This window comes from Aotus nancymaae, unplaced genomic scaffold, assembly GCF_030222135.1.
Source record: "Aotus nancymaae isolate 86718 unplaced genomic scaffold, 86718_ANA_hifiasm-v0.15.2.pri h1tg000036l, whole genome shotgun sequence".
NCBI lineage: Eukaryota > Metazoa > Chordata > Mammalia > Primates > Aotidae > Aotus > Aotus nancymaae.
In genome coordinates this window covers 33,311,743-34,453,415 of record NW_026988450.1, presented here as the reverse complement: position 1 = coordinate 34,453,415, position 1,141,673 = coordinate 33,311,743, and the positions used below count along the sequence as shown (strand labels likewise).

Genomic DNA, 1,141,673 nt, shown 5'->3' with positions numbered 1-1,141,673 from the left:
GCCAAACGTTTCTGAGCCGTGAAGTTGGTTGGCTACTCAGTTTGCAGTGCTGCAGGAGATCAGCGGTCGGTTACTTTTGCTGGACGGTTTCTGCTATCTTGCTCTTTTCGAGCTCTAGCATCGTTTGCAAATATTTGTACGGGAAAAGGCATCGTGGAGTTTGTCAATCCTTCTCAAGACCTTTACTTTCCAGATGGAGAAACAAGTGTAGAGGGAGAGGTTGTGAATTGCCAAAGACATGCCGCTAGATCCCAGATCTCCTGTGCTTGACCAAAGTTCTTAATATCTTATTTGAACTAAATTGTATTGTATTTGTTATACTGGGCAGTCAGAGGCCCTTGGTCTTCAGTGATATTCTAAACCATTGATGGCAAATGACATCGTGGGGATCTGCGTAAAAGAAAGTTGTTGGGGTTTTTTCCTCATTATATTACAAACTCTTGAGAATCCAGACTAAATTTTAAATGACTTGTGTCACACTCAACACTTTTAATATAGTAGACAATAAAGATTAGGTGAATGAAACCAGGCGCAGTGGCTTACGCCTGTAATTCCAGCACTTTGGGAGGCCGAGGCAGGTAGATCTTTTGAGGTCAGGAGTTCGAGACCAGGCTGGCCAACATGGTGAAATCCCATTTTTACTAAAAATACAAAAATTAACCGGTCTTGGTGGTGCCCGCCTATAGTCCCAGCTACTCTGGAGGCTGAGGCAGGAGAATCACTTGAACCGGGGAGGTGGGGGTTTCAGCGAGCCAAGATCCGCCACTCTACCCCAGTTGGGGCGACAAAGTGAGACTCTGTCTCAAAAAAAAAAAAAAAAAAAAAAATTCGGTGAATGAAAATTCCTTATGGCAGTAATTAATCAAGAAAATTTCATGCAAGAAAGATTTCGCTTAATTTTAAATAACAGTAAACTAACTAAAAAGGGTCACTGAAGTGAGGTCAAATACAACAGCAGCATTAATTATTAAAGTTGAACGCACCGTTTATAACACATCATAGGCACGGGCCTTTATTTATAAACTTTGTTAATAACCTATTCATTATATCCTTTATTTTAATCAAAGAATTCTATAAACAAAACTTAACATTGAAAATCTGATGTAAAACATGAAAAATTCAGCTGATAGAACCACTTTCGAACAACGTATCTGAAAAAGGTTATATCTGTGTGATTTGACATGGGACGAATTGTTAACAAGTTTTGCAAATTAATTTTGTTGATTGTTGTCAAGTAGTATTTCTTAGAACATGCTGAATTAGGAAGCGTCTAACTTGTTTTTAACTTGAAAACAGAACATTCTGTTATATGAACAGGGACAGGAATTAATAAAACTAAATGTATTGATATTTTTAAAACTTGCACTTATATGGTGTCTTAGTTTGAGAAAGTACCATCAACCAGTTGGCTTAAACAACAGAAATTAATTTTCTCACAGCTCTGGAGGCTGCAAGTCCAAGATCAGGAGGGCTACCATGGCCAGGCTGTGGTGAGGACCCTCTTCTTGGCCGGCAGATTGTGGCTTTCTCATTGTGTCCTCACATGGCAGAGAGAGCGAGAGCGAGAGCGAGAGCGAGAGCGAGCGAGAGCGAGAGCGAGAGCGAGAGCGAGAGCGAGAGCGAGAGCGAGAGCGAGAGCGAGAGCGAGAGCGAGAGCGAGAGCGAGAAAACTCGCAGATTTCTTATAAGGGCACTAATTCCATCTGAGGGCTCAATCTTCACGATTTCATCTAAACCTAATCATCTCCCAAAGGCCCCACCTGCAAATACCATCACATTGAGGAATCATAACCATGAAGCCTGTTTCAACATGCAAATTTTGGCGAGATACAGTTCAGCCCATGGCATGTAATCATATTTTATATTAGCTATATTGGTAATTTTGAAAAAGTATATATTTTTAAATTTCAGCTTTAAAAGGTTTTCTACAAAGCAATTATATTATTAGTGATTCTAATAGGTCAATTAAATATTTATTTTGCACTGTTATTTGTGTTTTTCACAGTGAATTTTTCATGTCTTTAAATTGCCTGGTATTCAAATAGAAATTATTGACAAATTAGCAGCCATTGTAATTAGCCTTCAAAATCTTCTGTCTGAAGAGCTAAAAATCGCTTATACCAGGGGTTCCCAGACCTTAGGAGAAAAATCATCTATAATGTTTGTTAAAACTGCGGATGCTTGGATCCAAACCCTAGGGATCAAATCAGCTTTTGATATGAGAATATGACCTGTGAGTCTGCATTTTTCACAGTTCAGATAATTCTCATGCACAACATAGACACTCTTTGCGAAACAGCAAATAGCACAATGAAAAATAATGCAATATATATTTTTCCTAAAAATCGACAAAGATCAGAGATTGATAATGCAAAAGTTTTTTAATATTGCTAATGGTCAGTTTTGCAATCTAACTTTGATTTCCATATCCTTTTGATTATAAAGGAGATATCTCTAAAAAGACTGAATTCCTACACCGAGTTGTTTGTGCCACTTCTGACAAACGCTTAAAATTTTTTTCCAACAAAAGTCAAAGCTGGCCAGGTGTTCATGCCTGGCTGGGCCCTCACACCTATAATCCCAGCACTTTGGAGGGCTGAGACAGGAGGATCGCTTGAGCCCAGGAGTTCAGGACCAGCCTGGACAACATGGTAAAACCCCATTTCTACAAAAACTACAAAAAGTAGCCGGGTGTGGTGCTATGCACTTGTAGTCCCAGCCACTAGAGAGGCTGAGGTGAGAGAATAACTTGATCCCAGGAGGTCAAGGATGTAGTGAGCTGCGATTGTACCACTGCACTGCAGCCTGGGTGATAGAGTGAGAACCTGTCTTAAAAAAAATCCAGTATGAACAGACGCTTTACAAAAGAAGACATACATGAGGCCAACAAACATATGAAAAAATGTTCATTATCACTGGTCATTAGAGAAATGCAAATCAAAACTACATTGAGATACCATCTCACGCCAGTTAGAATGGTGATCATTAAAAAATCTGGAGACAACAGATGCTGGAGAGGATGTGGAGAAATAGGAACACTTTTACACTGTTGGTGGGAGTGTAAATTAGTTCAACCATTGTGGAAGACAGTGTGGTGATTGATTCCTCAAGGACCTAGAAACAGAAATTCCATTTGACCCAGCAATCCCATTACTGGGTATATATCCAAAGGATTATAAATCGTTCTACTATAAGGACACATGAACACTAATGTTCATTGCAGCACTGTTTACAATAGCAAAGACCTGGAACCAGCCCAAATGCCCATCAATGATAGACTGGACAGGAAAAATGTGGCACATATACACCATAGAATATTATGCAGCCATCGAAAACGATGAGTTCGTGTCCTTTGTAGGGGCATGGATGAACCTGGAAACCATCATTCTCAGCAAACTGACACAAGAACACAAAATCAAACACCATATGTTCTCACTCATAGGTGGGTGTTGAACAATGAGAACACATGGACACAGGGAGGGAAGCATCACACACTGGGGTCTGTTGGGGGGAAATAGGGAAAGGACAGTGGGGGATGGGGAGTTGGGGAGAGAGAGCATGGGGAGAAATGCCAGATATAGGTGATGGGGAGGAAGGCAGCAAATCACGCTGCCATGTGTGTACCTATGCAAAAATCTTGCATGTTCTTCACATGTACCCCAAAACCTAAAATGCAATAAAAAAAAGAAAAAAGATTACACAAAAAATTTCATTATATTTTAAGAAAGCTTAAAAAGAATCCAAGTGAACTAAACTATGTTTCATTGTATGACAGTAATCCTTCATTAAATTCAGATTAATTACACTGATTAGTTGGGCAGGTACTATTATCTATTAGAATATTGTTTATATGCCCCTGATTAAATTTTCTTTTTTTAGCTGCATTTTGGAAGTGTAGCTCCTTAGGTAGTTCAGGACTAATAGGGTGAGATTAAATATTTTGAAATAGATAGAACAATTTATTAGTCCACAGCTCATAAAACTTACAGTATCCAAATATTTGTGGAATTTCACAAATGCCATTTTTATAGCAATTCAGGATCAATTTAAGTTTTGCCATAATCTGGTAGTTAAATATTTAAGAAAATCCAACACAATTTTATTTGTTTACTGATGATGGCAGACTGATTTTTTTTTTTTTTTTTCCGAGATGGAGTTTTGCTCTTGATTCCCAGGCTGGAGTGCAATGGTGCGATACTGGTTCACTACAACCTCTGCCTCCTGGGTTCAAACGATTCTCTTGCCTCAGCCTCCCTAGTAGCTGAGATTACAGGCATGTGGCACCATGCCCAGCTAATTTTATATTTTTGGTAGAAATGGAGTTTCACCATGTTGGTAAGGCTAGTTTCGAACTCCTGACCTCAGGTGATCTGCCTGCCTTGGCCTCCCAAAGTGCTGGGATTACAGGCGTGAGTCACCATGCTCAGCCATGTGACTGATTTTTTAAGTCTATTGGCCCATTCGGTGATCATTCGGTTGGAACTTTCAATTCTCAGATACCCTTTGAGCTAACACATTTCCATCAAAAGGCTGCTACATCAACCCTAATACTCCATTCTTGTAATCTAAGTTAGTGAAAATAAAATACAACTTTCCATTTTTCCTTTCAAAACCTTGCAACATACAGTCCGGGCACAGTGGCTCACACCTGTAATCCCAGCATTTTGGGAGGACGACGGGGGTGGATCACCTGAGGTCATGAGTTCAAGACCAGCCTGGCCAGCATGGTGAAACCCTGTCTCTACTAAAAATACAAAAAATCAGCCGGGCGTGGTGGCACGCACCTGTAATCCCAGCTACTCTGGAGGTTGAGGCAGGAGAATCACTTGAACTCGGGAGGCGGAGGTTGCAGTGAGCTGAGATTGTGCCAGAACTATGAAGCATGTTGCACTGCAGCCTGGGCAACAAGAATAAACTCCGTCTCATACAACAGCAACAACAAAACTTTCCAACATACAAACATCCATCTTCTGCGCTTTCTAGGTTAGAAAAAGTTAAAAAGATAAGTTTCAAAGACTATGAATCCTTTTGTTAAGATAAAAATCATCAGTATTTGCCCACTCATGATATGCTTGGTACAATATGATAGAAAATGCATAGACTTTGTCTTCAGAATTTTGTACCCTATAAGTAGGAACGGGAAATGCAGATTACAGTCAAGCATACATAGAAATGTAATTCACACACCAGAGAGATTTTAAGTTTTATTTAGTGACTCGTACTCTACCTTTCTGTAAAACTTCATGAAGATTGTATCACTAAAGAGAGCAAGTACCCGGATTTTGTAAATTCAGTATTGTTTACAAAATAATAGGTCATGCATGCCAGCATTGTTAATACTGAGATTAGGAAGCGCTTTCCAGGATTTAAATTACAAATCGATGTTCTCTTCACCATTATCCAGGAAAAAAAAATATGACGATCAAGAAGTCCCTCCTCACACCACCAGAGGTTTAAAGACAATGGAAATAAGTGATATAGACAGATCCTCAAAGTCTCCCACCAAGTCCTATTCTCAATGAGCCATAGCCTAAGAAAACGGAATCTGAAAGCAAGACAGGTACGTTACCAACAAATACAGTAGTATGTAGATGAAAATGAAAAACAGTTTAACGAAAATAAAATAATCCATTGAAAGCTGATATGGTTTGTATGTTTCGTCCCGTTCAAATCTCATATTGAAATGTGATCTCCAGTGTTGGAGGTGGGGCCTGGTGGGAGGTGTTAGGGTCATGGGGGCGGATCCCTCATGAATGTCTTGGTGCCATCCTAGTGGTAATGAGTGAGTTCTCACTCTGAGTTCAAAAGCTGGTTATTTTAAAAAGCTTGGAACTTCCTCCTCACACTCTTGCTCTGTCAATCACTGTGTGACACACTGGTTCCTCTTGCCTTCTGTCATGACCAGAAGCTTCCTGAGGCTCTCATTAGAAGCAAACACTGGAGCTTTGATTTTACAGCCTGTAGAATCATAAGCCACATAGCCTTCTTTTCCTTACAAATTTTCCAGCCTCAGGGATTCCTTTATAGCAACAAAAATGGACGAACACACAAACCATGGCACTACAAGAGCAGATTATGGCAGGGTGGGACTGGGCAGGAGGGAAGGAATCATAACCATGAAGCATGTTGAAAGAATTGTCTACTAGAGTTAATATTGCCAGGCTGTGATTGAAATTCTAGAAATATTTCAAAGATTCTTAGGATATTGGACCTAGACCCCCAAATTCTCAAGGCTGTAGAAACAACTATTTCATTAGGTTTAAATAAAAAAATATTCCAAGAGTTTAAAGAAATGGGGGAAAAATTGCATTGCATCTATAAATCACATGCTTACTTAATCTATGTGTATAATGACTGCAGTTGGTACACTCCTTGAAGAAAGACAAGGCAAAATTTAGTCTAATTGCAGTTGTAACAACTTTTCTTCTAAATTTAGACTTTACAAAACCTGGGCCAGGTTTTTTAAAGGAGGAGCCATGGTGGAAAACTGCACAGCAACCCCTTGGTCTAAAGAAACCGCTGTAGTGTATTGCTATGGGAAAAGAATGTTTTGGTTGGGTCAGCCTCAGATAAAACACCACAGATTGATGCCCCTATAACTCATTCTCAGTATGTATATAAACCAGAGAGAAGGTGCCTGCTATAGAAAGGATTCTTTTCATGTCTGCAGTGAAAAATGTATTGGCCAGAACTAGTTGCATGGACCCATCCAACCATAATGGTGTCATGAAATGTGACTCAAATGAAACGAAACTCAGATACAAACAGCAGTAGTGATGACATGTTTGTGAAATGAGGTGGCATAGACACTGTTGTGGCAAATCACTTTACCAGCAAAAGAAGTCACACACTCAAGGAGTGTATCAGAGATGAAAACAGGCAAAATTTGGTAAGAAAACTATATAGGAGCTCGCCAGCAGAGAGGCCTAAAGGTCTTATCTTGCGTAGATATTTAATGAGAATTTTAGTTTTCATACTCAATGATAAGGGCCACAGCTGAAGTAAACTGCAGAGAGCTCTAGGCCATTGCTACTCAAACTTGAATGTAAACGCATATCACCTAGTGCACTTGTTAGAAACGTAAATTCTGGCCAGGCGCAGTGGCTCATGCCTATAATCCCAACACTTTGGGAGGCCAAGGTGGGCAGACCACTTGAGCTCAGGAGTTCAAGACCAGCCTGGTCACTATGGTAAAACCCCGTCTGTACTAACAATACAAAAAATTAGCTGGATGTGGTGGTGCAGGCCTGTAATCCCAGCTACTTGGGAGGCTGAGGTGGGAGAATCGCTTGAACTCAGGAGGCAGAGGCTGCAGTGAGCCAAGATGGAGCCACTGCACTCCAGCCTGGGTGGCAGAGGGAGACTGCCTCAAAAATAAAAAATAAAAGTGTACATTTTTATTCAGCAAGTCTGGGGTGGGGCCTGAGAATCTGCATAATTAAGAAGGTCTCAAGTTATATAAATGCTCCTGGTTCTCTGATCACACTTTGTTGTTTTTCTTCAACTTTTATTTTTAGTTCAGGACTACATGTGCAGGACGTGCAGGTTTGTTACATGGGTAAACATGTGCCATGTCAGTTTGCTGCACAGATCATCTGATCACCCAGGTATGAAGCTCAGCACCATTAGCTATTCTTCCTGATGCTCTCCGTCTACCAGATGGTCCTATCCCTCAACAGGTCCCAATGTGTGTTGTTCCCCACCATGTGTCTATGTTTTCTCGTCATTCAGCTCCACTTGTAAGTGAGTACATGCAGTGTTTGGTTTTCTGTACTTGCGTTAATTTGCTGAGGATAATGGCTTCCAACTTCATCCATGTTCCTGCAAAGAACAGGGAGTTTTTATGGCTGCATAGTATTTCATGGTATATATGTATATATTTTCTTTATCCTGTCTATCAGTGATGGGCATTTAGGTTGATTCCATGTCTTTGCTTTTGCAAGTAGTGCCGAAATGAACATAACACATGCATGTGTCTTTATAATAGAATGACTTACATTCCTTTGGGTGTATATCCAGTAATGGGATTGCTGGGTCAAATGGTATTTCTGCCTAGATCTTTGAGGAATCACCACATTGTTTCCACAATGGTTGAACTAAGTTACGTACCCACCAACAGGGTAAGAGCGTTCCTTTTTCTCCACAAGCTTGCCAGCATCTGTTATTTTTTGACTTTTTAATAGTCATTCTGACTGGCATGAGATGGTATCTCATTGTGGTTTTGATTTGCATTTCCCTAATCTCTGATCACACTTCGAGTAGCCAAAATCTAAGCTGTTACAACACACCATTATGTTGTTTTTACCAGAATACTGCTCCTGGTCTAGATATAGACTCTATTAAAAGAACAGGCCTATCAATGGAGGATCAAATAACAGGACTATGCATACTTACTGCCAGTGGGATCATGGGATGGTATATTACACACATGAAGCAAAAGCCAAAGAAATCGACACTGGAAAGATTACAACCCGTATTATAAGAAGTAGAATATGAGTTAAATCACTTACAGATCTTAATTCAATTGGGACAGTAGTGTCCTTCCTTCAAATGGCAAAAATCTCCCTGGATACCACTGTTTTCTTTCTCCCTTGGGGATTTACATGGGTATGGGACTATATTGAAATGTTGAAATGCTAACAGTGTATAAAAATGGGACTCAAAATCTGGCAATACAATGAATGTTGTGGAGGACCAGGGAGGATAGGGTGGAATAGAATTGACTAATTCTATGAATACCATTTTAAAGTGGAATGCAGAAGAAATTTGTGAGCAATATGCTTACTGCCTTCTGCAACATCTGAAGGCATTTGCAGGGTGGTTGTAGGAGCAAAAGAACAATCATTCCTGTCATATCACATTGTCAATATTAGACAGATCAACGAGACAGAAAATTAACAAGGATATCTTTTAGTTGATTTGGAGGCATTCACTCCCCATTTGTATTCCTGGCCACAGTCACTCATGAATCTGCTTTATGTCTTTGTACACTTGCCTTTTGCAGACATTTTATATAAATGGGATCATACACTATGTGACCTGTTGCATCTGGCTTCTTTCACTGTACGTACTGGTTTTAAGGGTTAATACGGTTTGTCTCTGTGTCCCCAATCAAATCTCATCTCTAATTATGATCCCCACATGTCGAGGGAGGGACCTGGATGGGAGTGGGTGTGTTCCAAAGAAACTCTAATTCTCAAAACAAGCAGCAGACAGAATTTGGCTTATAGCTTGTATTTGCCAAGTCCTTCTTTAGACTGTCACATTTAATGTAAATGTTGATATTATTGGATATACAGCTGGTATTTCACGATTTGTTTTCTATATTTCTCAAATGGTTTTATTCCTGTGTTCCTACTTTATTCCCTTCTTTTGTCTGAAATCAACAGTTTTAGTGTATTATTAAATACTAAATTCTTGTTGCATTATTGAGATATAATTTACATACTACAATTCACTCATTTAAATGTATAATTTATTGATTTTTAATATATTCAATGCCTCCCCAAAAAACTAAATGTTCATTTTCCCTCAAACTCCCAGCCACTGGCAACCACTAATGAATCTACTTTCTGTCTATAAATTTGCCTATTCTGGACATTTCCATATTGCAGCCTGTATCAGTATTCATTTCTTTTTATTGCCAAATAATATTCCACTGTATGGATATGCCACATTTTATTTATTCATTCATCACATGATAGATATTTGGATTGTTTCTACCTTTTGGTTCTTTTGAATAATGCTGTTATTAACATTTGCATACAGGTTTTTGGGTGGACAAAAGTTTTATTTCTCCTGGATATGTACCTATGGATGGAATTACTGGATTATATAATAACTCTATGTTTAACCTTCGGCAGAACTGCCAGAATGTTTTCCAAAGTGGCTGCACTGTTGTACATTCCCACTAGCAGTGTATGAGGATTCCGATTACTACATCATTGTCAACACTTACTATTGCCTGTCTTTTATTTATTTATTTATTTGAATTTTGCTTTATTTAATTTTTTTTGAGACAGAGTCTCACTCTGTTGCCCAGGCTGGAGTGCAGCGGTGCAATATCAGCTCACTGAAACCTCTGCCTCCCGGGTTCAAGCAATTATTGTGCCTCCTGGGTTCAAGCAATTATTGCAGTCCCAGCTACTCAGCCTCCCAAGTTGCTGGGACTACAGGTGTGCACCACGATGTCTAGCTAATTTTTGCATTTTTAGTAGAGACCTGGTTTCATCATGTTTGCCAGGCTGGTCTTGAACTTCTGACCTCAAGTGATCTGCCCTCCTTGGCCTCCCAAAGTGCTGAGATTACAGGTGTGAGCCATCACACCCAGACAAGTTGATTTTTTTTATATGGTGTCAGGAAGGGATACAGTTTCACTCTTCTGCATATGGCTAACTAGTTATCCCAGACATATGCATTTATTGAATAGGGAGTCCTTTCCCCATTGCTTGTTTTTGTTAAATTTGTCAAAGATCAGATGGTTGTAGTTGTATAGAATTATTTCTGGGCTCTATATTCTGTTTCATTGGCTTATATGTCTGTTTTTATGTAAGTACCATGCTGTTTTGGTTACTATGGCTTTTTAGTATAGTTTGAAGTCAGGTAATATGATGCCTCCAGCTTTGTTATTTTTGCTTAGGATTGCCCTGGATATTTGGGATCTTTCTTGGTTTCATATGAATTTAAAAACAGCCTTTTTAAATTCTGTGAAAAATACATTGGTACTTTAATAGGAATAGCATTGAATATAGAAATTGTTTTTGGCAGTATAATCATTTAACAATATTGATTTTTCCCGTCCATGTACATGGAATGTTTTTCCATTTGTTTGTGTCATCTCTGATTTCTTAGAAGAGTGTTTTGTAATTCTCATTTTAGAGATCTTTCGCCTCCCTGATTAGCTGTATTCCTAGGCAGTTCATTGTTTTTGTGGCTATTGTGAATGGGATTGCATTCTTAATTTGGCTCTCAGCTTGGATGTTGTTGGTGTATAGCAATGCTACTGATTTTTATACATTTTGTATCCTGAAGCTTTGGTAAAGTTATCAGATTAAGGAGCTTTTGGCCAGAGACTATTGCCACTTTGTGCCTTTTAATTGGGGGCATTTAGCTATTTACATTCAGTTTGTATTTATATGTGTGGATTTGTTCCTGTCATCATCTTGTTAGTTGATTATTATACATACTTGTTTGTGTGGTTGCTTTATAGTGTCACTGGTCTATGTACTTCAGTGTGTTTTTGTGGGGACTAGTAATGGTCTTTCCCATCCTTGTTTAGTACTCCCTTCAGGACTGCTTGTAATGCAGGTCTGGTGGTAACACAATCATGTAGCATTTGCTTTTCTGAAAATAATCTTATTTCTCCTTTGATTATGAAGCTTAGTTTGGTTGGAAATGAAATTCGTGATTGGAAATTGTTTTCTTTATGACTGCTGAATATAGGCCCCCCCCCCCCCCACTTCTCGTCTCACTTGCAGAGTTTTTGCTGAAAGGTCTGCTGTTAGTCTGATGGGGTTTCCCCTGAGCTGCCTTTAACATTTTTTTGTTTTTCATTTTAGCCTTGGAGAATCTGATGACTTAAGTGTACTGGGGATGGTGGTCTTCCTGTTTAGTATTTTGCAGGGGTTCGCTGCATTTCCTGAATTGAATGCTGGCTTCTCTAGCGAGGGTGGTGAAATTTTCATGGATGATAGGCTGAATATGTTTTCCAAATTGCTTGGTTTCTCTCCCTGGCTTTCAGGGATGCCAGTGAGTCATAGATTTGGTTGTGTTACACAATCCCATATCTCCTAGAGATTCTGTTCTTCATCAGTTTTCTTCCTTTTTGTCTGACTGAGTTATTTTGGAGAGCAGGCCTTTGAGCTCTGAATTCATTCCTCAGCTTGGTTGATTCTGCTGTTAATATATGCAGTTGCATTCTGAAATTCTTGAAGTGAATTTTTGGTTCTATCAGCTAAGTTCTGTCTCAAAATGGTCATTTTGTCTTTTATTTCCTGTATCATTTTATTGTATTCATTTGAATGCTTGACTGGATTTCAACTATCTCTTGAATGTTGATGATCTTCATTCCAATTCATGCTCTGAACTCTATTTCTGTCGTTTCAGCCATTTCAGCTAAGAACCATTGTTGGGGAAGTAGTGCAGTTGTTCGGAGGGAAGACATTATGGCTGAGTTGCCATAATTCTTACTTCTTTCCCATCTGTGTGAGATGATGTTCCTTCAATCTTTGAAATTCTTGTCCATTGGATGGGACTTTTTTTTCTTTCTTTGATTTCCTTGGGGGTCTCATTGTAGTATAAGGTGGGTTCAGCCAACTAGCTTTGTTTCTAGTAGATTTTTTTTGGGAGGTCAGGACTCAGCTGAGTATTCCTGGGCTGCATGCTCTAAGTCTGAGGGGGTGGTATCGGGCACCTGACTTTGTTCTCTGGCCTTTTGAGGTTGTGAACTCACTGCTGGAAATACCAAGGTGCTCCCAGACCACTGGGCACAACAATCTTTACGGTGGTTCTAGCCAAAGCACTTCGTCAAGTGGTGGCAGCGGGATCCATGCTTGTTAGTTCATGCCAGTGGCAGTGGCAGCACAGCAGTGGGGTGCAGACCAGCTGTGGATGCCAACCTTCACGTGGCTGTTGGAAGTGGTGTCAGCCTCAAACAATTTTTAAATTTCTTTTGTGATTTCTTACTTGACCCATTGCTTATTAAGAAGTGTTTTTAAATTTTCACATATTTGTAAATTTCCCAGTTTTTGTTGTTACTCTAATTTGAGTTCTTTGTGGTCAGAGAACATGCTTTGTGTAAGGCCGGTTGCCTCGCTGGGAGCACGGACGCAAAACCGCCCCCCCTTCTTTTCAAAAGCTCGGACAAGCCCGGATGAGCTCAGGCAAGCTCAGACATGCTCAGGCTTTTTCCCTTCTCCCATGCTCACACAGCCTGACCTTCCCTTAAAAGAGCCCAGTATGCAAACAACGTGGGTAACCCTAGCATCTTAACAACCAATAGCAGCCAAGTCTTAATAACCAATAGCAGCCGAGTCTTAACAACCAATAACAGCCGAGTCTTAACGACCAATAGCAGCCGAGTAATTCCAACTAACAACAAGCCAAGTCCTAGGTAAAGGCTTGTAACTTACCCAATAGCAGTCCTGCTCTCCCACAACCAATCGAGCTGTTTCACTCCCTATAAAACCTCCTGTCTGAGAGGAGTCCATGCGACTTCTCTGGCCCCTCCTGTCGGACGGCAGAACCTCATCTGGGAGCCTGAATAAATTCCTTCGCATCAGATCTTCTTGTGCTGGCCTCAGTTTCTTTCCTTTTAAACTCGGCGAGAACAGACCTTACACTTTGTATGACTACAGAGCTTTAAAATTTACAGAGGTTTATTTCATGGCCTAGCATATTATCTATCCTGCAGAATGTTCCTTTGTGCATTTGAGACAGATGTAACAGTATTCTGCTGTTGAGTGGAATGTCATATAGATGTCTGCTAGGCTTAGTTGGTTTATAGTGCTGATGTCTTTTATATTCTTGTCGATCTTCTGCTTAGTTCTATCCATTATTGAAAATGGAGTACTGGTCTTTATTATTGTTGAATAACCAATTTCTCCATTAAAGTGTTTTTGTTTCATATATATTAGGGCTCTGTTGTTAGGTATAACTGATAACTTCCTGATGGATTAACATTTTATCATTATAAAATATCTTTACGTTATGAATTGGGGAAAGGGTAATTGGGCTCCTGGTACTCTTGGCCTGCCCTATGCATGGAAGCTGGGTGAAGGAAGGGAGCCCCCTACATTTTAGTGATGTGTACCAGGAATTTAGCCTTTGCTGTAACCCTTAAGATACCAGGAATGTTCACAGCCTATCCAGCTGGCGAGATACCTTATTTGTTAGCGGAGAGGAAACCTCATATTCTTGACCAGGAGCTCCACCTAGCGTGGAGCTGCCATCAGGCTGAACTGAGGGTGGGAGATGATCTTGGTTTAGTGAAACAGGTTTTTGCTATTATTACTGAATTTAAATTTTTCTTGAATAAATGTTTCTTCTTTTGCTGTATACCCTAAGGACAATTTTCAGTGCTTTTAAATAGCTGTTTTCAAGTACCTTTCACCAGTTATGGTTTTGACGGGAAACAGGTCTGCAGAAGTCCTTATTTAGTTATTCCAGAAGTGGAATCTCCTGTTATTCTAGAAGTTTTTTTTTTTTTTTTTGAGGAGTCTTGCTCTGTTGCCCAGGCTGGAGTGCAGTGGCACAATCTTGGCTCACTGCAACCTCCGCCTCCTGGGTTTAAGTGATTCTCCTGCCTCAGCCTCCTGAGTAGCTGGGATTACAGGCACGTGCCCCTATGCCTGGCTAATTTTTTTGTATTTTTAGTAGAGATGAGGTTTTACCATGTTGGCCACACTGGTCTTGAACTCCTGACCTCGTGATCCACCTGCCTTGGCCTTCCAAAGTGCTGGGATTACAGGCGTGAGTCACCTCACCCAGCCAGTGTTCATTTTTAAACTGTATTATTTTTCTTAGTGGCTGTTCTAGCGATGACAATGTGCATTTTAGTTTAATGCAGCCATTTTTAATAGTAATTTCATCTGGTAAACTTTTCTAAAATATAGCTCTATTTCCTTCCCTCAACTTTATGCCATTTTCTGTCATGTTACATATATTACAAATTCAATGATAGTTATCATTATTGCTTTGTGTGTTCTAAAAGAAAACTACATTTCGTCTTTTTTTTTTTTTTGGGATGGAGTTTCGCTCATTACCCAGGCTGGAGTGCAATGGCGCGATCTCGGCTCACCGCAACCTCCGCCTCCCGGGTTCAGGCAATTCTCCTGCCTCAGCCTCCTGAGTAGCTGGGATTACAGGCACGCGCCACCATGCCCAGCTAATTTTTTGTATTAGTAGAGACGGGGTTTCACCATGTTGACCAGGATGGTCTCGATCTCTTGACCTAGTGATCCACCCGCCTCGGCCTCCCAAAGTGCTGGGATTACAGGCTTGAGCCACCGCGCCCGGTCTCTACATTTCGTCTTTTATGTAAAAATTTATCCACAAATTTTACTTTTTAATACTCGTTTCTATCAGTGATTTGTGTCAGTTTCTGGTATTTCTTTTGAAGCCTTTAAGGTTTTCTTCAGCTTTTAAGGCAGGCTGGCTATCAATACACTTTCTTGGTCTTCATTAATCTGAGAATGTCTATTTTGCATTTATTTTGAAGAACAGTTTTGCTAGATGTAGAATTCTAGATTGATAGTTCTTTTTCTTCCAGCATGTCAAATATATTGCCACTGCCTTCTGGCCTCCATTGTTTCTCATAAGTCAGCTGTTAAACTGTTGTTCCTCTGTATGAGAAAATTTTCTTGCTCCTTTAGAGATCTTCCCTAACAGTTTCACTATAAAACATGTCTAGATGTAGTTCTATGTTTATCCCAGGCTTTACTAAAACCTTGTATTTGTAGTTTTTTTTTTGTTTGTGTTTTAAGAGACAGGGCTCACTATGTTGCCCAGGCTGGTCTCTTAACTCCTGGGCTCAAACAATCCTCCTGCCTCAGCCTCTCAAAGTGCTGAGATTATAGGCATGAGCCACTGCACCCAGCCATGTAAAGGTATTTTAAATCAAACTGAGGGAGTTTTCAGCCATTACTTCTCCAAATATTTATCCCCCTTCTAAGACTCCCATTATACATGTTGGTATGTTTGATGTCTCACAAATTTCAACACGAAGATTATCTATAATGAAATGGGGCCTTCTCTTTATGAAGCAATTATTTTTGTTCCATTTACTTTTAAAAACTTAGTTCAGTACTGATATCAAGAAAATGTATATTTTCTTCCTTTTAGAAATAGAAGAGGGACATAGTACTTAAGATTTTTGTTCTGCATACGTAGCATATGATGTGACAAAAGTGAAATAGTAACACATGACCTGGTATGAAATGAAATGAATTACTGCTTCTAGTTGCAATATCAGAATTTCTTCACATACAGCGATTAGAAGGGAGAATGAAGGTGGAACAGTGGTGTTCCTCTTCAGGAACAGACAATATTTAAAAAACCTCAAATGTAATATTTAATGAAAAGTCATATGCATTATTAAAAAAAGCGGTCATAACGAGTGATGTGGAGATGGCTACATATGGTTTCTTAAGAATGCCACATCTTTTATCATACAAATTTCAAATGCTTTTTGGCTACATAAGCACTTTAAAAGAATTGAGCTACGTTAACTAAATGACAACAAAAAATATAATTAGTTCTTCATCATCACAATAAGGCAACAACAATGATTAAAATATTTTCCCTCATATAGTCAAAATACTAATCTTTTCATTACAAATCTGTAGGCAAATGTGTAATTACCAAACAATGTATAGTACAGAAACAATAAAAATGTTGTAAGTCTAGTTATGATAGTTTTTTCTAACAGACATAATTGTCGACAATTTATTATAAAAAACCTACATATACAATTAATAAATATTTGATCAGAAGTCTTTAAAAATATATTCATAATGAAATATGTAGAAAGAGACATTTCAAAGTCATAGCAGTTACTACTATTACAATATTTAATCATTTCTACAATAGGTCTGCTGGTTCATTTCAATTAAATTCATTCTCAGAACCATCACATATCTTGCTGAATTTCATTTAAAGCAAAAGCAAGCTGCTTAATTTTTGCTTCCATTGTTTTTTTATTCTTGCATGTTTCTTCCAAAAGTTCACGCATTTCTTGTTCAATCTGATGAACCTAAATCAATATGTAAATTTTACATTTTAATTTCTTAAAGAAAATGTATTTTTAAAATGCATTCTGAAAGAAGAGGTCCACAATTTATTGTTACACATTTTGAAATTTGTGATATATTTAAAGAAATGTCAGTAAAATGTAACTTGCTTAAATACTAATAGGAAAAATACAGTATTTACACAGTATACAAAGTACTTTCATACATTAATATATTATCTACTTAGTTTTCATAAACTTCTTGTGCAAAAGACATGGCAATATATTTTAACTTGGCCGGGAGTCATGGCTCATGCCTGTAATCTGAGGCTGACAAATCACCTGTCAGGAGTTCGAGCCCAGCCTGGACAACATGGTGAAATCCCATCTCTACTGAAAATATGAAATTAGCTGGGCACGGTGGTATGCTCCTGTAAACCCAGCTGCTCAAGAGGCTGAGGCAGGAGCACCACTTGAACCCAAGAGGTGGAGGCTGCAGTAAGCCAAGATTATGCAATTGTATTCCAGTCAGGACAACAAGAGCAAAACTCCATCTCAGTAAAAAAATACACACACACACACACACACACACACACACACACACACACACTTTATTTAGAGTTTAGAAAATTTGTTTATGGTTGTACAGTTTCTATATATCATAGCGAGGACAGAATCCCAGGTTTTTGATTTAATCTTTCTATAGTCCTATGCTGCTATCAATGCTGAGTCACAAGTTCAATTTAAACACCAGTTCCTTACAGATTTTTAAAACTGAAATAACCTCCCTCCCCGAAGAAACCCTATCTTTAATGTAGTACCTACAGCTTTTCTAAAAATGCTGCTGGTGGTTATAATTACCATCTTTTTGAGAGATCATTTTACCATTTATTCCTAACCTACATTCTCCTAGGAGTCACTGTAGTTGATATTGTTAACTTCTAATTGAAATTCTTTCCTATAATGTCATAACACTTCTGATGTTACCAATATGACCATCTTTTTCTGTTTACGTCATGCTACCTAACCCCTAATATAGATCTCTCAATCTCTTTTCCCTGAGAAAACTAGTATTTCTCCTAATTTAAATAATTGCCAGTATGTGATCTCTCATAACTCCCTGCCTGCAAACCTAATTATCATACTTAAGCTCTAGTGCTATTTCTAAAACTATTCCCTTTGATATTACTTCAAACATTTCCCTTGTTTAAACCTTAAACTTACTTAGTATTAAGGGTAATACTTAAACCTTACTTAGTATTAACTTATTCAGTATTACCTGAAAACTTATTAAGGTTTAAACCTTATTTAGTATTACCTGATGTACCCTTGTTAAACATCTGATAGATGTTTAAAATTTTGAGATAGGATATTGCTGTCACCCAGGCTTGAGTGCAGTGATATGATCATAGCTTACCACAGCAATCCTCCCATCTCACCCTCCGGAGTACACAGGTCTACAGGTTTGTCCCACCATGCCAGGCTAATTAACAAATTTTTCTGTAGAGAAGATGTCTGGCTATGTTACCCAGGTTGGTCTCGAACTCCTGGTCTTGAGTGACCCTCCCATCTCAACCTCCTAAAGTGTTGGGATCACAAGTATAAGCCACCATGCCCAACCTACATTTGGTAGTTTTTAAGAAAAACATTTGGAACGTCTCTTTACATGAAACAAAAAACAAAATTTTGGACAAGTTATACTTCTTACTCATTGTGATTATTTCCAAAGACCTTACTCCCTCTTTTTCTTTTCTTTGCATAGAGTCCTGAGGATAATGTAATTTAACCACACAACCTTGATTTTATATATATATATATATATTTTTTTTTTTGAGGCAGGGTCTTGCTCTGTAGTCCAGGCTGGAGTGCGGTGCCACAGTCTCGGTGCACTGAAACCTCTGCCTCCTGGGCTAAAGTAATCCTGCGACCTCAGTCCCCCCAAAAAGCTGTGACTACAGGCATGTGCCACCACACCCAGCTAATTTTTATATTTTTAGTAGAGACAGGGTTTCACCATATTGCCTATGCTGGTCTTGAATTCCTGAGCTCAAGTGATCCACCAGTCTCAGCCTCCCACAGTGCTGGGATTACAGGCTTGAGCCATCGCATCCAGTCATATAATTTCTACATCGAGTATTACTTTGCCTTTCTGTTGGTGAACTCTTTTCTAGTTGCTGATTTGTGGATCTCCAGTTTTACAGATACCTTAGTTTCTTATTACCACTTCAGAATCAGGAAAAAATAGAAATTCATAATAATATCACCACAGAGGTCACATAAGAATCACCTACGGAATTAAAAAAATACCTGAGCCTGACTCCAGACTTAATGAGTCTCTGAGGGGAAGTTCATGAATATGTATTATTAAAACGCTTCGTAGGTGCTTCTGATGTTTGCCTCTGATTTAGCATCACCCTAAACTCATGATTTTATTAATAACATTGAGATAATAAAACTGACAGTCTTGAACCCAAATGAAGTACTCTTTGATAACTTTTTCCAAGGTGGTGATAGAGTATGTTTAATACATTCAGATTCTCACCCTGCCTATGTGTAACCAAACAGACTTCTTCTATCCAAGATTAATTGATATGAAATTTTTATCCAGAGAGCAGAGAGGGTACACACTATTATCAAATGTACAATTTTTGTTTAGAAACTAGAATTATGTTCTACAATGAATGTAAGTACTACCAACGTTTTAGCCTGATTTCATGATAGTTTTGGCAACATTCTTCATATCTATTTGCTCATGAGATCATGTTGCCTTTGCTCTTCATAATTCTCAAAGATCCAATTTATTTAGCTATATTCATGTAATATACTGATTACTGTGAATTTTACTTACAGCACCTTTAAATTTGCAGAATCAATACACTTCTGCTTTTCATTTGCCAGATGTGCTATTTCAGCTTGATGAGCTTCAACAATTGCATCAACTTGTTTTTTAAAGGCATCATCCATACTATGAAGCTTTTCCATTGCATTCCTTAAAAAAACAAGAACACCCACATATACATGTGTATATGTGGTGTGAATGTATAGATTAGGATGTTATTTCTTCTCGGGTGGCTCACATTCATAATGGAATGGAACTCAGCATTATGAAAGCATCGAAGGGCTATTACAGGGTAACTAAAGATACAAGTAGTTCATCATCCAGCAGAATCTACTAAGTTAACAATTAGGTTGGGATATATCACTAATGTATCACTATATAAAAGTTTGTTATACTTTTATTTTCTGAAACTTAGATATAGTGATAATATATCACTAATATATTTTTACATATATTTATATAGTGATAATATATCACTAATATATCACTATATAAAAGTTTGTTATACTTTCATTTTCTAAAACTTATAGTGATAATATATCACTAATGCATTTTTAAATATATTTATATAGTGATAATATATCACTATATAAAAGTTTTTTATACTTTCATTTTCTGAAACTTAGAGTACTCTGTTTCCCCATTTATTTTGAGTCTACAGTTTTTATTTAGTTGTTATTTTATTTTATTTTGAGACAGGGTCTTGCTGTGTCAAGGCTGGTGTACAGTGGCATGACTATGGTTCAAAGCAAACTCTGCCTCCTGGGTTCAAGTGATTCTCATGCCTCAGCCTCCCAAGTAGCTGAGATTACAGGCTGTACATCACCATGGCTCAGCTAATTTTTTTGTATTTTTAGTAGAGACAGGGTTTCACTATGTTGGATGGGCTTGTCTCAAACTCTGGCCTAAAGTGATCTGCCTGCCTTGGCTTCCCAAACTGCTGGGATTACAGGTGTGAGCCACCATCTGGCTTAAGGGTACAGTTTATAAGCACCTTCACAGATGATGACTACTATCAATCTTTTTTCCCCATATGTTTTCAGTGTGATACTTTGAGAATTGCATATTACAGATGATTTAAGCTTATGAATATGTATTTGTGGCTTCCTTATGGTAATGCTTAGTGGACAAAACACATTAAATGGTATTCACAAAATTTTAGTACTGGAAGTATACTAGAGGCAAAACACCAAGTCCTTTATATAAATACAAATAATGCTATTACAAAAGTAACATTCATAAAAAGAGCACTCTTCCGGTTTTGGTACAGCAATCAGTAATAAAAGATTAAACATTAGGAACATGCATCAAAAGCTTTTTTAAAATTGTACCACTTAGTAGCCAAGTGACTAGGGGCAAGTCACAAACTGAGTTTTTCAACTATAAAACAGGATAATCCTGCCTGTTCTGCCAACCTTACAGGATTACTGTTGGGTTCAAAATAAGATAGAAGAAACTGACCTATAAATTGTAAAATGCTATACAAGTAAAACCTGTTATTATTAACAATAATTGGCGTATTTTATTACAATTCCATTAAATTAAAAAGTATTTATACCAATCTTAGTCATAAAGGCAATTCATGTATAAAATCATCTGTATTTTTATATTAATGATATAATAAATAATGCAATGGAAAAGATTCTAAAGATTGTTGGGTTTTATAATTTTTATTATATTTTTGCTAATTATAGAATATGACTTTCTTTTAGAAACTGAAAGACTCCTAATTGTAAATTTGTTGCTGGCAGGATAAAAAATTGCAACAGATTCCAAGCCAAGGTTCTTGTATTAGTATTTGGTTGAATGCCAAGTGGAACAGGGTCTATCAAAGGAAAACAACTGTGCTATCAACCAAAACTTTCTGCAGAGTATAGCAACACTTTCTCATTAGACTGAGTCAAAGCAAGAAATCAAATTCCAGGTTACATTAGAGTTGATATAATTAGAACTTATCTTTAAATGAGATTTTTGGGCTATCCATAGCCATGTTATCTATAGCACTCTGTCTTGACATGAGAACTAATCATTAAGCTGGGCTACTTAATTTTGAAGGTATCAACTTTATAAATTATTTTTAACAAGTCTAGTTATATTTTTTAATACAGTAAAACCTTATTTACTCTTGAGTATTTTATGGAACCCACATAACAGTGGCAGCCAGGCACACATTTTATTTCCTCTCTTTAAAATTGGCTCTCATCCTCAGCTTGTGCTGGCAATTGCTATCTAAATGTCCTCTATCCTCCTCAGGAGCTTACTGCCCTTGGTAGTCAACCAACAGACTCCTGAAATTTCACTTACAACAACTAAAATATCACTAGCTGGTTTCATTCAAACAGAGTTTAAAACTATCATAGTAACAAAAACAAATTGTTCATATAGCAATTCTTGTTTGTTTTTGAGACAAAGTTTTGCTCTCATTGCCCAGGCTGGAGTGCAATGGTGCAATCTCGGCTCACTGTAACCTCTACCTCCCAGGTTCAAGTGGTTCTCCTGACTCAGCCTCCTGAGTAGCTGGGATTACAGATGCCTGCCACCACGCCTGGCTAATTTTTTATATTTTTAATAGAGATGAGGTTTCATTGTATTGGTCAGGTTGGTCTCAAACTCCTGATCTCTGGTGATCCACCCACCTTGGCCTCCCAAAGTGCTGGGATTACAGGTGTGAGCCACTGCACACAGCTTCATGTAGCAATTCTTATGTGTCAGGCACTGTTATGAGAACTAGATAATTCATATAATCCATATCTATTCATAAATAAACACACATATATAAAAAATGTCAACCTCTTATCTAACATTTAAGGTAGATGCTACTGCTCTCTTCATTTTACAGATGAAATGAAAATAAACTTCTTGGCAAATAACTTTGTCCTACATCATTTTTAGCCCTCCTCTCTTTACACAGATTTCACCTATCCCAGTGTTTACAATTAAGGAGATCTCAAATCCTTTAGAATTTAATGCTTACTTTTGTAGTTCAATACTTTTGTCTCTTTCTGCTTTAAGTTTCTTTTCCTTGTTTTCAAATTTTTCTTTCACTTGTTTTACTTGTGTTTCAAGATGACATAGAAGTTCTCCTTTATCATGCCACTTCTGATTCAGTGTACTAATATGAGAATTGGAAAAATAAATTGGGTTTATGAAATTATTAAGCCACATTTTATTTCTCAGTGGGAAATACTGTACTGTATAATACCTGTAAGCTTTTCTAATTTCTTCAAGTTCTACTTCCTTTCCTTTCAATTGTTGTTTTAGTTTTTCTTTTCTTTCATTGTGCCTTTCCAACTTCTCAAGTACCTCATCCAATTGTGCAGATTTTTCGTCAAGTTGTTCTTGAGTGCATTTTTCTATTTCTGTGATCTTTTCTTGTAATCTTTTGATGTGTTCATCCTTTTCTTGTAAGCACTTCAAGAAAAAAATTGGTACTTTGTTTTTATTAACTTTAAATGCTTCATATGCTGGTTAATTAGAGATGGTTTAATTTATCCTTTAAAATAACATTTTAAACACATAAAAGATTCATTTTCTTGTGACTCCTTACCCTTGATTGACACTAAGTATTTACAGTTATTCCAAAGGCCATAATAAGATTCTCCATTAAATTCTTAAGTAAAGTTAATTCCAAATTAATAAACATCATGTAGAACTTTTTAAGAGCAAAGGGGCAAATATTATAAAAAGAAATACATGATAGTCTATTCCAAATTTGACAACAGTTGGGAAACACTGAAAAACAGTTTTTGGATATTTTGGTCTCCAGATTTTCAAACCTGTCATTTGCTCTTTAACCAAAGTAAAATGTCAAACTTACATCTTTTAATTTTCTAATAGTTTTAGTTTGGTCTTCTATGATTTTGCACTTTATTCTTAATGCATCACTATCACTTTCATTTGTCTTTCGCAGACATTCATTCTCTCTAGATAAACTTTCAATTTGAGCCTCCAATTTTCCACGATTTTGAGCTAGAGAAGATCCTAAGAAACAAAAATCATCAATTACAAACTTTACAACACGTTGGGGGTTTTGTATCTTATTAAACTCTAACAATCTATAATACAATAATAATAAAAATAAATAAAGAAACGTAGCTTATAATAGGGAAATACAAAGAGGAAAAGGGAAGCAAACAAGAAGGCCTCTTAAACACTTGTGGCTATTGTAAAACCTGAAACCAGAAATAAAGTTGAGAACAAGTAACTCAGATATGTAATATTAATTCACATTATGGCATTCAAACAAAAAAGAGCATATTAAAAATTCCTACAGGGAATGAACAAATAAGCAATGCTCCATTAAGACCAAATATCTTGGTTGGGCACAGCTGCTCACACCTGTAATCCTAGCACTTTGGGAGGCCTAGCTGGGTGGATCACTTGAGGTCAGGAGTTTGAAACCAGCCTGGCCAACGTGGTGAAACCCTGTCTCTACTAAAAATACAAAAAAATTAGTCAGTGTGGTGGTGCATGCCTGTAATCCCAGCTACTGTGGGGAATGAGGCAGGAGAATTGCTTGAATCTGGGAGGCAGAGTTGCAGTGTGCCAAGATCGCACCACTGTACTCTGGCCTGGGGGACAGAGTAAGACTCTTGTCTCAAAAAAAAAAAAAAAAAAAAAAAAAAACAACCAGTATATATCTCTTGCTTTACAGTGATACAAAAGGGAATGAGACTGAGGGTTTACTGAAACCTAGTTTTCATTCATATATTTTAATTTGTGCATACACAATAAATGTTGCATATATCAGAAAATATGTATACTGTACAAATAACTTAAAATCACTGTATAAGAATTATTTTTGGCCGGGTACAGTGGCTCACACCTGTAATCCCAGCATTTTGGGAGGCTAAAGTGGGCAGATCACCTGAGGTCGGGAGTTCAAGACCAGCCTGGCCAACACAGGGAAACCCCGTCTCTGCTAAAAATACACAAATTTGCCAGGCATGGTAGCAAATGCCTGTAATCCCAGTCACTTGGGAGGCTGAGGCAGAAGAATTGCTTGAACCCAGAAGGCAGAGGTTGCAGTGAGCCGACATTATGCCATTGCACTCCAGCCTAGGCAACAACAGTGAAACTCCATCTCAAAAAAAAGAAAAAATTTTTTAACAATATATTTAGGCCGGATGCAGTGGCTCATGCCTGTAATCCTAGTACTCTGGGAGGCCCAGGCAGGTGGATCACCTGAGGTCAGGAGTTTGAGACCAGCCTGGCCAACATGGAGAAACCTCGTCTCTAGTAAAAATTCAAATTAGCCAGACGTGGTGGTACATGCCTGTAATCCCAGCTACTCGGGAGGCTGAGGCAGGAAAATCGCTTGAACCCAGGAGGCAGAGGTCTTGGTAAGCTGAGATTGTGCCTTTGCACTCCAGGCTGGGCCACAAGAGCAAATCTCTCAAAACAAAACAAACAAAACAAAACAAAACCAATATATTTAGATGTTGCATTGTAAAAGTACACGTTTCAGAAGAGTAGTCAAATTATCATCAGAAAAAAATTAAAAAAAATCAGAGCCATAACTTCTTCATTGGTATAATAAACTATTTCCCATTTCCTAAGAGGTGTGCATCTCCCCTTGGGCTGGCAAATGCCTACTTAGCCCTCCAGATAAAGCATCACCTTTTTTCTGGGCATCTTTAGGCAGAGTTGAGCCTTTTTCTCTCAATACCCAGATTTGCTCATTTATAAGAATAAGCTATTTTCCCTTTGAAAATCTGAGAATTTTACCCTGTTGTGCCAGTTCATGTCCCCATACTTTTCTTTCTGTCCTTAAACCAAGTATTAGTGATTCCTTTGCTGCTAGCTCAGAAATAAGCTGGACTTTTTCGTGCTTGAGAAGTTCTATTTGAATACTCTTCTCCTTGTCATCTTCAATTAAAATTTCAAGGGTGTTGATTTGATTCTTATATTCCCCGAAAAAATAAAAAAAGAATTATTATATTAAGTGCTTCTTTATTTTCTATTTTTTCCATCTTATAATGAGAAAAAATGTTATTTAAGCAAATATAAGTAAACATTACCAAATTTTACATAGAAGTTTTAGTTTTACTAACTAAAGAGAAATGTAGGTCATGAAATAAACAGCCAAGTTTAAGAGGCAACTCCTTTAAACAATATGAATTTTATTCTAAAATTGTTAAACAGCAACTATACCTGTAAAACTCAAAAATTTTACCAAGCATTTATATCAATAGTCTAAAAGCCATTTTCCAGAAATAAGTTATTTTGGGTAAAACAGTATTAATATTTAAAATTGAGACAACAGCAATAAAGACATTAATTTAAAGATTATTACATCTAAGTATATCTAAAACTATCAGCATCATCACCACAAAATTCATATCAGCTATCCAAGTAGTGCTTCCCAAACTTTAACCATTTGAGTATCACTTTCACAATTTTTACTGTGTCACTGTACTCCTGGCACCTATTTAATTTAACATGTTTCTTAAAATTAGTTCACCTATTTTACCTAAATGCTATCTTGATGTAAGCAATATAATCTGTGAAATCACAAGTTTAATTTCTTTAGTTTTTGTTCTTATATGCAATATATAATAAATATCATTTAAAAGCTCCTTTTGGGTACTTCCTGAAATTGTCACAATCCATTTGAGAAAATAATATAAAAAATTTAATAATGTTGCAAAGTCTTACCTGTAAATTTGCTGCTGTTTCTTGTTTCAATTTAGAAACTTCTGTGAGTTTTGTTTTCTGTTCCTTCACCATATAGGTCAGATCTTTAATTAAAGAGGAAGACTCATTTTCTTTTCGTTGAGCCCAAATAAGAGCGTGTTTGCTCTTTGCTAACTCGGTTGCAACATTTTCAAAACCATCTTTAACCTATATTTCAAAATTGTATTATAAATAGCAGTTCTCCAAATAATTAGAATATTTGCTTCTGGAAATAGTTTACATCTTTCTTAGAATCACAGTTTTAGCAAAAGAATAACATTTAAAGATAATCTGTTTCAATCTACTAATTTCCAGATGATGAAACAGAGATCCAGGATGATCATTTTGTATTTGCCTAAAGTGATCCAGGAATTAGTGTCAAATCTAAAGCCAGAACTCATTTGTTTGAGCTGGGCATGGTGGCTCATGCTTGTAATCCCAGCACTTTGGGAGGCCAAGAAGGGCAGATCACTTGAGGTTAGGAGTTTCAGACCAGCCTGGCCAAAATGGTAACACCCCATCTCCACTAAAAACACAAAAATTAGCCAGGTGTGGTGGTGAGTGCCTGTAATCCCAGCTACTTGGGAGGCCAAGGCAGAAGAATCTCTTGAACCTGGGAGGCAGAGGTTGCAGTGAGCTGAGATCGCATCACTGCACTCCAGCCTGGGCGGCCAGATATTGTTCTAGGCACTGAAATGCATCAGTGAGTATACAGATTAAAATTTACTTTTATAAAGCTTAAATTCTAGGTGGCAGGAACTGACAATATAACCACAAGCATAATAAATTATATATCGTGTTAGATGATATAATATGCTTGGGTAAAAGGTTTGTGAAGTTGGGAGATGTGGGTTCAATTTTAACCGGCATAATTGCTAAGAAGGTAACAATGGAGCAATGACTGGAAAGAGGTAAGGAATGGAGCCATGCGAACGTGTGGGAAAGCAGTGCTCTAGGCAGGAATGTGCCTGATATACTGGAGGAGTAGGAAGAAGGGTGATGTCACTGGGGCATAAATAAAGGGGAGGGTAATAGGAGATGAAATCAGAGGGCTAGATTGTGAAGTATTTTGATCACTACTCTGAATAAAATGGAGGGAAAATGGAAGTCTTTGAGGAGAGGAGTTATATTACTAAACATACATTTTAAAAGAACATTCTAGCTGCTGTGTTTGGGATAAACAGAGGTGGGTAGGGGAAGGATGGAGGCAGGAAGATTAACCTGAAAGCTCTTCATATAATACAAGATAATGTGACATACCAGAGTGGCTGTGTTAGAGGTGGTAAGAAATGGTCACATGTATATTTTAAAAATAATGATGACACAATCTCTTGAGGTACTAAAACTGTAGTGTCAGAGAAAGAGTAATCAACAATGACTTTGTTTTTGGCCTAAGCACCTAGAAGGATGGAGTTGTCTTTAACTGGGACGGGAAAAATGTCAGAGTAGAAGGTTTGCGAGGAAAATCAGCAGTTAAGTAGAATATGTTAAACAGGTAGTTAGACACACAAGTTTGGAATTCATGCAAAATGTCTAGGCTAGGGATATCATGATGCTGGAGGAGTTTACCAAGAGAACGAATGTTTATAAAAAAACAAAAGGAATTTAAGGGCTGAAAACTTGGGCATTGCAATAATGAGGTTGTGGAGAAAGTAAGAGAAACTAACAAAAAGAGACTGAAAAGTGACATAACGGAAAGCCCAGAAAACCAAGAAATGCATTGTACTGGAAACCAAGCAAACAAAGAGTATGGAAGAGGAAAAAGCTATTGACCCTGTCTATTGCTGCACCTAGGTCAAATCAGATGAGGACAAATTTGACTGATGACTTTCATAGTGTAGACATTGCAGGTGGCTTTGATAGAGCAATGTTAGCACAGCAATAGCGAGAGAAGCCTGATGAAAGCAGGTTGGAGAGAAGCAGAGAAATCAGACAGCAAACGCACAATTTTGAGATGTTCTATTGCAAATGGAAGGAGAGAAATAACGTAGTCAAAGGAAGAAATGGAATGAGTTTTCTTAAGATGAGAGAAATCAAAGCATGTTTGTATGCTGAAGGGAATGATCCAATATAAAGGGAAAAATTGCCAATGTATGAGAGCAAGAGAGAAGACTTACTGAAGCCATATCTTTAAGTAGGCAGGAGGAAATGGGATCTAGTGCACACCGGGTGGGACTGGTCTGAGGAGCACAATTATTCCTCTATAGCAGGGGTTACCAAACTTTTTCTAGAAAGTGCCAGATAGTAAACTGTTAGGCTATACAGGCCAGGCCATATAAACTCTGTTGAAAGTACTCAACTACAGTCGGGCATGGTAGTTCATGCCTGTAATCCCAGCACGTTAGGAGACTGAGGAGGGTGGAGACTGAGGTTAGCAGTTGAGACCAATTTGACCAATAAATATAGTGAAACCCTGTCTCTACTAAAAATACAAAAATTAACTGGGCGTAGTGGTGTGTGACTATAGTCCCAGCTACTCAGGAGGCTGAGAGAGAATTGCTTGAATCCAGGAGGCGAAAGTTGCAGTGAGCTGAGATCATGCCACTGCACTGCACTCCAACCTGGGCAACAGACTCCAGCTCAAAAAAAAAAAAAAGTACTCAGCTATGCTTTTGTAATACAAAAGCAGCCATAGATAATATGTAAAAAATAAATATGGCTCTGTTTCGATAAAGCTTTACTTAAAAAAAAAAAAAAAAGGCAGTGGGCCATATTTGGCCTGGGGGCTTCAGTTTTGCCAATCCCTGCTCTATAGTAATAGGAGGGAATTCAGGTTCTTTGATTCCTATTCCAATGCTCTCTTGACTTCAACATTTATAATATTACTTAGTTTTTGCAAGAGCAATAAAGAGTAGCTATTATTTATTTGAGGAAACTAAGGCCTCTAAGAATTTATATATTTTACTTAACATTATAAAGCCAACGTTTAACACAGCTATGTTTCTAAAACAAAGTCCTCTCATCAAACCATATCTTACTGATTCTGTTTTCAATAAAGAGCTGGGTGCCAATTCTTACATCTTGATATCTTCTGGCTTCAACAGTTAAAGCAACACGGAATTCATTTTCTAAGTCCATATACTGCTGGTTTAACACATCAATTTTCTCTTGGTATTCTTTTATCACTTGCTCATGCTTTTTCTCTTTTTTGGCCATTTCTTTAGCTAAGGCATCCTGGAACTCAGTATCAGTAAAAAATTTCCTTGTTTCAAGTTCTTTCCTGGAGTAAAAAAACACATAAAGATCAAAGGATGATACTCACTTGAAAAGAAACATTTTAAAGGTCTTTACATAGTTCTTAACATTCTATATTCACTACTGTTAATTCAATATCAGCCTTTCACTTTCAAACACAGTAACTGGGCATAGATAGGTACAAGTAATATGAGTTTTATTTGATTGTGTATTTAATAGTGATGGGGATAAGAGAAGTATGTCAAATTTTAACTTCATGAGATAGTTCAGAATCATTCTAAGGCTTCAGAAATTCTTCAGGCACATTTACATAAAATGCTTCACTGTATCTACTACTTTGGCCGAGTCTTTGACTTGCAATAAATATAGTCTAATTAGCACTGGTGATTCGTTAATAGAAAAAGTCAGTTAAAGTGTAAAGTTATTTACTAATCTTTTGATAGAGGGCCAGTTTTTAATTTAAATGTGAGTTGGTTCTTTACGGTTCCCCACTACTTTTCTTGCATTACTTGAACCCATAATGTGAAACCCATTATTTCCAGTTTTTGGTTTATTTAAACTGGAATGAAAACTTAAAAGACATCTGTAAAGGAAACTAAGTACAAAATTCTAGATTTTTGTGATTATTTTCCCCCTATCTTTTATAGTTGTCTCTCCTATACATGACGACCATTTTCCCCAGAGCACCAAAATTTATGCATTAAAGTTTATGTAGGTACAAAACAAAACAGATTTGGGAATACATACAATTAACATATGACAATCATACAATTCCACTGGAGATAGTACATAGATAACTGAAATAGATAAGCTGAAAATGTTCAAATTACTACGGCTTCTACAGAACAAGAGTTGACAAACTAAAGCCCATCAGCCAAATATGACCTGTTGCCTTTTTCTTTGTAAATAAACTTTTATTGGAATACAGCCATGGTGTTCATTTATATATTATCTATGGCTACTTTTGTGCTACAAAAGTAGCACTTAAGTACAAAAAGGCAAAGTTAGGTACGGCCTGTAAAGCCTGAAATATTTTCTGTGACCCTTTACAGAAAAAGTTCCTTGACCCCCTCTTTCAGAGGAATAAAGAATACTGATTAATTAATTTACTGATTAATTTACTAATTAATTTACTTGGAGGCCAATTACAAATTTTCTCTCTATATAAAGACCAACTTTTAGCTGGGTTTGGAGAAATGAAAAATAAGCTATACTGTTATACATCTATACCTCAAATACTGATAACAAAGTTACCTATTTGTTTTTTAGCTACTAGTTCTTGCTATAGGGCTGATTCTAATGTACACATAAATATGGCATTTTCACCAACGAATTCTGTCAGACTTCACCAATACTCAGTCACTATCTTTAAATACTGGTGGTGAGAACCAGTAGCTTTCTTTCTCTATTTTTAAATGCCAATACATTCTTGATACATTTTTCATTTACCTGTGTGCCTGCTCTTTCGATGCAAGAAGTTCACGAAGTTGTTGCACTTGTTCCCTTTCTTGATGAAGGGAAGTTCTAAGTAAGTATATTTCTTTATCAGCAGCTGAAGCCTTGAGTTCCATCTCTTGGATCAGTCTTATCTGAGAAAAATAACACACAACTACAGTATTTAGAAAATAATCTGCTATTTTAATAACCTGCAGTATTTAGAAAATAACCTGCTATTTTAATGTCAGTTTCTATAAGAAAAGTCCCTTTTAAATGACAGAATCTGGTGATTAAGCTGATTTTCAAAATTTAGTAAATTAATGATGTTATGGTCACACAAAGTACAGCCTTGGAAAGAACAAATACACTAGCATTAACTATTGCTTATTTGCATCACAGACTTCAACGATAATTTTCATTCAGAAAGCATGAAAATGAAATTCCTTCAACTACCTAAAAGCCTTTTTAAAAGCCAGCTCTCTCAGAGTAAAAGCCTAATTACCTGTAACATCTCCATCAACTTTTCTTTTTAATTGCTTTGTGTTAAGTGCTAGTAGCCCTAATTTAGACATAATTCAACAGGCTATGTGACTGTTAAATTAACAGCAATTTAATTTTTGCATACAGCCTCACATCTTTTAGGTTACTAAGTGGTATAATTTGTTTCAAGACAGAATCTATGAATTTGTGTTAATCTACGCCATCGATACATTAAAATACAGAAATACCTGTGCCACCTGCTGCTGCCTTTTTTGTCTCTCCATTTTTTCTAATGTTTTTTCCAGGGTTCTTAGGTGTGTAAGATGATCCTCTTGTTGATCTTTTGCTTTCATTAGTTCAACATTCAGTTTTTTAATTTCATTTTGAAGTTTGTGAACCGTAACTTCGAGTTGTCCTTTGGAATTTCTCTCTTTAAAAATAATTTCCTTTAGCCTAAAGCAGAAGTTATATGTGGTGTTAAGTATATGACACATATAAAAATGATAAAATTGTAGTAAGTGTTAAAACTTAGAGAAGATCTGAAGTATGTTTCAAACTCTAATTACAGTAAAAACTGGCAGAAAAATAGTGTGTCTTTCCCCTACTCCTGAACCTAACATTATGCTCAAAAGGAAAATATTTCATAAAAACTACTATTCAACAGCAGAACTTTAGTAAACAATTTGTCTTAGGCATTGTCCTAGATATGGATTTAAAGGCAAGCAGGTGAATAAGATGAACAAGATGGAGTCTTCTCTGCCTTCAAGGAACCCAGCATCTCACAGGGGGAACAGACATGATATATTTATAAGGTGATGTAACAGATATGCTACATAAACAGCAACCTATAAGTCAATTTTGACTTCTTGTATCTAACCCAGACACTCAGTATTCCTCCCAGCTTTGTACTGGTCAGAACCCTTTTATTACAACTGAAAACTCTTAGTTTAAATAAAAAGAGTATTTACTGACCCACATAAGCAAACATAGAGAAAGATGGGGTGGCACTATCTTGAGGGACCACTGAAACCAAGAACATAACACCATCCTAGGGTCTGGCTTCAAAAGCAGACTCTAGGAAATCAGATATAGGCAGTCCTGACAGTGTCATGTAAGCATCTTTAGTTTGGGATAAGGGTACAGGAGGGAGACTACAAACATCTCTGGGATCATATTCTAAGAGCTCTGAACCAAACAGGAAAGACTATCTTTCTCTAACTCAACTTAGAATGAGTCCTAGACAAGTCTCTGATTAGTCCAGTTGGATTCATATGTCCACTCCATGAACCAATCACTGTGGCCACAGGCTATGGCATTATGTTTACCCAGCTTAGGTCAAGTGCTCACCCCTTACCCAAATACTACAGACAGGTGGTTGAGGTGACAGAGTATAAGTCTATTGTTTGCAAAAGGGATACTGACAAAGACACATCCTCATGAAGAAACTACTGAGCCAGGCAGCCAACCCAAAGTAATTTCCAAGAAATACTTTAAAAATATATCCATTAACTTCTACACTATGATCATTTTTCCAGTTCTTGTACTTATCACCTTCCTTCTTGACTTCAATAAGAGTACTCTTCAAACTGGTCTTCCTTTGTTCATGCTCTCAACTCCTGTTTGGTATGCTATACGAAAGAGAGAGAGACTGTATGTGGGTAGGGGTCAGGGAAGACAGAGAAGCAGAAATGGAGCTGTCATCTAAGCAACAGATAAAAGCCTAAAGAAAGGTAACAGTTTGGGATACAGAGGAGACAGTTCAACATCTTTTAAAATGGTATCAGTATCAATTGATGAATAAAGACAGCATTAAAGACGATAATCAATATCAACTGGATTTGGGATATGAGAAGCAAGAAGAAAAAAAAAGATTCCTTGATTTCTATAGTTTTGATGACTGGATGCTGGATAGGCACCATTTATTAGGGCAAGAAATATATAATATGGAAGAAGAATGAGCCCACCTGAGGCCATGATGATCTTAAGAAACTTATGAGGAATACAGGCAAGGCATTTTTAGTAGATAATTAGAGGAACAGATCTGGTCCTCAAGGAGGTCTGGATAATAAAGACACCATAGTAGATAAGACTCATTTTTTGAAATAGCATATACTCATAGCATGGTACCTACATGCCAGACCCTGTATTAGGGACACAGAGTCCCTACCACAGCACATACGAGAGTAGGAAGATTGGTAAGGATCTAATCTCAAACAAACGTGGGCAGGCGGGGGATAGATAAAAGAGAATCAGAAAAGATAGCTTTTTCATGAGAAAAATGAATATATAACTTGGGAAACACAGGCACAACAATAGGTTAAGTAAGAAGAAAGGTGAAGTGTGCCCAAAGTCTTCCAGTTTAAATGGACTTTTGCTAGCAGCCCTAGACACAGCTTCCTCTTAATATCCCACTCAATACCTGGAATACAGAATAAAGTAAAAATTCATACACATACGACTGAAAACAAAAGATAACAGAATGCCAAAATCTGGGAATAATTCCAATTATAAGGCAAATGGAACTAAATTGAAATTAAAAACAATTCCTAGAATACTCAGGCTTTGTCTCATGAAACTGCTCCATTCTGAAAAAAGGAAGACATATCCTTTCTCTTCTACCTCCTGTCCATGACTCAGTCACAGGGTATCTATAAATCTGTCATTACATAATGTTACCTATGTACTTACTGAAAGCAGGGGTGCTGTTTTTCTGAGGTAGTCAGAGCACTCTTTTTTAACCAAATTTCTTCTCGTAGAGCACTCTTAATTGAACCATCCTGTACCCTCATCTACACCTAGTATCTTCTTGTATCAATTCAGACAGACATTTGTAAAACATAAATAAGGCATGTAGTTGCTGGGTAGTGGTAAAAGGGCTAGGAATAACATAATGCATCATAGCTTCATAATTATAGAAGTTCTCATACAGCACAGGTTGGGTACTATAATTGTCCTTATGCTCCACAGGTACAACAAACAGATCAGAGAAACATGTAGTGGGGTAGAATATACCAGATTAGTATCACAAAACTTTACAAGTTAAATGCTTAAAAGAAACTGGGAACTGGGCTGTGAACTGTGTACATCAACTTATCTAAATGAGATTTTAGAAGGAGAATTATCCACTGCACAATCAGACAGGAAATGGAACCAAGATCAACTTCCCAAAGTCTGTTAACAAATGCCAAGTCTAGAAACCTAGTGCTCATTCAAGGGTAAGAAATCATCAGAAACTCTAAAAATCTTATAATCATTTGAGGAAAAGCATAACATTAGAAATAATTACAAGAAACAGAAAAAAAGTTATTGTAATTTTAAAAGCTGGTGTTTTCACACAATGAAATGAAAGTATTAAAGAATGCAATACAAAAAAAAAAACCCACATAAAATGGGAGATGTAATGGTGAGGACAGAAGAATAAAAACATTAGAATTAAGAAACTGGGCTATGTGATACAAAAGTCCATTGCAGAAGATGAGTATGTGACGAGATCAAATATGACCCATGAAGCTTTAAGAAAAAGGTTGCCGAAACTCCATCTCGAGGAAAAAAAAAAAAAAAGAAAAAAGAAAAAGGTTGCCAATGCCTGCCCTTTACAGAATCGGGCACTTTACATAAAAAGTTTGTTAATCACTGCTCTAGTCTCTTGCTGTTCTTTACTTACAATATTTATCTGATACCTCCCTGCTTGAGGGCTCAAATACATATACCTGAATTTCTTGTTGATATAACAAGCTAATAAAATGCTGAATTATCTAATAAAATTACTTAAAATCAAACTAAAACCACATAGTTTTTGATTGAACTACACTGAAACTAAGGTATTCCAGTTCTAAAGTCAGTATTCTTTATGCTATGAGATATCTTCAGGTTTATTACCTATCTGTGGTAAGTAGAGCCAGACTATGCATATTGTCTTTTTTATTTGCATGTTTATGCAGCTCATCAATATAATCCATGAGTTTCTTTTCAGCCTGCTCAGCTCTCCATCTCTTTTCTCTCTCTTGATCTAGCTGTTCAATAAGGGACTGAAAGAAAACAACAAAGTTATGTGAACTTAGAAAAGTTACCTAATTCTTACTGCCTCAATTTTTGCATTTATAAGAGGGGAATAATAGTACCTACTTCAAAGAGCTGCAGTGAAATTTATTATTATTATTTTTTTGAGTCTCAGTCTCTCATCCAGGCTGGAGTGCAGTGGTGCGATCTTGGCTCACCGCAACCTCCACCTCCTGGGTTCAAGTGATTCTTCTGCCTCAGCCTCCCAAGTAGCTGGGACTACAGGCATGTGCCACCACACCTGGCTGATTTTTGTATTTTGAGTAGAGATGAGGTTTCACCATGTTGGCCAGGCTGGTCTTGAACTCCTGACCTCAAGTGATACACTAACTTCAGCCTCCCAAAGTGTTGGGATTACAGGCGTGAGCCAGTGTGCCTAGCTGAGAATTAAGTTAATGGTAGCAAAGCATATGGAAAAGTGCAGAACAGTGCCTGGTACATAATAACCACTCAATAAATGTTAGCTGCTATTATTAGGCCATAGTAGATAAGATTCACTTTTCGAAACAGCACATAGCATGGCACTCACATGCCAGACCCTGTATTAGGATACAGAGTCCCTACCAAGGCATACAAAGGAATATGAAGATTGGTAAAGATCTAATTTCAAACAAATGTCGGAGGTAGATAAAGAATAAGAAAAGATTGATTTTTCACGAGAAAAATGAATATGTAACTTGGGAAACATAGGCACAATAGGTTAAATAAGAAAAAAGATGAAGTGTGCCCAAAGTCATAATGATAATTCTTATTATTTTTCAATATTAAAGCCTCTATAGTTGAGAATAAGGGGAGGAAACTAGTAGCCTAAAATGTAGCAATTCTATTACTGAAAGAACAATACACAAGTAACATAAGGGCAAGTTAATAAAAAATGTAAAATAATGAATTGACATGTACTGAAGTTTCTCAATATGAGAACTGTTGAGCACATTTTAAAGAATTAAAAAATTTCGGAACACCTCTTATTCTTTGCTACCATTAATTTGGATCCACTGGTCCAAAATTGAGTTTCAGGGGAGTCCATGAAAACTTTGAAATTATATACATTTTTTTGAGTGTAAAAATAGATTTCTTTGAGAAGACACGAAGATTTTTTTAGACACTGAAAAGGATCCAACACCCAAAAAAGTAGGAAGCACTACTTTAAGAAACGAGAATTTAAAAAATCTGTAATTGTGTCTTCCTCCAAAAGCATGTAACAAATGATTTCACTTAAATCTATTAAAAAAATGCAATTTTCATTCATTCAAAAATGTTACATAAAATCTGGAAATCAGGAAAGAAAAAATAACCAATTTTCATCACTCCGATAAAATTAAAACACTCTTTGCTAATAAAAGCATGCCTAATTTTTCCTGGGACTCTGTATTTAAAATTATTCACATTCATTTTTTCTTAATCTGTTAAATCATACCCGGTAAGTGTTGTCTTCTGAGGTACTTTTTTCTACTTTAATTATTTCAGTCTTCGGCTTTTCTGATTCTTGTAACATATGAGAGTTTGCTAAAGATGAGCTTACATATAATTCTTTAAGGTAAGGTGTTTTCATTTTATGATTACAACTGTAAAGAATAAAACACAGGAAATAACTCAAAAAAAAGTATAGTGTTCACATTTTCTCTAACATTAACATTTGTAGTTGTATATGCAAATAAGCTTTTTTAAAAAGAATATTAATAAAATTATAGTAACTTGGACAAACTACTTCATAAATTTTTTAATGGGTGTGCTCTGTTAATGAGTGCCTTAAGATTTTAAAAAAGATAATGAGTTCATAAATGTTCAGTGTTCAACATTTTCAGGTAGGGTAGAATTCTTGGATATATCGGAATAATTTAAAAAGTACTGTGAGTACTCAGGACTATGGTAAGACAATATCCAAGAACTTGAAAAGACAGTAAATAGAACTACTCTTTGGGAGTGAAAAGTTTAAAATCGACACATAATGGATCAAAGTTAATACATTTTCTCACTTGGTAGGACCAGAGAAATTCCAGGGTATGTCCTGGAAAACAGTACAGTGTTTGAAGTGAACCGAATGGCTGTGTGTGTGTGTGTGTGTGTGTGTGTGTGTGTGTGTGTATGTAAAATATAACTGAGTAGGTATGGAAGTATTCAACAAGAAGACAGCAAAATATGCTTTTCAAAAGGAGAATTACAGAGACAAAAGTTTACTGAAACCATCCCAGAGTAGTCATTTCTGAACCACTTGTCATGGTGATCACAATTATGAAAGTATAGACGTCAGTGTTCCTTGTCCTTATGGCATTAAACATACTTATCTTATTCACATTTAATTCTAAACCCAGTAAGTATCATATGACTAGGACTTGGCTTTCCATCTAGATATGCCTACAAAGAGAAAAGGCTAGTCATGTAGACTCAATTGTACCAGTCTTATTTCCCACTGTAAATGAATGCAGTGGAATTTGAACTAATAACATTAGTTCAAATCAAACTAAAACCACATACATTGTTTCTGATTGAACTACACCTAGATTAAACTAAGGTATTCCAGTTCTAAGGTCAGTATTCTTTATGCTATAAGAAGGTTTATACATTAATTTTGCAACTTAGGTATATACACAGAGAAAGGGATCCTTTTATATAAATTTACATGAATGTACTTAGCAAATCTGAACCTACTAGGCAGAAAAATCAAATCTTCAATATTAGTAAAGTAACAAATATCACCATGAGATAGCTTCATGAGAGAAGCCAGCATTACTCACTTCTATGTGCCTTATTTAAATTTCTAAAACTAAAACAAGTACCTTGTAAAAGAGTTGTAGTTTTTATTGTGGTGCTTAATAGTTTGAATAGTTTTGGGATAATACGGGATTTTTGATCTTCGAGGAACTTTTCTATTGCATTCTTTTCTGTTTCCATAGTCACTTTCAGAAGTTATATCTGTGTCTCTTTTTAGTCTCAAGTCTTTCTCAGGAACATTATCTATTGAATTAGAAGTCTAGAATTTAAAAAGACAACAAAGTTTGTTAAAAGTTCAGTATAAAAATGACTGAAATTGGAAACTGTCTGAAATATTACAACTTTTTATATGATTAAGGGTTTATAAACTAGAAATATTTGAAATTAAAGGCAGGGAGGGAATTCAGCTTCTGGTATAGACAAGCAAGCTTCTACCATGCTGACTTCCCTGCAGATAATTATAAACTCTGGATAAAAAACAAACAAAACAAAACAAAAATTAAAAAAAAACAACTTGAAGGCCTTGGAAAGTGAACAAAAATAGGATTATTCTAGAGGGGAACTGACACTTGGAAAATGAACCAGAATTAGGGTGCTTCTATTTATTTATGGGTTTTAGACTGAGAATGTATCACAGTAAGCATCATGCAGGGTGTCTAAACCTCAGGTAGGAAAAACCACAGACTTTAGGGCCTGAAGAACCAGAGGGCAGTATGGGGTGGACTGCAAGTGGCCCAGCAAAGAACAAAATAAATGAAATTTGAACTGCAACCTAAAAGAAAAACATACAATCTGAGTTAAACCAAGTTAAATGCTTACTAAAACAAAAATGTCAACACTCTTTGGAGGACTATAACCAAATCTAGAGTACCCATGATGAAACATTCATGATGTCCAGGATGCACTTCAAAATTGCTCACCACAGGAAGAACCAAGAAAATGACCTATTGTCAAGAGAAAAGGTGATCAATGGACACCAAACCTGAGATGACTCAAATGTCTGAATAAGCAAACAAGAACTTTAAAATAGCGATCAAATAGCGATGTTCAATGAGATAATAAGAAATATCCCTGTCATAAATGAAAAGATAAGAAAACTCAGCTCAGAAATAGCATTGTAAAACACAGAAATTCTATAACTGAAAAATACAATGTCTTATGTAGAAACTGACTGGGATTAATAGCAGAGTGTGGCAATAAAGACAAGGTGTGTGAACCTGAAGCTAGTTCAATGGAAATTATTTGATATGAATAATACAGAAAACAGAAAGTTGACAAAATTTATGGAGGCTCAGGGAATTTTGGGATGATATCAAAAAGTCTACGTGGAATCTGAAAACGAGAGGAGAGAATACAGTAGAAGAAATATTGGAAGAAATTTCCCAAATTAAGTAAAAACATAAAATTACAGATTCAGGAAGCATAGAGAAACTCCAAACAGGATAAATATAAAGAAAACCATCCTTATGCATAATGCAGTCAAATTGTTGAAAACCAAAGAGAGACAAATTCTTGACAATAGCCAAAGAAAAATGGCATGTTACATACAAGCAGTCAAGGATCTGAATTAATGCCAACTTTGCACTCAAAACTATGGAGGCCAGGGAGAGTACTGAAAAAAAAATTGTCAATTGAGAATTCTATATTCAGTGAAAATGTCCGTCAAGAATAAAGGTGAAACAGACTGCTATTCACAGATGTAACATTACAACTAAAGTTGTAAAAGTCCTGGCTGAAGGGATACAACACCAGATGGAAAATTGAATCCTCAAGAAGAAAAAGAGCATCACAGATGATTTATACACAGATAAATGCAAATAATGTTGAAACATTTTACTTGAAGTAATACGGTACTAACTCTAAGTAGACTGTTTAAAATCTTTTTTAGAGTAACCAGACCAAAACAAAACCTCGAGAAGTATGACTAAAAAACCAACATATGAATTAAAACTGACTTCTAAAAATTATCCAACAGAAAGTAGGAGAGGAAGAAAATGACTATAAAACAAACAGAAAACAAATAATAATAAAATGGTAGACCCTAATCCAATTTCAATAATGATTAAATTTTAATGGACTCTTCAAAAGAAGTGACGGCCAGATGGGACTTAAAAATAAGACTCACCTATCTTCTGTCCACAAGACCCATTTAAATGTAAAGACACAAACAAGTTAAAAGTACATGGATGCCACGATGAAATATGCCTTTACACCCACTAGGATAACTATAATGTAAATAACATATAAAAACAAGATAGCAAGGATGTGGAAAAAATAGAACCTTCACATACTGCTGGTGAAGATGTAAAATGGTGCAGTCACTTTGGAAAGTCTGGCAGTTCCTCCAAAGGTTAAACATATGATCCAGCAATTCTACTTCTAGGTAGATAGCCAAGAGAAATGAAAACATATGTCTATACAAAAGTTGATACATAAATATTCATAGAAATATCATAATAACCAAAAGTAGAGGCTACTCAAATGTCTATCAACTGACAAAAGGATAAATAAAATGTGATACATCCATACAATGGAATAATTATTTGGTAATAAAAATGAAGTATTGATGCATGCTACAATATGGATGAACCTTGAACATATGGTAAATGAAAGAAGTTAGTCATAAAAGGCTAAATATTATTATTTCATTTATATGAAATGTTCAAAATAGGCAAATCCACAGAGAAAGAAAATAGATTTGTAGTTGCTTAGGGTTGAGGGTGGAGATAGAAGGAAATGAGTAATGACTGCTGATGGGTACCACAGAATTGCACAATTTATATGGGTGAACCATATGGTAAGTGAATAATATATCTCAATAAAACTGTTAGATAAAGAGAAACATTTCACAATCATAAAGAGTAACTTCATCAAAAAAACCAAGCAGTCATAAATGTGTATGTGCTTAATAACAGAGATTCAAACATAAGGAGCAAATAAAGAACTAAAGGGAGAAACACAAATACACAATCACAGAGATTTAAACACCTGTTCATGAAGCAACTGATAGAACTAGATCAACCCCCCACCTCTACAAACAAAAAACCAAGTGTCAGCAATGGACAGAACAGACAAAAAAATGAGTAAAGACATGGTTCACCTGAAAATACTAGCAACCATCCTGACTTAACAATTGTAGAATACACATTTTTTTTAAGAGCACAATGAATAGCCAACTGGAAAAACCATATGCCAGTCTATTAAAAAAAACTCAATAAATTTAAAAAGATGGAAATTATTCAGAATATGTTCTTTGAACAAAATGGAAATAAATTAGAAATCAAGGACCAATAACCCATCTACACAATGACAAATAGTTTGAAAATTAATACAAGACATTTCTAAATATTTCTTGGATCAAGGAAGAAATCACAAAAGAAATTAAAAAATATTTCTAATTATAAAATAGCAAAAGCAAAACATAAAAATTTGTGGAAGGCAGCTAAAGCAGTACTCAGAGGAATGTTTATGGCTTTAAATTATTACATTAGGAGACAGGTCTAAAATCAATGACCTAAATACTTATATTAAGAAGTTACAGCCAGGGGCCATGGCTCATGCCTGTAATCTCAGCACTTTGGGAGATTGAGGTGGGTGGATCGCTTGAGGCCAGGAGTTTGAGACCAGCCTGGGCAACACAGTGAAACCCTGTCTCTACTAAAATTACAAAAATTAGGTGGGTGTGGTGGCATACGCCTGTAATCCCAGCTATTTGGGAGGCTGCAGCAGGAGCCATGGAGGTTGCAGTGAGCTGAGATCAGGCCACTGCACTCCAGCCTGGGTGACAGAGCAAGAATGTATCAAAAAAAAGAAAAAAAAGCTGGAAAACAAAGAGCAAAATAAATTCACAGTAGAGGGGAAAAATAAAAACCAATCAATAACATAGAAAACAAATAGTAATCAAATTAACAAAAGCCAGAAGTCTATTCTCTGAAAAGATCACCAAAACCCCTCCACTGATCAAGGCAAACAAATAAACCAAGAAAACACAGATTACCAATATCAGTAATGAAAGAGATTTTCATTATAGACCCTATAGAAATTAAAAGTACAATAAGTGAATATTAACAATTTTACACTGATAATTAAAGGAAATGGACAAATTAACTGAAAAATACAACTTACCCAAACTGACCAAAAAAAAAAAAAAAAGAACCCAGAGCTAGATTCTACAGTTTGTAAGATGATTTTTTTCAAAAAATTGATTTAAAGATTTAGTGAAAAGAAAAGCCTTTAACACAAATGGTATTGAGATAACTGAAAATCCATATGGAAAAGAATGAACCATATATGTACACAGAACTAAGTGAAAAAGGTAAAACTTTTAGAGGTTAACACAGGAGAATGCTATTATGGTATACACAAAAGTTTTTAAAGTTGCAGAAAATAATGACCATAAAAGGGAAAAAAACTGACAAATTGGACTTTATCAAAATTAAACACTATTGCTTAACAAAAGACCAGTAAGGAAATGAATATGAGATCCACAAACAGGGAGAAAATATTCACACTAGATATATTTGACAAAACACTGGTATCTAGCATATATGACAAATTCCTACAACATTGATAAACAACCCAATTTAAAAATGGACAAAAATTTTGAACAGATATTCACAGAAGATAAATATTCAATAAGCACATGAAAAACTGTGCAACATAACTAATCATTAGTGAAATGCAAATTAAAATCAGAACAAATATCAGAATACATCCACTAGAATGACTAAAATCAAAGCAATGCGAACTTCACCAAATATTGGTGAGGTAGCAGAAGAACTGGAACAGTTACACATTGTTAGTGGGAATAAAATGGAATAACCACTTTGAAAAAAAGTTGTCAATTTCTTATAAAACTGAACATACATCTACCCTATAACCCAGAAACTGCACTCCTAGCAGTTTACTGAAGAGAAACAAAGATACATGTTCACAAAAAGATTATATAGTAATATTCATAGCGGCTCTACTCATAAACCTCAAATAACCCAGCTCATAAGCTATGTATAACCTTCAATAAGATAATGGAATAAAAAAGTATATGTAATGGCATACTACATAGAAATAAGAACTACTGATATACATAATAGCATGGATTAATTTTTAAAAGATTATGCTGAGTGAAAGAAGCCTTACACAAAAGAGCCTTACACTGTATGATTCTATTTATATTAGGTTCTAAAACAAGTATTAAATAATATATGGTAGAGAAAAAATCAGAAAATTGATTGCGTCTGGAGGCAGAGGAGGACTGCTTGTGGGAGAGGCCATAAGGGAACATGACAATGTTAACATTAGTTCAACCATTGTGGAAGACAGTGTGGCAATTTCTCAAGGACCTAGAAACAGAAATACCATTTGACCCAGCAATTCCATTACTGGGTATATACCCAAAGAATTATAAATTGTTCTATTATAAAGACACATGCACACGTATGTTCACTGCGGCACTGTTTACAATAGCAAAGACCTGGAACCAACCCAAATGTCCATCATTGATAGACTGGATGAAGAAAATGTGGCAGATATACACCATGGAATACTACGCAGTCATAAAAAACGATGAGTTCGTGTCCTTCATAGGGACATGGATGAATCTAGAAACCATCATTCTCAGCAAACTGACACAAGAACAGAAAACCAAACACCCTATCTTATCACTCATAGGTGGGTATTGAACAATTAGAACACGTGGACGCAGGGATGGGAGCATCACACACTGCGGTCAGTAGAAGGGTGGTCAAGGGAGGGACAGCAGGGATGGGGAGGTTGGGAGGGATAATGACGGGAGAAATACCAGATATAGGTGATGGGGGAATGTAGGCAGCAAACCACATTGCCACGTATGTACCTATGCAACAATCCTGCATGATCTGCACATGTACTCCAGAACCTAAAGTACAATTAAAAAAAAATTCACAGAAATTTAGATAACAGGTATATGTATTCTCAATTCAGGAAATATGCAGACCTGTATTTCACACCAAAAAAATACCTAAAAATATTTAACTATAATTAATGATATGTATGCTTAACTATTTAGGAAGAAATGTACTGATGTGTGTAATTTACTTTGAAATGTGCCATAAGATAGTTTGATAGATGAATAGATAGTTACATGACAGAATAAATGTAATAAAATGTTAAGGGTAGAATCTAGTTGATATTCACTAAAAATTTCTTTCAAATGTGCTGAAGAATAAAAATGGTCACAATAGAATGTTGGAGAAAAACTAAATTAAGGCAAAACAGCTTTTCACAGATATAAAATTTCCCAAATCAGTAGAGGTAATTGTAAATCCCATGATTAAGAAAAATAAATGACTTTGTTACAGTACAGCACACAGCAGTATTGTTATGACTTTATAAATTGATACTTGAGATGAAATCATTTGAGTGTATACAGAGCTCAATGAAATTCAAACTGCATGTTCATTCTTTACACCACTAAGAGAGTGAATAAAAGTCATTTTCTTAAACATTTTAAATATACATAGCAGTGAATCAACTTTCTTTCAAGATAGCTTGACTCCTGTTTTTGGTTAACAAAGTAGAAAGAAACAGCACCAAAATTGAGTAAGAAGCATGATATAGTTAAATAATTTGATTGGACATAAGGAGATACGAGTTTTGAGCTCAACTGTCTTACTAACAAAGTACTTTTAAATAAGTGATTTAAACTCTGGAGCTTCTTTTATATATATGTGATATATATATAGTAAGTTTGTTATCTATTATAACAAGGACAATAATACATTAATCTCTATCTACTTGACTGGGTTGTCATAAGAATAAAATGAGAGCAGCCTATAAGAAACTGAAACGTTCACTTCAAATTAAAATCATTACACTTCAATCTAAGTTCTTTCACTGGTAGAAGAGTCAGCCATTAGAAAAGATGAATGATGAAACCTGAGGAAATGGAGGAGTCCAAAAGTCCAGCCATACAGTATCAATGATGTTAAAGAATATGTAGGCTAGTATTATATGGCTCAAACTGAAATCTTTATGGACTTCTGAAACACAGAATCCTCACAGTCTTATTCACTTTTACTCACCTAAGGCAGATCTCTTGTTTATCCAGCATTGTTAATATTATATACATTATAGTTCAGGATTAAAAACCTCCTGAACCATAACCATTTCATACGCATTTTCCACTCCTTCCCTCTTCCTAATTTGAGAAAAGATTTTGACTATGAAAATTTAGTTATAGAGGTTGGGTGTGGTGGCTCTTGCCTGTAATCCCACTACTTTAAGAGGCTGAGATGGGAGGATCACTTGAAACCAGCAGTTTGAGACCAGACTGGGCAACAAAGCGAGACCCAGTCTTCACACAAAAAAATTTAAAAATTAGTCAGGCACAGTGGAATGTGCCTGTAGTCCCAGCTACTAAGGAGGCTGAGGTGGGAAGATTCTTGGGCCCCGGAGTTCAAGGCTGCAGTCAGCTATGTTTGTGTCACCATACTCCAGCTTGAGTGACAGAGTAAGACACTGACTTTAAAAAAAAATTAGTAAGAATAACTTAGCTACAAAATTTCTAAGTCAAACTAACATTTGACTAATAGCCTCTTTGACCTATACCACTATCGTTCTATCCTATACCCAGCTAGAAGGAAAATAAAGTAGTAATCCATTGCAGTCAGATAGGTGTGGTACCCAAGAGAACCACCACCACTGTGGATGATAACAAGAATGCTGGAACGAGGGTTGGAGACCTGAATAGCAGTAAATTCTAGGAATTGTAGTTCATACACATAGTTCACAGATTCTAAAAACTAGAGATTCAGTAGCAGGGGTAAAAAAGGATTAACAGCTCAGGAAAGTATAGATTGATTAGGTGATAGTCTACTGGAAAATGAAATTGATAGAGGAACTATGTAAATTAACTTGCCATTCAGGTATAAGTTGTAGAAGTGATTTTGACCATTAAACCACTGAAGAGATAGTAGAGGCCAAAAGCAACTCATGTATCCTTTGCGCTAAGTAACATTGAGTCTGAAGAATTTCCCCGTTGGTTATGGCAGAAATAAAAGGTGGGTGGAATGGAAGCAATGTGAAGTACTGCAGAACAAGACAAAGAAATTACATAAAGAAGATGTAAAAGAAAGACAAGTAAAATGAGTAAAAAATGTATATGTTAACTTTTTCTTCCACTATGCAATAATAGAACACTATTTTTGTAGAGGAAAACAAAAATCCATAAACACTGATGCATTAAAATAGGTTGGCCAGCTAGTACATAATTTTTGTTACATTTTCTTAACTATGTTTTCTTCAATAAACATGTCTATAGAGAAGTAGGAAAAATAGTTACTTCATTTAGAAGCTGTAAAATTTGATCATCTAATTTCTGAAGTTTTATCTCATTCTGCAAGTCGCTTTCATGATGAATATTCTCTGGCTCAGAAGATGGACACACAGACATTAAAGACGTCAAGGCAGCATCTCTTGGTGTACTTGCAAACTGTTCCAAGCGTGCTAACTCATCGATGGGTGCTGTTACCACTGCCATTCTATCAATGATCTATGACATAGAAACAAACCAAAATCCTTGAATTTATATTCACTTATTAAAATTTGAACGTGTTTTCTGCATTAGGAAAAAAAAGTAAATACTATACCTCATCTTCACTTATATTTATGGGAGATTCAGAAGAAACTAAATTATCCAAAAGACCTTCTAGGCACTGCAGCTGTGATGAATTTATTTCTGTCAAATTTACTGGTTCACCAAATATGTTCTTGCAATCTAGAATTCTAAGTTGTGGCAAAGTCTGGAGAAGAACTGCTCTGTACCCTTGAAAACAAATCATTCAAAATGAAAACTTAAATATTTTTTAAAAAAGAAGTCAATTATTTCTAGAATAAATTTATCAGCTACCACATACATCCCCCAAATGATAAAACTAGTTCCAGAAAGTAAATAATAAACTTGTTACTTATTCGACTTCTCCACCATTTAATCATTAAAATATAAATCACTAAATATTAAAGAAACAAAACACTTCTCTCCATTCTCTATCCCTCTCAAACAACCTTCCTGATGAAGTTTAAAAAGTTAAAGTAACCATCTCTAAAAAATTACTTTAAATATATAATGCATGAAACCAGTACAAATTTATTCTAGGAAGGAAGCTAAATGTCTTTTGTTTATTTTTTAATAAGATTAATAACATAAACATAAAGCAGGATGATGTGGATAATGAACTAAAGTGCCAGAATTTCCCTAGTGAGGTCTCAGCATTAGCAAAATACCCCCTTTCTTCTGTTTAAATTACATATAACTAATATTAAGGCAGGTGAACTATCAAGTAATCAAGGATAATATGTTTATTTTCCCTAAGAACAATTAAACAGAAATCTGACAAATTAATATTCACTTGGTACTAAGGCTAACAGAAGCACTTTAGTACTGCTTAAATGTAATTTTAAAACTAAGTATTTCTAATAACAACGAAGTGGTTGAAGAATTGCAAAAGAAAGAAAGAAGTCTGGCAAATTGGGAGGCCGAGGCAGGTGGATCACCTGATGTCAGGAATTCAAGACCATCCTGGCCAACATGGTGAAACCCTGTCTGTCTGTCTGTTCTAATAAAATATAAAAATTAGCTGGGCATAGTGGTGGATGCCTGTAATCCCAGCTACTTGGGAGACTGAGGCAGGAGAATTCCTTGAACCTGGGTGGTGAAGGTTGTGGTGAGCCGAGATTGCACCATTGCACTCTAGCCTGGGAAACAGAGCAAGACCCCAGCTCAAAAAAAAATCCAATCTGAGGGTTTAGCAGAGAAAAGAAAAATGCAAGCTTTTAGTAATATGCTTTTCTTTCAAGGAAATGGTTTCCTGAGAAAACTCTCAAATCTGTCTTGATTTTCAGGAAGACTTCATGGAAAACATCAGAAAATGTTTTGCACTTCAGGAAAGCAATGATCAAATGTATTATATTTTCTTCTGTGAAATAAAACTACCAACACAGGTTTCCATGCTGCAAAAAGCCTTCTTATAGTTGCATATGAATGACAAAATGAAGCCTCTGTAGCTAACCTGTACTCAAGAAAATCTTAAGAATGTATATTCACATTCTACATGTTTCTCTCTTATTGTTTGGTTAAGCAATATGAGATAAGTGAGTTCTAGAAATGATAGTCTGATCTGCTTTATCTTTGCCAACTTGACTGATCCCCAATTAGCTCAAATAGCATTTCAGCAGCACTAGCATCTCTATCTATTAAGCTTTCTTAAAACAAAATCATTAACAAAGATATAATAAAGTCACATAATATGAAATTCAAAAGGAACATAGTAAAATATTTTCCCATTTCTTAATCTCCAGTTACCCAGTTCCCTTTCCTGGAGTTTGCCAATATCATAAATATTTTTATGTGTGTATTCTTCCAGATGTTTTATACATATACTCAGCATACACACACACATGCATGCACGTGTGCATACATATATATGCATGTATGTATATGTATGTGTCTGTGTATGTGTGTTACCCTTTACACACAAATGGTGGCCTACTGTATGTAGTACTTTGCAAAACTGCTTTTCATCCTCTTAATGTATCTTGGACATAGTTGTCCATTAGCAGATGAAGAGATTGTATATTCTTTTTTGTGGCTGCATAGTATTATACTATTATTAATAGACTATACCATAATGGTATAATTTAATTTTGAGGCATTCGCCTATCAAATATAGAACTGCCTAAATAGAATTACTGTGCTGTTCATCTCGTGTTCTGTAACAGTCATCGGTTTGTTTTAATACACTAATTTTACTTGTAATCATGTTTTCCCCAGTATAGAAAATGTTGCAAAGCTGAAGACTAAAATGAGGTTATGAATGCCAATTTCAGAAAAATAAAGAAGCTTTGAATATTAACTGTTAGAAAAAATATTTAATTGTTCATACCTGGTAGTCGACAGACAGGATTATCATCTCCATCTTTCTCCAAAGTGAGATTGGTCAGGAAGAGCAATCCTACTGTACACTGAATTAAGTGATGGATACTATCTATACAATTACTATGTAGATCAATATACCTAAGTTTATGCTTAATTCCATGAAGGGGTATCAAACCTGCAATAGAAAAATAATTCTTTAAATGCCACAGCAATAGTCTTTCCAATAGCTAATTAGAAATAATTGCTAGATAGGTTATACTTTTAGAGGCAAATGGGCAGCATTAATAAGATCTTGCTGTGAACAGCTACATATAATGAATAGGCTATCAGTAAAGTCAACTGTTGTTCTGAGGAAACACAAGTTTAATATTTCTTTGAGGCCTTAGTCCCTGAGGTCTTGGGTTCTGGTTCTCTTCAAAACAAAATAAATCAAAAGAACCTCCCCAGGTTCATGCACACTCATATGAGAAAAAGCATAAAGCAATAATTTTAGGCTCTCTCAACACAAGTCTTGATTAGCAGACACAAGCAAACCCTTCAATTTTGTTGGCTTGAATATAAAATAAATACATTAGCATTTATTTAATTCCCTGGTAATATTTCTTGCATAAGCTTATCTAGAACATTTTGTAGCAGTCGCTATTGGTGCCTGGACCATCTTGGACGTCAGCTGCAGCTGCCATGGAAGTACTAATTGTACATTGCCATTGTACCCTTTAAGCACTTACAGTTTGTTTTCCTGCCTCAGAACTTTCTCCAAAATGGAGAGAGCTTGTTGAGCAAAGGCACAGTTTGCAAGTTGAGGAAGGTAATGCCTTCAAGGACTGTCCTTTATGAAAGGGACTTGTTAGTGGATGAATGCCCGTTTCCCTTCTATAGGAAGGAATATTGTGAGATACACTCTACACAGTTCCTCAGAGCGTACTTACAATTTTGCTTGGTTTAGCACTCTCCACATTCAACTTTACTCACCTTTTCTTTTCAGTTTCTTCAACCTAACTGGAATACCCTTTTCTTTTATTTTCTTGGTTGGGCTAACTTCTACTCACCTTTCTGTCACATCCTCAGAAAAGTCTTCTCTGACCACTCTCCATGAGGTCTGATATTCCTGTCATACATTCTCATAGTACTCAGTATTTCTTATTAACCATCACATTTGTAAGTCCTTGTTCCATGTTCCTGGTTCTTCCTCTTATGCTTCAATTTTATGATTCCCTTATGCTTCTCCAGGTCTCATTCCAAGGTCTCCGCCTCTATCTACACACTCTCCACAATCTCCTCTAATTTCATGGCTACAAACACTGTTGAGTGCTTTTAAATGCCAGATCTACAACTCCAACCATGACCCTCCCCACCTTTGAAATGCAGATTGTATGCATACATACATATGTTGGATAGTGTACTCAAATTTAAGACAGGATCCTTAATTCTTATCCCCTCATCTCTAAACCTGCTCCTCTCCCAATCTTTCCCACGTCAGTAAACAGTAACATGATCCGCCTCTTAATGCAGAGAAGACTCATAATTAGTTATCTTTGATTCCTCTTTCCCGCATTTCCTCATCCCAGTCTATCAGCAAGTCATATGAACTTCACCTGCAAAACATATCTATTTATTCCTCTATACTATTTCTACCTTAGCCCAGGTATCATCATCTCTCATCTAGCCCCTTGGATTAGCTTCCTAACTGGCTGCCTTTCATTCCCACCCACCTAAAATCTGTCTCCACTCAGCAGCCAAAGTGATCTTTAAAAAACATAAATTACGTCACCGCCTTATTTAATACCCTCTAATGGCTTCTTATTGTACCTAGAATAAAATACAATCTCCTCACCCTGCTTACAAAGCCGTCTGTGACCTGACCCTACCTATTTTCTCATCTCTTTTCTTTCCACACTAATCACTCATTTGCTATACCCTAGCATATTGGCCTTCTTTCTTACACAGCAAGCTTGATCCTGTCTTCCTGTCTTTGTATGCTTTTACCATACAAAGACACTGTTATTTATTGACATTTCTGAATATATAAAATATTATCATTCTAAGAATCATCTATTAGAACTTAAATTGTTGCCACTTTTACTTTCTTCTGGTCCTATTATTCACTAAGACTCATCCTTTCTGGCATATAGTTTGATGTATTTTGGCAAATATATACAGTTGTGTAATCACTACAATTGGAATACAGAATATTTCCATCACCCCAAAAAATTCCCTCATGTTACTATGTAATCAATCTTCTCTCATCATCTCTAGGCCTGACAACCAACAATTTCTTATTTCTGGCCCTATAGCTTTCCCTTTCTAAGAATGTCACATAAACAGAATCATACAGTGTGCCTTTTGTGCCTGGCTCCTTTCACTTAGAATAACTATTTTTAAACTTATTTGTGTTGCTGCATGTATCACTGTTCATTCCTTTTTATTTCTTTTTTTAGTATTCCACTGTCTGGATGTATCATGATTTGTTTATCCAATTGTCAGTTGATGGACATGTGAGTTGATTCCAGTTGTTAGAGATGATGAACAAAAACATAAACACAATCATATGAAAAGCTACGTAATCATATAAAACATTGACGTACAGGTCTTTGAATGGACCCATTTTAATTTCCCTTGGGTAAATACCTAAGAGTCAGACTGTAAAATTATATTTAAGTGAATGTTTACCATTACAAGAAACTGTCAAACTTGGCCAGATGCAGTGGCAGCCGTATAGGCTCATGTCTGTAATCTCAGCACTTTGGGAGGATGAGGTGGGCAGATCACTTGAGGCCAGGAGTTCAAGACCAGCCTGGCCAATGTGGCGAAACTCTGTTTTTAGTAAAAATACTAAAAATTAGTCAGGTGTGGTGAAGCATGCCTGTAGTCCCAGCTAATCAGGAGATTGAGACAGGAGAATTGCTGGAGACCAGGAGGCAGAGGCTGCAGTGAGCCAGGACTATACCACTGCACTCCAGAGCAAGACTATCTCAAATTTAAAAACATGGTTTTTAATTTCAAAAAGTGGTTGTACCATTTAAAATCTACTAGCAATATATGCAAGTTTCAGCTGCTTCACAATCTCACCAGCACTGTCACTATTTTAGCTATTCTGGGTGTGAAATGGTATCCCACTGTGGTTTTAATTTGCATTTCATTAATAACTAAGGATGCCAACCATTTTTTTTTCATGGCTTACTTACCATTTATATATCTTCTTGGTGTGCCTGTTCAAATCTTTTGCTGATTTTTTTGGGGGGCTGTTTTTCTTCCCCAGCACAATGTAAGCCCTGTGACTTATCTTACTGTTGTTGTTGTTTCCACCACTCTAAGAGAGTGTTCGATATAGTGATCTTCATAAATATGTACTAAGAGAATGAACTATCTTATCCATTCACATTTTTTAGATAAGGAAATTGCATCCAAAGAATAAATACCTTACTCAGCATTACATGGTAATGACAAGGCCAGAGCTGAAACTCAGTTCTAATATTTCATGTCTTTGGAGGAAAAAAGGTTTTGAAAAATTAAAATACAGTTGTTACTTCAGCTTAAGGGTACAGACGAGGTCTTTTTATTTTTTGTATACTAGGCAGCTGTCATAGGGTAGTTTTCTTTTAGTGGGAAGAAAAGTCAACAAATGAATCAAATTGTTTCAAATATTGATAAGGATTGGAAGATACTAGAGGAATTCTGCTAGTTCTAACTGATAATTCTAAGAATAGTCATGAAACTGTTCAACTTATCAGCTACATCACTTTAATCAATTAAAAAGGTAACACTTTAAAAATCTTCTTAGCTATATTATATACAAAAAGAAAATATCATTTTATTTGTTCCTTAATTTGCAACAGCCTTTGAAATGCTGCATAATGTCACTGTTAAAAATGGTAGCCATTAGCTACATGTGGCTTTTAATTTTTAAATTAAAATTAAATAAAATACTACTTTGGTCCTTAAGTTGCACTAGCTACATTTCAAGTGCTCAATAACCACATTTGGCTACTGGCTGCCATACCAAACAGCACAGATTTAGAACATTTTTACCACTGTGGAAAGTTCTATTCAAACTATTCCTCTCTATATAACAGTAAAGTAATTAACTAAAATTAAAACATATTCCCTTAAACTGGGTCCTTTCCAATCAAGCTGTTCCTGCTACTGATTACCTTGGTTTTTACTTCTATTTTGTAATCAGCTGTGGTTTTGGCATCAACAAAACAGATTTATGACTGGAGTACACTCTCTAGATGAGCTCTTTGGCTAAAAATTAGACTAATATTCAGAGACTTTCAACATGCTTAGCTGAGCTGTTATCACATATAGCAAAACATTTAGCATACAGAAAACATAAGCATTTCTACTTACCGCTAAGATCATTTATTTGGTTATAAGATAAATTTAGTCTAGTAAGATTAATTAGTTCTTCAAGTCCTAAAAAAAAAAAGTAAAATAAAATAAAGCCTTTTAAAACTTAAATAATTAATTAGAGAGAGATAGCATTACAATGTTATTTCAAGCTGTTCTGAAGTAAATCCAGTCAGGTAATAGCAAAATAAATTTTATTGGTATTTTAAAAAAACATAATTAAAAAAAATTGAGACTTTTTTGGAAGAAAATATTTTGTATAATGAGTTTGAGACTTAATTTTTTTAAGAGTTTATAATAATAATATTTATTCCATTCTTTTGGGAAAAAATGGACTTAAATTATTTCCCGTATGCTAAGTGCTATATGAAAATCGCTTACAAACCTTCTACTTTTGTAATCAAATTGCAGGACAAATTTAATGTGCAAAGTTTTGTCAGCGTGTTTAGCCCTTCAATTTGACTTATTTGATTAGATGACAGATCTAGATGTCGTAAATTCCAAATATGATCAATAGCTTCAATCTTGGAGATGTTATTGCAATGAAGATTGATGGCATGAAGAGTTGAACCTAAAGATAATTCTGATATGCTACAAAAGAAAATATATATTATAAAAATAAAAATAAAAAATGGATTTTAAAAGTGAGACCAAATAAGTAAAATTAACCAAACAGTATGTAGATACTAATTATGTGCTCTATTCATCCTAGAATGAAATCCTTCCTATTTGTGGTAACTTTGAAATGTCTCACAAAACATAGTGCTTCTTACAACACAACCAAGTATTCGGATTATTTATACAAACAAGAAACCGTTCAAGGGAGGCAAGTGACAGTGGGTATTTCTAACTCCTATGTGCAGTAATCAGCATATATTGTAGGCAGTGCTGAAGACTAGTCAATAACTGTAAAGGTTTTGGAATCTTAATATCCCAGTTCGAATCTGCTTTCTACCATGGTTTTGCTGTGTGACTTGAAAAAATGACAACCTTTCTAAGCCTCAGTTTTCTTACCTCAATTAATTCTCACAATAACTCTATGCGGTGGGTATCTTAAGGATACAGAAGTTTATGGAAATTAAATAGCTTGCCCAAATTCTTGCAGTTATATTAACAGAGCGTATGTAAATCCAGATCTCATGCTGGAGATTATAACCTTATTTTCTTTGTATGCAATAGCTAGTTAATCCACAGTCTATTGCATTTTCAAAGAAACCATGTTATTGCAATTTCTATTGAAAAAGTCCCTGTCCTCCCTTGTTGAAAGCTGAAACGCATCTTCCCAAAACAGAACTCATATCTGCGCTCCAATTACTATCGATAACTGAAGCTTCTCCTGAAGATAGTAGTTCCAGGAAGGCAAACTACAGTGCACACACTTTGGAGTTGCTGGAAGGGAGGCACGGCCAAGAACAGGGACACACAATGTCATAGGCATCTGCTGTAGGTTCAGTAGCAGCTATGTTACAGCTGTAGGAAACCTAACTCTGACAGCAGGGAAGCAATTGCAAATTTCAAACTAGCAACCTCTAAATGTGACTATCTGGAGCATTTCCCAATTATCCTGCTCTGTCATTTACTTGAATTCTTATTTAGTGCCAGACCTTATGCTATTAATACATGATCTTAATGACAGCCATTTATTTTCTGACCCATTTCAGTTTCTCGACATTAATAATGTGCAGATAATGTGAGATAGTAGAAAATGCAGACAGTGAAATTAGACAGAAAATGGATTTGAATCCGAACTTAATTCTTTACGAAGTGTATAAAGACGAATAAATTGTTAATAGATCGAGTCTCACTCATCACTTGTAAATGGGAAAAATAACTACCCTGTAGAATTGCCGTGAGGATTAGTGATAACGTATCTAACATGCATACATAGATGGCATTCAGTAAATGGCAGCTAGTATTAAATAGAAATGTAAAATGTCTCTTGAACAGCATCTTCTTGGGATCATCTGGCAAACTTTAAATTAGAATCCAGAACCAGCTGCTTAGTTATTAGTAGCAAAGTTCATGTAGAGGACACTCTACAAAGGAACAGCATGTGCAAAGGCACAGAAAAGCCTGCTATGGAACTGCCTGCAGCTCAGTACAGGTAAATAAAGTTTAACTGGAGAAATGGTTAAGAGTGGAGACCTGCTTTTCAGTACTGCAGAACCAAATGCCTCACATGCTTTGCACAAGTCGGGGCTTCATGACAGAAGGAAACGGCGTACTAAATATAATTTTAATACTTTCAAAAAGTATATGAATATATGTATTGCAATGCTCTGTAACGGACAAATGATTTTGAATGGAGGCAATAACTGAGGCAAAACTAACAGGCAGCAGCGAAAGCCCGCTCATAGCTGCCAGAGATACTATGTGATCAGGTTTTTTTCAGAGAAGAGGAAAGACGAGAGAACAAGACAAAACCAGCAATTAAAGGGTAAGCAAAGGAATAACCACCAATAAGTAAGGAAAACCAGCAGAAGGAAAGAATGGTCAGAAGTTGATGGAGGATCAGTTCCTGGGGCAGTTTCAGGGCTAAGCAGCGTCTTGTAAAACGCTGGGCAGGAGACAAGGGCGGGAAGGTATCCACGACTCATTCAACCCTGGCCCTTCGGCAGAGGAGTTCTGGAGGAGAGGGGAGGCCGAAAGCCACACTGCGTTCGCTTATGGTCTTGGTAAAGCAGTGGCGCGCCTCCCACCTCTGTCGCCGCCAGTCGCCCACGGCCCCGGCCCTGGGGAGTGCGCGGGTCGCTCCCGGCTGCAGAGCGCCCTTTACCTCCGGAGGCCTTTGTCCATGAAGCATACATCCCCGCAGCTGCTGTCGCCATCTTCGTTTTCCACTTCTGCCTCCACCGCCGCCTCCATGGCACCGGCGATGGGGAGCAGGGTCTTAACCGGCACCCAGCGCTGGGTCCGTGAGCTCTGGACACTCCTCCCGGAAGCGCAGACGTACGGCCGGAGGAGGCGGGGAGAGGACCCACCCTCCAACCGACCGCCGGGAACTTTCCCGCCCTGACGGGGCCGCAAAACTGGAATGCTCGTCCCCACGGTGGGCTTCTTTCCCTTTTACGGCATCTGCGGTGAGACGCTTGTGCTTGCCGTAAAGTAAAAATGCTTTCTGGGCGTGTAGGAGTTGGACAGTGAGGGGATTTGTCTTGTGTGTCTCTATATATTTGCTTAGTAGCCGACTGACTTCTGAAGGCCGTTTTCACTGCGGTACGTATAAATTGTTCCACTGGCCATTGCACCTCCTGTTGATTCATTGAACATTGTGGGATGCCTTACCGCATGTCAGGTACTTCCCTGTTGGAGGAAGAAAAAGATGAATCCTGTTCTTGTTCCTGGAAGCATTCACGATCCAATAGAGGAAACAAAGAATTGCCATACAGTATAACGTATGCTAAGAATAACACAAGGGAATCTAAGCCAAGTCTAGAGTGATATGGGTAGTGGGTATGTTTTCCAAAGGAAGTCATTAATGACTGAATAGAGTCTTGCTGGGTCAAAGGGAGTTCTGGATGAATGGCAATACAGGTGGGAAAGCAATACTTGTATGAGGTCAAATAACCCTCCTGGCTAGATTCCTTCCTAAGGCATAGTAATATTTTAAAATGGAGACAAATGGTGCAGTTGTCCATTTAAAGTAGTCTATTTCCTTTTGAAATAACTCATACAGACAAAAATAAAAAAGATGCTTTAAAAAATCCACAAAGCCCACATGACATATAGGACATCATAAAGTGACCAAATATTCAAAAATTTGGAGTCTCAGAGGCAAAGAGAAAACAATAGAGTTAGAAAAACTTTTCAACAAAATACTAGATAAAAACTTTCCAAGTCTAGCAAGAGAGTTAGATACTCAGGCACAGGAGGCCCAAAGATCCTGAAACAGATACAAGGCAAAATGGCTTTGTTTTAAAAAAATATTTCATTTTATTTTTTATTTTAGATTCAGGGGGTACATGTGCAGGTTTGTTAAATAAATATATTGCATGATGCTGAGGTTGTGGCTTCTAATGATCCTGTCACCCAAATAGTGAATATAGTACTTGATAGGTAGTTATTCAACTTTTGTCTTCTCCCTTTGAGAGTCCCCAGGGTCTATTGTTCCCATCTTTGTGTTCACTTGTACCAAATGTTTAGCTGACACTTAGAAGTGAGAACATATAGTATTTGGTTTTCTGTTTCTGAATTAATTCACTTAGGATAATGGCCTTCAGCTGCATCCATATTGTTGCAACGGACATGACTTTTTCTTTTTTTTTGAGTTCAGAGAGTCAGATTTTGTTCTTTTTTTTAATGGCTGCATGCGGGTATATATGTGCCACATTTTATTTTTTCAGTATATCATTGGTGGGCATCAGGGTTTGTTCCATGTCTTTGCTACTGTGAATTGTGCTGCAATAAACATATGAATGCAGGTGACTTTTTGGTAAACTAATTTATTTTTCTTTGGCTGTATACCTGGTCATGGGATTCCTGAGTTGAATGGTAATTCTATTTTTAGTTCTTTGAGAAATCTCCAAACTGCTTTCCAAAGTGGCTACAATTTGTATTCCTACTGATGGTGTGTAAGCATTCCTATTTCTCTGCGCCCTCACCAACATCTCATATATTTTCTGACTTTTTAATAAAAGCCACTCTGACTGCTGTGAGATGGTATCTCATTGTAGTTTTGATTTGCATCTCTGATATTAGTGATGTTATTTTAAAAATAAGTTTATTGTCTGCTTGTATGTCTTTTTTTCCAAAAAACAAAACAAAACAAAACAAAACAAAACAAAAATTCTCCTTTGTGGCTCATTGTAGTCAAACTGTTAAAAGTCAAAGACAAAGAATTCTAAATACAGCAAGAGAAAAACATCTAGTCATTTATAAGGGAACCCTCATCCAACTAACAGTGGATTTCTCAGCAAAGGCTTTACAAGCAAGCAGAGAATGGGATGATAAATTCATGTGCTGAAAGAAAAAAAAAAGCCAGCTAAGGACACTGTACTCAACAAAGTTATCCTTCATAAGCAAAGGAAAATAAAGTCTTTCCAAGATAAGCAAAAGCTGAGGTAATTCATCACCAGTCAACTGGAACTACAAAAATGCTCATGGAAGTCCTGCATGTGGAAACGAAAGGACAATATCTACCAGCATGAAAACACACAAAAATATAAAGTCCACTGGTACATCAAACACACAAATAAGAAAGAGAAAGGACTCAAATGTTAGTATTACAGAAAACCACCAAACCACAATCATAAACAATGATAGAAAAGAAAAAGAACAAGGAATAAACAAAAATAACCAGAAATCAATTAATAAAATGACAGAAATAAGCCCTCACATATCAATCATAACCTTGAATGTAAATGGATTAAATTTTCCACCTAAAAGATACAGCTTAAATTAATAGATAAAAAAATGACTCAACAATATTCTACCTAGAAGAAACTCATCTCATTTATAAAGATACATATGGAATGAAAGTAAAGGGAAGAAAAAAAAGATATTTTATGCAAATGGAAACCAAAAACCAGAAGGCATAGCTAGATGAATATTAGATAAAATAGACTGTAAGTTGAAAATAGTAAAAAAAGAGGCAAGAAAGATAATTATGTAAGGATAAGCAGATCAGGCACAGTGGCTCACGTCTGTAATCCAAGGCAGGTGGATTGCCTGAGCTCAGGAGTTTGAGCCCAGTCTGGGCAACATGGTGAAACCTGTCCCTATTAAAATACAAAGAATTAGCCAGGTGTGGCAATGTGCACTTGTAATCCTAGCTACTCAGGAGGCTGAAACAGGAGAACCACTTGAACCTGGGAGGCAAAGTTTGCAGTGAGCTGAGATCGCACCACTGCACTCCAGTCTGGATGACAGAGCAACACTCTGTCTCAAAAAAAAAAAAGCATCAATTCAGCAAGAGGATATAACAATTCTACACATATATGATATGTACTCTACACCAAGGTACCCAGATATATAAAGCAAATGTTATTAGATCTAAAGGGAGAGAGAGATTCCAACACAATAATAGTTGGGGATTTAAGTACCCCATTCTCAGCATTACATAGATCATCTAGACAGGAAATTAACAGAAACAATTAATTTAAACTTCATTTTATACCAAATGGATCTAACAGACATTTAGAGAAAATTTTATCTAAGAGCTAGAGAATACACATTTTTCTTATCAGCATAAGGAACATTCTCCAGGATGGACTATAGGTTAGGACACCAAAAATGTCTCAAGAAAATTTTTAAAAATTAAATAATGCTAAGTGTCTTCTCAGACCCTATTGAAATAAAACTAGAATTCAATTACAAGAGGAACTTTAGAAACTGTACAAGTACATGGAAATTAAAGAACATGCTTCTGAATTATTAAGAAAGAAAGAGGAAATAAAAAATTTTTTAGACCAGTAAGAATCAAAACACAACATAACAACACCTCTGGAATACAGCAGAAGCAATGCTAAATGGGAAGTTTATAGTAATTAATGCCTATGTCAAAACAGTAGAAAGATTTCAAGTAAACAATTTAATGATGCACCTCAAGGAACTAGAAAAGCAAGAAGGATCCCAACCCCAACTTAGAAGAAGAAAAGAAATTATGAAAATCAGAGCAGAGCTAAATGAAATAGAAGCTTAAAAAAATACAAAGGATCAACAAAACAAAATGTTTTTTTAAAAAAAATTGAACAAAATTGATAACTTATGAATGAAATTTAATAGCTAGACTAACCAAGAAAAAAAGAAGATACAAGTAAACAAAATCAGAAGTGAACAGCAAGACATTAAAACAATTGTCACAGAAATACAAAAGAGTGTCAGAGACAATTAGGAACAACTGTATGGTAATGAACTGGAAACCCTAAAGGAAATGGGTAAAGTCCTTAATACATACAACCTACCAAGATTAAACCAGGAAGAAATAGAAAACCTAAACAGACCAATAATTAGTAGCTAGATTGAATCAGAAATAAAAAGTCTGCCAACTGAGAAAACTCCAGGACTGGATGGCTTCATGCTAACTCCCATCAGTTTTTCAGAGAACAAAAGCCAAATCTCTTCAAGCTATTAAAAAAAATTGAACATGAGGGAATTCTTCCTAACTCATTCTACAAGGCCAGCAGTACATTGATACCAAAACTAGACAGGGATGCAAAAAATAAAGAAAACTACAGGCCAATATTCCTAATGAACATAGATACAAAAATCCTCAACGAAATGCTAGCAAACTGAATCCAACAGCACATCAAACAGATACTACATGATCAAGTGGGATTTATTCCAGGGATGCAAGAATGGTTCAATATATGCAAATCTACACGTGATACATCATGTCAACAGAATGAAGGACAAAATCCATATAATTATCTCAATAGATACAGAAAACGCATTTGATACAACTCAGTCTTTTCATGATACAAACTCAACAAACTAGGCATAGAAAGAACATACTTCAACATAATAAAGACCATATATGAAGTATTCATAGTTAACATCATACTAAATGGGAAAAAGCTGAAATCCTTTTCTCTAAGAACAGGAACAAGACAAGTATGCCCACTTTCAGCACTCTTATTTGACATACTACTGGAAATTATAGCTAGAGTAATCAGGCAATATAAAGAAATAAAAAGACATTGAAATTGGAAAAGAGAAAGTCAAATTGTTTCTGTTTGCAAATGACATAATACTATGTGTAGAGGAACTTAAGGACTCTACCAAAAATCTATACAGATTTGTGGTGAGGAATAAATGGAATGAGTATAAGAAGGTGTCTGGTAAAGAGCCTAGTTTACATTAAGCAGTCAATAAATCTTGACGTGATTCTCAGTCAGGTTGATGCAACATAGAATCTTTACATTTGAGTAATATTTTCCTAAGAGACTGTGCTATCAAATGTTGTCTGACAAGTTTGGTCATTGTTAAGACAGACAACAGAAATCTAGGAAGTAGGGTAAGAATTAGCTATTGAAGCTGGAAGTAAATTTATTGAAGTCTTCCTATTCCTATGGGACACACCTCTACTAAACACTTTACCTGCATTATGCCGTTTAATCCATCAAATAACACCATGAAGTAGGCATTATTGTTTCCCTCTTATTTATAGGTGAGGAAACTATAGCTTAGAGATAATTAACTAACCTCAGGATCCAAATTTCCCTGTTTACAAATATGAGAATATCTATCCCCAGAACCACAGTTATATTCTGAATAGAGAGTTATTCTATTTCTCTTTATATTTTTTCAGTTTTGCTTGAGAAAGGAGCTGAGGGAAAGAGGAAATAGGGTCTTCTCTGAGTTTGCATCTCCAAGGATATTTAAGCTTACTAAAAGATCTGAGGAATATTGATTATTTCATGGGAGTTCTAAACTTTGGGGAAATAATCCCAGAGTTCAGTCAAAGCAGTTGTGATTGTCCAGACCTTCTCTGGTATACTCAAATATCTAGAACAGAATCCAACATTTCAAAACTCCTTAGGGCTGAGCTTCCTAATGTTTGTGCCAGAACACACTGGTGTGTACTGTGAATGGGATTCAGAAGTGGGAAAAATGTTGATCTGTATGTGAGAACCAGGAGAAAACCCCGGGGGCTGCTGTAGCTTCCGGGCTGCTTGCCTCCATCCTTGAGTCACCTCATCTGTTTACTTCCATGTGGCATGCCAACATTTTGTTTGTGTACAATGATGCTATGTTCCATAAGCTAGAAGCTCAGACTCCCCAGGAGATGGATAATGAGTTTAGTAGAGAGTTTAAGGGGATAAAATGCCAAGGTTTACATAGCCAGAAACAAGCAAAGCAGTAAAATCTGACTGATATGTGATTAGTCATTTCTTCTTCCAGGAACAACTGGTATCCTCGACTCATAAAGCTATGGTGCAAGAGAGGGCGTCAGGGACCATTAATCCCCATGCAAATACGATTTTATTAGATAGGAAATTGACAGGTCTCAAGAGGTGGAGTAGTTTTTTTGCTCGGAGTTACACAGTATCTTCCTAAGTCAGGATTAGATTAGGTATAGAATTTCGTATGGTCAGTGAAAGAGAGGAAGTCTAGACATTAGTAAAGAACAACTTCTATTAAGGGATAATTGCAGTCAAAGACAATTGTAATAGGGCTCAAAGCTTAAGGCAGAAACATTTCGAGGCAGGAGTGGGTAGGGGAAGCCTTTATATGCAGAGACTGGGGGATAGGTGGGTATGGAAAGAAGAGAGTATGGGAAACTGCTGGGGATGATCTTGAAATATATGGAACTGAGTCAAACATTGCAATAACAAGAAAGTTGAGGTAGGGAATGTCTGTAGTCAGGCATGTGAGTGTATGGGAGAGGGGTGAAGTCTGAACCTAAGAGAAGGAAGTTCACGTAGAGTTTACGGCCTCCCTGTTCTAGTCAAGCTAGTCTAAGTCATGTCAAGATGAACATTTGATCAATCTTGTTACTATCATGCCACAATTGCTTTTAGGTACTGTCTACTTTTGTTTTCAGTGTTTAACAAGTAATGTTTTATATATATTTACAATATGTGTTATATCTTATCTGAACTTAGTTCTTGTTGCTTTTTAGTGCTATTGTTGTCCAGTTAACACAGTCTGTTTAAAGTGTATCTGTTGTCTTGGCTCTCCTAATGTTGGAACATATTATTATAGATACAACTTTAACAGTTGGATTATTGTATAGGTCAGTTGACTTGAAATAGATTTGAAAATTCTGTTCAGGATCAGATTATACTTCTAATCTAAGCTAGACATTTTGTGAATGTATATGCTTGGTCATAAGAGAGACTAGAGATTTATTTATTCAGTAAATACTTTTCTACGTATTTATCATGTTCCTGGTAATAAACTAGGAGTTGAAAATAAAAAGTTAAATAAAAGTTGTTTTCTGGGTACAAGGAGCTCCTAATTTGAACTAAGAGATATATTATTATGTGGTATAAGGTATATGTACACACAAAAGTAGTATCTATTTTTTTTCATGGAATATGGCCATACTCTGTATCTTTGAGACAGCTGGTTTAATGACAGTCATTACTCTTCCTGCATAGGAATTTGTCTTAAGCTTGTATGAATTTCCTTTCTTTTTCTTATTTGTCATTATCTTTTTGCTTGAAATTTTCTAATAGTATTGTATGCTTCAAATCACATGCTCCTCCCACTGTGGAATAAACAGCTGCACATATTGTTACAAAGCTTCAACCTCATATTTTTTTGTTTGCTTGAAGAGCCTAACTAACTAGATTGTAAACACACAAGTGCAAATCTTCAATATGATAAGCCTTCTGGTCTTGGTGAAGGGAAGTCACTGAAATCCATGTGTATGCTTCTTTGTGCTACACTTTCTTTGAGAAAAGGGACATGATGTTAAGAAAACATGGAGCGTACACCTACTCCTCCCTTCAACCCTCGTTGTCCTCTAAACCTGACTGACTTAGTGAAAAAGCAAAGAAGTTTTCAGACAAATAGGAGATGCTGGGGAAAAGAACAAATGAAGAGGAGAAACCGAAAGACAGAAAAGCAGGTGGTTGCAGCACAATATTGGCCACAGCTATATACAATTGTGCTGGGGAGTTTTCAGGGCTGTTGTGGTTCTTTGGGCCCTTCCTGAGTAACACTTTACCTCTTCACCTAGCTACCAGCTGCGCTCTTCCGCCCTCCTTATGTCATATTATATGACTTTTATTCTTCAAAACCCACTCTGTTGCCTCATACTTTGTGCCTTTTTATATCTGTTGACATTTTGATTGTTTTCCTCACGCTGTCCTCAAGCAACACATGCTGGGCTTGAAGTCAACTTCATGCATGTGAATTGCAGCTGCGAGGTCGCTTTTTTTACTGGTCTTATTGTTAAGTTTTCTTAATGATTTTTGGTAGGGAGCTTTGATAATAGATCAAATAACAAGATTGATCTACTTCTACCTTTTATAATACAATTTATTTTGCAGAGGCTTTTAAAAAACTACTAAAAAGTCAACTGTGAATTAGAGTTTAGCTGACTAGAACCCTCAATCACCCTTTTTTCCCCTCAGTTTTTACTTACAGAGAAAGATATTGTGACAAGCAACTTATATAAGGAACATGCTTTAAAAAACTAACAACTCTAAGGTGAATTTTGAGAATCAGCCTACAATCTATTCTTTTTTTCCTTTTTTCTGAGACAGAGTTTCATTTTTGCCACCTAGGCACATTTAACATTTACATCAATAGAACTGTGCAATGGCAACTAAGGTTTTAGAATGAATCATTAAGGAAGAATTTTATTTAACACTAATCAAAAGATAAAAATAAATGTTACACACACACACACACACGTTTTCATAGTAGTAAGGCTTAACTAAAAAGGATTTCAGTTGCTCAAGTTTCTGATTACCATGGTAGAACAATGAATTCCTTCAGAACACTGTTTAATTCATTTTTCTTTTATATGTGACCTAAAATTTCTAACTTATGAGAGTAGTTGCAAGATGTTTTGAATTAATAACTCATCTCAGAAGAGATAGGGATCTTTCTCATTTGGTGTGACCTACTTCTTGGCAAGTAGTGTAAAAATATTTGGATATGAAAATAAAATCTAAATCCCAACTTTAGATCAGGATATTAAATATCGCTCAGTAATTTACTTGGGGTTTATTAAGTTCTGAATAAAATTTAGTCCGTTCTCTATGGAAAGAAAAATCATTACATAGTGGTATCAAGGGTTCCAAGTCTAACGTGGAGGATTTTTCTTAGTGTCTGTCATGTCAAATAAAGGAAATCATAAAGAAAAAGATGAATAAATTTGACTACATTAAAAAACATAAATCGTATTTAATAAAAAGTCTTTTATTGGTTTGTTTAATTTCTGCCTTGTTTAATTAAGGATATTGAGGTAGTTGAAGTAGACTAAAAAGAAAAATATGCAAATTAAAAGGCAAATAACCTTTAGGAAAAATGTTTTAAGTATGTACAGATAATTAATTTCTTGATTAAATGAATAGCACATAAAATTGATAAGAATATTAAAATTCTCATAGGCTAATGGGAATACAAATTGACCAATACTTTGAAAACAGAAACTAGAACTATGAAATAAACAAAGAAATGTGTCCAATGTCAATAATAGCAAAAAAGATGAACATTTTATTCAATTTTAAAAATTATAATACATTATGGATGTGTTTTAGTTATACTAACCAATGCTACAGATATGTCAAAACTGTTATTTTCTTAACACTCATGCACTATAAATTGGTTTGTCAACCCCTGGCCTATAGAATAACATCCAGGTTCCTAGCACACCACTCTTTACAGTCTGTTCTCAGTCTAATTTCCCTGAGGTACATCCCATGACTTTCCCACACACAACTTCCTTGCTGGCCTTGCTAAAGAGATGTGCTTCTCACGCTTCACTTCTGCTGTCCATGTTGGTCTGTATGACAGACTGTTTACTTTCTACATTGTCATCCTCACAAATATCTACTTGTTACTCAGATTTTAGTACTGGTCTCATCTACTCTGTCCTCTCTGAACGCTTCCCTAAAGACTATTGTAATCTTTATTTTTTCCATTCTCTCTGCTCCATAAAATATTGTCTCCAATGTTGTTATAAGGGCTAGTCTCAGTATGTGCTTTGGCGTGTGGCAAATTTTCCAGGTAGGAAAGAGGTGTTCTGTGATACCTACTCATCACTTATCTGATATCCTATCAAGGAAATTATTTTGATACCTCACATAAATAAGACCTAGCTCATATATAAGAGATCATACTTCCTTATTTTCTCTACTTTGATATATTTATTTTCTCTACTTATTTTGGCATGTTATTTCCATTTGACTAAGATCATTTACTTCTTTCTCTTATTTTATTCAATTATATACAAGTGAGCATAGTCTGTTACTGCCTTTCAAATGCTAACTTTTATTCTGATATCTGTCCCTACCTCTCCTCTTTCATTAGCCTTACTTCTCATACAGTATGACTTTTAATCTTTTTACTTGTCTTCAATCCAGACTTACTGTAAAGTACTTAATTATTGTATGCGCAAGCATCTGGTAAGTTTGGTTTATCTTCTATTGAGTCATACCGATCATTCACATTCACATATTGAATTATGTGTTATTTTTATTATAAATTACTTTTATTTTCTGTTTCGTTTTACTATTATAAATTATATGCTTGTTTTTAATTTAGTTGTGTAGTTAGGCTAACTTACCCATGTATTTTATGTCAAGATAATAAAGAAATATTACACAATATTTATTATAAAAGAGGCACTGGATCTGGCCGGTTTGAAACATAATGTCTCATATCTACGTAAGATGTGCCTGGGGAGTCCCACAGAGAGCTCTACAGCCACCTTGTGTAAGAACTTTGTTAGCATTAATTGGACAGAACAGAAAACCTGGGCATGTGAATTGACTACTCTGGGTATCTTTGTTCAACCATGTTGTCTTACAAATGGTCAAGACTTATGTGGCTGTTTTAAAACTGAAAATATAGATTACAACAGTCAAGATTACTAGTCTGGACATGCAAACTCTGAGTATAAAAAACATTTTTTCTTAATTTTTTTTCTTTTTTCTATACTTCAACTCCTGCACTTAGAAAATAAAAATTTAATAGCTCTAAGTGAAGTAAAACTTTGAGTAAAAACCAGAGGTTTCAGTGCTATGCGGGAAATGGTAATCTTTAATTGCCATCTGAATCTTTAGGTTCTTCAGGTTCTTCACTACTGAATTCCTATACTTATGTATAAGCATTGTTATCAGGTATATTATTAATGTTAAGTATATTAAAAGTGAATCTAAATATCTTTTAACCAGACAAAGCAAAATATTAAATAGTACTTATAAGTTTTTACTATTATATTGTATTTCTCAAGTCTAGCCATTCTCAATTTTCTTAAGTTTTCCAAGAATCTTTTATAGTCTTAAACCTTATGGGCCGGGGCAGTGGCTCATGCCTGTAATCCCGGCACTTTGGGAGGCCAGGTGGGTGGATTGCCTGAGCTGACCAACCTGGGCAACATGGTGAAACCCCATCTCTACTAAAATACAAAAAAAAAAAGTTAACCAGGCATGGTGGAGTATGCCTGTAATCCCTTCTACTTGGGAGACTGAGGCAGGAGAATTGCTTGAATCCAGAAGGTGGAGGTTGCAGTGAGCTAAGATCGTGCCACTGCACTCCAGCCTGGTCATAGAGTGAGACTCCATTTCAGAAAAAAAAAAAAAAAAATTATGGAGGCCTCTAAAGAGCTTTTGCTTAAGTAGTTTACATCTGTTAATATTTTCCATAATGGAAATTAAAACTAAGACATTAAAATAAAATGTAATAATATACTTAAAGTGGCAAAAAGAAACATTTGCATATTATAATAAATTATATTTAATAAAGAACAAAAATATAGTGAGAAGAATGGCATTGTTATGCATTTTTTTCAAATATTTCCAATGTCTTGTATAATAGCTGGATCTTCATATTTGCTTTTGTATTTAATTTGTTCTATGTTGTGGCTAAAGTATGTGGAGAAAATCCATTCTTACACAGATGCATATTTAGAAAAACAAAAGGAACATTTTAATAGCCTTTTAATATAACTGAGGATTTCCTTCTTTAAATATATATATATGTCAAAACTCAACATGTAATTTTTTTTAAAGGTTAGTTGCAAAACAGCATTGCAGATCATTTTAACGAACTGTTCACATACTGTAATACCAAAATCCATTGGCCTGTTTTGCATATTGAATGCATCTACCTGTACATAATTTTGTATATCATATATTCTTAATTTAGAAAATACGGGTTCAATGACTTAAGAGGATCTTTTCATCATTGACCTAATATAAAAAAATCACTTCCATCGGTATTACCACTGATATCCTGAAAAAATCATTACGTATTGTGAATCTATTAGTTTCATCACAGCAGATAAAAATATCTAGCATTCTACTTTTCACTGAAAAGTGTGGATTGTATCACTGGCAACAGATATGCCTAATGCTCAAGTGTGAATGACTATAGTTTTGTTTTTTTTCGGACATTGTTTCCATTTAAGTTGATGATCCAAGGGAAAACATCTAGTTCAGCCTGCAACTCAACAATCATACAAAATCTTTTTTCCAAAAATAATTGTATTTCTGGATGGCATCAGTGGTGATTTATACATACTTTCCCTTTTGTCAATAGAACATTAAAAAGTAGGTACTTAGAGTCAAGATTTAATGTAATTTATATTTTGTATTCTTTAGTCAAAAATATTTTTAGAGAGCATATATTTAGGGCAACTTGAATCTATGTCTCCCAGTTGCAGGCTTCAAGTTCAGCCTAAATAAGAATAAGCTCTCTACTTATATACATTTTTTTTAAAAAAAGATTACTTTTTTTTTTTTGAGATCGGATCTTGCTCTATCACCCAGGCTGGAGTGCACTGGTACAATCTTGGCTCACTGCAACCTCCACCTCCTGGGTTCAAGCAATTCTTTCGCCAGCCTCCTGAGTAGCTGGAATTACAGGTGCTCACCACCATGCCCAGCTAATTTTTGTACTTTTAGTAGAGACAGGATTTCAACACGTTGTCCAGGCTGGTCTCGAACTCCTGACCTGAGGTGATCCACCTGCCTCCGCCTCCCAAAGTGCTGGGATTACAGGGTAAACCACTGCGCCCGGTCAAGAAAAGAACATTCTTAAATGAAACCAGCCTTTTTTTTTCCTGCAATTGCATGGTGGGGAAAAACACAATGAGCACTAATATGGTTTGGTTCTACTTCCTTGATTTGTGCTAAACACCAGTATTTTATCCTTTATTTCACCACTATGAAAATATTAACTTAATGAAAAAGGTAAATAACATCTTAGTACTATTGGGAAAAGTTTTTGACAGATCTCCCCCACCCCTGGAAGGGTCTGTATCTCAGGTGTTCACAGAACACCCTTTGAGAACTGCTGATCTAGTCCTTCTGTCTTTCTCTCTCTAGAATGATTATTTCTTGCTTTTTCTATATCCTAAAACTTACAACATCTCTGTCTCCATCCTCATGCTTAACTTTATTTACTTAAATAAAGAGAATTTCTCAAGCTCATTTATCAAATCTATCTACCAACCAGCACCTGCGTCCAAATATTCTGCCTCCCCTCGCGTTTCTGTGGCTGAATTATCTATTCGTGCTCCTGTCTCAGGCCATCTCCACCACTTTTGCCTTTGATTCTGAGCTCAGGAGTTCATGACCAGTCTTGGAAACATGGTGAAACCCCATCTCTTCTAAAATACAAAAAAAATCTGCTGCTGCCAGATGGAGGTTATGCATTCTTCACTGTTGAGGATATCGTGGGCTTTTCCTCCTGTTTTCATTTTTAGTTTCACTAAAAAAAATGGGCACTAGATGGCTCTATAAAAGCATACATATTCAGAACATTCCATTCAGCTGAAGAATTAGAAAGCATAAAATATTTTAGAACAAAAGAAAATTTAAGCATATTTTTTAGTTATGAGACGTGAGTTGAAAACTATTACTAGCCATTAAGGAATAAATTACACACTTGTAAATTTTTGAAGTGTTCTTTATTGTCAATAAGTATTTATCAAATACGTACCAAATGCCAAGTACTAGGAGTAGTGCTGGAGCTGTGGTGTTAAGAGAAACAAACATGGCCCTGTTGACATGGAATTTACTGGCAAAAAATTCCAAAAATAAACAAGTAATCACAAATGATGAATTAAATAGTTCCAAGAATGCAGTTTTATGAAAAGATATAAGGTGCTCTCAGAACACGTAGCAGGATGTCTGACTTAGACTGGGTCAAGAAAGGCTCCTCTGAGGATATGAGACCCCAGCTGATGTCTGAAGAATGAGTAGACTGACGAAGCAGCTGCCTGAACAGATGTGTGCTTTAGGCTGAGGAACCGCACAGTTAAGTTTCCCACGATGTGAGAGAGAACATGAGACTGAGAGAAGGCCAACCTTCCTGGAGTGGAGTGGGCAGAGAGACAGTGGGACTTGGTGAGGCTTGTGAAGTTTACAGGGGCCAAATCATGAAGATCTGGGATTTCACACTGAGTCCTCCATGAGGTGGGAAGCTATGGAGTGTTTTAAGCACACTAGTCATGAATTTATAAATTTATGTTTTTATAGATAACTCTTGTCACCATGTGAAGTATGGATTGGATTTGGTAAAATTTCAACTTTTCTAAAGTGGTCTAAATCACTGGATTAATGATGGTCACCAAAGAATAATTGAAATCAGTGTATAGGAATATTGGCTTTGAGGGTCTGGCTTAGAATATAGTTGGGGACATGATAGTCCCCCAAATAAAACAATCAAAGGAAACTTTGGCAGAAAAAATATATTTTTTTCCTCAGATACCTTAAATTTTTGAGATGTATCCATGTATCCATATTATGGTTTGGCTCTGTGTCCCCACTCAAATCTTATCTTGAATTGTAATCCCCACGTGTGGAGGGAGGGAAGTGATTGGATTACAGGGGATGGTTTCCCCCATGCTGTTCTCATGATAGTGGGTGACTCTCACAAGTTCTGATGGTTTTAAAAGTGGCAGTTTTTCCTGTGCTGACTCTCTCTCTCCTACCACCTTGTGAAGAAGGTACCTGCTTCCCCTTCTGCCTTAATTGTAAGTTTCCTAAGACCTTCCCAGCCGTGCGGAACCATCAGTCAATTAAATGTCATTTGTAAATTACCCAGTCTTGGGTAGTATCTTTACAGCAGTGTGAAAAAAAGGAGAGACACACACACACACACACACACACACATGCACACACTATAACTAAATGCTTACAGTACAATGTGGCCTATGTTTCCAATTAAAGTTATTATTTTAATTTTTGATTGAATTTTTAGTTAAATAGAAATTACTTTATGATTTTTACTTAAATAGGCATTACTTTATCTTTAATTGACATTTGGTTTGGATTGTGTCATGAGATGTGAAAGGATTGAGAATGAGTTACAATAGCATAACTTTCCCTACTTTTAGTTATTTCTCATATATAACGTATCACATATAATATTATTCTCCACTATGTTTTTTTTACTGTTTAACCTTAATCAGTTCAAACTTCATTTGATCTAAAATTGAACAACTCAAGCCATAGGAACATACTATAGAATTTTTCTAGAAATTTTAGATTTGGAAAGGGTGTTACTGATCACTCTTTTTTTTTTTTTTTTTTTTTTTTTTGTAATTTTACACTGTGTTCTTATGGAATCTTAGGCAGTTCCTTTAGGGTGTCTATAAGTTGCCTGGGAACTGGTTTAGTTTCAAGCTGGCAATGCTCTAACTTTGCCTGCTTTAACTGGAGAAACCCTGCTTATTGATAAGGTTTTGTGCAACATTTCATTTGATGAGAACTTTATGTTGATATAAAATTGGAAATACTCTGATTTTGTTCAATATACTCATTTCCATGGGAGCACACTGAACACCAGCATTGTAAAAGGATTTTCTCAAGTTCCAAATAAAAGAAACAGGACTTTCCCCTAGACATCTGGTGTAAGCAACTCACAAATTCCATTACAAACAAAGATAAGCTGGTGTGTAAATAAATTTGCATGACTTTTTAAAATGAGAAAGCTCAACCATTTCAATAAGAAATATAGAATTCCCAGAGTAAATAGAAATGAAAAGTTATACAATGTACAGATGAAGAAAAAAACATTATTCTGTTGTATGATGAAATCATTTTCTTGTTTTAAATTGTACTTCTTTGCTTAGGTCCATGTTCAAATACAGTAGCATTTACTAAAGTCTTTTATAGATAATAGATGTTCAAAATTTTTGTTCTGACCTTTTTTTAGGAGTATCTGGAAGCAGAGTACACAGGAATTAGCAGGAAAGAAGTGACAACAAATTTATTAGTTAAGAAGTGACCAAAGAATTAACTGCAACCTCTATCTGGTGCACTATCACATTGTGAAGTGTTAAGTGACAATAGCAATGTAAGAACGTGGCTGCTATCAGGGATACTTTCAGGTTATGAAGTCGTAAGAGTTCAAATGCTGGAATTAATAACAGTCCTAATAATTCAAATGCCCATTTTTCAAGGAGAAAATTAATTCGTTTTTTGTAGTTTCAGGTATCTGGTTCAGAGAATCATGAAAGACCAGTGGAAGCATCACTGTGAACAAGAGTAATAACTCCAATATTTAACTATCAATAGGATGAGGACTTAAAGCAATCAGAATAGTTGATGTCACTGAGGCTGGAACAGAGTTTTTGGTATTCTCCACTTAGTCAGATATTACCAGTTGCCAGAGATCCTGGGTTTGCTAGGGAGAAGGGATAGGGATTTAGGATAGTGACCATTAACCAAGTACTATAGAAATAGAAATATGCCAATGTACTAATATTACTGGCTGAAATTCAGTCCCTGTTATGGGAATAAAGAGTCTTTCTCTTTGAAGAATGTTGGCCTGGAAATTTATCTGGACCTACTGTGTCTATTTCTTAAATCTCTTCTCTTGCCCATCTGTGCACTCATGCAAAATTTGATTGTGGATTTGCTCTTTAGATTCAGATATCGCTCTGACTCATTATTTCATCTTTACCTCTCTCCTACATGAACTCATATTTTAGGCTTTGGTGACTCACCTATCTCTGCTATTCTTGGTGACTGATCTCAATTTATTGCTTCTTGATCACTTTGCTACAATTGTAAATTTTTCACAAATCAATTTAGGAGCTCAAAGAATGTTATCACACTATACATGAGGTGGGGGAAATATACAGAGTAAGTGTCTCTCAAAGTTAAAAGGGTAGGACTTCAGATGCAATTAATACATATACTCTAGTAAAATAGTCAAACAAATGTGGGAAATAATAAGTGGTTATGGATTTAGACATTTTCCCTGGGAAAACAAAGAAAGACTTGATAAACCTCCTGGCTTAAAGTTCAATTAACTATTGCTTAATTAATTTAAGTGTTCTTAAAATTATAGTTATTGTGTTATTTTCAACCTTGCTTTCAGTCAGTATTCCCCAACTTGCCTAATAATAAAATCATGTATGGTGCTTCTTTAAAAATATTTATTTTTAGCTCCCTTTCTGAAAAGAAATTTTTGTTACTGAGTGAGAATTTCCTAAAAGAGGACCTAGAATCTAGATGTTAAGAAGCACCCCAGTTAAATCTTATAAATAACCAATTTGGGAAACATTGTTCTGTTTTATAGATCATGTTGTTATAAGGCGATGTCCAAGAACAATCAGAGTCTTTAGTAGAATACCAATAAAAATATTTGCTTCTAAATCTATATAAGTAATATTTTTTTTGTACAAAATACATTAGTGCTTTAATCTATATGTGCAAGAGCATAATATTACAGATAAAACTGTGAAAGACTTAGAAATGGACAGGAAATATTATTGAGTGTCCTCAATGAAAAATTGGATATTATCTAACACAACTTTCAGTTTATCTATTGTAGATATAAAATTATTTCATAATTTTATAAGTAGTAGGATACTGGTAATGATAAAATGATTATTTTCCATAGAAAGGTAAATTATGTTTCATGTAAATGCAATTGATATTGATTATTCTGCATATTTTAAGCAAATTTATTATTTCTCTCTCTCTCTCTCTCTCTCTCTCTCTCTCTGTGATCATCCTAACATCTTACTGGTTTTCTCCAGAATCAATGAGTCAGGAAGCCCTAGCCAGAGCAACCATGCAAGGGAAAGAAAGAAAAGGCACCCAAGTAGGAAAAGAAGTCAAACTATCTCTCTTCACTGATGATATGATTCTATACCTAGAAAATCATAAAGACTCCTCTAAAAAACTGCTAGAACTGATATATGATTTTAGGAAGGTTTCAGAATACAAAATTAGTGTATAAAAATACTGATGTATTTCTATACGCCAGTAGTGTTAGGCTGAGAGTCAAAAGAGGAACATAATTCCATTTACAATAGCCATAAAGAAAATGAAATACCTAGGAATATAGCTAACCAAAGAGGTGAACGATCTCAACAAATAGAACTCTAAAACACTGCTGAAAGCAAAGCTGACACAAATAAAGGGGAAAATATTCCATGCTTGTGGATTAAAAGAATCAATAACATTAAAATGGCCATACTGCTTAAATCAATTTACAGATTCAGTGCTATTTGTATCAAACTAACAATGTCATTCTTCACAGAATTAGAAAAAATAGTCTAAAATTCATGTGGAACCAAAGAAGAGACTGAATAGCCAAAGCAATTCTAGGCAAAAAGAAAAAAGGCAGAGGCATAACACTACATGACTTAAAATTATACTATCAAATTATAGTAACCGAAATAGGATAAGACCAATGGAACAGAACAGAAACACAGAAATAAAACTTCACACTTACAATCATCTGACGTTTGACAAGGCTGACAAAAACAAGCAATGGGGAAAGGATTCCTTATTCAATAAATAGTGCTGGTATAACTGGCTAGCCATATGTAGAAGAATGAAACCAGACCCTTATCTTTCACCACATACAAAAATTAACTCAAGATGGATTTTTTAAATGTAAGACCCAAAACTATAAAAATCCTAGAAGAAAACATAGGAAATACCTTTCTTTACACTAGCTTGGCAAATAATTTTTGACTTAAATCTTCTAAAGCAATTGCAACAAAAACAAAAATGGACAAGTGGGACCTAGTTAAACTAAAAAGCTTCTGCACAGCAAAAGAAATTATTAATAGAGTACTTAGACAACCTACAGAATGGAGAAAATATTTACAAGCTACGCATCCAAAAAGGTCTAATATCCAGACTCTATAAGTAGCTTAAATCAACAAGCAAAAAACAACCCCAATAAAAAATGAGCAAAGGGCAAGAACAGACTTCTTAAAAGAGAACCTACAAGTGGCCAATAAACATATGAAAAATGTTCAACATCATTAATCATTAGAGAAATGCAAATCAAAACCACGATGAGGTACCATCTCACATCAATCAGAATGGCTATTTTTAAAAAGTAAAAAAATAACAGATGCTGGCAAGGTTGCAGAAAAAGAAGATGCTTATACACTGCTGGTGGGAATGCAATTTAGTTCAGCCATCATGGAAACAGTGTGCCAATTTCTCCAAGAACTTAAAAAGTAAAAAAATAACAGATGTTGGTTAGGCTGTGGAGAAAGGGGAATGTTTATATACTGTTGGTGGAAATATAAATTAGTTTGGCCACTGTGGAAAGCAATTTGAAGATCCAAGAACTTAAAACAGAGCTACCATTTGACTCAGCAATCTCATTACTGGGTGTATACCCAAAGGAATCTAGATCATTATACCAAAAAGACACAGGCATTCATATGTTCATTGTGGCACTATTCATCATAGCAAATACATGGAATCAATCTAGGTGCCCATCAGTGATTGACTGGATAAAGAAAATGTAGTGTGTATATATATATTATGAAATACTAGACAACCATAAAAAGGAATGAAATCATGTCCTTTGAAGCAGCATGGATGGAGCTGGAAGCTGTAATCCTAAGCAAATAAGTGCAGGAACAGAAAACCAAATGCCGCACGTTCTCACTTGTAAGTGGGAGATAAATATTGAGCACACATTACTATAAACATGAGAACAATAGACACCATGGATTACTGGAGATGGAAGAGGTGGGGAGGGTGCCATGGGTTGAAAAACTACCCGTTGGGTACTATGCTCATGACCTGGATGCATATACCCATGTAACAAACCTACACATGTACTCCCTGTATATAAAATAAAAGTCGAAATTTAAAAAAAAAAAAAAAAAGAACCAAGACATTCAATAAAGCAGAGAGTGCAATGGTGGTTGCCAGAGGGGAGGAGGGACAAATAGAGAGGTGTTGGTCAAAGGGTACAAAGGTCCAGTTATACAAGATGAATAGTAAGTCCTAGATCTCTACTGTATGTCATGATGAAATACAACACAATACTTTATTGTATACCTAAAAATTTGTTAACAGAATGTGTCTTATGTTAAGCGTGTAACACAAAAATACACAAAACATAAATAAACATACACAAAAATAAACAAAAAGGATGAGAAGGTAAAAAGGAATTCATGAATCAAATACCTATGAGAAGTGCTCATTTAGTATTTATATCACATTCATAATTATGCCCTCTTTAAAAAATTATCAGCGAACAGTATGTTATCCACATTTTTGTATCCACCCAAGAAAGAACCAAGCCACCAGTTCTTACACTGCTTTTTCACTCAAAGAGTATACATAGTTCCTAGTTGAAATTAATCAACCAACCTAGAGTTTGCCTTTTAAAAAGTCCATTGAGAGTTACATTTTTAGAGAAATTGAGAAAACAGTTTCTAGGGGCAGTGCCACTCTGGTGATTATCTACAATATACCCAACAACATGGGACATGACAGCTTTCACAGCAGGAGGATTACTGTTAAGTTACTGCTTGGGAATCTCCATTTGTGCTCTGACACTAGTCTCTGTTCCTTCCCTGGAAGAGAAAAACTCTTAACGAGTGCCTCAGTCTGGGTTACCCAAGAGCAACTGATGCAATCCTGATTCCATATGGTTTAGTCTTTCATAGGTACTTTCTCCACATTATTTGTGAATATAGTTCTTGAGTTTAGTAATGAAGGAGATCACATTGCCTGCTTCAATGAACCAGAATAGAAGCAGACACATTCTATTCTGGTTCATTGAAGCAGACACATAAACCTATTATGATATTAATAATAGAGGAAGTTACAAGCTACACAGTAACCATGGAAACACAGTTAAATGATCAAGGACTATCAGGAATTTTTAACAGAAAATGTGACATTTAAACCTGATCATACTTTTTTCCTAGAATAAAATGCTTATTTAGTCTTTTAATTATTAAAGTAGTATGCAAATCCATTCTAGCCATAAAAATGTCAAACATTAAAGCAAGGTCCTTAAGAATGAATTAGGGAGATGGGTCCAGAAGGAGGAGTACATGCCAGTGAGTGGAAAAGCACAAGGAAAACAGAGGTGTAGGACAGCATGGCATCTTTGGGGAATGTGAATAAGTATTTCAATGCAACTGGGACATGGGATATTATGGGGAGTGATTGACATGAAATTGCAAAGAAGCCTAGGTCAAGGTTGTAAAGAGTTTTGTTTAGATGTTTAGATTTTCCCCTTTGGCTGTGGGGAACCATTAAAGCATTTTAGGCACAGAAGTAACTTGATTGGATCTGGATTAGAAAGATCACATTGGGAATGAACTAGGGTGGGAAGGGTCTGAAATCAGAGAGAAAGAAACACAGAATTTTATCTGCATAGTTTATTTGAAATCTCATGCAAGTGTAGGCACCTCCAAAGTACATATTTGTTAATTTTTTGACATATTCTCCAATTGTACATTTTGATATCTAACAGGAACTTTCCCCCAAACAGATTCAGTTCTTTCCTGTTTTGAATTAATGGCATGCTTGTGAGCTGAAATGTAATGATGTATGCAGGACAAGTGAAAGAGAGGTATACAGGGTCATTGTTAAAAGCATGAGCTCTTAGAATCTGCAGCCTGAATTCAAATCCTGTCTCTATCCCACCCAGTTGTACATTATTGAGCAAGTTACTTTACCTGAGACTCAGCATTCTGATATTTAAAGTCGGGTAGTTATGGTACCTATATCATAGAGTTATAAAGCACTTAATACAGGATTTGCAACATAGTAAGCTCAAAATAAATGTTAGCTTAAAAAGTAAAAGCATAACGGAACCATAAAGCTGATACATTAAATCACGTATCACTTAATGGTGAGAATACATTCTGAGAAATGCAGTTAGGTGATTTTGTCGTTTTTCAAACATCATAGAGTGTGCTTACAAAACCCTAGATGGTATAGCCTACTACACACCTAGGCTCTATGGTAGAGTCTGTTGCTCCTGGCCTACAAGCTTGTGTAGCATATTACTGAATACTGTAGGCAATTGTAACAGGATGGAATTTGTATATCTAAACACAGAAAAGATAAAATAAAAATACTGTATTTTATCTTATCGAACCACCAACTTATATGTTGTCCACCATTGACTGAAATTTGTTATTGGTACAAGACTGTAAATGCACATATTAGATCTAATATTATTAGTACTGAGCAAAAAATTGTGGTTAGCTATTTCAAAACTTATTTCTTAATGAATTTTATTCCTTGACATCAATCGATTTGCCATTCTTTCCCACCTTTTGTCACTGTGCACAGCACACTGTACATATAAACATAACCCTGGTGGTTACATTGAATTGTCAGCTTCCATCCCTCCAGTGTTGGACCATTACTCTTCCTTTACCATTTAAACAATAGCACCTTGAACTCTTCCCTCCCTACCACAATGAGATACCCAACGTCTCTCTCATGAGAATGCCTCTGTGGTCCTCTCTTCCTTCTGTTTTTACCTCCCCTGAGTTGGTTGTACTCACATCTTGTCCTTTGTTCCTGATCTCTTCTCTCCACTCAAGCCAGCCCCAAATGGTACAGTACTTTTTCTTTCATTCCCTGCGAACACTACTCACATGAGACATTTGTATATATTAGACTTTTTATTTGCTGAGGATTTGGATGGATTTGCTGTATTATGGGAAAATGTGTTAGATCATCTAAAATTGGATATCTCACATTTTTCTTCATAAAAGTTTCTCTTCTCACTGCAGGGAATTTCTCAACAGCTTACTTTATGCCTGAGTCTCCTGCTTTCCTGCCTTGGAGCAGTCCCACTCTCTCTGAAGACTCCCTATTCATTAATGTCCTCCTCATACAGGGCCCAGAGCTCAACCTTTCTCCAACTCTATTATGCAAAACAATTCTGTTTTCTCTGTAACTGTCTTAGCCTATTTGTCCATGTCCTGAGGGCTTTCATTTTGAACAAACGTGTTCTTTCTAAGCAAGTGCTGCCAGCTTTAAAATAATATTCCTCCTCTACCATGAACTCAAAGATAAGTAAGCTGTAAGTTTTGCTTTTGTAGCCACCATCTTATATGTTGTCTACTACTGACTGAAATTTATGTGGTACAAGACTGTAAATGTACATATTAGATCTAATATTATTAGTACTGAGCAAACAATTGTGGTTAGCTATTTCAAAATTTATTTCTTAAAGAATTTTATTCCTTGACATCAAGGAGAGTTGATTCTCAACAGAGTGATCCTTTTAAATTGTGAATCAGTTCACTTCAGCCCTCTGCCATGGCTTCCAGACTCACTCAGAGCAACAGCCAATGTCTTTGCAATGTCTGCAGGACTTCAAGGAGCTGCTTGGTCATCTCTCTGACTCTATATTGTCCTACTCTCCTCCTCTCATTTTTCTCCAACAGCGCCGGCCTCTTTGTTATGCCTTGAACCCAAAGCCTATCAGCCACGTATTCACCAAACATCTTTCTACCTCAGGGCCTGCATATTCCTTCCCCATGGAAAGCTCTTCACTCAGGTATCAAATGATTTAAAGCTTTGCGACTTTGAGTTCTTTTCTGATGGCCATTCATAAAATAGCCAGAATTTAAAAATCTCTCCTTCACTGAGAAATCACAGCTTTCCATATTGCACATTTACTTACATATTTGATTATTGTCTGCCTCCATCCACTGGAAAGTAGACTCCATGAGGTCATGGACTTTGTCTGTTCTGTTTACTGCCATAGCTCAGCAATGTATCAGGCACATAGGAGATGCTCTATACATTTTTGATGATTGAATCAATACATGCGGAAATAATGGTAGACATTAGGTGCTTGAGGGGCACAAAGAGGTGACTTTTGTTTGGAGGGATTGGGGAAAACTTCATAGAGAAGAAAAAATAAACTAGATGAGCAAGAAGCCAGGATAAGGAGAGCTTTTATGAGACAGAGGCAGGATGATGTGTAAAGACATGAAAGAATGAGGTGCTTTTAGGAATCAAAAGACTTTTAATATTGCCAAACTGTAAGTCCTGTGTATGTACACAGGGCAGCTTTGCTCCAAGTGTTGGCCACAGACCTGGTGCACTGGTGCAGATTCGTGGATAAGCTAATGAAGCTTCAGGGCCTCTCAACTGGGTAATCTGATGAGAAGCTCTATCGATGTGTTTCGAAGGTTATGTTTTTGTAAAATTTGCCACAGTAAGATATTTTAATCACAATTGGCTAAAAGAGCTATCCCTATCCACTCTGACTGGAATATTACATGGTTCATATTCACTTCCGTGTATAGTTAAATTTTCACTGGTATCTCTGAATAACTTCCACAAAAGCTATCACCCATTGCATCAACTCACTGACATCAAGACATGAAGATGCAGGGCCTGGAATCATACTGAGATAGGGATGTGTCCTTGGTGTCCAACACCACAAGAAGGAAAGGAGTAGGAGGAGCAAGTGAGGGATGTTCAGGGCCAGAAATTAGACTGCAGAAAATTCTTCAAAATGTTCTAGTTAATATATAAAAGAAATGTGACATTTTTCTCAATTTGAAAACACTCTTAGCAATCTATATGTATCACCTACTAGAAACCTAAACAAACTCCCTACCTTGCCCAAAGTAAAATCTCAACAAGTGGCTGAAATCCAATTCAGCCTTGGGCCTCTGTGGCTCCCATGTCTTCCCTTGCCCCACCATGTTTATCTCTATCCATGCTGAGTCACCCAAACCTCCAGACATGTATCAAATGCTAAATTAGGTAGCTCGATGATACAACCTGGACTGTGGAGACTCACAGCCCAGCAGGATGGAATTTGGTCAATGAGAAGTGGGAGGAAGAAAGAAACCAAGCAGATAAATTCCCGCTCTTTTTTTCTTTCCTATAAGGTATGTTTTTTTTTTTTTTTTTTGGCAACCATTCAGAAAGTCCTCCTTGCTGAACTAGCGCACTGCTGAGAGATGTGATGTGTTTCTTCACAGTTTGTTGTGAAATGCTGGCCAGCAGGGTCATGTAGCATGTTATTTCAAGTCTTGCCTTGCCTCGCTGCTTTTGTTGTTGTTGTTGTTCATCCTCACCTTTCCTAGCTTGTACCTTCTAACAAAAGTGTCAACCCTTCAATCCTTGCTCAGGCTTTGCTCATGGCAATGCAACTCTTACGAAGAATGAACCACGGCAGTACTAGTAAGAAAAGGAAGGACATGAGAGATATAAGGCAAGTTAATACTGGAGGAAGTGGAGGCAGGATGAATGGACGATTCCGAGGTTTCCAGCTTAGGCATTAAGTGAATCATGGTGCTGAACAGGTAATACAGTAGAATGGGTTTTAAAATAAATAATAAATTTGGTTTCAGACTTGTTGAATTTTATATGTCCTGGATAAAGAAGTAGTAGTTGGAGAGAACTTAACTCTGGAATAGACAATAAAGTGAAAAGTGAAGCTGGTTAATCCTTACAGAAGGCAAATCCAGGCCTTTATTGGCCAAATTATTGGCCAAATATGCAAAGAATTAGGAAAGCAAAATTTTCCCAGGAGGGAGTAAACAACTGTGACAAATGGCATGGAGTTTTCATGAAACAGGAAGCTTACAAGTGATAATTAGGACTTAATAATAGGGATGTCACAAGTGGTCTTATGAGAGAAGGCCCTATGAAGTGGCTTGCAATGAAGCCAAACAGATGGGATTCAGGAGTGAAAGATCACTTGCACTGCAAGAACCATTCCTTTGCTTTCTCAGTTTATGCTCCTGGGTTGCTGAGCATGAGCCTGTGCAGAGGAGACCCTGATAACTGATATTGCAGATTCCTGTTGTCTAATAAAATGGTCCATCACTTTTGATCAGCAATCTATTTATCCATTTCTGATGAACTCCTGCTAAGTTTCCTCATAAAAACTATTATAAAATTTTGTCCTTAGTCTCAGTAAGATACAAATTCACACAACAGCAGCAACACTCTGTTGATACACAATTATAGTTCCCAATCATCCCTGTTTGCCCTGGACCAAGGGATTTCCTGGGAAACGGACTTTCAGGGCTAAAATTGGGAAAGTACTAGGTAAGCTGGGACAAGAGAGTCACCCCACATAGTCCCATCTTATTTGTTGAGAATAAGAATCTAAGTGACAGCTTATGGCACCTTATCATTTTTCTGCCATAAAATTATTCTTTGGTTTCCCTATCTTCTGTTCTTATTCCTATATGAGAAGAATTATTTTTTTCTCCTTCCCAAATATAAATCCTACAGTTGTGTCCTGATCCATTGACCCTTGTCTTTGGAATTTTGTATCTTCAAGAGACATCTCCTTTTTTGTTATTGTAAATGTTTCCCTTTCTCCAAACTTCTTCATTCCACCTATAAACACACTTGTCTCTTCTCAGTTAGGGAAAAACAACTTCACTTGACCTTTTCCCTCGAGTTACCATCTTATCACTCTCCTCCCCTAGAATATCAAATTTCTTTCTGTCTCTCTCTCTTGCCCTCCCTCCCTCCCTCCCTCCCTTCCTTCTTTCCCTCCCTCCTTCCTTCCCTCCCTCCCTCTCTTCCTTCCTTCCTTCCTTCTTGCTTTTCAGACAGGGTATCACTCTGTTGAACAGGCTTTTGTTTAGTGGTGTGAACATGGCTAACTGCAGTCTCAGCTTTCTGGGCTCAAGCCATCCTCCAACCTCAGCCTCCTGAGTAGGTGGGACTATGGATGCCTACCACCAAGCCTGACTAATTTTTAAATTTTTTGTAGAGAAGGGGTCTTCCTATGTTGCCCAGGCTGGTCTCAAACTGCTGGGCTCAAGTGATCCTCCTGCTTTGTCCTCCCAAAGCACTAGGATTATAGGCATGAGCCACCACACTCAGGCAAATACATAACATTTCTTGAGAGTAGGGACTGTGAACTCTGCCTGAACTCACAGGTTAGTGTTTTTTCCTGCCTTTTCCCCCAGAATTTCACAAAAACAGTTCTCTTAACATCAGCAAGTGTTATTTTTTATTCTTTCACTCCTTCAGATTCTGTAATGAATTTTCCTGTATTGATTTTTCTTCTTGAAATGCTTTTCTGTCTTGGCTTCTATGACACAGCCCCATCCTGGTAACGCCTTTTGCTCTCTGATACTTTTGTTTTCTCTACTGAGTTATTTTTCTCTTTCCATCCTCTAAAATTTGGCATCCTTCAGTGGTTTGCACTTACTCTTATCTCTATCTTACTAGTTGGCCACTGTATCTATTTTTGTTAGCTTAACAATTATTTCAAAGATGGTTCTAAACCCCACATCTTTGTTTCTAGATACTCCCTTGAGACTGAAGCCCTTATTTCCAGCTACACTTTGTATATCTTAAACTAGAAATCCTTCTGAACTCCACCTTAGCCTGTCCCATTTTAAGATATTCTTCCACTCCCCCTCCCCACCACCAAAAGTTCCTTTTTCTGAATCATTTTTTAAATAGCTCACCTGTTTTCGTGTTCATCTGTGCTCAAAAGCCTAAGATAACATTTCTCCATCATAAGGAGTTTCTTTGTTCTAATAAAAATTTAATCAATTGTTAAACTCTGTGGAGTCTAACTCAGACATATCTCTTGCATGTGTTTCTTTTATCTGGTCTTCTTGCTACCACCAACCTAGGTGGTATTTTTCTTACACCCTAGCCAATATGCTTATTTCTGATCTCCCACCACATTTCCATTCTGTGCTCTGCTTGCTTATACTGACCTTCAAGCTTCTTTAAAATACGACCCACAACTACTTTTTAAAAAGCCCTTCCTCCTAGTAGTCCCCTGAGCACATCTGTGCTCCACTGCAAGTGGTCTGTAACTATTCCTGAAATATCTTCTATGATGAATCATTGTATTGCTCTTTGCCTATGATTTTCTCTCCATCCAGAATGACACTGTCTCATTGTAGACAACAAATACATGTTGAATGGCTTTGACAAAAATGCTGATAATGATATGAACAATAATGTTCAGGCTGAGATGGTCTCAGATGGAGATGAGGAACTTGTTGGGAACTGGAGCAAAGGTGACTCTTATTATGTTTTAGCAAAGAGACTGGTGGCATTTTGCCCCTGTGTTAGAGATTTGTGGTACTTTTAACTTGAGAGAGATGATTTAGGGTATCTGGCAGAAGAAATTTCTAAGCAGCAAAGCGTTCAAAAGGTGACTTGGGTGCTGTTAAAAGTATTCCATTTAAAAGGTAAACAGCATAAAAGTTCAGAAAATTTGCGGCTTGATGATGCAATAGAAAAGAAAAACCCATTTTCTGAGGAGAAATTCAAGCCAGCTGCAGAAACTTGCATAAGTAGCAAGGAACCTAATGTTAGTCCCCAAGACCATGGGGAAAATGTCTCTAGGCTATGTCAGAGACCTTCATGGCAGCCCCTTACATCACAGGTCAAGAGGCCCAGAAGGAAAAAGTGGTTTCCTGGGTGGGCCCAGGGTCCTGTGCTGTGTGCAGCCTAGGAACTTGGTGCTCTGTGTACCATCAGGTCCAGCTGTGACTGAAAGTGGCCAACGTAGAGCTCGGGCTGTGGCTTCAGGGGGTGGAAGCCCCAAGCCTTGGCAGCTTCCACATGATGTTAAGCCTGCTGGTGCACAGAAGTTAAGAATTGAGATTTGGGAATCTCCACCTAGATTTCAGGAGATGTATGAAAATGCCTGGATGCCCAAGCAAAAGTTTGCTGCAGGGGTGGGGTCCTCATGGAGAACATCTGCTCAAGTAGTACAGAGGGGAAATGCGGTGTTGGAGCCTCTACACAGAGTCTCTACTGGGGCACCACCTACTGGAGATGTGAGAAGACAGCCACCGTCCTCTAGCCCCCAGAATGGTAGATCCACCCACGGTTTGCACCATTTGCCTGGAAAAGCCACAAACACTCAGCGCCAGCCCATGACAGCAGCCGGGAGGGAGGCTGTACCCTGCAAAGCCACAAGGGTGGAGCTGCTCAAGATGATGGGAACCCACCTCTTGCATCAGCATGACCTGGATGTGAAACCTGGAGTCAAAGGAGATTGTTTTGGGACCCAGGGGGAGGTAAAGTAAGGGCTAGTCTTTCCCGTGCTTTTCTCATGGAAATGAATAAGTCTCATGAGATCTGATGGGTTTATCAGGGGTTTCTGCTTTTGCTTCTTCCTCATTTTTTCTTGCTACCACCATGTAAGAAGTGCATTTTGCCTCCCACTGTGATTCTGAGGCCTCCCAGCCCTGTGGAATTGAAAGTCCAATTAAGCCTCCTTTTCCTACCAGTCTTGGGTTTGTCTTTATCAGCAGCGTGAAAACAGACTAATACAACAGCTGAAGCAAATGGTCACCAGGTGGCAGTGCTACAGAGCTGTTTGGTAATCTGAACAGAAATAAATTAGGAAGTTTTCTGCCTTGATCCATAGAAAATCAGAGTCAGGTTTGGAAAGAAACTGAAGACACTGCAGTTCTACATTCTAGTTGTAAAGATGAGAAAATTAAGACCTAAATATATAGAAATATATACGTCTCTCTCTCTCTCTCTCCCCCCCACTCCCTCTCTCTTTCTTTTTCTCTCTCTCTATATGCAGATACGTATCTCCAATATACAGAGAGACCATTGGTTGAACCACTTGCTGAACTAGAAAGAATTTTCAAGTATTTTCTGTTTTCTTTTTTTAATAGATAAAGAGAGTGAAGTTATGACCGTGGAGATATATCAGTTCGGATACTTGATTATGAGTGTCATAAATTCAACATAAACTTGTTTTTAAATGAAAATAAAAGTGGGGTGGTTATTCACTCAAGTGTCTGCAGAGTCCAGGGATAGGCCTGGCTTCAATTAAGGCTGGATCCAAGGATCCAGCCCCTCCTCTCTCTCTCTGTCCTGTTTTCCTCTAAGGAGGTTTTATTTCAAGCTTTGTAGGGTGGCGCCTAGCTGCTCTTGCCTTATATTACCCTACTGCTAAAGTTTCTGCAAAAAGAAAATAACTTTCTTCTCTAACGGTTTCAACATGAGCCCTGAAATGCATCTCATTAGGCAGACTGGGTCACATGTTGCAGCTGGAGTGTAGGTGGGCCCTGTTTACCTCTACCAAAAGTGAGAGTGGTTTGGGGCAAGGCCAACACGTACAGGATGCTCACTGCAGGAAGGTGCCTAGCTAAATAGTGACTAGAATCTGAAATCCAGCCCGAGCTCCACTTGCCAAGGCCTGATCCACAGAGCCTGCATCTGCTTAGACAGGAGAGATTTTCTGATTTGCCTGTGGTCTTCACGATCAGAAGAATGAATGAATGGTGGGTAGGCCTAAACAAAAATGTCCACTTCAGGTGGCAATAAAAAAAATCCTTATTGTTTGATTTTATTTTTCTTTCTTTTAAAAATAGGAGATACGGTTGTGTCATACAAAATGTGTGGGATTTAGAGTCGGATTGTCTAGGTTAATTGTCTCTGCCACTTTGCTGGCTGTGTGAGTTTGGGAAGTTTTAATATTTCTCATTCAGTTTACTTATATGTAATGATCACATGTCAGCGAGGTTGGGTATTAAATGAAATACATAAAAGTTGATCACACAGCCTGAGACACAGTAGCAGCTCAATTAATGTTAATCAATTGTGGCAGTTTAAAAATGTAGGCCCCAAATTCTCTGATATTCCTCCCAGAGAAAGGTGGGATTTATTCCCCCTTCTCTTGAGTTAGGGAATGCTTGTAGCTGGATCAACCAACACAGCATTGAGAACCAACCAACACATCATGTGACTTCCTAGGCTAGTCATAAAATGTCACACAATTTTCTCCTAAAGTGGAGCTTAAAATGCATCTCAGAAATTTCCTCTTGGGATACTCATACTTTGAACCTAGCCACAATGCTGGGAGAGTTCAAGCCACATGGAGAGACAGAGCTCCCTGCAACCTTTTAATGGGAGGAATGTCAAAGAATTTTGGGGCCATGTTTTTAAAAACGCATACTGTGGAAAATACCATGATGAGCGTGTTTTTCCTTACATGTGCTTATTTCCTTTGTTATTGAGTGTCTATAATTGTGATTTTTCAATTTGTATCAACTTGGCTAGGCTATGGAGTCTAGCTGTTTGGTCAATCAACAGTATAGATCTTCTTCTGATGATATTTTTAAGATGTGATTAACATTAAATCAGTTTACTTTGGGTAAAGCAGGTTATTCTCCACAATGTGGGTGGGCCTTATCTAATCAGCTGAAGGCCTTAAGAGCAAAGACGGAAGTTTTCTAAAGAAGGAATTCTCAAGACTGCAACATAAAAATCCTCCTTAAGCTGAATTTGGTTTCAAGACTGCAAGATCAGCTGTCACCAGAATTTCTAATCTGCTAGTCTATTCTATCAGTTTCAGACTTATCAGACCCCACAATCGCATGACCCAAGTCCCAGTTCCTTAAAATAAATCTCTTAAGACAGAAATCTTAAGATTTTAGTCATACAAAACTATTATGCTGTTAGTCATATAAAACTATTATGCTGTTAGTCATATAAAACTATTATTGTGAGGACTGTGTGCCTGTTTAATCACATTTTAACTGACATTTTTTGTTCCACTGTCTCATTGACTCATTATGTAAATGTCATTATTCTGTAATTAGTATTTACAAGTAGAAGTGGGATAATAGTTTCCCCTTTTACGTAGAGATTTGTGATCTGATGGTTGGAGATAATATTAGATGACTCACAAAGTGTTGTCTTGATGGAGTACATAAAGGATGCAGCTTTGTGATTTAATGAGTTGACTCAAATCAACCATCCTCTCCCCACACCTCACTGACTTTTATGAATTTAATATCTAGATGTTTTCATTTATTTCAACTGAGCCTAGCTGATGGAATTAACACAACTTCTCACCCTCAAATTTCTATGTAATACTATTTAAAACATTCTGCATTTTATCCAATTACACTGAACTTTTAAGAGGAGAAGCACATGGTATAATGCAAAAATTAAACAAGAATCAAAAGACCTAGGTGCTAGTGCTGGGTCTTGGCTTTTTCATTCAATTAATAGGAGTTTCTATATATATATATCTACAGCTTCAGTTTTTTTTTTTTTTTTTTGAGGTGGAGTTTTGCCCTTTCACCCAGGCTAGAGCAAAGTGGTATGATCTCAGCTCACTGCAACCTCCACCCCCTGGGTTCAAGCGATTCTCCTGCCTCAGCCTCCCGAGTAGCTAGGATTATAGGCACTTGCCACCACACCCAGCTATTTTTTTGTTGTTGTTGTTGTATTTTTAGTAGAGACAGGGTTTTGCCTTGTTGGCCAGGCTGGTCTCGAACTCTTGAACTCTGGTGTTCTGCCTGCCTCAGCCTCCCAAAATGCTGGGATTACAGGCGTGAGCCACTACTCCTGGCTTACAGCTTCAATTTTTATCTAAAACATAACCAGTTTGAAGATTTGAATTTTACTACTTAGTAACTATTACATTTTTACTTGGGGTCATTTCTGAAGAAATCTTTTTACCAAGCTCCTACAGAGAGTCATTGCTAAGATATTGCTAAGGAGAAGTAGCTGAGATGGGCCTAATTTAAAATTTACAATTTATTAATTATGACCAGGAAAGGAAAGCAACTAGCAGATGGTGGGATAGAGAATTGAATTTTTAGAAAGTAAAAAAAGAATAATATATATCTTCTAGATTGAGGGATGAACTGGGCAATTGTCCCTGAGTTGTGAGAGAGATTATAACAAAATCATGAGCCGTTGCTGGAAAAAACAGAGCAAAGTTCCAACTAGGAGACTTTTAAACAACTTAATAGTTGGAGCATCAATAGAACTGCAGTAAATTATTTCATCCAATGAAGAAGCTAAAAGATGTGGCGATATTATGTTCATTGAATAAAGGAAGGAAAATCTAGAGACAGTGTGGATCCTTGTGAATCTGCCTAGGATCTTTAGAATAAAAGTCTCAGGACTATTTCAGATAAAAATGGAACAACTTCTCTTCCCCATTAGCCTAACTTTTTTTCTACCTTCATTTCTGAGCCCAAGGATCTGAGCCCTTTCTGAGTTCCTGGCCCATTGCCTACACGAAGCCTTGCCTTTTGATTTTCAACTCTCATTTGCAGGATTATCTACTCAGTAGACATCTGCAGGATCCTAACTGATCTGGAGTCCTAATGGCCAGTCGCCAGTCTAGTATCCTGACAGGGACAATTCATGCTATTAAAATTTTCAGTTATTTCAAATCTGCATCTGTTTCAAAGATGGAGATTCTCTTAGCCTGGACAGTGGGAAAACGCCTGTGGCAATAAACAATCCATAAATTCCAAAACTTGTTTGAAGCAACAAAATGGCCTTGGAAATAAATACAAGGAGCCTTGTAGGTGTGATGACAAATGAGAGCCTACAAGTGCCAGCTCTTCGCATGAATTTTGCATATTCTCACAGAAGCTTTGCAAGTAGTTGTTTTTATACCCACTCAACAAATAAAAACAAGTTCAGAGAGCTTAATGTGTCAGATATTAGAGGTAATGAAAGGTGTCTTCAGTGTTCAAACCCAGTATGGTTAATTCTTTCCTGTAACAACATAGGGGCTGCATGGCTCTGAGTGACTTAGTTCTGTGTCATTTTACTACGATTAATTTAATATTTGTAATACTTAGCTTATAAGACTGTTGCTTATTTAATAAAATATATTTACTAGAGGCTATATTTGTAAGGCTAAAGTTTTGATAGAATCCAGAAAGTAAAACTGAAAGACGAAGTGATTGGCATGAAGGTTGACTTTTTGAAAAAAAATTGTCTCATGCATCTGAGACATTTATTTATACATAAAATATTTTGCAAAGTTCTTAAATTTCAATGTGTCTAATCAACAGTTGCACCTCTCTTTCCTCAGTTAACATCATCAACTATGAAGGGAGGTCATTTATTTTATTCTGAAGTTTTCTGAAAAAAATTCTTCTGATTCTGACAAAACAGCATTAAAATGTTCAAGTAAGTGTCTATAAAATGATAATTTTTATATCCATGGCACTTCTCAAGAACTACTGACATCATCTCATCTAATGACTTCTCAGATTGACAATACAGAAAAACTATTTTCCCTCCTGATCTGCTCTTTGTGGTAGACTAGGTTCCAAATGTGTGTGTTTACTTGACTGTTGAAAGGTATTGTTAAAACGATGTGAGAAAAATCCCATTATAAGAACTACTTTATCAGGTTACTTTAAACTTCTCTCAGTATGCTAATAAAATGTGGAGCTGGAACTAGGTATTTTTGTGGTACAGGCAATTTTTTCTGTTTCCTTTTCCTCTGCTCTGCTTTATGGACTGTGAGAACACAGCGTCTCCTCTGGAATCCTCAGAGTCAATCTCTTTGGAAACAGGTACTACTTTTGGCTATCCTTGAATAAGCGGTAAAATGGCCATCTATCTTGCTTGAGAGATCTTAGTTTTAATGACCTTATTGACTGATAATTGATAGTCAGCCTGATACTCTGCTAAGTATTTTTCATTCATTATCACAATCCTAAGGGGCAAATACTATTGTTCTCATCTTACAGAACAGGAAACTAAGGATCAGAGACACTGAGGACTTGGATGGTTTTTTGTGCCTAGAAAGTGGTGGACCCTCAATATCACTCAGGCCTTTGTAGCTCCAAGGTGCAGGCTCTCAACCTCTGTGCTCTGCTGTCACTTTCAAGGCTTTGGAACACCTTGTTTCTTCACAATCTGTTGAACCCCAATCAATCTTCCTGAGACTCGCAAGAATAGTTTTTAACTTTCTTGTAATACTTGGTACATTTTTGCTAAAGTAATGATGGTATTCACTTAGACTGCTTGCCTGCCTTCCTGCCCTCCTTCTTGCCTGCCCGCCTTCCTTTCTTCCTCCCTCCCTCCCTCCCTCCTTCCCTCCCTTCCTCCCTCCTTCCCTCCTTCCCTCCTTCCCTCCTTCCCTCCTTCCTTCCTTCCCTCCTTCCTTCCAAAAATTTGAAATGTTCTTAGTATTCAGAATTGGTTTTAGGATTTTTACAACTATTTCATCAGAGTTTTTACTCACTGGTTTTTTTTTTTTTTCGGCCTGAGTACTTTGTCTTTCATGAATATTTCTTATATATTGGTCTATGACTCACTGAATTAGAAAATACAGTTACTGAGTTGAAAAATAACCCTAATGGCATAAAGTTTAAGGTGCCAATTTAGATCTTCTTTTGGTTTCAATCAAAGAAAATTTTAGCCATTTCTGCACAAAATATTCATATTACATTAAGAGTGAATGAACTATTAGATAAAATGAAAAGTCAGAAGACACTAGCCTTGGGTTATCATCTGAATTTTCCTTTTGATTTATTGTATGGAGTAGAATACATCTTCTGCTCCTTTACACTTTCTCCTTCTCCTCTTTCATCTTTTCTTCCCTTTTATTACTTCCATTTTAGTGTTTAAAAATTAGCCATGACATTGTTTGACATACCTATTTACAATAATATTATAAGAACTGGCTAATTAATTTGTCGGAAAGGGATGTTATTACTTAGTGGACTAAAACAGCTCCTCTTTCGCTGTTCCCATGTTTTTAGAAGGAAGCTTTTGTTCATAAAACACATTGAATTTGAGGGAAAAATGGCTACATGTGTGTTTATAAAATAAGGCTTTCTAGAAAGTGGCTGAATCAAACTGGGGCAAATTCTTTATACATTATACTAAGATTGGGGAGGAAGAAAGGGAGGGCTGAAAGCACAGATACCAAACTGGTATGCTGATGGAAGACGTAGATATATGTATACACACATATATAATACATACATTTATGTAATATATGATATATATACATGTGATGGCTCATATAAATTCAATATATTCAATTTGTGATAAATTAATTTCTGAAAATTTTCAAAGTTCTTTGGAAAATATTTCTGCTAAAATCAGAGAAAATAGGTAAGTTTTGAACTTTTTCTATTCTACTTCTGAACATGAATTCATTAATGTAAGCATGTGATTATGCATACTATTTTTAGAAACTGAGTAATCTCATTTCTGTTCAAACATATTGTATAGAAAATTTGGGCAAATGCTTTTAGCTTAACAGAGTAATTGAGTAAAATATAACCTTATTAATTTGTAAAATTAATTAACATTCATGGTATATGGCAGTTATACTTGACAAATACTACAAAATACTATGTAACATGCTGAGAGTAAGTGTAACTTTTAGGTCACACACAGGTACTAAGCACAATGCATTTCTCCAAATTTATTATGATAATGTCAGGTGTAACTCTATTCATGATATCAATTTTGAAACTTTTTCATGTTAAAAATTTGCCTCTTTATTACATAGACCAAAAACTTGTTATAAAATTGAAAATAAAGACAAAGCAAAAGATGATATTTTTTTCCAGATTGTAAGAACTGCTACCCAGGTGAGTACTGGACTAAGGAACTCCTAGATAACATTTTTGCTGACTTTCTAAAATGTAAAATAATTATTTTATATTCTTGAGTTAACCTTTAATAGTAATAGCAACGGTAACAATAGCAGCTAACACATATTGAATGACTACTGTAAGTTAGAAAGGATGATAGGTGCTTTGTGTATTTTATAGTATTTAATATACAATACCATTACAAAATAGGCAGTGATATCATCTATGTCTTACAGATGAAGAAACAGAAGCCCGGTCAGGCAGGTTGTTGGCAGAAGTTCACATAGCTGTGTCAGCAGCACAGCCTGATGGGAATCCACATCTGTTTAAAGCCAAAGATGGTGTTCTTAACCCTCATGCTCTTCATTAATGTTGTGGTGACAGCCTAAAAGAACACTGGCACTTCCCAAAAGCAGCTCTTTTCTCTCTTTGGGATTAAATATACACTCTGGACCTCGTTACATATGAAATACGTTAGGGCTATTTATCAAAGGATGGAAAACTTTTAAGATGTTAGAAACATTTTATTGAAGAACTCATGAATATGGGAAAATAATAAGTGTTAAACTATTTTGAATTGAAATGTTTTTGAGATTTTAACAAAGAAGAATGAAATAAAGCATAAATTTAGGGAATTACAGCAACATTTAAAATAATTAAGTTTGGAGAAGAATGATGTTTCCTTACTGTTATTGTAAAAGAAGCTCACGGCCAGTCTAACTTCAGAGTGGGATGAAAGAATCAGATTTTTGCAGCTGGAAGAGACTTTTGAAGTCACCCAGATAAATCACTCTGAGGTTCCTAGACAGAGGCTTGTCTCATTTTTCCTTAAACACCTCTGGTGATGGAATATGCTCTGCCTTCTAGGGCATCACATTTCATCCTAACGGCTCCTGTTAGTTCTTACTTTCAACTGAGTCTAAATCTATATCTGTAATTTCCACCCAATTGCTTCCTTTCCTTTTCTTTTCCAAATGACAGCCCAAATCTTTTCTGTGTCTTGCTCCAATTCTCTATTTTTTTCAAGTATTTCATATGTAACAGGGTTTTGGGTCCTTTTGTCATTCGGATTGATTTTCATAGTATATATGTTCCTTTTTTAAAATGTTTATTCTTAAGCGTGTGACTCCAAACAAAAGACAATGCACAAAGAACTGTTAGTAAATTGCAAAGTAAAATAGCATTATCATTTTCCTTGATTCACCATGTTTTATGTGAAGAATACATGAAAATACCACAAAACACACAATAAAAATTATCAGCCTACTGTTTACTCAAACTAAATGTAATGAAAAGCTTAATCAATAATGCAACAAAAAAGAACTGTATTGGGGTTTTGTTAAATAGATTCTTAGCTGCTCTTATCACACAAAAAAGTGTGTGAGATGCTTCACTAAAGTAACCATATACATATAACCATATACATATCCTATAACATCATGTCATAAACCTCAAATATATGCAATAAAATTTATTTGAAAAACTAATATGACAATACAATTGCTCTTGCCTACCAGCACAGTTTGAATTCAAAATTTTCGACTAATGATAGACTATAGAAAACACTTGGTCATAGAAAACATTAGTCTTTTTAGGCTGGATCTATGTGCATCAACTACCTTGATGTTTTTCAATTATGATTTTATTACTTGAATTTCTCCCTCTTCTCACCATGCTTGTTTAATGACTGCCCATTATTCCATCACCTCACCTTCTCTGCCCTCTAAGAAACTGCCCCTAAATATTTCAGCTTTGGTTGAGCTGCTTCCTTCTTGAATTCTTATTGAAAGTTAAAATTTTGTTAAAAATATCTTCAGTTAATAATCTACCAAAAAAATTAATAACGTTGATGTTTATGACATCTATTATTTATATCAAATCTAATATTACCATTTCTAAAGAAAAATATCTAAACAGTAATTAAAGAGAACTATAAAGCTCAGCATAGTACTGCTCCAAGTAGTTTTGTAATACAAGTTGTAATTTAATATTGAGTACCTTGGATTAATTTTAAGACTTGATAAATGCATTCTAATCTCATAACCCAGTTTTATCCACAATAAGTGAGCAATTCTTAGTACTGGAAATTGAGGAAATTGTTGAATGTTGTAGTATAATGAATTACGTGCAATCAATTAGATCCACCTAACAATTCTTTTAATAAATGAGCATATTCAAGGCCCTCAAGACTTTGGTTCTGAGTTGTAATTAATGAAAAGGTGAGCAGTTCCCCTCTTTGTTTTTAATAAATATATTTATTCAATTTCTTTCAGTAAAAATGATTATTTCCCCAGGTTTCTAATTAAAATTTCAGTTAAATACTTAATTCTTTTGACCTCAAAACAATATACTTCCTTACTGTGCATTTGTGCATTCAAGTTATTATTCTGTGTAATCTGTGTTTGTATAGTCTCCCAGTATAAACTGAAATTTGCTTGCTTGGAAAAAGCATATCGTTTTCACCCACTGCAAGGTTTTAGAGGGGGCATAGGGTCTACAGCCTGAACCATCTGAAGGAATGTTTATCAGCAGTATCTCTGTCTTGTTCATTGCAAACACAGCTCATTTTTGTCCTTGTCTTACAGATTTTCTTTTCAATGAAACATTTTGGTCTTTTCATAAACGTAATTTTTGTCTATCACTTAACTACTCTGTACCTCTACTTTTTCATCTGTAAAAGAAGGATAACAGTGGCTCTTTCTTATAGGGTGTTGTGAGTGTTAAATGTGTTAATACATACAAAGTATTTTGAACATAGTGAATAGTGTGCTATCAGTAGTAGCAGCTTGTGAAGGTGAATAATATGCTGTTAATAGCACATAGTGAATAATGTGCTGTTAGTAGTAGTAGCCTGTGAAAGTGCCTCTGTTACTAGGTAGTAAGGGAATCCACGGTTCTTAGTGGTCTTGGGAGAAAAGTTTCAGCCAAGTGAAAATTCAGATGACAGAACTTTACTGAAGGGAAATTGAGAGCACAGAGTTTATACGTAGAGAGAGAGGACACTGAAAGATGAGGCCAAATGGGCTGCTGCAAGAGGGTGAACTATCAGCAGCCTGGGAGTTCTGTGTTGGGTTTTGATGGTGTTGGATTTTTCTTGGAGTTCCTCTTTCTTAAGTCTCTGCCTTTTTTCTCTGTCTAGTTTTTCTGCTCCTGCCTTAAATCCCTGCCTGCCTTTTCCCCATCTAGTTCCCACTCCAGGCTTGTGGGACCCTCCCTTACTATTAGTTGGTGCACACACCTGTGCTCCCAAGTTTAATGGCTGCATTCCTCATTACTGCCACCCCCAGGAAGGTCGTTTGAATGGGACAAATCTATGCTTATGGTGCCTGTGAATCTCTGACAAATTGAGCGCTTCCCTCTTATTAGCACGTACCAGTGACATTCTGACATTTTAATGCAGAGTGAGTGATTACTGGGCATCTTAAGGGCACTACTTCATGTATAGGTTTTTTCCCTCCTCTCTGCTCATATCTACATGCATGTTTTGGGTGCTCTCTGGAGTGTGAGATTTTCCAGATCTCCTTTTCCTCAGGGGCTCTAGCTCCTGCTTATATCTAGCTCTAGCTGTCTGCCCACTCTAAAACTACCACAACACAACACTAGTTGAAGTAATGGTAAATAATCAATACTCCAGATTTCCCCGACCCCCCACAAAATCTATAGCAATGGTAGTCATTTTGCTTACATAGATTAACAATTCGGTGATTTTTTTTTTCATCTTTGCTCCATTAAGACTCCTGGATGAACTATAAATTCAACTTAAGTTTATACAAAAGAATTTGAATTAAAGAATATTAAGCAGAAAAATTTGTTCAGCAGGTGGAATTATATTAAAATCAGAGAAAATATTATTTTAAAATATTATTTTTTAATATATTTACATTCATTTTATTATTTATCATTTCAATTCTTATTTGTTTCAAATTCTTGTGGAATTAGGTCTCAGATTAATCAATTTCATGGTTGGTCCGTTAGTTGATGCTGTTGATTGAAAATAACACATCCTTGAGCGATTGTTACATGAACAGAGAGACTAAGTAGTTCTACCCTGGACTGAGAGTCAGTAATACAGTAATTTATTTTTAAGGAATGAAGATCCTCACATTAACAGATAATCTTATTGTGGAACCAAAAACCAGAATAACATCACTATTTTTTTCTTTTAGATTAAAAGAAAGCTGTCTATCATTAGTACCATTTCACACCAAAAGCTTCTGTTTATATATAAAGGTTCTAACATACAGTGTGATCTAACTAATACTAGTTATAATGAATAGGTAATTTAATTTCAAGTGAAATTAATTTCAAATGAAATTAAATTATAACTAGAGAAATGCTATTTTTTCCTCAGCTTAGGCTATCACATTCTTCATAATTACTTAAAAATATTACAGATCTTGGCCGGGCGCGGTGGCTCAAGCCTGTAATCCCAGCACTTTGGGAGGCCAAGGCGGGTGGATCACGAGGTCAAGAGATCAAGACCATCCTGGTCAACATGGTGAAACCCCGTCTCTACTAATACAAAAAATTAGCTGGGCACGGTGGCGGGTGCCTGTAATCCCAGCTACTCAGGAGGCTGAGGCAGGAGAATTGCCTGAACCCAGGAGGCGGAGGTTGCGGTGAGCCGAGATCGCGCCATTGCACTCCAGCCTGGGTATCAAGAGCGAAACTCCGTCTCAAAAAAAAAAAAAAAAAAAAAAATTACAGATCTTGTCTTAAGAAAGATTTACCACAGACTTGTGTGGCTTTTAGGGGCATGAACTGAGGAAATGTAAATAGAGAAAGTCTTTGGTTCAGAAAATTCATTTGGTGCCTGTCTTTTAGAATTATTGTGAATGGGAATGATATGTATGCTTTAACCTATAATCCTGACAATAGAAATCAAGATAGGAAATATCTATGTAGTTGAAATAGTTTTCGCTGTTAGAATAGAAGGCCATGGGAAGACTATGCTGTTAATACACCCACTCCTCCACGCTTCACCACTCACATCCTACCAAACAAACAAATCTGAAAAAACCCTTGAATGGGGAAAACTCATACCTGTCAGGTCTGGAATTGCTTTCATCTTAAGACTTACAGATGTCTTAACTCTCAAGTTAAGGTTTCTTTGACTGTGAAGTACAGACTTCTCAATATAACTCCAGAGACTCCCAATAATTACTAGACTTGGAAACAAATGAGTATTTTATTGTTCCAAAAATAAAAGACTGCCAAGAGAATGAGCATTTGCCACCATTACATTCATTTAAAAAGACATGTCACTGACTTTGAAAGTAATTTTAAAAGAAGAAGTTAAAAACCTTCAACGATGGCAGCATTATAAGAATGTGTACAGGGGGCTGAAAACATCATTCACTGTCATTTGTGTTTGTATATTCTACCCTATTTTGAAACACTCATTTGGAAATACAAGTTCTGGTATTAAAACAGACCCAGTCTTGTAACTTTATTACAGCATTATCATACACTGAAATAACTTTTTTTTTTTTGAGACGGAGTTTCGCTCTTGTTACCCAGGCTGGAGTGCAATGGCGCGATCTCGGCTCACCGCAACCTCCGCCTCCTGGGTTCAAGCAATTCTCCTGCTTCAGACTCCTGAGTAGCTGGGATTACAGGCATGCGCCAACATGCCCAGCTAATTTTTTGTATTTTTAGTAGAGACGGGCTTTCACCATGTTGACCAGGATGGTCTTGATCTCTTGACCTCGTGATCCACCCGCCTCGGCCTCCCAAAGTGCTGGGATTACAGGCGTGAGCCACCGCGCCCGGCCCCTGAAAGAACTTTTATCATTCCACATTAATAAGATAAATACAACAAATTCCTTGAATATATTATTCTCTCATTCTATATATTTATAGATTTATTTAGGAAGCATTAATTAACACTCTAAAGAGTTATTTTTTAAGGAGAAGATAATTAGATGAAGTGATTCATCTTTTTGCTTGCTTGCTTTCATCTAAGCCAAAATGATACATCTACAGAAATATTATGGGTGAGAATCAGAGTACACTCTTTTTGTTGCTATATATAGTAATAAAATATACATATAGTGTATATATATACACACACACACTCTGTCTCTATATATATCCTTATATATATAAAGATATATGTATATCTTTAACAAGATATATATATAAAGATATACATATATCTTTAACAAGATATATATATATAAAGATATACATTTATCTTTAACAAGATATATATATAAAGATATACATATATTTTTAACAAGATATATATATAAAAAGATATACATATATCTTTAACAAGATATATATATAAAGATATACATATATCTTTAACAAGATATATATAAAGATATACATATCTTTATATCTTTAAAAAGATATATGTATATCTTTAAAAAGATATATCTAAAAAGATATATGTATATCTTTAAAAAGATACATGTATATCTTTATATATATGTCTTTTTAAAGATATCTATATCTATATCTATATCTATCTATCTTTAAACCATAATTTCACTAATAAAATTACTTAAAGAAAACCTTTGAAAGAATCATATTTGACTCCAATTGTTTCCTAAAGATGTTCTTTCAGGAAATTCAGGGATGATGTATGGGTTGTGATGAAAATGATTCTGAAGCCCAATTTTAGCAGCACTGAATTTTTTATATTTTTTGTAATTGATAAGAGTAATGCAGCAATTCATGAGCTTTGGTCTCTTCTTTTTCTTACCTGTGACACTAAAATAGTCCATTTTTTTAAGTGCTCCAGCCTTCCAAAACTCAATTATTAACATATTAAATTTCTATGAATGTTTAAAAACAGTTGAGGTAGATAACAGTTGTGATTTTCTGCTATTTTCCAAATAATGTATATTCACTGACTGCATTAGTAAGAGTAGTAGAGAATAAGTAGTACTAGGTACTACTTAATCTCTACTTCTCAGTAGGTACTACTTAATCTCTACTTCTCTGTAAGAAACTACTCTGTATTTACAGGCCCTTCAAATTTTTAAAGAAATTTAGATTAAGCAAAAGCTCAGGGCGTATAGTCAGAAAACTTGTTTTTACTGCTATGCTACCACCTACCTAATGACTTTGGGAGATGTTTCTCAAAATCTTTTGTTGTATCTCAGTTTCATTAATTTGATGATGGAAATGATACTAATGGCAATGACCTCACAGGCATTTGAGTTTGGGCTTATAAAAGTGCTTTGTGACTAGAACAGTGAGTTGTTATTCATATTATTGTGAACTGAACAGAACTACTCTGATGACCACCAGCTTTATCACAGCACTAACAATAGAAAGAGAGAGCAGCAAATTCTCCATTTCATTACTATTCTGCCTCACTTCAGCCTATTTTAAAATGAACAGGTTGTTAGTAGATGCCCACCTTTTGTACCACTTATATTGCAGGGTACATAAAGGTATATAAAATATGAGAAGCAGCTTGGTGTGGTGGAAACAACTTGGATTTTGAACCTGTTTCTGTCCCTTGCTTGCTCTGTGATCTAGCAGTCACTTAGCTGATCTGAGTCTCTATTCACTCTTCTATAAAAGGGGTTAAGAAATACTCATTTTAGAAGACTAATGTGAGAAATAAAAACTAAAACTGAGTCAAGGGCCTGGCACATTATATGTGTCAGATATGTTCTTGTCATGGTACCCGATAAAAGGAAACTGAAAATATTTAATGCTTAAAGAGTCTGCACCCCAATGCCCTCCTTATTCCTCATGAAGACATAGACTGACCTGGGGGTTTAGTGTGTGAGACATGAATCCTGACAGGTCACAGATGCCTCGAGTCTCCTTGTGTTTTATGATTTGTCCATGGCTGACACTGCAACTTAGCCCTTTAATGATAACTAGGTCCAGCATAGAGCTCTCTTTGAGGTCCTTGCCATTATTATCATTTCCATTGTCAAAATAATGAAACAGATGCAGCAAAAGATTTTGAGAAACATTCCCCAAAGTCATTAAGGTAGATAGTAGCATAGCAGGAACTTAAACACAGGTTTTCAGATACACACAAAATGCCAGGTGCTTGACTTGGTTTCAGTTTTTAAATCTCACATCAGTCTTTAGAATTAATATGCTATAGATAAATAGATAGATAGATAGATAGATAATAGGTATATAGGTAGATTAGTTAGATAGATGAGAGGAGATTTGTTAGGGAAATTGACTTACATGATCATAGAGGCTAAGAAGTGCTGCAGTAGGTTGTCTGCAAGCAGGAGAAACCAGGGAGGCTGATAGGTTGGCTCAGTACAGGTCTTAATGCTTCAGAACCAGGGAAGCTAGGGGTGTAACTCTCAGTCCTCCAAGACGGAAGGCCTGAGAACCTGGGGTGGCACTGCTGCAAGTCCTAGGCTCCAAAAGCTGAAAAATCTGGACTTCTCATGTCCAAGGGCAAGAGAAGAATGGTGTTCCAGCTCCTGGAGAGAGTGAATTCCCATTGCCTCTGCCTGTTGTTCTATCTCGGCCCTCAGCTGATTGGATAGTGTCTGCCTACATTGAGGGTGGCTCTTCCTTACTCAGTTCACAGATTCAAATGTCAATCTCTTCTGGAAACATCCTCACAGGTATACCTAGAAATAATGTTTTACTACCTATCTGTACTTCTTAGTCCAGGCAAGTAGACACCTAAAATTAACCATGAGAGTACCCATGGAATATTAATAATTAACAATTACCTAGGTCTTTTTCTTTCTTTCCTCTTTCATAGATTCAAATCCCAAGCTATGTAATCAAGCATATGTCACCTGTATTTTTGGGCTACACCTTGTTCATCTGTAAAATGAAGGATTTGGGTTAGATGCCAGCTAAAGGTCTTTGCATTTCTTACATTTGATGATTTCAGAAATTAGCAATCTCCTGCTGTAGCAAGACTGCTCCAGATCTGTCGCTGAAGCACTGGTGATTATTGAATCTGCTGTGGAAGTGGACAGATGAAACTATAATGGGAGTCCCAGGCTTCTGAGGGACAGCAATGAAGGAAACCAGAGGGTCATGACAGAGAGGAGCAGTAAGCATTATAGACATATGTCATTTTTCAGTGAGGTCTGGTGCCACTTTCGTGTAGAACACCTACAAATTGTGGACATAACAGCCACTGAGCAGGCTGTTAAATAAGGAAATCCTGAGAAACTCCGCTTCTGCCTCTTCCTATAGTGTGAGCGGTTAGAGTTCCACTTGCCCGCTTCACCGCAGTCTTTCCTATAAAGGTTGCTCTTTGCAACTTTTAAAATTTCCTATGTAGTGCTACTATCCAGATCAACAAATGCTTATTTCTCTGAAGTAATCTGGATTTCTAGTGCTGAGTACTGGCTAGGAACTCATGTGAATGGTTACTTTCTTTAGTAGGACAGATTGCATCCAAAGTGAAGAAGATTTGAACAAGCACAGTGCATGCTTTAGATCTACTTGCAGACCTCCTTAAGGGTAGCTGCACAGTGATGGGACCTCAATGTTCTAATGTAATAAATTACACTGTTAGAAAAGGGTGGTGTCCGTGTCTTATTATATGGATGTTGCTAACAATTTTCCATCTCTTTCTCTGGGAATAACATCCCTGACTTTTGAAATTTAAATTTTCTTGCTCTAGACTTGCCCATTGGTCCTTTGATTGGGGGAAGATACATAAAAAGGACACACAAAACATCTAAGTATGTTACCCATGCGAGTATTTCTCTGGAAAATCAGTAAACTATTTTAATCTACAATACTACCTTTACACTCACATAAAAGGGTTCTTACTCTACTTTTGTTCTCCATTTGCTGTCATGTTCTCCATAATACAGAGAGTCTGTGGGTCCAACAGAATATGCCTGTGCAACCTTTGCACCATATTTTTATCTAGATCATATTTTGGGTATTTGAATCCTGGAACATGGGGGAAGGGATGCCTTTCCCAAACAATATTCAGCTTACTTGCAGAATCTGCATGAGTCTTTTCCTTGATTCTGGTCTCCAGCAAGATCAATGGCCCAAAAAGAGAACTGTAGCAATGACGAGTACATCTCTTGGTCCAAGAAGTGGCTTTGGAGTGGCTGGTTGTAGAATGGGAGCTGTAGCTAGAGCTTAGATGTGTAGATTTGAATAGACATATCTGTGGCATGAGAATCCTCATGGTGTAGAACAAAGCCAGTGCAAAGAAGGGAGGAAAAGCCAAGGACCGGAGCTGAGTGCACTCTGATGTTGGGCTGGTTTTTCCTACACTGCCACCTTCCCGGTGGCATTCTAAGGATTACAACAACTGTAAAGGTAGAAGCGTGACACATTTTATTTGAGTTTATTGGCTTGACTTATAACTTTAAATACTTAGATGTATGCCATATGAGTATCTGTTTTTCTTTTGCTCCAAGCTTCCCAAATATTCGGGGAGTCAGTTGGTCCTATATAGAAATAAAAATTTATATTTAAAGTCCAAATAGAGGAATTTATCCCAGGAATGCAAGGATGGTTCAACATATGCAAATCAATCAGTGTGATACACCTTATCAACATAATGAAGGATAAAAACCATATGATCATTTCAATTGATGCTGAAAAATCATTTGATAAAATTCAACATTATTTCATGCTTAAAAACATTTAAAAAACTGGGTATAGAAAGAACATACCTCAACATAATGAAAGTCATATATGACAGACCCACAGGCTAGTATCATACTGAATGGGGAAAAACTGAAAGCCTTTCCTCTTAGATCTGGAACATGACAAGGATGCCCACTTTCACCACTGTAATTAAACATAGCACTGAAAGCACAAGCCAGAGCAATCAGACAAGAGAATGAAATGAAGTGCATCCAAATTGGAAAGGAAGAAATAAAATTATCCTTGTTTGTAGATGATATAATCTTATATTTGGAAAAAACTAAAGACCTCACCAAAAACTATGAGAATGGATAAAGTTGCAGAATATAAAATCAACATACAGAAATGAGTAGCATTTCTCTATGCCAACAGTGAACAATTTGAAAAAGAAATCAAGAAAGTAATCTCATTTACAATAGCTACAAATAAAATTAAATACCCAGGAATTAACCAAAGAAATGAAAGATCTCTCCAATGAAAACTATAAAATGTTGATGAAAGAAACTGAAGAGGACAAAAAAGATCAAAAGATATTCCATATTCATGGATTGGAAGAATCAGTATTGTTGAAATGTCCATTCATAGGCAGAAGAATAAAACCGGACCTCTATCTCTCCCCCTATAGAAAAATCAAACCAACAGAAATTAAAGATTTATTATCTAAGGCCCCAAACTATAAAACAACTAACAGGAAACATTGTAGAAGCTCTCCAGGACATTGACTTGGGCAAAGGTTTCTTGAGTAATATCCCACAAGCACAGGCAACCAAAGCAAAAATGGACGAATGTGATCACACCAAATTAAAAAGTTTCTACACAGCAAAGGAAAAAATCAGCATGATGAAGAGACAACCCACAGAATGACAGAAAATACTGACAAACTACTCATCTGACAAGGGATTAATAACCAGACTATATAAGGAGCTCAAACAACTCTATAGGATAATATCTAATAATATGGTTAAAAAATGGGTAAAAGATCTGAATTGACTTTTCTCAGAATAAGACATACAAATGGCAAACAGGTATATAAAAATGTGTTCAACATTATTGATCATCAGAGAAATGCAAATCAAAACTACAATGAAGTATTATCTCACACCAGTTAAAATTGCTTTTATCCAAAAAACAGGCAATAACAAATGCTGTCAACAATATGGGGAAAAGGGAACCCTCATACGCTGTTGGTGGGAATGTAAATTAGTACTATCACTATGGAGAACAGTTTGAAGGTTTCTCAAGAAACTAAAAACAGAGCTATCATATGATTCAGCAATTCCACTGCTGGTATATATCCAAAAGAAAGGAAATCAGTATATCAAAGAGAAATCTGAACTCCCATGTTTATTGCAGCACTATTCACAGTAGCCAGGATTTGGTAGCAACACAAATGTCTGTCAAGAGATGAATGGAAAAAGAAAATGTGGTACATATACACAATGGAGTACTATTCATCCATAAAAAGAAGGAAATCCTGTCATTTGCACAAACATGGATGAAACTAGAGGTCATTATGTTAAGTGAAATAAGCAGACACAGAAAGACAAACTTTGCATGTTTTCACTCATTTTTGGGAGCTAAAAATTAAAACAATTGTATTCATGGAGATTGAGAGTTAAACAGTGGTTACCAGAGGCTGGAAAGGGTAGAAGGGGTGGGATGTGAGGGGGGAGGAAGAAGAGATTGTTGATGGGCACAAAATAAGAGAGAGAATAACTAAGATCTAGTATATGATAGCACAACAGGATGACTATATTCAAATTTAATTTTACATTTAAACATAACTAAAAGAGTATGTTTGGGTTGTTTGTAACACAAATGATAAATGCTTGAGGTAATGGATACCCCATTTACCCTGATGTAATTATTAAACATTATATACCTATATCAAAATATTCTATATGCGCCATAAATATATATATACCTACTATGTACCCACAAAAATTAGAAATAAAAAATTTTAAATCCAAATTGAGACATGCTCCTTCAGCTTGCTATGTAATATGACTGTCTCTTTTTTATAAGAAATATGATTATTTCCCTTGATTCAAAAGGATTTATCTTATTACACAAGAAAGCAAAAATGCTTTGTGACAAAGGTTATCTGTAGTGCTAGTTAGAAAAATTGCAATTACTAACTGTTTTCAATTCCTAGACTTTGGGAAATAGTGACAAGCTCTCTATCCCTCAACTTCAGTGTTATTAATACCTGTAGAGCTGGCGAAACTATTTGGGGCTTAGGTTCACAAAGCTGAGTCAGAGAATTTTAATCTTTTGGATTTTAACATAATGACTTTTCTCACATTAGGCCCCTACAGGAAGAAGAAAATAAGAAAAAAAAAACTATTGTTAAAATTCAAAGAAGGTTTACTAGCTAAATTCAGAAAGATGTTGGAAAGAATGATTAATTTTTATAAAACATATCTGAAAATGTGCTAGTTAGTAAGAGGACTGCTATCCAGAGTGGGAAGAACTTTTTCAAAAACTCATTATCCTGGAGTCTTTGCACATCAATGTTCATGATTTCCTAAGTACAGTAATAGCAACACCTATTTATGCACTACTTGTCATTTGAGGTTTTTTAAAATGATAAATAGCAGCTGTTTGGAATCTGCCTCTAGTTTGAATACCAAAATGACAGTATAGTTCAGAACTTCATGGTTCACCTAATGGATATGTCTTGTTTACTGTTGAAATGTTCTAATCTTCTTTTTGTTAGCCCATTCTTTACCAATGGAGCTGCAGTCACACCAGAATTATCTTATTATAAAACATCAAAGTAACAGACATTATGGTAGCTTTTATGTTCTGGGAATTATTTAATTTTAACAACTTAGAGAGATGCCATTACTATGAATCTGGGTATTTTCTTTTTTCTTATCATGCCTAGCATTGCTTATTTTTATAATTTGTTGATTTCTGAACCTAGGGGGAAAGGATCTATTTATATATTTTCCCCTCGGAAACAATAACAATATGGTAGATATCTCAATAACTTACCTAGCTTTTCAAGATGAAAGTGATATTCTAGTAAAATGATTGATTATATAATTTATGTAGAAGACCAAAGGGATATAATTCCCTTAACCCTTTGGGGGATAATTCCCTTTCGAGTCAAAATGATAGATGAGTGGGAGTAGGGGGTTACCAATGGCTCTGAAATGATGGTGCACTGACTTTTGGTAAAGAATTAAGAAAAGATCTTGTCTCATTAAATATATCTATGTTCACCTAGTATTACAGTGGGTCATTTTGTGTATGTGTCTATTGTAGCTTTTTTTTCTGTTTGTAACTGTCATGAAACTAGTGATTTGAATAACAATAGAATCATTTTTTGAAAAAACTAATATATTCAAGAACTGATGTCCAAGTAGGAAAAAAGTAAGCAACTGCTGTTATAGTGCACTATTCCAAATCTGCCTTATCTACACACAAGCGAAATTACTGACTTAATTTTCAAAATAGCGTAAAAAAAGAGGAAGGTGAATGTTACATAACAATAATAATAGTAGACATTGAGTAAATAAGTTAATCATAAGTATTGTAAATTCTTCATAGCATAAATGGAATAAGGAATTACCACTGTTGTCTAATTTTTAAAAAACAAAATGTGGAATAAAATATTATAGAGTAAGACATAGAGATATACATATATAATGTAAGACATAAAATAAGACATAAAATATTATAAAGTAATACATAAGAGGATAATAGTATTTTTTTTTTAAATCTACGAAATCACATATTGTTGATGTGTGAGCTACTTCTGCTCTGTCTAAAAATAGAATTTACAGAGTTAGAGGAATTCGGAAGGAAGATGAGAGACACCTCAGAATTACTGTTATTCTACATGGAACCTGAGTTCTGTATTCTTGAGATGGTAGTTCCCCTATGACCCTGGAGCACTACATAATTTTGATGATGCCTTCTTAGAAGTGTAAACCTGAGTTGATAGACTGTTCTGAAAAGACAAGTGGCATACCCAGATTTGGAGCATGTTTATTATTCTAACCCCATGGTCTTTTACAAGGAGAAAGGATGGAAGGTGGCTTCCATCCTTGCATACTTTGCTCTCATGGCGCCTTCAGAAAAAATGTTGCCTCTTAATGTAAATGTAATTAAATATATTTTTAAAATAATATATATTGTAAAAAAACTAACAAGTTCAAATATCTTTAAATATAATATGATTTAATATTAATTGGTTTGAAATTGATAATTTAATTTTCTGTAACAATACTTAATCTCCCCTTTCAAAATGGAAATTATACAGCTTGACCAATGTTCTATGTGAAAATAAATTCATTCATTTCTATTTAATATGAGCATCTGTATAGAAATGTTATTCTTTTTTATCCTTAAAAATCTAGTTAATTGTTCAAACTGTGCTAGATAATAAGTATTTTGGAATACATATTTCATGACATTCATTTACAACATAGATGGTTTCCAGTGGGAATTTCTTATGCTAACTAGATTATCAAAAAAAGGTAAAAATCTGTATCATCTGCTTTCAAGTCTGTGTGTTATGTCAAAATATTTTTCAGTTATGCATTTAATTATTCAGTTAATGGGTTTCATAAATAGTAGAGATTTCATTTTAAATTATTTTTATAAATAGTTCCAAAACATGCTTTGTTGTTGTTTTGTTTGTTTGTTTTGTTTTTGAGACAGGGTCTCGCTCTGTTGCCCATGCTGGAGTGCAGTGGCAGGGTCTGGGCTCACTGCAATCTCTGCCTCCCTGGTTCAAGCAATTCTTGTGCCACAGCCTCCCAAGTAGCTGGGATCATAGATGTGTGCCACCATGCTCAGCTAATTTTTGTATTTTTTGTAGAGATGAGGTTTTGCCACGTTGGCCACACTGGTCTCAAGCTTCTGGCCTCCAGTAATCCACCTGCCTTGGCCTCCCAAAGTGCTGGGATAATAGGTCTGAGCCACCGTGCCTGGCCCAAAAACACGTTTTAAAATTATTATTTTTTTAATGGAGACATATAATTGACCTATGTTTACACTTACATGTTCTCTTTACAGTGAAACTTTTTTTGCTCTTTATTTAATTTAATTAATTTATTTATTTTTGTTATACTTTAAGTTCTGGGGTACATGTGCAGATCGTTCAGGTTTGTTATATAGGTGTACATGTGCCATGGTGGTTTGCTGCATCCATCCCCCATCATCTACTTTAGGTATTTCTCCTAATGTTATCCCTTCCCAATCCCCTACCCCCTGCTATCCCTCCCCTATTCCACCCACCCCCCAACAGGCCCTGGTGTGTGATGTTCCCCTCCCTGTGTCCATGTGTTCTCATTGTTCAACACCCACTTATGAGTAAGTGGTGCTTGGTTTTCTGTTCTTGTGTCAGTTTGCCGAGAATCCCATTACTGGGTATATACCCAAAGGATTATAAATCATTCTATTATAAAGACACATGCACACGTATGTTTATTGCGGCACTGTTTACAATAGCAAAGTCTTGGAACCAACTCAAATGCCCATCAATGATAGACTGGATAAAGAAAATGTGGCACATATACACCATGGAATACTATGCAGTGATAAAAAGGATGAGTTCATGTCCTTTGCAGGGACATGGATGTAGCTGGAAACCAGCATTCTCAGCAAACTACAGTGAAACTTTTTAAAAAGAGAATAGATGGAAAATTCAAAAGCTCTGGCTCTCCAAGGTAAAGGCAGAGAGAGGGCAACATTTTATTATGTCTCTTGATTTTACTCCTTGAGTTTTATTTTCTCCCCTTGTCTATTTTTTTAATGATAGAAACTGTATTCTTAAGGGAGCATACCTCTTCAGGCAAGCATGATAATTGACAGATTTTAATTGGGTGTGAAAATATAGTTGAGAAGTAATTACCTAATAAAGACAATAATGTTACTATTTCAACTTTTTGGGGGGGGTTAGTTTTACATCATCTAAAAAAATCTAGGTTTCAAATTCACTGGTTGTAAAAATATTAACTTTCTGGATAAAATGGAGAGCCTCTCAAAGAGTTGTGCAGTTAGCAGTGACAAATTAGTCAGGGTGGCAGGAACCTGGGGCCAAGCCTATTTTCACCATTTTGGTCTCACCACCATATGTAAGTGGGACCATAGTTGTGTAGAACTTGCTTCTATCATCAGCATGGCATATCTCTGTAGCACTGTCTTCATCACAGATATTGTTTGGGTAGCAGGAACTCTGATTATCCAGTTCCACTTCTGTAGGATAACATTTTTTACACAGGTATGACAAATGGTACACAAATTTGGTTCTCAACCTTGAGATGGGATCAGAGATATTCTTCTTGTTCAGAAGAACAGTAATTTGGATATTTCTTTCCACAAGTTTCTCATTAGGATCATTGGTAGAAGAGATGATGCTGAAAATAACCTGGCCCACTTACATTTGCTGTCAACAAGAATGATCCTCTCATCTTCATCTTGGGCTGTCACAAGAACAGCCTTAACAAAAATGGCCTGGACTGTTTAGAAAATAAGATAGTTCTTCATCTTGACTTCAGTTCTCTTGAAAACCCAAATTCTAAAGTGAGTCAGACACGTCCTCCAAGGTTTAATATAGAATGATAACTACACACATTTCAGAAAGAATAAGGGACAAGGAAGTAAATCAAGAATAATTCCATTTGTAGAAAGAGGGCCTGCTGCCTTGTTTTATTTCATTTCTTTGACCAAGGAAAGGTAAGGGCCCATCAGCAAAGGAGAATCAACGTTTAAATACATAAGCAAACATGAAGGCTTTTGTCTTTTCCTCTCAGTTTTGAACCTTTGGTGTCATCTGGGAAGTGGGTTAGTTTCACATCTGAAATAAGAGGGGAACATCCCACACCAGGGCCTGTTAGTGGGTGGAGGAGCAAGGAGAGGGATAGTAGGAGATGGGGGGATAGGGGAGGAATAACATTTGGAGAAATACCTAATGTAGATGACAGGGGGTTGGATGCAGCAAACTACCATGGCATGTGTATACTTATGTAACAATCCTGCATGATCTGCACATGTACCCCAGAACTTAAAATATAATTTAAAAAAATAAATAAAAAGAAATAGAAGAAGGAAAAAAATGAAGGAGTTGTTAGTGACCTAAGATAAACATCTGTTGCACACTTATTTTTCTTATGTTACCAGAGTGGTCCCAAATTCCCTAGCTTTCTGGGCTCAACATGATTGTAATATATAATTAAATAGTTTTTGTCCCTCTTTTGCGTTTTATGGCAGAAACTGTATAATTCTTGTCTTAGTGGAATTTTGGGAGTGGATCTGGAGGCACTGAAGTTGCTGATCATCACCTGTGAGCTTAAACTCTCATTTCTTTCTGCAAGCCTCCCCTAGCCCTCTTCGCAACATTTCATAATTTGTCCATGCTACTCCTGCTCAGTGTTTATTTCTACCCAAAATGCCAAGAAAAACTCTCCATAATGACCCAAGTTTAGGAACTAACCTTTCTTTTCCCTCATAAGTTGGAAAAAAAATCTTCATATTATTTTGCATATAGAGCTATTTAAAGACATTCTTTCAACCTGGAAATCATCTCTCACAATCAAAAGGCTCATACACATGTGTTTTTCTAAACCTACTGATCTTAAACTGTTGGATGGCGGGACCTCCTTTTACTCTTAAATTACTGAGAGCCCTAAAGAGATTTTCTTTATGTGGTTGTATCTACCACTATTTATCCTACTAGTAATTCAATGAGAAATATTAAAAATATTGCTATGATCTGAATATTTGTAACTCCTCAGTTATTTGTAGAAATTTAATTCCCAATCTTATAATATTAGCAGGTGGGGTCTTTAGGAAGTCATTAGATTATGAGGGCAGAGCCTTCAGTAATGGGATTAGTTATCTTATAAAAGAGGCCTAAAGGAGCTGGTTTGCCTCTTCCATCTTTAAGGACACACAGAGAAGGGGCCATCTATGAACCAGAGCGAGCCTTCACCAGATGTCCAATCTGCTGGAGCTTTATGATGGACTTCTTACACTCTAGAAGTGTAAGAATAAATTTCTGTTGTTAATAAGCCACATAGACTATGGTACTTTTGTTATAGTAGCCTGAATAGACTAAAATAAGTTTTTAAGTATTAAAATAATACATTATAATATATTAACTTAATATATAGTTATTGAGAAATAACAATACAATTTCAGTTATGCAAGGTAAGTTCTAGAGAACTGCTGTTCATTTTGTCTTTAGTTAACAATACTGCATTGTATACTTAAAAATCTGTTAAGAAGATAGATATCATATGTTCTTACAGCAACAAGAGTTAACAGTAATAAATCCATTGCAGTTTAACATGTATAACATGTTTTTAGGAAAAATAATTGTATATTACAAAACAAAAAATTATACTGTGAATGGTGGGATTATACATTTTTACAGATCTTTTTCTTTTTTTTTTTTTAATTGGACTTTAGGTTCTAGGGTACATGTGCAGATCATGCAGGATTGTTGCATAGGTACATACATGGCAAAGTGGTTTGCTGCCTTCATTCCCCCATCACCTATATCTGGTATTTCTCCCCTCATTATCTATCCCTACCATCCCTGCTCCCCACTGTCCCTCCCCTAGTCCCCCATAACTGACCCCAGTGTGTGATGCTCCCCTCCCTGTGTCCATGTGTTCTCATTGTTCAACACCCACCTATGAGTGATAACATTCGGTGTTTGGTTTTCTGTTCTCTTGTCAGTTTGCTGACAATGATGGTTTCCAGATTCATCCATGTCCTTTTGAAGGACATGAACTCATCGTTTTTTATGGCTGCATAGTATTCCATGGTGTAGATACGCCACATTTTCTTTATCCAGTCTATCGTTGACAGAAATTTGGGTCGGTTCCAGGTCTCTGCTATTGTAAACAGTGCCATAATGAACATACATGTGCATGTGTCTTTATAATAGAACAATTTATAATTCTTTGGGTATATACCCAGTAATGGAATTGCTGAGTCAAATGGAATTTCTATTTCCAGGTCCTTGAGGAATTGCCACACTGTCTTCCACAATGGTTGCACTAATTTGCACTCCCACCAACAATGTAAAAGTGTTCCTATTTCTCCACATCCTCTCCTGCATCTGTTGTCTCCAGATTTTTAATGATCGCCATTCTAACTGGTATCTCAATGTGGTTTTGATTTGCATTTCTCTAATGACCAGTGATGATGAGCATTTTTTTGCATGTTTGTTGGCCTCATAGATGTCTTCTTTTCTAAAGAAGTGTCTGTTCATATCCTTTGCCCACTTTTGAATGGGTTTGTTTGTTTTTTTCTTATAAATCTGTTTTAGTTCTTTGTAGATTCTAGATATTAGCCCTTTGTCAGATGGGTAGATTGCAAAAATTTTTTCCCATTCTGTTGGTTGCTGGTTCGCTCAAATGATTGTTTGCTTTGCTGTACAGAAGTTCTGGAGTTTAATTAGATCCCATTTGTCTATTTTGGCTTTTGTTGCCATTGCTTTTGGTGTTTTAGCCATGAAGTCCTTGCCTATGCCTATGTCCTGAATGGTTTTGCCTAGGTTTTCTTCTAGAGTTTTTATGGTGTTAGGTCTTATGTTTAAGTCTTTAATCCATCTGGAGTTAATTTTAGTGTAAGGTATCAGGAAGGGGCCCAGTTTCAGCTTTTTGCACATGGCTAGCCAGTTTTCCCAACACCATTTATTAAACAGGGAATCCTTTCCCCATTGCTTGTTTTTCTCAGATTTGTCAAAGATCAGATGATTGTAGATGTGTGGTGTTGCTTCTGAGGCCTCTGTTCTGTTCCATTGGTCTATGTCTCTGTTTTGGTACCAGTACCATGCTGTTTTGATTACTGTGGCCTTGTAGTATAGTTTGAAGTCAGGCAGCATGATGCCTCCAGCTTTGTTTTTTTTTTTTTTTTTTGCTTAAGATTGTTTTGGCTATGTGGGCTCTCTTTTGGTTCCATACGAAGTTTGAATTGGTTTTTTCGAGTCCTGTGAAGAAGGTCATTGGTAGCTTGATGGGGATAGCATTGAATCTATAAATTACTTTGGGCAGTATGGCCATTTTCACGATGTTGATTCTTCGCAATCTTGAGCATCTGGCTTATTTATATATTTTCATATATAAATATGAAAATTTTATTTTCATATCTGGCTTATTAATAGATGAGATTAATATTTTCATATCTGGCTTATTAATAGATGATAGTAGATTCTCATTTCTGCTTCTGCATTCACACTGTTGCAATATGTTGTTTTGGTTGAAGTTTATGAAGAAAATCTGGAGAAGTTTCTAAAGTATAGGAAGTATATGAAGAAAACACTCTGGGAGGAGTACAGTCATTTCTGCTGTGAAGGCACAGATGAGTTCCTAAAACGCACTGAGCTATGCAAAACAGTGCTTTTAAAAATACAGGGTTTATAAGAAAATGAGTTTAGGGATATAGTGCTCAGAAACTTTTCTGACATATGCAAAGACCAGATAGTAATCTAATTAAAAACCAGGACTCTAATAAAAATGGTAGCACAGTTTTAGACATTAAATAGGTAAGAAATGGATGAATATAATGATAAATACAGCAATACCTTATTGGAAATTTATTGGTGAAACCAGGCGTCTTCACTCCCACCAGGCTGGTCTACCTGGCTCCCAAGTCTACCACCCTACATACAAGAGGAAGAGAACAAAAGAGAGATGAAGAGAGAAAAAGGAAGGTGAACACAGAGGGAAAATGCAAAATAGATTGAGAGGAAATGAGGAAATTAAAGAGAGGGAGTTGGGAGGCTGAGGTGAGTGGATCACGAGGTCAAGAGATCGAGACCATCCTGGTCAACATGGTGAAACCCCATCTCTACTAAAAATACAAACAATTAGCTGGGCATGGTGGCACATGCCTGTAATCCCAGCTACTCAGGAGGCTGAGGCAGGAGAATTGCCTGAACCTAGGAGGTGGAGGTTGCGGTGAGCCGAGATGGCGCCATTGCACTCCAGCCTGGGTAACAAGAGCGAAACTCCGTCTCAAAAAAAAAAAAAAAAAAAAAAAAAGAGGGAGATTGGGGGCCTGTTTACCATGTGTCCTTGGTAGTTAAAAGGGTTGCATCTTGTAAGCTTTTGTAAAGTACTGGCAGGCAGGTGATGTGAAATTGAATGGAACATGGTAACACCATATGTGGATGGGTGTGGCTCAATGCCCTTGTGAAATGTGTGTCTGAGTGGGATGTTTGTATTTGTAGGAGGGAAAAAGTAATATTTCTTCCTTACCTATCACAAGGTTTGCAGCTGACACTCCTATAATGAAAGACAGATTAACAAGGAAAGTATAACAAATTTATTTAACAAAGTTTTATGTGGCACAGGAGACTTCAGAAATGGAGATCCAAAACTAATGAAAGATAGTTTCTCAAAAGGGATACTGAGCAACTCTCTCTTTCTTCCTCTTATCCCCCTTTCTCTCTCTGTCTCTCTGTCTCTGTTTCTCTCTCTCTCTCTAACACACACACCCCCCCCACACACACACATGCACACAAACGTACATGAGCATGTAGCATTCCAGATCTCCTATGAAGTACATCTTATTTTAGTTTGTGAGACACAGTGATATGTAATCCAAATTTGGAACGATTTTATAATCATCAAGACAGAGTACAGTACCATTAATATTATATTTTGGATATTCCAGTAGTAGTTTGATATATTAACTCATGGTGAATTGAGAATTAAGAATATAGTACTTCATATTATTTGAGAAATTTATTCACCTTTAGGTTATTTTCTTTAATGTAACTTAAAATAAAAGCTTCACTTCAGACTCTCAGAAATGCTGGATGAAGGTAAAAATTACTTTGAATGCTTCTGAAACTATAAAAATACTGCCTGGGGTGTTCTATATTGATTACATATGCAGATTACCTTTTTAACTGCCTCTCTTATGAGGTATTAATTTGTGCTTGGAATATTTTATGTCCTTGATAACTTGATTGATTTTGAGCAAAGTCAGTAAAACATAGATCTTCATTTAAGTAAAATTCAATAGAAAGGCTTTCATCTGACATCAGTCAGATTTTATTGAGGGTTTGTTACAATTTCTTTTGATACAGTATCCCATTTCATTAATAACAAATATAGGAATATTCACCAGATTCTGAAATGAATTACAATCAGAGCCATAGATATTATTCTAAACCACATTCAAGTGTCAATTCACTTCCACTCCAACTAACTTGATAAATAATCATATCCTAAGCTTACACAGTTTCATATTCATTACCATATTTTTTCCTACTAACAACCCCAAAGCAGGTAAAATCATACTAGCATAAAACTTGACATGACAAGGTTATCTGCAGTGGTTTGGAGCATCCGGAGAGAGGCCAGAATTTCCATCTTGGAGTGGACTGAACAGTAGGGATAGAAGTGTTTGGGAACTTGAAAGAGTAGAGGTAGGAGCACAGAACAGTCTCAGGTTTCAGAAGAAATTCAAGTCAGCTGTATAGGTTAGGGTACAAAAAGTGAGTGTCTGTGGATGATTGTCAAATATGTTCAGTTCCCATATGTGGGAAGGGAGCTTACCTGGCAGGAAAGCCACAGGCACCTGTGTCACAAAAGGTTGCTGGGAACAGGAAGAACTGGACTAGAGTGCTCAGAAGGAGGAGTGTGATCATATCACTACTAGGAGTACACATAAGGATCACCTACAGAGTTGGGTAAATGTGCACTGCGTGAGTGTGTCGGTCCAGGATGGGGCTCTGGCATGTTTGTTTTAAAAGCCACAGAAATGATACACTTGGTCTATGGTGAGAACCATGACTTAAATTTAAGAGTTCAGTCTAGGGTAGTGGCATTCTTGACATAGCTAGAAGCCAGTGGTAGGCTTGGGCAGAAAAGACAAAGCTCTAAATTTCAAGAGTTGAGGGATAGATTGAGTGACCTGTAAAATATCTCAAGGTAAATGTTTCAGGGCAATTATGGTCATACTTTTTTCTTTTTTAAAGGGCACAGTGATGAGTTCCATTGTGTGTGTGTATGTGTGTGTGTGTGTGTGTGTGTGTGTGTGTGTGTGCTGGCTGTATGTCAGAACAATTGGTATAATGAACTGTAGGCATAGGGCTGGTTGAGGTATGAGAATATAGTTAATACTAGGGAGGTAAATTATTAGTCTGTGGATTTTGCAAAAACGCAGTTGTCAGCAATGGGCAATTTATAACCAGTGTCTCTCAAAAATGCAGACAAGACATTAGCTTCAGATGTATCTATCATGAGTAAAGGGACCCCAACCACTCAAAAGATTGAGAGTCAAATACTTTTTTTTGAGAAAAATGAGAAGAGAAAATCAAGAGACATATTTAAGTTATAATATCCAATAGCAAAATTGGGCTGGAAATATAAAGAGACAATTCATAGTAAAAGCACTAATGGCAAAAAACAAATAATAAACTCACAAAAAACAAACAAACAAAAAAACAAAACCCATAAGAAAAGATATCTAAAGTTTCTGATACTAACAATAATAATTAAAGTAAGAAGATCATTTAATTTTATTAAATTAGCAAAAATTAAAAAGTAATTCAATCAGTATTAATTTCCTATGGCTGTTGCAACAAATTATCACAAACTAGGAGGCTTAAGGCAACACAGATTTATTCTCTTACAATTCTGGAGGTCAGAGATCTGAAATCAGTTTTACTGGACTAAAGTCTCAAGGTATTCGTAGGACTGGTTACTTTCAGGGTCTCTAGGAGGAGAATTAGAGGAGATGATAATTCATTTCTAGCCTTTTCTAGCTTCTGGAGGCCACCTACTTTCCTAGGCTCGTGCCCCTCTCCTCTTATTAGCTGCCCCAATCTCTTGGTTCTGTCATCACACTGCCTATTTCTATATCAAAGCTCTTTCTTATAAAGACAATTACATTTGGGGCCCATACAAATAATCCAGAATAATCTCCTCATTAGGCTGTTTTCTTTGTCGTCTTTTTTTTTTTTTTTCCAATTTTACTTTAAGTTCTGGGATACGTGTGCAGAATGTGCAAGTTTGTTACATAGGTATATATGTGTCGTGGTGGTTTGCTGCACCTACCAACCTGTCATTTAGGTTTTAAGCCCTGCATGTATTAGGTATTTGTCCTAATGTTCTCCCTTCCCTTCAGCCCCACCCCCTGACAGGTCCCAGTGTGTGATGTTCCTCTCCCTGTGTCTGTGTGTTCTCATTGTTCAACTCCCACTTCTGAGTGAGAACATGTGGTGTTTGGTTTTCTGTTCCTGTGTTAGTTTGCTGAAAATGATGGCTTCCAGCTTCATCTATGTCCCTGCAAAGGACATGAACTCATTCTTTTTTATGGCTGCATAGTATTCCATGGTGTATATGTGCCACATTTTCCTTATCCGGTCTATCATTGATGGCATTTGGCTTGGTTCCAAGTCTTTGCTATTGTGAACAGTGCTGCAATAAACATACGTGTGCGTGTGACTTTAGAGTATGATTTATAATCCTTTGAGTATATATCCAGTAATGGGATTGCTGTGTCAAATGGTATTTCTGGTTCTAGATCCTTGAGGAATCGCCACACTGTCTTCCACAACGGTTGAACTAATTTACACTCCCACCAACAATATAAAAGCATTCCTATTTCTCCACATAAGCTTATATTCTTTGTGTCTGGTTTCTTTTTCTTAACATGAAGTTTGTTGCAAGAGACTACAGTTAACTTACTTTCATTGCTAATAATATTACATTGTATGGAATACCATAATTTAATCTATTTTGGTACTGATGCAAATGTGGATTGTTTTCATTTTTTGATTTCTTAAAAAAGCAATGCTACTACACTTCTCTTCTAAATTGATATTTTTACTCTTTCCTAGCCAATCAAGAAATTTAGACTGCTTTAACTTCATATAATCTCTTCTTGTCTTCAATTCTATTCTTGCCATGTTATTTTAATTCTCATTATGTTTTAAATCTTTCAAGACATTAAAAAATCTTAGACAGTCGTTATTCATTTGGGTATACCCATGTATTTACTATTTTAATTTCATTTATTCTTTTTTGTAGCTCTTTTTTTACTAGATTGTTATCATTTTGTCTAAAGAATACTCTATTTCTTTTATTAACTGTGAATCTGCTAGCAACACATCATCTTTGTTTCTATTTATCTGAAAATGTCATTTTCATCTTAATTCTTGAAAATAAAATTTAATTATTCTTGTTTTATTGGCTTAATTTTTAAAAAATTTATTTTATATATTTAAGGTATACAGCATGATTTTTCCATAGACTATTTTTAGAGCAGTTTAGGTTCATAGTAAAACTGAGCAAAACATAAAGAGATTTCCTTTATGCCTCTTCCCCAATACATGTATAACCTCCCCCATTATCAACACCCTCCACCAGAGTGGGACATTTGTTACAATTGATGAGCCTACGCTGACACATCATCATCACCCAAAACCCACATTTCACATTAGGGTTCACCCTTCATGTTGTACATACCTGAAGGAACTGACTGAACACATGTGAAGCTGTGTCCAAGCTGTGACCAGATTAACTGGAAAAATGTAAAATGACTTGCATCCACCATTGTAGTATCATATAGAGTAGTTTCACTGCTATAAAAATTCTCTGTGCCTCACCTATTTATCCTTCCCTTCTACAATACCTGGCAACCCCTAATATTTTTACTGTCTCCATAGTTTTGCTTTTTCCAGACTGTGATATAGTTGGAATCAAACAGTATGTAGCGTTTGCAGATTGGTTTCTTTCATAGATTGTTATTAACTGTAGTCACCATTTACAACATGATATTTTGATACACACATACATATCAATACTGAAATGATTATGGAAGTCGAGCCAATTAACATATCCTTCACTCTACCTTTTTTTGTGGTAAGAGCACCTAAAATATATCGTTTTAGCAAATTTCCAGCATACAATGCAATATTAACGATAGTCCTCATGATGTATATTAGATAGCTAGAAATATATTTATTATAGATTTCTAGATTAATAGTATTTTTCACTACATTAAAAATTTACTTCATTATTTTTTGACTTTCACTGTTCTTGTTGAGAAATTAGAAGTCACTTCTGCTTTTCCTTCTTTGAAGGTAATGTCTTTCTTTTTTTACTTCTAATGTTCTTTTTTTAAACCAATTTTGTTATGTTGGACTAGATGGAAATGTAGATGTTAAACCCATCCACTGAGTTCTTGATTTCACATGTTTTCTTTGTTCTAGATTTTCCATGTGGTGCTTTTTTACGTATGCTATGCAAATTGTTTATAGTTCCCTCATCTTTACTATATTACATATTACTTCAGCACTTTCTTGTGTGGCCTTACATATGGATCAGTGAATTTTCTCTTCTTTTATCTGAATGTACCATATTGTTGACTCATTAACATTGAATTCACAGCCAACAGAACTCAAACTCACGCCTGAAGTAAGCTCATCTAACAAACACATTGTCTGTATAAGGCACAACACGGCCTTCATGTGCTTAGAAGGCTAGACAGCACTTCAGTACTATATTTGGGAGTTATTTAAAGTAACGAAATCGTCATCAAAAAGCACAAAATGTGAAAAACATAGCACTAAAGACACTGCAAAAAGGACACTTGTTTACTGTATGGGAGTTGAATGAGAAGGCTGAGCAGTTTGTTGTTTAACCTCAGTTGAGAAAATGCATGTTGGGTGACTGCACATCTCTGAATGACTATAAAGGTGCTGTATTGATTTTATGGTTACAAATAAATTTCATTGAGTAGCCAAATTTACAAATATAAAATCCTTGAATAATGAGAATTGACTGTATCTGGAATTTCCTAAAGTCAGTTTCATGAATTAATTTTTTTTGAATCACATAGATGGCATAAAGCTGGGATATAGTCTTTTTGTGAGGGCCAGTACTTCTGGTGCACCTCTATTCCAGCAGTGCAGTCTTTCAGCATCCCAATCACAAACAAGAAGGGCCCCAGTATCCAAATTTCCCCCCTTGGCTCTGAAGTTGTCAAGAACACTGCTCAGTCATTGAGTCACTTTTTCTGGAATTGGTCACTGGCCTAATGATTAAAACATCAGACTTCTCAATTTCTGTTTTCCCTAAATCTCAAAGATTATGGACTAATAACATGCTTTTACATTTTATTACATCCTGATCATTTTCACATTGTCACCAGATGACAAATTCTAAGACTGGACTGCAAAATATTGTTTTAAACTAAACTGAAAAATGTACTATTACAATTTTATAAGTTTGTTTTTTTAGGGGCACGGGCATAGATCCCATGCTTGGAACTGATAGGAATGCTGTTTCTTCTGCAGAGTAGAAACATTTTAATTTTCAATTGTTCTGGTAAGAGGTCAGGGAGAGGCTAAACAGATGGGTTTTAGACTGAAGTGAGGTCATTTTTCTCACAGACAGAGTGTGTCAGAGGATGCTGTTGGAAAAAGTAGTAAGCTGCTCTGGGTCATGAAGGTTCTGGTAAAGAATCTAGGACAAGTCTGGGCCTGGACAATGGTTGTAAATTACTCCTGTGTTGACTTGCCTTTTATTGAACCCCCAGCAACATATCATCAAATTTAACAACCTAGAGTCAATTGTGCCATGGGGAATTATGGATGCCACCATTCCATTGTTGATAGAAAGGAAAATAGTTCTTTTCTTTTGAGACCAGACTAAAAGATGGCTATGCTCATCATAGCTGTGACCTCACAATGACCTTACATGGATGGAGGCAGTATATCCATCGTTTTATTATATCTTGATCTGCTGGTCTGACAAAGTATCAAAAACTAGATGGCTTAAAACAACAGAAGTGTATTGTTTTCCAGTTCTGGAGGTTAGAAATTCTCAACCAAGTTGTCATCAGAGCCATGCTTTCTCTCATGGCTCTGGGGGAGAATCCTCCCTTACCCCTTCTAGTTTTACGGTGTTTTCTAGCAATCCAGGGTATTCCTTGGTTTATAAATGCATCACTCCAGTCACGTGGCTTTCTTCTCTATGTATCTTCATATTGTCTTCCCTGCATGTGGGTCTATGTTCAAATTTCCACTTTTTGTAAGGACATCAAACATATTGTATCAGGGCTTATTCTAATGACCTCATCAATAATTTGGTTAAATCTGCAAAGACCTTACTTGGAAATTGTCGAGATCATATTTTGAGATATTGGAGATTAATATTTCAATATATCTTTTTGGAAGATGTATTAGTCTGTTTTCACATTGCAATAAAGAACTTCTCTGAGGCTGGATAATTTATAAAGAAAAGAAGTTTAATTGAGTCACAGTTCCACATGGCTTGGGAGGCCTCAGGAAACTTACAATCATGGCAGAAGGGGAAGCAGTAACCTTCTTCACAAGGTGGCAGGAGAGCGAGAAGCATGAGTGTGAAGAAGGAAATGTCAAACACTTATAAAACCATCAGCTCTCTTGAGAACTCACTCATTATCATGAGAACAGCATGGGGGACACAACCCCCATGACCCAATCCCCTCCCTCCCTTGACTCATGGGGATTACAATTCAAGATGAGAATTGAGTGGAGACATAGAGCCAAACCACATCAGAGGGGAAACAATTCAATCCATAATAATGAGGAATCCAAGGAAAAAATACCCGAGGGAACTGATAGAACTCATGTGAAGCTGTGTCCAAGGAGGCTCCTATTGTTGACTGGGCTTTAAGGCACCATTTTGTGGGTTATTACTATACTCCAAAAATACAACATAGGCAAAGTGGGGCATGTATCTGTCCAGTTTCAGTCAGGAGAACAGAGTTATTGTGAGTGTTTTAAAATGAGGAATTCTAAAAATAGGATTTAGACCTACACAGTTGTGGAAGGATTTGTTAAAAAAATAAAAAATAAAAAGTCCAGAAGAGGGGTTGGAGGCTCAGAAAAAGGGTTGTTAACAGTGCATTTGGGAAAACAGTCACAGCCACCAAAGGGGAGACATTCATGCGGGGATGAGGGAATGGGAAACTGTTGCTTCACTTCAGCTGGCTACTGTGTGGGTCTGCAGCCAAACACCTGTGTGGGGCAAGGACCACTGTCAGGCAACGAGGTGAGTGGTAGAAAAAAAGAATTGGATATAAAATGAAGGATAAACTGGGACCTGCTGGGGCTATCTGCAAATGTGTGCCAACCTATCCAACTATAAAGAATTTCACTTCAACCTTCCAAGAGCTGCCTAACTGCTCTTTTGGCCAATTCTAACCTTGAAACATATAGGAATTGGATCCTGGAAACATAATTCTCATCTTTAACGATGTGCCACAAGGGAAAGACAAAGTTCTGCTGGAATTCACAAATTGGATATGAAACAGAAGTAAAATTTTATTACAAAGTTAATGGAATTATAAAAAGGAGATAAAGGGAACTTATACTAAAGGAGTTAGATTGTTTTATTTCATAGACAAGGAAAGTTAATAAAGTAATGTATAGTCACATAAGCCTTATGAGAAAGAAAGTAAGCCCTGCCTGTAGCTGGAGTATGAAGACTCACTTTCTCTTTTGGATATTGAATGTAAAACTTGGGAGAACCAAATTATGGCTTTCATATATTGGGTCACTGACTAGCTCAGTGTAATTCAATATATATTTGTGTACCAGACTTTGTGTTTGAACAAAGATGCCTAACCTGGTCTTCCTTTCTTCTCCTCCCTGCTTTCTCTCTGCAAAACACTTGGTCAATTGTATTGGTCAGGATTCTCCAGAGAAAGAGAACCAATATGAGATATATTTATTCATGGTGTATATTTATGTCTTTGTGGGTGTGTGTATGTGTGTATAGATGTAATATGATTTACTATACAATGGAATAACTTTAGGATTATTTTTAATAATATATTGGATTATTTTTAATATATACAGTGGTCCCCACTTTTTTTTTAACTTTTATTTTAGGTTCAAGAAGTTTGTTATATAAGTAAACTGTGTCACATGGGTGTGATGTACAAATTATTTTGTCACCCAGGTACTGATATGAGTACACAATGTTGTTTTTTCTGTTTTTCTCCCTCCTCCAACCCTCTACTCTCTGGTAGGCCCAAGTGTCTGTTGTTCCCCTCTTTGTATCCATGTATTCTAATCATTTAGCTCCCACTTATTAGGTGAGAACACGTGGTATTTGGTTTTCTGTTCCTGCATTTGTTTGCTAAAGAGAATGGCCTCTAGCTGCACCTATGCTCTGGCAAAGGACATAATCTCATTCTTTTTTTATGGTTGCATAGTATTTCGTGGTGTGTATGTATTACATTTCCTTTACTTAACAATGGCTTCACTTACAGTTTTTTGACCTTACCATGGTGCAAAATGATATGTATTCAGTAGAAACTGTACTTTGACTTTTTAATTTTGACATTTTCCTAAGCTAGTGATATGTGATATGACACTCTCTTACAATATTGGGCAGTGGTAGTGAGTGGTAGCTCCCAGTCAACCACATGATCACCAGAGTAAATAACCGATACTCTACAGAGTATTGTGTTGCCAGATGATTTTCCCCAGCTGTAGGATAATGTAAGTGTTCTGAGCACATTACAGTAGGCTAGGCTAAGCTAAGCTCTAATATTATATTTGGTAGTTTAGATCTATTAAATGCATTTTTAACTTACAATATTTTCAATTTACAATGGGTTTATTGGGATGTATCTTCATTATAAGTCAAGGGGCATGTGTATATATAATATACACACATATATAGTATATATGAGATAATTATATATACTATGTATAATATATACAAATACTATATATACTATATAGTATATAAGTACTATATATACTATATAGTATATAAATATATACAAATACTATATACAAATAGTATTTGTATATAGTGTATATATGTTATATATAAATATACAGTATATATACTATATAATATATATTATATTATATTATATAGTATATATAATATATAAAAATAAGACATAATATTATATATATATGTGTATATATACATAAAATAAGACATAATTACAGGAGTGAATAAGACATTCACTCCTGTAATTATGAAGGCTGAAAAGTTACAAGATCTGCAGGGAGAGTTGGCAAGCTGGAGACCCAGGAGAGCTAATGGTGTAGCTCCAGTCTTAAGGCTTGAAGGCTGGCAGGCTCAAGACCCAGGAAGAACCAATGTTTCAGTGCTAGTCCAAAGGCAGGAAAAAGTCAATATCATAGCTGAAAGGCAGGTAGGCAAGCAGAATTCTCTTTCTTGGGAGAGGGTTAGTTTTGTTCTATTCAGGACCTTAAAGGATTGGATGAGGGCCAGCCATATTAGGGAGAGCAGTCTGCTTTACTCACTCTACCAATTTAAATGCTAATCTCATCCAAAAATATCCTTACAGAAACACCCAGAATAAAGTCTGGTCAAATAGCTGGGTACCCCATGGTTAAGCCAAGGTAACATATAAAATTAGCCAGCATAACATTATTCTCAACAACTTTCTGGAATGAGGCTTATTTTTGACCTGCAAAGAGCCTCTAAGTACTTTTATTATTATCTTTTATTTATTTATTTAGCTATTCTTTAAGTTCTGGGGTACATGTGCAGATCATGCAGGATTTTTACATAGGTAGATATATGCCATGGTAGTTTGTTGCATCCATCTCCCCGTCATCTACATTAGGTATTTCTCTAAATGTTATCCCTCCCCAGTACCCCCACCCCCTGCTATTCCTCCCCTAACCCCCCCACTCCCCAACAGGCCCCAGTGCGTGATGTTCCCCTCCATGTTTCCATGTGTTCTCATTGTTCAACATCCACTTATGAGTAAGAACATATGGTGTTTGGTTTTCTGTTCTTGTGTTAGTTTGTAGAGAATGATGGCTTCCAGCTTCATCCATGTCCCTGCAAAGGACATGAACTCATCCTGTTTTATGGCTGCATAGTATTCTATGGTGTATATGTACCACATTTTCTTTATCCAGTCTATCATTGATAGGCATTTGGGTTGGTTCCAAGTCTTTGCTATTGTAAACAGTGTCACTATGAACATACGTGTGCATATGTCTTAATAATAGAACGATTTATAATCCTTTGGGTATATACCCAGTAGTGGGATTGCTGGGTCAAATGGTATTTCTAGTTCTAGATCTTTGAGGAATCACCACACTGTCTTCCGCAATGGTTGAACTAATTTACACTTCCACCAACAGAATAAAAGTGTTCCTATTTCTCCACATCCTCTCCAGCATCTGTTGTCTTCAGATTTTTTAATGATCGCCATTCTAACTGGCATGAGATGGTATCTCAATGAGGTTTTGATTTGCATTTTTCTATTGACCAGTGATGGTGAGTTTTTTTTCATATGTTTGTTGGCTGCATAAATGTCTTCTTTTGAAAAGTGTATTTTCATATCCTTCACCCACTTTTTGATGGGGCTGTTTGTGTTTTATATGTAAATTTGTTTAAGTTCTTTGTAGATTCTGGATATTAGCCCTTTGTTAGATGGGTAGATTGCAAAATTTTTTTCCCTTTCTGTTCGTTGTTGGTTCACTCTAATGATAGTTTCTTTTGCTGTGCAGAAGCTCTTAAGTTTAGTTAGATTCCATTTGTCTATTTTGGCTTTTGTTGCCAATGCTTTTGGTGTTTTAGTCATGAAGTCCTTGCCTACGCCTATGTCCCGAATGGTATTGCCTAGGTTTTCTTCTAGGGTTTTTATGATGTTATGTCTTATGTTTAAATCTTTAATCCATCTGGAGTTAATTTTTGTATAAGGTGTAAGGAAGGGGTCCAGTTTCAGCTTCCTTCATATGGCTAGCCAGTTTTCCTAACACCATTTTTTAAATAGGGAATCCTTTCCCCATTGCTTGTTTTTGTCAGGTTTTTCAAAGATCAGATGGTAATTAAATCTCTTAATAGTACTTTTATTATTATTTTAAGAGATTTAATTTTCTCTTTCAATTTGAGTGCTTACGTAGTCTTATTTCTTCTGCATCTCTATTACAAACATAAAAGAAAAACAAAACAAAGCATTAATCTAAAGATTCTCAATGGGAGGGGCTTTATTTGTCCAGGGACATTTGGCAATGTTTGAAGATACTTTTGGTTGTTGAAGTCTGCATCTAGTGAGTAGAGTTCAGGGATGCTGTTAAATATTCAACCATGCACAGGGCTGCCCCATATAACAAAGCATTGTCTGGCTCAAAATATCAATATTTCTGTTTTTAAGAAAACCTGAATGATAATCCAAAAGACATTTGATAATCAATTTCAGTTTCAGGTTACTTGAAGATATTCTCTTTGTTCTCTGAATAAACGTAAAAGTTGAGAGGATAAAGAATTTCAGGAGGTAAACATTTTTAAAACGTAAAGTTGGCAGGGCATTTTTTGGCAAGGAAGGATCTTGATAAAGATGACCAGAGGCACTGTCAGTTTTTAGAGATCATTTTTCCTTCAACGCTTGGCTGACTCCCTTTCCAAGCTGGCTCAAGTATTCATTTGCTCAGTAGGAAGACTGACAGATTATGTCAACCTTGAATAAGAGGAGCTTTTCTCCTAAGTCAGTGTTTTAGAGGAAAAGAATCCATTCATAGCAATTATCACATACGTGTAACTGAAGCACATATGTGTAACTTTCCAGGAGTGATTAGATGGTCTGTTGCTTTTTAAGTGATACTCAAATATCAGGTGTGTTCTAGGAAGGTTGTGTAACACTTTTGCTTCGTATTCTCCAAATGATTTCAAGGGTGACATATTAGAACAACGGTGTCATCAGAGGACTGAATGGCATCCTGGTGGTGTTTCTCCAGAATAAGAAGCATGAGAGAATGGTGTGTTATAGAGGTGCAGCCATATTCCCCATCCACACACCTTCCTTGCACCACCCCTTCCATTGCCATACACATACACACAACCCGAGAGTAGTATTTTTGTTATTTTATATGTTTGTTATTTCTACAGTATCAGATCATATAGAATTTACTTATCCCTAATTCATTGTCTTATCCCTAATTTGTTATTTGTCCTATTGTGAATATCCAGTTTAGTAAGAAAAACTGAAAATAAGAACATTAGTTTTAATAGTTATCCTTCTTAGAATGGTAAGATTTTTTTAAGCCTTATATTTTGGGAATGCAAATCAGCTACTTTTTTCTTGTAGAACTAGGAATTAGCTCATTAGAAAAGCTGGCCAATTTACTTTGTGTGGCACAGACGTAGTTTTTTCTTGCCATTTTGGAGGCTCTAATGATCTAATTTGATAACTTGGAAAGATGTGAAGGTTATAATCTAGGTAACTTATTTATGCTAATAAAGGATTTCTACTTACATTTATTCTAAAATTTAAAGGTTTCATACTTGTGTTTTGATAGACTAGTGCCATTTATTTCAGACTTCTTATTTATGGAAATGGCTATGTTATAGATTTCTATTATTAGAGTTGGAAATACAGAAGAGCAAGTCATAAAAATAGCGAAGTATTTATTTCAGAAAATACCATGAATACAGTAATTGGTCTCTAAAAAGATAAGGTTATAATTATGGCTTTTCCAAGAAATGAGAACCTGAAGATTTCATAATGAGATCTTTTCTACTAATATCTGGCAGGCTTCATTTTTACAAATTTTATTTTAATATACATATGGGCTATTTCATTCTAGATTATTTTATTTCTACTGTCTAGGGAACTATAGCCTTTCTTTCATCTATGAAAGTGACTATATAATATTCTGATAAATTTAATATACTCTTTATATTATGGTGTTAGCCAAGCAGAAAAGCACATAAATAACTAAAATGTCTTCTCGTTAAAAGGAGACATTGCCTTATAATTAGATCATTAACTGTAGCGAATTGGTCATATTTACAGGAGGAAGAAAATAACAACGTATTTTTTGGTCATGAATCCATAGTTTATATCTAGGCAAAAAAATTGAGCTTCATAACATTTTTCTGACTGTATCAGTGAGAAATTTAGTTCTTCTGCTTATTTTGCACTCCAATTAAGTTCCAATGAATTCATTTTCAATTTTAGTAATTAATCAGCTGGGCGCAGTGTCTCACACCTGTAATTCCAGCACTTTGGGAGGCTGAGGCAGGCGGATCATAAGACCAGACTGACTAATGTGGTGAAACCTCGTCTCTACTAAAAATACAAAAAATTAGCTGGGCACGGTGGTGCGCACCTATAATCTCAGCTACTCAGGAGGCTGAGGCAGGAGAATCGCCTGAACCCGGGAGGCGGAGGTTGTAGTAAGCTGAGATCGTGCCATTGCATTTCAGCCTGGGCAACAGAGTGAGACTCTGCCTCAAAAAAAAAAATTTTTTTAAATTGCATTTTAGGTTTTGGGGTACATGTGAAGAACATGCAAGATTGTTGCATAGGTGCATACGTGGCAGTGTGATTCGCTGCCTTCCTCCCCTTCACCTATATGTGGCATTTCTCCCCATGCTGTCTCTCCCCAACTCCCCACCCCCGCTGTCCCTCCCCTATTTCCCCTAAACAGACCCCAGTGTGTAGTGCTCCCCTCCCTGTGTCCATGTGTTAATTAATCATTTCATTTGATTAGAATCTTTTCCCATCGCTCTTCACCCTCCTCTCATTCAGTTTGAACTGATGGTATTAGCTTTCAAAGTGTTTATCATTTACTTATGATTTGGCTTTTAGTATTTGATTTCTCAGCTTATTATATTCTCTGATGCCCATCTTCACGATAATCAATGAAATGTTTCTTCTTTTCCTCTCCCCACTCCAGTTCTCTACTTTTTGATTACTTTTGTTATTTCTGAATTATCAGATGATACAGAATTTATTTATCCTTAATTCATTTTTTGTCTTTTGTTGTGTAACAAATTACCCTCAAAACTTAATAGTTTAAAACTACAAATATTTATTATCTAACACAGTTTCTAAGGATAGAGAGTCCACAAATAGTTTAGCTGGATGGTTTAAGCTTATGGTCTCTCATGAGGTTACAAATCAAGCTGTTGACTGCAGTAGCAGTTATCTGACAGTTAAGCTGGAACTGGAAGAGCCATTTCTAAGATCTTTCTATGGATGCCTTATATCCTTGCTGGTGATTGGTAGTAGGTCTCAGTTCTTCATCACATGGGTATTTCTGTCAGGGTGCTTGAGCATCCTTATGGTGTGGCAGCTGGGTTGCCCCAGAGTGAGTGACCCAAGACAGAGAAAAAAAGTTACAGTGCCTTCTCTATAACCTTGTCTCTGGAGTTACATACCACTGCTTTTGCTTTTTTTGTGTTAATCAGAAAAAAATTGTTATGTCCATTCCAGACTGAGGGGAGAAAAATTTGGCTATATCTCTTGAGGGAGCAGTATCAAAATTTTTCGGCATACTTGGAAAAAAAAAACCCACTGTTAATCCCATTGTCAAAAAGTATTTATTCCATATGCAAAATACATCTTTCCCTCTCAGGGATCTTAAATGTTTTATACCATTATAAGATCAACCTGAAGTTCAGAATCTTATCATCTAAATTCATTTAGGTACATTTGAGGTTCCTTGGGCATGGTTTTATTCGTACAGCTCCTCAAGCATAGTTTCCCTAGATCTGAAAACCTGTGAACTAGAGAGATAAATTACCTTCCAACTAATATGCCAATCATACAATCATACAATAATAGGTATAAGGCATAAGACAACCTCTAAGCAATCCCTGTTAAAAGGAGAGAGGGGATTGGAGAGGCAAGGGGTCACTCACCTGTAGCAATTCTGCAAATTCAGCTGGGCAAACATTGGAAATTCCTTGATCAGAGCTCAGTTCTACTCCTACCTAGAACTGAGGTAGGCTACACCCTCTGGGCTCATGGTTTCATCCTCTGAGTCATCTTCCTTTTTCAAGAATAGTAAGCCATGTTTGCAGCTGCATAGTTTCTCATCCAGTTTCATGCCAGAATTTTGAGGACTTCAAGATCTCTTTTATTATATATTCTCTCTGTCCCTTTCAGTCTAAGCTGAAAGGTTTCTGAAAACATAATTTTATTAAAAGCTGAGTTTTCTGTGAATCTCAGTGAGGGTTTACTCCATTAGATAAAAGATATGCTCATGAGTCTCCTCAGGATAGGCCTTCCCCTTTTCTCTTAAGCTTCTGCTCAGGTGGCTGAGAAATAAACATCTTAGAAATACTACTGTTGGTAGATATACCTCAGTGAAGCATGACATTAAGCTCTTTATACGGTCTTTTGATTGAATGATCCTCTTATATACCACCTCAGACCTCTCTGATGTCTTCAAAAATAATTCTAATGAAGGTGGAAGCCATACCCTGTGCTTCAAATTTGGACCAAGCTTTTCTTGCAGTGTCCTGTGTTTCATCTTTGCTTGGAAACCACTTCTTAATTCTAGCATCATTTGTAATCTGGTGAGACTGGTAAACTTCAAAATAGCAAATCCTAGCTCTTTGACTTGACAGGGTATTTTTTCCTTATTATTTTCACTGTATTGTAAGCAGCAAGAAGAAATCAGATGGCAGCTTGCTAGTTCACCCAGTTCATTAGGTATATTTCTACATAACTACAGGTCACAGTGATAATAAACTTTCTGCCACTATATAACAAGAATTCCCCTTCCTCCAGTTTTCAATAACATGTTCCTAATTTTCCTTTAAGCCCTTGATAGAAGACTCCTCAAAATCTAGACATCTGCTAACAGTCCACTTAAGGCACTTTGGGCTTTCACTAACCATCTCCTGAAAGTCCTTTAAGATTTTCCCACTGCCAGTTTTCAAAGCCACATCCACATTCTTATTCATTTACTGTGAGAGCACCCAACTTACAGCCACCAATATCTGTTTTCATTATCTATTGCTATATAAAAATATATCCCAAAATTAGCAACTAAAACCAACAAACATTTATTATCTCATGCTGTTTTTGAAGTCCAAGAGCAGCTTAACTTGATGATTCTGGCATAAGGAGTCTCACAAGGTTGGCCAGGGCTGCAGTTATCTGAAGGCCCAACTGTAGCTAGAGGTTCAGCTTTCAAGATGGGTCCCTTCCCTGGCTGTTGGCAGGATGACTAAGTTCCTTGCTGGCTATTGTCAGAAGGATCACATCCTTATCACATGGACCTCTTCACAGGGCTGCCTGAGTGTCCTCATGACATAGCATTTGGTATTCCTCAGAACAAGTGTTGTGCCAGGGGGAAGCTGAAAAATGGTGGGTAAGAGGTAGGACTATGTTGCAGCTCCCACTCACACAGACAGAGGAGTGTGTAGAGACTCAACTCGTGAACTTTTGCTCCAGAACGACTACAGGAATAAACCAGGAAAGCCAAGATAGCACACAGATCTTCAGAAGGAAGTGGATTGCTCCTGCAGGACCCAGGAGACAGTCCAAATACTGTGAGTGCCCAAGCTGTGGAAGTAGGAAAGAAGGATCATTTGTCCCCTAACACACACTCTCACTGGGGAACCTGAAGGTCTAGATCACAGGAGAAGGATCTGACCTTACCTGGAGCTGAGTCAATTTAGACGGCCGAGCAAAATACAGGGGTAAAGGAAGCAGCAGGAAAAGTCCTGTGGGCTCTCTGGGTCCACTGGGAAGCTATTTTGGACATGTCTCACAGGGGTCCTTGGGGAGGACTGCTAGAGGTACTGAGAAAAGACCACAAGGAGAAGGAAACACCCAACCTAACTTTGTAACAATTCCAACTGAATGTCAAGTCTCCTGGCCAGAACTCAGGGGAGGGCATGAATTCATGTGCAGACTTCACAGATGGGGAGTGACAAAAGCCCTGGTTGCTTTTACAGCTGGGAGGCTGGTAACCTTGGGCAAGTTCCTAGACCTGCTAGCCTACTGCCTGGAAACAGACTTAGTGCTATTGGGTGGGGCATAGTGAGAGTGAGACTGGCCTTTTGGGTTGTATGGGAGCTGGTTAAGGCCTGTGACCACTGGCTTTTCCCAGCTTTTCTGACAATCTGCATGACACAGCAGAGGCAGCCATAATCCTCCTGGGAACATAACTCCATTGACCTGGGAACCACTCCTCCGCCATCTCCCACAGGTAGCACAGGTAGGTGGGTGGGTTTTTCCCTACCCACCCTGGTAGCTGAAGACAAAGGGAATATACTCTTGAGAATTCTAAGGCCCTGCCCACTGCCTGGTGCTCCCCATACTACCACAGCTGAGGGTCTCTTGAAAGCACCACCCCCTGGCAAGAGGCCTACCAGCACAAAAAATAGTACATTAAACAACCAGAACTAAGGTCCCTCAGAGTCCATTTCACCCACCTCCACCTCCACAGGAGCAGGTGCTGGACCTGGTATACATGGCTGAGAGAGCTGCAGATGGTTCACATCACAGGACTGTGTGCAGACAACCCCCAGTACCAGTCCGGAGCCTGGTAGACCTGCTGGCTGGCTAGATCCAGAAGAGAACAAACAATCACTACAGCTTGGCTCTCAGGAAGCCACAACCCTAGGAAAAGGGGAAGAGTACTACATCAAGGGAATACCTCATGGGACAAAATAATCTCAACAGCAGTCTTGAGCCCTAGATGTTCCCTCTGGAATAGCCTACCCAAGTGAGAAGGAACCAGAAAAACAGTTCTGGTAATATGACAAAACAAAGTTCTTTAACTCTCTGCCAACATAACACTAGCTCACCAGCAATGGCTCTAAACCAAAAATAAATTTCTAATTTACTTGAAAAAGAATTCAGAAGGTCAGTTATTAAGCTAATCAAGGAGGCACCAGAGAAAGGTGAGGTTCAATTTAAGGTAATAAAAAAAAATAGAAGTCAGGGGAGAAATCATAAGTGAAATAGTATAAATAAAAAACAATCAAAACCTCAAGAAATAAAGACCACACTCAGAGAAATGCAAAAATGTTTGAACAGTCCCAGCATAAAATTGAACAAGCAGAAGACACAACTTCAGAGCTCAAAGATAAGGCTTTTGAATTGACCTGATCCAACAAAGACAAAGAAAAAAGAATAAGAAAAAATGAACAAAGTCTCCAAGAAGTTTGGGATTATGTTAAACAACCAAACCTAAGAATAATTGGCATTCCTGAGGAGAAAGATAATCTAAAAGTTTGGAAAATATATATGGGAAGCAATCAAGGAAAATTTCCTGGCCTTGCTAGAGAACTAGACATCCAAATACGAGAAGCTCAAAGAACAGCTGGAAAATTCATTGCAAAAAGATCATCACCTAAGCACATGGTCATTAGGTTATCTAAAGTCGAGACAAAGGAAAGAGTCTTAAGAGCTGTGAGGCAAAAGCACCAGGTAATCTATAAAGGAAAGCCTATGAGATTAACAGCAGATTTCTCAGCAGAAACCCTACAAGCTAGAAGGGATTGGGGCTCTACGTTTAGCCTCCTCAAACAAAACAATAATTAGCCCAAGCCTGTAATCCCAGCACTTTGGGAGGCCGAGGCGGGTGGATCACGAGGTCAAGAGATCGAGACCATCTTGGTCAACATGGTGAAACCCCGTCTCTACTAATACAAAAAATTAGCTGGGCACGGTGGCGCGTGCCTGTAATCCCAGCTACTCAGGAGGCTGAGGCAGGAGAATTGCCTGAACCCAGGAGGCGGAGATTGCGGTGAGCCGAGATCGCGCCATTGCGCTCCAGCCTGAGTATCAAGAGCGAAACTCCGTCTCAAAAAAAAAAAAAAAAAAAAAAAAAAAAAAAAAAAAAACAATAATTAGCCAAGAATTTTGCATCCAGTGAAACTAAGCATCATGAATAAAGGAAAAATACAGTATTTTTCAGACAAATACTGAGAGTTCACATTACCAGGCCAACAGTACAAGAATTGCTCAGTCTTGAAATAAATCCTGGAAACACATCAAAACAGAATCTCTTTAAAGTATAAATCTCACAGGACCTATAAAACAAAAATACAATTTAAAAAATATAAGATATACAGGCAACAATAGCATGATGAATAAAATGGTACCTCACACATCAATACTAATGTTAAATGAAAATGACCTAAATGCTCATTGCAGAATGGATAAGAATTCACCAACCATCTGCTGCCTTTAAGAGATTTATCTAACATATAAGGACTAACATAAACTTAAGGTAAGGGAGTAGAAAAAATGGTCCTGCGAATGGACAACAAAGCAAGCAGAAGTAGCTATTCTTATATCAGACAAAACAAACTTTGAAGCAACAGCAGTTAAAAAAGTCAAAGAGGGATGTTATATAATGGTAAAACACCTGTTCCAACAGGAAAATACCACGATCCTAAATATATATACATCTAACACTGGAACTCCCAAATTTGTAAAACAATTATTGCTAGACCTAAGAAATGGGATAGGCAGCAACACAATAAGAGTTGGGATTTCAATACTCCACTGACAGCACTACATAGGTCATCAAGACAGAAAGTAAACAAAGAAACAATTCATTTAAACTATACCCTAGAACAAATGGACTTAACAGATATTTACAGAACATTCTACCCAATAACTGCAGAATATACGTTCTATTCATCAATGCACAGAACTTTATCTAAGATAGACCATATGATAGACCACAAAACAAGTCTCAATAAATTTTAAAAAATTGAAATTATATCAAATACTCTCTCAGATGAGAGTGGAATAAAACTAGAAATTAACTCCAAAAGGAACCTTTAAAACCAAGCAAATACATGGAAATTAAATAACCTGCTCCTGAATGATCATTGTCTCAACAATAAAATCAAGATGGAAATTAAAACATTCTTTGAACTGAATGATAAGATTGACACAACTTATCAAAATATCTGGGATACAGCAGAGGTGCTGCTAGGAGGAAAGTTCATAGCACTAAATTACTACATCAAAAAGCCTGAAAGACTACAAGTAGACAACATAAGGTTAGATCTCAAGGAACTAGAGAAACAAGAACAAATCAAACCTAAACCCAGCAGAAAGGAAATAATTAAGATCAGAGCAGAACTAAGTGAAATTGAAACAAAAAATACAAAAGATAAATGAAACAAAAATCTGGTTTTCTGCTAAGATAAATAAAATGGATAGACTATAAGCAAGATTAATCAAGAAAAGAAGAAAATCCAAATAAGCTCAATTAGAAACAAAATGGGAGATATTATAACTGATACTACAGAAATACGAAAGATCACTCAAAGCTATTATGAACACCTTTATGCACATAAACTAGAAAACCTAGAGGAGATGGATAAATTCCTGGAAATACACAATCCTCCCAATTTAAATCAGGAAGAATTAGATACTCTGAACAGACCAATAACAAGCAGTGAGATTGAAATAGTAATTTAAAAAATTACTAACAAAAAATGCCCCAAGACCACATGGATTCAAAGCTGAATTCTATCAGACATTTAAAGAAGAATTGGTACCAACCCTATTGACACTACTACACAAGATAGAGAAAGAAGGAATCCTCCCTAAATCATTGAATGAAGCCATTATCACCCTCATACCAACACCAAGAAAGGATATAACCATAAAGAAAACTACAGACCAATATCCCTTTGAACATAGATGTAAAAGTTTTTAACAAAATATTAGGTAAACAAATCCAACAACATATCAAAAATATAATCCACCATGATCAAATGGGTTTCATAACATGGATGCAGGGATGGTTTAACATATTCAAGTCAATAAATGTGATACGCCACATAAACAGAATTAAAAACAAAAATCATATGATTATCTCAATAAAGGCATAAAAAACACTGAGCAAAATCCAGCATCTCTTTATGATTAAAACTCTCAGCAAAATCAGCATATAAGGGATATACCTCAATGTAATAAAAACCATCTATGACAAATCCGCAGCCAACATAATGTTGAATTGGGAAAAGTTGAAAGCATTCCCTCTAAGTACTGCAACAAGACCAAGATGCCCACTCTCACCACTTCTATTCAACATAGTACTGAAAGTTTCACCCAGAGCAATCAGACAAGAGAAAGAAATAAAGAACATTCAAATTAGTAAAGAGGAATTTAAGCTATTGCTATTAGCTGATGACATAATTGTATACCTAGAAAACCCTAATGACTCCTCCAAAAAGCTGCTAGAACCGATAAATGAATTCAGCAAAGTTTCAAGATATAGAATTAATGTACACAAATTAGTAGTTCTGCTATACACCAACAGCGACTACACTGAGAATCAAATCAAGAACTCAACCCCTTTTACAATAGCTCAAAAAAAAAAAAAAACCAAACCAAACAAACAACAAAACAACTTGAAAATCTACCTAATCAAGGAGGTGAAAGGCCTCTACAAGGAAAACTACAAAACACTGCTGAAAGAACTCATAGATGATTAAAAAAAATAGAAAAACATCCCATGCTCATGGATGGGTAGAATCAATATTGTGAAAATGACCATATTGCCAAAAGCACTCTACAAAATCAATGCAATTCCCACTAAAATACCACCATCATTCTTCAGAGAACTAGAAAAAACAATCCTAAAATTCATATGGAACCAAAAAGCAAGACTAAGCAAGAAGGACAAATCTGAAGGCATCACATTACTTCATTTCAAACTACACTATGAAGCCATAGTCACCAAAATAGCATGATACTGGTATAAAAATAGGCACATTGACCAATGGAACAGGATAGAGAAACCAGAAATAAACCCAAATACTTACAGCCAATTAATCTTTGACAAAGCAAACCAAAACATAAAGTGGGGAAAGGACACCCTATTCAACAAACGTGCTGGGACAATTGGCTAGCTGTATGTAGGAGAATGGATTCTCACATCCCACCTTATACAAAATTCAACTCATGATGAATCAAGGGCTTGAAGCTAATATCTGAAACTATAAAAATTCTAGAAGATAACATTGGAAACAACCTTCTAGACATTGGCTTAGGCCAGAATTTCATGATCAAGATCCCCAAAGCAAATAAAATAAAAACAAAGATAAATAGCTGGAACTTAATTAAACTAAAGAGCTTTTGCACGGCAAAAGGAACAGTCAACAGAGTAAATAGACAATCCACAGAGTGGAAGAAAATGGTCACAATCTGCACGTATGACAAAGGACTAATATCCAGAATATATAATGAACACAAACAAATTAGCAAGAAGAAAACAAACAATGCCATGAAAACTTGGGCTAAGGATATGAATAGACAATTCTCAAAATAAGATATACAAATGGCCATCAAACATATAAAAAAATACTCAATATTGCTAATTATCAGGGAAATGGAAATCAAAACCACAATTCAATACCACTTTACTCCCACAAGCATGGCCGTAATAAAAAAATCCAAGAACAATAGATGTTGGCATGGATGTGGTGAAAAGGGAAACACTTTTCACTGGTACAACCACCATGGAAAACAGTGTGGAGATTCCTTAAAAAACTAAAAGTAGAACTACCATTTGATCCAGCAATCCCACTACTGGGTATCTACCCAGCAGAAAAGAAGTTATTGTACAAAAAGGATACCTGCACATGCTTGTTTATAGAACCACTATTCACAATCGCAAAGAGGTGGAACCAACTAAATGGCCATCAATCAATGAGTATATAAAGAAACTGTGATATATATATATGATGGAATAATACTCATCCATAAAACAGAGTGAATTAATGGCATTCGCAGCAACCTGGATGGGATTGGAGACTGTTATTCCAAGTGAAGTAACTCACTAATGGAAAATCAAACAGCGTATATTCTCACTCATAAGTGGGAGTTAAACTATGGGATACAAAGGCATAAGAATTGTTGATGGGAGTGTAAACAAGTTCAATCATTGTGGAAGACAGTGTGACGCTTCCTCAAGGACCTAGAAATAGAAATTCCATTTGACCCAGCAATCCCATTACTGGGTATATACCCAAAGGATTGTAAATCATTCTATTATAAGGACACATGCACATGTACGTTCATAGCAGCACTGTTTACAATAGCAAAGACCTGGAATGAACCCAAATGCCCATTGATGATAGACTGGACAAGGAAAATGTGGCACATATACACCATGGAATACTATGCATCCATAAGAAACAATGAATTCATGTCCTTTGCAGGGACATGGATGAATCTGGAAACAATGGTTCTCAGCAAACTGACACAAGAACAGAAAATCAAACACCGCATGTTCTCACTCATAGGCAGGTGTTGAACAATGAGAACACATGGATACAGGGAGGGGAGCATCACACACTGGGGTCTATTGGGGGGGCCAACGGAGGGACAGTGGGGGGGATGGGGAGGTTGAGGAGGGATAACATGAGGAGAAATGCCAGATGTAGGTGACGGGGGGATAGAGGCAGCAAACCACATTGCCATGTGTGTACCTATGCAATAATCCTGCATGATCTGCACATGTACCCCAGAACCTAAAGTACAAAAAAAAAAAAAAAAAAGAATGACACAATGGACTTCAGGGACTCAGAGGGGAAGGGTGGGAAGTGGGTGAGGGATAAAAGACTACAAATAGGGTTCAGTGTATACTGCTCATGTGATGGGTGCACCAAAGTCTTACAAATCACCATTAAAGAAATTACTCATGTAACCAAATATCATCTGTTCCACAAAAACCTATGGAAATAAAAACATTAAAAAAAATCCCATTTGCCCAGCGGAAAAAAAAAAAAAGAACAAGTGTAGACTGAATGATTGTATCCCTCCAAAATTCATGTTTTATTCCTTGCCCACAATGTGATGGTATTAGGCCTTTGGGAGGTAATTAGGTCATGAGGCTGAACTCCTCATGAATGGAATTAGTGCTCTTATAAAAGGAATCCCAGAAGTGTTCCCCTTCTGCCTATGTGAAGATGCAATGGGGAGTTTGCAGTCGGCAATCTGGAAGAGGGATGTCACCAGAACCAGACCTTGCTGGTATATTAATCACTTCAGAACTGTGAGAAATGAATTTCTGTTGTTATAAATAACACAGTCTATGGTGGTGATGTTTCTCAGGGCAAGTAGCTCAAACTGACTAAAATAATGGATGAAGTGAGTGAACTGAGAAAAAGGAATGCCAGGCTTTTTTTTTTTTTTTTTTGACCTGGTCTTCAAGTCACACATCATCGCTTCTGCTTTTTGTTTTTTCTATTTGGAAGGAGTCACTAAGTCCAGCCCACGCAATCTGGAGGCCTCTTGGAGAAGCATATCAAATTATTTTTGGACGTAGTTTAACACCACCAATCTGGAACTTGGTTTTAGTTTTAAATCTGCAGTTAAATAAATTCATTCCTCATCATTAGTCCTATTTATGAAGTTTTCCCAGTCATTTATTGGTTAAATCAAGATTTTTCTCTAGTAAATTCTTCAAGAGCTTTGGGACATAATATTTCCTGAGTTCTGCATTTTGCCATTTTTTGGGGGAGTACTGAAGGTCAGCTGGACTACATTAGAATTGGATCTCACATTCATTGCCATTGGTACCTTGTAGCTATTCCTTGCCTGTCTTCTAGACTTTAATGTTTAGGCCCAGAAAATTATGGCAATATAATTTTCTTTTCAAGTAATTTTTTGTTTTTTTTGGCCTAGACACCCAAAGCATTTTTTGTAAAGGCTAGTACTTGTATCAGGATATGCTTGAGTTAACATTTTTGTCATTTTACCAGATATGTAGTATCTGCTTGCAATGTATCCACAGGTCTTTTTTTATTTCTTGAAAGCTTCTTGAATTTTGAATTGTGATTTTAAACATGTTTTATGCTTAATTGTTTTAATTTTCTTCTCAAACTATATGGAAAAGTATATATACTTCAGGAGAAAATATATGTATATATACATATATTATCATACAATTACATATATAATTGTTATTGGTTGAATTGTACTCCAAAAGAGATATGTTGAAGTAATAACCCCCAAGTACCTCTGAATATGACTTTATTTTGAAACAGGGTCATTACGGGTGTAACTAGTTAAAATGAAATCATGCTGGAGTAGAGCGGGCCCCTCATTGAGTATGAACAGCATCCTTATAAGAAGTCAGCCATGTGAAGAAACAAACACACAGGGAGAACACCATGTGAACAACAAGGTAGAGGTTGGAGTCATGGAGCTGCAAGCCAAGGATACCAAAGATTGCCAGCAAACCACCAGACACTGGGAAGAGGCAAGGAAGGATTGATTGCCCTGCTTATTTCAGAGGGCACATGGCCTGCTGACACCTTGATTTTGGACTTTAGCCTCCTGAACTGTGAAACAATTAAGTTTCTGTTGTTTAAAGCCACCCAGTTTGTAGTATGTTATTATAGTAGTCGTAAGAAAGGAATACAATTACCTTTTTGATTAACTTTTATTTATATCATTTTGTCTGATCCTTTTTATGTCTGTTTCATTTCCTTTTCTCAAGGATTTTTTTTTTCAGTTGCTCTGTGAAGAGCAGTTTCTTTAATATATGATGCTTTTTTTACGATCAGGCCACCTTTGATTTTCAGAATCTATCTTTTTTCAGCTGAATCATACTATAATCTATCTCCTTTCTTCTCTATTCTGTACTAGTAGTTGCTATCTCTAAATGGTAACGCTTCAGCCTTCTAAGGTGACTCTTTCTTTTGCCCACAGATTCACTTTCTGGGACCCTTCATTGCAATTCCCCTTTGTTGGTGTTATGACCCATCAGGCATAATATCTACCCTCAGAAGTTTCTTTTCAGGTGGAGCTCTGTTTTTTGGGTAACTCACCCTTATTGGTCCTGCCTTCCACCTCTGCAAAGACTCCCTACTCTCTTTTGTGCAACTCCTGCGAAACTCTCCAAACTGCTCTGGTCTGGTGTCAAGATATTGTCCTCCTTTTTGCAGAAAAATTAGAACTTGTTGGACTTGCCTCCTAGTACCGCTGTGAGTAGTGGTTATGAATGCTATTATTTGTGAAAGCATAGTGTGGAATCTGTATTATGCAGAAAGTTAGAGTGAAGCTAAAACACTAGACCACCTAACTTAAAGGATGTGTACACTCATTTATTTGAAGCATACAAAATGACTGTTGTGGTTTCTAGAACATTTTATGAAGTGAATAGATTTGCTTCTGTTTTATCAACTCACAGGTTTTAAATGTCATAGTGGAACTTATATTACCTGCACAAGATGCAGGTAGGTGTGGATTAAAATAAGGGTTTGTATTTAACAGAAGCCAAGATGCTCAACTTCTCCAACTCCCATTTTTCTTATTTATAACATGGTTCTAATATTAGTCATCTTGCATCATTGTTCTTAGTTCTACAATTGATAATGTAAGCATAACATTTTTAGCATAGAACCTAGTATGTCATGGGCATTCAAAAACTGATAGATATTATTATTTAAAAATAATATAACATTAATATTAATATACTCAGTGAATCAATTAAATACAAGCTAATTTGGCCTGTTAGTCATTTTAATTTTTGAAATTGATTTAAATCATAAAGCCCAGCTCTGGAGTACATCAACCTATCAAAGGAAACTGAGAAGTGATTAAAAAGCATTGGTTAGAAAAAGATAAGTTGTAAATTTATTCTCTCACTTAGCTTAGAGTGGAACATGCTGATACATTTTATACCTGACAGTCTCGATTCTTATGAAGGCTTGGATTAAAATGAAAATAATTGAATTAGAAACTACATCATTCACTTCAGGGAATATTATGATAGCTCCTGCTGTGGATGCAAGTGCATTTAAAGAGGATATATACCCAGGTACATTGTTCAAGTTCCACTTGGAAAATGATATTATTTTCCCCACATCTAGTGTTTAAGAACCTCATTTAATATGGGAATTCAATGATCATAAATAGCACTGATGATGTAGAAACTGAACAGTTTTCTTCTGCTGTAAACAGAGACAAGTTGACTTGCCATCCAAATTATGTGAGTATTCTGCTGTTTCATGTTTGTTTCAACTATAATTTAGGGTAGTGTTTTACAAACCTGCCTGGCCATTAGAACTCCCTGGTAAAATTTTCAGACAAATGTGCTTCTGAGTGTCCCCCACACCTGCCAAAACATCGTCTATCTGTTATAAGGTTCCTCAGGTGGTTGGTAGAATCATAATTAGAGATGTTTCAGCTTACTCCGTATTTCCTGGGATTTGTGTCATGAGGCCAAACAAGGAGGTTATGAAGTTAGGGGTGTTAGAAGGACAACACAGATCCTTGCTCTTTAAAGTATGAGTCTATGGGTCAGCAGTACCAGCTTCACCCGGGAGCTCATGCTGCACTGATGCCTTTCCTCAGACGTGCTGTATAAAACATGAATTTTAATGTGATTCCTGTGCTTCATATGCATATCAAGGTTTAAACTGCATCAGCATAGACCTATTATAGAACACATTTTGACATTATAAAAAAATTGAACATAAAAATTTCATGGACCAAACAAAGAGTGAAGATGTAAAATCAAAGGAGGAAATACTGATGGATTCACGTAGAAACTCCCAAAAGTACAGCGGTTGCTTTATATATAATACAAAATTGTTATTGTACTTATAAATATAAAAATCTATTTCATTCGTTAGTCTGAAACTAGAAATGGGTTCATCCACTACCATTCATTATTGCTATGTTGCTTACTAAGATTGTAGTTAGAAACTGGAGGTCTAAGTTTAATTTGTAATTTATCCTTCTCTGATTAACAGGTGAAATTTGTAATAGAGAAAACCAGCAAAGAAAAAACTAAAAATGAATGTCTTGTCCTGCTTTTTTTTTTTTGAGAAAAAAAAAAATTTACAAAGTGGCTCATGGAAATTTATTTATTTCTACTAGGCTTTCCCAGTTAGCTCCACTGGACTATCATCACTGCAACATTTGTGCTTCTCTCTTAAACTTGAGTTATATCACATCTAGATCTATGTTTTAGAATTACTTATTTTTTTATTATTCATATTGTAATTCCTGGAGGGCAATTTGTAGTTGCTGTTTTGTAGTTCCCAATGCCTCCATTCTCTCTGTCTCTACCATCCAATAATTTGGATGATCACATATCCTGATTTAATTGGAGCAATCCAATATATCTGCTGTCCTAGAGTAATTATAAGTAGTGTTCTCTTTCACTTTACAAAGTGTCCTGGTTAGAACTATAAGTCATATGGACTTCCTATCAGTATTGAAGGTGAAACAGAGTTGTGGCTAATTTTGTTTAAGGAGACCCTTTTCTTCAGGGAGCCTTAATAGTTGTTGCCAGATAAGACTTCTAACTGCTTTGCATCCTTCTGGTATATCCCTCCTCTCTTTTCTTCTCTTTGCTACAGCTGTATTTGATAAGTGTGAAAAAGCAAATATTCAAATGATGAGAAATGACTCTTTGGCAATTTATAGTTTACTAGGTATGATTCACCACTGTATTATAGTCATTTCATTTTATTTTCTCATGATGCATTAACATTTTAAAAGTTGATTACATTGACTATACTATTTGGTTTTTAGGGCAGTATTCCCCCTATGCTTTGGTGGTTTCTTTATTACCCTTTCCTTCATGCCCTGTCTGGTCACAATTCATACCCTTCCAAAGCAACTGATATTAACAATATGTATCCTTTTGAGTTTTCCTTTGTGATCATAAAATGAAATATATCTATATGCACCACACATATATTAAATTTTTGTTGTTATTGTGGCTTTTTTCTCTCACCAAAACCTTAGATTGTACCATGGATTCAACATTCAAAAGCTGATGATGGTCTCTTAGAACATTGGCATGACTTTCAAAAGGCAAAGCTGTTTTGCCAGCTCAGAGGAACACTTTGGAAAGATGGGAAGTCATCAGAGACCTCTACATGATGCTCTGTTCACAATAGAAAGGTTGTATGTGTCCAGGAGGAAAAGGACACAAGCAGGAGTGACCTCTTACAATCACTCCCAGTGATAACTGAGGAATGTGTGCTTGCTGCCCACACGTCTTACACTGCAGCATTGGAAGTCCTGTTTCCTCAAAGAGGCTCACTCTTGCCAGTAGACGTGTGAAAGGCTCAATTGAAACTTAAGCTATGGCTGCTGACAGGAGGCTTTAGATACCTGGTGTCCAGGAACCAGAAGACAAGAAAAGAAGTAGCCATTTTGGAAGAGGTAATTGATGCTGATCAGCAGGAAGACATAGAGTGCTTTTGCATAGGGAGGAATATATGTGGTAGTCAGGTAATTGACACTGATTCCTCCTAGTACATCTTTACTCCTTCATAACTGTAAACAAACATATGCAACAACTGTGGACCAAAAAGGATGTGATTACCAAGGATTCCGACCTCTCTGGGATACGGATTTGGGTCATACCATCAACAAAGCCACTACAGCCTGCCATGGTGGTAACTGTGAATGAAAGGAATTTAGAATGAATGTTGGAGGAGGGAAGGGGTGAATACTAGTTGTGACCCTGAGATCAGCTACAGCAATGGTGGCTGTAGTTTTTCCCATTAAATTTCCTTTTAAAATATTCCTTCTCAGAAGAGAGACTGATGGGAATCATGGAAGAGGTGCAGTTTAGGGTAGACTGTGACATTCATGAAAACATATCACAAATCTATGACTCCACCTCTGCATTTATATGGAGGTCACACTTTCCACGGGATACTCTCTCGCTGTGACTGAATTGGCAGGAATACTAAGGCAGATCCTTCCTGTGGGACCCCTCTAATGGGTGACTAGCTCCAGGAGTCCCTGTTGGTCTGGTCAAAACTTTCTTAGATCTGTAGTTTGAGACTCTTCATACCAGCCTCCTCTTCCTCTCTCTGCATCATAAGGGTCAGAGCTGTATCACAGTCTCATGACTCCACCCTCCTCATCCCCCTTTTTTTTCCTTATGGGCATTTCCCTTGATATATCCCTGGTATGTCCAAACCTGTCTTGAGTGTCTGCTTTTCAGAGGACCCCAGTTAATTGAAATATTGATTTAATGTACTATACTGAGATTTCTTCAGCCCTCAGAGGAAAGTCTTTATTTGGAAATTGGTGCAAGAAAAAGGTGATTTTTGGGGTGGGGGGCACTTTGCCATAGCAAAGTTCTTCGCTGAAAAATTAGAATGCAAGTACTGGAGTGTAACATCTCTCAAACTGTTTCCTATAGGCGAGTGAATGCCATAAGGAGATAAATAGTTCCTGAGATTAAATATATTTGGGAAATACTATTTTTTCTTATTGTGGATATTTGTGATGCGCTGAATATGTTAATGGATTTGTAAAGTTCTTTAGTAAAGGATCTAAGGATATTTACTCAGCATTCCCTAAAAACAACTGGCCATGAGCCCTTCCACCTTTTTAGTAGAATGTCACTAACCCACTTAGAGAAGAATGCAATTTGGAATTATAGCTCTAGTGACTTCTCTTGAAGCTAAGGATCATAGGAAGATATAGCTTCAAAGCGAATCTTTGACCTTGTGTCCTAAACTCCAATTATCCCATCTCCTTAAAGACTGTGCTTACTTATCTTTATTCTGCAACTGTAACTTCCTGCAGGAAGTTGGTTCTTTCTCATCAATATGATAAATTTCCTCTTGTTTTTGGAAAAATAAAGTTCCTTAGCCCTATGATCTTCTTTCGCTAAAACCCATTAACCAAGCTTTTTGAAGATGAAGTCAGTGTTCACCAAACCTACTTCCTCACTTCCACTATTACCTGGTCTCTTTACTGATGATACCCAATTATCACATACAGTGTACATCTGCCTCTCTTTCCTTTTATGATGTTATTGATAACATTCATGTGTCCTTGAGACAGGAGGACCTCAGTCCAAACCAGATTCCGCAAATTGTTAACTGTTGATCTTGAGCAAGTTCTCCTACTTTATCCACCTGTAGCATGGGAAATGCTTACTTTACAGGCTTGTTTTGAAAATTAGATAAAATAGCGTAGAAGAAAACACATAATATGTTGCTTAATAATTTTTACTTTTCTCTGCCACTTCTTTTTTCTTGAAGTTTTTCCCATTGGCTTTTAAGACACAATGCTGCTGAATCTCCTCCTACCCCCGACTTCTTTGTCTGCTTTGCAACACTGTCCTTCTCTTCCAATCCTTTCTTGGTTTTCCCTTCTTATCTTTATATGTGTTCTGGGTAAATTTGTCTATTTCATGTTTTCCTTTACCATGCATATCCTCATCATTTATATATTTATATAACTTGGCTCAATCAGTCTCTTGAAATTGGATTCAGCTGAAAAATTTCACAGGCATGTAGAGCTCAACATCTTCAAATCTGGGTACTCTTTCCCCACATATGACCCATTTTTATATTTCTTTATCTAGCTAATAGCATCACTATCCATCCAATCACATAAGCCAGAAACTCAAGTCATCCTTTACCCCTCCATCTCTGTAGGAGTCTTTATGTGCCATGTCACCAACTCTCATTAATTCTACCTTCTAAATAATTATCAAATTAATCCTTGCTTTAACTGTAATAATTCAGCTCTCACTTGTCTCTTAACTTGTCTTTTCTCCAGCCTCAGACTTCTGTAATCTGTTCTATTATATAGAATCTGGTTCGTATTATAACCAGAAAAACTGTTTTAAATGCAAATCCCCTTTTGCCACTCTTTTTATGTTTTCTTTGAGTAGTATAGGATGCCTTCGGTGACTTTGCCTTTGCTTACCAATTGGATTCAGAGTCCATTACACCATGGAACCCCTCTCTTTTTTTTGCTTACCTGTTGAAACCTGTCCCCTTTATCTTTTTCAGCTTTTCACCCATCTTCTCACAAAGTCACACCAAACCACTGACAATTATCTTAGCTGGCTCCTTCTTCTTTTCATAATTCTCTTTTGCATGGGCCTCAGGGAAAAACATCTATTTATATTTTAAGACCATACATGAATACTAGCCTTTCTCTGAAATTTTTCTCAAAAATCTAAATAAAATTAATTACTTCTTCCTTTTTTTATCACCCTAACTTAAACTTACCTCTATCATATCCATAATCAGTGTTTGTAGGAAAACCAACACTCTTGAAATAATTAAAAATATCTCGATGACTTATTTTCAGTGGTGACACATATTTGAATGCATATATTCTGATATGCTTGCTAAAACTTCCATTTCATTACTTTATAGTGTAAACACAGCTAATCTGTTGTGGGATCTGAATATGGAAAATTAAATATTGCAGTTTAGAAATTAATGCTATTTGTGGGATGATAGTTTCTATCATTAAATCAAGGATCTGAATGTAGCAGAGAATTGTGTTTAGATTGTAAACTTAATAATGCAGTGAGTGTCTACCAATTATGAAAAAATAGTATTCTCAGAAGAATGTAACATTCTGCTAATTCTAGTTTATGACTGTTCATAACATGCTATTTGATAAAATAATTAGTAATATGTTAAATGTTTTCTACAATTGCCTAATCAAAAGATCTAGGAGTTTTTAAGTCTTCCTCTTAAAACAAATTATTCGACAGATTCCAATGGAGCTAATATAAAAAAGAAAAAGGCAGCATGTATTTTACCTATGAGACAGGTGAAGTCTGTCCTGAGTCAAGAATGAGGTGGGAGAGGGTAGAGAGAGAAAAATCTTACCAGCTCAATTAGACTTATAAAATGCATTTTATATTTATCAGGGAGAAGAAAATGTCTTGTGTAACTGAAAAATGATGAGTACTTGGCCTTTAATCTGGGCATTTTTGATACTAATGACATCTGACAAATTAAGTGAATGAATCAATGAAATAATACATAAATGAGAGAACAAATAGCCTGCTCTTCTATGTGTTAAATCAGATTTATTCTGAAGTTTGGAACATTATGTTAATTTTTTTCATAATACAGTATAGAAAACACAAGTGTATACAAATAATTAAAACAAATTGTGATACAAGCTAGAAAGAAATGCATATAAAAGGAGTAGTGAGAACCCAATGTGCTAAAGTCCAGAGCTAGGTAGGCGGAGGAAGGGGATAGTATAGGAAGGAAGAGTCTCAGATGACCATCAGTAAAGGTTTGTTTTATTTAAGATGGGATACCATATATGTTTGGGTTCATGTGAAGTTAATTCTCAAATTTAAGTCCTAATGCTAAGAAAAATTGCCTAAAGTGTTGTTTTTCTCAATTTTCAGAAAAAACACAACAGAAAAAATAAACCCTCACACGATTTCATGTGAACAAATGACCTCGGGTAGTTCTCTGGCCTCAGGAGCCTCTATGCAGTTGTGTCAGATCTATCTCTCTGTCCTACTTTTTGACTCTTCTGTAATATTGTCTGGGAGAAAGGGAGCCTCAAAAGTCTGCTACAGAAGCCAGAGGAAGCTTTGTACATACTTTTGGTGGAATGTCACCCTTCCTAAACCTTTTTGTTAATAATGGATTGTGTTTCATCATTAGTTTCTCCTTCCATTTAAAATACATTCACGTCTTTTACTTCAAAACTAGGCATATTATACCTATGAATTCCTTTATTTCCTTTATGTGTGCCACACATTATTATAGCCATATAATATAAACAACATATGACAGAGCCAGACTCTATTCCTTTGTTGGGGGTTCGAGGATACTGGAAGAAGCAATAATTTTTTTTCTCATCACCTTTCCAAAGAACAAAAAAAAAGGCTAAACCATGGATGTTACTGCCATGAGGAATACACAGATTGTTGTGAACACTTGGAAAGGAAACTAGGGGATATAAACTTAAATAGGAGTGTGGAGAAAGTGCTCTGAGGAACATGGATGAGCGAGCCCATGGTTTTTGCTGATGGGAAAGCATCAGGGAAAGGCACAGAGACTTAGTGACATTTGGTCTAAGCTTTATAATAGTGTTTATATATAAAGACCCTAAAATATGATTTAGAGTCTTTCCACTCATCATTGCTTGGAAAAAATTTACTATATAAGGCAACGTATTAGAAAATTGACAAGAAGTTGGGATTTTCAAAAAGTCATTCTGAGTCCTAACCTTTGTTTATAGTCCATTTCTTCTTGGAGATGGTGTGTGCAGATTCTACTGCTGCTTGAGGTCTTGCCTCTATTTTTTTTTTTACAAATTAGATAAATCACAAGGTTCATATGTTTATTAGCTTTGTGATTTATGTCAATAATAATTCAATGATAGTTGTTGGGGAGGGAGGCCCACTTGGGATTTGTGAACTCAAGGAAGGCTGGGTAATTTCTGAAGTCTGTGGTGCTTTTGATGATTGACATTTGTTCAGATTAGAGAATTTGTATAAAGATCTGTAGGTAATTATCTGATAAAATTACAGCAGTAAACCATGAATACAAGGTTAAACAGTTTGAACCTTGATTCTAGCCCTCTAGAGTCAATGAAAATATTTGTATGGGGTAGAAAATGTGCAGAGTACAAAATGATAAAAATGATATTTTAAGAGACTCTACTTATAGAGGTATAACTGTCTGACTTATAGAGAGAATTTCTGAAGAAATTAACTTGGATTTGAAAAACCTTTGTTCAGAGGGCAATAATAGGATTTAGACACTCATTAGATTTAAGGGGCAAAGAACAGAAGAGGCTGAGTGGGAGATTGGATTATTCATACTCCTACCTGGGAACAGACCTTGATTTCCCTGTCCCCTAGAGGTTGCAGTAACCATACTTTGAAGGACTGGTACCTATAGGGGCAAGAACAAAAAGGGCTTATTATTGTGTCAAATCCAAAAGGGCAATACAGGGCAAGTCCCAGAGCAGTGTTAGTGGCACTTGAGTGAGATACACAGTTGCATTTTTCTCCTTCTTGTCTTGAATGCCATTGGTGGCCCCTTCTCTGATAAGAGGAATCTTAAAGAAGAAATTAATTTCTATTGATGAAACAGTTATGAGCAGTGAGGTTACATTGCTGAATGATATGATATGTCTTAGTGACGGCATGCAGTGACCGCATTCCTCCATGGGATAATGCAATGATGGTTGTACCATAGAGAATATGCATGAATGTAATCCCAGCACTTTGGGAGGCTGAGGCGGGTGGATCACGAGGTCAAAAGATCGAGACCATCCTGGTCAACATGGTGAAACCCCGTCGCTACTAAAAATACAAAAAATTAGCTGGGCACAGTGGCGCATGCCTGTAATCCCAGCTACTCAGGAGTCTGAGGCAGGAGAATTGCCTGAACCTAGGAGGCGGAGGTTGTGGTGAGCTGAGATCACGCCATTGCACTCCAGCCTGGGTAACAAGAGCAAAACTCCGTCTCAAAAAAAAAAAAAAAAAAAAAAAGAAAAGAAAAGAAAAGAAAAAAAGAATATGCATGAAATACACATATGCCACTGTTTGAGAGAAACTTTATCTAGGTCAGCAAAATAGCAGAAATGACAGGACATTCTAAACTGTCCTTGAATAATGATCATAGCCTGCCCAATCCTACTGCTGCCTGGCATCATTCTGCTCTTCTACGTAGCCACAGACTATGAAAAGCATCTGGGTTATGACTGGCCTACCATTGGATTTGGAAAGGCTCAGGGCCAATTGAGTTGCCGGTGGGAGACTTGACACATTCAAGGACCCAGGATTCCTGCAGCATGTACCATGGTATTCATTTCCAGAGAGATCTTAGATGTCAGATGCTCTAACCTAACACTTAATTTTACATTTTACTTTTAGGTCTATGATCCATTTCGAGTTCATTTTAATGAAAGTTGTAGGGTCTGCATCTAGATTCTTTTTTTTTTCCATATGGATGTACAGTTTTTTCCAGCACCATTTGTTGAAAAGACTATTGTTGATCCATTAAATTACCTTTGCACCATTGCAATATTTGTGTGGTTCTGTTTCTGAGATTCCATTCTATTCCATTTACCATTCACCAGTACCACAAAGTCTTGATCAGTGTAGCTTTATAGTAAGTTTTAAAGTTGGATAATGTCAGTCTTCCAACTTCGTTCTTCTTCCTTAGTATTAAGTTGGCTATTCTGCTTTTTAATTTGTTTTTCCATATAAATTTTAGAAGCAGTTTGCCAATCTTTACTAACTACTTTCCCGGGATATTTATTGGAATTGTATTGAATTTATAGTTCAAATTAGGAAAAATTAACACCCAAAAGTGGAGTCTTTCAATTCATGAACATGAACCATCTATCTATTTAAATCTTACTTGATTCTTTCATCAGAGTTTTGTAATTTGTCACATATAGACCTTACATTTTGTTAGATTCCACTAATTTTATTTTTTGATGCTAGTGTAAATGAGATTTTGTTTTTACTTTCAAATTCTAGTTGTGTATTGCTGGCATAAGCAAGAATAATTGATTTTTATGAGACATTTTAAAAGCAGTTTTAGGTTCACAGAAAAATTGAGAGGTAGGAATAGGAATTTCTGCCCTTACTCCTACACATACATAGCCTGTCCCATTATCAACATCCTTCACCAGAGCGGTACATTTGTTGTCATTGATAAACCCATATTGACACATAATTACTCAAGGTGCATAGTTTAAGGTTCTATGTACATTCTATGGGTTTGGACAAATGTATAATGACCTGTATTCATCATTATAGTATCATACAGAACACTTTCACTGCCCTAAAATCCTCTGTGCTTGCCCTATTCACCCTTCTCCTCCTTCTACTACTTTTCACCAACACTTGACAACCACTGATCTTTTCACTTCATAGTTTTTCCTTTTTTGGAATGTTGTATAGTTGGAATTATACAGTATGTTACTTTTTCAGATAGTTTCTTTAATGAGTAATATGCATTTAATCTTCTGCCATGTCTTTGCATGGCTTGATAGCTGATTTCTTTTTAGTACTGAATAACAGTCCATTGTCTGGGTGTTACGCAATTTATCCATTCACCTACTGAAGGACAATTTGGTTGCTTCCAAATTTTGGCAATTATGAATAAAGCTGCCATAAACATCAGTGTTCAGGTTTTTGTGCTGATATATTTTCAACTTCTTTTGGTAAATACCAAGGAGTATGACTGATGGATCACCTGGTAGGAGTAAGTTTAGTTTTACTTAAAAAATGCCAAACTTTTTCCAAGTGGCTATACCATTTTTCATCCCCACCAGCAGTAAGAAATAATTCCTCTGGCTTCACAACTTTACCAGCAGTGGTGTTCTCAGTGTTCTGGATTTTGGTCATTCTAATAGGTGTGTAGTGGTATCTCATTGTCGTTTTAATTTAAATTTTCCTGATGACATATGATGTGGAGCATCTTTTCATATACTTACTTGCTATCTATATGTCTTCTATATTGAGGTACCTGTTAAGGTCTTTGGACCATTTTTAAATTGAGTTGTTTATTTTCTTATTGGTGAGTTTTTAGAGTTTTATGTACATTTTGGATAATAGTGTTTTTTTTTTTTTTTTAACGAAGGTATCTTTTGGAAATATTTCCTCCTAGTCTATTGCTGATTTTCTCATTCTTTTGACATTGTCTTTCTTTTTTATTCCCCTAATTTCTATTTTTTTAATTGACAAAAATTGCACACATTTATGATATACAACATTTTTATATATGTATACATTGTTGAATGACTAAATCAACTAACATATAATTACCTCACATACTTATTATTTTTGATGAGAAAATTTAAAATTTATTCTCTTAGCAATTTTCAATTATACAATACGTTATTAACTATAACTGTAGTCATGCTGTATAATAAATCTCCTGAAATTATTCCTTCTAACCAAAATTTTGTATCCTTTGCCCAGTATCTTTTCAATTTCCCTCTACCCCTCAACTCCAGGTACTGGTAACCACTATTCTACTTTCTACTTCTATGAGTTTGAGTGTTTTAGATTTCAAATATAAAGTAAGGTCATGTGGGATTTGCCTTTCTGTCCCTGACTTATTTCACTTGGCACACTGTCCTCCAGGTTCATCCACGTTGTTGGAAATGATAGATTTCCTTCTTTTATAAGATTGAATAGGATTCCATGTATCTATCTAACATATTTTCTTTATTCATTCATCCATTGATGAACACAGGCTGATCCCATATCATGGCTAGTGTGAATAATGCTGCAATGACCATGAGAATGCAGACATCTCTTTGACATATTGATTTCATTTTTTGGAATGTACATCAAAAACTAGAATTGCTGGATCATATGGTAGTTCTATTTTTTAATTTTAATTTTTTAAAATTATAATTTAAGTTCTGGGGTACATGTGCAGATCGTGCAGGATTGTTACATAGGTATACACATGCCATGTGGTTTGCTGCATCCATCACCCCATCATCTACATTAGGTATTTATCAAAATGTTATCCCTCCCCAATACCCCCACCATCTGCTATCCCTCCCCTAATCCTCCCACCCACCAATAGGCCCCAGTATGTGATGTTCCCCTCCCTATGTCCATGTATTCTCATTGTTCAACACCCACTTATGAGTGAGAACATGCAGTGTTTGGTTTTCTGTTCTTGTGTCAGTTTGCAGAGAATGATGGCTTGCAGCTTCATCCATGTCCCTGCAAAGGACATGAATTCATCCTTTTTTATGACTTCCATGGTGTATATGTGCCACATTTTCTTTATCTAACCCTGATGGGCATTTGGGTTGGTTCCAAGTCTTTGCTATTATAAACAGTGCCACAATGAACATACGTGTGCATGTGTCTTTATAGCAGAACAATTTATAATCCTTCGGGTATATACTCAGTAATGGGATTGCTGGGTCAAATGGTATTTCTAGTTCTAGATCCTTGAGGAATCACCACACTTTCACAATGGTTGAACTAATTTACACTCTCACCAACAGTGTAAAAGTGTTCCTATTTCTCCACACCCTCTCCAGCATCTGTTGTCTCTAGAATTTTTAATGATCACCATTCTAACTGGTGAGAGATGGTATCTCAATGTGGTTTTCATTTGCATTTCACTAATGACCAGTGATGGTGAACATTTTTTCATATGTTTGTTGGCTGCATAAATGTCCTTTTGAAAAGTGTCTGTTCATATCCTTCACCCACTTTTTGATGGGGTTGTTTTTTTCTTACAAATTTGTTTAAGTTCTTTGTAGATTCTGTATATTAGCCCTTTGTCAGATGGGTAGATTGCAAAAATTTTTTCCCATTCTGTTGGTTGCTAGTTAACTCTAATGATAGTTTCTTTTGCTGTGCAGAAGCTCTTAAGTTTAATTAGATCCCATTTATCTATTTTGGCTTTTGTTGCCATTGCTTTTGGTATTTTAGTCATGAAGTCCTTGTCTATGCCTATGTCCTGAATGGTATTGCCTAGGTTTTTGTCTAGGATATTTATGGTGTTAGGTCTTATGTTTAAATCTTTAACCCATCTGGAGTTAATTTTTGTATAAGGTGTAAGGAAGGGGTCCAGTTTCAGCTTTCTGCATATGGCTAGCCTGTTTCCCCAACACCATTTATGAAACAGGGAATCCTTTCCCCATTGCTTATTTTTGTCAGGTTTGTCAAAGATCAGATGGTTGTAGATGTATCTTCTGGTTGTAGATGTTACTTCTGAGGCCTCTGTTCTGTTCCATTGGTCTATATCTCTGTTTTGGTACCAGTATCATACTGTTTTGATTACTGTAGGCTTGTAGTATAGTTTGAAGTCAGGTAGCGAGGTAGTTCTATTTTTAATTTTTGAGGAACCTCTATACATTTTTGCATAATGGCTGTACTAATTTACAGTGGACTTTATTGCTAAAGGTTTAGTTTTGGACTCTCTATTCTGTTCCATTGATTTATTTGCCTGTTGTTTCAACAATACCACACTGTGTTGATTACTGTAGCTTTAAAGTAAATGTTAAAATAGACTAGTGTGAGTCCTCTGACTTCATTATTCTCCCTCAATATTGTATTAGTTATATTGGATCTTTTGCTTTTTCATATAAACTATCAAATCAGTTTGTTGATATCCACAAAATAATTTGCAAAGATTTTGGTTGAGATTGCATCAAATCCATATATCAAGTTGGGGAGAACTGACATCTTGATGATATTAAGTCCTCCTATCCATGGACATGGAATATCTCTTAATTTATTTAGTCCTTCTTTGACTTCTTTTATCAGAGTTTTATTCAAATAGATCTTGGACACATTTTATTAGATTTATATCAAAGTAGTTCATATTCTTGGGTGCTAATAACAGTGGTATTGTGTTTTTAATTTCAAACTCCACTTGCTAGTATATAGAAAAGTGATTGATTTTCTAGCCAGAGGCTAGAGGGACAGCATAACCCAGATGGTCATGTACCTGGATGGGATATTGAAAGTCTCAAACATGATCTTGGTCAACTTCTCATGGTTGGCCTTGAAGCTCAGGGGGACCTTGGTCAACAGCACAGGGTGCTCCTTGGGAGTCACAGCTCATTGTAGAAGGTGTGGTGCCAGATCTTCTCCATGTCTTCCCAGTTGGTGATGATGCAGTGCTCAGTGAAGTACTTCAGGGTCAGGATGCCTCTGTTGCTCTGGATCTCATCCCCCACATAGGAGTCCTTCTGCTGTACGCTCACCATCAAACTCTGGTCCCCTAGACACCCCACTATGAAAGGGAAGAAGGCCCAGAAGCATCTTTGACCATGAAACTGGCCTTGCACATGCCAGAGCACTTGTAGACAATAAGTGCAGAGATATCATCATCCATGGTGACCTGAGGGCAGGGGTGAGCCAGTGACAAAGCAGTGAGGGTGAGGGTCTGTGCTTCCTGGGTGGATGAGGTTTTGGTGGTCTGCTTTTGATCTGTGATTCAATGCTAGACAACAATTTGAATTTTTTAGTCTTGTTTTAAGGTTTGTTAGGTGACACTAGAACAGCATTTAGTTTATTTGTAGTTTGTACCCACTAAGGCAAGACCCTTTTTAATGCTATTACTAACATCAGGTGAATCATAAGGTTTCCCACTGTGGCTGTTGGAAATTGGCACCATTCCTGGCACTATGAGGTTTCCAGGCATTGGTTTCTCTTTTGGATGGTTCTTCTTCAAACTCAAGTAGTTTCCTCACAAACAAGTGTTGGTCAGCACTCAACTCAATACTCTAGGAGTATACTCTAAAGATCTTTGTAGTTCTCTGTGCAGCTCTTGTCCCTTCTGCCACTGCTCGGTAAACACTAGCTATGTTGGCTTTCCTGAACTCCTAACTTCAGGTCTTCAACTCGGGTAGACTAACTCAGGAATTTTCTTGGGTTCCCCCTCACTGTGTCATCACCTGGAAACTCTTCAGACACTAAGCTGGGATAAATGCAGGGGTGACCTCATTTGTTTCCTGTCCTCAAGGATCACTGTCTTTCATTATTTTAGGTCCAATGTCTTTTAAAGCTATTGTTTCATATATTTGATCAGATTCTCAGTTCTAGTGTCCATTATTCCATCTTGGCTGGAAGCCGAAGCTAATTTATACATTTTTCAATAAACAATGTAGACAGGTTAATACAGAATGCCTCAAGGAGTTTCAGATTTTAAACAGCATACTTCAATCACTAGGTAGTGCAATTTATTCCTTTCTTGGCCAAGGGTCAGTATCATGGCTCCAGGGTTCTATGGAGGCAAGCACAGAGGTACCACAGAGACCAGCTGCAAATTACCTCTTTTCTCACACAGTTCTCTGGAGGTGCCATTGCTATATATGTTCATGCATTTTTTCTGCTGCTTGCCATTGTTCTCTTTTCTCTCTGGCTAGTCTTCTCTTACTGAGCTAAGCTGAACTGAGCTTGTGCTACTACTATATCTAGTTCATTTTTTAATTATACTTTTATCACACTGTATTATATCAATCCCCCTATCAGACCACAAGATCTCTGGACACAGACTATGTCTATATAACTTCAATGCCTGACACTCTGGGTGCTTAATAATAAATCAAATGAATTAATGAATAGAATAAATGAATATTTGAATATGAATTATTTTAACCAGTAAGTTAATGTAGAGAAAATTGGAAAGTAGTGTAAGAACTGTTTCATAGGGTTTTTACTTTGTTACATATAATTAAATTAGTATTGAAGGAGGTATATCATTTTTATTCTATTTAATTTTTTATTTTCTCACCAAGTCATTTTATACTTTCAGGAAATCTGACCTAAAATAATTCTTCCTGGCACTTTCTGTTTCAGCAACTAGATGAGTTGAATCTTCTTCAAGATTCCTGTACACAAAATAGAGAAATTAGATACTACCGTCATGGTAGTTTGTGATTTCGACTGTAACTCTCAGAGGTGAAAAAGTAGAATTTTATTTTATGACTTAATATAGATTTTGTTGTCCTCGATTCCCTACTTCTTCTTAGAAACAGAAAATTAATTTTTAACTTTCAGATATTCACTCTAATACAAAAGTTACTCTACTATATTTAGTTATAATTGTCTAAGTCCTTTGGTTTTATGAACGTCAGCTGGGATTTCTCTTCTATTTTCTTCCTCTAAGTTGCTTATAAGCTGTGTGTCTGTGTGTCCATATATCTACATATATATTTATATGTACCCATGCATATCTATGGTAAGTTAGAGTGGGATGGGGAAGGGAAGAGGCATGCCTATGCCTTGGACTCACCACTATCTCTGTGTTGCTTCAAATGTCTATACTATCTATATTACTGACACAAGCAATATGTTATGCTGGGTATGTTTGATAGCTTCTGGATAATCTACTCATTGTCTATGCAGCTTTCTGACATGAAAGATTCTGTGAACTTCAGGCTCTGTTTAGTCTAGACAGTAACGGAGCCCTCCCTTTGCTTAGTGAGCTTGTCTCTCGGCTATTAATTTGACTTGTGCTCCTAGCATCTACAGCTTTCTCTGAATCTGAGGAATGCTATATTGGCACCAATCTCATACTTTTTTCCTGATCACAGATATTCCTAAATTTCAGTAGAGACTCTTCCAGGAAAGGGTGGGAGTTGGGTAGGAAAGGAAAAATAATCTACTCTCCTCTCATGCTTTCTCAGAATCCCCATAAATTTCATTCTTTCATTTGTCTTCTGCTCCAGCCTACATATATCTACCTGTGCAGGTTTTATTTATTTATTTATTTATTTATTTATTTATTTATTTATTTATTTAATTTATTTATGGAGTCTTACTCTGCCACCCAGCTGGAGCGCAGTGGCAGGATCTTGGTTCACGGTAACCTTCACCTCCCAGGTTCAAGTGATTCTCCTGCCTCAGCCTCCCATGTATCTGCGACTACAGGCATGCACCACCATGCCTGGCTAATTTTTGTATTTTTAGTAGAGACAGGGTTTCACTGTGTTGGCCAGGCTGGTCTCGAGCTCCTGACCTCAGGTGATCCAGCTGCATCACCCTCCTGAAGTGCTGGGATTACAGGCATGAGTCACCACTTGTGGCCCATAGCTCTACCTGTGCAGGTTTTATGATAATATGTTCCTATTCACATGTCTCAGTTTTCTGTTCTCACTGCCTATCATACTTGTGTTAGTATGCATGAACTAGAGAAGTTGCTTATTTGAGCTAATAAGCAAAAAAAAGTAGTTGAAGCCCAGTCACTACTCCCTAGCATATGCTGACACGAGGCTTGTAGCTTGTACTGAGGCAGCTGCAAAGAAGAAAAACAGCACTTTGCTTCATGGCTCTTGTTATTAATCTAGCAAAAATAAGCACTTCACATATCATTTCATTTTGCTTTATAGGTAAAATCATTTCTCAGTTAGGGCCTCACAGAGCACCTGCTTCAAGCTGGAACTTACCAAGAAATTACAAGATATTCTGCCTCAATGTTCCCTAACATTTCCTGTAACTGTCATTCAAGAATCCGTCAGTGGGAGGGTTAACCATAATGTCTTAAAGATTATTTAACTGAGCCCTCTAAAGGCCTTACAAATCATGAGGTCTTTTGTAATAAATTTGGATTTTTCCAGAATAGAGATTCAGGCTGGTTCATATCCTTTTTACCTGCTCTTTTGCTTTAAGGTAGCAGTTGAATTTCTTTCCTGATATATTTATTTCAGGTTATCAAACATTTATATCCTTGGCTTCCTTACTTCTCAGGCATAGAAAGGGAAACTTTTTTCCTAGATACCAAATAAGGAAAAGTCCTTATTTATTTTATTTTTGAAGCTATAACTTGAATTCAGCTTTGAATAGTTTTTCAGTCTTCTTCCATTAACTAGGGATATACATGCAGCAGATGGTCAATAAATGCTCATTGACTCAAGCCCAGTTGCCATATTTAAATTACATAATGACAATTCAACTACTATATATAAAAGAGGAAATTTAATTTCTCTCAGCTATCTAAACTTTTCTAAGAAGTCAGCTTTAATGATTACCTAATGAAATGAGTATCTAAATCTAGATCATTGTATATGGTCAATAAGCTTCACTAATTACATTAATAAGCTGATCAAATCTATAGTTTGATACAATGTAGTATTAGAAAACTTTGTATAATCACAGTTTTGAGCTGATTGATAGATTTTTGATAATCCAAGTATTATTCATTGGATCTGCATCTCTATAAATGGTTTGAAACCGACATGAAAGATGATCTTCATCTGCATCAAAGGAGAAATCAATAGAGGGGTTGTGCTTAAAGTAGATGTAAAGGAACAGAATGAGAATGGAGTGGTAATAGGAGAGTCCTAGTAGCACCTTTGGACTTGCTACATGTCAGTGACTACACACAAAACTTAACCAGGAGGTGGCTACTGATCATGACTAGCCAGGCTCTGTGCTGTCTTCCTTTTTGGTGATGCGTGTCTGGCTTGTGCAAATTACTCATTAGCATGAGATTGCACTCTTTAGATGCAGCCATTGGGATAAGCATGAAAGTATTACTTAGTATTTTACTCTGTAGTTTATGTTTCTGTCAACTTCCCTTAGCTTATAATTTCTTTAAAATTGTTGATTTTGTGTTCCCTTTATGTTCAAAGGATGTGCTTAATAAACACATATTGAATACATGATGGAGTGGATAAACAATGATAAGGTATCTACCTTGGCTCCAGATAAAATGGATTGTATGTAGATGCATAGATACGTACATAGTTTTACTAAATACAAATGAGAGGAGGGAGAGATTGTCTAGCCAGGACACTGTATACAGAATAATATTCTATAAATATTTTAAATATTTGTTTAGTTGTACTGAAATGAAAGAAAGATTGCAGTGTGTTTGTTTTTGCTAACGTTTTGCCTACATGAAGGGAAGTAGGAAGGGAGAAGCCCAAATGTGTATGTTGATTTCAGATTATTCTGGAGCCAAAATGCTGGGTTGAGTATTTAGGTAATGGCAAGCCATCCAGGTTTTGAAATGTAATTTTTTAAAACAAGGAAAATAATGATAAAAGAAATACTTCAGTATAATTAAATTTAAAGGAGTTTAATTGAGCAATGAATAATTCATGAATTGGGCAGACTTTTGAGCCAGGGTAAGCTCAGAGACTCCAGTGCAGCCTTGTGCTGGAAGAAGATTTATAGATGGAAAAAGGAAAGTGATGTACAGAAAATGAAAGTGAGGTACAGAAACAACTGGATTCGTTACTGCTTGGTGTTTGACTTATTTGAACACGGTTCAAACAGATGGCTACATTTGATTGACCAAAACTCAGGGATAGGCACAGGTTTGGGCTACAGTCTGTTCACACCTCCACTTGTTACAGTTCACAATGTAAAGACTAACTTTTAGGCTGGACTTAAAATATGCAAGGAGGCAACTTTAGGCTAAACTTGATTTAACAATTCCCCACTTTTGGTCATTTTCTCAATTTTGAGACATTGACCACATTTTAGTCATTGATGTCATTATCACAAATCATAAATGTATTATTTTGGTCTTGAAACCCACTGGGAAATAGTAGAACAGTGCGTTTTGCAAGGTGGGAGCAAGGACTAAGTAGAGAGTACTTCCTTATGGAACATCCTGTTTACAGGAGAAATGCAAAACCTGGTCTGTTCTAGGACTTATGTGTTTTCTTAAAGTCTCAGTTCGATCGTCACATTTAGCATGAGCGATTCCATTTTGGTTTGGTTTGGTCTGTTAGCATCTAGTGAATAAGTTCAGTCAAAAACAATGGCCTCCCATTATTTTGTTTAAAAAAATCCCCCCATTTTGGTCAGGTTTTCACTTAGGTAAGAGTGTAACGAAAACTTAGGGCCTTAGCATCACTCTCAGTTACCATCATTTTGGGTTTCTGGTCTCAGCATGTCATTCATAGGTTATGGTGTCTTAATGGTTGCACATTTATTTCAGTTCTGGTCATTCCAGTTGAAGAGAGACCATTTGATATTTTAGATATGGCTATGTGCAAACATTTAAAAGCTTTGAGATAATACAGTGTACAAAGAAGATTATTATTATGACTATCTGGAAGATAATACCAAGTGTTTGGTGTATGCTTTTTACCTGGTGTTCCCATAAACCACCTAAAATTAAATAGATCCAAGAATGAGCTAGATAAAAAGTCTACTCACTTAACTAAGCAGTCTCTTCATTAATCCTCTACAGTGAAATGTCTATAATCTATATTTGATTTATTTTTCCATTGTCCACAAGTGCTAGCAGCTCCATAGATACTTTTCTGCTTAGCTAATTCTATTATTTAGCATAAATTTCACAGGAGAATTTAAAGTCTGTTGTATAATTATTGCCTTTACAGTAGAATCTGCTATAGAGCCTATCATGAGGGATGCATTTTTAATCATTGCTTCTTTTACTCCACACCACAGAAATAAGGACCTAACAAATGATGCCCTTCTAGAGGAGTGAAGGAGTCCTCCTGGCAATTTTCTCTTTAACTTATGATGTGGGTTAAGAGGAGTGAACCAATATTTTGTTTCTGACTGATTATGAGGCAATGTATATAACATTTAAGTTTCTTACCTACATTGGGACCTCATCTTTCATCTATCAAGGTATAAGGTTAGCCATGTATAAGGCTGTCTACAAAATGTCTCACAAATAAAAGTATACCCCATAAGTGCACACAACAAATATATTAAATAACTGGGTGATCTGTGGGTTTACTTCTCATTGAAAGCTGGAGATATTTAATAAAAATATTGTAGAGGCTTTGAGTGGTGTTATTACGGTCAAAAAAGATTTACTTTATCCTCTGGTGAGTATTCTGAGTTAGGGGGACTATCACAGTAAAAGTGGGGCTTAGTGTACTAGTAGCTGATTTGCAAGTTTTATATAGGTCACTTTATCTCTGTTTTAACCACCACTCCTAGATTACTATTCTTTGGGCACCAACTGAGAGCCTGAGGTGTTTGCTAGGATCCTCCTCCACGATAGGTCCGTAATTTTAATTTTTATCTCCCTAGCGCTAAGGAACTCCCAAATACTCTTCTCAACTTTAAAATGGTTTCTGCTTTTCTCTTAGTTTTTTAAAACACTTTCTCTGTATATAGATTTAGAAAATTAGAGAGGACTATTGTTAACGGTAAGCCCATTTTTGTCTTCTGTCTCTCTTGGATTTTGCCTTTTAAGTTCTAGATATCTTGCTCTAATTTTTGTCTCTTGGTCCTACTCTTTTTTCCCTATATACCTCATGTCTTTACCAAACCTTTTTTGTTTTTTAGCTTTCTTTTTTATTTGATTTCTGCCTTGTTTATCAATCTCTCTCTTCAGCAAATGCTGTAAGTATGAAAGCTGTTCACGGAATGTCAGGTCACCCTTTTGTGATTTACTTCTTTGAGGGATCTTGGCCCCTCAAGTCCTGATAGCCTCAATGACTCTCCAGTGACTTCAAACAAATTTTCTCCCTTTTTCTCATTTTATGTTTTTTTTCTACTTGTTCTCAGGAGTGTTAGTCAGTAACTCTATTGTAGCCATCTCAGAAATCCCCAGTAACTTTGTTTTCATGACTCAAGAGTTTCATGTTGTTTTGAATGTCAGAATCTGAGTGGTTTGATATTAAAGATGTTAAACACTTGATATTGTAAAATAGAATTCCAGGTCACCATAAGTCATTCATTCAGGCAAAATGATGACTTGAAAATTTTAAAAAGGCAAAAACCATTACTCATCAACAGAGGAAACACTTAGCTTTCCAATCTGCCTCTTGTCTTCCCCTTCGTTTTACGGTAGTTTATTCAAAGCAAACAAAAATCTTTATTTATCCTTAAATGTTACATGAAATTAATGCCAAATTTCACCAGCATTAGTGTACTATTAATGTCAACCCCAATCTTTTTTTTTTTTCTTTTTTCTGAGGCACAGTTTTGCTCTTGTTGCCCAGGCTGGAGTGTGATGGTGCGATCTCGGCTCACCACAACCTCTGCCTCCCAGGTTCAAGTGATTCTCCTGCCTTGGCCTCCCAAGTAGCTAGGATTATAGGCACCCACCACCTGCCACACACCCAGTTAATTTTTTGTATTTTTAGTAGGGATGGGGTTTCACCATGTTGATCAGGCTGGTCTCAAACTCCTGACCTCAGGTGATCCACCTATCTCGGCATCCCAAAATGTTGGGATGACACGCGTGAGCCACCATACCTGGTCAACCCCAATCTTTAATATAACATTATAGATAAATCTATCAATCTGAATCAATTTGAATAAGGTAAGATTTTCATAAACCCTTTATAACCCTTCATAAATCTTTTTTAAAGAGTAGATCAGTGCTCTAAAAACACCCTGTTGTGCTTTTATTCTAATCTTCAATTTACATAAAAAACTGGAAAATACCCCTTTAAATTTAGACAATGTGTTCATATACAGAATATCTTTTACAAATAATTTTTCACAAACCTGTCACATCTTGTTTAAATCTTTAGCTTTATTTTATCTAATTTTAAATAATCCTTTAACCTTTTAAACTAGGTAAAAATTTACATTCCAATGCCTTCTTATAATCTTTTACTAAAAGTACATTTTACTTTCCTTATACACCTTATGTGTAAACTGTTTTTTCAGTAGTCTTAAGTATATGTTACAATGTTAACTTTTAGCAATTTTTGCTTTTTGTGAAAAACCTGGTAAGTGATTTTAATTATGTACTAGGTTTGGAGCCTAGGAGGACACCAAAGAGAAACTCAGATAAGGTCTGACTTTTCCAGCATAATTAGGGACATGGCTAACTCCACATGCCCCCAGGCCTTACCTAGCTATAAAGCAGGGAAGGTGAACAACTTTCAAAAACCAAGGAAGCAGTTCACGATCTTAAAGCATTAGCAAACCTAATAACTGGCCTGCCTAATTTAGGCCAAGTGTCTTTATTTTACTAATAATATTTAATACTATTTTTATTTCCCAAGATTACTAAAGTCATTTGAACTAAAAGGCATTACAAATTTTTTCTTTCAAAATATTTGATTTAAATGCTTATTTTTCTTTAAGCCAATTAATTTGAGCTCTTTTATATAACCATCACACTCAACACATACATAACTAAACAGACAGAAGAAGATCCAGTAGTTGTAAGATTTGTTATTTGCCAGTTTTTAAGTTTCTTAATTGGATTACTGGCTTCAGGGTGGAGTCCTTCTAGGAAAAGGGCCAGGAAAGTGTGAAGTTTCTGGGGCCTAAGAAGCAGGCACACCCAGAAGACAAAAACAGATCTCCAACATTAAGAGTCCCATTTTATATTGCATCATGGATCCCCCAGAAGGGGAAAATAATATGAGAGGAAACAGTGCAATGCTTTTACTGTGCATTTTATTGCATGGCAACCCAGAGCCAATTAGTCCATATTGTAATCTGCCCATCTCACATGAGAGTCTTATTTGGTGGGGGGAGGATGGGGGAAGGAATGGGTGGGGACATTTCTATACTTTCCAGGTGGCCAAGAGCATGCTTCTCAGATCCAAACATGCAAAAAACCAAGTATCACCCCAATAACTGCCATTAGCCATTCCCAAAAGCAAATTTTCTACCTAGTTATAACACACCAAAGCCCTCTCATAATGCCAAGTAATTTCTGATGCCCCCAAAAGTAAAAAACGTCAGATAATGCAATGCAAAACAGAACAGAACCTTGGATTTTGGGAGGGATCTATTCACTTCTAATTCCTGGAGTTTCATGAGGAAAACAGAGGTTTTTTTCTAAAATGGGGCCTGTGGCATCTCCTGTTATTCCCAAGGAGACCTAGGCTGTTAGAGCTTGGATATTCGCTTTTAGTTAAGCTGACTTTTAACTACAGTTAAGCTGACTTTTAACTCTTTTAAATAAGTCCTTTTAAATTTCTTATTACCTCAGTTTAACAAGGCCAAATGGCCAATATGTTTGGCTTTGAGACTTTACAAAAAGTAACCTCTCAAGTGAAACCAACAAGCCTCAACTAAGTTTATGACTTAACCACAAGCGTATGAGGTATTTTCAAAGAGGTGGTAAGCAGTTTTTACAAAATTTTGAATCTTCAAAGGTAGCTCAAAGAAAGGAAAATTTAAGAAGGGAAGGTAGAAGTTGTTCATGGAGGAAAGGGAATCAACAAATGGTAAAGGTCACAAAGATATCAACAAGAAATTTCCTATGCTAGGATGAATCCAGGCCACCATTGTAAAAATGGCACAGCCAAAGCTGCTGACTTATAGCACTGGAAAGTTTCCACTGCTCTTCCCAGAAGGAGTCTGAAGCAATCAGTTTTGAGCTTGCAAAGACTTTTAACTGCTTGAGATAATTTTTAGTGCTAACTATGACATAAATACCCAAAATCCTATTTCCTGGAAAGCAGAGACCAAGAGAAAGTACCGCCACATGGTCATAAGGTCAAGCTTCCAAGGACATAAAACAAGGTGGAGACTTCATCCATTTTTTTGTTTGTTTGTTTTTGTTTCAGGTATCTGCAGCAAAGTCTGTTACTGACTGGCTTGCTGGGCCATCTTCAATAGTGAGCTTATGGGGTCCTGTATTAGCCTGTTCTCATGCTGCTAATAAAGACATACTTGAGACTAGGTAATTTAGAAAAGAAAGAGGTTTAATTGACTCATAGTTCAGCATGGCTGTGGAGACCTTAGGAAGCTTACAATCATGGTGAGACGGGAAGCAAACATGTTCTTCACATGGCGGCAGGAGAGAGAAGAATGAGAGTCAAGCAAAAAGAGGAAGCAGAAGCTCCTTATAAAGCCATCAGATCTCATGAGAACTTACTCATTATCATGAGAACAGCAGGGGGGAAACACACTCACGATTCAATGGCCTCCCACAGGGTCTGTCCCATGACACATGGGGATTATGGGAATTACAATTCAAGATGAGATCTGGGTGGGGACACAGCCAAACCATATCAGGTCCTAAGCCCATATTCTAGCCTAGGGTATTCCTCTTTATGATAGAACCATAAAAGAAGACACACAAAGCATGCCAGATTTGCTACTGCTTAAGATTGGCCTCAGAATCCTTTTGTGCATTAATTAAAACTTTGCAGAGGAGATAAACAGTGATTTTTACCATTCATTCAACCAGTTTGTACAGAGAGAGAGGCCAGAAGTCTGACTGGTAGGAAATCTTTACCCTTTGGCTGGCATGAGAGACTCCTGGGTTTCCTTTCCCTGAGGGGCCCTAGCAACTTTGCTCACCACACTATAGCCCTGGGAGCCAAGCTGCAACACAAAGAAAATTATTATTATTTTTCTATTTCAGGGAACCACAGGCAAAAACCTCTCAATTTTGTAAGATGCTGTCCAAGGGGTTGCATGGGGTAACCAAGTTAACATTTTCCACTCTGACCAGAAAAAACACAAGTGACAAAACAGACATTAGCCACTCTGCATAGCACCCAATATTGAACTGGAAAGGCTTAAACTTGCCCTCAGTTGAACCCTGTCATCTTTAATCCAACCTCTGACCAGGAGATTCGACATGTGGTCTCTGGGCAAGATGATTGCCCTGAGTAACAGAAGAGATAGGAAATGGAAAGGAGAGAAAGAAAAGCAAGCATTCTCTGTGGCAGGGTGGAGAAGATGAGGAGCTCAGGGAGGCCAGAGAAAGACCCACACGTTGCAGTAATACTGAATCAAAAGTTCAGATGGCTGCTTGTTGGTCATGAAGGGATCTTTTCCAACAGACCCATCAGCTTTTAAGTTTTTCCTTTTGGGGAGAAAAAGATCTCCATGTTCTGAGGTCCTGTACGTGCCTGTCTCTGTCACCCATAGCTGTCAGCAAAGAGTGCAAGGCAGATTAATCCCAAGAGAGTAGTGGTTAACATCCCATGGTGCCAACTCCATTTTTAACCAAGTGGGACTTTACTGAGGGGAGGGCCTCTAGTCCAATTCTATCCTTTACTCAGATTAAAAGTACTCCATTACTTACCCAGAGTCAGCCAGCTGGTGGTGCTGCAGTCTATTTCCTTTGGATTGGGATAGTACCTAAGCTAAAAGGTTAGTAGATTTAATTTTTTTAAACCAATTAGTTGCTTAAACTTTTTATTTGTCTTCCTTAAAGTCTTTAAATAAAAATATTCAATCCTTCTTAGAAGCTTCTTCATAACAATAGGCACCCCTAGATGAGACTAATTGCGATCCCTCGTTTTCAAATGCACTTCAGTGCAGTTTTGTTCATTTGGAATGTTCTGCTCTGCGTTACCTTAAGTAAGATTTTGCCATTTCTATAAGACCTCACTGCTTCTGGGGCCTAACACTTATGCATGTATTAAGCCAGAAGAAGCTCCGTACTTCAGAAATTAAGGACACCATTTTTACCTAAGATACTGGCTTTGCTCTCAGTTCTCTAGATTAACTTAGCCAATTATTTTATTTTTCCTACGTAAGCACGCAAGAAAAAGGAGTCTAACATGAAAATCCCTGTGAATTTTTGAAAGCCAATTTTCTGAAAGAAACTTGGAGAGCTCAAAACACAAATATGTGGGGCTCTGAAATTCCAGAGAACATACCATGATACCCAGCTGTTCCGAGAGATCGATGGACACAAATGGGTCCCGTGGGTACCTTGCTTTGCTCACTCAGTGTTCCTCGGGGTTGTTAGAAACTCTATTCCAATCCTGCTTCTGACAACAGCTGATAAAAGAAAAACTTCAGCTGAATTAAATTTAAAGTAGTTTAATTGAGCAATGAATGACTCCTGAATCGGGCAGCCCTGTGAGCCAGGGTGGGCTCAGAGACGCCAGCGTAGTCGCAGTGGAAGATTTATGGACAGAAAAAAGAAAGTGATGTACAGAAAGCAAAAGTAAGGTGCAGAAACCACTGGATTGGTTACAGGTCAGTGTTTGCCTTATTTGAACACGGTTTAAACCGTTGGCTACATTTTATTGGCCAAAAACTCAGTAATAGGCGCAGGTGTGGCAAACTTTACCACATATTTAACAAGTGGAGGAGCCTGTTTACTCTTCCACTTGTTATAGTTCACGAGGTACAGAAAAATCTTTAGGCTGAACTTAAAATATGTAAGGAGGCAGCTTTAGGCTAAACTTCATTTAACAGTGATGTGATTATATCTGCGCATTAGAAAGATTTACATGGCAAAAATCTAAATTGTATTTAATGGGGAAGGCTACAGATAAATAAATTGAAGATGCTGTATTAAAATTATAAAAGGCTTTTTATATGTCAGGCTGAGGTACTTTCACTGCATTGCCAGTGAGTAAAGCAAGGCACAAGGGAAGATATCAGCATGGATAAAGGTCAGTAAAAATGCATTTGGTTTCTGGGAATTTTATAATAGTTTTGGCACTTTTTAGGAGATAAAGCTTTTTGTATTAACCACAGTGAACTAATCTCATTTGAATTGCTTTGAATCCTACAGTTGTCAAGAAGGAATTTAACATATTTAGCAAAAATAATTGAGGAAAGCTAAAGAGAAAACCAATTTTCTACATAGACTTAAGATAAATCATCAAAAGACAATGACAATGGATACACATTTTTTCTATTTGTTTGTAAAGAATAAGTGCTTTCTGTCTTAAAGCCTAAGAAACAGAAATCATTAAAAAGTTAATAATGCTTTCTTCCAAACATAGGACTAAAAACTAGAATTTTTAAAGCATCTAAAAATAACATAAACAGAACACAATGCATACAGGGAAATTATGATTCCAGAGATTTTTACATCAAAGTGTCTTTCACTGGAAAAGAAACTTGACAGCAAAGCTAAACTTCAGAAAGTTGCTCTTTGTGTTAGAAGTCTATCGGAGAGAAGTAAAGTTGAGAGGAATGAGTAGCTTTGAATGGGACTATTCTGCGTAAATTTTAAAAATTAGTCTGGCTCAAACAGTAGTAATGTTATACTTCAAGAAGTTGGAAGACTGTGAAATCTACAATAATTTTTCTCCTTAGGCTTTCAGCCTTAACTTAAAAGGGTGCTATGCATTAGATCATTGGGGCATGGGACAGAATAGTGAATATATTTAGAAGACATAGTTTAAGCAGAATTCAGGTTATTTGGCATTTCATTAATGAACAAAACAGTCAGGGAAGGTATAATTTCATAAGGTTAGTTTTCTTTATAGACCACATCCTCCATGATGTATGCAGTTATAGCCTGATGCAGGCTAATAATTCTGGACATTTTCTAATAGATGATCATTAAGTATTTCCTTGACACAATTGTATATGTGTGTATGTATGTGTGTTTTAATGTGAAGTTGAATGAAGTGAGTGGAGAAGGATATTTGGAGGTTGAACTCTTATTTAAATACTCCATGGAAAGAACAGAACAGAAAATCTGTGTTGGCAGGATTACACTCTCTCTCCTGTTTATTACCGGTATTACTTGGGCCAAGAGACATACAAAAGTTATTCTCCTAACAGCATACAGTCTTATCTTAAAGAGAAACCATGGCAAATACATTTTTTATTTGTCTCCTTCCATTTCCAATAAATCAATTTTGTATACTTTACAGATTTTCATCTTATTCTCTTGACTTCTACTTCCACCCCTTAATTCAGTCCTAATCACCAGTGACTAAGGTCTTCCTTTTTCACTCTACATCAATCCTGGTGTTGAGGGGTTTCCAAAATAAAATTAGGAAGTTGGAATTGAGGGCTGAGGTTTGAGTCAAAGATGGATCATCCAAGAGGGTGTGAGCTGATGGATAAGTGGTTGATTGATTTCTGGTTTAGTCCATTGCTGTTGCTATACAAAATATAGTAGTTTATAAACAATATAAATTTATTTTTACAATTTTGGAAGTCCAAGATCAAGATGCTGGCAGATGTGGTATCTGGGGAGACTCACTCTGCTTCAAAATGGCGCCTTGTTGCTGCATCCTCATATGGTATAAAGTAGAAGGGAAACAGGAATAAATGCTGTGTCATGAAAATGCCAGTCTCTGAAGCCTCTTTTACAAAGATATTAATACCATTAATGAAGTCAGAGCTCTCATTACTTAATCACTTCTCTAAAGACCTTACTTCTTAATACTACCACCTTAAGGTTTAGATTCCAACATATGAATTTTGGAGGAACACACACATTAAAACCATGACACCATCTATATTAATTGGGAGATATTGTTTGCTATATCCCTAATGGGGAGGGTATCATTCCCAAAACTTACAAATATTTGTAACAACTTATAGCAAACTGTTGAAGTCTGCTGGTAGATTCTTCTGATATTCTCTTTGATAGATTGCATACCTCAATTACTCTGATGTTATAAAATGACCATCTGTGGGTATAATACAAAGGCTTTTAATTCAGTTTAAACAACATGTACCACAAATATATGTAGTAGGAAATATCAGAGGATCATCTCCCTCTCTTCCTCATTTTGATCACCAATTTCTTGGTATTCTTTATTTTGCCATTAAGAATTCCAAGAGATTATCCTCTTGGTCCTCTCTGTTCCTAATCCATTGACATTTTTATTCATTCCTTTGGCTTTCTATGATGTGTCTGTAGAGAGTTCTAGAACAAATGCTTTCAGTCTTGGTCATTTTCATGATATTTAATACCCTTTATGTTGGGAAATGTCACATTGGAGATATATGTTTTCTAAAGCCCAACATGCCTGAGATTAAATGTATTATTTTCTCCCAATCTTGTCTTGATTCATGCATTTCTGTAAACAATGACTCTTTCAGTTATCAGTAACATATTAAAAGTTTAGAAAAGTATAAAGATGGAGGAAAAAGTTATATACAATCCAGCATTTCCCCCCAATGCATTATTTTTTAAATAAAACTAAAGTAATCCTGTACACATTTTTTATTCTTCTTTAATTCTAAAATTTTCACCATGTTATTAGAAATCCTTTCTAATCTTAAAGGTACACAATTTTATTCTTTTTTCTTCTTCTGATTATATTTTTATAGGTAATCTATTTTTGATCTATTGTGGATACTCTCTCTTGCAATTTTTATTTAATTCATTGCATTTTTCATCTCCAAAATTTGTTTTTAAAAATAATTTCAATCTCTCTGCTAAATTTCTTATTCTGCTCATTGATTGCTTTTCTTATTTTATTAAAGCATTTCAATGAAGGAAAGAAGAGGTAGGAGAAGTCAGTGGAGCCTCATGGGTAATGACAAAAGCTTTGGATTTACTCTAAAGGCATTGGGATGCTATGAAGTTTTAAAATGAAAGTAGCAATTTACACTTTATACTGACGTTTTAAAAAGATAATTCTTAGATTGGAGCTATAGGTAGAGAGGAAGCAAGGAGATAAAGTAGGAGGTGATTTCTAGAATATTTGATATGGAATTAGGAAAAGTAGATGAATGCAAGGTGTATTTGGAGATAAAACAACAAAATGTGGTGGCAGACTAGACGTGGAAGGAGAGAGAAGAAATTAATGATGACTCCTAGATTTCTTGGTTTAGTAAATTAGGAGATAGTAATGTCTCATTTCTAGAGATAGAATTAATTTTATGTGAAAGACCAAAAGTTATGTTTGAGATGCCTGTGACACATTCAAATAAAAATGTCTAGTGAGACGTTGCCTATAGAATAAGAGAAGGCAATGCTATGAGTAAACTTTTTGGGATCATGAGCATATAAAATAGCATTAAAAACCAAAAGAGTAAAAGAGAATTTTTAAGGCTTAGGGAAAAAATTATATTGAATTAATAATGTGTAAAGAATTGGCGTATATTTAACTTCAAACTTATCTAGGAACATCTTATATTTATTCATATATTCATATCTTATATTTCTATGAACTTGTAGTGTGTGCTATTGCAGCTTTCTGCATTTTTTACTGAGCTTATTCTTAGGTATTTTAACTAGGTATATTATCATTATTGAACGGAATATTTTTTCACTATATTTTATATCTATTATTTATATATTACAAAACTATAAAAGTTTTTACTTTTATTGGTAAAATTAAAACAAAATTATAATTAAGCCTGATAGTATTTCTTCCTTCTTACTTGGAGTTTGGTTGATGATCCACATCATATTTAAGTAAAAATGTCTCTTAAAGTTGTCTTTTATATAAATATTTGTTTTTCTAAATTATACAGTTTGAATTTGCCTTCATGTCCATTGTTTTTATAATGGCTCTGTGCTCCAATTTTATTAAGGTCTTATTGTCTTTGCATTTTTATTAAAAAATTTTTTTTTTTTTGCATTCTGAGGGTCTTATCGTCTGGTACATTCCCCCCGCCTTAACACAGAGCAACTGTTTTCTAAAATATTATCCTGTTTTATGAAAAATATGTTAGTGATCTGATCATTCTCAATTTTGAATGAAATATTTCCTCTTTTTTATAATGCAGTTTATTTTTTATACATTCCATTTTGTTTTCCCCCCATCACATGCACTTCCCTACCAAAGAGTTATGTCTTTCTGTTTGCAAACCAAAGGGTGGCTGGAATTTCATGATTGTCTTTCATTGCTTGTATGTTTGTTGCTTCTACCTCTAAGATTCAGGCCTCCATGGCAAGTTAATTATCATAGCTTTCGGTACAATTTGAAGTATACAGAAAAAAAATTTCTAGTTTGTTTTTTCTGGACTTAACTGAATTATTTCTCTTGCTTTAACTATTTTGTTCTTTGCCAAGAATAGAATATCTGAAAAAAAGACTGCAGTTCTTTACTGAGATATATTAATTTGAAAAAAAAAACCCAAACAAAACAAAACAAAAACCTCTATCTATATTATGAAGCATGCGCTACTTCTAATTAACTTCTTTTCCCTTAGGTAACTATAAGAATTATTTAGATTTTTTTTTCAGCTGCAATAACAGAAAATACAACTCCAATACAAGAGTTATTTGAATAATAAGCATATTTATCAATTCATATAAGTCTAGAGGTAGAGTAGCTTCAGGGCTTATTCATTTAGTGGATGGAAGGCAGTATGAAGACTCAGATATTTTCATCTCTTCCCTCTGCCACCTTCACTATTCTGGCTACTATCCTCGTAATTAGATGATAGCCACTGGAGCACCAGGCCTTAAATCCTCACAACACAGCTTTTTCTACAAGCAGAAAAGAACCTAACCCTCAGCTGTGTCTCCTTCACCAGTGAGAACACCTTTCTGAGGAGCTCCCCAGAACATATGTCCTCATTTCTTGTTAAATACTCATTCCTAAGTTAACCACTTGCAAGAGAAATGGATTTCCGTAATTGGCTTAGGTCAGTGGTTCTCAACACAGTCGCACATAAACTACCTGGGCAACTTAGAAAAAAAAAACCAAAAAACAAAACCAAACACCCTTATAACAAACCAATTAAATCAGAATATCTGAAAGTGGCCTGCTGTTATCTGTATTTTTAAAAGTCCTTAATTATTGCTTAGCAGTACACAGATGTGGAGAATCATTGGCTTAGGTTTATCTAAGGTCAAAATCCAGGCCTTAGGGCTAAGGAGGGACCCATGGTTGGGTCCCTGGCTGATATCATTTGGCTCTGTGTCCCCACCGGAATCTCATTCCAAATTTATTCCCCACGTGTTGGAGGATGGGCTTGGTGGGAGATGATTGGAGTGGGGGTGGATTTCTCCCCCACAGTTTTGGTGATACTGGGTGAGTTCTCACGAGAGCTGATGGTTTTAAAGTGTGGCGGTTCCTCCCTTGCTCTAGCACTCTCTCTTCTGCCACCGTGTAAAATGTGCCTTGGTTCTCCTTTGCCTTTCTCCGTGATTCTAAATTTCCTTAGGCCTCCCCAGCCATCCAGAACGGTGAGTCAATTAAACCCCATTTTAAAAATACGTTACCCGTCTCAGGTAGTTCTTTATAGCAGTGTGAAAATGAATTAATACACTGGCTATTTGATATTTGAACAAAACCAGGATCTTATAGTTGAAGAAGAGCTGGCTGAAGGGCTGTCATCTTTGTTCTGTGCAATTGGCTACCATTTTGTCTTCTAAGAATTGAAGTATTGTCTTGGTTATATACAGGAAGGAGCTGTTGGGTGTACAGATATATGCTGTCACTCTGGTTAACTTGGAAGACCATTCCCTTGTGTTTGGGTAAAGCGATATTTTCTTCAATGTACAGCTAGTTTGTGGAGTCAGTGTAAAAAGTTGTAGTAAATCAAGTTCTGCCTGCTATACTTTAGGGTACCTATGCTGTTCTGTTACAGTCAACTGAGCAAAGATAATTTAAAAAATGCTTCTCTACCATTTCCATCAGAGCTGTAAGAAGCAAGATTTTGGCAGCCAGTGTTCTTTTTAACTTGTAATATCATTTTAGATGTTTTTATTCTTTCCAGTTTTATTTTGCTGTTTCCCAGAGTTGTTCAGTGGACCAGGTACTATGAAAAAAGGAAATGTGTTTGCATTCACCACTGCATGCCCATTGTTATATATACATTATTCTAGAGTTAAGGCTCAACAAATATTTGGTGAGTAAATGAACATGCCTCTCAGCTCTGATTCAACCAGTCTAGTCACAGGCCATGCTCATGGGGTAGTTTCTCAACCTAAGAAATGGGGATTTCTGGGTTCCTTTCATTTCTTTAGTCTTTTCTCAGTGTAGCAGCCCAAATAGCTTTTAACCCTTATGAGAAATCGTATCATTTTTCTGCTCAAAACCTTCCACTGTTTGCTCATCCAATGCAAAATAAAAGCCATTAACTCAGATTCATCTCTGAGGCTCTGTTATCTGGAATTCTAGCTTTTCTCTGGTCTCATCTCTTACTTTTCTTTCCCTCATTTTTCCCAATCCAAACACACTGTCATTCTTGCTGTTCCTGAACACACCAAGTATATTCCTGCCTCAGGGCACTTGCTGTCCACTCTGTTTGGGAGACTTTTCCCATAAATGGCCACAGCTCACTCCCCTGCTTCACATCTTTGTCCAAATGCCACCTTACCAAGGAAACTTCCCTGGCCAGCCTATTTGAAACATTCATTAAAACCTCATCAGTCTGTTTTCCTTCCCTGCTTTGTTTTCCCCTTTGTGTTTATCATCATTTTCATCTGCAATACTATACATGTGCTTGCTTTTCGGCCTATTAACATGTCATCCGCAGAGGAGTACAAGCTTTTTAAAGTCAGGAATTTCAGTCTTCATTATTTATAACCGGACCTTGATTGCTGGGAACAGTGCTTGACACAGGGTTGGTACTCAATAAAGAATTAATGAGTGAACAAATTATCTGCTTCACCTGTAAACTGGGGATAACAATACCTTTCAATTTTCTTTTGTGCATTAGTGATAATGCATATAAGGTAATTAGCACAGTGCTTAGCACATGGTACTTGCTGAACAAATTATGGCTTTTCTTATTTTTATAATATGGTAAAAACCTAAAATATCTCCTACTTCATCTGATTCCCTGAACATATATGGATAAATTCTCTTATGTCCAAGGCACCATTTGTATAGATTATAAAGACAGAAAAGGCAAAGCTCTTAGCCTTATAGGAGTAGCACATAAACATGTAAACTATTTTTTGTATTCAGGTACCCCAAATTCTTGCATAATTCATATTTAAATTTCTGAGTTTCCAGATATCTCAAGTGCTGATAGGAAGCCTTTTCAACAATAACAAAAATATAATTCATGTGCACATTCCTCCTCTGTAAGAATGCCTTTGAACATCTCTCTCTAGGTTATATTCTTGTCTAGAAATTTGAACATCTCTAGAAAAGGTAGGACACAAACTCAGTCTGTTTCAAATCGCCACCTTTATCCATGCTTTTTATATCACCCACATTTCTGTATCATGAATATGTACATCTGTATATGTATAGATAGATCTATATATCTTTGTAGTTTCTATACATAGAAACTTTGTATAGAAAAAACTTTCTATGTGTAGATCTATGTATAGAAACTTGGCTATATATAGAAACTTTGAGATATAAATCATATACTTTTATTATAAGGAAGTATAGTAACCCTAAAAAGCAACATAGAGATAATGTAATGAATGTCATTGTAGTCTATGGGCAGTTTTAACAATAACATTTTGCCATGTTTGATTCAAACATTTTTCCTAGTAAATTGATTATTACAGATGTTGAATACTCCTATCTTATTTCCCAGATTCTGTTTTCCTCTCTTTCTCACCAGAGATAATCCTGACTTTGTTGCTTCTAATTACAATGAATTTATTTTTTTTTAAGTTTTATAACTAGTAAATCCTGGATGTAAATCACAAATATGTCTTGATACACCTTTAGATTCACAGAATAGAGCAAAAGAAACAAAACAAAATATCTCATTTTAAACTCTGGAGGTCTACCTTCTCTTGAAAAATCAGGGAACTTGGTCAGTCCAGGTCTTCATTTCTTCAGAATTTCTTAATTTCATCAGGTGCCCAGATGAAACTGAGAGATGGTTATCTACTCATCAACAGAATTGCATTTAATGTCCACTAACTTACTTCTGGGATGTTTCTTTGATTTATATTTCTTATCAGGGCTTTATAAGTATTTGCATTTGTAACTTGTTCTAAATCTTGTTTTTACATTTTTAATTTAAAAAAATTAAAAAAAATTTTTTTTGAGACAGTCTCATTCTGTCATCCAGGCTGGAGTGCAATGGTGCTATTTTGGCTCATTGCAACCTCCGCCCCCTTGGGTTTAAGTGATTCTCCTGCCTCAGCCTCCTGAGTAGCTGGGATTACAGGCATGCAATACTAGACCTGGCTAATTTTTGTATTTTTAGAAGAGATAGGGTTTCACCATATTGGCCAGGCTGGTCTTGAAATCCTGCTCTCAAGTGACACACCGTCACAGCCTCCCGAAGTGCTGGGATTAAAGATGTGAGCCACCATACCTGGCCGTTGTTCTCTAAACCTTTAACCCCTTATCAATTTTAAATAAATTATTTCTTTTTGGCTTATCTTCTGTTTCATTTTAATTTTAATTCACTTGGTTGTGCGTTTCTGCTTTGGTAACTATACTTTTGTTGAAGAAGATGAAAGCAAAATTGGTACTTTCCCTTTTCACATTTCCATGAGTCACCAGTTTACCTACCTTTAAGCAATGGGCCTAATTTTTCATGAATTGAATGCAATGAGTAATGTCCTTCGTTTTTTTCCCCCCCTTAGCATTGTTTTATGAGACTGACATTATTTGGAGTTAGAAGCAGCTGACATTCACCTCCTCAACCCTTGAAAGCTTTCTTTTAAATTGTTAAACTAAACCTTTAGGGATTACAATTCCAATCCCAAATCATCTATACTTTGATTTGGTATATATTTTATTCCATTTTTGTCATTAAAAGAAATTCTTAAAACATAAATTATTAACAAATAGAAAAACTTGTGGTTTTATATTTCAAGGCCTATGTGGAGAAAATTGAGTCCAATAACAAAAAATTGTTTTTATACATTTTAATTATTCATCTTAGTTTGAGAATAGTTAATGATCATTGGAGAAAATATAATACTCTCAATAATTTATGACAATGCCAGATTATAAATGCCACACTATTTATTGAATACTATGAAGACAAATGACAAATTGGGAAAATATTCACATACATAATTTTCTAATACATAGTGCCTGCAGTACTTCCTCTCTGGAGTATCAGATTATTCCTAGCAAATTCATCTATTTGGTGCAAACCAAGAAATCACTGCTGATTTTATATAGAATCATATACGGGTTATTTTCAGTTTCAGAGTCTAATCTGGCAGTCACAAATTTTCCCATGCCTATTATCAGAAATAGTTAACAGTGCACCATGGTATAGTTTTTGCAGTCCCTTAAAAAGAAGTATATTCTTGATCCAGATCCTAGGTTATGTGTGCAACTTTCTAAAGACTTTAAATAGGAAAATGTAATATATTCATTTTCTTTAATATTAGAGTTGTAATTCTTTTTTCATCTAGAATTTTGGTTTTTATTACTCCTTGTTGGATAAAATGGCATCGTTTTTCATTAGCTTGTCTTGAAAAGACAGATAAATAAAATAAATTACCATAAAGAAATTAAATAGAAAACCAAGGGAACACATACCGAGGTGGTGGTAGACTCCTCAGTTTCTTTGAAAAAAGAAGACCTTAATCTTACTGAGTGTCCTTGGTGACATTTGCAGATGTTGTCTCTGTGCTCTCTGATGAGGAACTTGCAGTCATAAATACCTCCTGATGAAGTAGTTTTACCTTCAGTATTATTCTGAAATTTTTTCTTAAAATTCTATATTTGGAGGAAAAATACACTTTCCTGAAATATAAACTGAAGTATGACTTCTGTCAAGGTTTGAAGGCTATCTGGCTTTCTTCTACATGGTAAATTAACATGTTCCGGAATACAGGTCACTCCCAAGAGAGTGTGGGCATGTAGAACATATAATGCGCACTTTGGTAAAGATACACTACTTTCATTATGGTGCTGATTTTGTGGTAGCACAATAACTGAAAAAGTTCAAACTGAATATTCAAACTAAACGTACCCCAAGGAAAGATACACACCAACTTTGTTTTAAAAGAAACAGTGTTTATTAAGAAATTATATGTTGAATTCTCCTACAGTCTGTGAAGATGGTTTCTTCCATTTCCACAGCACAAGACAACAGCTAAGATTATCTGGAAAACACTTGCAATGCTTGGGAATGGAGAGTTCCTAGGAACAGGAGGTGAAATGAAATGATGTATACACTAATTTAAACTTGGATCCAAGGGCAAGACAGTTTTTTCCTTGGCATAGTCCTTACTTGTATGAACACTGAAACCTGTCCATGGAATCTCATACCCAGGTTGAAGTAATAATTGGATCATTTTAGTTCAGTAGAGCGGAGCATGCTCAACTTAATCACAGATCAAACCAACAGTTCTTTAACTATTGTATCACATCTGAAATATCTGCATTCTTTATTAATAAAAAGGGTACTTATACAGGGCAGAAATATAACTTTCTCAAGTATTTTATCATGATCTGAAGTACTTTAAACTATAAATTAAAAATAAATTATAAAAACTAGCATAAGATGCATCTTTTCTTACATGACATTGTTGGAAATAAGCTTTAAATACAGAATTGCAATATCACCTGACTTTATATATGATCAACAGTGAAACATGCTAATCATAAAAATAGCTTTTACAAATATACATTTGTATATAGTGTCTCCCTTACCATTCATAAATGTCTTCCACATTTTAGGACTAAAAAAAAAACAACATAATAGCAAAGGGGAAAACACATTTACAATTCAAACCATAAAAACCTGACAATTGTACAGCTTAGAACATAGAAGAAATGGAATTTCTAAAATTGAGCAGTACTGTCCATTATACTTATTTGGGTTTTTATATAAATGGAACCAAAGATGCTGCTGTCCAGTAAGAAACCTCCTTTCACATTTCTGGTGGTTGTCACAGTTTCTCTTTTCTGCTTTGTGGCACCATACATTATTTCAGATCACTTTATCTGTAGAAACTGAGAAAAGTAAAAAAATATTTTAAAATATAGAGATTTGTGTTTCATTGTTGATAGCATGCGTATACTATATGTAAGTTAGATTTTTAAGGTTAAATCAGGAGAAGAATAAAGGAAGAATTAGATATTTAGGACAAATACTTTTGATAGTGGGTTCTTAGGTCCTTTGCTCTAGGAAATTTTATAATTATTTTCATTTATGGAACGTTAGGATGTTTTTAAACCCAGTGAATTTACTGCCTGCAGTCAGCAATTATTTTTTCAACCTGAGCTCTTGTTCAGGTCAAGGGGGAACCACTTAAAGTTCTAGGCTAGGGAGAAAGATTTGAATTATGAATCTTTGTTGACCCTAACAAGAGTGACCATAGGATACTTACCCCTACTATGAGGATTTGAACAGTGCAGGCCTAAGCCTTATGCATCTGGGACAGGAGAAAAAGCCAATGCAGGTCTTTGATCTGCACTTTGCAATCTGAGTTGCAAAAGAAGTCAGAAACACTGAAAGACTTCGTGGTACAACCATGAGTCAAAGCATTATGCTGGAGAGGATGTGGAGAAATAGGAACGCTTTTACACTATTGGTGGGAGTGTAAATTAGTCAACCATTGTGGAAGACCATGTGGTGATTCCTCAGGGATCTAGAACTAGAAATACCATTTGACTCAGCAATCCCATTACTGGGTGTATACCCAAAGGATTATAAATCATTCTATTATAAAGACACATAAACATATATGTTTGTTGTGGTACTGTTCACAGTAGCAAAGACTTGGAACCAACCCAAATGCCCATCAATGATAGAATGGATAAAGAAAATGTGGCACAATACCACGGAATACTATGCAGCCATAAAAAAGGATGAATTCATGTCCTTTGCAGGGACATGGATAAAGCTGAAAACCATCATTCTCAGCAAACTGACATAAGAACAGAAAACCAAACATTGCATGTTCTCACTCATAAGTGGGTGTTGAACAGTGAGAACACATGAACACAGGGTGGGGAACATCACACATCGGGGCCTGTCAGGGGGCGGGGGGCTAGGGGAGGTATAGCAGGGAGTTGAGGGAGAGGGGAGGGATAGCATTATGAGAAATACCTAATGTAGATGACAGGGTGATGGATGCAGCAAACCACCATGGCACATGTATACGTATGTAACAAACCTGCACGTTCTGTACATGTACCCCAGAACTTAAAGTGTAATACTAAAAAGAGCCTGAATTCAATTGGTTGAAGAACTGGTTGAAATTGAATATGAAGATAAAATAATGCAAGAGTCCATCAGTGAAGAAAATCATTTATTTATCTTAGAATCCTATCAAGTTCCAGGGCTTTATATTTAGATAAAAAATATTAGACCTACTGTTATCCCATCAACTTCAAAGGTCTTAGGAGTTAGAAAGTCTGTATATGCCTTAAGAGTCAAAGACATGCAAATCAAGGTATCAGTTTGGATAGGACATGTTGATTTTTTATTAAGTAGCTGGAGAATTAGGTAACTTGACTTTATTAAAGCTTTGAAGTCCCTGATACAAAGTTTTATATATATATATATATTTATGTATATATATACAGTTATATATAAAATATATTTATATATATTTATATTCATCTATATATTGCACTTTAGGTTCTGGGGTACATGTGTAAAACATGCAGGATTGTTGCATAGGTACATACATGGCAATGTTGTTTGTGGCCTCCAACCCCCCGTCACCTATATCTGGCATTTCTCCCCCTGTTATCCCTCCCCAGCCTCTCTACCCGCTGCTGTCTCTCCCCTATTCCCCTGCCACAGACCCCAGTGTGTGATGCTCCCCTCCCTGTGTCCATGTATTCTCATTGTTCAACACTCGCCTATGAGTGAGAACATGTGGTGTTTTTCTGTTCTTGTGTCAGTTTGCTGAGAATGATGTTTGAGTTTTCACACTCATGTGTCAGATGTGCCTTCCTCAAACCTTGTTATGATGTTGGCACATGACCTGTCTAACATGGGAAAAAAAAGAAAAAATTAATAAGTTAAACTTAACTAAAAATAAAACATATCCATTTAATAGCCTTTTCTATAGTCAAACACATTTAAAAACTTATATCCCTAGGAAAGAAACTTTGATGAATAAGACACAAGTATATTTTGACACTGTATTTTGATATATTCTCTTTCTCTTTCTCTCCCTCATTGCCTTTTTCCTTTTCTCCTCCCTGTTTTCCCTTACCCAATTTATACTCTACACTGATCACATATATATGAATTTTGAAAAATGAAAGCTTTATTCAAATGTGTTTCTCATGCAGTTCCAGGGTGTGTTTCTGTACATAGGAAGAGTCAATTTGGTATCTAAGGCACGAAGCTTTGAACTTACTGTACAACATAAGTAGGCTACTTTTTGTGTGGTGTAAAGGAAGTTTTGTATATGACCTGCATGCACATATTAACAATGATCAATTATCAATATGAGAATGAATAACTTAACAAAATCGAAGTAACCTATAGATGAACACTGATATATGAAAATAAGATATTGCAATGTTTGAATTTTGATAGCTATCACTTAGGTGCAAGAAGGATATAAGGCTACTTATATGATGGCAATTGCACTCTTTCCTCTAAGGCTTCCATTGATGGCTTTCTTATTATAAATGGAAAATGCTAAAAATACTGCAGCAGCTGTGTATGTGAAGCTTACTAATCATGGCGTTTCTCCAGGTTAAGTCATGGTAGATGACATGAATCTAGTGTATTTTTACATCATCCTGCATGTTTCAAAAGAGGTAATGGCTGTTTAGCAACTATTCACTTTAAGATGAAAAAAACAACCCGAAGATTTTTTTGTGCATAATTTATTATCCTAGTATAATTTTTTCTTACACCTTCCTTTGCTTTTTGATTGTAAATAATTACATAAAAATAATTATTGGGAGAAGAAAGGTAGGTTTGAAAATGATGTATTGAAATCTTCCTTTTTGCCATGAAGCTTCAAAGTATTTGGATAAAACAAAAGCCTCATTAACTTTGTATTGTGAAGTAAGCATTATTAACCATATCGTTACAAGTCATGAATATATTTCTCCTTATCTAAAAGCAATGGCAAAACATATTCACAAAGCTTTCCATAGAACTTCTAGTCTAAGAAAAGGCTTGCTGTTGGCTTTAAAGCCTGGGAGAAAGAGGACAAACTATGACATTCATATTGCTTTTTTCTCAAGAAACATAGTCACTTACGAAGCTGATTGGTTTAGTATAATGTAAAACTAATTGTGCTCTCCTTCTCTGAATAGTGGGTAATTTATCTAGTGGCTGTTTGGGAGCTTGGAAGCTTTTAAAACAAATTCTCCTGATGATGAATGCTTTTTAAACTCTCAATCTCTCCCATTTCTGAAAAAAACAACAAAAGAGAGCTGCTCGGATGGGACTGGATTGTATTGAGCCAAGCAATTACTTCTACTTGACACAGATGAAATGGATAGTATTAATTTATATGGAAGGCACATTTAATTTTAAACTTTATGCATTCATATATTGAAAATAAAATAGTACAGCAATACATAGAAAGAATCCACCTTATTTACAGCTCTGCCCAAAAAATCATACTTTTAAATAAGTCTTATGACTTCTTCAGTAGCAGAAATGTTTATTTTTGTTCTAATTCAGATTTATAACTAATAAGAAATTAGAGAAATTTAGATAATCTATATTTTTAGGGGCCATATATAAATGAAAAAAAGGTGAAAGAAAGTGTAGGTAAGACAGGTCATACAACATTTTATAGAAAAGCAAAGTCTTATGAACAAGAATTATCTATACTTGTTGCCACTATGGATCATGTTTCTTGAGTAATTGTCCAGTCATTCACTTTTTACAGTGTGAATATATTTGGCGTTCACAAATCCCTTATTATAAATGAGATACAATTCAATTCAAATTTTTAAGTAACACAACTAATTCCTAGCACCTACCGTTCATCATAAGTTAAAACTTGCCTTCTGTTAATAAACCTTTAGGAACCAAATTATATTACACTTTTAGGCTAAAATAATCATATCAAAAAACTGTAATGGAATGAAAACCAAAATGAGTGGTAACTTACTGGAATAACTACCAATGGAGGAAACTGTTTCATTAAATAGTTCTTGGAGGCTGAATAATCTCTATTCCTGAGTTGATGGCCATTTGGGGTGTAGGAGGGTGAGTCAGAAAACACAGGGGAGAATCATTTGAGATTTCAACTTTAATATCAAGGCCTAGATGAGTAACATCTATATGTAATTGCACAACAGGGTGACTATAGCCAATAATAATTTACCTGCACATTTAAAAATAATTAAGAGTGTAATTGTTTTTAACACAAAGGATAAATGCTTGAGGTGATAGATACCCTGTTTCCCATAATGTGATTATTACACATTACATACCTAAATCAAAATATCCCATATACATCATAATATATACACCTACACATGCACCCACTAAAAATTAAAAAAATAATTAAGACTTAGATGATCATGGCAGAGACTATGCAATGTCACTTAAGAGAGGTAGAAGGTTTCCAGGTTTTGATAATTGGTTAGAACCTAACTGAAGCTTATTAAGTCAGCCAAAAAAAGAATGAGTGTTGAACAATGAGAACACATTGATACAGGGAGGGGAGCATCACACACTGGGGTCCGTTGGGGGGAAATAGAGGAGGGACAGCAGGGGGTGGGGAGTTGGGGACAGATAGCATGGGGGGAAATGCCAGATATAGGTGATGGGGAGGAAGGCAGCAAATCACACTGCCATGTGTGTACCTATGCAACAATCTTGCATGTTCTTCACATGTACCCGAAAACCTAAAATGCAACAACAACAAAAAAAGAATAGGTTCATCTGAAAGTGACTTGTTTGGCACTGAAAGTACAGAAAACCAAGAAAGTTTTGGAGGGCCACTTGGTTTTGCCCATTCACGAACTGTCCACAGGAGAAGGTGTCCAAGTCCTGGTAGTGAACCTAGCCTGTGATGACAGATACATTCCTATTGCAGAGATGGCACATCAGCACTCTCAGAATGTTCAGTCCCAAAGCTCACTCTGTTCTGTTTCCACAGCTACTTGTCAGTATTATTTCTTTCTCTGGCAATTCTGGGAAGTAACTCATCTCACGAATGCACCATAGAGTTCTGACATTTTCTTCAGGACAAAGAACAGTGTTGATTACCACTTGCTAGAAAACTGGGTTCTTCAAATGCAAGGCCCCGTCCTGTGATGTACTGCTCTGTGCACACAGCCTCCGCTGGGCCCTCTATCTCAAACTTGGGTCTTAGGGGTCAGGGAACCAGTGCGACTATCCTAACATGCCTACTGCTTTTGCCATGTAGCAAAGTCTGTTGTCTCAGGAGTCTCCCGTTTCCTGTCGCATCCCTGGGACTCTAGCTGATTAACTTATTAGCTTGGATAGTTATTTTTTGGGACCCCATTTGCTTGCAGAAAAGCAAAGTTCTTCTGCTTTAGTTCTTCTGAATACTGCTAAGCTTATTTAAATTGGGCTAACCCTTGACATTGTCTATAGTGATTCTTGGTAAGTTGTGACTCCGCTGGCAAACTGTCTTCTGAACATGCTCACTGCTCTTTTTCCTGTCTCCATTCTACCTCTTCTTTTCTTATTTTCCTGCCCCTTCTAACTGTTCAGTTTTATAACTCAAACCCATTGTTCTGCCCAATAATTCTCATGTCTGTATTCAATTTTCCATCTGGCTCACAACGGTAATGAAATAAATACAATCAAGAAACAACAGGGTCTTTGTGATACATTATGATAAAAAAAATACCCAAATGAGTGGGTTTTGTTATTTCATAAAGAAATGAAAGATAAAAAGGCTAGGAAAATCATCCATTTTCTATAGTATCATAGAATTTGTTACTGTATTTTCATTTGATTTCTGTTATAAACCTGTGAAGTAGGTTATTGGGCAAGAATCATCCTCTGATTATTAGTTCTTGGATCAGATAATGAATGTTTTGCCTCCCAGCCCAGACTAGGGCTTTCTCTCATATTCTGTTCTGACCAATTGTGGGAATATGTGTTGTAGTGAGGCAGTCTGGGCACACCACTAATTATAGCATGGATGATCTTTACCAGGATGTGAAAATACATACCTTCATAATAAGTAGGAGATAAGGGATGGAATTAGTGGGAACATATTAGGATTTTCCCATGAACTTCTACCTGCTTTTCCCTCATTTGTAGTAGTTCTGCCTAAAATATTTTTTTTTTACTTTAGGTTCTGGGGTACATGTACAGGTCATGCAGAGTTGTTGCATAGGTGCATACTATATCTGGCATTTCTCCCCATGTTATCCCTCCCCACCCTTCCGACCCCCTGTTGTCTCTCCCCTACCCGCCCAACTGCTCCCAGTGTGTGATACTCCCCTCCCTGACTCCATGTATTCTCATTGTTCAATACCCGCCTATGAGTGAGAACGTGCAGTGTTTGGTTTTCTGTTCTTGTGTCAGTTTGCTGAGAATGATGGTTTCCAAATTGATCAAAGTCCCTACAAAGGACACGAACTCATCATTTTTTATGGCTGCTTAGTATTCCATGGTGTATACGTGCCATATTTTTTAAAGTTCTGTTTTGAACTAATTAAAATTCATTTTAATTAAGAACTTACTTTAGGAATTTGTTTAAAAACTGCTGTGTTGTAAAACTACTTTGATTAAATAAAAAGAACAATTAACTTTGTAGTAAAATTATTGAGTGTGAGTTACATAATTTTATTTAAAATGTATAAAAATTTAATACTCAAAAAATTTAATTACATTGCTTGGATATTCTGTTACACATACATTAACATTTCTCTTATTTTATTCCAAACTGTACTCTGATACTTTCTGAAGATAGTGATGATTGTATTTTGAGTGTTTTGGGACCACTGACAATCATATTTAACTAGTTTAATTGATAAATTATAGTAGTTTTAATAGGCACATAATTTATGTTTGATCATGCATCTATTTTTTGATTTTTCATACTAATTATATAGTATCTAAAAACCATTATTTACTTCCAATGCTGGAAATGATAGTGATAATTTTAGGATAGTACTCTACATTGCCTAAGTTAATTCCAGTGCAAAAAGCCAAGTGCTGATTATGGTAAAATTATTATGAACTTTGAAATTTCACACATTTGACTGCTTTCTGCAGTTCCTTATGGGATTAATTTTAGCACCATAAATAGATTTTTTTTTTTTTTTTTTTTTTTTGACATGGAGTCTCACTCTGTCACCCAGACTAGAGTGCAGAGGTGCAATCTCAGCTCACTACAACCTCTGCCTTTCAGGTTCAAGCAATTCTGCCTCAGCCTCCTGAGTAGCTGGGACTATAGGTGCATGCCACCATACTTGGCTAATTTTTGTATTTTTATTAGAGGCAGGGTTTAATCATATTGGTCAGGTTGATCTTGATCTCCTGACCTCATGATTCTCCTGCCTCAGCCTCCCAAAGTGCTGGGATTACAGGTGTAAGCCACCGTGCCTGACAGAAATATTTTAAAAATCATTTTATATCCAACAGAAAAATGTGATTTGGAATTGATTGCTTTACAGATACAATTTTAAAAACTCTTTGAAAATGTATAGTTAATTCATAACTATTCTGAATAACTGGGGGAAAGGCTGTCATGGTTATTTAACAATTTTCATTTAATTAAATTTACTGTATGTACATTCAAAGATTAGAATATAATAAAATGACTTTTAAAATTGCATAAAATTAATCTGACAGTAAATGAAATAATATGGTGAAAAAATACGCTATTATCCTATAAATAAACACTTTAGAAAATCAGTATATTTGGGAAACATAGTTAATTATAAAAAAACCACTTAAGTCTTAAAGCTTTGTAATATTACCAAAGCACTTTTTAACGCTCAGATTATGCTGGATATAATAGAATACTGAATAATTCAGAATTTCAGAGTCTTGTAGTACCTTTTATTATCATATTTATAAAGGAATTTCCAGAATTATAACAGATGTAGAAGGAATTGGAAATTGGGTTTAATCTGTCTTATGAATGATCATGACATATCCTCTGCAGGTAACTTTCTGAAATAGATTTTGGATACCAACTCACTTATCTATGTTTTCCTTTATTCATTATATGACAATACAGAATTTAGAAAATCAGTTATATAATTATCGTAGTATAAATCAAGATAAATAAAACCTTGGAGCATATTTATTCAATAAATTGTTGAAATAATTCAGTAAAAGTTGAGTTCTCACCTAGATTTCTGTGAACAAATCTGTTCCCAAATTAGAAAAAAACTTTATTGTAAGAGCTTTTTCCTTTATGATCAGATTCCTCTAATAAGCCGCACTTTGTGGACCTGAACACAATGCTCTAGTATCACCTGTTCATTGGGATTTGACCTGGGTAATCCACAAGACTCATGATCACTAGACTGTACTTGATAAAGAGGAAAGGTGCTGTGTTTGCCTTGCTTTCTGTTGTATCATCTACCTGGCACTTGCTGAGCAAACAATGTATGGTGTTGCTTAGCATATTCATAATATATCCTGGGTCTACACTGTACCTATAAAACTAAATTATTTATACTGTATTTCACAAATAAGAGAATCCTGAGACACAAAGAAAGTCACTTGACCAGGGTCTTACTGAAGGTGAAAAGATAAATCCAGGACAGAATCGCATTTTTCTGTACTTATCTCAGAGTCATATTAATTAAATACGTGATTTGAAATAAACATGACAGAATATTGATGCCCTTTGCGTGAAGGTTGGCAATGACATGCTCCCAACAAACCATCCTCTAAAAACATGGGTTCTTGGTGGGAGTTACTTTTGACTTGACTTTGGGCACTGGGAACTGTATTTTGATTAGCAGAGTTTTGGCAAATACATGTTAGGAAGCCAACGGGGGCAAGCATCTATAGCACTGTTTGGAGATCCTCTTCTGCTAACAATATCGCCAAGTGAAAAAGCACAGTAAATTACCTTCTGGGTCACAAAGAAGAATTGCAACTATTTACTTGCATATGTGCACATAACTTTAATAAACTTTAAATAAACACTATTGACCTTTTAAGGGGGTGATGAACAGGCTTTTTTTGGAACTGGATTTCTGTTTTTTCTTCTACGTAGTAAGAAATCTATATTTTTGGTCTGTGTCTGGATCCTAACACAGAGCTCCTAAGTCCCTTATAATTTGCTAAGTGACAAGGGTGATAGGAGCATCTTTCATTATAATATTTGGTTTTTGTACAGAGCTTCTGGAACCCTTGTAATTTCTTAAGTGATGGCAGTGTCTTTTGTTATTCATAACAAGCCTTTTGATCTCCCTTGAGTTTATGATGATGAAGTGACTTAGGGTAAGGCCCCTAGATAGTCTCAAGATAGGGTTGGTTACCAGAAAGACTGAGTGATTAGAGGGTTTGAACTTTTAGCCCCACACACTGACCTTGAGGAACGTGACGGATGCTGGAGCTTAAGTGCCATAAAAACTCTTGAACATGAATTTTGATGAGCTTTTCACTTGGTGAAAATATCCACATGCCAGGAGGAGGGTGCACACCAACTTCACTGGGACAGAAGCTCCTGTGCTCAAAACCCTTCCAGACCTCACCTTGTTTATCTGGCTGTTCATCTGTATTGTTTATAATGTTTTTTTTTTATGTAATAAACTAGTAAATATAAGTCAAGTGTTTTCCTGAGTTCTGTGAGCCATCCTAGCAAACCATTGAACAGGAGGAGGGGGTACCTGGGAACCTTGATTTACAGGCAGTAGGTCAGAACACAGGTAAAAAGCTGGGACTTGCATTGGCACATGAAATGGGAGAGCAGGAAAGGTAGGCTTGTGGGACCAAGTCCTTAACCTGTGGGTTCAGATACTATCTCCAGATAGTTACTGTGAACTGAATTATCAAACACCCAGTTGGTGTCCACTGGAGAATAGCTTGCTGTATGGGGAAACCCCTTTGCCAACACATTTGTCATAGAAGTGTTCTGTGTTGTGAGAATATAATAGAACAAATCAGTGTATTTTTCATCAGACCTTCTTACAACACTATTAATAGCTGCATACCTATAAAGTATTAATAATAGCTAAAAGTCATTGAATATTTTAATATGATTGACTCATGGATTGAACCTGTTTGGGTTATCAAAAGAAATAACCAGTCTTATTACTTTATATAGAAAAAATACCGTATCTTGCATAGGAATAAAAAATTAAGGATATGGCTGAACCTTTCAAAAGCATGTTCTAGTCAATGGATAGTTGCTAGTTGAACTTTCTGTTGGGGAGAGAAGGGATTTAAGCCTCAGACTTCCTATTCTGCCATCTTGCTGATATTATCCTTTTTGAGTAAACTTTTTCAATCTAATATATCAATGCTTTCAGAGATACTCTCTTTAAGTTGACAGAAACAACTCAAAGAAAAATCTATTTGTTGCTTACTATTAGTAAATAATGGAGATCAAACATGCCCTCGAATATCAGAAAATGAAATGTATCTTAAATTTTGAAATCATTCAAAATTCTGGGTAAAGTTTTAGAATAATTGGGCCTTGTCTCACAGTTATTAGTTTTCATATAAATATCATAACATTTCAAGTGATTTTAATCTATTAGTAATACTACTTTTCCTATAGCAAAGGTTAAGAATGATTTTGAAAAACATGATATTTTATATTTTACAGTAACAAAGATTGATTCTCTGGCACACAGGTGAGTTTCAGAGGACTGAGGTGCAATCAAAATACTGAGGTAAGAAGCTATGCACGTGATTGGATAAAGAACATTTTCAGGTTATTTTTAGATGTAATTAATTTTTATGTAGAATTCATATTTATCTCATATATTTTTACTTCATAAACTTCTAAATCCTTCACATCATCATTGATGGTAACAGATTTTTTGTTTTGAGATTTGAAAGCTGTTTCATTTAGATGTCATAACATATGATACCTATCAGCATAATTATGAAATGTTTATGTGACTATCTGTGTTTTAGGTACCCCTGTTGAAAATAGATCACCTATTTTAAGCTTTTAACATCTTACAGCCCAAGACTTTGACAGCATCACTAACAGAGTAGAAGTAGATCTTTCTCTGACATCTTTTTATTTCCAGTTTTTATTTGGAAAATCATTTCTCATTTTTCTATTGTCGCAGTATAAATAGAACTATGCCATGTTCAGAATTTACATATGGAACTTCAAATACCATCTTGATTCATATTTGATTATAATAGCAAGTGTCATGAAAAATGTTTTTCTCTTGATCCAAGGCATTGTGTAGGTCTGCTGAAGGGGCATGTCATAACTTGCATATCCTGGGTGCCTCTCTACTCTGACACAGCCTCTTGCTCTGTGCCTCCTTTTCTGTATATCATTCTGTTATTAAAATATAATTAGTTACTGTTTGAAACAAAGTATGAGTGTCTGATTCTCAGTTAAAGTGGGAGATGAGGATCTGTTAATTAATTGTTAGAGAACACCAAACTGACATTTTCTCCTTAATACACCTGGGTTTTTTAAATAGTTTTGTCACTGCCTTTTCCTTGGCAGTAAAACTTTGAGGCTTAACTTACATAGTTAAAAACTTACTTAATTAAAAACTTACATGTACTGAGGGCTTACCATGTGTCAAGCCTCCTTTTAAGTACTTTAAATATTTTGTTCCATTTAATATTCATACTAGCAACACGAGGGAAGTGCCAATATTATACTCATAGATTAAAAAACTGAGGCACAGAGAGGTAAGTCGTTTGCTCAAGTCACACAAGTCTTCATATTTGGCTGTAACTAATCCAGTGGCTTGTTCACACAGCCTTTATTTCTTACCATTGTGTGTCATACACTCCCTCCTATTTAGAGCAATTTAGATCGTGCCTAAGCTCTCAACATCATTGTTTCCCAAATAGTAATACTATTATATTTAGCAGCTAATGCTCAACTACTTCTGTGTTATATAAAGAGAATGTTTATGCAAAATTATTCACATATATTTCAGTATTTTTGTGCAATTTCTTCCTATTCCCTTCGGACAAAATTTGTTTTGTATTAATAGGTATTTGTATTAATAGGTATTAGGAATGTTGAGACCTTACATCCTTTGAAAGTCAATAATAGGGTTGTAAAGAGATATTTATTGAACTACCTCAGGAACATTTGGGCACTAGCCTGGCAACTTCTCTATGGACAATCAGCTTCCTCTACAGAAACAAATGTGTATAAAATATTTATGACTTTAAGTGTTCTTTTCATTGTGTGTGTCATAAGTTTTCCTTGTTAAAAATGAGGACATCTGAGAGGCAATATCCTATTTTGATGGAAATCATTTGGCATATCACAGACAGAGCCCAGGTGAGGGCATCCTGTTGTCAGCAGTGGCTAGTGACCCAGCGGGCCATCTGCCTGCTGAGGTCCTCAGGGATTTGGCTTACATGGCATGAAAATGCTTCTCACTTTTAACAATTCTGGGATGTCAAACTCTGTAAACTTTGAAGTACTTTTCCAATGTGAACTAACAAGTCAATCTGCGTGCGGAGTTTATTCCAACTTCAAGTAGAAAATTGTGCAAAAAAAAAAAAAAAAACACTGCTGGATGATGACATGAGTCAGAATATCATTCAGTGGCATCATCTTGTCAGGTATGAAGTGCAGGTCAGCAGGATTGAGTTCTGTATTTCCTGGGAGTTTGGGGATGGTGGAGTGGTGGTGCACAAACTGCTAGTGCTGTGCAAGATACTGTTACATGGAAGATTCGTTAAAAACATTGACTCATAGTGAAAGTATATCTGCACTTTCATATTTATTGTGGCATTATTCATCATAGTCAAGCTGTAGCATCCACCTGAGTGTCTAACAATGGATAAATGGATAAAGAAAAGGTGGCAGGTATACACAATGGAATACTATTCAGCCTTAAGAAAAGAAGGAAAGACTGGCTTTTATAACACCATGGATAAACCTGGAGGCCATTATGTTAAATGAAATAAATCAGGCACAGAAAGACAAGTACTGCATGTTCTCACTTATATGTGGAATCTAAAGCAGTAGTAGGAAGCAGAGTAGAATGGTAGCTACCAGAAGCTGGGAGGTGAGGAAAATGTGGAGATATTTGTCAAAGAGTACAAGGTTTCAGTTAGAGGAGTAAATTTTTTGAGATCTATTGCACAGCATGGCGACTATAGTTACAGTGCAATGTATATTTCAAAGTTGCTAAGACAGTAAATTTCAAATGTTCTCATCACGAAATTGATAAGTACTTGTGATGAATATGTTAATTAGCTTGATTTAATCATTTTACATATGTATACATACAACATAACATCACTTTGTACCCCTTAAATATATGCAATTATAATTTGTCAGTATACAATAAACTATAAACATGGACTCATGTAGTGAGAACACTGCTCTTCTAGTTCTTTGGATTGCATTAACGAGAAAGTTTATGTTTGTGTCAGCCTTAACATTTCTCTAACACTGTCTATTCTTTTTAATGGGAGAGAGAATGAGAGAGAAACAGAGAGAGGAGAGGAGAGGAGATCAGGAACAGAGGATTTTTTGGCCATACACAAATACCAAGCCAATTTTATTTTAAGTTTTGTGTTTTCATTATATTTATTTTAAGTATATCTCCCTACTTCTGAAAAGAGAAACTTGGTTTTTCACGTATTAGAGTGAACTGAAGTTTAAGATACATTTATTTTAAGTAAATAATGAGGTAAGGCAATTTAATAAAAAACTAAGTAAAAATTAGTACCAATCATACATAGATTTGGCACAAACCAAAAGGGCTTGTGAAACAAAAAGTGTTTGTTAATAAAATTTGTGAAACCCTAATACAATGAAAATATCTAAGGGTGTTGGAACCTTACAGATCCTGACTGAAGGTCGATTCTGACCTTATGAGCAGTGTGAGCTTGGGAAAGTTACTTAACCTTTCTAACATCAGTTATTTGTAAAATAGCTACTCCGAAAAGTTATTTTAGGCAATAATGAAATGACATATATAAAAAACTTTCCTGGAAGGTAGTGAAAATGGAAACAGTATTGTTTTCTTTCCCTGTTTCTCCTGTTTCTTCTTGACTTGGAATAAAATTAAAATCCTCTCAGTTTCTCACTGTTTCTGCGTGTGAACATTGTATCTTATTTTCTCAGATTTCTGCCTTTTTAAAGATAAGTTGTTCTCCACATTTTTGAAACAACTAAGGCCCAAAATGATTCCAGAACTTGTTCAATTCCCACAGCTTTAAATGGCAGGGTAGGTGTTATTTACAGTAGGCCACAGGCTAGGAAGGTTGACTTTTAGGAAACATTACTTAATATTATTAAAATGTATTCCTAAAAACCTGGTGAGAAAGAAAATATCAAATATGCATAAGGTTTCTGGGATACTTATCAGGTTCCAGTTGAAAAGAATTCTTATCAGGTTTCTGAAGGCCTGAACTTTCATTTCATCTCAGGCTATCTGGGAGCAGGCTACCCTGGAGCTTGTGATTTTCCACATCCAAAGACATTCTAAAGACAGCGAAGGTTTAGAAGGGAAGATCCTTAGGCAGGGCAAGGCTGACAGTGCAGCGTGGTTGTGCTGATGAGAGAGTTAATGAGCGGAGAACCAGCTGGGCACAGTCCTGGCTGGTGACAAAGATGCACCATGCAAGGGGCTGAGCTAGACAATGTCTCTTTGCAACTTGAATGCTACCTAGATAAAAACTTTGTGCCATTCCATGAAAATTTTTTTTTAAATGAATTAACTTGCAGAATATAAGGCAAGAAGTGTAAAAGGTCAGCACCATTTAGGTAATAAATCTCTTCCACTGTGACTTTGTCTGGTGAGCTATGAAAAAAACTGGGGAAGGAAGAAAAGTGCCCCACTTTCTTTTCTTTCAATTTCTGGTTTAATGAAATGTGTTCATACCTGTTCCTATTTCTTTTGTCACAGATATTAGATTCAGTGTAACTCGAGCAGGTATACCATTAGCTTCCATCAGAAATACTGCTGTTAATGACTTTCTTAGCTTGTTCAAGTACAGATTTCTTGCCCTGGTATTTAAGAACATTGTCTTCTATCTATTCATTTATTTTTATTCTGTTTTTAGAGTTTTTACAGTTCACCATACTCAATATTTAAAAAAATAGCTGGAAAAAAATTGGTAAAGTCCTGTGCCTGTGAAACACTGGGAAATGAATCAATTGTATTTGTATTTGGAGTATTAAAAAGAAAGTTGAAAAAGAATTGCTAGCTATTTGGCAGATAAAATGCTTAGGCCATAAAAGTTCAACAACCTCTGGAAAAGGCAGTGAGAGGTCAGCATTTGCAATTAACTACCTTTTCCCAGAAAAGTCTATTAATCTAGATGATAAATACAATGTAGGGGAATTTGCTTGTGTAATTTGTATAGACTTTATCTAATACTTGAATGAATTGCTGGATGCTTCTAAGAAATAAATAGCTTCTGATATTTCTGTGTAGAATATTTCACATATTCAAAACATTTTCAGTTTAGAATTTAAAAAAACACATAACTAAAGGTTCCAGTATTATAGATTGTAGGAAACAGGAATACTACCATCATGTAGATATGGAAGAAAGAAATGATGATAATTTAAAAAACTATTCAAAATTGCTTCAACCTGGGAGGCAGAGGTTGCAGTGAGCCGAGATTGTGCCACTGCACTCCAGCTTGGGTGACAGAGCGAGACTCTGTCTCAAAAATAAATAAATAAAAAAAATTCATATAATGGTAGGGCCAGAAAATTCAAGGAATAGAACATTGTTGTGTCAGGAATCTAAAAATTCATTGTTTAATAGGACAAAGAGTTACTTTCACGTGTATTCTTAGAATACAAAGGTAAGCGGAGAATTGCAACAGAATTATACACTGTTTGGTGGGGATGCAATATAATGCAGCCACTCTGGAAAACAGTATGGTAGTCTCCCTCTCCCCAAATAAAAAGAGAACTGTCAGATGACCCAGCAATCCCACTACTGTGTGTTATCCAAGTAAATTGAAATTAGGATCTCAAAGAGTTATCTGCACACTTACAGCCATTGCAGTACTATTCAAAATCACCAAGATATGGAAATAACCTAAATGTCCACTCACAGATGGATTTTTAAAAATGTTGTATATACATTCAAGGGAATATTACTCAGCTAAAAAAGAAAATCTGTAATGTGTAACAACATGGATGAATCTTGAGGAGATTATGCTGAGTGACAATAGGACAAATACTGCATGATTCCACTTGTATGAAGTATCTAAATAGTCAAATTTGTAGAATCATAGAGTGAAAAGGTAGTTACCAGGGGCAGAGTGAAATGAAGGTGTTGCTAATCAGTGGGCATAAAGTTTCAGTTAAGCAAGATGAATAAAGTCTAGATATCTGCTGTACAACACTGCATAGTCAACAATACTGTACTGTACACTTAAAATGTTTTAAAGAAGGTAGATCTCGTGTTAAGTGTTCTGCTCAGTCTCTAGAGTCTTCACTGGCAGACAGTTCTCCCATTTGAAAACTAAACAGTTAAAAAGTCATAAGAAAATTGGGTGGAATATGCATGTAACATGCCATAGTGAACAGAGGCAACGTTAGAAACCAGAAAGGGAATATAAAAAAAGTGTGGTTAAAATTTTATGAGTCTAAATGATATTTCCATGGTTACAGTGCCATGTTTTAAAATTACTTTTAACCAATGCAGTTTGTAGAGTCTTTAAATTTTCCCATAAACTGGAGGTAATTCTACTTAAAACAATGCTTTAAAAGTCAAATGAAGCAAATCTACAACCACTAGACAACCAATGAATTATTTCTTTCTCATGAGTGGCTAACAGAAAATGGAAGTATTTTTGAACATAGGTAATAAGTTAGGTTAAGCATACTCATAAGCATGTGTTCACATATTTAGAACTGTTTTCTTATAGAAATAAAATTCTTTTGATGCTCTTATGTTTACATTATTTGCTCAAATTACATTTTACTTATAAAAATTGTGTAAATATTAGCATTAAAAATCATTGTTTTAATACTAGTTTCCTTAAATCTAGAAATTTAGAAAGCATAGGTCAATTAATGATGGTTAACAAAATTTATCTTGTGCTCCTATTTCTATCTTCTCTTAGTAAGTCCTCTATTTACAATATCATATCATCTATTTTTTTCAGTGAATTACAAGTAGACCTTTTAATGGACAAGTCTGAATTTAAATAACAATGAAGCTTAACAATGGACACTGAAGTAGAAATGAATTTAATACTCCAGTCATACTCTACTGTATTAGTTTTATAGAATACATTCAGGTTGAATAATATATTTTAGAATGTGAATCTTTGATATGTTTTAGAATGTAATCTTCAATTTGAGAATGAAGCAGCCTGTGCGCAACCCTTTCTCCCCAAAAGACGTTTTTTTCTTTCGTATTCACTTTCTTTTACTCAGCTTTTAGAATGGTGCCTGAGTACAGTAATCATTTAATAAGCATTTCCTGGCTGACTGAATAAAAATGGCATTAAGGGCAAATCACACATCTAGACTAATTATTATTCTGTTTCATAAAACTCTTAATGTTACTAAGATCATTTTTCCAGTAGCTTTTGCCCTTTGGAATTTGGGAATAATTTACAAGAAGAGAAAGACTTGTTTGTCTCCTGGAATCTTAGAAGAGTTTATTGATTTAATAAATGTGGCTCGACATCATAGAACTGTAATATGGGTTTTGCCCATCTGGTACAAAAATAGGCATTCTTGGCAAACTATGTGCAAGACTATTTAAGAACCCTATGTTACTGATATTGGTAGGTAGTGTCTTACTCATCTTCATAGAACAATGGGAGTTGTCTCCTGGGCAGGCAGAAGATGCCACTTCTATCCCATAGAACTCCCTGATATGTATGTGTGTTCAGTCACCTGCCTGTAAGTGGTCTAGTCTGTCTCTCTCTGTTCAGGGCAATGATATGAGACCAAGGTATCAAAGGGTGAGGATTAGGGTTGGAGATGGGGTGGACTCAAAAAACCAAAATACAAAGATCTAGAATTTGTGGTCAGATTATGTATGGCTAAGTAATGACAAGCCCTTCCCCTTAAATAAGATAATTATGTATCATCTGTTTTATCTTGACTAGTTTTTCTTCTTAGTATTTCCACAAAAATGAAAATAACTTCCTCCAAATTTGAAATCACTGTAACTTTTCTCAGTAATTTCAAATTTGGTGTTACACTATATCCCAGCCCAATAGAGTGTCTTGATGTGAGAGACAAGATTGCTAATAAGATATTCTGGACTTTGAAGACAATAAAAGTTATAAGAGGTATGCATAAACGCCATAACCAAATCATTAAAAAAATAATACAGACAGAGTCTCGCTACGTTGCCCAGGCTGATCTCAAACTCCTAGGCTCAGGTGATCCTCCCACTCTGGATTCCTGAAGTGCTGGATTACAGGCACGAGCCACCATGCCTGGCCACCAAATCATTTTATTTTTTTTTCTTTCAAAGTTACTAAAACTACCTATAATTGGCATGTCCACTAAATTTTGTTACTTGAGGAAAACATTAAGTTTGCCATATAAAATTCCATGCCAGGGATTTTCATAAACATGATCCCATTTAATCTTTTCAATAATCCCCAAAATCTTCCTTTAACAGATATGGAAGTGAACCTCAGAGACTCAGTGATTTGTCTAAAATATGATATCCATTAAAAGGCTCATCCATCCGAACCTGAAACCCACATAATCCCTAAAGCCCAAATAACCCAAATAACTGAATTGACAAATGTGTATCTGTACTTTGTAAGGGTAAATGGAAACAGTTGTCTCCATTATAAAAGGCAAAGACTCTGACTTTCCCTTTCCCTGTTCTTAGAGTGTATATTTGGAGGCCTGACGAATCTGTGTCCTTCCTCTTACCTTTGACATCAAAATAAATGTTATTAAAGATTCAGCCCATTCTCCAATGTTTACAGTGTAGATATAAGATATAGTTTGAATATGTGTTCCTTGCCCAAATCTTATGTTGAATTGTAATCCCCAGTAATGGAGCTGGGATCTGGTGGAAGATAATTGGATCATGGGGCTGGATTTCTCATGAATGGTTTATCACCATCCTCTTGGTGCCGTTCTCACAATGGTGAGTGACTTCTCATGAGATCTGTCTGTCTAAAAGTGTGTGGCACCTAGCTCTCTCTCCCGCTCCTGCCCTGGCCGTGTGACCTGCCTGCTTCCGCTTCATCTTCTGCCATGATTATACTTCCTGAGGCCTCCTCAGAGGCTGAGGAGATGCCACCATCATGCTCCCTGTACAGCCTGCAGAACTGTGAGCCAATTATAGCTCTTTTCTTTTTAAGTTACCCAGTCTCAGGTACTTCTTTATAGCAATGCGAGAATGGCCTAATACATCTCCAATATTGTGAGTCAGATAACCTCTGGATATGTGATGATGTTGAATTTTGTGTGAGCCTCATAAAAATCGATGAGTTTGTGTCCTTTGCAGAGACATGGATGAATCTGGAAACCTTCATTCTCAGCAAACTGACACAAGAACAGAAAATCAAACACCACATGTTCTCACTCATAGGTGGATGTTGAACAATGAGAACACATGGACACAGGGAGGGGAGCATCACACACTGGGGTCTGTTGGTGGGAGCTAGGGGAAGGACAGCGTGGGGTGGAGAGGTTGGGGAGGGATAACATGGGGAGAAATGCCATATATAGGTGACAGGAGGATGGAGGCAGCAAAACACATTGCCATGTATGCACCTATGCAACAATCCTGCATGATCTGCACATGTACCCAAGAACCTAAAGTATAATTTATTCTGGGAAATACTGCAAAGAACCACCCTTCTCTAGTTGATTTAGATAAGTCTTACACCTGCTTATTTACCTATGATAAGGCCAAACACAGATCCTCCGAATTTCCACTCTTGCCCTCATACATGAGTAACTGAACTATTTTGTCTCCATTGGTCAATGAGAACAAAATGCTTATTACTCAAACTTTGGTTAAGAGTCTCTCCTTCTCCCAGGACCCTGAACTTCAGCGCATCCTCAGCCTGAGCCGACATCCATCCCTCTTTAAGGGCCCACCCGGAAATATGCTGGCTTCAGGGTAAAACATCCTCTGATAAATGTACTCAGTATGCCCATCTTTCATCCCACTTCACCTTGGGTTCTTTCTAATCTTGCTTATTCCTCTCATAAAAGAAAAACCCTTCTTTCCTAGTGCTTGAGATGCTTACAGATCTCACGGCCAAAGCATTCTCCCTGTTGCAATAGTCCCTCTCCCCCCTTGCAGTAACCCTTCCAAATAAGTCTCTCATTAGTAAGTCCAGATTTGTTTTTTACTTGACAAATGTAAAAATGAATTAGCTCTGAGATCTTTCAAGAGCTGTTAAGACTGTCATGAGGTACAGTTTTTTGTCTCTTGGGGAAAGTAATTGTCTTTTCCTCTGTTTGAATAAAATTTGGGATATTTTGTCTTGATAACCAAGAGGCTTGACAAAACTGTAGACCGAGTTTTTTCTGACTATAGGCTCCTGACCTCCCTTTTCTTAGAGCATTTACTTTAGAAAAATTGTATTTGTAAATTTTCCCTCTGCTCCTTGGAGATATACATCTTCTCCTAGCTTCTTGCCAATTGTACAAATCCGGGAATATCTTTTTTAAGGACCTGGAATCATTCCTTTGAACTGTAATCATCAAGTAAGAAGCAGCCTCTATCTCTCAGTCTCTGTGGGAGGTGTGAACCTAACTTAGATAAGCAGCAATTAGCAAACACAGATAGCCTAATTATACTGACCAACCTTCCCCTACCATCCTCCAGTACTTTTCCACTAGTCACCCCACTGCTTAAAAACTCTCCTGCCTGTTTCAGCAGTGCTGAGTTCAGTCACTTTCTTATTACAATAGGCTTGATCTCTGTTGAAAGTCTTAAATTGAATCTCTGTTGCCTGTTTAGCTTCATCCATTGCTGTTTTTTCTTTGGCACTAACATTGTGGTAACTTTAGTGCTACTTACATGCTTGTAAATCTGTTATTGCTTATGCAATTAAAAGAATTTTTCCTACTACATTGATAGGGAGAGGTCTTTTTTCTTTTCTTTTTTTTATTGTACTTTAGGTTCTGGGGTATATGTGCAGAACATGCAGGTATGTTACATAGGTACACACATGCCATGGTGGTTTGCTGCATCCATACCCCCGTCATCTACATTAGGTATTTCTCCTAATGCTACTCCTCCCCAATTCCCCCACCTCCTGCTAACCCTCCCCAGCCCCGAGCCCCCGACAGGCCCTGGTGTAAGATGTTCCCCTTCCTGTGTCCATGTGTTCTCATTGTTCAACACCCACTTATGAGTGAGAACATGTGGTGTTTGGTTTTCTGTACTTGTGTCAGTTTGCTGAGAATGATGGTTTCCAGCTTCACCCATGACCCTGCAAAGGACATGAATTAATCCCTTTTTTATAGCTGCATAATATTCCATGGTGTATATGTGCCACATTTTCTTTTTTTTTTTTTTTTTTTTTTTTTTTTTAATTGCATTTTAGGTTTTGGGGTACATGTGAATAACATGCAAGGTTGTTGCACAGGTGCACACCTGGCAGTATGATTTGCTGCCTCCCTCCCCTTCACCTATATCTGGCATTTCTCCCCATGCTATCCCTCCCCAACTCCCCACCCCCCCACTATCCCCCCTCCCCCCCAACAGACCCCCGTGTATAGTGCTCCCCTCCCTGTGTCCATGTGTTCTCCTTGTTCAACACCCGCCTATGAGTGAGAACATGCGGTGTTTGATTTTGTGTTCTTGTGTCAGTTTGCTGAGAATGATGTTTTCCAGGTTCATCCATGTCCCTACGAAGGATGTGAACTCCTCCTTTTTGATGGCTGCATAATATTCCATGGTGTATATGTGCCACATTTTTCCTGTCCAGTCTATCATCGATGGGCATTTGGGCTGGTTCCAGGTCTTTGCTATTGTAAACTGTGCTGCAATGAACATCCAATCTATCATTGATGGGTATTTGGGTTGGTTCCAAATCTTTGCTATTGCAAACAATGCCACAATAAACATACGTGTGCATGTGTCTTTATAATAGAATGATTTATAATCCTTTGGGTATATACTCAGTAATGGGATTGCTGGGTCAAATGGTATTTCTATTTCTAGATCCTTGAGGAATGCCACACTGTCTTCCACAATGGCTGAACTAATTATTGGCAGAATTGTTTTATTTTTCTAACTATATTCATAATCAACTTTTTGAAATTAGACAGAATTGACTTTAGATTGCTCCATTTTCCAACATATTATAGCATTTTTAGAAAAGTAACATTTTTTTTCTATTTTTGTATATTTAAAGCTTATTTTTAAGCTGCTTCTCATTTCCAAATTACTCCAGAGTCTTTCTATTCTCTTCCAACTGTGTTACCCTTTGTGTACAAACTCAGAAATGGTGAAAACATTTTATTTGGTTTGGATCTATATTCCAGATTTATTATTCAACTTTTAACATCATTGGGGCTGTTTGAAAATTGTGTGTCTACTGCTGTTAACATCTCAAAAATCCTTAGAACTAAAGCCTATTTTTAAATGATCACATTGTCTGATAGCTGCACTGATAGCTGCAGTTGAAATCAAAGCATCTATCTTACTTATCTGGGCACACTTTAGTTTTGAATCCTCTGAAATTTACTTTCTTATGAACTTGTGACTTTTTTTTCTTTTGGCTTTAAAAATTGTAGATCAGGAGTGAGAAGAAGTCTTATTTTCTGGTTTGTTTTATAAGTCAGCATTCTAGCTCTGCTAACTAAATTCAGGTTACTTCAAATTTGCATTTGTATCACTTGTGGGAGACAGTATTTCAGAACCACTGAAAACCAACACTACAGAGTCAATACTGCTGTGTTGACTTTGATGTGTTGGTTTTAAGCCTCCTTCTGTTGTTCCTCCTCAGTGCCTTCAAGACTCAGGCTGCTGCCTGACTGACCTAGTGATTAAGTTATAATGAAAACTGTTTGCTTCTATGCTTTGTATAATAATCCTCAAAATCACAGAGGGGATGCATACAATAGTAATACTTAGAACACAATCCGATTAGGACAGACAATAAAAGTGTGCTTAAAAATGCTCATAATACCCCTTCCACGAACACTCCCTTCATGGAAGCCTGTCTTCCACTCCTAAACTCCATCTCTTTCTATTCCCTTCTACTCAGTGGAAGCTGTCTGTCCTCTCCTGGATTCCATCTTTTCTTTCTCTCAGTGTGAGAGTTAGCTGTTTTTTTCTCTCTCTTTCTCCTGTTTCTCTCTCTAAGTAAACCACTGTCTACAAAAAAAAAAAAAAAAAAAAAATGCTCATAATATGTTTGAGGTAATCTGAGGACATTTTCCTCTCTCTTTAACAAATATTTATGAACATTAACATATGCTAAGCACTACACTGAGGAAAAACACAAAATAAGCCCTGAGAAATTTACAAATCAGTGATCCAGAAAGAAGGAAAATCATTAATTACAATACAGTAAGTTAAGTATGAGGAGCTAAGTACAAAGCATGGCCTAAAGAAAGAAGCAAACCCAAATGGATGTGTCCTTGTTGGGGGACAGATTTATGGAACAGGTGACATGGAATGATGATGTTTAAGAGAAGAGATATTTTTGCCAGACACAAAATAAAAGGCAGAATGGGTTATTCCAGGCCGAGGGAACAACATATGTAAATGCTTGAAGGCATGACACAGTGTGTCAAAATCATCAGCTAACCCAGCATCCCTCAATCTCACTTATCCATCCCCATACAAATGCTAGATACTGTACTATGCGTGAAAAATCTACAATGAAAAAAGAACACCTGGGCTCAAAGGGTGGAATACTCAGTCTAGTTGAAGAGAAAGACATTGTAAAAAGTGGTAGCAGCACTGAAGTCAGTGTCCTAATAGAGGTTTTGGGGGAGTTGTGGAGGATGCGCCTAACTAACTTGGAATTTCAGGAAGATTTCCAGATAAAATGAGTATTGAAATAAAAGTGGATGTTCACCAAGATCAGGTATGGAATGACATTTCAGGAAAGTCAATCCCTGCCCCTCACCCTTACTCTTCAGGCAATCTCTGTTTGTTTAATTGCAATGATACACTAGTGCTCCACTTCCTTGTCAGCATTTGTTTATATCAGCCAATTTTGGTTTGTATAAATATACAAGAAGTATTATACAAATAGTCTGAGCAAGAATGTACAGTGTTATCTTACTGTGGTTTTAATTTGTACTTTCTTGAAAACTGATGATTTTGAGTGAGTTTTCATGTGTTTACTTCTTTGGTAAAGTGTCTATTTACCCTTCCTTCTTCATGTACCATGTGCTCTATCCCAGTGGTTCTCAGCCTTGGCTGCACAGTAAAACATCTTTGGACTTTTGCTCTGGGCTCCAACTTCCAAAACTGTGATTTAAATTGCTATGGCTTGTGGCACCTGTCATTGGTGTTTATAAAAGATGCATCTTTGGTGATGTCATGTGCACCTAGTTTTGAAAACCCTGCTGTTGTACTTCAGCGTTCTTAAACTTCAGTAGGCACCAGAGTCACCTAGAATGCATGTTACAACATAGAGGGCTGGAGTCCACCCCAGAGTTTCGGATCCAGTGAGTCTGGGTTAGAGCCTGAGAATCAGCATTTCTAACAAATATCATTCCACATGATACCATGCTGCTGGTTGTGGGGCCATCCTCTGAGTTCCACTGCTTTAACCAAACTAAACTGGCAACTTCCCCAGTACTTTCATGCCTTTCTTTTTTGTATATACTCTCTTCTCTCTGTGTGGAATGCCATCTAATCCTTTGTTTTCTTTGCACACATTTTTTCATTCCTCAAGAACCAACTAGAATGTTACACAGACATTGTGAGGTCTGCTATATCATCTCACTTCCCACACCCGATTGCATGACTTATGTGATAATTTTACCTATCATACTGTTTTGTTTATTTGTTCTGGTTGCAACATTTTCTCTTCTACCCAATGAGAGTTCTATGAAACCAGAAACCGGTAGGTCTTATTTTTTAAATCTTAAGCAACTGACATTATCTGGCACATAACCGAGTTTCCACTATTTATTAATTTTTTGGGGGGTGTTTTAATGAGTAAGTGTCTGGGCGACTAAAGAAAATGTGATATGTAAGGCTTCTCACATACTCAGTTTTCATAAAACCATCTGTTACTAAATTCATGGCCAGATCACAGGAGCCAGAGAACAAATCTATAGCAAAAACCGAAACAAAAGCCCTATATCATCACAGGATACTGTTAGTGTTATTTTTATTAAAAAAAAAAAAAGCCATAAGGGAATAGAATTAAAAATAAAGTATTTTGAATTGAATATGCTGGGAGCTATTAAATCAAATAAAAATTTAAAAAGTCGAAATCAAATCACAGTTCTTCTCAGAATATTGCATTTGTTTCCTGAAATCTTTCTTATCAAATAAGAAGTGGGTTTTAACAATTTGAATACCCTAGGGTTTTTAAAAATACAAAGTTCCATATGAAGATTATGTTGCTAGAAATGTAATGTTTTATTGAAAGCTTCACTGGCAAAATGAGATCATAATAATAGCAATAATAAAAACAGCTGCAATTTACTTGTTTATTTTGTGCCAGTGACTTTGTTAAGTGCAGTCCATGTATTGTATTACTTAATCCTTACAAAATCCCCATGATGTGGATATTATTATTCTGTTTTCATACCAACTAAAAGAAGTTAAATAGTTTGTTCAAGGCCAATATTCCATTTTATTTCTATGTAGGAGTGCCAGATAAATTACAGGAAGCCCAGTTGAATTTGCATTTCAGATTAAATAACATTTTTGGTACATATGGAATATTGGGGACATGATTATATTAGAAAATCATTTACTGTTTATCTGAAATGCAACTTTGAGTGTCCTGTATTTTATTTGCTAAATCTGGAGACCCTATTTCTATCTGACTCCAACCACTATCTGCATCAGACCACTAAGTTGTATTGTAATCCAGTTATCTTATGTACAGGTAATTCCCAGTTTACTTATATTAAATTTATAGAATAAACTTCAAGCAATTAGCAAAGCATTAAGGCCTTTTATGATTTGCCCTCTGTTCTCCTGGTCCCCACATTCAGGGATGCAGCAAATGCCAAGGCCTTGAAGTAGGAGCTGAGCAGTTTGTACCTGGAAGCTACAGAGCTCATATGGAGTGAACGGGAGAGAACTAGGAGCCAGATCAGAGAGGTAGCAGGGGCCAGATCGTGCAAGACTTTGTAGATCATTGTGAGGACTTATATGTCTACTCCAAGTGAGGTAGGCAGTTAGTGGAGAGTTTTAAGCACAGTGACATAGCCTGGCTAAAGCTTTAACATAACCAAATTGGCAGCTCTTCGGAGAACAATCTGCAGAAGAATAAGGCCAGAAGCAGGGAGTTATTACAAAATATTCAGTCATACATTTGTAGCTGCTTTGCTCTGTAGTAGAACTCATGGTTCAGGCTTTAAGCTGTGTTACTTGGGGTCTGGGTGACAACTTCCAGCTTACAGTGTGGATAGGGCATTATTCTTGCAACTTTAATGTGGAACCTGATGTGGCTTCTCTGGCACAATGATACCTGAAGGGATCTTGCACCAACTGCACCTTGTGGGTCCTGCACCTTTGAGTGTGAGAGAGGCATACTGGGTCTCACAAAAGGCAGCAGGAAACGCTATGGCAAAGGTGGCATCCTCAAGGGGGAGGCGGGTGGTGAGCAGGCAGAAGAAGCACATCATCAGATACGCTCCTGAGCATAGGCATCATGCTTTCTGGGACCCCCAGAAGCAGCCGGGGGAGATGTGAGGGAGTGGCAAGGTATTGTAGTTATGCGAAGGCTGATATGAAGCCAGTAGACTTTTATTATTAATATAAACTATGATTTAATTTATCCTATGACTGGAAATGCTTGGAAACTTTTGGGTCATCAAAATTAAATACATGAAGTTAAATGGGGAAAAAAGAGCAGAAAATATAGGCCGGGTGCAGTGGCTCATGCCTGTAATCCCAGCACTTTGGGAGGCTGAGGTGGACAGATCACCTAAGGTCAGGAGTTTGAGACCACCCTGGCCAACATGGTGAAACCCAGTCTCTACTAAAAATACAAAAATTAGCTGTTCATGGTGGCAGGAGCATGTAATCCCAGCTGCTCAGGAGGCTGAGGCAGGAAAATTGCTTGAACGTGGAAGTTGGAGGTTGTGGTGAGCCAAGATTGCACCACTGCATTCTAGCCTGAGTGACAGAACAAGACTCCATCTCAAAACAAACAAACCAGAAAATATACAAAAGGATAAAAATGCCCTACAACAAAAACAGATTTATCAAAGTTTGTCTGACTTTGGGAAAAAATATGTAAGAAGATACAAACGCCCTACAACAAAAAATTACTTAGAAAAATCTTTCTGACTTTTGTGTCTTTTTTTGTCATAGTGCAGTAGGTCACCTAGACTAGATCAACTGCAGGACACAGGCATCATGCTTGTTTGTATTATCCCTAACTCCTCCAAATAATGGTACTGCTTTCTTTATGCCTTCAATATCTGTTCTCAGTAGGAAAGGGAAGATAGCTTAGGATGGACTGGTAGAGTTTAAGAGGAAGGTCTTTGCTGTGCTGAAATACAAAAATCAACCAAAATACAAAATCAAACAGATTAAGTACAGAGTAGCACAGAATGCCTACTCTGTGCCAAGTGTGTGCCTTTTAGACATTATTTCATTTACTCCTCATGGCAATCCTTGGCCAGATGCATATTATTGTCAACGCTTTCTTACAGATGGAAAAACTAAAGCCAGTGAAGGCATAGGTAAGTGACTTGCTCAGTCATGGGACTTTGAACATGCTTCTGTCAGACTACAGGCAGAGCTTTTGTTTCTAACAGTAAAGCTATCTAACCTCTGCGAAAGATTTTTCCTTAATGGCAGAGTTCTTTTACTAAAATAAAAATGATTGAAATCAAGTGAGATGCCAAGAGTGGTAAGTCTGAAATAGGGGACAGATAATAATAGGGGACACTGACTGGGCGCGGTGGCTCACGCCTGTAATCCCAGCACTTTGGGAGGCCGAGGCGGGTGGATCATGAGGTCAAGAGATCGAGACCATCCTGGTCAACATGGTGAAACCCTGTCTCTACTAAAAATACAAAAAATTAGCTGGGCATGGTGGCACGTGCCTGTAATCCCAGCTACTCAGGAGGCTGAGGCAGGAGAATTGCGTGAACCCAGGAGGCGGAGGTTGCGGTGAGCTGAGATCACGCCATTGCACTCCAGCCTGGGTAACAAGAGTGAAACTCCATCTCAAAAAAAAAAAAAAAAAAATAGGGGACACTTACTACAAAGGGATCAGAGCTCTTGAAGAGTCAGAATTCCAGGTGGAAAGCTGGAAACAGAGATATCCTCCTATTACACACTTTCCCTCCCATCAAACGCTGAGTCATACCCCATTTCTGTTGAGAATACCTGGCCAATGGGCATGCATGACCCTGGCCATTTGTGCCTCACCAGCAGGTCACCTAGGTCAGGTCAACTGCAGGACACTTGCACCATGGCTGTTCATCCTATCCCTAACTCCATCCAAATAATGCTACTTCTTGCTTTAAGCTCTCAATATCTGTTCTCGGTAGGACAGGGAAGATAGCATATGATGGATTGATAGAGTTCAAGATGAAGGTCTTTGAATGCTGTGCTAAAATACGTGCCCAAATCCAACAGATTAAGTACTACTTTCTTGCTTCCTTGTGATTTATACTTCTAACTAATTCAGTTGGCACTACCTTTGTGGAACATGTCTCACAAGTTCTTGTTTGTCCTCTAGCCAGAATTCATTCAAAATGATAAGAAAAAGGAGAAGCACAATTGATAAGGGAGAGCATCCAGGTGAAGGACTTCATTAGGAAAGAAACAAAAAGTCTCAAAAAAGAGACATTTTCAGTCTTTCTCATAAAGAAAGATCAAGAATATTGATCAAAATGCTTTATGCATTCCAGTTTTTCAATGTTGTACCAGAATGTTTGCTTTGAGTTCTCTTCAACTGAAGGATTGGATTTGAGGTCCAGACCTTCCCCAGTGTGCATAGAAATTCAATAGCTGATAAGTCCAGGTGACTTACTACTTAGTTGAATGTTTTGTTAAATCCTGAAAGATGTATTACAATGTAGTGCTCAGCTTGCATATCTAAGTATTAGACAATTCAGCTAGGTAATTCTACTGTGGATTCTTGCTAGATTTGCCTGATTTGATTGTGTGTAGTCAGCAAAAGGAAAAATAATTATAAGTAGAACTCAAAAGAAGTCAAATTCTCCTTAAGCCATTTAAATGTTTTGCTTGTCTATAGTTTCCTTTGGGAATTGATGATTTAGCTCTGTAGTTTCAAACCTTGGCCTGATAAAGCACAGATTCCAGGGCTGCTTCTTGAGATAATCTATATTGGCATTTTTAGCAAGCACCCTAGGTATTGAGTGTGAGTTGACAAAAACTCTCCTTTGGAAAACACTGGATTAGCCTAAGGTGCCATAACCCATCTGACAGCTTTATAATGTCCTAGAGTGTTCACAGAAGCCTTTTCTCATACACCTGAGGAGAGCTCATTTGCTTTTTTGAATTAGCATGGTGCTAAGCCCTAGCTTTCCTATAGTATTTCCATTATGGCAAAGGCTACTTTAACTTTGGATGATGTTATTTTATATAAAGGATAGAATAAAAGAGCTTGAAATGTTGTATTTGTGAAGTTTCCAGTAGTTTTATTTTTTAAAGCTTATCTTTATCTATCTGTATATCATATGAATTATCTAGTGCATTTTGGATTTTAAATGTATTTTCCATAAAATGATCTGGGGATGATGAAGGATGGTTTGAATATCTTTTCTTCAACTTTAGCAGATGCCATTTCTTTAATTTGTCATCCTTCAAGGTGAAATTCCAGCCCCATTTCTGCCAGGAGTGTTTATTGGCCATAGTGGCTATGTCTGGTTCTCCACCTGTAAACTATGTTTTTCATATGGTTCTTACCATGACATGCTGCTTTGTATTTTTTGTCTGCGGCCTTTAACCTCAGTTAGTTCATATCTTTCTTATTTTCCTTCTTGATCCCATGGTCAATCAGTGAATACTTGCTAATGTATTTATTCAGAAATACAAGTATAGTAGTGGTTTCACAGTGCATGTATAGTGCATTAATATAGAGAGTTTAACTGTAGATAAATCCAAATTTTGATTACTATGCATTACTGAAATATATAGGTATAGATTATTATAGAATCACAGATTTTTAGTCTTGACAGGCTTCTTATAAAGTCCAAGGCTGTTTTTTTTGTTTTGTTTTTCTGTTTTTGTTTTCGTGCATGAGGAAATCGGTCATCTCTCTATTTTGTTTTTTGTGATGGAGTTTTTGCTCTGTTGCCCAGGCTGGAGTGCAATGGTGTGATCTCAGCTCACTGCAACCTCTGCCTTCTGGGTTCAAGCGATTCTCCTGCCTCAGCCTTCTGAGTAGCTGGAATTACAGGTGCCTTCCACCATGCCCAGTTAATTTTTGTGTTTTTAGTAGAGACGAGGTTTCACCATGTTGGCCAGGCTGGTCTCGAACTCTTGACCTCAGGTAATCCACCCACCTCGGTCTCCCAAAGGGCTGGACTTACATGTGTGAGCCACCACGCCCAGCCAGGAAATCAGTCTTCTCTCCACCAGACACTAAGCTACTTGAGACAAAGAGCACTTTATTTACCTCTGTGTGCCAGGGAACAATATTAAACTTAGTCTCCCTTTTTTTTTTTTTTTTTTTTGAGACAGAGTTTTGCTCTTGTTGCCCAGGCTGGAGTCCAATTGTGCGATCTCAGCTCACCACAACCTCCAACTCCTGAGTTCAAGTGATTCTCCTGCCTCAGCCTCCCAAGTAGTTGGGATTACAGGCATCTACCACTGTGCCCGGCTAATGTTTTAAAACTTAATCTTATACTTTTCCTTTAAGCATTTCAGATTACATTGTGCACTTCACCAACAATGGAAGCTTTCAGACTTTACATGTCTTGTAAAAAAAAAAAAAAAAAAAAAAAAGAAACCAAAAACCTAATATAAGAATGATTTATTGATTTGGAATCCATGTATAAGCAAATAGTCCAGTGAAACTTAAGTTCAAAAGTTTTTTTTTTTTTTTGTCTTGTGGGTGTAGCTGTGTCAATATGCCTAATTTATAATAACATTGAGTCTAGTAGGTTAGATTTTAGATATAAATTTAGATGTAAGCAGTAATAAACAGTTAAACTGAAGTGTATAATCTGAATCTTTATGAGGACCAATTTATATTATTGTGAAAAACTTAGAAACTGATTTGAAACATGAGTATGATTCATATGTGTTGTATATAGTTTTCAATAATTACCAGCAGGAAATTTTCATGGATGATAGAAGTGGAATAACTGCAGGTGAAACTTTGCTGGAAAATATAAGTGTAGTGACTTTGCTGGAAAATATAAGCATAGTGACATCTGTGCACCAAAGGCACCTGGGAGATTTTTTAAAACACAGGCCAGTCATGCCCTGCTGGTTGCAAACCTCACTGTCAATGAGTGTGGGGATGAGACCTGAAAAGCCATATTCTTAAACATTTCATTTCATACATAAAGCAATGATTGTAGTTATCCCTGCATTTTTGGTAGCACCTGGTGTACACATGATAGATTTCCAAACGTTAGCTGAATGAATTGTGTCATAGAAATCAATTTCACTAAGTGTATATTTAGAACTAGACATTATGTGGATAGTCTGTGCTCATATCTTTGGCTTCTCACCCCCTCACAAGGGGCACCAACACCTACAGCTATCCTATGAACTCACTTTTCTGAATCTCCCTCACTTCAGATCCAATTCTTATTTCCTGTTCATTCTTTTGCAATGGCATTCTAGATTTGCCTTGAGCAGCCAAATGGGCATATGGCTACCAGCTCCTCGTGAGAAAAATTCATAATTAGAATCTAATTAATTGTATCTTTCCTGTTCAAATCGATGATGCCCTTTATTATCTAAAAAGAAAAGATTTGTGCTTTTATTTTGCTTTTTGGGACTAAGGATGATTTGGTTCAGTGGTCTGGAAAGGAGAAAACAGTGAATACAAGACTAGGGAATTTTTTCTTGGCCAACCACTAGGAGAGACTCCTTAGTTTCAATCTGGATTGCAAGGGCTGAATGTTAAGCCCTTCCTCATTTATTATTTTCCATGTCTTACAAACAAAATGATATACTAGAGATAGGATTTAACTCTAGCTCCCTAAGTCCCCAATAATAATACCAGGGTTGAGGGAGAAAACCCGAGTACCTCCAGGCAGCTGCTCAGTTCTAATCAGCTACTTTCTGTGTATTTAGAGCATAGTCCAGATACCATGGTTTGGATTTACTGCCATGACTGTATAGTCAAGCTTTGCTCCTTCAGACATATTGCTCCTGGGACACACATGCATCCAGAGTAAAAATCAAACAGAATGGGTTTTGAAATTTCTGATCGTGCCTTACTATTCTGTAAATAAGGAAGTCAAGAGAGATTCAGAGTTGTTTGGTTAGACAGTTCAATTGGACTGATAATGACAGATCTAGGACTTATATTGGCCATTTTATTCTTTCACCCTCTAATCCAATATTTGGAGTGATTTCATGCCCATGTAGATGACTTATCTTGCATCTGAGCCCCTCATTCCTTAAATCCTTCACCTGCTGTGACTTTTGCACTGATCTCACTCCTTCCCATGGAGCAGCTCATCATCTAGAACTGTCCACATCTGAAATATCTTGGTCCTTAAGTACAGATTTTGTTTTTCTTTTATTCATTTAGTTCCTCTTTCTCTGGTCCTTAATGGTATAGGGGCTTTTTCCCCCCCTTTGTGCCTTTATTTTCTCATTTTTAACCACCCCCGCCCCCCACCCCCCACTGTTCCCTTCCTTCCCTGTTGGTTAGATTCCTTGACCCATCTAGGCAGCCACTCTTCATTACTAATATCCTCAACTCCTTTTATTTATTGGTTTTCATTTTTGCACTTATCTGACAAAAATGCAACTCTGAATGTGTTCGCTTTCTTCATGCTTCCATCAGGGTTGATAAAAGCCAATGGAGAAAAGGCAGATTGATGACTTCATCACAGTCGTTCTCAAAGTGTGATCCCCAGACCAGCAGCATCGGTATCATTTAGGAACATGTTAGAAATACAAATTCCTAGAGCCCTCTTCAGCATACTGAATCAGAATCTCTCAGAATGGGACACAAGAATCTGTGTTTTTACGAAGTTCTCTAAGTAGTTCTGATACACCTTGAAGTTTGCAAATTACTACTCTATTAATTCTTGATCTTTAACCTTAACTGGCTACTGACACTGCCAATCTTTTTGTTTTCTAAATTAGTAATCCTTAGTGTTTTCCACAGACGTCTTTTCAAATCTTGTTCATTCTCCTCAAATCTGTGATAGTGCCTGTGTTTCCTCATTCCCCAGAGGTTATCACTTTCTGATTTATATTAGTTTGTGCTTGAACTCCCTCAAACTCCTGCCACAACATCCTCAGACTAACCACAGTCACCTGCAGTGGAGGAGTCTTCATGTCTATATGCTTCTATTCTACATTCCTTTCCTTTCAGCATTGAGGACCTTCTCCCTTTCTCTTCACAAAGTTCCCTCTCTCTACTGGCATCCTTCACCTAATCTCATCACAGCTTACATTCACACTCTTTGGGGTTTTGATTCTACATGTGATGAAAACATTGTAGGGATTTAAGCAAGGAAATGGCATTTTCTGACATATAGTTTATAAAGATTTTTACCCTTCTGTGGAGAATGGGTTGCATGAGGCAAGAGTTGAAGCAAGAAAAGCATTTTAGATATTATGGAAAATCTGAAGAGAGGGGGATGGTGGCTTGGGTCATGGTACTTGTCATGGAGTCATAACTAACTTTGGGCTGTGAGTTGGAAGTAGAATTAACAGAGATAAAGGTGGGGGGTCAAAGATGATCTCAGTCTTTTGGTTTTAATAATTATGTGAATGGTGATGCTGTTTACCAGAATGAGGAAGCCTGGGAAAGAATAAGATGACTGGAAAAAAAATCAAGTCTGTTTCTGGCCATGTTAAGTTTCAGTCGTTTATTGGAGATGTATGTGGTGATGGGCAGCTCAACATTTGACTCTGGGGTCCCAAGAGGAGATCAGGTTAGAAATGTGGATTTAGGAATCTTTGGCCTATAGGTAGTATTTAATGCTCTAGTATTTGGTGAAGACACCTTGGGAAAGGGTGTGGAAAGAGAAGACAGCCTAAGACAAAGCCCTGAGCTACCCCAATATTTAAAGTGGGAGTATGGAGGGAAAATTTCTAGTACAGGAAACTGATCATGAGCAATTGATAAATTAGGAGAATTTCTCAGAAGAAGGAAGTGGTCAGGTATGCAAAATTCTGCTGAGAAATAAATTAAAATAAGAACAGAGAAGTAATCATTGTAAATGGCAACTTGGAGGACCCCAGAGAGCTTGAGGAGTGTAATCACAATGAAATGCTGACAGCAGAGGTCTGATTAGAATGAGCTGAGGAAATCATGTTGAATTAGTCCTGCCAAATCATGTGCTCCTGCCTAAGGAGAAGCTGGGACATTTGTTTGTTCTTCACTCTAATCCTTAATCAATAGATTCCTGAAATCAATATGAGTCTAAGAACAGGTGCTTAAGTTCTGCAAACTGATGCAGACTTTGGTAGATATAGGGGTGGTTGTTAAAAGCTCATATTTGAAAAATGTAAATGAAGGTGCTGACTGGCATGGTGGCTCACACATGTAATCCCAGCACTTTGGGAGGCCAAGGTGAGCAGATCGCTTGAGGTCAGGAATTAAAGACCAGCCTGGCCAATATGGCAAAACCCTGTCTCTATTAAAAATACAAAAATTAGTCAGATGTGGTGGTGGGTGCCTATAATCCCAGCTACTCGGGAAGCTGAGACAGGAGAATCACTTGAATCTGGGAGGCGGAGGTTGCAGTGAGCTGAGATCATGCTACTGCACTCCAGCCTGGGTGACAGAGCAAGACTCTATCTTGAAAATAAACAAAAAGTAATGAAGGTGCCATGAGTTCTAACAGATCTGACATGTTAAGTCAATATAGAATATAAAATTCAGCTGTCTTTGAAACTTGATAAAAGAACCACTATGACAAAATGAGTTAAGTGACAATAGGCACGGTATTAAAACAAACTGGAATCTGATTTTACCTGGGATAAGCCAAGTTTAATATGATCAGTCCATAGATATTTGGAAGTTGGCAACATATACACACACACTTGCCCGCATGTCATTTTTTATTAGTTACGTCCTTTGAGATAGTATATTTAATTTCATGGTTGATAAAATATGAGAAATATCCTCATCAGCATACATTTACCAAGTAAGTCCGTGATGTGGTTATGTAGGAAAGGACGTCTGGAAATGAGCAGTATAATGATTACAATATTAGGAAAATAAAACATATAAAGAAGCAGTTCTTAGCCAAATTCTCAAATCATAAGAACTGATTATCAGGCAGCACAGGCATTGAAAATGGTGAACTGGCCATCTACCAAAGTGCCATCTTAGGGAGCACACTGTAGAAAGGACTGCTGGCTGTACAAATAGTATAAATAATTATCAGTTAACAAGTAAGAAGGGGACCCAGTATCTTCCAGTATACTGTAGTTTGTTACCAGGATATTATATCTGTGTACAGTTCACTTGCAATTGCCTAAATGCAAGATCCCTTTTGCAGTGGAGCATTTTGGAGGGAATGGTTCATTTGGGACTTTAAATATACCTAATCACTCATATAGTATTTATTTTGCTTCTTCATTTATATCTTCCTAAGTTAGCAATAAGGTATTGAGCACTTATTATGTGCAAAGCACTATACTCGTGTTTTCTTAAATTTATGTATATGAGAAATAAGCCCCAAATGATTTAATTCTTATTTTAGAATGAATGAGTTGCTAACATGCTGGTGTTGTTACCCAAAGGGTATGGATACCAAATGTTTAGTTCCTACCAGCTCATGACCCCCATCTTCATCGAAGTCCTCCTCTATCCCATCTGTCATCTCTTCTCCATCGGCATCTGGCCCTCCTTCAGCAGGCTCCTCTGTAGAGTGATCTGCATTCTCTGACACACATTCCTCTTGGATCAGCACTAGACTCTCTTCCAATTGCTTCTTCTGAGCTTCTGGGGGGGAAAAAGCAAATGACTACTACCTTGGGTTGCTCATGAGCCATTTGGATAAACCATGAAAAAACAGTCCATGAAAGGGTAAACTCTTTGTGCTATTAAAGGTGCACAGAAGGTAAGGTAATACTATGCTTTAAGTTGAGTTTTCTCAGTCATGTAAATCATGTACATATGTCTATGTGTACTTACATGTAAGCATATTTATTTTAATGGAATTAGCAAAAATTAGGGAATCCAGATGGTAGTAGTACATAAACTAGTAAGATTTAATTTTATATATAGTGCTTTCTAATAAGGATAGTCTCTCTGAGAGGAAAATAGAACAAAAACAAAGGGCAAAAATCGACATAGAAATTGTTCACTCAAGGGAGGAGGAAGAAGAAAGCTCATTGACAAGTTCAAACCTAAGTGAAAAAGACAAAGAAAAACTCACTGAGGAAAAAAGTAGAAAATATATGTTTCTCAGCAACATGTCTATGTGAACAATCCCCTGAAATTTTAAAGTCTAAATTCTGTTGACAGGTGTGGTTAACTTCAGTGGTTAAGGACATAAGTTCTGGGGTCAGACAACCTGAGTTCAAAGTCGAGCTTCATTAACTAATAGCATTGCGATGCTGTGCAAAGTCAAAATGATTAACCCTCCATGTGTCTCAATTTCCTCATCCATGCGATAAGGATAACTATTTCCTAAACTTTCAGGGTTTGGTGTAGTGAATCGGAGTGTTAGTATAGTGACTAGCAAATAATAAGTGCTCAACAAACAAAGCTACACTCTACGTTAGTAGAATTTCTTCTAGTTGTCAAGATCTGTGCATTCCACTTACAGAAAGCTGCTCAAATGGGAATTGTGCTGGCAGCATCATAATTATTTTCTCTAGTGGGTGGTATTCATCTCCTATGATGATATAAAGAAGTGTTGGGTTTTCAATAAATTAGATCATTGTATGTTTCTCCTTCTCTGATTTACTTTCATGTGTTCATAATTATTCAAAAGTTGGTTGTTTTCACTAATTTTGCTTACTTTTTTAAAAAAATCAGATGATTATTTTATCTGGGTTTTTAAATAGTCTACAGTTTGATCTTATTTATTGATAAATTATTATAATAAAGGTAATTTATAGAGCAAAATAACTGTAGGTTAACTATTTCTGGCCTTTTTCATAATGTGAGATAAAAGGAAAATGAGCATTGATATAAACATTTTATCTTAGCACAAAGCTTTTTTTTTTTTTACTCCAAATCTCATGTCGAGAAAACTTCTCAAACATAACTAATACGTAAATCAACAAACTGATATAATGTACAAATAAGCAAATAAGCAGCTATTCTTTCCAAGAAATTGTTTATAATTAAAATGATACTTTTAGAAATAAATGTGTATCTATACCTTCTTGCATTTTAATTCTCCAAATGATAAAGTTTATTGAAAATAAGACAATAGTAGAGGGTTGTTGTGCCTTGGCTGTGCTGTCAGAGTTTAGTTACTCTGAGCTCTAGTTGACAGGATTCTAGCTCTAGCTTTGTTACTTACCCACGGAATTATAGACACTGAGTTTGAGTCTAGGTTTTGTCCATTTGATCAGGTAACGTCATTGAAACACATTAAGTCATTTTTTCCTCATTTATGCCTGCCTCTGGGGTTTACTGTGACATTTAGCAGAGCTTATATTTGGGAAATGTTTTGCAAATTATAAAGGACTACATAAGTGTGTTCTATTATACACAGAAGGGAGATGGTGTGCTCTTCACTGTGAATATGTTGAAGGAATAACAACAATAACAGTAAGCGTGGATCAAGAGGCCTGGTCAGATCAGGGAATAACACTCATGGGGCTGAGGCTCTGTTTCAGAGGAGGAAAAGAGCTGGTAGAGCAAACCAAGGTTGGAAATAATTACTATGGGTATCTTACATGGCTAAAACATAGGCTCTTTTTCATTAAGAGAAAGACATTTACTTCCTTCATATAAATAGACACAAGCTATATACACCTTGATGTTTTAAAAATCAACTTATTAGGTTCAAATTTCTCCATTTAACAACATAACTAGTGCAGTGAGGATGTGAATTCTGCTTTTAAAAATATGCTTTTTATCTTGATATGCACATACAAATGTACTGATGGGAGGATGTATAGTACATAAATTCTTTCCATTTTTCCTAATGTCTATATAACATTTAGCACAGAAAGTCCTATGAAGACTATAAAGTGGTTATTGTAAAATATAACCAATTTTTTTTCTAAATATAGAAAATTATCCAATTTAAGAAGGTAAAAGTGAGTTAAAGAAAAAAACATATGTTTAATCTAGGGAAGACCCCATTGTCTGAATTAAAAGGAAGGTGAATAAGGCAAGAAAGACCAACGACACTCTTAATTTTACGTTTACTGAAGATTTCTAGGTTTTATTCTCACTTCCTTCTACATACTATTCATGTGCTCTAAAATTCTAGATCTGTTACCTGGGTTAACCCACATAAACATCTATGAGTAGGCTCCACTGAGAAAATGATGTGATAGGTTGACTAATCTGAGCATTGGACAGTTTTGAATCCTCTAACATTAATCACATCTCCTATTCTGTTGCCTCTCCTATCACTGATCCTTTGTACTGCACAATGGAGGTGGCTACTCTGCTTTTGGCCCCCCGCTCTTCTTCATAAAAGAGGTTTTTGTGCTTATCATCTAAGCTCCTCACTTCTTATGTCACCATGCCGTTTGTTTGAAATGCCCTAGCTTTCAAGACCTGGTGTTGGTACTTCAAGAAAGAGAGAGAAATAGAAATTTGGGATTCTTATAATTATATACAGTGAAAAATGCCTTGAATCTTATAAATTTTTTAAAACCAAAGTTTCTCATTGTTATGTCATTGTATTTATCTTTTTGTTATAACACACAAATGGACTTTTGCTTAAGATTGACATATGTTAGGAATTCAATTTGCCTAGCATATCTATTTCTTCTCTAAATGATTCCAGAAATATTTATTTGAGAACTCTTTTTGATGTTGAAAGTAACGTGTGTGTGTGTGTGTGTGTGTGTGTATGTATATATGTGTTTGTATATATATATATTTTTTCCTCTCTATAAGCTATCTGGCCAAGGAAGCATAGCAGATATTCAAAGGATCCCTGTAGGACCAGACTTCAAAAGATGCATAGTCCTCATCTGGCTTCATGTATCAATTTGTTTCAGCTTATATAAGGAAAGCCAACTTTCCTGATCTTCCCAGCTGAATGTAATCTTTCCCACTTTGATCAACCAAAGCCCTGATCAAATGCTGTCTTACAGTTAGTTCTACTGTTTTCTTATCTTTTTCGTTTAGTGTTTAAGCTTCTTGGAAATTTGAGCTATTGCCTCAGAAGATCATTGTTGCACTCAAAGGAGATGATATAGAGGTCGATCTTTTGTAAACTGAAAAGCACAATACAAGTCAATTATCAAGAAACGTTTTAATGTGCTCTGTACTGCTCACTGAATGCCTAGCACATGAAGAGATATCAGGAAGGATATAGGGTTTGAGATTCATACTTATGCTAATTACTAGTCCTATTAATTGTAGTTTTCTTCTCTAAAAGATAAGCATTAAAATAACATCTGTTTCAGGAAGTTGCTGCATGCTCTAATGAGAAAAAAGATGTGAATGTGTTTTTTAAACTGCAAAGACCGCACAAACATGTTATAACAAGCTCAAAACAGTTCTTGAGTTGAATCTATATTTGTTTCTTGATTGCTATAGACATATTTCCTATGTCAAAATTATTCACTCCTACTGATCATTAAGAATCAATTTTACACAGATTATTTTGGATTTTGGTTTTGACATGGACATTTTAGTTCCATGTTTAGACAGACATAGTCTAGTATTGATATGGTTTGGCTGTGTCCCCACCCAAATCTCATCTTGAATTGTAGCCCCCATAATACCTGCGTGTTGTGGGTGGGACCCAGTAGGAGATAACTGAATCATGGGGGTGGTTTTCTCCATGCCATTAAATAAGTCTCACAAGATCCGATGGTTTATAAGGGTTTTCCTGTTTTGCTTGGTTCTCATTCTCTCTTGCTTGATGTAATGTAAGATGTGACTTTTGTTTTCTGCTATGATTTGTGAGGCCTCCCCAGCCACATGGAACTGTGAGTTCATTAAATTTCTTTTTCTTTATAAGTTACCCAGCCTTGGGTAAGCCTTTATTAATAGCATGAGAACTAATACAGTACATAGTACATAACATAGTTACTCTTTTTTGTATTAACATACAACATACATGTAATTCTGATCATGTATTTCAAAGGCAGTGGTATATTAATACAATTCATTGCAAAAAAATCCTATATATTCTCATCAATCATTAACGTGAAAGCTAAATGCTTGTAAGTCATTATCTGAGTTAACAAAAGCTTTAATTATAATGATAATTGATTCATAGGAGTTTAATAAATATCAAACAGTGTGTTAGTAATATGTAGTCAACAGACTTTTGTCATCTCAATGGGAAATATAATCACTAAACAATGATAAGTTTCATGAATAAAGTCACACATGAAAGCACATCTTCTTTATTTATTTATTTATTTATTTTTTTTGAGACGGAGTTTCGCTCTTGTTACCCAGGCTGGAGTGCAATGGCGCGATCTCGGCTCACCGCAACCTCCGCCTCCTGGGTTCAGGCAATTCTCCTGCCTCAGCCTCCTGAGTAGCTGGGATTACAGGCACGCACCACCATGCCCAGCTAATTTTTTGTATTAGTAGAGACGGGGTTTCACCATGTGGACCAGGATGGTCTCGATCTGTTGACCTCGTGATCCGCCCGCCTCGGCCTCCCAAAGTGCTAGGATTACAGGCTTGAGCCACCGCGCCCGGCCACATCTTCTTTATTAAACTATTGGTTCACAGTTTAATAGGTAGTTTTGATTCAGTAACTATGTTGCTGAAATAGAAACAAATTAACCTGTCCTATTTTTATGAATAATTATCTAATTTTACGTCTCTAAAGATGAGTAATGTTGTTTAGTTTATTCTTTTTTTTGAGATGGAGTCTTGCTGTGTTGCCCAGGCTGGAGTGCAGTGGTAAAGTCTTGGCTCACTGCAACCTCTGCCTCCTGGGTTCAAGCAATTCTCCTGCCTTAGCCTCCTGAGTAGCTGGGATTACAGGCACACGCTGCCACATCAGACTAATTTTTGTATTTTTAATAGAGATGGGGTTTTGCCATGTTGGCCAGGCTGGTCTTGAACTCCTGATCCACCTCAGGTGATCCATCCACCTCGGCCTTCCATAGTGCTAGGATTACAGGCATGAGCAACTGCACCTGGCCAGTTTATTCTTAACTTTATAACATTCTCTTTATTTGCATAGTTATTTTCTAGTCATCATTCTTTTTATTGTGTATGTGAGTGTGTATGTGTGTTTGTGTGTATGTGCATTTCTCTCTTTGCCACTAAAGCTTCTCTGCGGTAGAAACATTTTTATTATTCATCTTTGTTTACCTGGTGGCTAACTCAGACTCTTACAAATTAAGTGCTTGCTGAATATATTAATGAATTGTGGAATCAACTAATGAAAGTAAGTGTCAAATGTGTCAAATTCTTTTCATAGAGTAAAAGTGACAGTTGAATTTTGCATACCATGGTAACAAAAATATAAATCCAAGATAACTTAAAAAAAAAAAAGTAAAAAACCTTCTTGCCACATTCTACATGACAATCCCATATCACAAAGTCAAGGTAAAATGTGAGGTCTGTAATTTTCTTAGAAACATGTTTATGTTTATATTGACAAGTCTTGAACAGAAAAATGAAATGTGAAGCCTTCCAGTGCTTATTGGAGGAGAGCTGCCTTCGATCACTGACATCTTTTGGAGTTTCTGTTGGCTTCTTTAAGTCAGAGTGATGGATGACCATAGCATTTCTTTTGTGAACAGAGAAATGACTATTAGATTTTTTTTTAAAGGGTTGATTAGGAGCCAAAAAGCCAGCAGCTTTTTTCTAAAAGACACCTCTAAGACACCTAAATTATAGATTACAAAAAAAAAGGCTCATAATGGCTACAAGTTAGTGAGTGCTTATGAAGTGCTGACCATGTAAGATTCATTAACTTTAGTCCTTGAAGTATACTGCAACATAGCCTTATTTATCATGTTATGCATGGGGAAACTGAGGCACAAATAAGTGCTCATGGTCACACAGTAACAAGTGCAAGAGCTGAAATTCCAACTTAACATTTCTGATCTTATAATCTTGGCTGTTTTCTAATATATCTCTAGAAAAAGAAGGCCTAATTTGACATACCAAGGGAATGCTTTGAATCTCTTCAATAACCAATTTTAAGTTCAAGAATAAAGAAGTCTGTTTAGTTAGGGGCACATATTCTGGTTAGCTAAACAATGACTACCAAAGGAAAAGAAGTACAAATTACAGATAAGTATTTCTGTTTAAGGGAAAATGCCTAAGGCACCATGAAAGAAAAGAATTTAATAGTAATTTTCAATTCTCATATTCAAATATTTTTTTTTGCACATCTCATCTCTACTTCAAAAAGCTATCTATGATTCAGAAAACAAGTTAGAATTGTTGGGATTTATGTTCAAAGCATATTTACTAAATTGAGTTTGCTGCATAGCTATTATCATTAATATAACTATGAAAATTGGTTGAGTTGGCAATTAAGTTTTTTGACATGCTGGTTTAATTGCTAGATAATTGCTAGTTGAATTGTACTTAGCAGATGGTTGGAAAGAATGTTGACACAAAAACAGTCACATTATTCACTAGAGCCAAGCTAGTATCCTTGAATCATGGTTTTTGCGTACTAATACAAACTGTATTTTAAGAAAAATTTTATGTTACAGCACCTGTATATAGTATGAATTTAACTCAATGGTTCTACTAAATGCCATTTAGGAAAATGCAACTTATTATGGATGACAGACAGTACTATCAACCACATAAACGAACATCAGGAAAATTACATAGAAAGAATGTTTTTAGATGAATATATTAGTTACATAAGTATATTTTTGGAGAAAATGACTTCAAAGCTGTTCACACAAAATACCCTAGATTGTTGAGATGACACAATGCAACATAAATCATTTAAAAATTACCAAGATAATTGTGTTTATTTAAATCTAATAAAGGTTTTAGTAGAGATACTATTTTCCCCACTTAATAGGTTTTATAAGGACTTTTCCCAATTTCATTCAGCTAATAAGTTAAACTAGGTATCTGGTGGGATGTGAACTTAGTTTTGTTTTATTCCTGTCTGGAACCTTAAATGTAAATTGGTTTTCCATAAGGAAGATAAATTGGAGAGGAAACAAACCAGAAGTTGAGACCAACTAAAAGGATATTCTGAGGGGGATGAAAATGTCCTAACTGATTTGTGGTGATGGTTGTGCCACCTGGTAAAATTACTAGGTCATTGAATTATACTCTTGAAATGAGTAAATTTTATTCTATGTAAAATATACCTCAATAAATTTGTTTTAAAAATAAGGTGAATGCAACAGAACATGTGAGAGATGAGGAGGGTCTGGGTACTGGCATATCTTTAGGACAATAGAGGAAATGGGTGAGGTAAAAATATACCAAAGTTAAGATTTGGCAACACTGCTATAGTAGGAATAGAGGATAATGTTGAGACTGGCAATTGGATGGACAGGATATATGTAATAGTGATGACAGAGAGAGGGTACAGAGGAGTATATCTAGGTAGGAAAGTAAGGAGAAAGAGTTCAATTTTTGAAAGACTATGATTGAGTTATTCCCAAGATGGCTTCAATATTCCCTTTGATTTGATTAAACATCAGGTAGGTTTCTTTCTGACCATAGGCCATGAAGCATCCTTTCCTTAGAGTGTTTGCTTTAGCAGACTTGCAATTGTAAATTCTTTCTTTGCCTGCTTGAGAAGTAAATTTTCTGTAATCCAGGAATGTTTTTCTTAAGATTCAGGAACCATCTCTTTGACATATTTTCATTGAATAAGATAGGGCCATTGTTGAGCCGGCCTCATGTTTGTAATCCCAGCACTTTGGAAGGTCAGGGTAGGTGGATCACAAGGTCAAGAGACTGAGACTATCCTGGCCAACATGGTGAAACCCCGTGTCTACTAAAAATAGAAAAATTAGCTGGGCGTGGGGCCGTGTGCCTATAGTCCCAGCTACACAGGAGGCCAAGGAGAATCACCTGAACCTGGGAGGTGGAGATTGCAGTAAGCCACGATTGTGCCACTGCACTTCAGCCTGGCAACAGAGCAAGACTCGGTCTCAAAAAAAAAAAAAAAAAAGATAGGGCCATTGTCTTCCAGTCTCCTTGGGAGAGTAGCAGTCTAACTTTAGTAAATGCTAATTAGCAAACACAAATTGTGGCCAAATATCCTCCTCCAACATCCTCCAATACTTTTCTCTTAGCATGCTCCAGCATTCAAGAATCTGCCTGCCTTTAGCTCACTCTAGCATTCAAAACATTATCCTGCCTTCTATTTTTGCAGAGTCGAGTTCAATTTTATCTCCTATTGCAATGGTCTTGAATAAAGCCTTCCTTGCTGTTTTTAATAAGTGTCCATGGTGACCTTGCCTCTGCAGTTAACTGAGGGATAGCCACAGGAAGCACTCCAGTAAGCAGTTGAAAGGTTTGATGTAGATGCTAAAGACAACTCAGTGTTTTTTCTCGCCCTTATATTTAGCTTCTTTAAAACATTTAATTTTTGTACTCAAACATTTCTACAAGCTTGCTATGAAAAACAGCAGTGTTTTGTTCCTACCTGCTCACCAGTTCCAGCTCCTTAAAGGCTTTCCACTCACTTGGCTGAATCTTTTAAATACACGCACTCCTATCTCTAAATAAGGTTTATATTGCTACTTCTCGATCAGTTTTATGAACTATCTGTTGACATTATCCCTAGGAAGCTGAGGAAACAGTTCTTGGTCCTACAATTCCCACTCACTTCCCATCTCTCTAGAGAATTATACTATAAACTGAATGAAATCAATTTTCAGTTTTTACATAATTTTTACTGTGAAAGTACTTTGCGCAGCTAAGCTGTTAGTACAGGATGAATAATACTTGTTTCCTGAATATTTTATTTTCTCTAGAATTAAAAATTGCCTCAGGTTTTAAAAATTAGTTCTCCATGTACTTCTTTTTATGTATTTATGCAAATTAACCCCTCCTTCTCAACCAATCCCCTTTCGCACCCAGTAGCTATTGCATCAATTTCGTTGTCTTGAAAAGTCTATCCCAGAGCTTCTGAACAGTTCTGATCTGGACCCATTTCTTTCCAGGTCTCTTGCACAGCTCATTTCCTAGGATCTCTGTTAATGCTATCTTGAGAATTCCCTTTGTTTGTTGCTTTTAGAGTCCATGCTTTAGGAAGGCTCTGGTTTTTCTCTGTTTTGGTTTATCACTGTGTTTTGGTGAAGTACACTTTTTAGTACTTCTCAGAGAAAGGATATATTAAAATAGTTAATTGGAAGGTCATTAGGCTGAGATGGTTCCTGTGCCCTGGATTCCCACATAGGTAAACTGAAACCCAACTCAAAATAAATAGAGATAGCCTAGGAAAACTGAAACTTAAGCTTATTCAGACATTCATCCTGTAATTTTCTTATCATTCCCCCATTTTCCATTTCTATTTTCTCCATATTTTCTGGGAAAGTTTGTCCAATTTTGTCTTCCAATCATTGTATTCTTTATTTGTGGTATCATATGTTAATTTCTAAAAGCTCTTTTATATGCCCTTTGAATACTCAGTTTTATAATTTTATGTTTTTATTATAGTATCTTCTCATTTCTCTTAGGGTATTAATCTCTTTTTTTCATTTGTGAAGTTTTATTCTTCCTGTACATGTTTGATTCCTCTGATTTGTTTTTTTTTGGGGGGCAGGGCCATTTGCTTATTATGTTAAATGTCCCTTTTATCTGATGATTCTTGTTTGTTCATATTAACAGTAGGGCATTAAAATGTTGATTGGCAACTTTGTTAGGTATATTTCTAAGTATAGAGAGGTTTGTTTTTTTGAGACGAAGTCTCGCTCTGTCACCCAGGCTGGAGTGCAGTGGTGTGATATTGGCTCACTGTAACATCTACCTCCCAGGTTCAAGTGATTCTCCTGTCTTAGCCTTCTGAGTAGCTGGGACTATAGGCGCATGCCACTACACCTGGCTAATTTTTGTGTTTTTAGTAGACACAGGGTTTCAACATATTGGTCGGGCTGGTCTCCAACTCCTGACCTCAAGTGATCCACCTACCTCAGCCTTCCAAAGTGCTAGGATGACAGGAGGGAGCCACTGCACCTGGCTGAGAGATACTGTCTCTGTAGGGTGGTCTGGCTGAGTGCTTCCTTGGGGGACCCTATATCAGCATCTTTAGGTCTTTCCTCTTGGGCTGCTCATGTTCTCCACTGAAGATTCTTCTACTGTCCTGCCAGTGCTCTGGTAGCTGAGTCAGGGAGAAGGTGGGCATTTCTACAGTAATTATGAAAACTTTCCCCCTCTTTGCTTTTAAGTGCTCTCAAGTTTCCTTGTCATCTAGCAGCCCTGCAACCCACTGTTTTACCTTCTCTAGAGGAAACTTCTCCAGCCTTCTTTCAAAGTGCAGCAGGGATAGTTGGGTATGGGGACATAGGAATCTGTTTCCTAAACAGACTTTCAACCATTTGTTTCCTCTTTTCCAGAGGAATATGATGCCTTGAATTCTGAGCCTTTTGGGAGTTTGCGATTAAAATTGAACTTGGATTTCTAGGATGTGCTAAGTAGGTAGGCCTATCTACCTCCTGTCCAGCTGCTAAACCCTATCCTTGTTTCTAACACAGCTTCAAGAGAGAACAGTGCTTAATTCATGTGTTTAATTCATCATCTGTAACCAGAAGCATCACCAATTCAATCTGAAGTATTGGTGAGAGCAGTAAGGTATTCAGAACAGAAACAGTAGTCATGTTATAGGCTACAGCAGTCAGATCATATCTGGAGCAACATTTTCCATTCTGAGTAATGTAGTCTGTGTTGACAAATTATGTAATGACTAGAGAAGAGAGATTGCAATAGTTTAAGATGCAAAACCGGCCAGGCACGGTGGCTCATGCCTGTAATCCCAGCACTTTGGGAGGCCGAGGCGGGTGGATCACGAGGTCAAGAAATCGAGACTATCCTGGTCAACATGGGGAAACCCCGTCTCTACTAAAAATACAAAAAATTAGCTGGGCATGGTGGCGCGTGCCTGTAATCCCAGCTACTCAGGAGGCTGAGGCAGGAGAGTTGCCTGAACCCAGGAGGCGGAGGTTGCAGTGAGCCGAGATCGCACCATTGCACTCCAGCCTGGGTAACAAGAGAGAAACTCCATCTCAAAAAAAAAAAATAATAAAAATAAAAATAAATGCAAAACCAAGTTAAATGAGAAGCAACTGAAGGAAATGTTGATATTTCTCTAGACCAAAAAGGCCTCTAAGATGCTGTGATCAAAATTTGAATGCAGTTAAGATGACTATCCATAGGCCATGATATCAATTCTCTGTTCAAAGGTTTTGGAAGGGTGAGAACACTATAGCTAATGTATATGTATATGTATGTACATATATATGTGTGTGTGTGTATATATATATACACAGAGAGAGCGTGTGAGTGTGAGAGTGAGTGTGAGTCTTGCTGTTGCCCAGGTTGAAGTGTAGTGGCACAATCTCAGCTCACTGCAACCTCTACCTCCTGGGTTCAAACAATCCTCCTGCCTCAGCCTCCTGAGTAGCTGGGATTACAGGCATGTGCCACCACACCCAGCTAACTTTTGTATTTTTAGTAGAGATGGGGTTTCACTTATGTTAGCCAGGCTGATCTCAAACTGCTGACCTCAAATGATCCACCCGCCTTGGCCACCCAAAGTGCTGGGATTACAGGTGTGAGCCACAACGGCCGGCCGCTCCCTTAAAATACTTAATTGACTCTTGTATCACAATGAATTAGACATTATGTTTCTTTTCAAACAACATAAACGTGATAACTGAATCAAGTGAAAGCAAAATACATTTTGGTTCAGTGTAAGGAAAACCTACAATAAGCATCTGAAACACAGATGGGACCAAGTAGATAATATAAACGTGTGAACTGGCTGGACAAAGATACTGGCAAACTGAAAGTGCATGTCATGTGTAGAGTGACAGAGTGAGTAGCAGTATTGAAAACGTCAAGATTTTCAAAAGAACTCATATTTTGAGATTTATTTACAATATTCCAATTTTTGGACATTATTTTTGAAAATTTCTTGTCTTATACCAAACATATGGGCAGGATGAATTTATCCCATGTGACTCCTGTTTGTGACTCCCCTAAGGCTTAGTTGTAACACCCCAAAGTTATCACTGGAATTGTCCCAGTCAGACTTGGCTGCTCATGTATCAGGCATAATAGTGAGAATAAAATTGAACTAAATAATGTCTAATTGCCTTTTCACTTCAGAAAGTCTATGCTTGAAATGTAATTTGTTTTTTAAATGTAGTTATCCGTGGAGTAACTGTGCCCATTGCATGATCTGCAGTCTTTACTTTTCCTTCTTGTGCCTTTCACTGTTTTTGGTCACTTAATATCACTGTGTAAAGCACGTAACTTGTGCTATGCATATGTGGCAACTTATATGTGGCTCTTTTAAAAGAATCATCTAAGAATGAGGGAAAATTGCTAGCCAAACTGATTTTAAGTGTTACTTGTTGTTTTCTATAATCTACATAGTCACCATATCCCCAAAGAAGTTGTATGATATAATGGAAAAAATAATATATGCATGGTGGATTTACACTAATCATAATTTTAGAAGCTAGAATACACATTTGAGGCCATAATCCATCCCTCTAGTTTACATTTGAAAGTCTTGAGACCTAAAAGGGTTAAATGACTTGCTAAGTTGTACCCAGTACATAATACCTGGTGTTGGGTACAGTTAGGGAAGAGAAGACATGATCTTGTTCTGAGGAACTTTACAATCTCAAATGACAGGACACCACACACATCTATTTGAGCAATTTAAGGTATAGAAAATCCAAAATAATGTAATTATATTTTATTGAGATTATTACTGAAAGATTAGGAGTTCACTTTCAAAATAAAAAAACACATACTATGGAACTTGACTTCAGGGCACACCCCATGTTGAGTGTCATTCCCCACACTTTCCAATTCTCCATCTCCTTCCTGCCATTAGTTCTCTGATAAAAATTTCACTATCAAATAACTAATAGTAAATTAGGAGTGAGAAATTTATGAAAGAGTACTAATGAAGAGCAAATGGTAGCTACCAAGTAATTAGTTTTCAACTAATTAAGCATTATAATGAATGTCCCCTTACATTGAATAAGGAGGCATTGAGCATTTTTTAATGAGTTTTAGTGCATTTCACTCCACTTTCCATAATGTACTGTTAATTCTTTCCATACAACCCTGATTTCCTTTCATAAAGAAAATGTAGGAAAATATAGAAAACATTCATCTTTTATCTCTATAAACACAGACACTATTCAGGAAACAATTACTGAAAGACTGGAGTTCTAAATTAAATTAATTCATTCTCTTCATAAAAAGTTAAAGACCTAAATATCTAAGGACTAAGTTCATTATTTTACAAGCAAGAGTTTTATGACTGGAAAGTTTAAACATGTACAAAAGTAAGTTACATCTCACGAAAAGAAGATGCAAGCTTTGAATTTTAGTGTTACATTTCTAAATGATCTTCCAAAAAGATATGTGGAAGGTATTAGTCATTGTAGGAAACTGAAAGGTATAATATGACGGAATAAGGATCACATTTTTCTCTTTGAGGTGATTTATATTTAAATGAGTTCTCCATAATCCTTTAAACTGAAGTGCAAATTGGTTATCAAAGTCCTTTGCTGTAAGGGTTGTTTTACATAATAATGAATTTTACAGAGTTCCTCAAAGGGAAATATTGATTTAGGCAACATCACAGAATATTTCAGTTACATTAACATGTGAGTGCCATAGACAGCATATAAAAACTTTCTCAAATATAAATTTTTTTATTAAAAAGTGTAGGCAGTGTACCTTTTTGAATAGAAAATACATTTGTGACAAAAATTTTTAATTAAAAAAATTCCATTTAGTCTATCATTCCTCATTTACCTTAACAAGCGTTAGTGTGAGTCAACCATGTGCTAGGTACATGGCTTGTGTGTGTTTTTTTTTTTTTTGAAATGGGCTGTATGAAAGTAGGAGGAAATGCCCATTTGCCTGTACATGTGTATGTCGCTATGATCCTTAACTCCAATTATTATATTTTTAACTCTGTGCCATATAATTTATATATGCTACTTTGTTAATTACTCACCATGTGAGGCAACCATGAGTATCCTCATTTTACAAATGAGGAAATTGTGTATGTTGTATGTGATGATTTGAACCAGAGTTTATTTCTCTCATCCATTATGCTACACTCCCACCTCAAATATGCTTCTTTTCATTCTTGAGCCCTATATGGCTCACCTCCAAAGGTAAGCTCCAGCCCTCACCCCAGCGATAAGAGTCAACAAACTGACAGGCCCCTGTGTGTGGTAGTTCAGGGGACCTAGGTTCCCATGAGTTCTCATCGTTTACGTGTTGCCCAGATAGGCTTACTTCACTTCAGTGAAATCCTGGGACAGAACCCTGGGGAGAACTTGAAATTGAGGCTATAAATGTGAAAGGGTACTGAATTCAGTAACAAGCCCTGTGTTTTGAGAGTGAGGTCTATTACTAACTAGATGTACAGGTCTAGAAAAATCAATTTACCTTGCTGAGCCTTTGTTTTCTTATCTGCAAAATGAAGAGGTTGGATTTATTAAGGGCTTTCACACTGTATTTATTTATTTTATAAGAAATGGAACTCTTCCAGCAAATTAAGTTTTATACTGAATGCCAGTATGTAAACAGATACAGGGAAGTTACAATGGTCAGAGCAATGGCTGGGTTTTGAAGACGTATGAGTCTGTCTACCTACTGGATATCTTCCTAATCCCCATCTTAACTCCAAGGAGGCTTCTTGTAGAAAACACTTTTCAAACTGTGGCCTACCACCAAGTTTATACCAGTTCTCATATACTGTGACTCAAAAAACATCTGTAGCCATATGAAAAAAGCATTAGACTTGTACTAAAAAGGAGCTGGGTCAGGGCTGATAATTCAAAAGACAGAGGCTATAAAATTGTAAAATATATAATCAAATAACTTGGCCTGTGGGAGCCAGGGGCATGCCTTAATCTTGAGGTTCCTGAACTTGGGTACTTAAGTTTTTCAGGGTGGCAGCAAAGGCAGGAGTTGGTATTATAATAACTTTTGAAACCTGTCAAATTTTACTGTAGTTGATCTAATTATATATGAATATTATGTTAACCTGATAGCATTATTCTGTTAATTGATTTTATTTTCTGAGAGGTTACTTGATATTGAGATAAACTTTCAATTATGACTCAGCTACTGTGGATCATACCATCAAAACATTTTTCCTTGTACTTTCTTTTTAGTATGAATCTTAGAAAAATTGGTCCATGTACACTAAAAGCAAAAAAAAAATCCCATTTCATCATTGCAACTCTTGGCTTAAGACATTGTTGACGTATCTGTATTAAATGCTGTTAAACTCAGCCAGCGTCTCCCTGGCCCTGTACTGTCTCTTTGATTGACAACATTTCACTGGTTTAATTCCCACCTGTCTGTGACTATGGATCCTTTTCACTTACCTGCCTCCGCCTTCTGCTGTTTCTCAATCTTCTCCAGGCGCCCTAGCAAGGAGTCAATTTTAGTTTTGATCTGGGTTAATTCTTTCTTGATGGTCTGTAACTCATCTGATTTCACTGGAAAGGAGAAAGGAGAAAGAAAACAACAGAGCATCAGATGCACCATAACTCACCTAGGACCCAACTCACAGGCATCCCATGTTTTCTGAAGTCTGTGTCAAATCACACAGGATATTTTTCAATTCTATCAACTTCTCATTACTTCTAGAGATCCTGGAACACTGGATAATTTTGTCAAATACACATAGGGATTCTCAGTGACACAAACATTTAATCCTACATCTTTTGATGGAAGGTTATGGAAATGGATAATGGAATTTAGAAATATTTTATAAAATAACAACGATGCTAAATTAAATTTTAGCAAATAGAGTAAATCTGCAATGTGAGAGGGATTCAGATGAAGAAATAATTAAATCATGACAGGTATGTTAATACTACTTTGAGGTACTATGTTGTAATATATATTTCAGCAATCAATGATATTTTAACCCAGCTCCTTGAAGATTGGAAACCAGGAAATAAAATTTTTCCTTTAAAGAAAATGTCTTTCCAGCTCTCTCAAAGTTGCTATGAAGCTTTAGTCTTTCTAACAAAAAATAAAGCAGTGGGTCGTGCATGCCTCCCCCTAAGCCCTGGGCTTGATGGAAAGGAAAATCACTGATATTTTCAATAGTACTGGTTCCCATGCTAGATGTTTAGAGTTTAGTATAGTTTCAAAGAAAACAAATGGGGACTAACGTAAGACTGACACATTTCATTTTGCCAAGTATGGATGTTAAAAAACAACAATAAATAGCCTACTATTGACTATAGTAATTATTTTGTAAGAAAAAAGGGCTTAAGGAAAGAACAATCTCATATTTCAAAGATAATTCTTTAAATAAAATATGTTTATATTTGTAAACAATTTACTGCACTATCCTTATTTTTCTGAGAACCATTTCAGTTTTACCAATTTTTCATTACTTCTAGTGATCCTGAAATACTGGATGATTTTTGCCAGTTACAAAAATAGAGATTCTCAGTGACATGAGCATTTAATCCTAAACCTTTTGACTGAAGGTTATGTAAATGGATAATGGAATTTAGAAATATTTTGAATCCACAACTATCAGAGATTGAAGATTTTAAAGCTATCACTGTGCAACAGCTACAGCTGCCTCCAAGCTTTTATTGGGTGGACTGGCAGTATTCACACCTCAGTCAAGAGCCAAGTTTCAAGATCTTGGACACATTTGATTCCAGTCTATTTTTCTTCTGTCTCTTTTCCTTCAGGTTTCTAATCATCTTGGAGTAGATATTCCCTGGAAATTTCTGAGGAAATTAGAGTGTTTAGCTTGATTCTTTAGTCTTCAGACTTTTTTTGAAAAAATAAATGCAATCTGTTTCCTTAAAATAGAACTATTAATTAAGATAAATGATGTAATGTACATAACATGTTATGGATCAGAAACACTAAGTCTCAAGGGAAGAACAGATTTTTATAAAAAATGAGAAAACTTTTCCATTGTGAAATCAGATTTTCTTTTTAAAGCAAACTTTTATTTACTATGTAAAGTAGTTTGCAAAATAAAAACTGCAAGAAGCATGGGCCCTCTGGAGTATCCCTGTTGTGAACTACTAAACTGAAAGTAGAACAGTGTAAAATAGAGAATCACTCCTTATGTCAATTACTTCAAAGACATCAAAGTACCATTGTGGAATTGCAGCTGAATTTGAAAAACGTCATCTGTCACAATTGCAAATTGATTCTGCTTTGAAGAATGGTACTCATTCTCTTTGATGAAAGCATATGTAGTTTTGCTTAAATGTATCAAATTTAATAGAAAATATTTTATCTTATAACATTACATGTCAATGCAGAAGAAATAGGACTATGGCTGAAAACTAACAGAATATATTTCTTAGCAACTAGAGCTACTCCTTAGCCCAGGAATGCAGTTGACTAATTTAAATTTATGTATTGCCTTAAAAAAACATAAACCAATAAACCAGCGCTACTCCACTTTATAGAAACTACATTAGAAAACAATTAGAAATATAGACTCATCTGGCCGGAACTTAGAAGTCTCCAGGGAGCCAAGGTTTCATTTAAGTCTAGACTCATGTCTAGGTCTGTAAGAACATTTTTCAGATCACAGCTGGATTATTATATAATTTGGGTCTAATAGGCTAATGTTGCTCAAGAAACAATGCTGAAATAAATGTAACGTGGAAATCCGGAGAGATCCTGTCAGTTCTTTCCTGGACCCCACTAGGAAATGTTGAAGTGAGTTTCTAACCCTATGCAGGCTGCTCAATTCCTCTCTTAGAATGGGGAGCAGCAAATGTTCATCTAGGGTCCTGCAAAGCAGGCTCTACAAATAGTCTTGGCTACCTCTTGAGCAACTGTAGGAGTCGTATTCTCATTACACTTCAATATCTCAGTGCTATCCTTGGAAGAGGCTTGCCCCTTACCTGGTCCAATTAGCCTAAGTCCACTTTCTACTGTTTTTCATGCAGAGTCACTACTTATACATGGGGTATGATTTGTGCTATTACATCTGGTTTCTAGATGGAATGCCTGGAGTGAGCCACCTCTACTATCTCTGGTATACTGCTCTTTCTATCTGTCCTCTGCTTTCATTTTCTACTTTTCCCCCTCCTGTTAACAATTTCTCTACTGCACAGTGAATTACATTAAGTCCCTGTTTTTGCTTACTCGTCTCTAGTAGTTGAGCATATATACATACATTACAAGTATTTTAGAAGACATTGGTAATACTTTCTTCAGAGGAAAAAATATATTTTGCTCTTTTTCTCTAGATAAGCTTTACCACAAAAAATTCTTGTCAAAAATTATCCACAAAAGCAACCATACTGTCATAATAAAAACCTCTGGGGTTTTGTTGAAGACAACTGATTTTTCTATGGGTGATTATAGGCCTTCAATTTAGAATTAGCAAACAAATTCGGCAAAATGATAAATTTAAAAAATCACAAAGTTCCTAGGACAAATTACTTTAGCTTATTTTTAGGCAAGAACACTAGAGAAATAGAAGTCAAGTTGCACCACACAGATAATCTTATATATTTTCCTAAAGTATCACTGTAGTATTTTTGTTTCAAAAACTAAGTTACATTAAGTCATTTCAGATCTGCTTTCTCTATAGAGTTCATTGATTTGGTGCTATTACATTGTGATACAGTTGACAAAATGATTGTGTCTTCTGCTGTGACATGAGATATAATCCAAAAAGAATATTAGGCACATGGGATGATACCATCTATGTAAAAAAAATGTGCATTTCTGACTTATGTAGTAAAAAATATTTCAATTTATTTTAATCATCTTTGGGTCAAGTCTATTTGTGGTAAATAAAGAAGCTTCAGCTAACTGTCTAGATTGGTGGTTCTCAACAGAGAGTGATTTTGCTCTACAGGAGAGATTCTGCTATGTTTGGAGAGACATTTTTGCTTGTTATGACCTGGAGGGGGGTGGTGCTACTGGCTTCTAATGGGCATTTAGTATGCTCAACATCCTACAGTGCACAGGATAGCCCACACCACTCCACAGAGTTATCTGATCCAAAATGCCAATCATGCCAAACTATAGAAATCCTGCTCTAGATAACTATGTAACCTCCCTTACCAATACTATGCTTCCTATCAAATATTTGGAAAACTGAAAAAATGTTTGTAATCATGTGGACTTTGACAATAAATCACATTATGTTATTTATTTTCCTCATCAATTAATACATTATTTGAATGTCAAAAATAAATAAATATAATTTGCATAGCACTTAATTTATAAATCACTTTTAAGTACAGTATTTCAATGTTAAAGAACCTGAGAATCTAAAGATGAACATGATTTTCCCAAAACCACATGATATGCCTACGTAAGAGTTCAGGCTCAAACCTAGATTTTCTTAATTTTAATTCTACACTTTTTATTGCGCCATGCAGCTTCAGTTGATGTGAAATATACTATTGTCAGTTTCAGTTCTTTCCTTCACTATGAATTAAGGAACCATTGTGTTTAATTCAGTAGTATTCAGGAAAAGAAAAGGAAGGTTTCTAGAAATCTTTATCATGATCACTTCAACGCATCTGCTCTGCTTTTATCTGTCTCTGTTTATATATACAAAAGTCCCAATAATAAGAAAATGAACAACTGACCTGAAGTTACAGGGTAGGTGATACCTTTGTAACATAACATATAATACAAATTCTAAGCTAATTTAATATGACAAGGCTAATTTGCTAGTCTTGGAAATAATTTTCAAAAGCCAAACTTTAAGGTATTTTGCTAAAATAAATTGGAGCAACTGGTTATTACCCACCCCATAGATCAAATTTCCTAGAATAGGGAATTACATATATATGCATATATATAGTATGTATTCATAATACCTATGCCTACATACATCTATACCCATTCTTTTTTTTTTTTTTGAAAGAAAATAAAATGGAGAATGAGTGGATTTTATTCAATAAGTATTCATTAAATGCCTACTGTCTGCATCTGTTCATCTTGCATTTCATTAGAAGTTGCATGTATATAATTTCATTTACTCCAAATATACAAATCAGAATTGTTAAACTTACTTTTGGATTTGAATGGTGAATATTAGAGAAGTTAAGTCATGTGTTTAAGATTGCTTAGCAGGCTGGGCCTAGTGTCTCAGCCTATAATCCCAGGGCTTTGGGAGGCTGAGGCAGGAGAACTGCTTGAGCCAGGAATTTGAGATCAGCTTGGGCAACATGCTGAGATCCCCATCTCCACACACACAAAGAAAATAAGCCAGGCATGGTGGTGCATGTCTGTATTCCTAGCTCCTCAGGAGGCTGAGGTGAGAGGAGCTAGCTTGAGTGTAGGAGTTCGAGGTTACAGGGAGCTATGTGTTCATACCACTGCATTCCAGCCTGGGTGACAGAGTGATACCCTGTTGCTAAAAAAATTTTTTTAAATGTTCTTTAAAAAAAGATTGCTTAAGCAAAGAGGCAATAATTCAAGTTGAGAGTGGGCTGCCTGACTCCAAAGCCATGGGTGTTTAGGTCCTACCCCACTAACCCCAGTGCCCATAATGAGCTTCTCATCATGGCGAACTATCTCCCTGGTCTCATGGACTCTTTACTGACCAAAAATAAATATATAAGTAATTTATTATATATAGAACATAAAATACAAAAAAAATTGAGAAGAAGTGAAAATCTTCTGTCACTTGGTAATGAAATTATCTCCCATTTTTTTATTTTTTGGTTCCTCCTGCTTCCAACCAGATAGTAAGAGCCTGAAAATGAAAGATCATGTCTATTTTGTCTATGGAATATCAGTTCCTTATGGGTCATGTCTATTTCATTGATAGAAAATTAGTACCAGGTGCCTGTCTGTGGTAGGTGCTGATTAATTGAACTTATGTCAAGTATGTGGGCAAAGAGAAAAGATAAATTAGTTTTGATGATAAGTGATTGAGAAAATAGTCATAAAAGAATAGGTCTTTGAGTTATGACTAAAAAGATAATTTAGATTTTAGCAAGCAAAAACAGCCTTGTAAGTAATAGAAGTAGTAGATCTCAAATCATGTAGCTTGAAAATACACGTTACACTGATTTCTTTTAGACCCTGGAGTGTAGGCCAGAATTTGTCTCCTTGTTTCACTGACTGATGCAACATATTCTGTAACTAATTTTCTGTGAGCTGTAGCATTTCTAAAGATGTGGCTCCAAGTCAAATATAAAAGGTATGACAAAAAGTCAAATGCAAAAAGCAAAAATAATAGTGATCTCACATTTCACAAATGTTTAGAGTATACTCTGTGTAAAGCATAATTACCAAATGAATTTGTAATTAAAAATAGATGTGCATATAAATAACTATGACATGAAGCAGAAGAGTGTAAATCCCATAATAAAAGAAAATAAACAACTGGCCTGAAGTTAGAGGACAGGTGATGCCCTTGTAACATAGAGGGGTCTAAACTTGTTCTTATAAGAAAAGGAAATTTATTAGACAAGACACACACAGAGGGAAGATGGTGTGAAGACATGGGCAGTTGATGGGCATGAACCTGTCAAGGAGAGAGGACTGACACAGATCCTTACCTCACAGCTATCAGAAGGAACCATGCTTTCTGACACTTCGATCTCCAACTTCCAGCCTCCATCATTGTGAGAAAATAAATTTCTGTTGTTTAAGACCCCCAGACTGGTATTTTGTTATGGCAGTTCTCGCCAACTAATGACACTTATCATATAGGTTTCCTAAAATATCATTTTGAGCAGGTAGCACTTTGCTGAGAATTTTTTATCTTGCTCCTGCATGAAATCCAAACCCTTCGATATTCTGCACAGTTTTTCATTACTCTTTTACCCAATTTTATATCTTGTTTAATCATAATGTCCTCAGTTTATTAACTGACATTCCTAGCAGTAAATATTTACTTCATCTAATAGTTATTATTTTTACTATTGTAGTTTATTATCTATTAAGACTTTTATAATAGCTGACACTGTTCTAAGAGCTCTACATGTGCTGGCTCGTTTAATCCTCACAACAACTCTACAGAGAAGGCAGTAAGATAATCATTCCCATTTTATAGATGAGGAAACTAAGGCACAGATAATAAATGGCTGAGGTACTATTGGATTCTAGGTGCAGCAATTTTATATTCCATGCTCTGAGCTGCTATAATAATAGTAGTAGTAGCAATAATTAAACTCATTAAATATTACTATGTGCCTAAGCATTTTATATACATAAGTAGTTTAATTCTTAAAATCACTGTTGGATACACAGTATATTATTTTCAATTTCCAGACAGAAATTAGAGGTATATAGATGTTAAAGGATTTCCCCAAGGCTACCGTGGTAGTATGCTGTGGAACAGACTCCACCCCAGGCATCTGACAGCAAAGCCTCTGTTCTTCTTGACCCACATCCTGCCTCCCAGAAAGCAAATCTCTCTCATTTTGTCTTTTCGAATCCACTGGTTCTTCTAAACTTAATTCAAAATCCTCTCTTAAGCCTTCTCTAACCTCTCTGGCCAATAGTACTTTCTCGCTTTAAAAATGTCTAAAGCAGAATATATTTTGCCTAGGATAATGGATGGATAGGAATATTTAATGATATGTTGCTGAGTATTAGTATTATTTCTCTGGTTGATGCTTTATCTCTGTATTTCAATCACATGCTTTTGAGGGGAGGGACCCAACATACGAAAGCTTTCTTAGCACTGGGGATAAGTTCTCAATTTGGACTTTAATTGAACTGTCTTTAATTTCCTGTTTGATGCTTTAGGGCATTAATATTAGTTTGTCACCTATTCTGTCACTGAAAGTTCATTGACAGATCCCCGAAGGCATTGAAACTTACTAGAGTCTTTATTGTTAGACATTAGAATTTAAATTAATTCTTTAAAGACATTGATTTGATAGCATATTTTTTCCAGAGGGCACCAATTTTTCCCCTTAGAAACTACAGCTAAAGCTCGCTGATATTCATGTTTTCTCTTTTGTAAAATGCCAATCTGCAATATCACATTTTCTTTATTTTATGACTCTATGATGTCAGGACAAGACAAGTTGATTAGAGTTTTAGTTCCATTTGGTTTGAAAAGGGACAGAAACACCTAGTGGCAATCTATTTATTTAAAGCAATCCATTTAAAATGCTTATCAGTATTCATCTTTGGTAAATTACCACATTAATATATTTTTCTTTATATAGTTCTCAGCAGAATTCAATCATATTACAAATTATGAAATAAGAAATGAAAATTATCCAAGCTATAACATTAATTTCCTCTTCTGAACTTGCCAAACCATTAATACTGGCAAACAGCTATTAATAAAAGAGTAAGATATATACCTTAGTAAGTCTTTATTCAGATTGTATCAATATTAACATACTATATTTTAAACTTTACTGAACTTTTTCATTTGTGATTTGAGTTTGAAACTTTTGCTATTTCCAGGAAGCAACCTAATTATAAAAAGTAATATCAATTAATGAATATTTATACATGCACATATATATTTTATGTACGTATATGTATACATAATATAATCTGCCAATATGCTCCTAAAAAGAATATTAAGGCACACATAATAAATGGCTGAGGCACTATTGGATTCTAGGTGAAGCAATTTTATATTCCATGCTCTGAGCTGCTATAATAATAGTAGTAGTAGCAATAATTAGGAGTAGCAAGCATGATTCTAGTTATGCTTGCCAGTGAGTTATAATTTTTTATTACTGTTTCACTAAAATAACACTAATCAATAGTTAACTTTTGTGACTTGAGCTCTAAATGTATAGAACTATATGAAATGAATAGAATTGATCAGTCTGTTGTCTTTTTATGATAACAGGGGGCTGGCATCATGCTCAAGTACATCATGGCTGGCTGCCCCTGTTTCTACGTAATCTCTGACCATTGACATTGACCACTACACAGAAACTCTGCTGCACGGCTGCCTTGGAGTAGGCCCAGGGGCCCCTCTTCTCTACTATGTAAACCAGGCCTGCCAAGCTCCCCAACTCAAGTATCTTATTGGGGTTGTACCTATAGCCTATGGCTTGCTTGTCTCTCTGCAGTAATCCCTTAGAGCTGTCTTATTGATGCTGGCAGCCACATGACTGTTCTACCTCAAAGCTTAGATTTAATCCTCACGATAAATCTTTTAAAGTGATTTTCCCCAGTGTTTTATTTGAAACATTTCCTTTCGATTTAAGCTCAATATAATAAAGATATATCACTTAAAAAACTTAAGTAAAATTAATTAACACGATTATGCTGAATAGATTTTAAATTATCATTTGTCTTGATTATCCTTACAAAATCTTTATATCCCAAAATTTATCTTTCTACCTATTGCTTATTTATACCTTTCAGAGTAACAAAGATACTCTAGGATTCATAGTTCCAAAGAATGATTGCTGCTAAAAAATAAAACACACGATGTTTCTTTCAAAGCATCTCTGGTTTGTATTTAGTAGTCCAATTTTCAGATTTAGCAGTTTCTCAAGACTATTACAACTTACCCCCGCCCCCCCAAAAAAAAAAAGAAAGAAAAGATGGAATTAAATCTCATGTGTGATTGACCATTGCACTTAAGAATTGATTCTTATGTTATATGTTGTAATGGTTACAAACTGTAAAATCTCTTCACATTATTTCTCCAAGTAGCTGACTGTGGCAATTTGTCTTTCTATAAAAACCACTTCATTGTTTATTTATTCCAATAGAAGAAACAAGTTATTGAAGTTTTCAATGCTTGGAGACTTTTAAGAGATAAAAACTTGTGCATACTCCACATTGGGATGACCCAACCTCCAACAAGTTGCTTCAGAAACTCCTTTTCTTTTATTACTAAGACTCAAAAAGGAATTTATATTTATCTACAGAATAGATACATGAATACATAATTACATAGAAATCCATAAATCTGTTTAGTGTGCTATTGAAGTTATCTTAGGTCCACAAAACTTGTTGAGCGTGCCAAACTTCAGCTTTTTCAGAAGCATCAGAACCTTCCTGCATTGTGAACTATTTTTTTCATGCTATATGTAAAAACAAAGTATTTCAATAGCAATTCTTTCTTGGTATAGTGCTGAAATAAAAAGCAGTGTTTTACAGTAGATAGCACATAGGTATAAGAACTAAGAGACCTAGGTTCTGCTTCTGGCTCTACTCTATCTATCAGCTCTATGACTTTCTATGTTTACTCATTAATAAAACTGGGATAATAGTATTTGCCTACTTGTATTAAATAGTTGGGATGCAGAGTAAATCCAAGTCTCTATAGTGGCTTCCCAAGCTCCATTGGAACTAGCCGTATGTCTAACTCTCTGACCTTATCCCCAGCTAGACTTTCCCTTTCTGGCTCTGTTGCAGCCACACTGCCTTCCAATTATTGTTCATTGACTATTCAACTTAAGGTCTCTGCACTGACCATTCTCTCTCCATAGAATTCTCTGTTCCTGACAGTTTCAGGCTCACTTTCTCTTTTCCTCACATTTTTTAGGTTTCTAGTCCAATGTCACCTCAATCAATGAAATATAGTGTTCCCAACTTTCTCTATGTGTTTATTCTTTTACCTATGGATCAGCTTATCTGTTTCCTTTCTGATAAAAGGCAATCTCAAGGAATATAGGAAATATTGTTACCCTTTCCTTAGGAATAATATTTTGACAACAAATTAAATTATTTCTGAATCACTCCACATAAAAATTTAGCAATGTTTAGTTGGAAAGTCTGTATTGCTGCTTTTTACTAATTAATGTGAAATGATGCAAATATTATTTTACTTTTTATGACATTAAATATATCTTCAGATACATATATCATAATAATTTATCATAGTATGGAAAATCATGATTTTAATACCTCTATAGTTTGCCTCTCTTAATTGCTAAAACATTCAAAACATGAACTAATTTTGCATGTTTCTCTGAAAACACAGTTTATGCACTCCCTTTGGAAGTAAAATTAGTTCTTCATTAAAAGCAACATATTATATTTTAAGACTTTAATATGACACAAGCTCAGCCTAGAGCACAATGTTATTTGCTCTGATAAAATACTTTTCAAATTGGTCCTGGGTTTTTGTTAGACATGTTTGTTTGTCTCCCCTACTGCAACACAGTATGGTGGAAAGCAGAGACCATTTCTTATCCATTTTATGATTTTTCTAATACTTCATACATAGCAGGCACTTCATAACTATTCAGTTAAATTACTGAATATAGGCATTTGTGCAATGATAGTTAACCACACCCTTCTTTAAAGAGAAATAAAATGAAGGACATTACTTACATTTAGAGCCTGCTGACCCACTGGCAGCAGATCTCGATCCACCTTTCATGGAAAAGACTCCTTTCCCTCTGCGAGTTGTTGTGACTGCCACTCTGGGGCGCTTCAGTGGAATTACTGCACGGGGAGGTGGAGGCACACGCCCGTGGTAATCAAATAACCTTTACAAAACACAAATGGGACTGAGAGTTGGTTTGATGCCCAAGAGTTCTATCAAATATGTGAAATGATTAACAGAATGGCCTGGTAGAAAATTTCAATAAATGTTTTCTTTTTGCTGTTGTTCTCTAATATTCAGATGTAGGTATTTATTGGCAGATGTAATGTTCACTAAGAAAATCGGATACTAATATAGTCTATGCTTCCTGGGCTTTAGAGTGTGACCTCTAAGAGGAACTCATTTGTAAGGAATGAAAGGATCAGGAGCTTTGCTCCAAAAGTACCATGCAATTTGTTGAAATTATGCCGACCTTCATTCCTAAATATATTTCTTTGCTTGGTAAAACAGGTTTATACTTCTTATGGCCAGAAATATTCCTCTTACACATCAAACACTTATTAGCACATTGGTTTAAAAGAGGAAAAGATCTTGCAGAACAGGCACAAAAAAATGAAATTACTGTTCAATCAGTAAACAGCCCAGAAAGGAAAAAAAAGTAAAACCAGCTTAAAGAAAACAGCTATGAGAGACAGATCAATATGGTGCTTCAGCTCACTCTAAGAATCTTTTCAGTAACAAAAGTCTCCTCTGATTGCAGATAAAAGGAGACAGTTTGAATGACATGGAGCTAGCATGAAGACAAAACTTTGTTAACTACTTACTGTGGGAGATATTTATCAAGATATCTTTTAATTATTCTGACCATTTGCTAGATGTGCAAATTGAGACTAGAGAGATATTTTTACAGTTATATATTACAAATCAATTTAACCACAAATCGATAAAAATTAATACTTTTGCTGAAAAGTGAAAAATGGTATTTACCACAATCAATGAATTTCCATTAAACAATAAAAGGAATCAAAGTGTAAAGGTTAACTCATTTATAAAAATATGTAATTCATAGATTCAAATGCTTCATATTATTTATACTGCATTCACATATATGACAAATTTTTACATGACAGCACATTTGAAGGTCAATGAAAAAATACTGGGATACATTTACTCATTTTCATGACTATTTTCCAGTGAGCCAGACATGTAATTACATTATTCACTATAAAGAAAATAGCATTATTGACTTAGAATTATGATTGTTACCTATTTTATTGTGACAGAGTGAAATATCGGATTACATTCTTATAATTATTTTAAAACCATCTGTAAATATAATCTAATAGGAAAGTCAGAAATGAGAAACTAGAATGGGAAGAAAATTAAACAACTTTTATAATAGATTAATTTGTAAAATTACATCTTGTTTATACATACAGATGAAAATGTTTCATCCCTTTTTAGGAAACAATATATGAAATATAATAAAAGTTAAGATAGACTGGCTTACAAACATTCACCTGGAGACATTAAAACTATTATATTATGGAGTGGGGAAAGCACGAAAAACACTATTAAACCAAATTTAAAGCAAAATTCCTTAGTACTAGGAATATCTCCTACATTAGAGATTTACGGTGTTCAAAAATGATTTAGAACATGCTGGGGAAAAACTGAGAGATATCTGAAAAGGAAAAGAAATGAAATAAGACAGAGTTCAAGAGAGGTGCCATCCTCTGTGAGTAAGCAAAGTCCATTAGAGCTGAAGAACAGCTAGCAAAGAACAGGTCATGGATGTCAACACATTATAGTTTACTTCAAAAAGCACAGGCAGGATGAGGCTGAAAAAGGTTATGAATATCATCCATACCACTAGGGGCTTGAGAATCAAAAGGGTCAGCTAGACCTGCCCCTCATTTCAATCACAAAACAAGGTCTACATTAGTTATTTATAAGTTGAAGTCACAGAGCACCTTAAGTCAGTGAACCAAAATACAAAGGCACTTTGCATGAGCTATAACACCGAAAACTATGAGTGAAAAGAAAATATGCCAATTGACTGATCTCCTCTAGAGTAGAAGTTGCTGCTTGAAATGAAAGGCAAACTCTTTTAGAAGGACCGTTTCCCTAGGCCACCAATGTGCAGTTTTACAGGTTCATTAAACGAACCAATCTATAAATCGGGTTAAGAAAATCTCTAAAACACAATTGAAATATATAATGATATAAGAGTGCTATAGTGAAAATACAGGCCAAGTAAAGTTCACTATATTCATTGCTACTTTAATTTTAATGTAATTTAATACTATTTCATAGGGAACAAAAGTGTTTATCAATATTTCTATTGCTTTCCCTATCCAAGGATTACCAAGCCTCCAACAGTGGCATGGCCTGATCTTATGCTGAGAAAGAGCCAAACTTGCTTACTGTATTTGCGATACGCTTTTAGTATGGGGCATATATTTTAGCAATATACTAGTACATTACTAAACAACTTTCCTTTGGTATAAGTTCCTATAGTGAGTGTCCTCTGTTCTCTGAATATTTTGGTGAGTTGCTTCAAAGGAAAATGACTATTTTTCTTTTCTCTTGTTTTTTTTTTTTCTTTTCTTTTTTGAGACAGAGTATCACTCTGTCACCCAGGCTGGAGTGGTGCGATCTCACTGCAACCTCTGCCTCCTGGGCTCAAGCAATTCTTTCACCTCACCAGACCCAACTAATTTTTTTTGTATTTTTTGTAGAGATAGCAGTTTGCTATATTGCCCAGGCTGGTCTCAAACTCCTGTACTGAAGTGATCTGCCCAACTTGGCCTCCTAAAGTACGGGGATTATAGGCATGAACCACCACGCCTGGCTGGATGACTTTCACCATAATGTAACAGGTCATATATAAAACAAAACTGGAAATGGGTGAGGCAGAAGAATAGAGTTTGGAGGTAGGGAACCTAAGGCTGATTTATGCCAACTTCCTAGAACTAACTAAAATGGAAAACCCCAACTTTCCATGCCCAAGTAACAAAAGGACGAGAAGCTACTCCCTTTGTACCCCCTTCACCCCACCACCTTTTTCTGCATTTGGCAGATGAAAGATTGAAAGTACCTCTGATTGGTCCCCTTCCACAACCACAACCAGTCAGGCTGGTGGTGGGTGAAGTCTTCATTTGCATAGGGTGTAACTTTGTAACTTCACTTCAGTCTCTGATTGGTCCCCTCCTGCAACCAATTAGACTGACAGTGGACCATTACTTAATATACATAGCATGTACACCAAGTAATCAGTGGGAAACCCCTAGAGGGTATTTAAACCCCAGAAAATTCTGTAACCAGGCTCTTGAGCCCTTATGCTCAGTCGGCTCCCACCCTGTGGAGTGTACTTTCATTTTCAATAAACCTCTGCTTTTGTTACTTCATTCCTTCCTTGCTTGTTTGTGCATTTTGCCCAGTTATTTGTTCAAGAACTTGGACACCCTCCACCAGTAATATGGGCTAACATGAGGGCATAATTTTTAATTTTACAACTTTTAATGCAGTTGAAGACCTTCCTAATTTTCACTGGGCACTCGTGAGTTAATTAGAAATAAAAGGAAGGAAGACTGGATGTTGTCCTAATGCGCAAAAACATAACAAGACAAGGATAGAAAGGGAAAGGTTTCCTGGGGTTGCAAGATAGAATATAGGGGTTCTTCAAAATGCAGAGGGAAGTAGGTAAAAGGCAGCCCAAGAAAGATAAGTATTGGCTGTCTCATCAGAATTCTGTCTACAGCAAATCAAAGAAATTTTGCCTTTACTAAATGTTAGGTTGGCAAATAGTGTTGAGACTAAGGAACTAGTTCTTTTAAGGTTATAGACTGACAACAGAAATGGCAATCTAGCAGAATTAAATGGAATCTAAATCTCCAGGCCAGTTAAAAGCTTTATTTTTTTTCCTTCCTGTTTTTCTTGTTCCTTACCCTTTTGGAGTTATATTTCCTTTCTTTTCATTTAATAGTCCTTAATTTTCCCTAATATTTCTTGGTCAGGATAATTTTCTCTCAAATACTTACTCGTCAAATAGATAATAGTTTATAATGAAGCCAAACATATAATAATTCTTTCCTCAAAGTCCATTTCACAGTTAAAACTCTAAAAGACCTACTGTCAAGCAGTAAATTTTAAAAATTCGGTCTAATAGTAATAAAACCAATTCATGGAGGAAATTTGAGAATTTAATTTGTTTTATTTAATAAATGTTTCTACTTTACAGGTACCCTTTTCTTACTTGGAATTTTTTTGATTTCAATAATATCCGACATGTATAATTTTATTACCTAGCCAAAGCTAAAAACTGGTAATATTAATTTTAATATTAGTTTACTTAATAAAATCGACATAACTTGTCTCTAGGAAGAATAAGGACATTTGAAATTTCATCTATTGTTCTTAAAAAATAATTGCTTTTGGACAAAGACAATTTAAAAACTGAGTGCCTTTTGGACAAAGGCATATTAAAACAGCAAATAAACATAATTTTAAGTGTCTTTTTAAAAAAGAACTTGTTATTAAGCTTTAATAATAAGTAACATTTTGCATTAAATGTTTATGCAAACATTAAAAAAATTATAACTCAGTCTCAGACCCTAGAACAGCTACTATAATCCTTTAATCTTTTTTCTGTAAGCATCCATATTTTTCACATAATTGAAAACATAATATATGTACAGTCATGTATTCCACCTCTTTCTTTTTGGTTTATATTAAAAACATTTCTCAGGCCTATTAAATGGTCTTCTTAATGTTTAACTGCTGTAGTGCATTTTCTCAGGTAGATACACCACATTCTAATAAACCATTACCTGATGGCTAAATTTCTGACTTGATGCTTATATTTTGCTGTCAACAAACATGATTTAAAGCACAAGAAAAGAAACTGAAAATGTAATATGTGTGCAGTATTTTATCACTGAATATTACATTTTCATTTTAGATTAGTAGTAACTTTAAAAATTTTCTGGTATTTACCTGTTTTTTTTTTCAAAATTGCCCTCATGAAAACCATTTTTTTGTTTAATCATGATTCAAAACTTATAGTTACTAAGTAGTTGATGCTAACAAAAATATTTGGTCTTCCCTAGGGGGCTAAAATTTCTGGGCTGCCAAGAGGCAAAACCTGAGAACAAGTTCAGGGTCATATTCTCACCAGGAACTTTCAGTAGATCTATAAAGATCAATAGCCAGAGGACCAGAGAAGATCTTGTTCCATGTTTTGATGCAACCTCCAGCATTCCTTTTCATTTTGCTTAACTTTGACAGATGTATAGTCTATAAAACCAAAGCAGGTGCCTCTTCATTTCTAAGAAGGGATACATTTGAAATCTACACAAATAGTTCTTATAGGCTGGGAGTGTATCTGTTCCCTTTTCTGTTTAAACTACTCAGAATTCATAAACTCTGCCTATAATTTCTACTCTGACTTCAAATAAGTTTTTGGTTACAATTGAATCAGAAAATAATTTTAAAAGGCACACTCCACCTGAGCCCAGTAAGTGAATAATTTCCGTTCCTCTTTTTTGTTAAATTTTCCAAGGTTTTCTGTGAAGTTTTCTCCTTGGATCACAGGCAAATACTTCTTGAACATGCTTTTTAAAGGCGAGTTGATTGCAATCTTGAATGATCTCTTTTGCAATATTTTGATTCTAATATAATCTCTGTATTTTGTCCAGCATTGCTAACTGCCATATTTTGTATATAGCTTTGTGTAATTAAAAAGTTAATAAATTCATATGGTTGTTGTGAGGGTATAAGCCGCTAAAATGATTTTCTCATTTAATTCTTATAATTCTGTAAAGTCAGTAATGTTAAGCCATTTTGCCCATGAAGGAAACTGGCAAAGAAAGAGGTGACTTCTTCAAGCTTAACCAGTCAACACATGTGCATCTGGGCCTGAAATTCATCTCTTCTGACTCCAAATCATACCATTTGTCAGCTATGCCATGCTGTTATTTTCAAACATTTCAAATGGAATTCCATACTCCCAGAGGATAATTCAAATTTGCATAACAAAACAGACATTGTTTCTTGTTAATGCATTTTTCAATATTCGTGAATATATATTGTGCTCTCTAATCAACAATCTGAAACAACTGTAACCTGACTTAGTGTTCTTTCATTAACTGCAACTCTAGTAGCTTCTTGGATTAATTAACACAAAGTCAAAATGGTTCCAGAATTGAACAATGCCTATTTTGGATCATTTAAAATATATACATGTTTTCTATAAAGGTAAAATATCTGTGGCATTTCTTTTACTCTGTTAATAAAAGTCTACTTATCACTGGAAATTATAAACTGATCAGTGTTCTTCCTAATATTTTTGAAAAAGAGGTTGGATTTAAATAGCCAATGCTGCAGAAGTTAAAAACTCTCCCTAAGGAGATTAAGTATAATTTTAGGCATATATCTTCTTTAATTGTTAGAGTATAAATACTTATGTTTAATGTATTAACATACAATATCCTACATTTAGAGTCGTACATGGATCTTTAAAAGAAAATGCCATTCAGTGCTGTAAATTATTGGGCAATGCTTTGTATAAAAGAGAAAAGATAAGAATTTAGAATAACCACTCATCTACTATTTAATGATACTCTTCATGATCCTTGAAACCATGAATAGACAGGTCAATGAATCACATAAGTGGGGAACTTTGTGTAAAGAAGTTTTCTAAGATAAAATCATCTAAGGGTTGGAAACCCTCAATCACATTAGAGTCTCCAAACCTGCCAGAAATAGGATGACAATATAATGTGGACATATGTCGGTTATTAAGCTATTGTTTCTTGGTTTCAGACCTACCCTTAGCCACAGAGTTAGGGTTCCAACTTTGAAAACCACACTGCTGGAGGTGAGGGTTAGGGTTGGGGTTGGGGTTGGGGTGGGGCTGGGCAGCTGGCTCCCTGCTGGGCTCAGCCAATAAAGGACTTAAGAAGGAGAATGCAGGACTGGAGAAAGAAGAAGGGACTTGCTCCTTCTTGTTTTGGTTTTTATTTGTGTTTTGGCTTCCTGCTCTTGTCAGCATTACCCCAATCTAGTGTCTTCACCCCGGCAACAGCAATTCATTCCAGTAGCAGCAGCAGAATCCAGTCTGAATAATTTTGCAACACTTGGAGAACAGCCACTCTATGCTTCCTCAAAGACCTCAGCACCTGTCAGCCCATATCCCTGTCTCAGAGATTTGGGTGTCAGCACCACAAATTCTCTTTGTGGACTCAGACACAGCAGCACCATCTGAACAGACTCTCCTATACATAGTTTCAGCTCTGGTAGGCTCTTTTTCTGCAGTAATTTTTGAGATCCCAAACCTTCCCTTGTTTCACCAGCACTAGAGGTGGTAGCAGCTTCCTTAAGTCGCTAACTCCTTTATACCATAATGTTGTCTTTTTGTGTTTTCAGTTGTTTAATACCTAATTAACAAGTTTCTCTATGCAGTTATCCCTGTTAAACATAAGTAGTGTAATTTCTGTTTTCATGACCTAAACAAGCAGCATGGTGTTAACAAACAGCTGAGTGCTCTCTTCAGGTGTGTTCAGCTGCAGCTGGAATGCTTTGGGGAGCAGGAGAGGGAAAACTGGGAAAACAGAATAATCCAGAGCTGTCCCAAATAAACTATTAGGGAAGAAAAACTGATCAATTAGTTTGATTTTCAGTTATATGGACACTGCTGTATGACTGTCAATATGAGAAATACACCTACCATTTTTTTTTTCTTTTTTCGAGATGGAGTTTCGTTCTGTCACCCAGGCTGGAGAGCAGTGGTATTATCTCAGCTCACTGCAACCTCTGCCTCCTGGGTTCAAGTGATTCTCCTGCCTCAGCCTCCCAAGTGGCTGGGATTACAGGTGCCCACCAGCACATCTGGCTAATTTTTGTATTTTTAGTAGAAACGGGGTTTCACCATGTTGGCCAGGCTGGTCTTGAACTCCTGACCTCAGGTGATCCACCTACCTCAGGTGATCCACCTGCCTCAGCCTCCCAAAGTGCTGGAATCAGGCGTGAGCCACCATGCCTGGCCCCATTATTGTTAATAATTACCGTTAACTGTTACTACTAGCTAATATCAATTAAGCACTAAAAAATATACCAGGCATAATGCTGATCATTATACATATGTTACCTCATTTAATTCTCAGAATGATTTCATAAGTTAGGAATTAATTTCATGTTCATCAAACAGATGAGATATAACAGATTTTGTGATGTTAACTAACTTGCCTAAGTTTGCACCTCTAGTAAAACAGAGAAAAAAACCCCCCACAAATTGCAAGAAGATTGTAACTTATGAGAAATGACTGTGGATTAGCAGTGACTCTGAAAGCTATGTATCTTGTCCAGCCTCTCCATTCTGTTTTTGTTTCATGGTATTCTATGTTTATAGGGAACTCTTGGGTATAGCCGCTAGTGGCAGATGCTTGTGTTTTTCTTAGCCAAGTGCCAAAAATGGAAAATAAACTAATGAGAGCACAGACTGCTCAGTCTGTTAACAATCAACCATACTGATCTATTGCACACTTATATGCCAAACATATTGTACACAAAGCAAATAAATGATTTTGAAAATTGTTCACACTTAAGCTTTCTTGTGTAGTAAAGAGTCATCTGAAAGCTACAGTCTCTCTAATTATTTGACTAAGGCACTTGTTCTTTGGCAAGTAAGATGAAGCTATTTATCATCTATCTATCCTATCTATCTATCAATCATCTATATCTATCTATTTAATGATTTTATTGAACTATCATTTCTAAATAGTAAAATGGAGATTCAGGTTTCTTTTTACAGATGAGAAAACTGAAAACCTGACTTGCCTAAAGTTACAAGGCTAGTTACCATGTCAGAGGCTTTCAAACCAGAGAGAGTCCATCTTGAGTAAGGGCAAGGAAAGATGAGCCTGGGACTTGCTGGGCTGCATTCCCAGGAGGTAGGTATTCCTAGCTTCTAGATGTTTAAGGTTAAGGGAACAGATGAATAATGTTTACTAAACAGACCCAGGCCCAGGAATGTCCTGATATCTCCATACCTTGAGAACAAAAGCATTCCTAATTTTGCTTTAAAGGTCAATTTTTGCAAAATATAGTAATTAGAAAAATTAATCCTTTATAACAAACCTTTGCAGGAGAGCACATCTGCCCATGTTTTTTTGGTTTGTTTGTTTTTGTTTTTTGTTGAAGTTGTTATGTATGAACAAGCATTGTACCTAGGGTGGGTGCATTCCTCCTCTTACTTTCAGGAATACTTCTGTCTATGGAGTAGCTATTCGTTCACCACCTTACTTTCTTAATAAGCTTTCTTTTGCTTTGCACTGTGGACTTGCCCTGAATTCTTTCTTGCAAGACCCAAGAACCCTCTCTTAGGGCCTGAATTGGGACCCCTTTCCAGTAACAACCAGAACATAGGTCTCTTACCATGTAGAATAAAACTCTATGTTAGGTGAAAATTCTTTAAATGTGTGTAAGGAAGTCACATGATAGAAAATAAAAGTTGCTAAAATGGCTTTATATTGACAGAGTATAAGACAATGTATATTAATTGAAAACTTTACTCATAGCAAGTGAAACAAAAGCTATAGTAGAAAATGTCTAAACTTGTCAAAAACTAAAATTTTCAAATAGCATAGAAACAGTCTAGATATCCTTTTTAATAGCAAATGGGATTATTTTAATACTGCTAGATGTTTGCATCACTTTTAGAATAAGTTATCGCAAGCTTCTTAATATTTAAAATAAAACATTTTATAGAAATTATAAAATGCTTTGAGAAAATCATTCTTAAAAATTAATTTTTGTCAAAAAAGGATAACTAGTAAAATAAGTTGCTTAATTCATTAGTTCAAGCATAGTAGCAATGAAGGTACAGTTGTGCGTCTGAGTCCCAGGTAGGAATCAGCATAGCTCCATAGACTGATATTGTCCTCCCCATTGTGCATATTCACACAGTTGGTTATTGAATCTAATTAGATGCCTAGATTATGATTGTAGTTCTGTCACTAATTAGCTGGGTGGCCTTGGGAAAATGATTATGTCTCTAAATCTAAGGAGATGAATTAATAACACAGAGTATCCACTATGCGTGAGGTTTACTGAGAGTCCTCAAGAATACAAAGATAAGCAAAACTGAACATTGTTTGGATGGGGGAAGGAAGGAAGACATGAATCAAACACTGCAGAAAGAAATACAGCAATAGAAATTAGGAGAGGTACTGTGAAGTAACAGTGCTGGGTGCTGAGAAGAGGGGAACAGAGGAACCTAATTTAGTCTTTGAGGGAAGTTCCTGTTGACATCTGAAGGATGAAGTCCAACCAGGTGGTGGAGGGAGGTGTGAGGAGATGGAACAACACAGAGAAAGGAACTGAGGCAGGAAGAAACACGGTGTTCTTGTGAAACTTACAAAGGGCTCTAGAGGCTGGAGCAGAGAGAATAAGACCCTTTCAAGGATCACAGTTTCTTCCTCTTTAAAACATCTATTGAAAACTTTCTTCTCTCATTTTTAAACAGTACCTAAGGGTGTTTTGTTTGCATAATACTTATAATTAAAGGCTTAAAGTATATTTACCTCATTTATTTGATCTGATTATCTATATAATCAGATCCCAAATTATATTATCTATATAATTTGATCCGTGTCTCTGATATGCATACATTTCGGTTACTAATGTTAAATTACACCAGTTCTCCAACAACACAAATTTTAGTTACTACAACATATAAACGGTAAGTAATTTAATAAAGTCCAAACTTTGCTTCTAGCTTTTCCACAAATAAATGCATAAATAATAAATGTGCATCAAAATCACAGTGATCACTAATCACATTACTTCTTTCAAAGTCTGTCAGTGATTTTTTGCTGTTCATTGGTTATTCACTTCACTCACTTGTTTCAGATCATTAGTTGTAATTCTTCCTTGTCTCTCAGTGATAAAACATGTGGCGTTTTACAAAATTGAATAATCAAAAGAAATAATTGATCAACAAAGATGAAAATGCAGCAAAGAATTGAAGACTGATAATACTAGACAGGAAACTCAAATGTAAATGAAATTACAGAAGAAGCAGCTCACTACAGGAATGTTGATACTCCTCCACTTAAGCGAATCTAGCTATGGAGCCAGAGGAACTTAGTAAAGACAAACTTATCGACATAAGTGAGGAAAGTGGATGTGATGTGATGAAACAGATAAAGCTATGGAGAGGAAGTGACTCTGGCAAAAGAACCACATATTGAAAGAACTCTCAGAGATAGCTGACAACATTGATAGAATGTCACAGCTAATTCAACCTTAGAAAGGAATATCCAACAAGGCATAAAACGGATGCCTATTCCATATCCTGTCCTGAGTTAGGAAATGAGAAGGCATGCACTGTTTCAACTCCTTTTGATAAGTGTTCTTTACAAAGAAGTAAAACAGCTTAATTCTTATTATTTTTATTGTTTTAAATTATGGCATACTAAATCACAATTTACTATAGTTTCCTATTATAGAGAAGAGAATACAAGTTGTTACTGTTTTGACAAAAATTTTTAAGGTCATGAGACAATCCTATTTTTTCCTCATTGCATGGTTTCAGATTGCATGGTCACCTTTGTGGCCTCCTACTCATGCAAAGCAGGAACGATCTGTACGTTTTACAGACTCTAACCAATATAGCATTTTCAGTGTTTTATTATGTACCTTAGAAGGTTGGAGTCATTTTTCTGAGTTTTCAAACTCTTAATTTTGAAGGATTCTAAATCAACAACTCACTTGGAAAATAACATTAGCTAGTTAAATCTTTAGGATTTTATCTAAATATTAGACACCAAATTTTAAGTTTCAGCACCTTGAAAGTCCTAAAATTCCAAGATCTGCTGTACTGCAGTAAGTAATAATGAAAATAGAAAAATCTGTATATTTTGCTGGGTTTAGTATTTTATTTTTAACTAGAAAAATATGTTAAATACTGTAATCAAGAGCACCCATGAACAAAATGCACAAAATGGCTAAAAGATAATTTAAATTATAGGAAAATGAGGATGAAAAATTTACATACCGATTGTAGAAATCATCTCTGTAGTAATCATAGTCAAAGACATAACCACTAAGGAGGGAAACAAAAAAATTAGTTGGCATTTGTTTCAATGACATTTATTTTATTATTAACTTATGCTGTTATAGCATAAAATTTGTTACTTTAAAAGTACTTATTTTGCCATTTAATTATGTATCCAAAGGACCTTCCAATATAATTTCCAATTTGATATAATGTCATGCCAAATTATTGTTATATGTTTGACAGTGTAGAGACTGATAATGGTTGGTGTGGTTTAGAATGAAGATGAGAACAGGTAGTAAAATACTTTAAAACTTATAATTAGGTATGAATGAAGACCATATTTTTTCATCTCAGTTGAGATATAATATAGTTGTCCCTTCTTTCTGAGGTAATATAATTATCTCTTCTTCCTAAGGTATGTACAATGAGGCTACATCATGAACAAAAGGTTTTGAAATAAGATAAATGGAAAGGTTTAGTAATGCATTCCTTAAAGAAATGGTAAACAGAAATGTGGTTCCTTGGAAATTCACCATTGTTTAATTCTAAAAACTATGGATTTAGTACTTTAAATAGAAAAAATTAAAAAAAATCTGTGATTGTCTTACCAACAATACCTTAATATTTTAGTGTATTTAAATATGAATTAATAAATGCATTTTAGTGTTGAGTATTATAACTAAGCTCCCTAAAGGAATATATTTAAAAAAGTCACCTCCATCCACTTGCCTTGTTGTTTGAATTTATGAAGCACTTTATATGTGTTACAATTATAGTCATCAAAACAACTCTGTTGAACAGCATAACTTGAAGAAACTAAGGTGCAATAGACCGAAGTGACTTGCTCAAATTTGCATTCCTACTAGGTGACAGAGCTGAGATTTACAGGAAAGTTTTCTGACTTCACATTCGGAGCCATTTTCACAACACCTCACAACACTCTGCAATCTGGAAGTCTCAATGTGATGATGAATGGAGTAACTGTACCACAGGGAGTAATTTAAAAAAAAAGTTTACTTATTAATTTACTTGTTATTGTGGCAAAACATATATAATTCCAAATTTACTATTCTAATCATTTTAAAATATATGATTCAATGGCATTAAGTACATTCACAAAACTGTGCAAACATTGCCACTATTCATTTCAATAACTTTATCATCAACCTAAACAGAAACTTGGTACTCATTAAACAATAACTCCCCATTTCTGCCTCTCCAGCCTCTGTCATTAATACAAATACAAATCATACATAATGCATGACTATGTGTACATATAGTCATATAATCATCTAGTCATACATTATTTGTTCTTTTATGTTTGGTTTATTTTACTTAGCATATTTTCAAAGTTCATCCATGTTGTAGTGTGTATCGAATTTCATTCCTTTTTAAGAATGAACAATATTCCATTGGGGTGAGATATATATGTGTGTGTGTGTGTGTGTGTGTGTGTGTGTGTATATACACACACACACACACACATATACCCAAAATATTTAAAAGTATATATCACCCCAATAGAATATTATTAAAATATATGTAAATATTATCTATTTATCTATCATCTATGTCACTCCTATAGTTATATATGTATACTGACACACATCACTTTTTCTTTACCCATTCATCTATTGATAGACGGTTGGCTGTTTCCACATCTATTATGAATAGTGTGGAAATTCTATGAGTACTGGTGTGAAAGTGTCCGAGACTCTGATTTCATCTCTTTTGGGTATTTACCTAGAAGTGGAATCGCTGGGTCATATGGTAATTCTGTTTAACTTTTTGAAAAACTAGTATATGACAGAGGAATAATTTTATATTTCCAAATAAATGTAACAGACCCTTACTTTGTAACTATTCTTATGTTAAAAAACGAAGTAACATTAAGATGGGCTTGTTATTTTGGTTTTAAGGATGAATGTATTTATATCTTCTCTCCTCATGCTCTTACATAGAGGAGGAAAAAAGCCTGATGTAGCATACCTAATCCATGAAGGTAAAGTCTGCCTCCAGTTCTGTCAAATGGAACACATGGTGTTTGGGTTCAGGTGTTGAAATATAAAGTGAGAACCTACTCCATGTGAGCATCTGGATGGAAGACTGAGCACTGTATGGCTAGAGCAATGCTGTATCCATCTGTGCAAACCAAGAGGACAATGAGACCAGTTCCTAAAGAGTAAGAACAAAATAGTCACTTTTGTCTGACAGTCATAGATTATTAAAATAATAATGGTTTTTGCTTTAGTTTATACTAATAGCAAAGACACAACTGTGACACTGAGTTGAGGGATGCCAAAGCCAACTTATTGGCTACCATCAAACCCTAAGGAATAAATGTCACCTCAGGAGATTCAGAACAAGAGGGCTAACTAGATGCAGCCAGAAAGTGCCTCTCTCACCAAGAGCCACCAAAATATGAACTAAATCTGCATACTTAAAGCAGATCTTTTGAGAGAAAAACTGAGAGTCAACAGAGAGGTGACACAGTCACTGAGGCTGAAGATGGAGGAAGCTAGGGTCCCTGCATAGGGATGCCAAGTGCCAGAACTAATTCCCAGCCCTGAGCAGCTATTAACGAAGGGCGAGTGAAGTTACTGTGGGGCAATCCACCTTTGCCACAGACCTCTGGGATCCCAGCTACAAGGGATGCCATGATCCCCACAGACACTTGAATTGGCAGGGGAATCTGCTCAGAGAATAGAGAGGGGTGGAGCTCCAGTCCAAGGGATTTTGTTTGTGGGGCAGCTTCAGCAAAATGTGGCCATGGGTGCCTATCTCCCAAGACTTTCCACTAAACTACTACATGAAGAAATTGGAAAACTCCGAATAACAATCTAATACAGTACCTAGAGGAATTAGAAAAACAAGAGCAAGTTAACCCAAAGTTGGCAGAAGAAAAGAAATAGCCAAAAGTGGAGCAGAACTTAATGAAACCAAGATGCGAAAATCTACACAAAAGATCAATAAAACCAAAAGTTGTCTCTTTGAATAAATAAAAAAAGATCCATAGACTAACTAGATTAACAAATAAAAAGATATCTAAGCATAAATAGAGGTGACAAAGATGACATTACCACCGATCTCACAGAAATACAAAAGATCCTCAGAAACTATTTTGAACACCCCTATGCACACAAAATAGAAAATCTAGAGAAAAGGGATAAATTCCTTGAAACACACAACCTCTCATAGTTGAGACAGGAAGAAACTGAAAACCTGAACAGACCAATAACAAGTTCTGAAATGGGATCTATAATACAAAACCTGTCAACCAATAAAAGCTCATGATCAGATGTATTCACAGCTGAATTCTACCAGACAAAGAAGAATTGTTACCAATCCTACTGAAATTATTCCAAAAAAATCAAGGAGAGACTTCTCTCACACTATGAAACCAGCATCATCCTAACACCAAAATTTGGCAAAGAAAATTAATACACAAAAACCAGTTACGAATAACATTTAAACTGAGCGCCAAATCAAGAATGCAATCCCAGTCATAATAGTCACACACAAAAATAAAATACCTAGGAATAGACTTAACCAAGGAGGTTAAATATCTCTACAAGGAGAACTACAAAACACTGCTCAAAGAAATCGTAACACAAAATATGGAAAAACACTTCTTGCTCATGGATTGGAAGAATCAGTATCATTAAATGGCCATACTACCCCATGTAATTTACAGATGCAATGCTATTCCTATCAAACTACCAATATCATTTTTTAAAGAACTAGAAGAAACTATTGAAAATTCATATAGAACAACATCAACAAAAGAGCCTGAATAGCCAAAGTAATCCTAAGCAAAAAGAACAAAGCAAAAGGCGTCACATTATCCAACTGCAAACTATCCTACGAAGCAACAGTAACCAAAAACCATGGTCCTGGTAACAAAAATAGACAATGGGCCAATGGAACAGAATAGAGAACCCAGAAATAAAGCCACACACCTACAGCCATCTGATCTTTGAAAAAGTCAACAAAACTAAGCAATAAGGAAAGGAGTCCCTAGTCAATAAATGGTACTGTGATAGCTAACTGATATGCAGAAGAATGAAGCTAGACCCTGACCTTTCACCATACTCAAAAATTAACTCAGGATGGATTGAACATTTGAATGTAAGACTGCAAAATATGAAAATCTTAGATGAAAACCTAGGAAATACCCTATTTGATATTGGCTAAGTTTTCAAAAGCAATTCCAACAAAATACAAAATTGACAAGTGGGACCTAATTAAACTCAAGATCTTCTGCACTGCAAAACTATGAAGGAAGTAAACAGACAGCCTGCAGAATGGGAGAAAATATTCACAAACTGTGCATTTGACAAAGGTCTAATATCTAGAATCTATAAGAAACTTAAATTATCAAGAAAAGAAAACCATTAAAAAGAAGCCAAAGACATGAATAGATATTTCTTAAAAGAAGACATACAAGCTGACAACAAACATATGAATAAATGGTCATCACTAATTATTAGAGAAATGAAATTAAAACCACAATCTTACACCAGTCAGAATGGCTTTTGTTAAAAAATCAAAAAACAGATGGAGAGGATGCAAAGAAAAGGGAATGGTTGTTAATTCCAATAAATATATTTGAGCATTTACTGTGTAGCAGAAATGGTGCTAGACATTTTGATGCATTCAATAGCTATTGAGGGAACAATCATTTTCATAGAATAAAAGTTCTCAGTACTTTCAGATGTAACCAAATAAGCTCACAAAGGAAATATGTGACTAAATTGTTTTTTGCAATTTTTTTCAGACTCTCTTTTTGTGCTGTAATCTTAGACAGCAGAGTTTAATTGAAAGAAGAAAATATGAAACACTGGTCAATTATACAGGTGTTATTAATATAGATGACAGTAATGATTTCCACTCACATGTCTTATGTCTTTAGTAAATACTTCAATAATTTAAGCCTTCTGGAAATTTAAAAGTATACAAGAAAAGAGAATTCATTTTTATTTTTCTCAGTTGCTGCTTAAATTGTCTTGTCCAACCTGCTTATTTTTTGTTGAATCCTGACTGCTAAGATGTATTTACAAGAACCAGTTATAGCTAAGTATTCTGAATTGATTCTCAAGTTCCACTGCCTGCTATCATAAACTCAATTTTACCTGTCAAAGTTAAAAATAAAATGAAATGCACAAACAGACCTGTCTTGGTAATCAAGACTGCTTTTGTCTTAATGGTTTGGGCTTTAAGGAGAAACGTCATGGCAGTAGTTGGCTCAGGTCATAAGCTATAAAATTAAGCTAGATTTCCAAGAAAGAGAAAGAGATTCAAAGATCACACCAGGGCAAGTTGGATTCATTTCAGCTCATTTCCCCAGTGTTCCTGCAACCCTCCTCAGTCTTTTTTGGGGGGAGGGGCTCCTTTTCTCTCTTTCCAGATTCTATTTCATAAAAATCCCCTTTTTCTTTCTGAGTGAACCTCTATTTGAAATCATTCACCAAAAGATGGCATTGAGAGCAGTCATATTCAGTTTTTTAAGGTATTTTACATATCCTAGAACTGTATTGCCAAGAAGAGTTTGTCTTTCAGTTAAGAAAAATCCCTGTCCCACACCCCCTTTTCTCCCTCATAAACTGACAGTGGTGCTGCGATCCTGTGGGATGATCTCTTTTGGCTTTTAAGAGAGAACTTTTGCAACTCTCACTTCAATAGTTTAGTTTGACTAATTTGCTTCTTATGTAACTAAAAACAAAAATGATAGTCAATTAGATGTTTAGGGCCCTGTCTAGGATGAAACTCAACCAAGGAAATGCTGAGGTTTTTGTTGCTTGGAAGCATAACCAGTGGCTTGTGGCAGGTATTTGACCTTCTAGAAAAATGAAATGATGGTTTTGAATGTTTAGTGCAAATAAATGTTTTATATTGTCTATTTAAAATCTGGTACACTTTTATTAATTTTATTCTACTTCTCAGTGTGTCCTTAATCATTCACATTCACATTCTCTCAAAATGTAACGGGGTATCAGAATTGCTAAAGTAATTGCTCACAGCTATACATCCACAATGTTTCTTTTATTACTGAAGATTAAATGAGGACCAAATAACTTTCCTGAAATTTCATTTAAACTTTATCATTTATAGAAGAATCACAACTCATTGGATTTTATAATAAATGCAATCAATTTTATCTAATCCCCTTGAATCCATAAAGCCAGTTTCATATGAGTAGACTAATACACAAAGTATTTCTTTTTATTTTCCCTCACAGAACTTCATTAAACTATAATCTTAAGAATATTAATAAATTCCCTAGCATGAGTAGGAAACATTTTAATGTGTTCTTAGCAAACATCTTGCCAATAATAACTACTACGAGAGCCTTCTCAATGGCTACAACTGGCTTCCTAAATTAAATTGAATAATCAATTATTGAGTTCTTATTGTAAGTCAGAAGCAATACTAGGAGTTGAGAATAACAATATCAGTAGAACATGACTTCTAACCTCAAGGAATTTCAATCTAAGTATAAGAGATTAGACAAACACACATATGAACATAAGTTGAGACAGAATTTGGTAACTGTCAAATAAAAACTTCTATGAAGTTTATAAGCAGGAGAAATAGGATATGGTGAATGAGACACACGGATGAAACATGGCTTCATGAAAGAGCTGGCATTTGAACTGGGCCTTCCAAAGAGTAGGGATTTGACAAGTGAATGTTCTAAAGGTAGATCTTTCTAGATGACCAAGAAACCTGGTGGTAGAAAAATGTAGAGCAAGTATGGATAATATGTCTTATGGAGATTATTCTGTTTGGCACAGCTATTCTTCAGAATATCCATGGTTAGTTCTAGAAGTTATAAGTGCAGAAGATATAATGTAAAAATAATGTAGAATATAATTCAGCAAATTGGCCGAATTTCCAGAGCATACTTCCCCATGGAAAAGGTAAAATCAGAAGTATCCTCAGATGTATCTACAGGATCTTGCTTCTAATTTGTCATAAAATGTTGATGTAGGTTTCTAGGTGTCAGAGTATCTAAAGTTTAACAAATTTACAAACTTTGCCAAGATAATATTGTGAAAAAAATCTGTTTATTTCACTTTAGGGAATACATATAAATTTGCACATTTACTTTGGTGTATGTCCCCAATATACATGCACATATATATGCAAAATTCAAAACAGTGAAATAAGCTACTTAGTCTAAGTTTCATTGATGAAATCGTCGATTTCTTTTCAAGAACCTTTGTAATGGGGGAGAAGGTAAGGTAAAAAGCCTAATGGGACCTAAGGAATTATGATATATTCATAGAGATCCTGGCTAAGGATGAATCAGGACCTGTCCCCTGAGGAAGAGAAAATGGCTAAGAAGTTCTAAAGATTAAAATAATCCATCTAACCTAAGAAAGAGTTCTCATCCTTCACTTGCTGTGAGTCAAGCTTACTGTCTCACACATTTAAAGGATGATTACTTTAATTGATAGACCAGTGACAGAATCTATGAAGAGTAAATTTTGGAAATGAGAAAAAGAGGAAGAAAAAAGCCAATTCTTTTTCTTTCTTTTGGCTCTTAACACAGGGTTTCTGATTTTGTAATTATCACTTTGAATGGGATATGCTGCTACTTTTCTCTCTACTGTGTCTGTTAGGAAGCATACTTAAATATAAGTAACAGCAACAGCATAAAACCCTTCAATTAGTCCCCATGGCTTACAAGGTAACATACAGACCTCTTCAACATCTCAGACTCTCCAAAATGTAGCTCCTTTCTCTGACATACTTCCACTATTCATTCAATTACTCTTTTAATCCGTCAGCATTTCTTAGCACCTATGCTCTGTCTGGCACTACTCTAATACAAAAAAAAAAAAAAAAAGTCTCCTTGCTCTCAGGCAAAGACATTTTTGTATCTTGACACAATCTTTTGCACTAGCTCAATAGATGGCTCAACAGAAAGTTCCCTGTTATACTTTCCATCCATCACCATATGTTGTATATTATTTCTGCAGGAAATGTATCCATTCTCAAAGGCCTAACTCAAGCTCCAGATCATCCCCCCCTTATAAAGTTTGTTTAATTAGACTAAATTCCACTTTCTGTGCTATTCTTGGATTTTAGCTTTTTTGTATTTACATCAGACTCATGTTGTCAGCTCTCTGCTTTCCTTGTCACTTAGCTAATCTATATGGAATTATTTCTGTTAGCCTTTCCCCTCACAAGCCAATCTTTCTGTTCCATTAATCATTCCCATCTCTCTTCTTTGAACTTAATCTAATTTATCTGAATTTCTTGACACTGAAGTTTTTGGGGTAAAATATTCCAGCAGGGCTCGTGTCAAAATCCTGTAGAGTATGATCCATCTCTTTGTTTTAACTGTTCAATGCAGTCATCAATGTGCAGGTCTCATTCTTACAGCTTCTTAAGCACACTTGCATCTAAACATATTATATCTTATTTGACTGTTCATGTGTCTATCTCAGTAGATCATAAGCTCTGATAAGGCAAGGTGCTTTAGTCACCCAAATATATATTTTTAAATAGAATGTTACACATCTGTGGAACTTTCTGCTATAATATTTACTTTCTGTAGAAAAGCAAAGTGTTTTCGTTAGAATTTTCAAATACCTGAATATTAATATTAGAATATTTAGACCATTACATTGCTATATTGGGTTAGGTCTTTCTTCCATCTATCAATTTAGTACTGGTTAGCTCTCAATCTACCCTTTTTTGCCCTTGTTTGTAATAATGAAGCTGGCATCTATAAACATTCCTCCTTTGCCTGCTGACACAGTGTTAAAGTTTGGCAGTATGGGATGCTGGAGGAAAACTGCAAGGCATAGAAGAAAAAGAAGCTCCTTTTTCCAGGTTCCCATGTGCCTTTCTTCTTATTTTCTGGTACAACTACAAGCAGCTTGTCAGAGGCCCAGTGATAATCATGGTCATCTCAGCAGAGGTTTCCTACTCATCACTTCCAGTCCACCAACATCTCCATAGACTTCTCTGACACACAGTCAGTTGCAAACACATCTTCTCCAGTGAGATTTGAATCTCAGTCCTGGGGAGGGAGGCTCTTCAAGTTGAGTACTCTCCCTCAGCCACAGAGGTAGTAGCTGTTCCACTTTCTATTCCAATATTCTTTTGTAGATCCTGACTGACACAACCCGATTTAGGCTGTGTTGTATTTTGTGTTTTTGTATTCTGTGTTTGCTGAGAATAACCGTATGTGACATGTAGTCAAAGAGTACACTTGTCCATTTACAAGCAAATGTTTTTCATAGTTCATGCAGTTGATACTTTTATTATGATTTAACATATTAATTTTTTTCAAAGTTTTCCTTCAAGGGTAAATATTATCAACTATACAAGCTCTTTATGGTAGAGACTGACTAGCTTTTAAAAATATTGGAGAATGATGTCAAAATAGATGGTAATAATAATAATGATGTTAACAGTTAACATTTACTAAAGGCTTAGCATTTATCAGCCACTGTTCTAAATGCTTTACATATATAAAGTTATTTCATTGTCTTAAAAATCCTATGAGTTAGTATTAATATTATCTTGACTTTATGTATGAGAGAACCAAGGCATGAATATAATCAAAGTCCATAGCATAAACTACCTTGTCTATGGCTGGCCAGGTATTGCCGTAAGAAATACTTGAGTGTTTTTGCCAATTGCAATCTCAATATTAAGCCACAAAGATAATGAAATCTTTTTGTTTCTTTTTTTGAGTCAGAGTCTTGCTCTGTCACCCAGGCTGGAGTGCAGTGGCGTGATCTCAGCTCACTGCAACCTCCACTCCTGGGTTCAAGTGAATCTCTGCCTCAGCATCCCAAGTAGCTGGGACTACAGGCGTGTACCATTATGACTGGTTAATTTTTGTATTTTTAGTAGAGATAGAGTTTCACCGTGTTGGCCAGGCTGATCTTAAACTCCTGACCTCAAATGATTCGCCTGCCTCAGCCTCCCAAAGTGCTGGGATTACAGGTGTAAGCCACCACAACTGGCCAGATAATGAAATCTTAATTGGCATTAAATGATGCCTAGTGTCTATTAAAAATAAAAAAAAGGAAATATTTCCATTTGACTTTCACTTTGAGACATCACTGGAAATATTTAGTTTAGTATGTGTCGGTGCACTTTTAGAAGAATTCTGACCAACTAGGATACATATAGACCAAGGGAATTAGGATGGCAAAAAGTCTCAAGACAATGACCCTATATAAAAAATGGTTGAATTAAATAAGGATGTTTGGGCTAAAGAAGATAGCCTTTGGGAAGAAAGGTGCCTAACTGTTTAAATATTTGAAAGACTGTTGAGTGGAAGAGGAATTGAATTTCTTCACTGTGGCTCCAGAAGGCAGAACGAGTATTAAAGGGTAGTAATTATATATATAAAAAAAATGTTACTACTAAATTTAACAAATAGGATCATGAATACTAAATACCTTGGGCTTCTAGTAGTTTAAACAAAGAATAGAATCATAAAATGGAAAATACCACAAAACACTGAATGATGTAATAAAACACACAGATATATATGCCACGAGCCTGAAAACTTTGTTGGGGATTCTTTTTAGAGAAGAGGATTAGTGTATTATAGCATTATATAGTTCTGGGATATCTTTCAAGGTAAAATTTCATGATTTTATTAAAATTAAGTTACATTGTTAAAAATGTAACATTTAGCTATCCACCTACAGATTTTCAAAAGCTGGTACCCTAAATCTGGCTCACTTGCTCACTTTCCCTTAGTACTAATTCAGTTCCTTTGACACTCCCCAACCAAATTGATAACAAGAAATACAGCACTTCATATTATCTAGAAAGAAATAAAAAGAATGCTTTTTCCAAAACCTGTGAGACACAGTGAATACTTAACTCAGAAAAATTTACAGCTTTAGGTGCCTTCATTCTTAAAGAAGAAAGATAGAAAGGAACACAGGCCTAATCTCATTAGAAAAAGAGCAACCTATAAGCCAAAGTAAACCAGAAAAATGGTCATTAGTATCAACTTCAGGCCTGGAATCTATCAACATAATCTGGAACCAAAACAAATTAAAAGAGATTACAGATTTTTATCTGTAAATGCTAAAGAGGCATTGCATAAAATCTAAGAGGCATTGCTTATATTCAAAGTGAAATAGTAATAAGAAAACTACTTAAACACAATAGACTGTAGCAAAAACAAATGGGGAATATTAGTTCAGCATAAAGCAGTAACACTATTCAAATTAAAATGAGAGGACAGCTTTTTTTTTTTGGCTTTTTTAATCACATTATTTAAAAATATCGAAGATTTCAGCAAATCTTTATATACTAAACATTGTCATTCCTCTAGGCACATACACTGATTTTCTAAATCGCCCATTTTCCCAAAATACCTAGCTATTCATATATATCCTTTATTGCCTTTTTATTACAAGCTCATACTGCACTGGACACACATTATCTAAAATGAATATTTCATCGAATATTATAGAAGCGAAAGTAGCACATTGAATAATTCTTCCATTCCTATTGACTTGATTTGCACCCTTTGTCAATTATGGCCTTTTTGTGTGAACATGGCTTATAGTTGTGGTTTCTGTTTTTTTTCCACTGATTAATATGTCAGTTTTTATCCCTAAATCATGCATTTGTAGAAGAGATAGTCTCCTTTGTATTACTATTATACATAATTAAAAAAAATTTCATGTCTATTTTACGAGATGAATTTTTAAAATGTCAAATTTTCCCCCTCCCTGATCATTTTTCTACATTCATTTTCAATGAATCACTTTGTCTCTTCCGTAAAGTTTCCAGTTAAAGAACATGACTATACTTGTTAAACATATGTTTGTAAAATACGTTGATCTTTAAGATTCTGGTGTTCAGGATAGGCAAAACCAGGTGAGTGGCTACCTTTCTAGAATTTTGTCTGAGATTGGTACCTGATACACAATAATTTTCTGTTGATGTCTTTCTGGCATCTTCACAAATAAAAAATGACATAGCTGAACATAGAGTTCTTGTGTTACAATCTTTTCCCTCAAAAATTCTCCACGATTATCTTCACAGTAGCACACATCACAGAGAAAACTGAGTTCAGTTTTATCTTTTGTCTTAAAGTTGGCCTTTTTTTTTAATGCATAGATGCCTATAGATTTTTTTTTTTTACATTTCAAATTCTAAATACCTCATTTAAAAAAACAATGAATTATATTTTTATTATTGACTCATGTTCTATAAAACTGTCATCTTTGACAATGGCTATTATTTACAGATTAAATTCAATGGTGTTTCATACCATTTTTTCTTTTGTTCTCATTTTTGCCACTTTACCTTTCCTCTGTTTTGCTCATGGAATATTTGCTAGTTTTCCCTAATATCATTTACTGATTTTCTTTTCCTCTGTACTATCAAATCTTTAATTTACTACTTCAAATGGGGCATTGTATTGAATCTGATGTCTTAAAGAGTTAACTGATATTTTCCAAATTAACCTCTTCTTATTATAACCTATACATGTTTCTTAGAGGTACTTTCCTTCTAAGTATTAAGAAAACATTTTATCTAATATTCTTTATTTTCTAGAATAAAATCTTATTCTCAAGAATGAGTCCTCTTTGAGCCCTCAAAATATTGCTCTGTTTACTTGTACCGAAGAAATTTTTTTGCAAACTTCCATTTTTTCCTCATTAATTGTTTTTTGTTTTGGTTAAGTCCATATTTAATGTTTATATTAGTATAACTACATAAATGTTACTTAGAGTTGAGCAACGTACTGTGCAATGATTACATTTCCTTCTTGTACAATCATTGTTTACTTGGCACTTACAGTGGTCTACTTTTTTCATTCTTTCTGCAGCATTCCATTGTCCTGCTGCAACCCAGACTGGGTCTCTCTGGGTCTGCTACAAAGCTGTCATCCTGGTACTTCTTTTCACCAGTCACCTTCAGGACTTCCTTCTCTTTTGTGTTAGACCTCCCCCCACCCTTTTCTTTTTTGGTTAATTCAATAATTTTGTTAAAGCAACCTTTAGTAGATTTCTTAGAAATAGTTTGTGAATAATTATATTTCTGAAAATACAGTTCATTCTCATTATTCATGGATTCTATATTTGCAACTATGCAAAATTTGTGACCTCCTAATCAATCATCGCAGGGTTTTTATGATCATTCAGACACATGCATAGAGGGATAAACATTTTGAGTTCCATGTTCCCAGCTGAGGTCCAATGAGGTGACACTGCCTCTTTCAGTTTATACTGTAAATGAGCATCTGTGTTATGATCTACTCAGTACCATATTTTTCACATTTTTGTGCTTTTTCTTGGTGATTTTGCAGCTTAAGATGGCCCCCCAGTATAGTGCTGAAATACTGTCTAGTGTTCCTAAGCACAGGATGGCTGTGATGTGTCTTACGGAGAAAATATGTGAGCTTCCTTAGATGAGCTTCCTTCAGGCATGAGTTGTGCTGCTCGCTGTGAGTTTGACATTAATGAATTAACATCACATACTGATATAATACATGAAAGACATGGAGTCTTTAAACAGAAACACACAAACAGCAAGTTTATGTTAACAAAAATGTTGTGACAAAAATGTGACCAGAGGCTTACAGGAATTGAGCCCTATATTTTCCCTAGGAGCAATGGTTCAGTGTTTGCTGTGACTTTACAGAATATAACTTCCACAAATAACAAGAGTCACCTGTATTTTTTAAACGTCTTTGTTCTTGATTGACAGTGTGTTTGGTTTGATTGACTGGGCCTTCAGGCTGGAAATAATTTTCCCTCAAAATTTTAAAGGCAGTGAGGAGGGGCTGGGGATTAGGAAGTGAGAGTGGGACCTGGTATCCTGGGTCCATGGCAGGCCTGTCTCAGTTTTATCAAACAGACCTTACTGGGAAGATGAAATCTGATGAAATTCCTATGTTTGATCCAAGTCTACTTAAAGAAGTGGACTGGAATCAGAATACAGCTACATATACTCCAGTTATTTCTCCAACACATCACGCAGAAGGCTTGGTTTAAGGCCTCTTTGTACTACTGATGATATGGTTTGGCTGTGTCTCCATCTAAATCTCATTTTGAGTTGTAGCTCCCAAAATCCCCATGTGTCATGCATGGTAGGGACCCAGTGGGAGGTAACTGAATCATGGGGGTGGGTTCATCCTGTGCTGTTTTCATGATAGTGAATAAGTCTCACAAACCTGATGGCTTTATAAAGGGCAATTCCCCTGCAAATGCTCTCTCTCACCTGCTGCCATGTAAGATGTGCCTTGCTCCTTCTTCACCTTCTGCTATGATTGTAAAGCCTCCTCAACCATGTGGAACTGTGAGTCCATTAAGCCTCTTTTTCTTTATAAATTACCCAGTCTCGAGTGTTTCTTCATAGCATTATGAAAACAAAGTAATACAACTAACTTAGGGTTTTTTTTTTTTTAAATAAGGTACTGTGTCAGCTAACTGAGACTGGAGTTGTCAACCCTGATAATGTATAGTCTTTTGAGCATACAAGAAAATCTGGGGATCATTATGTTATAGTTGTGGAAGATGTGACTCTGGGACAGAGTGTTGCCATGGCAACTCTGATACTAGAATATAAGTTCATCCATTCCTGTGCTAAGAGAGAAAGAGTAGATGTTGTTAGTAATGAATGCAGAGGAAGGCAGCTTGGCAAATTGTTATCAACTTGTACTTTGCTAAGCAAGAAACTGAATTGTTATAAGATTACCCCTGAATGTCTACCACAAAATGTTGGTTTTTACAAAACATTTGGATACATTGGATCTGAAGAAAACTACTTATGTCAGAGGTTTCTAAAGTAAAAATCTTTTTAGAAAGAGAATTTTCAAAGGAACTAATGCTACAAAGCTATACTCTCCCTGGAGTTAAAATATTTTGTTGCTGTAGCCCAGTGACCTCCATAAATACTGGCCTGGAAAAAAAATTGTGATACTGCAAGTATAATGACATTTTAGAGGATTGCTTTGGGCTGATGGGATATGCTGTGAATTTAGATTACAAATGACTATTATAAAGGGGATGATTTTTACCCAAGGGGATAACTTGAATCTTTTCTTGCATTGCATTTTTCTAGAGTTTGGCTCTATTTCTTGGTAGCCAAGAGTATGGACAGTAAAGAGTTCTATGTCTGCTATCTGTGCTGCTCATTTTTAAACAGGTATATATTGAGTAGGCTGTTTCTTATCACACGCATAAAATTGTTTTTGTTTCAAAGAAACATATCTAAATACACAGAGAGGTATTATTTCCCACATATTATGTTGGATAAATTCATTATTATACAAATGTAGTGCAGTTCAACATTTGTTGATCCCACTACAGACAAACAAACTGGCCAAGCCTTTTAAAGAAGCAGAAGAAATGAAAACTAACTTATAAAATGTGATGCGATTCAAAGTAAAACAATTTAAATGTTTTACTAAAAGTTTATATAGTTTTTTTTTTTTTTTTTTTTTTTTTTTTTTTTTGAGATAGTTTTGCTCATTACCCAGTCTGGAGTGCAATGTTGTGATCTCAGCTCACTGCAACCTCCGCCTGATGGGTTCCAGCAATTCTCCTGCCTCAGCCTCCCAAGTAGCTGGGATTACAGACATGTGCCACCATGTCTGACTAATTTTGTATTTTTAGTAGAGATGGGGTTTCTCCATGTTGGTCAGGCTGGTTTTGAACTCCTGCCCTTAGGTGATCCCCCTGCCTCGGCCTCCGAAAGTGCTGAGATTACAGGCGTGAACCACCGTACCCAGCCTATATAGTTTTTTGTAAATAAGAAGTACCAACTGGCTTATCTGTGAAATATATTAATGATTATTCATTTGTTAAAAATACCTATGAGCAATTATTGCAGGATATCTAAGGTAATTTTTAACAGTAAAACTGGAAAATCTCAACATATGTATTTCTACTCCAATTTTTCTTTTTATCTGAAACCTCTCTTCTGAATAACATTTTCATCAAAAATGGACTATCACAAAATTGAGTGGAATGCAATATCTAAAATGTACTGGATTTGTCACATTGTAAAATTTTGATGGAAGTTTTTCTTTTTAATGTGGTATAATGGCACTATTATTCTGGTAACTATCTTGTTTTGATTTTTTTTGTTTTATTGATTTTAATTATTTTAAAAGTTGAAGTCAGAATTAGATACTTTAATGGCTCTAATTTTGAGCATTCCATTTTATAATAAGCCTATTCATGTGACCAAAAGAAATTTAAAGGCATTCTTTTATTTGTCTGCAAGTTCTAATCTTGAGAAATTTGATGTTATTCTGATTCTGTCTTTATACGTGGCTTTTATTCCTCTATTCAGACATTTAAGGTCTTATCTAGAGTAACCTGTTTTAGTTTGGGTCATCTTTCATTCATTATGCTGAGCACATTTTATATGAAAACTCATATCTTTCAGTTTTAGGATATTTTTTTGAATTCTTATTTAATAATGTCCTCTAAGTTTTCTTTTTGTGAAAACACTATTATATATTTTGTGAAATCCCTGGAGTAAAAGTATAACTGTTTAAAAATCTTTTCTTTACCGTTTTCCATCTCTTTATCTTTTTGATCCTTTAGGTTCATATTTTAAACTTTTATTAAATTTTTCATTTCTGCTATAAAGTTTTTAATTTCCAAGAAGTTTTTTCCTGTTCTCCATATATTCTTTTAAGTAATACTTTTAAAGGTAGATGCATTTTCCTATTTCTAGGGGCATTAATTATGTTTTATTTTTAGTTATTTTGTTTAGCTTTTTGCTCTCTTTATTTCCCCTATTTCTGTGAATATCTGATTTTCCTCCATGTCAGAGTATTTCCTCAAATGTCTGGCAATTCTTTCCTCATTGATTAGATTATATTTCCGGGCAAGGCATCGAAAACTTGGCTGGGAGCTTTGTGTGTCTGTGTGTGTGTGTGTGGGGGGGGGCTGTGTATGTGTGTGTGTGGGTGTGTGTATATGAGTGTCTGTGTGTACATGTGAGCAGGGTTTGTTGACTGGTGGGCCTCATTGGAGCATTGTGATGAAGGGTCTTAGTAGTTTATTCAGCCTGTCAAATGTCAGCATTTGATTCTCTTTTGGGATGACTAATTTCCTCAGAGAGAATAAACTGCAAATTCCCAAATAGACAGCAGTATCATCCTGGTCTAATATTAAAAACTAATGCCATTTTTGGTTTACCCTAGTTTTAAAAATATGTCATTAAGCTAATGGTAATATATTTTTTCTCAACTGCAAAGCAAGAGAACAGGCTGGAGTATTAGGAATTTATGTTATTTCTGGTACCCAGAGAACATTTCACATATATTAATTTTCCTTCTAATACTGAGATCTATTGCAAAGCAAAGAAAGCTCCTTATTGAAGGCATGCATTTTTTTTTCAACTTTTAATTCAGATTCAGGAGGTACATGTGTAGTTTTGTTACTTGGGTGTATTGCATGATTCTGAGGTTTGAGGTATGATTGATCCCATCACCCAGATAGCATAATACCCAATAGTTTTGCAAACTTTCCCTTCCCTCCCTTCCCCCTCTACTAGTTCCTAGTTTCTACTGCTGCCATCTTTATGTTCATGAGTAGTCAATGTTTAGCTCCTTGTTATAAGTAAGAACATTCAGTATATTTGGTTTTTTGTTCCTACATCATTAATTCACTTAGGATAATCACCTCCAGCTACATTCATGTTGCTGCAAAGGACATACTTTTATTAATTTTATGTCTGTTTAGTATTCCATGGTGTATGTGTACCAGATTTTCTTTATCCAGCCCACTGTTGATGGACACTTAGGTTAATTCCATATCTTTGCTATTTTTTTTTTTTTTTAGATGGATCTCACTTTGTTGCCCAGACTGGAGGGCACTGGTGCAATCTTGGCTCACTGCAACCTCTGCCTCCCGGTTCAAGCAGTTCTCCTGCCTTGGCCTCCCAAGTAGCTGGGATTACAGTCACGTGCCACCATGCCCAGCTAATTTTTGTATTTTTAATATATATGGGGTTTCACCACATTGGCCAGACTGGTCTTGAACTCCTGACCTCAGGTGATCCACCCTCCTCGACCTCCCAAATTGCCGAGATTACAAGTGTGAGCCACTGCTCCTGGTCAATATCTTTGCTATTGTAAATAATGCTGTGATAAACATGCAAATGCATGTGTCTTTTTGGTAGAACAATTTGTTTACTTTTGGATATATATATACCCAGTAATGGGATTTTTTTTTAAATGATGTTCATTCTGACTGTAGTGAGATGGTATTGCATTGTGGTTTTGATCTGCATTTCTCCGAAGATTAGTGATGATGACCATTTATTCATATATTTGTTGGCAGCTTGTATGTCTTCTTTTTGAGAAATGTCTGTTCATGTCCTTTGCCTTCTTTTTAAAGGAGTTATTTGTTTTTCGCTTGATGGTTTAAATTCCTTATAGATTCTGGATATTAGACCTTTGTCAGATGTATAGTTTATGAATATTTTTCTCCCATTCTGTAGGTTGTCTGTTTACTTCTTTGATAGTTTCTCTTGCATGTAGAAGCTCTCACATTTCATTAGGTCCCACTTCTCAATTTTTGTTTTCGTTGCAATTGCTTTTGAGGACTTAGCCGTGAATTCTTTCCCAAGGTTGACGTCCAGAGTGGCATTTCCTAAGTTTTTTCCTAATATTCTTATAGTTTGAGGTCTTGTGTTTAAATATTTAATCCAACTTGAGTTAATTTTTGTATTTGGTAAAAGGTAGGGGTTCAGGTTAGTCAGATATCCCAACACCATTTACTGAATAAAAAGTGCATTCCCCATTGCTTATTTTTGTTGACTTTGTCAAAGATCAGATAGCTGTAGATGTACGGCTTTATTTCCAGGTTCTTCATTCTGTTCCATTGGTCTATTGTCTGTTTTTGTACCAGTACCATGCTGTTTTGATTACTGTAGCCTTGTAGTGTAGTTTGAAGTTGAGTAATGTAATGCCTCTGGATTTGTTCTTTATACTTAGGATTGTTTTGGTTATTCACGCTCTTTATTTGGTTTCCTTTGAATTTTAGAATAGCTTTTTCTAGTTCTGAGAAAAATGATGTTGGCAGTTTGACAGGAACAGTACTGGATCTATAGGTTGCTTTGGACAGTTTGGTCATTTTAAAGATATTGATTTTTCCAATTCATGAGCATAGAATTTTTTTCCATTCATTTGTGTCATGTATGATTTCTTTGAGCAGTGTCTTGTAGTTCACCTTGTAGAGATCTTTCACCTCCTTGGTTAGGTGTATTATTTGGTTTGTTTGTTTGTTTATTTATTTATTTATTTTTCAGCTATTGTAAATGGGATTGCATTCTTGGTTTGGTTCTCAGCTTGAACATTATTGGTATATAGAAATACTACTGATATTTGTATACTGATTTTGTAGGCTGAAACTTTACTGAAGTGGCATATCAGTTGCAGAAGCCTTTTGACAGAGTCTTTAGGGCATTTATGTCATCTGTGAAAAGGGATAGTTTGAATTCTTTTCCTATTTGGATGCCTTTTGTTTTTTCTCTTGCCTGATTGCTCTGGCTAGCACTTCTAGCACCATGTTGAATGGGAGTGCTGACAGTGGGCATCCTTGTCTTGTTCCAGGTCTTAGGAGGGAATGCTTACAGTTTTTGCATGTTTAATATGATGTTAGCTGTGGGTTTGTCATGGAAGGCTCTTAATATTTTGGGGTATTCTCTTTTGATGAAAGGCATGCATTTTTTTAAATAAAAAAATATAGAGAAGCAGCAGAAAGGAGGAATAGAGAGAGAGAGGTAAAGAAGTACAGGGAAGAAGTAGGACAAGGGGAGAATGTAAGCGAGAGGAAGAGAGAAGGAAAGGATGAGAAGAGGAAAGAGAAGAAAAGAAAGAGGAGTCAAGAGGAGAGAGAGAAAGTAAGAAAGAGAAGAAGGAAGTAACAAAGAGAAGAAGGCAGAGGTGGGAGAGGGGAGTTGAAGAAAAGTTAAAACATATTCAGGGCTTTCCAGTCTCCCTTGATATAGTCATTGTTTAATTTTCCAGGCATGTCATCCAGCGTCTCTTTTAAGATGCCCTTTGGTTCAGCCAAATGTTGCTACTACCTATCTCAAAACAGAAACTAAACCCACGTGACTTTGTGTGCCATTATGTATTACTAGTCCCTAAACTTTTTACTTCCTCTCTTTCAGGAGTTTTCAAGGAATGACTTATGTTACAGATAACAGTTCATTTTTATTTTATGTTCTCTAGCAGATTAGAATTCCCAAGAAATGCTTTGTATTAAGACACCAACTTTTTTGTTTTGTCCTGTTCGTTAGATTACAATCTTCCCAAAGGCAAAGATGTAGTCTTATCTAGGACTTCCTGGTTTATTGTGGTAAAGGAACAAATTTTTATTTTTTTATTTAAAATATGTCTAATCTATTACAGTCAGATACTTTTGTACAAAATCATACGTTTGGATATCACAGTCATAAAAGCATGCTATAAAGGTTTTAAAATGCTTACTCCTACTTTCTGAAATGAAATGGTAAAAACAATTCACTGATTGGTACTGCTTTACTGAATCCACCATGAGAAGCTGCAGTCCAGTCCATCCTCGCATCTTGCTTTGCACCTACCAATATAACTGAAATGAAATATTGAACAAATTTTATCTAATTATAACTGAATAAATATTCAAAAATAACAAAGATACTGGAAATAAAGTCCTGATTAGAATGAAATGGCATCATAATATCCACTTCTTGTTTTCAATCCCTGATCTGTAGTTTCGTTAGTACTGTTAGGCAATTCACAATGCTTTCGAAAACAATGTGTATTGCATAATTTTTTAAAGCTACAGTTACTAGTTGTTTAGTCTAAATAATTTTGCTACAAAATTCTTCATCTGACATTGCCAAAATAAATTTCTAAATATTTTACTAAATTCCCTATCAATGATGATTTGGTGTTATCTTTGTATGGAAGGAAAGCTCAATTTTTAATCACAATAGTAGGAAACTATCCCTGTCTAGCAGGCTAGTTTAGAACAGCAACTGACATTGTTATCATATAATGTTTTACACATACACAGTGCCCGTCAAATGTTGAATTGATGCACTTAATGAAATTAGACAGTTATTCTTCACAGAAAGGGCAGCAATGCTATCAAATCCTTTCTCAAGAGCTTCAAACTAAAACCTGGCAACCTAAGAAAATTAGGAGTGAATGCTTTGATTTATTGGGCAGTCCCTTAATTTGTGACTTGGTGACTTTCACTGGGAAATTGGAGTGCTTATCCTGGATAACCAACGGCCCATGATTTACAGAACATATCTTTAAAATAACTTCTCTAGAGAACCTCACTTTTTAAAAGGTTTTTAAGGCTTTTAGTATCCAATTGGGCTATAATATACACTTCATTGAAATATCACTGGCATGATATGATAATTTAGCCTGGAAGAAATGTCTCAACAAGTGTTTCATCTTTTATTTCCTTTTCATTGAAGCTAAGGGGAAACTGTAGTTGGTTGCCTAACAATAAATAAAACTAGAAGCACATTATTTCATTTCAAAGCTGAATGTGGCCTGCAGCTTCTAATGGTATGTTTTTGTGATCTAGTGAAATTTTTACTAAGGAAATAAGATTTCTAAAAACATGAAACATTTGAGGATTGACTTTTCATTTTAATATCTACCTTAGTTAGCATGCCAAAATATAGCCACTCAATGCATTTATTTTCTTGACAAGCTCTTAAGCATAAGTGATATGTGGCTTTTGCTAATAGTTGGCAGCTATTGATTATACTCTGATAGCTTATTTGTTCTGCAGAGTATAGTAGAAAATCCTTTTGAATCAAAAAGTATTTCTGCACTTTGAAAATGTCATTAAAAGTGTTGAAAGTGTCACATTTTGGGATGGATGAAATAAAGATCAGTCATTCCTGGCTGGATGAACAGAAGGTAATTGGGAAGTGAGGCTTTAAAACTTTTGCTAGCACTTTTGTAGTGGAAATATGGAATTCACAATGCCTATAAAAGCAATAAATAACTTTTTACATATATATTATTTTCCTGAATAATTAAAGCTATTATTTAGACATTCAAGTACAGATGAAACTCAGATGAAAATATAAGGCGGTAAGATGCATGAAACTGCCAGCTTTGTAAGCGAAAGCCCCAGACCGGACTCTATTCCAAAATGGCTAACAATAATACTCTGTGTGTATTTATGGAGATATCATCATGTCTATGTATCTCACTTATTCAATATTAAAGGAATGATGATATCTATTTTGTCTTTATGAAAATCAGTAAAGATTCATTGAAGAACATAAAGAATAGTCAATACTTCAAACTGTCTGAAATAAATGCTGTTTAACCTGTCAAAAATGATTTAGATAATCAAGTATAATTTAATTGAAAATTCAGTCTTTAGTATATTTAGTGGAGCTAAACAAAAGAAATGAGGTCTCTTCAAGTAAGCTTAATTAGCTTTCTTTGAGATGAGTTGAAGGTAGTCAAATGAATGAAATCAAAGCACTTATATTGCATTATTTTTAGTGATTGATTTCAGGACCGATATTAAAAGAATATGAGACTAAGATCTCATTTTAAATTGAAGCAATAACAACTCTCTTCATGCAGTATTTCTACATATGACATCTAAATAATCTTATCCACCATTTCTATTTTATTCATATACACATTCAGTAAATATATCATCTTTCAATAGTCTGACTGTAGGATTACCCTTTCCAATGTGGCTTGGCACTGTAAAAAACTCATGTTCAACTCATGTTCCAATGAGAACACATGTACACTGGGAGGAAAACACACACTGGGGACTGTTGGGGGTGGGAGCAAAGGGAGGAAGAGCATTAGGACAAATACCTAATGCATGCAGGGCTTAAAACCTAGATGACAGGTTGACAGGTGCAGCAAACTACCATGGCATATGTATACCTATGTAACAAATCTGCACATTCAGCACGTGTAACCCAGAACTTAAAATAAAATTAAAAAACACAAACAAAAACTCATGTTCCTTGAAAATAGTACTGGTCACAATATAGAAACAGTGCTGGTTGTGTGAGTTAATATACTTCTCAAAGCTTTGTTTGTTTTAAATGTGATTCTGAACAATCACTTAAGATTAGTTCTTCCTGTGTGAATTTGATCCTGCCATTTTGTTACTGGTTTGTTGTTTTGCCCTTATGGTTGGTGTAATTTCTTCATTGTGTCATTTGTCTTTATCATTTGGTTCATTTTTGCAGTGGCTGGTACTGGTTGTTCCTTTCTGTGTTTAGTGCTTCATTTAGGAGCTCTTGTGGGCAGGTCTGGTAATGACAAAAACTGCACAATATCATGGAACTGAACAACAGGCTCCTGAATGTCGACTGGATAAACAGTGAAATGAAGGCAAAAATAAAGAAATTCTTTGAAATCAATGAGAATGAAGACACAACGCACCAGAATCGCTGGGTCACATTTAAAGCAGTCTTTAAAAATTCAAAGCAATAAATGCCCACATGAGGAGCAAGAAAAGATCGAAAATCAACACCCTATCATCAAAAATGAAAGAGTTGGAGCAAGATCAAAAAAACTCAAAAGCTAGCAGAAGACAAGAAATAACTAAGATCAGAGCAGAACTGAAGGAGATAGAGACACAAAAACCATTCAAAAAGTCAACAAATCCAGGAGCTGCTTTTTTGAAAAGATCAACAAAATAGATGATAGACTGCTAGCCAGACTAATAAAAAATAGAAGAATCAATAGATGCAATAAAAAATGGTAAAGGGGATATCACCATTGAGTCCACAGAAATACGAACTACCATCAGAGATTACTACAGACAACGCTATGCACACAAACCATACATAGATGCAAAAATCTTCAATAAAATACTGGCAAACTGAATGCAACAGCAAATCAAAAAGCTTATTTATCATGACCAAGTAGGCTTCATCCCGGGGATGCAAGGCTGGTTGAACATACGCAAGTCTGTAAATGTAATCCATCACATAAACAGAACCAAAGATAAAAACCACATATTTATCTCAATAGATGCAGAGAAGGCCTTTGACAAAATTCAACAGGACTTTACGCTAAAAACCCTCAATAAACTAGGTATCGATGGAACACATCTCAAAATAATAAAAGCTGTTTACGACAAACCATACTGAACGGGCAAAAACTGGAAGCATTCCCTTTGAAATCTGTCACTAGACAAGAATGCCCTCTCTCATCACTCCTATTCAATATAGTTTTGGAATTTCTATCCAAAGAACTCAGACAAGAAAAAGACCCCCTTCCTGATACCTTACAATAAAATTAACTCCAGATGCATTAAAGATCCAAACATAAGTCCTAATACCATAAAAACCCTAGTAGAAAACCTAGGCAAAACCATTCAGGACATAGGCATAGGGAAGGACTTCATGACTAAAACACCAAAAGCAATGGCAATAAAAGCCAAAATAGACAAATAGGATCTAATTAAACTCCACAGCTTCTGTACAGCAAAAGAAACAATCATTAGAGCAAACCAGCAACCAACAGAATGGGAAAAAATTTTTGCAATCTACCCATCTGAAAAAGGGCTAATATCCAGAATCTACAAAGAACTAAAACAGATTTAAAAGAAGAAAACAAGCCCATTCAAAAGTGGGCAAAGGACACAAACAGACACTTTTCAAAGGAAGACATATATGAGGCCAAGAAACATATGAAAATATACTCATCATCACTGGTCATTAGAGAAATGCAAATCAAAACCACATTGAGATACCATCTCACACCAGTTAGAATGGTGATCATTAAAAAATCAGGAGACAACAGATGCTGGAGAGGATGTGGAGAAATAGGAACACTTTTATTCTGTTGGTGGAAGTGTAAATTAGTTCAACCATTGTGGAAGACAGTGTGGCGATTCCTTAAGGACCTAGAAATAGAAATTCCATTTGACCCAGCAATCCCATTACTGGGTATATATCCAAAGGATTATAAGTAGTTGTTATAAAGACAAATACACACATATGTTCCTTGCAGCACTGTTTACAACAGCAAAGACCTGGAACCAACCCAAATGTCCATCAAAGATAGATTGAATAAAGAAAATATGGCACATATACACTATGGAATACTATGCAGCCATAAAAAATGAGTTGGTGTCCTTCGTAGGGACATGGATGAATCTGGAAACCATCATTCTCAGCAAACTGACACAAGAACAGAAAACCAAACACTGCATGTTCTCACTCATAGGCAGACATTGAACAATGAGAACACGTGGACACAGGGAAGCATCATACATTGCTGTCAGTTGGAGGGGGTGGTTAGGGGAGGACAGCAAGGAGTGGGGAGGGTGGGGAGGGATAACGTGGGGAGAAATACCAGATACAGGTGATAGGGGGATGAAGGCAGCAAACCACCTTGCCATGTATGTACCTAAGCAGCAATCCTGCATGATCTGCACATGTACCCCAAAACCTAAAGTACAATTAAAAAAACCTGAACAGAAACTAAACTGCTTCACAAAAAAATAGATTAATAAAGAGGTAAGAGAAAATTTAAAAAAAGATCTTCCTACGAGTGAGACCTTATGCATGTCAATTTTACTGATTCATTTTCTTATATAGAAATATTTGATGTCTATAAATTAGTTTGGCTAATTTAGAGTGGCATGTTATGAAGTAGTCATAAATCCTTCATAGACTTTAAAGGTTTCTTGTAAGATTTGCTTTTTTAAAATAAATAAATGGTGAGGATTGCTACAACCAAGAGTTTAGAGGTTAGATTATTTAGCCAGTATTATTTAAGTTACAATTTTAACAACATTTTATCTTAGATACACAGCCTAAATGACATCAAATTTGTTATTGTGTTGAATGGATTTAATGATTGAACAGTTTCTCTAATAGATTGATTTTTAAAAATTCCTTAATTAGTGTGATGAAAGATCTCATCCAAATTTTTTTGGGCCAGGGTTGCCTATGATATATAATGATACCAATTTTTGAAGTAAAACTGATATGAATTGTGATACTGGGTCTAATGTGACACTTTATTATATGAACAAATTAGATAGTGGTGGAAGTGCTGATAACACTCTTTTGAAATATCATCAGCTATAAAGTACTGCACCACTGCTTTCTTTATAAGCAGAACTTAAATAAATCTATTTAATGATCCTATACATTTTCTTCCCTCCATGTAACACTATATTCCTGCCTGCTATAATCTGCAATTACTTCCTTTTCCCCACGGAGAACATTTTGCTGAAGAAATAAAAGCCATTTCAGGCACAATCAGCCTCTCTGTTTCCTACGACATTTTTTTAATTGTAAAGACTGAGGGAGACTCTTTTTGATGACTCTACTGTATTTTATTATTGAACAGTAATGAGGTCCTACTTCTTAAAAATGCATCCTGGAGTCCATGCATTTAAGACGCCACTGTCAAAATATGCATACACATGATTGATTACCCTATTTATTGGTGATATTGTATATGCTCTCATAGCGCAGTTTAAATGATTTTGACAAGTACAGAAAAGTGTCATTGACAGGTGCAGAAATAAATGATGGGTTTAAACTTTCGAATGTTTTTACGGCATTTCACTGACTGGCAGGTTGATAAATTAAAATTACAGTTGTAGCATCAGCCCTGAAAGCACAACTGCTTTAGATTACAAAAATAGCTCTGTGGAAACTTCGTATACTCTCCAGAGAAGTAGCCGGGAGGGCCTTGGGAAAAAAATGAAGCAAGTGCAGTTGGTAAAGAAATCATTAATTTTGTGGTAGCGCTGTCTGAATCTAAAAAAAAAAAAAAAACAAACCCAAAAAGTAGATTTTTAGAAGAAAATTGGCTTATCTCCTTATCCCTTTTTTCCCGGAGACATGGAGAAAATTGAAACGGCATCATCAAAAGACAGTCATTGAATTGGCCATTAGTAATTCCATAATGTTAGATGGGCACATTTAAAGCTTGGGGACAATTTCTTGTTAACCTTCCCTTAGTTTTAACACTACACCTGGGTTTTAGCTTGTCTTACTGTCACCGTGATCCCATCAAGTCCAATGGAGAAAACTTTAAGACACCACTTACTCACTGATTTCTACATTCTTAAAGAAAATGCCATTTGATGAGACATTTCTTTACATTCTTACTTCATTTTGTTCAAGTCCTGCATCTTTTCAAGTCATGCCTTGAACTTCTGCAACAGCTTTGTAAGTGGCTTACTTTGGATAACATCACTCTTCAATTAAAAGCAAAACAGACAGCCAAGCAGGTAGACATCATTGAATAGCTCCACTTCATGCATAAAATGAACAGAAAGTTCCTTGTATTAGAATACTTTCTCAATACAGATTCTTCCTGAATTTGCCAATCTTATCTTTTATATTCTCTGGAACCTTCCTAGCTTGCTAGACTGGGCACGGTGCCTTCTCTGCTGCTGCTCATCCAACTCTGTCTCCCAGGAATGCCACTTTATTAGCTCCCTATTGAATTCTTTCTTCACCTTGAGGTAAAACTCAGGTCCTACTTTTGTCTTGAAAATTCTCCTAATAATCTGGACAGTTCCTTTAATTTCTCAGTTCCTAAACAAAGATGACCTCAATTCCTAAATGCTTGACAGACAGCTATCATTTGATGGCATTAATATAAATCTGCTTTTGCTTTTATGTGCTCTACTACAACCATCCCTAAGTTAGTATTGCCTTTCTTCTTTCATGTTCCTATTATTAAAGTCTTTAATTCATACTCTATATTTTATATAACTCTAAGTACAGCCTGGAATTATCTTCCTGTATTTAGGCTGCTGTTTTATTTTTTCTCGTCTCTCTTCCTCAATGATCTCCCCCAGTAAGGCAGTCTTTCACTCCTGTACTGATTTAACTCTCTTCTGAAGTGAGAATTGGGTTCTCTTAACACTTCTAAAATACTCAGGCCTTTGGATTCAGTTGTTTAAAATTTTCGTGTTTCAGTGAAACTTTAGAAAAGATTTATAATATAACTTAATTGCTGTACAGGATGTTTTTAATAATTGGTATTTATTTCCTGTTTACTATGTGTTAGACACTAAGTATTATCTCATTCATAACAGCTATTAAGAGTTAGTTATGACCCAGCATGTAGTCCCAGCACTATTGGAGGCTGAGGTGGGAAGATTGCTTGAAACCAGAAGTTCAAGACAAGCCTGTGCAACACAGTGAGACCCCATCTCTACAAAAGATAAGAATTAGCCAGGTGTGGTGGCTCATGACTATAGTTCCAGCTACTTGGGAGGCTGAGGAGGGAGGATCACTTGAGTGTGGAAGGTTGAGGCTGCATTGACAGTGATTGCACCATTGCACCCCAACCTTGGAGGCAGAATAAGACCAGAATAAGACCCTGTCTCAAAAAAAAAAAAGTTAGTTACTACCTTAGGTGAGAAAATGCAGAGTTAAACAAATTGCCAAAGCCATCTATCTAGGAAGTGACAGAATAGGATTCATAGGAAGGAAATCAAATTACAGAACTTGGGCTCCTAAAACAAGTGGCTAATACTATAATAATATATAGCATCTGTTATCAAATATGTGGTTTCCTACAAAACCTGGATAAATGTAAAATAGTGTGAATCTTTAACCTAATAAGAATGTCAAGGTTTAATAACATTTTTATAACAGTGGAAGTATAATGAAGATCTAAATTCTATTTCAAGACTGGAAAGAAAAGGGAGAAAATATCCCTCAAGGAAAATGGTTTAGCAAATTATAGCTGTTAACAATTATAAGGTCATTTTTGAATGCAGGGCAAGCTTTGTTGCCCTGACAGTATTTATGCTGTCCTGTTTGGATTTAGTAGAATAGATTCTGTGCATCTGGAGATCCAGGCATGGCTGGGCCATGCTTAGCTCATGCATATAGTCAGTGCTTCAATAGAGAGAAATATAATAATTCGATATTTTTATCCTTGATATATTTTTTCATATTTTTATAATTTTTAATTTTCTAATGTTAACTTTAGTGGGTATATAATAGGCATATATACTTGTGGGGTACATGAGACATTCTGACACAGGCATGCAACGTGAAATAATCACATCAGGGAGAATGCGGCATCCACTCTCTCAAGTATTTATGCTTTGTGTTACAAACAATACAATTACACTCTTTTAGTTACTTAGATGTACGATTATGTTATTATTGACTATAGTCACCCTGTTGTGCAATCAAATAGTAGGTCTTATTCATTCTTTCTATCTTTTTTGTATCTATTAACCATCCCTCCCATGATGTATTCTTGAAGATCTTACAACCAAACCTGAGAAATAATGTATTCTCAGATATATCAATATAACTTTTTTTTTGAGACAGAGTTTCGCTCTTGTTGCCTAGGTTGGAGTGCAATGGCATGATCTTGGCTCATGGCTACAACCTCTGCCTCTGGGTTCAAGCGATTTTCCTGTCTCAGCCTCCCGAGTAGCTGGGATTACAGGCATACGCCATCATGCCTGGCTAACTTTTGTATTTTTAGTAGAGACAGGGTTTCATCATATTGATGAAAAATTGGTATAAATCAATATGTAATTTCAAACTACAACTAATTCATATTAAAGTCATCTTAAAAAGTTCAACTTCATGCTGAAGACATAAGAAGAAATACTTCAGGTGGACAGTTTCCTCTGGTGCTGTGAGTGTATGTTCAAAGTGGCTCAGTGTCTGTAAGGTAACAGTCAGTGCTTGAAGAGACTTCATACATTTTTTGACGTGTAATTTTACAGTGGAAATCTCAAACTTCAAGTGAAAGATCTTTGATTCCTTCTCGTTTGTATTTTTCATTAAAAGTTGTAAATAGCTTTTTCAAGGCAAGACTGGCTTTAAACTAAGATTTATATCTTAAAATCTTAATTGAGATGATCACTATGTTCTTATTCACCTTTTTAAATTCAAACTTGATGCCTGTTTTCTCTCAGCTTATTTCCAAGATCAGATTCTATCTATCTGTTGCAACATTGAAAGGAAGCATTCTCCTAGCAGAGTTTTATTATATTAATTGCTCTAAAATATAACATTTCAAGGATGGTTGGAATATGAGCCATCTTCTACTTGTTTAGCCCCCAAACTTAAGCCCTGCATTAAAAAGCAAGGTTGCTTCACATGTTAAAAAACATTAAGTAAGCTGGGCAAGAATTTTAATATTCAAATTTATTTTAGAAATGTATTTTATTTATAACAATATAAACATTTACTATGTATTTATATTAAATTTAAATATATTTAATAAATATATAAATAGTAAATATATATTTGTAATAGTTTAAAATAGAAAATATTAATATTTAATAAACATTTATTAAATATTAATATCATTTAATATTTTGAAGTTTAAAATTTATTATGATCCCAATCTTAGTTTTAAGATGACATCAGAATGAATTTATATGTACTTTGGCATAGGCAGTGTGGAGGCTTCCATGGCATATGTTCTGGGCTCTTTGCATCTATCCTGGTCTCTGTTGAGTGAACTCGAAAATAGTTCTGGTTCAATGTGGCTGCCTCTACCATATGCATTTAAAACAGGAAGGGATTGTGAGATATTCTATTTCAAAGATTTTCTGAAGTGATTCCAGAGATGATAAGTGTTTATAAAGACAACTTGTGGAGGGGAGATCCAAGATGGCCAAATAGGAACAGGTCCAGTGCACAGTTCCCAGAGAGAACAATGCAGAGGGTGAGTGATCACCACATTTCCAAATGAGTTTTTACTGCCCACAGACCAAGAGATTCCCGGGTTGAAAAATGCCAAGAGTTTCCAGAACGGCTGTTTCAGCCAGTGCCACGTGTCTCTGCACAAAAACTCACACAAATCTGAGCAGCCATTTCAACTGGCGCCTGGAACACCTGGGAGACAGATCACCCATTCAACTGAAAAAGAGGGGGTTGAAACAGGGAGCCAGGTGATCTGGCTTAGCGGGTCCCACCACAACAAAGACTAGCAATCTGAAATGCTCTGGATTGAGAGTTTCGCAGCAAGTGTGGCTGGACCTGGGATAGTCCAGCTTGGTGGGGGGAAGGGTATTAGCCATTACTGAGGCAGTCCACCATTACCGAGGCAGTCTGCCTTTACTGAGGCAGTTCTAACTGTACCTCTGTAAACAAAACTGCAAGCAAGTTCAAACAGCAGCTGGTCAGAGCCCATGGCAGCTCAGCAATGCCTCTGCTGGCAGACTGTGACTAGACTACCTCCTTGATGGGCAGGGCATCGCTGAAAAAAGGCAGCAACACATCAGGAACTTTTATAAATAAAACCCTACCTTCCCAGAAGAGAGCACCTGGGAAAAAAGACAGTTATGAATTCTGATGCAGGAGACTTAAACATATCTGCTCAGCAGCTCTGAATGTAACAACAGAGCTCCCAGCTCAACACTTGAGCCCCTATAAGGGACAGACTGTCTCCTCAAGCAGCTCCCTGACCCCCATATATCCAAAGAGACACCTCATACAGGAGAGCTCAGGCTGGCACCTGGTGGGTACCCTTCTGGGATGAAGATAACAGAAGAAGAAACTGGCAGCAACCCTTACTGTTCTGCAGCCCCTGCAGGTGACCCCCAGGCAAGCAGTCTGGAGTGGACCTCCAGCAGTCCTACAGCAGAAGGGCCTGACTGTTAGAAGGAAAACTAAAAAACAGAAATAACGTCAACATCAACAAAAAAGACATCCACTCAAAGACCCCATCTGAAAGTCACCAACTATAAAGACCACAGGTAGATAAATACAAGAAGATGGGAAGAAAACAGCACAAAAAGGATGAAAACACCAAAAACCAGAATGCCTCGCCTCCAAGGGATCACAATTCTTCACCAGCAAGGAAGCCAAGCTGGATGGAGAATGAATCTGATGAATTGACAGAAACAGGCTTCAGAAGGTGTGTAATAACAAACTTCTTTGAGCTAAAAGAACATTTTCTAACCCAATGCAAAGAAACTAAGAACACTGAAAAAAGGTTAGACGAAATGCTAACAGAAATAAACAGCTTAGAGAAGAATATAAATGACTTAATGGAGCCAAAAAACACAACATGAGAACTTCACGAAGCATACACAAGTTTCAATAGCTGAATCAACCAAGCAGAAGAAAGGATATCAGAGGTTGAAGATCAACTCAATGAAATAAAATGAGAAGGCAAGATTAGAGAAAAAAGAGTGTAAAGAAATGAACAAAGCATCCAAGAAACATAGGATTATGTGAAAAGACCTACTCTACATTTGATAGGTGTACCTGAATGTGACGGAGAGAATGAATCCAAGCTGGAAAACACTCTCCAGGATATTGTCCAGAAGAACTTGCCCAACCTAGCAAGGCAGGCCAACATTCAAGTCTAGGAAATACAGAGACCACCACAAAGATATTCCTCAAGAAGAGCAATCCCAAGGCACATAATCGTCAGATTCACCAGGGTTGAAATCAAGGAAAAAATGCTAAGGGCAGCCAGAGAGAAAGGTCAGGTCACCCATCAAGGGAAGCCCATCAGACTCACAGTGGATCTCTCAGCAGAAACCCTACAAGCTAGGAGAGAGTGGGAGCCAATATTCAACATCCTTAAAGAAAAGAACTTTCAACCTAGAATTTCATATCCAGCCAAACTAAGCTTCATAAGCAAAGGAGAAATAAAATCCTTTATGAACAAGCAATTGCTGAGAGATTTCATCACCACCAGGCCTGCCTTACAAGAGCTCCTGAAAGAAGCACTAAACATAGAACGGAACAACCAATACCACCCACTCCAAAAACATACCAAATGGTAATGACCATCTATACAATGAACAAACTGTGTCAACCAATGGGCAAAACAACCAGCATCAAAATGGCAGAATCAAATTCACACATAATAATATTAACCTTAAATGTAAATGGGCTAAATGCCCCATTCAAAAGACACAGACTAGCAAATTGGATAAAAAGTCAAAACCCATCAGTGTGCTGTATTCAGGAAACCCATCTGACATGCAAGAACACACAGTCTCAAAATAAAGGGATGGAGGAAGATTTACCAAGCAAAGGGGGGGGGGGGAAGGAGTTGCAATCCCAGTCTCTGATAAAATAGACTTTAAACCAACAAAGATCAAAAGACACAAAGAAGGACATTACATAATGGTGAAAGGATCAATGCATCAAGAAGAGCTAATGATCCTAAACATATACACACCCAATACAGGAGCACCCAGATACATAAAGCAAGTTCTTAATGACCTAAAAAGAGACTTAGACTCCCACACAATAATAGTGGGTGACTTTAACACTCCACTATCAATATTAGATAAAGGACCCAGAAAATTAACAAGGATATCCAGGACTTTAACACAGATCTGGACCAAGCAAACCTAACATACATCTACAGAGCTCTCCACCCCAAATCCACAGAATATACATTCTTCTCAGCATCACATCATACCTACTCTAAAACTGACCACCTAATTGGAGGTAAGTTGCTCCTCAGAAAATGCAAAAGAACAGAAATCATAACAGTCTCTCAGACCACAGTGCAATCCAATTAGAACTCAGGATTAAGAAAATAACTCAGAACAGCACAACTTCATGGACACTGAACAACTGGCTCTTGAATGTTGACTGAATAAACAATGAAATGAAGGCAGAAATAAAGATGTTCTTTGAAACCAATGAGAACAAATACACAACATACCAGAATCTCTGGGACACATTTAAAGCAGTGTCTAGAGGGAAATTTATAGCAATAAATGCCCACATGAGAAGCAAGGAAAGATCTAAACTGACACCCTATCAAAACTGAAAGAGCTAGAGGAGCAAGATCAAAACTTAAAAGCAAGCAGAAGACAAGAAATAAGATCAGAGCATAACTGAAGGAGATAGACACTCAAAAAAACCTTTCAAAAAAATCAATAAATCTAGGAGCTGATTTTTTTTGAAAATATCAACAAAATAGACCACTAGCCAGATTAATAGAAAAGAGAGAAGAATCAAATAGATGCAATAAAAAATGATAAAGGGGATATCACCATTGATTCCACAGAAATACAAACTACCATCAGAGATTACTACAAACAACTCTATGCACATAAACCGGTAAACCTGGAAAAAATGGATATATTCCTGGACACTTGCACCCTCCCAAGCCTAAACTAGGAAGAAGTTGAAACCCTGAATAGACCAATAACACGGGCTGAAGTTGAGGCAGCAATTAATAGCCTACCACCCAAAAAAAGCCCAGGTCCAGATGGGTTCACATCAGAATTCTACCAGAGGTACAAAGAGGAGCTGATACCACTCCTTCTGAAACTATTCCAAACAATCCAAAAAGAGGGAATCCTTCCCAAATCATTTTATGAGACCAACATCATCCTGATACCAAAACCTGGCAGAAACTCAACAAAAAAAGAAAACTTCAGGCCAATATCCATGATGAACATAGATGCAAAAATCTTCAATAAAATACTGGCAAACTGAAGGCAACAGCAAATCAAAAAGCTTATTTATTATGACCAAGTAGGCTTCATCCCAGGGATGCAAGGCTGGTTCAACATACACAAGTCTATAAATGTAATCCATCACATAAACAGAACCAAAGAAAAAACCACATGATTATCTCAGTAGATGCAGAGAAGGCCTTGGACAAAATTCAACAGCCCTTTATGCTAAGAACTCTTAATAAACTAGGTATCGATGGAATGTATCTCAAAATAATAAAAGCTACTTATGACAAACCCACAGCCAATATCATACTAATGGGGAAAAACTGAAAGAACTCCCTTTGAAATCTGGCACTAGACAAGAATGCCCTCTCTCACCACTTCTATTCAATATACTTTTGGAAGTTCTAGCCAGAGCAATCGGGCAAGAAAAAGAAATAAAGGGTATTCAGTTAGGAAAGGAGGAAGTCAGATTGTCTCTATTTGTAGATGACATGATTGTATATTTAGAAGACTCCATTGTCTCAGCCAAAATATCCTTAAACTGATAAGCAACTTCAGCAGTCTCAAGATACAAAATCAATTTGCAGAAATGACAAGCATTTCTATACACCAATAACAGACTAAAAGAGAGCAAAATCAAGAACAAACTCCCATTCACAACAACTGCTACAAAGAGAATAAAATACCTAGGAATACAACTAACAAAGGACGTAAAGGACCTCTTCCAGGAGAACTACAAACCACTGCTCAAGGAAATAAGAGGGTGGAAACAGATGGAAAAACATCCCATGCTCATGGTTAGGAAGAATCAATATTGTGAAAATGGCCATACTGCCTAAAGTAATTTATAGATTCAACACTATCCTCATCAAGCTATTATGACCCTCCTCATAGAATTGGAAAAAACCACCTTAAACTTTATATGGAACCAAAAGAGAGCCCACATAGCCAAGACAATCCTAAGCAAAAAGAACAAAGATGGAGGCATCACGCTACCTAACTTCAAACTATACTACAAGGCTACAGTAATTAAAACAGCATGGTACTGGTACCAAAACAGAGATATAGATCAATGGAACAGAACAGAGGCCTTGGAGGCAATGCCACACATCTACAACCATCTCATTTTTGACAAACATGATAAAAACAAGCAATGGGGAAAGTATTCCCTGTTTAATAAATGGTGTTGGGAAAACTGGCTAGCCATGTGCAGAACACAGAAACTGGACCCCTTCCTGACACCTTACAATAAAATTCACTCCAGATGGATTAAAGATCTAAACATAAGACCTAATGCCATAAAAACAATAGAAGAAAACCTAGGTAAAACCATTCAGGACACAAGCATAGGCAAGGACTTTGTGACTAAAACACCAAAAGCATTGGCAACAAAAGCCAAAATAGACAAATGAGATCTAATTAAACTCCAGACCTTCTGTACAGCAAAAGAAACAATCATTAGAGTGAACTGGCAACCAACAGAATGGGAAAGAATTTTTGCAATCTACCCATCTGAAAAAGGGCTAATATCTAGAATCTACAAAGAACTAAAACAGATTTACAAAAAAAAAGAAAACCCCATTCAAAAGTGGGTGAAGGACATGAACTGACACTTTTCAAAAGAAGATATATATGAGTCCAACAAACATATGAAAAAATGCTCATCATCTCTGGTCATTAGAGAAATGCAAATCAAAACCACATTGAGATACCATCTCACACCAGTTAGAATGGTGATCATTAAAAAATCAGGAGACAACAGATGCTGGAGAGGATGTGGAGAAATAGGAACACTTTTATTCTGTTGGTGGAAGTGTAAATTAGTGCAACCACTGTGGAAGACAGTGTGGCGATTCCTTAAGGACCTAGAAATAGAAATTCCATTTGACCCAGCAATCCCATTACTGGGTATATATTCAAAGGATTATAAGTCGTTGTTATAAAGACAAATGCACACATATGTTCCTTGCAGCACTGTTTACAACAGCAAAGACCTGGAACCAACCCAAATGTCCATCAAAGATAGATTGGATAAAGAAAATATGGCACATATACACCATGGAATACTGTGCAGCCATAAAAAGGATGAGTTCATGTCCTTTGCAGGGACATGGATGAATCTAGAAACATCATTCTCAGCAAACTGACACAAGAACAGAAAACCAAACACCGCATGTTCTCACCAACCTCCCTACCCTCTGCTGTTCCTCCCCTAGTCCCCCATAAAAGACCCCAGTGTGTGATGCTCCCCTCTCTGTATCCATATGTTCTCATTGTTCAACACCTGCCTATGAATGAGAACTTGTGGTGTTTTTCTGTTCTTGTGTCAGTTGCTGAGAATGATGGTTTCCAGATTTATCCATGATATATACAGTTGATGCTCTCTGGAAAGAGCCACCTCCCGGCAGAAGGCCCAGCACAAAAATAGAGCATTAAAGAGCTAGGTGGACTTGCTGGGTGGCTAGACCCAGAAGAGACAACAGTCACAGCAGTTTGGCTCACAGGAAGCCACATCCATAGAAAAGCAGGGAGAGTATTACATCAAGGGAACTCCCTGTGGGAGAAAATAATCTGGACAACAGCCTTCAGCCCTAGACCTTCCCTCTGACAGAGCCTACCCAAATGAGAAGGAACCAGAAAACCAACTCTGGTAATATGACAAAACAAGGCTCTATATCACCCCTCAAAATCATACTAGTTCACCAGCAATGGATCCAAACTGAGAAGAAATTCCTGATTTACCTGAAAAAGAGTTCAGGAGATTAGTTACTAAGCTAATCAGGGAGGCACCAGAGAAAGGTGAAGCCCAATGCAAAGAAATCCTAAAAGCTATACAAGAAGTGAAGGGAGAAATATTCAAGGAAATAGCATAAACATAAAACAATAAAAACTTCAGGAAACAATGGACACACAGAATTGCAAAATGCTCTGGAAAGTCTCAGCAATAGAATTGAAGAAGTAGAAGAAAGAAATTCAGAGCTCTAAGACAAGGCCTTCAAATTAACCCATTCCAATCATGACACATAAAATAGAATAAGAAAATATGAACAAAGCCTCTAAGAATAATCAGGTTCCTTAGGAAGAAGAGAAATCTAAAACTTTGGAAAATGTATTTGGGGGAATAATTCAGGAAAAATTCCCTGGTCTTGCTAGAGAATGAGATCTCCAAATACAAGAAGCTTAAAGAACACCTGGGAAATTCATCAGAAAAATATCATCGTCTAGGCACATTGTCATCAGGTTATCTAAAGTTAAGATGAAAGAAAGAATCTTAAGAGCCGTGAGACAGAAACACTAGGTAATCTATAAAAAAAAAAAACCTATCATATTAACAGTAGATTTCTTAGCAAAAACCCTATAAGCTAGAAGGGATTGGAGCCCTATCTTCAGCCTCCTTAAACAAAACAATTATCAGTCAAGAATTCTGTATCCAGCAAAACTAAGCTTTATATATAAAGGAAGGATACCATCTTTCTCAGAAAAACAAATGCTGAGAGAATTTGCCAGTACCAAACCACAATTACAAGAATTGCTGAAGGAGCTCTTGAAACAAATTCTGGAAACACATCAAAACAGAACCTCTTTAAAGCATAAATCACACAGGACCTAGAAAACAAAAATACAAGTTAAAAAGCAAAAGCAAAAAACAAAAAATAAAACCCATGTATGCAAGCAACATATAGTATGATGAATGCAACAGTACCTCACATCTCAATACTAACATTGAATGTAAATGCCCTAATGCTCCACTTAAAAAAGATACAGAACTGCAGAATTGGTAAGAACTCACCAATCAACTCTTTGCTGCCTTCAGGAGACTCACCTAATACATAAGGACTCACATAAACTTAAAGGGGTACAAAAGGTGTTTCATGCAAATAGACACCAAAAGTGAGCAGGGGTAGCTATTATATCAAACAAAACAAACTTTAAAGTAACAGTATTAAAAGAGACAAAGAGGGACATTATATAATGGTAAAAGATCTTGTCCAACAGGAAAATGTCACAATCCTAAACATATATGCACCTAACACTGGAGCTTCCAAATTTATAAAACAATTACTAATAGACCTAATAAATGCAATAGACAGCAGCACAATAATAGTGGGGAACTTCAATACTCCACTGACAGCACTAGACAAGCCATCAAGACAGAAAGTCAACAAAGAAACAATGGATTTAAACTATATCTTGGAACAAATGGACTTGATATATACAGAACATTTCATCCAACAACCACAGAATACACATTCTATTCAACAGTGCATGGGACCTTCTCTTAGACTATATGATAGGCCATAAAATGATCCTCAACAAATTTAAGAAAATTGAAATTATATCAAGTACTTTCTCGATCACAGTGGAATAAAACTGGAAATCAATTCCAAAAGGAACCTTCAAAACCATGAGAATCCATCAAAATTAAATAACCTGCTCCTGAATGAGCATTTGGTCAAAAACAAAATTAAGATGGACATTTAAAAATTCTTTGAACTGAATGACAATAATGACACAACCTATCAAAACCTCTGGGATACAGCAAAGGCAGTGCTAAGAGGAAAGCTCATAGCCCTAAATGCCTACATCAAAAAGACTGAAAGAGCACAAACTGACATTCTAAGGTTATACCTCAAGGAACTAGAGAAATGAGAACAAACAAAACACAAACCCACCAGAAGAAAGGAAATAACCAAGACGAGAGCAGAACTAAATGAAATAGAAACAAAAAGAAACAATACAAAAGATAAATAAAACAAAAAGCTAGTTATTTGAAAAGATAAATATAACTGATAGACCATTGGCAAAATTAACCAAGAAAAGAAGAGAGAAAATCCAAATTAGCTCATTAAGAAACAAAGCAGGAGTTATTACAACTGACACCACTGAAATACAAAAGATTATTCAAGGCTACTATGAACACCTTTATGCACATGAACTAGAAAACCTAGAAGAGATGATAAATTCCTGGAAAAATACAATCCTTCTGGCTTAAATCAGGAAGATTTAGATACCCTGAACAGACCAATAACAAGCAGGAGATTGAAATGGTAATTTAAAAATTACCAACAAAAAAGTCTAGGAAAATATCACAGATGGATTCACAGCAGAATTCTACCAGACATTCAAAGAAGAATTGGTACGAATCCTTTTGATGCTATTCCACAAGATAAAGAAGGAAAGCTCCCTAATTTATTCTATGCAGCCAGCATCGCCCTAATACCAAAACCAGGAAAGGACATAACCATAAAAGAAAGCTACAGACCAATATGCTTGATAAACATAGAGGCTAAAATCCTTAACAAAATACTAGTTAACCAAATCCAACAACATATCACAAAGGTAATCCACCATGATCAAGTAAGTTTCATACAAGGGATACAGGGATGCTTTAACATATGCAAGTCAATAAATGCGTTACACCACATAAACAGAATTAAAACCAAAAATTATATGATCACCTCAAAAGATGCAGAAAAAGCATTAGACAAAATCATCATCTCTTTATGATTAAAACTCTCAGCAAAAGCAGCATACAGGAGACAGACCTCAATGTAATAAAAGCCATCTATGACAAACCCACAGCCAACATACTACTGAATGGGGAAAAGTTGAAAGCATTCCCTCTGAGAATTGGAACAAGACAAGGATGCCCACTTTCACCACTCCTTTTCAACACAGTACTGGAAGTCCTAGCCAGAGGAATTAGACAAGAGAAAGAAATAAAGAGCATCTAAATCGGTAAAGAGGAAGTAAAACTGTCACTGCTTGCTGACAATATGACTGTTTTCCTTGAAAACCCTAGAGACTCCTCCGGAAAGCTCTTAGAACTAATAAAAGCATTCAGCAAAGTTTCTGGATACAAGATTAATGTACACAAATCAGTAGCTCTGCTATACACCAACAGTGACCAAGCTGAGAATCAAATAAAAACTCTTTTACAATAACTGCCAAAAAATAAAAATAAAATACTTAGGAATATACTTAACCAAGAAGTCAAAAGACCCCTACAAGGAAAACTACAAAACTCTGTGAAAGAAATCATAGATGACACAAACAAAACACTTTCCATGCTGCTGGATGGGTAGAGTCAATATTGTGAAAATGACCATACTGCCAAAAGCAATCTGCAAATTCAGTGCAATCCCCATCAGAATACCACTATCATTCTTCACAGAATTAGAAAAAACAATTCTAAAATTCATATGGAATGAAAGAGCTTATATAGCCAAAACAAGACTAGACAAAAAGAGCAAATCTGGAGGCATCACACTACCTGATTTCAAACTATATTATAAGGCCATAGTCAACAAAACAGCATGGTACTGGTATAAAAATGGGCACATAGATCAATGGAACAGAGTAGAGAGCCCAGAAATATACTAGAATACTTATAGCCAGATGATCTTTGACAAGGCAAACAAAAACATAAAGTGGGAAAAGGACATCCTATTTAACAAATGGTGCTGGGATAATTGGCAAGCCACATGTAGGAGAATGAAACTGAATCCTCATCTCTCACCTTACATACAAATGAACTCAAGTGGATTAAGGACTTAAATCTAAGACCTGAAACTGTAAAAATTCTAGAAGATAACATTGGAAAAACCCCTCTAGACATTGGCTTAGATTTCATGACCAAGAACCCAAAAGCAAATTCAATAAAAACAAAGATAAATAGTTGAGACTTAATTAAACTAAAGAGCTTTTTCATGGCAAAAGGAACAGTCAGCAGAATAAACAGACAACCACAGAGTGGTAGAAAATCTTCACAGTCTATACATCTGACAAAGGACTAATATCCAGAATCTAAAACAAACTCAAATCAGTAAGAAAAAAAATCCCATCAAAAAGTAGATTAACAACATGAATAGACAATACTCAAAAGAAGATATACAAATGGCCAAGAAACATATGAAAAAATGCTCAACATTGGCACAAGACCATGGTGCCCTCTCTCACCAATCCTATTCAACATAGCATTGGAAGTTCTGGCCAGAACAATCAGGGAGGAAAAAGAAATAAAAGAGTATTCAATTGGGAAATGAGGAAGTCAAGTTGTCTCTTTCCTGATGATGTGATTGTTTATTTAGAAGACCCCATCATCTCAGCCCTGTATCTCCTTAAGCTGATAACAAACTTAAGCAAAGTCTCAGGATACAAAATCAATGTGCAAAAATTACAAGCATTCCTATATACCAATAATAGACAAACAGCCAAATCATGAGTGATTCATCCCATTCACAACTGCTACAAAGAGAATAAAATACCTAGGAATACAACTAACAAGGGATGTGAAGGAACTTTTCAAGGAGAACTACAAACCACTGCCCAAGGAAATAAGAGAGGACACAAACACATGAAAAAACATGCTATGCTCATGTGTAGGAAGAATCAATATTGTGAAAATGGCCTTACTACCCAAAGTAATTTATACATTCAATGCTATTTCCATCAAGCTACCATTGACTTTCTTCACAGAATTGAAAAAAAACAAACTTCATATGGAATCAAAAAAGAGTCCACATAGCCAAGCAATCCTAAGGGAAAAAAAAAAAAAAAAAAGCTGAAGGCATCATGCTACCTGACTTCAAACTATATTACAAGGCAACAGTAAACAAAATCAAAACAGCATGGTACTGGTACCAAACAGGGATATAAACCAATGGAACAGAACAGAGTCCTCAGAATAACACCACACATCTACAACCATCTGATCTTTGACAAATCTTACAAAAACAAATATAGGGAAAGGATTCCCTATTTAATAAATGGTGCTGGGAAAACTGGCTATCCATATGCAGAAAGCTGAAACTGGATCCCTTCCTTACACCTTATACAAAAATTAACTCATGATGGATTTAAACATAAGACGTAACAGCATAAAAACCCTAGGAAAAACCTAGGCAATACCATTCAGGACATAGGCATAGGCAAGGACTTCATGACTAAAACACCAAAGGCAATGGCAACAAAAGCCAAAATAGACAAATGGGCTGTAATTAAACTAAAGAGCTTCTGCACGGCAAAAGAAACTACCATTAGAGTGCACTGGCAACCAACATAATGGGAAAAAATTTTTGCAATCTACCCATCTGACAAAGGGCTAATATTCAGAATCTACAAAAAAACTTAAATTTACAAGAAAAACACAACCCCATCAAAAGTGGATAAAGGATATGAACAGACATTTCTCAAAAGAAGACATTTATGCAGCCAACAAACATGAAAAAATGCTCATCATCACTGGTCATTAGAGAAATGCAAATTGAAACCACATTGAGATACCATCTCAAGCCAGTTAGAATGGTGAGCATTAAAAAATCTGGAGACAACAGATGCTGGAGAGGATGTGGAGAAATAGGAACACTTTTACACTGTTGGTGGGAGTGCAAATTAGTTCAACCATTGTGGAAGACAGTGTGGCAATTCCTCAAGTATCTAGAACTAGAAATACCATTTGACCCAGCAATCCCATTACTGGGTATATATCCAAAGGTTTATAAATCATTCTATCATAAGGACACATGCTCATGTATGTTTATTGTGGCACTGTTCACAATAGCAAAGACTTGGGACTGACCCAAATGCCCATCAGTGATAGACTGGATAAAGAAAATGTGGCACATATACATCATGGAATACTATGCAGCCGTAAAAAAGAATGAGTTCATGTCCTTTGCAGGGACATGAATGAAGCTGAAAACCATCATTCTCAGCCAACTGACACAAGAACAGAAAACCAAGCACTGCATATTCTCACTCATAAGTGGGTGTTGAACAATGAGAACACATGGACACAGGGAGGGGAACATCACACATTGGGTTCTGTCAGGGGGCAGGGGACTAGTGGAAGGATAGAAAGGGTTGGGGGTGCTTAGAGGAGGTATAGCATTAGGAGAAATACCTAATGTAGATGTGCAGCAAACCACCGTGGCACGTGTCTACCTATGTAGCAAACATGCACGTTCTGCACATGTATGAAGGAGGGAGGGAGGGAAGGAGGAAGGGAAGGAGGGAAGGAGGGAAAGAAAGGAAGGAAGGGAAGGAAGGAAAGGAAGGAAGGTCAACATCACCAATGAACAGAGAATTGCAATTCAAAACTGCAATGCAATACTACCTTCTGCAAGAATGGCCATAATAAAAAAATCAAGAACAGTAGATAGTGGCATGTATTCCGTGAACAGGGGACACTTCTACACTCCTGGTGGGAATGTAAACTAGTACAATTACTATGGAAAACAGTGTAAAGATTCCTTAAAAAACTAAAAGTAGAACTACCATTTGATCCAGCAATCCCACTACTGGGTATCAACCCAGAGGAAAATAAGTCATTGTACGATAAAGATACTTGCACATGCATATTTACAGCAGCACAATTCACAATTGCAAAATCATGGAACCAACCCAAATATCCAGCAATCAACAAGTGGATAAAGAAACTGTGGCATATTTATACAATGAAATACTAGTCAGCCATAAAAAGGAATGAATTAACAGCATTTGCAGCAACTTGAATGAGATTGGAGACTATTATTCTAAGTGAAGGAACTCCAGAATGGAAAACCAAACATCTTATGTTTTCACTGGTAAGTGGGAGCTAATCATAAGAATGGTACAGTGGTCTCTGGGGACTTGGGGTGGGGAAAGTTGCGAGAGGTGTGAGGAATAAAGGACTACAAATATGGTACAGTGTATACTGCTCATGTGATGGGTGCACCAAAATCTCACAAATCACCACTAAAGAATTTACTCATGTAATCAAATACCACCTGTATCCCAATAACTTGTGAAAAAAAGAAATGGGTATAAAGCACCAGGAAAAAATATATAAAAATTTATTTATAAAAAATAAAACCTTTGAGAGAAAAAAAGTCATAAATTTGAATAATGGTACTTATGAGGAGACTGCCTTGTGTCTAGTATGCTTATATATGTCCATTGGTTCACTTCTATCCAACCTCTCACTGAACAAGGTAGGAGAGAGATACATACATACTTTTATTATTTTTTTGAGACAGGGTCTCACTCTGTTGCCTATGCTGGAATGAAGTGGTGCAATCTTGGCTCATTGTAGCCTCAATCTCCTAGGGCTCAAGTGATCCTCTTACCTTAGCCCCTAGGTGGCTAGGACAACAGGCATGCTACCACTGCCAGCTAATTTCTGTATTTTTTGTAGAGATGAGGTTTCACCATGTTGTCCAGGCTGGTCTTGAACTCCTGAGCTCAAGTGAGTCACCCACCTTGGCTTACATACTTCTGGATAATTTTATTTAAAATAATTTTCTTGAGGGAATGAAAAAATTAAGCTAGAAATTAAAATATCTATTCAGCAAAATCATTTGGGTTGCCTTTTATACCACTTTACTTTCAAGACATAAGCAATATCTTATGTGTGCCATGCTAATTTTGCTGAGTTATACATTATTTTTTTTGTAAAGTTTTTCTTAGAGTTCTAATACTCAGTGCCAAACTCTTGATAAGTTTAAAATCAAGATTACTTTTAAAACAGAAGCATGCCAAAAAAAAAAAAAAAAAGGGATTCCATCCCAGAATGTCCAGGAGAACAGTAAAGGCCGCAGAGAAACTACATGAAGTGAGGCGTGAAGAGAAGCTATTTCAGGCCTTTTGACTTGAGGGCAGATCATATGCATTCAAACTAAAAGATTTTTTTCAGGTGTAGAGATTTTTAACAATAGAAGCTGATGATCAATGTAGGAAAAAAAAGCATGCTCTATCACCTTTTTTTGGACCAGACCAATTCGACCTTTCATTTTTCATGTAGTCTTTAAATAAATGCATATATTCCATTTTTCTCTTCCACATCCCCTAACAATTATTTTGATTTCCATGATTTGAGTTGCTTTCTGAAAAGCTTTTATGAGGAGTTGAAAAGAACTGGGAACCATACTGTTCAATGAGTGATAGAAATATTCATAGGCCATGTACAACGTAATAAAAGAAAATTGATCTGTTCACTTAAAAAATTTAACCCTATTCCTTTTTTCTGGTCATTAAGCATCAGTATTGTGGCTGCCTATATTTGAGGGCTTTTGGTCCCTCATCAAATAGAGCACAATTTCTCTAGGCAAGGCATGGCATCTTCCACTACTTTTTGATACAATATCATCTATAATATTGAAAGTGCAAAAGTCCATTCATAATATACTTTAATATATTAGTTAAAGGAGTATTTGATAGATCAGATAAAAACAACATTGCTTATTCTTAGTTTGAGATGCCTAAAAATAAAACATGTACACTCATGTCAACAATATTATTATTTGAGACAAAGTCTTGCTCTGTTGTCCAGGCAAAAGAGCACCATCTGTTGCACCATCTTGGCTCACTGCAACTTCACCCTCCCAGGTTCAAGCAGTTCTCTTGCCTCAGCCTCTCGAGCAGCTCGGATTACAGGCATGTACCACTATGCCTGGCTATTTTTTATATTATTAGTAGAGACTGGGTTTCACCATGTTGGCCAGGCTGGTCTTGAATTCCTGACCTCAGGTGATTCGCCCATCTCAGCTTACCAAAGTACTAGGATTACAGGCATGAGCCACTGCGCCTGGCCAACAAGATATTAATCTTAAGATATGTATTGTGACTAAGAAGGGTACCATCAAAGTAGGCAAGCATTCATCTTATCTAAATTTGCCTCAGGGTTCCTCAGCTTTGGGTGCAGAGAAGCAGTCAATGTGAGTGAACTGGAGAAATTAAAGCGAAATGAGAGCTAAGGAGAAAAGATAGATATTGACTGTGAAGACAGATTTAGGGAAGTGGGTGAAGAAACGGTGAATAGAGTAGATTGAAAAGAAATGGAGTACAGCAATCGGTAGACAGGCTCGGAATGGCGAAGCTATGGCTCAGAGGAATTTTTAAGACCAATCTGAGTATATTTTTACATGAAGAGAATATGGATAATCACTGTGTACCTTGTTCAGCCTTTATGGAAGATACAGGATTTCATATACATTCATTAGCTACATTTCTGGGGTCACAATACAACCTAGGGAACATTTTAGTGAAGTCTCCATAAGACATAGATAGCAATGTTGCATGTAATGATGTGTCATGATTTTGAATCTGAGGTTAAATGACTGAAAATACTATCTCAGAAGTTCTTATTAATTTGAATTAAATAACTAATACTTAAAATATTTAAATATATACTCACCCAACAGACAGGAAAGGTTCCTTTGATTCAAGTCTATGAAAAAATATGAAAATTTTCTTTTAATATAACAATTTGCTGTATATTAAAAATTGCTTTTACATAAACCTGACAGAATTATTATACTTGTTTGGATGAAAATACATAGTTTAGCACCAGTAAAAAGCTATGAATAATATATTAAGACCTAATCTGGACTAAGTCCATTTGCAGCTGGATTAATGCAGAAGCTAAATAAAATGAGAGAGTCTTGAAATGAGGACATAGCATTTAAGTGCTAGGTTAAGATGATTATATTATTAGTCTAATTCTGATCTGCACTCTCTGTATCTACTCATTTTCTTTATTCCTGGTAATTTTTAGAAGTTTTTATACATCTATTTGTGGTTGTTGTATTAGTGAAATAATTTGTAATGTTCTTGTTACATGTTGGCTGAATAACTGATTTATTCAGAACACTGAAGCAGCATAACATATATAGTTATTTATTGGCCTTAACACCCCTTGGGGTGGGGATAGTGTCAGGTCACAGATTTGGGTCATTCTGCTTCCTTTATGTCTTCCAAAAACTGGGTATTTTCTGTACATCAGTATCTCAAACGGAAAGTCTAATCCTGAGGGTTGTAGTTCACTTGAGAAAGCCACTTTAAAACATACTCTGTGCCTTCTTTTTCTCAGTATAAAATGGGCTAGGCTTACTTCCAGCTACTTTGCTGATTTCATAAATTACCTTTCCATTTTTTATAAAATGTAAGTGAATCAGGAAAGAATCCACTTGTAAATAGTTCCTAGTTAATAATTAAGGAAATCTGTCGGTAAGTGTATTTTGGTCACACTAGTTTCATTATAGTTCTCTTAAGATACAATTAAGGATTAAACGTAGGCAAATTGAAGATACTTTTAACTAAATTCTGGTGTTTAAAATTTTTTAAAAGCATAATTGAAATGACTATCTTAGAATTAGGCTAAAAATTTGTTTTTATAAATATGAGTCTAAACAGTAAAGACAATAATTACTATTTCGTCTCTATTTAATTCTGTGTATGTAAAAAAATTGCTTATGAGAAATATACCTTGGTGCATTTATAGGCGGAGCGGACATGCATCTCCACCACATATCATGCTGCTTTGAGTGAATAATAATAATAGAAGGAAAGGGGCTTTTTTTAGGGAGCGAATGCCTCAGCAATCCCTTTGGACAGCTCTAGGTAGGGTAGAAGCAGATAAAACCAATAGTTGGTGCTAAGAGTTTAGAGAGGCTTATTTATGTCACCTTTTCTTTTCTGAATTCTGGTATTATTCACATCTCTAACTGTAGGTACATTAATTGACCTGTTGTGTTTGTTTTTCTCATACATTTGTGATCTACATAAGCAAACAGAACTAGGGAGGGAAAAGCTGAAGATAAGTAATGAAAAATGTTTGGATATATTTGCTTTATAAGACATGACCAGTGCCAAGTGATCAAAAGGAAATTACTTTGAAGAAATGAGGGGGATTCTATATAATATGATGCAGGAGATTGTTCACATATTAGACCATCGGAACCATAATGGTACTACTTTATTTTCCATCTGATAATACTTGTAATAAAAAGAGCATGTGGGCATTAATAGGATCCCTTCTCTCTGTATTTGCCAATAATTTCAGCTTAACATTTATCAGATGTTAGTGTATGTGTGTGATTTGCTGGTATGAAGTGCTACCCTCCAGCCTCCTATGTTCCCCATTTTCTGCACACTACATTATCCTCCTCATCTCTCACTGCTGTGTAAATAATATAATGGGACTATTTTAAAACATTTTATATCTTTCTCTTCTCTCTTTTTCAGCCTCCATGTCTCATTAGAAAGTCCCATCAATTTTTCCTTTGGGACTCCCATGTGCCCCGCTCTGCATTCAATTCCCAGGCTGCTTTTCACTAGTTACCCCAGCTTAGCTAATGTCTCCAAAATTCTTTGTTCAAATTCACTTCAACTTTACACACTGCTGTCACACTAAGCTTCCATCAATGCTGCCACTCATCCCTTTGGGCAAATACTGCATTGCACCACTTTAGAGTGGCATGAGCAACTTGAATAAAAGCAAAGCCCATCACTTTTGATTTTCCGTCCGCAGTTATCAAAATGCTTAGTTCAGAATGTATTTGAAGTAGTAGTTATTGATTTCTTTCTCTCTCTCTTTTTTTAAGGTTTCAGACAAGCAGCTGTTGGATTAGAGCATACAGGGACACATGTTGTCCTACTGCCCTCTGTGGTTAATATGATTAGTCTGACTTGTTAGTTATTAATAGTCGTCCCCTTCTCCTACCACTTCAAGCCCACTTCAACCAGCTCCTTCCAAATGCTCAAGAGAAGACTTCAGAAGAAAATTCAAAGTTTTCAAAATAATGTTGGATGGAAAGTTCTGACTGATGTTCTATAAACCAGGAGTTTACAAACTCTGGGCAAATCCTGCTCACCCTCTAATTGTGTATAGCCCCAAGCTAAGAATGGTTTTTACATTTTAAAGAAGCTGGAAAATATCAAAAGAAGAGTAATATTTGTTACACATGAAAATTACATGAAATTCAAACTTCAGTGTCCATAAATAAACCTTACTGAAACAGAGCCCTGTGACTTCATTTACATATTGTTTAAGGCTGCTTTTGTGCTATAGCAACAAGTTGAGCAGTTGTGCCAGAAACTGCATGTCTAAAATCCTAAAATATTTACTACATGGCCTTTACAGAAAAAGTATGCCAATATGTGAGATACAGTTATTTTGTTGGAAGGAATTGGAAACAACCTTCTAAAATAGGCTTTCTTTACTTTTAATACATATCAAGATTTTTTTCCCAGATTTAGAAATTCAGAATAACTTGAATTTTTTTCTCTACGTCACCATTTCAACCACTGATCCTACTGACATATTCACCTAAAATATTGCTTTTATATCACCACCTTTCTTGATGATCTTATTAACCATAAGATGGTACCTAAACTTTTAAGCTCTTCACAAACATGCCCAAACCAGTTTTCCATGTTATTCGTTACTGCTTCTCTAACTAACACTTCATTCCAGAAAAACTAAATATTGTCCAGACACATCTGATTTGGCTTTGCTTTGGTACACTTAGCATTCATTATATTTCTACACCAGAATGCTGTTTTCCCCCATGCATGATCTATTTGTCATATAAATTTATCTCAATGTAACTCCCTTCTTAATGTCGATCTTGATACCTTCATTTTACAGAGACAAGCCCATCTCTGAGGTACTACTTATCATCATCACGATGACATATTCTCTGAACAATATTATTCAATTAACTGGTACTGTTTACAATAGCAAAGACCTGGAACCAACCCAAATGCCCATCAATGATAGACTGGACAAAGAAAATGTGGCACATATCCACCATGGAATACTATGCAGCCATAAAAAACGATGAGTTCCTGTCCTTTGTAGGGACATGGATGCATCTGGAAACCATCATTCTCAGCAAAGTGACACGAGAACAGAAAACCAACCACCACATATTCTCACTCATAGGCAGGTGTTGAACAATGAGAACACATGGGCACAGGGAGGGGAACATCACCCACTGGGGTCTGTTGAGGGGTGGGGGAGTAGGGAAGGGACAGCTAGGGGCAGGGGAGGTTGGGGAGGGATAACACTGGGAGAAATGGCTGATGTAGGTGACGGGGGGATGAAGACAGCAAACCACCATGGCATGTGTGTACCTATGCAACATTCCTGCAAGATCTACACATGTACCCCAGAACTTTATGATAAAAAAATAATTTTTATATTCATTCTCTAGTGAATATTTTGTATATATTGGTTTAAGAAAATATATCAAAATTAATTAAACAAAACTGAACTTAGAGTCTCATAAGACTGGTAAGAATATTAAACCTGTACTCTGCTTAGACAAGAGACTTCCAACAGTTCTGTGTTAAGCCTCCTGATGGGTCTAGAGGGGAGAGTGTTGCTGATGATTCATAAACTGAACTGAAAGAAAAGATTATTGGTCATTGGTTCCTCCAAGCCATGGATGATACTTGGTACCACCCTAAGGTACCAGGACTCCCAAGTGTCTTCTGTGGTGAAACAGAGCAGGAAATCTTGGTGACGTGCCACCATCAGGCCATCCTACCCTGTGTCTCATCCTCAAAATGATGACACACTACAAAGCAGAGAGACAACTGGCTTGTGTTGAATGATGATCTGCTTTGAAACCAACTGCTCAGTTGTGGTTCGTTACATTGAGGCAGCTTCCCTAGACTTGGAATGATTCAGGGACTCTGAATAACCTCATTTATCTCAATTATATAGCAAACATCATACCCAACTCAATAAGTTTGAGGAAAGATTATGAGATTTTGTATTCAAAACATCTAGCACAGTTCTTGGCAGAGTGGATCCTGATGCTCATGACTATACCAAAGACAGGTTGTTACTCTGAAGTCTGAAACTGCTTGGAATGTATGAATAGATCATTTTAGTAGTGTTGGCCCTGTAAGATGGAAAAAAAAGTAAAGGAAGAAAACTCCTGGGAGAAATATTCCTTTGTAGAAAATTATTTATCAATTTAATCAATAGAAACAGATGATTATATTGTGATATGCCTACAGAGAACTTTCTAAGATTTTTTTTACAAGGTAATTGTTTCATGAAGAAAGGCATTGATTTTATCTTTCCTTAGATTTTATGTGATATAGGTAGTGAATTTAATAATACTTCATTCAAGACCCACTAGAATTAGGAGTAGAATATGATAAACAAATGACAGCCTTCAGAAAAAAGTAAGACATAGTGGAGAAATAAAATACAACAAAGAATGAAGGTCAATATTTGGAGCTAAATGAATTATAATACTTAGTATTTAATAAAAACTAAATTTAAGGCCAGGTGTTATTCAACATTCTTTATAAACACTAATTTATTTAAATATCATGATACAATCTGAGGTAGTTCTTATTTTATAGATGAGGAAACTGAGACCACAGGATATTAAATACCTTGTTCAAAGTCACACAGCTCATAAGTGGTTGAGCTAGGATTTGAATTCAGACATTTTAACTCCGAAGTTCACGTGCCATCTCTCTATTTTGTTTGTTTTGTTTTGTTTATATGTGCTTCAAGGTATGGTCACATTGTCTCTCTTCATACTTCTATGCTCTACTGAGAAATCTTATCTGGTTTCAAACGTTGGAAATTCCAAAACTTACATCTCTAGCATCATTCTATTTACAATAGTTGGCTATAGCTGCCCATGAAATATCTCTAATTGTAGATGCCTCTAGACTAATATATCTCAAACTAAACTTACTGTCTTCCTCCCTTATTCTGCTCTTCCTTGTTTTTCCCTAACTTGGAAAACTCAAGCACTTAGGTGACCAAACAAGAAAGACTGGAGTTATTCTCATGAACTCCTTTCCAACTACCTTTCTAGTTATAAGGGTTTTCTGTTGCCAAAAGTTCTCTTGATTCTGTACTTGCTTCTCAGTTCTTATTTTCACAGTTCAAGTGAACATCAACTTTTATATGATCCATTAATTTCTTCAATGACATCCCTTCTTCATTATTTCTTTGGTATTGCCATATCTACTAGCAAAATTAAATTTCTAAAATAGGAACATAATCATGTAATTCTCCTCTCATTACAAATCTCTGCCTGTTTCCAGGAAGTATTTTCTTACAAGGCACGATGGGTTTGTTAGTGGTACTTCATAACTATTTCCATAGCACGCTGTTAAACTTGACTATGGTGAATTAAAAGTTTCCAGTGTAATTGCCAAGCTCCCCCTAAGACTGCACACTTCTTGGAGGTACAAACTAACTGTAGTTCAAGTACCTAGAATCATGCCTACTTCATTGGAGGCTGTCAGTCATGATTTTGTTGGATGAACCTTCCTTAACTTGTTCCCCCTCTTCGAGTCCCATGTTTTGCCTAAAGAATACGATCCAATATAACTTTATTATGACTTTATTACTCTATTTATAGTCTTAATTTAACTGAAAGTTCATTCACAATCTGGTTCCAGTGTACTTTCCCAACCTTTGTCTTCTAGCACTTCAGCCTACAGATCCCATGCTCCAGTCAGGCTGAGCAAATTGCTCACTGTGTGGGTAACATCTTGCTTTTTCCCCTGTGTATTGGCATTTTGCTTTCACACATGCTGCTTTTTCTCTTGTGCTTTGGCATATGCGTGTTTTGCAGAAATAATTTCAAAGTTTTTGAAAGACTAGTGGTTTGTTATGAATCCAAAGCATCTTATATCCACCTATTATATTTACAGAGTTAAACTGAATTTAAAACTTCCAAGCAGTGATACTATTTACCATGATCTGATTTATTCTTTTCAGCTAGGACAACCCAAGCCCTGACCTACATTTAAGATGAATGTGCCAAAGGACTTAAGTGTACAGGTTCTAGAATCAGATTGCCTGATTCCAATCATGACTCTACCACCTCTGGCTGTGTGGCCTTGGAAAAGTAAGGGACTTCTCTTTGTGTCTCAGTTATTTCATTTGCAAAATGGAAATAACAGTAGACCTATCTCAAAGAACTATTGTGAGAAATAAATACATTACATGCATTAGAAAACTAAATAATAGTGGACAAATGCTTAATAAGTATTAACTATCATTGTTATTACTATTTTTTTTTTAATCTCTGGGTTCTCTGATCCTTGTTTCTGCATTCATGACCAGTTAATAGAAATAGAGAGTTCAGGTTGGGGAATAGGTTGGTGTAGTGGTTATATATCAATTAACCATGTTGGGATATGTTGGAATGACATACAGTAGCCAGCAGATGGAAATGTGGGCCCGACATTCAGGTGAGACATTGGGCTGGAAATAGATTCAGGGGTCCTGTTATCAATGAAGAATTAGTATATTAAATCACAAAAGAGCCTAAGTGTGCTCAGAGAGAGTGAAGAATGAAAAGAAAAGGGTGGAGGAAAGAATATCTGGGATCACTAACAAGGCATTAGGTGTGTAGAAGCAAAGTTCAGAAGGGGGCAGGAGAACTGTTCTGGCAGTTGCATTAACCTGTACCTGGCATGGTACCCGACCCATAGCAGATGTTGACTGACTGAGAAAACCTGTGCTTAGATCTATGTCACTGGCTTTCAATCTGTTCTGTAGGATGAAAGTAAATACAGAAGAGACGATTCTCTGTGAAAGTAGCTCTTGTATGCTTTACTCAAGCAAGCAAAGAGTAGGAATTGAGAAGTGTTAACAGTCTCCACTACAGATGAAAGTTGATCTACAGGCCAAAGCTAGTATCCAAATCTAGTGATGTTGGAAATCTCCTTTATCTACCCTGTATGAATTAATTAATCTCTTAATAGGGAATAGGGGACTTCTTTTTTTTGGTACAAATTATTTTATTCTACAGCACATGGAAAGGAAGGGGGTGGGAAGGACTTCTTTATTTTAACTGCACACTTTTTCTTTCCTCCAAAAGAATTTTATGCATTTCAGAAAGTGTTTTAAAGATGAACACGGGTGCAAATATTTTATGTAGAAAAAAACAGTGTGGCTGGCTTCTATCTGTCCCCACCACACTTCCACAAACAATGAGGGAGTCTAACAATTATCACAAGAGCCAGAGCTCACGATGTGCCAGGGACTCTGCCAAGCCCTCTCATGGATGGAATTTTGATGACAGCATATGAGAAAACTAAAGTTCAGAAAAAAGCAGTAATTTGTTCAATGCCACACGATGCTGTTATTTGAGTGTCCCCTCCAAAACTCATGTTGAAGTTTAATTGCTATTGTGATGGTAGTAAAAAGTGAGGCCATTAAGAGATGATTAGGCCATGAGGACTTTACTCTGCTGAATGAATAAATGTCATTAATGCTGATGTGGATTTGATTTGCTTTTTCTCTGTTTTGTGCATGCATTTCTTCACCATGTGATGCTTTCTATCATGTTATGATGCAGTAAGAAATCCCTCACTAGACACTGCCTCTTGATTTTGGACTTCCCAGTCTCCAGAACTGTGAGCCAAATAAACTTACATTTTTTAATAAATCATCCAGCCTGTGGTATTCTGTGATAGCAGCAGGAAATAAACTAAGACACACAGCAAAGTGGAGTCTGAATTTAGTCACAGGCCTAACTCCAAAGTCTATACTCAGCCATTGCTCTGTACTCTTAGAAAGAACAGAGAACACAATAAATGCTACACTGGCCAGATGTTTAGTCTATCTGGCCCCACACTGGGCATGATGATGGCCCAGGCCATTGTGAGTTATCCCTTAGCTAACTGATTGCTTGTTATTTATGGAATAATATAGCATATTTTACAAACAACTTAATATACTTCTTAAGGATTATAGAAATCTTATTTTGATATTTAAAATTTAGTCTATATGTCTTATCCTTAACTATTTGTAATCTAAATACATCCATATGACATTTTTATCATTCCAAGACATTCTGATTTAATAAAGACTGAATGAAGAAAATGTGACACATATATACCGTGGAATACTATGCAGCCATAAAAAAAGGATGAGTTCATGTCCTTTGCAGGGACAAGGATAAAGCTGGAAACCATTATACTCAGCAAACTGTCACAAAACAAAAAACCAAACACCACATGTTCTCACTCATAAGTAGGTATTGAACAATGAGAATACATGGACACAGGGAGGGGAACATCACACACCAGGGCCTGTCGGGGGTCGGGGCTAGGGGAGGAATAGGAGGGGGTGGGGGGATAGGGGAGGGATAGCATTAGGAGAAACACCTAATGTAGATGACGGGTTGACGGATATAGCAAACCACTATGGCACATGTATACCTATGTACCAAACTTACACATTCTGCACATGTACCCTAGAACTTAAAGCATAATTTAAGAAATTAAAAAAAAAAGCTTTTTGTCAAAATAAATCATTAAATAGGAGCAAAAGATGATGACTGATCAAAGATGAGCACTTGTAAGTGATTCTTAGGTATCTTCGTACAGAATATTTTGCATATTAAAATATAACATAATTCTATCAGTATTCTTAAAAATTCATTTTATTTCCTAAAGATTTAATAAAAGTCTTCTTTGTGCAATAGGAACAGGATATTCATGGATAACTGTAGGTGAATTCTCTGAGATCCACTGAAGATCAGAATCTGTCTGTGGTACTTATTCTCTTAGTTATTCTCGTTCCCTAGCCTTAAAACAAAACAAAACAATTCCAGGCTTCTGTGGGGGCTGGCCAGGGCCAAGATGCCTAGGAGACACATTCTTAGGGTCTTGTTGTGGAGAGCAAAAGATTTATTAGGAAGAGACTTCCTTGGAGCATAGCATGGGAAGAAGCACTGGTTGGGTTGTACAGGCACTGACCTCCTCGCCTTCATCTGCACAAAGAGGTCTGAGCACACCATTGGTCAGCTTCTTTGGTTGAATGAAAGTCCAAGATATTAGCTGGGTATGGTGGCTCACTCCTGTAATCCCAACACTTTGGGAGGCCGAGGAGGGTGGATCACGAGGTGAGGAGGGTGGATTACGAGGTCAGGAGATCGAGACCACTCTGGCCAACATGGTGAAATCCCATCTCTACTAAAAATACAAAAATTAACTGGGTGTAGTGGTGCACACCTGTAGTCCCAGCTACTCAGGAGGCTGAGGCAGGAAAATAGCTTGAACCGGGTGGCAGAGGCTGCAGTGAGCCGAGATCATGCCACCAGACTCCATCCTGGTGACAGAGCAAGACTCCGTCTCAAAAAAAAAAAAAAAAAAAAAAAAAGTCCAAGATAGTGTTGGATACTAACAGAAAGCACGTACTCACAGTGGACTCTCGTGCCAACCATATCCCTTCTCCAGCTGTGGCTACCTACAAGGGTGTAGTGTTGCGATGAATACACAAGAATTATCTCAAATGCAGCCATTTGTGGTGTCCTATCAGCATTGAAAAATTGGTGTCCAAGTGGGGCTTTGGGTGATACTGTGATGGAATAGTCTCAGATGGCTGAAAGTGGGAATAATCATTCCTTTACAAGCTTGTGAGCTCTAAAGTTGAGAGGTCTAATCAGTTTTAATTCTAATTTCAACTCTGAATGATGGTGGCTGCTGGGAACATTATATTGACACGAATTCTAAAGCCTACTTAGGCATCAGGGTTTAAGGGGCTGTAATTAACCTATGTCTGGCACAGCAATAAGAAAAAGGAAAAACATCATGTCCATATATGTATTTACCAACTTGTGCTAATGGAAGGTACAGAAATTCGCTCAAGGATACAAAAGTAATGAACAGGTATAAAATCCACAGTAGAACTTAGATTTCCAGCCACATAGTCCATAAGCCAATGTGTACAAATAATAATGTATATTTAATGCCTTGTGTGACAGCCAAGGTTTAGAATTTGATGCACTATTTGAAGCATTTTCACATATTTAATCCTCATAACTTTCCTGTGAAGTTGATATCATTATGATTTCTATTTTATATACGACAAAACGGAGGTAGAAAGGAATCAAAAAACTTTCCCAGGCTCTTAAAGCTACAAAGTCATAGAGCAGGGTAATAACTCAGGCAGTTTGATTAAGATATTGAGTCTTAATAGTTTAGTAAAATTTGTACTATTTCCTTATATGTTATTTGTTGATCATTAGATGAACATCATATTTACCTACAAGGTTGAGGAGAGAGCCAGGCTCCTTCATTCCTGTGGAATTTTCCTATATAGAACCAATTTCTCTGGAACTAAATGCAGCTTTCCACTCTATTTCCTGTGATCCTTTTTCAAAGGCTTTCATGCTCAACTGAAATCTCTGCTTAGGGTTATCATCAAGCCCCTTGGTAAGTTTCATTTGCAGTTACCACCATCTGGGCTGCTATCTTCAGGGACAGGTTAATGGATGACTGTGGTATCAACCAAGAATCTCTGTGGCAGTTCTGACATTGAGACTCATGACTTTTGCCACATTGGAAATTGAAGCTGCAGGGCCCATCTCCCTCAGACAGGCTGTAATCTTCTTTCATAATTCTACTGGGAGGAATGAACTATAGCAAGAGGAATGAACTATAGCAAGAGGAATGGAGGTGAAGGATAAAGAACCTTCTGGCAATAAAGATTAACCACTGGCAGATTCTCCTGGGAGAACTGAAATGCTCCAACAGCTTTGGGGGTAGCAGTGGGGATGGTGCTGGTAGATATTTGGCCAGGTCAAAGTATGGGGTCTCATCTTTTCTCCAGTATGATTCCAGGATTAACCTTACTGCCCCTCACATTGGAAGGGAGTGCACACCACTCTGCAGATATTTCTATTAAATTAAGAAAAATGATTTTCTGAAAAGAAATACTTTCAAACTTAATTATTTTCATGCAGCAAGATTTGCTCATCTCAGTTCCAGACTTGTAAAGGGAAGTAAATTTAAGAAAAACTAGCAAGCGGCTGCTCAGCTGTCTCTTTCAATTGTCTTAGTTGCTTGCTAATGGCTGTGAAATCCTACAGAGAAACTGTGCCTTCTGTCAAGAGTGCAGCCTGGAGAAGGAGGTAATCAGTCAGAGTTATCCAGTTTCATATGTTCATCCTGAGTACTGCCCTTTGCAGAATGCTGATGCCATTTATCTTTTTCTTTACTTTCAGATGAAGATATAAGAGTCAATACTGTGCAATCTTTTGATTGCCAGTCATAATAAGTTGTGTGGAGTGTAAATGGTGCTAAATGACATAATCTATGTGTTTTCAAGGTCCTGGCCTTGTAGGTTGGGAGGAGCAGTTGACATGTGTCCTTCTGCATCTCTCCCTGCTGCCCATTCATTCCATACTCTTCACTGTGCCCCACACTCTCATACCCTTCAGGTCCCAGCTTCAACCTCACTGTCTCTGATCCTTTCTCTTAATAGAACATTTGAAATTCATTCAGACCAAGTTGTAGCTAATGTCTGCTATAGGCTTGGTGAACAACAACTCATTTTTGCATATGTTTTGCTTAGCTGTGTTTCTTCCTTCTTCCCAGTAACATACCAGTTTTTCTGGTTAATTTCTTGTCTGAGTTTTTGTCTCAGTAACCTCAGCTTCCCCACCCTCCCTTGACCCTTGTTCTCTGAAGGAATTAAATCCTGGCACTTAATTTTAGAATGTAATTATTTTAACTGCTACATGTTGACAAAATTGTGTGATACCAATCACCCACCTGGATTATTCAATATTATCTACTCCTGTATTGTGTTGGAAGCTCCAAGTGACTAGCAAGGCTGCATTTTGGCTTCACGTTAAGAGTCCCTCCCACTCTGCAGCTGTAGCTGGGATGCTCTCCAAGATAATCGTGCAGGACCAAGCCATAGCCCCAAACCGGATGGATTCAAAGTCTTGTTTGTTTTTGTCAATGTCTTGAATAGTCTCCACAATGCTAAGTTCAATGGTGAATTATTAGTTAACATGAACTTTGAAGAGCAGTAATCCAACTGATTATTTATTATTGAAACATTTTCTTCCTTGAGTTTCATACGACTCAGTCTAACTACCTCACTAGTTGTTTCTTCCCAGTCACCTTTGCTGGTTCTTGTCTTCAAGTTTGAGAGTGTTCTACAGCTCAGTCCTTGGAATTCGTCTCTTTTCTATCTTTCCTTATCCCCCTTCTGTTGTCACCTAGTCTTGGGGCTTGGAATACCATCTATATACTGATGACTCCCAAATATGCAAATCCAGTCCAGATCTGTCCCCTGAACTCCAGATTAGACATTCAATTGCCTGTGTGACATCTTTACTCACCACCTACACTGGCCTGTTCTAACTTCTGTGAGTTTTCCCCATTCCACTTAACTGCAACTTCATATGTCCAGCTGCCTGGTCTAAAAACCTTGGAGACATCTCTGGTAGACAGTCCGGCTATCATCAGTTTCTTCCTCCCACCCATCAAGAGGTGAAGTCTATGTCCTTGTGACTTGCTCTTATAAAAAGAATGTGACGTGGCAGATGGGACATTCTGGAACTTGCAATCCAGGTTTGAAGAGGACAAGCAGCTTCTTCCTCCCTCTTGAAGTCAGTCACCAGGTACAAACTCTAACTGCTTTGAGACCATCATAACGTGATAAACCTAAACTGACCACAGGGAGACACCACGTGGAGAAAGAGGCTCAGCCACCACAGCTGTTCCTGCCAAACTCAGCTTCCAAATTTACCTGCTGTTGATATGGACAGGAGACAGGGAAATACTGGGTAGAAGAGGGTGGTTCCCCAGCAAAGGCCCCACCCTTAAGCCTGGAAACATGTGGCCCTAAATGAGAAAAGACATTTCTGTTTTTGCACCCAAAAGTTGCCTTATGGCCTGCCATGCCTCCTTATCCTGTACCCATATAAAATCCAAACTACCAGCTCCAGGAGGAGATGAGAGGACAAGCAGAAGAGCAGAAGAATGACAGAATGGTGTGGCAGAGAGAAGAGAAGGGGCGTCCGTATACCAAGAGGAGTTTGGCTGGAGACAGTTGGAGAGGAGATTGGCCACTGGATGGCCAATTCCAGGGGAAGATCATCTTTCTACTCCATCCCCCTTCCATGTCCCCATCCATCCTGTGGAGAGCCACTTCCATGCCTCAATAAAACCCCACATTCATCCTTCAAGTCTGTGTGTGACCTGATTCTTCCTGGTTGCCGGACAAGGACCCGGGTACCTTAAGCTGTCTGCAGATGGCGAGGCTAAGGGAGTGCACTGTAACACATGCCCACTTGGGCTTCCGGAGTCTCAGGCTCCCTTCCCTGGATGCTGGCATGGGGCTGGAGCCCAGGGGTGCTTGCTTTGGCTTCTGCACCTGCCTGTTTGCATGCTCCCCCTCCCTTAAGGTGTTTCAGCACACAGGCACGTGGCTGAACAGACAAAAGGAGACACACCCTGTCACACGTCCTGCAAGGGGGACCAGGGAACTCTCCTGTTTTGCTTTGTAAGTCCCAAAGCAATCTGGGACACATAGAGCAGAACTATTTGACTGAACTCAGTCTAGATCACTGAATACGACAAAAAAGTTTTTTTTTTTTTAAAGCTAGTAAATCTTGCTACCCAGCAGCAGATAATGTGTTTATCCTCAACTCTTATTCTTTTTCTCACAGTCCACTTCCAATCTGTTAATAATCTTGTTGGCAATACCTTTAAATTCAATCAGTAACACAACTGTTTTTAGATGACATCTCAGTTGCTACCACTTCACCGCATCGCCATCTCCTGCCTGGTTTCCCACATTCTACCCTCACTCTCCACAATCTATTGTCAACATACAGCGAATGTGACTTTTCAGAATTTAAGCTCTGTCACGGTACTCTTCTGCTTAAAAACTTCCAAAGGCTCTTCATTTTACTCAGAGTAAAACACAAAGTACTTCAAAGGCCTGTGAGGCTTTACATCATTTGGTGCCTCCATTTACATTTCTGCTATTATCCTCTCATTTCCTCTTGGCCCCAAGATTTGCTTGAGTTTGCTCTAGAAACATTGACCTCCTTGCTTTTTAAAACACATGGGTTCGCATCTGCTTTAGGGCCTTTGCTAGCAAGTCCCTCTACCTAGAATGCTTTCTTCAGGCATCCCTGCCTGCTTATCACTTCCTTCACGGCTGCTCAAATGTCACGTTCTCAGCTGGGCCTTCATTGATCACCCTATAAAAAATCGCAGTGCTTGTTATCTTCCTACTTCCAAACGCTTCTAGCTTAATTTTTTTTCCCCTAACATCTACTACCTTCTAATTTATAATTAGTTTGCTTTTGTTTATCTTTAGTTACCTCAAACTTGAAGGCAAGGTGAGAGATTTTTGTCTACTTTGTGATAAATTTAGCCTAAAGCTGCCTCCTTATATATTTTAAGTTCAGCATAAATGTTTCTCAGTACATAGTGAACTATAACCTACATGAAATTGTAAACAGACCATAGCTTACTCTTGTGTCAATCACCAAGTTCTGGCCAATCAAAGGTGGTCACCTGTTAAAACTGTATTCAAACAAGGCAAACAAGGAGCTATAACCAATCCCGCTGCTTCTGGACCTCGCTTTCATTTTCTGTACACAGCTTTCTCTTTTCTGTACATGTATCTTCTTCCATGATGTAACTCTGCTGGAATCTCTGAATGTACCCTGGCTTGGGATGCTGCCCAATTTGCAAATTGTTCTTGGCTCAATTAAATTCTTTTAAATGTAATTCAGCTAAAGATTTTCTTGTAACATTAACTGGGATATCCTCAGTACCCAGAAAAATATCCAGTGGGTGGTTAATAATTAATTGACGAATAAATGACTACATCCACAAATTTATGTTTCCTTCTCTGCTAGATCCATTAAGAATCTTTGATATAGGTTGAATTTGGTCAGTCTCTGAGAGCAACTTTGTTAACAGAAACTAAGAGATAAGTCATCTCTCCAGGCTTGAGATCCTGTGATCCACTCCAAATGCTGGGATCAGAAATTCTTCTTCAAGTCTCCATTGTTCCTACAATTACCTTCAGGGCTGACACTACGTGAGGTATTTATTTTGGGTTTCACCTCTCTTGCCACCAATTTGGTTTGTCTCTAAAATTTGTCTGTCTTGGCTCTTAAGTTATAATGGCTGGCACCCTAGGATCCCTCATGGAGACCAGCTGACTAGGTTGCCCTGCTTTTTTCAATTAGCATTCCAGGACTGGAGCCTTGTCTGGACTTTGTTGTATGACCAAGAAACTTGCAACACATTGACTGGCTCCCTAGATGGCAACTCTCTCCAGTGAGCCTGTTAACTGCCTGTCCACAATGTGTTCACCTACACATAAGGCTAGTGTTTCTTGCTTTTATTTCATCAGCATTACATTTAAAAACATAATAACTGCTTTTTCAGTTAAAATGGATACCTGATATTACTTATTTCTTTCATATTTTTATTTTTTTAATGCCAAATATTGTAACTTTTCTATACTCAATTTAGTTTGTATTTCTTTTTTTCCTTTTTTTGAGACAGTCTCACTCTGTGACTCTGGATGGAGTGATTACAGCTCATGCAGCTTCAAACTGCAAGTAGGCTTAAGTTATCCTTCCACTTTAGCCTTCAGAGTAACTGCGACCACACATGTATTTGACCATACCCAGCTAATTTTTGTACTTTTTGTAAAGATTGTGTTTCACCATGTTATCCAGGCTGGTCTCAAACTCCTGGTCTCAAGCGATCTTCCTGCCTTGGCCTTTCAAAGTACTGGGATTATAGGTGTGAACCAGCATACCCCGGCCATATTTTTAATTAGGTCATGTAATGTGTTTTTTTTTTAAATCCTCTAAACATGAGATTTGCTATACTGAGTTGGAATAATAAAGAGTAAGAAAAAAAATGATAAAAAGATAATCTTCAACAAATCATAAAATTACATTACAATTCTATTTAAATTCTTCCTGAATTCTCACAGTATCATAAATGTCTTTGCCATTGATGTTGTAACATAGTTTTAGTAAGACAAGATTTAAAATACCTTTAACAATTGCTAAATAATTCAACTCAAAATGCTTTTTCACTCTTGATTATATTTCGTGGGTCATCTTCTATTTCCTTTTCAAACTCAGCTGTTGGTTGGTGTGTCACATTCTTAAAAAGTACATTCTGATACATTTACTGAACTTCGACTCATTACCATTTGTTGCTCTGCATCGACAGATTCTCTGAGTTAGGAATCCATCATCTATGTCTTTTTTTTCTATCATGTCCTATTCTCTGCATACTAAGGCTACAACCTGGGTCTTTATTCTGTTGCTCTTTGTAGCTCACACACACACTTTGTAGCAGCAAAGCAGCTGAATTACAGCTTTAAATAGGAGGGGCAGTTACTGTCAGGCAGGCACCATTGTCTTCCTACCCGCTCACTAATCTGTAGTCAGAAGAACTGCCATTAGCACACATTTCTGATAGCTTATTCCACTGCACCACTTAAGGGCTCAGATATTTTGACTTTTTTGTTTTTGAAGACTAGATGACTTCAGCTGCTCCTCTGGGCCCCATATCCCGCTCCTTGCCCTTTGCTCTGCACACTGGATTCTGCCTGCTGTCCTGGCCTGGACTGACTGACAGGCCACTTCCTGCAGTTAGCTCTAGTAGGAACTATGTCTCCATACAGGGCCACTGGACTGGGCTGAACTGTGAGACTAATGTTAATGAAGTTGCCCTTTTAGCAAATTAACTTTTCTAATAACCATGGCGGCTAAAGGAGTCTAGTTCTAAAGATTAAGTGCTGTATGTGTTTAACAGGCTTTGCTCAGCATCAGACTGCCCCTGAGAAAAACCCTCACTGTTGCCTGCATGTGTCCTTTTGTAAAGTGTTTGTCATTTTTCACTGAAAATATCTAATTTTAAAATGTCTTTTTTTGGTTATAAAATTCTCTTTAAAGAAAATTTGTATTATGTATTAAAGTTATAAGAAAAACATTACCTGCATATGGCTAGACAGTTTTCCCAACACCATTTATTAAATAGGAAATCCTTTCTTCATTAATTGTTTTTGTCAGGTTTGTCAAATATCAGATGGTTACAGATGTGTGGCATTATTTCTGAGGCCTCTGTTCTGTTCCATTGGTCTATATATCTGTTTTGGAACCAGTACCATGCTGTTTTGGACTCCTTCCTTACACCCGATGCAAAAATTAACTCAAGATGGATTAAAGACAAACGTAACACCTAAAACCATAAAAACTCTAGAAGAAAACCTAGGCTATTAATACTATTCAGGACAGAAGCATAGGCAAAGACTTCATGACTAAAACACCAAAAGCAATGGCAACAAAAGCCAAAATAGACAAATGGGATCTAATTAACCTAAAGAGCTTCTGCACAGCAAAAGAAACCATCATCAGCGTGAACAGGCCACCTACGGAATGGGAGAAAATTTCTTCAATCTATCCATTTAACAAAGGGCCAATATCCAGAATCTACAAAGAACTTAAACAAATTTACAAGAAGAAAACAAACAACTTCATTCAAAAGTGGGCAAAGGATGTGAACAGATACTTCTCAAAAGAAGACATTTATGGGGCCAAGAAACATATGAAGAAAAGCTCATCATCACTGGTCTTTAGAGAAATGCAAATCAAAACCACAATAAAATACCATCTCACGCCAGTTAGAATGGTGATCATTAAAAAGTCGGGAAACAACAGATGCTGGAGAGGATGTGGAGAAATAGAAACACTTTTACTCTGTTGGTGGGAGTGTACATTAGTTCAATCATTGTGGAAGACAGCGTGGAGATTCCTTAAGGATCTAGAACCAGAAATACTATTTGACTCAGCAATCCCATTGCTGGGTATATACCCAAAGATTTAGAAATCATTCTACTATAACGACACATGCACACATATGTTTATTGCAGCACTGCTTACAATAGCAAAGACTTGGAACCAACCCAAATGCCCATCAATGATAGACTGGATAAAGAAAATGTGGCACATATACACCATGTAATCCTAAGCAGCCATAAAAAAGGATGGGTTCATGTCCTTTACAGGGACATGGATGAAGATGGAAACCATCATTCTCAGCAAACTGACACAGGAACAGAAAACTGCACACCACTTATTCTCACTCATAAATGGGAGTTGAACAATGAGAACACATGGATACAGGGAGGGAAACATCACACACCGGGGCCTGTTGGTGGGTGGGGGACTAGGAGAGGGACAGCATTAGGAAAAATACCTAATGTAGATGATGGGTTGATGGGTACAGCAAACCACCATGGCACATGTATACCTATGCAACAAACCTGCTCGTTCTACACATGTATCCCAGAACTTAAAGCATAATTTAAAAAGGTAAAAAAAAAAATCTATCCCTATTCCCAAGCATACAAAAAAAAGTACAGTTAATATTTTGCTCTATTTTTTTCTCTGCATGTTTTATCTGTTAAATAGTTTTGGTCATGATGTTTATATAATTTTTTAAACATCAAAAGCAATTGCAACAAAAGCAGAAATTGACAAATGGGATCTAATTAAACTAAAGATTTTCTGCACATCAAAAGAAACTATTATCAGAGTGAACAGTCAACCTACAGAATGGAAGAAAATTTTTACAGTCTACTCATCTGACAAAGGGCTAATATCTAAAGTCTAGAAAGAACTTAAACAAATTTACAAGAAAAAAACATTAAAAAGTGGGCAAAGGACATGAACAGACACTTCTCAAAAAAAGACATTTATGTGACCAACAAACACATGAAAAAATGTTCATCATAACCAGTCATTAGAGAAATGCAATTCAAAACTACAGTGAGGTATCAACTCACGCCAGTCAGAATGGTGATTATTAAAAAGTCAAGAAACAACAGATGCTACTGAGGCTGTGGAGAAATAGGAACTCTTTTACACTGTTGGTGGGAATGTAAATTAGTTCAACTATTGTGAAAGACAGTGTGGTGATTCCTCAAAGATCTGAAACCAGGAATACTATTTGACCCAGCAATCCCATTACTGGGTATATACCCAAAGGAATATAAATCATTCTATTATAAAGATACATGCACACATATGTTCATTGCAGCAAGGAATTCCACTATTCACAATAGCAAAGACATGGAATCAAACCAAATGCCCATTAATGAGAGATGAGATAAAGAAAATGTGACATATATATACACACACACCATGGAATACTATGCTGCCATAAAAAATGAGATCATGTTCTTTGCAGGAACATGGATGGAGCTAGAAGTCATTATCCTCAGCAAACTAACACAGGAACAGAAAACCAAACACCACATATTCTTACTTATAAGTGAGAGCTGAACAATGAGAACACATGGACACAGGGAGGGAGCAAAACACACTGGGGCCTGTGGGCAGGGGCTGGGGAGAGGGAGAGCATCAGGAAAGATAGGTAATGCATGCTGGGCTTAATACCTAGGTAATGGGTTGACAGGTGTGGCAAACAGCCACAGCGCACCTTTACCTATGTAACAAACCTCTAAGTCCTGCACATTTATCCCAGAACTTAAAATAAAATAACATACATTGTTTTTTTCTCTAATCAAATGCCAATTTTTTATGTTATTATTAACACTTTGTGAACATTTAATCTAATAGGTGCATCTTACTCATTACTGCTTAATGTTTTGGTTGGATCAGATTACTCACTATTATAAATAAATTACTCACTATTATAAATAAAACTGCAAAGAACATCTTGGAATAATTTAATTTTTAAAATGGTTTTAAAATATTTAAAATTAACTCCTTAGATATACTTCAAATGATAAAATTAGTCAAAAGACATGAATATTTTAAGACACTGCATAAAATTTGAGGGAAAAAAGGTATAAACTTGATAATAAAGCATCTCTATCTGACTTTAGCCTCTGGATTGGGCAGTAAACAGCAGAATCCCAGAATGTCAGAAATGGAAATAAAGTAAGAAGTAGTTTAATTTAACTCCTTCATTTTACAATGACAAAATGGGGACTTAAAAGAGGTTGATTTTTTTTTTTTTTTAATAATCCCTTAATTAGTTTGGGCAGGTAGTAGCAGATACACAACTTAGTTGCCCATTTCCTGACTTCCAATCCAGTGTTTCTAATGAATGCTGAAATCTTCAGGACTGAGTGGGAAGAGGAGATATGTCAAACAAATATTAAAACACAAACTTTCATCATCATGCAATATACCCAGGTAACAGACCTGCTCATATACCCCCTGCATCTGAAACAAAACACGAAATTGTGAAAAACAAAAGGCACCCCCCAAACCCCAGATAAACTATGTGACATCTCAGTTTCGGCTGCAATGTAATATGCTTAATTCAAACAAGACCCTTGTCCTTGGATTCTTTCATACAGTAAACATAAGCAAAATAGATGTCAACTCTTAGAGTTTGAAGAAAATCCCCCAAGTATTGCGATATTTAGAAATACCAATAAAAATAAATGATCAATCATGTTGTAATTCCAATAGAAATTTAGAAAGTTTAACAATTTCTGAAAGAATGAATTTTTGTGTGAAGCATTCATCATGTATAGCCAACTGATTATCTAGTGAGACTGTGGTGTTGCCTTTTTGCCATCTGTCTAAACATTGAAAAAGGAGGCATATCTAGCTTCACTCCTAGTACCTATAACTCCATCAGAAGAATTACTCTCACAAAGACACCATATAGTTCATATAAGTTTTCTAAGGAAATTGTAGGTTGTTTTCTAATTAATATAATTAAAACCAACCAATGCTAAAAAAAACCCTGTAAGCCACTTTTCTATGCAGAACTTGCTCATAATTGACATTAAAATATTCTATAATCTAAAATCTTCTAGCTTATAATTTGTAATAAGTATTTTCAAACTTTAATGAACTAGGGAAAATATATTTTCATAAAGATAATGGAATTTGCCAATTTTGTAAAATGATTTTATGTATTTTAAAATAATCATCTACATTGTAAGAGTGAGACAAGATGACAGAGGAAAAAGGGCTGTTTGGATTACCATTAATACAGTCACATCCATCTACACTGCTAATATTCATTTCTTCTTTTCTCCTGTCCTCATTTTATATGGGCTCAAACATTCTTCTACACACTGTCAAATTGTTTATTACCATTTTATTCCAGTTGTTAGAAGATACACAGTCTGTTCCTAAAGCATCATCGAATGTGTGAAGATTGTATGATAGAAGAAGCCCTGATGTGGGGCTGCAGGGGCTATAGAGGAGCAACCAGGAGGTGGAGCACAGAGTTCTAACTGCTAGGGAACGGGTGAACAAAGAGAAAAGTATCCATCAATCTTCACTAGTCAGTCCTTAAATGGCACTCTCAATTGTACTGTTGTTAAAAAAAAATGAGACAAAACTCTAAAAACCTAAAATTAGAAAATAAATATAGAATGATTTTAGAGTTGGAGGCAGGAAACCTGAACCCCAGCCCTAGCTTTCAGACTTCCTGGCTGGTTGCTCACTTTTTCTGAACCTTGATTTTTCTTCAGTGTACTTCCAAAAACAAGTACAAATTAAAAACAGTTGGCTTAGTTCTCCCTATTGAAAATATGGAAAGAGATTTCCCTCCCTTCCATTTGATTCGGGCATTTATTTTACACAACTGTTAACTGCAATTACTTTATCTTCTTTTTGAAATACATATAAATCCACTTGAAGGCTAGATTGGCATTTTGTCAGCTTTATGACCCAGGAATGTCTTTCTCAAGGACCTAGGGAGGCAGAGTGGGGGCAGAAGACTTACTCCAAATTTCAGAATTACCTCCTGTCATGAGAATATGAAACGTTTGTTTTTCTTTTGCACAAAGTCAATTAGCTAACATAAACAAATGGTCACCCCAATTACCAGGAAAAGTTAGAATGAACGATCTATGACAAATGGTGCTGTCAATCCTCTTGAGGACTAGATACTGATTATATTGAAAATATGTATGTAATAGGTTGCCTGTGTTTAGCTGTATAAAAAGGTAAGATTTCTTTCTGTCTTCAGTCTCTTAGTAGGTTGCCTGTGATATGCACCACATTTTGACTTAATGTTTATTCAACAGTACAAGCTTGCTTTCTCTATTAGCTTTGTGGAAAGGATTCCGAGTTGGCAAAATATTTTATTTGAATCATATTTCCCCAACCATATGATGAGAGAGTAACACCGTAACCCTTAAAAATTTTTAGTCTGTAATTTGATTCATTTAGAGATAAATCTTCAGACATTTTTTAATTTCTTTCATGCTACCCTCCGTATAGTAATACAGAAGGAAAAATATATCCTGGAATCTTGAATAAATGGATAGATTGAGAAGGTGGAGGTGATATGGTAAGCAAAAAGGGAATGAGATAACACTTCAAAATTAAAACAAACAACGGACTTACAAATTTATCTTAGGTTGGATGCTCAAGACCCTACATTCTCTACCAAGGACTGTCCTAAAACAAGAAACAGGTCACTGGATACAAAGACAATGAACACCACCAACAAAATCGTGAAAACAAATGAAATCAACAGACAATGAAGATACTCCAACTTACAAGCAAGCAAGGCATTGCCCTTTGGAAGATAAAACCCACAAGGCATCTTCATTCCAGGCAGGGAGCACTTGTGCAATGACCCGGCAATATGAGATGCACACATTCCTGCTAAGCTTCAGTAGGGACTAGCACTGTTGTTGGTGCTCTAACCTCAATACCTCACAGTGAGATGCCAGGAGAATACAGCATAAAAGGCCATAATAATGTGAGTCCTGCTGATGAAGAGATCTTAGCTTCAGCATAGAACCATGTTTTCATATATAAAAGAAAGCAACAATTTCAAGACAGGCTACAGTTTCCAAGGTGTAGTAAAATCAACAGTAAGAAAGAATCTGTTGCCTGTCTTCATTGGCACCTGCCAACTGTAAGAATAATGTGAAATTTCAGCCTTTTTTATCCCATGCTTGGTTTACTATTCCTTTTCCACTTCTCACATCAAAGAAAGAGGAGTCTTAAGTAGCAGGTCAAGTGGTCATGTGTAAAAGGTTCTAGACATCCAAGCACGGTCTTTTTCTTCTAGTCTTTGAAGCTGAGTGGATAAGCCAACCAAGATGTCAGCCCCCTCTTGCTTTCTATCTCCTCCAAGTATGCAGCCATGTGGGTAATCTGAAGACCTGGTCTGTAGATCTAGCTATATGGAACTCTTAGAATTTTGTAGGATTATAAATTTGTCACAGTATAGTAAACTGCCTTGGGAGAAGCAGAAATGAAAGGAATCTTGTGTGATTTGTTCTACTAGAGTTTATCCTTGGCTTTTATTGAGAGACTTCATAAGAAAAATGGCATCAGCTTTAAAACGTGTGTGTGTATGTGTGTGTGTGTGTGTGCACGTGCACACACATGCACACACATATTGTATAAATGCTACTCAGGGTGGTACTTGCTATGCTGTTTAGATGACTTCATATGAAGGCCTATATAATAAGTTTATGTCAGAAAACAGAGTTAGAAAAAAAGTTTCTTCTCGCATATTCAAGTATTTTCTTTTATTACATGGTTACATAGATTATTTTGCTCCTGTTTTCATCCTGGCTGCTAGGAATCTCATAGTTAAGTTTTTTGCTCTCACGTAATACTTTGTGATTGCATAAGTTTTATTAGTATAATTAAATTTTGCTTGATTTGCTTGATCTTCCCTGTCAACCTCCCTCAATTCCCACCAAATTATTGACTCTTGCTACTTTTCTCTTTTTAAAATTGGTTGCATGGTTTTACTTCCTTTGATTTTTATCATAAATGGTTTCAAACCAAACAAATAGAAATGTAGTCTTTCAAATAACCTGAAGACTAGCAACATAAATCACAAAGGTCTTAGAGATGATTCTCGGCATTAAGTTCTCTCTCTACCTCTACCCTATTCTTTCTATATGCAAGAAGATATTAATGGATATTCATGCATTAAAAACATAACAGAAAACTGCAAATAGGCCATTCTTTTAGCGTAGCAGAGAGAATTGCCTGCAGCAGAACTATTTTAATGGGTACTATGTCAGCACTTTTTTGAACATTTTAAATAAAAATGTCTATAAGTTATATTTGCTTAGTGTTAAAATGTGAGGAACATACTATAAGTAAAATGATCTCTTAAAAATTTTCTTATTTTTAAAGACGTTATAGGAAACATTAACCTGTTTAGTTGACTGTGTGACATTAACAACATCATCAGAGCTAAAGATACATAAAACAACCTCTTAAAGCTGAATGCAGTGGCTCACACCTGTAATACCAAGACTTTGGAAGGCCAAGGCGGGCGGATGGCTTGAGTTTGGGAGTTTGAGACCAGCCTGGACAACATGACAAAATCCCGACTCTACTAAAAATGCAAAAAAGAATTAGCAGGTGTGGTGGTATGTGCCTGTAGTCCCAGAAACTCAGGAGACTGAGGTGGGAGGATCACTCAAACCACGGAGGTGGAGGTTGCAGTGAGCTGAGATCATGCCCACTGCTCTCCAGCCTGGCAATGAAGTAAGACCCTGTCTTAAAAAACAAACAAATAGGCCAGGCACGGTGGCTCATGCCTGTAATCCCAGCACTTTGGGAGGCCAAGGTGGGCAGATCACGAGATCAGGAGTTTGAGACCAGCCCGACCAACAACATGGTGAAACCCCATCTCTACTAAAAATACAAAATTTGGTCAGGCGTGGTGGCGCACACCTGTAATCCCAACTACTCGGGAGGGTGAGGGACAAGAAGTGCTTGAACTTGGGAGGCAGAAGTTCCAGTGAGCCGAGATTGTGCCACTGTACTGCAGTCAGAGCAGACTCTGCCTCAAAAAAAAAACCCTCCTAAAATACTTTATTATAGACATTTTCTTTGAATAATCATAATGATGAGGATAACTAAAATTTGTAGACTATCTCTAGTAGTTCCAGGCTCCTTAAATGCATCACCTTTTAGGAAACTTTTATATCTTCCTTTATGCGTCCAAAAAGCTGAGGAACAAAAGACAGAATTCAAAGCACTGATAATACTCAGGTTGTTTTAGGAGGTAGGTCTAACGCTTTTTCCACCAAGCAAACTGAACAAAAATACATACAACATCTGCACAATTTTAAACCATCAATAAAGTGAATGTTTGGCACCTTTTCTAGTACAACACCATTTCAACATTCATTTATGAAGATTTCTGAATTAGAGAACTCTCCCTCAATTATCCAGATGTATGGATAATCAGCTTTGAGTTTTAGAAGTAAACACTCTTTTTGGTATTTTCTCTTGTGGATCTTGGTAACCATACATCAGTAATTTGGTTGCATAGGAAAGATGGAATCTTGAGCAGAAAGAGACTGCAATTGCTGCATAGACCTAAGCAATAACATACTTTCAAAGTGAACCAGGGAGGCAGGTCAGCGTTTGGGGTTGTGTCAGTTTCAAAAGGACAGGATGAGTTAATATGGGGAGTAGGAGAAAACATTTCCCTCTCCTCACACTGTACTTTGAGTGGACCCATCTGGCTAGGTAGGTGAAATGAAAGAAAGCCTTTGCCAGTGCAAAGGGAGATAATGATACTGAAAATATTTTTTTCTTCCCCTCCTGCCCTCCCCAACACTGGAAATATTAAGCTTCTGAAAGTGAATGTGTATTATTCTTGATGTTATAAAAGGAGACAGAAAAGAAATAAAATGATCAATAGCTAATAGGTAAACATTTCTCAGCAAACAGTACAAGTCAATTAAGTGAAGATGATCAGGATGTTTTTCCTTTATATTGATTTTTGCTATTTAGCACTAGCTGAAATTAGCTTCCATTACTTTAATTTCTATTTTCAGGGTGATTTGAGGGTCCCTTTTCTCATGATGTGCTAGAGCCAGCATGAAGGATGAAAACAAAACTCACGTAGGTCCAGTCTTGAATGAATCACTAGAGATATTTTGCTGCAGTCACTTTACGTGGTCTGTACTCTGAAAGTTATTTTTTATCATTGAAGTTATCATAATATAACCCACATTCGTGGTGACCATCACCAATTGTGATGATCTTAAAACGGTGGCTGTAACTGTAGGTTATCTTGTGACAATCTTAAAGACTCTTGAAATGACTTGTGGTGGCAATCTTGGTTCTCATGGGCATCTGGGTAGGATGGGAATGTTGCCACCAGAGGTATTTATATGATAGCCAAAAGCAGTATTTGGCAATAGTACCAAATGATTGATCATTACAGAATCAATGGGATGAAACCATATGTACTACATGTCTTACTGAGCTGAGTTCCCTGCAAGTAGGAGGGATTCACCTGTAGGTGAATAAAAATCTGTTCTTGTTCAGTTCTGATAAATAGTGTCTTTGTTCTCTGATGTATTTTGTTAATGTTACATCAAATAGGAAAGGTCTGTCTACTGTACAAACAGAAGCAAAACCATCATACAATTATTCTCATTGAGCAATTATTGAGCATTAATTGGCATGCTGGAAAACTCACTTCCTGGAGGAGAATTATTACTTTAGAGCACCACAGATACTGTGTAATGTACATAACACATTTGAAACAGCAATTTATTAAAAATTACAATGTTTTCCCTAGAGAATGGATTAGCTATTCACCATTAGGACCAGGTCTAATATTTATGAAATGTTCACAAATGATTAATTATGTTTCATTTACAAATAGACTCTAATGGGAGACATTTTTATTTGAAGTGCTATTTTAATGAATTGTCTGTCTTTATGAATTCATGTCCAAGACTGAAATAATTCCTTTTTGCTCCCTTTCCTTGACCTTACACCTGAGCCTGCCACTGCTTATCATGTGTTTTCTGTTTCTTCTATTCAAATCATGTGATCATTCCCTCCGTAGCCTGAACTAGAAAACCTTGGACATATTTGTGACTCTCCCTCTCCCTCACACCCCATTTCCAATCAGTCACCATGTTTAAGTGGTTCCTTGTTGCCTACCAAATAAAAGGAGTCAGCTCTCCTTAACCTGAAGATACATTCACAGCCTGGGAATCATAATGTCCCAGTTTTCCATTCTCCACCAAGCAGACTATCCTAGCCCCCACTATGAGATGCCTTTCCCTCTCTTTTTCCCTTCAAAGCCAGCTCAAGTGTTGTCTCCTTCCTTTAACTTTCCAGACGTTTTTACTCCCTCTCCCTAGACAGAATCAGTAACTCCCTCATTTATTCTCTTATAGAAGTGTATGCATACTTCTCAGTTGTCTTTATTTAACTATGCATCTAGCTTATGTAAAAGACTGTAAGTTTTTTGAAGTTTCACTGTTTTATTTTTGCATCTTCTATGTATACCATGTTTACTTAGCACATCATAAGGCCTTAATGAAGCTTGCTTGGCTGAGTTGAAAATTCTATTAAAAGAAGAAACAAAACAAAGTTATGAGTCAGCGGATATTTCATGTGAATACCACTGTGTGATTGGTAATGGAGATAAAGTAGATGTAGGTGAAGAAGAAAGTCTGACAGCAGTTCACTTAGTGGTCCAAATAGAGTAGTTACAGAGACGTAGCAGTTTAGAGCAGAAAGGTGAATCAGAGACTACCTTCATATAAATAACTCACTTTCATTACATTATTCTCTCTCTTCACCCTGCTGCTTGCCATTTTCTATGCCAGTTTCCTAGAAAAGCACTATTACAGTCCCTAGACCATAGTAGACACACAATAAATATATCTTGTATCAATGAAAGAACAAATGAAACAATTCCCCCCCTTCCATTTTACGGATAAGAAAACAGACTCAGAGACACAAAGAAGAGGAAAGCTGAAACCAACCCTTTTCCAAGCTGCCACTATATTCTCTACATTGAACTAAGTGCTTTTACTTCATTTATGCAACTTTATTCTCTCAGGAAAATTATACAACTATTATGTTACATAAATAACTTACTTGAAGCTTAAAACCTGTGCCCTCTGATCATACCGTGACCCTATTTTTTTAATGCAGTGTTTATTGTATAGCATTTCCTCTGCCACTTGCTGGCATGGTATTCATGGACAGTAATAGGACTGATGATTGGTTTGATGCTCAGAAAATCTCTGCTTTCCTTATCTGTGTTTTTTAGATGGAAGCAAGTGACTAAATACAGGAAGCTATGATCTAGTGGCAAGATTATTAGACTTGAAGGCTGAAAATCAGAGCTCAGCTCCTAATCTTGTGATCTTACCTTGAACAAATCTTTTATCGTCTTGGAAACTCAGGTTTCTCATTTATAAAGCATAGTACATACTACCAATTTTGTAGAGTTATCTGATGAACAGATGGCTAATGACTATGAAAACATAGTTTGTCCACATACAATTAAGGTATTCTTTTTATTAAGCTGATGTAAGAATGAGGAAATGTGTATAAAAAGGCTTCCTCAGCTATACATTCACGTTCTTGTATTCTCTTTGTTACTGTTTTGCAATTTCAGTGTACCACAGCCTTAATTTGTGTAAACAGATAAAAGCAGAATAAATAAGCACTTCCTCACTAATATGACTTCTATGCAATATAGCATATTTCAATGAAATTCTGCTTCTAATTCTTTTGAACATAATTGAACAGTAATAGAGAAATAATAGTTAAAAAGACATTTATTCTTGTCATGAGCTTCCATTCTCATAAGACAATCAAAACAATCCAAAAAAAGAGACAATATGAAAATTAACATCATTACACAGACAGTAATAACTCTTTGATGAGAAAAGAAGCCATTGGCAGCTTGTTTTGGCAGTAATTGAAAATATGACTTTTCAAATGTTCTGTATTAGCTGCAGCTCTAAATGCATACATTTACAAATGAATCTGATAAAAATATAATTTGCATTTCTCAGTTAGATAAATCATGTCCTTTATCTCAAGCAAGGTACAGAATGTGTCATTTGTTTCTTGTTGATGACTTCATCTCTGCTCTCTAATGTCAATATTACCCCAGACCCAGCATCAACATTTGTTATGTTCTATTGCTTTCCATTTTTTAATAAAATGTTTTATTAAAACAAAAACAAACCAAAGTAAGAGAAATTACGATGTATTTTTCAGTATAGCTCTAAAAATCTCTGAATACAGTAGAGAGCCCAGGGGTACTGGGCATGAATAAAACCTTAGAAGTGATCTAGTTCTGACCCTTATCTTAGTGTTCAGAAAATGAAGCTACAAGTGGCTGAAAAGAAGATATACCAGTTTTCAGAGAACAAAAACAAGGAAAGAGCTCCAGGCTATCTTTGAGCATTCTTCTTACTATACTAAATCAGAAAATAATCAATTTTAACACATATAACTTAATTCTCCTTTATCCAAATGGTATCAGGAAAAAAGGAAGCTTTGCTCAACACTTTTATGTTAACTCTTTGGATGTGGATACTGATGGACTGATGATATGTATCTGGGAGAAAACTAAATAAATTGGATGATAGGAGATCTTAATAGCCTGGAACAATTGGCTATATCTAACAAAAGAGAATTTAACAGCAAGAGACACAAAGTCAGCACTTACAGTACAAAAACTAATGGCAAAAGTACATGAAGTGGGACATATGGTTTAACAGCAGAACGTAATTTTTTTCAGTAGTGGCTGTTTTTAAAGAACTAAAAGTTATATAAGTTTACTCTTGTACTTTTTCCCAAATCAACTCAATTCCACTTAACATAATAGAAGTATATACAGAACAACAAAGGTGTTAAATCTGGTCTACTCTCTCCACCTGGATTCTCAATATAGATAGAGACACTGACAAGTTGGGGCATGTAGAGAGGAAAGACCAGAGTGTTAAGTGACCTAGACCCAAGCCCTTTGGGAAAGGTTAAAGGATTTGGATCTGTCTCTCTGGAGAAGAGAAGAACTACATTTGTTGTATGGGAAAAATGGGCATGAGAGGAACATGTATTTTGTAATAAAGAAGGCTGATGGATTGAATGGAAAGAATTTAAGGTACAGAGGGCGTGAGTTTGAGCATTGGCACCATTGTTAGTCAGTGGTGTGACCCCGAGAAAAATCTCTAAGAAACTGCATCTCAGGTTCTTGAGTTGCAATATGAGAACAGGAATATCTACATTGCAAGAGTCTTGTGAAAACTAAAATGACGTATATAAAATATCTACAGTACATGGGATGCATTTAATAGCCAAACACGGTCTGGGCATGGTGGCTCATGCCTGTAATCCCAGCACTTTGGGAGGCTGAGGTGGACAGATCACCTGAAGTCAGAATTTAAGACCATCCTGGCCAACATGGTAAAACTATCCTGGCCAACATGGTAAAAATTAGTCTCCACTAAAAATAAAATAAAATAAAATAAAATAAAATAAAATAGCTGGGTGTGATGGCAGGTGCCTGCAATCCCAGCTTCTCAGGAAGCAGAGGCAAGAGAATCACTTGAACCTGGGAGGCGGAAGTTGGAGTGAACTGAGATTGTTCACTATACTCCAGCTTGGGTAACGGAGAGAGATTCCATCTCTCTCTCTCTCTCTCTCTCTATATATATATATATATAGAGAGAGAGTCAACCAACATTGACCTTTCCAACCAGTTCTTAGGTAGAGTCATTAGTGATTTTTATTAAATTTTTTTAGATAAGTATCTTGTAGAAGGATTATATAAGTAGATATGAGAAGTTAGGCATCTGAGATCCTTGCCAGTGCAGCAAGATATATTTGTATGTTGACCAACAACATTTTGTTGTACTTTATTCTAATAAGGATTATTATTTAAAATAGTAGATGCCTTACAAGTTATATTGCCATATAAAACTACAAGAAACTTTCACTAATATATGTAATAAAATGGTGCTTATTTACTTACCTATAAAGTGCAGAAAGGGGCCTCTTGTTTCCAGGTTTTGGTCTGTATGGTTTGGGCTCTCCCGCCATGTTGATATCTGAAAGCATAAAATAAAACAGCACTGATTAAGAAAATATCAAACCATTTGAGAAGAGTAAATCATAAACTTTTATTTTTCTTTTTACTATTTGTTTATGCAAATATTGTACACCATTAATTCATTCAACATATGTTTATGGAGCATTTACTCTATGCCAGGCACTGTTTGGGATACATCATGTACAAAACAGGTTATATCTCTGCCTTTGTGGAACTTACATTCTACTGGGGGAAGAAAGTAAGAAACAAACATAATCAATAACAAATATATATCCGTATTAGAAAATGATGAGTACTATAAACAGTCAAAACGTTGAGTAAACTGAGGAGAATCAAGAATGCTTCCCTCTGCCCCTAAAAGACAGGGTCTTGCTCTGTTGCCCAGGCTGGGATGCAATGGTGCAATCACTGCTCACTGTAACCTTGAACTCCTGGTCTCAAACAATCCTCCTTCCTCTACCTCTGAAGTAGCTAGGACTACAGGCATGTGCCACTATGCCTGGCTAATTTTTTAAATTTACATAGAGATGAGGTTTGGCTAGGAGGCCCAGGATGTCTCAAATTCTGGCCACGAGCAATTCTCCTGCCTTAGCCTTCCAAAGTGTTGAGATTACAGGTGTGAGCCACTGCAACCGGCCAGAAATGCTTCGCGAAACAAAAAGAGAATGAAATATCCTTCTGATTTTCAATTTCCACTAAGAATTTTTCAGTATGCATAAACATTTGTATGAAATATAGTTCTGTTCATAGGAGAACTTATTAAATTTCCCATGATATATTTTCCATTTATATAGAAAAGGAAGCTAGAAGGATTTGATCATAAATCATACCATGTTTACTAAAGAAACAACAAAATGCACTCAGCAACTGGAATGTGCAGTTACAGAATTCCAAGGTGGTCAAAAGGAGAAGAGAGCATGTATTTTTGCCTTCATGAACTGAAAATATTATCATCTCTGAGATAGATAAAGAGGTTTAAGTATGTGACAAAACAGTGTATGCATACAATTGACCAACCTCAATCTTAAAGAAATATGTAAAACTGTTAAGAAATTGGAAAGTTGGGTGGAGAAGGTTTGGAAAGTAATATAAATAACTAGATTGAATAAAGTTATAATTACCAAATGATGATAGAAAGGGAAATCTAAAGAAGATGAGCTACAAGAAATCAGGGATATTATTTTGACAGAAAGGAAAGGGAAAACTTCTATTTCTTGCACAGTGGACTAAATGTACTGAGCTATCTACCACTGAAAACAACCAAAAATTCTGTATAAAATGTGAATGTAACTTTTTAAAAAATGTAACATAAAACTACCAAGAAAGTAAGGGATTTGAAGAATATCCTACACTTGAGTGGAAATAGGAAATCAAATAGAAAAAGAACACTGCACCTAGCTTGTTCCTTAAAGATATTTGCTGCAGCCAGAACATGAGTTTTAGTTTTCACATCCTTGTGGTTCAGTGGAGACAGGTGACTATGCCCAGGTTAAAGAATATGAGACAAATAATCATCGGATTCAACATATGTGACAAATATGTGACAAAAATCTTTAGCAACTAGGAAGAGAAGACAAATTCCTTACTTAATATAAGAATATCTACAAAAGTCTGTATTAAACATTATACCTAATAGTGAAACATTGGGCACATTTGCTTTAAGATAAGGGAATTTATAAGGACACCCACTATATTCAACTCTATATAACATTGTACTAGATGTCCTAGTCAGTGCAGTAAGACAGGAAAGCAATTTTAGAAATGAGAGAAGAAATAAAACTGTCACTAATTGCTGATGATACATGGGTTCACATAAAAAATTGTAAAGTGTCTACAGATCATTACAATTAATAAGAGAGTTTAGTAAGTTTATTGAATGCAAAGTACAAAATTCAATTGTATATCTCTATACAACAATGCATATACAACAAATATAGTCTAAAGTGTATTATTTATACATTATAAAAGACAAAGTACTAAGGGTAAATCTATTACAACATTTGAAAAGGCTTAATGGAAGAAATTATAAAACTGTATTGAAAAATCTTACAGTAACCTTACATAAACAGAAAAATTAGAAGATTCAATATAATAAAAATGTCAGTTCTCTTCAAGATAATTCTGGATTCTGTGTAATTCCAACAAATCCCCAATATTTTTTATGTGTATGCCTGAAGCTTGACAAGCTGATTCTAGAATTTATACAATAGAACAAAGGCCAAACATAGCCATGATACACTTGGAAAAAAGGTATGAAGTTGGTAAAGTTGCCTCATCAATATTTGTTTTAAAGCTGTGGTAATTAAGACCGTGGAATTGGTACAAAGATAGGAAAGGGACCAATGGAACAGAATAGAGAACCACGAAACACACACACATGGGTATATGACAAACCTGTACATGCATACAATTGACATATATACCACATGCAGCTGACATAGCAGATGAGTGAGAGAAAGACTGGTTCTTAAATGATACTGGAATGACTGGTTATCCACAAGGACAAATATAAAATTGAATGTCTACCTACACCATACCAAAAAAATCAATTACTATTGCCTAAATATGAAAGGTAAAAATATGAAATATTTAGAAAGCAATAAAATAGAATATTTTTATAAGCTAAGAGAGTGGGAGGATAACCTTAAACCAGACATAAAAAATCATTAACCTTAATATATAAAATTGATAAATTCTGCTTTATTAAAATTAAGAATTTCTAGTCATCAAAAGCCACATAAAGACAGTGAAAAGAACCATAAGCTTGATGAAGGATTTGTATCTAGGATATATAAGAAATTCATGCATTAATAGGAAAAAGTAGCAAAAACCTAGTAAAGGCACTTTACACAAGAGGAAATATGAATGGGGAATAAACACTTGAAAAAATGCTCAAGCTCATTAGTAGTGGGAAATGCAAGTTAAAACACCATGACATACAAATGAAACCCACTGAATTTACAGTTTATAAAGTCTGATAATATCAAGTGTTGGCATTTCTGAGCAACTAGAATGTGCGTAGAATGCAGATATAAGTGTATGGTGGTAAAAACCTATTTTGAAAAATAATTTGGCAGTTTCTAATAAACTTAAAATTTTCAAACTCTGTGATCCAGGAAGTATACACTTAAACTTTTACACATGTGTACCATATGATACATACAAGTGTGTTCATTTTAGTACATTGGAATTGAAAAGATTTCTGGGAAAAAAACACAAATATCCATTGCGTTTTTAATAGGATAAACAAATGGTAGCATATTTACAAAAAGGAATACTATACAACAGCAGAGAAATGACAGAGACGGGGGGGGAGAGAGAGAGAGAGAGAATATGAATTAGAGCCATAGGAAACATTAATAAACTCAGAAAAGTAACACTGAACAAAAATAATGTTCTGGAAAAATACTGGCAGTATAAATTCTTTCATGTAAATTAAATTGCAAAATTGAATAATAGATTGTATAAGGATAAAAATATACAAGATAAAACTAGAAAAAAAAAAAGCTTCTACACAGCAAAAGGAACAGTCAGCAGAGTAAACAGATAACCCACAGAGTAGGAGAAAATCTTCACAATCTATACATCTGTTAAAGGACTAAAATCCAGAATCTACAAAGAACTCAAACAAATTAGCAAGAAAACAACCAAATAATCCCATCAAAAACTAGGCTAAGAATATGGATAAACAATTCTCTAAAAAAGATATACAAATGGCTAACAAACATGTGAAGAAATGTTTAACATCACTAACTATCAGGGAAATGCAAATCAAAACCACAATGAGATACCACCTTACTCCCACAAGAATGGCCATAATCAAAAAAATCAAAAAATAATGGATGTTAGTGTGGATGTGGTGAAAAGGGAACACATCTATGCTGCTGGGGAATGTAAACTAGCACAACCGCTATGGAAAACAGTGTGGAGATTGCTTAAAGAATTAAAAGTGGAACTACCATTTGATCCAGTAAGCCCACTACTGGGTATCTACCCAGAGGAAAAGAACTCATTATACGAAAAAGATATTTGCACATGCATATTTATAGCAGCACAATTAGCAGTTGCAAAAATATGGAACCAGCCCAAAGGCCCATCAATCAACAAGTAGATAAAGAAATTGTGGTATATATAAGTGATGGAATACTACTCAGCCATAAAAAGAAAATTACTGGAATTTGCATCAATCTGGATGAAACTGGAGGCTGTTATTCTAAGTAAAGTAACCCAGGAATAGAAAACCAAACATTGTACGTTTTTCACTCTTAAGTGGGAGCTAAGCTATGGGGATGCAAAGACATAAGAATGATACAATGGACTTTGGGGACTGGGGGGAAAGGGTAGGCGAGGGTGAAGGGTAAAAGACTACAAATTGAGTTCAGTGTATACTGCTCGGGTGATGGGTGCATGAAAATCTCACATGTCACCACTAAAGAACTTACTCATGTAACCAAATACCTCCTGTTCCCCAAAACCTATGGAAATAAAAAGTTTTCTAAAGAAAGAAGGCAGAGATAAGCAATGAATCCAGGATGAAGATTTTCTCTAAAGGAGCAGAAAAGATATGGGACTTGGAATCAACACCCAGAAAATTAAAGTTAATAGTAAGGTACTATTTCTTAAATTGGGTGATAATTGGGTGATAAGAACATGGCTTTAAATTATAGCATTATTCCTCATAACTTACTTATTTTATTCTGTCTGTAATTTATAACTAATAAAGAATTTAAAAAGAAAATAAGGATGAAAATTGTAAATTATGTGTTGATAAATATTTACATCAGAGACAGTAAGTTTTTTTTTTTCTCTGAGACAGAGTCTCTCTCTGTTGCCCAAGGCTCACTGCAACTTCCGCTTCCCAGTTCAAGAGATTCTCCTGCCTTAGCCTCCTGAGTAGCTGGGATTACAGGTGCCTGCCACCCTGACTGACTAATTTTTGTATTTTTAGCAGTGATAGAGTCTCACCATGTTGGACAGGCTGGTCTCCAACTTCTGACCTCAAGTGATCCGCTGACCTAGGCCTCCCAAAGTACTGGGATTACAGGTGTGAGCCACCTGGCTGGGCCCAGAGACATTAGGTTTTAGTGAACAAGTGGTTTTAGCAGATTGTGAACTGGTATATTTAAGAAAGGAGAACATGTTATTGGGTGTAAGAAGATCATTAGAAACTCCATTTAGAGCTTCAAATCTGATTTGAGTGAGATATAATTTAGGGTTCTGAGTAGAGGAAAGACCCAAGAATGAATCATGAAGACAGTAACTCTTGTATGACTTGGAATAAAGTACAGCCAAGAGAGAGGATGTCTGAATGTTTTAGATGTGACACAGTTGTAACCAAAAAAGCATGTAAAATAAAAACAGATTTCTATAAGTTTTTTAAGGTTTGTAATGATGGTAGAGGCACATGCCCATGAAAATATCATCAGACATCTTTTATATATTTCTAGCTTAGACTTGATGACATAAAATAAACATGTAAAATTATTCTCAATATATAAAGAGCTTGAGACTTAAGTCTATTGACAAAGTATTGTAGCATTTATCTCGTTTTTAAAAATAATATACTGTCAGTGATTCTGAAGACACACTTAGGAGCTTGACAGCATATTTGTAAGATGAAAAACCTTTCCTGAAATATTGTTAAACTCAGTATTTCCACACAGTAGCCTCCCTTCAAAGGTATTAAAAAATGCTGAAGAAAATACTTTGTCACTTGTAAACATTGAAGCATGTTCAAATGCAGAATATTCTTTCTGTTGTATAGAAATAAATTTATGCTTAAATACAGATGGTCATGGAGTTTTGACAGTTCAACGTAACAATTTTTGAGTTTCTGATGATAGGAAAGCAATTTGCATTCTGTAGAAACAATACTTCTCTCACTTTGCTGGGCAGCGGAAGAGAGCCACAGCTCCTAGTCAGCCACACATTTTCAAATTATAGCATTTTAAACTTACATTGGGTTTATTGAGATGTAGCCCTGTCCTAAGTGAAGAATATCTGTTTGCATATTTACATATTGTGCAGTGCTATATTTTTTATCATCTAAAACCGAGTTTTAGTTGACAAGGAGGAAAGTGAAAAGGGCAGAAAGTATTCCACAGAGGAGGGTACAGTGGGCAAAGAGATCAGGTAATCATAGTGAACATAAGCTTTGCCAAGATCTGAATGAATGAGCATCCCCTTTGTATTGAACTTTGTAAATACAAGATCGAATCGGGTATTCAGAACAATCCAGCTTTGTTGGAAACCATGGCTTAGGCTCTCATGCCTCAAGAGCTGTTGGACTTGAAGGGACCAGACACACAATATGGCATCCTAGCAGGAACTCTGTGGTCACCAACAGAGAGATCTCCTGAGGTTTTGCTCCCTGATTATCCTCGAACTGTGTAAGTTACTCACAAAATACAGTAAATGGAAGAATGACCAAGGTTCAATTTTCTACACTCTCATAAGTTAGGGACTTTGTAGTAAAACATTGAGATACAAAAAATAAGGTGTTATTTCTTCGGTTTCTGGATTTAAAAACATTCATGTAAAATATTAATGTACAGAGCTCTTAAATTGTTCTCAAGGAATGAATTGGTTTTAATCACTCAATAAATGCTTTTGGCATATTCCAAAAAGCCTAGTTAAATGTTTAGTCATTGTGCAGAAGTACCTTTGTAGGTGCCTATATACTAGGCTGGTCGACCTTGTTATTTGGCTATTAGAATTATATTCTTGTGGGTGAGGGTTGAGAAAACCAAATAGGAGCCATTTACATAAATTCTTTTGATAAGGCGATTTCTGTTTGGGTGTGCTACACATCACACCTGTGTGGAGGAGCTAGCTATCCTCTCTCCTTTCCAGCCATAGGGATGAAGCAGAAGAGAACCAGCCAAAGGTAAAGAGAACTATACTTGTGGTTCGTTTATGCCTGGTGATGGCACACCCCCCACTTAAAGAGAGAAGGTCTATTTGCATTTTGTCATGATTCTCTGTAAGTACAGAACAGACCCATCTCGATTTTGAAGTTTCAATATTTCAAGTTAGCATGAAAAAAGTATAAAAAAGTACAATTTGTTCCAAAATTATCCTTCTGATATTAAACTTCAGGTTCAAACATTTGAAAAATACCCTGTCAGGCTACTAACTGTATCTTTTCACAGTAAGTTAATTAAAAATGTATTAACTGTTCTCAAAAATCTAACCAATTTTCTTTTCTTCTTTATTTTAAAACTGAATAAGCAATACCATGATAACCGTGACAGAAATAACTGTCAAGTTACAGAACTGAAAAAAGTCAATGAGCTGAACCTATTCTGACTTGAGGCAAATGAGATGAAGCAAACGGAGATGGGTACTATTCCAAAGAGTCATCCACCAAAATAATAACCAGCCACGTAAATATGTTTATTTGACCAATTCTTGTAAGCATACTATTAAAGATGATTGCAACGGCTATTATTTCATACTTTTGACTCTTGGGAAGAATCTTTCAATTCTGCACCCAAATAGATGTGACTCTCCCTCCTCGCACCTACTTTATTACACCATTTCCATGACACTGAGTATGGGTGCCCTTTGCCTATGGACTTCTAAAGAGCAGTCATCATTTCACTAAGCTTCTCTTATGCCCTTCAGCACCCCGCACACTGTTGTTTATGCAATAGATGCTCAATGAGTCTATGGTTAATAAAATTTATACAGACCAAAAGGCATATCTGTATTTGGCTACAGTGAATCTAACCAAACACGTTTTGCCAACACATTTTCTAAAGTGGTGTTTATCCGAACAATGTTTTGGGAGGTGTTATTAGGTATTGTGAAACAAATTTATCCCAGTAAAACTGTTAGTAAAAATGCTATATTAGGTCCTTTTCTTGGCTATTTACACTCAAATTAACAGATAAAACTGCAAAAAAAGAGAAACACTCACTTGTATTTAACTCAAATGTTCTTACATATACGTGAATTTAGAATATTTTGGGATGATATATCTATTAGCATCCAACAAATCAAAGCTCCTACAGAACACTGCTTTATGGACACCCTGACATATTTAGGAACATATTTTACATTTATTTATTTGCTATGGATTCAACTTGTAGTACCCTCATTTTAAAAGTTAATATAGTCTTTTAAATTAAATGTAATTTACACTGCTACAATAAAATGACACTTGCAGCTTAATCTACAACTAGCAATCCCTGCTGGCTCTGTCATTTTTCAGAGAGATTTAATTTTGATATGGAAATGATATCTAATTTGTAATATGACATCCACATTATCAATGGTATCTTCTAATTGTGGAAAAATTTTAAAGAAATATTTTTCTGAAATAATTAGTTAAAAGACAAATCTTTATTCTTAGAGTTGTTTTTTTTTTCCTCACCCAGGTTTAAATAGAAGTCTAAATAATTCAGCAATGGCATGCAGACAGCCAGGAAAAGTCATTCCGCATTTTTTATTTTTCACATTTAGAAGATTTAGGGATTCATTACTGTTCCATTGAATAAAAATTCAGGAGATAAAGAAAAGTCTTTTATGTTTGACAAGTGAATGGACATAACCATACATTACCCAAGTATAAGCACCATACCACCAAAAAGTGTTTTTGTAGTAGTTATTAGTTGAGATTCCCAGAACAACTCTGTGATATAAGCACAGCAGGAGCCATTCTTCCCACTTTGTGTATATAGATGTTTGAGATATTGAGAAATTAAATGGTTTTCCTATTTGTACTGTTAGTTCAGTTCACTCTAACCACCTTTCCTATTGAGCAAAGCCCATATGCCAAGCATTGAACCAGCAAGAGAGAGGATACCCTGCCCCAGCAGCAGACAGTACTCTCTGAGAGTTAGCAGCAGACTCCCAATCTAGAACTTTCCCCGCTACCTCTCCTTGTTCTTCACAAGATTTTGAATGTCGCACCTTCTATGCCACTCAAATTCAGTTTGGCCATGGAAAGCAGCCTGTAAAGCAATGCACTCTGTGTCAGGAGCTCTGGCATCACGGGAGAGGATGCATGATTAAAGGAATTCTGTACGGAGATTTGTCTGGCAGCAGAGGAGACGAAAATTCAACTCCCAACTGTGCTGCCTGCAATTTACTGGCCAGGTAGGTTCACCACCCTGTGGTTTACAAGAGCTGCACAGCAGTGCTTTTACTCTGAGGAAAAAAAAAATGTACCAGACTTGCAAATTCAAGTACAGCCCACCCTGGGCTCTAAAATATGAATATTTGAAGCACTTTGAGCCAAAATCTGAGATTGGAGCCAGTTTTCTACAAAAGTAAATAGCTTTCTAATGTTGTTTTTCCCTTCACAGAATCAAAGCTAGTTTTAACACTTGAAGTATGTCCTTAATATATGTTAAAATATTCACTGTTATAAGAATGAAACTGTAGTCTAATTTTACTGGGCAGTCACTGAATTGTGACCACTTTAATGAGCCTTTGGACTTAGTTTCATAAATTAGTTCTGACACGGCACTACGGCACGTTGGCCTCTGGTTATTAGAATGCTAATGTAGAGATCACTGGTTGGCCAGATTCCCATTTGTTACCAGAAAATTCTCCATGTTCCCAGGCTGTGTCTGCAAGGGCAAATCAAAGTGGAAACTTGAACTTCTTACCAGTTATTTGGTAAGCTTGATTATTATATGTGACTTATTGAGATTTGGACTGTTTTTTCCCTAATAGAAACTGAAGTAAAAGAAAGTACACATATATTTGGATGCCCTTCTATATTTATTGTATATTTCATTCAAAGGTTATATTACGAAGAAAATGAAAATGTCAGAGACAGTTCATTTTCATTGATCAAATGATAATTTGAACATACAACACATGCCAGATACCATGCTAAAGATGGGTAAACAAACAGGAACAGTTTTGTGTGCTCAAGGATATCGCAGAGAAAGGCAAACCTGCCCCTAACTATAGAAAATGTAAGAAGCATCATAATAAAGACGTAGCCTTCATACTTTGGGAACATGGCAGTACACTGAGAACTATCACTGAGAACACCCTCTGTGTTCGTTCTTGGTATATGAGGTGGTTTCTTCCCAAGACATGGATTCTAATGTTAGATGTTTTATGGAACCACATCTACCAGGAAACACGGCAAAAGCCTCAGCTCTATCAGTTGAATCATAGAGATCTGTCTCTATTCTTTTGTTTGTTTATTTGTTCTGTTAGCTATTGTCAAAACACCTTTGATTTGCCTTAAAGCATAAGTGGCCATGAAACTTGAGGAATCCTTGTGTCTTTGGTGCATGCTTAATCTAGATCAGCTAAATTTTTTAGCTGAGAACACAAGCACATTTTACAAAGGATACAAAGCTAATGCCAAATGATAATGCAGGTAATTAACAAGTTTGTATTTACTTAGTTCCTAAAGCTTGTAATTTGGATTAAAAAAATTATTTTGTGTCTTTTGTTATCTTAAGTTTTCTGAAAAAATGTTTTTTATATTCCATGAACATCTTTCTCTCTACAAAACTTAAAAATGAAGGGTGGCATGTTTTATGAAGAGATAAAGCCTATAGAATCAAATGAATATAATAAAATCCAGATAAATGTTCACCAGTAGCCTCCTGAATATGTTTATAACTTTGCTTAAAATTTGACATATATACTCAGTGATCTATTGACATCAACAGTGAAAAAAAACTGTTACAATAATCAAGACTAAAAATCACATGGTGAAAAACTCAGCTATATATTTTCATTAGTGAACAGACTTAGCACTATTAATTTCACTGCATCCCAAGAGTTTATTTAGTTTCATACTTAAGGATAAAACATTCCTTAAAGAATATTCTGTTGGTAAAATTCAACCAACAGAAAGTCTGGATCACCCATTTCCTTGAGAGCTCTCAGATTTCACCTCAGTGAAGCAAATGAGACCCCAAGATTTTGGTATTGATTTTCTTTGTTCCCTCACTTTTCTCGTTTCTCTCTTTTCATGTGCATATATAGGGACTTCATTTTCTCTTAGGTCCTTTGTATTCCGCATTTTAAAAAACCAAGGCTGCTGCGTGAGTTATTTTATAATTCATAAACATAAAGAAATGCAGAGCTAATGTTAGGAAGCTAAATGTGTTTCATATGGAGAGAAGTAAACAGCCCTAGAATACAACACATTTAGCTTAATTCCTTTCTTTCAATTATATCTTAAATATTTTATTGTTTTAAGATGTTTTGAAAAGAGAATACTAGGAAGTCTGAGCAGAAGAATAAAGTTTCCAGGAAAGACATTTGAAAAATGCTCTTCTAAAAGCTAAGAATAGAATAATGCATTGATAATGATTGCTAAATTTGTATATCATTTAATAGTTGCTCAAATTTTCACAGACATTTAGAAAAATCTCACAATGATCTTGTGGTGTGGGTCCTATTATTGATTCCCATTTATAGATATTGAGGTTCAGAAAATCTTAATTATTTGCACAAGGTAATGCAACTAATAATTAGTGATGCCAGGAACCTTAGTTCAGTTCTCCAAACATATTCTGTAGATAAAGCTGACTTTTTAATTAAAAGATCCATTGCTTATGGCCAGGCCCATATAATTTGTTGGGAAACTACCAAATATTTAGTGATTTTATTTTCAAAAAGATTATTTTCATAAAGTCTCTATGAACATATATAAAGTAAAAAGCCATTAAATTAAATGTGATTCTTAAGAATTCTATAAAGGCAGCAAAACTCTTCAAAGAGCTCTTTTGACTGATGCAAACCTGAAAGAGCAAGCAATCAAGGAAATACAAAAGATCTAAGATCCTTCACCAAAGGAGAGAAATGGGATATCTGATATTTAATAACAAGGCCAAGCTAAGATAAAACAACACAAAACATTCAATGAGATAAAAAATCTAGCTGTTGTGTAACCAACAGAGTTTAGAGGTTTTTCCAAGTGTCCCACCTGTATCCCCTCTTTCTATCCCACTGCATTCCCCCTCTTGCCCTTCACGTCTCCTTCCTGTTACTGACCCTGTAATCCTCTCTAGCCATTCTGTTCTTGCTGCATCTGAAATGTGCCTTGTGTGTCGCCGCCCTTTGCTGTAGCTGCTTCCTCTCCCCTGGCCTACTCTCTCCCTAGATAATGCATAGCTAACTCTCTCAATTCCTCCAAGTCTTTGCTCAAATGACACTTTCTCACCTATTTAATATTGCAAATTGTCATTTCTCTACCACTCCTCACACTCATAAGCCCCATTACCCTTCTCAAATTTTTGTTTTCCAAAGGATTTATAACGCCTAATACACAATGCTATTTTAAAATTTATTATGTATTTTGTATATGGCTGGACCCCCTCCCATGTTTGCCTGTTTTGCTCACAAATATATTCAATCAACCTAGAACAATATTTGACTGATAGATGGAGCTTAATAAGTGTTTGTTGAATATGGGAATGAGTAAATCAATGAATTAGTGAGTGTATTATCTGAGCTTCCGTGACTCAACATTGCTGTGGAAGGTAAAACGTGGAGTCACGAACTTTTCTCATTTTTCTCTTTTCATATGTGTATATAGGGACTTAATTTTCTTAGGTCCTTTTTGTGAAGACTTTGTATTCCACATTTAAAAAACCAAGGCTGCTGTGCAAGGTATTTCATAATTCATAAATATAATGAAATGCCAGAGCTAATGTTAGAAAGCTAAATGTGTTTCTTGTGGACAGAAGTATAGAATCCTAGAATAATACACACAGTTAAGATGACCTTGCAATTTAGTATCTATGTGGGTCATTTTAGAATAAAAGGAGAAATTAAGTTATTAATATTATATAATTATTAAATTATAAAAATTATTATAATTGTTTTTATTGGAATATAATTGTCATTGGTTTTTATTATAGGTTCCATAAAAAGTTGTAATCGAAAATATTTTGAAACTAAAGTTCTTTTAATAAACATGTTTAGACTAAAGTGTAATTAAAACAAATTTAGGTTGACTATCTGAATGTTAAATATAAATGAACTGAATAATTTTCCAGACACTTTGCTTAGTTTTTTTTTTTTTTATTTATCTATCATATCCTGGTCACTTATTTTTCTGTAAAATTAATTTTTCTGTATTATTTTTAATTTTTCATAAAATTTTGAAAGTCTTCAAAGTTGAATTTTCTCTAGTTTTGACATTTTGACCATTTTCAAATGACTTTGCTTTGTATTATATTTTTAATTGATAAAATACTTCCCCTTATAAGTACTGAGGAAAATAATAAGCTCAGAGCCAGTCATGATATGATATGATAAATGGAAGAGATTCCCTATTCTATTTTGTGGTGAAATTTGCAATATTTCACTACAAATAACATGGAAGAGATTTTCTATTCTATTTTATAGTGAAATGTATAAATATTTCAGTCCCAATATTTTTATAAGTGCAGTCTTTTTACCTCCATTACAGAATACTTTTCTTTAACTTATTTTCTATGATTAAATCTGTCAAAAATGTTTTAATTTTCTTCTGAATGTCTCAGCAAATGTCGATGTCATATAGGTATAGGCACTCTCAATTTCATTCTATTCTGGTACAGAAGATAACTATCTAATTATAAGTAGAAGCTCCATTAAAAACTTTTCCTTCAAGTTGAGCTATTTCAGAGCCTAATAATTGGCATTCAGATTAAACCTTGTATTTCTTTAGATCTCTCGATGTTTATTTTTTACCTTCTTTGCTTTTGTGAGAGTAAATTTGTCTTTTCAATCATGAGATTTACTTTTAATAACAGAAATTCTTTACAAACTTAAAAATTTGAATTTTGCTTAACATTTTGATTAGAGATTTCCAACTAATTTTAATAAAATGTAAGCAAAATGTAAATAATTTCTATGGTAAATGAAAACATTTCTAAAATCCGACTGTGATAAGCAGTAAAGAGATAGATTCTGTGGAAATATGCTGATATTTTCTTTTTGACTCAATATCAGATTATCATCAAAATTTTTGTATTTCTTTTTCATGATTGTGTATATATAACATATTTGTAAAATGTGATACTTGTATCTCAGCTTGTATAAACTGGTAGAACATCACAGCTCTTTTCATGCAACTATAAATTATTTGTATAACATAACCAACTTCAAGTACATTTCTGTTCTATAGGTGTCCTAATTTACTAAGGACATTATTTTTACCACCTTGCTCTGTTCCACCCAAATCTTTATTCATATCAATACTGAAAAAAATCGAATTTTATCTTTAATGTTGAATTTTAAACTAAACTTGTAGTATCATTCACAAATAACATCATCAATTTCATAATTTTTATTTTTATAGTTAGTAACAATGAGATGTTTTAGTTTAAAAAAGAATATCCAAAAGTATATGGATAAATTATCTTGGGGCTTGTTTATGAATAAAGTATTGAAAGACTTTTAGAAGAATTATTATGCCTAGGAATGGCCTATAAGATAGGCAAGCAGAACAATATGTGATTTTTCAGAAAAGAGTCTTGATGTCTAAACTGGGTACCTGTCTCAAAGGGCTGAGACAGATAAATCACTGGTGGAAGGTCTAGAATAGGTTTTAAAAAAGATATTGCTTATCAGTAGCCACAAGAATTAGAAGAAAAATATAAGATCATAGATATGTAATAGTATCAATAGCAGTCATTTTACAAAACAGTGGATTTTGGACAATGAAGAAGATGAAATAATTTCTGAATTATATATGAATCTGCATAACATTTGTGCAACATCAATATTATTTCCCTCATTTTATAAGTAAGAAAGCCTTGGGCAAGAGAGATGAGTAACTTGCACAAGGCCACATGGCAGTATTCTAGCAAAACCCAGATGATAACAAATTCTTTCTGACTCCAGATATATATATTTCTTAAACTACACCCAATTACTTTCTCCTACTTTAGGATAGAAATTTTATCTTACTTATCTGGGCAACCATAAATACCTGAGAAAGAGAAAGGTATGGATGTTCATCTCTATTGGATACTGAATAACTAGTGCAGGCAGTTTGTTACCTGAGTTAGTGCTCACTAGACTTTAATAAATATTCTGAAGGGAGTGGACCTTGAATGTGTGTATTGGGGCAGGAGGATGATTCTAAATACATTATTTAACAGTTACTGATTACTGTGGGGCTTTAACAAATATATCCACAATTTATTTGATAACTGTAGTAGACAAAATAACAGTCCCCCAAAGACATGAACACTCCAATTTCTGGAACCTTTAAATATGTTACATTACAAAGTAAAGGGAAATTAAACTGACTTTAAAATAGGGAGATTTCCCTGGATAATCTGGGTGCATTCAAACATAATCAGAAGTGTCTTTACATTTGGAAGAGGAGGGAAGAAGAGAAGGTCATAGTGGCATAATATGAGACAGACTCAACCCGCCATTGTTGGCTTTGAATATGAAACAAGGGGCCACAAGCAAAGGAATACAGGAGGCTGCTAGAAGTTGGAAAAGACAAGAAAATGAATTCTTCCCTGGAGCCTCCAGAAATGAATATAGCTCTGATAATACATTTATATTGGACTTCTGATCTACAGAGCTGTAAGATACTAAATTTGAGTCTTTAAAGTTACTAAATTTCTGGTACTTTCTTGCAGTAGCAATAGAAAACTAATACAATAGCCTTCCTTCAAGAAGTAGAACTTAACCACTTCCACTTAAGTGTAGGTTGGACTTAGTGATTCTCTTCTAATGAATTGAATATGACAGAAAGTGGGGTGTCACTTCCTATAGTAGGTCATAAAAAGACTGTGTCTTTCATCTTGTGTGCACTTGTGTTTACCCTTCATTTTCTCCCCTGATCTGAGGGAGCTGGCTGTCATGTCATCAGACACCCTGTGGGAAGGCCACTCGGTGAAGAAGCAGGGCCTGCCAGCAACCACATAGATGAACTTACAATAATCCTCTCCCACCTAAGCCTTTACATGACTATAGCCTCAATCAACAACTTGATAGGAGCCTTAGGAGAAACTCTAAACCAAAACCTTACAGGTAAACCACTCTTGGGTTTCTGACCCACAGAAATAGTGAAATAATAAATGTTGTTTTAGGCTATGATATTTTGAGATAACTTGTTATATAGCAATAGGTAACTTATGCAATTACCCTAAGGTTTTTATTTACTTACCCAAAGAAGAAAAATAGCAAGAAAAGGAAAAAGTGCTAGTCAGGTATTACTCCTTTCCACCAAATAAACTCTGATGTGAATGCACAAGCTCCATTGGAAAGCTATGAGAAAATCACCCAATATTTTTAGCATAAGAATGCACACTTACAGAAGCTGACATTTCTATAAATATAATTTAGTCAGCTTTTATTTAGATTATAAATGGAATAAAATCTCAGTGTTGAGAAAAAACTTTTAAAAACACAGCCTTACTAAGAATAAATTTATCAATTTTTACACATATTTTAATGAATTTGAGCTGTCAAAACTACTTGGAAATCAACAAAGGTAATTAATCTTTAGTTTTTCTCTCTGTTGTTTCTTCTTTTACATGTTACTTTTTCGTAGAAGTCTATACTTAATGGAACAAAGCATGCCAGAAACTCAGATTAATTAATAGGTTTTTAACTTTGCCATGTAGAAATACTCTCTAAATTTTTAAAGCTTATTGACTTCCAGCCTAACATATATATTCATTAAAGAAAGAAAATAACCATTCAATCTAAGATACTTTTATGTTGACTTTCATATTGAATATGATTATTGCAATAAAGCATTTTTTATATCCTTTCTGAGTTAATTTGTTTTGGCAAACCAAATATATGTACTAGCCACACTATATTACATGGCAGGTAGCCCAGTTTCATCTCCATCCCTCTTTTTAATTCTACTAACATTTAGGTTACAATGTTAGTAAAATTAAATTCAGTACTCCCAGTTTCTTTTAAATGAAAGTGTTAGTACATCACATTCATCGCCCCTGCAAAGCTAAAATAGAATTCCGCAAATTCAGCTTAAATATTGACTAGTATATAAATAATCTCCTCCATGTATGAATATAGGAGATACACAAACTGCACAATGACAGTTTTTTCCCAAGAATTTGAATGCATTTCTGTATCTAAATGTTTCAACAGGAAAAATTGTATTTAAATTGGTCTCTATTATTTTCTCTGTAAAATCTGAACTAGTTTTGCCTTTTGAAGGTGAATCTCAAGGAAATTCCAGTAGATAGAGATGATGTACTTTCATTTTGTAATGCCATCTACTGCCACATTGATGCTTGGTATCATATCAGGCCTTAGTTTAATTAACAGCAGATAGTCTAATATTCATAGGTTATCAAAAAATCTCTGAATTTTATTCATATTAAGAAATAAATATCTACATGGAGAAATGCGGAATTCTTTTCAGAAGCTATTTTCCTCCTTAATTCAAATTCTTCTTCTTGTTAGTATGTCAATACACATGTTATCACTGTTTAATTAAGAGAGAGGCAAGCTATAGCATGACAGGGAATTTTAAATAAAAATGATGTGTTCACATTCATGGTCTCTAAATCAAGTAAGAAATTGGCAAAAAAGACAAATAATTTTGTACCTTTTTAAAATGAGAAGAGTAACTGTGGTTTTATTCACAGAGTAATCAAAATATGCTTCCATTATGTAAAGGAAACTGTGCTCATCTACAAATCAATTAATTCTGCTAATGAAAAAATAAAACAACCTTTTAAAACATATCTTTTATTATGCTTTTGCCTCATATATGAAGTTTGGATAATAAATCATGACAAGCAATCACAATCAGCAGGATGAATATTAAAATATGAATATAATTAATTATGCATAACTTCTCTCCAGAGTGAGGCTCCAGGATCAGCAGGTGATGTTGTATAAATTATTATGTGAACAGCCCGGCTGTTGGGAAGATAGGTCTGTGTGTGTTACTGGTGGATCCTTAAAATAGCTACAAAAAATGGCACTAAGTCATCTATACTTATTCTTAAAGAGATGACAATTCAATGCTAGCAAAATGGACATTTTTCAATTGTAGGAGCAGTTTGTGCTAGGATTTAATTACTGTTAGCCATGGAGGGGCTGTTATGTGTTCTAAACTATTTACTGAAGTTGTCTTGGTAGTTTGGTGCACCGATCCTGCAATTTCTTTCTGTTCATTTTGATGGACATCTGTGAAGACATTTGTATCTGCTTACCTCAAACTTCTCGTTTGCTTTACTGTATGTCTTGTCTTCTTTGTTTAGAAATTAGGCATCTAGAAAATTGTCCAAAACATTTTATCATTCCATATTTCAAATATTCTTATTGTTTTTTTCGGCGGGGGGAGATGAGAAATAGGTGCCACAGGGATGTTATAATCCATGGTATATTAGTACAGATAACATATGACCCTGCTACTTTATGAATATATTACTAATCTCAAAAATTCAAAAAAATGTAGATTGCCTCCATTTGTTCATGGCAATAAATTAGAACACATTTTCTGTAAACCTTTTTGGAAAAGCTAAGCTTAACCACAGTTTCACATGATTTAAAACTCTGTCTTCAATACTTTTAGCTTAATGGCATTGTCAAATGTCAAGAACACTTTGTAAGAGGATTTTTTTAATAATATGCCATAATTTACCTTTTTTTAAATAATAGCTGTCAAGTTACAAAACATTTGCAATGAAGAATGATTAAACTAAGTGGATTACAAATTTAGACACAATATTATAGAATTAGAATCTTCTTGTATTTCAACTGTGGCCACATAATTCTATGATCACCTTTGTATATTTAACATATATATAGATAGATAGATAGATAGATAGAATGATTAAATATTAAGAAATAATGTAAGATTGGCAGATTATTTCTTATCACTTAACAAGGGACTTTTATACAGACACAGCTCTCACACACATACTAATATGATGTTAATATGATGTTGCAAATTCTATTCATCCTGTAAAAACAACAATTTGCCAATTTTGTCTAGAAAATAAACATTTTATCTGACATCACAGGACTGAACTGGAGTCCAGTTTATTTATGGTTGTAGAGTTTGTTAGATATGTGGGTACAGTGATACAGCAAATATAAACAAAGGGGACTACTGAGATTTAAAGTAACTACTATGCATCATTGTCTTTGATGGCTTGAGAAGGTGCTTCTGTTGACAGCTTGTTATTCATGTATGTATTTGTGATAGACAATATTGATGTGGAATTAACAAAGATTTTCACACCATGTCTATACAAAAAGACTGCTACTTGGTTTGTGAGATATAGCATCTGTTTTTAGGAGCTATGACTGCTTCTTTATCTGGTGGGCCACACCAGCATTATTTTCTTATCTACCCACTCTCCAATATCATACTATGTTGTGTTTGCCATATTTCAACAGCTACTTCAAATTGCACATCTGCCCTCTTCCTGAGTCATCTTGACAGTTGCACCTCAATGCTCCACACCTGATCATGGAATCAGGTATTAGAAGTGGAATGCCCGTTATCAAATTCTAGCTCCACTTCTTGCAAGACTGTAAACTTGGGCAAGTTACCTAAGCACATCCACCAAAAAGAAATTTGAACTACTTCCTAGTGCTTTGGGGAGGTATTAAATGAATTAATATGTGTAAAACACTTGGAAGATAACCTGGCATATAAGTACTCAATGGTTACTGTTTTTCTTCTTATTATTGCCATCCACCTCCACAGAAGACCTACTGGATGGTGGCATCTATCAGTAATCTTTCCTCCTCATCTTTCTGTCCCCATTCAGTAAAAGAGGAGGTATTGGGATCTGAAAAGTTGCCTTTTGAGTTCATGCAATAGTTATGAACTATCCTCTCCTTTCATTTCTACATTGAAAAAGGAGAGTGGTACTCAACTGGTGAACATCCTGCCAAGGGCAGAATATCCCTAGAAAAACACTCCTCAAGTGTAAGGATTTCAATGTGAAACAAAGACTGATAGTCAGTTCCACTATTGCATTTATGCTTAATCATGCAGCTTATCTGATGCTACCTGGAGAAGAGAAAGGAAACTGAGGAGAGGGTAAAGTGGAATGTGGCAAGGGACAAGAATCACCAATATGAATTCATAATTCCAAAGAGGTATAGAAGACAGATTCTTCCTGGGTCCACCTACAACTAGAAGGAAAATTCTAATTGGTAGCAATAGGCTTGCCAGAAATTGTTCAACCTGGTATATTAGTCCATTTTCACATTGCTATAAAGAAATTCCTCAGATTGGGTGATTTGTAAGGAAAAGAGGTTTAATTGGCTGTTCCACATGCTGTACAGGGAGCATTCTGTTAGCATGCCTCTGGGGAGGCCTCAAGCAGAAGGCAAAGGGGGAGCCAGCACTTCACATGGAGCAGGGGAAAGGGTGGGGAAGAGGTGCCGTACACTTTTAAACATCAGATCTCATGAAAACTCTATTATGAGAACAGCACCAAAGGGGGAAATCTGCCATCCCCATGATCCAGACACTGTCCACCAGGCCCCATCTCCAACACTGGGGATTACAATTCAACAGGAGATTTGGGCAGGGACACAGATCCAAACCATGTCATTCTGCCCAGGCCCCTCCCAAATCTCACATCCTTCTCATTTTGCAAAATACAATCATGCCTTCCCAACAGTCTTTCAGAGTCTTAACTCATTCTAGCATTAACTCAAAAGTCAAGGTCCAAAGTCTCATCTGAGACAAGGAAAGCCCCTTCTGCCTATGACCCTGTAAAATAAAGATCAAATTAAATGCTTCCAATGTACAATGGAGGTACAGGAGTTGCGTAAACATTGCCATTTGAAAAGAGAGAAATTGACCAAAAGAAAGAAGCCACAGGCCCCATATAAGTCTGAAACCCTGCAGGGAATTCATTAATGTTAAAACTCTAAAATAATCTCCTTTGACTCCATGTCCCACATTCAGGGCACACTGATGCAAGGGATAGGTTCCCAAGGCTTTGGGGATTTTTGCCCCTGGGTCATAGCTGCTCTCAGGGGCTGGCATTGAGTGGCTGTGGGTTTTCCAGGCACACAGTGCAAGCTGCCAGTGGATCTACTATTCTGGGGGATGGAGGATGGTGGCCTTTATCTCACAGCTCCACTAAGCAGTGCTTCAGTGGGGACTCCGTGTGGGAACTCTAACCCCACATTTCCCCTTTGCACCACCCTACTAGAGGATCTCCATGAGGGCTCTAGCCCTGCAGCAGTCTTCTACCTGGACATCTCAGCTTTTCCATACATCCACTGAAATCTAGGCAGAGGCTCCCAAATCTCAACTCTTACATTCCATGTACCTGCAGGATTATCACATGTAAACTGCCAAAGCTTATGTTTTTCACCCTCTGAAGCAGTGGCACAAGTTGCACCTGGGCCCTGTTGAGCTACTGCTGGAGACAGAGCAGCTGGGAAGCAGGGAGCAGTGTTCCAAGGCTGCACAGGGCAACTGGGCCCTGGGCCTGTACTGTGAAACCATATTTCCCTCCTAGACCTATGGCCCTGTAATGGGAGGAACTGCTGCAAAGTTCTCTGAAATGGCTTTGAGGCCTTCTCCCCATTGTCTTGGCTATCAGCACTTGCCTTCCTTTTAGTTATGCAAATTTATGCAGCCTGCTTGCATTCCTCCACTGAAAATGGGCTTTTCTTTTCTACCACATGTCCAGGTTGCAAATCTTTCAAGCTTTTATGCTCTACTTCCCTTTTAAATATAAATTCCAGTTTCAGGTAATTTCTTTGCTCACATATATAAACATAGGTGTTTAGAAGCAGCCAGGCCATTTTTACTGCTTTGCAGCTTAGAAATGTCTTCTGCCAGATACCTTAAGTTGTCACTCTCAAGTTCCAAGTTCCACAGATCCCTAGAGCAGGAGCACAATGCTGCCAGGTTCTTGGCTAATACATAACAAACATGACTTTCGCTTCAGTTCCCAGTAAGTTTCTCATCTCCATCTGAGACCTCCTCAGCCTAGACTTAATTTTCCATATCACTATCAGCATTTCTGATAGTGATATGACCAGTCTCTAGGAAGTTTCAAACCTTCCCTCATCTTCTTGTCTCCTTTTGAGCCCTCCAAACTGTTCCACCCTCTGCCTGTTATCCAGTTCCAAAGCTGCTTCCACATGTTCAGGTATCTTTTTTTTTTTTTTCAGATGGAGTTTTGCTCTTGTTGCCCAGGCTAGAGTGCAATGGCACAATCTCAGCTCACTACAACCTCCACCTCCTGGGTTCAAGTGATTCTCCTGCCTCAGCCTCCCAAGTAGCTGGGACTACAGGTATGTGCCACCATGCTAGGCTAATTTTGTATTTTGAGTAGAGATGGGGTTTATCCATGTTGGCCAGGATGGTCTTGAACACTTGACCTCAGGTGATCCACCCACCTTGGCTCCCAAAGTGCTGGGATTATAGGCATGAGCCACTGCGCCCAGCCTAGGTTCAGATATCTTTACAGCAATGCCCCACTCCTCAGTACCAATTTTCTATATTAGTCTGTTCTCACAGTGGTATAAACAACTACCTCAGACTGGGTAATTTATGAAGAAAAGAGGTTTAATTGGCTCATAGTTCCACAGGCTGTACAGGAAGCAAGTTGCTGGCATGTGCTTCTTCGGAGGCCTCAGGAAACTTTCAATCTTAGCAGAGGGCAAAGGGGAAGCCAGCATTTCATATGGCTGGGGCAGGAGGAAGGTTGTAAGGTGGTGCTATATACACTTAATCATATCTTGTGAGAACTCTGTCATGAGAACGCACCAAAGGGAGGAATCCACTCCCATAATCTAGTCACCTCCCACCAGGCCCCACCTCCAGTAATGGGTGTTACAATCTGACATGAGGTTTGGGCAAGGATACAAATCCAAACCATATCATCTTGTGGGCAAAAAAATGCATAAACTAGGCTTAGTGTGGCGGCTCACACCTGTAATCCCAACGCTTTGGGAGGCTGAGTGGTGGATCACCTACAGTCAGGAGTTCAAGACCAGCCTGGCCAACATGATGAAACCTTGTCTCTACTAAAAACACAAAAATTACCCAGGCATGGTGGCAGGCCCCTGTAATCCCAGCTACTTGGGAGGCTGAGGCAGGAGAACCACTTGAACCTGGGAGGCGGAAGTTGCACTGAGCCAAGATTGCACCACTGCACTCTAGCCTGGGCGATAGAGCAACACTCAGTCTCAAAAAAATAAAATGCATAAACCAGAGCATTTTTGAGGGATGCTTCCTACTGGGTATCAGACCAAAGGCCAGTGTCTCCAGAGACTGACCAACTTATCAAGAGAGCCTGCTAAAGCCAACACTCATACTTATCATGGTCACAGGAAATAGGTGAAAAGCACAGTGATACGGCCGATAAAGGACTAACAGTTTTTTAAGAGCAGGTATTTTCGAAGACAGTGACTGTAGTCACTTTGCTTCCTCTCCTCCCCACACCAGCAAGATAAATGCAGGGAAGAAAAAGAGGGAGTCTTAGTTCATTTTCTGTTGCTTGTAACAGAATGCCTGAAACTAGGTAAACTATAAAGAAAAATCATGTATTTCTTACAGTTATGGAGGCTGAGAAGTCCAAGGTCAAGGGGCCACATCTGGTGACGGCCTGCTTGCTAGTGGGGACTCTGCAGAGTCTTGAGGTGGTACAGACCATCACGTGGTAAGGGAGCTGAGCATCCTAGGTCAGGTTTCCCTTCCTCTTTTTATACAGCCATAATAACCCATAAATCCATTAACCTATTAATCCATTAATAACCCATAAATCCATTAACCTATTAATCCATTAATCTATGAATAAATTAATCCACTCATAAGAACAGAGCCCTCATGATCTTATTCCCTCTTAAAAGCCACATCTCTCAATGCTGGCACATTGAGGATTAAATTTCAACGTGAGTTCAGAAGAAGACAAATACTCAAAGCATAGTAGGGGGCATGAGAGCAGGTGGACCACACTCCCTTTCACTGGCTGGAATAGCTGATTGATAGTCTTCAACCAAGAGCCAGAGGACACCACATGAGGGGTAAAAACAACAGCTTTATAGAAAGCACCTGGGTCCTTACAAAAATTACCACATCAGTCTGAGATAGGTTGTGTTCAGCCTAATGTGTAATTTCTATCTTGTTAAAAACCACTGTATTTTGTTTTGTTGCGTAATCTGTATCCAATATTGATGTATCTTTTTGTAAAAAAATAATTCCTCTCTTTAACTCTTTAATCAGCAACTGGTCCTGATTATGTTAGGTAACAAGGCTTTTACTGTACTGTAAATTGCAGGACGGTTCCCTGGCTGGCTCTGAAATGACCCAGTTCTTTCCCCTTTCTTATGTATAATTCTTAAGAATAATCAATAGTGGGCTGAGTGCAGCATCCTGAGATAAAGGTAACTGGCTGGAGCTGTTAGGTTCTGTTTTAGCCTTCTCCCAGAGCAGAACGTCCTTCCATAATTTAGCTCAGTGATTTATGTGACCCAGGATGAACTGCCTTTCAGGGTTCCACATCTGTGGTGCAAGTGGGGCCATGTGCAGCCCAGAGCTCATGCTCCCTGGACAGCTTTCTGACTCACAATGAATGCTGGACTTCTGCTCACAGAATTGAAGTCAGCTCACAGTAAATCCTGGGCTTCTGTTGTTTCTTGCTGCATATCGGTAAGTAATACATCTGCTTCATGTAACTTGTTGCTTATAAGTGTGTTCTGTTTCCCTAGACTCAAATTGGTAACTAGTGCACAGTGAACCTGCTTCACATAGATCCTCTCTTCCTCCAATGCTACATTCTTTCTCTTCCTAATTTATGACCTGTGAATTTTTGTCTGACTCATTCAATTGAGTTTTGCTATCACTTGTTGGGGACACTTTTTCCTGACTTCTTGGTGAGAAACCCTTGTCTATGATGTTTAAGTTTACCTCTTTCATAGTATATAGAATATTATATTTATTGGTGACTTCTCCTAAGAGAAAATGCCAGATTCTCAGCACATAGTAGGTGCTCCCCAGTGACTTGTGAAACAAATAAATATTAGACTCAACAGGAGGATAATAGGTGCAGAATTGCATTTAAGACAAAACCATATGGCCAGAAGGCTATAAAAAAAATTGGTACAAGCAAATATATAAGGCAGAGAGATCAGTTTAGACACTATTAGAATAATATGGATAAAAAATGAAAAAGCTTTCAACAATAGCAGTGTTTAGGCTGAGAAACATTGGAAAAAAGGTAATAATACTTATTTTTATAGTAATTATCATCTATTATCAAAGGATTCCTGTGTCTGGATTTCAATCTGTATTTTTTGAACATTTGTGATACAAGTTTTTTTTTTTTTTTTTAACTTTAGTGCTTTGTTTAACTAGTTGCTTGACAACAGAGAGGTTAACTTACTGTGAAATTCACTTCTCAGAGTAGTGCTGCTGCCATTACAGAAAATTCTCTTTTCAGAAAGTAGCAAAAACAAATATGATCAAGTTAATTGCAGACAAGAAGGTGTTAGGGGAACTTTAGTTTGCCAAGGAAAGTAGAAAAGAGACAAAGGACATAAAGGAAACAAGAAGGCGGGGAAATGCCGGCTCATTGATATTATTCATTGGATCAAAACCTACATCAAAATATAATCATTTGGTTAAACAGTAATATCTTGTGTTAGTAACAGTATTTGGAAAATGTTGATTATGGTTACATAAATCTAATTAGTAAACATTTGCATTCAACCAATATAAGATTCCAAGATTCTGGTCAAGGACTAAATATGAGCAAAGTTTGAAGTTAAGATGCAAAGTAAATGTATTTAAAGTGAATCAAGTAGCATGATAATATGAGAAAGAGATGTTTTACTGTTAGCTACATCTTTTGCAATAGTAATTGCTATAAAAACTTTCAAGACAATATATATCTTCCTTTGTTTTATAAGTAACTCAAAGAATTTCAGAATTAGGAAAATGGGGCAGGATTACAATAGACCATCTTGTCCTTGAGAGATCTTCCAAAGATTAAATAAAAGAACCAGGCTTGATTTAATCTTCCCATTTTCCATCTAAGCTGTTACTCTCCTATCTTATCTATCTTTCATCCATATTATCCAAATATCACTCAAGCTCATACCATGATAACTGAAAGCTGCATATTTTATTTGACAATTAATTCAATTGTGCTTAATATTCCACTACAGAGCTACCATTCCTACCTTCACATATATGCTCGTGTTCATATACTCTCTGTTGAATTATGGCCAAGAGTCAAAAGAGAAAATAATATGAAAAGAATGAAGAATCCTGTCAATCAGTAAGATTAAATAAATTAATTCAGCTGGTGCTGGGACCTGCAACTTAAGTAGGATTGAAGAATTCTACTTTCCTACCCAAACAGCTAAAATCAGTTTAAAAAGTATTAAGATAACATTTGACAGAGGAGACAAGTGATTCACCAAGTTACAAAACTAATTCTCAGCAGAAATATGTGGATTTGGCTTCTGTTTTTGAACAAACAGATAGAAATCAACTACAAAAAAGTTTCAGAGTATTTACTTGGAAACTTGGTTTGAATCCAAAGGAACGTAAGGTTCCATGTTTTTTTAGGGGGGAGGGGAGCTCAAATATGTGATTAAGTGATAAATGTCTGTCACATGATCTTAGATTCTGTCTACAATAGTAACTCTGCCCTAAATATGTGTAAAACCTTGAAAATATTAATAAATAGATGATAAATTAAATCAAGTCACTATTATTATTTTGCTGTTCAATTTAAATGTATATAGTGTAATTGGTTTAGTTTGTTATTCGAGTTATTTAAAATAATAAATAAAATTTAGAAATCTTTACAAGAACTGCTTATGTTCTTAGGAAGACTGTATGCTAGGCTTGTCTGCACTTTCAGACATTTAAAATATTGAGATAATCAGATGTATTAAAGTTACATATTTATGTTCTAAGTCTTCAAAACAATATAATTAACTCTGTAAATGAGATTAACTATATAGAGAAATTCAATCTCTTAAAATAAAATGAATTTGAACATTAGTAAAAGGAGACATGCTATTGCTCTTATTTCAAAACAATAACCTAATGTATAATTAATTTTAAAAAAGCATTTAAGAAGAATCTAAATATTTTTTCCAATAAAAGTATTTTTATTCATTTTCTCCTTATTACACTTAATAGCAACTTTTTTTTTTTTTTTTTAACATAAAACATTCTGCTGGATGCTGCAGAGTATGGGTTATCAAAATTCAGAAAAGCATTAAAAGAGAAAACAATCATGCTTTTGCCTTCTATTTAAACATACTCCTAAAATTTTTAAAGAAATATTAGACTCTTCAACTTATTCTTCACAATCTAATTTTAATTGGACATGTAATATATTTGTCACTGAAATATTATCTCATACAGACTTGTTTTTATGCTCAGATAAAAATAATCTTTTGTATTAATTTTGTTACAGAGTACAATACTTATTATCCCTACTCTTCCAAATAAAGATATGATCATTAATTTGCAATTAATTGAACCTAAGAAAAGACTTGACTGTATAAGTTTAATAAATTGAAGACTAATTTACATAAAATAACTGTCCTTACATTATCTACATAAAAAACTTAGTAAACATCTTAACTGGTAGCATAATATTTGGTTATTAAGTAAATTTTACTCATTATTTTAAATGACTGTATTATTAAGTATTTGAAATTTAAGTCTATTCCAACAAATGTCTTCCATATTTCTTCAATTTTATGCATGGAATTAGTTTCTTGTTGAATTATCTTAGGGGAACAGTGGATCATTTGTATGTAATTTCTTATTAGAAATTACAAGTCCAGGCTAAAAAAACCCAGGAGTGAAAGTCATATACTTTTAGGCCCAAGGGATATGGAAAGGAGATAGGGATGGAAGCACTGGATAGGTAGTGAGATCTATACACATTAGGTCCAATGACTAGAATGAAGCAAAAGGCAAAATTACAGGGTTTTAGCACAGTTTCTGTTTGAGATTCTTGAGGAGAGGGCCTAGAAGACCATTTCTTTATTAAATAAGAGATACTTCATGAAAATAAAATCCTGTATGCTGCCTTGCAAGTGGAGACCTCATGAAGAAAAATATACTATTGGTCATTACGGATAAAAAAGGCACATTTTCTTTGCACTATGAATCAATAGAGAGTAATACTGTGACACAGACTTACACAAAACAATCACTTCTTCTCTAATACATATGTGTTCCTAGCTTATAATAAAATGGGTTGGTGCATAGCACTAAAAACTTATAATAATAGATACATTGAGAAAATAGGATCTTAAGAAGTAGCATAATTTTACACAAGTTAAACCATTAGAAGCTATATAAATAAATAAAAGTGGCAGTTCATCTTGAAGAAGGTGACATTTGCTTTTGGAAGTGGGTTTTGGAAAAATTACAGCATGTGCATTAATGTGGAGTAGTAGATAGAGGGTGATCTAAAATCATACAGAACACTAAATATGAATAGACCACGATGCCTGCAAGGTAATACTCAGATGTTTGAGAGGGGTGTGTGTGTGTGTGTATGTTTTAGGAGTAGGGTGATGCATATGCCTGTTCAGCTAGGTTCAGGGAAGTGTTTTGTGCTCAACTAATGTTCTCCAGATGAACTTAATGTGTAAGAATACTTAAAATTTGTGCTATTTCTAAATTATTCAACAGTATATCAATTACTTTGCAACAGATGCATGGCTTCAAAACAAATATTACAGTAAAACTGCCTGTACTTCAAGGATTTAACATCATCTATCTTTTATCATCATTTTTGGATATGAGATGTTCTGTATCAAGACCATCATCCTGATACCAGTACTAGATCTATTCTTCACCAAAATAGATGATTTGCTCTCATTTGAGTATCGGAAAAACGGAAGATAATTATGGAACACAGTTAATGATCTTCCTTTGAAAAGCCTTGAATGACCTTGGTCTTTTTGTGAGTAGTTTAGACAGGCAATTTTCAAGATGTGGTCCACAAACAATACTTGAGTAATACACGTTTTGAGGTGTGTTTTTAATGAGACTACTGTACAATTAAATGGAATCTAGTTTGTTTTTCACAAGGGTCAAGAAATTAGCACTCTGAGTATACTGAGCTAAGTCCAAATTTCTTTGTCTCTTTCAGTGTGGCTTCCTGCTTTGCTTGAATGGGACCTAAAGAGAAAAAGGCAATGACAGGACATCAAGCTCAATCTTGCAGCACTTTAAGACAAAACAAGCAACTCTTGGTTTGTGTCTAAGCAATCCACAGTGGAGCTCAGACTGCTTCCCTGTACCTATCTCAGTCAAAATGGAGACCAGAATCTGTGGGGCTAGGGATGACAGGAGGAGCTTTGAGCTTAGAATTATGGATGTTACAGAGTGTGCAGTGGCTAAGGAAATGTTTGCTTCCCATCTCGATTCCATTAATCTCACAATTCTCCAATGTCTAATTATCTCTTGCCCATTTCCTCTTATTTTCACTTTTTAATTGTTGCAAAATAAATAACATAAAAGCTACTACTTTAACTATTTTAAGTGTACAGTTCAGAGGCGTTCAGTGGATACACATTGCTGTGCAATCATTGCTACTATCCGTCTCCAAAGTTTTTCATTTTCTCAAACTGAAACTCCATACCATTAAACAATAAATTCTCATTCTTCCCTCTTTCTAAACTCCTGCCTACCAGCATTCTGCTTTCTGTCTGTATCAATTTAACTATTCTACATACCTTATATAAGTGAAACCATATAATGTTTATCCTTTTTTGACTGGTTTATTTCAGTTAGCATAATGTCTTCAAAGTTTATCCATTACTAGCATGTATCAGGATTTCTTTCCTTTTTAAGGCTGAATAATATTTCTCTCTCTAATTTCCTTTTTATGTTGACTAAAAGAGTACATGTTAATTTCTGGACATTGTCTTCTTTCTTTTTGTTGTAGCATGTAGGATAAAATGTGACCCAATATCTTGGCTGTCTCAAAAAGCTTAAAACTACTTAGTTATTTTTTCAGGCTTTTCTTCTGCAGACTAAGTAGTTCTATTCAGTAACTTCCTAGCCTTGAATAAAATTTGTGGGTGAAATGTGAGCACCCTTTTCTTAGGCCAATATGTTTTCAAATATTGAGCATAAACTGACAGCGTCTCCATAAGAGACAATTTTTTTGTTGGTAAAAGGAAAGCAATCAGCAAGAATGCTAAATGACATTTCATCATTGGTTGGATCTTTCATTTTCTGATAATCATTGTGATCCCATGAGGTTTCAAATGAAAGCCTAAGGAGAACTCAAATGCAAAATGACCTCTGAAGCAGAAGAAAGGACACGGAATGAAAAACTTCTCCATTTAGCTTTATCCTGTGTCAGGGAATCACTATCTTATTTTAGAATGCTGTCATTTTAAAGCTTTGAAATACTTTCTGTAGAAATGATTACATTAATCCTGTAGTCAATTTGTCTGAGGTTAGCAAAGTGTTACAGCTATCAGAAGCGTTACAAAAATAATTGAATACATTTTTAAAACTAGTAGATATTGTGACCATAATATATTTTCCTGAGATTGCCAGGAAATAACAGAAGAGAAATAACTCTGTTAGGCAGCAGAAAGTGATGGATAAATCGAATGATACCATGCTTAATGTTATTCAAGGATCTCACATAGTCAATAAGTAGTATAAACCTGTGCTTTCAATTATTGTTCCCCTTAGGAATACGAAGAATTTAGGACAACTATTCTTTCTTGATTTAAACTGTATGTGCACAAGTCAGCCTGATGGGTAACCTAACCAGACTGCTGAAGGACAGCCTGTTTCTCTGCAACACTTCACCTAAACCAATATGTAATATATTATTTTAGGATGAATTTTGTTCTCCCTTGAGAGATGTTCCTTATATCTACATTTCTTTGTTTTTAATGCTTCATACATGTTAAAATCATTGACCTGTGAGATTTGGTGTCCACCTCTCCCAGTTTTCTCTGACTCTTGCCTACTCCCTGAAGTCACAATCATGGCACATGGGACTGAAGGCAGAGAACAGAATGAACTTGAAAAATGAGGTAATTGATCATGTGGATATATTCATCTTCCTTTTTGGCATATAGTTAACTTTTTCAGGTTAACTTTTTTAAAAAACAAATTTTTTTTGTCCATTGTGACACAATTGCAACTGTCTAGTATTTGCTAATGGCCTAAGACCCAATGTGATAGTATTAAGAGGTGGCAGGTCTTTAGAAGGTGATTAAGTCATTAGGGCTCAGTCATTACCAATGGGATTATTGACTTCGTAAAAGGGCTGGAGAGAACTGGCTAATCCCTTTTATCCTTTAGCTTCTCTTCTGCTATGTGAGTCCACAGCATTCAAGGCACCATCTTGAAAGCAGAGAGCAGCCTTCAGCACTGAATTTGTTTTCACCTTGATCATGGACTTCCCAGCCTCCAGGACTGTGAGAAATAAATTTGCATTACTTGTGAAATACCCAGTCTCAGACATTTTGCTATAGCAGCACAAGCAGATTAACACAGCTTAATCTGACATCACTCCTAAGGAATAGGCACTGAGGAATAGAGTGATGGACAGTGACCCTGGAGGAGGCTGCATGTGGTCATCATCTCCCTTTTCATCTACTCCATGAGACATGATGTTCTTTCTGTTCCATGCATTCACTGAGTCCTGTCCAGGATAAGCCATACAAAGGAGAGGACTCAAATCCCTCTAAAATGACCATTCTCCCAAGTCCATTTTATGGGTTGGGGCCTAACAAACCATAACTCCTTTTTTTCTGGCCCCCCTAAAATGCCCTCCATTTCTTCCCTCCCTTCTTCTTTCCTTTATTTTTTTCTTGCAAGACTCTTTGGGTCTCAGACTACCTAATATATATAAGTGCATAATTATAATAGTAACTCAAACAGCTGTCATCTGGTACTTTAGTTACATTAAGAACACAACCTCTTCTTACCTATTCCCAGAAACTTTTCCTCACTGAACAGTCTGGCAAAGACTTGGATAGGTTTCAATTACTAAAAGTTTGTGCCAGAGTAACAGAAATTTCTCAACTGCTTATGCAGAGCCATCAATTTTATCTACACTACACAATTCAATTGTGGTTTATTTTTATTCTCTGGAGTTATAATGCAATTTCAGGAGTGTATTAATGTGTTATAGGCATAAATAGGGATAAAGTTTTAGTTATGCAAAATTATTAAGTTCTGGTAATCTGCTGAACAAGTTTGTGTGTATAGTTAACAATACTGTATTGTACACTTAAAAATTTCAGAAGGTAGATCCATATTAAGTGTTCTTACCAGTAAAAAAGTTTTGTTTAAATTACTGACTTTTCACAGCTTCTGAAGATTAGGAAAAAGAGAAAAAATAAATTACTGACTTCTTTTTAGAATAAATTATGCTTTGTTGTACAATCTCTTCTCTTTCCCCGGTTGCTTTTATTCTGCCCTCTTTGTTCCTCTTTTCTTCTCCTGACCTTTAGCAATAACCTTCAACACTTAATCTTTTGTCCTCATTTCTCAGCATTTGATCCTGAAGAGAGTAACTGACTTGCTCCAAGTTTTGAATTATCTCCCAGTGGATGAATCTCAATATTTTAATCTTTCACACTGTTTTTGAAGTCTCTTGGACATTATGCACACCAGAAGTATAATGCAGAAAACTAAGCTGGTTGCCTTCCTTCCCTAAAGACACCTTTCCCATCTGTTATTCCTAAGTATTGGCATGCCTTCCTTCCTCATATTTCTTTATACCATCAGACTTTTCTTCTTAGGCTTTATTCTTCTATTCTATTTTTTTCACTTCTTTACCTTGGAATCAATCCCTAATGATATAATTCTTTCCTATTGCCAAAGCCACCCACCCTCAAGCAAACCCCACAAAGCAAACCTGGGCCAATGCTTGGATTTACTGCTTTCTGTTCTTCTTATATATAGTGACTCCAATTCTTATGTATATTATTTCACTCTTTTTAAGGTATCCTAATTAGTTTTAACATCAACATTTGTATAAAAGTTTAACTTTAAAGATTTTCATTAAATCATATTCAACTAAGAGTCTCAGATTCATTTATTAAAATCCATCTTTTTTTATTAATGATTCATCTGCTTCTTTCAAGTGGACGACTTAAATCCATCCCTACATCTAAGTTGATAATTGTTGTCTTCATGACTTTGCTCCAACTATGTATATGTACAAACACACACACACACACACCACATGCATTTCACTTAAAATATTTTCTCTCTTTCCTGCTCAACAGTTGGTACTATTTTCTTCAAGATGGAGGTCGAACATTTCTCCTTGAAAAATTCTCTCTAATTCATATCTTTCCTATATTCTTTATTTCCTTGACACTTAGTCATTTATTTATATTATTTTACATGTTTCTATTTGATATTAATTTTTCCTAGGGGTTTTTAATACTAAACCATAAGCTCTTTAATTTAATTGGCAGCTTTTTTTCTCTTTTCAGTGATTATCAATGTAAAGTATTTGATAATTGTTTATGAACTTACAAAAGAACATCCTGGCATTAGATCAGAATATTTTCAGCCAAATACAATCATCTAAATGAGTTTAATTCTTAATAGGAACTATGGAAGATACAACATACCAATATAAATTTTCAGAGTTAAAATTATATCTTAATCATGGACACATTAATTAATTTTGAATTTCCACTATCTTATTTTAGATTTTTGTTGGAATTGCCAATGTCATCTTCATGACATGTATTCACATATGAAAATGGTTCCTATTTCATGGGCCTTCCACATCTTAATTAGCTTCACACTGAATGGTTTAGGAATACATGTTAATTTTTGAATTAAGTTCCATTGGTTGAGAAAATAATTCATCTTAAATCTCAAAAAAATTGGAAACTTTCATTAATTAAATACTCAATAGGTTTGGGCAATTATCATAAGTACCTCTCCATTGATATTCACTACATTTATCACAGTATTATGGCTATTTCCAAGACCTTACCCATACAAATGTCAAGATATTTAAAGTTACAGTTTACAATGTGCTAAAGTATGCCCAATTAGTGTAAAATAACATTTTATTGTTATCTCTGATACTCACGTTGATAGTAATATATAACCATGCTACGCTGAAGATGTAGCTGCAGAGGCAATACGAAGTATGCTTTTCCAACTTATTTAGAAAGAAGGTAAAAATAACAAATAAGAAAGGGTAAGAAAAATTTCTGAAATAGTATTTCTGCCAATGATGCAAATCTAATTTTAAAGTGTATCTGTTATCTATACCCATTCCCTACTAGCATTCCTGTAATGACTCATGGATTTCAGGATAGCATTTTAAATCTTTATCGTAGCGTGGTTCTATGGTCTTGACTGTGGTTAAGATTACCGTCAAGATTATAGCATGCTTTTAACTATGTCTCTTGAGGACTTTTTTTGTACTTCTTGCTCTTGCTGCTTTCCCACTAGGAATGTCCTTCATCTCTGTCTTCCCAATTCCTACTTTTTAAAACTGAACTAAAGCAGTCATTCCTCCTGCAGCCTTTCCTAATTACACCATGTGATTTAGATCCTTTGGCTCCTTTGGCTCCCATAGTGCTATGTGCTTCCTTTAATCACAGAACTCAGACAACCATTGACTTACTTATCTGAATCTTTTATTTGGTTGTAAGTTTATGAGGGGAAGAAATCACACCTAATTCGATCATACCTAGTACAATGTCTGACATTGTCTTGGTCTGGTTGGGCTTCTATAGAAAAGCACCGTAGATTGAGTGGCTCATAAACAACACAACCTTACTTCTTACAGTTCTAGAGGCAAGTCCAAGATGAAGGTGCCAGCAGATTCAGTGTCTGATGAGAGCATGCTTCCTGGTTCATAGGGGGCCATGTTTTTGCTGTGTGCTCATTTGGCAGAAGGAACAAAGAATTTCTGTGGAGCCTCCTTTTTTAAAAGCATAAATCTCATCATAAGGGATCTGTCCTTATAAGCTAATCACCTCCCAAATACCCCTGCTCCAAACATCATTACATTGCCGATAGGTTTCACCATATAAAATTTGGGAATACAAACATTTAGTCTGTGACCAACATATAATCAATATATATATATATATATTTTTTTTTTGAGACAGAGTTTCACTCTTGTTACCCAGGCTGGAGTGCAATGGCTCGATCTCAGCTCACCGCAACCTCCGCCTCCTGGGTTCAAGCAATTCTCCTGCCTCGGCCTCCCAAGTAGCTGGGATTACAGGCACGCGCCACCATGCCCAGCTAATTTTTGTATTTTTAGTAGAGACGGGGTTTCACCATGTTGACCATGATGGTCTCGATCTCTTGACCTCGTGATCCACCCACCTCGGCCTCCCAAAGTGCTGGGATTATAGGCATGAGCCACTGCGCTATAATCAATATATTTTTAAATGAAAACATGATTGATTTTGATAAACCAGATTTAAAGTTAGGCTAATTATCTTGAAATTATACATGCACATTTCATATGGGCTTGTCCTTCACTTGATATCGATTTCCCCCAGTAGTACTAGTCTGTGTATATTTTATAAATGTGTAAAATAACCTGCAAGATGTAGATTATTAGGTTGGGAAAGAAAGAAAAGAGGTAATATAAAATACCTCTATTAAAGGTTTGACTATTAATAGTACATAGAGCAAAATTAAGCAGTGTTGCATAAGGTTCAGTATAATATTTATGATGGTAACATACTTTATGAGTTACAATGACATTAAGAATTTATTTACCTTTAGTTTTTACTGCAACAAAATTTAAGTGTAACTGCTAATAATAACAGCTAACAGCTTTTTAGTGATTCAGAGATTTAAAGATATTTCTGCATAAAAGTGTGGTGACTTAGACCATGGAATGTGGAATCAGACAGAAAATTCCTATCTTGCCTTTCTTACTATTACTTCTTTGAGCTCTTAATAGATAGAACTGTTTGACTACTGTATCAAATTTTTAGCCCATGGCTGGTTACAGAAATGCTTAATACATAATTTTGTTGCTTATGTGGAATTCAGGCCTCTTTGAAAACAGCATTATTTTAGTAGTAATATTAGGGTTTCATCTTTCAAAATCTGTTGAATAGCAAGTAGGATTTAGAAAAGGAAAACACAATGAAATATTTCTTTTAAAGATGTGTTCATGCTAGGAGTAGATGAGGGGGTATCATAATTCTATCATGAAGTAGATAACAATGAGAACAATGATTGTTCTAAACTTCAGGCAAAGGACCTCTAGATAGGCATAGCAAGAAGCTCTGTACAGTGGAATACAATAAGAAGTCGTTGACTATTGTTTTAGAAACCATTAGATTCAGAATAATCAATCAAATGTAATTGTGAATCACCAGGTAATAAACCTCTAAGCATTTCAAGTGGAGTAATTATAGTTCAATGAACACTGAAATGTTTACCTAATGACACTCACACATGATAGACAGAATGAAATATGATGAGATCTTTCACAAATCTGATGTTTTGGGTGCCTGAGCTGTTTTTACATATTTTGCATGTGTAGCATATATTGCATCTCTCTCATGAAACTTTTTCAACCTCTAAGTTCCTAAAACACAAGTGCCACTAAAGTTCCCACTGGATTATATTCTGTCTTATATTATCCTTTACTTGTTTCCAGACATCCCCTAAATTATACTTATTAGAAAGAGAGGATCAGTTTTTTTCTTATCTTCTTATCATGATAGATGTAATTGTTTGATTACTATATGAAATTCCTAACCCAAGGCTGGTTACAGAGAAGCTTAATACATAGTTTTTTGTGCTGATGTTGAATTCAGGCAACTTTGAAAAAAGTATTAACTCATTCAATTTATGAATAAATTTATTGTACTGGGAAAAAATTTAGATATAATATTTTTTATTACTCTAATTCTTTCTTCCTTCTGAACTTAAAATTAACTGGTCTCACATCTGCCTCCTATGTTTCTTACATTGCTAGAAAAGTATGGCTATAATCTGTATTGGAATGTTGCAGTTCTGGGAAAATATTTTAGAACCTAATGTGTCATAATTGCATGTGCTTGACTTTGCAGTATTTTGGGATGACTGTGAGGCTGGTCTCCAAGGAGCATGATGAGAAATCAAAATTTCTGGGTCTGAGATGCCATCCTGAATGACATCTCTGGACATTTCTCCTCTCTCTCTCTCTCTCTCTCTCTCTCTGTGTTTGGATCTTAAGGAATCGGACATGTTTTTTTACCCATAGTTAATAGTAAAATCATCCTTGTAAGAAGGTTAATTCAGTTCAATCAGACGCTCAATAATTGGCTAGAAAGAACCTCACTGTGTAAGGCTCCTAGTAAAAAGGGTAGGTAGATTGTCAGTGTTCCAGTTAAGTGGGCTGAGTTTCAGGCTAGCAGACCAGCTGAAGAAAGGAAATGGAACATTTCTCTAAAACTAGGTTAAGACTCAGTAATTGAGACTGAATACATGAACTTCAGTTGAGGCTCAGTTGGCAGTTCACTCATGAGAAACTCAACTGCTGGGGTAGAGGTGACTGACACATACCTAAATTTGGCTGTCTGTGGTTTCTAAAGCCATCCATGGTAGAATTTGTAGAATGTAGAGAAAAATTTTTTTAAATTGCCTTTAAGTTGCTTTGTTTTTTAATCCAAGATAATAAATTTTTAGTTGGATAGCATTTTTTTCTTTTATCCTTTATTAATTTATATTTCATCAGCCCTGTGTGGCAGACACTGTTCTAGGTCCTGTGGATTCAGCATGAAGAACTTGGAATGGTATTGCAGGGATAAGTGCCAAGAATCCATTATCCAGGATGCTGATATCTAGGCTACTCCTTGGGGTATTCCACTTGGTACTGAGAAGTGTCTAAGTTGGTAATGAACAGTCCATCAACATGACAAATGAAACTGTGTCTCTGACCGTTTGTGGCCAATAAAATGTGACTAAACTTTCAGGTAAATGGAACACACACACACACACACACACACACACACACACACACACACACGTTATATACATATTTCATTTTATTCAGTGACATATATATAGTCATGTTGTGAATCATGATTTATAGCAGAATTATTCATATCAGTCTTCTCCAAACCCATGTTTTAAATTTGAAACTAATTTGTTTAATTGTTGGTTTTTTCCATTTTTATTACGAGGTACCTCAGTGTACCTTATAATTCCTTTACTGTAACGTTTTCCCACACTATCCATGTTTTTACATTTATCTGTACCTTTGGAATTCCTGCTAATGTATACTTCATAGATTTTTTTTTCCTATTTCATAGATAATGCCAGTTTCATTTAGAAAAAACAAGACTCAGGGACTTAGAACAGAACAATCTTATAAGAATAATCAACATGTCTTTAGTGACTGTCAAGAACAGAATACCACCAGATAAAATGCATTTTGGCATTCTAGGACTTTATTGCTTCTAAAAGTCTGTTTCTATATATATTGATTGACAGAAACCTTTTTTGGCTCTGGTAGCTGGATATTTTCATCCGAAGACTCAAAATACAACTCCTTTATATGAATGAAATTTTAACAATGAAGAAACAGTGAAGGAATTATTTTATAAAGCTGTACCTTAAAAATTAAAGAAAAAATTATCTTTTAGCATATTCTCTTATGGTAAATCTAATAAACACAGAAACTATAACTAAGGTCTTTGTTTAAGCTAATTATAATTTTTAAAAAGATGAGCATAGATATTTATTTTTTCTACTCTAAAAACTATTCCCTTTATTAAATTAGCTTGTCAAAGATTTAAATTAAGGGGTGATATGCACAACCGGAATAGAAAATGGAATTAACAATGAAAGCTATTCAGCAGTAAACAGAGATAAATGTGGCTGCCCACTTGCTGATTCAAATAGACTATGCAGGATTTTCATATTACAGCCTGTCTGCATAAATCATGCATTTTTCTACATAAAGAGTAAAAGCCTTATTAGCAGCCATATCCGCACATGAAAAGGTTGTGTATATTTGCAACAAAATAACACTTTGTATACAGAACAAACTAACATTCCTTTTGTAGCAATAGGAACTATTCTTTCTGCCTTTTAAATGTTTTTGTCAGTCTTCTTTGAGCATTCAATTCAGAAATTGTTGACATTTTATGCACATGCAAATCAGCAGCATCTCTGGACTCAGCTCATACTGATGGGTCAGGTATTTCATGCAGTAGCAATGCTAACCACCATTCATCAAGGGATTACTGTGTCCCATTCACAGTGCTAAAGACTTTACAGATACTTTCCCATTTACCACAACAACCATATGACGTAAATCCTGTTATTATTACTAATATACAGATGAGAAAACAGACTAGCAGGAACAGGGAGGGAGTCAAACTCTGGTTCACTTGATTTCAAGACCAGCACATTAAGCTCAGGCTAAATTTTAACTCTTTTCTTATAAATGACATATTATTATTTTCCCTCATCCTCCATATTTAGGACTTTAATGTTGTGTTCCTAGTAACAATACTATTAATAATATTATTTACTTTCCAATATATGTCCTCAAAGCATTGTGGTGACCAACTCTCCTTGATGAGGCAGATAGATTAGGAATAAAATAACAGACTGTCAAAATGGAAAGGAACCTTACAGTTCATTTAGTTTTATTTTTTAATTTGGTAACATAAGGAAATTTTGAAGATGGTATAGCTGACTGAGAAAATATATCCTAGTGGTCTGAAGCAAATGACAGATGCTGTTGACAGATGACAGAACTAAAGCTGAGTATAACATTGGGCCTATTGCTCTATATCTGCTTCCTGAGACAGAAACTAGCGATTCATTTGTGTCCTCTTCATAATCTCCATTTACCTGATAACAGTAAGCATTAGCATGTGAAAAAGAGAATTTAATAGTATGCCAGACCACACTTTCCATATTATTGGCCACTATGACTTTCCCAAAAAACTACTATTTGACTCTGGGCCCCAAGAGGACCAAGATAAAATGTATACTAATTTTCAAAAATAATTATTTAGGCCAGGCATGGTGATTTATGCCTGTAATCCCAGCACTTTAAGACACTGAGGCAAGTGGATTACCTGAGGTCAGGAGTTCAAGACCAACCTGGCCAACATGATGAAACCATGTCTCTACTAAAAATACAAAAAATTAGCTGGGCATGGTGGTATACTCCTGTAATACCAGCTACTCAGGAGGCTGAGGCAGGAGAATCGCTTGAATCCAGGAGGCAGAGGCTGCAGTGAGCCAAGATAGCACCACTGCACTCCAGCCTGGGCGACAGAGCAAGACTCTGTCTCAAAAACAAATTATATATATGCGTGTGTGTGTGTGTGTGTGTGTGTGTGTGTGTGTGTGTGTGTGTATAATTATTATTTAATAATTATGATGATAAAATTAGTCTTGTCAGATAAATTACATGTTCTATCTTTTTCAGGTACTACTTGAAGATGAAAATGTATTTTATATTTATTTAATTTGTACTGAAATGACATTTCTCCCTAAAAAAATCATTAGTTTTGTACTTTGTGACCCTGAAGTTTTTATAGTTGAATAATAGCTAATTATTTCAGAACTTTCTATATGTCAAGAACTTTAGATGAATAATCTTACTCATTAGATTGTGACTATCCTTCTTCATCCAGTGCAAGAAGAGAAGCTTGTGGAACTTAAGAAAATTACCCAAGGCCATGCATTTAGTAAATGGAAAAGCTGAATTTAAGCACAGACAAGGCTATTAATCATTCATGGTTCATTCAACAAATATTTACTGAATACCTATTCTATGTTGGATGCAAGTTCTCAGCATAAAAGAGGAAAGAAAATTGTGATTTCTTCCTCATGGTGCTTTTAGACTAACGAGAGGGACAGATACCGAACAAAAAACACACTTGTGAATATACTGAATATGTATGTATCAAAGGGGTAATGGTTTCACAGGAAAAGCACAGAGCCATAAGAGCCTATAGAAGGGGAATCTTCTCTGTTTCTGGGATCAAGGAAGACTCCTGAGGAAGTCATGTTTCACCTGAGGTCTTAAGGACAAATGTCTATTAAACAATTAAGGGGTGGGGTGCAGTGGCTCATGCCTGTAATCCCAGCACCTTGGGAGGCTGAGGTGGGTGGATCACAAGGGCAGGAGATTGAGACCTTTGACCTCCTGGCCAACATGGTGAAACTGCGTCTTTACTAAAAATACAAAAAGTAGCCAGGCATGGTGGCACACGCCTGTAGTCCCGGCTACTTGGGAGGCTGAGGCAGGAGAATCGTTTGAACCCGGGAGGCAGAGGTTGCAGTGAGCTGAGATCCTTCCATTGCACTCCAGCCTGTTGGCAAAGACAGACTCTGTCTCAAAAAAACAAAACAAAAAACAAGTAAAGGAAGAAGGTTAGGAATGAGGACTAGAGAATGTTTTAGGAAAGGGAACGGCATTAACAAAGTTCCAGCTTATCCCAAGCATATGAAATAACACCAGTGTGAGAGTGACATGGAAAAGTGAGGGAAGACACAGAGGTTGGCATGCTGCCAGTGGAGTATCTTGTAGGTCACTGAAGGAGTTTGGTCTTTTTAAAGGGCAATAGAAAGCAATAGGTTTTTTTTACATTACTATTTTACTTTTATTTTGGGGGCAGAATATGAAGACTAGGTTTGGATTTTAAAAACATCATCCTGGTGACAGTATACAAAACAAACTGTAGCAGGAAAATAATGGATGTAGGAGGTACCATTTATAAGGCAACTGCAGTAGCCCAGATACATGACGTTAATGTTTGCAATAGCAAGGTAGCAGTGAAAGTGGAGAGAAGTGGGTGGATTATATTTAAGAGATAAAATCACTGATGATTGGTGATAAAGATAGAGGGTAAAGGGAAAGAGGTTTCAAAGATGATTACCAGATTTACGGCTTGCATAATCAATACGTATGCTGCTTCTCTGTACCCCAAAATAGAGGAAGATTTTTACAGCAGAAAACTTTACTCTATGCCCTTAAATAAAATACTTCTCTGAGCCTTATCCCCAAAAGAGGGTTAACCATCCCTGCTAATCTCACAGTTACAGGAAGGGCTAAATGAACATGACTTTTGCTGAATGAAACTCTGTGGTTGCAGATCTCGGCCTCCTATTCTACAGTGGCCACAGGCAAGGGAGGCTTTCCAAGCCTTCATTTCCCATTCTATAAATGAGAAGTAGTAATAGTGTCTAGTGCATAGAGTTGTCATAAAAAGTAAAAAATAATCCATATGACTTAGTTGTTTAGTTTACTTTTGGCCAAATGGGATTTTCACCACATAAATGTTTCTGCCTCTCTTTCTCATATTCTCTTCCCTCTCCCTTATTTCTTCTGTACTTTCTCTTCCTTCTGCATCACCTGGGTTTCTTACTCCTCCACCTACTCACCATCATGAGCATCTTTCCCCTCTTTCTCCTCCTCATCTTTCTTCTTACTATTCACTAACCAAAACTCCATCACAGCATTTGTTTTAATATCGTTTATTTTAGCTTTTTTTCTTTCCATTCTCATTCCCATCACCAAGTATCAGCCTTGGTTTCTTAACTCCTCTACCATGATGAACTGTGTCATTGCTTCTAGTTTTGTGGCTTTCAAATTATGTGACATCCTGCTGTTAGATTAATGTCCCTAAATTACTAGTTTTGTTATGTCCCACGGTGCTGCTCAGAACGTTGCACAAAACCTCATTGATGGTAAGTGGAATGAAAATAGAGTGAAGAGTTAGGCCTCTGGAATAAGAAAGATTTTTGTTGCTTTGTCTTGTTTTTTTGACTCAGGCATTCATCAGTTTTGGGGGAAATTGTTGCATATGTTTGGGGCTTAATTTTCTTTTCTATAAAATGGAGGTAATAACTCCTTACAGGCTTGTTATGAAGATTAGCTAAGATGATGAATTCAGATGCCCAGAATCATGTCTCATATATCTTAAGAGACACCCGACATTTGATCACATTATCTTGGAATGAATGTCATGCTTCTAAGTATACTGTTGAATATTTTCTAAACCTGATGTGTATTTTTATTATATCTCATAACCTCCTTTTCAGTAGAGCCTTCCAAGGGGAATTCTAGGTTGGTGCTCAACTTAATCCCTCTTCATTCTCTAAACACACTTAGTATCTTCCAAGCTTCGTTTGCTGTTTCATTCTATACCTTATTCTCCACTTCCATTTATTGATAGTCTACCCATCCTTCAAGTTTTAAACACTGTGGCAGAAATAATCTTATTTCCCTCAGGACTGCAAAGGCACTTTTTTAAACTACCTTGTGTTGTGTTTGTGTAAGCTTCCTGAGGATGGGGATCACACTTATATTTACAACCCTCACAAGACCTAGCACGGTACATTTCCCATTGAATAAATATTTGCTAAGTAAATTGGTGAATTTAATGCTCTTTTCATTTAAAATCTGAGAATATCTTGGGATGGAACCGTAAATAAGACTTTACAAAACTGAGAAGAGCAGGACAAACATAGCAAATTATTAGAAACTGGCTCTCATATAAAGGATTCTCCCTATATCATCTATATATACATATACATATTGCTATTTTATAAGGTATTGCCTGTTTTTTTTTTCAAATATGAATTTAAGTCAATTGCTGCCTTATAAACACTTGTTAGAAATGGTATGTTGCTATTTTATTCCTCTCTTTTGCAAGTCCAAATAGAGTTTAAATCATATCAGGTTACAGATTATCCTTTAGTTACAGTCTACCAACATCAAGCGAACTACTATGTAGTAACAAAAATACCTTTTTTATAATCTAATTTTCAACCATTGCCTGTAAGGAAGACATTGCACAGGACTACACCTACAAAAAGAAAATTATGTAAGTGTTATCTAGATTAGTTACATTACCACTTATGTAGGTGTTAAATAGATTAGTTACATTACCATTGAGCAAGTTTGGCTATATATGAAGTTATTCAAAATGATGATTGTTTATGGATTTTTTGATTCTATATATTCAAGTTGTTTTAAGGCTATTTTATACATCTGGATTTACTTTTATAATAAAAAAATTTAATTGCCTTAAATTTTTGTAAAATGTTCATATTTTATTATTTAAATCCAATGAAAATATAAACCTAGTTACTTATAAAGCATAATTATTTTCATAGTCCTCATTTTAAAGGAAACTGATGATTTCAAACTAAGATTGCTTTGTAATATTAAATGTGTTTGTGACTCCTATATGCATCCAGAAAAAAATATCCATAAAATGAACTTAGGTGGGTTGTTGATCAACTAAATTAAGCGTTTCATCTTTTCTAATGTTTATGAAAAGAGTATATAGGAATCTTATTCATTATGAGTTTCATGTATCTGGATTCTGGAGTTTAATAATCTCTCATAGTAACTCATATTTCTAAATTGAGGGGCTCACAGACATATATTACCTAATGTTCACACTCAAGTAGCAGATGCTGACTATAAAAATTATTGTTATTAAAGAAACTGAAAACTAAGTTTGCTCACAAAACATCATTCTTCTATGTGTGAACAGAGTTATCATCTATTAAAGGACACAACATTGCTTTGATTAAAGCACGAATCAGTCTACTTAATCTGTTTCAGTAGTCCATTCCAATATTATCAAAGTTACTGTTTATACATTCCTTTTCCCTTGGTAAACTGACTAGATTGATTGGATTCGTTGTTCAAAATAACTAACTAGGATTATCACAAGTCAAATTTCTATAATAATGGAAAAAGGAACAAGTGTGGCCTATATCCATCCTTGGTTGATATTTTGTCATGGTAATGTACTTTCATACGTTGTTTAATGGCCTTAGCAGTTAGATTATATCTAGAAAGAAAAAACCTAAAGCTGTCTCCTAAACTATGAAAATGACTTTTTTTAAATGTAAAACACTTGAATAGCATTGGTACTAAGATAATTGAAGAATAGTATTGATTTAGGCAGATCTTAGGCAGTAGGGAAATTATAGAACATTCATTAATTATATATAATTGAAATATATACAACCACCTTACCTGCCATAAAATTCAGACTATGATAAACAACAGTTTGATTGCACATAAAGAAAAAATTGAATGAAGCTATGCTTCATAATTAATAAGCGATTGCCACATAAAATATTCTTAGAGCTTATAACTTCCATGATGAACATAGTATTGAAGTATTCTATTGGGGGCGATTAATTAAGCATTGTGAAAAATACAGAGTATATATACTTAGTGTTTAATTAAGGACTATTAATTTGATGATTATCTGGTGAACGTCTAAGCACAAATTCTAAGGATACAAGAAATTTGTCTACAAAATCTTAAACAACTTACTGTATACAGTGTGGGGAAGATGATGAAATAAAATCTAATAGGATAACTGAGAACATTGATAAAATATGAAACAGGATGTTTTTCTGGTCTTGGTTTTAAAATGACTTGGCAAATAACAGAGCAGAGGTCAAAACAAAGTTGCTTTAGACGTTCTGAATCAAAGCCTGTGACTCTGGGCCAAAAGTGATCAAGGAGATGAATTCTAAATGAATTTCAAAGATGGTACTTTTAGTTTGCCAGAAATTGGAATACTAGGTCAAGAGCTTGAATATATTTCCTCTAACATAGCTAAGTAAATGGCTAGCCAAATATCTTTAACAAAGATTCCTCTATGGTATGCTTAGCACTCTAAAGGGGTGAATACATGATAATGAATTATTTATGATTCAGATATGAAAGTTGTCATTTATACTGCTACTGAAAGAGAGACAATGTAAAGTTCTTAAATTGTGAATGTAGACTAGTGATTAAATTGCCAACCATTAAGAGGCATTTAGCTTTCACTCTTTGTAGCCTTGCACATTTTAAAAACTGATAATATTATATAAACAATAATATTATGGCTCCCTCTGGTACACTTTTATTGGTAAAGGTAAATATCTGACTTAATTTCTCCATATTTCATTACTGAATATAAACAGAAGTTTTAGAAGTATAATAAAAATAGAAGATAAAATTCAAAGACTCAACAACATTACTGAATTCATTCATTTATTCATTCATCAAATACTCACTGAGATCCTACTATGAACCAGGTACAGAGACAGGTAAGGTGATGCAAAGATAACAGAACTACTCTTAATGATCGTAATTTAGTGGAAACAATGACCCAAAGAAATAAAATATGACAAGCACTTTAATAGAGAGAATCAACGATAAATGAGGGAGCATTGAAGGGTTGGGTGGGGAATGGTGAGTATAGAAAAAATGCCTATTAATATGGAGAGAGAATATTGCAATAATAAAAAGACCTACTTAAAGATTGATGTTAATTAAACGGAAGAGAATAATATTATATGAATCTTTATTAAATCTTAACTTTTCAGTGACACATTCCTTTTCTAAAAAAAGTGAACTAATGCTGAAGAAATTCCTAGTTCCTCAAAGAAGGAAGATGGAAGGACACATTTATTAGTCACTATTTCTGGTGGGCAATAGAACAAACCTATTCCCTGTATGAAATCAAAAGTTTAGCTTATTTAACTCTGAAGTCTTTTTGCTTTATTCCACGTCATTGTTGGGTTATGTTCATAAAAACTGAAGTGTAGAATTGAATCTCCAGAGAATTCTGCCCAACTGAATCTAAGTCTATGAAAACCATTATGATTAAGTGTGATACACAACTTTAGGTTCAAATTGACAGTAAGTCAGTACTGCACTGGTAGTGGAGGTGTAAAATTTAGATTTGTTAAGAAAGATGTCATGAGATACTGTCAATCTAACTAAAGCTGGAACTTTCCCCACTAATTCTTCTCACAGCGGGGCCTGAACCAAGCCTAAGTTTTTCTCAATAAAACAAATCTCAGATTCTTTGGTTCTTTCATGGTGAACAAAGTAAAGTTTCCTATATAAATTTAGTTACACTTATTCTGATGCCTCAAGAGAAAAGACAACAGCATACTTAATTATTTCAATGTCCTTTAAATTAAAATTTTACTTATGCATGAAAGTATATAATGAAAGATATTAAGACTAGCTTCATATACTTCAGTGAAGCAAGCTTTTTTTGAAATTGTAGATATTTTGTGTTCTGTAAAATTCCACGTGTGAATTTGACACCTGATCAAAAAGTAAGTGAAGTGAACCTGGCTGATTTTTACTGCCTTTATGAATTAAAAACAAAAACAAATAATTGTTACTCAAACACAGTTATTCTCCCTTTTTTATACAAAATTATCACTGTATATGTACATACATATACATAGTTATGTGTATCCATATGTAAAATGAGTATATTGCTAGAATGATTATATATGTTATATATACACATACCATACAATATACACTGTATTTACATATATACACATCTATCTATCTATCTATCTATCTATCTATCTATCTATCTATCTATCTATCTATAAAATCACTCTAGCAATATACTGACTTTGAGACATTGTAGGTCCCAACACAATAGTGGATGAAAAAGGGAAACAGGCCTGTTGTATCGGGACCAGGTTCTTCTTTAAAGAATGTCTGGGCAGGGTGCCCAGAATGGTCTGTGATCCAGAAAGAGGATGAACTACCTGGGCCACAGAGAGCTCAAACCTATGACCTTGGCGACTTTACTCTGGTGTTCTAATTAACTCAGCTAAGATGGTTGATATGAATTTATCAAGCATACACTATTTTGTCTTCAACTCTTTATTAAATTACTTATTGCTCTTTTAACAATTTTATCTTTTTTTAAATTACTGAATCTAGAATGTAAAATGACCCCTCAAATTCCTGGAAATCTCAACTGTACTCAGAAAAGGGAAAAAAAAAAACAAAAACGTGTAGCAATCTGGAGGTCCTTTCAGAGTATCTGCATTATTCTCATAGTTTTTTTTTCAATTCTTACATTCTAAGCTTTTATGTCAGAAATTTGCCAAAGTTGAGAATACAGTTTGGGCTGTAACCATTCAAGTTAATATAATGTGTGGAATTCTTTATTGACAGAGATTGTACATCCATATATTGAAACACTGAAAGCTCTTGAGACAGCTTTCACCTGCAATCACTTTAAATGCTTTGGAAATGAGGTCATGTTTAGTTACAATTCAAGAATTTCTAGTTGATACCATTACTGAGTAACAAAAATAATGAAGAGGACAATGAAAGAACAGCATAAGAAAGTGGGCAGTGAAATTACATTATATGACCATTCTAATCGTAGCCCCAAATTTTAAAGTGGCATAAATTAGTGACAGAGATTTATTATATATGACATGAAGTCTTAACTTTCATAGATTCAGCCAGTATGTCCTGGACTTGGTTCAAATTTTTTCCCGTCCATGTCTTTCTGATGTCGATGTTTTTTAAAAAATCAATCACTGGGTTACTGCTGAGATTAATAGCTACAAATCTGTAGAAAAACAATTTGTTCCTCTAACTGATGCAAAATTGATTTAGGGAATAATGAAGCTTAGCAGCAGAGACAAACCTTGATGGGGGGAAAAACAGAATGCAGAGAAACAAGTTTTAATTCTGAATGTTTACCAGTTATGAGCCTTCCATTCTTAAAATGATAAAAGAACCTGGAAGCTTTAAATTAAATAGAAACTATTACATTGTGTATATCTAGCACATTTTGTTTATCCATTCATCTGTTGATGAACACTGAGTTTATTCCTTGTCTTGGGCCATTGTGAACAGTGCTGCAGTAAACATAGGAACACAGGTATTTCTGGACATATGATTTCATTTCATTTGGGTATATACCCAGTACTCAGTAATGGAACTACTGGATCACATGGTAGTTTTAGTTTTAGATTTTCTTTTCCTTTTCTTTTTTCCTTTCTTCTCTTTCTTTCTTTCTTTTTTTAATAGAGATAGGGTCTCACTATGTTGCCCAGGTTGGACTTGAACTCCTGGCCTCAAGCTATCCTCCTGCCTTGGCCTTCTGAAATGCTGGAATTACAGGTGTGAGCCATCTTGCCCTACCTTATTTTTAGTTTCTAAAGGAATCTTCATACTGTTTTCCATTGCGGCTGTACTAGTTTGCATTCCCACTTCCCTTTCTCCAAATACTCCCCAGCATTTGTTACCTTTCGTCTTTTTCATAATATTAACTTTAGATGGGTGAGATAATATCTCATTGTGGTTTTCATTTGCATTTCCCTGATGATTAGTGATGCTGAAGATTTTTTTCATATATCTGTTATCCATTTGTATGGTCTTTTTCTTGAGAGATGTCTATTCAGATCTTTTGTCCATTGTTAATCACTTTTTTTTTTTTTTTTTTTTTTTTTTTTTTTTTTTTTTTTTTTGCTATTGAGTTATATGAGTTCTACATATAATTTGGATATTAACCCCTTATCCAATGTATAGCTTGCAAATATTCTCCATCATTCTGTAGGTTTTCTCTTCACTCTGTTGATTGTTTCTTTTGTTGTGCAGAAGCTTCTTGGTTTGATGAAATCCTACTTTTCTACTTTTGCTTTTGAAGCCTATGCTTTTGAGTTCTTGTCCAAAAAAACTTTGCCCAGACCAAAGCCATAAAGAATTTCCCTTATTTTTTCTTTTAGACTTTTTATAGTTTGGGGTTTTACGTTTAAATCTTTAATCCATTTTGAGTTAATTTTTTATACAGTGAGGGATGGAGGTCTAGTTGCATTCTTCAAAATGTAAATATTCAGTTTTTCCAGCACCATTTGTTGAAAAGGTTGTCTTTTCCCCAGTATATGATTTCGACATTTTTGTCAGAAATCAGTTGGCTGTAAGTATACAGATTTATTTCTCGGTTATCTATTCTGTTCTATTTGTCTACATGTCTGTTTTTATGACAGTATAATGCTGTTTGAATTATTACAGTTTTGTAGTATATTTTGAAGTCAAGTAGTGTAATGATTCTAGTTTGTTCTTTTTGCCTAAGATTGCTTTGGCTATTTTGCGTGTGTGTGTGTGTGTGTGGTTCCACACACATTTTTTTTTAAAGATTTTTTCTTTCTATTTCAATACAGTACATCACTGGATTACTATTTCACCATAAAAAGGTTGAAACCCTGTCATTTGTGGCAACATGGATGAACCTGGAGGATACTATATTAAGTGAAGTGAGCTAGGACAGGAAGACAAATATCTCATGATATCATTCATATACAGAATCTAAAAATGCTGGTCTCATAGAGAGTATCATTGTGGCTACCAAAGATTGGAGAGGGGAAAGGGGATGGGGTATAATGAGGGACTGGTTAACTGTATATGGTCACGGTTAGATGGAGGAGTAAGTTCTGGTAAATTGATTACAGTTAACAATATTCCATGGTATATTTCAAAACAGGTGGAAGAGAGAATTTTGAATGTTCTCCCCACAAAGAGATGATGAAAAAGCTAAATGCCCTGATGAGATAATTACCCTATATATGTATCAAAACATCTCACTGTAACCCATAAATATGTACAATTTTTATGTGTCAATTTTAAAAACATGTAATAAAAATATAAGCCACAAATTAACCATAAACTAGTATCATTGCTTGATAATTAGCACAATAAAAGGGCTTGTGAGAAAGTCACAATATGGATTTCATGGCACTTTCAAAGTATGCCTTAAACATTGTTAAAGTGCCCGAGATATAAGTATTTTTAGATTCCTTTTAATACTTCTCATCAAATAAGGAAATCAGGGTTGTCAGTAGAAAAAGTAACTCCAAAAACTGAGAACAAAAAGGTCTTAGCAGATGAATATCATCCATACACATCTGAGAATATAAAAAGGCAAAAGATAGTTCACCAACAGCCTATATCATAGTAGTATATTGGGGCAAATGACTGAAATTTTAGTTGCTATTACAGGTACATAAGTAAGGCAATCAGTTCTGTTTATCCTTCAATGTCTCTTAATTGAGGGCTTCCTAGTGCCAGACCACGCTGGGGATATAGAATGAAAATAGGGACCTAGTCTCTGTCTTTCAGGGTTATAGCCAAATGACTAGATACATTATCAATTACATACAGAATACATACAGGTTACAAAGGAATTCATACTCGACTAGCCACTAGCAGCTTAGAAAAATATATCAGAAGGAAGTGATTGTTTAAGCTGGTACCTGAAGTATGAGCAGGAATTAGCTCAGAAAAGAGAAGAGAGTGTTCTAAATGGAAACAACATAAAGTATGAATGATGGAAAGAGTGGCTCAGAGAACAGAAAGAATTTTTAGTATCATATACTAATCTAAAGTATGCAAGACGACATGTCAACAAATGAACCTTCAAAGTAAGATAATGCCAGATCAAGAAATGCATTGCTTTTTAAGAGTCATAAAATTAAACAATGCTTTTTTTTTTTTTTAAATTAAAGACAGAATCTCACTCTGTCGCCTAGGCTGGAGTGCAGTGATGCAATCTCGGCTAACTGCAACCTCTGTTTCCTGAGTTCAAGCAATTCTCCTGCTACAGCCTCCCTAGTAGCTGGTATTACAGGCATGTGCCACCATCCCCAGCTAATTTTTGTATTTTTAGTACAGATGAGCTATCACCAGGTTAGCCTGCTTCAACCTCTCCAGTAGCTGAGGTTATAGGCACGCGCCACCATGCCTGGCTAATTTTTTGTGTTTTTAGTAAAGATGAGTTTTCACCATGTTGGCCAGACAGGTCTCGAACTCCTTACCTCAGGTGATCTGCCCACCTAGGCCTCCCAAAGTGCTGGGATTACAGGCACGAGCCACTGCAGCAGGCCAGACAATGTTTCTTAACATATAATTTTATGCAATAATTTTAAAATTTGTTTATTATAACAACTAAGAAATATAGTTTGTATGAGTAAATAATATTAAGGTTTTCAGTTAATAATAATGAAACTGACCCAGAATACCTACAAGGAGCAACTAATAAAACCTTTAGTTGATAACACAAAGTGATGATGCATATTTATCAATTGATACGACCTCTAGATAGACTGTGTTTTCCAGGAAATATGGCAGTTTACATTTATTCCAATTGGGATAAGTAATGGAATATATGCTTCCATTCGATACATAGAACAAAATCTTAACAATTTGGTAATAATCTGGTTGAAGGTCCCTAGTATTTTGCTTTTCTAGACAGAAGATAATAAAATTTCCCAAGACATAACAACCAAAAGAATTCTATTATTTTCAGTCGTGACAAATACCCATAGGGGAGTTAATAATTTTTCTTAAGTCATACCACTTTATAATCGTCATATAAAACTCAACAATGACTAAAAGCCATAAATAGCTTCATAAAAAGTACCTTAAATTAATTTTATTGCCACATAAATACGGCAATGGTAAGTATGTGTTATGAAGCAACGTGAAGCTGTACTGTTATTAAGTACGTAAAAGGTAACAGCAAGGTATTAAAAAATGCCCATTAGGAAGTCTCCTAGGGTAAAGAATTGTGTGATGAGAGTCATATTCCAAATGTCAATCTATACCATTGATTGGAATGCTAGTTACAAAGAATAATGGAATATTAGTATCATAGTAGTACATCTTAGACATTTGCAGATTTAATTATCCTGGACCCAAAGTGAAATTATCATATATTATACCAACATGTATTTTTAAAACGAATATTACAACAGATATTCCTTACACCTCGCAGCCTATTTCTAAGTTAATATTGGTAAATATTAACAATGTGAGCAACTTACTGAGAATTCCAGGCCCAATGCCACCTTATCCTTTAACATTTAAATAAGGAAGCCAAGACTGTTAATTTGGCTTGAAATATAGCACAAATTACTACAACTGTTGACTAATTGCTGCCAGTAGTAATCTAAGAGAAATGATAGTATTAAAGGTTCATATCTTCCCCAAACAAATGACTATGTTAGACAGGACACAAAATATAGCATCTTTAACCTGATAACTGTTTCTAGTACATGAGAACTGGTTAACTTAATATGGTTCTAATTTCAGATACCCATTTTCAGAGACTCAAAAGAGAATCTTAGTAACAAACGTATCTATGATCTTTATGTCACAATTTCTTGTATCTTGTTCCTGTGCTTAACTTCTTTCTAGATACTCAAGTTTCAAAGAATATTTTTAAAGCAGAACTTTTAGTGATTTGTTTTTATTTCAAAGTGAAATAAACTTTCATGTCCATTCAAATAGAATTTTCTCAAACTCTAGCTTGGGTTTTGGAAAATTGGGATGGTGAAAAATATGAAAAATATTTCTGTCTGGATACTGAATAAGCAAACAAATTCTAGAAACCTTTATGGAGTATTATTGTGACAGCCTGTTTGGGAGAGTCTGCTCCCATTTATCAAAACTGAGTGTATCATCTACGTTAGGAGTGATCATTAGAATAGACTAGCTTCATATAAATAGGTCTAGAGGACAATTCAGTGCCGAGAAAAATTTTATGACCACTTTTAAAATTTAATTCAAGTGACCATTTTTCTCTTGCTACCTTATGAAAGCCAAGGATGTGACCAAGTAAATGATTTTTTCCTCATATCTCTATTAACAATAAACCTTTTCTGATTTTTGTCTGTTTATTTTTAATTGTGAGCCAGCCTCTCATTAATTATTGAGACTATGAATTAAGTAGAATTAAATATTCCATGTAGTCTGTATGCATTTTTAGGTGTCCTAAAACAAATGTGAGTTGAAAGACACTGTTCAAGTGCTGGAAGAAAAAAGGTGTGAAACAGACTTATCTACATGAACCCAGCAGAGGTGACTTCAAAGTCAAGATTCCCATTGCCTGTGGAGCCTATTAAGAAGACAGATACTAGCAATTTGAAGAACAATGTGTGTTTATTTAAGGAAATACATTCAGCTGTTCCTCTAAGGCAGTTTCAGCTTTACTAGGGGTCAAAAGAATCGTATAATATGAACTATAACATTTTCCAGTGATAGGTAGCCCAAGGCATGGAACATTACAAAAATATATGCCACATATTCTATAAGGAGTCTAAGGAAATAAATGTGTACTTTATTTTTATTTTAAATACAAATGAAGTTCTAGAGATAATATAATGTCAATGATAAGAGACCATTAATACTTTGAGTCAATATTTACACATATATAATATTGCCCTATAAAACTAAAGGTGTCAGAAATTCCATTGTTAGAATAAGAGTGCAATTCAGTAAATAAAGCTAAAAAAATCAATAACTAGAAAAAGGAAAATGAATCAAAAGGTTATGCCAAACAACTTAGCTGTTCTAGATCAAGAAGTGTGTAATGACTCACAATGACTTACTAAAATCACTGCAGAGCACTCACTCATTCTATGTTCTGGAAACCTTTCATTCCTTTGCAGAAAAGACAGCATATGAGGCAAATACACTTATTTGCAGATATTTTGTTTGCATATATTTATCTAAAACTTTCCTCAAGATATTTTTGCTGTTTCTATGTGATTTAAAGAATAGGGATATTGGCAAAACATTATATTCTGCTTTTTAATGCTAATTTGTTAGATTCCTTAGGAGACATATAAGGTAACTTTTTAACTCTACTCAATGTTCAGATTTTAATTTTGGGTGTCCAATTTCCCAGAGATTAGATATCAAAATTATTAACAATATTTTGAAATTATAACAAAAATGAAGTATTACAGATTACTTCATTATTCTATTACGTTTGATTATTGCTCTCTTATGTAAATTACCTTAGTCATCTATAACAAAATGCTTAAAACAGTGCCTGACATATGGTAAACATTCAATATATTTATCACTTTTATAAACATTACCCAGTTCATTTAGAGCTATCCATTTTTCCATTTGGATGAAAAGATTCTCACGATAAAATATGTAAAATTAGAATTCAAATGCTCATAATAAGCATTTTAAGTTTAGTTGGAGGTAGATAACTTTCTAGAAAAGTTCTGATAATCTTTAATGCTTCAAAATGATATATCACTTACAAAAACAAAATCATCTAGTTAATCTGTGTTGACACTGAACATAGTTTCAATTTTTTTGTAGAAAGTTTAACCTTACATATTCTAAAGAAAAACAATACATATATTCCCAAGTGTAATTAGATATTTTTAGTATATCAAGTAATCACACTTGGTTAACTGTAACAGCCCTATGCTTTTAATGCCAACTTGTGCTGGCACTTATTATGCCTGCTCTCCCCTTTTCTTGTCCACTTCTGTAATAGCTGGAATTTAGTAGATTTAACCATTGACTTATGAAACTGGTGATTTCATATTGCTCAACCAAAAAGATAGATTTCCCAAAAAACATAATTAGGCCAGATCACGGTTTTAAAGAATGTTGTTTTCTGACATTTCAAAGACAGTATATGTTAGAGCTTAAAAAATGCTACTTCCTATTCTGCATAGATGCTTATGAATGGTTATCTTTAATCATATCAAACTGCTTGCATTCAGGACAGTATTTTATTTTATTTTAGGCCTTTGATTAATAATAAAAATTACATATATATAATGTTTTGATATATGCATGTATTGTGAAATGGCGAAGTCAACTTAATGAATTAAACATATCCATTACCATGTCTTTTTGTGAAAACATTTAAAATCTATTCCTTTAGCAATGTTCAGTCATGTGATATATTGCTATAACTGTAGTCACCACGTTGCACAATAGGTCTCCTGAACTTCTTACTTCTATAACTAGAACTCTGTATCCATTGACAAACATGTTCCCATTGTCCTTCCTGCCCACCTAGCCTCTGGTAACGACCATTCTCCTCTCTGCTTCTATTAATGAGTTCCACTTATTAGATTCCAAATATTAGTGAGATGATACAGTATTTATCTTTCTGTACCTGACTTATTCATTTAGCATAATGTCCTCTAGGTTTATCCATGTTGATATAAGTGACAGGATTTCCTTCTTTTTAAAGACTGAATAGTATTCCACTGGGGGGTGTGTGTGTGTGTATCTATGTATATGATATATATATCTCTCTCATGTAATCATATTTTTAATCCATTTATCTATGAGTAGAAATTTACATATGATATATATGATATATGAGATGTATATATATCTGAGATATAATATTTATGTATTATATGATATATATATCATATATTTAATCCATTTATCTGTGGATGGACATTTATGTTGATTCCATATCTTGACTTTTATGAATAATTCTGCTATAAAAATGGAAGTGCAGGTATTTCTTTGAGATAACTAATTTTATTTTCTTTGAGTATATTTCCAGAAATGAAATTGCTGGATCATTTTGTAATTCTATTTTTAATTTTTTGAGGAAACTTCACACTGTTTTCCATAATGGTTGTACTAATATACATTCCTACCAACAGTGTAAAAGAATTTTCCTTTCTTTTATGCACTCACTGACACTTGTTACCTTGTCTCTTTTATAATTATTTTTCTAACAGGTGTGAGGTGATATATCATTGTCGTTTTAATTTTCAATTTGTACTTCCCTGATGATTAATGACATTGAACATTTTTTTCATATATATATTGACCATTTGTATGTCTTCTTTTGAGAAATGACTTTTCACATTCTTTACCCGCTTTTCAATCAAGTTATTCATTATATTGCTATTGACCTGTTTGAGTTATGAATATTAACCTCTTATGGTTAATATTAAAATATATATTCAAAATATATGAATCAGAATAGAAAGCCCAGCCATAAATCTAAGCATTCTGACCAATGAATCAGAATAGAAAGCCCAGACATAAACCTAAGTATTTTTAGTCAACTGATCTACGAAATGCCAAGAACACACAATGGGGAAAGTATCGTCTCCTCAATAAATGGTGTTGAAAAACTGGATATACATAAATACGAGAAAGAAATTTGACCTTTATTTCACCCCATATAAAAGATAAACTCAAAATGAATTAAGTAATTAAACATAAGACCTACAACTATAAAACTACTAGAAGAAAACATAGAAGAAAACTTCTTGACATTAGTTTGGGCCAAAATTTTTTGGATATGTCCCCAAAAGCATAGGCAATAAAAGCAAAAACAGACAGAATTGCATCAAACTGAAAAGCTTTCATACAGCAAAGAAAAATAATCAACAGAGTGAAGAGACAACCATGGAATGGAAGAAAATATTTGTAAACCACTTTGTTAAAATGATAGACTGATATCTTCATTTAATACCAATCTTATTTTCCTAAGTGTCATGTTGTTTCACATGTATAATTTTTTTATCAATAAATACAAATTAATCTTACTTTTTAACTGTGACATTTTTTGAAGTGATAAAGTATACTCTGCAGGGAACATTTACCTGAACATTGGGGATAGTTAATGCCACGGTTTTTATACAAGTGTAGATACAAATGCAGCACAGATTCTTAGAAGAAAAACGAAAAGAGCAGGTGATGTATGATAGCCAAATTGTTTTCTGAAAGTACAAAAGAGTAATGTACAAATGCTCACCCTCCACAAAGGTGACCTTTGAGTGTGTGGAGCATTGTTAAACAGAAAAATACATGAATAGATCATCAGATTTTTTGAGAGACAGAGAGAGAGAAAGACAGAGAGAGGGAAAGAGAGAATATATTTCTGCAGGCAGAACCAGTCACAGGCTAGAGCCTGTAAAAGCCTGTGAATTAAGGATATGAGGCAGACCAATATGTATTTCCATTTAAGGTCAATCTGTATCAGGGGTGTTATCAGTCAGCCTTTGTACATGTCTGTTCTCAAACTGGCATCTATAGTCCCATTGTGCATGCTCAATCAGACTGTACTGCTTCTATCCATGCACACATGATTCCACGGAGGAATCTATAAAACTACAATTTCTCAATTTCTACCAGTTATAGAATTCATATTAGAACTTGAGAGTAAAAAAGGCTGAAGACATTGCAGATATGATACCAGAATTCCCTACAATCATCAATAATAGATAAATAAAAGATTGATGCCGGGTGTGGTGGTTCACGCCTGTAATCCCAGCACTTTGGGAGGCCGAGGTGGGTGGATCACGAGGTCAAGAGATCGAGACCATCCTGGTCAACATGGTGAAACCCCGTCTCTACTAAAAATACAAAAAATTAGCTGGGCATGGTGGCGCATGCCTGTAATCCCAGCTACTCAGGAGACTGAGGCAGGAGAATTGCCTGAACCCAGGAGGCGGAGGTTGCGGTGAGCCAAGATCACGCCATTGCACTCCAGCCTGGGTAACAAGAGCGAAACTCTGTCTCAAAAAAATATAAATAAATAAATAAATAAATAAATGATTGAATTTAATAGTGCCCTCTACAGAGCCTTTACCAATCAAGCCTAATAATTGTTCCTTTTTTTTTTTTTTTCTGGTGTAACTTAAAAAAATGTTTTAAAACCTAGATCACATTTTCAACTGGTTATGTAATAAAGAAGACCAACATTTAATATATGAAATAATTTGGGAATAACATATTATTTCTTTTGCCTTCACAGTTACAAAGAAATCATGGTATCAATATTATCAATGTAAGTATTTGTTTTAAATAATAATCAATTTTTATCTTGGTATTTAATTTGTAATAATCAATTTCAACAAGCACCTTTAAACAAGACTTCTATAAAACACAATGCATTAATAAATATGTGACAGCTAAGACAAATAATATTCTAAAAATTACAAAATATCAAACCTGTTATCACTGTTGATCCCTGAGGGATCAATTCTACCAAGTCTACATCAATTGAGACGGGCAACATCCCTGTTTTTCCCTGTCAGTGCCTTAAAAAGCTTTACAACAATCCTATCAAAATGTGAATTCATTTTTTCTCATAGGAAGATTTTTAAAGAGAGGTAGAATTAATTTCAATTCTTATAAACAAGAATGCAGTGATTTTATAAGAAGATAAATCAGAAAATATTCCTGGTCAAAGAGTATCTTTCGGACCTGTGGATGATCAAAATTTGATTGTCTTCCAACCAATGACTGCATGTCTTACTGCATATGGAGAGTAATTATTTTAAAAATAATTTTAAAAATTGTCATTTAAAAAATATTGCACAAGCCACTTAGAAACATAGTGATTCCTAAAAGCTAGTAGATACATATTATGTCTGAATTCAGTTACAAGTGAAATGTACTTTTCAGTTAAATTCTGTTGTCTGTCCTACTCTATCTATCCAATGTTCCTGATGCTTTTTGACCTCATCTTTAGTCACTGTACATTCTAGACTACTTCTTGGTCCTTCAATTATCCCAAATTCCTCAAGGACTTTGCATGTACTATTTCTACTTGGAACTATCCAAAGAGAAACAGAACCAACTTCCTCACTTCTTTAGGGTGTCTGATCAAATGTCCCCTTTTTAAGTGGCTTTTCCTGACTTCCCCATAGAAAACAGAAATTTCCCACTCCATGTACCAAAACTCCATTTCTCCTTCATTGCTTTATTTTTCTCCATAGCACTTAGTATTACATAGCATATTATATATTTATTTGTGTGACATCTTATCTTCAATAAAACTTTGTTTTGTTCATGGCTAAACCCTACCATTAGGGTAAGTAAGAGGTGGTCAAAAAATATATATATAAGTGAATAAACTTCACTGGACAGCCATGGATTTTGATGGGAAAAGCATCACATTATGCACTGAGAATGCATCAAACAAGAATAAAAAATACTTTATATGGAACAAATGCAGAGATTAGTGGGATAAAGAGATAATTATATATATGACATAATGTAGAAATTTTAAGAAAAATTACAATATATGAACTGAGGCCAGGCACAGTGGCTCACAACTGTAATCCCAGCATTTTGGGAGGCCAAGGTGGGCAGATTACCTGAGGTCAGGAGTTCAAGAGCAGCCTGGGAAACATGGTGAAACCCTATCTCTACTAAAAATACAAAAATTACCAGAGCATGGTACACCTGTAATCCCAGCTACTTGGGAGGCTGAGGAAGGAGAATCACTTGAATCCAGAGGCGGGGGTTGCAGTGAGCTGAGATTGTACCACTGCACTCTAGTGTGGGTGACAGGGTAAGACTCTGTCTCAAAAACAAACAAACAAACAAACAAAACCAATATATGCACTGAAAAGAGAAAATGGAGAGTAATTTGACTTAGAAACTGGGGAGGCATTTATGAAGGATGTGGCATGTGAGTTAAACTTTCAACAGAGAGGTGTGAAGGTGTAGGTGAAGGCTATCTATCAACAAGAAGATAAATGGGCAAAGGCATAGAGATAAGACTATATAGTAAATTTCAGGGACAGTTGGTAGTTTTTTTGTTTGCTTCTTTTTTGAGATGGAGTCCAGCTCTGTCACTCAGGCTGGAGTGCAATGGTGCAATCTTGGCTTACTGCAACCTCTGCCTCTTGGTTTCAAGTGATTATTGTGCCTCAGCCTCGCATATAGCTGGGATTACAGGTGCCTGCCACAATGCCCAGCTAATTTTTGTATTTTTAGTAGAGATGGGTTTTCGCCATGTTAGCCAGGCTGGTCTTGAACTCCTGAACTCAAGTGATCCTCTGCCTTGGCCTCCCAAAGTGCTGGGATTACAGGCAAGAGCCACTGCACCTGGCTGACAATTGGTAGCTTGATAAAGGCTAAAATATAGGTGGTACCAGGAAGGGAAGAAAGTAGTGGGCGGATAACAATCATGTAAATTTCTATATTGTAACATCATGCTTATATTCACTTTCTAGTTCAGTGATTCTCAAACTTCAGGAGTATGAAATTTTTTTTAAAAAAAGAACACTGAAACATAATGAGAGCTGCATTTGCTATAGTTATTTTTTAAATAAAATATATGTTATAAAAAGCTATTATAAATGTAGTACCACCTTTTAAATACATTTGTTTTTATTAAACATATTTTAGAACTTCAAATGCACATATTTGTGTGTGTATATGTCCATATACACATATATATTTCTTCATTATACAAACAATGATTAATATTCATATGAATTCTAGGGGACCTTATAGTAATTCCATGGGCCCCCATGGATCTGAAGCACACAAGCCCAGAGTCACCATCCAGCCAATGACAAACCATTAATATCTTTGAGTAGGGGAATGATCTAATGAAGGCTGTGTTGTGGAGGAGCTGAGGGTTAGAGATGGAAGGTACCCTACAGAACACCTTCTCAGTGCAATCTACGAAAGTTACAGAAGAGATTGCAACCTACAGAAATAATAGATATTGGTCAAAATTATAAGCAGAAGACTATGATGACTAGTATTTAGATTTTGAAGTGAGCTCATCAAGTATTTCCATGATAATATGGATAAGGTGGATAAGCTCACCCAAAGATATTATTAGCAATTCAAAATACGTTATCTGTTCCAATTCAGTAAAATAAGGTGAAATGTTGCACACCTGATACTGATTCACACTGTTTTCTTTGCTGTGGTATAGGTATTGTGGTATTTTCAAAATTCTATGGCTTCTACTGTATTTTTTCCTCTAAGTCGGTATTTTTAAAACATATTCATTTTTCTAAAATGTACCTTCATGTGTCTTTTATATACAAAAATGTTTTCTCAAGGTCACATGGAGTTTCAGCAAAGCAGGTAACAGGTTTTCCTTGGTTTATACAGAATATAAATTTTTGAAAATTTAAACATAAACTTCATAAATATTATTATATATATATAAAATATTTAAATGAACTCAAAAGTTAAATTTCCAAATCAACTTGATTTGTAAAAATAGGTTTACAATTCCTTCAATCGGTCTGTACCTGTTTGGCTCTGGCAATATTAGCATCTGATATATGCAAACATTTTTAAATACCACTCAAAAAATTATGTATCTAATTGAAAGTCTTTAATGCAGTTTTGCACAAGTAAGATCTGCTATCTGAATGAACACTAAAGCTGTTCCTTTTACCTAGCAATTGCTCTATCAGAAGCAAGGAAATGGGCACTCTTCCCTCCCTCTCCTCCTCTTGTAATAATGAATTACAAATAACTAATCTCAGTATGAGTGAAGAACGGATTTCAAAGTCCCAGATGAATCTTCAAAGGCTTAGTACAATTTATACTTTAAAATCTCTCTTTTAAATATTTTTGTTCTTCCTTTTTCCCCCCAAACTCCTGACATAGCCACATGCACCTTTACTATTCCTCTTGTCTGATCTTCTGAAAGGAAACAATTATTTTTATTAAAAGATATCATATTAAATCTTTGGATAATGAGAAAAATTAGAAAGCTGATTTATGTACTGTCTCATTTTTAAAGAAAATCATAAGAATACTTTGTACCTTCTTTCCTACAGTGAGGTTTTGTTTAATGTACTTTATTGCCTTAATTGAATTACAATTGCCTCTAGGTGAGTTTACGCCTTTTACATGATCAAAAACACACACATAAAAGATATGATTGAAAATGGAAATGCCCTGGATTTTGGTGATGGGATAATTCCAGTATTTCTATTTACCCATTGGATGGCAAACAACTGTATTACATTCTACTTTTGCAAATATTGTTAGTGTAAGAAATTCATTTAAGGATTCTGTTTGCTTTTATTGCTAAGCTTTCAATATACTTTAATTTTATTATGTTTCTGCTCTCTGATATATTATTAGAATATAGAAACACTTAATGCAACATAAAATATCTGACACAGTTAAATTTAAGTAACACATTAGATTTTTTTTAACTGAATCATTCCAGTACACCCTACTGTGTTCATGCTTGTATAATTATACGTTTTCTGACTTGTCTCATGTAATTCACAATTTCTTCCTGCTGCTTAATCACAGACTTCAGCAAGCACATTTTAAGGGGAGAGACTCAGTGTAATTTTTCTGTGAATCTTTTATTTTCCATGTGCATTAAGGCATTGATAACCCACAAAGAAAAAAGATGAGGGATATATAAAAGATACAGGAGTAAAGGCATAAGATGATTTTGAAGTACATGCATAATTTAGATTCATTCTTGTAGGAGCAAATCACAAGGAAATTAAACAGCAATATATTTGTAGACTTCACACCAATCATTTTTATATGAAAAAAGTAGCAGTTATCATATGTTGTTTCTTTATCACAAAAAAGAACTGGCATCAAAAGGCAATCAAGCTTATAGAATCAAACTGGCAGCCTAGCCCTCAGAGCTTTCTGTGGTGCATGAAACTTCTTTGAACAGAAGAAATGTTAGTTTTCAGATCTTAGGTGAAAATAGACCAAAGAATAAATTATCACACTAAAAATTATCTTTCTAAGATTTATTGGCTTTTTGATAGAATAATTATAACTGATAGACTTTCTGTTTTTCAAAATATTTGATAACATTTGAAGACATCACAAGAAATAATGAAAAAGTACAGACTTTGACTACAGAATAAGTTGCTGTTACCTGCCTATGATGATAAATAGAGATAGTGACAGACCATTTTGGGCTAAATATGGTATTATTATTTACTTTAGACAATAGAAAAGATAAAGTGATAAAGAGTTAGGCTTACTAGAGAAAGGTGATTGTAAAGCTTTTCATGAGAGGCTTATTGCTTTACCATAAAATAGTGTTATTATAACACTCTTTTGATTTTTAGCGAGATCCTGATTGCTTTCAGTTCCATAATCATCTTTGTTCTGGACTTTAGGCCAGGATAATTGTACTGCTCTTTTTCAGCCAGAATCAGTTCCTTTAGGGGAGACTGCAGATGACTCCTTTTAACCCTTTGAATTGGTGCCTGTAGTGAATTATGTCACTAGAATGCTCTGGACCAAGAAGTTCGGCAATGAATAATATCCTGTTAAATATTCAACTTGTCATTCACAATTAACTCTCGCCCTCCATTCTGAGCTGTTTTATTCCCCTTAAGAAGTTGTAATTGAAATTGGATGAATAAATGAAAGTTTTAGGCTAGCTTCCCAAACCTTTCAATAGACTTCCAGGAAAGAAAATCTATCACTCCTAGAAAAGCAAAAAGGAGAACTGTCCAGTGATCATGCCTGAATGAAGGATGCTGGGCTAGACTGAAATTGCATTTGATCTGTTTCTCTGTTGATTTTGTAAACCTTTCCAAGGGTTTCCATAGTAACAAGCGAATTATCCCCTCTCCCCTAAACATCTTTCAGGCATGTTGCAGGAATAAAGATAAAGGTTAGGGTGAGAAAAGCTACAGTATCTTTTCTATGACCAGAATGTATCTGAAGAAGTCATGATCAGTCTTTTAAGAAATCAAGTATGTTTCCCCCTACTACAGTGATATGAAAAAGTTGGGTCAGATTTTACTTACATCTCTGATGTCTGCGTTTGCTCCTGTACATGGTCATTTTGAAAAAATTCGACTTTCTAAGAAGTAATTGATTTGACCACGGAGACAAAGAGACGGGTTGTGCTCCTGCTTTGCAGTAAGACTGTTGCTCACTGACAGAAGGTAACCAGCAATCACACTGTGAAAGCCAGGGTAATACCATTCTCATAAAATTACAGGGGAGATGCCACAGCCTGCAACTACTCTATCTAATGTAAATCTTCTAGGGAAAATTGTATTTCCGTCACTTTCCCACAACCTATAGCAGTTAAGTTCTCTTATGAAATCTGTACTATTAAACTGCTGTCCGTGAAGCAATGTTGGATCAAGAATAGATTCATATATTTAGCAAGAATCGCAAAACTGAAAATCTAAAAATATAAAAACCCTTGTTTGGTATCTATAGAAATTAAAAATTGCATTCATATGTCTTTTGACCACTATAGAATGCTGAAATTTGTATTTTATTCTGAAACTCTGCTAAATTCTTTTCTTCTGAAAACCTCTCATACACCATACACTTTGTATATTCAATTATTAAAGCAATTATCACTTTTAGTTTGTCTATTTCCCCAAACAGTCTGTGCTTCTCAGGCAAAGCAGAAATAGCACGTTTTTACATTTATATCCACAGAACTTTACACAGAAGTTGCACACAATAGGTTCTCAGGCTCAGTGAGTGCCTACTATGGACCAGGCACTCTGCTCCTTCTTGCAGGATGCCTCTCCAGAAGCTCCCCCTACCCCCAATCCCTGGGGCCCCAGTTTAGTTCTCAGTTCTCCACTTTGACAGTATTTGGAGCATATCCTTATCTGAGTTTCACACTGTCACTCAAGTGGACAGGGTGGAAGCTCTGCCTTCATCATGGCTTATACTGTCCTTTTCTGAGAGCAATGTCTGGCATGCCTCAGAAGCTCAGGAACACTGCCTCTCCTAAACACTCCAGTGTGAGCATGGTTTCAAAAACACCTTTGGGTGCTGATTAGGGTGTCTGAAATTCAGTTTTTATTTAAAATACAGAAGGGCCCACATACCAGTGAAGAATTTGTATGTAATAAGCCTTCCTTGTTATATATTGTTTCACTTTCTAACCAAGAAGAAGAAGTGGAGATATTCAACTGTTCAAAGTTTACTTTAGTGTGAACAAATCTAGGCTACCTACTAGTAGTTGGAAATATCATCTCTATAACTCTTCTTAATAAAAGCATTATTTCAGTGTAAAGAATATTTTGTACTTAAATAATTACATTTCATAACCACAGATACCAAGAATAATATTCAATAAGTTTTCAGCAGTATTCTGTCCAGCATCCTTGACTTTTGACTAATTAAACTCTTAAGTAAGACTGTTTGTCAAAGGCCACTGTGGCTGTATCTTGCTTTAGAGCATAGTCAATGTCTATATTGCTATACATTCTGCAAGGATTTTTTCCTTGTATTTTCTTCTAGTGAGCTTAATATATATCAATAAATAAAGCAAGCCTTTTCTGGTCTACATGAAACATACCTCACATCTCATATCCCCTTTACCTGCTTAATTTTTCTTCATAGCACTTAATCGTCACCTGAAAGTCTATAGTTACTTGTCTTCCTGTTGTCTTTCTCCTCCTATTAGAACATACATTTCTGAGGATAAAGCTTCATTTTCTTCAGAGAGGTACATCAATCCTGGCACAAAGTAGGTTCTTAATAAATATCTGTGGAATGAATGAGTTGTTTTGTGTGTGGGGGGGCAGTGGCGGGCACAAGTCTTGCTCTGTCACCCAGAGTGGAATACAGTTGCTTGATCTAGGCTGTCAACCTCTGCCTTTCGGGTTCAAGCGATTCTCCTGCCTCAGCCTCCCAAGTAGCTGGGATTACAGGTGCCTGCCACCACACCTGGCTAATTTTTGTAGTTTTAGTGGAGACAAGGTTTCACCATGTTGGCCAGGCTGATCTTGAACACCTGACCTCAGGTGATCCACCCACCTTGGCCTCCCAAAGTGCTGGGATTACAGGTGTGAGCCATCACGTCCGGACATGAATGAATTTTAATAAACAAGTTTTAATTATAAAGTCCATACAATCACAAATTCTCTTTCTATAAATTTAGACAAGAGCCAATTCATGTTTATTGACTACAGAAACTTTTTCACGTAATGAAAATACTTGTCATTTCTCATCTTTTAGTCCTAGTGTTAACTTGAATGAGTTTTCTCATTTTATGAGTTCTCAATATATAGATTTCAATGAAATTGTATATATTCACAGATGTGATGTGAAGATGTACTGATGTATTTTAAATTCACAGAAACAAAGTCATATTTAATAAGCAATGTCTCCTTTACAAAAGTTATTTGCTGATTTCTTGGACACCAATGCCACAAGACCAAGAAGGCATGAAAACTATTGCAATTCAATAAAATTAAAACATATTTTAGTTTTTCTGAAATATGTGGTATATATTTATGATATGAAGAAAATGCTGATAATTAGGCAGTTATGGACTAATTTCATAATGACTCAAATGTGATTGATATTAGCATTATTATTTGATTATATGCAAATTTGTAGTTTTTCACTTTTCACATTTTTAATTCTACATTATCTGTAATTAATATCAATCTGAAGAGATTTTAGAAGACCATGTGACAATTTAATTATCTTCATTCATATGTACAACAAGCCCCCACCCTCCAGCCTCACCCATCACCACACCTATACACATTAAAATAGACATCCATATATAAACAGGTACGAAATAAAACAAACTGCCTGACTTGTATTTGTCAATGTTTGGCCCATCTTTCTTCTCCAAACTTTATATCAGGGCTGACTTTCTTAAGCTCCATATAGGGGATTTCCATCTCATCAATCCTTTCTTATGTTACTTTTCTCACCTCAGTGCATTTAGAGCATCTACTTCTGAACCTTACATCTGGGCCTAGAGTGGCTTGAATCCTGCAGGGCTTGAGGCCACCAAAATCGGGGACCTCACATACACTTGGTGAATACAGGTCAACTTCACGCGCACCATGTTGCAGTAGGGTAGGCAGGTGAGAGAAAGGCAGGGGCAGTGACTCAAGAGGAGGAGAGGTCTTGGTGAAAGTGGAACTTGGGAAACCTTCATTCAGAAGAGTAGGAAGGAAAATTATAGACATAAGGGACAGAGAGAGCAGTTGAAGAGAGGGGCACGTCCAGATACCCTACTCTCCTATCTTCCTACTATCTTCAAGAATCTTGAATGGGCTAGAGTTGGTTTGTTTTCAAAATCAGTTTTATGCCTATAATATTAGAGGCCAAAAGATGCCTTAATTAACAAACTATCTTTTCATCTACTTCCTACAATCTGTTTTTTTTTTTTTTACTTGAATTGATCTTTATACTTCACACTTAAAATGCAAATCTAGTGAGGGTTGATACATTGGGATGAATGAGTTCTCGTTAAAATCAAATAATTATATCTATGCCTTTCATTTTTTGATGGAAGGAACCAGTAGAAATAAAAGCCTATAGCATATATACTTTTAATATAAACGTATACTATAAACTGTCCTTTTAAGACTAATAGAATAACAAATAGAAGAAAGAAGGAAAGAGAGGAAGAAAAGGAAGAAAGAGAAGGGGGAGGAGTGAGATAGGAGGGAGAGGGAAAGAGAAATACAGAAAGGGAAAGAATGAACCTGTGAGCGAGAGCGAGAGAGAGAGAGAGAGAGAGAATGAGAGAGCTTATGCATCTAGCCCTGTGCTAAGTATACATCATGTCACATAATCTTCTGTTACTTGGGTATCTCTATCCCAATTTTGAAAATGGGTAAACTTTAGCCAAATGAGGACAAGTACAGATAATGGTCAGGGACACAGCATGACTTACATAGCTGTGTTGCGAACATTTTACCAGGAACTAGACCAATATGATTTAGGGCTGAATTAAGTACCAATGCACTGGGTAGCTTCTAAGGGAACCTAATCTAAAAGGGGCTCTATGGTGTCACTAGTAATGTGCTGAAATCAAGGAAATCATGTTTGACAGAACTCAATACCAGAAGTGAATGCTGTGTGATTTAAAAAGACCTAAAGTTTAGAGAATGCTCATTCTGTGCAGAAATCTTTTCTAAGTGTTATATGCATTATTTTATTAAACACTGAAAACAGTCCTCTGATGTATGTATTATTTCATTTGTATGTATTGTTTATTATAATTATTAATATTGTTTCTTAAATAACAAAACATTTATTTATTGTTATTATCATCATTCTTATTTGATGCTTTGGTAAAGGAAGGCTAAGAGGTTAAGTACTTGTACTTGTCTGAATAAGGTGTCACAGTGAGCAAGACATAGTACCCTGATTAAAATCTGGTTAATATTTCTCCAGAGACATTTCAACATAACATGCCATGTGAGGTGAAGGGATACTTTCAGTAGCTGTGCAGGAAACAGGAGATGAGACCCCCACAAGGGACATGTTTCCGTAATAACTAGTGGTGCTAAACTGCCTTCTAGGAGGGGTGAATGCAATTGACTGCAGGGTTTCTGGCTTCCTGTCAGGGAATTCAAGTTTGGAGCCAGAGCTCGCTTGGGATAACAGAACAGACCTTCTCAGCTCTGCAGCAGAGATGAGTACCCTGTCTTACTGGAGTCACCTCACCCCCTCTCTTCCTGATCCTCCAGCCCTCATCCTTTCCTCCAAATAAAACCCTAAATGGTTATTTCCAGAATATCAAGCATATCAAATTATTAGCTCACCCAGAGTATTGACATTTTTATCTGATTTTTAAGTTAAAACATGTGTTAAATTTTATAAAACTTCCGAGAATTTTGTCGAGACACTGTATGTAGAGTGTACAGAAATCTCTAACTTGAACTTTGTGATGCCTCCGTTTCAGAGAATTGCTAGAATAATTGAACATTAAAGCTAAAAAGTTTCAGCAAAGTTCTGTTACCCAAATTCTTTATTTACAGACGTCTGGTACAGACCAGGCAGCTCTTACAAGTTTGCTGCACAGATAACTGAAGGAAGATGAGATATATAACTCATGCAAATTGGACCATGTACTCCCAGCAAGGACTTCAATCTGGACTCCCAAGAGTGATCTGAAGTGATATCTCAACTCTCATTTCTCAAGTTTGAACAGAAAATGTTTCTCAGGTTTAGATGTAAAGTTACTCACAGTTAACCTTTCTCTTAGATCATTCATCCCATGCAGCACCATGATGTACGGGTGGGACCCTTCTCTCACACCCTTTCCTCCTTATCATATCAGCTGTCCCTGTGATAACACTGGCTTTTCTCCTCTCAGAGATAAACGCTTCCTTCTTTTTAAACACCTCTTTATTCATACAATTCCAATAAATTATTTATATGGATGCTTCCCTCAGTTTTTTCAAGGATAAAAACCAATAATTTTCAACCCCAGCACAATTGCCAATCCACCTTTTCAACAATTAAATATATATCTATATCTTTAACATTCATCTACATTAAATTACTTGCTGTCTTGACAATTGCCTTGAGATCTAGACCCACATCCATCTGCCCCAAGTCAAGTGCTATCCTATAAGCAGATAATCTAAAAATAAGTACTAACTAAAATATTTAATGGCTATCATATTAAAAGCATCTTGTCATTTCATTTAGCACCGCTTTTTACTTTATTTGTCATGGTTCTTTTTTTAACTGAAGGAAATAAAAAACTTCCTTAAGTTTGGTCCAAGTTTTCATTTGTGATTTTGGTTCAAATTAGGGAAAAATAATGATTTCCAGAATGATGTTTCTTTATTTTTGACTGTTGCTGAAAGTGAAATAAGCAAATAAATCAATTCTGTACCTTTAGTTTTGTTCATTAATTTTCCTTATGTATCTGGAAAAGACTTTCATTGTTTTTTTAACCCATAATTAGGTTTTATTATTAAGTCTTTATTCTTTAATTTGGACTCTGTCCAGTTTCCTATACATTAATGTCAAATAAATCTTTACAATTATTACATTTCTGAAATGTTTAATAGTTACAAGTATTAAACACAGCTAAAATATTTATTCTTTATAACTCAAATTACAATTGATTTTATTTTTACTGCATCTCCTTAGTGGTAAATGTTTTTGAGCAATCTTGCTTGTGCTGCTTCTCTTTGTATGATTTCCATCGATTTTATCTGAGTTTTTAACTTTTTTTTTTAGCCTAAATTTGATTATCCAGACTCAGTTTTATCTTCTTGGTTACCTGATTTTCTCATTTATACCTGGATAAATTTGCAGTGTTTTAAGGATAATGAAATTCTATCTTCTTTATTACATCCTTTGGATGGATTCAAATATTTAATGGTTATAAAAGAGCTGAAAAAATCTTTTAATTTCCTAGCAATTATACTTAAAAGTATGAAGTAAATTATTTATGTCTGTAAATAATTTACCTCCCTTCAACATATTTTTAACAAATGTTGGCTATATTATACCTTTAAAATGTAAAATAATCCTGAACCTAAAAAGGCATAAAGTCTCTTTTGGGGTGATAACCACATAAAAGGTACTATCATCTGCAACAAGTTACCTCACAGACATATGGACTTGATAATATGGTTTATTGGAGGTGTGCATTGCTACGGTCTAAATGTTTTTGTTCCTCTCCAATTAGTATATTGAAACCTAATCCCTCCTGTGGTGTATTTAAAGGTAGGGTCTTTGGGAGGTGATTAGATCATGGGAGCAGAACCCTCACAAATGGGATTAGTACCTTTATTAAAAAGACCCCAGAGAGATCCCTTGCCTCTTCCATGTGAAGACACAAAGAGAAGTTGCCTTCTATTGACCAGAAAGAAGGCCCTCACAAGATGCTGAATCCCCCAGCACTTTGATCTTGAACTTTCCAGCCTTCAGAACTCTGAGAAATAAATGTCTGTCCTTTACAAGCCACCCAGTCTGTGGCATTTTGTTATAGTAGCTGGAGTGGACAGGACAAGCATGACATGGGAGAACTGCTGTACCATGCTCCCTAGAGATAATTTTACTTGTGAAGAATACTTCCTCAGTAGCTCACAACTTTTTTCTTTATATATATATATATATATATATATATATATATATATATAAAAATTATAAAAGAAAAATTTACACTTTAGGTTCTGTGGTACATGTGCAGAACATGCAAGATTGTTGCTTAGGTATATACATGGCAATGTGGTGTGCTGCCTCCATCCCCCATTACCTATATCTGGCATTTCTCCCCATGTTATCCCTCCCCAACCTCCCTACCCCCGCTATCCCTCCCCTGTTCTCCCCAAACAGACCCCAGTGTGTGATGCTCTCCTCCCTGTGTCCATGTGTTCTCATTGTTCAACACCTGCGTATGAGTGAGAACATGCAGTGTTTGGTTTCCTGTTCTTGTGTCAGTTTGCTGAGAACGATGGCTTCCAGATTCATCCATGTCCCTACGAAGGTCATGAACTCATCATTTTTTATGGCTGCATAGTATTCCATGGTGTATATGTGCCACATTTTCTTTGTCCAGTCTATCATCAATGGGCATTTGGGTTGGTTCCAGGTCTTTGCTATTGTAAACAGTGCCACAATGAACATAAGTGTGCATGTGCCTTTATGATAGAATGATTTATAATCCTTTAGATATATACCTTTGGATATATAATCCTTTGGATATATACCTTTATGATAGTACAATTTATAATCCTTTGGACATACACCTAGTAATGGGATTGCTGGGTCAAATGGAATTTCTATTTCTAAGTCCTTGAGGAATCGCCACACTGTCTTCTGCAATAGTTGAACTAATTTACACTCCCACCAACAGTGTAAAAGTGTTCTATTTCTCCATATCCTCTCCAGCATCTGTTGTCTCCAGATTTTTTAATGATCGCCATTCTAACTGGCATGAGATGGTATCTCAATGTGGTTTTGATTTGCATTTCTCTAATGACCAGTGATGATGAGCACTTTTTCATATGTTTATTGGCCTCATATACGTCTTCTCTTGAAAAGTGTCTGTTCATGTCCTTTGCCCACTTTTGAATGGGTTTGCTTGTTTTTTCCTCAGAGCATCTCACTGTGTCCTGAGATGAAGGGATAGTACTGGGTTTCCAGGGAATCATGAGGAAAAACTAAAACATCCTTGAAGTCATGTTAGTTTCTGTGATAATGAAAATTATGCAAAGAATTTTACTATGAAAGACTTTACAGAATAAGAAATATACACTTATCTATAATCTATTATCTATCAACTATATCTATATATTATCTATCAACTATCTATTCATCTATCTGTTATCTGTCATCTCTCTACTCTCTATTCATCTATTTTTATCTATTTATCATCTATCATCAACTATTACCTATCGTCCAACTATCTATTCATCTATCTATCATCTATCTACTATCTATTCATCTATGTTATGTATGTATGTATATATGTATGTATGTATGTATGTATCTATCTATCTATCTATCTATGTATCTATCTATCTATCTGCCTATCATCTATCTATTTTAAAAGCCACCGGGTTGTGAGTGGTAAAGCTTCCTAACAAAACAATGTTCTAAGGTGTTTGTAGGATGTGTCATTCTTCAGTGGCAAGACTGTAGCTGGAGAAAATTAACCAAGCACAGAAGACCCAGGACAATGGTGGGGACCAGCAAGTGGCACCTGAGGCAGAGGAAGGCAGAGACATAAAGTAGCAATTATCCTATCGTACAAACTGCTGACTTTCTCTTTTCCTGGCTGATTCTATCTTAGTCAATGTCCGTCTTTCCTGAAACTTACCCTGACTTTGTTCTTTTTGGACCCTGAACTAGAGTATCCAGTTTCATCTTTGTATTCTATAGGGTTTCTTTTCTCTGCTGTGTTTTATCTATATAAAATTTGTTGCATTTCTACTTTATTTTATACATGTGGCAGTGAGTCAGGAGTAGGGGTAAGTCATGAGGTCACCTCAAATTCTTCTTGGTGTGAGGCAGGTAATAAATACATGATGCTAAAAAAAGATGAACTGGGATTTAGCACTCCACTGTATGATACCTTGCATTTTATGCTTCAAAGAATATATATTATTATCATTGGGACTCTATATTATAATTTTACATAATCACTCCTAGAGTTCACTAATTTTAGCTTTATAATGTAAACAATGAATTAAATATATGAGATATTTTAATTAAAAATAGTTCACTAATTAATTACAGAAGCTAAGTGGAATCATAAAAATGAACAAGTATTAAGTGCTCACTTTGTATCAGGGATTTTGTTTATGTCACTTTAATTTTAAAGCAGCTATGTAAAGGAGTCCTCATCCTACAGATAAGGGAACTGAGGTTCAAGGGCAAGTTCAAAGAGCTGGCAAGAGAGCTGAAGTGTGTAAGTTTGTGAGCTGCAAAAGCTGTACCCAGTTCATAATACCAAACTAACTGTCAAAGAAATCAAATTCAGAAAACAATTGATAACAGAGAATACTATCTAGGATTTTACTTCACTTGGAATTATTGGAGTTACTGTCATTTTGGCAAATACACATGCTTTCAGTCATGCTTTCAAAGTGTCAGACAATGGGAGAATATATTTGATATGTGAGATTTCAATAGAGAATGCATTCTGATACTTACCTATCCTCATACTCCAGATAAAAAAAATACCATGGTTCTCACTTGTAAGTGGGAGCTAAATGATGAGAGCACATGGACACACAGAAGGGAACAACAGACACTAGGGCCTTTGGAGGGTGAAGAGTGGAAGGAGAGGATGAAAAAAAAACAACTAATAGCTACTAGGCTTAATACTTGGGTGATGAAATAATCTGTACAACAAACCCCCATGACACAAGTTTACCTGTATAACAAAACTGCACTTTCACCCCGAACTTAAAAGCTAAAAAAAATTTAGAGTACATATATTGCAATTCTAAAGATATTCAAGTAAAGCCTAATCAGTGCATGAAGCCCATTGAAATGATATATTTGCACTTAATCTAAGGTTCATTATAGACTTGGAGAATGTTCTTCAGGGAAAATAATTAAGTAGGTTAGAAGGACCCAGAGCAAATTTCCAATTAAAAAGAGATAAAATTATGTCAGAAAGTTAGGTACACATATACACACTTAACCAAACAATTTTGAAAATGTTGGTCTAGACATTAAGAAGCTTTGTTCATGGTTTAAAAATATAATGCTTAAAAGAGACAAAGACCACTACTATGATATGTAATTCTTTATGGACTTTAAAAAAATATCAGTTTCTATTTACAGATCATATTCAGCATAGTTTTGTTTCTAAGAATAATATCAACAGTTTTACTCCAAAATTTCTAATTATTTTCAATTTAAAATGTGCATAAAATACCATCCATATTAATCGGATTCATTTCAGCCTGTCTACAAAAGTATTACACACAGCAATCCTGTCCTCCTAATTCCTTTCCTGTTCCTATTTAGTTATAATTACACCACATTGATGAGCTACTTCAGCCTGCTGAGTTGAATAGAATGAATTTTCAGGTATAATTTAGCATTACATAGCCCAAGGGCATTTCAGAAATCCATCTCCAATCCTCATTTTGTGTGTATTTGTGTCTTCTAAAGGGCTCAGAACAACCTGGATATTCTTTGACCTCTTATATGTGTTTCAAAGACAACTATTTGAATAAACTCTGCATTTGCCATTACCAGCACAGCAGTATGTGAACAGTAAATATGTAAATGAAATTCATGATTCTCTTATCATTATAAAAACCATTTTTAGATGTTTACTTAAACGGCCTTAGATACAGAAACAGGAATTATGGTAGGGAAAAAAGGAGTCTCACATTTTATTTTCAAAACTTCTTTAGTTTGGCGAACACAAAATCTCATATTCTTTTTAAATCATGTCTTGGAAAGCTATAGAAAGCCCACCTGGAGAGTGCAGTAAATACTTAAATGAGTCATTAGGGGATTCTCAAAATATGAACACAAATAACAGCATGTGAAAAGGTGATTATTCTATTGTAAAAACATTTGGCTCTCAACTTCTAAGATCATTTAAAGAAACGTTTGTAGGAAAATAGCGTAACAAAGAAGGAACCAAGATTTCAGCTTGTGACTACCTAATCTTGAATCAATGAAGAAAAAAAAAATATGTTTCATGGTTGCCCTTTACTTGGATTGATGATCACATGTGTTTTCAGTAGCATAAATACCTGTGTTCCCACCTCAATAAGATTACCTCAATAAGATTAATCTGTTTTTTAATGATAAAATTTAGGATTTAACATATGATTCCTCATTTAAATTAAATGAATTTAACTTCAGTTTTTTAATACATTCAATACCTATACCTTGTGCACTTAAATTGTGTTGTCTGGTTGATGTAATGCTAAGTAAAAACAGACATGATTGTTGGTATAGCTTTTATTTTACTGGGGAATACAGACACTAATCAAGTGATCACATAAACTTACAGAATATATTCATTCATGTGAGTCATCCTGTTCACAACAGATTTGTGGTTCTATGACAGTGTATTGAAAAAATGGCCCTTGACAACAAGTTGTTCACTCTTCTCTGAGGCCGAATGGATGAGTGCTATAGAAGGAGTGTGGAAAGAATGGAGCCATGGGTGACAATAATTAAGTATTAGTGAGAGAATTACTGAGAGGGGTAGAAAGTTCAGTGGACTATGTTGATCTAAGAATAGGGTGATGATACATAATTAGTGTTCAACAAATAATGTTGATGCAAGTTATTTTTTTTGCTAAGTTTGCTACCAATTTGTAATCATAGTACAAACAATTTCTCATTACTCAGAGTAAGAAAATAATAATTAGTAAATAGAACTCTATACCTCATTACTTCATGCAACAAATACTAATTATATACTTATCCAAGATACAAAGGTACAGACACAGATAAAACAGCCATGGTTTTAACCTTAAAAATTTGCTTATAATAGATACGTGATTCATAAAGTTTTCAAAAATAATGTTTCGATAAAACTACCAGTTAAAATATCTGTTTATATTAAAGAGAATGAATGTAACCAGTACCCTGACACTTGAAATAATAGTTCTAGTTTTGAAAAGTGGCAGTCTATGGTGATAGAAGGCCCCGTAATATGTCAATAAATATATGACCAGAGTTAATTCCATGCAGATCACTGGGCATGACATTTTAGAAAATTTCAGCAGAAACAGAATAAATTATTTATGTCTTACAGGATATTATAAAAATATAAGCCGAGATGTATGTCTGTGAGTTGGTGCCCATGACATGAACAGGTTAGTGACAACTGAAAAAAAATTACTGAAAATAAAAATAAACTGCTGAAACATATGTGTAAAGACCTGATACATTATCAAGAAATAGTAATTAATCAATACGGCTTCATAAAATAGAAAAAAAGAAAACTTTTATAGTATGAATACCAAATTAAGGCATTTCTGGTTAATCCTAATTCTTCTTGATATTAGTTAATATCTGACAATATTAATTATATTTTTCCTGAAAAATCCATTTCTTGCCTTCTATGCCACTGGTTTGTTTCCTTACTAAATTTATATTTATAGACAAAATACCTGTGTAAAACTCTGGATTTAAATTCTATAGGTGTTACAAGTGTGATGGCTTAACACCTTTGGTTCTTGAGCTATACTGCCTTGTTTCATTTAAATCCCAGTTTTGCCATTTATCAGCTGTGTGATCTTGGTCAAGTTACTTCACATTTTCATACCACAGTTTCCTCATCTGTAAATGTTTCCTCACCTATTGTATACTTACTGGATTGTTATAAGAATTAAATGAGTTAATATATAAAAACTGCTTAGAAAAATGTCAAGTACAGTGTTAGCTATTATTACTGGATATACCCACATAGATGTTCAAAATAAATATCAAATCCAGCATATACAAAAAACAGTCTATTCCAGTATTTCTGGATAGATTAGAACATAACATAAAACAGTAATTCATTGGCAAATGTGTCTGTTTTTATGCAAGTACCATGCCACTTTGATTACTACAACTTTGTAATATATTTTAAAGTTATGTAGTATGATGCTTCCAGTTGTGTTCTTTTGTTCAAGATTGCTTTGGCTTTTCAAAGTCTTTTGTGGTTCCACACACATTTTAGGATTGCTTTTTCTATTTTTGTGAAGAATATCATTAGAATTATGAAGAATATTTTATGAATCTACAGATTGCTTTGAATAGTGCAGTCATTTTAACAATATTAGTTCTTTAATCTATGAACACAGGTATTTTTCTATTTATTTGTGTCTTCTTCAGTTTCTTTCATCAGTGTTTTATAGTTCTCAGTATACAGGTGTTTCACCTGCTTGCTTAAATGTACTCCTACATATATTTTTTATGATGCTATTGTAAATGAGATTGTTTTCTTAATCTTTTTTTTTTTCCAATAGTTTGTTTTTAGTGAATTGCAACACTACAGATCTTGGCATGTTGATTTTGTATCCTACAACTTTGTTGTATTTGTTTATCAGTTCTAATGGACTGATATGAATCAGACTTTTGGTGGAGTCTTTAGGATTTCTCTATATAAGATCATATCATCTGCAAACAGAGAAAATTCAACTCTTTCCTTTCCAATTTGGATGCCTTTTATTTCTTTGTCTTACCCAATTGCTTTGGCTAGGACTTCCAGTATTATGTTGCAAGAAGTGGAGAGAGTGGCGATCTTGTTCCTGATCATAGAGAAAAAGGTTTCAACTTTCCACCTTTGGTTAAATGTTAGCTGTAGGTTCCTCATATATGGCCTTTATTGTGTTGAGGTACATTATTTTTATACCTAATTTGTTGAGAGCTTTTTTTGTCATCATCAAGGAATGTTACATTTTGTAAAATGTATTTTTCTTTATCTTTGAGATGATCATATGTTTTTTCTCCATCATGTTAATATGGTGAATCACATTTATTGATCTACATAAATCATTATGTAATATCCCAGGAATAAATTCCACTTGATCATGATCAATTATTCTTTTAAAATGCTGTTGAATTTGATTTGTTTCTATTTTGTTGAGAATTTTTACATCTATATTCATCAGAAATATCAGCCTGTAATTGTTTTTCTTGTAATACCCTTGTCAGGCTTTGGTGTCAGAGTAATGCTGTCCTCATAAAATGAATCTGAAAATATTCTCTCCTCTTCAAGTTTTCATTTGCTATTATATCAATATGGTTTGGCTGTGTCCCCACCCAAATCTCATCTTCAGTTGTTTTTCACATAATCTCCATGTGTTGTGGCAGGGACCCAGTGGAAGGTAATTGAATCATTGGGGCAGTTACCTCCATCCTGTTCTTGTGATAGTGAGTGAGTTCTTAGGAGATTTGATGGTTTTATAAGGGGTTTTTCCCTTTTTGCTTGACATATCTCCTTCCTGCCATATCTGAATAAGGATGTGTTTACTTCCCCTTCTGCCATAATTGTAAGTTTGTGAGGCCTCCCCAGCCATGTGAAGCTGGCTATATTTTAAGTGATATCCCTTTAAAATTTCATATTCTATGTTTTATTGCTATTGCTGGTACACAAAACAAAAAATAACTTTATATATTGACCTTCTGGAATTGCTTAATTCTAATTGAGGTTTCACTATAAACCTCTTTCCTTTATAAATTGCCCAGTCTCAGGTACTTCTTTTTTTTTTTTTTTTTTTTTGAGACGGAGTTTCACTCTCAAAAAAAAAAAAAAAAAATTTTCTTTTCAAAAGACTTTGAAAAGAAAATTCGCTTTCTTCAGTAGTTACCCAGGCTGGAGTGCAATGGCGCGATCTCGGCTCACCACAACCTCCACCTCCTGGGTTCAGGCAATTCTCCTGCCTCAGCCTCCTGAGTAGCTGGGAATTACAGGCACGCACCACCATGCCCAGCTAATTTTTTGTATTTTTAGTAGAGACAGGGTTTCACCATGTTGACCAGGATGGTCTCGATCTCTTGACCTCGTGATCCACCCGCCTCGGGCTCCCAAAGTGCTGAGATTACAAGCTTGAGCCACCGCGCCCGGCCTCAGGCACTTCTTTTTAACAGTGTGAGAATGGGCTAATACATTTTTCCCCAACAACCAGCCAGTGTCTCAGATATACTAATTTCTCTACAAATATTTATGAATTGAACGAATGTATTAGTTTTCTATTGTTGTTGTAACAAATTACCACAAATTTAATAATATAAAACAACACACATTTACTCTGATGATCTTGGAAGTTAGACGTTTAAAACAAGGTGTTGGTTAGGGTATGTTATTTAAGAAGATTTCAGGAGATAATTTTTGCTTGCCTTTTCTAACTTCTAGAGGCTACCTACCATCCTTGGCTCATGGCCTCTTCCTTCATCTTAGTGACTCCACCCCCTGAATCCATCATCATATCTCCTTTTTCTTACTTTGATTCTCCTTCCTCTCTAGTAGAAGGATTCTTATGATTACATTGACCCATCCAGATAATCTGCCATCACTGTTACCACTACAACCAACAAGACTCAAGTATTTGGAAAAATAGCCAGATCCTGAACTATGCTCTACCTTTACAACATATACAGGCAAAATAGATGCTACGTACTTTGCATTTTTAGCTTTTCAGTTTCTGCAGCAGAAGAAGAAATACCAGAAATATGTTGGAATGGATATTTTATTAAATCTATAGATTAATTTGTGAGAAGTGATATTTTAGGTCTTCAAATCCATGAACAGGTTTTGCAGGTTTCAGGGTAGTGATATCCCACACCTTCCATTAGATTTATGCTGAAATATTATAATTGTTAAAGCTATTTTAAGTGATATCCCTTTAAAATTTCATATTCTATGTTTTATTGCTATTGCTGATACATAGAACAAAAAATGACTTTGTATATTGACCTTCTAGAATTGCTTAACTAATTCTAATTGAGCAGTTCATATTGTTTTTGATTTTCTATATATTTCAATCAAGTTATCTATAAATAGGGATGGTTTTTATTTCTGTCTTCAGTGGCTATGACATACAGTGTAATACTAAATATAAGTGGTGAGAATGTGGATCTTTTTCTCACTCTTTATTTCAAGGCATAAAGTTTCAATAATTCATTGCTAAGCATGATTTTACTCATGTGCATGTATTTCTATTTTCAGAAACTTGTTACATTAGACATTCTCTTCTCTTCTAATTTTCCAAAGTTTTTTTTTTTTAAATCATGATTGGATATTGAATTTGGTCAAAATATATCTACTGACATATAATTTTTTCTCATTTATTGTGAAATATTTTGGTTTAATTTTAAATGTTTTACCATATCTTCATTTCTAGAATAAACCCAATGTGATCATGATGTTTTACACTTTTTATGAATCACTGCATTTGATTTGCTAATATTTTGCTCTTGTTTAGGATTTTTGTATCCAGTGATTTTAGTATCACTTCTTTTGCATATGCTTTCTATCTACCTGGAATATCTTTCTCCTGCCTTCCCTGCAGGACAGTTAAGACTCACTCTCATCTATTGCTTTCCTAGCACCCCAGGAATCCATCTGCTACAGGCTTCACCACTTCTATATACGATATGAGGGGAGGAAGAAAGACTAGCATGTGTAGTTTTGGAGGTGTTCCTTTGATCTTTCTTGAATTAAATGGGGTTGTGCTTAGCTCCTTAGGAGTATAATCAGTGATGTGGAAGTCTTACTCTTTATTTTTGAACCTTTCTCAATTCACTATCATTTCAACTACTTAATGATGAAAATAAACTATTATTAAAATGCACAGATTTTCTTCCAGCAAAGAGATTTAGAGAACTGAAATATAATCTATACTTGCAGGTAGCCAGAGATGGCTAGAATGCACCAGATTCTATCTCAAGAGAGATCTGTGGACAAAGATAACCTTCCTTGCAATCTAGAATGCCATATTTTATATATGACAGAAACCAAAGTCCCTTTGGCTTTTCTTCAGTAGTAGTTCATAACAAGCCCATTTATCATTTCTAGACCCCATATAAAGTTATCCTAACAAACAATACAAAATGTTTGTAGTCTAATAAAACAGAAGGAAGTAATTTCAAATTTTAGGTTTAATAAATGCTAGCAATGTGGAAATTCTCCAAACAGTACTTTGAGTTGCCTGGAAAATGTTATTACTGTAAAATGCTTAGAGATACTAGATTTCTTTTTCTTTCAACCTCAAAAATCAGTCTTACAAAGATTAAAAAAATAGGAATTACACCATTTGAAAGTAGTTATGTAATTTTATACCTATACAGTTACATTTCTATAACTTTGCTTTACTGATAAATTTATTGAAAAATGTGAATAGATGATATTGCCAACGTCTCCAAAATCTGGGTCCTCATGATCCAGCTTTAGAATTTATCATCTACTTTCTTCTCATCAATTTTCTGAATTTATTTAAAATATTTAATATTTGGCTATAAGACTTAAAGACTGATTTCTACTTCTATGTTATGTAAATGTGAGACAGAATTTATTAAAAAAATAGTTCTTTTACATTAGATATTTCTTTTAATATTAGACAGATCAATGAGACAGAAAACTGAAAAGGATATCCAGGACTTGAACACAGATCTGGACCAAGCAAACCTAACAGACATCTACAGAACTCTATGCCCCCAAACCACAGAATATACATTATTCTTAGCACCACATTGCACTTACTCTAATATTGACCACATAATTGGAAGTAAATCACTCCTCAGCAAATGCAAAAGAATGGAAATCATAACAAACAGTCTCTCAGACCACAGTGCAATCAAATTAAAACTCGGGATTAAGAAACTCACTCAAAAATGCACAACTACATGGAAACTGAACAACCTGATCCTGAATGACTACTGGATAAACAATAAAATGAAAGCAGAAATAAATATATTCTTCAAAACCAGTGAGAACAAAGACATAACCTACCAGAATCTCTGGGACACATTTAAAGCAGTGTCTAGAGGGAAATTTATAGCAGTAAATGCCCATATGAGAAGCAATGAAAGATCTAAAACAGATACCATAGTGTCATTATTAAAAGAACTAGAGGAGCAAGATCAAACAAATTCAAAAGCTAGCAGATGACAAGAAATAACTAGGATCAGAGCAGAACTGAAGGAAATAGACATACAAAAACCCCTTTCAAAAAATCAGTAACTCCAGGAGCTGGTTTTTTGAAAAGATCAACAAAATAGATAGACCAATAGCCAGACTAATAAAAAAGAAAAGAGAGAATAATCAAATAGATGTAATAAAAAATGATAAAGGGGATATCACCACTAATTCCACAAAAATACAAACTACCATCAGAGATAACTACAAACACCTCTATGCACATAAACCAGTAAATGTAGAAGAAATAGATAAATTCCTGGGCACCTACACCATCTCAAGACTAAACCAGGAAGAAGTTGAATCCCTGAATTGACCAATAACAAGGTCTGAAGTTGAGGCAGCAGTTAATAGCCTACCAACCAAAAAAAGTCCAGGACCAGGTGTGTTCACAGCTGAATTCTACCAGAGGTACAAAGAGGAGCTGGTACCATCCTTCTGAAACTATTCCAAACAATACAAAAAGAGGGAATCCTCCCTAACTCATTTTATGAGACCAACATCATCCTGATACCAAAACTTGGCAGAGTCACAACTAAAAAAGAAAATTTCAGGCCAATATCGATAATGAACATGTGAAAATCCTCAATAAAATACTGGCAAACTGAATCCAACGGCCCATCAAAAAGCTTATCTGTCACGATCAAGTCAGCTTCATCCCTGGGGTGCAAGGCTGGTTCAACATATGCAAATCTGTAAATGTAATCCATCACATAAACAGAACCAAAGACAAACCACATGATTATCTCAACAGATACAGAGAAGGCCTTAGAAAAAAATCAACAGCCCTTTATGCTAAAAACTCTCAATATACTAGGTATCAATGGAATGTATTTCAAAATACTGAAAGCTATTTATGACAAACCCACAGCCAATATCATACTGAATGGGCAAAAACTGGAAGCATTCCCTTTGAAAACTGGGACAAGACAAGGATGCCCTCTCTTATTACTCCTATACAATATAGTATTGGAAGTTCTGGCCAGGGCAATCAGGCAAGAAAAAGAAATAAAGCGTATTCAATTAGGAAAAAAGGAAGTCAAATTGTCTCTATTTGCAGATGACTTGATTGTACATTTGGAAGACCCCATCATCTCAGCCCAAAATCTCCTTAAGCTGACAAGTAATTTCAGTAAAGTTTCAGGATACAAAATCAATCTGCAAAAATCATAAGCATTCCTATACACCAATAACAGACAAACAGAGAGCCAAATCAAGAGCAAACTCCCATTCACAATTGCTACAAAGCGAATATAATACCTATTATATTACAAGGGATGTGAAGGACCTCCTCAAGGAGAACTACAAACCACTGCTCAAAGATATAAGAGAGGACACAAACCGATGGAAAAACATTCCATGCTCATGGTTAGGAAGAATCAATATCGTGAAAACGGCTATACTGCCCAAAGTAATTTATAGGTTCAATGCTATCCCCATCAAGCTACAATTGACTTTTTTCACAGAATTGGGAAAAAACCACCTTCGACTTCATGTGGAACCAAAAGAGAGCCCACATAGCCAAGATAATCCTAAGCAAAACAAAACAAAACAAAACAAAACAAAACAAAACAAAACAAAACAAAACAAAAACCAAAAAACACAAAGCCGGAGGCATCATGATACCTGACTTCAAACTATACTACAAGCCTACAGTAATCAAAACAGCATGGTACTGGTACCAAAACAGATATATAGACCAATGGAACAGAACAGAGGCTTCAGAAGTAACATCACACATCTACAACCATCTGCTCTTTGACAAACCTGACAAAAACAAGCAATGGGGAAGGGATTTTCTATTTAATAAAAGGCGTTGGGAAAACTGGCTAGCTATATGCAGAAAACTGAAACTGGATCCCTTTCTTACACCTTATACAAAAATTAGAACTCCAGATGGATTAAAGATTTAAACATAAGACCTAACACCGAAGAAAACCTAGGCAAAACCATTCAGGACATAAGCATAGGCAAGTACTTCATGACTAAAACACGAAAAGCAATAGCAACAAAGTCCACAATAGACAAACGGGATCTAATTAAAATTAAGAGCTTCCACAAAGCAAAATAAACTATGAACAGAGTGAACCAGCAACCAACAGAATGGGAAAAAAATCTTTGCAATCTACGCATCTGAAAAAGGGCTAATATACATAATCTACAAAGAACTTAAACAAATTTACAAGAAAAACGCCAACTTCATCAAAAAGTGGACAAAGGATATGAATAGACACTTCTCAAAAGAAGACATTATGCAGCTAACTAACATATGAAAAAAAGCTCATCATCACTGGTCATTAGAGAAGTGCAAATCAAAACCACATTGAGATACCATCTCATGCCAGTTAGAATGGCAATCATTAAAAAATCTGAAGACAACAGATGCTGGAGAATATGTGGAGAAATAGGAACACTTTTACACTGTTGGTGGGAGTGTAAATTAGTTCAACCATTGTGGAAGACAGTGTGGTAATTCCTCAAGGATCTAGAAATAGAAATGACATTTGTCCCGGCAATCCCATTACCAGGTATATACCCAAAGGATTATAAAACATTGTATTATAAAGATACATGCACACATATGTTTATTGCATCACTATTTACAATAGCAAAGACTTGGGACTGACCCAAATGCCCATCAATGATAGACTGGATAAAGAAAATGTGGCACATATACACCATGGAATACTATGCAGCCATAAAAAAGGATGAGTTCATGTCCTTTGCAGGGACATGGATGAATCTGGAAACCATCATTCTCAGCAAACTGACACAAGAACAGAAAACCAAACACTGCATGTTCTCACTCATAAGTGGGTGTTGAACAATGAGAACACATGGACATAGGGAGGGGAACATTGCACACTGGGGCATGTCAGGGGATTGGGGGACTAGGGGAGGGATAGCAGAGGGTGGGGGTATTGGGGAGGGAAACATTAAGAGAAATAACTAATGTAGATGATGGGTTGATGGATGCAGCAAACCATCAAGGCATGTGTATACCTATGTAAAATCCTGTACAATCTGCACATGTACCCCAGAACTTAAAGTATAATAATTAAAAAAAAAAAGAAATTTTAAATCTTATTTTTAAATTTTTCTCTTTAGTAAAGTATAATTAACAAATAAAAATGGGATATATTTACAATTTATACTTGAATTTGTTTTGATATAAATATAAATTAAGAAAGAATTATTATAATCAAGCCATTTAACATGTTCATCACTTTTTTTTTTTTTTTTTTTTTTTTTTTTTTGAGATGGAGTCTCACTGCTCTGTCACCCAGGCTGGAATGCAGTGGTGTGATCTTGGCTCACTGCAACTTCTGCCTTCTGGGTTCTAGCAATTCTCCTGCCTCAGCCTCCTGAGTAGCTGGGATTACAGGTGAGTGCCACAATGCTCAGCTAATTTTTGTATTTTTAGTAGAGATGAGGTTTCACTATGTTGTTCAGCCTGGTCTCAAACTCCTGACCTTGTGCTGGGATTACAGGCATGAGCCATCGCACCTGGCCGTCCATCACCTTTTTGTGTGATGAGACTATTTAAGGTCTACTTTTCCAGCACTAACTATAGCCACGGTGCTGTACATTAGGTCTCCCAAACTTATTTATCCTGCAAAACTGCAACTTTATACTCTGTGCAACATCTTCCCATTTCTCCCACACCTTAGTCCTTGCCAACTATCATTCTATTATCTGCTTTTATGAATTTGACATTTTTAGATTCCACATGTAAATGAGATCATGTATTATTTGTCTTCCTGTGCCTGGCTTATTTAATTTAGCATCATGTCCTCTAAGTACATTCATATGGTTATAAATGACAGGATTTCCTCCACTTTTTAAAGCTGACTCAGATTCCTCTGTATTTATATATACCATATTTTCTTTATCCATTCATTAGCTGATGGAAACTTAGGTTCATTTCATATCTTGGATATTGTGAATAATGCTACAATGAACATAGGAGCGATGACACTGCTTCCTCCTTTCAATATACAATCAGTAGTGTAATTGCTGGATAATATAACAGTTCTAGATTTAATTTTTTGAGGAACCTCAATACTGTTCCATCATGGCTGTACCAATTTATATTCACATCACCAGTCTAAAAGGGCTTTTTCTCCACACTTGATGACACTTGCTCTCTTTTGTCTTTTTGATAATAGTCATTCTAACGTGTAAGAGTCAGTCTAATAGTGTATGAGTTAATATCTCATTACAGTTTTTATTTGCATTTCCCTGATAATTAGCGATGTTAAGAATTTTTTTCATATACCTGTTGGCCCTTTGTAAATCTTCTCTTAAGAAATGTCTTTTCACATCCCTTTGTCCATTTCTTTATCAGATTATTTGCTGTTTGCTATTAGGGTGTTTGAGTTTCTTATGTATTTTAAATATTAACCAATTTTCATACATATTGTTTGCAAATATTTTATCCCATTTCATAGGCTGCCTCTTCACTCTGTGATTGTTTCCTTTGCTGTGCAGAAGCTTCTTGGTTCTATGCAATCCTATTTTTCTACTTTTGGTCTTGTTGCCTGTGCTTTTGGGGTTATAGCAAAGAAATCCTTGTCAGATTAATGTAAAAAAAGCTTTTTCCCATTTTTTTTCTAGTAGTTTTACAGTTTCAGGTCTTATGTTTAAATCATTAATCAATTTTGAGTTTATTTTTGTAGATGGGGTAAGAAAACAATCAAGTTTTTTTTTTCTGCTGCTGCATTAAGATGTCCAGTTTCCCCAGCAACACTTACTGAAGAGATTATCCTTTCCCCACCGTGTGTCCTTGGCACACTTTAACTGACCACATATCTGTGTTTTTTTTTTTCTGGCATTTCTATGCTATTCCTTTGATCTATATATCTGTTTTTATGCCAGCATCATGCCATTTTGATTACTATAACATTGTAGTATATTTTGAAATTGTAACAATGTCACCTAACATTCTAGATAATAGAATTCCAAGGCCTCTTCCAAATCAATTCTATACTGATGAATATTACATGTTATATAACATAGAAAGGCAAGTCTTATTCATAATTGTTTTGTATTACAAATATGTGTTCTGATGTTAAAGAAAAATGCTATGCTATGAGGAATAGAGAATTAGCTTAGTTCATCAATGGCAATTGGGGGAGGAATTAAATAAATGAAATACTTTGAGTTTTCATTCATCCATTTAAATTTTTTCTTTTCTTTATCTCAAAAAGAGTAGAATCAACTGATGATGAATATATTGTCTTTCTCATATTATTTTCATCTGTAAAGTGCCCAAAAATGAACAGAGCAAAAAGGTAGATGGGATAATGAGAAATGAAAATAAGAATCAAATGATTTACCTAACAAAGCATGCATTGTAAGAGTTATTACTTTAACTATCTTAATTTCAGTAACACAAATGTCATCAACATATAGTAAGAAATTGAATAAATACTCCAAACAAAAAAAATAGAAGTTTTGCATAAAATAAGAAGTTTTTAGGAAATTTCTGTAGAATACTCCATAGAGCCCTAAAAAATTCAATGTACTACAAGTAGTTTAATTGGTTCAATGATTTTGCCAATTATACAACACATTTTTTCATTATTACAATTTTCTGTATTTCAAGTAACTGAGCTAACCAAGATACTTGTCTATATAAAGGAGTAAGTTACTATAAAACTTAGATTTCAGTGTCCTCAAAGGATCAGAAACTATAATAAATTTGATCATCCATGTGGAATAAGGCCTGTGTCTATCAAGAAATCAATTAACCTAATCAGTTGAGTGAAATAATAGTGCTGTTTTCACTCAGGTATTTTTTCCCGTTCAATGTGCTTCTATCAAGAGTGTTCTGAGTAGAGATATACAACACTCAACAAAACAGGGAACACTGGAAATTATAAGACATGAAATGAAATGAAATAGAATCATAGACCCTAAGATCATTTTATGCATATGGTAGGCATTTAATAAGCAATTGTTAATAGATTTAATGAATCCATGTAACATAAGAATACATTTTGTATTTTGTAATTTGAAATAGAATAGGCTAAATTAAACCTCAAGGAACAATATTTATTTGGCTGAATTTAAAATTCTAATTAACATTAATTTAAGCTATCAAGTTTATAATATTTCAGAACACAGGAAATGAAAACATGATTACTCCTGGATTGGAATTCATAAAGTTATAATTTTTGTCATTTCAAGGTATGTGCATGTTGTTAATTTTTTTAATGTGGAAAGAGTATTTGTAATATTTATCATCAAGGCAAAGCTAATTCAGTTGGAATGAAAGTATCTGAAATTTTTACAATGTTGCCATGTTATTAGATGAATTACACAAAAATAAAAGCACATATATATAATGAAGATTTTAGACATCAAATGAAGGCAATTTTCCCTATCATTGGGAGAAATGAGAAATAAAAAAATCAAATGTTGTAAAAATGTGAATTATAACATTTATGATGAGGAAGATAATGTTTGAAAAAACTTTAAAAAACATTATGATGTAATGGCTGGGTGTAATGGTTCATGCCTATAATCCCAGTGCTTTGGGAGGCCGAGGCGGGAGGATCACTTGAGTTTGGGAGTTTGAGACCAGCCTGGCCAACATGGTGAGACCCCGTCTCTACTTAAAATACAAAAATTAGCTGGGCATGGTGGCATGCGCCTATAATCCCAACCATTCAGAAGGCTGAGGCATGAGAATCACTTGAACCTGGGAGGTGGAGGTTGCAGTGAGCAGAGATTGTGCCATTGCACTCCAGCTGGGGTGACAGAGCTGGATCCTGTCTTTAAACAAATAATATGATGTATTGATATAGGAAAATAACATGCTAGCAGTTTGCCAAACATGATGTTCTCTTTCATACTTGGTTTCCTCTATGCATGTTGTTTCTTTTGTCTGATTCCTTTCCCTCATTTCTGCTGATATATAGCTTTTCACATTAGAAGACTCTGTTTACTTTGCCACTTTGAACTGTTCAAGGCACAATTGTTGTCAGTTCTGCTATAATGCTTGTTTTGAAAATGTAAATTTGTTCTAAAGGAATTGATACAAAGAAAAAAAAAATGGCTGCTTATGCATGATTTCCTTCATGAGAAACATGAGGGGAATGCAAAAAATTATGTCCAAGCTATGTCCAAGCTAGGTGGGGATACACAAAATTACTCTAATCCACACAGGCACCAACTATCTCCATTCACTGGGTGTTTTATAAGACACATCTATCTGAACCTAATACAACCTTTCCTCTGATTTCAGCTCATTGCCCTCCTACTTCCTAATAAATCACAAGCTGCAACCTTTTTAATGCCCACTTCCAAAAGCAAACCAGATTTTATAATAAAAAAACCCACTTTTTTTTTTTTATCAATTATCTATTTCTTAACTATTCATACACACACACATTACCATTTTCATTAGATTCTTATTTTTAAATATATGGCACTGACAAACTTTTGAATGTTGAACTCCAAATATCATTAGCCCTGTGTTTTTAAAATTGTATAATTCTACATAGTGTGATAATTTTTCAGGAACACATATGTCATATTTATAACAGAACTTATTATACTACCATTAGTAACTTCTGTGATTCAGTAGTACTTAGCATATTGAGTTGCATTTATTTGTATACTTACCTATTTTTTCCACTAGAATGTGCAAACGTCCTGAATTGGGAGAGAATTAGGTACTTGAAAGGAGCTGAATAGTGCTGAGGAGGGTGGTGGAATGAGGGGTGGTAGTGTAAATGGTGGTGGGGGTTGGGTGAAGAGCAGGAAGGGAACCAGGATGAAGACTAGTGCAATAGCCTCCTGGTGGCAGGGAGCTTTTAGGTTACAACGGGCAGAGAAAAAAGTAGACTATATCTTCTCTCTGAGCCACAATCCATCAATCAATTGATCACACAAACCTACTGATTTCCCCTCATAGCTGCTCTTCTGCTTCTTTCCTTCTCCCTTGTTATGGACTCACTGTTTGTGTCTCAGTATATTCACATGTCAAACCCTAGCCTCCAATGTAATTGTATTTGGAGATGGGGTCTTTGGGAGGTAATGAGAGTTAGATGAGGTCATGAGGGTAGAATCCTCAGAATAGGATTAGTGTCCTCATAAGACACCAGAGAGCTTGCTCCCTCTTTGCTCCCACAGAGAAGTCACATGAGCACACAGCAAGAAGGTGACTGCCTACCAGCCGAGAGGAGGCCTCAGGTAAAACCTGCTTTGCCAGACCCTTGATTGACTTCCCTATCTCCTAAACTGTGCAAAAATAAATTTCTGTTGCTTAAACCTCCCAGTCTATGACAATTTGACACGGTAGCCTGAGCTAATACATCCTCATAAATACAAATAGTACCCTGACATGTATGTCAGATATGTATATATGCCATGTATGGCCTTTGAAAGTCTCGATCGACTTCTCACACCTATAGAGAAAAGTTTGAGTATCTTAAAATGTCATGGCAGATTTTGCATGATTTTAACCCTGCATACCCAGCCTCAGGTCTGGTCAGTTCTAACCTTTCAAATGCCAACTTCTTTGTAGTTCCTTGAACACAGACAGTATTTTCTCATCAATACTTTTGTCCGCACAACTTCTTTGCTTAGAATGTAATTTCTCTTCATCTTCAAATGCAGATCTTCTAATTTCCTTAATATGGAGTTCAATCATAAACTTCTCCAGAAAGCTTTACCTCAGGCTAGTCCGTCCTTTCATAATTCCCATTAAATCTCCTTATCATTGCATTGGACATATCTCTTGATATTTGATTATATGCTCCTTGAAGGCAGTGATGATCTTCCTTATCCTAATTTATAGTGGGCACTCAACTAATATTTATCAAGTAAACATAAATGTCCAGCACAGTAACTTGGCACAAGTATCACGTATTCAGTAAATTACAATTACTATTATTATTTTTTCATGTTGAAGTCTTTTTCGTGAAGTGGTTATTAACAACTCTATAAAAGGTTAGTATTCCAACGAGATGTGTTTTCACTTGAAAGCCTTCAGGGCTCAGTTGTGTCATGTTAGCAGGGAGTAGTGCTGAATTTGGCATAAGAGTTAATGATCTTATTTATGGCCTCCAAAGCAATCCTCAGTATCAATGTTTCACCATGCTCTGATAAAAAATGTACCAGCTTTGGCTGGGTATGGTGGCTTATGCCTGTAATCCTGGCACATTGGCACTCTGAGGTGGGAGGACCACCAGAGGTTGGGAGATCGAGATCAGCCCGGCTAACATGGTGAAACCCTGTCTCTAAAAAATACACAAAATTAGCTGGGTGTGGTGGCGTGCACCTGTAATCCCAGCTACACAGGAGGCTGAGGCAGGAGAATCACTTGAACTTGGGAGGTAGAGGCTGCAGTGAGCTGGGATCCTGCCACTGCACTCCAACCTGGGCAACAGAGTAAGACTCAATATCCAAAACAACAACAATAAAAATAAACCATACCAGCTTTTCCACAAAAGCTTCTAATCTCAGCCCCAGTGCCGTTTGGATGTAGTCGTACTAACCATGCAGATCTGGTATCTTTCAACATCCATTTAACAAGTATGAATCTTAAAGACAGGAGTCTGAACCTCTAGATCAGGTAAGCTAAATTCAATCTTTCTATCCCATTTCCCTGGCTTCATCAGTACTGAATCCAATGTATCAGGTCTGTCAGTGGCCATCAGCACTCTAATATTGCCTTGAGGATCAAAGCCATCCAGCTGATTGATTCGTTCTCACATTTTTTCCGGTACTTCATTGTCACCTCCTGCATCATCATCAAATTGAGCATTTCCAATAGCATCAGTTTCATCAAAGACGATAAGGCAGGTGTTTCTTGTTCTGGCCATCAGGAAGAGCTCATGAACCATTTTAGCCCCTTTATAGACATGCTTCTGTAAAAGTTCATATCCAACAACTTGATGAAGCAAACATCAGTCCTATTTGGCAATCACCTGAGCACAGAGTGTCTTGCCTGTACCTAGTGGACCAAAGAGCACACTCTTGGGAGGCTCAATGCCAAGGTTAACAAATCTCTCTGGATGAAGTAGTGGGGTTTCAACTACTTACAATTTCTCAATCTGTTCCCTACAGCCACCAATATCACTGCATATGACATCAGGTTTTTACTCCATTTGGATCATGGTAATATTTGGGTCAACGTTAGAAAGCATGGGAACATGAATTTAATACTATGTTCTTCCACATCAAATTTCTTCCCTGCCTCAATGTCAGTAGATCACTGAGGTCCACCACAAACTTAGCAATCTGCTCCACATTTACAATGTATTTTGAGTTCTCAGAGTCAGAATTGAATAACTTTCTACACCTTGCATCCTGTAAACATTGTTCACTCTGGAGCATTTGCTTACTTGCAGTCAACTCCCATAGTGCTGGTAATGGCCAGCTAGTGTCAGACTCTTTAATTCTACTGAGGTCATTAATTTTCTTAAGAAGTTGTTGAATGTCATTCTCAATCTGCTTAATTTGCCTAGAATAAGTATTCTGATCATAATTTTTCAGCAAGGCAATCTCCTCTTCATTCAGAGCTCAACAGGGGTTGCCATCCTTTTTGATTTTCCACTGATCAGCACTGAGGTAATCCAGCATTTTAAGAGATGCCAGTGCTTCCGCCAGTTAGTGATTACATGGCCTTACTATTATTTCTTTTATGCACTGTTGCTAGTGAGCTTTCAGCTTTCTGCGGGAAATGTGAAAGTAATAAAGAGACTCAAGAAAGAACTCCATGTTGAAATAGGTTTGTACAATTTTTCTGACCTTTTGCAGCCTTTTAAAAATTCTTTATCATATGCTTGTTTGTATTAAAAAATGCTACACTTGGCCAGGCACAGTGGCTTGTAATCCTACACTTGGCCGGGCACAGTGGCCTGTAATCCTAGCACTTTGAGAGGCCGAGGCAGGTGGATCATTTGAGGTCAGGAGTTTGAAACCAGCCTGACCAATACAGTGAAACCCTGTTTCTACTAAAAATACAAAAGAGTTATCTGGGTGTGGTGGTACACGCCTGTAATTGCAGCTCTGGGGAGGCTGAGGCAGAAAAATCACTTGAATCTGGGATGTGGAGGTTGCAGTAAGCCGAGATCTTGCCACTGCACCCCAGCCTGGGTGACAGAGTGAGACTCCATCCCAAAAAAAAAAAAAAAAAGTTACACTTGCAGGGCAGAGGAGGTCATTTGTATAGGAAGTAATTCATAAAGCTCACAATTTAGCTATAGTAATCAAGAGTCGTCTGTTCCCATATAGACAATGCTAAAAAAAAGTGTGAAAAGCAAAATGCTTTTGTATAACTTATGATATCAGTGGAATTTGAAATTTATAACTAATGATTTTTTTTCAGTTGGCTGGTAATTTAAGAGAAAAGTCATATCACTTGACTTCACTCTGAAGCACACATCCAGAAAAATCTATAGCTGTAGCACTCCAAAGAAGTTCAAACTCGTATAAATGAAGAAATAGAAAGTGGTTTTATTTTCCACTTGTGCTGTACATAAGTTTATTTCTTGAAAAATGCTATTTGAGGTGAGTAAAGGGAAAGTAGCCTAGGCTAATAATTTAGACTAGAAGTACATGCATTGAAGGTACATTGAAAATGTCATAAAGAAGTCATTTCATGTGGGAGCTGGGTTAGGCATCACTTTAAGAAGTTTTCTTTAAAAACAGCTTTACCTGAGAAAGCAGCTGAAGTAATTGCATCTTTTATTTTCTTTTATTGCACAAAATATCAATAAACACTGCTGGTTTTAAGCATTTTCTATTCAGAAGCAATTCTTTTCTATTTCCAGGTTTATCACCAGCTTAAATTGTTAGAATATGTTATAGGTACACTTTTCTGATTCAAAAAATCTCTAAAAAACATATTTTACTGAGATCATTAAGAAATAGGCAAATTATTTATTCTTGACATTATAACATATCATTTCTTAGTAGGCAATCTATACCTATTCCCAGTTATACTTTCTTTTACTTCCTTTTAAGGTTATAAGTAGCACAATGACCAGGTTTAACTGTTTATATAATCTCCAATCTATATTTAGTGCTATATGAAAATAACTGACCATGTTATTCAAAATACATTTTACAAACATAATAATTTTAACTCTTTATTAGTCTATTGAATAAAAGACAAATCAAGATCAAGTTTTATTTTATCTGGGACATTGACAACTAGAGAAAAAGTTTAGCTTTGAAGGCTTAACATAAATAGCTCTGTCTTGATAAAATCTTTTTGCTTCTTCATTCATTTAATTCTTTATTTCTTCCTTTAAAGTGTGAGAGTGCATTATGAGTACAGTGGTTCACGCCTGTAATCCTAGCACTTTGGGAGACCGAGGTGGGTGGATCAAAAGGTCAGGAGTTCAAGATCAGCCTGGCCAATATGGTGAATCCCTGTCTCTACTAAAAATACAAAAATTAGCCAGGCGTTGTGGCACACACCTGTAGTCCTAGCTACTTGGGCAGCTGAGACAGGAGAATTGCTTGAACCTGGGAGGTGGAGGTTGCAGTGAGCCGAGATCGTGCTACTGCACTGCTGCCTGAGTGACAAAGTGAGACTGTCTCAGAAAAAAAAAATTATCATTTAATATGTAATCAAGCCCAAGCAATAAAAATATTTTGAAAAGATTGTAAGTTCTACATTCATTCCTATGTTCCCACATAATTCTAAGTACAGAAGGCTCTCAGTAATCATTTATTTGAGGCTTAATGATGGCATAACTAGCTATTAGATAGCTTCTTAAAATCCAGAAGGCTGTTTTAGGATAGGGTGGAGATCTTAAATAATCATTTGCTATTAAGCATGATAACACTAAAATTCTGGAGACAGATTCAGTTATCTCATGGACTCACTGGGAAATCTGTTTGCTCACATAACAAAATGCTAACTGGGACATGGGATTTGGGAGCACACTGGGAATGTTAGGACATGGTTTTGATTGCAACATTCTCATAAAATATCTGTAGGAAAAAAGGGGTTATGCCTACAATCAAGCTTTGTATATTTGCATGCAAGCCACAAACTAAGACCTATTTCTGCCGTATGGACATCTGCAAAATCTCAGGGACTATTTGGAGAGAGAAATAAGCTGCATTTCTAATATAATCACAGTATATGTGACCCAAATTTGCTATCCATATTTCTACATTAGTGATTCCTAGTTTTTGCAATTGCAATTACTTGGATCAGAAAAATTCCAAAGGGAAAATATTCTTTCAAGTAAGACCATTTACAAAATATTGTCACTTACCACTATCGTTTTATGTATTTATATTATTTATTTATTTTTCCTCTTTTTTCCATCCTTATTGAGGTATACATGACAAATAATATTTGGAAATATTCTAGATATACAGCATAATGCTTTAATATACACATGCATTGTGAAATGATTGCCCCATTACACTAATTGACACATGGATTGCCTCACAGTTCTCTTTTTAGTCAGATTGACCAACTCGTGCTCTTTTTGTTTGTGTCCAATAATACTTTTTCTCCTTTATATTTGTACAAATCTATGGGGTATGACTGTAATTTTGGTACATGCATAGATTGTATAGGGGCAAAGTCAAGGCTTTTTAAGAGTACCCATCACCTGAATAACATACATGGTAAAGATGATCTAACGTCTATGGTGAAAAGACAAGGATAACATATACAGAAAAGGGGGAACCCAAAAGGACAAACTTTTTTATGTGGCCAAACACATACAATAGTGAGGATTTCCACAAAGAAACAAAGTTGGCCTTTCAGAGAAAAAAAGATTTGAATTTGATAATATTTGTATGAGCATGAAAATAGTCAAATATTGGTTACCTAACTCAAAAATAAACTCCTAAAATTTCATTTTGAAAATATTCCTCAGTATAAGCTAATTTTTATCTTTTTGAAGTAAATTTTAAACTAATATTTGGGGAATTAGGTCTATTCCATTCAGTTCTCCTATCTCCTATTTAAGGAGCCATTTGTAAGCATCTATTACATCAAATTTCTTAAAACATCAGTAGAAAATAATAGAATTGGTGGGCTGATTATACTTTAATAAATATTTTTGAAAAAAAATTCTTCAAATAATTCCCCAAACCACCTGTCATCCAAAGTTAAACTGTAATTCAAAGAATAAAAACATTTAATAAGCATATTTAAGAAGTTTCATGAAAAATTCAAGTTTATATTCAATTTAAATGTTTATTTGCTAGGCCTTCAGAATAAAATGTATTTCTCAAACAGCATGGAATTAGCAATACAATAAATCTTATTTTTATGGGTTTTATGGCTTAAAAACCTTCAACCTAATAAGTTAACTAAACATAATTACATTTTTAAGAACTTGGAGCTACTTAACAGTAGATAGCAGTAAATTTTACTTCTTCCTTTTTTTTTTTTTTACATCTGAACTATTGGCATATATTTTCTTATAATAAAATTTTAAATAAACATTAAGTAAGAATAAATCTAAGAAGCAACTTTAATTCAAATTGTGTTTACTTTGTATACAATTTGCTTTCAAAAATTTAAGAAGAAATTTACTTTCTTCTAAATGTTCTGTAATCTTGGATTTCATGCCTAATAACCTAGTAAGCAAGCACTGACTACACTAAGAACTAAACAGAGGAAATTTTCTTTATCAAAAATTTATTGAGTACTCTCCATATGCTAAAAATATGCTAAGGATAAAAGACAAATGGTCCTGTCTACCTGGATTATACAGCCTTGATAAGATAATGATAACAAGAATTATCTTTGAAGTACTGTTAAAGTACTGTGTAATCATCCAGACTGTACAATTTGGCCTTTGGAAGAAGTACGAAGTGCCAGAGATAACTACAAAAGAATGCTACGTTTGGAGTAATGCTGAAAGATGGGGCAGTCATAGTTAATATACTAAATGGGCAAAAACTGGAAGCATTTCCCTTGAAAACCAGCACCAGAGAAGGATGCTCCCTCTCTCACCACTTCTATTCAAATAGCATTGGACGTTCTGGCCAAGACAATCAGGCAAGAGAAAGAAAGAAATGCATTCAAATAGAAAAAGAGGAAATCACACTATTCCTCTTTGCAGATGACATGATCCTATGTCTAGAAAACCACATTGTCTCAGCCCAAAAGCTTCTTAAGCTGATAAGCAACTTCAGCAAAGTCTCAGGATACAAAATCAATGTGCAAAAATCACTAGCATTCTTATACACCAACGACAGTCAAGTCAAGACTCAAATAAGGAACAAACTCCCATTCACAATTGCCACAAAAAGGATAAAATATTTGGGAATACAGCTACTTAGGAAGGTGAAAAATCTCCACAAGATGAACTACAAACCACTACTCAAAGAAATCAGAGATCATACAAACAAATGAAAAAACATTCCATATTCATGGACAGAAAGTATCAATATCATGAAAATAGCCATACTGCCCAAAGCAATTTGTACATTCAATACTATTCACATTAAACTACCATTGCCATTGTTCACAGAATTAGAAAAAAACTATTTTAAAATTCATATGTAACGAAAAGAGAGCATAAGTTGAGATGAAAAACTTGTTGGAAACTGTAGTAAAAGTGATTCCTGTTATGCTTTAACAATGATACTGGCAGCATTTGCGCCTGCCCTGGAGATCTGCGAAACTTTGAACTTGAGAGAGATGATTTAGGGTATCTGGTGGAATAAATTTATAAACAGAAAAGCATTAGCGATGTGACTTGGGTGTTCTTAAAAGCATTCTATTTTATTCATTCACAAAGATATGGCTTGGATTTGGAACTTATGTTTAAAAGGAAAGAAGAACATAAAAGTTTAAAAAATTTGCAGCCTGACAATGTGATAGAAAAGACAAACCCATTTTCTGAGGAGAAAATCAAGCTGGCTGCAAAAATTTGCATAAGTAATGAGGAGTAAATGTTAATTGCCAAGACAATGGGGGAAAACATCACCAGGGCATGTCAGAGACTTTTGCAGCAGTCTCTCTCATCACCGGCCCAGAGGCCTAGAAGAAAAAAATGGTTTCATAGACTGGGCCCAGGCACCCACTGCTATGTGCAGCCTAGGGACTTGGTGCCCTGTGTCTCAGCTGTTCCAGCCATTTCTAAAGGGTGCCAAGGTACAGCTCAGGCCAGGGCTTCAGAGGGTGGAAGCCTCAAGCCTTGGCATCTTCCATGTGTATTGTATTGAAGTTTGGGAGCCTCTGTCTAGATTTCAGAGAATGTATGGAAATGCCTGGATGTCCAGGTAGAAGTTTGCTTCAGGGGCAGGGCCCTCATGGAGAACCTCTGCTAGGCCAGTGTGGAAGGGAAATGTGGGGGTAGAGCCTCCACACAAAGTCCCACTGGGGCAATGCCTAGTGGAGCTGCAAGAAGAGGGCCACCGTCCTCCAGACCCCAGAATGGTAGATCCATTGACAGCTTGCACTGTACACGTGGGAAAGCCACAGACACTCAATGTCAGCCCATTACAGCATCCAGGAGAGGATGCTGTATCCTGCAAAGCCACAGGGACAAAGACTGTGGGAGCCCACCTCTTGCATCAGCATGAGCTGGATATAAGACATAATGTCAAAGGAGATCATTATGGAGCTTTAAGATTTGAATGCCCTGCTGGATTTTGGGCTTGCATAAGGCCTGTAGCCCTGTAGTTTTGGCCAATTTTTCCCATTTGGAACAGGTGTATTTACCCAATGCCTGTACCCTCATTGTATCTAGTAATTAACTAACTTGCTTTTGATTTTACAGGGTCATAAGCAGAAGGGACTGGCCTTGTCTCAGATGAGACTTTAAAATGTGGGATTTTGAGTTAATGCTGAAATAAGTTAAGACTTTGGGGGAGTGTTGGGAAAGCACTATTGGTTTTGAGATGTGAGGATATACGATTTGATAGAGGCCAGGGGCAGAATGATATGGTTTGGGTGTATCCTCACCCAAACCTCATCTTGAATTGTAGCTCCCACAATCTCTGTGTGTCTTTGGAGGGACCTGGTGGGAGGTAATTGAATCATGGGGGTGGGCTTTCCCATGCTGTTCTCATGACAGTGATTAAGTCTTATGAGATCTGATGGTTTTATAAAGGGCAGTTTCCCTGTACACACTCTCTTGCCTGATGCCATATAAGACACACCTTTGCCCCTCCTTCACCTTTGACCATGCTTTTGAGGGCTTCTGAGGTATATAAAACTGTGAGCCCATTAAGCCTCTTTTTCTTTATAAATTATCAAGCCTTGGGTATTTTTTCAGACATATAAAATTTTCATAATGTCTTACACCATAATACATTGGTGTAAGACATTATGAACATTTTTACATAATTTTTATAATTATCACTCTGAGGGCGATCAGATCTCTGACATTTCTCTTTCTCAAGGGACAGTCAAGAGAAATTGCTATTTTATGTATAAGCATTGTGTTCAATATGACTTGAATGTCTGGCAGAAAGAGTTGTATAACTCCTTAAGTATAAAAAACAACAAAAGAGCTTTGAAATACCTCATGTGTATTTTTAGGGAACAAATATTAAAACTGCTCCTGGGTAGAAAGTCCATGACCAGGGTCCCATTATCAGTGGGAAATCAGTGGAAGAGGTGGTAGGTTATTATTACTAGGTTTTTTTTTTTTTTTTTTTTTTTTTTTCAGCAGGAAGTAGAGAAGATCCCTTACACTGAAAGAAAAAAAAAAAAGAAAGAAACCTGGTTCAGAGGAAGAAGCTCTCAGGAATTTTGATGTCAAATAAGCAAGAATCAGCATGAATTCTTTTGCAGGTGTTTTGAGACTAAAGTAACAAAGATTAATATAGAGAGAATGAAAAGACTAGGAATCAGTTGAAATGTGCACTTCTAGTTTGTAAACTGCTCTATTTACAGAGATGCATCAAATAGCAAAATACTTATAGGGTTTGATGGAAAATAAATGAAGTTATGCTTATTTTAATGAGTAGATCATTTTTTGAGGATATGTAATGTATTAAGCTATGGTGTGAATCTAGGGCAGAAGTTGGACACATCTTCTCCATTAGTAATGGAAGTACACCATCTCCTTGAGGTCTGGACTGTAAAAAGTGAATGGTCATCTTATATGATAGGGTGTTTTGAATCCTTGACTGTGGACAGACTTGATCAAAAGCATGCTCAGCTCTATAATCTTAAGTGAATTGATGCAGGAACAGAAAACCAAGTATCACATGCTCTCACTGATAAGTGGGAGTTAAACACCGAGCACACATGGACATAAAGATGGAAACAACAGACATTAGACTACTAGAGTGAGGAGGGAGGGAGAGACTGTGTGCTGAAAAACTACCTAATGGGGACTATACTCACTACCTGGATGCAATATATCCATGCACGAAACCTCCGTAGGTACCCTTGTATCTAAAATAAAAGTTGAAATTAAAAATAATAAAACATGCTCAGAAGCACATGGATTTTCCGAAAAGGGAAAGCCCAAGTAACCCTGTGCAAGCCCAGAAACTATTCATAATCAACTAGTGTCAACATTTAGTGAAAAAGGATGAATGTCTAATTACCTTGGTTTAACGTACAGAGTCAAAGTGTACCCAGTGAGATGGACTGTGCAGCGGGTATCAGACAACACCAACATCAGACTAAAAGTTGCGGCTTTGAATCCCAGTTTTTTTAATTACCATAAGACACATGAACATAATAGGCCTTGATAATCATTGAGGAAATGATTATGAATGAATTAATAAATGAATGGATGGATAGATGTGTTGTTGAACAAGTTACTCAACCTTAATGGCTCTCCTGCCAATTGTCTGACATTTACCGGTAAATTTGTCTGATTCTTGATTGTCTATGTTTTGATTTCTTTAAGTTCTATGATTTCTAAAATTCTTTATCATCCTTCTCTGTCTTATCAGGTTATTTCTGAGTTCTAACTACTCTACTTTGGTCTCACTCCATTATCAACCAAGCTCCAATAACAGTCATCATAGGCAAAATTATGTTGTGGTCTTTAAATCCTTCCTCACATTCACTTATCAGAATAACTGTTCTATTTGTACAGTGTGTCAGTAATATGCCTCTCTATTTACTGCCAACTGTAATTACCCAAGTTTAGATAATAACTTTATAAGTGACTTTGCCTCCTCAACAAACTGACTGAAAGTGTCTTCTCAGCATAATGTTGGAACTTCCACCCAGGCACTCAATACTCTAACCACCTGGATCTACTACCTCTCCACTTTTAAATCACTTTCTCTTTGTCTTTATTACAGCTGTCTATCTGTTTTAAACAGTGCCCTAACTCCCGAATGCCCTGTTACATACATACACACACACCGAAGTTTTATTTTTTCAAGATCTTTACCAAAAACTCACTCCATGACTATTTCTCCTTTTCTCTCAGGCAGAATTTATTACCCCTTTGCTCTGGGCTCCAATAGCATTCATCACTCTATTGAAATAGGCTGAAGGACAATGTGAAATAAGGTTTTAATCCTGTTTGAATCCCTTAAAGCTAGCACAGTGACTACTCACTATCTCCTGATTATCATATACCTTGATGGACACAGAACCATATTAAATGAAGTGGTAATTTATAAAATAATTGCCTGCTACTATCAAACCTTTTCATCATCAAAGGAGGTAAGCCATGGGGAAAGGGGACATAGAGCCTACAAACATATGCCTTAGAGAATGAAAAGTAGTAATGAAAAAGCATTGAAAAAGCATTAAAAAATCCTGTTGTCTCTATGGCATGATTTTCCTGCAGAGCACCATGCACTTCTCAGCCCATGTGGAATGCCCATTTTATCACTCATTCTCCGAAAAGCACTGCCATCCTCCCTAGGTTATGTAACTCCAGGCAAGTTTTCAGATTGAGTCCCTAAATATCAACTCCCACTAAGGTACTTGTTAGGCTGTTGGTTCTCAGTGTAGATCAGGGAAAGTATAAGATATGTCGGTTAAATTATATCATACCAGAAACAAGGAAGCTACCAGTGATGACTGGGGTCAAGTCTAAAGTTCTCTGGAGCAAATCAGAAGTGGTTGTCATTGATCAAAGTTGGGATTATTCAGGGAAAATAATTGTAATGGACCAAAAAGATTAATTTTAATAAACGTGAGTTCATAATGATAACAGGAAAAATTATTCATCAGCCAACTTTGATATTCAAGTACCAACTCATCATTTTGGAAACTGATGAAGAAGCAAGCCTTTATCTTGATTTTTCTATACCCACTGTACTGCAGCATAGCTAAATAGTCAATCACAGAAAATTCCTCTTCATAGAAAATGATGGCAAATAAATTAAGGAGTAAAAGAAAATCATTACTTAAAAGTCCTTGATAAAATACTGGATATAGGGAATGAAAATAATGGTCCATGAAATCCAAAGGCACTTAAGACAGGTAGCATGGGTATCCATTACCTATGAAGTATTCGGGCCCATACTTGAACCTGAATATGAACAAGTCTCTAGATTCAGCTCACAGTTTACAGGAAATACAAGAGGCAAGAGAAAAAAAAGTAAAAATAAATAGAAGGTCAAAATAAGCAAAATCCATAGGACCAATTACCAGTTTTCTTCCACAAATAAATTAAATGGCAAAACAGAAAAGGGAAAAAGGAACTTCTTCCTTTTGTTTTAAAAACCCACGCCCAGCTTCCTCACCTTTACCTAACTTAAACTTACCCTCACAGTGTTGCCCTTATCGTTCAGGAATGCAATCACAAATGACTTACTTGTTTCTCCTAATTGATATAATGAAAACAATGTCTTGTTAATTTCATATTAGCAACTACCACCAGAGTGCCCAGCACACAGCTTATAATAGGTGCTCAATGAATGTTTACAGAATAAATAAATGAATGAACTCCAAGCACCATCAACTTGCCGTCTATCTTAGTGTTATAATTCATTTTCTTCTTACTAAATCCGGGAGTATGGAGCAAGAGGACAGCAGTGGAAGAAAGATGGCACAGAAAAGTTTTCATATGATTTCAGATAAAGGTTTGTAAAGCTTTGCCTTTATGAGTATTTTCAGTATTTGCTGCACATTAGTATCTCCTGGGAAAACTTTAAAAATACATATAGTTGGTTCTATAACCATACATTTTGATTTATTCGATTTGGATGGGACCCAGAAATAATATTTTTTGTAACTCCTCAGTTGGTATAAACACAAGGCCAGGATAAATTGCTCTGCATCATTTTCAATGCCTTTCCATTCCACCATGTCTTCCAAACTCTAACCTCCTATAAGTACAGAGTTCTTTGTTATATCTGAAGATTCTAGTGCAGCGCTTGGTTCACAGTGTTAAATATTTATCTCTGTGTATGTGCCAATATACATATGTGCATATGCATGCATGCTCATTTTCATATGTATATTTTGTTCACATGAATAAACCTGAAGGCCCTTTTTAATACAGCATCTTCGTTATGGTCTCCTAAGAAGTAAGGGACTCAGGCCATGAAGCCAATAACAGGAAAAATAGGCTAGTATTTTAGAGCAATGTAAAAATATGTTATAGTGGTTAGGTATATACATTAAAGCTGACTCTTCATACAAGAATAGAGCCAACCTTGGTTGGCAGAATCAAAGATCTGTTATCTTTGTTTTCTGACAAAACATATACAGATCTAAAAGTCTATTAAAACCTGAACCATTAGGGTGACTGTTAGTTCTCATTGTGATAAGAGTAATGTACATCCAGAAAATACTAGATAAAATAGTAAGTGGTCTAGATTTGTCTTTTACTTTTTGTTAACAATATTTTTAGTATGATCTTTTATTTGATGGCATAAGAGAGATGAAAAACAGTTTAGATGGCTCAGTCAAGACTTGTGTTTGTTCTCACTTTGGCAGCACATATACTAAACCTGAAATGATACAGAGAAGATTGTTATAGCCCCTGTACAAGGATGACATGCAAATTTGTGAAGTGTTCTGTATTTCTCTAGGAGGTGGATTTTGAAAAAAAAGCAATAAAATAGACTTCTAGTTAGCTAATAAAAAAGAGAGAAGATTCAAATAAACACAATCAGAAATGATAAGGGGATATTACCACTGACCCCACAGAAATACAAACAACTATCAGAGAATACTAAAAATACCTCTATCCACATAAACTAGAAAATCTAGAAGAAATGTACAAATTCCTCAACAAATACACTCTCCAAAGACTGAACCTGGAAGAAATTAAATCCCTGATTAGACCAATAATGATTCTCAAATTAAGGCAGTAATAAGTAGCTACCAACAAAAACAACAACAACAACAACAACAACAACAACAACAACAACAACTGCTGAGGACTAGACAAATTCTACTGGAGGTACAAAGAAGAGCTGGTAACATTCCTACTGAAATTATTCCAAAAAATTGAAAAGGAGGGACTCCTCCCTAACTCATTCTTTGAGGCCAGAATCATCTTGATAGCAAGACCTGGTAGAGATACAACAACAAAAAAACAAACTTCAGGCCAATATCCCAGATGAAGATCAATGCAAAAATCCTCAACAAAATACAGGCAAACCAAATCTAGCAACACATCAAAAAGCTTATCCACCACGATCAAACAGACTTTATGCCCAGGACGCAAGGTTGATTCAACATAAGCAAATCGATAAATGTGATTCATCACATAAACAGGACTAAAGACAAAATCACGTGATTATTTCAGTAGATGCGGAAAAAGCATTTTCAATAAAATTCAACATCCATTCATGTTAAAAATTCTCAGTAAACTAGGTATTGAAGGAACATACCTCAAAAGAATGAGTCATATATGGCAAACTCATAACCAATATCATACTGAATGGGCAAAAGCTGGAAGCATTCCCCTTGAAAACTGGCACAAGACAAGGATGCCCTCTCTCACAACTTCTATTCAACATAATATTGAACATTCAAAAGTGGGTGAAGGATATAAACAGACACTTTACAAAACAAGACATCTATGAGGCCAACAAACATATGAAAAAATGTTCATCATCACTGGTCATTAGAGAAATGCAGATCAAAACTACATTGAGTTACCATCTCATGCCAGTTAGAATGGCGATCATTAAAAAATCTGGAGACAACAGATGCTGAAGAGGATGTGGAGAAATAAAAACACTTTTCCACTGTTGGTGGGAGTGTAAATTAGTTCAACCATTGTGGAAGACAGTGTAGTGATTCCTCAAGGACCTAGAAATAGAAATTCCATTTGACCCAGCAATCCCATTACTGGGTATATATCCAAAGGATTATAAATCATTGCATTATAAGGACACATGCACATGAATGTTCATTGCAGCACAGTTTACAGTATCAAAGACCTGGAACCAACCCAAATGCCCATCGATGATAGACTGGACAGGGAAAATGTGGCACATATACACCATGGAATACTATGCAGCCATAAAAAATGATGAGTTTGTGTCCTTTGTAGGGACATGGATGAACCTAGAAACCATCATTCTCAGCAAACTGACACAAGAACAGAAAATCAAATGCCACATGTTCTCACTCATAGACGGGTGTTGAACAATGAGAACACATGGACACAGGAAGGGGAGCATCACACACTGGGGTCTGTTGGGGGGAACTAGAGGAGGGACAGCAGGGGGTGGGGAGTTGGGGAGGGATAACATGGGGAGAAATGCCAAATACAGGTGATGAGGAGGAAGGCAGCAAACCACATTGCCATGTATGTACCTATGCAGCAATCTTGCGTGCTCTTCACATGTACCCCAAAACCTAAAATGCAATATATATATATATATGTTATATATATATACACATATTTAAAAGATATATATATAATATATATATAATATATATAATATATATATTATATATATAATATATATAATATATATATAATATATATTATATATTATATATAAAATATATATATATAAAATATATATTATATATATATTTTATATATATATATATATATATATATAAAGAAAGTTCTGGCCAGGGCAATCAGGCAAGAGAAAGAAATAAAGGCCTTCAAATAGAAAGAGAAGAAGTCAAACTATCCCTGTTTGTAGGTGACATAATCCTATATCTAGAAAATCCCATAATCTCAGCCTAAAAGCTTCTTAAACTGATAATCAACTTCAGCAAGGCCTCAGGACACAAAATCAATGTGCAAAAATCACTAGCATTCAGATACACTAACAACAGTCAAGCCGAGAGCCAAATCAGGAATGAACTCCCATTCACAATTGCCACAAAAACAATAAAATACCTAGGAATACAGCTAATCAGCGAGGTGAAAGATATCTACAATGAGAACCACAAACCACTGCTAAAAGAAATCAGAGATTATACAAACAAATGGAAAGATATTCCATGCTCATGGATAGGAAGAATCAATATCATGAAAATGGCCATACTGTTCAAAGAAATTTATAGATTCAATGCTCTTCCCATTAAATGACCACTGACATTCTTCACAGAACTAGAGAAAACTATTTTAAAATTCATATAGAACCAAAAAAGTGCCTGAATGGTCAAGGCAATCCTAAGCAAAAAACCAATCAACAAACCAAACAAACAAAAACAAAGCTAGAGGCATCATACTACCTGACCAAACTATACTACAGGCATAGAATAACCAAAGCAGCATGGTACTGGTACAAAAAAAAATACAAAGAACAGTGGAACAGAATAGAGAACCCACAAATAAGACCACACACCTACAGCCATCTGATCTTCGACAAACCTGACCAAAACAAGCAAGGAGGGAAAGGATTCCCTATTTAATTAATAGTGCTGAGGTAACTGTCTAGCCATATGCAGATTAAAACTAGACCCCTTCCTTATACCATATACAAAAATCAACTCAGGATGGATTAAAGGCCTAAATATAAAACCCCAAACTATACAAACCCTAGAAGAAAATCTAGGCAGTACCATGCAGGACATAGGTACAGCAAATATTTCATGACAAGGACACCAAAAGCAATTGTAACAAAACAAAATTTGAAACATAGGACCTAATTACCCTAAAGAGCTTCTGTACAGCAGAATAAACTATAATCAGAGTGAACAGACAGCCTACTGAATGGGAGAAAATTTTTGCAATCTACCTATCTGACAAAGGTCTAATATCCAGTGTCTACAAGGAACTTAAACAAATTTATAATAATAAAAAAATAAAGTAGGCAAAGGACATGAACAAATACTTCTCAGTGTAAGACATACATGCAGCCAACAAACATATGAAAAAAAGCTCAACATCACTGATCATTAGAGAAATGCAAAAAAAGTCACAATGAGATACCATCACACACCAGTCAGAATGGCTCTTATTAAAAAGCCAAAAAACAACAGATGCTGGTGAGGTTGTGGAGAAAAAGGAACACTTTTGTTGGTGGAAGTGTAAAGTAGCTCAACCATTGTGGAAGATAGTGTGGTGATTCCTCAAAGACCTAGAGGCAGAAATACCATTCTGCTTAGCAATCCCATTATGGGGTATATACCCAAAGGAATATAAATTATTCTATTATAAAGATACATGCAAGTATATGTTCTCTGCAGTACTTTTCACAATAGCAAAGTAATGGAATCAACCCAAATGCCCACCAATGATAGATTGGATAAAGAAAATATAGTACATATATACCATGTAATACTATGCAGCCTTAATAAAGAACAAGATCATGTCCTTTGCAGGGACATGGATGGAGCTGGAAGCCATTATCCTTGACAAACTAACTCAGGAACAGAAAACCAAACACCACATATTCTCACTTATTAGTGGGAGCTATACAATGAGAACACAAGGACACAGGGAGGAGAACAGCCCATACTACGGCATGTTGGAGGGTGGAAGGTGGGAGGAGGGAGAGCATCAGTAAGAATAGCTAATGGATGCTGAGCTTAATCCATAAGTGATGGGATGATCTGTGCAGCTAATCACTATGGCACACATTTAACTATGTAACAAACCTGCATATCCTGCAAATATATCCCTGAACTTAAATCAAAAATTCAAAATCAAAAAAGTAAATAAAAATTATATATACATTGCATATATACCATTTTAATATAAATATGTAGTAATAGAATAATTGTGGATGCCTATATATGATCCAAAACTATATTAAAATACATTTCCATAATTTGATCCAAAAAGATTTGTGGTTTTGTTTTTTTAAAGTTTCAAACATACACAAAAGTCAAGAGGTTCACATAATGATTACCATGTGTTCAACATACCATGTGTTTAAACAATTATGAGAAATGCAAATCAAAACTACATTGAGATACCATCTCACACCAGTTAGAATGGCGATCATTAAAAAATCTGGAGACAACAGATGCTGGAGAGGGTGTGGAGAAATAGGAACACTTTTACACTGTTGGTGGGAGTGGAAATTAGTTCAACCATTGTGGAAGACAGTGTGGCGATTCCTCAAGGACCTAGAAATAGAAATTCCATTTGACCCAGCAATCCCATTACTGGGTATATATCCAAAGGACTATAAATCATTCTGCTATAAGGACACATGCACACGAATGTTCATTGCAGCACAGTTTACAATAGCAAAGACCTGGAACCAACCTAAATGCCCATCGATGATAGACTGGACAGGGAAAATGTGGCACATATACACCATGGAATATTATGCAGCCATCAAAAATGATGAGTTTGTGTCCTTTGTAGGGACATGGATGAACCTGGAAACCATCATTCTCAGCAAACTGACACAAGAACAGAAAATCAAACACCGCATGTTCTCACTCATAGGCGGGTGTTGAACAATGAGAACGCACGGACACAGGGAGGAGAGCACTACACACTGGGGTCTGTCGGGGGAAATAGAGGAGGCACAGTGGGGGTTGGGGAGGTGGGGAGAGATAGCATGGGGAGAAATGCCAGGTATAGGTGAAGGGGAGGAAGGCAGCAAATCACACTGCCACATGTGTACCTATGCAACAGTTTTGCATGTTCTTCACATGTACCCCAAAACCTAAAATACAATAATAATAATAAAAAACAATTAGGAGCTCAACAGTTTTGTTTCATCTACTTTCCAAATCTGGATTATTTTAAACCGAATCTCAGACATTAACATAAGCCTCTCATCATGTGTATGTAAAAAATAAGATTTCTTTGTTTAAACAAAACCAAAATACTATCATGACATCTAAAAACATTAAATGTCTTAATTTCCTAAAATCCAGTTATTAGTTACATTTCTTTGATTGTCTTCAAAACATTTTTCTTTATAAGTTGTTCAAACACAGATCTAAATAAGATCCATAAACTGATCAAGGACCTAAAGTGAACATTAGGGTGAATGTGTCTTAGAGTGCAAGAAGGGAAGTTTTCAGAAGCAAGGCAGGAAATGAAAGCATGTTCCCATCATGAATGCCATGATAAGCCAGGTGAAAGAGTTTGAGCATTATCCTGAGAGCAGTGAGAATCCATTGAAATACTTTAAGGATTGAGACATGAGCATATTTAAGAGGAAAAGAAATTGAATGAATATTAAGGGATCTAGAAAAGAGGTCACCTGTTGAATTGTGAGTTTCACAGCTTTCAAACTTGTTTTATGTATTGACTTTATTTTCCTCTGAGAACTAAATTTGGAGGTCTTTTAAGATTATGAGGAAAGCTACCTTAAATCTGGACAACTATAAGAAGTATGGGTCCACAATAAAAAAATAATAACAAAAAATATGAATATGATTAGGTAGAGCTGGCTCCAGCTCAAGGAAATGTGAACAAAAGCGTTTTGCAGAATTCTTTTTATGCTACCAGTCTAGTTTATCTGGGAAGAAAAGAAGCAAAACGAAGAAATAAATGACCATACACTTAGGTGGAGCTTCCTTTTATCAAAAAGTATATGTAACGAAAGAAAACTGTGTTAAAAAACTATCGACATAAATTAAAGCCATGCTTATATCAAAATAATTCAGAGAATCCAGAAAGTAAACATGGATTACATTCAAGCAAAAAGAATGGAGATATCATTACAATAACGAAAAGCACATTTGATTTGAAAGTCTAATTATTAAGATACTACACATGAGTATAATTGACAATAAAGATTTGTTATTCAAAATTCATAATGCAAAAAAAAAAAGAAATTACAAAATGAAATTGATTTATCAGAGAAGTTGGTGACTTTGGCTCATATATCTTACTCTATATTAAACAGGGCAAAAATGGCAAGAATTTATGGTCTCATATATGAATAAAAATGTAAGACATTTTAGATGTATATGAATATACTAAATTCTACATCCTGAAAATAGAATACACACTTTCTTTTCAAATTCTTTTGGGAATGCATGCAAAATCAGTTCTATATCAAGCCCTAACATAACTTCAGTGAACTTCATATTTCCCCATAATATATATCTTGCTTTCTGATAACAGTATCAAAGCAGAAGTTAGATTTTAAAAATAGAATCCCCCTCAAAAGATATCTTCAAGTAAAAACCTGAAAACTGAGGAAAAGCAAACAAACAAACAAACAAATAAATAAAAAATTAAAGAATATATAGATGTAATAGTTTAAAAACAAAAAACCACAATCTATGAACTATGAAAAAAGTGTAAACTCTATGAAATGTGTCACTATAAGAAAGTTTCTTGTCTTAAATGCTACACATTGAAATAGGAAAATATAAATTAAATGAATTATTAAATTAAAAACGCAAAATAAATACCTCTAATGAGACAGAAGGGGAAACATTAACCAAGATAAAGTAGAAGTTAATGATATTTAGAAGGTATGAATAGAGTAAAACTAATACAAATCAAGCATATGGTTATGTGAAAAAACTGATAACATAAACTACTTAATAAACTAAGTAGGACACAAAAAGAGAAATTAAAAAGTAATATTGAGAGAAATCATTAAGGAGAAAATTCAAATAACTCTCAATTCTCAACTTTATGTACATAAATTTGAAAATTTAGAACACATATCTTTTCTTTGAAAGGGATATTACATCCAAACAGGCCAATTGTAGCAGAAGAAATTGAGAAACTTGTGAAGTACCATGCCTATATCACTTCAAATGTAACCACCTACCAAATATTTATGGAATAAATACTTTCATTCTTCAAACTGTTATTCTTTTATTGTCTCCCTACTGGTAACCATTGTAAATCTGAATAGATACTTAAACCTCTATTTATTGTCCTATTCATATAGACAGTATTTGCTGATTTCTAACTTTATCTTTTAGTGATATTAGTAATCCTATTCTCTTTCACTCCTTCTCACCGTCAACTTCAAAATATTGGTTTTCTATAATTTTTAATTTTAATTAACGTGGTGACCATGTGCATTCATTTGTGGCCTTGTAGTCACAAATCTTCCAAATTTTAACAGGTTGAATATAAAAGGCAAAAACAATATATGATGTCCATATTATTGTGACTAGGTAAAGCCACATGATCGTATTTCCTTTCTAGCAGTTTGCCTTGACCCTCCACCCACTCCTAGCCCACTATCACATATTGTATAGTCTTTCTTTTATTTTCTTATATTTTCTGCCTCTCTGTCAAGTTTTTCTGATGTCTCAACTTATTCTGATGTCTCAATATTATCAAACTGCTTAGGTCCCCTTTATGGAAGAGCCTGCGTCAGCAGCTGGTAGGGCTATGACAAGCTACCTTTCTTCATCAAACAGCCTTTTCTGATTGCCTCCCATTGACCAAGGGCACACTCTTCAGGGGTGACCCTCATCTGATGTCTCATCCAGGGAGAGGTACAATGGCCCTCTCACTTTGGGCCTAACGGGGAACGCCGCAGACAGACCCTATCCACTCCAGAACTTCCTCTGGGTCAGCTTAAGGTGTCGATGCTGCATCCCAGTTCCACTTCTCTCTCTGCCTGATGCTACTTCCCCACACCCCTTTTTAAAAGGTGTTAATCTCTCCACAGTTCCTAATAAGCATTCTACAATCTAATTTCCATCTCAGTGTCTGCTTCCTGGAGAACCCACCCTGCAACAATGCTATTTTAGTCTAACTATCTCCTTGGTCAGTAACCTGGAAATACACCATTAAACATAGTGCCTATACAGCCTGAAACCACTAGCACTAAAGAAAAATCTATCCAACTTGTAGTAAGCTGTCTTCCTTGGAAACAAGTCAGAGACAACCTAGAAATGCTTCTTTCAGTTTTTTTTTCTATTAGAGAGCCCTTGTCTCTTCACGGCAGCCATATCCAGCTGCAAACTGAGACAAAAGGCCGAAAGGAGAATTTAGCTTAATATGAGACTGAGATGTAGTTCCCTCCTTTTTTCCTACCCCAATTCCTCTTTCCCCACTTCTTACAACACCATATCTGACAAATTCTAGCCACAGACTATCAACCTGAGGTTTTCTTTTAATTCACTTTTCCTTATTTATATTTTTCTGTAAGTGTAAGGGTCATACAAAGACGCTTCATCTCGGAACAGACAGACCATCAGCTCTGGATTGTCAGTTTTCCACTTGCACTTCCTGTCTATTCATCATTTTACACAAACTGTTGGAACCGCGTTCTATTGGGATCACTAGTACTGCTGACTCAGCTATTCCTCAGCATACGCTGTTGCTAAAACTACATGGTTTATCCATAATTTCCTGTGTATATACCTTTCTAATTTTAAGAGGGAGAGAAATAAAGTATGAAAGTGAAAGATATGTTTTTACAGAGAAATACAATACATAAATTAAAAAAGATGTATCAACTGAAGAATGATGAAATTCATAAATTTGGAAAGGAGAGCTTTACTCTTCATAAAGGTTGCAGCCTGCAGGGTAGCCATTCTGAGAGGCCAGGAAGTGTAGCCTCCATCCAAAAGCCAGAAACACACATTTTGAGGGTCAGAAGAATACGACAGGAATTTATGTTGAATAGACTGACCAAATATACATATTCAATAAACTATAGGAGGAGTCATGAATATTTATAAATGGAGAAAGGCATGTGCAGTTGCTTCATGTCTCTCCATGGGACCCATATTCCGAAAATGGGTTAGCATAATTTGAGGGTATAATTTTCAGCCCTGCGGTGTTAAAAGGTAAAGCAGGGGACACGAAAACCTTCATTGCACATGGGAGGTGGCGTCCAACTGCCATCCTGTCATTGCTGGGAACTCAGCTTCTAAGCTTTCTCTGAGATCCCCTTGACCAAGACAGAATCCATTCAGTAGTTGGCAGGCTTAGAATTTTAATTTCTCATAGGTATACTTGATAAAGTAAAAGAACAGCAATCTATGTCAAATGGTGGACTCTCTCCTGAAATCTGCCCTCCTCTAGCCCGTTGATTGACTTGATAGAATATACTCCAACCAGGGTTGACAGCTCTGTAGCCCTGTTGCAACATCTCATCTAGAGCTGGATCCACAATATCCTGGATCTCCTATCTTCTTTCTTGATTTATTCCCCCATTTGTAGAAAAGACTTCCTCAAGTGGCCTCTCTGCCCTTTTATTAGTGTTTTTTCTGTTATCTGTTTTTTTCACTTTACTTTCTTTCACCAAGGTTTTATCTTCTAGAAATCTGTTGAAGGTATTCATCTGCAGATAAGTGCTTTTCTATTCTCTTTCAACTTGCTAATATATACTCTATAAAGCCCCTTTACTAATGCACTGTTTGAGGAGAAAGCTATGCACATGAATGCTTTCTGTCAGCTGGAACAAGAAGTATTCTAAAAAACCATAACCAGTTTCAGCTGAGATCAAGACTAGGGTTCTAGGAAGGAAGAGAAGCTTTCTTTTAACTGCAATTATATTGAGTTGTTGGAAATTTTTACTGTGAAAGCATACTCCTTTTTTTTTAGTAAAAGAAAACTAACTTGATAAATGAACAAATATTATACAAGCAGCTACTACATTCCAGACACTGTTCAGGAATTTTTAAAGAGTGCAAGAGACAGAGAAAACCCAACACCTGTTACGCAATTTGAAAAGAAAATTACCATTTCGACAGCACAGCAATTTCTGGATTTGTTACTATACCCTAGATCTGTGGAAGCCTACAGATTTTTGGTCTGTTTTAAAAGTACAGTAAAAACAATCTTTACAGTGTCAGCAGCTGAAATTTCTTATCGTCATGTAATGTGGGCTTTGAAATAATTTTATCATTATATAAAATCTGAAACAGCTGCTTCAAGTGAGCTCATTTTGCCTCCTAAAACATTTTTTTCCATTGTCCCATGTGTTTTAGAATAATTTCAGCTATAAAATTATGATAATCCTAATCAAACAAAATAGAAAAGTTTCCAGGCTACTTTCAATATTTAATGGGAAAATAGACAGTTGATTTATCTCATATGACTTCTTAAACTTAATGCATTTTAAAATATAATTATTTCCATTTTATATATATTTAGAGAGTATATTATCTTAGATAGATAATGCTTTAACTTTAACAATTACGCTAATTGTCAAGAAATCTACACTCAATTTTGGATAACTTGGTATGTTTCTATTAACTTTTCAAATATAATAATAAAATGTTAGAGCTGGAAGAGGTGGTGAAACAAATAAAGGCACTAATATTTTGTGAATGCTTGCTATTTACCAAAAATCATGAACCTGGATTCTAAAACACCTACTTGAAATCTGAATATGAATATCTCATCTCATACGATGTGAATGAGGACCAAATGTGCCTAACTTATAGTCCATAATCAGTCAGGGGTATTATTTCTCTCTGTATTTCCATTTTTATGGCTTAATTTAAATAAGTCAGGTCATATTCCTATGAGTAGAAAACTCTATTTCAAGAGGACAACTATTTTTACAGGTTGCCAATAGAGTTGCTGATCAATACTTGTCTTTCAAAGGAGAACCTCAGTCATATCAGAAGGGGAGTTGCCTTGGGGCCTGCAGAATCAGACACATGTTATAACTACAAAAAAAAAAAAATTTAGCTGTGCCCTGGGTGAAAACCAGTCTTGTACTTTTATAATCAGTTACACTGCAAATATGTCCCCTTGCATATCAGAAAACAAAACAAAACAAAAACAAAAAACAATTGACTTTGGTTATGAACTTACCCTCTATACCCTTCTGTAACTGCGAGAAAGAGGCAAATTACTAAATCCATTTCCAGTATTCAAAGCATTATTTATTATAAGCTTTGGTGAGATACATGCCATAAGGCATTAACTATTCTTGTTCTCCGTAATGCATAAAATCTTAAAAGTAACTAAATAAGGTTGCTGATTCAGGGGATCCTACTATTAATCTCTGAAACATACTTTCAACAATTAAGACCAATTGTAATCTCTAAGCTAAAGTTCAGCTTATTCATAATCTATTTCTTCATTCTATTTGTCAAGTTATATTTATTGAGGATGTGCAGTATGGCAGACACTGTGGTATATATTGCAGTAAAAAGACCCCAAACACCTCCCTACTCAAATCAAAACAAAAAATCAAATCAAAACTAATAATCAGAATATAAGGAGCTCAAACAACTCTAAAAACAAAAATCTAATAATCCTTGGTCATGGCTCACATCTGTAATTCTAGCACTTTGGTAGGCCAAGGAGGGTGAATCACCTGATGTCAGGAGTTCAAGACCAGCCTGGTAAACATTGCAAAACCCCATCTCTACTAAAAATACAAAAATTAGCTAGGCGTGGGGGTGTGCACCTGTAGTCCCAACTACTCAGGAGGCTGAGGCAGGAGAACCACTTAAACCTGGAATGCAGCAGTTACAATGGGCCAAGACTGCATTGCTGCACTCCAGCTTGGGCAACAGAGTGAGACTCTGCCTCAAAACCACAACAACAACAAATAAAAACACCCTAATAATCTGGTTTAGAAAGGGGCAAAAGATCTGAATAGACATTTCTCAAAAGAAGACATACAAATGGCAAACGGGCATATGAAAAGGTGTTACATCACTGATCATCATAGAAATGCAAATCAAAACTACAATCAGATATTGTCTTACCCCAATCAAAATGACTTCTACCCAAAAGCAAGGCAATAACAAACCTGTTGAGGATGTGGCAGAAAGGGAACCCTTGTACACTGTTGGTGGTAATATAAATTGAACAACTACTATGGAGAACAGTTGGCAGTTCCTCAAAAAACTAAAAATAGACCCACCATATGATCCAGCAATTCCACTACTAAGTATATACACCCAAAAGAAAGGAAATGGTATATTGAAGAGATACCTGTACTCTCATGTTTACTGCAGCACTTTTCATAATAGCCAAGATTTGGAAGCAGCTAAAGTGTCCATAAACAGATGAATGGATAAAGAAAATGTGGCACATACATACAATGAAATACAATTCAGCCATAAATCAAAATGAGATCCTGTTTTTGCAGCAACATGGATGAAACTTGAGGTCATTATGTTAAGTGACATAAGCCAGGCACAGAAAGACAGACTTTGCATGTTCTAACTTATTCATGGAGCTGAATATTAAAACAATTGAACTCATGGATATATAAAGTAGAAAGACAGTTTGTGGGAAAGCAAAGTGGTGGTAGGAAGTGGGGACGATTAATGGGTACAAAAATAGCATGAATAAGACCTAGTATTTGATAACACAACAAGATGACTACAGTCAACAATAATTTATTGTACATTTAAAACTAAGTAACAGTATAATTAGATTGTTTGTAATATAATGAAATGATAAATGCTTGAGTGGATGGATATCCCACTTACCCTGATATGATTATACATTGTAAACATATTATATACGTATATGTGTAGTACATGAGACATACATATATGTTGTTGGTAGTTTAATTTTATATATGTACATGGTGATGGTGGTGGTTTGTTTTAATTTTCGTGGTTACATATATATATTTTTGTGGATATCTATTATGTATATATATATACACACATATATACATGTTTGTGTGTGTGTATATATATATTTGTATCCAAAAAAATTAAGCCACTAACAAAAAACACTAAAATACAAACCCTACTCTCAATGGGCTTACCTTTTAGAGGGACAGACAGAGCATAGGTGAAATAAATAAGTATAACAAGATATGTTAGAATGTGTAAGTTCTATGGAAAATATTAAAGTACAAATTATTTATATTAGAATATTAAAGTAAAAATGTAACTTTTTTTACTTTTTTTAGAATTCTTTTGGCTAGAAATAACCAATTCATTAAATATTGGTTTTTTTAAAAAGTGGCATGTAATTAAAAGCATCTGAACAAGAGTTTTATTAATCAGTCTTTCCCAGGGACAAATTATTTCTAAAGAAAGCAAGTGCATAGCATGCAAACATTTCTAATATTATACTCTGCACCCACTCTCAAGTTTCATACCCCGTTTGTTTTTAGCATTGGACTAACTGGTGTATACAGTGAGATTTATACAAATATCTTGTAGATTAACTTGAATAGATGTCCAAGTTCTCTTCCTATTTTTCTTTAAGCATTTCAGTAGAAACCACATTTCTAGTTTTCAAGTGAATTGATGCAATGTCTGCATACTGATTAAATAATCCTGGTTTCTTACTGTGCTCTAGAGTGACCATAATATTTACCATCCAAAATGAGACACTTTGGTAGAGGACAAATGCTAAGCTGGACAGGCATCAATCAGAACTGTCCTAGACAACTGGAATATATGGGCCCCAGAGATAGATTGGACAAGAGTTTTGGTGGTAAGCAGACCAAGAATTGAATCAGAGCCTTACCTTTTACTCCCTTTATGGACTTAAACATATTATACAGCCTGTTTTAGATCCATAATGTGGGGTTATGAAACCTAACTCACTGTTGTTTACAAAGATTTACTCAGATGAAAAAAACATACATGTCTAGTACAGAGCCATTTTAAAAATGGGATCTAAGCAAAGATAGGGATGTAGGAGAAATATGTTCAATTATTGTAAAAGTTATTGAAAGGGGATTACTATAATACTTTCCTGGGTGAAGTTACTCTAAGGCCATAGCAACATAGAACTATCATTACTCAGTGGTATCAAAGTGACTAGCAGGGGTTCTGAGCATCCTATGGCATAAATAATAATGCAATCCTTTAACTAAGATCATACCAATTGAAGTGACGGAATCATCAAAATATAGTATCCATTATGCTTACTATTAGAACAGTAAACTTTATAATAGATAATTTCTAAGTTTTTAGGTATCAGACTGATTGATTTAAAATGCAAAGTTTGAAAACAAAAGCTGTTTTTGGAAGAAGAGATTTACATTCTTATCCTCCTCTTACAATTACAGTCCAGTGCTATGCCTACTTGTAGAAACACATTTGACACCAAATTGTCTTATACTTGAGATTCCTATGTGTAATCACAGGGGACTGAAATAGTTATGAGACACTTTAGCCTTTTGGATTTAATAATAGGTCCAATTTTTGTGTCAAAAAATGTGAGGATTCTGGCAAAAGATTCTAAGATCTTTACTATGCAAAGACTTGATGAAATATTCTCATTTTCTCAGATTCAAGATATTCAGACTTTTTTTTTACTCTTTTAAATTATCCTAATCCAATTGACCTGCTCTTTTCTTTCCCAGACTTTATCTACAGAATCTGACATCCTGTTCCTTTCCAACAATTGGTTCAATACATTACCTACTTTGCTCCAAATCTAATTCAATAATTATCTTTATTTCCTCATCCATCTCTCAAAAGTCTATTTCTTTTAAGTTTTTTTGTATAACACATTTTATGAAATTGTCATGATTTTCAATAGTCACCTTAACTTTTGCCAATTTCCATAGTCTATAAAGTATACCAAATGGCATATTTGTGTATCCTGCTGCTTATTTTTGATACTTTAAACTTTTCAAGATGAAATAAATTGAAATGCTGTATTTATTCTATGGAAAGCATTTGCCTCTATCTCTAAATTTAACTGCTGCCAAAACCTGGAGGTTGAAGTAAATTTCTGTGTTTCAGCAAATTTCCCTATTTGTCTCATAATTAGGATTGAATTTAGTCCATAAGTATTTCATCTTCACTGTCTGTGCCTAGAAATAAACAATCTAATATTGTGGTTTCATACATGTTATTAATCATATTATAAATATTAACTATATTAATGATATTAACTATATTAATAGTTATGGCATTTATGTCAAGTTATCTGTGTTTCCAGGCATTGATTTAAGTAAATTTTAGAATTTTAAAGATTAACATGGTCTATAATAGGAAGGGCTTTATAAAAGTTTTGTTGACAACATATGCAATCCTTATGTGAACCTAAAAAAGAGTGAATATGATTAATTCATAAACCTTTTATAAAGATAACACAAAAGAGGGAGGTCTTGAGAATAAGATATCACTGTGAGAGATTAATTCAACAAATATTTATTCGATGAATGAGCAACATGTGGTGTTATGCTTAAAGGGATGATAGATGTATAAGACTATCATCTTCCACCCAGAAGAACAAACTCCAAAGGATTTGGTGAGAAAAACTTCTCATATAGATAGATGGAACTACTATGTATTCCCTGTATCATTTTTGCGAAGATATTACAGTATTATTAAAAACATGTGAATATATACATATATATACAATACACATATATATTCACAATTCAAGTTAATGCATTGAATATAAATTCAAATAATGTATCAATAATTTTATAGAAATGCTAAGACATCCTTTTTATGATTATAAAACATGAGAATTAAATACTTTACTCTTTTGAAATTTATACATTTAAACCCTTTAGAAAGAGATATAATGATTTATTCCACATGTAGTAATGTGAATCTATTATAACATTTTAGATTTTTCTTATGTTGATAGTTCACCATGTGCCAAAAATGTTTAGCATGGTCAGAGATGAGGAATCACAGAATCACTGGACAAGAGATTATCTTCAGGAAACACTGCCTTGCAGTGAAAAGCAACCCTCTGGCACCATCTATTGACTGCATTGCTTTTCTTTCTAATCAAACCACATGCAAATTAGTACTTAATGAATAAAACATAAACTTTTCTTCCTCATTTTTTGTTGATGATGGGGAGCCTGGGTCATGGATGCTGACAGCATTTGATGAATTAAGATACACTGGCAAATTTATGCAGCACCCTTGGAATCTGATGTTCTTTTCTAATTACTAACGAAAACTTGCTTTAATGTTTCTGCAGGAGTCTACCTCCACAGGTGATATAGTGTAACGTTTAATCAGAGACCAGCATGATCTTTGCCAGGGTTAATTGGCTCTGTCGTGTGTGTGTGTGTGCGTGTGTGTGTGCACGTGCCCACATGTGTGCCCATGCTAAAACATTTAAACTCTGCTGGAGAGTCCCTAGCACAGTCTTCTGTGTTACTAACTTTAAACCTGGGCATTAAAAAGACAGCTATGCAAAGAGCACCCATTAGGTACCATTGTATAGGGGGAATACTTTGACATAGACCATTCAGTGTAATCCTTCCTCAAATTACAAATGAGGAAATTAGGTACAAAATGATTAAACACCTTCCATTAACTCAAATCTTCCAGGTTTTCCATTCAAATGTCCCTTTTTCAGTAAGCTTTCACAGCTGTCTTGCTTACAATTCTGAACATCTCTCCAGCACTCATCCTATTTTCCTGTTTAGTAATGGTCACTATAATATACTGTGTTTTTTACTTACATACCATGTTTCTTGTGTATCTCCCTCTGTGGACTGTAAGCTTCATGACACCAGGAGTTTTATCAGTTTTCTTCAAGAGAAAGGTGAGTGCCAGAGAAAATAAACTGAGTCCACAAAGACCTATCTTTCTCTCACACTAGAAGATTCTTTCCCGAACTTCAAAACTGCATATTCACTATAGGTGAACTTAATAAAAACTCGTTTTGAATTGTAACATTATATTGTACAAAGAACACAAGGTGTGAAGTCATGTAAATATATTTGAATACCACCTTCTCCAATTTCTGTCCTCAGGCATGTTTATTCAGTCCTTACAAACACACCTCACCCACTTACTTCTCTTCTTTTCCATATTTACCCACCCATCAATAATCCACTCCAGCTCCCTTCATTTCTGTTCCTCAAACATGCCAGACATGCTTATACCTCAGGACCATCAGGCTGTTTCCTCTGCCTGAAATGCATCCCCATCCAATATCCCATGGCACAACTTTCTAATGTTTCTCAAGGCTTTGTTTAATATAACTTTCTCATTAGCATCTTCTTTGTTCACCTGCAGATCCTAAAGACCTATAGGCTTGAAGAACAAGGTTGGCTGTCTGAGCTTGAATCTCCTCATTGATCCTTTTCCTAAAAAACTATAAAACCAACAAGGAGAACAAACAAAACCACAGACAATTCACATATCCGGGAGCACTAAGAAGTATTTCTACTGCCTGTGTGGAGACAAAAGGAGAGGAATGTTAAGAATTGAAAAAGAGTAGGAGTCTAGATGAATTAGATAAAACACAAAAGCATCACCAAAGCAGGAAAGTTCAACATCAAATACCAAAATACTGAACACAGGTCAGGACTTGGTGGTTCATAGCACTGTGTGCAGTGAAAGTGAATGGTGCCAGAAGTAGCAACAGCAGGGAGTTATTGACAGTGGATGGAAGGGTGAAGTCAGATGGATAAAGTTGGAAAGGAAAGAAACAAAGAAACAAAAGAGAATAAAACACTCCAATCCCTCCACCCACCACATTGCCATCGAAACACCATTCATAAAAGAAATTACAACTATTTGGGCTGAACTGAAAGAAGTGAGCAGTCTCAAACTATGAAGAGTACAGCCATAGAGAAAAATCAGACCACATCCACACACAACTATTTTGAAAATTATTAAAATTGAATCGACGCATTTCAGCTGAGAAAATTCTCCCCATAAAACCAACCAAAGAACTGAAGGGACCTGTAACATAATATACCAAACTAAACTAAATATCCTCAAATGAGCATTTGGAAATTTTTTAAAAAATATGCTGAATTAGAAAGATAAACACTGAAAGCAGCAAAGGACAGAAACAAGATGAAATAACGTAAGAATCTATTGAACCCAAGAAAGAAATAAAAAAATTAAATATCAGAAATGAAAAGTAAGTTACAAGTTACAAAATGACCAAAAAATATGCATTCAAATGCAAATTTTATAAAGGGTATTCAATAAAGAGAAAAGCAACCAGAGTAATGTAAATGAATTTTTTATTAAAAAATAAAAAGAAAAAGGGTCAGAGAGAAGGTGCTTGAAATGGAAGTTAAGTAAAGGATGCCCAAGATTTGCATATCTGGAGCCTTTCACTAAGAAAATGAAAACCATGAAAGAGAACTAATATTGAATACTACAAGCCAAGGAAACTTTCCAGAAAACAAAAGAAGACCTGAATCTGCATCTTGAAAGGGTGTATTAAGAAAAATTGAACTGGTATGAGCAATTCCAAGCCATACTCAAAGACTGGATAAAGACAATGTGGCACATATACATCATGGAATACCATGCAGCCATAAAAAAGGATGAGTTAATGTCCTTTGGAGGCACGTGAATGAAGCTGGAAACCATTATTCTCAGCAAACTAACACAAGAAAAGAAAACCAAATACCACATGTTGTCACTCATAAGTGGAAGTTGGACAAAGAGAACACATGGACACAGGGAGGGGAACGTCAAACACTGGGGCCTGTCTGGGGGTGGGGGGTGGGGAAAGGATAGCATTAGGAGAGATACTTAATACAAATGGCAAGTTGATGGGTGCAGCAAACCACAAGGGCACATGTATACCTATGTAACAAACATGCACGTTCTGCACATGTACCCCAGAACTTAAAGTATAATAAAAAATAAATAAAGCATCCTTAGGGCCTCCAGGAAATGAAATGACAAGGTACAAAACCATGAGAATAGGCAGGCAATCAGACCTCTCAAAAATAAAAAAGCAAACCAACTTAAAGCAGAATTTACAAGAAATTTAAAGAAAGAAATTCTGACATCAGCTAAGTCCTTGAAGTGTGAAAGCAGTAGAAAAAAAGGTTTTGAACATGCAAAATACACACTTATGTGCCCTTTCAAAGGAATATACTAGAGGATGAGCTTCATCCAATTAAGTCTGACCAAAGGACTGAGGGTATTTCATATTTTTACTAGTAGACCTAAGATGAAAAACTGAGACTACAAAGTCTTAATTTTGGGTAGAATAATAATATGTAAATGTAATATATTCTCACAAAAAGAAAACATAGAAAAGGAGAAAGGAAAGTAGAATCATTTCGTTAACTATTGTCCATGTCTTAGATAGGAGCTGAAAGATACCAATTAAAATTGACAGAAGAGATTGTAAAAGTTTCAAAATGGAGAATACAAAAACAGAAAAATTAAGATTATTATATAAAATATTAAAACAAAAGCAACCACTGGAGCTAGAATAGAAATCTTTATAAATACCAAAATATAGTATAAACAAGTTAAACAATAAAGAATAACAAAAACACACAACACGGTGGGGGGCGGGGGGGACACAGTATAAATAAGATAACATGATATACACAGTAATTACAACATAAGATACCATGACAATTGAGACCCAGCATATTAGTCACATCCTAAATGTGATTATGATGCATTTATTTAATAATAATAAAAAAAGTTCAATATGGCTTATAAAGCAAAACTGAACTCTATGCTATATACAAAAGATAAACTTGACCAGGCGTGGTGGCTCATGCCCATAATCCCAGCATTTTGGGAGGCTGAAGCAGGGGAAAACTTGGGGCCAGGAGTTCGAGACCAGTCTGGCCATCACGGGGAAACCCCATCTCTACTAAAAATACAAAAATTAGCTGGGTGTGATAGTGTACACCTGTAATCCCAGCTACTTGGGAGACTGCGGCGCAAGAATTGCTTAAACCTGGGAGGTAAAGGTTGCAGTGAGCTGAGATTGCACCACTGCACTCCAGCCTGAGCAACAGAGCAAGACTCTGTCTCAAAAAAAAAAAAAAAAAAAAAAAAAAAAAAAAACAGGAAAAAAACAAAAAAGACAAACTAGAAACACTGTGATTTAAAAAGCTAAATGTAAAGGAATGAGCAAATGTTAAAAATGTATTTCCCTGTTATCACTCCAGCAATCAGATCTTCCTTATACTGTTCTATCTTTCCTTTTTCCTAAAGAATGTATCAAGTTCTAATATATAATTTTAATTACTCATTTATTATGAGTAATAAATGAGAAGTAATAAATGGGAAGTTTCTTCTTAGACTGTCATTTCATGAGGACAAGTATTTTAGCCATTTTTAAAATTAGTAATACAAAATTTCTAGAATAAAGCCTAGCTCATATGAGATGTACAATATTTGTTAAGTGAATGAATAATAAATTTAACCTGTTTTCTTATCTATGAAAATCTCCTGCCAGAGAAAGAGTCTCAGCACCCCAGACCTACATGGTACGGGGTGAATCCCTCTCATCTCTGCAAGTCACCAACCAGTTAAGGTGAACCATTTCCAGCTGGAGGGAGCTAAGGATGTTTCCGGTCAAAAGTAGTTAGGCTGTAGGCGGCTTCTGAGATAATGTGTGTGTGTGTGTGTGTGTATATATATATACACACACACACACACACACACACACACACACACATTCATTCTCACAATATAATCCAAGCTATGCATGCATTGGATACTCATATTTCTGTTATAGATGCCCTTTCTCAGGATCCATAACAACATGGTTAGTTAACTTCTTAATACGGACAAGACTCTCATATACAACATGATTGGTATTCTGCTTATTGTTCACCTTGGTTGCTAAGGATTTTATTGCCACTGTACACTCTGCATAGGGATGAGTACAGACTTTCTCAGAAGCTCTTAGTTCCCCGCACCGTAATGCTCCAGCAAGTTGCTGCTATAAATCTCTCATTTCATTTATAATTGAGCTTATTTGTATCTTCTCTCTTCTTTTCTTGGTTAACCTTGTTAATGGTCTGTCAATTTTATTTATGTTTTTCAAAGAACCAGCTTTTTCTTTCATTTATCCTTTGTATTTTTCTTGTTTCAATTTCATTTAGTTCTGCTCTGATCCTGGTTTTCTTTTCTTCTGCTGGGTTTGGGTTTGGTTTGCTCTTGTTTCTCTAGTTCTAGGTGTGACCTCAAATTGTCTATTTGTGCCCTTTCAGACTTCTTGATGTAGGTATTTAAGGCTATGAACTGTTCTCTTAGCACCACCTTTGCTTGTCCAAGACGTTTGGATAGGCTGTGTCACTATATCATTCAGTTCAAAGAATTTTTTAATTTCCATCTTGATTTCATTGTTGACCCAATTATCAGGAGCAGGTTATTTAATTTCCATATATTTGCATGGTTTTGAACGTTCTTTTTATAGTTGATTTCCAAATTAATTCCACTATGGTCTGAAAGAGTGCTTGACATAATTTCAATTTTCCTAAATTTATTGAGAATTGTTTTGTAGCCTGTCACATGATCTATCTTGGAGAAAGTTTCACACTCTGATAAATAGAATATATATTCTGTAGTTGTTAGGTAGAATGTTCTGTGAATATCTGTTAAGTCCATTTGTTCTAGCCTTTAAGTATACTATCTTTGAAGCACAACATCCCACTCTTTCTCACCATACTATCCGTTAAACCATGCACATTTATCTAACTGTATGCATATACTAATTATGAGCTTACTTAGAAGTTCCAGGGGCTAACCTTGAAACAGACCATGCATGGAAACCCAGCTGCAAAATTCCAGAGATTAACTCTGGGCAGTTGGTCAGCAATCTAGTTACTGTTGAGGAATCCCAGCTCACACTCCAGTACAATCACAGCTGGAATTAGCCACTGAAACAAGATATTCAGACCTTGTATTGAGTACCCTTTTCTCATGCCTTCCATTCCAAATTCCCCTTTTAAAGCCCCTCTCCCCAGGGTAAACTTTGAAGTGATTACTTTAGATATAAATATGGCCACTTCCCCAATACTAGTTCTGGTAAATAAAGTCACTTTCTACCACAACTTACTCTTGTTATTGGATTCTGCAAGCAGCCAGTGGCTGGACTTGTGTTCTGTTATACTTGGAGGCTTTGTGGGAGCACAGGAGAAAATGCATAAAAATCTTATAGGAAACGTCACCTGGCCTTGGTTGCATTCACTACTACTGATACTACAAGCAACTGCAATAGTTTCAAATCTAACTCCTCATGTCCTAAAATACCTGAAAATACAGGTTTGAAAGGGCAAAACTGTCCTAGAATAAACAAAAATTGAATTGATGAAGTCAATTGCTTTTGTTTCGATGAAATGTCTGCAACATCAAATAAAACATATTTTGTCTCTCTCACGTGCTAGAATCATGGACTCACAGAATTTTGGAACATTAACGATAAGAACCTTTAATACTATAATAACATTTTACCAGACATCTACATAACTGTATGTATATTTCTGATAGGAAGGTAGTTTGACTAATTTCCTGTTATTAGTTTTCAGATATGACACTGAGCCCAACCTTCCATAGGTGAAGACCAGCCACAGCAGAATAGTTAGAACATCAGCATAAACAGCTATTCCATTTAGGTGAAGGGGTGAGAAATAAGCATGAGAGAGTTTTTCTGCAAGAAACATATGATGTTGTTATTTCACCCATAAACAGATTTCAAGATGTGTTTTAATACTGGCATACAGTTTTCCTCCTCACATTTGAAAAATACATATCAGTCCCAGTAATAGATTTTTATGACAGTAGAAGGATTTTCTTCATGCAAAAGAAACCAGTCTAAAAATAAGTGTGGAATGTCAATAAGATAAATGCTTGTAAAAGATCCAATAATCTGTAGGTGGAAAGAAGCAGAGTAACATTTGGGTGATGATAAAAGGAGAGGGTGAGGTGTTATTTTTGCGGTAGTATGTTATAGGCTGTGCAGCTAGATGGAGGACACTGTGATATTGTCCTAATATGGATCACTCAGCTGACAGAATCAGGATGTAACAAGGGGAGAGCTACTATTGGGGGTGCTTTTGGATACTTTTACTGTTATAAAAAATGTGTGTATTTCCTGACTTGTCCTGCATACATTCTATCTCTTACAGGAAGAATTATTCTGTGATACTAAAGCAACTTACTTGCATTTGCCAAACTACAGGGAAAAGTATATTTCCATTTTGAATTTATATCATCCAAAAAGGAAACACTGATAATTTGATAAACTCCAAATTTTAGGAGAGTAGACAGAAGACATTTCAGAGCAAATACAAGAATAATGGCTCTAGACCGTGCTCTTTAAAAGGAAGGTAGCTTTTTGTAGATATGCACAAAATTAAATCCTGACTATAATAAAAAAATTATGATAAGTAAGAAAGAAGCAGATGCTCCAAAGAAAGTATGTAGTAACAGAGGATTTTCAAATGAACTCTTGTTGGAAAATGACACTTTACATTATAGAAAGAGGTCAAATAAACAAGAATGGGACGGAATGGAAGAACCAAAATACTGGTGTCTGACAGTCTCAAGTTAGGATTAACCAGAAGGTCAAAGAGCCAAGGAGTTTTAATTACGTTCAGATTGAGAAAACCAAAGATCCTGTAGGTTTACATATTGTGTTATTAAGCATGAAGTTAACAGTTGAAAATGAGAAAGCTGAGTTCAGTTTCCTCATCTCTAGAACACAAAGCTAATAGGAAGAGGAGCTAACATTGAATGAATACTTCCATTCCAGCACCATGCTAAGAGCCATATGTTAAATAAGGTCTCTTCTAGATCTACACTTTCAGTGTCATTTTATTATAGCTCCTGAACCTAAAGAAAGAATTACCTCAAAATACTTTATATCCAAGAAGAAGATGACATAATATCACTTCATATAAAAATATCTAGAAGTTTTTATGACTTTTTTTGCAAATCTCTCAATAGTATCGGTACCTATCAAAAAGCTGAAAGTAATGTCACTAGAACAGAAGTTGCTACAATAAGAGAGATGATTATTCTATTGTGCTTGAAAAACTATCTCCAAAAATATTTTAAAAGATGATTTTGTTCATATTATCATATTCCGATAAATTTATCCAGAAAACAAAAGGCTTGAAAACTTTGTCACTAAAAAAATGGTTGAAGAACCTGGGAATGGCTCTTATATAGAAGATAGTACTTAAAAGACATGACAGGTGTTATAAACAATTGGAAGGGATGTAAAACAGAAGATACTTGGACTTATTTTACCTTTCTTCAGCACATTGTAGCAATTAAATACTCTTTCACTTTTTGATGCTTCCATTTGATTTTTATAGAACACCTTCTCATAGAAATGTGAGAATAAAATAAAAAAATATGTAAAGTATTAGCCTGTTACTTAACTCACTGTAAATGTTCAATCAGTTATTCTCACCACCCTCAGTAAGCAGGATGTTCGTTTTAAAATGGCAGGAATAAAGAATGATTACCATCTTGCATACCTTTTTACCACCGTTATCTGGCAAACAGCAAGTTCTCCCTAACTACGTGACTAGGCGTGGGCTTTTCAAGGTCAGAACTAGAATCCTTAGTGTAGTTTACAGGATTAAAGGCTTCAACTCAATAAAATGCCATGGAATCAACCTAAAGGAACATAGTAGTTCATCATTTTCCCACTGTGTGGATATCAATAGAATGAGTTCAAGAAAAATTGGAGTGGTTGTCAATTTAGCATGTTGACCTCCCCCAGCTCCTTCAAGTTCTCTTTTTCCGCTGTGACACAGTATACTATGGCTTCTCTTCTATCTTTTTGACCCATCCTTCCTCAGTTTATTGATTTTTTCTCATTGCTTAAACTTTAATCCTAGAAAATTTCCTGACTTCTTACTCTATATATTCTATCTAATGATGTCCATATCTGATTCTATGGCTTCAACTACAATTTATATACTGATAACTCCAAAAATGACACCCCTAGTGTGCCCTCACTGGTGAGCTCAACAGTCTAATCAGCTATTTACTAAATGTATCTACTGGAATATTAGTTTTGACTGTTGTTAATCTAAAGCTAATATCCTTTAAGTATCCTAAGCATTTCCAGAAAGCAAGAAACAAGGTAATCTTCCATTTAATGCCAAAATCCCAACTCCTGGCTCAACAAAGAAAACATTCTAAAGTTAGACAGAAGACATATGCCTACATTTTGCTTTTCCCATTGTTCCTACTGAATGCATGAGCAAATTCTATCTATTAACCCAAGTGATGCTTTAATCAGCCTGGACTTGACTGACTGAATTTTTCAAACATACGAAACATGCCTTTTAATTTTCTATCAATACAGAAAAGTTTTATCCATTTATGAAGGAATCCTACTTATGTAGTAACAGAATTCTTATTTTGGTAAAGATAGTTTATAAAACACATTTTAGAGTGGTCCCAACTTGGGGACATTGCTTTGATCACCAGTTTACGTGTAAATCCAGAGTTCAATGTTACGGTTTGTGGCCCTTTAGGTTTCTATGGCTGTTTGCTATGATGAATTGGGGCAGCTTAGTTACTGCTGAGTAATTTTATAGCCACAAAAAATTGTTTGTTGATGGTTTTCTCATTCCCTGATGATTATTATTTTATTTCTACTCAACAGAAATTCTTTGGAGTCTATTAATGCGGGTGGAGTTGGTTGCACTCCCACTAAAAGGCTCACGTTGTCATTCTTACTGTTACCTATTCTGTACTGTTCCTAATTGCTAACGCTTTCTAATACTGTCATAGAGCTAGCTTCTGTGATTCCCACTCTCTCCTGATGATTATCCACAGTCCCTGGACCTAAAGAAAACTAACAGTTGCCAGTAGAAACCAGAGAGCTAATTAATACCTTAATCTAATTATACATATATTGCTAAGTCAGTACACTCTGACCTGAGTGATAAGCCTCCTAAGAGTAAGACATGGTCTTTATCAGAAATTTTTTCATTAGCATTTAGAGATTTTCCCCCATTTTTCAGGTTCATAGCTGTGTTTTTCATGGTAGAGGCTGCTAGAAATATGATAACTAGACAGATACAAATTTAGTTCAAACAAACATGTATCTATTATTATTATTACCTATTATTAGAGCTGTCTTGTTTACTCTTGTATCCTCAGTGCCTTTAACATAGAAAGGGCTAGAAAATTAAGCATTTATTAATAAGGGCTACTAAACCCTTATTAATAAGGCTACCAAGCCGTTATTAATAAATGTATTAAATACATGAGACTCTTATAAGCTATGGAGAATGTAATATAGAGTACAGAAAATGTATTTTGGTGCAAGCAACTCATAGTCCAATAGGACAAACATTTCATAAATAGCTTCAAAAGTTTAAGAAAACAACAAATACTGGAGGAATAGTAGAGACAGACAGGTTTATTTTAAAAGTGTTGTCTAAAAAGCTTCATGGAAGATATAGTGGTTCATCTGGGTTTCCATAAATGCATATCTCAGGCCTTTGAAAGGCAGACACAAAGACGGGAAGAGTATTGTTGGCAGACAAAAGATATTGGTCAAAGTCAAAAGTAGGGAGAAAAGAAAGAAAAGCATAAATGAAGAGACATGTTTAGGGGCAACACATAAATCTGTGTGACTAGAGCATGTTATAATGTGTACTCTGATTTAGATGTGGAGATCATGAACACAAAATTTAATAATCTAATCAAACAATATAACAGTTAACACTGTCAGGGTGATGCTTGGTTTAACCTGCAATCTTTACAAGTACAGCTATGACATTTAGTAAGTAATGAGGTATTTTGTTTGGCAGCAACTGTACTAAGTTATTAATATTCCTTATTATATTATCTGTCAACCTTTCCTAAGGTACAAACCTGTAATTCCCTTGTGAAGTCAAGACTTAAGAAAAGTTAAGTATCTTATACCAGTTCAAATAATTATAAGTAGGACTGCATTCAAGTCTAAGTTTGATTGGTTGCATAGAGTTTGTCAGATCTTTCTACAGTGGCACAATGCCTATGTCTTAATAGTGAAAACATGTGACAGGTAGGCATACACATTTTTCCTATTTAGAAGTGATATGACCCACACAGTTTGCATATATACAAAAACTAAGCTGTTTGGTCATCATTTCCCAAATGCCATATGCTATTTAATCTTTAGTTAGTATTGACTCATAGCTTCTTTTATAATGTTTTGTTGTTATTGTTACTATTTTCTTGTTTTAAACACGTCTGATTTGTTGCTATTATCTCTCAAATTAAAAAGAAATAATATTTTACCAAAAGTAATGTTTATTTATGAAATTACTCAGGACTTCTTTTTCTTAAAAGTTGCTGTATTTCAATTCACTATCAAATAAATTCAAAAATGTGATTTTTAAAATTGGAACAGCATTTTTCTATTTTAAATTGTGCAGTTAAAAATTTTAAAAAAGGGAAAAAAGGAAGCAGGGGATAGCCAGTTTCCACTTTATTTACCTGATGTGATAATTTGTTATCTCCTACTGCCCAAACTCTATCTGGGTATTATCAGCCTGTAATCTCAACTAGCTATAAATTCTATTGCTGAAACAGGACATCCTGAACAATACAACCATAGCTAATCGTATACCACTAGAAAAGTACATTAAATGGAGATTCACTAAAGACTCAATCTCTAACATTTTAATAAACTGCAGTAAATATTGAAATAAAAATGAAATTTTATCAATTGTAGTAAAAATATTCGTTAATGATAAATCTATATCTATGGCTAAACCCTCCAATTTTATGGCCAGAAAATGTACAGCCAATTGCAGTTAGTTGCTATCACAAACATTTGTGAGATAGATATTCAAACTGAATCTATTCCATTCTGAGTGGCAATATGATACACATAGTATGAAGTCATTATAAAGTGATGTTCTCAAAATAGCATCATATTGAGTCAGTTACTTACTCAAGGCCATGGGGTTATGTGTAGTGGGAATTCAATGTTGCTGAAATGAAAACACTGTATATTCCTCTGGGAAAAGCTCTCCTTCATTTCCTATTCAAAATAATGCCATTTGGAGATATTCATAAGGCTTTCCACAAAACATGGTGAGGTATTTTACAAAATAGAATTTAGCCCTGATCTCATCTAGAATAAGTCAAGGTCACCACTGTACTGGAATATACTAAATGTAAAGTTCAGACAGATAAAGAAGAAGATATATATATATATATATATATTTATATATATTTATATATATTTATATATATATTTATATGTATATATATACACACTTACACACGCACACACAGACACACACACACACTTCTACACAAAGTCACAACCAAATATCTCAATTGACAATTGTTTATTTTTTTCTTAGGATATGACAAAGCAGGTTATTATTAACTGCCACTATCAAAGACACATAAAATAGGACATGGCACGACACTGCTTTTAAATTCAAATACTCAGAATTTCTAGAATGGACTTCTAATAATATCTGCCTTAAACATAGCAAATATGTAGCTGGAAAAATTTTCTTCCCATTTTAAAGATGGAAATAGAAGTCTTAGAAATGTGTCTTGGTTCATCTAGGCTGCTACAGCCATATGCTATAAACTGGGTAGCTTATAAACAATAGAAATTTTATTTTACTTCTATTTCTTACAGTTCTGGAGACTGGGAAGTCCAAGTCAAGTCACTGGCAGATTATGTGTCTTATGAGGGACTGTCTTCTTGTTCATAGAGGGCATCTTCTGTCCTCTCACGTGGTGGGAGGGGAGAATGAGCTATTTTATAAGGACACTAACCCTTGCAATAGGCCTCCATCCTTATAACCTAATCACCTCCCACTGGACGCACTTCATAGTATCATCACGTTAGGAGTTACAATTTCAACATACAAATTTAGTGGGTGCGGGGGATGGAAACAAGCATTTAGAACATAGCAACATGGAATTTGTTTAATAATATAAATGAGTAATGGCAATTTAGACAGATAATAAAATGTCTTCACCTTTAAGTAACAGTTGTTCAAATCATACAAGTAATTTTGTGTATAATTTTTTCAGGACCATATGAATCTGCAGAATATAATGCCATCAAATACATCAAAAAGAAGGATGCTGGAGAAATTAATGAAATTAAGTCTTCACTATTGACTTTCTCCCAAGACTCTGTCCCTGACCCTCTTCATTTTCAGTATTTTCAGTCTTCCTCCATCCTAAATTCTATACCTCTATCTACACTTATGTACAGATCTTTCCATCCAAAAAACCAAAAAACTGTGTTTTGACCCTGTTTACCTTCTGAAGCTACCATCTTAAAAACAGTGTCATCTTGAAAATTATGACAGTTACACTAATATATTTGAGCAGTGTTACACAGGTTTCAAAAGATTTTCATGTAATTTCACGTTCATCCCATGACTACTTTAAGCAGTTTTCTTAGTATTTTTGTTTTTCAAATGAGAAATGGACACACAGAGATGAATAATTCTTCAATTTCCAAACATTACAAGGTTTTTAAAAGATCAAATCAGAACTGAAATATGAACACACGAAAAATAAACTCAATGATTTTTGGGTGGGGGTCACCTTAAAAGAACCACATGAACTGACCTAATAACATTTTCATAGAGTTCATATTTCTTTTCTTGGACAAGAGAGTTCTGAAAGATAGACTTTGCTAAAATAGGCAAAAACTTTGCTGAAATGCAGAAACATTAGGAAGGCATTTATAAAATATGTCAACCTAATAACACTGTCAAAACATGAAATAGGATTTGGGATTTGTTGGTAATCTCATGCTGTCTCCTTACGATCACACTTTTCTTCCAGAATGTTCCTAAAACAATTGTATGCCCTCTAGAATTTTTACCTGGTTTTAGTGTCAGGTTCACCTGTCTGTTGCTCATGCAATGCATCCTGATAATAAAAACATTTATATTTCAATCTTCTGATGCTCTCCAGAGCCTTTTAATTTTTATAAAATAGAATCGAATTTGTAAGTTTTTCTTCTTGGATTCCAAGTTTAAATTCGTTGGAAAATGCAGATGAATTGGTTAATTATTTTGCTATCTTCACATTTCTACTCTCCTTCACAGATGTTTATTGAGTACCTACTCTCCAACAGACGTGGAGCTGGGCACAGGGAAGCCATTGCCACTGCTGTTTAACAGTTTTTAGTTTGGTAAGGTCAGCAAAAATATTTTGGTCTTTAGTTTTCTACGCACCAACCTCATTTAACAGTTTCTAGTTTAGTGAGGCCAACAAAACATGCTGGGCTTCAGTTTCCTCAACTTCCTAATTTAAAGATGAGCATTACTGAGGAGAAATATGGAAGCAGCAAAGAAACTGCATCATCTTTCCCACTTGTCCGCACAAAATTCCTTTTGAAAAAATGCATATTCTAAGCAATCAAACTTACTCATCATACATCCCCTTTTCTCCTTGAACATAGTTTTTTTTTTTTTTTTTTTTTTTTTTTCCATGTTTGAAGTTTTTGAAAGTTCACTGGCCTCCCTGGCTATCTTCATGTGTCTGTCCTGAATTATGACTCATCCCTCCACACCAATAGGTCCCATTTACACCTAGAGTTCTTTGGAGAGCACACTAGGTACCCAAGCTGTATTTGGGATGGTTTTCCTGTTACTAATTAGTAAAACATTTGTAACATCAAAAATTCCATTTTCAGAGCCTTCTACTCATTCTGAATTCCATTTTCAATTAAGAGTCTACCTTTGTTTTTATTTTTTTGTAATTTGCTGTTCTAATCTTAGCTGGAAAAAATTCTAAATCATACAGCCTGATTGTCCTAATCTTCCCTTTGCTTAAGTGATGTTTTCTCTTGGTAATAAGAATTAAGCTTGGAGTTTCAAGTCTTTATTTCTTTTCTCAGTTACTCACAGATAATGCTCTCTGAAAGGAAAATTAAGATGCTGCATGACCTTTAGCATGCCATTTAACATTTTTGGATGTCAGCATAGTCATTTATAAAATGTCTGGAGCAAAGATTTTTTTTTTTTTAATTGCATTTCAGGTTTTGGGGTACATATAAAAAACATGCAAGATTGTTGCATAGGTGCATACGTGGCAGTGTGATTTGCTGCCTTCCTCCCCTTCACCTATATGTGGCATTTCTCCCCATGCTATCCCTCCCCAACTCCCCACCCCCCGCTGTCCCCCCCACTCCCCCCAACAGACCCCAGTGTATATTGCTTCCCTCCCTGTGTCCATGTGTTCCCATTGTTCAACACCCATCTATGAGTGAGAACATGTGATGTTTCATTTTGTGTTCTTGTGTCAGTTTGCTGAGAATGATGGTTTCCAGATTCATCCATGTCCCTACAAAGGACGCGAACTCATCATTTTTGATGGCTGCATAATATTCCATGGTATATATGTGCCACATTTTTCCTGTCCAGTCTATCATTGATGGGCATTTGGGTTGGTTCCAGGTCTTTGCTATTGTAAGCTGTGCTGCAATGAACATTCGTGTGCATGTGTCCTTATAGTAGAACGATTTATAATCCTTTGGATACATACCCAGTAACAGGATTGCTGGGTCAAATGGAATTTCTATTTCTAGGTCCTTGAGGAATCGCCACACTGTCTTCCACAATGGTTGCACTAATTTACACTCCCACCAACAGTGTAAAAGTGTTCCTATTTCTCCATATCCTCTCCAGCATCTGTTGTCTCCTGATTTTTTAATGATCGCCATTCTAACTGGCGTGAGATGGTATCTCAATGTGGTTTTGATTTGCATTTCTCTAATGACCAGTGATGATGAGCATTTTTTCATATGCTTGTTGGCCTCATGTATGTCTTCTTTTGTAAAGTATGTGTTCATATCCTTCGCCCATTTTTGAATGGGCTTGTTTGTTTTTTTCTTGTAAATCTGTTTTAGTTTGTTGTAAATTCTGGATATCAGCCCTTTGTCAGATGGGTAGGCTGCAAAAATTTTTTCCCATTCTGTTGGTTACCGATTCACTCTATTGATTGTTTCTTTTGCCGTGCAGAAGCTGTGGAGTTTGATTAGGTCCCATTTGTCTATTTTGGCTTTTGTTGCCAATGCTTTTGGTGTTTTATTCTTTTTAAAAAACTGTATATCCTTTTGCTTTTTCATCTAAAAGTGCGTACTCATTGTAGAACAATTAGAAAATACATAAAAGGGGAAAATTATCACACACATTTCACTTGATAACCACTTCCAGTATTGTAGTGCATAACCTTTCAGGGTTTACTCTATGAAATATTGTGTATATATATACACACACAAATATAAGCTCTATTGTATATTATTGTACATATTACACAGACCATTTTGCCATATGAGCTGAGTTTACCCTGAGCAATATATGTAAAATATATATTTTTTTATTGTACTCTAAGTTCTGGGGTACATGTGCAGATCATGCAGAAGTGTTGCATAGGTACATACATGGCAAGGTGGTTTGCTGCCTTCATCCCCCCATGACGTATATCTGGTATTTCTTCCCACATTATCCCTCCTCTACCCCTCCAACTGACCACAGAGTGTGATCCTCCCCTCCCTGTGTCCATGTGTTCTCATTGTTCAACATCTGCCTATAAGTGAGAATATGTGGTGTTTGGTTTTCTGTTTTTGTGTCAGTTTGCTGAGAATGATGGTTTCCAGATTCATCCATGTCCCTATGAAGGACACGAACTCATCAATTTTTATGGCTGTGTAGTATTCCATGGTGTATATGTTCCACATTTTCTTTATCTAGTCTATTGGTGATGGACATTTGGGTTGGTTCCAGGTCTTTGCTATTGTAAACAGTGCTGCAATGAACATATGTGTGCATGTGTCTTTATAATAGAACAATTTATAATTCTTTGGGTATATACCCCATAATGGGATTGCTGAGTCAAATGGAATTTCTATTTCTAGATCCTTGAGGAATCACCACACTGTCTTCCACAATGGTTGCACTAATTTGTACTCCCACCAACAGTGTAAAAGTGTTCCTATTTCTCCACATCCTCTCCAGCATCTGTTGTCTCCTGATTTTTTAATGATCGCCATTCTAACTGGAGTAAGATGGTATCTCAATGTAGTTTAGATTTGCATTTCTCTAATGACCAGTGATGATGAGCATTTTTTCATATGTTTGTTGGCTTCATCGATGTCTTCTTTTGTAAAGTGTCTGTTCATATCCGTCGCCCACTTTTAAATGGGTTTGTTTTTTTCTTGTAAATCTGTTTAGTTCTTTGTAGATTCTGGATATTAGCCCTTTGTCAAATGGGTAGGTTGCAAAATTTTTTCCCATTCTGTTGGTTGCTGGTTCACTCTAATGATTGTTTCTTTTGTTGTACAGAAGCTCTGGAGTTTAATTAGATCCCATTTATCTATTTTGGCTTTTGTTGCCAATGCTTTTGGTGTTTTAGTCATGAAGTACTTGCCTATGCCTATGTTCTGAATGGTTTTGCCTAGGTTTTCTTCTAGGGTTTTTAGGTGTTAGGTCTTATATTTAAATCTTTAATCCATCTGTAGTTAATTTTATTGTAAGGTGCCAGGAAGGGGTCCAGTTTTTGCTTTCTGCACATTGCTAGCCAGTTTTCCCAACACCATTTATTAAAAAGGGAATCCTTTCCCCACTGCTTTTCTCAGATTTGTAAACAGTAAAATATCTTTTCATCTCCACAATATCATTTTTATTGTTTGCTTAGGTTTGCATTGCATGGATATTCCAGAATTTGTTTAATGAATCTGCCATTATTGAGGATTGTTAGGTCTTATTCATTATTATTTTAGAAATGTCACAATGAATACTCTCATATTTGTATTGCTCACTTATTTTCCTAGGATGAATGCCCAGAAGTAGTTTCTAAGTCTAAGAATATATGCATTTTGGAAGTATTTTTCCCACACTCTCACATTATTTCCTTTTTAATACGTGCCAACATGGCAAGCACAATATTGTAGCTGATTTTTATTTCTGTCCATTATACAAAAGTTTATTGAGCACCTTCTATCTAGGTGAAGGAGATACTAAAGTTAACCAACTAGACAAAGGTTCCTGTCTTTTTGGAGCATACATTCAAAAAGGCGGGGCAGTCAATAGTCAGATAAATAAAATACATGGTCTATTAGAAGGCGATATGTGCAACAGAGAAAAACTAGGGACGTCACCGAGAGGATTCAATTTCCATAACAGCCTAAATTTTCTGTAGCCACTTCCAGTGTATTATAATCCTGAGTTAAGGTTCTAGGTGTAATCAAATGCTGTGTTTGTGCTCATTCAATCAGGCATCCAGATAGTTGACATGTCTATAATGGCAGCTGTATTTTGTATCTATGCCTATTAGGTAATCTGTTTCCAAAGATTATCCTCCACATTTTTCTTACTGGACAGACCATCTGAAATAAGGTCTTTCATTATTATTCTTTTTTTTACCATTAATATTTTTTGATTTTAAGAAACAAAATTATTTTCCAAAATATCTTCCATCAATATTTCTATCTGAGATTGTAGATTCTCATGGAGACCTCTACTATCTTTCCTGCTAGGCCCCTCTGTCCACCCCTCTTACTTGGTGCTTCCTTCAGTAGCACCCTACATAGATGGTCCTCCCCATCAGCACTCTATCCCCACATTTCTCAACAAAATGTTATGATTTTACTTATCATTTTCCATGATGATTTCCTCAGAATTTAGTTGCAACATGACCTGATATAAAAATATATTCATTTCTCTTTTAGTGAATATTAATAATCACCCACTCTGTAGGACTTAAATAATTTTGTAGGTAAAGGTGAGTCTGTCTACCTTCAAAGGAATTTATATTCTAGCAAGGCAAATAGTCAAGCAAATAAACGTTCATGAAGTAGGAAGCACTATAAAGAAAATACGCAATAATGTCTATTGGGAATCAAAGCCTTTTTGAGGAGGTGTTACTAAATCTGAAACTTGAAAGATGAGGAAGAGCCAGGGAAACTAAGAACTAATTAAAATTAAGATATGCAAATGCAGAAAGAAAATACTCATGAGCTGAGAAGTTGCATAAATGTTGGTGACTATGGGATAATGAAAAGAGGGAAGAATTACTTAAGAAAAGAGCAGAAAATGTCAGCCAAACCCTATCAAGTTTAGTAGTTTGGATGTTACTCTGCATCCAACAGTAAGTCATTGAAAGGTATTACACAACGAGTGGCATTAGTTTTCTTTATATATATATATGTATTTTTTTTTTTTTGAGACAGAGTTTCGCTCTTGTTACCCAGGCTGGAGTGCAAGGGCTCGATCTCGGCTCACTGCAACCTCTGCCTCCTGGGTTCAAGCAATTCTCCTGCCTCAGCCTCCTGAGTAGCTGGAACTACAGGCTTGCGCCACCATGCCTAGCTAATTTTTGTATTTTTAGTAGAGATGGGGTTTCACCATGTTGACCAGGATGGTCTCAATCTCTTGACAAGTGGATCTTGTGATCCACTCGCCTTGGCCTCCCAAAGTGCTGGGATTATAGGCGTGAGCCACCGCACCTGGCTTTTCTTTATATTTTTAAAAGATTACTTTGACTGCGATTCCAGAGAACAGATTGAAAGAGGCAAAAGAGAAAGACACAACAGCAATTAGGAGTCTAATATAATAGTCCAAGTGGAAAGTTTTAGAGTGGATCAACTTTTGACAATGGAAATAGAAAGGCATGCATTTCATGGAGTACAATTTGAAATAGATTTGATGAGGTACATTGAAGGATTGAATTTAAATATGGGCATTAAAGAGGAGAGAGAAAACAGATGGGTGTGAGATTTCTCATTTGAACAGTAAGAGAACAAATGGTCATATCATTCATTATGGTAAGAAAGTAGAAAATATCAATAATTCAATTTTATCTATAAGACCTGAGTGCATAGAAGAGGTCTGAGCTAGAGAAATAAATCTGGTATTTAACAGAATATAGAAACAGAAGGGAAGGAGATAGGGAAAAAGAAGCTGACGAGTGTTGAGAAATGCATGAAGGAATCTAAAACACAGCTCTGCAGGAGGATAGCAATGTTGTAGGTATCAGAGAGAGCCTATGAGATAAAAACTGAAAATTGTCTATGAATTTGGAATCCTGGACACTGGATAAGACCTCTTTCTGGAGAGCAGTGAAAGGGACACTAGATGACTGTAAAATTAAGAATGACAGTATTTCCACTGAGGCTTCCCCAACTACGCCTTAGCATAAAAACTCCATGTGTGATAGGGATTTCAGGTATCCAGATTCTAAACAGAGAACTAGAAAAGTATCATGGTTGAAGAGAGAGATCATTCCAAAAGGACTGATCACCCCGTGATAAAAAATAGGAGGGATTATCTGACCTGGGAAGAGGAATGCTAAGTTGAAGACTTCAGAAACCCTTTTCAGGTCATTCAAGCCAGCCCTGAAAGTTTAGGAACCATATGTTTCTATTGTTGAAGTAATTTAAAAGCATTTTAACATATGTTAGATATTAAATTGAAGATACATTGTTAAAGAGCAAGAGTGTACCAGAGACAGTATAAATGTGTAAGGTGAAGGGAGATAATGGTACTAATTTTTTCTTTGTCTAGAATCTATCAATTCTTTACATTTTCCTTGCAATAGGGGTTTAATTGTTGGTCTCTCAGTGTCACATGAAATAAGGCTTGTGAAAGCACAGCAAACTGTAAAGTGCTCTACCAATACCATTTATTGTTGCTTTCTTCTAAAACATTATTGACCAAAGGTTGAAGACTAAGTTCTGCTATTATTTATTAAAACTTGGCAGAATCATACACAAAATAGAATGTGGCTTGACGATATACTTGTGTACAATCATCTGTTTTAAATGAATTCCAAATTTGATTCAGACTTGCAAAGTTTCTCAAGCAGTTATATATTTACGCTTTTTCAGTGTCTCTAAACAATTTTTAAAATCAATGTTTCTGGATTGTTTTTCAGCAATCTCAATTTTCACTTTAAATAATCTGAAGCTGGTTCTGAATACTCATTGAATTAATTTTTATGTTCCTTGTCAAAGAGAAACAATTTTAGAGGAATATTCTGATAATTTAAATGACTTTTATTCCAGCTAGTGTGTGACTGGATAAATTTTCTTACAAAAAGAAATCAGTGTGAGGAAATGTGAAGAAATGACTCCATCGTGTGGTGAGAAACTATTACTACAACAGAGATGGAGAACAGGAGGTCTTTAGACATTGAGAATTTCACTGACAAAACATGCAGCGAGTGAAGCCCGGGCAGAATTCGCACAATGCAGGCGCACAAATGCCGCCGCCCAGTGGCACAGCCTGCAATTCTCACATGCAGCTCTATATTTCAGTATGTTCAACATAAACTTATATTCCGCTCTTATTATGTATTCTCTAATTTAGTAAATTACAAAAGTTCAAAAGTCATTCAAACTGTAACACGAGTGTTATCTCTCATCTTTTTATTACATTATATGCTCATGTATACATATATCACATCCTGTTATTTTACTTCCTACATATTTATCATTTTCAGCACTTTTTTTTTTTTTTTTTTGCTAACTCTGCTATATTTTTGGTCACATTTTACATGGATAAGTGCCCCTGTCTCTGAATTACCTTTTATCCTGTTTTCCCTTTTATCACTTCCTACTCCCTCCACATAACTACAACCACAGTGACAACCACAGTGACATATGACTTGATCATGACACTCTTCTGTTTAACCCCAGCAAGAAAGCCCCTCCACCACTGGTTAAGGTTCCAGCTCTTTAACAAAAGTTCCTGCTGACATTCCTTACCATTCACCACTCTTTGCTTTATTTATTATATTCTAGTCATCCTGAGTGCCAGTACAGTGTAATAGAATCTTTGAACCTGGACTTCCAGAGTTTAAAAGCTTGGATTTTCTATACACTGTTGGCACTTTGCTTAACGTCTTTGTGCCTCAGTTCCCTAAATTAATGAATTTAGGTAATTATAGTACGTACCTCACAGGATTTCTGTGAAGGTTAAAAGAATAAAGCACTTAGAAAAGTAAGCTGATAAATAGTAAATGATAATCAGAATTTAAAGCTACTACTAGTGCTATTTATATGGGCTTCTTGATATTTTCCAAAAATATTCCCTCTAGAATGTTTGATGCTTTATGGTGTTTTTTCTTCTTCTATTTCTATTTTCTGGAAAGCTTTTGCCATACCGTATACTTTCCTAACTTCTCATCTACTAAAATTTAGCTCAGGTGACAATTCCAGGAAGAATTCTTCACCAGTCCTTCTGCCCAAAGCTACTTTCCCATTTCAACCTATAATTACTTTATCATTTCATTTATTCTCATGCAATAAAACCATTTGTGCCTATCTTCCCAATCAGCTGCAGGCTGTTAGGGTAGAGATTGTTTCGTAAGGTACCAGTAATGTTCAATAAATAACTGTGAAATTGAACCAAATTAAAATCAACTTGCTTGAAAGACAGTTTCATCACTTTCCTTTCAACAAACATAAATTTACATCTAAGCTTGTTTTTCATATTTTGAAAAGGACACAACATGAAATTCTAAGAATATAATGTAATGTCATTCAAATAAACTCCAGTTTCTCTGTACTCTGTGACTTTCAAATTATATATTAATGTATTTCTCTATATGTATAAAAAGACTATATGATGCAATATGACTTATTTTTCCCATGGGCACAGTAGTTCAGGAGAAATTTTGGAAAAAAGAAAAAAGGCAAGAGCCCCTGAGGGTTATATTGAAACATCTGATAGGATTATTCTATGGAAAGGGATAGGATGACTCTATTTTGTGTCACAATTCCATAGGGTAAGTCAAGAGGCAGTGTGCAAAAGATTTAAACCTAATGTAAGTGTGGTAGGCAGAATAATGTCCCCCAAAGATGTCCATGTCCTAATCCCTGTAGCCTATGACTAACTTACAAAAGAGACCTTTGCAGATGGGGTTAAGGTTATGCACCTTGAGATGGGGAGATGTACTGACGTCCTGATTATCCAGAAGTGCTCAGCCTAATCACATGCATTCTTAAAAGCAGAGAACCTTTTCCATATGTAATCAGTCAGAGGAAGATATGACCGTAGTGGAAACACACAGAGAGATCTAACAGTGCTGGCACTGAAGATGAATAAAGGGGGCCATGAGCCAAAAAATGTGAATGGCCTTTAAAAGTTAGAAAAGACAAGGAAAAGGATTCTTTCCTGTAGCCTCCAAAAAGGAACACAGTCTTATTGAAAATTTGACTTTAGCCCAGTAAAACCCACATTAGACTTCTGACTAGAATTGTAGTGTGATAATGTACTTGGGTTGTTTCCAGCAGCTCGATTGTGGTAATTTGTTATAGCAGCAGTAGAGAACTAGTACAGTAGGAAAAGGTTTTCTAAAACTTAATGTTGTCTAAACATGGAAAGGGCTGTCCCTGAGAAAAACTGAGTTGCTCATTGCTGGATGGCCATATTCAAAATATCTGAGCACTGTTCAACTGATTCCCAGACTGAGAGGGACGTTGAATATGATGATCTCTAAAGACTAACAACCACTCAAAGTGAAAACTTCAACTCTTTTCTGTCAAGATTTGTTTTTTTTGAAGTGATTATTTCAAACAGAAAATAGTACCAGTTGAAAGAGAAGTATCTCATCTCCCACTATCAGACCTACCAACTTCATGTATCCAGGATGCTTGGCCTTTCCGAATTCATGATGGGGCCATTGGTCCCTTCCTATTGAAACAGATCCTTCTGCTTAGGTTTGAATTCCATGCTCTTCGATTTGCTCAAGGATTCTTCATTCATTTCCTCTCACTATTTTTTTCCCTACAGCATATTTGTGATAGTCCCCATCATGTAAAAGGGTAATTATTTGTACTAAGATCCCTTCTCATTATAAGCTCTCACGTGATTCTTCTGCTCCGATTTAGAGCAAAAGTCTTTGAATTTTTGTTTGTAATCTTTAATTTCATGTTCTCATCTCATACTCTCTCCTTAGTGCACCCCAATTGAGAACTTCTTCTCCCTACTTCTCTAATTATTCTCAAGGTCAGCAATCATCTCAATATTAAGAGTATATGAACTTAATTCTATTGACTGTTGGTAACTTACAGGACAATAGAATGACCTAAGGGGTAAAAGTTTTCTGGACCACTATTTTGGAGATTTATTAATTTCATAAACATGGCCAGGTGCTGTGGCTCACGCCTGTAATCCCAGCACTTTGGGAGGTCGAGGCAGGCGGATCACCTGAGGTTGGGAGTTCAAGACCAGCCTGACCGACATGGAGAAACTCCATTTTTACTAAAAATAAAACATTAGCCGGGTGTGGTGGCATATGCCTGTAATCCCAACTACTTGGGAGGGTGAGGCAGGAAAATTGCTTGAAGCCGGGAGTCAGAGCTTGCAGTGAGCTGACATCATGCCATTGCACTCCAGACAGGGCAACAAGAGCAAAACTCCATTTCCAAAAAAAAAAAAAAAGAAAAGAAAAAAATTCCATGACACAATTATTTTCAACACTAACCTTCTATGTGTGTCAAGATATGCCCTTTGAAGTGAAAATGGGTAGTAATCATTATTTTATGTGGTGAAGTGGATCAAAATAATCTTTCATGCTTTTAGGCTAATGTCTAACATGACACATTAATTCTTTACCTAATGAAAAACTTGTGCCCACTGAACATTTAAATAATACAATAAAAGAACGAATCTAACAGCATGTCATAGTTGACAAGTGGAACTGAGCTAATTGTTGAAAATGGAATAGAACTTAGAAGTTTTTATTATCACATTCAGGGACACATTTAATTTGTTAGAACTGGCATGGAGAATTGTGTATATTATGATCATTACTGACTTTCAGTCACAAGGATCTTGAATTTTAAGCATATATGATGGGCACAATGCCTTAAGAAGAGACAGTCACTGAAAATGTCACATGACTATCTCTGGCGCAGTCTTTAATTTGTCACAACAAAACTTCACATCATATAATAATAAATGAATTTACTTTTTCCCATGTAGATAACAATGACTTGGTGTATACACATCAATTCTTATATCTTGAGACATAGGTATGTCTGTTTTACAGATTAAACAATATTGCTGCTTCCTTTATTTCCCATTATTTTCTACATGGGTTTTCCATGATCCACAGGACTTTGTGATGGCAGAGTCCTTATCACATTGATGCCATCAGACCTCAATCTCTTCCATGTGACAGTAAGGAAATTAAATAGAAATTAGTCTTATGGGCTCTGAGAGAGACTTCTCTGGAGTAATTATTTGTACTAATGCCCCTCAACTCTGTTGAGTATTGTTGTGATCTCTGGACACACTAACCCTGAGAACATCCCTCTTTTCCCCACATTTGTTGCTGCTGTTTTTATAGGAAATGATGTTATACTCTGTAAAACCTGCTCAAAATTTAGTGGCTCAGCTTAGGTTCCAAAGTTTTTAAATGCTTAGAACATAGACTAGCCCAGTAAACAATGCTAATGTCTGAGGCTGAATTCTGAGCTCAAATAAAATCACAGTGATTTCTTTAACATTACCAAAAGTAAACGCCTTTATATACTTCCTAGAATAAGTTTTGAACAAGCCCTTCATGCTGAAATAAACCTGGGGATGAGATTTTTCCCTTAACTCTCTACCAGGTTATTAGTACCTACTACTCCTTTTTCTTTGTGGCATCACACACATCTTTCCTCTCATTCATGCAGTGTTAAAGCTCAAATTTTCACTCACTACTACATTCGTCTTGAATTGTTTCCTTCTAATATCTATTACTGATAAAGTAACATCTAACTGTGACTTTTGGTTAATTCCATGCATTTAAAGTTTTAACTGAAACATTTAAATTAAATTATTGGTAATGTCCATTATGCAGATGTAACCTCATAATTAACTACGCAGCTGTAACTTTGTAATTAGCAAATGCTAAAGAAGCCCTCACTAAAGAGTCATAGTTAATTGGTTTCACAGAAAAAGAACTTGAAAATAATGGCTAAGGAACTAGAAATCCTGCAATGAACTAGAAATCCACATAGGCTAGAATCGACAGTATACATATTCGTAAGAATCATGCCTTTGAGAATCAGTCTGAATTTAGAACGCATCTTTTCCAATCTATTCTCTTTAAATCCTACAAGGCTACAGCTAACCAAAGTCTACATTAGGATAGCAAACCTTGAAGTAAATTAGAAAAAGGCTTTTAAGCAGAGAAATTGTTTTTACAAAGTTCATGTACTCTAAGTTCTATAGAGTCAGATTCTCCTAGAATCTATTGACATATATTTGTAGCACATTGTTTAAACTGATTAATCAAATTTAATTTAACTCTGCAATACCTTTATTGGGAGTTTAAGCAGGTGTCATCCTTTTCTGGAATAAGATGGTATGTAAACACACAGTGACGCTAATAGTCTGTTATATTCAGATGCCCATGCTAAGCATAAAGATGTTCTTTTGTTTTTAAATGTATTTAACATGATAGCAGGAAAAGGGGCTCTTAAAAGCTGATATGACGGGAATAAGAGCTAACAGGAGAGAAAGAATCTCTAACAGTCCTCTTGGACTAGTTAAATTAGGTAAAGTAAACTCAGTTTAATAAAGGAGTAGAGCAGAAGAGTAACAATTCCTTTCAGAAAGATTTCCATAAAAATCTACAAAGTATCTTAAAGTGCCACTGTATGAGAAAGTGATGCTTAAAAAAGAACATATATTTATTGATTATATGTTTTTGAAATACCCATTAGCTGTCCGGCACTGTGACAAAGACTGAAAATAGAATAGCACACAGGGAAATAAGTGGTTTCTGCCTCTAAAGCCTCATTGACAGTAATTTATGCCATCATTCCTCAAGGGCTTGTAGCAGGAAGATGTTTTATTGAGATCGTAAAATGCCAGGTACAGTGCCTGTACTGCGTCCTCCTGGATACTTCTGGGGAAACTGTTCTGTGGGTTCAAATTTACTCACATATTTTCTAAGATTTTAGAAAATATGTAAATGTTTCCAAACGAAAAAAAGGAAAGAAGGGAGGAACAACCCGACTGTAGTCTCAGCTCTCTCTGTAACCAGCAGAGCCTGACTTGACAGCCCTCTGTAGGGACCACGAGTTGAACTAGTAGATTGGTGCAAAGGTAATTGAGGTTTTTGCCCTTACAAGTAAGACAAAAACTGCAAGTAAATTTGTACCAACCTAATAATTCACTTCTAAGGATCTTTCTAGCCGTAAACATCTGAGAATGTATACAACATTCCACAGGTAAATTAAACAACCTATTAGTGAGGGAGGTGGAAGAGCTAGAGGCACAGTCATTCTGGAGATACAGGGAAGATGGAACGTAAAGTTTAGCGACAGCTCCTCCCATGCAGGAGATCCATGTCTTCTGTGTCCTTCCAGATTCTGGAAAGCAACCTCAAGCCAGGAAAGATCTATGTTGCCAGCTGGCCTTTGTGATTTCATTCCTATAATATTAGCTCAGAATTTGAGTATAAGGAGAGCTTTTCCTTTGTTCTTATAAGACTCTAATACCAACAATAATACCTACTCTGAAAGTAATATTAGTACTAGGACTTATATTAATAACAACAGCAACAGCTGAGGCTTACTGAATTCTTACTATGGACCAGGAACAATGTGCTTCAACTAATTATCTTTGAAAATTGATCTATCAAACAATAATCTTTAGAGCAATTCTATGTCATAGTTACTATTAGTGGACCCCATTTTATAGATGAGGACACAGGCACGACAATTTAGTTAATCCGTAAAAGTTTATGAATTGTGGAGATGAAACTTGGAAGGGAAGACTCCTTGACTCAAGATTCTATACTTTTTAGACCAAAGAGAGAAGGTGGCTGGTAGGCTACAAGTTCTGTAGCTGTTGAAATAGGAAAGGCAAGATTTATATACTGCATTTCTCAAATGTTCTGAAGAAAATTGTTTGAAGTAAAAACTGCAGATTTCTAACCTTAAGAAATAATTTCACATGAATTAGGAAAATATTTGAGAGACTAAAAAACCTATAATGATATTAATTATTTAGTTGTGTTGTTGGGCATTTTAAGTTTTCAAAAGGCTTTTTTCCCCCCTGTATATTATTGTATGGGATCAACAGGATTCTGGAAGTGATAAGAATGGATATTACCTATTATATCTACATTGAATTTCTATTTACTTCAGTTAGTGTGTGACTTCAGATAACTTATTTCACCATTGTATGTCTAAGTTTTCTCATGTAAAATGGGGATAGTAATAATAGCATTTCCTTCCTAAGGTTGCTAAGAGGATTCAGTTGGTTACCACATGAGAGATACCCAAGTCAGTGCCTCGTACATGTCAAGCATCCAGCGGATTCTATGGTTATCATTATTATTGTCATTAAGAGTCAGGAATAGTGTCACATGAGCTTTCTGTTCAAATTTTGTGATTATATTTAGTGTCAATTATTTCATGAAAGAACACAGTAAAAAGTTAAGGGATATGGCTGGGCATGGTGGCTCATGTCTGTAATCCCAGCACTTTGGAAGGCCAAGACGGGTGGATCACCTGAGGTCAGGAGTTCAAGACCAGCCTGACTAACATGGTGAAACCCTGTTTCTACTAAAAGTACAAAAAACCAGCCAGGTGTGGTGGTGTGTGCCTGTATTCCCAGCTACTCCGGAGGCTGAGGCAGGAGAATCACTTGAACCTGGGAGGCAGAGGTTGCTGTGAACCGAAATCGTGGCATTGCACCCCAGCCTGGGCAACAAGAGCAAAACCCTGTCTCAATAAAAAGTTCAGGGATGTTTATTTTTTTTTAAGTATATCTTTTATGTTTTTCCTATATTTCCAACTAAGTTTACTATGTTAACCTTGATTTTTAAATGATTCATTTTTAGTTTTTATGAAAACTGAGGCTTTAGGGTTTCAGACAGTAATTCTGTCAGACAAGCATAACTCTGCCTATCTTAAATCTTTTATATTGAAATTGTGTGTTTACCTAGATATTTTATTTTTTCCAGTATTTGATTAACTTCTTTACCTAAAGCAACTTATAAACGCATAATCTTTTCAAGAGCTTCTGCACTCAATGAACTTGGATCACAAGTAAACACACTCTGCAACCACCTTCAAAGGGAAGAGTGAATAGAATCCATTTTGCACAGTAAATTTTACTACCAAAACTAAAGTGGTATTTACTGGAAAATACAAGCAATTTGCATGCAGTTGTGATCTTTTTCTTTGTGCAGTGTCACTATGGATTCATAAACATGCATTTAAAAATAATGTTAGCAATGTTGTTCCAAGTGTATTGAACTTGGTTTTTCTTTTTTACTCTTTTTACACCTAGTTTATTCAGAGGACATTTAAATGATGTTTGCAATTTTCCATTTTTCACCAACCCACACAAAGTAATACTCCTGAATAGCACAGAGTTGTACAAAATTTGAATTATTTTTGTAGTAATTAAAGGAAAAGAAAGTTAAATATCTCAAATAAAAGAATCATATTATCTCTGGAAAGTAATACTGAAGACTATTTATTTTCAGAGTCCCTTCATATCTCCCTTCTGAAGTACAATAATAGGCTGGATCTGTTTTCTGTTGCACAGTCAGTTCCCCAAGCTTTATAAGATTCATTAGTGGTCTTGTCCTGGCTCATAGATAAACACGGTATATACCAGCCACAAAGCCTGCAAAAGGGGTACTTTGTCAAAGGGAAAGTGTTACAACTTAAGTATGCTTGCATGCCTTTACTATGCTCTCCTGACATGATTTTATGATATTTGCCATTTCTGGTAACTGATGTAGCTAGGTATTCATGACTTGAGTAATACATAGACAACCACATGGGCCACTTTTAATGCTGTTTTTGTAACAAATAGCATTTTTAAGTTTTACAAATGACATCAGAGTCACAAGTTATGACTAAATAATAAATAAATGTCACTACTAGAAACACACAAACCCCCATCCCAAAATATAAATCTTCTATATAACACACAATTCAAACCACAATCTAAGAAAAAAAGGTTAGCATATGTTAGAAAATAGCCTAATACCATTAGTATTCAAAGAGCTCTGACTAGTAAGACAGATACAACTATAAAAAATTAACAAAAAACAGGAATAGAAAATTTATTTTAAAAAATAGAGACAAATAATTAAAAACAGAAAACAATGTTCACATCCACAAATGCAAATTCCAATATTTTGTTTACTAGTATGAGAATGCTTTGTGTAATTGAGGGAGTGAACCCACTATAGACATGGCTATAAAAACAAAGCTTTTGAACTATCCCAAACTTTACAACATTACTGCAGTTTAGGAAAAATAGAGATGCATTGATAAAGAGAAAGCAGGTAAAAAGTATTCTGAAAACAGACATGTAATATGTAAATGCTTATATGATGTATGGCCATATATTTATTGCATTAATCAAACATGTTATGGATTCAATTGACCTAATCAGTCACTAATTTGATTTACAAATTTTAATTGAGTGAACCAGCCAATAAGCTAGGGATATTATGATGAAAATATTCAGACATAATGCCAACTTCCACATGTGTGTGTTCATTCACATACATGTATGAACACACATCCATATATTTCTATCTAAGTGTCTCTATTTAATACCTAATTATAATTGTTATAAGAGCTGTGAATAAAGTAGTTGACTTAGTTCTTGCCCAAGACTTTCTTGATTTTAAAACTGGGAACTGCCTCAGTCCTAGAGAAAATGGGATGGTTGTAACACTAGGAAGAAAATGAGTAAGTGGGAAAAATGTGTATATAAACATTTATTTTCTATAAAAATAATCACTTTACCTCTTTGATGCACATCAAAATGTTTAGGAAATTAATGACACTTTCATCAATCAACCTACAAAAACTGGGAAAACCCTATGTGAATACAAAATTTCCAAAATGCACTCAGTGGCATTTTCTTATCATACTACTTTAAGTTTTCTGAAAAGTAGGATAAACTGTGATAATAATACCATGAATGTGGACATTAAAATTCAAATGCCTAAAAGAAATAGTGCTGCAGTAGAAACAAGCACCTCTAGTGCCCAGATCTTAGTTTCAAACGCCATTCTCTTCCAGAAATAACTAGGGATGCTTGCAGAAATAGCTGACTGTATTACTGGAGTAGGAACTATCCAAACTGGACCTGGAGCATCTTGTACTTCCACAAAGTAAGAAAATGCTAAACAAACAAAATGTACACATGTATACACATGTACATCGATGGAGAGATGTCAAAGTACACAGGAACCCACGGAAGGAGCTCTGAGTGGCCAGCGCTGGAACTAATTGAGCAAAAAAATAAGTAAACTATATCACTGGCTAATAACTCCCAAATAAAACAAATACCTATAACTCCATACTGATATAAGCAAGTAGTCTAATAAACTTATAAATGCAGGAGGAAGACTGCAAATAAATTATGTAGATACTCCTCACTAAAGAAGAGAGCATAACTACTCACTCTTTGAATGTATGTTGTATATAATGATTTTCTTTCAAAGAGCACAGTACACAAAGAACAGCAAAGAAGATAATGTTACAGTTGAAAAATCTGACAAACACTACTTCAGCTGGTTGATTCAGATCAGCATCAACAGTTATAGATCAACAGCTATATATAAAGAATATATGTATCCTTGTGAGGTGCTAAAAATTGCTTTACCTCCATGATGTTCCTTCCGAGAAGCTCTATCCCCAGTCTAAAAATGAGAAAAATATCAGACAAAATACAACAGAAAAGTGTCTTACAAAATACCTGACCAGTACTCCTCAAAATTATCATCAAAAATGAATAAAGTCTGGGAAAATGACTCAGTCAAGCAGAACCTAAGAAGACATGACAGCTAAGTATAACATGGTATCCTAAATGGGATAATATAAAAAAGTCATTCAGTAAAAACTTAAAAAAAATTTCATAAACTTTGGACTTTAGTTAATGATTTATCAACTGATATAGTTTGGCTGTGTCCCCACCCAAATCTCGAATTGTAGCTCCCATAATTCCCATGTGACATGTGAGGGATCCAGTGGGAGGCAACTGAATCATGGGGCAGGTCTTTCCCATGTTGTTCTTGTGATAGTGACTAAGTCTCATGAGATCTGATGGTTCTATAAAGAGGAGTTCCTCTACACATGTTCTCTCTTGCCTGCCACTACATAAGGCATCACTTTGCTCTTCCTTGTCTTCTACCATGACTGTGAAGCCTCCCCAGCCATGTGGAACTGTAAGTCCATTAAACCTCTTTCCTTTATAGATTACCAAGTCTCAGGCATGTCTTTATTAGCAACATGAGAACAGACTAACATATCAACATTTGATAATTATAGGAAATGTATTGTGCTAACGTAAGATGTTAATAATAGAGGAAACTGTATGCAGGGCATTCAGGATTATATAAGTACTCTGCAGTACCTGCTCAATTTTTCTGTAAAAATAAAATTGTTTCAAAAAATTATTTTAAAAAATCAAGTTTTGAACTATGCACTAGTTTTATTGAATTTGAACTAGGCTGTGGTTATAGTGAATTTGCACTTTCTAATGAATACTTTTAATGTGTACATTTATGTCTAGTAACTAAAGGATTTGAGTTTCACAAAAAAGACAAGAAAGGGAAAGAAATTATCATGCATTGAGTTTCTAATATGAGGTAGCACCAATGGTAACTACTTTCATGTGTGTAATTAATTTTCATACCAACTCTATGAAATAGACATGATTCCTACTTCACAGACAAGGAAGCTGAAGGCAACAGATTAAGTTGATTAAACAGAAACTATAAATTAAGTTCCTCAGATTTCAATTCAAAGTGTGTGACTTCCAGCCCCTTACTGTTTCCAATTCTCTGTTCACCCCACACATTGGAAGGGATTTAATAGACCTTATAGAACCTCAAGATTATGTAAACCTCTTTGATGTATGGAGCATGCAGCAAAGGTGAACATTTCTCAGAAATGTATACTAGCTTCATTCTCAGACATAGGAGAAAGAATGATAAACTGGAAAGGTCCCTGAACACTGAGCCAAAAATCTGGTTTGAAGCACCTTCCATGCACTAACTGTAGGATTTGGGGTAAATTGCTTCAGTTCTCTGGACTTAGATTCCACATTTGTAAAAAAGGAAAAAAGTAAATAAAAGCCTATTAGACTGAATACACTTTGAGTGGGTGGGTTTGGCCTTATGCGGCTCTGTAACCCCAAACCCAATGTGCCTGCCCAATTGCAGGTATGTGACACATTTCTGCTGAGATAAACTGAACCAATGATTCATGGCAGATCTGAGTCCCAAACCAGGGTCATCGACACAGACATTTCAGAGGTAGGATGGCAACAAGGTGTTACAGCAGCTTGAATTCAGAATATCTGTGCCGTTTCTGTAAAAAGTGTTGGAAATCCATGGATTTAGGATAGGCACACCTTATCCTGCTAATAGTTTAAAAGATTCATTTTCAAAAAAGGAAACAGGAGTAACCCTGCATGGGAATCTGGAACAAATGCACTGAACATCAAAGTCCTGGGGAAGGGCAAAGTGGGAGGTAGGAGCAACCCTCAGGATTAGTCTAGCAGTTCCAGGGAGACCAGGTTCAAGGAGCAGTAGGGCTCTCAGAAATATAGAAAAAACTGACAGAACAGCAGTCGTATACCCATCCAACTCCAGTGTTTGCTGTGAGTGGAGAAAGAAGGTAAGAGGAGGAATTGCTGGGGTCCTGGGCCCCTTTCTTCTCATTCCCAACCCAGTCCTACACAAGGTGCCTATGTCTCTCTGCAGGGACATATTGGCCCGTATGTCCAAGTTCCATCCATAAGCCCAAAATGCCCATCGACAGTTGACCCTATGTTATCCCCTTGGCCAAGGGACTCCTTCACCACTCTTGGGAGAATGATCCTGGAGGAGATGCTATAGGCTCTTGTGGCTGGCTTGGGACCTTTGCACAGGGAATTCAGGGAGTCTGAGTATTGGGAGAGTGATTTAGAACACTGCTACTCAAAGTGTGTCCATAAACAGCTGCTGTCTGAAAACTGTTACTGACACGAACAAGATATATACAGAATTGAGAGTAAGAGCTTAGAAACTTCACAGCAACTTGACTGAGTACTTAGAAACTTCACAGCAGCTCTACTGAGTGCTGTTGAAGCTAATAAAAAAAAAACCTAGATGCTTATAACTTAATTTCTTTTAAATTACATTTTGTCTTTTTAGAAATTTATTTTTACTGTATTTTTATGGTAATATTGATCCTCAAAGCAGTAAAGAGAAAAATGATCCTTATCCCTGGAGTGTCTCAGAAACACAGGTTGACAAGAATGGTGGAGAATCTAAGTATAAATACACTCAGACCTATTGGTTCCTCATTGGTAGAGGACATATAGATTGAGGAAAATATCGGTGGGAAGAGATCATTGCAGAGCTCTCATGCTCGGAGTCCAGGGCAGGTGATCCAGATGCCCAGGTTGACCGAAATACTCTGCTTTCCACTGTCTTCTAATGGAGCAAGACACTGACTGGGGAGTCTGTGGTCTACCTGTGGGCGATGTTGGGACACACTGGGGAAAACTGTTGGATATCTAAACTGATTTCAAATTTTAAATGAAAATATGCAAAGGTTCCTTCATTTTGAATTACCACTTTGCTAAATATTTTGCTGATTTTACTCTAACTGACAGTTTAAAAACCATTTTGAATTTATACTTACTCTGAGTTCATATTTAATTACTCTCTGACCAAAACTGCCTTTGTAAACTATCCTAAATTATAACTGCACTTTGGCTAGAGAGGGTAAAAATGAAATGGAGCAGTTGGTCTGTAAGAATGTGGTATGTATTGCTTCTTTTCTATACCCTACTGCTTTTTGGGATAAAAAAGCAGGAAGAAAAGAGGAAAAAAAGAGAAGGAAGAAGAAAATCTGGGAAAGGCACAGGAAAAGAAAAGATAGAAATATTGTTTGTGTTTTATTGAGTTAAAAATAACAAAAAGCATTATAGAACAATTAAAATGTATGAGTCACAAATGTGGCGCTTCAGATTTTTCTCCTTTAATCACACACACACACACACACACACACACACACACACACCCCACTTCCAGAAGGACAGCATTATTCCTCCATTTACATAAAATGTTTTCACTGCAATAAAAATATTAGTAAGTAGTTAGCACAGTTGAGAGCAGAACTGAACTCAGTTCTGTGACTCCAAATCTTTCCTCTATGCTACACTGAGTTTTCCCCTTATATAATGACCTTAAACAAATATATGTAGGGTATATTGTCCTTTAATAATTAGGCCTTTTTAATACCCTGCTTACAAAAAATATTCACTTATCACAAGACTACACTTACTATCTGTAAATAACAAAGGTCCATGTATGAGTTCCTAGCCATCCAACATCGGGTTGGGTAGACACTTAGACACACACACCAGCCATATTTGAATTATGTGCACACAATGGAAAGACCCTTCACTTCTTTGAAGAAAAACTTAAAATATATTGATGTCTTCAGGGGAAATTAAAATAAGTAATATTCAACTAAATTATTAAGGACTCCATATTAAGTTGTCTTCTGTTTTCACAGAATGGTTCCAGGCTCTAAAGCAATATCTTTGTGTTTTTTTAGTGAAAACAATGTAAAAAAATATCAACAGTGTTTCCCAATTCTGCAGATACACATGAAACCAAACACTAATATTAGGGATTATTTACAAGGTCAAGGTGAATAGTGAGCACGGCATGTTTCTGCTCAAATAACTCGGGGAATTTTGCTGGCAATGATTCATTCAATTTCCTATGATTGAAGAAATTAGTAAACGTTCCTCCTCAGACCAATTATCAGAGAAAGCTTTGTCAAATGTGGAGCAGATTGGCACCTTCTTAAAGAAACTAAGGGGAGATACTTGATGTGTGCATGAGAGTCCAAGAGCACCATGGGACTAGGGGAATACCCAAAAAAAGTGTAGATATTATATAGCAGAGCAATGGAAAAGAACTGGACTGCTTTGGGTTGAAAATCTACCGTTATCTTAATAACACGCACTGAGGAGGAGTTAGGATGGAGTCAAGGGGCTCATGGAATGGACCCAAGAGTGTGGGTGTCTCTACAGCGAATATGTGCAGATTAATGAATCTCACAAATAACTCTGGCTACTTAAACTTGGCTCTCCTAGGTTTAACCTGGAAGCAGGGGCATTTCAATGCAAATATTTATGCCAAATAGTCACGACCATTACGGTTCAGCTTTCCAGAGGAAGTCAGAATCCAGGGTTGTGTTCTCCCCCAGTATGTAAATGGTATGCCAGGTTATCGAGGCAGGAGTTCATACTGGTTGGGCCAACACAATAGGGAGGGAGAATAAGACTGCCAGTAAATCTGGGCATTTACAGGGCATGCCCATGGCACTACGGAATCTAGGTTTGGAGCAAATGAACTAATAATGGACTCAAGGTACACAATGATGCCATGGCTATGGGCATCGAACCTACCTACCTGAGTTAGGATCACCTAAAAAACTGAACAGGGCCCGGCCTATACATTGAGAACATGAGTGTTAAGTGAGAGGCTCCTCAAATCATAAGCTGATTGATATGAGCAGTAGGTGAATGGAGCACAGAGGCTAAGAGCACAGAATCTGCTGCTGGTGGTGGTGGTAACGATGATGATGATGACAGTACTTACCACAGAGTGTTGTCAAAGCAGAGCAAATGTTGGGATTTGTGGATTGCTTAGAATAGTTTCTAGTAAGCCATATTAATGTTTGTAAATAAAAATAAAGAGATTTTTAATCTTCTGATTACAATGCAGTGGTACTCAGGCCTGAGGCTGTTTATGAAGATGAAAATCCAAGTAAAAGTTATTGATTTAGTTCAAACCTAATGTTCTTTTATTGAAAATCCTTAAATGAAGCTTATAAATCAGGTCTTACCCCCTATTTCACATTCAAAGGGAGGAAAAAAGAGCAAGTGAGCTCTGGCTGAAAAGTTAAATGTTACTCAAATCAATTTCTGAGACTTCCCTTGATTTACTTTATAATAAAAACTCACCTTTTCAAGGGTAATGGGAGACTAGATTTTAGGAAGGTAATGGAACAAAAATTGTGTATGCAGGTAGAATATTTGAAGAACAGAATGTCCCAGGATAGTTTGAAAACTACCAAGTCTTATCCACATGGTGGCACCAAAGTGCTTTTCAAAGATTTACCATTCTGCTTTTATACATTTGTTGCACTCACTGTTTTCCTTCATCTATCACATATAATAAGTAAAAGCTACAGAACATTCTTCATCCTCTAAAAGGGAACAGGAAACCTGACAGTTAAGTTTCTCTTGGTAACAAATCCCGAATGTGACACATCGATGGATCTCAAATTGATAAGAGGTTAAGGGAGGGAATATGAATAGATGGAAAACAACCGTATTAAAATGTGCTACAATATCAGAGACAATAACCTCTTAAACAGGGTGTGGTAAGCCTTCCTGTATTTCTGATACGTTTAGAGAAATACTTGAAATGCTTTGCAAAAATTCAAATTAGAAGTATGTAGGAACACTTGCAGGAAAGTACAGCACACTCTGCCAGCAGCAGCAGCGAGGGGGGACTACATTTTTGGCATGAGGGTTAGGGACGGCTGTCAGTATGTTTCACATCAGCCTCATAGTTGCACGGAAGAACTCCTGGATCTACCTTATTGCATGTGTTGACATGTGCCCTTTGTGGAGATAACAAAGGCTTCAGATAAAAGTGATTGAGATAAACAAAAGGCAGCCAAAATGGAGGTCTTGTATAGACTAACAATAAGCCACATGTTACTTAGTATACTTTCCTAAATTTCACAGCTTACAGGCAACCTAAAATATAATATTTGGGTAGGTAGGGCATGGAAACTGATTATTTATTGTAAGAGATTCAAATAGATGAATCTCAAGCTGTGCTGTCAGAAGGGCCCTCAATTTTATAAAAGGAGAAAAACATCCATTCATTTTTAATTGGTAAGACAAAACTGTGTGGGTGGAAGGAGCTATGAATAGCTTTCTCACTCAAGTCATTGGTTCCATAAACTTATTAAGATCCAGGCTCTGCTCTTATAAATAGTAGGCAAATGAATTGAAATTGCCAGATAAAGATGAATGTTATTAAAAAAAAAAACCTGAAAAAAAGGTACAGAGCCATGGTGGTGAAGTTTCCTTAAGACAGGTTCAGGAAAACCATTTTTCAGGAAGTGACATTTTAGTAGACACCTTAATGAAGTGACAGTAAGCCACCCAGACAATTAATCAAACCATAACAACAACAGCATATCTGCAGCCCAGAGTGCAAATGTCCATGTATGTCAGAGAAAATGGTACTTATTATTTAAGTCTGTTTTTTAAATTAAAGTTTGCACTTGCTTTGCAGCCAGCCAGGTGGGGGTCACGACCTAGCTCTTTCACTTACTCATGTGCCAACGTCAATGTGTTACTTCACTTTCCTTGTCCTTTGTCTACAGTGGGCAGGAGGTTAGCCTCACACTGTGACTCACCAAGTGAAATCTCACACCTGCATCAGAGACCATTTTTCCCACTCCTCTTTTCTCTTTGACTTTTTAAATATTTTCTCAATTATTTACAGCAATAATAATACGTCAATTGTTCATTCGTTCATTCATTTTTTCAAGAAGCATTTATTAGGTTTTAATTATATGTTAACTTCTCTGCTAGACACTATTGATTTAAAGATGAATAAGCCCCTGTACAAGCCAAGAAAAATTTTAGTCTAATAGGAGAAGTAAAGAATTATATCAGAATGAAATAAGTGTTTTCAATTATTCAAGATGTGAGATAGAAAGATAAAGAAGGGAAACCTAACCCTGTTTCCCAAAGGAATTTAACATAAAGATAACATTTAACCTGACAAAGACAAAAGGAGGAAGCATTTTAGACAATATTAATTATAATAAAGCAACAACAATAATAGCAAAATCATATAAGGACGAAGCAATAATGAGTGAGTCATGTTTTGGGGGAATTAAGAATTACAAATAGTTCACTTTAACACCACCTTTCTCATTCCTTATTCTCCTACCCCACTGGCCTGATAATTTCTAGAAACTTCCAGATTCCTTACCTCTTCACGACATTTATAATTGCTGTTCTTTTTTTCTGAGGTACAATATACATATAAAATTTACCATCTTTATCATTTTTAAGTGTAAGTTCAGTGGTAACATATCTAAATTTATAGTCTTTACTTTTCTGTTCTTTATGCCTAGGACATTTTAATTCTTAATATTTCACATTGCTGAGTCTTCATCCTTCAAGCCTGAGCTTAAATATTACCTATTCAGAGAGACCTTCCCAGATGATGTAATACAAAGCACTCTCCCCCACCATTATTCTCAGTGACAGAAATCTATTTTCTTTATTTTACTAAACACAGGCTGATCTTATTTTGCTGACTTTTTAAAAATTAGCTGTCTCTCCTACTTGACAGTAAGTTCAATGAGGGCCAGGACAAAGTCTGTCGCCCCAGCAGTTAGCCTGGTTTTCATACATATCATATCCTCAATAGCTATTTATTAACTGGATAAACAGAAATGAATGCAAATGATAGGATACAGAAGAGATTAGATAAGGAAACCAAGGTCAGGAAATGCCACGCTAAATGTTTGCACTAAATCTTTAAAACTCTGGAAAAATCCTTGACGGATCTCAGTGGACAAATGCCTCCAATACATTTCTATTAAGGAAAATCACTCTCATAAGAATGTAGGGGAATTGACTGGAATGAGAGAAATGACGGAAGGAGATCCATTAAGGGTCTGGCTGCAGTAATTCAGATGAGAAATGCTGCAAAAGCTTAGGCTCAGTTAGTTGCTCTAAAGATGGAATAAAGAGTCAAGGGTTATTACAATTGGACAGAATGTGGTGTCTGACTAGAAATAAAAACAGAATGCAGAGAAGTCCAAAATGACTTAGAGATGTCTGACTTGGGCAATTGAGTAGATAAGAAAGCAATGTTTGTAGGGAAAGACGAAAAACAGTTACTGGATATCTTGAATCTGAAATGATTATTGGATATATTTCAGTCTGGAGCTCAGGGGAAAGATCTGGACATACAGGTTGGGAAGTTACTGCATATGATATCATGGTTAAGGCACTTTTATGGCAATGCTACATGCCTCCTTAATGAGAAGGATGAGCTCACACAGACAGAGTATGCAGTGCAAATACTGAATGCAGTGAGAAAATTACAAGACAAGAATGGAACTTTGGGAAATAGCATGAAGAGGGAGGAAGTGAAAGAATAGTCTACAGAGAAAATAAAGTGTGACTAACCAGACAGTTATTCCAAAACCAAAAGTAAGTGAAGTTATACAAACTAAGGAAGCTAAAATGTGAAAAGGAGAAAAAATACAATAGCATCATAGCCTCAATAGTTTAGGTTAAAGATAGATTTTGTTATTTAAGTTTCCATTCAGCTTCAAACAACAGAAAATCTGATTTTCCCATGGCTTAAACCAACAGGGCTTTATTTTTTTCTCTTAACAATAAACATGGAGGAAGACAGATGCTGGCTATGTTCACAACTCATCGGAGCCAAGGTCTATGTATGGAGTTCTCTCTCTCTTTTTCTTTTATTCTGATGTTGCAAGATGGTGGCAGCAGCTGTGGCCATTGCATCTGTGTTCAAAGGCAGGAAGATGGAATTGGGTGAAGCAGAGCAAAACCAGTTTCATCTGACCTACTTTAAATCCCATTAGTAGGCTTCCTGGCAGAAACTCTTCCAAGGCCTCTGTCCCAGGAAGGTGAGTGCTTAGTTTCTATATAATTTCTCATAGAGGCAGGCATCTGCCCCATCAAGTACATTTTTGATTTTCCCTTTCTCTGTCTTTGCTTTCCCTGGGCATTGTCCTTGCTTGGTAAACATAGGTTTGGAGATAAAGCATTATCCTCCTTATGATCTATCCTATCTGGGGCCATAACTTGTCTGTATTATCTTATCACCTACCTTTTAAAATGGAGATAACATGTTATAAGATTAAATGTAGGTCATACATAACACACTTTAGTAAATTGCTTATCCACAGTACTAAGATATAAGTGGCATCAATATTAAAACTATGCTATTTGTGCATCTTAAATGGTATTTATTTTAATCTCTGAATACATCTTTGCTCTGCCATTCCCCGTTTGCAAACTTCTTGAAAGAAGGAACCATATCTCAGGCATCTTTTCATATCTAAGACTTTCCACATAGTTTACACATTATAGGCATTTACTAAGTGTTTCCTGAACATATCGTTGAACTGAATTCAGTTATTGTTGATAACCGATTGCATCATGATGCAAATCATTGAACAGAAACACATATGACATGAAACCTGACACCCTTCCAATATAAATTGACATTTCAACGAGTTCTGTTTGATGCTTATTTCTAATACCATGCTGTCAGTTTGCCTTGGATGGCAGAATCAGGTTCATCCCAACAATATGACTTTACATTTAAAGAAAAAAAAAGTGATTATAAAAGTAATTTTTAAAAATCCCCTCCTCATTCCTCTCAGTCATAGCCAGATCAGCTTGGCATAGCTGCTTCAACAGATGGGCTGTGCACAGAGTCCCAAAGGCCTGCAAATTCACTCTGTGAGATCTAGAAGGAAAGCAAATGTCAGCTATGAGGATCCTCCTAGGAAAACATTTTGCCTCAAATACCAACCTCTCTTTACCTATTAACTTTTAAAGTGCAGACCTTTCTATACAGGCTGAAAAAGCAAGAATGTGTGCTCAGCAGGCAAATAACACAAAGTGGACGGTCACACGACAAACTAAGTAAGTTCAGCCAAGAGAAAGAGTCTAGCATAAGCCAAAAATGTCACAAAATAGCTCACAATCAGTGATTTGTCTGTATTTACAATAAAGAACCAAATGCTTCAGCTCAGACCCTGAAGAGGTGTTATAAGTTCACATGATTAAAAAAGAAAAGGACTACATTTGGTGAACTGAGGCTGAGTCCTGCTTAGGGGATGGAATGTAATTAAATATTACACTAGCTATTCCGTATTAGAAGGGAAAAAGCAAAATAATAAAACCAGTATCAAAGCAAAAATAATAACAGCAAGTTTCCAACTTAAAATTTTGGGGATTAAATAAGTCTAAGAGTGACAGACAGCACTGTGAAAATCTGTAAGTGTGTGTGCTTAGGATATTACTCATCAGTTCGGCAAAGATTGGCAATATAAAAATTAGATTCATAACAGAAAGTGACCCATCATTAAATTAGGCTAGGTCATGAGATTTTATAGTTTTACAGAAGAAAAAAAATACCTCCTGCTAAACCCTGGACAAATTTCTCGTATCACTTCACAAATAACAAAAGCAAAATGTTCTTTTTGGAACAATTAGTTTGGAGAAAAAGAAATTTTTGTGAAAAATTGTGTATCAAAAGGAAAATTTCCTTTAAGAAACACATACACATACATTTACATATGCAAGTCAATCAATCCAAATATTTTGTTGTTGTTGGGGAAGAGGGTGAAAAGAATGAATGATAAAATACTGAAGTCATTAGATATATTTTCCTGCTTAGCAAGATCAAAGGAACTAATTCCTTTGAATACTTCAATAATTAACAGTAACTTTTAACCATGGTAGGAAGCTCAATAGATATATATTGCCTTAGATTCTTTTTTCTTTTTCTTTCTTTTTTTTTTTTTTTGAGATGGAGTCTTGCTCTGTCGCCCAGGCTAGAGTGCAGTGGTGCCATCTCAGCTCACTGCAACCTCTGCCTCCCGAGTTCAAGCAATTCTCCTGCTTCAGCCTCCCGAGTAGCTGGGACTACAGGTGCCTACCATCATGTTCTACTAATTTTTGTATTTTTAGTAGAGATGGGGTTTCACCATATTGGCCAGGCTGGTCCCAAACTCCTGACTTTGTGATCTACCTGCCTCGGCCTCCCAAAGTGCTGGGATTACAGGCATGAACCACTGCATCCAGCCCCTTAGATTCTTTAAAAATGACATTTCACTAATGTTTAATTAGTGATATGTTTGCTATAGTCATTTTACTAACTTCTCTGGGAGGAAGAAGCCTATTTTGTTATTTTGTTTCTTGACTTACAAAATAAATACAAAGTGTTATCTAGAATTGCTATTTTATTGCATATTGAAATTCTAAATTAAACTATACTAAATCTTTTCTTCTATATTAAATATATAAAATATTTCACATATATGAGGTTTTAATTTTTTCTATAATCATAGCACAGGAATGAAATTTTTAGTGGTCAGTGATACATGATAATAAAGAAAATGACAGGCTGAGTTGTTTAAATATTTATTAAATGTGTTATCCAGCCCTATGAGAGCAATTTATTTTTACATCTAAATATTCTTAAAGTTATATATGTTTTTGCTACAGTCTCCCTAAACTGAAAATCAGGTATTTTTATAATGACATACTAAAATTGAATGATCAGCATCACTAATCATCAGGGAAATACATGTCAAAACCACAATGAAATGTCACCTCATCACAATTAGTTTGGCAATGATCAAAAAGACAAAAAGTAACAAATGCTAGCTAGAACGTGGAGAGAGATAAACTCTTATACACTGCTGGTGGTAACATAAATTCGTAGAACCACTATTGAAAACAGTATGTAGGCTTCTCCAAAAACTAAAAATAGAAATATCATATGATCCAGCTGGTTATTTATCTAAAGAAAAGAAAATCAAAATGTTGAAGAGATATCTGCACTCCCATATTTATTGCAGCATTATTCACAATAGAAGAGATTAGAATAGTTTAAAAATAATTTTATTGCTATATTTTTGTTACCAGATATTGTTTATAACATTATATAAAGTCCTCTTTTAAACCTAAAAGCCCATTGTTAGTTGACATATATATCAGGCATTTGAATTCATTTAACAAACACTGACTGAGCCATTATTAAGTGTGAGACAGTGATATTCATGGGGGCTAAAAAAAAAAATGAGATCATTTTCCAAGTATTGGTGGGCTCAAAATCCAGAGCTTGGAGTTTAGACACAAGCACACGTCAATATTCATTAAATAATGTGGTATGTAGGACAAGAGAAGTCAGGGAGGACATATTCTAGATGGAGGTCTACAGAGTTTCCCTGGAGGAGATGACCTCAATACTCCATCTACAGAAATGAGAAACAGAGCTGGGCATGATGGTACACACCTGTAGTGGGAGGCTGAGGCAGGAAGATTGCTTGAGCCCAGGAGTTCGAGGCTGCAGTGAGAGTTATGATTGCACCACTCTAACCCAGCCTGGGTGAGAGAGTAAGGCCCTGGCTCTAAAAATAAATAAGTAATGAGAAAGTTAACATGATAAAGAGGGAGGAGTAAGGCATTCGAGGAAGACGAGCATAGGAGCCCAGGCAGGGCAGAACAGTATAGTGCAAGGTAGCAGTATAAACTAGGTGAGGCTGGAGAGAATAGGGCTCAGCTAGCAGAGGTTTGCATTTTATGCTCAGGAGCCTGGGTTTCTCCTGCAGGTGACGGAATATCACTAAAAGATTTTGAGTGGAGAAATGATGTGATAGTCTTTGCACTTAAGAGCAGGAATCAACAAACTTTCTCTGTAAATAGCCAGATATTAAATATTTTAAACTTCGTGGATTCTATGATCTCTGTTGCAACTATTGAGCTCTGCTGTTAAAGCCCAAAACACCCAGGGACAGTACATAAACAAATGAGTGCGGCTGTGTTCCAATAAAATTTTATTTATGGACACCGAAATTTAAACTTCTTGTCATTTTCACGTGTCACAAAATATTACTCTTCTTTGATTTTTGAAACCATTTAAAAATGAAGAAAAAAAATTTTTTTTTTTTTTTTGGTTTGTGGACCATACAAAAGTAGGCAGAAGGCCATATAAACTACAGTTTGCTGACTCTCTACTTTAGATACATCATTAGGGTCAAATCTATGGAACATGGATTTGAATGATACAAGACTGGCGTCAGAAACCAATTACAGTGCTATTTCACTCAGTGTAGGACACCTGTGAGGCTGAACAAAGATATTGGCAGTAAAGCTTGAAAAAAGTGAGAAAAATCAAGATATTTGGACAATGAAACAGCAGAATTTGATAAGAGGTGAGCACAAGGGAGGAATTGCAAAATCTATATAAGTTTTCTGAGTGAAATGATTAGGTAGATGGTGGTGCCACAAAATACCATAGAGAATTGGGGAAGAAGGTCTGGTTTAGGACTTTAAATCTATTATATAATGATAGATTCAGAGAACTTTGAGGAAACTAAGAGCCACGGAGATAAAGGACTTATTCCACTGGAGTATGTTTTACTACTTTAGAAGAACGTTTGCCTGTTCTTGATCTTGTGAGAAGTGAAGATACTTCCTGTCTTAGTTGGATGACTTGCCTTATTTTAGATTTTCCTATTTCAGAAAAGCTAGTTTTTAAAATGTTCATTTTCCTGTTAAAGGATATATTCTGTTTAATCTGTAGCCTCTTTTATTCTATCAACTATTATTGTTTTTTGTCCCCTAAACGCTCATCCTGCTTCTTTAAGTAACAGGGAGAACCTACCAGCCTCCCCACTTCTGCTCTATTGATATCAGTAAAAGTTCCCATAGTTGCTATATACAAATCAAGTCCCAGGATAGCAGGAAAGAAGTTAGAGCAAGAGCAAATCAAAGAAAATCAATGAAAGAAAAAATGCTTGTAAATTCAGGAATTTACTTCCTCTCTAGTCACCTAATAAGCTGATTCAGAATTATTCAGGAGAGTTGAAAACAGGAAAAAATTTCCATATCAAACAGCAGCTTGAAGACAAACCCCAGACATTAAGAAAAGTAACTCACTTCTGTGATTGGGGTTGGGTTGGCTTCACTGTGGCCCATGTTTCTACAGACTCATTACAGGGAACCAGAAACAATCAAACAGCTAAGACCAGCAAATTAGGCTTCTTAAATTAGAATTTCTTGGTAAGAGGCTTAGCTTAACAAAAGAGAAAGAAGGCCTTCTTTGTTGGACAAGATGGTTTCTCTAACTCTGATGGTTCCTGTCCAGTACTTCCTGAGAATTTAGAACCAGGTGTCAGAGAAGCATATGTAATAAGTCTTTGAGAGAGAGAAGAAAGGTATGGATTTCAAATCTGGCAGTTGATGAAAAAAATTCCACACAATTGAAAGAGCTAAAATACGGATCAATTGAAATATAGAAAGTGATGGGAATACAAAGCAAGACAAAACTGCCAAAAGCAATAATTTGGATAAATGGACAAGGGACACACCAGTAATGACCTGACTGGAAGTCTCAGTATATTTACATAGAACCAAAAAACCTGACATTTTCCTCAAGCCTTACACTGAGCTCAAGTAAACAGAATTGTGACTTAGGTGTCACAATTTATGTAGTGATTTCTTGTCCATTTGATAGTAAACTCATAGAATATCTAAGAAATTCTTAGCTAGCTGAACAAATCTCCTATCATGTCTAAGGAATGTGTGTGTCACATGAAATTTGATGCTCGGAAAGGAAAGAATGGCTGGTCTGAGAAGGAATGTTTCTCTCACTGTGCTCTCTGGAAGGGCTTACCCTTGCTTAGGGTCCTGCCTGCTCAGTTCTCACAAGCGTGTTGTCTTCTTCCATTATGGAGATGCATGCTTTAACGATCAGGCCCATACTACAAATTCCATTTGCTTTGATTTCTTGGGCACCAAAAATCTTACGATTTTAACTTCACTCCCTGGGATTTTCTAGAGAGGAAAAAGTAGTTTTGCTAGAAAATGGGTTTTCTATGACCCTTGGCAGTTATGTTTCATATTTTATTGCTACCTGTTTATAGAGGGCCTCCTTTTTTGAAAGCACAGTTTCAAACATTTTGTTTAATATTAAGATTCTTAAAGGTGCCTGCTATCCCCACTTTTCAAAAACTAAAGGAGGTTTAAAAAGTTACCCAAGGTCACGTGGCTTAAGTGCTGTTGTCAAAATTCAAATCTTGTTTTTTGGGGCTCCAAACCTACATCGTAGTTACTCTACCAAGTAGCCTCATCATACATCAGTCATTTAGTTCTCTGATAAATATTTCAGTACTTCGTGAGCACAGAGATATTCACTCTGCACCCAGATAATTCTAGGGTCCACTGTTAATCCAAGTAAATCACATTCCGACAATGCTCTTTTCTTAATGAGTCAATAGGCAACACAAGTAATTGTATTCATAGACATTTTCAATTCTTCATATATATGGGTACAGCAATATATTTGGAGATGTAATTTGGTAAATACGAGACATCATTGCAGAATTATTATTTTTATGGAGTTCCCGCCCTGCACCCACCTTTTTAGTTACCAGTGTGTATTACGTTCTAAGGGTGATTCGATAGTATTTACTCCTTACTCACTGCTCTGCATGTTGTCTAGCTTGTGTATTTAAATATATGCCTTGTTCATTTTGTCTGTGTGTGGGTGGTTATATATCCCAAACTTAGTTTGCTCTAATATCCATACTCCAACCTGTCAACGATGTAAGATGTTACTGGAGATGATCTCTCTGTCTTTAAAAGCAACCATGCTCTAAAAGCTCAAGGTTAATAAAAGTGTGAGTGGAAGATCAATTTTCTAAATGGAAAAGGTTCATTCAGGCTGAAACCCCAACTTGATAGACTTCTCTGGTTAAAATATTCCATTTAATGAAATAAATCAGTTTTCTTTGAAGATTCAGATCTAGGATCAATAGGCTGGAATAATTTAGGTTAAAAAAATTCAAATTAACATGAAAATGTCTCCTATTCTATGCTAGCCACAAGTACATTCAGTTTTAGCTAAAGTAATTTTTGTGGCAGATTGAGTAATCATTTATTATGCTATAATATAAACATTTATTTTATATTAAAATGATCAGGCTGATAATTGCTTGCATTATCTTAAATAAATTTTGAACTACTGTAGTTTATAAATTGTTTGCATTTTTTAAGGCAAAGTAAAATGTTTTAGTTCTCTGTTCCCAATCTTATTAATAACAATATAAATATTCTGAATGCTGAAACTGTTCATAACAAATCATGTTCATGTTTATCTACATATGAATTTCAATATAATTTTGTTTATAAAATAAGCCCTTAAAAAGTTCTCCCTTTGAATAAAAAAAGTACATGTGTCTTATGAATAATTTAATAAGTTATAAGTTGTTTTTAATACATCCTTAAATGCTAGGCAACATGATTATATGGCTTATAATATCCTATTTTGTCTAATTTATTGTAGACTGCACTGTGACTTTCATTTCCTAAAAGGGAGCTACATTATTAAGTGAAAATAAATATTTCAGAGATGTTAAATGCTTTTTAGGCACTGGAGTTGATTGATAGATAATACTTAAAGTGGGTTGGGAAATTAGAACCCAGAAATATGAACTGAATGAGGATTTGGGTAGAGAAATGCAGGTAAAGGAGGTTAAACAGGAAATGTTGAGATCAGTAGGACAGAAAACATGGTGGGAGCTGATGTGGAAAAAGCTACAAGAAGCATAATGTGGACACAAATTCTGCTATGAATGAGGCCATGAAGAAATAGTTTTCCATGAGGCAAAGCTGCAAGGAAAAAGATAGTAAATAAGTGGATGGCAAGGTTCTAGGAAGGGCAGTCCATGTAAGTGTGTTCTAAATCTGGAAAAAGAAAGACTAGACCTGAGCTTAGGCAGTTATGGAAGTAATTGTTCACTTTGCAAAGGAGAAGTTTTATCGTGTACCAAAGGAATATATGCAGTGTTCCTTTAGGTCTGAGTTGAAGACTAAATAAACTATTCAGACCTCTGCTTTAAATGAATCAACTTGGAGATAAAATACACAATCTGTGAAATTATAAATGGCCTATGTACAGAGGTTTACACTGGAGACTTAAAACCACAAATGCCTGACATAGCCAAGGCTTACCTTCAGAAAGTCTTCTGCTCTGTAAGAAGGCACATGGCTACGTATTAAAAGTATCCCATTCTGTTTCATATGATACCGTATTAGAGGTTAAATGCAAAAAGCCTGTGTCCTACCACACGAAAGCTAGAGATCTTTTTGAAAATTCTGCCCTAATAGAGATCACAGTGTTTAGTGTCAGCCAGATATTTTACTGAAGACTCTAAATTGAAGATTGGTGATGCATGGGGAAAGTTTATCAGTTGACAGAACAGAAGCTAAGAAGGTTTAAGAAGAACATAGACAATATGGAAGAGCTGAAAGCCTGAATTGCAGAAACTATAAGTAATCACAAATTATGAGTGAACAGAATTCACAAGATAGGGAAGATCAGCTATACAGGGGAGAGCTTGAGTTAGGTTGTTGGTGAAGAAGGAATTATACAAGCAGAAGGAATGAATCTGGACCCCTACCTCCCACCATATACAAAGATTAAAAAGATAAGACCAAACTAATGCATTTAGAAATGTACTATAAGTAGGTGATGTGTAAAAGCAGTCATATGTTGTAATGTAAAACAGAGTCTAATGCCAGTGCTCTAATAGAACTTTGGAGTTCACCAGTGCAGTACATTCACCCAAGAAGCCTGTCTTAGGGACTTGATTCTCAAACAAACTTCAAGCTACATAAATGTGTATTAGATAACTGTATCTATTAGTGGACAATATTCTTATCCTTGTGTGCAAATCTGAGAGTAACGAAGGCAGAACTGATAAATTCAATAAAGAAGTAGGATATTCATTTATTTTCATAGTTACTGAAATATTTTCTAAAACTTGTCATTTTTATGCTTTGTGCTTATAAACCCAATTGTATCAGTAAAGCCATAAATTGGTGGCTATTTCTTCTGTTCCAGGTACTATTGTGGGATATGTCCCATTATAATAGCCTACTTAATTTTGGTATGTATTAATTAGCTTTGCTCAATAGTATTCACAGGCCAACATTCAATTAAGTACTTTATAAATAGTGTTTGATGCTATTGATAACAGATTCAGTGAGATTAAAATTAGTAATTATAGCAAAAACTTTCACAGAGTTTAAGGAAATTTAAACTATATATTTTGGGTATCTTAAATAGACAGATCTGCATCAATCTGCAAGTCTTGCCTTTCAACAGAGGGCAAAACTAAAAAAGAAAGAAAGAAAAGAAAATGAAAGCTTTGGTTATTCCTGAACAGAGTGAAAACAGTTATTTTTGAAAGGAAACTTATTATCTTTAAAACTTTTAAAGTAAAAAAGGGTCCTGTTCCTGTGTATATTTCTGATAATATCTGCTATCACCTCCTTATGGCTTTTAAATAGAATTGCTAGTCTCTGCAGTATGGAAACTGAGCAAGCTATCGGAATGTTAAATGGAGGACTTGGCCTTTTGGAAGTTGGGTTTTGTGGGTCATGTAGATTTTCTTTGTTTTTATTTTTCTGTTAAGTCACCCATCCTGGTTAGAATCAAAAACAAAATGCACTGGTTAGCTGCTCATGTGTGTGGCACACAGAAACAATAAAATATGAAAGAGTTATAGTATGAAATTAACAATGAACAACAAAAAGAAAAGAACCTGGTGAAGATGGAATCAGAGGTGTCCTACCAATAAATAAAAGCCACAAATATCATAGATATCAATATATAGCCACTGTCAATTCTAGATACAGATTATTTATCTAAAGGTAAATTACAGTTTCAAAGTCACTTTGACACATTGGATCTGTGAACTTCATTTCTTTTTTCATGTTCTTTCTTTTTTCCCATCATCATCACACAGTCCTACAGCAAGTCTGGCTCAAGTCCTGCCCTCTTTAGTTTATGATGTAAAGTATTTTATGAATGACATTGGGAGACAATTACCCATGGGTCTCTCATGTTCTGCATGTCTTGTGAGAGAGGCACTGATCTAACTGTGTTTTGGACCATCTTTCCAAGGGTATTTGTATAAGAAACAGCCCAGGGTAAGAGATATTTTCTCCCTTGGAGCAGAAGGAAAATGTGCTTACTATCCATTATTAAAAAATTGGGTTCCTTATGCAAACTTAGGTTTATCTTCTGTAATGCAACCTACTGGGTGAGTAAGCACCAACTGTGCCCATCTGTATTATCCCTGAGATCTGGTGGCAAGGGGAACTGACCCAAACATGCTGATGTCTGTGCTTTTTGCTGCGTTATAAAGTCATTTTTCTTTAACTCATGAGTCTTGAGTCTTCTGTTAACATCCATGAAGCTGTGGTAGCTTCTGACCCTGAAGTCTCATGTATTCAATCAGCATCCATAAAACTGACTTGCGCTACCTTGTTAACGTGCAAGTTTGGTAAAAACTCAGACTCTTTACAGTTTTTGAAAGACAACTCATGAAAATGTTATTTTAATACTATAATAAATATTTCTCTTATATGTTGTTTTAAATAATACTATCCTATATTTATTTCACCACACACTCAAATACTTTTGGTATGCTTCTAAGACTTCTAGACTTCCCACAAAAGAGAATATAAAAACAATACAGATACTTATATTATGAAATTCATTATATAGCAAAACATCTATAAAGGAACTAAAGATATGCATATATACCTATAACGAGTAAGACAGAATATAAATACCAATGAGAGGGTTGATAGGTTACATAAGTAAAAAAAAAATTACAAGCTGGAAGTCAAAGTCAGAGGAGAGAGCTTAGAAATCATATAATCATTACTTCCAGGTTTGACTGCAGAAATGCTTTTTATATAATCAACTTTCCCGACATAGTTATACAGTTATTGCTTGGCAGTATCCAAGGACACTAGTAAGAAAACTCACCTACTTACAAAGCAGTCAGTTCCATTATTTGATAGATCTGGTTGTTAACATGCTATTTCCTGAATTAAAAACTGTCCAGTGGTAAATTCCATAGGTTCACCTGCATGTAGATCTAATCCTCCTTCCATATGAGTGTCCTTCAAACGTGCAATATTTTCATTCTCAACTGAGAATGAGCTCATTCAGCCACTTATTTCATATCTTATGTTTCCTTATGCTGCATTTGAACAAGTGAGCATTTAAACTCAAATACACAAGTTTTCAGTTCTGCTATTATATTTCATCCTGCTTATTTTGACCTTGAGTGACATACTGTTGAGATAATTCTGAATATTGATTCTGCTCTATGGCAATAGAAAGGTTCCAACACAATTTTATGATCATGAGATATCCTGTAGAAATTATTAAGTTTTACAATTATATTTTGAAGCAATAATTATGTGTAAGTTTTAATTTGCTGCCTGTGGAATTTTAGCAAAGTCTGCCAGGGAAGTGCGGGGGGAAACCAAATACACAAGCTCTGATGACCATTGCATAGCTTTCATATTCCTGTGATAGTTTTTTAATGCTATTTTTAGGAGTATGATAAATTATCTGACCTCTCTTTAAATAAATGAATTAGGAAGATTATGTCTTCCAAAATGTACAGAACAAAGGAATTAAACCACACCAGATTCAGTGTTATTAATGATAATATATGGCTATTGGAGTTAAAGAGCTTTCATATGCTCTCTTCATTTCTCTAAATAATTAGATCCTCTCATTAGAACACAATCAATTTATCATGTTCAATGTACAGATAATGTGATGATTGATGTCTTTGCCACAAGCTACATGATATAGAAATATTACATATGACTTTTTAATAATTTTAAAAACCAGAGTGTCTGAGTTTATTTCATATTTCTATGTTTCTTTTCCCCTTTTAGCATTCTTATTGCTCTTGTTTTAAAATGTGACATAGAGAGTTAACTTAGGTTGGCATTTGCCCTCTGGTTCTGATGTTGCTAGATATAATCAGCTGAAAATAATATAATATTTGGGCTTTTAACTATGAATTAGGATAAAATATAATATTAGCTATTTAAAAATATTTTCCTGATATATAACCTTAAGTTCTAGAATATGTATTTTCACCCTGAATTGTGTTAATATTCCATAAGCTATTACATATAAATTATACATATGAAATATACGCTACTTTGATGGTTTTGGTGTAATTAATCTCATAAGTTAGTAAATTTGTATTATTTTAATATATTAATACAATAATTTGGTAATTCAGCATAAAGTTAATTACCTGGAAATTAAACATGATTTCTGTAACTGGCTTATTGGACATGCTGAATCTAATAGGATACAATAAGAAAAAAGCTAAATTTTCTTGTATCAATATGTTTAAGAGTTTCTTTGGGGGAATCCCTTTCAGGTCCCTGGAAGACATCTCATTGAGATCCTGTAGCTTCATAATCACTGTTGATGATTGAAACAAGTTCTATACTAGGTAATAAGAAAAAGAATAAAAACCAAAAAAAACCTCTCTTCATTATTAATAACTCCAGTTTTGGCGACATTTACTATTCACATTTACATTCAGTTAACTGCTGTTCCTTTCCCTTCATTATAGGTCTGAGCTGTGGTTCTGGTACTCCCAGTGGGAAGAATTTCGCTTAGTCTTTAGCTCTCCGTCTACCTTTCTTTCTTTCTTCGGGCTTTTTCAGGGTCAATGCAGTGGAAGAGGAATTTCAGGTAGACACGCAAAACTCTTTTGTGCTAGTTCTGCTGTAATTCTCACTTGGCTAATACCGGCTGACCATTACACCCTCTACTAGGGCATATCTGGAAATACTAGCTTTTTTGTGAAGCAGATTTGTGATTTCTTCAGAGAATATTGCTCTGTTACACACCTCACATAAATAGTACTGCAGTTTCCCTAAGTGCATTATATATACCCGAACACATCTCCCACCCCGGCAACTATTTCCAGTGGCATACCTTATGGTTTCTTTCTGCCTTATTAGGTAGGCCCTCTGAGTGAGCCATCACATAATCTGAAAATGAAGGAACACAGATTTCTTCCCTTTTCATGGCATAAGGAAAGCTGTTTTACCATAACAGCTCACAGCTTGGCAAAAAGGAGACTGGGGAATCAGATGTTCATGTATATTCCTTAATTTAGCAACCTGGGGGAGGCTGTCCCAAGAATGATCTTGTTTAACTCCCCTCAAATGCACATGCTGGCTCTACGTATTTTTATGTAGAGTCTCTTCACTTCACCAGCTGAGGAGAGTGATGCCCCCTTGGACCTTCAAGCACATCCCAATGTTCTGTAAATGTTTCTCTTGGGTTGGGGAGGGGAGCAGAAGTTACCTCCCATGTATGCGTAGGAAATAGGAAATGCCATCCCACTCTTTATGAGGCTAACAACTCTACTTCCACAACACTCTACCACCATCCTTTTGAATTTTTGGCCTTCTATTTTAGGGGCTCAAGGAAGGTTAAAAACTGCTGAGCATACATGATTGTCATGTCATCATGTATTCAGTTACTGTGAATGTGTCCAGCCATCCTTAGTAGAATATGTGCTACGCATAATCTGATGTTCTCAGTTTTGGAGTTTCAGCAATAATCTAAGACATATGAAAGTCTCATTCAATAGCTCCTTAGATTTTACATGTTTTAAATTCATGTAAGTATTTAACTTAAAATTTTAGTAACTACAGTATGTTATACATATTGCAGTACTTTGTCCAGAAAAATCCTTAATTTTTGTTTTCAATCCAAAGAGATTTTCTGATCAAATTAGTTTAGAAATGCTGCTATAAAATAACTCTTCTCTAGGGAATAAGAAGTTCTTAAAAAAATTATTAAAACAACAAATTTTACAATTTTGTTTAACCCAGATTTCCCCAGAATTCTTATATGTACTATCTTATAGAACAAGTATTACTGGAACACGATTTGGAAAACATTTTGAAATAACATTTAATATGTAAGATAAAGCAACGTGAGACTCAATGTGATCACTGTAAAGAGAGAATGGACTGTAGGTTAAAGTTAGTTATCAACTTTTCAAGAACTGAATAATTCTCTAGGACTTACTCTCTTGCCACTATGTCTCAAAAAAGCTTTCAACCTCAACAATTTCTAGAAATTAATATAAACTCGACTATAGCAACATTTCGCTGAAAAGTTTGTATCTCAGTTTTGCCACTAGAATGTGTCAAGGAAAGGTCCACTTTTCATGTATGTTTGTTTGATAACCCTATGTTCTAGTTGCATTTAACCGGACCATATCTGTTCCTTTTTGCTTCTCAAGCATGAGTACTGCCACTTAAATCCTGTGCTGAAGTTACTGAATGTTGTGTTTAATGATACGTTCAATAGCAATCAGTATTTTAGGGTTGGACAGTTGAGACACCCATGTTGCTCTTTAACCCAGAAAAAGTGAACCAAATGAGTAATTTTCTAACAGTGATGTAGAGATCACAAAAAAACAATTCTATGGTGCTTTAACAATGGTTAGTCCAAGTAGAAGAAGAGAACATGCTTCTCCAATAAGTTTAGAGTAATATGAGGTCATAAGACATTTTTTGTTTTTAACTTAAGAAGTATATGGGATTCACTTTTAACTGTAGGGATATACAGAAACCTGCAATATGCAGCTTTTTAAAGAGAGCATAGTATGATTTTCCAACTCAAATGTACCATAGTAGCTGTGAGTCTAAGCATTTGAATACTAGTTGTTATTTTTCTGTGGATACTAAGTATCAATCATTCAAATTATAGGTTTATTATACATTCTTAATAGATTAAATTAGGGAAGATTTTCTATTACATAAATCCAAGTACATTTTCTAATTTATTGGATTCTTAAGGCTTTACTTAGGAGTCATTAGTAAATAGCAAGAGTTTAGGCCTTGCTGTGCTTGACAGATTTGGAATCAAATTTCTGCTCTATGTCTTGGATAAATTAATCACAAGTTCCTCTAAGTTTTCATTTTCTTACATGAAAATAGAAACCAAGTATCCACTAAGGTTCTTTTGAAGCTTGCATTTAGTTAGTACACAGTAGTGCCTCTCTGAAATCAGGAGAGTATCTTGAAAATAATATTTCTTTTTTTTTTTTTTAAGACTGAGTCTCACTGTGTCATCCAGGCTGGGGTGCAGTGGGGCGATCTTGGCTTACTGCAACCTCTGCTTCCCTGGTTCAAGCGATTCTCCTGCCTCAACCTCTGAGTAGCTGGAATTACAGGTGTGTACCACCACACCCAGCTAATTTTTGTATATAGTTTTAGTAGAGATGGGGTTTCACCATGTTGGCCAGGCTGGTCTGGAATTTCTGACCTCGTGATCTGCCCACCTCAGCCTAGCCTCCCAAAGTTCTGGGATTACAGGCGTGAGCCACTGAGCCTGGCCGAAAATAGTATTTCTTAAGGAATTCTTGGGTGGATGAACTTTCCACACCTGATCCCAGTCTTGGCATTCAGCACCCTGGACTTCAAGCACCCATTTATTTATGTGTATGTGTCATGTTGGGCGACTTGAGGACGGTGGGGAAGGGGGGCATTTTTTGTTTCTCCAACATGTAGCAGAGTGTTCAGCATATTTGGCATATTTATTGATGTATAAATAAAAGGTATTTTTGAATTATAATTACAGTGTCAATGCAAACAACATTTAACTGTATTTTGACTATGTTAAAAGCATATTTAAATGAAATGTAAAACAGTCACTGAGGAAGCATTTTCTACTATAATATGAACATGAAAAACAATAATTATTGAATATGTATACCTATGCATATATTTATATATTTGTATATACACATTAACTGTACTTTCTTCATTAACAAAAATAAAACAGATCTAGTTATCTGATTCCCATGATAATCCATGCATACTACTGTCATTACTATGAATCAGTAATAAATGCTAATAATGTTGACAATTATATTTATTAATTAACATTTAATGGGCTCACACAATGACTTAAGAATATACTCAGCACCAAATTAGACTTTTCCCAGACAGGCAGATCAGACACACATAGAGAAAGAAGGTTAATGCATTCAGGAAAAGAATGAATGACATCATGGCATATAGATCAATACCTGACACTTAAAAGGAAAGTGAGAGATCTAAATTACTTAATGCAATTTATCACCATTATTAAAAAAAAAAAAAACCATAACAACCACAAGGATTCAAGCACACATTCTGGAAGAAGGTTAACCCAAAAGTTTCAAGTCAAGGGAGGACCCTGAATATATTAATCATTGAACAGCTAGTGAGGCAGATACAAGTGTTGCATTACCCCAGATCCTGAATAACATGGCATAGAACAGGGTTGCTCTAGGGAAAACCACTCATGAAAAGCTTTTAGTGGAAGAGAAAAATCATCTATCTAGCTGTTTCTTTATGAGCCTAAGAAGATATGAAGAGATGGAAAGAAGTTATGTTTTAGCAGATCTATTGCCTCTGTGATTGTTATTTTCATTTTCTTTTTTTCTCTAATTGTGGATCTCACCTCTTTAACACAAGCATTAACAAAGTTTCTGTTGTTTCTGTATATCTTGTATTATAAAAGAATATTAGTTCATGGAAAAAGAAACTTAAAAGAAAAAAGACACACATAAATATTAATAACTTTTTAAAGGGCTAAGAACAAATAAAATGATATAGCTATCAAATCATCGATAATTTTAAAAAGGTAAGAAGTTGTAGGAATGTGGTACTTTGTTTCCATAAGTTCCTCTGTATATGTTTTGCCATATGATCTATTCTTATATCATCCAGATTTTTTTCCAATTAAAATAGATCCACTACTATTTGATAGCACAACAGGGTGACTATAGACTTCAATAATAACTTAATTGTTCATTCAAAAATAACTAAAAGAGTATAATTGGACTGTAACAAAATTGAGGGGATAGATACTCCATCCTCTTTAATGGGATTATTATGCACTGCATACCTCTATCAAAACATTTCATGTACCCCATAAATATATATACCTAATATGCAATCATAGAAAAATTAAAAAAATTTAAAATATATCCACCATCATCAAATATGTGGTCATCTTAAGCCATAAAATCATTGGAATCATTAATTATATTCAGGTTCTTAATTGAGTTAATAATTTCACTATTCTTAAGCCTCTGTTTTTATGACAGTCCTATAATGATTTACTTCACAAGTTTGTTGCAAAGATTTAATAATGCAAGATATTTTCACCTCCTAGCAGTGTCTAGCATATACTATACAATAATAATGTGTTTTTTAAGAATATATTTTATAATATGTAGGGATGCCTCCTTCACTCTTCCAGAAACATAAAACAATTTAAGTTCCTTGTAAGGTCTGACAGTAAATACAAAGAGTTTACTGAGCAATTTTGCAATTTGTCATTACTACGAAATAACCTACATTTTATTGGACTTCTAGAAATTTTAGTAATTCAAAAAAATTAGAGAAATACATTCTAACATTTGCATTATCATTCATTAAATGAATTTTAATGCATTAGGAGCATAATCTCTGAAAACAAACTGAGTAGACTTGGTTGACCTGAAAAGTTTACAAATAGACTAAAGTACGGCACTGCATTGTGCCTGAACGTGTTAGACTTTATTATCTGATCCCTTTTTTATCAAACAAGGTGAAATAATATTATATATAGGCATGGTTTTCACTCATTAATTTTATTAATCATATTCAGGAATTTAACGATTAATTTTGGAAATCTTCCAACTCACCAATCTTAAATCATTCTTAACCTAATCATCCATGATACTGACCTCAGTAAGTTCATATGTGAACTCAAGGACAAGAAGTCTAAAATTATTGTAATTTATTTAAAAAGTACTGTTATGTATCAGAAGTTAAAGAAAATGTTGAGTCAGTTTTAACCATGAGAATGGAACACAGAGACAAAAAAATCAAAGATCCAAATCACTATCATTGATCACTGATCTCTGTTACTAAGGCAGCTCTATCTTAGTGTACAGATAGATGGAGTCAGGAAATCAGTCAAAAATGTTATTGATCACTTAAGAATAAAGGAATTTAAATCAGTGTCTCACAGCATCCCAAACTGTATCTACTTTTTAGTTTATTAAAATATTGTATATTTAACATTGGTCATTACGATGAGACATAAATCTATACTGTATCTTAGGAAATCAAAGATATTTGTAGGTTCTATACCTACCTTATAGATTCTATGCCACACCAACAATTATAAAGCAAATTATCTTAAAGGGAGTCTGTAGCACGTCTAAAATCAGTTATTTTGTTAGCAATTGAGAGAGTACTAGATCCCAGATCTCCTAACTTAGCTCAGTGATGCTTTTTAACAGTTTTGCTTCATCTAGACTTTTGGCTAGTTTTCTTAGTATCATCTGCGAGCCATATGTAAGAGGCTAAAAACAATGTTCCTGAAAATATTGCACATTTGCAGTAATACAAATCAAATGGGTGGTATGAAAAAATCATGAGTGAAAGATTCTTCAAGGCTTAGATTAAGTGGAATATCTATCACTTTATTTTTACTGTTACATTGTAGAGTGAGGAAAGACTGCAGCTAACACACCAGCCTGATACAGGATTTCCAATATGGTATGATTCACTATGGATTCATGCCTTTGGACTGTTGTGAAAAAAAGGTACAATTTAAACAAAAATATGAGTTACATTTGATATAACAGTAGTTATCACTACCCTTCAAGTACTCTCCACATGGTTATTAGTAATATTAACCAATTTTAAATTGTGATAGTCATTACTGGAGTATGAAGTTATAAACACATATGAATAGCAATTTCTTAACCATTTAGGATAGACTTCAATATAGTGAAATATATAGATAGGAGAATGACAATAGATCTTTGTGTTAACTTTTTTCCTTAATGTTCTACATGAAGGTAAGAATCAGTCATGTAAGAAAATAGCTAATAATCCTAATTTTATTTAATTAATTATAAATGTTTCCAATAGATACTCAATGATTATTATTGATCTAGACATTTACTTGATTTTAATTAGTCTTAGACTATTTCCAGAACCCCAATGATCTTATGTAATAAAATACATCAGAATTAAACTGGCCAGAATTTTTCTCTCTCTATTGTTTGGAAAAAGTGACTACTTCCTCCTCTTGATCAGTTAATGTAATCCTCAGAATTCTATGTTATATGTGTAATAAGGTGGCATTATAGCAGACTCTGAGTATATAGACAAGAAATATCTGATGAATCTCTGAGTACAGTCAATATCTGGGGTTACAATAGATGTAACCAGGAGAATTCATAACTGTGGATATGGGAAGGTGTGAAGTACAGTCTTCAGAAAGAAAAATTGTGTGATCATTGTAAAACATGTTCTAAAATTCTGACATCTAAGTAAAGACGGAAGGTCTATGTCACCTCCCTTTGAGTAACAAGTGAACTTAATTACTTATCTGAAACCAGTAGAAAGTAATGGGAATGATGCTGTGTGACTTTCAAGGCACAGTCTTATAAGGCAATGCGACTTTGGTCTTATTTGCTACAACACTTTCACTTGGAGCCCTGAGCAAACGTTGTAGCAAACAGGACCTTGAACCATGGGAAGTTCAACCTCAGATGCCAAGTAGTGAGGGGGTCAAACTATATGGAGAGGCCACATGTGGCTATAGTTGGTCTGTAGCTACATGTGGCCTCTCCATGTAGTTTGAGTTAACCCAGATTAGGCAACAGATACGTGAGTGAACAAGATTCCAGAAGATTCCAGCTCCCAGATATTGAGTCATTCCCAGTCAACAAGACTTATCTCCAAGGCTCTAGAACCTGTGGAGCAGAAACATGTCATCCCTTCTCTGCCTTTTCACATCCTGACCACAGAATCTATGAACATAATAAAATGATAATTTTACACTAATACAATTTTGGGTCACTTAAGTAGCAATAGTTATTAGAAAAATGTTTTTGGTAATTTAAACAATATTCATAATGAGAAGATACATCACTAATATTAAACATTGTTTAGCCTGAAAGGAGAATGTTACTGAAAATAGCTTGAAAACATTTATAATTTGAATATCTGTCCCATTCAAATTTCATGTTAAAATTTGATTCCCAGTGTTGGAGGCAGGATCTAATGAAAAGTGTTTGGGTCATGGTGATAGATCCTTCACCAGGTGAGTGACTTCTTGCTGTATTAGTAACCATAAGAGCTGGTTGTTTAAAACAGTGTGGCACCCATCCCCCTACCATTACTTTCTCTGCACATGCTGGTCCACTTTATCTTCCACTTTGAGTGGAAGCTTCCCCAGGTGCTTACCAGAAACTGAGCAGATGTCAGCACCATCCTTCTTGTACAGCCTGCAGAACTGTAAGCCAAATAAACGTCTTTTATGTATAAGTTTTGTTTATAAGTTACTCTGCCTCATGCATTCCTTTTTAGCAACACAAAATGAAGACATAGACAATAAAAATGTATTTGCCATTAATATTTCATTTGTTGAATTCCATGTACATAATGAATAAGTGAATGAAACGAAGATAAAAACTATCCCAATTTGTGCTGTCTTACAATAACCACCTGCCACATGTGGCTATCAATCAAATAGAGATGTGCTGCAAGTATAAAATACATGCAAGAGTTTGAAGACAGTTTTTTAAATTATGTAAAATTATCCCAATAATTTTACATTAATTAACCATTGAAATGATATTTTAGATATCTGAATAATTGTTATATTGATTACATGATGAAATAAAATTTTGGATAGTAGGCTTGATAAAATACATTATGAAGATTAATTTCATTGGTTTCTTTTTATACTTTTTGTTAATTTAGTTCCTAGAAAATTTTAAATGTAATGACAGCTCATTACAATGTGATTCATATTGTCTATGTGACAACATTAGACTGACCAGTATTCTATCTTGAAACATACTAAAACTAGTGTAAGAAAATATAACAGAATCTTTTGCCATAATTTTCTCCAATTCCAAAAAGTGAGAAGGCTGGTATTAGTTTATCCAATGATTTCTATAACCCAAGTAATTAAAATAATGACTTTTAGATGTTTGTCATTCCAAAATAAGAAAGAAAAAAGACTTGGTGTCAAAAACACATGCATAGTAAAGTTGATGGTAGTGTTGATGCCAGCCCTGTCTGGAGACACCGTTACTAAGATGCAGGCTGCAGCAGAGGAGGCACGGCCAGGGTTGCCCACTCCACAGAGTCAGCAGATACCACAAACAGGGAGGAGCCCTGCCCCCTACCAAGTCATCAGGGCTGGAGTCCCATGCTCCTGGGCACAGCTGCAGCTGCCCAGCCATGTCTTTGGATGCAGGCATCCCTGTGCTCCTGGGAACCCAGAAAGCCCCTTGCCCCTGGAGGCTTGAAAGGGCTTCCCCCACTTCCTGTCCTCTGCCCACTCCTGGCTCCTGGGAGCAGGCAGAGCAAAGTAGTGGCTGAGCCTGGGTGCTGTTGTGACCTGGCTGGGTATGTGCACACTCGGGCTGGTGCTGACATGCCAGCCCCCTGCTGCCTTGGCCCCCTCTGGACTTGGGCACTGATATGTATGGGAGGGAGGCCAAAGGGGGCTGAAGGCAACTTGGCATGAGCCTGCAGGTGCCCCTCTGCACAAACAGCCTAGGTGCCATGGATGACATGTTGATGGAGGGAGGCAGACAGGCTCCTGGGCAGAAAGCGGTAGGTCCCCAGTGAAACCCCACTTTCAAACAGGGACAGGCTGAAGCCTATGGTCCAGGCTGTTAGTTTTGGGTGGAGTCTGTGGCCAAGAATGAGAACTTAGGGTGCTTTTTCTGGGCCTGCTCATGGCTGCCCATAGATCAATCAGCATGAGCTTTCTTCCTTCTGAGCTCATAAAAAACCTCCAGATCCAGCCAGCCAGCCAGCCAGACATTGGGACTAGCAGCTTCAGGAAGGAACTAACCATTTTGGGTCTCCTTGATTTGTTGGGACAATCTGCCTATGAAAGGAGCTACCCTCTGCGGGTCACCTCTCCACTGAGAGCTGAACACTTGTTGGAACAACCTGCCTGAGGATAGCAGCTACCCACTCTGGGTCTGCAGGACACTCATTGGGATGACCTGCTTGTGGAAAGGAGCTACCCACTTCAGGTCTCCTGAGAGCTGTTCTGTCATGCAATAAAGCCCCTCTCCAACTTGCTCACCTTCCAGTTGTCCACGTACCTCATTATTCCTAGAAGTGGGACAACTGAAAGAGCTGTAACACAAACAGGGCTAAAATGTCATCCCCCGCTTGCCGCGCTGCAGGCAACTAGAAGGAATGAAGAGCTGCAGCCCTTTGGGAGCCCAGACTTAGGGGCTCCCTGAGCCAGGGCTGTGACAACCGCTTTGGGGTTCTGTGGTTGCATTTCCAAGCTTCCAGGCACTACTGCATTACCCTTGTCCAGATGTAGGTGCCCCCAGCAGAAGCTGCTTATGCTGCATCTAATCCAGCCATAGGCTTGTACGAAGCCGGTGCCTGTGCCAGAGGCTGAAGCTGCCCACCCCACTGCAGCAACTGGTATGCCTGGCTGCGTGCAGTGGCCAGAACTTGTGCTGACTCACGCGTGCACACCTTGTCACTCTGTGCCTGGCTTGCCCTCGGCAGGCATGGGATCTGGGCAGGTAGCATGAGACAAGCTCACTTTCCAGGCTGAGTAGACGGAATAAGGCCAGTGGGCCTGAGCAAACACTCAGGCAAAGGCACCACCGGCCACAGAGGTTTCTGGCTGGAAAAGCAATACCCTAAGGTTCCCACAACAGTGTCACATTAGACACTTAATTTTATTAAAGTAAGGGTGCTCTACTTACTATGTTTTGTTAGACTATTCAAAATCCTGATTAGCTTAGATTTTCATTTTCACACAAAAATAGAATGAATCAAAACTTTTCACAAATTTTCTTAATTTTCTCATTACCTTCAAATGCATTTACTCTACTCTCTGCCCACTTAATATAGAATTTATTTATATTTTCTCAGATTTCCCTAGCTCTTAAAGAAGAGACTAGAGTGACAAAATGCAGTATGTACAATAATCTTTAGATAGAATCTCAACATCTTGAAAACTGTTTAGAAAAGGGAATTCTTATTAACATTTCAAAAGTAAAGGGATTAAAAGTGATTATTGTAGTAAACTTCTGAGAGTTTTTCTTTGGAACATTAAGATAATTTTGAAGACTTAATCTGCGTACATTTTAGCCTTTTCATCCATAATCAAACCCCATGCGTGCTCTGAGCACAGCCCAACTTCCTTTTCTGCCAGCTAACACAGTCTCTCCTTACCACCCGCCATTCGTCTGTCACTCTTAATTCCAGACTTCACTCTACCTGCCACGCTGCTACAGAGCTGCCACCAGTTTCATCTTAAAAGCTTGACATTTAGCCTTTCCTGCTCAGCTTCAGTCAATCAACTACTTGAACTTTGTGAATGCACCTTGCAAAATAGGTGGATAGTGTCAGCCTGACTAAAAACTGTGAGATTGACTGTTTCCTTCCCCAAGAAGTATGTAATTATGCCAAATGCAACTGTCGGCCTGCTTGTCTGATGGCATTTCTGTCATACACTCTTCTCAGAAAGACCTAAAAAATGTCAGATAAAAGCTGTGTGAAGTGGTTGGTATTACCTCTGGGAAAACACCTGTCAGCTTCTACATACAGTCAGAAGTTCAGTGAACAAGAAAACAGTAAAGGTGTTGGAATTACAATGAGAGAGATAAGTACTGTAAACTAACAAGCAGATTGGTCAGGAGTTTTGTCATTAACTACTAGTCATTATGCTGTGGACCAGTGCAAAGTTCTGATTAAGGTTTAGAGTTGCAGTCATGATGCCTTCAGAAGCCAGGGAAGTAAGATATATTTGTGGAGAGACCAGATATCACTTTTTCTCTTAATACAACTCTTACTACAACTATTACAATTATTGAGAACTTACTGTATGCCAGGTTTTGTCTCAAGCAATAGATAGATAGCTCTAGATCTAGATCTGGGTCCTTATTTAACCTTTAAAAAATGCTATGATTTAGACACTGTGATTTTCATTACGTTATGGATAAGTATAGTGAGGAGTAGGCCACATAGCAAGAAATGCGACGTTCAGATTCAGACTGTTTACTTCTGGAGACTGTATGCTAGAGGGAGCGGTGGCACCTGTGTCAACCTGAAGAGCAAATGTATTGCCTTAAGGCATTCAATTCTGGCCACATAAAACAAATGCATCTGCCATCCCAATTCAGCTAGTGATTTGTCTACAAAATCAAAGTTGGCACAATTTTTTCGAAATTACAGCTATGTGTTCTCATGCAGCCTGAAATTAAATATAAATATTTAACTGTAAAACTCAGTATTTTTGTAGTAATCAAAACACATGTTTTACTTACAACTTCTTTACAATATCCTTAATGCTTAAGTTCAGTGCTTTTTTGTTTATATTTCTAGGATAAAGAAGAAACTAACATACAAATTTCACAGTATATATAAATGAATGCTGTTTACGTTCACAGTCTAAAATACAGTTTTAGTGTTTCGTTTTTAAACCAGCAAGTAAATGATTGAAGAAAAAAATCAATAATTATTCCTTATATTGTGTTCAAATATATGACACTCTCCTTTTTTACTATTAGTCATTGGATATGCCATGGTAAAATATTCTTTTTACGGTGAGGGAGAGATCCAAGATGGCTGATGATTAGCAGCTCGGGCACGTACCTCCCAATGAAAGCGCAAAGAACGAGAGGACGCCACACTTTCAGACGAATATTAGTTGCTCACGGACCACGAGATTCCCAGTGGAGGAGCTCCACGGGTCGCCAGGGCGACTCTTGTGGCCGGCGTGGCGGTTTTGCTGGTGCCTTAGCACGCCAGTTCTTGGTGCAGAGTCCGGATATTCCCGGGCAGAAAAGCACCATCAATCTTAACACCGCTCTTTTGGCCGGCTCAGTGGATTGCTCAGATTTCGGCGCAGGGAATCAACAAGTTGGACGTCAGAGACCCAGTTAGAAAGTCGGTAATTATAAAGACGACAGACGGACAAATATATAATGAAGGGAAGAAACCAGCGTAAAAAGGTAGAGAATACTCAAAATCAGAATGCCTCTCCCTCTACAGGGGATTGCAATTCCTCATCAGTAACGGAACAAGGCTTAATAGATTACACGGGTGTTCCAATAACAGAAGCAGGTTTCAAAACGTGGGTGATAAGAAACTTCTGTGAATTAAAAGAACTTGTTCTAACCCAATGCAAAGAAACTAAGAACCTTGAAAAAAGGTTTGACGAAATGTTAACGAGAATGGACAATTTAGAGAAGAATATAAGTGAATTGATGGAGCTGAAAAACACAACACGAGAACTTCGCGAAGCATGCACAAGTTTAAACAGTCGAATTGATCAAGCAGAAGGAAGGATATCAGAAGTCGAGGACCAGCTTAGAGAAATGAAACGAGAAGACAAGAATGCAGAAAAAAGGATGAAAAGGAATGAGCAAAGTCTCCAGGAAATATGGGACTATGTGAAAAGACCTAATTTACGTTTGATAGGTGTACCTGAATGTGATGAAGAGAATGAATCCAAGTTGGAAAATACTCTTCAGGATATCATTCAGGAAAATTTTCCCAACCTGGCAAGGCAGGGTAATATTCAACTCCAGGTAATACAGAGAACACCACAAAGATATTCTTCAAGAAGACCAACCCCAAGGCACATAATCGCCAGATTTATTAGGGTTGAAATGAAGGAGAAAATACTAAGGGCAGCTAGAGAGAAAGGTCAGGTTACCCATAAAGGGAAACTTATCAGACTTACAGCAGATCTCTCAGCAGAAACCCTACAAGCCAGAAAAGAGTGGGGACCAATATTTAACATCCTTAAAGAAAAGAACTTTCAACCCAGAATTTCCTATCCAGCCAAACTAAGCTTTATGTGCGAAGGAAAAATTAAATCTTTTGCGAACAAACAAGTACTTAGAGAGTTCACCACCACCAGGCCTGCTTTACAAGAGCTTCTGAAAGAAGCACTATACATATAAAGGAACAACCAATATCAGCCTTTCCAAAAATATATCAAAAAGCAAAGAACTTTAACACAATAAAAAATTCACATCAACTAATGGGCAAAACAGCCAGCTAGCATCAAATGCCAGTATTAAACTAATATATATTTTAATTGGATAAAAAGCCAAAACCCATCGGTATGCTGCATCCGGGCCCATGTTACATCCAACAATACACAAAGACTCAGAGAGAAGGAGGAAGATTTACCAATTGAACAGAGAGTAAAAATAAACTAATAAACAAAAAGCAGGAGATGCAATTCTCGCCTCTGATAAAGTAGACTTTAAAGCAACAAAGATCAAAAGAGGCGAGGAATGACATTACATAATGGCAAAAGGATCAATGCAACAAGAAGAGCTAACGATTCTATAGATCAACGAGATAGAAAATTAACAAGGAAATTCAGAACTTGAACTCAGACCCCGAACAAGTAAACTTAATAAATATTTATAGAACTCTCCACTTCAAATACACAAAACATACATTACCACCTCACACCTATTCCAAAGGTGACTATATAATTGGAAGTAAATCACTCCTCAGTAATCGCATAGCATTTCATAGGTTTAAATTAAATATTGGTTGGCTGTTTGTTTGTTATCTTCTTCCCTTATTCCTTCCTGACTACATCATTAAGTATAATTATCAGTATAAAAGAGGTTTTCAATACCCATTACTAAATTGCATTCTAGCCTGGGCAAGAAAGCAATACTCCCATTCTCTCTCCCTCTCTCTTTTCCTTCTCCCTCCTCCCCATTCTCTCTCTCTCTTTCTCTTCCTTTTTTCTCCTTCCTATTCTCTCTCTCTCTTTCTCTTTAAAAAAAAAAAAAAAAATATTCTTTTTACTTTATAATTAGGAAGAATATGATAAAATAATAACATGTCACATCCAATACTGTCATTCCTTTTTTTTGTCTTTTTGGGACAAAGTCTTGCTATATTGCCCAGGCTGGTCTCTAACTCCTGGGTTCAAGTGATCCTCCTGCCTTAGCTCCCCAGTTAGCTGAGATTACAGGTGCACACCACTGTGCGCAGCCAATATTCTCTTTTCAAAAACTACAGGGTAATCAAAGCTGGAACTGCCTTCAATCACTTTCTATCTCTGCAGCAGTCATCAGATTTAGGTTGTTGAAATTACTCATCTTAATTTTCAAATAGAGACTCTTGAATATGCCAATGAGATTAAATCCCCTCCCATTAGTTTGACATGCTTAATAAAAAAGCAGAGGATGTCCATGTTTGAATCTATCATGGCACAGAGTTCCCATTGATGCCTCTGTGCATTAAGAAAGAGCCTTTGCTGTGTCAGCAAGATAAGCCCCAAAAGAATGATCCTTTATTGACTAAACTGTCTACCTCAATCTTGTGAGGAAGAACACTTTCCATGCTGCACTAGACAATTATTGACAAGCAGTAGTGCATAAAAATGTAAAGTAAATTGTTTCACTAAAAATTTTATTCTCAAACTAAAGCAAAACAATTATACCACTTCTGTAATTCTATAAAAGAAAGCAAGCCTTTCAAATTATCTTAGGTTATGTTTAAACATTTTAAAATAATCTTCACTATTTCGTATTTTATATATATATATATATATATATATATATATCTCAATTACAAGTGTTTATATTTGCCTAGAAACAAGTAATAGGCACACATGTTAAGGTCTGGCTTATAAACAAGTGACAGGCACATGTGGGGATTTTAATGGAAGATTCAGTAGCACTGAAATAAATAGAAGACATTTTTAATTTATATTGTAGAATAAAAATGTGATACTATAATTATAAGCCATAATCATTTTTTTCTAATTCAAAAATCTGAGGTTGAAGGTCTTTGCATCATCAAGGGGAAGAAATGAAAGTAAAACCTTAGATTATTCTGACACTGAGTGAAAACAGCCAGAACTTTGTGGATTCCAGAAACTTTTAACTTATATGTCATGTAAACAACTATTTTTAAATTATAGATAAAAACATATGATTTCTAATAAGTTTTAGTCTGATATCATAGGAATGGAGATATTCTTATATATAACCAAACATTTAACTTTGTTGATGGTTAGAAATATGCCAAATAAAACATTACTTAACTCCACGTTCAGCCATTGCAGACTTACTAAAATCACCTTGAGCCTATTGCCATAAATAACTACCTACATCGACTTTATATATATAGGAAACAAACATGTTCTGATATCGAACAGCAGGCAGCACAATACTAAGAACACAGAGAGACAATAAACATGTGAAGTATGTCCTATGATACCATCCAAGATTTCTGCCAGGAGAATTTTTACAGATCATAGTGAAAAAAAGGTGTGAAGAGGAGAGGGAGGGATAATTAGTAACAATAGACTTTCTGGGTCAAGGAGACAGAAAGTGTTTGGGAAAACTGAGGCACCTGGAATATCTTGGGCCAAGTACTGGAGAAAAGAGAGCACGGTGGAAAAAGAGATCCCAAAATCTGCATTGGAGTCTCCCTGAGAGTGTTACTGAATATTAAGCCATTCATATACATGGAAAAACTTCAGAAGGCCAGCCAAAGAACAACTGTGGGACATATACAGGTGAGTTCAACAATTCTCAGATTTCACAAAGAACTGGAGATACATCAGTTCTAATACGTCTTCTTTGAACAACCAAGCAATTAAGGAAAGGCATTATAAGAGTCACATTTTAATAGTAGGGTAAAAGTAGACCATTTTGAAAAAGTTTTAAAATATGCCTCAAAAAGAAACAAGCTAATCTACAAGTGACTTTAATTGCTTGTCAGATGAAAGCCTAACACTCTTTAAAGACACCTAACACAACAATGACATTAACATATATGTATAAAGTCCAGTATTCAATTAAAGCTTAACAGATATGTGGAAGAATCTAAAATTTGTAATGAATAGAAAGGTTGGTAGAAAAAGATACTTAGAAAGAAATGACAGAGCAGGTGGAGATACTACAAGCAAGCTCAAAGTTACAAGAAAAACATGAAAATAATGAAGAGAGAAATGAAAAGTATATAAAAGAACAAATTGAACTTCTGTGAATGAAAAAGACAATTGTCAGAAGTGAAGAATTCTGTGGATGGGATTAATAGCTCATTTGACACTATTCAAAAAAGATCAGTAAAAATACAGCAATAGCAACTATCCAAAGTGAAGAACAGAGAAACATAAATGGTGGGAACTAAAAAGAACTTCAGTAACCAACCCAAAAAAATATTAAGATGTTAATTAAACATATATGAATTGGAGTTGAAAAAGGGATAAAAGTGAATACTTGAAAAATATTCCATATTCTATAAAACCAATAAACTCACTGATTAAAGAGAGCTGTAAAAACCTTAACCGGGTAAATCTAAAGACAACCATACCAAAGTATTTTCTAATGAAGTTGTTGAAAACTAGTGAAAGAAAGAAAATTTTGAAAGCCATAGGAGAAAATACATATTTTATACACAGGAGCCAAGATTGCCACAGTTTTCTCATCAAATATTAGTCAGAAATTAGTGAAATTCCATTTTGAAAGACCCGATAGAAAAAATACTTATAATACTAAAGTTCTATTCAGGAGCACTGTTCTTAAAGATGAGGACAAAGTAGCTGAGAGAATTTGCTGCTAGATCTGCAGGGTGTTTTTCAGATGAAAAGAAAAGAACCCTATAAGAAAATTTGCATTTACGTAAGGAATATAAAACACAAGAAATGATAAATATATAAATATAATTTTTTAAATTTAAAAGACAAGTGATAGTTTACAGTAAAAAATACATATTGTGTGTTAATATATATAAAGTATAATGTGATAATAGGAAACATAAAAGGTTATGGAAGTACACTGTTGTAAAATTCTTACATTATATATGAATTTAACTAATAGGATTTGAAGATACACTGGGATAATATAAAGTTGCAATTTTTAAACTGCAACCAAATACTAAAAAATTGAAGCAAAAATATAGCTAAAAATCTAATAGTAGAGATAAAATAATATTCTAAGAAATAATTAGTTGAGAAAATTGGAAAAAAGGAGAAAGAACAGAGAGTAGATAAAAGCAGGCAGATAAGATAGTAAATTTAAATGTAACCATATTAACAATTACATTATTAAAGTGCAGATATCTTAGGACTGAATCATTTCCTTATATGTCATTGTAAAATTTTTTACTTCTTTCGCTCTTTCACTTATTCTAAAGTGCCTCAAAATCAGAATTCTCTTCAAAAATCTATATATAAATCAATCAGAACAGAGGATTCCATTTGTTATTGTAAACAGAAGATGAGAGTAATGAGAATTGAAATGAGTAAAAATGACAGGATAGATGATTTACCTAATTTTGCCAATAGCAGTGTATAAAACAGCATTCTACAGTGAAACAGAACCAATAGGTTGTATACTTGTGCATGTGTGTGTATGTAATTTTAAGGAATTGGTTGACACAATGGCAAGAGTTAGCTTATCTGAAATCTGTAGGGCAGGCCATCAGGTTGGAAATCCAGGCAAAAGTTGATGTTGTAGCCCTGAGACCACAATTTGTAGCCAGGCTGGAAAACTGAAAACTCTGGCAGGATTCATATGTTACAGACTTAAGGCAAAATTTCTTCTTTCTCCAGGAAACCTCAGGGTTTGCTCTTTATGCCTTCAATTTAACGAATGATGCCCACCCATATTATTGAAGGTGATATCCTCTACTTATCAGTCAACTGATTGCAGATGTTAATCACATCTCCAAATATGTTCATGGCAACATCTAGAATAATGTTGGACAAAAACAAAAACTGGGCACCAATGCCTAGTCACATTAATACTTTCACTCTCAATAGTGAACCCTATTTTACTCTCAAAGGAGCTCCAGTTTAGAGGATATATTATATATTTAAGTCTAAATGGGAGGTTCTGCTGACATTTTTACTGTAAATGCTCATTTATGACAATGGGTAAATCTTGACACATTAGAATCTTCTAGAGGGGTTGTTAAAAATAGAGCTGTGTCCAGGTGTGGTGGCTCACACCTGTAATCTCAACATTTTGGGAGGCCGAGGCGAGTGGATCACAAGTTCAGGAGATTGAGACCATCCTGGCTAACATGGTGAAACCCTATCTGTACTACAAATACAAAAAATTAGCCAGGCATGGTGTCATGCACCTATAATCCCAGCTACTCAGGAGCCTGAGGGAGGAAAATTGCTTGAACCTGGGAGGCGGAGGTTGCAGTGAGCTGAGATCACACCACTGCACTCCAGCCTGGGTGACAGAGAGAGACTATCTCAAAAAAATAAACAAAATAATAAAATAAAATAAAAAATACAGTTGTTTGAAACCAAAGTCAGAGAAAGACATGACAAGAAAAGAAATCTACAGACTGATCTCTTTTATGAAAATTAATGTAAATAGCCTCAAGAAAATACTAGCAAATTGAATTCAGTAGTATATTAAAAGAATTATACAACAATACCAAGTTATATTTATTTCTGGAATGTAAGGATGGTTCATTATGCAAAATGTGATCAATGTGATACTTTATATTCTCAGAATGAATTAAAAAACATAAGATCATCTCAATTGATACAGAAAAAGCATCTGACAAAATTCAGCAGCTTTCATGATAATAAAAAAAAGAAATACAAAAAACAATATCGGTCATGCACGTAAAACTCATTGTGAACATCATACTTGACAGTGAAAGATGAAAAGATATTTTAAAAGAAAAAGAACAAGGCAGAAATGAACGCTTTTGCTACTTCTATTCAACATAGAACTAGAAGTTCTAGACAGAGCAATTAGGCAATACACAAAGCAAAAGAACAAAAAAGAGGCATCCACATTGGAAAGAAGTAAGTAAAATTATCTCTTTTCTCAGATAATATGATCTTATACATAGAAAATACTGAAAATGCCACAAATAACTGTTAGAGTTAATAAATCAGTTCAACATAGTATCAGGTAGCAGGATACAAATTTAACCTACAAAACTCAGTTGCAGACAATAAAAAATCTAAAAGGGAAATTGAGAAAGCAATTCCATTTACAAAAGTATCAAAAGATATGAAATATGTAGAATTTAATTTAACCAAGGAGGTTAAAGACTTATCCAATGAAAATTACAGAATAACTTAAAGACACAAAGAAATGGAAACATACCCCATGTTCATTCATTAGGAGACGTAATATTGTTAAGATATCCATATTACCGAAATCAACCCACAGACGCAATGCAATCCCTGTCAAAAATCCCAATGATATGGTTTTGCAGAAATAGAATCCATACTAAAATTCACATGGAATCTCAAGGGACCTTGAATATTCAAAACTATCTTGAAAAAGAACAACAAAACTAGAGGACTCATGTTTTCTGATGTTAAAAGTTACTACAAGGCTATAGTAATCAAAACTGTGTGTTAGTGGCATAAAGACAGACATATCAACTAATGTAGTAGAATAGAGAGCCCAGAAATAAACCCTTGCATATATGGTCAAATGGTATTTGACAAGGCTGCCAAGGCCACTCAATGGCAAAAGAACAGTCTTTCTGGGAAAACCAATACTTAAATGCAAAAGAATGCAGCTGGACCCTTAGCTAACATCATATATAAAAATTAACTAAAAATGGATTAAAGACCTAAATGTAAGACCTCAAACTATAAAACTCTTAGAAGAAAACAAACAAAAGTTTAAGAACACTACATTTGGCAATGATTTCTTGGATATGACACCAAAGGCAAAGGCAGCAAAAGAAATAATAGACAAATTGGGCATCACTAAATTAAAAACATTTTGTGTAACAAAAGGTAATATTGGGTTTTGGTGTTCAAAATGACTAACTAGACACAGCTAGTGGTTGACATTCATGGAAGAGAATTAAAATAGTGAGTAAATGCTAACACTTCAAGTGGATAATTTAAGAAAGCATACTTGAATTCATTAGAGACATTATAGTATTTATGGAAAGCAGAGGAGAGTAAAGCCAGGCAGCCTATGAAGCTGGCACCACAGTGGAGCTGGGACAGGCTCCTTAATGTGAGAAAGGGGTAAGTGAGAGCTCCCATGGTTTCACACTTTCACCATGAACCTTTACAATCCTAGTCATAAGGGAGTCTCTTTGACCCCTTTGGGCCTGCATATGATCCCAGGCAGCTGCTTAAAGACTGTGTAGAGGCAATGCTCAAGACCAGGTGGAATCCCACAGGCTTTAATCCCAGAGTATCCTGGTGTCAGTTGTTGCCACCTGACAAGGAGGCAGTGGGGAGGACAGGCACTTTCACACATCCCAAAGACATATAGCAGACATGTTAGGAAGAAATGGACAGACTACATACTGCACGACTCTCTGCCTCCACTGTTACCTACTAAACAGGGCCTACCCACCTCAGTCTTAGGCTCTTGGAGCAGCTGCCCTGTCCTCACATGAGCACTATAGCCGCAGCCCCTTACAGTCTAAGGTCTCAGGCTGTAAGGACACCAATAAGCCCTTCAGCTCCCAAAAAAGTCAGTGCCACTATCAGTACTGCTTCTGTTGTCCCTTGGTCAAGAGTGAGCAGAAAGTCAGGGCACATTCATGCACATTCTCAACAAAATCCACTGCTGCTTTTGTGGGAGGGAAATGCCAATCTCTATTGGTCCTATGGAGTGGGATGTGCCTTCCCCAGTGAAAAGCCCACAGCACAACCATGCTACTACAACCTATCCATTTCAGCTGCAACCTGGAGCTCTTCTGACAGCCCTTCCTCCACAGGCTTGTAATCTCCCCTCAGGCTCCTACCACCTGAGCATTCTGCCTGCTCCCACCTTGCATTCCTTCCAGTGATCCTAGGAAATAGTGTTCCCTGCCCTAACACAGCCAGTAATAAATTCTGGGCCCCTGAGAGCAAGTCTGCTGATGTGGTCTTGGTCCAGCCCCTTCAGGACATGTCTATGCCATGCAGTAGATCATCTAGAGGTCTGGGAATTGGGGAATTTCCTAGTCCAGTCCAACTCTACTGGCATCTGACCACTGCCCCCAGGGGCTGAGGTTGGGCTGACCCAACTAGCCAGTACCACTACAACTGACATGACTTGTATGGAAAAGCGATGTGTGAACTGTACGAAAGCTCAATGAAATGTAAGAGAAGGTTGAAAACCAACACAAAGAAACCACAAAAGCAATCCAAGAAATGAAAAAAGGGATAGATATTTTAAAACAAACAAACAGAACTAGTAGAAAGAAAAAATTCAGTTAAGAAATTTCAAAATACAGTTGAAGCTTTAACAATTACTAGACAAATCGAAAGAATTTTAGAGCTTGAAGGTCAACCTTTCAAATTAACCCAGTCAGACAAAAATACAGAAAAAAGTAATTTTTAGAAAGGACTTTGATAAATATGGCAGTGTGTAAAGCAACAAAACCTACTTATAGGCATTCCTGAGAGAGAGAGAGAGAAAAAAAGTAATAAATCTGGAAAACATATTTGAGACAATATTGCAGGAAAATTTTCCTGATCTTGTTAGAGATGTAGACATTCAGATCTAGGAAACTGAGAGAACACCTGAAAGATACTATACAGTACAAAAATCACAAAGTTATACAGTCATCAGACTATCCAAGGTCAATACAAAAGAACAAATCTTAAAAATCAGCTAGAGAGTAGTGTCACATCACCTATAAAAGGAATCCCATCAGACTAACAGCAAACTTCTCAGCAGAACTATTACAAGGCAGAAAGGATTACAGGCCTATTTTTGGTCTTCATAAAGAAATTAATGCCAGCCAAGAATTTCATTTGCTGATAAATTAAGCTTCATAAATGAAGGAAAAGTTGTCTTTTTCAGACAAGCAAACACTAAGGGAATTTATCACTATTAGATCAACACTACAAGAAATACTCAAAGGTGTTCTAAATATGGAAATGGATGGATGATACTAACCATCATAAAAGGACATGCAAACACAAATATCACAGATCCCCCAAAAATTACACAAATGAAACTTCAAGACAACTAGCTAACAACACTATAACAGAAAAAAATTCTCATGTCACTATTAACCTTGAATATAAATGGCCAAAATGGACTATTTAAAAGATAAGGTGTCAAAAAAAGACTTTAAAAAAAAAAAACAAAAACAAGACCTAAACATCTGCTGCATACAAGAGACCCATCTAATTGCTAAAGACACATACAGACCCAACTTTGGACTTAAACTGGACTACAGACCAAATGGACCTAATGGACATTTACAGAATATTATAACAAACAATGGCAGAATATACATTCTTTTCATATATGCATGGAACATTCTCCAGAATTTACCATATTCTTGACCATAAAACAAGTCTCAAAAACATCAAATTCATATCAAATGTTGTCTCAGACTATAATGGAATAAAATTAGAAATCAAATCCAAGAGGAGCTCTCAAAACTATAAAAATGCATGAAAACTAAACAATTTGCTCCTGAATGACTTTTTGGGTAAATAAAAAAATTAAGGCAGATATCAGAAAATTTTTCAAAACAAATGAAAATATACAAACAATAAACCAAAACCTCTGGAATAAAACAAAAGCATTGCTAAGAGAAAAGTTTATTGCAGTAACTGCCTACATAAAGAAGAGAAAGATCTCAAGTTATCAACCTAATATCACACCTTAAGAAACTGGAAATATGAGAACATATCAAACACAAAGCTATCAGAAGAAAATAATTAGCAAAGATCAGAGGAGAACTAAATGAGATTGAGTCCAAAAAATTTATACAAAGGACAAATGAAAGAAAATGTTGATTCTTTCAAAGGATAAACAAAGCTGATAGACCGCTAGCTAGTTTAACCAAGAAAAAAGAAGATTCAAACACGTACAATTAGAAATTATAAAGATGACATTAACAACTCATATTACAGAAATACAAAAGATCATCAGAGACTACTATGAACACCCCTATTTGCACAAATTTGGAAACCTAGAGGAAATGGATAAATTTCTGAAAACATACAACTAGCCAAGATCGAACCAGCAAGGAATAGAAATCCTAAATAGACCAGTAATGAGTAATAAAATTGAATTGATAATTTAAAAAAATCTTCCAACAAAAGAAATCTCAAGACTAGATGGATTCATAACTGAATGTTACCAAACATACAAAGAAGAGTTATTTCAAAATATCAAGGGGAAAGGATTCCTCCCTAGCTCATTCTAAGAAACCAGTATCACCGTGATACCAAAATCAGACAACAAAAAAGAGAACTACAGGCCAATATCCCCGATAAACCTAGATGCAAAATTCCTTAACAAAATACTAGCAAACAGAACTCAACAGCACATAAAAAAGGATACTTTATCATGGTCAAGTGGGTTTTATTCCATGCATGCAAGAATAGTTCAACATATGCAAATCAATAAATGTGATTCATGACATAAACAGAATTTTAAAAAAATACGATCATCTCAATTGGATGCAGAAGCAGCATCCAATAAATTCCAACATCCCTTCATGATAAAAACCCACAACAAACCAGGCATCAAAGGAACTACCTCAAAATAGTAAGAGCCATCTATGGCAAACCCCCAGCCAGCATCATACTGAATGGAGAAGAGTTGAAAGCATTTCTCCTAAAAACTTGCACAAGACAAACATGTCCACTCTCATCACTACTATTAAACATAGTATTGGAAGTTCTAGTCAGAGTAATCAGGCAAGATAAATAAAAGGCATTGAAATTGGAAAAGAGGAAGTCAAATTTTCTCTGGTCCTGATGACATGATTGTACCTAGACAACCCTAAGATTCTTCCAAAAGACTCCTAAAGTCAATAAAAGATGTCAGTAGTTTCAGGATACAAAATCAATGTGTAAAATCAGTAACATTTCTACACACCAACAAAGTTCAAGCTGAGAGCGAAATCAAGAACTCTATCCCATTTACAACAGTCAGAAAAAAATACTTTAGAATACATTTAACTAACTAGGTGAAAGATTAGTAAAGGAGAACTACAAACACTGATGAAAGAAATCATAGATGACACAAACAAATAGAAAAAAATTCCCATGCTCATGGAGTGAAAGTATCAATATTGCTAAAATCATTATGCTGCCCAAGGCAACCTACAGATTCAGCACAATTACTATCTAATTACTAATGTCATTTTTGACAGAGTTAGAAAGAAAACCAATCTTAAAATTCACATGGAAGCGGAAAAGAGGCAGAATAGCCAAAGCAATCTTCAGCAAAAAGAAGAAATCTGGAGGCATCACATTACCTGAATTCAATTAATACTACAAGGCTATAGTAGGTATAACAGCATGGTACCAACACAAAAGTATGCATGTAGATCAGTGGAACAGAATATAGAACCCAGAAATAAAGTCACATACCTACAACTGACTGATTTTTGACAAAAGGATCAAAAATAAAAAATGGCAAAATGACATCTTATTTGATAAATGGTTTTGAGAAAATTGGCTAGCCATATGCAATAAATGAAACTGGACCTTTGTCTCTTATCATATATAAAAATCAACTCAAGATTGATTAAGACTTAAATATATTACCTAAAACTGTAAAAATCCTCAAAGAAAACCCAGAAAAAAATGTCTTCTGGACATTGACCGAGGCAAATAATTTATAATGAAGGCCCTAAAAGTAAATGCAACAAAAATAAAAATAGACAAATGACACTTAAACTGAAAACTTTCTGCACAGAAAAAGAAATAATCACCAGAGTAAACAGACAACCTACAAAATGAGAGAAAATATTTGCAAATTCTGCCTCCAAGAAAGAGCTAATAATGTCCAGAATATATAGAAAATTCAACACATCAGCAAGAAAAAAATAACTCCATTAAAAACTGGGAAAAGGACATGAACAGATATTTCTCAAAAGAAAACACACAAAAACAATGCTCAACATTACTAATCAGAGAGATGCAAATTAAAACCATTCTGAGACAGGATCTCACAAGTCAGAATGGCTACCATTAAAAAGTCAACAAACAACAGATGTTGGCATGGATGTGAAAAAAGGGAATGCTTATGCCTTGTTGATGGGAATGTCAGTTAAGTTAAACCTCTATGTAAAACAGTATGAAGATATCTCAGAGAACAAAAAACATAATTACCATCCAATCTAGCAATCCCACTACTTGATATCTACTTAAGGGAAAATAAATCATTATAGAAAACAAAAACAAAACAAAACAAAACAAAACAAAAACCAACCTTCACTTGGCTATTTATCACAGCACTATTCATAACAGCAAAGTCATGGAACCAACCTAAGTGCTCATCGATGGTTGATCAGATTAAAAAATGTGTTGTATATACACACCATGGAATACTATGTAGCTGTAAAAAATAAATCAAACAGTTTCCTTTGTGACAACATAGATGGAGCTGGAGACCTAAGTAAAATATCCCAGAACAAAAAATCAAATACTGCATGTTCTTACTTAAAAGTGGGAGCTAAACAATGGCTACACATGGACACAAAGATAAAAATAGTAGGCACTGGGGACTCCAAAATGAGAGGGTGCTAGAGGGTGAGGTTTGAAAAATTACCTACTGGGTACAACACTATTTGTGTTTTGGGTACACTGGAAGCCCAATCCCCACAATTAGCAATATACCCATGTAATGAACATGCACATGTATCCCCTGAATTTAAAATTAAAACAAAATAAAAATTTAAAAAATATGAACAGATTTTTTTTAAAACCCACAAAATAGGAGAAAACATTTGCACATATTATATCTGATAGGCTGTTACTGCTGAGAATATATAGAGAACTCCTAAAACTCAACAACCAAATAAACAACCCTATTCAAAAATGGGCAAAAGACTTGAATAGAAATTACTTCAAAGAAGATACACAAATAGCCATTAAGCACATGAAAAGATGCTCGATATCACTAATCATCAGATCAATGTAAATTAAAACCACAATGAGATATCCTCTTAAACCTGTTAAAATTTCTATTACCAGAAAAACGAAAGAAAAGTTGGTGGGATGTGGAAAAAAGGAAACTCTTGAACACTGTTGGTGGAAATACAAATTCATACAGCCAGTATGAAAAACAGTAATGAGGTTCCTCAAAAAATTAAAAATAGAACTAGTATATGATCCAGTCATCCAAGTTCCGGATATATATCCAAAGGAAATGGAGTTAGAATGTCAAATAGATAGCTGCACTTCATTGTAGCATTATCCACAAGAACCAAAATATGGAAGCAACCCATGTGTTCATCAACAGATGAATGGGTCAACAAAATGTGGTCTATACATACCATGAAATATTATTCAGCCTCAAAAAGGAAGGGAATTCTGGCATGTCTACAACATGGATAAACCTTGAGGACACTATGCTGAGTGAAACAAGCCAGTCAAAATTTTTTGTATGATTCTACTTGTGTGAGGTATTCAGAATAGTCAAAATCAAACGACAAAGGTGAATGGTGGTTGCTTTAAGTTGGGGGAGAGAGGAAATGGAAGTTATTGTTTAATGCATATACAGTTTTAGTTTTACAGGATAAAAAGATTTCTCTAGTTGGAAGGTGATTATGGTTGTAAAACTTATGAATGTACTATTATTAATACCATTAAACTGCATAATTATAAATATAAAATGATAAATTTTATATTAGGTATATTTTATCACAATAAAAATATTGAAAAAGAAATGCAGCCATCTGTATCTTACTCCTCAGTAAATGTGAGGCAAGTCTTGGGTCCTTATAGAGCCAACACATTATTTGATACATGACAAATTTTGCGAATGACTAATTCCAGATGAAATGAAGTTTGAGCTGCTACACCTACAGCAAAAGTAAAAACTTATGTGCAAATAATAACATACTTTACTACCACAAGACCTTTGAGAGATATTTATGGCCTAAGTTTCTCATTCCTAATATAATCAGTAGCCCAGAATGACCTTGAAAGGCCTTTGAAACTAACTAGCAAATAGGCTTCCCAGTTCTATGTAAATTATGAGGAGAAAATGATAGCAAGTTATAATATAGTCAATTCTTAGGCTGATAACTTGAATCACTCTAAGAAGTGATTCTGTCCATATTCAATATAAATGAGGAATGGGAGGAAATTGTTCTAGGAGATGGGATAGGGTGGTAGAGATATTTTGAAATAAACTGTAAATAAGAAAATTATATTCAAATGTATTAACATAGTCACTTTGAAAAATCTAATATCATAAACTCAAGAGTATATTGGTTGTATAAAACAGTATAACTCTTGAATTTTAAAAAGCTGAGAAAATTGGGGCCAAGTAAGTTTCAATAATTTAAATAACATACCCACAAGTAATTACTGGTTTTAGAAAAACTAGATGTACATCGTTTGGCTCTTATTTCAGTTTCTCAAAAATAGTGTATCACTCAGTAAATTTTTGATTATGTACTTTCAAGATTAGATGTCTGATTCTATTCCTTCATTAATTTAGATAATTGCACCATAAAGGTCTGCAACCATCTGAAAAACATCATGGGCATGAGTTCTTGTTTCATTGCATAATTTCTGAACAGATATCCAGAGTCAATTTGTGGTAAACGATTAAAATGTTTAAAGAAAGCAAAAGTGTCTACTGCTATATAATAAAGTATAATGGGAATTAAACAGAAAATAAGTGGCTCTAGTATGTACAGAGAAGAAAAAAAATCCTTGGCTTTGTCATAGCTTGCTGAAATCTTTAGTCATTTTATATTTAATTTTTTTTTTTTACTTTAGGAATATATCTGCTCTTTTGACTGTTTATTTTCTCATAGTCTTTACCCCTGCCCCACCAACTTTTTCCATAGTGTGAATTTATTTGTATATTTGTCATTTTTTTGTTCCAGTATAGAAGAATATTAGAAGAATATTATTAGAATGTAGTTTAAAAATTCTTTTGTTGCAGACTTTCTCTTAAAAAGGGAAAGAGTAAAGGGCACAGCATGAGAAAGCACGAAATGTTCTATGCAATTCAAGATCATCATTCTTTCTCCTAATGACATCCAAATGACCTACAGTCTAATGGTCCCTGTGAAAAAATACACACCATAATACTTCCATTATCAATGGATACTAGTAGCCAAATGACTGAACTTTTGCCTGACTTAATTCAAATGAATTGGTTTTGTGTTCAATGTACTAAGGTACAAAGCAATTAATTCATTTCATCTTTATTTACTGGAGGGAGAGATGAGGTAAAAGAAGGAAATGAACAATTTTGTGCTATTTGATTTATTTCATATACATTATTTTACTCAATCCCCTAAAGTAGGCAGTATTAACACATTTTACAAATGAGGACGTTGAGGATGCTCAGAAAAGTTATGTAAATTATTCAGGATTCACAATGTAAGTAAATAGCAAAGTTAAAATTCCCACCTAAATTAATATAACCCTAAATCCTTCTTTAGCTGGAACTTCATCACAATCAACAGGCATTCAGACATTAATTCTATAAATATTTATTGATATTTGTTACTACTAGTTCTTTTCCTAGGAGTGGTCGAAGATCCTTAAAACTAATAATTTTATTGTTTAATGTTTTTAAAAAATTCTAGGATAGACTATTATTAAACAAATCATTTTTTCAACCCTCAGTAATCCCTTATAATCCATTATACCCTCAAATTTTATAAAACCTTTTTCAATCATAGGAATTCTCTTCAGAAACTAGCTTTAATTTAGTAAGACTAAATGATACCAAATTAAATATTTCCTGTTTTGATGCTAGATGCTACATAAGTTAAATATTATAGAAATTGATTATCTTGATTTGCCAAGATATTTAGTAAACATATCTTATGTCAGCTATGAAAACATATAGCTTGGTAAATTTATAAGTGGTTGAACTTGTGCACTCAAATAGTATTAGCTAATTAATCTATTTTGTCATTATCTACAATTTTTATAGTCCTGGAGAGAGATTCTTTGGGAAATAATTTAATACTGTCCTATTCATTCGTCACCAGAAGGTAGATAACAGAAGTCTTGGGGAAGCTGCTAATATATCAGAAAATAGAATAAGACATTTAAAATAATTTTTGTAAATGAAAACTATGAAAGCATATTAACAAAACGTATATCAGCTTTGATAAATATAAAGCCTTGATTTACATTGATGAGTAAATTGCATAAATTCAGCATGAATGGACACTTGCCTAAATAGTATTTTATACGAATAAGATTTTAATATATTTTGTAGATTAAACAATCATTACAATACAAAATAAAAGTATGGCTAAGTAACGTACCTAAACTTGGATTGCACTAATATAAATGTGATGAAATATAGTTTGGGAGATTCAGGACCTAGGAAAGGTTTTATTTCTGGTTTTCAAACAATAATTTTAAAAGTCTTTATGTCTGTAAAATCTCTGCTCTTTACAAAAGTAACCAACAATCAGGGAGAAGCCAAACAAGGATTAGCAGGAAGATAATAAAAGATCCAGAAACTATGAGTAGGAAAAACACTGTAGTGATTGTGGCAGAGAGAAAAACATAAAAGTCTTTAGGAGTAGAATGTTGACAATTTTAAAATATCTGAATGGCTATTATATGGATTGAGCCTTAAGCTTCTCTAAAGATGTGGATTATAAGCTTGAGAAAAAAAAGTTAACAATATGGAAAATGCAGGGTAAAGTTTAGTCCAGGAAATATTTCCCAATAATAACAGTCATTTTTGAAAGTGTTCAAGAGAAGCCAGATTATGTGTGATGGATATTATATAGGGGTGTTTCTACAGAGTATGAGATTAGGCTAAGGATACATAAGAACTTTTTACTTTCTAAGATTTCTATTTCATAGAGTACATAGGAGCAACTACTATTTATAGGAGGAAACTTATAAGAGATGATAAAGAAAGGCAGAGCTAATTTGTATTTTGTACGACTTTTGAAATTAAGTATAATGATGTTGAGGTTAGAATTAATGGAAGAAACATGGTCATAAGAATTAAATCTAGGAGAGGTAAAACTATTATAAGATAATGCTCAGTCACTTGAAAGTAGTTTATAGGAAGAAATTGTGGTGTTGTTTTTTTTTTGTATATATGTCTTCAATTCCCCCAGGGAAATTCTCAAGTAAATTTTTATATAAAATGTATATAAAATGCAAAATTCTAGAAACTCTTCATATCTTTTTATATTGTTAAAATATTGTCACTTAAATGTAAAAATTAAAAACAAACCAAATAAGCATTACATTTTTCAAAATCTATACTAAAGCACAAATCCCCAATACATGCAGAATCATGTAACCAAAATAAGCAACAGAATCATAATATCACAAAATTACAAAGTAAATAACAGGGAGACATCTTTTTAAAACATTATCTTTAACCACCATTTAAGGAAAAGAAGGTTTATTTCTAGTGGCGCAATTTCCTACGCATAAAAACAACAAAGAAAAGATCTAGGTTCACTGTGCCATATTGAACTCTGGGAATTGAAAATTTTAAAAGTTACCGATTTAATCAGTCAGCTTTGCTCACACTAAAGGCTCTAAATCTACCCCAGACTACTGGTTCTTCTAAGATAAAGTACAGTTTTCCCTTAGGTTTCCTTGGAACCTGAAGGTATATTTCTGCACAAAATTGTTCCAAGAAAGCTGGATCAAATACTGAAAGAGTAAATTTGTCCACATGGTAAATAACTATTTCAAAATAAAAAAAATTAAGAAACATATAATTATATTAGTCACATATAACTATTTTCCATTTCTAATATTAATTTCCATGAGATAGACTTGTATTTTATTTTAAAAGACTAGAGGTTAGCAATGGGGCTTGCTGGGTGAAATTGCTGCAATAATCATGGTAGCCATGGAGTAAAGATTGAAGATATGCATCTGGAGCAGACTAGAGTTAGGATTTAGGTCATGAACTCACTCTAACACAATCCTACCAAAAAAATTTCCTATCCTACTGGCTTCTGTGGCCTTGGAGACACCAGGTGAGCAGCTGAGGCACCAAAGAAACTCAAAAGTAAGGATGCAGATGGATTCAGAGTGCCCTGGACTGTTGACAGTTCAACTCTGTAGATTTGGATGAGAAAACTGTGACCATGTATACATCTAAACATATACTTGGATACATCTGAATTATTTCAAACTTTTTATGGGATTCAAGTTTCATTTTCCAATGGTAGCCTGTATTCTATGTGATTGTCAGTCTTCTAGATGTACATTTAACTTGACTATGCAAGAGCCTGTACTTACCTTATATAAAGTTTTCTTGTTTTTCCTCTATATAATTTCTTAATGTTCTTAATGGCATTGTTTTCTTGTTTGTTTGTTTCTGTATTTCCTTATAAGCTTATGTTTCATGAGAATCAAGCCAAGATGCTATGGAATCTTATGTAGAAATAATCTGTATTTGTTCCTGTGGTTCTGTGATATACCAGTTGGAAAGCCACCAATCCTCCACTGAAGGAATTAGGAAGTTGCTCTATTCCTGGCTTCTTTGCTACCAGAGCCACTACTGTCATATTCTCTGAGCCAGAAAAGATCTAGGTCTGCTATGCAGTTCATCTGTTAGAAAGAGGACATCAGGTACTCCTAGGACTGGCCATGTAACAGTGACTCCCTTTCCTTTCCAGAATCCACATTTCTCAGCAAGCCAAGCTTTGTCCAGGTATTCATACCCTCATCCAAAAGACTCTATGCCATAAAACCACAGGCTCCTATATTAAATATGGTGATTGAGTCTTGTGCCCAAGGACTCTCTGCATGGTATTCCCAGTCTCTGATCACCTTGGTAGGGTTAGCTTAATGCCTCTTTAATTTTAATGTGCACAGGAGTTGCCTGGAGACCTTATTAAAATGCAGAATCTGATTCAGTAGGTCTTTAGCTGGGTCCCAATGTCTGTCAAGTGAGACAGTTATTTCTGGTCTGCAGATCCCATTTTGTATAGCAAGAAGGTAATTAATATAGTTAGTAGTGATTTGTGAAGACAAAGAGGCAAGTAGATATATTAATGAGCAGTGATCACTGCTAAAGCTGGATGCCCATGTGTTCCATTTGTGGGAATCTTTTCCCGTAAATTTTATACCACCATCTTTCACTTACTTGATGGAACTCCTAATTATAACTGTAAGGAAATAATGAATTATATTAATATAATGTTTTCGTAGAAATATTACATTGGTAAATTGAGGAGAATATGTATTGGTCAAAACAATATATGAAGATGTTAATGAGTTAATATTTGCTTATGAGTTTTTGATACCATTAAACATGGAGTACATCACCGGTATGACCAAAGTTTATCACAGGGAAGCATGAGACTGACTGCAGCTTTTAAACTTGCTGGCAAACTATAGTTCACTCTCCTTATGAAAATTAACTGTAATGAGTAAGATCACATGCAATTAGTAAATATCAGTCAGGCATGACATTACATATAGCTGGAACACAATGGGATTCACATAAGGAATTTTAAAGCAAGTATTGTGGTCAGGATTTGAATCCAAGAGACTACTGAGTTTGCATTTTTAATTACTAACATAAGCATTTGGAAGTCAAATTGTGACTGTAGCTTCTGAAATTTCACATGGCTTGTTCAGCTGTGAAATGACAGTAGGAAAAAAATCTTACATACCGAAATCAGAGAACAACTGTTCCATGGGAATCTAAAAGGCCAGGTTGAAAAGAGTTCTTAGATACAGGCATTAGTAATACTTCAACGTACCTGGAGGTCAACTGTGGTTCAAAAATTTTAATTGGAAATTCCAGAAATAAATAATTCATAAGTTTTAAATTGTGTGCCATTCTTAGTAGTGTGATGAGATCTCACAGGGCCCCACTCCATTCCAGGACCCAAATCATTCCTTTTTCTGGTGTATCCAGGCTGTCTTCACTACATGCCCATTAGTCTCTTAGTGGACATCTCAGATCTGATAAGATTGACTGTCTCAGTAGTGCAGTGACTATATTCAAGTAACCCTTATTTTGCTGAATGGCCCCAAAATGCAAGAGTAGTGATTCTGGCATATTGTTATAATTGTACTATTTTATTATAATTGTTGCTAATGTCTTACTGTGCCTAATTTATAAATTAAAGATTATTATTGTTATGTATGTATAGGAAAAAACATAGTATACACAGGACTCAGGACTATCTATGATTTCAGACATCCACTAGGGATCTTAGAGTATATCAGCCACAGATAAGATGGGGATTATTGGATCTCATTTTTAAACTTACTCATCCTACATAATTGTAACTTTGTGCCCTTTAACCTAAATCTTGCTATCCCCCCCGTAATCCTATCCCACACTCCTGGTAACTACCATTGCTACTCTCTGTTCCTATATATTTTACTATTTTTAGGTTCCATATATATGTGAGATCATACAGCATTTTTCTTTCTGTATCTGGTTTATTTCAGTCATAAAATTGCCATTTATCAAAGAAAATGTAATAAGCAGCATATGCAATCCTAACTAACACTATTTGTCAGGTCCCTAGGTTAAGAAGAATTAGATTTTCAGAGATTAGTATTAATTATCGTTAACTGGCATAATGCCTGACATATTGTATTCAATAAATCTTATTGAATGAAAAAAGGAAGAAGCTTCTAAAAAATACACTAAAACTTCTAGGATTTCAGAGGTTCTCTACACTCAACACAAAAGATGATTCCTTTCCTGCACAGTCACAAAATCTAGCAGCAAGGAGAAAACATCCATTTAATAATTAGAACTAGAAAAAAAGAATAGGTAACTCTCTATGAAAAGAGTTAGCCAAGGGCACTTAATTGAAAAGCTCTCTGACTTGAGACCTCCTCTTAGAATGTCTTCCCCAAACAGATAAGCAGGGTGATGGACAGCCTCTCTGTGGTGATCAAACAAAGCATCTGTGTCTACGTTATCCTCTCTTCTTTACTTGAAATTTGGCTTCCAGTCTCACTTGCCACGATACAATAATTTATCCTAATCCGTATTATTTTAAATCAAAATATTTTTGAATGTAGAATAAGATGTGAGTCTCTCAGCAGAAGATAATTATCTGGCAAAGAGAACCACTAAGTTTTGGTGGTAGGGGACTATTGCTAGAAATAGTAATCACAATTAAGACATTGAAATAGCAATGAATGGTAATGGAGTCCTTAATAAAAACATAATCATATCCCAGAGTATGGTGTTTCTATTGTTATTGTATTGTCCCTTCACAAGCTTTTTGGTATCTGTAAAGACACCCATGGCACTAGACAGTTTCTACCTTTTGTTGATGATATTATTGTCGGTATATTTAGTTGTTTACCTCCACTTCACCTTCTTTTGATAATTACTTTTTTGATAAATTGCCTCTTTTCCTATTGTTTGTAACCTAGCGAACATTTTATTTTAGGTGTATTACCCCTCCCTAGCTAAGAGATGGATTGGTAACCTGAGACAGATATTTTGACCCTCTCTCCTTATAATCCAAATAATGGCATAAGAATGAAATTTGAAAAGGTGTTTCTGTGAGTCTAGCTAGCAGTTAGACTTTTTAGACCCTGTAGCTACTTTGGATTTATCATTTTCCATGTCTGGGTCTCCAGTCTTTTCATGGAAATCGTAAACTCTCACATAGTCTTCCAATATATTCTTTTTTTGCTTAGGCTTGGCAGAGTTAGCATCCATTTGAGGCAATTAAAAGGAAACCTAAAATATTGCCTACACTTGATTGTAGGAGTTAAGAGCTCTCTCTTACTATGCCTTTACATCACTCTTAGAGCTCATAACCCAACCCAGCGTCTCCTAGCAGACTCCTTTCTCCCCTGTTTCTTGCCCTTTCATTGCTGACCTGTATTAGCGCCTACTCTGACCTGATTTTGTCTATACGAAATACTCGACAATAGCTTTGGCATATCCTGAGATGTCTAATCTTTTTTTTCCTACTTGAAACCCTTAAATCCTAAAATAAGTTATCACTTTCATTAACATATTTTTTGTTTTCATAAGCCAGATCTTTGCTTATTCTTTAATTAGTAATTATATACTATTTTCCATTCTATTACATCATTCCTTATGTTCTAATTATTAATCAAAATAATACAACCTAACAAACTAAATTCACAATCATTTACATGAAAAATGAATCATCATGAAATGCAAATTTAATTTCACAAGAAATAAGTATTTTCCAAACTGTTAAATAGGTTACATAAAAAGCTATGTTAATAACTTGAAAATTAAAAATATATAAACAAAGGACAAAGGATCTATTTTCTGCTTTTTGTGATTATCCTAAGATACATTTGTGATTGAATAAGAGAATAAATATAGTTCTTACTTGCTTTTAAGACAATTCCACTCTGACTTCCCTAAGTATAATTATTTTAATGTTTTCACATTTACTGTACCCTTTTATGATTTCAAAATAATTATTATATTACATACTTACAAACCCACTATTGAAAACACTTCATTAAACTTCTAACATGAACAGAAAAATATTATTTTATTATCTTCTTTCCCCAAATAAATAGAAAATATCACTCAGTAATTTTAAAAAAATGTTATAGGAAGAACCCCCCCACAAATAAACAGAAAGTGCTATTTTGGGTCTCTGTTAAAGAATATGGAATAATTTTTCAGAAAAAAAAGACAGTCACATGAAAATGTGAGGAGTGCTTAATGAGATTTTACTATATTATTTATAGTATTGTTGATTACTATTGTGTTCCTTCACACACTCCGTGCAATGTGGAGGGCAAAGGCTAGTGACCTTCTTTGGAAGAAAGAGAATGATGTGTTTCAGGTGCTCTGAACTCAAAGCATGGTGCCAAGGACAAAATCAGAAAGTGCTAAAAGCAATTACAGAGGACAATCCTCACTGAAATTTACAGCACATGCTGAAAAACCACATCCATATTGCCTAATTATCTCTGTAGGAGAACTTTCCCTCTCCAGCGACCAGAAATTTTAAATTCAAATTTTAGTATATATAGGTCAACATAAACCCAGAAAAAACTCTCATAATTGTAAAACCGGGAAATAAATTAAACACACAGAAGTGATTTAAACTAACAGAAATAGCACAGAAGTGAGTTCAGCTAACAGAAATAGAAACTATCATTCCATAACAAATTCTAAAAAAATCATTCTTAAATCTAAATACACAAAAATGCTCTAATCTCTTATAAAAAACTGTATAAGTGAAACAACTAAGTTGATTCACAAACAGTGACTTCTCATCTCTTAAATGTCAGTTCCACAGATGATTTACATATACCACAAAACGCAAAGAAACATGCACAATATAGTAAATGAATACCTAATTTGGAAAATTGCGAGAACTAGTTTATTTTTAAGATTGTACAACTAATACCAGACAAGCTTATTCTTTCAAAATAGTATTTTCACTAATGAATAGAGACCTTATAAAGGAAAAGCAAAATTTTTACTAACCTCAGTGTTGACTTAAATTATATCTAATACACTACTAATATACATATAAATGTGAAACTAAGTATAGCTTCTTTATACCTAAAATTTAAACAACTATAAAACTCATTTATAAATTAAACAGATGGAAACAGATGTAAACCATATTAATAAATTCAAATCAGCAACATCAAATTAATGAGATGGATCACTAAACTAAGTAACAGCTTACCAGATGAATATACTTATTTGTGTGGTTCAGGTTCTTTCGAATTCTACGTTGTCTTACATCCCGGAGTAATACTCCCATTGACTGCACTATATGGCTTTCCTAGTAAAATTATTGCAAAATCTTCCTTTGGGCAGTGTGACTTGAAATCTTTTCACTCAAATTTTTTACTGCCCTATTAATCAACATTTGTTTTTTTCTCATTAGGCCAGGAAAGTATAGCAGCAATTTTCTATAATAAACAGATCTTCCAAATCCTCTAAAGAGTAAATATAGTAAATAGTGCCAACTCTATTGTAAATACACACTTTGTGTGATAGACACAATTAAAAGGTGGCCATGTTTAAAGCATGATTCAGATTATGCATGTATCACTTTTATTAACATTGTAATAAACATGTTTAAACGTTCATAGAGAATGCACAAGCTCTAGGAATATTTTTGTTGATTTCTGATTGCATATAAAGTGATCAGTGATATAAAAGAAGTCACAAGAGTCATTTAATTCCTCAGCCTGTGTCACTATTTCCTTCTGCTTTGAGACTCTTATCATTTCCTTTCCACCCAGTAACTGCTGATTGCTCTGGGTCCATCTCAGGCCTGTCCAGTCATGGGGAAAATTACTTTGATAAACATATGCACAGTAAGGCATTGCTTAAATACTGAGTAACTTCTCCTGGGATTAGTTATAAAAACTCTCTCCTTCGGGAAAACAATGCTTAAACAAGATGAACTAATTTCTATGATCTCGTATCAGAGTGGGGATATATATCTACAAAAAAGCCTTTTCTTGGCACCAGGACAACAAAACTATTTGGGCTATGTTGGGTGAAAATAGATTTCTACAACAACTTTCTGCTTTTCATATGTAGAAGAAAACTGTGACAAGTTAGGTTACCTATTGTAAAAATGTTACCAATTAGCTTTTTAGATCTTAGACTATATCCCCTAAATGCTTGAAAAGTGTATTATTTAGTTTTCTCTAAATTGTGCTACACATCATGTAACCCCCAAATATTAGTGGCTTTAATGTTTATTTCCCATTCAAATTATGTGCCCTGGTGATGGTTCTGCTGCTGTGTCTCTGTTTCAGGCTTTGGTCCGTGTGGCCAGTGTTCAGATCTGTGCTAGGTCTCTTAAAGACTCAGGCTGGAGGAGCAGCCCTACCCAAAACATGCTGTTGTCATAACTAAGAGTAGAAACAGAGTGGTAAAATCAAATGTGAGCACATTTAAAGCACCTCTCAGAGGTGGTGTATATCATGCCCACTTGTGTTCTATTTGCCAAAGCAAGTTTTACGGCCAATACCGACATCAGGAAAAAGAAATAACTCTATCTCCAAAAGTCATGACAAGGATGTCAAAAATCAAGACCAATGTTATAAAGTTTACTAGAGTAAGTAATATTTTAGGAATGTCATTAAACAATAAGATGTGTTTATTTTTTTTTTTTTTGCTTTTTTTTTTTTTGTCTTTACAAGTCCCTCATTGTCAAAAGGAGCTTAGTATTTGGAGTCAAATAGCCTTAATAAGACTCTGACTCTGACAGTTACTAGCTGTTTGGTTTTGAGTAAAACCTCTGTGCCTTAGTTTTCTGATCTGAAAAAAAATACAATACTTCTCTCACAGCTTCATTCTAGATATTAAGTGAGATGGTTAATTGAGCCAAATCAAGAATGAACTGCCACTTACAATTGCTATGAAGAGAATAAAATACCTAGGAATACAACTAACAAAGAATGTAAAGGACCTCTTCAAGGAGAACTACAAACCACTGCTCAATGAAATAAGAGAGGACACAAACAGATGGAGAAACATTCCATGTTCATGGTTAGGAAGAATCAATATCGTGAAAATGGCCATACTGCCCAAAGTAATTTACCGATTCAATGCTTACTCCATCAAGCCACCAATGACCTTCTTCACAGAACTGGAAAAAACCACCTTAAACTTCATATGGAACCAAAAGAAGCCCACATAGCCAAGTCAATTCTAAGCAAAAAGAGCAAAACTGGAGGAATCACACTACCTGACTTCAAACTATACTACAAGGCTACAGTAACCAAAACAGCATGGTACTGGTACCAAAACAGAGATGTAGACTGATGGAACAGAACAGAGGCCTTGAAGGCAATGCCACACATCTACAACCATATCATCTTTGACAAACCTCATAAAAACAAGCAATGAGGAAAGGATTCCCTGTTTAATAAATAGTGTTGGGAAAACTGGCTCTAGCCATGTGCAGAAAGCTGAAACTGGACCCCTTCCTGACATCTTACACTAAAATTAACTCCAGATGGATTAAAGACTTAAACATAAGACCTAACATCATAAAAACCCTAGAAGAAAACCTAGGCAAAACCATTCAGGACATAGGCGTAGGCAAGGACTTCATGACTAAAACACCAAAAACACTGGCAACAAAAGCCAAAATAGACAAATGGGGCCTAATTAAACTCCAGAGCTTCTGCACAGCAAAAGAAACAACCATTAGAGTGAACTGACAACCAACAGAATGGGAAAAAATTTTTGCAATCTACCATCTGACAAAGGGCTAATATCTAGAATCTACAAAGAACGAAAACAGATTTACAAGAAAAATACAAACAGGCCCATTCAAAAGTGGGAGAAGGATATGAATAGATACTTTACAAAAGAAGACATATATGAAGCCAACAAACATGAAAAAATGCTCATCATCACTGGTCATTAGAGAAATGCAAATCAAAACTACATTGAGATTCCATCTCACGCCAGTTAGAATGGCGATCACTACAAAATCTGGAGACAACAGATGCTGGAGGGGATGTGGAGAAATTGGAACACTTTTACACTGTTGGTGGGAGTGTAAATTAGTTCAACCATTGTGGAAGACAGTGTGGCGATTCCTCAAGGACCTAGAAATAGAAATTCCATTTGACTCTGCAATCCCATTACTGGGTATATATCCAGAGGATTATAAAATCGTTCTAAGAATAGAACACATAGACACAGGGAGGGGAGCATCACACACTGGGGTCTGTGGGGGGGAACTAGGGGAGGGACAGTGGGGGGTGGGGAGTCGGGGAGGAATAACATAGGGAGAAATGACAGATACAGGTGATGGGAAGGAGGCAGCAAACCACATTGCCATTATGTACCTATGCAACAATCTTGCATGTTCTTCACATGTACCCCCAAACCTAAAATGCAATAAAATACATATTAAAAAACAAAACAAAAACCTTCTATTTTTATTTCTTAAGAATGTGTTTATTATTTGAAACAATTATTTTATTATTTTTTTAATTTTCCTTTTTATTGTACTTTAGGTTCTGGGGTACATGTGCAGAACATGCAGGATTGTTGCATAGGTAAACAACATGGCAATGTGGTTTGATGCCTCCATCCCCCCGTCACCTACATCTCACATTTTTCCCCATGTTATCCCTCCCCACCCCCCAGCTGGCCCTCCCTTGGCTCCCTCAACAGACCCCAGTGTGTGATGCTCCCCTCTCTGTGTGCATGTGTTCTCATTGTTCAACACCTGAGTGAGAACATGCAGTGTTTGATTTTCTGTTCTTGTGTCAGTTTTCTGAGAATGATGGCTTCCAGATTCATCTATGTCCCTACAAAGGACACAAACTCATCATTTTTTATGGCTGCACAGTATTCCATGGTGTATATTTGCCATATTTTCCTTGTCCAGTCTATTGTCAATGGGCATTTGGGTTGGTTCCTGGTCTTTGCTATTGTAAACAGTGCCACTATGGACATACATGTGCATGTGTCTTTATAATAGAATGATTTATAATCCTTTGGCTATACACTCAGTAATGGGATTGCTGGGTCAAATGGTATTTCTATTTCTAGGTCCTTGAGGAAGTGCCACATTGTCTTCCACAATGGTTGAACTAGTTTACATTCCCACCAACAGTGTAAAAGTGTTCCTATTTCTCTACATCCTCTCCAGCATCTGTTGTCTCCAGACTTTTTAATGATTGCTATTCTAACTGGTGTAAGGTGGTATCTCAATGTGGTTTTGATTTTCATTTCTCTAATAATCAGTGATGAGCATTTTTTCATATGTTTGTTGGCCTTATATGTGTCTTCTTTTGTAAAGTGTCTGTGCATATCCTTCTCCCACTTTTGGATGGGTTTATTTCTTGTAAATCTGTTTTAGTACTTTGTAGATTCTGGATATTAGCCCTTTGTTGGATGGGTAGATCGCAACAACTTTTTCCCATTCTGTTGGTTGCTGGTTCACTCATGATTGTTTCTTTTGCTGTACAGAGACTCTGGAGTTTAATTAGGCCCCATTTGTCTATTTTGGCTTTTGTTGCCAATGCTTTTGGTGTTTTAGTCATGAAGTCCTTGCCTGGGCCTATGTCCTGAATGGTTTTGCCTAGGTTTTCTTCTGAATATCTTTTTAGAAGTTTCTGTGACTTCATACATTAATATGCTTTCCATCTCACCCTCATCCATCATCTCCACACATCATACCACTCTTTTAAAAATTCTGAAAAGTATAGGCAATGTGCAACTTAAATAGTTATTTTCAATAAAATTTTGCATAAATCATTCCTGTCCCTAATCAAATTAAGTGACCTTATTTTGTTTTATCATTTGTCACATTGTTCCTGCAAAGGTACATGATATAAAAGCAATTAATTTGGGGAGAGAGTGCAGAAATCCTATGAAGACTTGCCATAGAGGCTAGCCCAGCTGAGCACATTATTTTAAGTTCTGGTGTTCTTTTTGATGTTTATGACTTTATTGCAAAAGCAAATTATCCAAAACAATGAAAATTATGTAGACTACCCTTCACCTGCTCTTTAAATTGCGAGTTTCCACATTATTGTTTTTATTCCACTCTAAACTGCTAGCAAATAGTTTGTTACATACTGCTGGGGTATCTAAATTAAGAAAATGTTATATAAGCTACAATGATTATCATATACTTGGGAGATTATGTGGTGAGAATGGGGCTGTTTCTAGCAGATATTAAGTGGCAAAATTTTGGAAGCTAAATTTAATTCCCAACAACTAAAAGAAACCTTAGAACATATTATTAAATTAAAATGTCTAAACAGAACATTTACATACTTTTATTCATTCAAATGTTCACTGATTCAGAAAATGTTTCCTAGAATGGAGTTGTACCAGTTAGTGAAAGAGAAGGGAGCAATTTCTTCCAGTGAGTCTGTGGTATGAAACAGCTTAAGGAGGTTATACAGAATGAATGAAGAGCCCATGATGAACATTTATATAGCAGCACCATGGTGTATAAAGCAGAGGTTTCCCGTATTGTCATGGAAATTACTGTCTAGATGAGGAGAGAAGTGTTATAGAAGTAATTATAGGGGAGTCAACTTTTTTTTTTTTTGAAATGGAGTCTCACTCTGTTGCCCAGGCTGGAGTGCGGTGGTGCGATTTTGGCTCAGTGCAACCTCCGACTCCCAAATTCAAGCGATTCTCCTGCCTCAGCCTCCTGAGTAGCTGGGATTACAGGTGCACACCACCATGCCCAGCTAATTTTTGTATTTTTAGTAGAGACAGGGTTTCACCATGTTGGTCAGCTGGTCTTGAATTCCTGACCTCTTGATATGCCTGCCTCGGCCTCCCAAAGTGCCAGGATTACAGGCGTGAGCCACCACACCAAGCCAACGTATTTAATAGTTAGGATCTAAAGGCAGCATATAAAGGCAAAAAAAAAAATGTTAAGACTCAAAATTATCTTTGAAAATTCTTCAAATAAATAAAAAAATGTGTGACTCACATGAAAACTGACACTTTGTCATACTCTTTTGTTTTAAAGAAATAATTTATCAAAATTTCTATACTGGGTCCAAATAATATTTTAGACATTTTCTTTTACTCACTTGGATTCATCTAGGATTATTCATCCTAAAGAATGAGGCCCTGTCGAATGTGAGTCCCTGCTGAAATGGGAATGCAAATGATTGCTATTTAGTTTGTGATATGGAAACAGAATGTATCATGGCTAAAAGGATTCTTCTGAGCTAGGAGCGCAAGAATCCCAAGAATTACCAGGTGCTGGAGAAACAGAGCACTCTGAGGGGTTGTAAGTATTACTGGGACTATGTGTCTCCATCTATTTGACATTTGGTGATTAGCACACATAGTGATTAGAATATAACTTGGAATGCTTTAATATTTTTGATTCTTGGGATTGTTTATTTGAAAACACTCCTTACATAGACAGACATTTTGTTCCTAGATTTATAATACTTATATTTTCATATAATAGGAACACTCGACAACAATTAACACCATTATTGGGATATCTTTTCTTTTCAAAAGATGCACTCTCAAGTTTAAGAGAACATGTTCTGGCTGAAAAACAAAACACAATGAACTGCCGTAAATTGTTACATTTCCAGTGTTTAAATATGTGATAGTCTAATTAAATTAAAGTGAAAAATACTGAGATGATTTGAGCTAATGATAAAACATTGTTGTCTACACACAGGAATAAATGTCTTTCAGCCATGATTACTTAATTTTGTTAGGAATTGTTATTACAAAACTACTATTGTATCATGATAATCAAGTTTCTAAAAGAAACCTATTAAGTTTCAATTCAGTAAGAGAATTAAAGGAATATAAGAAAACAAAACTCTATTAAGGATATGATTATGTCACATTAATTATTTGTTTTCAAGGCATTTTAAAAAACATTTTATACTCTAAAGTACTCAAAAATAGTTATGTGTATGGAAAGACGATTCATTTTAACAGCAACTGTTTCTATAACAGTTGAGTTTTCTACCTCTACTACTTAATGTCACTAGGCTAAAAATATATAAATATCTATTAACATAGATATACACAGAAGAAATAAAGTAGACAGCATAGGCCAAGTTAATTTTCTTAAAGGTCCAGTCACTTGTAGCTTGATTTTACTTTGAATATTTAATAAATTCTCACTCCTTTTATTTTCCACAAAAAGAAAAAGGTCAGTTTAGTTCCTTTTAGACGTTACAAAATTATTTATTAGATATTCTTTTAGAAATACTTCCAATTCTTAATTCTGCTGTTTTTAGCTTGAAACAAACAATTTGAGGTATGGATCTCAGTCCTCAAAACATGTTTCATTTGAGGAATGTTGTGAGACTGGCAGATGGAATATGCAAGAAACAATTTCCTTGGCACCAGTACACGCCATTGACCTTTCCTCTACACTCTTGTTAATAGGAAGAGTCTTGGGCGGGCACAGTGAATTACACCTATAATCCCAGCACTTTGGGAGGCTGAGATGAGAGGATCATCTGAGGTCAAGAGACCTGACTGGGCAACATTGTGAGACCCCAATCTCTACCAAGAGTTTAAAAATTAGCTGGGCATGCCAGTGTGTGCCTGTGGTCCCAGCTACTTGGGAGGCTGAGGCAGGAAGATCCTTTGAGCCCAGTAATTAGAGATTAGAGTGAGCTATGATCATGCCACTGTACTCCTGCCTGGGCAACAGATCAAGATGCTATCTCTAAAAAAAGAAAGAAAAAAAAAAGTGGAGTCTTTTCGTAAGCAAATTATTTAAGATTAAGATTTAATTTTTTCTTTGTGTATATTCAAAGTAGTTTAAAATTTGTAGACTTATAATATTTATATATTTTTCATATAATTGCATAAGATTTCTTTTGTCCTTTACTTGGTTCATTTGTGTATCTATGTCTGTGATTTTTTTTCCTTCCTTGCCCCCATTCAACCCCTACCCCAGGATCTTTTATCATGTTATTGACTAGTCACTTCTTTGTATGTTGAGGACTCTTTAAATATAATAATTTGCTGATTTTGAATGCTACTTATTATAAAAATTTGATAAAATATTTTAAACATTAGACTGGTACATTTAATTGACATGAACATGCATTTCATTACATGATGTGGCAACAAGAAGTCAACCTTTGGAATGTGAAGAACAAAGGGGGTCTAATTAGGAAACCGAAGTCAAAACAAAGAGCCAAAAATCCGAGTACCAGGTTAGATCAATAGTAGAGAGTCTAAGACCAAGTGGAGTCAAATCATGAAAAGTGGGACAAATATCTGCGCAGCACGGACCAAGAGTAAGAGGACTGTTAACTTTAGCTTATCAGTGAAACTCTTCCTCTGTAAATCTGGGCAGGTTTGCTTGTCTTATCTAATAAGCAAGTAACTGTGTGTATAGGTGAGTTCATATTGGAGACAGAGTCATCTAGTTAATCACCAACAATGGCACCAGTGTGACATAGCTACCTTTTCTGTCTCTGCTTTCTCAAAAAATATACATCCTATTGTAGTTTACATAATAGGCAAAACAATAGAAAATGCTTTAAATTTAATTGGAAATATAACCATCTTATTTTTATTTTCTCAGCACTTTTCTGAAACCACATTTCTCTCAGCTCTGCATAACTTTGGAGATATTTAAAAATTTTCCCTGTTTTCTTTTACGTTTTCTGAATCTGATAGTCAAAAAAATAAAACTTCCTCTCCTAAAAGTTTCTGAAATAGTTACTCTGTTCACTTTATTCATGACTCTACTTTTGAACCTATCAAAATGTGCTGAACTCTGTGTGTGCAAATGTATGTGTATACATGCATATTTTTTTTTCCTGTTATTCTGTAGCCTTTGGAAAAATGGTAGGATCTATAGTACTGGGGCAATGCTTTATTCCCTTTGCAATAGGCATTCAGAGAAAAGTCTAGGAAAAATAAATGATTAAATGATTCCTTTTCATTTATACAGTTATCATCTTGGTCCAAACCAGGGTAAAAATGGCATAGCTTTATTTCAATGTATGTTTATTTAGCACCATGCACCAGTCTAGGAAATACAAATTTAGCCAAGAATAAATTGTATGTAGCTCTCTGCCCCCAATATATTCCCACTATCCTTCTAGAATTATCTTTTGTTGCTCTCCAATGTAATCCCTCACTGCCATTAAATACCTCTTTGATTATTATCCACTTCTCTTCCCTCAGTTTTTTTTTAAATCAAGCTATTTCTCTTAACTAGAATGTGCGTACCTATCAACTCTATCAAGTCTCTAATTACTTCATATTTCAACTCAAAAGTCATCTCTTAGAGAGGAAAGCCTGACCTAATTAGCTCCATTTCAACTTCCTCTCTTATTTATACCATTTTCATCTAGCACATATATATGGAATAATTTGTTCACTCTAGGACTGTAGCCAGATTTGAATTTAAATGATTCTGAGTTAGAAATTATGTCACACAATTCCCATCTTCAAAAGAGAAAGAATTACATTGGTCAATAAATCATTTTTTAAAAGAAGTGCATGTTAATAGAAACAGTGAAAAGTTATTTTGTTAAAAAAAACTTGACATAACTATTATAATTACTTTAGAAGACTGATTTCAGGTACTATTTATATTCTTCCCTAGCCTTTATCTAGTAGAAGATTAAATTTCAACATAAAACAAATAAAACAGAAAATTGTAATGTAAAAAATTCAATACCAATAAAAATTGTGTTTTTAAAATGGAGTTATTCACTGGAAAAGTAGAAAAAAACTGCCATATTCTTTTCCTGGTGTCTTCATTCTTGTTTATGCTTCATTTTCTTTGTTTTTGTATTTAATGTAAGTTTATATTTATACCCTGGGTAATGGTTATAGACCTAGATTTTGTTGCAATGGAATAGTTGTTTTCTTAATGTTGAAACAACAATTTCTGTTTCCATGGTGATTTTATGATTATTTTATAGATAGCAAACAAAAGTAAAAATTCACTAAGAAATTTGGAAAACCTTTATTTATTTTTTATTTTTTTGAGATGGAGTTTCGCTCTTGTTACCCAGGCTGGAGTGCAATGGCGCGATCTCGGCTCACCACAACCTCCACCTCCTGGGTTCAGGCAATTCTCCTGCCTCAGCCTCCTGAGTAGCTGGGATTACAGGCACGCGCCACCATGCCCAGCTAATTTTTTGTATTTTTAGTAGAGACGGTGTTTCACCATGTTGACCAGGATGGTCTCGATCTCTTGACCTCGTGATCCAACCGCCTCGGCCTCCCAAAGTGCTGGGATTACCGGCGTGAGCCACCGCGCCCGGCCAAACCTTTATTTTTTATAGTGAACCTTAATTTCAACATTTGAGAAAACTGTCAGAATAATAGTATTTATAGGAACTCCATTAATAATTTCTATACTTCGAAACAAAGAGACTTTCATAAGTTTCTAAAAGATAAACATTTCTGTTATAAGCCTACTGTTTTTCTTATAAGATAGAGAGGTGCAAAATAAATCAAATATATAATATTTTATTAGAAACATATTATTTAAACTAAGTCTATGTGGGTAATTTTTCAGTTTCACTTTTAATTATTAGCAGTTAATGAAAAACATGGTACTATTTGACGTCTATATTTTCAATATCATGAGAGGAACATAAAGAGCATAATTTTGCTCACATGTGTTGATTAAATTTCAAATACTAAGTTAGCAAGGCTATTCAATTCTTAGAAAATATCTTTATTATTAATTTAGCAACTTACATGATATCTTTAAAATTCTAAAAGAAATTAACTGCCAATCTAGTTTTTATAGCTTGTGAAGATAATTTTGAAAGTGAAACTGAAGGAAAAGAAGAAAGGCAGGGGAAGAGAGAGAGAGCGAGAGACAGACCCAGATAAACACAAAATTGGGAGAAATTTTTGCTCTTAATTAATATTAAAGAAATACTAAAAAACAAATCTTCGGAGAGAAACACTGAAATGAAGGAAAAAACAATGAGGAGCAGAAAGTGTAGCTCTGGGTAAATGTTCATGAATACTAGCTACACCAAACAATGACAATATGCTGTCATTTGCTAAAGTATACGTACAGAGTGCTCTGAAAAGGTGGTGGTGTCAGATTTTGATCTCCACAGATATTCCCCATAAAAACAGAAACCACCAGATAAGTTCATGTCCTTTGTAGGGACGTGGATGAAGCTGGAAATCGTCATTCTCAGCAAACTGACACAAGAACAGAAAACCAAGCACCACGTGTTCTCACTCATAAGTGAGTGTTGAACAACGAGAACACATGGACACAGGGAGGGGAACATCACACAACGGGGCCTGTTGGTGGGTGGGGGGGAGGGGAGGGATAGCAGGGGGCAGGGGGATTAGGGAGGGATAACATTAGGAGAAATACCTAATGTAGATGACAGGGAGATGGATGCAGCAAACCACCATGGCAAGTGTTTACTCATGTAACAATCCTGCACAATCTGCATATGTACCCCAGAACTTAAAGTATAAAAAAATTAAAATTAAATTAAATTTTAAAAATCCAAATCCAATACATATATCAAATATTGGTGACAAGGTTGAGGAGCTTAGCTCCTGATTAAAAAAAAAAATCTATGTGTGAATATTTTAGACTCAAACATAGGCAATTAGAAAGGCTTTACTGGACAAGACTCATGGGGAAAAGTTTCCCTCCCTACCCTAGACTGGGTAGACAGCCAGGGCGCTGCAGTCTCTGAAGAGAGTTGCAGGTAAGGACGAAGGCTCCCTGGCCTGCCATACTCTTATACATAACTGCATTTCTAGACAAGATATGCCTATTCAGTAGTTTATTTATTTCAGCTCTTTCCCAGAGGCCTTCCTCAGAGCTTCTGCAAAGACCTCCTTATCAGGAAAGAGGCAGGACATTCTGAAAGCAGTTTTCTCCATTCAGACACAGTACTCAGCATTTTCCCACTTGTAGCCCTATCCCCTTCTCTTTGCTCAGCTCCTGGGTCCATAAAATGGCAAACTCATTTTGTTCAGAGCTCTGTTGGCAGTAAGATGAACCTCAAGTCTGTTTTCATCCACCTGAACCTCAATCATCACACCAATCCATGGTGAAAATGTATTGGAAGCGGGTGGCACTGTTTTCCTCCATTTTGTTTCTAGTTCACACTATCACAGTAAGTGATTAAAGGTTTGACTGTTATCTTCATTTGGGCTTGTTTCACTTGGCTACTTTCTCCAGCTTAGCTGAGCTTCTGAGAAAAATATGCCATGAACTCTCAAAGATAAATAAGTACATGGAAAGAAATTATTACCTGCCGCAAGATTTATTTAGCAAAGCTATATCTGTGTGGGAGAAAAAGGAATAAAAGTAACTGGGCTTCTGATGACTCTGAGAACAGAACAGTTCAAGCATTTACTCCCTTCAGATGTAGTAGACCCACGTGGAAACAGCATCCACAACTTGCAGAGGGCTTTCATGATCCATTCTGTGAGTACATAAAAGGGTCTGTATTTTAGAGAATGTTCTTCATGCTACAGAGGTTTTGACCTTTTAAACTGTCAATTAACAAACAGTAATTTCCTTTCAAACAAAGCAAAACATCACAATGAAAAGAAATTGCACAGAATAAATTCCAAGTTGAACATAAAGCAAATTAGGCCCAAAAAGAAAAAAGAAAAAGAAAACAGGAAATAGCTCAAATAAAACTGAGGAAGAAAGAACAGTAAAGAGAACTCAAGTTATAAAAAGATATGTTTTAAAATCACTTTTGAAAACAAAAGTGAGAATTCTAACGATGTTAGAAAACCTATTTTGCCTTACTTTCTCCCTTCTGAAAACACTGAAAAGTGAATTTCCTTTTAAGATGCGCAACAGGAATAGATCATATTCAAGTCTCCAAATAGGTTTTAAGAGAAAATGAGAGTAAACGAGAACTGGAAATACATCCATACAGATGACAAAAGCACACTGGAAATATATGGCCACAAAACAACAAAATTTATAACATATAATTTCAACATGTACTAAAACTTTTAAGAAAATGGTTTTAACTATTAAATAAGTACAGCAATTAGAATAAGAAAGTCCCTACAATGACAGGAGTGAAGAAAAGGGTATTTGCAAACATGTGACAGAACTCAGGAAATATTTGAAAATCACAGAAAATAATTTAATAAAGAAAGCCTATGCTAGAAGAGACATATGAATAACTAAACACAGAAAACCATGCTTAAAGACATATGAGATGGAAAGGAGGTAAATTTAAAAAATAAAAAATAATCTTTCAAAGATAAAAAGGATTTGAGAAAAAGTGATAAACATAGAAGTTAGCAAAGAAATGTTAAACAATATAAATTAACTACTATAAATTATAAGTTGAGAACACATTCCTGGAAAAAAATCTAATTTGAAAATATATACTAATGGAACACATTTTTAACCTGGAGACATTGACTCAGATCAGCAAACAAGTGAAAGTGACCTTCAGGGATAAAGGCTACAACTTTGAGGATAAAAACAGTAACTCATGGAATATTATTCTCATTAGCCTTTCTGGAGAATATACTAAAAGTTAAGCTTCAGACAATGAAAACCACTGGAAACCTGGGTAAGGAGCCATGGTGGACATTTGCCAGTGAACTCAACTCTCAGAGCTAATATCAACCTTTAGGTATGTTCCATATCATTCACATGAATGTTGACCAAAATGTGACACATTAGCCCACAAAGAAAACTTCAGTAAGATGAGAAATTAATGACAATAAAAAGGTCTTCCTAGAGATTAAAAAGAAGAAACTGTTAAACAGTTCTTGGATCAAAGAATAAAAATAAAACTACAGAATTAAAAAAAATATATAGCATAATATATCACATGCCAGAAATAACACTAAATATCTATATTAATTTGAAAATAAAAATTAAGAATAAAAAGTAATACCCACTTAAAAAGATGGAAAAAATATTTAAAAATAAATGCGAGTTGAACAATGAGAATACAGCGAGGGGAACATCACACACTGGGGTCTGTCATGGCGTAGGCTGGGGAGGGACAGCATTAGGACAAATACCTAATGCAGGCAGGGTTTACGGTGTTGATGGATATTGTGTTGATGGGCGCAGCAAACCACCATTGGACACATATGCCATGGAACAAACCTGCATGTTCTGCACATGTATCCCAGAACTTAAAAGTAAAATTTAAAAACTTTTTAAATAAAAACAGACCTGGGAAATAAATCTAATAGATTATTTGAAAACTTCAAAAAAAATAGACAAAGCACTATCTTTCTTAACCAAAATAATAAGGGGGAGAGGAGAGTAAGAAAGCATAATTATTATTGAAGAAATAAAATTATTCAAGAGCCCCACTCACCCCTAAAATTCCTAGATACACTTGGTTATCCAGGGGAAGCCTAACAAATCATAAAAGGTCAGATAATCCAAGCACAGAAAAAGAAGAAATATTCAGAATTCATATTGTGCCAGATTATAATCTAAGATTTCTTCAAAAAAGGTAAACAACTAATCAGCTCACTTATAGATAAAAATTCTAAATTCTAAAATTTATCTAACAGACTTCAGCAGTGTAATAACAAATACATCCCAGGCAAGTGGCATTTATTATTAAGAAATTCATTTACTCATAGTCATCTATCACATTGGTAGAGTTCTGGAGAAAAGTCAGATGGTCCTCTCCATGATGCTAAAAAGATGTTTGACAAAATTCATTATATATTTACATTAAGATTTCTATTAGCCAGACGCAGTGGCTCACGCCTGTAATCCTGGCACTTTGGGAGGCCGAGGCGGGCAGATCACGAGGTCAAGAGATCAAGACCATCCTGGCTAACACAGTGAAACCCTGTCTCTACTACAAATACAAAAAATTAGCTGAGTGTAGTGGTACATGCCTGTAGTCACAACTACTCAGGAGGCTGAGGCAGGAGAATCGCTTGAACCTGGGAAGCAGAGGTTGCAGTAAGCTGAGATGGCACCACTGCACTCCAGCCCAAAAAAAAAAACAAAGAAAAAAAAAGATTTGTCTCTTGGCTGAGTGTGGTAGCTCATACCTGTAATTCCAACATCTTGGGTGGCTGAGGTAGGCAGATTACTTGAGCCCAGAAGTTTGAGACAAGCATGGGCAATATAGCAAAACCCTATCTCTACTAAAAATACAAAAATTAGCTGGGAGTGGTGGCATACACCTGTGGTCACCTATTTTAGAGGCTGAGGTAGAAAGATCACTTGAGCCCAGGAGGTTGAGGCTGCAGTGAGTGAGATTGTGCCACTGTACTCCAGCCTGGCTAACAGAGTGAGACTGGTCTTAAGAAAAAAAAAATCTCTCTTTTTATCTTCCTTCTGTCTCCCTCCACTCTCTGACCTCGCCCTGCTACTTTCTCCTTCTCACACATAGCACACACGTAAACTGTCCCCAAGTCAGAATCTTAATGTGGAAATGCTAGAAATTTTACTGCAAAATCAGGAGCAACACAAGAATGTTCACCATTGTTACTAATGCCAAAGTTCTTTTGGAGCTATTAGTTAATACAGTTTGACAAGGAAAAGCATGCTAATATGATACTAAAACACAAGATATCTTTATTTGCAGATATGACTATATAGTTTGACAAGCAGAAAATATCAACAGGACCACTTAATAAAGAGATGTTTTGTAAAGTATGTTATAATATTATCCCCCAAAAGCTCAGTAGCATTTATATATGAAAACAACATCAGTCATAAAATATAAAGAAGAAAAGATATGATTTGAGAAAATACTCCGTTCAAACTAATAAATTTAAAAGAATGTATTAAAACAGAAACATTAAATATTCATGAGGAACATATATGAAGTGAACCATAAAACACTTCCAAAAGGCACAAAAGTGATCTGGACAAACAGAAATACATATTATGTACTTAGTTGCAGAGTTCCAATGTCATGAAGTTGTCAACCCTCCATGTTTATTTATCAATTTAAAGCAAGCCCAATTAGAATAAAATTTGTTCTGTATCTAAAAATTTTGAATAAAAATTTTATTTGAAAGAAAAATCTAGTAGGTACAGAGAGGATAGTTTTGAAAAAGAAGAGCATAGAGGAGGACTGTCCAGTCAGATGATAAAACATACTCTTCTCCAATGAAAATCATTTAGTATTGACAGGTTTTGGGTCAGACTGACCAATGAAACAGAAAGCAAATCCAAAAATAGAACTGACTGCTTATGGAAATTTAAAATACCGCACAGGCAGGATTTTAAACTATAGAGGAAAAGATGGATTTTAAAATAAGTGATGATGGTATAGCTGGATACCAGCTATGGTAAAAATTTGACCAATTTCTTGTATTGCATAACAGGGGAAATTCCACATGGATGAGACATAAATGTAGAACATAAAACTGCATGAGAAGAAAAAAAGGCAAATTTTTTTTGCTCTTAGGAGTGAGAAATTTTTTCAGAAATATGATTCAATGAGGAACAATTAAAAGGTAATAACATTAATTATTTTCTTAATTGCCACAAGTAAAATAAAAACAAAAATAATGTATAGGAAAAATACAACCTATTTCACTTTTAATAAGAGAAATACAATTAAAACTATATAAGATACTACTTATCACCATCCATCAGATGGGAAAAAATTCAAGTCTTAACACACATATTTTATGTTATAAAATGTATTCCAAATATATGGGTATATGGAATATATATGCAAAATAGATGCTGCCAGACACTGCAAGATGAAATGTAAAGTTGAATGAAATGAGAGAGTCGAAAATATCTGGCAAAATGTAATATGTTCTTACTATTTGATCCCACACTTAGTTCTAGGAATCTATCTCAGAGTACCCTGGGTAAAATATGAAAAAGCATATTCAACAGGTTATTTTCTGCAGTATAAATAATGATAAGAAAAGACTGGAAATATTTGAATGTCAGTAGTCATCTCAGCAATCTGGTTTAATAAACCATGGGTCATGGAGCATCTACAGAATAGAATAACTATGCAGTGATAAAAAGAGAATATCTCAAAAAGATAAGAAATTTTTACAAGAATAGAGAAAAATCTGACATGGATAATGTATGTTTAACACATCATGATTTATCTAAAATGGAGGGTATGTAGATAGAAAAATAGATTAGGCAGATTTTATAAAAAATGAGTTTACAGGTGAGAGGAGAGAGAGGAGAGTAGGGGGAAAAATTGAAAGCTAAATTTCTTTGAGTATATGTATTTTTAATTTGATTTTGGAATCACATAAGTATTGTACATGGTTGTAAAAAATTAAAGAAAAGTAAATATAATAACAAAATATTACCTGGTGACATAACCTCACAGAAAAAAACCACTCCAAATGACTTTGAAACATAATAATTTTGTTGTTCTTATCTAGTAGAATATTCTCTATGGAAAAAATGCAGCCCTCAAATAAGAAACTATTAAACTCTTTTCACTTATCATAATGACGTTGGTGCTGGTGGTACTGTTTTTCTGAGACTTATATGTGTATTGGGGGATAATCAAATGAGTAGTTATAATAGTGTCATTGAGAAGTGAGATTTCTGACAATACTGACAGAAAACGTCACTGTAAGATTGATGAGGTTAATGAGCTTTCTTAGCACCCAGAATATTGGATCTAAATAGTATTTCCCACTAAATGATACCAGGGTATTTTACAGAAATGGGAGAGAAATTATGATTCAGGAACATTTTGTCATATCAGAAATAAAGGAAACTATCGAAGATTATTAGAGACATGTCAAAATGACCCAGAAACGAAGATAAATAATGTGCCAAAGCCAAAGTCATGATCATTTGACCATTAATTGAGATAATGGTGAAGAACTAAAATGTATCTACTATGTTGAATCCCTGAGCTCATAAAATTATTAAGAATATTTTAAAACTCAATTTTAGTCTTAAGAAAATACTAGGAAACCAGTTTAATATTTTGATTTTTAAAAATTTTTGTTTCTATAGACTTTTGGGGATGAGGTAGTATTTGGTGACATGAGTAAGTTCTTTCCTGCTGATTTATCAGGTTTTGTAAAGTGGTGCATCACCACTTTACTATTTTGAGTACTACTGTAAAGGGGAAATAGTAAGTTACCCCACTTTTTTATACAATCATAATTCATGGTAAGATGAAAAAAGTTTCTCTTTTTAGAATAATTACAGCAACAAAACCACAAAAGATAGGAGGGAATTATATATTCACTGGCTGTTAGCACCACAAAAGGAGAGAAAATCAGAAATGTACCTTCTGATAGAAGTTCACAGCTGCTAGGAATAAACTTAAAAAAATTCCACCTAAATCTAATCAAGCCTCTAGATATAACTAATAATTTCCAGGAAGTACAAGAAACAGAGAAGCAAGTTAAATGATACCAGAAGGATGCAATAATTAAACTGCAGACCTGTACAATTATACAGGACAAATGATTTTGTTCTTTCAACTGAGTCAAAATGCATTTCAACATAAAATACCAAGGGATGTGGGAATATATTAGGAAAACTTATAAATTAAAAGACTTAAGGGATGTGTCAATGACTCTCAATCTCTGTATCTTTCATGAATTTCAATTCAGACAAATTAAACTATTATGAGAGGGAACTGTGAAAACAGGATTGTTACTGGATTTACACTAAGGAATTACAGCAATTATATTCAGTGAAATGATGTACTAGTCCACTCTCACGCTGCTATGAAGAAATATCCATGACTTGGTAATTTATAAAGGAAATACGTTTAATTGATTCACAGTTCTGCAGGGCTGGGGAGGCCTTAGAAAACTTACAATCACGGCAGAAGGGGAAGTAAACATGGCCTTCATCACATGTGGCAGCAAGGAGAAATGCCGAGCAAAAGGGGGAAAGCCCCTTACAAAGCCATCAGACCTTGTGAGAACTCACTCACTATCATGAGAACATAATGAGGGTAACTGCCCCCATGATTCAATTACCTCCCACAAGGTGCCTCCCACAACACATGGGGAATATGAGATCTACTATTCAAGATGAGATTTGGGTGGGAACACAGCCAAACTGTATCAGATAATAATACTGTGGTTATTTTTTTAGAATAAATTATAATTTATATATTTAAATATATACATATATGCAGAAATAATATACATATGCACAAACATGCATGCTGAAATATTGGCAGATTAAATGATGTAATCTGAGACTTGGAATTTGCTTAAAGATAACCCAGGTACTGAGGAGGAAATGGATGATGTTTAAAAAAGTAATATGGTATATTTTGATAATTGCTAAGATGGAGTCAATGTACACCTAGTTCATTATATGATCTCTTCAATTTTATATATTGAAAATCTCCAAAATAAAGTTAAGAAAGAAAGCAAAATATACGTAAAATTAAAATTCATGACAACTATAACATAAAAGGTGGGAGGTGGAAAAATGAATGTGAAGTATTCTGAGGATTTAAGATTATCTGGGAAGGAGTATGAAGTATAATTTACATTTAACTAATAAATCAAGGACATCTGTTGCAACTTCTAGGGTAACATCACAAGAACAGTAAAGTATATAGAACTCAGAAGCTAACAGAATAGAAATGGGAAAACAATAAAAGATTAATCTAAAAATGGCCAAAAATTAACATGCAGTACATGGAACAAACTTTAAAAATAACAAATTTGTACACAGAAATTAAAATATAACCATAATTTAATGTGAATAGGTTATTGGAATTAAAAAACAAGCCTGTAATACTGTATTTGGAAGATTCAATATTCCTTGCAGGAACACTTTAAATATTACGACACAGAATCATTGAAATTAAAACAGATGATAAACGATATACCATACAAACACAAATCAAGAGAAAATGAATTAAGCAATATTAAGATTAAACAGTTTTTCTCTAAAACAGAAATAATTACTAAAAATATAGATACATCATACTATATAAAAGGATGACTACATTAGGAAGATACACTAATTCCAAGTTCGTATTTACTAAATAATATTGCTATAAATATATAAAGCAAAAAAAAAAGAACTAAGAAGATAAGCAGATAGACCCATAATCATAATTCACATATATTAATAACTGATGGAAAGAAGACAAAAATCAATAATTATGCAGAAGATCAGAGTAATTTAATTAGCAGTTTTTGCCTGTTTGACACATAAAGAAGGCTGCCCAAAACAAGAGAAAATATATGTTGTGTGTCAACTGCATATAGAACACTTACTAAAACTGACCATATCTAGGGCTATTTAAAAGTTCTCATTGAATTTTAATTAATTTTATTAATTTTTATTCTCTGATTACAGTGAAATCAAGATAAAATCAATTTTTAAAATTATAATTTCAGTAACCTCCAAATAACACATGGCCAAAGAAGAAATATCAACATGAATTAGAAAATATTTATCAACTAAATTATTCTGAAAATATGACATACTAGAACATATGGGATGAGATTAAGTCTATGCTAAAAGAGAATTACAGACTTATGCTGTTTTAGAAAACATGAGAAGCTAAAATCAATTATCTATTTCTGTATTCATGAAGTTAGAAGAAGAGTGGAAAATTAAACCCAAAAAGAGTAGAAGAAAAAAGTAAGGATATTATTTCAGAGTCATGAAGCAAAAATGAACATACCATAGAGAAAATACACAAAGCCATAATTTGGGTACTTGAATATATTACTAATCTGACTTAAAATGAAAGAGTTAAGGAAAAATCACTATTAGGATTAAAAAATGAAAAGACATAACAAAGCTTTTAACAATCTTATGCTAATAGATTTTATAACGTGTATCAAATGAATACTTTTTTGAAAACTTATTTTTCTATAACTCACACAAGAAAATATTTTAAAATCTCAATAGCGCTTTTCAATAAAGGCAATTAGACCTGTATTAAAGATATTTCCACAAAATATTCCAGTCCCAATTGGCATCATTGTTGGATTATCCAAATATTATGAAATACCACCAATCACATGCAGATTCTTCCAGATAACAGGAAAAGTAGGAATACTTCCTAGTTTGTTCTATGATGCAAGCATTTCCTCGACAGTAAAATTGACATGGATATAACAAGAAAAAAATTATAAGCCAATCTTTTATCATGAATATAGAGGTTTAATAAGGCACAAGATAATGCTTTTTTAAATCATGTTAGGTTGATTACAGAAGTATGAGCCTAATTTCACAAGTAAAAATCAATTATTGTAGTTCATTATACTAACAGAATAAAAGGGAAAATAAAAATTCATTTCAATGTATGCCTGAAATATACTTAATAAAATTCATCATGATTTCCTGGTAAAAATTATTAGCCAACTAGAACTATAAGAGAACTTCCTTAATTTAATATAGAGTTTACACACACACACACACACACACACACACACACACATACATACATAAACCCAAAATCCTATGATAAATAATAACAGTAAAATATTGAGTTTTCTCATATATTAAATGATCAAATATATATATATATATATTCAGAGGGGTATTTCGGGGTAGTTAGAAAACAAGAGTCTCTTCAACAAATCCTGTGGGATTGATATTCATATGGAAATGAGTGAAATCTTTTTCACTACCAAATATCACACCAAATAAACTCAGTTCCAGGGGTATTGAAATCTAAATGTGAATAGTAAAACATATATAGAAGTCCCTTTGAAGGAAACACAGAAGGAGGTCTTTATGGCCAAAGAAGAGGTGAAGATTTTTTCAACAAGATGGAAAAAGCAGAAACCATTGTGATTAGTTGGTCTTTTGGAGGATCTTACTGATCACCTAGTCCCAGGGTTTCCCCACAAATGAAAAAATTAGGGCCAGAGAAGATAAATTCTTGTAACAGGACCAACACCTTCAGAAAGCTAAAGATCTAGAACTCTTTTCTCAAGTTTTCTAAATTCATTTTTAGAAGGCATTAAACAATAGGACTTAATTGGATGTCTAGCCCTTTTGCCTTCTTTAAAATTTTTACAGCACTTTATATGTTCCAGGCAATGTTTTTAACTGTTTTGCACATATTGATACATTTGATCCTCACAACTTATGAGGTAGGCCCTATTCTGATTTCTATATTTTACAGACAAGAGAACAGCAGTAGCTCCGTTAGCAACTTGTCCAAAGTTTCACATATCCTAAGTAGAGAGCTAGGACTCTAACAGGAATCATGAGTCTAGAGCCTACCTTGAAACCACCACCTTTCACAAACATTGCAAACTATATTACAGTTCTGTGTTTTGGTTTCAGTTAAAATTACTTAAGAATTGCAGCCTCTAAAGATGTTCTTCATAATTAATACTCAATCTGTTTGCCACCTATTTTATATTAACAGTTAAATTCAAATCTACATTTCTTAATAGACATCCAAACAACCTTATAAGACGTTTCATTTAAAATTCCAGTAGCACTTGATGTGTATTACATAATGCTTCAACTTGAGTTTCCCACTTCCTATTGTGTGTTGTTTCATAGGTGCATATTTTATTCCACAACTGTGGAATAAATAAGCCTTTCTTAAACCTATTTACAATACTTCATCCTTTTATGGTATTTGATCTGCATTACATCATGTTTTATCTTGTATTTACTATCTTCATCTGCATGTTATCTTATGTATACATATTTTACTCCACATTTAGAATATTTTCTAAGAGCAGTAACCTGTTTTATTATTTTACTTTACAGTTTATCTTATTTCATTTTGGTGGGAGGACTATGTGTTTATTCTCTTTTAAAATCTAATGTGTTGGCCAGCACCTAAAACAACACATGTAGTGTTGAAAGAATAAATGTTTACAGTAGTAGAGCATCTGAAATTAGTTCGTAAGTGACGTTCAGACGTTTTATACTCCAGATTAAAGGACAATTTGAGATATTGAATTTTTCCAATTATCTTATATATTATTTAGCTTTGTACTAGGGATTAACAAGCAAGTTAGAACTAATAAGATCTTTAAGTGTTGCTCAGAAGTTTCCAGTGATAGTTTTTTTTTTTTTTTTTATTGAGACGGAGTTTTCGCTCTTGTTACCCAGGCTGGAGTGCAATGGCGCGATCTCGGCTCACCGCAACCTCTGCCTCCTGGGTTCAAACAATTCTCCTGCCTCAGCCTCCTGAGTAGCTGGGACTACAGGCGTGAGCCACCATGCCCAGCTAATTTTTGTATTTTAGTAGAGACGGGGTTTCACCTTGTTGACCAGGATGGTCTCGATCTCTTGACCTCATGATCCACCCGCCTCGGCCTCCCAAAGTGCTGGGGTTATAGGCGAGAGCCACCGCGCCCAGCCTCCAGTGATAGTTTTAATGAAAAAAAGTTATTTACAGCTTTCACTAATTTAGGTTCAGTGATTGAGTCAAAAAACCAATTTTAGAAATACAAAGTAAATCCCCCAGGCTTTCTATCATATGTGGGGCCATGTATCTTCCTGGCTGACAGACAGTTAGTTCTATAATTCACTCTATTGTGGAAGCTTGCTAATTAGCATTTGTTTACAGCATTTTAGGTAGCTCTGTTAATTTACTGAAAACTTTAAATGTCTACTGTACTTTATAACCCACATAGTATTGTTTTTATTACTTATTAATTGATGACAGTGAAGGATGAGGATGAAGACTTCTTAAACAATTACCAGATTTATATATACAGACATATACACCTTGGAGGAAGAATTAAGGATAACTTAACAGTAATTATGCAAAATGTTAGAAGAAATTTCTGAGACTTTTTCATGAAAACCTGCTCTCTTTAACATTAAATACATTATAGAATTCCCTCATTTGTGAAGTGGGTTTAATTAAATCTACTATCTAGCTTGCTTGAAGGATTTTTTTAAAATGCAATGAAGTTTACCTTAATCTTCTTTGAGAAGGTTGATGAGGGAAAAAATGACATATAAATAAAAAACATTATTACTACAAGCTACTGAAATGAGATGGCAGTATTATTTCTAAGAATTCCAGAAAAGATGAAACAAAAGTCATTTGTACTAAGTATCATCTCGTAAGTTATTTTTCATACTCCTACTTATTTGTATACCACTTCAGTCCCTCCACAGTCTTGTGAATAGATTTTTATTTGAGACAGGATTTCAGTGGCTGAAGTGCAGTGGCATGATAACAGCTCACTGTAGCCCGCTCCCTCAACTTCCTGGACTCAGGTGATTCTCCCACCTCAGCCTCCTTAGTGGCTAAGATCACAGGGGCATGCCACCTAACCCAGCTAAGTTTTGTATTTTTTGCGGAGATGGGGTTTGCCATGTTGCCCGAGCAGGTCTGAAACACCTGGGCTCAAGCAATCCACTTGCCTCCGCCTCTTAGAGTGCTGAGATTGTAAGAATGAGCCACTGTGCCTGGCCCATGAATAGACTTTTAAAACCAAATATAGTAGTCATCCCTACATAGCATTCTGCAATTGATGAACTACTTTGAATAATCTGTATAATATAAAGCCTGTTAGGAAAATTAGATGTTTAAAATATAGGAATGAGTTGAACATTTTGTTAGTGGAAAAAGAAAGCTAGAATAGTGAATAGTTTCAAAGGTTGTTAAGAAAAATTCAAAGATTTACAAATTCAAATATTTTTGTATTCTTATTGCAGCTAATAAAGTAACTGAAGGACTAACATTTGATTTGTACCTTTGGAAGTGAAAGTTTTGTTAAACTATTAAGTTTAAAAGTTTTGTTAAACTACCAAGTTTAGAAAGCATGATTTAGACACTGAGGCAAAAGCTAAAAATTATCTTCTTTTTTCTCAGTCCACATGGTAATAGAACTATGTAATGGTGCCTTGCTAAAAGTTCTATTTATTATGTGCAGCACTCTTTAGATGTTTTCTACAAAATTTTTCGTGACTTAGAAATCTCCATAAGGTTCATGAGCTTCTTTAGGGGTTCTGCGATAGACTACTTTGTTGCAAATGATTATCCATACTCATCATTTCACCCTAGGTTCTCTGTCAATCTGTCCTTGCTAGATGCTCAGACACTGCATCCAATTTGAACCTGGAGGCATATGCAGAAGAGTAATACTTACCAAAACAAAACAGGATGCATGCTTGGTAAAACTAATGTATTTGTTGGGGACAACATCGACTAGAGATGCTGCAATTCTTTCTTTGTCTTGACAAGTCTTTAGTGTTGTTGTTGAATAGTATATATTTGAAAATCATCCTGAGCCTCTGAGTAATTTTGGAACTCTGTATTTTTCACTTAACACTTCCATGATGTTTTCTTTTTCTTCATCAATTCTAGTGGTGATTAGATATGTTTGAATGGAGGGATCTAATGGAAAAAAAATCACACCTCTAAAAGGCAGTATATTAAAGATGTGCTGAGACAGAGGTCTTTGTAACAAACTGGTGATTGCCCTGAAAGGCACTTACCAAGTTTTATTTTCTGAACAATTGAAAAAGACATAGTCTTACTATAAATTATCAGTTACTATCAAAATAACTCAAAGCATTGTTTTAATATAGTTTATCCAGACTAAAACCATTAGAACATTTCTTAAAATTAATGGAGTTTATTTTGGTGTGATAGTACCCTAAGATAGTAATTCTTAACTGGAGTGATTTTGCCTCACAGGAGACATTTGGTAATATGGAGACAACTTTTGACTGTCACTATTTGGAAAGGGTACTCTAGGTATCTTGCAGGTAGAAGTCAGGGATGCTACTAAACATCCTATCATGCCCAGGACAGACCCCGCAAACAAAGCAAAATCAGTGAAAGTAACCTTTTCACTCTCTAAAGTATTATTATTTGGATGACAGAGTTTATGGTACTCTACTGAAATGGAATAAATTTCTGAAAAGAGAAACAGTAAAAATAATTAGGGTGAGAAAATGTGAGCCGGAAATCTTGCATCACCATTTGTGATCAGGCAAGTTCATTACTCTGTGCTTCATCTCCTAGGCAGCAGAATGGGCATAAATACTAATATTACTCCTTGGCATTGTGAAAATCAAAGAAGATAATATGTGCAGGAAAGAAATTTGACAATGATAAAGTGCTGTGCAAATATCCAGCTATTAATAAGAGAAAACTATGAAAGGATGACATTTTAAGGAATGTGTAGGAAGTTTTTCATGAATAGAAATCTTTCTTCAAACCAATATATCATTTACTCTAACCTTTGAATAAAGTATATATGTGTTAATATTTCATGCTTACTAAAGATTGGATTGTATTTATAGAAAACTGAAATCAGGCCTATGGAACAGTTGCCTTTGGAATGCCTATTGAAGAATTTCAATGTTAAATACCTAGTCTGCTTAGCAAGCAGATCACAACCACATTGTCTTCACTTAACAGCAACCCCAACTATGTCGTCTCGCTTTCTGGGGAACTTGCAATTGCCCCTTCTCTTTCCTTCTTCTCCCTGTTCTCTTCTTATTCCTCCTCCTCCTGTTTCTTTGTCTTCTTTCTGTGGTGCTTTTTTCAATGTGAGGGACCCTGTTAGCCAGGTCCATCCATTCCTCCGACTGACCATCTATCCAATCATTCATCCAGTACCTCCTCACTGAGCATTTGCCATGGAAGTGTTAGCATTTTGTTAGGTGCTAAGAAGATGAGTAAAATCCTATATCGTTCATGCCCTAAGAAACTTATAGCTTAGAAGGAGAAGAGGCAGCTATCGACGACAAAATAATAAACATAAAAATACAATTGAAAAGAAGATACTGGCTAGAAAGTGTAAAACACTTCAACTAGCTTTGAGGGATGCAAATAGGTTTCACTAAAGTAATGAAATTTGATTTGAGATCTTAAGAATGATTAGCCAGGTAAAAAGGATAAAGTGGGGAAGTAGAGTGAGGTTTTGCAGAGCTTCATAAGGAAGAACATTCTGGGCAGTCAAGATAGCATGTGCAAAGGCCCTGTTGGACGACAGAACATGAATTGTTCAAAACCTGAAAGAAGTCAGTTAACTAGATGTCTGAGCAAGGTTGAGAAGGCGAAGATGTGAGTCTGCAGATGACAAAGAAATAAATGAGGTAGAAACTTGTAGCCCACGGCAAAGGTTTCAGTCTTTTTTCTGAGGACAATGAGAAATCCCTGAAAGTTTTAAATGACAGTGACATGATTAGATTTGCATTTTGAAAAGATCACTCTGGATGAAAAACCATTGGGGATAAAAAGACATTTGAAATCTATTGCACTCAGCACATGCTTGACAGGAATTGTTACAAGCATTTGATTGTTCTCTTCTTTGTTCTTATGATCTCTCTCCAACATCTTTCTCTATACTAACACAATTCCATTACTTCGTTCAGGATCTAGTTAAATATATTCACCATATTTACTTTAAAATTTACAATCCGTATTCATCATGTTCCCACTTCGAATGATTTCTGCATTTGCAAGACACATACAATGTGATAAAATTAATTTAATTCTCTGCTTTATATATTATTTTCTCAAAGCAAATTTTGCTTCTTAAAGACAAGGGCGGCGTGCATATGGGTTTTAGAACAAAAATGATTGTTCTAGATAAATTATTTTTCAGTGCGTGGTTCCTCCTACTATCAACAGCTGACTTCTCAAGTTCATAAATTACATCTTTTACAAGCATTGTAACAGTAAAATAATCTGAATATAAAGAAAGACATTGCAAATGTTTATTTATAGCAGGTGTGTAATCAGCCAATGTAATCAGTAGATACGTAAAATTGGCACTGTCTAGTCTTAGTCTCTAACCTTTGCATAACATTTTGTGTAAAAGGACACTTTGTGTGTGAGTACTTATAAAAACTGTCTCAAGCATTTAAAAAGTTGTTATCTTGTATATAATGTTTTTGAGGAAAAAAGTTCTAATGATTACACTTAAATTGAAAAATGCAATAAATATTTCTAATATTAACAAACAGAATTCAAATTCAATTAAATATTAAGAGGATATGTTAAATTTTACTTGCTTATATTTAAAGGGTATGAAAATCAATTAAATAACCAAATATAGACATACGTTTTTATGAGGATTTTTACACTATAGAAATTGTGATTTAAAAAATATTCTGAATAATTTAATAGATAGATAGATTCTGACTTTTTAGGAATTTCTAAATAATGTGAGTCAAAATGCAATTTTTTTTCACACAGGGTTTAGCAGTCTTCTATTTCATATCAAAGACGGTAAGCCAAGAATAAAAAGGGATACTCTCTTTCTACCATGGTACAAAAGATGTGCCAAAACAACTGGAAATGTATAAGAAAGTAAATTAAATTATGGCCAGGTTATCTATAATCTTCATAAAGCTTTAAGAAATCACATTAGCAGGCTTAATTTTTCCTGATACTACTCATGTTTAATTTTTAATCTCTTAATTATATATACACATTTTAAACACATAAATAAAAGTTGTTCCTTTTCAGAAAATGATATACAAATATGCATTATTTGAAATCAAATAAGATGATAAGGTAAAGTACTAATTCAGTGCATGATCTAATCAATATTATTTTCCTTCTCACTCTTAAGAAAAAGGAGAATGCTTAGATAGGTTGTGGTACTTGATACTAACAATAATTTCATATAATAATGGCCTATTATTTCATCCATAAAAATGTGCTTCATATTAAGGACTTGCTGGGGTTTGTTGGGGCCGCAGATTAGAAAGGGTTTAATTGGGAATCAAAAAACTGAAGAAAGTGATTAATTTACTTGAACCCAAGTTTTTCTCAAATCATCACAAACAAAGGTACAGTACTTAAAGCTAGAAATGTAATATGCATCCTAGAAACTAACAGTCTTTGGGACCTGATGGAGGACTAAGTTCTATGGGGATCAAATGGAAGACATGTAGTTAGTTGTCTATGGGAAGACATATGCTTCTATGGGAAGACACCTGGCAGGCAAACCTGAGTTTCTAGCAACACAGTTTTTAAAAAGGTGGATATATTCAGGCACTTGACCTGAAAAGCAAAGTTGTTAGTTAAATTGTAATGCACTTGCTTTGTATGAAAAGTCATTCAGCCTGGACAGAAGTAGTGAAAGATTAGATCTGAACTAAAGGTATAAAGTCTTGGACTTGGTTTCAGGCACAAAGTGTGATTACAGGTGATTAGGATATACGCTCTAAAGATTTACCAGAGGAAAAAACTAAGAGAGGATACAACAGGAATGGCTGAGAATGAGAAATGGTATCTCAGAAGAGGCACAATTTAACTTTGTGCTTCTCAAAGCAAAGCAATTTGGTGTCATCATTTTTTTCCTTGGGTTTGTGCAGGTAAGGCACTACATTTTTAGTGTGGATATTTATCTGTGTCCTTTGCATTCTTCTCAAAAAGACAGCAATCCACTGAGTAGTGACAGGAAACAGAACTCCAGAAAATTAGCTGCAGCTTGTTAAAAAGTGAATCAGACTTTCAATTGATCATAAACTGATAATTGATTTTTCAAAACAATAAAAATAATTAAATGCATTTCCTCAAGTATTTGTTAGTTTCATAACAATCAGGATACAGATAGTAAATAGAGCTTTCCTTGAAATCTGCTGGGATATGGCCCTGAAATAAGACTTTCAACTTAAAAAGGAAAACAAAAATGTCAGAAAATTCCCATGTCAAAGTAAGCAAGCAGAATTTAGACACTAAGGAAAAAAAAAAAAAAAAGACAAGTGGAAAATACATCAATGTCTGTTGAAAAGCACTTCCTTTCTTTACAATATAAAAGATTGGACGGGACCAATGTAAATAAAAATCATATTTCTATCTGATAGTGATTTTTTTGTAGTTTAATAGCTGGCACTTAGGTGAAACAACTTTTGCTTTTTCTTTCAAGATTATTACCTGTGACTTCTCCTATATTTTAATGAATTCCATACCTTCCCAAATAGTTTTAATTGTGTTATATTATTTGATAATATTCACAATATTGTTAACACTCTTCTAGCTTGGTTTCTGTGTACATTGAACTTGCTTCTTTTGTATACTTCTTCAGCTTTATAATGTTTGTGGTCATGACACAGGTAAGATTATAAATTAAACTATGTAATCCAGAAGCTAATAAGGGCTTTGAAAAAACACAGACTAATGGTATAGACAGTGAAGGAAGGAGGAAGATGACTATTCTATTTTAAATAGGCTGGTCAGTAAATGCCTTTCATTGGAAGTAAATTTTGAGCACAGCATATTCAATAAAGCAGGGAGCAAATAATTAGCAAAGACCTGTCATCTGAGCAGAGGGAATAGCAAATAAAAGCCTCTGAAGTAGGAACAATCTTGGAATGTTTGAGGCATTATCAAGGCAGTCAGAATTACTAGAGTGGTTCAAGAAGGCAGAGGGAACAAGGAGATAGAATTGAAGATGTGGTAGTGCAGGGCATTGTAAGTATGGTATTGAATGTGAATCTTATTCTGTATGAGAAAGGCATTAGAGGTTTAAAAGCAGGTTAAGGACATAATCTGATCTACGTTTTTAAAAGACACTCCAGCAGGAGTAAAAAGAAGCAGACAAACTAGAAAGTTATTTCATTGCCCCTGAGATACAATCGTGGCCTGTATTAGATGGCCTTCAGCACAGATTTAAAAGGAGATTGGGTTTGGAATATATTTGCAATATATTGACACGTGAACTTGATAATGAATTATATTTGGAGTGTGTGGTGAGGGGGAGGAATTAAGAATCAAAGTTGTTTTTTCTTTGAAAAACTGGATAAAATGGGGGTTCCCTTTATTATAATGAAAAAGCTTGGGAATGGAGCAGGTTGAGGATGTGGAAAATCATGGATTTTTTTCTGGGCATATGAAGCTGAAATGCCTTTTAAGTATCCATGAGAAGATGATGTACAATGAATTTGATATATGAATCTAGACAGAATAAAAAATATAAATTGAGGAATCATTAATGTATTAATTGTAATTTTGTCCTAAGATAGAAAAACATCTAAATAATTATCTAAATTTTATTTTTATCTACACACTGATTATATTTTTTCCAAGTCTTTTAATTTTGAGACTGCACTGTTTGTCTTTCTTTGAAATAAACAATACTATTTCTTGAACGTTAGACAGAAATCTGATTATTCATGATTATATGGACATAATATACAAAATTCTTAACTAGATTTTTTTAAATGTGAATTATATTCTTTTTTCAGTTCTAAAAATTTCTTTTGCTATTTTCTAACCCATCTCCCCACCCCCCAAAAAAAGGAAATGAGGAAAATGCATTAGGCCCTCTGATCAAATGCCCTAAGTATAACGAGCACAGTTATTTTTTTGCATAGGATACTGTTTCCTGGAAGATTGATGCTATGTCAATTGAAATAAAGTTAAACATGATGTATATTTATTATTTGCCTGGCTCTGTTAGGATTGGTGGCGGTAATAAGTATTACAAAGTAGTCTTGATCTCAAGTTTATAAATTTGTAGAGAAAATAAGATACCTATATATAAAACAATATGAGGACAAAAAATATAAATTATAAATATACAAGCACTCTAACTGGTTAAAGAAGAGATAGAACCAACAGTGGTGCTGGCTTTTGAGAAATAAAACAATTTCCGGATATATGGACAATAGCATGAGACCCACGTCTGAGCATGACTTACCAAGTGGTTGGCCTGCGATGACTCTGGCATTTTCTCCAGCCACTGCAGCTCTTGCATGTCGCTCACTCATGTACTGTACAAATGCATACCCTTTGTGAACGGAGCATCCAACTATTTTTCCATACTTTGAAAAAATGGCTTCAATGTCAACTTTCTTGACAATTGCCGTATTTAGATTGCCAATGAAAACACGGGAGTTGATGGACTTGGGGTCATTCTTATTGGTGACATTGCTGGTCTGTGTTTTGCCAGTCATGATTGGCTCCCCTTGTTTTAATCCTTAAACAAACAAACAAAACAAATAATCAAAAGGTAAATCATTAGATTGAATGGGTATCACCGGCTTTTTAATAGTTTTTCAATATTACACTCAAGAAACCTCCAATCCCTAAGTATTACTGATTTTCTTGAGAAAAAAATTAATATATTTAGTAATATAAAAGGTAAACATTGCATTGCTAAATACAGTAGAAAAAACTTACAATCACTTAACATATAGTTATAAAAATTCTTGATTTGTTTATTCAAAATTCAACTCTAAATAATGACTGAATATTTTGCAGTTGCTTTTATATTAAGTCTATCTATTTTACAAAAGAAAATTTGATGAAAATCTGCCTTTTCTTATCAACAACAACAAAAAATCCAACATGGCAAAGGTCTGATGACAGATGGAATATAGAAATGTAACCTCCATTTTTAGATGTTTGAGTACATGCATTATTATTTCTACATTTCTATAACATGTAGACACATTATCTATTTCAATATCAGAACCCTTCTATCAGAAACTAACAAATTGTTCCATTAAAGGCTGTGGAAGAGAAAAAAAATGGTGTTAGAAATTTGATTAGGATGCTTAACATAAGAAAACCAGAATTTTAAAAATAAAAGACTTAGCCAGAATTAATATTATATATGCTATTTATTTGAACCAATATCACTATCACATGTCAGTTTCATAAAAACACAAAACAAAACATATGAGCCAGTGTTCATCAATGATCAGCAAATTAGTAGATTAGGTAACTTGAAATTTTATTCTTAACCTCATTTTCTAATTTACTTAACTAAAGCCTCCTATGTTGCCTAACGATTGCTAGTATTTTAAAAAATCATTTTGTGAGCTTGGAAGAATACTTGTGTTTAATTAAACTCAACAAAACTTTTATTTCTAAGTATTCCAGCACATATAGATTTATTTTAAGGCCTTGAACATCCCTCCTTCCTTCCCTCCCTCCCCCCACCTCCCTTCTTCCCTTCCTTCCTTTCCCTCTTTCACAACATTTAGTAACAACCTATTTTTGGTCATGCATTATCTATAGTACCTATTAATTTATAGATACTATTATGGCTAAACTAAAATTTCAACAAGGTTACATTCTCTGACATTGATGATCATTGTTGAACATTAGCTAATTGATACCGTTTGTCAATGACAACTATATTTTTATATGAAGGCTCTCTTAAAATATTATGGCTATAAAAATAAGTGCATCTGATTTTTAAGAATCATTTAAAATGACATTTCTAAATTAAGCATTAAGGTGGTGGAAGTCTTTAAGGCATGTAAATTGGATATGCTTAAAAATGTACTTATTATGCATTTAAAGCAGGTACTTCTGAAATCAAGAGCAACCAAGTAACATAAAATGTTTCAAATTAAGTTGCTCAACATTACATCTGGGATTTTTAAAGCTTTACTTCATATTGGACAGTCAACATTATAAATATCTCCTTATAAAGAAGGTCAGCTTCAAAAATAAAACATTTATTTATTCACATAAAAATTAAGAGTAAGACATAATTAGAAACAAAGATTATAACATTGCCTTGTATTGATTCAGATTAGCTACATTTAAGTGCTTCCTTTATGAATTATTCAGAGTACTGTTGAAGAAAGAAAAGTTGATATATGTATATATTTTAAATATTGCAATTCGAGCTATTGCATATCTCAAGACAAATGCTCTGAGAATTAGTTGAAACAAGAAAAATCAAGGTTGGTAATCTAGAGTCAGTTTCCTTTCTTACCATTCTAGGCCAACATCAGTAATACAATTCATAGAAAGCATACTATTTTGTTTGTGCTCTCATGTGACACATATTTTTATAAACACCATATAGTTGTTTTCAAGGGTGAACAATTTTTATGGTTGACATTTTATTTCCTGGACAGAAATACATTGATCAAAATGCAAACACAAGAATTGTTAGATTAGATCAGTCCTGTGGTTTACAGAGCCCAGTGGTCTGTGTTGATAGTAGCACTTGGTCAAATTTAAGTTGAGGGTACAGCTGTACTCTGATTCCTCATCGTGATTGTCAACATGGTCTCTTTCATCCACATCATTCACTCTATGTGGATGAAACTCATACCTGTACCTCCAAACTGACAATGTGTAATTCTAATTAATAATTCTTACTTACCATAAAAATCTATACATATCTAGGTATCTAATTTTCTTTTCACGAACACTGACTTGGCAGTTTCCATCAGTGTTTACAAGAATAAGTTTTGTTATAGTATTAAATTCTGTCATTCCAATATTCTCTAAAAGTTAAGCAATAATTCATAGTTTAATAGCTTTTCTATTACATAAATCTTTAAATCAGTTGAAGAAAGACTTCCACTTTCAGCTATGATAGAGTAACAGTGACTAAATTAACACTCCTGACTCAAAGAAATAGAAAACCAGGGAAATATGGATGAAGCAACTGTTTTTCAGACATTAAACCACAGGCAATGAAGAACTATCACATCTTAGAAAGAAGAGACAAAGGAAGTAAAATGTAGGAGAGCCGAGATTTCTGCCTGGAAAACATATTTTAGGTCTAGAGCAGTCAGTGGGATGGGGAGGATATTGCAAACTGAGACTGTGACCCTATTGAGTTGAGGAGATACAGATCAGAGTTGAGAGCATCTGGGGCAGTTAGAATTGGTGTGACAGGTTTCTCAAGACAAGAGAGCTATGCAGAAAAAAACTCTAGACATCTGCTTTAAAGTCCTTTGAACCTATGCTGATTTCTAAGGCATGTATGCAAAGAGTACAATTTCATGAGGCTGGGCAAAAAGTTATTGCAAAGCTGCAAACTGAATGATTCCAAGAACCGCAATAGGCCAAGAAACATACAAGTTCCTATCAGCAACAGTGGAGAGTCCAAATTCACTACCCAGAGAATTAAATTTAGGCATCAGAAGGATGGGCCTTAGTAATGGGGATTAACGATTCCTATAGGTAAAGGAATTCTGTGTCTACCCGAGTAAAACTTGAAAACAAGGCTTAAGATGACCAAACTAAACCAGAACAACCCAAATATCTATCAAAGAAAAGTATAACACTTTTCTAAAAACAGTAACAAGGCCAACTGTGGTGATTCACACCTTTAATCTCAGCACTTTGGGAGGCCAAGGGGGGCAGAGGACTTGAGGTCAGAAGTTCGAGATCAGCCTGGCCAACATGGTGAAACCCCATCTCTACTAAAAATACAAAATAAAAAAATTGCCAGGCATAGTGGTGCACACCTGTAATCTAAGCTACTTGGAAGGATGAGGCAGGAGAATCTCTTGAAGTTGGGAGGTGGAGGTTGCAGTGAGCCAAGAGGAAAAAAAAATAGAACTCAGACATTCAATCACATAAAATACACTATTCCCCCCATCCAATCAAAAATTCCTACAGATCTTATGAATCAAAGTATGATACATGACTAGAAGAGAAATTAAAGTCATAAAAAAATGAAACTTTTAAAGATACAAACTATAATATCTAAAATTAAAAAAAAAAATCAATGAATGGTGATAAACCCATAGAACAAATTTGTGGATTTGAAGTTGAAGAAATAGAGAATATGTAAAACGTAGTCTAGAGATAAAACACTGAAACTATAATACACAGAGCCTCAGTGAGTTGATATTTAACACCGTCAAGCTGTTAAACATATATAAATCTGGAGTCCCAGAGGAGCTAGTAGAAAAATATTCAAGAAACTTAATGGTCAAAATATTCCAAATTTAATAAAAATGATAATCCCATGGATCCAAGAATATCAGTGAACCTCAGGCAGAAAATATATATCTCCACACCAGACACATAATAAAATTACTGAAAACCAGTGATAAAAATTAGGGAGCTGTCAGGCATTGGAAAAAACATTTTGACACAAAAAGGGTTTACAACAGTTAAAGAAATGTCACAACTAAAAAACAAACGACAAGGGAAAATGAATTTTTCAGTGCAAACAAACTGTCTCTTTGTTTTTAATTTAGAAGTTTGGATGGAGCTCATGTGAAGTGTCTCTCTATGAAAGCTGCTGTAAAATAAAAGACAAACTGTAAACTACTGTTGCTGTTGTTCCAAAGAATTTTCTATGATGATGCAAAACTTTCCATATCTACAATATCCAAAAATTTAGTCAATAACCACATGTGACTTTTGAACCCTTGAAATCTGGCCAGTATGATTAAGAAACTGCATTTTTAACTTCACTTAATTAAAATTGAGGCCATACTTTAATGAATTGCTCTACCCCAAAAGGCTAACAGGGCTCTTGCCTTCCAAACATATAGAATAAAAGTAAATCAAAAATAAATCTAGCTATTTATGTTTCATTCAAATCTAAAGAATGAGTATGTTTTTGGTCCTGAAAACTTACAAAAGATATGATAGTGTCAGCTCTATTTCAGAAGAATAAAAAGTTCAAATATCTGCCATATGATAACTAATTTAAAAGATTAAGGATTTTTATTCTGGAAATAACAGACTGAGGTGGTAAATGCTCTCTAAAATTATAAAGAATGTGATCAGAATAGCCTTTTAATTTGTATTTGATGTTTTTACCTTTGAATCCATATATGATACATTTACCATAAATTAAAGGCAGCTCAAAAATGTGCTTTAGATAAAATAATTTTTAGCAAAGTCGCCAACCAGTAAACTCTATCATTCTGCTATTTTAGTGGTCTTGAATTTCCATCTTAATTTTAACATCACTTAGACACTTATATTGAAAAAATAACTAAAAAATCAACAACAGGAATAACAAAAAACACCCAGGTGATATGGTTTGGCTCTGTGTCCCCACCCAAATCTCACCTTGAATTGTAATAATCCCTGTGCATTGTGGGAAGGACCCAGTGAGAGGTAACTGAATCATGGGGGTGGGTTTTTTTCCCATGCTGTTCTCATGAGAGTGAGTAAGTGTCATAAGATCTGATGGTTTTAGTTCCCCTGCGCATACCTCGTTTCCTGCTGCCATGTAAGATGTGCCTTAGCTCTTCCTTCACCTTCCGCCATCATTGTGAGGCCTCTCCAGTCATGTGGAACTGCAGTTCCATTAAATCTCTTTCCTTTATAAATTACTCAGTCTCAGGTATGTCTTTATTAGCAGCACGAGAATGGACTAATACAGTAAACTGGTACTAGGATTAGGGCACTCTGGTAAAGAGACCCAAAAATGTGGAAGCAACTTTGGCATCTTGCCTGTCACCATGTAAGATGTGCCTTTGCTTCTCATTAGCCTTCTATCATGATTGTGAGTCCTCCCGATTTATGTGGTACTGTGCATCCATTAAATCTCTTTCTTTTATAAATTACCCAGTCTCAGGTATGTCTTTATTAGTAGCATGAGAACAGACTAATACACCAGATATTTAAAAGAGTCAGCCAACAATATTAATATATACTATATTTTAAAACCCAGGAAAAGATGAAAGAGTTGCAAAAATGACTAAGAAAGAATGGATCATACACTGAAAGTTATCATCTGCTGAAGTCTAGAGGTATTACTCAAGTAAGTACTAAGATAAACCATGAAAAATGCTTCAATATTACACACTAAGGTTGTCACTTTTGAAAAAGAGATAAAGTGATCATATCCAGTTCAAAATATTAGAGAAAACCTATTAAAGTAGGTGATATTTGAATTAAACAATCCTATAAAAATTCAACAGGCATACAGTAAATTTCTCACCATGCACAAGAGGACAGTTGTTTTCTAAATATTTTAAAGGCACCCCCCGAACTTTTTTCATTAAATGGATTAGTATAAAATATTTCATATTCAAAATTAGAAGAAGGGAAAAACTGAACTGAAAGAAACTAAAAATTTAAGCATCTCTTCCTGGACAAAATAAAGAACACCAAGAAAATTCTGAATTCATTCCTCAAAAAACCACCCACAATTTATAAAGATGTAACTTATATTCACCACAGCTGTAACAATTCCTCAACAGATCTTTAAAAAAAACCTATTTCTTAAAAATGAAAATACTATTTATAAAAAATTTTGTGGAAAATTTCCTGATGCCTCTTTCGCCATGAAGAAATCATCATAGTGTATTTAGTGATGTCTATGTCATTTATAAAGTTAAATATCACAATTATGTTGAAGATTTCATTCTTAAGCTTCAAACTGCTTTCTGAAATAAACCAACATATTGATTTTTAAAGGTAAAGATCCAGGGAATACATAAATAAAAATAATAATACATACATATAATGAAGAATATAATCCCCACCTGCAGACATTTACAATTAAAATCTTGTTTTATTTTTCTTTATCTGTAGTACTTAGAAAAAAGCTTTAAACTAAAAAAAGTTATCATAATCTACATACCAAGTATCATTATTTATTATTTGAACACCCATCTAATTATGCTGTTAAATACTTATATGGCTATAGCTTAAATAGTTACACAGTAATAAGGCTAAGCCATCACTTTCTTTGTCCTCTTGATGGGCATTTAGCTTGTTTCCATTTTTCTCAGGTCACAAAATCTGAGATGAACACAAACACATTTAGTAAGCATGAATTCCCAGTACACTATTGACATTCCTAGGCTGAACAGAATGGATGATGTTAGTTAGCAATCCCCAACTACTTTCCAGAAAAGTCACACACCTTTCTACTCCCACCAGGAGATAATACTGTGCCTGTTTTTGCATGCTCAAAGAGGTTTTGATAACTGCCAGCTCTTCCCTAAGCACTCTACTCAAACTGTTTTCTGATTCGTTAGGTTAAATGGAAAGAATGAATAAGCCTTTAGCTAAATAAAAGGAGCATACGCTGATATAGTAGTAATAAAGTTTAAGAGTTTAGCAAGCCTGGTGCTAATAATAGAAACATCATATTTCCCTTGCACTTAGAGAAAATGGAATTAGTGTCAGAGCTTCCCAGACATCACTAGAGAAAGTCATTATTATTTAAAAATATAAGAAAAATTATTCTGTTTTTCTTTATTAAGTCTTCTGATTATATCAACATATTGGTGTTATAATAGCATGTGCTCAATGATTATTCAAAAATCTTAAGTTGATTATAAATAAATTTAAAATTCTATATATAACCTCTTGATCTTTCAGCAGTTTTTCTTTGTATTTCAATTCAGTTATTATAACTCTAGATAAACAGTCACAGTGGAAGTAAAATTTCCTACTCATAAAGTCTTTGAAAACATTAATTGTATTCACATCAATTTTTTCTTTTCAATTTTTAAAAAACTGTGCTCCTTAGACACTGAGTATAGTATGTTGGCAATAGCACCAGGAACCCAGAAATTCAGTTTCCATTTTCCATTTTCCTTTCTATCTACCATTTTGTGTATAAAACAATTAAAGATATAAAATATTTTATTTTATTTTATTTATTTATTTTTTTGAGACGGAGTTTCGCTCGTTACCCAGGCTGGAGTGCAATGGCGCGATCTCGGCTCACCGCAACCTCCGCCTCCTGGGTTCAGGCAATTCTCCTGCCTCAGCCTCCTGAGTAGCTGGGATTACAGGCACGCGCCACCATGCCCAGCTAATTTTTTGTATTAGTAGAGACGGAGTTTCACCATGTTGACCAGGATGGTCTCGATCTCTTGACCTCGTGATCCACCTGCCTCGGCCTCCAAAAGTGCTGGGATTACAGGCTTGAGCCACCGCGCCCGGCCAAAATATTTTATTTTTAATAAGAACCCACTGAATACAGAGGTCACATGATAAATTTCACAGTTAATTGATTAATGTGAGAGATTTCATAAAGAAAAATAGCTTAAAATGCCACTAAATGGAATCTAGAAATATTTCAAAAATTAGGCAAATGATAGTATTTAATTCAACAGCTCATCAAAATTTAATAAAATTATTGTGAGCAACATAAAAATGAAACTACTGTAGAATAATGGGAATGGCATTAATTTTTTTTTTAGAGCAAATGATGTCAGCTAAAATATCTTAATAGAAGAGACTAGGTTTGAATAGAAAAATTAAGTACTAAGAAATAAATGTTTTCATCTGGAGATTAAGTAATTGGAAAGCAAAAATAAATATATAATTGTAGATAATGTAACAACCATAGTTGTAAGAAGTTAATAATTTCTTACTGATGATTTTAACTACAAAATTAAAAATCAATGGATATTAGTAAGTCAACATTTAAAACTTAGTTGATAATTTGGAATATTAATAAACTTCCATGTTAATTATTTGTTAAATATAAGTTAAATGATTGACATTTTGTAAACAAAGAGTAATAAATGGTAAACTATCTCTTGGGGAACATTTAATGAAGTGCTGAAGATTCAAATGTAATTCGGCAGAGAGTTGTAGTCTATAAGGAACCATCACCTTGGTTCATAACGGGGTTAAACACATTAATGCAGATGAAAGAAGACAACTGGCTAGGTCAGGCCAAAAATAGAGGCTAAATAACCAGTGGAACAAATAAACAGTGGAACTCCTTTCTGTGTTGATATATTAGGCTGCTCAGATCACCATTTTTAAAATGCCATAATGAGTAGTTTAAATAAAGAAATTTTTCACAGTTCTTGAGGCTGGGAAGTCGAAGATCAAGCTGATGGCCAATTTGGGTTCTGGTGTCTGATATGTAAGAGAGAAAGAGCTCTGGCTTCTCTTCCACGTCTTCTAAGGGCACGATTCCTATTATGGGATCTTCATACTCCTGCGCTCACCTAAGCCAAATTACCTACCAAAGGCTCCACCTTCAAATATAATCACATTAGGGGCTGGGGCTTCAATATATGAATTTTGAGGAGACATAATTCAGTCCACAGAAGTTCACATTATCCAACATTAAGAACTCACTTTTGGTTTTGAAGTTTTGGAGAAGTGGAATAAGCTCTCTGTGAGCCATAAGAGGCAGTGTAATTGTTGCTATATTTATTATGTGAGGGCTCATGTAAACCAGTGGTCCCCAACCTGTTTGGCACCAGGGACTGATTTCATGGAAGACAATTTTTCCATAGGATGCAGGATATGGGACAGGGGTGAGAGATGGTGAGATGGTTTCAGGATGAAACCGTTCCACCTCAGATCATCAGTCATTAGTTAGAGTCTCATAAGGAGCATGCAACGTAGATCCCTCACATTCACAATTCACAATAGGGTTCACACCCCTATGAGAATCTAATGCCAACATTGATCTGACATGAAGCAGAGTTCAGAGAGTGATGGTGGATCACTGGCCGCTCACCTCCTGTTGTGAGGCCCTGTTCTTAACAGGTGACAGACAGGTATCTGTCTGCAGCCTAGGGATTGGGGACCCCTATTTAAAGAATGCCTATGTATCCAATCACTAAGTCTACATTACCAGGGGTTGCACACTAAGCACAGACACAGGAGAAATTCACTCAATCTTAGTTAACAGGTCCATTCCATTCTTGTCCTCTTTGTTCAAACTGTCAATCATGACGGTTCCCTCAGGAGTTAAGACCACTAAGTGCTTTCATGTAGGCTACTAAAATATTCTGATTAAATCTACACAAATAAGAAAAATTAAATAACTTTTAAGACAAAAAGACTTAAAGAAATAAGATCATATGGTGGTATCACTAAGAAGTATTCACTTAAAAAAGTGATCCTAAAATATATTCATATTCTCTGGAATGTGACCAAATTGCTATCAATTCTAGGAAATTTAGCACATGTGATAATCTAAAAAGCATTTTCATCTCTAAAACAAACCTCAAATCATATATATTGTCTAAATATACTGACTGCAATTATGCTTCCATGAAAACTTTCCACTAGACAAGATGACCTAGTAAGAAGATAGTTTTGAGTTATGTGGAAAAGTCAAATGAACAATAATTAGACTCTTTTTACTTTACTGAGGGAAATAGATCAGTCAAGATTGGTACCCCCTTGTGATTTAAGGATTTTGAGAAATGGAGCAATTAAGAAACAAGCTTCCCTTTAGTGATTGCAGATGTTATTGGTGGGGATTATACACCAAGCACAGACACAACTCTACGTCACTGATTGCTATTTGAATCATATTTGGCAGACGGCCGAGGACCATGGGACTCGATTACACTGTTTTGTGGCTGGTCAACAACATCCTATTAAAATCAAAACCCATTTGGAAGGATTCCTTACTGGGCTGAGACTGGGAAGTCGGACTAAAGTGGAGAAGAAGAAATCAGTGCCACTTTAATTCTTTATTCGTATCATCCCTCGTTTTAGTACATTTAGCAATGTAGACATTGCTAACTCCTTGGACTCTGTGGCTATTTGTGTCTTCTTTAAGTAACTTAGAACACTATTTGAAAATACTCCACATTCCAGATGAAGCAAAGAAAAGAAGTAAAACCCTTTCCTCACTACTGTAAGAGAGTATTTAATATTTAATTTAGCAATGTAGACATTGCTAAAAGGGGTTCCATTTAGGAGATTTCTCATTTTAAAAAGACTGTCTATAAACCATTAAAACTATCTCAAAAATAGTTCTGAAATGCTTAGTTTACAATTAATAAGCACAAAGCACTTAATGTATGTCTGCCATTGGTCTAAGTGATTATTTAATACTCTCTTACGGTAGTGAGGAAAGGGGTTCACTTCTTTTCTTTGCTTCATCTGGGATCTGGAGTATTTTCAAATAGTGTTCTAAGTTACTTAGAGAAGACATAAATTACTACAGAGCCCAGGGAGTTTGCACTGAGAGACTTATTTACCATCAAACCTATGTATATCATGTTGAGGAGAATAGCTACAAACTGCTAAGACTTTGTGATTTATATTGAGAGAGGATGGAAGTTAAAAAAGAATCTTGAGAATGCTCAGAAACTGTTAAAATTTTTCTTAAAGAATTATAAGATCCACAAATCTACAAACTCCGGCTAAAATTTCCCTGAAATATGTAAAATAGAGCATAAAACATATAATGGTATATTCACCTTTTTCTGTTACTTAATAATTAATGGTATGACAGCTCACATTAATGAACTTCAACAAAGCAAATCTGGAGAGTCCAGGCAAAAGCATCGTTAGGTTTATTTATAATTGATGTAGTATATGATGAAAGCAATGGAGAAAGAGTAAGAAGATTGTGTGTATTCACTGAAATAAAACTCTGCCGTATCCCTGATTCCTCCACTGAATAAAACATCTTTCTCCATTTAAAACTCCCAGGTCACAAAAAACTAAATTGCAGGAGGTAAACATTGTCATGCCCACAGGAGAAATTCACTCAATCCTAGTTGACAGGTCCATTCCATTCTTGTCCTCTTTGTTTAAACTGTCAATCATGACAGTTCCTTCAGGAGTTAAGACCACTAAGTGATTTCATGTAGGCTACTATACTGCCCACAGAGATGCACAACTTTTAATCACTATTGATGCAGCTTTGGAAGACTGGCCCTAAAGTGAAAAGTCTTAAATCCCATAATCAATCCCCTGAAATGTCTTGAACTCTTCTAAAATAAAAATAATTGTGCTACAATAGGTGTAATGGTGAATTTCCTCCCACAAACTTGAATGTTTGGAGTTGTATTAGGTAGCAAACAAAAATGATATAGTGAAAATGCCTACTCTATGTCTAGATAAGATAAAGTTTCTATTTACGTATTCCTTAAACTCAGCAGCTGTGACTGTAGATGCAATGTCATAAATGATAGCATCTAGCAATGCATTATTGCAAATACTGACTTAGAATGTAATTTCTCATTGGTAAAATAAATCTTATTCCTATTGATGCAATAGTCTATGATGATTTCCATGAATTTCCACTTATCCCTTCCCCTTAGTTATAGAAAGCAGAATTTCCATAAAACTTTGGAAAATTCCAATAAATGTAGAAATTAAAAATTATGGTTGCTCTTTCTTTAAATAAAAGCTAGTGTTTAAGCTTAGTTAAGGTTAAAGTTTATTAAGATCTTACTCCAGAAATAATAGTAAGGAGATGGTTGACTATAGGTATAACTGTGACACTATGTCTTAATTCATTAGACATTTGTTGTCTTCACTTAGACTTTGAACTAGATTTTAATGTCAGCATAAATAGTGTAACATAGAAGATTTTCAAACTTGGGGAAGAAATCTACTTTGATTTTTAAGAATGTTTAGCCATTAGAGTTATACCAACAAGGATGCCAGGCTCAGCACTACTTCTTTTTAGCTGAGTAATTTTGAGCAGTTATTTACACTCTCTGATCTTTAGATTTCCATCTGTAATTTTAAAATGGTGATGGAACAATGGATATGATTTTTGAGAAATTTAATGGAGATTCAGTAAAATACTAAGCACTGTATTTGGCATATAAGAGGTAATTTAAAAAGTTAGCTTATTTATTATTCAGAATATATGGATAAGTTAGAAATTCATGCCCTAGATTACTTTTCTTCAGTGGAAATGTTTTCAGGTACATTGAGTTTACCCAGGGATGTTTTACATCTCCCCTTCGAATATTTCTGCATTCTCAGGCAATTTCCTAGCAATCTGATAACTTCTCTAAAACTGAATTTGGACTTTGATTACTGGTGCTTTACAGAAGTTCCTTGCTAAATGGATTTGCTGGGTCCTTTGCATATATGACACAGCCTCTAATATTTTATCTGATATAATTTCAATCTTGAAGTAAGCACACTGGTCTTAACAGCTTCTTGTGAATCAATATTGCTGGAGAGTGTGTTAATTAACAAATGCCATATAACAGCCTTGGTTGATATTTACCTTGTTCTCAGAAGCAGTTGTGATTCTACAGGTATCTTTCCTTCACTATTAAGACCTAGCCTTTGGATATCACTAGCATATACAAAATCAGGACATAATGTTATATAAGCTTTGGTATTTTGTTTTGTTTCATACATATACTCTCAGGAATGACTCTGATGTTTTATGTATCTTCTCTTGGACTCCTTGATTTTGCAAGCAAATCCTGTGATAGCCTGCACTGGGGCTAGGATGATTGCATGGATCTATGATTCAAATGAAGTGTATATTTTATGTATTCAGGTAACAGTGTTTGGCCCGTGAATTTTTGACAATTTATATTAGAAATTTCTTCTACAAATTTGATACAATTACAATACAAATAATGAGGTAGTTTGTAGGGTTAATACCCAGGGGAAGTCAGATTCCAGAGATTAACCAATTCTATCCAGACTGTTATAGTTTTGCAGAAATATGCTATGTGGCCTCTTTTTAACTTCAAAGCTGATGAGATAGAAAGTAGTATTCAAATGGCAAATTATACTCACACACTGATATGTCTGGCTTTTTTTGTTGTTGTTGAGATGGAGTCTTACTCTATTGCCTAGGCTGGAGTGCAGTGGTGCAATCTCAGCTCACTGCAACCTCTGCCTCCCGGGTTCAAATGATTCTCCTACCTCAGCCTCCCAAGTAGCTGGGATTACAGGCTCCTGCCACCACACCCAGCTAATCTTTCTATTTTTAGTAGAGACAGGATTTCACCATGTTGGTCAGTCTGGTCTCGATCTCCTGACCTCAAGCCACCCACCCACCTTGGCCTCCCAAATTGCAGGGATTACAGGCATAAGCCACCGTGTGCGGCCACGGCTGGCTTTTAATTTACAAATATTTGTACTAAACTAAGAAGATAGAATACCAACATGAGCTCTAGACTTCTCAGCAGAATATGAAACCGCACTCCCCATCTGAAGAGAGACCCACCCTGAACAGAGAGAGATACCCTCTTGCATTGGGATATCTTAATGGGGACTTGATAACCAGGGAAGTTCACCCCAGCAAAGTGAAGAAAGGTGTTGAGTCTCCTGCTTGCATTTAACGTCATCTATCCTTTCTTCATATTAAAAAGACAACTTTTCTTGGTTTGTTGATACAATTTTGGTCCAATAGAATTGTCACAGAAGAGTTTTAAAATGAACTTCATATGTAAATTATTCTCAGAGTATTATATTATTATTTAAAATGCTGCTTAGATATACTATACAGCTCTAAAAATGAGCCACAAAATAGCTGCTTCAGAGTAGGGTTTCATTTATGAAATTTAAATATATAGATCTGACATCAAATTAAGAAAAAATTATATAGGAAAAAAGTAAAATATCTTTGGCCTATAACTCTGCAATTATGCATATTAGGCCTATTATTTTTCTTATTAAGTATATGGATGAGATTTATTATACACTCTATGTATATATGTTTTAAACATTTTAACCCTGTCATATAATTTAGCTCATGGTTTTGAACATATTAGATATTTAATTATTGCTGATTTCATTAAATGTGATTATAATCATTTAAAATGTATGACTGGAAACTCAGATGTCTATTATTATTTTTAGTTCTTATTGATATTGCCAGTTTTAACTATATCCATCTTCATTAACACTACTATCCCTCCCACTCTCATCTCCCTCTACCCCATTATCCAGGCAAATAGCATCCGAAATATATTATTTTTATAACAAGATAATCTCATAACAACAGTATTCACTGATAAAACCATTGCCTTTAATAATCATATTACGAATTTTGTCGAGAGTCAAAATTCCAAATAGGAGCAGTCATAGATTCTACCAGAGGAGAAATCTTTCTGGTAGGTTAACATTTGTAAAAGGATCTATCATACATCACAGACAGGAAAAATGATTTTTTCTTTTCCCTGTTGTGTCAATTGAAAATTTATTTCATTCTTAGACAGTGTATATTGATAATACTTTTTGTCCTATACATGCACAGATGGTAATGACTATCCTTTCTGGCATGACCAACAATCTAAATCAAATAGAAGGGCCTATGTAAATTAAATTGGTTGAAATACACTATCTGGAAGATATTATCACATTTCTGGCAAGAACAGGATCACAATTTTGAGCATCAAAGATATGTAACAAATATTTTTGACTGCTGTTGACAATGGTGTTATTTTAAATCTTTTCACAATTTTTAGGAACCGTGTTGAAAGGAATATATGCTATGGTACTGAATTAAGGGATATGTAATTCCTATTTCGAATGGATCTCATTTTAAGACAATATATAAAACATTCCTCCATACAAAAACATGCTAGTGCCCAGTATATATAATATAACTACACAGGAAAGTAGAGCTTTTTAAAAAATTAGATGGGGAGTGATTCCCTTCATGCATAAAGAAAAAGCTTGTATTTTACTAAAGTATATTTAGAAATCATCACTACGTAGCTATTTTTTGTTAAAAACTGTGAAGTTTATTTGGTAAAGTGGAATATTGCTTAGGGTAGTAAACACAGACAGTAATGACTTCAACTTTGCAAAGATTTATACAGAAAAACAGAGGTATTGCAACTACATAAGTAAATTTTATAGGCTTGAGAGACCAGAAGCCAAACTGAGTTTTAAAAGAGTGCTAATACTCTCTAACGTACTGCGTATTCAGCAGGCATTATTTGTAGTGTTATCTGATTATCTCTAAGTTTCTATAAAACACTTTACCTATAACGGCCACTTCTAGGGAACCATCTGCTAGAACTATAAGGACTCTCTAGAGGACTGTTTCATCTTTAATAATACTAGCACCTGCAAAACCCTATTACTGGCGTGGCCCACACCTGCAGGCAACAATCCACACACAACACCAAGTCTACTCTCAGTTTGGGCTAAGGGCACATAATGACTATTCCTAGGTTGAGACTAAACTGATGCTGCTGTATGTATCTCTTCATAATTTGTATGTTGGAATTTAAACCTGCATGTGGTAGTATTAAGAGGTAGGTCCCTTAAGAGGTGATTCGTGAGGCAGAGTCCTCATGAATGGAATTAGTGACCTTGTACTATAGTTGGAAGGAACTAACTAGACCCTTTTGCCTCTCTCTTTTCCACCGTGTGAGGACATGACTTTCAAGGTACGATCTTGGAAGCAAAGACTAGGCCCTCACCAGATACTGAACCTGCTGGTTCCTTCATCTTGGACTTTCCGGACTCTAGAACTGTGAGAAACAAACTTCTACTATTTATATGTTACTCTACCTCGGATGCTTTGTTATACCAGCATAGATAGACTGTCAGTTGTCTACTGTTAAATTTTAAACACACTGGAGACCAAACAAAATGTAACATTCAAAACATTTTAACACATTCATGGTTTTTATGGCTCTTCAATGATGACAGATTACTGTGTTACTACTTCTTGAAGTAGCAATACATTTCCTTACTCTGCAAAGCTAAAGTGATTCAGAAGATCTAGGTGTCACAACACTGATATTTCTTTTTCTTTTCTTCTTCTTCTTTTTTTTTTTTTTTGTGAGCTAGAGTCTCACTCTGTCCCCAAGGCTGGAGTGCAGTGGTGCGATCTTGGCTCACTGCAACCTCTGCCTCCAGGTTCAAGCAATTGTCCTGCCTCAGCTTCCCAAGTAGCTGGGATTACAGGCACCTGCCACATGCCCAGCTAATTTTTTATTTTTAGTACAGACAAGGTTTCACCATGTTGACCAGGCTGGTCTCAAGTTCTTGACCTCAAGTGATCCACCTGCCTTGGCCTCCCAAAGTGCTGGGATTACAGGCGTTAGCCACCCTGCCTGGCCACATTGGTATTTCTTATCTTCAAAGAAGTTTATTCATAAGTACCAATTTCATTCATATTGTTTCTTCTATATTTTGCATCTTAAGAGTCAATGACTGTGTATCTATTGTAGTGATTAAAAATAGGAAACAATTTTAGAATATATATAATTTTTAAAAACTAAAAGTTTATTTAAATGTAACAAGACAATAAAAGTTACAAATGTTTATTAAATGTCAGCAACAAAGTCCATTCCAATGGATTTAATCCTTGGAATATTTAATTAAGGTGTAAATTTTTACTTGAGATTACATGTTTATCTTTCATAATTAGATGTGCTTACCACAATGCTAATATTTCAATTGTGTTGCAACTTTTTCTTAAATGATTTTTGTCTCCAATATTTTTAAAAATTAAAAAAAATAAAAACAATAATCTTAATCAAATTAGACAAACAGATACAAAAATTGCTAACACGTTGCAGGAATTAAAATCAACTCACAAAAATCAATAAATACAAACTAGATAATAAAATCAAGAAAATATCATTTATAATACCTACAAAAAATACCTGGGAATAAATTTAACCAAGCAGGTAGAAGAGTTCTACAAGGAAAAACATCTACTGATGAAAGAAATAGAAGAGGACACACACAAAAAATGGAAGATATTTCATGCTCATGGATTGAAAAATTAGTATTTTTAAAATGATCACACCACCCAAAGCAATCTACAGATACAATACAATTTCTATCAAAGTACCAATGACATTTTTCACAGAAATAGAATCCTGAAATTTGTATGGATCCAAACACAGAGCCTGGATAGCCAAAGCAATCCTGAGAAAAAGGAACAAAGATGGAAGCATCACATGACCTGACTTGGAAATATATTCCAAGACTATCATACCAAAACAGCATGGTATTGGTATAAAAACAGACACATGGACCAATGGAACAATACTGAGAACCTAGAAATAAATCTACATATTTGTAGCCAATTGATTTTCAACAAAGGTGCCAAGAACATATATTGGAGAAAGTACATCCTCTTCAACAAATGGTGCTGGGAAAACTGGATATCCATATGCAGAAGTAGGAAACTAGACCCCTGTCTATCACCATATGCAAAAATAAACCAAAATGGATTAAATAAATTTAAAACTGAAAGTATGAAACCACTTAAAGAAAACGTAAAGGAATCACTCTAGGACATTGGTCAAGACAAACATTTTATAGCTAAGATCTCAAAAGTACAGGCAACAAAAACAAAACTAGACAAATGGACTATATTAAACTAAAAAGCTTCTGCAAAGTAAAGGAGACAATCAACAAAGTAGAGAAACAATCTGTTGAAGGAAATAAAATATATGCAAACTATTTATCTGACAAGGGACTAGAATCCAGAATAGACAGGAAATTCAAACATTTTTTTTTTAATTAGGAAATGAAATGAAGTTTGTATTATTTTATAATTAACACCAGTCCAATGTTCCATCCTAAAAGTATCCTGTAAAAGCAGCGTTGCTGGATTATTGCTCTGAGGAGGACCTACTAAGCAATTTTGCTAAGATTATGTACATATCAAAGGCTTTGGTGTTCTTTTGATGAACCCAAAGTGTTAATTTGTATTGAATCTGCATTTCAACAAGATCCCCAGGTGATTCACATACACATTAAAATTTCAGAGGCATCTTTGTAAGGAATACTGAAGACAAATTAGTATACTAGTTTCCTGCTTATCTGCAGTTTTGCTTTCTGCAGTTTCAGTTACCTTGGGTCAACCACAGTCAGGAAATACTAAATGGAAAATTCAAGAAATAGTTTGTAACTTTTAAACTGTACACTGTTCGGTGCAGTGTGATGAAATCTCCCTGTCTGCTCTGTGTTGCCTAGGATGTGAATCCTCCCTTTGTCCAGAGTCTCCACGCCGTGTACATCAGTCACCTTTTAATTATCAGATCAACTGTACAGTATGGCACATTGTGTGCAAGTCACCGTAATTTAAACATCTTAATAGCAAAAAGCAAATAACCACATTAAAGGGCAAAGGAACTGAATAGCCATTTATCAAAAGAAGACCAAAAAATGGTAAATAGGTATATGAAAAATATTCAACATCACTAACAAGAAAATGCAAATAATAACCAAAATGAGATATAATCTTACCCTAGTTAGAGTGGCCATTATGAAAAAGACAAAAAACAAAAAATCATGCTGATGAAGATGTGTAGAAAATGGAACTCTTATACACTATTGAGGGGAATATAGATCATTATAGCAATTATGGAAAATAGTACAGAGATTTCTCAAAAAACTAAAAACAGAATGCCTATGTGATCCAGCAATCTCACTAGTAGGTATTTATACAAGGAAAAGGAAATCAGTATATCCAAGGGGAACCTGCATCCCCATGTTTACTTCAGCACTATACACAATAGCAAAGATATGGAATCAACCTAAGTTTCTAGCAACAGATGAATGGATACAGAAAATGTAGTATATGTACACAGTGGAATACTGTCCTGTCCAGCCATAAAAAGCATACAATTTTGCATTTGCACAAGATGGATGGAACTAGAGGTCATAATGTTAAGCGAAATAAACCAGGCCTAGAAAGACAAATGTTGCATGTTCTCATTCATATATGAGAGCTAAAAAGGTTTATTTCATGGAGGCAGAGGGTAGAATGATAGTGACCAGGGACTAGGAAGGGCCTATGTGAGTATGGGGAGAGGTGAGATGAAGAGAGGTAGTTTACTGGGTACAAGCATACAGTTAGGTAGAAGGAAATTCTAATAATTCATTGCACAGTAGAGTGACTATTAGAAATAATAACATATTGTAAATTTCAAAATAGCTAGTAAAAAGGATTTCAAATGTTCCCAACACAAATTATAAATGTTCCAGGTGATGGATATCCTAAATACCCTGACTTGATGATTACACATTGTACACATGTATCAAAATATCACATGTAACCCACAAATAGGTACAACTACTATCTATAAATAAAAAATAAGAAAATGTTAACACTTATTGAAAATATGCTGTGTGCCAGCATTGTTGTAAAAACTTGACATTATTAATTCACTTAATTCTATACCTATTATGCATGAATGCAAATTGAAGATATTTCAAGCAAATGCCTAAGGTTAACTACAGCAGTCTAGTTTGACAGCCTGGTATTCTGTCTCACTAGAAGCCTTAACTTGAAGCACATCTTTGATAAGTACAGGTGCTTGCTTTTCCCATGTTAAAATAAGGAAATTAATGACTGAAAGTAGAGTAAGTTGTTGAACTTCTAGAAATAGAGTAGAATGATGGTTACCAGAGGCTGGAGGGGTATGGAGAAGATAGAAATGGAGAGTTGTTTATCAAAGGGCAAAAAGTTTCAGATAGACAGGAGAAATAGGTTTTGATATTTATTGTCCAGCAGGATGACTATAATCAATGATTGTATATTTCAAAATAACTAAGTAAAATTCAAATGTTTCAGCATAAAAATGATAGGTGAGTGAGGTGATTGATCATTGATTATCTTGAGTTAACCATTCCACATTGTATACATGTATCAAAACATCACAAGTTTCCTTATGTTTACAATTATGATTTTTTAAATCAAAAATAACATTAATAAAAGCAACAACAAAAACACATGGTAGTTATTCTCAAAATATTCTCATCAGAGTTTACTGATTTCTCAGACCTGGAGAAGAGAGAAAGTTTTCACCTTAGTGGCCATGTAGAGGTAGGAAATCAAATGAATCTGCATTCCTTTACCATTTGTTTTGTAAAGTTTTGTTTCTCCATTAAGTTATTTTGATATAGATAAAAACATATGTTTTTCTGTTTAGTTGTTTTGTAGATTAAAAACAAATATGGGAAGACATAGGGACAAAAAAAATGTTGAAATCAACTAATCAACAGAAACGTCTACATCATTCTTATCCCTAAGGTCAATTCACCAGCTAGATGAAACAGATGAGAAAGGAAGCTAATTCTTAATGTCCTCACTTATAATCCAGCGGACATATTTCCACAGAAACAGTGCTATAGATCATGGGAAGATGTAACAATATTAACATCTATCATTCTCCTATTACTATAATTTGACTATCCTATGAGTACTTGACATAGAAAATTTGGCTGATTCAGTAACATAACAATATTATTTCTATCAAATATAGAGCAATAAACCACCCTTCATCAAAAATTAGCAAGGACATAGTTGTAAACAACAGTATCAATCAACTGGATAGAATCGACATCTACTGACTGCTTTATGCAACAAAGGAATAATACACATTCTTCTCAAGTTCACATGAAATACTCAGCAAAATAAACCACATTCTGGGCTTTAAAATACATCTTAATAAATTTAAAAGAATAGAAATCATACCTTTTAAGATGACAAAGAAATGAAACCAGAAATCAGTAGCAAAAAAAGATAGCTGAAAAATCCCCAAATATATGGATGCTAAACAACACACTTCTAAATAACACATGAATCAAAGAAGAAATGGCCAGTAAAATTTAAAAAATAGTTCAAACTAAATGAAAATAAAAATACAACTTAATAACATTTGTGGGAACCAGTGAAAGCTGTACTTGGAGGGAAATTGATAGCATTACAGGCCTATATTGAAAAAAAGCAGATCTAAAACAAATTAAGTTTTCACTTTCAGAAACTAGGGAAAAAAAGCAGAGTAAATCCAAAGTAAGCAAAATAAAAAATAATAAAAAATCAGAAATTGTGAAATTAAAAACAGAAAATTAATAGAAAACAAAACAAAATACAGTGAAATCAAAGATGGTTCTTTGAAAAGATCAATAAAATCAATAAACATCTAGCAAGGTAAATTAAGAAAAAAAGAGAGAGATGACACAAATTATTAATACCAGAAATGAGAGGGTACCCTAAAAATTTCATTGATATTAAAAGGATAATATAGATATACTGTGAATAACTCCATACCTACAAATTTGAGAGATAAACCAATTCTGTGAAAGACACAATCTGCCAAAGCTTACATAGGAAGAAATAAACAAGCTGAATAGATCTCTATTAAAACAGTAGAATCAATAATCCATAACCTTTCCTAAACAGAAAGTATCAGGCCCAGGTGGGTTTACTGAAGAATTCTACTAAATCTTTGAGCAAGAAATTATTATCAACTGTATAATCTCTTTTAGAAGATATAAGCAGATGGAATACTTCCTAACTTATTATATGCAGCCAGCATTACACTAATACCAAAATTAGATGAAGGCATTACAAGAATAGAAAACTTCAGTCTGAGAGAATTGACTGACAAAATTTCCTGGAACTAATAAGCTATTATAATAAGGTTGCAGATACAAGGTTAATATTCAAAAGTCAATTGCATATATGCCAGCAATGAACAAATGGAATTTGAAATTAAAAATACAGTATCACGTAAATTTATCGTAGGGATCACTTCTGTGCCTTTTGGCTAAGATCAAATGTAAATTTACCATAGGCATAAATCAAACAAAATATGTACATGACTTATATGATAAAAGCTACAAAATTCTGATGAAAGAACTCAAAGATGATATAAATAAATGGAGGAATATTCCATATGCATAGATATTACCAAGATACCAGCTTTTTTCCAACTTTATCTATGAATTCAATGTAATCCCAATAAAAATTCGAGGAAATTATTTTGTGGATATCAACAAAATGATTCTGAACTTTAGGTGGAGAGGCTAAATTCCCAAAATAGGCAACCTAATATTGAAGAACAAAATTGGAAGGCACACAACCCAACTTTGAGACTCAATATAAAGCTATAGTAATAAAGACTGGTATTGGCAAAAGAATGGAGAACTAGATTAGTGGTACAGAACAGGAAGCTCAGAAATATACCCATATGAACAGAGTCAACTGATTTTTGAAAAAGTAGCAAAAGCAAAACTATAGACCAAAAACTAATCTTTTTAATAAATGGTTCTGGGACAACTGGACATCTACATAAAAACAATGAATCTACACAAATACTTTATACTCTTTATAAAAATTAACTCTGAATGAATCCTTGACCTAAATCTGGAATGGAAAACTATAAAACTCCTAGAAGACAACATAAGATGAAGTATATATAGCCTTGGATTTGGTGATGACATTTTATATGCAACATCAATGGCATGATCCCAGAAAGAAATAATTGATAAACTGAATTTCATTAAATTTAAAAACCTCTACTCTGCAGAAGACACTGTCAAGAGAATGAAAAGACAAACCAAAGACTAAGATAAATGTTTGCAAAAATCTGCAATTTCATCATACAATGACGGTCTCATAGAGCAGCACAATTTATTTCAAAATTTCAATATTGGAGGATTTGAAAAGGGTTCAGAGTGACACAAACACACTTAATCAAGGGATATTTTTCTCATTCTCAGAAGATTCTTCTCTTCATAGCACCCCATTTTTCTACAAAGACACATTGAAAATAAGGGAAAAAATTGTTACCCAGCAAATTAAATCCAATACATGAACCCAAATGATCTATACATCAAAGAATGTGTTCATCCAGACAGATATTCCCTTATTTCAATATATGTAGTACACAATATGGGATATTATTTTTAGGAATTTCTCTTTCTCCAACAAAATCTCTTTTATGATATAACATATATGTAATCAATATGCTTTGTATATTTTTTCTAAAAGTATACAAACAAGAAAAAATAAAAGCATTAAAATATTTTTGGAATTGCAAATTTAGTTATTTATGTAAGAAAAAGTCATTAGTATGTTCATTTACATATTATAAATATTCATTCTATTCTAAAAACCTAGTTACAATTAATATTTAAATTCTATAAAAATATGTTTATTTGAAAAGATTGTTGAGTTTTTATTATAATTTTTATAATGCATCATCAGCTGGTATAAGGGTAATAGCAGAAGTCTGAGAATCACTAAGGCAAAATGTTTAACAATGTTGCATTCTTAATTTTCTCCAAGTAGAAATGGGTAACACTTTTTTTATAAAATAAAACCCAGTCACAAGAAAAGCTTGGAAAAATTCATGTTTTTTAAAAAAATAGTACATATAATTTGCACAGTACTTGGCATGCAGTATTAAATTAAGAAATTTTAATAATCAGCATGTATGTCAAACTATAGATCCTTTCAAGATTTTTAATTTAAATTAATTTAAATTTATGCTATATTTATATAGCACTCAAATATTACAAAACACGTCTTCATTATTATTTTCTTGACTCCTATAATAACCTCGAGAAGTAGATAGGACTTGTATTGTTGGCACTGTTTTTTACAGAAAGAAACTTTGGCTAAAATGTTCAGAAATACTGATCATCCAGCTAAAGGGCTAAGTCTAAGTCCAACTAAGATCTAACTTAGCACTTACACAGCATTCCTATGTGTCATGCATCTTAGTATAAGCCATTGGGTTAACTCAATCATTGTTTGCTAAGTGATAGTCTCAAGTACTTGAGAGAGATGAGTGTTTATCTTGTTTATATAATAGAGGATCTTATTTTCTTTTCAAGGCATGTGAACTTGAATATCACATGCTATTATAATTGTAATTTGAGGGATAATAATCTCTAAAAAACAGTCCTTTTGAAATACTATAAGATCTTTCATGTGTCTAATATAACGTCTTTTATTCTTTTCTAATTATTTCCCTTTACAGTGATAGTGAAAAGAACGCATTGACTCTAATGCATCAAGTTAACAGGTGTTTATTTCAATTCTTCATCATAGATGCTTAGATATGTCAATTATTTATCTACTTCAAGGTATGAACACATGAAATACATACTTAATTTTCCTCCTTCAGAAAGGATTAGCAATGTATTCAAGGCCTGCCAGAACAAAAGCCTACAACTGTTTTTCAGCTAATTGTGAAATGTACTGTCCTCAGGACCTAACAATTACTTATAAAATGTAAACTCAAATAAACTGCTTGTAATTATTGACGATAGTGTCCACAGCCATTGGTTAGAGCCTCACTTCTATGGATACAAGGTGAGATCATCTCTGTGCCAAACATGTGCTCTGCCTTTGGAGGGAAAAATAAACTCCTGTTAGCTATAAAGTCTTTGGAACTTATCTCCTGTGTCACAGAGCAACAAGGAGCAAAAAAAAACCCCTATGTGCTTAATGAGACTTGACAATTTATCCTTGATGGCAAATTAATATACTTTGTACTTAGGTAGACCCTTTTATTTCCTCCTAATTGCAAGACACTCACTAGATGCCACAGCCTGACTTTCAGATTAAAAGCCTGATAGTTTATCGCACCCAACCACAATTTCTGCATGTTGTCTCACTATAGAACTGTACACCTACTGAATCCATAATTAGACTTTGGTATCTAGTAATTAAATAATTATAGTAAAATGGGTCATGCATGAAGTAATGATGCTTATGTTTCACAAACCCAGAATTATTATGAATTTGATTCTGTTCACCTGCAGTCAATAAGAAAAAATCAAAAGAGAAACGTATGCTCAAATAATTATAGTTTTATATGTGATGGACGAATAGGCTTTGGGGATAGTATCCTAGTAATTGTAGAATTTGTTGTTGTTTATTTTAAATAAAGGAGATAGGGCAGGAAAACTGCAGAGTAGAAACAGCGGTGAACAATAAAAATGCTACCATCGTTAATTTATCAGGTCAATGAAAAAAATTATATAGTAAGTTCTAGGCACTTTGTGAAAGTACATATAATACTTACTAGATAAGTACCAGCTAGATGACAGGCTTACTCTGATTACATAAGTATATACAATTATTGGTTAAATCGGGCTCTGCCATGTGACAGGTTTCACATGTAAAAACTTTCATTACCTTTGTTACCTTCAAAAGAGAGCAAATCTGTTATCCTGATAAAGTACACAATTGTTTAGGTTTAAAGGGGTCAATCAAAAAAATAGTATTTCAACCAGGTAAAATTTTATTTGTATTCCAGCTCAACTAAACTATTTAAGAGAAACACAGTACAAGGATCTTATGAAGATTTTAAAATATGCTAAATAATTTAAAATTTATCATATTTTAGATAAAATAAAAGGTAACTAGAAATTAGTCTATTGTGACAATATATTCTTTTTAAACTATTTTTAAAATTGTAATACTATTCAGAAAAATGAAACACTTAAGTTCCTTTCCATTATTTCATTTAGAATAACTAAATACATTTCCAAACCTGAAACATCTAATAACCTGATACTTCACAAAATACTTTATTAGCATTTTAGAAAACAATAATTTGAATTGTAAACTTTATAATAATTATATAACAGAAATCAAATTTGGAAAAACTTCAATTTTTCTATGAATTAACTTATGGATGCAGTCACAGAATACTGAAATCATAGAACCTGGAATGAGGCGGCTTTGGTTCAAATGACAACACTGTATTCTATGAGCTGTGTGTCTTTATGAAAGTTATTTAACTTTCCTGATCTTCATTTACCCTATTGGTAAAATATAATTGGAATAATGACAACTTTTATAAAGCTGCAGTGGAGATGAAGCCAATTATTATAAAACCTGGGTAGTTGTAACACTGAAAATATTACTGACATCATGGTGACCTAGTTAAAGAACAGAGAGGAAAGTAATTATAACGCTTAGAAATAAACCAGAAATTCCAGAGAATGGTGTCATTCTAATGTTATGATCAATTTGATCAGTGTTAGGTTTGTCATTGCTGCAATTACAATACTAACTATGCAGTTCTGCTTCACAATATTGTAGCAAGTATAAAGAAAGTACAAAAATCAGAAAAACTTAGCACACATAATGATACATATGAGTAAAAATGACAAAATAAATAAAAATAGTCATCCTATACCAGGTAATATGCCAACAATTTTATGAAACTTACATCTTTAACCTTAACATCTACTAATATTATTAAAATTTTAATGCATTTCTCTTCTAGCTTGTTATTCTAATTCTACCATTTAAAAATATGTCTAATCACATGCAATTTTAGATTGTTTCTATTTAATATTGAGTAAAACTACCTACTGGGTTCTATGCTCACTGTCTGGATGATGGGATCATTCATACCCTAAACCTCAATGTCATGCAATATACCCACGTAACAAATTTGTATCTGTATCCCCTGAACCTAAAAGTTTAAATTTTAAAAATGTATAAAATTTTCATATTATTCTGTTTTTATTTATTTCCTTTCATCTAAATATTTTTACCTGACAAAAATAATATGATTTATTATTGGCAAATGATACATATGATAGTACAGACAACGTATAAATAAAAATGAATTTTTCCAATACTAACATTCCTCTCTCCTCATGTTAAAATATCAACTGTGTATTTGTTTATCTTGTTTGAAGCACATATAAACATAAATAAACATATATAAGAAGGATCAAATCTTTAAGCAAAAAATTGTCACAGAAGGGAAATGTTTCTGGAATCTTACAGCCCAGATCAAACTGTGATATGAGAAAGAAAATGAACAGGATAGTAAATCAAGGTCAGGTGCAGATTGGTAAATGGGAATCTTAGGATGCTGAAAAGGTTTAGGCAGGTGTATTGTTTATGGACATATGGCATCTGACTCTCCTTTCTACCCTACAATGAGAATGAAGTATTGCTGATACTGAATTTGAATCATAAGACAAGACAGCCATGTATCTGTAACATTTCCATAGACAGCGTCACATAGATTGATGGTTTAAATTCATCCCAATTGGTGATTTACATGTTGAGAAAAACTAGGGGTATAGGTGCAGCAATAATTGAGCTTTTCTGACTCTGAGGCCAAGAGAATATGTACTCAAGAATTTTGCCTTCACTCATCTGCACTGATTTGTTATACTTAAGTAACTAAATCTGAAATTTAATATAGTTTTACTTGGTATGTGTCCATCTGTGTGTCTCAATACTCCATAAAGTGTCGGAAAGCCTGGAGCATCATATCACATATAGTATGTACAACTTGCTTACATTACTTAACAATATAATATGGACATCCTTTCAGGCTATTGCATAGTTACTCATTCTTTTAAAATCTTGCATATTTCCTATAAGAGATGAAATATAATTTTATTAGTCATTCCCTTATGGAAAGTGTTCTTGATTTTTGCCATCAGAATTAATATTTTAAAAATATTTGATAGATGTATGCTTAATATGTTGGCCTTTTATTTATATAGAAAAATTATCAAAAGTCATTATAGGGTAAAGTTATATGCTCAGTCAAAATGTTATTAGGTGTTGCTGTCTTAAATTCCTAAATTATTATTGTTATTCATAGCCTTTCACAGTTCCATGAAAATTATATGAGGGTACCAATTTCCCCATTCCCCAAAAAAGTATTAAATAATAAAAATTTAGTTTCTATCAATCTGATTGGTGAAATGAATAAGTCATTGTTATTTCCTTTTACACTTTTTCTATTAAGAATATTTCACTTCATCTCATAATTTAGTGTCTATTTGCTTTTCCTACTTTTTGAATTGCCTGTTGAACAACATTTATCTATTTTAAAACTTAATTTTATTTTTCTTATCAGTTTTAATGTTGCTCTTTATAGTAACTATTATTTTATTTTATTTAAGTATCTCCCAGGATTCTCTCTTTCCTTATAGTGACTTTTATTTGCAAGGAATTTTTATTCCTATACAATCATGGATGTTAATCTTTTTCTTTAAATGATCTGGGGTTTTATGTCTGTCTGCATTAATATCCCTACATTTTTCTAATATTTTATTATCTTGTCTTTATTTTTGGATCTTTATAATCTTCTGTATATTTTTGTTGTTTTGTTTTTGTTTTTGTTTTGAGACTGAGTATTGCTTTGTCACCAGGCTAGAGTGCAATGGTGCAGTATCAGCTCACTGCAACCTCCGTCTCCCAGATTCAAGTCAATTGTCCTGCCTCAGCCTCTTGGTGCTGGGATTACAGGTGCCCACCATCAGGCCCAGATAATTTTTATATTTTTAGTAGAGACGGCGTTTCATCATCTTGTCCAGGCTGGTCTTGAACTCCTGACCTCATGCCTCAACCTTCCAAAGTACTGTGATTACAGGCATAAGCCATAGTAACTTGCCCTGTTTTAGAAGTAAAACTGATTTCTGACAGATGGCCCAATATTTCAATGTTATCTATTAACAATATTATCATTTATTCTATTGAAAACAAGTGAAGTGGGCATGAATGATGGCTTATGCCTGTAATCCCAGGCCTTTGAGAAGCCAAGACAAAAAGATCCCTTGAAGCCAAGAACTTTGATACTAGCCTGGGCACCATAGCAAGATCCTGTCTGTTTAAAAAAACAAAAAACAAAACAAAACAAAACAAAATAACATTAGCCAGGCATTATGGTGTGTGCCTGTAGTTCTAGCTGCTTGGGAGTCTGAGGCAGAAGAATCCCTGGAGCTCTGGAATTTGAGGCTGCAGCGAACTATGATCCTGTAACTGTACTCTAGCTTGGGTAACACAGCTAGATCCTGTCTTCAAAAAAAAAGAAAGAAAGAAAAGTAATGAATGAGGCCCTTTTTGCCTTTTTATATATTAAAAATTCACAAGCTATTGCTCTGGAATTTTTAATTCTTGTCAATATTTTTTTCTCTATTCATGTGCCAACATCTCTTATTATTCCATTACTAAAACTGATTATTCAAATGATTCGGCAGTATTTTTCCTTTTCTAAACTTTCTCTCGGGTTTATTCTTCAAATTATACTCTAAATTACTTTTCCAGCTTTTTTAAAAGAGTGGGTCTTGATTGAAACTGAAATAAATATATTAATTAAAGTAAAAGGGCATTTCAATGCTATTAAGTATTTCCATACAGCAAAATTTACCAAGCCATTATTTAGGTAATTTAATATTTGATGAAATTTAAAGTTTTTATGAATAAATTAACTCCAATAAGTAGTAGTTGGTATCATTTGTTTTCTGTTTTGTTTTGTCTCATTATAAATTCATATTTGCTTATTCATGGAGACTGGGAAAACTAAAACACATGGGAAGAAAAATAACATCAAGAAAAATATAATTAACTTTGTCATATTTTCTTTCCCATTTATTTCTTAGTCATCTTTTTACAAAGAAAGCTTTTGTATTCTATTTTTTATACTTTATATTCTATCATAAGTATTTAATTATTATTGGACTTTTAGAGTTGCTTATTTTTCTCCTGTTGCAAATAGCAATTAAGTATAAATCTTGTATTTTATTTTTTAGTCTCAGTATTGGTTCCCAGAACAATAAGAACTTGGTCAAGGAATGTTTGGAATTTATAGACTTTCTTCACACGGAGTGAGACTGCATTTGATGTTTCTTCTAAAAGCAGGCGGTTGCTCTAGCACTGCTAATTGAATAATTATTTGATCAGTTAGTGGTCTGCAATATATCCCGCAAGATATTATGTAGTCATACACACACACACACACACACACACACACACACACACACATAAAGATTATGCTAATTGTCATATACACATGTATGTATCTATATACACATTTACTCTTCTTACTGAATTTCCTTCAAAATGATATACAGAAATATAATTATTTGCTCTTTGATAAAAACTTTAGAATCATTTATCATTTGCCAAATCATCAAAAGTATGGTATTTTGATTGGATTGCCGTATAAACTACAAAATAGCTTGTGAAAAAAATCTGTACTTTTACAATAGTCAATCTTGTCTTCTGGAAACATGGCTAATATATTTTCAATGGTCTAAGGCTTCACATTTAATTATTGAGTAAAATTCTATGATTTATTAATATAGATCCCAATTTATTATTTATAATATGATATAATATAAATAGGATTGGGACTTATATTAATAAATTATATAAATAGGATTGGGACCTATGTTATTTATTAATATATATAAATACATCATATTTATTTATATAGGTATAAGTATAATAAATGTTTATATTTATTAATACAGGTCCCAGTTCTGGCTAGACAAAGAATCCTCTGAGGAGTTTTTAAAAATTGCCATTTGTGATATTTATTTTCTAAGAGAATTAGAAATTTATTTTCTAAGAGATTTATTGTCTAAGTGAAAGAGACAGAGAGATAAATACAGATTTATAAATAAATACATATTTAAAACAGTCATGGGTCAATATAATCTAACTTTCTTGAACACTCATATTTATCCTAGTACTTTTCCCATTTATATATATTGGTTTACAGGCTATCTGCAACAAATTATCATTCTGAAATATATCATTTGTTTATATCTTATGGCAATGACAATGAAATTACAGAATATGTCTAAGAACATATATGTGGGTGAATTTCATAGGAATATTGCCAGAATTTCAATTTTATAGAGAATTACACTGGTTATTTCTTAAAATTAATTGTATGCATATGTAAGTGTATGTTAAGAAATGATATCATTTCTTCCAGTGTTCTAGAAAATCTAAGTGAAAAGTTAAATGTGTATTTACATTTGAAGGGCAAACAATATGTATTTTTAAATAATTTATCTTTTTAAATGTTATCTAACTTTGGATTACAAAAGAAACACACAATTTACACAGCTGCACTTTCTTAAAGAGTTTCAGGAAATTAACATTGCTTAGAACTACCTCCTGGTGAACTGCAGTGTTTTACAAAAACAGTAACTTTTCTACAAACACATGCACCCACATATAAAGCACATTTAATGACTGTGATAAGTATTCCATACATAAATGGCACTAGAGATGATGACTTATATGTTACATTCAAAGTTATTAACATGAATCTCAAAAGTACTCACAGAAATGATCTGATCAAGTTTGACAGCCAGAATTAAAGATTATTGTTTTATATCATCTTGTCATTCCAAATAATTATAATCTATGTGTGTGAGGTTGTATATTCTCTACTTAATCCTATCAACAAAATTAATTATTTGACAGAGCTAATTATTTCGAGATTCAAAATCCACTCAGCGGGGATAGAAATTACACTTTTACATGCAAACCTAGCTCCCGGGCCACACTGCCAGAACACCCAGCATCACATTTAATTTCCATTAGCGAGGCCAGTCATTATTCTAATATGATTACACAGTCTTGTAAAATGTCCCTTTTTCATGAAAAGCAATTAATTTTCATTTAGTAACATTTTGGATGCAAGTATTTAGAAGTGACTCCTCAGAATGCAGTTTTTTCTGCAAATATTCACATTAACTTCCAAATCAGGATCAGACTGGAGACAAAGACAAGTAAAATAAACATGAAAACCTAGATTCTAAATGTCATCACGAATACCAGATTAATTTTGAATATTCTCTTCATACTAGGACATTGATAAAACAAACAAACAAACAAACATTTTCAGTTCAAGAGCTACCAGGTAAGGTCTTAAATAGCAGCACTTAAAAACAGTTCATTAAAAAATATATATAGGTATGTAATAAGTGTGTATAAATGTTTTTTCATCAGATTTAATTACATACTGATTGTAGATGTTATAAGTTATTCAGCCTTGATTATCAGTAAAGTTTACCACATGTCACGAAGTAAAAAACCAGAAAAAGTTTGTAAAATAAACACTGTCACTCTCAAAGACACTGGAAAGCAGCCATTTGCGACATTTTAAAATTTTGTTTTTAAAGCATATTTCAGTTTTATAGAAATTTGTCTTCAGTATTACATACATGGTGATAACTTTATCCTGTGTCATAGAGGGCCTAAATGTGGTAGAAAACAAATTATTTAAAAATCAGACCAGGCACAGTAGCTCACATCTGTAATGCCAGCACTTTGGCAGGCCTAGGCGGGAGGATCACTTGCATCCAGACAACATAGCCAGATCCTATCTCTAAAAAAAAAAAAAAAAAAAAAAAAAAAAATAGAGAAAATTGGTTGGGCATGGTGGTATGCACCTGAAGTCTCAGCTACTCTGGAGGCTGAGCTGGTAGAATGACTTATGCCAGGGAAGTTGAGGCTGCAGTAAGCCATGATGGTGCCACTGCCCTGCAGCCTTGGTAATAGAGAAAGATCCTATTTCAAATAAATAAATGAATAAAAAATCACATCATTTATAAACTCTTGAATCAAGAAAATAGGTCTCCCCACCACCACCAAGAAATGCCAATGTGTTTTAAGATCTCTCAATTCACAGGAGTCCGAGGTTAGAACTTTTCCCTAGAAATGTGAGGAAACACCATGACTTCTGGTGTGGTCTTGCCTTGCCTAAGAGCTCCCGAATCACACTGCAGAAGTGTATTATATAACACCTCTTTGTTGTCTCTGCTCAATGTTTAACACATGCAACTGCTTAACTTGTTAAATGACATAATATTGGCAAATACTATTTAAAATTAAAAACAATCTTCAGATCTTATTATTTTTAATGTTTTCCATTTTGTTTAAGATTTGATAATAAACCTCACAATGCACTAATTTAATTTTTAGTCTCATTTACCCAAAACCAGTATTCTATTGATAACAAGGACAAACATCTAGTTTGAGGGGTTGTTATTCAAAAAATACATAATTGTAAACTACTTAAGAAAGCAAAAATGATAAAGGTGGGAAGGAGGTAAGGGTTGAAAAATTACCTATTGGGTACAATGCTCACTGAATGATGGGTTCCCTAGAAGCTCAAACCTTATCATTACACAATGTATGCATGTAACAAACCTGCACATTTACTCTCTGATTCGATAATTAAAAAAAGAAAGAAAGTGGATGTCATAGTTTGTATATGTATGTTACATTTACCTTTCACTTATAAGGCTGCTCTGCTAGTGGATATTTTATAGTTTTCCCTAATGAAAACTTCTATTTATTCCCTTGGATAAATAGGAGTTAACTAATTTTAATTAGGTTAGAAAAACTATGAATATTATTATCATGCAGGATATTTTACTCTAGTTAAAGTTACTAAATTTTTTCCTAACTCCCCAGGAAATTTAATCATATGACTTTCATAACATTGTGTTTATGATTTTATTTTACATTTTGAGAATATGTAACAGTCATCTGTTGAAAAGTGTGTTATCATTACTTTATTCATCTAAAAAGAATGTATTAGGAAAGGGAAGTTTCATTTGGATGTAAATAAGATAAAATATATACAGCTTTATGGAAGCTTTGGTGATTAAACTAAATATACAGCAATTCAAGCATCTCCTACTTTCTTCAGTAGCAGTTAAAAATACTATTGATGGTGTACATTCAATACTAGAAAAGTCAGAAGTGCATCTAGCTATCAGACATTGAGTATTTTATTTGAGATGCTATGTTAACAAGCCTTGAAAGGAAATCCATTAGTAGCTGTGATGAGGACTTTTTAGTCAAAGTAAGTAATTAATAGAATTATGAATAATGGCTATTATTCAATTTAATAATAGAAAATGGCATTGAATATAAAAAGGACTTGATATTGCTCAATAAAGTAGTTAGAATTTTGAAGAGCTAATCATAAAATGGGAATAATATCCTAGGATGATGATAGTCTACAATGCAGAAACTGAAAGGAGCATATTCATTTTGACCACAAAACTCTTATAAATTTTAAATTTATACATCTGTGTATTATTCTAGCTAATACATGATACATGGTAAGCACATGGCTCTTGGCGATTAGTAATTACAATGGAGTTATGCTGGCTTCCAGCAAAAAGGAATGGAATTTTAAAAACTACCTATTGGGTGTTATGTTCACAACCTGGGTGATGGGTTCAATCAAACCCCAACCTCAGCATCATGCAATATAGCTCTGTAACAAAGTTGCATGTGTACCCCCAATTCTAAAATAAAGTTAAAAAAAAAAACTTACAAAGTAACCTTAGGCCATGTGTGGTGGCTCATGCCTGTAATCCCAACATTTTGGGAGGCCGAGGTGGGTAGATCACGTGGTCAGGAGATCAAGACACTCTTGACTAACACGGTGAAACCCTGTCTCTACTAAAAATAGAAAAAATTAGCCAGGCATGGTGGAATGCGTCTGTAGTCCAAGCTATTCGGGAGGCTGAGGCAGGAGAATTGCTTGAACCCGAAGGCGGAGGTTGCAGTGAGCTGAGATCAGGCCACTCCACTCCAGCCTGGGTGACAGAGTGAGACTCTGTCTCAAAAAAAAAAAAAAAAGAAAAAAGAAAAAAGAAAGCAACCTTAAAAATCATTCATTTCCATCTCTGAAACTGTGTGTATGAGAAAGATGAAAGAAACATATTTTTAATAACTTACACAATACTACCCTCACTTATAAATCTTAGAAGTTTGGCCTACTATTAAAGGTGGAAAGTTAACTTCTCTACCCAAACTCCACTCTTTGCACTCTACATGCAGGTGTATATTGTGAAAGAGTTACATTTGTGAACGAATTAGCTAATTTTGGTTCATCAAATAAGCTATAGTTACTCATAGTTACTAGTAGGTATAGTCACCATGTTGTGAAAGGTGCAAGTCATACTTTGCTCCAGTTTTATGGACCTGAGTGAATACATTGATTTCACCCTCACAAAAGGCCTTGTAGATTTCCTCCCTTTGGTTTTGGCTCCCTCAGCCTGTTTGAGAGCAGCTATTAGAGACATGTTTCTGTATGATGCTGTGGGGCCTAACAGTTCTGTGCCTTCTCACACACGGTAGGAAAATTCTAAGATATGGATAGAGGTTTTCATGAATGGTAAGTGGCCCCATCTTAGGCCATGAATCTAAATGGTGCCAGGACTCAGGGTTTTAGAGCTTTGCATTAGAATATTGAGTATTCAAGCAGTTATTAATAAAAAACATACTTGGGCTCTTACTGGTTATTCTTCATACGTTTAGCTTCTTTAGAAATTCCAATTGAACAAGAAGATATTTGTTTTCCTGCATCCCTGAGTCACAATGCCATGGAAAAAATTCTACAATTCTCCTAACAGTATATTGACAATAATAAATGCTTAAAAATGGGATAAGGTTGAAGACAAAACTGCAATTACATTACTTAGTGTACGACTGACTGTGGTTTGAAGTGTTTTTCTAGAGTGTGAGGGTTGGATTACATACCATGTATATAATAGATATTTGATGATAGGTAGATGATAGATACAGATATATTTCAGATATATATCCATAGATACACATAAGACAATAATAATATATTTTATGCATAAAGATGAACTTACGTTTGCAAAACTAAGGGGATTTATTCTGTAAATGATAGTCATGTCTCAAAATGATTTACGTATATATATAGCAGCTTCATTTGCTTGGTCAGAGAACTGTGCCAGTAATGCCATGGTTATGAGATGATCACATTATAGGGGTACCTAACCAGCATTACAAGGGGGAATATCCTGTCAGTCATGTAGATCTTCTTTCTGAAGGAATCTGTAACATTCTAATGCTGACATCCTACCTGAAACTAAACACCCAGTGATGGCACCAACTGGCTTGCAAACTTGAGATCACAACTATTATTGTTATTCCACATTTACTTGTTATTTAACTACCTTGCTTGTTCACATGTAGAAGAGACTAAGGTCCAAATGGACCAGTATACACTAACACCATGACCAAACCTAAAAGAAAAACAATAAACTTAAAAAGGATTTAGTATAGTTGAGGGGTTCATTTTTGCTGCTATCAATAGTCTCATTAATTAAATCTTCTAGTATACCACAAACAAAAATCAACTTTTCTAGTAGAACAGGCAAACAGTATTCAATAAATATGTCTACCTGTATAAGGCATAGTGCTTTCACTAATTATCTTAAACATCACCAAATGACATAAAACGTTATATAAATAAAAGATAAAATTCAGAGAAGTACATGACTTATTTTTAAAAATGTACCCAGTGAGTAGTTAAGTGGTCTATTTGGTTATCTTCAAAGTCTATTATCTTTCCATTACAAAATACTAATAAAAACTTGTAACTGGTAGCCCAGTGATTTTGCTATTCTTGGCTCATCTGAAGACATACTTTATGCATTTGCTTCTGGCCATAATGCTGAAAAGCTTCAAAGGTTACAAATAAGCAGAAGAGAATATAATTAAACTGCTTAAGACCGTAAAAATGTAAAACAAAAAAGAAAGGCGAGTACCCAAAGTTTTCAGAGTAAATATAATCAGAAATGAAAGGTCAATGAGATAGTTAAAATTATTTTTAAATACCATATACCTTGTATGAATGAATTAATTCCCTGTTTCTAAAAGCTTCCCTATGCTAGGAAAATGTGAAAAATTATGAAATCTGCACATGTCTGTTACAAGGTATATTTCTTTAAATATCCATTTTTGATAGGTATTTTCAAAATATAAATTAATACTACTAAAACAGAAAATAAAAATTTTTGAATCAATTGGGTTTTTGATAAATCATCACAAAATCAAAATGACACTTTTCAAGTTGATGTTTTAAAATATTTTACACCCTTTGACACTGTTTTAGTTATCCTGAAAAGAGGTAGAACCTGAGTATTACTCTAGTTTCATCTAACAAAGACATAAATCTATGCATCATATGCTAATTTCCAGGAGATTATTTTTAAAAATGAATTTATTCTTCAAAGAAGATGCTGAAGTGGAGATCTTAGTGTTTCTTGTGTATGTCAACCAATGGCAAAAACCACATGATTGTCTCAATAGATGTAGAAAAGGCTTATAATAAAATTCAACATCTCTTCAGGTTAAAAAACTGTCAACAAACTAGATATTGATGGAACATATTTCAAAATAATAAAAGCAATTTGTGACAAATCCAAGCCAATATCATACTGAATGGGCAAAAGCTGGAAGCATTCCCTTTGAAAACTGGCAGAAAACAAGGATGCCCTCTCTCACCACTCCTATTCAACATTGTATTGATAAAAGTAAGCTTCAGAAGGTGAGTAATAAAAAACTCTGGGCTCAAGGAGCATGTTCTAACCCAATGCAAGGAAGCTAAGGACCTTAAAAACAGGTTAGAATTTCTAACTAGAATAACCAGTCTAGAGAAGAACATAAATGACCTGATGGAGCTGAAAAACACTGCATGAGAATTTCATAAAGTATACAAAAGTATCAATAGCCAAACCGATCAAGTGAAAGAAAAGATGTCAGAGAATGAAGATCAACTTAATGAACAAAAGCACAAAGACAAGATTGGAAATAAGAAAAGGAACAAACAAAGCCTCCAAAAAATATGGTACTATGTGAAAAGATTAAACCTACATTTGATTGGTGTACCTGAAAGTGATGGGGAGAATGGAACCAAGTTGGAAAACATTCTGCAGGATATTATCCAGGAGAACTTCCCCAATCTAGCAAGACAGACCAACATTTGAATTCAGGAAATACAGAAAACACCACAAAGATACTCCTTGAGAAGAGCAACCCCAAGACATATAATCATCAGATTCACCAAGTAGACATGAAGGAAAAATATGTTAAGGGCAGCCAGAGATAAAGATCAGGTTACCTGCAAAGGGAAGCCCATCAGACTAACAGCAGGTCTCTCTGCAGAAACCCTATAAGCCAGAAGAGAGTGGGGGCCAATATTCAACATTCTTAAAGAATTTTCAACCCAGAATTTCATATTTAGCCAAACTAAGTTTCATAGCAAAGGAGAAATAAAATCATTTATAGACAAGCAAATGCTGAGAGATTTTTGTAACCACCAGGCCTGTCTTACAAGAGTTTCTGAAGGAAGCACTAAATATGGAAAGAAAAACCAGTACCAGCCACTGCAAAAACATCCTAAATTGTAAAGACCATTGACACGCTGAAGAAACTGCACCCACTAAGGGGCAAAATAACCAGCTAGCATCATAATGACAGTATCAAATTCACACTTAACAACATTACCCTCATATGTAAATGGGCTAAATGCCCCAATTAAAAGGCACAGACTGGCAAATTGAATAAAGAGTTAAGACCCATTCATGTGTTGTATTCAGGAGATCCACCTCATGTGCAAAGACACACATAGGTTCAAAACAAAAAAATGGAGGAATATTTACCAAGTAATGGAAAGCAAAATAAAAAAAAGCAGGGGTAGCAGTCCTTGTCTCTAATAAAACAGACTTTAAACCAACAAAGATCAAAAAAGACAAAGAAGGGCATCACATAACTGTAAAGGGATCACTGCAATGAGAAGAGCTAATTATCCTAAATATATATGCACCCAATACAGAAGCACCCAGGTTCATAAAGCAAGTTCTTGGACACCAACAAGAGAGTTAGACTCCCACACAAAATGGAAGACTTTACCACAAAGAAGTTGTATCCCTGAATAGACCAATAACAAGTTCTGAAATTGAGACAGTAATTAATAGCCTACCAATCAAGAAAAGCCCAGGATCAGAAAGATTCACAGCCAAATTCTACCAGAGGTGCAAAAAGGAGTGTGTACCATTTCTTCTAAAACTATCCCAAACAATAGAAAAAGAGTGACTTCTCCCTAACTCATTTTATGAGGCCACCATCATCCTGATACCAAAACCTGGCAGAGACACAATAAAAAAAGAAAATTTCAAGTCAATATCCCTGTGCAAAAATCCTCATTAAATACTGGCAAACTGAATCCAGCAGCACATCAAAAACCTTATCTACCATGATCAAGTCGGCATCATCCCTGGGATTCAAGGCTGGTTCAACATATGCAAATCAATAAACATAATCCATCACATAAACAGAACCAATGACAAAAACCATATGATAATCTCAATAGATACAGAAAAGGCCTTCAATAGCCTTCAATAAAATTCAGCACCCCTTCATGCTAAAAACTCTCAATAAACTAGGTATTGATGGCACTATCTCAAAATAATAAGAGCTATTTATGACAAGCCCATAGCCAATATCATACTGAATGCACAGAAGCTGGAAGTATTCCCTTTGAAAACTGGCACAAGACAAAAATGCCCTCTCCCACCACTTCTATTCAACATAGTATTGGAAGTTCTAGCTAAGGCAATTAGTCAAGAGAAGATATAAAGGGTATCCAAATAGGAAGAGAGAAAGTCAAATTGTCTCTGTTGCAGATGACATGATTTCTTAATAGAAAACCTTATCATCTCAGCCCAAAATCTCCTCAAGCTGATAAGAAAATTCAGCAAAGTCTCAGAATACAAAATCAATGGGCAAAAATCACAAGCATTCCTATACACCAATAACAGACCAACATCCAAATAATAGAGTGAACTTCCAATCACAATTGCTACAAAGAGAACAAAATACCTAGGAATACAACTTACAAGTGAGGTGAATGACCTCTTCAAGGAGAACTACAAACCACTACTCAAAGAAATAAGAGAGGAGACAAACAAATGGAAAAACATATCATGATCATGGATAGGAAGAATCAATATTGTGAAAATGGCCATACTGCCCAAAGTAATTTGTAGATTCGATGCCATTCCCATCAAGCTACCATTTACTTTCTTCACAGAATTAGAAAAAACTACTTTAAATTTCGTATGAAAACAAAAAGAGCTCGTACAGTCAAGACAATCCTAAGCAATAAGAACAAAGCAGGAAGCATCACACTACCTGACTTCAAACTATACTACAAGTCTACAGTAACGCAACAGCATAGTATTGGCACGAAAATAGATATATAGACCAATGGAACAGAACAGCACACACATCTACAACCATCTGATCTTTGAAAACCTGACAAAAACAAGCAATGGGGAAGGGATTCTCTATTTAATAAATGGTGTTGGGGAAACTGGCTAGCCGTATGCAGAAAACTGAAACTGGACTCCTTCTTTACACTGTATACAAAAATCAACTCAAGATGGATTAAAGACTTAAATGTAAGACCTAAAACCATAAAAACCCTAGTAGAAAACCTAGGCAATACCATTCAGAACATAGGCATGGGCAAAGACTTCATGATTAAAACACCAAAAGCAATGGCAACAAAAGCCAAAATTGACAAATGAGATCTAATCAAACTAAAGAACTTCTGCATAGCAAAATAAACTCTCATCAGAGTGAAGAGGCAACCTGCAGAATGGGAGAAAATTTTGCAATCTGTTCATCTGACAAAGAGCTAATATCCAGAATACCCAAAGAACTTAAACAAATTTACAAGAAAAAATCAACCCCATCAAAAAGTGAGTGAAATATATAAACAGACACTTCTCAAAAGCAGACATTTATGTGGCTAGCAAACATATGAAAAAAAGCTCATCATCACTGGTCTTTAGAGAAACGCAAATCGAAAACACAATGAGATACCACCTCATGCCAGTTAGAATGGCGATATTAAGAAGTCAGGAAACAACAGATGCTGGCGAGGATGTGGAGAAACAGGAACACTTTTACACTGTTGGTGGGAGCATAAATTAGTTCTACCATTACGGAATACAGTTTGGCAATTCCTCAAGGATCTAGAAATAGAAATACCATTTGACTCAACAATCCCATTACTGGATATATACCCAAAGGATTATAAATCATTCTACTATGAAGACACATGCACATGTATGTTTATTGCAGTACTGTTCACAATAGCAAAGACTTGGGACCAACCCAAATGCCCATCAATGATAGACTGGATAAAGAAAATGTGGCACATACACACCATGGAATATTACACAGCCATAAAAGAGAATGAGTTCATGTCCTTTGCCCCGACATGAAGGAAGCTAGAAACCATCGTTCTCAGCAAACTAACAAAGGAAAAGAAAACCAAGCACCATATGTTCTCACTCCTAAGTGGGAGTTGAACAATGAGAACACATAGACACAGGGAGGTGAGCATCACAAACCAGGGCCTGTCGGGTTGGGGGTGGGGCTAGGAGAGAGATAGCATTATGAGAAATACCTAATATAGATGACAGGTTGATTGGTGCAGCAAACCACCATTGGACATGTATACCTATGTAACAAACCTGCACCTTCTTAAGTTCTGTATCCCAGAATTTAAGTATAATTAAAAAAAAAAAAGATATTCATGCAGCCATCAAACATAGAAAAAAAGCTCAACATCACTGATTATTAGAGAAATGCAAATGAAAACCACAACGAGATACCATCGCACACCAGTTAGAATGGCAATTATTAAAAAGTCAAGAAACAACAGATTCTGGTGAGGCTGTGTAGAAATAGGAAGGCTTTTACTGTTGGTGGGAATGTAAATCAGTTCAATCATTGTGGAAGACAGTGTGGCAATTCCTGAAGGATTTAGAACCAGAAATACCATTTGACCCAGCAATTCCATTACTTGGTATATACTCAAATGAATATAAATGATTCTATTATAAAAATACATGCACAAGTATGTTTATTGCAGCACTATTCACAATAGAAAAGACATGGAACCAACACAAATGCCCATCAATGGTAGACTGGATAAAGAAAATGTGGCACATATACACCATGGAATACTATGCAGCCATAAAATGAAACGAGATCATGTCCTTTGCAGGGACATGGATGAAGCTGGAAGCCATCATCCTTAGCAAACTAACACAGGTACAGAAAACCAAACACTACATGTTCTCACTCATAAGAGGGAGTTGAACCATGAGAACACATGGACACAGGGAAGGGGACAACACACACCAGACCTGTCAGCTGGGTGGGGGAGGGGAGGGAGAGCATCAGGACAAATAGCTAATGCATGCAGGGCTTAAAACCTACGTGATGGGTTGGCAGGTGCAGCAAACCACCATAGCACACGTATACCTATGTAACAAACCTGCACATTCTGCACATATATCCTGGCACTTAAAAAAAGAGATGAATGTATATGGTATATAAAAAAAGATGAATGTACATTGTGTCTACTCTAAGTAGGTGCTCTGGTATGAAAAATGTAAAATATTGGGACCCTTCTGAGAATGTAAAATTCACTAAAGGACAAATACAACCATAATGGCAAATATAATGAAGAAAACACATTATGTAATACCTTTTTAAATATATACTCATTCATTTATATATATATGTGTACCCATTTGTATTATGGTTAATCACCAGAGGGGAAAACACAATCTCTGGTATCCAGTACATTTTATGGAGATGATGGCATTTGAAAGGTTAGTGAAAAAGAAGGTATTTCAACAGATTAAAAAAGCATGAGCAGTTTCATAAAATATTCAGTTTGATAAGTGCACTACATACATATAAAGAAGCAGCAGGAGATCGGCTGAAAGGATAAAGTAAAGTCAGACTGTGGAGACTTTGAAGGCTAAGCAAAGGAGTTTTAATGTAATTCAGAAAACAAGAAAGATTTATTGAAATTTTTTTAGTTTGCTTTTGGAATATGGATATAATAAATTTTGCAAAAATATTTCGTAATCAAATCTCTTTTAAAAGCTTTGCTATAAACAATTGAATTATACATATAAATTAGATTTCTTAAGAGTGGTTTCTTCTAAGTATAGGAATTGGTGTCCTGGTTTGGGGATGGAAAGTTACACTTTGAAGCATAGATTGGATCTAATGCTTCAATAAAAATATAATATTAGAAAGAAATCTACAAGCACTCTAGGGCTGCTTACTTCTCAATTTAGAAATTGATTCTATTGAGTCTATGAGAGATCATCATCAAATTATCTAAGACTAATTCTAATATTAGGAAACTATTTATAAGATGTCCAGGAAATCCAAATTCGTTTTAAAGGAAAACTTCTTAGATAATAGAGAGGCGTGTGTGTGTGTGTGCGCGCGTGTGTGTTTCCCGGAGCTTCCTTCTTTGGTTCTTGTTAAAGCAAGGGGAAATTCTGAGAAAATTTCAGTTTGAAATCACTTTTGAGAATGTTATCAGGCTGACTCTTGAAACATTAGTAGGCATCAGCTAGGCAATTACATGGCATGAGAAAGGAATTAAAAACAGTTGGAAATTCTATAATAAGAACATAGAAAGACCCAAAGTTAATGGAAAGCACTGACTATTGGAGAATGCAGCCCCACCACAGGCATTGAATTTAAATAACTTTCTCTTTGTAATTAATTCTGTTTATCTGTGTCAAAAACAGGTAAGGTTAGAGAGAGTAACGAAAGGGGGGAAGATAAAATAAGCCATAGTTTTAATGTTGTTTTTATAAAATAATCTTTGGTGAAAACACCACATATGACGTGATCCCATTTACCTAAACTGCATGTGTAGGAGAAATATATATATATATATATATATATATATAGAGAGAGAGAGAGAGAGAGAGAGAGAGAGAGAGCGCAGTATTAAAGATAGTCAACAAGATTTTTGCATTGAGATTTCAAACATATTTTTATATCCTTTTTATGTCTTTTTTCATGTTTAATAATTAGCATGCATTACTTATATAGTCAGAGGAAACAATAAAGCTATTGTCACTTTGGGCAAAAAAATTCTTCCCAGTTTTGATCATAAATGCTTCTTCATACCTTCCTCTGCTTAAAAAAGTATCACAATAATAAATGAAATTCTTCCTCCAACATGAGTGGTTTCTAAAAATATGAATTGTTATTAAAATTGCATTTGAATATAAATTTAAATCACACTGAATGATCCCTTCAGGATTCTTCCACCGATGGTTTAGATGTCCTTGCTTTTTCCACAGAAATCTTCAATGGTCAGTTACCATCCTATAACTTAAAATTGTCCCTCCCTAATTCACCCTCAATCAAAAACATACCCACATCTTTTTTATTCTAAAATATATTCTTGGAAATATCCACTTCCTTCATGTAATAAATATTGATCCACTCTTTCCAAACCCTCTTCTAGCCCCTGCCTTCCTTTTTTCCTTTCACAGTCAAATGAATTAAAAATTTTGTCTATTCTCATTGACTCTGTGTCCTTATTTAACAGTTCCAACTTTCAGTGTCCAAAGGAAGTATTAAAATAACAACTGAAAATGCTTGGCTCCAGGTATTATTCCAGGCAACAACCTTCAATCTTTTCTTCTGGATATTCTTTTTTATTTTACCTCCCATTGACCCCTGAGCAGAGTATCTTTTTTTGCTATGGTCCCTAGGGGGATTTGCTTGCTTTTTGTAAGTTTCCACCCAGGTGGCATCTCTAAAATCACCCCAGTAAGCAGAGATTGTATAAAGGCAAGTTTTGAAAATTTTTTAATGGGCAGGGAGAGATAAAACACCCAGGATCCTCATAAATTAATACATTTTGCCAAAGCTCAAGTCTTCAACATTTCTTATTATAGTATGAAAATTATTCCCACCTCGCTCAACACACACACACACACACACGTGTGCACACACACAGTCTGACTTCTATGATTCTCTCAATGTAATTCTTACAAAAGTAAATCTGATTGTGTTCATTAAAATTCAACTTCATTCTTTATCTTCAGAAAAACTTTTATTTCTGAGTATGGTCCTTCATGATTTGGTTCCTTCTCCTTAATTTGGCCAGTTTTTTGACACTTTAAAACAAAAATATGAATTCTAGTCATTCCAAACCGCTTGAGCTCTCCAAATGGCCAATACTTGTTTATTTCCATGCACTTTGGGTCTTCTATGTCCTTAACATGGAATTTCTAACTACTTTTAATTTTTTTCTCATGCCATAACATTGTCTGTTTGATTCCTACTCATCTTTCAAGAGTGAGCCTGACAACTGTGTTCTGGTAATTGGCTTTTCTGATTGCTATCAACAATTTCTTCAGTTGCTCTTTCTCAGTGATCCCATAGCACTCTCTATTTACTTCTATCCAGTAATAAAATATGTGATATGCAGTAATTCCCTTTCAGCTTGCCAGCTTCTGCAACTGGACTGTAAACTGCCCGAAGGTCTTCCGTGACTTTTATGTTTGAATCCCAAGAACTTTGCCACAGTAAGTTTTCAATAAATGTTTGCTAACTGTATGACATGAACATTAGGCATGAAAATATTGAGAATTTCACATATGGATTTTCAAAATTAACTATAAATACTGGTGTTAGATCTAGAAGTTTCTTTATGTCTGGCTTATTGGATGTCTCTCGTTAAAGTCAATAATTAATTCACAGGTATCTGAACTGGATTTCAGAGCTCCTAATGTAAGCCATGCTAAAAGGAAAAGATGTATCGTTTCAACAATAACACAAAAGATAAAGGGAAGAAAGGGAAAAAGGAAGAAAAGCCAGTAGTAGCTAGCAGTTTTAAGATTACACTATAAAGACAGAGATGAAACACTCCTTTATACTCGTATCTGGTAAGAAACTCTACAGTATCTATCAATTGAAGATAGAGAGCTTGAGTACATAAATAATAGCAAGGCACAGTGTGTGAAAACAGTGAATAAACATGGATATATGGGCCGGGCGTGGTGGTTCACGCCTGTAATCCCAGCACTTTGGGAGGCCGAGGCGGGTGGATCACGAGGTCAAGAGATCGAGACCATCCTGGTCAACATGGTGAAACCCCATCTCTACTAAAAACACAAAAAATTAGCTGGGCATGGTGGCGCGTGCTTGTAATCCCAGCTACTCAGGAGGCTGAGGCAGGAGAATTGCCTGAACCCAGGAGGCGGAGGTTGCGGTGAGCCGAGATCGCACCATTGCACTCCAGCCTGGGTAACAAGAGCGAAACTCTGTCTCAAAAAAAACCACAAAAAACCAAAAAACAACAACAACAACAAAAACATGGATATCTGTGACTATATCATTAAGCAAATAAACCTTATTCAACCTTTACATGGCTTCCTTTATTATGATAATTTGTCTTAATTTCAGTGTTTTATCTCAATTAAAGAAGTATATCTTTCAATTAAAGAAGTATTCTTTTAAGATAGTTTGGTGGCTCTTACAACTAAAACACACATGCTATTTGTAAATATAAAATTACAATTCCTAGTAATACCACTTTAAAATATATTAGTACAACCTGGGAGGTACATATTAAATATTTTTGAAACAAGAAGCTCTTGCCCACCAGTCTGTCAATGTGGGCCCAGTATTACTTTGAAAATGTTTTTCTTTTCAGGCACCAACTCAGTGTCCCTCTCACTTACACAAGTATATGGCAAGTAAGTACCTTTCTATGAATGGGAGATGGGATCACTTGAACTTCAGTGGTTTGACTAAATCTGCTCTATACAGTTGTTCCTTTGTATATGAAAATGATTGTACAGGAGGAACTAGATAAATTTAGAGTCCAATCAGCCTATTGGAAAGAAAGGGAGCAAGGTTCAGAGGTCCACATCAGAGCCTGCAGAATATTGGAAATTCAGGAGCAATTTACAGCAGAAGAACATGGAGCAACATCAGGAAGCAGGGACATTTTGAAAATGAGAAGTTTTGTGTACTTCCTGGGCTCTCTAACTATCCACTGTGCATTCTTTAGAGTAAAAAAGCCCACAAACCAATTCTGGATGTTGAGAAGACCTCAAATAGTTGATATTAACTTTCTTGCTAAAATGGATAGTGGATAACTCATGCAATTAATTGGACAAGTGCAATATTCAACCGTATTTGTATCGCCGAGCTGGTGAAGCGGGTCATACAACTTATGCTGAAGGGGGAGAAATCACATTTGTTACAATCATTTCCAGATACGAAATATTTGTACCATGAAAATATCCATCTCTATAAAGTGGAGTTATAAATCATCTCATGATAAATTATTTCCTGTTACTTTACCTTGTATGGATGCTAACACTTCAATCATTCTGCCTCTATAAAAGCTATTTTGGTTCCAATATTAATGCAAATGCAAAGTTAATGTTTCATAATCTCACTCTATGGATATAAACATCTTTCCTCTGTTGACTTCACAGTCATGTTAAAAACACTGTTGCCTCAGTAACACTTCTCAGATAGTAAATCATTCACTGCATACATTCTGGCCAAACTAGATCAATTTTATTTGCTTTTCTGTTTCTCATTAACACAGTTCAATAAATAAATTCATTACAAAGTGAACTTTAACACCAAATTCTTTCTACACAATATACTAAGTTTGCAAGCATTTTCTATAAGGGACAGATGATTTAAATTCTAGGCTTTTCAGGCCGTTTTTTGATATTTGTTTCAACTACTCAGTTCTTCTTTGCAGCTTCAACGCTGCAGACAATATGTAAATGAGTGAGCATGGCCATTTTCCAATAAAACTTACAAAAACTGGTGGCAGGCCATATTTGTTCTGTGAGTTTTAGTTTCTTGACCCCTATATTATATTTAAAAACTGGCAAATAATCTAATACTTTAAAGGACTTTTTCTATTAACCAACCACCATTTCCAGAACTTGAATTCTGCAAAATGTATAAAAAAATTCTTTTAAGTACAGTACATTTATCTTGGATTCCTTCTTATCTCATAATCCAGTGGCCTGCAAAAGGTGGAACAGTAGGAACAGTCCAACAGCGTACAGGCAACTCCAATCAATGTCAGTGAAAAATTATTTTTCTGAAAAAATTATTGATCTAAGCTCTAAACAACTGATTTGGTTATTTTTTGTAATTTAATACTTTGCTTATTAGTTTCAAACTGTCATGTTTTATTATGCATCACTAAAATGAAAAAAAAGCACTGTATTCTTCATGTGCTAATTCGGACAACTTTATTATGTAATCAGTCAAGAGTAAATTCATGTAGTTCTGAGATGCTTTAAACCCACCCGGCACAGTTCATAATTCCAAACCTGATGGTGGTCCTCCCTATGCCTGGTTCCTACCTGTGTGTGAATTTAAAGAGTAGATCAGATCAGCAACTCCCCCTTGGGCATAAAGTCTCAATTATACAAGATGAATCAATTCTAGAGATCTACCGTACAACATTATTCCTCTAATTAACAATAACGTAGAGTACACTTACACATTTTTAAAGAGGGTAGACCTTATGTGAAGTGTTTTTACCACAATGAAATACATTTATTAAAACTCAGTTAATTCTATATAAACATAAATGATATTGTGATTATAAAAAGAAAACAAAATTTATTTCATTTATTTAATGTAACAACTTGTTTATGAATTTTTTGTGAACTGAGATTTTTATGCATCTCTTTCAAATTTAGCTGCATATTACAAGTTTTTTAAAAAAATTTTGTGTATATCTTCTATTTCATATGAAAGAAACTTTAAAAAATTTAAACCAAAATGTGTCCTCTGACCAAATATGAGCATGGATAGATGAACATATCTGTTTAAATTCTCTAATATATATAATATAAAAAGCAGAGTAATCTAGACAAAATCATTGACAATTTCCAGAAGTTAAAGCTGGAAAAAAAATTTATGATTATAACCAAATAAATAGATACAAGCTTTCTTTTTTCAAAAAAGTTTAATTTTTAAATAGTTAGCTTTTAAGTATTTTTAAGTATTTGCTTTTCTACTGAATACTTGATTTTTAAAATTACTTACATATATTTTCATGATTATATATACAAAGTTAAATAAAGAAATAATTTTTGGTTTATTTTCTGGCTACTATGATTACTTATTTCATTTTTTTTACTAATTAAATTGTTGTTGTATAGGTGAGAGGAGTTCCAAACAATAATCCAGTGTATGCATCAAATGTACACTAGGCACACTGCTGCCATATTCTATAAAAAGAAAGTTGGGGAATCATATCACGTGGAACCTTGTAAGCTACTGTCAGAATTCTAACTATTCCTCAGGAAAACAAAACAAAACAAAACACAAAAACATTTTTTGTTTTTCAAATTACAGGAGTCACATCCTGACAAATTTACATAATAGAATGACGACACGGACAGATTTCTGGAGAATCCATTGCAATGAACTGTGGGAAGACAACAGTAGAATGTGGACGCTGATGAGGAGGATGCTGTTGTAAAAACATAGACAAGACATAATGGTTGCTTGGATATGAGTGGTAATAGAGGGTGTTGTGAGAGCAGGCTTCATATTCTGGATATATTTTGAAGATAATCCCATTAAATCCTGGAAGACTTTGGATCTTGGATGAGAGGAAAAAATTAGTAAAGAAAAATTTCAAGGTTTTGTCCTGAATAACTGAAATGAAATTGCCATTAACTGAGAGATGGTGAAGACGGAAAAAGGAATAGGTCTGGAGAGATCAGTAGTTTTTGTTTTTTGTTTTGTTTTGTTTGTCTGTTTGTTTTGAGACAATCTCGTTCTGTCCTCTAAGCTGGAGGATAGTGGCACGATCTCAGTTCACTGCAACCTCCGCCTCCTTGGTTCAAGAGATGCTCTTGTCTCAGCCTCCTGAGTATTTGGGATTACAGGCAGGCACCATCATGCCTGGTTAATTTTCATATTCATATTTTTAGTAGAAATGGGGTTTTGCCATGTTGCCTAGACTGGTTTCGAACTCCTGACCTCAAGTGATCCACCCACCTCTGCCTCCCAAAGTGCTGGGATTACAGGCGTGAGCCACTGTGCCCAGCCAGATCAATAGTTTAAAACTGGCATATTGAGTATGAGAAGTCTGCTAGACTCCCAAGTGGTGACATCAAGGTTTAATATATGAGTTTGCAGTTTCAGAAAGAAATATGGATTGGATATAAATGGGATGGTTGTTAGGATATAAAGGAAAATTAAACTCATGAAACTATATGAGATCACCAAAAAATAGAGTGTATAGAACTAAGAATGGTACCCTTAAATATTCCAATATTAGAAAATTAGAAGAGGATAAAGCTACAACAATGTCCAGAAAGGGGCAGCAGAGAGGTAAGGGGACATCCATTAAAGTAGAAGTACAATATGGAAAGCCACTTGAAAAACTATTTAGAAGAATAAATAAGATACTGGATGAAAACAGTTGTTACAGAGTTTGACATATAATAACAACTCAATAACACTAGTTGCTAATCATTATTATGGTATGTTAGTTTGACATATACTTAAATTGATTGGCATATTCGATTTACAGATCAGTGAATAAACTAGTTAAAAACTAGTTTATTGTTTAAGTTCACCATGCTCCAAAATAAAAACTCACATATCACTTTAGTTAATGTGATAATTAAATTTTAATTGGTTTTATGAGGTTGTTCACTTTTAATGAATAGATATGTTTTGAAGTTTTATTGTTGGAAAAACAAATACTATGTATGTAAAACTAACAAAAATAATTTGAATGAATACTGTAGATTGGCAAGATCTTTTTTTCTTTTAAAGTGTTCTGTTCATTACCCATGTTTGAGAGAAAGTACCCTACCTACAGTTCTGCTAGACTACTCATCATTCCCAGTACACGCCCTGACATTTCACACCTCCCTGCTTTTGCTTATGTTCTTTCTCTGCCTGATATCCTTCCACTTGAGGGTTCCTTCTCCTCTGAAAAGCACAACCAGAATTATTCATTGCCTCTGTGGTTATCCTATGGCATTTTAAATATATCTGTATTATACTGCAGTGGTAATTCTATGGCCTACTTAATTTTTTATATATTGAGTCTACTTTCAAGAACTCTAAAAAGATTAAGACCTGGTCTGTCTTTCTGGCTGTGGTTTTCTTAGTACCAAGCTTTATCCCTTGCATAGCAGACACACTTAATACATATTTGTTAAGTTTACTGAACAGTCCCTTTTTCTTGATTTCTAAGGTGCTATCTGTTGCAAGAAAACCTGACAACTCGACGAGTTTTTTAAAAAAGAGAAGCTGCATTAAATATGTGATGATTTTAAAATACATCTTAACTTCAGAAAAATTAAAATAGAAAAATATTACATATCTAAATTGATGTAATTGACTAATGTGTACTAAAAAGGAAAGCTAAACATATTAAAACAGAAACAGAATGTATAAAACAAATGACTAAAACAAGATATGAAACATTACAAAGTAAAACTGTATATTCTGCTTTAGAAACTGGCACTGCATATAAAAATGGCAGGCTTTTGTTCAGAGATGGCTTTCAATTGCAACTCAGCATGCTTTGTCTCCTAACAGCTTTGCAAAACCACAATAGCTTCTATCTCTCTGTTGTATTTTGATAATTGCCACCTTCCCAATTAATCATCGCATCATTTCATCAATTATTGCATTTCCCACCTTTGAGCTGGTGATGTCTTTGCTTCGTTGCATATAGGCAAAATTAAGTTTAAGGACAAAGGTACATTATTTAAGTGACTTGTAATTATTTGCATTATTATTAAATAGAGAGCACAGAACTATTAAGGCAAAGTTGAAATTTCCAGGATATTACCATCCTATGAAAGTCATTAATCAGTCACAGCAACATAGCCTAATTAACTACAAGTACTCAGAGGCCTTTGATGACTTCGCAAGGTCTACATTGCAATAGCAATGAATACTTTACACCTCCAGAAGACAAAGAGTAAAAGCTACATGCCAAGTCTAGTGTTTCAAATTTATGTCTTATCTCCAGAGGAAAAAATTAAGTTAGAGCTTTTTAGAGTATTAGAAAAGTATCATATCATGTTATGTAGCCATGCAAGTTAAAGTAAAATAAAATCACATTTAGAGGTAACACTGCAATTTACAACTAGAAATTGAAACAATGTTATCTTTATTTTAAATGCTAATTCTCATTGAATTATTTCATGTTGATTCTCCACATTATGTATCTTCAAAATCTTTTCAAAGTCTATGTACAGTAAAAAAAAAAAAAATCACAAAATTATCTTTTACATAAAGAGGTTAATTTGAACCCAATACAGAAAAATAGTACCAAGCATAGTTTTTATATTTCGTGTCTGACAATCTAGGCACAAAATCAAATGTGCTATTTTCATTTTGTGGCTATATTTCGTTGAGACTTTAATGTCTCAACAGTGAATCAGTGGCCTACAAGAGTGTCATTATTTCTGATAATAGTGCAAAAGCTATTAAATTTATGCCATGGCAAACCAAATAATTTGGTTATCTTGCAATTCTTTTAATGATGAGTGCATTAGTGGAGATCATCTAATCTACAAGAACAGGAGGTGAAACAGACACACAACTCCCTAGAGCAATTTAAAAAGTAAAAACAAGTATTGTAAAGACTATTGAAAAACATATATTTTGGCATACACAGCTCTTTGTTGTGCATATCTGTGTTCTGTTTTCCTGACCATTATGGTCTCTCCTCCTGACTATATTGAGTGGCTTAAGTGTGGCAAGTTAACAGTCTAAAGGAGATTTTTTAAGTTGCTAAATGTTGCGTGAAATTGGAGAGGCTCCTTGTTTGCAAATGATGACAGATAAACAGGACAATTATTTAACAGTTTAAAAAAGAAACCAGAAAGCTATAATTTGAGCATAAATCACCGCACAAAAATATCACAAACAAAATAAAACTGGTTGTGCCAAATATTCACTATAACCAGATCAGCAAAGCATCTTTATTAAAGATCAGGATTAAACATAGAAATAACTTACAGAGTATACTTTTTCACTAATGTTATTTATTATGGGATATTGTTTCCACCCTTATTCAAAAAAATTAAACAAAGGAGAGCTGTATTCCTATGTTATCAACAATGTAGTTCTACTAATCAATTTATTCTTTTAAAAAATTTCTGGTTGTGTTAAGAACTAAAATAAAGTATAAGCATATTATTTAAAGAAAATCCACTGCTGAATAAACTTACCAATTTTTCTTACACAGCTTTGGCCCTAAGTATGAGAGCAACATTAGAACAACATGTTTTTGCAAAGTTCCTTTCTTGATTTTTGGTTTGCTTTTTCTCTTTAAAAAATTAGGTATCATTTACATACATTAAAATATATAACACTCAAATATTCAATTTTATGAGAGTTGATAATTGTATATGTCTATGCAACAGCATTCAAGCAAGATACAGAACATTTCTACCACCAAGAATATTTTCTTGTCAATTCCCAGTCAAATCCCATCCTTGGCCTTCAGACTATCATCATCTTTTAACTTACAGTTCCATAGATTAGTTTTACTGTTTTAGACACTCATACAAATGAAATGCAATGTGAGCTCTTTGGTGCTTAGCTTTGTATGATTTGCATGTCTGTAATATTTATCAATGTTTGAACATGTATTCTTTTTTTTTTATTGCTGAGTATTCTGTTGTATGAATATTCATTATCCAATCATTTTTTTAATCCATTGTCTCATAGATATTCAGATAGTTTCTAAGTTTAAATTCTACTTAAATTCTATTATGAATAGAATTTATATAAACAGTCATAAAAAGTCTTTTTGATAAAATTCAAAATAGGAAAACAAGTAGTTCTAGTTACTTGGGAGGCTGAAGTATTAGGTTCACCTGAGCCCAAGAATTTGAGGTCACAGTGAGCTATCATGGTACCATTGCATGGCAGCCTGGGTAACAGATCAAGATCTTGTCTCAAAAAACTAACAAACAACAACAACAATAATAAAATTGTATTTCTATATAATCTAGTGAAAACTGAACAATGAAATTTAGAATATAATTTATAAAAGTTGCTAATAATCTCTTAAAAATCGACCTGTTCTCAAATCCTAATTGTTCTTTCTACCTTGCTTTGGCCAAGACTTCTACATCTCCTGCTAGCACACTGAACTTTGTTTCTGCTATTCATAATACATGGCTATGATAACAAAGTATGTATTTTGTAGCAAATATGTTCAGAGATCTGTAAGCTCAGATAATACTAAACATCATAATAGTATAAAAACAATGCAGGAATATGGAAATTTTCTATTTATCTTAGGCATTTTTCTCTGAATATCTCTATTTTATGAATTCCTTACTTTATAAGGTCATCCATCAGTTGCAGATAAAATTAATTACAACAAAGATTATTAAGCCTACCTTGGGCACATTTTCATAGCTGTGCTTTATTACTCAGAATGAGAAATCTGTACGGATATAAAAGTCATCTCTGCTATTACCAGTCCTTCTGCTTTCTACTAGTATCTCTGGAAAAATGGCTTATCTTTTCAATGCAATAGGAACTCCAAAAGTCCCCTATCTTGAACTCTATCTTATCACCACATTTCTTGGCTTTCTTTTTCCCATCAAATCTCCACTACTTTGCTTACATCCTTTATAAATCCCTGTTTACTTTTCTGTATTTTCTCCCAACAAGCATTTCAGCTGTTTTTCTTGCTCTTTCTAATTGAGGATATGCACAGAAGTCCTTAATATAAAACCAAAAGCACTCATTAAGGTGTATTCCTAAACAAAGAAGGTTGTTTTCCTAAGGGAATCCTACAGACAGATCTTAAAGTAAGCATTTTTATTTTCTCGTTGAGGCAAGATCATTAGAAGCAGGAAGTACAGTCAAAGGCAAGATTATTCATTAACCCACTTTAGTTTCTTTTTGATGATGATAATAAGTCAGTAATGAGTTACTCAAAACAAAGTACATTCTTTGTATTTCATCTTTCCCAGATATTAATAATGATATTCTAAATTTAGCAGATAGATATCTTATGATCAGTTCAGAATAATATTATTTATACTCAGTTTAAAATATAATTAATAGTCAAATCTTATTTGACACAATAAGAAAAATGAGTCAGGCTGGATCCCCCAGTCTACTGGTCTGTATGTATTTGACTCATGTCAGATATTACACTTTTTTCCAGTAAGATTAAATTAGGCTATGATCACTATGGATCATTATCCATTTGCACAAATCAGCTTTAAATTCCAAATCTCAGGATGCAAATTTTAATTTCAGCCATATTTCAGTCTCCAACAACTGCTGGACATTAAATGATACCCCGTGATCTGAAGTCATTAATGTTTCCAAATTCTCAGAAGATTCTGTAATCTATCCTGTTAAAATTAGCTCAAATGGAAAACTGCAGGATTTTTATTAAGATAATACTTAAGGAATATTTGGATAAACTTTTCCATTGTCTAAAAACCAGATTCAAGGGGAAGGGGCAAGAGCATAAGTAGTACCTCAATAATCTGAAAAAGAGTACGTGTTCTCACTGTACTACGTTTTTCCTCTTTTGTAAGATTATTAGATATACCAATGACAGAATAGTTTCCAGAACGAAGACACAAAAACAATCAATCAATTGACCATTTTAAGGGGAGAAAATAAAATGATTTGAGAATAACTGGATTCCTTTCTCAAGGTAAAACTGGTCCTTTGGAAATTTCAGGCACTATTTGAATCCTAAAACACAAGCTTTGGCAATTTTAGGAAAACAAATTTGTGTCATTTCATGGTTAATGAAATGGTTGGCCCAGACTTCCATTTTAATATATAAATGTTTATGCCATGCTGCCCATCTTTGATTACAATGTCTATGAAAGGAAGAGAAAAAGATTGATTTTTGCATTCAAAATAGAAAACTTATTTTAAGCATAAAATTCTCATGTAAAATTTGTGTATAATGACGCCTTAAGTGTATTAAGGATATAACTTCTACTCATTTTGTGAGAAATAATGCTAGAAATATTATTGCCTTTGTGCTGAGAATCAGGATAAAATGGTAAAAATTACTTTCTGTGAAGCTTTAATTCAATTCTTTTCACTAAAATTCAACTTTTAAATAATGCTCATTATTGAATTCATGTATATTTATTTATAAATTTATAAACAAAAATATACATTTTTATTTGACACACATTTTATTATATATATATACGTATACATTTGATATATATATATTGAATTTATGTATAAATTCAATAATGGTGACCTCCACTTCCCTATCATATTCACTTTCTGCAATGGCAGAAATGAACATTATATAAATATATTTATCATATATTTATATATGATATATAATGTATATTAATGTATATACATTATATTACAAACATATAAATATAATATATATATAGATAGATGGATACACACACATACACACACACACACAGACACACACACACAGTGCTTATGATGAAAAAGCAACAGGTTAGATGCTAAAGGAGTTACCCTAACTCCCAACCTAATTTGGTTAAAAAAATAGGACATGGATGCATAAAGTTGTAAAGAATTAGGGCTATCTTCCAGTTAAGTCAAAATGATGAATATAGCTATCATGTGACAATAGGAACAAAGAGTTGAAATTCAATCTAGAAAATAAAGTCTGAGTCAGATTGGTACTTTACATAGTGGTAAGTGAATGACACAGAAGAAAAGAAAGCCACATAGTATGATTTCAAATTTTTTATCACAATGTTTTTTGCCCTGTATCAGAAGCTGGGAGCTCTCCTTTGTGTTCCTTTTATTCCATATTATTTCTCTGCCACATCTTCTGAAACCACATCCTCATTACCACATAAAAATCTGATGTGACAGTGTCTGTTTTGCTATGAATGTCTATACAGATGAGCTCCAAATGCAGTTACTGCAGTCAGCTCCTGGACTTCTTCAAACTGAGAATGTTCACAATTGAATTAAAACTGTTTTCTAACGTTGTGCTCCTTTCTGCATCTGCTGCACCTCTGCATAGGATTAACATTTCCCCCAAATCATTAACACATCAGATGCCTAGGAGAGCATGACACAAAATGTTTGCCCTGATTCCATGGATGTCTGTATAAACAGAGTAAACATATTTGAGAAATTTGGCAATGAGGGAACAAGGATACTAATATCGATATGTATGGTTAGAGGAGATAGTAAATGTGAGACAAGAACCTTCAAGTATCAGGAGGAATAAGACATTGACTCAAAATCCTAAGAGATTATTAAAAAAGTAAACATTTCTGTTAACTTCGAAGCAAGAACAGTAAGAGGTGAAGTAGCAGCAGTTGGATGAGATATAAAGAAGGTTAAGAATAAAATACTTTATCTTGAATAACTTTGCTCTTTACAGAAAGCAAAAGAGGTTTTCCACAAGAGTCAAGGCACTGTGCATGGGAGCGGAAGCTTGAAAAAAGTTTTGACTAGATACACTGTCTGTGGAATATAAGAGTATTGGCAAGAAATTATTCAAGGATAGCTTTCCCTTGAGATACATATATATATATATATATGTGTGTGTGTAATGAATTGGATATGTGAAATAGAATCAGACTAATCTCACAGTTAATTTAGCCTAGTATCTGGCTTCCCTGTTTAATGACTTCCACTAGAAGGCTCCTCGACTACCACGTTAGTTTATTGACAATTTTCCTTAATTTTTCTTATGAAATGTTCCCCTCTGTATCACCTTTATCTTTGTAAGATGTAGGACTTCAAGCACTGTATCCATTTCATTCACCATTTTATCCCTGAAACATAGTAATAACAAGTATTTATTGAATGAATGCCTGCTATTACTATAATTCTTCTGACCTAAACTGATTTGTATTTCTCTATATATCATTTAGCAACCTTAATGCCAAATTTAAAAACTTCTGGATTGTAATTTCTTTGACTAAGTAGTATTTTTATATATCATATATTCAACCTAGACTATGCCAACCTTAATGCAACAGATTTCGCTGACTCCAAAGTAAAGAGACAATAGCAACTATAGTAGGTTTAAACAAATTCTGGAGACCATACCTTCAATAACTTCTTAGCCACAAGATTCAAAAGCTTTTTTTTCTTTTACAAAAAACTTTTTTGTAAACACTAATTGTCTAATCTACCAGCTAACAATTTCTCATGATTCACAATTCTCATGAAAGAAAATAAACTGTCATCCTTTTCTTTGGTGTTTGTCTAAAAACATGTATCTCTTTCCAGCCCTTGACTAACCTAAAGGTATTTGCCCTCAAAAATCTTATATTAGAGACTTTCCTAATCTGTCTAAAACACTTGTCTTATATTTTTTAATGTCTTTAAAAATAAATTGTTTAAAAGGCCTGGGCAACGTGGGAAAATCGTTCTTCACTAAATTACAAATGATTAGCCTGGCAGGGTGGTGTACATCTATGTCCCAGCTACTCAGGAGGCTGAGGTAGGAGGTGGGAGGATTATTTGAGCTCTGGAAGTCAAGGGTGCAGTGAGCTAAGATGGTGCCACTGCACTCCAGCCTAGGGAATGAAAGGGAGACCCTGTCTCAAGAAATCAAAGGGGTGGGGGAGGGGGTGAGAAATTGCTGTTACAACTGTGATTTTTCTATTTCCTTTTTTCAAAGAAATAGACATCAGAGTACAGTGTATTTCACATTTACCACACAAAATTTAGCCAAAATAAATTCAGATAGTTTGAAATATCCAAGTTTCTTAGCATAAAAACTTGACACATATACATTCACAGGAACATCTCTTTACTATGCCATGAGACTAAACTTTCACCATCAGAACCCACCAGGATAACACCTGAGATTTTATTACATACTACAATTGCAAAGAAATCTCTTGGGTAATAATCAGAGTTTGAAATACCACTGAGAAATTCATTCCACATATACAATGCTCTAAGGAGCTAGAAAATATACTCTAGCACAAGAAATTTGCTCAGAAACTTGCCCTTGCCCCGTTTCCTTGTTATAACAATAGTTTATGACCAATTAACATAAAATTGTAGTAGGAAAAATTCTTAGAAATTTACTTTTCCCTGAAGTTGTCTTAATACTTTTTATTTAAAATATCTTTTCTAAACCTTCTTATTCAGACAACTTCAAAGATTTCCATATTTTTTGCAAATGACAATATGACCTTTTACATGAACAAGCATGAAACTACTCAAGTGGAAAGCATGTACTGTTAAAATTTTATTCATACCGTATTTAACCTTTCTGCTTTGAAGTAATCATTAGTCAACACTATTTCATTACTAATCCTCTATTTCTTTCCCAGTTTAAATTTTGTAGTAAAGATGGTGTCTACAGTGGTGAAACTGGCAATAAATCAATTTTTGAAACAGCAAATAAACTCTTTTATTTGAAATCAGATCTCATAAAAAAGAGAATGTCATGAGTTTGCTACTTAATGCATCAGAATCAATAACTCTCTGAATTAGAAGTCACCTGTGGTAATATGAACAAGAATTTCATATAATGAATCAAACTCCATTTTATTTTTGAGACAAAGATTTTCTAAATTGTATCCTAATAAAAGTGATAATAGTATTTATAACAATATTAATACTAATAACCAAAATATATAAAAGGAATTTATTTGCATAATATGCTGGTTTAACATGATAGGTCAGATAATACATTTAAGACAAATAATTAGAGTGTATAACCTATTAATAATTCATTTCTTAAAAATAACACTATCAGGCTGGGCGCGGTGGCTCACGCCTGTAATCCCAGCACTTTGGGAGGCTGAGGCAGGTGGATCACAAGGTTAAGAGATCGAGACTATCCTGGTCAACATGGTGAAACCCCGTCTCTACTAAAAATACAAAAATTAGCTGGGCATGGTGGCGCGTGCCTGTAGTCCTAGCTACTCGTGACGCTGAGGCAGGAGAATTGCTTGAACCCAGGAGGCGGAGGTTGTGGTGAGCCGAGATCGAGCCATTGCACTCCAGCCTGGGTAACAAGAGCGAAACTCCATATGGCTAGCCATATGCAGAAAGCAGAAACTAGACCCCTTCCTGACACCTTACACTAAAATTAACTCCAGATGGATTAAAGACTTAAACATAAGACCTAACACCATAAAAACCATAGAAGAAAATCTAGGCAAAACCATTTAGGACATAGGCGTAGGCAAGGACTTCATGACCAAAACACCAAAAGCATTGGCAACAAAAGCCAAAATAGACAAATGGGACCTAATCAAACTCCACAGCTTCTGCACGGCAAAAGAAACAGTCATTAGAGTGAATCGGCAACCAACAGAATGGAAAAAAATTTTTGCAGCTTACCCATCTGTCAAAGGGCTGATATCCAGAATTTACAACAAACTAAAACAGATTTACAAGAAAAAAACAAACAAGCCCATTCAAAAGTGGGCAAAGGGTATGAACAGATACTTTACAAAAGAAGACATACATGAGGCCAACAAACATGAAAAAATGCTCATCATCACTGGTCATTAGAGAAATGCAAATCAAAACTACATTGAGATACCATCTCACGCCAGTTAGAATGGCGATCATTAAAAAATCTGGAGACAACAGATGCTGGAGAGGATGTGGAGAAATAGGAACACTCTTACACTGTTGGTGGGAGTGTAAATTAGTTTAACCATTGTGGAAGACAGTGTGGCGATTCCTCAAGGACCTAGAAATAGAAATTCCATTTGACCCAGCAATCCCATTACTGGGTATATATCCAAAGGATTATAAATCGTTCTACTATAAAGACACATGCACACGAATGTTCATAGCAGCACAGTTTACAATAGCAAAGACCTGGAACCAACCCAAATGCCCATCAATGATAGACTGGACAGGGAAAATGTGGCACATATACACCATGGAATATTATGCAGCCATCAAGAATGATGAGTTCGCGTCCTTTGTAGGGACATGGATGAACCTGGAAACCATCATTCTCAGCAAACTGACACAGGAACACAAAATCAAACACTGCATGTTCTCACTCATAGGCGGGTGTTGAACAATGAGAACACATGGACACAGGGAGGGGAGCACTATACACTGGGGTCTGTTGGGGGGAAATAGGGGAGGGACAGTGGGGGCTGGGAGGTTGGGGAGAGATAGCAAGGGGAGAAATGCCACATATAGGTGAAGGGGAGGAAGGCAGCAAATCACACTGCCATGTATGCACCTATGCAACAATCTTGCATGTTCTTCATATGTACCCCAAAACCTAAAATGCAATTTAAAAAAAAAATTAACATAGTAAAATCCCATATAACTAATGAAGGTATCATAATGATACAATATGAAAATTAACATATCAAGATGCACTAATTTAATAAAATTAAAAAATTAAAAATTAGTAAGAATGGTGGAAGTGTTTCCTAGAGAAGGTTGCATATTTGTATCCCTTAGTTAGCCAAATAAGAAGGAAAAAGACACTTTTGAGATCTACCTATTTAAACCTAAAGACTGCTTTCAATATGTTTTAATTTCACCACTACATAATGAACTTTATATTTCTGCATTGAACACATCCCTGAAATGAGCTGAATCTTTAAGTTGAAAAATATTTCTCATTTTAATTAAAAGATACTGTCTCACAAAAATAATTACAACTCTAAAGTAATAAAAATTACACTTGAGAATCCAAAAAAACAAAAGAGCGAAACTCCATCTCAAAAAAAAAAAAAAAAAATAACACTATCAAGTGACATAGTGTTCACATTTTCTCAAGTTAAATTATTTCTACTAATTACCTAATGAAAACCCAAAGGACACTGCTAAAAGAAAAAATGTGAACAAAATGAACATATCCAAAAATGCTCAATACATACGATGCTGTATACTGTTCTGAAAATGCCATATAAGGACTTTTTTAAAGAAAAAGCTTAAAGTGAAAGAAGTTCTTCTTTATGATATTAACTTTCAAAACACCATTTAAAAGATATAACTTACTAAAAGTAATTTAATTGGTATTTGTTTATTTCATATCAAATATTGCTAATTACACAAATTCAATTTCAAGTTTTTTGTTTAGCTCTTGATAGAAGCACTTTAAAGACGATCATGATGAGGTTTTAAAATCCAATATATCCCTTCTGGCAGATTCAAATGGAATCTAATATTATGGCCTAACTAAATTATTTAATGAATCTAAAACTTTTTCTCTAATATTCTTCTGCTTTTAAGTATGTAATTTAGAGTCTTTAAGAATGTTTAGCACATATATTTTAAGAGTTTAATTTTTAAAAATATTTTAATCAGCTTCAAAAATAAATCAAGCTATTATTTGGATAATTCTAAATAAGCCTGAGTAGCCCTGCCCATTTCCCACAAGTATGCACAATAAATGTAAAGGACTACCAGGGATTTATTTAAAGCATCCTAATTTTTTCCCCACTTTTAAGTGACAGAGTCCTAAAGCTGAGGCTCAGCAAGGTTAAGAATTTTGGTCTGATAACTTCTAAAAGAAGAGTTTTGCAATCCAGTCTCAAAGATTATTCCATGAAAATAAATCTCTGTAATTTACAAAGTAAGTTAGCAGGCAATCCGCATAGAACCATTTCCTGAAGAAAATAATACTTTCAGAGCTGTTAGAATGAAAGGAAGATTTTGAAAAAGTAAAAAGTGTTAAGTCAAAAACATTTTTCTTCATCATTCAAATTCTAACTAGTGGCCAGATTTATTTCACTCAAGGATCTGACCTTGTCTATGTTTTTTTTTCAAGCTTGAGTGTACACTCTATGAAGGTCCCTTTCTGTCCAATGAATAAAGTAAAAATCTTCATTTGCATTCAAAGTTCTCTATGATCTGGTCTAAATTTTATTTTTAATCTTATTTCCCCCAGCTGTACTGTATGTATTCCAATAAAATGGACTAGGTTCTCCAAACACAAAGATACTAAGGTACATTTTTTGACCTCTGAGATTTCATAGTTCTCTTTGTCTAGAATTCTCTCTTTGCATGTCCAAATCCTATCATTTATTCAGGCTAAATTTAGTATCTTCCCCCATCTCTCAGAGAGAATTAATAGCGCCATGCTTTTACACTCACTAGGGATTTTGCTCTCCACCTATTTTTTAACACTAAACATCTTTTTGTCCTGCACTATAAAAATTCATATACTTATCTTCCTTAAAAGAGGAAATGAGGATGCATACTTTATACACACAAATTTGCATAGCCAAAGATACAGAAAACATTGAATAAATAATGAATAAATGAATGAATGGTCAAATAAAGGAATGGAAAGTGGTACTTGAATGTTTGGTTAATAGATAAGCAGCAAATGAGAAATTAGCCAACCCTGAACAAAGTTTTAGAGTGTTTGGATTAAATGATAACAAATAAAGTACTATTCATACTATTTTATGAAAAAAGTAATAAAAGTGTTTCTACTGAGAAGTTTGCAGTTCCATTTAATAGACAAACACTGAGCCTATAATTTCTATGTGTAAGTATTGTCCAAATTATTGTAATTCAATATAATGTTAGGCTTACCAAGTTTATTTATATAACAAACACTCTATGGTATTTTTTATGTACCAAGTAAGTTTCCTAGGAACCTTAGCAATATTAATTTATTTCTTGCTCACAAAATCCATTTAGAAATGACTTATTGGTATTCCCATTTTACAGATGCAGAACATGAGGTATACAATGTTTAAGAAATTTGTCAAGGTCACAGCGTTAGGATAAATGAGGCCTATGCTGCATCTATCTAATGAAGTTTGCATTAGTTAATGCTTATTTATTTTCAAACAATGTTGACCTTTATATAATTCTGTGTGTCCTCTTTCGTGAGACTGAGAAACCAGTCTTGTTGTTGTTGTTGTTGTTGTTATTGTTGTTGTTTTAGAGACAAGGTCTTTCTCTGTCACCCAGGCTGGAGTGCAGTGTCACAATCACAGCTCACTGTAATCTCAAACTCCTGGGCTCAAGTCATCTTCTCACCTCAGTCTCCAGAGTAGCTAGGACTACATGCACACACCACCACATTGAGCTAAGTTTTTCTGTTTGTTTGTTTTTGTTTTTAAATTTGTGTACAGATGTGGTCTTGCTATGTTGTCCAGGGTTGTCTAGAACTCCTGGCCTCAAGCAATCCTCCCTCTTTGGCCTCTTAAGCACTGGGACTACAGGTGTGAGCCACTGTGCCTAGCTGGGGGGTGTTGTTTTCTATCTTTCTTGAAAAAGCCTAAACAAAGAGCTGATTTTTAAAATTTGTATTTCTTTTAATAGCAATAACTTTGCAATATATTAGTTTTATTTTTGTATTAGTTATATTTTCTACCAGGCAAGGTGTGCTTTGACTTTCTATGACCAAGAAATTAGAAAATCAACACTTAACGTTGTAGGAGAAACCATTCTTTTGATAAACTCATATATTGATCCCAGTTTCACAAAAGTATCTCAGAGCCAAGAGACCATGCTCCATGTTACAGAAAAGAGGTAATGATGAACACATGACTCCAAAGTGTTTTTTCTAATATATAAAAGGTTTCAATTTGGGGAACGAAAACTCATAGTAACATGGCATCTGCGTTTCAGGGAGGGTGAGCTCCTATTTAAATGATTGTGATTAACAACCAAAGCTTTATATACTAACAAGCCATGTTTGATTGTAATTCATTGGTGTGTAATCATCCCTCTAACATATAATTATATATAATAACTGCTGAATTAGGAACAAACAAGAAAAGGACATGGGATAACTTTCAGATTTAAAGAAGCAGGCTCTGGAACGCAAACTGGTATTCTGCTGGCACACTGCTGGCATATCATAAGAGCTACTCCACAAGACTATTAGAAGTCACTGGGGAAAATAAGCAGCATTCACATCTGATGTACCTCACAATAGGCTGGCAGGCCACAATGTCAGTAAAACATCAAATTGCCAGCAAGATTTCATGTTGCTACTAAAATTTGAAGAGTGCAATTACTTTAATTTTATACCTTTCTTGTTCAACTCAAAAGGCTTTTTCTGGCAACAGAAAAAAAGAAAAAAAGAACCCATACAATCAGTCACACCTTGGCCTTTCAATCCACATGTTTCAAGAAAACCACCTCCTGTTTTTAATTTCATCTCAAACTATATGACTACAAACATTACAAAGTTACATTTTTTTGAAAAACATGTCCTTGGGGATTCAGTTTTTCTCTGAAATAAATAAATATTTCCAAAAATAATAGTGTAGGGTTTAAGAGAATAATCAGTCTCTTAATGTTACTGTCTCGATTCTATGCAAGTGGATGTGTATATCTTTAACTAATCAAGTAATTTAAAAACAACTTAGAAGAAAGTTTGTTTTAATTTTTAAATAATCAACTGGATTTCAATAAAATTAAAAACAAAAAATATAGTAATAAAAAAGGAACTCACTACTGATAAATGCAACAGCATGGAAGAACATCAAATAATTATGACAAGTGAAGGAAGCCACATCCAGAATGATTCCATTTATATGACATTCTAGAAAAGCCAAAACTATAGAGATACAAAGCAGACCAGTGGTTGCCAGGCATAGAAAACAAAGAGACAAGTGGAAATATATGGGGTGATAGAATTGCTCTATACCATGATTGTGGGTACATGACTATGTGCATCTATTAAAATCAAAAGAATGGTACACCAAAAAAGGTAATTTTTTTTACTGTACATAAATTATTTCTCAATAAACCTTAGAATTATTTTTATATATATTTCCACATTAATTTTTCAAAACACATTAGACGGTAGAAAGACAAGCATTGGTATCTTCATTATTTTACAGAAGAGTAATCTGAAGCTTAAATAAGTTAAATAACTTACTGAGCAAAACCAGTTAGTATGTATCAGATACACGCTAAATCTGAATTTCCCAAGCCAAGTGCAGCATTTTCCTATTATACTACATCGCCTATTTGGATACCTTGGTATAATACATAATTAAAATAAAATTAAAGTAGTCCCCCACTCCTACATTCCCTCATATTGAGATTTTCCACACTTGAAAAAATATTAAATATGACCATCAGGCAAATGTTAATTTTATAATGAATTTAATATGATAGTGCAGTATGCTATTTGGCAGCAAAATACCAGTGATTTAATTAGTACAGGATGTTGTCCATGTACCAGAAAGCAATAGACTCATTTTACATTACACCTGATGGAAGACTTCTAGAGCAACATGTCTATAACTGAATAAACAACATTGTGAGAGGAGCATAGACAAGTGAAATTGCACCCAGACACAATTATATCAGTGTCACGTTAGGAATGTTTGGAAAAACAAAAAACTGCTAAACTAAGAGAGTGAAAGATACTCTTAACACATATGAAAGTCAATGACAAAATCTCCTTAAACTGATAAGCAACTTCAGCAAACTCTTAGGATACAAAATCAATGTGCAGAAATCACAAGAATTCCTATACACCAATAACAGACTTAAAGAGAGCCAAATCAAGAATGAACTGCCATTCACAATTGCTACAAAGAGAATAAAATACCAAGGAATACAACCAACAAAGATTGTAAAGGACCTCTTCAAGGAGAACTACAAACCACTGCTCAAGGAAATAAGAGAGAGGACACAAACAGATGGAGAAACATTCCATGTTCATGGTTAGGAAGAATCAATATCATGAAAATGGCCATACTGCCCAAAGTAATTTATAGGTTCAACGCTAACTCCATTAAGCTACCTATGACCCTCTTCACAGAACTGGAAAAAAATCACCTTAAACTTCATATGGAACCAAAAGAGAATCCACATAGCCAAGACAATTCTAAGCAAAAAGAACAAAGCTGGAGGCATCACACTACCTGACTTCAAACTATCCTACAAGGCTACAGTAACCAAAACAGCATGGTACTGGTACCAAAACAGAGATATAGACCAATGGAACAGAAGAGAGGCCTCAGAGGCAATGCCACACATATACAACCATCTAATCATGGACAAACCTGACAAAAACAAGCAATGGGGAAAGGATTCCCTGTTTAATAAATGGTGTTGGGAAAACTGGCTAGTCATGTACAGAAAGCAGAAACTGGACCCTTTCCTTACACCTTACACTAAAATTAACTCCAGATAGATTAAAGACTTAAACATAATAACTAACACCATAAAAACCCTAGAAGAAAATCTAGGCAAAACCATTCAGGACATAGGCATAGGCAAGGACTTCATGACTAAAACACCAAAAGCATTGGCAACAAAAGCCAAAATAGACAAATGGGATCTAATTAAACTCCAGAGCTTCTGTACAGCAAAGGAAATAATCATTAGAGTGAACCGGCAACCAACAGAATGGGAAAAAAATTTTGCAATCTACCCATCTGACAATGAGCTAATATCCAGAATCTACAAAGAACTAAAACAGATTTACAAGAAACAAACAAACAAACCTATTCAAAAGTGGGCGAAGGATATGAACAGACACTTTTCAAAAGAGGACATTTATGAGGCCAACAAATATATGAAAAAATTCTCATCATCACTGGTCATTAGAGAAATGCAAATCAAAACCACATTGAGATACCATCTCACACCAGTTAGAATGGCGATCATTAAAAAATCAGGAGACAACAGATGTTGGAGAGGATGTGGAGAAATAGGAACACTTTTACACTGTTGATGGGAATGTAAATTACTTTAACCATTTTGGAAGACAGTGTGGTGTTTCCTCAAGGACCTAGAAATAGAAATTCCATTTGACTCAGCAATCTCATTACTGAGTATATATCCAAAGGATTATAAATCATTCTATCATAAAGACACATGCACACGTATGTTCATAGCAGCGCTGTTTACAATAGCAAAGACCTGGAACCAATGCAAATGCCCATTGATGATAGACTGGACAAGAAAAATGTGGCACATATATACCATGGAATACTATGCAACCATAAAAAACGATGAATTTGTATCCTTTGTAGGGACATGGATGAATCTGGAAACCATCATTCTCAGCAAACTGACACAAGAACAGAAAATCAAACACTGCATGTTCTTACTCATAGGCAGGTAATGAACAATGAGAACATGTGGACACAGGGAGGGGAGCATCACACACTGGGGTCTGTTGGGGGGGGGAATAGGAGCAGGACAGCGGGGGGTAGGGAGGGTAGGGAGGAATAACACGGGGAGAAATGCCAGATATAGGTGACGGGGGTGACGGAGGCAACAAACCACATTGCCATGTAGGTACCTATGCAACAATCCTGCATGTTCTGCACATGTACCCCAGAACCTAAAAACCTAAGGTGCAATATATATATATTTATATAAATATATATATATATAAATATATATATATATTTATTATATATATGTATGTATGAGTACAAATATTTGCATATTTTTCAAAAGGATGAACCAGAACACAGGACTTTTAAATTCAGTATAACATAATTTCTTGGACTAATACCTGTCTGAAAATAGGTGCTCAATATATGTTGAATGAAGGAATGGTAACTCAGGTTATACAAAACAAAGGTGGGCTGCTTTATAAAATCATCACCTAACCCTTAGTGTGAACTTCATGATGAACTTCAGGATGTTATAGGAGAGAGTCTCCCATTATTAAGTGTCTGGAAAGATATGGAAGATTCCTTTTAAAAAGTATGGGATAGTTTGGAGGAAATAGAGAAAAATGAGCTTGAAGCCATGTGTTTTATGAAGAGACTAAAAAGTCAGTAAATAAATAAAGAAAACTAAGTTTTACAAAATAAAGCCTTAAACAACAAATGGCAACAGAACAACTGGATATCCACATACAAAAAAAAAAAAAATGTATCTAGACACTTTTATTTCTTTCACAAAAATTAATTCAAAAGTGATTATAGACTCGCATATAAAATGCAAAGTATAAAATACTTAGAAGATAACCTTATAGAAAATCTAAGTGAACTTAGTTTGGCAATGGCTTTTCAGATGTGAAACCAGCAGCATAATACATAAAATAAAGAAAAATTATAAGCTGAACTTCATTAAAATAAAAACCGCTCTTTGAAATACTGTTCAGAGAATGGAAGAACAAGTCATAAGACGAGGAGGAAATGAAAACATTTGCAAAACACATATCTGAGAACAGACTGGTATCCAAAATATATTGAGAACCTTTAAAATGCAATAATAAGAAAATATCCAATTAAAACATGGGCAAAATATCTGAAGGAAAGTCTCATCAAAGAAGATATATAGATGACAAATAAGCATATTAACATACATCATTAGGTGATTGCAAATTAAGACAACAGCAAGATATCACTATATACTTTAGAATGGCTAAAATAAAAAAAAATGACTAAACCAAAAGGTGGCAAGGAAATGTAACAACAGGAGCTCTCATTCATTGCTGGTAGAAATACAAAATGGCACTGCTGTAATCTGGGCAACTATTCTGTATGATACTGTAATGGTAGATACTTGTCATTATGTATTTGTCAAAACCCATAGTACGTATAACATAAAGAGTCAATCCTAATTTAAACTATGGACTTTTGTTAACAATGACATATCAATACTGGCTCATCAATTGTAACAAATGTACCACTCTAAATGCAAGATGTTAATGATACGGGGAGGAATGAGGAAGGGAAATGAAGGCTTTTGTAATCTTACTGCTTAGATGTTTACACATATCTAAAACCATTCAACTGAAGGTTATTTCAAAAAATCTAATCCCAATTATGATAAATGCATTAAACATAAACTTTTGAATAATTATTTTGTGCCATGAAGAAGTATAACATTCTTTTTTGACATCTCTCATGTCCATACACTTAACAGACTTGTGAATTAGTAGTAAGTGAAAAAATACAGACATCTTTCAGAAGATTTAATTTTACAATTGTACTAAAATTTCTTGCTTGTGCCAGAAACCAAGATTTTGCAGACAGTGTACTTACAGGATATGGTCATTTATCTGAATGTTTTATGGAAGTTATTTCTTTACTGTCAATTATGCTTAAGACATAAAATTGAATGGTTATTCATTTTAGTTGTGAATTCTGTGGGCCTTCTCCCACGGAGAAATGAATAACCGCAACTAAAATGAATAACCTTCTCTTCTAACATTCTATATTACTACTCATTAGATTTGTCTTGTAGCCTCATTCTTGCAATATTCTCTTAATTTAGATGAGTGAATGCATTTTATTTGTGATAACAGATAAAAGTTTTTAGTAGGTACATCTGTCACAACACTAATCTTTGATTAAAATGGAAGGTATCATAGAAGATTCCACATTTATCTGTATTATATTTCATTGTAAGCTATCAAAAACAGGGTTTCCACATTTAAAAGAATGGAGTCTCAGGAACTGTCTCAGAGTAATTTTTTAGAATGTTTCCCCTTTAGTAATAACATTCATAGCACATTCGCCAAACTTGCCCAAATGTAAATAATGCATATGCAGTAGATATATTCAAAATGCAAAGAATAAAAATTGCTTGCAATCCAATCCTAGCATCTTTAGCAAACACTGTTGATATTTTGGGGTATACTCTTTTATCATTTTACTATGCCTGCATTATATAGGTGTTACAGGCATATTCTTTTGTAATTTTTTCTTCCCTGCCCTAAGCTCATTATTTTGAATATATTTCCAAGCTATTAACATAAGATTTAAAATAACTTTTATGCTTATATTTGTTATATCTATAGTTCGGTTTTTTAAAATGTCCAAATAGTAATACATTCTTATAATTCAAAATTTATATTGTACGAAAAAAATATACAATGAAATGAACATGAAAGTTCTTTTTCCACTTTTATTCCCCTACCCTCCAACTTCTCATCTCATCTGCGACTAATTATATTATTTTCTAATACATAGATTTGAAAGTATCTTATATATAGGAATGCAAATACATATATAGGCTTTCCCCCCTTTTTTAGATTGCATTTTACCACACTGTTGTGAACGCTGATGTTTTTCTTTTTTAGTTAACATTGTATCTTGAACATTTTACACCCATAAAGAGTTTTTGCATTTCTTTTTATAGCTTCATAATGCCCCTTTTATGGATGCACCATATAAGCCTAAGCAGTTCTCTATGATGGGCATTTTACTCTTAAAACAACGGAGCAACAAAATACCTTGTACAGCTTTCATTTTGCATGTATACAAATATACATGCAGATTAAATTTATAGGAGTGGAACTTTTGGTTGAAAGATATTTGCACTTAAAGTTGATGGACAAGGTTAAATTGCTTCCATAAGCGCTCTACTCATTTAGACTTCCAAAAATATAGATCTTCCATAATATATTTAAGCCCTCCTCAGTTATTGCACAACTTAGCTGTTTTACATAGTTTGCTGTTACTCAGAAGGCTCTGGTGAACATCCTAGATTGTTAATATTTGTGCCAACATAAATTATTTTCTTGTGACTAAATCCTAGAAGTAAAAATGATGGGGTTCCTTGAGACAATCAATTGTTCATATTAATTTTCAAAATCTCTGTTAGCAAATCATATTATTGTTTCTAATTATTCTGGGGGTGAATCATTTGGGCTTTCCCTGAACTGCTCTACCTTTGACATTTTAAAATCCTATATTCTACCCTTTCAAAATACCCTTCTATTCTTTCAAGATTTTCATACCCATGTACAAAACCTCCAGGTATATTTGTATACTTGCAAATATACTGCAGTCCCTTCTGTATTTAGCCAAAATCTCACATCTCATCACTTCGACTACATGTCAACATTATTAAAACTTGTGTCTGTTTTTTTATATAAGGCAAAATCTAAATTTCAGATCAACCTAACTACCTAGATTTCTATAGTTTAAGAACTTAGTGTTTTCTGTCCTTTCCTATAAACTTCCAAAGAAGCAGAAGAGATATGTGAAGCAGCGTCCTGACAGACTGAGGAGGAAATTTCACACACCCAGCAATCATTCCTTATAGTTTTGCAGATGAGTTCTCTGTCCCATTTCCCCACAGATGATACTTTATGTTTTCACCACATTCCATAAACATTCTACTCCACTCTCCTCTTTCTCACTTACTGGAGATAATTTCAGCAATTTTATTTATAGAGAAAATAGAAGCTATCAAAGCAGAAACTCTCTCAATCTATTGTCCTCTCCCCAGGCTTCCGTTCCCCACAGTTACAAACATCTTTACCGCTCATGCCTCCATTTCTTCACTGCAAAGGACATATACTGATGTTGGTACTCTGCTTAACCTCTTTCAGTGATTCGCCATTGCTTTTATGATAAACTCAACATGACTTACAACACCTTTAATGATTTAAACTCAGGTGCCTCCCCATTTTATGTCTGTTTACTTTTATTTGCAGTTTACACTTCCACACAATTCCCTGATGGACCATGTTTGTCCTAATCTTCTAATCATGGGTTTGAAATGTATTTCCTTTTCTTTCCTATTCACCTTGTTACGCCCTCTAGTTCTTCAAGTTTCAACTCAGAAGCAAAATTTTCTAGAAAGTTTTCCTAGACCTCTCCATCTTGGTTAAGTGTCCCTTTTAGATGATTTCATGATCCCTTTTGTAGACTTTAATCTTTGCCTTATCACACTGCATACAATTACCTATTATGTTGACATCTATTCCATTAGTTTCATATAAAGTCTAAAATTCAAAAAAAGTTATAAAATATTTATAAATAAATTAGCTTGCATTTGTTTGACAGTATCTTTTTTTACTTCTTACTGTCATTAGGTTTCAAGAACTTTTAGTAACAAATGCTTTACTTTTAAACTATAATCAAAATTAATAGATCATAATGATATTTAATCCCTTGAACATTCTTCATTCTCATGCTATCTCATTTCACTTAAATAAAGTATATTCATTCTTCATCTAAGGCAGAAGTTGATCTGGTGAAAACCATCTATGTAAAATATAAGGTGGTTTTAGAAATAAACTATCAATATTAATGTTTATAATTTTATATTTTAATACCATACAAGCAAAATATAACTTATTTTTGTTTTGTTAGTTTAACTAAACTACTTTTTATGTGATAGATCATCCTTCCTATCAGCTATAAACTTATAGTGGCATTATAAAGAACACTAAGTTCCAATTTTGATTTACCTTTTTCTAAGACTATGAAATATTTTTATAAGTTTGAAATCTTTTGTTCTTAAAACATACTTCAATGAATTTTTTCCTCAAGAGGAAAGAAAGGAAAGATAATGGAGCAGCTCTGTAATTAGGGTAAAGCCTATCACAGTATCGTGTGGGCCCAAATTTGAAATAAAATAAATTTCTGTTCCAAGGCTCAAGACTTGATATAATCAACAATTCATATAAGAAAAATTCTAGATACAGTATAGAATCCTAAGTGTTCTTTAAAACATGTGTTGAAAAGATTTAATTTTGTGTCATGATTGGAAATACAGAATTATACTTTTATGCCCTCATTGTTTTACTTAAATGGACATTTTTACAATATCTACACTCAACCAGGGCACGAAGATGAAGGACTACACATATATTATTTTTGACATTTGTAATATCATTTAAATAGCAAACCATCAATTGTCTCATGCAAGGAACTATTAGAGCAAAGTACAAATGAAGTTGATTATTTCAAACAATTCAAATTTTATATCCTGACAAATGAAACAATTAAGTTGAGGTCAACAGGATATTAATTTATTTGGCTGTAAAAATTAATTCTGAGCAGATTCCAATGGTCTTTTAGGCTATTTATATTCAACAATTTAAAAAATGCTTATGGAGGATGTGTTTTATGTCAGAAGCTATGCTTGGCACTGGGGTTAAAAGCATAAAATGTCCTCTACAAGTAAAATACAGTTTGATATCTTGTGGATGATGTAACATAATTTAGGAGACAGATAATTACCTAAAGAAGTTTGATACAATGTGGTGAATAATAATACAAGAAAGGAAACATAGTTATAGAAAAAACAAGAGTAGTTATTCTAACTTGGTTTGACTTAAGGTTCAGAGCAAAAGGGTCATTCAAGCTCATCAGCTCAAGATGAGTAGAAAGGAAAAAGATGTGCAAATAATGAAATAGGCTTAAAAGAGTACAATTTATGTTACCATCAACATTGTAATTCAAAATGATCAATGACATATTATTTTAAAAAGACAAATTATTGGCCAGGCTTGGTGGCTCATGCTTGTAATCTCAGGACTTTGGGAGGCCAAGGCAGGCGGATCACCTGAGGTCGGGAGTTTGAGACCAGCCTAACCAACATGGAGAAACCCCATTTCTACTAAAAATACAAAATTAACTAGGCATGGAGGCTCATGCCTGTCATCCCAGCTACTTGGGAGTCAGAAGCAAGAGAATCATTTGAAACTGGGAGGCAGAGGTTGTAGTGAGCAGAGATCCTGCAATTGTACTCAAGCCTGGGCAACAAGAGCAAAACTCCGTCTCAGGAAAAAAAAAAAAAAAGACAAATTATTGGGAGGCTAAGGTGGATGGATCACTTGAGGTCAGGAGTTCAAGACCAGCGTGGCCAACATAGTGAAACCTCGCCTCTATAAAAAATACAAAACTTAGCTGGGCATGGTGACACACACCTGTAGTCCCCGCTACTGAGGAGGCCTGAGGATAACTAGAACCTAGGAAGCAAAGGTTGCCATTGATTGAGCTACTGCACTCCAATCTGGGTGACAGAGTTAGACCCTGTCTCATAAAATAAAATAAATAAAATAAAATAAACCAAAATTACTTTTAGCTACTATTTATTGTTTCCTAAGTGCCGGGTAATGTGACATGTACCTTACCTAATGTAATTATTATGACTATCCTATCAGAAAGGTAAATATATTTCTTTGTGTGTGTGTGTCTGAAGTTTAAAGGAATTAAGTAACTTCTGAGTAACTGCACAAATACATTCACTCATCATATTTTAACAGTAAATATTTGAACAAACATTAAATATTGTCTCTTGCCTTGTTATTTACCAACCATAATATAAAAATATAACAATCTGGCCTTCATTAATAGACTTTCATCAATGACTTAAAAGACTATACTGGTATAGCCAACACTCTTTTTTAGTAGATTTTACTTTAAAAAGTATTTTTCTGAAAAGAATGTGTAATTAGTAAATTATTAAGGAATTATAATTGCACTTTAGCATGAAACTCTGGTCTCAGTAAAAAAAAAATAAATAAAATAAAATACCAATGGGATTAATACTGAGGTTAAAGGACATTAGCAATAAACAACAGTTGAGTAATTCCCATAACTGGGGCAATAAAATACTGTAAGATAAGACACAAGATATTAGAGAATGCTTAAAATAAACTTAAATAAGCCACAAAGTGTTATACATCAACAATGATGTCATACAGAACAACTAGAAAGTGATTCTATTCTTGTGAAAAAAAAAGTTTCTAAAGGTAGAATGTTAGTATGTCCCTTTTTCAGAATATTGCAAAAACAACACTTTGTATATCATTAGAACTGCTCAAGACATCTGGTAAAAGGCAACATGGCCTATGTGATTAAAGTTAATTTAAGGATGGAAAACATCACCAATAAAAACAAAAGTGAAAGACACTCCTGCCATCAAAAAGCATTTAAAAATTTTAAAGTGAACTCTGTTATTTATCTTATCCAGAGCCAGGTTTTGAAGAGTGGCTGTGAAAATGACATGTTGTAATACTACTTATCTATTCTATGAGTTATGGTACATCATTTAGGGATAAGGGAAAAACAGCTTTTACTTCTTTTATTAATGCAGAGCAAATACAACTTCCAAATCCTGCATTCCATTTATTCTTTAGAATGACAATTGGCAAGGAACTAAGATTCTAGAAATGTTACAGTTATGTTTGCCTATGAAAAGGGAAAAAAAATTAGATGTTTTTAGGTAAGCATTGCATTGTCAGTACAAAAATAAAATAGAGATTCTTAATTTTAGATTAGTCCTTTTATTTTCTGGTAGTTTTAGAAACTGTGTGTATTGCAGAGATGTGTGGATGGATGTGAAAAGCGACTCCTAAAATTGAGTATCCATGGAGGGCAATTACATCAATTCACTGTAAAATGTACTGGAGTATCTTTGTCAGAGTTAAATGCCTAAATGATAAAGAATATCAATTTAAAAAATTTTCTGGCTAATGTAATTGTACTTATTCTAAGATGATGTAATGTAGACTAAAACTTCCTATGATGCAATGTGAACAAAACACAAAATATTAATATGCTTTCCCCTTCTGAATCTCAATCACTTGTATTCAGGATATAGCTTATTCAGTTGTAGATGCCCAGTGCCTGTCTCATAGTAGGAATACAATGATTATCTGTTGAATTAATAACTAGAGAGAAATTAATAAATACTTAGGGAATGCATGGCAAACAATGAATCATTCATTCATTTTTTTTCCCTTTTGAATCAAGGTCAATTACCCAGTACCTTCAATAATATAACCAGGTCAGAGAATGGAGCATAATAAAGAAGAACATTTGCCTTGGGCTGGATGCCCGGGGTAGTATTGCATTTGTGCCAATTACTAGTTGTATGACTACAGAAAAGTCATACACCATTAGTGAACCTTAGTATCCTCTTGGCTTCCTTGTTGGTATGACAGTGATACCAAATTCAGATGAATGTTGTATTAAATGAGTTAATTAATGTGAAGTACATAGAAGAGGCATATGATTGGAGCTTAAAAGGTCATTTATTAACGGATTCAAAAACTTTTGAGGGATCCTGCAATGGTCAACATCTGTGCTAGGCACTAGGGAGCAACACCTCACCCAGTCTCTGTTTCAGAGAGCTACTAACTTGTCTCTCTGCCCCATTGGTCTCTCTTCCTCACTATATTTTAGAATTGTGTACATTTTGCCCTGGGAACAGAAAGAAAAAGACATCTAAAATAGATTGAAAGAAGAGAGAGGGTATGCCTGAATTGAGTTCTGAAGTAAGAGTACAGGCTGCTTATCAGATAAATTCGAGGTTGAGGTTGGGGTACTATACTAGACAGAGGAAACAGCATGGCTGAAGACAGATGGGAACTGAGATGGAACTAGAAAGATTCTAGGCAATCAGACTAGATGAACTGCCCGTGTGTAAATTCTGATGTAAGTTGTTTTGAGGAAAAATAACTTCCCAAGATACCAACAATTCTGATAAACCACATATAGAAATGTATATGGACACAGACTTAAGGGTCATTTCAGCCTAGTTAATCTAGAGATCCTGAAAGCAAGAGACTGAATAATTGAATTAATTTGTTAATGTTTAATAAATATATGTAAAAAAACTTTGGCTGTTTGATTATTATGAATGTTTGTGATTGACTTTGTCTTCTATTTGGTCTAGGTTAAATCCATTTTTCAATATTTAAACCCTGAAAGGCTCAATTCTTTGATATGAAGAAAACGGAATTGTATAAAAGCTGTATTTTCTCTACAAATACCAAAATCTGAGCAATTTGGGATACTTCTTTCAGCAAGAACTCAGTACTTTTGGAAAATGGCTAAATCAGAGATTTATTCTATTTGAACCTACTTTTCTTTGCTCTGATTAAAGGTTTCTTCTTCTCTCATAATGAACTCATTTTTCCTTTTGGAAGAAAATAATCCCACTTTTCTGGTTTTGTATTCCACAGTGAATGCCTTATCTTTTATACCAGACTCAAGGTATACCTTACTTGTCTTGAAGCCCTGAACAATTTCAGTAAGAAAAAAAGGGTTAACATGAAGAAAGCGTAGTCTGTTTTGAAGTGACATTAGCTGAACAATCAAAGGAAACCGATGAACTCAGCCAGAGATGTACTTACACAATAGGCCTCTACTTCAGGACTATTCCCCAATCAATGTTCCCAAATCCTGTGCAGTGCCTGGCTCATTTTTATTCCCCTTTGCATGGCAATGCATTTTATATTATACTGTGTATAGTTACCCCAATTCATTTCATATAAAATAACTTGTTTCAGATTATATGAATCTTTTATGCATTGATACAGTCTTTCTGGAGTGTGAAGAGTATTCTCAGCTTCTAATTTCTAGCATATTGCAAAACCTGCTATACACAATTGTTAGCTTTCATTCATTCATAAAATAAAGGTTTCCTGAGTACCTCCCACATGCCTTGCACTGTGTCGGGAAGAGGAATTCAGGAATGAGTGAGACATAGTTTGTTTCCATAGAAGCTGTGACTCTATTGTGGGAGAGACTTTTGGGGTAAGAAGGTACCTAACATTGGATGTTAAAAGAGAACTTCCTGAAAGAGCAGATGTATGAATTTTTTTTTAAATACATGAGAAGGAGGATGCCAAGTGAAGGATAGCATCAAAGAGGTGCCAACAAAGACAGCCAATGCATGTGGCCCCCAGCTCATAGTTTTAACTCTAGTTTCCATTTGGAACAAGGACCCCACCTTGAACACAAATCAAGTTGACTTAAAATATGATGCTCTTTATAAACTGAAGGGAAATACTCTATTATACTTCCATTATCCCTTCCTCCACGAACACCACTGATCCTTAAAAATTGCAAGTAGTCTATGAAGCCCATGAAGTTATGTATAGCAGTGTGCATGTATGTGTAATTTTCTGGGAAGAGTTGACAAACTGGTAACAGATTTTTAAAAATTGTTTGCCCTACCTCCTCAAACAAACACAGAGCTTCTAGGAATCTAAATTTGTATATACTGATGCTAGCCACCATTTCCCCCATCTTGCACCTCTAGAATATGACTCTGACTCTGGTCTAGATGACATTCCATCAATACTTTTTGCCCTACCTAGAAGATAATCTCTCTCTTCCTTGCTGATGCACACTTGGCACACACCCCACATCACAGTGTATTCATTTTGTTTTTAGAAGTGTCCAGACTGCCTTGGTACCAAAGATGCCTTACTTCTGACACTGGAATTCTGGAAGTATATGAAGTCCATTTATTATATTTAAACTTAAGCATTATTTTATACCTCAATAATAACATCTGCCCACCTTTGATGTTTGAGATTGAGTTAGCCTACATCTAGATTTGGTATAACTAGGTAAACAAAAATAATAGTACACGATTTTGTGAAGAGGTAGGCAATGTTTTACTTCCACTTAAGGCTTTAAAATGTTCTCTGCTTCTACCTACATGCTCTCTGAGTATACAAGATTTTTTTTTAAGCCAGTAAAACCTGTTGTTTGAGACAGTATTAATGAAACTAGCAGGCTTATTTAATTCATTTCTGAATAAGAGATGTTCATGTTATTGCCACTTTGCCCCTGAATGCAGACAATATCAGCGTCAGTCCAAGACAATTGTTTAAGATTAAATTAATTGTCCTTTTCTTTCTCTGAATTGTCTTGGTACCTTGAATATATTTCTCTGATTGCAATCTCATGTTTTGACTTGTTTGTAAATTATATGTTTACTTCTCTCTCTCGTTAGATATTCAACTCTGTGGACCTGGACTCTGGTTGGGTCTTGTTTATACTAAAATGTGTTCTTGATATGTAGCTCAACAAACTGGACAAATCAATTGTATGATAAAATATTGCTTTCTATCCTATCCGTATACATATTCTCTCTTTCTGTACCATATTTCCTTCATAGATATCATGTCTGAAGTAGACATATTGAAGGCTCTCCAGTTTAGGAAATCGTTAAGCACCTTGATATAGAATTATATGTGCTATTAAACTTCTAAATAGCCAAGAACTCTAATTATATATGTGTGTCTACATGTATATATTTATATATATGTATTTGCTTAAACTCTAATTATAAAGCTATTATATATGCATGTACATACACATATTTGTTTAAAAATGCTACTTGCTCAAATGAAATAACATAATATCACATATTGAGGAATTATGAAGAGAATTCTTAGCACTCTGAAGTATCAAATTCTGTGATAGTCTAATTAATTCTTTAAAAGCTCTGATGAGCTGCAGTAGGAAATACTGTACTGCATCTATTTTAGGCAGTGTATTCAAACAAGATAAACACAGCCCCTTTAGATCGAGAATATAAAATCAGGAAATGGGCTGAATTTCCCTTTAAGGGGAAATACCCACAAACATCTTAATTATAAATATACACAAATACATAAATTCAAAAAATAAATGCTTTTTCTTTCTTTTGGATATTTGTATCCAGTGATCTATCCTGTTTTATATTTAGAAAATAAGGTAATGAAAGAAATGTACAAAAATACATAAACAGTTCAACACTAAATACAATAATGTTCTGTGAAAAATGCAATTCTGAGAGCTTTGGCAACATTACCCTCTTAAAAAAAAATTTCAGCTGTCAGAGAGTTGTAAGGAATATAGGCATTATAGCATCTTCCTTCTAAAGAGTACGACCAACAGCTAATTCAGTTATAAATGTGTCATACTTATATTGATAACCAATGCTCATTTTATTTTTTTACTAGTGAGATTAGAACCAAAATAATTTCATAATACAGACAAAAAGAAAATATATTATTTGGCTTTCATAACTGGCAAAAATACAATCACATATAAGTTTTGCCTCTAAGTGATTACTGATACTTTTATACACTTCATAAGAGCTGCATTTTATTTCAGGATATAAGCAGTATTAAAACAACCAAAAAAAGAATGAATTATGAATCTAAAGACAATTAACTTGCCTCAAACTCTGACAGCACACAATTTTGTGAGAGCTCTAGTTAGCAACTTACTGGGGGAAAGAAAAGCAGCATCAACAACAAACCAACCATCACCCTGAGCAAAGTTGGAAAGGTCAATATGATGTTTTGATGGTTAGACTGACTGCCTTACGGGTAAGAAATTTTTTTAAAAAGCATGTATGGAAGAAAAAGAGTCACACTGCCCTATCTTTGGGTAACCATTTATTAAATGGGTCAGGGAACACATATTTCCAGTAAGACTGCTGGCAGTAAAGGGTACAGATTCAGTCTGTAATAAACATCAGCCTGATGTTCACTGAAATAATGCTGTCAGGGATGCCCTTTAGAACATTGATCCAGTACTGGTAAATATCGAGTATGAGAACAATATATCAAAAACCATCCATGAGCATCTTGTAATTGAATTATAGGGAAAAAGAAAGTACCAAGTAGAAAGCAAAGGGGAATGATAAGTAATGCCAAATATTCTTAATTTTAAGATGCTAGGAGCAAACTCTTAGCCATAAGACAAATATATTTAGTAGTGTCAATTTTAAAGCACTCATTTTGATGTGTTAGGAATGGCAAAACCCAATATTTAATGCAAAATTTTATTTTTGTTAGTCTAAGGGTTTCACTGCTCCCTTTCATTGTGGAAATTACCTAGTCTTAATTATATTGATCTTAAAGTGGCAACTTTTCCATCAGCTACTAAGAATTCAAGCCTGATAATCCAACACCTAGGCAAGGGATATTTTAAAATCAATTCCTAACTCAAAATATCACTCAACAATTTGGCAAGATGTACATTCTGTTTATAAATGAAAATAAATATATGAATAAGTTGAAACTGTCATGTGAATTTAATTGATCAATGTTGTCTTTGGGCTGTAGACCTGAAAATATATTACAGTCATCAGAATTGGGGAGCATGGTATATCAATTTCTTTCTTTCTCTTGCTGTAATTTATTTTTATATCACTAACTACATTAGGGTAGTGGGGATGTTGAACTGAAAATGAATGTTTGTGAAAGATCACAAAATACTTTTAGATAACTACGTATTTCTTTATTTCACCAATAAAACCCAAAAAGGTAGCTGAATATTAAACAAAAAGTAAATTCAAGAGGATACTGACCCAAGGCCAAAATTTAACCCATAGAGTCTCTTTGGCTAGAGTTAATCCTATTTTCCCAAATAGAAATTGGAAATGTTTACTTCAAATATCCTTATTTAGTCTGACACTTTTTGACTTGCTTGTAGACCACACCAAATTGGCTGGGAATGCAGAAAAACTGTACTCAGTTTGTAGCTCCTGAGTATTGAAGACAGACAATGGGACATAAACAGAACCCCATGTATGAAGTAGAAATATGTAAAAAGAAAAGGTGTATTATCAATTTTTAATGTGTTTTTGAAACATGAAATTTGGCAACTGTTACATTGAATAATTTGATGGAATCTTTTTGAAAAATTTACACCCTTCACCTACAAAATTGGCAAAATTAAGCATAATAAAACAGAACTTAAGAAGATGCTATTTTTCTACAGTTTAAAGTCAAATAAAATTCCATAAAGTCCCTAACTTTTTCATGAAATACAAGTAGAAAAAAATGCAAGGATATTTGCTCTTTTATAGGTCTTCAAAAAAGCAATTTAATATTGAATAAAAAAGATACTATCTGAACTGTAGGTGTTGTGAAAATGGTGCTGCAAAAATTAAAATACTAGTTTGTGCTGCAGCCATAAATTACTAAACTAATTATCTAGTAGCAGGCATAACTGAATCATTCAAAGGGGTAATTAGCAATCAGACATAATGAGTACTGCTACTATTTCTTGTCATACTGTATTTAGCTTCCACGCAGCCTGGAGGAACTGAATTATTTTCTATCCTTCTCAGAGGGCATTACTGCTATATTGAGTGCATCAGCCCATATTATTACTCCCAGTGGTTTAATTCTTCACTGGACTGCACATTTTTGATTTCCCCTGTCAAAAGCTTCCCAGTTCTCCCAGTCTCTTCAAAGCATCTTCTTAGTAATCATTTCTTAATATATATGTAAACTGCATCAAAACCAAATTATATTTCCTTTATTAGTTTTATAGAATTCTAATCCAATGACACAAGCTGTATCACTTTAATAGTAGTTTCTGGAGCAACAGATATAAGTTTTAGTTATATGTACAAATTAAAATAATTATAGAACTTTTCCTATATATTTTAGACACAAATCTGCAACAATGCCATAACTCATTTGTTCATTCTTTTTTTTTTTTTTTTTTTTTTTTTTTTCTGAATGCCTTCTATGAGTTCAGACATAAATCTGTGTCCTGGGATATGAAAATGAGGAAGATATGTTCACTGAATTATGGATCTCACAGTCTACTGAAGATTAAACATTTGCAAAAAAAAAATGTGGTAAATGCAATAATGACGCAAGTGAGAGAAACTCTATGTATGCAATATACTAAAATGCCACTTTCTGTTAGTGCCTTCTCATATTATGAACACATTCCAAAGGTCAGACAGGAAGAATACAATTTATAATACAAATCAATTAAGGGAGAGAGTATATTTGAGATAACATATAAAAAATTAATTCAGTCGATGTTTTTCAGTTGAGATTTGCTAAACATCCATTACATGAAATGTACTGATTCTGAACCTTGGCTTCAAGAGGCTGCAGTTTAGAAATTCTGATTTAGAAAGTCTCAGGGGGGAACAGAGCTTACAAAAGCTAAGCCAGGGAGCTAGGATTGGGAACCACTGTGTGAAGGCACTAAATAGTTAAAAGCAGAAAATCCCTTTTTCAGCCCCTAGATTTAGTAGAAGAACATACAGGGACATTTAAGGTGGAAGGCAGAATGCAACCACAAAGGAAAGGAGTTTTAAGAGAGAGCTTTGCAAGCAGCGCTCAAAGAGGATCCTATGCTTTTTCTTTTCCAGAAATAATCAAGGAACATGACATCCCTGCTCTTCCTGCTGAAGAGGGTGCTAAGTGCTTCAAAGCTTCCCATTGTTGCCATTTGCTAAAGGGACCTCACCTCCTGCAGTCCTGCTCTGCCCTGTATTAAAATAGCAATTAACAAAAAGAAAAAAAAAAAAAAACAAATGTAAATACACACAGATTTTAGGAGATGAAAACTTACTTTTTTTAAGGACTTATTTTTTAATGTCCTGAGAGGACATCACTTTGCAATTAGCATAACAGCAAGAAAAAACTAACAGCTAACAAAGCCTTGTGCTACAAGCTTAATACTCTCATTCCATTACGTGAATGGGATTACCACATGCTTGCTGCATACTTGCATATTATCATGACACCTGAGGATAAGAGTTGTGTATAACCAGGCTGCAGATTCTGAGGGGTTTTTTTTGTTTGTTGGTTGGTTTTTGAAGAATGCAAAGCAAAGAGAAAGAAGAACCTAGCATTACCTGAACACCCACTCTATACGAAGCATGGTGCTCAGGCTTTTAAATCCATAGAGGGAGTGGATGTACATGAAACTCACATAACCCAAGATTTTTAGGCTATAAGAGGTGAGGTCCCAAAAACAAAATGTATGAATCTCCATGAGCCAAAAAAGACATGCCACTTTTCCTTTTTGTCTTCATTTTGGGCTTTTTACCTAACTAGTCAACAATCTCACAATTCAGAGTTAATACAGGCAATACTCCTTGAAGTTAATTCCTTACTGAAAAAAAGAGAGCCTCTAGCAGTGCTTTGTTACATGACAACAATTCTATCAAGTGAATAATCTTATATGAAAGTTTTTTATCATCTCTCTTCATAAATGGTGCACTATATAGAGGGCCAGAAACATAACTGATGTAAGAAAATAGGTATCTTTAAAAAACTAACATTATTTTTAACAAATCATTAAATGGAAATTGTCCGTAAGTTGCACATCATTTCAAACAGCTCAACAACCAAAACTGGAGCATTCTTAAACTCTCTGCCCACCACAGCTACAATGTTATATAGCTTGTGTTTGTGCACACATACTCACTCATGCTTGCACACCTCCACACAAACACAAGCCATACATACATACATAACACTTAGGATATGACACTGGGTGTGTTTGGAAGGGTCGGGGAGGATGGTTCCTAATAAAGATTATATGAGAGTCCCCTCCTTCCCTTACAGAGTCCTTTACCAGTAATTTAACAGAAAACTGACATTACCCCCCTGGCTACTCATGTATAAATTAACTACATGTTACACCAAATGATCTAGTAAACAAAATCCTTCTCTCAAAGATTACCAGGCGGTGTGTGTGCTCTTTCTGGAGCGCTCTCTCTCTCTCCCCCTCTCTCTCCTTGCTCTTGCACTCTCTTTCTCTGTTGCTAATAAACAAAACCTTACATATTCTTCCCCTAGGCCCTGGAATATTATACATTATAATGTGTTCATTTCCTCCATGTCAGTCTTTCTCACTAGAATCTTAAAACAGTTTTCAACATGTGGAAAGTGAACCATAAATTTTCTTTAATGAACAAACACATAACTACAAGTTCAGCTCTGGTTTTTCACACTAATATACCCAAATAAAGTACCATGTTACTTTGTCACATCTGCCTGAGCAATCAGAACCAGTTCTCCTCCCTGAGCTTCACACAAAGTGTCCTCATTCAATCCCAAATTTCTTGAAGCAACGAGAATGTAATTAATACACCACAGTTATTCGATAAATATTTTTAATGTAAATGAAGGAATGAATGAATGGAAGTGTGTTAACTGTAAGAGGGAAGCCACCCATTGCTATTGTTCATTCCTAGCCTGAGACTGATTCACTTTCTCACACAAATCAGGCCTCAGATAAGGCAGAGATTTAAGGGAGAGACTGTTCTATGGGGCACACACTGTGGGCCTGTCTGTGACCCAAGACATGGCATGCAGAAAAAAAAGCGAGCTCCAAGACCAGGCAGACCATGCATTTAGGTATCACTCAAAATGGAGAGGAACCCAGGAATACAAATGAAAGGAACTTAGGGATCCAGGCATGAAGATTCAGAACTGGAGTGTGTTCCTGAGTAGGTGAAGAAATTGACAGCTACTCCCTAGAAGAGTCTGTGTCTCAGTCTTATTGGAGAAGGTGGCATAGAAGTTCTTGGAACCAAATGCAACACCAGTTACATAGGTAATAAAAAATAGTCCTGGATATGTTAATCAGGGCTGCAAACTCAGATGTCTCCTGGAATCAGACAAGTAATATAATGAATTGAAGCAAATCTGTGACAGAAAATGTGGACTGATAGAACCTGGTATGGAAAGGGGAACTCCTACCCTACATTTTAAGCTTTTGAAATTAGTGGGCAATTTGCAGCCTATAGTTTATGACTCTGGCAAAATGCTCAGTTGTGTGTGTGAATTATAGAAATTAAAAAATAAAAATTTTTTATTCCAGTTTTGGATCTCATATTACCTATCAGTATGACATTGCCAAGAAGCTTTTGGCCTTACAGAACATTGGATAACAGAACTGAGAATCAAGCTTATTTATAATTAATACATGGGGGATGGGAATGTCCCTTGCATGGCACCCCCTCAGCTCTTGAAATTTCATATTCACCTTGGACAGCCCTCACTCTTGATGACTTTATATTCACAGCCTGCTACCCATGAAGTCCTTATTCCATCACCCCACAGACATATTCTTGATAATCAACACTCGAGCCATGAAAATGTATTTACCACAGGTATGTTCATGCAGAGAATAAGTTGATTTAATGCAATTATCTTATTAAACAGATGATAAAATTGACATACCAGGAAGAAACATGACTTGTCCAATCCAATACAGGTGGTTCATGACACAGCAAAGATTAAATCCAGGTCTCTAAATTAACAGCCTGCTATTGAAATAACCCTAAAGAGCCCTTCCAGAGCTAGATCCATGAATATAACCATCTGTATTTTTTCTTTTTCTGTACCCACTATAATCTTTCAAGCACACAAACCCAATCACACTTATACACAGCACATAATGCTTTCATTTAAAAAAAAAAAAACTATGATTTTTCTTCTTTCTTAGATCTTCTCATTATGGGTATTCCCACTATGGGTAGTTCAATATGTATGCTACTTCCTTGAGGCATTTGGGAAGAAGGCAGGTGAATAGTTTGCAGAGAAAAACAGTGAAGAGCACCATGCATTTTGGAAATATGAGCACACATATCAAACACAGGGAACGCGTAGAATGTAAAGTAAATGATGTGCATATCTCGGAACGTCAACCAAAGTATTATAAGGGCTAATTTAATTTCTCCAAAGAGTTTTCAAAAACAGCTAATATCACATAGAAAATATAAAATAAAGAAATCTTTATTTGTCCTTCCCTCTTTTCCTAGATATTTTAAATATAAATTTGAAAGTCAATATTTTTAAATATTATATAAATCTTTAAACACTAATCAGAATCAAATATCAACAAATATTGGCCTCTTTTTTACAAACTAGAAAAATTAATTATCAAAAAATAATACTATTACATTATTAAATAAAATTATATATCATTAAGCAGGTGACTTAGTGTGGCTCCAAAAGAAATTTAGAATCATTGATGTTGTCACAAGAGGGAGCCCATGTTTTTCAATTAACAGAAACACGTCGCAAGTAAATAAAATGAAAGTAATTTAATCCTGACTAAATATGAAGCTATACATTTTAGGTATAATTCATTATTGACAACAAAATATAAATTATTATTACATATCAGTGTTAACCACTCCCTTTTTTCAGTTTATCTGAATGGAAAATTAGAATAACTTTTTAATGATTTATTTTCCAAACAAACGTAGAACTATAATATCCAGGAAGCAAACAACATACGTAATACAGTTTTAATACAAAGGTTTAAAAGTAAAATATATTGTTCTGGCAGTGTGCTATGAAAAAAGAGACCAGTTATCTTCTGTTCATAATTATATATTAGATATTAGGTGTCCTTCAAAATTAATTTAAATTTTTCCTAGAACAATTATTGAGTAGATGGCAAACAAAAGAAAATATATTGAGTATAAAGTCATGTAACTTCCTACAATTTATATATACTTCAAAATATCATGTTGTACATGATAAATACATACATTGTGTCACTTTAAAAAATAAAAAGCTTCATGTAAACTTCCTGAAAGATATTTAATGTCTTTGAAATTAAGTTTTCTACATCTATAACAGAATGTTAAGCTACCTTTCAACATAGTTGTGAGAATTCCTGTGATAATCTAATAACACCTGGAGCATCAGTGCCTGGCTTTTGGTCATTGTTAACAAATGACAATTTATTTCCATCTTTTGAGTCAACATAAGAGACATAGCTCTGATAATAAACACTTTTAAGTCCCTTTTGTAAAAATAAACTCTTTCTCGGTACTTAATTCACCGTCTAACCATTTATTTTCATCACTTAATATTTTCTTTTTAATTTATCAAAAGATTAACATACATTGGCCATTATAATTCTTTCACTCTATCAAAAATTCTCATATCAATTTCTGAGTAAATTCAAGCTGCCAAAACAAAATGGCATTTTTCAAAGTTTATCTTACTGGGTCCTTCCGAAGTGTGTGATGCCTCCTCTTCCTTCTGAATTTTCCTCTCTCATCATTCCTCTTGTTTTTTTTCTAAGGACTCTTCTCTCTTATTATTGGTTTTACCCAGAGTTAAGCCATAACCTCCTTGTTTGTTCCACTGTATCTGTGGTCTCTTGAAATAACTTTTTCCATAGTTTCACTACCACCTCTGAAGTGACACAACAGGTAGACAAATGCATCTGCTAGAATGCTCTATCTAGCATGCAAATCTAACCATTTCTCTTTCCTGCTGAAAACTCTGATAGTCTCCTTACCCACACTGAAGTAGGCTAACTGTAGATCAAACAATGTGTTGTTTTTTCTGATTCAGATACCCTTGACTTATATAATTTTATTTATTTATTTATTTACTTGTTTATTTATTTGACAGGATCTTGCTCTGTTGCTTAGGCTAGCATGCAGAGACATGATCATGGCTGACTGCAGCCTCAAACTCCTGGGCTCAAGGGATCGTCCTGCCTCAGCTTTGCAGCGAGGACTACAGGCATGCACCACCATGCCCGTTTAACATTTTTATATTTTATAGAGATGGAGTCTCACTATGTTGCCCAGGCTGGTCTCGAAATCTTGGCCTCAAGTGATTCTCCTGCCTTGACCTCCCAAAGTGCTAAGAAAACAGGCATGAGTCACTGAACCGAGGCTGTTTTGTGTTTTTGATTTGAATACTCATTCACATAAAGGAAAATGAGATAAAACAGAAAAAATGCACTCCCTGGCTTGGGATAAAAGTTAGAAGAACTGACAATATTGGATACATAGTATCTGTTTCATCCTCATTCCCACTGTCCTTTACCATTTTGCTAGCACTGGAGGTTGCTATCATCGTGTTTGTGTTATTTTATTAGGATGTAATTAAGAGGTAAGTGAAGCATTTTTTACTTCCATGCCTCTGTCAGAAGTAGAAAATTTAAAGATAAACATAAGGAGTACGTGCATCAAGCTAAACTCAAAGGAGAAGATTCTCTGTTCAAAAAATAAACTTAATGGGCCGGGCGTGGTGGCTCACGCCTGTAATCCCAGCACTTTGGGAGGCCGAGGCGGGTGGATCACGAGATCAAGAGATGAGACCATCCTGGTCAACATGGTGAAACCCCGTCTCTACTAAAAAATACAAAAATTAGCTGGGCATGGTGGCGCGTGCCTGTAATCCCAGCTACTCGGGAGGCTGAGGCAGGAGAATTGCCTGAACCCAGGAGGCGGAGGTTGTGGTGAGCCGAGATCGCACCATTGCACTCCAGCCTGGGTAACAAAAGCGAAACTCCGTCTCAAAAAAAATAAAAATAAAAAATAAATAAACTTAATAAACCTACATAGAATTAGGCCAGCTGCTTCACCTACTGCAGTCATGTCTGGTTCCTATAGGCATTGAGATTGTGATCACAAGGCATGTGAGAACACGCTCTGTACCCAGCAGGGGACTAAGCGTTTTATATTTGCAGACCGAGTGGACATGCATGAAGCTCATACATCCTAACGTCTTCACCTGTGATGAGATTCCTAGTTCACATTTTCATGACAAGGCAACCAACCAGCTCTAATGCTCACTGATAAATTAGATGGACGTTTTGAGCTATGAGATGTGAGTTTCCAAACATTAACTGAAAATAAAAATCTCTGTGATGTGCTAGTTACTCTCCTTGTCTTCATTTGAGGCTTTTTATATAACTCGGGTCAATAATTTCCTAATCCAGAGAGTTACAGACGCAATACTCTCTGTGATGTTATGTCCCTATTGCAGAAAAAGACAGCCTCTCCTAGCTCTTCGTTAGGTCGTACCATTTACTTTCCATGTAATGTTAGCTTTGTCCATTGAAGTCTCTGAATATGAGTTCTCTTCTGTAAAGTAGGCACTAACACTCACTTTATAAAATTGTAGGAAGAATTAACTTACCAATGTACTAATATAAAAATGAAAGCTGACTTGTACTAAGTACTTACAATGTGGCCAGAGTCTTCTTAGCTTTGCAAACATTGACATATTTAGCCTTCACAACAGCTTCATAAGGTAGGCTATTTTATACCATTTCCTTTTACAGATAGAAAACTGAGTAGAACAGGAGGTCACATATAAGAGAAGTGTGAGAACAAGTTCTGAAAGCCAGGCATTTTGGTTCTACAAACCAGAATATTTTATACTCGACCAATAGAAGATGCTGGTTGTCACTCAGTAAGTGGCAGGTAGATAAGTATGTCTGTAGCATGACACATGAGTTTTTTTGTGCCCTGTTCTCGGTTATTACCTGACTTGACCTTTCCAATACAAAACATCACATAGAGTATCCTCTGTCCCCAAGCTTACAACCAAAAATGTAGTTCACAATTTCCTTTTGCTGTTTACTGTGAGGGAAAAGGCATTCCTACCCACCCTAAAATGCAGAATTTTTAGGGTGGGTAGGAATGCTGCTTCTACTCGCCCACACAGAAATTATTGACTCCACATCTGTCTCTCTCCTTCCACAGGGGCTCTCATGGAAACTTTATCCCACATTTAACCATAAGCACCTGGAAGTTAGAAACTCGATCTTACTTGGTTTTGTATCTTCACAGCCTTTCATAGTTCCTCCTATGTAGAAGGCAAGCAAAAATGGTGGTTGTACGAAGAGTAAGGGAAAGAACAAACAATAAATGTCGTATAAAGGTTTTAATACTGGAGAAAATAGATCCTATGTACAGCATTTAAATTTAAGGCATTTAATTGGAATCAAATTGCAAGTGTAAAAATAAACTGATCCTAATTGAAAATCTGAACAGCCACAAAATAGTTTATCATTTAAATTTAGCTTTGTTATCACAATGATGTATATTTATAATCTTTTTTCATATTTACACAAAAATAAGTACAGCAAGAAAATTTAAATTTTAGAGGGGTTTGAAAAGGAAAATCACATAGGAGAGTAACAAACATCCCAAATGCATTTCCATGGTTCTTCTCCCATTTCTTTTTGCCTCTGTTGTTGCTCTCTGATATCCAAATGCTCAGTGATATTCCCTTTTGTTTAAATAGCATTTCATTGTTCTCACATTTTCTACTTAATGTTTAATTTCAGCTCGTCTTTAAGATGTGAACAGGAGAATAAATATACCTTATGTGGCTGTGGGCAAAACATTGTGTAAATTATAACCCAGAGAGGAATTTCCAAAACCAGTCTTACAAAAGGCCCCAATGCATGCTAGTTACGCGAACTGAATTGTTACGGCAGTGAGACGAGGAGTGGACATATATGTTTAAAGAAAACAATGAAAACCCCCTTTTTGAATTTACATAAATGACTAAAATTTTTATTAATATTATTGATACTTAAATCAATCATAATGTGAACAAGTTTGCCGATTTGATGTGGCATAGGTCTAAGGATTTATTCAGTGAACTGCTCTTTTCCTCTTTTTGGTTCTTCTAGCTCTGACAGTTAACTCTGCCACCTGTTCCATAAATGTAAATACATAACTGTTCATGCCTGAGGGCTTCAAAGCAAACTCAAAAAGAATAAATATTTTTGTAGCTAGCTCAAGAATAAAATTATTTTTCAATCTCTAAATCTGACCTTTCAAAGCTTTCTTCTACGCTGTTGGAACTACTACTCCGCATCACAACTACTTTTCTAATCCTTATCCACCAATCAGCGACATTTATCCATTTAGTTGCTGCACTAGACTCTGTTTTCTCTCGTATATATTCTGAGGCCTATATTTAGGGCTCCACCTCAGTGCCTTCAACAAATTATGAACAACTTGAAATCGGAAACCATTTCTTACTTAGTTTTGAATTTGTACAGATCTCACATTACCACAGAAAATAAAATTAAACACAAAATACATCTCTCTTGAAAAAAATCTAAAGTAAAATGAAGAAAATGTGAAGTCCTCTTAATATAAAATGTACACATTTTTAGTTGTAAGTTAAAGACTTATACATTATTATGCCTTAAAGCATCAATTATTATTAAAAAATACACTATTACTATATACCTATTAGATTGGAAAGACGTATAACAAAATCCTGACACTAGTAAGAGACAAAGAGAATGTGGAACAATTGAAAATTCTATTCATTTCTGGTAAGAATGACAAATAGTAAAACTACTTTGGGAATAAGAATGTTTTTATCTTATATTGTTAAACATACACTTACCATACAAACCAGAAATCCCACTCGTAGAGATTCAATAAAGTTAAATGAAAACTTATGTTCACCTAAAAACTTTCATGGAGCTATTATATAGCTTAATGTAGCTTTGTTCATAATCTCTCAAACCTGGAAACAACTCAAATATCCCTCAACTAGGAATGAATAAACAAACTGTGCCATATCCATATTATAGAATACTACTTGGTATAAAAAGGAAAATAGTATTAACACACAGAACAAGGAACAAAATAGATGAATCTCAAATGCATTATGCTTAGTGGAAGCAGCAAGACTTAAAAGAGAGTGTTTATGTTTATAACATTCTTGTCAAGATAAAATTATAGGTACAGAAAACTCATCAGTCATTACTATGGGTTGGGACACATAGCAGATTAATTATAAGAGTCTCTGCATTTCCTGAGTGGTTGCCATGTACCTGCATCAGATTCAATCCCTCCAAATCAATCCCAAATCAATCCAATGCAAAGAACAAACTATTTTTTTTCTCCATTTTGAAGAAGTCACTGAAGTTTTAAAACGCCACAATTTGAACTTAGCCTCTTGCTGTTAATCACTTCACCATTTTGTCTCTTATAGAATTGGGCCATGCCAAAATTTTAGATGTCATGAAAGTGACCACTGAGAACATTAACAAATATATTATTTTAGTACTTAAAGATAATAGATGCATAAAGTTATGAAAATAAATATCAATACTGTCAGCCAACTGAAGACTTCCAAGTATTACCTACGTCAAACTCTAATATCTGAACTTGTTTGTATGAAATTGGGGAAGGCATTTTCTTTCTAAAAATATTTTGTAGTAAGCTCCAATATTCTGCATTAATCATAATTTAAAAATGTAAAATAATATGGAGATATTGAGTTAACTGTGATTTTATTATACTACAATTCTGACTTAAATTTTGTTACTGAAAGCAATTATAACTCCACATATCATTATACTAACACTAGTTAAAAGGGTTTGAACTCTCGGGTAACTGGTGAAGATTACTGATATGCATGAGTGAAAGATTATTAAATATAAATCCAGCATAGCCAATCAAATAATTTTTAATTATAAAGAAATCTAAGTATTAACACACTTGTAAACACCTTTCTCTTAGGTATGACCATAAGAATCTGACAAGTTATTAAATTTGGCGAAGAAAATGCTAGTATAGTGAACCGTGCTTTAATTACTGAAATCGGGAGTATGGATCAATAGAAATAATGAACAAAAGAAAATCACATATATGAAAAAACAACAAAATATCTATCACAATTAAGCTAATCTCCATAATGCAGAAAATAAATCCTGAAAAACAATGACACAGGATGCATGTAGCTTATTGGAATAAAATTCTCTCAAAAAGGATGATCCAAAAGACAAACTAAAAGAATGTTTATATTAGACAAAATACTGATTGAAAAAGTCTTATATCAAAGTGCACTTATTTTTATTATTTATTTAATCAAGTTTGCTACCTCTAAATGCATCCCCTGTGTTATACACAGCAGGAACCTTCCTATCTGGTAGAAAGGAGAACATATTGAGAAAAAAATGGAGCAAACTGGCATAAAAGATTACTTCTGTGAGGTGAAAGATCTCTATAAGGATAACTACAACACACAATGGAAAGAAATCATAGCACAAACGAATGGACAAACATTCCATGTTCATGGATTTTGAAGAATCAATATCACTAAAACAGTCACACTACACAAAGCAATCTATGGATGTTACACTATTCATGTCAAACTACCAACATCATTTTCCATAGAATTAAAAAAATACTACTCTGTCAACAGAGTAAACAGACAACCTACAGAATGGGAGAAAATATTTGCAACTAATCCGAAAAAGGTGTAACATCCAGAATACATAAGAAATTTAACTCAATAAGCAAAAACCAATCACCCCATTAAAAAATGAGGCAAAAGATATGAACAGATACTTGTCAAAAGAAGACATATCAATGGCCAACAAATATAGGAAAAATTGTTGAACATCACTAATTGTATTAGGCTGTTCTTGCATTGCTATGAAGAAGTATGTGAGACAAGGTAATTTATGATGAAAAGAGGTTTAATTGGCTCACAGTTCTGTGGGCTTTACAAGAAGCATGATGCTGGCATCTGCATGGCTTCTAGGGAGGCCTCAGAAAACTTACAATCATGGTGAAAGGCAAAGAGGGAGCGTGTCACATGGTGAAAGCAGACATAAGTGAGAGAAAGAGAGGGGGAAGGATAGATGCCACACACTTTTAAACCATCAGATCTCTTAAGAGCTCACTATCATGAAGATGGCACCAAGCCATAAGGGATCTACCTTCATGATCTAAACACCTCCCACCTGGCCCCACCTCCAGCACTGGGAATTACAATTCAACATGAGATTTGGGCAGGGACAAATGCCCAATCTACATCAGTAATTATCAGAGAAATGCACATCAAAACCACAATGAGATATTACCTCATACCAGTCAGAATGGCTACTATTAAAAAGTCTAAAAACAACAAATGTTGGTGAGGCTGCAAAGAAATGGGAATGATTATGTACTGTTGATGGGAATGTAAATTAGTTCAGTCACTGTGGAAAGTAATTTGGGATTTCTCAAAGATCTTAGAACTACTACTCAACCCAGCAATCCCATTACTGGGTATACCTTAAAAGAAAGTAAATTGTTCTACTAAAAAGACACATGCACTTGTGTGTTGTTCATCATAATATAATAGCAAAGATGGGAAATCAGTCTATGTGCTCATCAATGGTGATGGAATAAAGAACATGTGATACATATACACCATTGAATACTACACAGCCATAAAAAGGAATGAAATCATGTCCTTTGCAGCAACATGGATGCAGCTGGAGGCCATCATCCTAAGTGAATTAATGCGGAAACAGAAAAACAAAAACTGCATGTTCTCACTTACAAGTAAGAGCTAAACATGGGAAACACATGGACATAAAAATGGCAGCAATAAACACTGGGGACTACTAGAAATGGGTAGGGATGAGGGAGCAAGGGTTGAAAAACTATTGGGTATTATGCTGTCTTCCTGAGTGACAGGTTCAATCACACCCCAAACCCCAGCAACACGCAATATACCAGTGTAAGAAATCTCCACATGTACCCCCGAAATCTAAAATAAAATTTGAAATTATTAACATAAATAAATTGTTCAGAAGGTAGATCTTATGCTAAATGTTCTTGTAACAAAACAGAAGATGGGAAATGTAGAAACTTTGGGGGATGATGGATATTTTTATTATAACCTTGCAGTAAAGTTTCACAGATGTTTGTGTATGTCCAAACTCATCAAATTATATATATTAAATATGTATGCTGTTTCTATATCAATTATACTTCAATAAAGCTGTTTTAAAAACTAAGTTAAAATGGTCCATAAAGCACATCCATCACTGTCTTCCCAAGCAATAAATAAGTAGTTTAAAACTTCAAAAAAATAACTCCTACGAATGTTGGAAAGACACTTTTTTTAGTGCCTCTGCAAAGGTTTTATTTTTTGTTTGTTTGTTAAAGACGTGGTAATGTGAGAAGTTCCCAATATAAAACTGATTCTATAAAAAGGGGATATCTAGTAAATTCTGAAAAATCATTTTGGATCAGAAGTACTCTTTCATTTTTGAGGAATTTTATTCTTGCTTGGCCTCCTCTCTAGCCCTCTACCTCTTCAATACTACTTGGTTTCTACTGGGAAGTAAACATTCCCTTTTCATTCAGTTGTCAGCATTCTGGAGTTCTGAGCCTGTCTGGGATTAGAGCCCTTAGTCGTCTATACCAGAGCCATTTAGAGTATTTAATAATTTTTAATCTTCTTCAAATTGTCTAGATCAACTACTTCAGATGTACTGGAAATGGATTTGGAAATCTCTAATTTTTTTTTTATTTGAACAGGTTTTTGGGAAACAGGTGGTGTTTGCTTACCTGAGTAAGTTCTTTAGTGGTGATTTCTGAGATTTTGGTGCACCCATTACCCAAGCAGTATACACTGTACCCAATGCATAGTCTTTTATCACTCACCTCCAGATACTTTTAATGTACAACAACCATATTTCTAGAAGAGAAAGCATCCTTTCTATCGAATTCTGTATCTCTATCAGGGGACAGTTCTGAGTAAATCTAGGGACAGTAGGGTGATAGCGAATAGGAAAGACTGGGTCCTGAACTGAAACACAGTCCAATGCCTTATTTTCAGGAGTGAAAGAAAAGGCCAAAACTACTAGTTCTAGAATTCAGGAAGATTTCTAGTAAGATTCAGGAAAGAGAGGCTGGCCTTAGTCTCTTTGGTGATTATGGTACTGATTACCCTGAATATTAAATTCCTGGGAAACAAGGGAAGTGTATTTCTGTGATATGTTGAGATTAGGATGACAAGTTTTAAGCACAGCACTTCACATGATCCAATCTTGTTATATTGTGGGTAGTAAAAAGTAATTGTGGCACATCACTAACAGTTACTTATATTAATGCATGTATCTAGAGTTCGTTAAAAAGTCCCCTCTGAATAGAGTACTTTTCTTTTTTCTCTAAAATTTCTGAATACTAATTATTTTTTAGTGTTCTTTTCAGAGACTGATCTGAATATACTTAGCAGCATACATTTATACTTTGAGAAAAAATTTCATCCAACATTTGTAATATTTCTACCAATAATAGAGGGATAATGTTATATCTATACACTAAATGATTTTTAGAGAAAGGAATCACATTCATTCTCACATACAGAAATAAATTTGAATTACATATAGCTATGAATTCTAATATCTGTGTAGGCTAGTAAGCTCTGGTACAGAGAGAAATAATCACAGTGTTAGAATCACAGAATCCTACACATCAAAGAATATAAAAGCTTTCTTTTTCCTTACTAGTTGTTTTTCTTACTCTTCAAAGTTCCTCAGATAAAGACAGTACATCCTATAAGAGACTAATATATTCTCCTTCCATCTAAAAGCTGAATGAAGCAATTGAAGAGGTCATGTCATATTTTTGAAATGGTCATGCTAGTGTGTTCATATATCAGTTTATCTCCTTTGCATTCATTACTTTTAAGATATTATTATTTGAAATAATAGAGATAACTATATTCAAAACCAAATCAATATTGTCAGCTTGATCAACCATATTATCCGGTCTGGACAACACAGTAAGACTTTGTTTCTACAAATATATATATTTTTAATTTGCCAGATGTGGTGGTGTGTACGTGTGGTTCAGCTACTCGGGAGGATAAGGTGGGAAAATTACTTGAGCTCAGGTAGTTGAGGCTGAAGTCAGCCATGATCTATTTTTTCTTACCTCAAGAGAATTACCAGGTTGGAAAACAACACTGATAGTAATTATTTGATACTAATATTTATGCTAATATTATTTGACTAATAATCTTTTAAAGAAAAATGTTATCTATCCACATTCATTTTTGTTTAAGGTATAATTGGCAAATATAAATTAAATATATTTTCAGTATGTAATGTTTTGGTGTCTGTATACATTGCAATATGATTAAATCAAGCTAATTAACATATCCATCACCTCATATACTTTTGAATATTTCACAGGGCTTTACTAGAAAGGTAGTTCCTTAGCTGAGAATCTGTACAAAAAGACGTTATTCATGCCCTGTGCTTTGTGCTGAATTATGTCTCCCTCAAATTCATATGTTAAAGTCCTAACCCCAATATCTCAAAATGTGACTCCATTTGGAGATGGATATTAAAATGGGTAAGTTAAAATGAGGTAATTAGGGTGGATCCTAGTGGAGATGAGGACACAGGCACAGAGTGAAGACCGTGTGAAAATACAGTAGGAAGACAGTCAGCAACAAGCCAGAGACAACCTCAGAAGAAACCAACCCTGCCAACACCTTGACCTTGGACTTGTAGCCTCCCAAACAGTGAGGCAATGCATTTGTGTTGCTTTAAGCTCCCCAGTCTGTAGTAATTTGTTATGGCAGCTCTATAAAACTAATATACCTTCCTTCAATGGTCTCCTTGAGAAGGGAAGACATCATCAAGCTGACCAATTGAGGTACCCACAAACAAATTTCCGATATGAATGCCAGAGACTGAAAAATGACTGTTGGAATAAGGAATTTGAATATATATATTCAAATGATACAGATGGTATTATACACATACATACACACACATGTACATGCACACATCCTACCATGTGTGAACATTGTATTAGTCCGTTTTCATACTGCTGATAAAGACATACCTGAGACTGGGAAGAAAAAGAGGTTTAATTGGACTTACAGTTGCACATGGCTGTAGAGGCCTCAGAATTATGGAGGGAGGAGAAAGGCACTTCTTATGTGGTGGCAGCAAGAGAAAATGAGGAAGGAACAAAAGTGGAAATCCTTGATATACCCATCAGATTTCATGAGACTTATTCACTATAAGAAGAATAGCATAGGAAAGACAGGTCCCCATGATTCAATTACATCATATAGGGTCCCTCCCACAACACGTGTGAATTCTGGGAGATACAATTCAAGTTGAGATTTGGGTGGGGACACAGCCAAACCATATCAAACACCTTGTTTTAGGTGCTATATTACAAAAGTATAAAATATAATCCTTGCCTTCTAAGAACTTACAATCTACATATATAAAGAAAAAAATAAATACTACAAGGCAATATAGACCTAAGTACTCATTTGAGTGCCATAAATGATGAACTGTAAGTTCAGAGTTAATGTGCTACTGGCTGAGTGGAAAGAAAATTCCATGTCACCAGAGGCACATATTTGTCTCCTGAAAGACTATACAAGAACACTGTGGTTATATAGATTTTTAACTTTAGCAAATTATATACAAAAAGTGTTTGATTTTTTTTAAAAATGTTTGATTTTTTTAAAAAGTTTTCCACAAGCACAGTTTTCCCCACTATTTTAGACTATATAAAATAGGAACAATTGCTTTTGAGCAATTATTGTACCTAATACTTTGCTCAATATTTCTTATAATATCTATTAAACAGACATACATATATATGTGTGTGTAAGAGCATCCATAAAAAAGGACCACTAACTGGGTGGCTTAAAACAATGGAACTGTATTGTTTCATAGTTCTGGAGGATAGAAGTCTAAATTGTGATGTTAGCAGGGCCATGCTCCCTGAGACTCTGGGTAGGAATGTCACTTGTCTTTGTTTAGCTTCTAGTGGAGGCTGGCCATCTTTGGTATTCCTTGGATTGCAACTGCATAATTCTAATTTATTCCTCCACCATCACATGGTGTCTTCCTTTGTATATTCACATTGTTTTATGAAACACCAGTCATATTGGATTTAGAGCTCAGCCTACTGCAGTATGACTTCATCTTATTATAACAGCAAGGACACCATTTCTAAATAAAGTCACATTCTGAGGTACCAGAGTTAGTGCTTCAACATATCATTTTTGGGGACATGATTCAAGCCATACAGATTATTGTGGCGAGAACACTTAACATGGGATCTACCCCCTTAACAAATTTTTAAGTATAAAACACAGTATTATTGACCATAGGCATGATTTAATACAGCAGATTTCTAGAACCAATTAATCTTGTACAATTTGTATAGGCATTGAATAGCAACCCCCTATTTATTCCTTCCCCTCTCAACTCCTAGCAACCGCAATTCCACTCTCTGCCTCTATGAGTTTGACTATTTTAGATTACTTATATAAGTAAAATCCTGTAGTACTTTTTTTTCTTTGCCTGGATTATTTCACTTAGCATAATGGCTTCCAGGTTCACCGATGTTGTTGCATATGACAGGATTTTCCTTTAAGGCTGAATTATATTCCGTTGTATGTTTAAACCTCATGTTTTAGCTATTATGAATCATGCTACAACAAACAGGGGGGTGTAACAACCTTTGAGACCCTGATATCAAATCTTTTGGATAAATATCCAGAAGTAGAATTTCTGAACCATGTGGTAGTTCCATATTTACATTTTGAAGAACCTCCGTACTATTTTCCATAGCTGCTACAGAATTTTACATTCTCAATAGTGTGCAGGATTCTAATTTTTCCACATTCTTACCACCACTTGTTAACTTATTATCTGGCAATCCCACCACTGGGCATATTCCCAAAGGAAATGAAATCAGTATGTTGCAGAGATCTCTGCACTACCGTTTATTGCAGCACTATTCACAATAGCCAAGATATGAAATCAACCTAAATGTCCACCAATAGATGAATGGATAATATGGTACTAACACAGTGGAGTGCTATTCAGCCACAAAAAAGAAAATCCTGCCATTTTCATCGCCATGAATACACCTGGAGGACATTATTGTAGGTGAGATCAGCCAGGCACAGAAACATGAATTCTGCATGATTTCACTCAAATATGAAATCAAAAAAGGTCGATACCATAAAACTAGAGAGCAGAATAGTAGTTACCAAGGTCTTGGGTGGTTGTGTTGGTAGGACTTGGAGAAATGCTGATCAAAGGATGCAGAATCTCAGTTAGATAGTAAGACTATCTTTAAATTCATCTTTTGATAATAGCCGTCCTAACAACTGTGGGGTGATAACTCACTGTAGTTTCCATTGCATCTTCTTCATAGTGATATCGAGTATCTTTTCATAGACCTGTTGGCTATGAACAACGACAACAACAACAAAAAATCCTAACGTTGTGGGGAGTGGTGGAAGTCAGGACAGTATAGTATACTGGCAGGGTGCACAATTTGTGGAGTCGAAATGCCTGGCTTCCGGCACTGATTCTGACACTCCTATCTGTGTGATGCTCCTTCCTGCCTTGCAGTTGTCTCCTTAGTGGAAAGAGGCTTAACAGTCACACCTTATAAACTGTTGTGAGGGCTAAAGATGCTAATGGCTGTAAATCCGAGAAGATCCCAGGCACAGTCTAAGTACTCAGGAAAAGCTGGCTACCATTATTACATTCCTACATCAGTCAGCTAATTCTCTCAGAGATTTTATGAGATGGGTATTAGTGCCCTACTTTACAGAAGAAGAATTCTTACTCAGCAATGTTAAGTGACAAACCTCACATAACACAGGAAGTAAGTAGGACATTATAAAGCCCAGCTGAGTGACTGTGGGGCTCACACTCTGTCATTGATGGTGTGGAAAGCACTGTTCCATTTAAAGAAGCAGTGAGAAATCAGTGAAATTAACCCCTGCTAGTAAAGGTTATATTAGAGGAACACTTTCCTCACCACCATGATCTGCTTTGAACATTAGTAAATAATTAACATACTTTTACTCATGTATTCTGAAGCTATCTAGTAAGCATGTTTTAAAAATAATCCTTACAATATTAAAAACTCAAAATTATCATTCATGATTTTATAAAAAGTACATCTGTGCCTTGTGCTGTGCAATTTTATAAAAAAACATGTTTTTTTTTTTTCCATACCCAAATGACTTCTATATTTCACTATATTTTTTGAGGAAGAAGGTAACACAAATATGCCGTTTGAGTAAAAAAGAAAATTATATTTGGATATTTGCTACAAATGGATGACTTTCTAATGCTGGTTACATTGCACTTAAACCTTGACCTGGAATGACAATTCATAGACAAAAAATGAAGCATCTAGTTTCTAAAACTTTCTTCCTGAAAACACTTTCATGAAATAATTTCAAATTTTACACTAGAGTAAACCACTGACACTCACTGGTTTCCTCCTAGCAGCTCTTGTTGTCTCTGTGAAGCTAGGTCTCGGGTGGAGAAGAGATGCTTTTCTAGTCCTTTGCACATTGCCACTTTGTGAGTGACTTTCTTTCCTCTCTTTGAACAAAGAGAAAAGTACAATTGCATTTGAACTTAGCAACAGAGTACAAAAATGAAAAGAAACTCCATAAAGCAACGAATATTCCCCAAAGAAAATTATTCCCCAAAGTATTTGAATTGTCTTCAAATAACTAATGTTTAAAATAAATTACTGCATGGCAAAGAAAAATAAATGCTTTTGAGTCTGAAAAAACTGGATTGAAATTCCAGTTATGGTGACCCTGAACATTTTTATCACGAAGTTTTCTATTTCTCACTATAAAATAAAGGGTTATTCTGACCGATATATGAAATATATGATTAATATAACTAGCAAGTTGTTTAGCATGGAATTACACACTCAACAAATGTTTTATCTTCTGTGGCAAATTTAATAAGGACAAGTAAAAATCTGTGTTGTACATCTCCAAGAAAAATAGAACTTTTTTTTTAGCAAACCCTCCTAGAAGTCTATTTCGTATCTTTTCTTGTTTTCTTTTGCACCTTTCAGGGTAAAATGCAAAAACTTGGCAGAGGGCAATACATATAAGTTATCTGAAGGTGAAAATTTTGCCCATGTTCATGATACACAATGATAGTGGATAGGTATTGTCGAAAAAACAGATAGCGGACATGCCTTAACTCTCTTTGTCTAGTAAATGACATGTTTGGCTTTTATAATTGCTGATGGGAAATTTACATGCAGATTTAAGAGGCTAACACTCAGATACCTGCTCCAATTCCCAAGCCTCTTCCAGGACATCAAAATAATTTTTGAATGCTTACAGTGTGACAGTTACTCTATTTACATCAAAATTTGGGGGTATACAGGACTCTTTCAACATTTTCATAATGGCATAATCTGAATAATTTTATTATTCAGAAATAAACATATGAAGCAAACTAACAAACATGTGAAACAAACTAAAAATAGAGATGTATATGTATCTGTAGCTGTGTTTTTTATACAAAAATATAATGTGGACTTTGGCAGGGGGAAATCTTTATTTTTCTGTAAAAAGCATTTAAAAAATCTCATTTATTTCAGCCCTCATTTAAAGTATTGGTCCAAAATGCATTGAGACTTTATTCAACAAAGGAATAAAGATCAAAACTACAGCTACAATATCAGGTTTTTAAAGATGTCAAATCTCAGCACTAAACCAGGTTTTCATTGTTCATATGTTATTCTTAGTTTGTAAGTACTCAAACAGCCTGTGCAATTCTTCCCTGCTTCTTTTCTGCAATGATTTCCTTTTCAAAGATTTAAGCAGTCTATTCTCAAAAGCAATGCTCAGAAATCCAATTACAATTCCAACACCATGCTTTTGTAAGCCTCGAGCATTAAACCACAGAATATGCTTCTTCATGCCCCTTCCTCACACCTCTCACTCAGGCACCATGCATTTCTCTTCCGAAAGGGGTTTTGGTTTCGCTTCCCTTTGCTTGGCTTTTGTTAGATAAAGAAATGCAGTCATAAATTACTTTAAAACAATGGGGAAAGCCCTATAAATCTTTCATGTGTAAATAAATCCTACAGTATGTATAAATAAAAAAATTGAATATGGAACTTTCCCCTTAAAATAGTATTTGCTTCACATTAAAGGTGGTTTATACATTATGTCATAATTTATTAATAGATATAACTGACCCAATATATTTCACATTGAATGTCAAGTTGGTCAGATAAATTAGGAAATGTGGAATAGAGGGTACCATGGTAATTATACCATACAAAGTAACTTCCCCACATATATGCTTTCTGTGTGAATTCCTTCATCTGCAAATTACACTGTATGTGTCTCTTTGCGTATCTGTGTGCATCTGAGCATATGTGTGTGAGCAAATAAAAGTAAAGGTTAGAAAATGACAGAAATATTATAGTAAAATTTCTAACTTAATTTCTAGAAACAACAGACAAAGATATTGACAAAGGGTCAAGGAAAGAGAGAAATCTTTAATTTGATTGAGGCTAGCTACATCCATTTACGTCAAGAACTCTATGTTTAAGACTGTTTTACATTGAGCCATTTCTTACCAGCCCTACTCAAGAAAAATAAGAAAAAATGTAAGTAATCTAAATCATACATATGAATTGAAACCAATTTTTCATACTCCATGTTAGGAAGAATCCAAGATACATGTGAAACTTCCTGGAGGTGGTGGAATTTTTGTGGTTATAGAATCAAAAGCCCTCATGATTAGTGACCATCTGGCCACTTTGATTATCTTTTGTCTGATATTAGCTTTGGGAAACAAACTAAGAAAACTATAACTAATAAAGAGTTAATATATTCTATAGAGTTATTTATTTTAAATAGTTTTGGTATAAACTTAAAATATATTGAACCACGTGTGTGTGTGTGTGTGTGTGTGTGTGTGGTGTGTGACAGAGAGAGAGAGAGAGAGAGAGAGAGAGAGAGAGAGAGATATCCAGATCAATAAAACCTTGTCTGGTGAAAAAGTCTCTCTGGCAATCTTTATTTTACAGGTAAGGAATCTGAGACATACAAATTTGAAGACAGATTCATTGCTTTGGTAATAATGAATTTAATGCCTCTTCTATCCAAGCAGTGTGGCAGGTACAGAAGATGAAAGCAGTGACCTGCACAGATTTGCTTAATTTAAGAAGACCACAGTCAACACAGGTGAGAAGGGGAGAGACAGATAATTACAGGACAACGTGAAAACTAGTTTGCAAGGATTATGAAGACAAAGTTAACTCTAACTTTGTTAGAGGACAAGTGCCTAACCTGGCTAGGGGACTTGATGAAAGCTTCTCAGATAGTAGTAGGAGAACAGGAGATATTCTGAGCAAAAGAAACAGTAGAGCACAATTAAAGGCACAGAAGAGAGACAAGACATGGGAAGATGAGTAATACATCCGGCTAAAGCACAGGATACCTAAGGGCCAGTAGTAGAAAAGGATACTAAAGAATGAATCTTGACAGTTTTTTTTTTTTTAATTGCTTACATATGTTTGATATCATATTGTGGGTCAGTGTTTTCTCAAAATATAACTTTTGGAGCCATAGCAACAGAAAAACACAGAATGCTTAATTAAAATGGAGATTAGTAGAGTAAGCTTACAATCTAAATTTGAGGATGCAGTCCAGAAATTTTCATTTTACCAAGTTACCAATCACTGCTGGATAAGGAATGAGAAAGCCCTGCTATGATCAGTTTTGTTATCTAAAAAGGAGCACATGGAAGCAGTGTGGAGAATGGACTAGAGGGCCTGAAGGGAGAAGCTGGAAGCCTAATAGAGAGGCTATTGCCGTAGCTGAGGCAAACCGTGATGCTACATGCCATTGTGGTAAGGTACCAAACAGTCTTTTCTCATGTACACATTTGCTAGTTTCCATTGGGCATATCTGGGGTGAAATGGCCCCTTTAAATTTTGTCTTAGAAAATAAGCCTTTGAAATTGGTAAAATTACATATATGTACTAGTTTAGTAATCCATCCATTCATGGGCGGGCACTTGAGTTGTTTCAGTATCTTGGCTTTTGTAACTAACACTACAATGAATATGACATGGGAGTGCAGATACCTTTATGAGGTGGTGATTTCATTTCCTTTGAGTGTGTGCCCATAAGATCATATGGTAGTTCCATTTTTCATTTAGTTAGAAACTTCCATACTGTTCTCTATAATGGCTATACCAACCTTCATTCCCACCAACAGCATCCAAGAGTTTTTTCCCATATCCTCTTCAATATTTGTTATCTTTTGACTTTTAGATAATAGCTACCCTAACAGGTATGAAGTGGTATCTCACAGTGGTTTTGATTTGCATTTCCCTGATGATTAATGGTGCTCATTAATCTGTTGGCCATTTTCAATGTCTTCTTTCAAAAAAAATCTCTAGTCAGGTCTTTTGCCCATTTTTTAAATCAGTTTATTTGTTTTTCTACAGTTGAGTTGTCACTAAAAAAGAACAAGATCTTGTTATTTGCTACAATACAGATAGGCCTGGAGTACATCATACTTAGTGAAATAAGCCAGATACAGAAAGGAAAATATTGCATGATCTCACTTATATGGAAAATCTAAACATATATATATATATATATATATATATATATATATAGAGAGAGAGAGAGAGAGAGAGAGAGAGAAAGAGAGAGAGAGCAAAAGGATGATTACAAGGGGCAGGAGGCAGGAGGCATGGGAAGATGCAGATCAGCAGATACAAAGTAGCGAATATGTAGAGAGCAAGAGTGTAGAGATCTAATGTATAAAAGAAGACTATAGGTAGTAAAATTGTGCTATATATGAGATTCATGCTAAATAAGTAGATTTTAGCCGCTCTTGCCACATAAACAAACGAAAAATGGGTAACTATATGAGATGATCGATATATTAACTTGCTTCACTGCAGTAACTTTTATACTATTCATATATATTCTATAATATGCTGTATACTTTAAATATACACAATAAAATATATTTAAATAAATGTATTTTATTAAATACAGTAAATAAATAAAATTAGTAAAATCATTTTGCTTCTCATTTCAAGGAGATATGAGAGAGATTTCAGCCACACATCATACAAAGGGATAAACTGCTATCCTGGATTCCTCTGTATTTTGGATAATATATATACTCTATTTCTTAGTTCAATTACCCCAAGGGATGCTGCACAAATGCTGTACTGCTAGCAACCAAAACCCAGTTAAATTGTCACCTCAAGTTCTATCAATAGCTGACTATCTTTCAAGCAACATACCCACTGACACAGACACACAGACACACACACACACACACACACACACACACACACACACACACACAGAAAAAGAAAAAAGTAGGGGGAAATGGCTAGCAATTGATGCTGCAATTTCATTCCATTGTTGGATTGATCATGGTTTCTGGAGAGTCTCTGGAGTAACAGCCTTCCAATAGCATCAGGATAGGATATTAAGTTTAATAATCAACTGGAGAGAAAAGTTTAGAATTGCTGTTTTGGAAAATTGGACAAGTGGCTATTTAAGAATTTATCAAAGACCATAAATTTGTAGTAGCAGTTCTAGTAGACTTCTCAGGATAATACTAGCCAAGTAAATTATTAGTTGAAGGCAGGTGTTAGGGATAATGGTACAGATGCAGAATGGGATAAAGAAAAACAGTGAGTTTCAGACAGAACAAAGGAAGCAAAAGAAGCAAAGCCAGAGGTGATGGAAGAGAGTGAGTTTGCTAAAGTAGTGTGCAATTGACAGGTATTAATACCAAAAGGGTCAAGAAAACTTAAGGAGCCCTCATGATGTCATAAATTATGGTGAACAAGAAGACTATAAGCCACAAAGCAAAATCCTCTGTGAATATACAAGGAAGCCACAAGATTAAATAAAGAGTACCATGGCTGGAGGGAATAGACCCAGAGAAGGGGTTGGACTATCCATCTGGGAAGTGGCAAGGGAAACAGAGTTGCTCACAATATCCTCTTTCCAACTCATCTTTTTCATATAGGGAGTTGGAGAGAAATCATATCTGCTACAAAAGAAGGATATTAAAAAATCTGTTAAAGAGAGAACTAGGCTGCAGTTGGCACAATAAACTATTGAAATTTATTAAGGAGATACTAAGACAATGCAAGGGAGGCCTACTTAAGATGGAAATGAGGTTTCAGGTGATAACCCATGGAAAAAATCCAAAAAATGGCAGCAGTCTAAGCAAGTTAAGGAGAACATCTGATACCAGAGGCTGGTTTGTGGAGGGAGACAGAAAGACAGAGAATCAATTAAATTTAAATAAACTAATGGCATTGCATGTAAAACTTGAAGACTAAATTCAAGGTCCTAATAAATATAAATTTTAATTATGCACTAAGTTTGGAGTTTATAGACCCCAAACAGCTTTCTAACAATGGAATGACTCATTTCTTTCTTTCCTTTTTTTTTTTTTTTTTTTTTTTTTAAGGGAGAGGGTGAGGATTCAGGTAAGGGTGAAGAGAAGACAATATAGTCATTAAAAATTAAAACTGTACTTACAGTGTGATGCCTTAAATAAAGAAAGGAGTAAATAAAAGAGCATGGCTATTCATTTTAGGGTTCTTCTTCAGTTTTTTTATCCTCCTGCTAAACTAATTCTAGTCAAATAATGCCAGGTCTAAATATCATGCAAATTAAATTGTTACAGACATTTGTAATGCTAGCTAACCTTCATCGAGTGCCTAATATGTGCCAGGGTATTTCTGCATGAATTACTTCATTTTATTTCCATAAGAAGCCTATGTGAAAGGTTTTATAATAACTTCTAATTTACAGATGAGGAAGCAGACATACAGACTGGTTAAATAATGTGCCTAGGGTCCCGTAATCAGTAAATATCAGAGTCAGAATTAAAACCCAACCATTCTGACCCCATATTTTTAGGCACTGTGCTGTGTGATGATGCCCATGTCAGGCACTAAAGATCTTGTCAAACATGAATACTTTGGGACTTTAATCAGAATATAAAGAGGTCAATTACTTGTGTGTTAGGAAAACCAGGTGATACATTACAGGATAAATTTGTATTTCCACATTTTCTTTAAACTGATCATCCCCTGTTGGGCAATTCAGTGGGGGGAAAGACCGTTATGTCTTCTGTTCTAGTTTTTCAGTACAAGTACCTACTTTACTGAAGTAAAGACCTTTAAAATTTCAATTATGTACTGAGTTTGGAGTTTATAGACCCTAAACTGCAAACTTTACTTAAGCAAAGTAAAGAGATGTTTACTTTAGTAAAAGTACTTACTGGAAAAAAAAAAAGAATAGAAAAGCAAAATTATTTTAATTTCCAAAAGCTGAAACCCTGAAACTCTCAATAGGATTTTAAAAATACTTACTGGGATTTTAATATGTTCCCATTTGAGAAGTGCTAGGAGTTTCCGGAATTGGGGAGAAAATAAAGAATGAGGGGAAAATATAAATATAAAACTGGCATGTCTATGATGTGCATCTTTTGTCTTGTTTGTCTCCTCATCCCTGATATAACGTTAGGATATTTAAGTGTGGGAAATCTAGCCTAAAGGAATCTACACTCTTGGTATCTGAAGACAGCAATCTCGCGCTGTAGTGAGAATAAAAAGAGAGGTGATTATGGTCCCAGCAATGAGGAATATGGAAAACTCAGTGCACCTAGGAAGTTACACCATAAAAGAGAAAAGACTGTAAGACTAGATGTCTCCTTTTGCTTTTATGATACTGTGTCAACCTCCCAAATTTAGTTGTAACCCAATAGAAAAGTAGTGTCACCATCCAAAGAAAATAAGCCGTGCTCTGCAAGAGGGTTTCCCCAATACTTTCTTTCCCTCTACCAAAGGCTGAGGATTCTGATTCAGACTTTCTAATTTCTGTCCTCCAAGGAGGGTCCTACATTTCCCAAGAGATTCTTGTGTCTTAGGACATCGAAAATCAGGAAAAACAGATATTTTTTAAACATTAAGAAAAGGTCACTAGTCTTCAACAGTACTTTTTAAATGCTATTTTTTTCCTGTCCTAACCAGAGCACATTTTACAGCTGCTCTTGTGCCCTCTCAAAGCACCCCCTCAAATTCATCTTGTTTGCTCTTTTTTTGGTTCTAGTTCTTGCCTATTTAACTATTATATACCCATTGCCTGGCACTGCGCCATGCATAACGTAGACATTCCATAATACTGGTTACTTGCACTTTGAAAAGTAACAAGAAAGGGAAGAAAAAAGGGAGGAAAAGAAGAAGTTAAAATGTCGGTTGTTTATTTGGCAGCTTATTTTCTCTATAGCAAGACATTGTACAAAACAAAAAGTAAGAAGGCTACACTTTCCTAGTATGCGCATTTACCAGAACTCCTTCCTTTGTAACTTTGCCTAAGAGTTGGGTAAACTGCATTGTCTTTTATTCTAGATAGGCTAACCATAAGCTTTACCACCCAAACTAGAATACATTTAGGAGTAAAAAGGTCTCTATTAATATTTTGTTTTCTGAAAGACTGCTGGAATTGATATAACACTGAGACTGCCATAATAAGGCAAATCAGGAAAATGGTCATTCTAATTTTTGATGACCTTCAGGAAAACTGAACTCTTACAATTAAATGTATTATTTCTGCAAAGGTAAAAGTAATTCTATAAATACACATGAAAAAATGTTTCAAATACTTGTAAAAATCTCACTTTCCACTTTCCCTCTTTTTCTTTCAGTTTCTTAAAAGCACCAAAACCTTTTCCTTTATTCTTCTCTCTTCATATGAGAGCTATTACTCAGCCTCTTTGCCTGCTTAATACTTCCTAAACGCCACCTTCTCAGGAGAGCCTTACCTGCCCCTGGGCCTTTACCCACCTCCACTCCTGCACAGACTAGTTTAGATCCCTGTATTACCGCACCTACCACAGGTTGAATTTTACAATTATTTGTATGATATTTAATGTCTGTTTTGACCAGTAGCTCTTAGGTGTAATGTGGACCAGCATCAGGTATATTTTTGTATTCCCAGATTTTAGAATTACATCTGGTACAGAGTGAATGCTCAATAAATGTTGTATGAATGAAAAATAGTGAACCAATAAAATTAGTGGATAAATGAAGGATTTGCTTTCATTGCTAAAGGGTGTTAATTATGTGAGATATCTCAAAATGCCAAATAAGCAGTAAATTTATATGATACAAACATATCTACAAGCTACTTGTACCTTATTGTTAATAATCCTTCGTCACTCACTTTCACTGGCATTACAAAGTTCTGAAATCCAGACCTGAATCTGTGACTTGACCATGAAAAGATACTGGCATCCGAGAGCATTGACAAGTGTGTTAGACATTTTTAACTCTTATTAATGAAGAGGATTTGTGTTAATATCAGAGAATCAGTGTATTTCCTATAAAAACAATACCTATGCAAAACACTAACTGTATACACACACACACACTCTTATACACATATATTAAGATTAACTAATTAAGTACTATTGTAATGGCAATTCAGTAATTTGCTTTTGTTACTTTTGTGTTAGGTGTATGAAAAATATCAGTGTCTCCTAGATGTTGCCTGTACATCAGGTCTTAATGCCCCTAGGGCACAGAGGAGTTTAAAAATTCTGTCAGAATTCCAAAATGGGCTGGTAGATACCGGCAAGGAAACTGGTGAGCAGGTTTCTGGATTAACTAAAAGAGTGTCTACAAGTAGAATACTTCAATTTTTTGAAAACAGAGGCAATATATTAGAGTGAAGGCAGTATTAGGTGCCCTAATGCTAATTCCAATTCTACTAGCAAGAAATCACAATAATCCTTACATCCTTTCTGTAAGACTAAAGGCATAAGTTAGATATTTTTAGTTTTGAAAGACCATTACCATCACCTATGGCTTTAAAAATTACAATTCAGGACCCACTCTGAAACTTGGATTTTAGTGCTGCCAGAGGTAGAGATCTGACCTTGTGTCTCAAGTGCTTCAGATGATTACCACAAACATTCAGGGGTAAGAACCACTGAAGAAGTAGAACATTCATCTCCCTTGGTCCATGTTTCCCGAGTTATATACGTGGGCTGCTGTATTAGAACAATACGTTTATAATTTTGAAGAAAAATAAAGTATAAGCACCAGCAAGCCATGGGAAAATGCAAACAGACACATACACACACACAAACAATTCCTTTGCCGATATTCAGAAATCTCATCTGCAACCACAGAAGGACACTCAGCATTTTTCTAACAACTAAACTTTTAATTACTAAGCAAATGTTGATAGTTGAATCTTAAATATATTTGCACATCAAATATGCTCAAAATCATTTATCCTATAAGTAATCGAATCATAGTGGAAGGCATAAAAACAGGAATAGATGATCTAACCATATTATACATCAGTCAGTTAAAATATTGTTTACCTCTTCAATTCCCTTCACCTGCCATTATAGAAACCAAAAATGTTTAGTCATTTGAAGCACAGATGCAAGTAAACTTTCTGACTCACAGTCACATGTGATAAAAAGAAGCTATTTTTAGCATAGTTTATAAAATTCACATTAATGAAATAGGGATAAAATGAAGAATGCCATGAGGAGGAGGCCAAAGTGAACAAAAATTGTAAAAATATTTTCTTTGCTACAAAGGATAACTATTGACAGAGTAACAGATATGAAAATGGTTTTAACAAAAATTTATAAATGTTTAAAATGTCATCAAGATGAGATTAAAGAAAATCATAAATCTTATCAGGGACAAAATAGAAGAAATTCAGAGCATTGTTCTGTTGAACACAACAGAAGTTTAGCTTAAATATGCACTTTAATTACTCCATATATTTTGATTCCTTGATTTCAACAAAAGGGGTCTGAGGTTACTTAGAAAAAATTAGTGTTCACTAATGAGATTTTCAGTAAATAGAAAAACTCTGTCATATACACCATACAAAGACAAGTAAGATTCAAAGGAATAAAATGCATCCAGTGAAATCTATGCTACAGATTTAATGAAGAACACAATAATTTGGTTCATGACTCAAAATAGGAAATAAACCGATATTGGTTTCATTAAGAACTGCCTACTATAACATTCATTCTATATGGAAATCATTTATAAAATGAAGATTTATTCAATTAATAGAAAATCTTATTCATTTATCCTTTGAGTGAATTATAAGGTAGAAGTTATAACTTGCACTTTTATGCATGTTCTAATTGAAGATTAATTTTGACAACTTTAAACATAAGGTTTTATAGAAAGAATATATTACAAAGAATCATTAAAAAGGCAAAGTGAGATAGTTTTTTTCATATGCAAAACATATAGTGAAAGATGTTTAAATGTCCAAATAAGTTACACAGCTCATCCAAAAGCATATCTAAATATGTAGAATTTGGGTATCAATGTAGTAGTGTCTAATAAGAGAAGGGATTTTTTTTCCTCCATCAGTGAACATACAATGTACAGCTGGACTAACACCTACTTTTTCCCAAATAACCAAAATGGTTCTAAATAAAAATACATAATGATCATTTATATATAATTCTTTGAAATTAGCAAAAATGTTGTATAAGATATAAAAATTAAAAAATTAAAACTTTAAAAACTTCCCAGATCTTTAAAAATTCCCAGAACTTAATCACAGTGATCTTAAAATGGCCACTTTTCAGGCCTCTAAAGAATTTTGACAAATATTTTGAAGAACCAGAAAAATACTTATGTATATAATTATATATTTAGTATTTAATTAGTAATATATACAATTAATGTTATAAAATAGCAGTGAGAAAGGAATGATAGTAAACATTTAGTTAGCAAATCCTTTATTAATTCTTTTTGCTTCTTCTCTGTTGCATTTTTTTCTCTTTGCTTCCTCCTCTTACCTTTCCTTTTAGTGAATGTGCTTTCTATCTTCCACAGATTGTAGGAATTTGCTTTCATAACCACTTGGTAAGGTCACCAATTACTAGGTGCACCTTGGAATTTCAGGTCAAAATGTTTTCACTTTAAATTGTATGTCCCTACTTGAGCCCAGTTCCTTGTATCATTAACTGTTAGAGGATCGTAGTTAACCTGGGTCCTTAATGACAAAGCTCTTCCTGCATATCTAAATCTACTTTCTCTCTAAGGAGCCAAGAAAATATCTACCTAATTGCTTTTAGTGTAAAAGTTATTTGAGAGAGATTGCAGATTAGTTTTATCATTAATATAGAGGCTGAAATTAAAGGAAAATGAATCTATAATTAGGAAGCTATTAAAGGGGTAAAATGGGACCTCAGTATCCCAACTACTAATATCTTCTTACAATTTGAATGCCTTTGGGATTCACAATTGACTTGTGAAATAAATGAAACCCAGAGCAAAATTTCTTCAGACCAAAAATGTCCTGCTTTCCTGAATGAGGGACAACCTATAATCCATATGAGAAAGAGTACCTAAGTGAACTCTCAGGTAAAAAGCATAGATATCACTTCAGCTTTTATTCTTGTCAGAAAATAAGTTATTACTACTATCAGAAAAAATAAAATAAAATTTCAATTAGCATCTACACACTCTAAGAATCTCAGACTTGCCTGATTTTCCAAATTTGATAAAATCCCAATACCCTGACACTTCTTCATAGCTTTTAATATAAGTTGTACTTTGATTTGTATCTTTGTATTTAATTTTTTTAATGTTCAAATATTTGATATTTGTTCATTAGCTCTCTAGACAATAAGTAATATATTTTAATTATTATGGTCCTTTAAAACCAAACATCTCAATTAGTTTTTAATAGGGTTTCACTAGATATTTGCTGAAATATTGAATTTTTGATACAGTGAAAATTATTAACAGCTAGTGTTGTTAGTGTTTAGCATGTGTCAGGCACTTCTAAGCATTTTATGTCTATTAACATACTTCCTCTTTTTTACTGTACTAGACATAATTTTTTAAATAACTTACCAATGAGGACACAAAGGCAAGTTTAAATCTTTGGACAATTTTCATACAGCTTGCAAGTGGCAAAGGTGCCATTTAGGCCCAGGAAGTCTGGCCTCTTCCCCTTTGCTCCTAACCACTATTTTATTCAGTAATTTTTGGATATTAGAAGATTTATGACAATTTTCAACAGTTGGCAAAATATATTCAAAGGCAAGCAACTTTACTGAAAGAAAAGTATTTAAACAAATAATCAATGGTTGAACCTTTGCCCACTATTCACTAGGGGAAAAGATAAATAACAGATTATTAAATGCCTGACATTTTGTTAAGTGCTTTACATAGATGATCTCCTTTAATCCTCCAGATCATGAGATGAGGAGGATGTGCTTGCTAAAGTAGCCTGATGACAGATGCTTGGTTGAAAATTGTTGTAAGGAGATGCTTGTTCTTTTAAAGAACAAAACCAGGAAAAGAAAGTAAAAAAAAGTTCAGTGTTCCCCATATGGATGGATTTGAGATCACCTGGTTAGAGGAAGAGGGAATAGAAACAGTATGATGACACTCAGAAACGCAAGCTTTCAGAAAAGTCACTGAAAGAACTACAAAATGGAGTCACTAGAAAATAAACACAAGGAAATAAAAAGACCATAAAACATTAACTGAGACCTAATCTGAAGTGTCATGGGGTGTGGACCTCATCAGCAAGATGTTATTTTTTTGTCCAGTGATGCTCTGTAGTTTACTCATGAAAGTAGAGGAAGTAGAAATTGGGTAGATATTCTTAATGATAATATCATGGGGAAAAATAAAGTCTAAAATATTTGATTTGTTAATTCTTAAATAAGATCTAATTTTGAAAAAAATCTGTTCTGATTCTACCACATTCCCACTCATATGGTGTTTATTACATTTTTAAGTAGATTTTGAAAAAAAAATTTGCATTGTCATAGTTTCTAAATCAAGATTATTAATTAATCTTGGGTGCTTTTGAAAGAATATTTTCTACTTTCAGTGAAAAGGCCATAACTTACTCAAATAAGATTCATCCTAGAGTTTATTTCCTTTCCCTTTTGTATGTATGCCATAAACTGGGAATTCAAGCAGAATATAAACTCCTATTCATTCTTAAAAATATGCATTTTTTAAATTCTATCTTAAATTTTGGGTAACATTTTCTTTAACAGCTAAGAAAATTACCATAATAATATACATGCAACTTTATCAAACATAACTGGGAATTCAAGCAGAATATAAACTCCTATTCATTCTTAAAATTATGCATTTTTAAAATTCTATCTTAAATTTTGGGTAACATTTTCTTTAACAGCTAAGAAAATTACCATAATAATATAGATGCAACTTTATCAAACATAGAAAATGTTTTGTATTAAATCTTTTTTTGTTTTAATCTACAAAATGCTCAAAAATATAAAGCTTATATAATATATTAAATAGGGTCATTCTACTTTGGAATGTGATCTTACTTTTTTAAAACTACATATTGTAAACAATAATGTCCTGATATTTTAACTGGTTTAAATTCACCAGTTTATGCTTGGAAAAAATTATCCAAAAATTATAAGGCAAAGAAAAGAGGGATTTTTTAAAAGAACTAATATACTGATGAAAACTTACATTTATTGTGTCTAACATATGACAGATATACTCTGCTAAGTATTTTACATTAATTAAATAATTTACTTATCTGTGCTGAATTATGCAGTTATTACTATAATGAATCCCATTTTACAGGTGAGAACATTGATAAATAGACTGGTTAGAAATGTAAACCTTGTTTCATAAGCCATAGAGTGTTCGTTTCAGGATTTGAAGCTAGGCAATCTGAGCCCAGAGTACAGATTTAGAAAAAGTGGATTTGTGATCTAAAAGAATGAATACAGATACCTGGTAATGTGTTAGGATTTAATTACAGTCTTTGGGGTCTTAGTTGAAGTACATATTTTTTGAGAATACAACAATCTTAGGTCCAGTACAAGGGCAGTATATGATGGAAAAAGTCTCATGTCAATCATTCTTCATTTAAAAATTCACAAACTTGAATGAGAATCATTAATATACAGAAATTATTTCTTTTCACTGGACCTCAGATTTCTTAGTCTATAAAGCATAATTATATATGAGATAGCTCTCCTCTGAAATTCTACTATTGCAAAGCTTAAAATAAGGTGGTCCACCAAAATAATTATTTGCCCATTTTCCAGAAACTGTCTCCTCTTTTACCTGTTGTTCTGGAGTGATTATTAAGAGCATCTCTTTTCTCTCAGTAGTGTCTGGTTGGAGTAATTAATTATACACATTGTAAAGAATCAGAGATATATTAGAGTTAATTTCCACTTATTAATATTTGTACTAGAGCACTCAATACAACATGCAAATAATTTTGAATAGATAATATATACATAAGTTAATAAGAACTCAAGGAAAATAAAATCAACTGCTCTAATAAACATTTACTATAATTTCAAATGTTCAAATATTTGATATTAGTTCATGCAAGATTATGTATAATCTAGTAATGGGTGGACATGGCTTCTAATCTTAGTCATTTACCCACTTAAGGAAGTCACATTTATATATTTTTTCCTTATCACATAATTAAGAGATAATTATCCCACTATGTTTTTTATATCAGGATGACTAACGTTAACAACAGCATTGTGCTAAGCATTTAAGGGTGATGGTATTCAAAATATTTATTTAAAAGGTTAATGCAGTTTCTTTTTTTCCTTACATCATCAGTTTATATGTAGCATTGCCAGGTTTAGCAAACAAAATAAAGAAAATCCAGTTAAATTTAAATTTCAGGTAAATACAGAATAATTTTTTAGTATTAATATGTTCGACATATAACACTGGTGTCCTACCTTTTATGTGACAATCCTACCTCTATGGCATTCTTATTCTTAGATTTCTTGATTGATGATTACTAGTGATGAACTGATGAAGAAGTGTCCATGGCTGTCTCCATGCAATCATTCAGGAACTCAGCTTTTGAAGATGGAAGGGCCTCAGAGCACCTGGGTTCCTGAATGACTGCATGGAGAGCTTCCATGGACACTTGTTCATCCACTCTATGCTGCTATATCTAATAAGAAAGAAGCTTCTGTTGTTTTGTGCCATTACAACTATTTGGGGTCTATGAGTACAGTAGCTGGCCTAGACTACATAATATAGTTCTTAAAATGATATCATTATAGGTATAATTAAAATGATAAATATGTTTTAAAAACTTTCTTTTTTAAGTAAAATAAGGTTTCACAGCTTTCCCAGTCTTGGTTTATCAGGCTAGTGATTGCAAAATGCTTTGAGATATGTCACAGTGGTTAGAATAGACTCTGGAGACAGCCCTGGATTTATATTCTAGTCTTGTCACTTGCCTTGGACAATTTGTTTACAATTACAAAACCTCAAATTCTTCATCTATATAATGATAATTATAGTGCTCCTTAATTAATAGTGTTGCTGTGAAAATTGAGATGATGCTTAGCCTGTTTCATAGAAGCAATCTATGATTTTACCTAATTTTGTTATTGTTATTCTGATGAAAATGCACTGACATATTTTCTTAATAGTATTAGTTTTGCAAAGTGAACAAATTTTAAAAGCTTATCATTTATAATTTCTTTTCCTTGTAAAAGTTGATTCTGCATTTAGAGAATTTGTTTTCTTCAAATCCATCTAATAACAGAATATAGGTAAATATATTTATTTGTTACAGAGACATAGAGAAATGTATTACATCAAGACATATGTAAAAGTACATGGGGTACTGAATCTGTTCAGTTTTGAGCCAAGGTATTTTCATTACCTTTGCAAATTATTTATCTCAACACTGTAGATACTGATAATTGTTGATAATTGAATAAGAATGGTAGAAACATGGGGATTCCTTCATTCACTCATTGTCTCGGCTTTTGCATATTTGAAATTTATCATAATAAAAAGTTTCCTTTTCGAAGTAAGATACTGTTCACTGCTATAATATTCTCTTAAATATGGAACTATTGCCCATGATGAGAAAAGGTAGCAAGCTATGTACTGGTGTGATCTTTGCAACACAAGTATTGAGTATTTATCATTTGCCATGCACTCTTTTGCATGCCATCTATGCAGCGCCTAATTTCACACTCAAAGTAAACCTATGCTGTATCATCATAATTATTTCCATTCCATAGATATGGAAATGGCAGATGGAGACTTTGACTAGCTCATTCAAGGCCACACAGAATATATTATTGTGTGTGTGTGTGTGTGTGTGTGTGTGTGTGTACACATACATATATATACACATATGTATATATGTATGTATAGACAGAAAGAGAGAGAGAGAACAAACAAAAAAAATGTCAGCAATGTTCCTGTGTTACTATGCAAGGTATTTTTCTATGTTTCCAGATGTTTCAAAGTCTATTAAAATTATTCTGCCTATGTCTGCACAGGCACTCCTTTGAAGATTATATTTGAGAACTAGAAGTTTTGACAGTGTAATCACCCATCATCTCCTTTCAATGCCAAAAGGACAAATTCCAGCAAATACTGAATGCATGAGGTTCTTTAATACTTCCAGAAAGTATTGGTATTTTATTCATTTCAGCATGCCTTAGACTCTTAGGGCCCATGGTAGTCGAAATGTTTCCTGATTACATAAACTTAATTTAAGTATTCAGTTTTGATGTTTCTAGGGAAGAGGTTGTATGCATATGTTTGTGTAAGTGGTTTATTCAAAATGGTTATATTATATTAAAAGAAAATGCCCAGAAGTGCCACCTCTTATTTTCTACTTACCCAGGACTTTCTGATCCAGAATATATTTGAATATATTTACCTAATATTATATTCCCAAATGCTATGTAGTAAACCAAGCAGAAGATAGGGCTTTTTTGCATTTATTTTTCATCACTACTCCCACACGGCTTCATATTGCCAAATTGATTTTCAAAGTGGGTGTACAACCCAAGGTCACAAGAGGAAATATGACTGGACTTCCTAAATCCTGAAAATTCATAATCTCTCTGGAAAGAGAGAATAATAAGCACCTAGATATGCATACCTACATAATATTTAGATATATTACATACAGAATTCTGGCTATTGAACATTTACCCTACTTGTATAGCCGTTTAAGAACATGGAATAATGCTCTGAAGATGCCTTAATAAATGCAAGCACATATAAAACAGTTCCTAACTTAAATAAAATACTATGCTCCATATACAGAATAAAATAGTTGGTATAGTTAAGTATTATTCTTTTTTAACTTTAGGTATAAAATGATACAGAATTATCTTGTTTCATAGTTAACAAAAGTCTGCAATTGTCTTTCATTGTTTTTCTAGATTATGGTAATTATCCATTAAGAATGAAAATATCTACATTATTAAGCTGATTTAAAATTTAGCATGAATTTACTTAGTCACATCCTTATCTATAGTTTTATGTAATATCCTACAAAAATCAATTAGTGTATTTGAAGAAACAATTCTATTCTCTTATTAAAACTTGAAAATCAAAGTCATCTTTAAAACTGCAACCTTGGCAGGGTGTATGTATCCAGGAATTTATCTATTTCTTCTAGATTTTTTAGTTTATTTTCATAGAGGTGTTTACAGTATTCTCTAATGGAAGTTTGTATTTCTGTTGGATCAGTGGTGATATTCTCTTTATCATTTTTTATTGTTTCTATTTGATTCTTCTCTCTTTTCTTTTTTATTAGTCTGGCTAGCAGTCTACCTATATTTTGTTTATCTTTTCAAAAAACCAGCTTCTGGATTCATTGATGTTTTTCAAAGGTTTTCGTGTCTATATCTCCTTCAGTTCTGCTCTGATCTTAGTCATTTCTTCTCTTCTGCTATTTTTTGAATTGTTTGCTCTTGCTTCTCTAGTTCTTTTAATTGTGATGTTAGGGTTTCAATTTTAAATCTTTCCTGCTTTTCTCCTGTGGGCATCTAGTGTTATAAATATCCCTCTAAACACTGCTTTAGCTGTGTCCCAGAGATTCTGGTACATTGTGTCATTGTTCTCATTGGTTCCAAATAACGTACTTTATTTCTGCTTTAATTTTGTTATTTACCCAGTAGCCATCAGGAGCAGGTTGTTCAGATTCCATGTAGTTGTGCAGTTTTGAGTGAATTTCTTAATCCTGAGCTCTAATTTGATTGCACTGTGGTCTGAGACTGTTTGTTATGATCTCCATTTTTTTGCATTTGCTGAGGAGTGTTTTACTTCCAAATATGTGGTAAATTTTAGAATAAGTGCTATGTGGCACTGAGAAAAATTTATATTCTGTTGATTTGGGGTGAAGAGTTCTGTAGATGTCTGTTAGGTCTGATAACAAGTTCTGAAACTGAAGCAGTAATTAATAGTCTACCAACCAATAAAAGCCCAGGACCAGATGGAATCACAGCTGAATTCTATCAGAGGTACAAAGAGGAGCTGGTACCTTTCCTTCTAAAGCTATTCCAATCAACAGAAAAAGAGAGACTCTTCCTTAACTCTTTTTATGAGGCCAGCATCATCCTGATACCAAAACCTGGCAGAAACACAGAAACAAAAAATTTCAGGCCAATATCACTAATGAACATAGATGCAAAAATCCTCAATAAAATACTGGAAAACCAAAACCAGTGGCACATTAAAAAATTTATCCAACACAATCAAGTCAGCTTCACCCCTGGAATGCCAGACTGGTTCAACATATGCAAATCAATAAATGTAATCTAGCACATAAACAGAACCAATGACAAAAACCACACGGTTATCTCAATAGATGCAGAAAAGGCCTTGCATAAATACCAACATACCTTCATGCTCAAAACACTCAATAAACTAGGTATTGATGGAATGTATCTCAAAATAATAAAAAATAATGATTTTATGACAAACCCACAGCCAAAATCATAATGAATGGGCAAGAGCTGGAAGCATTCCCCTTGAAAACTAGCACAAGACAAGGAAGCCCTCTCTCACCACTTCTGTTCAACATAGTATTGGAAGTTCTGGCCAGGGCAATCAGGCAAGAGAAAGAAATAAAGAGTATTCAAATAGAAAGAGAGGAAATCAAATTATCTCTATTTGCAGATGACATGATTCAATATTTAAAAACCCCATCGTCTCATCCCCAAAACTTCTTAAGCTGATTAGCAACTTCGGCAAAATCTCAGAATACAAAATCAATGTGCAAAAATCACTAGCATCCCTATACACCAAAAATAGAGAGCCAAATCATGAGTGAATTCCCATTCACAAGTGCTACAAAGAGAATATAACACCTATATTACAAGGGATGTGAAGGACTTCTTCAAGGAGAACGACAGACCACTGCTCAAGGAAATAAGAGAGAACACAAACAAATAAAAAAACATTTCATGCTCATGGATAGGAAGAATCGATATTGTGAAAATGGCCATACCACAAAAAGTCATTTATAGATTCAATGCTATCCGCATCAAGCTACCACTGCCTTTCTTCACAGAATTAGAAAAAACTAGTTTAAATTTCATATGGAACCAAAAATGAGCCCATATAGCCAAGACAATCCTAAGTAAAAAGACTAAAGCTGGACGCATCATGCTACCTAACTTCAAACTATACTACAAAGGAATAGTAAGCAAAACAGCTTGGTACTGGTACCAAAACAGAGATATAGACCAATGGAACAGAACAGAGGCCTCAGAAATACTACTACACATCTACAACAATCTGTTTTTTGACAAATCTGACAAACACAAGCAATGGGGAAAGGATTCCCTATTAAATAAATGGTGTTGGGAAAACTGGCTAGGCATATGCAGAAAACTGAAACTGGACCCTTTCCTTACACCTTATACAAAAATTAATTTGAGATGGATTAAAGATTTAAATGTAAGACCCAAAACTATAAAAGCCCTAGAAGAAAACCTAGGCAATACTTTTTAGGACATAGGCATGGGCAAAGACTTCATGACTAAAACATTGAAAGCAATGACAACAGAAGTCATAATTGATAAATGGGATCTAACTAAACTAAAGAGCTTCCACACAGCAAAAGAAACTATCATCAGAGTGAACAGGCAACCTACAGAATGGCAGAAAATTTTTGCAATATATCCCTCTGACAAAAGGCTAATATCCAGAATCCACAAGGAACTTAAACAAATTTACGAGAAAACAAACACATGAACGATCCCAGCAAAAAGTGGGTGAAGGATATGAACAGACATTTCTCAAAAGAAGACATTTAAATGGCCATCAAACACATGGGAAAAAAAATGCTCATCATCACTGGTCATTAGAGAAATGCAAATCAAAAACACAATGAGATAGCATCTCACACCAGTTAGGATGGCAATCATTAAAAAGTCAGGAAACAACAGATGCTGGAGAGGATGTGGAGAGATAGGAATGCTTTTACACTGTTGGTGGGAGTGTAAATTAGTTCAATCATTGTGGAAGACTGTGTGGCAATTCCTCAAGGATACAGAATCAGAAATACCATTTGACCTAGCAATGCCATTACTGGGTATATATCCAAAGGATTATAAATCATTCTACTATAAAGACACATGCACACGTATGTTAATTGCAGCACTGTTCACAATAGCAAAGACTTGGAACCAATCCAAATGACCATCAGTGATAGACTAGATAAGAAAATGTGGCATATATACACCATGGAATACTATGCAACCATAAAAGGGATGAGTTCATGTCCTTTGCAGGGACATGGGTGAAGCAGGAAACCATCATCCGCAGCAAACTAATGCAGAAACAGAAAACCTAACACTGCATGTTCTCACTTATAGGTGGGAGTTGAACAATGAGAACATACGGGCACAGGGATGGGAACACACACTGGAGTCATTAAGGGTGGAGTTCAAGGGGAGGGATAGTATTATGAGAAATACCTAATGTAGATGACAGGTTGATGGGTGCAGCAAACCACCATGGCACAGATATACCTATGTAACAAATCTGCATGTTCTGCACATGGTTTTTTTCATGTGTTTGATGGCCATGTAAATGTCGTCTTTTGAGAAATGTCTGTTCATATCCTTCACCCACTTTTTGATGGGATTGTTTGTTTTCTTGTAAATTTGTTTAGGTTCTTGTAGATTCTGGAATATTAGCCTTTTGCCAGAGGGATAAATTGCAAGAATTTTTTACCATTCTGTAGGTTGCCTGTTCACTCTGATGATAGTTTCTTCTGCTGTGCAGAATGTAGGTATATATATATTTAAAAACCCTGTAACCAAGGGAAATATGAATCTTTTTGAGCTGTACTAAAAATCTGAAAAAGCATGTAATTTCTAGAGGTAAGGATTGGAAATGGTCTTGGCAGGGTCTATTTTTACTACCACCATCTGGCAGGAGTCAAGGACTTTCTGTTTCTTAACACTAATATCTTCAGCCTGTAGAATACCGTTGATTCCTTCAGTGAGTTTTAACTAGGGCAGTGGGCCAGTGATATCTACTCTTGTTTCAGTCAACTGGTAGGTAGTTGATCATGTGGACTGTCTTTAATTTTTTAAAGAGAAGCTCCAAATGCTGCTTTTCTAGAAAATCGTTATTACCATCAGGTAGTCTACATATTAAAATCTAAGTTATGGATTTGAGACACAACCAACAAGAAAAAATATTAAAAAAAACAAATTTCATTCTGTACTCTCAATGAGTTCTTATATTGCATTAACTACAAAAGAATAAAGTTAGTTTGGCTATGTGGCATGTTTATCTTAATAGCATATTTGCTATGGTGATGTTTTTGTGTATGAGGGTGAGTCGTTATTATTTCAATATTTATCATCTACTTCTCTGTAGGAACAATAATTTAATTTAAATAAAGCAAAATAAAAGTGGTATGTCTTAACCCTTAGACACACCTCATATGGAAAGCAGAATGGAAAAACCAGCAACATTTTTCTCATTTCCACTGCATTTGGAGATTATTCAAGCTTGTGTTCAAGAGATTACATAAAGGCCATCAAAAAGTAGGAAGATTTCTGAGCTTATAGTAAAGTGAGAGGGTTATAAGTGATTTCACAAAGGAGATGAGATCTGAACTAAGCCTTCAAGAACAAACAAGATTTGACAGGGTAACTAGAAAGGTGCTTGAGGCAGAGAGCATGAGCAAACCAAGAAATAAAATTCCTTATCAGAAAAAAAAATTAGTTTTATTGCAATGTCTTTCAGCTATAGGGTCATAACCCATTTCAATATGTCTCAAAAATGGTGCTATTGATCTTTTATATAAGCATATTCTCTGATGTACTGCAGGATGTTTAACAATATCCCTAACCTCTGGTTACTAAATGCTAATATTAAGGTCCCTTAATTCCTTTAGTTATGGAGAAAATCCAGTTATCTTATATATTTTCAAATGTTCCATAATGGTGAGTAAACGTTTCCCACACTGAAATATTGAGTCAAGATTCAATGAAGTTCCTTTTTCAATAGAAGGTAACAGAAGAGAAGAAAAGAAAAAAGAAAAAAGGAAGAAAAGGAAGTACATTTCCGTAGAAAGAATGATCAGATAATGGATGGCCTTGACATAATTAACTGTTGAGCTCCTGAATTTTAGAGATGACAGGGATATGATCAAGCAGTTTCAGCGATTTTCAAACTTTATATTTTATTAGCATATCCACTGGGGGAAAAAGGCTTATAAATCCCACACAGCTTCATGAAAACTAACAACCAGAATACTTAAGCAAGTTAACAAATTAAGGATGTCTGCCATAACTAAGTTGTTGAGTCATTGGACATTTTGAGAAATAATACTAATTAAATACATCAAGGAAAAAGTGTTAATTCATAAGAAAATGAATTCTTAAATAATAAATGACAACTCTTTTCCTACTTATCTTTGTTACTTGACACCTGAACAATTAAAATCTCTTACTTGGACTTCATGATCCAAATAAACTAATGGTGCCTACACAGCTTTTCCATACCTTTCCTTGGAGGATGTAAACATGTTTTTAACCTGTAAATTTTCATGTCTAAAATTTACATGCACTTCATCTCAACTCCCTTAAAAAAAAAACTCATGTCTGCCTTAAACCATGGCTGGCACAATCACCTACAAAATATAAAACCTGATTTAGAAATATGGCTCCAGTTTCCTTCCTTAGCCACCATCACTCTCATATTCATGGCCATAAGACACTAAGCACTACAGGCTAAATTTTAATGCAGTTTGTTGGCCCCTTCAATTTATGTGTGCTCCTCAGAACTCAACTTTTTCCTTGGCTTTTGAGTCTGAACTTTATTGCAATTCCAGCACAGGCTGAGTATCCCAAATCTGAAAATGTGAAATCCAAATCTGAAACCTTTTGAGTATTGATGTTACACAAGTGGAAAATTCCACACCTGACCTCACGTGACAGGTCACACATAATTATTAATACTGCTGTATAAAATTACCTTCAGCCTCTGTGTATAAGGTGTATATGAAACATAAATAAATTTTATGTTTAGAATTGGGTTCCATCCCTAACATTCTGTATATGCAATATTCCAAAATCCAAAAGATGTCAAACTTTTGGTCCCAAGCATGTTCTTTTTCTTTTTGAGACAGAGTCTTGCTCTGTCACCTAGGCTGGAGTGCAGTGGCATGATCTTGGCTCACTGTAACCTCCACCCCTGGGTTCAAGTGATTCTCTTGCCTCAGCCTCCAGAGTAACTGGGATTACAGGCCTGTACCACCACTCCTGGCTAATTTTTGTATTTTTAGTAGAGACAGGGTTTTGCCATGTTGGTCAGGCTGTTCTGGAATTCCTGGCCTCAAGTGATCTGTCCATCTTGGCCTCCCAAAGTGCTGAGGTTACAGGTGCGCCATCATGCCTGGTCCCCAAGCAGTTTGGATAAAGGATTTTCAACCTGTATCTCCTTCATGGTTAGAAAAGAATTCTTTCTTCTCTCCCAAAAATAGGTAAACGACATGACTGCGCTAATGGGTAAACCTTTGCCATGGAAAGGGTTATAAGACACTGTGATTACACCGTAATTCCAGAGTAATTCTGTTCTGTGCATGTTTTCATTCCCTGATAAAATCTGAATAAGATTGAAATAGATAAAGAAATGATTATACATGTAAATGAATGCTTTTGAAAGCACTGTGGCTTTGTGTTGAGCTAAAAACCAGAGGGCTAAAACCTGAATACAGCCCACAAATAAATATAATTGTGGACAACTTGCTTCAGTATCCACCATTTCATATGGTATCATACTGGGCAACTTCATAAATCTATGTTCCTGTACATTTTGAGTTGGCACTTATTGGTAGAGTCTTTTAGAACATGGATTCTGATGTCCTACAGAGAGGTTACAAGACCGTGCTCTCTATGCAACTTTCTAGCTATAAAATGAGGGTACTAACAGAAACTATTTCTAAGACTCATTGTGAGCATTAACTTAGGTGATGCATGTAAAGTACTTAGCACATGTTCTATTATATAGCAATTAATAAATGTAAGTTTTTATTATTCTTTAGTAATGAAACTCCTGAAGCTTATGATACTGTGTTAGATCAGGAAACAGGAATAAAATGCTTTGCCTGAAAGCAGTACTACCTGGGCATAATTTCATAAATATAATTTTATGTAGGCAGCTTTAATAGAAACTGACATTAGGAAAGTGAATTTTAGCAGCAGAAAAAAACTATAAGAAGATTTCCTTGAATTGTTCTTTTTTCATTTTGAGACAGACTTTTACTCTGTTGTGCAGGCTGGAGTGCAGTGGTGAAACCTTGGCTCACCGCCACCTCCACCTCCTGGGTTCAAGCAATACTTCTGTCTCAGCCTCCCAAATAGCTGGGAATACAGGCACACACCACCACGCCTGGCTAATTTTTCTATTTTTCGTAGATACAGCATTTTATCCTATTGGTGAGGCTGTTCTCAAACTCCTGATCTCAGGTGATTCACCCACCTCAGCCTTCCAAAGTGGTGGGATTACAAGTGTGAACAACTGCGCTGGCCCAGATTGGTTTTTAAATGTGATACATTGCATTGAACCAATTCTTAAGTTCCAAAGTAAGGTAGTTTTCAGACATCTGTTCCATATATTATTTTTCCAGGTGTGTGATTCCATGAGCTAAGTGTTTAAAAGATTAAAATTATGACATATAATCTAGAAAAGAGATTACTACTGTAAAAGAAGAAAGGATCTTATGTTGAGTTTTATAAAAATAAAATATTTTCTAGATCCTCTTATCTTTCACAATATTTATTGAAAGAAGAAACTTTCAAAACTTACAATTTCACTTTATTCAAGAGACCTGTATAGGCTAAAACTGTTTGGTATACAATACCTGAAAAAAAAAATAGAGATTAATAATGCATTGGCAAGGTTTAAAAAAAAAAAAAGGAAACTTTACCTTGTAAAACCAAAAAATGTTCTGTTAACTGAGAAGTGGATAGAATGTTCAAAGTGCTTGCAGATCAAGCTCTCTGTAAAATCTGATTTATACTGCAGGCATCATAATGCCTGCCTACTTCAGAATGAATAATAGTACCAAGCTGAAGTCGCAACAGCCGCCCCGGAGCATTAACAGCAAATGTCTTCCATCTTAATAGCTGAGTCTGTGCCATTCTCTACACTTAAAATTCTGAGCATTTAACACTTCCTGTTGCATCTAAATCCAGATACAAAAACCTTCAAATCAAACTATTTACCTCAACTGAAATTTGTCTTGAATAATTCATAAGAAGAAAGAAAGATGGCAGCGAAGAAAGCCAAAGGGAGTTTTAATGAACTCTAGAGTTTCAAAACTAATGGCATAGAAGCTATTACATCTTTTCCTTTCACCTTTTAAAAGGAGGTATGCGTCTCTCTTAAAATTAAATACTCCCAGAAAACAGGAGGAGCAGTACAGAGTTCAGGTTTTTGCTAGTCTGCAACTGATGCAAGAACAGGATCACACAGATTACCAGGAGGGGCTCTTTGAATATGCAACAGTTGAAGAAATATCCAAATTTTGATGTTCAAATGTCTTACTAAGTCACTTCATAAAATTCTAGTGGTATCTAGGTATTCAATTAAAAGGAAGCTATGAAAATCAATAAATGTGGTGGTTCTGGCCTAGGTTACACCAGCACCTGCTTTTGTATTGCTTTGCTACCTTCGAAGACTTAGTTGGCATAATGGGAAGTTGCCAGCTAGCCTACCTTTGTTAAAGGTTTCACAGTCTGCTCTAATAGATAATCATCTCTGCAGTGATTTTTCTGGGGAATAAACCTGGCATTTTGTTAAATTATCACAACAGAGGCCATTTTACAGTATCATTATGTGTACATTTGTATTAATTTCCTGTTGCTTCTGTAACTAATTATCATAAATTTAACTTATTTAACACAAAATTATTTTCTACAGTTCTGGAAGTCAGAAGTCTAAAAGGAGTCTTTCAGGGCTAAAATTGAGGTATAGGTAATGGTACACTCCTGGAGAATCCTGAGAAAATTTGGATTCCCTGCCTTTCCAGATCCCAGAAGGTGCCCTTGGCTGGAGCCCTCCCTCCATTTTCAGTACACATCACCCCCGCCTCTGCCACTGTTGTCCATTTCCTTCTGCCTTTGATCCCCTGGCTTGCCTCTTACAAGGACCATGTAATTATACTGGACCCCACTTGGTAATCCAAGATTGTCTTCCCTTGTCACAAGCCTTGACCCCATTAGCAAAGTCCCTATTGCCATGTAAGTTAGAGAAATTCTGGGGATTAGAAAGTTGATATCTATTTGGGGGGTGGGGGTATTATTTTATGAACAATAAGATTATAATAACCAAATTAATTGCTTACTACAAGTATATTTACACATTAGATGTCAGACCCTTGATTATAAAACAGAAACAAAATATAATTCTGATAATGTTAATGTGACATTTTTCAAATATTTTCTAAAACCATCTCAAACAACTTTTAAAAGCTGACTGAAAATTTTTTTAAATATATAAATTTCTGAGTTGCTAATCTCTATTAATTAAAAATAGGTGGACATTTCAAATATAGGTAAGACTTAAGTATTTATGTTAAAGCGATTTTCATTAATTATCATCATTTAACTCTAAGTAACACTTTATAATGTATTATCTTCTTTAAAAAGGATTTTGTGGTGGGGCGCGGTGGTTCATGCCTGTAATCCCAGAACTTTAGGAGGCTGAGGCAGGCGAATCACAAGGTCAAGAGATTGAGTCCATCCTAGCCAACATGGTGAAACCCCATCTCTACTAAAAATACAAAAATTAGCTGGGTATTGTGGTTCGAGCCTGTAGTCCCAGCTACTCAGGAGGCTGAGGCAGATGAATCTCTTGAACCTGGGAGGCGGAAGTTGCAGTGAGCTCAGATTGCGCCTCTGCACTCCAGCCTAGAAAAAGAGTGAGACTCCATCTCAAAAATAAATAAATAAATAAAAATAAAAAGGGGGGTGGAAGACTTGTGTCTGTTATTTTTCCTTCTAGTCCACAGGTGATTATATATCTAGTGTCTAGAACATGAATAAGGACTCTTTAATGTTTGTTGAATGAACGAACTAACGAGTGAATGAATGAAACAATTTCATTGTGTAAAAATCTACTTTTATCTTACCAGAGTTTTTAAAGCACAATAACATTACTGGTTGAAATATTAAATGCAGACCTGACACTTAATGATCTTTTAAGAACTATATAAATGATTTTTTAGACAGTTTCATTTCAAATATATTCCACAAACTTTTAAAGAAGTCCTTAACAAAATGGGCCCATCATGGGAAGCGAAAATTTTTCAAATAAAAACGGACCATAGATATTATACTTATTTCAAGTTAATTCAAAAGCATCCTGACCTAGGACCTAATCTAGATGCATATGACCATCTCAAACATGTTTCTAAAGACTTGCTGAGTTTATAAACAATTAATACAAATTTTTGAAAAAATTACTACATAATGAAAATAGAAATATTTTAATTGATAGTCAATATAGTCAAGCAATATGCTAAAATAAATGTATTATAAGCTTTAAAAATAATATATTCTCTTTTGAAACTGTTAATAAAACTTTAAGATATTATTCTATGAAGAATTACATTCTTAACCTAGAAGCAACAGCATTTTAACAAGTGACTTATAAAGATTAGAAATAGTGAAATTTATATCCCTAGGAAAGGAAATTTTCTAAGTATTTTACATTGCTATTTCTCCTTCTGGACATTTTTACCAAACATGAAAATTTCACCAAAGATTATTTCACAATCTATTTCAAAAAAGGAAGAGAGTGTATTTTAAAATAGTTACCCACATATAAATGTTCTCTGTTACTAGATTCTACCTAAGGATATCATGAACATGTTAAAACTTTGCTGCTATTTCTTAAGGAATATTGGTAATCATATGAACATATGTAATGCTCTAAATGTTATTTAATAGAAAAACACAAAACATCATTGACTTAAATTTGTATTGTAATCCGAAGAAAACTACAAGTGCTCCTGGCTGATTACGTCATTTACAGATTACACTGAAGCTTTTTAGAACTAATCAAATTGTCCCTTTTTTACAAAAATATAAATATTTGATTACAGAAATCTTCCCATATTTTCAATTCAAAATTCTGATTTCGAAAACAACTTCACTCCAAAATTCACTAACAAGATACAAAGAAAAATTTACTTTTTAATATTGCTATTCTGTATTTTTATTGGAAATGGAGTAATAAGTGGACACAATGTGGTTGCAGCGGAAATAAAGCATCCTAACAGTGACAACAAAGACAAAAATAAAAAATGCTTCAAGCCTACATCTTCACTATGTGTATATGTATTTAAGGACTTAAAAAAAATCACGTAATAAAATACTAATATTTCGATAGAAAAAAAGTGGTCTGATAATTGTCTAAAAATATGCACTAAAATGGTCAGCACTGTCTATGAGTTATGGTAGTATTTATTTGCTTCTTCATATTTTTGTTGTTTCTAAATGTTTTGCCAGGAACATGTATATTTTATCAAGAAGAAATAAACAATGTTGATCTTTCCAATAAAAATATATTTTGCGTTTAATATTAAAGCCAAAATAAATGAGTACATAACTTCATTTTATTATGTTTCCTAAGAAGAATAATAAGAAAATGCTATGCTTGAAAAAAACACCATACCTTCTATTCTTATGTGAACTTGTAAGAATTGTGAACTTGGAAAAAATATTTGGACCTTCTTTTATCACTTTTATAAAAAAGCCCTTTGTATATAAATGGTGAACTATCAAAGAGTGTGTATTCCATTATTAATCAAATCATGAAAATTTATATTTAAAACATAAAAATCTATATTTAAAAACATTCATGGGTTTATCACCAGTGAATAAGCATCATATATATGAATACATATGGATATATTCAGTAAATATTTTATTATAGCATATTGATAAATATTGCACATTTACAACTATAAAAAAACTATCTGCTAAGCAATGCCTTATCTCTAGATAAGGAGTTATGTATCCTAATCTTGTTATTGCTAAATTATCTGACTTATGTTAAACAGAATACATAAAAAGAACCATGAGGCACCAAACTGTATTCTTGCACACTATGCTTTCAGCTTCACAACTGTTTTTGACGAATCTGGGTGGAAGTATGCAAAGTGTTTAATATTTACTGCTCCTTAGATCACTTGTAAACTATCATTTTCAAGAAAAAATTCATGAATATCATTGTACTAGTTGAAAACTACTTAAAATTGTTCAACATATATACATTATTTACATCACGAATAATAATCCTGATTCCCTTTGCATGGATCAAGCTACACCTGGAATTTATTATTTAGTAGTGTGTGATGACTTACAGATTCATTATGTTATAATCCAACAAATGTGGTCAGAAGAAAATGAACTACAGTCTTGAAATCACATTACATAAGGAACATCTGTAGAAACTGTGGAAGACTGACGTGTGCAGAAGTGGGGAGAAAATGAAGGCAACAAATACACTGTCTTCAGATGTATATTAAAGGCAGGGTAAGGATTTGAAAGTGGGTATGGTGATTAATAAGGTCTAAGTTTCTAAACTAATTTCAACTGGAGAAAATTCAGAGAGATGGATTTCAAGTAAGGAATCAGGTGTGTGTGTGTGTGTGTGTGTGTATTAAAAAAATAAAAAATAATTATTTGCATGCTTACTATTTGCCAGGTACAATACTCAACTGTATCCATTATTGTTTAATTTTCACAGTAACTTTATCAGGTATACACCATTTTATGGTGAGAAACTGACACTTAGAAGGTTTAATAAATTCCCAGATACGTGGCTAGTAAGGATTAGAGACAGAACTTAAGCAAAAGAAGTCTGATTATGAAGCCACCACTTTTATACGCTGTTCTGTGTAGCAGGAAAGATTAAAGCACTTGCTGGATGACTTCTTAATGGATTAAGCCTGGATAGTAAGCTCAATCAACTAGGCTTGCTACAGTAAACAGCCTTTAGAATGACTGCGAGCAGTCTCCTCCTGGTACTGATGTCCTTTTTAATTCTCTTTTCTTGGGTAACTTGCTTCTAATCAACAGTACATAGCAACATTGAGGGGATGTACTTCTGTGACTGGGTTATAAAAAAAAAAATGTGACTTCACTTTCCTGACCGTCTATTGCCTTTTCAGCCTGCACTCTTTGATGAAGGGGTCATATGGAGAGGGTCACCTGTCAAGGAACTGAGGGCAGCTTCCGGTCAACAGCCAGCATGAAACTGAGGCCCTTCAGTCCAACAGCACTTGAAGTACTGAATTCTGCCAACAGCTATGTAACTGAGCGTGGGCGCAGATCCTTTATCACTCTAGCTTTCAGATGAGATCCTAGGCATGAGTGACATCTTGATTGCAGTTTTGTGAGACATCCCAAAGTAGAGGCACCAACTAAGCAACACCCGGGTTCCTGACTCACAGATGATAATTGAGATGAGCAATTTGTGGTGTTTTAAGCCATTAAACTTTGGGGTAATTTTTTACATAGCAATGGATAACGAATTACACTTCCTTTAGGCAAAGACAATGTTTTATTTGGCTTCACGTACCCCACAAACAGCACAGTTCCTAAAACACAGAAAGCAACTGTTTAATACCAATTGACTAAGAGTGAATAAATAACATTTGAAATTTTAGAATTTATTATTCTATGTAGATCATAAATACTTCATCTATCACAGTCCTATCTGCTTTATCAGAATAAAAGGTATTACAAGTAAAATAGTCTAAATTCGTAACATTTTTTTTCCTCTTCTCCCCGTCCACCAGCTTTAATGTACATACAAAAGATTCACCCACTGTTTAAATGTACTGTTTGGTAAATTTTGTCAACTGGGAAATATTCGTGTAACCACTATCACAGTTGAGATACAGGGCATTTCTAACTCCTGAAAATGTTTCTTCGTATCTCTTTACAGTCAAGTCCCTCCCCAACTCCTGCAAGCAGATCAGCTTTCTCTCACTGTAGCTTTACATTTTCTAAAATCCCACATGCAGAGATGTATTTTTGAATATTTTAAATGTTGGATTGTGCTGCAAATGCACTAAGGTATAAAGCTATCAGTCCACATAAAGCAGCTGTGATTGAATTTTTTTGTTTTTCACTCATAATTTTATATGGAAATCTCTTCAATGGATTCAATCTACAAATGAATACTTTATCTCTAAGAAACGAACTAAATGTTTCAAAGCATGGCATTTTAACTAATTGATCTTTAGTGGATTAACCTAACAGAGGACGATTTCCAAAACTCCTTAAAAAATCCTTGGGATTTATCCAGATTTTTCTCCTCTAAGCAGTAAGAGAGAAATAAGAATTATTATTGTACCATGTTAAACTATTCTGCAGTGGCCGTTTATCAGAATGTTCTAAATTTAAAAGCTGAAAGAAAGTTGAGGCTATTGTGGAACAGAAAAGGATTTCATATTTAAAGTTAGAATTCCCTAGATTTTGCTACAACTTGGCACTTTTAAATGCGTTCTTGCTGATTAAATGTTCAACTCTCACTCAATCAGCCTGCTTTCAAAGCCTGATATTTCTCCTACTTGTATGTAAGGAAAATGCAGTCATCCAATAAAAATTCTGGAGACATTTCCTTGAATGTAAGGGTTGATGACAGATGCATGAACAAAAAGTGAGACCTTCACAATAAAAGTATCAGAAAAAAACTTAGCAGAAGTCATTATTTGTTAGGAGTGGCAGCGTCAGCTCACTTTGAATTCTTGCAGTCTTCCATTTAACAAATATTTACTGAAGTCTCACAATGAGCTAGGTACTACTTTAGCTGTATCAAGTATTTTCGTCACTTTCTTGAGGGGGAAAGACTAATAGTTGTTAGCACAAATGCAGGAGCCAATGAAGCTAGACAGCCTTAAAATGCCTACAATATCAAAACCCCATTTTATGCTGTATCCAAATAAATACTACAGAGTTCTGTTGCTGTTTATCTCAATTTATACATGCCCTACAGTAACCACTTGCAATTGAACTATCATATTTGGAGGTAAATAATACAGTGAACAGAAAAGCAAGTTTGGGATCGGAATAACCTACAAGCAAATCAGATTTTGACTTTTACTAAGTAAATTTTGTGGCCTTAGGGAATATAACCTAACTTCTAGAGTCACACTTTCTTTAGATGTAAATGAGTACTTTAAAAGTATAAGATGTGAAATGGGACATGCTATTGCTTCAAACATTTCAGATAAAGGCTGAATATTAAGAACAATAACAGAAAGGATACTATGGAGCATTCACTAGGCACCTCTTCTAGGACTTCCTAACAAGCAGCCAAACTCGCTACCAACCTAGCACTTCTGGTCACTCAAACGCAGAATTATGGAGCATTTTGAGAGAAAAATAATCGTCCAAGCAATGAGATGTTATCCAAGGGAAGAGAAGGGCTTTGACTTATATTCTTTTCACAAATGCTCCAACATGTTAAGTGAGTGGTACACTTTGCAAAGCAAAGAAAGCAGCGTCTCAATTCTGACCTCAGGCTTGCTGAGCTGCAGAAATGTGGAGCCAAATCTCCACATAACCCTGTGACGAGAAGATTCTGAAACAAACTAACATGTGGCCCCTAAAGTTTGGAGGAATGTGTGAACATTGAGATGACTGCTTCAGTCCTTCCCGGAGAATGCAGAATGCATAATGTTGGCTGACACAGTCTCTAACAGCAGAGAACAAGGAGAGGAGACAACAGAATGGGAGGAACTACATCCCATTATTAGATATGACAAGAATGCCTGCATTTCCATGGACTCGGTCATCCCACAGAAAGTAATTTGCTAGCTTTAAGAGATTCCAGTGAAAAGAACCACCTCCCAAAATAAATAAGGGAACTACAGAAGGAGGTTCTGGGATTGCTGCTGGGGCTGGAGCTGAGTGGCAGCTAAAGTGAATATGTCCCTTGTCAGAAAGATGAGATCCCAAACAGTGTGGTGTATGGGAGAGGGCGGTTCTCTGAACAGTTTACAAACATATTTTACATGGCAGCCAATCCCTGCCACTGACAGAGGCACTGATTACTGAGAGAGACGTAAAAAATACAGTCAAAAAACTCTGCAATGCAGTACTAGAGGCAGGAGACAGGCCTGAACTAAGGGGAGGGGAGTTATTTTGAATTTTATTTGAATTAAGTACAGCCTGGAAATTTTAATAACTAAAAATAAGTTTTAATTATTGAAATTACATTGTGTTTATGACTTAAGATCAGAAAAACTATGGTCTCTCCCTAAGACGAATCAAACCACAAGATGAAAAGATTTGACAATATGCTTGAAGGGAAAAAGTAAAAGTGCTTTTTGGTGGTGAGTTCAGGCCATTCAATAAAATCATTACATAGGGATTACAGATAATACACGTTAAGTGCCTACCATAGTATCTGGCACACAGAAAATGATTTTAATAAATATGAGTTATTGTTAGTTTTATTACCATGTCCCTGGCACTGCTAGTTACTTTCCTTACATACATTACCTCTAGTCCTTCCAATAAATCTACAAGGTAGCTATTATTATGTATATTTTATAGACAAAGAAAAAGAGGAAACAAAAGTGAAAGAGACGCTCTCTACCCTCACAAGTTTAATCTAAGGGAACCAATAATTTAACAGCACTAACGGCTAAGAGAGATGTCACAATACACCATCTGAAGCCAACTCAGGTGACACAGGCTTCCCCGGAGGATCTGGCCCAACAAATAGGTGTCAGTTATTGAGGTGAAAAGGACAGGCAATATTTCCAGAGGAAGGGCTCTCCGTGAGGTTTAGAATGCTGACGTACAGGAAGAGAACTACCAAGAACAGGACAGAAGTAGGACACAGGGATATTATGAAACGCCTTGCAACATTCCTTGATAGTTTACCCTGAAGATGATGTGGAGTCAACAGATGAATTTAAGCAAGGAAGAGGCCAGTGTGGTGGGAGGTTCACTGTGTAGTACCCAATATACGTACTGGGGTCTGAAAGCTCTCAGTTGTTGAACCAGGAAAACTGTGAACTCTTGAATCTCCAGTATCCTCCTGTGCAATGCCTTTTAGTGTCCTTGTCTTCAAAACAGAACAAAGGTGCTTCCTACACAGTGGAAGCATATTGAAATGGTAAGTTACAAAGCGGTCATGAGCCTTCTATTATGAGCTCAAAAACTGAAAATTTAAAAGTCAAATGTCCCCAATTTTTGTTAAAATTAACAATGATATTACTACCAATTAAATTTCCCCTCTGCTTCTCGATACATGTTACGTAACAAGTAAATTAAAAAACATTCTTTGTATTAGTCTAAAACTTAGAGCTGAATTTTAAAATGTCTATTTCTAATATAATTTCTAACAAAGGGCAAAGTAGCAAAATATAGTAGGGAAGTCAGGAAGGATAAGGGCAAAGGCTAACTATGGAGGCTTCACTTGAAGTTCCCAGAGTGGCAATGGTAATTACAGGTTTGGACTTCTGGCAATTATAGAAAATTCTCAAGTGTAGCCTTTCTATTTCCTCTACAAATCTGCAGTAACCTGGTGATCTAATTCAAGTATCGGAAAAGACCCAGTTTTGACAAGATGCCCCTCTTTTCCAAGCGAATGCTTATACTGCTTTGTATAAATGCCAAGGAAGCGGGGTGGGGGAGAGAGGGGGGGCGGGGGGGGGGAGAGAGAGAGAGAGAGACAGAGGGACAGAGAAAGAGAGAGAAAGAAAGTTGTCAGGGTGAAATATAACGAAGCCACCTTGAGAGGAAGTAAAATGACACAGAAAGGAAGGAATAGCTACTTGGTCCTGGAATCAGTTTCTCACCATGCCATCCTGGAGATGAGGCATGGAGAACCTTGCCAACTATCACAGATGATGAAGGTGAATGGCAAAGTTAAGGGCCAGCCACACACCAGTTTACCAAGTGTGGTCTGTGAGATGCTTGAATTGTATGTAACATCAAAGGCTAGCTAGACCTGTCAGGTGCAGCTAGGAAAGTCACGATATAGTGGCAAAGATAATTCATCAGCCTAGGAACTGTTCAGTCAAGTTTTGAGACAAAGAGTCAATCCTGAGAAGGCATGTGAAGATTCTAGGAAAGGAGTAATAGAATGAAGACAGAGTTTGTGCAATGGTCTACAGCAATGTGGCTAGTACTCCCAAGACTTAGGAAGCTAGTAAGAAACCCTTCAAAACTCAGTGATATACTCTCATATACCACCGAGAGTATACGGATAAGGCGTACACGTCCTTGTCCTTTTTGTTATAAAACTATCCCACACAGATTAGATGAAGTACGTATCATATTTTAGGTTCACTTGTATTCTAATCTTTTCTCTCATATAATTGCATGGTTTTTAAGAACTTCTTTAAAAAAAAATAATATTATATAAATGAAATTTGGGTTGTCCTAAAACTAATTTATATAGCTCTCAGAAGTTGATTGAATTTAACTTCCTTCATTACAATCAGCATTTTTTTTTCTTTAACAAGGTTGGAATGTAATAGCAGTTTAGTATGTAACAGATTTGCTATTTTTTTCCAAAATAACAATTTTAAGATATGTAAATGGATCATGTGATTACTCATATACATGCAAAATGCTTGAAAATATACTGAACATCTAGAGAAGTTGACTAAATTAACTTTCGCTTTACTTTCTTGGACTTCTGGGAGTGGAAGAAGATATTCATATAACCTGTGTTTACCAATAGGACTCTGTTTATCTTACTGCCATTATTATGCCCAGGCACAACACAAATGTTATAAGAATTGGGGTAGTGTTAATCGGAGAAGGAATGAAGTAGAGGCATAGGTGGCCTTAGGAATAATTAGAACTCTTTTTAACACCATAGCTTTTGGATATGGTTGGTACCAAGGCCTAATTTTAAGCCCCACTACATAATGAGCATGATATTGCTGTCATCTCTTTAAAACATCTCCAATGTGGCCGGGCGCGGTGGCTCACGCCTGTAATCCCAGTATTTGGGAGGCCGAGGCGGGTGGATCACGAGGTCAAGAGATCGAGACCATCCCGGTCAACATGGTGAAACCCCGTCTCTACTAAAAGTACAAAAAATTAGCTGAGCACGGTGGCGCGTGCCTGTAATCCCAGCTACTCAGGAGGCTGAGGCAGGAGAATTGCCTGAACCCAGGAGGCGGAGGATGAGGTTAGCCGAGATCGCACCATTGCACTACAGCCTGGGTAACAAGAGCGAAACTCCGTCTCAAAAAAAAAAAAAAAAAAAACCTCCAATGTTTAATTTGGTTTCTAGGACAGATTGGTGTCAATCCATAGAGCCATAGGTGGTGCTTATCAGAGAATTTGAATTCACAGAGTAAGAAAAGGTAAAATCAGGGGAAAGAAAGGAGGATGGGACTTACAGTCAAGTTTTTATAAGGTACTTCACTCAATGAAAATTTCATTGCACCCACATAATACGGGAGAAAGGAAGCTATGAAATGAAAGAGATAAGAATAAACCCTTAGAAGTATAATGGTCCTTGAAATGTGTATTAGTCTTCTTCCAGAGTTCAAAGAATATCTATAATAGAAACAATATTATGCTTTCATGAAAATGCATTTGTCATTGACTAAAATAGAGTCACATGATAAAAATCTTGTGGGACATGCTCTATAGGAATTAGAGGAGTAATGTGATAAATGGAAATTGAAAATTGTTCAGGTTCATATAGAGGGCACTGTATAATCATAATTATGATAGCTTGCATTTGTAAAGGATTTTAGTTTTCAAAGTGCTTTCATGTCCATCATCTCTTCTGATCCTTAGAACAACCCTGTGAGCTAGGTAGGGCAAGTATTATCACCCCTATTTTAAAGAAAAGGAAACTTTCTATCTTTTTCAAATAGGTAGTTTTATGTTTAAAGTGATTACATAACATCTTACTCTTCTTGATACGAAGGCATTATAAAATATTTTATAGAAATGAGAGTTAGTGAAGAAAATTTCCTAGAAAAAATAGGCAATTAAAGAGACTAAAACTGTGTGAACATGTATATACATTTGATATGGTATGTGGGACATGGAAATTATTTTGCATAACATAGTTTTAGTTGCTTCTTTATCCTTTGAGACGTTTTCATATAAGTATCTAGTCACCATCTCAAATTTTACACTCAGAAACTCACCCACATCTCTCAATTCTTCCACCTTGATATAGCACCTTTGTTCATTTATTTATCCAGATTTGACACCTTCCTTGCAGTTTGGCCACCCTTTTTTTTTTTTTTCATTTAACTGTCTCAAATCAATCACTCCCATCTTCTTTTTTCTTCCTGTCACACCTGCTGTCCCAACCTTAACCCAGGTCTTCATTGACTTAATGTCACACTCCACTTCAGTTTATCCACTTTTCAATCTACCTTCAATATACCTCAACACATCACTGGATGCAATCTTTTCTTCATAGTCATTCATTAGACCTGTATTTTTTTCTCTCTCTCTCTGAAGTAAAAAGTACTTTGACTGTCTTTCAGAATCCTTTATATCTAGATGAAATATCACAAAATTTCCAAACATACTCTTTTTTAATAAGCTCTGGAGCCTCCTATAATCTCCAATAGTTTATGATCTTTCCTTCCTCAAGCCCTCAATGTCTTGCTCCATTTATGTGGAAAGCAATGTTTCCTCCTATTTGTTGAAAATATTTCTTTCTGTAAGCTTTACTCAACTGTCATTTATATGAGTCTGATTCCCCACAAAAGACACTCTTTTCTGAATACCTATTTGATTTGTACTCTGTGATATTCAAGTAGAATTAACAGGACAATGTTTTATACTGAAACTGATCCGCATATATTAACTTGTGTCTTCAGTTATAATACTGAAGGCCTCTGACATGAGGCAATATATTTTAATATTGTTTTGACAACATCAGGCATCAAGAAGGAATGTGAGTGGATCATTTTAGTGAATAACTCTATCAAAAACAAAAACAAAATGCTTGAATATAAATGCATTTATTCATCTCAATCAGATAATTTATTAAGCACTGAGAATATAATGACTAAAAGATTAACCTACTGCCTAACCTCAATGAGCTTATGGTTTATTACTAGGAAGAAAACAAATTAATAAACACTCTTAGTGGGGGAACTCTAGATGCCTACAATCACTTCAGGTGGCAAAGATAAATAAGAAATTTGACCAGTCTTTATTATGAAAGAAGCTCACAAATGATATAACTCTTTTTGTTTCATGAAGCATGAAGGGTTAATGAATATTGCTCTGTTACATATGGCAGTGCAGGGACCATAAATAGTTCAATATTACATGAAATATGAAGATTAGTGAAATGCCTGGCATTTCAAGTTGGCAGCTAGAGGGGAAATGATTTATAATTCAGTGATATATATTTTTATATTCACCAAACACTGTAGTGCTAACATTATTTAATTTTTAAATAGAAATGAATAATTACAATTATCCTAATAAGCATTTAAAATAGCTTGAGGAACTTTAAAATTTTGGTTATTCACTAACAGTATAAATAAATTATGTTAATTTTAGTTAATTCTTCAAATTTATACAGTAATATTGAATTTAACTTGCAAATGTTTGATAATCCAAGCCACCATAACACAATCTGCTTAGTTGATGCATTTTCTTTATGTATCAGTATGTATTATGTATAGATTTTTGCAAGATGAACATTTACTTGAGAGTGTTAAACCATAAAAGATAACCAGTGACAATCTTAAGGATAACTATTTCAAAAGAGTTATTTAGGTTACATTTCAATAAAAAGAACCTCATTGCAGTTTTTTTTTTTAATTCTAGTACTGGCTTAATGTTGATAAATAACACATAATTAATTTCTATCCCAAATGTATTTTAACTAGCATGTGTTCATTTTTTAACAATGTTAGGCATTATTTTCTCAACCACAGAGAAAAATAGAAGGAGCAAGAAAGCATCTGCAATGTAAAACTAAATACATTTTTATAATATTAATTTGATTATAGAATTTATTTATAATTTGGAGAAATCAAATAACTACATTAGAGATGAGCTGTATTTCCAATCATCAATGCCATTTATATTATCAACAGAACTTTAATGTTTCAAAGATGATTTCTATTTTTTCCTATGGACAGATTCATTATATTGAGAGAGGGAAACAGCAAGGAAAAAATGCCACAGAAATAGTGACCAGGGAGATGGAAAGAAAACCAAAGAAAAATAATGTTACAGAACTAAAAGAACACTGTCAAAAAGAAAACAGGTCACATTAGATGCAGCAAAAAGAATAAATTGGATGAGGGACAAAAGCCGGTTAACTCTTAGTAACTAGTGAATAGATAAATACTGCAGCCTAAGTTTGATTGGGGGAAAGTTAACCTCATGCACACTAAACCTATGTTATCAAAGAATTTGATACAAATTAAATATAGTGGCCTTAAGTGACGTATAAATATGGGTTAAAGGAAACAGAGGGAACATAAGCCTGTTTGTAAATAGAGAACATAAAAATAGTAGAAAATAGAAAATAAGATGAAAAATGAAATAGGTTAAGTAATGGAGTAGGATTTTGAAAAGGTGTAAAGATGGAGAAACTGAAAGAACAGGTGGAAAAATTAGTGTTAAGAAGGACCCCTCTTTCTCTGAGATAAGGAAAGCTGGAACAAGCAGTTATCCACATGGAAAATGATCAAATTAGAAAAATTAGATCCTGACTATATTTTGTACAGATACACACACATACACAGTTCACAGTGTCTTAAAGATCTAAATATAAACAGTAAAACTTTAAAATCTTAGATCATACAGGAGCATGTGACTTCTATAGAGAACAAGGAGTTTTAAATGCCCTCTATGAGATTGGAAACAGTGTCATGACTGTCTTTGGGGTCATCTCTTCCCTTTGGAGAATTTCCCTTTACCACTTGGTCACTGGAAGTTTCCCTGGCTTCTCTTACTGGGATTGTACTTGGTGAAATTTTGTTCTCTTGTATGATGAATGTTAGGACCTAGGGGGTCCTCCTTTTGCTGACTTGGTCTCATTTTGACTCTTGGTGCACTGGTGGACCTTTTGAACACAATCCCACCCTCCACCCAGCTTCTGCCTGAGCTGCCAGATCTAGGATTCTGTGGGAAGACACTCATGCTCAGTTATGGAGTCCTTGATGCAGGTAGCCTACTTCTCAATGCATGGATCATGCTGCCCACCACAAAGCAGGTAGAAACTCCTGCATCTGTTAAGGACACCTTGGATGGCTCACTTAAATACTTTTCCGTGCTTAAACATTTTCTGAAACGTTTTTTCTTTTTTTAACTCTTATTGGACCCCCACCACTGATGCTGGCCTATTTTAAGTATCCTCTCAATAAGAAGAGACACAAGCATCTGTTCATTTTTGTTCCCACTTCTAAGATTTCAAACAGGAAAAGACATGTGGTTAATTACTTGCTTCTTTTTTTCCCTACATTCTAAAGGACCAGAAAGAGTAAGCTTTTCCATTTCTCTTTCCATTGAATCTGAATTTATCTTACATCACTTGGCCATTATTCTTATAGGCCAGGAGCCTGATGACCTAGTAAATTCAGATGGAAAGAGTATCCTCTCTATAATATGAAACTAACTCTCCAATGAAGGTCTGCTGGGGTGGCTCTTGATATAGACTGATGGGGCAACTGGGGACTAGAAATTACCAAGAAAGGAAATACATTGGTTGGCTTATATCTCAGAAATACTATGCCTATTATATTTTTTTTTCAAGGAAGAAATAACAGTCCTCAATAATGAGTTAGATGTGAAGAGGAAGGGAACCTGGGACACAGGTATCATTCTCCCCATTTTGCAGATAAATAAGGCTTCAGAGGAATTAAATAACCTGGACCACATGAAATGGAGGAAAGTCAGAATCCAACACAGTTCTGAAACCAAAATGCATGTTGTTTCTACAGTAAAGAGAGAGAGTGTGTGTGTGTATATATATATATATGAAATATATATATTCATAATAGTATGTGTATACATATACACACACACACATACATACACACACACACTATTTTGAGAAGCATGTAGTCTACCACCATTAAAATTTCTTATCACTTAATGGGTGATATAACACAATAGCTAAATATCTGTGAAATCAGGTTAGTCATGATAATAGTCTAACCTTAATAAAACGGTATTAAAAGGCATAATTTTATAGATTTTAAAAGAGTACAGCGTTTTTTTTTTTTCTTTTTGGAGCATGAGAAAAACCAAAGCTAAGATGTTTACAGATTTGGCAAATGTTCCTAGGATAAAAGCAACTTTTTCTCACTCAATTCCTGCCCACATTTATATTTTGGCCTACATGATTATTCTCTTGCTGGTACATCTATATGTCTGGATGCTTTTGCATTTTATCTCTTCTTTTGTTTTTCGTTTTAAGTGGAAGAGGCAGTCTTAAAACTTGGTCCATCCTATTAATGGAAATGAGAGTACAGTTTAAGTATTACTTTTGTTTTATAAGCTATTGTCTTTAGAGATTTAAAAAATTTTACTAGGTTTATTTCAGGTAAAATTGATTATTAAAGCTGATATCAAAAATATCTCCAAGCACACTATCATGATAATATGAATGCTAAGAAGTATTACATTTTTACTTACAAACACTTGGGTGCATAGTTTAATAAATATTGACCTCATACCATATGTGAGTGAAGCTGTACAATCAGTCAAGGGAACATAAACCACTGCATTTAAATCTGTGAAAAACAATCTAGGCCTAATTTTATTACTTTTCTTGCCACTGCTATTATTGATAGAAATAATTAAATAATTAAGATTAACCAATCCTTTAGAGGATTACTAAAACTGGATCTTCCCAATGCCTCCTACAGTAAGATATCTTTATAATTATAACCCATGGAGACAACCTGAATTTTGTTTATTTAAATGTTCTGCTCAAATCTAAATTTCCTTCTCCTAGAAAGTAGTTGGGATATATCCACAAGCTGTGGAACATGGAGCCGCATCTGAGAAACAGGCAGCAACCAAAAGCGAAGCAGGAACTGAGAGAACAGGCAGGTTTCCAAGAGCAAAACTGAACTTGAAAGCCAAGCACGATTCACTGTAAAGGAGAAAATACAGAAACACAGGACTAGAACACCTGGTCTCGCATGTGGTGAGCACCCAAAATATAAGAAAATTGTATGAATTCTTATGAAGCAGTAAACTATGATACCAAAGTAATCATATGACACATAAGACAGCAAAGTCAAAGCAGGACAAGGGGCTCCATTCAATGCTGGAGATAAGTGAAAAAAGTGAAGTGTCTCAAGGACAAAACTTATCCCAAAAAGGCACATCAGCTAGATCTCATGGGAACCATATAATTGTCATAATTCTAGACTCGGTTCAGTATAACAAAAGCCATAGTTTATGGGTAGTGTGTTTCTCTCATTTATCAACAAATAACACTGCTGCAACTGTAGTGAAATTTTACAAAGGCCAATTCTTCTGTCTCCTAATCACATCTATTGCTTTCAGGGGTATACTAGTGTCTATGAAATTGAATTTTAAATGTACATGTATTATTTATTCATATATGCTGAAAATAGATGAAATGCTGAAGAAATACATAATTAAACTCTCAAATGCACATTTATCTTTTGGAAATAAGAGTTTGTCTAATTCAAAAACTATTGATATATATTGAAAAAACTATATATTGATATATATTGAAAAAACTATATATATATATAGAAAAGATTAAATATAGCAAGCTATGCCCAATCTTACTTTAATATTGTGAGTTCAAAACACCAGAGATAGCTCCAAATGGCTGACCTTATGATATAACTTTACTGAAATATATTAAAATGTGTGTCATTTGCAGAGAAGATGGCATAAATGGATAGAAGCATAAATGAAGGCAAAACAATTAAGTGGATATCTGTTTTTGATTGTAGTTGTTTAAGGATAATCAAAAAACAAAATATAGTTTATCTGTCCAAGCAAACATTGAAGAGCATGGGTTCTAGAAAGAGGCAACTATACTAAACATGACTTCAAAAGCACCAAATTGGCAGCATTTAGTCAATAATCTCATTGCTTTGTTAAATTCTTCAAATAAATAGTAGGAAAATATGCACATACCATTTTCACATCCTATTATTTATTTCTTCTCAATGCTGAACATTGACAACTCTATTAATATTGGTAATATAATTTATTTGTATCTTGAAACTGCCAAACTCTCAGCTAATCCTAAGTTCAGTGAACACTGGTTTTATGGATGTGGAATTCTGATACTGGTTTGGAGGGATCATTCCTAATTTTCAATGGTTTACAAGAAAACAATTCTATTTTCCTAGTTTCCAAGATGCATGGGATGTATTTGGGCAGAGTGGGTGGATAAAAGACTGAATCTTCTTTGAGAAGTGTTAGTATAGAAAAGGACACTCCCACATGTTCAAGAAAACTAAAGCAGAACATGTTCCTAAGGACTTAACTTTCTACCTACTAGAGAACAAATAAGTATATATTTTTAATTGCCTCAAAGACTATGAAAGTGGTATTATCTACAAAAACATTGTTTAAAACAAAGTTACCTTTGATGATATAACCTCAAAATATTAAGGTTGTTTCCAAAGGAATATTTTCAGTTTCTCGACAACTCATTAAGGATATAATTTATTTTAAACTCTTCAGGATTCCATTTATTGTTTAGCCCACATGACATTTTGAGAGCCAGAAAAAAACATAAATAAAACACAAAATTTGTAAGTCAGCGTATCCCAAACTTACCTGCTCACAGGACTCACTTAGGGCACTTTATTCAGTTTCCAGACCCTCAATAAACTATACTTTTAAATTACTTTTAAATATGTCTGTTTAGTCTATCAGTACCAGCCACAATTCCATTAACTCTGCCTTTTATTCCTGACATAGTATACTTTAGATTATTTTTAAATCCTTTTCCAACTTGCAAACAATACTCTTTTTACTTCAGTGGCTCTTGTTCAGCTTCATGGTATGTTTTTTAACACATATGAGACCCAACTTGTACATAATATTCCAGGTAGGGTAAACTGACTAAACTGGACACTTATCTTCGTTACAAACTCTCTCTTTTGTCAGAGTTAATGATGTGGAACTGCAAAATCCAGCTGATCCCCAAGGTCAGAAACTAATATGAATTTTAATCAGAAAGACAAGAAAATATTCTCAATGTAGAAGAAATTAAGAAACTCATGAGCATCAGGGTCAAGAGAATCTGTAGGAAATCCTGCTTCAACTTGGACCATTTCTCCTGATTTGACTACTCTTCTAATCCACATTCCATGCAGTAATCAAATTTCTGTTATTCCAGTAATTTGAGGCTCAGTTTTGACAACTTGCCAAGTACCCTGCTTCCTCAATGGGAGATGCCATGCCTTATACATGCTAGCCTCCCATGACACACATGTCTTTTGCCCATGTCTTTCTGGTGGTAGTAATTGCCTCTGCTATAGGTAGGTAAGTGGTAACCTTTCTGGACTCACACATATAACCTGCTTCTAAAACATTATCTTGTATTTGCTGACAATAAAACTTCTATACAATTTTATTTTCTTTACTCAGATACACTTGAAATATTTCTGGCATACTTGGAAATCCTTAGTATTATCTGCCAAATTACAAATTTTACTGGGCATACACTCTGTCAGGTGTTTTATTAAAATGTAAAATAAAACTGTTCCAAATACTGAGCCTTAGTTCAAATTATTCTTTGCAAAGAAGTACCTGCCCTTGTTCCTTGACTATAAGTCAATTTTCTATTCATGACTACATAAGCCATCCTACAGTGACTTAGATTTTAAATGGTCTTTGGTGTGTCACCTTTACAAAGGGCTTTTTAAAGCTGCAAACACATTATGTATGGTACATTTTTCTTGTAAACATATTTACTTGTTCTTCAAAAAACTCTAGAAGCTTTTTCCTTTCTGAAAATGTTACCTTGCTTCATTCTATTCTGCTTGTTTTAGTCCACCAGTTTGCAAGGAAAGAAAATGGAAATCACTAGTCTTTTTTGGAAACTTTTACAATGGCAGTCATGTTGCTCAATCAGCCTAGGCTCTGGTAGACTGAGAATTTATAAAGACCGGTGGATTTATTTATGCCAAGGATTTTTCATTTCATTCTTACATATTTCAAAGTATTTGTTGGATGACATATTCTAATAAAGTATTTATATCTACTTTGGCACATAAGTCGAATGCTCATTATTATTAATTATAATATTAGAAGAATGATTCAAAATCATTAGAAAGGACAGTCCCCCATGGATGAACCTGGAAACCATCATTCTCAGCAAACTGACACAAGAACACAAAATCAAACACCGCATGTTCTTACTCATAGGTGGGTGTTGAACAATGAGAACACATGGACACAGGGAGGGGAGCACTACACACTGGGGTCTGTTGGGGGGAAATGGGGAGGGACAGTGGGGGATGGGGAGTTGGGGAGAGATAGCATGGGGAGAAATGCCACATACAGGTGAAGGGGAAGAAGGCAGCAAATCACACTGCCACGTATGCACCTATGCAACAATCTTGCATGTTCTTCACATGTACCCCAAAACCTAAAATGCAATAACAAAAAAGAGAAAAAAAAAAAGAAAATATTTGGTAGTTTGGCTATAGCATAATTAATTAGATTTTCTGGGTTTCAAAATTTGAATTGCAATAAAAGAACATTTTGATGTGCTGTTTCTACAATTTTCGTTAGCAATTAAATGTATGTAGAGAGAAATAATAAAACTGATGATATGTTGGAAAAATAAAAAAAAAAAAGAAAGGACAGTCCCCAATAAAGCATAAGTTTGCATACCATTTTTGTACCATGAACATCCATGTGTTCAATTCCTACAAGTGGGATCAAATAGTTCTTTCTACAGGTTCCTGATAGTGGGATTAGTGTGTTCCATAAAATCGCTTTTGTTCTTTAACTCTGTCAGAATCAAACTCCTATTGAATTAGGCATAAAATACCTACTTTATTCTTTCATTCAAGAGGTGTTTATCAAACATCACAATGTGTTCTCTTACAGACTGTGAAAAGTAAAAATTATGGCAAGTGATAACTCTAAACTTCAAGAAGCTCAGAATAATAAAGAATCATATGGTTCATTAAGGACTTGGCTCACACTGGAAACCAGGACAGTTTGTATCCACCACAGTATTGGGTATTGCTTGTGGATTGCAGTCAAGACACTGAATGGCAAAGAAGAGAAAATGACTCTGGATATCTTGAGCAGAAAGTAACCTAAATATATAAGTGATGTGTGGTTCACAGAACATAAAGAAACCATAAATGCTAGAGGTGATGGTTGCCCCATTTACCCTGCTGTGATTATTACACATTATGGGCCTGCATTAAAATATCTTATATAACCCCTAAATATATACACCTACTATGCAACTGAAAAAATTAAAAATGTGAAAAATTTCAAAGAAGGATTCAATGAGAATGAAGGTGATTCAGGCTTGAAAATGATGAGAAATCAAAGGAAGTTAGGTAGTTAGAACCACAAGCAACGTGATTCCACTGACAGTGTTTTTAGTTTTCTATTTATTTTCATTTTCATTTTAATTAATGAATGAATTAAATTTTATCTTTTAGGTTCAGGAGTACATGAGTGGGCTTGTTTTATAGGTGAACTAATGTCATGGAGGTTTGTTGTACAAATTATTTTGTCACTCAGGTACTAAGCCTAGTACCCAACAGTTACTTTTTCTGATCCTGTTCTTCCCTGTACCCTCCACCCTCAAGTAGGCCCTAGTGTATGTTGTTCCCCTTTTTTTTTCTGTCCAGGGGTTCTTATAATTAGCTTCCACTTATAAGTGAGAACCAGCAGGACTTGGTTCTCTGTTCCTGCATTTGTTTGCTTAGGATAAGGGCTTCCAGCTCCATCCATATTCCCACATGATCTCATTAATTTTTATGGCTGCATAGTATTCCATTGTGCATATATGCCACATTTTCTTTATCCAATCTGTCATTGGTGAGATTGAGTCTGATTCTATGACTTTGTTATTATTAAGTAGTGCTGCAATGAACATTGCATAGGTCTTTATGGTAGAATGATCAGTAAAATAGATATTGAAGGAATATATCTCAAAATAATGAGTCATCTATGACAAACCCAGACAATATCAAACCAAATGGGGAAAAGCCAGAAGCATTTGCTTTGAAAACCAGCACAAGACAAGGATGTCCTCTTCTCATCATTCCTATTCAACATAGTATTTAAAGTCCTAGCCAGAGCAATCAGGTAGGAAAAGAAAGAAAGAGTATCCAAATAGGAAGTCAAACCATCAGTCTCTGCAGATGATGCTTTTCTATATCTAGAAAATTCTCTAGTCTCAGCCCCAAAACTCCTTCAGCTAATAAACAACTTCAACAAAGTTTCAGGATACAAAATCAAAGTACAAAAATCACTAGCATTCCTATACACCAATAACAGTCAAGATCAGATCCAAATCATGAACACAATCCCATTCACAATTACCACAAAAAGAGTAAAATATCTATGATACGGCTAACTAGGGAGGTGAAAGATTTCTAAAAGGAGAACCACAAACACTGCTCTAAGAAATCAGAGATGAAACCAACAAATGGAAGAGACATTCCATTACCATGGAGAGAGGAATCAATATCATTAAAATCGCCACACTGCCCAAAGATTCAATATTATTCCTATCAAACTACCAATGACATTCTTCACAGAACTATAAAAACAGTATTTTTAAATTCATATGAAATCACAAAAGAGCCTAAATAACTAAGTCAATCCCGAGCAAAAAGGACAAACCTGGAGGCATCATGCTACCTGATTTCAAACTATACTACAGGGACACAGTAACCAAAGCAGCATGGTACTGGTACAAAGACAGACATATAGACCAAGGGAACAGAATAGAGATACTGGAAATGAGGCCACACACCTAGAACTATCTGATCTTCAACAAAGCTGACAAAAACAAGCAATGGGGAAAGAATTCCTTCTTTAATAAATGGTGCTGAAGTAACTTACTAGCCATATGCAGAAGACTGAAACTGAACTCCTTCCATACACCATAAACAAAAATCAACTCAAGATAGATTGAAGATTTAAATTTAAAACATAAAATTATAAAAACCCTCAAAGACAACCCAGGTAACACCATTCTGGACATAGGAAAAAGCAAAGATTTCATGATGAAGATGCCAAAAGCAATTTCAACAAAAGCAAAAATTGACAAATGGGATCTAATTAAACTAAAGAGCTTCTTCACAGGAAAATAAACTATCAACAGAGTAAACAGACAACATACACAATGGGAGGACATTTTTGCAAACTATCAATCTGACAAAGGCCTAATATCCATCATCTATAAGAAACTTATACAAATTTATGAGAAAAAAACCCAAACAACCCCATTAAAAAGTGGGCAAAGGACATGAACAGACACTTATTGAAAGAAGACATACATGAGGCCTACAAGGATACAAAAAAAGCTCAATATTACTCATCAGTAAAGAAATACATATCAAAACCACAGTGAGATACCATCTTACACTAGTCAGAATGGATATTAAAATGTCTCAGGTATGTCTTTATCAGCAGCCTGAAAGCAGACTAATACTCTGAACAAATGCTGCTGGGAGTGTTGCATAAGACATGGTATATGCATCATATTATTTTTCTAATTATAAATTCCAACTATCTGTAAGGATTTCAGATAAAGGATTGTGCATCAAAATTATAATAGTGCATTATCATATAACTAAGTATCCCTATAAATAAATTAAATGTACCACAATTTTAAACTACATATGTAATATACACACATCTTTCTGTATCTAGACTTCTTTCTCTTTGAAAAAGGAGAGCACTTGCACATATCTAAATAGATACATGTGCTTTTTGTGCTTCTTATACATTTGACTGACTCCATTTTTCAGTTACAAATTCTTAACAGAAGAGCAAAATACATCAAGAAACATCAACTCAATGAAACTTCTTCATACAGCACAAGTGGGAGATTTGCTGAAGTACAGTGCTATGAGAGAATCACATAGTTTTAGAAATCAGTGATCTTAGAACCATTGAAGACACTCCCTCATTACCACATGAGAAAATTGAAAAGGGAAGAAGATGACTTTTCAAAGCCCAGTCAGTGACAACATAGATCTGGAATCATTTTTATAAACTTTCAATCAATGGGTTAGAGCTTTTTAAAATTCCAGTCCACTGTAATTTGACGCCTTTTAGTATTACTTATTTGCTTAGATATCTTGCCTATAATAATGAGATAAAGCAAAAGGACAGGGTGAAATTGTAATAACACTCAAGTGGTCTGAGATGAAAGATACTATAAAAGTGTTATTTCTTAACAGAAGAAAAGTATGGGAGAGCTTGCTATGTCTCGTGACACAATTTGCAGAAATCAATATATTCTCAAAAATTATAGAAAAGCTCTATGCTTTTCCTAGCCTTTGAATTTTGTGAGACATCTGAAAAATAGTATATTTTCCTGAGAGATATAAACTTTATTGAAAGATATGAAAAATTATCTAACAACATATAATGGTATTACAAGAAAACAAGGCTGGGCAGGTGGCTAATGCCTGTAACTCTAGCACTTTGGGAGGCTGAGGCAGGTGGATCACTGGACAACATAGTGGAAACCCATGTCTACTAAAAAAAAAAAAAATAGCTGGGTGGAATGGCAGGCACCTGTAATCCCAGCTACTCGGGAGGCTGAGGCAGGAGAATCGCTCGAGCCTGGGAGGCAGAGGTTGCAGTGAGCAGAGATAGTACCACTGCACTCCAGCCTGGTGACAGAGTGACACTCCATCAAAGAAAACAAAACAGACAGACAGAAAAGAAAGACACAGAAAGACAGACAGACAGAAAGACAGACAGAAAGAAAGAAAATGAGACTTGTTTCTCTTATATTGCTGTGTAATATGTAGGTGGGCTTTGTTTCCAAGAGAATTTCTATAGAGTGTTTTTCCCCAAATGTCACAGTAAAGTTTCTCCTATCATCTGTCTTAAATATATAAAATAAGATATGAGTATGTTATGTCATAAAGAGTCTATTTCCTACTATTCTCCAGTTATCTAATCCTTTGCTACTGTTGGTGAAAATCTGATTTAACAGGAATAATATCCAGCTATTATGTGTTTGTATATAGAGTGAACAGTACATATCATACAGATGCAGACCTGACACCCTCCCAGGTTACCCCAGCCAGCCATATTTTAAACATCTTTTTCTATCTCTGATATCTCTCATTATTAAATAGTGCATTTTCCTTACACACTATCACTTTCACCCCCACTGCTAGAGATCTTCGGTAGTTGTAGCTGTTGTTTATGCAAAGTGTTTACATTATCTTTCTAACTAAACTGCAAATTATTTTAGAGGTAGACCTTATCCATTTCTCAATCTTTGTTTTGTAAATTTAAAAAATGATTATCTACAAAGATTGAATAATTAGCTCTCTTAGGTCATACAGCTTTTTAATGGCTATAGTGCTCATTAGTAATTTTGATGCATACATATTCCCTTCCAATTTTAGAGATCATCTTACATGTTTTGATTAGAGGTAGGGTCCTCCCTTCCACAGTGGAATCTGAAATTTTCAGTTAATTGCTCTCTCTGGCACTAGACAACATAGCAAAACATGTGACCAAAGTTCAACAACTAGATGATAACATCAGGGACTATGAATCTAGAGCAAGTAATACAAAGCATTAAGAACAGTTTAGAACTGATTACAGTGAAGCTACAGTGAAGCACCCATGAGTGGCATCCAATGACAGCATGTCCATGCAGTCAGTGTGGGGTTCAGTTCCAACAGCACAGACCTTCTAGCCACTATTCCAAGAGCACAATTTGGCTAAGTAGATGCTTAAGATCTTAACCATTTCTAAGTCTGGTTTCTGCCAATTTTCAAGCATTTCCTTTAATTCCATGTACTGACAATTTCCTTCTAAAAAATTCCTTTTCTGCTTAAAACCCATTGCCTTCTGTGTTTTGCACCCAAGAATCTTGATTAATTTCAGTACTGAGTTAGCACATAGGTTCACCAACCCTTAAAACTTAATTCTTCTTCTATCATAAGTAACTCACTGCTTTGATAAAATATATTTGCTTTAATTCTCTAGACATTATCAGTGGTAGGGTTTGCTGCCAGTAATTTCTTTTTAATTGTTCAATTTTTTATCCTTTTATTTATTATGTAAATTGACTTATAATTGCTAACATAAATTTCTTTCATAAATAGTTTATAGATTGTAGGCAATGTATTGACTTTCATGTCAACGTTAGCTTGGCAACACTGTAAATCTGATTCATCCTACAGATGAGGACTGAGGTATGTCATTGATATGATTTGTAAAGAAAAAACAATGTTTAGCTGGAAATCAGAAAGATATTGGATAAATATATGAGTGAAATATTTGTGTCTTCAATATATAAGAGACTGATGGAACCTTCTACAAAATATTAAATGTATCATACATGTGTGTCCAAGAATGCCCAAACACCTATTTATTTTACATAGCTGACTAGTAGATAATTTACTATTAAGAAAACAAGATAAAGAGTCCAAGAGTGAAAATTGTTCACTTACTTATGCATTCCTTGATTTGTTCATTTAATAAACAGTTCAAAGCACGAACCATATACCAGTTGTCATTCCTGTTTTGTTGCATTTTTAATAGCATCTATCATTCCCATAGGATATTTATGCAACAAAAAGCATGGAAGGGACATTTGGCAAGAAAAGGAAATTCATCAACTATTTATTCGAAGCTTAAAATAACTTTATCTCTAAACTTCTATATCTCATTGAAGGTAAATTTTTCTAAATCATATATTCCTTTCTCTTAAAAATGTGTACAATTAATTTTCTGATGTAACACTTAGCAACAATTGAAAAGCTTTATCTGAACAATATAAAAAGATTTTGAGCAAAAAACTAGTGTAGAATATACTTTCCTAAACAATATTGTTAGTGAAATTTTAAAACTGCAATGTGATGTTTTATGTTAGTGTTAATAAAACATGAGTTTCTATCATAATATACACAACTTTTACTCATACAAATAATTCAGTATTATTTTCTCTTTCAGTAATTTAATCATAGCAGTAGATGTTTTAAATCAAATCATGGTCACACTTTTCATGTTATTAAATTTCTTTCTATATTTTATTATTTTGGGTGAAAGAATAAGCTAAGAATAAGCTAATATACCTCTTTTCTTTTCTCCAACTTATGCCAATAAGTTTCAATAAAGAACATTTTTAGTAGGTCATTTGCTACTTCATTGAAATATTAAAATGTTTTTAGTTTCTATTAGATGGTTACTGTCAAAGATGATAAATATTTGCATTGTTTATGAACACCATTTGCTGGTCACAGTATAATCTATAATAATTGATTCCTTAATAGAATCCTACCAAGTGAATCTTATATTACTAATAAGAAAAGCAAACTTCATATATGAAAATGGCAGCCCTCCCTCATTTTGTCAGAAGTGATGGTTGATGGTGTGTAGGAGCCCCCTGACCCCAATCCCTCTCTTCTCTCACTTGAATGGCATTAGGTTAGGCAATGCGTGCTTCAGCTGTAGTCCTCAGCCCCAACAACTTTTTTGGTCTAACATTTGTGTTTTATGTCTGGCCCCTGGGGACATCTAAATTGAACTGAGAGTAACTGCATAACAAGACTATAGATAACTTGAGTGTAGAGGAATATGTAGGCATGCCTGTCTTTAAGGAGTCAAGAATCTATTAGTAAAAACAAACATACAAAACTATTCCAGAATACAAAATAGTGGTTCTCAGCCTTATTGCCGCTAAGGGAAGGAATGCTTTTACACCAGTACTGGTGACTTGCTACACTATGATTCTTCAGCAGCAGAGGGGTATGCGTTCATCCTCTAAACAAACTGTAATCAAAATTGCAGGGTTCAGGGAGATGAAGCAACAGAATAGAGGGGATCAGTTGGAAAATGCCTCCCACGTGATTCTGAGATGCTGTCTTTAATAATCTGTTCTACACTTTCCAACTCCTCCTCCTACCTCTTTGTGAGAATTGTCAATGCAGAGTTAGATCAAATGACAATGCTGCCCTATAAGAATAATATCAAATCTGTTCTTTCTTCTTGGGAGTGATTTTGCACTGTGTCAACATAGCTTAGCTGGAAAATAAATTCAGTAAATTCCCCAGAACTCCCTTTCCTGTGTGGTATTAGGTTAAGTTGATCATAATGAAATATGCACTGTTCATGGAAGATAGAGATAAGGCATTACCCATTATCTTCACAGGGTCCTCATTATCTTTAGTGGCCCCTAAGGGGCCACTGCACATCACTCAGATTGTCACTGATCTGGTGGTTTACCTCATTGGTGTGAGAAAGCAGCCAAACTGGTAGTTCCTCCAAACTCAGCCTTTTTCTAACTTTCTTCTGAGTACTGGGTCACTTGCCTGTGCAGATCCCTGATGAAGAAACCAGATTTTTCTGCAGGTGGTCAACATCACTGAGGTTAGAAGAAATAAGACACGGACATGGCCTCCAGTTTGTTGTAGGGGATTTGAGTATGTTCTCAAGGGTTATGGTTTGCACTCATCAGTTCCAGTTTGTCCTCATGGATCCAAGATTGTCTTTGCCTTATCTCTGCTTTATATCCAGCTGCTCAGAGCACCTACAATTCCTTCAGCCAACCAGCAAAAGCAGTGGTAACAGCTTTCCATACTTCTTCACAAACTCATCCTCATGATCCTTAATTCACGTGTGTGTGTGTGTGTGTATGTGTGTGCGTGCGCCCATGCATACATGTGTATGTTTCTGATCCTTCCATCTTCCCCTTTCAGACACTTATTTTCCCACTGTTACCTGAAATTGTGTAAGGATTAATTCCCAATCATAAATCCCCTAGTCTAAATCACACATGTGGTTTTTCTATTTTTCTACTCAAACTATTTTTTTTAATAAGAAAGTGTTCAATATATTCTCAAATTCTGTGGGACTAGCCAAGGTGCTGTTCCCAAAGATGAAGAAATCAGCAGTGGTCCCCAAACTTTTTGACACCAGGGACTGGTTTCATGAAAAACAATTTTTCCACAGACTAGGGGTTGGGGGAGATGATTTTTGGAATGAAAGCATTCCACCTCAGATCATCTGGCATTAGATTCTCATAAGGAGTGTGCAACCTAGATCCCTCGCATGTGCAGTTCACAATAGGGTTCACACTCCTATGGCAATCTAATGCCACTGATCTCACAGGAGGCGGAGCTCAGGTGGTAATGCTTGCTTGCCTCCTACTGTGCCACATGGTTCCTAACAGGCCAGGAACTGCTACGGGTCTGCAGCCCAGAAGGGGACCCCTGCTCTAGAGGGATACATCAGATGCTTAGATGTCTTGAAACCATTATGATCCCAATTGGAAAAATTGTTCATCTCAGATGTAATTCCTCCCTTCAATTCACTTCAGTCTCAGTGCCTCCCTCTCTATTGCTAGTATAATGCTGATACTCTGCTGCTAGTGACCCATATTCTAAAGATAGTTTAACCATGGTAAGGCAATTTAAGAACTAATGAACTACTTCTGATTGTATCTGTTTCTAGCACTCTCTCGTATTCTATGTATATTTAATAAATGTTTACCGAATGAATGAAGAATGAACGAATACTAAGAGCACTCTACCACCCACTGAATAGTCAACAAAACAGCAGTGGCTACTACTTGTTAATTTTCTACTGCATAGTAGGCACAGTGGCTGCTCAATTTTGAAATACAACAACCTGGAAAATAAGAACTATTACTGGACTTTTACAGATGAAGGAGCAGAGATTCAGTATTTTGCTCAAAGTCACGCATCCAGTGTGTGAGAATAAACCTGTGCTCTTCTCACCCTAAAACAGGGGCTGCTTCTGCTACATCAGACTGCCTATCGAAAGGACATTATCTCTAGCGAAGGCTCACACAATTTATCTCAACTTCCTCACCCACCAGTTCTCTTCTTGACTTTTCATTCTTCCAGTATAGGTTTTTATTCTTTTTCTTTTTCTCAGACATGGTGTTCTGCAGATTTAGAATGTCCCCTGCCTCCAGCTTTGATTCTTGCTTTCCTCAAATGTGGCCTTGCGTGTATGACTCAGCCTGACCTGCTTCTGCTTTCCATTTTAAACCTGGCAAAGAATTATACAACTAGGTTAAAAAGAAAAACTCCAGCCATTGGCTTTTCAGACTTATTATGGCTTAGAATTTCTTCTGTGATGAAAATAATAAGTGACTAGATTCACTGCAGCTCTGACATAGACACCCCATCCTCCACGGCAGTGCGCTCAGCTCTGTTGTCCCAGTTTCTTCTCTGTACAATTTCTTCCAATGCCTCTCTAGTGAGTGCATTTGGGCCACTTCCCAAATTCCTGGTTGTCTGTGGCTCTGACCTGAGTGCCTGCTGCCTCATTTCCAGCACAGCCAAGGGCCTGAATATTGGAGTGTTGGAACAAATTCCAGGTGGCTGAAACACCAAACTTGTGTAATTCTAATGGAACAAAATGGCAAATAGAGCTTATCACGTGTGAAACTAATTTTACTGTTCAGATTAAAGGCAAAAATCATTATTTCATATGTATTTTTGAATCACACCAAATACATTTTTTTCCTTAAACTCAGCTACATAATGGGAATTCAAGATTGTCCAATAATAAAGCTTACTCTGGGACCCAAATCATTTCATTCTTACTAGAGAAGAGGAAATGCTAATCCATCTCAAGAAACACTGATTCTTAAAATGGCAAAGTACTAGCGTTTCATATTTTTCATGTTTTTTCTTTACTGCATTTGAAAAGTTGTTGAATGTAAGGTAATATTTTGGGCCTGATTCACTGCTAGAAAAATCAGTCTGGTAACCTGACTCCCTGAAGAACACAGAGAGAATTATCCAATTTTATTGTCCTCCACAGATTCATAGAATTGTTGGTGTGAGAAAACCATGACAATGAATCTAATTCATCCCTACACTCAATGCCTGCAGGCATATCACATACCTCCCTAGAGAGATTAAAATGTATTCTATTTTTAAAGATGTCCCCAAATCCTACATCCTCATTCAATAAATCCTTCCAATGTGCAATTACTTTTCACACCAGGAAACATTACTTCATATCTAACTAAAATTTCTTATTCTACAGTATCCTTGTGCCCTCTCCTTCCTCTCATCTTACTTGTAGTCAAGATTAAGAAGGAATGTTTACTTATTCCCTTATTCAATAAACTTCGATTTTCATTGGAATGAATAACACATTAGAAATTTCTTGAACTTTTCAGTGTCTTTCTCTCTATAAGTAAAGTTCTTAGACACTTCACTGTCATTTACAGGTAGGAAGTTTGTAAGTGGATACATGTCTTGTAAGAGTCAAGACAACGTTTATTGGGTTAACACAAAATATTCACATTCATTGTCCGGCACAGTGCTTACTTAGCAACAACTGTATTTCTTGATGGTTGACAAAGATCTGGGATTTCAAAATTCTAGCATTAGCTGCAAAAAATAATCCTAAAGAAGTACAAAGAAAACTCAAGTAACACTTTGTGCTCCACAGCAAGAAATGATCACATGGCCAGGTGTGGTGGCTCATGCCTGTAATCCTAGCACTTTGGGAGGCCAAGGTGGGTAGATGAGGCCAGGAATTCAAGACCAGGCTGGCACCATGGCAAAACCCTGTCTCTACTAAAAATACAAAAAATTAGCCAGTCCCGTTGGCACACGCCTGTAGTTTCAGCTACCTGGGAGGCTGAGGCATTAGAGTTGCAGTGAGCCAAGATCATGCTGCACTCCAGCCTGGGCAACAGAGCAAGATTCTGTCTCAAAAGAAAGTTAAAAAAAAAAGAAAAGAACACCTGCTATTTTTAATTGTATTTCATTTTCGTTAATTTAAACCTGAAAAGCCACGTGTGGCTAGTGGCTATTGAATAACACAAGGCAGTTCTAGTAGATACATCTGTAAAATCGTCTAGTAAAGATTTTATTTACAAATTATTAAATTTTAGAATTAAGGACTTTTCATTTTTCTCTCAGAGCATGCCTTGTTACTGCAGGAGTTAATTCAGATTTTAAAAGTGTGAATTTATTACATACAAACTAGAAGAGTTTGGTTTTCATCTTATTCTGCAGTGATTTTAGTTAAATAGGTATTTTCAAGGTGATTAGGCAAAATAAGAAAATATACAGATATGATTATTAGACATGACTAAAATATTTTTTAAAGTAAAAGAAAGCATTACTGAAGATAAGAAAATTAAAGGTTTAAGTATTAAATCTATATATACAACTATATTATAAACAAAATATTTTCTTACTTTCCTACAATAAATTTATCTTTGAATCTGCAAGTAAATCAGTAATCCTTCATTCTAGTCACTTCACAAGGATAGATGGTTAACTGAACAAAAGTGGTCTATGCTAATTCAGTAGAAACCTAAAAGATAATAGAATTAAATAATAAAAATTTTTGTTTGTTCTTTAAAAAAAAGTCTCAAAATAATTTAAATATCTTATAGTTCAAAGTCCCTCCCAACCTCTATCCCCTGCCCAAAAAAAAAATAAAATTAGCATCATATACCGCGAAATAATGGGGAGAAATATTTTCTTTAATTCAAATTTAGTAAAATGGATTAATATGGTTAAATAATTTGCGGTGAATGCGTGTACACTTTTCAATATTTCATTATCAGGCACTATATATAAAAATATATGTATATGTATATATTTACACATATTTAAATTTATGTATTTGCTATCAATTTAATCACCTAGTTCTTTATCACCTAATGCTTACTCAGCAATTTTACATATGTTCTGGATCCTTCCAACTCTACACTTCTCCAATAAGCGACCATAAATACTACCTCACATACAGCTCTTATAATGCCAGAGCCTAAAGAATCACTACAAGATTCTTTCATTTTTGTTATTCAAATCCAGTACATTAAATCAACAACCTATTCATTCTCTCAACATTTCTATTTCTAACTAAGCAATTTTCAATTTCTCAACACAGTTTCACCAGTGCAGTTAAGCCATTCTTCTTACATATGCACTTCAGGACTGCCTTATTTTCTCCCTATTTTTCTCAGCCTGTAATATTATATCAGTATTCTAGGCTTCATATATCCTCCATTTCTTCAAGCTCCTGCTCAAAACCATGCTCATCATTTACCAATCCATTATTCACTAATCTCTTCTTTCATTTTTTACTAATCAATCCTACTTTATATTCTCTTATCTGAAACATCACAACAATAAGCAACAGAGTTTCATGTGTTCATAGGCCATTTTATTATTTTATTGAATGTGTACTCACATGGACACACAATTTTATGTTCTTGCCTAAAAGCTAAGAAGAGTTCTGGGGAACTCTCTAAATTTCACTATTAAGTCCTATACTCAAAGTGTTTCAATTTTGTTTTATAAACTAATTAAATGACTATTTATTGTTAAATTAAATTTTTAAGAGGAATTAAGAAGTTTTATGACCATGGCTTGGTATTTCAATATCTTCACTAAAAAGTTCAAAATGAATAAACAATGCATAAAATATGACTCATCATATTTAATTCATCCATCAATGTCTATTTCTATTTTCTACTTGACTTTGTTTGACTTAGTGAATAATTCTAATTTGACTTAAATGCAGAAAGCAATATGAATGGCTCCTACGAATATTAATGCATTCTTCAAAATTATTTTGCCTTCTCGTATTAAAATGTTCATGTAGATGGTGAACCACATCATAAAGAAAAATACTTATTTCCTCCATGGAGCAGAGGAAAAGTAAAACATATAAACTTTAATGAAATCAGTCCTTACCAACTAAATTTATTTTTTCTTAGGTAAACCAATTAACCATTTTCAAGATTAATGACTTTTAACTTTTGATTTTTAATGAGCAAATAGCCACCATCCAAAAAATGTATGTATGACAAGTTAAATTAGAATGTGTAACAAGGAAAAAGGTTAAAGTCTATCTAGTTCAAGAGGATGGTAGCCTTTACATACCAATGATTTAAAAGAAAAGAGTCTAAAATGATGAGGCACTTTTCTAGAGTTCTAAAGATATAAACTAGGTATTTCCTTAAACGTCTTGAAAAAATGGATTAAAAACTTATTTCTTAATTCACTTTGAAATCACTAGCATACATTTCCCCAGTGCCTAAGTACTGGGCAAGATTTCCCAAGTAAACTTTAACCTTACAATTAGTGTTATCCTAGACAGAATTCATTAGATTCTTTTAGAGTTTGGCATATAATGAGAAATTATTGCACAGTAACCTTTAATTTAACTTTGTAGTGAATGTCTGTAATAGCTATAGGCAGTAGGTGGGAATGTATGAGATGCCAGTAAAAATCAGGGAAATCAATCTTTCTTTGCTTTCAGTTGATCTTACATTTCTATTTTGATGTATTGTGTGCCAATTACACATTTTTTTTTTCCTGGAAATTTGCTTGTTATAATGATTGGGAACATTATTGGCATTAGTTAGTGAGATCTAAGAAGTGTCCTTCTACAATGTGAGGGACAAAAGTGCATTATCAAATAATTGTTCTGCATTTTCTACCACTTTCCAATGTGCAGCAGGATTGCAAGTAACATATTAATCAGGAAACACTGTACATTGTCTTAATAAGAATGTTACCAAGCGTTGTCTAGTATTTTAGAGAAGACAGTAGCAACTGGACTCATTCTGTTTGTGACACCATTACAGCAAACAAGTAACAGTCTGCATCACTGCTGCTGTGTTTGTTGTGATTTCACATATTGCTGCGAACACTATTTACCCTACCATTCTGTATACGTAGTTGCAAGAATCTAATTAGCTCAATTTGATTCTGGCCCGAATGTTTACATATTCTTTTATTTTCCTGTTTTATGATAAAGAGAACATAACATTTTTTCTTGTTAGGTTATGTGTGTAGGTAAATTATATCATCTGTGAATTTCATTTCAGATTGCTAATCAAAAGAGTTGGTGTCTAACACAGTTGAGAACAACTGTTCTAAACTAATTGTGATGATCTCTTTCTCCTTTTCTAAACAGTCCACATCCTTTGCAGTTTGGAGAGACCATGGTTGGGTAGACATATAAAAGAATCTTCTGGAGTCTTGGAGGTAAACATTTGCTTATTATAAAGCAGTAAAAACAAGAAGAGAGCATATTAAGACATTCCTGTAACATTCTTCTGCCTCTAATAACATGATGCCTGTTGTAGCCATTTTGTAGCAATGAGGCAACACGCATGGAATAAAAGGGCAAAATGTCACTGAACCACAGTATCATCTTGGAACTACCCTCTTGATCTTATTGATATGTGAAGGAAGGGGAGTTTTTATGGTTTCAACAATTACTACTGTTTTGATTTTATGCAGCCTAAATCAATTGCAACTGATACAAAACTGAATTTAATATCCTACCTTCAAACCTGGTTACTATCCTATATGTTAGTTAGTTATCACATTTCTATAAACAACTACCTGAGACTGTGTAATTTACGAAGAAAAGAGGTTTAATTGACTCACATTTACACAGGTTTAACAAGAATCATGACTGGGAGGCCTCAGGAAATTTACAATCATGGTGGAAGATGAAAGGGAGGCAAGCATCTTCTTCACAAGGTTACAGGAGAGAGACAGACAGTGAAGGGGGAAGTGCCACACATTTTTAAACCATCAGATCTCCTGAGAACTTACTTATTATCATGAGAACAGCAGGGGGGAAATCCACACCCATAATCCAATCACCTCCCATTAGGCCCCTACTCCAATTCAACATGTGATTTGGGTGGGACACAAATCCAAACCATATCATCGTATATTTCATGGCACCATTTACCTAGCTGTTAATTCCAATAACCTCAGAGTCACCTCTATCACTTCGCTTTCACTCTCAACTTCTAATCAGTTACTAAGTGCTATTGATTTGATTGCATAAAATGAAGAATTCCATCTGCATTTCTGATTTTCCACTTCCACCCTCATAAGCCTAGTGACCGTCATATTCTATCTGCATGTCCCGCTATCATCCCCTAATTGGTTGTACTGAATCTCCTTCACTCTCTACCACATTCTCTTTATATCACATACTTACCATTTTAAAATATAAATTTGATCATATTGGTCCTCTTAGAAAAAGATAAATTCTTCTCACTCCAAAACAAAATTTTAAACTCTTAACCTGGTACATAACAAAGCCATAAGTTATCCAATTTCACTGAACACTGTTTTTCCTTCTGTATCAGTTTTTTTGAGTTCTTAATTTAGTACTGTTTCTGCCACTAAACTATGCAATATGAGGGCAGCTGATGTGACATATTTATCATTATTGTCCTAGTTCCCTGCAGAGCCCTAGTCTCAGATGAAGTACTCAATTCACAGTAATAGAAACAAAAGAAGAATGAACTTTTAAGACCCCTTGGTATGATTCTAGATGTATCAGATAACTTTCCTAGAGTAAAATTTGGCTCTTTCCTTATGTCTTCCTCATGGAGGAAATGAAGTAGACATGTCAAATAGTCTTGTCTTCTCAAACGTCATAATTTCAAAAGTAAATTATTACTGTGATTTTATATCCTGGTTGTATATTTGTGATGAGCATGAGATAGAAGCACATTCTGGGTATGCTGACACAAATGCAGGATTCATTGCAAAGCTGAGGGCTTTTCCCAGGAAGCTGGTAAATATACCCAAGAAGAGCCATCTTGTGAGGCCCTAATGGTGTGGCTTTTCTAAAGAACCATTAGCCAAAAGAAAACTGAAACCTTAAGCTCTCAGTGTGATAAACATAAAATCCCTAAGTATAAATATACATAAGCTTTTAGTTACCCCTACCTTCTAATGAAGACTCTTCCCTTGCTCAGCTTGGCTCCCAGGATTCCACTGTACAGACTTAGAAATTTAATGTAGAGAAACATTAGAAGTCTTAATAGGTTAAGTTATGTAAGAATGAATCACATGCCATAGAAAAAGAATAGCTTTGAATGTGGGAAAAGGGAGCCAACTTGGAATGAGAAAATCCTGAAGCTACAACTGGAATTTTCAAAAAGATACTGACAAGAAATCAGGGAAATATGAATGTGGAGTGTTGTCTAGATGGATCTGGAAGAGAATTTCTTAAGAAGTTTTACTGTGTGGTTATGTTATATAATCCCAATCCCACCACACACCAAAAGCATCCAGTAAAAACTCCTGAGCTGCCCAGAGTAGGTTTCACATTTTACTTTATGGGAGAATCATGCTGAGACGGGCCTTAGGGAAGAAGAGTTGCATCCCAGAATTGAGTGACAAATTTGCCAAATAAATTTAATTCAAATGCCTTCTAGTAACTAGAAACTTCTAGCAAACTGTTTTTAATCAGGGTGGCTTTCACTGAATTGGGTCAAAGGAAAAATTACTATTATGCAAATTGTAATTCTTAACATTGCTCTGGGAGTTTCTTCAGTAGCCACAATACACTTTCTTTTAAAGGGCCATGTGAAAAAAAAAAATTTATTTTTTAAAAATAGTGATTCCCTCAGGCATGCAAATAAAGATACTCAAAAGCACTTTGTCACCGTGAGTCATTGACAACTCCAGATTTTCCAAAGATATCTTGGAATATCCAATAACAAATATGTTTATACTTTAAAGTCAAAAATCTTACTCAAAATGATCCTTTTGTTATATAATGGCTTTCAGAGGGGAACAAAGACATTTATGACACTATCAAATAAGGACAAAAATATTTATATTTTATTTTAGGGGACTTTATATGAAAAAAAATATTACTCAGCTCTGTTAACCCTGCTCAGAGGAATAACTCCTGCTCCGGTAACAAATGCTCCCACTCCTGTAACAAATGCTCTTTTTAGGAGGTTAAAATGTTTTCCATAAGTTAGAAAGGCAGTTAATGTTAAGTTTTATACCTTGTAACACATCTTGGCATGCCCCATGAACAAAAAATGATTCATACTTTCTGAGTGACTCATTGATTAATTGTAAATTTGCATATCTAAAAGTAGAAATTTGATGAAAATTTCAAGCTTCAAGGAAATTATAAACACTGTCAGCTGGAATCTATTTAGGTGAAGGGATGAATTTTATGAAGCTGCATGTTATATTCCTGTGATTGAAAATAGTGTAAAAGAAGAGACGCATTGGGAATATTGCTGTGGCAGGTGATCTGTGGGAGATACAAAAATGAATAAAACACTATTTCTGTCCAATGGGGGCTTAAAAGCTACTAGGAGATGGAATGTTTACAGATATCACCAAGACTTACAGTAAATGACTCACTAGAATGGGCTAAGTGATGAGAGTAAAAACCATGCAAGTTCTATCAAGTGCCAGAATTTGATCTTTATATTCCCCAGCACCTAGAAAACAGCCTGGGACATAGAGGGTGCTCAATAAACATATGGTGAATCAATAACAGTGACATGGGAGGGACTGTGCATGTATATATTAATATGATCATTTCTGGGAAATTATTTGTAATTATAATTTCAGAAAACTAGAATTACTTTAGGCAGTATGGTAGCATAGGCACTTTCAAGTCCCCAGATATTCTGGAAAAGTCTAGGGGTAGTTTAATGGGGGTCAAGGCAATTGGCACCTTATCCAGTTTGAATTTCTATAAAATAGATTATTCCAATGAAATATTTTCCTACTAAAAAGAGTTTACCATTTTTTCTTCTGCAGAGTGAAAAAGACATAAGGTTTGTATCCAGAGCTCAGTGTTCAAATGCTAGCTCTACCATTTCCCTATGGCCAACATGTGGAAATAGTTTAACCTTTTCAAACCTATGTTTAATTATGTGAAAAAGGAAGATGACAGTAGCTAACCCACAGGACTGTAATGAGAAATAAGTAAGCATCAAATGCCAGCAGATTACTTATTATATAGTTTGCATTTTTGCATTTGATGGATCTCAGTTCCCCTTCCATTTCACTAATAGTCTGTAAAAGCAGCTTAATTCCAGATTTAGTCCAACTATTCAGTCTTGACCTCCTGTTAGTTGTGTGGCTTTGGGACAGTTATTTAAGTTGTCTGACATTCAGTTTCCTCATTTGTAAAACAGGAACAAAAGTGATATCCACTCTCAGGAATACTACAAAAGCATAACAATATCCTAAATGGACCTTCAAATATCCTAATTTTATTTGAACCCTGTATGTTGGTATTTTTAAAGATTTGTTTCTTCTCAGTATTTTCAATTTCTGTATCTCTCATTAATTAGTTTCTATTATTAATCTTATTCCTTATTACCCTCAGTTTTTTCAGAGGTTCTAAATTACTTAACAGTATAACTAGAGAACTAAACAGGTAAAATCCAAAACATGGGCAATCTTTTCCTCTGGATTTAGCACTGGATTTATAGTACTAGCACTGAAATAGTAAATTTGAGGGGAAAAATTATTTAATATCTCCACAAAGAATTAAATTAAAAATACAATGGTGGCTAAAACTTTCTTAATTGGGTAGCTCTCCAAATTTAACTTGCTTTAAGGTCAAAAGAACAACTTTCTCTGCAGCTTCCTCTCCTATGTGGGTTAAGAGTCAGGTTTACATACATATATTTCCATCTAAAAATTCATAATACTTGCATGCTATGAAATTAACCTCTTCAGGTCACCATATAAACTCTCCCATCCCATTCAGGTATCATAAACTTAAATTCATTTTCTTCTTAAATTGCAAATGTAACCAATGTATTAAAAATGCCAAAATACTTATTATCATAAATGAATAAGCACAATGCATATTTCTAGGTACACTGGGGTATCAAGTACTTCATATACCTTTTAACAAAGTTATGGAATAACCATATTATACCACTGAGAGTGCCCCCCATCCTTACAAAGCAAATATTTTTTAAAAAGGTAGTCTTAAGGGACTTAACAAGAGACAGATAAAACAAAGGTGCCACAAGAGAGAAAAAAGAATCAGATTAACAATATGGGAGACTACAAGAGAGAACTGTCCAAAGATAAAATGGGCCATATTGAAGAGTATCTGGTTGGCCACATTGTAGGGATACTGCAGAGGCAAGTCGATTATCAACTGGTTAGTAATACAGTAAAAAGAAATTCACATACTTCTGAGAGCTGGAAAAGTCCCTCTCTACCAGAGGATTCTGTAAATTCTAAGTAAAAATAATAAAGAATAGGCCATCTTTTAAAATGAAAGCTTAAAGGCAAATTTCACATTTAAAGTAAATCACATTATCAGTTTGAAAACAAAGCACAACTATAAGTACATAATATTAATATCATGAGTTTCAGAAAAGCAACATATGAGAATACTTATTTAAATTTTTCCTCTTATTGATCAGTGTAGAACATTTTTAACAGAATACTTAATCAGATTCAAGATGACATTAAGTTATTATTTAGTACTGAACTGGGTTTGTCTGTTATAAATAAACATTTTACTTTAATGTAATACTGTATGATATTTCAAGTTCTAAGGAAAAGTAACCCAGATCAAACAAAAGGGAATAAATTATTTATGATTATTATTTTTGGTAGTTTATTTTGCTATTAACATATTATCAAAAACAATGTCATGCCACAGTCTGCTCACCCGCTCCTTATCCAAGACAGTCCCAGGTATCTCTCTGACAGAGGTTCTTAGAGCCCAAGTTTATTTCCTAGTGTAAAATAACTCTATTTTACCACTGAACAAAGATAGGTGGAAAAGCTCTTCTGAGCTAGAAAACAACCTTCTATTGATTTCCCTCCTTCAAATAGTGCTCCAAATACTCCCTTCTAATTATAGTATTTTAGTCCACATAAAACTACTTGCCCCTAATTTCTCTTAGCCATTTTCCACTGGAGAGTTTTGTGTTTTGCTTATTTGGCAGTATTGTCCCAATAACAATGAGGAGGGGACACTTGTCATTGTAAATGGTGTAGCACTCTGATTAATGCGCCTTTGCAAAGTTTACTAGTGCCCTTATTCTGAGGTAATATATGCATGATTTGTTTTTACTTACTAATTTATTTATCTCATTCTGGAACCCACAAGCAGACCAGTATAGTACTGTCTCAACCAGGGACAATACAGATTTCAAACAAACATTATAAAACAAGAAAAATAAAGCAAAACAAACTCAGGAAAATATGAAAAAAAAAAAACAATTTCTTCATTTTATAAAAACACTTGAAAAACAGCACTCAACAGCAACTACTTCTGCATAGTTTTGCAGTAGAGCAAATTGTTATTAGCATTCACATTTGGAGCCTGATGTGCATTTTAGATCACTGTAAACTGGTTGACTGCAGAATATATTGGGAGTGTCAGGGTATATGGGGGAAATAAAGTTACAGAGCTAGCCAACTGTGGTGGATACTGGTCATACAAGGGGCTGCCCAGTGTCTTGTGAAAAGCCCTTTGGTACTCGAATACACTTTCAAACTATGAATTCTGCCTTTCCAGTTCAGAAACTCAATTTGAAATAAGCAGATTCCTTTGTAGTTGTGACACAGGCATATGACCTAGGTTCCGGAAATCAAATGCAGAAATCAAGAAGCTCTTGTATTCAAGTTGAAGTAATGTGAAGAAGTTTATATTTCTGCTGTGGGATAGGGGGTTGTGCAGTGGTGTCTAGATATACTTGGTGACAGCAGCAGAGACAATGATGACCAAAATAATGCAAGGTCAAGTTCTTGACTCAGACCTAACCTCACTGAAGTGATGATTGATTCCTCTGTCTCACACTGCATGGCACTTACTAGGGTCACATTCATATAAGGCCAGCCTTGTGGTATATATTATAATGAACACCTTTGATACTTAAGTGTTTGCATCTGTTGATTGAATCGCAATTAAGAACAATGACTGATAATGGCTGGATAGAGGGGTAGGTCGGGGGAGAGAAAATATCAAGGCAGACTCCAGAATTTGAAGCTCAAGTAACTGCCTAAGGATGACCTACTAACCAAAGATGTCCAGTGAGGTGGGGAGGAGACAGCAGCAGAAGTTCTTGGGAACTTACGATAACCAAAATTAAGTCAAAGACTGATGTGTGTTTGGATTTCAGCTCTTCCCCTTGTTCAATTTCTTAAACTGTAATATATAATGTTCCTGTGAGAATTGGATATAATTATGTGAAGTACTTGCCAAAATTCTCAATACAAGTTGTTGTTATATAGATGACAAAGGTGCAATAACATTGTTCTGAATGAATCATCTAATTTGTATACCTAGCCCTGGAGAGGGATGGGTGGTAAGTATTAAATAGAGTTCCTAGAATCTTAGCCAAATAACCTGGGTTTTAAATGTTGGTTCTAGTTCTAGGTGTGGTCTGGAAATATGATAAAACTTAAATAGGAAGATAAATTCAGGAAAAGCCAAGAAAAATGACCTCTGAATGGTTGTTCTCTGGACCTCGGAGTATCTGTAGATTAATCTCAGGCACACTTGTCCCAGGCCTTAAGCAGCAAATCTAAACTGGTGGTGTTAGGCATCTCTTCCCTACCCAGCCTGTTTCAGGGTTCCCTGAAGAACAGCCTGCAGGTGAGGGCAATTTTAACCATAGGTGAGTTAACTCACCTAACCCCAACCCTGGCCCAGAAATGTCAAAACTTTCCATGCATCTTATGTTAATTTACACACATACACCTCCCCAACCCCCTCAAAACACACATACACCATAATCCTTTTCCCTCACAATTTTCTTACAGGCTTGGAACTTGTAAAAGTGGTTCAAAATAAATATTTGTAGAATAAAATTAAATATTTAAATTGAGTATCTTTTGAGAAACTGCTAGAATATGGTTTTGTTATTTTGAACTTCAGAAAAATGTTGACAGTTGATAAAGCAGTAATAGTTCCTGGTTGTGTAATTGCCTGGGCATTGTGCAATGGATTTGATCAGATCCTTCATACAGACCCTTCTATACTTTAAATGGACAACTGGATGGATAAAATAACTTTGTAAATGCTTTGTAAAGTGATACTGATGGCAATGGAGCTACAAAATAGCCTGGGAGAGATGAATGTCAGTGGGACATGCAATGAGCTCTTGCAAGGTGAACTGTAAGCAAAAAATACAGAAAAAGTGACTGCAAGACAACTTTAAGCTCAGTCATCTCTCAGTCAGCAAAATCTGTGTCTGAAAATCCACACCTTTTGACAGCATAGCCTGGCACAAAGATACCAAATGGTGAGTTATTTCCTCAGAAGTGATTTTGGCAACAGAGCTGTTAAATTAAATTAAATTTTTCTTAAAGCTGCCTACATATTTAGAAACTGCAACCTTACTTAGTATGTAAATACTGTAATCTAACTTAATAGTATATTTCTCTAATGAATAGCTAAGTCTCAGCCAATGCAGCAGCCAAACTTCAGCCATCACAGGCTGCCAACTGATCAGATTATGTCCATGTAAGGCAAATGTCTTGCCCCACCATCACCAAAAAAGGCAAATGCCAAACTTTAATCAATCAAGCTTTTTTTTTTCCCGTCAATTCCTTTTCTGTCTATAAACACTCCCTACTGGGTAGAGTTTTCTGAACCTCTACAGGCTCAGTGTGCTGCCCAACTCATGAATTGTTCTTTAAAATAGCCAACTTTGCTGAATTTAATTTGTCTAAAGATTTTCTTTTAATAGAGACTAAGAGGCAAAGCTGCTGATACTAACCCTCTGCAGAGGCTGGAGTTTTTAATTTCAGTTGCAGTTGAACAGCACAAATAATTAGAGGACTAAAATTTTCAGATACAGTTTATGCATACTTTATTTTGTCTGCTCAGAAAATAGACATTAGAGACCTACATCTTGTGTGGATTAGAACCAAGGTGAAGCAATAGGCAAAATAGTTTGGGAGATGAGAAGAAGGGTATATTAGATGCAAACTAAATGGGAAGAGAACTTACCTAATCAAGAAGAATAGGATATTAACCTTAGAGAGGGCAGATTAGGAAGGCTCTAATGCCCCAAATCACAGAGTAAGTAGAAGCAGATAAAAAAGGAAGACACCAGTGGTTAGGGGAACATAGAGAAATCTTAACATAATTGAGGTCAGCGATACCATAGGAATGATGAGGACTGAGTGGCTGAGAATAGCAGAGTACAAAATCTGTACAAGGAAAATGAAGAAATCTAAAATAAATGAAAATGACAGCAAAGCAAAAAAGTCAAGAGCTTGCTACTTTATTATTATTATTGTTCTTAATAATAAGAAGATGGGGGCTAAAATTACTATAGTGGTAAATGTGTTTATTTCTTACAAATATTTCATAAATGTCAACTCCTTATTTTAGAATTATTACTTGTGTATGGTCTTAAGTATTCTGACATTTTTACTTTCAAGCTATGGACTGTATCAATTTTTAGTTCTCCAATAAAAATCAATATTCTGACATAAAATATTCATAGACCTAAAAAGAACATTAGACTTTGGGAGGCTGAGGTGGGCAAATCACCTGAGGTCAGGAGTTCGAGACCAGCCTGGCAAACATGATGAAACCCTGTCTCTACTAAAACTACAAAAATTAGCTGGAGGTGGTGGCACACAACTGTAGTTCTATCTACTTGGGAGCCTGAGGTATGAGAATCACTTGAACCCAGGAGGCAAGAGTTGCAGTGAACCAACACTCCAGCCTGCCTGACAGAGACTGATTGCATCTCAAAAAAAAAAAAAAATTAGCATTAGAAACTTTCATTTATCAATCTTTCCTACAACTAGAATAGCCGCTTGTTAATTCATGAAATACATATGTATTTAATCTCTACCATGAATACAAATATATTCCAATGACAAACAGTAACCATTTATATGAGAAAACCAACATGGGTAATAAATTGCTTCAAAGAAAGGCATGCCTGTCAGCCAATCTCTGACACCATTAAAAGAAGCATCTGAGATTGCACAGTCATCTAAATTTGGGAAATCTGGTCAGACGTTGGTGATCAATTTGCTCATATATATTTAAAATTCATCAATGCCACATTTTTTTCCTCAGACATTTGTTGAACACTTACTATGGAGCCAGGCACCTCACCAAGGGCTATGCCTGCAAAGGAAGCGAAAATAGAGCAACTGCCCATGTGAAAACATACAAGTAAGAAAACAACCCATTTCATTAGGGTAATTTTGAATAAGAGAAATAACAAAAATGCATAAAGTTATAATAATTTTATCAAGGAGGTAAATTAATGAGAACCTGAGGGTCAAGTGAAGCTTTCACAGAGGGAAAGGGCAGACGTAAGTAAAGTAGTAAAAGTCAATTTGGAAAACTGCTGCACTGTCCATGGTACCTAAACTCATCCATGGCATGCATCATAAGTATAATTATTTGGTTAATATCTGTCATCCCTACTGGCCTCTGTAAAGCTCACCAAGTGTAAGATGAAGTCTTTCTGGTTCACTATACTTAACCCTAGTATCTAGCACAGTGTGCGACTTCTTTGGGGTGCTCAATTTACATTAGTGGAGAAGTGAATAAAATGTGTTTCTATATATTAGGACATGAAGGAAAGTAGAAAGGGAGAAGTGAAAGTGAGAGGGAGATGCTGGAGACTTTCCAAAGGCTGCTTTAGTCATAATCTACAAATTCAGATTTTCTTTTGAAGGTGATATCATTTCATTTAATTAAATCTATTAACTACTTTCTGAAGACATAAAAAGACCTATATGTCCAAAGATAACTCTGGGGGAAGGATAATGTGTGTATGGATTGAACAGGAAGAGACTGAAGTAGACATGCCATAATAGAGAAATTATGATAGCATTTATTTCATTTCCATGATGAACTATTTCCAAACTATCTTGGTGAGAGGAGGGCAATACTTTCTAATGAAAAGCTGACAGATACCGTTGACCTAACAGCTCCCTGGGAGCATCTTACCGAGTAACATAATACAGGAGGCTATAGTTTATGACTTTCTGAGGCCCAGTATACCCCATAAACATGTTCTGTTTGTCCCCCAAGTATGTGAGGATGTAGAGAAAGGTAACCCTTGCACACTGTTGGTGAGAGTATAAATTAGTATGCCCATTATGGAAAACTGAATGGAGCTTCCTAAAAATAAATAAAAACAAATAAAAACAAACAAACAAAAAACTAAAGCTAGAATTCTCATATGATCCAGGAATCCTACTTTGGTGTATATATTCTGAGGAATTAAAATGATATCTACTCCCATGTTCACTCCAGCATTATTTACAAAAACCAATATCTGAAATCAATCTGTGTCAATCAGTGGATGAATGGATAAAGAAAATGTGGTTTGTAAGCCCAGCTCCTGAAAGAACTTAGGTATGTTACACTACTTTAAATAATCTTCCATAAATAAAAAAATACATAAAATTATAAAATTTAAAGGTATAACAGTATTTTTAATACCATTGCTTTCTATTTTTACTTAAAAAAAATCGATCAATTGTAAGATTTACAAGTATTTCTTAATAGGTTAATCTGTATCATACTTAATCATAGTCTCCTCTGTGAAATCATGGGTTACAGTTGCTATAAAATATAAAGAGAAAACAAATCCATTTCAAAGTCCTCTCCAACTGTGATAAATAACTATAAAAAATGAAATTCCTGTTGTACAAGATTGCATTAATAACGATAATTATTAACCTTAAGAAGTACTAGCCATTTAAATATGAAATTGAACATGCTGGGGACTTTTCTAAACATGGTCAGTAAACCAATAGTCATATTTCACTGGTAGGTCACATCGGGTGCTCTTTAAGCTTTTATGTAAATTATTTCTGTTTTTTTTTTTTTGTTTTTTGTAAAGGAAAAAGACAAAACAAAACCAAACAAAACCTCTTGAGCTCAGGAGTTCAAGACCAACCTGAGAAACATGATGAAACCTCATCTCTACAAAAATTTCAAGAATTAGCCCAGTGTGGTGGCTCATGCCAGTAGTCCCAGCTACGTGGGGCTGAGGCAGGAGGAACAGTTGAGCCCTGGAGGTTGAGGCTGCAGTGAGCCATGATTGCACTACTGCACTCTAGCCTGGGGGACAGAGTGAGACCTTGTCTAAAAAATAAACAAACCAAAAAAATCATATTGTGTTAGCCTTCTGTTTATCTGTGCTCCTTCTTGAAAGAAAGAATTAAGAGGAAAGAAATCACTTTAAATACGGGTAGAATTACTTAACTCACTTATATATTTAACTTTTTCAACTGTAAAATATAAGACTGCTTATTTTGTTTGGCCTTCCAGTTTTTCAATTTTGTATTATTTGGATTATTCTTTGCTGAGTTAGGTAGAAAGGTATCAGTGTCAGCATTGATAAATGTATGTACTCTATTTGCTTTTCAAAGTGCAAGGAGGATGTATCTGATATTCAAAGCGAGCAGAGCAATGCTTATCTGCATTGCTGAAGGTCTGCAAAAGTCCCATAAATTGTAAGATGCTGACAGAACTAATATTTCATACCACTATGAATATAACTCGTTAATAGTATAAACCTATTGACAGTAAATATCCTCCACACCTCTCTGTGGAAGGATTTTCTTTAAATTTTCATAGAGAAGTAACCTATAGAATGAAATTTTTAAAATTTCATTGAATAAAAACTATTATCAAATGAATAGTTTTAAATTCTTCTTTGATAAAAACTATTCTTTAATACCAAGAAGCATAACTGTCAATACTGTGATCCACTTTGAATGTAGAGTAACTTAATTCTTTACTTCTGTGATGCCTACCAAATGGTCAATGTCTAAGCATTATATTACTTTGCATAAATTCTTCTGCACATTTTAAAAATAGGAAAGATTTGCATAATTATATTGTGACTTTTGATTCAAGTTCCAAACAGTACGAAAAGCTAGAGACCTAACAGGAGTTCTGCTTGTCCGCTCATTATATTTGGTGATTACAGACAGTTTATATCACCTGCTTCATGAGATTTTTCCTACCCAGACCATTTCCTTCTGCTGTAATATATTGATACACCAAAGGAAGCCAAAGCAAAGCACCACCTGATAAAACAAAATATTACCTAAGCATGCAGAAGTGATGTGATATGAATCTGTATTACCTTGGCTAGCTGGATCTCACTGTACCACATCTAGGAGTAACGGGTATATGAAGCCTAGGTCAAACATTTATCTGTTCAGCAAGCAATTATAGAAATGTTTGGCTTATCCATCATCATTTGGAAATAAACACCCACTTCAGTGATTTTTCTAGATAATAGATATTCACTTCTTCAAGCACCAAAGCTTTTGGTTTGCTCAATTTTCATTTTCTGTTCAATGTATTATATATTTCTCTGTTGTCTCAGAAAAGAAAAAACATGGACATGAATTTGGCTCTGTGTTGGACTGTGCTGATGCCTTCCCAGACGATTAGTATGCGTAGGCCTGGCTGTTCTCAGATTAAATGATTTGGGAGGACCACACTTTTTGAGTTTTATATATATATTGAATGATGTCCTGTACCCTTACTCACTGTCAAGGCATTGTTAACAGTTTGCTGCTGTGAACTTGACTGACATTAATAGATTCTCCTCTTTTTGCCCTTTTTCTGAATTGTAGTTCCCTAAGTAAAGGTTTGGTTCTCCCATAAATGAAGTTCACCGACTTTAGTGTGTGTGTGTCTGTGTGTTCATATTTATCTTGTCAGTCCAGTCTTCACAATATTTTTTCTTGCCTGTATTATCATAACGCAAATGATAATACTACATCTAAACTTTACTATGGGCCATCCTCTGTGTTAGTTACATTAGGTTATCATGTGTAACCTACATAAATCCTCCTCATCACAATTTTATGAGGTATGAGGTATGAGCTACTTTTGTCAACTACATTCTACGTATGGAAAATTTTCCATAACTCTCAAATGAGAGATATTATCTTTTAGTGACTCGAACAGTGACTTCTAGATGAGTGAAATGTATCTGTACAATGTTTTTTTCAGCTGGTTCACGTTGATATTTTCAAACAAAATTCTTACATAAGAAGCTTCTATGTTTCTATGGGCATATTTTCAAGAATAATATGTTTATATTATTAGGAATGTTTTTAATTTTAAAGAAAACTGGCACTCATTCTTCTGAATTAACTTATTTATATATACATTTAACTTTTTCAAGAGCATTTTAAATTAGTTCTGCATATAAATGGAATGTTATAACAGAATATATATATATATATATGTGATATATATATGTGATATATATATATGTGATATATATATATATATGTGATACCGATGTATTATAGACAAACAATTTTTAAGGAGGAAATTGTTAAGTACTTACTATGTGCCAGGTGCTAGGGGGTTGCATGCTTCCTAACCTTGTTTATACCTCAGGTAACAATTGTCTCAATTTTAAAATCAGGGAAACTGGATTTGAAGAACTAGAATTTGAGCCAGAATTTCACATGTTAACCTGCATACTTAATCCAGTTAAGAGCAAGGTGAATATGATATTGTAATACTAAAGATTGTGCACATAACAATATTTGAATAAAGGGTAATGTTTAGTCTCTCATTGGCAAACCACTTATCTGATAAATAGTTAATAGTGAAAATTATAAAACTCCTACAACTCGATGGCAAAAACATCACCTGTTAGAAAACAGGAAAGAATAGGAAGAGACATTTCTCCAAAGATGACATGCAAATGGTCAACAAGCATATGAAAAGATATTCCATACCAGTAATCATCAGTTAAATGTAAATCAAAACCACAATGAGATACCATCTCACACCTGTAAGAATGGCTATTATCAAAAAATGACAAATGCTGGCAAAATTATGGACAAACTGGAACCATTATACACTATTAGTAAGAATGTAAAATGGTGTGGCCTGTATAAAACCAGTATAGCAATTCCAAAAGACTTAAAAATAGAATTACAATATAATTGAACAATTCTACTTCTGGATATGTATCCGAAAGATTTGAAATCAGGGTCTAGAAGAGATATCTGTACTCCCATGAACATTGCAGTATCATTTAAAATAGCCAAGATATGGAAACAACCTAACTACCCACAGATGAAAGAATAAAGCAAATATGATATATACAAGCAATTGATTTATTAGTCTTAAATAGTGACTTGAATAGTGATGGAATATTATTCAACCTTAAAAAAGAAGGGAATTCTGCCAAATGTGATAACATAGATGAACCTGGAAGACATTATGCCAAGTAAAATAAGCCAGGAACAGAAAGAAAGATATTGCATGGTTCCAATTACATGAGGTATCTAAAATAGTCAGAGTTTTTGAAGTAAAGAGTAGAATAGAGGTTAGCAGAATGGGAACTGGGGAGTTTCAGTTCAGCAGATATGGTGTTTCAGTTATGCAAGATGAATAAGTTCCAGAGATCTGCGTACAACATTGTGCCAACAGTTAATAACACTTTATTTCACACTTAAAAATTAAGTGGGTAGGTCTTACATTGTGTTCTTACTACTTTTTTAAGTTTAGTTTAGAAAAGGCAAGATCTAGCAAGACATGATGTTAGTCCAGTTTCATACTGCTGTGAAGAAATACCTGAGACTTGGTAATTTATAAAGAAAAAGAGGTTTAATGGACTCACAGTTTCACATGGCTAGGCAGGCCTCAAGATTATGGTGGAAGGTGGAGGAGGAGCAAACGCATGTCCTACATGATGGCAGGCAAGAGAGCATGTTCAGGAGAACTGTCCTTTATAAAACCATGAGATCTCATGAGACTTATTCACTATCACAAGAACAGCATGGGAAAAACCCACCCCTATGATTCAATTACTTTCCACTGGGTCCTTCCCATGACATGGGGGATTATGAAAGCTACACTTTAAGATGAGATTTAAGTGGGGACACAGCCAAACCATATCACATGATAACTGTCCTCATAAAATGAAAGGATAACTCATGGAGGAAGCACTATATTTGGTGCTAAGTTGTCCTGTGAGCAGAACTAGGAAAAGGCAAAAGTCAATTTCAGCTTACTGCAGATTTTTCTGTCACATCCCCATGCCAGTGGGGGAAATGTCAAGTCCCAAAGTCCACAACCTTTTTGGCACCAGGGACTGGTTTTGTGGGTGACCATTTTTCCACAAACTGTGGGGTGGAATGGTTTCAGGATAATTCAAGCACATTACATCTGTTGTGTGCTTTATTTCTATTATTATTACACTGTAATATATAATGAAATAATTACATAACTCAACATAATGTATAATCAGTAGGACCCCTCAGCTTGTCTTCCTGCAACTAGATGGTCCCATCTGGGAAACAATGACAGATCATCAGGCATTAGATTTTCATAAGGAGTGCACAACCTACAACAAGGTTCATGCTCCTATGAGAATCTAATGCCACCATTAATCTGACAGGAGGTAGAGCTCAGGTGGTAAGGTGAGCAATGGGGAGCAGTTGTAAATACAGATGAAGCTTCACTGGCTTGCCTCCCACTCATCTCCTACTGTGTGGCCTGTTTCCTAACAGGCCATGAACTGGTCCTGGTCCACGGCCTGACACTGAGGAAGCCTGTTCTAGTACAGCTAGGTTACATGCAGTCTCTTGGTGGTTCCAATTTATGCAGTAAACTAAGCTGTAATTTTGCTCATGTGTACAAATAGGACATCACAAGCCTCTGGACTGAGAAGATTGAGCCTAATCCCCTTAGCTCTGGTTAACCCCATCTTTAGATCATGTCTGAGCCACCCTGACTTTTGGTGACCTGTTGGTATTGGTTTCTAAGGAAACTTCTTAATTTTTGTGAGCTTATTTGTGCCTTTACAAAATAGGTTTGTTATATTTTTAGAGTGTCTATGCACTTGTTTTGGAAGGAATTGCAGGTTACTGGTATTTACATACTGGCAGAACTATCAAAATAAAACTCTGTTGGAAAATAGTAATCTATAAAAGCATAAGATGCTATCATTATTATGTCTATTGGTTGTAGTCTAAATTATTATCAGTGTAGTTTCCCTGAATATATGGATGACTAGCTGTCAGACAATGTGTTAGTATCAGAACTTTTTACTCATGGAAATATTATATAGAATACCAAAGTACAAAACAGACCAAAGAGGGATATTTGATTTGAAAGTCTAGCAGCAGCTGTACTAATTCTGTTGTGCTAAATGAGCACTAAGTTGTACTTCCACTCAAAATGCATAGTAGTATTCTTGTTTTAAGAGAGCTCTTAATATGTAATGTTCCCTCCCCAAATAATGGGTTGAGCTAATATTGTTAATAATACTCAATCTTTTCAGGAGTTTTTTTTTTTTTTTTTTCATTGCAGCACCACAGCTAATTTCTTCCTCTTAGATTTGCTAAAATACACTTTCTTATTAATTGATCTTTAGTTCTCTTTGGATAATTCCTATTCTATGTTCTTCCATATTCCTAGTACAATTAATGTATTTCTCTCATTAAGTAAAACAATACAATATATTACAGTACAGAAGTCTGCGCTATGGTCCCACTCTGTGACTAACATTCATCTCTATGTATTTTGTCTATAAAATGAGAATAGTACATAAAATTAATATTTCACAGGATTATTATAAATATTTACGTTGTAAAAATGTTTTTTTATAGATGAAAGAATGTAAGGTATCTCACTCTCTAAAAATATCTAGTATTTAAAATAATAACAAGAAACACAACTATTTCACATTAAGACACTTTACAAAACCTGAGTACAAGTAATTTCTTGGTGTACTCGTTCACTCTCCTAGCTAATGCAGTCTTATTTTTTCCTTTAAGCCAATTTGAGCTATAAGAATTATGAATGGATAATGTATATTAAGGTACCCAGAATGATTCTGGGAATTTATTAGGCACCCAGTGAATAGTTGCCTTTCTTTGTTTTATATTCTTTAAAGGAAAAGTGGATGGCACAATGTAGAAAGAGGGTAAGGAGAAAATTCCACACATTTAAAAGGTGAGTTGAGTGTCTTTTACCAGCTTTTACAAGGTGTATCAGATGCCTATTTACAAAAGTAAGGAAACTGTCAATTTGATGAAGTACAATTCACAACTCATTAGTGTTGAACACAGAAGAAGTATTCCACATCAAAAATGACTGCTGAAATATTCACAATTACCAGCTGCTCAGAAACCATTTTATATGAATAAAAAACATGTCACATTTAATTTATCAGATGTTTTCTGCTGTCATACTTTCTTTCGTTCAATGTACTGAAAAGTTATAAAAACAACTTCAGTCTTACTGTAGCCATGTATAGACATTAAGAATAACACAAATCCATTATCTACCACAATATAATTGTATCTACATGGATGAATGATCTTCTGCAGCTTCTTTGAACTCAATTCTGAATTAAGTGTTCCTTTAAAGATATCCGAAATACAACATTCAGTATCTCTATTAAAAAGCTACCATTTCAATATAAAGATAAAACCAACTCATTCCTGAAGCTATATTCCTCGAATGAGCTGGCATTATTAGCCGCATTTCTATAGTGATGACAATAGGAAACATCATCAGAAAAATAATACCAGCTTCATTTTCTAACGACACTGAAATGAATCAAATACACACCAAACACTTGTGAAAATAAAATAGTAACAGTCTAGCTTTCCATTGTAATTTTGTGATATAGGCTTCAAGCAAAAATCTAGTAATTTGTTGAACCCTTTTCCATAATTATTTTAATTGTTATATTAATTCTGTGATGAAAACACTAAAGCAACTAGATAGACAGATTATTCCCAAATAAAAAATATGCAAACAAACTGTAACAGTGTGCAGATTTCCATGATACATTTAAACCATTAAACTTAGCAATGTTCAAACTAGTGTTTATGGAGGGCCCTGCTCTTTTAGGCTCAACTAAACGTGCAGCAAGCATCATTTCTGTTCCACTACATTGCACTTCATAGACTCAGTTCAGTCACGGTCCTCTTAATGGATGGCCCTCACTTTCTGTTTTCAGGATCAGCTGCAGTGATGGTTGTGGATCTATATAAACTGTTGGCAGAAGCTGTTTAATACCATGAAAAAGAAATAAGCCTTGTTTCTTTGGAACTTCTCATCTTAGAAAATACATGACAATTCCCTACCAATTACAATTTGTCTTGCTTTATTTTTAAATGATTCCCCAACCACTATAAAGGGATACATAAGAACACTTAGCCTTTTACATACTTTAAAAATATACTATTTTCTCCCTAAAGCATGTAAAAACTGAGAATAAGGTCCTTCTCTGATACAAAGGAAAATGTTAATAGCTATCCTTCCAATAAAGTTATTTACTTATGCATTATTTTTTTCCCAAAAATCATTTTTTAAATATGAGACTACATGTGAAGAGAAAAGTGAGGACACTGGAATAAATAAAAATGAAAAACTAAAAATAAAAAAGCCCGGTTGAAACTGTAAACCAAACATGCATCTTGCAGGTTTGCACATTTTCTAGAAGTGAAAAATTGTCTCAACTCCAGTAGATCTAGCAGTCATCACAAGTGAAAAACAATCAATTTCAGTGTCCATAAGGTTGAAAAAATCAGCTGCTCAGAAATATGACTATTCCCAAAACTGTGGACTGAAACAACAGTCTCCTGTAATCCATGTAGAGAAGTCACTGTATTATAGAGACCGTAATCAAACAATTCCCAAAAATAAATACAGAAAGGCGTACAAGATGATTTTACATTCTCACTCAATATCCACATATGCCATATGCCAGACTATTGGGATTATTAGACTTAGTCCTACTCATGCACACAAATCTCCCTCCAGAAACTAACTTTGTCTTCATTTGTTTTTCTCTGTAGGAGGGCAGGAGGTGAAAAGGTTTACTTAATTGCACTTGTTAGATTTAATCACTGTCTTGGATGTTTCATGGTCCTCTGTCTCAGTTTTCACAGAAGGCCCAAAAAGCAAAACAACAGGGAACATACTCTCACATTCCAAACAGAAATATTTGCCCACCAAGTAAGATGAGCAAATGATTTGGTAAAATCAGGCCTTATTTTTTTAAAAAAAAAGATAAGAAAAGACAAATATTAGAAATATTAAAACCACTCTTTGAAGTAGTCAAAATGATGGCATGGTATTTTTTTTTCTGATCCCCTTGGGGGAGTGGAGGTAAGACGATTGCTTTCCTTCCCCTCCAGTCAGGTAAGAGAGAGGATGCAATACAAAATTCAGAAAACTTGATTTGTGTCCCCCACAGTTTGCACAATAAGTTCTTGACTCATAGCCCCAAAAGATTTTAAAACAAACTTAATGGAACTGCCTGCTCAGCTGTAGAAGGAAAAGAGACAGCCATATTAGAAGGCAGCTATGCTTTCAAAGACAACAGAGCAAAAGATGCTTGTTACCCGTGGACCGAATGAATACTGGCCATGCAGTACGCTGATGGACTGAGACAGCTTCATCTGGGAGCAAGGAAACATCAGCAGAGAGAACAAGGATATGTACCCATCACATTCAGAAGCTGAGAATATGTCGTAAGAGGTCAGCAAAAGGACAGAGACTGCTGCAATCAGAAGCTCTTGTGAGAAATCTCTGAAGGTGTGGAGATGCCCCACTAGAGTATTCTTTGAAATTAGTAAACGCAGAGATGAGCAATGCCAGCTACTGCAACAACAGTGCTGTGTGGCTTTCCCTCCCTCCTGCCTCTTCCCTCTTCCAACTCTAAGGAGATCAGAAACAAGAGTTAGTGGACAAAGAAGCAGCGGTGAGGGGAGGGACAAAGTACAAAAGAGCGAAGGAACAGAAAATTATCTGACATTGTCTTCCTCTTCTTTTCCCATGATAGGCATCCAGTTCAAAGTAGGCCTGAGCTGGATAAGAGGACAGAGTTTAATTTACATGTTTGGAATTCTGACTCTGAATGGTACTGGACTAGAGATTGTGTTAATGGAACAAGATATCAAACATTTTAGAATTGATTCTTCAAAATGCCAAAAATATAAAGGTCTAGAAAGCTGAGGGTGTGCTCCAGACTAAGGTAAAATAAAGAGAAATGATAACTAAATGCAATAAATGCTTCTGGATTGGATTGTGGATATAGGAAGAAAAAAGCTATAAAACACATTAAAGGGAAAAATCAATACAATTTATATATACACTGTAGGTTAAACTTCCTGATTTTTACAATGACATAGTTTACACATAATATTAAATGTTAACATTTTAATTTAATGTGCAATTATTTAATTATATATGTTAAGATATTTTTAATTTATGAATCGTAACAGGATGCTTTTGTTCTTAGAAAATATATACTGAAGCATTTATGTATAAAAGAACATGTTTGCAGTTAGCTCTAAATTTATTTCTCTATATAAATTCATTTGTATATCTCATATTATATATAATTGATATAATAGTTATATAGTATAATTTGATAGAGAATTTATTATATCAACTTTTCACCTGTTAATATTGTTTTTCCTGATGATCAAATATAATGAATAATTTAAAATACTGAATACAGTGGGATAAAAGCGCTAAAACTGATTTTTTAAAAAGATGTCCCGGTGTTAAAACATGGCCTGGTGTGGTGGCTCATGTCTGTAATCCCAGCACTTGTGGAAACTGAGGAGGGTAAATTGCTTGAGCCCAGGAGTTCAAGACCAGTCTGGGCAATATGGCGAAACCCCATCTCTACCAAAAAAAAAAAATATATATACACACACACACACACACACACACACACACACAAATTTAGCAGTGTGTGGTGGCTTGCACCCATAGTCCCAGCTACTCAGGAGGCTGATGTGGGAGAATCATTTGAGCCAAGGAGAAGGAGTTTGCAGTGAGCAGATATTGCACCACTGCCCTCCAACCTGGGCAATGAAGACCCTGTCCCAGGGTGTTGAAAAAAAAGTTAAAGACTCTTTCAAGCTGCCCCGATCCCTGCTGTTCAAATTTAAAATAAATAAATAAATTTACTATTAAGGTATATACTCTGGAGGATTATCTACATCTGGAAATATGCAACCTTTGACTTTTCCAAAAATTAGGATTACAGTCTCCAACTCTCACCTAAGCTGTTTGATTCAATTATAGAAAGCCAAACTCATCTGATCCAAATGGAAGCATGTCAGAACGTCTGAAAATGGAAAGTTTGACAGGCTTTACCAAGTCACCTTTTTAGAAGCTGACCCTGCCAGATAGAGGATAGGGAAACTTCAGTTGGTCTGCTATTAAGGAAGTGGGAGTGGGCAACGTGTGGCCAATTCAAAATCAAAATAAAAAGACTTTATCATAGTCCCATCTAATATGCCTATATTATTTTCCCTATTAGACAGAGATGTGTTTGTAAGGGATAGACTACATTTTAATTCATCTTAATAGCTCTCACTGTGCCTAACACAGTGTGCTTTATTTACAAGCAGACCACTAATATTAAAGAACACCTAGTGAATGTCAGGTGTTTTATAGGGCACTTGCATCATTATCTCAATGATATTTGTGGAGAGACTGAACAAACGACTAAACGATATAGTGAGTTATCCAACACTAGCACTGGTTATTCCAAATGTTAATTCAGTGTTAAACTTGAGACCATTCTCTTGGTAGGGATAGCAAATAAAAAACAAAAACAAAGTAACAAGTAGGACATAACCAATGTAAATGGACTCTAAAGTAGCTATGATTACTCTTCTGTAAAATGAGTATTTCCGCCTTCTGTGTGCTGGAAATTCTCTTCCTTAGCTCAGGAATGTACTAGAGTAAGGTCTGCTTTCCTGCTTAAGTGGCTTGAAATAACAGGACTGCTGATGTATTTTTAGGGAAATCGCCCTGGGACTACTGTGAGATTTAATTGTCTGGGTTCACTTCTGGATCTTAGTTTAGTTTCCAGGTCACCTCTCCTTCAACTCTTTTCTCTCTGAATCCAAAGTATGGCCTCCAGAGGCTCATCTTTGCTGCCACTATCTGGGCATACTTCCATTAGTCTTTCACTGCTCATGGATCCTCTTCTAAAGGTCACTGGGAAGACAGGCACTGGCAGCAAGTAATAAAAAAAAAAGGAGGTAGGAGTTTAAAACTTACACGTTTGTACACATAACAAAGGGTAAAATATTAAAAACCTAACATATTAACAATGGTCTTCACAAAGTATAAATGGAAGTAAGATTTTTTGTTATTATCTTGTTCCTTGATTGTTTGGTTTTTTGTTTCCTGTATGATTGACTTTTTAAAGGATCCAACCTTGTATAATCCTCCTATTTCCATTTCTCATGCTCCGAGAATTCCCCTGCCCCTTTGTCTTCTGTCTTTTCTTTTGAGTCAGACCTTGTATATACACATATAGTAAAACAATAACCAATTGGCTCAAACTGTGTATAATCTTTACATTTCTCTTTCTCAAACCATGGGTTCTTCCTGTCTCCTGTGCCTTTTTTCTGCTGTTTCTTAAGAATCGAGCTCTGGATACCTCTAAAACAAAGAACAGTAATGTGAGAGGCAACCAGACCAATAAGACTGAAAGAAAAGTCAGATGACACTTAAGACTGACATGTAAGGAAAATGCACTTCTGTTTTACAAACAAAAGTCATGATCTTTTTCCTACAAGGAAAAGAGCATTATTTGAGGAAGTCACGTTGCCTGCAGCAGTAAAAGAAAATTAAAATCCTGTAAGATGTGAAAGGCAGAAAAAAGATTAAAAAGAGGATTCAAAATCCCCAAAACGTTGGCAGGATGGGGCTGTTAAATGTCAGGTCATGTAACTTCAACTATCTTAAGAACCCCATAATGTAAACATATAATTACACAAGATTCAAATAATATAATATATGCCTGTTTACTGTAATACATTAGAGATTTAAGTAATTATGATCTGTATAACTACAATATTGACTCTGAATCATGAAGAATAGGTAGAAGGTATATGTTTGATTACAGAATATTATGCTTAATAAGTCAGCATGTGTTTAATGCATTTTAGAATGTATGGAAACTGTCATTTTTATGAGGAAATAAGACAATTATATACCGGCCTACTTTATGCACTGCTTAGTCATAGTTAAATTTACTTTTATGAGAAACATCTTGGTCAAAAACTAATTTATATAGGCCTTTCAGGTAAGTTTTTGTTTTTAAAGTCAGAATGTCTTCCTCATCCTTGCAGTGGACCTTGGCTATGAACATAGATCAAAACTTCTGGATGAATAATGAACAACTAAATTTATGGGATTTCTGAAGATAGCTTCAAGAAAGATGTGGAATCCAAGTTCAGAGTCTGTAACCAGGCTAAAATGGTAATTATTTTAAAAGGTGACATCAGATTTTATCCTAAAGATATGAGGATTATTATAGCAATTTGATGCTGTGGCTCCAGTGTTACACATTATAATTGTACAATATAAGATGAGCCTTATTCTTCTCTGTGACTCAGAAACACATGCTCTTGGATATCACCTTACTAGTAAAGACACAGATAACTGTTATCAACACAACAACTCTAAAAGTTCAAAGATCAATATTATGGTGAGTAGCTACTCTAATAGACCATAATAGACTATTGATATAAGTTCAGTCTTTGTGGAGATGATTGATGAGCCTAGATATCATCTTAAGCTAAGGATATGTTAGAATGTCTTGTGTACATTTCCAATAAGCAGGATATTCACTGTTCTTCCTGCTTATAAAGAGATTGAGTACATTGCATTCCTCAATAAAATCCACCTTAAAATATCAGTGTTTCTTCATCATTTCCAAGACCAAATGCTATCCATTTCTCACAGCATACAATGCTCTCCATGACTTCTCCTGCCAGGCTCAAGTCCTAGAATGTGTGCAAATGAACATAATGCAGTTTTCTAGAAGTTGATGAAATTCTTCAGATATACCACCATTTCTGTACCCTTGTTCATGCTATTTTCTTGGTGATACATTTTCAAAATTTTGATTATTATCCATTGTATTGATTTAATGTCTCAAGATTCTATCATGAAACAGTTTGATTGAGGGAGAAAGTTTGAGAAAGGAAATGAGTCAGGTAGAACTTTGTGAAATCTCAAATTTCAATGCCAGTTAGGGAATAAGCCTTCAAAGATAAGCAAAATCTAGAGGCATTAGAGGAAAACCCCAAGTACGCTATGATGGAAGCAAAGGGAAAAGTACTTGAGAATGAAACTACATTTTACTTTTACTTGTCATTTATAGTAGCTGAATAATTCCATTTTATGAGTGTACCCTACCATATTTTGCTAATTCCCAGCAAATGATAACTTTGGTTGTTTCTAGTTTAGTCATAGTATCAACATTTTTATGATGAAAAAATTTATGCATGCATCTTTATGCCCTTGATCTACTATTTCTTTAGCATAAGTTCCTGCAAAATTACTAAAATAAGTATGTAAATCGTATAACATTTAATATGTAGTACATATTGTCAAGCACTCCTTCAGAAAGACTAAAAATTATGCTCTTATAAACAGTAGATTAGAGTGTTTATGTTTTTATGTGTCCTAGCTACTACTGTAGCTAATATGTTTCACTCACCTTTATAATCAAATAAGTAAAAATATCAATATAACACTGTGCTTTTAATTTGCACTTCTTTTATTCTAGAGAAGTTATACATCTCTACACATATTTATTAGCTACTTATACCTACATTGTGAATTGAATGTCCCTGTTTCTGTTTAATTTCAATTGACAGATGTACTTTTATTTATTATATTTATCAATTCTTTACATATTCATAACATACCTTTTTCTGATTTTCCAGTTTGTCTTTCATGTTTTAACTGTGAAGTAGTGCTTTTAAAGTCAGTCTTGAAGGGATTTATCCAATATGATTTTTAATAAAGCAGAGTTCTACTGAAAACAGAAAGACTCAGGTCTGCATCTGAAGGCATCAAATTAGCCTACATCTTCAATATGTAAAATAAATAGTTCTATAGTATGGCTGTCATTTAAAACCTAAGGAATTGATAGGAAATTAAATTATTATAAAGAATATAGAAGTTCTTACAGAATCTGCTTATTTAATAACAGATCACAGTGCTTTATATTTCATTAATAAAATAGCAAATAGTCTTATTTACAACAATGTAACAGGAAAAATTTTACATGTGAAACTCAAGCTTACAAGATGCTATAATATCTAATTAGACTAAGGAGCTTTTTGCACAGCAAAAGAAATTATCAATAGAGCAAGAAGACAACATACAGAATGGGAGAAAATATTTGCAAACTATGCATCCGACAAAGGTCTAATATCCAGAATGTATAAGGACTTTAAACAATTCAAAAAGCAAAAAACAAATAATCCCATTAAAAGTGGGCACAAGGCATGAACAGATGCTTTTCTAAAGAAGACATACAGTGGCCAATAAACACTAATATCAGAGAAATGCAAATCAAAACCACAATGAGATACCATCTCACACCAGTCAGAATGGTTATTATTAAAAAGTCAAAAACAACAGATGCTGGCGAGGCTGTGGAGAAAAAGGAATGCTTTCATACTGTTGATAGGAATGTAAATCAGGTCAGCCACTGTGGAAAGCAGTTTGGAGATTTTTCAAAGAACTGAAAACAGAAATCCCATTTAACCCAACAATCCTATTACTGAGTATATATCCAAAAGAAAATAAATCATTCCACCAAAAAGATAAATGCACTTGTGTCTTCATCACAGCTCTATTCACAGTAGCAAAGGCATGGAATCAACCGAGGTGTCCATCACCTGTAAACCGGACAAATAAAATGTGATACATATACACCATGGAATATAATGCAGCCGTAAAATGAATGAAATCATATCCTTTGCAGCAACATAGATGCAGCTGGAGGCCATTATCCTAATCGAATCAATCCAGGAACAGAAAACAAAACACCCCATGTTCTCACTTGTAAGTAGGACCTAAACACTGGGTACTCATGGACATAAAATTTTTAACAATACACACTGGGGACTCCCAGAGTGGGGAGGAAGGGAGGAGGACAAACGTTGACTAACTGTTGGGTACTATGCTCACTATCTGGATGACAGGATCATTCGTATCCCAAACCTTAGCATCTTGCAATACACTCATGCAACAAACATGGACGTGTACCTCAGAGTCTAAAATAAAAGTTGAAATTATAAAAAATAAAATAAAATGGAAACCCTATAATAAGCTGTGAGGCAAATGAAAGGGCAAGAGTTTATAGCTTAAGGCATTACTTTTCAAGTTCATTTTGTCATGGCAAGACGTTTTCTGTATCTACAAATATAACACTCTGAAATGATTGCTGTTGACATGTGAAATTAAAGCTTACAAAGGACAAAGGTAATGCAGTAGGCAGTAATTATGTGAAGTACAATGTCTGTCAGATTAATGTAGAGTTAATGAATGACGCTCATTGTGTATTCATACTGTATGACAACTTCATGAAGAACATTTAAAAAGCTTCAAGTTTAAGAAAACCTAGGGTGACTTGGCTTTGAAAAGAAGTTATTCTTAAAACTGACAAATTTCTAGGTCTAGAAATGGTGAGTTAACCCAGATGCTCTCTGCAGTTGTTCAGTGGTTGTCATGGCCCAGACTGCTGTACTGTAGCATTTCCCATTGTGTTGGTGTGACAATGAACACAGCCAATATAATTCCCAATAATTAATGTTACTGTGATAAGTCCTAAGTGAAAGACTGAAAGACAGCCTTAAGAACTAATTAAAATAGCAACCAAAGGCCATCCACGCTTTCACTGTAAAAGTGTGGTCTTCCTTCCCCTTCTTAAGCAAATTCTTTAATACCTTTTTGGCAAACTCTTCAATCATTTTTTAGTTTGCTTTCTGTAGTGTTAGTAAATAAACTATTGATAGTGCATATTCTTCTGATTCTTTTGCATTCTAATTTCTAAGCATAGTCTATATTAAAAATTTAAAAAAACAGAGTAAAACAAAAAAATGAAGATACTCAAAATAAATGAGCTGTTACTCCATACTTTTTTAAAAGAGCTCTCATTAATGAATTCCTAGTGCTTTAAAGCTTCCAAGAACAATTGATGAGAGAGATGAGCAGAATGAAAATGTTTTTGTTGTTGTTGTTGTTGTTTTGTTTGTTTTTTCTGTGAAGAGCCAGAGAGAGAGTAATTTGGGCTTTGTGGGACATACAGTCCTTGTCACAGCCACTCAGCTTTCCCATTGCAGCAGGAAAGCAGCCATAGATACATAAAGTTAACAACTGGATGTTACTGTATTCCAACAAAACTATTTCCAAAAAGAGATGGCAGGCCAGATATGGCCTGCGGACCCTAGGTTGCAAGATCATGGTACGTAAGTTGAAATTCAAACATACATGGCCCTTCACATCACACCACGAGCTGCCTCTATAGACCTATGTCCTACCACATACCCTCTGCCCACTCCACAGACTGCCACTGTGGAATTGTGCCTGTTCTCCAGATTGTGCCATTTCATAAAAGAGCCTGTTTTGTGTATCAGACTACCTAGAATATCTTACCTTCTACTTCACCTGGAAAATTCCTAATTAAACTCGAAATCATTTACAAGTGTCTGATCTTCTCTGATACGTTTTTTTTCTTGTTTCCCTTCCCAACCCCAAACTGATTAAATCATTTCCATTCCTGAGTTTTCACTGCACTATATTCCTAGGCTCTACCACCCACTTTCACAACAAATTGCTTGTCATCTTCCAGGTAAAGGCCATATTTCATTCATTTTTATATCCTCTGGATCAAGCATGTAGTGGCATGTCAACCAAGTGTTTCTGGAATATCACAATAGAAATCTCATGAATATAGGAGGCAGAGACTGCTAGTTGCCTCCCAATCTCCATTAACACTTTAGTCCTTACTCATAGAACTTCCTATTTCAAGTCAAGTACATGGATACCTAGAATAAAGACTACATTTAAAATCTGCTTTGCTGATAAGTTTTGTCCAATGAGATTGAGACAGAAATACTATAAGCGAATTCTGAGTATTACCCTTAAAAATCATGGATTTTTATATGAGAAAATAAATTGTCTTTTTAAACCATTTTAATTTTGATATGTCACATATAATTGCATTTTAATTATGTAAAATATACTTAATATAGTAATTAATAAATGTATTTAATGTTTGTTTTGATCTTGAAATATGTTGCTGCAGAAATATATACATATGTATTCATTGCTGTGGTATAATGTTATATGAAAATATTCCTTGTTATTATATTGTTTTAAAAGAAAAATAGCTAACATGTTTGAGGCATAAATTAAACAAGTAATATTTCAACGGTCTACCCATTGTAGGAATTACTTCAACTAAAGAAAGTTAAGCTGTTAGCTAAGTGTAAAGAGAAAATACTCTAATTTTATCTCCTAGAGGAATGAACAGTCCAATTGGGAGAGTAAACGATAATTAGCAAAGAAACAATCAAGAAAGGCTGGAATCTGAAACAGCTTAAAATGGACCATAAGAGACATATTATCTGAAACAGTCTACTAATGATTAGAGTAATAAATAAGTGGAATTTTCATTAAGTTTTTGGCATTGTAATTCATACATATTACATATGGCACTATAATGTACACACCTATGTGTATATTTAATTGTTAATAGTAAATAAATCTAGTATATTGTGAGAAGTGCTTACTACTTTTTGTTGTTTTGTTTTGAGACGGAATCTTGCTCTGTGGCCCAGGCTGGAGTGCAGTGGCACCATCTCAGCTCACTGCAACATCCGCCTCCCAAGTTCCAGAGATTCTCCTGCTTCAGCCTCCTGAGTAACTAGGACCACAGGCATGTGCAACCACACCCAATTAAGATTTTTTATTTCTGGTAGAGATAGTGTTTCACCGTGTTGCTCAGGCTGGTCTCAAATTCTATAGCTTAAGAAATCCAACTACCTCAGTCTCCCAAAGTGCTAGAATTACAGGCATGAGCCACTGCACCCAGGTTTTATTTTTTTTAATAAATAAGTGACACAACTGTTCTTGTTCTATGGATTTTTCCCAGGAGACACAGACCAAAAGTTACCTGCTACCCATTTCCAAGAAATTGGAAATGCTTTTTATAGCTAGCTTGTTAACTTTAGACCAAATTTATGATACATTAGAGTTTTAGAATGGTGTTAGACTTCTGAATGCTAAGAGCCAAACTATCTCAGATACTAACTAGGCAGTGTGGAAACAAATTACCTTCATCTCTAACCTAGCAACAGAAGTGCACAAATAAAGAATATATGGGAGGACCAAATTCAGGTTCAAATTTATCAGTTGTCAGTTCAGTGTTTGTCAGTTATCAAAAAAAGTGGAGAGGCAGTCCTTGTCTATCTTTGAGGCTGTCAAATCAGAGATGGAGAATTTCTGAGAGATGACACTTTTAAAGAATTGGCATTGCCACTGGATGGCTGAAATGAAGGAATGTCAAAATCCAGAGGAGTGGAGTCCACATCAGGAAACTGAGTTTAGCATATTTTATCAGCTATAAATAGTGATTTTGCAGTCATAGCAGAGGTTAGGAGGAAAGTATAATTACTAAATTTATGAAGAATAAGGGAAATCTACAATTCAGTGAATGAAATTGACTAGGCTATTGAGAACAACTACAACTGAACAGTTTGGTGATTTAAGGAAGATATACTGCCTGATGATAATGAAATTTTGAATATGGTATCTGAGAGCAAGTTGTAAGGTGCCCTCTGCCCATAACAGAAAATCTGTAAAAGTGGACTTGCTGACCTCCACTGAAAAGTTTCACAGAATTGTAGACATGGGAAACGTTAAGGGAAATGGAACTTATTTCCTACTAGTACAACAATCTTTATGCCACAATGAGAAAGATTATTAAAAGGCTGGACATGGATGAAGTATGTATACACGGTGTGATTTAAGCTTTAAAGAATTAAGGGTACCCAAGGAAGCGACAGTGTGGGAGGTATACAGTAATTAGGGCCTTTACATAATATATTTTAGGACACTTCCTGATCAAAGCACGTTATTATGGATTATGAAGGAAGGAAGCATTAGTAACAGAATTATGAATTTAACACCTTCATAATCCAGCTAGGAGGTACAGTGGCTGAAAACCTGATTCCTCAAGTGAGAAATCTTCCAAAAGTGTACCTTCACTGACCTGTGGGAGTGGGAAGGAGCAGGATTTGGAGAAGCAGTAATAATTCCATAATAGTACTATTAAATAATGTAAAACAGAGGCATCACTCCATCAACCAAACATTTTTTTCTTAAATAAAACCTAAAAAAGTTTACCAAAAAAACAACTATTTACTGAAAAAATATAAATAGAATTGAAAGATTCCTAAAGGAATATAATCCTTGTAATGAAGCTCCTTTGAATAGGTTCAATATATTGAGAACTTTAATATGTTTAATGCATTCTTCAAAAGAACTCCGCAAGGTTGGTTCTAAATGAGGAAACTCAAGAATGGAATGATTAAGAAAGGTCACTAGTAAATGACTCTAAGCTATACAGCCACTCAAAGTTCATTTTATTTGCAGTAAAGACAGTGAGTAATATTATCCTCAGTCATAAAAAGGAAGAAAAAAAATGATTAACTGTATGTAGAATTAAAACAATTGGTTGATACAACAGGAAAACAATCAAAATACTCAAAATCACATAACCCATCTACTTAATTGAATAGCTCAAAGCACCCATTCTTAAACCAATCAGTCAAAGTAAAGAGACCTTTTAAAATATTTTAGAATACTTGTATATTAGACAGTGTTATTATTCACAGACCATACACTATCACAAACTTCACACATACTTCAATTTTTCCAATTTAGTACAGCAGAGTTCTATTGTTTCACATACACTAATAACTATATTCCATAATCCAACTATAATAATACAAGAGACTCAAAAAGAAACACTTAAAGGATAATTATGTAAGTGCTGTAATGGTATTCCAATATATTTTAACACATTCTAGTATTTCAACCCTGTGATTAAAGAATAATTTCTGCACTGAGTCATACCGTAGTATGCATCCCTTGTAAGATGGCATAAATTTTTAACTGACAAAATACTTGTTTGATCATGAAGGATGGAAATCAGAATCTAAGAAAAAGTTCCTTTCATAGTAACACCCTGGAATTTAATACGTGTGATCATACAGGCAATCCATAATTTGCTTCATTTGGTTTATTTGAAGATATTTAATCTAGAACAACATTTCAAGTGTCTTTCCTCATGTGCTGGTTTACCAGTTTAACACTGAGCATTAAATTGCACAGAGTAAAGTAGACTGTTTATTCTGAAGAGCTCAGCTCTAGACAAAGAAATGAAATAATTTCCTGTTTGTTAAGGGACACATATGAGATGAAAGGAAAGTATGATTCAAAGTTCCAAGGTCAGCCTTTTATAGAAACTTAGTTCATCTTAACCTTTCTAACAAGCTCTTTTAAATTTAAAGGAACGAGAAATTGGAAATGCTTTTTATAGCTAGCTTGTTAGCTTTAGACCAAATTTATGATACATTAGAGTTTTATTATTTATGCTCTGTATGTACAGCATACTACATTCCTTTGTTTAAAAAATACTTAATTTTATATGCAATATATTTGTAATATATTTATGAGCTTTTCCTAAAACTTGAGGCATGTTTTACTATTTAAAATAATTGAGGATTATAATTTATCTAACATTTATTAGAATAACTTCTATATATGAAGATCCAAGTTGGAGGAAACAAATCTGAATAAGTTATAGTCCTTGCACTTATGAAGCATGAATGTACCACAATATATCATTTCTTTGAAAAATATTATTTCACAATTTAGGAGAGAAAAAGATGCCTTCTTATTTTAACAATCTTCTCTATCTTGCTTCTATCCCAATCCTCATCCCATTACCCTAGAATAATATATACTTGTGACTTCTATTTGCAGACAAAGTCACCAATCTTATAATAGTCTTTTCACATATGTATTTTAAGTAAGTGATCAATGTGGGATATTTGATGACAGTATCCTAGCGCAATAAATTGATCTGCAGAGGAAAACAAGATTTATTAGTAGGAAGATGAGAGCCAAGAATAGTTGGCTAGAAGTCGGGAAGCTTGAAACTAATGAGAAACAGGACCTGGGAAAACTGGAAATACTCTACCAGGTACTGGTCACTCTAAAACTCTTACTCATGAATGAATCAATTCTAGATTTAAGCCATTCAACCCAGCTTCACAAAAGGTAGCCTTGACTCCATATTTAAAGAGTCAACAAAGTCAAGTCTTGGTTAATGTTAGGTCTCTGACTTTAAATCTTGGCTGTCACTTACAAATTATTCAAATTCTTTAAGTTTCAGTTTCCGCATCTGCAAATGATGACAAAAGCCAGGTGAGAGTGGGTGAGGATTAAATGAAGTCATGTATGTAATGAGCTGGGAACAGCACCCACCTATATACAGTTAAAGCTTAGTACTTTTTCTCTTTTTCTAGCTTTATTCTTTTTTCTCCTACCTATAATTTTATTTCTGCCAAAATTATTTTAAGATAAAATTTCTCCTTTATCACTTTCCCTTTCTACATTTTGGTCTGATCTGCTAAGGGAACAAAATATGATCTGCCTTGATGAATATTTCATGTGAGTTTGAGAAGAATGTATACTCTGCTGTTGTTTTATATCCTATAAAAATCAATTAGGTAAAGTTGACTGACACTGCTATTTGAGTCAAGTATATTGCTAATGAATTTTTGTCTGCTTTATGTATCAGTTACTCAGGGAGGAGTATTAAAGATTCGAATTATAAAAGTGAATTTGTCTATTTCTCCTCTCAGTTATATTAGTTTTTTTTTTAATCACATATTTTGATACTCTGTTGTTAGGTATATGCATGTTTAGGATTGTTGAGTCTTCTTGGAGAATGGATTTCTGTAGTATTAATCAGTGTCTCTCCTATTTCTGATAAATTTCCTTGTTCTCATGTCTGTTTGTCTAAAATCATAATAGATACTTCAGCTTTCTTTTGGTCATGGTATATTTGTCTCCATTACTTTTAAGTCTGTGTCTTAAATCTCTTTCAACTGTAGTTTATTGTTATTATACTAGAGCCTTGTTGATGCAGTGGTAAGATGTGAAAAATGGGAAAGATTCTACTATCTTACAGTTAAATCAAAGTCTTTTCATGGCCCTGGATCCCTGGCTATGTCCTAAGTGTTTCTTAGCTTCCTCCTTCTCCTAGCGTAGGTGACAAAGGATTCCCCTTCCATATCCATGAGAGAATATTTCTCAGTTCCACAGGAGGTAAAAACTATACAAATACAATGACCTCCCCACCAGGAATGTAGCCCCAAGAAGTTTCTTACTCTTGTATTATTCGATAGGCTCCAGTAACTTATTAAAATTACCTTGTAAGTGTCTCAACCAGCTTATGGCTCCAGTGGCTTCTGCTTTAAGTAAGCAGATCTTTGATGTGCCTCTCTGCATTAGCCCATCTCTCTAGATTTGAGCATGGCAGTCTGCCCAAGACATCATTTCTCTCATGTGCCTAAAAAATGTCATTGATTTTTTTATTTATTCAGCTTTTTCTTATTGTAAAGTCAGGAATTATGACTTCCAACTTCTTTACATGTTGAGCTAAAATCATAAGTCCCATTCTTGCATTTTTTTATAATTGAGGTAAAATACACATATGTAATTTATCATTTCTTCCTTTTAAACTGCTTTTCTTCTCTTCCTTTTCCATCTAGTCTCTTCTTCTACTGCTATACTAAGAAAAGGCATTTTACTACCATACAAATAAAAGTCTTCCCTAACCCATGATATTTCCTTAGAAAATTAAGATATTATATATTTTGTAATATGCCAAAAAATGAAAAGGTTGAAGAATGTTGCTATGGTAAGTCATTAGCCCAAGTAAGAATTACTTTCATGACAGGAAATCAGCTTTTCTTTTATTCCTAGAAGGTCCCAAGTTAGCCTCCCAGGCATTGTAGAAAGAGACAAAAAACATCTACTAATCTATCGTAGCTGGATTCATGAAGAATCTAAAATTATATTTTAGTTTTTGAATTCTAGTTTATTTGCTTGAATCAGAAAAATGCATAAAGTATTCAGAAGGGCACTGGGGAATAGAGACTAGAAATAGGAAGAAGGTTTTTATTGTACCCTAATATATCGCAGATATTAATCATTTGCTTAATGAATGAATAAAATATTTAATTTCACTTTAGCTTCAAAAGCAACAACTGTTAAATTCTGTATCTTTGGTATTTGCATTTAATTGTGTTATGTGGCCAATACATAAGATATATATTTATACAAATCTGTAACTATAGAGTACAGCTTTATTACAATGAATTTTTAAAAAAAATTGAGAATGAGACATAAGTGTGAGTGTATGTATGTGCATGTATACACATATATGTGTATATATAGTGAGAGATATATAGTGAGAAATACATATACATATATACATATATAGATATATATATAGAGACAGAGAGAGAGAGAGATGGTAGAAGGGGAATAGGAAGATGAACACACAAGGAAAATGTCAAGCTTAGAATCTCCATTATGTCCCCACCTACATTTCAGATTACTCTAGTGTAAACAGCACAGAACAACAGTTGTTATTATATGCTTCATGGAAACCCTAAGCAAAATATGGTAAATCTGAATCTAACATCAACTATTCTGACTTTGATAGATATGTGTGCTTTACCATAATATTACCACTATGGTAGAAATTTAGAATTCCAACTATAGACACTGGAATTCACATGTGAAGAAAGCATCTACCCAGCTTTTATTTTACAATAAATATTTTATTTAGGGATTTATGTACACTGACACCATTTATGTATTTTAAGTGTAATGCAAGAGTTTTATACATAAATATATGTAAAAATAAGTTATAGAAGAAAACAAAACTAGTTGTGTATTTGAATTCTGTCTTACAAATTACCTCAGAGAATTTAAATTTTTTGAAAAAAATCTTATGACTACAGAAGATACATTTTCCTTGGAAGGTTAACAGAAACATATCTAATATATTTAAGTGATGGAATGATGGGGGAAAAATGTGTCCTTTTCTTCACCTCAAGTAGCTTCATCTTTTCTAAACCTCTTCTGTGCACCAATAACTCAAGAATCATTAATAAAAGCTTAATTTACATTTAGCAAATATTAAGACTTAAAGACTTGTCACCTAGTTATGATTAAAGAAGTGGAAAGTTAAAAAGACAACCCATAAAGTTATTTGAGTATATCATCTAGTATTTGCAACAACTTTAACAAGAACTTAAAGAAGGCTTCCTCTGTCTTGCTATTACGTCAATGAAAAAGAACAACATCAGTTCCTGATGTCAATGTATAATTGGTTGAGAATCAGTCACATGGGTAAGCCATATGTATATTTCAAATTTAACTCTGTTAATGTCCATTCCTAGGCAAAGCAGTGTTATCTATGTCAAATGCAGCACATGTTGGCAGGCCATTCTATTCTCCACAAATAAAGCCAATAAGGCTTTTGTGAGGAGGAAAATATTAATAATCTTTCACTGATTTAAAAATATTTTACAGATACTGAAAGTAATGGACATGTTTCACAGAATCATCTGTTAATTTTCCTATATTATAAACACTATGGTGACAAAAACTACATTTGTCCTACTCTCAACTCTGTTGTATCACTCCAACACTACCATTCAATTAATGAGTATTTTTGAGACTCTGGTATAGTCTTGGCCCTGTGCTAGGCAGTAAGATTTTAATCTACAAATAAATAAACTTGATCTTCCTGACTGAATGGTCAATAACAAGAAGGAAAAAGAAAATTAGTATGCAAAGTACTGCAATTTATATTACAATGACTACAAAAAAACACTACATGATGATTTGCCTTAGTAACAAAGTCAGCGAAGGTTGAATGAGGATGTGATCCATGTTAGGAGAGAAACAGAATTTACAAATGCCTAGTGGCACGACCATAAAAGACAGTCAGTGAAAGGTTACTATGGCTAGAGCACACAAGTCAGAACGGGGCTGGTACGTTATAGATGCAGATAAGAGAATTAAGCTGATAACATTTAGTTCATATTAAGGATGTAGCTCCTCATTCTGAGAGCAATAGAAAATATACTTTGGGCCACGGGGTGGAGGACAAGCTGGAAAGCAGAGCCCAGCTTCACAGGGATGCAGCTTGTGTAGTCCCACAGGGCCCCTGATGCTCTATTGATGCCACTGATGCCACACTGAAGTTCTTGATGTTTCTTTGAACAGAAGGCCCCACATTTTATCTTTACACTGGACCCTATAGATGATGTAGCTAGTCCTACCATAGAGGAATAATAGTTAGTAAACATATGTTATGGCTATTTTAGTTGTCTACTAAAGAAATAATGCAAAGGGACTAGGATGAATATAGAAGGTAATGGAATTTAAGAGGAAAAACAGAAGAGACTGGTGAGAGACATAAAAATTTAATAACTGAAATAATAATTAGCATAATGAAGAAGAGAAAGAAAAAATGTAGAAAGAAAGAAAAAAAGAAGCATAAAATAGCCAGTTTCCATGAAACCTAGGACTGTGATTTTCCAAGTAGGCCAATGTACATTTTAATTGCCAGGACAAAAAAGCACAGCTTGATCATGACACTTCCCTCTTCAAAATTTTTCAATTACATAGCAGACACTGATATTTGCTTACAAAATATACACCCCTTCCCTCTTGGCTAGCAAAGGCCCAATTTTGTTCTGTCAAAACTTCTCTTTACAAGTCCACATGCTCAACTAAGCTAACCGAGACAAACTCATTCCCTCTGTTGGTTATTACTCTGGAAACAGTGGTATGTGGCACAATTCTGACTGAGGAGAAGTCTGTTGAAGGGTTCCCAAAAAAAGTCTCTCATTGCTAAAGAGACATATCTAGTTTGTTTTCCTCTCTTTTTCCATGAGCTTGCCACATGACCTTATAACTGAGGCAGCTATCTTGACCTCATTCAGATGGAGGCAAGCTCAGGATAACAGGGCAGCAAGATGGAAAAAGCTGTATTCAGCTGTTGAATCACCCAGCCTCTGATCATCTACTTCAGAAATTTGAAAGTGCAATTGTAAAATTCCTTTGGTTTAGATTTACTATCCTTCAGGTTAGACACTGTTTTAGTCATCTTTGTTTTGCCCGGCAGCATCTAACATCATATTTTCAATCTCTTTGCTGTATCTCCTATTGTAAAAGATGAGTTAATTTAGAAACTAAGGATTATAACTAAAATATCACAAAATAATATTTAGTGCAAGTTTTTACATACTTCATCCCTGCTGCTCTGACTATATTCCTTTCAATATGAAATCATTATGTTGAGTAAGAAGTGGATATTTTTGTTTCTGTGAATCTGAAATCTAGTTCTGGAGTGCTTTGAGAATACCTAACCTAATTAAATGAAATGTTATTAAATTTTAATTAATGTGCGCTATGCTATTCAAAATTAATCAGATACATAACTAAAATAATGCTAAGCATATGATCACACACAAAAAAAGCAGTAGCCCTCCAGTGACTTCAAATGATGTTTTATTTTTTAAAATGTTTTTTATACCATTTATCTACCAAAATAGAAAACCTCCCATCTCTGTCTATTTGTTACTTGGTAAGAACAGAGAATGGATAAAAATCATGGATATAAAGAAAGGTACTTTCTAAATTCAAATTCTAGAAAGCTGCTAAGTTTAAACATTGAATTTGTGGATGCAGAATGAGAACAAACATTTCAACATGCTTTAATAAAAAAGAAACAGATCTGCCAGGAAAACAACTACAGATGAACAACGTTTAAGCAACAGTAGAAAGAATATAAAACAAAATAAATCACTCAGATTTAATCATACCTTCTAGAATGTACATGTAACAACAAAGAAATCTACCCTTTCTAATTTTCTGTATGTTTTATGTCAACCAATAAAACATTCTAATGTAAATACTAATGATGACTTAGTTTATGGAAATATAATAATTTGCCTTTCTCATTTTTAAACATATTATACAAACACTTTTTGAGAGAAGTCTAATAAATGATTTAGAGTATATAAAAGATTGTTATAGAAAGAAATACCACCAGTACAAAATTTTCCATGTCTTTCTCATCCAGAACGTTTGGAAATAAATGTAAATTGCAAATGAGGGATTTAGGCAGACTTTGGATAGAGATACGGAAGAGGTAATGGTTAGCAAACAAAGTTATAGTTGTTATTTCTAGGAAATCAGAGTAAAGATGGCTTTGTAAAATCCTGATAGAAACATGAGCTTTAAGGATTTTTCAAATATATAATTATCTGAATCTAAGCTAATAAAAAGTAGAAGACACAATTACCCAAAGTAAAAATAATTTTACAAAGTGTTACATTCTTTGTATTTTGGTCAAGTAACTGGACTAAATAGCATCAGTTGTGCTTAAATCTTCATCTTACCCCAAATTTTATTTGGTTGTTACTACCAAAGTCACCTGTAATTTTCATTTAAAAATTCAATAAGATATTCAATACAATTTTAATATTTGTGTCCTTGATTCAGAAAATTTCTATCAGGCAGTGGGATAGCAGAATGTCAATTTATTGCTCAAGTTGAACATTTTAAATTGGCTATAAATTATGCAGCTAATGGATTTTCCTATGCACTTGGGCTACATTCTTGTAAAGGCTACATGAGTCCTTGTTGTACTTTAATATATAAAATCTTCTGAACTGAGCTTACATTAGCAAGAAAGTTGGCAGTTTATTCAACTAGTTTTGATCGATGTATGGATGCTTCTGAAAATAAAAACCTTTGAATGGTTCAAAATTCAGAGAGCATATAAAAGGTATTCAGTGAAAGTTTCTTAACATACAATTCTCCCCTAGACCTGCAATTCCTTTTCCTAAAAGTTGCAAATTATATCAGTCTCTTGTATTTAGGTATATAAGTTGCATATTTGACAAATATGTACAAATGTTCTTTATTCTTTTATGTACAAATAGTTTTAAAAATTAAAGTAACACACTTTTGGCAAATCATTTAATATAATTTGGAGATTATCCCTCTCAGTACATAGAGACTTCATCAATCCTTTTTAAAGCTACTTTTCATTCTACAGTGTGGATGACTATAACTTATTTAACCAGTGTTCTCTTATACATATGGGAATATGCATATATAATATATCTTACATGGATTATGTATATGGGTCATAATTTATTTAACCTCTGGCTTATTGAAGCACATTTAGTTTATTTCGAATGTTTTGTTTTCATAGGTAATATTGTATAAAGTTTTATCTACATCCTCTTGTACATATAGCAATGTACCGACAGAAGAATTTTCAGATGTGCATGGTAATTTCAATAACACTTGTCAAACTGCTTTTCATCTATGCATAGAACACCTGTCTCTCCAAAGTTATGCACCAAAGAGTGACTTTTAGGTTATTTGATATGTTTAAGAGCTATTTATTTTCTGTGAACAGTTTGATCAGATCTCTAGCCTATTTTTCTATTGAACTGCTCATCTTTTTCTTATCAATTTATATTTTTAAAAAGCTCTTTATAAGTGTCTTAATACACGTCAAAATGTGTCATTTTGTTATATTTTGCTTATGGTGATTGTGTCTTTAGAACTGATTGACTGAGTAAAGATGAGGTCTCATTTTGTTGTCCAGGCTGGAGTGCAGTGACACAATCATAGCTCACTGCAGCCTCAAACTCCTGGGCTCAAGTGATCCTCCTGCCTCAGTTTCCTGAATAACTCGGACTGTAGGCATGTGCCACAATGCCCAATTATTTTTTGATATGTTTACATATTATCTTTTTTTAAATTGGGTTTTGGTTTCATATATATTTATTGAGAAGAAAATTTTTATATGTGATATGTATATATATAAAATACACATATATAAATACACATATATACCTGTATATTTATAGTCATTATCTTCTTTTAATATTTTCTATTTCTTATCTTTTAATTTCTATTTGCTCAAATTGAACTATTGAAGGCTTAAGGTATTATATATAATGCAAAATTTATATTTTTTTTTACTGATATGGTGTTGCTCTTATCGCCACTCAAATGTGATCTCAAATTATAATCCCTATGTGTTGAAGGAAGGATCTGGTGGGAGGTGACTGGATCATGGGGGTGGTTCCCCCATGCTGTTCTCTTGATAATGAGGGCGTTCTGACGGGATCTGGTTGTTTAATAAATGTCCAGCATTTCCCTTGCACTCACTTTCTCTCCTGCTGCCTTGTGAAAAAGGTACTTGCTTCCCCTAAACTTCTATGATGGAAAATTTCCTGAGACCTCCCCCAGCCATGCAGAACTGTGAGTCAATTAATCCCTCTTTCTCATAAATTACCCAGTTTCAGGTAGTATCTTTATGGCAGTTGGGAGAATGAACTAATACAGAGAATCGGCACAAGGATAGTTGAATACTGCTATAAAGATAACTTGAAAATGTGGAAGCAACTGTGGAACTGGGTAACAGACAGACATTGGAACAGTTTGGAGGGCTGAGAAGAAGATAGGAAAATGAGGGAAAATTTTGAACTTTCTAGAGACTTGTTGAATGGTTTTGACCAAAATGCTGATAGTGATATGGACAATGAAGTCCAGGCTGAAGTGGTCTCAGATGGAAATTAGGAACTTCTTGGGACGTGGAGTTAAGGTGACTCTTGCTATGCTTCAGCAGAGACTGGCAACATTTTATACCTGCCCTAGAGATCTGTGGAAATTTGAACTTGAGAGAGATGACTTAGGGCATCTAGCAGAAAAAAATTCTAAGCCCCAAAGGATTTAAGAGTTGATCTGGCTTTTCCTGAAAGCATACATTTATATGTGTTCACAAATAGATGATCTGAAATTGGAACTTATGTTTAAAAGGAAAGCACAGCATAATGGTTTGGAAAATTCGCAGCCTGACCATAACAGAAAAACCCATTTTTGGGGGAGAAATTTGAGCTGGATGCAAAAATTTGCATAGGTAATGAGGAGTCAAAAGTCAGCCTAGAGGCCTAGGAGGTAAAAATGGTTTCGAGGGCTGGGCCTAGGGCCCCACTCCTCTTTGCAGCCTCAGGACTTAGTGCTCTGTGTCCCAGCTGCTCCATCTCCAGCCATGGCTAAAAGAGGCCAAGGTACAGCTCAGGTTGTTGCTTCAGGGGGTGCCAGCCCAAAGCCTTGGTGGTTTCCACATGACGTAAGGCCTGCAGGTGTGCAGAAGAGAAGACTTGAGGCTTGGCAGCCTCCAACTAAATTTCAGAGGATGTATGGAAATGCCTGGATGTCCACACAGAAGTCTGCAGCAGGGGTAAAGCCCTTATGGAGAACCTTTACCTGGACAATGCAGAGGGGAATGTGGGGTTGGAGCCCTCACACGGTCCACACTGGGGCACCAGTAGAGCCTTGTGAAGCTGTGAGAGAAGGGCCACTGTCTTCCAGACCCCAGAATGGTAGATTCACTGAGAGCTTTCACCGTGTGCTTGGAAAAGACAGACACTCAATGCCAGCTGGAAAGGCAGCCAAAGGGACTGTACCCTCCAGAGCCACAGGGCAGACCTGCCCAAGGCCACCAAAACCCAACCTTTGCATCAGCATGCCCTGGGTGTGAAACATGGCATCAAAGGAGATGATTTCAGAGATTTAAGATTTAATGAGTGCCCCCACCAGATTTTAGACTTGCATGGGGCCTGTGGCTTCTTTGTTTTGGCCAATTTCTCCTATTTGGTATCCAATAACTGTACCCTCACTGTATCTAAGAAGTAACTAACTTGCTTTTGATTTTACATGCTGGTAGATGGAAGGGACTTGCATTGTCCCAGATGAAACGTCGGACTTGAACTTTTGAGTTAATTCTGGATTGAGTGAAGATGTTGGGAGACTGTTGGGAAGGCATGATTGGTTTTGGAAGGTGAAAAGGACATGAGACTTGAGGGGAGCCAGGGTGGAATAATATGGTTTTGCTCTGTGTCCCTACCTAAATCTTATCTTAAATTGTAATCCCCATGTGTTCAGGGAAGGACCTGGTGGGAGGTGACTGGATTATGGGGGTGGTCTCCCCTATGCTGTTCTCTTGATAGTAAGGGAGTTCGCACAGGATCTGGTTGTTTGGTACATGTCTGGCATTTCCCCTGCCCTTGTTCTCTCTCTCCTGCCACCTAATGAAGAAGGTCTTTGCTTCCCCTTCACATTCCACCATGATTGCAAGTTTTCTGAGGTCTCCCTCAGCTGTGCAGAATTGTGAGTCAATTAAACTTTGTTTAATATAAATTATCTAGTATCAGGTAGTATAATAGTGTGAGAATGGACTAAAACACTGAAAAACACAAGACTATTCCAACACTGTTTATTGTATACTCTATCTGATTTGATTATTACTCTTACACTAAATTCCTTTATGTATTTCTTCTATTTCTGTCATTATTGTTTCCAGTATTGTTGTTCTATTTTTCTAAGTATATGTACTGCTTTTTAAATGATTGAAACATTGTAATAAATTTCAATATCTAGCATGGCTAGTTTCCCTTCATTACTCTTCATTTTCAGATGTTTTTATTTATTATTTTTTTTCTTATCCAGAAATCATGACATAAGGTACTAAAATATTCTCTATGGTATTTTACTGGGATCCTATGAATTCCAGAGGTTAATTTACAGGTAATCAATCCTCTTTTAGATGAAAGTTCAGTATTCCATGTACAAAGAGCTTTATATAGCTTTTGCATATTTCTTTAAGTTTATTTATACTATTTTATTTTGCCACCATAGTAAAAAAAAAAAAAAAAAAAATGAGTCTTCTCTCCCATTCTATGTTTAAACATTGTTGTTTATGAATAGAAAAAGTTATTTAACTTGCTAAGTTATTTTATTGTTTATAGATTTTCTGTTTATTTTCTTTATATTTTAGACAATTGATAATTGTTGGACAAGATAAATGATTGTATCTCTGGAAATCACTTTGAAATTTATACTTATTGTTTCAATGTCTTCTTTAACTGAATTTTTATTAAATAGTAGTAGTGATAATGAATAGCCTTCCTTTAATTCTGGATTTAATGGTAATGGTTAAAAGTTTTTTACATTAAGCATAATTCAAGTTTAGGAGTTGATAGATACATTCTTTTTACAACTGATTATACATAATAACCACATTATGTATTATGTTTTATATATTTATACTATATATTAATATATAAACATTTAATCATACATTAAAATTAGCCATTTACTTCTGGCTTACCAAGAATTCTATCAAATGCTGTTACAACAACCCACAAATGACTGTATGATGTTTCCTCCTCAAAGAAATTCATATTTCACATTTATTTGAACATGGCTGAATAAAATTTGTGCCATTTTTATCCTTGTCTATATTATTTTGCTCTTGTCTCTTCCTTTTTTCCTGCCTTTCTTCCTTTCTTCCCTTTCATTCATTTCCCTTCTCTTCCCTTCCCTTCCTTCCTGTTATTGTCTTTCTTTTCAGACTTCCTACAGTCTTCCATTTTTCTTTTTGCTTTCTCATGTTTTATTTGATATACATATACATCGTGTAATGATTACCACTATTAAATTAGCTAATATATATATTTCACTTTTTCTCTGTTGGATTAGCCAATTTACATTTTTCGATTAAAAACAAAACAAAACACTTAGCAGCTGCACACGGTGGCTCATGCTGTAATCCCAGCACTTTGAGAGGCCGAGTTAGGTAGATCACCTGAGGTCAGGAGTTCGAGACAAGCCTGAACAACATGGTGAAACCCCATGTCTACTAAAAATACAAAAATTAGCCAGGCATGGTGGTGCACACTGTAATCCCAGCTACTTGGGAGGCTGAGGCACGAAAATTGCTTGAACCCGGGAGGCAGAGGTTGCAGTAAGCAGAAATGATGACACTGCACTCCAGACTGGGTGACAGAGGGGTGCTCCATCTCAAAAACAAACAAAACAAAACAAAACACTTAGTTCTGAGATTTCTTATGAAGCTTTTTGCTCTTTTGCTTTTTATTTTTTTGATTCACCTTTTTCCAGTGTTACCTTTATTAATGTTTTTGGGTTTTCATAGGTCCATGTTTTCATGAATTATATGCTTATTTAAGTTCTTTTTTACTAGAAAATTTTTTGTCTATGAATATATTTCTGAGCACTGCTACCTCTATTTCATTAAGTTTCTATAATTACTACAGTGTTTTATTTTAAAATTATCTTAATAAAAGTGTTGTATTTTTATTTTTTAATATCAAAGTGGTAGGAATCTTACTTTTTAATTTTGTTATTAATATATTTTTCAGTGCATTATTAGTATATATTTAGTACAGCAATGTTTTCTACGCCACTTTTGATTTACTTAATTAAGACTGTAAAAATTAGATTTTTATAATTTAAGATGCTATCAATTTCTGTGAATTTTCCATTGGTATGAAAAATAATGTGTATTATCTTTTCAGGTTAGAGCATTATAGAACATTAATGTACCTAATTAACTATATAATTTATATTTTTAATTTTTGTTTAAATGTATCATGGTCTAAGAGAGGAAAATTAAATTTTTTTACTTTTAATAAGAATGTGATTTTGTTCTATTTAACATTTTTCCTATGGTTTTTGCCTTTATGGATGTTGATACATTGTATGCAAAATTAGTATAATTGCTACACATAATTGTATATACTCTAACATCATAATTTTATGTCAATTAGTAATTCTTAGCCTTAATTCAATGTACTGTGATATAATTATCATGAACCTTGATATTTGTTTATTGGCATTTTCTTTTGATATCTTTGCCAATGTTTTTATTATCCTTCTTCTATTATAAATCTATAAGAATGCCTTATTTTAAAAATATTTGTTCTTGAAAGAACAAAATTGGACTTTGATGTGTGATTAAATATAACACATTTTTCTTTCAACAGTTAAACTCAACCCATTTTTATTTATTTTTGTTACAGATGCTTGTGTTAGTTCTGACAGTACATTTTAATCTATTCTTTAGATTTAAAATGCAAATTTTTTCACACTTTGAATAACTCTAAAATTGGGATGTACTATTAAAATCCATGGAGTAATACAATTTTCAGTGTTTTATAATTGCTTTTGGCTGTTGACCATTATTACAACTTCACTGTCTGGCATGTATAAACTATCTAAAAAGTGAATTGACCTCGTTATTCTGGGTGGCATGATTAGACATCTGTGGTCAACAATCTGTTTGTGGACCACTGGTTATTTGTCTGAAATATTCTATTAACTGCTTGAGGAAGAGACCTAGAAAGTGCCAGCATCCAACAAATCAATGACATGAAAAAACTTGGGAGTGGATACTGTTCTAAATAAAATTTTTTAAAAATTAAGATATATAATAAATCTCTTATGTCTCCATGTTCTCTATGAGCTCTTATTTCACTCTGGTATTTGCTCCACAGAGGCATAAGATGGTTAAATTTTTGTCGATATGGTTTATTTTTACCTGCTACATGACTACATTTTATTATTTTTATAGGTATTCTCTGCGCTCTGTCTTTAATGTTCCTTTTTTCTTCTTGTAGAATCTTTGTTGGTTTCCTTTTAATTACTTAACTTTTATGTGCCTAATTTTTTCCTCATTGGTCTATTTTTATGTGTTTTTTGTTTAGAAAGAATCAGTTATGGTCTAAGAGGGATTTTTGTTTTTTTTCCTGACCTAGGGTTTTGAGTGGCGGCTCAATTAGCCTTTACTTCTTAACAGCTAATGGAAATAGGAAACTAATTTGCTTTTCACAACTCAAGGACTTCCAGCTTCTTCCTGAAATTATAGCTTTGGTGAACTTTCCTTATTTAACTGAGCCCTTTGTTTGTGAGAAACAAACTATAGTCTAGAAAGTTCCTGATTCAAGTAAAAAACCCCATTCTGACCTCTGCAAATAAAAGATGTAGCCCTGTGTCTTAATTTTTGCACTGCATCTTTGAAAAGTTAACTGGATTGGTTTTCTAAGATGTGCAAGTGGGGCGGTCCTTGCTCCTCTTACTTCCCGATTCACCTCTGCTCCTTCTTTTGTTTAGCAGCCCTTCAAACTTGTCACCAACAGTATTAAAGGACTATGTTCAATTCTCCTTCTGGCCTTGAGCAAGTTTCAGAATGACAAAGAGGAAATGTTTGTTTTGGATGCCATTTTGAATTGATACTATTTTAATCAATGAAATAATATAAAATATACATGGTTGTGCTTTTTTTTTTTTTTCTAATTTGGCTATGAAGAGTGACAAGATAGAAGCTGGAATTGACAGAAGAGGGGAAACTATTTAATCTCTCTTTAATTTTCTGTTTCATCTGGGCTAACCTTCAACTTGAGCCCTGATTCATGATTATAAAGGATCCATTGTTTGCATTTTCTGAGATGTTAAGGCAAACGTACCTGCCAAGATAGGTTTTAAGATTGATTTACCATGCTATGAACCAAGGTGAAGTGTGCCCATAAATAGCTGAATAAAAAGGGAAGAAAGAAAGACAAGTGTACTCTCCATATAAACATACAGAGGAATTTCTGAATGAAGTTTCTATTATCTTCCTAACAGGAAGATCACTGTTACTCCCTCTGTACTTACTGTAAATTGTCATCTTAGCTGACAGTGTGAATCTCTCAACCACTGGGACCCTCAAGCCTCAGTTGTTGATTCTAAAGGAGTTATACGAGCCTGTCTTGGTTACATACTCTCTGTGGTAGAACTTGTCATTCCCCGCACATCCATTCAAAGGAATTAGAGGGCTTTTTGCTAGTATAAGCCCATATTCTATAATGCACATGCAAAGACTGGGAAAAGTTCCCTCCTGGTAGTTTAGAATGTTTTTGCCATTCACTTAATCCTGATCTAAACACCAGGATATAGAACTCTAACAATTCAACTTGACCTCTTCAGTCAGAAGATTCTCCTTTTGTAGAATAAGTTACCCAGAGTTATGGGACATTTTTATCCTCATCTTTGTTCAAATCCCTTTGTCCTTACATCTGTGAGGAGAGTAGCCACTTCTCAAAGGATCTTCATTGTCAAGCAGTGTCAATTCCTGCAGAGCTGTCCTGAAGTGAAACAGGGGGGCCCAACCTTTGTGTCCCTGCATCGGTTTGTCATTGGTTGTAGGCTGCCCCCTGAGAGGTATAACCTTGGCCCAGGCAGTTTCCTAAAGTTGACGTGAGGCGCATCAGGCACTGCAGATGGGTGTATTGGCCCTGAAGAGGGATTAGGGAGGTATGCCAGTGAATCCACGACAACACCCAAGTCTGTCCTATACTTATCATAAGATGACTTAAAAAACACTTAGCCCAGTAGATATGGCTCCAGAATCTATATAGTTAGCAGACCCACTCAAGATATCACTTCAGAAACAATACTCTTCCTTTTTATCATGTATAAGCATCCTCAAAAAAAACAACTCATTGTAGCAAAAATATTTTCCTAAGAACCCAATTTGGTATAGTCATAGGCATCTGAGATTAATTTTGAATGCTGTTAGAATAAGCTTTGCCACTGAAAAGGGTTGTAGATTTCTAAAAGTCTCTTTGCCTCTTAGGAAACTGGAGCTACAGGAGCTACATACTCTGTTTTCTTCTTCAACAAATTGTAGTGCCTTCCCTCATTTGTATTAATAGTTCAGTTTACCTTCAGTTTTCTAATCCAAATCATCGCACTGATGTTAAACTATTGCAGTAGAGGAGACTATGCAACTTGCTGGGATGAATTATCATTATTATATTCAATTACCAACCAGTTTGTTTTCCTTAGCATTAGTGGGAGAAGATAAAAGATGAGACCAAAAGAAGGAATACAAGTTTTCAAATAAACTATATGAAAAGTGATACACTATTGACTGGGCGCAGTGGTTATGCCTGTAATCCTAGCAATTTGGGAGGTTGAGGAGGGTAGATCACCTGAGGTCAGGAGTTCGAGATCAACCTGGCCAACATGATGAAACCCGTGTCTACTCAAAATACAAAAATTAGCTGGATATAGTGGCACATGCCTTTAATCCCAGATACTCAGGAGGCTGAGGCAGGAGAATCGTTTGAACCTGGGAGGCAGAGGTTGCAGTGAGCCAAGATTGCACTATTGCCTTACAGCCTGGCAGACAAGAGAGAGACTTAGTCTTAAAAAAAAAAAAAAAAAAAAAAAAAAAAAAGCCAGGTTAGGTGGCTCACACCTGTAACCCCAGCATTTTGGGAGGCCAAGGCAGGTGGATCACCTGAGGTTGGGAATTCAAGACCAACCTGACCAACATGGAGAAACCGCATCTCTACTAAAAATACAAAATTAGCCATGTGTGGTGGTGGGTGCCTGTAATCTCAGCTATTCAGAAGGCTAGGGCAGGAGAATCGCTGGAACCCAGGAGGTAGAGGTTGTGGTGAGCCAAGATTGCACCATTGCACCCCAGCCTGGGCAACAAGAGTCAGACTCCATCTCAAAGAAAGAAAAGTAGAAAAAGAAAACATGATACCCTATTAATCCAATCTATGCCTCTAAATTATCTATAAACAATGAAAAATTTATGCAATTCAAGTAAGCTGGAAAACATGTACTTTTTCTTCATTTGTTTCATTTGCAATTTGTTCCTTTTTCTCACATTTCACACAATTAAACCTACACAAATTTTTAAGTGCTCCTCTATATATATTATTTTTCAAAATTTAAGCTTAAAGTAACTGGTTTTTAATTTCCTCCAATTCCTGAGCATATTGTTTCTTATTTCATGTAAATGAGCAGCTGTTGCTGAATAAATATCAGTTGAATTACTAGATGAATGATTAAAGCAAGGAATCTGTGAAAGCTTGCGGTATAGATGAGTCTTTTATTATTTTATGTTAAGAAATTTTAAATACAAAATTTACTCTGAAACAAAAAGTTCTCCGATTCAGTTTTCACATGAGCACATATATGCTTAATAAATTGGTTATATACTTGGATGAAAGAATGAAAAAATGTGTGTTTTCATACTCAGTAGTTCATATAGCTTTTAGGTTTTAAGCTTAAAACAGAAAAAATAAATTGAATTCTATTTTTTCATCTCATTCATCACTCTGTGAGGTGCAGAGAACTTCTGACAAACCAGCTCTGTAACTTTTGTTTCCCAAAAGTCATATGAATGAATAGTTTTAATAAAATAATGATATAACTGAACAATAAAAGACTTCCACACTACTAGGTAAAAATTCCAAGATCAGAACTGTTTAACAAGTTTACCACAAATCAAGTGCAGCATTTAGAATTCTCTAGAATAAATGTTCTTATCTCAACGTACATATCTCAAAGATCAATTTAAGGACACGTCATTAATGATCAGTGTTTATTACTGCACAATCTCACCTACTCTTATTTATTTTGGTCAACTTTAATACTAAGAAAAAATATAACAGCAAACAAGCTAATAAAATGTACAGTTATGCAGAAAGAGTAAAATATTCCCATGATTTTTCTTTAAAAACTCTATGATTGTGAGGAAAGTATAGAATTAGAAGTCACTTCTATAAAAAAAAATAGTGTAAACTATGTATGAGAGTTTATTTTACATAAAATACAGGATATGATGTAAAAGTGCTAGTTTTTATTAATTAATTTAAAAAAGAGGATGAGAACACCTCATTTTCTAAAGAAGTTAACCAAAGCTAAAGAATTGTTAGACCAAGTCTTCATTAGTATCACATATTAGTATTTGAACGCAAACACAAAATTGATTTGGATTTAAAAATAAACCTTTAAAACATAATGAAATATGATGAGTTTTATATTTTATCAATAGAATTCCAATAAAAAGAGAAAGTGTCAAAAGTGAAATGTGTTTAATATATAGGCCATAGAAATGTGTATTTACTTCTGCTAATCTACAATTCAGATAGAAATAGAAATACCCATAAAGCCATAGCTATGTGCATGTGATATATTTCCCTAACCAATGGAATAAAAAAAATATATTGTTATTCTGAAGAAGAAAATAGAAATTAAATTATATCAATTTTTCCTACAGTAGGACATTATATTATATCCAAGGTCCTCAAGAACTCTTCCTTTACTGAGCTTTCCTTTCAGGTCACACATTTCTGTTTTAAATTTCTTAGCATGTTTTAATGAAAAACTCCTAAATACCTACATCTCTCTCTGATTAGCTATCTTAGAAAGCTAATTAAGTAATCAATAAGCAGAACGAGTATAAGTCAATAGTACCTCTGATAAGCATGTGTGATCTTCAGCCTACAACAACACAGTTGTCAGCAATTACAGGGGAAGCTGTATCTTAAGTTCATTAAAGACACACTTGTAAAGCTATTAAATGTTATCTGGAAATGTTTTTTGTAGTATTTACAATGCTGCTCTTCATTACTAAATTTTAACTCACATCATTTGTTTTTAAACAAGGTAAATAACAAACAACAAATTTTATCTAACTCACTGAAATTCATAATTTGAATAACAACTACACATTATGTCTATTATTCATTCATTTATTTATATTTTTTCTAATATGTTCCAGATGCTGTGCTATTTACAAAGACATAAACATTAACATCAGTCTCTCGAACATCAGTCAGACAATAGTCTAGAGAGAGATAGACACACATAGAGAATAATTTACAAGTGAAAATGTTCCCTGAATGTGTCCTAACCTCAACAGCATATCGGTAAAAATTAAATCATATTAACATTAATATTAAAATTCTCTAGGACATAAACTCCTACCTACATAACTACAGGACTTAAGATTCTCCACCTCAAGGTCTCTCCAACTATTTCTGAAAATCTTTCTATTTCTCCTCCAGCAGAGTAATAGTAGATGATATAATAAATAGTAGATGATAGTAATAAAAAACTCACCCTGATCAATTCATAATTAAATCCCCATGCAGACCCCACTGTCCCTCCTCAACTCCATTCCTTTTTCTAAAGTGTTGCACAGGTACCTTCATAAAAATGCAGAGCTGTTTATCTCACTCCTCTGTCTATTACATATAACCCTTAAATGGCTTTCCATTGACCTTAGGATAAAGTCAAGATTCCATCTCCCAAGATGTACTACCTTGTTCTTTGGCACCAAAGCAATCAGAATTACCAAAAGGATAAAATCTTCAAATTAATAAACTGTCTTGGGGATACACACAATTAAAAGAGTCAAGAGGATGGAACTAATTATCCTATGAGGCTTTCAGAAATCAGAAGGCACTAGAATAAACTACAGCCTAGAGAAAAGAGGGTCGTGAGCAGCAAAGCTCTTTGAATGTTTGGCGAGTATCCTGTTCAACAAGTGGGCTTAGTTCTTAAGATCTAGAGAAAAGAATAAGGACCAAGGAGAGGTAATGAGAAGCCTTTGACGGAACAAGACTAAATTTTTCAATGATTAGATATAATGTGAAGTGAAGCTCTCTTAAGGAACAATCTTTCAAAAGTATCAGAATGTTCACAAATTTTAAAAAGATAATCCTTATATTGAGGAAAAGATGGAGTAAGTGACTCCACATCCCTTCTATGTCTCAGTTGTATGATAACCTTTGATACAGCCCAGCAATGGCTCCAAATTTCAAATGTTACATTAGTTAATACTCCTGAAGGCTAAATGATAATTCTGTAAAGACTTCTACATGTCATATATTTTCTTGCACATATTTGATTTATAATTAAGGTACACATTATTTTTAATTCCCATTACCCAAACTCTGAATTTTCAAGTTAAAGAAATGAAAAACTTGTATTACCAAAAGACACATTTTCCAAATCACTTCCAATAAGTAGAAAGGATGCTCATTAGATATAAGTTATACAAGGAGAAGAGAAATATGAATATTTAATATAAATTATATACAAAATTATTATAATTAGGATTAATAAATTATATACAAAAATAGAACACTTTCTCAGTGTTTCTAATGTTTAAATTATAATGCACTAAATAATATTGGTTTACTAGTAAAATTACCAAGTTACTTTATAAGACAACTAGACCCCCCAAATGGAGGTTATACTGTTTTTCCCCCTATAGATTTACAATTTAAAGCAAAAGAGTTTTTAATACTTTGATAAAAATTTAAAGGTTACAATTTAAAGCAAAAGAGTTTTTAATACTTTGATAAAAATTTAAAGGTTACAGAGCAATCATAATTTTCTTATTGATTATTAAGATCACTCTGTGGGTTTCAACATACATTTTTGTTATCTTGCATTATGGTTAAAAGAAAGAAATGGGAGAGAAAGCAAACAACTTGGATAAGATATTTGAAGATACTGTCCATGAAAATTTCCCCAGCCTCACTATATAACATTCAAACTCAGGAAATGCAGACACCCCTGTGAGACAATATAAAAGATGACTTTCCCAAGACACATAGTTATTTTCTTTTCCAAGGTCAACATGTAAGAAAAATTTTATTTTCTTTTCCAAGGTCAACATGTAAGAAAAATTTTAAAGTCAGCTAGAAAGAAGGGGCAAGTCACCTACAAAGGGAATCCCAATGGGTCAACAGTGGACCTTTCATCAGAAACCCTACAAGCAGGAGAAATTGTGGGCCTATATTCAGCATTCCTAAAGAAAAAAAATTCCAACAAAGATTTCTTATCCAGGCAAACTAAGCTTCATTTAAAAAGGAGAAATGAAAGACTTTTCAGAAAAGCAAATGCTAAGGAAATTTGTTACCACAAGGGTTAAATATAGAAACAGGCCATTATCAGCTACCAAAAACACACGTAAATATATAGATCATTTACACTATAAAGCAATTGCACAATCAAGTCTGGAAAATAAACAGATAACATCAGGACCACAGGGTCAAATCTACATATATCAATATTAACCTTGAATATCAACAGGCTAAATGCCCCCACTTAAAAGGTATGCTAACAAGTTGAATAAAGACAGAAGACCCAACTGTATGCTGTCTTCAACACACTCATAGGCTCAAAGCAAAGATAAAGCAAAACAAAAAAGCAGGGGTTGTTACTATAATTTCAGACAAAACAGACTTTAAAACAATGATCACAAAACAACAAGGAAAGGCATTATACAACAGTAAAGTACTCCATTAAACTATCATAAATATGCATGTACCAAACACTGGAGCACCCAGATTAACAAGTTCTTAGAGACCTACAAAGAGACGTAGATAACCCCACAATAATAGTAAAAGAGTTCAAAACCCCACTGACAGTATGTTTAGACAGAAAACCAAGGCAGAAAACTAACAAAGATATTCAGGACCTATATTTGACATTTGATCAAATGGATCTAACAGAAATCTATAAAACTCCCCTCAAAAAAGTGAAAATATACATTGCTATTATCTGTAAGTGGCACATACTCTAAAATCTACCACATAATCAGCCATAATACAATTCTTAGCAAATCCAATAAAAATTGAAATCATACCAATCACACTCTCAGACTACAATGAAATAAAAATAGAAGCCAGTGCTATGAAATTGATCAAAACCATATAACTATGTGGAAATTAAACAACTTGCTCCTGAATGATTTTTTGATAAATAATAAAATTAGGGCAAAAATCAAGACATTCTGTAAAACTAATTAAGACAAGAATATGAATGTTTGTGATTTTTACACATTAATTTTGTATTCTGAGACTTTACTGAAGTTGCTTATCAGCTTAAGGAGATTTTAGGCTGAGACTATGGGGTTTTCTAAATATACAATCATGTCATCTGTAAACAGAGACAATTTGACTTCCTCTCTTCCTATTTCAATACCCTTTATTTCTTTCTCTTGCCCGATTGCCCTGGCCAGAACTTCCAATACTATGTTGAAAAGGAGTCGTGAGAGAGGACATCCTTACCTTGTGCCAGTCTGAAAAAGGGAATGCTTCCAGCTTTTGCCTATTCAGTATGATATTGGCTGTAGGTTTGTCATAAATAGCTCTTATTATTTTAAGATACATTCCATCAATACCTCATTTATTGAGAGTTTTTAGCATGAAGAACTGTTGAATTTTGTCACATGCATTTTCTGCATCTATTGAGATAATCATGTTTTTTGTTACTAGTTCTGTTTATGTGATAGATTACATTTATTGATTTGCGTATGTTGAACCAGCCTTACATCCCAGGGATGAACCCCACTTGATCTTGTTGGATAAGCTTTTTGATGTGCTGCTGGATTGGGTTTGCCAGTAATTTATTTGAGGATTTTCACATCAATATTCATCAGGCATACTGACCTGAAATTTGTTGTTGTTGTGTCTGCACCAGGTTTTGGTATTAGGATGATGCTGGCCTCGTAAGATGAGTTAGGGAGGACTCTCTCTTTTTCTATTGCTTGGAATAGTTTCAGAAGCAGTGATACCAACTCCTCCTTATATCTCTGGTAGAATTTGGCTGTTAATCCATCTGGTCCTGGGTGTCTTTTTGTTTTTTGGTTTTTTTTTGGCTGGTATGGTATTCATTGCTGCCTCAATTTCAGAACTTGGTCTATTTGACTTCTTGGAATATTCTACTTCTTCCTGACTTAGTCTTGGTGGGGAGGGGGTGTATGTGTCCAGGAATTTATTCATTTCTTCTAGATTTTCTAGTTATTTGCGTAGAGGTGTTTACAGTATTCTTTGATGGCAGTTTGTATTTCTCTGGAATCAGTGGTAATATCCCCATTATCATTTTTTATTGTGTATATTCAATCCTACTCTCTTTTATTCTTTATTAGTCTGGTTAGCAGCCTATTTTGTTAATCGTTTCAAAAAAAATCAGCTCCTGGATTCACTGATTTTTTTGAAGGGTTTTTTTTGTGTCTCTATCTCCTTCAGTTCTGCTCTGATCTTAGTTATTTCTTGTCTTCTGTTAGCTTTTCAATTTGTTTGTTTTTGCTTCTCTAGTTCTTTTAATTGTGATGTTAGGGTGGTGACTTTAGATCTTTCCCAATTTCTCCTTTGGGAATTTGGTGCTATTAATTTCCCTCTAAACAATGCTTTAGCTGTGTCCCAGAGATTTTGGTATGTTGTGTCTTTGTTCTCATTGGTTTCAAAAAACTTACTTATTTCTGTCTTCATTTTGTTATTTACCCAGTAGTCATTCAGGAGCAGGTTGTTCAGTTTCCATCTAGTTGTGTGGTTTTGAGTGAGTTTCTTAATCCTGATTTGAAATTTGATTTCACTGTGGTCTGAGAGACTGTTTGTTATGATTTTCATTTTTTTGCATTTGCTGAGTAGTGTTTTACTTCTGTTAGGTCTGCTTGGTCCAGAGCTGAGTTCAAGTCCTGGATATCCTTGTTAATTTTCTGTCTTATTGATCTGTCTAAAAATGACAGTAGGGTGTTAAAGTCTCCCAATATTATTGTGTGGGAGCTTAAGTCTTTTTGTAGGTCTCTAAGAACTTGCTTTATAAATCTGGGTGCTCCTGTATTGGGTGCCTATATGTTTAGGATAGTTAGCTCTTCTTGTTTCATTGATCCCTTTACCATTATGTAATGACCTTCTTTGTCTTTTTTGATTTTTGTTTGTTTAAAGTCTGTTTTATCAGAGACTAGGATTGCAACCTCTGCCTTTATTTGCTTTCCATTTGCTTGGTAAATCTTCCTCCATCCCTTTATTTTGAGCCTATGTGTGTCTTTGCACATGAGATGGGTCTCCTGAATACAGCACACTTATATATGCTGTACATCAATTTTATCCAATTTGCTCATCTCTTTATCCAATTTGCTCATCTTTGTCTTTTAATTGGGTCATTTGGTCCATTTACATTTAAGGTTAATATTGTTAAGTGTGGATTTGATCCTGTCATTATGATGTTATCTGGTTATTTTACCTGTTAGTTTAAGCAGTTTCTTCATAGTGTCGATGGTCTTTACAATTTGGTATGTTTTTGCAGTGGCTGGTACTGATTTTTCTTTTCCACATTTAGTGCTTCCTTCAGGAGCTCTTGTAAGGCAGACATGGTGATGACAAAAATCTCTCAGCATGTGCTTGTCTATAAAGGATTTTATTTCTCCTTTGCTTATGAAGGTTAGCTTGGCTAGATATGAAATTCTGGGTTGAAAATTCTTTTCTTTAAGAATGCTGAATATTGGCCTTCACATTCTTTTAACTTGTAGGGTTTCTACAGAGAGATCTACTGTTAGTCTGATGGACTTCCCTTTGTGGGTAACCTGACCTTTCTCTCTGGCTGTCTTTAACATAATTTCCTTCATTTCCACCTTGGTGAATCTGACAATTATATGACTTGAGGTTGCTCTTCTCAAGGCGTATCTTTGTGATGTTCTCTGTGTTTCCTGAATTTGAATGTTGGTCTGTCTTGCTAGGTTGGGGAAGTTTTCCTAGATAATGTTCTGAAGAATGTTCCATTCTCCCTGACACTTTCACGTACACCAATCAAATGTAGGTTTGGCCTTTTTACATAGTCCCATATTTCTTGAAGTCTTTGTTCATTCCTTTTCATTCTTTTTTCTCGTCTTGTCTTCATGCTTTATTTCATTAAGTTGATCTTCAATCTCTGACATACTTTCTTCTGCTTGATTGATTAGGCTACTGATATTTGTATATGCTTCCCAAAGTTCTTGTGCTGCATTTTTCAGCTCCATCAACGTTCTTTTCCAAACTGGTTATTCTAGTTAGCAATTCACCTAACCTGTTTTCAAGGTTCCTTGCTTCCTTGCATTGAGTTAAAACATACTCCTTTTCCTTGGAGGAGCTTGTTATTACCCACCTTTTGAAGCTTATTTCTGTCAATTCTTTGAACTCATTCTCCATCCAGTTTTGTTCCCTTGCTGCTGAGGAGTTGTGATCCTCTGAAGGAGAAGAGGCATTCTGGTTTTTGAAATTTTCATCCTTTTTGCACTAATTTTTCCACATCCTCGTGGATTTATCCACCTTTGGTCTTTGATGCTGGTGACCTTCAGATGGGGTTTTTGTGTGGACATCCTTTTTGCTGATGTTGATGGTATTTCTTTTTATTTGTTAGTTTTCCTTCTAACAGTCAGGCCCCTCTGCTGCAGTCTGCTGGAGTTTGCTGGAGGTCCACTCCAGACACTATTTGCCTGGGTATCCCCAGTGGAGGCTGCAGAACAGCAAAGATTGCTGCCTGTTCCTTCCTCTGGAATCTTCATTCCAGAGGGGCACCCTCCAGATGCCATGCAGAGCTCTCCCTATAGAGGTTTCTGTCAACCACCCCTGGGAGGTGTCTCCCAGTCAGGAGGCATGGGGGAACCCATTTGAGGAGGCAGTCTGTTGCTTAGCAGAGCTTGAGTGTTGTGCTGGGAGATCAGCTGCTTTCTTCAGAGCTGGCAGGCAGAAATGTTGATACATCTAAAGCAGTGTTAAGAGGAAAGTTTACAACACTAACTGTCCACATCAAAAATTTAGAAAAATCTCAAATTAGCAACCAAACATCATACCTAGAGGAACTCAAGAAATAAAAGCATATCAGCCCCAAACCAAAATCAGAGCTGAACTGAATGTAATTGAGACACAAAATCCATTCTAAAGTTGAATGAAACCAGAAGTTGGTTCTTTGAAGGAACAACTATGATTGACAGACAGCTAGTGAAACTAACAAAGAAAAAAAAGAGAGAAGATCCAATAAACACCATCAGAAATGACAAAGAGGACATTACCACTGATGTCCCAAAAACAGAAAAAAACCCTGCAGCAGAAACCATTACAAACTCTTCCATGCACACAAACTAGAATATCTACAATAAATGGATAAATTCCTGGCAATATACAACCTCCTAAGATTAAATCAGGAGGAAATTGAAATTCTGATCAAATCAATAATGAATTCCAAAATTGAATCAATAATTAAAAGTCTACCAACAAGGGAAAGCCCTGGACCACACAGATTAACAGTTGAATTCTACCAGAATTACACAGAAGAACAGGTACCATTCCTACTGAAACTATTCTAAAAACGAGTTAAGGGGCTTTTTCTTTACTCATTCTATGTGGTCAGTATGATCCTGATACCAAAACAAGCAGAGACACAACAAAAAAAGAGAACTTCAAGCCAATATCCTTGATACACACAGATGCAAAAATTTTCAACAAAATACTGGCAAACTGAATCTAGCAGCATATCAAAAAGCTAGTCCACCACAATCAAATAGGCTTCATCCCTGGGATACAAGTTTGATTCAACACATACAAATGAATAAATGTGATTTATCACACAAACAGAATTAAAACAGATAAATAACATAGTCATCTTAAATAGAAGAAGCAGAGAAGCTTTTCAATAAAACCCAACCTTGCTTCATATTATAAATCCACAATAAACTAGACATTGAGAAAACATACCCCAAAATAACAAAAGCCATTTATGACAAATCCATAGCTAACATCATACTAAATGGGAACAAGCTAAAAACACTTCTCTTGAGAACCACAGCGATACAAGTATGCCCACTCTCGGCACTCCTATTCAACATAATACTGTGAGCCTTACCCAGAGCAATTGTGCAAGAGAAATAAAAGGCATCCAAATAGAATGAGAGAAGTCAAACTGTTTGTTTGCAGATTATATGGTTTTATACCTAGAAAACTCCATAGTCTCTTCCCAAAATCTCCTAGATTTGTTAAACAACTTCTGCAAAGTTTCAGGATAAAAAAATCAATGTACAAAAATTGGTAGCATTTCTATATACCAATAACATTCCACTGAGATCCAAATCAAGAATACAATCCCATTCACAATAGCCACACACACACACAAAGCTAGGAAAACAGCTAACTGGAAAGGGAAATATCACTACAAGGAGAACTACAAAACTGTGCTGAAAGAAGTCATAGATGATACAAATAGAAAAACATTCCATGCTTATGAATAGAAAGAATCAGTATTGTTAAAATGGACACACTGCCCATGTTATTCCTAACAAACCAACCAATGACATTTTTCAAGGAATTAGAAAAAAATATTCTAAAATTTATATGAAACTAAATGAGAGCCCAAATAGACAAAGCAATCCTAAGCAAAAAGAACAAAGCTGGAGGGATCACAAGACCCATCTTCAAACTATATTACAAGGCTACAATAATCAAAAGAGCATGGTACTGGCACAAATACAGATACATAGACAATGGAACAGAATAAAAAGTGCAGAAATAATGTCACACACCTACGTCCCTCTGATTTTCAACAAATTCATCAAAAACAAGCAATGAGGAAAGGACTCTATATTCAATAAGTGGTGCTGGGATAACCAGCTAGCCTTATGTAAGAAATTGAAATTGGACTCTTTCCTTTCACCATACACAAAAATCAATTCAAGATGGATTAAAGGTTTAGATGTAAAACCTAAAAATGTACAAACCCTAGAAGAACAATAGGAAATACCATTTTGAACATAGGTCCTGGCAAATATTTCATGATGAAGATGCCAAAAGCAATTGCAACAAAAATAAAAATCAACAAACAGGATCTAATAAAACTAAAGAGCCTCTCCAGAGCATAAGAAACTATCACCAGAGTAAGCTGACAAACTGCAGAATGGGAGAAAATCTTTGCAAACTATGCATCTGACAAAGAGCTATCAAGAGTCTATAAGGAACTTAAATAGTTTAACAAGCAAAAAACAAACAATCTCATTAAATAAGTGGGCAAAGGGCATAAACAGACACTTCTTAAAAGAAGAAATACATAAAACAAACAAGATATGAAAAAATGCTCAATATCACTCATCATTAGAGAAATGCAAATTAAAACCAGAATGAGATATCATCTCACACCAGTCAGAATGGCTATTATTAAAAGTAAGAAGACAAAAGATGCTGGCACCGCTGCAGAAAAAAAGAAATGCTATCCACTGTTGATGGGAATATAAATTAATTCAGTCACTATAGAAAGCAGTTTGGAGATTTTTCGAAGAGCTTAGAACTAACATTTGACCCATCAATGTCATTATTGGGTATATACCCCCCAAAATATAAATCATTCTATCATAAAGACACATGCATTCAGATGTTCATTATGGCACCATTCACGAAAGCAAGATCATGGGAGCAACCTTAATGCCCATTAAGAGTAGACTGAATAAAGAAAATGTGGTACATATTCACCATAGAATACTATGCAGCCACACAAAAGAATGAGATTTTGTCTTTTGCAGCAACATGGATGGAGGTGGAGGCCATAATCTTAAGTGAACTAACACAGGAACAGGAAACTAAATACCACATGTTCTCACGTATAAGTGGGAACCAAATATTGAGTACACATGGATAACAAAGAAAGGACAACAGACACCAGGGCTTACTTGAGCGTAGACAGGAAGGAGGAAGGAAAAACTACCTATCAGGTACTATGCTTATCCTATGGGTGATGAAATAACCTATAAACCACACTCCTGTGACATGAAGTTTACCTACATAACCTGCACATGAAACCCTAACCTTAAAATAAAAGTTAAAAAAAAAATTAAATGCCTGTACTCTTTTAATTCTAATCATACAATACATTCTTCTTCAGAGTCTTTCAGTTTCTTCCAGGACCAACTCACCTGTCATATGCAGAATTTAAGGTGCTTATTCAGCCTCTCTCATACGTACATTTACCTCATAAAAGAAACAATGCCAGTATTTCTAAGATTCTTTAGGCAACAAATCGAAGTATAATATTCAGATGATCAGAATTACATATTCATTTACTTGTGATGTAGTGTATGGGTGTCCCCACCAGATTATTACTCCGTTTATTGATGGATCTTTTTTAAGCAAAATAAACAACTAATTACTCTAGATTTGTACAAAACCAAGTAAGCTTGGAACGGATTTAATTTTTCCTACATGTTCCTTGAGAGATATACCTCTTAGTTAAAAAAAGAAAAAAAATGCAAGAGAAAGATGTCTCCTGCTCTAGGGAATAGGTAAAACAGGCCTTTTTTGTGTGTGACTCAGCATGTCACATCTTTGCATGCAGACCTCTGCAAACTGGATGGAATAATTAGCCTAAGGAGCCCGAGGCATTTTCAAAGGAAAGGAAAGATGAATATGGTGAACAGGGTAAGATGTCACAGACCTGGGAAAAATGTGTCCTGGGATATATGTATGTGTTCTAAAAGCACTGCTTACCAAGGTAGTTTTCTGGTTTCTTGGGAATATTTTAGTTTTGAATTTTCTCATCTATCATTAGGAAAATTTCCACATCTTGAAAAATTGCTACCTTTGAGCAAATCTCCATTCAGCCAGTAGCAGATACCCAGTTATGACTTTTGTGGCTATATACCCTCAAGTTACTTCAAAGACACATATAGCAATAAAGAGTGCCTGTTTCTCACGCACATATAACTTTATTTAAAAAATCTCCTACTACATAGACATTCTGGAGCCACCCACCCTTAATCCTCCCCAAGGACAATATCTATTAGGATGGTGCAAAAAGTAGTTGTGTTTTTGCCATTACTTTTAAATGGCAAAAACCACCACAATGACTTGGTGTATTTTGCACCAAGCTAATACATTACACTATTCACCAGTGGTAGCACTGCTTCCCCAACTCAGTAGCTTTTTCCCATTTGCTCAAAGTGTCCTGGTAGCGTGCCTTCCACAGTCAGCAAAAGCAAACAAGGTCAAGTTCCAAATGATACAAGGATTCTTAGGCCCAATACAGAAGACCTTTACATATAGAAGGCCTTTAGGAAGAATAAATAGTATTTATATATTCTATACAAAGTGTATAATTCTGAGAGATTTCTTCACGTAAATGTGAATATGAATTTGACATGACTATTTCATATATTATGCAAGCTTCAATACAGGACAATGGTATCAAAGGGGAAGAAAGAGGACATGGTCCAAGTAAAAAGAGAGCGAAACTGTCTTCTTCCACACTCAGTCTACATACTGAGAATGAACCTCACATCTCAGGCTGGGTGTGGTGGCTCATGTCTATAATTTCAGCAATTTAGGAGGCCAAGACAGGTGGATCATTTGAGTACAGGAGTTTGGGAAGAGCCTGGGCAACATAGGAAGACTCCATCTCTATAAAAATGAAAACATAAACAATTAAATAAAACAAAACCATTTCTCACTGTCTCTATAAACATGAGTTTGCTCTTATTTTGTCCTCAATAGCGTGACTCTTTTTGCAGGAGTCTCCTGCCCAAGCAAAATGGTTTGATTGTTCATTACAGGAACTTCCTTAAAGAGCTCCTCAATGACAAACATCAATAGGCAATTGACTCACTCACCACAAAATCCTTATCTTGCTGTTTCAAACTGTCTTAGTTGTATCTTTATCCTTACCCAACTCGAGTCAAATTTTCTCTGAGTTTGAAAGACTTACCTTAAATCAAACTTCCAATTCTCAACAAACTGACTCTAACTCTCCCCACCCCAATCCACTGTCACAGCTTTGTAAGATAGCATTCTTCCTTATCCAGATAAGAAAAAAATTCAGGTTTGTCTAATCAACAGCTTCTGTTGGTGACATCTGGGGAGTGAGAGACCATATATGACAATAGAACTCTGATGCACATCCCCTGCAGCAATCAATCCAGGAGAATCAGGACTTGGTCAAGGACTGTCAGCTTCCTTGATTTTTGCCCCTGCTTTGAATGCAGGGGAAACCCCAGAGAAAGTCAATTATGCTCCCCAGCCAAACATAAAAGATGCCTACCCATTCTAGGTAGCCCACTTCCAGCTTCCCCATGCCAACAACCTCCAATCAGAGCAAAACTGAAGTCTTCCCAGATGTTTTTTTCAGTACAAAGTTAGCCCACTTATCTGTCTACCTTTAAGTCTCTGCCAGACACAAGTGAAGGTGGGTGACCTTTGTTATAACAATGTCTGACTGAGTAGCCTCTATTTGTTCTCACTTGTGGTGACCTTCCTTGCTTTCTATGGGAGCCAGCTTTTGACAACAGGACTTGAAAAATACAAGAGAAGCTTTTAGAATAATGATTTAGTAGCATGTTCTTCAGAATTACTAATTTTCCAGTCAAGCTTTTAATAGAAATTAGTAAACTCCCCGCCCAGCCAAGAGTTTCAGTGACAGTTGAGTTCTGGATACTACTGCTGTCCTCATATGAAACTGAAGACACCAATAAGCAAGCATTGCTTAACAACTTTAACTAGTCCAGGTACAAAAGTCACCCTCAAATCATGCCACTTTAAAAAAATAACGGTTTTCTACATCTCTCATTTTTCATCCTCTAATTCCATATCTAATTATCATATACTTAGATAAGCACAATTCACTTATTTTCTACTTCAGCACCACTTACAATGATCCTAAATTGTCAGTTTCATTATCTTTTAAACCCTTCTTACATGCCAATCACATTTTCTAAATATGTACTTTTTTACCAGGCACCAAAATAAATTAAAAAATAGAATATAAAGGATTATAAAATTATCATTTTTCTTATGGGGGGGGAAAACCTGCAATTCTTTATGCAGGGTGAAGAGAAAACAAATAATATGCCTTCTAAGAAAGGCACATAATTTTTCTCTAGGGCAGATGACTGCTAAGAAAAATAATGTTACAAGTTGTTTTGGTATTACAAGTCAAGGCCTGTGCAACAAGAAAAATAGAGAACTGAATTTCATACATAATAAAATGTGGAAAAACAAATAAGAGGAAGAAGGAGAAGTAGTGAGGAAGGTTTCAGTGCTTGGAGAGTGTGGTTTGTGAATCCCAACACTTTTCCCAAAAGGCAAGGGGATGGGGATGTGGATATTTGATGACAAATGACAGCCTGTGAAGAATTCCAAGAGTGGGACTGAATGAAAGACTAACAGAATATTTTTCTACTAATAATATAACAATAATAGTCTAGTATTCAATTTGTTATTGTTTTCTATGCTGTGCTACTCAAAATGAGTTAGAAAGACTATGCTAAAGTCAAGAGCTTTGTGATCACAATTGATTTGGAGTATCAAAGAAAAAAATATGTTTACATCAACACAGAATACAGAAAAACATGCCACAGGACAGAATTCAATGGCAATGTGAAATCAGGCCAAGAGGTGATCTGGAGAAATGCAGATTCTAAGTGTTCCTACAGATGATGTGAGGGAAATGCTGGCTTTTCTATAATCATTAAGATAGATACCAACGGAATTTTACTTATTTATTACAGAAGAATAATACCATGGGGCCAGAGAATTTGGGAACATCCAGGCAACCAACATTTAAGGGATAGATAGTTCTATCACTGTAGTCATGTAAACACTAACTAATAGAGACTAACAACGAGAGTTATTCTTTCTCTCGCTTTTTTTCTATTTTGAAAATATTCCCCTATTACTCAGTCTGTTGGTATTTACAGTTAATTATCTGCTTTGAGTTTTAAACTTAAAAAAGTAGTTAAACTTAGTAGTAGTTCTTTTTCATTTCTTCCATTCACATTTTCTAATACCGTATTATGTAGTTTGAATGTTACATAGTCAAATATAGTACTTAAATAATTTTTAAAAGGAATTCATAAGCCCTACCAATATTCTGAAGGTAAAAGCTTGATATGGAAAGTAAGAAATGTGTGAGGAGTTACTTCACTGGAGATTGAGACCAAAATAAATAGGTCACAGGAAAGGGGTCCGAATCCAGACCCCAACAGACAGTTATTAGCTCTCATGCAAGAAAGAATTCAGGGGTGAGTCTGTGGTGCAAAGGGTAAGTAAGTTTATTAAGAAAGTAAAGGAATAAAAGAACAACTACTCCATAGATAGAGCAGCCCCGAGGGCTGCTGATTGCCCATTTTTATGGTTACTTCTTAATTACATGCTAAACAAGGGTAACTTTCTGACATTGCTATGGCATTTGTAAACTATCATGGCGCTGGTGGGAGTTCAGCAGTGAGGATGACCAGTGGTCACTCACGTCACCATTTTGATTTTGGTGGGTTTTGGCTAGCTCCTTTACTGCAATTTGTTTTATCTGGCAAGATCTTTATGACCTGTATTTTGTATTGACCTATCTCATCTTGTGACTTAGGATACCTTAACTGTCTGGGAATGCAGCCCAGTAGGTTTCAGCCCCATTTTACCCAGCTCCTAATTAAGATGAAGCTGCTCTAGTTCACACGCCCCTGACATCTCTCCCCTCCCTTTTGTAAGTGACCTGGGTTTACTCTGTTAATAATCTCAGGTAGGTTAAGAAAAATCTGAGAGACACAAATTTCAACACAAAAATATGAGGAGAATAGTACAATAATATGCACTTGTACCTGGAATTTTTAGGTTTGGGGCAAATTACTTCCAATTACCAATGAAATTAAACTTTAAAAATATATTTATTCTTTTGTAATTCTTTTGTTGGGAATTGCCATTTTGTGCAATTTTTCTTTTATAGTGTTTATTTTATTTTTTTTTTTAAAGAAAACTGCAGTATTATTCTGCTTACTGGCTCAGAAACAGGAGAAAATCTGCATTGTACCAAGAGCTAATAAAACATAGGTATTTGTTTTTCCCTAGAAGTTTCACACTTTTGTTTCCACTGGATTTCTTAGTTTTGAATAAGAACAACTGGGGTAGGACACTGTCTAGTTTGAGGATATTTTCTCATTTTAGCTTCAGGCAGAAGGAATTGCTGTATCTTAGTTTAATAAAATATTAGACACTGATACCACTGTTGCACAGAGACAATCACTGCTTGGAGGAAGGAAAGTAAATATTTTACAGGATACATCAAATGATAATCAAAACTATCATGAAGGAAAACCTTCTTTCATGTGGCAGCCAAGCCTCTCTCCCAGCAGCAACCACCCACCTATAACACGGCACACCAAGGTACATATCTGCCATGTTTTAATTGTTATATTAAATATTCTTTGTTGTGGCACTTTGATAGTCACCTCTTATTTCCATAGTTGGGCCTTTTTAAGTCCCCCTATCTCTAGATATTCATTAAGTTCTGAAAACTTCAGTGTTTCTCAGTAACAGCTGTAAATCATTGGAGAAAGGTAGTATACTGAAATTAGTTCTATAATACAATTTGATATCTTTCATATCTCTTTCTTTTCTGTATCTATTACTTTATCTCCTTTTTTCAAGTAATGAATTGATTGCCTATTCTAAAATAAACACTATTCTATACTGTTGAAACACTGAAATGAAGCCCAGCAACCCCATTGTAGGAGAAACAATCTTTTTTTTTTTTTTTGAAACAGAATCTTGCTCTGTTGCCAGGCTGGAGTGCAGCAGCGCGATCTCACCTCACTGCAAACTCCACCTCCCGGGTTCAAGTGACTCTCCTGCTTCAGCCTCCCGAGTAGCTGGGATTACAGGTACATGCCACTGTGCCCAGATAAATTTGGTATTTTTAGTAGAGACAGGGTTTCAACCTGTTGGCCAGTATGGTCCCAATCTTTTGACCTCCTGCTCTTGTTGAAGATAACAGAAGAAGAAACTGACAGCAACCCTTACTGCTCTGCAGCCACTGCAGGTGATCCCCAGGCAAGCAGGGTCTGGAGTGGACCTCCAACAGTCCTGCAGCAGAGGGGCCTGACTGTTAGAAGGAAAACTAAGAAACAGAAAGAAATAACTTCATCATCAACCAAAAGGACATCCACTCAGAGACCCCATCTGAAAGTCACCAACTACAAAGACCACAGGTAGATAAAGCCACTAAGATGGGAAGAAACCAGCACAAAAAGGAAGAAAACACCAAAAACCAGAATGCCTCACCTCCTCCGAAGGATCACAACTCCTCACCAGCTAGGGATCAAAGATGGATGGAGAATGAAAATGATGAACTGACAGAAACAGGCTCAGAAGGTGGGTGATAATAAACTTCTCTGAGCTAAAAGAACATGTGCTAACCCAATGCAAAGAAATTAAGAACCCAGAAAAAAGGTTAGATGAAATGCTAACTAGAATAAACAGCCTAGAGAAGAGTATAAATGGCTTGATGGAGCTGAAAAACACAGCACGAGAACTTCACAAAGCATACACAAGTTTCAATAGCTGAATCGAACAAGTAGAAGAAAGGATATCAGAGATTGAAGATCAACTCAATGAAATAAAATGAGAAGGCAAGATTAGAGAAAAAAGAGTGAAAAGAAATGAACAAAGCCTCCAAGAAATACGGGATTATGTGGAAAGACTTAATCTACGTTTGATAGGTGTGCTTGAATATGACGGAGAGAATGAATCCAAGCTGGAAAACACTCCTCAGGATACTACCCAGGAGAACTTCCCAATCTAGCAAGGCAGGCCACCATTCAAGTCGAGTAAATATAGAAAACACCACAAAGATATTCCTCAAGAAGAGCAACCCCAGGGTACATAATCATCAGATTCACCAGGGTTGAAATGAAGGAAAAAATGCTAAGGGTAGCGAGAGATAAAGGTTGGGTTATTGACAAAGGGAAGCCCATCAGACTCACAGCTGACCTCTCCACAGAAACCCTACAAGCCAGAAGAGAGTGGGGGCCAATATTCAACATCCTTAAAGAAAAGAACTTATAACCTAGAATTTCATATCCAGCCAAACTAAGCTTCATAAGTGAAGGAGAAAGAAAATCCTTTATGGACAAGCAATTGCTGAGAGATTTTGTCACCACCAGGCCTGCCTTACAAGAGCTCCTGAAAGAAGCACTAAACATAGAAAGGAACAACTAGTCCCAGCCACTCCAAAAACGTACCAAATGGTAAAGACCATCAACACACACACAAAAAAAGCATCAACTAACCGGCAAAACATCCAGATAGCATCAAAATGGCAGGATCAAAGTCACACATAACAATATTAACCTTAAATACATGGGCTAAATGTCCCAATCAAAAGACACAGACTGGCAAATTGGATAAAATCAAGACCCATCAGTGTGCTGTATTCTGGTAACCCATCTCACATGCAAGGACACACAGGCTCAAAATAAAGGGATGGAAGAAGATTTACCAAGCAAATGAAGATCAAAAAACAAGTAGTAGTTGCAATCCTAGTCTCTGATAAAATGGACTTTAAACCAAGGAAGATCAAAAGAGACAAAGAAGAGTATTACATAATGGTAAAAGGATCAATGCAACAAGAAGAGCTAATGATCCTAAATATACACGCACCCAATACAGGAGCACCCAGGTACATAAAGCAAGTTCTTAACGACCTACAAAGAGACTTAGACTCCCACACAATAATACTGGGAGACTTTAACCCTCCACTGTCATTATCAGACAGATCAACGAGACAGAAAATTAACAAGAATATCTAGGACTTGAACTCAGACCTGGACCAAGCAAACCTAATAGACATCTATAGAACTCTCCACCCCAAATCCACAGAATATACATTCTTCTCAGCATCACATCATACCTACTCTAAAATTGACCACATAATTGCAAGTAAGTTGCTCCTCAGCAAATGCAAAAGAATAGAAATCATAATAGTGTCTCAGATCACAGTGCAATCCAATTAGAACTCAGGATAAAGAAAATAACTCAGAACAGCACAACTTCATGGACACTGAACAACGGGCTCTTGAATGTTGACTGAATAAACAATGAAATGAAGGCAGATATAAAGATGTTCTTCGAAACCAACAAGAACGAAGACACAACATCCCAGAATCTCTGGGACACATTTAAAGCAGTGTCTAGAGGAAAATATATAGCAATAAATGCCCACATGAAAAGCAAGGAAAAATCTAAAATCAACACCCTATTGTCAAAATTGAAAGAGCTAGAGAAGCAAGATAAAAAAAACTCAAAACCTAGCAGAAGACAAGAAATAACTAAGATCAGAGCGGAACTGAAGGAGACAGAGACACAAAAAACCCTTAAAAATAATTCAGTAAATCCAGAAACTGGTTTTTCGAAAAGATCAACAAAATAGACCACTAGCCAGATTAATAAAAAAGAAAAGGGAGAAGAATCAAATAGATGCAATAAAAAATGATAAAGGAGACATCACCACTGATTCCACAGAAGTACAAACTACAATCAGAGATTACTACAAACAACGCTATGCACACAAACCGGTAAACCTGGAAGAAATGGATAAATTCCCGGACACTAGCACCCTCCCAAGCCTAAACCAGGAAGAAGTTGAAACCCTGAATAGACCAATAACAAGGACCGAAGTTGAGGTAGCAATTAATAGCCTACCAACGAAAAAAGGTCCAGGTCCAGATGGGTTCACAGCCGAATTCTACCAGATGTGCAAAGAGGAGCTGGTACCATTCCTTCTGAAATTATTCCAAATAATCCAAAAAGAAGGAATCCTTCCTAAATTATTTTATGAAACCAACATCATCCTGATACCAAAACCCAACAAAGACTCAACAAAAAAAGAAAACTTCAGGCCAATATCCATGATGAACATAGATGCAAAAATCTTCAATAAAATACTGGTAAACTGAAGGCAACAGCAAATCAAAGAACTTATTTATCACGAGCAAGTAGGTTTCATCCCGGGGATGCAAGGCTGGTTCAACATACACAAGTCTATAAACATAATCCATCACATAAACAGAACCAAAGACAAAAACCACATGATTATCTCAGTAGATGCAGAGAAGGCCTTGGACAAAATTCAATAGCCCTTTATGCTAAGAACTCTTAATAAACTAGGTATCGATGGAATGTATCTCAAAATAATAAAAGCTACTTATGACAAACTCACAGCCAATATCATACTAATGGGGAAAAACTGAAAGTGCTCCCTTTGAAATCTGGCACTAGACAAGAATGCCCTCGCTCACCACTTCTATTCAATATGGTTTTGGAAGTTCTAGCCAGAGCAATCAGGCAAGAAAAAGAAATAAAGGGTATTCAGTTAGGAAAGGAGGAAGTTAACTTGTCTCTATTTGTAGATGACATGATTGTATATTTAGAAGACACCATTGTCTCAGCCAAAATATCCTTAAACTGATAAGCAACTTCAGCAGTCTCAAGACACAAAATCAATTTGCAGAAATGACAAGCATTCCTATACACCAACAACAGACTAAAAGAGCAAAACCAAGAACAAACTCTCATTCACAACTGCTACAAAGAGAATAAAATACCTAGGAATACAACTAACAAAGGATGTAAAGGACCTCTTCCAGGAGAACTACAAACTGCTGCTCAAGGAAATAAGAGAGGACACACACAGATAGAGAAACATTCCATGCTCATGGTTAGCAAGAATCAACATCGTGAAAATGACCCTACTGCCCAAAGTAATTTATAGATTCAATGCTATCTCCTCAAGCTACCAATGACCTTCTTCACAGAACTGGATAAAACCACCTTAAACTTCATATGGAACCAAAAGAGAGCCCGCATAGCCAAGATAATCATAAGCAAACAGAACAAAGCCAAAGGCATCACGCTACCTGATTTCAAACTATATTACAAGGCTACAGTAATCAAATAGCATGGTACTGGTACCAAAATGGAGATACAGACTAATGGAACACAACAGAGGTCCTGGAGGCAACGCCGCACATCTACAACCATCTGATCTTTAATAGACCTGACAAAAACAAGCAATGGGGAAATGATTCCCTGTTTAATAAATGGTGTTGGAAAAATTGGCTAGCACTGTGCAGAAAGCAGAAACTGGACCCCTTCCTGACATCTTACAATAAAATTAACTCCAGATGGATTAAAGACTTAACCATAAGACCTAAAACCATAAAAATGTTAGAAGAAAACCTTGGCAAAACCATTCAGGACATAGGAATAGGCAAGGACTTCATAACTGGAATACCAAAAGCATTGGCAACCAAAGCCAAAATAGACAAATGGGACCTAATTAAATTCCAGAGCTTCTGCACGGCAAAAGAAACAATCGTTAGAGCAAACTGGCAACCAACAGAATAGGAAAAAAATTTTGCAATCTACCCATCTGACAAAGGGCTAATATTCAAAATCTACAAAGAACTAAAACAGATTTTTACAAGAAGAAAACGAACCCATCCAAAAGTGGGAGAAGGATATGAATAGACACTTTTCAAAAGATGACATATATGAGGCCAATGAACATGAAAAAATGCTCATCATCACGGGTCATTAGAGAAGTGCAAATCAAAAACACATTGAGATACCACTTCATGCCAGTTAGAATGGTGATCATTAAAAAATCTGGAGACAGGCCGGGCGTGGCGGCTCACACCTGTAATCCCAGCACTTTGGGAGGCCGAGGCGGGTGGATCACGAGGTCAAGAGATAGAGACCATCCTGGTCAACATGGTGAAACCCCGTCTCTACTAAAAATACAAAAAAAAAAAAAAAAAAAAAATAGCTGGGCACGATGGCGCGTGCCTGTAATCCCAGCTACTCAGGAGGCTGAGGCAGGAGAATTGCCTGAACCCAGAGGCGGAGGTTGCGGTGAGCCAAGATCACACCATTGCACTCCAGCCTGGGTAACAAGAACGAAACTCCGTCTCAAAAAAAAAAAAAAAAAAAAAAAAAAAAAAAAAAAAAAAAATCTGGAGACAACAGATGCTGGAGAGGATGTGGAGAAATAGGAACAGTTTTACACTGTTGGTGGGGGTGTAAATTAGTTCAGTCATTATGGAACACAGTGTGGCAATTCCTCAAGGATCTAGAAATGGAAATTCCACTTGACCCAGCAATCCCATAATTGGGTATATACCCAAAGGATTATAAATCATTCTATTATAAAGACACATGCATACGTATGTTCATAGTGGCACTGTTAACAATAGCAAAGACCTGGAACCAACCCAAATGCCCATCAACAATAGACTGGACAAGGAAAATGTGGCACATGTACATCATGGAATACTATGCAGCCATAAAAAATGATGAGTTTGTGTCCTTTGTAAGGACATAGATGAATCTGGAAACCGTAATTCTCAGCAAACTGACACAAGAACAGAAAATCAAACACTGCATGTTCTCACTCATAAGCGGGTGAACAATGAGAACACATAGACACAGGGAGGGGAGCATCACTTACTGGGGTCTCTTGGAGGGCCAAACAAGGGACAGTGGGGGGTGCGGGCATCAGGGAGGGATAACATGGGGTGAAATGGCAGATGTGGGTGACGGGGAGATGGAGGCAGCAAGCCACATTGCTATGTGTGTACATATGCAACAATCCTGCATGATCTGCACATGTACCCCAGAACCTAATATACAATTAAAAAAAAAATTTTTTTTCCTAAATTCTGAAGGCAATTTCCCAATAGGAATCAATGGGTTTTAAAACATTCACCTAGCCATTTACAACTCTTTTCAGATAATGAGAAATAAGCATTCATCAACATTGCCTTAGGGTCCTCCCCTGCTTGGAAACACTTCTTACCTGCTTCCTTCTGACTCTAGGCCTTGACTTTCCTTTTCGTAGAGCCTTTCTTTCTTCACTTTAGAAAACTTGCAATAGTAAATTTTTTCTGTGTTATGTAAATATTTTTAAAAGCCTCTTACCAGTTTTACAACCCTGGAATGGCTTTCTCAAAGACCTGGAAGCCATCTCTTTCAAATGTAAACATCAAGGGACATAGTGCTGCTGCTTCCCAATTTTGTGGGATGGTAGGAGCCTAACTTCTGCTGGAGGCTTGCTTTAATTATAAGAGAAAATGTATTTTTCCTTTGGGTGAAGCCAATTAGCAAACACTCATGGCCTCTGGCCTCCAGCTTACCCCAGCAATTAAAAGTCCTCCCACCCTTTGTTTCGGCACAGTCAAGTTCAGACTACATTTTGGTCTTTCCCTGTCCTATTGTGATAGCTTTAAATAAAGTCTTATTTGCTGTTCAATGTTATTCAGTGAAATATGTGCTTTCACAGCGTAAAAATGGTATGTATTATTGTATGTATTAATGCATTATTTACGATAGCAAAAAAGAACTTTTAAATATCTAATTATACTAATTACCTAAAGTATAAATATTGTAAAGGAAATAAAATGCACAGAGAAAAATATTTTTTCCTTTTACGAATCTCTACATACATGTTTTTAGGTAGAGAAGCAAAGAAACTATAAAATGAAAATATCTTGCATCTCTTGCCATTCACTGGGTTAACATCTTTGTTAGTGAATTATGATTTCAAACCGGGCAATAAAATTCAACAGAACAATCAAATACAAACTTTCCATGCAGAATTTCATGTAATTGATGAATGCGACGTTTATGAGCTATTTATATAACAAGCTAAGCTATTGAAAAATGAGGCCCTGTCACAGTTTGAGTAGATACAACTGAAGAAGAGAAAGTCAGCAATGATGGCATGACAGATGCCTTAGATGATTTGAATATCATAGGATTAAGAGATACTGTAGCACAGTGGCCCTCAAACTTTGCTGCCCATTGGAATCAACTTCGGGAATTTTTAAAAATACTGATTGCTGGGGATGTGGCCTGGGTGTCGGGATTTTTTAAAGCAACTAGACATTTCTAAGGCACAGAAAACAACAACAACAAAAACAAACAAACAAACAAAAACAGAAGAACCACTGCTGTGATCAATACTCTTGGTCCTCTGCATAAATCCCCTAATGCTCAGCTCTGTTTCCATGTGCACACTAGCCTGACTTCCAGCCTGACACTCAGCCTGTGGGCTTTATTTGTTCACTACAGCTGGATCAATCTCATTTCTTTTATTTCAGAATACTTAACAGTTCTTGCTTTGCACAGCTCTGTGATGACTGAGATTTGATGATAACATGCTTTGATCTCAGTAATCACAGAACCAGGAGAAATAAGGATTGTTTGTACTTCAGTCAATATGAGAGCCCTGGACTCCCAAGTCATATCTCAACCCTAGTGAAAATATTTTACAGCTGTCAACATCCCCCAAAAGATTCCATTAATAACCATTCTCCAATTCCTGAAATCATTGGATCTTCTAGAATTATCAATTATTAGCAAAATTATTTACTTACACACTCTCTTTGAATATTCCCATCATTTTCTTACTCCTTTGTGTCCATGGAGGACAACACTTTTCTTATGGCACTAGTAAGGGGGCTTTCTTTTTCTCCCATGGCCTTTGAAACAATGAGTTGTTTCTGTTTGCCACTTCCAGACCATTTCCTTCTATTCTCCCAATACTCTCCTCTTTCGATTCTCATGTAATAAGATGCCGCCCGTGACCCCTCTTCATTTTATTCTTCTACCAAGTGGCACTCAACTCCCCTCCTTCTGTAAGGATTTTGGATCATGACTTACTGTTACTGTTTCCCAAACTAACTTGTAACTTTTAGTGATTTGGATGATTTCAATGATCTTCCTAATAACATGGCCTAGTAGTTTCCTGAGCACTTAGTTTTCATATCTCTACTCTATCTCATCCACTACCATCCCCAACACACCCTCCTTTTCACTTATCCAAATTAAATTGTTTAGCCTGTCATAATGAGATAGAATGGAGACCCCTCTTAGAGGTCTACTCCCTGACCCCCACTCCCAAGTGTGGAAATAAAATAAAATCTTGAGTTCTTCCAAAGGAAATTCCAGGCAATAATTAGCCCTGAGAAGTAAATGAGCAACCTGTTAAGTAAGAAAGTAACAGTAGCTTCAAACAAAAGCCAAGAAAGTCAGAGTCACAAGAAGTTTGGTCCTCTACTGAAACTAAAGATAATACCTTAATCTACATCCCTAAGTTGTTTTGCAGAAACCAGGACCCCCACCAAATGGATCTGTTGGCATGTAGACCTCAGACAAGGGGGAACTGAAGACTGAACTCTGACTGCCATTCTTAATTCTAATGGCCCCTTCTGAAGGGCTTGAGGAAGTCACAACTAGAGGCCAGAACTAATATTTTTTGCTGTTGATTCCAATGTTTTAGAAAAAGCTTTGCCTCCTTAACCAATCACAAATCAGAAAATCTTTGAATCCACTTATGACCTGTGGGCTCTTGCTTTAAGATGTCCTATCTTTCTAGATCATATCAATATATAGTCTCCATGTATTGATTTATGACTTTACCTGTAACTGCTGCCTGCCTGCCTTTAAACCTCCTTACCTGTAAGTCATCTAAGAGTTGGGGTTTTAAGCATGAGCTCCTGGATTCCCCTTGCTAAGTGTTCTGCAATAAATGCCACACTTTCTCTTGCTGCAGTCCTCATGTCAACGTTTGGCTTTGCTGCACCAGACAAAAGGACCCAAGTTCAGTTTGGTAATGATAGCAAAACGATAGCTCTGCATATATACTCCACTCCCTAACATTCTCTTGCTTCGTGTATCCACATGAAAAAAAAAAATCAATCTTGGTTATATCTAACTCTCACCGTACTCTTATTTCTGCTTGCACAAACCAAACATGCCCAGAGAAAAAGACATAGGTGTACCAACTGATCCATCTCCATCCTTTCAATTGTGTAAATTTAAAAAAGTCATGTCATCCTTGAATTCACTCTTCTCTCATAGCATAAACGCAGTAATCAGCACACCCCACCAGTTAAACTGTCAATGTATATCTAGAATCTGATCATTTGTCACTAGCCCCTGCGATCACTGTGATCTAGGTGATCAAACCACCAAAATTTCCCACATTTTTCTTACTACAATAGACTCCTCAGTGGTCTCCCTGATGCATCTGTCAACAAAACACCTAGAAGTCCTTCTAAAATATGAATCAAATCATGTTACTCCTCTACTCAAAACCCTCCAATGACTTTCACTGTCACTCAGTAAAAGGCAAAGTTCTCACTGCTGCTTACAGTTGTCTCCCTTGTTCAGTCCGACCTCATTTCCTTTGGCTGTTCTCCCTTGCTTACTCCTCATTAGTTATACCAGCCTCCTTTCTGTTCCTCCCACATGTTAGGCATGCTTTTACCCCAGAACCTTACAGTTGCTACTCCTTGAGCTTAGAATCCTCTTCCCTAGATACCCCTGTAACTCTTCTCTTACCTCCTTCAAACCTTTATCAAATGTTCTCTTCTAAGTCACAACCTTATGTAGAATGATAATGGCCTCCCTCCACCATCCCTGCACTCCTAATCCCCCTTCTGTACTCCATAGTATTTATGACCATCCATCATACTATATAATTTTTAAATTATTCTTCTCTCATTAGTATGTTTGTCCTTAGGCTTAGTACCTTAAAAAATTCAGAAGATGTACATATCTCATTAACAATTACCACCAATAATTAGCCCTCTATTCATTATTATTTATATTTACTTATTTGTGTGATAACTCTCAAATCACAAAATATATTTTCTATAGTCTAGAATATATACTTAAATGACTCTTTAGGTCTTTAAACTCTAGTAAGGATATTTTTGGATCGTAGCACTGAAATACATCTTTATAGTTATTATAAGTATTACAGGTTTTGTTAGAGCTACTAGCTTATAACAGTGATGACATGGAGCCATGTTTGGCATTAGCACAGCATCCAGAATCTCATGAGGGCTACGTAAATGTGCTTGAATCAAAAAAATGAACTTATTAAGCCTTGGCCTTCCAACATCATATGCAATCAAAATTCTCTTCTCTCATTTATCCCCTGTTCAACTCACCCCTCCCTTGTATTTTACATTTTTTTCCCACAGAAATGAAATTCACTTGAATATTATAGTTTAAATACATACAGCCAAGCAGACTTCATGTTTAATATGCTCCTAGCATTAAAAATGACACTAATTTTAGGTTTCCTAGTTATTATATCCTTCACTGCAATTAATATAATTCAAAGTAGGTATTTTAAGATAATGGAAAAAATACTAGTTAGAAAGAAAGAGCTTGGCCCTAACCATTTTCTGCTATTACTGAGTACAGGAAGTATCTCTGCCAAATGAATTTTAACCTGTGCCTCTTTCCAATTAATGACTTCATGAGCTCCTTTAATCCAAAAATCTCTAGGAGATGCCCACCCTGACTGTGATAAGGTTAAAGCACTGCCAATGATCTATGAATCCTTTCCTTTGAAAACTGTTCTGTATTACTGCAGAGCTTTCCTTGAACAACCCTGTTATGAAGTGGTGAAAACATTTGTAAATAAGAAAAAATTGAAAGCTACATAACTGGTCCTTATGTGTTTCTAAGTGAATTATTTCCAAATCTAAATGTTTCATTATTTAGCTAGAAGTGTGCTAGTTTGTTTAACAAAACACCAATGTCACTTATTAGAGAATAAAAACGAATTTTATATACATACGTTTCTCTAATGCTGAACTACAGATGACTTTTGAAGCTAAAAACCAATCATTCAAACAGAGCAATTTTCTGCATTACTGCTTGACTTTCTCAAAATAACTAACCTTTTATATAATGGAAAATTGAAAGAAAACAGTATCACTAAATAAGATATTTTCACACCTGGTAATCTGGGGTAAGGAAATGCAGTATGTCTATCATTGAATGAGATAGCATCTTATTGCAATACTTTCTTTGGCTACAGTTTATTATAATACAGGAATAGTTCCCTAAAGACTACTTTGTCAATGATTTCAACTATTTCCACCTATTTGAATTGTTGTTCTATCTTTTCTTTAGTCTTTACTACAAAATTAGAGTTGTATTATAGTTGATATCCTATTTTAATTAATTACCTTAATTTACTGTTCTGCAATAGCTTTAATTTGTTTTCCTAGTCTAATGTAATGTTCCATTTAATAAATATAACCAACGGCTTTTATTATTCCACTAGGATATGTATTCACTTCTGGGAATTAGCCATTTCACTGACTGTGAGAATTATGTGATAAATATATTCCAAGTCTCCACCTCCCAGAAAATTTTGAATCCCTTAGATATACTGCCTCCGCCTCTCCCACTTTCTCTTGGGTAAGTCCATCTATTGGGTGATGATACTAAAGGTAACAACTCTGTAAAAGATTCTTTTGGGGGCAAATAATAGAAAACCCAACTAAATGTGGCCAAAATCATAGGAATGTTTTTGATCACTAAACTGGTGTTTGGTTCTGGGGTTCAGTAATTAAATAAGGACCTAATCTCTTTTAATGAATTACAGCATCATGCTAGGATTTCTTCTTCATGTTAATTACATGATGGTCCCCAAATGGATACCACCTCTCCAGGATCATAGCCTAAAATCAGCACCCCAGGAAAATAGAGGGTAAAAGGGAAATCATTTTCTCCTCATGAGACTATCTTTTAATATGAAAGAGAGCTTTTGCCTTTTTTCATTTTATGGCTCCTTCTAGGTAGTGATGCTGAGAAACAGAGCAGAAAGACTCCACGGATGTTCAAATATATGATGTTTGCCTACAATGACTTGACTAAAGTCAAAATAAAAGGCAACAGGTCAGCAATACCCCGGAAACCTATGCAACAGCAAACTCAGGTTAACTCTTCTATACATAACTCAAATTTCACACATCATTACGTTATTCTTCATGGTACAAACGCTTTTCAAATTCCTTCATTAAACTTACACTTCTAATTATTGTTTACTGTATTTCCATGTGGATTATCTTACCATAATGTCATTAAAACAGGGAGGAGCAGTTTTCTACTTGTCTGCCAACCACGAAAGATGCAGACAATTCACTTAGTTGAACACGCTCTTCCATTTTGTCAAATTCCAACATTTTGTTTGGTCTAGCCCAAAAAGACTGAGTGATCTATACATATATACTTACTTCATTTAATATATATAAGATATATAAAGCATATATATGTTTTCTTTTTAATTCTTGCTTAGATATCTGCGCCTCAATTTTCAATATAGGATTCTCCTCTGAATAATCCCAAAACCTTAAAAAAAAAAAGTGCAGAACAAATGAGCAAAAAGAACCTTGAAAAATTTTGACTGGGTCTTTGTGCAGCTAAACAAAGAGCCTTGAAGTTATGAGCCACCTCCCATCCCTACTTCCTCCTGCCTTTTTACTCCCAGTAGTTCAGAAGGTTCACACTTTGAAAGAAATGACAATATAGAGCAAAGAGAAATAAAAATAAAACTGTTGTTTTATTTACTCATCAATTCATCCAAGTATTCTTTAGCAATTACTATGTGCCAGCCATACCACTAAGCCCTGGGTAAATACTAGAGAACAAAAACAGTAAGGGCCCCGGACCTGGTGGAACCTATAATCTAGTGAGAAAGAGGAGCTATAATCAACAAAACAAATACATATGCATAATTAAAATTTTTCAGTGCTATATGTACATATCTGTCAGATAATATCTATAGTAACAGAGAATAAAAGAGGGGAGTCATTTCGATAAAATTCCCAGAACAGAAAAATCTCTCTGACCTTGTACATCTTAAGGCAAAGACTCATGGACAATAAGACCGGCAAATATGGAGGAGGGGTAAGAGATTTCCACAGAGACTATCAGGTACAATTTCTTTAGGCAGAAGAAAATTTTACATGCTCAAAGAATTGAAAGGTACACCCATAGCTAAAGCATAGAGTACAGAGAGAAGAGTAGCATCAACATGAAGTGTGAAAAGTAGGCAGGGGTTAGATCATGGTAGAATTCAGGGATATGTTTAAAGTGAAATGGGAAGTCATTGGGCATGGAGGGAGAGTGAGAGAGAGAGAGTGTGTGTGTGTGTGTGTGTGTGCATATATACACACACACTTATATAGTGGTTACATATATACATGCACACACATACATACATACATATACATATAATCGTTCTTATTACTTTCAGGTGAGTAGATTAAAGAAGAAAAAAAGGAAAGTTTGGGGAGGGATTTTTGGGGAAGACTAGCTTCTGCTGAGTTTTCCCAAACCTGTTTAATAATTCACATACATAATTTAATTATTAAATTTCCAGAATTTAATAATTCTGGAAAGGAGGGTAGAGCAAATGTCAGGTGAGTGAACAGTGGTATATGCACAAGAGAGGACACTCTGGGTAGAGTTATATTTAGCTTCCAGCATTGAATTCTTTCATTCATATGTTGTAAAACCTTACATCTTTAATTCATTTTGAGGAAAAAAATTCCAACAAAGCATCTTAGTGTTTATAAGTGAGGAGATATAAAATACCCCATCTCTGTTTTCCTTCCAAGAGAAGATAACACTTAGCAAAACTGACATAATAAAATCAACATTAAAAATAACCTCATGTTTGTTCATATACCTAAAATTATCCAGATACATTTAGGCATCCAGAGATATTCCAGTATCCAAAGTGATTTTAGGAAATTGCTCCACTTAGACATCCCACCACAAATTGAGTCTTCAATCCAGAATCAAAGTTAGAAAGCAAGCCAGGAGTCAGGCAAAGAAAATTCTCTGTATGAGCATGCTAACCCCCATTTCCAGTGCTAAAGAAAGTGCTGCATAGCTATCAGCTTGGACTTCTCACTCACACAAGCATCTATCCTGGTAATAATGCACCTCCTCCTCATGCATACTGAAGTGTGAAAATACAGGCTCACAACATCACAGGGTTTTAAACGTGGAAAATAAATAAGAGAGAGAGTCAGTTTGAGTACTCTCCATGATTTTACTTCATGGGATAATAAAAAATATTCTCTCCTTCCCAAAAATGTATTTTCACATAGACTAATCATTTATAGGTAGGAAGAGTTTACCCATCTCCTCATTAAAATATATACATACACACAGACACACATACACACACATATATATTCATATATGTACTTTTTTGGGTACTGTGAATTCAAAGCTAAGCAATGGTATACTTAAGGGCAAAATAATTGCTACAATGATAAAATCAGGGTCTTTGAAATTTTGTTGCCTTTAATATGGTATGGTGATGTATTGTGTACGGTGTTAAATTCAGAAATAAAAAGCTATTACTAAGTTTCTAATAATACCTGTCTGAAAATTTAACTCTCCTTAAATTAGAAATATAAACTAAGTTTGTATAAACTTTGTCAATAAAATAAAAATTGGTAACACATTGTGTATTTTGTTGTTTTAGGAAAGTAGGTAGACATAATGAAATTTTTAAAATATCTGTAAATTAATATTTTTCCATGCAGAAATTTTGGTATATTGTTTTCTAACCTAAGAGAAAGTTCTAGAGTTCTCATTTAGAGACTGTAAAGATATCACAAGTTGCTGAAGTTTAATGTAAGTATTTTGCTGTCAAAAGTGCTTTCAAGGGCAAATGGAAATGTACCACTGTATATTCATAATTGAGACATGATTTTAATGGTATAGTCGCATGGAATCAGTAGACTGTATCATCTCATAGGTACTGATCATTCTTTTCAGAGAAAGCCATTACAGCAGTTCTTTCAGCCTTTCTACCTCAGCTGAACTGTTACTACTTCAAATAAACCAACCATGAACATCTATTCTGACAATGTTCTGTCCACTCTAGATTATTCTGTTACTTATCTTCCCTCAGTAGGCTGAAAAACTCCCTCCAGCCAACATGTCCACATCCTCATCCCAACAACCTTTAAATATGTTATCTTGTTTAGTAAAAGATACACTGCAAATGAGGTTAGGATTCTGAGGTAGGAAATCATCCTGGATTAGCTAAGTGAGTCACAAATACCAACATAAAAATCCCGGTAAGAGGGAGACGAAAACGTAAAAATCAGTGGTAAAACATATGGTGACAGAAGCAAGAGATTGGAGTGATACCAGGAAGAAGCCATAAGCCAAGGAACTGGGGAGAGGACCTCTAGAATCTGGAAAAGGCAAGAAAGTGGATGCTTCCCTAAAGCCTCCAAAAATAACACAGCTCTACTAACATCTTGATTTTAGACTTCTGACCTCTAGAAATATAAGATAATGAATTTGTTCTAATATTAGAACTTTTATTAGAAACGTTATTAGAATCTTTAAGCCACTAATAGCAATAGAAGATTAATATATTTCATTTTTATTTTCCTTCATAACATTTTACCTAAAATTTTCTTGTTTCTGAATCTCATAATGATGTATCTTTCCAGTTTTGAATATAAACTCCTTAATATGAACATCAAACTTACCTATCTTGTTGGCTGCAGAAACCGTAGAACTTGGAAGAACATCTCAAACATAGTGATATGGTTTGGCTGTGTCTCCACCCAAATCTCACCTTGAATTGTAATAATCCCCATGTGTCAAAGGCGGCACCAGGTGATGATAACTGAGTCATGGGGGCTGTTTCCTCCATACTGTTCTTGTGGTAGTGAATACGTTCTCATGAGATCTGATGGTTTTATATATGGAGTTCACCTGCACATACTCTCTTGCCCGATGCCATGTAAGGCATGCTTTTGCTTCTCCTTTGTCTTCCGCCATCCCCAGCCATGTGGAACTGTAAGCCCATTAAACCTTTTTCCTTTGTAAATTACCCAGTTTGGGCTGTGTCTTTATTAACAGCCTGAGGACAGACTAATACAGTAAATTGGTACTAGGAGTAGGATGCTGCTATAAAGATACCTGAAAACATGGAAGTAACTTTGGAACTGGTAACAGGCAGAGGTTAGAACCATTTGGAGGGCTCAGAAGAGGGCAGAAAGATGTGGGAAAGTTTGTAACTTCCTAGAGACTTGTTGAAAGGCTTTGATCAAAAACGGTGATAGTGATATGGAAAATGAAGTCCAGGTTGAGGTGGTCTCAGATGGAGATGATACACTTATTAGGAACTGGAATAAAGGTCACTCTTGCTATGGAAAGAGACTGCTGGCATTTTATCCTTGTCCTAGAGGGTTATGGAACTTTGAACTTGAGAGAGATGATTTAGAGTATCTGGCGGAAGAAATTTCTACATGGCAAAGCATTCAAGAGGAAGCAGAGCATAGAAGTTTGGAAAATGTGCACCTGAAAATATGATAGAAAGGAAAAACCCATTTTCTTGGGAGAAATTCAGGCCAGCTGTAAAAACTTACATAAGCAATAAGGAACCAATTGTTAAACACCAAGATAACAGGGAAAATGTCTCCATAGCCTTCATGGCACCTCCTCCCATCATAGGCCCAGAGTCCCAGGAGGAAAAATGGTTTATTGGGCTAGGCTCAGGGACCCCACTCTATGCAGCCTTAGGACACGGCGCCCTGCATCTCAGCCTCTTCAGCTCCAGCCATGGCTAAAAGGGACCAATGTATAGCTTAGGCCATTGATTCAGATGGTGCAAGCCCCAAGCCTTGGTGGTTTATACACGGTGTTGAGCCTGCAGGTGCACAGAAGTCAATAATTGATGTTTGAGAACCTCTGCCTAGATTTCAGAGGATGTATGGAAATTCCTGCATCTATAGGCAGAAGTTTGCTGCAGGGGCAGGGTCCTCATGGAGAACCCCTGCTAGGGTAGTGTGAAAGGAAAATGTGGGATTAGAGCCCTCCACCACGGTGCCCACTGGGGCACTGCCTAGTGGAGTTGTGAGAAGGGGGCCACCATCCTCCAGACCCCAGAATTGTAAATCCACTGGCAGCTTGGACTGTGCACTTGGAAAAGCCACAGACTCTCAATACCAGCTCATGAAAGCTGCCAGGAGCCAGCTGTATCATGCAAGACCACAGGGGTGGAGCTGCCCGATACTGTGGAAATGCACCTCTTGCATCAGCATGCCATGGATGAGAGACATGCAGTCAAAGGAGATCATTCTGGATCTTTAAGATTTGATCGCCCTGCTGTATTTCTGACTTCCATGAAGCCTGTAGTCCCTGTGTTTTGGCCAGTTTTTCCCATTTAAAATGAGTGTATTTAACTAATGCCTATACCCACATTGATTCTAGGAAGTAACTAATTTGCTTTTAATTTTACAGGCTCATAAGCAAAAGGGAGTTGCCTTGTCTCAGATAAGACTTTGGACTGTGGACTTTCAAGTTAATGCTGAAATGAGTTAAGACTTTGGGGGACGGTTGGGAAGGCATGATTGGTTTTGAAATGTGAGGATGTAAGATTTGGAAGGGGCTGGGGGCAGAATGACATGGTTTGGCTGTGCCCCCACCCAAATCTCATTTTAATTATAATAAGCCCACATGTCAAGTACCAGGTGGAGATAATTCCCTCATACTGTTCTCATGGTAGGGAATAAGTCTCACAAGATTTGATGGTTTTATAAATGGGAGCTTCCCTGCACAAGGTCTCTTGCCTGCCACCATGTGCCTTTCTTTGCTTTTCCTTTGCCTTCCACCATGATTGTGAGGCCGCCCCAGCCATGTGGAACTGTGAGACCATTAAACCTATTTCTTTGATAAACTACCCAGTTTTGTGTATGTCTTTATTATCAGTGTGAGAACAGACTAATACAGTAAATGCTACATTAATATTAAAGGATCAAGTTAAAGACATAGTAGAGATATAAAAAGACACAGAGGTGAGCAGCAAACCTTGTGCAATGGCAACTGTGGGCTTCCTTTACTTTACATCAGCATTGCCTTTCTTATGGAAAAAAATTTATCTGTTTATTTTTTGATTATCCCTGACATGAGGATAGGGATAATCTGCCCTGAATGATGACAATATGTTTTCACATAAAATTGTAATCTAGTCATTGTAAATGCTTCACTGAAAAGTCGAAACTTTTCTAGAGTACAAATAATAATTTTGTTTTATTCTCCAATCACTATACAACTCTTTCCTGTCCCTGAGGAATGTCTAGAGAAAGTCCAAATTTAGTCCAGCTTAAATATCAAATATCAGACCTCATTTAGCACTCATCTCCTCCTTGTCCTCAGGGATTCCTCTTAAATTCCTTTTTCATCCCACTGTTAACTGCTTATAAGGACACAAGGACTGAGTCAATAGGATGACTGGAGCAGGCCTAGTTCTGATGCCTTTCAATAAACTTTCCAGAAGTATACCTTATGTCTCCTTTTTCAACTTTGCTTCTCAGTTTGCTTAACTGCAAAATGGAGATAACCGCTTTCTTTCCCACCACAGGAAGATGTTATATGGTTCAAAAAGCACAAATTAGAAGAAAATGTTTTGTAAAATGCAAAATAATAAAGGCTATGAGAAGTGAGGTTCAGTAAAGACAGGGGAGGGAAATCATATTTGCTGAGCCACATTAGGGTCCATGAAGGTGTCTTACACATGCTGGAGCACTTAACCTTCCCAATAACACATTTCAGTATTTGATAATTTAGGGTTCAAAAACAGTAGAATCATGACCACATTCATGTTAGCTAATAAGAGTCAGAGCTCAAATTCAAAGTCAGTCTCCAAGGCTCTTCTTTTCAAAACACCATAGATTAACAAAGAAACAAAAAATAAAACAGTGTATTACCAATGGAGTTTTTTTACTTCAAAGGTTATGATACATAAAAAATATGTATAGATGGTAAAAGTAGAGTTAACTCGTTATATTTTAAGAACAAAAGCATCATAAAAAAGCAATGTGATCTTTCATATGCTACTGAGTGCAGGCTTGTGAGATGAATGATATCTTTTTAAAAAACTAGTTTGCCAATGTAAATTTAATTTTTGCCTTATAGAACATAAAACCAAAAAATGTCTCAAGGTTACTGACTTCTGGTTAACTCATCTCAAGCATGACATTTGTAAAGAACTTGCTAAGAAAATTTTAAAAACTGACTAGATTGGCTATTTCATCTTTCCAAAGGCTATCCTTGGAAAAAAAAAAAAAAAAGAATTTTCAATTGAATCTAATAGAGTTCATCTCACAAAGGAAAAAGTAGAATGTTGATTACCAGGGTTGGGCAGGTTGGCATATGAGAAGATGATGGTCAAAGAACATGGAATTTTAATTTGATAGAACAAATTCAATGGATCTATTGCAGAACATTATGACTACAGATAATAACATATACTGTCCCGAAAAATGATGAGTAGATGCTGGGTTCTCACCATGAAAGTGATAACTATATGAATTAACACATCTGTAAATTAACTAGTTTTAGCCATTTAATAATGCACATATATTTCAAAACATCATGCTGTATGTAATACACGTATTTTATCTGTCAATTTAAATATGCAGTAACAAAAAAGTACTGATTTTACTAATATAAGTTGCTTATAATAATTCCAAATTTAATATTGGTATCCAATTCGTGTATATTTCCCACTTCCTGGTTCAGTTATGAAATATATCAACAGGTTAGATTGTATGTAATATACTTGCACAAAATACTCAACAAATAGGCTGAGATTTCAAAATTAGAGGTTTAGATTTGACAATGACTCTAATGCAAGCACAGAGAATTGAGACAGTGTTTGTTATAATAGAATTCTCTATCAAAAAGTCTAAAAATAAGCTCCAAAAGATGATTTGTAACTTTCATAATGTTTGCATATTGCACTACATACTGGGCGGTAGTTGACTGGTACAAGAAGAACACCAGATGCAAATATGGTCAGTCACAGGATCTTGACTCTCTGGCCTCAGCTGACTGTTTCCAGAGTAGAAGTGTGACCCACACCTGACAAATAAGAGTATAATTCTGGGATTTTTTCACTCTGATGGTAGAGCTCTACGTTGTAGATCTTTGAAGACCATCTCTCTCATATACCATATAGCAAAAACCTACCATATGAAGAGATGTCAGAGTGTTGGCAGAGTTCTAGACATTTACCCAGCTTAAGTTTTTAATCTTCTCTTCAGTAATATAGGAGCCTTTCAATAAAACAACAATTTTGCCTGTACTCATTTGAATTAGATTTCCATGATTTATGGAGATACAATTCCTGAATTACATAAAAATGCCAACACCAAAGGAACAGTCTCTTATGGTGCCAGCAATAGTTTTGTTAATGTCAGCTCTGTTAATTTAAATGTTTTTGATTTGCTTTATTGCCCAAAAAAGATGCATGTGCAAAAATTAGTGCCTCTACTTTTACTTTAAAGATGAAAACATTACTTTTTCTTCTTAGGTACATTACCTAAGAATGAATAACTTAGTTTCAGGGTACTGTGTACTGATTATGCTGAGTACTCTACACTCACAGAATATATCGCCTAGCTTTCTGAAGTTAACCAGAGCGAATATTAGTGTACTTTATCTCTTGATTACCATATTTAATAAAATTCATTAAATGAAAAAAAAAGATAATAGTAAATAAAATACATTAAAAACATATTAAGGGGAAAAAAAGACATTTTGTTAGACTTGTAACAATAACAGTTCCTAAACTAAGGCACACATATGCATCACCACCATCAATGCTACCACATTTAAGTACTATGATTTTTTTAAAGTTCACATTTCCCTTTTACATTCAAGTAAAAATGTTCTTCTAGGGATATAATCATGACCCTAGAGTTTGGGGGCATCACAAAACCTTGATGAAAAAAATGTATTTTTTGCCAATTTAATTTAAAAATAGGTATGAGTTTTAAAATGAGAAAAAAGAAAATACGATTGCAGTTGACAAGCGAGGCACAAAAGACATTTTTTCTTATGGTTCCTAGTTTTCTTTTGTCTCCATCCAGATAGATGCTGAGTGAAAAAACAGACAGTAACAATTTACATGGGAGCACGATTCTTATGCTATTCAAACAACCCTGTACTTCTCATTCCTGCCCTTGAAAAAAATATATTTCCTCCTGCCTTTATTATATTGTCTGATTTTTCATAAAAAGACTCTTGCCCTTTAATTATTAACAAGAGTCTTACATCTACATTTATCCAGACTTTCTTTGTAGGAACTGTGTATTTTCACCAGGGATGACATGTCAAGCAATACTAACAGCGAAAGCAAAGCCTCTCCCAAAATATATGAAGACAGATATGTAGGCATCCTTGAAGATGACAGATGATATGATGACCCCACTTCCTTGTATCATGTCCTTGATATAATCCTATATCTCTGAGTGAAGATTTTAATGACCTTCGTTGAAAACTATGTGGCAGGGGTGAGAGAGTTTACTTCTGAGGTTAAGTTACAGAAAAAGTGGCTTCCACTTGGGTGCCTTCACTTGCTCTCTGGTTACTTGCTCGGAGGAAAACCAGCTGCCATGTCATCAGCATCCCTACAGAGAGGCCCATGTGGTGAGTACTTGGCCCAAAGCCAGAGAGGACCTGAGGTCTGCCAACAGCCACACATGGGTGAGCTTGGCAGTTGATGCTCACCCACTAGAGCCCTGAGATGATTTAATTGCGGCCTTCTAAGAGGCCCTGAGTTAGAAGCACTTAGACTCTGGATGTCTGAGCTACAGAAACTGTAAGATAATAAGTGGTTGGTGTTTTCAAGTGCTGAGCTTTGATTATGTAGTAATAGATAACTAATAGAAAAAGTAATAAATTTGTCCTCTGACTATAAAAGGTTATGATCAACACATAAATTTTCAGTGCTGAAAAATGCAAATCCATCTAAGTAGGCTGAATAATTGCTAGAAAAGGAATCAACCTAGCAAATGTATATCACTATCTCTACATCTCTATATCTCTATCTACATCTGTATTTATATCTATATAATTGCTCTGAGAGGGATGGTTAGCCATGGAAAAAGGCTATCCCTGCTGTGGAATAAAGAAACCAAACTCTCATATCCTGGTTCCAGAAAATGTCAACTTTATCTAATTAACTGCACTGGTTGTGAGTCTGAACAAATCCAGCAAGGTGCTAATTTTGATGTGTTTTATGAGCCATTCATATGGGCTGATATTCTTGACTTTGCCATTACTTTTACTTAAAATATACCAATGTATTTCATTATAATTGATAAATGTAATTGGCACTTCACTTGCTATATAGTTTTGTTTTCAGCACTATTTACATGCACACCAGTTACATGCACACTAGTACAGATAACTGTATCCTGGCCCATGTGACAAGTGTTTCTCATGCTGCTGACAAAATCAAGTTTCTCAGCCAGATATTCTACCACAGTCAGTTTACCAAGTTAATAAATACCACTTTCTGAAATCTTGCAGGTAGCAGCAGTCTGCTAGTCTGCTCTCCAGATGGATGTTTTCCCTTCAATGTCTTTCAATTTAACATGTACACACTTGGCCGGGCACAGTGGTTCACACTTGTAATCCCAACGCTGAAGTGGGTGGATCATCTGATGTCAGGAGTTTGAGACTAACCTGGCCAACATGATAAAACCCTGTCTCTACTAAAAATACAAAAACTTAGCTGGGAATGGGGATAGGCACCTGTAATCCCAGCTACTCAGGAGGCAGAGGCAGGAGAATTGCTTAAACCTGAGAAGCAAAGGTTGCAGTGAGCTGAGATCAGGCCACTGCACTGTGTCCTGGGCAACAAGAGTGAAACTCTGTCTCTAAAAACAAAAACAAAAAAGTATACATACTTTTCCCACTAAAATCAGAAAATCTTAGAATGTCATTATGGTGATAGCCCAATAATTTTTTAAAGCTCTATTGAGGTAATTTACTACCAGAAAACTTATCTATTTTAAACACACAATTTGATTTTAGTACATTAAATAGCTGCACAACCATTATCACAATACAATTTTAAAATTCTTTCATAACCTCCAAAATTGCATAGCACCCATTTACAGCCTTTCTCTACTCCAAGCACAGATCTGCTCTCTGTCTCTACAGTTTCACCTTTTCTAAAATTTCAATATAAGTGGAATAATGTACTATGTAGTCTTTTGTGTCTACAAAAGACTAAAGACTTTGTATCTCTATAGAAAGATACGTGAAAATTACACACACACACACACACACAGACACACACAAATTTCATGTCACTGGTTAGTCAAAACCTCAAGCCAAAAGTTTCCTCTTGCACTCCTTCGAACAAACACAAGAATCTCTTTATAGCTCTACTGTTAGTAATCCTCCCGTTTTTCTCTGAATAATTGCTTTGAAGACTTTTATTTTCAGATGCATCTTAAACTCTGTTCTAATCTATATTTGCCTTTGTCTTGTGTGTGTTATCAAAAACCTTTTAAAGAGCACCTTTGAAGCTTGTATTTTATGAGCAATTCCACCATCACCATGCCCACTGACCATTATTTGTGCTCCTTCTTCCTTCCCACAGAGTGACCAGTTTTTACTTTCCTGTCACTGATCACAACACAAATCTTAGAGGTGGTCCTGATATGTGCAGGTATAAAAGACAATTTGCTCTTTTGATTTGTTAAGAACTGAGCTCTAATGATTTAATCCCTTGCTGGTGAGCACTCAATCCTACCTTCATGCAGTAAGGCTCACATAATGCCAACATTCCGCCTGCGGTCTTTTGCCCATAGCAGTATTATTATGAACAATAAGGAAATGTCTACTATACTTGAAGCATTCCAAAAGTAAAATTATACAATTACAAACTAGTTTCTTTACCCTAATTTACTCTTTTAAATTTTTGGAAATGTTAAATACTTCTGTTACAATTTTAAAATATAAATAATCAAATAATGAGTTTCAATTGAAGTATTTTTTATTTAAATACATTTTCTAATAATATATTTGGATTCTTTCCTATGATCCACAGTATTAGAAACTGTTTCTCATAGCAAATATTTATAAAAACAGAAAAAAATACTAACGATACACACAGTATATCACGAACACTTAGAGTTGATGATCTTTCTTAAAAATTGTGATTAGATTTTCTACACCTTATATATATTACTGAAGCCATTTTGATATTACTCAGCCATTGCAAATCAGTCTGAATAATTAAGTAAACTTAATGGGCAGTGTTTTTCTGTCATTGACAGCATGTGGTTTACAATTACTAAAGAACTTAAAATAGATAATGGAATTGAGACTGGAAGAACAGAGAGCCAAACAAAGTAGGCTTAAATCAGACAACAAATAATATATTTCACAAGATACAATCATTAATTATAAATAAAGTAAAAATGCTACTTGTGACTTCATCTGTATTCAAAATAGGAGACCTGCATCCCACATTTGTCAATCACTCCCACTAAGACTTCTGTTGAATAATGCAATTGCTTACTAAAGCATTCAGTGTGCCATGGCATAAGTGGCCACCAGTCCATAAATTTCAAATTAATTAGTTTGTAATTTAATCTATATTCACCAATATAATTCTAATATCACTATGCAGTTGAGTCATTCTTTCCCATATTAATATAATTCTAATAGTATAAAATAAGAGGTATTGTTCTTGAAAGAGCTAAAATATTTAGAAAAGTAATGAATTATAAACTCATTTACCTGAAAAGCAGCAATACTAGACATTTATTACATCTGTAAATGCAACGTAATTTTACCATTTATGCTCAGTACTTATTACTCAGTACTCTTTTATCTTCTAGACCTATTGTATTAAGTAGTGGGCATGTTATAGTGACTTTTAAAAATATCCTTAATTTGACTGCATATGCTACCAGATTATTACATAACATTCAAGCTTATTAAAATTGCCTCTCTAGTATGCAATATGCTTCCCTTATCTTACAGGAACTTACATTCCAAAGAATGAACATTTATTTAATATTAGATAACAAAGGACCCACCCAGTTTTTTCCCTCACTTAAGACTACAGCACATGACAGCTATTAATGGGCAGTGTTTCTCTGTCATTGACAGCACGTGGTTTACAATTACTAAAGAACTTAAAATAGATAATGGAATTGAGACTGGAAGAACAGAGAACCAAACAAAGTAGGTTTAAATCAGACAACAAATAATATATTTCACAAGATACAATCGTTAATTATAAATAAAGTAAAAATGCTACTTGTGTTATAGAAATTACTTTATACAATTACTTTAATGGACTGGATAGAAATTACTTTATGTAGAAATTACTTTAGTGGCCTAGATAAAACAATCACTCTCAGTAGAAAGGAGTAACCCTAAAATGAGCTCTGTCTCCATTTGTACTTCCAATTAATATTGAAAATGGTAGCTATACTATAATGCAGTTCAGCATTTCTTACCTAATTTGTAAAAGAGGTATTTCTGTGTTTTGGTGAAACAAGCACAGAAAGAAAAATAAATCCAAGTAATATGATAAACTACACAATAATGTACGTATTATTACTCTTTCTTCTTATTATTATTATGTGCTTTGATTTGATTTGACTTTAGACTGAGTTTATCCTAATTATTTCCTGAAAACAGAATTGAAGCTACATATTACACATTAAATTGCCGATGAGTTTTAAAAGTGAAGTCTCCCATGGAAGTGATTTTAAGTATGCACTTATGACCGAAAAGGGCAGAAGTCAGCTCTGGGCCTCTAAGTGGGCCCCTATAAATAAATAAAATGTGGTCACTTGAAACAGTTCTTGCAACTGTTTCAAGAACCTCTCACTGCGTCTGTCTCTTTGAGTCTCAACCTTGTGAAGCCATTTGCTAAAAAAGATGTAACCTAGTTTTGATAGCTTCATGTCATACAGGATTAGCCCTACAGCTCACAGCCATCACAAATTGTTTATGTTATTCTCAGGGATCTTCAAAGTACTTTTCCTCTATTTTTTATGAGAAATCATAGTTTATTATCTATGTTTTAATCACTTGAAAAAATGGAGCAAGTTTAACTTTGGTTAACATTGATAGTCATGTTAGCAAGTACTCAGTAAAATAAAACAAACAATAGAGTAGCCTAGACTGCCTGATACTGAAACTAGTATAGTCAAAGTTCTTGGAATTCTCTCTACTTTGATTTCAATTGCAGTGATAGGGTTTCTGTAAACCAAAACAACAAACAACGACACAAAAAACACCTCTCGATTAGTGTGCCCAAATTTTAAACCATTTTAGACCAATCAAGGATTTTATAAGGTATTTGTCTCCAGTACAAAGATGTCTGTAAACATTCAAAGAATAAACAGTTCACATTTTTTTTCTTTTCGGCCATAGTTTTCCAGGTCTGCTGAAAGAATGCGTCTTTCTTGGTACCAGATAGTTTTAAATGGTATGCCAAGCAGGGGGAAAATATCATAGGCAAGACATGGCATAACATAACATAGGCAGAAGAGTGCTTGACTTGTAGTAAATGTTCAGTAAACATTATTTGAGTGATAGTTCTGTGCAAACCTTTATCGATACAGCAAAAAATAAGGAAAAGGTGCTTATTTATCAAAGAATTTATAATTTGGTTAAAGAAATGTGACTAAAGGAGGTAATAATTAAAACACAATATACAATTTAAATAAGGATGAAAGATTATGGATAAGTCTCAGCAGTCAATTAATGATTAAATTCATCAATGCATGCTTTAGGTATTAGAGGCTTCTGGAGTTTACAAATTGGAAATCATAGGAAATAGAGATCAAAATATTTAATATTTGAACTGGCTATATTGAGGGATGCTCAGAAAAATAAACAAAGGCATCCTAAAACTCATAGATCACTGTGAAATAATTTCTTTCTTATTTGAAAGAAGAAAAGAATACATTATGGTCATTTTCCTTTAGCAAGACTGCCACGGAAGATCACTCTGCCCTTTCCTGTTAAGATTCCTGCAGATCTGTTCTGAGAGTGAATAATGAGCACATCTGCTGCTTAAGGCCTCATGTTTATACTCTCTCAGTGTAAGTCCCTGAATACTGATCAGGAAGATAGGTATCCCTTTGTTTCTCACATCAATTTAAAGGATTGGCATTTACCTACTGAGGTTGTAATTTGATTTCACCAGGAATTCTCAGTCTCTGCCTAGGAAAAGTAATGAAAAACAAAGGGTCAAAATACCCCTGGCCAGAGGGCTAGCCTGATCTATCTGACCCAGCTGTGAAGTCTAGGATAGTTTGATATTTGCAGATTCTAGCCTTCAGGACTAAACAGGAAAATGATTTTGGAAAAATCCAAATACTATCTGACATTACATTTAATAGGGAAGAAAGAAAACATGATTTCATTGGTCATATTCTCCTGGAGCTCTAAGTTTCCTTTTTTATTGTTATTAAAGTAATAGGAGCATACTCTGTTACAGGGGCAAAGAATTTGCTAATTTGAAAGACACTAAACAAAAGAGAACTCAGGTTTGAATTTGCAGTGTGCCAAGGAGTAAATACATTGAAGGCGAGAGGAATGCTACAGGCCAAAAATATATATATATATCACACTGGCAAAAAGCCAAGAGGTATATTTGGAGAATTCTGAAGGAGCCAAGTTGGCTAGGTAAGATGATTTCTGTAGAAATATAATGGGATATGAGGCATACTAAGTTGAAACCAGGCTGTAGAGTACCTTGAATGCTATACTACAGAGGAGGCTATTAATGTCAAGGAACCATTTAAAGTTTTTGACTTGGGAAGCAACAAGATCAAAAGGAGCTTAAAAAAAATTATCATGGGGCTGTACTCGGTGAGACTAGATAAGTAGGAAAAAAGAAGCTCATGTAGTTAGCAAGTCAAGATGTGATGAGGCCAGGATTAGGACTGCGGGTACAGGAAAGGAAAGAAAGGGATGAATATAAGAACTGGAACTACTCAAAGATTATAATATCTCATCTTGATAAAAAATTATATGTTTGTGTATAGAAGGTGGTGAGTGACAAATTCAGGGATGATTAACTAGGAAAAGGATGGTACCTATCAAGCCAATCACAGAGTTATCATCAGCTGCCTGAACCATCACTGTGATGGGATATATGTTGCTATTGAAAATTAACCACAAATTTAGTGTTTTAAACAATCCAAGTTTTTTATGTTACAGTTCTGTACGTCACAGTCTGGCATTGGTTTCCTCAGGCTAAAATCAGTTTCACATGGCTGTGTTCCTTTCGGGTGGGCTCTAGAGGAGGACCCATTTCCTCGTTCACCAGGTTATTAGTAGGATTCACTTTCATCTGGGTGTAGCACTGAGGTTCCTGTCTCCTTTCTGGCTGTCAGCTGAGGGCCAGTCCCAGCTTTTAGATGCCACCCATCAGTCCTTGCCTCAGGGCCCTTTCCTCCACCTCCAAAGCCAATAATGGCAGGTCAGGTATCTCTCACAGTTTGAATTTTTCTTCCCTCTGTCATAGTATCTCTTTTTGGCCACAAATGGAAAGACTATCTACATTTAAGAACTTATGTGATTCATCTGAGCCCACTGGGTAGTCCAGGATAATTTACCCATCTCAACTTCCATATCCTTAATCAGATCTTCAAATTATCTTTTGTGTGTAAGGTGCCATTCACAGGTTCTAAGGATTAGGGTACAGACAACTTTAGGGGGCTGGTAATATGTGTACACCAACAAGGACTATGAAAAAGATTGTCTTTCTCTGGAAAAAGAAAAGAGGCAGATTACGGCAGGCTTTACAGGCATATCTAGCTCATGACAGCACTTTTGCTAATGCAGTGCCCCCTAATCTAGAACACATCAGACTAGTTATTAGCATTCAGATCTAGTATGACTGTCTTTAATGCTTTTTCCAACAACTTGAGATATTAGCTTCTTCGTTCTCTAATTATATGTTAAACTTTAGAAACTACCACAGTTTTCCCATATTAATGTAAATTAATTCACTCAATAATCCATTCTTTCAACAATACTGAGGTTTTGTTAAAGAAACTATTGAAGATGTAAGAGTTATAAATATAAACATCAATCATTGTTGATTTCAAGAGCTCACATATTTTGTGAGCTTTATTTTGTCTCCTCAACTAAAACGTTAGTTTCCTGAAGAGGCAATAATTCCTTTGGTGTTTCAGCCGAGTACGAAACCAAGGTACGATTATATGACTGACCAATTACTAAGAATTAAAAAAAAAAACACTAAAGACCTTCTGCACAGCAAAGGAAACTATCATCAGAGTGAACAGACAACTAACAGAGTAGGAGAAAATCTTTGCAATCTATTTATCCAACAAAAGTATAAACTCCAGAATCTATAAGAAACTCAAATTTATAAGAAAAAAAATCAAATGACCCCATTAAAAAGTGGGCAAAGGACATAAACAGACACTTCTCAAAAGATATTCATGCAACCAACAAACATGTGAAAAAATGCTCTACATCACTAATCGTTAGGGAAATGCAAATAAAAATCACAATGAGATACCATCTCACACCAGTCAGAATAGCCATTCTTAAAGTCAAAAAACAACAGATGTGGAGAAATAGGAATGCTTTTACACTGTTGGTGAGAATGTAAATTAGTTCAACCATTGTGGAAGATGATGTGGCAATTCCTCAAAGACCTAGAACCAGAAATACCATCTGAACCAGCAAATTCATTATTGGATATAAACCCAAAGGAATAAAAATCATTCTATTACAAAGATACATGCTCGTGTATGTTCATCACAGCACTATTCACAATAGCAAGGATATGGAATCAACCCAAATCACCATCAGTGATAGAATGGATAAAGAAAATGTGGTAAATATACAACATGGAATTCTATGCAACAATAAAAAAGAATGAGATCATGTCCTTTGCAGGGCATGAATGAAGGTGGAAGCCATTATTCTTAGCAAACTAATGCAGGAATAGAAAACCAAACACCACATGTTCTCAAATATAAGTGGGAGCTGAACAATGAGAACACATGGACAGAGGGAGGGGAACAACACACACTGGGGCCTGTCATGTGTGGGGTGGAGTCGGGGCAGGATAGAGTATTAGGAAAAATAGCTAACAGATGCTGGGCTTGATACCTAGGTGATGGGTTGATGGATGCAGCAAATCACTATGACAAACGTTTACCTATATAACAAACCTGCACGTCCTGCATGTGTACCCAGAACTAAAAATAAAAATTAAAAATTAAGAAAAGCAAACATCAGTCTTCAATACCAACCTAAAAGATTAACCTTTGGTTAACCATCACAGATTTTTAAACACAATAATTACTTAAACTGCATTCAGAATGAGGAAATTAGCATTTTTACTATATAGATTATATATATATATTTTGTCTCATTTTGAAAGTAACTTGTCATGTCATAACATAAAAGTAATAGAAACTTGCTATTTTTAAATATTGTAACACTTCCTGTTGTGTAAATCAATATAGTAACTCTTACACATGGAAAGTTTTCTGTCAAAATGCTTCAAATATGACAGACAATTGTCCTATGTTATGAATAATAACCTGAGAAATTAGAAGTAAATCAATACATGAGTATTAAAGAAAAGCATTTAATACAGGAGGCAAATGTTTACTTAGAACTTTTAAGACCAAATTTCACACTTTTCTCAATTGATAATAGCTAATCTTTATTTGCACATATTCGTATGGTACAAGCAGAATTTTGCTACATTGATATATTACACTTTGGTGAAGTCAGGATAGTATATTTTAAAGTAGTCTGTGGCTCATCAAATTACAGGTGAAGACACTAGACTTAGTTCAATAATGAAATTTAATCTTGTTTTTAAAGAACTAGAGTCATTTTCAACAGGTAACTTTCCAGTTGATTTGACCATTACCCTTTTTAGCTAGAGACACATTTTACAGTGACCAACCGCACATAAATGTATAAAACTGATACAAAACTTCCATGAAATAAAACTTACTCCTTACTGCACATCTATGTATTCTACTATTCTTTATTTTCATCTATTTTAGTCAATTTGATTCCTTTATGTTAATGCCAGGTTTAACCAACCAAGTTGATTTCATGACTCATTAATAGATCACTAACAGGTTAGTCACCTCTAGTTGCAGAAGATTCTATACAGTTCACCTAAGAATGTAAAAACAGTATTTCTATGTATCAAAAGTCTATGAAAGTAAATCAGGTTATTTTACAGAACAGGATAGGACCATTTGTTAAATTTGAATGTATTATCATTCATTATAAAACACTTATAAAAAACAATAAATTATAGTTTAATACATTTTTTATTTACAGAAATGCTCATGAAACTGATTGGAATTTTTTTCAATAATTTATCATTTGTGTCTCCAGAAAAAGAAACTATAAACATTTTGATAAACACATTGAAAACCTGTTTTCAGTTTAGGTTTGTAAATAGTCTTTCCACATAAGTAAACTTGAAATGTTATTTTGAGTCTCCAATGTGAATCAGAACAAATACTCTTATGCACATGAAAGCCACCATAAATTTTTAAAAAGTGCACTATATTTTCCACTAGTGAAATAACACAGTTGCCAAAATGAAATGTTAAGTCAAAGGACTAGACTTTAAACACTGAAATTAATAACATCTACAAACAGAAAACATATGAAAAATTTCTGTTCTGGAACCATGACTCCACATTCACTGGTGTCATACAAATTTCTATTAACAGAACAGAGCTGAATTTATTGCCATGAGAGGATTCTAAGTATGTTAGTGATATAGTAGAACATTTTTTATACAGCTTTGAGTTTAGTAAGTGCTGAGACAAAATTTCCTCTGTCAAGAGTCTTTATTAGTGAAGTCTATTGCCAGGCAATTGAGAAATAAATAGTGCATTTTACTTTTTAAAATTATGAAAATCTGAATTAATGTGATAAACTTCAAAAAAGCAGCATATACATCTTTAAAAAGCCAGAATTGCTCTTCTAATTCCGTATCACAAATAAAGCAATAAAACACTTTAAAAATAAAATTTGCAAGTATTGATTGCCTAGAAAATTAATAAATCCAGGTCAAATTAATAAAAGCCAGCTCAGATAATTCAGACTTGCTTTTATTTATTAAAAAAGCTGAATATTTGTTAAATATTTCTATCAGTCTATTCTCAGGCTGCTATAAAGAACTGCCTGAAACTGAGTAAGGTAAGAAGTTTAACTGACTCACAGTTCCGCAGGGCTGAGGAGGCCTCAAGAAATGTACAATCACGGCAGAAGGGGAAGCAAACATGTCCTACTTCACGTGGTGGATGCGAGGAGAAGTGCAGTGCAAAAGTGGGAAGCCCCTTATAACACCATCAGCTCTCCTGAGAACTTATAGGAGAGATGGGAGAAACTCCCCCCATGATTAAATTATCTCCACCTGGTCCCTCCCAGGGCACGCGGGGATTATTGAAGATGAGATTTGAGTGGGGGTGGGGACACAGCTGAACTATATCAATATTGATCAAGAAGTGGTAAAAGAAAGCAAATACAATGATTTTGCTGAGATAATTTATAATTAAATCAGATATATATAAGGAATCTTATAAAATTAAAAGTTAATTCCACCTGAATAAAACTTAGAAATAAATCAAAAACTAAATTATGAACAAAAAATTGTAAATAACTTATTGTAGTTACACAAAGTTAGTAGGACAACTATTATATATATATATATATATATTTTTTTTTTTTTTTTTTTTTGAGACAGAGTCTCGCTCTGTCACCAGGTGCCAGGCTGGAGTGCAGTGGCTCGATCTTGGCTCACTGCAACCTCCGCCTCCCAAGTTCAAGCAATTCTCCTGCCTCAGCCTCCCGAGCAGCTGGGACCACAGGTGCACACTACCACACCCAGCTAATTTTGGTATTATTTAGTAGAGACGGGGTTTCACCATGGTCTCAATCTCTTGACCTCATGATCTGCTATCTTAAGGCAACAGAAACAGTTAAATAATAAATATATAGATAATAGAAATTCAAGATCCCAAAATTGTCATCTGTTACATTTCAGAAAATGTTTATCACCCTGGAAAATTACAAAAATAGCTATGTAAATGGTAAAGCATAACTGTAACAATAGAATTAATCACAAACTGGCTTTTACTCCAACAAATCTAGTATTGTTAGGGCTTTTAATCAACATACAGAGAAACACCAATCATGATTTTTAGTTAACTAGTTCTATAATCTTGAAAAATTAGCAATGCAATTCCAGAACTCACATCCACCTCTCTGAATGTTACTATTTTCCTGTCTGGTCATGGTAATAGACTACGTGCACCATGGTAATAGACTATGGTCACCAACAGTGGCCACCATCAATTCTCCTTACCCCTTTCATGCATTTTGACATCAGCAAGAGGCAGTCAATTTCTCCTCCTCTTTAATCTGAGCTGGTAAGTGACTTGACTTGGCTGTGACTTGACTTAACAGCCAGGAAAACAACAGATATTTCTCTGTTGTTTTCCTGGCTGTTCAGAATCATTAATAAGTATGAAAATTTAAAGTGGGATAGAGAGAATGTGACTAAAGTGACATTCTTGTACTGCAGAGTCTGGGCCTTAATCAGACTGGCAGCTTCCATATTCTCTGAGAACTTGCAACAAACTTGCTGTCTGAACAGACCACATAGAAGAGAATTAAGGGGCTTCAGCTGACACCCCAGCCAGACCACCAGCTGACTGTAGGTAATAAGTGATCACACCTGAGACCACTATAGGTGGGACAGGAAAAATAAATACACATAATCATGAGAAAAAAATAAATGCCACTGTGTTAAGCCACAAAATCCTAAGGCAGTTTCTTTTTTTTTTTTTTTTTAACTTCCAACTTTTATATTAGGCTCTGGAGGCATATGTGCAGGTTTGTTACATGGGTAAATTGCGTGTTGCTGGGGATAATGTGGTTTCTTTTACCAAAAACAGTATCAGAAATGATCTGTCAACTTTAACAGATCCTGAAGAAGGGTTAACCTTCTTCAGGAATTGCCTAACTTGTAAGTGCAATCCTTCTTGTATAGCTGCCAGACCAGACCCAGATAGACCATAACAAAATAAAATACACAGTCAGTTTTTAATGCAATCCAAAATGACCCTTCTGTATGTTTAGCCTTTAGAGGGAATGCAGTGAACTCATATATCTCTGCTAAATTTGGTGAGTAAATTGCAACAGCCTCGTCTCCGTTCTTGGGGATCTTGAAATGGAATGCGGTGTGTATTCACACGAGCTTCCATCACACAACCAGACTGCTGAAACACACAGGATGTTATCACTGCTTTTTCTTAGGATTAAGTTTTATGTTACACATTTTTCTGTTGTTTTCCTGGCTGTTCAGAATCATTAATAAGTACGAAAATTTAAGGTGGGATAAAAAGGTAAACAGTAGTTTGATCACAAAAACACAAGCATGTATACAAGTATAATCAGGATAAGCATATTGTTTAATGAATATCTGAATCACTATGTTCCCAAAAATGTGCAAAACTGATCATTTCAGATATTCCATCTAAAAAACATTACTAAACTACCATGAGGAAGATTGTATTCTGGTCTCACATTTAATGCTGAGTAACCCTGTTCAAGACGCTTAACTTCTTTATGCCTCATTTTACTGAACAATTAGAATGATAATACCTGTCCCTACCTACGTCACAGGAAATTTGTTCAAATAAATGAGATAACATATAGGAAAGTGCTTTTGAAGACTACCTAAGAGGGTAGTTAATGACACAAGAGAAAAATGTAAGGCATAGAATAGAGGAGTTGGAGGGGAATTTAGAGGTCAGGATATGCAACATTTCGTCTGCATTATCATTCACCTTGTGCTTGACCTACACTGTAAAGGCAGGTCATTTCATTTTCAGACAGCTCTAATTATTAGTAATGAACTTAAATAATCTGTGTCCTTGTCACTTTTGCCCTCTGGCCCTATTTCTTTCCTCCAGAGAACGATAGAACATTTCTATTATACCTCCAGTTCAATTTGGTGCAAAAGCATATTGTCAGAAATGAGCTAAGACGTAGGCCACAGACATAAATAACACGTAGTAAGATGAGGTCTGTGTCTTCACATCCCTTGCAGTCTAGAGGAGACAGACACAAGTATCAATAAATTAATGTCTTTCAATGTGATAAGTCCTAAAACAAAACAGATAGAACAGAACCACAAACAGAATACAAAAAGGGAATGGTTCCTACCTGGGAATATCAAGGAAGTCCTCATGGAGGAGGTGTCTCTAGATCTGAACTTTGAAAGACAATTATGGGAATGAATTTGTGGGGGAATGTTAAAAAGTGACTTTGTGGCAGAAGGCAATACAGTAACAATCTTGAATTATGTACACCCAATATCACCTTGATAAAAATTTCTTAAACGTCTTTTTATCATCTTTATAGCAAATAATCTACTTTCTAATCATTAAAACTAGTGTAATTACTCTGACTGTATTGCAGATTTAAGAATAAAAATTAGAAACAATATGCCAAGCCCCAGGCATAAATTATACAGAGAATGTATTTTTCTGATACAATCAAATACTGCAACTTGTTTATCTGGGCAACGAAGAGGAATTGTAGAAGAAACTAACCACTTGTGAGAAAAACAAAAGAACACCTAGTTCATCTTTAAACTAAGCACTTTAAAGTGTGGCTTCACTAGCCTTTCTGTAGAACTGTATTTACTGTTTCAACCTAAATGTAGAATTTAATATTTATTCCTTTAAATTTTCATTTTGTTGGCATTGATTCTAGTCAAACAAAATTTACTGAATTCTAATTTTTTTCATATAATATATTAATTGTACCACTCATTTCTATGACATTTGAAATCCTGAGAAACTCATCCACTTTATCTGTGCTTATCTAAATCACTGATGAGACAAACAGATAAAGGAAGACGACCACAAGCAAACCCCACCACCACAATCCTCCGTCTTATTGAACATCTGATAAACAGCACTACGTGCATGTGGCTACCTCAGCCCTCCAGCCTTCAGACAACAAATAAGCTGTTTCCAAGTTCAAGAACTGTATGTCTAATTATCTTCCAGAATTTTCATGTAGATACCAAAGAACTCTAAATTAAGTAGTCCAAGACTCCTATTTATTTCCATTTGTCCTTGAAATATTTTCCTGTTACTACACAACTTGCTTAAAGGCAGTTTTATCCTAATAGTCTCATCTAGTAATGACAATTCTTTTTTTTTCCACAAAATAATTTATATTTAAATAGCAAATGAGTTTTAAATATCCACAAACTGATGTTTGTAGAAAACATTTTTGCCTATTTTAAGTCTTTAGTGGGAAAATCAATGCAACTACAAGAACTGTACCTTTCCAGTTAGGATAGTTTATGAATCACACAGAGAAAAGATGCTTTGAGTATGACAAGTGTCTGTTGCCTAATGCCCTAGAGTTGCTCCTAGCCTGCCAACAATTGGCCACAAACCAGGCATGATGTAATTTCTGACCTGGTTTTAGAAGGCATATGTTAATATCACCATGACAATGTTGATGAAAATTTGTAACACCAAAAGGTTTTCCTGCTATGAACTTTTAGCATTTTATGGCTGCACCTGGTATTCTGCAGTCCCATTAAATAATTAAGTGGGTCTTCAGGTTTTCAGAGTGTCATTGCTCTAAGTATAACCCTTCAACTCCAGGCATAGCCTGTGGTAACTGGAATTTAAGTAGGTAAAAAAAATGAAATCCTGCATACATTTTCTTCTGTAATTATAAGATTCAATAATCTGTGACCTAATGTTCTATAAAGAAATTCATGCTGAACGTGGGGCTCTACCAACCACCTGAACATTTTCTAATTGCATTTACTGACCAGATTATTCATGCAATCTTTTTCTCAGCAAATTTCTTTAGTTTATCAAGAATAATTGTTTTTGTAAAAAATTAACTTTAAAAACAAATCTCTAATTCCCCAAAGTTTATATTCAGAGAAAAAAAAAAACTATTTAGTAAACTTACAATATAATAAGTATCAATATATTTATTAAACCAATATAAAATCTTTGTTTAATATTTTATACTGGTTTAATAAATATATCATATTTATATTGGTGTTACATTGGTTTAAAAATCATATTAAACCACTATAATAAGTATCCGTTGTGGTGAGAAATTATCTTATTTAATCCTCAAAATAATAAAGTAGATAATATTACTGAGACACAGAAGGATGTGGGTAACATTATGGATCAGGGGACAGAAGCCCGATTCAATTCCTGTGCTTACATTCAGTTGTCTGGGTAAATTAACCTCTTTCCACTTCAGTTTCCTAATTTAGAAAGTGAGCATGATCGTATGATAGTATGATCGTTGTGGTACCACTCCCCAGAGATGTCTGAGAATTAAATATGTTAACTCATTTAAGGCCGTTAGAATAAGAAAAGTGAATTGAGACACAAAGAGGTTAACTCATTTGTTGAAAGTTATAAAGCCAATAAAGAACATTGCTCTGATTCAGATAAATTTCTGTTACCTGAGTCCAGTTCACTTTCTCTACCACAGCTGCATGATGAGCCTACTATTTTAAGGATACAGCCAAGATAAGGACATCAATTAGTGCCAAAATTACTCTAAAAGTCCTCAGGATGGGAACCATAACCTTCAGAAATGGTTTTATGTCTAGAATGTCTTTTAATGTAAATCATCCCCAGTTAATACATAGGAAGCCCCTTACCTGCTATTGGATACAAGAACATAACTTGAATTAATGAAAATGGTTAGGTAGCAAAATACAGGTTTTGCTAGAAAATTTAAAATGCTGTTCAGAAAGTAGAAATGTTATTCTCTGTGTAAGAACGTATGTTAAGAGAAAAACTTGAATATAGTTTTGCATATACATAACTCCACTCTTGCCAGGATTATTTGAGGACTTTATATTAAAGTTCAAAACAAGAACAGAAAATATGGTACACAGAAACAGCTGACAGATGTTGGCAAACAAGCCAGCACATATGACCCTTCCCAACCTCAGAGATAATTATACCCTTCACCATCAATCAGACATATTCTTTGAAGTGCTGGCCTTTGGTGGACCAGTAATTGTGCAAATTGTTTCTTTTACCATCACCCAGAGTATTTCATGATATTCAGTCTATGCCTTTCAAAATATTTTTAAATGAAACCTTACTCATAATCATAATAATTTTGCTAAGTGGTATCCTTATTTATGCTCCTGGTTATAAAAGAGAAAAAATCTTCTAATTTAGTCTACAGTGAAATTATATGCAATATCTCATTCATTCATCCATTTTCATATAATTGGTTTTGAAAAATTTAAATAAATTTTCTGGGGAAAACTCTACATAAGTGCATGTAAACACAGACACAGTCATTTCAGATGTGCAGCTACAATTATGTCATTAGTAATTTATTTTTGCACAAATATTTATTGAGCATTTATTCTGAGGCAATATTTGATGAATAGAAAGATAAACAGGGCAAAGTTTCTTTGTGAAAAAGTTCAAGTGATTAAAAAAAGTCATACTTTTAAATCTGGAATTCAAATATCTGCACCCACTGGTCCTGACCCGACTTTCCAGAACAACTTTCACTAACTTCCATCAATGATCTGAAGTACCAGTTAAAACAGGTTCTTTTGCCTTTCCAAATACATCCTAAACTTACCCAGTTCACATATTTATTCTAAGGGTTTTCTGATGTTTCCCCAAATTCTGTCAATTTATATTCGATATATCTTTTAACATTATGTTAACTAATTTTTCTACGATCATCACCAATCAAAAATTATCTATACTTTTCAGCACGTTCAAATTACTTCTACATGACGTCTCAGACTTTGCAGTGGGTTTGGTAACTCTTACTATAAGAAAGTTCTGTAAAGGCAGAGTCTGCATCTAAATTTTTATGTCCTACACATTCTAGCACAGTAGCTTACACATACAAATTATTCTGAAAATGTTCACTAAAATAAGTTTTTAAAATAATTAAGACTTTCAGTTTACCCATGCATCATTTTGTGATATGAAACTGACTTACCCTTCTGATATGGTTTGGCTGTGCCCCCACCCAAAATCTCATCTTGATTGTAACCCTATATTCCCCATAATGCTCACATGTCAAGGGAGAGACAGGTGGAGATAACTGGATCAAGGAGGCAGTTTTCCTTATGCTGCTCTGGTAACAGTGAGTGAGTTCTCACGAGATCTGATGGTTTTACAATCGTTTGGTCCTCCTGCAATTATTATTCTTCCTGTCACCTTGTGAAGAAAGTGCATTGTTCCCCTTCATCTTTAACCATGATTCTAAGTTTCCTGAAGCTTCCCCAGCCATGCTGAACTGTGAGTCAAGTAAACCTCTTTCTTGTATAAATTACTCAATTTTGGGCAGTTCTTTATAGCAGTGAGAAAACAAACTAATACGCCTTCAATTTTTCATTCCATTGGACACCACCCTCACTCCCCTGCACACAAACTTAATTTGTAGAACTCAGGACAAATTTTCCCACATATTAATTTGTAGAACTCATGACAAATTTTCAAAAGCCAAAGGCAATTGGATCCCTCAGAAAAGATACTCAAGCTAGATCCAAGCAAAGGAAAATTTACTCACCCCTCCTATCATGACGTGTCCCAATGTCAAAGGCACAAGGGTATCACTGATCATAGGGCCTGCAGATCACACAGACTTTTATAGGACAGCTAGCAAAGGAGACAACATTTCATCTTTACTTTCCTTGCATTTGTACTTCTCTGTCTATATTATTCGAGGACAGGCTAGCAAAGTATCATAATTGCCTCAGTTGGAGTAGTACCCACAATTTGAACAAGTTCATTTAATATTATAATTTAATCTTGTATCTTTAAAGCAAAAAATAGTTTATTGCTTTTATTTTTTTATTGCATTTTAGGTTTTGGGGTACATGTGAAGAACATGCAAGATTGTTGCATAGATACACACATGGCAGTGTGATTTGCTGCCTTCCTCCCCATCACCTATATCTGGCATTTCTCCCCATGCTATCTCTCCCCAACTCCCCACCCCCTGCTGTCCCTCCCCTACTTCCCCCCTACAGACCCCAGTGTGTAGTGCTCCCCTCCCTGTGCCCATGTGTTCTCATTGTTCAACACCAGATTTTAAAAATATATATGACAGAAGATAAAATTAACTTAGCTAGTGTTGATTTTAAAAACGCAAATAATTTTGGTAATGAGGGTAAAAGGAACATGGTCTACTAGAAGTAACAATCTCTGGGAAATTTATATCTTATGGTTGCAAATAAAGTGGACAATTATTTGGTTTGCCTAAAACTGTGGAGGGCCCCAGGACTTGGATTTACAGTGCTAACACAAGTAAAGCACTGAGCTTATCGATATGTGTTGGTCACCCTATTTACAAAAAGATGAGAAATAATACTTTCATCTATTCAGGGACATCAGCTTCCAGAAAGGCAATATGGGTTGAGCTGAAGTGGAGAGGCAATAGTATGCCACATTTTAGAATGAGCGATTGGCAGTAGGCAAGTATGAAGCAATAAAACCTGTGAGAGTGCTTTTCTGTATAAGGATGTCAGAGGAGGAAATACGGCTTTAAATTATCCAAGAATAAATTCTACTTTACCTAGCCAGAGGATAACTGAGAGATTTCCTAATTCAAGAGACCTATAATACGTAAGCAAAGACAAGATCCAAAAAGGATGATGTGAATGTTTACATATCACCTGCTTTTCTATTTTAAGATCTGAGACAAGAACTGTAACAACACCCCAGGGAGTTAAAGAGCAGGACAATCAGAACCTTTCTCAATCAATTACTATTCAAATAACAGACATGGAAAGACCTCTTTTAATTCAACAGTAAATAAAGTAAAATGAGACTACAGAACTACACATAGACACATACACATATTTATAAGAAGGGCAGCAATACTGGTTGAAAGGTACATACATATCAAATAAATGGCACAGACTCTTAGAGAAGCAGTTTTAGTTAAAATAAGCACAATGGCAAAAATAAAATCAGAAGCCATACACAAAGTCCTTATGTAGAAAACTTAATCCACAATGTAAATGACAAAGGAGACTCTCACATTATGCACAGAAATAAAGATATGTGGAAGCAAATGGAATAAGGATATTGATGTTCTTAAACAAAATAGCGGAACACATAGCACAGATATAACATTCGAAAATTAAATAATTTATTTGGAATTCTAACCTTGAAAATTGAAGGGGTTATCAATTATACATGAACTTAATTAAAAACCATCAACATTTAGGCATATTTCAGGGATTTTTCTATAGTTCTTTGAGGATAATGAAAAAAATCAAGTAGAGAAAAGCAGGTTGTGTGCATCAGGAATCACACTTCACCACTAAATTACAAAGATCACTCAAACAATGTCTACAAGAATGCTAGCTGTCTACAAGCCTGAATCGCTGTTGCTGTATCTTCTTTTTCCCATCTGAGTTAAAAAATACACAGTTGAGGGCCGGGCGCGGTGGCTCACGCCTGTAATCCCAGCACTTTGGGAGGCCGAGGCGGGTGGATCACGAGGTCAAGAGATCGAGACCATCCTGGTCAACATGGTGAAACCCCGTCTCTACTAAAAATACAAAAAATTAGCTGGGCATGGTGGCGCGTGCCTGTAATCCCAGCTACTCGGGAGGCTGAGGCAGGAGAATTGCCTGAACCCAGGAGGCGGAGGTTGCGGTGAGCCGAGATCGCGCCATTGCACTCCAGCCTGGGTAACAAGAGTGAAACTCCGTCTCAAAAAAAAAAAAAAAAAAAAAAAAAATACACAGTTGAATATATATGCCTTCAGAATAGGTCTGCACCTCTGCATCATGCCATAGACTTTACCTATGACCTTATATTAGGCACATTTCACAATTACATTTCCAGCTTGGACCATGCAGGCATTTGTGAGTTTTCTTTAACCTCTAGTCTATGGAGAATTTTATAACTAATTCATATTTAATATGTGTCTGAAGCAAAGGAATTTGTTTTCTGATACAATATCTTCATATAACTCTGAAAAATATATCCAAAATGAGCACTAGCTACCTATAGATAAAATAAATGAGAGTAATAGGGAAGACCTACTTTATTAAGTGTTGGTAGAATATGTTGAACACAGTGAAAATGCAGAAGTTTTTTTCAACGTTTGTTGTAAATAGAGTGCACCACAAAATGTAATTGTAAAAATTTTTGACTCAAAGATAAAAATACAACAGTTCGTCTTACATAAGGATATATCAATAAAACCTGTGAAACAAGTGAGCTAAGGGCATAGGGGAAGTAAAGAGTACTAATTCTCCCATTTTACATACATTAAGTTGATGTAATTTCCTCATTAACATTAATAGAGAAATATAGGTTCAAGTATTAAGTTAAAAAACAAACAAACAAAAACAACAACAACCACTAAAACAGAACTACCAGGAGAATTTGAAAAGAAAAATAAATCTTTCTAAATCCTCCCTCCCACTCATTAGAGAGAGAGAGAGAGAAAAAAGAACTGAAAATAAATTCCACATATTAAAATAAAAAAAAAATGTATAAACGAATACACACAAAAAAGTAAAAAGCAGGAATGAAAACAGAAAATGTAAGATGCTATCAGCTGTGACAGTAAAAGTCAATGGATTAATGCCCTTATTAAAATATTTTCAGATTGTGAATAAAAGTCAACTATATGCAGTTTTCAAAACAACTATAAAAGAAAATGTCATACAAAGGTATGGTGAAATGTACACTCAAGGACAAATACATTAATTTCAGACAAAGTGGAATTTTTTTTTTTTTTTTTTTGGAGACAGAGTTTCGCTCTTGTTACCCAGGCTGGAGTGCAATGGCGCGATCTCGGCTCACCGCAACCTCCGCCTCCTGGGTTCAAGCAATTCTCCTGCCTCAGCCTCCTGAGTAGCTGGAATTACAGGCACGCGCCACCATGCCCAGCTAATTTTTTGTATTTTTAGTAGAGACGGGGTTTCACCATGTTGACCAGGATGGTCTCGATCTCTTGACCTCGTGATCCACCCGCCTCGGCCTCCCAAAGTGCTGGGATTACAGGCGTGAACCACCGCGCCCGGCCCAAAGTGGAATTTTTAATGGGTGTATTTGTTTAATATCAGTCTAACTAGACTCTAGACTAAAATTAGATAGAATATAAGAAATGTATTTGTTTTATCTTGTAGGATCTACTTTCTGAACTTTTCATCCCCTATAGTTGCCAATTCTGCATGTACTAGTCCTCTAGAAATAGGTTAAACTGAAGCAACTTGATGGAACTCTCCACAGGGCTTGCTTTCCAAAGAAAAGTATTGTTTGGAGGAGCAGTTATTAGCCTACCTAAGCATATCATAAGCTGCTCAAAAATAACTCAGAGCCAGTCTTGTGGATGGAAATGTAGTGCTCAAGTTACATTCTGCTTAAAGTTGTAACAAATACAGATGAGTTAAAAGAAAAAAAAATGTTTCTTTTTTAAAAAAATAAATAAATAGCAGTTTGCACTGCCAGAAAATAACTGAAATAAAGAAGGCAGTTATGCAGCCAACAAACATATGAAATAAAGCTAATTATCTCTAGTAATTAGAGAAATGCAAATCAAAACCACTGTGAGATACCATCTCATGCTAGTTAGAATGGCGATCGTTAAAAAGTCAGGAAACAGATACTGGAGAGGAAGTGGAGAAATAAAAACACTTTTACACTATTGGTGGGAGTGTAAGTTAGTTCAACCTTTGTGGAAGAAAGTGTGGCGATTCCTCAAGTATCTTGAACCAGAAATATCATTTGACCCAGTAATCCCATCACTGGTTATATACCCAAAGGATTAGAAATCATTCTACTATAAAGACACATGCACACGTATGTTTATTACAGCACTGTTCGCAATAGTGAAGACTTGGAACCAACTCAAATGTCCATCAATGATAGACTGGATAAAGAAAACATGGCAATATATACCACAGAATACTATGCAGACATACAAAAGGATGAATTTGTGTCCTTTGCAAGGACATGGAGTAAGCTGGAAACTATTCTCAGCAAACTATCACAAGAACAGAAAACCAAACACCGTATGTTCCACTCATAAGTGGGAGTTGAACAATGAGAACACATGGACACAGTGGACACAGGGAGGGGAACATCACACACCAGGGCCTGTCAGGGGTGGGGGAATAGGGGAGGCATAGTATTAGGAGACATACCTAATATAGATGATGGGGTGATGGATGCAGCAAACCACCAGGACATGTGCATACCTATGTAACAAACCTGTATGTTCTGCACATGCACCCCAGAACTTAAAATATAATAATAACAATAAATAAATAAAAAAGAAAATGATCATAATTTAAAAATGGTGTTAAGGAGACAATTTCATTATGTAAGAATTAGTATATTTACTATTTGACAATGAAAGTAAATTACCACCAAATTTAAACTAAATATACTAACAACTTTGTTTCTGTATCCCAAGACAGTATCTTTGCAGAAATAGAATGGCAACTTGATCCAGATAGCCGGTTTTTTGAGTCTGCATCTGAGGTCTACATTTTACAACCTTGACGCTGCAAAAGCCATTATTTAAATGTTATCTGCTTTAGTTTTCTTAATTCTGTAAGAAAATAATAATGCCTTCCCCATCTACATTTGTACAAGAGCATGGGAAGTAAAATCACATTCTCAGTTAAAAACAACTTGTAAATGTTTCCTAGAACTCCTTACCTGTCATGTTGTGTTTTGGAAACACTCTTTTAACATTACTCCTTTTCAAATTTTAAGAACCTATTTGATATTGAAGAATTAGGAACAAATAGCTGTGTAAGAAAGAATAAAAATCAACTGATAGGCTAAAACTGAGTAGAAGATCAACCCAGGGAGAAATGGTTCCAGAGTATAACTTTTAGAATAGTTACTTTCTAGCCAAAGATTGAGGGAGTAAAAATGGGGCTGTTTAATCCTCTTTTTTTTTCATTACATCCTATTTTCCTTTAACTTGCACATAAATCTTTAGTAAAAGTTTCCAAGAAAGTACATGATAGACTGAAAAATCACCTTTTTCATACTAGGAAATAATAGCATTGACTACAGCATTAATTTTTGCATATAATTTTTTGAAGCAATTCAGCAGCATGTATATATTATTTGTTTTCATTTTCTTCTAAGCAAAAGTTCATATAATTCTATATTTCTATCTTGAAATTGCCAATAATTAATATACCAATCAAAGTTTTGTCCATAACAATATTAAAAATGGCCATTATTTCTCTGGGTGGTGGACACCTGTAATCCCAGCTATTCAGGAGGCTAAGGCAAGAGAATCACTTGAACCCAGAAGGCAGAGGTTGCAGTGAACCGAGATCATGCCACTGCACTCCAGCCTGGGCAACCAGAGTGAAACTGCGTCTCAAACGAAACAGAACAAAACAAAACAAAACATCTCCAGATTGAATTATTGAACAAAATATGTATGAAAGAGGAAAACACACCTGAAGCTTTTCCTAGTACCATCTGTTTAGGTGATTATTAGAATTCGAAGTTCAAAAGATTTTTTAATATTTTAGAACATGATTGTGAACTGCTGTTTGACTCCCATATTAAAATTTTTGAGTGCTACAAAGCCTGTTTCCCTAAAATTAAAAGGTATAGATAGATAATTTAGTTTCTAGTTTCCTTTTTACATTGTCTCAGCTGTTTAATAAAGCAGGACATTGGATATCATAACAAATTAATCTGGAACAAGAATAAAATTAGAAATCCCATACTAATATTTGTATAAACTTTGAAACATTTTTCAAATTATTTTACTTACCAAAAAATCAGCTTTTTATGTCTTCCTGTTGTTTTGTTATTAATAGCTTAATTATGCTTGTATAGAGAAAGAAAATTTTTGAACTCAAAATTAACAATAAATAAACTCCAGGTACTATTTTTTATATATATTTTCTCTCCCGGTAATTTTTTTCAATGGACTTAGGATCTTCTACATGTTATATAGTGCAGTAGAAAATATACTCTCTAAGACATCAAGAGACCCATTTGGTCCTGGCTTGAAAACAATGTAGTGGCATCCTCTGATTTTCCAGAATTCAGTTTACTCTTCTATAAAGTGCAGAAGAAATATCTTCTCAACTATTTTTCAGTTTTAACACTATAGGATTCCACATTCGCCTTTATCACTTCCCTCAAGTAATTGTGTTTTGGCCTTTAAAAATAGTAGAACTGTAAAAATATAGTTAAAAGCATCACTTAGCATTTCAAAAAAGTTTTTATAAAGTTACAAATTTTAATTGCTTATTGATTTGTCTTATGTATAAACATGGTATATACATGGTATACACCTCATGCATATTCAAGATACCCTAACATCAAGCGTATCTTGACACAACATGGGTTGCTGAAGTATAAGTTGCTGGAGTATCTTTTTGTGTGTGTGTGTGTGTGTGTGTGTGTTTGTGTGTGTGTTTTGGGTTTTTTTGTGGTTTTCTTTTTAATTATCTTAAGTCTTATGATCACACATCATTTTTAAATTTGTGTATATCTCCTCTACTTTAATCCTTTTAAGTTGGCAAAAGCACCATTCCAAATCACAAATACACAGCAGTTGTACAGTTTTGTTTCTGAATGGCTGTTTAAAGACAATCCTAAATTATAACTTAGTTTGACTTAGATTGTAAAGAATCCAAGAGTGAAGTATAATTGGCTACTATTTTAAAAGCACGTGACCTTATAGATCATCTATAAAATGTGTGAAGCGTTAAATAATTTTTGATATTACACATAAACCACACAAAATGCCTTTCAATAAGTAAAAGGAACCATTTTAAATACAGGGAATTCTCATTAAATTGGCATAGTTAAGGCCAAAAATATAGCCATTGCTACCCATTTATCATCAACCCTGGCCTTTAAGAGGCAAATGAACACAAAACACAGGTGAATCTTGCTTGGTTCTGAGACAGTAAAGGAATTTCCCCCTTATTTAAATATATTCACATAACCAGTTATATAAATCTAAATATAAAACCAATCTCCAGTAAGTTTGAAGATGGCACTCACCATCTTTGCGAAAAGTTTAACATTACTAACGAAGTCTAATCATATCTTTAGAAGGGGTAAACAGTGATAGAATTTACTAAATTGGAATTACTATTAAAATCCAAAAACTGAACATATTCATTTAACCACAAGCCAGTCTTAGTTTTAAATCAAGACTGCCCAACAAAATATTCTGTCAATCATTCATGATGTAAATTCTGGCGTATGAGATCTATTAAAGTATGGTACACATAAAAAAGTCATAAGACATTTGTTTCATAATAAATAAGGCAGTGGCCAATTACTCATTAGTAGCTTTTTTGAGATAAGCTATTAAGTCTTCCCTTTCTCCCTTCTTCTTAATGCCGACAAAGATCATTTTTGTTCCAGGGATATACTTCTTGCGATTCTCCAAATATCCCATCAGTGTATCCTCTCCCCAGATGATGCCTTTGTTCTTACTGGCTTCAGTGTAAGTGAATCCAGAGAACTGACCTGTCTTCTGCCCAAAGATACCATGGAGATTAGGCCCAGTCTTGTGCTTGCCTCCCTTTTCCGCGGTGTGACGTTGGGAACACTTCTGAATAAAAATTCTTTTGCCTTTCTCAACATCACCCATATTTAATTCTGTTTCATCGTTAGCGCAACAAAGGTTACCACTCAGAAGCTGGACGTCCCACTCTCTCTTGAGTATCTTTACATAAGTTGCTGGAGAGTCTTAAAGGAGATGTTTTAAATGAGGTTTATGCCATGTTTTCTTCTCAATGATGTGGAACTCAGATAGGTCAGGTCTAAACATTTAACTAAACTCTTATACAAGTTCTGTCTTGCAAATTTTACAGCAATCTAACAGGTCAGATGACTATGCCTGGCTAAACACAGAATAATTCTATCAGGAAAAAGGAAGAACATAAACAACAACTTTTTAATTTAATTTATCTAATTCCAGGCAATTTTCCTTGAATTTCTTATGCAATTTTTGTGATGTTAGGGTTTCTTGAATATCTTCTTCTTTATATTTTTCAATATTTTCAATAATTCCAATATTGTTTCTAGCTGCCTCAATATTGTCAACACAGTTCTTTTAAAAACAATATTACCCCTTTTATCATAATGAATAACTACTTTTGTTGAAGAAATACTCCCTCCATGATTATAAAATAAACAAATATATAAAAAGAGAACCATGACTACAAGGTAATATTTCTTTCTTTTTTTCTTGACATAATCAAGCTGGAAAATTTATGTTTGAGGTATTTCAAGCTACCTTTAAAACACTAAGTCTCTGAAGACTCTGTTGATTGTCTTCTTTATATTCTGTAACTCAAAAGAAAAATGTAAATCTTTCCATAAAGTGAAACTGCTGCTACTTATATGATCTCATTTTCAAAGCATATAAATATGAGTTTGAGTAATGTGCATATTTCATGCCAACATTCAATATGATAGATTCTCAACCCAAAATGTCCAGTAGCATCAGAACAGTTAACAAGAAAGAAGAGTGAGAGGAAGAATGTTTTCTCCATCTACAGCACCACAATGTATATCTAAAAACAGGAGAGAAGGTTTTGGTGGAAAATACAAGATGACTAAGGATTACGCAAAAGCAGACTATATTTGCAGCAAGAGAAGACAGCATCAAATTATTTCTGTTACCATTTCGTGGAAACAATATTAGAACAATCATTAATGATGTATGAATTCTGATCACAAAGATCTCCTAGGTGTATTAGGAGGGACACATCAAGTGCTCTCCCCTGGGAAAGACATGGCCTTGTTAGCCTATCAGCAGATTATTTGGTCTAGGTTTGGTAAAGTTGCTGAAAAGGACCACTACTGACTAATCTTTACTTCTATTTACTCCCATTACACCCCTGAAATATTGTTCAGGCTTTAAGCCTACTCCTGACCAGTTTATTTATGAGTATTCTAAAGAGATATCTCATGATGACCTGATGTAGCCAACTAAACTTAATCACATATTTTGGTACGACGCATGTAAATTGGTAATCCTCTTATTTTTTCCTCTCAGGTACATAAAGGCATCTCCTAAGCATAACGGAGGAATAAACAGTATGTACCTTATTTATGTATATTATTGATTTTATTACCATAATTATAATTTATTAGCTTAGTAAACTTTAAGCACAAAAATTGTGCTGGGTGCAATGGCTCACATCTGTAATCTCAGCACTTTGGGAGGCTGAGGCAGGCAGATCACAAGGTCAGGAGATGGAGACGATCCTGACTAACATGGTGAAACCTCGTCTCTACTAAAAATACAAAAAATTAGTTGGGCGTCGTAGCATGTGCCTGTAGTCCCAGCTACCCAGAAGGCTGAGACATGAGACTCACTTGATCCTGGGAGGTGAAGGTTGCAGTGAGCTGAGATCGCACCACTGCACTCCAGCCTGGGTGACAGAGTGAGACTCCGTCTCAAAATATTGTTTATATTTTGAAACTATTTTTTGCTTGACATAGAGCTTTTATGTATATTTCTGTGTGTATATTTCTCTGACATAACACACAGAGGAACTGTTTCTACTTGGGTGTCATTCTGAAGAAGTACAAATTCATGCACAGCTAGGACAGTCTGAGTCCCACCATTTATTTTATTTGCATAACTGAAACTCTGGCAGACTGTTTTTAGTGTTATCACTGCTTAAATAGCAGAACCGTGAGCAGATGGTGAGCTGGTTCGCTTCGATTAGGCATGTCTGGATTATTACACTTGAAGGAGTACTTTATTATAAGCTTTTGGAAAATAATACAAGAAATTCTTTTTAGAATAGAATTTAGAATGACCCAAACTAAACCAAACAGATTTATTTAACAATTCACTGGTAATTAAAGCCTGCATCCTATTCTAGATTTACAAATTTCCAGGTTTGGTCTAAGATTTTTGTTTTTTTTTTCCAAAATGTGTCATTAAATCGTTGCACAAATTTGTAGGATAAAGTTCAAGAAAACCTAATCTTTGGCCTGCTAAAGAACAATACACTTGCTATGCTAACCTTGAGAAAAATTCAGTAATGTGTTGGGAGTGCTACTGCCAGTTACGTGTACCTCATAAGCAATACATAAATATTAGAACAAACCAAAAGAGTTAAGACATCATGGAAGAATGATAAAGAAATGCCAAGAAAAACCTAATGGTTTAATAAATGCTAGGGCACATTTGACATACTTGAATGGTATGGGACACTTGCTCCTCTAACAGGAATAATGTAGAAAGTTCTCAGCAAACTGACACAAGAACAGAAAATCAAACACCGCATGTTTTCATTCATAGGCGGGTGTTGAACAATGAGAACACACGGACACAGGGAGGGAAGCACTACACACTGGGGTCTGTTGGGGGGAAATAGGGGAGGGACAGCGCGGGGTGGGGAGGTGGGGAGAGATAGCATGGGGAGAAATGCCAGATATAGGTGAAGGGGAGGAAGGCAGCAAATCACACTGCCATGTGTGTACCTATGCAACAATTTTGCATGTTCTTCAAGTGTACCCCAAAACCTAAAATACAATTTAAAAAAAGCCAAAAAAAAAAAAAAAAGAAAGTTTCCAGCTTTGTACAACCATTTCTACTTAGTTAAGTTCCTGTCAAATTCTTTAAATTAAAGAAACTTCTATACTTTGCCTGAGATGTCTTTCTGTAAATCACCATCATCATTTGGATAATTTCACTGGCCCTATAAAACAGACACGTCTATGCAGTTTATTTTACAAATGTATGCACTGAAGGCCAGACTGCACAAGTTCGTGCAACTAGTAAATACAAAAGCTAAGATCTGGACACAGCCAATCTCACTCCAAAGTCTGTGTTGTTAACCATCATGCTTTCTGAGGGTCATAGACATTTGATGACAATTAGAAAATAATACAGAGGGATGATCGTTTTTCTTTGCTTGGAGATTGGTCAGTTGTTTTACTCAGTGGTGTGGAAAAGCTTCCACCCATGTCTCTCCTCATCCACATCCAGGTCTTTGGTATACACTGCACCGAGACTGTGGCAACAGCCTCCTGAAGGATCAGCCCTCCACACAACTACTCACCACCAATCAGTTCTCCAAGCAGAAGCCCAGCTTTGCTTTAGGATCCTGCTTAAGTCTCCAATATCATCTCAGATCATTTATTCACAGGGACTTTGTTTCAACCACATGGGCCTTCTGGCAGTTTCTAATGATGAGAAGGTTTTTCCTATCATGTTTTCCATAGCAGTCCCTTGTTTCTATACCTGGCAAATTCTTATTTAGATTTATATCTCAGCTTAAATATCACTTCTTCAGAAAGCTTTTTTAGCCTTTCAATCTGATTTGGTTGATCCTTGTAAGTTTCTTCCTTGTAAATGTCCCTTGTAAATCTTTATGATTTGTTGTCATATATTTGTTTTGTTTCTCTTACAAACTTGTAGATTTCTTGATGGTCAATACAGTTTCTATTCACTACCATAGCCTTAGGTTCTGAGCACAGCATCTGATACAAAGTAGATATTTATATGGTGAAAGTGGGGGAAAAGTAAGAAAGGGAAGGAAAGAGAGAGGGAATGAGGCAAGGCAAGAAAGGAAGGGAAAAGCTCACTCTAAGCTCCATCTGTCTTCACTGGTGCTGTTTCCACCTCTTAGGGGTACAAATGTGTTCTTGGCAGTTTACTTTAAGGCACTCAGACGTTTTCATTTGTTCACTACCAAACTTAAACTGAACAAATGCCTACCACTTTTTAAAAGAACACCTCTCTCCCAGGACCATCACTGCTATCATTTTACTGTCTTCCTTTGGCTTCTGAATACCAGCACATGATATTACAGTATTCAGGGCTTGATTTTTCCATGCTCTCTTTTCTGTGAAGCTCTCTGCATTTGCTTTCAAAGCTGCACTTTCTCTTTGTCAATTAAGATTCCTCCCAGGCTGTACTTTAATTATTAAAAAGTTCTTCTTTGTAGTGAGGGTAAAGCAGCCTTCTCATAACCTTTATTCATTGATCTTGATTCTGTATTCTGGAGCAGTTTAAACCTGTCGCCTCACCCACCCTACAGCATTCCTTCAGATTATTTAAACATGTTATCATGCATACCCCTGTGTCTACCCTTCTCCAGGCTAAACATTTACTTTAATGTTAATAAATGTTCTTATGAATATATGCTATCCAAAACTATTCAAGCATTGTAGATGTGGTAAGTCATATGCATATGCTGAAAGAGCTAATGACAAAAACAATAAGAACAGCAATAGAGTATGTGAAAATTTCTTTAGTATCTAATTTGCTCCTTTCAGGCATTTTCTATTTGAAGTCTTCTCTGAATCAAGGCCCCCAAGCAGAATTTATCAGCTTTTCCTTTGAAACACCAACAAAAGGAGTCCAAATTCCTCTATACCTTTTACAATCTGTTAAAATTGTTTATATCGATATGTCTTAAAAGACACTTCTGAAGCAGCTAATTATTTTTTAAAGTCCATTGTCCTCTTCTTCATTTTATTGGAAGAAACTTCTCAATTGTCTTTTGTGTTTCTGCACATCTTGCTAGCAAAGGCAGTTGTTCCAGATTATCTTTACAAGGATTTTTGCATAGCAAAGAACCTTGGAAGACAGAACCTTGCTCTTTAGAGCAAGGGTAGATTTGTTTGTTGACCAGTATGAGGATCACGTTGCCCTTTGGTACAAAGTTCAAGCAAGTTCACTTCCAGCCATTGCAAAGATTGAGATTTTTCAGGCTCAAGGGTGCTCATCTACGAAGCATATTCACTGCACGTACAGCATCCATCTGAGTCACTCCATGTTCCCCTTGTGGGACTTAAGAACAAGGGTAGTTGTGTAGACTTTGAGAATCATGCTGCCTTCGATGCCTTAATTAATAAAGTCTTTTGAATCTGACTCAGGAATCTTGTGTCTTCTGCCAGCATGTATGATAGCTTACATATCTGGTAAAATCTCAGACCCTTCACTGTTCTTCACAGGTCCCAACAAACAGCAAGAATCCACCTTCAGGTGTAAGTGAAGGAAACCTCTGATAATGCAAGCTCCTGACCTTTCATTCTCCCAGCAGATCCACAGAAACTGTGATGTGTCTGAATTTGTAATCCACAAAATGTGAAAGATAATAAGTGATCATTTTTGTTTGAAGCAGGTTTTGAGGTAATTGGGTTAACAACAAAGACAATTAAGACCTGGAAATGAGGTACTGTCCTGGCAAAAAGACATAGTGCAGCAGATGTAAGACAATATGGTGGGCAAAAAGTGTAAGGGTTTGAAAAACTTTTAGAGAAAGCCTGATGGCCTTCAGAATAACTTAAAGAAATGTGACATAAAGTGACATTGAAAACTGGAAGGACGTCCTGTGGGACAACTCTGGCTACTCGCGTTGTTCAGAAACATTGGTGATGTATTCAGATAAACATAAAAAGGGAAATAATGGGATGGTGTATAAGTTCATGTACATAGTTTGCTTGGTAGATCAAAATTATTTGAAAGATAGTATCTAAGGGAAAATAAAACTAAAATTTCATCCTTAATTAAAATGTTAAGAATTCTGTATTCTTAGGTTTCTGTATCTTTTCGGGAACCAGTGAAAAAACTACAAGCCTTTGAGTCAAACCCAGTTTCGTAAGTCACTTATTCTTAGCTTAATCTTAATATACTCATCCACTAAATGGGATATGTCATAGGATTACTGGAAAATTTACAGGAAATAGCAATCATATTAATAAAATACATAATTCCTTCTATTTCATTGAGTCAGTTTGAATATGCATGATTATCTCCTGTCCCTGCCCCAAAGCCACTAAGATGGTAGTAAAGAAAAAAAAAATTTATAAACCACATAGAATAAATGAAGAGGAAGAAGACAAGAACAAGTAAGAAAGCTATGTTCATTTTTATTGATGGAAAGGTCTTAGAAGAATGGCAACTAAGTCTGACTTCAAAGGGAAATGGCAAAGAGAGGTGCATGTTCTCCTGACTTATATCCTTCCAGACTCCTAACTCATAATGAGAGATTCCAACTCTGTGAAGCCAGGTAATGACCTTTCATGCCACTATGCTGTGACTAGCCAACCCAGCTAGAAGAGTTATTGTCGTGAAAAATAAAATCTGGGAGATCATGAATTGGAGGAAACAGCAGAGCAAAGCACAGAGATAAGGCAAATTAAACTGTGAATCAAAATGTATATGGAGGGTGGGGAAATGAGTAGTTAATTGATGTGTACATATTTAACTCTGCTCTTTCTCCTCATTTAGCTTCCAGAACATGGGTTGACATGCATACCTACCAGATTGAAAACTACAGTGTTCCACTATGAAAATCTGATAGACCTCAAAAAAAATATTGTGTGTTAGTAGACACAAACAAATGGAAAAACATTCCATGCTCATGGATAGGAAGAATCAATATTGTTTAAGTGGTCATACTGCCCAAAGTAATTTATAGATTCAATGCCATTCCCTTTAAACTACCATTGACATTCTTCACAGAATTAGAAAAAAACTACTTTAAAATTCATATGGAACCAAAAAAGAGCCCGGATATCCAAGACAATCCTAAGGAAAAAAAAATTGCTGGAGGCATCATGCTACCCAACTAACTTCAAACTATACTACAAGGCTACTGTAACCAAAACAGCATTGTACTGGTACAAAAAGAGATACATAGACCAATGGAATAGATAAAGAACTCACATCTACAATCATCTGATTTTTGACAAGCCTGATACAAATAAGCAATGGGGAAAGAATTCACCATTTAATAAAAGATGCTGCTGGGAGAACTGAATAGCCATATACAGAAAATCGAAACTGGACTCCTTCTTTACACTTTATACAAAAATTAACTCAGGGTGGATTAAAGACATAAATGTAGAACCCAAAACTATGAAAACCCTAGAAGAAAATCTAGGCAATACCATTTAGGACATGGCGCAGGCAAAAATTTCATGATGAAAATGTCAAAAGCAAATGCAACAAGAGCAACAATTGACAAATGGAATCTAATTAAACTAAAGAGCTTCTACACAGAATAAGAAACTATCATAAGAGTGAACAGACAACCTACAGAATGGGAGAAAATTTTTGCAATCTATCAAATCCATCTGAAAAAGGTCTAATATCCAGAGGATATTAGACAACAAGGAACTTAAACAAATTTAAAAGAAAAAACCAAACCACCCCATCAAAAAGTGGGCAAAGGAAATGAATAGATACATCTCAAAAGAAGACATTCATGTAGCAAACAAACATATGAAAAAAAGGTCAACATCACTGATCATTACAGAAATGAAAAATCAAAACCACAATGAGATGCCATCTCACAGCAGTCAGAATGACAATTATTAAAAAGTCAAGAAACAACAGGTGTGGATGAGGCGAGATTGTGGAGAAATAGGAAGATTTTTACACTGTTGGTGGGAATGTAAATTAGTTTGACCATTTGGAAGACAGTGTGGCAATTCCTGAAAGATTTAGAGGCAGAAATGCTATCAGACTTAGCAGTTTCATTATTGGGTATATATCCAAATGAATGTAAATCATTGTTATAAAGATACATGTTCACTGCAGCACTATTCACAATAGCAATGATATGGAATCAACCCAAAGGCCCAACAATGACAGACTGGCTAAAGAAAATGTGGTACATGTGCACTATGGAATACTATGTGGCCATAAAAAGGAATAAGACCACGTCCATTGCAGGGACATGGATAGAGCTGGAAACCAATATCCTCAGCAAACTAAGGCAAAAGCAGAAAACCAAACACCACATGTTATCTCTTTTATGCGGGAGCTGAATGATGAGAAGACATGGACACATGGGAGGAATAACACAAACTGGGGCCTGTTGGGGGTGTAGGAGGGAGGAGGGGGAGCATCAGGAAGAATAGCTAATAGATACTGGGCCTAATATCTAGGTGATGGGTTGATCTGTGCAGCAAACCACCATGCCACATGTTTACCTTTGTAACACACCTGCACATCCTGTACATGTACCCCAAAACTTAAAAGTTGAAGAAAAAAAGAAAAAGTGTGGATACTAATATTCGTTAAGACCCCCTCCATACAGATTTTAGTCCAATTCACTGATCACACTCAGCAGCTGCAAAGCCTACCACATTCTTATCCTCCAGCCCCTGCACCAAGCACACAGAGCTTTTAACTGGGGATTATCAGATATCTGAGAAAACTTCCAATATGAAAATGAAAGGCCAATTGAAAGCAGAATAATCAAACCAAGAGGAAGCAGCGACTATAAAGAGAAAGAAAAAAAGACACATGAGAATAATAGCAATAACAATGACAATACAACTCACCATAAACTTATTGGAATGAATTCACTGGAGAAGTATGCGGAGGGGAGGTACTTGTGTGAGTACACAGATACTCATGTACATATGTGTGTATGTGTATTTTTTTAAGTGAACGAAATGTTTAACTACTATAACAAAATCAATAAATCATGTCTGAAATAAATATATATATATTAGTATATATATTCAGAAATGGCAGTATATCTGTATTATTTTAATACCCAAAGGTAAATATTAAAATTAATACTTGATAGAAGTTTTTTTTTCTTTTAATACCAAGGAAGGTAGGGAATGATGTAGGTGTCTGCTGCCTCTCTTTATAAACCTATTGCCATTATTTTATTCTGAAGCTATGTGTATCTATTGCTTTGATTTTTTAAAGAATACACCTTTTCTAAAACACTTAATGCTGTTACTAGGATATAGTTGGTTCTCAAATTTGAGCTTTTTATCATATCTTTTTTATTCCTGCCTGTTAAAATCAAAAGTCTATAGCTTAGCTAAAAAGTATTTTAAAGTTACTGATTAAAAAGTCTCTACAAATGCCCAATTCAAGTTAGTCTTTCCATGAGAACTTTTTCATTTGTAATGCTGAAGTATAAAGACCTCTCTCCTCCTTCAGAAATGTAATAGTACATCCGGTCTGTTTTATTCATGTGGAAATGAATTCACATATTTCACCTTATGACATTTCTTCTGTCATCTTGAAGAATGAAAGTTCCCTGCAACAATGGATGTTATTTGAAGATATTTATTTCTTAGTAATAGTGTTGCATTTAATAGGCTCTCAATAAATATCTGCTGATTAGAATTGATTGTAAGAAAGAGGCCAGACTTTTGATATTTTAGATGTCAGGAAGTGAAGAGCCCAAAATCAGCAATATCTCAAGTGACATCAATTGGAATTTTGGAAGGATCAAAGCTAAAGAGAATTCTAAATAGAAGAATTTTCTAGAAAACCCAAATTTCACATTATTTACTTTTTAAAAAACAATAACTTATCAAAAGTATAATTGCTTTTTAATTTTTTATCTTTCTGGTTTAGTTAAATTGACAGACTGGGGGAAGTTTTTGTTATTCATTTGTCTCAATTCTGGTTTAGAAAATATATAAATTTAGTGTGTCTACAATAATACTGGCAAACAGTGACAAATAATATTTAAAAACTTAGTCATTGCTGTCACTGATTCCTCCACAAAGAATTAAAATATTGGCTTTCTATTGTTGGTCTGTCATTTTTACTATGTAAATCAATTTTAGGGAGAAAGTACCAAATGTGATGCAGTACTTTGGCACACACACTAGAGCCAGGCTGTCTTTTTTTTTTTTTCTCCCTTGAGAGAGAGTCTCGCTTTGTTGCCCAGGCTGTAGTACAGTGGCACGATTGCGGCTCACGGTACTTTCACCGCCTGGGTTCCAACAATTCTCCTGTTTCAGCCTCTTGAGTAGCTGGAATTACAGACACATACCACCACGCCTGGCTAATTTTTGTATTTTTAGTAGAGACGGGGCTTCACCATGTTGGCCAGCTGGTCTCAGTCTCCTGGCCTCAGGTGAGCCGCACACCTCAGCCTCCCAAAGTGCTAGGATTGCAGGCATGAGCCACTGCATCGACCAGGCCAGGCCGTCTTAATGTGAATCCTGGCAGCTACTATATGAGTGATTTGAATAAGTTATTTACCTAACTATGCCTCAGGTTCCTCATCCGTACAATGGAAATAAGGTAACTACCCTGTGATAATGCCACTGGGATTTAATGATCTGAGACATGTAACGGCTAGGCATTATATAAACACATGTGGCTATTTTAAATTATTAACTGGGGCATTTTTTTCTACTTAAGCATACTACAATTTGATTTTGTTACATTTCCTAATTCTGATAGAATTAGAAAATGATCCAAATTTATTCAATGCATGAGGGTGCTCAATTCTATTTATCAAGTTATGTTTTATTTGAGTTGTCCGTGAATGAATTATAAGCTATATAAATGTTCAGTTGGTGAGAGTTTTTCCTATTCTCTATCATAAAAAACATTACAATTTTTAAGGCATTTTCTGTACACCTACTGACTGTGGAATTATCAAACCATACATCAAGAGAGGGAAAACTAGCAATGTGGTTATGTAGCCTCATGCCATTTTGATGCATAGTTTACTTGCACCTATAACAAAAAGCTGCTGCATATTTCAGGTCATTCTGGTGCCTAACATGGTATGAGATGTCTTTACCCCTTTGTCAGCCTGGGTAAAGCCCCATGGTTCACAGTAGAACCACTAATTCTGAGCCACAGTTTGTAAACTCGTAACAAGAAACAAGATGCATACTATAGCTTGTCATAAAATTGGATTATGTGCAATTCATTATATTAATTACAGATCTGGAAGTCACAAACTGAGTGTCAGCAGTGCCACCATGCCTCTGCTTTCTGATTGCTGTCACTCTGTACCCACATGGATGTGCTGACTCCTACTAAGCTCGATGGAAGAAGCTCTCAAATTTCCCTCTCCGCTCTCATACCCTACCACTACAGCCTTCAAAGGGCTTGACTTTTCATCACTTTTCCAATCCTCTCCCTTGCTTCTCTACCAAGCTCAGTTAACACCCCTCTCTGATCTTACTTACCAGGTTCATCATGAATTTCAAGACATAATAAAGGAAAAGTTTCTCTCTACTAAAAATTTGAGTATCACAGTTATAAGGTTAACTAGTAGCTGGTTGATATATGCTACAGTTCAGGCAGCAAATGCTAACTGTGCACCTAGAATGCACGTGGCATCATAAAAATTTATGGAAATATAAATACAAATAAACAACAAAGTCTGCTCTCAAGAAAATTTGAGTCTTTGGGGGAAAGAAACCTGTATACATATATGTTATTACATATATATACACACACATATGATATATATAGAGAGATAATATATATAGACAGATATCATGCAATGAAAATATTTACAACAAAATAATTTCTCTTATAATATTTATAGGATCAACTTCTGAACATCATCAAAGAAATATTTTATAAACATTTCCCAAGTTTTAATTCATTAATGAATGTCACTCTATCTGAAAAAAAAATGTATACCTTACCTCTGATAATAGATGATCATATTTTTATGAAGGAGAAAGTGTTCATTCTATAAAATATTTTATACTTATTAAATGACTTACAAGCAATTCAGCTTAACATTATGGTTATTTATTTCTTCTTATAGATTCACATTTTATTTTATGTTTTTAAATTTTTTAGTTTTTTCCTTTTCGTTTTTTGTTTTGTTTTTGTACTTTTTTCTTTTTTTTAGATTCATATTTTAATAGCTGATTTCTAATTACTTTCATTTTTGAAAAAAGCTTTGGCCACTTTTAGTGTATCTTTTTCTTCAATTTCCTAATTTTATCTTTCAGGTTTTTTTTTAATTCATATTCTGACTTTTAAAATTTTCAATTTGATATGTTCTTTAACATATGCAAATGCTTATTTAATAATATTTCTTCTGACTTGTGGGTTGTATTTGGGAATTATACTCATCAGATTAAAAAAGACTTACTTTTTGTTTTCTTCTTACAATAATGGTGTTTGGATACAGCCTGATATATTTATTTTATTTATTTTAAATTATCTGAGGATTTTCTGCACTAACAAGAATATTGATCTGTCTAGGAAAGAAAAATTTAATTTTGTTGTTGTTGCTGTCAATAGAACTTTTTTTTGGTATAATAAAATGTATTTTAAAAAATTAACTATTCATAGAAAGGGAATGGTAAGTCATATGATTTTCAGATACTCATTCCTTTTTTTAATACCTCAAATTTCTACCAACTGCTTATTTTCTTTCCCTCACCTCTCAGCCTTGAAGAGATTTTCCCGATGAGACAGTGCATACCCAAGACTGTCACCTCTGCTCTGCGTATCTTTAAGATATTTCCTTGAGATTCTCTAGTATTCAGTGGTCTCATCCACCAGTTACCAGCTGCCAGACCTGTTCTCAGTACTTATCCCTTGTCTCTTGGGAGTGATCTTATTTATGTCCAGCCCCATATAAATGCAGAATCCTCCTGCACTCCCCTGCTTACTTCCCTTTCTGTATTCACTGGTTCCAACATGAGCTTTGGAACTGGCTGTGTAGGTTTCCTGTAACTTATTTCTCTTTTGGAAGTATCTTGAAATTTGCAGCATGCTTGGTCTTCTAGTCATTCTGTAAGCTTGCTTGAAAACAGTTTTATTTGCTCTCCTTATTGATTTTTCTGTAGGATATTTGGAGAGATCAAATTTTGACAGCCATCATTATCCTACAGGAATCTAGATGGTTCACCATCTAAGAACTAAATACATTTATTTACTGATTAGGCACTAATTAAGTAAATTACACTACACCATATTATTTCTTTCAGCTTAATAAACTTTTATTGAAATACACATCATCTCCCATCATCATTCCATTATATTCTACCTGTGTTTGAAGCATAAAACCATTTTCTTTTGAATTCCAGCTTTTTCCTTTGCATTTTTATTAGATGTCACTTCATTTTTTGACACAGTGAAATAATATCACTGCAGTCAACTCATGAAGATATTGATTGGAAAAGCATACTGAGTGGTGGGAAGGACACAGTCCTCAAAATGTCTGTGTCTGGAATACACAGAGCAATCTTTAAGTTCCAGTGTGCCCTTCCTACATCTCTCTTCTTTTCAACACAAATCCTAGTGTCTTGGTTTACTCGAGAGATAAGGTGGCAGCCCAATTACGACTTGGCCAGGATCATTATACAATACAAAACGTACCTATCATATGGGCATATTCAAACTCTACTCAAGCAAGTACCACTGAATGGCAAAAAAGAAACCCCATAGAACCCTTCCTGGTGGGAAGGATCATTTAGCCAAGACTGTGAATCTAAATTCTTGGTAACCGTTCAGCTGATGAAAAATATTTTATTCTCACACAATTTACTGCCTATGCCTAGCATAAATTTTGATTACTGTAATTTATGTATATTGTTTCTTTGTAATCCTGAGTAATTTTATATCATTGAACAGATGCAAAAACTTGTTGATAAACATGTGACTAAAAATATATTTGTGTTTTCATCTTTCCAAATATGCCTTTAGTCTATTTTTTAAAATGTAATGTATACATTGCAAACTAGATTACTCAAGTTGATTACAATGGATGTGATATAATTAAACTATCCAATATCCTAGTAAACAATGAAACACAGCCATGAGAACAGCTTTAATGAACTAGAATCATATTGGTGATATCTAAAAAATGCATTGGATAATATTTAGCAACTCATATCAACATAGTTTAATCTTCTTTGAATTGGTAACACAGTATATACTAAAAGTATTACTAACTATCCGATGCTGTGTTGAGGTTTTAGCATCTCTGATAAGGAAAACTGTTAATACTCAAGATTCCAAGTCTAGATTTCTTCTTCCAGGATTTATAGAACTTATGTATCAATATCTTGCAGGACATTCTGAGGTTATCTTCTGGCCATTCCAACATCAAATGGACTTCAAATTACAGCAACAAATACAAATTTAGGAGAACACACTAAAATTCTGAACTTAAGTTGCCAGTCTTACTACATTTCAAGGAGCCATAATAGACAATTTGAAGTAACACTGGTACATGAAGTAAAAGGAGATTTCCAATCTTACATTGTAGAGGAGGGGAAGCTGATAATGAGCACCTATGTCTAAAGCAGTTCAGTGCCCCAAACCAGTTTGTCTAACTGACTTCTTAGCCTGTATTTTAACTTCATTTGAATATTTGTGTATTTTGCTACACATTCTTAAAATGAAAATAAAATTGCAATTGTCAATTAAGTTTCACATTAAAAGTAAATAAAAAGAAACACTGATGAATGCAAACTTTGAATAAAAATTGTTATAAAATATTCATAATAGACAAAATGGAAAATGCCACTTAGAACAAAGCAAAACATTTCTATTCCTAAATTTTGCAATTCAGTAAACAATTTAACAAAATAAATTTGCATGTCCTCTTGGAAAATGGATTTTATGATGTTTAAAAGGTGGGCAGGTGGACAGAAAGGAAAGGACATTTCAATAAACAGAAATAGCTCAAAAATTTGGTAGCACTTTTCAGAGAAGGAAACTTGAGCTTAAAAAGGTAAGTAACTTTCCCAAAGACACCCAGCGGAATCAGTTATGAAACATGCTTTTTAAAATAAATCCCTGTCTTATAATTAAAGATCAAGTACTTAATTCCTATATTACATTGTATCCTGGTCATCATGTGTTTAAGCCCAAAATTCAGGTTGAGGAAGCCCTGCAATATTATGTTATTTCTGTTAAAGATATGAAAGAGAAGCATGTAATTTCATAACACAGAATAAAGAAATACACATACAAAAGTATCCTTTACAGAGCTTTTTATAAAAGATACAATTTTTATTTGAGTCAAAAGACAAATGGACAAATGGGCCAACCTGCCAATGCTAAGAAATGACTGAGCAAAGAGGAGTAATTAGCAATGACTAGACTCTTGAAAGTGTATGAACAATTTAACTCAAGATTTTTTTTTTCCAAAAATGCCTAATGCACTGAAAATTATGGCAGTTATCTGGCTTTTCTTTATGTTACTTATGTTTACAGTTCATTCCACAGAGAAATACGAAAAGATAAATAGGTTAAAGATCTGCCAACAAGTAAGAAAGAAAGGCAAGACCATCAAAGATGAATCAGGATACTACAGACAAATGAGACTGAAAAGCTCAGTGCACGTCCATAGGACAATGGTTGGCCATCTACAAGTTTCACAGGATTCATCTGAAGCACAGAAAGAAAGGAAATCACCATCCAAATGGTAACAGAAAATGACTAAGAGTTTAAGATGAAACCTGACAGTTTCAAGCATTTTAGTAGCAGTGTTAGGATAAATTAAAGAGAAAAAAGCAGAAGGAAACAAGACCAACTGGAAAGTTATTGAATTATCAATACCTACCATACCCCAGAATATGATAATGTTCGTCCAATTGAAGGAAAAAGAATGGATGGAAGAATAAGTGGGACTTGGTGAGTACTGAGGTTGGCTAAGACAAAGAAAAAAAAGTTCACACGAACCTCCAGGGTTTTGAGTTTGAAGGGCTGGAAGAACGAAGGTGGCCCAATGGTGACAAAGAAGCAGTACCAGTCCTTCCTTTCTGCTGTCTCAAATTTTAAAAGGCAAAGATTAATTCCAACTCTACTCAGTGCCGGACCTAAAGCAGACCAAAGACAGAATGAGCGAGGTGCTTTGGGGTGCTAGTCAGTCTAGCTCCCTCACACTAGTGATACAATGTTATGGGTATACCTAGAACCCAGATCTGCCATAGTAATAAAATGTCTCTACCAAATCCATCAGATGTTTTTTCCTACAAAGTGGAAATTTCTATTTTTCTCTGAATATAAAAATGCATCATATATAACATGTAAATATAGGCTGAATGCAACTCTTTAATCCCACAGCTTTGTGAGGCCCAGTCAGGAAGATATCTCAAGGCCAGGAGTTTGAGAAAAACCTGGGCAATGCAGTGAGGCCTCATCTCTACAAAAAAAAAAAAAAAAAAAAAAATTATTTGGGCGTGGTGGTGCACACCTGCAGTCTTGACTATTGGGAAGGCTAAGGCGGGTGGATCGTTTGAGCCCAGGAGTATGAACTTACAGTGAACTATGATTCTGCACCACCACATTCTAGTCTGGGTGACAGAGCAAGACCCTGTCTTTAAAAAAAGAAAAGAAGAAAATACAAATTTTAAAATGCAAATGTAGAAAAGAAAAAAATTATATCTACAATATGTGAAAGCTGTCTTCCATATTCAGAAATGTTACTATACCACTTTTAATGTTTGTTTTATTAAAATATTACAAAATTATAATTATACACAGTTATAATATGATCACATCATAGCATATTAATACAATATAATCACAGATTTAAATGCCTTTTTAAATTGATATATAAAATTGTTGTACAATACATATATGCCTACTGTCTCTCTTCAAAACAACATGAAGTTTTGTTTTTATGTATATTTACATGTGGAATGACTAAATCTAGTTAATTAGTTAGATGAGTTATAGGGATTACTTCATGTAGTTACCATATTTGTGGTAAGAATACTTAATGCCCATTCTCTTTGCATTTTTTAAGAATATAATATAATAAACTATAATCACCATGTTATGCAATAGATCTCTCGAACTTATTCCTCCTATCTAATTGAAATTTTGTATCCTTTACTTTCAAAAAATAGTTTTGAATTGGATAGGCTAAAATGATATCTCATTATCATTTTATTTGTACTTTTTAGATTATTAGCAAGTCTGAATACATTTTAATGTTTTATTTTCCATAGTAACCATTCATCTCTCACTTATGTTGAATACAACTTTCACAGGTATTTTTCTTTCACCATGTATATATTATTTCATAGTAGAAAAGTTTTAAGATTTTATGTAGTCAAATTTGTCTTTTTTCTTAGCAATTTCTGTCATTAGTGTCATTTACTGAAAAATCCCTCTACATTCTAAGTCAGCCAAATTTTGGGTTAGTTTCAGTTTTTATGATTAAATCTCCCATTCATCTGAAATGTATATTGGTGTAAAGAGTGGAGCACTGACCAGACCTTTTATCCCCCAAATGATTAGCTGGTTTTATTAAAACCTTTTCTGGAGTAATCTGCCTTTTCCATGATGATCTTAAATGTCACCTTTATTATTTATTAAATACCTATATACCAGGTATCTTTGATAAATCCTATATTGCTATATTTGTTTCTCAGTTTTCTGATCTATACTCAACTTTTCTGAATAGGAAGAGCACTCTAACCCAGAATCCTAGATATATAACTATCTTCTCATGGACAAGGCCTGGTATGTGGTAATTATTCAGTAGATGTGTACTTGAAAAGATGTAAGGACTACTTTGAAAGAGTTTGATGGACATGATAACCCTACAACTGTGGAAATATTTGCAGATGTAAACCTGTAACTTAAGTATGTAAGAAATAAACAGAACTCTATATATTTTCTTAGGTTCATTTAACCCAAGAAATACATTTTAAAAACAGAAAAAAAAAAAAATATTTAAAAGTGCCCTCTAGGCCTCACCTGGAGTTACTGTTACAGTCTCCTTACTAGTGTTCTTCCTCCCAGTGTGGGCCCTTTCATGGCATTGTGCTTGATGTTCAGAGTGAACACATAGAACAAATATGGCCATGTTTTTCAATACTATATGATCATCAATAGTATCCCAATAACTATGGAATATATTGTAACCTTTCTTATATGTGAATAATGTGAATAAAAGTCATACAATATTTCCTGTTACATATGTCTTTTTCTCTAGCTGTATTTCTTGCTTTAGCCAATTTGAAAACTATATTTTTCCTCCATGCTGTGTCATGATTCTTAGTCTCTACTCAAATCTGGAAAACCATTCCTTCTCTCATCTATCCAAAATTTCTTTATCTTCTAGTCTCAGCTCAAGTATCACTTCTTATACAAAGCCTTTCCCTGGAATATCTAGGTAGAAAAGATATGACTTATTTGATGTGCTCACTGTATTCTTATACCTTACTACCATAGCAACTATTAAGATTCCATTGCAAAGATCAAAAATCAACACCCTATCATCAAAATTGAAAGAGTAGAGGAACAAGATAAAAAAAACTCAAAAGCTAGCAGAAGACAAGAAATAACTAAGATCAAAGCAGAAATGAAGGCGATAGAGACACAAAAAATCCTACAAAAAATCCATAAATCCAGGAGCTCATTTTTTGAAAAGATCAACAAAATAGACAGATCACTAGGCAGATTAATAAAAAAGAAAAGAGAGAAGAATCAAATAGATGCAATAAAAAATGACAAAGAGGATATCACCACCGATCCCACAGAAATACAAACTACCATCAGAGATTACTACAAAAAACTCTATGCACATACACCAGTAAACCTGGAAGAAATGGATAAATTCATGGACACTTGCGCCCTACCAAAACTAAACCAGGAAGAAGTTGAAACCTTTAATAGACCAATAACAAGGGCTGAAGTTGAGGCAGTAATTAACAGCCTACCATCCAAAAAAAGTCCTGGTCCAGACAGGTTCACGGCGAAATTCTACCAGACATAGAAAGAGGAGCTGGTACCAATCATTCTGAAACTATTCCAAACAATACAAAAAGAGGGAATCCTCCTCAACTCATTTTATGAGACCGACATCATCCTGATAACAAAACCTGGCAGAGACTCAACAAAAAAAGAAAACTTCAGGCCAATCTCCACGATGAACATAGATGTAAAAATCTTCAACAAAATACTGGTAAACCAAATGCAACAGCACCTCAAAAAGCTTATCCATCATGATCAAGTAGGCTTCATCCCGGGGATACAAGGCTGGTTCAACATAAGCAAGTCTATAAACGTAATTCACCACATAAACAGAACCAAAGACAAAAACCACATCATTAGCTCAGTTGATGCAGAGAAGGCCTTCGACAAAATTCAACAGCCCTTTATGCTAAAAACTCTCAATAAACTAGGCATCGATGGAACCTATCACAAAATAATATGATGCTATTCATGACAAACCCACTGCCAATATCATACTGAATGAACAAAAACGGGAAGCATTCCCTTCAAAATGTGGCACTAGACAAGGATGCCCTTTCACTCCACTCTTATTCAATATAGTATTGGAAGTTCTAGCCAGAGCAATCAGGCAAGAAAAAGAAATAAAGGGTATTCAATTAGGAAAAGAGGAAGTCAAATTGTCTCTATTTGCACATGACATGATTGTATATTTAGAAGACCCCACTGTCTCAGCCCAAATTCTTCTTAAGCTGATAAACAACCTCAGCAAAGTCACAGGATACAAAATCAATGTGCAAAAACCACAAGCATTCCTATACACCAATAACAGACTAACAGAGAGCCAAATCAAGAGCAAACTCCCATTCACAATTGCTACCAGAAGAATAAAATACCTAGGAATACAACTAATAAAGGATGTAAAGGACCTCTTCAAGGAAAACTACAAACCACTGCTCAATGAAATAAGAGAGGACACAAACAGATGGAAAAACATTCCATGCTCATGGTTAGGAAGAATCAGTATTTTGAAAATGGCCATACTGACCAAATTAATTTATAGATTTAATGCTACCCCCATCAAAGTACCAACGAGCTTCACAGAACTGGAAAAAAACACTTTAAACTTCATATGGAACCAAAAAAGAGCCTGCATAGCCAAGACAATCCAAAGCAAAAAGAACAAAGCTGGTGGCATCACACTGCCAGACTTCAAGCTATACTACAAGACAATGGTAATTGAAACATCATGGTACTGGTATCAAAACAGGGACATAGACAAATGGAACAGAACAGAGGCCTCTGGAGCAACACCACACATCTACAACCATCTGATCTTTAACAAACCTGACAAAAACAAGCAATAGGGAAAGGATTCCCTGTTTAATAAATGGTGTTGGGAAAATTGGCTAGCAATGTGCAGAAAGCAGAAACTGGACCCCTTCCTGACACCTTACACTAAAATTAACTCCAGATGGATTAAGGACTTAAACATATGACCTAACATCATAAAAACCCTAGAAGAAAACCTAGACAAAACCATTTAGGACATAGGCATAGGCAAGGACATCATGACTAAAACACCAAAAGCAATGGCAACAAAAGCCAAAATAGACAAATGAGATCTAATTAAACTTCAGAGCTATTGTACAGCAAAAGAAACAATCATTAGAGCGAACTGGCAACCAATAGAATGGGAAAAAAATTTTGCAGTCTACCCATCTGACAAAGGGCTAATATTCAGAATCTACAAAGAACTGAAACAGATTTACAAGGAAAAGAAACCCATCAAAAAGTGGGAGAAGGATATGAACACTTTTCAAAAGAAAACATATATGAAGCCAAAAAACATATGAAAAAATGTTCATCATCACTGGTCATTAGAGAAATGCAAATCAAAACCACATTGAGATACCATCTCATGCCAGTTAGAATGGCAATCATTAAAAAATTGGGAGACAACAGATGCTGGAGAGGATGTAGAGAAATAGGAACACTTTTACACTGTTGGTGGGAGTGTAAATTAGTTCAACCATTGTGGAAGACAGTGTGGTGATTCCTCAAGGATCTAGAAATAGAAATTCCATTTGACCCAGCAATCCCATTACTGCGTATATACCCAAAGGACTATAAATCGTTCTATTATAAAGACACATGCACATGTATGTTCACTGCAGCACTGTTTACAATAGTAAAGACCTGGAACCAACCCAAATGACCATCAACAATAGACTGGACAAGGAAAATGTGTCACATATACACCATGGAATACTATGCAGCCATAAAAAACAATGAGTCGTGTCCTTTGTAGGGACATGGATGAACCTGGAAACCATCATTCTCAGCAAAGTGATACGAGAACAGAAAATCAAACACCTCATGTTCTCACTCATAGGCGGGTGTTGAACAATGAGAACACTTGGACACAAAGAGGGGAGCATCACACACTGGGGTCCGTGGCGGGCGGTTCAGGAGGGATAGTGGGAGGGATGGTGGGGGAGGGATAACATGGGGAGAAATGTCAGGTATAGGTGATGGGGGGATGGTGGCAACAAACCACCTTGCCATGAATGTACCTATGTAACAATCCTGCATGATCTGCACATGTACCCCAGAACCTAAAGTACAACAACAACAACAACAACAACAAAGAAACCTACTTCCCATTTCTCCTCAGTCATTCACTCATCACAAAGCATATTGGGTTCTACACGTGTGTCAGGCATGGCGTTGGGTGATAATTATACAATAGAAATAAAGAGAGACATGGTTTCTGTCTACATGCAGTATTCACTCTGGAGAAGCAAGCTGAGAGCAATCATGTAAACAAATACACACATTTGAGACTGTGCTAAGTGTGACAAAGGAAATAAAGAGAGTACTGTGAGGGAGGAAATCAGGAGTGGGGGCAGACACACAAGTCTGAGGCCAAATAAGGCTGCTGTTAGTAAGTGGAATAAAATCTCAGACATCAAAAAGAAGACAAAACGAGTAGTGAAAAAAGCTAAGGAAAGAAATTTCATGCAGAGAGAGAAATAGCCAAAATTCTGGGCAGAAATAAAGCTTCTTTGGAAAACTGAGAAAGACTCTGTGACTGAAATACAACCATCAAGAGGAAACAAGACGTTTGGAGAAATAAGCAGAAGCCACGTCAGACAGGGCCTTGTAAGCCACAGCAAGGAATCTGGACATTGTTCTAAGGGTAATGAAAACCTGCTGAAGGACCAAGCCAGCTTGTGACATGATCTAATTTGCATTTTGGAAAGATCACTTCTAACTGCTATGTAGAGAACAGATTAGAGCTTGTAAACATGAAAGTCCAGCTAAGGAGACTATTTCAACAAATGTAGGCTAGGCCTACATGGCTTGGCCTAGGATGGTGGCAATGGATATAGGAAAAAACGTATAAAACTTCAACATAAATTTTTTTTTTTTGAAACGGAGTTTCGCTCTTGTTACCCAGGCTGGAGTGCAATGGCGCGATCTCGGCTCACTGCAACCTCCGCCTCCTGGGTTCAGGCAATTCTCTTGCCTCAGCCTCCTGAGTAACTGGCATTACAAGCACGCGCCACCATGCCCAGCTAATTTTTTGTATTTTTAGTAGAGACAGGGTTTCACCATGTTGACCAGGATGGTCTCGATCTCTTGACCTCGTGATCCACCCGCCTCGGCCTCCCAAAGTGCTGGGATTACAGGCGTGAGCCACCGCGCCCGGCCTCAACATAAATTTTATACAAGAATCTCAAAACTTCTGTTTCAGAAAATAAGAGCAAGGCAAAGAGAAGAATTAAGGATAACTTCTAACTATCTTGAGAAACTGGATGGGTGGTGATGTCATCAACTAAGAAAGCAAAGTTTAGAGGAAGGCAGACTCATCCATAATATCTGTGGATCCCAAGGCTTGGTTCCAAATGAAGTTACAACATGTGCTTAAGTATTTTTAAAGTATTAATGAAGTGGCCAGGCACAGTGGCTCACGCCTATAATCCCAGCACTCTGGGAGGCTGAGGTGGGCAGATCACAAGGTCAGGAGTTCCATACCATCCTGGCCAACATAGTGAAACCCTGTCTCTACTAAAAATACAAAAATTAGCCAGGCATGGTAGCATATGCCTGTAGTCCCAGCTACTTGGGAGACTGAGGCAGAACTGTTTGAACCCAGGAGGTGGAGGTTGTGGTGAGCTGAGATGGCACCACTGCACTCTAGTCTGGGCAACAGAACAAGACTCCGTGTCAAAAAAAAAAAGTATTAATGAAGTTAATAATCCATTAAATAATATGTTGTATTGGTCTACATTTACAAAAACACCCTAGTAATAAACTTTATGCTTAGCTTAAACACATAATTTTCAAATTCCTTGGAATTTTGGGCAGGAGTATAGCAGCACAGAGAATGACAGTCCTTGGCCCCCAGCCTAACCCCTTTATTTTTCATACCTTGCTATATTCTTCTTGGCCAGCACTCTCACTCACATTCATTTGGACACTCCAATTTAAATATCCATTTCTGTCCACTCTCCCACCGGTGCAGATACCCACTTGGTGAGCCTCAAGGTATACACACTAGTAACACCATCCACCTTTTTGAGGATGAACCTGGGGTTGAGAGCCATACAGAGCCAAAAGTGGAAAATGGACCATTTAGGAAAGCAACTCTTGGACTCAGAATACTTAGAGCTTGGTCTACATGTGGAGGAAAATACTGCCTTGCAGTGAGCATGACAATTTTGCCCCAGAGAGTGAGCCATAGCTGGAAGAAGTCACAGTAAGCACAGTGCCAAGAGTAGGGATCATTTTTATCTGTGTATAAGACATATTAGAGAAAGAGAAGGATTGCAAAGGATGAAAATCAGAATTTCTAACTATGTTAGGGTAAACTTAACTGTACATACTCAAAGGAAGATATCCAGTAAGCTACTGGCCATAAAGATTTAGGATATCTAAATAATAGCTGAGTGTTGGGTACCTGATTCCTTTTCCTCTCAACTCCTATTGACATATTGGAATAATTTAATTCATAACTCTCTGGTCTCACATTTTCTTGATCATGTTGACTTTAATGATTTTCACACATTCATTTACTCATTCAGAAATATTTACTGATCACTTACTATGTGCACTTCACATAAAACTTAAAAAGTTGTACAGGACAGGATGTTGCAGCATCTGTGCAGCTTAAAATCATTTAACTTTAGCATCACAGGATTCCATGATTATACCCTGGAATCTCAAACTTCCTTCCAACCAAATACTCTGTTCTGAGAGCTACTGGAGAAATTTCTGCATTATGTAGATTAAGGCAATAACTAACTCATGGTTCAATCAGAGTTCATGGTGCAACACCCCACTATTTGGCATTCTTTCTGCTCAGCTCCATCTCCCTTTTCTTATAGTGACTATCCCAAACCTGTACCATGGTCCTTGCCCATCTTTCCCTGTGATCCCTGAGTGCCACCAAAAAGGCAAATGTTTTTACTTGACTTATATATCATACTGGGCGATCAGTCTGAACCAGTCACATGAGTTGAAGACAAAAGAGCCTATTAACACCCTCCCAGTATAACTCATTAACCCGAATAGCATTAAATATTAAATTCTAGATATTTGAAAAGAGACATGAAGGAAGGAAGGAAGGAAAGGATGGGCAAAGGGAGTGAGAAAGAGGAGGAAGATAGGAAGACTCATTTTCTCTACCTGGCCCCCAGAATTCTCACTTAAAGTCTGAAGACAGGATATTCTCTAAATGGAAAAATTCTCCAAGATGGATATGGCAGGTAGTGGTACTACAGTAACAGCCCCTCTGGCACTTGGATTCCTACAAGCCTCCCTTTCAGAATTTATTTGAACAGAGTCTATTTGTTAAGACCAATCACAACACTCTCATTTCATAACCAAATACTTGATCTTCTTAGAGCATTTCCCCAACCCACTCTTTCACCTCTGCTTGATACATAAGAAGCTGGGGTTAGTTCTCAATGCTACATAAATTCTTAAGGTCTTTGCATGCAGCGAGAACCAGATTACTATTGGCCAAAGTGACTTAATACATCCTTTCAGTGAGGATTTGCTGATCCCATAGAATAGTGTTACTCATAAATTTCCATGGTACAGGCAGTCATGTGCTGTCTTTTCCTCATCTCCCAAGGTAGAATAAAGTATTTTGCATATCCTCCACTCTAATTTAATCATCGCTGTCTTAAGAAAACCCTCCTAGAATTCTGTGATCAGGTAGATCCATCTCTGGGCTTCCATGACTCACTGTTGTACTTCTATTATTGCATCCATCATTTTGAAATTTAATTCAGGCTCAAAGCTATATCTGGTTTGTGTCTGTATCCCCAGTTGCTAAATATGTATTTCAATATAAATAAAATTAGTGTATTAACACAGCATAGATGTAACAGAAAATTGAACATAACAGGTGTTCAATAAATAATTGGTTCAATAAGTTGGTTTATATGGATAAATTTCAACTTACACTTGTAATCAATTTTTAATTTATTTTCTTTAATTATTGCAAGTATAATAATAATTTACCTCTGCATACCATTCATCTTTCACAATGCAGTATTTCGGAAATTAATATCAGCTCATGGGGGAGCTGATACTAATGCAGCCATGATATAGGTGATTAAACAATGCTCATTTTACTTGTCCAATATCATAGGCACAGTATCCATTTACCTCAAAATATTTAAAATAGTCATGCTAAGCCTAAACACAAAGATAGATATTTAAAATAAATTATAATTTCACAAAAATAAATACCTAAGATTGTGTATAAAACACGGCAACTGTCTGCTTTGTGTTAAAAACATTAAACTAGCAGACTCTAGGAAGACGGACCACATCAGAATCCCAAGAGTACAGAATAGATATTTCCATTCCATTTTTATTTCAGTGAACCTACATCCAAGTGTAAAGATGCTGAAACATAAGAGGTGTTAAGTTTTTCTCACTTTAATTTTAGACTTTCCTTTGTGTCATAATATGATTGGGACAAGGACATTTATATCACATGGACTTCTGGTATCCAATAATAACAGCCAAGATTTATTTACTGTTATTTGAACATTTGACATGCAGTACCCTAATTTTTAAAACACCCTTTTGGGGTACTATTTTTATTCCACTTTATGTTGACAAACCCCAGATTTACAGAAGAGAAGTAACTTGGATAAGGTCTAACAGTTAATAATCAATAAAGCAAGTATCTGAACCCAAGATTTCCCCAGAATTTACACAGTTAACTTCCACACTATGCTGATTTCCTATCAAAGTGTATTCTGTCACCTCCAGTTTTGTAAATTCTTGAGCTATAACTATTTGTCTCTTTCATGAATGTTAAAACAGTATTACTTGCAGTTCTCTCTGTGCACACACACACACACACAGACACTCTTTTCATTTTCCTATAAGATTAGCTTATTTTTTTAAATGTTGTTTATGATGATACCAAAATCTCCCACTGGAATTAATTAACTGATATTCTCTATTGCACTGTAATATGCAAAGTAATAAATGCCTTCTCAGATTAATAGCTGAAGCAAAATTAAGGTGGTTAATGAGTCTCAAAGCCTATTTACTTTGAGACAATAGTGATTATTGTTCTCTTATAGTCAACCATATCATTAGGAGGAAATACAAGAAAAATATATCTTACCTCACCTGAATGTGTTGAAAATAGTGTTTCTATAGTGTTCAGCAAGACACATACTAATACCACATAATACAAATATTAATAAAATTTTTAAATGATTTATAGTTTGGTGAGGTTTACTAAGATAGTATAGTTTAGATTAATAAAGTAAATATATATAATAAAAATTTTAATGAAGAATGCAAAATTTTAGTTGTATTAATAATGCACTCTTAATCATTTATGTACAATGTCCATTTAATTTTTCCAGGTTGTGGTTTACAAAAATGGTTCTTGTATGACTTAATTGCATAAAACTCACAACAAAAGAAACTCAAATAAATGTCTACTTTCATCACCTGGGGGAAATAAAATATTGGCTAATGCAAAAGTTATTTTAAGTAGTTACTATAGGTGCATAAAAATTATGCTCTGATGTAAAAATAAGGAAGACATTGGGAAATTGGTTATATTTTTTTCTTCATTTTTATTATCATTTACCATAATCTTCAATAAAAGTATTTAAAACAATGAGCCCTATGTCAATCATTTCTAGGATGAACTATGTTCCCTAAAAGTTAGTGTTACAGGACAAGAATATTATTTGCTTTCCAGTTGTGTTTTTACCAGGGATAGGAATATACCATGTTTCACTATGTACATAAAGACTGGCCTTTGAGTCACAGCAAAATTATGCATGTTATGTTAAGCAAAATTATTCAAAAATATATACTTATATATGTGACAAAGCAAGTGATTGAATATATAAAAACAGTGCAAATACTTCCGTGTAGTCTTAAAGAACTTAAGATTTAATAATTGTTTACAACAGTAGCAGCATTAATCTCATTACTTAGTAATACAACGTTTTAAATAGAGGAGTGAACACTATATTACCAAATACAATTAGCTATCTTGCTATGAAGCACTGGTTGACCATATCCAAATTATGCAACTAAGGATGGTAAAACTTTGCTGAGTACCCTAGTCAAACATTCATTGACATGACTAAGTTAGGGATATCAGGCATCTAAAAAATCAAATTGTTACATTGTGATAGAAAAATATAAAGGACTTCATTTTCTTTCATTTTACATCACAAGGTGTAAGAAGAATGTTTGGCCAATCTTCTATTATTGGTTCATAGCTATCTGTCTATCTATCTATCTATCTACCTATCTATGTCTATATTCTGTTATCATGATCTTTTAAGAGGGGAAAAGCAGTAATTTTCTGCTTCCAATATCCTCATTTCTTTATGTTATAGATCCTACTATTCTGTTAGGCCCAGTCAAAATTATTATTACCTAACAACTTTTAGTATTATAATTTCTTTTTATTTCCTTTTACTCAGTTATGCTATGTGCACCCTGCATTCTTATCCATTTCTCTGGAAAGAAATATGCTTTATTTTCCATTTTGTTAAACACACACACACACACACACACACACACATCTTATTTATTTCTGTTACACTTAATATGAAGTGTGAGTGAAAATAGACAAGTATATCATTACACACAAAAAAACCCAGAAAATTTATAAAGTGTTAATACATATATTAGTCAATTTTGAACTGCCCAAGATTGGGTAATTTATAAAGGAAAGAGGTTTAATTGACTCACAGTTCAGCATTGCTGGGGAGGCCTCAGGAAACTTACAATCATGCCAGAAGAAGAAGGGGAAGCAAGGCACCTTCTTCACAAGGTGGCAGGAAGGAGAATTAATGCAAGAAAAACTACCAAATATTTATGAAACCATCAGAAAACTCACTATCACAAGAGCAGCCTGGAGAATACCACCCCTATGATCCAATTACCTCCACCTGGTATCTACTTTGACATGTGGGGATTATGGGAATTATAATTCAAGATGAGATTTGGGTGGGGACGCAAAGTATAACCATATCAGTACACAATGTCAACTTTTCTTGTATATAGTTTTCTATTTTAGTTCACTGTAACACCTTCAGTTTTTAGTTCTGCATCACATTATCAATGAGCTCACTAAATTTTCTAACTTTCAGCACAACTTAAAATTGTCTCTGAAATATGATTCGGATGTGGGCAGTTAGTCTCTGGAAGAATTTAAAAGGAAAAACTTAATTTGATATTGTGGCTACTACATATCAGCACCACTTCCGTGTATTATCCATTCATTTGTTCCTTCATGAGAGTCATTCAGCACCAACCATTTGCTGGGTACTATGTTACAATTTTTTAAAAGGTTATCATATGCCCTCAGGGCTTTGGAAATTGTGTGGTAGGTACAGAAAATCAATAAATTGGCTGTTGAGGTAAGCTTCAGTGCAGCTGTGTACAGGTGTTGTAGGAACTCACAGGACAGGCAACTAATTCCAATCAGATTTGGAGTTAGAAACACTCTCCAGAGGGAGTGAAATCTCACTGGAGTTCTGACTTGTACAGAATGAAGGTCTGTCTTGATAAGAGTCTGAATTATTTACCAAAAATATTGCACCAGAGTAACCTTTGTGAAAAAATTACCCTGTTTCACGTAATTTTAAGGACATATTTAACAGCTCTGAACAGACCATATTTTGCAATTGAAGGCATGTCATAGTTGAATTAATGGCATTTTTCCTTTTAAAAAAATAACGGTGTATCTTATAGTCAATGGCATCTTCAGTTTGATGATATATAGGAAGCTATCATTCTGCAAGACATCACTTGGGCAATATTTCTGCTGGGATAGTGTAACTAGCCCTGACAGTTTCTCTGCAATTATATAAGGTTACTTCTCCCACTTACTCTCCCCAAAGACTTATACCATATCATAATTTCAGCTATTAAATTAGAAATTGGCTTAAATAAATTGTCTATGACTAGTCTGTCTACTTGCAAAAAATGGCTGCCACTCATCCACAGTTTCCACAAATGGTGAAGTAAAATGTTCTAGAATCTCTTCTAAAAATTCTAATTTTTTCAGAAAATATGTTAAAACATTTTGTAAAAATAGTTTAAAATCACTTAAAAATGCTAAGGAAAACAGATCTTAAATATTCTCACCACAAAAACGTAAGTAGTGAGGTAGAGTATATGTTAATGAGCTTGATGTAGCCATTCCACATGTATGCTTTTCAAAAAAGAAAACATCTTAAAACAATACTTAAAACTATTGGATCGATGAGGAGAACTAGTTTATGGAAAATTCTATTAGGCCCCTAGTTTTATCCTCAATCATCATTTTGCAGCCTAGTCCTGCAGATGATATTAAAAGCAGCCATTTTCATGAGAAAACTGTTAGTAAGACAAAGTAATTCCAAAGATGATCTATTGTAAATCTCCAAGCATTCTGCTTTTCAAGTGGATTTGAGAATTCCCACTATATATGGACTATGTCCCACAAGCCTAAAAAAAATATGAGATATATGAGTGGTTTAAAAAAACTTATGTTTCCAACTTTAACTCATAATTATTTCCCTTTCCATATAACACTATAGTATCTAACCTTGTAGTGTTAAATACACTCTAGCTTTTTAACGTTGCACAACCTGTCATCCTCTTCTGTCAACTGTTTTATTTAAGATAGTCTAGGTGCACATACAAAATGAAAAATAATATAGTTCAAATATATTTAACATTTAGTGTATTTAAAATATTTTAATATAGGTTTATAAAATTCATTTTAATATGAATTTGCTACACAATTTTTATTTTGGAAATCAATACTTCTTTTTGGTTAATAAAAATATTGACATTAAGTGGCTTAGTAGTTTCTAGAAACTAAACTCACACAGCAAATTAAAATGCAAAATGTGCTTGTCTGGTAAGATTATTCACAGGGAAACAAGGACACACTAAGTGGATCACAGTTTTGAAAGAGCTTACCTACTGAGGGTAAGATTTACATATTAATGATACAGAAAGTTTGCACAAGCTCAGAGGCTAAGCTGTGTTCAGGGATGAGCAGGCTTCTATTTAAAAGGGTTATAACCCATTATAACCCTTTGTGTTATTATTACAAAGTTGATCTATGCTAGCAGCATATAGATGTAAGCTAGTTCCAATTTTATCTCAGGACAGGAACAGTGCATACTAGTTATAAGACCAGTCTGGTCTGCTGTACCATCTCTAGGATGTGAATTAGCTCATATGGATCAGTGAAGAGGGAAATGATGTCAGCACAGTGTCAAAATCAATCGGTTTATACCTGCTATTTCCAATTTGGTAGCCACTGGACATAGGTAGCTGTTTAAATATAAATAGATTAAAATTAAATAAAATTTAAAATTCAGTTTTTTAGTCACAGTAGTTACATTTCAAGTGATCATTAGCCCTATGTGACTACCATACTAAACAGCAGATATAGAATATTTCCCTCAAAAAAGGAAGTTCTGTTGGATAGCAGTAGTGTACACTTAATATTTCCCAAGAAGTGAAGAGTCTGCATCAGGGACGTCTGCTAAATGACTGGGTTTTAGCTATTCTTGCCACATGCAAACGAAACAGAGAAACTATGTGAGACGATGAATATGTTAATTTGCCCACTATAGTAACTATTTAACTAACTATATGTAGCCCATAACATCTTGTTGCATACCTTAAGTATACACAACAGAATGTATTTTTAAAATTTTTTAAAGGTTTTCTCTTATAACTTCCTGATTACTTCATTAAAATTTTTACATTTCTTTTTAATTCTGCTGAGACTTTTATTAAAATAATGTTATATTTCTTCATGATTTTGGTACATAGGCTTATGGTGGTGTAAGTTCATTTTTTCCCATTAACCTTAAACATTTTAGTGTATAATTTTGCAAAACATTAGAAATGTATACACGAAATTATAGCAGAAATATCTGTATATGTCAAGTCTCAAATTTAGGATCTGAAATCCCCACAAAATTTTCCATCTAGAAGGCTGTTTTCTCATCTATACAACACAGATAATTATAGCCCTGGGTCACAGAATGCTGAAAAGCAGTCATGTTCCTTAATAGATGATAAGTGCAAAATGTGGCAATGTTTACTGAAGTTATTATTTATTGTCAAATGTTACTCTGGGACTATAAACTCTGAGAATATTATAATTTCTCATACAAGTAGCTGGCCATAGTTTCTTCCAGGGAATGTGTACAGTGATGAGAAGGGAGACACATATTTTATTTTATGCCTTTTTGTACCCTTTTTTTGTTGTTTGCCATATGTACAAATTACTTAGCCAAAAGTGTCATTTTTAAAAATGTTCTTTAAAGATCCTTTTTCTGTGTTCTTTTTTGTGCACTTTGGAAAGAGATCAATTGGTATAGGCAGTATGATCCAGAAATCACTAAAAGCAACCAAACTTTCGCATTAGAAAATAAAGAAATTCACTGGCTTATGAATTTAAGACTAACAAGTTACTGTTAATATAAAAGGGAAGTAAACTGGCAGGGAAGAGAGAAGCAGCTACAGATAGAAAAATGCAGATGTAAATTGCAGAAGCAGTCAATTTAAAAAATAGGGCCTGAAATTTAAAAAAAATCCTAATGCATAAATAAATGTATAATTATGTATGGATATGCATTTATAGCCATATAGAAATATAATGCATAGTACATTGCTCTTAAATGAATAAACTTTTAAATATAAGAATTTTTACATTATTCAGAATCAATCAATGGCAAGGTGCAAAATATTTTCTTTATAAACAGAAAGGACACATTTTAGTGCTGGCAACCGTTTCAATAAAATGTTTCGATATTCAAATCACAATGCCAATTTTTGCATTTTATATGTTAAAAATTATTATGGATATGACATTTAGTCAAATATTATAGTTTTTCCTGTTACAGTGATGATATTAAAATGTGGATTATATTTTGGTTACAGTACTGAACTTTTTGAATCATAAATCAGATAAATTAGTGTTTTTTAAAAAACTCTCAGGAAGGATCAGGCTTCCCCTTTCCCCCAACAATCTGGTCACTGACTGATAAAATAAAAGTTAATTACTAGAAAAATGATACAAAACATGACACACAAAAAAGCCAAAATACTTATTAAACTCAATAGGTAAAAATTACTCTGTGGTTTGGCATAAATGGTCTTAACTGCTAATACTTATTTTCTAACTCGCAACAAACCTGAAAAGTAACAGTGATTTAGTGAATAGATGATACTTCAACTAGCTCTGAAGAGGGTTAATATATAATTCCAGAAGAATGTCTCAATTAATTCTTGTCATTTAGGAATATTAATGTTATTATGTCTATTATAGTAAATAATATTAGATTGCCTCTCGCAGTATTTGAAAAATTTAACATATAACTAAAATGGCAAAATAAATCATTATTGCACATTTTAGAAGTATTTAAGTAAATATGATTTTTAGTAAATATGTAATTTTATTTACGCCAAATATGAATATATATGCAAATATTGTATTTTCTCTACTTAGTTTACATAAATGTGATAAAAGATACAGATTAATTTGATAAAGCACAGATTCATTCCATCACAGGTTATATAAATCAATGTAATTATCAGAAATAGTTTGACCATAAAAAAATCCACAATTCTATTGCTTATTATATGTATATGAAATGATACCAGTTCCTTATATGCAACTTACCAATTTTCATTACTCAGAGTTCATTTACATGGTGCCTAATTACCTTGCCTTATCTTTTCCACCCAAGGTAACAACCTAACAACCTAAGGTAATTTGACCTAATTAAACATATTCTATAAATAATTAGCCTAAAGTATTAGATACAGGTTGTGGCAATTGATAACAATAATGAACCACAGCCATCTCAAAGAAAATCAGCTAAAGACAAAACCAACTGATGTGCTAATAATTTAGAAATAAAAATAGAGGAACTTTAATAATAAATTCTTAAATTCTATTAACATATTCTTCATTCAACTTCCAATAATATCAATTGAAAAGTTCAATAAAAAGTATCATTGAAATGTTAATGAAACTTCTATATATGAGAAAATCATTCCTATAGGAATAAGGCATATTGAGGCAGTTCACAATACATAGATTGATCATTATTGCACACATAACTTCTCATATGTATGTCTGTCAATTGTTCAATTGACAAATATATATTCTGAGGACAGAACCAAAATATAAATATGTAATTGTAATACTTCTCTGTACTTAATGGAAATACACAAAATTCATTTCAGGGATTTGTTTTCAAAGTGGGATTTATGTAACACATATTCAGTAGTATGTATTTTGTGTTAGTGTTGTGATTACTTTTATCTTGAACCAGAAAGAGACATATATACACACATAAACAATTTTCCTTTTGAGACGAAAGCTAATCTATTCCAAATACAATAAATTTCAAAGAGATAAGAATTTAAACAAAAATTAAATGCATGTCTTCAAAATAATTAAATGTAAAACAAACTTTTATTATTTGCAGAAAATTTCTATTTTGTTTTAACCTTTTTTGTTGTTGTTTTGAAACAGAGTCTTGCTCTGTCACTCAGGCTGGAATGCAATGGCATGAGTGATCTCAGCTCATTGCAACCTCTGTCTCCCAGGTTCAGGCAATTCTCCTGCCTCAGCCCTCTGAGTAGCTGAGACTACAGGTGCACACCACCATGCCTGGCAAATTTTTGGAGTTTTAGGAGACAGAGTTTCACCATGTTGGTCAGGCTGGTTTCGAACTCTTTACATCAGGTGATCTGCCCGCCTCGGCAGCCCAAAGTGCTGGGATTACAGGTGTGAGCCACCGCGTCCAGCCAAAAATTTCTACTTTCATACGGTAAGGCAGTTATTAATTGTATCTATATACTCTGAGCATTTTCCAGAATGTAACAAAAGAGAACAATGATAATTCATTAGGCATGTTATAAAGAACAGTTTCTAATCATTCAAAAAATCTCATTTGCTTGGTGTACTTCTGTAAGCAGACAGCTTTTTATTGTATTACTTATTTACCACTGAAATGTCATTCTCTTATGCATCTAAATCTTCTTAAAAATTCTTTAAGATAAAAACTACTAATAAAATAGCTTGTTTCAAATATGCAAAGGTAATTGAAGAAAAGCATGCCTAAGAGAATACTCATCTTTTTCAAGTATATATTCATAAACTCATAGAGCATATTTTTAGGGAAATACTGAAATTATCAGTTTTGTTTTTCAATGGAAAGATTTCTCTTTATACATTGCTCACACTTGCTTTACCTCATTTATACTACCTGTACTCAACTACAGCTCCAAATATTGTTATCAAATCTTGTTCCTGAATCCTGAAACTATTTCATCAAAATTTAGATGAAGCAATACCTTTGTGCCTTGTGTCTTCATAGATCAATGTGTGTTCTCATTTTAAGCCTGAGATTCACTTGCTGGTGATTTTGTGCTACTTATCACATGTCTCTATGACTAATTTAAATTAAACACTGGGAAAATCATATCTCTCCATAAAAAAATGGAGTAATAAGGATGGTATCAACTATTGAGCATGGTTTTGAAAATACAAATGTAAACATACAAATGATAATATAATTTATGGTAAGGCAGAAGGCTAGAATACAACTTTTATGTTAAAATCTGTATACAATGTAGAATAAATTAAATTTTCATTTATTTGTCGGAATATACTACAATGATGTAATTCATATAAAATATTTTACACAAAATGTATGTTCAGAATTATTAACCTCTGTTATGAAATTTCATGTAAATTAAATCTGAATTTATACTCAACTGCATTTTCATCTATTTTATACTCAGAAGAGCTTTCTAAGAGGCAGAATTCACAATTGTTAAGAACACAGAATTTGGACTAGAACTGCCTGAGTTGCATTAGTGAATTTTCTGTCCTGTGACCTTGGACTTACCTTCCCTATGCCTCAATTTCTTCCTTGGTTATTGGAAATATTAAAGGCAGTACAATTCATGCAGTGTGCTTGTACTATTGCTTGACAGTAGACAAGTAATACATTTTTGATGATGTTTTACTATTATTACTATTATTATTGTGTCTCCACAGATTTTTCCCTAGGGTTAATTTTCCAGATTCATTTATTTTCTATAATTCTAAATCTGTTTTCCTGTGATTCTGATTGACTGCAAACATTTATACACAGCTATATAAAATCATAATGCATCTTGGTGTCAGCTAACAAGGCAGTTTCCTGAATTTCATGGAATTCATCACCATTCATCAGTATATAATTCTGGATCAAGGTACAGGCAGTTAGTGGATTAACCTTACAGCCATTTTCAAACACAGGACAGAGAGCTGCTTATTGCTTGGAGTGGGGAAACTGCATGATAATCACTGACATTGTAATCTAATCACCAAATGATAGAAAATATCATGGGAGGAAGCAAAATCTAAGTGCTGGATCTAATTACATTACTATTCAGTAGCTTGATGGAGAAGATGGGCAAGTTGCTGCAGTCATTTATACAACCAAACACTGAACAGACCATTCTAGGCCCCAGTCCAAGCTGCCACTGGAAAGCTAGTAGTTGTGCATTTCAAATCAAGACCAGTTGTTAAAGTATTAACCGAGGGGCTTCAGGAACTTTAATTCCTATGATCTTTAGGTAACAGCAGTCCTGTGGTAGGAGTTATGATGAAGTACTATGGTATGCAAGAAAGAGGTCAGTTCAGTCAAAGAGATATATTTTCAAATCTCTGCCCTGCCACTTGATGACTGATATGAGCAAGTGACCTAATTTTTTAGTTCCATCATCTGTAAAATAGGGATCATATTGATCTTTCAGAGATTATATAAACACTAGAGACAGTGACCACAGAATATATGCACATAGCTGGTATTCAGGAATTGGTAATATGTTTTACCGGTGATAATAAAATAATAAAAAAGTATTAAATAAGAGACCAATATTTAAACATTATAGAAAACTGCATTATTAGTCACTAGAATTATATAAGCAACATGGAGGTTATGCTAGTCATTCATACGTCAATGCTGAGCACACACTAGGCACACAGAGCTAGTTATGATGCTGATGCTAGATGATGCAGTTTATGGAAACAGAGTGAAATGAATAATCCACGTGTAGTTGCCTCTCGTACAAGTATAAATGATATACAGTCTTGCTGAAAAATTGAAGTTGGTGAAAATAAAATATAATAAAAAATACTGAGCAAACTATACAATAAGTTTTCCATGGCTCATATCCTTACAACATGGATTCTGCCAATACATAAAATAAAACACCCTGTATTATGAACTTTCCTAAGTTTTCTGCACTGGCAGAGGGAATGACCCGAACAGCAGGCGATTTATGCTTTATTCTACTTTGACTCTTGAATAAGCACTTGTACATATTTATTATATCACAGTAGCTTTTTTTAAGCCAATGAAATATAGTTTTTGTGAATGACCCACTAATTAAGAAAGAGAAGCATCTCATGCTGGTACTAGCACTCCTGGTCCTGTGGTGATATAAGTAGTTGCTTGGAAAAAAAATCCATTTTGAGAAATCTATAATGTATTAAACATTATTTATTAAAATGTTAAATAAAAGATTTAAAGATTTATCAGCTGTCAATACAGAATCTTGATAAAAGTAATTTAAATAATTTGAATAGTAATTAAGATTTTATATATATATACACATACACATATACACATACATATGTATGCATATTTATTATTAAGCTTATGTAATTCTGAAGCCACAAGACTAGACAGCATATAAAGAAGTAGGATGCATAGAAAAAACATCGGAATATCTACCCTGAGCTGTGTACTGTCAATCCAAAGTAATCAGCTTCAGAAGTACACATTTAATTCCAATGATGCCGTCACTAGTACTCTTTAGTAAATGCCTTTGCCTTTGTGTGAGTTTTCCATATGAGAAAAGTAGCTACATTAATTCATAATCACACTACATAGGTTGTCAGCCAAAGAGGAGGAAATATGAAATGAAAAATACAAAGAAGTAGTATCCTGTGCAAATAATGATTGCTACTTATTCAGAAATAGTCATTGTATTGGAACCACCCACACATGTACACATACACACACAGTTGGAGATGAAGAAGTATTAGAACACTACGCTTGAATGCCAAATCTACTTTGTCATGTTTTTCATTCATCTGATGGTATTATAGCACTGGTTCCCACCCAATAGCACTGTAAAATGAACTGGAGAACTTCTAATACACAGATTTCCAGCTCCATCCTAGGCTCAGGTGAATCTGAGTCTAGGGGCTTCAATCAGAATACTGAATTTTTTTAAAACTCTCAGGTATTTCTAAGTTTGACAGAGGGACCACTGAGTTACAAAAAAGAAACCATGGTTTATTGAAAATATTGCCTTGTAGTGGTTCAGTTTATGAAAGGTGATACAATAACCATTAGAGTTAGATGTTACCATCCCCATTTTCCTTCCAACAAAAGGAAGAAGCTTTTAGAGCTTAGGATGCAAAGCTAGTGTCTGAGTCTAGATCTGTCAGATTTAAAGTTTGTGCTTTTTATGGCTCATTGCACTAAAACTAAAAAGCTTTCATAACTGGGACCACAAAGTGGCCACAGAAAGGAAGTTTACAAAGAACCAGCACTTACGTTTTGTTCAACCAGCAGCAGTGTTTTGAAAACTGTGCATGCATCTGTTGGATATCAGGGAATATCAGCAAGACAATATCTCCTGAAAATAGGCTTCTTGTAATATCTCACATGCATAGTTTTTCTTTATTTTGGTGGAGGAGTGGGATGTTTATGCAATATTTGTTAAATCTTTTAAAATGTTTTTATTTCTTATTATTAAATGTGTGTGTATGTGGGTACACACAGTCTCTCCAATTTAAAACTAAAGTACAGCCTTCACCTAACTCCCAAAGGGATGAGAGCTTCATGAAGCCAATACAGTCTTCCAGCTAAAAGACCTCCTTCCTTATTCATCTATTTTACCCTGGGCTGCTAGACACAGCTGTTCCAGGTACCTGAATTAAAGAACCCTCTTATAAAGGGGAATTTTTAGCCTTGTTTCTGATCCCTGCTTTAAAACTTCCCAAATTTTTTAACTTAAACATTTTAAATAGGAAGTAATACTAATAATAATGCATTTGAATAATACTAGCCTAAGTGATTCTGTCACTCATTCCATTAACTAGACAGGGTAAAAAGATTTGACATCATTTCTATAGATGAGGAAACTGAGGCTGAAGCAAGAAAAGTGTGGGATGAGCTCAAAAGCCAGAGCGGGAATTATAGGCAGGTCATCTGCTTGCCAGCTCCTGGGCCTTTTCCAAAGTTCTCTATTCTTGAGAAGCTTAAAGCCCTCAGAGAAAGCTTATGCTCCTTCTGAGGGGATTAAGAACCATCACAGATGTAACAGTAGGGGTATTTACTGATTAGTTTAAAAAATTTGCCAGACACAATGAAGCTGAGAGTAGGTCTACAAATGGTACCAATCACATTTTGAAGGGAAAAGGATTACTCATGACAATGTTTCTAATCTGTCAGTACATCTGATATACTTAGACACAAAGAAAAATCTGATTTAAAGAGAAAAATGGTATTTTGTCAACGCAATGTAAAAATTTCAGACACTAAGATTTTTGTTTCTGTGCTATTTTTAACACACAGGCTTTTATTACTGATTTTACAATTTAATACTCTACAGAAAAGAGCTTCATATAGCTGATCAATCTCATGTTACTTAGAGAGTATCATAATCCAATAAGTATACCAACAGCCCGTGAAGAAAACTCAAAATTTTGACAGAAAAATGGTGGTTTTGATCTGTTCTTTACTATTGCTAATAGAACTCTGCAACTAAAAATCTCCCCTCCTAACGTCCTAACAAGTTAAATGCCTTTCTAACTTCTTCAAAGAGCAAATTGCAAGTTCTACTTTGATGAAAACTTTTGTGTTTTTTTCCCCTAATTGTATTAAGGTATGACACATAAAAATCATATACATTTATAGTGCACAATGAAATGTTTCCACATATATATACACACATATATATTTACATACATTATGAAATGATTATCACAGTCAAGCTAATTAAAATACCCATTACCTCACACAGTTTCTTGGGGGGTTTGGTGAATATATTTAAGATCTGCCCTCTTAGCAAATTTCAAGTATATGATATAGTATTACTGATTATAATGCTGTACTGAGTATATTAGAGCTTCCAAACTTTTTCACTCATCATAACTGAAACATTGTACCTTGATTAATATCTCCCCATTTAATCCATCCCCATTCCCAAGCAACCATAATTTTATTTTCTGCTTCCAACTTTGACTTTTTTAGATTATACATGTAAGCATTATAATTCAGTATTTGTGTCTCTGTGCCTGGTTGCTTTCACTTAGCATAATGTCCTCCAGGTTCATCCATGGTGTCTTACATGCCAGGATTTCCTTCCTTTACTAAGGCTGAATACTATTTCTTTGTATATGTAATGTAATATAATGTAAATTATATATTATATATAGCATAATATATGATATATATAAAATACTACATATATATATATAAACACATTTTCTTTATCTATTCATCCATTGATGTACACTTAGGTTGTTTCTATATGTTGCCTATTGTAAATAACACTGCAGTGAATGTGAATGTGCAGATATCTCTTTGAGCTACTGGTTTAATTTCCTTTGAATTCCCAAAGTGGAATTGTTGGATCATATGAAATTATTTTCAATTTTTTGAGTAATCTCCATAGTGGTTTCCATAATGGCTGTACTAATCTGTTTTCTCACTAAAAGGGTACAAGAGTTTCCTTTTCTCCACACTTTGGCCGGCATTTGTTATCTTTTTTGTCTTTTGCTATAGTTATCTTAACAGGTGAGGTGATATCTCATTGTGGTTTTGATTTGCATTTCCTGATGATTATGTAATATTGAGCATTTTTCATATCTCTTTGGCCATTTGCATTTCTTCTTTTGAGAAATGTCTATTCAAAGATGGAGATTTTGTGCATCACAATCTCTGCCTGAGCTTCCATAGAGTTACACAACCTTCAGCTTCCTCACTGGTTTGCCTTCCTGTGATTCACTCACATTCAGCACACCTCATGATTAAATACTGCACCACAAGCTGTTTGCTGCCCACAATTCTTTATTCCCAGAGAAATCTATTTTCATTTCAAGTATCACATATCACCTCCACTCAGATAATTCTAAAATCTTTCTCTTCGTTCTTAACTATTCCTCAAAGTGCATATCAATTATTCTATCTAGTGACACCTCAAACTTCCCACTTGAAAAACGGAATTACATATTGTCCTCTAATTGAATTTACTTTTAGCACTAATTCAGTCCTTAATCATATGCTCTCACTAAAGTGTTTTTTCAGTGTTTCATGTATATAGCCTTGATGAAATAATTACATTTTCTAATAAGAAAAGTGCCCTCTTAAAATAAGTAGCTTTTGAGTGACTGAGCAAAGAACACTTTCCCAGCTACTCAAAGGAGGTCACCTGACTTTAGATGCCATGAGGAAGACTTAAGTTACCTCCAGGTCACCCATGCATTCATGCTGTGGCTATTTTACTTGGTCCGCACAGAATGGCAAACTCCTTGAAAGCCAGAACTGTGATCCATTCTCTCAGTAGTTCCCACAGTGCTTAGAGTAATTCATACCTGTTATTGACTGAATTGTATCCTCTACAAAAGTCATGTGTTGAAGTCCTAACCTTCAGTACTCCAGAATATGACTGTATTTGGAGAAAGGGCTTTCAGAGGTAATAAATGTAAAATCAGGTGTTATGGGTGGGCCTTAATCCAATAAGATTGGTGTGCTCATACATTAAGGAGAGGAGATTGAGAGAAACCAGGGAGGCACGCACCCACGGGAAAGGCCAAGTGAGGACACAGCAAAAATGTGGCCATCTGCGAGTAAAGGAAACAGATCTCAGAAGAATCAAACCTGCCAATACCTTGATCTTGGCCCTTCAGCCTCCAGAACTATGAGAAAGTTAAGTTTCTGTTGTTTAAACCACCCAGTCTGTGCTACTTTCTTGCGGAAGTCTTAGTAAATTAATGCAATGTTCAGCATTTATTTACTAAATTGATGGTAATTTTTAATTTGCTACTTTTATCATGTTCTAGGTTGTTAAGGTAGATACAGAAAGATAGATTACTTGACATCATGGATTTTTTGCTTTTGCTCTTTATTGATAACTAGTGCTAATATCCAGCCCCAAATATATATAAGATTTATTCCTTCAAGTAACATACTTTCATTAGAAGTCAAAGAATATTGAAAAGATAAAGCTTCAGAGTAAACCTCCACTTGGAGGTTTAGCTACAGTGACTTTCCCTTTGCATACCTGGTATACGTGTTAGAGGGGGACTCTAATATTTTCAGGTTATAATACTTTTTGGAATCCTCTCTAATTCAAACTTAAAGAGATCACTGCTTAAATCCTGAACAGAAAAGGGTTTCATGCAGTTTGTTTCCAGGCATATGGCCTTCCTCATTGTGATTTATTTATTTGACCTTGCAAAGCTAAAGACGACAGCTATTAGAGGAGTGGACCCTGGAAATCATTACATTTTTCTCTTTAGCTCACTTGAACCACATTTGTAAATATTCAACAATTGCATATTGAGAACTGTACCTGTGGCCAAGGGCTTTGAAGATATTTGGAAGCAACAACATATATTTTGTTAGGCAGAAAATATAACAATGGATGTAAAATGAAAGGGCCATATTTATAAATAATCAATAATCAATTTAGGCAATAATGAAAATGCTAGTTATCCTGGCATATAAAATGAGATGAAAATAATCTAGTGGGTCAGAGTTAGAGGTTTTCAGATTCAGAACTAGACTTAAGTTTGAGCTCTGCTACTTACTAGCCCTGTCATCCTGGGCAAATAACACAGGTCCACTGAGCCTTCAGTCTATCATCTATAAAATAAGAATAAAAACAGTAAACCTCTGAGGACTATTGTGAGGAAAAAATACACACATTTTGTATGCCTAGCTCACAGTAAGAATTCAAATAAGTGTTATATATTAGTTACCTTAGTAATGCTGAACACTCTCTGCTTACTGAAATTATGTCTTCAGAGTGAATTATTTTGGGGAATGATTATATAAATACTCACATAAGGTTTATAATGAAATTGGAGACAGCAGTTGAACATATGGCATGCACAAAGCAGATACATTTAGGAATTCACCAAACATTAGAAAGGAGCAAAGTATTACAGCGGTACTTTGGGGAACATAGTATGGTTCCCATACAAGATTTTTGTACAAACAACAACAACAAAAAGCAAACAGATGAACATAAAGCTGGGTGACTTGATTTAGGTAATATCGTTGTTCATCAAGAATACGCAAAGGCATACTGGTAGAACCAGCAGGCAGTAATGACATTAACAGTTATGATGCAAGTTTGTTTCCATTCAATATGAAACAGATTGGGTCAAAATATGTGTAATCTTTGTAAGGAATAAAAAAAACTTATTCTTCATTTTTTAAATTTTAAGACAATGGCAGAATATTATTTATTGATTTTATTTATCAGTATTTTTCTAGATATTTTAATCCAAAGATAAAAAGATATACTTTTGTGCTCTTCTTCTCATTTTTTTTCTGAGCTGGAGACAATCTGCTAAAAGATCATTCAAATATTTATTCAGATCTTTTGGGTAAACTACTGAGAATATCAGTCTCTACATGATATTTCTGTGTTCTTATTCAGAATTCTTAAATTATAAGAATAATTGAATATTATTTATACGTGATGATGACTTTTGAAATTTAGGCAATTTACACAGAATGCCAGAAGATTAAAAAACAAAAAAGTTATACATTTAGTATATATGATATACATTACACACACACACACACACACACACACACACACACACATTTAAAGAAACAAAATTCAATTCTAGGAATGTTTACTTAATCTATAAACACTTAGGCAACTACTCTCATAGTGAGATACTCCCTGGAGATCATGAGTCCATTGAGAATGGGATGATGTTTTATTCATCCAGGGTATCAGTGACTAACACTATGTTAATAGCATTATTGAATGAATGCCAGAATATGAGACTAAATGAATAACTGAATTTCACAATCCCTGTTTTTAAGAAGCATATAATCTAGGAAAGACTAAAACTGTGTAAATGCAATGTGCTATGTTCTGTATCTGTATTTCTCAAGCTATCTATATTGAGCGACCATTTTTTTTCCATTTCCAACCAACCACAAACCAGTATTTTATAAAATACAATGAAAATATATTACTAGAAAAGTGAGGGAGAGAACACAAAGATATACAATGAAACACAAAATTATTCAGTAAAACTTTTTTGGAAATCTCAATTCTTGTTTCAAAACAGCAACCATCAGGCCACAAACTTTATTTTAAGCAGCACCGCTTTTTTACTATCACCATGAACAAAGTGATGGGAGAACACCCCACTTAACACATGGATAAATTAAATAAAAGCACTTGAAACATTGCATTAAGATTAGTTTAGAAAAAGCTGCTGGGAAAATTTGTCATTTTCTTCCTGTACTTTCCAAAATTCTATAGTGATTCACTCAAGTGAGAAGAAAAAAAAAAAAAAAGGAAAAAAAAGAAGGAAGGACACCAAATGGTTCTTTTCAACAAACTAGTCATCCTGGCAACTCTGCAGGACTCAAAGGAAATTTACTTTACATCTTCTTTTCTCTAGAAAAGCTCCACAGTATCAAACACTCTCCTTATGGTATGTAAGAACCCCAAACCACTTGAGTAATAAATGGTCAATGTCATAAACATACTTCCAATTTCCATTTTTTTCTTTGTAAATAACTAGCATTCTTTTGTTGTGTGGCTGGAAATAATTTACAGCTACACGAGGGATTGATCTTTCTACTCTGTTCCTGTGTAACTCTGTTTTCATGTTATAGGTTTCAAGCAATTTTTACCTACAAATGATAAATTACTGAAAATGTGTTACTATTTGTACTCAAAAGCTAATATACATATCTGTGATGAAAATATAAAGTAATCATTATAACATTTTAAATTTAATTTAAAAAGTACATTTAGCAAGTTTTTAAAGTAAATGTTCAAAATGTCATGCCTATGCCAGGAAAATATTCTGCAAAATGCAGTTTCATAGCATAATTCCTAGTGGTTAGATTCTAAAGTCACCATGAAAGATGCATAAAAATTACTTCTAAAAATCCCTTCAATAGATCATATAATACTTATACATGATTTTATAGGTTTTATATCATCTTTAAGTAAATCTAATCAAGCCAGTTTTTCTACCACTGTTGGATAAGAAAATAAAGTCCTTTAGATGAACATTAGCTGAAGTGTTAGGCTTGTTTTTTACCAAAAATATAAATTAGGTCTATAAGTTCATATAAATTAAAAGTGCATACAATGCTACAATATTACAATAAAACAAGCACAAAAAATATATGGGAATACATATTATTAAAAATAGCAATGAAAAGAAAGAGAAAAAAGAACCAACTAAAATATTCACAAGGGGGCATGAAAAAATACATTATTACAATGGAATGCTGTATAACCATTAAAATCCCAACAACTGCTGTGAGGTTTAGATATAAAAAAAGGAAATCTATGATATAATAAAATTTACTTAAATGTAATATATATATCATGCAACTTTTAGGGACAAAGAGACATATTATCAAATAAATATGCTACTGAGAACAGCGGCTCACACTTGTTATACCAATGCTTTGGGAGGCCAAGGCTGAGGAATTGCTTGAAGCCAGGAGTTCCAGACCAGCCTGAGCAACATAGTGAGACCCTGTCTTTACAAAAAATAAAATAAAAAATTAGCTGGTCATGGTGGCATACTCCTGTAGTCCCAAATAAAATAAAAAATTAGGTGGTCATAGTGGCACACTCCTGCAGTCCCAACTACTCGAGAGACTAAAGCAAGAGGATGCCTTAAGCTCAGGAGTTTGAGGTTACAATGAGCTATGATCATGCCATACTGCACTCCCGACTGGATGACAGTAAGACTGTGACTAAAAAAAAAAAAAAAAAAAAAAAAAACTGAATGAAAACTACTCCCCTAATTAGGCAACTAAATACCTAATATGATTTCCTAAAGCTGTTCATACGCAATGGATTTCTGCAGATATACTCACACTCATACAAGCCTATATTCCCCTTACACATAGAGACACATCTTAAAAGACCTATATTGGTAATACTAACATATGCTTAGCTCTAAAACATCAAATAAAGATAGATGATGGATCAAAGTTACATGCTCATATTTCCCCATCAAATTCTCAGTGATTAACAAGTTTTAGTCAAAGATACTAAATCAATTTAACCTCAAAGACTTATTCAACATTCTATAAACTTGAAGCATTTTGTTCTGTTAATGTTATTTTAAATATAGCCTTGAAAAGTTGATTTGACTTCACTCATTTCATGATGGGTCACATTTTGAAGGTGGAATTACATAGGAAGATTAATTCTCTGATTTAATAGAAAAATAAGATACTATTTTAACCCTGAACTTTATTTTTACTTGTGAAATTTATCACCATCAGCCCCCTTTGCACTGTAAGCTCCATTCTTATATATTATATAATGCCTTGTGACAAACAGAAGGATAAAAAACGAATTTTCATGAAATATTTGTTGGATAAATACATTAATAGATTCATGAAAAATATGAAGATAATGTCTTTCTTAAATTAATGTAAACAATATAATTATAGTTTGTATACTGGTAAATCAGTAAATTCCATAAACCAGTGATTATTCAACCTTAAAAAAGGAATTGTCATCCCATCCTTCCCATTAAAACTAGGAATGCATTTTCAAGCCTTTTAATTTTACACTCACAAACTATTTGCAAAATAGCACAAGAAACTGTCAAAATACATCACCAAGATCATATTTCAATTAAAATATTAATCTTATTTGCTTAAGATTTAATTAATGTAGATAAAAGAGTAAATCTACACTTTTCAAGCAACAAATGTCAAAACTGTTGGGGTTTAGTTAACAGTTAAAAGTATTTTAGGATACTCTTATTTGCAAATAGTTAAAACTTAACTTAGCAAAAACTGCATGAAGGAAATGGTTTTCAAATTTATGTAGTCTTAGGACACTTTCTTTTAAAGAAAATTTATATGAAATATCCTAAATTAGATATAAGTAGTAACTTCTGTCTTAAAATTACTTTTTAATTTATACTGTGAAATTCTTATTTTAAAGTTAATTAATACCTGAAATGAAGTTTGCTTTGATGAACACAAAGCTTTGAATCTGGAGTCCATCGATCATTACAGCTATCCTATATCAGTCTCAGCTTCCAATGTATTTATTTTGTTTAGTGTACTGTATTTTGAAAATTCTTATAAATACAATTAAGTATTTTTAAATGGTAACAGTTTAACTGTTCGTGATAATCATTAGAATGTCATGATATGCTATACTAATACTGTTACAGAAGCTCAAGTGAGTAAAAGTAGAAAACTTTCACCATTTGAATAACTCATAAGAATATGTAATAATCAGTTTGAATCATAATAATATGTAGTATCTTGAATTGTTTATCATAAATGTAATAAGAAGCACCCAAAATTGTATAATAAGTACTGGGACTTTCAAACTATTCCAAATTCTTGACTAAAATTAAATTAAGAGAATCTACAGAACTCCCAGACTAGACTATTATCTTCCAATGCAATTGGCAGAGATGAGTTATTTCCATGACATTTACTATGTAAGCAGACTGAGTCATTTCACCTCTGAGATTAAATTTCAATAGAGAACTCAGAAACAAATTCACACACCTAGAGTAAATGCATTTTTGACAAAGGTACCAAGAACATGCACTGGGGAAAAGACAGTCTCTTCAATAAATAGTGTTGGGAAACTGGAGATTTATATGCAGAATGAAGCTAGACCATCATCCATTGCCACATACAAAAAATCAAATGCATATGGATTACAGACTTAAATCTAAGACCTCAGACTATGAAACTACTAAAACAAAACATTGGGAAAATTCTCTAGAACATTGGTATGGGCAAAAAATTATTGAATAATACCCTATAGGCACAGGAAACTAAAGCAAAAATGGACAAATGGGATCACATCAATTTAAAATAGTTCTGCATAGCAAAGGAAGCAATCAGCAACATGAGGAGACAACCCACAGATTGGAAGAAAATTGCAAACTGCCCATCTGACAAGAGATTAATAATCAGAATTTATAAGGAACTCAAACAACTCTATAGGAAGAAATCTAATAATCTGATTTTAAAAATGGGCAAAAGATTTGGATAGACATTTCTCGGAAGAAGAAAACAGGCAAATGAAAAGATGCTCAGCATCACTGATCATCGGAGAAATGCAAATCAAAACTACAATGAGATATCATCTCTTCCCAGTTAAAATGGCTTACATCCAAAAGCCAAAATGCTGATGAGGATGTGGAGAAAAGGGAACCCTTGTATACTGTTGGTGGGAATATAAATTAGTACGACCACTATGGAAAACAGTTTGGAGCTTCCTCAAAAAAACTAAAAATAGAGCTACCATATAATCCAGCAATCCCACTCCTGGGTATATACCCAAAAGAAATAAAATTAGTATATCGAAGAGATAGCTGCACACCTATGTCTGTTGCAGCACCGTTCACAGCAGCCAAGATTTGGAAGCAACCAAAGTGCCCATCAACAGATGAATGGATAAAGAAAATGTATTATCTACTACACAATGGTGTACTATTCAGACATAAAAAAGAATGAGTTCCTGTCATTTACAACAACATGGATGGAACTGGAGGTTATTATGTTAAACGAAGTAAGATATTCACAGGAAGATCAACATCACATGTTCTCACTTACTTGTGGGATCTAAAAATCAAAACAATTGAACTTATGGAGATAGAGAGTGGAGGCATGGTTACCAAAGGCTGGGAAGGGTGGCAGGGAGGTGGGGGTGATTAATGGGTACAAAAAAATAGAAAGACTGAATAAGACCTAGTATTTGATAGCACAACAAGGTAACTATAATCAATAATTATGTAATCGTACATATTTAAATAATACTAAAAGAGTATCATTGGATTGTCTGTTACACAAAAGATAAACGCTTGAGAGAATGGATAAACCATTTTCCCTGATGTGATTGTTATGCATTGCATGCCTGAGTCAAAACATCTCATGTACTTCATAAATATATACATCTATCATGTACCACAAAATTAAAAATCAATAAATACAAATAAATTTCAACATTATGAAATGAAGCAGTGAGAATAAAAGTAAAATGTACATGAATATTTTTTGAATTATAAAGTCCTCTACAAATGTAGGATAATTCTGTCAAGACAAATTATCACTTCAGTACACCTGGTCTCTTAGCAGTTACGTATCTTCTCCATGCTGGAGAAATTATGTTTCCCTTTTCACATCTTTAGAGATAACTGTCATGAACTGTGGTGAAAGATCCTTATAATTTTTTCTTTTCAGTTTCTACCTACATCCTATTAAAGAGTGTTTATAGAGATATTGAAAATATCTAGAAAAGAGTTCAAGTGCAGTAAACCACCAGTGAGGAATTAATTTACTAATTAATTAATTCAAAAATGTTTATCGAGTGCTTTCTGTGTGCCTAGCACTATCTAGGTACTGGAATCCATCATTAAGATAAACTGTATTATCATAAAACTACCACCTAATGGGAGAGGAAGGCATCAAACAAGAAAAAAATAAACAAACAAAAAAGAGTGAAATAAAATTTCAGGTACTGATAAATAATCCAAAATCAGTTTCATACTTAAAGAGTCTCATCTCTAGGAGCTCAACGGATGGAGATCAAGGGGAAGTAGAAAAACAAGGCAACGCTTTGGAGGGCAACACCTGATACATGCTAAATACAAATTAAATGTTGGTTATTTTGGCGGTGGTTAATATCCTTATTATCACCATTCGTCTGAAAATTGTAAATAGGATGTAAAAATGGAATGTTAGAAATTGTAAGACTATCTTCTTTGTATAAAAGCCAGGACCTAATAATTGGTAAATGTGTCTTTAATGCCATATTAGAAAACGTGTGAGATTCAGAAGCAACTGGTCTGATAAAAAGAGAAGAATGTGGTGAAGAAAATGAGGCTGATTCGATTGTGGGGTTTCATAGTAAACAAGACTCTTGATTTTCCATATTTATGGACTTCAGAAATGCAGGAAACAGACGACTAGATATAGGATTTGCTATTACATTTTCAAATAACTTCTGAAACTATGTTGGTATTCAATGGGTATTAAATCTGTTAGCAAATTTACATGTTAAATATAGCATTGTTTCTAAAATAGTGAGTGATTCTCTGCAAGACCATGGATAGTTCTCATTAAATTAGGTGTGAGGCAAACATCACTAATACAGAAGCCTATCCTATGAAGATGTCATCAATTTCTCACAATTGCATTATTTCTTTACCTCCAGGGCCAAATGAGTAGATTGAAAAAGCAAATATAGTAAAACTGGCCATCTTACTCCTGAAGAACAATAAGTATCAAGAAAATTTAATATTTCTTAGTAAACAGGACCATATTTTGGGATAACTTTTTGGCAAAAATGAACTTCAATGGATTTCTATTTAGGCTTTAATAAAAAGTGAAAGCTGAAATTGAAATGATCTGAGAGTATTTAAAAATCTATCTTGGATAACCTCCTATAGGGAACAAATGTCAAAAAGAGCTCAAAAACATGACATAGTCCTGAAGCCTCTATGAACACTCTAGATTTACACATTCTATGTGGTAGCCACTGGCACGTGAGCTCCTAAAATGTGGCTAGTTCTGTGCTGTTAAGTATACAACACAAACTAGGTATCAAAGGCTTAGCACACACACAAAAAAACGCAGAATATTTTAAAAGTAATTTTATATTGATTACATGTTGAAATAATTTTTATCCATTGAGCTACATGAAATCTATTATGAAAATTAATTTCAGCGGCTTTACTTTTTAATTTTTTAAAATGTATCTTCTAGAAAGTTTAGTTACATATGTGGCTGGCTTGCATGACCTGCCTTGTTTCTTTTCAACAGTTATCTAGAGAAAGCTTGGTCATGGTTATTGTTGACCTCCTTCCTTCTCCTTTTCCATTTCCCTTCTCCTCTGTTCCACGCATCCCTTTCTCTTCTTTCCCCCCACTTAAGTTGTACCAATGTCTGAGGGGAAGACTAGAATAAGGAAAAAGATGTAGCAATTCGGAAATAAAAAGATTACATACGTGATGAAACGGGTTCAGAATAAAACAAAATATTTTCCTACATTGGTTCACCAATCTAAATTATCAACAAAGCTATATCATTAGAACCATTTAAAAAAAACCTAAAAGTATAGATATTTCTAAATTCATTTTATATATTTTATAGTACTTAACAGTTTCTAATAAGATATGTTTACTTGAAGTTTTGAGTTATCTCAATATATTTCAGAATAAACTTCATTCTCCTAACGATAGACTAGATATTAAAGCATAAAATAAGGATAAAGAGGTGCAAACTCATGTTAATTTTACCTCTACCCTTACCCTCTCCTGTTTTCCTCAAAAATTTACCGTTTACTTTCATCCTCCCATTTTCTTTTTCCAGATGGTTTGCTCTAAATCTTTTTGCTGCTGTTGTTTCTCTCACTTGGCTCCCTTTACTTTTTTCTCTACACTGTCATATATTCCTGACTTTGGAATACAATGGAAAGAGTAATATCTAATCTCCCAACCTGAGGACTCACCAAATCACTAGAAAGGAAAGAAAGAAATTGCATTCCAGTTTGTTCAAGTGCCTTCATAATCTAAAGAACTACAAGCAATCATCTATACTTCTCTTTTAATACTTAAAACTTCCTGCATTGTCACTTTCCACAAGCAGCATTTTCTTTTCCAGAAAACTGTCTACTCATGAGGGTAAGACCAATGTTTTCTGCTTTTAAAAGCTTTTATAAAATCCCCCCAAACACAATGATGTACATATAATAGATTCCCAACAAATATTATCTAAATATACAAACAACTGTTGAAACTCTCACCCATTATGCCCACAGAAGAAACATTATGAAAGACTCTGAAAAGAGGGGCTAGAATCAGAATCAATTGCAGCACAGTTCTAAATAAAAGCATTGTGTGTTTTTAACACGCTGTACACAGGGACTTATTGTGAGGGCATTAATTATGTGTGTGGGTCTATTTTATTGGACGAATGTTGCTGACCTATTGATGTACCAATCAAGGTATCTCCTTTTTTTTTTCTCTCTCTCTTCTTTTGAACAAGACACAGTAGTCCACATTGAAGTTGTGAAGCCAAAAAGGCCTGGTTCAGATCTTTACTCAGCCATTTAATAGCATGAAGACATTTAACAAGTCAACTGTCGGATTCTCCATTTTCTCCTAAATATTATTATCTATGATAATATATTCTCATAGTGTTACAAAGATGAGGCTCTATCTGACTAAGTACTTATCAGTCAGTCTGGTCCAGAATGTTGATTCATAAATGGAATGAGATCTCAGCAGAGCAGCAGCAACAGAACTAGCAGTAAATATAACTATCTATCTGCTATCTGATGTTAACAAAAAGTTAACATCTTCTGATGTTAACAAAAAGTTTGAATTGGAAAACAAAATGTATTAATGAATACTCTGTAGCTTTCTTTTCAGTCTGAATCATTCACTGTTATACTTAATTCCAAGATCCTATATTCATTTCCTTGGTTTAGATAAGAGAACTCCTTACAAAAGTTTGCATTGCTGTATCCACTGCAGAATTTATTTCTAGCCTAACTGAAAATTCTTTTCAAATGCAAGCAAGATACATATGTACATTACACATCTATAGCTCTCTTCATAATGTTCCAAAGAAAAAACTAAAGTCCTAGAAGTCACAAATGAAAAAAAAAAATCTGTTTTGGTCTTAGTTGATTGTAAAGCTCTAAAAGTGTCATTGATACTTTTGGCACATTTATAGTTTTCCTTCCCACCTTTTCACCTGTCGTCCTGTTACAGGTTTTTAAAATCACTTTTTCAAAATTACACCTTTAACATTCAGCTTCATCTTACAATATTTTAACTTCTCAGCATCAGCACTGTCTTCCTTTCTTAGCCACATGCTTTACCATACTCTAAAATTTATTCACCATTTTACGATGTTCCACTCGCAAAAGCTGGAAATACAATATTCTTTTCTGACCAAATGTTTCCATCCTTGCACTTCTCTCATTCTATTAAAATTAGTGAGCCTGCCATTCATTTTCATCCCGCTCTTCGGGCTCTCAAATCTTACCAGTTCTTATTCTGTTCATCTCGTGGAGCTGCCCTTGGTCTCTTTCTCAGCCCAGATTTATTTATGTCTTCATATTCGCCTCCTCTGGAAAGCTCATCTCTTTGTTTTATACAAAGTGGATGGCTTGCTAGTCTCTAACCAAGTAATCCTCAGTTGTTTCCTTAACCTATTCAGATTACAGGTAAGTGTTGCTAGAGAAGTGACATAACTGCATGGACTAAAGTGATAACAAATGCTAATTTTGCCAAGTTCCTCATTATGGCTCTAGAATCTTTCTATACTTCATCCTTATTCTCTACTCCACTTCCCTAGCTCCTATCTCCGTATCAGTTAATCTCAACCTAGGACCTCATTTACAATTATCTGAGAAGACTGAAGTCACCATTAGGTGGTAAACTCCCTGCAGTCACGGTTATCAGTTTTACTTAACACAGAATCCCCATCCTCCAGCACAGTTACAAAGAAAATGCTCAAAAAAATCTGTTAAATAAATAATGAGTTACTTAGTTTAACTAATGAACTGATTCAATTCCCTTCCTGTTCTAAGATGTGACAGCCTCTCCCTGTCTACTAGTAATCACACCAACTTTCTTAGAACATTCTGAACTTGACCCTGAAAAATTATTTTCCTTTCTATTATACCTCTACCTGTTCCTGTGAGGGGATTCTATCCTGAAAAACATAAATATGCATTCAGATTTTCCTTATTGTGGCTTCAAAAATATCCTTCCATCAATAATAATACTTCCATGAGTAATATTTTATTCCTAAAATTTAACATTAAATTTCATTTCTTTGTCTCCATATCTTCAAGATCCCAGATGACCTTAAACATGGGCAATTGGATTTCTGCTTCTATTTAATCTCAATATACATATATTTTTTCTCAATGGCAATTAATAACTATTCAACTTTCTTTATGAACAAAAATCAAATGGATGGAATACTTGAAAGAATAATACAATAAAATCAGCATAAGCACTCCCTGATTTAGAGTTGGTTAACAAATGATTATTTTACCTACACACATACACACACACCCTCCCACACACAAACACACACTCCCTCCCTCATTCCTTTGATAACTCATAAGAAATTCAGTTGTAGATACCACTGCATTTATCCCTAAATAATTCAGCACACATCTCCTAAAATAGTTTATTTTCTAGTCCATATGAAAATTTTCCTAATTATGCCAAAATTTGACTTTTTATAGGCCAAATTTTTAAAAAGTGAAATGAAATAAAACTTCAAGCACTGCATTTGTTTGTCTTTAGTTCCTTTTAACCTAAAAACCTCCCCCCCACAGTGGCACTGACTTTTTACAAGTCTAGGTCACAGGCCTGTTATGTATCTTCAATGTAGAATACTTCACTTTATGCATTTGTCTCATGATTTCCTCATGGTTTAGTTTAATTTGTTCTTTCTCTGAATTTTTCTATAAACTGGAAGTTAAATCTAACCAGGTTTTATGAGATTCAGGTTAGACATTCTAGGAACAACATCTCACAAATGGTACTGTAGCTTTCATATGGCATCACATCAGGAGGCTCATGGTGTCTATTGGTGATGCTGGATTAAATTGTCTGGTCACTTAAAATGATGACTTGCAGATGCAATTAATACTTGAGTACTATGAGAATATGTTATTCACCAAAATAATTTTAATTGATGGTTTTATCACTTGCTGATCATCTTGGACTGAATCACTTATTTCACTGAGAGTTACAAACAGTAATATTCTAATTTTCACATTTCTTACACTTAATTCACATTATTTTGTGAAGAGCTGTCCCTCATCAACTAAGAAAGGAAGGCTAATCATTTAATTATTTCAATTTAATTATTATCAGACTTTTTAAAAATATTTTTTATTTAGAATATTATTATGCACTCATAGATTTTACTTTATTCAATGTTTACAATTTGCTATATTCACTCTTGAAATTCTAACTGATTTAAATTGCATAACTGGAAGGCCCTTCAAGCTAGCTCTTGTTTACAATGATATAGCCTTATTTGTCTTTGACCATTTCCTGACTTTCTGGCACAATAAGTTACCCCAGGCTCATCTTGTGTTTTTTCTGCTCAGACTTAGAATCAGTCAATTCTAGGTTAAGGAAGACTAAAGGGCTCTTGTCCTCTTGAGTGGGAAATGATACTAAGAAGTCATGCTTTGTGCACTAGATGTGCTCACTGCTTCCTGAAAGACACTGCTTTGAAGATTTTTCAGTAGAGATAGCTAGTAAGTACATTTATTTTTAAAAGCTTTATGATATATTTTATTAACTAATAGGTTAGTCCTCTCTTTGCTTTTCTTTCTCAAAATATTCCCTGCTATTTTTGCATATAAATATAAATTTCAAATCAATTTAGCTAGTTCCAGAAAAACTTCCTACTGGTCTTATTATTTAGATCATGTTACCACACACACACGCACACACACACACACACACACGCACAGAGAGAGAGAGACAGAGAGAGATGCACACACAGGACACATACAATCCTGGAAACAACAGCCCTTTTCATGATGCCACCACATCATATTGAGGATCATTGATCACTTTTTCATTTGCTCATCTAATATATCTCATTCATTTAGTTTCTCTCAAAATTCATGGATTTTAATGACGGATTCAAAGGCCTTTCTCTCAGGCCTCCCCTTCTTTTAAGCCTATGCAGCATTAGCTCTGTTGAACAATACTTACACACACACACATACACACACACACACCATGCACACATTTTCTGAACTTCAGTGGCTATCGTCCTAACTCTATTATTCTACATTTTATCAGCCCTTTTTACCACCACTAAAAAAAAGGGCAGATGTTTCCAAATTTCTACCTGGGGAGGACTTATTCCCACTTAAGAGTTTCAAAGTAGATACTATCATATCTCCTTTTAACTTTTAGTGTGCTTCCCAGCTCTAGACCTGACTTTCCATTGCACATTGGTCACTTAATCCAGAAGTTAATGTCTGAACTCCCAATTACTATGTTCAAAACTGAATCATTTTCTCACCTCCAATAAAATCAGGCTCTCTTCTAGACATTACTTTCTCTTGTTTTGTTTTATACCACCTATTTCAAGATATCCAGATTTCAAAATTCAAATGCAGCATTTAACCTTCCCTATACCTTGACCTCTAAATCCACTGATTTTATGGACTTCTGGACTTATGATCAAATTTTAAAAATCCATCTTATCATGTTTATTCACACTATTTTCACTATAGTTTATGTGTCCCATTCTTCATTGAAAATATTCAAGTTCCAAGAAAATCCTAATGAAGGAAGACTTTCCTGCACATTTGAAGGTGCAACTAAACACAGAATGCTAAAGTAATACGTTACACTTATATGTGTTTTATGTTATTAACAAACATAAAATGAGCTTGAAAATGTCACATCCAAATATGTGTAACAGTAAAATTGCGAGGTGGTTTGATGTTGATGGTGAGATGATGGAGACAGACAAGACATCAATATTTATAGAGCTCTGTGTTATGAAAGAATTAGCTGTTCAGTTTTCCTTGTGCGAAAGATTAATTTTCCACATCACATTGCAAAAGCTTCAAGAGTAGAGATTACATTTTGTACTTAGTAAGTAAATGCTGAATGTGTTTCCCAGGCTCTCTGCAAAGCAACTGAGGACAGAGAACTATCTTCTGACCCAACCACAGAGCACCAGTGGTAACTCACAAATGTGATGTCATGCCTTGGCACTCTTCAGAAAACCTGTCTTGGAGAGATGTGTGATGACATGGTCACAGGAAGGTACTTTCAGGACCAGTTAAGAGTATCTGTGTGGGAAAATTTTATTTTATTTCTGCTCAAAGCACTCACTAGCGGAAAGCACTCACTGTTGAAAACTTGCCAAACTACAGTCATTTTAAGTAATGTATCAAGAATAAATATATAGCAGTTATTTTATATTAGGAAAAACAAAACCAACAACAACAAAAATCCTCTCCACAAATGAAGCATTCCTGTGTAGAAGAAGCAGCATGAGGTGTCAGTTAAGACTTCCCATATGTCAAATTTCCCTTTACCACCTGTGGAGCTCTGAGCTCCAAGTCTTTTTCTTCCAACATGCAAAATAATATTATCTAATCACAGAGGGAAAGTACCAATGGACTTGCACTCATTTGACACATCAATTTCTTTCCCTCTCATCTTGATTTAATGAAAATATAGCCTTCCTTACTCCTACCTGTTAACAATTTTTGAAATGACTCAGAAATGTGTTGCTCCTCTTATTATTTAGCATATGGCTATCAAAATGTGTGTAAACATTTTCTCTAAGCACATGGATTATGTATGAATGTAATTAATTCCCACTCTTAAGTTTGGAGGAAAATTCAACCAATTATTTTAAGCAAAATGTATATTAGTGAGTTAAATGAAATTTTACGAAACATATTTATGCACAGAAAATCTCTAGTATTTTGTTACATAAGAGCACTTAGTGATGCACATTATTGCATCTTTCAGAAGACCAGTGCAAGATTTCCACATTCTACTCCATAATTTTCCTCTCCACTTAGATTTTTACATGGCCAAATAAATAACTCTTGAAGTCTTGTTCCCAGCAGAGGAGTTTGCAAGGACAGTCCAGAAAATATATATCCTAAATACTAACTGAAGTTCTCTGACTGCCATCTCTGTGGCTACAAATGAAAAGAAAAAGGCATTAAACCAACACCTCCTCCTCTTTATTTTCCAGGACTCAGTTCCAGAAAAGCAGCAAGATAATTCAAAACTAACAAACAAAAATCTTTTTAAATGTATGGAAGAATTTAGAAAAACACAAAGTTAGTTTTCCACAAGGTAAGTTTGACATTTAACGTAAGTCTAACAAAAAAAATCCCAATATATTATTGAAAACCTAAAAGCAATGAGGGTCAGCAAAACAACTAAAGTTGACAACAGCTGTGTTAGGTCTATGTAGTCTACATATCAAAATTTAATAATAAAAGGAGAGGTGATGACAAATATTATTATGCAAACTTGTTAACAGTGTAACTAGCTATTGATATGTTCAGAAATCAGTTATTACTTACATTTTATTGAGTAATGTTTTCAAAACTATGGTGTAGCAAAACAAACTGTTTTTATTGCCAATAAAATGAAAGTTTATGTTGCCTGTCAATTACGGAAGTGAAATTTATTAAATCAAAGAATCATACTGAATTATGGAAATGAGATCTTTACACACATTTGTAGAAGTCACTGGAAGTAGTAGATAATAATAGTAACGAGAGAACAGTAACAATAACTCAGATCAATAAGGACCTTTTTAAACACGTTATTATGTACTTTCTGAAAGTCCATAAAAAACTTGAAGAATAAAATTAATAATTACCTAAGATTTTCAGAGCAGAACAAAGTTTTCATAATGGAAGTATGATAAAAGATATAAAGAAACTATTTTTTAAAGTCACAGTTAATCATTATTTAAAAATAAAGGTTTCATGGGTGATAAAATTATCTGTACACCAAACCCTGTGACATGCAATTTAGCCATGTAACAAAACTGTACATGTACCCCTTGAAACTAAATAAGAGATGGAAAGAAAAAAAAGATAATATAGAATATATTTTTTTAAAAAAAGCTTTGTTACCACGTGGACCTGATTTTGACTCCAGTTCCACTAGACTTTGTGACCTTTGGCATGTTATTTAATTTTTCTGAGCCTCAGTTTTGATGCCAGTAAAATAAGGATAATAAATATGCATGTTTCAGTATTGTTATGAGAATTAAAGATAATATCTGCAAAAATAAATAAAATAAAAAGTTTCAAAAGTCAGAAAAATAAATTGTAATTAAAATATTTTCCTCAAATTCATTCTTATTATTCAAACAATCTTACATATCGACTTCACTTCTCTTCTACTTCCATAATGGAGCTTTTTCAAGACTTGAAATATAGAGTTATATCAATGAATGCACTGCTTATTTAGTTGCTCACACTATCAGTAAACAGTAAACAAAACATGACCATACTTACTGGGGTAGAGTTGCAAAAATGCAACAGTGGAGTTTCTAAATACTTATTACTGGCTCTTAAAAGAAGTAAATATTGTATTTAAGAAACAGCTATCCAAATAGTTCACATTTTTTTTTAACTAGGAAGAAAATTTTTAGCATAGCTAATTATTTTTCTAATTAACTATTTTTATATTCTGAAGACATTGTTTGTATTATTATAGTAGCTCTTTTAACCACTTGACTTTCATACGAATTAGAGAAAATAAACTATCATTTTTTAAAATTTTAACACATCTGTTATGGCTAAGAATATACATATCTTTATAATTGTATGTTTGGAACTTTTCCCCCTTGTATATATACCACCACGGTATGGCTATTTGATGCATATTAAGAAAATAATCAGGGTGCTACTTGAGTGTTTATGACCATGAAAAAATGAATGTAAAAAAATATTGTTAATCTTAAATGATGAAAACTTATTCATTTAAATATTCTTGGATAGACCACATACTCAAGACAGAATTCCAAATAGGACTTTCTTTATGTCAAGACTGAGACAGATGCTGTAAAATTAATTTAGTAATCCAGGATTGTAAAAATACCCACATTTTAGCATCCCATAGAAAGTTCTAGAAAATGTAACAGATTGTTTTCAGTTTCTGATTATTTGTCACAATTTAGATAGTAAAATGTTTGAGGTCAGCTAGTGATCCAATGCCAATTTAATTTGTGGATCTTCTTTCTCTCAGTCCCCACCTTTAGCTTGGGAACCTTCTCTCCTTGCAAAATAGACACTTTTTCCCCCATCCCCCCACCCCCACCCCACCCTCTCAGTAAGCAGTTGAAAAAATCTGCACAATTAAATTGATCTAAATCCCTGTGGGTTTCTTGATGAATAAAAAAATTTTTTTTTTTTTCCATGAGAAGCCAGTAGGCGGTGCTAAATGTAGGCTACTACCTTCAACAATTTTAAACCAAAAACTAAACAGGTGGCCAGTTTAAGAGTTATAGAATTTCCAGTATGATTCATACAGGAAGAAATCTGAAAGACTTGAATGTAATAGATAGAAATGTAATACAAGTATACAATATAATTAAAAATGAATCTTAAATAAATGAAAACATAAATAACTAAAGGTTCTTAGAATGATATTAAGTTACAGAAATCAAAGCACAACTACCTCTCTATCCTCACATTAAAATTATTTTTGTTCCCATTTGAAACCATTTGATATCAAATGGTTTCAATCTCATTGAGAAATATCATATAGTACAGCCAGTGCTTTGCTCAATCTTAAGACAGAAACTACCTCAACCTTAGGGTAGCAACTGATTCTCTTAATGAAAATGCAGGTTCGATAACTCAAGTTCTTTCTTGCTTGCTTGCTCTGTCTCTTTCTCTTTCTCTTTCTCTTAAAAGAACGAAATGACTTACAATACATAAAATATACCAAATATATTATACACATAAATTGTCTTGCATTTTTAATAAATGAGCATCTCTATGTACATATCTTGTTATAATTAAAATGATTTTTAAAATCTCAGAATGTTGCAAATAGCTTTTTTTAATGTTTTATGTTAGCAGTTTGAACCATATGAAAGACTTTATTTTAGTAATTAGCTCACTATACAAAATAAGAAAATACTAATTTCAGGCTTAGTGCCATCATATTGACTTCAAATCTTAGAAGCACACACATCAAGATATCAAATATAGTGTCCACAAACAGTGACATAAACTATCTTCTTTATATAAATGCAACAGGATTTCCTTCACAGGGAAAAGCTACTCTGAGAACAAAATAACTCACAATGAAGTGTCCAAAGACTTTTGAGATACTTGCATTTGTTATGAATAAAAATATATACAGCTTTCCAGATATAATAGTAACTTTTAATCTTCTACAGAAAAATGGCCCTTTGCACTGCTTACTTTTTTACCACAAAGAGTAAAAACTAAGGCATAAAACTTTTTATTCCACAAACTGAGGTTAAACACAGTGAAATATTTGCTTGAAAAAGCCTGTGTACTTTGTCCTAGGCCTCTCTGTATGTTGGAGTTAGTTTCTATTTCTGTAGTTACCTAGAAGGTAACTTCGTCTGAGAGGTAAAAAGTTGTTTTATCTGCCTTATGTTTATTTTACAGTATCCAAAGTATATACACATGATAATTTAAAGCTAAAGTTTTCATTTAAGGGGGAAAAAGGTAAGAAAATAAAAGCTTCAAAATCAAATTATTTAAATAATGGTGACTCTCCAGATTTTCAGATGTATGCCTTTATGAAATTTATTTGGACAGAAAAATTTCCAGCAGATTCTGTCATAGTGTTAAATACAGAAAAAGCTTTTTATTGCTCACTGGTACATATCTGAAAAGTAATGCTAAATTATTCTGAAAATATGTAACAGAATAATCATAAAATATCATAGACCACATTCAACACTGAGGACTTCAGTGCTACCAACACACGAAATCATCACCTTTGTCACTAACCTCTCACTCCTGTCCTGTACACAGTTTTCAGGGGAAAACCTTTAAAGTCGGTATCAGGCGGTTAAAAAGAGGAAAAACTCTACCCCCTTAAAATTTAAATAAAAGGCGTTTTTATCCCTTACAGGTGTAGGGTCATTAATGCAAACTAACAGCTTAGTCCTCAACATTAAACCCAAGTCACCATCATATAAGAAAACTATTTCCCCATCCTCTGGAAGAAGACATCAGCAGGCACTTAAAACCAACGCAAAGCAACAGGGAAAGGAAAGATCCAAAAACAGCACCACTAAGAAAGCAAAGTCCTTTGGAAAAGCAAAATAGGCTGGGAAGGACCTACTGCGTCGTTTACTCATTGCGAGGAGGAGGAGCAGGAGTTGAGCGTGTGGGGGCTGGTGCCATCCTCAAGGCTCTGGAAATGTCTCGAGCTCCGGCCCGCGTGGCCTGGAGCCAGCACCTCCGGAAGATGCGGTCTCTGCCGCTTCTCCCCCCATCTCCCGGGTGCTCTGAGGGTCCCCTTTAGCCGACGGCCCGCGCCACGTACACAGCCCTCGCCCTTCCTGCTGTGCAAGTGGCCCTCGGAGAACTTAATGGCCCGCCGGCCGGCGCCGCCTGCAGCGCAGACGCCACCCGTCGGGAGACGACCTGGGCACAGCTCACAGTGGGGTTGCGGGGGGACTGTATTTTGCTCCTATCTAGAAAATGATCCTGAGGCAGGGAACAGACTTTGGTTTTCCCTGGCTCCCGGCGCGGTTCTCCCCACCTCAGGCTCAGACACTGCCCGGAGATGCGCGCGCGCAAACACAAACACACACACTCTCTCACACTCACGCATTTCTTTGCTAGGACCAGTGTTGCCATTGTACACCCGGGAAACGCCTCCAAGGGGACCAAGTACCTGCTCTCTGCGAGCTGCTCAGCTGTTCACTTCATCCTCCGTTGACAAGGAAACCAAACCGCACTTCATTTTTTTTTTTTTCCATAAAAACCTTCCACTGCCATCATTTGAAAATTGATTTACAGGGAGGGGAGAGGGAGAAATAAGGGATAATATAGATATAGATATCAGGATATCTATCATAAAATTATCTCGGTTTTTTAAAAAAGTCAAATGTGCAAAAGTCATAGTTAATTTAGAGGAAGAAAAAAGTATTTTGCTTAAAAATGATCCCAGTCACCAGCTGTAAGAAAAGTTTCATGTTATCAATGGGTATCAAAAACAGGAGGAAAAAAACGAATTTGTTTTCACCGGCTTCCAAAAAGGGCACAAAAATATAAAATTAATGTCTTTGCTCAGTGGTTTGCACCAGTATTGCAAGACCACAAACTTGTAAACACTGCCGTAAAATCCCACCTATACAAAAAATGTTATCAGAAAAAGAGTATGCAAAAAAAGAGTTAGAAACATGCTTTTTATTTTTACAGAGGAAAAAAATAGGCACCATACTTCACATCGCTTTTTCCATAAAACCAGTTGCACATTTTGCTGGACTTGGGAGACGCTCCCAGCGGGCACAGTCGCCGCGGACTCCCAGACACAGCGCCTTGTCTACAGAACGATCGCATGCTAGAAAAACTTGGATTCAGGAAAAGGCTCAAAACCATGCTCCTCCAGCTTTCCCAAATATAAACAATAATCAAAGAAGTGGAAAAAAAGAAAAAAACCAAAAACAAAAAAAAAAAAACAAAAAACAAAAAAAAAGGACAAAAAAAAAGAATAGGACAAGAATGCCACTGAGAAGGTACTCACCGAGCGGGAGTAAAATGTTGGAATAAAAATGAGATTTAGTATAAAATACAGTATGGCGGTGGAAGAAGGAATGAAGAGCGTTTTTTTCTCGCAGTCTCTGCCTCAGGCACTGACACGTGACTCGGAGCCAGGCTGACTTGCAGGCAGCGGGGAAGGACCGAGGCTGCGAGGGGGGAAGCCCACGGAGCCCAACTCTGGCTGGCGAGGCGGCGGCGGCGGCGGCGGCGGCGAGGGAGTCCGGCGCCTGCGAGCGACAGCACCAGTGGCGGCAGCGGCAGCTCGCGGCGAGGCTGCCTCCGCTGTGAGCCCAGACGAGCAGGTGCCCCTCACGCTGAGGCTGAGCACACGCACACGCACACGCAAGACAGGCAGGGCGCCGGCGAGAGGGGGAGCCGAGCGGGGTTGGGCCGGAGGCGCGCAGCTGCCGCCGCCTCTGCCGCCGCTGTCTCTGTTGCTGCCGCCGCCGCCTCGGATAGGGAGTGTGTGCGGTGGGGACGGCTCAGGGGGTGCTGATCCAGCGCCTTGAGAGGAGGTGCACAACTTGCTGCTCACCTTAAAGTTGTTGCTTGCCACTTCCTTGTGTATTTCATGTATTTTTCATCTCAAGGTAGTTACCTGGGGAGAGATACCATCCTTTTCTCCGTGGAAGTTTTACTATTCAAGCCCAAATTCACTCATTCATTTTTCCCCCGATTTTCCATTTCCAATCCCTCCCAAGCTGTCTTTGCCTCTGCTGTTCCCTCCTCCCTAGATCTTCGTTTCCCCCTCCCGGTTCTCAGGGAACCTGGCTCCGCGCGATGCTGGGGGCGTTGTCACGGGCAAAGCCACCGTCAATCTTTACTGCCATCTGAACGCACAGCCTCTTGTTAGCCGTCTTCAAGGGGGAATGCTTGCAGTTTGAAAGACACAACACCACCTCTTATTTAGGAAACCCTGGGTTTCTTTCTGCGGGTTTCGGAGCGGTGGGTGGGGGCGTGGGTGTCTTTAATTTATTCATTCGTGGACCAGGCATTGTTTGTTTTGTCTGAGTGTGCGCGCGTGCTTCTGAGCTGGTCTGGAAAGCTCCGAGGGTCTGTGCTCCATGGCAGAGACTCCTGCCTGACTCTTGCTCAAGTTGTTGGCTGAGGCTGGAAGTCAAAGGAGAGGTTCAAGGGAAACAAGTGAGTCCATTGTGTGAGTGCTCGCCTGGAGGGAGCAAGCACTTGGCGGTCGAGAGGGGGAGACGTGTACCAGCAGCGAGGCAGCGCGCACCCCGCGGGAGCTCAGGTGGCTGAGCAGTGGATTCTGAAGGTGAGGGTGAGAGAGGGATTTCTCCACCCAGCATCTGGGTTAGGGCGCTCATGGATCGCCTGAACAAAGATGCCATCAGCCAATCGCTGGATGCGTTGGGCTTCTATTACTGCCTGTTGAAGAATCAGCTTTGTGGATGCTGGAACGCATCTATTTTTCTTCATTTTTGTACTATACTCACATCAGGACCATTGCCCTGTGCTGCTTTGAATCTAGGTTGTGTGGAATTAATTGGCATCTCTATGTTTGAGAATGAGCAATTAACACAGTTCTGCAGTTCACAGATTCCTGCTCCCAATCTTTATCTCAATGTTTCCAATGCTGACGTTTCAGATAAAATGCCTCCATCAGTGATGATCTAACCTCGACATTCTGAAAATTAAGTACACATCCCTTACACAGAGCTTCAGTAGCAAATATGGTTCTCAAACATTGTGCTCAGAATTCATTGGCCAAATAAAGTTTTAATCTACAATTTAAATAAAAGAGATTTAAAATAGCCATTAAAATATCATTAAATATTTATTTTGGTGCGTTGCCAACTGTACACCCACTTATTATACATACTTTCCAGGGAGGATTGTTGATTAGAAATACTAACTGAGAGAGATGAATACATCAAAGTGGATTTGGTAAGTTTGGGAGCCTTCAGTTCTGTACAGAAATCATAGGATTTTAAGCTGGCTAATACAGATCAAATATTGTGCTTTCACTGTAAAACATGTTGGACTTTTTTTTTTTTTTAAAGTAAGATCTCTTTACACGTGATCTTTTTCTTCCATAACTCCTGAATTAATTTTATCTAGGATTTAAACCTTAGTTTGTTAAATTTTCCACATTTTCTCTTCCATTTGAAAATGTAAGATTCTAAACATTTACAAAGAAAATATTATTTTAATGCATATCTTTTCCATTATTCATATCACAATGGTATTCAAATGTGAAAAACTTCACTTTAAAAATGAGTTTTGAACCTTTCAACCAGGCTGGGCAATGTCTGGATCTTAAAGAGTTATTCAAGAAGAACTTTGAAAAACAAGCTGTTTAGAATTGCACTGCAGTAATGGCTGTCAGCCAATCACAGTGATTGTCAGACTTTTATTATTCAATAAAATGACTCCCCTTTATGTTAAATGCAGCTCTGCTGAAGAAAAGCAAGATATCAATATCCTCCTTGCACTTTCCCCATTTACTTATATAATCACAGTAGAGTACTCAAAATATTCCACTATTGTTTATTTCCAATGTGCCAGTCTCATCTTTTTGGGTCATAACACTGCATCATAAACAAGAGTAAACAGTCAGGTTGAGGCAACTGGTATTTAGAAAGTATAACCACTCATTTAATTTTTATAACAGCTCTAAGACATTGACATTATACTCATTTTAACGATTACAAAAATAAAGTCAAAAATTTTCAGTAATTTGCACAAGATTCCATTATTAGTACATAGAAAAAAAAGGATTGAACCATAATTATATCTGGTTTTACAGCTAGAATTTAAAAATCCAAAAAATACATCAAAGATCTGGGTACTTTTCAATACTGTCATCAAAACCAATTAACAAAGGCATGATTTTTTTCAAATGCAGTAGATCTAAAATAAATTGGTTAGAATTAATTTAGTTCTATTATTGCCACAAATAACAATTGTTGTACACATATTTATATTCACTTTTTTGATTCTATAAAATACATGAAGAAAATAAACAATAAGCAGAGGCAAGGGGGTTAAATTTTTCTTGACAAAAATTCTGTACAAAAGATGTGGTCATGTTATCCTGATTATGTCCTCAGGAGTTAACTATAGAGACTTTTTCAAACAAATATTTCATGTAAACTGTTCCTGTTGACGTCCATTCCAAACTAAGCCATGCTATAATTGAAAAGTATACTCAATGTAAGATAAAACAAATAAATGAGGGTAACTGAGGAAAAAATCTATTTTAAAATATATGCTATGTAATCTCAATGTTTGTTTCTATTAGAAAACATTGAAGAAATATGAATAACTACATATATATAAACATATACATATATTTTATAAATATATAAAAAATATAAATTAGGTTATAATATCATGGTTTAAATGCATACTTTTATATTCAGGACCCTCAAATAATTTGCTGGCTAATTTTTTTCATAACTTTATGATTTTTACTTTTGATTAATATTTTTCATTGTCCTATCTCTGCCCATGAATATACTTCACTGATACTACTCTTGCAAAGTTTGATTGCACTTTTTTTGATATTTTTGTTTGGAGAAACTACATATGACAACACATATGAAATAATGTGTACAAATAACCAAAGAATATATATGAAAATAAATATTAACATTATAATATGTCACAAGTAAAATAAAGCAAGAAGCATGATGACAATTTCTCTATAATTTAATTTTTAACATATTTTTAACTGTTCCTTATATATTTTTTAACTTTTATTTTAAGTTCAGTGGTACAAGTGCAGGTTTGTTACAGAGGTAAACTTGTATCATGGAGGTTTGTTGTAATAGATTATTTCATCATCCAGGTATCAACCTAGTACCCATTAGTTATTTTCCCTGATCCTCTCTCTCCTCCTACCCTCCATCCTCCAAAAGGCCCCAGTGTTTTATTTCACTCTTCACATAATATATTTATAGAATTCAAAAAATTCTGATATGTAGACTAAAATATATAATACATCAAGGTTTATTATGATTATGTACACTCATTTATTTCCATATTAAATTAATAAAATGTCTATTCTCAAAAGTTAATGTACAACAAATTAACATCTAATAGTATTATTGTGTAAATATATTTATTTTGAATTAAATACATGGAGTGTAGTTCTATGACACAGTAGCCTGCTATGGTGACAGGGTCTGTACATGAGAAATCAGTGATGTTTCCTGATAAATATACTTGAGGCACAGAGAGAAAAAAAGTACAAGACATGTTTAGGGTTCTTCATCATCTGCTATTATTCACTGATTACTGATCTGATAGTAATCCATTCTAAAGAGAGTTTAAAATGTCACTTTATAAATTTAGCAGCTGTGAATTCATCCAAGATACTTCTTCAGGTTTTAAGAGCTTAAGACATAAATAATGCAATTCTGGAGCCAAAAATAGGCATCTGAAAAGGTTCTACAGGTTAAAAATATTGTAATCTAAAAATACATAGAGGAAGTAAGGGTACAAAGGAGAAAAGGAGAGAGAAAGGAAAATTGTAAAACCAAGAGCACTGAGGGCCTGGAAAATCTCAAAACTAATACTTGAGAAACGTACAGCAATCGCAAACACCGGACAGATTTGGGTAATATAGATGAGTCCTAAAAGACATGTGGCAAAAGCACATTAGAAAAATATTGCAGACTTCACAGTATGTTGCTTAAAAACTCCAGGAAACAATCTTGCTGAGGTTAACAAAACTCTAAATCAGAAGTAACATTTTTTAAAAAAGAGAGAGAAAAAAACAAAAAAAGGTATTGTTATATCTAAAAATCAAGATTTGTTGCTCCAAATGACCAAACTGATCTCACTGCAAAAGTAATTTTAAGTAGAAGAATCGTGAAGATCTACCGAGAAAACTGTTATTTTACTGTCCACCCACAAGATTTTAAAGTATGAAGCTGTTCCTTTGTATACCACGATGTAAGGTCATCTCTAGATATGGTGGACTGGTACCTCAAATACCAAAATCTTGGATTCTCACATTTTAAAATGACATAGTATTTGCATATAACTTATGCATTTCCTCATACATCTCTAATTACTTATAATGCTTAGTGCGATGTAAATGCTATGTGAATAGTTGTCATACTATATTGCTTTTAAATTTGTATTTTTTATTGTTTCATTGTTTTTTTTTCAAAATATTTTCAATTCATGGTTGATTGAATCTGTGAGGATTCAGAACCAACAGATACAGAGAGGTGAAGTTATTCTGTTTTGTTTTTCATTTGTTTACACATTTGTTTTTCATTTGTTTACTTGTTTACTTATTTTTAAAGCCTCAGGTTTAGAGATTATGTGAATTTTCAATACAATATTAACGTAATTAAACTCTGGATTTTTTTTTTGAGTTAAGGGTTATTCATTTGTTCTTTGTTTAAAGATTACAGCGATCAAGAGATGACTGTATGGCAACAGTTGATTATTATCAAGTATTGGTCTCCTGTCAATAAGACTTCTAATTTCTGTGAAATTTAGTAAATTATTTATTTTTATCAATAATAACCTTAAAATTGGAGAATAGAATTTCCTTTTCCAGGAATGAAATTAAGAGTTTTTCAAAGGCTAGGTAAGTATTGTAAAATAATTTTATTATGACAAATCATGTGACAATATTCTCTGCAGCCTCTTACGATAGAGCTGAATATTTAAATAATTAATAATTACTCATTTACATCCTTTGTACTAACAAATGTGTGAATACATATTTGGTAAAAAAATAAATACAGAAAACAGTTAAGTCTAAGTTGTGGTATGTACATATCTGCATTTTTGGTCTCATTCAAGCCATAAATAGTTTTTATATAACTTTTCTGTTTTATATTCGTAATTTCCTCTGATACTCTCTGCTTTCTTTTTACTTTCTCTCAGAACTCATATCTCTTATATCTTCCTATACGTACTCTGGGTATGTACATGGGGCGAGATAGGACAGAAGCCTTTTGTACTAACAAATGTGTAAATAGGCATTTGGTAAAGATAATTACAGGAAATAGTGATTATGTACATGACATGCATATGTCTGTATTTCCCAAACTCTTTCTTTTCCCCCTATGGGTGTCTCCTTCTTCAGTGTAATGATAATTATAGGAAATAGTGATTATGCATGTGATATTTAAATGTCTGTATTTCCCAAATTCCTTCTTTTTCCCCTATGGATATCTCCCTCTTCAGGGTGGAGGGGGTCAAACTTGTTAAGATTTGAAAAGATCACAGCCCTCAGCTGTTTGGCTTCAGGGTAGTAAATTATTTGTTATTTTATTCATTTAAAGCTCCAGAGAAAACAGGAGAAAAGATCAGACACAGGGTTTCCAAATGAAAGTATAATGAACTAGAGTAAGCCACTGGACAAAATATGAATATTTCAAACAACAAACTTATAAATACACAAACATTCCAGTTAAGCCTCACATCACAGGAAAGCAATATATCATTCATTACATATCATTTGTAAAGATTCTCAATATTTTAAATTCAGACTAAAATATAAATTGATTCATAATTGATTCTACTTAATTATCCTTGTTTTTTTTTAAACAACATGATCTTAAAGGTTTTCTTATTATAATAAAACAAAATTTACTTAAAGTTTGCAAAGAAATTGATGCAGCAGGCATCTGACATGAATTAGTTTCCTCAATAAAATATTCATTCACCTGAGAAACCTTTGTTCTTCATGACTAATGAAGGAAACACACAAATTTACTAGGCAATAATAACTTTATTTTAATACCAAAATCTCAAAAGAGTTTATTCTTGGATCCTTGTAATGATACTTTTGCAATAAAGGAAGACTTTCAAAGAAATGGTTTTATATTATCTTTATATTAAGATTGAGAAGTTAGTATTAAATCTCAACTCAGTAAAAGCATTTCTGCAGGATTCTGTTTTCTATCTATTCTGTAACCATACAGGGTTTGGTTTTAGAGAACCTGGAGTAACAGACAGTTAATGTGTCCCCTACATATTGATAAATATCAGATTTTCAAGCAAGTCTTTCCTCCGTACTGGATCACAGTCAAATCACTGAATTCTTTGACAAATGCTTGAAGTGCTGATAGAGTGCTGAATAGAAATTCATATGCTTAAGATACCAGGTATTCAGGTAGTAGAAATGATATCACTTGTAAAAATTTAGAGCCTGATTTGTATGCATCAATCAGGTGGAGAGCCAGGCCACTTCCTCAAAGTGGTGTGATGTAGGGTAGATATCAGTTGCTGAGTACAAGGTTTTTTGCTTTGGAAAAAGCACTGGGTAATTTGGCTATGTTTTCTATGAAGACCCAGAATCCTGTCAAGAAGAAGAAATAAGGGCCTAAACAGTTTTAAGGACAAGTATTTCAATAAGCAGCCCAAACAAAAGGGCAGCTTTTTAAAATTTTTTATTTTCTTTTTAATCGACAAAGAATAGTTATACATATTTATTGGGTACAATGTGATGCTTTGATACTTGTAAACATTGTAGAATGATCAAATCTGGAAAAACGACTCTGATATTGAATAGAACTGTGTCCTTATGGATCTGATAGGATGTCAAGGTTAAAAGCATTCCCAGAAGTATCCAAATCCACATGCCTATCTTTTGAGATTACTCATCATTATCCTTGCAACAATGTAAGAATACTGCCCCAAATAGCAATTCAACAATAATGTGAAACTTTTATCCCAAGGCTAAATGGCTTTTATAGTTGTTACCAGTTTATGCTTTTTCTGAAATGGCAGGGAACAAAAATTTTCATGGGCCATGGCTACCATCATTTAGTTACTTATTCATTTATTTCTTCGCTCATTTATGTTTTTTTTTTCACTCATTTAAGTGAGCTTTCTTCCAGACATGCAACACTCCCTACACTTACTTGCTCAATGCGGAGAAGACAAAAATAGAGGATGCATGTTGCTATGTCCAGCGCCGCCCCTAGATAAAGCACCTTCAATTGCAGTTGTGTGGTCTTTTAAAAGTCCTGCCTAAGAGTCCACCCTCCCCCATTTTTCACATAAGGAGGTTGCTTCCCTTATTCAAATCCTTTTTACTTTTATTACTTGCTTTTATCCTTAAACATGACCTTGTCTCCTACATTATGGCTACAGCCGATCTATAATGTAGGATAATTTGTACATTATTTGTACAAATAGGATAATTTGGAGTTTTGAGAGGGAAAAGAAAGTATAGAGAAATGAAGTGAAGGAAGCTGTGAGAAGAAGCAATAGACGATGAAAGAAAGAGGTATCTGTGAAAGATTCAAATGAAAATCTCTATTGCACAATTGGAAAATACTTAGCTGGAGCTCAAGAGAGTGATCCAAATTAGGGCTAATAAATATGGATAAAATCAGTTAATGTTGTAACAACCATATGGCATAGATACTATTATTATCCTCATTTTACAGATGAGGAAAGTGATATGCAGAGAGGTGATGTAATTTGTCCGCAGTTACACACCATCTGCAGTGTGATTTCAAGCTCTTAACAAGTTCCCAAGAAACATCAATGTTTAAGACTGCAAAGGAACTGTCAGAATGCAATAGAAACCAGAGGAGTTTGGAGACGGCAAGAGTGGTCAAGAGAGCCAAATGCTGCTGAGAGATCAGGAGAAAAAAAGCGATTTTGTGCGGAAATAGATGATACAGAAGAAAAGCATTAGAAAGATTCTAAAAATATCTCATTGGTGAGAACTTTGCAATCAAAACACCCCATACTGCAGAGAAGGTTGTTATTGCTATCCGTGCTTAAGGGAAAAACATAACCAGTGCTGTGACAATGTCACGAGAAAGGTGTAAAGGTGAGAACTGAAATGACTTTGGGAAAAGGTCTTTGAAGATTGAGAAGAAAAAAGAGAAGATAATTTGATGTCATCTGTTTCCTGAGAGAATATAGGTATCTTTGTTTTCTTTCTTTCTTTCTTTCTTTCTTCTTTTTTTTCTTAAAAATAAAAGGAGTTGGGGAATGAATTGGTGCTGGAACTTGTCTCAGAAAAAATTGTTAATTTAATTTGGGGACATATTGTGCTAAATGTGACAGGAAGAGACACAGATGGAATTACCTGGTAGGTAATAAAAAAACATGCTTCTTATATCTTAAATTTCCCAGTTGTCTCTTTAGAGTCTTGAGAGCAATTGGCATAGATTTTGAGAGTTGAGGCTCTTTGAATGGATGAGATCTGCAAAGGTAATACCTAGAGAGATCACAGGGGCTAAAGTTTCAAGAATCCAGATTTAAAGAGGAAAGTGAGACAAGGGAGCAAATGGAAAAAGAGGTGTAAGAGAGTTTAAGTAGAGAACATGTATATTTCACTAAATTTTTCCTTCAAAATGTTATTAACTATCAGATACAGTATAAGCATGTTATTACCATATTTACTTGATTATAAGAATGAAAATTGTACTTGTTAACATGTTTTACTTGGATTATATCTTATAACAGATATAGATATTTAATATACAGATTTCTTTCCCATTCTTGAGAAGATTTTACTAGTTGTTTCTTTTATTTGATAGTTTCTTAGAATTTAAAAATATATGTTACTAACACTTATCATTTAGTTACTTATTCATTTATTTCTTCGCTCATTTATGTTTTTTTTTTCACTCATTAAAGTGAGCTTTCTTCCAGACATGCAACACCCCCTACATTTAGGGGTGTAGGTGAAACCCCTTTCATTTATGATTTATACATATTTTATTACTGTAAAGGAGAGATTATTTGTTATCCTTCATATTAACTCAGTTTATATAGAGTGGGAAGAGGTAATATATTTAGGAATTTAAGATGCATTAGTAATGTATTCAGAGCTCCAATAGTGGTGCATAAGCATGGATACTGAGGGTCAGAGGAAAAAGCTTATTTTTTTATTGCCCCAAGTTCCTGCTCTGCAAATATCTAAGAGCATTAAAAAAGATGACATATAGATATCTCCTACATGTACTGTCAACACTGCCTACACGCATAATGTGAATAAGTGATGAGAAATAATAATTATAATGAAGCAGTTTTAAACAGGTTCAGGAGGAATTAGCCATAAGGAAGATACTGCTGAGATGCTTATGAAAGCTATGGAGTTGTCCCTTGTGATGTGCTTTGTCAGGCAGAACTAATTATCTATGGATGATAAGAGAAAATATGGTGAAAAACAGCAGCCATTTCCCATAGCGGGAGTATCCATTTAAAACCCAACAACTCCCTGAACCATGAGATAATTGAAACAGTACCAAAGCCGGCATGAATAACAAGGCATGTACTGTCTTTCCTGGAAAGTGGTGGGGGCTGACAGTGAAAATAAGTCCAAATGCATTTTAGAAAAATTAAATTTCATTTCAACTGATTGACATTATTCAGTTAGAATAAGCAGGGAATTTTAAAATGCACCCAAACTAAGCTTTTTCTAGTCAGAAAAAATTAACTTACTTTGCTAAAGTTTGCAGATAGCATAATCTGATATGTCCCTAATCTTTGTATTTTGCAGTTTTAACATGAAACAAACTTGAAAGATTTTTTTTAGTATATCTTTGCTTACATATTCAGCAATTAAGATTTAAGGGTCTCAATGAAATTTTTTTCAAATGAAAACAGATATTAACAGAACTTAAATATTCTAACAAAAAGAAAGTGATTTTTTCCTGAATTACTTAATAGCAACAAAGAATAATACAAGAATTTGTTTGCTGCCTTTTTCCTCTCACATTATTCTGTCCCAACACCCAATATCCCAATTTTCCAGGGGCCAGGGTATCATCCAAAGAAGTCATCAAAGAACAAATCTTTTCTATGGGTTTTTTTCATTTTATGCTTAGACTGTGGCTTTCATTATCCTGCTGCTAAAACTGATGCCTCTGGTCAACAGGAAGGTGTAAAGCCAGAAGTTAAGGGAAATCAGCAAGTGACCGTTTTTTAAAAAATTGTTTAATTTTTAATTTTAGTGGGCACATTGAATGTGAATATATTTATAGGGTGCATGAGATGTTTTGATACAGGTATGCATTGCATAATAATCATATCATGGAGAAAGGTATATTCATCAACCTTTGCATAATGTTAGAAACAGCTCAATTATACTCTTTAGTTATTTTTAAATGTACCATTAAATTATTATTGACTATTATTCATTCTTTGTAACTATTTTTTGTACCCATTGACCATCCTCACTTACTCCTAACACCCCACTACTCTTCCCAGCCTCTGGTAAAATAAGAATTTTGTTAGCAAAGAAGGGGAAAATAGGTATTATTAATACAACTAGCAGTATTTCCCAGATACACAAATTACTTACCCAATACTCAGAGACATGATAGAACAGATTCCCTGTCTTTTAGAATATTTAACTAGATTCATGGTGTATAGCAGAGGAACTGCAATAGTAGCACTTAATATTTATTTATTCAATAAACAAATCATCTGAATGTTTCAGAAAATTTGGAGACTACAAAACATTCAGCAAAACTGCTAAAAGTTTCTTTTAAAGATGAAATTTAAAAGTCGAATGGTCAATAAAAGTGGATATTTGAACTTTATCATTTTATTTTCACTATGTTATATTAATGTCCCATTCTAAGAATAACCAGGAAACAGGGCAGTGTGGCTCATGCCTGTAATCCCAGTGCTTTGGGAGGCTGAGGCAGCTGGATTGCTTGAGGTCAGGAGTTCAAGATCAGCCAGACCAACGTGGTGAAACCCCATCTCTACAAAAAATACAAAAAAATAACCAGGTGTGACGGTAGGCATCTGTAATCTCAGCTACTCAGGAGGCTGAGGCAGGAGAATTGCTTTAACCCAGGAGGAGGTTCCAGGGGGCTGAGATTGTGCCATTGCACTCCAGCCTGGGTGACTGAGCAAGACTTCATCTCAAAAAGAAAAAAAACAAACCAAACATGAGAAAAATCAGAAGCTAATTGTAAGTGGAAGCAATGTGGTAAGCTACATTGTTTACAAAAATGAAAGATGACTGAAAATTTCTGTTATTATTAGAACCATGTGTTTTGAGGTTTTTTTACTGTAAATTTTAAATAGTGATGAGATAGGAGCAAGTTTTTTTTTTTTAATGTGTTTTGTTTTGTTTTATTTTTAACTGCAGTGGTGTGATCATGGCTCACTCACTGCAGTCTCATACTCATTGGCTCAAGTGATTCTCCCTGCTCCCACCTCAGCCTCCCAAGTAGCTGGGACTGCAGGAATGCATCACCACACCTGGCTAATTTTTAACTTTTTTTTTTTTTTAAGAGACAGGGTCTGACTCTTCAGAAAGGCAGAATTTCTTTTTTTAGTTTATAATGATACTTATAGCCAGTTTATAGGTAACCTTTAGGAAGCAGTGTAAAATCAACTTAAAATCAGTAGGTTTTAGCAATCACTTCTCTAAATGGAGATTTTTAAAAGAATGTACATATATGGAAAGATTGAACTTAGAATAATTGCAAACACTAATGATATTGATATATGTCAAAGTTGTAGTAGAGTATAAAACTGTGGATGCTGGCTAACATATTTAGACTATAACTGATCACATAATTTTTTGAAACAGGTATACCTGTTCTTAACTATTATGCTCAGTTATCAAAAGAGAAAATACTTTCAACCCTTGTCAGCAGAAACTAATTGTCAGCATATTTAAGGTAAAACATGTAGATCCAAAAGCACGTTTTACAAGCTTTTCTGCATTATCAAAAAATAATAAAACTGGCTTCCCAAAAGCCCATTTTTTATTAAAATCAAACTTTCAAGCCAATCATCAAAAAAAATAAGTTTTTTCATCCAGTGTTATATATTATAATGTCCATGAAGTATCTTCAAAAAAAGTCTACATTTATTTAATAGGCTAATATTTGTTATTTAGAATGTTTGTTATAGTATTTGCATTGTGACGGTGCATAGTAGTAATATAAAAATGTTGGTAATCATTTTTCACAAAATTAGAAAAAAAACTTCTCTAAAATTCATATGGAAATAAAAAAGGATCTGACTAGCCAAGGAAATACTAAGCAAAAAAGAATCAAGCCAGAGGCATCACATTACTCAACTTCCCGCTATATTACAAGGCTATAGTTATCAAAACGCATGGTACTGTTACAAAAATAGACACACAGATCAATGAAACAGAATAGAGACCTCTGAAGTTGTACACTTAAAATCAACTGATCTTTGACAAGTCAGCAAAAATAAACAATGAAGAAAGGATTTCCTATTCAAATAATAGTGCTTGGAAAACTGGCTAACCATATGCAAAAGAATGAAACTGGACTCTTTACTTTCACCATATACAAAAATTAACTCAAGATGAATTAAATGTTTAAATCTCAATAGATCTCAAACTATTAAAATCCTAAAACAAAACCTAGGAAATACTCTTCGGGACATTGGCCTAGGAAAAGAATTTATGACTAAGTCCTCAAAAGCAAATGCAAACAAACAAACAAATAAACAAAAACCTAACTAAATGAAAGAGCGTCTGCACAGCATAAGAAACTTTCAACAGAGTAAACCGACAGAAGCTATACATCCGGCAAAGGGTTAATATCCAGACTCTATCAGGAACTTAAATCAACAAGAAAAAAAAAACCATAAAAGATATGAACAGGCATTTCTCAAAAAACATACAAGTGGCTAATAAACACGAAAAAATGCTCATCATCATTAATCATCAAAGATATGTAAATCAAAACCACAATGAGGTACCATCTCACACCAGTCAGAATGGCTATTAGTGAAAAGCCAAAAAGTAACAGATGATGGCAAGGGAAATGCATATCCACTGCTGGTGAGAATGCAAATTAGTCCAGCCCCCATGGAAATCAGTTTGGAGATTTCTCAGAGAATTAAAAATAGAATTACCATTCAACCCAGTAATTGGATTACTGGGTATATACCCAAAGGAAAATAAATCATTCTACTAAAACACATTGTCATAGTATGCTCATCGCAGCACTATTCACAAGAGTAAAAACAAAGAATCAACCCAGGTTCCCATCAGTGGTGAATTGGACAAACAAAATGTGGTGCATACAGATCATGGAATACCGCACAGTCACAAAAAAGAATGAAATCATGTCAACAACATAGATGCAGCTGGAGGCCACTGGCCTAAGTGAGTTAATGCAGAAACATAAAAACAAATGCTACTTTTTTTCACTTATGTGGGAGCTAAACATTGGATACACTTAGACAGAAAGATGGGAACAATTAACAGGAGGATTCTAAAAGGAGGAAAGAAAAAAGAATTGAAAAACTAACTGTTGGGTACTATGTTTACTATTTGGGCAACAAGAGCATCAGAAGCCCCAAACCCCATACTCACATAATGTATCCATGTAACAAACCTGCACATGTACCTCCAAAAATATAATAAATTAAAATAAAATTAAAATGTTGGTAAAACCTAGGGTATCAATATACTGACACAATTTTTTTGTTTGTTTCAAGCAATTATCCTGCCTCAGCCTCCTGAGTAGCTGAGATTACAGGCACGTACCACTAGGCCTGGCTAATTTTTTTTTTTTTTTTTTTTTTTTTTTTTGTATTTTTAGTAGAGATGGGGTTTCACCATGTTGGTCAGGATGGTCTCGATCTCTTGACCTTGTGATAAGGTCACTTGGTCTCCCAAAGTGCTGGGATTACAGGTGTGAGCCACCTCGCCCAGCCACTGACACAATTTTTAAAAATATCTTTCACTCACATTAGACGACTAGACCCATTAGGGACATCACAAAATGAAAACTTACAAAACAAATAATTACAAAGAAACACTTTTGTGTTCTTCTAAATGAGAGTTATTGTAAAGAAGTAACTATATTTCGGCTTTTGGAAATTTATAATACACAGCAGCTGAAACTAATTTTATACACACACACACACACACACACACACACACACACACACACACACCAGGGTGAGGAAATCCTACACATATATAAGAGAATAACATCTTGGCAGAAGAATGTAAATTGCTCTCCTTATATGTAAAGGAGAACTCTCTGACACGAACTGAAAAATACAACAAATGAAGTAGTTCCCCAGAAAGTAAGTGTAGCAGAAAGGAGTTCTTTTCTGTGGGGTTACAAAGGAGTCTAAAGTACAGAACGAAAATCCCTGCAGGAGAGGAAGAACAGTTACTGAAATGAGATTACTTTCTTTCTTGTTTCATTAAAAAAGTAAATGTTGTAGGAACGGATCCATCGAGGTTTCGGAAAAGAACTGGTCGACATGATCTTTCGATGATATAGTTTAGAAAGTTTTATATTTAGAAGGTGTATTGTGTAAAGGAATGTGTCCCCCTGCCCTTTTTTTTTTGAGACGGAGTTTCGCTCTTGTTACCCAGGCTGGAGTGCAATGGCACGATCTCAGGTCACCGCAACCTCCGCCTCCTGGGTTCAGGCAATTCTCCTGCCTCAGCCTCCTGAGTAGCTGGGATTACAGGCACGCACCACCATGCCCAGCTAATTTTTTGTATTTTTAGTAGAGACGGGGTTTCACCATGTTGACCAGGATGGTCTCGATCTCTTGACCTCGTGATCCACCCGCCTCGGCCTCCCAAAGTGCTGGGATTACAGGCGTGAGCCACTGCGCCGGGCCGTGTCCCCTTTTTAAGTGGCAGAATTCTTAGAGAAGAGAACTCTAAGGAACTGCTTGATTGACATTTGGCAATTTGGGAGGTGAAATTAACTGAAGCCTAGGCTAAGACATCACAAATATGTAATATTTTAACAAAATGGTCTGGCTTTGAAGTCTGCACTCGACACAGGTTATTTTTCTTTTTCTCTTTCATTGTCTAAGAAGCTTTATTTATTCTTTATAACCCAAAATGTAGTTGGTTTTAAAGAACAAAATTCAATGTAAATCACATTATGAAACTTTCCTATGATCATTAGGAAACAACAGTTTCTTCTTACACTGAACCTATTACACTTACAATCTAGCTGATTTTCACAATATTGCTTTGGAAATTCATAAACCATAGTTATATGAATAAATCCCCATTGCTCTTTACTTGGATGCATGTCTCATGGAGTTCCCTATGGAAGATGCAGCTTAATTATAAATTGATGCTTATAAACTCAAGCACCTGCCCTCATGACTTTTTATTTAGGGCTCATATTTGAAAACAGCTTTGTCTCTGTTCATGTTGTCTAGACATTATGGCAAATCTGTCATCAGTTACAGTTAGTATCCACATAGGCCTCTGATGAAGGTTTCAGCTACTATTGGCACTATTTTGATCTCTTGAAGTTGTCACCCGGGCATGCAAAAGTGAATTCCATGAGTGCCACATGACCTGTATTTGTCCAAACTTACTCTTGAAATTGCAGATCAATTCATGCTTTGGTTTTTGTTTTTGTTTTTTTGAAACAGAGTCTCACTCTGTTGCCAAGGTTGGAGTGTGGTGGTGCGATCTCAGCTTACTGCAACCTCTACATCCTAGGTTCAAATGATTCTCCTGCTCAGCCTCCCAAGTAGCTGAGATTACAGGCACATGCCACACCACACCTGGCTAATCGTATTTTTAGTATAGATGGGTTTTACCTTGTTGGCCAGGCTGATCTCACACTCCTGACCCCAAGTGATTCTCCCATCTTGGCCTCTCAAAGTGCTGGGATTACAGGCATGAGCCACTGCACACAGTCAATTTATCCACTTTAATATGATGCAAATGAGGAAATTACAAAGTTTTAGTATGCCACACATTTGGGTGATCTACTGTATCGTTATGCTTGATTTGTGATAATGTAACACGTTTAATTAACAATATTTGACAATATGCATCTATGTTTGTGTTTGTCTCTCTCTTGCTGTGTTTGTGTGTGTGTGAAAGAGACAAGGAGAAAGAGAGAGAGAAAGAGAGACTCATCTTTCTACCTAGATTCTAGTCATTGAGAGAAGATGAGTACTGTATGTATACCTTGCACCCTACACAATATCAGTTGATACAGTAAAAAAATAAACATAGTATACAACAATAAGCTGAGTAATGTGATCTAGAATCAAATATGGGATATTGGAGTTAATCCATGGCATTATTATTTTTATATTTTTTAAACCTCTGGCACATACACACATGCACTTTTTAGTTACATTTAGTTGTCTAAGGCATGATTCATACTTATTAATAGAAAAAAACAAACTTAGGTTACTTACGTGACTATCCACATCTAGACAGGATGGCCACATGATGACTGCCAGCACTGGAATTCTGTTAGTCTCATTCTTTACTAACAAGTAACAGTACTAACAATTACTTACTGACTAACAATTAAGTAACAGTAACAATTAAGGAATTGAGTAACAATTCCTTAATTGAGCAACAAATGCTTGTTGAATAAATATTTTGGGCAAGCAAATGATGCTTCAGAAAAATATGTATGGGATCCATCATATTGAGTTGGCCCGATGTTGGTGAAAACAGTTCAGAGTCATAAAGACATCACTGGCAGCTCTATTTTGTTGGTACATAGAGTAGCAGTCCTCATTATTTTTATTTTCCATTGGAAAGGGCTGTTCAAATGCATTAAGCATTCCTAGGGTTACCATGTTGCTAGTTGTAAGTACAGCTTTATTCCTACCATCAAGAAATCATATTGCCACACAAATGAGTTAAACAGACACTGTTTTATGGATATATTAGAAAAATAATTTGTTAAACTTGTAAATCACATATACATTTAAATTCTTTATCAGTAGTAGCAAATTGTCTGCAACCTCAAAAAATGTATTGTATCAAAGCCTGACTACACAGCAATTAAGAACAACTGCATAAATAAACAGTATTGTATTTTGATGATTAGGTTTTCCTTAAAGAGCTGTTATATTGATTCTATAATTACTCTTCTGTCATGGTAACCATGATGCCTTCCACATTAATGATTACTTTGGAATTCATTTTTCAGTAGTGTTGATAGACCTTAAGAGATCTCTTCTGAAGCCTTTTGTTGTTTCAGCATGTGCCACAGTGCTAATAAAAATTTAGAATATTGGTGTGGTCAAGATGTTTTATTTATATGCACTTTTATTTTGTGTCAAGCTTTTGCCAAGCACTTGAACAACAATGATGAAAAAAACACAGACTCTTTGGCTTTTAGTTTAGTTTTTGTTTTTTTTTTAACTGTCTGATGATATAGATTATACATATTATGTATTATGTAGAGGAATGATAGAGTCTGAAGAGTACTTATAGCAACTCATTATGACCTCAGGTTAGAGGATGGTTTTGAGGAGGCAAAGTTGTGGACAGTGAAAATTTGAATAGCTCAAGTGACAGCTGATAAAAACTGGAACTAGATTGGAGATAAGAAGTTGTAGAAATAAAAGGAGAAAGTCACTTTGAAAATCTCAGGAAGTAGAATGAACAGGACTTGATTATTGTGTAGGAGGCAGAATGAGAGATGTAGAAGAGACTAGAAAGACTCTGATGGCTGGTGAGTTGGCTGAGTGGACAGTGGTTGGTATTAATGGAGATTAGGAAAATAGGATTAGCTTACTTAGTGAGGAAAAGATAGTGGATTCAATTTTGGAATGTCTAGGTTAAGGTACCTGTGGAATTCAATTATTTAGGCTCATCAGGCAGTTGGAGTCTTTACTTCAGGTTAAGAGTCAGGATTGAAGAACAGATTTGAGGGCCGGCAGCATCAGGTAGTAATTTAAGATATGAAAATAGATAAAGTCCTTCAAATAGCATGTAGAATGAACACCACACGGATTGTGGATTTTTAGAAAATCAACATTCAAGGGTTGAGCACAGCAAAGCCTGAAACAATAGATAGTATCAGAAGCTCTCAGTGCTTGAGAGGTGAATACAGCTAAGATTTTCACAAGCTAGTAGTTAAGCTGAGCACAGTGACACTTGCCTCCCAGCCACTTGGGAGACTGAAGCAGGAGGATTGCTTGAGCCCAGGAATTTGATACCATCCCAGGCAACACAGCAAGACTTCCAACTCTTAAGAAAAATAAAAATTAAAAAGTGAGTCATCCACACAGCACCCAGGTCTTGATTTCTAACACTATTCTTTAATCATTGGAATTCATTTTTCATTAATTGAATTGTAGAAATCTGAGGCAGAAAATACATAAGATGATTCTGGAGTAACTTGTAGTGCCAGAAAATGAGAAACTGCTGAAAAAATAACCAAACAAGCAGAAAAACAAATAATCTGATTTAAAAATGGGAAAATGAGCTTAATAAACATCTCTCAAAAGAAAATACAAATGCACAACACCACTAATGAGGAAGAGGCAGGAATGGAAGTGTGAGCAGCAACTGGATGGTCACCATGGCTGGGACCACCACCATCAGAGTGATAAAGCTGGAGCCCTCAGCTCTGCAGCAACAGGCTGATGATACAGAGGAGAGAGCCAAACGCTTCCAGTGAGAAGTGTAGGGAGAAAGGCAGTCCCAGGAACAGGATGAGGCTGAGAGGCCTCCTTGAACCTTAGGGGCCAACTGGTTGAAGATGAGCTGGATCATGCTCAGGAGCAGGTGGCCACTGCCCTGCAAAATCTGGAAGACATGAGAAAAGCTGCTGCTGAGAGTAATAAAGGTATAAAGGTTATTGAAATCTGGGCCTTAAAAGATGAAGAAAATCTGGGCATGGTGGCTCATGGCTGTAATCACAGCACTTTGGAAGGCCAAGGCAAGCAGGTCACTTGAGCCCAGGAGTTCGAGACCAGCCAGGGCAAAATGAGAAGCTCCTGTCTCTATTAAAAAATACAATAAAAATAAAAATATAAAAAAATAGCTGGGCCTTGTGGCACATTCCTGTAGTCTCAGCAACTTGGGAGGCTGAGGTAGGTGGGTCACCTGAGTGGGGGAAGTTGGGGCTGCAGTAAGCTGAGGTCATGCCACTGCTCTTTAACCTAGGCATTGGAATGAGATCCTATCTCTCTCTCACACACACACACACACACACACACAGAGAGAGAGAAGAAAAAAAAGAAGATAAAGGAAAGATGAAGCTCTTGGAAATCCAACTCAAAGAAGCTCAGCACATTGAAGAAGAGGCAGATAGGAAGCGTGAAGAAGTGGTTTATATCCCAGTGATTATTGAAGAAGACTTGGAATCCACAGAGCAAGGAGCTGAGCTGGCAGAGTCCTGTTGCTGAGAGGCGGATGAGCCAATCAGATTGATGGACCAGAACCTGCAATGTCTATGTGCTGCTGAAGAAAAGTACCCTCAAAAGGAAGACAAATAAGGAAGAGATCAAGATTCCTACCAATAAACTCAAGGAGCCATGGACTCATAAAGATTTTGCTGAGAAATTATATATAAAAGTATTAGTGGGACAATTAAAATTTGAATGCTATCTGTAGATTAGAGCTGAGGCAGAAGTACTTTTTATAGTTCACTAGTGGATTTCCATGTGCAGCCAAGTTTGAGAACTAGTAGAGTCCCTCCCGTGGTTTTCATTCAGATTAGGTAGTTAGGCCTACCTAGCCCAGTTAGACCAGGTAGTTTCTAACTCCATATAAATTGTATCAGGATTTTTAGGAAGCTCTGAAGAAAGAGAGATTATAAAAATATAATGCTATAAACCCAACATTGGCATGCTTTGATGGTAATTAATAAGAAGAATGATTATGTAACTACATTAATATAGTTGCAGATGACTTGAATGGTGGAAATAATTAATCTTCCTAAACACCACACACACACACACACACACACACACACACACACACCCCACTGAAGAGATCAAGTCAGTATGACACAAAAGTCAATTGAAAGGCTCCCAATGGCTAAAGGTGAAATAAAATTGAGCAAGAAAATAAATTTATGTTGAAATATTACCCAAAGTATAAATAAATATATACAAGTCCATACTAATATAACTAAATGATTGAATATATAAATAGTGGAAGGAGAATGAACAAATCTCCCATACAAACTAATTTAAATAATTTATGTAGATACCTTACCCTTAAGGAGGGGGAGCATAAATCCCATTACAAATATGTATATTCTTCTCCCAGCACATACTTATCAATTCTTTTCATATCTTAACTATAGATTAATTCAGGTCAACTGGAAAATGTGATCTCATCTGCAATAACAAATATGAGATGGTCTCTAGTAGAACAATTTCTTATAACTTCTAAGGCATAGAGATAAATCAAAGTGATTGAAAATGCTTGATCGGAGAGAGATCCAAGATGGCTGATGATTAGCAGCTCGGGCACGTACCTCCCAGTGAAAGCGCAAAGAACGAGAGGACTCCACACTTTCAGACGAATATTAGTTGCTCACGGACCAGGAGATTCCCAGTGGAGGAGCTCCACGGGTCGCCAGGGCGACTCTTGTGACCAGCGTGGCGGTTTTGCTGGTGCCTTAGCACGCCAGTTCTTGGTGCAGAGTCCGGAGATTCCCGGGCAGAAAAACACCATCAATCTTAACACCGCTGTTTTGGCCGGCTCAGTGGATTGCTCAGATTTCGGCGCGGGGAATCAAGTTGGACGTCAGAGACCCAGTTAGAAAGTCGGTAATTATAAAGACGACAGACGGACAAATATATAATGAAGGGAAGAAACCAGCGTAAAAAGGTAGAGAATACTCAAAATCAGAATGCCTCTCCCTCTACAGGGGATTGCAATTCCTCATCAGTAACGGAACAAGGCTTAATAGATTACACGTGTGTTCCAATAACAGAAGCAGGTTTCAAAACGTGGGTGATAAGAAACTTCTGTGAATTAAAAGAACTTGTTCTAACCCAATGCAAAGAAACTAAGAACCTTGAAAAAAGGTTTGACGAAATGTTAACGAGAATGGACAATTTAGAGAAGAATATAAGTGAATTGATGGAGCTGAAAAACACAACACGAGAACTTCGCGAAGCATGCACAAGTTTAAACAGTCGAATTGATCAAGCAGAAGGAAGGATATCAGAAGTCGAGGACCAGCTCAGTGAAATGAAACGAGAAGACAAGAATGCAGAAAAAAGGATGAAAAGGAATGAGCAGTCTCCAGGAAATACGGGACTATGTGAAAAGACCTAATTTACGTTTGATAGGTGTACCTGAATGTGATGAAGAGAATGAATCCAAGTTGGAAAATACTCTTCAGGATATCATCAGGAAAATTTTCCCAACCTGGCAAGGCAGGGTAATATTCAACTCCAGGTAATACAGAGAACACCACAAAGATATTCTTCAAGAAGACCAACCCCAAGGCACATAATTGCCAGATTTATTAGGGTTGAAATGAAGGAGAAAATACTAAGGGCAGCCAGAGAGAAAGGTCAGGTTACCCATAAAGGGAAACCTATCAGACTTACAGCAGATCTCTCAGCAGAAACCCTACAAGCCAGAAAAGAGTGGGGACCAATATTTAACATCCTTAAAGAAAAGAACTTTCAACCCAGAATTTCCTATCCAGCCAAACTAAGCTTTATGAGCGAAGGAAAAATTAAATCTTTTGCGAACAAACAAGTACTTAGAGAGTTCACCACCACCAGGCCTGCTTTACAAGAGCTTCTGAAAGAAGCACTATACATATAAAGGAACAACCAATATCAGCCTTTCCAAAAATATATCAAAAAGCAAAGAACTTTAACACAATAAAAAATTTACATCAACTAATGGGCAAAACAGCCAGCTAGCATCAAACGCCGGTATTAAACTTATATATATTTTAATTGGATAAAAAGCCAAAACCCATCAGTATGCTGCATCCGGGCCCATCTTACATGCAACAATACACAAAGACTCAGAGAGAAGGAGGAAGATTTACCAATCAAACAGAGAGTAAAAATAAACTAATAAACAAAAAGCAGGAGATGCAATTCTCGCCTCTGATAAAGTAGACTTTAAAGCAACAAAGATCAAAAGAGGCCAGGAATGACATTACATAATGGCAAAAGGATCAATGCAACAAGAAGAGCTAACGATTCTATAGATCAACGAGATAGAAAATTAACAAGGATATTCAGAACTTGAACTCAGACCCGGAACAAGTAAACTTAATAAACATTTATAGAACTCTCCACTTCAAATACACAAAACATACATTATCACCTCACACCTATTCCAAAGGTGACTATATAATTGGAAGTAAATCACTCCTCAGTAATCGCATAGCATTTCATAGGTTTAAATTAAATATTGGTTGGCTGTTTGTTTGTTATCTTCTTCCCTTATTCCTTCCTGACTACATCATTAAGTATAATTATCAGTATAAAAGAGGTTTTCAATACCCATTACTAAATTGCATTCTAGCCTGGGCAAGAAAGCAATACTCCCATTCTCTCTCCCTCTTTCTTTTCCTTCTCCCTCATCCTCATTCTCTCTCTCTCTTTCTCTTCCTTTTTCCTCCTTCCTATTCTCTCTCTTTCTCAAAAAAAAAAAAAAAAAAAAAAGAAAATGCTTACAGCCTCAGAATTGTCCCACCCTTGAGACTTGGTATGTAGCTGAGATTAACTTCTAACCTTATATACAGTGATCCTTCCTGAATGTCTTGGACAACACCTTTTTAGCTATAATCTCTCCCTTGAGATCACACTTATCTTTTAAGAAGTGATTATTTTATGAGAATAAATACAGGGAGCTGAGGTCAGCTATATATCTTCTAAGATATTTAACTAGAACATGGGTCTTGATATCGTGCAATGTGGAAACGCTGAGAAACGGGCAAAATGTGATGTAAGCATTATTTTATCTCTTTTATTTTCCTTCTTAGTGCTTTTATAGATCAGTGCTTTTTATGCCTGCCCATGTAAGTAATCAAAACCTTTCATGAAATCTTAGCACTCAGATGTACATTTTCTAAGCTGGCCTCAAATATTCTACCATCTTTCTCTGTCAACAGCAAAAGTACATTTTTTTGGTCCCATTCCTTCATACTTTTTTCTTTTTTTCTTTGAGATGGAGTTAAAAAAAAAAAAAAAAAAAAAAAAAGGGCTGTGGTGCAATCTCGGCTCACCACAACCTCCATCTCCTGGGTTCAAGTGATTCTCTGCCTCAGCCTCCTAGGTAACTGGGATTGCAGGCATGCACCACCATGTCCACCTAGTTTTTAAAATATTTTTAGTAATGGCACAATTTCACCATGTTGGCCAGACTGGTCTTGAACTCCTAACATCAAATGATCCGTACGCCTTGGCCTCCCAAAGTGCTGAGATTACACGTGTGAGCCACTGTGTCTCCTTCATATTTTTTAATGTTGCTATGATGTTACTAGCTTCTTGCTAGGAAGCATATCCTTTGATTTAGTAGAAACATTTTCTAAATAGCATCATAACACAAAGGGATAATTCTAAAGGTAGAAATTTGGGGTTACTAGTCATAGAATAAGAGTGACTATTTCATGTATGTGCTAAAATTTTTCAACTCTAAGTTAGAGCGAACAAGTGGCTTCTAGGAATATTGCTGGGGTGCCAATGTGGATCACATACATGAGATGTCTATCATAAAAATTCTATTCCTAGATATGTATTTTTGTATGTACATACAAACTTCCTGCTTGCTAAACAGAGGTATTGAATGAGTTTAATACAATTGTTAAAATCCAAAAGCAGTGAAATTCTCATCCTAATATCTTTAGTATCACACAGAAATATATTGAAATTATTGGTTACATTTGCTGTAAACAATGTTAATCATTTAAATAACTTTGTGGTTATTAAATAACTTGTGGCTATCAAGTTATTTCATCGATAATTATCTCCATTTGCAAGGGTTGCTCACATTTCATATATTGTAATTCTAAATCAACAAGAACCAATGCAGCAGTATGCTATGGACATAATATGGAAATTGCAGGTAATTAATCAGTGGAGCACAAGAGCTAAGCATAAAGTATACACTACATGCTGTTAGAACCCACAAGTTCAAAGCCAATTCTAGGTAACCAGATCATCCAGGATAAACGGCACTTGTATTAGTTAGAAGGATAAAGGGTAAGTGGCTGCAGCAAAAGGACACACGAAAAAATGCAGTGACTTAAATAAGATGAAAGTTTACTTTCCTTTCATGTAAGAGTTAGGCATGTCTATGCTGGTGGGCATGTCTGATTTACATCATTGTGAGACCCAGTAGATTTCTCTTTCTCAGTTTAGTCCACCCATTCATTAGCATTATCCTAGTCTCCTGGGTCTAAGCTTTATCCCTGACACTTCTGTATTCCAGCTCAGAGGAAGAGAAAAAGAAAAGAGGACATCCTGGGCAAGCAATTTCCTTTTAAGCATGTGAAGCAGAAATCATACACATTCTTTTTGCTCATTTCCCAATAGAGAAAACCTGATCACACAGCCACAGTGTAGAGGTGTAAATGCTGAACTTTTTGCTAAACATTGCTTTATAAGATGAAAAGCTGATCTGAAGCTGTTGGCTTAAGGAATTAAATGCAATGAGTATTGTAGTACCTATCCCATTGGTGTTTTGTTTTGTTTTTTGAGAAATAAACTAAATAAAATAATTTCTCCTTATGCAAGCCATGTAGTATCATTCGCTAAATATTAGGCTTCTTTCTTTCTCCAGATGGTTTTATCAAGCATCATGATGTAGGATTTATCTGGCAAATTGGTGATTGGTGATATTTTCTAGAGATACAAAGACTCAAAGTCCCTTTGAGACCAAAGAGAACAATGCCTGTAAGTAAGTCAGAACTGATAAGCAAGGGCTTCACCGAACAATGCAATATTTTTTCTGCCAAAAAATAATTATTCCATCCTATGTGGAACCTGGTTATAGTCTTCAAATTGGAGAGAAATTGGACTTGGTATTCAAATATCATAGAATGTGACAGATTATTGCTAGATGATATGGTCTAGAAAGCATGATACTAGTACTGAGTAAATATATTTGCAGAAAATTCAAGAAAAACAAAAAACATAAGAGAAGCTTTCTCTTCATGGGTGGAATAGTTAGACTGATTTATTAGGGAAAGTCTTAGACTGTAACTATGTTGTATTTTGGCAAACACCATTTTTAATTGAAGATTTACACAAAGTACTCAGTGCTTTTCTGTTAGGGATTTTACCTACCTGTGAAGATCTTTGAGAATATTATTTGTTGAATCAATAAAAGGTATTCATTTTCTAGGTTTATTTCCCCTCCTTTATGCTAAGTTGTTGTGCCAGGGCATAGGAGAATTATTTTAAATGTATACCTATATGCATAGGAATCTGTAATATTTAAACATGTTAGCATCATTTTCTAAATATAATTCAGTATGCAAGGCATATTCAAAACCCAGTCCAAATGCTAAAAATAAATCCCTGTCAGAAATTTATTTCCTATCACACCATCAGTGTTTTCTCTCTTTTTCTCAACGAACTATTTTGGCACATGACATTTTCTGTATCATTCATGTGAAGTTTAGTTTGTAATATTTATACTTATGTCTTGTCTTCTCATCTAAGTGATGAATTAGTTGCCAAGCAGGGATGTGGCTTATACTTCTTTTTCTAGACAGTGCATGGAGGTTTTAAGCTCTAAGTACTTTATAGACTCTGAAAAGCACTTTTCAAACATGCAACCCTGGTTTTATTTTTTTGTTATTTTTTCCCTATTATATCTTAAACAAATATATATTTGTATTTAGGGAAATAAATTATTAAAAGTTACACAATATTAATCAAAAATTAATATGGCTAAACATAAAATGCATTAAAATATCTATCTGCAGAAGGCTTCCATCCAGAGATGTTCTAAAATGTGTTGATAATTATCTTGTAGATTCCCTAAATCTCTTCAAACTGCCAGAAAATGAAAAGCCAGGTAAGGTAAAGGATAATCTGGGAAATTAATAATATTTTTGACAAGCAATGAGAACCAGAAAAAGTAACTGAAGACTAAGATTTCCCATATAATGATAATGATTCACACTAGTGTAATGCTTGCTATGTCCAAGCACTGTCCCTAAAACAAGTACTGAAGGGTAAATGCTAAATATTCCTACTTTGGAGATGAGAAAGCTGAGACACAGAAAAGTCAAATCACTTCTCCCAGGATTCAAAGTCGAGATTTCAATTGAGCGATTCTAGTTTAAATTCTAGCTTAATTTAAGGAAGAATCTACTCTGGCTAACACCTTATATGCGACCTATGTAATGTTGTAGTGCTAATGCTATTATTTGCTGAACACTACTATCCTGTGACAGGCACATGACTGTTAATATTTGAGGATTCCTGGGCATTGGAGCCCTCAGTCCTCCCTGTGGCACCCCTCCTAGCTCCCAGGTCTTTCATTTCATAGATTTAGTTAATACTGAAAGTGGCAATAAAGGCAACAGATAAAATTATGGTAAAATTGATTAATCTGACATGTGACTCTAGGATAAGAAGAATAAATTTAGAAAGCAAGAACAAGGAGAGGGACCCTGGGATGAGGATCCAACAGGAAATGGAGGGGAGTTTGCAGTTGAGAATTTAGGAAATAGTTCAGAGATGGAAGGCCAGGCTGCTATCCTCTTTTCTTTTAGGGCTTCTAGACCCAAGTGGGGCCCCCAGACTTTGCACCTCAGGAGGTCTCGTGCTTTAAAAGACTTAATTTATCAGAGGCACAAAATGTTATTAAGGTAAAATGAAATATGCAGAATAATTAAGAACTACCTGTTCAACCAAGCAACAATACTTTGTTATATAGGATCTGTTGTATGGAATATGAGAAATACTGACTATAGTATTTCAGCTAATTATTTTAGATTAGACAGGGTAGTTCTAGATTCTAATAGCTCAGGATCGCTATATGTTAAAAAGTTCTGGAAAATGTTGCATGTTCACTTGGTGCTTGCTTGACATTCTCCTCTAATATTACTTAAGTGCTCATAGATTTATCACTGGTCACATGTAAAAGAAATGCTCTTTTTTTCTGATTTGAACTTCAGCTTTACCTCTTACGTGTTTCATATCTGCATTTGTCTCAATGTGACATATTGCAATAAGCTTTTTTGCTAATAAAATTGACAGATTTTCAGTTGTGAGTCTCCAAACAAGTAGAAAAGCCCTCCTCTTCAACATTTGTTTCATCGTCTAGTGCTATAAAAAAATCCTCATGGTCCTGGCTATTATAGAAATCTTTAGGAAGATAATAAAAAAGAGAATAATTTCTAGGAATGCAGTTACTATTGCCTAAAGATTTCAAAAGAAAATATGTCTGGAAGAGGTGTTCTATGCTTAGTCAATAAAATTACAATGGTTACGTTTAACATGATCTGAAAATGAATTGTTTTTCTCATTTATTCTTCATTCCATGGTTAAGATTGCATTCTGTGGAGACAGGAAGCACAGTAATAAATTTTGAGAGAGTTATTGGAAGCCAATACACTCAGACACCATGATGGATGATCCAGAATCATGGGTGAAGATGTAACCAGTGTTAAGTAAATGGTATCAGGGAATTGTAGAGATAAGAAGGTCCATATTATTTCAGTATGAATAGGTTCCAAAGAGCCATGACATTGTGAGTAATAATGGTGTTGTTACCTTTTTCTTGAGGAGGTAAATATAAAATTCTCTAGTATTAATACATTTCAAAATAAAGAAAAGGAAGAGATGGTTTCTGGACTTAAAAAGATGACTGGAGGAATTTTGCATGCCCTGACTGAACAATAAACAACTATATAATCCTTTTCCATCTGCTAGTCTAAATTGTCATTAATATATAGTAATACCTTATGTAGGCCCATGAATTTTATATTGCATATTTGCACTGCCCTCTGGAATATTGAGAGAGAGAAAGAATTTTAGGAAGTTTTTGTTGCATATCATGAAAAGACTTTCCTTTTGGTACCTCTTCAAGAAATTTTATTCATGATTTAAATCATTTTTCTGCATGTCAGATTGATATATCCTGTATAAACCACACCCATTTTACAAATGAGAAAGTTTAGAGGAAACAAAAATATTTTCTAGAGATTGCACTGCACTAAAGAATGAAGCTGAGGTTTGTGTCATGATTTATCTGATTGCAAAAGTCATTGTCTCCACCACACCACACACCTTATTCTTCTTCTGGTGAATAATTCAGGCTGCCCAGTTTTAGTGATAGCAGGCTATTGCTTTACTAGGATACCAAAACAATCTCACATTAATTTGAATGATTAAATGTTATTCACTAATAGAGGATAAAATCACTAGGATTGTTAGGTCAGCTATTCTCAGCAGTTGTCTTGTACATCAATGAGCATTTGTTACTGTAGGTTTGATTGGGTGTATATATTCTCTAGAGTCCTACCATCATCTTGCAATGACATAACTAAGTTTCTCTGTGCAAATGTTGAGGACTCGGGTCTGGACACATTTCTCTTCTGTTAGGTTTCTGATTCCTCAGGCAACTCTGACTATACAGACATCTACTGACCTTTCTTTTAGGCAGCTTGGACAGTATAGGCATCTGTTGTCTTTTCTTTTTATCACCTTAATTTTTTTTTTCTATTTTGATTTAAAAAAATGTAGGAGTTTTGTTTTTTTTTTTAATTGCAACCCACATAAATTAGCAACTAATATTTCTCAATTTGCATTGTTCTTTCCACGAACTTTTTCTGGTAGTTTATTCTTTTGACAATACAATAATGCCTTTAATAGTTACAAAAACAACCTGTCTTCCACTGTGAAGCTGCCTAAGAGTAGTAACCCTTTCCCTTTCTCTCTCACCCATATAACAGCATGCTTATGAGTCAATACTTAATTTTTTTTTCTAAGGAGATTATAGGTGGGCCTAGCCTGTGTTTTTGTTGTTGTTGTTGTCATATACATACATATATATGTATACTTTAAAAATTTTTTTTTATTTTTTGTACTTTAGATTCTGTGGTACATGTGCAGAACATGCGGGATTGTTGCAAAGGTACGTACATGGCAATGTGATTGGCTGCCTCCGTCCCCCTGTCACCTATATCTGGCATTTCTCCCCAACCTCCCTACCCCTGCTGTTTCTCTCCTAGTCCCCCCCCAACAGACCCCAGTGTGTGATGTTCCCCTCCCTGTGTCCATGTGTTCTCATTGTTCAACACCTGTTATCACCTTAATTTTAACATAGGCAGGACCTGCCCATATATGATTAGATAAGTATTTGTTGAATAAATGAAAGAGTGAATGAATAAATAAATCAGTCAAGTTACATCACTATCTGAATAATTTTAGGTCAATACTCTTACATGTAATAGAGATCTGTATAGATTATATAGATTATATAGATCTCTACTATGGTTTATTTATAAAAATATTTAAAGTGTTAAGTATTTCCTTATTCTTAATAAGTGCTTAAAATTGATAAAATAAAGCAAAATTAAAAATTCATGCACTCTAATGTAAATTTTGCTAGAAAAGGAGATTTTTAAAAAAATTGAATTAGTTTTATTTCAGAGAATTCAGCTTCTGGGTCATGGGTTCTGGCTTTCATATGTTAATGAATCATTGTACTTTTCAAAGGTATTGGTGGATAAATCTGGGAGCAAGGCTAAAGCCCTAATTGATCCAGAGCTCAGGCTGATCAATGAGAAAACACAATGAGTTTCCAGCAATGTGAACATTGTTTCTACCAGTACTGATAATCTAATTTATTATTTAAAAAAAGAATGTCTTTGCTCTTATTAAAGGTAGTATTTCTTCTAGTATGAGGAGGCAAGTAGAGTAAAATGAATAGACTCTGCACAGGAGGTTTATACTTAGAAGTTGGTCAAATAAAACACATGATTTCCTTAGTATAGATCTCTTTAGGTTAAGGCTATTCTTATCCACACTGGCAAAATTGTAAGACAGCTTGCCACAGTCTACAGTTAATATTCTCAGGTGCTTTAAAAACATTATATCTTATTACAATGCATTCAATACAGGGAATAGAATTATGATTACCACCCATTAGTCACTCAGATAAAAATGTTCAATGAATGAATTGATTAAATGATGGATAAAACATTTTGCAACTGGCTTCATAACAGTTACTTTATTGATTTCTTTGTACTATGCAACCTTTAAATATTAATTATCCAGGATGCTTAGGTAGATGCCCAATTAAAATGATAAAACTGTTCTATCATTTTGCTTTTTAATTACTTGAAATTATTTTGATACAATTTCCAACTCACTTTGTGTATTTCTTCATATATTGTGAAAGCCAAATTTATATTCAAGAAGTTGAAAATAATTTTTGGCTAATGACTAGAGATAGTTTCCCTGCTATACCAAATAGTGGTTGGGAATGAATTCTTTACATGATTTAATGCCATTCTGATAACAGTTATCTACTTTCTCAGTTAACTGCTGTTGGGGAAATTATTAATTAGAGAAACATGTTTTCCCGACTCAAAAATTTCTTTACAAAAGTAACAGATAAAGAACACAGTTTTATGATTAAATAAGCGTTAAACCAGAATGTGATATGCATCAAATAAACATTAAACCAGAATGTGATATGCATCATAGGCAATCTGCTAAGATGTAGCAAAGACAGAAAGAACCTGCCCATTTCATATAGGTAAGCACTCAAGTAAGAAGACTTGACAGGATCGTTTTGTCACACACAGTTCATCCTAGGTTCACCTGATAATAGGGGTAATCATCTATGTTACCTAATGAGCTTTATCCAGAGGAAAAGCAAACTTCTCAAATCTTGATGAAAAAGGTAGCTTTGCAAGAGCAAGGTACCCACCAAAGTTAAATTGTGCTGAGAGGGATGCTATCTCCCTTGATATATACATTTCAAAGAGAATGCTTCCAGGTCCTTGAGAAAGACATTCCTGGGTCATAAAGCTGACAAAAGGCCTGTCTAGTTTCAAAAGGATTTATATACATTTCAAATAGAGTAGAAAGTACTTATAAGTTTTCTGAAGTATGTTCTCCAAGGAAAAGGAGAGGAAAGAAATCTCTTTCCTCATTTTCAACAGGGAAGTGAAGCTTCTTATTTACTTTTTTAAAAAATAATTAGGCTTATTGAGGTATAATTTGCATAAAGTTCACTCATCTTTAATTTTACAGTTCAATGAATTTTGACAATGTATATATTCATGTAATCATCATTACAATGAAAATGTAGACTATTTCTGTCGATCCAAGTAGACCCCTCTACAATCCATCCCCTTCCCCACCTCAACTCCCTGGCAGTTTTGCCTGTTTTAGGTCTTTTTTTTTTCCCAGCTGTATTGAGATATAATTGACAAATAAAAATAGAATATATGTAGAGTGTACAACCTGATGTTTTGAAGGCCTGGAACCAACCCAAATGCCCATCAACAATAGACTGGACAAGGAAAATGTGGCACATATACACCATGGAATACTATGCAGCCATAAAAACGACGAGTTTGTGTCCTTTGTAGGAACATGGATTAATCTGGAAACTATCATTCTCAGCAAACTGATACAAGAACAGAAAATCAAACACTGCATGTTCTCACTCATAGGTAGGTTTTGAACAATGAGAACATATGGACACAGGGAGGGAAGCATCACACAGTGGGGTCTGTTGTGGGGGACTAGGGTAAGGACAGCGGTGGGTAGGGAGTTGGGGAGGGATAACAAGGGGAGAAATGCCAGATATAGGTGACAGGGGGATGTAGGCAGCAAACTACATTGCCATGTATGCACCTATGCAACAATCCTGCATGTTCTGCACATGTACCCCAGACCCTAAAGTACAATAAAATATATATTTTATAAATATATATATATATATATATAAAGGATGCATTGTGAAACAATCACCACAATCAAGCTAATTAACCTATTTATTATTGTTAAAACTCACGCTCTGAATGAGGAGACCCCCAAACAGGCTTTGTGTGAGCAACATGGCTATTTATTCCCCCAGGTGCCGGTGGGTTAAGTCTGAAAAGAGAGTCAGCAGGGTGGAGGAATAGGAGTTGGTTTTACAGGTTTGAGGTAAACAGTGGAAAGCTACAGAAGTTACATTTTAGGGCGATTTTTGCAAGCTGGGAGGGGGTTGTAGGATGTGGAGTCAGGAGACTGACCAAGGTCGGTTACAAAGTCCAAAGGCCTTGTCAATTGAGTCCGGAATAAGAAACAATAGAATATCTCAAATTAGTTAGGCATGCAGGGGTTGATCGTTTCTTCCAGGAACTCATCTGGGGTATAAGTGCAGGTCACACAGATTACCATGCCATCATGGCACGGTCAGACCTTACAATTATCTCACATAGCCACCTTTGTGTGTGTGTCTATGTTAAGCTTTTTATTTTTCATGTGTTTGTTTGTCCTTACAGTTTTATTTGTCTTTACACTGGTCATACGTTGTTTTCTTTCAGAATTACCTTGCAGATGGCTATAAGTTTGAAAAATAATAAATGCTATCATTCCTCTATTGGAATTTTCTCATTTTTTTCTTTATTTCCTACTTAATATCATATTGGTATTTAATTAGAATGCCTGGTGGCTTTAATAGTAATAACAAGCTGTTTATTGGGGGCAATTTGATACAGTCTTTGAATCATATTTTTCTGAACTTAGAATATATATATTTAATGTGAGATCCCAGTTTCTTCAATCTTTTTCAATTTATTTAAATGATATTACATTATTATTTTCTAAACTTATAGATACATTTTATGTTTTTATAATGTACAACATATTTTGAAGTATGCATACATTGTGGAATGACAAAATCTAGTTAATTAATATGTGCGTTACCTCACATAGTTCTCATTTTTGTGGTGAGAACATAACATCCACTCTATTAGTATTTTTCAAGACTACAGTGTATTGTTACTAACTATAGTCACCATGTTGTATAATAGATGTCTTGACCTTATTCCTCCTACCTAACTAAAATTTTACATTATGTGACCAACATCATCTCAAACCCTCCTCTCCAACTGCCAGAGCCCCTGGTAAATACCTTTCTACTTTCTATTTCAATGAGAGTAACTTTCTTAGATACTACATATGGATGAGGTCATATGATATTTGTCTTTCTGTACCAAACTTATTTCAGTTAACATAAGAAACTACCAATTCATCTATCATTTGTTACAATGATAAGATTTCCTTCTTTTTTATGGCTGAATAGTATTCCACTGTGTTTATATACCACAATTTTTCTGACTACATTCACTGATGGACACCTAGGATGATTCCATATCTTGGCTATTGTGAATAGCAATGCAATAAATAAATGGGAGTGCAGATATTTCTTCACCATTGATTTCATTTCTGTTGGATGCATACCCAGAAATGGGATTGCTGGATCATATGGTAATTCTACTTTTAAGGAACCCCTTTATTGGTTTTCATAATAGCCATGCTAATTGATATTCCCACCAGCACTCTGCAGGCATTCCCTTTTCTTCATATTCTCACATCTTCACATATTATCTTTTGTCTTTTTACTAGTAGTCATTCTAACAGGTAATATCTCATTGCAATTTTAATTTGCATTTCCCTAATGATTAGTGATGTTGAACATTTTTTAATATACCTGTTGGCCATTTAGATGTCTTATTTTGAAAAATGTCTATTCAGGTCCTTTACCTATTTTTAAATTGGATTATTTGTTTTCTTGCTTTTGAGTTGAGTTCTTTATATGGTTTGGATATAAACCCCTTATCAGATGTATAGTTTGCAAATATTTTCTTTCAATCTGTAGATCATCCCTTCACCTTGCTAATTGTTTTCTTTGCTGTGTAGAAGCTTTTTAGTTTGATGTACTCAAATTTATCAACTTTTTTTTTGTTGCCTATGCTTTGGGGTCATATCAAAAAAGAAAAAGATTGCTCAGATCAATATCAATCTTAAAATCAAAATTTTAAATGATTAATATTAATAAAGCAATTGCTTAGGCATGATTCTAAGTACTTTACATCTACTAATACTTTTAATCTACAAGGTATATACTATTACTGTCATTCTATTTTTTAAAGAAAAAAAAAACAGACACAGAAGATTTAAGCCATTTCTTTAAGCTCAGTTAGCTAGCTGGCAGCAACACTAGAAATTTGATTCTGAGCTCTACTGTTTAGCAACTACTATGCTACATCCACCTTGTAGACTGATGTGATGGAAAGGTATATTAGATAATTCATTTTGTACAATGTTCAGCATATACTTAGCACTCAGTGAATACTGTCCATTGTTGCTGTTTTGTGGTTGTTGCTGTTGGCATTCTAAAACTGACTTCTTCAGGCCCTCAGGCCAATATTCACCCATTTTCTCCACTAATAAAAAAAAAAACAGCTTTTATGCAATGTTCTCTATTGGCAATATTAACACATAAATGTGGAATCTTAGGGTTGAGATATTCTGAGTTCTTTGATATTGCAATTTATTTATCTTTAAAAAGTTAACAAGGGTTATATGTCAAATCTCCTCTATACATAAAGACTGAACATATTTGGGATTTTCTAATTCTAATTACTCATTTGTTCATTAATTTATTGATTCAGTCAACAGCTATCTATGGAACACCTCCTAAATACTAGGTACTACTCTAGGTGTTTTCACAGAAGTTCATGCTTTAAAGATTTGAGAATAATTAATGAGTATTAGGAGTTCAAAGCCCAAAGAGACTGAAACCTATTATTAGAGCTTAATTTTAAAACAAAAATGACATGAACTACATAGAAGACTCAAAACCTTTTGAATCTGACCTTGTCATCTTTCTCTAGGTGATTTATCCTGTAATTTATTACTATTTTCTTGAGGCAAGATAGATTTGAAATGACCTAAGGATTTGATTAATGGTTTTTTTTTTTTTTTTTGTCTCAACTAATTGCTTTAGAATACCTCTGCAGCTTCAATATTCTTATAGTTAATATTTCAAGATTCTCTGATAAAAACTTGACTCCCCTTAGGAAACTCAAAATCTGCAAAAGCAAAATGTTGAGCTTATAAATGGTAGAATCAAGAAGTCAGACATGATAAAAATGTTAAACATTTGAATAATTAATCATAGTGATAATTATACCCAAACAATAACATACCTTGAAAGATTCTCATTGTGTAGCTCACCTCAAGATCAATTTTTGCAACATTCATCAGTGGTAAATGGACGTGTGTGAGGGCCGTTGGGTAAGTATGACAGGATTTGGGTAGTTTGGCTTCAAATTCTAGCTCTGCCTCTTAGTCACTGTGATTTTTGCAAAATTCACTCAACCTCTTTAAATCTGTTTCTGAATCTGAAAAATGGGTTGATATTTTTATGTATTTCAAAATTTAGTTGTACTAGCAAGATGATGTATATATATAATGAAATTATTAAACTGTAAGTATTAAATGAGTTAATTTATAAGTTCAATAAATTGTGGGTTTGATAAAATTTATTTGAAATTCCTTAAGACAACATCTTTGTCTTTTCATTTATTTCAATACAGCTGTCATAATTATCTTGTTGAATTAAGTCAGATAAAAACAAATACCTCCCCACCTTGATGTATAAATCCTTACATGGGCTGCATTATTTGTTCTCTGACTTCATTTCTTTCCCCTGTCTTTGATTTCTCTGTTCAGACCACATGAGTTCAGGGCTTTCTTGCTGCTCTTGGAAAAGGAGAGGTACACTCCTGCTCCAAAGCCTATGCACTTGATGTTTCTATCAGAACAACTTTTGACCTATGCACTGCAAAGTTTGCTCCTGACCTCCTTCAGGGATTTTTTTGTTTTTGTTTTTGTTTTGAGACAGAGTCTTGCTGTTGTTGCCTAGGCTGGAGTGCAATGGCATGATCCTGGCTCGCCACAACCTCTACCTCCTGGGTTCAAGTAACTCTTCTGCCTCAGCCTCCCAAGTAGCTGGAATTGCAGGTGCCTGACACCACACCCAGCTAAGTTTTTGTATTTTTAGTAGAGATGGGGTTTCGTCATATTGGTCAGACTGGTCTCAAACTCCTGACCTCATGATCCAACCACCTCAGCCTCCCAAAGTGCTGGGATTACAGGTGTGAGCCACTGCACCCAGTCTCAGGTCTTAATTCATGTCATTTTCTCTTTAGTGCCATCTCTAACCATTATGTTAAAAATTGTAGTTCACCTTCCAACACTTCCTATTCCTCTTGGCTTTGGTTTTCTTCATAACATTTATCACCATTTAGTATGTATTTTACAATTCATTTATTTATACTGTTTATTGTTTGTCTCCACCACTAGAATATAAATACCATGAAGGCAGGAGTTTGTGTATGTTTTGCTCAATTTTGGGATCCCACTTCCAGAAAGAGTCTAGTGTAAAAAAGACACTCGATAAGCATATAACAATAGAAATTGTCTAAGAAAAAAAAAAAGAAAGAAATTATTAAATTGTGAATAAAAGATATGGCAGGCCAGAATATATAGAAAGGCATTGTGATGAGGAAAACTTGAGTTGTACTATGGTATGGTTTGTATAAGACAAACCAATGGGAAATAAACCACTTGGGGAGAATCTTAAAGTTATATTAGATCACTCTTGATTATTTTTTCCTTTTTTAAAAAAATACTTTAAGTTTGGGGATACATGTGCAGAATGTGCAGGCTTGTTACACAGGTATACATGTGCCGTGGTGATTTGCTGCATCCATCAATCCATCATTTAGGTTTTAAGCCCATCATGCATTAGGTATTTGTCCTAATGGTCTCCCTTCCCTTGCCCCCACCCCCTAACAGGCCCTGGTGTGTGATGTTCCCCACCCTGTATCTGTGTGTTCTCATTGTTCAACTCCCACTTATGAGTGAAAACATGCGATGTTTGGTTTTCTGTTCCTGTGTTAGTTTGCTGAGAATGGTGGCTTCCAGTTTTATCCATGTCCTTAAAAAGGACATTAACTCATTCTTTTTAATGTCTGCATAGTATTCCATAAGATCACGCTTGATTATCTTAATTGTTTACCACTTATTTTAGGTAACAAATAACTAGGTATTTAATCAGCAAAACAGATATTATCATTGGGCTTAGCTAGTTTGCTATATTTTGCTTGATTCCATCCTTTACACTTTCTATCAACCAGAAATGTCTTATGGTATGTAAATAGAATAATAATAATAATAATAATAATAATAATAAACAGTGTTGCCTAAATACCAAGATGTAGCCTGAGAAACCCTATACATTTATATAAAACAGATGAGTTCTAATTTTGAATTAAGCTGAGGCCATATGACTTAAGAATTCTATAGTTTTTTTCTATAATATCTATTAATATTAACTTAATATTAAATTATATTACATTTTAAAACCCACAGGAAGGGTGCTCTTTGCATTTGTTAAATAAAACCTGAGTCTATTTTGAGTAAGTGGAAGTTCTCTTTATTTTGTGGTGCTCCAACGTATACAACAAGTTCTCGAGTGTTGTTCCTTCCATAGTGCATTATACTACAAAAGATATTTATCAATTTGTGCCATACCACATCTCACTTTCAGAAGTATTTATGTCTAAAGGAAAATTATGGCCCATAAAAATGATCTCTCTTAAACAAATATATAGTGTAGGATATAAAAAAGTAACACTGTGCTTTTTACTTGACTTAATTTTATTTCCTTGCTTACATCTTAGGTATTGGATGCATTAAATGAAATACTGTTATTGGTCTCAGACAGTTTTCCTTGCTATTAGCTATACTCTGCATATTATCTAGTAATTTATGTTATCTGTGGCATTTCCAAATGATCCTTCCATTTGATAAAGTGTATTAAATATTATATTCTTATTGAATTAGAAATAATTGCATCTGTTTCAGTTATTGAGACCACATTCTGTATCATTTGTGCATTTATTTTTATTGTTGTAAAATCAAGGTTTTAGCTAAATAAATTAGTGGTAAGCCCATAAAAGTTTATGATGAATTTATATCATTAAGGAGTTGAGAGAGTTTAATAAATTATTTTCAATATTCTTTTCAATCTTTCATATTAATGGGCAACCTGAAAAATTTGTTTCTCATTTTGTAAATTAATCAGCTTTATGGAGTACCTATAAAATTACTTTATCTAAAATATATTATATTCTTTTATTATAGAATGAATCACATTATTTTGCCCTTGTTAAAAATGTTAGAAAAGTTAGAAACGATGTCTAACTTATTCTCCTGTCACAGAGTATTTGGCAGTGCTAAATCCATAGTAGGTATTCAGTAAATAGTTTTAAGTAAATTATAATCACATAGCCAAAATTTTCCTGTTTGCTATTTTGGAAGGAATTGCAGTATTAAAAACGTTAATCAAAAATTCTTATCTTGAAGAAATTTACAGTCATAACAATTTTAAATATTTTAAACTTTTGATTTTTCCTGAGATATTTTCAAGTGTTCTATTTTCATGAGTTCTGATAATCAGTTCGACTCAGCATGGGCAAATCACCATGTGAATAGATAGAAGCAGAGAGGGCAAAGGTGTTTTCAGGGTGAATGGATCCCTTTAGTGATTCATATCACTTAGAGCTAGTCTGGAATTATACATTGCCTTTCCTTGGAAAGTCCTAGTTTAGATCTGTTGTGCTAGTGTCTAAATACATTTTAGTATTTTTACTCCGAAATAGGCCCTGAATGAAATGATGCAATGCATAGTTTCCCTACCTATAACTCCCATTCCTATGATCAGCAGTTTGTCACCTACATTTTTCAAGTTCCAACCCCATGAATACCTAGCAATTTGTAAGGATATTTAGAAAGCTTAACCTAGAATGAGAAATTCTAATATTAAGTACACATAAGTACAAAAGTCATATAAATTACCATTCATTAATTCATTCAATAAGTGGGCCTGAGATCTGCTTCATGTAGTATAAGTGACAATTCCGAAGCCTCAGTCCCAATGTACCAGATGCTTCTTATCAAATACCATCAGGAGCAATGCTATTAACATCATAATGAAGGACAGGCAAGATGATACATTAGATAACAAAAGAATGGCTTATATATTTTCTCTCACCAAATTAAAGAAATTGCCAAACATCAAAACTGGCATTGAAAACTCTGCTTATTTCAGTGGAAGCTAGATATTATGCCTACTCTGCTTTTTCATACTTTATAAAATATTCTCAGTACATAATTATCTGGGCATGTATACAAGTGTAAAATATTATGATCATGTCTTTAAAATAATTTCTCTTTTTATCTGTTACAATTTTGATTTGTGCCTAATGCAAATGACTTTATTTAATGGCCTATTGATAGCCAAAACTTTATTTTGTCCAAGCAATCACAATCACAAATATAATTATTTGAACCAACCAATCTCATTTCAGGAGAAATAAACTATAAACCGTGAACTAAAAGCCTAGTTTCAATTTTCTATATATTTGATTTTCATGAGGACATAAGAGTCATTTACAATCCAATGCATTTTTAAAAAGATGTGTATCCTAATGGATAAAGGATAAGTTTTAAATTCCTGTAGATCTATGCTTGAATTTTAAGTCAGTTGATTACTAGATTTGTGAGTTAGGCAAGTTATTTGCTCTTTTTTAGCTTCATTCTTGTTTGTAAAATAAACATAAGAATGCTCCCTTTCAGGAGGTTACAAGCTTATGTCAGATGATGTATTCAATATGTCTAGCACAATGTGGGGCACATCATAAGGGTTTAACCTTCTCCTTGGTTTTTCCAAAAAAAATTATCAGTGTGCTGAGGGAAAGAACTGGAATTATTCTTGATAACATCTCTTTCTTCCTCTTCTACCCTACTCTATAAAAAGTGCCACATATGATACTTAATAAATATATTCTATCTTCATTTAATAAATTCCAGGATTTGATGATAAATCTTAATATTTTTAGGCTTTTTCTGATTGTATTACTTCTCTTTTTAATTTTCATATTATCATTTTTTCATGTCTGAGTATTTTTGTTATTGGAGGAACTGAATGAAGCTCTAACGTTTGTTTGTTTTAAGTGAGTGCAGTTAAGTTGCAATCAACTTCATGTAACACTTTAACCTGTAGAAGTCCTCTGGTTGAAGCATTAAAACAAACACACAAAAACAGCTGACACGAAGAAAAGTTAAGTGGAAACAGGAGCTGTACACAAAAAACATTTCTAAGTGTTTTGGAGATCTATTCTATTAACCTCTCATATTTGACTAACAGAAAGATATGAGAGAAACTGGGAATTAAATAATTGTTTGTTACTACTTTTTCCTTTAAAACTTTGGAGATGTTATTACTCTTTTCTAAAGGATAGCCAAGGTAAAATATCTTTTGACTTTCAATGCTGCAGTATCCCCTAGATCTATCATAATGACTGTAACACGCTTAATAAATTGCTTTGATATACATATTATATAGCGCTTATTGTTTTCTTTGGTTAAACAGATGTGGCCAAATAAACAAAAATGATCATTTAGAAAGCATAAAAATTATCAGGAAATACATGATATTAAAACTGATGGTAAATTTCTGATAGCATCAGTTAATTTTATGGATTTTTTTGTAAACCCTTTAAAATGCTAATTTTGTGTATTTGTCAAGGGAGGTTATTAATGCTGAATAATCAGTATCAATAGAAAAACATCTAGAAGTCTTTGTTCAAGTTGCAAATAGTTTAATTGACAATGTTAATGTAAGAAAATATATAATAAAAACAGATGAAAGTGAAATAATCAAGCACATTCATATTTTGTCTGTATATTGGTTACCTTAGTAATGAAGGGAAAGTTGGGTTTTACCTCTGACTCAAGTATGTTAAGAGCTAGGCATGGAGAAGTCAAGTCAGTAGAAAGGTCAAGTAAAGAGGCAAAGCAGGATAAGGACTAACAAATATTTCAGATTTAGCAAATAGAACCTGATGAGTACTCTTGACGAGACACACACACACACACACACACACACACACACACACACGCACCAAAAAAAAAAAAAAAAAAAAAAAAAAACACTGAAGAATGAATGAGGGACCAGCTTCCTAAATGTTGAGGAAAAAAAAAAAAGAAAAAATGGTGGTGACAAAAACAAGATAAGAATGCCAACTGTTATGGCAAAGAGCAATGTTCAGGAGAGAAGAAAAAAGTTGAAATTCTAGATTAGGATGTAGGATAAAGTATCTGCTGCTGCTGCTTCTGATTGGAAATACTAGTTTTAGAATATTCACATGTTAAAACTATGGTGCTGCTGCAAAGACAAGTTCAAAGTAGGCTGGGTTCGGTGGCTCACACCTGTAATCCCAGTACTATGGGTGGCCAAGGTGGGTGGATCACCTGAGGCTGGCAGTTTGAGACCAGCCTGACCAACATGTAGAAACTCCGTCTCTACTAAAAATACAAAATTAGCTGGGCATGGTTGCACATGCCTGTAATGCCAGCTACTTGGGAGGCTAAGGCAGGAGATTCATTTGAATCTAGGAGGTGGAGGATGTGGAGAGCTGAGATCATGCCATTGTTGCAAGTGAAACTCCAACTCAAAAAACAAAAGCAAAAACAAAAAAACAAAGTGAAGGAGAGAGGGGGCAATATTTGTGAATCAAAATTGTCAAGATGACTGGAGAGGGTGGAATTTAGTACAGAGGTGAAGTGATGAGTATTAGACAAGATGAAGGGCTTATTCTACTGAAAGAAGAATAAAAGAAGTAAACATGAATTTAATTTATTTTTCCTCCAACTTATTCAGTTAGCAAATAGTGAAATATTATAATGACAGCTACTTTACTACCAAGTCATTTTCCCACAAACTGTACTCTGTCAGTTTCTCAAATGACCTTTTGGAAATACAAATCAATAATACGATTTTCCTTTTTAAAATACATTCATATGTCGCTGGGGATATGTTCTGAGAAATGCACTGTTAGGCAATTTTGTCACTGTGTGAACATGATGCAGTGCACTTACACAAATCTAGATGGTATAGCTTACAACACACGTAGGCCATATGGTATACACAATGGTTTCCAGGCTACAAACCTGTTCAGCATGTTAATGTACTCAATAGTGTATGCAATTATAACACAATAATAAGTATTTGTGTATCTAAACATAACTGAACATACAAAAGGTACAATAAGAATACAGTATTGGCCAGGCGAGGTGGCTCACGCCTGTAATCTTTTGGGAGGCCTAGGCAGGCAGATCACAAGATCAAGAGATTGAGACCATCCTGGTCAACATGGTAAAACCTTGTATCTACTAAAAATACAAAAATTAGCTGGGCGTGGTGGCATGCAACTGTAGTCCCAGTTACTCAGGAGGCTGAGGCAGGAGAATCGCTTGAACCTGGGAGGCAGAGGTTGCAGTGAGCTGAGATCCTGCCACCACACTCCAGCCTGGAGACAGAGTGAGACTCCATCTCAAAACAACAACAACAACAACAACAACAACAACAACAACAACAACAGCAAAACCAGTATTATAATCTTATGGGACCATTGTATATGTGGTCTGATGTTGAATGTAATGTTATGTGGCAAGTGATGTTATGGGGCATGCAGTAGTTCGCCAATGGATTACCAACATAAATTCCACATGCTCTAAAAAGACACATGAGGATCTGACTCCTGTCTTTCTCTCTAGTCTCTTCTTACCACCCTTCATTTCACTCCCCTGCCCCATAACCATCCTCTTCAAATACAATGACCTACTTGCAGTAACCATATGTTTTCTTCCCATTCAGATAAAGACCAAAATTCTTATCAGAATTTTCAAGACATTTTATGATCTGCACATCTCCCTGACCCAACACCCATTCCTGGTCTCATCTTCTACTGCTTAGTATCTGTCTTATTTTGCCATTTTCTTTTCTTGCTGTTTCATGAGCAGGTCAAATATTCGTTCTCACTTGGGTCCTTCACATGTGATATTTCCCAAGATATTTACCTGACTCAATTCTCTCTCTTCAGTTCACTGCTCTGAGAAGTATTTCCTGTCTACCCTATCCATCAAGTACCCTCCTCCCAAAACTTTCTGACTCCTTACTTCGATTTACTTTTCTTCATATCTCTTATCACCACTTCGTATATAATATTTGGTTTTTGTACTATTTTCCTCTCCCTATAAGAATATAATCAGCAAAAATCAGAGACTTTATTTTTTAACACAGCACTGACACATTTCCAGCAGTAGACTAGCGTCTGATATGTAACTGGAACTTTTCAAATATTTGTTAAATTAATAAAAAAGTAGATGAATAAATTGTGTGAACTAAGTAATTAATTCCTAGTACAATTATATTTTTCATTTAAAATTAATGCTCTGGCATTCTGATTTTGGAGGGCTTATTTCAAGCCACAAAGAGCCACATCAACCAACCAATAATGATGTCAATTTTCTAGAGTCCCATTAAAACAGGACCCTCAGATGTGCTAAATAAAGAAATTTATTAAGTTAAACTTTGTTGTTGTTTTGAAAGAACTGTATTTTATGTTATGCATATAAACCACATGTATAGTTTAAAAAGTGATAATATCCATACCTGTTCACAAACTCAGCTTGATAAATCAGGCATTACTATACCTTTGATTCTCAGGTACTTCCCCCAGGTCATGTTTCCCCTAACACCTTGCAAGTAACAATTATCCTCACATAAAATATTACTACACTTGCATAACCTTGAAAACACAGGATTTAATTCTAAATGTATAAGACTTTTATCAATATTTATAATAAACAAATCACACTATATATGTTCTTCTGGACCTTTCACATTTTTGCCTTAAATCGTATTTTTTAGAGTTATCCATATTTTATTTTATGTATTATTGCTGTATAGACATCAACTTAATATACTTCTATTTACAGTCTGTTCTATCAAAAATATTTGGAATTTATCCAGGTTTTCTTATTATAAAATACACAGCCAACAAAATTTTTGCACGTCTCCAGATGTAGATGTGCAAAAGTTTCTAGGGTATATTAAAATGTCATAAGACTAAAAATGCCTTGAGATTTTTAGCTGTGCCAAATTAACTTCCAAAGAGATTTACCATTTAAAACTCACGGTAGCCATGTTTCTCATTCCCATTTACACATGCTTTTGCCAAACTTTTAAATTTTTATAAATATGATATTAACAAATGGTATTCTTCTGCAGCTTTAGTTTGAATTTTCTTGATTGCCAATGATATTGAGCCCTTTATGTTTCCTCTCTGTAAATTGCCTATTCATGTTTTCTGCCAATTACTCTCTTTTCCCTCATTATCAGTTCACTATGATTGTTTATTCTAGAAATGGGATTTGTTGACTATGTCTATGGCAGATTGAATCATTGTTTAATAAATATGCTTCTCTCTTGTTTGGAACAGGACATGTTGAGCTTGGCCCTTTGTCTTACTTTGGAGTGTGAACGGAAGTCACAATGTCTTTGTTCTAAACTAACATTATAGGAGGAATACTAAGTAGCTGACAGCTGTCTTATGATCCCATCTTCTGCCATAACTCTCCATATGTGCTGAGCAGCTACTTTTCCCAGATCAAGGAAATACATGGAGCTGACCTAAAGCACTTCTGACCAAGTTCATCCCAACTCAGACTTCCTACATCCCATCACTCCCCTGCAGATAAATCAGTGGAAAATAAATGCTTGCTATTGATAACTACTGAAACTATTGCACTTCTGACCAAGTTCATCCCAACTCAGACTTCCTACATCCCATCACTACTGAAACAAGAATTATTTTTTACACAGCATTATCACAGGAAATCACAATTACTCTATATTTGTTACAATATTTCTATTCAATCTGTGGCTTTCTGTCCTTTTTTAATGGTATCTTCATTAACATATGTTCTTTTTATTTTATTTTATTTTATTTTATTTTATTGCATTTTAGGTTTTGGGGTACATGTGAAAAACATGCAAGGTTGTTGCATAGGTACATATGTGGCAGCGTGATTTGCTGCCTTCCTCCCCTTCACCTATATCTGGCATTTCTCCCCATCCTATCCCTCCCCAACTCCCCACCCCCCTCTATCCCCCCTCTCCCCCCCAACAGACCCCAGTGTATAGTGCTCCCTTCCCTGTGTCCATGTGTTCTCATTGTTCAACACCCACCTATGAGTGAGAACATGTGGTGTTTGATTTTCTGTTCTTGTGTCAGTTTGCTGAGAATGATGGTTTCCAGGTTCATCCATGTCCCTACAAAGGACGCGAACTCATCGTTTTTGATGGCTGCATAATATTCCATGGTGTATATGTGCCACATTTTTCCTGTCCAGTCTATCATCGATGGGCATTTGGGTTGGTTCCAGGTCTTTGCTATTGTAAACATATGTTCTTAAATATAATTCCTCAAATATCACTTCAATGATTTGAGTTTACATCTTGATTAGGAAATCCTTCTTTATTCCCAGATCAATTTTTTTCTTAGATTTTTTTCTAATAATTTAGTTTCCCTTTCACTCACAAGTATTTAATTTATTTGGGTTTTATTTTCATAAACAGTGAAAAGCAAAATGTCAATACCTCTCTTCCCTTCTTCCCTACTTTTTCTTTATTTTCCTTTCTTTCCTTTTATTCTCCTTCCTTTCCCTTACCTGGTCTCTCTTAATCTTGTTCTCTCTGTTTCTCTCTCATTTTCTTTTGTGCTTATTCATTTAGCTAGCTAATTTTTCTAACTTTCATTATTTAAAACCAGTTCCTCATTTCCAATTTCTCTTATGTATTAGGTTGCCAAATATGTTTGGGTTTTTATCTTTATTATCTTGTACCCTCTGATAATATCACATTGCCTTCATTTCTAGAGATTCCTAGCCAGTCTTCATATCTGTTAGGTGAAAAGTCACAGCCTGTTCTTAAAAATTGTCTTGTCTAATCTTCCTCTTTACTTATTTTTTATTTTTATTTTTCTCATAGTACTATGTTTCTCCCGATTAGGAATGCATTTTCTTTGATTATATAACTAGGTAAGCTGTTAGGAAAAATTAAAAAAAATCCTTGTATGTGGGATGAATTTTAGGGTGAGGTATTTTTCCATTTTGTCTTGTATGTCTGGATATGTTCTTTGTTTTCAATTCACCTAGTAAACAAATGAAATAATTTTATTTTCTCAGAGACAGAGAGAACATGAAATTACCTTCATGTTCCTATTTAATGATCTAAAAATTGTAAACTACTTTGTCCTATTTTGCAATTATGTGCATTTGATTGAGGTGTTGGAGACTTTGTCAGAATATTAACTTCTTTTCTAATAAAATATACTAGAGCCATAATATGGCTCAGAATTAATCATAAACTAGAGAGTTTTGGACTTTATTTGGGCCATTAGTTACTGAAATAACTTTTCTAAGATACTTCTCCTTAGAACAGGCAGTCTCCCTCCATGGACTTAGAGACACTCATGTAGCCAGCAGAGTTCTAGTTTGCTACCACTGTTTCTGTTAATTGCTTATATGTATCAAGAATTAGCTTTTCATGCTTCATGAAAATAATTGATAGAAATTTTATTTGAAATGGAATTTAAGTTTTACATTATTTTCTTGGAAAATATACACTTTACATTTCTGGATGTTTCTATACATGATTCAAGTTATTTAGGTCTTTAACATGTTTCAATAAAGGTTATGATTTTCTAAAAAACGTCCTTTTTAAGCCTAAATACTATTCCATTGCAGGTATATACTAGATTTTGTTTATCCATTCATCTGTAGGTGGGCATTTGACAATAAGCTTCCACCTATTGGCTATAACTGCTATGAAAAAGTCTTCACAACCCTGTCTTCAATTCTTTTGAGTATATATATCCAGAGATGAAATTGTTGGATTTAATCTGACATATTTTAAAAGGATCATTCTGGATGCTGTATAGTAAAAAGACAAGGTGAAAGCTAAAAGAACATAAAAACAGGAAGACCAGCTGGAGAGCTATCGACAAATTGAAGGAGAGTGAAGGTGGTACCTCAGGCTGGGATTGTAATGATGTAGATGGTGATAAAGCGGCCAGATTTTGGCTGGGCTAACTAAATGTGTTTCTGGATTAGAAGTGGAGTCTGAGAGAAAGAGCAGAGTTCTTGATGATTTTAAGGAGTTTGGCTTGTTCAATTAAGCAAAAGAGGCAGGAAGAGGAGGGATAACATGGGAGGTTCACCCTAGGCTGTGACAGTGTAGAAGTGTGTGGTTTAATATTGAAGAAGACATTAAGTGGTCAATTATATATTTGTATATAATTTAGGGGGATATTAGGGTCTAAAAGTATAAATCTGGGAATTGCCATCGGTGTGTGGATGGTACTTCAAGGCTACAAGACAGGGTGAAATTCCCCAATGAATGAGTGGAGAGGGACAAAAGATGTTAAAATACTGAGTTGTGAGACTGCCTGATATTTAGAGGTTGAGAAGAGAAGAATCACCTGGTGGAGGGAGGAGAGAAGAAAGGGCCATGAAGGAGATAAGAGGCAAGGTGAGTGGGCTGTCTTGGAAGTGAAAGGACAAAAGTATTTTATCAAAGAGGTAGTGATCAAACGTTTCAAAAGCTGCTGACATCAAAGATACTTAACAGAAGAGTAAATAAAAATGTTCTTTCAGCATCTGAAAATAAACTGATTTTGCCTAATAAAAGAAATACAAATTCAAACTATATTGAAATATCACTTTATTATCTATTAGTTTGAAAGGCATGCAAAAATTTGACACTATTCCCTGATAGGAAAGCTGTGGGGAAATAAAGCTCTCCTATTGCTGATGGGAATAAACAATATTTTAACCTCTATGGAGACAAACTGAGCAATAGTTTAAAAAATAATGTATTCTTGACCCAGTCACATTGAAGAACCATTCCTAAAATACACAAGAAAAAAGCAATAATTAAAAAAAAAATGTATTCTTGACCTAGTCACATTGAAGAACCATTCTAAAGATCCACAAGAAAAAAGTACATGGCAACTAATTTTCAATGACATATAAACAAAACAAATTAGCCATCCTTCCTCTTCAACAACAAAACATTCAGAAGAAGCTACTTATTTTAAAAAACCATAAAACACCTAAAAACCAAACATGTGTGAACCTCGTCTGGATTCTCTTTAGAACAAATCAATTATGCTGACATATTTTTGAAATAATAGGCAAAGTATGACTACCAAATAGATATTATTTTATTTTATTGTTAACATTGTCATTGCTTGTTCTATTAGATATGACAATGTCTATAGCAGAAAAAATGTTTCTATTTTGTAGAAATGCATATTGAAGTAGATAGTGATAAAATGCTATAACATGAAGGATTTGCTTTAAAATGTTTCAGCCCTATGTGCTTTAAATACTTCAACAAAGGAAAAAAATGAAAATATTAAAAAATCTTGACAATGGTTGAATCTGAGAAATAGGTGAAGAGCATGGTTTGAGTATATATGGGCTTAGAATCATGCCTTCTTGGTTTATCCATGATGATGCGTGAAGCAAGATTTCCTTCTTCTATGAGAATGAGTAACATTTTATGGTACATATATCACAATTTAATTATCTACCTATGATGGACATTCAGATTGTTTCTATATCTTGCCTACTGTGAATAATGCTGCAATACACATAGGAGTACAGATATCTCTTTGGGATATCTGTATATATATATCCAAAAGTAGGATTGCTGGATCACATTATAGTTTTATTTTTAATTTTCTCAGGAACTTCCATACTGTGTTTCCTAATGGCTGTAATATTTTACATTCCTCAAACAGTGTACAAATCACAGAAGAACAAATACTTCATGATTCCACTTATATAATGTAGCTAAAATAGTTAAACTCATAGAAACAAGTAGTAGAATGGTGGTTGCCAAAGATTAGAGAGAGGAGGAAATGGGGGAAATTGCCTTTCAAAGGGTATAAAGTTTTAGTTACACAGATGAATAAATTACAGAGACACTTGATAGGGTTTGGCTGTGTTCCCACCCAAATCTCACCTTAAATTGTAATAATCCCCACATGTCAAGGGCAGGGCCAGAAAGTTATAATTTAATCATAGGGGTGGGTCTTTCCTGTGCTGTTCTCACGATAGCGAATAAGTCTCATGAGATCTGATGGTTTTATAAAGGGGAGTTCTCCTATACACACTCTCTTACCTGCCCCCATGTAAGACCTGACTTTGCTCTTCCTTTGCCTTCCACCAAGATTGTGAGGCCTCCCTAGCCATGTGTAACTGTGAGTCAATTAAATCTATTTCTTTTATAAATTACCCAGTTTTAAGTATGTCTTTATTAGCAGCATGAGAACAGACGAATACACCTCCATACAACATTGTTCCTATAGTCAACAACATTGTATTGGGCACTTAAAAATTTTAAAGAGTAGATTTCATGTGAAGTGTTTTTACCAAATAATAATACATAATAATAAAGGAATATATAAAAGTTATGTGGGGTTGCATTGTATTATTTTTTATTTGGCATATATTAAAAAAATAATAATAATCTTAAAGCTACTAATATCAAGTAATAAGAGGACAAATTGACTGTTGTTAGTGGCATTATAGTGGTCACCTTAACAAGAACTGTTTCAGTGGTCAGACTAGGATAAAATTCTGCTTTGGGTATGTTCAAAAGAAATTAGCTCAAGAAGAATTAACAAGAGACTACAGAAAACTATTAAGAAGAATAATGTAGAAGAAAACAGAATTGGAGAATAATAAGGAGGGGGATGTGAGATCAAACTTTTAAGAAATGCTGTAAATTATTTCAATATATTTTGATAGAATCAGCTGATTCCCCACAAAGAATCCATAATTAGAAATTCTGTTGAAAAACATGTCATAAGGATAAATGGGGTTAGAAAAATTAATATAAACCCTTTGTATTTATTTTATAATAGGGATGTTTTTCAATGGGACATACTGGGAGCCTGTTAGGTAAAATGCTGTCATCCCTGGGAAGATGGATATACCAGTATCTCTAATGCGTTTTTTTTTTTAAATCTAGTATTCCATAGCTTCTCAATATCTTTCCAATTGATACATTCATTCTTTAAATATGTGAATACATTCAGTTTTGTCACAGAATGGCTTGACCTCAGGAGTACTGTTTCATAGAGAAGTGTCACATAACTCTTCTCTGGGTTACTATGAGTTCGTCTCAAATTTTACACTCTAACAATGCTATTAGTTTCTTAAAAGTAATGGCATTAATTTTATCCTCTGTATAGTGACAAGATGTAAAATTTGGGAACAAGCTTTATAAAATAATTACTTTAAAATAGAAGAGAGCAGTAATTGAAACCTACCAGACTATTAATCCTTCTTAACTTGTTGAACATAACGGATGCTTAAGCTTGTATTAAATATTATAGTATTGAATGTTTTTTGATGCTGCTACCTTGTCTATAAAATCTGTTAACTAGAAGGGGTTTAGTAGTTTTAAATTTCTGCCTTTGTGGTTTATAAAGGTATGTGTAAATACAGTTATGTCCCTGAAATTCCAGAGATTAATATAAACGTTTAAATATTGAGTTGATAAATTTTACATGGATTGAAAAATATAGAGAAAGATTTTTAAAAATTTGGGTGAGCGAGTAACCGTTTATTTCTGAATGTATTTCAGTTTGTTTTTATCATCCCAACCAAAAATTATTACTTTGAAAATAGAGTCGCTTTTTATGCTTGTACTTGTAATGCTTTTCATATTAAAAAGTACTTTCATAATTACTATATTTTAATGAAACAAAAACTGTTTGGGTAAGACATACTCTTCTAAAATAACCTCAATCAAAACCAGTGTTCGTTTTGAATGAGATCATTAGTTTCAATTAGAAAAAAATTCAAAAGGACTTTACATGTTTGAATAATATTTTCCTAAAGTGTCAGTATCTACATTGCAAATGTGCATAGTGTTGTAATTCAGTCTTTTAAAAACTACTTTATAGAACACTATAAAATTTATTATAAGTGGTTTATATGTTGAGATTACATATTCACACTCATAAGACAAATTTTTCAAAAGATTGTCTTAATAGTTTTTATATGGGATAAAATCTCCAGAGACAATATCACACCTAAATTGAAAAGGTGATATTTTTCACAACTCAGATAAAAGTGAAGATGTTGCTCTCTTAAAAATGTGTGAGATGGCTTGAAAACTTGTCCTTATTTTTACAAAGTCTCTGACATTAAAGATGTATTTTTAAAGCTTGACTACAGTTTTTAATAAAATGTAGTAGTGGGAAAAAAGCAATATGAATGTATTTTACACAATTTTAATAATTACAAAAATGGTGAGCAATTAGTGCAAAATCTAACATTTTTTCCTGTCAAAATTTGTACCTCGCAAAGTCTCCATTATTTCAGGAATTACCAGCTCCATTTTACTTGCTCAGGTCCACAATCTTGAGATTGTCTTTAATTTTGCTTCCTTTCACACCTTGCATCTAGCCATCACAAAACTCATTCATTGTAACTTCAAGAGATACTGGAATTCTGTCACTTATTACTCACCACTATTGTCTCATGCTGGTCTAAGCATCCACCAAATCTTTCCTAGATTACTGCAGTAGGTTCATATCTAGTCTCCTCTCCCAATAGTCTAAAGAAACATAGCAGCTAAAATGACACTTTTAAAACAGAAGTCAAATCACGTTACTTATATGATCAAAATATTCCATGAAATATTTCTCTCAAGAAAAAAAAAAGTACTTTAAATGGCCTACAGAGTGATTCATGACCTGGCACACTTCCTGTCCATTGTACCTTTGACCACCACTCTTGACTTCACTTACTGAGCCATGGCCAAGAAGACCTCCTTACTTTCAGTACAACAACCACAGTTTCACATGTGGACTTTGCACTTGCTGTTCCCTTTGTCTAGAATTTTCTTTCCCAGAAACTTGGATTATTCTCCCCCTTGTCAGTAATATTTCTCTTCAAATACTTATCACTACAACTTTCTCTAGAAATATTGTAGGACAATAGTATGCTGTAGATTTTATGCCTGAGACCTGGAATTATCCAATTATCCTAGTATCCCTGTTTCCTTTTCATGGGAGACAGTACTTAGAAAACATAGTTTGGGCAAAGGAGTGTCATTTCTAATAGTGAACAATATTAGAACTTCTGTGTGTATGTGTGTGTGTGTGCATGCATGTATGTGCACATGTGATATCTAACCTTTATAATTTTTTATCCATCTATATCTATCTACACTAATATAAACATATATGCAAAAGAAGAAATACACATGTAGGTATTTAAAAAATAAAATGTCATTTGATGTTACTTGAAATTTCTGTTCATATTTAGTAAAACTTCTCCTCTCCGATTTTATGTGTTTGTCTCCTTTTCCCCACAAAGAAGATCAGAATTGCATGGATACTGAAAATGGTAAAAGTAGAATTGTTTATTGTAATCTAGATTACACACTACATACAAAGCTTCTTTAGAATAATAACACCAACATTGCAACTGATTTACATTTTAAAAATATGTTCAGCAAATGCTCTATCATTCTCTCTTATTGTACCCATATCAGAACATACAGTCAATACAAATTATACTTTCTCCTTTTTATCATCTATCAGTTTTCATTTTATAGGTAAATTATCATGCCTGTAAGTCTCACCAGAAGTCTTTATGTCAAAGTATCTCCAGGCATTTTGGTTGTCTGAAGCTCATTCTTTAGTAGATTTTAAGAAAGTACTTTTTAGAACAACATTTCTTGAGAACTTGCATATTGCTGATGACAAATTTTCTGCAACATTTATGCTTGAAAATAAGTTTGACTAGATATTATTATCATTGTCTTCATTTTTTAATTTTTTTCTTTTAAAAAATCTTTTTTTTTTTAAATATTGCCAGTATATTTTCTCTTTTTGGTCTTTATTTTAGTAATGATTCTTTCTTTTATTTCTAATACTTTCCTGATTTCTATCCCCTCATTTCTGAATTATATTGCTCTTAAATTTCGAATGACTTTTTCTTTGTCTTTTAAGTTATTTTAGTGTATTGATGTTTTGTAGACATTCATTCTGCCCTACATTCATTGCCTATATGGATATCATTCTTAGACTCTGTTGCTCTCTCTTTCACAATAATTGTTGTTAATGAAAGAGCCAAATTCTGTAATATATTAGAAGAGGTATATTCTGAGCCAAATGACAGGAGCATTTCCCATGATGCAGCCTCAAGAGGTCTTGAAAACATATACCTAAGGTGGTTGGGTTGTAGCTTGGTTTGATATATTTTGAAAAAACATAGGACCCCGATCAATACATGTGAGATATGCATTAGTTTTGTCCAGAAAGGCAGGACAACTTAAAGCAGAGACTTACAGGTCATACGTGGATTCAAACATTTCTTGATTGGCAATTGGCTGAAAAAGTTATTATCTAAAGAACTGGAATCTTTCAGGCCTGTTATCTGTCATGTAATGTTATAAGCTTAGGTATCTTATTGCTTTGAAGAGTATTTTGTGTCAGTCTTAGGGTCTCTATTTTAATGTTAATGCTGGTCAGTTACATGTAAAATCCAAAAGGGAGAAAGTATGAGACATATCTGACCTCTCCTTCCCATTATGGCCTGAACTAGTTTCTCAGGTATTCTTAGAGTCCCCTGGACTAAGAGAAGGAGTCTTTTTAGATAGTTGAAGGGCTTAGAATTTTATCTTTGGTTTATGTTTTATTTGGGATCTATTTTGTCATTTTAATTTATTAAACTTTAGAACAGAATTTCTAATTTCATAGATCTAAATTTCTCTCTTCTGATGTTTTTATAAAGAATGAAAAAATAGCAATTTATTTTCTGAAAACTCCTGGCAGTTTCACCTTATCACTTTTATCCAAACTCCTTTTTCCTTTGTCTCTATTTTTTTCTAATTTACTTGAGTTCTAGTTATAGAAACTTCTGCTCATCATGAAGTATTATCATGGAGAAAGAATGAAACCAGTTCCAAGAGCTCTTAGGATGTACAGTACCTCACACCTTAGACTTCATAGAGACTCCTTGTTCTCAACCACTACTGGTATGTACACCTTCCCAATTACAGCTACTTGTCTCAAAATAATTTGCTGAGCTTTCAATTAAGTACTCCTTTTTTTTTATGATCTCAGATTTATTAGATGTCACTTTGCTCTCTTCTGTTCTCATGCAAAGACACTGTCAGAAGTCTGCCTCTACTCACTTGCATTTTGAATGAGTAGAGGCAGACCTCTGATGCATTTTGGTAATTATGAAGATACACTGTCAATTCTTTTATTTTTCCTGTAGATATTGTCCATGTCTTCATTTTGCTAGTTGCTCTGTATGGTTGGTCTGCTTTCTTTACAGAATTCTCTCACACTTTTACAAGTTGAATTGATTTACTTGATACCAGAAATATGAGGAGAATAAAAATAAAATCTTGGAAAAAAGTAAGATGCTTTCTTTGTTCAAAAGTTGGTAAATTATGGATACCTGTGAGCATCTTGCTTATTGATTGATATTGTTTAATCATAGCATGCTACTGGTCAAAATATTTGAATAAAGTTGCCCTCTTATAAAGAAAACAATGTTAAAAAAATCTAGGGATCTTCATCAATGGTTCAACTACCAGCATCTTTCTGCTCCTTTACTTGCACTGCTCCTTTACTTGGGTCGAAGGAATGACATATTTGCTGCTGAGCTTGAGAAAAAATAGAGTGCATGTGCAGCGCCTTTACATTATCCCTTTTACTTATGAGAAACACACTTTCTGCTCAAACCATCATATTTTGAGTTTTACAGGAACAAACCCTCAAGTGAAGGAGATGGAGTACTCTTCAGTGGTCAGTTCTGTTGTGACCGGTGAAAGGTCTAACTCCTAGCCTAAATCCTATGTATGATCACCCTTCAAATTGTTGCTACTCAGCTCAAAATGATTTGCTGAACAATTGCAAAGACCCCACTTATAGATTTCTCAGGAAAGCTACTCTCCCCACACCAACCTGGTACACAACCAGTACATTACAGTTTTTGAAGGAAATTACAGTCAACGATCCAGCTGCCCTCTCCATACCTCCTTCTACTCTCCACACTGACCATGCTCTTAGACATATCTGCATTCCTAGCTTAATCAAAACAGCATGGTACTAGTACCAAAACAGAGATACAGACCAATGGAACAGAACAGAGGCCTCAGAGGCAATGTCACACATCTGCAACCATCTGATCTTTGACAACTTCACAAAAACAAGCAATGGGAAAGGATTCCCTGTTTAATAAATGGTGTTGAGAAAATGTGCTAGCCATTTGCAGAAAGCAGAAACAGGACCCCTTCCTGACACCTTACACTAAAATTAGCTCCAGATGGATAAAAAACATAAGACCTAACATCATAAAAACCCTAGAAGAAAATCTAGGCAAAACCATTCAGGACATAGGCATAGGCAGGGACTTCATGACAAAAACACCAAAAGCATTGGCTACAAAAGCCAAAATAGACAAACGGGACCTAATTAAACTCCAGAGCTTCTGCCCAGCAAAAGAAACAATCATTAGAGTGAACTGGCAACCAACAGAATGGGAAAAAGTTTTTGCAATCTACCCATCGGACAAAGGGCTAATATCCAGAACCTACAAAGAACTAAAACAGATTTACAAGAAATAAACAAACAAGTCCATTCAAAAGTGGGTGAAGGATATGAACACACACTTTACAAAAGAAGACATATATGAGGCCAACAAACATATGAAAAAATGTTCATCATCACTGGTCATTAGAGAAATGCACATCTAAACTACATTGAGATACCATCTCACGCCAGTTAGAATGGTGATCATTAAAAAATCTGGAGACAACAGATGCTGGAGAGGATGTGGAGAAATAGGAACACTTTTACACTGTTGGTGGGTGTGTAAATTAGTTCAACCATTGTGGAAGACAGTGTGGTGCTTCCTCAAGGACCTAGAAATAGAAATTCCATTTGACCCAGCAATCCCATTACTGGGTATATATCCAAAGGATTATAAATCATTCTATTATAAGGACACATGCACATGAATGTTCATTGCAGCACTGTTTACAATAGCAAAGACTTGGAACCAACCCAAATGCCCATCGATGATAGACTGGACAGGCAAAATGTGGTACATATACACCATGGAATACTCTGGTCACATGATTTCTTACTTCTATGTGCACTTCATCTCGGGCAGCTTTAACCACAAGTTAGAGGTTGTTTCAATATTTGCTAAATTGACTCTTAGCAAGAGTATACAGGGCTCAGCAAAATTGTGGCACACTGGGACTGCATGAAAGTAATGGAGAAAATGGTAGGAAATAAAATGATTATGCCCACAACTTTAGGAAAAAAAACTGTGGCAGAAAAAAATGATGCTGAGAGACTAGCATGCACAAAAGTCAAGGAAGAGCAAAGTTTTAAATACATAGCTAAGCATCGCTGAAGATTCTAAATGTATCGGATTCTGATGAAAGAAAACAACTTTAGATCAGAACTTTACTGAGGATGATCCTCCAGTGGAAAAAAAAATCGAGAAGAGAGCAGAGAAGTCACCTTTAGTGTTGCACAGGGCTAAGAAATTCCATAAGCCGAGGAAATCTTTCAAACTACTGTGGCACACAAATAAAAATGCTCACCAAAGGTAGTTAAGCACCTCACTTACAACCACCTTTCATACAGTGTGGGGGTTCTGTAAATACAGGCTGAAAAAGCAAATGCAACTTATAAGCTTTTATTACATGACAGGTACCTCAAATAAGACCTAACCATTGGGTTTCATTTGCTGCAACTTTCAAAAGTACTTGATAAAAGAGTTATCTCAAAGGCCTCTGATTCAGATTTAGCTTAGGGCAGCTTCATCAGCCTGCATTCCTGGACTCTCTTTTTCTTCTTGCTCTTTTCTTTCCCGGCAAAGACAAGAGACTTCTTCAGATGGTATGTTCAGGAGAGAAATTGAACATACCTACTTTACTCCTTCTATTTTTCGAGCCAGCTATCTGTAGAAGGTATACATTCTGTTTCACTTTTCTATGTTTTAGTTTTTATTTTATTTTACTTTTAAGTGAAAGCAAGTTTATTGAGAAAGTAAAGGAGTAAAGAATGGCTACTTCATAGACAGGGCAGCCTGTTTTAGGTTTAACGCAGTTACAGGCTCTTGCAAGGAGAGACTTCCAGTTACCTACTGCTGCTCATGACTGGGTATGTCAATATTGAAAAACTCACTTACACAATAATATGAGTAGCATGAGTAGCATGAGTTGCATAAATAGCAAAATGATCAGCTTTGTCAGTAATAAATATGCTATTTTTAAATCTGCCTTACTTTTTAATCTTATTTTTAAATTGATTCTAATTTGCCCAGTAAATGAGGGCTGTTACGTATTTATTCCCACAAAAGTCCAACACCTACCAATTCCAGATCATCTTATGTTATACATTCCTCCCCTCCTTCTGCTCCTATTCTGTTCTTGCCACATGCTGGTACCTTACACTGCAGTCAACAAAAGTGACCCGTAATTCTCCATGCACACCTCACATTTTGTGCCTTTGTTCATGTTAATCCAATTGGAATATTATTCTCATAGAAAAACTGTTCATCTTTTATGACTCACTACAAAGGCATCTTCCTTTTCTCCTTGACCTGTTCTCAAGACAGAATTAATATGTCCCATATGTACCCAGTGCTCCCTAGGACATACATGTTGCCTACTTGGTATGGTTAGGTGTAAACCTGCTGTCTTAGCTTGGGCTGTCATAACATAGTACTGTGGACTGGTTGGTCAAAAACCAGAAACGTTATTTTCTCACAGGTTTGGAACCTGTAAGTCCAAAATCAGGGAACCGGCATGGCCAGATTCTGGGGATGACCCTCTTCCTGGCTGGTATAGGACTGCCTTCTTAGACTGTTCACATGATGGAGATGAAAAAGAGCAAGTTATCTGGTGTCTCTTCTTATAACGCTAATCTTATTAGATCAGGGCTCTACCCTCATGACTTTGTTTTATCTTAATCACTTCTATAAAAGCCCAAGTTCAAAATACAGTCAGTCATACCAGGGTGTTGGGGCTTCAACCTATGAACTGGGGACAGGGAGCACCGTTCAGTCCATAGCATCTACTTTTCATGGCAAGAATATTATAAACTTCATAAGGGCATAGATTTTCTCATGTAACTTTGTTTATCCCACAGCCACTAGCGCAGCTCTGGATGGATGATCAGAAACACTATTTTCTTATAGATACCTATCATCTTCAACCTAATTCTAATTACACATATTAAAGCTATCACATATCTCTTTCTTTCCTAAGTCTTTTTGTGCTGTGACCTTTATATATTAGAAATATGTTACTATACATCTGTTCAAAAGTTATATCTTTCATAATTATGCAGGAACAAGCATCATCAAAATTCAAAATAGAAATAAAGGTGAAAAGTAAATCACAAAAGCAAAGCCAAGAAAAGCATTTAAAGAAGGGCTCACACTAAGAAAAAGACAAAGTGCTTCTTTCATTGTATCACAGTAAGAAACACTGAAGGTAAATAAATGTGGTGCTGTTTAACACAGAGCTGATAGCCTGCAACAGAGGAACCCATTTTATTTCTCTGCATTTCCCATGACACTGACTACCTTGCTTGGTGCTAACATTTTACAGCATTTTATTAAATAATGTTCCAGGTATCCTTAAATTTCTAGAGCACAATAGAAAATCTGGTTTACTTCTATCATGTAAGTCACCATTAAACTAAAGGTTAAATGAAAGTTTGAAATAAGTAGAAAGTGTTTGCTATGACATGGGACTTTTTTTATATATATAATAAATTAACAGAGAATATACTAACTTTAGAAAGAAAAGAAGAAAAGTATTTTTTTGGAAAGTACTAATGTTTTCAAATCAAGTTTATAACACGATTTCAATATTTTAGGTTGATTCCCAAAAGGTCGATTTTTCAAAATTTTGTAATTTTTGCAGGAATTCTCCTCTGAGATCTTACTGCTTCTGAGAGACAGAGTTCGTGATAATTGTAATATTCCAAGACATTTAAAACCATGCCAAATAAAAATCCTTTATGAAATATGATGTGAAAACATTATTGTTTTCTTGATTAACAACCAAAAATTGCCAAATGTATTTTTGATGTTTAGCTTTTGGTTCAATTTATTATCTGTATTCTTTTTGGTTTATTATAATACACTTAAGGGTAACATCATCTTTTCTTCCTGCTTATCTTTACCAAACACGTATATTGTTTTGGTACTGGTTGTTTCTATATTGATTGTTTTCTATATTGATTGCTACAATGTCAGCAAATGAGTCAAGCAATCTGGAATCTTGGAGTCATTCTTCAGTTTTTGTCCTTACATGCTATATTCAATCTATCACACAGTTTTGTGGATGTTTTTCATTAAATATTTCTTGATTTTCCCCACTCTTTTATATCCCTACATAAGTGTCAACAATTATGGACATTATATCTTATCTGGATTACTAAAAGAACTTTCCCTTATTCTCACAGCTTTATCTGCCCCCTATTTTCTATCAATGTATTCACCTACCTAGCTATTGGCAGGGTGATTTTTCTAAAATAAGAAACATAATGTTAATCCTCTGATTTAAAATAATGGTGCATCCTCTTTACTAATAACATGAAGTTACATTCATTAGTATAGCATAAAATACTCTCCAAAATCCAGTAATTTTCTGCATTTCCAGTCCCTTCTATCATCTCTCTCCTTCATAGCCTGCACTTCAGATATGGGTAATCCTCTTTAGTTTCCTGAAAATACACTTATGACTTCCTTCATATTATGTTCGGCTGGACTTCCTTCTGTCTGCTGATTGTCCTCATATTCATTCACACTTTAATGTCTCTATCAAACTTTTTCTCTTCTTTGAAGACTTGCCATCTTATGCCAACCAATGTCAGATAATTTATAATATTTGTCATATCCTATTAGCTTAAATTTTTTATTCCATTTCTTCTGAACTCTACCAGTTCACGGTTTATTTATTTTTGTCTTGCCATATTTTCCCTAAATTCTTGTATCTGTGCCTTAGTTCCTTATTTTTTAATTATGATTTCTGTATTGTTTTGTATATTCATGACCATATGTATGGGTATAGTTTTCATTTATGGTATGAAAAATTTTTTCTGGCTAAGATTTTTACTTCCCATCTGTCTTTCTTGTTCCCTTTCTTCTTTTACCACAAAACATCTTATGTACCTGTAGGTTTCTTTGTGACTATGAATTACCTTTCTATGAGATCTTTTTGAACAGAGAAGCTTATATTGAGGAGAAAAAGATAGAGCCTAGTTTCTGGCCAGCAAGAATTCTCTGTGACGTGGATACGTGTGTGTGTGTGTGTGTGTGTGTATGTGTGTGTGTGTGTGTGTGTGTGTGTCAGAGGGAGAGAGAAAAGAGACATCATTTAGACTTCACTCCTTTTCATCTCACAGAGGTTAGAAATCACAGGTTACCTTACAGTGTGTTCTTTTTCCCCATGCTTCATCTACAAACCTCTTTCTGTAAATTTGACTTGTCTATTTCCTTCAGGAAAGTTTTACAAGCAAGAGATTGCGATGATTTTCATTGTTCTAAACAAGGTTTTTTGTTTTTGATTTTGTTTGTCTTTAGGTATGTGCCACATTCCTCAAAGTATGATTTTCTACTAGCATTATTTGATGTCATCAGTGATGAGTGTCATCTCTCAATGTCATGTGACATTTCTTTTTGACCTTGATTGCTACTGTAGTCCAGATACATAGTTATCTATCAATTTGAGGAAGATATTTGGGTTTCTTATTCATGCTCTTCTAAACACTTTAAGTGATTTCTGAGAAGAGAAGTGGGAAATGTCATCTTTCCTTTGCTGTATTAAATAAAAACAATTATACCATATTAAAATTATTATTACAAGTGAAATTGATCTTGCAGATTTAGAGTATCCAGAGGATAGAAAATATCTATATTATGTATTTTTTTAATTCACAGTTTAAATTATAGATGATGCTATATTGCAACTGTTTAATGAATCCTGGCTGATGAATCAGTGGCACTATAAGTTGAAGCTATGACAGCCAAAGTAAAAACATTGCAGCACAGATATAAAATAAAATGTGTATGATATCCAGGAATCAGTTTATCTTGTAGGCTTTACTCAACTGTAGTTTTGTATTTTTTTTTTAATCAACTTACTATTATTTCTTTTAAATCTGAAGTTTGTGGTAAGCCTTTAAGTCATTCAATCCTATCACTAGGGTTTCCTTCTCCAGGCAGAATTCCTTTATGAAAGTATAGACTTTGAAAAGCAGTTGCCAAATGCTGATGTCCCTTTTCTGAGCCTGTAAAAGAAAGCGTATTTTTTCCTTTGCCATATTAAGATATACAAAATATTTACCTCTGTTACGCTGAGTTTTAGCCACCATTTTGAACTGATTAGAAAATTATATTTTTAGGCTCCAAAGTGTCTGTAACACATATGCCTTTTCTGTAGAATGTTTTGATTCTATTGCAGGAAGTATAGCATGATGACTAAGAGCATAGGCTCTAAAATCAGATATTCTTTGTTTGCAGTTCAGATTCTACTACATCCTATTCACCTTATACATGGCATTTAACCAGGATATGTCTTAGTTTCCTTAGTTATAAAATGGGGATAATAATACCCAATTCACAGGGTTATTTATATTATTCTTGCATGTAAATGTTAAATACTAGGGTCAAAGTATGTTTTCTCAGCTAAATTGCCCAAACCTTATTTTACTGTTGGCTCTGTAATATTTTATTCAGAAGTGATTTTTAAATTCAGAGATTAGCCAATTATAGAAAATATAATCAAGGATGCAGAGATTTACTACTAGTAATAATGTCTTATCATTTTTTTTCTCCTAAAATTCTTTTGGAGTCTCTATTCATCCCACACATTCTGTTCCAGCTACTCAGTTCCAAAGATTTTGGGCAACGTCAGTCTCTCACTGAGCCATTTCTCCACAGAACAAAACAGTTATGTGTATTTGACTTTGAATAATATAGATATAAATGATCAACCTATAATTAAAACATATTTCTGTTTTATAATCAAACATCCTTTTTCAACTTTTGAGTGTACATCTTTAATCTTATAAAAAGCAGGTAATCCCAGCACTTTGGAAGGCCAAGGCAGGCAGATCACCTGAGGTCAGGAGTTCAAGCCCAGCTTGGCCAACATGGCGAAACCCTGTCTCTACTAAAAAGACAAAAATTAGCTGGGTATGGTGGCAGAAACCTGTAATCACAACTACTCAGGAGGCTGAGGCAGGAGAATCATTTGAACCTGGGAAGCAGAGGTTGTAGTGAGCTGAGATCATACCAGTGTACTCCAGTCTGGATGACAGAGAGAAACTCCATCTCAAAAACAAAACAAAAACAAACCCCAAAAAGCAAAACAAGTGAACCAAGTTCGTATTATGATATGGTAAGAAATTTACTTACAAATAAATTGTTCTTATTGCTATTTATAAAGAATTAGCAGCTGTATCCATAATGACTATACGTGTTTATTTTATAAACCTTATGAACACGTACAAAGAAAGTATATATAGATATATATTTTATACTAAGATAATCTGCCACTTTGCTTTGCTATATATATATATATATATACACACACACATATATATTTTTAAATTGTACTTTGGGCTCTGGGGTACATGTGCACATCCTGCATCCTGCAGGATTGTTACATAAGCACATACATGCCACATCCCCCCACCCCGTCTCCTACATCAGGCATTTCTCCGGTGTTATCCCTCCATCAGCCCCACCCCCTGCTGTCCCTCCCCTCCCCTCCACCTCCCCACCTAGCCCAATGAGTGTTGTTCCTTTCCCTGTGCCCAAGTGTTCACATTGTTCATCACCCATCTATGAGTGAAAACATGTGGTGTTTGGTTTTCTGTTCTTGTATCAGTTTGCTAAGAATTATGGATTCTAGATTCATCCATGTCTCTCTACAAAGGACATGAACTCTTAGTTTTTTATGGCTGCATAGTATTCCATGGTGTATATGTGCCACATTTTCTTTGTCCAGTCTATCATCGATGGGTATTTCGGTTGATTCCAGGTCTTCGCTATCGTAAACAGAGCCACAAGGAACACGTGTGCATATGTCTTTATAATAGAATAATTTATAATCCTCTGGGTATATACCCAGTAATGGGATTGCTGGGTCAAATAGAATTTCTATTTCTAGATCCTTGAGGAATTGCCACACTGTCTTCCATAATGATTGAACTAATTTGCAGTCCCACAAACAGTGTAAAACTGTTGCTTTTTCTCCACATCCTCTCCAGCAGCTGTTGTCTCCAGATTTTTTAATGATCACCATTCTAACTGGAGTGAAATGGTATCTCAATGTGGTTTTGATTTGCATTTCTCTAATGACCAGTGATGATGAGCATTTTTCATATGTTTGTTGGTCTCATATATGTCTTCTTTTGAAAAGTGTTCATAACCTTTGACCACTTTTTGATGGGGTTGTTTTGTTCTTGTAAATCTGCTTTAGTTCTTTGTAGATTCTGGATATCAGCCCTTTGTCAGATGAGTAGATTGCAAAAATTTTTTCCCATTCTGTTGGTTGCCAGTTCACTCTAATGATTGTTTATTTTGCTGTGCAGAAGCTCTTAAGTTTAATTAGATCCCATTTGTCTATTTTGGCTTTTGATACCATTGCTTTTGGTGTTTTAGTCATGAAGTCCTTGTCTGTGCCTATGTCCTGAATGTTGTTGCCTAGGTTTGCTTCTAGGGTTTTCATGGTGTTAGGTCTTATGTTTAAATCTTTAATCTATCTGGAGTTAATTTTTGTATAAGGTGTAAGGAAGGTGTCTGGTTTCAGCTTCCTGCATATGGCTAGCCAGTTTTCCCAACACTGTTTATTAAACAGGGAATCCTTTCCCCATTGCTTGTTTTTGTCCAGTTTGTCAAAGATCAGACGGTTGCAAATGTGTGGCATTGTTTCTGAGGCCTCTGTTCTATTCCACTGGTCTCTATTTCTGTTTTGTTACCAGTACCATGTTGTTTTGATTACTGTAGGCTTATAGTATAGTTTGAAGCCAGGTAGCATGATGCTTCCAGCTTTGTTCTTTTTGCTTATGGTTGTCTTGGCTTTGTGGCCTTTGTTTTGGTTCTATATGAAGTTTAAAGTGGTTTTTTCCAGATCTGTGATGAAGGTCAATGATACCTTGATGGGGATAGCATTGAATCTATAAATTACTTTGGGCAGTATGACCATTTTCACAATATTGATTCTTCCTAACCATGAGCATGGAATGTTTTTCCATCTGTTTGTGTCCTCTCTTATTTCCTTGATCAGTGATTTGTAGCTCTTCTTGAAGAGATCTTTTACATTCTTTGTTAGTTGTATTCCTAGGTTATTTTTCCTCTTTGTAGCAATTGTAAATGGGAGTTAGCTCATGATTTGGCTCTCTGTTTGTCTGTTGTTGGTGTATAGAAATGCTTGTGATTTCTGCACATTGATTTTGTATCCTGAGATTTTGCTGTAGTTGCTTATCAGTTTCAGGAGATTTTGGGCTGAGACAATGGGGTCTTCTAAATATACAATCATGTCATCTCCAAATAGAGACAATTTGACTTCCTCCTTTCCTAATTGAATATGCTTTATTTATTTTTTTCTTGCCTGATTGCTCTGGCTAGAACTTCCAATACTATATTGAATAGGAGTGGTGAGAGAGGGCATCCTTTTCTAGTGCTAGTTTTTAAAGGGAATGCTTCTAGTTTTTGCCCATTCAGTATGATATTAGCTGTAGGTTTGTCATAAATAGCTTTTAGTATTTTGAGATACATTCCATTGATACCTAGTTTATTAAGGGTTTTTAGCATAAAGGGCTGTTAAATTTTGTCGAAGGCATTCTCTGCATCTATTGAGATAATCATGTGGCTTTTGTCTTTGGTTCTGTTTACGTGGTGGATTATGCTTACAGAATTGCATATGTTGAGCCAGCCTTGTATCCCCAGGATGAAGCCTACTTGATCGTGGTGGATAAGCTTTTTGGTGTGCTGTTGGATTCAGTTTGCCAGTATTTTATTGAAGATTTTTACATCAATGTTCATCATGGATATTGACCTGTAGTTTTCTTTTTTAGTTTTGGTATCAGAATGATGTTTGCCAGGTTTTGGTATCAGGATGATGTTGTCTCATAGAAAGTTAGGGTGGATTCCCTCTTTTTGTGTTGTTTGGAATAGTTTCAGCAGGAATGGTACCAGTTCCTCTTTGTACATCTGGTAGAATTTGACTGTGAACTTGTCTGGACCTTGACTTTTTTTGGTTGGTAGGCTATTAATTGCTGCCTCAACTTCAGACCTCGTTATTGATCTATTCAGGGTTTCAGCTTCTTCCCGGCTTAGGCTTGGGAGTGTGCAAGTGTCAAGGAATTTATCCATTTCTTCCAAAAATTTACTGGTTTATGTGCATAGAGCTGTTTGTAGTAATCTCTGATGGTAGTTCGTATTTCTGAGCTTACAGAAGTAGTGCTCTCCCCATTTTTTGTTTTTTATTGCAACTATCCGATTCTTCCTTCTTTTCTTTTTTATTAGTCTAGCTAGTGGTCTATTTTGTTTATCCTTTAAAAAAATCAGCTCCTGGATTTATTGATTTTTTGAAGGGTTTTTTGTGTCTCTGTCACCTTCAGTTCTGCTCTGATCTTAGTTACTTATTGTCTTCTGCTTAATTTTGAGATTTTTGATCTTGCTCCTCTAGCTCTTTCAATTTTGACAATAGGGTGTCAATTTTAGATCTTTCCTTGTTTCTCATGTGGCCATTTATTGCTGTAAATTTCTCTCTAGACACTGCTTTAAATGTGTCCCAGAGATTCTGGTGTGTTGTGTCTTCATTCTCGTTGGTTTCGAAGAACATCTTTATTTCTGCCTTCATTTCATTGTTTATCCATTCATCATTCAGGAGCAAGTTGTTCAGTTTCCATATGATTGTGTGGTTTTGAGTGCTTTTCTTAATCCTGAGTTCTAACTTGATTGCACTATGGTCTGAGAGACTGTTTGTTATGACTGAGGAGTGATTTATTTCCAATTATGTGGTCAATTTTATAGTAAGTGTAATGTGGTGCTGAGAAGAATGTGTATTCCGTGGATTTGGGGTGGAGTGTTCTGTAAATGTCCATTAGGTCTGCTTGGTCCAGATCTGTGTTCAAGTCCTGGATATCCTCGTTGATTTTCTGTCTCATTGATCTGTCCAATATTGTCAGTGGAGTGTTAAAGTCTCCCACTATTATTGTGTGCAAGTCTAAGTCTCTTTGTAGGTTGTTAAGAACTTGCTTTATGTATCTGGGTGCTCCTGAATTGGGTGCATATATATTTAGGATCATTAGCTCTTCTTGTAGCATTGATCCTTTTACCATCATATAATACCCTTCTTTGTCTTTTTTGATCTTTCTTGGTTTAAAGACCATTTTATCAAAGACTAGGATTGCTACCCCTGCCTTTTTTTTTTTGCTCTCCATTTGCTTGGTAAATCTTTCATCCCTTTATTTTGAGTCTATGTGAGTCTTTGGATGTGAGATGGGTCTCCTAAATACAGCACACTGATGGGTCTTGACTTTTTATCCAGTTTGCCAGTCTGTGTATTTTGATTGGTGCGTTTAGGTCATTTATATTCAATGTTAATATTGTTATGTTTGAAATTGATCCTGCTATTTTGTTACTGGTTGGTTGTTTTGTCCTTTAGTTGATGTGGTTTCTTCATTGTGTCATTGTTCTTTACCATTTGGTACGTTTTTGCAGTGGCTGATACTGGCTGTTCCTTTCCATGTTTCGTACTTTCTTCAGGAGCTCTTGTAAAGCAGATCTTGTAGCAATGAAATCTCTCAGCAATTGCTTGTCTGTAAAGGACTTTATTTCTTCTTCACTTATGAAGCTTAGTTTGGCTGGATATGAAATTCTGGGTTGAAAGTTCTTTTTTTAAGGATGTTGAATATTGGTCCCCACTTCTTCTAGCTTGTAGGGTTTCTGCAGAGAGATCTGCTCTGAATCGAATGGTCTTTCTTTTGTGGGTGACTCATCCTTTCTCTCTGGCTGCCCTTAGGATTTTTTCCTTCACTTCAACCCTGGTGAATCTGATGATTATGTGCCTTGGGGTTGCTCTTCTTTTGGAGTATCTTTGTGGTGTTCTCTATTTCCTGGATTTGAATGTTGGTCTGCCTTGTTAGGTTAGGGAAGTTCTCTTGGATAATAACCTGAAGAGTGTTTTCCAGCTTGGATTCATTTTCCATGTCACATTTAGGTATGCCGATCAAGCGTAGATTAGGTCTTTTTACGTAATCCCATAGTTCTTGGAGGCTTTGTTTATTTCTTCTCACTTTTTCCTAATCTTGCCTTCTCATTTTATTTCATTGATTTGATCTTCAATCTCTGATATCTTTCTTCTGCTTTATCTGGTATGTTGTGTCTTGTGTATTTGGCTGTTGAAATTTGTGTATGCCTCACAAAGTTCTTGTGCTGTGTTTTTCAGCTCCATCAAGTCATTTATGTTCTTCTCTAGGCTGATTATTCTAGTTAGCATTTCATCTAACCTTTTTTCAAGGTTCTTAGTTTCTTTGCATTGGGTTAGAACATGGTCTTTTGACTCAGAGAAGTTTGTTAATACCCACCTTCTGAAGCCCACTTCTGTCAATTTGTCAAACTCTTTCTCTGTTTTGTTTTGTTCCCTTGATGGTGAGGAGCTGTGATCCCTGGGAGGAGGAGAAGAGGTGTTCTGGTTTTTGATGGATTCATCCTTTTTGCACTGTTTTTTTTCCATCTTCATGGATTTATCTCCCTTTGATCTTTGAAGTTGATGATTTTGGAAGGAATCTCTGAGTGTATGTGCTTTTTGCTGAGGCTGGAACTGTATCTTTTTTGGCTTGTAGAGGCGCTGCTGGGATGCCTCGGATTCAGTCAGGCTGCTGGGTGGGTGGTCTTCCCCTGGAATTTGTTTAGGCAGGTCAGATTAGCCCCGTCTTCCCAATGGAATCTCTCCTTCCCTGAGCTCGGCTTTCCCGGTTGGGATCAAACTGGTGTTTTCACTGGGAAGCTCTCTAGTGCACTGGCTTCAGTTTGAGTTTTGTGAGGGTGGGGCCTTCCAGGCCTTATGACCAGTTTCCCTGCTTTCAACTCTACCTCTTTCTGTGGGATAGGTAGTTTCATCCTGCTGGCATTAGTCCACACTTCCTCCCAGGTCTGTGCCAACTTGCAGCACTGGGCGGGAGCTATGGCTCAGATTTGCCTCAACAACCCACAGTGTCCCTCAGTCCAGTGGGGCTCTCGTGGACTGTGGGTTGGAGGACGGATGAGGGAACCACAGGATCTGAATCAGAGGAACGAAGGGGTGAAGTCTCCGACTCTCTGAGCTGGCTGCACTTTCCAGGTGGGGACATGCCCCTCCCTGTCTCCATTCACCCTCCCTGGGCTACTCTTGGCCTGCTTCTCGGCTCTCCTTCCCTGGGCTATTTTCAGAATTCTACCAGTTCCACTGCAAGGAACCCAGGACCTCACTTGGAATTGTGAAGTCCTCTAGCCCTCTGTGTCTCATTTGCTGGGAGCTGCATTATGGTGTTGCCTCTTCTTGGCCATCTTGGCACCCCCCACTTAAATTATATTATTTATACCAAATTTAGGCCTAAATATGTAATATGCAAAACTGGCATAATGCATTTGTCAGCTTATAATAAGGTCACAACATAGTATATTTTAAACTTTTAATTGACATGTAACATATATACATACATACCTGTGTATTACCTATATACTGTTATGTTTATTGGACCCAGACCAATAAATGGAATGTTATTAGCACATGAGGAATCCCCATTGTGTTTTCTTCTAGCCATTAATCCTACCAAAGGGTTACCTATACATGTGCCCTTTGAACCTAAAGTAAAAGTGAAAAAAATACTGATTTCTCGGCCGGGCGCGGTGGCTCACGCCTATAATCCCAGCACTTTGGGAGGCCGAGATGGGTGGATCACGAGGTCAAGAGATCGAGACCATCCTGGTCAACATGGTGAAACCCCGTCTCTACTAAAAATACAAAAACTTAGCTGGGCATGGAGGCGAATGCCTGTAATCCCAGCTACTCGGGAGGCTAAGGCAGGAGAATTGCTTGAACCCAGGAGACGGAGGTTACGGTGAGCCAAGATCACGCCATTGTACTCCAGCCTGGGTAACAAGAGCAAAACTCCGTCTCAAAAAAAAAAAAAAAAAAAATACTGATTTCTCACTTCACAGATTAGTTACAACTCTTTTTGAACTTTAAATATAGGGCCTCGTTACAAAATGTATTTCATGCTTAGCTTTATTTCCTAAATATTACATTTTTTGTGAGACTTAATCATATTTGCCTGTCATATTTTATAATCATTCTTATAAATATATTGTTTATAGACATTTGGGTAGTTTCCACTTAGGAATATTATGAATTATGTTACTATGAATATGTTAGCATATCTTTTTGTCAACATATAAACTAATATCTATTTGAATAAAAACTTGAAATAGAATTGCTAAATCATATGTAAGTGCATATCTAGCTTTAGTAGATACTGCTTAACAGTTTTTCCATTGTGAATGTACCATGGTAAGGACTTCTCCATTGGGTTCTTGGGTCCTCTTGACTCATAATAGTTAGAACCTTCTCATAAAAATTCTAATATTGAAATTCAAAGGGAAGTCATATTATCTTTCTTTACTGATGATATGATTCTATAGTTAGAAAACCCTAAGGACTCCACCCAAAGTCTCCTAGAACTGACAGATGACTTCAGTAAAGATTTAGGATACAAAATCAATGTACGAAAATCAGTAGCATTTGTATACATCAATAATATGTAATCTAAGGGTCGAATCAGTAATGCAGTTCCGTTCACAGTAGCCACACACACACACACAAAAACCTAAGGATGCCTATACCAAAGAAGGTGAAAAATCTCTGCAGTGAGAATTACAAAACATTGGTGAAAAAAATCTGAGATGACATAAATAAATATAAAAATATTTTATGCTCAGGGACAAGAATCAATTTTGTTAAAATGACCATACTGCCAAAGCAATTTACAGATTTAATACCATCCCTATAAAACTACCAATGTCTTTTTTCACAGAATTAGAAAAAAAATGTAAATTCATAAGAAACCAAAAAGGAGGTAGAACTGTCAAAACAGTCCAAAGCAAAAAGAAGAAAGCTAGAGACATTACACTACCTGATTTCAAATTATACTACAAGGCTACAGTGACCAAACAGCATGGTACTAGTGTAAAAACAGATACATAGACCAATCAAAAAGGTTAGAGAACCCTGAAATAAAGCCACACACCTGCAGCCACCTGCTCTTCAACAAAGTTGACAATAACAAGCAATGCAGCAAGGACTTCCTATTTACTCAATGGTACTGGGATAATTGGCTAGCCATATACAGGAGATTGAAACTGGACCCCTTTCACCACATACAAAAATTAACTCCAGACAGGTGAAATAATTAAATATAAGACCTAAAATAATAAAAATTCTAGAAGAAAACCGAGGAAATACCATTCTGGACATTGTCCTTCACAAAGGATTTATGACTAACTCCCCAAAAGCAATTACAATAAAAACAGAAATTGACAAGTTGAACCCAATTAAACGAAAGAGTTTTGGCACAGGGAAAGAAACTATCGACAGAGTAAACAGACAGCCTAGAGAATGGGAGAAAATATTTGCAAACTATGCATCCAATAAAGACCTAATCAACAAGCAAAAACCAAATAAGTCCATGAAAAAAGAAATTGGAGATTTCTTAAATAACTTAAAACAACTACCATTTGACTCAGCAATCCAATCAGTTATTTAGTATTTGAGAAATCTCCAAACTGCTTTCTATAGTGGCTAATTCACACTTCTACCAAGAGTGTATAAGCATTCCCCTTTCTCTGCAACATCATTATTATCTTTTGACTTTTTAGTAATAGCCATACTGAATTGTGTGAGATGGCATCTCATTATGGTTTTGATTTGCTTCTCTCTAATAATTAGTGACTATGAGCGTTTTTTCATGTTTGTTGTCTGTATGTATATCTTCTTTTCAGAAGTTTCTGTTCATGTTCTTTGCTTAGTTTTTTTCATGGATTTATTTGGTCTCAAACTCCTGACCTCAGGTGATTCGCTAGCCTCAGCCTCCCAAAGTGCTGGGATTACAGGCATAAGCCACTGTGCCCAGCCTATTCATTTATTTTAAAAGGTAAAGTTTATGGAATAGTTGCTGGACTCTGGGCAAGGTTCTCCCCAATCTCCTTCAAAAATAAAGGAACATTATATTACACAAAGGAATAAATTTAGATTCAATGTATCTTTACAATTTCTGATAAGATAAAGTTAAATTTAAATGACTTTCAAAGTTCCCGCTATAGCAATGCATTTATTTCCACAATTCAGAATTCTTGATATGCTTGCTATTAGCATAATTTTTTTTACAATTCAACTGGTGTAAACAGGGAATAAATCAGTACTATAATCTCCAAACATGCTCCCTGGGCCTTGAATCTAAAACCATCTGGACACTATGACAGTGTTCTATTTATTACATACAAAAGCCTGGATTCTGCCGATGCATAAACAGTAATTAAACACACAAGCCAACCATGCATGCCAGTTCTCTGAGAACTATCCTCTGAGTATCTTAGAGTTTCCATGCCAATGAGCTTATTGAGAAATTGGCTAGTGATTAAAGATTAATGATTTATGTCTGCAAGTGAGGTTCATTTGCTGCTTACTGAAATATATTTGACAGCGTCTTTTTTATTTTTCTAGGATCCTTAGTCAGAGAGATATTTATTCTTAAGACAATATCTCAATTAATTTCAAATATGAGCCTAAAGTGGCAACATATAAAATCTCTAGTATTGTAATATCTTTTATCATAAACCATGCCTCTTTACCTATATCCTCTTTGATAAGCAAGTGTACTTTGTGTGCTTTTGAGTATTACTCTCACGCTGCATACGTTGGAGAGAGTAGACATTTAGTATGTTTTTTCTTTATAATTTTGCTTCTGTAATTCACATCTTCTGTGGCTGGTCACAGCCTGTGCTCAAAGCAAGAGGACATGATGGATGAAAAAGAAAAAGAATGAAGGTATTTACAAAGGAGCCTGGCTGTACCTTTAGTTAATCAGCATTTTACTTTTTAAGGGTGGTTAGATTTCTCAGAATTTGTTGATTCCCAGGAGAAAGTAGATTTTGGGGAGAATAGTCAGTTATATGTAAAAATAAACTAGTAGTTACAGCTGGGGTTGTGAAAACACAGAAGCTGTGTTTCAGAAAAGAGTAGATTTTTCAGTGCTATATTCTTATAGCTGTTGGAATCTGTTAATTCACTCATACCAACATAACATATAATTTGCTTTATAAATGCAGTAAAGTATAACTGAAAATATGACTGACCCTTTCATAACCTTAATGGTTCTATAAATACAGAACTGAAGTAATTTATAAAGCTGTTAAAATTAATTATGCCATTAAAATAAACTCCAAAGTATATTACATTATTACTGTAGTAACCTAACTATGAACTTCTCTGAGTCAGCAAAGTGAATCAATGGTGATGAATGATTATTACTGCTGAAAAGTGCATGAATTAAATGCTTGCATGATCAGGAAGGTACTTTCTTCCAACATAAACAGGTTTGTCTTCATTGACTATTGTTTTCTGGCCTATGGTTCTTCTCTTGTGTGAAGTTATTTGGCTTGGGGTGCTAAGCTTTGGCAGGCACATATTTGGCTAAAGCTGCTTCTCTTGTTAACTTCTTTTTGAAATTCTGACATCAACTTTTATTTATGGTATGTGTTGATCAGAAGCTTTAGGATTATGTACAGATTTCTGAGTTTTCACCTGAACTGCATTTTATTTAAGAGGGAGGTGCTTGCTGTCAATATCCTCAAAAACCATGTTAGTCAGTTTTAAACTCTCCAAGGTTTCATCTCTATACTGATGCACCATGTTGTCAAGGCCCTTGCTGAAAGTGGAAGAATTGCCTTGATTTCTCTACTCAGCATGGAGTAAATGTAAAACTACCTTAGATAAGATCCACAACCAAATTAGAATTTCTGCCACTTGATTTAACCAAGACTTCCATTTTTTGAACAATGTCCATAAACTTTTGGAACTCCATTATTTTGTCTATTGTTTCTGCTCCAATTCTATCAGGTGAATTTTTTTCTAGGTCCTATTTCTCACCTTCTCACAGTAAAAAAAGAATTAATCTCTCCCTAGAGACAGCAGAGAAGAGTCTGTCAGTGAATCAAATGTACAGAGAGGTGCAGACACATTAACTAAATGACTCACTCTCAACCTAAACTCACACTGCCCCATCCAAATATCTGCTTTCTCAAAATTATCAGTAATTTTATGACCTAGACATTCATTGCTATTCTCTAATTGAAAGCATAAATACTAAATCTCTGAATCACAGGACCTACTATGCACTCTAAAATAGTAGTTGAAAGCTATTCCAGGAAAATAAAATATGTGTGTGTGTATGTGTACATATATGTATAAACATGCAGTGATTAAATAAGAGCCTGAATGTTTTCCATAACTGCTGAAACTACTTAAGATGTTGAATCTGTCTTAGAAATTTTTATATTAAGGACTTATAACATAAAAATGAGCAATAATTACCTATAGTCTAAGTTGAGAACTAACTAAATAAAATCTGCTAAAAACTATAAAATGGACTAAATCAGCCCACAGTAAAATAAGTTGGCTAAACAAGATCTAAGAAATAAGAGGTGAAAACATTTTAGTAGGCAATACAATCATAGCCCATAAGCTTTCCAGAGGAATGGTTGGTAATATATATTAATAGCCCTAAAAATATTCATGTACTTTGATCCTCAAATTTGATTTCTAAGAATTTTTCCTAAGAGATTACAGATGTTATCAAATATTTGAACCCATTTGGACCTTTAAATATTAAAGAAAATTAGAGACAACATAAATGCCAAATGTCATCTAAATGAAATTGTTATATTTAACAATGTGAGGAAAATAACATGATTATAACTGAAGACATGCGTTATAATACACATGTTCTTGGTCAAAAGGAAAGAAGTTATAAAAGTGTTTTATAATATATTCTGCATGATTTATTTGAGTGTAGGTGACAGGGACAAAACAATAAGTCATAAGTACTAAAAATGACACATATCCTCACAATTATTAAAGGTGAATCCTTAGAAAGTTTCTTTTTTAAAAAAAATATTTAAAAAATGTTGTAGGTCGTGCACAGGAATGAACATGAGAGATGCTGAGCAAATGGGGGGATCAAGTTCTTCTAGAAAGTACAAGCATTTACCTTGAGAGAGAGAGAGAGTGTGTGTGTGTGTGTGTGTGTGTGTGTGTGTGTGTGTGTGTGATAGTGTATGTGTGTGTTCGGTGGGAAGAGTCTGGGATCCCGTATGTTAAGATAAGGAAAGAACAATAGTGCTGATGGCAGGTTTGTGGCTTGTGGAGAAAGGAAGAAGGAAAGTAAGCAAGATGAAGCTTTAATAATAAGAAAAGATAACTAAAGAGGCCTGCAGGAAAAGTCTATAGTCCTTGCCATGGTTATTTGATTTGGACTTTTCTGGACTTTTATTTCTTATATTGTAGCAAAGGGCTGTACTTTACTTTCTTGTTTTGTAGCAAAGGACTGAAATGTGATGACCCAGTTTATTTAAAACAATCCTATATATGTGTGTGTGTGTGTGTGTGTGTGTGTGTGTGTGTAATTCTAGTCAATTCCTGGGTGACATTTTATTGTCGATCTGTATGATTTGTGTTCTTAAAATAAATATACAACCTAAGGTCCTCCTAAAAGTTTTAATTGTTTTTATCTTTAAAATATAGCCAAAGATAGTTATGTTGATTGACCACAATCTGATAAGATTAATACTAGATGATTAATGGACATTCCAGAAAGTCCAGTTTCCTCATTTCTTAATTTTTCATTCATGAATTAAATATGCTTTTTATTTTTATAGTACTGTTTGCACTTGGGAGATGAATAACAGAATAGAGGCCCAATAGCACATACTATGTAAATCATGTTTTTTTCTTTTCTTTCTGACATTTTATTTTTATTTAAAATATCTGGACTGAGTACGGTGGCTCATGCCTGTAATTCCAGCACTTTGGGAGGCTGAGGTGGGCAGATCACCTGAGGTCAGGAGTTGGAGACCAGCCTGGCCAATATGGTGAAACCCTGTCTTTACTAAAAATACAAAAATTAGCAGGGCACGATAGCACATGCCTGTAATCCCAGCTACTGGGGAGGTTGAGGCAGGAGAATCCCTTGAACCCAGGAGGCAGAGGTTGGAGTTAACCAAGATGGCACCACTGAACTCTAGCTTGGGCTACAGAGTGAGACTTCATGACAAAAAAAATCTGATCCAAAATTGTAGCTCCTTTGTGAAGAAGTTATTATAGTATTTTGTAAGTAATCAATTGTAATCTTCCACTAAATGTGACAGCTAAGATTATTGAGAATCAGAGAAATAAATATGTAGCACATTTTGGATTGACTTACTGGACTAATGTCCCATTTTGTAGCTCAGGCTTGCTTTAACTGGACAGCTTTTCCTAAAACTCTTAGAATAATTTAATTTATTCAGAATGCTAAGTAGAAAAAGGATTAGTTCAGAAGTATTCCTAACTTTTTTCTTTTTCTTCTGATTTTATTTTCTTAATCCATAATCTATTGAAAAAATATGTAAATGAATATGTTTTTTTGAATGAAGGTACCTATTTATCTGGGTTTAGTGGAGAGACAATAGGTTTGAGAAGCCGTTATGCTCTCCTGAGCCCTGAATGGCCCCAGTGATACATCAAGGATTGGTGCGGAGGAAAAGTGTCTAACCAATTTGTGTTCTTGTTTCCAAATCCCAGCTTTAAGTAAAGAAGTTTTGCTTTTGACAGTTCTATGTATTTCTCGTCCTAGTAAGATATTATTTGCTCAGTGGATTGACTAAAATTTAAAACAAAACCAAAATTCCAAATACACTGTTTCAGTATTTGAGGATTAATAACCTTTATTACAATAGGTGAAGGCTTTTACTGTGTGAATTTCTCTAGTACTCTTTCAGATATTAATCACTTTTATTTTTACATTTTGTACATACATAGGGTTTGGCTCTGTGTCCCACCCAAATCTCATCCTGAACTGTAATTTCCATATGTCCAGGGATGGAGGTGATTGGATCATGGGAGTGGTGTCCCCCATGCTATTCTTATAAAGGTGAGTGAATTCTCAAGAGATCTGATTGTTTTACAAGTGTTTCAAAGTTCCTCCTTCATTCTTCTCTTCTCTTTCCTGCCACCTTGTGAAGAAGGTACTGGATGCTTCTTCCACCTCTGCCATGATTGTTAGTTTCCTGAGGCCTCCCCAACTGTGAGTCAGTGTGAGTCAACTAAACCTCTGTTGCTTATAATTACCCAATCTTGGATGGCATCTGTACAGCAGTGTGAAAATTGACTAATACATACATGTTTTGTATTTTCCATTGTTCTTTAATAAGCATATATAGCATATATTATATTATACTTATTTAATTTATTTAGAGACAGGGTCTCACTCTGTCCTCCAAATTGAAGTGCAGTGGTGCAATCACAGCTCACTGCAGACTTGACTGCCCCCTTCTGGGCTCAAGTGATCTCCTTGCCTTAGTCACCTAAGCAGCGGAAACTACAGGCATGCATTCAATGCCTGGCTAATTTATGCATAGTCAGGTTCTCACTATGTGCCCAGGCTTGTCTCAAACTCCTGGGCTCAAGCAGTCCTCCTGCCTGTGTTCCCAAAGTGCTGAGATTACAAGCATGAGCCACCACGTCTGGCCACATGTTGTATTTATAATCAAAAAAATAAAATTTAAGAAAATCTTATAAAGCTTTTCTCCTCTTTGTTGTTCAGTCTTTCTTCTACTTCCTACAATGTTGACATAATACTGATTCCCTCATAGCCTAGCTCTGCCTTTTACCTTGTGGACCGACTGATGAATCTCTTTTGCAGATGGCACATTATTTCTTTACATATGACAAAGTGTATTCCAGAAAATAATACTTTTCACTTCCTACATCACTACCACACTGTTCCAGGCCCCCACCATCTCTCACCTATGCTTTTGCAATAGTTGGAACCTTCCAATTGGTTTCTCTCCTTCTGCCCTTTGACTCCCACAATCTATTCTTAGCAGTCTTGAATAATCTTCTCAAAAAGGAAATTAGCTTATGTCAGCCAATGCTCAGAAGCCTCTGATAATTCCCATAGCAATCACAGTAAACTCCAAAGTCTATAACACTCTTTTAGTCTGCCTGCATGTGTTTTTGCTAGCTTGTCTCCATCAGGCTGGGAATTCTCCCACCACAGGACTTTTGAACATACTGTTTCCTGCCTGGAATGTTTCTCCCCTGTAAATATCTGTCACTTGCTCTCTCACTTTTTCCAAATAGTGTCATACTATCCTATTTACCTTGTCTTACCATCCTATTTTACGTTATCATTTCCTAATCCTGCATTCCTTTCCCCAATTTCTTACTTGATTTCATAAAGACAATTATCAAGTTCTAGCATACACTATATCTTACTTATTTTTGTATTGTTTCTATCCCATTATGGTATAGTTTAAAAGAACGCAAGGTTTTTTGACTGTTTTGTTCACTAAGGTGTCCTTCTGCCAAAGTAAAATGACTCATACAATATTGAATAAATCCATGTTAAAAATGTATTCGACTTTTTAATGAAGGGACAGACAATGTGGTAAACCTGGTAAAATACATTTGAGAAACTGAGTATATTAGGCACTAAAGATGGAATAATATGGATAGTTTAGATATAAAAGTGATTAACGCCATTCTGGGCAATACAATTATAAATTTGGGGCTAAATTTTTATCAGAAAACATAATTCAAATCTCTACTAGATAAAAATCTGCAAGTACCAACTAATTTCATAGCATGTGAGCACTAGTTAACAGGAAATAGCAAATCAAACAAAGGCACATTTACCTAGATAGTTCAATAATCTAGGGTGTGCCTATTAAAAAATTCTCTGAAATGACCTGGAAAAGGCAGGCATTTTTTTAAAAAAGCTAAAGTAACTAGAGACTTATTGTCTTCTAGTAAGGAATCAATAAATAATTGTTGATGATGTAAGTTAATGTTATTCTCTTCAATTAAATTGTAGAAAATCTTCTGTACTGAAAGTTAAAATGTGTCTTTAAGGTATTCTACTATGTCACATTTTACATTGATTTTTCAACTGACAATGTTACCTCCATTTTTGGTGCAGTATTTTGATTATTCTTTTTGTGCAATGGATCACATCGTTTGATAGACAGAACATGGATAGTGAGAAACCTTATCCTGGCAAGAGGAAATTCTGTGCCAAATATACACAGCATAGTTTCTACAAGTGTAAGCTAAAAATATATTTCCAATTATTTGTGACAAGTTGACCTATGGTTTGTGGTGTATACTGATTTTTACACCACTTATGAAAGGAAAGGATGCTTCCTGTATGGTAAGAGAAAATGTAAACTGGAACAATCTTTCTAAAAAGCTTCGAGTAGAAAGATTTATAAATACACATAATTGATGTTCAGGTAATTGTAATTCTGTGCATTTAGATCAGATAGAATTTAAATTTCCTTCATATTTCTTTTATTTTCTATTGTCCTACAAAGAACATATATTAACCAATGATAATGTAATGAAAATAATTATTTTGAATATTGGTATATATTAATTGTAAGTATATTCAGCTTATGAGACCGTTGATATACTGCCAAATTATTGTCAGATATTAGATATTGTACATTTACAAATTTACTCTGTTACCTTTAAATATTAAAATTTTGAAATATTTACCTTAATGTGTCCTGTACACTGAGCAGCAACAAAGAAGGCAAAATTGAATTTGAACAGTAGGAAAATCTGCATGGAATTTTTGTTTCTCTGCTTTCATCTCAAAATATAGTACAGCCAAACATATACATTTTCTATCCAGTGGAAGAATCACATTTAAGATTGTTATTAAGGACAATGATGAACATTAAAATGTGTTTTACTCTTCTCCCTCCACCCTGACTATTGACTATGTTTAGTGGCTTATTTCCAAAGAATAGAGTATGGAAAGAGGAAAAACTAAATACATTTATGGTGGAGAAATCTGGAAAATACTACCTTGGCCAGGGGGGTGATCAAGGTTAATATTATCAGTGATAAGTCAAGTCAATAATATGTACTCTTATTATTCTATGAGAAGTCTTCACCTTTATATTTTTCTTTCTAGAAACCTAAAACTCTGGCTGAGCCATGATTAAAAAACATTAGACGAACCAAAATTGAGGAATATTGTAACAAATATTTTACTGGTACTCAAAGTCAAAGTTATAAAAAAAAAACAAAGAAATTTGATGAACAGTCACAGATCAGAGGAGACTAAAAAGAAAAGATGACTAATTATAATGTGTTATCCTAGATGGGATCCTGGATGGCATTCTGGAACAGAAAAAGAAAACTTGAAAATTAAATAAAATCTAAGTGCAGTTAAGAGTAACATGCCAATGCTAGTTTCCAGTTGTTGCAAATGTACATTGGTAATATAAGATGTTACAATAGTGGAAACTGGGTGAGGAGTGTAAGACAACTATTTTTCCAGAGTTTCTGAAAATCAAAAACTAATCTAAATATTAAAAATCTATTAAAAATATATTTCAACATACTAGAGTACTTCTGTCAACTCACTAGGACGCAAAGGAAACAGGGAAGGAAAAGAAAAAGGAAAGAAATAAATAATAGATAAATCAATTCCTGGATGGACAAACTTCAGAAAATTCTAAACATTTTTGCTCCCATTATCAAGTGGTAAATCAGTGTGGTAAGAATGCCATGTGTCTTCAGACCTTTCTACTATATTTCAGTTCTTTTTGCATGTGGTCATAAGTGTTTCTTCCTGCAAAAAGAGCCTTGCTTTCAGAGACCATATGTTAAACAGAAAAGTTTTAAAAATGAACCTTGTTTCCCAAAAAAAACAGGAGTACTTCCTTGCCAAACAGTACAGTGCTGGTTTGAGATGACACCTTTCTCCAGACACTTTGCATTCTTAGTCTGTAATTGTTATTATCTGAATATTTTGTGGATTATTTCAACAAATTAGGCATGAATGATCAAGGTAATTGTTTCAATTATTCAATTTGCTTTTTGTTACTACACATATTTTGTGTTTGATTTTGTTTTACTGCGGTATCTGAAGTTCCAGAGTCATTATGCAAATCTTTAGAAATACTTAGAATCTTTATGATCTGAACCATTTTCAAATCACAAGAAATGACCATCAATTTGATCAGCAAAGCGTGTGTTTGTGTGTGTGTGTGTGTGAAATGCGTGGTATGAGTATTGGAGATATTATAGTTCAACTTCAGGGAGACAATTGCTTGATTAGTTTAAAATTTGACCTTCAATCTTTATTGTAATATTTTGCTTATTAAAGCTAAGTATATTGATGAGATGATTTATTATTTACCAGTATTATATATGTGAATATTATTATTTCTTAATATCATGAAGGGAATATTCCCACTTACAGTCTTCTCTATGTTCGTAATCATGTTTTCATTTCAGATATAGTTTTCTGGCATCACTAAGAGAGATGTATTTCATGTTCACAAAAAATCATCTTTGCCTCATTAATATTATAAAATGTAAAATTGTACTATTATTCTCTTAGTTTTGGTTGAAACCCAAAGAACACATACAAACCTGCAGGTGGTTAAGTGTTTCCCCCTTCCAAATTCATTAGTTTATTTAATTATTCTACTTTGTATTAATAAATTATAACACTACTTTGTACCCCACAAAATTATATAATTATAAATTGTTCATGTACAATCTAAAAAAAGTGGTAGGACTTAGAAAAGAGACATATGAAGACTGGGTTTGTAGACACTCACCCACTTGAGGTATTAAAGGTTTGAACTTTCATTGCCCTGGGGATTAGGGAGAGGATGCCTTTAGGTAAGTTGTTCAAGTGTTCCAACATGATCCACATCCTTGCTTCTTTGTGAGGAATTGTGAAGTTTACATACTACTAACCTCCCTAAGCCTTGGGGAGCAGGACCTCCAAGAGAACACTGCTATGATAATTGACTTGTGTCTGTGAGTGTTTGAAAAACAGTAAACAAATGCCTGACTTACATCTATAAACAAACTCTACTAGAGATGACTGGCTGAAGGAGCCTAGGCAGTAGAGAGCAGGCTTTGTGGGGTTATTAAATTGCTCACAGTGATGGTTGGTACCAGGTGTGTGATTCCTGGGAGCCAGACGTGGAAAGATGTCAGGAACAGGAGAGGTGACAAATGCAGACCCTGAGGTGAGATTTTAAACAGCAAGCCAAAGACATGATTGCCACTTCTATGGCAGCTGCAGTCAGTACACCCCAGAGGAAAAGCCACTAAGAAGCACAGCCAGTATCATACTGAATGGACAAAAGCTGGAAGCATTCCCTTTGAAAATCGGCAGAAGACAAGGAAGCCCTCTTTCACCAATCTTATCCAACATAGTATTTGAAGTTCTGTGCGGGTATTCAGGCAAGATAAAGAAATAAAAGGAATTCAAATAGGAAGAGAGGAAGTCAAACTGTCTCTGTTTGCAGATGACATGATCCTCTATGTTGAATACCCCACCGACTCAGCCCCAAAGCTTCTTAAGTTGATAAGCAACTTCAGCAAGTTTCAGAATACTAAATCAATGTGCAAAAATAACAAGCAGAAGCCAGAGGCCTCCTGGAGAGGAGATGGCCACCAGGAAAGAGAGATGAGCTAAAGATATTTAGTGTCAACTCACCAATTTGAAGCAGGTCCAAGCCAGGTGGGGAGCTTTACCTTTAAGTGAAGTTTAGATATTTCTCTTTCTTTACCTTGACTTGCTTTCTATTCCCTTCTCTTTCCTTCTCTTCTTTCGACTTTCATTTCTTCAGCTTTTTCCCTCTTCCTTTCTTTTCTTAAAATAAAGGATTGGAAATTCAGGATATTGAACCTAAACTGGAGATGAAAGTTGAAGTTTACTTCAACAAATTTATTTATTTTTGTTACACAGGACTGGGTATACCCATTATTGAACCTGGAGGCCTGTTTATTATCTGAGAATGAGTCGACAAGTTATTGGGCTTGTGTTAGATCTCATGTAGGGTAAGGGATAGAATATTTCCACTAAATGGGTTTGAATGAACAAAGAAAGAACAATTAAGTTTTCTAAATCCAATCTTGCTCATTCAACATACTAACTGTATCTGTGTGCAGCACATTTCTAGCTGGTTTATATCATTTGGAATTAGTTTTGTTTCTCTTCAGTTCAGTATTCTACAGATATTTCATGCTTAAGTTTGTTCTTATGGCATAACTGCCTATACATATGGTTATAGTGTATATTATGTACATAATGCCATTTCCAACGAATAAACTGATTTTTAAGGACTTATAAAACTTATTTTGCTCTTCCTGGACCTTATGCATATCACAGTCATATTATAAAATTTTGCTTTCAAAATCTAAGCACTTTTATTACTGTAAGGTAGTGATTATGAAAATATATTCTTTTTTTGCTTTCTTGCTACACAGCATTGTTATTCTTTTCATTAACTGCTGCCAACATAAATCTCTGTCCTTTAGCCAGAGTAAGCTTGTGGGCTTTAGATACTCTCTTTTGATTTTTTTTTCTTTTTTTTTCTGTCATTGTTCACAGACTCATCTCCAGGATTTGGGATATTTTATTATCCAAAGAATTAAATAATAATCATATATACTATGGTCTTCTTGTTATTAATATTTTCAGTTCTAATTTTATTGCTTCTTTCTATATTTCAGAAAAGTGATGTTTAGACTGTGACCAGGGTTATCACAGAGGGGACTGCTGGCAAGTGTCATCCCATCTTATTTCAACAATATCAGGTTGCCTTTCATCTGTTTCATACTTTAGTTTTCCAGGCATGATTCCTTTAAAGGTTCATGACTAAATAGGTTGTGAAAAACATTATTTTAGAAAGGTAGCCGACAAACTTCATTGAGCCATCTTTCCTTTTTCCTTTGAAAATTTGCTAATTATAAAATGACTTTTCAATAGTTTATCTTAACTTCAATGTGTTTTATATAAAAATTCTTGCTATTTTTCAAACTTCATCATATAGCTTTTAATGGCTAAATCAGCTCTTTCATGGAATGAAAGAAGAAATCCTTTTTATTTAAAGAATAGTATGCCAATTATTCCTTCAACTACTTTAACTGTATTTAAAGTAACTAACTAAAAAGACCTAATTACATTATTTTAAAAAGGGTAATTTTGGGACATCATTGAATTTTTTCTCATTCTACGAGTAACACATTTTTACTATGAGAAAAGTGAAAATGTGAAGTGTACAAAAAATTACTCAGATTCCTATAACTTTGAGAAAACCACTATTAACATTTCTATGTATATCAATCTCTTGTTTTATTTGTGCAGTGTTCTGTTCTTAACATGTTAAATTCTGGTTTATTTTCACTTAGTACTTAAAACTTCACTGAACTTCTTATTGGAAAAAGTTGTTTTCATTTTTTACTGAACTATATGAAGAACTGTGAGGGATCTGAGATTTTACTTAAGTTAGACTACTCCAGTTTCCCAAGTGCTGGAGGAAGAAAGGATATTCCTGGAACAGAGACAAAGGACTTTATAACTCATAGCATAGTAAGAAGCATGAGTATCATCTTTGCATAAGTTGTTCTTGCTTCCCAAGTTCTATGGGTAACACAAGGAGGCCCAGGTGGATATAGCACATACAATAGATTTGTGCCACAGATGAGAAACCTTTAGCTTAGGAATCCCCAAATCTTCTAAAAGCATGCTAGTATGTCTGTCCAGAGTTTGCCTAGAGGAAGTCATTTCTTTATTCTCTTAGTCAGCAAACAAATCTTCCCTCTAGCTCGGAAGGAGATCTTATTTTCATCTTCCAAGTATGTCTGCTATAAAAATATCTTTAAAGGGAGCAAGATGGCTGGATAGAGCACTCAAGCAATTGTCCCCCAAAGGAACACCAAATTAAACCACTATCCACACAAGAAAATACCGTCATAAAAACCAAAAATATCAGGTGAGTGAAAACATTGCCTAATATTAATATAATATCAAGAAAAGAGGCATTGAAAAGGGTAGATAAAACAGTTGTGAATTTTCTACACCACACTTGCTCTATCATCCATCAGTGCCACAGGGAGAGAAAATCTGTATTCTTGAGGGAGAGAAAGAAAAGTGAATGTGAAACTTTGCATTGGAACTCAGTGCTGCCCTCTCATAGCAGAACACCACAGAATTCTGCTAGTTCGCAAAGAGAGAATATTTGGACCAAAGGGGAATTCTCAGCCCCAGCAGGAGAAACCTGAGTTCTGCCTGGCTCTACCTTCTGCTGACTAAAGTTTTCTGGGGCCTGGATTCAATTCTAGTGGCAGTCAAACCACAAGGACTGCAGTACTTGTGCAAACACTGGAGCTACCCTGAGCTTAGAAGCAGTGGACTTGTAGTGTATGTAACTTAGCGTAACACTAGCTGTGGTAGGCAAGGACATGCCTATATCATGCTTCCCCTACTCCAGGCAGCCTAGCTTGGAGAGAGGCTCCTTCTGACTAGAGGAAAGAGAAAGAAGAGAACCAAAGACTGCCTGGTAACACAGGGAATTCTCCCTTCTTACCCAACCCCACCAAAATGGTACCACAGCAAGTGTTGTTGACATTCCTGGGCCTAGGGAACTTTTTAGTGCTGATATGATTGCACTGACCATAGACTTAGATCACAACACTCAATTCCATTTGAATATGTGGAAAGCCTTCTCAAGAAGGACAGGTATAAAAAAAAGACTGTGAAGCTTGGAATAAATTCATAAAAACTCTCCAATTCCCAGACATTGAGGAACATTCACAAACATCCAGGAAAACACAACCTCACCAAACAAACTAAAATCACCTGTGACAAATCCTGGAGTGATGGAAATATGTGATCTTTCAGAGAAGAATTCAAAATAGCTGTCTTGAGGAAACTCAATGAATTTCAAAATAACACAGAGAGGAATTTTGAATTCTATCAGAAATTTCACAAAGAGATTACAATGATTTTTTAAATAATCAAACAGAAATTCCAGAGCTGAAAAATTCAGTTGACAAATTGAAAACTGCATCAATATTTCAACAGCAGAAGTGGATCAAGCAGAATATAGAACTAGCTATATGAAAATACACAGCCAGAGAAGAAAAGAGAACAAAAACAACAAAGAAAGAATAAACCATACCTCCAAGAGCTAAAAAATAGCCTCAAAAGGAAAAAAAAATCAAATTATTTATCTTAAAGAGGATGTAGAGAGAGAGTTTAGGGTAGAAAATTTGTTCAAAGAAATAATAACAGAAATTTATAAACCTAGAGAAAGACATGAATAATCAAGTAAAAGAAGGTTGTAGAATACCTAGAAGATTCAACCCAAATAACACTACTTAAAGGCATATATTACTCAAACTCTCAAAAGTCAATGATAAAGAAAGGATCTCAAAAGCACCAAAAAATAAGAAAATACTATATGAAGGATCTCTAATACATTTGGCAGCAGACTTCTAAATAGAAACTTTTCAGGCTAGAAGATAGCAGAATGACATACATTAAATATTTAAGAAAAAAATTTTTCAACCTCAAATATATCCATCAAAATTATCTGTATTACAATTGTAAATCTATATGCACTCAATATTAGGGACTCCGATATACAAAGCAACTCTTATTAGATCTAAAGAGAGAGATAGATCCTCAGATAATAATAGATGAGGGCTTAACACCACACTTTTAGTATTGGATAGTGATATGGTTTGGATATTTGTTCTCCCCAAATCTTATGTTGAAATGTAATTTCAATGTTGGAGCCAAGGTCTGGTAGGGGATGTTGGGTCATGGAAGTGAATTCCTCATGAATGGCTTGGTGTTCTTTCCATGGTAATGTGTGGGTTTTTGCTCTATGAGTTCATGCAAGAGCTAGTCATTTAAAAGAACCTGGCACCTTCCCATGTCTCTTGCTTCCTCTCTCACTACGTGACTTGCTGGTTCTCCTTCATCTTCCTCCATGATTGCAAGCTTCCTGAGGCCCTACTAGAAGCAAATGCTGACACTGCTTTATATACAGCCTGTAGAACTGAGAGCCAAAATAAAATTTTTTTAAAAATAAATTACCCAGCTTCACATATTTCTTTATAGGTATGCAAATGCCATAACACAGACAGAATATCCAAACAGAAAATTAACAAAGAAACATTGGACTTAAATTTCACTATAGACCAAATGGTTCTATAGGCATTTATAAAACATTTCATCCGATAGCTACAGAATACACACTCTTCTCCTTGCACCTGGACATTATTATGAATAAACAGTATATTAGGCCACAAAATGTCTTTAAAATTCAAAAACTATTGAAATCATATCAGGCATCTTTTCTGACCGCAATGGAATAAAACTAGAAATCAATAACAGGAGAAAGGTTTGGAAGCTATATAAACACACAGATATTAAACAATATGCTGCTGAACAATCATTGATTTAATGAAGACATTAGGAAAAAAATTTTTAAATTTCTAGAAACAAACAAAAGTGGAAACAACATAACAAAACCTATGGAACATAGCAAAAACAAGAAGATTCTAACAATAAATCAAAAATGTAAAAAAGAAACTTCAAATAAACAACCAAATGATGCATCTTAAAGAACTTGAAAAGCAACAGCAAACCAAATCAAAAATTAGTAGAAGAAAGGAAATAATAAAGATCAGAGCAGAAATAAATAAAATTGAGACTAAAAATACAAAGGAACAACAAAAAAAAAATGAGACAAAATAAAATTGAAAAACCATCATTCAGACTAAATTATAAAAAAGGAAAAAATATCCAAATAAAATAAATCAGAGATAAAAAGGAGATATTACAACTGATACTCCAGAAATTCAAGAATCATTAGAGACCACTGTGAGCTGGTAAATGCCAATAAATGGGAAAACCTAGAAGAAATGGATTAATTTCTAGACCCACACAAGCTACCAAAATTGAATTAATGAAGAAATAAAAAAATCCGAATAGACCAATAACAAATAACAAGATAAAAACAGTAACAAAATGGCTCTCATCAAGAAAAGCCTAGTATTTGATGGCTTCAATGCTGAATTTTACCAAACATTTAATGGAAAACTATACCAGTCCTACACAAAATATTCCAAGAAACTGAGTAGGAGGGAATACTTCCAAACTCATGCTAGGAGGAAAGTATTATCCTGATATGAAAACCAAACAAAGACACATCAACAACAACAACAACAACAAAACTATGGGCCAATATCTCTGATGAACATAGATTAAGAAAATTCTCAACTAAACATTAGCACATCAAATTTAACAGCACTTAAAAAATAATACACAATGGTCAAGAGGAATTCACCCTAGGGATGCAAGGATGGCTCAACATATACAAATCTTTAAATATAATACATTATATCAACAGAAGGAAAGACAAAGCCATATAATCATTTCAACTGATGCCAAAAATGCTTTAAAGTCAACATTGCTTTTTAATAAAAACTATCAGAAATCTGGATCTTGAGAAACACCTCAACATAATAAATGTTATATTTATCAAATTCACAGCTAGTATCAAACTGAAGGATTAAAACATGAAAGCATTTCCTCTAATAGCTGGAACAAGACAAGGATCCCCACTATCACCACTTTTACTCAGTTTAGTACTAGAAGTCCTAGCCAAAGCAGTTTAGACAGGAGAAAAATATAAAGGGCATCCAAATTGATAAGAAAGAAGTCAAATTATCCTTGTTTGCTGATGACATTATCTGATATATTTTCAGCAGAAAAGTAATTGAACTGGTAACAAATTTAGTCAAATTGTAAGATACGAAATCAACAAAGAAAAATCAATAGCATTTCTCTAAGTCAAAAGCAAAATTTCTGGAAAAAAAAAAAAAAGAAAATACTACCATCTACAATAACTACAACTAAAATAAAATACCTAGGAATAAACTTAACTGAAGAAGTAAAAAAGACTTCTACAATAAAATTATAAAGCATTAGTAAAATAAGTTCAAAAGGATACACTGAAAATAGAAAAATATCCCATGTCCATAGATTGGAAAAGTCTATATCGTTAAAAGTTTCATACTAACCAAAACAATCGGCAGATTCAATACAATCCCTATCAAAATACCAATGACATTCTTTACTAAAATAGAAAAAAAAAAACTCCTAAAATTTATATCAAATTACAAAAAAATAATAATAATAATAGTAACACAGAATAGCTAAAGCCATCCTGAACAAAAATAACAAAGCTGGAGATATCATATTACCTGACTGCTAATTATACTGTAGAGTTATAGAAACCCAAACACCATGATACTGGCATAAAACAGACACATAGACCAATGGAGCAGTATATAGAACCCCAAAATAAACTTAGGCATTTACAGCCAACTCATTTTCAACAAAGGTTCCAAGATCACACATTGCGGGAAGGATGGTCTTTTCAGTAAGTGGTGTTGAAAACTAGATATCCACATGTAGGATGAAGAATGCAATGAAGAATGAAACTAGAACCCTATATTATATTCAAAAAAATTGAATCAAAATGGATTAAAAACTTAAATATAAGACCAGAAACTATGAAACTACTAGAAAAAAAATTTAGCAAAACACTCAGGGACATTGGTCTGGACAAAATATTTTTTGAGTAAAAGTTCAAAAGCACAGGTAACTGAAGCAAATGTAGACAAATGAGATCACACCAAACTAAAAATCTATAGAGCAAAGGAAACAACAAAGTGAAGAGACAAGCCACAGAATGGGAGAAAATATTTGCAAATTACCCATCTGACAAGAGATTAATAAAAAGAATATATGAGAAACTCCATAGGAAAAGATCAAATAATCTAATGAAAATATGGGCTCCATGGGGAGGATCCAAGATGGCCAAATAGGAACAGCTCCAGAGTGCAGTTCCCAGCAAGAACAATGCAGAGGGTGAGTGCCCACCACATTTCCAAACAAATTTTCACTGCCCACAGACCAGGAGATTCCCAGGTTGAAAAGTGCCACGAGTTTTTAGCATGGTGGTTTCAGCCGGTGCTGGGTTGGCACACAGAAACTCACACAAATCTGGGTGGCCATTTCAACTGGTGCATGGAACGCCTGGAAGACAGAGCTGCCCATTCAACTGAAAGGGAGGGGGCACAGACAGGGAACCAGGTGATCTGGCTCAGTGGGTACCACCCCCACAAAACAAGCAATCTGAAATGCTCTGGGTTGAGAGTTTTGCAGCAAGTGCAGCAGGACCCAGGATAGTCCAGCTCAGTGCAGGGAAGGGTGACCACCACTACTGAGGCAGTCTGCCACTACTGAGGTAGTTCACACAGCAGTTGGGCAGAGCCTGCAACAGCTCGGCAACACCTCTGTTGGAAGACTGTGACTAGACTACTCCATGCTGGGCAGGGCATCTCTGAGAAAAGGCAGCAGCATGACAGGAACTTATAAATAAAGCCGACCTTCCTAGGACAGAGCACCAGGTTATGAGTTCTGCTGCAGCAGACTTAAAAGTACCTGCCCAGCAGCTCTGCACAGAACAACAGAGTTCCCAGCACAGCACTTGAGCTCCTATAAGGGACAGACTGTCTCCTCAAGCAGCTCCCTGACCCCTGTATACCCAAAAAGACACTTCATAAAGGAGAGCTCAGGTCGACATCTGGCAGGTACCCTTCTGGGATGAAGATAACAGAAGAAGAAACTGGCAGCAACCCTTACAGTTCTGCGGCCCCTGTGGGTGATCCCCAGGCAAGCAGGGTCTGGAGTGGACCTCCAGCAGTCCTGCAGCAGAGGGGATATTAGAAGGAAAACTAAGAAACAGAAAGAAATAACTTCATCATCAACCAAAAGGACATCCACTCAGAGACCCCATCCAAAAGTCATCAACTACAAAGACCACAGATAGATAAAGCCACTAAGATGGGAAGAAACCAGCACAAAAAGGGTGAAAACACCAAAAACCAGAATACCTCTCCTCCTCCAAAGGATCACAATTCCTCACCAGTTAGGGATCAAAGATGGATGGAGAATGAATATGATGAATTGACAGAAACAGGCTTTAGAAGGTGGATAATATCAAACTTCTCAGAGCTAAAAGAACATCTGCTAACCCAATACAAAGAAACTAAGAACCTACATAAAAGGTTAGATAAGATGTTAACTAGAGAAATTTCAGCTCACTTACAACAGGGAAGGCAAGTTTAACTTTTTTCCTGCTTCTGAGATGGTAGAAAGCAGTCTTCAGCCCAGGACCCATTCCTAGGTTGAAGTGCAGTGGCACAAACATGGCTCACTGAAGCTTTGACCACCTTGGCTTAAGCAATCCTCCTGCCTCAGCCTCCTGAGTAGCTGGGACCACAGTTTGTTTAATCTTTGTGTTATGGAAGGCTATTGAGTAAGGCCAAGCAGAGATAAGTCCTCCAAGAAGCCTTCACACAGTTTCCATGGAGGAACAAAAGCCAATAACTTCCTATTTCATCATCTTGCTGATATTACTCCCCAAAACAAACACAATTGACTTAAACAGCATCTAATTGCTGTTAAATACATTCACATTTTTCATCATCTTTAATCATCTCAAATATCCAGTGAGAAATAGAGAGGCAGATTCCAAAAATTTCTATAGAAGGGGGATCGATCCAAGATGGCCGATTAGGAGGAAGTCAGGATTGCAGCTCTGAAAGAAGGCGCAGAGGGTGAGTGGACGCCGCATTTCCAGACGTATTTTTACTGCCCACAGACCAGGAGATTCACAGGAGGAGCCCTACGGGTCACCAGTGCCACTGGTCTGACCGGCGTGGCCGCTTGGCCTACGCCCTGGGGCGGGGAGCAGCGGTTCGTTGAGCAGAGTGAGAAAGACTGAGTCCCCTCTGAGCCAGCAAGGGGAACTGAAGCAGGAAGTCAAGCCAGGAGATTCCTGGGCAAGGGCGCACCACGAATCTCAGAGCCGCTGCTTCGACTGACGCAGTGGCTCGCAGGGCAGCACATTTTTACTGCCCACGGACAAGGAGATTCACAGACGGAGGAGCTCCATGGGTTGCCAGCGCCGCTGGTTGGAACGGAGCGGCTGCTCAGCCAATACCTGGGGCAGGGGACAGTGGCTCCTTGTGCAGCGTGAGCGAGACTGGGTCCCCTCTGGGCCAGCAAGGGGAGCTGAGGCAGGGAGTCAAGCCAAGAGATTCCCGGGCAAAGAGGGCACCACAGGAAGCACGGCTGAACCTGGGACGGTCCAGCTCAGTGGGGGAGGGGCGTCCCCGACTGGGAAACACCCTGCAGTTCCCAGGGCAATTTGCCATAACCAAGGTAACCCGCCACTACAGAGACTCCGTCACTACAGGGGCGGGCCAACATAGCGGAAGCAGATCTAACTACACCCATATAAACAGGACTGCAGGAAAGTTCACACAGAAGCTGGGCGGAGCCCACAGCAGCTCAGTGAAGCCTCTGCAGGCAGAGTGTGACTAGGCTGCCACCTTGTGGGCAGGGAAAATGATAGCAAGACAGCAGGAAATCATAAAGCCCTAACTCCCTGGGACAGAACACCTGGGGGGAAGAAAAGGGGGTTTATGAGTTCAGCTGCTGCAGACTTAAAATTACCAAAACCAGAAAGACAGCAACTACAAAGTCGATAGGTGGACAAATCCACAAAGATGGGAAGAAACCAGCGCAAAAAGGATGAAAACACCCAAAGCCAGAACACCTCTCCTTCTACAAGGGAGCGCTACTCCTCACCAGCAAGGGAACAAGACTGGATGGAGAATGAGTGTGATGAAATGACAGAATCAGCTTTCAGAAAATGGATAATAAGAAACTTCCGTGAGTTAAAAGAACATGTTCTAACCCAATGCAAAGAAACCAAGAACCTTGAAAAAAGACTTGACGAAATGCTAACGAGAATGGACAACTTAGAGAGGAATATGAGTGAATTGATGGAGCTGAAAAACACAACACGAGAACTTCGCGAAGCATGCACAAGTTTCAACAGCCGAATTGATCAAGCAGAAGAAAGGATATCAGAGGTCGAAGATCAACTCAATGAAATAAAACGAGAAGGCAAGATTAGAGAAAACAGGGTAAAAAGGAATGAACAAAGTCAACAAGAATTATGGGACTATGTGAAAAGACCTAATCTATGTGTGATAGGTGTACCTGAATGTGACGAAGAGCATGCATCCAAGCTGGAAAATACTCTTCAGGATATTATCCAGGAAAACTTCTCCAACCTAGCAAGGCAGGCCAATATTCAAGTCCAGGAAATACAGAGAACATGACAAAGATATTCCTCTAGAAGAGCAACCCCAAGGCACATAATCATCAGACTCACCAGGGTCAAAATGAAGGAGAAAATACTAAGGGCAGTCAGAGAAAAAGGTCGCGTTACCCATAAAGGGAAGCCCATCAGACTCACAGCAGATCTCTCAGCAGAAACCCTACAGGCCAGAAGAGAGTGGGGGCCGATATTCAACATCCTTAAAGAAAAGAACTTTCAACCCAGAATTTCATATCCAGCCAAACTAAGCTTCATAAGTGAAGGAAAAATAAAATCCTTTGAGAACAAGCAAGTACACAGAGATTTCATCACCACCAGACCAGCTTTACAAGAGCTCCTGAAGGAGGCACTACACATAGAAAAGAGCAACCAGTACCAACCACTCCAAAAACACACGAAATGGTAAAGAACATCAACACAATGAAGAATCTGCAGCAACCAATGGGAAAAACAGCCAGCTAGCATCAAAATGACAGGATCGAATTCACACTTAACAATATTAACCCTAAATGTAAAAGGACTAAATGCCCCAATCAAAAGACACAGACTGGCAAATTGGATAAAAAGCCAAAACCCATCAGTGTGCTATATCCAGGAAACCCACCTCACATGCAAGGATACACAAAGGCTCAAAATAAAGGGATGGAGGGAGATTTACCAAGCAAATGGAGATCAAAAAAAAGCAATTCTCATCTCTGATAAAATAGACTTTAAAGCAACAAAGATCAAAAGAGACAAAGAAGGATACTATATAATGGGAAAAGGATCAATGCAATAAGAAGAGCTAACTATCCTAAATATATATGCACCTAATACAGGAGCACCCAAATACATAAGGCAAGTTCTTAAAGAATTACAAGGAGACCTAGACTCCCACACAATAATAGTGGGAGACTTTAACACACCCTTGTCAATATTAGACAGATGAACGAGACAGAAAATTAACAAGGATATCCAGGACTTGAACTCAGACCTGGACCAAGCAAACCTAATAGACATTTACAGAACTCTCCAGCCCAAATCCACAGAATATACATTCTTCTCAGCACCACATCACACCTACTCTAAAATTGACCACGTAATTGGAAGTAAATCACTCCTCAGCAAATGCAAAAGAACGGAAACCATAACAAACAGTCTCTCAGACCACAGTGCAATCAAGTTAGAACTCAGAATTCAGAAGCCAACCCAGAACTGCACAGTCTCATGGAAAATGAACAACTTTCTCCTGAATGTTGACTGGATAAACAATGAAATGAAGGCAGAAATAAAGATGTTCTTCGAAACCAATGAGAATGAAGACACCACATACCAGAATCTCTGGGACACATTTAAAGCAGTCTCTAGAGGGAAACATAGCAATAAGTGCACACATGAGAAGAAAGGAGAGATCTAAAATTGACACCCTATCGTCAAAATTGAAAGAGCTAGAGGAGCAAGATCAAAAAAACTCAAAACGTAGCAGAAGACAAGAAATAACTAAGATCAAAGCAGAATTGAAGGAGATAGAGACACGAAAAACCCTATAAAAAAATCAGTAAATCCAGGATCTGGTTTTTTGAAAAGATCAACAAAATAGACAGACCACTAGCCAGACTAATAAAAAAGAAAAGAGAGAATAACCAAATAGATGCAATAAAAAATGATAAAGGGGATATCACCAGAGATTACACGGAAATTCAAACCATCATCAGAGATTATTACAAACAACTCTATGCACATAAACTAGAAAACCTGAAAGAAATGGATAAATTCCTGGACAGTTGCCTCCTCCCAAGCCTAAACCAGGAAGAAGTCGAAACCCTGAATAGACCAATAACAAGGTCAGAAGTAGAGGCAGCAATTAAGAGCCTACCACCCAAAAAAATCCCAGGTCCAGATGGGTTCACAGCCGAATTCTACCAGACATACAAAGAGGAACTGGTACCATTCCTACTGAAACTATTCCAAATAATCCAAAAAGAGGGAATCCTACCCAAATCATTTTATGAGACCAACATCATCCTAATACCAAAACCCGGCAGAGACTCAACAAGAAAAGAAAACGACAGGCCAATATCCATGATGAACATAGATGCAAAAATCTTCAATAAAATACTGGCAAGCCAATTACAACAGCACATCAAAAAGCTTATCCACCATGATCAAGTAGGATTCATCCCAGGGATGCAAGGCTGGTTCAATATATGCAAGTCTATAAATGTAATTCATCACATAAACAGAACCAAAGACAAAAACCACATGATTATCTCAATTGATGCAGAGAAGGCCTTCGACAAAATTCAGCAGCCCTTTATGCTAAAAACCCTCAATAAACTAGGTATAGACGGGACGTATCTCAAAATAATAAAAGCTATTTATGACAAACAAACTGCCAATATCATACTGAATGGGCAAAAACTGGAAGCATTGCCTTTGAAATCAGGCACTAGACAAGGATGTCCTCTCTCACCACTCCTATTCAATATAGTACTGGAAGTTCTAGCCAGAACAATCAGGCAAGAAAAAGAAATAAAGGGTATTCAATTAGGAAATGAGGAAGTCAAATTGTCTCTATTTGCAGACGACATGATTGTATATCTAGAAGACCCCCTCATCTCAGCCCAAAAGCTCCTGAAACTGATAAGCAACTTCAGCAAAATCTCAGGATACAAAATCAATGTGCAAAAATCACAAGCATTCCTATACACCAATAACAGACTTAAAGAGAACCAAATTAAGAACGAACTGCCATTCATAATTGCTACAAAGAGAATAAAATACCTAGGAATACAACTACCAAGGAACGTAAAGGACCTCTTCAAGGAGAACTACAAACCACTGCTCAACGAAATAAGAGAGGACACAAACAGATGGAGAAACATTCCATGTTCATGGTTAGGAAGAATTAATGTCATGAAAATGGCCATACTGCCCAAAGTAATTTACAGATTCAATGCTATCCCCATCAAGCTACCAATGACCTTCTTCACAGAACTGGAAAAAACCATCTTAACCTTCATATGGAACCAAAAGAGAGCCCGCATAGCCAAGTCAATTCTAAGCAAAAAGAACAAAGCGGGAGGCATCACACTACCGGACATCAAACTCTACTACAAGGCTACAGTAATCAAAACAGCATGGTACTGGTACCAAAACAGAGATATAGACCAATGGAACAGAACAGAGGCATCGGAGGTGGCACAACACATCTACAACCACCCGATCTTTTACAAACCTGACAAAAACAAGCAATGGGGAAAGGGTTCCCTGTTCAATACATGGTGTTGGGAAAACTGGCTAGCCATATGCAGAAAGCAGAAACTCGACCCCTTCCTGACACCTTACACTAAAATTGACTCCAGATGGATTAAAGACTTAAACATAAGACCTAACACCATAAAAACACTAGAAGGAAACCTAGGGAAAACCATTCAGGACATAGGTGTAGGCAAGGACTTTATGACCAAAACACCAAAAGCACTGGCAACAAAAGCCAAAATAGACAAATGGGACCTAATCAAACTCCACAGCTTCTGCACAGCAAAAGAAACAGTCAATAGAGTGAATCGGCAACCAACAGAATGGGAAAAAATTTTTGCAGCCTACCCATCTGACAAAGGGCTGATATCCAGAATTTACAACGAGCTAAAACAGATTTACAAGAAAAAAACAAACAAGCTCATTCAAAAATGGGCGAAGGATATGAACAGATACTTTACAAAAGAAGACATACATGAGGCCAACAAGCATATGAAAAAATGCTCATCATCACTGGTCATTAGAGAAATGCAAATCAAAACTACATTGAGATACCATCTCACGCCAGTTAGAATGGCGATCATTAAAAAATCTGGAGAAAATAGATGCTGGAGAGGATGTGGAGAAATAGGAACACTTTTACACTGTTGGTGGGAGTGTAAATTAGTTCAACCATTGTGGAAGACAGTGTGGTGATTCCTCAAGGACATAGAAATAGAAATTCCATTTGACCCAGCAATCCCATTACTGGGCATATATCCAAAGGATTACAAATCGTTTTACTATAAGGACACATGCACACGAATGTTCATTGCAGCACAGTTTACAATAGCAAAGACCTGGAACCAACCCAAATGCCCATCGATGATAGACTGGACAGGAAAAATGTGGCACATATACACCATGGAATATTATGCAGCCATCAAAAATGATGAGTTTGCGTCCTTTGTAGGGACATGGATGAACCTGGAAACCATCATTCTCAGCAAACTGACACAAGAACACAAAATCAAACATCGTATGTTCTCACTCATAGGAGGGTGCTGAACAAGGAGAACACATGGACACAGGGAGGGGAGCACTATACACTGGGGTCTGTTGGGGGGAGTGGGGTGGACAGCGGGGTGGGTGGGGAGTTGGGGAGGGATAGCATGGGGAGAAATGCCAGATATAGGTGAAGGGGAGGAAGGCAGCAAATCACACTGCCACGTATGCACCTATGCAACAACCTCCATGTTTTTCACATGTACCCCAAAACCTAAAATGCAATAAAAAAAAATTAAAAAAAATTAAAAAAAAATTAAAAAAAAAAAAGATGTTAACTAGAATAAACAGCTTAGAGTAGAATATAAACGACTTGCTTGAGTTGAAAAACACAGCACAAGAACTTTGCGAAGCATACACAAGTTCCAATAGCCAAATCAAACAAGCAGAAGAAAGGATATCAGAGACTGAAGATCAACTCAATAAAATAAAACAAGAAGGCAAGAATAGAGAAAAAAGAGTGAAAAGAAATGAACAAAGCCTCCAAGAAATATGGGATTATGTGAAAAGACCTAATCTACATTTGATAGGTGTACCTGAATGTGAAGGAGAAAATGAATCCAAGCTGGAAAACACTCTTCAGGATATTATCCAGGAGAACTTCCCCAACCTAGCAAGCCAGGTCAATATTCAAGTCCAGGAAATAGAGAGAAAACCACAAAGATATTCCTCAAGAAGAGCAACCCCAAGGCACATAATCATCAGATTCACCAGGGTTGAAATGAAGGAAAAAATGCTAAGGCAGCCAGAGAGAAAGGTCAGGTTACCCACAAAGGGAAGCCCATTAGACTTACAGTGGATCTCTCTGCAGAAACCCTACAAGCCAGAAGAGAGTGTGGGCCAATATTCAACATCCTTAAAGAAAACAACTTTCAACCTAGACTTTCATATCCAGGCAAACTAAGCTTCATAAGTGAAGGAGAAAGAAAATCCTTTATGGACAAGCAATTGCTGAGAAATTTTGTCACCACCAGGCCTGCCTTACAAGAGCTCCTGAAAGAAGCACTAAACAAGGAAAGGAAAAACCACTACCAGCCATTCCAAAAACTTACCAAATGGTAAAGACCATTGACACAATGAAAAAAATGCATCAACTAAAGGCAAAACATCCAGCTAATATCAAAATGGCAGGATCAAATTCACACATAACAATATTAACCTTAAATGTAAATGGGCTAAATGCTCCAATCAAAAGACACAGACTGGCAAAGTGGATAAAAAGTCAAGACCCATCAGTGTGCTGTATTCAGGAAACCCATCTCACATGCAAGGACACACATAGGCTCAAAATAAAGGGATGGAGGAAGATTTTTCAAGCAAATGGAGGGTAAAAAAAAGCAGGAGTTGCAAAACTAGTCTCTGATAAAATGGTCTTTAAACCAACAAAGATCAAAACAGACAAAGAAGGGCATTATATAATGGTAAAAGGATCAATGCAACAAGAAGAGCTAACTATCCTAAATATATACTCACACAATACAGGAGCACCCAGGTACATAAAGCAAGTTCTTAACGACCTACAAAGGGACTTAGACTCGCACACAATAATAATGGGAGACTTTAACACTCCACTGTCAATATTAGACAGATCAACGAGACAGAAAATTAACAAGGATATCCAGGACTTGAACGCAAATCTGGACCATGTGGATCTAATAGACATCTACAGAAATCTCCACCCCAAATCCACAGAATATACGTTCTTCTCAGCACTGCATTGTACCTACTCTAAAATTGATCACATAATTGGAAGTACGTCACTCCTCAGCAAATGCAAAAGAACAGAAATCATAACAAACAGTCTCTCAGACCACAGGGCAATCAAATTAGAACTCAGAATTAAGAAACTAACTCAGAAGTGCACAGCTTCATGGAAACTGAACAACTGGTTCCTGAACGTCGACTGGATAAACAATGAAATGAAGGCAGAAATAAAGATGTTCTTTGAAACCAATGAGAATGAAGATACAATGTACCAGAATCTCTGGGACACATTTAAAGCAGTGTCTAGAGGGAAATTTATAGCAATAAATGCCCACATGAGAAGCGAGAATAGATCTAAAATTGACACCCTATCATCAAAATTGAAAGAGCTAAAGGAGCAAGATAAAAAAAAAACTCAAAAGCTAGCAGAAGACAAGAAATAACTAAGATCAGAGCAGAACTGAAGGAGATAAAGACACAAAAAAACCTTCAAAAAATCAATAAATCCAGGAGGTGGTTTTATGAAAAGGTCAACAAAATAGACCACTAGCCAGATTAATAAAAAAGAAAAGGGAGAAGAATCAAATAGATGCAACAAAAAATGATAAAGGGGATATCACCACTGATACCACAGAAATACAAACTACAATCGGATATTACTACAAACAACTCTATGCACATAAACCAGTAAACCTGGAAGAAATAGATAAATCCCTGGACACTTGCACCCTCCCAAGCCTAAACCAAGAAGAAGTTGAAACCTGGAATAGACCAATAACAAGAGCTGAAGTTGAGGCAGCAATTAATAGCCTACCAACCAAAAACAAGTCCAGGTCCAGACAGGTTCACAGCTGAATTCTACCAGATGTACAAAGAGGAGTTGGTACCATTCCTTCTGAAACTATTCCAAACAATCCAAAAAGAGGGAATCCTTCCTAACTCATTTTATGAGACCAACATCATCCTGATACCAAAACCCAACAGAGACTCAACAAAAAAAGAAAACTTCAGGCCAATCTCCATGATGAACATAGATGCAAAAATCTTCAACAAAATACTGGCAAAACATTTGCAACAGCACATCAAAAAGCTTATCCATCATGATCAAGTAGGCTTCATTCCAAGGATGAAAGACTGGTTCAACATACACAAGTCTATAAATGCAATCCACCACATAAACAGAACCAAAGACAAAAACCACATGATTATCTCAATAGATGCAGAGAAGGCCTTCAACAAAATTCCACAGCTTTTATGCTAAAAACTCTGAATGGGCAAAAACTGGAAGCATTCCCTTTGAAATCAGGCACTAGACAAGGATGCCCTCTCTTACCATTCCTGTTCAATATAGTATTGGAAGTTCTAGCCAGAACAATTAGGCATGAAAAAAAAAAGGTATTCAATTAGGAAAAGAGGAAATCAAGTTGTCTCTATTTGCAGATGACATAATTGTATATTTAGAAGACCCTATCATCTAAGCCCAAAATCTCCTTAAACTGATAAGCAACTTCAGCAAAATCTCAGAATACAAAATCAATGTGCAAAAATCACAAGCATTTCTATACACCAATAATAGACTAACAGAGAGCCAATTCATGAGCAAACTCTCATTTGCAATTGCTACAAAATGAATAAAATACCTAGGAATACAGCTAACAAAGGATGTAAACAACCTCTTCAAGGAGAACTACAAACCACTACTCAAGGAAATAGAGAGGACACACAGAGATGGAGAAATAGTCCATGCTCATGGTTAGGAAGAATCAATATTGTGAAAATGGCCATACAGCCCAAAGTAATTTATAGATTCAATGCTATCCCCATCAAGCTACCAATGACCTTTTTCACAGAACTGAAAAAAACCACCTTAAACTTCATATGGAACCAAAAGAGAGCCTGCATAGCCAAAACAATCCTAAGTAAACAGAACAAAGCTGGAGGCATTATGCTACCTGATTTCAAACTATACTACAAGGCTACTGTAATCAAAACATCATGGCTCTAGTACCAAAACAGAGATATAGACCAATAGAATAGAACAGAGGCCCTGGAGACAATGCCACACATCTACAACCATCTGACCTATGACAAACCTGACAAAAACAAGCAATGGGGAAAGGATTCCCTGTTTAATAAATGGTGTTGGGAAAACTGGCTAGCAGTGTGCAGAAAGCAGAAACTGGACCCCTTCCTGATACCTTACTCTAAAATTAACTCCAGATGGATTAAAGACTTAAACCTAAGACCTAACACCATAAAAACCTTAGAAGAAAACCTAGGCAAACTATTCAGGACATAGGCATAGGCAAGGACTTCATGACTAAAACGCCAAAAGCATTGGCAACAAAAGCCAAAATAGACAAATGGGAACTAATTAAACTCCAGAGCTTCTGCCCAGCAAAAGAAACAATCATTAGAGTGAACCAGCAACCAATAGAATGGGAAAAATTTTTGCAATCTACCCATCTGACAAAACGCTAATATCCAGAATCTACAAAGAACAAAAACAGATTTATAAGAAATAAACAAACCCATCCAAAAGTGGGAGAAGGATATGAACAGACACTTTTCAAAAGAAGACATATACAAGGTCAACAAACATATGAAAAAAATGCTTATCATCACTGGTCATTAGAGAAATGCAAATCAAAACCACATTGAGATACCACCTCACACCAGTTAGAATGGCGATCATTAAAAAATCTGGAGACAACAGAAGCTCGAGAGGATGTGGAGAAATAGCAACACTTTTACACTGTTGGTGGGTGTGTAAACTACTTCAACCATTGTGGAAGACAGTGTAGCACTTCCTCAAGGACCTAGAAATAGAAATTCCATTTGACCCAGCAATCCAATTACTGGGTATATATCCAAAGGATTACAAATCATTCTATTATAAAGACACATGAACATGTATGTTCATAGCAGCACTGTTTATAATAAAGACCTGGAAGCAACACAAATGCCCATCGATGATAGACTAGACAAGGAAAATGTGGCACATATACATGCAACCATTAAAAATGATGAGTTTGTATCCTTTGTAGGGACATGGATGAATCTGGAAACCATCATTCTCAGCAAACTGATGCAAGAACCGAAAATCAAACACCGCATGTTCTCACTCATAGGCAGGTGATGAACAACGAGAACTCATGGACACATTGGGGGTGCATCACACACTGGGGTCTGTTGACAGGGGCCAATGGAGGAACAGCAGGGGGTCGAGAGGGATAACATGGGTAGAAATGCCAGATGTAGGTTACAGGGGGATGGAGACAGCAAATCACATTGCCATCTGTGTACCTATGCAACAGTCCTGCATGATCTGCACATGTATCCCAGAAAATATGGGTTCAAGATCTGAATAGATATTTCTGAAAAGAAGACATACAAATGGCCAAAAGTTATTTGCAAAAATGTCCAACATCACTAGTCATCAGAGAAAAGCAAATTAAAGCTACAGTGAGATATCATATCATTCCAGTTAAAATGACTTTAATACAAAAACAAAACAAAAAAAAAAAAAAACAGGCAATAATAGATGCTGGCAAGGATGTGAAGTAAGGGAAACCTTGTATTGCTGATGGAAATGTAAATTAGTACAGCCAGTAGGGAGAACAGTATGGAGGTTCCTCAAGAAAACTATATTAGAACTATCATATGATCCAGCAATCTCACTGATGGATCTATCTCAAACGTAAGGAAAACAGTATATTGAAGAGATATCTGCACTTCTACATTTATTGCAGCACAATTTACAGTAGCCAAGATGTTGAATATAAATGTCCATCAGTGTCTGAATGAATTAAAAAATACATATACACCATGAAATATTATTCAACCATAAAAAAGAATGATACTGTGTTATTTGCAGTGACATGGTTGGAACTAGAGAACATTATGTTTAGTGAAATAAGCCAGTCACAGAAAATTAAATATTGCATATTCTTTCTCATATGTGGGATCTTAAAAAATTGAACTCATAGAGATAGCAAGTCAAATGATGGTTAACAGAGGCTGGGAAGAGTAGAGAGGGATGGAAGAAAAAAAGGGGGATGGCAATGAGTACAATACAGTTAGATAGCAGAAATAAGATCCAGTGTTAGGCAGAACAATAGGACAATGATAGTTTACAATAATTTGTTTTATATTTCAAAATAACAGAATAAAATTGGAGTGTTCCTAATACAAAGAAATAATAAATCCTTAAGGTGATGGATACCTCATTTGCTCTAATTTGATAATTATACATTGTACGCTTGTATCAAAATATCCCATGTACCCCATTAATATGTATAACTATTATATAACCATAATAACTAAAAATTAAAAATATACCACAAAGACATTCCAAACTGTATGCAGTAGTTAGTAGTATTTAAAATCTTATATAATTCTTAATCAAATTTGGCAACATCAGCTTCAAGGCATAGCTTTTCTTGTCTTATAAATACTATCTCCCAACATGGCACTGAAAATGCCTAGAATCAAAGACAAACAATGTCAATTTCCAGGACCAAAAACTGTGATATCATACTAGCATTTCATAGTAAAACAATCTTGGGCTACTTCAGAAAATATATTCTTTGTTTGACAAAGCTGCCAAGAACTTTCATTTGGGAAAGAAATATAAAATATAAAATTGTGACACAATTTTGAGCCAAAAAGGAAGAACTCTATCAAGGCATAATGAAGTCATATAAAAAAGAAACAGGCACCATGTCAATTGAATTGACACTGGAATAGATGCAGAGATAATCTGGCATCATTTAAAGGAGAAAAATAAAATAACTGTAAAGTGTTGGATCACATTGTTTATATAACATTTCATGAATTTATATAATGCCATTTAAACTCACATACTTACAAACGTATATACAGTTTCTTAGAGACTAAGTTCCAATTCATTATTCTAAAACACATTTAAAAATAAAGATAAAGAATCAACTATTTATTATATCTCGACTTTTCTATATAAACTGAATTTCAGAGTAGCAAAATGGTTGATGAGGGAGAGTTTTTTATAGAAGAATTTTAGAGAATAAATGCAGAAGAAATAACAGAAAAATAACTATTTAGTAACTCTTACTGAAAGAATGGATCTAGGCAATGGGTTGAAAACCAGAGTCACTGGGTGAAAGAGTGATGGGGAACTTCATAATGAATGTATGAGGCTGATACCACCTGAGAAGTGATCAATTCTAGCATCATTTAAAAACGAGGCAATGAGATGTAGCTCATGATGATGCTAAGAAATGCACAGCAATATTTTGATGAGTTTTTGTCTAAAAATATAGACCTGAATCTATCAAGACTCTAGATTTCACTTTATGTTTATAGGAGCTACCTGCTGTGATAGAGAAATAATTTAAATAATATTACAAAGAACAATCAATCAAAGCTAGTATGGAATATTTCATAGCCTAAATAACCTTTTCCCAAAACTTAATGGACCAAAAATAAAAAGTGCTAATGATTAAATGTTGTTGTGGAATTAGAGTTATACATATAAAAAAGGAAATATGTGAATTTTGGGTCTTCATTTAAACGAAAAAACTGCCCAAAAGAATCTTTAAACGAATAGAGAAAATTTGAATATAATGAGTATGATGATACTTAAGCTATAGTTGTCTAATATAAAGATTACTAAGTGGAAGAAATTAGATAACATATTTAATAGCAGATTTATAATTGTAAACATATTTACCTATAGGTTGAGATGAAGATCTGAAACCAAGAAGAACTCAGTATAAATAAAATAAGGGCATGCAATAATGCTTTAAAAAAGAAATACATTATATTGAGAACATGTTATTCAGTTTGAATTGAATGGAAGATCAAAACTAGCAGACGTATTTAGATTCGTTGCCCACAAAGCTAATGTAATCATCCATTAATAAACATATCTTTCTCCAAACGACACATTTAACATTTGTTTCATTATACTTTTGTCAGACCACATTAGCAATACCTTTTTGAATGAAAATGCTTCTCTCTGGCCAAACAGATTTTCTGACTATCTGATAAAATGTCTGTGTTCATTTTTTAAAAGTAAGGTTTATTGATGTAGAACTTATTAAAACAAATATGGAGTGTGTGTATATGTGTGTGTATGTGGGTGTGTGTAAAGTATGAATTTTGGTAAATGCATCTAATTGTGTAATCACCACCACAATCAACATATGAAACTGTTTCATTAAGTACAAATATTTTCCTCAAAATTACTTCGGTCATAAATTCCCAATTCCTCAATTTCATTCCTTAGAAATCAATAGTTCATTTTCTGTTCCTATAGTTTGTATTTCCAACAATGCTTTATCAATGGAATTATAAAGTATGTAGCCTGAGTTTTCTTACATTCACTTAGCATAATCAATATTTTATTTAATCTTTTGTTTTCTTTTTACATGTATCAGTAATTAATTCATTTTTATTACTGAATAGTACTCCATTGTGTGGATTCACTACAGTTTGTTTAATCATTTACAACTGAAGAACATCAGAGTGATTTTGAGTTTGGGGTTATTATGTATAAAACATCATAATATTCACACACAGGTTTTTGTGGGGATGTCGATTTTATTTTCTCTCAGATAAACACCACAGAGTGGCTGGGTCATAATTAATTTACATTTATTTACCATGCACATTTAATTTTACAAATAATTGGCAAAGTGCTGTATAAAGTGGGATTTTGGATTCCCACTAGCAATTTATAAAAGTTCCATTTGTTCTACATCCTGATCAGCCTTGTAATTGTTAGTTTCTTTGATTTTAATCATTCTACTACGAGTACAGAGGATCTGATTGTAATTAGTTAGCAATTCCCAACCAACCAATGATGTCAAGCCTATTTTCAATGTTTATTTGCCATGTGTATATATTTTTGTAATTTGTCTGTTCAAATCTTTTGGCCAGTTATAAATTGAAGATGTTGTCTGTTCAAATCTTTTGGCTAGTTATAAATTGTTTAATTTTGAGAATTCTTTATTGATTCTGCATGCAACCTCCATTTCAGATTAAGCTTGCATGTTTTCTCCCAGTCTGATGGATTTGTTTTCTCATTTTTTTAATGTCTTTTGCAGAGTAAAATATATTTTTTATTAAGTCAATTTCATACAAATTGACTAATAAAATTTAATATTTTTGTAGTCAATTTTTCTACAAATTATATTCTTGATATTATACCTATGTAATCTTTCCTGAACACAAGTTACTATTTTTTTCTTTTTAGAAGTTTTATAGCTTTAAGATTTATATTTAGGTTTATAATTAATTTTGTGTTAATTGTTTTATATAATACAAGATATGTATTGAGGTTTTTAATTCTACATATGCATGCCTAATTGTTTTAATACCAATTGCTGAAAAACACTATTGTTTCTACACAAAATTTTCTTTGGACTTTTGTTGAAAATCAGTTGACCATTTATATGTGAATCTATTTCTGGACTTTCTGTTTCATTGATTTATGTGCCTATCTTTTCACCAATATCATATAGTCTTAATTATTGTTTTTAATGTAAGTTATAATAATTTTTATAGCATGTTTTGAAATTGACTGGAATTAATCTTTAATTTTTATTCTTATTCAGAATTATTTTGCCTATTATACTTTTTGTAGCTTCCTTTTTTTCTTTTCTTTTCTCTTCTTTTTTTTTTTAGTGGATTTCTTTGAAGCCAATTTCCTATCTTAGATAGTAAACCTTAAAAATACTGGTATAATCTCACATGAGTCATAAAGTCTTTAACAGTGACTATTGTGTTGCAATATTTTGTGAATTTTTTTTTCTCACATGATACATTCTTATAAGCCAGCAATGTTCTCATCTATATCAGTCATATTTCCAGATGGAAAGAGAAGGCACATTTTAACGGAATTTTAAACAGAGTACAGAGATAAAAGCAAAGTTAGAGGAAGCAACAACAAATATTTAGACTCCAGGGTACCAATATATTGAATGGCAAGCCATTACCACTCCTCAGCCTGAAGGAGCAAGGGGAAGAAAGAGTATTGCCAGAGCCTAGGGACCACTAAGGTCAAGTAGGAGGGGCTTTCCCAGTTGGAAATTTCATCAGAGAAAGTTTCCGCTACTGTCAGAAACTTAAGGAAGGAAGTGAAGAAGAAATACTGAGCCCCTTTCTGTTTTATATTCTCCTGGCTATGCTTCTTTTTGGCTGAAAGTTACCAGAAAGAGTGGATAAAAGAAATTCACCTATTGCAGTCCAAGGAGGTCAACACTGAAGGCACTGATCACTGCAGAGAAAGGTAGTCAATGGATCTACAGAGAACATGGAGAAAAGCATCCCAGTAGCCCCTTCCATCCAGGATTCCGATTGCAGCCCAAGTGTGTTTCCACAGCTCGTAAATTTTAAGTTCAAAACTGTAAAACAGGCCAGGTATGGTGGCTCATGCCTGTAATCCCAGCACTTTGGGAGGCTGAGGCGGGTAGATCACAAATTTAAGAGATTGAGACCATCCTGACTAACATGGTGAAACCCCATCTCTATTAAAAATACAAAATTAGCCAGGTGTGGTGGCACGTGCCTGTAATTCCAGCAACTCTGGAGGCTGGGGCAGGAGAATCGCTTGAACCCAGGAGGTGGAGGTTGCAGTGAGCAGAGATTGCGCCACTGCACTTTAGCCTGGCAACAAAGCGAGACTCCATCTCAAAACAAACAAACAAAGGAAAAAAGACATAAAAAACTGTAAAACATTATAATTGTACTTATTTTAGAGATGGCAGAGAAAACCAATCATACTATTTGAGACCATTTTGATATTATTTGATAGAAAAGATGTTTTGTTTTTATTTTTTCTAGCTTTATTAATGTATAATTGATACAAAAATTGTATAAACTTGTGGAACACGATGTAATATACACACGATTGTCAAGCTAATTAACATATCTATCACCTCACATACTTATTTCTTTGTGATAACACTGAGGCTCTACTCTTAACAATTTCCAAGTATATAATGCATTAACAATTGTTACCATGCCATACAATAGATCTCTAGAACTTACTTATCCTATCTAACTAAATCTTTTTATCCTTGGACCAACATCTTGCTGTTCCTCTCCCCATAAGCCCCTGACAACCACCTGTTTCTGTGACTTTGACTTTTAAAAATTCCACATACAAGTGAGATTACACAATCTTTTGTCTTTCTGTGCTTACACTTTCAGACTTCAAAAAGTGTTTCTTAAATTAATATTACAAATATAATCCTTAGTAATGATAAAATAAATATGATGATAATTAGAAAGTTAAGCAGAAACTTTGAGATTACTTTTTTGGTCATTCTCATTTTACTTTTATAGAATCACTATTTGCATTATTTTCCATTTTTAAGGCTGGTTTTGGTCTGAGTGAATCATCCCAGAGTGGTTATTGTATAAATGGAGTTCAGTCACTTACCTCTCTGAATACTGATATTGCTTCTAGGTCAGTTTTTTTCAGTGATTCAGTGCCTCTCATCACATGAACACTTATATATTTTTCTTCTTTATACCTTGGAATAACCAAAAGAAAACTAGTAAGTGAAATTATTTTGGTTTTGTTTAAGGCTAAAAGAGTCTTTCCTCACTAAGCCTGTATATTATTAAATTTATAAGATATTGTAAGTATCCCATGCTACCTAGTACATTGCATACAGGAAAGTTGCAGAGCTTCAATTTGCAACTTGCATCTCAGGCATCTTCACCGTCCCTTGGGGAGGAGGGGCCTGATATATAAGGGAGAATCAGGGTGGTGAAAAGGAAAGAAATGAGAAGAGACAGAAGGAGAACAGATACAGTAATAAATGATGCCACATTTTATGGAAAAAAAATAAGTGGAGGAAATCACATTTACTTACTAGAAAAAATTCAATGTGGACTTACAAAATGAAGTATAAGATCATGTATATTTGCAAATATGTATGATTTAAATTTTACCATATAATTCTGGAACTTACGACAACCAAATCGTTTTAAATAAATGTGCATCAATAAAGGCTCTTGTGAAAAAATTTCTTCTGAATATTAATGCTGTTAAACCCTTTGTAGTAACCATAAAAAACCATCAGTGCCTATAATTTCTTATATTTAGTGGGCTAAGGAGTTTGCCATCTTCAAATTATTTTTAGTGAGAAATTGTGTAAAAATATATCAAAACTTATATTTGATGTGAGTTAATAATATAAAATTATTAACTTTAATCTCAGGTGGATTTTATACCTGGGATTTAAAACAAAATCATTCTACCTATGCAGCTGGTGTTTTCTGTTTAAAAGTTACTATATTTATAAAGCTTTTGTCTATAGAAATATTTACATGGTACATATTTAATATATATACTATAGTGTAGACATACAAAATATTTACAATAATACTTAGAGTCAATCATTCTGAAAATGTAAGAATAAAATTAAGACTCACCACATGTATTTAATTATCTGGGTTATATTTAGAGTCGATACTTTATTTTACCGTATAATGCTTCTACTTAATATCAATAACAAAAATTTATATTAAACATGCATAAATGAGCTTATGAAAAACCAAAATCCAAAAATATAAGAAAGAGAAAACAAACAAACATAACATTTAATTTCTAACTTTTGAATTAGTTGATACTGTGAATATGAAAATACATATAGGATATAAAATAATAGAAACACTTGATTTTTTAACAAATTGCATGTTTAGCATATAAATTTCACAGAAACTGTGTAAAAAGTTCATTGTTTCCTATTATTTAATTAGACATTTTAAAAATATTTAATTCGGATTGTCAAGCCTATATACATAAAAATGTATGATTGGTTATTGATTGGTAATATTAATCTGATGTATTAAATCTTTTCATATTTCACATTATTTCTCACTTTGACAGATGAAAACTATATTGCTATTGATTTCTACTATGCTGCTTTAATAAGTTTTTATTGTTTCCTATGTCCATCCATACGTGACATCATTTTATTTATTACTTGGATGGTTCTCTATTGTGACTCTTCTTTAGTCTTTTCCAATAATTCATTTAAAGTTTTCTCCATGTATGCATGTTCTAAAATCTTAGCCAGAAAGGAATACTTCCTCTTATTTCAGTGTGGCTGTGACTCTAGTTATTTTCACCAGGAATTCTTGAGCAGTCATACTAAATCTTGTACCTGAGAGAGAGAGAGACTAAAATTTTGAGTAAACCAACACAATTTGAATAGATCTCTGGATAGAAAATGCCGAGAGTGGATTGACATACCACACAGACACAGACCCATTAGAGAGAAAGCTGGGAAGCCTGTGTGAGGTACCCAAATTCTAGGGTACCTAGGAGAAGGAGTAAAGGATCTGCGGGATTGTGCATTCTTTCTATGAACCTCTGAGATCCTAGCTACAAGGGATCCCACATCCAACATGGATGTGTGAGCTGGCAGGGGGATCTACTAGGAGAGTAGGCAGACAGGGATTCAGTCAGCATGGTGCCAGGGTCCTTTGTACATGTGATGGTCATAGGTGCCCATCCCCAAAGGAATCCCCATCTCCCTCTGAGAAAATCTGGTGCCAGATGAATGCTGGGCCAGGTGAAAGTGGGGGTGGCTTCTGTGGAGGACTGGGGCATGTTTGTTATGCAGGATCTTTCGTCTGCCAGCCCCTCCCAGGGCCCCTGCCTGGCTACCCCACAGGAGTGTGTGCACACTACAGCCTCCACTACCAGCCTGTGTGCTTTGCTTGATCCGAGTACATTCCCAGGGACCTGAGAGAACTTTAGACCTCCCAGTGCACCCGTAACTCAGTACTGAGAATCTAGAGGATGGAACCACAAGCCAGTACCAGTGCCTTAGAGCTGTGTTATGCAGCTTGGGACTGCTGAGCCCAAATCTGTGGCTGGAACTCAAACAAAGGAGGAGCCCACACTCTCAGAGCAATGAGAGGAGTGAGAAGTGTGGTTTTGTGGGCTGGTGCAGGAGCAAGGCATGCCTTCCTCCACAGAGCTGCTCTGGAAACGGTGTGGCCTATCTCCCTCTGCTCGAGGGAGACCTGCAGCCTGGCACACCTAACAAAAGAAATGTGAGCATCGTGTCAGTGATTGGAAGGGCCTTGACCAATGCCTAGGACTGGACTTGGTGAAGGGGGTCACCTCTCCACCACACTGCAAAGCACGGCTGCAAACATGAGGAAAAGCAAAGAAACAGTGTGGCTGAGTAAGAGTCTGTCTACTGGTCATTAAACTTAAGTGGCATCTAATGGATTGCAGCTCAAACTATAACAACAAAATTATTCTGTGAATATACCTTCCTGTAAAACCAAGGGCAATAATTCAGCCACAAATAAAAACCTTAAATAGAGCCTTGGCCCTCTGAAGACACCCAAAAACAAAGTAAAGTGACTATACTCAATTTACACCACCAGTTAAAGGAACCCCAAACCTCCCAGATGAGAAAAAAATCAGTGCAAGGCCGGACGCGGTGGCTCACGCCTGTAATCCCAGCACTTTGAGAGTCCGAGGTGGGCAGATCATGAGGTCAAGAGATCGAGACCATCCTGACCAACACGGTGAAAACCCGTCTCTACTAAAAATACAAAAAAAAATTAGCCAGGTGTGGTGGCATGCACCTGTGGTTCCAGCTACTTGGGAGGCTGAGGCAGAAGAATCGCTTCAACACAGGAGGCAGAGGTTGCAGTGAGCAGAGACTATGCCACTGCACTCCAGCCTGGTGACACAGCAAGACTCCATCTCAAAAAAAAAAGAAAAAAAAAAATCAGTGCAGTAACTCTGACAATTCAAAAAGCCAGAGTATCTCCTTATCATCAAATGAGTCTGCTAACTCCACAGCAATGATTTTTAACCAGTCTGAAATGACTGAAATGACAGACATATAATTCAGAATCCGAATAGCAAGGAAACTCATCAAGATTAAGGAGAAAGTTGAAGCCTAATCCAAGGAATTTAAGGTATCCAGTAAAATGATCTAAGAGCTGAAAGAGAAAAAAATAGCCATTTTAAGAAAGAACCAAGCTGAATTCTCAGAGGTGAACAATTCACTACAAGAATTTCACAATATAAACTAAAGTATTAACAGAAGAATAGACCAAGGTGACAAAAGTAATTCAGTCTGACAAAAATAAATTTTAAAATAATTTTAAAAAATTAATATAATATCTGATAAATATGGGATCATGTAAAATTACAAGATTTATGATTCATTAACATTCCTGAGAGGAAAGGAGAGAGCATAAGCAACTTGGAAAATATATTAGAGGATATATTCTACAAAAATTTTCCTAATCTCACTAGAGAGATTAGAGATTCACTAAGATCAATGCCAAAAAAAAAAAAAAAAAAAAAAAAAAATCTGAAAGGCAGCTAGAGAAAATGGTCAGGTCACATCCAGCGGGAGTCCCAGCAAGCTAGTAGAAGAGCTCTTAGCAGAAAACTTACAAGCCTAAAGAGATTGGGGGTGTATTTCAAACATCTTTAAAGAAAAGAAATTCCAACCAAGGATTTTTAATCCCACAAACTAAGCTTTTTAAGTGAAGGAGAAATATAAGCCATCACAGACCAGCAACACACTGAGTGAATTTGGTTCAAATAGACCAGCCTTACAAAAAGTCCTTGAGGAAGTGTTAAACATGAATAAAAAGAAAAACGCTTGCTACAAAAAAAAAAAAAAAAACACACACACACACACTTAAGCACATAGCTCACAGATACTATAAAGAAAGTACACAATCAAGTCTACATAATAATTGGCTAATAGCACAATGATAGGATCAAAATCTCACATATAAATGAGTGCATCCATTTGTGCTGAATGTAAATAGCTAAATGTCTCACTCACAAGATGTAGAGTGGTTAGCTGAATGAAAAGACAAGAACTGATTTTGGAGATCCAAGATGGCCGGTTAGGAGTAGCTCAGGATTACAGCTCCCAGTGAAAGTGCAGAGGGTGAGTGGACACCGTATTTCCACACGGATTTTTACTGTCCACAGACCAGGAGATTCCCAGGCGGAGGAGCCCCACGGGTCTCCAGTGCAGCTGTTTTGCCAGCGCCCCGGGGCAGCGGTGCGGCGTTTCCAGTGCAGAGTAAAAGGGACTGAGTCCCCACTTAGCCAGCAAAGGGAGTTGAAACAGGGAGCCAGGCCAGGAGATTCCCGGGCAAAAAAGCGCCACGAATCTCAGAGCCGCGATTTCAGCCAGCGCAGTGGATCGCCGCATGGGAAATCACACAGATCCCAGCGCCTTTTTCAACAGGTGACCAGGACACCTGGGAGAGAGCCAACTGTTAAACTAAAAAACAAAAGGCTCTGAGGCAGGGAGCCAGGTGATCAGGTCCGGCTGGTCCCATCCCCACAAAAACAAAAAGCAATTGGAAACGCTCTGGGTTGACAGTTTCACAGCAAGCACAGCTGAACCCGGGACGGACCAGCTCTGTGGGGGAGGGGTGTCTGCCATTACCGAGGCACTCCACTACTACGGAGGCAGCCCACCCTTGCCGAGGCAACCAGCCATTACAGAGAGAGGCGTCATTACAAAGGCAGGGCACCATTGCCGAGGCAGTTCTAACTACACCCATATAAATAGGACTGCAGGGAAGATCACACGGCAGCTGGGCAGAGCCCACAGCAGCTTAGCGAAGCCTCTGCAGGCAGAGAGTGACTAGGCTGCTTCCTTGTGGGCAGGGCAGCCCTGAAGAAAAAAAAAAAAAAGGCAGCAGCACAGCGGAAACTCATAAAGCTCTAACTCCCTGGGACAGAACACCTGGGGAAAAAAAGGGGGTTAGGAGTTCTCTTGCTGTAGACTTAAACTTACCTGCCAAGCAGCTCTGAATGAACAACGGAGCTCACAGCTCAGCACTTGAGCTATTATAAAGGACAGACTGTTTCCTCAAGCAGCTCCCAGACTCCCGTATATCCAAAGAGTCACCTCATAAAGGAGAGCTCAGACTGACATTTGGCAGGTATCCTTCTGGGACAAAGCAGAAGAAGAAACTGGTAGCAACCTTTACTGTTTGGCAGCTGCCGCAAGTGATCCCCAGGCAAGCAGAGCCTGGAGTGGACCTCAGTAGTCCTACAGCAAAGAGGCCAGACAGTTAAAAGGAAAACTAAGAAACAGAAATAACTTCATCATCAACAAACAGGACGTCCACTCAGCGACCCAATCAGAAAGTCAGCAACTACAAAGTCGACAGGTGGATAAATCCACAAAGATGGGAAGAAACCAGTGCAAAAAAGGATGAAAACACCTGAAACCAGAACACCTCTCCTCCTAAAAGTGATCACAACTCCTCACCAGCAAGGGAACAAGACTGGATGGAGAATGAGTGTGATGAAATGACAGAATCAGGATTCAGAAGGTGGGTAATAAGAAACTTCTGTGAGCTAAAAGACCATGTTCTAACCCAATACAAAGAAACTAAGAACCTTGAAAAAAGATTTGACAAAATGCTAACGAGAATGGACAAATAAGAGAGGAATATAAGTGAATTGATGGAGCTGAAAAACACAACACAAGAACTTCGCAAAGCATGCACAAGTTTCAACAGCCGAATTGACCAAGCAGAAGAAAGGATATCAGAGGTCGAAGATCAACTCAATGAAATAAAACAAGAAGGCAAGATTAGAGAAAACAGGGTAAAAAGGAATGAACAAAGTCAACAAGAAATATGGGACTATGTGAAAAGACCTAATATACGTTTGATAGGTGTACCTGAATGTGACGAAGAGAATGAATCCAAGCTGGAAAATACTCTTCAGGATATTATCCAGGAAAACTTCCCCAACCTAGCAAGCCAGGCCAATATTCAAGTCCAGGAAATACAGAGAACACCACAAAGATATTCCTCAAGAAGAGCAACCCCAAGGCACGTAATTGTCAGATTCACCAGGGTTGAAATGAAGGAGAAAATGCTAAGGGCAGCCAGAGAGAAAGGACAGGTTACCCACAAAGGGAAGCCCATCAGACTCACAGCAGATCTCTCAGCAGAAACCCTACAAGCCAGAAGAGAGTAGGGGCCAATATTCAGCATACTTAAAGAAAACAACTTTCAACCCAGAATTTCATATCCAGCCAAACTAAGCTTCATAAGTGAAGAAAAAGTAAAACCCTTTGTGAACAAGCAAGTACTCAGAGATTTCATCACGACTAGACCTGCTTTACAAGAGCTCCTGAAAGAGGCACTACACATAGAAAAGAACAACCAGTACCAGCAACTCCAAAAACATACCAAATGGTGAAGAGCATCAACACAATGAAGAATCTGCATCAACTAATGGGCAAAACAGCTGGCTAGCATCAAAATGGCAGGAACAAATTCACAAATAACAATATCAACCCTAAACATAAATGGATTAAATGCCCCAATCAAAAGACACAGACTGGCAAATTGGATAAAAAGCCAAAACCCATCAGTGTGCTGTATCCAGGAAACCCATCTCACATGCAAGGATACACAAAGGCTCAAAATAAAGGGATGGAGGGAGATTTACCAAGCAAATGGAGAGCAAAAAAAAGCAATTCTCATCTCTGATAAAATAGACTTTAAAGCAACAAAGATCAAAAGAGACAAAGAAGGATACTATATAATGGGAAAAGGATCAATGCAATAAGAAGAGCTAACTATCCTAAATATATATGCACCTAATACAGGAGCACCCAAATACATAAGGCAAGTTCTTAAAGAATTACAAGGAGACCTAGACTCCCACACAATAATAGTGGGAGACTTCAACACACCATTGTCAATATTAGACAGATCAACGAGACAGAAAATTAACAAGGATATCCAGGACTTGAACTCAGACCTGGACCAAGCAAACCTAATAGACATTTACAGAACTCTCCAGCCCAAATCCACAGAATATACATTCTTCTCAGCACCACATCACACCTACTCTAAAATTGACCACATAATTGGAAGTAAATCACTCCTCAGCAAATGCAAAAGAACGGAAACCATAACAAACAGTCTCTCAGACCACAGTGCAATCAAGTTAGAACTCAGAATTCAGAAGCCAACCCAGAACCGCACAGCCTCATGGAAAATGAACAACTTTCTCCTGAATGTTGACTGGATAAACAATGAAATGAAGGCAGAAATAAAGATGTTCTTTGAAACCAACGAGAATGAGGACACCACATACCAGAATCTCTGGGACACATTTAAAGCAGTCTCTAGAGGGAAATATATAGCAATAAGTGCTCACATGAGAAGAAAGGAGAGATCTAAAATTGACACCCTATCATCAAAACTGAAAGAGCTAGAGGAGTAAGATCAAAAAAACTTAAAAGCTAGCAGAAGACAAGAAATAACTAAGAACAGAGAAGAACTGAAGGAGATAGAGACACGAAGAATCCTTCAAAAAAATTAATAAATCCAGGAGCTGGTTTTTTGAAAATATCAACAAAATAGACCACTAGCCAGACTAATAAAAAAGAAAAGAGAGAATAACCAAATAGATGCAATAAAAAATGATAAAGGGGATATCACCAGAGATTCCACAGAAATTCAAACCATCATCAGAGATTATTACAAACAACTCTATGCACATAAACTAGAAAACCTGGAAGAAATGGATAAATTCCTGGACAGTTGCCTCCTCCCAAGCCTAAACCAGGAAGAAGTCGAAACCCTGAATAGACCAATAACAAGGTCTGAAGTCGAGGCAGCAATTAAGAGCCTACCACCCAAAAAAAGCCCAGGTCCAGATGGGTTCACAGCCGAATTCTACCAGACATACAAAAGGAGCTGGTACCATTCCTTCTGAAACTATTACGAATAATCCAAAAAGAGGGAATCCTACCCAAATCATTTTATGAGACCAACATCATCCTGATACCAAAACTTGGCAGAGACTCCACAAGAAAAGAAAACGACAGGCCAATATCCATGATGAACATAGATGCAAAAATCTTCAATAAAATACTGGCAAGCCGATTACAACAGCACATCAAAAAGCTTATCCACCATGATCAAGTAGGATTCATCCAGGGGATGCAAGGCTGGTTCAACATACGCAAGTCTATAAACGTAATTCACCACATAAACAGAACCAAAGACAAAAACCACATGATTATCTCAATTGATGCAGAGAAGGCCTTTGACAAAATTCAACAGCCCTTTATGCTAAAAACCCTCAATAAACTATGTATTGATGGAACGTATCTCAAAATAATAAAAGCTATTTACAACAAACCAACAGCCAATATCATACTGAATGTGCAAAAACTGGAAGCATTCCCTTTGAAATCAGGCACTAGACAAGGATGCCCTCTCTCGCCACTCCTATTCAATATAGTACTGGAAGTTCTAGCCAGAGCAATCAGGCAAGAAAAAGAAATAAAGGGTATTCAATTAGGAAAGGAGGAAGTCAGATTGTCTCTATTTGCAGACAACATGATTGTATATCTAGAAGACCCCATCATCTCAGCCCAAAATCTCCTGAAACTGATAAGCAACTTCAGCAAAGTCTCAGGACACAAAATCAATGTGCAAAAATCACAAGCATTCCTATATACCAATAACAGACTTAAAGAGAGCCAAATCAAGAATGAACTGCCATTCACAATTGCTATAAGGAGAATAAAATACCTAGGAATACAACTACCAAGGAACGTAAAGGACCTCTTCAAGGAGAACTACAAACCACTGCTCAACAAAATAAGAGAGGACACAAACAGATGGAGAAACATTCCATGTTCATGGTTAGGAAGAATCAATATCATGGAAATGGCCATACTGCCCAAAGTAATTTACAGATTCAATGCTATCCCCATCAAGCTACCAATGACCTTCGTCACAGAACTGGACAAGACCACCTTAAACTTCATATGGAACCAAAAGAGAGCCCGCATTGCCAAATCAATTCTAAGCAAAAAGAACAAAGCGGGAGGCATCACACTACTGGACTTCAAACTATACTACAAGGCTATAGTAATCAAAACAGCATGGTACTGGTACCAAAACAGAGATATAGACCAATGGAACAGAACAGAGGTGTTGGAGGCAACACAACATATCTACAACCATCCGATCTTTGACAAACCTGATAAAAACAAGCAATGGGGAAAGGATTCCCTGTTTAATAAGTGGTGTTGGGAAAACTGGCTAGCCATATGCAGAAAGCAGAAACTGGACCCCTTCCTGACACCTTAAACTAAAATTAACTCCAGATGGATTAAAGACTTGAACATAAGACCTATCTCCATAAAAACCCTAGAAGAAAACCTAGGGAAAACCATTCAGCACATAGGCATAGGCAAGGACTTCATGACCAAAATACCAAAAGCATTGGCAACAAAAGCCAAAATAGACAAATGAGACCTAATCAAACTCCACAGCTTCTGCATGACAAAAGAAACAGTCATTAGAGTGAATCGGCAACCAACAGAATGGGAAAAAATTTTTGCAGCTTACCCATCTGACAAAGGGCTGATATCCAGAATTTACAACGAACTAAAACAGATTTACAGGGAAGAAAACAAATGAGCCCATTCAAAAGTGGGTGAGGGATATGAACAGATACTTTACAAAAGAAGACATACAGGAGGCCAACAAACACATGAAAAAATGCTCATCATCACTGGTCATTAGAGAAATGCAAAACAAAACTACATTGAGATACCATCTCACGCCAGTTAGAATGGCGATCATTAAAAAATCTGGAGTCAACAGATGCTGGAGAGGATGTGGAGAAATAGGAACACTTTTACACTGTTGGTGGGAGTGTAAATTAGTTCAACCATTGTGAAAGACAGTATGGCGATTCCTCAAGGACCTAGAAATAGAAATTCCATTTGACCCAGCAATCCCATTACTAGGTATATATCCAAAGGATTATAAATCATTCTACTATAAGGACACATGCACACAAATGTTCATTGCAGCACAGTTTACAATAGCAAAGACCTGGAACCAACCCAAATGCCCATCGATGATAGACTGGACAGGAAAAATGTGGCACATATACACCATGGAATATTATGCAGCCATCAAAAATGATGGGTTCACGTCCTTTGTAGGGACATGGATGAACCTGGAAACCATCATTCTCAGCAAACTGACACAAGAACACAAAATCAAACGCCACATGTTCTCGCTCATAGGTGGGTGTTGAACAATGAGAACACACGGACACAGGGAGGGGAGCACTATACACTGGGATCTGTTGGGGGGAAATAGGGGAGGGACAGAAGGGGGTGGGGAGTTAGGGAGAGATAACATGGGGAGAAATGCCAGATTAGGTGAAGGGGAGGAAGGCAGAAAATCACACTGCCACGTATGCACCTATGCAGCAATCTTGCATGTTCTTCACACGTACCCCAAAACCTAAAATGCAATTAAAAAAAAAAAGACTTAAAAAAAAAAAAAGACAAGACAAGAACCAAGCATCTGCTGTCTTTAAGGGGCCCATCTCACATGTAATAACACTCACAGCCTCAAAGTAAAGGGATGGAGAAAGATCTATCATGCAAACAGAAAATCAAAAATAGAAGAAGTTGCTATTCTTATATCAGACAAAACATTCTTTAAACCAATGACAATTAAGAAGGTCAAAGGAGAGCATTTTGTAATGATAAATGATATAATTCAACAAGAACACTTAACTATCCTACAGATATATGCACCCAACATTGGTGCACCTGGATTCCTAAAACAAGTTCTTCTTGACCTACATAAAGAAGTAGACAGCTACACAATAATAGTGAGTGGCTTCAAAATCTCACTGACAGTGTTAGATTATCAAGGCAGAAAACTAACAAAGAAACTCTGGACTTAAATTTGATGCTTGACCAAATTAGACCTAATACACATCTGCAGAACACTCCCCCAACAATCACAGAATATATTTTTCTTCATCTGCACACAGAACATATTCTAATATTTATAACATGCTTGATCATAAAGTAAGTCTCAATAAATTCAAAAAATCAAAATTTATCAAGCATGCTTTTGGACCACAGTGCAATCAAAATATAAATCAATATCAAGAAGATCCCACAGAACTGCACAAATACATGTAAACTAAACAATTTGCTCCTGTGTAACTCTTGGATGAAGATGAGAATTCAAGCAAAAACAAAAAATTATTTGAAATTGATGAAAATAGGGACACAACTTACTAAAATCTCTGGGATGCAGGTAAAGCGGTATTAAGAAATGTGTCTACACTGTTAAAAGTCTTCATCCAGAAGTTAGCAAGATCTCAAATTAACAGTCTAATTTTGCACCTAAAGGAACTAGAAAAAATGAACCAACCTAGCTCAAAGCTAGCAGAATAAAATAAATAACTACAATTAGAGAATAACTGAACAAAATTGAGATACAAAAACCTATACAAAAGATCTATGAAACCAAGAGCTGTGTTTTTAAAAGAATAAATAAAATTGGCAAAGAAAAATGAGATCCACATAAGTATAAACAGAAATGATGAGACAAGTAATCCCACAGAAATACAAAAGATCCTGAGACTGCTATAAATAACTTTATGTACACAAATTGGAAAATCTAGAGTAAATGGACAAATTCCTGGAAAACCACAATCTCTCAATATTTAATCAAGTAGAGATTGCAACCCAGAATAGACCAACATTGAGTTCTGAAACTCAATCAATAATAAAAAACCTATCAACCAAGTAAACTCCTGGACTAGATGGATTCACAGCCTAATTCTAGCAGACATACAAAGAACTGGTACCAATCCTTCTGAAACGATTCCAACAAATCAAGGAGAAAGATCTCCTTTCTAAGTCATTCTATGATGCTAGCATCAGCCTGATACCAAAATCTGGCAGACACACAAAAGGAAAATTTTAGGCCAGTATCCCTGATGAACACTGTAAAAATCCTTAACAGAATACTAGCAAACCATATCTAGCAACACATTAAAAAGTTAATACACCATGATCAATTAGGCCTTATTCCTGAGATGAAAAGTTGGTTTAACATATGCAAATCAATAAACATGATTCACCAAATAAACAGAATTAAAAACAAAAAATATATCATTTCAATATACACAGAAAAAGCTTTTGATAAAGTCTAACATCTCTTCATATTGAAAACCCTTAACAGACTAAGCTTCAAAGGCTCATACTTCAAAATAATAAGAGCCATCTGTGACAAACCCACAGCCAACATCATACTGACCAGAAAAAAGCTGGAACTAGTCCATTTGAGAAGTGGAAATAGACATGAATGCCCGCTTTCACTACTCCTATTCTCTATAGTACTGGAAGTGCTAGCCAGAGCAATCAGGCAAGAGAAAGAAATAAAAGCCATCCAAATTGGAAAGCAGAAGTCACTGAAAATATGATTCTATACCTAGAAAACACCGAAGACTGTTAAAAGGCTCCTAGAACTGATAAATGACTTTAGCAAAATTTCAGGATACAAAATCAATGTACAAAAGTCAGTAGCATTTCTATTTACTACTAATGTCCAGGCTTGAGCATCAAATCAAGTACATAATCTTATTTAAAATAGCCACAGATAAAATGAAATACCTAGGAATGCAGCTAACCAAGGAGGTAAAAGAGTTCTACAAGAAAACCTAAAAAACAGTGCTGAAAGAAATCAGAGACAACACAAATAAATGGAAAAACATTCTATTTTCGTAGGCTGGAAAATCTCATACCCTTGTGGTTTGTTTTTACCATATAATTCTGTTAGACTAAAATACTTAACATATAACTACATAGAAATTCAATATTTCCCTATAATAATGGGAGTACTTTACATGTTTGTAAATGGCAAGTAACTTAACTTTCTCTAAAAACTGCTAATAGCTAATGCAGTATATGGAATAATGAAGAAAATTAAAAAAAAAAAAAAAGAAAAGATAAGGAAAAAACTCAAAGAAAATAATCAGATAATTCAAAAACTAAAATTTAAAATCGTATAAATAACAGGTAAATATAGTTTCAGATAATTTTAATATTAGTGTTTAATTGAATATATTTGTAACTGATACGAATAGATCAGCCATTTACAATAAATCCTAGACAATGTGAACCAAAAATTAAAAAATACCATATATGGCTTTTCTTAGACATTCACATTAGCATTTTATTGTCAAATTAAATGTAAGAAGTCAAGTGATTAAGTACTTCATTAATTTTGTATAATGCAGTAATTTTTACTTCAAAAATTAGTTTTCAGTAGAACACCATATGAAAGACCTTAGCTTATATGATTTTATCTTCGCTTTGTCTGCTGTCCTGTACCTGTTTAGTACTTCTAATAGTTTTCTATTAATGACTATAAAAACTACCCCAAATTCAATGGCTAAAAACAACACAACACTCTCTTACTATCTCCTAATTGTTAGAACTCACAGCATAGTGTGCCTCAGCCACACTGGGTTACACAAGGCAAAAATCAAGGTGTAGGCAGATCTGAGAGTCTTTCTGGATGCTCTTGGGATGAATGTCCCTTTTCGGACAGACTCAGGTTGTTGGCAGAATTTAATTCTATAAATTCAGTTCTCTGTTTTCTTGCTGGATGTCAGCCAGTATGTTGTTCTTAGTTTATTGAGGCCATCTGCATTCCTTGGCTTGTGGCCACTTTTTCCATCCTCAAAGAGAGTAATGGTATGTTGAGCCTTTCTCATACTTCAAATCCCTCTGGCTTTCTTTTCTGCCTCATTCTTCTTCTCTTCTACCAGAAGAAAGTTTTCTGATGATTGAAATCATGGCTCATGTGAAGATTGTTCTTACCCATATATTCTGGGGTAATCCCTTCATTTCAGGGTCTATAACTTTTAATCACATCTGCAAAATTTATTTTGCCATTAAGACAACATATTATTCATAAGTATCTGGAATTATGGTGTCAACATCTTTTTGGGGGAAGAGGCATTATTTTCTCTGCTATATTATCTACCAGTCCTCTAAGTGTTCTTTATCTCACTCTTCTCATGAATTGTGGCACTATCACCACCCCTCAAAAGTAAGAAAGGAAAAGAAAAGAACAACCTCATTTCCACCTTTGTTTTTGTTCACACACTGACCTTTGTCTGAATTTTTTTTTAACTGTATCCTGGCTATTTTTACCTGTCCTTCTGCTATAGTTTGAATGATTGTATTTCCTCCAACTTTCATGTTGAAACTTAACTCCCAGTGCAACAGATTTAAGAGATGGCACCTTTCAGAGGTTTTCAGGCTATGAGAGATCTGCCATCATGGATGGAATTAGTTTCTTATAAAAGGACTGGAGAGAGATAGGTAAGCCTGTTAGTGCCCTACATCTTTTCCACCATGTGTAAACACAGCATTCAAGGTGCTCTCTTAAAAAAGCAGAGACCAGGCCCTCACTAGACACCAAACTTGCTGGCATCTTGATCTTGGAGTTCCCAGCCTCCAGAACTGTGAGGTAGAAATTTATATTGTTTATAAATTATCCAGGATCAGGATTTCCTATTCACTAAATGGTACTGGGATAACTGGCTAGCCATATGCAAAAGATTGAAACCAAACCCCTACATTTCCATATAGAAATATTAAGTTAAAATAGATTAAAGACTTATAAAATATAAGACTTAAACTATAAAAATCCTAGAAGAGGCCAGGTGTGGTGGCTCACGCCTGTAATCCCAGCACTGTGGGAGGCTGAGATAGGCAGATTTCCTGAGCTCAGGGGTTCGAGACCAGCCTGGGCAACATGGTGAAACCCCATCTCTACTAAAATACAAAAAAATTAGCTAGGTGTAGTGGCACGTTCCTGTAGTTCCAGCTACTCAGGAGGCTGAGACTGGAGAACTGTAAGAACCCGGGAGGCGGAGGTTGCAGTAAGCCAACATTGTGCCACTGCACTCCAGCCTGGGTGACAGAGAGAGACTCCATCTCGAAAAAAAAAAAAACCAAAAAACAAAACAAAACAAAAAATCCTAGAAGAAAATCTGGGAAATACCATTCTGGATATCAGCCTTGACAAAGAATTTATGAGTAAGTCCCAAAAAGTAATGGCAACAAAAACAAAATTTGGTAAGTGGTACCTAATCTAAACCAACTAGCTTCTGCACAGCAAAATAAACTTTCAACAGAGAAAACTAGCAAGCTATAGAATGGGAGAAGACATTCACAAACTATGCATCTGGCAAAGATCTAATGTCTAGAATCTATAAGGAACTTAAACAATTTAGTTAACAAAACACAAATAACCCCATTAAAAAATGGTAAAAGGACAAGAGAGAGATCCGAGATGGCTGATTACTAGCAGCTCGGGATTGTAGCTCCCAGAGAAAGTGCACAGAACAACAAGACGCCACAATTTCAGTCGAATTTTTGTTACCCACGGACCAGAAGATTCCCAGCGGAGGAGCCCCACGGGTCGCCAGGGCAACTCTTGTGGCTGGCGTGGCAGTTTTGCCGGCGCCCCGGCATGGTGGTTCTCGGTGCAGAGTAAACGGGACTGGGTCCCCTTTTGGTAGGTGTTTGGAGCTCCGGGAAGGCAGAGTCGCCCATTTACCTGATTGAAAGAGGGACTCAAGAGGGAGGCCAGACCAGAGATTCCAGGGCAGAAAAGCACCACGAATCTTAATGCTGCTGTTTTGGCCAGTGCAGTGGGTTGCTCAGATTTCGGCACTGGGAATCAACAAGTTGGAAGTCCACTCAGAGACCTAATTTGAAAGTAGGCAATTACAAAGACGACAGGTGGATGAACTCACAGTGATGGGAAGAAATCAGCATAAAAAGGCTGAGAATACCCAAGATCAGAATGCCTCTTCTTCTACAGGGGATCACAGTTCCTCATCAACAAGAGAACAAGGCCTGATGGAGAACGAGTGCATTCCATTAACAGATTTAGGCTTCAGAAAGTGGATAATAAGGAACTTTAGTGAGCTAAAAGAACATGTTCTAGCCCAATGTAAAGAAACTAAGAACCTTGGAAAAAGGTTTGAAGAAATTCTAACAAGAATAGACAACTTAGAGAAGAATATAAGTGAATTAATGGAACTGAAGAACACAATACCAGAACTTCACGATGTATGCACAGGTTTTAACAGTCAAATTGGTCAAGCAGAAGAAAGGATATCAGAGGTCAAAGACCAACTTAATGAAATGAAACGAGAAGACAAGAGTAGAGAAGAAAGAGTAAAAAGATGGGACTATGTGAAAAGACCTAATTTATGATTGATAGGTGTACCTGAATGTCATGAAGAGAATGAATCCAAGTTGGAAAATATCCTTGAGGATATTATTCAGGAAAACTTTCCTAATCTAGTAAGGCAGGACAATACTCAACTCCAGGTAATCCAGAGAACACCACAAAGATATTCCTCAAGTAGAGCAACTCCAAGACACATAATCGCTAGATTCACTAGGGTTGAAATAAAGAAGAAAATTCTAAAGGCAGCTAGAGAGAAAGGTCACGTTACCCATAAAGGGAAGCCTATCAGACTCACAGCAGACCTCTCACCAGAAACCTACAAACTAGAAGAGAGTGGGTTCAATATTCAATATTCTCAAAGAAAATAATTTTCAACCCAGAATCTCATATCCTGCCAAACTAAGCTTCATAAGCGAAGGAAAAATAAAATTTTTCGTGAACAAGCAAGCATTCAGAGATTTCATCACCACCAGGCCTGCATTACAAGAGCTTCTGAAAGAAGCACTATACACAGCTAATAATGAAGAATCTACATCAGCTAATGGGCAAAATAGCCAGCTAGCATCAAATGACAATATTGAACTCACAAATATTAATATTAATTCTAAATTTAAATGGATTAAATGCCCCAATCAAAGACACAGACAGGCAAATTGAATAAAAAGTCAACACCCATCGGTATGCTGTATCCAGATCTATTTCACAAGCAATGACATACATAGACTCAAAACAAAGGGATGGAGGAAGATTCACCAATTAAATGGAGAGCAAAAAAAAAAAAAAAAAAAAAAAAAACAGGAGTTGTAACTTTCGTCTCTCACAAAATAGACTTTAACAGTAAGAAAGACTAAAAGAAACAAAGAAGGACATTACATAATGGTAAAAGGATCAATGCAACAACAGGAATTAATGATTATAAATATAATGCACCCAAAATAGGAGCACCCAGATACATAAGACAAGTTCTTAATGACTTATAAAGAGACCTGGACTCCCGCACAATAATAGCAGGAGATTTTGACACCACATTGTTAATATTCGACGGATCAATGACATAGAAATTTAATAGGGACATCTATGATTTGAACTCAGACCCGGAATAAGTAAACTCAGTGAATATTTATAGAATTCTCCACCCCAGGTCCACAGAACATACATTTTTCTCAGTATCACATTACACCTATTTTGAAAGTGACCACATAATTGGAAGTAAATCACTCTTCAGCATTTGCATAGCATTTCACAGACTTAAATGAAATATTAGGTGGCTGTTTGTTTGCTATTTTCTTCCCTTATTCCTTCCTGTCTCTGCTGTTAAGCACAATTATCGGCATAAAAGAGGTTTTTAATACCTATTTTTAGATTGCATTCCAGCCCAGGCAATAGAGCAAGAATCCTGTTTTCTCTCTCCTTTTTTCTTTCTCTTTCTTTCTTTCTTTCATTAAAAAAAAATAAAAATAAAAAATAATTTGATGGGCATTAGTTCCTAAAAGTCTGCATTCGTTTCTAAATCTGGGCATTAGTTCCTAAAAGTCTGCATTTGTTTCTAAATCTGAAAAAAAAAAATGGTCAAAGGACATGAAGAGACACTATTCTAAAGAAGACACACGGAGCCAACAAATAACTGAAAAAATGCTCATCACTACTAATCATTAGAGAAATGGGAATCAAAATCACAATGAGATAATATTTGCAACTCAGAATGGCTATTACTAAAAGTCAAAAAATAACAGATGTTGATGAGGTTGTGGAGAAAACAGAATGTTTGCACTGTTGGTGGGAACATTCACACTGTTAGTTAAGCCACTGTGTAAAGCAGTTTGGAGATTTCTCAAATAACTTAAAACAGAACTACCAAACAGCCCAGCAATCCCACTACTAGGTATATATCCAAAAGAACACAAATCATTCTACCAAGAATTCTCCTGCACTCATGTTTTATCATGGCACTATTCACAATAGCAAGTACACGGAGTCAACCTAGTTGCCCAGCAATGTTGGACTGGATAAAGGAAATGTATATGTACACCATGGGATACCATGTAGCTATAAAAATAATAAAATCATGTGCTTTGCAGCAATATGGATGGAGCTGGAGGTTGTCATCATAGGTAAATTAACTCAGGAACAGAAAATTAAATACGACATGATTTTACTTATAAATGGGAACTGAATATTGAGTACATAAGGATACAAAGATGAAAACAATAGACACTGGGGACTACTGGGAGGGAAGGGTAAGAAGGGAGTTAGTACTGAAAAGCTAACTACTGGATACTATGCTCACCACCTCATTGATGTAATCATTCAGACATCAAGCCCCAGCGTTATGCAATTTACCCATGTAACAAACCTGCACATGTATCCCCAAACCTGAAATTGTTGTTACCGAGCAAGTTGTAAGGAAAGTGCCACACTCTAAGATAGAATCAGGAGTCCTTTAATTGTTGGCAACCGAGAGATGGCTAATGCTCAAAATTCTCTCAGCCCAAAGAAGGGGCTTGATTCCTTTTTATACCTTGCTTAGAAAAGGGAGTGGCAAAACAGAACTTTACAGGAGCAGAACAAGCAAGTTAGTAGGAGGAAGCTGGTAGCCAGGAGGCAAACAGTTTTCATGATTGTTGGTTGCTAAAGGTATTTCCATACAATCATCAAGGGGGGTAGCAGGGGGAACTTTCCACAGTCAATCACCAAGGAGGGTATTCACAATAGCAGGTAGACTTGCCAAGCAGGATGCGGTTACAATGGTTACAGGTACTAACAACAGCGTGCTTCAAACCTCAATGGTTCAAGGCTCTGAGTACAGCATAATCCAGTTATGCACCTGAGGGGCCATGGCAGGGAGGGAGAGGCTAGAGAAAGCTTGTCAGGTTTGCAGCTAAGATGGAGTCAGTTAGGCTAGCACAAGTTAGACTATCACAAAATAAAGTTGAAAAAAAAAAAGACATTAGGATAATTAAATGATCATTGGCAAAAAATAAATAAATGGTAAAAAATAAATTACCCACTATCAGGTATTTTGTCATAGCTCTATGAACAGACGAATACACCTTCTCTTTATGCTTCCTACTCAAATTCTATCAGGTTGCTAGATAGAATTTGAGTTTTTAATTTTGCCATTAAAAATAGCAGCAAAACAGCAAATACTTTTGGACCAACCTTATAGGCAACTTGTTGTTTCCTATTTTCTGACTTGCAAACTCTTTATCTGAAGTAACATATAGAACTCACGAAGTTTTTAAGTCTCTTGTCAGAGTACATAACCTTCTAGAGAAGCAGCATAACTTGAGCTCTTAAGTCAGACAGCCTGAGTTGAAATCCTGGCTCTGTGACTTAGAGTGTAAGTCCTAGTTTCTCTGTTCATCAAATGTGACTTAAAATATATGTCTCTTAGCTTTTGTTTGTTGGTAGGAGGATTATTGAGGTCACACACTTAAAAGTAATGAGTCCTGTGACAGGCAAATGGTAAACTCTCAATGTCAATTATTATAATTTTATATGTATTTCTCAACAAATGTTCAAGAGCTATAGAAGTTCATGAGACATGAGAAAGGATGCTTTTGATTTGCAAATAACTGAAAACCTTCCACAGACCTTGGCTTATGTAATAACATGTATTTTTTTGTGCATAGCAGGAAGTCCAAAGATAGGGGTATATGATGGATGAAAGGTGGTTTAAATTGGTTAATACAATGGCTTAGTTAGAATCCCATCATTCACCAACATTCACTATATGGCTTCATTCATGAACCTATAATAAGAACACTGCTGTGATTGCAAGGGCCATATTCACACATTATAAATTGGCAAAATCAAAGGGAAAGGAGGCCTCATTGCTTTCTACATCTTCCTCTTTAGATGGTGGGAACTTTATCTAAAGGCTCACAACATAGTTCTTGCATCTTATTTTCCTGAATTTGTTCACACGTTCATTGTTGAACTCCTGGATTCAAAGGGGATGTTGGCCTTCTCCAAGGCTGCTTCAGATTGGTGGTGAAAGATGGAGTTGGGATTGGAAGAGTGGTGGGGAATACCTTTACAAGACAGGCTTCTACAGAGAAAGAAGAAAGGAAAATGACCATAGTGTAATCAACTGATATACTATGTGCTAGAGTGAATTTGAGATCACAGTGCCTATAATTATGGTCTGCATAAGGTGAGAATTCGTGAAGTGTTGGTAATATTGATGTTTCTGAAGTTGAAATGTTTTCAATATTATGTTTTAATAAGCTTCATAATGTCCAATTATTCATTTTGTGAAATGTAATATTATTCTGAAACTGCATTCATTTCATAACTTGTGTTAAATTCCTTACAAATAAAAACAAATGTTTATAGATAGCTTATTTATTGTAAGTTGATCATTAATGACTTAAATTTGTGGTTAAAAATGAGGTCACACAAAATAATAGTACTGAAGACATAAATTTGTGGTTTGTGGTGGACAACAAAGGTTCTCATTTCAAGGAAGTATTGTTCATTTGTGTCACCACTTCTGTCCACATTAACACAAAAAACACACAGCTACAACTCACCATAATATAGTAATTGACTGATTTGATTTTCTCCTAGCTCAAAGCTGAGTAGAGAAAATTTCCCAAGAGAGCAAGTATTTTTCTTTTTTACATCCTTATCCAAATAATAATCAGTTCTCCTTCCTTCATTTCCCTTAGTGAGAAGCCATTACTTGAGTTCAGGTGGAATCTGTTCCACTTATATTCCAGTAACTTCACTATTCCAAAATGGAAAGGTCAGGGTGTCTTTCTTTGATCCTTTTCCATTAGTAGTTTTTCCAGTAGAAATTCCTTGGGAAACTCTTATATTTCAGGTACTATGCCCTTTGCTTAGAGAAATATAAAGATAATATGAGATACACTCCTGGTCCTTAGGTAGATTACAGTATTACATGGAAGCATCATGGATATACATCTAAATGATTTAGAAAAGATTCATAATATACTTTTGTATTAAATTTACTGATATTAATATATACCTCATAAGAGTTCAGAAAATATAGAAATTATGATGATTTTCACAACTTGGAAAACTTGGGAGTTGGCATATGCAACTTTAATATTTTTGCTCCTTAAATTGTTTGATATGAACAGAAAATCAAGAATAAAAATTATAATAAAATTTTAGAAGTTTCATAATGTATTTGGTTACATAATACAAATGGAGAATCAGATATCATATCCTACTATCAAAATATGGTATTAGGTTGGAGAGTCCAATCTGACAATAAATGAATTAAACATTAAAATGATTTTAAAAATTAATTCCTAGGTGTTCAGTTTAAATAACTAACAATCACCCATTAGCAGTGAATTTGGGAAAAACTGGAGATAGTGTAAAAATCAAAATCAAATATAGAAATTTCTTTAAAACCTCAAAATCCACTAAAATCATCAATTATCTTTATTTGGCAAAGAGAAGGCAATAACAGTAAAATGCATCAGCGCCAACCGTGATGTGAAATTTAAAGCTCTAAAATCCCATTAAAATCAGCCTGGTGATGATGTACCATATGCACTGATCTACAGTTGCCTGAGGATCCCTAACCTGTGGCATTTTTTTTTCTGTCACATTACATTGTTAAGTAAGGATGAGTTGAGGATATTGTTTAAGTATTCATAAGATTGTAGCTAATATAAGGGTTGACAATTTTAGCAATGCATATTTTCCTTCCTGCCTTATGATACACACTATATATCTGTCTTAATTTGCCATGTATGCTTGTTTCCAAAGTAAATTTTGAACATAACAAAAGCTATTTATATGGAGTAAAACAAATTAGTTATTCTGACTACAAATTTATATATGCATTCTGGTAAGGGAACTGGTTTAATCTGATTACAGAGGTCTATTAATCAAACCAGTGATCAGAAGTCATAAAGACAATGATTCATATTTCATCACCTCTCCCAAGGTATCTAGTCTCCCTACACTATTTTATTGTTCACCTTTATAAATAATTCAGTGCCTGTTCTCTTTTCTATATACTTATATCTTTTTCATTAACACTGAACATAAAAATTGAGATTTTATAGTGAAGGTAGAAAAATGTTCAGGTCTAGCTGAACATTTTCCTTTTTGAGCTCAGAAAATTTATTAATAAATAAGCTCTGGGTCTATGAGATAAGTAAAATAACACTTTTATTTATTTACATGTTCTTGACAAATTGATTATTCACATTATTTTCCTTTTCCAGGTCTGGTGGTTTGTCCTTAATAAATAGGTATGCTGCCACTAGGAGTTTCCAGAAGGTGAAAACTATCTTTGAAGTAACTACATAGCTATACATAAAATTTTTAAGGCTTTATCTATGAAATTTCATCTCTTACCAAGTTAATTGACATATCAGCCATATTATAAAATACATTACATATTTTTGGGAGTCTGGCACTACTTATTTTTAGAATTAATTCATTTAAATGTTCTGCAATCAAGTGACACAATCACAGGAAACTTGTATTGCTTGAAGATATTAAAAGTCAAACATTTTATTCTCAAGTGACATTTCTTTTTTCTCCTTTGTCTTTCTATTCCTTTCTTTAAAATAAATTATTCCATGCATGTTTTAGAAAGAAGGAAAGAGAATTGAATGAATGCTGACTTCTTCCCATTTTCCATCCATCTGCTTGCTCCCCTTTTCCTGGTATTATTTGAAATCCCGAAAGGCTCAAGGTGGGAGTGGATAAATGTTTGTTTATAATCACTTGAGGTAAAAAAAAGTTTTTAAATATTATTTGCATACATTATAGAGTGTAACAAGAGTTGGCAAACTTTTTCTGTAAAGAGACAACTAGTAAATATTTTCTGCTTAGTGGGCTATGCAATTTTCATCCTAACGAGACATTTCTATAAATTTAATGCAAAAGCACTCACAGATGATACATAGATAATTGGGTGTGAATGCATTCCAATACAACCTTATTTATGGACATTTATGTTTGAATTCTATATAATTTTAACATATCAACATTTTTTATTTAATTTTTGAAAATATTTAAACATATAAAAACCATTTTTAGGTCTCTGACTGTATTAAAGTAGGTTCTATATCTGGCTCACATGTTATATAAGCACTGGTATATGACATATATAACAGCTTCTATTAATGTCATGATTATAATAAAGAACAATGAGTACACACAAAAGGATATTGCCTACATTCCATTTTAAAAACTGATCTACAGGAAGGGGTTACAGCAAGATGGGTGGAACAGAATTCTCTACTGATCATCCCCGACATAAGGACACCAATTTAACATCTATCTACACACGTTTTTAAAAAAGCCTCATAAGAACCCAACATCAGGAGAGTACTCACAGTACTTGCTTTTAACTTCCTATTGCTGAAAAAGGCACTGAAGGAGAAGGAAAAACGGTCTTGAATCGCCGACACCATCCCTCCTCCATCCCGGGCAGCAGCAGTGTGCTGGGGAGCGGGTTTTCACAGCATTTGAGAGGAATTAAACTCAGTGCTGCCCTATTATAACAGAAAACTAAGCCAGACCAAACTCAGCTGTTGCCCACCCATGGAGGTAGTATTTAAACTAGCCCTAGTCAGAATCTTCTATCCCAGCATTGATAATTTAAGTTCCTGCAAGCTTTGCCACCTCAGGCTAAAGTTCTCTGAGGCTCTAAATATCTTGAAAGGCTCTAGGCCACAAGGACTGCAACTCTTAGGTGAACCCTAGTGCTGAACTGGGTCCAGAGTCAGTGGACTTGGTGGGTGCTGGGGCACATGACCTATTGAGAGATACCATCTGGGGCGGCCAAGGGAATGCTTACACCACCTTTCTCCTAATCCCAGGCTGCAAAGCTCACAGCTGCAAAAAGGACTCCTTCCCTTCACTAGAGAGGAGATGGAAGAGTTACGGATACTTTGTCTTGCATCTTGGATACCAGTTCAGCTATAAGCAGGAGAAGGCATCGGTCAGAGTTGTGAGGCCCTAGCTCTCAGGCATTTTCCTGAGTCAGAAAGGAAACTACAGCTTTGAAAGGAAGGCCCGAGTCCTGGCAAGATTCATCACCTGCTATCTGAAGAGTTCTTGGGCTCTGAATAACCAACAGGTGATGTAAAGATTCACCTACATCAAATGCCCTGGGTGAGAGTCAGACCTGCTGGCTTCAGATTAGACTCAGCACATTCCCACCTGTGGTGGATTTGGGGCGAGACTCCTTTCACTTGAGAAAAGTGGAGAAAAAAGCAAAAGTGATTTTGTCTTGCATAGTAGGTATCAGCTCAACCACAGGAGATGGAATACCAAGTGGGTTCTTGGGGTCCCTGATTCTAGGACTTGGTTTTTGGATGGCATTTTAGACTTGCTTTGGGCTAGAGGGGAGACTACTTTCCTAAAGGGTGAGTCCCAGGCCAGGCCTCATTCACCACAAACCAACTGAAGAACCATTGGGCCTAAGGAAACATAGGCTAAAGTCTGGCAATATTCCCCATGGGCCTGAAGTGGTGGTGGTCAGGGGGTGAGGCTCCTCTGCCTGTGGAAATGGGAGGAAAGAGTAGGAAAAACTGAACCTTGTGGTTTGAGTTCCAGCTCAATCACAGTACTGTAGAACAGCAGGTAGACTTCTAAGTTTTTGACTTAGGATATGTATTTTCTTGTCAATATTAACATTGATTGTAAGTGGACTAAACTCTTCAATCAAAAGACATAGAGTGGCTGAAAAGGTAAAAGAAAAAAAAAATAACTCAATGATTTATTGCCTGCGATAATTACCCCTGGGTCTGGGACCGTACCTCTGGAAATGCCCAGGGTCTGAGGAATCTCACCACCCTGAAGAGAAAGACACAGGCCTGGCTGGATTTGCCACTTGCTGATTGTAGAGTCCCAGGACCTTGTGAGAACGTAAGTTATAGCCAGGGAGTGGTTATAGCAGACCTTGGGTGAGACTAAAGTTGTGCTGGCTTCAAGTTACAGTGGTCTTGGCCATGGAGGTGCTTGTGTCGTATTACCCCCAGATCCAGGTGGCTCAGAACAGAGAGACTCCATCCATTTGGGTAAATGTGGGGAAAGAACAAGAGTCACCGCCTGGAAATTCAGAAAATTCTTCTGAATCTTGTCTAAGACAATTAAGGTAGTACCTCCATGAATCCATAAGAACCATGGTGTTACTGGGTTTGGGGTGCCTTCTAGAGCACATACATCTTAGGTCACAATACCCAAGCCCTTTTGAGTATCCGGAAAACCTTCCTATGAAAGATGGAAACAAACAAGCTCAGATTGCAATAACTATAACAAATACCCAACTCTTCAATGCCCAGACACTGAAGAACATCTGAAAGCATCAACACTATCCAGGAAACATTACCTCACCCAGTGAACTAAATAAGGCACCATGGATCAGGGACCAATCCTGGAGAAACAGAGATATCTGATCCTTTAGACAGAGAATTTAAAATCACTGCAAAGAAATTCAAAACAACACGGAGAAGGAATTCAGAATTGTATCAGATAAACTTAACAAAGAGACTGAAATCATTAAAAAGAATCGAGTAAAAATTCTCAAGCTGAAAAATGCCATTGGCATACATAAGAATGCATCAGAGTATTTTAATAGCATAATTGATCAAGGAGAAGAAAGAATTAGTGAACTTAAAGAGAGCCTATTTGAAAATACATGGTCAGTGGAGACAAAAAAAAAGAGTGAAAAACAATGATGCATGCCTATAGGATCAAGAAAATAGCCTCAAAATGGCAAATCTAAGAGTTCTTGGCCTTAAAGAGGAGGTAGGAAAAGATATAGGGGTAAGTTTATTCAAAGGAATAATAACAGAGAACTTCTCAAACCTACAGAAAGATATCAATATCCAAATACAAGAAGATAATAGAACACCAAGCAGATTTAACCCAAAGAAAACTACTTCAAGGCATTTAATAATTAAACTCACAAAGGTTAAGGATTAAGAAATGATCCTAAAAGTTTCAAGCGAAAGCAAACCAACAAACATATAATGGAGCTCCAATATATCTGGTAGCAGACTTTTCAGCAGAAATCTTACAGGCCAGAAAATAATGGAATGACATATTTAAAGTGCTGAAGGAAAACAAACAAACAAAAAAAACTTTTACCTGGAATAGTATATAGGACAATATATATATATATCCTTCAAGCGTGAAGGAGAAATAAAGACTTTCCCAGACAAATAAAAGCTGTGGGATTTCACTGACACCAGATCTGTTCTACAAGACATGACAAAGGGAATACTTCAATCAGAGAGAAAAGAATGTTAATGAGCGATAACAAATTGTCTGAAGTTAAAAAGAAATCCTCATTGGTATTATAATAATAAGCACACAGAAAAACACAGAATATTATAATACTGCAACTGCGGTGTGTAAACTACTCTTATCTTAAATAGAAAGCCTAAATAATGAACCAATCAAAATTAATGTCTACAACAACTTTTCAAGACATAGACAGAACAATAAGATATAAATAGAAACCAAAAAAGTTAAAAAGTAGACGAGTGGAGTTAAGGCATAGAGTATTTAAGAGTTTTTTTCTTGTTGTTTCTTGTTTGTTTATGCAAACAATGTTAAGTTGTTATCAACTTAAAATAATGGGTTATAAAATAGTATTTGCAAGCCTTGGGGTAACCTCAAACCAAAAATCAGGCCGAGTAGTTGTGGTTTACGTCTGTAATCCCAGTACTTTGGGAGGGCAAGGTAAATGGATGGCTTGAGTTCAAGAGTTTGAGACCAGCATGGCCAGAGTTCTGAAACTCCATCTCTACTGAAAATACAAACATTAGCTGAGTGTGTCATTGCAAACCTGTAGTTCCAGCTACTAGGAAGGCTGAGGAGGGAAGATTGATTGAGCCTGTGAGATTGAGGCTGTGTAGTGAGTTATGATCATTCTACTTCATTCCAGCCTGGGTGACAGACAGAGGCCTTGACTAAAAATGAACACACACACACACACACACACACCCCCCACAAAACCATAAAACATGCAACAGATAACAAAAAATAAAAAGCAAGAAATTAAATCATATTATGAGAGAAAAATCACCTTCACTAAAAGGAAGAAATGAAGGAAAGAAAGAATAAAGAGAACAGCACAAAACAACCAGAAAACAAACAAACAAAAAAAAACAAAATTGCAGGAATATGTCTTTTCTTGTCAATATTAACATTGATTGTAAATGGACTAAACTCTTCAATTGAAAGAAACAGAGTAGCTGAAAAGGCAAAAAAGGAAAAACAAAACACAGAAAACAAGAACTCAATGATTTATTGCCTACAAAAAACACACTTCACCTGTAAAGACACAAATAGATTGAAAATGAAGGGATAGAAAAAAATATTTCATGCCAATGGAAACCAAAATGCAGCAGGTGTAGCTATACTTATATCAGACAATACAGATTTCAAGACAAAACCTACAGGAAACAAAGAAGGTCACTAGATAATGATAAAAGGGTCAATTCAGCAAGAAGATATAACAACTTCACATATATATGCATCCAACACTGGAGCACCCATATGTACAAAGCAAATATTATTAGAGCTAAAGAGAAAGATAGACCCTGACATAATAACAGCTGGATACTTCAACACTGCTCCCCCATCAGCACTGGACAGATTTTCTAGACAGAAAATCAATATACAGGTCTCAGCCTTAATCTGCACTATAGAAGAAATGGACCTGATAGATATTTACAGAACAGTTCATCTAATGGCTGTAGAATACACATGTTTTTTCTTAGCACATTGATCATTCTCAAGGATGGACCATATATTATGTCACAAAACACATCTTAAAAGATTTTTAAAAAATTGAAATAATATTAAGCCTCTCCTCTGACCACATGGAAGAAAACTAGAAATTAGTAAGAGGAATTTTGGAAATTATACCAATACATAGAAATTAAATATATGCCTCAGAATAGCCAGTGGGTCAATTAAGAATAAGAAGATATTGAAAATTTTCTTGAAAAAAATGATAATGGAAACACAACATACCAAAAACCTGTGGGATACAGCAAAGCAGTACTAAGGGGGACGTTTATAGTTACAAGTGCCTACATCAAAAAAGAAAAAAATATTAATAAATAACATAATGATGCATCTTAAATAACAACAGCAAGAGAAAACCAAACCCAAAATTAGTAGATGAAATGAAATATTAAAGATTAGAGCAGAAATAAATGAAATTGAAATTAAGAAAATAATACAAAAGATCAATGCAACAAAAATTTGATTTTTGTTGTTGTTGTTGAAACAGAGTCTTGCTCTGCCTGCCAGGCTGAAGTGAAGTGGTGTAATCTTCACTCACTGTAACCTCCATCTCCTGGGTTCAAGTGATTCTTCTGCCTCAGCTTCTCTAGTAGCTGGGGCTACAGGTGTGCCCCAGCAAACCCAGCTAATTTTTGTATTTTTAGTAGAGATGGGGTTCACCATGTTGGCCAGGCTGGTCTCAAACTCTTGACCTCAGGTGACCAACCCACCTTGACCTCCCAAAGTGATGAGATTATAGGAATGAACCACTGCACCTGGCCAAAAAGTTGATTTTTTTTGTCAAGGTAAACAAAACTGACAAACCGTTACCAACACTAAGAAAAAAAAAAGGGAGGAGACCCAAATAACTAAAGTCAGAGATAAGAAAGGAGACATTACAACTGATACTGCAAAAATTCAAATGATCATTAGTGGCCACTATGAGCAGCAATATGTCAATTAATTGGAAAATCTAGAATAAATGGATAAATTGCTAGACACACACAACTTACCAAGATTGAACCATGAAAAAATTCAAAACCCGCACACTCCAATAGCAAGTAATTACATCAAAGCCAAAATTAAAATCTCCCAGTAAAGAAAAGCCTGGAACCTGATGGCTTCACTGCTGAATTCTACCAAACATTTAAAGAACTACTTTCAATTCTACTGAAATGATTTTGAAAAACAGAGGTGGAAGGAATACTTCTGAACTATTCTGTGAGGCCAGTATTGCTTTGATACCAAAATCAGACAAAAGCACATCCAAAAAAAAAAAAAAGAAAGAAAGAAAAAGAAAACTACAGAGTGATATATTTGACAAATATTAATGCAAATATACTCAACAAAATACCAGCAAACCAACTTCAACAATATACCAAAGGATCATTCATTGTGAACAAGTGTGATTCATAGCTAGGATGCAAAGATTATTCAATATACATAAATAAATCAACTTGATACATTATATCAGCAGAATAAGGGATACAAACTACATGATCATTTCAATTGATGCTAAAAAAGCATTTGATAATATTAAACATTTTTAAAAAGGTTTAAAAAACTGGGCATAAAAGGAATATATCTCAACATGTAAAAGCCATATGTAATCGACTCACAGCTAGTATCATACTGAATGGGGAAAAAGTGAAAGCCTTTCCCCAAAGATGTGGAACACAACACGGATGCCTATTCTCACTACTGTTATTCAATTAGTACTGGAAATCCTAGGTAGAGTAATCAGACAAGAGAAAGAAATAAAGGGCATCAAAATTGGAAAGGAAGAAGTCAAGTTTTCCTTATTCTAAGATGATATGATGTTATATTTGGAAAAGCCTGAAGATTCAACAAAAAAACTATTAGAACTGGTAAATTCAATGAAGTTGCAAGATACAAAGTCAACACACAAAAATCAGTAGCGTTTCTATATGCCAACAGTGAATAATCTGAAAAAAATTAAGAAGTATTCCATTTACAATAGCCACATATAAAATTAAATACTTCATAATAACCAAAGAAGTGAAATGAAAATGATATGAAACTTAATGAAATAAAAACTATATGAAATTCTGTAATGAAAACTATAAAACACTGATAAAAGAAGTTGAATAGGACACAAGGTCACCAAAAAATGGAAAGATATTCCATGTTCATTGTTTGGAAAAATCAACTATTGTTAAAATGCCCACATTATCCAAGGCAATCTAGAGATTCAATGCAATTCTTATCAAAATACCAATGACATTCTTCACATAAATAGAAAAAGCAATCCTAAAATTTATATGGAACCACAAAAGACCCAGAATAGCCAAAGCTATTCTAAGCCCCAAAAAGCAAAACTGGAAGAATCACATTATCTGACTTCAAATTATCCTACAGAGATATGGTGACCAAAGGAGCATAGTACTGACATAAAAGCAGACACATAGACAAATGGAACAGAATACGGAATCCAGAAAGAAAGTCATGCACCCACAGAGAACTCATTTTTAACAAAGGTGCCAAGAACATATACGGGAGAAAAGATGATCTCTTCAGCAGATAGTGCTGGGAAAACTGGATATTCTTATGCAGAAGAATGACATTAGACTCCTATCTCTTGCCATACACAAAAATAAAATCAAAATGGGTTAAAGACGTACATTTATGACCTAAAACTATGAAACTACTACATGAAAACATCTGGTAAACTCTCCAGGACATTGGTCTAGGCAAAAATTTCTTGACTAATACCCACAAGCACAGGCAACCAAAGCAAGCATGAATGAATGGAATCATGTTGAATTTAAAAAGCTTCTCCAGGGCCGGGCGCGGTGGCTCACGCCTGTAATCCCAGCACTTTGGGAGGCCAAGGCGGGTGGATCACGAGGTCAAGAGATCGAGACCATCCTGGTCAACATGGTGAAACCCCGTCTCTACTAAAAATACAAAAAATTAGCTGGGCATGGTGGCGCGTGCCTGTAATCCCAGCTGCTCAGGAGGCTGAGGCAGGAGAATTGCCTGAACCCAGGAGGTGGAGGTTGCGGTGAGCCGAGATCACGCCATTGCACTCCAGCCTGGGTAACAAGAGCGAAACTCCGTCTCAAAAATAAATAAATAAATAAATAAATAAATAAATAAATGAATAAATAAATAAATAAATAAATAAAGCTTCTCCACAGCAAAGGATACAATCGACAAAGGGAAGTGACTACCTACAGAATGGGATAAAGTATTTTCAGGCTACCACTCTGACAAAGGATCAGTAACCGGAATTCTTAAGGAGCTCAAACAAATCTATAGGAAAAAAGTCTAATAATCTAATGTTAAAAATTGGCAAAACACTTGAATAGAAATTTCTCAAGAGAAGACATGCAAATGGCAAAAGGCATATGAAAAAGTGCTTTGCATCACTGATCATCAGAGAAACGTACATCAAAACTACGAGATATCATATCACCCCAGCTAAAACGGCTTATATCCCAAAGACAGGCAATAACAAATGTTGACGAGGATGTGGAGAAAGGGGAACCCACATACAGTATTGATAGGAATGTAAATTACTATAACCACTATGAAGAAAAATTTGGAGATTTCTCAAAAAACTGAAAAGAGAGCTAACATATGATTCAGCAATCCCACTCTGGGTATATACCCAAAAGAAAGGAAATTAGTATATCAAAGAGACAGCTGTACTCCTATGCTTGTGCTCCTATGCAGCACTCTTCACAATAGCCTAGATTTGGAAGCAAATTAATTGTTCATCAACAGAAGAATGGATAAAGAAAATGTAGTACACATACAAAATGGAGTACTATTGATCCATTAAAAAGAATGAGATCCTGTCATCTGCAACAACTTGGATAAAACTAGAGGTCATTATACTAAGTGAAATAAGCCAGGCACAGAAAAACAATCATCTCATGTTCTAATTTATTTATGGGATCTGAAAATCAAAACAATTAAACTCATGGAGATAGAGAGTAGAAGGATGATTACTAGAGGTTGGAAAGGGTAGTGAGAGGGTTGAAGGGTGATTGGGATGGTTAGTGTGTACAAATATAGTCAGAAATTATAAATAAATCTATGACAGCACAATAGAGTGACTATAGTTGATAATAAAGAAATTGTACATTTAAAAATAACTAAAAGAATGTAAGTGGATGGTTTGTGGCACAAAGGATAAGTGCTTGAGGGGCTGAATAGCCTATATTACAATGATGAAATTACTATATTTTGCATTCCTATACCAAAATATCTCACATACCCCATAAATATGTATACCTACTATGTACTCACAAAAACTAAAATTAAAAATAAAATAACATTTATCTAAAAATATGAAAATACTTGTAATGCTAAATATCTGATTTCCATGTTTTACATTTTAAAGAAATTGCTCTGTTTTCTTATGCATATGCATACATATATGTGTGTACACATGTGTGTATTTTTTCCTAAGATGTTCTAATTAAAATACAATTAATGATAGTATTTTTTCAAACCATCTCATGATAATGAATGTGTCAGTTCTGCCTAGCAGACATCTGTAAACAACTCACCTTCTCTGTAATGATTTGGAAATACTCTTAGGACAAAGTTAAAACAATTCCTGATAACTACCAGATCCAGTTCCTGACTTATATTTAAACATGTAAAATCTCTTTAGTTGTGTACTTCTAGAGGTGCTGAGATTGTTGTATGCACAACCAGTTCTTTTGTCTACCCCAAATAGAGACTCTCGAAAGACTAGCCTAAGTATCTTATGATTCTACCTGCTTAATAACATCTAAAGGATCACTATTAGTTACTTGATCAATTTAAAAATCCTCCCTCAGTTATGTTTTTAAAACCAAATGTATAGCTCAGAGGAAAATTGCTTTAAAATAATTTGTTTTACCCTTGCAAATAAGCTAACTTGTTTCCTTAGCAAATACCTGCAAATAAGCTAAATTAATTCCTTACCAAATGCCACTTGGTTATGGTGATATATTTTTGAATGCTCATTGCTTGTTCCTGGCTTTGAATTTTTTTACTTATTTAAAATACATGTATTCGATCTCAAAAAGGTAGCAACTTTTAGTGTTTTTTTTTTAATCACCCCCTCTTTGTTATCAGAAATGTGATTTGATTGGGTGGATAAGATCATATGAGAGTTATAGCAATTCCCCCACCTCCAGTATAGCATATATACAACAAAACTTAAAAAAATTTTCAAGGTAACCTGTCAGAGTTACAGAGAAACAATGTCAGTTATTTTATATAACCATTGTATTTTAGAACAGGAATGAATGTGCTCCATTTAATGTATGTCTTAAGTTGCCATATATTTTTAGGTCAGTGTATTAGACCATTTTCATGTTGCTGATAAAGACATACCCACCCAGGCTGGTCTTGAACTCTTGACCTTGTGATCTTCCCGCCTCAGCCTCCCAAAGTGCTATGATTGCACCAGGCCTTCTCGGAGCATTTTTAAAGAAAACTTGCAACCCTATTCTTTTTCTGTCCTTTTGTTATGTAAAACTTTGCCCAGCCTCTTGCCAGATTTACAACCCAGGAACGCCTTTATCAAGGAACTAGAAGTCATCTCTCTCAAAGATAATCATCAAAAAATACAGCACCTCCATCTCCCAGAGTCTGTGGGAGGGTAGGAGTATAACTTCATCAAAGCCAATTAACAAACACAGGTGCCTGATCACATTGCTCTATCTCTCCGCTAATGTTCTACAGCTAGCTCACTCCAGCAGTTAAAAATTCTCCTGCATTTTGTTTAATCAGATTTGAGTTTAATCTTGCTCCCTTATTTCAATAGTCTTCAAAAAAGGTCTTCTTTGCCTATTTTACTTGTCTGGTGCAATTTTTATTTGGCATTCCCCTGCATCCATTTTACTTGAAAAAAAGTGTGAGTGTTTCTGGAGGCAGACTACATATATGCACAAGACACTCACACTAGAAAGAGTAATGGCAGCAATACATCATTTCAAGATAAGGATATTGGTATTGTCTTAGAGTTCTCCACAAAAACAGATCCAATAGGATAGATAATAGATAGATAGATAGATAGATAGATAGATAGATAGATAGATAGATAGACAGACATTGGTATATAAAAGGGGATTTATTATGGGAATTGACTCTCAATTATAGCATCTGTGAAGTCCCACAATTTGTCTGCAAACTGGAGAACCAGGGAAGCTTGCAGAAAAGCTCAGCTGAGTCCAAAGAATGAGAACCAGGGAATCAATGGTGTAACTCTCACTCTAAGAACTTGGAGGACCACTAGTACAAGTTGAGTCTGAAGGTCAGAGAATGTGGGATTGTGATATCCAAAGGCAGAAAAAGATGAGTGTGCCAGCTACAGAAGAGGGAGTAGAATTAACTTTCCTTTGGCTTTTTATTTGATCTGGGCATTCAACTGACTGTAGTGCCCACCCATGTTGGATGAGGGCAGATCTTCCTCACTTAGTTTGCTAATTCAAATCCAAATGTCTTCTGGAAACATCTTCACATACATACCCAGAACTAATGATTTACCAATTAACCAGCCATTTGGGTTTCTCTTAACTCAGTCAAGTGAATACCCACAATTAACCATCACAGTTGTGGATAAAACCTTTCTTTCTTTCTTTTCTTTTTCTTTCTCTCCTTCCTTCCTTCCTTTCTTTCTTTCTCTCCTTCCTTTTCTTTCTCTCCTTCCTTCCTTTCTTTCTTTCTCTCCTTCCTTCCTTCCTTCCTTCCTTCCTTTCTTTCTTTCTCTCTCCTTCCTTCCTTTCTTCCTTTCTTTCTTTCTTTCTCTCTCCTTCCTTCCTTTCTTTCTCTTTCTTTCTTTCTTTCTCTTTCTTTCTCTTCCTTCTTTCTTTCTTTCTTTCTTCTTGTTCTTTCTTTCTTTTCCCCCACCACTGTTCTCATGAGATCTGATGATTTAAAAGTGGCAGTTTTCCTTGTGCTCTCTCTCTCTCCTGCTGCCACATAAAATGTGCCTTGCTTTGCCTTCAACTTCTACCATGATTGTAAATTTCCTGAGGCCTCCCCAGACATGCAAAACTATAAGTCAATTAAACCTCTTTCCTTTATACATTACCCAGTCTTGGGTAGTTCTTAATAGCAGTGTGAAAACAGACAAGTACACTCACCTAGAAGAAAAAAAATCATAATTCTAAATAAAAGTGGATTTAGTAGGAAGAGACAAAGAGGACAATTCATTCAGTCAGAACATTAGCTCATGATTGTTTCCTATGAGTGCTATCTCCACTCCACTAATAGTGGAATATTATTTCACTGGGAGATAACTGCAGATAGGTTATATTTTGCTTCTTAATAGATTAGATTGATGTGTCATTTATCTATTGGCACAATAATACTGTGCAACAGAACTAAGATACATCAGCAGCTTAAAACAATAAGCATTTATTTGGTTCACAAATTGACTGCATTCAGAGTATTTGGAATGGGATCCACTAATCTTGCCTACTCTCATTCATGCTTTTATGGTCAGTAGTGAGTCAAATAGGCAGCTCTCCTCACCTTGCCTGGTTTTATTTACACAACTAATGGTTTATAAGGAATGTCTTCAGCTGGCTGTGTTGTGCAGGTCTTTCAGTCCCCAAAAGACTAGCCTGGGAATGTTCTCTGGAAAAGGAGCCAAAGGCAAGGGAAAATGCACTAATACATTTCCAAGCCTCTTTTTACATGATCTGTGCTGGCATCATATCTGATAACATCCCACTAAGCAAAACAAGACAAAAGACTAATCCATATTTGTGGTGGTGTCGGTAATGGTGGAAGAATGGGGAAGATAATTGTGAGACACCTTGAACACTGCATGGGCAAGTGTGAATACAGTGAGAGACAAAAACTTGGGGCTATTTATACAATCCATCTACAGTTGTTCCCCCTTATCTGAGGGAATGCTTTCCAAGACCCAACGTGAATGCCTAAAACCATGGGTAGTACTGAGCTCTAAATATACTGTTTTTTCTTATACAGACACACTTACAATAATATTTAATTTAGAAAATAGGTACAGTAAGAAACTAACAACAAAAATAAAACTGAACAATTACACTAATATACTGTGTTAAAATTTATGTGAATATGCTATCTCTCTGTCTCAAAATACCTTATTGTACTACACTCACATGTTTTTGTACAGTGGTTGATTACAAGTAACTATAACTGTGGAAAGCAAGACTGCAGTGAAGGGGAAACTATTGTACTATAGGGTAGAAATATTCTCTCTTATGCCTACTTCTGCATCCCGTTTTAAAGTTTACAGTAGCCTACTTTATCTCCAATGCTTCGAGGAAAACTAGCTAATTATTTGGCAAATATATTTATACACATTTTAGTTTAAATACTACAATCCAAGGTATCATCTGCTATAAGCTATAGCAAAATGCTGTATTTCACAATTTGTAATAATCACGGATTTGGAATAATAAGTTTATTCTTGGTTGAAGGTTTTTCAGTGTGTTAGGAGTCTTAACTAGAAGAAAGGTGTGAAATAATAAAGTTCTCATTTTGAAGCATTTTAACTACACTTTGGGTAGTACTATACTTCACTTTATCCTTTGCATTATCTCACATTTTAGAAAAAAATGAACAGTGCATAGGGTTCATGTTTTATTAGAGGTGGAGGCAAACTCAATTTAAAAGGAAGTTAAACTTTTTGCAGTGCTATTAGTGAGCATAATATAACAAATTGTTGAGGCAGGTCTCCCATTTTGATAAATCCACCGTCTCTTCTCATTTTTGGCAGGAGTCTGTGTTTTTTCTGTATGCACAAAAATACTGCAGCCCTATTGTTTCCATAGTAGCTAAAATTATGCAGATGTTTGGTTCACTGTATTCTTCATTTTTTTTTTCCTTTGTTATTTTGTATTCTTGTAGGGCTAGCTAGAGTGTCGTGCTTTCTAATTGTAATTTTCCTAGTCAACCACAAGCAGCTGCTGAAAAAAACAAAAACAATTATTCTATAGTCTTTGAGTATCCCTCTCTTTTACTTGAATTTATTCAAAGTACAGTGGCAGTCATGCAAGTAGGAAAACTTGCATAAAACAGGCACTTTCTCCAAAACTCCTGATGTATGACTAGAAAGGTAAAAATTTAGAGACTGCACGGTTGGGAATATACGATCACTATGTTTTACTTTTTCTCTATGACAATGACTTGCAAAGCAATAATTTACATTCATCAAGGGGAGATTTATGTGGTTGTTCTTCAGAATTCTGGAATACTTTTGAATTTCTGACTAAAGTATTCCCTTGGGGCAACTGCTTCAATAACCACAACTGCTAAGAAGCACACACTCAAAACAGACAAATGAACAAACCCATCTCTGTACTATTTTTACCCTGGAATTGGGTTTTAGAAGAGAAAATCATGGTTTCCTATCTGCTTTCCATCATTCACTAATTATGTGACAGTGTAATTTACTTATCATCTCTGAGTCTCAGTTCTTTATAATTAATATGAGCTTGATATGATCTACCTCTCAGTATACTGTAAGGGTTATAGGCAAGGTGTACACAGGTCCCAGCTCAGGGCCAGGTTGACTATTAGCGTGATTATTATTATCTTACTTTGGAAGCTAAGAAAATCCATATAACTTGGATGGATGCTGGGGCTCACACCTGTAATCCCAGCACTTTGGGAGGCCGAGGTGGGTGGACCACCTGAGGTCAGGAGTTCAAGACCAGCATGACCAGCATGGAGAAACCTGTCTCTACTAAAAATACACAGTAAGCCAGGCTTGGTGGTGAAAGTCTATAATCCCAGCTACTCGGGAGGCTGAGGCAGAAGAATCGTTTGAACCCTGGAGGCGGAGGTTGCAGTGAGCCAGGATTGTGCCATTGCACTCTAGCTTGGGCAAGAAAAGCAAAACTTCATCTCAAAAACAAAAGAAAAAAAAGTAAAATAAAAACAAAAAAGAAAATCCATACAACACTAACAAATTTAGCTTTCTAATTTATGAATCCCCAGGTAAGCTGTGTAATGGCTAGTCACAGAGATTCTAACAAACAAATATCCAGTCCTGATTAAATGCTAGTTGAAAATTGGTACCTTTGATGAAAATGTTCAAAATGAAAAGAGAAGGGTCTTAAGATCTGCCCTATAGGAAAGAATTATGTTTAAAACTAAATTCTCTATGGAAGAAGTTCTTTGGAGCCTGGAATTTTGGTCAAGATAATTTTGATCAAGATAATTTTGATCATTTTCAATATAATGTTTCAAGATCAAAAGAAGACATATATGAGGCCAACAAACATGAAAAAATGCTCATCATCACTGATTATTAGAGAAATGCAAATCAAAACGATATCAAGATACCACCTCATGCCAGTTAGAACAGCGATCATTAAAAAATCTGGAGACAAAAGATGCTGGAAAGGATGTGGAGAAATAGGAACACTTTTACACTGTTGATGGGAGTGTAAACTAGTTCAACCATTGTGGAAGACAGTGTGGCGCTTCCTCAAGGACCTAGAAATAGAAATTCCATTTGACCCAGCAATCTCATTACTGTGTATATTCCCAAAGGATTATATATCATTCTATTGTAAAGACACATGCACACATATGTTCATAGCAGCACTGTTTACAATAGCAAAGACCTAGAACCAACTCAAATGTCCATCGACGATAGACTGGACAAGGTAAATGTAGCACATATACACCATGGAATACTGTGCAGCCATAAAAAACAATGAGTTAGTGTCCTTTGTAGGGACATGGATGAATCAGGAAACCACCATTCTCAGCAAACTGATACAAGAACAGAAAATTAAACACGACATGTTCTCACTCATAGACATGTGTTGAACAATGAGAACACATGGACACAGGGAGAGGTGCATCACACACTGGGGTCTGTTTTGTGGGGGCAAGGGAGAGATAGTGGGGTGGTGGGGAGGTTGGGGAGGGATAACATGGGGAGAAATGCCAGATGTAGGTGACGGGGTGATGGAGGCAGCAAACCGCATTGCCATGTGTGTACCTATGCAACAATCCTGCATGATCTGTACATGTACCCCAGAACCTAAAGTACAATTTTAAAAAATAAAATAAGATAATGTTTCAAGATATATTAAATTTTTATGTACTCAAATGGATTAAAAATACCTTGTGTTGAAGGTAGAAAACACCAAATCACATTTTGTAGTCGTAACTTACTGCTCATATGGAAAACTTAAATTTTATAGAATAATAACAGAGCAGTCCTGGCATCAGTTATCATTACTGAGCCGGGAGCACTGTGAAAAAAATAAAATTTTCTTGCATGTCTGTGAAGTATTTACAAAAGTCTGTGGAATTTGGAATTTCGTGAAATTACAGTAATGTGGCAGATGTAGATATAATTTAATCCCCCTTTTCAGGAGGTCTATTATAGGTACTTCTACACACTTTATCTCCTTTGATGGGTTAGTGAGGCTGATCTTCTTTTTTTTTTTTTTTTTTTTCCCTTAAAAAAGCTGGTAATATAGATAATATCTTTGTTGAACAGCAAAATTTTTTGAATCAGCATGATAGAGCAGCTTACTTGCTGGGTGAATTTGTCGTTATCACATAAAGCAAGATGCTGCAAGCAGGTATCTTTTATGTTAAATTGTAAGGTATCAAATTTTACTCTTTGTTTTTAATGTATACACAATGAAAATACTTGACATTATAGGAATTTAGTGCTAATGTTTCCTTTTCAAATAAGAAATATATTATACATATGCATGAAATAATAATCTCTGTTGGGAGTCCTAGCAAGTCACTGTTACTAGGTATGAAATGACAATTGTAAAGCAATAGGTTTAGAAACAAACAATTCAGAACACTACTATCATAAAATGAAATAACCGATCAAAGTTTTTTAATCTCAAAGACAAGCCAAAGTAAAAAATATAACATTAGATATTCCATATACTTGTGTAGTTTAAGTTGAATATTCTATCTCGGTCTCTATTCTTAGATTATACTTTTCTACTGCCAACATCTTGTACCTTATCTTTTATTTTATTCTCTTTTTACATATTCTTACTCTGACCCTACCAACTCCCCTGATGACTGAAGTTGATGACCCTGAAATTTGAAATTTCATTTCCAACTCCCTTAGCCACCCCAACTCTGTATGCTCAGGATAAAAATAGTTTACTGGTACTCTCTAGTTGAATTTCAAAAAAGCAGCATCAGCTGACTGTGTTCCAGAAATTAAACCATTTTTTGTTTTTCCTATTTTAACTAGTGACCCAAACACACACCCAAGATGGAGACTTGGAATTCACCATGAAATTTTCCAATATGCTCAATTCCTAATACCTGATGGTCTGCAGTTTCCTCTCTTCAGTATGCCAAACAGTTTCTTAGTTCAGATTATTATTGCCCTCTTTTGGCTTAATGCAAAATACGGTACTGAAGTATATGGTGAAATGTCGTTGCTCAGCTGTACCATTTCAGTGGTTAGAGTATCTCTTTAAAGTCTGATGGTACTCTGAAGAAGTTGTCACAAAAGGTGTTTTCTTCATTTTATTCCCATTAATTTTTAACATTTCAAACCTTGACTAAACCGTGTAAGAATTATATATATATTATATTTTTATTATTGAAAGAATCATGATGAAGTAGCCAGTAAATATATATATAAACTATGAGAGAATATACCAATCAAGGTAGAATAAAGACAACTATGAGATCCAGGCCTAAACAAGTGCTTTCAAAGTTTTGTCATCCACCTTGGCTGGTTGGCAGCCTTTAGCAATATGGATTACATACAGTCCCATGCCTCAGAGATCTACATTCTAAAAGGAGGAAAGCCTATAAGTGAGATACGCATTTTACTTGCAGAGAGAAAGCAGCAGTGTGCAATGGTAAATCAGATTAGTTTTCATCAAACTTTAGACTATCTTGAGTAAGTGATCCATAAATGCATGAGTCTTTATTCTCAATACATTTTTCCCTCTGGTATAAACTCATCGATTCCAAGCCCTGTAATTTCTATGAAGACAACTCTCCAATTTAAAGCCCTGGAGTCAAGCATTCGTTAGAGCCACATACATATTAATATAAACTTATCAGTTTTTCACAACGAAAGAGCTTCTTTTTACAACCTTAGATAGCTTCACTTCTGTAAAACTCTGTGATAATATCTTCTTTCTCATTCTGTCCTTGTGGATACTTCCATCCAAAAATATGTCACACTTATAAGATTCTGTTTTTCTTGTGTCTGGAAGCTGCTCCTTTCTCTTTATCCTCAGGACTTTACCCTGCTTATGGCCTCATTTCCTCATCTTATAGCACCAGAAGAAATTTCTCTTTACATATGCAAACAGACACATTCTCACACAACCACACACAATTATATAATTTTTATTTTAAAAAATAATAGTGTAATATGTATCTGTGCAATATACAATGAGTATTAGTATATATCATATAATAATGCAATATATCTTGATATATATGTATCAGTAGATACAAATTTATTTTTATGTAAAATAGTTCATAATCACTTTTTAAACAAAATACGAGACTTATATATCAGTCTTTATTACCTTCATGTTATGACACTATATGGATGTGCCGTAATTAATTTTGTGATTTTGTTATTGTAGAAATTTAGACTGCAATCTTTTCAAAATTATGAATATTGTAACAGAGAATATGTTAGGAAGTCTACTCTCCTCCCAATTTTTTTATATGTATGTCTATACACAGTTTTTATTTTCTTGTGAAATGGAGTTTTGTATTGTCAACCACTTAAATTTGCACTTAAAAAAATTTTAGATACTTCAAGTGATCCTCCATAAACGATATTTGAATTTGCCCTATCGCCAGAAGAAGGCACTTCTGATAGCCCCATATATTTAACAACAAAGATATTATTTCATTGTATATTTGGTGATCTTAAGCTATTTGTTTTAAAAATTTTTCATTTACTTGTGTTTAACACCTTTGAACGGGGGGCTAGCGGAGGGATAGCATTAGGAGAAATACCTAATGTGAATGATGGGTTGATGGGTGAAGCAAACCACCATGGCATGTGTATACCTATGTAAAAAGCCTGCATGTTCTGCACACGTTCCCCAGAACTTAAAGTATAATTAAAAAAGGAAAAAAATTGAACATATGTATTTATCATTTTTATTTCTACCTTGAATTTCTTGTTCTTATCCTTTGTCTATATTCAATTGGTTGTCTAAAATGTTAATTTCCATTTATTTGTAGATTTTAGCATAGTGTGTGCATGTATGTGTGTGTGAATATATTATTGCAGTCATCATTCTTAGGGTGTCTAGTCTCCTCCCAATTTTTTTTAACTATTGCTAATTTTATAAAAGTTTTTCTATTTATCCAATCAATCAAATATATCATTTTTCTCTGTAGTTCTGAATTGTCCACTACAAATATGTAATATTTTTGCAATCAAGAAATGAAACCATAAGTATTGTTTAAAAGATATCCAATGAAGAACTTTTAGGGATGTGATAAAATTAGAGCATTGTTAGTTATGATGCTAAATTGTAAACTTTTTTTTTTCGCTTCTGATTTTGCATTTAATCTCTGGCAGTTTCACATTATATAGAAAGCCAGGTATGTGATAACACAGGCCCAAGTGAATATGAAGAAAAGAATTGGATTCTTTATTGTATCTATTCTGATTGGTCAGTATCACACTCTTTGACAAATATTCTGACTATCTTTTCTGCTTATGCCAAATTTAAACTTTATTTGATGTCTCTTGTTTAAAGTTCAGAGATCAAATTCTACTCTACAATATGTCCTTGTTACCCTTTTCCTATACTATGGCCTTGTGCTAGTAAGACATCCACATTTGGAGGAAAAAATATATATATCACTTTAATAACTCTCTAAGTAGGGTAATGAATCTCATAATATTCACAATTACATGAAAACAGGAGGATAATGACTAATATCCTCATCAATGGAGAATGAAACTGAGATGTTTCACAACTTGTCTAATATCATGCAAGTATAGGTCAATGTGGAAATCTGGACTTGAACCTAGATCTTCTAATGCCATGCATTTATCAGCATTGCTTCTCTGTGTTGGTCACATTGAATGACATGCTGTTTTCAGAACAATCCCTATTTTTCACCAACCTTCTATATTTTATAATAGTTTGCTGTTATCTGTAACTGTTCCATGCAAGGGTCACCACATTTAGCAAATAAAAATACAGAACAGCAAGAAAATTTTAATTTCAGATAAAAATTTAAAACATATTAAGTATGCCCCATTTATTGCATGGTGGTTTAAATAATATTTGTTGTTTCTCTGAAATGTAGCACCTTTAACTGGGAGACCAACATTTGATCCGGTTACTTTAGCTCTTATTTTTTTTTTCTTCTCAGAATCCTATGCATTCTTCAAGGCTCTCATAAATGTGGTTTTCTCTTTTAAATTTATTCTAATCTTTCAAATAAAATGAATCTCTTTTTGTGACTCAAGATACTGATTTTTACTTTTTTATTAATTTATACCTTGTATCAATCGTTTTGTGATTTTCTTTATCTGTCTCCTAAATCGCAATGATTTTGACAGCTACAGGTTATTCATTCTTGTAATGTTTCCTAAAACCTAACATCAAATATACAATCGATGTTTAAAACATTTCAATAAATTTAGTTAAAGATAAACTATATGCACGGTTTCAATTTAGTCTGCATGAATCTTTATAACAATGCTTGCTATCAAGAAAAAAATAAATGTGATATATTTTAAAAAGGAAATTGCCTAAAATGTCAAATCAATCATAAAGCTTTTTGTATATTTGAGATATCTGCCTGTTCAAGACAACGTATTCTTCAAGCTGCTAAATAGCTAAGGTCATTTCTACTTGGCTTGCTTTTTAAGATAGCAAACGTCTTAAGATGTTTATTTTTTACACATTTTGACTTTTATTTAGCTTTCAAATTCTTTCAATAACTGATTCTAATCTACATGGGAGAATTAAGTCTGATTTTTAAAATAATAACATTAAATTTCTCTTATGATCAAAGTAATTTCCCAACTATTGTCAGTGGAAAAATTAAAAGGACAAATGTTAAAAGGCAGAAATAATTATCCACATATAAATAGAACATTTTAGTAACCTTTGAATTTTGAACGTAGACCCAAAACTTCAAGGTTTATTTTGCATCCATTTTTAAATTCATTAATTCAGTTCAAGAAAATGGTAAGATTATGTGTACAAAATTTTAGTGAAAGACAGGTTCATATACATACGTACACATAAACACAGAGTTAATTAGCAATGGGGCTACTTTCTGAGAAATGCATCATCAGGTAATTTTGTCATTATAAGACCATCATAGAGTGTACTTACACAAACCTAGATAGTATAGAGTACTGTAATACATTGTTCCTAGACTACAAACCTATATATCATGTTCCTGTACTGAATACTGTAGGCAATTGTAACACGATAGTAGGTAATTTTGTAGTTAAACACAGATAAAGTGCAGTAAAAATACCATAGAAAAGGTAAAAAAATAGTACACCTGTATAGTTTATTTACCATAAATGGAGCTTACAGAACTGGAAGTTTCTCTGGTTGAGTGAGTGAGTGAGTGAGTGAGTGAATGCGAATATTTGGGACACTGCTATTCACTACTGTAGATGTTATAAACACTGTATACTTAGGCTATACTAAATTTATAAAAAAAATTATTTTCTTAAATAAGAAATTAAACTTAGCTTACTTTCAACTTTTAACTTTACAGATGTTTATTTTTAAACTTTTTGACTCTTCTTATAACACTTAGCTTAAAACACACACATATTGCATAGTTACATGAAAAGATTTTCACTCTTCATATTCTTATTCAATAAGCATTGTTCTATTTTTACATTTGTTAAATTTATTTTTTAATTCATAAACTTTTTATTAAAACCCAAAACACAAGCACACACGTTATACAAGGCCTACACAGGGCCAGGATCATGAATATCATTGTCTTCCACCTTCATATCCCATCCCATTGGAAGATCTGCAGGAGAAATACGCATAGAGCTGTCATTTCCTATAATAACTATATCTTCTTTTGCAATACTTTTTAAAGGAACTGCCTGAGGCTGTTCTACAATTAACTTTATTTTCATAAGTAGAATGAGTATGCTGTAAAAAAAACACTTAAAAGTATAGTATACTAAATACATAAACCAGTAACTTAGAGGTTTATTACAATTATCAAGTATTATGTATATGATTGTATGTTTTACACTTTCATAAGACTGGTAGTGGAGTAGATTTATTTACACCAGCATCATCACAAACACAAAATTTTGTTGTATAGAATATAAAAAATTTATATAACCATTTTTTGTTTTATACAATATTGTATAGCATAGATGATTTTGTATGCATAGAAAAAATTAAGAAAAGTGAATAACCACTTCAGGGAAAGTTATTTTTTGTTATTATATTTTATACATATATCCATTTTAATCTAATATCTGATATACATATATATTTGAATTATTAATATCTATCTAAAATACATCCATATAGAAGTTAAAATAATATAAAATGCTAGTCTAATAAAAGTTATAATTGATATCAATAGTTATTTTGGATGCACAGATGCAGGAAGCAACCACAAACAATGACACTAAGTTTCAAGCTCCTTCTATGAATAATGTGTCCAATGTTTATTATATTTAGGTACAAAAGACAGATTTAAGGATTAGCCATAGGTAAAGTTTGGATTCAGAGGCAGCATAGACAGTGTTAAGTGCATTTTGGAAAGGAATGTTCTGTGAACGGCATGTTTATGCTTCCTTGGTAAAGTAAAAGGCCTCCTTCTTGCTGGAGGCCTTTCTGTTACTGTTACAGTGTGACTACTCTCTGTAGTTTAGCAACCCAAAGTTTTTTTTAACTTCAATAAAATAAGCAACTGCACCTGAGATCTTGGCATGAATTTAGCCTAGGATTTCCGGAAAAGTAAAGTTTAACTATTTTTTAAATGACAAATTTATTTTTGTAGCAGCACATGCACATTTAAAAAACATAATGTACACATGTACAATATGTTTTTTTACATATTTACATATGTAAAAAATATGTACAAAATACATACAAATTTTATTACATTGTCAATAAAATTTGAAAAAGTAAATATGCCAGTGTTTCTAGACATAAAGTGCATTTTAATGAAGCAAAATCCTCTTTATTTTTTATGCTGTTGTTACAGAATAGATGCAGAGTAGGCATAGCAAAAGAGCTTTTCAGTATTCTTATAAAAATGTGTCAATCATATTATGTATAGAACACCTCTATGGGTGAGAAGATAGTTCAGTTGAAGATGTTGATTCAGCGTGTGGCATTGACAGAGACTGCCAACTAACATACCACTGGCCAACTGGCACCTATTACAGTGGCTTTTCCCCTTATGATAATTTCTATCAACTGGGAATTTCATTTATTTGTTGGCACTGTAAATTTAACTTCAGTTTATGAGGCAAGCTCTAATACCTCCAGGATTTTTGTCAATGAAATTATTTGAGATTTTTCATTAGGCCGTTGTTTGAAAACATTGCATTGTTGGCTGATTTTGTTCCTCCTCATTGTACTAATTGTTTATAACAATTACACTCCATAAGCTTTTTGAGGGAACAAGTACTGTAATGAGAACATCACTTAAAAATATTGAGAATAATTTAAGTGATAAAGGAGCACAGGCACTAGAAATTTATCTCAAATTGTTTTAAACATGTCATTCAGCTATCATTATTTTACCAAATTTGTCATAAGTAAATTTTGGTTTATGTAAGTTATATTTTGGTTTATATTTATGACAATATAATTTGAATGAGCTACTAGGGGAAGGACAGGAAACTTGCTTCCATATATTTTCTCTCATGCTGATGACCTTGTCCCTTGTCCCGCCCTAATCAATATGCAATATGCAAAGGAGTTCTACTATTGCATCAGAGAGGAGGGGTGTAAGAGAGCAATCTACACTAATATAAAGCAGAATTCTTTTTTTTTCTCTTTTTTTTTCAGTTTTATTTTTTATTTTATTATTATTATTTTTTTTTTTTGAGAAAAGGTCTCGCTCCATTGCCACGCGCCAGGCTGGAGTGCAGTGGCGCAAACTTAGCTCACTGCAACCTCCGCCTCCCAGGTTCAAGCAATTCTTCTGCCTCAGCCTCCCAAGTAGCTGGGACTACAGGCGTGCAACACCAAGCTCAGCTAATTTTTGTATTTTTAGTAGAGATGGGGTTTCACCATGTTGGCCAGGATGGTATCGATCTCTTGACCCCGTGATTTGCCTGCCTCAGCCTCCCAAAGTGCTGGGATTACAGGCATGAGCCACTGCGCCCGGCCAGAGCAGAATTCTACTATCACTGTGTGAAGAGTGAGAATCCTGAGAACACTCTACCTCTGAGCTAAATTTCTGAGGATTTTCCTAAGAGATCCAGGGAACTGAGAAACTCAATGTCATAATTTTTGTAACGGCTAAGAAAAAAAACAGTTTATTTCTATGAAATAGGTAAGAGAAGAGAGAGGCTTCTGTAGCAAAGTTATACAGGACCTTTTTGGGGTATAATGTGAATACTCAGAAAAACCTCTCACTATTTTAGACCTCACATTCTGCACAGAAAAGTAGGAGCCTACAACTGAAGAAATTGGAAGTCACTGCTATAAGTGTAGCAACAGTGAAAATTCAACCTCAACTTCAGACTGACTGACTCAACTGTGATCTACTAACAGCAAGAAACGGAACAGGTGTGCACATTTCTGAGCATAAATATTATTTACCTCAGTATCTACTTTTTTAAAAAATTATAATATCTGGCATTTAATCAAGAATTACAAGATATACAGATGCTCCTTGACTAACACAATATGGTCACACCCTGATAAACCAATAATAAATTTAAAATATTATAAGTAGAACATGCATTTAATATACCTAACCTACTGAATATTATAGCTTAGCCTAGCCTACCCTACCTAAAATGTAGAACACGTACATCAGGCTATAATTGGTCAGAATAATCTAACACAAGCTTATTTTATAATAAAGTAATTATAAATTATTTTGAGCCAAAATAAAACATTTTGAATCTTTTTTTTTTACAGAATATGTATTGCTTTCACACCATTGTTATATTAATGAGTCATACCATTGTAAGTTGAGAACTATCTGTATAAGAAAACAAAGCATAGGAGTAGAATCCATTGCTAAGAGGACAAAACAAAACAAACAAAACAGACAGACAACAAAAAACATGGACTCAAAAACCAAAATGTTGAAAATTATAAATTGGATATTAATATCATAATTTAATATAATTAATTATCATTAATATGTTAAATAATGCAAGATGAAAAGCTACAAAGTAAAATACTTTCATGCACAGATGATGAATTTTAAAGAGAAATAGAAATTTCATTAAAGAGTGCGAAGAAAATGTTAAAAATGAAAAACTTGTCAGAAATAAAAAAATCCCTTTGAAGGAATTATCATGAGATTTGACAGGGTTGAGAAAAGAATCAATAAACTGAAAGAAAGGTCAATGAAAATTCTATAAACTGAAGCAAGAGAAAAAAATTAAAAAGAAAACATCAACAAAATAGAGTATTCAAGAACTGATAGACAATATAAACAAGTAAAGAACATAATTAATACATTATTGAATATTTAACTAAACAATTAATCAAGTTATTTTAATTGATATTTAGTATGCCAAATCAAAAGAGAAGACGTCATTTTAAAACATCATTTTAAAGTGTACTTGCGATATTCACAAAATAGGCTTATTCTGGGTCATGAAGCAAATTTCAATATATTCAAAATGTTGAAATCATTAAAAGTATGTTCTCTGAGCAAAAGAGCATGAAACTATAAATTTAATAAACAATAGACTTACAGATAATACCTGGAAAATCTGAAATGCTTAGAAATTAAACAATACATTTCTAAAGAATCTATAAGTCAAAGTAAAAATTACACAGTGAAAGAACACTCTGGGGCTAGACAGATTAAGAAAAAAATAAAGACTATGTAAGTCACCAAAATTAAGGAATGCCACTATAGATTTTATGGCCATTAACAATAGGGAAACATCTACAATTTAGTGCCAGCCAATTCAACAACTTGGTAAAATTACCAGATTCCTTGGAAGACACAAACTAACACTTTTTTTTTTTTTTAAGAAACCATAACCCCAAAAAATGTCTTACAAAGAAAACATCAGGCCCAAGTGGCTTCACTGGACAAATCTACCAAATATTTAAGAAAGAAATAATGCCAATTCTACACAAACTCATCTTAGAAATGGAATAGTAAAGACATGTTTCCAAATTATTTTATTAGGTCAGCATTACTGATACCAAAAAATACCAGTAATGCTGACCTAATAAAATAATTAAAAGACCTTAAAAGAAAACTATCAACTATATTTTCCTCATGAACAGTGGCAGAAAAATTCTAAACTAAATAACTAATAACAAATAAATAGTTTCAAAACATCTTGATCAAGTAAAATTTATCCTAAGAATACAAGTTTGTTTCAAATTTGAAAGTTATTCAGTGTACTTAATGATATCAAAACACAATAGGCTGGGCATGGTGGCTCACGCCTATAATCCCAGCACTTTGAGAGGCCAAGGCAGATGGATCACTTGAGTCCAGGAGTCCAAGACCAGCCATACCAACATAGTGAAACCCCATCTTTACTAAAAATCCAAAAATTAGCCAGGAGTGGTGGTGTGCGCCTATAAGCCCAGCTACTTGGGAGACTGAGGCAGGAGAATCGCTTGAGCTTGGGAGATGGAGGTTGCAATGAGCCGAGATTGCGCCACTGCATTCCATCCTAGGTGACAGAGCAAGGCTTTTGCTTAAAGCAAAACAAAACAAAACAAAAAAAAACGAAAACATGACAAACTGAAAACTTTATAATCATCTCAATAGATGCAGAAAAGCTTGATAACTTGATGCAATTTAACATTAATTTATATTTAGAACTCCAAGCAATTAGTAAGATTGGTACATCCTCAAATTGATAAAGGCAACAAAAAAAACCCCTATAGCTAACCTTAACGTAATAATGAAGCACTGAATGCTTTCCTACTGAAGATGGGAATAAGATAAGGATGTCCCTACCACTTCTATTTAAGCTTGTGATGGAGGTCATAAGCATTTACACAGACTTTTTTTTCAATGTGGCAAGAAAAATAGATTTGTAACAAAATAACTGAAACTATCTTGTTTCATAGATGGAATGGTCATCTATACTGAAGACCCTAAGCCATACAAAACAGAATACTAGGGCTATAAGCAAGTTTATCAATTTCACAAGACACAAGGTCAATATACAAAAATAAATTTTGTAGGGTGGCAAAAAGTACCTAAAAATCAAAATATGAAAATAATGTCATTTAGGATATTATATAAATATGAAACAATTAGGCAAGTTTTACAAAATATATGCAAGACAGATAAACTAAGATTTACACTCTGTTACTGAGATATTTAAAGAGTAAAGTAAATGGTGATCTGTTTTCATATTTTAGAACACTAAGTATTATTAAGATATCAATTCTCTGCAAGTTGATCTACAAATTTAATGCAATTCCACTCAAATTTTAGAATTTTTTTTTGGTAAAAATTGGTAAGATGATAATAAAGCTATATGAAATTTCAAAAGACCTAGAAAAGCCAAGCAATTTTCAAAATAAAAAGTTGAGAACTCACGCTATGCTACCTGATTTAGAGACTTATGTAACTACAATAATCAAGGCAGTATGGTATTGGCTTAAGAACTGAAACATGGAATGAAATATAAAGCCAAAGGATTTGGTAGTTATACCTTAATGAGCTGGGTAAGAAAAAGGTAAAAACAAACAAACAAACAAACAAAAAATCATTGCCTTGATATCATCACAAAAATAATTTGAAATAGGTGAGAGACTTACTATAAAAGCTAAATTTCTAGAAATGAAAAACAAAAAATATGTTTGCATCTTGAGTTAGGCAATCTCAGTATTCTGTAGGATGCAGAAGATAGCAACCACATACACAAAAAATTTAAATATTGGTTTACAATGAAATTAAAAATTTCTATCCTTTAAAAGACACTACTAAGAAACTACCAAGAAAAAAAAGGAAGAAAACATCCAGCAGATTCTTTACCAAGTAAAATATTTTAGTAGCCATTGATCGCATGAGAATATGCTATAATGCCATGTTATCAAATTAATTAATGCAATTTAAACCACAATAAGTTGACACTTCATATACTAGTGAAATGGATAACATTAAGAGCCTGTCAATACCAATAGTTGGCAAGGATATGAAGCACCTGGAATACTCATACATGGTTAGCAAGCATGCAAAATGATATGGCCACTTTGGAAAATAATTTTGCAGTTTCTTTTAAAGTTAAATATAACTGAATACATATGACACTGCAATTCTGCAACTGTGTACTATCCAAGAGAAATGAAAATATATACATATATATGTATACATAGGCACTCACATGTACATAAATGTTCATGGGAGATTAGGCATTATTCATAATATCTACAAAACTGTAAACAACTGAAATTTCTGTTGATTGGTCAATGGAAAACTAAGCTGTGATATCTATACAATAGTACAATATTTAGCAATTAAAGGAATAAACTACTTATACATGCATCAACATAAATGAATCTCAAAACTTTAATGCTATTGAAAGAAACCAGATACTAAAGCATACACAAACTATGATTACATTTGTATGACATTTATGAAAAGAAAAGCTATGGGGCCAAAGATAAATCAGTAGTTTTCATGAACTCAGAATGTCAGGAGTGATTGTGAGGGAGAGGAAGATAATTTTTAAGGTAATGGAAATATTTTATGTTGTGATATTGGTGGTGGTTGTTAGAGTATATACTTCTCTGAGGTCACTGAATCATCCACTTAGAGCCAATTTTATACAAATTTATTCCAATGAACTTCACTTAAATAATCTTGCAAGAATTTCTGTATGTGAGCACGGCCTAGTGATTATTGAATAAATGGATTGCAAGCTGAGCTGGCAGAAGGGCCAATTTGTTGGGGAACACCTGATGTCAGGATGCTTATGTATTTTCTCATGGACTCGTTGGATTCTCCAGAGAAGGTTTTCTTCCCCTTATCTTCTTATAAGGTATAAGCTTGGGTGTGGAGTTCTAAGGACTGAATGATAAAAGAGGGCTGGGATCTGAACATTCTGTTTGTAAGCCAATAAATAATGCTGTTTTCAGTAAAAGATCTTGACTGTGAATCACGTTTGGTGTCCCCAGTCCACAGATTCTCTGATTTGTCCTCTTCAGAGACTCGAACTTCAATCTTTTGCCAGTGTGGGTAGGGACCATGACTCATCTGGATGGTGTGGGTAGGAGACCTGTAGGGTGGCCTAACTGCTTAGACCTTCAGCCAGCTCGTCTGCCTTTATTGCAGCTTTCATTTCTGTTTCCAGAAGCCCTGAAGCCACCTGCTTCCAGGCCTATTTGAAGTTCAAAATGAATTTACTCTCTGCCTTCCCTATATTACTAGTTTTAGATACAGAGATGTTAATTTTTAAATTTGTTTACTTTATGCTAAATAAGTTCCCACATATCTTCTGCTTTCCACTTTGTTCTATTATCTCTTTTACTGTTCTATGAGACTTAGTTACTATTTGACTTTGAAAATTTATGTCTAAAGATAACTTTAATGCTAGGTTTTGGCAGAGAATATACTTAAGTGTGTGTTTTTGATCCACCAAATTTAAGTACTTTTAGAGTAGGTGTTGTTCTTTATTCATTTATAGGAAAATACAAGTGTTCATGTTCTCAGAGACATTGATATGATTGCAGTAAAAGTTTAGAGGAAAAACACTACGTGAGATAAATGTTCCTCTAGAAAAAGAGGACAGTCAGATTGCAAACAAGTCTCACCTAATATCTCATACTTGAAAATGCACTTGGTCTGGCTTTCACATTGAGTTTCACAATATTTACCTTATTAGCACAATGCATGTAGATCTACCTTTCATTTATTCATTTATTTGTGTAATGAATGACTTTTAGCCCTTACCATGTATCAGAGCATGGACTCACATTATACAAGCAAAAAAATTAAAAGCAGAATGCCAATATGCTAATTTCCAAAAAGAAATAGAGCTATCATGTGTGCATGCATATTTATGGGATCGTAGCCAGCACAATCTTTCCCTTTAAGCTGGTCTACAATGAAAGCCAAATTATATGTTGAAGTTTGCTGAAGCAGGGCATGAAAGTCTTATGATCCAGATATTTGTTGGCATCTGAATATGAGAGGACTAGATTTGCCAGAGGACCTGGTGTGATTGAGTCATTGGCAGGGAAGCCATTTCCTTTGGACAGGGCTTCAGTGAGCCTTGCCCAATACATGACTTTCCAATGCTTATTTTGTATAGACTTCTACTGCTAATACATCTCTCTGAAAGAAAATTTTTTATATTGACCCTGAACACTTTCCATATTTTAACATGACTTTGCTTATTTCTCCTGTGATATGTTATATATTCTTTAATACTTAAAATCTCAGATCTCACTTTTATATCCAACTTGCAGCATAAGCCCTTATTATGCCCTTCACACTTATAGTATTTATTGTAAATTATTAAATTGTTCTATTCTGAAAAATATAATCTGATTTTATTTATAATTTATTTAAATATTACTCTCTAAACAAAAGCAAATATGAAATTTGTTTAACAGTATTTTGCAAAATTCATTTATCAGGCATATTTTTAATATTAATGTTGTCAACACATACACAGATACATGTAAATATGTAATTTAAGTTTAACTTTTAATAATGAAAAGTATGAAATAGATGCACCTAAAATACAAGGTCATTTACTGCTAAAATTTTAAAATATCAAATTTATAAAAATTTGAGAAATAAAACAGATTTTATTTCTGAGGAAACAGGAAAAGAAGTATCATCAAGAGAGAGATTTTTATCAAGGGTTAGCTTTTTGTTTTTAAATACATAAGAAAAGATAACTTGATGCATGAAATAGAACTAGTAAGATGAAAGTGAAACTTTGGCCTTGAAGCAGTATAGTTTAAACAAAAATGCTATTTACTTAAATTAAGAAAAAACAAACCTGATGATGATAAGTTTCTACTTCTTTAAGGGTTTTAGATTAACGCTTGTTATAATGTAGAGATAAACAAAACACATATTAAAATTAATTTACATAATTTTATTAGATTGTGTGTGTGTGTGTGTGTGTGCGCGCGCACATGTATGTGTATGACAGGATCTCACTCTGTTGCCCAGGCTTGAGCGCAGTGATACAAACATGGCCCACTGCAATCTCCACCTCGCAGGCTCATGTGATACTCCCACATCAGCCTCATGAGTAGCTGGGACTCCAGGTGTGCACCACCATACACGGCTAATTTTTTAACATTTTTATAGAGATGAGATCTCATTACATTGTCCAGGCTGGTCTTGAACTCCTGGGCTCAAGCTTTCCTCCCACCTTGGCCTCCCAAACTGCTGAGATTACAGATGTGAGCCACTGTGCCTGGAATATCATTAGTTTTACTAGTCAGTATTATATTGGTAATGAAATTTATGTACAGGCCATCAAGAGACTCTGCGGCAGATATAAGCTCACATTCCTACCTCTAGCCAGTATGATCACATTCAGCCCATTATAGGGCCAGCACATGTCAGTTTAGGAATGAAGAACATCAGAAGCCAAGAGATTTCTGCAGTTGCTCCAGTTTTGATTCAACAGGAGTCTACAACTGATAGGGAAATTATTAGCCAATATTTGTCATAAGCAGAGGGGCTTTTCTGGGGCCAAAAATTAAGAAATAATGTTAAAATTATGTTGCTTTCTATCATAAAAGATAGAGAATTTTAGCAAGTGTGAAATGCATGCTACAAATTACACCTGAATAAAAGAGAAAAAAATCAAAGAACCAAATATGCTTCTAAGTATCAGAAAAGGAGAAATGATTGACAAAGACAAGCAATGATAGATAGAAAGTCATTGAAAATCACTGAAGAAAAGCATTGAAGTAAAAATAATAGAACCTTATCTATCTAATTGCAAGAAAAAGTATTTATTATTCATAGGAACTATTAGAAAATCATATAAAAACTCATTATCTGGTATAGTTTGGAAATCGATGTCCAAAATTTCAAAAAAAATATATTCATAAATGAAATAAGGATGCATAGTCACATAAGCTTTAACAAGAGTTAATTTTAACCTTCTTTAGGTTTTGTGATGAGAACAATCACAGAGAAATCAAAAGAATAAATTGTCTTTTTTATTATTATATAACTGAAAACATTTGAACTTCATGTCTGAGAGTTTTGCAAGAGAAATTTATTTTATTCTGCAAAATCCATTGTATATTATTTTAGGGATATCACTAATCACATGAGTCATTTAGTCACCTCCAATGTAACTGCTTTTTTATTTTTATTTTTTAAATTAAGCTTCTGCAAGATTTAATACTATGTTCTATTCCATTTTGGGCCTACAGGTTTTCCCACATGTATGATTTATCAGAATGTTTATAATAAGTGACAAGATCTAGGTGCTACTTAGGGTAATGAAACTTACTAGAATAGTTTTTCCAGTAACTAACTTTTTGTGTGTGCTGTTTTGAATAGGCAAGATGTCTATATTTCAGAGGTTAAATGAAATGAGTGAAAACAGAGGATTAAATATATATAAAAAGTTGTGTTTTACTCTTCCAGAATAAAAGAAAAATAAAGAAGACAATTAGAAATATTATTTCTAGGGCCGAGCGCGGTGGCTCACGCCTGTAATCCCAGCACTTTGGGAGGCCAAGGCGGGTGGATCACGAGGTCAAGAGATCGAGACCATCCTGGTCAACATGGTGAAACCCCGTCTCTACTAAAAATACAAAAAAATTAGCTGGGCATGGTGGTGCGTGCCTGTAATCCCAGCTACTCAGGAGGCTGAGGCAGGAGAATTGCCTGAACCCAGGAGGCAGAGGTTGCGGTGAGTCGAGATCGTGCCATTGCACTCCAGCCTGGGTAACAAGAGCGAAACTCTGTCCCAAAAAAAAAAAAAAAAAAAGAAATAAAGAAATATTATTTCTAGACTCTGGCTTTGAACATGGATGTTGATTTTTTAAAATATTTTCTGAGTTCTTTTCCTAATATTTCTTTTAGCCTTGGTCATGTACATAGTCTTGTTTATCTTATTTTCACTCAGTAAATAATTAATTGAATCAACAACATGTATTTACATGCCTATTTAGGTTCAAAGGATACAAGAATGAAAAGATGAATAAAAATCATCTCTTACCAATGCACTTACTCAGGGGAGTTCGTATTAGAGATTGCTATCTAAGGGTTTGTTTGTGTGTGGGAGTTTGGTGGGAGAAGGGAGTGCTGCTGTGGGAGGTAGGGCATAGGGAAGAAGTGCTGCACCCATAATTGACTTCACTGATACCAATATATTTTAAAATGAACTAGCTAACTCCAGTCATAATTGCATTATGTAAATTGTATCTTTAGGAATTATCTAGATTAGCCAGGCATGGTAGCACGTACTTGTAGTCCTAGTTTCTCAAAAGCTGACCTTACCAGAGGATCACTTGAATCCAGGGGTTCAAGGCTGCAGTGACTTATGACCATGCCACTGAACTCCAGCCTGGGCAGCAGAGGGAGAGGCCTTGTCTCTTAAAAAAAAAAAAAAAGAAAGAAAGAAAGAAAGAAAAAGAAATTATCTAAAACAGTAATGTTTATTACTTACTTAATTTTTAGGTTGCATTGAATAAAAGACTAGAGAGCACTTTTCATTTTTGAGAACAAATTGAAAGATTTTAGTAATTTTAGACAAAAGTCTTGAAAGCATTTCAGAAATCACACAGACGTTTTCTTTTGGGGCTGTTTCCCAACAGATCAGATTATTCATCACATTTCCAGTCCTTTGGGAGAAAATGACTTCTCAATGACTATTGTGGAATAAATTGTCTTTGTTCCCACTCTCTCTTTGTTTTCTCATCTATAATGAGATTCTTTTGAATTATTGGTACTTTATTGTTATGGGATCCTTGGGGTGTTGCTTGGCCGGCCAGAAACTTCTTTGGCCAGTTGGTGCCTTTGCCTGAGTTTTGCTTGGGTCCACTGGGTCCACTTGTCCTGTCTGGCTGTGCTTGGCTCATGCTACTGGCCTGGATCCCATGCCCATCAAGAGCAAGCAAAGCAGTGAGGGGTGTGTGAGCAGGTGAGAGTGGGGTCTGGCCACTGTGTACAGCCAGGCATGCTGCAAGGTTATAGCTCAGGAGTACCACAAGCAGCTTCCATGGCTGGCACTGGGAAACTTGATGGTGCTTTGAAGCTTGGAGACACCAGGAACTGCAGAGCCCCAGAGAGAGTGTCACAGCCCTGGCTCGGGGAGCTCCTAGGTCTGGGGTCCCTGAAGGGCCACAGCTCTCTTCTCCTTGTCATCTGCAATGTGGTGAGCAAGGGGTGTGTTTCAGCCCTGTTTGTTTTACAGCTCTTTCATCCCTGACATTTGACAGGTCCCGAGTTCTAGTTCCATGACCAGGAATAATGTGGTACATGGACAAGTGGAGGATGAGCAAGGTGAAGAGGAGCTTTATTGAACAATGGAACATCTCAGACAAGACTCACAAGGGTAGGTTCTCTCCACAGCCAGAGTTTCCTGAGTATTCAGTTCTTAGCAGAGAGGAGACTCTGTGGTGGGTAGCTCCTCTCCACAGCTGTATATCCCATCATCTTTGCAGTTTTCAGAAGAGAGGAGACTCTGTGGTGGGTAGCTCCTCTCCACAGCTGTATATCCCATCATCTTTGCAGTTTTCAGAAGAGAGGAGACCCTGGGGAGGGTAGCTCCTCTCTGGAGCTGGTCAGTTTCTCTCTACAGCTGGTTGTCCCATCATCTCTTTTTGAGTCTGGCTGAGTCAGAGGTTCTTTTTTTTTTTAATTGCATTTTAGGTTTTGGGGTACATGTGAAGAACATGCAAGATTGTTGCATAGGTACACACATGGCAGCGTGATTTGCTGCCTTCCTCCCCTTCACCTATATCTGGCATTTCTTCCCATGCTATCTCTACCTAACTCCCCACCCCCCCGTCCCTCCCCTATTTCCCCCTGACAGACCCCAGTGTGTGATGCTCCCCTCCCTGCGTCCATGTATTCTCATTGTTCAACACCTGCCTATGAGTGAGAACATGCAGTGTTTGATTTTGTGTTCTTGTGTCAGTTTGCTGACAATGATGGTTTCCAGGTTCATCCATGTCCCTACAAAGGACACGAACTCATCGTTTTTGATGGCTGCATAATATTCCATGGTGTATATGTGCCACATTTTCCCTGTCCAGTCTATCATCAATGGGCATTTGGGTTGGTTCCAGGTCTTTACTATTGTAAACAGTGCCACAATGAACATTCGTGTGCATGTGTCCTTATAGTAGAACAATTTATAATACTTTGGATATATACCCAGTAATGGGATTGCTGGGTCAAATGGAATTTCTATCTATGTCCTTGAGGAATCGCCACACTGTCTTCCACAATGGTTGAACTAATTTACACTCCCACCAACAATGTAAAAGTGTTCCTATTTCTCCACATCCTCTCCAGCATCTGTTGTCTCCAGATTTTTTAATGATTGCCATTCTAACTGGCGTGAGATGGTATCTCAATGTAGTTTTGTTTTGCATTTCTCTAATGACCAGTGATGATGAGCATTTTTTCATATGTTTGTTGGCCTCATGTATGTCTTCTTTTGTAAAGTATCTGTTCATATCCTTCACCCATTTTTGAATAGGCTTTTTTTTTTTTTTTTTTTTTTTTTGTGAATCTGTTTTAATTCTTTGTAAATTCAGGATATCAGCCCTTTGTCAGATGGCTAGACTGCAAAAATTTTTTCCCATTCTGTTGGTTGCCGATTCACTCTAATGACTGTTTCTTTTGCCGTACAGAAGCTGTGGAGTTTGATTAGGTCCCATTTGTCTATTTTGGCTTTTGTTGCCAATGCTTTTGGTGTTTTGGTCATGAAGTCCTTGCCTATGCCTATGTCCTGAATGGTTTTGCCTAGATTTTCTTCTAGGGTCTTTATGGTGTTATGTCTTATGTTTAAGTCTTTAATCCATCTGGAGTTAATTTCAGTGTAAGGTGTCAGGAATGGGTCCAGTTTCTGTTTTCTGCACATGGCTAGCCAGTTTTCCCAACACCATTTATTAAACAGGGAATTCTTTCCCCATTGCTTGTTTTTGTCAGGTTTGACAAAGATTGGGTGGTTGTAGATGGGTTGTGTTGCCTCCAAGGCTTCTGTTCTGTTCCATTGGTCTATATCTCTGTTTTGGTACCAGTACCGTGCTGTTTTGATTACTGTAGCCTTGTAGTATAGTTTGATGTCCAGTAGTGTGATGCCTCCCGCTTTGTTCTTTTTGCTTAGAATTGACTTGGCTATGCGGGCTCTCTTTTGGTTCCATATGAAGTTTAAGGTGGTTTTTTCCAGTTCTGTGAAGAAGGTCATTGGTAGCTTGATTGAGATAGCATTGAATCTGTAAATTACTTTGGGCAGTATGGCCATTTTCACGATATTGATTCTTCCTAACCATGAACATGGAATGTTTCTCCATCTGTTTGTGTCCTCTCTTATTTCGTTGAGCAGTGGTTTGTAGTTCTCCTTGAAGAGGTCCTTTACGTTCCTTGGTAGTTGTATTCCTAGGTATTTTATTCTCTTTGTAGCAATTATGAATGGCAGTTCGTTCTTAATTTGGTTCTCTTTAAGTCTGTTATTGGTGTATAGGAATGCTTGTGATTTTTGCACATTGATTTTGTATCCTGAGACTTTGCTGAAGTTGCTTATCAGTTTCAGGAGATTTTGGACTGAGACGATGGAGGCTTCTGATATACAATCATGTCGTCTGCAAATAGAGACAATTTGACTTCCTCCTTTCCTAATTGAATACCCTTTATTTCTTTTTCTTGCCTGATTGCTCTGGCTAGAACTTCCAGTACTATACTGAATAGGAGTGGTGAGAGAGGGCACCCTTGTCTAGTGTCAGATTTCAAAGGGAATGCTTCCAGTTTTGTGCTTGTGCACAATGCTTATGCATGAATGCTTCCAGTCAGAGGTTTTTATGGGTTTCAGAGGAGTGGAAGTGCATGCTGCTTGGTCCATGGGAGATAATAGTTGGGCTTGGAAAAAGCACCGTAAGTTCTCACTCTAGTTGACAGGACTGGTAGCCTAGCCACTAGGCTTCAGGCATTCCCCAGCTTGAAGATGAAACTGCACCAGCCACCCATACCTTTCTGCCCATGAGCCTGTCTGTCTTCTGCTGCTGTTCATGGAACCCAGGCTGTTTGTGCCAATTGGCATCTGCAGCCCAGTGCCAAGCTGCCCTCAACCCACCTTGGCCTCCATCCCATACTCCTCAGTGCCAAAAGTCTGTAGGGGGCTGAGATGGCAGGGGGCTAGCATGTCAGCGCTGCCCCAAGTGTGCACACACACAGCCAGGTTACAACAGTGCCCAGGCCTGCAGCCATAGTTTGGGTGGCTGCAGTTGTTCCTGGGAGAGCAAGTCTCCTTGCTGCTCCCAGCCCCCAAGAGCACAGGGATGCTTGCATTTGCAACCATGGCTGAGCAGCTACAGCTGCACCCAAAGAGAGTGAGGCTCCCACTGTGCCAACTCAGAAGGGAACAAGGTTTCCACCTGATCTTAGTTCCTGCTGGTTTCCTGAAGTGAGCAGCCTGGGCTGCACCTCCCCCACTATAGCTGGCATCATGACAGTGACCACTCCGGTCTGGCCATGGCTGCAATCATTAATATATAAACTGATAAGAAATTGTGGGGAGCCACCACTTCTGAAATGAATTGGAAGGTCATCAATCTTTTTTGAACAGCTCCAGAGAGATAGCTTAAAATATTTCATTGACTTATTAACCTTGAAAAAATACAATAAAACTAGGACAGAAATTTAACAAAGATGAATACAAATGTAGTGGTTGGAGGGGCTGACTTTGGAAAAATATTAAAATAACTGAATATGAATAGTTTGCTGTAAAAACAACTCAGGAGGCTACAGTGACTGACGAAAAATATTTGTATCCTTAGAGGAGATAATCCTTCATGCTAGGTAGTGTACAGGCATTATGAAGTGGCATGGGAGTGGACCTATAAGAAAGCAAATTTAAGTTCAGTATTAGCTAATTATTTAAAGCAAAATCTTTCAGTTTGAGGGAAAGAAAAGTATTCCTTTGCAAAGTTTTGAGTTACTCCAAATCAAGGAGAAGCAAACAGAATATGCTGTTGGCTGTTGTCAATGAAGGGAGAAGATGAGTATCAATCCTGATATAATTTATTTCTTTTTTGTTTGATTATTTAAATAAGTCAGTTGGGGACAACTTTTGAATGCCCAAAAGGAAAAGGTAAAATAAAAATAATTGGAGTGTATCAGAATTTTTTAAAATTCACGACAGAAATGATCTGGGATACACAGAATCCTCAGATAAAGCAGAAACCGTATTACAGTTTAGTTCAAGTAAACCTTGATCATGTGCTGTAATTCAGGTGAATATAGAAAGTGTTATATCAATCATAGATAATTCTCAAACCTTATTTTACCAACTATATTCAAGTTCCATCACACCGTTCCTAAGCTGCTAAAAAGGAGATAATTAGCTGGTAGTTATTATATCTCTTTCTTATTTCTCTGCTCACCTACTGGGGTAGTTTTGGATAAATAGTGAAATTGCCAAAATGAAAGTTATCTTGAGTGAGTGGAAGAAACAACAGGTCAAATGCTCCACAGTGCCGACAATTACACTTAATAATTTAGAGGTGGTTGTGGTTTATTACTACTGACAAGAAAGATTTTCTGAGAAAATAGAAGCTATTGCTATTTTGAAATAGAAAAAAGTACACTGATCTTTATAAGAAGTCAAAGTGTTCAATACTGGGAATTGTATTATAGCTGTTACTGTAATGTATTAACATCTGAGAAAATATTTATTATTCCCAAAGGACAAGTTAGGCTAGCAAATTGACTTCTTGGTAAATTATTATTCACTAGCAACAAGTAATGTGAACTTAAACTTTTAGAGAGGAAAATGTAAATTGATTATATATGTGTGTGTATATATATATGTATATCTTTAAACATCTATTGAACACAACCCTGAATTTTGTATTCTATTTTATTTAATTCTCATTATAACACTTTGAGGTCCATACATTTATTTCCATTTTCATATAAGGAAAAAATGGACTTGAATAAGTTAAATAATTTGCCCAAATTTACCCAGCTGTTTATGTGTTAGACACAGCTGTCAAAATTGTGTCTGACTTTAGTACGAAGTTGTCATGCTCTCCTGGCTCTACTAAGGAGACAAGATTCAACATTCTTAATTCATAGAAATGACTGGAGCAGAACTTATCCATTCATGGGTGAGTGAAGAAGCAGGCATTTAGCTTGTTGTAGACTCTAGTGTGGGGAGCAACTTATACAGCAATCTATTAATAAAACTCACACATAGGGAAATGTGTTCAAGCTCTTGATTGATGAGTGAGAAAAGGTCTTTGATAAGCACAACAGAGACCAATCTAACTATGAGTTGGAATTATAAAGTCAATCAGCAGAACTAGACCTGTAATGAGGATCTGTTTCCTCAGTTCAGTCTAGCATTCATGTCTTAGCCTCAGCTATAGGCCCTGCATTATTGTTTAAATAAAAATATGTGGCTAAATTAGCTCTGCAAAAATGTGTATAGTTCCTATTTCAGTTTACCTTTTTGATAACTCTATATGGCCTCAAATAAAATAATCTTTCTATATAGAATGAAGGATAGACAAATGTGAGAAACCAGTCTTGAAATCTCTCTATAAGACAATTTTTGTCAAAACTCTGCTATCTACAATAGGTAAAACCACAACCCTTCTCTGATGCTTTATTATCAATATTTATTTCGTGTTTTAAGTCCTTATCAAAATTAAAGCTTATTTACTTCTCTTGGTTTGAACTACTCAAGTAATTAGGTAATATTTCAGGATCAAAAACTGTTTAAACTATGCCCCCCTCATCATTTTGTTCATTATCCAAAATGGTATTATAAACACTCTTGCAAGTCTTCTTTTTAAACTTTACCTTCTCAGTGAGGACCAAATTATTTTATTTAAACTGCAACCTCACTACCAGCCTTCCTACATCCTTTACCTCTTTACACTTTTCTACTTTTAAACGTTATGTTTTACTTTAAAATTTTTAACTATATAGCTTATAACTTTCTAACACGTACACACACATCTGCATTTACTTATGAATGTGTGTAGGTTATAATTTAAATATTGTATGAATTGTTTGTCTCCACTAGAATGTAAGTTCTACAGAGCAAGGATATTGTTAGCTTTGTACATTACTGTATTTCTGGTGCCTAAAATGATGCTTGTCACATAGTAGACACTCAGTAAATACTTATAAATGAATAAGTTAATAACCAATTATCATTCACACTAATTTCAGCTCTGTGCTTGAACCATTAATTTTTCAAAAGACTAAATATATGTTTTTGTTGGTTTATTTTACAGAGAAGGCACTTGACAACTGCTTCAAATGGTGTAAATATTCTGGCATCTTTTATCAAACTTCTTTTACAAAAACCAAGTGCACAGATAATATCCAGCAAGACTTAAGTTACTTCTTTATTTGAGACAGTCCAGTGGGCATATCCCTCTTCATTCCATATTATTTATATGAAAATATCAAGCAGGCAGTGTTTTTTTTTTTTTTTCTTTTTTTTTTTTTTTAATTGACCTGCTGCTGTAAATAGACCTGCAATTTTGTTTTCTGCTTTTTGGTTTTTTTTTAAAGAAAGAAAGAGAAAGAGAAAGGGGAGAGAGAACAGGAGTCTTGATCTATTGCCCAGGCTGGAATGCAATCTAAAAATAGGTATTAAAAACCTCTTTTATGCCGATAATTGTGCTTAACAGCAGAGACAGGAAGGAATAAGGGAAGAAAATAACAAACAAACAGCCAACCAATATTTCATTTAAGTCTGTGAAATGCTATGCAAATGCTGAAGAGTGATTTACTTCCAATTACGTGGTCACTTTAAAAATAGGTGTAATGTGATACTGAGAAAAATGTATGTTCTGTGGACCTGGGGTGGAGAATTCTATAAATACTCACTGAGTTTACTTGTTCCAGGTCTGAGTTCAAATCATAGATGTCCCTGTTAATTTTCTATCTTGTTGATCCGTTGAATATTAACAATGTGGTGTCAAAGTCTCCCGCTATTATTGTGCAGGAGTCCAAGTCTCTTTATAAGTCATTAAGAACTTGTCTTGTGTATCTAGGTGTTCCTATATTGGGTGCATATATATTTATGATCATTGACTCCTGTTGTTGCATTGATCCTTTTACCATTATGTAATGTCCTTCTTTGTTTCTTTTAGTCTTTGTTACTATTAAAGTCTATTTTGTCACAGATGAAAGTTACAACTCCTGTTTTTTTTTTTTTTTTTTTTTTTTGCTCTCTTATTGGTAAGTCTTCCACCAACCCTTTGTTTTGAGTCTTAGTGTGTCCTTGCTTATGAGATGGATCTGGATACAGCGTACCAATGGGTTTTGACTTTTTATTCAATTTGCCTGTCTGTGTCTGTGATTGAGGCATTTAATCCATTTAAATTTAGGATTAATATTGATATTTGTGAGTTTAATATTGTCATTTAATGCTAGCTGGCTATTTTTCCCATTAGTTGATATAGATTCTTCATTATGGAGATACTCTTTACCTTTTGGTAAGTTTTTGGGATGACTGATACTGGTTGTTCCTTTCTGTGTATAGTGCTTCTTTCAGAAGCTATTGTAAAGCAGGCCTGGTGGTGATGAAATCTCTGAGTGCTTGCTTGTTTGCAAAAAATTTTATTTTTCCTTCATTTATGAAGCTTAGTTTGGCTGGATATGAGATTCTGGGTTGAAAATTCTTTTCTTTGAGGATATTGAATATTGACCCTCCACTCTCTTCTAGTTTGTAAGGTTTCTGCTGAGAGATCTGCTGTGAGTCTGATAGGCTTCCCTTTATGGGTAACCTGACCTTTCTCTCTAGCTGCCCTTAGAATTTTCTCCTTTATTTCAACTCTGGTGAACCTAACGATTATGTGTCTTGGGGTTGCTCTACTTGAGGAATATCTTTGTGGTGCTCTCTGTATTACCTGGAGTTGAGTATTGTCCTGCCTTACTAGGTTAAGAAAGTTTTCCTGAATAATATCCTGAAGAATATTTTCCAGCTTGGATTCATTCTCTTCATGACATTCAGGTACACCTGTCAAAGGTAAATTAGGTCTTTTCACATAGTCCCATATTTCTTGGAGACTTCGCTCATTCCTTTTTATTCTTTCTTCTCTAATCTTGTCTTCTCGTTTCATTTCATTAAGTTGGTCTTCGACCTCTAATATCCTTTCTTCTGCTTGATCAATTCGACTGTTAAAACACATGCATACTTTGAGGAGTTCTCATATTGTATTCTTCAGTTCCATTAATTCACTTATATTCATCTCTAAATTGTCTATTCTTGTTAGGATTTCATCAAACCTTTTTTCAAGGTTCTTAGTTTCTTTACATTGGGCTAGAACATGTTCTTCTAACTCACAGAAGTTTCTTATTATCCACCTTCTGAAGCCTAATTCTGTTAATGGAATGCACTCATTCTCCATCAGGCCTTGTTCCCTTGTTGATGAGGAACTGTGATCCCCTGTAGAAGGAGAGGCATTCTGATTTTGGGTATTTTCAGTCTTTTTATGCTAGTTTCTTCCCATCATTGTAAATTTATCCACCTGTTGTCTTTGTAATTACCGACTTTCAAATTAGGTCTCTGAGTGGACGTCCAGCTTGTTGATTCCCAGCACCAGAATCTGAGCAACCCACTGCACTGGCCAAAACAGCAGCGTTAACATTCGTGGTGCTTTTCTGCCCGGGAATCTCCGGTCTGGCTTCCTTCTTGAGTCCCTTTTTCAATCAGCTGAATAGGTGAGTCTGTCTTCCCAGAGCTCCAGACATCAACCAAAAGGGGACTCAGTCCCGTTTACTCTGCACCGGGAACCGCCGCACTGGTGACCTGGGGGGATCTTCCGCTGGGAATCTCCTGCTTCGTGAGCAACAAAAATTCATCTGAAAGTGTGGCATCCTCTCGTTCTTTGTGCTTTCACTGGGAGCTACAATCCTGAGCTGCTAGTAATAGGCCATCTTGGATCTCTCCAACTGCAGGCAGTGTTTTTAAAGGAAATAATTTCTTACAAAATTTTTGAAGGTGTAATTATTATCATAAAGTTACATAATCCTTGCAACTATCTTATGAAGTTTGTTCTATTGAACTGCTACAAGTTTAAATATCTTATATAATATTACATCTTCATAAGTAAATGAACTAGTATTATGACTGAAGTTGCCTGGCTTCAGAGTCTGTATTCTAAGACCTACTACATGATGCAGTTTCACATCTTAATTTGCTATTTTTCTGAAGATGGAGGGGAAATTAATTGTGTGGTGAAGGTTGGGGGTGGGGGATATTGTCTTCTCTTTTTTAGCCCCAGGGAAATTTTACAAAATCTCTTCCAAAACACTGAATTATAACTCAAAACTAGGGAAGACATGTATTTGTCTATACAAGTTCTGATGTCAGCCTCAGGCCAATTCAAAGTAGTCAGAGATCATAGCATATGAAAAGTATCAGCTTTGCATTAGGATTTTTGAGATTAATTGCTTATCTAAAGAGAAATATAGGAATACAACAGTTACTAGGCAATAAAAGCAAGAGATTGAGGTTAACACCAGACACTTCCCCAGGAAGAAAAACAAAACCAAATGCTGTTGTATCAATGCCAAGGGTCATCAAACAGCCATGAACTAAAGTGTCAAGGCCAGCACATAAAAACTTCCTGTGTGTTACAAAGTTCCAGATACTTTATAAACCCACTTTTTAATGGTGACAACTTTTAAATAATTGTATTTGAGATGATTTGCTGCAAATTAACAAGGTCATAGGTAATCTACAAGGATACTAAATGTGTCTTTGAAAATTCACTGAAATTTTTAAGGCAACATAAAACTGTAGACATTCACTTGGACTCTGTTATTGATTAGTGAGTTAGTTGTGCTGAAACATCAACATAGTAATTAGCATGTCCTCTAATTAGTTCAAACTCCTTCTGCCTCCTCTCTTCATTTGACCATTCCTTGGCAATACAAGAGGCAAAGAGGTTATAAATGTAGAACCCCATATAATTTTGTTATCATTAAGTGTGCTTGATTCAATTACAGCATATAAAGGAATGGTAACTTCCTTGGCTCCTTCTCTGTTGCTTTAAGGCTTAATTATGTTTATATATTTCAGGCTTTAATATATAAATCTCATTTTAAATACAATCGCATTTTCATACTCTCGTATTTTATTTGTTGATAACTTACATATATGATTATAAATCTATTACTTAAAGAGTGTTTTTGAAAACCTGATAATAACAAAAAGTAATTTAAAATAAGAGGGATTTAGAACACCAAGAACAAAAAAGCAAAGAAATCTTATTCCATCTTGTAAATTGTATATATATATACATATATATATGTATATATATATAAATAAAGATATGTAAATAGTAAGATACAGTGGCAGGAGCTAGGTCAGTTAGTTCAATTATGCTAGCAATTTTAAATTATAAATGTATTTTATTAGAACACAGACAAGTTCATATTGGTTTCTTGAAAACTTCACCAAAGTTGCTTAGAAAGACTTTCAAAAACTAAAACACATATAATTATAAACAAAAAATAGGTCAATTAGGTAAAGAAAAGAAATAATAAAATCACCCTAGGAGCAACAACCTCCACATTTAAGAGCCTTATGTGTGCAAGGTGGTACATGTACATTGCTAATTTAATTCTCTAAACAATGTGGCTAGTGGGGAATTTATTATTATTCTGTTACAAATAAAGAAAACAAGATTTGGCAGAATAAAGTTATCTGTTAATGGTAGAAGAGTATCTGGCAGAGTTAAGATTCAAAACTGGGCCTATTTAGCTCAAAAGCCACATTCTTTTCACTATACTCTACTGACAGTGCCTCTGCTGAGAGACATGAGTGGACCTGAGGAAACAAGAAAAATCTCAGAGTAATAATTCTATTTAATGTAAACACTAATGCAGTTTGGGGCACTAGGTATAGGAGGAAAAAATAGGAGAAAAATGGTTCAGTATATTTTCAGGTAACTGATATTGTGCAGACTTAATTTTATCTCTGGGTAATTAAAATGATTAGATCCATGCCACAGACATGAATATTAAAAGATAATATTATTTTAATGTGCATAGTTTATATACAGAAACCATAACTATATGTCAAACCTTGGTCTCATAAATAGGATATATTCTCAGATATAACTATAACCTTCATATGCTTCCAGTTATTTGATATATAACCCTGTTTCCAGGAAATTGGACACAAGGATTATCAAGTACTCTAATGTTATCAAAATAAAATTATAAATTGATATTTTACTATTGAAATTATTTTAGCTGATTATTTTTAAAAGAATTTCTGAAATTTATTTCTGGTACCTTTTTTCAACTTAGAAATTGCTTTTTTTAATGCAAAGTGTTGGTCACTCAAAATTGCATAGTGTGATTTTACATTATAACTATTTAAAGTATATATTCACATTGTAAAATATGGATTGAAAAACAGCAAAAGAGTTCATGATTCAGCATAATGATATTTCTCTCTATTTACCTTAGCAGTTCCCCATCTCCTTCAAAGTAATATTAAAATCTCATTTTTTTCCAGATGATAAATCATGGCAATATCAAAATGTTTATATAGCATGTTTTATTCCATTCTTGAGCTGCAAAGGGAAAAAATGACAATATTTTTATTGCATCAGTATGGAGCATGGAGTCGGTTGCCATGAAGACTGATTGAAGAAATGCTCCTATTTCACATCCATTTAAAATGACTTTGCAAAGGGTGAGCTATAAACACAAAATGACCAGAACACAGTGAAGCTAACATGACTATTTTAGTCATCTCAATAATTGATTCCAATGGCTGTTGCTGATGCAATTGTGCAATAATCAACATCTATCATTAGGACAGCCTACGTAATTGTATTGGGAGCACCATATCGGGTTATCATGTGTGTGAGTGTATGCGTGTGTATTTCCAAGTTTGTACATGCACAATTGGAGGCCAGTGAGATTGCCTGAGTTTTTGCAGAGCCCTTATGTTGAGTTACTATTACCAACAGTAGATTTGAGAAAGTGTCAGATCAAATGAAAGCAGTCCAATTATCTATTTCTGGGAAGATACCCTAAGTTTAAAATGCATTTTTCTACAGTTTTGATAATTGTTTTAACATTTATTCATCAAAGACTCAGACTTACCAAATCAAAATAAAATCATATAATAACATCCAATACTATAGCTACAACTAAAAACATGCATACATATCATTATTTCCATTTTTAAATATAAGGGAAGAAATTTCAATATTGTATTGTTTTCCAGTATTTTAAACATATCAAACATAGTGAAATTTGGTAAATGAATGCTAAGGTTATTAATAGAACTGAAGTACTTTATATTTCAAAAAAAGCGAAAGTTAAAACGGCACGTACTACATGGCTCTGATGATATATGTCTGCAGGATCATTTTCCCATGCAAGGTGGCAGAGCCTATAGATATTCTGCTAGGTAGAAAAACAATAAAATTTTTTGTGTGGATTTGGTGCTTTTGAGGACTTCTTTACGTATTTTCATTTTCCAAACTGTATTTTACAAAGCTTACTGCTATGAGATTTTCTGTGAGTAAAAAAAAAAATCCATGGTCAAGCATTGTTAAAATCCCTGTTTTCTGTCTACTCATCTGGGGGAGGGGGGAGGCGTGGTGGTCACAAAGAACATTAATGTACTAAAAGGCCCTAAGAAGTATGACGATAGGCCACTGACTGATTCTCAAACTTATTTGTTTCCATACTTTAAAAACATATGATTGCATAAAATTAAATGTAGAGAACACTTTGGAAAGTGCTTATATAGAGAATAATCTCATGCTGTTTTCTAGGATATGACAAATATTGCTATTAATGACTGCAAGAATAAAAAATTGACTGAGGGGGGTATTAAAAGTAAGAAATTATAACGTTACATTAGGTTCTGTACGTATTTTTTTTTTAAAGCATTCTCCCAGATAGTCTACTAGGAGGTTCTTGGATGCTTCTTGTGAAGTGCAACTCACAGTTACTCATTGGTATCTGTTTTTTGTTTTTGTTTTTTTTTTTTTTTTGTCATCCATGGTTACCTCTGATTCTAAGTTTGGTTGTTTCTAATATTTAATTGGAATATATTTTTCTGTGGTTTCCCAGTGGTACTAATTCTGTTTTCTCTCCAGGGGTGTTGGTGACACAGGAGAGAATTCATCCAAGGTCATGGGTCAGGCTTGATTCTCAGCTTTTGTAGATTGGGGAGTTGGATTGGAGAAATGGCCTGCCTGAGATGAACTTGTAAATGATATAAGAAGCTTGCTGGATCAATTTCTGTAGAAAAAGAGCTAACAGGGATGAGGAAATGCTCCCTAGTAAAAAGGAAAGATGGCCTCTTCCAAATTAAGGTTGCCGGGAAGTGAGAAGAAAGGGAATTCTTGAAGCACAGGCTCTCTAGCGTCAAATTTTTAACCTCTAATTCTTTGGTGACTTTGGTAAAATGAAGATTCACATTTACTAGTTTGGGGTTAGGTCCAAGTTCCTGAATTTCTAAAATTCTTCCAGATAATGTCAATGCTGTGGCTCTGCACTTTGAGCAGCAAGGCTCTAGGAGACATACAATTTTACTGGTTAGGAAGAGTGGGAATCTATTGAGCCAGGTTAGTTTTCTTAGCCCATTTGGGCTGCTATGACCCAAATATCATCAACTGGGTAGCTTATAAATAACAGAACTTTGTTTTTCAGGGTTCTGGAGTCCAGGAAGTCCAAGATCAATGTGCTGGCAGATTCAGTGTCTGCTGAAGACCTGGTTTATAGTATATTGATGCCATCTTCTTCCTGTGTCTTCACATGGTAGAAAGTGTCAGGGGTCTTTCTTAGGCTTCTTTTATAAGGACATTAATCCTATTCATGAGAGATCTATCTTCATGACCTAATCAACTTCCAAAGGTCCCACTTCCTAATACTACAGACTTGGGGGTTAAAATTTTGACACATAAATTTGAGATAGACACAAATATTCAGTCCATAGAATTAGTTAATGCAGAATTTCCCAAATTTTCTTTATTATAAAAATCACCTGGAGGCTCATATAAATACAGATTCCCACATCCAATTTCATATATACCAAATAATGCTCTTTAGAGAAAAGGCCCAGAATTTTTTTATGATTAATAATTCCATCAGGTGGTTCTTAAGATTAGTAGTTTGCAAAATATGGAGTTAATTCAGTGTTTTCCCAAGTTGATCTTCAGACCACAGCCAAGCTAACTGCATAAGGATCTCTTTTCCTGAGGAGCTTATTGGAAATAAGCTTAGAAGTCTTCACTAATGTTAGAATTCAGATCTCTCCAACATCCTGAAGCACACCAGGCAGGCTTGTGAACCACTGTTTATGTATGCTACTCTTTAATGTGAATTAATATATTCCCCTGACTTTATAGAAAATATTTAAATATTCTAGTCTGACTTATTCACCCAAGTGAAAATGCTGAAAGCAGTGCCTCCCTGAGGCCACTGTGGTTGACAGTGGTAATTTCTGAAAGGGTAGACAGAAAGGGCTCCCTGGGGAGAGTGGGACCTTTATCAAACTCCATTAATCTGAGAAGTTTGTGTTTAAGAATATTTTAATGATACAAACAAAGTTTCTCATGTTAGCAACTTCAGCCAACTTCCTGAGTTAAAGTAGAATTTTGTCACTTATAGGGCAACAGTGGGGGTTGGGGGATAATTGTAAGGCAGAAAGGAAACTTCTGGGTATATTTGAAAAAAAGACACATATTTTAAGTTGAATACTCTTAACTGTTGCCTCTGTTTCTTAATAATAGCAATAGTAATAATAGCTAATAGTTATTCAGTGCTTGTTATGTACCAGGCCCTGATCTAGGTACAATCTAGTTACATGACCTTAAACAAGTGGCTTAACTCATCTACATTCTCGTATTTTCTTATTTCCTATTATTTGATCCCCGTCTTATTTGATATACAAGAAGAAAGATCATTTTCTACAAAAACTATCCTGAGTGACTTAGTAACCACTATGGTTGCACAGTTGTTTAATATCTTTAATTTCAGTTGATCTTGCCCCATTTCACATTATCCATCTATTCCACACCCTGAACCAAGGATTGTCCCATTTGAGATATTTCTAAACACCATAACTCATTGTTAAGCCTAAGTTTCTGGACAGTTACCTTAAACATGGCCTTACTGTGACTGTCCTTTGACTTTATACTTACAGTTTCATAATTCTTTTTTTCTTCCGATCTATCTGACTTCCTTCCCTAACAAACCTGTATCTTTGATTTTCACTGGCACTAATGTTTCAGCAAACTCCTCCATCCCATTAGGCTTCACCATTCCTAGGAAATCCTACAATCTTCCTCTCCTCTCTGGTTGGACAGCTAAGTACTAACATAGAAACCCATTTGACCAGGGGGAGTGGTGCCATTATTTATAGAGGGGTCTATTCTTCAAAGGACTATCAGTGTACCCATTATCCTTTCACTTGCTCATGGTCTGCTCCCCAAAATATTATCCACAAGAACTATTTTAAAAGTTTATTGCTATCTTCAAGGCCCTAAGGGTTGTTAAGCCTGCCTGTAGTTTTGAGTCACCTAAAGTGATTTATTTTCTAATGCTCAGGTTCATACAGGAGTCATTAAAGAAAAATCCCTGAGGGTTGTCTATGCAATGGTATTAAAAAATATATTCTTCCCAGTTGATTCTAACATATGGCTTTGGTTGAAACCACTGCTCTAATGTATTTTCAGTGTTTCTTTTCAGCTGAAAGATTTCCTCTACTGTAAGATATTGAAACAATAACAGTTGAATTCATTTCTTTCAACTCTTTATAAACTTACATGTATTAACATTCATTGGAATCCCTCTCCAGTCTCAGAGATGTGATCCTTGGTCCTGATCACACCCTATTCCTCCAATTTTGTTATTGAACAATTTGTTCTTATTCTTTGTGTCAGTTTCTGTACTGCTTCCCTCTTACCTTTGACTTTCTCTGTGCCTGTGATTTGATGTGTATGCCTCCCTCTATCTCCATGTCTCCCTGTGTCTCCCTCTATAACTTTGTCCCTGAATCTGTCCCTGTATCTATGTTCTGTGTCTCTTTATCTCTAAATTTGTTTCTTGTGTCTCTGTCTTTATGCGTGTCTACCTATCTCTCTGTCTCTGTGTTTCTCTCTGTCTCTGCCTCATTTCTCTTTCTTTTCCTCACAGCTTTCTTTTTTCCCCACAACAACCCTACCCCTTCCCCTGCTTCTTTCTATCTCGTGGCTATGTCTGTCTCCCTCCACTCTTTCTATTTCCATTGGCTCTTTGTCCTAAGCCTGTAGATATATTCATATGTCTCGCATAAAAAAATTGCATGATTCTGAATCTCTCTCTACTTCCTTCTCATTTAAAATTTTAGAAATAATAACCTAACATGACTATTTCCATGTATCGCTTTCATTTACTTTTCAATGAACTGCAATCTGGATTTTATTCCCACTCTGCCACAAACTTCTCATTCTGATGACCAATGACCTTTCATTGCTCATTCTAATAGACACACCTATTCATTGAGTCAAATGGTAATTTAACTCTCAACAAAAATTTACCCCATTAGCCAATATCTTCTTTTTAATGTTCTTTCTTCTTTTGGCTTCCACAATGTAACTTGCTTATTACTCTTCTATAGTTATTATAATTGTCTTACTTTTTCCGCATTATTTTTGAAATCTTGCCTTTACATATTGAGTTCTCCAGATATGGTTGATTAAACAACATTGTTCAGCTCCTTACCAAAGGAGGTAGATTCTCCTTACCCTGACTTTGCCCACCCACCCCCACATGTGAACTAAACTTGGGTTTTGCTTATACCAAGAGGATGTGGTAGAATTGACATTGTTGGGATCTGGAGCCTAGTTATCAAAAGACATTACACAGATAGCCTTCATGCTCTTGGAATGTTGACATAAGGTTTCTATGCTGAGAAGCAGCCTGTGATAAAAAGCCTGTAGATTAATAGAGCCCAGTCAACCCAGGTGTGTCCCCTCAGACGAGCCTCCTGGTGAGCTATAAGTTAAATGTAGCTACATCGGTGAGCTCAGGCACAACTAGCAAAGGATTCCTTTAGTTAATCCATAGGGTTTTGAAAATATATCATCACTTTTCATTAATTAAGTTATAGAATGATTTTAGAAGTAATAATAAAAAATTGATAACTCCAGAAATACTGCTGTTGCTAACTTCTCTTTACACTCCTAAGCTATCCTAGAATAACTTTCCAATGTTCTAACTGCAGATGGTCTCCAACTTACGATAATTCAACTTAATGTTATGACTTTTTAACTTTACAATGGTGCAAAAGTGATATACATTTAGTTGAATCCATACTTTGAATACACTTCTAACTATTCTGTTTTGAACTTTTAGTTTAGCATTCAATGAATTACATGACATATTCAGCACTTTAGTATAAAACAGCCTTTGTGTTCTTGTGTCAGTTTGCTAAGAATAATGGTTTCCAGCTTTATCCATGTCCCTGCAAAGGACATAAAGCAAACACCACATGTTCTCACTCATAAGTTAGTGTTGAACAATAAGAACACATGGACATAGGGAGGGGAACATCACATACTGGGGCCTGTCGGTAGGTGAGGGACTAGAGGAGGGATAGCAGGGGGTGGGGGAATAGGGGAGGGATAGCATTAGGAGAAATACCTAATGTAGATGATGGGGTGATAGATGCAGCAAACCACCATGGCACATGTATATCTATGTAACAAACCTGCACATTCTGCACATGTATCCCTAGAACTTAAAGTATAATAAAAAAAAAATAGATTTAAAAAGAAAAACAAAGAAAGTAAAGTCATCTTGTGAGACTCCTTTAACTCAAATGGATTCCATCAGGAGGCAAGAAAATAAAAAATGTTTGTGTTAGATGATTCTGCTCAATTGTAGGCTAATATAAATGTTTCGAGCACATTTAAGGTAGGCTTGGCTAAGCTATGATGTATGGGAGGTTAAGTGTATTAAATTAATTTTCAACATAGAATACTTCCAAACCTACGATAACTTTACCAGGATTTAATCCCATGGTAAGTTAAGGAGCATCTGTACCTTCTTTGTGCTTATAACTCCCTAAAATAACTTTTCAGTTTTAGTCACTTGAGGGTCTCAAAACCGTAACTTTGAGGGTCTCAAAACCATAATTCAAAGTTTTCATAAATATCAATAATTTAGTGTCTCATAATTACCTCTAACTCAAAACATCTAAATATTGAACAATACCATAGGTTTTCTAATTTATTTAGTGGTACAATTACCCACCAATCACCCAACTCTGAAAACTCTAAGATTTTTGCCTCCTGATTTTTTTCTCAATTTCTTCATTTAATCAATATCTTATTAACTATTTTCTACTAACTATTTTCTACTTAGTTCCCTCTCATCCATCACTGTTGAGTCTCAGACTTCTGCCATCTTTTGCCAGGACTGTTGTAGTGGTTTGCTGACTATTGTAGTAATTTGTTTCCCTACTTTCCAAGACCCCCTTGAATTTTTACTACATAGAAATATAACTAAAGTTAGTATTTGACTTTATCTGTGTTTTTAAATGTATCCATAAAATAAAATTTACTCTGTTAGCATGACACACAAAACCCTTCAATTTGACTCTTAACAAACTATCCAACTTTATTCTCTCCATTCCACAGTCCTACATTCATCTCCATGACATTTTCTACATGAGAAATATTGAACTATTCAAATATACATGTGTAAATAAAGTTTCAAAGATCATGTTTCAAATAATGTCATTTCTGTGGCAAAGATTGTCCTACAAATCATGCCATTTTTGTTTATTTGCTTGGTTCAGTTCAACTCAGCCTCCTTTTCCCATTTAGAAAAAAATTGCAGCTCACCTCCAGCACTCATTTAATTTTATATAAATACACTCTTTAATGCTAAAGCAAATCTGACTGATTTTCAATGTGAAAATAAAATATAGAAACTATTCTTGGAGTTAATTTCTAAACATAACTGACATCAGAATAGTCTGAATCATAAGAATTGTCTATTTTGGAAAAATCAGCTTCATCAAATGAATCTTTAGCCAACAATGGTTCGAGAATGATGTGAACATCATGCATAGGAATGGTACATTTTCTAGGATCTGACATTTTAAGTAATCAAGAATTACCACATTTTGTAAATGGAAATAACACTACTAAAAACAGAATGCTATAAATAGAATGATGGCTTTTGTTTCCAAAGTTGATATACTAGAGCAATGAGAAAATAATAATAAAGGCGAGATATTTTGTGGCAAACTTATATCGGGGTAAACACTACAGCCACAAGTGCCAACAGTGAGTACTCTTCCTGTAGTCCCTGGAGATTAGATTAAGACAGTGAAAACATGGATGAATCTAGAACTTAATTATCAAAAGGGAAGGAACATGACCTATATAGAGAAAGACATGTCTGGGGAGATGCATGAAAGTTAATCTTTTTGCTATTGCTTTTGTTTGTTTTTACTTATTCTGGGTGTGTATTTTGAATGTCAAATAACATTTAAAAAATGGGTGAGATATTTTAGTTCATCATAAAAAAGTTGCTTCAAATAAGCTTAGAAGCCCTATTTTCTACATATGTTATACTTAGCCCTGGAGGACCACACCTACTTTTTCCTTATAAGACAAAAGTAAGATTATAATAAATTTTGAAAATACTTTTAATAATTGAAAAACATCACCAGATTTTTTAAGTTTAGGAATAGTTACTATCAGAGTTATTTATATTGGCATAGTGTCACTTTTGCATATAGATGCACAGTCATGTGCTGCATTATGACCTTTAGATCTACGAGGAAACATGTACAATGGTGGTCTCATAATATTATCATGGAGGTGAAAAATTCCTATCACCTCGAGACTTTGTAGCTGACAGAACATTGTAGCTCAATCTGTAGTGATGCTCTTATAAACAAAACTAGTGTACTGCCTGTGATATAAAAGTATAGCACAGATGAATAAAGATATTCCTAAAGCTGGCTGACTAGATGCAGCTGGGATGTGCCTCTTCCATGGAAAGGAACCAAAAGGGAACTGAAGAAAACACTGTAATTCAGTTGACATGAGTCAGAAGACATCATGATTAAAAAGGGAAGAAGCAGAGCTTGGTGTTGTCAGGCACAAGGACCAGCCCGTGGATCAGGACCTGAACCCAAGGAAAGATTGAGTGAAGTAACTGAAGAGCACCACATTCCTGCTGTTGATCTCTGAGATTCCAGCTACAGGAGTTCCCACAACCTCTGCAGGCTTTTGGATTGGCAGAGGGAACTGCTTGTAGACCATGGAGAGGTTCCCACATAAAGTCCAAAAGGTTTCAGTGTGCTGGGCAGTGCAGTAAAATGCACCTCTAGGTACCTATCCCACAAGACTCGACATTTTGCTCTTGGCAGGTACAGTTCCTGCTATCTGCCATGTCAAGAGATAGTAGCCCCAGGCACACTTTTGAATCCCAAAGACAGGCCCTGCCACCACTGCTGTGGAACCAAGGTGAATCCAAACATGTGTCTCCATGCTTGCTGGTCTCTCCTAAGACTGTTTGCCTGGCTGTTCTCACAGGGGCAGCCCATAGCACCACCACCATTATCCCACCTTAGTGTTTTGTTGGCAGCCTGGGGGCAGTTCACCCCCAATTACAGTTGGTACTTTGTACTAAGATGCCAGTGGAAAAATCCACTACTCTGGCTCCAGTTCCCCAGGCTTTGAGCACACCACCCAGGGGTATGGAGATGAGAGCTGTGGCCTTATTTTGATAGGAGAAGGAGTTCTCACCGTCAGAACACAGACAAGAGTGTGGTGTGGGTTTGTGTGGTGATGCAGGAGCTGGTTGCTCTTCCGTTTGTGAAACTGGACCAGGGAGGAGAACTGCAGTTTATGCCACAAGGAGCCTAGCAGTCCAGAAACCTGAAGGGCTTAGCAATCTGGATATGGATGGCTTGGAACCAGCCTAACTGGTTGGACCTGTTGTTGGGGCCAGATGCCAGATGGAGACCTACTGGGGTTGGGGTTGTAAGAGCTGGACAAGACCACATGGTCATCTGTTAGGCTGAAAACCCTTGCCATCCCTCTAACACTGAGCAGGCTCTGTGGTGCAGGAGAGGAGCCTCTGCCCCTTCTTGGAGTATTGTCCCAGTACCTTAAGAGTTGCACCTATATGTCCACCAAAGTCAGCACTTGTGGTTGCCTCAGGGAGCCTTGTGACAGACTTTTCCAACCCAGCCATACCCAGTTTTCCTCCCTCCAGCTGCCTTGGTGACAGAGTATAGAATGGGATAACCTGGGAGACCTATGCCTTGTTTGTCACCAAAGATAGCATGGTACTTCCCATACTCAACAAAGGCCAGGTAAAAATTCCACTGCCATCACTGCAACTGACTCTTTTGTGAATACCACATACTAGCCAGAAGATCAAACCTGCATGGCCCACCACAACTTCAGCTGACATCATTGTACAGCCTCAGCCAACTCTTAGCCACAGTTACTACCTACTTCCCTGTAGGGTGAACTGAAAAACCCAATATAATTCCACTGACAGAAGTGCTGAGCACTGGGGAATGAAATAAGCCTCCTGAGACCTCCACCTCCCCATCTCTGTAGGAGACAATGGGCCTGACATTATGCACAAGACACTGCTACTACAACCTAAAAACAACTGGCATTTGAGAAAAACCACTACTTTGAGGCTATGTATAACAAGAAATTCATACAGAACCTTGGCCCTCTAAAAGCACAGAGAAGCAAAGCTGAAGGATCTTACCCAACATATTCAACAAACACACCATCAAGGGGGAAATCCTACCCAGATGAAAGTCAATTCCAAAATAAGAAGTGATGGCATCTCCAGATGAGAAGAAACATACAGGAATTTCAACACCTTGAAGAAACAGAGGGTTATGGCACAGCCAAAGACCACACTAGCTCTCTATCAATAAATCCTAACCAAAATGAAAACTGAAATATCAGATAAGGAATCAAAAATATGGAATGTAAGGAAACTTAATGAGATCCAACAGAAAGTTGAAAACCAACATAAAGAAATAAGAAAACAACTTAGAAGATGAATAACAAGATAGATATATTTACAAAAAACAAATAAAACTTCTAGAAATAGAATATTCACTAAAGGAATTTCAAAACATAGTTGACAGACAAACAGAACTTTTAGAAATAGAATATTCACTAAAGGAATTTCAAAACATAGTTGATAGCTTTAACAATAGTCTAAACCAAACAGAATAAAAATTTCCAAGCTTGAAGACCTGTCTTTCAAATTAACCCAGTCAGAAAAATATAAAGAAATTTTTTTTTAATAAATAAACAAAGTCTTCAAAGAATATAAGATTATGGAAAGCTACCAAGCATACAACTTATATACATTCTTGAGATAAAAGAATAAAAAGAAAATTTGCAAAGTACATTTGAGAGAATGGGAAAATTTCCTCAATCTTGCTATAGACATCTAGTTCCAAGAAATTCAAAGAATACCTGGAAGATACCATACAAGGCATATCATCATCAGATTACCTAAGGTCATCATGAAAGAACAAATCTTAAAAGCAGGTTGAGAGAAAAATCAAATACTCTGTAAAGAAAATCCCATCAGACTAACATCAGACTTCTCAGTAGAAATCTTAGAAGCCTGAAGAGGTTTGGGGCTTATTTTTTAACACTATTACAGAAGGAAAGTGCTAGCCAATAATTTTATATCCTTCCAAGCTAGAGCTCATATATTAAGGAGAAATAAAGTATTACCCAGACAGGCAAATGCTAAAGGAATTCATCATTACTGGACTAGACCTACAAAAAATACTTACAGGAGTTCTAAATATGGAAACAAAAGAATGGTACTGGCCATGATAAAAACACCTGTGAGTAGAAAGCTCACAGATCCTATAAAGCAATTACACAATTGAAACTCTAAGGCAACTAGATAAAAATTACTATGATAGGAACAAAACTTCATGTACTATTATAAACTTTGAACATAAATGGCCTAAATACTCCACTTCAAAAATATGGAGTAGCAAATTGGATGAAAAACAGGACCCAATCATTTGCTGCCTACCAGAGAGCCATCTACTAGCTAAAGATACCTGCAGACTAAGTAAAAGGGAGAAAAGAGACATATCATGAAAATGAAAAACAAAAGCAAGCAGAAGGAGCCATTATTATATCAGATAAAACAGACTTAAAATCAACAACAGTGAAAAAAAGATAAAGGATGGATTTACATAATGACAACAACAAGAAAATTTACTGTCTTAAATATATATGCACCCAACACTGGAACACATAAATTCACAACACAAATATTAGTAGATGCGGGAAAAGTGACTGACATCAATACAACAATTGTGAGGGACTTTAATGCCCCACTAATAACACTGGGCAAGTCATTGAGGCAGAAAGTCAACAATGAAACTCAAGACTTAAATAGAATTCTAGATCAAATGGACCTAATAGACATTTACAGAACATTCTACCTAATAATGACAAAATATACATTTTTAATCTTTGCATGAAACATTCTAAAATTTGACCATATGCTCACTAATAAAACAAGTCTCTATAAATTAAAAAAAAAAAAAACAAAAACACAAAACTGATATCATATCCAGTAACTTTCCAGACCAGAGTGGAATAAAATTGGAAATCAATACCAAGAGGAACTCTCAAAACTACACAAGTACATGAAAACTAAACAATATGCTCATAAATGACTTTTGAGTAAACTAAAAAATTAAAACAGAAATTAAAAAACATTTAAAACAAATGAAAACAGAGACAGATACAACATTCCAAAAACCTCCTGGATCCAGCAAAAAACAGTGCTAAAAAGAAAAGTTTGTATCATTAAATGCCAATATCAAAAAGGTAGAAATAACTCAAATTAGAAATCTACCATCACACATCAAGGAACTAGAAAAATAAGAGCAAGCCATATCCAAAGGTAGCAGAAGAAAATAAATAAGAAATATCTGAGAAAAACTAAATGAGACTGAGAACTCAACAAATGATACAGAAGATCAACAAAATAAAAAGTTTGCTCTTTCAAAAAATAAACAAAAATGAGAGGCTGCTATCTGCTTTAAACTAGAAAAATGAAAGATTTAAATAAGCAAAATAAGAAATGATAAAGGTGGCATTACATGTGATATCACACAAATATAAAAGATCATTAGTGACTATTATGAATATCTGTGCATACAAACTGAAATTCCTAGAGGAACTAAAATAAATACTTTAAAAAATACAACGTCACAATATTGAACCAGGAAGAAATAGAATTCCTAAACAGGCCAATAATGAGTAATAAAATTACATCAATAATAAAACAAATCTTGTGACAAAAAAAGCCTAGAGCCAGACAGAATCAAAGTCAAATTTCACCAAACACACAAAAAAGAGGTGGTACCAATCTTGTTGAAACTATTCCAAAAAAATCAAGGAGAAGGGATTTCCCTAACTAATTCTATAAAATGAGTATCACCCTGATACTAAAATCAGGCAGGGACACAATGAAAAAAAAAGAAGAAGAAAACTATAGGCCAATACTATTGATAAACCTAGATACAAAAATTTTCAACAAAATACTAGCAAAACAACTCAAACTGCACATATGATATGGTTTAGCTTTGTCCCCACTCAAATCTCACTTTGAAGTGTAATAAACCCCACATGTCAAGGGAAGGGCCAGGTGAAGATAATTAAATCATGGGGGTGGTTTCCCCTTAGTATTCTCATGGTAATGAACAAGTCTCACATGGCCTGATGGTTTCATAAATGAGAGTTTCCCTGAGGATCTTTCTTGTCTGTCCCCATGTAAGATGTGCCTTTGCTTCTCCTTTGCCTTTTGCCATGATTATGTGGCCTCTCTAGCCACATAATCATGTACTGGAAGTCCTAGCCAGACAAATCATGCAGGAGGAAGGAAGAAATAAAAGCCATTCAACTGGAAAGGAGGAAGTCAAGTTATCTCTGTTCACTGATGACATGATCTTACACCTAGAGTCCATTAAGTCTCTTTTCCTTTATAAGTTACCCAGTCTTGGGTATGTCTATTAGCAGCATAAGAAGTGACTAATACAACATAAAAAACATAATTCCACACTTTAGGAGGTCGAAGCAGGCAGATTACCTGAGGTCAGGAGTTTGAGACCAGTGTGACCAACAGGGTAAAACCCCATCTCTACTAAAAATACAGAATTAGCTGAGCATGGTGGCACATGCCTGTAATCCTAGCTACTGGGGAAACTGAGGCAGAAGAATCTCTTGAACCTGGGAGGCAGAAGTTGAGGTGAGCCAAGATCATGCCATTGTACTCCAGCCTGGGCAACAAAAGAGAAATTCTGTCTCAAAAAACAAACAAACAAAAAAAAACTATAATTCATCACAATTAAATGTGTTTTATTCCACAGATGCAAGGATAGCTCAAGATATGCAAACCAACAAATGTCATTTATCAAATAAATAGAATTACAAACAAAAACCATAGAATCATCTCAATAGGTGCAGAAAAGCATTCAATAAAATTCAACAACCATTTATAATAAAAGCCTTCAACAAAGTAGGCATCAAAGAACATATCTCAAAATAATAAGAGCCATCTATGACACACCCACAGCCAACATCATATCAAACAGACTGTAAGTATCGCTCAAGAAATGAAATATCACAAGAATACCCACTTTCACCGCTTTTGCTTTACATGGTACTGGAAGTCCTAGCCAGACCAATCAGGTAAAAGAAAGAAATAAAAGGCATTCAATTGGAAAAGAGGAAGTCAAATTATCTCTATTCACTGATGACATGATCTTATACCTATAAAACCCTAAAGATTCCTCCAAAAGACTCCCAGACTTTATAAAATATATCAGTAAAGTTTCAGGATATAAAATCAATGTACAAAAATGCAATATGATTAAATAGTTTCTCCCATTCTGTAGGTTTTATATATGGATGCAGAGAAAAGGAAACGTTTATACATTGTTGGTGGGAATGTAATTTTGTACAACTTCTATGGAAAACAATACACAAATTTCTCAAAGAACTAAAAATAGATCTGCAATTTGACACAGCGATCCCACTACTGAGTGTCTACGAACAGGAAAAGAAATTATGTAAAAAACAAACAAACCAAGCACAATTGAAAGTTTATCATGTGACTATTCACAATAACAAAGTCATGGAATCATCCCAAGTATCCACCAACAGTTGCTTTGATAAAGACAATGTGGTATATATAGGCCATGGAATACTATGCAGCCATAGAAACCAATAAAATAATGTCCTTTGCAGCAATCTGAATAGAGCTAGAAGCCATTATCCTAAGTGAAATAATTCAGAAACAAAATCAAATACCACAGATTCTCACTTATAAGTGAGAGCTAAACAATGGGTATGCATGGAGATAAGGATAGAAATAATAGACACTGGGGACTCAAAAAGGGAAGAGTGTAGGAGGGGGATAAGATTGAAAAGCTACCCATTGTATACAATTTTCACCATTTGTGTGATGGGCACACTAGTAGCCCAAACCTCACTATTATGCAGTATATCCATGTAACAAACCTGTACATGTACCCCTGAATCTAAACTTTTAAAAAAATATAGCACATACAATTATGTACAGAATCCTTGACAATGAAAATAACTAATATGTTATTGCTTTATGTATTCATTATGCTATCTTTTTTATCACTATTTTAGAGTATACGTTTTCTACTTGTTTAAAAAAAGTTAATAAAACAGTCTCATGCAAGCCCTTTAGAGGTATTCTAGAAGTCATTGTTATCATAGATGACAGCTCCATGTGTGTCACTGAAGGACTGTTCAGGGGTACAAAATGTGGTGGTGGAAGACAGTGACATTAATGATTCTGACCCTGTATAGGCCTAGGCTAATGTGTGTGCTTGTGTCTTAGCTTTTAATTAAAAAGTTAAAAAAAAAAATTCAACATTTAAAAATAGAAAAAGGTTACAGAATAAAGATATAAAGAATGAGAATATATTTGGCTGGGTGTGGTGGCTCATGCCTGTGATTGTAGCACTTTGGGAGGCCAAGGAGGGCGAATCACGAGGTCAGCAGATTCAGGAGATTGAGACCATCCTGGCCAACATGGTGGAACCCTGTCTCTACTAAAAGTACAAAAAAAAAAAAAAAATTAGCTGGGTGTGGTAGCATCTGCCTGTAGTCCCAGCTACTCAGGAGGCTGAGGCAGGAGAATCACTTGAAACCAGGAGGTAGAGGTGCAGTGAGCAGAGATTGTGTCACTGCACTCCAGCCTGGCAACAGAGTGAGACTCCTTCTCAAAAAAAAAAAAAAAGAAGAAGAAGAATATTTTTGTACAGCTGTAAAATGTGTGTGTATTTTAAGCTAAGTGTTGTTACAATAGAGTCAAAAAATGCTTTAAATTAAAAAGTTTATAAAGTGAAAATGTTACAGTAAGCTAAGGTTAATTCAAAATTGAAGAACAAAATTTTTTTAATTACTTTTGTATAGCCCAATTATACAGTATTTATAAAGTACACAGCAGTATACAGTAAATCCTAGGCTTTCACAGTCTCTCACCACTCACTCACTCACTCACTCACTCACTCACTCCCACAGAACTTCCAGTCCTGCAAGCTTTATTTATGGTAAGTGCCCTACACAAGTGTGCCATTTTTAATCTTTTATACTGTGTTTTAACTATACCTTTTTAATGTTTAGATTTGTTAAGATACACAAATACTTACCATTGTAGGTTTTTGTTTTGTTTTGTTTTTTGAGACAGAGTTTCAGTCTTGCTGCCCAGGCTGGAGTGCAATGGCGTGACCTCAGCTCACTGCGACCTCTACTTCCTGGGTTCAACCAATTCTGTTTCAGCCTCCCGAGTAGCTGGGATTACAGGTGCATGCCACCATACCCAGCTAATTTTTTTATTTTTAGTAGAGATGGGGTTTCATCATATTGGTCAGGCTGGTCTCGAACTCCTGACCTCAGATGATCTGCTTGACTCAGCTTCCCAAAGTGCTGGGATTACAGGTGTGAGACACCACACCCGGCCTACCTACCATTATTTTACAACTGCCTACAGTATTCAATACAGTAACATGTTGTACAGGTTTGTAGCCTAGAAAGAATAAGTTATACCATATAGTCTGGTTGTGAAGTAGGCTATATCGTCTAGGTTTGTTGTAAGTACACTCCATGTTGTTCACATGAAAGGGTGAAATTGCCTAATGACACATTTCTCAGAACATATATCCATAGTTAAGCAACATATGACTGTACATGTATTCTTCAGTTTTACTAGAAAAATGGCATTTATTATATACTTTGAGTATATACCCAGAAGTAGAAGTCCTGAATCATACACTAATTCTATAATAGTGTAAATTTTTAAGAAATTGCTGTTTTCTACATGGGCTATACCATTTTTCATTCTCACTAGAAATGCATGAGTGTTCCAATTTCTCTATATCCTTGCTAATGCATGTTAATCTCCTTTTTTCCTAACAGCCATAGAATGGGTGTAAAGTAATATAGACTAATTTTAAATATTATTTCATTCATTTCATTGCTAACAAATATAAAGAATGAAACCCAAAGTAAGTAGATATATGCACATACAAAATAAGGAGATAATTATTTGGCAATGAAAAGCAGAAATACTAATTAAAAAGGCTCACCCATTCCCCACAATTACATAGAGCAAGTGAAAAGATGCTTCAGTACAATGAAATTATTCAATCAGTGTAAAATATTTTGGGTTAATTTGAAGACGTTTCTATTAGCCCTGTGTATTTATATCACATCCAGGTTTCTATTTGTCACTAAAAGAAAATAGAATAGTGATGGCTCAAAGCACAGAATTTAGATTGAGAATGAGCTTGTGTTTGGTAATTTCTACAGACAGGTTTAACCATACTTCCTATTTCACATGGCCTTTTGTAATAAGATTTTGACCTTCTTTCACCAAGTGGCAATCTCTTTCCTCTGCCCAGTATAGTTGCTAGAGCTGACAAAAATTCTCTGAGAAATATATGGCCTCAGAATCAATATTTCATTTATTTTGTTGCTATAAGGACCTGTGTTAACACCTAAGAAAAATATATGATATTTCTGGTAGACTTGTTAGACTGTCTCAACTAGATATAGGACTTTTTCTTCTTATTTTTTTTTTATTTTTTTAGACAGTCTTCCTCTGTTTCACCCAGGCTGGAGTGCAGTGGCACGATCTCAGCTCACTGCAGCCTCTGCCTCCCAGATTCAAGTGCTTCTCTTGTCTCAGCTTCCTGAGTAGCTGGGACTACATGTTTATGCCACCACACCTGGCTAATTTCGTATTTTTAGTAGAGATGAGATTTTGACATGTTGGCCAGGCTGGGCTCAAACTCCTGACTGCAGGTGATCTACCTGCCTCAGACTCTCAAAATGCTGGGATTATAGGCATGAGCCATTATGCCTGGTCTCAACTAGATACAAGACTTCTAAGAATCATCGTGGCATTTTCCCACAGTATTCTCACACAGACAAAATAGAGACAGTTTTGTCTTTTTTTATTTTTTATTTTTTTTATCGCATTTTAGGTTTTGGGGTACATGTGAAAAACATGCAAGGTTGTTGCATAGGTGCATCCGTGGCAGTGTGATTTGCTGCCTTCCTCCCCTTCACCCATATCTGGCATTTCTCCCCATGCTATCCCTCCCCAACTCCCCACCCCCCTGCTGTCCCCCCCACTCCCCCACAACAGACCCCCATGTATAGTGCTCCCCTCCCTGTGTCCATGTGTTCTCCTTGTTCAACACCCGCCTATGAGTGAGAACATGTGGTGTTTGATTTTGTGTTCTTGTGTCAGTTTGCTGAGAATGATGGTTTCCAGGTTCATCCATGTCCCTACAAAGGACACGAACTCCTCGTTTTTAATGGCTGCATAATATTCCATGGTGTATATGTGCCACATTTTTCCTGTCCAGTCTATCATCGATGGGCATTTGGGTTGGTTCCAGGTCTTTGCTATTGTAAACTGTGCTGCTATGAACATTCGTGTGCATGTGTCCTTATAGTAGAACAATTTATAATCCTTTGGATATATGCCCAGTAATGGGATTGCTGGGTCAAATGGAATTTCTATTTCTAGGTCCTTGAGGAATCGCCACACTGTCTTCCACCACAATGGTTGAACTAATTTACACTCCCACCAACAGTGTAAAAGTGTTCCTATTTCTCCACATCCTCTCCAGCATCTGTTGTCTCCAGATTTTTTAATGATTGCCATTCTAACTGGTGTGAGATGGTATCTCAATGTAGTTTTGATTTGCATTTCTCTAATGACCAGTGATGATGAGCATTTTTTCATATGCTTGTTGGCCTCATGTATGTCTTCTTTTGTAAAGTATCTGTTCATATCCTTCGCCCACTTTTGAATGGGCTTGTTTGTTTTTTTCTTGTAAATCTTTTTTAGCTCGTTGTAAATTCAGGATATCAGCCCTTTGTCAGATGGGTGACAGTTTTGTCTTTAGGCAGATGTTGAACAATGAGAACATGTGGACTCGGAGAGGAGCATCACACACTGGAGGCAGATGGGGGAGGCTAGGGGAGGTGCAGCGTCGGGTGGGGAGGGTGGGGAGGGATAACCTGGGGAGAAACACCGGATATAGTATGCATCTATGCAACAACCCTGCATGACCTGCACATGTACCCCAGAACCTAAAGTAAAAAAAAAAAAAAATATATATATATATATATATATACACACACACACACACACACATACACAGAGAGAGAGAGAGATCATTTGAGGAGCATGAAATGAGCTCTAATAAGACTTACAGAAAAATATCAGCGTTTTTAAGAGCCTTTCATTAACATAACACCCCCTGATTAGAGTGAAAGAGACAAAGAACATTCAAAATGCAAACGACTTCCAATTACTAAGGAAAACAGGAAATCTGAGAGAGCTACTCAGTTGCAAATGTCACCTATTTCTTTAAGAATAGGAAATGGGGCCGGGCGCGGTGGCTCAAGCCTGTAATCCCAGCACTTTGGGAGGCCGAGGCGGGTGGATCACGAGGTCGAGAGATTGAGACCATCCTGGTCAACATTGTGAAACCCCGTCTCTACTAATACAAAAAAATTAGCTGGGCATGATGGCGCGTGCCTGTAATCCCAGCTACTCAGGAGGCTGAGGCAGGAGAATTGCCTGAACCCAGGAGGCGGAGGTTGCGGTGAGCCGAGATCGCGCCATTGCACTCCAGCCTGGGTAACGAGAGCGAAACTCCGTCTCAAAAAAAAAAAAAAAAAAAAAAAAGGAATAGGAAATGAAGTCAAGATCTCAGAAGAAATAAATGGACTGTGAAGCCACTGTTAGAAACCAGAAATATACCCCACTCAAGTAATGCTCCTTGCACTTAAATACAATACAGTAACACGTTGTCCTAAAGTAGGGGGATCTGACCACAAGTGTCCAGCTGGATTCAGAGTTGCCATGGACTAGTGAGAAATAACTACTTCCTGATCTCCTTTTGTTTTGCTTTTTGAGACAGAGTCTTGCTCTGTTGCCAGGCTGGAGTGCAGTGGTGCGATCTTCGCTCACTGCAACCTCTGACTGCCAGGTTCAAGTGATTCTTCTGCCTCAGCCTCCAGAGTAGCTGGGAATACAGGTGCGTGCCACTATGCCCAGTTAATTTTTGTTATTTTTAGTAGAGATGAGGTTTCACCATGTTGGCCAGGATGGTCTCGATCTCCTGACCTCGTGATCCGCCCGGCTGGGCCTCCCAAAGTGTTGGAATTACAGGCGTGAGCCACAGCCTCTTATCCTTTTTAAATGCAAATATCTGTTGCAATTATTTTATCTGTGCTTCCGCAGTGTATTTGTGGTTGTAACAGGCAGGTAATCTAACCTTTTTTTTTTCTAAGGGCTCTGAATGAAGAGCAACTGAGCTTGAGTAGCTATAGCCAAGAAACTTCATCCAAATAGTTTAATGACATTATGGGTTTTTGGACAATGCCTTAATGATAAGAAGCTTCTTGAGGAATGAGACGTGTATTTGCAAGTGGGAAGCATCAATCCCTCCCTTCCTGCACATCTCCTTGCTATACTTTCTATTATTAAGTGGGGTAAACTTCCTATCCTCTTGAATTTCTCCAGGTCCTGGAACTTGTTACCATGAATAGAATGCAGAGGAAATGGCACTGTATAATGTCTGCCTATGACTTAATAAATCTTACAGCTTCCATTTTCACTGTTCCAATTTGCAACCAGCTACCAGATAAAGAAGCTTAAACTAGTGAGAAAGAAAGGCATGAGGTTCAGGAAAACCTCAAATCCAGCTCTCAGTGGAGTGAAGCTGCAGGAATGAGTTCAGATGACACTATGTGAAGCAGAAAGCAGAACCCATTGGCTGAATATAATTAAATTTTGGAATGGTTTATTTACACAGCAAGAGAGAACTGAAAGATATTTATCTGTCTTAATTTTGGTGAGAGACAGTAGGGGTGACAGTAACTTACTTACTTTTGTTTATGACTCATATTTTTCAAATAAATTTTTTTTTGGCCAGACAGTAGAAATTCTGTGAGTAATATTACAGAGAGGATTGAAAAGCACTCATACTATGGCATCATTAATTTTCCTATTTTTTTTAAGAAACAATTTACCAATCCTGTTTTCACCACTAAACTGATTATTTTAGTAATTTCTTTGGTAGAGCATCTACATTCTTCTCCTTATTAGTATGCTGGATGATTGGCCCATTCACATTACTTAGCTTGGTTCTTTGATCCCAAACAAATTATTTCATTTTATCTGTATTTGCCATCTGGCTGGCCCAAGTATGAAGCAATTCAACTTCTTCAGAGCTAGGCCCAAATAATGTTAGTGTTTTTTCTGCTTTTGATTTTATATTTAAAAAACTATTAAAAATATGTTTTAAAATTATGAATGAATGATTCATCTTACCATAGTCCCAAATAATAAGTTTTCAGTAGCTGCCTATTCCTAAAGAAATGCTCAAAGAATCATAAGATTGGCCAGCCGTGCTGGCTTCCGCCTGTAAGCCTAGCACTTTGGGAGGCTGAGGCAGGCAGGTCAGGAGGTCAAGAGATCGACACCTTCCTGACCAACATGGTGATACCCCATCTCTATTAAAAATACAAAAACTAACCTGGGCGTGGTGGTGCATGCCTCTAGTCCCAGCTACTCTCGGGGCTGACGCAGGAGAATCACTTGAAACTGGGAGGCAGAGGTTGCAGTGAGCCGAGATCACCCCACTGCCCTTTATCTTGGCAACAGAGTGAGACTCCATATCAAAAAATAAAAAAAAAAGAAAAGGAAAAAAAAAGAAAAAGAAAAAAGAATCACAAGATTCCAACTGAACCAGGACTCGGTAAGATGGAGTAGCATTTTCTTTTTTTTTTTTTTTTTTTTGAGACGGAGTTTCGCTCTTGATACCCAGGCTGGAGCGCAATGGCGCGATCTCGGCTCACCGCAATCTCCGCCTCCTGGGTTCAGGCAATTCTCCTGCCTCAGCCTCCTGAGTAGCTGGGATTACAGGCACGCGCCACCGTGCCCAGCTAATTTTTTGTATTAGTAGAGACGGGGTTTCACCATGTTGACCAGGATGGTCTCGATCTCTTGACCTCGTGATCCACCCGCCTCGGCCTCCCAATGGAGTAGCATTTTCTAGACATTTCGAATCCAATTGTTTAAATAGAAATACATCAAGCTGGTACTTCAGAATAGAGAAAGTCTATTAAATCTAATTGTATGATATCTAAAAGGCAAGTTGCAGGAAATTTAATATAACAATTTAACATATTTGCAACATAATATACGTTTACTTAGCCACAGTAGAATTAACTTCAATATCCTTTATAATTTGATCACTTATTAATGTATAGCTTATGATAAAAAAGAGACATTAATACATACTGACAATTTTACAGATTAAGTCAAATCTCATCTTAGAAGATCCCTTTCTTTTAACCAATGTTGATTCAATGTCATGAGTATTACTATTTTGGGTTGCTGAATTTTAATTAAAGATTTATAGGCTCTCCCTAAACATCTTCAAAACCTCTACTAAATTGTAACAATTAAACCAATTATATGCCAAGTGATGATGATAAATAAAATGAAGATTTTTAAAAGTTTAAAATCCTATAGATTTTTTAGAATTAAAAGGAGAATATATTGTTAATTTGGAGAAAATGCTCAAACAGGTTATATTTCCTAAACTTTGTCTTCTTTTATTAATAAATATTTGACATTAATAATGAAGTATTAATGTGTAAATGCATCACATGATTTCCTAATGCTTTTGCACCTCAAATGTTTTATACATTTTTATGTAGTAGAAATAATATCAGTCCTAAACACATGACTTACTGCTTACTAAATGGAATCTCTATAATTAACATTTTAATTATTATGCATGCCCATTTTAAATATTTTTGATCTTCCTACACAGACTAAGTGTGACTAGAAGAGACTAATTACAATTAGAAGACAAAAATCTCAATGATGTTGCTGTTGAGTGGTAATTGTAATTAGAGGAATTTAGAAAAAAAGACAACTTTTCAAAAGAAAGTAAACAATGAAAACATCGTAGTGTAAGAGAAGTCAGCATTTTTTGAAACAGTTGAATCTATAAATGAAAATGAAGAAGTGTATCTGTTTTGGGAAAACTCTTATACTGTGTTCTTCATCTGCTGTTGCACCAATGGAGCAGTCAACACAGAAGACTTCTGTGATGAAATGTGTGTGGGTTTTTTCCCATCAAAAAGCTGTGAATACAGGCTATGTATTCTCCAACTCAATTCTGATATTATCTACCTGAGAATAGTGTCAAATCACACTGATTGAGGACTCAGTCCCCAAGACATCCCCCTGCCCCAAACACCCATCACTAGTCTCAAGTCTGGGCCTCTGAAACTTCTGACCAAATAGCTTCAAATTGGGGTTTCCACCACTCCTGCTTTGGGTTTGACTAAGTTATAGAGTAGTTCACAGAACTCAGGAAACACTTATTTATGTCTATTGGCTTGTTAAAGGGATATATGAAGGATGTAGATGAAGAGATGCATAGGGTGAGGTATGGAGGAAGGAGCACAGAGCTTCCATGCTTTTCCTGGATTCCACCCTCCAGGAACCTGCACATGTTCAGCTAGCTGAAAGCTCCCCATAATCCTGTTCTCTTGGGTTTTTATGCAGGCTTCATTAAGTAGGTAAAATTGATTAAATCACTGACCATTTGTGACCAACTTGATGGTCAGCCTCTTTCTCTTCTCTGGAGCTTGGGGAGTGGGACTGACAGTCACAACCGTTGAATCCTGCCTTGTTCTTTCTGGTGAGCTGCCTCATCCTAAAACTATCAGTGAATACTGTCATGCAAGGATTTTAGGAGTTCTATGTCAGATGGGGACAAAGACCAAATATATATTTCACAATATCACAGTACCTAAATGAGAGTGCTGAATATACCTATAATATATAAAGGTAATTAAATATAACTAAATTGAATGCTGGAAGAAAATTCACTTTCATTTAAGATGAAATGGTTTCAGAAAGACAAAGGAGGAGGTAAGAAATGGGGAGGGTAGTGTTGGCTCTAAAAAGGGTAATTAATATTTGCCTTCATCATTGGAAAAATAATGATGAAGTTTGAAATTCACCTCAATGAAGAAAATTCTCATTTTTGATACATGGGTGGAAAGTGCCAAAGAAAGGAATACATTTCAAGTTTGTTTAAATAGTCCTAGTACTGCTTGGAAACCACCATCAAAATTGATGTATTTTCTTCTAGCATGTAAAAATGCAATGATTTTACTATTAGAAAGTATGACTACATTTAAAAAATCCAAATAAAATTGATACCAAGAGGATGCATTTAAGGAAAAAAAAAAACTAGCTTTCTTCTATGCATGATAAATGGTTCCAGTTTTTCTGTGAATACTTTCTTGCCTTCTTACGCATTCCCTTTTGCCATCTGCTAGAATATGCTATCAGAAAAGTGGCAGAAGTTGCCAATGCTTAAAACAAAAAATTTAAATAGAAAAACTTAAAATTGAGAAATTCTCCCCATTAAATGTAATTCTTATGACTTGCAAAACAAAAAAGTGTCATTATTAGATTTATCAGCAAAACAAATTAAAGCGTTCTATATATCTTTTGGCTTATGATTGCTACTAGATAATATAAGAATTTTTTTTAAAGAACTTTTATTTTAGGTTTGGGTGTACATGCGAAGATTTGTTACATAGGCAAATGTGTCACGGAGGTTTGTGGTACATATTATTTCATCACCCAGGTATTAAGCCCAGTACATAACGGTTATCTTTTCTGCTCTTCCTCCTACTCCAAATCTCTCCACTCAAGTAGATCGCAATGTCTGTTGTTTCCCTCTTTGTGTTCATAAGGTCTTATCATTTAGCTTCCACTTATGCGTGAGAACATGTTGTACTTGGTTTTCTATTCCTGTGTTAGTTTGCTATGCATAATAGCCTCCGGCTTCATCTGTGTTCTCACAGAAGACAAAATCTCGTTCTTTTTTTCTGGCTAGATAGTATTCTATGGTGTATATGCTACCACATTTTCATTATTCAGTCTGTCATTGATGGCATTTAGGTTGACTTCATGTCTTTGCTATTGTGAATAGTGCTGCACCAAACATTCATGTGCATGTGTCTTTATGGTAGAATGATTTCTATTACTCTGGGTATATACCCAGTAATGGGATTGCTGGGTTGAATGGATGTTCTGCTTTTAGCTCTTTGAGGAATTGCCATACTGCTTTCCACAATGGCTGAACTAATTTACACACCCACTAACAGTGTATAAGCTTTCTCTTTTCTCTGCAACCTTGCCAGCATGTTATTTTTTGACTTTTCAATAATAGTCATATTCTGACTGTTGTGAGATGGTATCTCATTGTGGTTTTGATTTGCGTTTCTCTAATTATTAATCATGTTGAGCTATTCTTCATGTGCTTGTTGGTTGCATGTCTGTCTTTTTTGTGAAGTTCAAGTCCTTGGCCCACTTTTTAACAGGGTTATTCATTTCTCTCTTGTAAGTTTGTTTACATTCCTATACATGCTGGATATTAGACCTTTGTCAGAAGCATACTGTGCACAAGTGTTGTCACATTCTGTAAGTTGTCTGTTTACTCTGTTGATAGTTTTTTGTTTTTTTTTTATGTATAGACACTCTTTAGTTTAATTAGATCAATTTTGTCAATTTTTGCTTTTGTTGTGATTGTTTCTGGTGCCCTCATCGTGAAATCTTTTCCTGTCCCTATGTCAAGAGTGGTATTTCCTAGGTTGTTTGGGTTTTACATGTAAGTCTTTAATTCATCTTAATTTGATTTATGTGTATGGTATATGAAAAGAGTCCAGCTTCAATCTTCTGCTTATGGCTAGCCAGTTATGCTTGCAGCATTTATTGAATAGGATGTCATTCCCCCATTGATTGTTTTTGTCAACTTTGTTGAAAATCAGATGGTTGTACATGTGTGGCCTTATTTCCAGTCTCTCTATTCTGTTCCCTTGGTCTATGTGCCCGATTTTTTATCAGTGCCATGCTGTTTTGGTTACTTATCCTTGCAGCATTGTTTGAAGTTCAGTAATGTGATGCTTCAAACTTTGTTGTTCTTTTTGCTTAGGATTGTCTTGGCAATTTGGGCGGTTTCATAGAAATTTTTAAATAGGTTTTAATTTTTCTATGAAGAATGTTGTTGGTAATTTGACAGGAATAGCATTAAATCTTTAAATTGCTTTGGGTATAATAGCCATTTTAATGATATTGAGCCTTCCTATTCATGAGCATGGGATATTTTTTCATTAGTGCCTTCTCTAATTTCTTTTAGCAGTGTTTTATAATTCTCACTGTAGAGATCTTTCACCTCTTTGGTTTGCTGTATTCCTAGGTATTTTATTCTTTTTGTGGCAATTGTTAATGGGATTGACTTTCTGATTTGGCTCTTGGCTTGGTGTAGAGGAAAGCTAGTGATTTCTGAACTTTTATTTTGTATCCTGCAATTTTGCTGAAAGAGCTTCTTATCAGCTGGAGGAGCTTTTGGAACTAGACTATTGGGTTTTCTAGAGACAAAATTATGTCTTCTGCAAACATATAGTTTGACTTTCTCTCTTCCTATTTGAATATCTTTTATTTCTTGCTCTTGTCTGATTTGCTCTGGCTAAGACTTCCAATACTATGTTGACCAGAAGTGATGAGAGAGAGCATCCTTCTCTTGTGCTAGTTTTCAGAGGAAATGCTTCCAGCTTTTTCCTGTTTAGTATAATGTTAACTGTGGGTTTGTCAGAGATGGCTCTTATTATTTTGAAGTGTATTCCTTCAAGAACTCTGGTAACTCAAATGGCCAGAGTGCTGTATGTTCTCGAAATCATCTCACTGGTTCTCCAACAAGAATTCTGAATGGGGCTGAACTGGCTAGAATGACAGAAATAAAATTCAGAACTGGATAGGAATAAACATCCTTGAGATTCAGGAGGACAGGAAAACCCAATTCATGGAAAATAAGAATCGCAATAAAATGATACAGGAGCTGAAGGATAAAATAGCCAGTATAAAAAGGGACCTGACAGAGCTGAATAGCACAATACAATAATTTCACGATGCAATCATAAATTTTAGTAGTATTGAAGAAGGGAATTAAATAATAGCAATAATAGTAAAAATAAAACCATATAATTTGTAGTTGCTATATAATAAAGTAAATTTTGCTATGTTGTGTGCTGTTTCATATAAAACTTAACCCTCAGCTCTGCTTAAAATTAACTAACTCCCTGTAAAACCTACCTTATCTATTTTCCCCACATTCTCAGCAAAGTTCCCAGGCATCTCAAGACTCCTGTTTTTCTTGCTGACCAGCCGCAAGGTCACAGGGCAAGATAACACCCAAAGAATGTACAATGCATTTCTCAAAATGCTATTTTTCAAATGTAACATATATCACAAGACATGTTGCAAATTAATTAACTGTTCTTTGTTTTGACTTCTATAAACTTGTTAGCTGTTATGTCATTCTGGATGTATAAAAGTACCCCATTTTCTTTCTCCAGGGCTCAGACTTGGGATGCTAATCCTCTGAGCCAGTGGCCATCTTAAAATCCTCCTGTTTCACCCATTGGTCTCTGCAGTCTCTTGGATGTTCTTTAACAGTAGAACAAACCAAGCTGAGGAATGAATCTGAGAACATGAATATTGGTCCTCTTAAATAAAACAGTCAGACAAAAATAAAGAAAAAAATAATAAAAAGAAATAAATAGAATCTCCAAGAATTATGGAGTTATGTAAAGAGACCAAATCTATGAATCACTGGCATCCCTGGAAGGGAGGGGGAGAAAGCAAACAACTTGGAAAATATATTTCAAGATATTCTTCATAAAATCTTCCCCAACCTTGCTAGAGAGGCCAACAGTCAAATTCAGGAAATGTGGAAATCTCCTGCAAGATTTTACATAAGAACATCATCCCCAAGACATATAATCATCAAATTTTCCAAGGTTAAAATGAAAGAATATTAAAGGCAGCTAGAGAGAAAAGACAGGTCACCTATAAAGGACCTCCATCAGGCTAACAATATGCTTCTCAGCTGAAACTGCACAAGCCAGAAGAGATTGGGGGCTATACTCAATATTCTTAAGACAAAATCTTCAACCAAGAGTTTCATATCTAACCAAACTAAGCTTTCTAAGTGAAGGAGAAATAAGATCCTTTTCAGATAAGACAATGTTAAGGAAATTTATTACCACCAGACCTATCTTACATGAAATTTTGAAAAGAGCCCTAAATATAGAAAGGAAAGGTAATACAAGACATAATACTAGATAATACAAGAACACATTTAAACACACAGACCAGTGTCACTATAAAACAACCACACAAACAAGTCAACATAATAATCAGTTAACAGCATGACAGGATCAAATCCACACATAAAAATACTAATAATTTTTTAGCATTCAAAATTCAACAACAATTCAAATTATTGTTCAACATCTACTCTAATTAAATTTTTACATTAGTTAAAAAATCTTTGACTTTTAATTGATACTACATGGTATTATAAAGAAATGAGGCTGAGTTTGCATCCTAGCTCTTCCTAAGTGTTCTTGGATGATTATTTAACATTTCTGAGATTCCATTTCTTATCCCTGCAATTATAATACTAAAACTTACATATTTTGTCTTGGTCAAATAAATTCAAGTAGTACTGGTCTATAGTTTGATAAAAACACAATAAATATCAAAATTTTAACATTTGTATATTTTTATATGAAAACATACCAAAATCTCTACCATAATTATACCTTTCATAAATTATACTTTCAGAATTTGAACTATTTATTAGTCTTTTTTCACACTGCTGTAAAGGTACTACCTGAGACTGAGTAATTTATAAACAAAAGAGGTTTAATTGACTCAGAGTTCTGCATGGCTGGGGAGGCCTCAGGAAACTTACAGTCATGGAGGAAGGTGAAGGAAAAGCAAACATGTCCTATGTGGTGGCAGGATAGAGAAAGTGCAGGGGAAACTGTCACTTTTAAACCATCAGATCTCATGAGAAGTCCCTCAATATTAGGAGAACAGCATGGAGAGAACTGCCTTCATGATCCAATCATTTCCCACCAGGTCCCTTCCTCGACAAATAGGGATTACAATTCAAGCTGATATTTGGGTATACAGAATTAAACCATATCAAACTATTACAAACTCAAAATATTTTCATGGTAGTTTTATTTTGATAAATATAAGGAAACATTCAGGCACTTGTATTTTTAAATACTCAGTATAATTTTATAATCTAGAAATAATAATCTATTGATATTAGTCACATTCAATTGATAAGCAAATATTTATTAGTTTAATTTTGTACTGCATGATAGGTTTAGCCCTGTGATTAGAAACACATCATTTGATCAGGTGCAACTATCCCAGTTTAACGACTTAGAAAATTATCTCATTGTCATTGTATTGTTCTCCTTTCTCAGCTCTCATGGTACAATTATTTTGCTAGTTCTTCATATTCACATAGATTAAATGTACAGAGGAGTCTATCATCTACCTATTTTAAAGTAAAGAACCTGCATATAATACAATAGGTTACTGAACAGGGTGTAATGAGAACCTAGAGGAGGCCAGGAAGATCACTAAATAGCAATGTAAGTTCACTAGAGCAGTGGTTCTACACATAAGAAATGGCTAGTCTGTGGAAAATACACATGAGTGCCGAAGGCAGCGCTCAGGTTAATAAATAAGAATCACTTGTGTGGAAGGAGAAGGCCTGGGCAATGATATATTTTTAAAATCTCCCAAAGTGATTCTTACATGTGGAGTGAGAACAACTACTCTAGACAAACTCTTTAATGAGTACATATAAAACACATAGGAGATGTTTATTGTGGCATTATTTATAATTGGAACAAATTGAAAGTGAGCTAATATCCACCAATTAAGTATATGGACAATTCTAGATAAAAATTGTACCCACCATCCCCTCAAAAATTCTGGAAACTCAAGTGCTTTGATGCAACTGGAATGTGGTATGTATGTGGGGAATAGAAGAAGCTAAGGCTGAAAAGATTGGCAGAGACCTACATAAGAGCAATAGCTGACCTATCACTCTTCTCTGTATTTCTGATACATTTCTCTTTCTGTAATAAATATTTCAAATAATTTATTCATGCAATATGCTAATGCACTGATATGTATGTGAGCCAAACACTTGAATGTATGTGAGCCAAAATGCATGTTTACACTTTGCTATAGTGTTTTGAGTATTTCTGTTAGTTATTAAAGACTAAAACATTAGAGACTTGGATACCTCATGCCTCTTTCTCCATTCTGCCCTTCTACAGGTATTCTGAATTAGATATGTGTACTATATTTGTATTTTAATCCCTTCATTATATATGTATTTATCCATACCAAACATCGTTTTGTTTTAAAATTTATATAGTAATTTACTTTAACATTTTGCTTTTATTTCTTAACATTTCTCAAAGTAGCACATGGACATGCAGATCAAATTCATTCTTTTCATTTTTTGTTTAAAATTTTTTTCATTATCATAGGTAATTCTATATATTTTAAGAAATTATTTTTAATTTTTGTGGGTACAAAGTAGATGTATATATTTATGGGGTACATGAGATGTTTTGATACAGGCATGTAATATGAAATAATCACATCATGGAGAATGGGGTATCCATTCCCTCAAGCGTTTATTCTTTGTTCTACAAGCAATCAAACTTCACTTTTTTAGCTATTTAAAAAGGTACAATTATTATTGAAAATAATCATCCTGTTTTGTTATCAAATAGTAGGTCTTAATTCTTTCTAACAATTTTTTTGTTCTCATTAACCGTCCCTACCTTCCCCAAAGCCTCCACAACACTTCCCAGCCTCTGGTAGTGATCCTTCTACACTCTATGTCCATAAGTTCAATTGTTTTGATTTATAGATCCTACAAGTAAGTGAGAATATGCAATATTTGTCTTTCTGTGCCTGACTTACATCACTTAACATAATGTCATCCAGTTCCACCCATGGTGTTGCAAATGATTGGATCTTACTCTTTTTTATGGTTGAATAATACTCCATTGTGTTTGGTACCAAATTTTCTTTATCCATTCATCTGTTGATGGAGACTTAGGTTGATTCCAAACCTTGGGTATTGTAAAAATGTTGCAATAAACATGGGAGTGCAGTTATCTTTTCAATATACTGACCTCCTTTCTTTTGGGTATATATCCAGAAGTGTAATTGCTGGACTATATGGTAGCTCAATTTTTAAGTTTTTTTTTTTATTTTTTAAGAATCTCCAAACTGTTTTCCATAGTGGTTGTACTAATTTACATTCCAACCAAAAGTGTACAGGGGTTCCCTTTCCTCCACATCCTCACCAGCATTTATTATCTGACTTTTAGATGTAAGCCATTTTAACTGGTGTGAGATATCTCATTGCAGTTTTGATTTGCATTTTCTGATGATCAGTGATGTTGAACACCTTTTCATATGGCTGTTTGCTATTTTTATGTCTTCTTTTGAAATATATCAGTTCAAATTTTTTGCTAATTTTTAATTAGATTGTTTGATTTTTTTCCTATAGAGTTATTTGAGCTCCTTATATATTCTGGTTATTAATCAATGTCAGTTGGGTAGTAAATTCATTCTTTTTAAATGCTGTGTGTTTTTCATCGTTTGGACATGAGCTCCAAGCTCAGCAGGACTTACTTTCTGAGCATCCCTCACAGACTCTGCTGAACAAAACAGGAGCTAATCTAAACAGGATGTAGCAAATAAACTGGCAAAAAACAGCTAAGAACAAGATAATGACTAATTGCCCTCATTGCTCATTGTATGTGAAGAGATACATTTGCATAAGGTGCTCCCACTAGTACCATGACAGTTTACGAATGATGCCATTGATACAGGGCAGGTTTTTGGGTTGGCTCAGGAAAGAATTCAAGGGTGAGCCGGTGGTGGAAAAAAGCGGCTTTACCGAGGCAGGGGCTGTGTTGCAATTCAGTAACTGCCACTTAAGTAACAGGGCTAAGCTATAGGCAGTGTGCTGAGAATAGCAGTTTATGGGCAATTTGCAGTCATATTTATACCCACTTTTAATGACATGCAAATTAAGGGGCAGGTCATTCAGAAATAGATCAAAAATATGGGGTAACTTTCCAGTTATTGCCATGATAAAGGGAGGTAGTCTTCAGGGTGTTCCATGGCATTGGTAGACTGTCATGGTGCTGACTGGAGTGCCTCATGGTGATGGAAAGTGAGGACAACTAGTGATTGCCTTTGGGGTGGTTTTCTGGTCTTAACCTTACTCATTCTGGTTTGGAGATGAGTCCTGCCAGCCTCCTACCTCACCATACCAATGACCTGGAAGTTAGCTTATATGGCTCTGGGAGCTCCCTGTCTCTTTTCCCGAAAGTTCATGAATAACTCACCCCTGAATTAGCATATAACTAAGAGTGGATATAAATATAGCTAGCCAGCAACCCATGGTGCTACTCTGGACCACTCTGCCTATGGGATAGCCCTGCTGTCTATGGAGTAGCCATTTTGCTGTACATTGTTGCTCTAATAAACTTTTCCTTCACTGTCAGCTTAGTTTTGAATCCCTTCCTAAGCAAAGCCAATAACCCTCCTGGGCTGAGCCCTAAATTTAGGGGATTAGCTGCATCAGGAGTACATTAGTTGTTTTGTTTATATGCTTATTTTTCCAGGAATACATTTTGTGTAGAATCACACTTCTAGGATATAGAAGTTATAGTAGGAAAGATATATCATAGGACATGTAGTCTTCAATTGTATTAAATATCATACATTCTCTTCTAAGTAGATTGACAGTTCAGGAAACAATATACCAAGCTTGATGTTTCCTTTCATATGAAGAGACAGTAATAAAAGTTGACTTCTTTCCACCTTCTCTCTTGTTCCTCTTCTGGGGAAATGGAAAGGATTAGTTGGTAACTTTGGAGTGAAGAACTGGGCATTCATATCTCCCCCATCTTCCTCTTTTATTTCTCTTAGGACTTCTACTGAATATGTTCTTTCCTGATTACTTTTGGCTGTGTGAGAGGCTAAGTAAAGGCCACTGAAGAGAAAGCCTGCAGTTTGCCTTCACTGCCTGTGGCTGATTGGTGAGTCTGCCTCATCCTGGAATTCAGTACCAGGAAGCACAATACGGTCATGCATTTAAGCTATGATCTCCAAATCAGACTACACTAATAAGCACAAGATTTTGATCTTCTTTGTCTGATGACTTTACGTATCCTACATAGTTTAAGAATTAGATGGGAAAACGAGTGTTATTTATTATTCCTGAAATTTCAACTTGGCCATGCCTATTTATATTCCTCCCCATCTCCACACTTCACACCACTTCTGAGTTCCAAACATTCTTCTTTGGGTACAGAAGCAGATTTACCATGAAGTTAATGAAAATTAAGATACATACAGGCACCTTCATCTGAAATGGCTCCCACCCAAATCCTTATTTTCACACTTTAGAGATTTGTAAAATTTTCAGAAGCTATATGTTTACATATTCTTTTTCACAATGACAATGCTCAAATTTATAAGTGTCAGCTTCAGAAATAATAAGACTTTTATTAACATCTTATCATTAATATATTTGCTATTTTTCCAATACTGGTTTGAAGTGATATCTTGTGGTGGTGCTGTGGTGGTGGTTTTGCATCCCCTTATTTTCTAGGGTGATTAAACATTTTCTCAAATATTCACTGACAATTTGGGTTTTCTCTTCCATGAATTTCTTGTTCATAACCTATGAACAATTTATTTTTTTTTTAGATTTGTTGTCAGAGTTAGAGTTTATAAAATCTTAATGCTAGTTCTTTATTACTTTTAATTATTGCAATTATCTTTTACAATCTAAGGCTAACCTTTTATCTTTGTTTATGGAATCAAATTTATCAGTGCTTTTCCTTATCATAGTCTTACCTTAGAAATCCTTCCATAAATCAATATCATGATATTATCCTAAATTTACTTGTTTTTAAAGTAAATTTTTATATTGAAGGATAACATGCACAAAGAAGTATGAAGCTTGATGGATTTTCACAAGGTCAACATCCATCTTTGACTACCATCCAGATCGAGAAATAGAGTATTGTCATTACCCCAGAATTACATTGAAAGCTGTCCTTCTCACTATTGTTTGCAATGTTAACTACCATTCTGGTTTTTAGTCCAATAGATTAATGTTGTCAGTTTTTGAACTTTATATGACATTCAAAATACTAAGTATTTTTTTGTAACGGTACCTAAATAATTTTCCTTTACATTAGTTTTGTAAGACTTATCTGTGTTTTTGTTTGTAGCATCAGTTTATTCATATAATCACTCTATAGTGTTACATGTTTGAATACCCCACAATGTATTTGTCTTTTCTGCTTCAAATGTAGATATGGACTCTTCAGTTTCTGAATATTACGAGTAAGGATGCTGTGAAAATGCCTCAGAAAGTTTTTGATACACATATGCACACAATTTTCTGGTATATACTAAGAGTGGAATAGGTAGGTCATAGGGCATACACTTGTTAATTTTCGTAGATACCGCCAAGGAGCTTTCCAAAATAATCATAGCAATATATACTCCCATTAGCAGGGCACAATACCCCTATAATGGAGCATCCCATTAGCAGGGATGAAAGTTTATCTTTACCAAAATTTTGTATTTTCTACTTTTTAACTTTTAGCTATTATGTTGGATATTTACTGGTATGCTATTTGGGTTTTAATTTGCATTTCCAGATGTTATATAACGTGAATCACATTTTAATAAGTCTTTATCTTTTTTGTAACTTTCTTGATTATGCTTTTGGTCTGTTTTTGAAAACTGAATTGTCTCTCTTTTTCTTACTGATTTGTAGGAGTTCTTTATGTTTTCTGGATACAGGCCTTTTTTAGATAATATACTCTTTCAGTCACTTTCAATATCTTATTTCACTGTTGGGCTTGATTCCTCGTTTCCCTTTTTGTATCTTTTGTTGTTTTTCTTTGCTCTCTATAAATGTATATATATGTGTGTACACACACACACACACACACGATATGGGCAAAAAGTCCTCATTTTGCTTTTGCACACCTACACCTGGAATCAGCTTTTATTTCAGTCTATCTTTTTAGGAATTTATAGAAAAAAACTTGGAAGATAGATAATGCTTTCCTTTGGACAGAGAGAAAATTGGTTTTCTGATCAGGAAAAGAATAAATTTAATTTCTCAGGGATAATTTGGTTACATTTATTGAGAACCTTTTTATAAGATTGAGGGTTTTCTGAACTTGGGTTCTCTTCCTATAATGTATCCTACTGCATGTACAGGCTTCACATGAGGAGACATGTTGTTTTGTAGGAAGTGAGGATAGGAAGTGCTACAAGTGATATTCTGCCTACTGTGATTATTTAAGTAATAAACTGTCCCTTTGACTTTGACCCAATAGGTTCATGTCTTCTGTCCATATTGCTATAACTTTGTTTATTTTTACTTTATATATTTTGAGACCACTGTATTTAGTATTTTCATGTTTTGGATGGAATAATTTCTGAGTTGGTTGACTCTTTTATCGTTTTAAAATGCCCTTATCTCTTATAATTCTTGTCATTTTATTGTCTATTTCTTCTAATATTAGTATCAGCATCTAGTTGAATTTTATTTTTCTAATCAAATAAAAGTATTTTTATTTATTTTAAATTAGGGTATTTATTTTGTTCATGCTGAACACAGTTTAAAAACACTTTAGTTTCGTTTTTCACCTTCACCTTTTTGCTGTGGTCATCAATTACTTTAATTATTCACAATGTTTAAATGCATACAAGTATTAATATTATTGTTACAATCAATATTCATTTAGATATATCTACAAATATTCATTCACATATTTAATCTTTGTTTTTATTTCTATCTGAATTTCCAGACTTCCACACAAGATCATGTTTTTTATTGCTTTAAGTATTCATTAAGCATTTTTGTTAGTATGAATCCATTAGTGATCAATTTTCCTCATTTTCATGTATCTGAAATGGCCTTAATGTTATCTTCACTTGTGAAGTACATTTTCTCTTGGAATCACATTCTAAGTTAGTGCCCTTTTAGCAGTTTCATGAAAATTCAGTTATATTATCATCTGATTTCATGATTTCTATTAGAAAAGCCAGCTGTCAGTTCTACTATTACTTGTAGGTAATGGGTCTATGTTTTTCTTCCTGCCTGCTCATTAATTTTTTTTAAAATCTTTAGTTATCCTATAATGTGCCTAGGAGTTGTTTTCTTTCTACTTATTTTGCCTGTGATTCATTCTATTTTTTGAGTCTGTGTTTAATGCCTTTGAAGTTTTTGAAGATTGTTCTTTATTTTTCTTCAAATATTGCTTATGAACTCTTTTCTTTCAATTTTCTCCTCCTCCCTTTCCAGGCTTGAGCCTGGATCTAATAAACTATCTTCTACCTCATTAGTCGTTTTTCTTTTTTGGAGAGAAAAAACAACTAAAGCCAAGAAACCAATAGAAGAGTTTAATAGCAGATTAGACAGCCTGACTTCTCTCCAAAAAAGAAAAAAAAGAAAAAAAAGTCAGGCTGTCTAATCTGCGATTAAACTCTTCTATTGGTTTCTTGGCTTTAGTTGTTGTATCTTTCAGATCTGAAATTTTCTTTATATTCCTTTTTTATATTCCCAGCCTTTGCTAACTTTCTATATTTCCTCCATTTAATTCAACATGTTAAATGCTGTTATTATAAAAGATATACCTGATATTCCATTATCTGGATCTCCTTTGAGTTTATTTCTATGATCAATTTTCCCTCTTTTTCCACTTCATCCTCAGTCCCCTGTTAAGTCTTTTATGACATAACTAAAAAACAAGAGTATTTAATAAAGCCTTCCTCCAAGAGATCCTGAGCTCATCTTTTTGTCTTAAATGTGGGACTGGCAACTGTGCTCAGCTTTTCAGCCATAGCTAAGACAAAGGCAAATATCCATGCTAAGGTCAATGATTGAGGTCATTCAGTGACTGCTTTTATTTTCTGAAAGGACTGTTTTATTTACAGCTTGTTTTCATTTCTTTGGGAAACCCATCTTAAATCTAGAGTTCATTGCTAGAATGCCTCTACATTGATAGGTCCTGAACTCTAACTTGTGTTTCTTCAACTTCTATGAGGTGCTTGAAAGGGCTGCTCAGATTCTTAGATACTTATGCTGCCATTTGCATTGGGAAAATGCCTCTGCAAAAGGTAGAGAAAAGATACCATAAATACTGGTCTGTCACAAATCTGTATTTCTCTTCTCTTTAGGATCTTGATATTTCCAGACTTGGCTAACTTGGTGCTCTCTGCTAGCTTCAAGTATGTAAATTAAACCCTGGTTTTTCTAATTTTTGATGGCAGTGTTGATCAGATTAGAGCTTTCCATCTAGACTTTCAATTAAACAGGCACCAATTTATTGAATATTTCATTTTTTTCAGACTGGTGTTAATGTTTCTGCTGATATATACCAAGTTTCTTATTAAAGTGGGGATTTGTATGTATTCTGTATTCAGTTTCAGTGGTCTAATTATCTTTTCCACAACATTTGAAATATTCTGTCATTTGTCTTGAAATATAATAGCAGCATTTTTTGTTCTTGACAATGTCTATGAATGTTTCTATGTCATTTAAATTTTAGGTAGATCTCACAGCAGGGGGTAGGGAGTTGAGGAGAGAGAGCATGAGGAGAAATGCCAGATATAGGTGAAGGGGAAGAAGGCAGCAAATCACACTGCCACGTGTGTACCTATTCAACAATCTTGCATGTTCTTCACTTGTACCCCAAAACCTAAAATGCAATAAAAAAAATTAAAAAAATTTTTTTTAGGTAGATCTCAAATTTTGTGAAAAACACTGAGTTTTTGGGTTGTGTTGAATTAATAGAATAACTTTGAGAGAACTTAAGATGGAATATTTTTACCTATAATCATTGCAAAAAATGTACCATTTTAAGTCAGAAATTTGAACAATTATATTAATGAGCTTCACGCTTATTTTTGGCTAGATATATTATTAAGCATCATTTTTTTATAAATGATATTTTAGTGGAGTTTACTTTTTGGAATTTTATAGAATTCTAGAAAAAATGAGAAGATATAATTGAGTACAGCATACTCAATTTCTTATATTATTAATATATTATATTAGTGTGGTCTGTTAGCATTAATAAGCCAATATTGATATGCTATTATTAACTAATGCCTATATCCTATTCAGATTTTCTCAGTTTTTACCTAACATTATTTTTCCGTTCTAGGATCCCACCCAAGGTACCACACTACATTTAGTATCCAGATTTCTTTTGGCTCCTTTTGACTCTGACAGTTTCTCAGACTTTCTTTTTCACCAACTTGATGGTTTTGAGTATTGGACAGGCACTTTATTCAATGTCCTTAATTTGGGATGGTTTGATGTTTTTCTCATGGTTAGGATAGGATTGCAGGTTTTTAAAATGAATAGCATAGAAGTGAAGCATCCAGAGTATAGCATAATAGAAGTACATGTTATTTAGTTGACATATCAATTATAATGTTCACCTTGATCGCCTGGCCAATGCAGTTTTCATGTTGCTCCACAATTTTATTTTGCATACTCCACTCTTTGAAAGTAAGCCACTAAACATAGCCAACACTCCATTATGTGATTGTGTGTGTGTTTGTGTGTATATCCCATTGTATGAATTCATTCATCAGTTGGATATTTGGCATTTTTTTTTTTTTTTTTTTTTGTGACAGGGTCTTGCTCTATTGCCCAGGCTGGGGTTCTGTGGCATAGTCATAGCTCACTGCAGCTTCAGACTCCCGGGATTAAACTATGCTCCTGCCTCAGCCTCCCCAGTAGCTAGAACTACAAGTGCATGCCACCAGGCCTAGCTAATTTTTAAGTTTTTTAAAAAAATTAGAGGCAGAGCCTATATTGCCCCAGCTGGTGTCAAACTTCTGAGCACAAGTGATTCTCCTGCATGGCTTCTCAAAGCGCTGAAATTACAAGTGTAAGCCACCACACTTGGCCTGTTTCTATGTTATAAATAATGCTTCTATGTATATTGATGTGTAACTTTGCTATGTCTCTTGGGTAAATGCTGAGTATAAATGCTGATTCATATAGTAAATGTGAGTTTAAAATTTCAAGGAACTGACAGACACTGTTTTGAAAGTTGATTGAATCATTTTACATTTCTGTGAGAATTGTATAAATTTTCCAGTTCTACCATATGTTTTCCAACGTTTGTTATTACGTCTATTTGATTATAACAATACTAATGGGTGTTATATCTCATTGTGGTTTTCATTTGCAATCATCTTATGATTAATGTTGTTGAATGTGTTTTTATATGATTATTGGACATTTGTATATCTTCTTAGAAGGAATGTCTACTAGATTCTTTGCATGTTTTTTTATTGGGTTATTTATCTTTTTGTTTATTGAATTGAAATAATTATTTATATTATACATGTAAGTTTCTTACTGGAAATAAGTATTTGCAAGCATTCTTCTGATTTTTAGATTGTCTTTTCATTTTCTTGTTATCTTTTGAAGCAATAAGTTTTTCATTTTGATGACATACAATTTATCTAATTTTTAATTTTTTCCTTTGTGCTTTTAGTGCCATATCTAAGAAGATTTTGCCTTACACAAGGACATAAAAATTTACTACTACTGTATTTTTTTCTAAGGCTTTTATAGTTTTAGCTCATCCATTTAGATCTATCATTCATTTTCAGTTAATTTTTGTGTATCACATGAGGAAGGTGTCCAATTTTATTATTTTGCATGTAGATATCCTGTTATGTTACACTATTTGTTGAAAAACTTATTCTTTCTAATTTATTTGTCTTGTTACCCTTGTCAGAATTCAACTGATCATTAATCTAAGAGTTTATTTCTGAACTTCCAGTTCTACGCCACTGATACATATATCTTTATGCCAGTACATCACATATTCTTTTTCTTTTTTGAGTTAAGGTCTCTGTCACACAGACTGCAGTGCGGTGGTATGGTCATAGCTCACTGTAACCTCAAACTCCTGGGCTTCAGCAATGTTCTCACCTCAGCTTCCCAAGTAGCAAATCATGTGAACCACCTTGCCTGGCTAATATTTTAATTTTTTGTAGAGATGAGGTCTCATTATGTTGTCCAGGTTGGTCTCAAACTCCTGAGCTCAAGCAGTTTTGTCTTGGTCTCTGAAAACTCTAGGATTACAAGCATAAGCCACTGTACCTGGTAATACACAGTTTTGATTACTGTAGCTTTATCATAACTTTTGAAGTTGAGTAGTTTAAATCCTTCCATTTTTAGTATAATTTTAACTTTTTAAAGATTGTTTTGTATATCTATACAAGTTTCAGGATCAACTTGACAATTTCTGCAACAAAGTCTGCTAGGATTTTGATAGAGATTGCATTTACTTTGTAGATCAATTTGAAGAATATTGCCATCTTTACACTTGTAGATCAATTTGAGGAATATTGCTATCTTTACACCATTAAGTTTCTTGATCCATGAAAGTGAGTTTTCTTTGCATTATTTATCTTCTAACTTTTTTTTCAGCAATGTCTTGTATTTTTTAGAGTATGTGTTTGCATACTCTGATTTAATTTGTGTTGAATTTATTCTTAAGTGTCTGTTGATGTCAATGTAAATATAATTAACGCTTGATTTCATTTTCAATTATCCATCTATAATGTATAGAAATACAATTGATTTTTTACATTAATGTTGTATCCTGCATCTTCGATACCTTTGTTTATTGGTTCTTAAACAATTTTAGTGGGTCTTTAGAATATCTTATATCCAAGATTATGGCATCTGTACATAGAGATAGCTTTATTTAACTTCAATCTGCAAAGGCATTATTACTCTCATTATGAAGTAGAGAAAAAATGAGAATTGCAAAACTCATATGAATACCAGTAAGTAGCACAATGGAATTTGGAGTCATCTATTTGACACCAGAGTCAAAGACCAGAGTCTTTCTTCTTTATGGATCTCTAGCATAATGCCAAGATAAATTACTGTAATATTTTAAATCCACAAAGTAATTTTGTCCTTAAAAAAGAATAAATTGATTCTCCACTGTATGCTCCTGTTTCAGTCATTCATAATTTGGTTAAAGATGAAACATCTTTATGATATTAAGAGTGGGGAGTACACATCAGTTATTACCATTTATCATACCACTTAGAATTTGATTCATGCAGTTATCACTGGATTATTTAGTTCACATACTCTTCTATCCTACTGGTATGAACATTTCTTTCTCACCCCCTCCTCAACCCTTCTTTGTTTTTCCTCCTTCTTCTCCTCTTCATCTTGTTTTCAATGTTGACATTTTAGTGAATTGAGATCTGCCTTTAAAAATAAAATATAGTAAAGCACACAACAAATGGTAGGTTTCTCCACATTTTGAAGTGAATTTGTAAATGAAAATATGTAACCACCAGCCATTGTTTGAAAGTCATAAAAGCCTCATACTCATTAGTATCATTATTAAAAACAAACAAAATAGAAAATAGCCAGTGTTAGGTGCAATGTAGAAAAATTAGAGTCGTTACACTCTGTTGGTAGGAATGTCAAGTTGTGCAGCCACTAAGGAAACCAGTAAGGCAGTTCCTCACAAATTTAAAAATAGAATTACTATATCATGAATCAATTTTGCTTTTCTGTATATGCTTGAAAGAGATGACAGCAGCATCTCAAAGAGATATTAGTATACTTACATACATAGCAACATCATTCACAATAGTCAGAAGGTGTGAGCAACTCAGGTGTCCATCAAAGGATAACTGGATAAACAGAATATGGTATGTATGTTAATTAAATATTATCTAGCCTTAAAAAGGAAGAACATTTTGACACATGCTGCAACATGGATGAAACTTGAGGACATATGTTAAGTGAAACAATGCAGTCACAATGGATAAATACTGTATGATTCCATTTATGTCAGGTACCTAACATAATCAAATTAATAGAGACAGAAAGTAGAAAGGTAATTACCGGAAACTGAAGGAATAAGGGAATTGAGGAGTTGTTGATTAAAAGGTAAAAATGTCAATTTTACAAAACAAAAAGAGTTCTGGAGATTGTATATATAGCAATGTGAATGTACATAATACTACTCAACTGTAAACTTAAATATAGTTAAGACTGTAACTTTTATGTTACATGCATTTTACCACAGTTTGACTTAAAAAAAAAAAAGAAAAAATACAGGTCTACCAAAAAATGAGAAGCAAATATTAACAATAACCAAAGTTACAAAGAAGTTATAAAAGCTATTGCCTTTACATATATGATAATATGTAATATTTTCTAGATAAGAGCAGGCATTAACAGATGCCTACTAGTCTTATATAATGGCATTCATATTTTTCATAAAATCCTTTCTTCTTCCAGAAATAAGAAGTAGTCACATTTTAAGAATTTTACTATCTTTAGCTTACCTTTTTTTTTTTTTTTTTTGAGACGGAGTTTCGCTCTTGCTACCCAGGCTGGAGTGCAATGGCGCGATCTCGGCTCACCGCAACCTCCACCTCCTGGGTTCAGGCAATTCTCCTGCCTCAGCCTCCTGAGTAGCTGGGATTACAGGCACGCGCCACCGTGCCCAGCTAATTTTTTGTATTTTTAGTAGAGACGGGGTTTCACCTTGTTGACCAGGATGGTCTCGATCTCTTGACCTCGTGATCCACCCGCCTCGGCCTCCCAAATAGCTTACCATTTTTAAACATTTCATAGCATTTGTTTTCAATTTTTGTAACTTCATCTTGATTTTTATTGTGGTAATTTTATATAGATGATTTTCTGCCAGTCACTACCAACAATTATTAATTTATGTTACAGTTTTTAGTAGACTTATTTTTAGTGTTAAGACAAATAGTTTATTAGCACTATAATTAACTATAAGGATCATTTGAGTGCAAAAGTTACAATTTTAAAATGTCTCTTGATCATCAATAATCAGATAATCAATCCTGAAAATATGTGCATAAAATTTTCACTGCTCACATAATTCCAGATGAACAAAACATTAATTTAAGATTATTTAATGATGATATTTGGGTTAGAAATAATCAGTCTGCATACACCTGCTACATATTAGCACTATATATACCCATAATCAGTAAAAACTTCAGAATGTTGTACAACATTCTAGGAAAGAAAGAAATATATGCTTAACTTGAAATGAATTGTACTTTTTCAGAGATAAAGCATTAAGTTTGTAGATTTTAGATTAGGCATGGACCTTCCAATTATTATATTTTATTACTATTATTATTATTCTTTCTCCAACATGTAAAATGATTATTGTTTGTGAAATACTTCTACAACAATCTTGTGGGGAGAAATATTCACATGAAAATGTGACAGAAGATTGAAATAGTTGATATACCTACCTCAGCTCATATAACTTGTAAGAGATTAGACTGGATTTGAACTAGTTGTTTCATAAGGCTGTTAATGCCTATTGTTAATCAATGCATTAAACAGGGAAGAAACTTGGCTATTCAAATTATGGCATTATTTTATTTGATTCCAAAGCAAGGTTCTGCCAGTTACCACTAAAGATTATTTATTTATGTCACAGTTTTTAAAAGACTGATTTTTCATAGACTAGTTTGCAGGTGGACCTATATAATGAATGATAAGATAAAATTTGAAACTATAAAAGATTTATTAAAAATTTTATCTTTCAACTACATTTAATTAAACAGCACTTTCCAGATAAATATGTCTTAAACTATATAAAGAACTTGAAAGAAGTAGTATTTAATCTTTTTAGTCTTGAAGCATATGAAAACTGTATTAGATGCTCAGTAAATACCTGCTGAAGTAACAAACAACAAATGGGCATAGAATCTTGAATGATAGCCACGAGTTTCAGACATTATTATTAAAGGAAAGTTAATTAAGTTAACCATCACAAAGTACTGTTCTCAGTGGCTGTCCATATCTTGGCCACTACTTTTTTATTCAGTGAGTAAATGTCAAATGCAACAACATATTCTTTTATGAAACTTTAGTATCTGGTAGTGAGCAAAAGTCATATTATTCCCAAATACTGATAGAGTAAAAATATATTAACGAAAAATAAGACTTTTCCTTGTATTAATTAACAAAATGTATTTGACATTAGAGACCACTAAAAAAAAATACTAAGGAAACATCAAAACAATCTGGAGCATGTCTTTAGGCAATAGGCAGGCTGAGAAACAGTGGGTGAAGCATCAGTATTACTCTTCAAAGAGAGATTCATCTAAGAATAGATAGAGACCAAACTAGAAGTACACCTTTTTTTTTTACTTTGTAGAGTGGCCTTATTAGTCTTTTACAATTTTACAAGGAAACCCAAATCAATACATTTGATATCTTCATGAACACAGGAACCAATATGCCATAATTACTAAGATTTGAAAGAATTTACCGTCTGAAACTTGGAGTACATTATGAACAAAATGAATTTTCTTTGGCCAGATGTCATTTCTTTAATGGCTCCTGCCTGCACACTGAGGAGCGAAGAGTGGAGGGAAACATACAGGAAGTCTATTTCAGGGAGTTTATGGATGATTTCAACTCATCCATGACGCTTGGTGAATTTATAGAACTCAAAAAGGAAGTATACAATCTTTCTTGTAACTTCAGAATTTAAAATTTCAAGGCTCTCTTTTCATTATGGACTATAAATCTGTATTCAAATTATCTTATCCAAATGAAGGACCGAATACGTATGTTTTGCATGTATATGTTAACTTTAAATTGACCAGTGATCACTATATAATATAGAACAGATATTTCTGGTACATAAATAGAAGCAGACTTCCTAAACATCATGTTTTGTTCAAAAGTCAATGCTGATAGAACCCTGTGTCCTTGCTTGAAATGCGCCATTCAATTTTGTCATTTATCAGATCTCCATTTTTTTTCAGCCTCCAAGGAATACTCCGGGGCTGCTGACCAGAATATGACACCCAGGCAAAACCTGAAGAACACAAAAGTATTCTGCTAGATATTTAACAGTGCTTTAATCATAGTTCTTTAAAATCTGTAAATATTTGGAAATGTTTAAAAACTATTATTTATATTAAATAAAATGTGATAAATTAGAATAAATACCAATGAATGTATCTAGAGACATTCACATCAATTAACATCATGATATATTGTTAATGTTGGATAAAATATGATGAACTATGAAGAAAAATAATGATTTGCTTATAGGAAAATCACAATGTTGGTTACATTCAAATATTGAGAAATCATAAGTAATAATAATAATGAAAATGTAGAATACAAAGGGAACACCAAAACAATTTTTTCACACTTATAAAATACTTTCTTCTCCCAAGTGCTCTTCTGGGCCTACAGGATGGCTATAAATGGTATTATAAGTGTTGATATGAATATGAATGCATCCATTCTCTTTTTTATGAAGGAAGTGGAGAGGAAGGAAAGGGATCAACATAAATATACTGTTTGAATAATGTTAAAATATATTAAAATTTTTTTCTAATTAAAAATGTCAACCTATTAATATATGTTAGAGTCTTAATCCAATAAAAATTATAAGGGAAAAGCAGATGACATGATATTGATAATATTACCCCACTGATGTTTATCTAACTCACATGACCACTTGACTGCAGCCTAAGCATTCACATAAGCTTTGCAGCTTAGCAACTGATATTGATCATGGACAGACCAATTTAGCTACAGTGATTGAAACTGACTGCTAAAATAGCTGAATTGTTTGTACTGGTCATGAACCTGGTCGATTTGGCCTCTATGTAGACATGAAAAAGATGAGCTCATCAGTCTTTTCAGAGTAATATGAATCCAACCAAATCTTGATACTTCGGAATAATAATGAATACTGAGAAATACTATGTAAGTCTAATTTCAGCAATCAGTTGTCACCTTATCACCTGTATCACTTTCCTTTTATTATGACTTGTAGTACACAGTGATATTACAATGATCAATATAGTTTCTCATAAAGATGCTAATACCAACTGAAATTTCAGACCCTTTATTTTGGAAACATTAATGCAAGAACATCTTGATGTATATGTGTACCTTTGGAATATGCATGGTTGGGGACCAGTGATTTTTTTTAGGGATTACAAGAAAGATGAAAATCTCTTCTATAAGGCAATGCATGGTTGTGGAAATTCCAAAAGTCAAATCTCTCCTGGGTTTGAGGCTTATTTATTTATTTTGCTTTTCCTATTCCAGAATGTCTTTCAGCTGGGATAAAATTCTTCAGGAAGGAGAAAAGGGAACAAGCTTACTTCTGGGATGATGTAGACAGAATGTCAATTAAGTCAGAGGAATCTAAGGCTGAAGATCTCATGTTGGTTTCAAGATGCCATCTTATCAACATGGTTGGAAGTACTAAAGTCATCATTCCTGTAAAATTTTTATGACATTCTGAAACCTGAGTAACTTCCCATTTATTTTCTCCTTTAGTTTCACAAAAGTGTTTAACTGTAAAAAACCTTTGGAAACACTAAAGTGGTGCTGGAGTTAGCTGGGAAATACATACAGCTTTACAGCCTTAATTAGGGGAGAAGCAGCTTTAATACATAGGTAAATACCCAAACTCTACAGTTTTAGGGGATGGAACAGAATAATAATGCTATCTCTAATCAAAGACACTCAATAAATCTAGGGAAAAAAGAGAAAAAGGGAATACGAAAATAAAATAAACAGAAAACAATTCATCAGCAGTGAAAGTGCAAAATGAAACCATAGCAAATCACAGCCTCAAGAAAATTTTGCCAGATACAAAATGCTTTAGATAATTTGATGAAGACACTTGAAACTGATGCACACTTTCTCTTCCTGGGAAAGTATTTTGCTTTTTTGGGAAGGAAATTAGAGAAAGTTTGGTACATTCTATCAACATTCTCTGTTTAGGAAGAATTAATGATGGATGCATGGGTAAACCATAGAATAAGTGGAATATTTCTTCCCCTGTCAGGAATAAGCAGGATTTAATAGTTCAATAGCTCTAAGGTAAAACACAGGATTGCTTCTTGCCATTTTTTTCTCTATGCCAGGTTCTTAAAAATAGGAAGATTTACTCCTACCTGGGAAAATATTTTCTGGTCTGGAGAGGTTAGGTCTGGAGACAAGAGAATAGCACTGACAAGATGATCTATTTGGACTAGCTGCATAATGAAGGAGTCAAAGCACAAAGGAATCACACACAACTTCACCAAAGATGATGTTATTAATGGGATTTTTCTCTCTCTAGCTAGTATCATTATTTGCAGAGATAATGATCATGTGCACTAAAAATCCAGGAATATTAATGCAAAACTATTAAAAATAACAAAATAGTTCTGGGTCGTGGTCAGTTGCAAGATTAATATACAAACATCAATGTTCTTTAAGAATCACCAATAAATGCTTAGAAAATAATATTAAAATGTTTATTTTTAAACAAGAATGATAATTATATAGCTCTGAATATTTATTTTTACTATACTTTAAGTTCTGGGATACATGTGCAAAATATACAGGTTTGTTACATAGATACACACATGCCATGGTGGTTTGCTGCACCCATCAATTCCTCATCTACATTAGGTATTTCTCCTAATGCTATCCCTTCCCTAGACCCCAACCCTTGATAGGCCCCAGTATGTGAGTTTCCCTCTCTCTGTGTTCATGTATTCTCATTGTTTAACTTCCATGTATGAATGAGAACATGTGGTGTTTGGTTTTCTGTTCCTGTGTTAGTTTGCTGAGAATGATGGTTTCCAGCTTAATCTATGTCCCTGCAAAAGACATGAACTCATCCTTTTTCATGGCTGCTTAGTATTCTATGGTGCAGATGTGCCACATTTTCTTTGTCCAGTTTATCATTGATGGGCATTTGGCTTGGTTCCAAGTCTTTGCTATTGTGAATAGTGCTGCAATAAACAAAAGTGTGTATGTGTCTTTATAGTAGAATAATTTATAATCCTTTGGGTATATACCCAGTAATGGGATTGCTGGGTCAAATGGTATTTCCAGTTCTAGATCCTTAGGAATCACCACACTGTCTTCTACAACAGTTGAACTAATTTACACTCCCAACAATAGTGTAAAAGCATTCCTGTTTCTTCACATCATCTGCAGCATCTGTTGTTTCCTGACTTTTTAATAATCACCATTCTAACTGGCGTGAGATAGTATCTCATTGTGGTTTTGATTTGCATTTCTCTAATGACCAAGAATAATGAGCTTTTTTTCATATGTTTGTTGGCTGCATAAATGTCTTCTTTTGAGAAGTGTCTGTTCATATCCTTTGCCCATTTTATGATAAGTTTTTTTTTTTCTTGTAAATTTGTTTAAGTTCCTTATAGATTCTGGATATTAGCCCTTTGTCAGATGGAATGATTGTAAAATTTTCTCCCATTCTGTATGTTGCCTATTCAATCTGATGATAGTTTATTTTGCTGTGCAAAAGCTCTTTAGTTTAATTAGATCCCATTTATCCATCTTGGCTTTTGTTGCCATTGCTTTTGGTGTTTTAGTCATGAAGCCTTTGCTCATGCCTATGTCCTGAATGGTTTTGCCTAGGTTTTCTTCTAGAGTTTTTATGACTTTAGGTCTTATGTTTAAGTCTTTAATCCGTCTCGAGTTAATTTTTGTACAAGGTGTACAGAAGGGGTCCAGTTTCAGTTTTCTGCATATGGCTAGCCAATTTTCACAACACCATTTATTGAATAGGGAATCCTTTTCCCATTGCTTGTTTTTGTCAGGTTTGTCAAAGATCAGATGGTTGTAGATGTGTGGCATTATGTCTGAGACCTCTGTTCTGTTCCATTGGTCTATATACTGTTCCAGGACCATGCTGTTTAGATTACTGTAGCCTTGTAGTATAGTTTGAAGTCAGGTAGAATGATGCCACCAGCTTTGTTCTTCTTGTTTAGGATTGTCTTGGCTATACAGGCTCTTTTTGTTTGCATATGAAATTTAAAGTAGTTTTTTCTAAATCTGTGAAGAAAGTCAATGGTAGCATAATGGGGATAGCATTGAATCTATAAATTATTTTGGGCAGTATGGCCATTCTCACGATATTGGTTCTACCTATCCATGAACACGAACATTATTCCATTTGTTTGTATCCTCTCTATGTCCTTGAGTAGTGGTCCATAGTTCTCCTTGAAGAGGTCCTTCACATCCCTTATAAGTTGTATTCCTAGGTATTTTATTCTCTTTGTAGCAATTGTGAATGGGAGTTCACTCATGATTTGGCTCTCTGTCTATTATTGGTGTATAGGAATGCTTGTGATTTGTGCACATTGATTTTGTATCCTGAGACTTTGCTGAAGTGCTTATCAGCTTAAGGAGATTTTGGGCTGAGATGATGAGGTTTTCTAAATATGCAATCATGTCATCTGCTGGGAATATTTTTTTAAGTGTAAGATTTGTGTGAAAAGACTATATATACAATTTTACCAAAGAAGAGAAAAGAATAAATATAGAGACATGCAATGTAACTACTTGATAAAATATAATATTCTAAACATTATATATATTATTAAATTAAAATAAAAATAGAAATTGATACTATATATATTAGAATATTATATTTTATCAGTTACATTTTAATTTTAATTTCAAAAATAAAACCAGTTTAATCATTTCTGATATCACCTACAAAAAGAAATGTGAAAATACCTAGGACATTAAGATAAAGAATAATAGAAGGGGATTAGCTTCTTAAAATTTGAAACATATTTTAAAACATATTACTTAATGCAATTCAGTAAGGTACAAAAATAGAGTAGCCAATGAAACTAAGTATATACATCTAAAAAAGACCAGGATATAGTTGAAATTTTAGGAAATTATATTGGGAGGTTTTTCAAAATAATGAAATAAGGAGAAATTAGTCAACAAATATATAGGCAGGTGATTTGCCATAAGTAAATTTGAAAGTTTGTTCTCTACCTCACATGTAACATGAAATATTCCCAGATCTATCAAAGACATAATTTTTAAAAATAACTTTTACAATTTTGTTTTTTGAGGGAGTGTGATAGAAA

General features: G+C 35.2%; 3 protein-coding genes, 1 long non-coding RNA gene, 2 other non-coding genes and 4 pseudogenes across 29 annotated transcripts; 5 read left to right on the top strand and 5 right to left on the bottom strand.

The window, feature by feature from the left end:
- Window positions 1-16,045: 16,045 nt before the first annotated feature.
- Window positions 16,046-56,316, bottom strand: LRRCC1 (leucine rich repeat and coiled-coil centrosomal protein 1). 8 transcript variants are annotated; one of them, XM_064384329.1, is made up of 20 exons: window positions 56,159-56,316; window positions 53,768-53,973; window positions 53,383-53,448; window positions 49,040-49,207; window positions 46,748-46,923; window positions 46,441-46,650; window positions 38,189-38,382; window positions 36,829-36,976; window positions 35,232-35,380; window positions 31,601-31,805; window positions 30,885-31,024; window positions 29,259-29,460; window positions 26,223-26,408; window positions 25,293-25,467; window positions 24,841-24,957; window positions 23,383-23,546; window positions 22,768-22,976; window positions 22,540-22,677; window positions 19,580-19,715; window positions 16,046-16,750 (listed from the first exon to the last, which is right to left on the bottom strand). In XM_064384329.1, exons 1-20 carry the CDS (start codon window positions 56,245-56,247, stop codon window positions 16,628-16,630), a joined length of 3,201 nt encoding a protein of 1,066 aa, XP_064240399.1. In that variant the 5' UTR covers window positions 56,248-56,316; the 3' UTR covers window positions 16,046-16,627. The 8 variants fall into 8 exon arrangements, with proteins under 8 accessions (XP_064240399.1, XP_064240400.1, XP_064240398.1 ...); XM_064384330.1 differs by lacking the exon at window positions 56,159-56,316 and adding an exon at window positions 55,840-55,994 and having other exon boundaries at window positions 26,223-26,305; window positions 29,219-29,460; XM_064384328.1 differs by lacking the exon at window positions 56,159-56,316 and adding an exon at window positions 55,840-55,994 and having other exon boundaries at window positions 19,575-19,715.
- Window positions 56,317-109,175: 52,859 nt separating this feature from the next.
- LOC105730002 (immunoglobulin J chain-like) lies at window positions 109,176-109,651 on the bottom strand (annotated as a pseudogene).
- Window positions 109,652-177,329: 67,678 nt separating this feature from the next.
- RALYL (RALY RNA binding protein like) lies at window positions 177,330-914,742 on the bottom strand. Of its 17 annotated transcripts, none has more exons than XM_012470997.3 (9): window positions 914,392-914,742; window positions 573,609-573,887; window positions 332,065-332,140; window positions 300,893-300,925; window positions 254,339-254,386; window positions 242,286-242,443; window positions 231,422-231,535; window positions 215,539-215,711; window positions 177,330-179,455 (listed from the first exon to the last, which is right to left on the bottom strand). In XM_012470997.3, the coding sequence occupies exons 2-9, from the start codon at window positions 573,862-573,864 to the stop codon at window positions 179,438-179,440; spliced, it is 876 nt and encodes a 291-aa protein (XP_012326420.1). In that variant the 5' UTR covers window positions 573,865-573,887; window positions 914,392-914,742; the 3' UTR covers window positions 177,330-179,437. The 17 variants fall into 17 exon arrangements, with proteins under 17 accessions (XP_012326420.1, XP_012326421.1, XP_012326422.1 ...); XM_012470998.3 differs by lacking the exon at window positions 914,392-914,742 and adding an exon at window positions 912,988-914,142; XM_012470999.2 differs by lacking the exon at window positions 914,392-914,742 and adding an exon at window positions 913,840-914,142.
- Window positions 181,345-181,450, top strand: LOC135278189 (small nucleolar RNA U13). Its single transcript, XR_010345740.1, has one exon. It is a non-coding gene; the product is annotated as a small nucleolar RNA U13 (small nucleolar RNA).
- LOC110567464 (glucosamine 6-phosphate N-acetyltransferase-like) lies at window positions 268,219-269,138 on the top strand (annotated as a pseudogene).
- Window positions 423,592-424,340, bottom strand: LOC105730005 (26S proteasome regulatory subunit 7-like; annotated as a pseudogene).
- Window positions 436,015-436,121, top strand: LOC135278132 (U6 spliceosomal RNA). The gene has a single exon (XR_010345690.1). It is a non-coding gene; the product is annotated as a U6 spliceosomal RNA (small nuclear RNA).
- LOC105730006 (cytochrome c-like) lies at window positions 850,547-851,664 on the bottom strand. The gene has a single exon (XM_012471003.3). The coding sequence runs from the start codon at window positions 850,932-850,934 to the stop codon at window positions 850,617-850,619; it is 318 nt and encodes a 105-aa protein (XP_012326426.1). The 5' UTR covers window positions 850,935-851,664; the 3' UTR covers window positions 850,547-850,616.
- A 7,598-nt stretch (window positions 914,743-922,340) lies between the features above and the next one.
- LOC135277968 (uncharacterized) lies at window positions 922,341-991,030 on the top strand. Its single transcript, XR_010345501.1, has 4 exons — window positions 922,341-922,730; window positions 943,564-943,605; window positions 990,661-990,772; window positions 990,864-991,030. It is a non-coding gene; the product is annotated as an uncharacterized LOC135277968 (long non-coding RNA).
- On the top strand, window positions 933,101-934,137 carry LOC105729996 (tropomyosin alpha-3 chain-like; annotated as a pseudogene).
- Window positions 991,031-1,141,673: the final 150,643 nt, after the last annotated feature.

Bases quoted from the DNA above. Each gene is read 5' to 3' on its own strand.
- LRRCC1 (XM_064384327.1), bottom strand. From the start codon at position 55,979: ATGAGTCGTGGATACCTTCCCGCCCTTGTCTCCTGCCCAGCGTTTTAC. The intron at 25,468-26,222 runs GTAAGACTTTGC...GGGGAATATAAG, and splicing joins AAACAGCAGCAAATTTACAG to AATCAAATCAACACCCTTGA. The intron at 16,751-19,579 runs GTGCTGTAAGTA...ATATTGATTTAG, and splicing joins TTGATTCTGCAAATTTAAAG to GTTCATCAGATTGAACAAGA.
- LOC105730006 (XM_012471003.3), bottom strand. From the start codon at position 850,934: ATGGGTGATGTTGAGAAAGGCAAAAGAATTTTTATTCAGAAGTGTTCC.
- RALYL (XM_012470995.2), bottom strand. The intron at 332,141-573,608 runs GTAAGTCATGCT...TTATGCTTTCAG, and splicing joins CATCGCAGGCCAACCACTTG to ATATCAACATGGCGGGAGAG. The intron at 254,387-300,892 runs GTGAGTATATAT...TTCCCTCCTTAG, and splicing joins GAACCTTTCCTGTCTGTTGG to TGGTTATGTCTTTGACTATG.